At 55.6% G+C, this 969,304-nt stretch overlaps 294 protein-coding genes across 294 annotated transcripts; 139 read left to right on the top strand and 155 right to left on the bottom strand.

Annotated features, from left to right (window-relative positions):
- Positions 1-4,226: 4,226 nt before the first annotated feature.
- LTHEOB_5944 (Sugar transporter) lies at positions 4,227-5,975 on the bottom strand (the record flags this gene model as incomplete). The annotated part of the gene is made up of 3 exons (XM_035515145.1): positions 4,227-5,357; positions 5,408-5,712; positions 5,765-5,975. 3 exons carry the CDS (start codon positions 5,973-5,975, stop codon positions 4,227-4,229), a joined length of 1,647 nt encoding a protein of 548 aa, XP_035373636.1.
- A 784-nt stretch (positions 5,976-6,759) lies between these two features.
- Positions 6,760-8,875, top strand: LTHEOB_5943 (uncharacterized protein; the record flags this gene model as incomplete). The annotated part of the gene is made up of 4 exons (XM_035515144.1): positions 6,760-6,924; positions 6,989-8,085; positions 8,140-8,425; positions 8,480-8,875. The coding sequence occupies 4 exons, from the start codon at positions 6,760-6,762 to the stop codon at positions 8,873-8,875; spliced, it is 1,944 nt and encodes a 647-aa protein (XP_035373635.1).
- Positions 8,876-9,200: 325 nt separating this feature from the next.
- LTHEOB_5942 (Phytanoyl- dioxygenase) lies at positions 9,201-10,477 on the bottom strand (the record flags this gene model as incomplete). The annotated part of the gene is made up of 3 exons (XM_035515143.1): positions 9,201-9,442; positions 9,539-10,209; positions 10,290-10,477. The coding sequence occupies 3 exons, from the start codon at positions 10,475-10,477 to the stop codon at positions 9,201-9,203; spliced, it is 1,101 nt and encodes a 366-aa protein (XP_035373634.1).
- Positions 10,478-10,967: 490 nt separating this feature from the next.
- On the top strand, positions 10,968-12,514 carry LTHEOB_5941 (Monooxygenase FAD-binding protein; the record flags this gene model as incomplete). The annotated part of the gene is made up of 3 exons (XM_035515142.1): positions 10,968-11,045; positions 11,121-12,343; positions 12,412-12,514. 3 exons carry the CDS (start codon positions 10,968-10,970, stop codon positions 12,512-12,514), a joined length of 1,404 nt encoding a protein of 467 aa, XP_035373633.1.
- Positions 12,515-13,062: 548 nt separating this feature from the next.
- Positions 13,063-15,027, bottom strand: LTHEOB_5940 (MFS transporter; the record flags this gene model as incomplete). Its single annotated transcript, XM_035515141.1, has 5 exons — positions 13,063-13,192; positions 13,254-14,216; positions 14,291-14,539; positions 14,611-14,954; positions 15,004-15,027. The coding sequence occupies 5 exons, from the start codon at positions 15,025-15,027 to the stop codon at positions 13,063-13,065; spliced, it is 1,710 nt and encodes a 569-aa protein (XP_035373632.1).
- A 2,523-nt stretch (positions 15,028-17,550) lies between these two features.
- LTHEOB_5939 (uncharacterized protein) lies at positions 17,551-19,137 on the bottom strand (the record flags this gene model as incomplete). Its single annotated transcript, XM_035515139.1, has 1 exon — positions 17,551-19,137. One exon carries the CDS (start codon positions 19,135-19,137, stop codon positions 17,551-17,553), a length of 1,587 nt encoding a protein of 528 aa, XP_035373631.1.
- A 642-nt stretch (positions 19,138-19,779) lies between these two features.
- LTHEOB_5938 (Pyrrolo-quinoline quinone beta-propeller repeat protein) lies at positions 19,780-20,985 on the bottom strand (the record flags this gene model as incomplete). The annotated part of the gene is made up of 2 exons (XM_035515138.1): positions 19,780-20,486; positions 20,565-20,985. The coding sequence occupies 2 exons, from the start codon at positions 20,983-20,985 to the stop codon at positions 19,780-19,782; spliced, it is 1,128 nt and encodes a 375-aa protein (XP_035373630.1).
- A 1,030-nt stretch (positions 20,986-22,015) lies between these two features.
- LTHEOB_5937 (uncharacterized protein) lies at positions 22,016-23,461 on the bottom strand (the record flags this gene model as incomplete). The annotated part of the gene is made up of 2 exons (XM_035515137.1): positions 22,016-23,283; positions 23,338-23,461. 2 exons carry the CDS (start codon positions 23,459-23,461, stop codon positions 22,016-22,018), a joined length of 1,392 nt encoding a protein of 463 aa, XP_035373629.1.
- Positions 23,462-24,914: 1,453 nt separating this feature from the next.
- Positions 24,915-26,898, bottom strand: LTHEOB_5936 (uncharacterized protein; the record flags this gene model as incomplete). Its single annotated transcript, XM_035515136.1, has 2 exons — positions 24,915-26,636; positions 26,695-26,898. The coding sequence occupies 2 exons, from the start codon at positions 26,896-26,898 to the stop codon at positions 24,915-24,917; spliced, it is 1,926 nt and encodes a 641-aa protein (XP_035373628.1).
- A 939-nt stretch (positions 26,899-27,837) lies between these two features.
- LTHEOB_5935 (Microtubule-associated protein futsch) lies at positions 27,838-28,965 on the bottom strand (the record flags this gene model as incomplete). The annotated part of the gene is made up of 1 exon (XM_035515135.1): positions 27,838-28,965. The coding sequence occupies one exon, from the start codon at positions 28,963-28,965 to the stop codon at positions 27,838-27,840; it is 1,128 nt and encodes a 375-aa protein (XP_035373627.1).
- A 1,093-nt stretch (positions 28,966-30,058) lies between these two features.
- On the bottom strand, positions 30,059-32,044 carry LTHEOB_5934 (uncharacterized protein; the record flags this gene model as incomplete). The annotated part of the gene is made up of 3 exons (XM_035515134.1): positions 30,059-31,756; positions 31,810-31,931; positions 31,984-32,044. The coding sequence occupies 3 exons, from the start codon at positions 32,042-32,044 to the stop codon at positions 30,059-30,061; spliced, it is 1,881 nt and encodes a 626-aa protein (XP_035373626.1).
- Positions 32,045-33,067: 1,023 nt separating this feature from the next.
- LTHEOB_5933 (uncharacterized protein) lies at positions 33,068-35,024 on the bottom strand (the record flags this gene model as incomplete). Its single annotated transcript, XM_035515133.1, has 2 exons — positions 33,068-34,917; positions 34,970-35,024. The coding sequence occupies 2 exons, from the start codon at positions 35,022-35,024 to the stop codon at positions 33,068-33,070; spliced, it is 1,905 nt and encodes a 634-aa protein (XP_035373625.1).
- An 857-nt stretch (positions 35,025-35,881) lies between these two features.
- Positions 35,882-38,872, bottom strand: LTHEOB_5932 (uncharacterized protein; the record flags this gene model as incomplete). The annotated part of the gene is made up of 1 exon (XM_035515132.1): positions 35,882-38,872. One exon carries the CDS (start codon positions 38,870-38,872, stop codon positions 35,882-35,884), a length of 2,991 nt encoding a protein of 996 aa, XP_035373624.1.
- Positions 38,873-39,555: 683 nt separating this feature from the next.
- LTHEOB_5931 (uncharacterized protein) lies at positions 39,556-41,718 on the bottom strand (the record flags this gene model as incomplete). The annotated part of the gene is made up of 2 exons (XM_035515131.1): positions 39,556-41,609; positions 41,667-41,718. The coding sequence occupies 2 exons, from the start codon at positions 41,716-41,718 to the stop codon at positions 39,556-39,558; spliced, it is 2,106 nt and encodes a 701-aa protein (XP_035373623.1).
- Positions 41,719-43,124: 1,406 nt separating this feature from the next.
- On the bottom strand, positions 43,125-44,753 carry LTHEOB_5930 (uncharacterized protein; the record flags this gene model as incomplete). The annotated part of the gene is made up of 1 exon (XM_035515130.1): positions 43,125-44,753. One exon carries the CDS (start codon positions 44,751-44,753, stop codon positions 43,125-43,127), a length of 1,629 nt encoding a protein of 542 aa, XP_035373622.1.
- Positions 44,754-46,072: 1,319 nt separating this feature from the next.
- Positions 46,073-47,608, bottom strand: LTHEOB_5929 (uncharacterized protein; the record flags this gene model as incomplete). Its single annotated transcript, XM_035515128.1, has 2 exons — positions 46,073-46,980; positions 47,041-47,608. 2 exons carry the CDS (start codon positions 47,606-47,608, stop codon positions 46,073-46,075), a joined length of 1,476 nt encoding a protein of 491 aa, XP_035373621.1.
- A 1,285-nt stretch (positions 47,609-48,893) lies between these two features.
- On the bottom strand, positions 48,894-50,601 carry LTHEOB_5928 (Sodium potassium calcium exchanger 1; the record flags this gene model as incomplete). Its single annotated transcript, XM_035515127.1, has 2 exons — positions 48,894-50,002; positions 50,064-50,601. 2 exons carry the CDS (start codon positions 50,599-50,601, stop codon positions 48,894-48,896), a joined length of 1,647 nt encoding a protein of 548 aa, XP_035373620.1.
- Positions 50,602-52,518: 1,917 nt separating this feature from the next.
- On the bottom strand, positions 52,519-53,237 carry LTHEOB_5927 (uncharacterized protein; the record flags this gene model as incomplete). Its single annotated transcript, XM_035515126.1, has 2 exons — positions 52,519-52,620; positions 52,686-53,237. 2 exons carry the CDS (start codon positions 53,235-53,237, stop codon positions 52,519-52,521), a joined length of 654 nt encoding a protein of 217 aa, XP_035373619.1.
- A 1,685-nt stretch (positions 53,238-54,922) lies between these two features.
- On the bottom strand, positions 54,923-55,898 carry LTHEOB_5926 (uncharacterized protein; the record flags this gene model as incomplete). The annotated part of the gene is made up of 2 exons (XM_035515125.1): positions 54,923-55,522; positions 55,599-55,898. The coding sequence occupies 2 exons, from the start codon at positions 55,896-55,898 to the stop codon at positions 54,923-54,925; spliced, it is 900 nt and encodes a 299-aa protein (XP_035373618.1).
- A 3,147-nt stretch (positions 55,899-59,045) lies between these two features.
- Positions 59,046-59,720, top strand: LTHEOB_5925 (Nuclear protein; the record flags this gene model as incomplete). Its single annotated transcript, XM_035515124.1, has 1 exon — positions 59,046-59,720. The coding sequence occupies one exon, from the start codon at positions 59,046-59,048 to the stop codon at positions 59,718-59,720; it is 675 nt and encodes a 224-aa protein (XP_035373617.1).
- A 2,470-nt stretch (positions 59,721-62,190) lies between these two features.
- On the top strand, positions 62,191-65,371 carry LTHEOB_5924 (GTPAse activating protein; the record flags this gene model as incomplete). Its single annotated transcript, XM_035515123.1, has 3 exons — positions 62,191-62,622; positions 62,676-63,280; positions 63,334-65,371. 3 exons carry the CDS (start codon positions 62,191-62,193, stop codon positions 65,369-65,371), a joined length of 3,075 nt encoding a protein of 1,024 aa, XP_035373616.1.
- Positions 65,372-75,453: 10,082 nt separating this feature from the next.
- Positions 75,454-76,291, top strand: LTHEOB_5923 (Zn2 cys6 DNA-binding protein; the record flags this gene model as incomplete). Its single annotated transcript, XM_035515122.1, has 2 exons — positions 75,454-75,613; positions 75,675-76,291. The coding sequence occupies 2 exons, from the start codon at positions 75,454-75,456 to the stop codon at positions 76,289-76,291; spliced, it is 777 nt and encodes a 258-aa protein (XP_035373615.1).
- A 586-nt stretch (positions 76,292-76,877) lies between these two features.
- On the top strand, positions 76,878-78,071 carry LTHEOB_5922 (uncharacterized protein; the record flags this gene model as incomplete). The annotated part of the gene is made up of 1 exon (XM_035515121.1): positions 76,878-78,071. The coding sequence occupies one exon, from the start codon at positions 76,878-76,880 to the stop codon at positions 78,069-78,071; it is 1,194 nt and encodes a 397-aa protein (XP_035373614.1).
- Positions 78,072-78,478: 407 nt separating this feature from the next.
- LTHEOB_5921 (Alpha beta-hydrolase) lies at positions 78,479-78,967 on the bottom strand (the record flags this gene model as incomplete). Its single annotated transcript, XM_035515120.1, has 1 exon — positions 78,479-78,967. One exon carries the CDS (start codon positions 78,965-78,967, stop codon positions 78,479-78,481), a length of 489 nt encoding a protein of 162 aa, XP_035373613.1.
- A 1,279-nt stretch (positions 78,968-80,246) lies between these two features.
- Positions 80,247-81,472, bottom strand: LTHEOB_5920 (Phosphatidate cytidylyltransferase; the record flags this gene model as incomplete). The annotated part of the gene is made up of 2 exons (XM_035515119.1): positions 80,247-80,993; positions 81,050-81,472. The coding sequence occupies 2 exons, from the start codon at positions 81,470-81,472 to the stop codon at positions 80,247-80,249; spliced, it is 1,170 nt and encodes a 389-aa protein (XP_035373612.1).
- A 688-nt stretch (positions 81,473-82,160) lies between these two features.
- Positions 82,161-84,093, top strand: LTHEOB_5919 (ATP-dependent rRNA helicase spb4; the record flags this gene model as incomplete). The annotated part of the gene is made up of 2 exons (XM_035515117.1): positions 82,161-82,444; positions 82,497-84,093. 2 exons carry the CDS (start codon positions 82,161-82,163, stop codon positions 84,091-84,093), a joined length of 1,881 nt encoding a protein of 626 aa, XP_035373611.1.
- Positions 84,094-84,276: 183 nt separating this feature from the next.
- Positions 84,277-86,229, bottom strand: LTHEOB_5918 (uncharacterized protein; the record flags this gene model as incomplete). Its single annotated transcript, XM_035515116.1, has 1 exon — positions 84,277-86,229. One exon carries the CDS (start codon positions 86,227-86,229, stop codon positions 84,277-84,279), a length of 1,953 nt encoding a protein of 650 aa, XP_035373610.1.
- Positions 86,230-91,078: 4,849 nt separating this feature from the next.
- Positions 91,079-92,911, top strand: LTHEOB_5917 (Glucose receptor Git3; the record flags this gene model as incomplete). Its single annotated transcript, XM_035515115.1, has 5 exons — positions 91,079-91,229; positions 91,290-91,405; positions 91,478-91,613; positions 91,670-92,209; positions 92,343-92,911. The coding sequence occupies 5 exons, from the start codon at positions 91,079-91,081 to the stop codon at positions 92,909-92,911; spliced, it is 1,512 nt and encodes a 503-aa protein (XP_035373609.1).
- A 514-nt stretch (positions 92,912-93,425) lies between these two features.
- LTHEOB_5916 (P-loop containing nucleoside triphosphate hydrolase) lies at positions 93,426-103,213 on the bottom strand (the record flags this gene model as incomplete). The annotated part of the gene is made up of 2 exons (XM_035515114.1): positions 93,426-102,804; positions 102,864-103,213. 2 exons carry the CDS (start codon positions 103,211-103,213, stop codon positions 93,426-93,428), a joined length of 9,729 nt encoding a protein of 3,242 aa, XP_035373608.1.
- Positions 103,214-104,834: 1,621 nt separating this feature from the next.
- On the bottom strand, positions 104,835-105,769 carry LTHEOB_5915 (uncharacterized protein; the record flags this gene model as incomplete). Its single annotated transcript, XM_035515113.1, has 3 exons — positions 104,835-105,129; positions 105,186-105,363; positions 105,409-105,769. The coding sequence occupies 3 exons, from the start codon at positions 105,767-105,769 to the stop codon at positions 104,835-104,837; spliced, it is 834 nt and encodes a 277-aa protein (XP_035373607.1).
- Positions 105,770-108,077: 2,308 nt separating this feature from the next.
- On the bottom strand, positions 108,078-110,012 carry LTHEOB_5914 (Short-chain dehydrogenase protein; the record flags this gene model as incomplete). The annotated part of the gene is made up of 1 exon (XM_035515112.1): positions 108,078-110,012. One exon carries the CDS (start codon positions 110,010-110,012, stop codon positions 108,078-108,080), a length of 1,935 nt encoding a protein of 644 aa, XP_035373606.1.
- Positions 110,013-110,433: 421 nt separating this feature from the next.
- On the top strand, positions 110,434-111,798 carry LTHEOB_5913 (Appr-1-p processing protein; the record flags this gene model as incomplete). Its single annotated transcript, XM_035515111.1, has 1 exon — positions 110,434-111,798. The coding sequence occupies one exon, from the start codon at positions 110,434-110,436 to the stop codon at positions 111,796-111,798; it is 1,365 nt and encodes a 454-aa protein (XP_035373605.1).
- A 1,139-nt stretch (positions 111,799-112,937) lies between these two features.
- On the top strand, positions 112,938-114,242 carry LTHEOB_5912 (Isocitrate lyase/phosphorylmutase; the record flags this gene model as incomplete). The annotated part of the gene is made up of 3 exons (XM_035515110.1): positions 112,938-113,309; positions 113,369-113,516; positions 113,620-114,242. The coding sequence occupies 3 exons, from the start codon at positions 112,938-112,940 to the stop codon at positions 114,240-114,242; spliced, it is 1,143 nt and encodes a 380-aa protein (XP_035373604.1).
- A 1,602-nt stretch (positions 114,243-115,844) lies between these two features.
- On the top strand, positions 115,845-117,640 carry LTHEOB_5911 (Zn2 cys6 DNA-binding protein; the record flags this gene model as incomplete). Its single annotated transcript, XM_035515109.1, has 5 exons — positions 115,845-115,925; positions 116,019-116,845; positions 116,887-116,941; positions 117,079-117,193; positions 117,297-117,640. 5 exons carry the CDS (start codon positions 115,845-115,847, stop codon positions 117,638-117,640), a joined length of 1,422 nt encoding a protein of 473 aa, XP_035373603.1.
- Positions 117,641-120,071: 2,431 nt separating this feature from the next.
- LTHEOB_5910 (uncharacterized protein) lies at positions 120,072-121,553 on the top strand (the record flags this gene model as incomplete). Its single annotated transcript, XM_035515108.1, has 2 exons — positions 120,072-120,204; positions 120,355-121,553. 2 exons carry the CDS (start codon positions 120,072-120,074, stop codon positions 121,551-121,553), a joined length of 1,332 nt encoding a protein of 443 aa, XP_035373602.1.
- Positions 121,554-121,897: 344 nt separating this feature from the next.
- On the bottom strand, positions 121,898-122,962 carry LTHEOB_5909 (NmrA-like family protein; the record flags this gene model as incomplete). The annotated part of the gene is made up of 1 exon (XM_035515106.1): positions 121,898-122,962. One exon carries the CDS (start codon positions 122,960-122,962, stop codon positions 121,898-121,900), a length of 1,065 nt encoding a protein of 354 aa, XP_035373601.1.
- Positions 122,963-123,729: 767 nt separating this feature from the next.
- On the bottom strand, positions 123,730-126,169 carry LTHEOB_5908 (Dynamin GTPAse; the record flags this gene model as incomplete). The annotated part of the gene is made up of 3 exons (XM_035515105.1): positions 123,730-124,120; positions 124,174-125,165; positions 125,225-126,169. The coding sequence occupies 3 exons, from the start codon at positions 126,167-126,169 to the stop codon at positions 123,730-123,732; spliced, it is 2,328 nt and encodes a 775-aa protein (XP_035373600.1).
- A 3,593-nt stretch (positions 126,170-129,762) lies between these two features.
- Positions 129,763-130,677, bottom strand: LTHEOB_5907 (Esterase lipase; the record flags this gene model as incomplete). Its single annotated transcript, XM_035515104.1, has 1 exon — positions 129,763-130,677. The coding sequence occupies one exon, from the start codon at positions 130,675-130,677 to the stop codon at positions 129,763-129,765; it is 915 nt and encodes a 304-aa protein (XP_035373599.1).
- A 5,188-nt stretch (positions 130,678-135,865) lies between these two features.
- On the top strand, positions 135,866-136,456 carry LTHEOB_5906 (uncharacterized protein; the record flags this gene model as incomplete). Its single annotated transcript, XM_035515103.1, has 1 exon — positions 135,866-136,456. One exon carries the CDS (start codon positions 135,866-135,868, stop codon positions 136,454-136,456), a length of 591 nt encoding a protein of 196 aa, XP_035373598.1.
- Positions 136,457-145,336: 8,880 nt separating this feature from the next.
- Positions 145,337-147,265, bottom strand: LTHEOB_5905 (C6 transcription factor; the record flags this gene model as incomplete). Its single annotated transcript, XM_035515102.1, has 2 exons — positions 145,337-147,085; positions 147,197-147,265. 2 exons carry the CDS (start codon positions 147,263-147,265, stop codon positions 145,337-145,339), a joined length of 1,818 nt encoding a protein of 605 aa, XP_035373597.1.
- An 8,736-nt stretch (positions 147,266-156,001) lies between these two features.
- LTHEOB_5904 (Sugar transporter) lies at positions 156,002-157,917 on the top strand (the record flags this gene model as incomplete). Its single annotated transcript, XM_035515101.1, has 5 exons — positions 156,002-156,164; positions 156,220-156,342; positions 156,418-156,620; positions 156,674-157,438; positions 157,495-157,917. The coding sequence occupies 5 exons, from the start codon at positions 156,002-156,004 to the stop codon at positions 157,915-157,917; spliced, it is 1,677 nt and encodes a 558-aa protein (XP_035373596.1).
- Positions 157,918-158,514: 597 nt separating this feature from the next.
- LTHEOB_5903 (Glycosyl hydrolase family 43) lies at positions 158,515-160,482 on the top strand (the record flags this gene model as incomplete). Its single annotated transcript, XM_035515100.1, has 6 exons — positions 158,515-158,566; positions 158,618-158,759; positions 158,811-158,973; positions 159,035-159,867; positions 159,931-160,393; positions 160,450-160,482. 6 exons carry the CDS (start codon positions 158,515-158,517, stop codon positions 160,480-160,482), a joined length of 1,686 nt encoding a protein of 561 aa, XP_035373595.1.
- Positions 160,483-164,911: 4,429 nt separating this feature from the next.
- LTHEOB_5902 (Amino acid transporter) lies at positions 164,912-166,518 on the top strand (the record flags this gene model as incomplete). The annotated part of the gene is made up of 5 exons (XM_035515099.1): positions 164,912-165,107; positions 165,163-165,320; positions 165,373-165,619; positions 165,669-166,030; positions 166,090-166,518. The coding sequence occupies 5 exons, from the start codon at positions 164,912-164,914 to the stop codon at positions 166,516-166,518; spliced, it is 1,392 nt and encodes a 463-aa protein (XP_035373594.1).
- Positions 166,519-170,733: 4,215 nt separating this feature from the next.
- On the top strand, positions 170,734-172,256 carry LTHEOB_5901 (Flavin-containing amine oxidase; the record flags this gene model as incomplete). Its single annotated transcript, XM_035515098.1, has 2 exons — positions 170,734-170,967; positions 171,123-172,256. The coding sequence occupies 2 exons, from the start codon at positions 170,734-170,736 to the stop codon at positions 172,254-172,256; spliced, it is 1,368 nt and encodes a 455-aa protein (XP_035373593.1).
- An 818-nt stretch (positions 172,257-173,074) lies between these two features.
- LTHEOB_5900 (Secreted protein) lies at positions 173,075-174,955 on the top strand (the record flags this gene model as incomplete). Its single annotated transcript, XM_035515097.1, has 1 exon — positions 173,075-174,955. One exon carries the CDS (start codon positions 173,075-173,077, stop codon positions 174,953-174,955), a length of 1,881 nt encoding a protein of 626 aa, XP_035373592.1.
- Positions 174,956-176,249: 1,294 nt separating this feature from the next.
- LTHEOB_5899 (Cell wall protein) lies at positions 176,250-176,854 on the top strand (the record flags this gene model as incomplete). Its single annotated transcript, XM_035515094.1, has 2 exons — positions 176,250-176,505; positions 176,565-176,854. The coding sequence occupies 2 exons, from the start codon at positions 176,250-176,252 to the stop codon at positions 176,852-176,854; spliced, it is 546 nt and encodes a 181-aa protein (XP_035373591.1).
- Positions 176,855-177,438: 584 nt separating this feature from the next.
- On the bottom strand, positions 177,439-179,043 carry LTHEOB_5898 (Bacterial alpha-L-rhamnosidase; the record flags this gene model as incomplete). The annotated part of the gene is made up of 1 exon (XM_035515093.1): positions 177,439-179,043. One exon carries the CDS (start codon positions 179,041-179,043, stop codon positions 177,439-177,441), a length of 1,605 nt encoding a protein of 534 aa, XP_035373590.1.
- Positions 179,044-181,951: 2,908 nt separating this feature from the next.
- On the top strand, positions 181,952-183,140 carry LTHEOB_5897 (Retinol dehydrogenase; the record flags this gene model as incomplete). The annotated part of the gene is made up of 4 exons (XM_035515092.1): positions 181,952-182,036; positions 182,113-182,766; positions 182,818-182,958; positions 183,013-183,140. 4 exons carry the CDS (start codon positions 181,952-181,954, stop codon positions 183,138-183,140), a joined length of 1,008 nt encoding a protein of 335 aa, XP_035373589.1.
- Positions 183,141-183,658: 518 nt separating this feature from the next.
- On the top strand, positions 183,659-185,821 carry LTHEOB_5896 (MFS transporter; the record flags this gene model as incomplete). The annotated part of the gene is made up of 6 exons (XM_035515091.1): positions 183,659-183,719; positions 183,772-183,863; positions 183,966-184,053; positions 184,107-184,994; positions 185,060-185,412; positions 185,579-185,821. The coding sequence occupies 6 exons, from the start codon at positions 183,659-183,661 to the stop codon at positions 185,819-185,821; spliced, it is 1,725 nt and encodes a 574-aa protein (XP_035373588.1).
- Positions 185,822-186,126: 305 nt separating this feature from the next.
- Positions 186,127-187,064, bottom strand: LTHEOB_5895 (uncharacterized protein; the record flags this gene model as incomplete). The annotated part of the gene is made up of 3 exons (XM_035515090.1): positions 186,127-186,725; positions 186,788-186,817; positions 186,893-187,064. 3 exons carry the CDS (start codon positions 187,062-187,064, stop codon positions 186,127-186,129), a joined length of 801 nt encoding a protein of 266 aa, XP_035373587.1.
- Positions 187,065-188,822: 1,758 nt separating this feature from the next.
- On the top strand, positions 188,823-190,319 carry LTHEOB_5894 (Ring finger domain protein; the record flags this gene model as incomplete). Its single annotated transcript, XM_035515089.1, has 6 exons — positions 188,823-188,981; positions 189,044-189,143; positions 189,192-189,360; positions 189,412-189,505; positions 189,554-189,758; positions 189,817-190,319. The coding sequence occupies 6 exons, from the start codon at positions 188,823-188,825 to the stop codon at positions 190,317-190,319; spliced, it is 1,230 nt and encodes a 409-aa protein (XP_035373586.1).
- Positions 190,320-191,873: 1,554 nt separating this feature from the next.
- On the bottom strand, positions 191,874-193,195 carry LTHEOB_5893 (uncharacterized protein; the record flags this gene model as incomplete). Its single annotated transcript, XM_035515088.1, has 2 exons — positions 191,874-192,761; positions 192,869-193,195. The coding sequence occupies 2 exons, from the start codon at positions 193,193-193,195 to the stop codon at positions 191,874-191,876; spliced, it is 1,215 nt and encodes a 404-aa protein (XP_035373585.1).
- A 552-nt stretch (positions 193,196-193,747) lies between these two features.
- On the bottom strand, positions 193,748-194,643 carry LTHEOB_5892 (Translation initiation factor if-2; the record flags this gene model as incomplete). Its single annotated transcript, XM_035515087.1, has 4 exons — positions 193,748-193,752; positions 193,814-194,129; positions 194,181-194,498; positions 194,590-194,643. The coding sequence occupies 4 exons, from the start codon at positions 194,641-194,643 to the stop codon at positions 193,748-193,750; spliced, it is 693 nt and encodes a 230-aa protein (XP_035373584.1).
- Positions 194,644-195,396: 753 nt separating this feature from the next.
- Positions 195,397-197,868, top strand: LTHEOB_5891 (Oligopeptide transporter; the record flags this gene model as incomplete). Its single annotated transcript, XM_035515086.1, has 3 exons — positions 195,397-196,395; positions 196,445-197,630; positions 197,681-197,868. The coding sequence occupies 3 exons, from the start codon at positions 195,397-195,399 to the stop codon at positions 197,866-197,868; spliced, it is 2,373 nt and encodes a 790-aa protein (XP_035373583.1).
- Positions 197,869-199,402: 1,534 nt separating this feature from the next.
- Positions 199,403-200,623, bottom strand: LTHEOB_5890 (Cutinase precursor; the record flags this gene model as incomplete). The annotated part of the gene is made up of 1 exon (XM_035515085.1): positions 199,403-200,623. One exon carries the CDS (start codon positions 200,621-200,623, stop codon positions 199,403-199,405), a length of 1,221 nt encoding a protein of 406 aa, XP_035373582.1.
- Positions 200,624-203,706: 3,083 nt separating this feature from the next.
- LTHEOB_5889 (Dihydroorotate reductase) lies at positions 203,707-205,515 on the top strand (the record flags this gene model as incomplete). Its single annotated transcript, XM_035515083.1, has 2 exons — positions 203,707-204,543; positions 204,628-205,515. 2 exons carry the CDS (start codon positions 203,707-203,709, stop codon positions 205,513-205,515), a joined length of 1,725 nt encoding a protein of 574 aa, XP_035373581.1.
- Positions 205,516-205,871: 356 nt separating this feature from the next.
- LTHEOB_5888 (uncharacterized protein) lies at positions 205,872-206,536 on the top strand (the record flags this gene model as incomplete). Its single annotated transcript, XM_035515082.1, has 2 exons — positions 205,872-206,399; positions 206,468-206,536. 2 exons carry the CDS (start codon positions 205,872-205,874, stop codon positions 206,534-206,536), a joined length of 597 nt encoding a protein of 198 aa, XP_035373580.1.
- Positions 206,537-207,231: 695 nt separating this feature from the next.
- LTHEOB_5887 (Ww domain containing oxidoreductase protein) lies at positions 207,232-208,363 on the top strand (the record flags this gene model as incomplete). Its single annotated transcript, XM_035515081.1, has 3 exons — positions 207,232-207,967; positions 208,038-208,163; positions 208,227-208,363. 3 exons carry the CDS (start codon positions 207,232-207,234, stop codon positions 208,361-208,363), a joined length of 999 nt encoding a protein of 332 aa, XP_035373579.1.
- A 3,206-nt stretch (positions 208,364-211,569) lies between these two features.
- Positions 211,570-213,209, bottom strand: LTHEOB_5886 (Bar domain-containing protein; the record flags this gene model as incomplete). Its single annotated transcript, XM_035515080.1, has 6 exons — positions 211,570-211,595; positions 211,659-212,759; positions 212,816-212,835; positions 212,884-212,978; positions 213,077-213,109; positions 213,174-213,209. The coding sequence occupies 6 exons, from the start codon at positions 213,207-213,209 to the stop codon at positions 211,570-211,572; spliced, it is 1,311 nt and encodes a 436-aa protein (XP_035373578.1).
- Positions 213,210-213,803: 594 nt separating this feature from the next.
- Positions 213,804-215,541, top strand: LTHEOB_5885 (tRNA splicing protein; the record flags this gene model as incomplete). The annotated part of the gene is made up of 2 exons (XM_035515079.1): positions 213,804-214,907; positions 215,119-215,541. The coding sequence occupies 2 exons, from the start codon at positions 213,804-213,806 to the stop codon at positions 215,539-215,541; spliced, it is 1,527 nt and encodes a 508-aa protein (XP_035373577.1).
- A 355-nt stretch (positions 215,542-215,896) lies between these two features.
- On the top strand, positions 215,897-218,089 carry LTHEOB_5884 (Escrt-i component; the record flags this gene model as incomplete). Its single annotated transcript, XM_035515078.1, has 7 exons — positions 215,897-215,950; positions 216,008-216,095; positions 216,142-216,383; positions 216,619-216,868; positions 217,161-217,246; positions 217,300-217,905; positions 217,976-218,089. 7 exons carry the CDS (start codon positions 215,897-215,899, stop codon positions 218,087-218,089), a joined length of 1,440 nt encoding a protein of 479 aa, XP_035373576.1.
- Positions 218,090-218,706: 617 nt separating this feature from the next.
- Positions 218,707-220,365, bottom strand: LTHEOB_5883 (Tubulin gamma chain; the record flags this gene model as incomplete). The annotated part of the gene is made up of 5 exons (XM_035515077.1): positions 218,707-219,870; positions 219,929-219,982; positions 220,060-220,157; positions 220,260-220,300; positions 220,358-220,365. The coding sequence occupies 5 exons, from the start codon at positions 220,363-220,365 to the stop codon at positions 218,707-218,709; spliced, it is 1,365 nt and encodes a 454-aa protein (XP_035373575.1).
- Positions 220,366-220,940: 575 nt separating this feature from the next.
- LTHEOB_5882 (Heterokaryon incompatibility protein) lies at positions 220,941-222,371 on the top strand (the record flags this gene model as incomplete). Its single annotated transcript, XM_035515076.1, has 1 exon — positions 220,941-222,371. The coding sequence occupies one exon, from the start codon at positions 220,941-220,943 to the stop codon at positions 222,369-222,371; it is 1,431 nt and encodes a 476-aa protein (XP_035373574.1).
- A 2,221-nt stretch (positions 222,372-224,592) lies between these two features.
- LTHEOB_5881 (ATPAse P-type K/Mg/Cd/Cu/Zn/Na/Ca/Na/H-transporter) lies at positions 224,593-228,345 on the bottom strand (the record flags this gene model as incomplete). The annotated part of the gene is made up of 6 exons (XM_035515075.1): positions 224,593-225,383; positions 225,534-225,850; positions 225,982-227,655; positions 227,709-227,889; positions 227,947-228,031; positions 228,091-228,345. 6 exons carry the CDS (start codon positions 228,343-228,345, stop codon positions 224,593-224,595), a joined length of 3,303 nt encoding a protein of 1,100 aa, XP_035373573.1.
- A 1,998-nt stretch (positions 228,346-230,343) lies between these two features.
- On the bottom strand, positions 230,344-231,388 carry LTHEOB_5880 (Set domain-containing protein 5; the record flags this gene model as incomplete). Its single annotated transcript, XM_035515074.1, has 2 exons — positions 230,344-230,473; positions 230,529-231,388. The coding sequence occupies 2 exons, from the start codon at positions 231,386-231,388 to the stop codon at positions 230,344-230,346; spliced, it is 990 nt and encodes a 329-aa protein (XP_035373572.1).
- A 767-nt stretch (positions 231,389-232,155) lies between these two features.
- On the bottom strand, positions 232,156-233,706 carry LTHEOB_5879 (S-(hydroxymethyl)glutathione dehydrogenase; the record flags this gene model as incomplete). Its single annotated transcript, XM_035515072.1, has 6 exons — positions 232,156-232,373; positions 232,428-233,077; positions 233,244-233,379; positions 233,441-233,555; positions 233,607-233,621; positions 233,683-233,706. The coding sequence occupies 6 exons, from the start codon at positions 233,704-233,706 to the stop codon at positions 232,156-232,158; spliced, it is 1,158 nt and encodes a 385-aa protein (XP_035373571.1).
- An 813-nt stretch (positions 233,707-234,519) lies between these two features.
- Positions 234,520-235,622, bottom strand: LTHEOB_5878 (Fmhp protein; the record flags this gene model as incomplete). Its single annotated transcript, XM_035515071.1, has 2 exons — positions 234,520-235,212; positions 235,269-235,622. The coding sequence occupies 2 exons, from the start codon at positions 235,620-235,622 to the stop codon at positions 234,520-234,522; spliced, it is 1,047 nt and encodes a 348-aa protein (XP_035373570.1).
- A 3,300-nt stretch (positions 235,623-238,922) lies between these two features.
- Positions 238,923-240,647, bottom strand: LTHEOB_5877 (Amidase; the record flags this gene model as incomplete). Its single annotated transcript, XM_035515070.1, has 1 exon — positions 238,923-240,647. The coding sequence occupies one exon, from the start codon at positions 240,645-240,647 to the stop codon at positions 238,923-238,925; it is 1,725 nt and encodes a 574-aa protein (XP_035373569.1).
- A 3,804-nt stretch (positions 240,648-244,451) lies between these two features.
- LTHEOB_5876 (Sun domain protein) lies at positions 244,452-245,859 on the top strand (the record flags this gene model as incomplete). Its single annotated transcript, XM_035515069.1, has 3 exons — positions 244,452-245,313; positions 245,365-245,756; positions 245,812-245,859. 3 exons carry the CDS (start codon positions 244,452-244,454, stop codon positions 245,857-245,859), a joined length of 1,302 nt encoding a protein of 433 aa, XP_035373568.1.
- Positions 245,860-246,867: 1,008 nt separating this feature from the next.
- Positions 246,868-248,118, top strand: LTHEOB_5875 (Nicotinamide N-methyltransferase; the record flags this gene model as incomplete). Its single annotated transcript, XM_035515068.1, has 3 exons — positions 246,868-247,023; positions 247,360-247,935; positions 248,026-248,118. The coding sequence occupies 3 exons, from the start codon at positions 246,868-246,870 to the stop codon at positions 248,116-248,118; spliced, it is 825 nt and encodes a 274-aa protein (XP_035373567.1).
- A 456-nt stretch (positions 248,119-248,574) lies between these two features.
- LTHEOB_5874 (Phd finger and bah domain protein) lies at positions 248,575-249,012 on the bottom strand (the record flags this gene model as incomplete). The annotated part of the gene is made up of 1 exon (XM_035515067.1): positions 248,575-249,012. The coding sequence occupies one exon, from the start codon at positions 249,010-249,012 to the stop codon at positions 248,575-248,577; it is 438 nt and encodes a 145-aa protein (XP_035373566.1).
- Positions 249,013-250,163: 1,151 nt separating this feature from the next.
- Positions 250,164-251,489, top strand: LTHEOB_5873 (uncharacterized protein; the record flags this gene model as incomplete). Its single annotated transcript, XM_035515066.1, has 1 exon — positions 250,164-251,489. One exon carries the CDS (start codon positions 250,164-250,166, stop codon positions 251,487-251,489), a length of 1,326 nt encoding a protein of 441 aa, XP_035373565.1.
- Positions 251,490-254,436: 2,947 nt separating this feature from the next.
- On the bottom strand, positions 254,437-258,353 carry LTHEOB_5872 (Cell wall biogenesis protein mhp1; the record flags this gene model as incomplete). The annotated part of the gene is made up of 2 exons (XM_035515065.1): positions 254,437-258,191; positions 258,302-258,353. 2 exons carry the CDS (start codon positions 258,351-258,353, stop codon positions 254,437-254,439), a joined length of 3,807 nt encoding a protein of 1,268 aa, XP_035373564.1.
- An 893-nt stretch (positions 258,354-259,246) lies between these two features.
- On the bottom strand, positions 259,247-260,215 carry LTHEOB_5871 (60s ribosomal protein l5; the record flags this gene model as incomplete). The annotated part of the gene is made up of 2 exons (XM_035515064.1): positions 259,247-260,117; positions 260,175-260,215. The coding sequence occupies 2 exons, from the start codon at positions 260,213-260,215 to the stop codon at positions 259,247-259,249; spliced, it is 912 nt and encodes a 303-aa protein (XP_035373563.1).
- Positions 260,216-264,350: 4,135 nt separating this feature from the next.
- LTHEOB_5870 (Alpha- mannosyltransferase) lies at positions 264,351-265,516 on the bottom strand (the record flags this gene model as incomplete). The annotated part of the gene is made up of 2 exons (XM_035515063.1): positions 264,351-264,371; positions 264,425-265,516. The coding sequence occupies 2 exons, from the start codon at positions 265,514-265,516 to the stop codon at positions 264,351-264,353; spliced, it is 1,113 nt and encodes a 370-aa protein (XP_035373562.1).
- Positions 265,517-265,958: 442 nt separating this feature from the next.
- Positions 265,959-267,825, top strand: LTHEOB_5869 (V-type c subunit family protein; the record flags this gene model as incomplete). The annotated part of the gene is made up of 3 exons (XM_035515061.1): positions 265,959-266,204; positions 266,258-267,687; positions 267,783-267,825. The coding sequence occupies 3 exons, from the start codon at positions 265,959-265,961 to the stop codon at positions 267,823-267,825; spliced, it is 1,719 nt and encodes a 572-aa protein (XP_035373561.1).
- A 1,058-nt stretch (positions 267,826-268,883) lies between these two features.
- Positions 268,884-269,873, top strand: LTHEOB_5868 (Xylosidase; the record flags this gene model as incomplete). The annotated part of the gene is made up of 1 exon (XM_035515060.1): positions 268,884-269,873. The coding sequence occupies one exon, from the start codon at positions 268,884-268,886 to the stop codon at positions 269,871-269,873; it is 990 nt and encodes a 329-aa protein (XP_035373560.1).
- A 902-nt stretch (positions 269,874-270,775) lies between these two features.
- LTHEOB_5867 (ATP-dependent RNA helicase dbp5) lies at positions 270,776-274,383 on the bottom strand (the record flags this gene model as incomplete). The annotated part of the gene is made up of 8 exons (XM_035515059.1): positions 270,776-271,131; positions 271,292-271,926; positions 272,202-272,348; positions 272,765-273,027; positions 273,080-273,280; positions 273,336-273,573; positions 273,623-274,105; positions 274,172-274,383. The coding sequence occupies 8 exons, from the start codon at positions 274,381-274,383 to the stop codon at positions 270,776-270,778; spliced, it is 2,535 nt and encodes an 844-aa protein (XP_035373559.1).
- A 450-nt stretch (positions 274,384-274,833) lies between these two features.
- Positions 274,834-277,407, top strand: LTHEOB_5866 (Actin polymerization protein; the record flags this gene model as incomplete). The annotated part of the gene is made up of 7 exons (XM_035515058.1): positions 274,834-274,878; positions 274,933-274,959; positions 275,066-275,250; positions 275,315-275,657; positions 275,709-275,789; positions 275,850-276,981; positions 277,034-277,407. The coding sequence occupies 7 exons, from the start codon at positions 274,834-274,836 to the stop codon at positions 277,405-277,407; spliced, it is 2,187 nt and encodes a 728-aa protein (XP_035373558.1).
- Positions 277,408-277,808: 401 nt separating this feature from the next.
- On the top strand, positions 277,809-279,337 carry LTHEOB_5865 (Endocytosis and membrane growth protein; the record flags this gene model as incomplete). The annotated part of the gene is made up of 6 exons (XM_035515057.1): positions 277,809-277,827; positions 277,885-277,931; positions 278,003-278,149; positions 278,259-279,050; positions 279,111-279,188; positions 279,248-279,337. The coding sequence occupies 6 exons, from the start codon at positions 277,809-277,811 to the stop codon at positions 279,335-279,337; spliced, it is 1,173 nt and encodes a 390-aa protein (XP_035373557.1).
- Positions 279,338-288,457: 9,120 nt separating this feature from the next.
- Positions 288,458-289,027, bottom strand: LTHEOB_5864 (uncharacterized protein; the record flags this gene model as incomplete). Its single annotated transcript, XM_035515056.1, has 1 exon — positions 288,458-289,027. The coding sequence occupies one exon, from the start codon at positions 289,025-289,027 to the stop codon at positions 288,458-288,460; it is 570 nt and encodes a 189-aa protein (XP_035373556.1).
- Positions 289,028-291,768: 2,741 nt separating this feature from the next.
- On the bottom strand, positions 291,769-293,715 carry LTHEOB_5863 (Homeobox domain-containing protein; the record flags this gene model as incomplete). The annotated part of the gene is made up of 3 exons (XM_035515055.1): positions 291,769-293,250; positions 293,303-293,414; positions 293,549-293,715. 3 exons carry the CDS (start codon positions 293,713-293,715, stop codon positions 291,769-291,771), a joined length of 1,761 nt encoding a protein of 586 aa, XP_035373555.1.
- Positions 293,716-296,072: 2,357 nt separating this feature from the next.
- Positions 296,073-297,546, top strand: LTHEOB_5862 (NmrA-like family protein; the record flags this gene model as incomplete). Its single annotated transcript, XM_035515054.1, has 3 exons — positions 296,073-296,210; positions 296,658-297,252; positions 297,323-297,546. 3 exons carry the CDS (start codon positions 296,073-296,075, stop codon positions 297,544-297,546), a joined length of 957 nt encoding a protein of 318 aa, XP_035373554.1.
- Positions 297,547-298,767: 1,221 nt separating this feature from the next.
- Positions 298,768-299,160, top strand: LTHEOB_5861 (Tubulin gamma chain protein; the record flags this gene model as incomplete). Its single annotated transcript, XM_035515053.1, has 2 exons — positions 298,768-298,784; positions 298,848-299,160. The coding sequence occupies 2 exons, from the start codon at positions 298,768-298,770 to the stop codon at positions 299,158-299,160; spliced, it is 330 nt and encodes a 109-aa protein (XP_035373553.1).
- Positions 299,161-299,983: 823 nt separating this feature from the next.
- Positions 299,984-300,710, top strand: LTHEOB_5860 (Cell surface protein; the record flags this gene model as incomplete). Its single annotated transcript, XM_035515052.1, has 2 exons — positions 299,984-300,007; positions 300,132-300,710. 2 exons carry the CDS (start codon positions 299,984-299,986, stop codon positions 300,708-300,710), a joined length of 603 nt encoding a protein of 200 aa, XP_035373552.1.
- A 402-nt stretch (positions 300,711-301,112) lies between these two features.
- LTHEOB_5859 (Copii-coated vesicle protein) lies at positions 301,113-302,368 on the top strand (the record flags this gene model as incomplete). Its single annotated transcript, XM_035515050.1, has 3 exons — positions 301,113-301,194; positions 301,293-301,838; positions 301,890-302,368. 3 exons carry the CDS (start codon positions 301,113-301,115, stop codon positions 302,366-302,368), a joined length of 1,107 nt encoding a protein of 368 aa, XP_035373551.1.
- Positions 302,369-303,396: 1,028 nt separating this feature from the next.
- LTHEOB_5858 (Amine oxidase) lies at positions 303,397-305,855 on the top strand (the record flags this gene model as incomplete). Its single annotated transcript, XM_035515049.1, has 3 exons — positions 303,397-303,756; positions 304,026-304,079; positions 304,242-305,855. The coding sequence occupies 3 exons, from the start codon at positions 303,397-303,399 to the stop codon at positions 305,853-305,855; spliced, it is 2,028 nt and encodes a 675-aa protein (XP_035373550.1).
- Positions 305,856-307,121: 1,266 nt separating this feature from the next.
- Positions 307,122-309,346, bottom strand: LTHEOB_5857 (Apses-domain-containing protein; the record flags this gene model as incomplete). Its single annotated transcript, XM_035515048.1, has 4 exons — positions 307,122-308,734; positions 308,788-308,970; positions 309,023-309,209; positions 309,299-309,346. The coding sequence occupies 4 exons, from the start codon at positions 309,344-309,346 to the stop codon at positions 307,122-307,124; spliced, it is 2,031 nt and encodes a 676-aa protein (XP_035373549.1).
- Positions 309,347-309,869: 523 nt separating this feature from the next.
- Positions 309,870-311,987, top strand: LTHEOB_5856 (uncharacterized protein; the record flags this gene model as incomplete). Its single annotated transcript, XM_035515047.1, has 1 exon — positions 309,870-311,987. The coding sequence occupies one exon, from the start codon at positions 309,870-309,872 to the stop codon at positions 311,985-311,987; it is 2,118 nt and encodes a 705-aa protein (XP_035373548.1).
- Positions 311,988-312,877: 890 nt separating this feature from the next.
- LTHEOB_5855 (CTR copper transporter protein) lies at positions 312,878-313,879 on the top strand (the record flags this gene model as incomplete). Its single annotated transcript, XM_035515046.1, has 4 exons — positions 312,878-313,042; positions 313,121-313,151; positions 313,255-313,789; positions 313,843-313,879. The coding sequence occupies 4 exons, from the start codon at positions 312,878-312,880 to the stop codon at positions 313,877-313,879; spliced, it is 768 nt and encodes a 255-aa protein (XP_035373547.1).
- A 546-nt stretch (positions 313,880-314,425) lies between these two features.
- On the top strand, positions 314,426-316,796 carry LTHEOB_5854 (Anthranilate synthase component 2 protein; the record flags this gene model as incomplete). The annotated part of the gene is made up of 2 exons (XM_035515045.1): positions 314,426-314,742; positions 314,804-316,796. 2 exons carry the CDS (start codon positions 314,426-314,428, stop codon positions 316,794-316,796), a joined length of 2,310 nt encoding a protein of 769 aa, XP_035373546.1.
- A 921-nt stretch (positions 316,797-317,717) lies between these two features.
- LTHEOB_5853 (Vitamin k-dependent protein c) lies at positions 317,718-319,622 on the top strand (the record flags this gene model as incomplete). Its single annotated transcript, XM_035515044.1, has 1 exon — positions 317,718-319,622. One exon carries the CDS (start codon positions 317,718-317,720, stop codon positions 319,620-319,622), a length of 1,905 nt encoding a protein of 634 aa, XP_035373545.1.
- A 610-nt stretch (positions 319,623-320,232) lies between these two features.
- LTHEOB_5852 (uncharacterized protein) lies at positions 320,233-320,810 on the bottom strand (the record flags this gene model as incomplete). The annotated part of the gene is made up of 2 exons (XM_035515043.1): positions 320,233-320,614; positions 320,728-320,810. 2 exons carry the CDS (start codon positions 320,808-320,810, stop codon positions 320,233-320,235), a joined length of 465 nt encoding a protein of 154 aa, XP_035373544.1.
- Positions 320,811-323,916: 3,106 nt separating this feature from the next.
- On the bottom strand, positions 323,917-325,803 carry LTHEOB_5851 (Isoamyl alcohol oxidase; the record flags this gene model as incomplete). The annotated part of the gene is made up of 1 exon (XM_035515042.1): positions 323,917-325,803. The coding sequence occupies one exon, from the start codon at positions 325,801-325,803 to the stop codon at positions 323,917-323,919; it is 1,887 nt and encodes a 628-aa protein (XP_035373543.1).
- A 3,754-nt stretch (positions 325,804-329,557) lies between these two features.
- Positions 329,558-335,262, bottom strand: LTHEOB_5850 (Nucleoporin; the record flags this gene model as incomplete). The annotated part of the gene is made up of 2 exons (XM_035515041.1): positions 329,558-335,132; positions 335,189-335,262. The coding sequence occupies 2 exons, from the start codon at positions 335,260-335,262 to the stop codon at positions 329,558-329,560; spliced, it is 5,649 nt and encodes a 1,882-aa protein (XP_035373542.1).
- A 1,051-nt stretch (positions 335,263-336,313) lies between these two features.
- Positions 336,314-337,314, bottom strand: LTHEOB_5849 (Smr domain-containing protein; the record flags this gene model as incomplete). The annotated part of the gene is made up of 2 exons (XM_035515039.1): positions 336,314-337,218; positions 337,281-337,314. The coding sequence occupies 2 exons, from the start codon at positions 337,312-337,314 to the stop codon at positions 336,314-336,316; spliced, it is 939 nt and encodes a 312-aa protein (XP_035373541.1).
- Positions 337,315-337,615: 301 nt separating this feature from the next.
- LTHEOB_5848 (Chromatin modification-related protein eaf7 protein) lies at positions 337,616-339,487 on the top strand (the record flags this gene model as incomplete). Its single annotated transcript, XM_035515038.1, has 3 exons — positions 337,616-337,689; positions 337,830-337,844; positions 337,897-339,487. 3 exons carry the CDS (start codon positions 337,616-337,618, stop codon positions 339,485-339,487), a joined length of 1,680 nt encoding a protein of 559 aa, XP_035373540.1.
- A 706-nt stretch (positions 339,488-340,193) lies between these two features.
- Positions 340,194-340,727, bottom strand: LTHEOB_5847 (uncharacterized protein; the record flags this gene model as incomplete). The annotated part of the gene is made up of 2 exons (XM_035515037.1): positions 340,194-340,335; positions 340,492-340,727. 2 exons carry the CDS (start codon positions 340,725-340,727, stop codon positions 340,194-340,196), a joined length of 378 nt encoding a protein of 125 aa, XP_035373539.1.
- Positions 340,728-341,322: 595 nt separating this feature from the next.
- On the top strand, positions 341,323-341,760 carry LTHEOB_5846 (Transcription factor pcc1; the record flags this gene model as incomplete). The annotated part of the gene is made up of 2 exons (XM_035515036.1): positions 341,323-341,363; positions 341,448-341,760. The coding sequence occupies 2 exons, from the start codon at positions 341,323-341,325 to the stop codon at positions 341,758-341,760; spliced, it is 354 nt and encodes a 117-aa protein (XP_035373538.1).
- A 1,446-nt stretch (positions 341,761-343,206) lies between these two features.
- On the bottom strand, positions 343,207-345,125 carry LTHEOB_5845 (Drug/metabolite transporter; the record flags this gene model as incomplete). Its single annotated transcript, XM_035515035.1, has 3 exons — positions 343,207-343,487; positions 343,554-344,326; positions 344,422-345,125. The coding sequence occupies 3 exons, from the start codon at positions 345,123-345,125 to the stop codon at positions 343,207-343,209; spliced, it is 1,758 nt and encodes a 585-aa protein (XP_035373537.1).
- A 552-nt stretch (positions 345,126-345,677) lies between these two features.
- On the top strand, positions 345,678-346,870 carry LTHEOB_5844 (Aflatoxin b1-aldehyde protein; the record flags this gene model as incomplete). Its single annotated transcript, XM_035515034.1, has 3 exons — positions 345,678-345,739; positions 345,840-346,315; positions 346,365-346,870. 3 exons carry the CDS (start codon positions 345,678-345,680, stop codon positions 346,868-346,870), a joined length of 1,044 nt encoding a protein of 347 aa, XP_035373536.1.
- A 279-nt stretch (positions 346,871-347,149) lies between these two features.
- LTHEOB_5843 (2-5a-dependent ribonuclease) lies at positions 347,150-348,504 on the bottom strand (the record flags this gene model as incomplete). Its single annotated transcript, XM_035515033.1, has 2 exons — positions 347,150-348,195; positions 348,246-348,504. The coding sequence occupies 2 exons, from the start codon at positions 348,502-348,504 to the stop codon at positions 347,150-347,152; spliced, it is 1,305 nt and encodes a 434-aa protein (XP_035373535.1).
- Positions 348,505-352,413: 3,909 nt separating this feature from the next.
- On the top strand, positions 352,414-353,455 carry LTHEOB_5842 (Siderophore biosynthesis lipase esterase; the record flags this gene model as incomplete). Its single annotated transcript, XM_035515032.1, has 2 exons — positions 352,414-352,529; positions 352,615-353,455. The coding sequence occupies 2 exons, from the start codon at positions 352,414-352,416 to the stop codon at positions 353,453-353,455; spliced, it is 957 nt and encodes a 318-aa protein (XP_035373534.1).
- Positions 353,456-358,916: 5,461 nt separating this feature from the next.
- On the bottom strand, positions 358,917-360,368 carry LTHEOB_5841 (DNA base excision repair n-glycosylase 1 protein; the record flags this gene model as incomplete). The annotated part of the gene is made up of 1 exon (XM_035515031.1): positions 358,917-360,368. One exon carries the CDS (start codon positions 360,366-360,368, stop codon positions 358,917-358,919), a length of 1,452 nt encoding a protein of 483 aa, XP_035373533.1.
- Positions 360,369-360,723: 355 nt separating this feature from the next.
- Positions 360,724-362,978, top strand: LTHEOB_5840 (DNA helicase protein; the record flags this gene model as incomplete). The annotated part of the gene is made up of 5 exons (XM_035515030.1): positions 360,724-361,157; positions 361,208-361,240; positions 361,293-362,713; positions 362,785-362,845; positions 362,891-362,978. The coding sequence occupies 5 exons, from the start codon at positions 360,724-360,726 to the stop codon at positions 362,976-362,978; spliced, it is 2,037 nt and encodes a 678-aa protein (XP_035373532.1).
- A 677-nt stretch (positions 362,979-363,655) lies between these two features.
- On the top strand, positions 363,656-366,303 carry LTHEOB_5839 (uncharacterized protein; the record flags this gene model as incomplete). The annotated part of the gene is made up of 3 exons (XM_035515028.1): positions 363,656-364,165; positions 364,219-365,593; positions 365,642-366,303. 3 exons carry the CDS (start codon positions 363,656-363,658, stop codon positions 366,301-366,303), a joined length of 2,547 nt encoding a protein of 848 aa, XP_035373531.1.
- Positions 366,304-371,548: 5,245 nt separating this feature from the next.
- LTHEOB_5838 (MFS glucose transporter) lies at positions 371,549-375,087 on the bottom strand (the record flags this gene model as incomplete). Its single annotated transcript, XM_035515027.1, has 5 exons — positions 371,549-371,628; positions 371,787-373,041; positions 373,544-374,061; positions 374,114-374,284; positions 374,337-375,087. 5 exons carry the CDS (start codon positions 375,085-375,087, stop codon positions 371,549-371,551), a joined length of 2,775 nt encoding a protein of 924 aa, XP_035373530.1.
- Positions 375,088-375,621: 534 nt separating this feature from the next.
- Positions 375,622-377,135, top strand: LTHEOB_5837 (Cyclin-dependent protein; the record flags this gene model as incomplete). Its single annotated transcript, XM_035515026.1, has 3 exons — positions 375,622-375,709; positions 375,854-376,016; positions 376,064-377,135. 3 exons carry the CDS (start codon positions 375,622-375,624, stop codon positions 377,133-377,135), a joined length of 1,323 nt encoding a protein of 440 aa, XP_035373529.1.
- Positions 377,136-378,911: 1,776 nt separating this feature from the next.
- LTHEOB_5836 (Methionine vitamin-b12) lies at positions 378,912-380,481 on the top strand (the record flags this gene model as incomplete). The annotated part of the gene is made up of 4 exons (XM_035515025.1): positions 378,912-379,123; positions 379,230-379,657; positions 379,723-379,875; positions 380,063-380,481. The coding sequence occupies 4 exons, from the start codon at positions 378,912-378,914 to the stop codon at positions 380,479-380,481; spliced, it is 1,212 nt and encodes a 403-aa protein (XP_035373528.1).
- Positions 380,482-380,965: 484 nt separating this feature from the next.
- On the top strand, positions 380,966-381,958 carry LTHEOB_5835 (Dynactin subunit 5; the record flags this gene model as incomplete). Its single annotated transcript, XM_035515024.1, has 2 exons — positions 380,966-381,019; positions 381,335-381,958. The coding sequence occupies 2 exons, from the start codon at positions 380,966-380,968 to the stop codon at positions 381,956-381,958; spliced, it is 678 nt and encodes a 225-aa protein (XP_035373527.1).
- Positions 381,959-383,225: 1,267 nt separating this feature from the next.
- On the bottom strand, positions 383,226-385,213 carry LTHEOB_5834 (GTP-binding domain HSR1-related protein; the record flags this gene model as incomplete). The annotated part of the gene is made up of 11 exons (XM_035515023.1): positions 383,226-383,252; positions 383,306-383,426; positions 383,484-383,666; positions 383,720-383,925; positions 383,990-384,201; positions 384,263-384,294; positions 384,348-384,441; positions 384,561-384,829; positions 384,966-384,975; positions 385,038-385,063; positions 385,146-385,213. 11 exons carry the CDS (start codon positions 385,211-385,213, stop codon positions 383,226-383,228), a joined length of 1,248 nt encoding a protein of 415 aa, XP_035373526.1.
- A 649-nt stretch (positions 385,214-385,862) lies between these two features.
- On the bottom strand, positions 385,863-387,239 carry LTHEOB_5833 (Beta-glucanosyltransferase; the record flags this gene model as incomplete). The annotated part of the gene is made up of 1 exon (XM_035515022.1): positions 385,863-387,239. The coding sequence occupies one exon, from the start codon at positions 387,237-387,239 to the stop codon at positions 385,863-385,865; it is 1,377 nt and encodes a 458-aa protein (XP_035373525.1).
- Positions 387,240-391,017: 3,778 nt separating this feature from the next.
- LTHEOB_5832 (Integral peroxisomal membrane peroxin) lies at positions 391,018-392,016 on the bottom strand (the record flags this gene model as incomplete). Its single annotated transcript, XM_035515021.1, has 1 exon — positions 391,018-392,016. The coding sequence occupies one exon, from the start codon at positions 392,014-392,016 to the stop codon at positions 391,018-391,020; it is 999 nt and encodes a 332-aa protein (XP_035373524.1).
- Positions 392,017-392,918: 902 nt separating this feature from the next.
- Positions 392,919-393,197, bottom strand: LTHEOB_5831 (Integral peroxisomal membrane peroxin; the record flags this gene model as incomplete). Its single annotated transcript, XM_035515020.1, has 1 exon — positions 392,919-393,197. One exon carries the CDS (start codon positions 393,195-393,197, stop codon positions 392,919-392,921), a length of 279 nt encoding a protein of 92 aa, XP_035373523.1.
- A 1,056-nt stretch (positions 393,198-394,253) lies between these two features.
- On the top strand, positions 394,254-399,015 carry LTHEOB_5830 (Cmgc dyrk dyrk2 protein kinase; the record flags this gene model as incomplete). The annotated part of the gene is made up of 5 exons (XM_035515019.1): positions 394,254-394,344; positions 394,423-394,489; positions 394,660-397,759; positions 397,810-398,952; positions 399,004-399,015. The coding sequence occupies 5 exons, from the start codon at positions 394,254-394,256 to the stop codon at positions 399,013-399,015; spliced, it is 4,413 nt and encodes a 1,470-aa protein (XP_035373522.1).
- Positions 399,016-400,860: 1,845 nt separating this feature from the next.
- On the bottom strand, positions 400,861-402,431 carry LTHEOB_5829 (Indoleamine -dioxygenase subfamily protein; the record flags this gene model as incomplete). The annotated part of the gene is made up of 2 exons (XM_035515017.1): positions 400,861-402,069; positions 402,141-402,431. 2 exons carry the CDS (start codon positions 402,429-402,431, stop codon positions 400,861-400,863), a joined length of 1,500 nt encoding a protein of 499 aa, XP_035373521.1.
- Positions 402,432-404,811: 2,380 nt separating this feature from the next.
- On the bottom strand, positions 404,812-405,967 carry LTHEOB_5828 (uncharacterized protein; the record flags this gene model as incomplete). The annotated part of the gene is made up of 2 exons (XM_035515016.1): positions 404,812-405,602; positions 405,652-405,967. The coding sequence occupies 2 exons, from the start codon at positions 405,965-405,967 to the stop codon at positions 404,812-404,814; spliced, it is 1,107 nt and encodes a 368-aa protein (XP_035373520.1).
- A 566-nt stretch (positions 405,968-406,533) lies between these two features.
- LTHEOB_5827 (G-protein alpha subunit) lies at positions 406,534-407,841 on the bottom strand (the record flags this gene model as incomplete). The annotated part of the gene is made up of 5 exons (XM_035515015.1): positions 406,534-406,881; positions 406,943-407,201; positions 407,259-407,416; positions 407,475-407,659; positions 407,712-407,841. 5 exons carry the CDS (start codon positions 407,839-407,841, stop codon positions 406,534-406,536), a joined length of 1,080 nt encoding a protein of 359 aa, XP_035373519.1.
- Positions 407,842-410,525: 2,684 nt separating this feature from the next.
- On the top strand, positions 410,526-412,132 carry LTHEOB_5826 (Glycosyl transferase; the record flags this gene model as incomplete). The annotated part of the gene is made up of 4 exons (XM_035515014.1): positions 410,526-411,518; positions 411,582-411,851; positions 411,912-411,995; positions 412,055-412,132. 4 exons carry the CDS (start codon positions 410,526-410,528, stop codon positions 412,130-412,132), a joined length of 1,425 nt encoding a protein of 474 aa, XP_035373518.1.
- A 1,631-nt stretch (positions 412,133-413,763) lies between these two features.
- On the top strand, positions 413,764-415,222 carry LTHEOB_5825 (Glycerophosphoryl diester phosphodiesterase; the record flags this gene model as incomplete). Its single annotated transcript, XM_035515013.1, has 5 exons — positions 413,764-413,767; positions 413,820-414,019; positions 414,270-414,449; positions 414,527-414,637; positions 414,716-415,222. 5 exons carry the CDS (start codon positions 413,764-413,766, stop codon positions 415,220-415,222), a joined length of 1,002 nt encoding a protein of 333 aa, XP_035373517.1.
- A 1,332-nt stretch (positions 415,223-416,554) lies between these two features.
- Positions 416,555-418,756, bottom strand: LTHEOB_5824 (Het-domain-containing protein; the record flags this gene model as incomplete). Its single annotated transcript, XM_035515012.1, has 2 exons — positions 416,555-418,308; positions 418,360-418,756. 2 exons carry the CDS (start codon positions 418,754-418,756, stop codon positions 416,555-416,557), a joined length of 2,151 nt encoding a protein of 716 aa, XP_035373516.1.
- Positions 418,757-419,916: 1,160 nt separating this feature from the next.
- LTHEOB_5823 (uncharacterized protein) lies at positions 419,917-420,635 on the top strand (the record flags this gene model as incomplete). Its single annotated transcript, XM_035515011.1, has 2 exons — positions 419,917-420,115; positions 420,178-420,635. The coding sequence occupies 2 exons, from the start codon at positions 419,917-419,919 to the stop codon at positions 420,633-420,635; spliced, it is 657 nt and encodes a 218-aa protein (XP_035373515.1).
- A 2,851-nt stretch (positions 420,636-423,486) lies between these two features.
- LTHEOB_5822 (uncharacterized protein) lies at positions 423,487-424,722 on the bottom strand (the record flags this gene model as incomplete). The annotated part of the gene is made up of 2 exons (XM_035515010.1): positions 423,487-424,615; positions 424,670-424,722. 2 exons carry the CDS (start codon positions 424,720-424,722, stop codon positions 423,487-423,489), a joined length of 1,182 nt encoding a protein of 393 aa, XP_035373514.1.
- A 1,406-nt stretch (positions 424,723-426,128) lies between these two features.
- LTHEOB_5821 (uncharacterized protein) lies at positions 426,129-427,624 on the bottom strand (the record flags this gene model as incomplete). Its single annotated transcript, XM_035515009.1, has 2 exons — positions 426,129-427,460; positions 427,511-427,624. The coding sequence occupies 2 exons, from the start codon at positions 427,622-427,624 to the stop codon at positions 426,129-426,131; spliced, it is 1,446 nt and encodes a 481-aa protein (XP_035373513.1).
- Positions 427,625-427,744: 120 nt separating this feature from the next.
- LTHEOB_5820 (Aldehyde reductase) lies at positions 427,745-428,932 on the bottom strand (the record flags this gene model as incomplete). The annotated part of the gene is made up of 4 exons (XM_035515008.1): positions 427,745-428,043; positions 428,092-428,214; positions 428,266-428,631; positions 428,680-428,932. The coding sequence occupies 4 exons, from the start codon at positions 428,930-428,932 to the stop codon at positions 427,745-427,747; spliced, it is 1,041 nt and encodes a 346-aa protein (XP_035373512.1).
- An 864-nt stretch (positions 428,933-429,796) lies between these two features.
- On the top strand, positions 429,797-430,711 carry LTHEOB_5819 (Thioredoxin-like protein; the record flags this gene model as incomplete). Its single annotated transcript, XM_035515006.1, has 4 exons — positions 429,797-429,846; positions 429,899-430,141; positions 430,199-430,296; positions 430,419-430,711. 4 exons carry the CDS (start codon positions 429,797-429,799, stop codon positions 430,709-430,711), a joined length of 684 nt encoding a protein of 227 aa, XP_035373511.1.
- A 1,883-nt stretch (positions 430,712-432,594) lies between these two features.
- LTHEOB_5818 (Dihydrodipicolinate synthase) lies at positions 432,595-432,962 on the top strand (the record flags this gene model as incomplete). The annotated part of the gene is made up of 2 exons (XM_035515005.1): positions 432,595-432,716; positions 432,773-432,962. 2 exons carry the CDS (start codon positions 432,595-432,597, stop codon positions 432,960-432,962), a joined length of 312 nt encoding a protein of 103 aa, XP_035373510.1.
- Positions 432,963-434,523: 1,561 nt separating this feature from the next.
- On the bottom strand, positions 434,524-435,361 carry LTHEOB_5817 (uncharacterized protein; the record flags this gene model as incomplete). The annotated part of the gene is made up of 3 exons (XM_035515004.1): positions 434,524-434,839; positions 434,984-435,131; positions 435,259-435,361. The coding sequence occupies 3 exons, from the start codon at positions 435,359-435,361 to the stop codon at positions 434,524-434,526; spliced, it is 567 nt and encodes a 188-aa protein (XP_035373509.1).
- A 1,091-nt stretch (positions 435,362-436,452) lies between these two features.
- Positions 436,453-438,450, bottom strand: LTHEOB_5816 (Transglutaminase; the record flags this gene model as incomplete). Its single annotated transcript, XM_035515003.1, has 1 exon — positions 436,453-438,450. The coding sequence occupies one exon, from the start codon at positions 438,448-438,450 to the stop codon at positions 436,453-436,455; it is 1,998 nt and encodes a 665-aa protein (XP_035373508.1).
- A 1,625-nt stretch (positions 438,451-440,075) lies between these two features.
- On the bottom strand, positions 440,076-442,144 carry LTHEOB_5815 (C6 finger domain-containing protein; the record flags this gene model as incomplete). Its single annotated transcript, XM_035515002.1, has 2 exons — positions 440,076-441,224; positions 441,290-442,144. 2 exons carry the CDS (start codon positions 442,142-442,144, stop codon positions 440,076-440,078), a joined length of 2,004 nt encoding a protein of 667 aa, XP_035373507.1.
- A 3,227-nt stretch (positions 442,145-445,371) lies between these two features.
- Positions 445,372-447,512, top strand: LTHEOB_5814 (G2 mitotic-specific cyclin; the record flags this gene model as incomplete). Its single annotated transcript, XM_035515001.1, has 3 exons — positions 445,372-446,628; positions 446,681-447,220; positions 447,273-447,512. The coding sequence occupies 3 exons, from the start codon at positions 445,372-445,374 to the stop codon at positions 447,510-447,512; spliced, it is 2,037 nt and encodes a 678-aa protein (XP_035373506.1).
- Positions 447,513-449,262: 1,750 nt separating this feature from the next.
- Positions 449,263-449,787, bottom strand: LTHEOB_5813 (U6 small nuclear ribonucleoprotein; the record flags this gene model as incomplete). The annotated part of the gene is made up of 4 exons (XM_035515000.1): positions 449,263-449,303; positions 449,375-449,411; positions 449,471-449,563; positions 449,659-449,787. The coding sequence occupies 4 exons, from the start codon at positions 449,785-449,787 to the stop codon at positions 449,263-449,265; spliced, it is 300 nt and encodes a 99-aa protein (XP_035373505.1).
- Positions 449,788-450,411: 624 nt separating this feature from the next.
- On the top strand, positions 450,412-452,460 carry LTHEOB_5812 (Yap-binding protein; the record flags this gene model as incomplete). The annotated part of the gene is made up of 1 exon (XM_035514999.1): positions 450,412-452,460. The coding sequence occupies one exon, from the start codon at positions 450,412-450,414 to the stop codon at positions 452,458-452,460; it is 2,049 nt and encodes a 682-aa protein (XP_035373504.1).
- Positions 452,461-452,769: 309 nt separating this feature from the next.
- LTHEOB_5811 (Het domain-containing protein) lies at positions 452,770-455,049 on the top strand (the record flags this gene model as incomplete). Its single annotated transcript, XM_035514998.1, has 1 exon — positions 452,770-455,049. The coding sequence occupies one exon, from the start codon at positions 452,770-452,772 to the stop codon at positions 455,047-455,049; it is 2,280 nt and encodes a 759-aa protein (XP_035373503.1).
- A 731-nt stretch (positions 455,050-455,780) lies between these two features.
- LTHEOB_5810 (Zinc finger and btb domain-containing protein 48) lies at positions 455,781-456,734 on the top strand (the record flags this gene model as incomplete). The annotated part of the gene is made up of 1 exon (XM_035514997.1): positions 455,781-456,734. The coding sequence occupies one exon, from the start codon at positions 455,781-455,783 to the stop codon at positions 456,732-456,734; it is 954 nt and encodes a 317-aa protein (XP_035373502.1).
- A 258-nt stretch (positions 456,735-456,992) lies between these two features.
- LTHEOB_5809 (Integral membrane protein) lies at positions 456,993-458,525 on the bottom strand (the record flags this gene model as incomplete). Its single annotated transcript, XM_035514995.1, has 4 exons — positions 456,993-457,697; positions 457,840-458,194; positions 458,243-458,325; positions 458,379-458,525. 4 exons carry the CDS (start codon positions 458,523-458,525, stop codon positions 456,993-456,995), a joined length of 1,290 nt encoding a protein of 429 aa, XP_035373501.1.
- Positions 458,526-461,384: 2,859 nt separating this feature from the next.
- LTHEOB_5808 (uncharacterized protein) lies at positions 461,385-462,979 on the bottom strand (the record flags this gene model as incomplete). Its single annotated transcript, XM_035514994.1, has 2 exons — positions 461,385-462,345; positions 462,477-462,979. The coding sequence occupies 2 exons, from the start codon at positions 462,977-462,979 to the stop codon at positions 461,385-461,387; spliced, it is 1,464 nt and encodes a 487-aa protein (XP_035373500.1).
- Positions 462,980-464,233: 1,254 nt separating this feature from the next.
- Positions 464,234-466,264, bottom strand: LTHEOB_5807 (Chitinase 1 precursor protein; the record flags this gene model as incomplete). Its single annotated transcript, XM_035514993.1, has 2 exons — positions 464,234-465,749; positions 465,801-466,264. The coding sequence occupies 2 exons, from the start codon at positions 466,262-466,264 to the stop codon at positions 464,234-464,236; spliced, it is 1,980 nt and encodes a 659-aa protein (XP_035373499.1).
- Positions 466,265-468,182: 1,918 nt separating this feature from the next.
- Positions 468,183-469,049, bottom strand: LTHEOB_5806 (Short-chain dehydrogenase/reductase SDR; the record flags this gene model as incomplete). The annotated part of the gene is made up of 2 exons (XM_035514992.1): positions 468,183-468,220; positions 468,281-469,049. The coding sequence occupies 2 exons, from the start codon at positions 469,047-469,049 to the stop codon at positions 468,183-468,185; spliced, it is 807 nt and encodes a 268-aa protein (XP_035373498.1).
- A 1,109-nt stretch (positions 469,050-470,158) lies between these two features.
- LTHEOB_5805 (Survival protein SurE-like phosphatase/nucleotidase) lies at positions 470,159-471,291 on the top strand (the record flags this gene model as incomplete). Its single annotated transcript, XM_035514991.1, has 3 exons — positions 470,159-470,170; positions 470,237-471,174; positions 471,225-471,291. 3 exons carry the CDS (start codon positions 470,159-470,161, stop codon positions 471,289-471,291), a joined length of 1,017 nt encoding a protein of 338 aa, XP_035373497.1.
- A 2,123-nt stretch (positions 471,292-473,414) lies between these two features.
- On the bottom strand, positions 473,415-474,882 carry LTHEOB_5804 (Histidine acid phosphatase; the record flags this gene model as incomplete). The annotated part of the gene is made up of 2 exons (XM_035514990.1): positions 473,415-474,176; positions 474,241-474,882. The coding sequence occupies 2 exons, from the start codon at positions 474,880-474,882 to the stop codon at positions 473,415-473,417; spliced, it is 1,404 nt and encodes a 467-aa protein (XP_035373496.1).
- Positions 474,883-475,615: 733 nt separating this feature from the next.
- LTHEOB_5803 (Phytanoyl- dioxygenase) lies at positions 475,616-476,935 on the bottom strand (the record flags this gene model as incomplete). The annotated part of the gene is made up of 4 exons (XM_035514989.1): positions 475,616-475,801; positions 475,882-476,097; positions 476,306-476,668; positions 476,762-476,935. 4 exons carry the CDS (start codon positions 476,933-476,935, stop codon positions 475,616-475,618), a joined length of 939 nt encoding a protein of 312 aa, XP_035373495.1.
- Positions 476,936-477,718: 783 nt separating this feature from the next.
- On the bottom strand, positions 477,719-478,868 carry LTHEOB_5802 (2-dehydropantoate 2-reductase; the record flags this gene model as incomplete). Its single annotated transcript, XM_035514988.1, has 3 exons — positions 477,719-477,898; positions 477,957-478,615; positions 478,670-478,868. The coding sequence occupies 3 exons, from the start codon at positions 478,866-478,868 to the stop codon at positions 477,719-477,721; spliced, it is 1,038 nt and encodes a 345-aa protein (XP_035373494.1).
- Positions 478,869-484,047: 5,179 nt separating this feature from the next.
- Positions 484,048-485,798, top strand: LTHEOB_5801 (Sugar transporter; the record flags this gene model as incomplete). The annotated part of the gene is made up of 3 exons (XM_035514987.1): positions 484,048-484,285; positions 484,379-485,011; positions 485,065-485,798. The coding sequence occupies 3 exons, from the start codon at positions 484,048-484,050 to the stop codon at positions 485,796-485,798; spliced, it is 1,605 nt and encodes a 534-aa protein (XP_035373493.1).
- Positions 485,799-486,933: 1,135 nt separating this feature from the next.
- On the bottom strand, positions 486,934-489,011 carry LTHEOB_5800 (Ncs1 nucleoside transporter family protein; the record flags this gene model as incomplete). The annotated part of the gene is made up of 7 exons (XM_035514986.1): positions 486,934-487,462; positions 487,591-487,665; positions 487,740-488,403; positions 488,466-488,484; positions 488,534-488,556; positions 488,650-488,780; positions 488,833-489,011. The coding sequence occupies 7 exons, from the start codon at positions 489,009-489,011 to the stop codon at positions 486,934-486,936; spliced, it is 1,620 nt and encodes a 539-aa protein (XP_035373492.1).
- Positions 489,012-489,587: 576 nt separating this feature from the next.
- On the top strand, positions 489,588-490,815 carry LTHEOB_5799 (Isopenicillin N synthase; the record flags this gene model as incomplete). Its single annotated transcript, XM_035514983.1, has 4 exons — positions 489,588-489,828; positions 489,888-490,009; positions 490,060-490,498; positions 490,553-490,815. The coding sequence occupies 4 exons, from the start codon at positions 489,588-489,590 to the stop codon at positions 490,813-490,815; spliced, it is 1,065 nt and encodes a 354-aa protein (XP_035373491.1).
- A 3,918-nt stretch (positions 490,816-494,733) lies between these two features.
- On the bottom strand, positions 494,734-496,414 carry LTHEOB_5798 (Feruloyl esterase b; the record flags this gene model as incomplete). Its single annotated transcript, XM_035514982.1, has 2 exons — positions 494,734-496,020; positions 496,076-496,414. The coding sequence occupies 2 exons, from the start codon at positions 496,412-496,414 to the stop codon at positions 494,734-494,736; spliced, it is 1,626 nt and encodes a 541-aa protein (XP_035373490.1).
- Positions 496,415-498,654: 2,240 nt separating this feature from the next.
- Positions 498,655-500,488, top strand: LTHEOB_5797 (Rhomboid family membrane protein; the record flags this gene model as incomplete). The annotated part of the gene is made up of 4 exons (XM_035514981.1): positions 498,655-499,267; positions 499,321-499,777; positions 499,831-500,314; positions 500,369-500,488. 4 exons carry the CDS (start codon positions 498,655-498,657, stop codon positions 500,486-500,488), a joined length of 1,674 nt encoding a protein of 557 aa, XP_035373489.1.
- Positions 500,489-501,898: 1,410 nt separating this feature from the next.
- On the top strand, positions 501,899-502,580 carry LTHEOB_5796 (uncharacterized protein; the record flags this gene model as incomplete). The annotated part of the gene is made up of 2 exons (XM_035514980.1): positions 501,899-502,182; positions 502,304-502,580. The coding sequence occupies 2 exons, from the start codon at positions 501,899-501,901 to the stop codon at positions 502,578-502,580; spliced, it is 561 nt and encodes a 186-aa protein (XP_035373488.1).
- Positions 502,581-503,479: 899 nt separating this feature from the next.
- LTHEOB_5795 (YjeF-related protein) lies at positions 503,480-505,950 on the top strand (the record flags this gene model as incomplete). The annotated part of the gene is made up of 2 exons (XM_035514979.1): positions 503,480-503,600; positions 503,666-505,950. The coding sequence occupies 2 exons, from the start codon at positions 503,480-503,482 to the stop codon at positions 505,948-505,950; spliced, it is 2,406 nt and encodes an 801-aa protein (XP_035373487.1).
- Positions 505,951-506,661: 711 nt separating this feature from the next.
- Positions 506,662-507,119, top strand: LTHEOB_5794 (Antibiotic biosynthesis monooxygenase; the record flags this gene model as incomplete). The annotated part of the gene is made up of 2 exons (XM_035514978.1): positions 506,662-506,886; positions 506,979-507,119. The coding sequence occupies 2 exons, from the start codon at positions 506,662-506,664 to the stop codon at positions 507,117-507,119; spliced, it is 366 nt and encodes a 121-aa protein (XP_035373486.1).
- Positions 507,120-507,618: 499 nt separating this feature from the next.
- On the bottom strand, positions 507,619-508,315 carry LTHEOB_5793 (uncharacterized protein; the record flags this gene model as incomplete). The annotated part of the gene is made up of 4 exons (XM_035514977.1): positions 507,619-507,636; positions 507,687-507,920; positions 507,983-508,173; positions 508,240-508,315. The coding sequence occupies 4 exons, from the start codon at positions 508,313-508,315 to the stop codon at positions 507,619-507,621; spliced, it is 519 nt and encodes a 172-aa protein (XP_035373485.1).
- A 916-nt stretch (positions 508,316-509,231) lies between these two features.
- On the top strand, positions 509,232-511,255 carry LTHEOB_5792 (Class i alpha-mannosidase protein; the record flags this gene model as incomplete). The annotated part of the gene is made up of 4 exons (XM_035514976.1): positions 509,232-509,685; positions 509,757-510,301; positions 510,382-510,890; positions 510,955-511,255. 4 exons carry the CDS (start codon positions 509,232-509,234, stop codon positions 511,253-511,255), a joined length of 1,809 nt encoding a protein of 602 aa, XP_035373484.1.
- A 476-nt stretch (positions 511,256-511,731) lies between these two features.
- On the bottom strand, positions 511,732-514,191 carry LTHEOB_5791 (Ring finger ubiquitin ligase; the record flags this gene model as incomplete). Its single annotated transcript, XM_035514975.1, has 1 exon — positions 511,732-514,191. One exon carries the CDS (start codon positions 514,189-514,191, stop codon positions 511,732-511,734), a length of 2,460 nt encoding a protein of 819 aa, XP_035373483.1.
- Positions 514,192-515,101: 910 nt separating this feature from the next.
- Positions 515,102-516,403, top strand: LTHEOB_5790 (Mating-type alpha-pheromone receptor; the record flags this gene model as incomplete). Its single annotated transcript, XM_035514974.1, has 3 exons — positions 515,102-515,912; positions 515,964-516,302; positions 516,369-516,403. 3 exons carry the CDS (start codon positions 515,102-515,104, stop codon positions 516,401-516,403), a joined length of 1,185 nt encoding a protein of 394 aa, XP_035373482.1.
- A 9,797-nt stretch (positions 516,404-526,200) lies between these two features.
- On the bottom strand, positions 526,201-527,536 carry LTHEOB_5789 (Phosphatidyl synthase; the record flags this gene model as incomplete). Its single annotated transcript, XM_035514972.1, has 2 exons — positions 526,201-527,128; positions 527,181-527,536. The coding sequence occupies 2 exons, from the start codon at positions 527,534-527,536 to the stop codon at positions 526,201-526,203; spliced, it is 1,284 nt and encodes a 427-aa protein (XP_035373481.1).
- Positions 527,537-536,447: 8,911 nt separating this feature from the next.
- LTHEOB_5788 (1-phosphatidylinositol-bisphosphate phosphodiesterase) lies at positions 536,448-539,912 on the top strand (the record flags this gene model as incomplete). The annotated part of the gene is made up of 2 exons (XM_035514971.1): positions 536,448-537,726; positions 537,778-539,912. 2 exons carry the CDS (start codon positions 536,448-536,450, stop codon positions 539,910-539,912), a joined length of 3,414 nt encoding a protein of 1,137 aa, XP_035373480.1.
- Positions 539,913-545,455: 5,543 nt separating this feature from the next.
- Positions 545,456-546,408, bottom strand: LTHEOB_5787 (U3 small nucleolar ribonucleoprotein imp4; the record flags this gene model as incomplete). Its single annotated transcript, XM_035514970.1, has 2 exons — positions 545,456-546,346; positions 546,403-546,408. 2 exons carry the CDS (start codon positions 546,406-546,408, stop codon positions 545,456-545,458), a joined length of 897 nt encoding a protein of 298 aa, XP_035373479.1.
- Positions 546,409-546,940: 532 nt separating this feature from the next.
- LTHEOB_5786 (ATP-dependent helicase) lies at positions 546,941-550,256 on the top strand (the record flags this gene model as incomplete). Its single annotated transcript, XM_035514969.1, has 2 exons — positions 546,941-547,197; positions 547,256-550,256. 2 exons carry the CDS (start codon positions 546,941-546,943, stop codon positions 550,254-550,256), a joined length of 3,258 nt encoding a protein of 1,085 aa, XP_035373478.1.
- Positions 550,257-551,277: 1,021 nt separating this feature from the next.
- Positions 551,278-553,443, top strand: LTHEOB_5785 (BRCT domain-containing protein; the record flags this gene model as incomplete). Its single annotated transcript, XM_035514968.1, has 3 exons — positions 551,278-551,401; positions 551,458-551,493; positions 551,546-553,443. 3 exons carry the CDS (start codon positions 551,278-551,280, stop codon positions 553,441-553,443), a joined length of 2,058 nt encoding a protein of 685 aa, XP_035373477.1.
- Positions 553,444-554,120: 677 nt separating this feature from the next.
- LTHEOB_5784 (uncharacterized protein) lies at positions 554,121-555,230 on the top strand (the record flags this gene model as incomplete). The annotated part of the gene is made up of 1 exon (XM_035514967.1): positions 554,121-555,230. One exon carries the CDS (start codon positions 554,121-554,123, stop codon positions 555,228-555,230), a length of 1,110 nt encoding a protein of 369 aa, XP_035373476.1.
- Positions 555,231-556,973: 1,743 nt separating this feature from the next.
- LTHEOB_5783 (uncharacterized protein) lies at positions 556,974-557,501 on the top strand (the record flags this gene model as incomplete). Its single annotated transcript, XM_035514966.1, has 2 exons — positions 556,974-557,423; positions 557,469-557,501. 2 exons carry the CDS (start codon positions 556,974-556,976, stop codon positions 557,499-557,501), a joined length of 483 nt encoding a protein of 160 aa, XP_035373475.1.
- Positions 557,502-558,004: 503 nt separating this feature from the next.
- On the bottom strand, positions 558,005-560,038 carry LTHEOB_5782 (C6 zinc finger domain-containing protein; the record flags this gene model as incomplete). The annotated part of the gene is made up of 3 exons (XM_035514965.1): positions 558,005-558,224; positions 558,317-559,469; positions 559,654-560,038. The coding sequence occupies 3 exons, from the start codon at positions 560,036-560,038 to the stop codon at positions 558,005-558,007; spliced, it is 1,758 nt and encodes a 585-aa protein (XP_035373474.1).
- Positions 560,039-560,383: 345 nt separating this feature from the next.
- Positions 560,384-562,993, bottom strand: LTHEOB_5781 (Fumarylacetoacetate hydrolase; the record flags this gene model as incomplete). Its single annotated transcript, XM_035514964.1, has 3 exons — positions 560,384-561,538; positions 561,589-562,210; positions 562,449-562,993. 3 exons carry the CDS (start codon positions 562,991-562,993, stop codon positions 560,384-560,386), a joined length of 2,322 nt encoding a protein of 773 aa, XP_035373473.1.
- Positions 562,994-563,577: 584 nt separating this feature from the next.
- LTHEOB_5780 (Integral membrane protein) lies at positions 563,578-565,295 on the bottom strand (the record flags this gene model as incomplete). Its single annotated transcript, XM_035514963.1, has 4 exons — positions 563,578-564,089; positions 564,138-565,072; positions 565,127-565,198; positions 565,255-565,295. The coding sequence occupies 4 exons, from the start codon at positions 565,293-565,295 to the stop codon at positions 563,578-563,580; spliced, it is 1,560 nt and encodes a 519-aa protein (XP_035373472.1).
- Positions 565,296-570,749: 5,454 nt separating this feature from the next.
- Positions 570,750-572,804, bottom strand: LTHEOB_5779 (Signal recognition particle; the record flags this gene model as incomplete). Its single annotated transcript, XM_035514961.1, has 2 exons — positions 570,750-571,963; positions 572,018-572,804. 2 exons carry the CDS (start codon positions 572,802-572,804, stop codon positions 570,750-570,752), a joined length of 2,001 nt encoding a protein of 666 aa, XP_035373471.1.
- Positions 572,805-573,195: 391 nt separating this feature from the next.
- LTHEOB_5778 (Tfiie alpha subunit) lies at positions 573,196-574,543 on the bottom strand (the record flags this gene model as incomplete). Its single annotated transcript, XM_035514960.1, has 3 exons — positions 573,196-574,231; positions 574,290-574,391; positions 574,449-574,543. The coding sequence occupies 3 exons, from the start codon at positions 574,541-574,543 to the stop codon at positions 573,196-573,198; spliced, it is 1,233 nt and encodes a 410-aa protein (XP_035373470.1).
- A 275-nt stretch (positions 574,544-574,818) lies between these two features.
- On the top strand, positions 574,819-576,921 carry LTHEOB_5777 (tRNA pseudouridine synthase; the record flags this gene model as incomplete). The annotated part of the gene is made up of 3 exons (XM_035514959.1): positions 574,819-575,005; positions 575,103-575,283; positions 575,334-576,921. 3 exons carry the CDS (start codon positions 574,819-574,821, stop codon positions 576,919-576,921), a joined length of 1,956 nt encoding a protein of 651 aa, XP_035373469.1.
- Positions 576,922-586,832: 9,911 nt separating this feature from the next.
- LTHEOB_5776 (Sexual development regulator VELC) lies at positions 586,833-588,269 on the top strand (the record flags this gene model as incomplete). The annotated part of the gene is made up of 2 exons (XM_035514958.1): positions 586,833-587,563; positions 587,615-588,269. The coding sequence occupies 2 exons, from the start codon at positions 586,833-586,835 to the stop codon at positions 588,267-588,269; spliced, it is 1,386 nt and encodes a 461-aa protein (XP_035373468.1).
- A 1,586-nt stretch (positions 588,270-589,855) lies between these two features.
- Positions 589,856-591,573, top strand: LTHEOB_5775 (CTP synthase; the record flags this gene model as incomplete). Its single annotated transcript, XM_035514957.1, has 3 exons — positions 589,856-589,869; positions 589,923-590,394; positions 590,449-591,573. 3 exons carry the CDS (start codon positions 589,856-589,858, stop codon positions 591,571-591,573), a joined length of 1,611 nt encoding a protein of 536 aa, XP_035373467.1.
- A 472-nt stretch (positions 591,574-592,045) lies between these two features.
- On the bottom strand, positions 592,046-593,033 carry LTHEOB_5774 (Adp-ribose pyrophosphatase; the record flags this gene model as incomplete). Its single annotated transcript, XM_035514956.1, has 4 exons — positions 592,046-592,284; positions 592,421-592,734; positions 592,864-592,898; positions 592,992-593,033. The coding sequence occupies 4 exons, from the start codon at positions 593,031-593,033 to the stop codon at positions 592,046-592,048; spliced, it is 630 nt and encodes a 209-aa protein (XP_035373466.1).
- A 3,258-nt stretch (positions 593,034-596,291) lies between these two features.
- Positions 596,292-597,194, bottom strand: LTHEOB_5773 (uncharacterized protein; the record flags this gene model as incomplete). Its single annotated transcript, XM_035514955.1, has 1 exon — positions 596,292-597,194. One exon carries the CDS (start codon positions 597,192-597,194, stop codon positions 596,292-596,294), a length of 903 nt encoding a protein of 300 aa, XP_035373465.1.
- Positions 597,195-597,443: 249 nt separating this feature from the next.
- Positions 597,444-598,510, bottom strand: LTHEOB_5772 (Aldo/keto reductase; the record flags this gene model as incomplete). The annotated part of the gene is made up of 2 exons (XM_035514954.1): positions 597,444-598,396; positions 598,450-598,510. 2 exons carry the CDS (start codon positions 598,508-598,510, stop codon positions 597,444-597,446), a joined length of 1,014 nt encoding a protein of 337 aa, XP_035373464.1.
- Positions 598,511-599,641: 1,131 nt separating this feature from the next.
- Positions 599,642-600,390, top strand: LTHEOB_5771 (Plasma membrane proteolipid 3; the record flags this gene model as incomplete). Its single annotated transcript, XM_035514953.1, has 2 exons — positions 599,642-599,745; positions 599,880-600,390. 2 exons carry the CDS (start codon positions 599,642-599,644, stop codon positions 600,388-600,390), a joined length of 615 nt encoding a protein of 204 aa, XP_035373463.1.
- A 486-nt stretch (positions 600,391-600,876) lies between these two features.
- LTHEOB_5770 (MFS multidrug transporter) lies at positions 600,877-601,490 on the bottom strand (the record flags this gene model as incomplete). The annotated part of the gene is made up of 2 exons (XM_035514952.1): positions 600,877-601,106; positions 601,151-601,490. The coding sequence occupies 2 exons, from the start codon at positions 601,488-601,490 to the stop codon at positions 600,877-600,879; spliced, it is 570 nt and encodes a 189-aa protein (XP_035373462.1).
- Positions 601,491-606,294: 4,804 nt separating this feature from the next.
- Positions 606,295-611,844, bottom strand: LTHEOB_5769 (Armadillo-like helical protein; the record flags this gene model as incomplete). The annotated part of the gene is made up of 8 exons (XM_035514950.1): positions 606,295-607,973; positions 608,025-608,168; positions 608,220-608,719; positions 608,775-609,082; positions 609,138-609,369; positions 609,423-610,695; positions 610,750-611,642; positions 611,729-611,844. 8 exons carry the CDS (start codon positions 611,842-611,844, stop codon positions 606,295-606,297), a joined length of 5,145 nt encoding a protein of 1,714 aa, XP_035373461.1.
- Positions 611,845-612,330: 486 nt separating this feature from the next.
- On the top strand, positions 612,331-613,068 carry LTHEOB_5768 (Mitochondrial import protein; the record flags this gene model as incomplete). Its single annotated transcript, XM_035514949.1, has 2 exons — positions 612,331-612,978; positions 613,042-613,068. The coding sequence occupies 2 exons, from the start codon at positions 612,331-612,333 to the stop codon at positions 613,066-613,068; spliced, it is 675 nt and encodes a 224-aa protein (XP_035373460.1).
- A 3,196-nt stretch (positions 613,069-616,264) lies between these two features.
- LTHEOB_5767 (Protein phosphatase pp1 regulatory subunit) lies at positions 616,265-617,587 on the bottom strand (the record flags this gene model as incomplete). Its single annotated transcript, XM_035514948.1, has 3 exons — positions 616,265-616,732; positions 616,797-616,871; positions 616,928-617,587. 3 exons carry the CDS (start codon positions 617,585-617,587, stop codon positions 616,265-616,267), a joined length of 1,203 nt encoding a protein of 400 aa, XP_035373459.1.
- Positions 617,588-619,746: 2,159 nt separating this feature from the next.
- On the bottom strand, positions 619,747-621,838 carry LTHEOB_5766 (Serine threonine-protein phosphatase; the record flags this gene model as incomplete). Its single annotated transcript, XM_035514947.1, has 6 exons — positions 619,747-619,816; positions 619,866-620,061; positions 620,122-620,224; positions 620,277-620,426; positions 620,477-621,651; positions 621,733-621,838. 6 exons carry the CDS (start codon positions 621,836-621,838, stop codon positions 619,747-619,749), a joined length of 1,800 nt encoding a protein of 599 aa, XP_035373458.1.
- A 1,423-nt stretch (positions 621,839-623,261) lies between these two features.
- LTHEOB_5765 (Dihydroxy-acid dehydratase) lies at positions 623,262-625,137 on the bottom strand (the record flags this gene model as incomplete). Its single annotated transcript, XM_035514946.1, has 2 exons — positions 623,262-625,008; positions 625,067-625,137. The coding sequence occupies 2 exons, from the start codon at positions 625,135-625,137 to the stop codon at positions 623,262-623,264; spliced, it is 1,818 nt and encodes a 605-aa protein (XP_035373457.1).
- Positions 625,138-630,205: 5,068 nt separating this feature from the next.
- Positions 630,206-631,986, bottom strand: LTHEOB_5764 (Zinc/iron permease; the record flags this gene model as incomplete). Its single annotated transcript, XM_035514945.1, has 4 exons — positions 630,206-630,339; positions 630,398-631,625; positions 631,678-631,793; positions 631,932-631,986. 4 exons carry the CDS (start codon positions 631,984-631,986, stop codon positions 630,206-630,208), a joined length of 1,533 nt encoding a protein of 510 aa, XP_035373456.1.
- A 2,850-nt stretch (positions 631,987-634,836) lies between these two features.
- Positions 634,837-635,112, bottom strand: LTHEOB_5763 (uncharacterized protein; the record flags this gene model as incomplete). Its single annotated transcript, XM_035514944.1, has 1 exon — positions 634,837-635,112. The coding sequence occupies one exon, from the start codon at positions 635,110-635,112 to the stop codon at positions 634,837-634,839; it is 276 nt and encodes a 91-aa protein (XP_035373455.1).
- Positions 635,113-641,153: 6,041 nt separating this feature from the next.
- Positions 641,154-642,234, bottom strand: LTHEOB_5762 (uncharacterized protein; the record flags this gene model as incomplete). Its single annotated transcript, XM_035514943.1, has 2 exons — positions 641,154-641,734; positions 641,784-642,234. 2 exons carry the CDS (start codon positions 642,232-642,234, stop codon positions 641,154-641,156), a joined length of 1,032 nt encoding a protein of 343 aa, XP_035373454.1.
- Positions 642,235-652,799: 10,565 nt separating this feature from the next.
- On the bottom strand, positions 652,800-656,077 carry LTHEOB_5761 (Kinesin motor domain protein; the record flags this gene model as incomplete). The annotated part of the gene is made up of 5 exons (XM_035514942.1): positions 652,800-652,853; positions 652,921-653,040; positions 653,094-655,801; positions 655,856-655,997; positions 656,057-656,077. The coding sequence occupies 5 exons, from the start codon at positions 656,075-656,077 to the stop codon at positions 652,800-652,802; spliced, it is 3,045 nt and encodes a 1,014-aa protein (XP_035373453.1).
- Positions 656,078-656,549: 472 nt separating this feature from the next.
- Positions 656,550-657,682, top strand: LTHEOB_5760 (Vacuolar protein sorting protein vps66; the record flags this gene model as incomplete). The annotated part of the gene is made up of 3 exons (XM_035514941.1): positions 656,550-656,580; positions 656,632-656,869; positions 656,923-657,682. The coding sequence occupies 3 exons, from the start codon at positions 656,550-656,552 to the stop codon at positions 657,680-657,682; spliced, it is 1,029 nt and encodes a 342-aa protein (XP_035373452.1).
- A 425-nt stretch (positions 657,683-658,107) lies between these two features.
- On the bottom strand, positions 658,108-659,512 carry LTHEOB_5759 (uncharacterized protein; the record flags this gene model as incomplete). Its single annotated transcript, XM_035514939.1, has 3 exons — positions 658,108-658,593; positions 658,750-658,949; positions 659,068-659,512. The coding sequence occupies 3 exons, from the start codon at positions 659,510-659,512 to the stop codon at positions 658,108-658,110; spliced, it is 1,131 nt and encodes a 376-aa protein (XP_035373451.1).
- A 1,227-nt stretch (positions 659,513-660,739) lies between these two features.
- On the bottom strand, positions 660,740-661,492 carry LTHEOB_5758 (uncharacterized protein; the record flags this gene model as incomplete). The annotated part of the gene is made up of 1 exon (XM_035514938.1): positions 660,740-661,492. One exon carries the CDS (start codon positions 661,490-661,492, stop codon positions 660,740-660,742), a length of 753 nt encoding a protein of 250 aa, XP_035373450.1.
- A 2,786-nt stretch (positions 661,493-664,278) lies between these two features.
- Positions 664,279-664,776, top strand: LTHEOB_5757 (Carbohydrate binding protein; the record flags this gene model as incomplete). The annotated part of the gene is made up of 1 exon (XM_035514937.1): positions 664,279-664,776. One exon carries the CDS (start codon positions 664,279-664,281, stop codon positions 664,774-664,776), a length of 498 nt encoding a protein of 165 aa, XP_035373449.1.
- Positions 664,777-668,996: 4,220 nt separating this feature from the next.
- Positions 668,997-670,638, bottom strand: LTHEOB_5756 (Homoserine o-acetyltransferase; the record flags this gene model as incomplete). Its single annotated transcript, XM_035514936.1, has 2 exons — positions 668,997-669,739; positions 669,789-670,638. The coding sequence occupies 2 exons, from the start codon at positions 670,636-670,638 to the stop codon at positions 668,997-668,999; spliced, it is 1,593 nt and encodes a 530-aa protein (XP_035373448.1).
- A 4,216-nt stretch (positions 670,639-674,854) lies between these two features.
- On the top strand, positions 674,855-675,697 carry LTHEOB_5755 (uncharacterized protein; the record flags this gene model as incomplete). The annotated part of the gene is made up of 3 exons (XM_035514935.1): positions 674,855-675,235; positions 675,286-675,532; positions 675,648-675,697. The coding sequence occupies 3 exons, from the start codon at positions 674,855-674,857 to the stop codon at positions 675,695-675,697; spliced, it is 678 nt and encodes a 225-aa protein (XP_035373447.1).
- A 2,532-nt stretch (positions 675,698-678,229) lies between these two features.
- Positions 678,230-679,322, bottom strand: LTHEOB_5754 (Homeobox domain-containing protein; the record flags this gene model as incomplete). The annotated part of the gene is made up of 2 exons (XM_035514934.1): positions 678,230-678,881; positions 678,934-679,322. The coding sequence occupies 2 exons, from the start codon at positions 679,320-679,322 to the stop codon at positions 678,230-678,232; spliced, it is 1,041 nt and encodes a 346-aa protein (XP_035373446.1).
- Positions 679,323-680,112: 790 nt separating this feature from the next.
- LTHEOB_5753 (Mitochondrial 54s ribosomal protein) lies at positions 680,113-681,237 on the top strand (the record flags this gene model as incomplete). Its single annotated transcript, XM_035514933.1, has 3 exons — positions 680,113-680,158; positions 680,215-680,885; positions 680,935-681,237. 3 exons carry the CDS (start codon positions 680,113-680,115, stop codon positions 681,235-681,237), a joined length of 1,020 nt encoding a protein of 339 aa, XP_035373445.1.
- Positions 681,238-681,928: 691 nt separating this feature from the next.
- Positions 681,929-686,151, top strand: LTHEOB_5752 (Phospholipid-transporting ATPase; the record flags this gene model as incomplete). The annotated part of the gene is made up of 4 exons (XM_035514932.1): positions 681,929-684,849; positions 684,901-685,791; positions 685,844-685,924; positions 685,980-686,151. 4 exons carry the CDS (start codon positions 681,929-681,931, stop codon positions 686,149-686,151), a joined length of 4,065 nt encoding a protein of 1,354 aa, XP_035373444.1.
- Positions 686,152-687,198: 1,047 nt separating this feature from the next.
- LTHEOB_5751 (D-amino-acid oxidase protein) lies at positions 687,199-688,553 on the top strand (the record flags this gene model as incomplete). Its single annotated transcript, XM_035514931.1, has 5 exons — positions 687,199-687,239; positions 687,288-687,401; positions 687,456-687,597; positions 687,658-687,680; positions 687,743-688,553. 5 exons carry the CDS (start codon positions 687,199-687,201, stop codon positions 688,551-688,553), a joined length of 1,131 nt encoding a protein of 376 aa, XP_035373443.1.
- A 2,847-nt stretch (positions 688,554-691,400) lies between these two features.
- Positions 691,401-692,300, bottom strand: LTHEOB_5750 (Nudix family; the record flags this gene model as incomplete). The annotated part of the gene is made up of 2 exons (XM_035514930.1): positions 691,401-691,916; positions 691,980-692,300. 2 exons carry the CDS (start codon positions 692,298-692,300, stop codon positions 691,401-691,403), a joined length of 837 nt encoding a protein of 278 aa, XP_035373442.1.
- Positions 692,301-692,534: 234 nt separating this feature from the next.
- On the bottom strand, positions 692,535-693,786 carry LTHEOB_5749 (Terpene synthase metal binding domain protein; the record flags this gene model as incomplete). The annotated part of the gene is made up of 5 exons (XM_035514928.1): positions 692,535-692,607; positions 692,660-692,911; positions 692,963-693,052; positions 693,111-693,689; positions 693,743-693,786. 5 exons carry the CDS (start codon positions 693,784-693,786, stop codon positions 692,535-692,537), a joined length of 1,038 nt encoding a protein of 345 aa, XP_035373441.1.
- A 2,239-nt stretch (positions 693,787-696,025) lies between these two features.
- On the bottom strand, positions 696,026-696,917 carry LTHEOB_5748 (uncharacterized protein; the record flags this gene model as incomplete). The annotated part of the gene is made up of 3 exons (XM_035514927.1): positions 696,026-696,046; positions 696,106-696,398; positions 696,449-696,917. The coding sequence occupies 3 exons, from the start codon at positions 696,915-696,917 to the stop codon at positions 696,026-696,028; spliced, it is 783 nt and encodes a 260-aa protein (XP_035373440.1).
- A 1,469-nt stretch (positions 696,918-698,386) lies between these two features.
- LTHEOB_5747 (Eukaryotic translation initiation factor 5) lies at positions 698,387-699,707 on the top strand (the record flags this gene model as incomplete). Its single annotated transcript, XM_035514926.1, has 2 exons — positions 698,387-698,543; positions 698,599-699,707. 2 exons carry the CDS (start codon positions 698,387-698,389, stop codon positions 699,705-699,707), a joined length of 1,266 nt encoding a protein of 421 aa, XP_035373439.1.
- Positions 699,708-700,083: 376 nt separating this feature from the next.
- Positions 700,084-700,664, top strand: LTHEOB_5746 (Actin-binding cofilin tropomyosin type protein; the record flags this gene model as incomplete). The annotated part of the gene is made up of 3 exons (XM_035514925.1): positions 700,084-700,120; positions 700,171-700,235; positions 700,494-700,664. 3 exons carry the CDS (start codon positions 700,084-700,086, stop codon positions 700,662-700,664), a joined length of 273 nt encoding a protein of 90 aa, XP_035373438.1.
- Positions 700,665-701,011: 347 nt separating this feature from the next.
- On the top strand, positions 701,012-701,806 carry LTHEOB_5745 (Dihydrofolate reductase; the record flags this gene model as incomplete). Its single annotated transcript, XM_035514924.1, has 1 exon — positions 701,012-701,806. One exon carries the CDS (start codon positions 701,012-701,014, stop codon positions 701,804-701,806), a length of 795 nt encoding a protein of 264 aa, XP_035373437.1.
- Positions 701,807-702,907: 1,101 nt separating this feature from the next.
- On the bottom strand, positions 702,908-704,319 carry LTHEOB_5744 (Zinc/iron permease; the record flags this gene model as incomplete). The annotated part of the gene is made up of 3 exons (XM_035514923.1): positions 702,908-703,154; positions 703,220-704,212; positions 704,267-704,319. 3 exons carry the CDS (start codon positions 704,317-704,319, stop codon positions 702,908-702,910), a joined length of 1,293 nt encoding a protein of 430 aa, XP_035373436.1.
- A 418-nt stretch (positions 704,320-704,737) lies between these two features.
- LTHEOB_5743 (Histone acetyltransferase type b catalytic subunit) lies at positions 704,738-706,345 on the top strand (the record flags this gene model as incomplete). Its single annotated transcript, XM_035514922.1, has 3 exons — positions 704,738-704,771; positions 704,826-705,101; positions 705,156-706,345. The coding sequence occupies 3 exons, from the start codon at positions 704,738-704,740 to the stop codon at positions 706,343-706,345; spliced, it is 1,500 nt and encodes a 499-aa protein (XP_035373435.1).
- Positions 706,346-707,038: 693 nt separating this feature from the next.
- LTHEOB_5742 (Pyruvate dehydrogenase e1 component alpha subunit) lies at positions 707,039-708,591 on the top strand (the record flags this gene model as incomplete). The annotated part of the gene is made up of 5 exons (XM_035514921.1): positions 707,039-707,173; positions 707,225-707,358; positions 707,458-707,912; positions 707,968-708,203; positions 708,271-708,591. 5 exons carry the CDS (start codon positions 707,039-707,041, stop codon positions 708,589-708,591), a joined length of 1,281 nt encoding a protein of 426 aa, XP_035373434.1.
- A 2,448-nt stretch (positions 708,592-711,039) lies between these two features.
- Positions 711,040-712,272, top strand: LTHEOB_5741 (uncharacterized protein; the record flags this gene model as incomplete). The annotated part of the gene is made up of 2 exons (XM_035514920.1): positions 711,040-711,130; positions 711,236-712,272. 2 exons carry the CDS (start codon positions 711,040-711,042, stop codon positions 712,270-712,272), a joined length of 1,128 nt encoding a protein of 375 aa, XP_035373433.1.
- A 255-nt stretch (positions 712,273-712,527) lies between these two features.
- LTHEOB_5740 (Hydroxyethylthiazole kinase) lies at positions 712,528-714,358 on the bottom strand (the record flags this gene model as incomplete). The annotated part of the gene is made up of 5 exons (XM_035514919.1): positions 712,528-713,290; positions 713,361-713,780; positions 713,831-713,966; positions 714,020-714,196; positions 714,253-714,358. 5 exons carry the CDS (start codon positions 714,356-714,358, stop codon positions 712,528-712,530), a joined length of 1,602 nt encoding a protein of 533 aa, XP_035373432.1.
- Positions 714,359-715,610: 1,252 nt separating this feature from the next.
- LTHEOB_5739 (Sodium phosphate) lies at positions 715,611-717,528 on the top strand (the record flags this gene model as incomplete). The annotated part of the gene is made up of 3 exons (XM_035514917.1): positions 715,611-715,689; positions 715,743-717,227; positions 717,284-717,528. The coding sequence occupies 3 exons, from the start codon at positions 715,611-715,613 to the stop codon at positions 717,526-717,528; spliced, it is 1,809 nt and encodes a 602-aa protein (XP_035373431.1).
- Positions 717,529-717,829: 301 nt separating this feature from the next.
- Positions 717,830-718,805, bottom strand: LTHEOB_5738 (Short-chain dehydrogenase/reductase SDR; the record flags this gene model as incomplete). The annotated part of the gene is made up of 4 exons (XM_035514916.1): positions 717,830-717,845; positions 717,900-718,179; positions 718,231-718,686; positions 718,748-718,805. The coding sequence occupies 4 exons, from the start codon at positions 718,803-718,805 to the stop codon at positions 717,830-717,832; spliced, it is 810 nt and encodes a 269-aa protein (XP_035373430.1).
- Positions 718,806-720,833: 2,028 nt separating this feature from the next.
- On the top strand, positions 720,834-722,053 carry LTHEOB_5737 (Actin monomer binding protein; the record flags this gene model as incomplete). The annotated part of the gene is made up of 4 exons (XM_035514915.1): positions 720,834-720,852; positions 720,925-721,511; positions 721,598-721,861; positions 721,940-722,053. The coding sequence occupies 4 exons, from the start codon at positions 720,834-720,836 to the stop codon at positions 722,051-722,053; spliced, it is 984 nt and encodes a 327-aa protein (XP_035373429.1).
- A 684-nt stretch (positions 722,054-722,737) lies between these two features.
- Positions 722,738-724,234, bottom strand: LTHEOB_5736 (Succinate fumarate mitochondrial transporter; the record flags this gene model as incomplete). The annotated part of the gene is made up of 6 exons (XM_035514914.1): positions 722,738-722,903; positions 722,977-723,415; positions 723,479-723,674; positions 723,948-723,997; positions 724,059-724,106; positions 724,168-724,234. 6 exons carry the CDS (start codon positions 724,232-724,234, stop codon positions 722,738-722,740), a joined length of 966 nt encoding a protein of 321 aa, XP_035373428.1.
- A 3,066-nt stretch (positions 724,235-727,300) lies between these two features.
- Positions 727,301-731,709, bottom strand: LTHEOB_5735 (SEC7-like protein; the record flags this gene model as incomplete). The annotated part of the gene is made up of 4 exons (XM_035514913.1): positions 727,301-729,879; positions 729,960-730,310; positions 730,479-731,276; positions 731,346-731,709. The coding sequence occupies 4 exons, from the start codon at positions 731,707-731,709 to the stop codon at positions 727,301-727,303; spliced, it is 4,092 nt and encodes a 1,363-aa protein (XP_035373427.1).
- A 662-nt stretch (positions 731,710-732,371) lies between these two features.
- Positions 732,372-734,200, top strand: LTHEOB_5734 (Zinc carboxypeptidase; the record flags this gene model as incomplete). The annotated part of the gene is made up of 2 exons (XM_035514912.1): positions 732,372-732,776; positions 732,833-734,200. 2 exons carry the CDS (start codon positions 732,372-732,374, stop codon positions 734,198-734,200), a joined length of 1,773 nt encoding a protein of 590 aa, XP_035373426.1.
- An 860-nt stretch (positions 734,201-735,060) lies between these two features.
- Positions 735,061-737,011, bottom strand: LTHEOB_5733 (Mucin 68d; the record flags this gene model as incomplete). Its single annotated transcript, XM_035514911.1, has 2 exons — positions 735,061-736,193; positions 736,345-737,011. The coding sequence occupies 2 exons, from the start codon at positions 737,009-737,011 to the stop codon at positions 735,061-735,063; spliced, it is 1,800 nt and encodes a 599-aa protein (XP_035373425.1).
- Positions 737,012-737,590: 579 nt separating this feature from the next.
- Positions 737,591-738,120, bottom strand: LTHEOB_5732 (Integral membrane protein; the record flags this gene model as incomplete). Its single annotated transcript, XM_035514910.1, has 3 exons — positions 737,591-737,711; positions 737,763-738,062; positions 738,116-738,120. The coding sequence occupies 3 exons, from the start codon at positions 738,118-738,120 to the stop codon at positions 737,591-737,593; spliced, it is 426 nt and encodes a 141-aa protein (XP_035373424.1).
- A 200-nt stretch (positions 738,121-738,320) lies between these two features.
- LTHEOB_5731 (Peroxisomal membrane protein pex17) lies at positions 738,321-740,632 on the top strand (the record flags this gene model as incomplete). The annotated part of the gene is made up of 4 exons (XM_035514909.1): positions 738,321-738,394; positions 738,442-738,976; positions 739,031-739,514; positions 739,566-740,632. The coding sequence occupies 4 exons, from the start codon at positions 738,321-738,323 to the stop codon at positions 740,630-740,632; spliced, it is 2,160 nt and encodes a 719-aa protein (XP_035373423.1).
- A 958-nt stretch (positions 740,633-741,590) lies between these two features.
- On the bottom strand, positions 741,591-742,659 carry LTHEOB_5730 (uncharacterized protein; the record flags this gene model as incomplete). Its single annotated transcript, XM_035514908.1, has 2 exons — positions 741,591-742,405; positions 742,542-742,659. The coding sequence occupies 2 exons, from the start codon at positions 742,657-742,659 to the stop codon at positions 741,591-741,593; spliced, it is 933 nt and encodes a 310-aa protein (XP_035373422.1).
- Positions 742,660-743,062: 403 nt separating this feature from the next.
- Positions 743,063-745,090, bottom strand: LTHEOB_5729 (Electron transfer flavoprotein beta-subunit protein; the record flags this gene model as incomplete). The annotated part of the gene is made up of 3 exons (XM_035514906.1): positions 743,063-744,569; positions 744,629-744,727; positions 744,783-745,090. The coding sequence occupies 3 exons, from the start codon at positions 745,088-745,090 to the stop codon at positions 743,063-743,065; spliced, it is 1,914 nt and encodes a 637-aa protein (XP_035373421.1).
- A 1,870-nt stretch (positions 745,091-746,960) lies between these two features.
- LTHEOB_5728 (Rnp domain protein) lies at positions 746,961-748,290 on the top strand (the record flags this gene model as incomplete). The annotated part of the gene is made up of 4 exons (XM_035514905.1): positions 746,961-747,196; positions 747,247-747,538; positions 747,593-747,889; positions 747,943-748,290. 4 exons carry the CDS (start codon positions 746,961-746,963, stop codon positions 748,288-748,290), a joined length of 1,173 nt encoding a protein of 390 aa, XP_035373420.1.
- Positions 748,291-749,415: 1,125 nt separating this feature from the next.
- LTHEOB_5727 (Translation elongation factor) lies at positions 749,416-751,952 on the bottom strand (the record flags this gene model as incomplete). The annotated part of the gene is made up of 2 exons (XM_035514904.1): positions 749,416-751,884; positions 751,941-751,952. 2 exons carry the CDS (start codon positions 751,950-751,952, stop codon positions 749,416-749,418), a joined length of 2,481 nt encoding a protein of 826 aa, XP_035373419.1.
- Positions 751,953-752,577: 625 nt separating this feature from the next.
- On the top strand, positions 752,578-754,488 carry LTHEOB_5726 (Vacuolar protein sorting-associated protein vps17; the record flags this gene model as incomplete). Its single annotated transcript, XM_035514903.1, has 3 exons — positions 752,578-753,027; positions 753,084-753,537; positions 753,587-754,488. The coding sequence occupies 3 exons, from the start codon at positions 752,578-752,580 to the stop codon at positions 754,486-754,488; spliced, it is 1,806 nt and encodes a 601-aa protein (XP_035373418.1).
- A 671-nt stretch (positions 754,489-755,159) lies between these two features.
- On the bottom strand, positions 755,160-756,945 carry LTHEOB_5725 (Homoserine o-acetyltransferase; the record flags this gene model as incomplete). The annotated part of the gene is made up of 2 exons (XM_035514902.1): positions 755,160-756,670; positions 756,909-756,945. The coding sequence occupies 2 exons, from the start codon at positions 756,943-756,945 to the stop codon at positions 755,160-755,162; spliced, it is 1,548 nt and encodes a 515-aa protein (XP_035373417.1).
- A 3,070-nt stretch (positions 756,946-760,015) lies between these two features.
- On the bottom strand, positions 760,016-761,719 carry LTHEOB_5724 (Cytochrome p450; the record flags this gene model as incomplete). Its single annotated transcript, XM_035514901.1, has 3 exons — positions 760,016-760,966; positions 761,023-761,444; positions 761,497-761,719. 3 exons carry the CDS (start codon positions 761,717-761,719, stop codon positions 760,016-760,018), a joined length of 1,596 nt encoding a protein of 531 aa, XP_035373416.1.
- Positions 761,720-762,493: 774 nt separating this feature from the next.
- Positions 762,494-764,204, bottom strand: LTHEOB_5723 (Mannosyltransferase 1 CMT1; the record flags this gene model as incomplete). The annotated part of the gene is made up of 2 exons (XM_035514900.1): positions 762,494-763,539; positions 763,586-764,204. The coding sequence occupies 2 exons, from the start codon at positions 764,202-764,204 to the stop codon at positions 762,494-762,496; spliced, it is 1,665 nt and encodes a 554-aa protein (XP_035373415.1).
- A 2,021-nt stretch (positions 764,205-766,225) lies between these two features.
- On the top strand, positions 766,226-768,749 carry LTHEOB_5722 (uncharacterized protein; the record flags this gene model as incomplete). The annotated part of the gene is made up of 4 exons (XM_035514899.1): positions 766,226-766,481; positions 766,632-768,092; positions 768,143-768,543; positions 768,597-768,749. 4 exons carry the CDS (start codon positions 766,226-766,228, stop codon positions 768,747-768,749), a joined length of 2,271 nt encoding a protein of 756 aa, XP_035373414.1.
- A 310-nt stretch (positions 768,750-769,059) lies between these two features.
- Positions 769,060-770,301, bottom strand: LTHEOB_5721 (uncharacterized protein; the record flags this gene model as incomplete). The annotated part of the gene is made up of 1 exon (XM_035514898.1): positions 769,060-770,301. The coding sequence occupies one exon, from the start codon at positions 770,299-770,301 to the stop codon at positions 769,060-769,062; it is 1,242 nt and encodes a 413-aa protein (XP_035373413.1).
- A 2,793-nt stretch (positions 770,302-773,094) lies between these two features.
- On the bottom strand, positions 773,095-773,850 carry LTHEOB_5720 (Aggrecan core protein; the record flags this gene model as incomplete). The annotated part of the gene is made up of 2 exons (XM_035514897.1): positions 773,095-773,420; positions 773,478-773,850. The coding sequence occupies 2 exons, from the start codon at positions 773,848-773,850 to the stop codon at positions 773,095-773,097; spliced, it is 699 nt and encodes a 232-aa protein (XP_035373412.1).
- A 2,501-nt stretch (positions 773,851-776,351) lies between these two features.
- On the top strand, positions 776,352-779,223 carry LTHEOB_5719 (uncharacterized protein; the record flags this gene model as incomplete). The annotated part of the gene is made up of 6 exons (XM_035514895.1): positions 776,352-776,465; positions 776,531-776,627; positions 776,685-776,766; positions 776,822-776,871; positions 776,929-778,071; positions 778,124-779,223. The coding sequence occupies 6 exons, from the start codon at positions 776,352-776,354 to the stop codon at positions 779,221-779,223; spliced, it is 2,586 nt and encodes an 861-aa protein (XP_035373411.1).
- A 1,264-nt stretch (positions 779,224-780,487) lies between these two features.
- LTHEOB_5718 (Family taurine catabolism dioxygenase) lies at positions 780,488-781,643 on the bottom strand (the record flags this gene model as incomplete). Its single annotated transcript, XM_035514894.1, has 2 exons — positions 780,488-781,380; positions 781,430-781,643. 2 exons carry the CDS (start codon positions 781,641-781,643, stop codon positions 780,488-780,490), a joined length of 1,107 nt encoding a protein of 368 aa, XP_035373410.1.
- A 2,268-nt stretch (positions 781,644-783,911) lies between these two features.
- LTHEOB_5717 (uncharacterized protein) lies at positions 783,912-784,760 on the top strand (the record flags this gene model as incomplete). The annotated part of the gene is made up of 1 exon (XM_035514893.1): positions 783,912-784,760. The coding sequence occupies one exon, from the start codon at positions 783,912-783,914 to the stop codon at positions 784,758-784,760; it is 849 nt and encodes a 282-aa protein (XP_035373409.1).
- An 868-nt stretch (positions 784,761-785,628) lies between these two features.
- LTHEOB_5716 (Integral membrane protein) lies at positions 785,629-787,001 on the top strand (the record flags this gene model as incomplete). Its single annotated transcript, XM_035514892.1, has 5 exons — positions 785,629-785,775; positions 785,826-785,862; positions 785,915-785,991; positions 786,047-786,438; positions 786,503-787,001. The coding sequence occupies 5 exons, from the start codon at positions 785,629-785,631 to the stop codon at positions 786,999-787,001; spliced, it is 1,152 nt and encodes a 383-aa protein (XP_035373408.1).
- Positions 787,002-788,164: 1,163 nt separating this feature from the next.
- LTHEOB_5715 (Feruloyl esterase b) lies at positions 788,165-789,918 on the bottom strand (the record flags this gene model as incomplete). The annotated part of the gene is made up of 2 exons (XM_035514891.1): positions 788,165-789,093; positions 789,144-789,918. The coding sequence occupies 2 exons, from the start codon at positions 789,916-789,918 to the stop codon at positions 788,165-788,167; spliced, it is 1,704 nt and encodes a 567-aa protein (XP_035373407.1).
- Positions 789,919-790,870: 952 nt separating this feature from the next.
- Positions 790,871-791,913, bottom strand: LTHEOB_5714 (uncharacterized protein; the record flags this gene model as incomplete). The annotated part of the gene is made up of 2 exons (XM_035514890.1): positions 790,871-791,592; positions 791,643-791,913. 2 exons carry the CDS (start codon positions 791,911-791,913, stop codon positions 790,871-790,873), a joined length of 993 nt encoding a protein of 330 aa, XP_035373406.1.
- A 1,430-nt stretch (positions 791,914-793,343) lies between these two features.
- Positions 793,344-793,930, bottom strand: LTHEOB_5713 (uncharacterized protein; the record flags this gene model as incomplete). Its single annotated transcript, XM_035514889.1, has 2 exons — positions 793,344-793,811; positions 793,871-793,930. 2 exons carry the CDS (start codon positions 793,928-793,930, stop codon positions 793,344-793,346), a joined length of 528 nt encoding a protein of 175 aa, XP_035373405.1.
- Positions 793,931-794,351: 421 nt separating this feature from the next.
- On the top strand, positions 794,352-795,631 carry LTHEOB_5712 (Sporulation protein Sps19; the record flags this gene model as incomplete). Its single annotated transcript, XM_035514888.1, has 5 exons — positions 794,352-794,375; positions 794,441-794,718; positions 794,804-794,834; positions 794,894-795,026; positions 795,165-795,631. The coding sequence occupies 5 exons, from the start codon at positions 794,352-794,354 to the stop codon at positions 795,629-795,631; spliced, it is 933 nt and encodes a 310-aa protein (XP_035373404.1).
- Positions 795,632-798,776: 3,145 nt separating this feature from the next.
- Positions 798,777-800,386, top strand: LTHEOB_5711 (Er membrane protein; the record flags this gene model as incomplete). The annotated part of the gene is made up of 5 exons (XM_035514887.1): positions 798,777-798,909; positions 798,967-799,247; positions 799,451-799,564; positions 799,640-800,281; positions 800,339-800,386. The coding sequence occupies 5 exons, from the start codon at positions 798,777-798,779 to the stop codon at positions 800,384-800,386; spliced, it is 1,218 nt and encodes a 405-aa protein (XP_035373403.1).
- Positions 800,387-801,097: 711 nt separating this feature from the next.
- LTHEOB_5710 (Ubiquitin-protein ligase molybdopterin-converting factor) lies at positions 801,098-802,724 on the top strand (the record flags this gene model as incomplete). The annotated part of the gene is made up of 3 exons (XM_035514886.1): positions 801,098-801,280; positions 801,332-801,437; positions 801,496-802,724. The coding sequence occupies 3 exons, from the start codon at positions 801,098-801,100 to the stop codon at positions 802,722-802,724; spliced, it is 1,518 nt and encodes a 505-aa protein (XP_035373402.1).
- A 1,938-nt stretch (positions 802,725-804,662) lies between these two features.
- On the top strand, positions 804,663-806,296 carry LTHEOB_5709 (FAD linked oxidase; the record flags this gene model as incomplete). The annotated part of the gene is made up of 3 exons (XM_035514884.1): positions 804,663-804,828; positions 804,889-805,295; positions 805,346-806,296. 3 exons carry the CDS (start codon positions 804,663-804,665, stop codon positions 806,294-806,296), a joined length of 1,524 nt encoding a protein of 507 aa, XP_035373401.1.
- Positions 806,297-807,111: 815 nt separating this feature from the next.
- LTHEOB_5708 (Pre-mRNA splicing factor ini1) lies at positions 807,112-807,546 on the bottom strand (the record flags this gene model as incomplete). Its single annotated transcript, XM_035514883.1, has 3 exons — positions 807,112-807,246; positions 807,302-807,476; positions 807,530-807,546. The coding sequence occupies 3 exons, from the start codon at positions 807,544-807,546 to the stop codon at positions 807,112-807,114; spliced, it is 327 nt and encodes a 108-aa protein (XP_035373400.1).
- Positions 807,547-807,853: 307 nt separating this feature from the next.
- LTHEOB_5707 (Pinin/SDK/MemA protein) lies at positions 807,854-808,921 on the top strand (the record flags this gene model as incomplete). Its single annotated transcript, XM_035514882.1, has 4 exons — positions 807,854-807,870; positions 807,926-808,361; positions 808,416-808,484; positions 808,535-808,921. The coding sequence occupies 4 exons, from the start codon at positions 807,854-807,856 to the stop codon at positions 808,919-808,921; spliced, it is 909 nt and encodes a 302-aa protein (XP_035373399.1).
- An 877-nt stretch (positions 808,922-809,798) lies between these two features.
- LTHEOB_5706 (Epoxide hydrolase) lies at positions 809,799-811,052 on the top strand (the record flags this gene model as incomplete). The annotated part of the gene is made up of 5 exons (XM_035514881.1): positions 809,799-809,883; positions 809,944-809,996; positions 810,054-810,161; positions 810,221-810,342; positions 810,395-811,052. 5 exons carry the CDS (start codon positions 809,799-809,801, stop codon positions 811,050-811,052), a joined length of 1,026 nt encoding a protein of 341 aa, XP_035373398.1.
- Positions 811,053-813,242: 2,190 nt separating this feature from the next.
- LTHEOB_5705 (Sorbitol dehydrogenase) lies at positions 813,243-814,740 on the top strand (the record flags this gene model as incomplete). The annotated part of the gene is made up of 4 exons (XM_035514880.1): positions 813,243-813,347; positions 813,550-813,926; positions 813,977-814,391; positions 814,450-814,740. 4 exons carry the CDS (start codon positions 813,243-813,245, stop codon positions 814,738-814,740), a joined length of 1,188 nt encoding a protein of 395 aa, XP_035373397.1.
- A 520-nt stretch (positions 814,741-815,260) lies between these two features.
- Positions 815,261-816,693, top strand: LTHEOB_5704 (Cop9 signalosome subunit 6; the record flags this gene model as incomplete). The annotated part of the gene is made up of 3 exons (XM_035514879.1): positions 815,261-815,537; positions 815,597-816,118; positions 816,173-816,693. The coding sequence occupies 3 exons, from the start codon at positions 815,261-815,263 to the stop codon at positions 816,691-816,693; spliced, it is 1,320 nt and encodes a 439-aa protein (XP_035373396.1).
- Positions 816,694-818,450: 1,757 nt separating this feature from the next.
- Positions 818,451-819,503, bottom strand: LTHEOB_5703 (uncharacterized protein; the record flags this gene model as incomplete). The annotated part of the gene is made up of 1 exon (XM_035514878.1): positions 818,451-819,503. One exon carries the CDS (start codon positions 819,501-819,503, stop codon positions 818,451-818,453), a length of 1,053 nt encoding a protein of 350 aa, XP_035373395.1.
- An 897-nt stretch (positions 819,504-820,400) lies between these two features.
- On the bottom strand, positions 820,401-822,358 carry LTHEOB_5702 (putative serine threonine-protein kinase dyrk2; the record flags this gene model as incomplete). Its single annotated transcript, XM_035514877.1, has 2 exons — positions 820,401-822,266; positions 822,323-822,358. 2 exons carry the CDS (start codon positions 822,356-822,358, stop codon positions 820,401-820,403), a joined length of 1,902 nt encoding a protein of 633 aa, XP_035373394.1.
- Positions 822,359-825,385: 3,027 nt separating this feature from the next.
- On the top strand, positions 825,386-826,929 carry LTHEOB_5701 (alcohol dehydrogenase; the record flags this gene model as incomplete). Its single annotated transcript, XM_035514876.1, has 5 exons — positions 825,386-825,511; positions 825,692-825,719; positions 825,915-826,023; positions 826,111-826,673; positions 826,727-826,929. 5 exons carry the CDS (start codon positions 825,386-825,388, stop codon positions 826,927-826,929), a joined length of 1,029 nt encoding a protein of 342 aa, XP_035373393.1.
- A 732-nt stretch (positions 826,930-827,661) lies between these two features.
- Positions 827,662-829,257, top strand: LTHEOB_5700 (Alpha-mannosyltransferase; the record flags this gene model as incomplete). The annotated part of the gene is made up of 3 exons (XM_035514875.1): positions 827,662-828,187; positions 828,247-828,715; positions 828,777-829,257. The coding sequence occupies 3 exons, from the start codon at positions 827,662-827,664 to the stop codon at positions 829,255-829,257; spliced, it is 1,476 nt and encodes a 491-aa protein (XP_035373392.1).
- Positions 829,258-830,444: 1,187 nt separating this feature from the next.
- On the top strand, positions 830,445-834,458 carry LTHEOB_5699 (Flavin-binding monooxygenase; the record flags this gene model as incomplete). Its single annotated transcript, XM_035514872.1, has 6 exons — positions 830,445-830,616; positions 830,671-830,677; positions 830,841-830,913; positions 830,961-831,279; positions 831,324-832,355; positions 832,729-834,458. The coding sequence occupies 6 exons, from the start codon at positions 830,445-830,447 to the stop codon at positions 834,456-834,458; spliced, it is 3,333 nt and encodes a 1,110-aa protein (XP_035373391.1).
- Positions 834,459-835,348: 890 nt separating this feature from the next.
- On the top strand, positions 835,349-836,687 carry LTHEOB_5698 (Flavin-binding monooxygenase; the record flags this gene model as incomplete). Its single annotated transcript, XM_035514871.1, has 2 exons — positions 835,349-835,401; positions 835,628-836,687. The coding sequence occupies 2 exons, from the start codon at positions 835,349-835,351 to the stop codon at positions 836,685-836,687; spliced, it is 1,113 nt and encodes a 370-aa protein (XP_035373390.1).
- Positions 836,688-836,867: 180 nt separating this feature from the next.
- On the bottom strand, positions 836,868-839,108 carry LTHEOB_5697 (U3 small nucleolar ribonucleoprotein mpp10; the record flags this gene model as incomplete). Its single annotated transcript, XM_035514870.1, has 1 exon — positions 836,868-839,108. The coding sequence occupies one exon, from the start codon at positions 839,106-839,108 to the stop codon at positions 836,868-836,870; it is 2,241 nt and encodes a 746-aa protein (XP_035373389.1).
- Positions 839,109-841,758: 2,650 nt separating this feature from the next.
- Positions 841,759-844,710, top strand: LTHEOB_5696 (SPX domain-containing protein; the record flags this gene model as incomplete). Its single annotated transcript, XM_035514869.1, has 7 exons — positions 841,759-841,810; positions 841,865-842,065; positions 842,122-842,242; positions 842,296-843,490; positions 843,544-843,627; positions 843,690-844,637; positions 844,684-844,710. 7 exons carry the CDS (start codon positions 841,759-841,761, stop codon positions 844,708-844,710), a joined length of 2,628 nt encoding a protein of 875 aa, XP_035373388.1.
- Positions 844,711-846,194: 1,484 nt separating this feature from the next.
- Positions 846,195-849,014, top strand: LTHEOB_5695 (Diacylglycerol kinase kappa; the record flags this gene model as incomplete). The annotated part of the gene is made up of 1 exon (XM_035514868.1): positions 846,195-849,014. The coding sequence occupies one exon, from the start codon at positions 846,195-846,197 to the stop codon at positions 849,012-849,014; it is 2,820 nt and encodes a 939-aa protein (XP_035373387.1).
- A 915-nt stretch (positions 849,015-849,929) lies between these two features.
- LTHEOB_5694 (Ribonucleoside-diphosphate reductase large chain) lies at positions 849,930-852,942 on the top strand (the record flags this gene model as incomplete). Its single annotated transcript, XM_035514867.1, has 6 exons — positions 849,930-849,948; positions 850,014-850,127; positions 850,190-850,233; positions 850,290-850,305; positions 850,357-850,773; positions 850,826-852,942. 6 exons carry the CDS (start codon positions 849,930-849,932, stop codon positions 852,940-852,942), a joined length of 2,727 nt encoding a protein of 908 aa, XP_035373386.1.
- Positions 852,943-853,648: 706 nt separating this feature from the next.
- Positions 853,649-855,202, top strand: LTHEOB_5693 (Alpha beta hydrolase fold protein; the record flags this gene model as incomplete). The annotated part of the gene is made up of 7 exons (XM_035514866.1): positions 853,649-853,878; positions 853,936-854,084; positions 854,134-854,415; positions 854,485-854,668; positions 854,720-854,846; positions 854,907-855,056; positions 855,119-855,202. 7 exons carry the CDS (start codon positions 853,649-853,651, stop codon positions 855,200-855,202), a joined length of 1,206 nt encoding a protein of 401 aa, XP_035373385.1.
- Positions 855,203-855,307: 105 nt separating this feature from the next.
- Positions 855,308-856,549, bottom strand: LTHEOB_5692 (Glucose-methanol-choline oxidoreductase; the record flags this gene model as incomplete). The annotated part of the gene is made up of 5 exons (XM_035514865.1): positions 855,308-855,331; positions 855,387-855,662; positions 855,718-856,010; positions 856,105-856,204; positions 856,253-856,549. The coding sequence occupies 5 exons, from the start codon at positions 856,547-856,549 to the stop codon at positions 855,308-855,310; spliced, it is 990 nt and encodes a 329-aa protein (XP_035373384.1).
- Positions 856,550-857,258: 709 nt separating this feature from the next.
- LTHEOB_5691 (WD repeat containing protein) lies at positions 857,259-858,294 on the bottom strand (the record flags this gene model as incomplete). The annotated part of the gene is made up of 2 exons (XM_035514864.1): positions 857,259-858,195; positions 858,251-858,294. 2 exons carry the CDS (start codon positions 858,292-858,294, stop codon positions 857,259-857,261), a joined length of 981 nt encoding a protein of 326 aa, XP_035373383.1.
- Positions 858,295-858,972: 678 nt separating this feature from the next.
- Positions 858,973-860,955, top strand: LTHEOB_5690 (uncharacterized protein; the record flags this gene model as incomplete). Its single annotated transcript, XM_035514863.1, has 2 exons — positions 858,973-859,808; positions 859,914-860,955. The coding sequence occupies 2 exons, from the start codon at positions 858,973-858,975 to the stop codon at positions 860,953-860,955; spliced, it is 1,878 nt and encodes a 625-aa protein (XP_035373382.1).
- Positions 860,956-861,179: 224 nt separating this feature from the next.
- Positions 861,180-862,255, bottom strand: LTHEOB_5689 (Methionyl-trna formyltransferase; the record flags this gene model as incomplete). Its single annotated transcript, XM_035514861.1, has 4 exons — positions 861,180-861,242; positions 861,292-861,411; positions 861,466-861,992; positions 862,042-862,255. 4 exons carry the CDS (start codon positions 862,253-862,255, stop codon positions 861,180-861,182), a joined length of 924 nt encoding a protein of 307 aa, XP_035373381.1.
- A 299-nt stretch (positions 862,256-862,554) lies between these two features.
- Positions 862,555-864,296, top strand: LTHEOB_5688 (Vacuolar fusion protein; the record flags this gene model as incomplete). The annotated part of the gene is made up of 3 exons (XM_035514860.1): positions 862,555-862,754; positions 862,803-862,896; positions 862,950-864,296. The coding sequence occupies 3 exons, from the start codon at positions 862,555-862,557 to the stop codon at positions 864,294-864,296; spliced, it is 1,641 nt and encodes a 546-aa protein (XP_035373380.1).
- Positions 864,297-866,203: 1,907 nt separating this feature from the next.
- Positions 866,204-867,119, bottom strand: LTHEOB_5687 (Sap domain containing protein; the record flags this gene model as incomplete). The annotated part of the gene is made up of 3 exons (XM_035514859.1): positions 866,204-866,446; positions 866,505-866,792; positions 866,889-867,119. 3 exons carry the CDS (start codon positions 867,117-867,119, stop codon positions 866,204-866,206), a joined length of 762 nt encoding a protein of 253 aa, XP_035373379.1.
- A 1,305-nt stretch (positions 867,120-868,424) lies between these two features.
- LTHEOB_5686 (Aspartic-type endopeptidase) lies at positions 868,425-869,977 on the top strand (the record flags this gene model as incomplete). The annotated part of the gene is made up of 2 exons (XM_035514858.1): positions 868,425-868,844; positions 868,901-869,977. The coding sequence occupies 2 exons, from the start codon at positions 868,425-868,427 to the stop codon at positions 869,975-869,977; spliced, it is 1,497 nt and encodes a 498-aa protein (XP_035373378.1).
- Positions 869,978-870,985: 1,008 nt separating this feature from the next.
- LTHEOB_5685 (Biotin/lipoate A/B protein ligase) lies at positions 870,986-872,141 on the top strand (the record flags this gene model as incomplete). The annotated part of the gene is made up of 3 exons (XM_035514857.1): positions 870,986-871,879; positions 871,931-872,041; positions 872,121-872,141. 3 exons carry the CDS (start codon positions 870,986-870,988, stop codon positions 872,139-872,141), a joined length of 1,026 nt encoding a protein of 341 aa, XP_035373377.1.
- Positions 872,142-877,701: 5,560 nt separating this feature from the next.
- On the top strand, positions 877,702-878,151 carry LTHEOB_5684 (uncharacterized protein; the record flags this gene model as incomplete). The annotated part of the gene is made up of 1 exon (XM_035514856.1): positions 877,702-878,151. The coding sequence occupies one exon, from the start codon at positions 877,702-877,704 to the stop codon at positions 878,149-878,151; it is 450 nt and encodes a 149-aa protein (XP_035373376.1).
- A 5,914-nt stretch (positions 878,152-884,065) lies between these two features.
- Positions 884,066-885,325, bottom strand: LTHEOB_5683 (Meiotic recombination protein Ski8; the record flags this gene model as incomplete). The annotated part of the gene is made up of 7 exons (XM_035514855.1): positions 884,066-884,249; positions 884,308-884,494; positions 884,552-884,645; positions 884,698-884,861; positions 884,915-885,178; positions 885,228-885,264; positions 885,323-885,325. The coding sequence occupies 7 exons, from the start codon at positions 885,323-885,325 to the stop codon at positions 884,066-884,068; spliced, it is 933 nt and encodes a 310-aa protein (XP_035373375.1).
- A 345-nt stretch (positions 885,326-885,670) lies between these two features.
- LTHEOB_5682 (WD repeat containing protein) lies at positions 885,671-886,127 on the bottom strand (the record flags this gene model as incomplete). Its single annotated transcript, XM_035514854.1, has 2 exons — positions 885,671-885,720; positions 885,773-886,127. The coding sequence occupies 2 exons, from the start codon at positions 886,125-886,127 to the stop codon at positions 885,671-885,673; spliced, it is 405 nt and encodes a 134-aa protein (XP_035373374.1).
- Positions 886,128-886,457: 330 nt separating this feature from the next.
- LTHEOB_5681 (Cell division protein GTP binding protein) lies at positions 886,458-887,653 on the top strand (the record flags this gene model as incomplete). Its single annotated transcript, XM_035514853.1, has 4 exons — positions 886,458-886,590; positions 886,650-887,212; positions 887,264-887,360; positions 887,415-887,653. 4 exons carry the CDS (start codon positions 886,458-886,460, stop codon positions 887,651-887,653), a joined length of 1,032 nt encoding a protein of 343 aa, XP_035373373.1.
- Positions 887,654-888,210: 557 nt separating this feature from the next.
- On the bottom strand, positions 888,211-888,909 carry LTHEOB_5680 (Guanylate kinase; the record flags this gene model as incomplete). Its single annotated transcript, XM_035514852.1, has 2 exons — positions 888,211-888,695; positions 888,783-888,909. 2 exons carry the CDS (start codon positions 888,907-888,909, stop codon positions 888,211-888,213), a joined length of 612 nt encoding a protein of 203 aa, XP_035373372.1.
- An 852-nt stretch (positions 888,910-889,761) lies between these two features.
- Positions 889,762-891,064, bottom strand: LTHEOB_5679 (Poly + RNA export protein; the record flags this gene model as incomplete). The annotated part of the gene is made up of 3 exons (XM_035514850.1): positions 889,762-890,206; positions 890,269-890,729; positions 890,804-891,064. The coding sequence occupies 3 exons, from the start codon at positions 891,062-891,064 to the stop codon at positions 889,762-889,764; spliced, it is 1,167 nt and encodes a 388-aa protein (XP_035373371.1).
- Positions 891,065-892,948: 1,884 nt separating this feature from the next.
- On the bottom strand, positions 892,949-896,456 carry LTHEOB_5678 (Pheromone processing carboxypeptidase kex1 protein; the record flags this gene model as incomplete). The annotated part of the gene is made up of 7 exons (XM_035514849.1): positions 892,949-893,115; positions 893,166-893,586; positions 893,641-893,727; positions 893,793-894,051; positions 894,418-895,787; positions 895,841-896,201; positions 896,263-896,456. 7 exons carry the CDS (start codon positions 896,454-896,456, stop codon positions 892,949-892,951), a joined length of 2,859 nt encoding a protein of 952 aa, XP_035373370.1.
- An 837-nt stretch (positions 896,457-897,293) lies between these two features.
- LTHEOB_5677 (CAMP-regulated phosphoprotein family protein) lies at positions 897,294-897,867 on the bottom strand (the record flags this gene model as incomplete). Its single annotated transcript, XM_035514848.1, has 3 exons — positions 897,294-897,629; positions 897,682-897,765; positions 897,832-897,867. 3 exons carry the CDS (start codon positions 897,865-897,867, stop codon positions 897,294-897,296), a joined length of 456 nt encoding a protein of 151 aa, XP_035373369.1.
- Positions 897,868-898,865: 998 nt separating this feature from the next.
- On the top strand, positions 898,866-899,693 carry LTHEOB_5676 (Peptidase S10 serine carboxypeptidase; the record flags this gene model as incomplete). Its single annotated transcript, XM_035514847.1, has 5 exons — positions 898,866-899,181; positions 899,238-899,255; positions 899,304-899,414; positions 899,469-899,587; positions 899,637-899,693. The coding sequence occupies 5 exons, from the start codon at positions 898,866-898,868 to the stop codon at positions 899,691-899,693; spliced, it is 621 nt and encodes a 206-aa protein (XP_035373368.1).
- A 127-nt stretch (positions 899,694-899,820) lies between these two features.
- On the bottom strand, positions 899,821-900,179 carry LTHEOB_5675 (uncharacterized protein; the record flags this gene model as incomplete). The annotated part of the gene is made up of 2 exons (XM_035514846.1): positions 899,821-899,880; positions 899,934-900,179. The coding sequence occupies 2 exons, from the start codon at positions 900,177-900,179 to the stop codon at positions 899,821-899,823; spliced, it is 306 nt and encodes a 101-aa protein (XP_035373367.1).
- A 1,420-nt stretch (positions 900,180-901,599) lies between these two features.
- LTHEOB_5674 (Isoleucyl-tRNA synthetase) lies at positions 901,600-904,893 on the bottom strand (the record flags this gene model as incomplete). Its single annotated transcript, XM_035514845.1, has 2 exons — positions 901,600-904,413; positions 904,465-904,893. 2 exons carry the CDS (start codon positions 904,891-904,893, stop codon positions 901,600-901,602), a joined length of 3,243 nt encoding a protein of 1,080 aa, XP_035373366.1.
- A 276-nt stretch (positions 904,894-905,169) lies between these two features.
- LTHEOB_5673 (Intracellular protein transport protein) lies at positions 905,170-908,484 on the bottom strand (the record flags this gene model as incomplete). Its single annotated transcript, XM_035514844.1, has 5 exons — positions 905,170-905,262; positions 905,316-907,795; positions 907,854-908,049; positions 908,098-908,148; positions 908,209-908,484. 5 exons carry the CDS (start codon positions 908,482-908,484, stop codon positions 905,170-905,172), a joined length of 3,096 nt encoding a protein of 1,031 aa, XP_035373365.1.
- Positions 908,485-909,016: 532 nt separating this feature from the next.
- LTHEOB_5672 (3 exoribonuclease) lies at positions 909,017-912,472 on the top strand (the record flags this gene model as incomplete). Its single annotated transcript, XM_035514843.1, has 3 exons — positions 909,017-909,326; positions 909,486-911,706; positions 911,764-912,472. The coding sequence occupies 3 exons, from the start codon at positions 909,017-909,019 to the stop codon at positions 912,470-912,472; spliced, it is 3,240 nt and encodes a 1,079-aa protein (XP_035373364.1).
- A 1,299-nt stretch (positions 912,473-913,771) lies between these two features.
- On the bottom strand, positions 913,772-917,323 carry LTHEOB_5671 (Ubiquitin-conjugating enzyme E2; the record flags this gene model as incomplete). Its single annotated transcript, XM_035514842.1, has 1 exon — positions 913,772-917,323. The coding sequence occupies one exon, from the start codon at positions 917,321-917,323 to the stop codon at positions 913,772-913,774; it is 3,552 nt and encodes a 1,183-aa protein (XP_035373363.1).
- Positions 917,324-917,961: 638 nt separating this feature from the next.
- LTHEOB_5670 (uncharacterized protein) lies at positions 917,962-918,987 on the top strand (the record flags this gene model as incomplete). The annotated part of the gene is made up of 1 exon (XM_035514841.1): positions 917,962-918,987. One exon carries the CDS (start codon positions 917,962-917,964, stop codon positions 918,985-918,987), a length of 1,026 nt encoding a protein of 341 aa, XP_035373362.1.
- Positions 918,988-920,159: 1,172 nt separating this feature from the next.
- LTHEOB_5669 (uncharacterized protein) lies at positions 920,160-921,421 on the top strand (the record flags this gene model as incomplete). Its single annotated transcript, XM_035514839.1, has 2 exons — positions 920,160-920,642; positions 920,717-921,421. 2 exons carry the CDS (start codon positions 920,160-920,162, stop codon positions 921,419-921,421), a joined length of 1,188 nt encoding a protein of 395 aa, XP_035373361.1.
- A 1,255-nt stretch (positions 921,422-922,676) lies between these two features.
- On the bottom strand, positions 922,677-923,904 carry LTHEOB_5668 (Short-chain dehydrogenase/reductase SDR; the record flags this gene model as incomplete). The annotated part of the gene is made up of 3 exons (XM_035514838.1): positions 922,677-923,114; positions 923,184-923,831; positions 923,890-923,904. 3 exons carry the CDS (start codon positions 923,902-923,904, stop codon positions 922,677-922,679), a joined length of 1,101 nt encoding a protein of 366 aa, XP_035373360.1.
- A 1,806-nt stretch (positions 923,905-925,710) lies between these two features.
- LTHEOB_5667 (uncharacterized protein) lies at positions 925,711-927,407 on the bottom strand (the record flags this gene model as incomplete). Its single annotated transcript, XM_035514837.1, has 2 exons — positions 925,711-926,817; positions 926,874-927,407. 2 exons carry the CDS (start codon positions 927,405-927,407, stop codon positions 925,711-925,713), a joined length of 1,641 nt encoding a protein of 546 aa, XP_035373359.1.
- Positions 927,408-928,616: 1,209 nt separating this feature from the next.
- Positions 928,617-930,170, bottom strand: LTHEOB_5666 (Seryl-tRNA synthetase; the record flags this gene model as incomplete). The annotated part of the gene is made up of 1 exon (XM_035514836.1): positions 928,617-930,170. One exon carries the CDS (start codon positions 930,168-930,170, stop codon positions 928,617-928,619), a length of 1,554 nt encoding a protein of 517 aa, XP_035373358.1.
- A 224-nt stretch (positions 930,171-930,394) lies between these two features.
- On the top strand, positions 930,395-931,072 carry LTHEOB_5665 (uncharacterized protein; the record flags this gene model as incomplete). The annotated part of the gene is made up of 1 exon (XM_035514835.1): positions 930,395-931,072. The coding sequence occupies one exon, from the start codon at positions 930,395-930,397 to the stop codon at positions 931,070-931,072; it is 678 nt and encodes a 225-aa protein (XP_035373357.1).
- A 388-nt stretch (positions 931,073-931,460) lies between these two features.
- LTHEOB_5664 (Glutathione S-transferase) lies at positions 931,461-932,070 on the top strand (the record flags this gene model as incomplete). The annotated part of the gene is made up of 2 exons (XM_035514834.1): positions 931,461-931,584; positions 931,634-932,070. 2 exons carry the CDS (start codon positions 931,461-931,463, stop codon positions 932,068-932,070), a joined length of 561 nt encoding a protein of 186 aa, XP_035373356.1.
- Positions 932,071-933,294: 1,224 nt separating this feature from the next.
- On the bottom strand, positions 933,295-934,394 carry LTHEOB_5663 (Tat pathway signal sequence; the record flags this gene model as incomplete). The annotated part of the gene is made up of 5 exons (XM_035514833.1): positions 933,295-933,542; positions 933,601-933,700; positions 933,769-933,899; positions 933,964-934,095; positions 934,148-934,394. The coding sequence occupies 5 exons, from the start codon at positions 934,392-934,394 to the stop codon at positions 933,295-933,297; spliced, it is 858 nt and encodes a 285-aa protein (XP_035373355.1).
- Positions 934,395-935,820: 1,426 nt separating this feature from the next.
- LTHEOB_5662 (uncharacterized protein) lies at positions 935,821-936,089 on the top strand (the record flags this gene model as incomplete). The annotated part of the gene is made up of 2 exons (XM_035514832.1): positions 935,821-935,986; positions 936,043-936,089. The coding sequence occupies 2 exons, from the start codon at positions 935,821-935,823 to the stop codon at positions 936,087-936,089; spliced, it is 213 nt and encodes a 70-aa protein (XP_035373354.1).
- A 301-nt stretch (positions 936,090-936,390) lies between these two features.
- Positions 936,391-937,716, bottom strand: LTHEOB_5661 (N-acylsphingosine amidohydrolase; the record flags this gene model as incomplete). Its single annotated transcript, XM_035514831.1, has 1 exon — positions 936,391-937,716. One exon carries the CDS (start codon positions 937,714-937,716, stop codon positions 936,391-936,393), a length of 1,326 nt encoding a protein of 441 aa, XP_035373353.1.
- Positions 937,717-937,970: 254 nt separating this feature from the next.
- Positions 937,971-940,251, bottom strand: LTHEOB_5660 (Major facilitator superfamily; the record flags this gene model as incomplete). The annotated part of the gene is made up of 4 exons (XM_035514830.1): positions 937,971-939,388; positions 939,447-939,726; positions 939,784-939,903; positions 939,958-940,251. The coding sequence occupies 4 exons, from the start codon at positions 940,249-940,251 to the stop codon at positions 937,971-937,973; spliced, it is 2,112 nt and encodes a 703-aa protein (XP_035373352.1).
- A 1,142-nt stretch (positions 940,252-941,393) lies between these two features.
- Positions 941,394-945,497, bottom strand: LTHEOB_5659 (At DNA binding protein; the record flags this gene model as incomplete). Its single annotated transcript, XM_035514828.1, has 1 exon — positions 941,394-945,497. The coding sequence occupies one exon, from the start codon at positions 945,495-945,497 to the stop codon at positions 941,394-941,396; it is 4,104 nt and encodes a 1,367-aa protein (XP_035373351.1).
- Positions 945,498-945,950: 453 nt separating this feature from the next.
- Positions 945,951-948,077, top strand: LTHEOB_5658 (DNA repair protein; the record flags this gene model as incomplete). The annotated part of the gene is made up of 4 exons (XM_035514827.1): positions 945,951-945,964; positions 946,019-946,155; positions 946,206-947,845; positions 947,952-948,077. 4 exons carry the CDS (start codon positions 945,951-945,953, stop codon positions 948,075-948,077), a joined length of 1,917 nt encoding a protein of 638 aa, XP_035373350.1.
- Positions 948,078-949,738: 1,661 nt separating this feature from the next.
- Positions 949,739-951,145, top strand: LTHEOB_5657 (Aldose 1-epimerase; the record flags this gene model as incomplete). Its single annotated transcript, XM_035514826.1, has 5 exons — positions 949,739-949,991; positions 950,042-950,163; positions 950,212-950,400; positions 950,468-950,864; positions 950,919-951,145. 5 exons carry the CDS (start codon positions 949,739-949,741, stop codon positions 951,143-951,145), a joined length of 1,188 nt encoding a protein of 395 aa, XP_035373349.1.
- A 743-nt stretch (positions 951,146-951,888) lies between these two features.
- On the top strand, positions 951,889-955,539 carry LTHEOB_5656 (uncharacterized protein; the record flags this gene model as incomplete). The annotated part of the gene is made up of 1 exon (XM_035514825.1): positions 951,889-955,539. The coding sequence occupies one exon, from the start codon at positions 951,889-951,891 to the stop codon at positions 955,537-955,539; it is 3,651 nt and encodes a 1,216-aa protein (XP_035373348.1).
- A 617-nt stretch (positions 955,540-956,156) lies between these two features.
- LTHEOB_5655 (Short-chain dehydrogenase) lies at positions 956,157-956,660 on the bottom strand (the record flags this gene model as incomplete). The annotated part of the gene is made up of 1 exon (XM_035514824.1): positions 956,157-956,660. One exon carries the CDS (start codon positions 956,658-956,660, stop codon positions 956,157-956,159), a length of 504 nt encoding a protein of 167 aa, XP_035373347.1.
- Positions 956,661-959,251: 2,591 nt separating this feature from the next.
- Positions 959,252-960,909, bottom strand: LTHEOB_5654 (FAD dependent oxidoreductase; the record flags this gene model as incomplete). The annotated part of the gene is made up of 2 exons (XM_035514823.1): positions 959,252-960,208; positions 960,259-960,909. The coding sequence occupies 2 exons, from the start codon at positions 960,907-960,909 to the stop codon at positions 959,252-959,254; spliced, it is 1,608 nt and encodes a 535-aa protein (XP_035373346.1).
- Positions 960,910-961,450: 541 nt separating this feature from the next.
- Positions 961,451-962,860, bottom strand: LTHEOB_5653 (Sexual development protein; the record flags this gene model as incomplete). The annotated part of the gene is made up of 1 exon (XM_035514822.1): positions 961,451-962,860. The coding sequence occupies one exon, from the start codon at positions 962,858-962,860 to the stop codon at positions 961,451-961,453; it is 1,410 nt and encodes a 469-aa protein (XP_035373345.1).
- Positions 962,861-964,517: 1,657 nt separating this feature from the next.
- Positions 964,518-968,122, top strand: LTHEOB_5652 (Endonuclease/exonuclease/phosphatase; the record flags this gene model as incomplete). Its single annotated transcript, XM_035514821.1, has 4 exons — positions 964,518-965,640; positions 965,707-966,580; positions 966,634-967,331; positions 967,401-968,122. The coding sequence occupies 4 exons, from the start codon at positions 964,518-964,520 to the stop codon at positions 968,120-968,122; spliced, it is 3,417 nt and encodes a 1,138-aa protein (XP_035373344.1).
- A 912-nt stretch (positions 968,123-969,034) lies between these two features.
- On the top strand, positions 969,035-969,304 carry LTHEOB_5651 (Apoptosis inducing protein; the record flags this gene model as incomplete). Its single annotated transcript, XM_035514820.1, has 1 exon — positions 969,035-969,236. A coding segment is annotated over one exon (202 nt), but the record flags the coding sequence as incomplete, so codon positions are not given.

The following is a 969,304-nucleotide window of genomic DNA, read 5'->3' as shown; positions in this document are numbered from 1 at the left end:
CCCCCCCCCGATACAGTAAAAAAGTGGCATGACTCCCGGGCCTGAAGTACAAGCCGGCGACCGCTTCTTTGTTCACTCATATTCCAGGTTCCTACATCGGTCATCCCCGAGGATCCTTTGCCGGACTTCACGAACGTCTTTCAACTCCGGCATGCCAGCGACGGAAATGAATGTCAGCAATAATTGCTCAACAAAGGTCACTGCCTTAAAAAAGCAAAAGAGAAAGGAAAATTTGCGGTGCTTCTGACGACATGACTGTTTCATGTTCTGAACTGCGCTCGAGCGGCTTTTGCATGAATAACCAGACAAACCATCACCAACAAATCGCGGGGGAGATCGCAGGAGGGATTTAATGGATGCGCGCTCAGTGTCTGAAAATGCGGGCCGCGTCAGACTGCAATGGACTTCCTGAATTGCTCGACCGTCGATAGGCCAGAAAATTCGGAATCCGATCAATCCGCTTGATGGACGAACCCCACGCCGTTCCTGGCCCCGGACTTTTTGCTCCATTCGTACGACGTCAGACTACAGCTGAGCCAAGCCGGTAGGATATAGAAGAATTTTATGGTGCAGATTCACTTTGGCGCACCGATCAGGTAAGGATTTCGGTAATTTGTTGTACTAACGCCATTGTAACCGTTGAAACTACAATGATCATTTAGCTACTGCATCGATCAGCTTTTAAAGGGTAGGAACTGAGCAGCCACTAGACGTTGCAACAGATTCTGAACTCAAGACAAATGAACCCGATCAGACCGCCCATCGCTCACAATCCGAAACCTCCTCCTTGGTTCCTGGCCCTCCTTGATCCACTTCTTTACTTCTGCATCGGTTGCCGTTGTTGCACGGTGCAAAATTTCTTCCGTTTCTCTGGAGTTGAGCTGCGCCACCGCTTGCCATGCGTTGTTGAGGAGAGAGGTCTTTGTCGCATTGTAGAACCAGATGGTGATCAAGATGAATAGGCTGAGGTGCACAACAAGGTTGACCGCGACAATTGTGATGCCGGTATAGTGCTTCGGTACTTGGCATGGAATCATTGACGTGGTCGTGATGGGTGCATAGCTGTCAAATGTCGGAAGCCAATCGTAGTATGCCATACGCGCAACCGTGGTTGTCAATGCCTGCCAGGCCAACGCCGGATTGTCCGTTTCGATGATTGTGTCTCTAAATATGGCGTTGAGTATAGGATTGAGGGCCTTATAGGAGACAGAAGGTATCCCTGGCGTAATAGTGTCCATTGCGGAACAACTTTGGCATGGAGCGGAGATATCGAAATTTTTGACACGTTGTTCCCCCTCAAAAGGCGCCCACATCATTTTATGAATAAAATCATACGTCTCATTCATGGTATGATTGGCAAGCTGGCTTAAGTTACCTTCGTAATCGATCAAGCCACTCTCGAAGCTGAGGTTGTTGGTGATGTTTGGAAACCAAAGGACTGGGTAGGATCCACCTTGTGAATATTAGCAACCGCTTCTCGTGTCTCACTACTTTCATAGATAAGTTACCTCCAGAGAATGACAGATTACGATTCGGGGCCCATGATTTGGACCAATCTTGTTGGTTCTGCTTCAGTTTCCGTATGTCTAACTCCAAAATTGCACGGTCTTTGTTATTATCCACAGATGCTGCGAGCTGCGAGCGAATGGCACCCGTGTCGTAGGATCTCAGCTCGGTGTCCCAGCGTAATGATGGCTCGGAAATGTTGCCTGATCGTGAAGCAAAGATTGAAATTTCCTGCAAATGTTTGATCCGAACACCCCCAATTGTATTGTACCTAATCGCGTCAGCTTTTGATTCGTGCATCTTTGATGTGAACTAACCAGGCGTCGTAACACATGGTCACACTCACGCTAATCTCAGTGGCCATGGAATCTGGCCTCGTGAGGTCTACCCACACACCCCTGTCATACGAGGTGAAGTTTGAATAATTGGTGGGTAAAAATGGGGCAATTGACGTCGACTTGGTGTACGAACGGATGATTAGGAAAGTATGTCCTAGTTCGACGGGCCATACTTGGTCGTTATTATCAGTGAGCGCCGCCCAAGCCGGGGTTTTCTGTTTAGCCATCGGGAAATCACTGTAAAATCTGTGATCTAAAGAACCATTGAATAATGGATCTAGACTGTTTATGAAACCACCGCTTGGTTGGTTGAACGAGCATATTTTGAACATTGGGTCCGCGGAAAAAATCAAATTAGAAGACTTGCATCGAAAAGAGAGCCCGCGCTCTCTTTGATTGAATCGAAGCATCTCGCTGAGCTCGTCCGTAAGTTCTGACGGTTTGGCATAGCCCTGGAAGTAATCACCGCTGTCTTTTCCTAGGCCAAGATAAGGGGCGAATTCCCAGTCAGTAAGGATCGGTCGGACGCAGGAGACCCGCGCATCGAAAACAGCTGCTGTGCCTTCGAATGTGCTAACCATGGATCGGTCAAACTGAGAGCTGATTGGTAGGAGTGTGCGAATGGTCGGCCCGGTATCAGCAATCGAAGTAGTTTGCACTCGAGGCTTTGCGTTGTATTCCGCGAAAGTAGGGAAAGATTGTGGAGATGGCGTCCAGTAACCATCACCTGGTGTTATAGTCCTAGCATATTCCAAGGTATAACCTTTTATATCCATACCGACGGCCCCGAGGGTATGGTGAGAAAATCCATGTACTACACCACTTCGGACATCCCATAGAAGCAGAGTCGATGTGAATTGTGATATAAGCGTGCATAGTGCAAGGATTACCATGAGAGGAAGGATAATACCGCACTTAGTCCAGGACGCATCGTTCCAGAAAGTGAGGATCGAAGTCAAGGGCCCAGTATTCCCATGTCGAGCAACAGAAATAGCTGGCGCATCGGCTAAAAGGACCCCTCTGCCTTGTTTGGCTTCGAGCTGAATGGCGGCAAGCATAGCGACCGCGGTGCTGGCCTGAGTGGCAACCGCCAGTCGGACGGCAAGAGTGGAGAGAGTTACAGCTTGCCCGACCCAACCGTCGATCATGACTGTCGTCCAATGGCTGTTGCTATCATTGCCAAACCATAGGAAAGACAATACCGAAACGGAACCGAGTAGAAGGATGATCGCTCCGATGTTATAGAACACTAAATACTGCCCAAGGCGCCTGGAAAACGGAGTTCTCTTAGGATAGGCGTGAAAAAGAGCTTCAGAAGGTCCGTTCCGTGATACTGGATTCCACGAGAAGCTGTTTGATGACGTTAATGGAGGACCTGGCAATGGGTCCCGTTTCGTTCCATCGCGCCCGTATTGGGAAGGCAGATCAAGTAGCGCATGGCTTGGTTCGGAACTGAAATCTTCGAACTGGCTTCTTGTTCTCATTCTTTCGATGGCTCAAAGTCTTTGAGGAAAAAGGAGGAAATCTTCTTCGATTTGTAGAATTAAGATTTATGGCGGAGAGAGTAAGTGTGAGGTATATAACTTGGTAAGGCGCCTGTTGTTGTACTGGAGCTTAGTTCAGTGACAGTCATTAGCTTTCAATCGAACGCTACACTGAAACTTGAGACTTCAGCCTTCCCCAAACTCTTCGCGTTAAGATCGGTGTCCCAATGCCATCTCACCACGACGTCATCATATCGCAGAAATACGATATGAGGTTGGCTGATATAATGGGCGTAGTACAGTTTGTCTCAGTATCTTAGGCTGTGCAGGAGTTGGATGTAGCACATGTAACCGAAATATTCCAGTCCATCTTTTTGCGGCCATGGAACGACTCGTTCCTATTTATATCATGCGTACGCTGATGTAGAAAGATTCAATAAGTACCTCACGCAATAAAATCTGCTTAGCTCTCCATCTTTTGGCCTACCACAGTGACGCATGTAAATATTGGAAGCAGCAGGGACGGAGCTACGAACCGGAGGGCTCCTTTTTTTTTTATTCTTGGGCAACGCAGTCAATTAGTAGATGTACAATGGCTTGGTGAAAAGGAAATATAAGACATCTGAAAATAGTGTGTGTAAGCTGCCTGACGGCCTGTTCTTGAATTCCTTGTTTCCGTGCAGCCACGTAGTCACAACTTGTGATGCCGCCCCGAGACATACTAGCTCGCCCATGGGACCTTCCAATTTAGAGCTGCAACCAGCCAGATCCTCGTAAAGCCTGACTGTGTCGCTTCTCACGTTGATGCTGTGGTATGTTGGCATGGGTGAAGTAGGTTCCATGACTCAATACTTTTCTATCCATCGCATACATATCTACCACGACGTGTATAAAAAGATCATAAAGCCGCCTTTAGCGCATCCCTCCTGGCCCTCCAATTTCTCCACTTCGGATTCAAGTAATACACCGGAATGCCCGCCAAGAAGAACGCCATGTGGATGGCGCTCAGAATGCCATACGAAGTCCTGTACCCATACCTCTCCAGCATCGGCGTAAGCGCGTATGAAATCGCAAAGCTGATAATATTCTTCGTCCCCACCACAACCACCAATGCCGGGCCCGGCGCCTTCGGCCACACCTCCGCCGCAAACGTCGTCGACGAGATCAAGCTCAGCACAAACGCAAAAAGATACAGCCCCCACGCCACATACACAACCACCCACCCACCATCCCCACCACCGGGCTTCCCATCCGCATAAAATGCATACACCAGCAACCCGGCCGCGCCGACGACGCCGCCAAACGCGAACGGCAGCAGGCGATGCTCGGGCTGGTGCACGCCGCCGTTGTAGCGGCGCGCCATGGCGACGGCGAGGCGGTCACCGACGTAGCCGGCGACGAAGAGCGCGGCGAAAGACGCCGGGATGGAGGCGATGTTGATGAGGCCGACCGAGGCGGCGGACTGGCCGTAGTGCTCCGTCAGCACCGCGCTGTACGACAGCGACATGGCGATCATGCAGCCCGTCGTCACGCTCGGCACCAGCGTCGCGTAGATGATGCCGGGCGCGGTGCAGCACTTGGCCATCTCGACGAAGGACGTGGCGACGATGCGGGCGGCGTTGGGGGCGCGGCCCGGCCAGGGGTGGAGGAGTTGGGCGTAGGTTTTGGGTTGGGTGTCTGAGGGGGAGGAGGAGGAGGAGGTTCCGTAGGCGGCGCTGTACTCGCGGTACTCGTCGTCGGTCATGAGGCGGGTGTTGCCGAAGTCGTCGGTGATGATGACTTGGCCGTCGGCGAAGGTGGGAGGGCGGTGGAAGCGCGTTTCGAAGGCGAATAGGATGGCGAGGATGAGACCGACGCCGCCGGCGATGGTCATGATGCCGTAGTACCAGCGCCATGACAAGGCGGCAACCTCGTAGCTGCTGGCGAGAGTGAGGCTGTTGGATATGATGCTCTGGAGCGACCAGTACAGGCCAAACACTTTGCCTCGTTGATGCACGTAAGTCACCTCAGCCATCATAAGGGGGAGCAACTGGGAATTTGTGAGCGGATGCATTGAGCAGCAAGACGCATAGACTGTACCGATTCCGTAGCTCCACTGGTCAGACCCTGGAAGACTCTGGCAACCAGATGGCCGATGAAGTCACGACTGGCTGCTGCACCAATGCAGGACGCAACCAAGGCTATAGCAGCCAGGAGGAAAGCCGGACGGCGGCCATAAGCAAGAGCAAAAGGCAAAATCAAGTAATTGCCGATACCGGTAAAGAAAGACGGAAGTGTCGCAATCAACATGATTGTATTCGTTGAGTATCCTTCAGGAGCGTAGAGGTTGATGAAGACCAGTATGATGGGGCCAAGAGAGCCGACAACGGCAAGAGACATGAAGGCTGTAAACCATGAGCTTTGTCGGTCTTGGAGGGTAGTGACCAGGATACTCACCGAACCAACAACATGACACAATGACGCCAGCTTTCTTCCAGTAGGAAAAGTTCAGAGGGTCGTTGGGGCTTGAAGAGGGGACTGGTAGCTTGCGGACATGACCTTCCTTGTCAACCAGCACGGTATCTCCGGCTGCCAGCACCGCGGCTTCCTCGAACACCTCAATATGCTCGCCCCGAGTCTTGTCCTTCCACTCACTGTTCTCAGCCATGGTGCACTAAGGATTGAAACGAATTGGCGAAAGGGCCAAGATTCCTTCAACTTCCAAAGCGTGGTCTTCCATTTTATCCAGGTGCCAAGTCGGAAAGCTTCTCGGAAACGGATCGTGAGGATAAGGTAGTCGGCGAGCCGGCGGGCGAGGAATGTGGGCGGCTACGACGCGGGAGCCCGAGCGTCTCCCGAGGCCACGATTTACGCAACCGTCGGGATTTCCGCCAGAAGCGAAGTGGTGGCCGGTGCCAGGATACCTCCCGCGGATCGTCCCTTCGATGGCCGCCACCCGTCTTCCGGACGACATTCCGGCGGTGCCTGTCGAATAGAAGCAGCACTGCTGTGGCGTATTTCAGCTGGTGGCTTCTCTGGGCCGCTACCCCGCAGAATTCCAGCCACTGGGTGGTGAGGCAATGGGCGATCCCCTCCACATGCCGGATGGCATTGGATAAGAGAAGAGCGCGGCATGCGCGGTTGCCGACGGGCGGCGTCACTGCTGCCTTGTCTCACGAGAGCTCACGCGCCGGCATGGGAGACAAGGGGTCCGCGGGGCAGCCAATAGGAGGAGCGCCGATTCAGCCACCCAAACGTAAGCGCCTCTCTCGCGCCTGCAACTGGTGCCGCAAGCAGAAGGTCCGCTGTGATGAATCCCTCCCCTCTTGTCTGAACTGTCGCCTTCGCAACCTCGACTGCGTTACTACTGAACCAAAGAGCGGCAAAGAGCTCTCCTCCGCTGACCGCAAGCACTCCAAAAAGCACTCCAAAAACGAACAGCAACCGCCACCATGTCGCTCGGATCCGGATTCGCCGTATTCCTCAACCACTGCAAGTACCGCCACGAGTCTGCTGGTCCCAACAACTCCAGCCTCGCTCCAGCCGGAGACCTTCAGCACGCCCAGTTCAACTCTCGCCTCCGCAGCGAACGCTCCCCTTCCCGCGACGTGGACCAAGTTTGCGACGCCCGGGACGACGTTCGCGGCCCCTCAGGCATCCAGCCGCGAAGGCCCTCTTCAGTCTCCTCCGAAGCCTCCCACTGAATTTGCAGCTGCTGGCGCCGAAGAACTACGGCCGTCTGCCGTCCTCACCCCGCAAAGTTCTGACTACGCGCTCAACTACGGCGATGAACCCGTGAAGCGCAAGTTCCTTGGCGCCAGCAGCTCGCAAGTCCTTGTTCAGTGGCTCGACCTTTCTTTTTCGCGACGTGGACCCTGGCCCAAAATCTCTCAGTATTTTCGTTACGGCATAACAACAGCCGAAGAATTCTCCCTTAATTTATGGACTTTCCCCAAGCCCTTGCCCCCTTATTCAGAATGCGCCAAGTACCTCTCCGTCTACAAATCCCGAATCTACCCTCTGTTTCCTGTTCTGGACCTCCCGGACCTTGCTCAAATCTTCGCCAAATTTGCCGCCAAAGACGCAAAAAGCCTCAGCGTGTCGGATCTACCTTCCCTTGCTTGCTGCTATGCCGTCACAAGCATCGGAATGGACGCCATTTCTGGCCAGCCATCGGAACCAGCCACTGAATACCTTACCAGTGCCTACTCCATGTACGCCCACATTGTGGCTGTGCCGTATCAAAGATCTATTCAAGCATTGCTACTTCTGGCACTTGCTCTCAGGGCTCGCCACAAAGAAGGAGTCGCTTGGCACGTGATCGGCCATGCAGTTCGCATGGCTCAATCTCTTGGCCTGCATCGCCTCCACAAGGACGCTATACCAGATGCGCTCCGGAAAAATGCGATCCTTGACCGTAATATTTGGTGGTCGCTGTTTTGCCTCGAGAAAATGATGGCCCTTCAAACCGGACGTCCCTCCGCAATCCATGACGAGGACTGTGACCAGTCAACCCCTGCTGCAGATGCCGCTTCTCTGTTCTTGCATCACTTGGTCGGCCTTGCGCAAGTCCAAAGCGCCATTGCACGGAGTATGACCAGCCAAGCCAACCAGAGAAGAGGTATGCGTGAGTTTCTTCACGACACTGCACAACTGGATCATCGACTTGTCGAGTGGGCGCAGAAGCTTCCAAACAATCTCCGCCCCGGCTCCACTCTGTACTGCACTCCGGACGATCAGCCCTTTGCGACCTTTTTCTCGGCGTCATATCACGAAGCGTGAGTGTGACCTTAAAGCTACTTCTTGCATACATACTCAAGGCATGCATGCAGTCTCATCACCCTCCACCGGACGGCTCTGATTCTCGATACGAATGTCTTCCGCGACCAGGTCAAACGTCACGTGCTAGACAGCCAGCCGTCTTACCGGCTAAGCAAAGCGGAAGATATTTGTGTTGCCTCTGCTCGTACCATTGTCCAAGTGCTCAACGAACTCAAGAGCTCATGCGGAGACTTTGTGCATCCCCTTACTGCCTCTTCGCCATTATTGGCTACGTTCGTCCTTACTATCTCTATACTCAAACATCCTGCTCGTTGGAACGTACGGAGTGATCTGGCAGTAAGTATCTGCGACAATCCTTCTCCATGGGCCACCAGCTAAATATTCTGCCAGCTACTTCTGAATATTGCGACATTGACGGAAGGGATGTTTGAGTCGATCGGCCAAGATCCAGCCTTCAACAAAATGTTTGCGCTTATGCGAGATGCCGCCTCTAAGCACACGGAGCACGCAACACCCGCTCCGGAGTTATCTCCTGTCAGTGACCAATCGCAGACAAGCGGAACGGGTATTGTGCACTCCGCACACCGGCTGAATCTTTCCGAATCGACTGCCAATGACGAGTCGTTCCACATTTTCCAATCCACCGATGAACTCAATCTCATAAACGAAGAGCCCTGGTCGCAACTTCTTTCCGGCAATCTGAACTTCGAGACTGGCCCATGGGACTATGATCTCGAAGCGTTTTTGGGGCTACCGCATTTTGATGAGGGGGTCTCAGGGGCATGATGGGAATCCACACTTTCAACTCCGCTTTCCTCTTGACAATGATATCCACATTTTCTTACGGTTGTTGTAATATTACTTCAAAGGCTTTTAAGTTCCGATTCACCTGCATAGCGAAATCTGGGGTTTCCTTTCTTTCCTCGAGCGATTATTGCTAGTATTGCAAATTTGGGCCAGAAACACGAATCGATTGAGCTATAATTTCAAGACCAGTCTCAAACTTCTTTCAACGAGCGTATTTTGCACTTGTCATTTGCTTTCAATGAACCCCAGCGGTAAGGTGGCGCAATGCCCACAACACTCATATACTAGATCCACATCTCCCCTCTCACGCTCCTACTGCCACCTCGGGCTGGATGCTTTGCGTTTGCGGAGCTTCGACTACGGCGATAACCGGGACTTCAACCGATTCCTGAATGTACGGAATACCAGTGAGCCTGAAAGTGCGCTCATCCAAGACTGGCTCGTTGACAGGCTTGAACCTGTTGTGCGGGTCATCCTCGCCATCGCGCTTCGCAACGTTGCTGCCAACATGTTTGGCATTGGGCCAGTGAGTAGTCCCGACGCGCTCTGTATTCAATCGTCAGCGCCCGTTTCCCAAACCATGTGCCGCTGACCAAGAAAGGACATATCCTCAGCCGGAACAAAGACAGGGCGAAGACTCACTCTCAAACGCCTCCCTCTTCCTCCTCAAATCCTCCTGCGTCGCCTCCGCCACGGGCATATAACACGTATAAATCGCAAACCTCGGCCTAGCGCCCTCCTTCCCGGCCGTCGGGCTCAAATTGTAATGCGGCGTCCGGCTATCCCAGAGCAGCAAATCGCCAGGCTCCGCACACAACTTCACCCACTCGCACCCCTTCTCCTCAAGCCACCTCATCCCCCTATCCGTGAACCCATACCACTCATTCGTCCACGCCGGAATCCTCTCGTCGTTCGCCGCCCTCATCGCATCATGAAACTCATCGCTCAGCCTGTGCGCTCCACGACACACGATCAGCCCGCCGTCGTCGGCGCCGTTCGGCAGCAAGTTGACCAGCCCTTGCAGGCAGCGGAAGCCCGGCCGCTCCGGGTCCTGGTCCTGGTGCGGCCAGGGCGAGTTGGCCGGGATGTCGGTGCGGTTGGGGAAGGACGCGTTGAGCGCGTCGAACGAGACGAGCAGGTCGGGCGTGTCGTAGACGGCGGCGAAGGTGTTGATGACGCCCGGTTCGCCGCGGATCGCCCACGCGAAGGACTCGTGCGTTGCGGCGTAGTTGAGGATCATGCCTTTTTCGGTGATGTGCGGGAGGTGCCGCTTGTGGACGGTGCTGGGGTCGTGGCGGTTGAAGCCGAGGTTGCTGGGTGGGATGGCGTTAGAGAGAGAGAGAGGGTTGGTTGGTTGGTGGTGGGGGGAGAGGGGGAGGGAGAGATGGCGTACAAGCCTTCGAGCCATGAGTACATCTCGTCGGCGTACTTGTCGGCACGCTCGCGTGGGATGGCGCCTTTGATGATGGCGTAGCCATCGCGGGAGAGGTCGTCACGGAAGTCACCGTAGACCTTGTCCGACTCGGAGCAGAGCAGACGGTTGGGGCCGGAAGGCTGGGCCTGGAGGGGCTGAGCAGACATGCTTGTGGTGAGTCTTTGTTTCTCTTCAAGTGGTCTGAAGGAAGTTCGGCGTTGGGGTTAACGTCGAGAAAGGGCTTTGGACAGTAGGCGCAAGATTTGGAGCCATTTTAAGGACACTAGCGGTCAGCTTCCTGATCGCAGATCCAAAGAGGATTCCGCTTCCACACGCCTGGCTTCCAATCCATCTGAGCGTTGTCTCCGATCCGGTCTACGCAGAATGAGGTTCCCGGAAAGGTGGGCGGCTGATGGTAGATCCTCCGCAGATGTCCACCTTTCCGATTTAGCGCGGCGTTTCCGACCCGGGACTGCGGGGTTGTAGATGCACGCCCTTTCCGACCCCACAGTACCCCGTGGGGTCTTCCAAGGAACCGAATAAGATCTGTGAGTGATAAGTGGAGTGCTGGCGCAACGAAATGGGCGGTAAAGACTGTGTGGTGGTTCACTGATCCCGAAGTTTCCGAGCTGAAGCCACCATTCCAAGCAACACACCATGTCTTCTCCAAAACAGGATGCCAAGAGACCATTCCGTATCATCATAGTCGGCGGCGGAATCGCTGGGCTCAGCGCAGTAAGCCAATGGCCCTCCCTCTCAAACAAAAAACAACCACTGTCTCTCTAACACACCCATGTCCCCAAACCGCAGGCCATCGCCCTCCGCGGGCCCAACCGGCACATCACCATCCTCGAGCAATCCAGCTTCCTGCGCGAAGTCGGCGCGGCCATCTCGCTCCAACCCAACGCCTCCAAGATCCTCGAGCAGCGCTGGGGCGTCGGCGCGGGTACCGACACCACCGAACCAGCATGCCCGCGCATCGTCGACCGGGGCTTCCGCATCTACTCAACCGCCGGCGAGCTGGTCAAGGAAATCCCGCTGGCGAAAGGCCGGGATGCATACGGCGCGGACCGCGTCGTCTACCACCGCCGCGACCTGCACGCGCTGCTGCTGCACGCCGCCACCAGCGCTTCCCGTCCGCACCCGCCCGCGTCGATCCGGCTGCGCGCGCGCGTCGTGGCTTGCGATCCGGAGGCGGGCACGGTCACGCTCGCGAGCAATGGCGACGACGACGGCGAAGGCGACCGCGAGGACGCTGAAGCCACCACCACGACGACGACCACCACCACCCTGACCGCCGACCTCATCATCGCCGCCGACGGCATCCGCAGCGCCCTGCGCGCCAGCGCCCTCGGCCAGGACCCTCCCCCCTCCGCTATCCCGACAGGCCTCTCAGCGTACCGCTTCATGGTCCCGATATCGCGCTTGCGCGCCGCCGCCCCAGCCTTCACCGCGCGCATCGACCCTGCCGCGCCGTACACCAGCATGGTCATGGGCTGGGACAGGCGGCTCGTCATGGGGCCGTGCCGCACCTCTCCCTCTGACCCCAACGCCGGGGACTACGCCGTCGTGGCGCTCGTGCCGGACGAGCTGATGGCCGGGAATGACGCGGCACCGAGGCAGGGAGCGTCGTGGAATAGCGAAGGCGAGCTGGAGGCGCTGAGGGAGGCGTATCGAGACTTTCCGGAGTGGGTGACGGGGATGTTTGGGTTGGTGGAGGGGGTGATTGGGCTGTGGCAGTTGAGGGATTTGGAGCCGTTGGAGAGGTGGTGCAGGGGCAGGGTCGTACTGGTGGGCGATGCGGCGCATGCCATGTTGCCGACCCAGGGGCAGGGGGCGAGCCAGAGCTTGGAGGATGCGGAGGCGTTGGGGGCGGTGTTTGAGGATGTGGAGGGGTGGGTTGAGAAGGAGGAGGTGGGGAGGAGGTTGGAGGAGATGGTGGCGTGTAGGTATGAGAGGGCGACGCTGATTCAGGCGTATAGTCGGCAGGCGGCGAGGCCGGCCACGAATGGGAAGGACGCGAAGGTTACGCTGTGAGTGCTACCTGTCCCTGAGTAGGAAGGCTTGTTGCAGTAATTACTGACGAACTGATTTTTTGCAGGACGACCGCCGAGTTCATGGATTACAACTGCAATTACAACGGAGCACGAGACTTCCAGCAGAGGCAGCGTAATGGGACAACGATGGCGATGGTCAATGGATGAGTTTTAGCCCATCGAGCTTAACACTTCTTAAACTCTCAGCTACCATAGACCAAATTCAGCAGCCTGACATGTCCACCGGGATATACGAAATCACTTCTCGCAATGACAGCTTTGACACCATACCCTGATACTCTTGTACCGCTTTTCAATACATACAGCCATCATACTGCACCCACAGCTGCGTAGGATATTCTTAACTTGCTGTTTATACTCGAAGTGATGCTCTTGGATATTGGCGACTGGTTTTTGAGTTACCACAACCGAAATCCACCAATACGACGTCCAGTCAGTTCGACCTTAATGCATGTTGATAGCTGGAAGCGTGAATACTCACGAGAACTTGAATCCTTCTTATGAAACGCATCTCCTGCATTCATTGTTTCTTGAATGCAGCCGGACAGCAGCTTTTTGATTGAATCATATCCATTTGTGGCTACATGAGCAAAACAATGCCCCTCGTAGTATTCAATATCTTGAAAGTCGTGATATACGTAGCACCACATTTCTTACAACCATCACACATTAACTGATATCTCCACTGCCCCAGCCTACTCCATCTTGTGCACGTTGCTGTTCTTGCTCCACCTCCGCATCGTCTTTCCGTAAAAGTAGAAGATGATACCGCAACCCGAGAAGAACGTAATGAGTGCCATATTGGTCATGATCGGTGGGATGAATCTGTACAAGATCCTGTCAGCAAAATGCTCTCCATCATACCAAGAAAAGACGAAAGACTTACCCAACCTCCTCGCTCCACGGCGTGATAAACTTGCTGAACCCGTAACCCCACAGATTCTTATTCACCGTGATGCTGACGAACAAGCTTCCCGCGACAGGCTTGTAGCTGTCCACAGCATAGGTACTCGCAATGGCCGGCAGCGCCGCGACCTGTATACCCGCGCACGCATACCCAATAATAACGATAGGCGCCCAGTGCCACTTGTCATCGTACCCCACCGCGACGCACACATTGCCCAAAATCATAATCAGCACGTACGGAATCATCGCGGGCAGACGCATCTCGGGCTCCCTGATGCCGCCATTCCGCGCCGTCAGCTTCGCCGCGACCCAGTCGCTCAGGGGGCCGGCGGTGAAGAGGCCGATGAAAGCGCCGACGAGGATGGCGAAGTTCATGAAGCCGATGACCTCGGAGGAGAAGCCGTAAGGAGGCGCGGCGAAGTTCTGGACTTGGGTGAGGTTGATGGCCAGGAAGGACGAGCACGACCACGACACGACGAAGGACGCGAACTCGACGATCGGGAACGCGAACAGCTTCCATGGGATCCACAGGTCGAGGAAGATGCTGCGCCATGGGTGCGCGTTTGCTTGGTAGATGCCCCATTGCTTCTTTGAGGGTGTGCCGCGGCCAAGCCATGGGTCGCGTTGCGCGGTGGGTGTGGCTTCGAGGTCGACGGCGTTGGCGGCGGCGGTCGAGGTCGCGGTCGGGACTTGGGCGATGCCGTCGCCGCTGGGCGACGCGAATTCGATGGTCGTAGCGTTGTCCTTCTCCTCGGTGGTGGAGGCGGCGGGGGAGACGGCCTTGGCCGGCGGGTGGACGTGGTCGTGCGGCCGGGGGAACTTGGACTCTGGGTACAAGAAGGCGACCAGCAGGCAGCCCAGTCCGAGCAGCCCCGTGTTGAGCCACCAGAAGCTGCGCCAGCCGACGTGGAGCGCCATCGAGCCGGAAATGATCGGGCCAACCCTGAAGACGAGCGAAATTGTCAGCTTCTCCAAGCAGTCGTTGGGGAGAGGGGAGGGGAAAGGGAGTAAGCTCACATCAGCGACCCCATGTATGCGACCCAGTACAACGTGTTCCACTTTCCGCGGTCGTGCAGGAAGAAAATGTCGGCGATGATTGCGGGCTGCATTGTTTCGGCAGGACCGGCGCCAATGCCGTTGACAACGCATGCGCCCATGAAGCTGCCGTACGTCTTGGCTTCGGCGCGCCAGATGGACGAGGCGAAACAGATGAGCGTCGAGAAGAAGAGCACGGGGCGGCGGCCGAACGAAGAGCTAATGGGAACCCTGGACACGATATTATCGTCAGCGTCTTGTGGCACATCGAACAAAGCCAATGGGGAAGCTGAGGAGCTCACCAGATGAAGTTGCTGAAACCCAAGACCAGAATACAGACACCAGTGAACTGAATCGCGTCGGCCAAGCTGCAATTGAAGTCCTCCATGTAGTATTCGAACTGCGGTGCCAGTGCGAGGGGCCCAAAGCCCTGGACGAAGGTGATGTACGTGGTGACAGTGATGGCCGAGGCTTTCCACCATCCGGTCCAGTTGAGCGGGTCGTGCCTGTCGTCCGTGGGCTGTGGGACGAGCACACGGTGCGTCGTGTCGCCAGACTTCACGAAGTGGTGCGAACCGACATCCCGCATGATCTCCGTGCCCGGCAAAATCTCGATGTGGAGCTCATCCTCGATCTCGTGGAGATCCTGAAAAACGGTCAGCTAAAAGTCGGACGAGCGTGGCAAGCTGTTGTACCTTGTCCGTGTAATTCGTCTCCATGATGAGCAGCTTGTTTCCAAGGCCTGGATGCCTCGGGAAAAAAGAGTCGCAGTACTGGAGAATCTGATGATGGCAGCGCTCGCTTGAACTGACTTGGCGTTCTTATATTGTTCTGAGCCGTCTCCCAATTAGACTTCGTGACGCTGAGACATGCGCGTCGCGACTAGGGTATCGTCCAAGCTCTTTGACAATGCAGCTGACAATGTATCCGATTGGTATGAATTGGAGCTCTGGGCGTGTCTGTCGATGGGGAAGCGTGCGGCTGGCGAAAATAAAGTAAGGGAGGGGCGCTGCGCACGGCAATGGAAGGAAGCGTGCCAACACACCGTCTCAGAGTACACGAGACGTTGACAGAGGCGACGATGGTCGTTAATATATGCAAGCTGGGAGCGCCATGCCGTGGGGTAGTGCCACTAACGGGAAGATCCATGTACCCTGAGCCCGCCCGCTTTGGGGAGGATGAAGGAGAAATCCGGGGCCCCGGTCTGATTAGAGCGTGGCTCAAAGAGGCTGGTCGGTCAACCATCAGAATCTGGAAGGGCCCGATGACAGTTGTGCGCGGCACAACAGGCCTTATCGCCCGCGGCCTGTGTATTGGTTGAACCAGGGGGCGAGCGATGCGACCAGCCACGAGCGGCGCGGCGCTATGAACTCTGGACAAAAGTTACTTTCTGAAGCGTGGAGAGGTACACAACGGCGGGCCTGATCGGCGCCCTGAAAGCAAGAGGTACTCACGAGCGCTGGGGAAGCTTCGCAGTGGTAGTCGGCAGTTGGCACACGGCATGCACGCGCCAGCAGTTTTAGGCTGCGACGGCAGTGAGTGACAGGACTTGGAGCTTGGCTTCTGCTAAGTGTGCGCCGGTGGCGGAAGCTTTACCGCCACTGCAGTAGCGTGCGACTGGCGCTGCCATTTCGGCACCTGTGACCCCGGGAAGATCAGCTCCACACCCCGGCAGTTGTTCTGGTCATGATGCCGACTCCTGACACCGTCTATCGTGGCGGCGCATAGGCAGAAACGCATAGCCAGCTGGAACAATCCGATGGCGCTGTCGGCAAAGAGCCAGCGCGCGTCAGTATTTGCGTTTTATTGCGTGGGCTTATCGCGTGGGACCCGGCCTACCAACCAGCCATGGAGCTTCCGTTACGAGGTGCCACGCCGGCGATCTGGGGAAGGGTTCTGTGGGGTTGGTTGCTTGTGTGCGGGGAGCCAAGTGCGGAGAATGCCCGCTCTCGGAATCCGTGCGTTCTTGTGCGAACACGCCAATCAGACCAACTGCTTGTCCACCTTCCATTCCCACGGGCTTTATTATGCAAAAGAAGATCCTTTCATCAGAAGCCAGAGTGACGCAATCCTGAGAGCTTGAGGACCTTCACTTTTGGGAATCAGGATGGACTGTTGCAAGGATGTTGCAAGACTCTGCAGATGTACCGGTTTGCACAGCCGTGGTATCGAGCCGCAATGCCCATGCTTCTCAAACGGGCTAATGCCGTGCGATCAATTTGAATTCCAGCTAGACTCCATTGGCACTACTTCAAGCCATCTGTCTGCACGACAGAGTCAGGGGATCTGCAGTATTTAGGCCCTGCAGACCTCGGGTACTGCCGCTGCATACCCTCGGTAGTCTTCGGCATATGTGTTATCAACACCTCGAGGTACGCGCAATCTGCATCCATCTCGATAAGCGAACCGGCTTTCTGTCTCGGGCGACCAATCGGCTGTCATCCGAAGCAGAAGTGTGCCTTAATTTTAGACCTACCTCATAATCACGATGCCCAGCAAAATCAGGTACGCTAAAGTGTATCTCTTATTGCAATGATGTTAAAAGTAGCTATGGTATTACAACGTGGTGATGAACAGACCAGACTGACAACATTTGTTGACGTCGCGATAAATGGCCAAACCCTGGACACCCCGGCGCGCCAGAACACCTAAAATCCACCACGTGGGCCCCAGATTCTGCGAATTCCCATTGATATTGGCCGCACAGGCTTTCATTTCAAAGTTTCTTTGGATACAGCGGTCAACCTCGCGCCTTAATAAGGGAACAGCAGGGTTTCCCCGCAGACCGTTACCCACCAGCCAATGAAGAATGGACCGATTTGCTTGTCCGCTTGTCTCGGAATCGGAAACATCATGACGATAGCGATCTGGTGCTTCTTGGTGGCTTCATCAAGCTCACGATCTAAAATCGACGTCGGCTTACAGCGGCAGATTTTTCGGCACTTCAACATTTGCGGGGTCACCAAAGTCATCTTTTTTTTTGTGGCAAAGCCTGATATGATTCAGTAACCTCTATGAGAGAGGATACTGGCCATGACCGGAGTCTATGGTCTTTGTCAAAGAAATCCTATGTCTATCTACCCCTATGCAACCGTGGGGAGTAGTCGAATCGTTTTCGCTCATTTTTGAAACCTCTCCCTTTTGAAACCTTTTCCCTAGTCTGACCGTTCTCAAGCATTTCGTTTTCTTCCCCTTTTCTTTTTTTTTTCCAATAACTCGAGCAAAGGTCCAAATCCGCCAGCTTAGGCAATGGCCTCACCGGCCTTCACACTGTTCTTGATCGCCTCGACGTCCATCTCCGGCCTGATCGCGAGTCCAAAGTGCTTCTCATCGGAGTCCGTAACAGCACCATGCCAGAGCGAGTTGAACTGGACCGCCATCTCGTCCCAGGACAGCGCGCGGCACTCGGCCAGGGCGACGGCGTCCTCCAGCAGGCTCTTGTCGGTCATGCTGCCGGTGAACATGGCGGCGACCTCCTCGGGGTGCTTGCGGAGGGTGGCGACGAGCTTGCTCTCGAGGGGCGACAGGCCGAGCGCGGCGGGGACGGCGTTGTACGTGTCGACGGGGATGGGCATGGCCGACAGGCGCGCCAGCGACTTGCGTTCAGGCACCGTCATCTTCGCGTCGAACGCGACGCCGTGGCCGCTCAGGAAGTCGACGACCCAGCGGTTGTACTTGCGGACGGTGTCGCCGTCGGCGAAGTCGATGGCGTCGCGCTTCTGCGGGTCCAGGAGGTCCGGGTGGATCAGCTTCTTGACGCGGGGCCCGTCGAGCACGGCGGGGATGCCGCGACACTCTTGGAGGCGCTGGTTCAGCTCGTCCCAGGACTCGCGGGCGATGACCGAGGTCGCGTCCGGGTGCTGGATCTCCTCGACGAAGACGGAGATGGCGGCGCTGGACACGGCGTCGTGCCAGCTGGCGCCCGCCTTGCGAGCGGCGGGTGGCTTGAGGAGACTGCTGCTGTCGTTGTTGTGGCTCTCGATCTCCTCCCACTCGTCGCCATCCATGCCTTCAAGACCGATGTCGGAGTTGATGTCGGACAGAACGTCCTGCCTGGCAGAGAGATAGGCGTTCATGCCGCGGCGGCGCTCCTCATCGAGGTAGCTACGGTCCATGTCATCGACGTAGTAGAGGACGAGCTGGGCAAGCTGGTCGTGGACGGTGATTTCGTTGTTAGGGCCGGTGCGAACGTGCTGCCAGCGTTCACCGCGGACGAAGATGGGCATGGGGTGCAAGAGAGCGAAGCCGTTAGTGCCGCGCACCTCATGGGCATGAAGCCAGCTTGGACGAAGGACACTGAGAGCGCTGTGTTTCAGGAGCGCACGTTCGGGCATCTTAGGGTCGATGGCGAAGCCGATGTCTCTATCGTCGGAGTAGCGAGCGGCGCGCTCATCCTCAAGGAGGGCCCGGCCGATGGAGCGCAGGCGGTACTTCTCACCCGTGTGCCAAAGCGTGAGTACCTCGATGGTGCGGTCCGGAAAGTCCCAGTCGAAGACATCCGTCATGGCTCTGGTGGTCTGTGAGTTCATCGCGTTCGCGATGACGGCTTCAAGGTCGGTCTTCTTAACCATGCGCGGGACCCAAGGGCCCGCATTGGCGCGCGGTAAGATGGAGCTGTTTGGAAGAACCTGAGCGGCACGCAAGACATCTTCGATAAGAGGCTCGACCTCGATCCTCACATTCCTGTATGTGGCCAGAGCGGCGATACTGTCGTCGACGTTGTAGAGAAGTCGGAAGTCGGCTGAGCGGACCCCACGCTTGAACAGAGCCTTGACGGCGTCCTGCCTGACGTAGATAAGGTCGTTCGCGATGATGCGGTTGTCATCCATTGTCACGATGAGCTTATGGAAAGTCGTCTGCGGTAGTGTCAGCCGTGGCGTTGGCTAGGTCAAAGGTTGCGCGCAGTGCGACGATGTAGAGGTAGGGTGGAGGGTGAGAGAGGGCCAGCCGCAGAAGATCTTAAGTATGTCGAAGAAGACAGTGAATGTACCGATTTGGAAGGTAGGCTCCCAAATGCCACGAGCGCTCCTCTGCGCCGCATGGAAACCAACGGCACTGAAGCTTGTAACAAGGTGAGGCACACAAGCTTTGCAGCGGACAACAGCGCTTCACCTCCTGCCGTCTTCACTTCCTCACCCCGCCCACAACTCACATTTCCTATGCTCCAGATGGATGGCATCACTCATGTTGATTATTGTGTTAGTGCTGCTCCGTAATTTCACGACGGTGAACAATGTGGACATTCTACATTTTTCCTGAACATCTCTCGCGTACTTGCATGACTAGACTAGTTTGAGAACAATGATCCCGTCCGCTTCCTTCCTGGAGTCTACCACATGAGTAAAAGCAGGTCTGAAGCAGTTCTGGCACGATAACACTTTATGAGTAGACAGCAGTACGCAGCGAGGCGTCCGGACTGCCTGCTAGTCTCGCTATGGAGCGTTTACTCCACCAAATCAGACTCCAGGTGCTCAAATCTGGTAGCCGTGACCATTATCGCCGGCTGTACCGTTGTTTTCCAGGTACTCCTCGTCAATCTCGTGCTCGCCGTCCTCCTCATCGCCAACTTCCTCTTCGTGAGTTTTCTCTTCAGAGGCCTTCTCCTCGCCAGCCACCTTCTCGCCAACATCCTCCTGGCCATCCTCATCAATCTCCATACCGCCAACACTACCGCTCTGGGAACGAGACGGAACACTGCGCAGCTGAGGAACCTTCTTCTGCTTGAGGTCGCTCCTGTACACCTCATTCATCAGCGCGCCATTGGTCCTCGTCGGCCGCTTCCCAACGCCGGGCACCTCGCGGCCGCCCCAGTATGCATTGAAGCGCCTGCACAGCTCACCGAGGCGCATGTTCGGATGCTGCTCGAAGGTGCGGCGGATCCACTCGCGCTCCTCCTCGAGGTAGGAGTGCTGCTCGGCGCGGCGCAGGCGCGGGTTGGCGCCGTGCTTGATCAGGAAGCGCTTGACCCAGTACTCGAGCTTGCGGACGTGGTTGTCCTTGGTGAAGTCTACCTCCTCGCGCGTGTACGACTCGGTTTGGATGCGCAGCTCCGAGTTGTCGATGTAGTGCAGCGTCGTCATCGCGAGCTGGTCGAGCTCTTGGTGGTCTTTCGACACGAGGTAGCGGCTGAAGGTCTTGAAGCGCGGGCGGCGGTGGAGGAGCATGAAGCCGTGGTCGCCTGGCGGAATGCGGGATGTGTGTTAGCGGAGGGAGGCTTCATAGCTTGGAGGGAAGATGGGAAAGGCTTGCGGCGTACCAGTGATAGGGATCTCGTTGTCAGTGTAGTTGGCGTGGCCCGGGAAGTGTAGCTCGCCGTACTCAGGACCAGGCTTGACCTTGGCCCAGCTGTTCGGCGGCGGCGAACCGCGGGCAAGGACCAGGATGTCTTCTTCGTCTTTGTCTTCCTCGTCTTCGTCTGTAGCCTCCTCGATCTCGTACGTGATGCGGCGGTTCATGAAGTCGGCTGCGGCGGTGTCATCGGTCGTGACAGACTGGCTACCGTGGTTATCCGCGTTTCCGCCGCGGCGCTGTTGCTCTGAAGCATCGAGAAGCTTGTCAAAGAGCTCCTCGCGAAACACGTCGAACACGGGCTGATCGTCGGGGTGGATGTCCAGGGCATCGTAGAGGTCCTGCAAGTCAGGATTGCGCACGTTATCCTTGGGATCGAAGTCTGGCATGGTAGCGGTGGCGTTGCGGGTGGACTTGGTGTTGGTGTCGGAGGACAGCAGTTGGGAGCGGCGAAGCCAAGGACAAAAATATGACACCCGCTTGCAAGAAAGGTTGTCAGTGCGTGACCGGAGCACGAAATGTAACCCGCGGGTGAATGTTCCGACGCAGGTTTGGAGGAGAAGCATGAAAACATTCAGTCACTTGAACCTAACACTTGCGACACTTTTAAGAGAACTGGCAAACTGTTCGACCTCGCTCAGCAGAGCCGCTTGAATTCGCCCACTCATGTCATACATTCCACTCACAGCTCAATTGCACTCCACCTGCTGTGCTGCTCACTCCGGCTTTAGGGCTGCTCTGGCCGGATAACTCACTCCACCCCAATATCTTGAGCTTGGATAACAACGAAAGCCCATCTGGAGGCACGTAGACGAAATTTGATTTGCACACTTGAGACGCGAGAGGAAATGGCTGGACATTGCTCAATTGTTATTCGCTGTCTGAGGTCGTCATGGACCCATGTGCATGTACAAACTACCAAATAAATGCTGCTCTGGTTCAGGTTACAAGCTGTAGCTCAACGCATGAGCACTGAGGAAGCTTGCGTATGCTTGTGAAAGGGCCTTGTGAGAAGATTGACCCATAAAGTGCTTGCTCAAGGACTGATTCTCCTTGTGCCGCCAGATGATGCAGGAGAACAAAAAAAGAGAAGCCCTCCCAGAGAAATGCTGACAAAACAGAGGAAATGAAATAGTAGATCCGCCGGTGGACACCATCCCCGACGCCAATGCTTGCTTTGATACTGACCATCAGGCCTATTGCGCAGCTGTACTTTGCGAAGCTGCCATTAATTGCAAGCCACTACCGTATCCACGCGGATCCAGGTAGTCAAGTGACAAAACTCTTCCCCCAGTGTATCCTTCTTGCTCTTCTTGCTTTTCTTGCTCTCCTTGCTGTCCTTGCTGTGATCGCTGTGATCGCTGTGATCGCTGTGCTTGCTGTGCTTGCTGTAGCCACTCAAGTGGTTTCTCATCTCTCTTAATTCTTCGACTTCTTCAAGCCGGCGGGGTACAATCCGGAACGATGAATCTCGCTCTCGAGCGACGCCGCGCTCCTGACCGGCCTCTGCTTGCCCGCATGCCTGCCCGTCTGAAGAATCGTGCCGGCCCAGACATCATTGAAAAGGCGCACCTGCTCGTCCCTCGTGTACGCCGCATTCCTCTCTCCGCGCTCGATCTCGTCGGCCATCTGCCTGCCCAGCGCGCGCAGCCACTCGCGCTCCTCGGGCGTGTAGCTCACGACGTCCTGGCGCAGCGACGCCGCGCCGCTGCGCTTCAGGAACTGGCACATCCAGCGGTTGAGGCGCGCGATGTCCGCGGCCGAGTCCCAGTCGATGGGCTGGGGCGCGCGGCCGCCCTGCTTGCGGGACGTGTAGGTGTGCGTCTGCGTGACGCCCGGCTGCGTGTTGTCGACGAAGCGGATGGTGAGGTGCGCCGTCTGGTCGGGCCCGCGGACGAAGTGGTGTTGTTGGTGGAGGAGCCGGAAGCCGTTGCTGCCGGTGACGGGGTCGGAGCGGGAGCGGAGGGCTGTGGTGGCGGGCTGGGAGGAAGGGCCACCGGCGGCGGGGATGATCATGGGGTTGCTTGCGCTGTTGTGGTCGGGGATGACAATGGGGTTGCTGGCGCTGTTTTGGCTGGCGCCGGCGGCATTCGAGACGCTGTGAGAGGAAGAGGTTGCGGCGGTGGCGCGGTTCCTTTGGCCAGTGTTATTGGCCTTCGGACGCTTGGAAGATGGCTTGGACTTCTTCTTAGCAGGAGCCTCCTTCGGCTCGTCGGCGTCATTACGAGGGCGCTTCTCAGCGAGGCGTTCTGACTTGCGCGTGTTGTCCGAAACGGGCTCAGTGGGCTGCTCTTTGGAGTGGACGGCCTCAGTGTGCGGCTCAGTAGCCTTGCGCTTGCTGGGACGAGCAGGTTCGCTAGGCGCCTCGGTAGCCTTGCGCTTTTTGCTACGGACGGCCGGCTTCTTCGCCTTGTCTTTCTTCTGTGGACCGGATGCGGTGCTGCTGTTCATGGCGGCGTTGTTGTTGGTGTCGTTGTTGTTAGGCGTCGGAGGGGGCGGCGGCGGCACTGGCTGCATGGCGGCCCAGTCTTGCTCCCACTCCTGGTCGCTAATGGGTTGGAACGGGGCGAAGACACCTGGATTGCCCCTCTTCTCGAAGTCTCCTTGGTACAATGCGTTGTTGATCAATTTCTTAGTAGCGGCTTCCATGCGTTTCTCGTGGGCAGTCGGCTGAGGACGAGGTGCGACTGCGACGCAAGCGTCAGTTGATGGCTGCAAGCTTGCTGGATTGAACTTCTTACCTTTAGTCTTCTTCTTCGCCGCCGGCCTCTTCGCGGCGGTGCGAACAGAGCGAGCGTTTACAGTAGAGGGCTCAGTGGGAGTAGGGGCGCGACCAGCGCTGCGGAGGTGCATCTTGCCCGGCATCGTTGCGGATAGCTGGACACGGTGTATGCGGAGGGTTTGAGGATGTAGGAGGAAGGGTAGAAGCGCAGAAAGAGCTGCGAAGACTTGCGAAGAGTATGAGAGGCCTGTCTCAATGGGCGAGCGATGCTATTGTGTCGAATACCAATTACAATGGGCGGACAATGCTTAGCTTGTGAAAGGTCGGCGTGAATAGGCAGACAGTGTTTCAGGTTTAGGAGCTCGGGTCGGCCGCGGCGGCGGTGGGGCGAGTTTGTGATGGTGAAAGCTGCAGGGTGAGGCTGGGGGAGAATTTCACGTGTTTTCCGTGTCTATCGGGCGAGACTTAACACTGCGGGACGCGCAGCTCGCCGGTATATTGTCGCTCCAACAAGAAAGAGGCGACTGTTCATCTTTACAATTATATAGATAATGGAGTCCTCAAAAGCACCGCTCAAGGGACCTCTGAGTGAAGGGGGAGCAAAAATAGTACGTGGGATACGCTCAACACGCAAAACAATGACATCACTTCCATTTCCAACCAAGACGTTCAACAATCAATGATCGTTTCGTAACAATCAAACAAAGGAAGAGTCGCATCTTGACAAAGCATACAAACAAAGAACATGGAGTATAATTAACTCGGTGGTCCTTTGTTTCTTTGCTACAAGTGAGCATTGTCTGTAGGTTTACTTATCCAAAACAGAAGCCTGCCTGAGTGCTCTTTTGCTATCGGCGGCTGAAGTCGTCCATACGAAGACGCAAGGGCTGTTATTTTGATCGTGCAACATGAGACCATCTCACAACTTGACGAATAGGGAGAATGATCCATAAGCTGTCTGTGGAGTAACGGTGAATATATACGCGCCAGTAGCGAATAAACAGCGAAAAGCAAACGAAGAGAGACAAATATCATGGGGTCCATCAGATGATCTGTCACAATTTACTACTGAAATCTATATACCTCTGTCGAATGACGGCTGTCATGCCTCTGAACCAAACCCCAATGCCCAAACGACCAAGTCAAAAATTGTACAAGCAGCATGTGAACATCTCTGTTGTTCGCTTTGGGCCTCCCAGATCCCATTTGCTTTCGGCAGACGTGTCAGGCGTCTTAGAACTTTTCCACGCCCGTTCTCACGCGTATGCTCGACTTTCCAGACTACTACTACCTCTCAGGTGGGCGCTGAGCCTCCCAGATCTCAAGCGCCTGTTGTACATACATGTGTCGGGCCTTCTAAGTCCCGTTCACTTCTGACGAATGTGCCAGGCCTCCCAGATCCTGTACATCTTCAGTGTGGTATGCGCTGGGCTTCCCAGATCCCAGTCGCACCTTTCATGCGTGCAGAGCCTCCCAGATCTCATGCAGCGTCAAACGATTTTCAATCTGAAATCTTCCTCTGGAACTTCTTCTGCAATTTCAGAACATGCAGCTTCCCATTCAACACTGCGGTGTATCTGTGAAAGTGGGCAGCCTCTAGCATCCAAAGTGTTCTAAGACTCTGCTGGCCCACTCGTTCAGCCAGCCGATCTGTTCGGCGCTGTTCCAATCGAGATTCTCCACGGTGATCCCCCTGAACTCAGGCCAAGGAAGCTCGATAGGCTTAGCGCCACGGTTGCCATCTTCGTCATTTTGCCAGAAGCGGAGGGGAAGGAAGTGGGCGCCGTTGATGCCGCACTCAAATACCGGGCGTGGGCCGATGAGCTCGAAGCTGCTGACACCGTGGACGGGCTTGTGGGTGGCCGGAGTGGCGGGAGTGGATAAGGCCAGGCCAGCGGGCTTCTTGCTTTGATGGATAGTGGTCTCGGAGGGGTCCTCCGCGGCCTTACTGGCTTGGGGTCTTGCGACGTTGCAACGAGGCTTCGTCGGCTGCTTGGAGGAATGTCGGTCCTTGCTGTCAATCCTCTTCGACTCGTCTTCGTTGTGCAGGCGGAGACTCTCGGCCGACTGCTCGCTTTGCTCGGCACTCTCAAGACTGAGGACGTACGGCTTGGGCTTAGGGCGGACAGCGCGCCGAGAGGACGGTTGCGTTGTTGAAGGAGAGCTGCCCGACTTCTTCACGCCCTTTCTTGATTCCCAGGGTTTCACCGCCTTCAGAAGTCCCACGCTGAAGGGGGCACATATGTCCCATGCATCTTGCACGTTGCGCTGGACCTTTTGCATTGCGTCCTTGAGCGTCGTCGAAACCCAAGCCTTCTTGTACATCGGTGCCCTGGTGGGTGGCGTGTTGCTATTCTGAGGCTTTTGATCGGCACCACGATGGTGCTCGGAAGATTTCTTGGTCAGCTGTTCGCTGGTGCTGTTAATGGTGTTTGCTCTGTCGGCCTTGTCCATATGGTGGTTCCTCATCTGCTTCTTGCTCTTGCGGCTGTCTTCAAAGTTGCCCACAATGTCCATCTCCTCGGCCTTGCGCTTCAGGCAGGGCTCCACAGTGTTATAGATGGGAGCATTCTTTAAGATACGGGTCGGTGAACCACCTTCCTGAGGTTCCTTCCTGAACCGGAGCGCGCGGTGAGGGTCGGACTTAGGCTTGGCCTTTGCCGTGGCCTTCTCCATAGTCATGGGTACCTTCATATCCAGAACAGCACCGAAGGGCCGCAAGCCACCGATTGTGGGAACTACAGGTGTAGTTGTGCTGGAGAGAAGCTGGAGGGGGGCAAGTGGCGGAAGCTGCTCTGACGGCAGAGCATAGCGAGCCCTCTTAGGGGTGGAGCCGTTCATATCATCCGCCGAGGAGCCCTCAAGGCTATCGACCCTGCGCTTACGGCTGGAGTTGGAGCTGTACGGGATAGCGCTGGTCAAGCTTCCACTAGCTATCGAGGCGACAGTTGCCTCATCCGCCTCGTTGACAGGGGCCTCTTCTTGCTTCTTGACAGGCGGGTTCTTCTGATCCTCAGCAGGTGCTATGCTCTCCTTCTTTCGAACCAGGCGCTTGGTCTTGACGTCGAAGAGCCATCCCTCCGGGATGGTCCGGTGCCCGTGTAGCGACGGAGCAACCTTCTCAACCCATGAGTGGGTCGTGGCATTGACCTGGCGTTCAAACATCTCAAAAGTCGGGATGTGCGTAGTTGTAGCTCCTCTAGGGCCTGCGTTGATGGTGGAGTCTGACGGGTAGGTTCGCGGCGCGCCTTCGCCGAGAGGAGAGGACTTGACAGGCGACACGAATCGCTGGTGCGGGAAGCTATGGTGCTCGTAGACCTGCAGATGTCTCATGTTAGCTATATCCTGACGCGCGGCGACGTGTCAAGAAACATACTCGTCTGAAGAGAGCGCGCTGTGGTCTTTCCGCCCCCTTCCTACCCTTGCGCTCTGGGGGACCCTTTGCTTTCCAACCCAGCACTCTGTCAAGCACGAGTATCCTGCGCTGAAAGCTGTTTGGCTTCCTACTCCACTCCGTCTTGGGACGTGGGGAACCGGGCACAGCAAGGATCGCATTTAACTCGTCCATAAACAACGGCATTTTCGGAGTTGGGCGAGTAATGGATTAGTAGGTCAATGGCGGATGGTTCCAGGAGGAGCTAGCAGACTCGAGTTGCTTCGAGGTGGTATAGGGCGAATAATCCGCGGTGGAAAGGTTTGGAGGGGAAGTGGAGTGGAGGAGAAGGGAAGAGGCAAGGCGGGTGCGCCCATAACACTTCATAGCAACGAGCCACGCCCGCCCGATATCATCCCGAGCCGGACCGCCAAGCAGACCAATCAGGTGGTAGCCCTTCTCATTACTGTAACCAGAGTGGTGAGTAATGGACGCTCCCGTTAGAGGTGGAACTTGCCGGGCGTCTTCTCTGGCATCACTCGGAATGTATGACCAGATCGCTGTACCCTCAGAGGTACAGCTCTGCTTTACGTTCCTCATGAACTGTAATGGTAGCCACTACGGCTATTGTTAAGAAAATAGGATCTTCATGTCGAATGGAAAGGCCCGGATGGCTTTTAAACTAACCTGCAAGCGAAGAAAAGTAAAGTTTTATATAGGGTATAGAAATCCACCGCGAGGCATAGCTGGACCAAGTACTATGCACATAAGTCATATATAGATTCCCCATCATCTTTTCAAGATCAAAGGATTGAGTAGAACCATAATTTCTCCCTGGGAAGTTCTGCCCATGTGCACATGTCACGGTAGGGACAGCGTTTGGGCAAGATTGACCAGCCTGAATACGCAGGTCACGAAGAGAAATAGGTAATTGAGCTTCTTGAATTCGATACAGAACGGCACAATGGCCAATGACTGAAGCAAACAAGGATGGTGCAGCTGCACAAAGCACAGCAGATGAGAGCCAATACAAGCCTGACCCTCCCCTTCATCAGCGTACCGAGCCTCCCAGATCTCAGTAAAACACCAAAGGCCATCCAAAGTTACTTCTCTCCGCATGCCAATACCCCCAGGTCCACCTCGCCGCTACATTGTGTCCTTCTTTCCACCGCCAGCCTTATCCTTGGCCTTCTTGCCGCCCTCCACAACATCTCCAGCCGCGCTCTCCTCCGCGCCACCAGCCTCCTTCTCCGCACCCTCCACAGCACGCTTCTTCTGCTCCTTCTTCCTGTGACTCACGTTGCTAACCATAATATCATCCCACAACCTGTACCGCCTCGCCGCCGTCTCGACCGCGCGCTCAGACCTGGCCTCGCGCGGCAGCGACGCGAACTCGCGCGTCTCGCCGTCCTGCGTCGTGTACTTGATAGACACGGAGCGGCCGACCCAGTGGTCGTTGAACTCCTTGGCCAGCTGCTTGTTGGACGGCCGCGGGACCACGCCCTTGTAGCGGCGCGCCTGGTCGCGCAGCCACTGCTTCTCCTCGGGCAGCCACATGGGCGACGAGCCGGCGAAGGCTTGCACGCTGCGCTTCAGCGCTTTGTTCGGGTGCTCGGAGGAGGCGGAGAAGGACGTGAAGGTGCCGACGGCGGCGATGGGGCCGACGCTGCTGTTGGCGGCGGAGTCAGGGTGAGGGCGCTTCTTTGGGTTTGGCTTCTGCGGGAGGGTGGTGGTGGTGGAGGGGGCGCGGGCCATTGGTGCGGTGGGAGCGACTGGGCCGGACACGGTGGGGGCGTGAGGGCGCGGCGGGGCGGGAGCGAGGGGACGAGGCCCGGCTGAAGCAGTGCGGTGAGAGCCACCGGGAGCCGGAGCGGGAGCCAAGTTGGGAACGGGAGCTAAGTTGAGAGCCGGAGCGGGAGTACCACCAGCTGCCGCGCTGAGCTTGTTGAGGTAGTCCACGGTGTTGATCATGGACGCGTTGAGGCTAATGATGGCGTTGCCCAAGTTGTTCATCTTGACTGTTACGTCTCCAATCGCCCGAGAAGTTGCTGCGATGAGCTGTGGATCTACGGACGTGGCGTGGCTCTGCTTCTGAGAAGTGTTGGCAGAGCCTCTGCGGTTCGGACGGACAGCGCGCGGCATGTTGAAGGAAGCCCCGTTGACGGGAATCTGGGGCATGTAGTGGTTAAAGTTGAAGCCGGTGGGTGCCTTCAGGCTTGGAGTGCTTGCTAAGTTTGCGAGGCTTGACTGTCCAAAGTTCAGGAACTGTGGCATAGACGCTGTCGCGGCTGAGCTTGGATATCCCGTTTGGTCGAGAGGAGACATGCGGTACATGGGAGCGACACGGTTAAGCTTCTATCCAATTGTTTCTTAGTGAGCCAGAGCCAAATCATTGGCGGTGGCGTGTGACATTACCTGCGCGGTGCTGCGTTGTCCAGCTTGTTTATTGCCCGAAGATGGCATGCTGGTGTGGTCTTTGTGTTTTTTCGGAAGCGGAGTACCGTCTCCACCACCGAATTGAGCGCGGGTGTCCATATCTGATTTGCGAATGGCGGACATGCGCAACTGTCGTGTGTTGAGCTGAAGCGAAGGTGCAGCAGCTGGATTGCGCGCGGCGTTGGTGCGTAGCAGAAAATGGCCGTGCAGCGGGAGGCAACGCGCGCGCGGCACGCCATTACCATTTGTCCGAGTCGAGTAGGGACTGGTGCTTCCTGTCGCGAGATTCCAGCGTCTCTCGGGCAAAGAGCTGATAGCCTGATCACGTGCGAGGGCACCGCCTTTTGTCGACAAAGCTTTGGGGAATCAGCCACTCGCTCTTCTCTAGCGACGCGTGCGAATCGCCTCATGCAAGACGATAATGCTCGAATTCAAACACCCAAGGCCTTCTTGGCCCCCGGCTCATTCCCCCAGCATCCGCCCATGGCTGTTCTCCATGCAGCATCTTGGTAGCCTCTTTGAAAGAAGCGTAGCAATCAGAGTATCAGTGTCAGGAAAGAGCGCTTCCAATGAGAAGGTCAAACAATCCCCATGCCATGAACAAAGAGAATTACACCTTGGAACTGCTTTGTGCAACGCGCTCCGGATGCTGAACACCCAGAATCCTGATTTCGCTTTTGGGAAGCTCGCTTCTCAATCCACCGCTCGGGACAGGCGCACTTGTTTCGACTTCGGGGGGCACTTCAACGAGATTTGATGTAGAAGATGTGCAAATGACACTATCAGAGTCTGGCATACGCATTACGCTTGATATAAATACAAAGGAGGTTTGAACCACAATCAGGTCTTTGTCTTTTTCTTTTCCCATCCTCAAACCCACGTTTCGATGCCCTGCCTCTACTTCCTCCCGCTGTCTCGCCTGTTGCTCCCTCTAATTTTCCAAATGCCTCCAGCCAATTTTCTTACGGTCCATCGCCGTGAAGATGGCCTCCGTCTGCCTGTCCTCACGCGCCGGCATCGTGACCTGTTCGCCACCATTGTCGACGTACGTGAACACCCTGCCCCGGAAGTGATTGTTGAAGTCCACCGTGACCTGCTTCCTTGAAGGCCTCTCGGGGTGGTCAGCGACGTATTGGCGCAGCCAGTCGTACTCTTCCTCCGTCCACCTCAGCTTGTTCACGTTGGGCCTCATCGTGCCGCATCCGCAGGACCTGCGCATCCACTGTGCGAGCCACTGGTTTAGACGAGAGATGGTCTTCTTGTCGTTCCAGTCGATGTCCGTGGCAGTCTTCCCACGATTGCCCTCCCAGGTGTGTGTCCGCACTCCACTCCTGACACCGTTCTCCACGACGGTGTAACGCTGGGTCAGGAACTCCGTTTGGTCGTAGCCAACCGTGAAGAAGTGTTGCTTCCCGATCAGCTGGAAGCCGTTCGCGCCGACGACTGGATCGTCTCGGGTGCGGTATTGGTTGGCGGGAGCGGCGGCATTTGCTGCGGCTGCGGAGCTGGCGGGCGGGCCCCCAGTGTGGTTTGTTGCGGTGGACGTGCTCGCTGTGGTGGGCATGATGGGAGTTGTGGATGGGCTAGGCGTGCTGTGGGACGTGGCGCCGGTGGCGTTGGCAGTAGGCTCCCGGGTAGCTGCTCTAGGACGCTTCGCTGGTGGCGACACCGAGGAGTCATCCTCAGCATACGTGATGACAGCCTTGCGCTTCCTTAAAGACCTGGTGCTTCCAGAAGGAACAACACCACCAGCAGACTTGCTACCAGTAGGGTTGTTACCGCTCTTCTGCGGCTTGTGTCCCTCGTCATCAGAGCTGCTGCCCTCTGAAGACGTGCTTGATGCCGAACTTGTAGCCTTCTCGCTGCTCTCTTGCTCAGGCGTCTGGTCCGGGGTGTTGGTGGACACTGAGTGTCCAGGAGAGGCCGAAGTAACAGTACGACTCCGCTTAGTAGCGGGGGCATCACTGGCGGAATCCTCCTCAGGCGCCTTCCTCTTCAACACCTGGATTCTGGGATGGGTAGACTGGAGACCGGTGAGCCTAAGAATGATGCCTGAGGGCCGACTATTGCTCACCGACGAACTGCTGTCGCTGTCGGCCGCGGCCTCGCTGTCTGACGACTCAGCCTGCTGGCTGAGGGTGTGCGGAGTGCTCTCCGATGATGTGCCACTAGGGGATGAGGCGTTGATAGTGCTGTCAGCGCCGGCCGGAGGGTGATTGGCGATGGCGGCGGCGGCGGCGGTGGTGGTGGTGGTGGTGGTGGTGGTGGTGCCAGTAGTGGAGACGGGAGGGTGGTGCATAACAGCAGTAGTATTGGCCGTGGCTGTTGGACGGCTGTTGGTGGTGACGCCTCCGCCGGCAGACGTCTGGACAATTTGACCATCCCCGCGAATGCGAGGGTGCATCTGGGGGACGGGCTGACCAAACAGTGGCAGCGTGGAGTGGGAAGGGATGCCCGGAACAAAGAGCTCCCCATCGTCGGCCTGCGCGACGAAAGAACGCCTCGCCAGCGAGTCACGAAAGCGGATTTCGCGGCTGTTGTCATAGAGGAACCTGTCGAGTGGGTTCTCGCGGAAGTGGATTGCATGCTGGACCATGAACATGTCCAGTTCGTCATGCGTCTCGAAGTACTACAGCGGAACGGTTAGGTTTGACGGCGTCAGAGAACGCATGAGGTGCTTACGTAGAGGGAGTCACTAGCTACACACGCCTTGGCTTCGGCGTAGCGGGCCTCAATTTGTTTCAAGAGCGCCGCCTCTTTCATCTTGGCTTGCGACAAGACACGAGCGGCCCTCTTGCGTTGTGCTGCGAGGCGGGTTAGTACTACAGTACAATTGTGGTGCGTGAGCAAGCTTACCGTTGTTGCGAGCGGGAGCGCGGGCTTGGCCACGATTGCGGAGCTCGTAGTGGGTGGGCATCTTCAAGACGGGTGTGGAGAGGAGTTAGGGTGCTGTGTTTGTTTGGATGGTAGGCCGTGAAGCAGAAGTGTCGCAAGCCGTGGTATTGGTGCAGCGAGCGTGAGGGAGGAAGACGTGGAGATGGCTGAAGAGGGAGGAGGAGGGAAGGCATCCGAAGGAAAAGAGAGGGTACTTAACGAGGCAGGTGCACGTGTCTGCGGCCGCTGAGCGCGGGTGGGCCCGCCTGGTGTTTACCCACGCAGTCCGCAGCCGCCGACGCGCCACCCAAAACACGCCCACCCCGGAAGGGACGCGGCTCAACGTACAGTCACCCTACTCTGGAAACAGGCCTGCAACAGGGAGTCTGCCCCAACAAAATCTGGACGGCTCTCTGGGCTCAAGGGCAAGAGTTCCCTTCAGCCCGTCGTAGGACCAGAATAGTCATGTCAATGATGAGATATAAATGGCCTTGACGGTCTCGTAATAGCTGTGAGACGCTATGAGATATAACAGACCTCTAACTAGCCGCATGAAGTACAGACTCGTCACCCGCGAGAGGGCCTCGCGGAACCGGGCCCCGGCGACAACACACCGCCCTATCTTGGAAAGACAAAAGCGACACATCTTCCCAGCACCATGGGTTGATCATTCATCACGCATACATATATGGAAATTCTTGGAAGCTGGCGCTCCTGACTGCTCGGATCTAGCAAACACTGAAACACTACAAGGCTTTGTCTCTCGACATGTGCGCAGTTCTTGGGGCAAATCGTCCATCATATTGGTTCGTGGTTCTTTGGAATATGGCTACCGAAGCAAACAAAGAAGATTACAGAAGGTCTATAGCCAAGCCCTCGTGATCAGCGTCTACTGATGAACCACAGAGCTGCCAGTAGTCTCGTCTGGTGAAAAGTCTAGATAGGAAAGCAAGGGGGGAAAAAAAACAGGCCTTTGTCGTATGAAGGCTCGCCACACCGCTTCCAGAGCTGAGGAACCGCAGGCTCCAGATGGTCCGAAGCCCCTCCCCATGCCCTGGCGATTCGCCTACATCTCGCCATCAGTGTCTTCCTCCTTAAGGTCGTCGCCATCGTCAGCCGAGCCAGTGACATCTCCAGCGCCCTCAGCCGCACTGACATGACCAGAGTCCTCCGCCGAAGCAGACTCCTCCTTCACAGCGACAGCACCACGCCTACACCACTTGCCCTTCAGCGCCGCGAACGCGCCCGTCCTCTCCGCATGGGACGTCAGCGCCTCATTGGTGCGGCGGAACCTCTTCATAACCTTCTTGACGCCATCCCTGCCCGTGACCTCGACGTCCTTGTCGGCGAACTTCTCGTTGAACTGGTCAAACAAGTCCTTGCGGAAGACCTTGGCGTCGTCCTTGTGCTTGTCGGCCAGCTCGCGCAGGAAGGCCGTCTCCTCGGGCACCCACTCGCGCTCGCGTATGTTGGGGCGGGCGCGGGCCGCGCCCTTGCGCAGCACCTGCTGCATGGCCCAGCGGTTGAGCGTCACCATGTGCGCCTCGTCGGCCCAGTCGATGCCGTCCTTGAGCGCGCCGCGGGGATGGTAGCGCTGCGTGTGGAAGCGCGGCACGCCGTCTTTATCGTCCTGCCAGTAGTGCAGCACCAGCTTGTCCGACTGGTCCTCGCCGTTGGCCACGAAGCGCGGCAGCGGAGCGATGGTGCGGAAGCCGCGTGCGCCTGTGATCAGGCCGCGTGCGTCGCGGAGGACTTCGCTGGTGCTCGTTGGCATGTTGCTGCTGCTGCCGGGCGTGGCGGGGGAGGAAGACGAGGCTTGGGGTCGCGCGGATATGTACTTGCGGCGAGGCGTGTACGGCGATCGATAGGCGCGTGACTTGAGCGTGTAGCGGGAGCGCGAGCTTTGTTCGTCGGAGGAGGAGGCTTCACTGTCAGACGATGAGGAGCTGGAGACGGGAGTCGGAGTGCGGTGCTGAACACGTCCATCGGCGGCTTCGTCATTGAGAGAATCTGGGTCGGGAGTTACGACGCGAGCGCGCTTGAAGACCGGCTTGACGGGCTCAGTGGCATCCTCGGAGGCAGATTCTGAATCAGCAATAATATCCTCACTAGGCTCGGCCGCCGTGGATCTGGACATGCTGTCTGGCGTCTGGACTGGCATCCATTTGAGGCTGGCTCTCCATTTCAGGATGTTGAGGCCGGCCTTCATGCTGTTAATCGCGTGGTCCCTCATGGCAGTAGCATTGTTCATCTGTCTGCGGTTCGTGACGGGAGCTTGGCCTTGGACATCGCTGGACATGGTGATGAACTGACTCTGTTGGGCGGATGAGGGACTCCCATCGCGCATAGCTCGCTCCATGATCAGCTGGCCTGTGAAGAGCTCAGCCTCCGACTTGCGAAGATTCTTTAGAGCTTCCGTCTGCAGAGCTTCCACGTGCTCCAGAGAGGGATCTGCGGGTAGAAAGCCAAGGCGCTGACAGTATGACGCGACCACATTGAGGGCCGCGTGCTCCTCTGCATTGGGCGGTTCGTTCGGCATGGGCACTACATTACCCACAGCGCCGCGAATGTAAGTGTGTTTGTGAAGTCCGACAAACATGAAGCCACAGGAGTTGCTACAAGGGCGAATCTTGCCACTGCTGCCGGGAACAAAGAAGGAAGGCTCGCTATCGAGCGTCTGGACAGCGTGGTGGACCATGAGAGTGGTGATAGTGTCGACTTGCTCGCAGCCGTCGTAGACGACGGGAAGATTACGAATCGAATCCCAGCTGGTGATATCATAACGGCCGCGCTTGAGGTCATCATAGATACAAGCGTATTTCTTCTCAAGCTCCTCCATGATCCCTTGGATTTTGGTGCCTTGGGTGAGGACATCAGAGTCACCTGCTTGACCAGGGAGGAGCTCCTCAGAGAGGACTACAATCTTCGTAAATTACAATGCAAAAAGCGGGAGTTGGTAGTGTCTTACCGCTCTGGAAGGCCGGTGCGATGACTGAGGATGAGCTGGTCCACAAAGTCGACATGGTGACAACGTCAGGAAGGTGTATGGACTGCCAGGGCGCAACGATATCGTGGTCAAGCGGTGACGGCGTACAACGCTAATACCGAAGCCTGGATGCAAGTTTTAGGCTGGGTATGGGCGTTGAGGAAAGAAAAGAAAGCAGCCAGTGTTTGAGGAAGGCACGCAGAACGAAGCTTGGGCCAACAAACTTGCGCGCGCCTGCCAAAACTGCAGGTCAGCGGATGACCCTGCATGAGCGGGCGGTTGAGCTCCCACCATCGCGTATATTCCATTGCCAGCGGATGGTTTCCATTGTCGAATCAGGCTTGCTGTTGGGAACAACGCAATGACCAACAAGGACTCTCTCAAGTCTTTGTGTGGCCCTTTGAAGACGGGCAAGAAAGTGACTTTTAAATCACTCTTGAGTCCGTCCTGCTTTCTGTTGCTAACTCTGCCCTCAGCGCCCAAGGTCACGGCCCACATTATCTTTCACATTTTCGCCGCCTGGTCGGTGAGGTATAATCGTTATACTTTCCCCATTAATAGCTGTACAGCCCGCGCCGCAGCATCATGTCCCAATAGTTACATAGCAATAAGCCTCAGTCATCGTATATACATTTCGAATTAGAGTGAGAGGAATTGAAATGTCAACACTGATTTCGTTTTCATCATACATGTAAGCTCTTTGCACTTTTAATCTCAAAACATTTCTCCATTTCTCTCGTCCTCAGTACTCATGAGCATCAGATTTTTACAATGAACAAAGCCCAGAAACAAAACTTCGGGTATCGCTATCAACTGAAAGAGAAAATGAAAGCCGAACTATGCGGAATCGCCCAAAACCACCAGGTATCACTCAACACTCCATCTCCGCTCGCTCTAGTATTCGGCACTCGAAGAGCGCCCAGACGACCTCGCGTCCATGTCAACCTCCAGCTGCGTCATCATTTGACGGACCTCGTGGAGCTTCCTGGGCTTCAAAGTGACCCAGACCTGTCCATCGGCCGTCTCCAGCCCAATGCGCCTTCCAGGCCACTCTTGGTTGTACAGGTCCGTCAGCTCATCCTCGTCCTCGATACCGTGGTTCATGAGATCCGCGACACCCATCTCTTCGCAAAGGGTCCACACGTTGTGGATTTTACGAGTGTCGGCTGCTCCCATGCGGGCACGCTCTCTCTCGAAGTTGCCGAAGTTGCTGGGGTCGAGGTGAATCTCGTTGCCCTCGTCGTCTTCAACGACCAAGATGTCGTCCCTCATGCGTTCCTTGCCCTTGTTACGCTTCGGCTGTCTCGGCGTCCTCACTTCGACACTGCCTGTCTCAGAGGGTGTGCGACGGTCGCTGAGGATCTGGACAGGACCAGGAGTCAGCGCATCGTCATCAAAGCGAGCGTACGCATCCTCATAGCCGTAGTCCTCTTCGTTGTCGTCGCAATTCCCCTCATCCTCATCCTCGGTCGGGTCGTCCTCGTTGTAAATGCGGGAGTCGCCGTCGGAGTCCTCACCATCTTGGAACTGCTGCCTGTAGCCAAACCAATCCGAGCCTTGGCTGCTGCCAGCATCCGGGGCGATGATGGTGACGCCGGGGGTGGAGGAGGAGGCCGGGGACGCGTCCACGCCAGATCCGGTCTGCTGAGCATGTCCGCAAGGGTTGCTCGGCGTGGGCGTGGTGAAGCGCGACGGCGGCGAGGAGTAATCGGCGTTGTCGTCATAGCTGCTTGTCGCTGGCTGCGTGGTGGCTGAGGAAACGAGGACAGTGCTGCGCTGCGGACGCGCGTTGCTGGCGTTGGTGGTGACCCTGCCCAGGTTGCGACCCATGATCCTCTGGATCGTCTCACTCTGGGTGAGGATCTTTGGCAGCTTGAACCCGACCTCTTCACCTGGCGGCTTCGCAGGCGTCTTGATGGTGAGATCCGACATGTCGTCGGAGAGCTCGGACTCTTCATCGTCATCACTCAAGACGATGATCTCCTGGGAGGGAGCGACAGCTTCTTGCTGGCTGGCCAGCGGCGTAGGCGACTTCGCTTTCCTGACTCGCAGCTTGGTCCTCTTGCTAGCAGGTCCAGACGCAGTGTCTGAGGCTGACGAATCAGAAATTCTCCGAGCACGGCGACGGCTCGAAGCAGGGGCGGGTGTGAGAGGCGACACGGTGGGGCGCTGAGGCAACATGGCCTCCATTTCCTCCAGCGATGGTGTGTACGGAAGCTGTGCGCGGGGTGTTTTCGGGACAAGCGTCTCTTCATCGCTGGTGTTAGTGATAGAGGCCTCGCTCTTAGGCTTGGCAAGGGCCTCTTCGCGGGAAACCGCCGGCGCAACGTTCTCGATGCTCCTCTCGATTCCAACCTGGCCGCTCGCGCTGGGTCCGGAATTGCTGCTCAGCCGGAGTCTCTCCATGTACCGACCAATGAACCGGCTGAAGGGAGTCTTCACAATCCTCATCGAGCTCTCCGCCTCCTTCGGAGGAGTGCTGGGTTCCGGAGCAGGCAGCGAATCCCGGTAGCGGCTCCAGACCATAGACCGGAGCGGTTCCGAAAGCTCGTAGTAGCGAGGAGCTTCCTCCTGGGCTTCGGCTTGCTGGTCCGACTCTGTCTGAGGGCTCTGCTGCGCTGGCGTTGAATCCGTGAGGACCTCTTCGAGCATCCTCTTCTGCGTGCGAGTCATCCTGCCGCCGATCTCCAGCAGCTCTGCCTCCAGCGCTTCCTTCTCTCGCGCGTCTGCCTCGGCCTTCCTCCTGCTGCGCGTCTCCCGGTTCTTCTTGGCCCTCATGGCTTTCTCCTCCTTCGACCCCTTCGGCGGGTTTTCCTCAAGGAACTGCGCCATGACTTCCTCCATGCGCTGGAGGTACGCCTTCGTAAGGACAACGTCAATGTCATCATGTTCATCGTCAATTTCCGCGACGAAACCGCAGTTGCCCAGTGCGAAGTTTTGGCGCACCGTCGCCTCGAAGCTGTTGGTGCGCTGCACCGCGAGTCTCATGCGGGAGAAGAGCGTGTGGATGTCTTCGTACTCGACATCCTGCGCCTTGCGTGCCTTCTTGGCAACATCCCAAGGTGGGTGGCGGTCCAGCGCGGTCTCGATGATGCGCTGCTCGGCATCGGCCTGCTGCTCTTCGGTTGGAGGGTGGATGGCAGAGTTCTGCCGGAGACGATGGACGAGGGCGCCATGGATAGGCGTGTCCCTGATGTTGCTGGTAGGGTAGACAACCGATGGCACGATGATTCCGCGTGCCGGCGGGTAGAAGGCGTCGCTTGGCGTAGGGATGCTGTCGATGCCTACAGCGTCTTGCATCTCATCGTCCTCGGTGTTTGGGGAGTTAGGGCACTCAGCCGGCGAGCTGACCTCGAAGTCCTGGTCATCGTCGCCCTCATATATCGTGAAGCGGCCTGGTGCGGCAAGAGCCGTACCTGCCAGCCGGGCACTCTTCCTCGTGCCCTCGACCTGGGGAGCTGCTGCCGTGGTAGACTGGGCCTGGACAACTGCCGTCATGCTGGTGGATGCTTTGCTGCTCTTCTTTGCCTTCTTGTTGTCCCCCTTCTTTTGATTGCTCTTGGTGGAGGTCTTGCTCACCTTCTTCGTGTTGGTAATGCCCATGGCGACGAGATCGTCGTCCAGCTCGCGGTCCTTAGCCGATCCAGGCTTAGGTGTCTCAAGAGCGTCGAAGACACCGGGGTTACCCGCCTTGTCGAGATCGGCTTGCTTCTTCATGTTCGTGAGAAGCGTCTTGACTGACTTCTCGCTGCCATCGGGCATGGGAGAAGGCAACTCAGGCTCCGTCCTGCGGAGCAGTGAGTTCACAAGACGCTTGTTGTCGCCGTGGACGTCCTTGAGTAGCTCGGCAGCTATGTCCGTCTCTTTCTTGTCTTGGTTTGACATGGCTGAATATCTGTACGGTTGAGTAGCGAAGTTGGTTGTGGTTGGAAATGCGAAGATTCAAGGTTGTAGAGGTGGTGGTTAAAGAGGGGAGAAGCAGGTTTGTGGGGAAAGATAAGTTCGCGCCATGGAAGTGAGTGTTTTTGAGCCGAAGCCATGCGAGATGTGTTAGGATACAATGTGTAGCGTTAAGTGTACAATGGACTTGGTAGATGGAGTGATTGAACAGCTAAAGGACGCGCCATCTCGGTGCCCCACTTTATCCGTGCCATGCTCCAGCTACCACTCACGGAAGATCTTAGTTAGGCAAAATTATCACAATTTGAATAATCATTGACTACTCCATCGTTGGAGAACAAAGTCATAAACAAACTCGTGTAGACATCACATGAGAGTAGGAAATCAGAATTACCAAAATGACTAACTCAGCAGATGTGGGATTGTCAAACCAGTTCGCATTTTTCAGATATTTGATAGCATGTAGTGACAAGATGAAACATCACGAAAACCAAACGCACTGACGCGTTTCTTGAAAATTTATCTTTTCCTTGTTTTTAAATCCAGACTAAGACCTTTCAACGCCACTATCCTTGGATTATTTGAGCTCATCTAGTTCTATGAGAAAGTCAAGTCTCGCTTTTTAACCTATGAACCAAAACAGTGAATTGAAGCCAGTTACCAGAGGTTCACAGCTCCTCCTCGCCATCCGAACCGGCAACATCCTTTTCCTCCGCCTCCGTTTCCTTCTTGGAACGCTTACGACTAAGCGGGACTCCCAGCTCCTTCAAGATCCTCTTTCGATTCAGGACGCTGTCAACACCCGGAGCCTCACGGGGCGGACGAACAGCCTCCTCCTTGTCCTGCTTGCCGTTGTACGTGGCCCTGATCATCTTGCCAGCAAACCTCTCGTTCAACCTCTTGGCCATCTCCTTCGCGACTTCAGGGCGACTGAGCTCGCTGTCCTCCTTACCCGTCTCCTCCCTCCACTCCTTCTTCCACTTCCTCGCCTCCTCCCACAAGACCTCAATCTCCTCATCGCAGTACTTCCGCTTGTACATATCCACCCTAACCCTCGCGCACTCCCACCGACACAACTTCTGCGTAACCCACTTATTCAAATCCCGAATATCCTCACTACTATTAAAATCAATCGGCACGTCGCGCTTCTTCCCACGCCGCACGTACGCCTCGCGCAGCACGACGCCGCCGGGCGGCGCCGTCGTCTCGTTGACGAACCACAGCTCCGTGGGCGGCTGCTCCTGGCCCTCGGCCAGGTGCTTCTCGAGCTTGTAGTGCGGCACCGGGTGCAGCAGGACGGTGTGGGCTTTCGCGCCGACAACCCATTCCGGCGGGTTCTTCGGGTCGCGCATCTCGTCGGCCGTCGGCATCGGCGGGTACCGCCCGGAGCGGCGGAGCGCCATGAGCTCGGCGTGCTTGGCTTGGATGTGGGGCGGGATGGCGAGGTTGGGAGCTTTGGTTCGGGGGCGGGGGATGGGGACGGCCTTCTCGGCAGGGGAAGCAGCAGCGGTCGTGGCGGTGGTGGTGGTGGAAGTGAGGATGACCGGCTCGGTGTGCTGCTGCTGCGGTTCAGGCTCTGAAGGGGACGGAGACTGGGTCGGACCGCTTCTGGTCAGCTCGGTGGTGACGGCGGCTTCGGGAGAGGTGGTGGACTCGTCGGACCGCATCTTCTCAAGGAGCGCAGCCGTGCTCTCCTTGACACCCTTGTTCTTCCGACCGAGGACTAGAAGGGATGGCAGACTGCTTCCCGTGCTCTTCTGCTTGGGAACGCTCTTCGATTTGGGAACGTTCTTTGATCTTGGGGCATCCTTTGATTTGGGGGCGTCTTTTGTTTTAGGAGCGCCTTGTGGTTTGGGAGTATCGTTTGACTTGGGAGCGCTCTTCACTTGCTTGAGGACACTCTTCGCCTTGGGAGAAGCCGTATGCTGGGGGGCAAGCATTTGTTCGGGATTAGCGTGCGCTTGGGAGAAGCGTGCACGCTTGGGACTGGCGGGCGCGGTGGGAACCTCCGCCGCCTTGTCTGCCTTACGCTTGCGCAAAGACCTGGCTCGTCCCTGGGTAGAGACCTCTTCGGGTGTGCCCAAGTTGTTGACACTAACATGCTTGGATGAAGTGTCGTGCTGGAGAGCTGGAGCCGACGGGCTCGTAGGAGTGCTACGGCGCTTCTTCGTCTGGGGTTGCTCGCCAGTGTCACTGGTGTCAGCCGCCTGACGCTTCTTTAAGGATTGTCCAAAGAAGGTGGGGATGCTGTCAAGGTTCCTATTGGTTGTTGAAGCTCCATCTTCAGGAACGGTCCTGGAGGCAACGGCCTTGCGGATGTCTGCGAAGGAGGCATCTGTGTTAGCCAACGACAGAAGAGCGTGAGCAGCTTCTTCATCCGTCATGGGAGCCCCTTCACGCTGCCAGTCAGAGCTTCCGCTATCAGTATCGTTGACGTTGATGTTAGGTGTGGCGGCAGCATCGCCGGACTTGCTCATGGATACTAAGATATGCGCGGCTTCAATATCCTCCGGCGTCATGGTATCTAGAGAATGCTTTGTTGACGGGTTGCCATTGGAGGCTGTTGCAGATGACAGCTTGGGCGATTGGGTGCCAGGCCTTTGGGCCTTGGAGGTGCGCTTCCCATTTTGGTTGGACAGCGGGCCGGGCTCTGCGCGGACGTTGCTGGTTGGGAATGTCATCGCAAGTGGGTCTTTCATGCCGGTTGGTCGTGCCATGGCATCTATGGTCACGATCGTCAGAACTACAGTATGACCCCGGACTTTATTGATTGACTTACCGCCTGATACGTGGCGATCGCGGAGAGTGGGAGAGCTATCGGTGGAGGGCATGTTGGATATTCGGATGTGTCCTGAATGTAGCTGGAATGAATGCTGTTAGCTGGGTGGACTTCGTTCTGTCTGGTGGAATATGGTATCTTACAGTGCTTTACTGCTAAGCAGGAGTAAGGCGCGAAGCAGGCTTTGCAGCTAGCAGTTTGTAAAGCGTGAAATTACGTTCGGGAAGAACTTGTAGTTCTGCGCCCGCCGCAGGAGAGTGCGGCAAGAGTTGTCGTGTGTCGGCGGTGTACAGTAGTCGAAGCGGGGTGCGCAGGGAGTTGGTGGAAGATGCCAAGGACAGGAGCGGGTTACGACCATAAATGTGCGGCGGGTCGCCGTGTTGGCCGGGAGCGCGCACCCTCTACTTGCGGCCCGGTGAATGATCCGACTGTGAATGTGCAATGGCGAAGGCAGAGAAACCCAGCTGGGCAGGTCGGGCATGGCACTCCCAGAGGGTGCCTGACGCCAGCCAATGACGGCTAACCTGGAACTTTCAAGAACCCCCCACATATTCCACCGCAGGTAATATACATGCGTAAACAAGCTATAGATGTCACTCTAAGATTCTAGAGTTTGTAAGGAGCAGAGCTCTGTGCGAGAGTAAAAACTTCTTGACTCTTTCCACTTGCTAAAAGCATTGAAATACGCCGGGGTTAGTATATATACAATCAATGCCATGATTCAAAGATAATAAGGCAGAAATTTCTAATTCAGTGAAATTTATCATCTCTTTCGCAGTGCCCAGGTCATCTTGCAGTCATTTATATACTTGACTATTACTATTTTTTAGTACTAACGCTTGTAAAAGGCGCGTTCGCTGGGAAATATTCTCTATTAAATGATTGGTCCTGAAATATCCAGCAAGTCACTTGGCTTGTAATAGAATATAAAACTTTTCCATCAGCCGATAATGTTGAAGTACTGGCATGATACACGTGGGGAGTATACTGGTTTGTGGAGCCTTGGGCGAAGGGGTTTAGTGCATATGACGCACGCTTGTTTACTGGCGCAAAATTCATTTGACAATAAAGTAGCAAGAAGAAGTCTATGGCATATAAATCAGACTGTCTTGATTTACATGTGCCTTTTTCTGGATAGACATTTATTATGCAGCTATCGCAATGCCGAAGTGTTTATGCACGGAATTTCTTTAGAACTGAACTCTCATTGGTCTAAGCTTGCAACAATCCTGGAGAATTACTCTCCGCCTAATCCTGACCTTTTAATCGTCTCTAAGAAAAGCAGTCGTGGTGGTATATCTATATCTCGTTGAACAAGCCCTTTTTCGAATCGCCCAAGACGAAATCACAAAATGCCGAAAAGCCCAAGCCTCCCAATTAGACATTACCCAAGCCGAAAAAAAAAATCTCAAGCACGTATCATCCTTACCAAAAAACCACATCAATGCAGCACCAGGCCTACTTCTGCTGGCCATCGCCCTGGTCGCCTCCGTAATTCTTCTTCACCACCAGCGGCAGCGGCATGGTGACGATCCTGGACCTCCTCTTCGACTTCCTCGGCGTAGGCGGCTTGCCGAACTCGAGGCCCTGGGCGCCGTCCGAGACCCTGCGCTGGCCGCGGCCCTCGTACAGGATCTCCTGCTCCTTCATGACTTGCTTCTTGTGGTGGTGCATATTCATCTCCGGCTCGCCCATGAGCTTCGACGGCACCACGAAGCGGCCGGTCATCGGCTCGAACATGTGGTATATCGGAGACCTCCTGTTTTTGGCGCTTGCGAAAGGGCTGGATGATGACGAGGACAGAAGCTCCTGCAGCGAGGCGGGGTCCTGGACTTCGTGCACGAACTTGTAGGTGCGAAGGATGGGAGGCGTCGTGTTCGCGGCGATGGCGTCCAGCTCCTCGCGGAAAAGGTCGGACTGGTTGATGCGCTGCAGCGGTGGCGTCGGGGGCGGTCTGGGAGACGACGACGCGGTGGTGGTGGTGGTGGTGGTGGTGGTTTGCGGGATTTCTTCTTCGAAAGCTGAGAAGCGCCTCGTGGAGATGGTGCCCAAGATTGCGGGGCGAGGATCGCGATGCTTGGTCTTGTGGCCGTTCCGGTGAGCGATGGCTTGGTTGTCCTGTCCGACGTCCTCACCGCCAGTATCGTTGTTGTTGCTTCCGGGAGTATAGTAGTTCGTGTTGGACGGCGAAGTCGTCGAGTTCTCGAAACTGCTTTCCTGCCTCGTCGCGGCGTTGAGCAAAACCAAGCTACGGTGCCGATCAGCAGCCTTATGTGCCTGCCCATCCTCCTCCCCACCGTCATCTGACGCGTTCGAGACCGTCTCAGCATCTGACGTCGCATCAAAGGGGTTCGCCGCCGCGGATTGGCTCGTGGCGCCTTCTAGCGCATGATCCGGCGCTGTAGTCGCAAACGCGGTCTCAGCCTTAATATCAGCGCCGCGCTTAGCCCGCTTGGGCGCTGGTGTGCGGAGCGCTGCGTCAATACCAACGACATCCTGGTCCGCCGCCGGGCCAGGTCCTCCTCCAGTCTCGACGTCGGCGGTGCTGCGGGCGCGCTTGAACGCTGAACTACTACCAATAGCGCCGCTACCGTCAGCCTCATCCTTTTCCTCCACCTTCTCTTTCTCCTGCTTCTGCTGCGCTGCCAGCCTCGCTGCCATCTTCGCCGCGCGCAGCTCCTTCCTCCTCATCCGCCACGGCGACTCTTCAGGCGGGCTCGGCGCCTCGCTGCGCTCGGAGCGGCGGCGAAGAGCGCGTTCGTTGCGCTCGCGGTTGCCCTTCTCCTTCTTGCTGTCTTGGCTGTTGCGTCCCGCGAGACCCGCCTCGGCGCTGTTCGACGGATCGGGAGTGGAGTGAGACGGCGGGCGGCTGGGGTCGGCGACCACGCGCAGCGTCGAGAAGCGGTGGCCGCGGGCGGGCGTGGCGTCGTAGGGCAGGGGGAGGTTGACGCGGACGGTTGGCGAGTTGGCGTATGGGCTCTGAGACTGCTGATGCTGCTGCGGCGTCTCCTCCTGATGTTGCGGCGGAGCGGATGAGTCTGAGGAAGAGGACGGCGTGCGAGCGCGTCGCTTGGGTGCGCGGGCCATAGTTCAGGCAGAGCGGGCGCGCGCAGAGTCTCTGGTGTTGTTGCTGTTGTGCTGCGCCTGAAGGGGATGGGACGCGTTGTTGTTGGGCCTGTGGGCTGCGCTGATGGAACGGGTAGGAGAGAGATCTTCTCGCGGGCAGCCTGGGAGCGCAGTGCAATATGCGCGGGAAAATCTGCAGAGGCCTCAACGCGTAGACGCGTCTCCTTCTGCGTGACTACCAGTCGGCTTGCAGGGCTCTAGGCAGAGCCGCAGCTCAGAGCAAGCCAGCCTGCTTGGAAGCTGGCTGGAGCACTCCTCCATCGAAGACGTTGGAAAGCACTGAAAAGACGAGAAACCACGTAGAACAGCTCAGCGGCGATGATCACTGAAGGCCCCTCTCAAGCACGACCCCATCTGCTCATCACTTCCACAGAAGTCTGTCAATAATAGCATCACTGGTTTCACAATGAGCACTACGTATTCAGAGCAGTGATTTCAGCAATTGAGTCTACCTCGCTGTCCTTTTGGAAAGCAGGCGTAAGAAAGTCATAGAAGCCATGGCGTGTCTAACAGACCCATGGTCAGACTGTAGCTCACCTTGACCGACATCTCCGACTTTGATTCTATGGAAAGCAGAACCATCTATGGACATCCAGTCCGTCTACCCAATCCTTTCCCGACCCGATATACTGACGAATGAAATAAATTGGAAATAAGAAAGAAAGATCAGAGTCGTCCGCTACTGCAAGCTGTTGAATGGCGAAGCCTGCAAGAGCTGTGCTAACAGTGACTGAATCCTTCAAGACGGCAAGGTCTGCAAGAAAAAATCAGACACGACACTGCGAAGTGTCGAAAACCGATCTGTGGAAGCTGCCACTGACGATGAGGCCGCCAGTTCCGTACCCAAAAGCTATGGCCATCGACGACATGGCTGATCAAGTTGTGAATAAAGAAACGCTGAGCGACGTGGTGTGTATAGTAACCAGAAATATGCGTTGACCTGTCCGGTCGTCTCAGCGTTGAGAAGCGAAGTTGAGTGAATAGTCGAAGAAGAATGAAGTAGAAGGAAATTTTGAGTACAATCCAATTGAGAGCGGCTGGCCGTTCATAGAGTCAGCTGCAGTAGGTTGCCAGAGCAAACCAGTAAAGACGATCTGCTGGAGTGGCAGAGAAAAGCAAGCTGAAGGAAAACTGGTACCGATGAGACAAGAAGCGGCTACCGATTGTCCGGAGTTCGTTGGAATAAAACAAAGAAAAAATTTGCAAAGGCCTGGAAGGTTCGGGACACTTTGTCATCGGGATTGCTATCGGCGGCGCGGCGCTGGCTTGAAGCGAAGTCCTCAAAGGAGCCAGCTCGACATCTTGGCGTAGTTCTGGTCCTCCTCATCCTTGTAAGGCAGGCTGCGCTGATCCAGCTGCTGAGGAAGCGGCGTCTTCGGCTCATCATCAGCCTCGCTCTCATCCTCCTCCTTCACATCGTTGTCGAAGACCTCACTGGACTCGTCAATGTCCGAGTCGGGAACCTCTTCCATAAGAATATCCTCATCGGATTCACCAAGCAGGATGTCCGCATCGGTTTCACCAAACTTGGAGTAGAGGCCCTCCGCCTCCCACTGGGTGCGCAGCTCGTCAGCACGGCGGCGCAGTTTGTGGTTGTCGATGGCACAGGAGACAGCGTGCTCGCTGCGCTCGCTACCAAAGCGCTTGGTGACATCGCGGGCCAGCTCGGCGCGGTAGGTGGTAGGGTCGCGGGCGAGGCGCTCGACGAGGTAGTCGAGGGCGTCCTTGGTCCACTTCTTGCGGGCCTCGCGCGAGGTGACGCCCAGCTTGCGCTGGCGGAACTGGGCGCGCCAGCGGTTGAGGTGCGAGATAGCTATCGGGTCGTTCCAGTCGGCGGGCGGCGCGTGGATGTTCATGCGGCGGCGGATGGTTCCGTCGGCGCGGACCTCGTTCTCGATCAGGCAGAGGAAGCGCGCCTGGTCCTGGATGCGCGTCGTGAGGCACTGCGCGCTCGGGGCGCGGTGGCAGATGCGGCCCCGCACGAAGGGCACGTTGTAGCTGACGAGGCCGGTGACGGGGAAGTGGGCGCATTGGGGGACGCTGCGTTCGGCGGAGAGGTTGGCGCCGCGCTTGCCGTTCAGGTAGTCCTCCTTAGACACGGTGATGGGCTGGCAGATGGGCTTGCCGTTCACTTCGAAAGTGTGGAACGGGGTGGACAACATGGTGACGTTCTCCGCAACGTAAGCACCTGGAGGTGAGGTGTGTCAGTTGTCGGGAGACTTATTTGTTGAGTGGAGAGGAGAGTTACCGAGCTTCTCATCGAAGGTGAACTTGGGACCATTGTAGTGGTACTTCTTTGCACTACGCAGAGGCACGCGCTTGCCGCCGACGAGCTCGCCGCAGATACACTTGGTGCGCGGACCCATGGGACCTGGGTAGACCGTCTCCTCACAAGGCTTGGAGATGGGACGAGCGGGGCAGTCCAGCTTCTTGTCCCAGTAGACATTTCCCTTGATGGGCAGGTCATGCTTGCCGACATCCATCTCTTCACTCGCCTCGCTCTCGACATCATCGTCTTTGCCATCACTGGTGACGCTCTCAGGGACGGGGCTCTCACGGTTCGTGTTGCAGTACTCAGCATCAGGAGGTGAGCTGAGATTGGAAGACGAGGTGGTCGTGATGTAGTCAGTCTGGAATACAGCGTGACTCTGAGAGTAGCCAGGTCCGGTGAGCGAGCTGTTCAAAGAGGTCATGCGCTGCGGGAAGTAAGGCGATGAAGTAGGAGGAGTGAGCATATCGCGGCGCGCACGCCTGGCATGCTCTTGAGCCGCAGTAGAAGGCGTCTGAGCCGGCGAATGGCTTTTGTGACGGGTCATGTTTGCTGACGCCTCACGGGGAATGCGACGATGGGTGACTTTGCTTGGTTGACGCGGATACTTGCGCGTGCGGCGCCTATGTGCAAGGAAAGGAGCTGTTAGTCAAAGCCGGCCAGCGGGATGAAAGAAGCTCATACGCTGGATATCCGTTCTGGAAGAAGCCGGGGAGAAAACGCGCGGGTGGAGCGGTTGCAATCGTAGTCGGCGAACACAAAGTTTGTCAGGTGTAGAAGAGAGGAGAAAGGCCGGCATGAGGCTGCGAGAGTTTTGTTGGTGCGCCGTCCTGAGAAGCCGCTTAAGGAGGCCAAGCGTCTTATGATTGGTCCGTGTCAGCGAGCGTGTGAAAGCTGAGCGCGGGTGTGGCTCGCCGATGGGTGGTAGCTGGTGCTGCTTCGCCGCGGTGCTGAGAGCGACAAGAGCGCTCGCTCGCGGTCGCACCACGCATCATCGCCGTCAACTTTTAAAGCCTGCGCGCCAGACCAGCACACTCGTAGGCCATTGCCAACTCATGAGTCTGAAGGGGCGGAAAGCGTGGCCTACGCCGTGGAATTGGCGCGACAGTCTCGCGGCGGCGCGCTCAGCGATGACATCACTTTGCTGTGAGCGCCGCCACGCCAATCGCCCGCACGCACTGAGAGGGCCGTGCTGTTTGGGGCTCCCCTTGGTAGGCCACAAAGCCTGACCGAGCACCCAAGAGTCGGGTGTGAGGTTCTCTCAGCGACTCGCCTGGTGAGATCAGGCGCTGCTTTCCTCGTTTTCCTTCGTGCATGATCAGAGGTAGGGCGCGGAAGATCGCTTGTGGCCGCCTTTATGTATACTAAGAACAAAAGACATCTATGATCGACGTCAGAGATGAGCGGCGGAGTCTGGACGTTCACGACAGAAATCCTTCGATGCAGCGCTCGTAGCAAACAGCGACCGGACGCCTACGGCACTTTGGAAAACAAACTGAAAATTTAACAAAGATGTGTGGCGTCTATGCTTCACATAATGGACGCAAAGGCAAATACAAGAGAATGCTCACACAACTCACGCTGTTAATTCTCGCCGTCTTCTGCCAGTTCATTGAGATTTCTGCTCGAAGGTATATCAAATCTGCCAGAGTAGACGGGCACGGTCAAGACTTCTGCGCAGCCTACTCCCCCCAATGTCCGTTTCTCGTTCTTTTCTCAACCCTTTAGTCTAAAACTATGAAGTATGACCACGGAGGCCTTTCCCCTGTCATGAACCACAGCAGAGGGATGAGCAAGTAGTCTCCGCATAGTGCTTATTCGCAGCGCGACCCTTACTGTCCAGCATCAGTAGCGCTGTCCGCAACTTCAATCTCCTCATCATCGTCATTATCCTCCAGATCCGCCTCGCCATTGTCTGCCTCTTCGACAGCCTGCTCCTTCTCCCCTTCCTCGCCATACACAATCTCCCTCGCCCGCCTGGCCAGACCGTACCGCGCCAGCGTCATCGCCAGCGCGTGGCGCGTCCTCTTCTTCTCCGGCCAGCGCTCCTCGAGCACCTCCAACAGCTTCGCGATCTTGTACTTGCCCGTCTCGCGCAGCTGCAGCACCATGCTCTCCTTCACCGCCTCGAGCTCCTCGATCGACCACGGATACTTCTTGATGCCAGTGCCGGTGCTGTGGGCCTCGATAACTCTAGAAGGTTTCTCCTGTCCCTGCTGTTGGTGGTGGTGTTCTTGCTGCGGCTGCTTCGCCGCCATCTCGGCGGCGCGGCGGCGCTCGCGGAAATTGGTGATCCAGCGGTTGAGCTTGGCGATCGAGGCCGGGCAGTCCCACTGGCGCGGCGGCGCGTGGATGTTCATCTTGCGGCAGGCTGGGTTCTTGTAGTCTTCTTCAATTAGGCGCAGCATGTAGGCTTGGTCGACGTACTGGACGTAAGAGGAATCGGCTGCGGCGGCGGAGGCCGCGACAGTCTCGTCGGCTGCGCTGCGGTTTTGCTCGGGGCCTGTGTTGGAGGGCATGGTGTCAGCGTCGAGAGCGGTGTGCGGAGGTGACGAGGGGCTGAAAGGCTCGCCGTCGACATTGTCATCGTCGCTGCTGTCAGAGTCAGAGGGTGAGGAGGAGGCCGCCTCATCGACCGTGTTCTTGTAGTACAGGCGCTGCTTGATGTAGCGTGAGCCGGCGATGAAGTTCCAGTCTTCGTCGAGAATGCCGGTGACGGGGAAGTGTAGGTCGCACTGCGGGACCGTGACCTCGGAGCTCAGCATGGTAGGGCTGACGTCATTATTAGCGGTTGCAGTCGAGCCTCCAGCGTCACGGTGGCTGTCGTGGATGGCGGCGTGCTTGCGCTTCTTCGCCTTCTCGGCGTTCACGCGGGTGGTATCTTGGTCGAAAGGCTGGATTGTACGCCGTGAATTTTTGGCGGCTGGATCCATCCAGTAGCCTGCGTAGGGAGTCGAGCGTCAGTGAGATAGGTTTGGTCAACTGGATGTGGTGAGACTTACCATTCTCATGATTGAAGTAGGGGAGATCATCGTAGAGCCTTGCCAGTTGGATGGACGAGCAGTTGCACTTCTGGTGGTTGGGCGCACAGTCCTCGATCTCGGCCTTGGTCGAGGCCGCTGCGATAAGCCACTCATCGCTATCGACGGGAACGGGCTTGTCGAACTCATCACGCAATCCAGAATTGAGAGTGGTCCAGCCAGGAGCGTCAGGGTTGTCAGGAACCTTTTGTTGGTACCAGACTTCCTCGCGACCGTCCGGGTGGACGTAGCCGCGACCGCCTTCCAGAAGGCGCCCGTAGTTAGGCGGCTCGTCTTCATCGGCATTGTCCTCCCAGTCGCTGTTCTCGTCTTCAATGATCGGCACTCCTCCATCGGATTCCTCTTCAAGGGAGAGAGTCTCTTCTTCCGAGCTGTCCTCATCCTCATCCGAGCTGTCCGTGTCCGAATCCTCGCTGCCGAGAGCGATCGAGTCCTCCACGTCACTGCTGTTGTGCGCCGCCGGCAGGGCGGCTTCATCGGAGGGACCAGTGGCTGACATTATGGTGCGCCGTCGTCGCGTAAATGTCCGCCGCGTGCGGGAAAGCGAGCGGGCGCGGCGCGGGTGTGGGCGTTATCGTTGTTGTGTTGTGGTCGAGACTGCCGGGTTGGAAGATATTTGCAATTGAGTTTTGGGTATGAGCGCGCTTTTGCCCTGGCGCAAAATAATGGACGGCGAGTCCTCGGGCTTGCCCAATTTCTTTGCTACAGCTTTGTGCCATTTGCTGGCAATGCTCAGCGAATGGGATGAGTTCTGAGAGTGACCCACCTCATACTACCGCCTTGTGAGACATCAAAACTCTTCTTTGAGGCTTGACCCGTGACATTTCTCTACACTCCAGGAGCTGCAAAACATTCTGGACGAACAGACATAAGGAACGACTATGCCGTTTCTGTGGATGGAGTCTGGTGAGATGATGACTGGGCTGCAATCCGCAAGCTAGCACTCACAACAAGCACGTTCATTAAAGGTTATTCCCAAGTACGCTTTCTGATATGGGCGAGAGGCTCATAGTCACAAAAACTGGTGTCTATTCTTCTACGATTGCCAGCTAGCCAGCTACACGCTCGTCATGGGAAAGGAGAGCAACCAGCAGTAGCAAAATTTTGCACGTAACAAGCCCACCTCTTCTGTGCCAGCCGTGCGCTCTACGTCTGCTTTTCTTAGCAATCTACAACAACTTCATGTGTTGTTTCGATGACGACGAGCAGGTAGGGGCCGATTCGAAGCGCCACCAGCATCTTCACAAGTAGAGATCTGCAGGTAGCCGCACAGTACGGTCGCTGTGAAACACTGGAAATTCAGCACACACCTTGAATCATTTGGCAGCTGAACAAATATCTCGTACATCTTCGCCACACGTCAGGCCCTTAGACAACGCTGCACCACTCCTGCATCTCAATTACCTTACTCTTAGATAAGCAGTCGGCCATTGCTTGGACAGAACACATACATATGCTCATGGGCAGGTGCTCTTCTTCTGCCCAGACCTTAGCCACGCCAAGAACACTTCGATCCACCGCGCGATCCACAACCAATGAGTTGACGTTTCTCCAGGAATGCGGGGAGTGTCGATCGCGTGGCGAGAGTGGGCCCAGCCAGCCGGCTGACAGGGATTGGTGCTCGCTTCAGCGGACGCGATGCCAGAGAGAGCAGGAAAAGACGGCTGTTCTCCGGAAAATTCCCAGACGTCAGCCAGTGCCTGAACAGGGTCGCAGGTCTGTTGCACGACATTGCAGTTGTGATCCAGTGCCAAAACAAGGCAATTTCAGCTCTGGTCATTTCCCTGGTCGTTCAGTGCATATACCCTGCCCCTACTGTGTAAACGCGGCTCGATGCGATGCTTGCGCGAGGTCATTCGCTGGACAGCTGTTGCTCGAGAGCTTTCATGTCGCAGCTGACCGACCGCTGTCCAATGGTGGGGAGACTGCATTCATCATTGTCGTTGCAAAGCCAAGCCGTCAGCTATGGCTATTGTGCCTCTCCTCTGCTTACTAACAGCGGCTGCGTTTCGCGTACACTCTTCGAAGACCGTCTGCACCTCATATTCTGTTGAATCAAGACAAGTCGATGATCTCTACAGTTCAGTTTCTACTAAAGAACATTTTCCTACTGACGAAGTTTCTTGTCGGAGCGTAGTCTCGATAGACGCTGAAACAGACTAGAATTTATCTTCGTAGACCTGGCTAGACGAATATAAGCAATATGCACAGCGCTGATTAGTCATTACATGTCAGAATTAATACTTAGCTGTGTGCACGAAGTCAAATATGATATATTAAGGAAACAAAGGAACTGGAGGGACCATTCTGTGTAGTACACAGGGAATTGATTGCTATAACTACCCAGAAAATCAATACCAATTTCTCCACAGCCCGCTAACACCTTGTGGGGCTACGTGCCTTCTGGATGAGCCCATTACTCCTGGGTGGGGTAGCCGAGGCGGGCGATCCAGTAGCCCCAGACGCGGTTGAGAACGGCCATGGTGCCCGCGTCGGTCCAATTGTCCTCCTCCATGGTCTCGGCCCACGAATCGTACGGGAAGGGCCGCGCGCTGTTGGCCCAGCGGCACCAGAACTGCGTACGCGCCAGGCGCTGGTGCTGGTCGAAGCAGCTGAAGCTGCTGTCGCCGTCGCGGTCGTAGTTGTAGCTTGCGTTGGGGTCGCCCATGCGGAAGTAGCGGCTCCGGCGACGAAAGGGGTGGTGTAGAAGGGCGTGGGGACGCTGTAGCGGGCGTTGGGGGCCGCGAGGCTGGTGATGTGCTCGTATGTGGCCTGCATGCGCGCGTCGTCGAGCATGACGAGGAAGCATGCGACGGTGGGCATGGTGGGCGGGGTGGTGGCGTTGACTATCATGTAGGGGGGTTCGCCGGCCGGGGCTCGAAGGACGGCGCAGAGGAGCATGTCGATGGCCGTGGCCGTGGCTTGAAAGGTGTCCGAGCTGGTGCAGATGAGGCACGCCGTGATCTGCCTGTTGATCATAGGGCCGTAGCGATATGCGGAGGCCATGGCGCCGTAGAGCTCGCGGGCATATTGTTGGTCATGTCCGCTCAGATGGTAGTTGGCCAGCACGAAAGCCCTGGTCATCATTCTCATGACTTTGTTGTCGATCTCGCCTTGCGTAAGCCTGGAGGCCATGGTTGTGGCTACGCTCGGACTGCTTGTGGTGCCTGGTTTGATGGAGGGGTGTTTCTGATTGGTTTGGCGCAGCCTTATCCTGGGAAATGCTGGTTTGCGACGACAGTGTAGAAGAGGAGTTAGTTTAGAGAGGTACATGGATATATACGTCAGAGTGGCTGTGGCTGTGCTACGGGCCGTATTGTCATTCATCATTTCTATAATTTTTTCACCCGGCCGCCACAATCTTTAGATCTTATATACATCAGGTAGGCAACCTTGGTTGAAGACAAACTGTATATACTAGAGCATCACGCATTGATTCCACTCGTGGTAGACTAGCAAATACTAGTATTAGAGTCGTGATCACCAGGAAGGGACCCCACAGCAAATCAACTTAATATTTAATATTAAGCTGTTTGTGCATGGCCGAAAATCTTGAATGCCGCAACTAGATAGTCTTCCAAACAGCTGGAAGTAAACTGCATATTGTAATTGCTCATTCCTCATATGAGGGGCCAGACACAGAGTCTCGACAGGCATTGATTTCAACCCATCCTAAAATGATGCCGCTGATCGTTGGATCTTGAAAGTTGGCGCCAGGCCCTGCCGAAGTTTTCCAAAACCGAAAGCCACTGCTACTATCCCTTGGGGCGTCCGCGCCGCTTTCTATCTAGAGAAGCTGCCTAAAGTGGGGCAGTGACCGGTTTTTCGGGTCTTCCAGCCACACGCCTTTCAGCTGACCGACTTGCCAAGCCAGATGAGCCTGACCTAGCGCCTATATATACCTCTCCCTTCTACGGTTCGAACAGTCTTCTTCCTTCCTTAGCTCTCTTTGCCTTTTGGCTTAGATCAAACCAGCATCATGAGAAGTATCGAACTCATGGTGCAAGGTAAGTTCCCCCATCCAACGTTCAACGTTATGGTTTTAACTTTCAATCTAGAGCCCGAGTTGACTTCTTTTTTCAAACAACTGCGGACTAGTGGCACAGATATTGCACTGCCTTCTGTGTTGCGCCAAACTTTTTTTTTTTTTCGTTGACTGCCTCGCCTTGAGCGGGACTTCAAGGAAGAAATTTTTTAGTTTGAGTCTGAACGAGGTGGTAACATAGTCACGGTGAAGCAGCTTTTGCGCAAGTGAGGTGTATGTTCATGACAGTGACCAACCAGGCAGTACTCGGTGCTGCTTCCGTTGGAAGACAGGCACTTCTGGACAGCACCCCCGTAGCCGTGGAAAATATTTCTAACGAAGTTGGTGAATTCCATGCTATTCGACTCCCTTCGTTGTTTGCTACCTTGTTTGCTATTGCATAGTCATCTGGCACGTAGATATTCTACGCTGCCCAGCAGATAGCTTATGGATCATTCTGCGCACAACCGTCAATTTCTAACACATACTTTTATTCTGCTGTCAGTGAAGACTCTTGGGAACAATCTATGCTGCTGCTTTCTTTCATGCGGTTGAAGCGAAGGTTGCAAGGACTTCACGGATTATTGCACGATGCGCCAGGAAGAGTGTGTATTGCTATCCGAAAGTCTCTACCTGTAGCTTTTCTCACAATGCCTTCTGTTCATCATAACCCTTTTCATCATTTGCTCTTTTTGGACATGACACCTGAAAGTACCGATCGCCTCACCGCGTAGTACTGATCGTCGCGACCTTTATGATCCCACAGTGTGTTACGTCTGAATGCTCCACGAGTTGCTCACTCACTTTCCTCGCACTTCTCCTGCTTCACATACTCAGCAGTCTGCTTGGCCTTCAGGTCCTTGAGCTTGTGAGCGATGGCGTGCATCGTCCTCTTCTTGGCCTTGACGCCATCGATGGTCTTGCCACGGAAGTGATCGTTGAACATCTTCGCCGCGTCTCCGGGGCTGATGCCGTCGTGCTCGTGGTAGATCTTTTCAATGTACTTCAGCTCCTGGCGGGTCCAGAACTTGACATGGCGCGTCTTCGAGTGGGTGCTCTCGTGGCCGCTCTCGTGGCGCATGGCGTCGCGTCCAATCGTGATGTTGTTGTTGCTGTACGTCTTGTTGTCGAGGGTGTCGCCATCTTCAGTCTTGATGTTGATGCCCTCGGCACGTTCAGTCTTGACATTGACGATGTCGTCCAGTTTGTTCGCGATGTGGGAGATGTAGGCCACTCCGTTCTTGATGCGGTTGGCCCATTCGTTCCTGATGTCGCTGGGCAGTTCGTTATTGATGACAAGCCTGTGGGTGCGTTCGTTCTGGATGTCCTCGCGCTTCTCGCCCTGACCGTTGCGGAGACATGCGGTCCAGTTGTCCCAGAGGAAGTTCAGCGCGTGCTGCTCATGGTGGATGGTATCAGGTAGCATATCGACTCAATGTCGTGAATAACATATCAAGATGGCGGTAGCTTACCAGAGTTTCGGGGTTGGCGCAGAGCGCCAAGTGCTCGATGTTAGACGCGAGGGTGCGCTCGACGTGCCTGCGTGCGGCGACGTCAGGCTCACAGTCTTGAGGAACGTCCGGCATCATGGTCGGGATGAGCACGAAGTCGCACAGCCCAACAATGTCTTGGGTGAGCCGCCAGAGCATCACAGGCGAGGCCATGCCCTGCAGCTGGTTCTCATCGCTGTCGATGATGTCGTCCATAACACGGTTGGTGCTGTAGTAGAGCCAGTCCAGACAGAGCTGGACTTCAAGGCGGTAGCACAACATGGCTGCAGGCGATCCTTCAGATGCGGGTGACGCTGACATGCAGCCCGAAGGGGAGGTTGGAGGTGTCGAGGTGTCAGTCGGGACCGTGGACATCGCCAGGAGTTAAAACAGCTGATGTCCGTGCACCCGCCCCTCCGTCACTTGCGCCCACGGACATGACACGCACCCAGAAGGACGGCGAAACTTCTTCGGTCTGACTCACCTTCCGGTATTGTAAGTGGGCTTAGGCAATGGCTCTGCGAAAGTCTATCCCGGCGAAGGCTGTCTTGCAGTCACTGAGCAATTTGCGCGCGCACACATGGCACACATACACTATCTTACGGCGGAGGATAAAGCAGGCTCGGAAGCAGTCTTAAAACCAAGTATCCTTCGTTATCAGCCATAACTAAAGCTGCAATTTCACACCGTTCGGGCGCGGCAAGACGCTGTTACTGTGCGATATCTCCAGAGGGAGATTTCCTACAGGTTTCCGACGCCAACTTTGGCATTAGGACGCCACTCCTTGACTGAAGGAAGGAAGCGATGTCAGCTCACAATACTTGGCATTGTTTCAAAGCCGAGCTCATATCTTTGTTCACCGCAGAAGACGAAGTGACTTGCTCGTCCGCGCTCGCTCTCTGTGCGAATGAGAGAGATGGCAAACAATCCAGCAATCTGCGAGTGACAGCGCCAAACAGCATTTTTCACCAACAATGACTCCAAAATTGCAAGTGATGCTTTCCTTGATCGTCTATCTTGCTTGGTGACTGATGGCGACGCAAGTGATCTTCTGGTACGTTGTCCGAGAACAAAGCTTTGTTCATCCGGATCCACTGGCAAATTCTGAAGTCTCTGAGCGACCAGGTGATATGGGTACAGCCCTGCTGTCCCTCTCTTTCCCGCTCGCAGCGTGGGTGAGCTACTAGCTTTTAGTTGCACAGTGCATCACGCGCGGCATAGAGCCCGCGAGCGGGGCCATACGTCACCGCATGACCTACGTGAACGTTACCAGTGATTGTTACCCGGGCCCTTCGCCCACCCGCCGCCGGCAGGTGACGCCCGGGCCGATCTTCTCCACCTGGGGCCTACTTAAGCAGCCCATCCTGCGAACCAAGACCTTTTCCTTTTCTCTCCAGCTCTCTTTGCCATTTGGCTCGGGCCAAGTAGGGGCCCTTCTTGGCGTAATTGCCAGGACGGTGCTGCGGCACCATGATAATTACTCCACTTTTTGGAACTTGGGCCGGGAGGCGCTGGGGACTTCCCATCTTTCCGGCCCACAGTGTCGCTCGTATTGCACTAACTCGAGTTGACGCGACCTTTGAACCTTTTCGTTGAGATTGCTCGCCTTGAGCGGGCACTTGAGGAAGAGGGAGCTGACGGGGCGAATGGAGGCTCACTTGCGATTGGACTCTGAGAAGAGCGATTTGCTGTAGCGGGCATTTTACGCCAGCGGGTGCATCCAGAAGGTCTCTTTCACGCTGCTTTTGGAGATCCTGGTGTGCGCTCACGATACTTTGTCGCGTCTGCGCTGCTCGTTCGTTGCGCATCTGAGACTCGCCGTCCTCACGCTCTCCGCTACCGTGCGCCGCGGCAGCCTGTCCACGAATCCGAAAACGCGGGATGCGCCTCTTCTTGCTTCTTTATCGCTGATTGCGTCCGCGAAATGCTTCAGTGTAGCCGCTTCTTGCAGCGAAGTTCAATTGAGCTCGAAGGAGCTCCAGTACTGTCCGCACGTCACTCTGCAAGTGACCCACGAGCCCGCCATGGTCTTTTGCCGGGATTACCACCCGTGCATTGCTGCACCGCGCTCGCGAAAGGACACGGGAACGTGTGGGTACGACGCTGGCTTGCAGTCTCACCTGGAGATCTGCATGGGCGGCCGCCGATATTACCAACGTGCGACCTACCTCATGATCCAGACGTGACGGAGATTCAGAGAATCGTCGCAAGCTTGTGAGTGACACACGTCGTCCGTTTGTCAGCGCGCGCGATTGGAGCTGACTTCAGCTACGTGAAAGACGCAACGTCGCCGAGCAGCGTCGGGATCGTAAGCGAGTTGGTGGCGACGGCTTGGAGCTCCAGCGTCCAGTTTTGGCATCAAGCTCGCGCTTGAGCAGAGGTGGCTCTTCGCTCTGAGCACTTGGGAAGTCAGCGGCCACGAATTCCCTCAGCCCGGCGCCAATGCTAAACTGAGCAAAGAATCCGGTATACCTATTTGCGATACTATGTCTACGTAGCTACGGAAGCGCCCAAAAGTCTTCTTCATGCACCAGTAAGCCGTGAAAGGTGCAAGGTTCCTTCGTTCCTGCTCGTTCTCAAGTATCCCTCTGGCCATGGGTCACGAAGTCTTAGGTTATTGAGCTGGCAAACGGCGGCGAGTAGTAGCACGCATGACAGCGATCCTTGCAAGGAATCTCTTCATGGATATGTAGCTTTCCAGGTGGCGCGCGGGTGGCAGATGGGCTGCTGTGTGGTGCTCGACCGTTGCGACATGGTGGTGATTTTCGCGTCCAATGTTCCTGGAGCAAGACTAACAGGCGGTTCAAGGTTACAAGCTCACTGGGAGATGTCAGCCCGAAGTTCTCTAGCATGCGTGGCTCCTCAGTCGGCTTCGAGAGTGGCGTGTGGGGTTGTACAGAGAATTGCAGCACCTGATCAAAGCCAGCGTGCCGTGCCGCGTCGTGGGAGGGTTGGAGGGAGAGGATTTGCTGCAATGTATGCAGCTTTTGTAGCATGCGTAGCTGAGAGGTCATCAGTATCTGGTCCCGAAGTCGTGCCATTTGCAGTAAGATTCTGGTGAGGACATGCGGACTCTTCTCTCTAAGTGCGTCCCGACAGGGAAATGAAGGCGCACCTGTGAGTGAGGTAGGGCAGTGAGTGGCAGCCTGCACGCTAAGCTTTGGCGGCACTGCGGGTGGTGAGCTACGCCCCGAGGAAGAAGCTGGCTTCTACTTAAGCTCGCCCGCCTTCAGATCTTCTTACCCCAACCACCACAACCTCACGACACGACACGGCACGAAGAGGTACGCCACCTCTCCAACCGCATGGATAGCATGCACTGACAAGACAAACAGGCTCCTCGGAAGCTTCTACGGCCCATAACGCGCAGATAGCGTCACGCACTCGTCAGGAACCTCACGCCCTTCGCCCAGCGCCTCGTCTGTGAACATGGCTCCTCATGTCGCTGAGCTCCTCTTTGGCGTAGACGACATTGTCTTCTACATGGTCCTCGAAGCCTTCGCCTGGAGCACCCTCCTCGGCTTCGCCGTCTTCCTTGGCCACGTCTACCAGTCCCAGGGCCTCGCTGTCCACGCCATCTCCTTCTTCATCTTCTTCGAGTACTTCTGGGTCACTCGCTTCGGCTTCGGCTTAGAATGGTGCCACTATGACATGATCGAGTGCATGCAACAGATGGCCCGGCTTCTCCTCGATGTGCTCCTGTTCCTCAAGTATCGCCGCATCGCCATGGACATGCGCAAGGAGCAGCAGAACCTCCCGCCGCAGAACCACCCGCTGCCTCCCATGCTAAGCCGCCGCGAACGCCGCCAGCAGCAGCGCGAGCAGCAGCGCGAGCACCGTCGTGAGCACCGTCGTGAGCTGCAGCGCGAGCTGCGTCGCTGCCAGGGAAACCCTTCGCCTCGCATCCATGACGACGACAGGATCTCGATCAGCTCCACGGGCGACAACTCCAACGACTCTGCTACGAACGGAATGCGCCAGATTCGTGGTAATGACAAGACGTCCGCTGCGGTGCGCGGTAGGATCATTCGGAGCCGTCATGTACACAAGAAGCACTATGTGGCCACCGACACCGAGGCGGCGGGCCTTGGTATCAAGCCTTAAGGCCAGGACACAAGCTGTCAGATGTGGATGCTCTCAAGCGGCTTAAAGATTGATGGTCGCGTCTGGACAACAACCAACATGAATGGTAGGAGCGGGTAGCTCTCTCTATGTCTACACTTGGGTCGTCAGGGTTTGGCCCGACAAGATGAATTGCAATACAAGGAACGAGGACTTCTCAGTCTCTCAGTTCTACTTTCCTTATGCTTTGGCTCCCTTGGTGATACTGTCCCGCAATGCATTGCCTGTTTCTGCCGCCGTGCCTCTCTGCCTCGGCATTCTGCTGATCAGCCCAGTGAAGCATAAGGCGAAAGACTGCCTGTTGTAGAGTCCGACACTGGCTACCTCGATGCACTTGTGTCACCGCCGTGATGACCATCCCCTCCCTCTCGTCTTGTCGCCGTTGTTGAGCACTGGTAAGTCTCTTCGCCACTCCCCTACACCCTTGTGCTGCAGCGCGGCTGAAGAAGGACGTTGAAGTCGAGAATATGCACGCTAAAAGGATCTGGCCGCTACGCACGAGCGCAGAGCTGTGCCAGGATGCTACCGCTGCCGTCGCTGCCGCTGCTCCACTGCTAATGCGGGTGATGGACATTGTGGGGCCAGCAGTATAAGACGAAGAGGACGCCGGCAAAGCGTTTATGGACTAGCGCCTGCCGAATTCGGCAACAAGCCCAGAGTGGAGCCAATAAGGGGGAGGCGGCGCAGCAAAGCAGCAGCAGAGGCTGACAGACGACGACGATGATGTCGACAGTGGCTGATGATAGGGAGACTTGGACCATGCGCTCATCGGGGTGAGCTATTCTAAGCCACGGCGCTGATGGGCTAACGGCGCGGGCGTGTGGGGTACCGCGTCCATGCGTTTGAGGAGGAGGACCATGGGGAGTATAGGCTCGCTGGGGATTATTAGCTTGACGGCGAGGACTTCTTGCAGGCCTGTTCGTTCTATTAGCGCGTCTCAGGATAGAAGTTGAATTGTTTGTTCATGCGTATGAGGCAAGGCTCTACATCGGCAGTCGATGTCGAGATTGTGTGGTACGACTTGAGACGACAGAGGTGGTACCGACTCGGTTCCTGGCGAATTTTCGGCACCAAAGACAGAGATGGAGATCTGCCGCTCTAAGGATCACTTGACGCGATATACTTTGATGTGCGATGATGGTGAAAATCCGTGCTGGAGAGCAGAGAGGATCGCAGAAACGGCGCACCAGCCATCACGGTCGCGATCTCCTGACTCGACGCGACTCGACAGTTGGAAACAACCACCGGGTGTCTCCTGTCAGCCTTATCCATCGTCGTTGTTGCTGTACAGGCCGGTGCGTGCGGCAATGCCACGTCAGGCCCGCTCTCCACCCGTCGCGCGCACCCCACATCGAAGTGGCATCAGCGTTCAACGTTGAGCAGCTCAAGGAGGTCTAGCCCGGAGGAGGATTACGTAGCAGGCCCGCCAAGCAGCCGTGCTTCTAGAAGACAGGTCGACGCGGGCTGGGAGATCTGGCGCGTCGTGGCTTTGGGAAGTGGGATGATGAACGCTCGGGTGGAGACAGGCCGAGTGACAGCAAGGATCGGCGAACGGGAAGCACGATACGATCTGCGTTCTAACGCCCGCAATCGAACATTCGCTGCAGAGTTTGCTCACCGCAGGTTGCATGGCATGAGGCGTTTTGGGTTCACGCAGGCACCAGGTGCGATGACGATGGGGGCGGCAATCGATAAAGCGGACTGGCCAGCGGGCGGCGGCCCTGCATGGCACCGGAAATGAGCAGGCCAGGAGGTCGAAATAGAGGACCAGGGGTTCTAGCCTCGCGTGAGGCCTGCCAGCACGTGAGAAACGGCGCCCGGACGTGTCAAGCGCGCGACAGACGCGCTCACCGCTCCGTCACCGTCTGGCAGGCTAGGCAGCGCAGGGCAAAAGCACAACAGAGGCGCCCAAGTGTGCGTCGGCCGGCTCTTGAGCGAAAAGTCATCGCGCTCTGGACCAATCATCGCTGTGGGGGGGCCGCGCGCATGCCTAGCGGCGATCCCTGCTGCCGGCCTACCGCCAGAGCGACTCCTGAACGCCGGGCGTGATAAGCTACTGCGAGCTCCCTGCGAGTTCGTCCACCACTGAAGCAGAGGTCTCCCCGCCGCCCGGCCCTGCCCATTCCACACGCCGGACCTACGCCCCCATTGACTCTCCCGCGCGTGCGCCGCGACCTCCGGAATTCTCGCCTCTGCCCAAACCTGTGCCCCACTACTCAGTCTGAAACAGCGTCCGACGCACTGCTCGAGCTGCGTCGTCTTATGCCTGTCGCGCGCCAAACCGAGGCCGCCTCCCGCCCGCCCGCAAAAGCCCAGAGCGCCTAATTTCCATCCCGATCCCCGTCCTCGACATCATCTTGCCGCTGCAGAACGCCGCACCTCCACCCCGACACCCCTCCCGACTTCTCGCCGTGGTCGCCCGCCGTAGGCCGGCTCACTGAAAGACGTCACCATGGCTCTCGACGAAGCTACCTCGCCGACGGCGGACTCGCCCATCGACTTCCAGAACTCGCGCAAGCACGAAGGCGGGAAGCCCCTGCCCACCGACTCCATGGTCACCGTCCCTCTGTCGCCCACCGAGTCGAGCAACCCCGTCCAGAGCCTGGACGCTATTGCCGACAAGCCAGAGATCACCGTCAACAAGACGCGCGACAGCAGAATAGGGGCCGCTGCCCCGAGCTTGGACGAAGTCATCGTGGAGAAGACCGAAGAGAAGAAGAATGATACCCCGGAGGACAGCGCAGAGAGGCCCAGAAGCAGACCATCCACCATCGTCCGCTCCCGCAGCGGCAGCTCAGGCTCCGCCGATTCGGGCGGCAAGGTCGATTGGGAGGAGCTTGATAAGAAGGAAGAGCAGATTGAGCAGGATGAAGGCTCCGACGAGGTCAGCTCTTCTCTCAACTGCGTCGAGACGCTTCTTTGCTAACCACAGAACAGAGCACCGCACTCCTCCTAGCCAGACTTGAGCAGGAGAACCAGGCCATTGCTACAGACCCCAAGAACGCCGCTTCCAAAGCCCGCTCGCGGAGCCAGTCGCGGCCGCCGTCGATGAACCAGCTGAAGAAGATGGTCGAGGACCAGAACAACTCCGAGAGCGTCCGCTTTTCTCTACTCCCCTCGCCGCCGCCCATGACTGAGCTCGAGTTCTGGGCTGCGCTGGTTCGCGACTATACGGGCACCGCTCAGCGCCTGCCTACCTTGACCTCGAACAAGATCCGCGCCGGTATCCCGGCACCTCTGCGTGGCGTGACCTGGGTCAGCATGGCTGGCGCGCGCGACCGCGGCATCGAGGAGCAGTATGAGCGCCTGTGCACCGAAAGCAGCCCCTACGAAAACATGATCGGCAAGGACATTGGTAGGAGCTTCCCCGGCGTCGAGATGTTCAGGGACCCCGAAGGCGAAGGCCAGAAGATGCTTGGCCGCGTCCTCAAGTGCTTCAGCTTGTACGATGACAAGATTGGCTACTGCCAGGGCTTGGGCTTCCTCGTTGGACCCCTGCTCATGCAGATGGGCGACAAGGAGGCCTTCTGCGTGCTGGTCCGGTAAGCACACCATTTCTTGCGATGTGAAGGCGCAGTTTGCTGACTTCGCGCAGTCTCATGGAAGACTATGACCTCCGTTCCTGCTTCCTGCCCGATCTTTCTGGCCTGCACCTCCGCATTTACCAGTTCCGCCGCCTGATGCAGCAGCTCATCCCCGAGCTCTACGCGCACCTCGAGACGATGAACATTGAGGCGGCCTACCTCTCGCAATGGTTCCTGTCCTTCTTCGCAGTGACTTGCCCTCTTCCGATGCTCTTCCGCATTTACGACGTCATTTTCGCCGAGGGTGCCTCCGAGACTATCATGCGCGTTGCGCTCGCCATTATGCGCAAGAACGAGCAGCGCCTCCTGGCCTTCACCGAGTTTGAGGACGTCATCCAGCTGTTGCTGTCGCGCTCGCTTTGGGACCCCTACGGTTGCAACCAGCAGTCGGCCGATGACCTCGTCAACGACTTCTGCAGCTTCACTAGCGTTGTCACCCGCGAGCACCTCCAGGCTCTCGAGGCCAGCTTCAGGGACGCCTCCAGCGACGAGACGGCGTCCAAGGGCTTCTTCCCCGAAGTCCAGAACGCGGCACAGAGGTTCTTGGGCCGCATCTGGGGCCCCGACAAGAGGAACACTACCGCAACGCTCAGCCCGCCCGCAGACAAGCCGTCTAGGCCAGTCAGCTTCATGAAGCGCACGGCTTCCAAGCAGAGCATCGCGTCGACTCTCAACTCGGTCGATGGCTCTGACAGCACAGGTAGAAGCCACAACAGCACGGCGACGGCCATGACCGAGCTCACTAATCGCGAATCCTCAGCCGACGCCATGTCGGTCAAGTCGATGAAGATAGGAAACGTTAGGAACACGATGATGTCGCACCACGACCGGGATCTCCACAGCCAGATCGAGGACCTCCTGACGGCGCTGAGCGAGATGCAGCGCGAGCACGCTACTCTGGCGGCCGAGCTGCAGAAGGAGCGCGAGGACCGTCGTGAGGACCACCGTGTCGTGCGCAGCCTCGTCGAGCGTGTCAAGCAGGACAAGGGCATCACCACGACGACCAAAGCGCAGCGCCGTCGCACCTCTCCCCTGAACAGCATTGACGACCTCAAGAACAAGCGCATGTCGACGCCGCCTTCGTTGACGTCCAACGAAGACTTCCAGGGCCTTGTCGAGAAGATCGAAATGCGCTTCCCGGCCAAGGCGCAGCACAACCGCAGCGCGTCCGTCTTCGAGACCAAGCAGTACCTCCGCGAATCGCTGGCCCGTTCCAAGGAGCAGCTCCATCTCGAGACGACGCGCTCGCAGTCGCTGTCCCGGCAGCTTCTGGACGCCGAGACCGAGACGGCATCGCTGCGCACACAGTTGGACGAAACGCGGCACCGCCTGCAGGCCTCGATGGTCGACCGCCAGCGTCTCGAGCGGAGCATCCAGGACCTGAAGGCGGAGAACCAGAAAGCGCGCAAGGCATCGACGTGGTCGGGCTCGGAGTCCGACGTGCCCAGCCTCACGCGGTCCGACACGGCCGACTCGATATCGTCATCGACGTCGGGCAAGGGGCTGCGCGAGTTCAAGCTCGGCCGCAGCAACACCACCCGATCCATTTCGACGACCAAGACTCGCAACAGCTTCGGCCGCATTGCGCCCACGCCCAACACTTCGGCCGTGGCGCCCGTCCCGCAGCGCAGCTCGAGCCCCCACACATCGGCCTCGCCCATGTTCGCCAAGCGCAGCTCGTCCCTCTCCGCGCACGCCGCCTTTTCGTCGTCGTCGCCGCCCCCCGATCCCTCAAGCGACGATGCCATCCTGCTCGAGCTCGTCAACGCCAAGACGGCCGAAGCCGTCGCTCGCCAGGAACTCGAGGAGCTGCGCGCTCGCTTCGAGAGCATGCGCAAGATGCTGGGCGTCGCCACCCCGAGCCCCAACAGCTCCACCAGCGGCCTCACGCCCTCCAAGTCGGCGACCAGCGAGAACGGCTTCTTCACGTCGTCGAGTAAGCCGCCGGGCAGCTCGCACAGCACCGCCAGCACCAACAACAACACCGGTGGTGGCTTCTGGGGCTGGGGAAAGAGGAGCGTGAGCACCACGGCCGCCGAGGCCAAGTAAGGGGAGCACTTCGTCATGACACCTTATCATCATAGCGTCCCACGCCACGAAAAGAACTGTACACTACTTGCACACTCTGTACCACGACGATCGACATAATCGGGCTATGTGGCTTGTTTCTAGAAGGAGACCACTCACATATACATACCACGCATCAAGAGTGGTTGACGACGTTTCTGTTTTTCCTTCTTCCATGGCGGCTTCTATTTTTTCGAGCACCACCGTTTCTGTCATGAGCGTTGCAACATTGCACAAATGTTCCTCGAAGGGTTTTCGTCTACTTTTTTCAAATGCGGGGTGTTATGGTAACATTCTGGGAGGTGTTTGCTGAAACGTTTCCTTTTTCCTCCTATTTTTGCTCCTTTTATTTCTCGTTCATCGATTCTCAAGGGAGGAATTTTTTTCTTTATCTTGTCTTCAACGTACCGAACCAGCATCACCAAGCCTCTTCTCGCTGATGATTGCTGGCGGTGTGCTGCGCATGGCGGATCATGAAACAACGGAAAGAGGGGAAAGGGAACTTAGAAAAAGAGAGAGTGAGAGAGCGAGAGCTAAAGCGGATGTTAGCTTTGCGTAGTCGGCCATCAATCGGCGTCTGACTTTTGTGTTGTGCGAAACTGAAAGGGCTGGCTTGACTTAGCTTGGCTGGATATAGTAAAGGGGGGGAGAGGAGGTATATGGGCATGGCAGCAGTTAATTATCGGAGATACCAAAATTCGAGATGTGAATGGCTTTTTTTTCTTCTTCAAAACACTTTGGTTCACTTTTCTGCACGTCACTTGAGAGCTTGGTATCCCCCTTGGCACTGAAAGCTTGTCAGAAGACGTGCTTTTTGTCGCTGGTATCCACCCGCATTGTTGAAGGACAAATCTGTTTAGCATCTCTGGCAAATTCTCGCTGATCTCAATAAGTGTGGAAAATGTCTTCCGCGCAGCCCTTATCCACGACCCTATAGACCTCCACAGAAGCTTCAACCGAGCCGAGAGCAGCGGGATGTAAGACCATAATATCCAGCCGACCGAACTATTGGTCGTGAGCGACCGGGATTTTTTCTTTTTTCTTTTTCTTCGCTCCGAAGTCTTCATGACTAGTGCGACACTTTGAGGTGGGCGCCATGTCGCACCATTTATTGCGACAACCTTTTGTGACGTCAGCAGCGCGAGGGAGGGGGGTGACACAAAGGAGGGGCTGTGTGTTCCCCGCCGCCGCGGCCGCCGCCGCGTCCCGTCGCGGGGAAGACGCGCCGAGTCGCGTTTATTATCGTGCTTTGCTTTTTTGGGGTTGGGCTGGGAACACCACGCGGGGGCGGAGAGGGCTGAGGGGGCTGAGGGGCGGGTGAGGCTGAACATTGCTCCCGTCGGAGCTGTCGGCCTTGCTGCCTGACATAATAAAAAATTTGGGGCTTAAACTAAAGGATAGCTCGTCGCACTGGTCCTCCAAAATTTCTTGAATTCCGTACAATTGTGAATCAATCCTGTGCTGAACCGACAGTCTCTGTTTCTTATGATTTCTAAGCACTCATTCGTGCTTTGTGGATACCAAACGATGCTCGATTATAGACATGTCAGCATACATGGTCAACGGAAGTCGGTCCTTCGCCTGACAGTTACTTGACGCATCTGCGAGACGGGTAGGACGCTCCGAGCCGGGTGGAATTCTTTATGTCTCTAGACATGCAGAGGCGAGGAGGCAATGAGCGAACCGGGGTGGAGGGGAGACTGTAGCCCAGCAAACAGTATGGTCTGCAACTGAAACCTCCCAATACTTACTTAGATCTCACTTGTACTTCGCGATTCATCAGCCTGCATGGCACAGAATGTAATATTGTGAGCGTCCTGTCGAACAGCAGAACGAAAAAAAAAAAAAAAAAAACTCTGTTAGGCTGGGGCTGATTGCGTGTTAAGCCTCATCAATCCCCCACTTCCAATCCTTGCATGGATGACGTGAGAATGCGCGGATCCAAAGTTTTGACACCCAAGTGACTCGCACAGGCCTTGTAAGTAAGATGGCATGCCCCAAGACTCCCTAGTCACATATGCAGTGCGTTGTAATGCCACAAATGCATGCGGCGATGCTGATAAATGCGTGCTACCACGCTTCCGTGGTTTTCGCATCGGCGCATCTGACGGAGTAAGTATGCATTACTAACCCAGCAGCATTGAACATCAGCCTCGCCGCAGCATCCAGACACGCGCGTTCTGAGAGAAAGCCTCTTCTGTTACGCGATATCTTTCGATGAGTACTCATTATTCAACGCTAAGCTACAGTCTAGCACCTTGCAGTGATGCACGGTTAATGTCTTATTCTGTCTTTTCGAATGACTAGTGGCGGGAGTAACCAAGCCACGGTGTTTACTAATGAAGATCAAGCCCATTTGTGTTCCTACTAGTTTCTGAGCATTTGCGAATTGCACTAAGTGGGCACATCCCGCTAAGCACTCTCCACATAACCAATCATCATCTATGTACATCCGACTTATCCGAGCACCATTGAGATGGCATTCACATGTTTCCCATACCACATTTGCATTATATAAGGCTGTCCCCAACTTCAGTCTATTCACACTCTTTAGTTGCTTTGATACCCGTTCAAGTTTTCAATATTCCGCGCAAAATTGGGCCCAGAAATACAGCCTACCTTTATACAACTCCTCTTAAAACAACTCTCTTGTGAAAGAGCTGCGTGACATCGTGATGCTCATTCATCCTCTCTAATCCCACTTGGGACCCCAATTCAACAAGGAAAGGCCGCCTCTATTCCGATGCTCGGTCAGGCCCATTTTTTCCCTCCAACCTCCCTCCGACCTCCCTCGACCTACCCAGTCTTCTCCCAGTTCCCTAGACTTTCCCCCACTTTCCCAGGCTTTTACAGGCATCCTCCTCCCTGATCAGATTTCCCTCTCCCTTCTCAAAAATATCCCTACCTTGTCAGACCCCTCTATCCCACGCCCTACCTCCCGAGATCTTCGCCTACCCGTCCAGGCCTTATCATACTTGTCCAGGCTTTTCTCTGATGCCAAGATGCCCAACAAAGGCCATAGGGAGGGTTTGTTGAAGCCGATCAGGCGAAAAAACCACTCCACGCCTACATACCCATCCATAGCAGCCTCAGGGCTCCTTTCATCAACCAAGCCGGAAAGCCACCCAGCCACCCAAGCCCCTGTAAACGTCAATCACTTCACACCCAATCCTCAAAGAAAAAGGCTTGCATGTCCATACCGAAAAAAGTACCCACGGTACAAGCCGAAGGCCTCAGCCTGCCTTCATCCATTCGCAGACATCTCGCGTCTCAAGTGGGTGCTATCTGAGCTCCAGAGATAAGGTCTCGCTAATTGAAGGCTTCTTGAAGAGAACATCTCTACAGATGCCATATGGAGCAACAGCAGTGCTTGCGGTGTCGTGCCACTTTTGATAGCGAGACTGCTTTGGAAACTCACATGCAAGCAACGGATGTATGCCAACCTTTCCAACAGCTTGAGTTACAGGTGTTTGGACGGGATATTCAAGACAAATTGAAAAAACGGTCCAGTAAAAAGTCGGACGAAGAGAAGTGGGCTGGGGTGTACCGAACACTTTTCCCCAAAGACAGAGATATTCCACTGCCTCGTAAGTCAATCAATATTCTCAAACAAGAACTACATGTGGAATTCCTTTTTGACACGTCCCACATTATAGACCACGATGAACTTCCTTTGGCAGAGTACCGCGAAAGCGTCCAGCACAAGCTACCCGGGAGGCTGAAGGATGCACTCGAAAAACTTGTAGCGCCTGATACTGGCGTTGCATCGCTTTCCGAGCCCATGATGGTCGAGATCATTAAAGTTGTGTGCGCATGCAGTGATGAGTTGCTTCGGGAGTTTCAGCACGCACAGCAACATGAAGCAGCGCAGTACCAACCACTCGGCCTTGCGTCATCGGAAACTTCTCCACAGGTCGCCTTGGAGAACTCCTTTGTGGACACAGGTACTAAAGGGTCTGTCGACATGCTACAAGATATGGTGTCAAACTGGAACCCTCAACAGCCTGCTTTTCCAGAAGTGTCGATGCCGTTCACTATGGAACCCCGCAGCAGTTTCAATGGAAGCACGAGTATCAACTACGTCAGTCAACACAGTACCTCGAGTACGCACTGGGGAGGTGCAAATGCGGGCATGCATCAGTCTTGCCAATCTCAGGCTTGGTACCCACCTCAGTGGAGCTCTCCTTATCTCGCATCAACTGGAGGCGTACTTGCTTCTACACACGGGCAGTTTATGCCGATGCTGCCAACGCTCACTAGCGACTTTGCACCTGTTGGGGACGCGAATCAAGCTTCAGCTGTTACAGGAACAAATGCCAGCTTCACCGCAGATATGTCCATTGACACTTTTCACTCAAATTCTCCTTCGTTCGAATTCTGAAAGCCCCACAGAAAAGGTTTTTTTTAGAAGTGCTTGTTTTATCTCATAAAAGATTCTATTTTTATCTCTTTACTTTTCTAATTCTTCTCTATAACAACTCTCTTATTGTAACCTAAAATACCTTCGGTGTTTCTACTTCACGAATAGATAACTAAATCTTTCGCGAATTATAACTAAAAGAAGTAGTATCTTAGAACAATTTATTATTAAAGCCGAATTTAGAAAAGAGTTAGACTAAAAGTCGATATATCTTAAAAAGGTATAGGCGGTTTCTATACGTATAGAAGTTAAACCTATGTATAGATAGCTACTATTCGTATAGAGACGCAAACGCTTGGACTTTAATAATAGCTATAAAATAAATTATAGTACGAGAAACTATAGAGAATAAGATTTCTAATTAAGTCTTTTATTTCACTTTTCTTCTCTAAAGAGATAATACTAGGACTGCTTCGTCGTGGTAAGATCGGAGCATCGTTAATATTATATACGTATAGTTAAACAAACCCAAAAGGAACTCATATAGATTAATTCAGTTAAGAAGCCTTTGAATGAATGATTCAGAGCGTTTTCAACTTCTGTGACGTCAAAAAGCTGGGCTGACGCAACTGTTCGCTTCGCGATGTCTGAAAAAGAGGTGGATCCGCAGGCAACCGTAGTTTCTCGGAGTGGCGCCCCCACCTCCTCACTTCACGGCCTCGCCTCTCTAAACACCCGCCCTACCTCACGGACCTATGCGACGTTAGTACAGCCACCCTGAAAAATCGCTCGTTGGAAGCCTCACTTATGACCGGCCTTCGCCGAAGACCCCGAACGCTTAGTATCCAACCATTCCACGCGATCAACGGCAAGTCGAGGCCCGGGAGACGTATCATATCGGCAAGGCGGCGGACGGGGCGTGCGAGAGCGCGGTTGCGATCATACACCTGAAGCAACTTGGATGATGGTGGCACACGCTGCAGACTTTAAAGGATATGCCTGTCAACGGCGGTGTCGGCTGTCTACGTCGCAAGGGGGCCCAGACCCAGCAACGCTGTGAGGGTTTCTGGGGCCATGTGGCATCCTAGGAAGCCTCGGGGTCAGCCCAGTCGTGAGGTTGTACTGCTGCTGGGTCATCAATTCATGCAGACGCTGACATGCCATCAGGAAATCCTTTAGCCTGATGTTACTTTCGCTCTCCGGCTCATTCCGCCCCTATGTGCAATATGGCCGCCTCAAGCAACGATACTGGTCATAGATCCCGAAGAGTCGCATAAGCTCGTCCAAGCACATGCCACAAATATGTCACAGCTGTTGAAATTGATGGATGAGCAGGCATGATAGCAATATAAGGCTTCAAGGAACTTCGTTGTAAGCCCCATATTTGTGCGGTTGGTATACTTATTCCCTGACATGCAATGCGGTGCATACAGGCATCCATATGCGTATGCATTCACGCCCAAATGCTGTCACTTTTTGGTTGGGCACCAATGCCTGGATTTAACAGTCAGTGGCCTCCCTGCTCGGCGCTCGCGCGTCGTGAGCGGATCTTGGGTGTAGGCACGATGTGAGGCGGCAGTAGTTGGTTACTTTTTGGCTCAAATTTAAATGTAGGTATATCCTGTTCTCACAGCTTTCCAGTAAAGATGAAGTCTCACACAGAGCTCAGAGACAGGCGGCGCCATCCAGCGTCGAGACGGTCGATCTCAAAGCTCACGAACATTAGCTCCGACAGTTCGTCACCTTTCGCTGTGAATGCTAGCAAAATTAACTGACATCTGATACAAAGCCTCCAAAGCACTACCTACCAAAAGACTTGCATGTCCATACTCAAAGAAACTGCCACAGAGCGATACCATTGCTAGCGCCTGCACCCATTCCTGGCGGAGAGTCACACGCATAAAGTAAGGTCAGAAGCATATTTTTCTTAGGGGTCCTGCTAAAGTTCATACTAGAGAGCATCTATTCAGATGCCATGGCCACAGGTTCCAATGCGGAAGATGCTATGAGACATTTAAAGGCGCTGAGACATATGAGCGTCATCGAATGTCGCTGATGGCATGTGAGGTGCGGACTTCACCCGACCTCAGGACATTTTCTGGAAATACATGGGATAAGTTGAAGAAAAGAGCTGCAACCCGAAGATCCGAGGAGGAAAAGTGGCAAGACGTATACAAAATACTCTTTCCGGACGATTCGGACATCCCGTCGCCGTGTAAGTAGACTTACGAACCCGGACCTTCTCTGTAGACGGGTGTCCGAGAGAATTGCTTCCATTACGGCCAGGTGACTGACTCCTTCGATGATCCAGACAACGACACTTCCCATACTCATCCGAAGTATGATTCCCAACAATCTCTGAACAGGTTCATGGTCAGCCCTGGAGAACCGTCTGTCCACGCAGAGTTCCACGAGCAGATTCGGAAACTTGTCGCTGTGACTCGTGAAAGCCCGTCTCATCAGGCTCAGCAATATCAAACATTGGACTATACCGGCCAGAACGAGGATTCAACCACTCACATCACATCTCCTGTCGGGCATAGCAGTGATGAGCAATGTGCGAATACAATTGACTCGCTACAGCTGTTTCCATGTAGCACCAGTGGTTTGAACAACAATTGGCCTGGGGGCCGGGATCCTCCGCTCCCGCATGGCCTCTGGACGCAACCCGAAAAGTTTGGAAACAATGCTCTGGCTCCAGCCTTGCTAGAGACTGTTACTGAGGGCTCTCACTCAGACCTCAATATTTGTGATTGGACGCCTCAGCAAGGCGAACGATTTCCCACATATTCAGAGCCATCAATGGCTTTTGACCTCGACCAGCGCCATGATGCGCCACCAGCGTTCATGTACCGAGATTTGGCCAATCAGCGTAGCAAACCATCCCACCAGGACAGCCAACTTCACTCGCGTCGAATCCATGGCGCTCAAGAGCGAGGCTGGCGCGGCTACGAGAATTGATCCAGTAACAGTGACACTCACTTTGGATATCTTTCATTGGATTCTACGAAACGGCGGCTATTGGACGGACAACTATCCCCCTCTGTTCTTTCCAGCAAATCGACATTCGTTTACGGCTGTATTTCGGATTATTTGGATTGAGTATATCGTCAATGAATCTTCACGTTGGTGTAGCGGAACCCTGCAGACAATAAGTGAGGCCATTGGTATGCGGCTCGTTCTTTGACACAAGCCAGCAGGCAGCAGAGACAGCGCGCGTCCGACGGTGGCTGAGTCTTTGCGTCGAGTTCGTGGCTGTGGGGTTCATGCATGTCGGTTAATCCGGAAGAGCTGCGGAGGCCGCACGATTGCCTCTTTTTAGTGTCTGCCTCGTATGCTGCTGGCCCCCAACTCTGCCTCGCCGCAGCCGTGCAGCTCGATTAGGCGCCTGGTTCCCGATGTGGTATTCCCATCCCCACCTTTGAGATTGATTGGCTGTCGGAAGACCTCGCAACCTTCAGCTGAGGCAATGTATGACCACCCACCCTGCTAGCACAGCATTGAGGCGCCCGCGGCGTCCGCTCCTCTTGCGCGGCTGCGAGTTAACGCGCGGAGCATTGCGCAAGCCGGCGGTTGGGTGATTGCTCGTGAGAGCACCCAGCATAAAAACGCAATTGTCTGCACACCTTCTCATCAATTGACATCGACAGTGGAATCCACATCGACACAGCTTTTTACTCTCAACACCCAATTTCTGAACCTACATCTTTGCTGCAATATACACCGAAACTCTGACCGAAGGATGCCCGGAAAACCTGGGTATAGTATCGAGCGCATATACCATTTGTTCTGCTGACTCCTTCACTTTTTGATTTCTCCAGGAATAGAGGACGGCTCCGTTAATTTCTAAAAAAAAATTCTTCCTCGATGCAGCTTTAACAGCAGAATTTTGCCTCAGTAATTGGAAAAAGCTGCTATCTGAGTTCCTTTAGCCGCACGCCCTTGGACCTGTCATCGTCACTACTTCCCCGCCTCCCGACCACTGCCAGACATTGAAGCCGGCCAGACCGCGTTCCTCAAGTTCCTACGAAAGAGAAAGATATCGAATCTTTCAGTGACGGTGACCGGAAGCTGTTAAATTTCGGTGCTGCTGACAATCAAGAAACTCCGGCTGATACCAAGCTCAATGAGCGTGAAGAACACCGCCTCCAATCCCAGAAAACATTGCGAATACCGTTGTTGCGATTCTGCACATTGTCAATCTGCCTTGTCGGTAAAACTCCCACACATGAGCCTTGCAGGTGACTATGAGACAGACGTTCCATTTTAGTGCTCACATGTGTTACTTCTATTTTCGCTCAATCAATAATGAGGGGCTTAGCATATGCAGATAGCTTTTTACGGGAGTTATTCGCGCCGAGTAATCACAAGCACTTCGAGCTGTACTCAATGAACCAGTCTTGTTAGCTAGTATATATTCAGTTCAGGGGTTTTAGTTAAAGGCGAAGATTGGAATGATCCGGTGTGGTTGATTTAAGAAGGTTTTCTTGGGTCTCCGACGTCAGTCGTCATGTAGCGGGCAATCGAACACGTCGTTGTGGGTCTCCGAAGATCACTCAAAGAGCGCTAATGTGCTAAGCCACCCCCCACACAGGCGAAATTTTTCGAAGGGTATGATGTATTGCAGATTTTTGGAGGGGAACATGTTCGTCAGGCTGCAAACTGCCTTGTCCGGGGCGGAGCAGAGCACTTGCAGCATGGCTGTGTTCGAGCGGTAAACACGGAATTGAGGATGATTGGCGAACTATGTGGGATAGATGCACGTCGGCCGTCCCCGGGCTGCAAATTCTGCCTCGCAATGTGCTGCGGACGTAAAAGCAAGGAAAATGTGCAGACTGCCGTGCCAATGTAATCCTGCTTTTACTATCCACCAGTGAAGACGACACACCGGTCTGTCCTGCGTGTACGTGTCCGCAGCACGGGCGTGTGACCCCGTGCGATCAAACGCTCACCTGCGGAATACTGCTGCTGCGAGTTTCAGCCTCATCCCCACCTGGATTGATAAGTAACGGTCGCCACGCCGCGGCTGAGCCCTCCCTAATCTATCCATCTTCCTGTTTAGCCGGAGATCTTCGGTGGGCGTACATTTCCTTCTATTGGGGAATTTTGGAACCCTCGACGTTGTGGCACCCTCCATAACTCCTTGTCACTCCCTATCCCCGCCATTCTTTGCAATCTGTGGCCCACCATACCTCCGCTTCGGGTGCAAGATCTGCAAGGCTCCTACCGCGAGTCACCATATCCATTACAGCAGCCGGCTCTACGCCACAGATCATTCCAAACTTGCCGCATGAACGACCATGATTTTTTTCATTCCGGCGCGCCAGGTAGTTACACTTTAGATCAAGGCGCCCGACGTGGTAGTTCCGGCTGGCTCGCACCCCCGACTGCAACGCCCAATCAGAGCATTCGACCCACACTCAGTATCAGGACTGTAGAACCTCAGCTACACTTTGCCTGTCCATACTACAAACACTCGCCAAACCGGAAACCTAAGCAGAGGTCTTGTGTTTTTCCTGGCTTCAAGAGCATCGCACGTCTCAAGTAAGTAGCCAAAAGCATATTACGACTATTGCTCCTAACACGGCCAAGGGAGCATTTATATAGACATCACATGCAGCTTCGCTGCTTGAGGTGCAACGAAGTTTTTGGAAACGACGATGCCGCTCTTGACGAACACCGGATTGCGGGAGACCGTTGCATCATGCGCGAGTGCCAGCGAAATTACGATGACGGGCTTGATCAGGACCAAAGAAGCCGGCTGAAGAAGAGAGAGCGGAAAAGTGACACAAAGACAGACGAGGATAAGTGGAGAGCTATCTACAAGACGTTATTCCCGGGTGAGGTGGCAATATCAACGCCTTGTAGGTTCCCTCGGGTCCGCGTCTGGGCTTGTACCGCTGTATGGGTGCTTACTGTTCACAGATTGCAACGACTCAGAGCTGGATGACTACCATCGATACTGTAGGGAGAACTCCGACCGCATTCTGGGGGACAAACTCGGCGCCATTCCAGGCGGTGTCTGGTCAGGGTCGGCACAGCAGATGAAGGAGCTCGTGCGCGACGTGCAAGAGCAGCTCTTTGGGGAATTCCACACCCAGCAAAACGACGACGACCACAGCTCTTGCACTTCCCGTGGTAGCACCCCTATGAGCGCATCTCCGATGACTCCGTCCTACTTCGACGAAAATCCGCCGATGACCGCAGCCGACCCTGAGGTCCACACCTCGAAGAGGAGACGGGTGGGCGAAGAGGCCTACTTCCTTAATGATCATGTCACGTATCAGGGAACTTTGACGCCTCAGATCCGTGTGTCGCCAGCCTGCGAAGCCTTTATGGAGGGTAACTTGATCGCCGAACTTAGCCTCGATGGTAACCTTAGCCCATTGCCAGCCCAGAGTGCTCATGAAGCCGCACTCGGTCCAGGTCCGGACCAGATTCCTCCTAGCAGCACTGCTATGCTTGATTCTGGGATGTCAGATGCACAGATCTCTGGTTTTCCAGATCCTTGGGGGCTTGAATGGACCTTTCTCGCACCTTAGTTTATCTTCTTTTCCTTCCCTCCTCCCATTCCTCTTCTTTCTCTCTTTCTCCCTTTTCTCCTCTTGCTCCCGCTTTTGACTTTCCGGCGGCTCACTTTGTGAAGTCTCATTCAATTTCGGGGTTTTCGTTACGAAATTGCCATGATTTTCTTTTCTCACGGCCAAGTTTCTTCAATTTTTTCCCCCTTTGGATGCTGAACTCGTATTGGAATAATGAGACTTGGACATGTGCTCCGGTATTGAATGAAAAAAATTTCGATTCTCCTGATTCTGGAGCATGGCATGTTGGAGAGAACCTGAGGTGATAACCATTGACAAATTCTCGGCGCATGAGTGGGCGTGGATGTGGGCTTTAAAAACACCGAGACTCCGCAAGACCCTTGCTCGGGGCTCCGCGGGGGACCGAGCGTCGCCGAGAAAAATGACGCAGCCGACACGCTTCACCGCCTTGCATCTAGGTACCCAGACCCTAGCCAGTTCTCCACCGTAGCGCCTTCTCAAAAGTTCCCCGTCAGCACTTCCGCACCAATTCCCCTTTTCATCCGCCGTTCTCACCTCCGTCGCTCCTCCCAGCACGTTAGCTACCATGCGGACCTCGACAATCCTTCTCGCCGCGACCGGCGGCCTCGCGCCCTTGGCCTCAGCAGGCTGGCGGCCCATCAAAAAAGACATGCTCATCTCGCCCCGCGATCAGCGCCCCTTCAACGACCTCCCCATCCGCGTCGCCGATGGCGGCAGCAGCGGCTTCCTCCACGTCCAGTTCCCCATCGAGTGCAGCAAGTGCTTCCCCGCGGACCCCAGCCGGCCGAAGAAGAACCTGCAGGACGGCGTGTTGGAGATTGACTTCCGGATCACACGCACGCTCGGGCTGGACGGCGACGAGGGCGCGCAGGTGAACGGATACACAGTCTCGGACATCGCCTTTCCCATCAACAGCGGCGCCAGCGACGACAACATCGCCAGCGCCCTGCGTCTCTTCGTCGACGGGCCCGAGCCGGACGTCGCGCCCAGCGTGCCCATCGAGGGCACCATCAGCTTCGACACCGTCTTCGCCAATGGCACCCACGACGTCAAGGGCGTCGCGTACAACCTGACCAAGGTGGGCGAGGTGGCGCCGGGCGCACCCACGGGCTTCCGGCTGTCGTACATGCGCGCGCCGCAGAACAGCATCCTGCGCATCGAGCGGAACGCCGCCAACATCGACGGCGAGGCCTACCCCTTCGAGCACCCCGAGCTGTGGGTCGCGGTCGGCACGCACGACGGCAACACGGAGCACTTTGCCTGGCGCAACGAGCTCGACTGGCTCAACCCGCCCCACGCCCGCGTCTACCCCGGCTGGGACCAGGAGTTCGTCAACTGCAAGACGACGGCGTGCCGCGTCAACAAGATCCACACCAAGGTCAGCAAGGCGTACGACGAGTGCGTCCTGCGCGCTGAGCACCCGGACCAGTTCGAGGGCGGCGTCGTGCCGCCCGGCTGCTACATCCTGCTCGCCGGATACTACGGAAAGCGCAACATCATGTGGGTTGGCTGCGCCATCGTCTTCTCCATCACCCAGCTCCTGAAGAGGAACATGGAGAAGCAGAAGAAGAAAACCGAGGAGAAGAAGAAGCAGGTCGAGCTGGACGAGCAGATGCTCGATCAGAATGAGGACGATATCGTGTCGTACATGATGGAGGTCGAGGCGAAGGCCCAGGCCCAGGCTGCCGCCACCGGCGCTGCCACCGAAGGCCAGGAAAATGTGAAAGCGAGGAAAGCACACAAGACTTCGGACGAGTAAAGTCGTTGACGATGTTGATTTTGGAAAATAATGTAAAAAAGAAATGTACAGTACTTATCCATCTGTAACGGGGCATGTGTACGGGCATGAAGACATGTATCATCACCGAAACTAGACTAGAAAACGCTTAATAGACTAATACGTTCATGAAAACAGATACCTCTTTCACCGTTCTCAATTTTTTGCTCCTGCTTAGGACACCCTCTTGTAGAACCTGGCTTCCGAGATTATTCCTTCAGCAATCCCTTCTTGAGCTCCGACCTGGACCTCTCAGACTTGTACCTTCTTTTGAGTTCCGACATGAACCCCTCCAACCTAACCCTCCTGTATTTTCCAAACATAGACAACCCAAAACTTGATTTCACCAATCACCCCTCCCCCATTTAGCCCTGGCAACCCCCATCCCTCTACGCCTGGCTCAAAATCCTCCTCTTCTCCAACCACCACGCACCACCCAACATGACAAACATCGCCGCCTCCAACTTCGCCTGCAACAACGGATCATGCACCTCGTGCTCCCTGCCGGGCACGTGATCGAACGCCGCGACGCCCGGGTAGAAGTACGCGCTGGCCTGCGTGACCCAGTACAGGGCGCCGAGCAGGACGGCGGTGCGCAGGCGCTCGAGCTGCTTGCCCTGGCGCACCTCGACGATGGCCTTTTTCTCCTTGCTCTGCGCCAGCGACGCGGGCAGCGCGCCCGGCACGAACGTGTACCACAGCGTCGCGAAGCCGAGCAGCAGGCCCATAGACATGGTCTGCCCGTTGTGGAATTTGGCGTGCGGTAGCCACAGCGGGTGGTAGATGTGCGTGTCGTTCCAGTCGGCGAGGTAGCAGCCGAAGCTGGTCGTCAGCGAGACGAGGGTGAGGAGGGTTTGGCCGGCGGTGGGGAGGCCCATGGTCGTTGATGTTTTGGCGCTGCTGGTGTTTTCTTTTTGTCCGGAGAGGTTTCGGTTTTCAATTCTGGAGGACTTGCTTTCTTTTTTTTTTCGCGCTGTGTAACCAAGCAACTCCAGTGCTTCTGGCGATTCGAGCGGGGGAATATTTAAACTACAGCTTGATCGGTATCCCTCCTCGGTCTCGGCCTCGGGCTCGGTTGCTTATAATTCGCGATGATTGACGCAGTAGCTTTGGCTCAAGACTTCGGATGGGTTCCGAAAACGAGATGTCTTGTAAGCTGCTGTGTAAGACGGAGGTGGTACAAGAGCGGGGCACGAAGCCGCTAACCTTATTCTTCGCCCTTTCGGCGTCGAGAAACGCGCAAGAAGCGGAACGAAACGGTCAATCGCTATGCGTCTAGGAATTGCTGGAAACTCCTGCAATCCTTCTCATACTCTGATGGCAGTAGAAGCGTGCTGACATGTATATATATATCCCAATAATGCTCCGCTTACCTGTACGCATCAATTCTCCCCGCCCCGAACTCCGGCGCCACATCCGATGCAATTGACCAACGAATCAGCCCAAGACTACAGTGGAGAAAAAGCTGTTTGCTTCTCCAGACCGAGAAGTCGCATACCTACGATTCAGCTGCTCCAAGGAGACGTTCGGACCCGAGTATACATGCGAACTGCGGAGATAGGGACAGAGCTGGAGCGAAAAACCTCCGTACTTACATATCCTATTTGCTCGGTGCCGTCGGCATTCGGCCTCTACACCCGACCGATTTTAGTCTCGGGGCGAAGTCTATGGTACGCGGTCTTGTAAGTGCGAGTTGCCGAGAGCGATTCACAGGGGCTCTCGGCTCCCTTTAGCCTTAAAAAATTTATGCATAAAATTATGAACGGGGATCTGGAAGTAACAGACGAGCAAGATTGAAGCAAGAGAGAAGGCGGGTAATTGATAATTTGTTCAAACATTACTGCTATGTCGCTTTCATCATCTACACAGCCTGTGGTATCATACAAGCCCTCCCTTCGATATCCTCTACCTCTCAGGCACCGACAGGCCAAAGAAAATTCTAGAAGTGAGGCATGATCGTCAATCCTTCGGTATTCATTCTTCAAAGCGGCGCGAGATGATCCCGGCCATTCCGGTCCCTCCCGCCCCGAGCCATAGACCCTTCCCAATGACCCCTGCTAAACGCCAAACTAGTGCAAAAATATGTCAAGCTGTAATAGCGCTCTAGATGCTCTGTATTGGAAATCTCTTCGAAGCCCTTCTGGAGAGTGCGCCGCTTCATGCGCATCCAAAAACCTTGAGGAAGCCCCATAGTCCACCGGCGCAGAGAATGGGGATGGTAACGTTATCGTCCCAGCCGAACAGGTCGATGGCCTCGCTAACGCTAGCCACAACACCGGCCACGACACTCATGGTGCCGAGAGCCAGGTTGCCGGTAATGGTGCCCTGGTCCTTGGTCCATCCGAGGAAGTCCTTAACCGCGGTAGGCAGGCCTAGTTGGCCCTGGAACGCGAACGCAAAGTCCCCGGAATTGATGGTAGGGTTCTGGGATTCCACACCGGGCGCGATCCAGCCATAGAACGCGGCGGCGGTGATCACACCCATCACAACGGCTGCCAAACTGCCAGCCAAGCTCTTTCCCTGGCGTACCTTGGGAGTGTACCTGCCCCACCTCCTGCCGGCAGTGCTGGCAGCCGTGTCACACCAGCTCAGCAGCATCACGGCCATGACGCCAATGTCCTTGGGAAAGAAGCGGAGAGCCGCCCAAGCGCCCAAAAGATACCAGATAACGCCGTTCCAGCCGTCGACCTCAGACTCGCGCATCAAGGCACCCAAACATCGAATGTAGAAGCGGTTGAACGCAGGATAACGGTGCCGTATGATATCAGTTGTGAAGATCGGGATGAAGAGCGAGAGCAGAACGGGGTGGATCTGGGTTGGTTGCGCATACGAGGCGTAGAGCCCGAGAGTGAGGAAGCCGATGGAAGTGTGGAGGATCTTGCGAGGGATTTCGTGTCGGTGAATCTGGAGACCGTTAGCTTCCCGCCGTTCGCAAACGTCCTAGGCAGAGCAAGACGTACAAATGAGCGCCATTCCTGGTGGATGGGGATCAGGCCGAGCGGGCTTGGGCTCCGACTGAGACTGCGCCAGTACTCCTTGTTCGAACTGGCAGTGTGCGGCGAAAGGTGACCGTTTGCCGCGCCGTTTGGCAGCGAAAGGTCCTTCTTGTTCCTGCCTGCCGCTTGCGCAACCGCAGCGTCGTTTAACCTCTTCTTGACAGGGCTTCTGCTGCGCAGGCGCGGGCGCCTGCCAAGCTCATCGGAGCCCGAGCTGCTGTCGTTCTCGTCGATTGCTGGGGGCGAAACGACTTCGCGGTTGCTGTTCATGCGGCGGGCGGCTGAACGGGTGAAGTAACCGCTCGCGCTGCCATTTTCTGAAGGAGTGGGCGACGGGCTGATAACGCGCGGCGTGCGCGGGATTTGGGATTGCACAGACACGGCCATGGCGGGATACCAGCAGGCGGAGAAAGGTGGGAGGAGAGGAGGGCGGACGTAGCCGGAAAAGGTTGAGCGTGCGGAGGACCAGAGTTCGGAAAGTAGGTTGTAGAAGTTTGGACTGTGGTACGAGCTGGGTGTTGTCGCAGGGTGGTCTCGTGCCGAGAAGAAGCTGGGCACTAATGGAAGGGTCGTCGTCGCGTTGGTCGCGCGTGTTGCCGGCGCATGTTCTGCGGCGTCGGTGTCGGCGGCCAGCGTGGAGGCTTATGTAGAGAGCAGGCAGAAATAAAAGCGGCGGAAGGGGCGCAAGACACAGATACAGGTAAGATTGCGAGCTGGAAGTCGGCGGACCCGGGTAGCCTTGATTTTTTCCCATGCGCGATGCTGGTCCGGCCGACTCGGATCGCACATCATTGCGCTTCCGGCCGGCCAGTCATCCGCAAGCATGTGCTTGCACCACCGAACAGCGCCAGTCACCGCTCGCGCGACCGCTCTCTGCCTCCGTGGCCTGTCGATGAATTGCCTGTTCCGACCCTGATGCGCCGAGTCACGTGCACGTGCCGCGCACGACTCAATGCGCCCTCTTATCGATAACAGCTGACTCGCGCTCGAATTTTTGCGAAGCGCCCGCTGCGACTTGAGCGCATCGCCGCGCGCCGCTTTCACCTGGCGCTGCCCACACGACATACCCCTCGCCATGGCTCCCGAGAAGCCGAAGAACCCCAGAGCCTGGGACGCTCTCACTCCGCCGCTGTCCGAATGGATCCTGGACGCCGTCTCCAGCATGGGCTTCGAGCGCATGACGCCCGTCCAAGCCAGCGCAATCCCGCTTTTTATGGGCTATAAGGATGTGGTGGTGGAAGCTGTGACTGGCAGCGGAAAGACGCTATCGTTCCTCATCCCGGTTGTCGAGCGTCTTCTGCGTTTGGAGGAGCCACTCAAGAAGCATCATGTTGGCGCCATTGTCGTCTCTCCTACGAGGTACCTTCCATATTCTCCGCCATCACCGCGTTGGCTGATTGTGAGCTTGCAGAGAACTAGCAACCCAAATCCACGCCGTCCTCACTTCCCTCCTCGCCTTCCATGCTCCCTCCGCAGCCGCATTACAACCCCGCGACGAGACCTCCGACGAGAAACCCTCCTTCCCTTCCTCTACGCTCAAAGTGATACCCCAGCTGCTTCTCGGCGGAAACACCACTCCCGCCCAAGACCTTAGTACTTTCCTCAAAACTTCGCCGAACCTACTCATTGCGACTCCGGGACGCCTCCTCGAACTTCTTTCTTCTCCACATGTACACTGCCCGCAATCCTCGTTCGAGGTCCTGGTGATGGACGAGGCCGACAGATTGCTGGATCTTGGCTTTAAGGATGACTTGCAGAAGATTCTGCAGAGGTTGCCGAAGCAGAGGCGTACCGGTCTGTTCAGTGCCAGTGTTAGCGAAGCCGTGTCACAGCTCGTACGTGTTGGCTTGAGAAATCCGGTCCGCATCGCAGTCAAGGTCAAGTCGGCCTCTGGAGCTATTGACAAACGCACTCCGGCATCTCTGCAGATGAAATACCTCCTCACATCTCCCTCTCACAAACTCCCGGCCGTTGCGAAACTTCTCTCCACCCTCTCTCCTACGCCCCAGAGATCTATCATCTATGTCTCGACATGCGCTGGCGTGGACTACTTCCAGCACGTACTCCCCACAATACTAACAGCAGCCACTGTTGTCCCCCTACATGGAAAGCATCCCCAGAATGTACGCGATAGAAACTTCAAGCGATTCACCGAGAGCGTTTCCCCCACAGTGCTCCTGACCACCGATGTCGCCGCCCGCGGTCTCGACATTCCTCTCGTGGACCTCGTCATCCAAATCGACCCTCCCTCCGACCCGAAGACCTTTATTCACCGCTGTGGACGCGCTGGACGTGCCGGACGCCGCGGCTTGGCCGTCACCTTCCTGACCAAGGGAACCCACGAGGAAGACTACATCCCTTTCCTTGCCGTGCGGCAAACACCTGTCACGCCATTGACGAACCCGAGCATCGAGACTACAGATGAGGAGGCACAGAAAACAGCGCAAACTATCCGGAACCTGGTGCTGAAGGATCGGGCCATCCACGACAAGGCTCAGCGCGCGTTCGTGAGCTGGGTTCAGTCGTACAGCAAGCATGCTGCGAGCAGCATTTTCCGCGTCAAGGATTTTGACTGGAAGGAACACGCTGATGCGTGGGGATTGTTGAAGTTGCCGAGGATGCCGGAGATGAAGAAGTGGGATGGAGATTGGAAGTTGGGTCTGTCGATTGATTGGGAGAATTTCAAGTACGCCGACAAGACCAGAGAAAAGCTTCGGAAGGAGGAAGAGGCGAAGGCGAAGGAGGCTCGGGAGAACGGGACGGAAGAACAGAACTCGAAGAAGCGGAAGGGTGGAAAGGACAATGCTTGGAGCGAGCAGAGGGAGATGAAGAAGCTGAGGGAGGAGAGGAGAGAGAAGAGGCATAAGAAGAAGGAGGTTGAGAGGAAGAAGAAGATGACGGATGAGGAGAAGAAGAAGGAAGATGAACTGCAGGCTATGATTGAGAAGATCAGGGAGCAAAACAAAAATAAGGTAGATGAAGATGAGGAGTGGGAGGGGTTTGACTGAAGAGAGAACAATTCACCGGCAAAGTTGATTGTCGAACGCTTCCAGGAGATCATCATGGGTTTCACTAATGACACGAACATGAGGTCTCGGTGTTGGAATAAATTGAATAATTTTCCAATAACGCCTGAAGCCGAAGGAAAAGAACAGCATCATCTCAGTGCGATGAGGCGTCGACCTACTAAGCTATATCTCATCAGGCGTCCCTATATCAATCCCAAACCGCAAATTTGCCTTTCCGGCTTCCATCATAGCAGCTTCTTCTCCCCTGTCATCCTCTTCCGTCACATCCACATTCAAATTGCCAGCCTCATCCACAGACAGCTCATTTCCCATCCCCTCGCTGCTGTCCTGCTCTGTTCCAGCAGTCTCATCTCCAGCTCTATCACCGTCGAAATGATCAGATTCAGCGAGCTCCGACACGTTGGTCTCCTGACCATCCGTCTCACTATCAGCACGTTCAGATCCAGCTCGCTCAGATCCAGCTCGCTCAGATCCAGCTCGCTCCTCCGCTGTCTCGTCTTCAGCTCCCTCGTAGCTAATACCGTCCGCTTCAGCTTGATCTGCTCCAACAGATTCATCTCGCCAATATCCCATGCTGAACCCCTCGTCACGGCACTCCGGCCACCGCTCCAACAACTTCGATCCTGCAAGCAGGCTAGCCACTGCGGCAATGCTTCTTGGATTCTTTGGAAGCACCTCTTTTGTCTGCATGAGGAAGGTTGTGGCGATGCAGATGCTCATGACAGAGAGTAGGGCCGCTAGCACGTGCGTTGAGAGCGCGCTTTGATGCAGACGTAATCGGTTCGGTTCATAAAGTGTGGCGTTCCAGAGTCGACCAAGGTCCACCGATTGCGTCGTAGCATTTGATGGAGGTGTCGTATCCCTGTGAACGCTCACAACTTGCGTCACAATTCGGACGTATAAATCTTCGACGGCTCTCTGTAGCGCGGCGGAGTCGGAAACAAAATCGGAAAGAGAGGCACCATTGCGGATGAGGGTGCCAAAAAAGCCGTCGACATTACCGAGAGGAGCCATTTCATCTTCAGTGGCATACGGGGTCAAGATTTTGTCTCCGAGATGTAGGATTTCGACAGAAGCGAGTGTTTGCTTGACGGATTCGTTGAGGACGGGGATTACTGCTGTGGCAGTATCAAATGAGGTTATATTAATATCACCAGTCGTCCGGAGAGTACGCAGGTCTGGGTACGTTAAGCTGACCGTTGCATCTACACGCTCCAAATACGGCGTGCAATGCAAAACGTTCACCTGCGTGAGGTTGGTCATGTTCACTGCGTCATCAAGCTCTCCCACAATAGCCATGTATTCCGGACAATGGTAATCCAGCCCGCTGCGGTCAACCCATTGCCCGAAGAAACCGTCGTGGAGGGGTAGCCTTACTTCATTTCTATGAATGTCGTACCATTTTTGCTGATCACCGCACGTGGACATTGTTGAGACTTCCATTTCCAGCATATGAATTGCCCCACCTCCAGATACCTCCATCCAGATGGCTTCCGGCGTGACTATGGTGCAATTGGCGACAGGGCGAACGACAGGCATTGTCACTCTAACGAATGAGTCGGACCGGACAGGCAGCGGATCGACAATATGATGAAGCGTAGGGATTGCAAATGTTGCGTAGGTCCAGTCAGGCAGGTCCATGTGATCATTTAAGACCAGATTGGCCGTCATGACACCATCTGACTGAACACTAATCTCATGTAGTTCCGTGAACGAGGTGAGCTTGAAGTATTCAGATTGCCGTAATGATAGCGTTTGGGTATCGAATGCCGTATCCGTGTAGTAGAGACCGCTTGCGAAAATCGTCAAGAATGGCGACAGAACCATCCCAACTGAAGTGGCAGCCGTGCACCATCTGCGCTTCCGTAATGCTGTCCACAAAGCATGAAACCCCACACGGCCAAAGTAGTTCTCATTTATCGATAATGTAGCAGGGACGGGGCCTCTCCGGAGTGTGTGAAAGGGCTCAAATGTCTTGATCTCAAAGTCCAAGACTCCAATTGCCAACCCGAAAAGAAGCATGGTTGTTACTGGAATATAGCGTAAGCCGTAGTCTAGGTAGGGTTTGTCGGTGATCGTGAGAAGTCCATCCTCACGGTAGGAGACTCTGTACATAGCCTCCAACGATGCTATAAGTGCAATCGTCGAGGTAAGCAGGATCATTCGGACAGAAATCCACATGATGAAAGGGTAATACCACTTGATCAAATTCGGTTTCCGCGCGTGAACGGCCTGGTCTTCACTTTTTCTGGTAAAATGGCGACGGAGAGGTAGAATTGATAGTGTATGAAAGCTGTTATATCCCTCAAGAGCTTTCCATTTTGTTTCGAAGGAAAAGGGAGCCAGGATCGCTCGGATCTCTTTCAAATTAGAGTTTCCGTGTAAATTCAGGAGCTTTGTGAATATTCCGCTAGACGCCAAGATGGTGGCAATGCCGGTTATTGGTCCTGGATCGCAGACGACGTATTCCTTACGGAAAATTCTGACCAGGCCCAAGCAAATGAAAACGATTATGAGGATAATCGCTTCAGTAACCCAGAATGCTGGTCCTTGAAGCTGGATTCGATCGAGAAACTGAACTTCAGCTACCTCAAATTCTTTTCCGGAATCTTGCAGAAGATAAGAGTTCGAAAGTTGGACCATAGTAGCTCGGCAGAGCTTGCTGAAGGTATCCAGAAGAAGTCTTTGGTCAAGAAACCTTGTCGCATTGTCCTGTGGAGAGGTTGCATTGAGAGCTTCGAAAAAGTTCAAGAAAGTGAATGATTTCTTGAATCCTTCAAATATATCCCATCCCGTAATGTTACCAAGCTTACGGCTACCTGGGGAGTCGAGTAGATGGATGGTGAATGGATCTCCGCTCGAAGTCGCTGAGGGATTGAAACTGAGTTCAGCTTGCCGAATAGCATAGTCTGGTCTGCATACCAGGAATGCGGAAACGTCTCTAAGCCATGGATAGCTTTTCCCGGGCTCGGAGTCGTATGGCGATGTCGGGTAATTCGAGGAGTCACCCGCTCGGTCGTCATAGCTGTTGATGAAACCAACTACGAAACGGCGGTCATCGCCAGAGCAGTCAACTTGACTACCATCAGAGAAAATAGTCCACAGAGGTGCGTTTTTGTCTCCCTCCGCAGTGATCGTTGAGCAAGATGGAGAGGAAAGGCGAACCGAAATGTTGAATACCCTCTGTGAGTTAGCAACCCAGGGAAGTAAATGCAACAAACGACCGTCCCTATTCGCCATTATAAGACTTGAAAGATCTTGAGTTGCGACATAATTGACGGTTTCTAGAGTTCCAAATTCGCAATCGAGGTGTGGCTCAATGATATCAACAATCGCAATGTTCTCTATTGCTGAGTCGCTCCCTAGGCTCAAATATTAGAAACTGGATTGATAACCGAAGACAATTTCAAGTACAGATTCTACCATTTGGAAAAGGAGGTACTTCGCTTCCGATGGATGCATTGGTGTACAATGGGTAACCCAGATTCAAAGAGTGAGCACCGTATACTCGGGATATCGCTTGTCCGTTGACCTGTGATCCGTTGAAGTGATCCGCCGAGAACGATAGACCTCCATGCACAGACATTGACGAAGACTGTTCTTGAGTAGTACCTAGCGTAAACAAGCCTGCAGATAGGACTACTAACACTCTCATAAGTATAGTACCTGTAATTGAAAGAACGACCGGGAAGTCTTGCGCCTTCAAAGAATGTAGCCAAGCAGCCACGATATTTGGAGAGATATGATCAAGCAGGACGCTCCGTTCAGCTGGCTGAGGGCCCTTTGCCATAGTAATCCAGGGCATTAGCAGCCTTGTGCGGTAGTCCATCTGATTCCAAAATACTCCAAATAGAGTGAAAACTAGATGAATATGAGAGGTCACCTTGGAGATCTCAAAGTCTGGACTACTCGCCTGCAGTTGGTCCATAGGTCCAAGCGTAGTATTGCCTATCTCCTGCCGCACATATTCCTTGGTTCTGTCCGGAGTACCAAGCGAGGATTCCAAGAGAAAGTCCAATAGTCATGAGGCTTGCCGAAAAAGCCAACAGAGTAGTAGGCCGTAAGAAGAACGGTACCCACATAGACCCATCTTCACCTTGCTCGGTGTTTCTGTCTGGCCTGCTAGCCAAAGGTTCAATAATTTGGTTGAAACCGTACGAGCCATCTGAGTCTTCATCGGATCGGACTGAGGAGTAAGGCATCGCGCTGACAGCGAGGGCTCTTGATGGATTTCAGTCGAGGATATTGGCCACGAGCCCAACACTGGCCCTTGAGGTAGAGCTCGTAGTTTGTAGATGTCGCAAGCGTCTAGCTAAAAGGGATGAAGAGATTCTTTTCTGGTGATAAAAGGAAGCGCTCAGGTCTTTTGCGTGTGAACAGGACAAGCTCACACTGAGAAAAGGAGAAGGCATTCGATAAGTTATATTATCTTATACTCGGGACCAGTGATACTGAGGTAGTACACACCTCAGAAATGTTTCTAAATTCGTTCATGCTAGTCTCAAGTCGTTGTGGTACCTGAAGCTCAGCCTCGTTCAGTGCAATCGGCCCACCTCGTAGCTAAGCCTGTTGTGCTACAGACACAGTACAGATTAGGCCAGCTTCGAAAGCCAGCGACAGGAATAGCAGAGCCTTGTAACATGTTGAGGGGCCATAAGCCTCCAGATGAAACGATCTTTCCCAATTTCGCGAGGAGTTTATTCGGGCTATGTGGGAAACTGACATTATCGTCGAGATGTGAATGTATGAATATGTTAGCTCTATATTTACATCCAAGTAATTGTTTACACTACACGTAGGATGATAATTGATAGGCGTCTGAGAAAACAAGATTTATGCGAGATTTCGGTTGCAATTCCCCCTTGTGATGCGCCTCGAGGGGGGGTTAGAAATCAGCTGACCCAAAACCAAGTTTTAGAGTCCCTGAGTTTGAATCCATTGCGCGGAGTAGTTAAGACCGATTGGATTTCCCGCGCCTGCTTGTCATACGTGTTCGCGTTTTATTTGATGCTTTTGGATGGCATCAGAAGCACGCAGGGGAACGATTGAAATATTGAACCTTTTCTGCACAGCCTCATGGGACTGGGTACAAACAGAACTGAACTGTTGTAAGTGGCGTGCGCCTGCTGTACTACAAGGTTCGACTCAGCATCATTGCTGAGAAAACGATTTCCACACGAAATGGGGACCCGCGTCGGCAACCCACAAATCAAAGATGCATTCAATGACGTATTCATGACTTTCCCCAAACCTTTTTGGTCTCTTCAGCCTTGCGTGCCATCCAGGCTCGAAAGTCCTATTCTTAGGGATGGAGAGCTGTGGAGTTTCCGACGCGCTAGGCTGAGACCGAATGATCCAGACATAATACTTTTCTCAGTATGCTCTGAATTGATATACTAACATGGCAGGTTGCAGGTTGTTTCAACATTACCAACCTGTGCATATGAAATCGCCGTAAAATCTCTTGTCCATGTAGCCAAGATTAAACGATCGACTGGAGTTGCTTTGACGAGCACTGAGGTATAGGGTAGGCAAGCAGGGCGCACAGATGAGAGACAGAGACAGCGTCTCACACATGTCTACAAGCTCTCTAGGAATGCTGACCTACAAATATGTACAACTGTGGTCAAAACCTTGTGCGGGTCGGGTCTGCCGGATGATCGTCACGCACTGTTCGAAGCCAAAACCAACACTCGCCAACTCCTCCCGCTTTCTCTCAAGGCGCCCAGCAATCTGCGACAGCGGCTCCCTCGTTTCGTCTCGTTACCGCCCTCGGCTGCTGTCTTCTCGAGATGTCCCCACTGCACGATGCACGGGGAAATTGCTTTGGGTGATCGCTCGGGAAATGTGGACGATAGGCAGCACGTTCCAAGGCTTCGCCCTGTCGATAGGTCGTCACACTGGATCACTGACGGTGGGAGGCCTGGCGCGGAGTCAGCCGTTTCGCAGCGAGTCATGACCGTTACAGAAACTCCGAAACTCTTTTCGTACAAGGACCACTAAGCTCAGAACCAGATCGCTTCGATTAGCTTAATTCGCGCTGCTCGTAAATCTCCAGTAGATACTCTATTCTTGAAATTTCGCCATAGCATTCTCGTGAGGTTGTTTCCTTGTCTCTCATCTATTTACTGTGCTTGATAAATACTGACGGTGCCTGAATCCTGAGCACAGACACCTTCCGCAATCGCCTACTTCCGTCATGCTTTACCCTGAATACGACTCAGGACGCTAGCTCGGTTGACGACTCAGAGGAAATGATGAAATCCAGATGCTACGGCTGACCAAGAAGCTCTGTCAAAAAGCTGTCATCTGATCTGCTCTCAACCTGCGACTTACTAAGTGGTTGTTGCGTCACATATCGAATCACCTGCCAAGCGTGCAGCTTTGAATGGTGGTTTGCCCAGCCCCCACGGCTTGCTCCACAGAGAAGAAGTACATGACTAAGACACCTACGTTAACACTGACACGCCCATGGATATTTCGCATGGCCATAAATTCTTTGCAATCTTTGCAACAACCAATAGTAGGCAAGCATTAGCTCTCAGTAGTAGATTTACTATTTTTAGGTTACGTATCGGGCAACTTTAAGGCACAGGCCACACCGCACGGGGCTGCCCACGTTGCAGCATCTACCGATCAACAAAAGACGGGAAGAAAGCAAAGCATCTGGGGGTGCACAGCCTTCCGTGGCATCACGCCGATCTGTGGGGAAAAGTCGGTCTGATGATTCATCTTTTCAAAGAGCGTACCGCCTACGCTCCCGGGATGTTCCTTCATGTCCTTCAGCGTGCCAAGTCGGTTCGTTCCTGAAACTAGATAGAGACGGGCTAAGCGATGCATAACGGTGCCTCTCGTATATGAATAGCTGGGCTACCTGACGCCCCGCCGCCACCGCACCTTCATTTTGGTGACGGTCGCCCCGTTCTCCTGCTTCTGCTCTCTTCCTCTACATTGTGCGCCCAGAATGGCCTACGATGAGTTGATAGCAACCATAACCCTGGTTGGCAGCCTGCTCTCGTTTGCTGCTACCTGCTGCGTCCTCGCCTCATATGTCGTCTATCACAAGCAGCAGCGCTCGTTCCGCCATGCCTTGGTACTCAACCTCGCGCTTGCAGGTAAACTCTCCCACTGCATTACTCAGAATACTCTTGGATATCGCTAATATATTTCCGTAGAATTCATCAATTCGTTAAACAACTCCATATCAGGCATTGTACATGTAAAGAGCCACAAACTCTCGCCAAGCCCAGTATGCACACTCAATGGCTGGGTCGGACAACTGTCTGTGCAGGTATGCAGCGCCTTCACCGCCCCACTTTAGTACCGTGATCACGGCATAAACTAATTGACATTCACATTATAGGCCGCAGACTTCTCGATCCTCGCCATAGCGCTGGTGACAGTCCTCACCATCACCCGCAAAACATACATGCCCAATGCATCGCTTGGAAGGAAAGTCATGATCTGCATGTCCGTCTGGATTGTTCCTCTCATTACCAGTGAGTGCTCCGCATCTGACCGGATCAAGCCCCGGCTGACAGAGTATCTTTTTAAGGTACCATCGCTACTGGCTTGCAGACAATGGTCCCCGTAAGCGGCAACTGGTGCTGGATATCAGCAAAGCGTACTGACCTGAGATATGCCCTGGGACATGGTTGGCGCTTCGCAATCATATTCACAACGATCGGCGTCTACATTTACGTGTGGTGTTATATGCGCGGGCACTTTCAGATGATGGAGAGCACGCAGGTAAAGGGATCAATCGATACGGGCCGCAGTTTCCACAGCAGGAGTATTAGTGGCACAACTCTCAGAAGTGGCAGCTTCGCCAAAGAGAAGAAGCAAGGGAATGGGCATGGGTCAGTTTACGACGAAGAGCTGCAGTTGGAGTATATGCGAATGCGGAAGGAGAATCACCACGCGCAGGCCTTCAAATTCCCTGCATACAGCACGGACAACAAGTCCACTTTTGCCGTACACGAACACAGCGCCGATAACGTGGATTGCGAAGACCGAGACGAGGAGGTAGCGCCGCACGTTATGAAGGATAAGGAGTCTACTTCTGGTCACAATGGCCTGCACTTTCCGGTTCCCAGTGAGTTCTACGCATCCTCGATTCAGCTTCCCAGGACCGAAAAAGGAATACTTCTTGAAATCCAGTTCAACGAATGCCTTTCGTAAATATAGTCCATAGCAACCCGTACTGACAACACCTCTTCCGCACACAGGCTCGAAGCTACCCGAACCTACCTCTCTTCTACCAAAACAACCCAGCGCCATATACCCCGGCAACAACAAACCCTCCGGACCAACCTCGCTCTACTCCTCCACCACAACCATCACCAACAACCACCCCCGAAAATTCAGCACGGACACGCTCCCACCCGCCCCCACCGCCTCAACCACAACCATCCACCCGCTCCTCTCCCAGCCTCCTCCTCCTCCTCCTCCTCCTCCTTCGGTCCCCACAACCACAACCACAACCGTCACAACAACAACCAAACACCTCTCCCTCCCCTCCATCTCCTCCTACGCCCGCCGCCAATCGCACCAGGTCGAGCGCGAGATCAAGCGCATGCTCCTCCTCAACGCGTATCCGATCATGTACGTCATCCTCTGGCTGCCCGGCATCGTCAACCGGCTGCTGGAGGCGACGGGCCACGAGAGCAAGACGCTGGCCGTGCTGCAGAGCAGCAGCCAGTACGTCGGTTTCGCCAACGCGCTGACGTATGGGTTCAACGAGCATCTGCGGGAGAGGATAAAGGGGGATCTGGGGAGGTGGGTGCGTGGGCGGTGAGTGGGAAAGGGAAAAGGGAGGGAGGCTGTTATGGGGGATGGATGGGCATGGAGTTTTAGAGGGTGCTGAGGAAATGCTTTCTTTTTTTTTTTATTAGACTTTGAGATACCATAAATGCAACTTCGTCGTTTCTGCCAGTAACTTTGCGCATGAGCGCACCAATGTCAGCTGCACATTAACGTAAGTGTGGAAGTGAGAATGAGGTAGAAACCACATCACAGATGATCGTGCACACATTTGCGCATGTATCATGCATTTTCTATCTTATCTACTCCTGGGTCATATCTGCTTTTCGTAATAAACCCCATCTGTCATATCTTTTTTGTTCTTTTCTTTTTCCTCCTTCCGTTTCTCTTTAGTCTTGTCCATGTCTTCCATTATTATCCCTCCACCTTATCCATCAAGCAAAAGGTCCGTCAGCCAGCTAGCCAAAATAGCAAAAGAGCAAACCGAAATCATCCCCAGTATACCGTAAAGCTCTCTCAGCAACCATCTGGCTCTAAAGCTGCTCCCTTCAATAGCCCACATAGTCATCGTCGTCGTCACTACTCTCGCTACTCTCCTCATCCTCGGCTTCCTCATCACTCTCCTCGAAGCCATTCACCTGCTCCTCTCCTGTAACACCTTCCTCCTCGGCATCGAACCACATATCTTCCTCCGCATCATCGTACTCTTCCTCCTCATGCTCCAGAGCACCATTAGCCATGCCATTAACACCGTTGGCACCGCTCCTCGCATGACCCAACACCGCCGGCAACGTCGGCTCCTCAACAACCTTAGCGAAGAAAGGGTGATCGGCAGAGAGCGGGCGGCCTTGGCAGACGAAGCCCATGGGCGTGTGAGTGAAGTCCTGGCCCTTGCGGCGGGAGGCGAGCCACTCGCGGATGAAAGTGAGAGGCTTGGCGGTGAAAGGGACCGCCTTCTTGCTGACGCGCTGTTCTCCACTGCCGGAGCCTGAGCTTGAGGACCTGTCGTCCTCTTCGCTGCCTTCGGATTCGTTAGAGCCATCAGGCAGCTCCACGCCGTCGACGCCGTTGGCAAGATCGTCCACCTCGTCTTCGCGGAGGCCGAGATACTTCATCATTCCCGCATACTCGTCGAACTCGAAGTACAAGCGACCGGCGAAGAGGCCCAGCTCCATACTCAACCATTCGGGAGCTTTCCAATCGGGCGACATGGGTGGAATCGAATAGTAGTTCAGGCCGTTGAAGTGGACCATCTTGCGAGTGACAGGAGCGGCGTAAGTAAGAAGGTAGGTGACAGGGCTCTCGACCTCGCGGAGAAGAGGGATGAGCTCCTCCGCCTCTTCCGGGACAACGAGAATCGCCGTGTCGGTCTCCGTGCTCCAAAGTATCCAGTTGACTTGGCGCAAGAAATTATCGTTCGGGCGAGACAGCACGACGGTTCTCGGGAACTCCTTCGATACGAATAGCTTGGACTTGATGACCTCGCCGTTGATTCTGTGTTTCGCTCCCAAAGCAGTACCACGGAGGCAGACGAACATGTGCTCGTAGGCAAAAGAGCCGGCCACAAGCCTGCCGGTCTGAGCGAAACTTGCGATGTCCTTGTGAAGGCCGGAATACTTGACACCTGAGAAAAACACCGGCTTTTGGACCTCACGCACACTCTCCACTTCATGTGCGACTTCTCTTTCTTGCTCCACCTCTTGAAGAGCTGACGCATGAACAGCGTTTCCGTTGTCCTGGAACCCCTTGCGCCTCTTGTTGAGCTCCTTTACGAACACTGCGAGCTCCGCAGAGAACAATTTAGAGGCGTTCGAAACCTTGGTATTCGTCTTGGGCTTATACATCTGCTCCAGCGTTTGATGCTCCACCTGGCGGAGCGCCTTCAGACAATCTTCACGTTGGCGCGAATCCGTGAGGATATCAGGACTGTCGATCAAAGCTTGCGATCTGCGGCAGAAATCTATGCCCTGAGAATAGTACAGCGGCTGAAGTTGCTCGAGTCCGGCACAGGTCTGCTCCAGAAGCCAACAAACAACGTCGTAGGAATCGATTAGTCTTCCCATACGGCTCATTTGCCGTTGATCCAAAATACTCTGATGGACCTCCGGAGTGGCAAAGAACACCACTGATTGCGTCGTTGCCAGCTGTCGAAGCCTCATTGCAGCTTGTACGGTGTGATCCTTGGTCTGTCCAAGGCCCAAAGTCAGTGCGCCTGTAGCATCTATCGGCATTTTCAAATCGGTCCCACGGGTATGTGCCTCGTCAAGGTAAACGAGGCACTGGCTCAAGTCGTCAGCGAATGGGCTTGCGAGAAGAGGAACCTTGGTGCCATTGCGGTAAATGATGAAAGGTCTGTTGGCCTGGAAGTAAAGAGCCGCCTTCGCCTCATAGTCAATGCGTAGCCACGACTTAGCAAGGGTAAGGTTGTCCATCTCAAGGATTTGAGCTCCGGCATCTATCAGGATGCGGATTTTGAGATTTGCGAGACGTTTGAGAAAGTCCTCCTCTGAGATTCGCCTGCCACGGTGATCGGCAGCAAGGACATAACGTCGGTTACGTTGCTGCAACAGGTACGTAATGACTTCAGCGTTGGTGTGAGAAAGACCTGCGAGATCCTGCTGCTTGATAGTCAACGGTAACAACGTCCGGTTGTCGTTCGTTCCGCTGAATCCTGTCGTCAATGGCCGATGGCTGGAGGGTTTCCCGTTTTGAGATGGGGCCAACGCCACCAGCGGAATGTCCCATCCCGAGGACTGCAGTTTGATTTTAAATTGCTTTGCATGATTGGGGAACACGAAGTGGTTCAGGTAGTAGTTGACCACGACAATGCTGCACCGCAGATGCTGCCATAGCTCGTGCAATTGGGACTCGTCGTCCACGTTGATGACATTCCACTCCCTCAACGAGCCGGGTATGTTTGGACCACTGTGCATCCAACGGTCATATTCGCTTGACGGGTCGTCCGACTTCACCACGGCCTCCAAGCAGTACCGTAGCTGAGTTGTTGAGAGGCCCTGATAGTAGAAAGAAAGACACGTGAACAAGATGGCAACGTCAGGATGACCCCATTCCGCCTGGTCCGAAGGAACACCTTTGGCATGATATGGGACAGCAATTGGATCTCGAGAAGGATGGAGGCCATATTGGACGGACCAGCGCTTCTTGAACGTGAGTAGTAGAATCCTGTGTACCAGAAGGCCTCTCATGTGGTGGAGACTCTGGCGGGCCACAGGAGTGTCCGTGAACATTGTCTGGATGCGGTCCACAGTTGACTGAGGGACAAAGGAATCCGTGAGGTATCTTCGAATAGCTTGCCTGTCCGCAGCAGAACACTCTTGGCATGGCAAGATCGAAGTCTTGCCACGAGTGATGTCGTCCACGATACGCGAAACCAAAGCATCTTCCACGTCCTTTCTTAACAAGAAGAAAAGCGGGAATCCTCCGGCTGATCTACTGATGACTTCGATGCTCCGGGGGAAGTCGTGATGCAGATTCCAGAGATGTGTTTCAACCAGTTTCAAAAGAGCTTGGGCCGTTTCCCAACGGTGTGGATGACCATCCACAGAAGTCTGTTGCCCAGAGGGGTAGATGAGTTGAGTACGGACGGCAAGGGTAAAGTCTGACTCGTCAAGGACATCACGGCAGACTTTGCGCATCCATGCTTGGACTCTCACCATCGGTGTTGCCTCAGGGATTCGGTTATCTGACAGGCGCTGCAAGCCGCTGAGCATGAATGACATGATATGCTCTGGAAGAGCAATCATGATTCCAGCGTCTTTCATCATCTCCTTGTGGATGTCCCAGAAAGCCTTGGTGGTGCTCTGAGTAGTTTGAGTCTTGCGTGAGAAAGGAACATGGCGGATCTGACGACCCAACAAGCCTCCAAGCCTTCCATGCAGCAATTGAGCCGTCTGTAAAAGTAGTGCATTCGGAACGACGATGCGTACGAGTCGTTTTGTATCTGCGAGCGACGCTGCAACCATTGGTATGATGCAAGAAGTCTTTCCTTGACCCATGTTCATTTGAAGAACAGAATTGGCACCCGAGCTTGGCGAAATAGTTGCAAGCGCGACGTCAATCTGTCCCGGTCTAATGAGGATGTTTGAATCAACCTCGAGCAGTAGCCAGTCGGTATAGCAGGCCGGTTGCCAATTGGTGTGCCCTGCGTACGTTCGCTCTTCCTTGAGCTTCTGCTCGTTGTCTTTCAAAGATGCATCGTGCAGACGTAGCATTCTTTGAAGGTGCGTGATGGAGACTGCAAAGTCAACAAGACTCTCTTTCATCCCTGAGCCGAAGACGGCAGTAGAGGTAGAGCGGATTTGCTCCAGAAGTGCCACAGTTGTGGTACATGGCCACAGGCCACCTGCTTTCAACCATTTTGCTCGCGGATCGTTGCGGGCCAGGTTCTGTTCGATTGAATTAAGGTGATCTTGAACTTGTTCCCGGGCTTCAGAAACAGCAACGACCATTTGCGCTGGCAAGTTGGCGTCTGTTGGCAGCTTGGCGTCAGTGTCCAATGACCTAAGCGAGTCGATGCTTTGCTTTAGGTCTCGTGCGTAGTGCTGTTTGACTGTGGACTTTGAGTTCGACAGAGCGCTAACGATTTGCTCTAGCTCAGCTACCTCTCTGGTCCTCGTGGATGAGGTGTTCGCTTGACGGAGCTGCTTGGGGCCTGTGGGAATGTTCTCCTTGATGCTGCTGCCTACGCTGTCTCCCGCAATCCCAACCAAAGATCCGGAATCTTTGGAAGCTTTCTTCGGAGTAATGGTGCTTGATTTACAAAGCAGATCCTTTGACAGTGAGGGAATTTCATCGCCACGACCTCCAGGGAAGAGAATGTGTTTTTCTTCGGAAGGCAATTCCATCTGCAAGGGGATCGGCGGGGAATAGTAGTGATCAAGTCTCTGCTGAACCTGTGCGAGATATTGAGACAATTCAATATTCTGGAAAAGCCGGAGCCACTCCGGCTTGATGATCTCGAAGGCCTGCTTGACATCAAGTAAGGGAAAGGAATCCTGTGGCAGACCATCAAGCGTCGGTTCTGCACAGGGCCATTGCTTGAGAAGGAAGCCCACGAAGCCGTTACAGTCCCTTTCTTCCTTTTCTTCATGGGCAAGCTGCTGTGCTTCCAAGTTCTTCCGCATCTTGGCGGAAAGGCTGAGACCGAATTCCGACCGATAATCGCCTGAGTAAGGCTTCCGGCAATGCTTTACAAGCTTCGCGATGTAGCCAACAGTGGGGATATGGCCTTGACGGAATTGCGAGTAGGAGGGCCATTCTGGAGGCTGCAAGTTCTTCAATTGCTCAGATATCGTGAAAGCAATAAGGACCCGAATTATGTCCATATTTGCATTGTCATCGAAAGACAATGCACCGAACATGAAGCTGAGAGTGTAAACTAGATCCTGCGTTGCATCACGGCAGAAGTCGACCAGGGAGCCCCAATGAAGCCCGAATTGAAGATCAAGATAGTCACTCAGAAGGACCTTGCTGAAGATTTGGCCATGTCCTTGGATGATCGGCCATTGTTGCAGAATTCGGCCAAGCTCTGAAGTCGTAGGAAGGTTCGGGGACCATCTCGTGAGGAGCTTCACGCTTTCAAATACGTTTTGGCGCTCTCTCGTAAGCGTTGGCTTATCTCGGGCCATGTAAGTTGCGTCCTCCGGAGCGAATCGTTCCTGGGACTCGTCACTGGTACGCTCGTAGAGCTGCCTGTGGTTGATGCTACGCTGAAGCAGATGTAGGTCAAGCTCTCGAATCTGAGGTTTCTCCGAAGTTGAATCGACGAAATTGAGCAGTTCAGAGGACCGCCTGCAGATAGTTTTCACCAGCGGTAAGAACTCGTCTCGTTGGATCGCGATCGTCAAATTGGGATTCCAGTGAACTTTCTGCATCTGCTTCAGGCCTTCAGGATAGTACTCTCTTGTCGGAGTCAGGCCGGCAATCTGGACGAGACACGTTAATGGACCCGTTTGCAAAGGTGACCAAGGCTGACAGCTGCCGGACCGCAGTAGGTGCAAAGCCTCCTCAGTGCCTGTGCGTCCCGTGAGTGGATCCGGAAGGATTGCCGATGTAAATGCATGCAGCTGTGCTTTGAAATACAGTAGCCATGGCTCTGCAGGACAATCAAGCCGACCGAGGACTGTATTGATTGTGTACCTGGCATAGTTTCCGTTGGGTACCACGTTGACTGCTACGTGAAACTTGTTGCGGTGATACGAGAGGGAACCCAAAGGAACAATAATGCTACGGTTCTGTGCATTGACCGAATCACGAAGAACCAGCTTGCTGTTCAGTCCGTACCAAGTCCCAGCATCTTGGTCCGGGTCGATCTCTGCTCTCAACTCTCTGGAACAAAGGCAGTTCCTGAAGTTCACGTAAAAGTTGAGCTCCAGTCGCCTCAATTCAACCGTCAATGGGTGGGGTTGCGGCGGTTGGTACAGTGTTAGCCGCTGTGGGTGTTCGAAGTACTGGAAAACGTCTGCAAATTGGCGGAAGAGCGAGCTGTGTGGATCAACCAAGCGGCTGCCTCGACGGTAAGCAACATGCGTCCTCATATCAACCCACCAGTGGCTCAGCTTTCGAACCCACATGTCAGAGACTGGACGGATCTCAAGACGACCATTATTGAGATCCAACCAATGAGCACAGTCATCGACCAGGGATGCTGGAAGGTCGTATACTCCATTTTCAATAAAAACCTCTCGGGGGATCAGCTCGAGGATTCTGACTCCGTATTTGTCACAAGTCCGGACACGGACGATCAGCATCCGATTGCGGAAGCCGACGTGGATTTCATTGCCTTTCTCGGCGATGGCCAGCTGGTACGTCATTCCGTAGAGCCCGGATGGGTAGACAAGCAGGTTCTGTTGGCCAAAGAGCCCACACAGGATGTCTGAGTTACGATGCTCCGTGGGAAGCCTGCCCAAGGGTTTGTTGTCGATCAAAAGGTGACCTTCGAGAATGTCGTAATGAACCGATTGCTGTTTGCTTTGCTCCCCACCCTCAAAAGTGAGCTTGATTGTCCAGGCGTTAGGAGAGCCGAGGAACTCCAAGTCGGAGCAGGTCCTCGAGGTAGATCCTGGCACAGACGGCCATACGTTGTTGATTGCGGCAATCAACCCTTCAGAGTTCACAGTGATTGACTGACGAATGAAGAACTTCAAACGGTGAACCATCTTGAGGTCCCGCATAAGAGCGTGGCGCAACACTGCAGGCAAGCTGGCTGGGTCGCTGACCATATTGTCTTGCAGAGTAATGGAGGATTCAACGAAGCTCTGGAGATCCGCTGATGATATGGTCTGCTGTAGTCTTTGATAATCATACTCACAGTACATAGAGAAAGTTCTTCGGCAGAGAAGCGCGGCCCAAAGGGCATACCTCGAACACCGGCGGGAGGTCTCAGCGTCAGTTGCTTTGTGGATTTCAGAGCGCAGCTGGCAAATCCAGTTGTGAGTGATGCGTCGGACTCGATCAAGCAAGACCAGAGCGTCATCTGCAGGCTCCCGGCAACCCAAAGCAACCAGCCGCAAAAGTAGAGTGATGAGCATGTTCATACTGTTCGTCTCTCTCCAGTTTGCAACTACGACTTCCAACCGTATCCGAATTTGCTCGAGCAGTTTCTCACAGAAGGACGCGTCACGGAAGACTTGGTGTACGGTTCGAAGAGGGTCTTTTCCATGTTCCGGACCGGCCTGTGACGAGAGCTGAGAGACCAGTAAGGACGTTGCTTCTGCGCTGAAATTGAGATTTGATGATGCCAACTCCACAAGTAGGAGAGGCCATCTGCGGTGTTTTCCGGAGAACAAGCTCTGGAAGGCCATGTATTCATGTGAGGAGACACCTGGTGGGCAGCGAGCTTGGCTAGCGATGACGTCGTTTGACGGAGGGCCATTGGCATCCGGTGCAAACTGGGGTTGTGACAGCAGCGAGGAGAATGGGGACTTGGGAGGAATCATCACTTGGCAATGATGTGCAAATGTCGGTTTCCCCTTCTCCGAACCAGGCCAGGAACCCGTAAATTTGTCGAAGTAGTTGAGTCGCAGCGGATTTGGCAAGCAGACATTATCCAGACTGGCCGGGAACCAGACCTTGCGGTAATGAGTTCCAAGAAATGACTTGGTTGTCGAGCCTAATGTGATTCCACCTGTGCGAGGAGTTGAGTATGGCATGAGGGGGCCATATTCCTGAATCAGCAAACGAGGCTCATCGCGGCATGTCAGTTTGGGACGGCCCAAAACACCCAAGACCTTCCAGGTAGCGCTGCGATATACTGCAAAAGCAGGAGGGCAGGCCAGCTCAAAAACAACAGCTTTGGCATGAACAGGGTCGCTGGGTAGGAAGTGCTCGTGAGTTGCGATGAACATCCTTTTTGCCTTTCGTTCGTAGAAGCACCTTGTGCATCTTTTGGAGTCATGTTCTCTCAGGAACCCGTCATCAAAGTAGACGCATGACATTTCTGCGATTCTTTGAAGCAGGTTCTCGAACTCTTCACTGAGGCCTTCGAACTCTTCCTCTTTGCGTTGCCGAGCCTTTTCTGCAGCATGTTCAATGCGCTCATGAAGCTCTGGAAGGGTTCCAGTATCCAGTTCGTCGTAGTAACGTTCTGCGAAGCAGCCGGGGTGTAGATTGTCGAAGATGGTTTCCTTAGTGAACTTGCTCTTCTCCTGCCTCAAGCGAAGCCAGCTCTGAATCTTCTGCAAACGTTGCATGTCGGAAAAGCGGGGAAGCTGAAGGACGTCAAGGGCCTCGGGAGAGATGCCTGGCGAGAAGGCTAGAAGCAATCCGAACAGCCTTGTGGCAGCCCGATCCAAGGTCACCCACAGGTCCATGACTGTCAAGATCATGATGCTCTTTTGTTCCGGGTTGCCATCGTAGGCAGAAGAGACTAGGTCGAGGTAGCTATCGATCTTTCGATGCGCTTCCATACACACATCGCTCAGAGTCGACGCGCCAGCAATGGCATGACCCTGTTCCACGTCCATTTCGAACTGAGCCAGAGAGAAGCAGTGGGTTGCCAATGGTCTCATGTTCTGGTTGGCAGCACCCATATCGAGATTAACCGGATGCATCTGTACGTTGTCCATGACTATAGGATTGTTCAGAATGCTGTGCAGGATGCGGCTGGACTTTGGTAAAGTGAGCCTTAAGTGGTCCGGATGCGCGTAGCGAGTGAGCTTTCGAATGGGTCTCTTCATGCTCCCTTTGAGTGCACCCCACACATTCTCAACATGTTGATTTGCTTCCTGCAATATTGCCTGGAATTTCGGATTCAAGGTAGCGAAGGCAGAGTCGTAGTGGATGTGGACAGGTCGAGAGGCTCGGTCTTTGGCCATCTCCAGCTTCGCAAGGCGGCGTGCGAGCTTGGCCTTCAGGGTCGAGATGTTCTGCGGGTCGAGATGGCTCAAAGAGTCCTGGAGCAGCTGAGCGAGCGTGACGGACATGAGGAGTTTGTAGCGCAGCCTGCCGATCTCGCCGCCATGCTGTGTCGCTAGGTATCTTGCAAGCCCAACACGTAGCACTAGCCAGAAGGGAAGCCTCCGCCATGGGTTTTCTGCTCCATCGCCCCAGCAGACGTTGTCGCGCACGCGCTTGCGCAGCAAAGGCGTCGATAAGCGTCGGCCATGAGCTTCGAGGACGGTCATGAGCAGCGACGATATCATGGCAGGGTCCGTTGTATCGCGGGTCTCGATGGCAGAAGAGCCGCCCTTATCGGCACGTGCAGCAAAGCGTTTTATCGACTCTATGCTGCATTGCTGCAAAAAGCTGGCGACGCTGTCTTGGAAACCGTCGTTAGCGAAGGTTGTGTACGGCACGGCGACGGCACCGCCTGGAAACTCCCATTCCAAAGCCGTTTCGGTAGCGAGCACGTCTTTGGAGCGAGGTGAGGCTTCGAAAGCCTCAAAAGCGACCTCTTGGCCGTGGTCACTATTGGTCGGGGTCATTAGCAAGGTGAGATAAAATAGTGAGCAGGCGTATGTACACACCTGTTGAGTCGGCGAACAAGAAGGCCAGCATTCTGCTCTGCGATGTGTAGTATCAAAAAGCCGTCATGTTCGAGATGGCGAAACTCTTGGATCAGAGTAAGCTTTTCGATCCTGCCATCAAGGTTGACAGCCTTGGCGATGAGGAGGATGCGGCGTAGCTTATCCCACTCGAAGTAGCTGTCGCCCGCTGCTGATTCCCGAAGAAGGTGACAGGCTCGGAGCAGACGGTCTGTGATGGCAGCCTCAAGGCGAGGAAGGTTGAAGTCGCGTTTGTGTGGCAGGCTAGCCGGCAGAACCAGATGATTGAACTGCGCCTCAAATAGGCGCGCGGCGGCGGCTGCCTGGCTCATTGCGCCAGAGTCAGGCAGTGCGACACTAAAGAAGCGGCGAGCGGATCAAAAAGAAGTGGTTGGTCGCGCTAAAAGTGCGAAAGGAAAATGAGATGTTGGTGACAGGGTCAATGTCAAGGTCAAGAGAGTGGGCGGCCAGGCAGCCTCCCATTATGGTAACCACCCCGGCCAAACGTCGGGAAAACTCTGCGCCGCTGCGCCGCAATCGCGCGTTTTGCATCGTGGTTGCCTAGCAAGGTGCTGGAAGAAGAAAGATCAGCTTGAAAAATGCGGCGCAGCCCGCCGAGCGCATGGTGCAGCTTGCCGGCCGCTAGGCCTACGCGCCATGCGAGCGCCCGGCTCTCTACATCACCCGTTTGTCAGGGAGTGATAGAGGGAGGCTCTCAGTCCGCCTAGAGACTATCCGAATTGGATTCGTCAAGCACCTCGTGTATAGTCCCCTCTCGCAGCCGACGGCTAGCTTGGATTTGTTTTTTACCCATATATGTCGTTATTCGTGAAAAAAAAAAACCTGAGAAAAGGGCACATATCATGGGTAGTTGAAGCGATTGTCTGGACGTGTATGTAGAATTTTTAATTCCGCATTCTCGTCCGGACGATAGCTTCAGCTACCCACATATGTTATTTTCCTAAGGCAGACTAAAGCCCTGCTATTCTTCGTGCTATCCCATCGGCAGCGAGAGGGGGCTGTAGATCGTGGAGAGCGGTGATGATGAGGCCCTGCAGCTCACGCACCCTTGAGCACGTGCCTTGCTCTTGTGAAACTGTAAATTCTTAGCTCACATTTGTCGCAGCTATAAGACAGGACAATATGCTAATGCTTGAGAATAAGGGTCATTTTCTGGGGAGGACGCTTGTGATGACATATGAAAGCGGACTGCGAAATTCTACGCCGCTGCGCATCACTTGGACTAAGCCACTGCTTGCCTAAGACAGCTGATAGAAGAAGGAAAATAAAGAGAAGCAAACATCAGAGCAGGACGCGGGGTTGGGACGACCGCCAACTTTGCCTACACACTCGAGTATCCGACCCGTGAGAGGGGCGTTCGTGGTTTTACCTATCCAGGAGCAAATTCCGAACAATTTCGCTGGCAAACCAATAAGATACAGATCTTGGTAACCAATCACGAATCTAGGGACGTCATTGCCATGGCTCATTAGGAGAGAGGGTATGAAGTGGTGCGATGCGTAGCTATTGCAGACTAGATGGTCCAACTCCGAGGGTTGATGGAATAGATAAGAGATCGTGACTGCGAGAGGTGAGGTGGAGAGGACATACGGCGAAGTGAGGAGCGTCTCGGCTGAAGGATTGGCCGCCCCGCCCCCCTCCTCCCGTCGGCTTTCGGGGTGGCGCGCACGCGTCAAAGGTCGCGTCGCGTCATCACCTCCCATCGTCATGGCTCACGAGGAACCATCCTGTACGCCCGAAGAATCCGCATCGGATCAGCTACATTTCGCATGAAGAATCCATTGCTTCTCAACTCATTACGTCATTGCCGAGTGCCTTGGGTAATTTTTTTTTACTCAAAGGCACAGTCCACCAGTGTCCCACGGAAGTGACCTACACAAAACAACCGAATATCCGACGTCGCCGACGGCAGCTACTAGCAACTGCCTTCATTCAACGCCGCAGCTCGTCTTGCAATACTTGGATCATCGCAATGCGGTACTGCTCTGCGACTTCAAGCTCTCTCTGCATTTCTTTCGCCCAGCTCACTCGCGCTTCATCCGCCGCATTCTGCAGCTGAGCCAAAATTTTCGCCTTTGTATCTCCCGCACACGCTGCGCTCTTGACATCCTTGGCTAGAAGTTCAGCCCCACGTTGCTCCACACTGGCGATCACTCTCGCGAGCCGACACAGCGTCACCGTGTTATGCAAGAAATGCATCTGACGAGTTCGCTGTAGCCTCAGACCACTGATGCTAATTGTCAGCTCTACAGCTCAGAAATTGCTGATGATGTCAAGGCCTACCTCACTTCATCCAGGCCGCAGTCACTGGGCTTTTTTGAGCTCTCATCCTCCTCGTCGCCCTCCGAATCCGACTCATAGTCATCGTCGTCTTCATCGCTTAGCTCCTCGGCCGAGTCGTCGGACTCGTCAGTCATGGTTCGGTCTCCGTCGGAATCGCCTGATGTCGAACTGCCGGCGTCTGGGAGCTTCAGCAAAATTCAAATACGACCATCGTGACACATACAAGTCTTCTCCCATTGAACCTTGCCAAACGGAACATCTCCTGCTTTGATTTTCAAACTTCGAGACAAAACCCCTCCGCTCAGCCTCTTCATCGATGTCCGAAATCTTGTCCGCAATTGGGAGAACTGCGTCTGTGAGCTGTTCAATGCAGCCCAGCTTTCAGATTTCCCCAGCCCTTCCGTAATACTCTGAACATCGAGGCGGCATTGAAGGAGAGCCGCGAGGGGAGTCAAAATATCATCGTTTGGAGCCTGGCTCGTCCCGGAATACGGCGTCGCGATGGACTTCAGGTCCTCGGTGCTGTGATGACTGGCAAGTCGCAACCATGCGGCAGCGCGCAATTCAGGACTCATAGCGGCCATGTTTGTTGGTGCGGGATGTGCGGAGACAAGTTCGATAATGTGAAGGCAGTATTCTCCCAGAGGACGCTTCTATTTATCTCAACCCGCCCAGACCAGCACCGCTGTCTGACACCCAGCTTCTTCAGGCACCCCGACATGGACTCAATCCCCACGGCATGACAATTCCTGAGGTTACCAATCTCCATGATGGATGGTTGCATGATGCCGCCATGATTTTGCCTGCCGCGCCGAGGTGTTGCAAAGGTCCACGAGTGCACGATCCCGAGAAGAGCGTCGAACGTCTGTTTCATGGTCACTTGCTCAGGCCACAATGCTATAGCTACAGGGGTCTTCGCTAATCGAGTGTTTTGCAGCATGTATCTATCTCGGGATCGGCGACACTGCATTGCACTCTGACGAATAGAGGTGGGCAGCACATCCCAGCCACGTTATGCAGTACCACCACGATGATCACATTGGATGCGAACACCGCGCACGGACAACGCCGCACGATGTTCCCAGGAACAATGCGTCGAGCGCCCTATCGAACCCCTCGAGCATTAATATTGGAGGCGCCTCTCATGGCTTTTAAGACCTCAAGTGCGCACTATGCGCTCATTGCAACTTCTCGACGATGCTTGAGTTTGCCTCTTGGCTCAACCATCGGTGGCCCCTGGACCGGATGTGAAAAAAATCGCTATCTTCCAACTGGATCCTTGTTGCCGGAGCATTCGCAGTAGTTCCTGTCTCACTGAGTCTCCTGCAGCATGCAAGTTGAGTTGCGTCGGCTCATTTTCACCCCACGTCTGAGCAGCAGCATGTGGTATGCAAACCGCGGCAACCTTCTTCTCAGATCTGTGGCTCACTGATGGATCGGGCCGGTCCCTTTTCCAGTTCGAGACTACGGAGCATCGGTCACGTTCCCGTGCTTCTCCTTGCCGTCCGAGAGGCCGCGTATCACCTCCATAAGCGAAGTCTGGATATTTCCGCCTGGATCCCTGCTTGCGTCGGGACTTCTACCGTACGGATCCCGTGATCCGCCAGGGCTATCGATGTCTATTTCCATCGCACGAAAGTCCCTGCAACGGCTTTGCCGATCTGAGTTACACAACTTCCGGTGGCAATCAGCTATGCCCTGGTCTCATTATGGGTGCTGCAAGCGTGGCGACTTGAACGGAATCATGATAATTCCCAGCATATGATTCAGATTCACCTGATATGCTACTAAAAGCGGCTGATATTGATGGTCCTCTTCGCACTCTTCAAAGAACCGTGAAGGATTCTCGGGAGTGAGGTAACACGTCAGCTTATCATCATGCACTCAAGTGCCTGAGTCCCATTCGAGCTGCTTCTACATGAAGACCACGAAGGCAACGATGCAGAATTCCGAGTCGCGCTTCCAGCCTATCCCAGCCGCCTCTCGCTTCGTGGGTTTGACTGCGGGATATGCAAAGGGCAGCCGCCGCTAAGCGCCCTCAGCTGCACCCTCCCGTCGCACAGTCACGCAAACGCAGCTCGCCCGTCCTCAACCACGGTGTCACAAGCGGACGCTTTCCCGTTCTCCGCGAGCGACGCTTTGGCGCTCAAATTTCACCAGCTGCACTGAGCCCCGCGCGGGGCACTGCTTTTTGTGCCACCCTTGCGTTATCAGCATGCGGCGCGCCGTAGATCCCGGTCGTTGACCATCCTTGCACCTCGAGCATCTCCCTCGTCGGCCGCTTATTGCCGCTGCATGCCATTTGCCTGGCCGGCTGCCTGTACGACACGGTCGACACTGCTCCGCGTGAGCCTGGAAGAGGTAGGGACAGGGAAATTCCGCTCATCCTCTGCCGCTGCTTCCGCTGTGAATGACCGTCACACAAGGAAAACGCCCAGAATACCGCTTTCGGACTCCCCCGGTCTTTTGACCGTATCTGAACCCCACGTCATCGATACTGCACACGAGGGTAGCAGCTGAAGTGAAGCATACCCAATATCTTCCCGGTATCAAAAGCATGGTTCCATTGATTGGCAATTTTCCATTGCTTCCCTTGCATACCGGAGTACGTACGACTTGGAAATGGATAGCAGCAGATCTGGTAACAACGTAATCGCGTCAGCTGCTCCACGCCCGGGGTACACCTTCGAGAAGGCAAGAAAAAGGTGATCAGCAAATTTTATTCCCGTTATTCTTCCGAGGCAGATCCACTCACGCACTGAAAGTGAAGCAGGGATAATGTTAGCCCTAAAGGAAGGGACGTATTTTAATCAAGCGCCTCAACCACCAACTTATTATCCACGCACGGAGACAGCAAAAGCAAAAGCGTATCAATATTTCTTTGTCACGCTTTCATCCTCGGCCTACTCCGGGATCCACATGTACAGCACCATAATGTTTCAGGAACCGTCCCCAAATCGCCTCGCCTTCCCTTTCACCCATGGCAATAGGCCACAAAACCCGGCCTGCGCCATCTTCCCACCCAATTGGTCTGATGCCGTCGTACGCATCCTCGTATTCCGGCGCGGCACTCATGTACCCCGGGTCAACCGTGTTCATTGCAACACGACGCGTCTGCCATGCCGTCGCGGCCTCGGTCTCGGTGATCATGTTGAGGGCGGCCTTGGACATGTTCGTGTGGACATGTTTACCCTTCTTGGCAGCATCGACCTTGGCCTCGAAGATGCCTTCGCGGGAGGAGACGTTGACAATGTAGCCCAGCGGCTTTTTCGACCGTGCCGCCGCGTTCTTGGGCGAAGCGGCCTGATCCTCGTCTCTCGCGCGGCCCATGAGCGGAAGCAGCTCGCGGCACAAGATAAGCGGGACGAAGGTGTTGACGGCATGCGCCGAGATGACGTCCTCGTAGGGGATCTCGAACAGCGACTGCACCCACGAGGACTTGGTGTACACCTGCAACTCCTTGCTCGCGCCATCGCCTCCCACAGCAACCAGCCCCGTCTCTCCTCCCACCACCTCCTCCTTCTCGCCGCCTTCGAACCCAACCAACCGCTGCTGGTGCTCCTGTCCCTTTCCTCCAATCAACCTTCCCACACCACCTCTCACCCTCGCCTCATACCCCGCATCCACCAACATCCGCCTTCCTCCTCCTCCCACCACCGCATCCCCATCCTCAACCCTCAACACCTCCTCCCTCCGCACCGCCTGCTCCTCCCTCCCCACACTATCCGTCAACGTCTGCGCCGCATTATTAACCAACACATCCAACCTCTCCTCCCCTCCCCACTCCCTCAACACCCCCCTCACCCCCTCCACAACCCCAAACGCATCCGCCGCCGCCCTAAAATCCGCACCAACCACCCTCAACCTCTCCCTCCACACCTCCGCATCGCCCTCAGCCATGTACCGCCGCACAGCGTCGCGCGGATACCGCGTCGTCGCTATCACGCGCGCGCCGCAGCGCAGCAGCCGCAGCGCGACGTGGTAGCCGAGGTTGACGCGGGCGCCGGTGACGAGCGCGGTGAAGGTCGGGGGGAGGGCGAGGTGAGGTGGTGTGGACAGAGCGCTGTGGGCGAGGTTGTAGGCGCCGCAGGGGGCGCAGAGGCAGGGGTAGGCTGGGTGCGCGGCGGTGGTGGAGGGGAGGGCGAGGCGGCAGATGTAGCAGAGGCGTTTGCGGTGGGGTTGGTGTGGGGGGGCTGGAGGGGGTGGTGGAGGGGGAGAGTTTTGAGAGGGGAGGTTGGAGGTAGTTGCTGTGGGTGCGGACGTCTCGTTGTTGTGGTACTCCGGCGGCGATGTCGTGGTGTCGGGGGGATATTCGAGGAGTTCCTCGAGAAGCGTGGTGGCGGTGGAGATGGGGTCCGTAAGCTTGAGGGATGAGTTGAGTAGGAGGTGTTGGAGGACTTTGAGCGTCACGGAGAGGTCTGTGTCTGTGACTTCTTCGTCTCCATTCTCGTCCCCGCTTTTGGCTGTCTGGCTTGCTGGGTTCGTAGAAGCATCCCAGGTTGGTCCGTCCTTGAGAAAGTTGTCGCCGCCGTTGTAGAACGTAGGCCAATGCCCTCGCGGACCACCTTCCAAGTAGCGTCTGATCTTTTTGAGCAGATTTTCGTAAAGAAGGAACTTGGTATCTCTGGACAAATCAGGTGAGGGAGCCAGGTGAGCTGCAATGGCCAATGCAGCTGGAGTCTTCGTTTTCGGCAGGTGGTACACTGTCAGGCTCGGCGTTTTGCCGTCGCTAACGAGCTTGGAATCCTCGTGAATTCTTTTCGCGATGACTTCTGGCAGCTGAGTGGTGGCGAACACCTTCCAGCAGTCCTGGCCTGGAGGAGGCATTGTGTTGGAATTGAGTGTCTGTCCAGTCATTTCGGCAGTAGCGAAAATGCCTGGTTGGTCACCGATGATCAACGATGTGGCCGTGATTTTCCTGGCCACACGCCTCAGCAAGGAGGAATTGACTATTTAATCCGCCGGCAGTAGCTTGACTATTACGGCGGTGTAGCTAATGCAGATAAGCTAGGCAGCAGTTTGGCCCCCAAGCTATGACTGGTCCTTCTTAGGAGGTGGTTGCCGAATGCGCGTGCATGCGGAGGCGGAGATGGGGACACGACTTATCGCCCCGGCATCAGCTCCGCCACAATTAGCGCTCCTACGGCTCCTCCGCAAACTCACGCCATGACTCCAAGGTCTACTCTGAGATAAATAGCCTACGCCGCAGAAGATGTCACTTCATTCCTAAACCATTCGAATTTTCACCATGTCCAAAGGCGGCCGCTTCGCTCGCATTGCGCGCGACTTGGAGAAGCTCCCGCCGGAGCTCATCGAGCCCGTCCTCGCGGACCTGGAGTACGGCCAAATCGTCCGCGTCTCTCAATTCGGCGGACCACGCGTGACGTGGGCCATCGAGAACAGCCCGGCATGGTCACGCTTCTTCCGCGGCAAGCTGCCGGTGCTGCAGCAGCTCGACGACCTCACCAACGAGCTCATCACCCTCTGCTACTCCACCGGCGGCTTCAAAAATTCTCCCTGGTACGACCAGCTCAGCTTCCTCCGCTACCAAAAGGACAACTTCCGCTTCAAATACCCCACCGACTGGGCCAGCCACTGGGCGTCGATGGTGCGCGGCAGGCTGCACTCCGTCGCGCAGGACCTGTACCCCAACTTCACCGAGACGGCCTACTTCCTGTTCCCCGCAGGCACGCCCCTCAACGCGAACGAGACCGAAGAAGTCGAGTTCTTCATCGACACCGCCTTCACGCTCTACTCCCTGAAGACGAACAACTGGCCCGCAAACGTCCCACCGCTCCCCGTCCTGGCGCGCTGGATCGCCCTCTACAAGCGCGTCCGCCACGCCCGCCTCGCCGCGCAGGCCGCCGAGCTGGACCGCCTGGTCGCGCTGCACGAGCGGCACGCGGACCGCGTCAAGCAGCCGTGGGCCCCGCAGACGCGCCGGCCGAACCCGGACCACGTCGTCGCCGGCTTGCGCCGCGAGGCGGCCCGGCTGAAGCGGAGGAACGTCGACGGCCGCGTCTGGCACGGTAGGGAGTTGTCCGGGTATCGGTTCCGCCCGGCGTTCGCGGCGCTGGTGCCGTATGATTGGTGCTTGCGGCTGTTCTGCGAGGTGCTCAAGCGGCATCCGGTGCCCGAGGAGGAAGAAGAAGAAGGCCTTGCGGAGGGTCGTGGGGATGGGGAGAGCAGCGTCTACCCGCCGAAGGTAGTGGAGATGATGCGGGAGGCTCTGGAGGGTCTTCCCTCGTTTTACCATGTGTATGGGGAGAGGATGCTGGATCCGAGCAGGCCTGAAACACTGCGTACCGCCCGCACGCCGTGGTCTGTGTCGGAGCCGGCTGATGGCAGAGAAGGTAGGTTCTTGACCAAGAGGGCGCGGGGTAAAAACCCGTTTCCGCATAGTGACAACGAGCTTCGCTGGTTGGAGACCTTTGTTGAAGTCATTCTCTGGATGGAGGAGCACTTTCCTTCTTTGGTCAATGAAGTGAGAGGGGAAGAGTGGGAGGATTGTCACGGCATTGAAGCAACAAAGAGACGAAGAGAGGAACGGAAGCGGAGAAAAGAGGAGTTGGTAAAGGAAGCAAGAAGCAGAGAGAACGGTGCCAAGACATAGCATTGCTTGCCTTAGGAAGGCATCAATGTCTTGGTTGTAGATACTGTCTTGCAAATATAGACAAATAAGTGAAGATTTTGTGGTCGGCCATCCCACATGCATACAGAAGGGTGCTGCAGCCGATGGCTAGCGCTAAGAAGAGCTCTAGAACATAGCGTAACTATGCCCCAGCTCTGCCTTAGAAAAGTGACATATGTAGGTAGCTGAAACTATCGTCCAGACCTTTATGTAGAGTTTTTTAATTCTCATTCTCGTCCGGACGATAGCTTCAGCTAGCCATTACATGAGCAAAAGTCCATGCTAGCCATCGGCTGCGAGAGGGAACTGTATGACTCTGTAGTTTTTTGTTCGGGTGATATTGAATGCTCCATCTCGTCCACAGAGAATGGGCCACCACCTTTCCAGCAAGCAGTAACAAGGCAACGATGCATTGCTCCAATTCACCCTCGCTTAGAACCAATTGGTCCGGAATTGACCGTTCCTTTCCGCGGGGTTTTCGGATCCGCATTAAACTACGGGCAATCAGCGCGCTGCTGCACAAGATCGGAGGCGAGAGCGATCCAAGCGGAAAATATCGGTGGCCACCAAAGCGGGGAAATATGCAGTGGCCGTTGTTTTCTCGAGCAATGACTGGAATATATCTGACGTGGGATAGTTGAGGCAAGCTTAAGTCGGGTACTTTCGTAAGCCACACCAGGTGTTGCGGACTACGTTCTGTGTCACACTTGCGTCTCAACACAATTGCCCAATCAGGACGGACAAATTACTCTAGTAAACCTCCGAATTACTGCCTGGCCTGTCTTCAAGTGCGGAGAAAGCTTACCTATTTTCGTGCGGGTTCGGACGGGAACGGGAGCGTTTGACTGGCTCTCCGGCCCTCCCCGCACGTGAGCTGCGCAGGCACTCCCCACAATTTTGTCTTGCGTCGACGCGGTCTAGGCCAAGGACGGGCCAAAACACCATCGGAAGTAGATTCTAGTACGAATTTCAGTCATAATGAAGTTTCGACTTTTCCCGATATCGGTCTACTTAAGTGTGCTCGATGCTCTTCATTCCTTTTCATCTGCCTTCCTACGCCGCAACTCTCCAGCTCAGTTGGCATATCAGTTTCTCCAACAAATATCATTCCCGCATCAAACATGACGCCCCATTCTGCCAAGCCGCTGACAAGCGCATTCATTGTGTCTGAGAAATCCATCGGAGAACCAATTGTCACGGAACTGTCTGCTGACAGGACTGACTTCTTCAATCTCGAGCATGATAGTCATTCCCGGCACTCAAACAACGTCAAGAACGGAATCAATGGCTTAGCACCCCTCACAGAGGTGCAGGAGCATGTCAGTGCTACGCCATCACCCAGGCCAACGCTGTCCCCCACACGGCCGCCCGCTGCTTCCACAAAGCTACGCAAGATGCTCGAAGAGACGGACGATCTTATCGTTTGTCCAGGAGTCTACGATGGCATCTCTGCTCGTGCTGCACACGAGGTCGGCTTCAATGCCATGTACATGGTCAGAACCCTTCCCTGAGCCTCACCATCCAGCCATTCCAGCTGACAGCTCATCCATAGACCGGCGCTGGCACTACAGCATCCCGCCTCGGCCAGCCCGACCTCGGCATCGCCCATCTCCACGACATGCGAGCCAATGCCGAGATGATTGCCAACCTCGACCCGTACGGGCCGCCTCTCATCGCCGACATGGACACCGGTTACGGAGGTAAGTACGCTTCTACCCACCTCTCTGCACACACCCACTCTCCCAACGACATCAGCGAACCCCCCTCCCCTGAACCTCCGACACCCCGCTCACTCCCCCACAGGCCCCATCATCGTCGCCCGCACCATCTCCGAGTACATCCGGGCGGGCGTCGCCGGCGCCCACCTGGAAGACCAAGTCCTAACCAAGCGCTGCGGGCACCTGGGCGGCAAAAAGGTGGTGCCACGGTCCGAATACGTCTCGCGCCTGCGCGCCGCGCACGCCGCGCGCGCGGCGCTGCACTCGGACTTCGTGCTGATCGCGCGGACGGACGCGCTGCAAACGCTCGGCTACGACGAGTGCGTGGCGCGGCTGCGCGAGGCGCGGGACATCGGCTTCGACGTCGGGCTCCTCGAGGGCTTCACGAGCAAGGAGCAGGCGCGGCGCTGCGTCGCGGATCTCGCGCCCTGGCCGGTGCTGCTGAATATGGTCGAGAATGGCGTGACGCCGTTGATTACGGTGGACGAGGCGAGGGAGATGGGGTTTCGGATTATGATTTTTTCGTTTGCGACGGTTTGTCCGGCGTATTTGGCGATCAAGGAGACGTTGGAGAGGTTGAGGGATAAGGGGGTGGTGGGGACGCCGAAGGATATGAGTCCCACGGCTTTGTTTGAGGTTTGTGGGTTGAGAGAGTGCATGAAGATTGACTTGAGTGCTGGTAGTCAGGCGTTCGCGGAGGGTGTGTGAAAAATGAACGGCAGCTGGTGGGTGGAAGGGCTTTGATCTGCTGTGGGACGGCTGAGTTAGAATGAGCAATCCTCTTATATCATCTACTACTGTTAGGAAGGCTGTAATGATTCAAGTAGTTTGATTTGTTTAGTACCCGTCAATCTCTTCCAATTCCCAAATCACAAACGAATGAAGTTTCCAGTCGACAATTTGTCTCCACACCTACACTCCCCCCTCAAACCCTAAGTAGGCATGATAGGTTTGGATACGTATGTTTGCCTCACGAGCTCAAGAAGTGATGGCCCCTCGGAGATTGCGAAGAAGCGGGAAGGTCCCAAATGTCAAACTTAGATGCATCATCTTTCATTGTTTGAATCCAGACAATGCGAGATCCGTGAAGTACTCTAAGCCTTGGCTTTCGAAGCCGGCTTGCAGCTCTGTGTCTCAATCCAGCGCATTTTGCGAGCACTCGTCGTGGTTTGTTTCTCATACTAAGATTTCAAATAGTGTTACTTGACTGCCTTCGCGATAATGAGAGGGAAGCACTTGCCTTGATTGTGTATGATGTGAATGTCCATAACAATGTTTGTGTGCCGTGGAAAGGATGGGATCATAAGATTCCCAGCCGCAGTTCGCACATGGATAAGCGCCGCAGGATATGCATGCGCTGTAGAAAGCCTCGTCCATGGGTCCAAAACCGCATTGACAACACCAAAAAGCTTTCATATCCCCACTGCTATTTTAATCGAGTGAATGAGGTTGGTATGATTGAGGGAGACAAAGATTTAAATGCTCGATACGAGAAAGGTAGAATATCTTGATGAGTAATGTCTCTCCCGGAGAGGTTGGAGGCTGCCTGGAGTCGTGCACTGGCGCAAGGCGACGCTGCAGTTTTATAAGTGTCGATGCCTCAGGACTTAGGCACAAAGTGTAGAAAATAAGGCCATAACATAGGATCTGAGCCAATCGGATTGCAAGGTAGACCCGGTAGGTGTAATTTCGAATATGGTTGGTCGTATTATCGCTCGCAAAGATGTTGTTCGCAGTTGCGCACAACTCGTTTGCGCAGACAGGGTAGGTATTGGCGCGCGCAGAATTGCATGCTTATTCTGCCCCTCACCCACGATCATTAAGGGACCGAAATTCCCCCAACCCACGTAAGGGATGTTCTCTGAGCACAACCACTCCTAATTTCTCTCAGTTAGTCACCCTAGTTGTGAATATTTTGTGGGCTAGAACCATGTTCGCAACCACCCGAGTAACCCGACGATCCCCAAACCCAAAGGTCTTTCCACCTACGCCACCACTCGAGACCGAACCACTGTCGGTGAAGCAAACACCCACGCAGCAAATTGATGAATTGTCACTTGGCGTCCCCGCTGGACAAAATGCACGAGATTCGCGGAATGGTGCATCCAAACAGCAGTCAATACTTTGTCCATACTTTCTCAAGAATCCTCACCTGCTGCCAGAGTCGTCCATTTGCAGGCTACGCGATTTTGAAAATGTTGAGGTTTTGAAGTCAGTGAGATTCTATTCCCTTATGTCAACGTATGCTCACGTTATGCCGCAGGAATCACATCGAACAAGACCATAAGCTTCCACTTCGGCCTCGGCTAAATGGAGACACTGAACTCGAGAGATTTCATGACATCTGGACTCAAATGTTTCAATCTCATGACGGAGACATTCCACACCCTTGTAAGTAGACACCGTGTAATACATAGCAAAATAGCTAAGACCTGAAACCCTCCGGTAGATTTGTGCAACAGGGAATTTCTGAGAAAGCAACAGAATCTCAGAGTCATCGAGATGCTCGAGGCATACATCAATGGCCAATTGAGGGACCAGCCAGCCGTTGCAGCGGTCATTCAAAACCTATTTCTTCAATTTCGCGAAAGATTCAGCCCAAAGAACTTCGGCCACTTCTTCCTCCCAGAGCCAACCCCCTCCATGCCCGGCAGTGATAGCACAAGCCCGGAGAGCAGGAAAGTAGGTCTGGGAGATGAAAATGATCTTGGAACCCAATCACAAGCCCTACCAGTATCATCCAGGAACAAACCAAGCTCTGATGTTGAATCCAACGATTCATGCTCAGCAACATCAAGCTATGGTCCGCCAAATCGTGGACTTCCTGATTTTTTGAGTTCAATTCTACTCTCCATCAAAGAGAAGATGATGAATCAGGCCATGAAGGAGTTGCGCAGTATTGCCGACGAAGGTCTCTGGGAATTCGTCGAGCGCCACAGCGACGCCGATACAGAAGATTTAACCTCTCTATCTGTATCGGATGAAGAGATGGACAATGAACCAACAGATGCCGGCGGCCAAAGCGTTCGACAATTGTCAAGCTCAGGAAGCTCCAATATGTCCCAGTCGACTAATACTTCGGCTACCCAAGGCAGCAACAACGGGAAGCGACCAGCAAGCGGCTCGGGTCCGGATGGTGGCGATGGCGGCCGTGGAGGAAAGCGTCGCAGGCCAGCTCCGACGACAGACAATGGAATTGAACCTCCTTCGAGGAGGCTAAGCTGCCCGTATTTCAAGAAAGACCCTGGAAGGCTCAGGAGCAATCATTCTTGCTCCAAGCCTCCGGGATTCGAGAACGCGAACCGAGTCAAGTAAGCCAATCCCAATAAGATGCTAAGACTCAAAAATGCAGTTGGAACAAGATTCTGATCCAGAGATATTTAGAGAGCATATTTACCGGGCTCACCGTACGCGTCCGGAGTGCCCACGCTGCTTTGAGGAGTTGAATACCGTGGAACAACTCAGCGATCACCTGCGAGAGGGCCTATGCGATACTCTCGACAAAGAAGACAGACCTGAAAGGGAAGCAATCACCAACGAACAGGTAGAGAAGCTTAAGTCAAAGAAGGACTTGAAGGGTCTCAGCGAGGAGGACAAGTGGAGAAAGATGTATCGGATCATTTTCGGGCTGAATGAAGATGCGGAGACCCCAAGCCCTTGTGAGTGCATATGGCCCCTAATTCTCCTCTGCTTTCATCTCCTATACACTTCTTCGTATATTCCAATTGAATCACTCACTAACAACTACTGAAATCCCACCAGACTTCGAGCCATCAGGTTGGTACATGGAAAAGTTTCGGGCGTACTGTGGCAAGCGGCTTCCGAATCTTGTGAGGAGGAAACTCGAGGACCAACTCGAGGACGAACTCAAAGCTTCCTTGCTGAATATGTTGATGACCACCATGCAGCAATGCCAGGAGGAACTTTTTACTTCATTCATGGAAGCGGAGAAGTCTGGCTCGCTGGATAACGATGAAATCGAGGAGGACAGCGATGTGGCTCAAGCCTTGGATTGGAGTGATTTCCAGCTACCGAGCAATTCCCTTTGGTTCCCAGATTATGGACAGCCTTTCTCTAGTTTTAATTCCCCAGCCGATTTTCTTTAACATTCTTTTCCGTTTCCGCATCAATGTTTCTTGAGTTATTCCCATCAGCAAGCCACAAACACAGACGTCATTGGTCCAGCGTACTCGTTCTGCAATATATGCTAGTGCACTTTTCTCAAATGAACCTCAAAGGATGCAGAGGTCGAATTCCTGACGGAATATTTGAAAGACAGTGTCCCTATTAGACTCCAGAATTTCCTGGGTGCCTTGCTCTGTTTTTGAAGTCCGAGGGCTCTCTTATGCGTGTGTCTCGCTCTTGTTAGCTTTCTTGCCAAAGAGAGAGCCTACCAGTGCTCACCTACATTCAAACTAAAATTTAGTTAGACTAACATGCCGTCCAAGGTTGACTGCCGTCAAATATATCGGAAGCTCGCATTCTCCGGCCACACACAATTATCACAAGAAGACAAATACTTGCTGAATAGGACGGGTCTGCTATACTCGTAGCCAAACTTGATTACTCCGCCTCAACGGGTGCCAACCGCAATTTGATTACACCCAGCCATTCTCTCCTTTGGATTCCCCCATTTGCTTGTGCCACATCTACACTTCAAAGTGCTATTTTGATACCTCTGACAAACCGTTGCACATTTCCAAGCCCAAGTTCAACTCAGCTCGAGATATATCGGCGTAGTCGTCGCAAACAGTCAATCTTGATTTCGGAGCGTGCGTATGGTCAAGCCGGTGTACTGAACCCGTCCCAACTAGAACAGGCAGCAGGGCCATCGCATCTCCTTCCCAAATGCAGTCCCTGCAAGGGGGACAGCCACAGGATAGACAGGCCGGAGTGGTAGACTCTTGCATAGGGCCAAAGCCACACTGGCAGCAGTAGAAGAGTTTTCCCATTGCAAATGTTTGGGGACCTAAAAAGATGTAAGAAGCTGTTATTGATCTTCGTTAAGAGAAGAAAATCACTTGTGGTACAGGCTTGAATGACTGGCTAGAGAGCGACTGAGGAATTTCGCCTTGCACAGCTTTGATGCTTTGCTTTAATAACCGACCGCGCGAGGGATAGCTCAACCAGCGTCAATTGATGGTCATTAGGAGTGCGATCAGCCTCGCAATGATTGCGAACGCAGTGTCTTTTTAAGTCATTGCAGCCAATGTTCAGACGAATGAAATTCGACAACGTGTCTATTTGCGTGGTGCTGTGAAACATGCAAGTGTGCTGATGCGCTAAGCGGTTGGTAATCCAGCCCCTCATTAGCAAGCGACCCCCCTACCTAGCGGCACCCAGTATTCTTCGATTAAAATCCAGTAAGGCCCCGGGACCAAACCACCATGAAATCCCATGAAACCACACTGTTGGCCGTTGAACCAACTTAATCTTTACCTTAGCTCCATATCTCAACTTGAGCAGCAATGTGAGGGTTTTGACAACAAATGCGACTCCATCATTCTGTTTGACTATCACTTCACCATTTTTTGAAGTAGTTGGTATAACAGCGGAATGGTCATGTTGTTGCCTTATACTACCCGAATATAAGACTATGCGGTATATCTCGTATGCATCCTTTTTCTTTGATGTTGTTCAGAATCAACGTCATAGGGGAAACGTACTCGTGGCAATGTGAAGAGCTGCAGTTGTGTTGCAGGTCCCACCGCTCTCAAGTTTCTTTGTGTTCCTATGTACTTTCAATCCGCTACTGGAAATTGAGGCTTTCGTGGGGAGCTCATTAAAGCAGGAAGGTGAAAGATATGCCTTTGTCTGTTACCGTCTCTCGTTCCAAACCACACACCCGGGACAGTGAGCTGAACAAACGATAGTCGGATAAGTATACCCGATAATGATTGCCTCGCTCTCGACACCAGCAAACGGAACACTCTTCCCATCCTGTCGATTCACAAAATGAGGTTGCTCGTTTTCGTTACCCTGGCTTGTACTGCCCTTACTGCTCTGGCTGATGATCATCATTTTCACGCTTATCATCACAAGAGTTTCCACGGCCAGAACAAACACAAACACCCTTCCAGCCATATTTCAGAGACGACCACGTCGACGGCAGCGACCACAACGACCGCAACTGCTGTTAGATTCAACCCCAGACGCTGCTTCATCGATGGTATGGCCCACATGTTCATCTATCTTCAATGAAAGCATTATTGACGTATATCAGCCTGTCCACGTGGCTTTCTGGCCAGACGCGGCGATGCAGTTAGAGTCTGCTCCCGCTTGACGGCGAGACGGGCAACAAATATTGCAGTTTCCACTACTGTACCGTTCTGGGCACGCACGTACTGTAGCGATATTACTGCCCTCTCCAGCGCTTGCTCCTGCGTGGCCAGTGGTGAGGCTGCAATGGCCAGTGCACGTGCAAGCAGCTCCTCATCGTCTGCACCGACCAGCATCTCCGCTGGATCTATCGAAACGACCTGGAGCGGGCCCAGCTTGACACTTCCTCCAGAAGATCTTCAGTCTAGCACCGCCAGTATGCAAGCCAATACCAAACTTGCAAAGCGAGCCGATGCGCCATGTCTTCCGTCGCCTGGTCTCCAATACACAACTGGCGGCAAAATGTTCCGCATCATCTGTGGTGCAGACAACAACGTCAATAGCTTCCACAGTGCGCCAGCTGCAAACCCGAGAGAGTGTGCGGATCTCTGTGTACGGCAACAGGGTTGCGCTGCCGCGAGCTATACTTCTGCATGTTGGTTCAAAGACAAGATTGGGGTTGTACAAAGCAGTGGTGTAGGTACGATCTTTATCCTGCCAGATACCGCCTCGGTTTCAAGTGAGACGAAAGGTACCACCGCCACCACGAGTGTTGCTATTTCCAATCCCATCTCTTCCACTACCCCAGCGGGGTCGGCCACCAATACTCAGGAGCAGAATCCCTCTGAGATCAAGGAAAACGATCCAAGCCCGCCGGATTCTGACCGTCCAGAGTTTACCTTTGTTCAAGATGACCAACAACAAGACCAGCCGGATCATAATCAGCAACAAACAACCCAGCAGGGGCAAAATCAACAAACTTCAAGTCAGCAAGCCCAGAATCCACAGAGTACGGATGCACCGAAGCAGGAGAATAACCAACAGGGGCAAGGAGATGGTCCTTCCGAGATCACAGAGAATGGACCCAGCCCGGAATCAGATGACCGTCCAGAATTTACTTTTGTTCAGGACGATCAACAACAAAGCCAACCGGATCAGAACCAGCAACAGACAACCACAACCCAACAGGGGCAGAACCAACAGAGCACCGACGCGCCGAAGCAGGATAACAGCCAGCAGAGTCAAGTAGATGGCCCTTCTGAGATCACGGAGAACGGACCAAGCCCGGAATCAGATGATCGCCCAGAATTTACCTTTGTTCAAGAAGATATACAGCAAGACCAACAGCAGACTCAGCAGAACCAACAGGCCCAGCAGTCAACTCAACCGCAGAGTCAACCAACTCAGCAGCCAACCCAACAACAAGATCAAGGTCCTTCTGAGATCAAGGAGAATGATCCAAGCCCGGCCGACAGCGATCGCCCAGAATTCACATTCGTTCAGGAAGACAGTGCGCAGGACCAACAACAAAATCAGCAGCAGAGCCAACAAGACCAACAGCAAACCCAACAGGGCCAAACTCAGAATCAACAGAATCAGCAACAGCAGGAGCAGAATCCTTCCGAGATCAAAGAGACTGACCCGAACCGGGAATCAGATGACCGTCCAGAATTTACCTTCGTTGAAGATAATCAGTCAGGCCAGCAGGGACAGGAGCAGAGTCAACAGCAAGCAAGCCAAACTCAGCAACCACAGCAAAGTCCGAGTCAGCCTCAGCAAGAGCAAAACCCTACCGAAATTAAAGAGACTGATCCAAACCGATTGTCGGATGATTTCCCAGAGTTTACATTTCTTGAGGGGCAATTCATCAACAAGATGAAGCGTTGGTTCGATTATTACTCTAAGGTTTATCGTGTGTAAAACTTTAGATGATGCGTCAGGTAAGTCCATCACAAAATATGCAGTCTTCCAATGTTGAGCTGACCTTGCGGGAATGTAAAGCCGGTATGTTTCTCAGGAGCTTGAACGAGATACAACAAGTCCTGACAGTATTTGACCAAATTGAAGCGCCTGGAAGTGGTATCGATGTTAGGCACAGGCTTAAAAAAACCGTTGATGGATTATACGGCCGTTAGAAATTCAGATTGTAGCAGTATTGGTATCTTAAAACTCGGGTTATGTTGGAAAGCGTATAGTAGTGGAAATAGTGGCAAAGTCCAAATAAAACTCACCGAATCCTCTCGCTACGTCACCCCTCGTCCCCCTCACTGATAATTCGTCAGATACTCCCTCACGCTTAACGGCTTCGTATGCCAGCACAATTCATTCAATGTCGGTTTCATGATGGCCCACCCCTCCTTCTCTTCCAACATCACCAACGAAAGCTGCGCAATCATCTTCTTGAGCACCTCCTCCCTAGTTTTCCCCACCCCTTCCACCTCACTTACCCTTCTCTCCAACTCTTCTCTCGTCACACCCACCACTTTCAACTCAATCCCCAAACACTCCTTCACCAACCCCACCACCTCATCCACCCGCACCGTCTCCCCAACCATATCCATCTCCTCCAACCAACTCCCCTCCGTCAACGCGCACGCCGCCGCCACAAACCTCCCCACATCATCGATCTCCGTCAACGTAACCCGCGGAAACCTCCTCTTGCCACCACCCTCCTCCCCCTCCGCTTCCACCACCACCGGCAACTCCGCCACACCCCTCTCAAAATCCCACCAACCCGGCCCATCCCCCTGCAACCCCGCCAACGCCTTCTCCCGCGCATCCTCGCTCGAAAACGCCCGACCAACACCCAAATAATTCATGAAAGCCCCGCACCGGAACCGCGCGCACTCGAGCCCGCTAGCCTTGCACGCATCCCACACCTCGTCCTTCCCCCTCACCGCATCCACCCGCCCCGCCGCCCCAAACGCCCACTCGCTCGGCGCGAAGCGCCTGCACCCGGCCGCCTTCGCGGCTTGCAGCAGCGCGAGCTGCGCGTCGCGCATGGCGTCCGGATCGGGGATTTTGATGACAGACACGACGGTGTGCACGTCGTGCAGGGCGGCGGTGAGGGAGGTGTGCGAATCGTACGCGACGTGGCGGACTTCGACGCGGCCGGCGTGGAGGGTGCTGGTGGTGTTGATGGTGGTGGGGTCGGAGGCAGCGGAGATGGTGGACGGGTCCGCGGCGGTGGCGTGCGTGGGGGTGGAAGGGGGCGGGCGGGAGGAGAGGACGATGATGGGCGTGTTTTCTGGGTGCGTTTTGAGCATGGCGGAGATGATGGCTTGGCCGAGGGTGGGCGAGGTGCCGCCTGCGATGGCGACTTTGACCATTTTGGGGAGGGTTGGGGGGAGGGCTTTGTTGTTTGCTTTGATTTGGTGTGGGGAGGCGGTTGCTATCCGTACAGGGCCGTTTGGATTTCTTTGTCTCTTTATTTCGTCAGTTGTTGCTTTTCGCATCTGTTGGAAACTGTAGAAATGATCGAGATGAAAGAGGGGTTTTTGTGTAAGTTCGGAGCTCCCGGAGGATGCGGGGCAGTTACTCCACGTACGTCAGAGGCGGATCGGTGATGTGAGCTACCAATGACCATTCCAAATGATGTAGCAGCCGCTTTTCTCATTGCAACCCCGGAAGTTCACGGAAATAAAGCCGGAGAACAATCTTACAGTAATTTACGGTAGGACCTTTCATTGAACTTTTCCAGGTACTCTTCTCAAAGACGAAAGATTTCACCTCTGCGGAAAGCTCCTTGATATGGATTGAGATATCATTCCTTGGTGCCCAGTTGGCGCCAAGGGAATGACGGGAGCTAACATCGCTGAGCCACTAGTGCTTATGAACATGCAAGTACTCATTCGCTCACCCAATATTAGGCAGCGGGTTGCATACCCATTGAAAGACAAATCACATGAATGGGAAGTTGAAGTAGATATCCTGATTGATATTTGGGTTATGAAAAGTACAACCTTATCTTCAACTGCTCACCCAGGAAGACAAAGCTATTTCAAGACGGGCAAAGTTATTCAAAACCCACTAGATTTTCGCCATCTCTGATATGATCCAGACGCTGACTTCAAGCCTGCAGTCTTGTATGACTCCATTAAGAGAGGATCTTCCGGCCCTTCTCCAAGTCATCGTGCTCCCTGAGAAGCTGCGCACGCCTGCGCCTGGTCAAGGCATCTTCTCCGGCAACCTCCTGCAGCTGCTCCATCGACATCTGGCTGATGAAGGTGGGGTTGAAGAGCTTCAGTGGCGTGTCTGGGCCAATGATAAGCCAGTAACGGCCACCCTGGCTCACGATGTTGTCGACGATGCGCTTGCGAGCAACTTTGTAGTAGGCCTTGAGGATGTCATGGAGGTCCTGGACAGCATGGTCCTTGTTGCTCATGGCAGTCGAGGTCTGAACTAAGTCATCCACACGCACGAATGCGATACCGCTCTCATTTGAACGAGACTTGGACTCAGCAAGCTTGCGCAGGCGCTTCTGGCGACTGCTTTATCGTTAGTCATATTCCTTGGCTTCTTAATGCATTGTAATACTTACCATTTTTCGAGGTTGTCGTTGAAGTAGTGGTTCAGGGTACCGGGCGTACAGAAGCGTTCAACCTGCAAGATGAAACGCACTTGCTCGAACGCCTTCTTGTAACGAACCTGTAGCTCATCTACCAGCATCTCCTTCAGACGATCAAAGGTCCTGTTGTCCGGGCATACCAGACTGAGCAGCTTGATGATGAAGCAGTCGGTTATGTAGACGATGTCGGATATGAATCCGAAGGCCAAGTCATCCCACTTCGTCGATTGAGCCTTCATCGTCGTGCCGAGGAGTGCCGGAGAGAAGTTGCCCAGCTCAAACCCACGGCTTTCGACAAAAGTTTCCGACAGCCATTTCAAGATTTCGGACCCCTTTGGACAAGGCAGCTTCGTGTTGTCATGGAGTATATCCGATAAACCTGCCGCGGGGAACGGCCGCTTCCTCGAGCTACATTCGGGTTGAGCTTTCGAGCTTGAGATTGGTGCTTTGACCTGAGGCTGCGAGAATTGGAAGGTGGTTCCGAGAGGCTGCGTGCTTCCGAAGGCTGGTACCTGAGGCGGGACCTTTAGCGGCGCGCTTGCGAGGGCTTCTTTCATCTGAGCCGGCAGGGTTCGAGTGCTTACTTTTCCCTGGGGCTGGGGGGTTTGAGTAGGTGTGTTTGCATGAGCTGCTATGTTTTCATACGGGTTGACTGGCTTCTGGGGAGCACTTTCATCCTCATCATCGTCTTTGGATGAAAAGTGGTAGGTGTGTCCGAAGAGTGCAAAGTCCTTTGAGAATTCTTCTTCGCGATTGACAACCTGCGTCGCGAGCTTGAGAATCGGAAACTGCGAGAAGCAGTCGTTGACATACTTCCCATCGAGAGCCTCAGTGGCGATGACTTGGAAGCGCGTGGCGATGTCTATGAGGAACTGCGACTGTTCGGCGGGTGTATCACGCTTTTGACCCATGAATTCGAGCGCCTTCTTGACTTCCTTGAGCTTAGAGTTCACTTCGAGCTTGACCTGCATGCAAGAGGACAGTTAGCAATGAGACTTGGGATCTCCAGTGAAGGGCAACTGACCTTGGGGAATTCGCGACGGATATGGGCGGCGAGGATCAGCTGCAGACGCTCTCTCAGCGCCTCGACTCCGAGCCGATCCATAGGAAGACCCTTCCAAGGTTCAACAGTCTTGAAGAAGACGTCTTCCTCGGCGTAGCGATCAAAATCCAGATTTCCAATGTCCTGTTGACCTGGGTTCTTGACAATGCACCATCCCAGATTCAGTTGATGAGTGCGACCCTCCACCATGTCAGCAACAGCCTTCTCAGCACCTTTGTCAACGAGGTCTGGCTTGGTCAAGACACCCAGGGTCCTCTGGCCTTCTTTGTCAACCTCCTCTGCCATCTCGAGGATGAGTTGAGTTGCAACATCCACGTTGGCAGGGATGACAGTGAGCATAACGGAGCGCGGGTTTTTCATATAGTCGAACACCATAGACTTGACGAACTCTTTATCTTCTTTCGTGGTAACATCCTTGGTGACGCGCTGGAAGATGCCGGGCACGTCAATGACAGTGAGGTGCTCTTGGTCCGGACCGGTGACCTCGATGCTCAGCACGTCGGACGAGAAAGTCTTCTTCTTGTCAATTCCCATGACGCCTTGAACTTCCTGCATGATGCTTGTAAACGCTTCCAGGTCAAGTGCCGCAAGGTCAGCCTTCTTCCAGGCGCGCGCGGCGTCGGCATGGTCTTGGGTAGCATCCTTGCCTGGGATGATTGAAACCGAAACGCAAGCGGCTTGCGAGCGGCGGAAGGTGATCTGAGTAGCGAAGCGCGTGCAGAGGCCGCTGTCACGCGGGAAGGGGAGGCGGGTGAGGCCCTCGAGGACGGACGACTTGCCGGAGGATTGGTCACCGACGACAACAATCTGCGGGAGGTCAATATGGTGGCCAACGTTGCAAGCAAACAGCTTGTCGATCTTGGACAGCATGGCGGGGTCCGCCAGCGAATGAGCGGAGCGCGCCATGACTGATGCGACGAGAAAAGAGTGTGGGGTGTAGAGGAAAGAGTGAGGGTGACGAGGCTGGAGTAGAAACTCTTCAAGCCATCGCAGCGCATCCGACGCCGACGGGAGTGAGGAAGGCACGGAATATCTAGCGCCCGGGCCGTCAGAAGCTCGCGGAACCGCGCCGAGAGCCGCAGGTTACGTCACTGGTAAGATTTTAGGAATCGGCGGCAGGTGAGCTGGAGATGTCCGCGCTATTCTTGACTTGCAATGTGCTTGTGAATGATGCTACATCTACTTCTTAAATTCGCTCGGTAGACTTAAGTACAACCTTTCAATCTTCTTCGCGGCGGTTGTAATTTGCAGCGGCGCTTGCTCCCAGGTGCTGTCGTTGCGGCTCCACGCCAGTTGATGTTGTGCCTGCCGATCCCGCCTTCCGTTTAAAAACATATTTAAGCCAACGGAAGCTCGCAGAAAAAGAAGACATGAAAGAGACAGTTCTAGAAGAACTTGAACTATCTTATAGTTCTAAGCTTTATTTAAATGTTACTTACTTTCTGGTCTCTACAACGGCATCACCTACGTATTCCTCTTGCACAACGCGCCCAAACAAACAAGGCTTGACATAGCCACTACCAAAGCTGCTGCCCGGCAAACCGATTATACTCTAAGCTTGCGCTCTTTTACCTCAGCCTTCTTGAAGAGCCGTACCATCCTCACCGGAGCGGGGAAATTGGAATATCGTTCATTCCACATGACATGTCTTTCAAACTGATTCCGAATTGATTCACCTGCGAGTGATCAAGGACAAAAGCCGTCAGACTTTGATGATCTATCTCTCCGAATCTCTCTTATCAACACACTGTAGCTTTAGCGAGGGCCATGTTCGTGTTCGCATGCATGCAGATTTACGCGGCAGCATCCAGCACCGCCACAGTCAGATAGGCGCCTGCCGCGACATGTGCCGCAAATGCACACAGAAGCAGCTAGTAAGTCCTCAATCTCGATTCGACACCGGTAGTGCTGTATGCAAGTTCATGCCGCTAGCCGCCAGCTAGCCCCACGACTTCTGCCCAACCATCTCTGCCTGTGCCCAGCGCCGAGCCGCAATAAAAGCTTCATCTATCTGCAACAGCGACGGTTCCCCCCCACCCCTCTTAGTAACAAAAGAAGAGCCAGGGAAAAAGCAAAGAAAAAGAAGCAAACCGCCACACCCACACCCGTCCCTCCCGCCGACTTCCCCAACCCCGTTAGTGCCTCCCCTCTTACACCTTTAGCGCCGGATGGGGCCGGAAGCTATTCCACACCCCCTCCAACGCACGAGCCACCCGCACAAAAAAAAATCCTTATCATGCACGCCATGTCACAAAAAGTCAAAAAAGATAATGGCTTGCACACCAGTCTGAGACTGGTAAGAACGTAAGTCTTGCAGCTTCTGTGGATCGAACACAGTACCTCCAGATACCGCACATATGAATGCTGTTGGCTGAAGTGGACTTCAGTCTGTCGTGATGTTAGTGATGGGTGTTCGGCCGGTGGATGCGGTAGCAGAGATGAACTAACCTGGCGCTCTCCCAAGTGAGCTAAAGCTGCTGATTGGGCAATTGATGAAAAGGCAGGCGGCAAGTCGATTCATGTCCCGGAGAAATTGGGAGGAGGCAGAGTTCGTGATTCGCATCTCGAGGGGTAGAACTCTGATAACGAAAAGCATGTTGTGTGATGGCTGGATCAAAATAACAGCGCAGTTGAAAGGGAAAAGTTTATCCCGTGAAACCTGAAAGCTGGAATATCGATACACCCCGCGATGGGAATGGTGCTTACAGTAGATCGGGAAGTATCTTCAAGCCCCCAGGAAATCCCATCGGTACAAATTCCATCTGGATTGTTGTTGTCCTGGGAGTGTTCTTGCGCAGCTCTATCATGTAGCCAACATCATCAGTCTTCAAAAGGCCAATCCCACTCATCTGCGAAGCATGCGAGGGATCCAGTTCACAAGGCAATGATTACTCCACAACCAGCGGGTTGCAGCCCAGGGACAATGGGCCGACGCAGGGCATGTCGGCATGAGTCCTCTTTCTCAACCAGTACCAGAACACGGAGCAAGCAGCTTCGAGGTAGAGTTTTGCACAGGCGGTAGAAGATTTCAATTGCATCATAGACCACGGTCGTTGCCAGAAATACCCACCATCGGAGAACGCCGACGCTGATCCTCCTCTCTGAGTTCATGGGTCCTCAAAACGGCCATCCCCCTCGAAACGTCTTACCTTTGCGTTCTTAAAGACTGCCTGTCAATCCCCTCTCCATGAACAACACCACAGCTGCCTCAGAATCAAGGTTCCAAGGCGATGAGATGTTGTACAGGCCGCATGGCCCAATGGCAAGGCGCTTGACTACGAATCAAGAGATTCCAGGTTCGACCCCTGGTGTGGTCATCTTTTTGCCCCTGCATCATCAGGATTCGTATTCACGTTGGCGTGGTTGGTGGTGGAGAGTGCAGTGGGGAAAATTTTTTTTTCTGTCTTGACCAGGCTTTCGGCGGGTCGTCGGCTAGTTTCGATTGGGGAAAGGGCATTTTGACGGGTGGCTGGTCGTAGCCGGAGATGACTCGGCAAGGACTGGGGGGTGGGCGGCGGCGGCGGCGGCGGGATCGGCCAAGGGGAGAGCAGGAGGTGATGAGAGAAAGGGAAAGCGGAGCACGATTCGGTTTTATTGATTTTCGGGCAGCGAAATCGAAATAGAAAATCTGGGAACAGCAATAGAGAAGGGAATAGCAGCGGCGGTATAGGGGGATGGAGAAGCGCCGAGCAGGGCCTTGCTTTTTTATGTGTCGGGTAACGGTCCGAAGATAGCGCAAAGAGGGGACGAACGATGTGATGTGCCGGGAGGATGCCACATGTAGCATAGAAGATCGCGATCTTCGGGGACACGAATGCCAAGCGGGCGGAAACGAGACCGGTGATGAAGGAACGGTAGGATCTAGAGCAGTCCGGGATCAGAGAGAGAGAGCAGTCGAGAAGCAGCCACAGCAAGCCTCTGAGGCAGCGGCAGTTGTGTGCTGCGGCGCACGAATTGTGGGCATGCGTCCTGAAAAGCAATAGCCGATGGTGCCCAACACTGCTGCAAGGCCAACAACAAGCGCCGCAGCCGCGTCGAGTCTGTCAGCAAAAGAAAAAAGGAGGATCGCCAGCGTTTGGAAGTCCGTGTCTTTCGTCATTGGCATCGCAGAGGCGTTCTCAGCTGATCAACGACTTGACGAATGTGCGGCTTTTGATGGGCCCAGGATTCATAAGATGACAGGCTCGGATGGGTCCTAGAGGTACATTCCCATTGGTGCTGATCCGTTGCATAACGAGGCGGCGATTGCTTGAATCAACCCACCCTCCGCATCCTCAGATCTTGTCGAAATCCGTAAATCCGTAGTTTTGGCTATCCGCGGCAACGGCGCAGATCCCGACAGCCGCATCCAGCCGCTCCGGGGCGTGCCCTCCTCCCAGGACGAATCTGGAAGGATCGGGTCCTGTGGAGGTATACATAACGGGCAGTCGGCAGAGACGCTCTTCTCACAGACCTCAACTCAAGCGGTCAAGCTCCCAGCTGCGAATCGCGATGCGAGCCTACTGCCCCATCAGCAGATCCGCCGCAATCCCATATGCCTCATCTCTGGCCTTCTCATTCCCACTTCCCGGTTCCGCGTGCTTATCAAACCCGTGAATGCACCCCTCGAACCTTTTCCGGACAACCGTCGTCCCCTCAACCTCCTCGAGTCTCGCGGCAAACTTCTCCGATTCAGGCGCCAGATTGTCGCGCGCAGCCGACAGCAAGGCGAATGTCATGCCCGCGAAATTGGCCAGGTCGGCATAGCAGGGGCTGATGCGCGGATCGCTGGCGCTCACATCCGGCGGGATGTAGCACTCGTTGATCAGCCTTGCGAACCATGGCGGAATGGCTTTGCCGGTGGGATCGGGCGCCTTCTTCTCGCCGGGATCGATGGTCATATCCGTGCCCGGATAGAAGGCGATGCATGTGCCGATGGAGGTACCGGGGGGAAAGCTGGCGGGCAGGGCGCCGGCGACGACTATTGCGAGGTTGGCGCCGGCGCTGAAGCCAGAGACGGCGAGGCGGCGGGCGTCGTAAAGAGTCGGGTTGGCGAGCACGTACTTGAGTGCGTCCTCGGCGTCGTTGACGGCGGCGGGGAAAGGGTGCTCGGGCGCGAGGCGGTATTGGATGTCGAGCACCGTGTACGGCGTTTTGGCAGCGATCAGCGTGCAGAAGTAGTCATCGCTGCCGTGCAGCGGCAGCATGAAGCCGGAGCCATGGAAGTTGAAGAGAACGGGCGTCGGGGTGGAGGAGTCGGTCGCATGGGCCGAGGAGCGATAGACGTGTGCTTTGATGGTGCGTTGCGGGTCGCGCGACGGGATGTGCAGCACGCTGGCGCTGGGTGAGATTGCGGGCGCGCCGCGTAGCCGTACAAACAAGCGGAGCAACGTGACGATCGCCTTTAGGCGAAGGTAGGTGAAGAAACGCCACATCTTCGATTGTCGAGCCACCGCGCGTCAAAGGCTCCTGATGCGCTGCGCTCAAGTGTTGTGAAGTGTGGTGATGGCGATGGCGTAACGTGAGGGGCGATAAATAGTCGGGTCGCTGTCTCGCGGTGTCTGTTACCGGAGCCATAAGCAGAGACCGCGCAAAACAGCTCCGCCGCCGCACTTCGTTGGGCATGTTGGATGCGTGACTCCGGACACCATCGCTCGGAAACCATTACTAGAATACCGGTAGAGTGACTTCTCCCTACGCCAACGAGCGTGTTTCCTGATCCAATGGCTGATGTATTCACCGCAGCCATGTTTTTGACACCGGCCTGTGCGATGTCGCATTCGCCACGGGGAAGTCGCCACGGCAGAGTGCTTCGAAAGCAGGAGAATGCCAGGGTAAGTACGCAGTTTTTCTCACTCGATCATGTGAAGAAATAGCTCGAGGATGCAAGAGCAGCGGTCAGCAGGCGTTCAGACTGCACAGCAGGCCTGAGTAGAGCATGAGTGCATCCACGCCTTTGTTTTAGCCGCCCACAAGTGAGCTGACTGAACCATGTCATCGCGGATCAAGCACGGCTGTAGGTGCAGAAATCAGGCAGCTGACTGCTATCAAGGCTGAGGATCCCAAAGCTCGCCGAAAGGGGGATGTGATGAAGACGCAGCCGAGCCAGTAGAGCTCCTTTCCGTTTCCCCACCGCCTCTTGTCAGGTTTGCATGCCTTCAGGCTCCCCGCATCACCAGGCCCTTTGTTGCGGAATCGTGTCCGCGCAGGGGATAGGCGCTACAACACGGTTTAGCTCCCGCCACCTGATCACCGATGCCTTGCTACCGACCCGGTCGATCATGGTCTTTGGCCCTTTGCATGTTGCATGAGGCTCGTGATCTCATCAAACGGGGGAGGGCTGAAGCCCAGCTCCACGACAGTGTGGCTTCTCAGGCCCTCCATTCGCTAATCTCTAGTAAGACGAGCTGAGAAGATAGTGCGTGGCGAGGGCCGTTCCTTCCCGTGTAGTAGTCATCGTCGATGTCAATGCCTGGCCGTATCAGTCATCAATCTTGGAAACATTTAAGGGAAGCGGCGCCACGCGTATGGTGGATATTAACATTGCCGATTGGCCGCCAAGTCGCTGATTGTGCTGACTTTTGCGTAATCTGGGGTGTGAAAAGCACCAGGGTCAGGAGCATCGGATTCTGCATGGCGACCATTTTGGTAGCAGTGGCTTGGGAATAGTGGCCCGATGCACCCAGTCTGCTGGATCTGTGGCGGCTTGGGCAGGAAAGCATTGCTGCTTCATTTCCTCCACGTCTGGTGAGACAGCAGAAAGCGAGTTGAGCGCAGTTCGACTGCCCCAACTCTAAGTGACAGATGTCTCGGGAGTCTGCATCTCGTATTCTCCAGCCGTGACGGCGGTTGAAGCGGGGGTGGCACTTGCCGGAGGACAAGGGGGAGCGCGACTCTTACCCGCTTAAGGCTTGCAAGGCAACTGGTCTCCAAGGGGCAGACCCTTTCTCGTACGTAGGCCCGACCATCCGTGCCCAAAAGGTGGTTGAAGCTATGCAGGCGTCCGGATCTATCGGTATCACCGAGGCATCTAAACAGACTATCAGTCCCAACGCATCGGTTCGACGTCCCTGAAATAAGAACGAAAAGCTGCACGAGGGACTTCGCCGGCATATGTGAAGCAGAGGATATAGTCGGGGCTCACACAAAGGAAGCATGTCTCCTGTTGACTTAGATTAAGTGGTAATCTGGGTGCGGCCGCTATGGCTGCATGTTCCACGTCTTGATCCATCCAGTAAAGACGTCGGCTCATGTGGGCACGGAACCGGAAAAGCCTACAAGCGAAGGATGAGCAGCCAGAGTCTCAAACGAGAAAGGAAATGCCTGTGTCCGGTTTTCTGCCGCGCGCACGACGAGGGGTGCACCCGGGATGTAGGACGGACCGGGAAAGTCGGACTCCAGACGACAAGGCCGGCAAAGAGAGTGCATTCATGCAGTCTTTTCGTATCGGATGCAAGGAACAGTAGAGAGACTGTGTAGCATACGAAAAGGGGGGTGATGAGCTCAACCCAATGAACAGAGGAAGGCTCCGTCGTGCAGGGTCAGCCCAGGAGTGGTTCCGGCCGTGTAATGGACGGCGCCAATGGGATTCTGCGCAACGCAGCATGATACTCTGCTGTGGCGGGGCCAGCTGCGGTGCGGCACTAGGGCTTGCAGTAGATATAGCGCGCGGGAGCCACGGCGGAGCCAATGAGGACAACACACATGGAGCGTGGGTTGGAAAGGCTGTCGGCTTCGTACCATGGGCATCACATCAAAGAGGCAAGGCGCTGGAGGGAGTCGAGATTGGACGTGAGTCAGGAAAACGGCCCCCTGGAGCCCGCGCACTTGGTGCTAGAGTGGCTTGGCGCTCCTGCTCTCGTCGAAACCGAAGGGACGGATAGGGTGCAGAGAACGGCGGTAGGTAGGGAGAATTTCGGCAGCAAGCATCATGACGGGGGATCGAAGTGTGGCCGTATGTGGCGGGCAATCCGGCGCTTAGATTGGCCCCGAGGATTTGGGTGAGGCGGAGGAGCAGCTAGAGGGCGCTAGGGCGGTTGTTTGCCATGGCGGCGAGGCTTTTGATTCCGTTTAGACGGGGAGGAGTAGTGTGTCTCAGGGCTGATTAAACTCGCCGGAGCATGTTGGACGAACCGGTCTAGGCAAATGGTGGTCTAGAGGGCTCGGAGCTTGCGTAGACGACGGCAGATGAGGAGCGGCTCCTGTGGAAAGCATGGAGCGCAATGACCTGAAACCCGAGCGTGGGATGCTGAGTCGCCGCCGCTCGCGCCGGGTCGTGTGCGCGAGGTCGAACGGCCGTTAGCCGCGGCGGAGCGGAGATGCAGGGCTCGAACGGCGGACATTTGGCAGACCTGCCCCTTCTGGCGCGGACGGGGGGCGGAGGGCGCTGGGAGAAGTGTGACGGTCGGGGGCCAGAGTCAGGCGAATCTGACAGTGCTAGCGCGGACGGGAGGCGGCGGGGGGGCTTGCCAGGCCAAGGAGAGGCAGATCTGAGCGGGAAGTTGCGTTTTCGAGCGTATCTCAGCGGGAACGGATGGTGGTGCTGAGTCGCCGGGCAGGCGGTGCGCGGAAGCGGGGATGGCCGACGTTCACCCAGCTTGGATGGTGTGATGTCCATGCCCAAACCACCCACCGCGTTTCATCACCCTCCTAACCCTAAAGCACAGGTGGCATCCTACTCGCGCTGCAGCGGCGCTGGCTCCACGATGGGCAGTCAGCAAGCGACACAGCACGCAGCCGCCACGCCGCGCTCCTGTCCCTGCATCCGCGCACTGATGAGCCGCTCCCGCATCCCCGGTGGCCTGTCCGCCGAGCTCCACCAACACTCGCTCCATCTTCGTGCAGCTGGCCACGTCGCCCCGAATCACCGCCAAAAATCTTGACGTCACCGAGGAGGGCAGCGTGCGGTCCACGCCGCCGGGACGGGTTCACACTGCATAGTGTGTGTGCGTTGTTGAACGTGCATCCGAGGGAAGACAAAAGCGATGATTGACGGAGTCGAGGCGGGACGAGGGCGAGTTTTACCTCGTCTCTCCTGATAGACACGTGAATTGCCACCCCGGATGGAGGGTTAAGGTCAAGGGACCCTCTCCCGCCCCGAGCTTCCACCCCGCCGGGCTCCATGACAGCGCGGCCGCGACAGCGACGAAGCAACCCCTGAACGAAAAGGCCAAGATGATGTGCAGACCCGTCCGGTCCGCCCGCCCCGTCAAGGAAGCCGGCGTATCCGCGACGCGCGCGCCCGCGCGTCCGCGCGGTAAATATCGCTGCCCAAGCCTCATCCGCCCGCCAGGCGACACGGCCCGACGACCTGCCTCCAGCGCGAACGCCTGTTCTGCATGCGTCTTTTTCTCGTTGCTTTTTGCAGCATGCTTTGCGTCTGCAGCGAGGATCCTGCCGCGCTGACGTGCGCCCGCCCAGCGAAAGGGCAGCGGCGGCTGCCAGGGGCGTTTTTGCCCAGGCGACCAGCCTCGCACGGCGGACATACCTCCGGCCCGCTGGCCTCCCGCGGCGATCGTCGAGCAAAGCCGCAGCAGCCAGCGCAACGGTTATCCTAGCGACGGCATCTGCCATGGCTTGGGCACAATCATCACAGCCTGACGTGAAGAGCGCCGGCAGGCTGGCTCGCTCGCTCCGCCACCAATTTCCATGCAGGCGCTGGAACCGCTGGATCGCAGATCGCAGGCGCGCGTGGCCCTGCGCCGCATTCCTCCGGCTCCGCTCCGTCGCACGGCGGGCCCTAGGCGGCGGGGGAGGGCGCTCCCGCTCCGCTCGAGGCTCTGGAAGGGGTTGGCCAGCATGGCGTTTCGCGTCCGTCTCAGCCCAGGCGTTAAGCGAAGTTGTGCACGCTGTGCGCTCTGGCAGGCGGATCTCGGCAGTGGGGCTTCCCCGCTGACACGCTGCAGGGAGACAAGGGCCCCGGCGGGTGGGCATGGGGAGGCTGCCGGGCTTTGTCGCCATCCCGGCCCCCTGCGCGGCGGCAGCGGGCTGTCACCCGAGCATCACACCCACTGGCTGCATGTCAGCCATCGCTGCCGTCGATCGTCGACCGTCTGTCTGCCCTCGAGGCCGATTCTGCACACTAGGCGGGCACGATCCGGCGTGGAGCCCCGCTGGCAGGCTGGTGGGCGCCGAAAAAGCAACGGCCGGTGGGCTCCCTGATGTAAGCGTGCAGCGTGCTGCGGCCCGGGCGTGATGGCGGAATCTGCGCCAGCGCTTTTCCCCGAGCGCGCGAATGCAGGCGCACGCCCAAGTGCCGAGGCCAGGCGGTCAACTGGGGAAAAGAAGGTTCACGCCCCCCGGCCGCACGCAAGGGCGCTGCCCGCTTCAAAAAGCGAGGCAGTGCCCTGGCCCCGGCCGCGAGTCAGGCCCCATAAGTTTGCTGTAGAATAAATCTGCATCCAGCGGCCTACCGCTCAGTGCGCGCAACGGAGCTGGTCGCACGGCGTGGTGTGCTCTGCCTGCTGCTGCGCGAGCTGCGGCTGCTGCGCCAGATGCAAGGACAAAGTATATCTAGCCATTCTGTCCTACCGCTCCCCTCCCCAGCTTCCTACATCTTGCACCGAGCCCCAGCCCCGACTCCAAAGCCCCCCGACGACCTCCCTCGAGTCGCGTGCCAGCGTCATGTCTGCCAATAACCACCACCACCACCACCTCTATCCCTCGGACCACTCGTCACCACCAACAACAACCGGCCTGCCCACTCCCGCCGCCTCGCCCCAGGCCGACCCGTCCGTCTGCTCGCCCTCGCCGTCCGTCTCGTCACAGGTGCCCCTGCGCCGCATGCACAACATGTCCATCTCCAGCATCCTCTCGCCCGACGACGGCTCCGGCGCCCACCAGCAACACCAACACCACCACCACTATCTTCCTCAACAGCAGCAGCACTCGACGTCAGCCGCAAGCCCTCCCTCATCATCGAGCGCCTGCTCGCCCGGAAGCCGCGGGAGCGTGGCCGAGAAGCCCGCCAGCACGAGCAGTAGTAATGCCAGCAGCTCGTCCGCCACCAACGCATCCTCCGGCGCCGTCTTCACCTGGAACGAGGATCCCGAGAAGATCGACGCCATGCTCCGCAGCCTCAACCCGGACAGCCCCGAGTGGGTCGTCTGGAAGGACTGGGCCGATTTCCTGGCCGAGGAGCGCGAGAACCAGGCCCGGGAGAGGGAAAAGGCCGCCTCTTCCGCGCAAACCGCGCCCGCCCACAGCTCGGGGTAACACCTCGAAAAAAGAGAGAGCTTGATGAGGATGAGAACGTCACTTGCATTGGGTTTTGGGACACGATTTACTACTACTCTACTACTGGGAAACGGCGCCGGGTTCTTCTCCTTCTTGGGTCTCTTATGTTTTTACTACTACTACTTTTCGTCCTTTCCACATCCTCATCTTCCCTCTGCCCGTTTTTGGTCCTGCGTCTTGCCATCGCTTAGGGGTTTTAATTGGGATTTGCGCAACAAGGCATTGTGGAAACGCTTTTCTGGATACTGGGCGGGGTTTGCGGGAATCAAAAGAGGCTTGGGGATACACTGCTGGGTTCTGGCTTCTGCACAAAAATGTTCATAGGCATGGGGCACCTGCTTTCTGTTTCGCTTGGGAGAGGGGAAAAGGGCAAGCATGTCATTTGTCATCGTCATTGTTATCGGCACGGCCTCCTTTCCGCTATGTCCACCTCCCGCATCTGATGACATCACTTCTGTCAGGAAGGGTTATGGGTCGGCTTTCGGCATGTTTCTACATACTCGCACGAATCCGCATCGCTAGAGGGAGAAGGAAAACGGAATCCGGGACTCAGAAAAGAAAGTTACTTGTGGGGACTTTGCCCCGTGCCTTTTGCTGGCCATGGACTCACCAACGCTCGCTGTTGTTTTGTTATGCTGAATGTCTGTCTTGGCTTTATTTTTACCTTTCTCCAGCTTGCGTTTCGCGGGATCGGACCGGTCCAGCCTTACTGATAAAATAAATATCTGTGCGTGGGGAACCGTTGCGGCGGCGCCAAACGATAATTGTTCTGTGCTTCCCTCGTGTCCACTTGAGAGGGTCCCGCCCTTTCTTCCCGCATCCCCGGCCCGCCAATCTCGGGCAACAAATCAGCTCACTCTTGGCCAAAGTTTCGTGTCCTTCGTGGGCTTCCAGACTCCCCCCATCATCCGTCCAGAAGTGGGGTCTCACTGCGCCCCAGCCTCTTTGACTTCGAACCACTGCATTTCACTGTTCACGGGGGACTCCCACCGCGCCGGGAGCAGGAAGGATTTGGGGTGGGTATGTTGTGGGATGGAGCGGATGTAGCAGCTGAACGGACGGCCGGAGTTTGACTATTTTTCGCGAATTTTTACTCCTATCGTACATACGTACGGCTACAGCGATCGGGTGCAGGGCGCCGCCCGCTTCCGACACACAGCTGGGCCCCCAGCAAACCAACAACAATAGAGACACACAAACACGGCGAGCAGCCCGACCCGCTTCTTGACGCCTGATCGACAAGTCATCAATCCTGCTGTGTGAACGCCTCACTCCTCCCAAAAGCTGGGTCACGGAAACTCCGACGTAACCGTAATATGCGGCATATGTACGTAGTATGCTTCCCACAAGCGTGTCCCACCCGCACTTACGCCAGCCGGTCAGTGGGATGTGGGTCAGGACGGAAAACTCATGTCCTGCGGGCCGGTCCTTCGCTCTGTTTTCCCGACGGTCTGAGCCCGGCCGTCTGGTATCCCGCTCTTCCACCCGCACCGCCTAGTCATGCAGTCCACTGACTCGGCTCCCGCTCGGAACGATCAAAGGGAAAAAGATGGGGAAAGGAAGAAATGCGTGTATATGGGGGGTGGTCTAGACAGGATTTCCCGTGTGTTCGAGCCTTCGAACCTTCTGTGCGTAGCTTTTCGCTGTTCGTTGTCCACTCTCTGTGCTTACCCTTTCGCTTCTGATCCACTTTTTTTTTCTCTCTTTAATTCCCTCTGACAATGGTGGTTTCCCTCGTCGTCGGCTAGCAAGTGTGACCGGGAAGCGTACCGCTTCCGCGCTCCTCTGCCTGACCACCCTGCTCTCTGCTGTCCCAGGTTGCCGGGTCCTTTTGTGGCTGGACTTGCATGGTTCACCAGACCCACCCAGAGGACGTGGAGAACGGAGAAGCGCTGCCGAATCGCATTTCTCTTCCTCTTCCTTCGCTTCTTCTGCATTTTCCCTCTTTTCCCTTCGAGGCCCCAACACAACCCGCTTCGGTGCGCCGCGCTCTGACGCTCTGGCGGTCTAACTGTTTGGCGGTAAGACCGCTGTAGCGGAAGGAGGGGGGTGGGAAGAAAAGAGGAGAGCGTAAGCAAGAATCATGCGACTTCTTTGGTTCCCCCTCTCCCGGGCTCGAAACACCCCCTTCTGCTCGTCTCAAGAGTATGGGTCTGGCCTTGCGACAGACCGGTCATTGTGGGGTAGGGGGGGCGGTCGAGGGCGGATCGTTGTGCCGGCGGGTTTCGGGGCGGTGACGACGGATGGGCAGCAACGCGATTGTCTACGTGGACGAGACGGTTGGGCAGGGGAAGCTTCGGCTGAGACAGAAAGTCTGGAAGAAGCGGGTTCGTAATCTGTTGTTCAGTCTGTTTAGCAGGGGGCAAGGCAGGCTGGTCCAATGGGTTCGTCCGGCGGTACGGTAATTGAAGACAATGGCCCTTACATTGTCTTTTTGTCTCGGCTTCTTTCATTGGTCGTCCATTCTGACTTCTCACTCTGAGCCTGCCAGAGGTATTGTCTCAATTCTGGATGTCTCAGTGTCAGTTTCGCAGTAAGGCTGGGTGACAGTCATCAGGCTGCTGGCCTTGGCGTTCCCCGGCTGTTTCGGGGCTGTCGGTCGAAACTCCGGATCAGCGCTTACCCGCACAACACACATCGAGAAAGGATTGACCAAGAGTGATGAGAATAGAACACAGCGATGACATGTTCAGGATGATTTGGAAAAGAGCTGTTGACTCGGGAGGTGCCTCCGGCACCAAGCTTCCACGGCGCCCTTGCTTGCAGCATGAATAGAATCAGCGAGACACCTCACGGGGCAACAGCCCCCCGTGAGAGCGACAGCGCCGTATGCAGTTGCACATGCATGTGGCATAGGGCTCAGAAAGACAGCGTGTCTGGGACGGAGTGTACATTGAGACGGAAGTGGACCATCATCCGGCGGCTCCTAGCCAATGTCCATGTGTACCCAACCCTCAATCAATAGCCCAACCTGCGAGGCTTACCTGCGGGTGTTTCTCCCGTCGTACAGGTCACAGTATATCCAATAGCTACGACTGCGAGGTAAAGGAGACGGACTACGGGTTACACAAGAGAGGACCAGTCTCATCAATGCATGTACGGCATGGCCTTATGAGGTAGATCCAATCTAGCAGGTGCCTGACCACCAAGGTGGGGCGACAAAACCCGGGAAATGCAGTTGTAAGGGTCATAAGCCAGGCCTTGGCAGGGCTGTTCAGCCTCGTTGGTTGCAATGCAGTGAAGTGATGATGAGCTAGAGTTGTTTGCCTCTTTGTCTGAGCTTTCCTGCAGCGAGTGCCAGTGCATACCGCTACTGCATCATGCCGCCAAGGGCGGTCTAGGCCAAGTAGCTCCTTCCCAGGCGGTCAAGTTAAATCTGTTCATTTCAGAAGCCAACTACCTTGCGTATCGCGTATCCCACTGCCGCCTGGAGCACCCATTTTGCCACTGTAACCGTTCATGTAGGAGACAGCTCTCATTCCCGCCAGCCAGCTGGCCTGAAAAAACTCGTTCCCCAATCTCCCGAAGATCTGACGACGTCGAAGATCGGGCCTTGACTCGCCGCAGGAGCCTCCCCCCCTTCACCGATCGTCCGCTTTGCCGCCGCCCCCCCGGGGGAGGGGCATGTGCGTAGGGTGCCCTGCTTTGATCCTTCTTGCCTTGCCCCACATTGCATAAAGCCCGCTTTGCCTGGTCTCCGGTTGATGACGATGATGATGAGGGCATTAGCGGTGGAGGAGGGAGGGAGGGGGGGCATGATCGATCTCCGGCCCCATTTTCTCGTGCATGCATGCAGGTGCCGCCGCCGCCCCCCCGACAGCACAGCGGAGGACACGGACACTCCACCGATCATATCACTGCCCTGCCCATCACGCCGGGAATGATTAAGCGGGAAGGAGCCGGGCGGGCGATGATGAGCGGGCGGGCGGGCGGTGTCGACACGTGCCCAGCGCGCCGCACAAGCACCGCCCGGCGACGAAAGCACGGTTTTTTCCTCTGCTATGCGAGCCTTTCCGAAGTCAGCTCCGACCACTCTTTTACGACTGCAACCTCACCTCATGTTGTACAGCCCTCTCCTCCGGGGGACTGAAGGTCCGGTGCGCAGCAGCAGCTTGGCACTGATGAGATTGTGTCTCCTACGTCCCGCTCCGATCGGTGGTTGAAACGAATCGATTCAGTGAGAAGGGGGAACAGCAAAGCCCGCCCATTCCGTGGAGCTCCGCTCCGCGGAGTCCGCCCACGAAGACCATCGCGCACGATTTGCCTAGAGCAGCGCTCACAGCCGCTCCTGAATACGAACTGATGGCAACATCAAGCCACTGACATATTGTGCAGGAAAAGCAGGAAGACACGACGACGACGACACGCTGTAGCATGGGTCTGCCGCAGGCAAACTATCGTCCGCTGCTGCCTTCACTCACACCCACACGGAAGTGCCGATATATCGATGTATCTCGCCACCACCATTCGACCAAAGCTACCGCGGAGATAGGGGAGGAGCATGGGCGCAGGACATACCTAGCACACGACTACCGCGCAAAAGCCTACCGAGAGCCCAGCAACCCGTATGCCTAGCGCACCTCCTTCCCCCCGTCCCGCGTCCCTCTAACACGCTCCCTGCCGCACACCGCACCGCACCGGTCGCCGTATCTGCTTCCTTTTCACACACTCTTCCCGCTTTCACCTGCCGGGAGACTTTGGCCCCCCCTTCCCACCCCTGCCGCGGCTGCTTGCATATGTGCCGAGCAGGCATAGATGCTGGTCCATTTTTTTCACAACCCCCGATCCTTGTTCTCGGTAATCTCCGCGGCACGCGAGATCCTAGAGGAGGGTGGGAGTCACTGGATCTGAAGTGCATGCTTGTGCTTCGCTCGGTTGGTTGGTCTCGTTCCCTTCCTTCGCCCCATCCTCGCCGTTTGACTGCCGTTACCAGCCTAGTTATGATTATATCCGGTATCGTGCCGAACCAGGAGACTGGGAGCGGAGAATTCGTCGGGCAGAGTCGGTGACTGGGTGGGACGCGGCGCAAGTGTTCCGAGCAGGGAGGGGGGGTGAAGGGAGGTAGGGGGGCCTGGCAGCAGCAGCGGGAAAAGCGGAGGAGAAGGTCTGCGTTGCGTCCGGCCATGAGTCAGGTTTCTGCGCGGCGCGAAGAGACGACGGGACGCGGGAGAGAGAGGGGGGGCAATCGAATCTTGGGTACAGGGTTTCCGACTCGATGGGACTGCCAGATCTGGGACGATCGCGGTGCCCACTGTGGAGCGAGGGCTGGTAACTAGGACGAGTGTGAGCTGCGGGTCCGACGGGAGCGCTACGGCTCGGAGCCGATCGAGATGGGTAAATGGCGGGCATGTGTGGGTTAGCAGAGTGGTGTGGCCAAGTCTGTAAGCCTGGGAAGAAGCGCTGGCTGTGATGGTAGGGGGGTGGGACTCGCTACTAGGACGTTGGTTGGAAGGTCAACTACGTGAGCGGCGGTGGGTACGATCGAAAAGACCTGGACACTTAGGCACTAGGATGTGCTGGATCGCGCAGGATCTTGCTTCCAGTCGTCACAGGCCGAACAGTGCTGGGTCGTGGTATAGCATGGTGGGTTAAGATTAAGTGAGAAGAAGTCTACAGTACTGTACATTCGGCAGATTTCTGTCATTCACGAGCATCTTGCGTACAGCCTTGCCACACTTCGACTACGTGATCTCGTATAGCTGCATGGTGCGGCCAAAAGCTTGGCGAAGTGAGATTAAACAGGGCGCCAAGAGATGCGTCACAGATTCTGATGTATTGCAGGGATTGCGGCGAACCAAATCGCTAAGATGGTGAATCGGAGATACGAGCAGCAAGATATCTCCACGCATTAAGTGGACCCTTTGTGAACAGCTAGCAATTAGCCAGCGGCCGTTAGCTCAGCCACTTCCGTATCGGCAAGTGGACCTCCGCCAGCCACCCAGCCCCGATGCAACACCTACCCGTGCCGGCCCTCGATCGCAACCAAGATCGCCTCGTGGGACTCGGTTTGAAGATCTGCATGAAGACCCTTCGTCAACAGGCTCGATGACTCGCGCGCACGCCGAGTCTGCCATCGACGAGCACCTGGGCTGGGCGGATCTGCCGCAGTCTGCCGGCAGCCGGGAAATGAGGGGGTTTCGTATGCGGGCGAATGACGCGCGTGCGATGTGAGTGATGGAGGGGTTTCCGCCCAAGGCCAGACCACCGGGGACCTCTCTTTTCTGGCCCCCCGAAAGGACGAACCCTAGCCTCTCAACTACGCCCCCAAAAAAAACCCACCCACCAGGGATTGTTTTCCCTCTATTTCTCCCCTCTGTGCCTGGCAAATCACGAGGTGACACACGCCACGGGGGGCGCTGTCAGAAGATGGTCGAACGAGTATATGGCGCTCTGATCTGTCGCTCTGTCCGTCGACGAGCATGCGATGTCCGTGCGACCGCTGCTACGTGGGGTGCGTGATGCAAGAGCTGGAGACCCTGAAGGCGATGGACCTGCGAACCTGCGATCGATCTGCATTTCGCCTCCACAGCTCCTCCTCGGATGCAACTGTACGGCCGTATTTCCGTGGCTACCGTGCCTGTCCGGGACTCTCTAGTGCCATGTGAAAGGTCACGTACTCTTTTCGATTTCCCAGTCTCTTCCCTTGCTGCCGCTCGCCACTGCTCGTTCTGTCGTAGACGGGAGCGCTGATCTTTGGACATAACCAGCATATTTTGCAAACACCTTGCAGGAGGCAACTGAGCAAGCCGGTTTTTACTAGGTGTAGTCCAAGCTGTGCTATGTTTAGTGATGTGCTGTTCTGTGTGAAGATCCGCGGTGGACAGATCCCTGATGCAGTGTTCGCTGGCGTCCGTTTCAGCTTGCACCGGCCAAATGGAAGGAGCCAGCACCGGACACGACCGTACAACTCGTCGGCCATACACACGCTCAGCGACGTGTCTGGGGGGGAAAGCGGGTGAGAGTCGAGAACGAGGTGACGGCCCACAAGCGGGTCCTCAGGTCCCTTTCATGCACCACTGAAATAGCTCTTCCTCGAGCACGGAATCAACTCCACGGAGAAGCGACAGGCAAGCGGCGGACGGCTAAACGGGCCGCGGCGAAGTGGCACAACAGAAGGCTCCAGGAGGCGTCACCCAGGAAAATTGCAAACGCAGGAAGCGGAGTGCGTCTCGCCCTCGTCGCAGGCTGTGTGGCACAGCAGGTGCTAAACTTTGTCTGGCCCCGCTCCGCTCTCAGACGGCAAGAGAATAAGCGTGTGATGGTGACGCAAGATGCGGGCGCACTGCAGATTCGGCTGAGCGAGTGGTTCGTGGATCCTTTGGGCCTGGCGTTCATGCGCCGTTGGTTTTGTTTTCTTTTCCCTATTTTGTTTTTTGGGCGTGTTTGCTTTTTCACTCTTGTTCCAAGAAGCGATGACAAGTTAAGCAGGCAACGGCGATTTGCGTGGCCTCGTCTCGGGGATCTCCACTGCGAAAAAGAATGTCGAATGTTCCTCCAGACGGGACTACGCGCTCGGCCTGTCGTCGTTGCGGAAGCTGCAGGGGGATTGGGCGATCTGAGCGAAGAAGTCAGAGAGCAGCTGATGATCCTCGCCAACCCTGCTCGCGGCGATTATCCTCCACCCCTGCTCCTGCCCTGCGGCAAGCACCTCAACGGAGGCACGGGCCCCATTAGGCTCACGGACGGTGATAAGTCCGGCATTCGACATGGGAACGGCTGCTCCATGCTCCGGTTGTGTACATCCAGAATTGAAATCACTCCATGCTTCCTATTTCTCTCCACCGGGTGCAGGTTCGTCTAAGTCCGCCCAGCAATTCCAGACCGCAAAGGCAACGACGAGACCCACCTGGCCAGCATGAATGTTGGGTCCACGTCAGTAAATCCATCACGTACCGGGGTCTCTGCAGGAGAAGAGCTGAAGAAGAGGCGCAAGTGATGGGTTAGCCCGGCTGGGAAAGGCGCCGACTGAATAGAGGGCCTCCCTATTTTTACTCTCCCTTTCGTATACCGCCAGTTCTAGGGCAGAGAAATAGAAGCTGAATAGCCAATTCAGGAAAAAGGCAGCGAAGTTAGCACTCCGTGCCGCCTTCTGCACGTGACACGGACCACTTTCGGTTCGCGTCGTATCAGTGAGGCGAGCCCAGTGCGGCAACGCGCGGGGAAGAAGACCAAGAGGGGGAATGAAAGGCCGAGCAGGGCCAAGGGGGGGCATCGAGCTCATCACCCGCAGGCCAACCGATCTGCCTCCATCACGCACTGCTCTCATCAACCTCTCTTGTCCCCTATACCCACGCAATATGGAGCGCGCCCAAACAGACGTGGCCGCGTCACTTAGACGCCGGGGGCGACCAACGACATCCGCACGATCCGGCAAAGAGGAGACACGCATATCCACCTTAGCTGCGGCGCGGGCGGTTTGGCTCCAGTTGACATGTCACATATTGTATATTTTGGGGCGCTGCGCGAGGGAGGGGCGAAGGGGGGAGGGGGGGTGGTGGAGGGATGTGGGCGCAACTCTTCATGCACGGCCATAAGCGCGTTCATCGCATATCAGCTCATCAGCAAATCCTTTTTGTTTCGCCAATCCGCCCGCCGCTCGCCCCCCAACCTGCCTGCCCGGGCCCTGGCCGCCGGATGGGCGTTGCGCGGGTTTTTGCGATGCCCTTCCCTTTCTCTCTCTCCCCCATCTTTGACTGCCCCCCCATCTTCCCATCCGTGCTTCTCCCTCCCAGCCTGATCATCGAAACGGCCGCCCGGGGGGAAGGCGGGCGGCTGGCGGTAGCGCCGCCGCGGCCGCCGCCGCCTCCGACGCCCTTGTCCTTTTTTTTTTTTGCCCTCTTTCCCTTTTGTGTGCCGTGATCACCGATACCAGCAGGCGGCTTCTGCATCGCCAAGTCCTCGCACCGGCCACTCCAAGCAAGCACGCCAGGCGTTCGCTTCCGCAGCCGCCGCCGCCGCCACCGCTCCACCGCCCGTCTCACCCGCCGCCTCCGCCGCCTCCGCCACCACCCTCATCCCACCGGACCCTCCCGCTCCGCCGCCGCTCCTCTCTCGTCCCACGGACCCACTTCCGGCGGCCAGCGTCGTCTCCGCCCAGCCCTCCTCCTCCCCTCCTTCAACCACTCCGGAAGAAGAAGCCTCACCGCCCAACCCTCCGCCGCCGCCAACATCATCACCTCTCCCAAGCACCTCCGCCGCCACCGCCCGCACGACCTTGGCCCCCCACTGGCTGATCCACCACAGGTGCGTGAAGCCGGCGAGGCAGCGCGCCCAGTGCGCCAGGACGACGAGCGCGAGCGGGTCCCTGCTCCTACCCCTACCATCACGCTCGAGCGCGGCGAGGAAGCTGCGCGGCAGGTGCGCGGGCCAGCGTAGGGCGATGGTGTGCAGGGCGGGGCGGGCTTGGAGGCGGCGGAAGAGGAGGCGGAGGGCTTGGATGGGGGGTAGGAAGGTGGGGAGGGGGGAGGAAGGGTCTAGCGGTGGTGGTGGTGGGGAGGAAGGGGAGGAGGAGGATGAGGGGGACAAGGGAGATTGGTAGAGGAGGGTGGGGTTGAGCATGGCGAGGAAGGTGGAGCAGGAGTAGGAGTTGGAGGAGGAGGAGGAGGATTGTGCAGAGGTGTTGGTGTTGGAGGAGGTGGCGGCGCGGAGCAGGACGGCGTCGACGACGCGCTCCAGCGACGCTTCTGCTTCGGGCGCGGGCAGGCCGTCGCCTAGCTCTTCGCCGGCGCGCACGCGGTCGCGGACGTAGGCCCCGATGTCGCTGGTGCCGCCGGCGGCGAAGGATGAGGTGGTAGGCGAGGGCGAGGGCGAGGGCCCTCGGTTTTCGCCGTCGTCATCCTCTTCCCACGCGCGCTCGTACAGCGCGAACGTCCCTAAGAAGAGATGGATTACTTGGCGTGCCCGGTCGATCATGTCCTGACCCGGTGCGGGCGGGAAGGCGAATGCCGCGGCGAGGATGAGGGACGAGCAGGTCAGCACTGCGTCCGTCGCACTGGCATTCTGGCTGCCAACTTCATCCTTACGGACTGCCAGTCCCTTGTTCCGCTTCTGAGCGCGTTGCATCTCGGTGACTGCGGGCGTGAAGCTGGCTATGGCACGGCTCTGGTACGCGGACGCGAGAGCGACGAGATGGTCACGCTGCTGGCGTGCTGACGCCGCCGCGGCAGCATTGCTGTTGCTTTTGTTGTTGATGCAGCGCTGGTACAACTCGGAGCGGTGAAGTGAGGCGAAGGTGAGCACGGCGTAATAGAGGAAGTCGTGAGACGGCGCAAAGGCCTGGACGGCTTTGTCCCAGCGCCAGAAGCCTTCTGATACGCGGTGCGTCGGGTCCGTGATGGTCACGACGTGCACGTAATGGTGGAAAATCTCGCCGCCCTCGTCCAGCAGGGACATGTCCCAGAACGAGACAGTATTGCTATTGCCACCGCCGGGCGCCGAGATCCTGTTCGCGCGGCATATCAGGGGCTGCTGCTGCGGCGAAGTGAGGCTCGGAGTTGTTGCCTGGTTCTGATGAGGATCGAACGGGTTGTACTGCGACAGCAAGTGTGTGTAGGTGCATTTGCGGCCTTTGGACTTGCAGCGCAGACAGCGTGGCTGCGTCTCGTCGCACTGACGAGGGAATCAGCATAGAGGAAACGGAGCACGACAGCAGTCCAATTGTCTCAGCGCTCAGATCAGGCGTTCTCGGGGAAGCGGACAAAAGAGGGGCCCCAATCTTACCTTGACTCTCCTCTCCTTGCACTCGCGGCACCCGTGATGCGAGTTCCGGTGCGAACGCCGGCTGTACATTTTGGGCTTCGCGGCGGCTATCGGTCGGTGGTGGTCTGTCCCATGACGCAACTGGCTGGCTGTCGGCTCGATCCCGTGCTTCCACGCGCTGTGCTGGACACGCCCGTGCCGCAGCTGCCGCACGCGAATCGGGATGCTCCGAGGTGCCCGACTGGCCGCTGAGCCGCTTCGTTGAGGTGTGCTTAGCCGCACTCCTATTGCAGGGCGAAATGTATTGACTTGGTGCTCGAGATCGACGACGGCCGTGACCCGACGCCGTCCTGCAGATGCAGTGGGATATGACTCTTTCCCGAGGTGACGTCCTTTTTCGATTTTCGGGGAAGCACGGGGGGGTTCGGGTGCGGGTGTCGAGCCGGGAGGGGCAACTCCCTCCGATCCTACGCTTGTCGAAATCGAGCCTGGTTGCACAGCCGGCCCGTAAGGCTTGGGGGCCGAATTCCCGACCACACTTGTTGCTATTGTTAACCCCACCACTTGCTCCAATTGGCAGTCCGTCAGGCCTTCCAATACTTTGTGTACTTCCAAGTGGCGTCTCAGCTATTCAAGTCTTTACAGACCTAGATTGTCGGCAGAATACCACGGAAAATAGCCGACAATGTCTCAGATTTGTTACGCTAAGTCGTGGCCGGCAAGAAAACCCTTCAGGATGGTCTTCTTGGTCTACAGACGTGAGTAGCTCCGCATTGTTGCTGCTAAATACAACTAAGATCTTCATATCTCAGTTTTACTAACTCAACATCATCCGGAAAGATAGATGCCCTTATGCAATAGAATATGGCGAAGGCAAAATGTCAGTTTCGGACTTGACTCTCAGTGGCAAGCAAATTGGCAATTACATCTGGAATTGATTTGAAATGACGGTCTCTGTACAATCCGGGCATGCTCATCATCAATACAACGAAACAGAGCTTTGTCCGCTGGTGTTCGAAGGAAAGAGGTCTTCAAAGAAGCCTGCAGAGATATCATCTTGAGCCAGGACCTTCCGAATTGCCATCCGAGGCCCTCATTTTCCTGGGTGTTGCGGCAGCGTCACCTAAGAGCAAGCCCTCATCAGAGCTCCTGCAAGACTTAGCAGTACCTATACTGATCAATATGCGCCTTGAGTTGTTGTAACAGGGTCATTTTTACTTACCTTTAATGTTGCTATTTTGTTGTACCAACTGAGCGGAGGTATCGCCTGCTCTTTTTTCGAGTTCTTTAATTGTATTTGCATCGAGCAAGTCATTAGAAACGTGGCCTCCTACCGCAAGCGCTGCTATGGCGTTGGATGTCCAAACTGGAGCATCCGCTTCTTTACTCTTATGCATTGTGAGTAAAAGAAAGGCCGCCCCTGAAAGAACGAAGGCGCAGTGCAGTATAATCCATTGCCATTGAACGATGTAGTGTGTTTTCGAGACCACCGTGCGGCCATGCTCAATAGAAACACCTTCAGTACTGCTGCGGATTACGTTTGACATGCTTCTTGCCACAGCCTGGAATGGAACCGTAAGATCTGGTATGTCCATGAATGCCTGCATAGCGGATGGTCTGTAATGGTCCCGCAGTTGCGCGAAGCCGTTGTATTTGATTTCTTCTCCATAATAAACGTCAGACCTTGCATCGCGGGTGCTAAAGGTATTTTGGAAGAATGAGCTTATACTGTGAACAGCGCCCTGAGAAATGTTAAAGCTTTCACCAAGCTCCAGATCAGTGCGACCATAGATTGCGGGGCCGTTGATGTATGCCAGACTCTCCAGTAGGCCAGCCTTGCTCAGATCCAAATAGCCATATCGTGTTCTAGGTTTCCAGGAGTCCTTTGCTCGTGTATCGTTCGAGGCGGGCTCCTCTTTTTCGCGCAAGGTTCCGGCTCGAACGCTAGGCGTGTACTGAAGTCCGCAGTAATGCAAACCGCATTCAATTGCCTCCACTGTTGCATTTGGCCACTGGAAGCCATCTTTCCACCTCAAAATCGTCATGCTCCAAATCAACCTGTCTTCATCTTGAAGACTAACGGTTTCGGACGCATTGGTGGTACCCCAGCTGTTCATCCATACTCTGGACCCGTTTGTCTTCGTCCAATCCGCATCAAGAGAGAGGCCGTTTGGAAGTTCGAAAATGATTTGGTCGTAGATCCCAGGTTCATCACGTTCCGCCGTTCGCCTCTGCACCATATTCGATAGGTTGTTGCATCTGCTACACACTGCCAGAGACTCAAAAGGGTCCCAGGTGCAATTTCCCGTGGGACACTGGAAAGGAGCATCGCGCAAAGAATCTTCAACTGAATGCGTGAGACCATAAAACACAGCAGCCTGTATGGCAAAATCTGCATCTGCGGATGTGGGTCGAAACCAAACTCCATTGACTGGCTTCTATTAGCAACACTTCATTTCCGGAAGTTATAAAAAGCATACCTTGTGTATTGTTGTCGGAAGAACCGGTATAGACCGAGCCTTTAGCGTATCTAGTTGCTCGAGGAATCGTTACGTCAAAGCTTTCGACCTCGGTAGATTTTTCCTCAAACTGAACAAGCTGCTGCGTAAATGGGTCGATGGCGATGGCAAATATCGTGGTCAAGGCACCAAGCAGCAATAGAAATCTTTTTTTTGTAAGTAAACGTACTGAACTTGGTCGAGCAAACAACTTACTCCTTTTTGCATTTCCAAAATAGTTTAAAGCTGCCAAATGGGCCTCTACTTGCAGAATCTATGTTCTGAAAATCGAGCAAGTGTCGTTCCTTCGTAAAGAGAATCCATTTCCATTGGCTTATTGACTCGGCGACGATGAAGAGTATTGGACCTTTTGCAGCTGTTGAAATGATAGAAACATACGTGTTAAGGGTTAGTCCGTGCCAATTGAACAGAGATTTTCCATCGAAAGCTGCGAGGAGAGCTATGAGTGTAGTAAGAGAGGCAAGGTTGAACAAGAGAGCCAGAAGCTCTAGCTTCCAGTGACTGAAGTACCCCATTTTTGGTTGAATGAATAGGTCGCCTGAAAGTTGTGGTCTCGTGGGAGTAAATAAGAGTATGCTAACTCCTCGCGCTTGATTCAGTCCTGAAATATGCTAGAGACCTGCCAACAACTTCCATGCCGCATGAAAATCGTAGCCAAATGTGTGCAAAGGATGCAATCCGTCTCACTGAAAAACAGCACATCGACTCCGCCGACTACTCTTTTGATCATTCTCTCACCACTCCTGGGGCTGAAAAAAGGTGGGGCGGGTAATACGAACAACGTCATTCCGCATGCACCTGTGCCGATTTTCCACACAGCCCATTCTGCTCACCAATGACGAATCTGTCTACGTCTTTCCATGAGTGGTCGCCTAGAAATACCAAGAAGTAGTCCGCCAATCATAGAGGCTTGTTGTGCTGAGGGCCGCAGTTTCAGCTAGCCGCCTTCCCTGTTGTGGCGTAGGGTTTGGCTGCTGCCTGCACCTCGATTCAGCTATGCACTCATCACACTCTTAAGTGCAGACACCAGCAAGCCCCTTCGCATAGTTTTTGGCAACTTCGATGCTGTTCTTCAACGCACAAACCAAGCATCCACCAGGCACCGGAGCCCGCACTCAAGCGCTCGTTGTTTGACTGATGCATGCGTCAATTTGAAGATTTTAGGGTTGCTGTCGGCGTCATGGTCAAGAACATGAGTCAAGTTACAGTGGCTGAGATAGAGGATGGACGCCATCGGCCAAGATTTCCCTTCGGCATCCTTCCGCTTCTCGGATCGGCACAGGCATCCACATCGCTGTGTGCAGACTGCAGAGACAACGCTTTCTTAAGAAGCCTGCAAACGCTTGAGACCCAAGTCACACTCACCTTTCAAGCAAGGCGGGATCCCGACTGCGCCTGCTGTGGATTCACCCAACAATTGAAGCTAGCGGAAAGAGAGAATTGGTGGTTCATTCAGCGCAAGGACAAAGCTGAGCGGGAAAGTCTTACTCGTGTTTATTCTGCCATCATTTCAGCGTCTGATAAGGCAGAAGAAAACGGCGCTATCAGTATTTGTATCAGGTCTCAATATTGCGGAGAAGCCTACTGCGAATGGTCTGTCAAGACGTTGTCGCTCACCGGCTCGCCCGATATCAACTTCAACAATATCAGAAAAATGATGATGTACTGTTCGGAAGCTCACTGGGCAATCCTGCTGCGCACCAAGTACATCTGTTGTTAAAGGACTGAAACTGATAAATTGCAAGACTCGGAAGATTGTGTCAAGTGTAAAAGGGAAGAGATATGCAACATTGAGCTACGTCTGGGGCCGTGAGGAAGAGAAGAGTGATAAGTCTCTCGATGTATCAGGAAAGGCTCAGCAGACCTTTGAACAACTCATCGAAGACGCACTTCTGGTCACAATGGAGATGGGACTGGAATATCTTTGGGTCGACAGGTACTGTATCGACCAAGAAGACCCGGAAAAGCACGCCCAGCTCAGGCAGATGAACTTGATCTATCAGCACTCAGACCTCGCCATTGCAGCAGCCACTGGCGAAGGTCCCCGTTACGGGCTTCCCGGAATTAGTCGACGACGAGAACTGACACCTTGCCACCTTATCGGTGATGTCATGCTGCTTAAAGATGGATTTTCCACTGGTAATGCACACATAACGCGAATGACTCGAAGCTCGAAATGGGTCTCCAGGGCCTGGACACTCCAAGAAGCATTGTTCCCACGGAGAGGCTTGGTGTTCACTGATCGTGGAGTATCGTGGTGCTGTGGAAAAATTGAACTTGGTCGTGGATTCGAGACACGGGCCTTCCGATGTTCTCGAATGGACATTCTAGATCATCCTGCGACTGATCAGGCCTTCCATTCGAATCCAACTGCAGGCTCAATAGGCCGCAATCCTTAGGATATTGCGGCGCGTATCTCCGAATACTCTCGTCGCAACCTGACGTATGATCCCGACGCCCTAAACGCTTTCACTGGAATCCTGAGGGCATACGAAAACATGAACCCGCCGTTGTATCACTTCTTGGGAGTTCCTATCTTCCCCTCATTCTACCAAGACAAGGGGAAGCTTGTGAAAACGGACAGATCGACATCGGATGGCTTCATGCGTGGACTGAGTTGGTCCCTGTACAAACCAAGTCCCCGCCGTCCAGGCTTTCCGAGTTGGTCGTGGGCGGGCTGGAGGGGAAGTGTAACGTGCCCCTGGGATTGGCCAGATAACGATTGCTGGAGTGATGCAGCACCGGTTCAGGTGGCGGTTGGAATGGGCAATAGCCGAAAGCTTCAGTGGGCTGAGCTTGAGCAACATTCGTATTTCAAAGACCAGAGTTACGAACTGTCGCCATCAGTGCTCTATCTGGAAGCGTGGACGATGGATGTGAAACTTTGCGACATAGTCCTGGAAGAAGAGTCATGGCTAGGGCCCAAAGGAACAATAAGGCTGTGCGCAGAGTATTTTGACAAAAGCGGCTGCAAGTATCTTTCATGTTTGCAGGTTGAAGACACGCGCTTGGAGGATCCGGAAGTCATAGAGGTGGTGAAGAGCAAGAGCTTCATCAGCATCATTCTAGGATCGCTCAGCTGGAAAAGAACAAACATGATAGCTATCGTGGTGGAAAAAAGGGACAAGGTGGAGGAGCGATTCGCAAGTTTCCACGTTGGGGAAGGCAGGAACGGCCAGCCCACAGCATTGCGGGATAGGCGGAGCAGTTTGGAAGAGCTGGAGCTTGTGCGGCGGTCTGTTAGTTTGGGATAGTCGGGAGCTGTTCATATTTCACCTAATTATTTTGACGATGATCCTCAAATTCAGAGTTAGAGGTAAAGGTGTCAAAGTGAATGCAAGGGTTGGTTGTGGATGTGAACTGTGCGTCAAATGAGTCAGCAGAGTCGCCTCCGCATCGCGTCAACCCCGCGATCGCACTCCCCCACAACACCTTTCACCACCGAAGTCCAGTTCCTTCGCACCACCATCCAACTCTCCTGCACGTATTCTATCTCAGCCGTGACTGCTCTTGATACCTGCGCACCGCTGCTCTATCTACATTCGCTGGCTTCAGCGTCGCTAGTACATCCGGTCGCTGGTTTCATTTCTTCAACACGTCTACCGCCGTATCATCTCGTCCAGTTCACACGCGGAGAGAAATGGCAGTGCGACTGTAGACTTTCTAAAGCTTTGTGGACTCAGGATCGGTTTGCCATCGTCGAAGGCCTGGCTTGGAGGGGGCTGCGCGCTTCCCTTCACGCAAATCTGGCTTTACTTGCTGATACTCGACATCAACCAATAGATGAAAATTCCATTCCCTTTACCACCGCATACTACTACCTACGAGTGATTTTGACCATGTCCTTATCACCGAAAACCCACTAGCCTTGGCCCGGCCGCCGAATTCCCCCCACCACCGTGGCACCGAAATTCACACAACTACCATTCCTCTCACTCGTCTGACGGCACATATCCGTCTTTAGCCTCTACTGCCGCAAAAAGACTGGCGATGAAAAAAAAAAAATCAATGGAGAGGAACCGACGTTGGTCCGCCTCTGCCTTGCCTCATCATCAGCCCTGCTTTCGCACCCACCCCACCCATCTGTACAAAGTGCTCGACAAGCGATAGCAATTCACACCACATAAAGGTGTGCTATTCTGGGCATGAAGAGAGGACGAGGAATTTATCATGACGGTGGAGGAATGGACACAAACCAAGCAATCGAGGCGGCGGATATTCGCTGGGAAGAGGGGATTTTCCATATGAGGGATGGTGAGTTGGGTCTTTTGCAAGAGGAAGTAAGCACGGTCGATGGGAGCATTAAAGATAATCTATGCGCTGGTGGAGCAAAGGCTATGAAAGACTTCATGTGAGTGAATATCCTTGCGTCCCGGATGAAGTAATTCGAAGATCGTTTATATCACTGGGGGGAAACCCGTTTACCGTACCTGTCGATCGCGCCCGCTATTCCTGAAATGCAGATCCCCGCTTTCCTGAGTTTTCAGTGGTCGACGTTAGTTTCGGGCGGGCCGGTGCAGCTAAAATAGAGCATCGATCAAATCCGACGATGCCCCAGGATGCCACTTTTGATCCGCGGCTCACGTCTCCACGTCTGCACGCTAAAGGGCCTTCCCGAGCATAGCTGCAGCAACAACCTTGTCAAACGATGCATGAGTTCGAGGGAAGGGTCTAATAGATGCGGCCGGGGGCTTGAACATTCGTTCATCTTCAAGATTGGTGAGTAATGTAACAGGACCAAATCAAAGTCCTCCAATCTGACGAAGGGTAAGATGGAAATCACGTATTACCTGGAGAAACTACCAGAGCTAGCTATTCCTCGGCGAATCTAATACAGGCAGTCACGTGTTGTGCTGTTGGGACGATGTCTTTTTTCCACGTTTTGTTTTCGCAGTACAGCTAAAACAGCACAGGCTGCAATTCAAGGACTAATAGTGACCATTTTAGCTATTCGAAGGAGGGGTGAGAAGCACAGAGGCCATGCCATCGAGTGCATCCTCCGTAAACGCTAACTGATGTTTTATTGCCACAAGCTCCTTTGGTGTTGGCGCCCGCATCAGATCCCAAACTCAACGAAAAAAATTTTACGCGAATCATAATGAATGCAAGCTATATGCGCTGATGTTAACATCAGGTAATCCGAATGTTGCCCGAATGCACGAGAGATTGCACCAACCGAGACATCGGGGAAGCGTTTAGTCAGAAGGCGGGACTCCAGACGAGTGGAGGTGGGGGTGGGTCCTGTCGCCCTGAAGCTGACTCGTGCAGTTGACGCTTGCGTATTGAGACGCAACTTCAAGGAGGCAACACCACGCCACGGCCCAACTGGGATGGGGACTCCACCAGCTCAGCTGTGTTTCTCCTGGCAGCCTTGGCGTCAGAATCCAACAGCGACCCGGAGTTGGTGAGTTGAGCCGATGTACCACGCAAGCTACCCAACGAAACACTCAACCACCGCAGGGAGAAATCTCGGGAGCATCCGACGGCAGTGGTGGACAACTTCCCGTTTCTCTCAGACAAAGGAAACTAGGACGCGCGGTGCCGGAAAAGATCGCTGGGCCCAACCGAAAGCCGGCACATGAGCCGGGAGAATACGGGGTCCTGGTACGCGGCGTGCCGGGGTAGCATGTGCGTCGGCATGGCACTCGATCAGGTAGGGTGACACAACGTCATGCGGCTACTTTTTGCACGCCGCTGACGACGCCTGGGAAAGTTTGACGGGGCAAATTTGCAATCTTTCAAAAAGTTGGCCTTGCTGAGGGAAATTGGGAGGCAAGTTTGGCGAGGACGAGTCGGAGAAGGCGTCTTGGGATGTCTTGGAGGAGCGCGGCGGAGCGCTTGGCGGCGCCTCCCGCCGCCTGGGCACTTGGCTCGTCCCCCACAATCCACCAGTACCGTCGCGTTGCCCAGACCCCAGGCCCACGCCCCAGCCCGCCCAGGACATCCTCCGCAGGGAAGCAACGAGGCGGTCTCCGCCATTGCTTATCCAGCCCGTTGCGGCCTGTTGTCCGACTCTCGGCCCTCTCCACACCCCCCACAAACACCATGCACATCTACCCAGGTTGCATCATTCGGTAATCTCGTCTCTGAAAAATTCGCGCTCACACTGCTGGCCTTGTTGCCGCACATGTGACGTTGCCGGCATATAAGTATGTCCACTGCCGCGGCTCACCCGTTTTGAGTCCCTGGCTTCTGTTCCACCACTCCTCCCTCTCTTCTCCCTTCTCCCCGAATCTCTGCCTGTCAGACTGCAATTCTCGCTGTCTGACCGCGCCGTCCTCCTTTCCTCAGCCTGAGGCCCGCCAACATGGCAGACCAGAAGAACGAAACCCAGCAGCAGAATGCTGCCCCCGCCGAGGCCCAGTACCCCACGGGCTACGACATCAATGTCAAGGAGCCGCGGTTCCTGGGCATGCGGGGAAAGATGCTCAGCATCGTCGTCTCCATTGTAGCTACGACGGGCTTCCTGCGTAAGTCGGCCACTATCCCAATCGGCGTGGTCCCCGATACTGACCTCGGGCAAAGTCTTCGGCTACGACCAGGGCGTCATGTCCGGCATCATCGGTGCCGCACCATTCAACGACTACTTCGAGGAAACCAAGGGCAACAAGACATACCAAGGATTCGTCACTGCCATTTATGAAGTCGGTACGTCATAGCGTCTGCCTGAAGATCCTCTGGGCACTTGCTTGGCGGACTCGTGCTGACTCGGCGCCAATGTAGGATGCTTTTTTGGCGCCGTCCTGATGCTTATCATCGGAGACAGGCTTGGCCGGAAACGGGGTATTATCGCCGGCGCCATCATCATGATTGTCGGCGTTGTTATCCAGGTTTCGGCTGTCAAGCCATACCATCACATGGCCCAGTTCATCATCGGCCGTACCATCACTGGCGTTGGTAACGGCATCAACACTTCGACCATTCCGGTAAGCCTGACCGCCCGCTTCCCTATCCTGCGACGGTGCTAATATCCCCGCAGACATACCAAGCCGAATGCTCCAAGTCCACCAACCGTGGTCTGCTGATCTGTATCGAAGGCGGTGTCATTGCCTTCGGTACCATGATTGCGTACTGGACCGACTATGGCTGTTCGTATGGCAGCCAGGACCTGTCGTGGCGTTTCCCCATCACCTTCCAGTGTCTGTTTGGTCTCGTTGTGGCCATTGCCATGATCGGCCTCCCTGAATCCCCCCGTTGGCTCTTGACCAAGGACAGGCATGAGGACGCCATTAAGGTCATCGCTGCTCTCCGCGGCCACACTGTTGATGCGGAGGAGACCCGCATGGAGGTCGCTGTCATTATCGATTCGATCCGTGCCTCTGGCCACGTCGGCAGCACTAGCTACCGCGACCTCCTGACCGGCGGCAAGACCCAGCACTTCCGTCGCTGCCTGCTTGGTGCATCTGCGCAGCTGTTCCAGCAGATTGGAGGCTGCAACGCCGTCATCTACTATTTCCCCATTCTCTTTGAGGAGTCCATTGGCGAGACGCCCAACATGTCTCTCCTCCTTGGCGGTGTTAACATGATCATCTACTCCATCTTCGCCACCGTCTCCTGGTTCATCATTGAGCGGACCGGCCGTCGTAAGCTCTTCCTCATTGGCACCATCGGCCAGTGTCTCTCCATGGTCATCGTCTTCGCCTGTCTCATCCCCGGCACGACAGGGGCGGCCAAGGGCGCTGCCGTTGGCCTCTTCCTGTACATTGCCTTCTTCGGCGCCACCTGGCTGCCGCTTCCTTGGCTGGTAAGTGTTTTTGGCCTTCTTAGCATCACAAAAGAATTGAAACTAACTGCGATTAGTACCCCGCGGAGCTGAACCCGCTCAAGACGCGCGCCAAGGCCAACGCCATCTCGACCTTCACCAACTGGATCTTCAACTTCCTCATCGTCATGGTCACGCCCATCATGCTCGAGAACATCGGCTGGGGCACCTACCTGTTCTTCGGCGCCGTCAACGCCGCCTTCTTCCCCGTCATCTACTTCTTCTACCCGGAGACGAAGCAGCGCACGCTCGAGGAGATCGACATCATCTTCGCCAAGGGCTTCGTCGAGAACATGAGCTACGTCCGCGCCGCCAAGGAGCTGCCCTACCTGACCGAGGCCGAGATCGAGGAGAAGGCCCGCTCGTACGGCATGGTGTCCGACACGGAGAACGACTCGGACGTCAACCAGCGGAGAGGCTACTCCAGCAGCGAGGAGAAGGATGCTGCCCAGATTGCCTAAACTGGCTGGTGAAACCATTTCAAAGCGGAGACTGGGTCTCCGTTTTTGTACAGGCCGCACGGGGTGCGAGATCTGATGTCTAGAGTTTCTAGATTGCAAAGAGTCAGAAGCTAGAGATAGAGTGACTTGGTGATACCCAGACGAGCGCGAGGTGCAGCGCTCATGCAGCTGCACGGAGGAGTTTCCGGACCCCTCTTTGGCGCTTTCCGATGTTGCGCCGCAATGCAACTGCAGCGGCAGTTGTCATGATTTGATTTTGAGTTTGATACCATTCCTTATGTGCATAGAGACAATGCAGTAATACCTCGAATAAACTTCCGGGCTACATCATCTGTGTGCAATATTGAAATGCAGTCTCGTGACTCCGGGATATTGCTTGACTCTGTAAGTAAGCATGCCCACCGGGACGGGTAAAGGTCGACTTTTGCCTAATCTCATGCGAAACTACTGCACCTGCGGCTCTTACCACCGCTCCGATATTTTTTTTTGGGCCCTCAAGCAAATGCAATGCGGGGTTCCAGCATGATGCCATTTTTAAAGAAGACCTGCATTTTCCCGCAGGGGAACTGCATTCGTGTTTCTGCAATTTGAGACGGCATGATGAGACTCCTGCAACGGGTCTGGCTCCCCATCACAGCGCTTATTTCAGGTAGGTATGCCCAATAGACGAGTCATGCATCTTGTTTCTAAGGGTTAGTAGGTGCCGTGGATGCATTCAAGAATCCAATTATCCCGGGGTTCAACCCAGATCCCAGCATCGTCAGGGTTGGCGAAGACTATTTCCTGGCAACAAGCACGTTCGAGTTCTTCCCCGGTGTGCCCATCTACCATTCCAGGGATTTGTAAGCGCGCGACAAATAAAAGGTTTACTGAAGACGCTAATGCAGGGCAAGGATACAATGGGAAACCATCGGACATGCCCTCAATCGACCATCCCAGCTGAACCTGAGAGGCACTGCTCCCAGCGGAGGAATATTCGCCCCAACCCTGCGACACGTCAACGGGACCTTCTACCTGATCACTACTCTGTTTGACATCATCAATCCCCCAGACAACGTACATCCCTTTCCCTCCCCCCAACCAAAACAAACAAAACACTAACCCCGACCCCCCGCAGGCCACCCGCACCCCACGCTCCTTCTACGTCACAACAGACAACATCTGGGACGAAACCACCTGGTCGGACCCCACCTACGTCGACCAGCCGGGCTTCGACCCCGACCTCTTCTTCGACCCTGCATCCACCCCTGACGACGACGACGACGTCGCCCACCTCACCACCACCTTCTCCGAATCCGTCGAAACCGGCAACTTCGCCAACTGGCTCACCACCATCTCGCCACGCACAGGCAACTCGCTCACCCCATCCCGCCTCCTCCACACGACCACCGTGCCCCGCGACCAGGGCTACCCGCTGACCGAAGGCTCGCACCTGTACCGCATCAACGGGTCCGTCTACATGCTGACGGCCGACTCGGGCACCGAGGCGAACCACAAGTCCAACGTCTACCGCCTGGCTGCGTCCTCCTCTTCCTCCTCCTCCACCAATGCCAGCACGCTTACTGCTGGTCCGTGGGAAGCCAACCCGCACAACCCCGTCCTCTGGAACGGCCGCGACATGTCGCTGCCCGTGCTCTCAACCGGCCACGCGGACCTCGTCGAGGGCGCCGACGGCAGGTGGTGGGCCGTGTTCCTGGCGACGCGGCCGCAGCACCCGCGGAACGCGTCGGGCGTCAGCCAGCTGGGGCGGGAGACGTTCCTGTGCCCCGTGGAATGGGATACGGACGGCTGGCCGACGTTTTGCGGGGGCGACGGGGTGGTGCGGGAGGAGGTGCCGGAGGTGTTGTACGAGCTGGAGCGGCCGCGGGTGTGGCGGGATGAGTTTGATGCAGGGGGGGTCGGGGGGTTCGTGGATAAGGGGTATTACTTCCTGCGGACGCCGTATAAGAGGTTTGTGGATTTTGAGAGTAGACCGGGGTGGTTGCGGTTGCATGGGAATTTGTATACGCTCAGTCAGCGCGAGACGCCGGCCGCGGTGCTAAGGAAGCAGGTCGATTTCAACACGACGTTTAGTGCGGAGTTGACGAGTTTCGAGCCCGAGGGGTGGAGGCAGGAGGCTGGGGTGAGTGTGTATCTGAGCATTCATTATCATGATGAGATTGCGGTGACGGTGAGTAATGTTACGGGGCGGAGGGCGGTGGTTACGCATGTGAGGAGTGGGCCGGAGGCGACGTTGAATACGACGTATCATGAGGATGAAGAGGTGGCATTGGGACAGACTCCTGTTCGGCTGTTTATTGAGGCTAAGGAGGCTGGCTATCGGTTCGGGTATGCGGTCGGTGAAGGAGAGCCGAAGTATGTGGCAAGTGTGGAGAACAAGTGGCTGCAGGCGTATGTCGAGGGATGGCAGAACTTTGTGGGCTCTCACTTTGCCATATACAATACTGGTACCAACCTTCCGACCCTGAGCCCTGCGGTAAGTCAGAACCAACATCAATTTGATAGACGTCGCAAACTAATGTGCTGCTCTAGGACTTCAATTACATTCAGACTGAGCTGAATTAGAGGAGGGGGGAAAATAGCAGATGGAAAGAGTGGCGAAACTTTGAAACTATAGAGAGCTGACAGGGTTATGAATACTCTTCCATCTCACTGTTACAGTTCAGAATTAAGAAAAGTGAACATGCAGGCGGATTGATTGTGTGAAAATGAGTGTCACATGGTAGTTTTAACTTCTGCCTCTCATTCGTCAAGGCCATTGAGCCGCACAGATGAGTTCCTCATTAATCTAGGCTGAGCGAAGCAAGTATAGAGAAGTCAAGAGGTACCAGTATGTGAAGCCAGCGGCATGGAGAAGACTTTCTGCATTGGAAAGCCGTGTGAGAGGGGAAGGTCGTTTTCACGTTCACCAGCGGCCCTGTTATGTGCTACCAGAATAGCACTTTCCAGGTAAAACAAAGTGTCAGATTTTGTGAGCAGCAGTTCGTGTAAAGGCTTTGCCTTTAGCCACTACGCCAGGCCGGTTAGCACAGGCCTCCTTGAGGGCAATAGATTAGTGGATGAACCGAGTTGTTACGGTTCATTGTGGCGTGGTCAGATAATATACTGTCCGTAGCAGTTCGCCATTCTTCTCTACACACCAGCAGGTCATGATAATCTCGGGTCCATTGTAGGAATTTCATTCCCTTATTCGTAAACCTCTGTCCCGTGATGCTGCGAGTATAATCTCCAACAAGTGAATTGTTTTGTGATCTTCTCTCTATTATCACGCTGCCAGTATTGCAAGTACACCGAGATTTCTGAAGTATTTCCGGGATCGCCCAAGGTAATTCAGGGTCAGTGGCGCTATCTATCTCAGATTTACTGGGAGAACAGGAAAATAGGGAAGTAAATAGAAAGCGAAAAGGCAAACCAGTTATTAAGCATGCTCTTGATTGCATTATCGTGCTACAAATAGCCATGAAAGAGTAGTTAAAGATGCTGGCGGATTCAGTAATAATGTGTTTTTCACGGGAGAAAAAAAGAGATATAGACCACGACTTTGATGTTGATTTGTTCCTGAAAATAACAACGGAAAATAATTGAGTATTAGTACATATCGACAGCCTGCCACTGCTTTTAAATGCGCTCTACTACAAAATATCCGGTCGAAATCTGGATCATGCCGTTGTCTCAGGCAAGCTTCTTCAAATCAAGGTACCTGTATCGGCTGCCTGCCTCGGCCTCGGTGGTACCCTTTAGAGCATGTGTATTTCGCTCATTCTCCGAAACCCACCCGCACCGTGTCTGCTTCCGTGATTAGCGCCGGAGCGGAGCCATTACGCACGAGCCGCAGTACAGCCACAGTACAACCACAATAGTTTCTCCGTCTTTCCGTCTTTCCGAAAGCACGAGCAAAAAAAAAAAAACGAAAAAAAAAGAAAGGCTTCCAACCGGTCTGAGACCGGTAAGACTTGTTCAAGAGTCTTGCAGCTTCTGTGGATCGAACACAGTACCTCCAGATACCGCACAGAGTTTGTGGTGTTGAGCTGAAGTGGACTTCAGTCTGGTGTGATGTTAGTGTGATGTTGCGAGGATAGAAGATCGAGTTGGATAAACTAACCTGGCGCTCTCCCAAGTGAGCTAAAGCTGCTGCTTAGGTAATCAATGAGAAATGCGTCAACAGTTTTGGCCTAAGTATAAAGCAAATTCAAGGGAATGGTTAGAGGGCGCAATTCATTTAAGTAGAAGATGATTGACAAGGATGAAGCAGTGGCTTTAACATGCGAAGATCTTCACAAGGGTTGTGACGGCGGACTTGGCACCGCTGCATCAGGGTGGAAGGCGAGACATGCAGGATGGGAAGTGGATGATTGGACGCGGGATGCCAACAGCGGGGGCAGGGTTCAACTTCAGGAGACAAAGAGTGGAGAGGTGCAAGGAACAGGCAAGAGGCGAGGACAGTGTTGTGGGGTTTTGGGTTTCGTCAGTGCGGAGGGATGGGGACGAGGTTCGAGCGGGCCGCACAGTGGAGTGGTGGAGGGTCAGTGATCATTACTGTTTACGATGGCGGTGACGGGAATAATGGAAGGAGCAAGGTCATGGTAGAGTTCTCAGGGACGAGGTTGTACTTGGACGGTTTGGCGGGTTTTGCTCGGGGCCCCGGCCTGAAGTGTTTTCCCCAGGCATGCAGTTGAGAGAATCACGGAAATTTACTGCATTTAACAGCTTCAAACTAGCACTACTTAGTGAAAGCGCACATAGAGATTTGGGAGCGCAATGAGCAAGTTGTTGATATTTGATGGAGAAGAGTAACAGCCGCTCTGGTTTCCAGCTTCAAAACTACTATAACTGGTTTCAGCGGCAACAAGGTGTCATGGACTTGTGGAAATCACTAGAAATATAGGATTGAGGAAGGAGCACCATTAGCTAATAGTAGAAGACAATGGATCGAAGCAGTGGCAATAGAAAGAGAAGTGTCACTCGTTCGCAGGCTGGACAATGACATCAGAGGAAGGGTCCAAAGATGGTCATACCACGGATCGCTGGTCATTCCGAATGACACGGGGTTGAGGCGCGCCAATATTGCATACGTACGCATTTACAGCAGCCGACGTGAAGGTATGATGTGGCATATGACAAATGTTACGACCAAGTTGGTAAGTTTCGTTGTTGGTAGAAGGACGGATCAGCAAAGAGGCCCATTGTTGGCCCCGGAGAGGATCACGATAGGCGATGCAAGGCACGAGCAGTCGACAAGCGCACAGCAGCCGACATGCAACCGAGAGTAATAACACGTGGAGATGTCACGGCTCCGCATTTGACGGCGGCTGCGGTGGAGCATGGCTGGGTGGCAAGAGCACTGATCACCGTGGCGTCGGCAGCCCGTCGGATTTCCGACACCGCCTTGCTGTTTCTGCACTGCAACCTGACCAACGCACACCGACGCTGACAGAATCCCCTGGCAGATTCTGTGGAGTTGCGTAAAAGGGCAATAGTGTGTCAGTTGGGCTTCAAGAGCTTCTGACCGCCAAGTACGAAAAGGGGGTCATCAATAATGCAGCAGTAAGCGTGTTCTCAGCAGAGTGAGATTCAGTCTTGACCGTGCTTTAGCGGTGGTAGTCCGAGAGCCGATGTCATGCAGACCCCCGCGTCCCACCCGGAAACTAACGAGACCCTTCTGCAATATGGAAGGGCGGATATAAGGCCGAAGACAAGCAAAAAGCGGACGTAGTTTATTTTATCTATTTGAAATGTATGATTGGCCCGGGTTGGAGCTTGCAAGGAAGCGATCAGCAACGGTACCGTTAGTTCCGGGAGGCATGGGGGTAAGACTGGACACTACTGCACCCTTCACAGAGGGTGGGGCTCAATGGGACGACCACCAAAGGGCCCTTCCCCGCACAGCCTGCTGCGGTCGTTGGCTGCAACCAAAAGGGGCGTGGGGGAGTCAATTGATGTTTGGTAGTTGAATTGTGAAAAGACCTTGAAATAACACGTGCCGGAGGAAGTGTAGACGAGCGATTTGCGGCTCTGAAATGCCTCCGACCGCTCTGGAGACATGCTCTCAAGGTCGCGTGAGCATCAAGTGTTTTGGGGCGTGATTGGTTGGATGGTCAGGAACGTGGATGCGGGCGGCGATCAAATTACTGGAATCAAATACATCAGCTATCAGCGCGCGGCGCCTCCCACAGCACGTTTCGAGCCTTATCTCGCGTTTAGGTCGCACCATGCCCCTCGCGAGAGAGATTCTGACCCGGCATCGGCCGAGCTCAGGCACCGTCGGGCGCTGAGGGCGGCACAGGGCCGTTAGTTACCAAGATCAGTTAGGCCTCCCGTAACTCGCCGCCTTCGTTCTGCCGAGCGCCGCGTCTTCCCAGAAGCGCGCTAGACAATTTTTCACCGACCACCGTCACCATCACTGCTGCGCATTACTCCGGCCGGCGATCGCAAGCGCCGCCTTCCTGAGGCTTCCGCCTCGCAACTCAGAATCCGGCCAAGCACGCCGCAACCGACGGGATTTTCGTTGGTCACGGCCCCACATCAGTCGTCATCCGCGCAGGGCTGCTAGCTCGTGCTGGGGCTAAAAGCGCCTCCAAGCCCAGCCGCAGAGCGCCCGTTTGCAACTCCACGATTCTGTTTCGACGTGCCCGGCGGCGCGTCCCAGCGGCTTGGGCAATGCGTCCAGGCATGCGGCGTCCCGTGAGGATTTCGTAAGAGCTCGGCTGTTCTGGCCTCAGGTGATGGGCCAGCGTTCCGACGGTCGTATATCCGGCCCTACTACTGCCCACACTAAGCTAGTCTGAGGATGTTTTATGGTAATGGAAAACCCTCCAGCACCCACAAATGCTAGATCTGCTCCACGTATAAAAGCCTCTCGGTGGCTCCTGGGACGCAATGCCCGCAAGATCTCGGCTCGACGTTCTCTTGGTGCTCTAGCCCGGCGTATTGCATTTCCCTTACAAAGATCTTCGACGCACATTGGTTCCTGGGTTCAACCAATCTCCCAACCACCATGACGGGCCAGGACTTCACCACCGCGCCGCCGGTGCACCACGACGACAACCTCGAGACCAAGAAGCGTCTCTCGAGCCAGAACGATGAGGAGGGATACGCCAAGGAGCTGCAGCAGCAGCCGCTCGACCCGTATGGCGATGAGGTCGGCGCTGCTGTGCAGTACAAGACGATGAAGTGGTGGCAGGGTGCAATTGGTATGCAATTAGACGACCCCACAGCCTGAGCTGCAGGACTGACAGACTGCTGCAGTCATGATTGCCGAGAACATCTCGCTGGGTATTCTTTCGTTGCCTGCAGTCATCGCCAAGGTCGGCCTGATTGGTGGTCTCATCGCCATCGTCGGTCTTGGCATCTTCACCACCTACTCCGGCTACCTGCTGTGGCAGTTCCGCATGCGCTACCCCCAGGTACGCTCCAATCCTCTGCGTTTGGCGAAACAGCTGCTAATTCCATAATCAGTGCACCAACATGGGTGATGTCGGCGAGGTTCTGTTTGGCCGCTTCGGTCGCGAGTTCTTCGGTGCTTTCTACGTCCTCTACTGCATTTTCTCCGCCGCCAGCCATCTCTTGACCTTCGTGATTGCCATGAACGTCCTGACTGGCCACGCGACGTGCAGCATTGTCTGGGGCATTGTTGGACTCGTCATTTTCAGCATCCTCACCATTCCTCGCACCCTGAAGAACGTCTCGTTCCTGTCCATCATCTGTACGTTTCACTTTCCGTGCTAACCCGAAATTCGCTGACCATTCTCCAGCCTTCCTGAGCATTCTTTCCGCTGTTCTGCTCACCATCATTGCCCTCGGCGTTGCTCCCAAGGCCTCCTACTCCGAGATGGACGGCGTCTACCACCCCAGCTTCCCCTCGGCCTTCAACAGCATTTCCAACGCCGTCTTCGCCTATGGTGGCCACGTCGCATGGCTCAGCTTCATCAGCGAGTTCCGCAACCCCGAGGAGTTCCCCAAGGCCCTGTATACTCTGCAATCCATCGATACCACGCTTTACGTCATTGCCGCCCTGACCATCTACCGCTACGCCGGCGAGGACGTCCCCAGCCCTGCTCTCAGCGCCAACAGCGCCGTCGTCAGCAAGGTTGCCTGGGGAATTGCCATGCCCACCGTACGTCAACCCCCCCATACTCCAACGACACAAGCACACTTTGCTAACGCCCATCACAGATCGTCATCGCCGGTGTCATCTTCGCCCACGTCACGGCCAAGTACGTCTACCTGCGCATGTTCGCCGGCACCAAGTACCTGCACAGCCGCGGCGTCGTGGCGACGGGCTCGTGGATCGGCCTGGGCGTCGGCACGTGGACCATCTCGTGGATTATCGCCTCGTCGATCCCCAACTTCAGCGACCTGCTCGGCTTCGTCAGCGCCCTGTGCGCGTCGTGGTTCTCGTACGGCATCCCCGGTTTCCTGTGGTTCCACCTCAACAAGGGCCGCTGGTTCAACGGCCCCAAGCAGATCCTCTGCGCCTTCTCCAGCTTCTGCCTCATCGTCATCGCCATCATCATCTTCGGTGTTGGCCTGTACGCCTCCGGCTACCAGATGTCCATCGACTCGTCCGGTGCGAGCTGGAGCTGTGCTGACAACTCGAAATGATTGTCATGTTCTTTTTACCTGTATTATGAAGCAATTGGGGGCGCTCATGTGAATGTATATATACGATTTTTTTGACACGTTAGGCGAGAGGATTGCTACAGCGAAGCATCCATCTTGAGATGAGAGTATGAGAAAGAAACTACATAACTAATGAAACAAACATCATACTACTTTGGCCGTTGTCTTTGTGAACAGATTGGAATCCAGACACTACAAATTCTTGATTTATTGCAACGAAGGAGTTCTACATGCCACCTTCTAGCCGGCCTTCACTTTAGCACTCAACTCCAGCTTAACGGGAGTGTAGGGGAAACGTGGAAAGCCCCCTTCTCTTGAACACGCACGTGCACATCACGCGATCCAGTCCACACCACCACGAGCTCGGAGAAAAACGTAAGTCTCCCTCTCTTTCGCAAGCCACAATACTAATGATAGAAGTCAAAGACTCACCGACTTGTTTTTCCCCCCGGTTGCTGCCCAAAATCGGTCCCTTACCGCCCCGCAATCCGGTCTCCATCTCCATTCTTTACCCCATTTTCCCCAGACCCGTCATGCCGTTTACCCCTTGAAAGGAATGGAAGCCAAGCCTGGTCCGTTCGTGAGCCATCGGGCGCGACCGCGTGACTTAGAAGCACGATCCTTTTTCCCCAGGTCGCCTTTCCCCCCAAACCCCAGGGTTGTGGAGTTTCTGTTACCCCAGAGAAATTGGGGCACGCCCCGATTTTCCCCGCATGATGTGGTAATGAAATAGAAAGCTGTTCTATTGCTTTTCACCACGTCCCAACACCAACACCGCTTTTGACGCCCGGTAAAAAGCGTAAATGGTTGTTGGTGATGATGGGGGCTGACGTGACGTCTTGGGGGGAGGGGAGGGCATCCGTGGTTTTACGTACAAGCTATTTCCTTTTTGGGTTTCTAGTGCACGGTGGGCATTTTCGTGGTCCTCTCTCCTCCACACTTCTCCTTGCATCGCCTGACAGTCACGCTTATCGCATCGTTGTTGATGATACAATGACGATGGCTTGCAGAGCGGGAGGGTGACTGTTTTCCCCGGTCGAACGGTTGGGGCAAGGCTTTCTTTCGTTTCGTTGCGAGTCAACTGGTTGCGGACGGGTCGGATCGGGACCGACGGCTTCCAGGATTTCTTTTTTCCTTTTTTTTTCTGGTTCCAAGGGACGCCCCCCAGTGCTGCGGTTCGGCGCCGAACGAAGCTTAGGAAAGGCTTGGCTTCGACGGCGTACTTTTTGACTTTTTCTCCCTTTCTTTCGTCCTCTCTCTTTCGCCTGTCTGACAACGAGCGAGCGACTGGTTGGCAGGAAGCGGGCGGCTGTCGCGCACGTTTCGAGCAGGATATGCGCAGAATGACGACGCGAAGAACGTCAGCCGCTGACGCAAAACTGGCCGCTATTTCCGTCCTTCAGCAACCAGCATACTAGCCTCCGTCACTCGGTTTCAGGTCCCGGAAATTGGCGCGCCCTTTCTTACGTCGGAGCAGAGGAGACTTGTGGGGGCTGCGAGCGACCGGCGACGACGATCGAGGCGGCGTTTACGTACCGCTTTTTGGCGGCGGAGGCAAGCTTACCCGCGCTGGTGAGGCGGAATGGCTGTTAAGAATGCACGTACCAACACGGGGGTTGCGACATTTTGGCAAGCACTGACAGATCGCGAGCGAATGACGATGCAGTTGGCAGGGGGCTTGACGCGCAGCTGTATTGGGAGGACCAGGCTGTCGAGGTATGAGGCCCGACTTGCGTTGCAGTGAAGACAAGCATGTCTCATGCTAGCTCGAAAATGGGCGGAAAAGGTTCCGCCCATGACGCATCGCAGAAGGACGTGACTCTGAAGCAGCGAAACGGCGCGGAAACTTCCACTGGGTGAGTGTCAGCAAGAGAAAAAATTTCTCAACCTTGAACGACAGTTCTGAGGGGATTGCATGACACCCGCGGACAAGACGTAGCGTATCGTCCCTTCTACCAACCCAAACCCTTTGTTTATTCTTCCAAGTAACGTTAGACGCGAGAAGCATCCGTAACAGTAACGAAAATTCAGAAATTCAGTAGCTTATCTGTTCCGAAGCCATTTAAGTAAATTCTTAGCGCCCTGCACTTCTGTATGGACACTGTTTTGTCTTTCCTTTTCTCAGCAAGATTTCGTGGAATTTTCCATAGCAGTACACATTTTCACTTCAAACCTTGGCCTTGGACGAAACACAGAAGCTTTTGCCTTTCTCACAGCCTTCTTGCTCCTACCTTCTCTGTAGCAGATGAATGAAATTAGAACGTGATACCGATGGCATACTTTGTGTTGTACAGAATTCAGAGTGGCAAGGCTGAGAGACAAGACATTGCTGGAGCCTGGAGACTGATACTCAACTATCGGAAAAGGAGCAACACTGGAATAGGGGCCAAGACAGGGGGTGCCTGCTGATTGAACATGTATACGGCTAATAACACTTTCGTAGCGTAGGAAAATGTGGCGATGGGCGTAGTTTAAAAAAGCTATGTCGAAGAACTTGCTACTCGCCACGTATTTTGACAGCTCAACTGAGTATTTTTCTGATACTATTTCGATGTCGTGAGGTTGATGTTCGTAGCACAAATGGCCCCTTTGAGAAACACAACCGGACAGAGCGAGAGGTATCACAAGCTCAGCCGCTCTAGTGTGCGACGTGAGAACGAGGCTGAGAGTTCCTCAAGCGCAGCGGTAGCCATAGTATACAAGTACAATTTGCTATTTATGGCGCGATGTATGCAGAGACCTAGCCCCGTGGGGCAGTGCGCGGTCTTAACGCTGTATCAAGAAGAAAAACATGCCATGAGTTTGAATATTTAAAGTGACCGAAGCCCAGCAGGACCATCACCAGACAAGCCAGACTTTTCAAGAACACAATAAAACGATACCTCGCAGAACCAATCCACACGACCGATCAACATGAACGGCAAACTTATCACAGCCCTTCTTATCACAGCTTCGGCTTTTCTTACTAATGCAGCTCCGCTTCCACAAATTTGTAGGTATTTTTCTGAAATGCACCGTTCTTAACTAATAACAGCCTCGTAGCGGTTACCAACGAAGGGGATGTGACTGGCGAAAAGGATGCAAACGACTCAGGTTTCATGTGGAAAAGAACAGCAGCTCCAATAACCCCTCCGCCGCAAAAGGCAGACGATCAGCCTGTCGATCAGCCAGTGCATGCAGCAGAGGAAGACGATGCTGGGCGGTATGTCGACACAGCTTTGCCCGTTTGAGTTGGAGGATTTTGGCGACGACGGGGTCGGCCAACGTGTTACGCAACGCAATAGGGGGCGAGACGCAAAGGCTACATGTCTGGAGCTGAGCTGGGCGGATGTTCTGTACTTGGATCTAGATTTCAACATTTCCATTTTGACTGCCCTGCAAGGCTTGATCTTCCAAGGTCGATCCATGCTGCATAGTGTTCAGATTAGCGCTTACCGGTTTCAGTTAGACTGGCACTGCTGTCGATCAACTCATCTTCACACCTACTTGATGATGGATAGAAGGCGAAAAAGGAGACGTCAGGAGCGACGTACAAAATCTGAGATAAAGAATGATTTCGCAAGCATGTCTCTGTCCACAGCTATGCGACTGATTATACAGGCGACCAAAATGGCGGCTTCCGAATTACTCCACAACAGCAACACTATCTCTTCAGCTGTCGAAGTCCTTCGCCAGGCCCTCCGATATATAGCTAATCTTTATCGTAGCTTATCTATTGGTCAGAACATATACGAAAGTCTATATAGGCAGGCGCTAGACCTAAAAAAGAGATTGGATGACGTAGCGGAGGATGTGGCGGAGGACGTCAACAGCCGAGGAGATAGGCTCGAATAAAGTAATCAACAAATGCTCCTTGCACATTAGGCTTCGGAAACGTCGCCAAGATGTCGTGGTTGGCCACTTTGATGCACCCACAAGACATTGTGCATGCTCGCGTCAGCACAGGCGTCATAGATTTCTGACAGACGGAGGTAGAATGTCTCATTTTGTGGGGAGATAAGGCATTCTTGCAGGGCAGCGGTTTAGATATACAACGTTGTGCATGCCCCGCTCCACCTTCTCCACCTTGGCTCGGCCCCCGCAGCATCCGTTTCCGAGACCGGATCTCGGCGGCTACATTCAACGTCAGACTACAAAAGTCCACCATGGCCCTAAACTCATCGTCCTCTATCAGCATACACTGCTCTGTGATTCACCATGGCAGCCGAGACAGCGGACGTAATCGTCATTGGTGCAGGCCTCAGCGGGCTCACGGCAGCACGCGAAATCCAGCGGGCAGGATACTCATGCATTGTACTCGAGGCGGAGGACCGCGTGGGTGGCATGCTGCTCTCGGTTGACCAGTACCCAGGTTCTACCGACAGCAAAGTTGCCATTGATGTCGGCGCAGCATGGTTGAACAACACAACCCAATCGGCCATCTGGGGCCTGGTGCAGCGCTTCGGCCTGACGACCGAAGAGCAAAACTCCGAAGGCGAGCTGTTGAGGGAAATGGAAGACGGTGGGATCCTGACAGGGACAGAAGGCAACAAAAAGGCAAGCAAGCCAACGGCCTCTTGACACCACGCTAACAGCTCCCCCCACAGCTCACGCCCGACGAGCTCAAAGCCATGGCCTCCTTCTACGCACACCTCGGCGCCACCGTCTCCTCCATCGACCCCGCCAAACCATGGACCCACCCCTCGGCCGCGGAACTCGACAGCATCACGCTTGCGCAGTTCTGCGCGCAGCACGCGTCCTCGTCGGCCCCTCTGATCCCACTCCTCCTCAACGCATCGGTGCGCTACCTCCTCGGCGCCGAAGCCGACGAGGTCAGCGCGCTCTGGTTCCTCGCCTTCTGCGCCGCCGGCACGGGGCTGCAGAACATGATGGCCGCGCGCGCTGGCGGCGGCCAGCACTTACGCATCCGCGAGGGCACCCAGCGCATCGCGACCAGCCTGGCCGCCGAACTAACCCCCGGAACCGTCCGCCTCTCGTCGCCCGTGGCGTCCATCGACCAGTCGACCACATCGTCAACCTCCGTCACCGTGACCACGACCTCCGGCCACTCGTTCCGCGGCGCCCGCGCCGTCCTCGCCGTGCCGACGCCGCAGCACCGCTCGCTGTCCTTCACGCCCGCCCTGCCGCCCGCGAAGCAGCGCCTCGCTGACTCCGCGCACATGGGCTGCTTCGGCAAGGCGACGCTGGTCTACGACCGCCCCTGGTGGCGCGACGACGCCAGCGCCGCCGTCGGGCCGCTCAACGCCATCTTCGAGTCCATCCTCGGCCCCGTCATCTACTCGCGCAGCACTTCGGTGCCATCCACCAACCACTGGAGCATCACGGGTTCCATCGTCGGCGCGCCGGGCCGGCGGTGGGCGGCGCTGCCGACGGCCGAAGAACGCAAAAAGGCCGTCGTCGAGCAGCTGCGCCACGGCTTCGGCGCCGTGATGGCGGGCGGGGAGAAGGCAGTGCCGGAGCCGGTGGCGTACGTTGAGGGGGAGTGGGTGGGGAGGAAGTACTTTGGGGGTGGCCCCGTGCCGGTGATGGGACCGGGAGTGCTGACGGAGGTGCGGGGGGCGCTGACGGAGACGTTTGGGAGGGTGCATTTCGTGGGCGCGGAGACGGCGGAGGTGTGGAGGGGGTACATGGAGGGTGCGGTTAGGTCGGGGCTCCGGGGGGCGGAGGAGGTCGTGGGTGAGTTGAGGAAGGAGGGCCATCAGCAGGCTGGGAAGCTGTAGATTTTTTTCTGGTTTGGATGTGGATGTGGATGTCCTCCGGAGGGATGTGGTGGTGGAATCGGCTGTTTGCAGGTCGCCTATGCTGCTGGTCGGTAAGGGCTGATTGGAACAGATGTCTGATCTCTCGATCTATCCATCGTGAAGGTGGGAAGCCGTGTTCGTGCAGACACGAAGCAAAAGGTGCTAGGTGTGATGTCGTTACTCCTGGCTAATTCAAATCATTTTTTTTTTAGCAGCCGGGTGCGATCTCGATATGGATAGCTCTCGGACTTCGGTGTGATTTCTTCTCAAATCTTTATTCCTCTCATCCATTCTACTCCTGGATATCGCACGCTAAATTGTGTGTATGTGCCAGGAGGCTGATGCCAAGCCGACTGGTACCAACCTATTACTTTGCACAGATCTGGGCCTCTCACTATTTTGGATGACAAGATTGTTACATCAGCTAAAGCTATAGATGCGAGGTAGAGGCGGTAAAAGGCAAGCCGCCAAGAATTTCCCCGCACCGTATATTGGCTCTTTCGCTGGCGCTAACCAGGCCAGGAAGGTGAAGCGTGTTTCCGGAGAACGAATGACATGGGGAAGCGGGCGCTCCGGGGAAACCCACCACCGGGCCTTGGCCCTACGAGATCTTAGAGGGTGGAGCAACGATTCAGCCCACCGGAATGTCTCGGTGTCACGCGTTGATCGTCCCGACATCGTCGCCCACCGGCCCAAACAACGGCCGATGCAAACCATGTATACGAAGCATCGTATATATTCAAAGTCTCTTGTTTCCCAGCTACCCATGCATCACGTTCCCGATCAATTGCAGCACGATGCCGACTCCACTTTCAATTGCAGCGGCTCTGGCGTTGCTCGCCTCTGGCGCAGCTGCTCAGGCCGCACCGCCAGTCAAAGCTGAACAGGGTGTTTCGGCCTATGCGTTCGACATCAGCCAAGTATCACTGAACACTGGCCGATGGCAGGAAAACCAGGAGCGCACTCGGACTTACCTCAAGTTCGTCGATCTCGACCGCCTTCTCTACAACTACCGCATAACGCATGGATTGTCCACCAACGGAGCTGCCACCAATGGCGGTTGGGATGCGCCTGACTTCCCCTTTCGCAGCCACGCTCAGGGTCACTTCTTGACTGCGTGGGCTCAATGCTGGTCTACCACCGGTGACACTGAATGCCGCGATCGTGCCGTTCAGTTTGCAGAGGAGCTCCTCAAGTGCCAGAACAACAACGATGCCGCCGGATTCACCGCAGGCTATCTATCTGGCTTCCCGGAGTCCGACTTCGACGATCTCGAGGCCGGAACCATGACCAACGGAAACGTCCCTTATTACGTCGTCCACAAGCTCATGGCCGGCCTGCTGGACGTCTGGCGCAGCATCGGCGACGAGACGGCGAAGGAGGTAGTGCTGGCGCTGGCCGGCTGGGTCGACACCCGCACGGAGAACCTGACCTACTCGCACATGCAAACGATCCTGAACACGGAATTCGGCGGCATGAGTGAGGTCCTGGCCGACCTGTACTACCAGTCGGGTGACGAGCACTGGCTCACCGTGGCCAAGCGGTTCGAGCACGACAAAGTGCTGACGCCGCTGGCGAACAACCAGGACCAACTGGACGGGCTGCACGCCAACACGCAGGTGCCCAAGTGGATCGGGGCGGAGCGCGAGTACAAGGCGACGGGCAACACCACCTACCACGACATCGCGCGCAACGCGTGGGACATCACCGTCAAGGCGCACACGTACGCCATCGGCGGCAACAGCAAGGCCGAGCACTTCCACGAGCCCAACGCCATCGCCGCCTACCTCGACACCGACACGGCCGAGTCGTGCAACTCGTACAACATGCTCAAGCTGACGCGCGAACTCTGGGCGACGGACCCCAGCGCATCCTCCTACTTCGACTTCTACGAGCTGACGCTGACGAACCAGATGGTCGGCCAGCAGGACCCGGAGAGCGCGCACGGCCACGTGACGTACTTCAACTCGCTCGACGCCGGCGGCGTGCGTGGAATCGGTCCGGCCTGGGGCGGCGGCACGTGGAGCACCGACTACGACAGCTTCTGGTGCTGCCAGGGCACCGGCGTCGAGACAAACACCAAGCTCATGGACTCCATCTACTTCCGCAACGCCGACGACTCGGCCCTCTACGTCAACCTGTTCGCGCCGTCGACCCTGAACTGGAAGAACCGCGGCATCTCCGTCGAGCAGACGACGACGTACCCGGTTGCTGAGAACTCGACGCTGAAGGTGAGCGGCAGCAGCGAGGGCAGCTGGGACCTGAACGTCCGCATTCCCGCGTGGACCGAGGGCGCTGAGATTTACGTCAACGGCGCGAAGGCCGATGTCGCTACCGCGTCGGGAGCGTATGCCGTTGTGTCGCGCGAGTGGCAGGACGGCGATGAGGTGACGGTGGTGATTCCGATGGACTTTAGGATCGTGCCTGCGAATGACGACGAGTCGGTCGTGGCGCTGGCGTACGGCCCCGTTGTTTTGGCAGGAAACTACGGCACGACGAAGCCTGACGGCAACCCTACCCTTGACTTGTCGACGGTGAAGCGGACGAGCGATGATGCATTGGCTTTTGAGGCTACCGCTGGTGGTGATACCATCACCCTGGGCCCTTACTACGATGCTCAGGGCTTCAATTATGTCACTTATTGGCAGAAAGGCGGGAAGCTTCCTGGACTTCGGTGAGGAAGCTGGTATTGGGGTCCGATATATGTACATACATGAGTAAACACGTAGTTTAGCATTGGAAGTAAAGTGACAATGCATGTCTTTCCTTTACGCTTTGTATTCTTGACTGGTGAACTCCTTCGTTGCAAGCTAAATACTCTAAGAGAAAAATTGCCCTATTTTTATAGTCTACGTGGAGGAAAGCTAGGTCTCACGGAAGGTGTAAACAAATCTTCATGTCTTGTTGAATGTCTTGAAAGCCGTGCCATTGTAGCCAGTCAAAGAATGAAAACTGTTGTCAAACACCCGTCAGACGAGTCGCGGCACCTACTTCTCCATTCTCGTGATACTTTTCTGATTGTGACCTGGGATAATCATCTAGATCTTTTTGGTATTGATGTACTAGCCTATGGATTATCTGGAGATCGTGCTGTTCGTCTCGCTCGCTAAGCTTTCTCCAGATCGGGTCTGAAAATCCAGTCGGGAAGCATCGATCAAGATGTGTTCTCTCAAAGCTTGGCGTAGTCTCCTTGATGACATAGGGAGTAGGAATTTCCGCTGCTCAAAGTGATAGTCGGGGTCAAGGGCTGTCAGGAGAACAAGTCTCTGGTCGCCTTGTAGATTGCCTTTCGCCGGGTGGCCACCATGTGCCCAGGAGACCATCCAGCAATCAACAACTTGGATCTAGAACCTCAACCCCACTCACTCAAGCAAATTTGAGCGGTTGTAAGCAGCAATTTTCACAGCAATCCCGACCACACCAGACCTCATTATCACCGAGCAATGCTATTGCCTCCCTGTCAGTAGTCCAAGTGCGCCTGTGGGAAGAGTCCCAACACGTTTCAGCCCTGCTCACGGATAGCAATCTGCCAGCGGAAGGCCAAGGCACCCGTTGCGATCGGAACCCTCGGTGGCCAGCCGCAGCGCACTGTCTCCCAACGGTTCACCGGCCACGCTCACCGCACATCGGCTTCTTCCTTCGCTCATCTCCCCGACATTACCACTGCCCCAAACATCCAATCCTCCGACTCCTTTGCCTCCGGATGTTCAAAGAAACTTCTTTATCGATAAGTCATTTGATTAAAACGCCTGTATGAAGGGGCGCGCACTGGCCACAATGACACAACGTGCCGGTAAATTATTGCGCATCCGTCGATCAACTTCCCTTTTCGCACGGCACCTCTACAATGCCGACGCCTCACCCGCGCCGGTATAAGAGGCTTCGCGCCACACCCTCAGCCTTATCCTCACCACCACAGTCGTTCTCTACAGAATAACCGACCTTTACATTCTTTTCACCAAACGAATCATCATGAAGACCTCCGCTGTCGTCGCTTCCGTTCTCGCCGTGGCTGGCTCCGCTGCTGCCGCCGCCACTCCCTTCCGCTTGCTGGCTCTTTCGAAGGGTGCCTCTTTCGACGGCGAATTCGTCCGCGGCACCAAGGGCAGGTTCCTGCTTGGTGCCAAGCAGACCAACACCACCTGCGGCACCAACACCGCTCCCACCTTTGTCAACACCAACGGCACCATCACGACTTACGGAAACGGCATGGTCGCCGACCAGATGGGTAAGCATCCACCAATCCCTGTTCATGCTGGACATTCATACTAACCCGACATCTCTCAGTCTACATCGACAACGCCGGCGCTGCGGGCGGCATCCTCTCGTACAAGAACTACCCGTACAACCTCACGGCCGACGACTCGATCATCGGCTTCTCCCAGAGCACCACCGACGACGTCCAGCACCTGCTCTACAAGACGTCGACTTGGCTGGCGTGCCCCAGCGAGGAGGACAAGGTCTACAGCGTCTACTCCGAGGCCGCCTACGCCAAGGAGACGGGCAAGCAGGAGTGCATCCCCTTCGAGATTGCCACCCAGGAGACCGAGAAGCCCCAGATCTGCCAGATGACCTAAATGTGTGGAGAGGATTGATTTCCGACTCCCTTACCTGCGGAGCAGGGGGTTTGAATGGGCTTATCGACGGCGATGGAATTGAGGATTATGATACGAAGACCCGATTACATTTGTCCTGTCAGGCGGGACCCTGTACAAACGTTATAGAACACAATGTATAATACTAGTACGAAACTGCATTATATGAGCTATCTTGGCCTTCTTGCCGGCAATTGTGGCTGGAGAGGCAACCTTCAGAAATAAGAGTTTCGATTCTCCAAGGCATGCTCTCTACTCATCGACAGAAGCTTGTGCCACGTTGACGCGTATTCTACTCCACAAAATCGGCCTGCAGCTTAGGCCTTGGTTTGATCAAGACTGATGTCGTTCTAGAAGAGTGAAGGGGAAAAAAGGAACAGTGCTTCAGCGCTCAAGCCAACAACAAAAGCCCCTGATCCGAAGACCAAATTCACAGCGTAGGCAAACACTGCTTGAGAGTGATTCCCATTACTCCAGTAGACTGGAAGTTTTTATTGCTCTAAACAGCCCCAATTCCAAGGTCCAAGCATCTACCTCGCCCGACCGAGTCACTCCAGATCAGCTTGCTACAAGCCAACACACCCCACCGCCCTCACCCTCTTCGTCCCTCCCCCTCCCACCACCACTCCCCCCTCATACCCCACCCCGTCCACCTCCACACCCTCACACTTCTCCACCAGCCCCTCCATCCCCCCCTCCGTCCCCTCCGGCGTCGTCACATTCGCCTCCAACACACCCCCCTCCAGCACCTCCCACCCGACCCGAAACTCCCCCAGCGGGCCCTTAAACCCCGCCTCGACCCTCGTCAACCCTCCAGGCGCTGGATCAAACCTCCACCGCCGCCACCCGACCACTTCCAACCCAGCCACCCTCGTCGACAGCGCAATCGTCGGGCCCGACGCCCACCCGTGCGCCATACTCGTGTACGCCGGATCGAAGTTATACCCGGACGCGCCGCGGTAATGGAGACTGCCGTTGGCGGCGAGGCCCTCGGCCAGCGTGCAGCCGGTCATGGTGGGCGCGTCGAGGAGGAAGGACCAGAGGCGGCGGATCAAGGTCAGACCTCGAGCAGCCATTTCCGAGGACGAGGAGGACTGGGACGACGACAGGTGCGCCATGACCTCGACGCTGGAGATGAAGGACGATATCACGTCCGGGAGTTCGGGCGTGACGGGGCCGATGGCGTTCCAGTTGCGTGTCAGGGCGGCGCTGATGGCGGCAGAGCGAGCGGGGTGGGCGGTGCCGGGGAGGTTGTAGAGGAGGGCGAGGGCGTTGCCGTCTTGTGGGTGGAGGGTCGTTGTTGTGTTGTCGCGGTAGAGCCCGGCGGCGTCGTCCCAGAGGTGCGTGTTGTAGGCCTCTTGCAGGCGGGAGGCGGCGGCGGACCAGGCGGCGGCGAGGTCGGTGCTGCGGTTGAGGGAAGTGGCGAGGGAGGAGAGCGAGGTCAGGGCGTGGTAGTCGAGGGCGTTGAGGGCGCTGTTGTAGCCGCCTGCGCCCTGCCGGCCCCAGTCGTACCGCGTGCTTTGGTTGTGCAGGCCGATGTCGTTGTCGAGGCCGGCGAGGATGTAGTCGACGCCGCGCGTGATGTTGGTCCAGTGCTCGTCGAGCCAGGCTTCGTCGCCGGTGAAGATGGCGTAGTTGAAGATGGAGATGAGGTTCCAGGCGTGGTACGTGTCGCTCGCGTTGCCGCCGTTGAAGGACCGGGTCGAGGGCCCGGCGTAGGGGAATCGCCCGGTGGTGCTGTTCTGGTGGTAGAACATGGTCTCGAGTGCGTTTCTGAAGGCTTCCAGTCCTGCGTCGCCCAGCGCGAGGAAGGCTGTGTTTCCGGTTAAGCCGTGGTCTCCTGGCCACACTGCGCGGTCTCGTTTGGCTCCATCCATCAGGATTGGGCCGGCTACTCCAGTGCTGGAGTTGTATGCCCAGCCGGGTCTGACCTGCGGCAGGAAGCGGCCGGTGTCCAGTGGACCTATGTTTGTTTGCACTGTATATGCTCCAGCGTACCAGATCCTCGTGAGCAAGTCGTCTTCTGGTGCCCAGAAAAATCCAGAGTAGTCCCGTAAGTCCGGTTGCGACGGTGAGAAACCAATGGCGCAGCTGATGTTTGACACTTCCACTCGAGATTTCGCCACGACCGTCATGAAGCGGAACCCTCCTCGGAACTTTTCCTGCGGCATTGTGTACCGAGTCTGCCCTGCCGATACGCTGACATTCAGCTCCCTATCCCAGTCCTGTGTCGATACAGACCCGGTGGCATCGTCCGATATCGCTCTGACGTTGAGTGGAGATTCCGCGAAAGCAAGAGACAATTGAGCCCCTGCTTCATTCTCGGTCGCTGTGTTGAAACTCACAAGTCCGCCCACCTCAATTCCGTAATCAAGACTGACTTGAGCTCCAGGGTTCAGAGATAGCACATATCCGTTGGCATCCGATGTGATTACTGCGTCTCCTGAAAGGGCGTGAATTGAAACCGGACTGACTGTTCGGCTGCTCGGGCTGTAAATGTACCGTTTCCATGGCTCCTCTGTAGATTGGCTCTGTGAAGAAGCCGCAAAACAGAGAGATAAATGTGCAAACAGCGTGCCAATCCTCATCCTGGTCTCTTGAAAAGCTGGAAAGCTGCAGTAAGAGCAACACTAAAGTACTTGGAAAAATTGACATAAATACTTGTACCCAGGCATCCCGTCCAACTCGCTTGTGTCGGGACAATTAATCGCGAGGATGGTCCAAGATGAGAAGATGCGGGGAAATACGAAAGAAAATGCGGGGAACTCTTCGCGCTCAGAACCCGAAGAGAAGACGCCCAGGCGCTAGTACCATTTTTTCTTGTTTAATTCTTCTGCTCTTATTGTTCTTCTCTCAAAACTCGGTCTTGGTCCGCTCTGATCCCCCACACTGGAAGCAAAGCTCTAAAGCCAAGGCTTACAGCACGGACCTGCTATAACGATGACATATGCCACAGAGGCGACTCACAGCTTCCTCATTGCCTTTTGGCTCAGTTGATTCAGCAAGACATATTGTATACTAAGTTGTATTAAGCTCTATAAGCGAAGCCAGGATGTACCAAGTATAAGAGAGCCTCCCTCATCTCCTCCCCAACGAATAAAAAATCACGTTGGTTTACCAACTGCAAGATCTCTGAATTAGCCCAAGTCACGGATATTCCTGCTGCTAAATGAACTCGTGAAGCTCTATAAACGAATCTATTGCGACAGCCGCATGAACAGCTCCGATCTCCCGCCTGTGCGGTCCTGATGACTGCTCGTACCAACCGGCAAATTTCGGCGGCATACTTAAGGAGGCTAGCAGGGGTAACTTGATCTGGCCTTTTACCTTGGGTCGTAACTTCCCAAAGAGCGTTCCATCTCTCCGTCGCGCGAAGGAGGATACTTAAGCTGTTAAGGTCGAAGTGATTAGTCCGCGCACTAAAGGCGGTTGATTGCAATCCTGCATTTCTCCCAATGAGCATCTGACGGTTGAAGCATCTGAAGAATTCCCCCGAGAACACGGCGAGGTTGTCTATCGTAGAGATTGGCTTCGCTAACACCATGTCAAAGTCTGGAACTGACCTACATGTCGACAGCATGTACATGTGTGTTGCGGAAAGTTGGATAACGATCTCATCGAGGCGGACGGCAAGTTGATGTGATGAGCTGTGTGACATGGCGGAGGATCCCAGACGGAGTCGAAGTGCGAGTTCAGTAGCGAGGGGCTCAGGCACCAGTCGGACATCAAAGCTCTGGTATCCAAGAATATTTCCTGGGTCTGATGACTGGCACTGCTATTGCCATCGTCGAAGTGCCTTTCTACTGCGGCACCAACGTCATAATAGCCCGCTACATCCTACAGGAACGAGTGGTGTTGATATATAAACCACTCAGGCAGCCATCCCGGTATGCTAGCTACGCTCGAAGAGGTGGTGCTTGGTTAAATGAGAGCCTGAAGGTTTACGTAGGGCAGCCCAAGTTTCCACCCGTCCTCTGTGGGTAATAAAGAGGTCGAAGGTTCGAACATGGGCTAGGGAAGGCAAAAAAGACGGTCCCAAGGAGTCTTTCTGAGCTTAACCCGCATGTAGCGGGGTACAGTTTTGCCTTTTTTTTTGTCTCTTACTTTTTGAATTACTGACACTCCTCCCCCTCCTCTTCCCCACTTTGTTCTGTCAGAGGATAACCGTTTGCAACTCCGCCTACTGCTGCAAATGCCTTGGTAGAACAGGAATATGCAGGGTCCGTCAAAGCAGACAGGAAGGGCGCAAGAACATCAGTTTTCTCTCGCGTACCGGCTGTTCGGGGGGTTTTTTTTTTGAGGGCCTTGGGGTTATAGGTAGCGGTTGCTCAGGTTTTTGCCGGTTATGCCTGCTTGGTGCTGTTAGCCACGTAGGTTTTCAGACGTGGTTGTTAAGGTTTTTACGGTTGCCGATAACGAGCGAAAGAACGAGTAAAAGAATGAGCGAACGGACGAACGAGGGAACGGAGAAACAAGCGAACGGACAAACGAGCGAACGGACGAACGGACGAATGAGCAAACGGACGAACGAAAGGACAAGCGAACGGATGAACGAAAGGACAAGCGAAAGAACGAGCGAAAGAACGAGCGAGCGAACGAGCAAACAAGTAAAGCGACGAGCCCCACCAGTGTATATAGTGGGTAAGTTGAGTACCAAAATGGAGGGTAGCGGCGGGTTTGACCAGTTGGCTCGTCGCTCGTTACTTATTAGCAACCGTAAACCGTAGTTTTTCCCGGTCCTGCCAAGCTTTCGATTCATAACAACCTTTTGAGCGCAGGCGTATGCAGCGCGGGGCCGGAAGTATCTTCTTTTCTGTAGCTACTACTATTGACTCGAGTTGAAACTTAAGCCCCAGGCACCGAGGCTCAGGTATCGAAAGGGGCCTGATTTCTAAGCTACCAAAGTCATGGTAGCTTTCGGAAGCAGAACGTTCCTTAGGCCGACATGTTAGTTGTTTGTGCTTCTTTCGTATATAAAAGCTCATGGTTGCTTGTAATTAGCAAAGTCGAAGTCTACAAAAACAACAGCTTGGTTTACGAACTCGTCTGATAGCTTCAAATTAGAAGCAACCGTTGACTATGACTTCTCACACCCACTTCAACGAAAGGACTCCGGCCACGGAGGTCGCGGAAACCTTTAGCAGCGAGATCAAGAATCGTTACTGTAAGTGATTGATATCTCACGAATGTTCCAAATTACTCTCACTTGGTTTTTCTACAGACACTGACAAGCCTCGTAGTTGTTGTGACTGGCATTTCCAAAGATTCCATCGGCGAAACCACTGCGAAGGCCCTTGCTTCGAAATCCCCGGCTCTACTTATCCTGGCCTCACGTACGCTTTCTAACATCGAAGCCGTTGCGTCGGAGATTCGTGCCACGTACCCAAACGTCAAAATCGAAGTCATCCCGCTCGATCTCCTCTCACAAGAGTCAGTCCGGCAGGCCGCGGACCAGATCAAGGCTGTGGCACCGCAAGTCGACGTGATCATCAACAATGCGGCTATGACCCCATCCAAGCGCATCACTTCGCCTGAGGGTATCGAGGGTCAATTCGCAGCGAACCACCTAGGTGGCTTTCTGCTGACCAACCTCCTGGCCGAAAAGTTTCCAGCCGGCGCAAAAGCGAGGATTGTGAACGTGACCAGCGAAGGGCACCGCGCCAGCCCGATCCGCTGGAGTGATTTGAACCTCGAGAAGGCCGACTCAGAGCTACCCGAGTCGGAGCGCGGCCCGGATCTCACGGACCACTTCCCTGCCGAGCTGCTGCAAGTTGTGGATGGATACAGCGGATTCCGTGCATATGGGCAAACCAAGACGGCAAATATCCTGACCGCGGTTGCCCTGAACAAGAAGTTTGCAGGCAAGGCGGCTGCGTACAGTGCTGAGCCGGGAGGTAAGTTAGCGTCACCGGAATCTATCTCTTTACATGGCTGACAGATTTCAGTCATCTTGACCAACGGCAGCAGAGACTTCGGTGGGAAGGATACCACTCGTAAGGCTGCTGAGATGCACGCGGTCTATCTGAAGGACCTTGACCAAGGTGCATCTACAACGTTGGTGGCGGCGCTTGATCCTGCCTTGCAGAGTGAGTACAGCGTCTTAACCTTGAAGACGGGTTTTCAATTGCTGATGATGATAGAATACGGAGGAAACCCATACTTTTCGAACTGCCAATTCGGACATGCTGCTGAGTGGGCTACCAACGAGGAGTATGCCGAGAAGCTATGGGAGCTGAGCGAGGACCTGGTCGGGCAGAAGTTCTTTTAAATTAGACCACGATACAGGAATGAGGTGAAAACCCATGCCTACAATAAGAAATTGTTGACCATCATGGTTTACACAGGACTTTTGCATGATACTTTTTCCGACGCATATTGACGTTCTGTGACAATTACTCGACGAATTCCCCATCTCGGTGTGTGTGAAGTTGTTTGGAATACATGCGGAGTTGATCGCCAATGATAAGGAAGCGGGGTAGGTTGGACGCGCTCCGCCCAATCACATGTCCTCCGCCACACGCCTGGACCTTCCATCTAGGACTCACGGTCAAAGGTGGTTCCAAAAGGCGCAGGCGAATAGTCCACTCAGTTCATACGTGACATATCTTCCAGGCTTGTCAACCTGCAATCAGCATCATCTCTCCCACTTTTGGGATAAGCGGACTTGACCTGCCACTCCTTCCCTTTCTCCGCGTTATGAGAAACAAGATATAAAGACATGGCTTGGCCATTCCTCAACTGCCGACTACTGAAAGCGTTCGCTAAAGCGAATTGAGAGTTTCAGCCATGGCGTCAACTGTGAGTACTGGACAGGAGGACGTTCCTGGCACTGAGTATCTGGTTGATGGTACGCACTGCCAACACTATCGCAATTCACAGCGAAAACTGATTGATCAAAGTCGGCCATCACCTGGACGTCTCTCATGCGGGAAAGGGTAGATCGGACGTTGTGCTTATCCCACAGCCGACGGTTTGTGGCGGAGATACATTGGTAGGTCAATCGTACCTTCGATGGCTTGCTCGGATCATCTGTACCATTTAGCGGAGAAGTGAAGTTTTGGATAAGCATGCGGCTGCTGACTGATCCCCAAAGACGTGGCCGCAATGGAAGAAATACTACCAACTTTTTCTACTTGCACTCTATGCCTGCGCCTTCTCATACGGAGAAAACACTCTCGGCGGTGCGTAACCCCTCCAATCCCCATCACGCATGATCCCAACTAACCCCTCCCAGCCGCCTGGACGACCGTCAGCGAAGACACAGGGGTATCCCTCACAAACATGAACGGCGGCAGCGCGCTCAACTACCTCCTCCTCGGCTTCGTCAACATCCTCTGGATCCCGACAGCGATGAAGGTCGGGCGCCGGCCGGTGCTGCTGCTGACGACGCTCATCTGCACGAGCGCAGGCATTTGGACGGCCAACTTCACGGGGACGGCGCAGTGGATGCTGTCGAACGTGCTCAACGGGGTCGGCACCAGCGCGTACCAGGCCGTAATCCAGCTCTGCGTCTTCGACATGTTCTTCGTGCACGAGCGCGGCCGCGGCCTGTCGTACTACCTCTTCGGCCAGCAGCTGGGCTCCATCCTCGGCCTCATCACCGGCGGTAGCATCGCTGACGGGCCGGGCTGGCGCTGGAGTCAGTGGATTGTTGCCATTATTGATGCTGCGGTGCTGGTGCTGCTTGTCATCTCGTTTGAGGAGACCATGTTCCCGCGCTTCTTGTTTGCGCGGCACAGTGCTGCTGCTGCGGGTGGGAGCTCCGATAGGCCTGTGGAGAGTGATGGTGGCCAGCACAAGGCCGACCCAGACCGCAAGGACGCAAGTGTCGTCGCCGAGCAGCAGCCTGCGAGCGGTGTCGATGCTGAAGTTGGTGATACACTTCCCGACTTTCCGAAAAGGACCGCGGTGCAGAAGCTTAAGCTCTGGACATACTATCCGCAGGACACGACCACGTGGTGGCAGTACTTCCGGCGGCCGTTCTTCCTGTTCGGCTTCCCAAACGTCGTCATTGTGAGTTGCTTTCCCCTCACCAACGGCATGAACCACATCATTGACACTTCCAAGTCCGGCTTCATCTTCGCCTTCGGCTGCACCGCAGGCATCGTCTCCTTCAACACCAGTACGTCCCCCTCACTCCCCTCAGCCTCTCCTCCACACTAACACTTCCCCCCTCCCCTCCCCCAGTCTCCGAAATCCTCACCTCACCCCCCTACAACTGGAGCACGACCTCAACCGGCCTGGTCTTCCTCGCCGCGCTCGTCGGCAACGGCGTGGGGTGGGCGACGGGCGGGCCATTCGGCGACGCACTAGTCCTACACCTAGCGCGGCGCAACAATGGCGTGAAAGAACCGGAGATGCGGCTGTGGGCGCTGTGCGCGAGCGCCGTGTACGCCGCGGCGGGCTACTTCCTGTACGGGTGGGGCGCGCGGGCGGGGGCGCACTGGTTGACCATTGCCTTTGGTGTGGGCGCCATGATTGCGCACCAGGTCAGCGCGTGCGCGGTCGCGACGGCGTATGCGATGGATTGCTTTCCGGCGGTATGTTGGTGTTTTTTTGATCCACCCCTTTTTTGGAGGCCCTCCTTTTTCTCCCCTCTCTCCTGCCCTGCCTTATTCTCAATGGCATGATCTCTCTCTTTGGCATTTGGATATGGCACCAAGGTATGTTGAAGTGAACTGGCTAACGTTTGCGAATGTGGTGTAGATCTCCGGTGAACTGGTCGTCGTGCTGGCGATTTGCTCGTCGTGCATCAACTTCGCTATCTCGTATAGTGTGCAGCCGTTCATCAATGCGGCTGGGTATGGATGGGCGTTTACCTTCTTCGGACTTTGCGTTCTGGCTAGCATGCTTGCTGCTGTGCCAATGAGCATCTTCGGGAAGAGTTGGAGGAGGAAGTGCGCAAGCAAGTACCGTGAGTTTCTTAGGGAGAGGGGTGAGGTTGAGTAAGTCGGAACAATTTTGCGCGAGTTGCCTGTAATGCAGTAAGATTGTGATGGTTTCCGATCGAAGTATCTTTATGAACGAAGATAGATATGCCGCACACTTATGTCTGAGATAATTAGGGATGTTTTATCTAAACATCAGTGACCAATCAGCACTCAGTCAAGCAACTTGAATGGGCTCTGATGCTTTCACGTGCTAATTAATCTATCATCTAGTCTAGTCTTCACGTGTTTGGAGTACAGGGAACAATCAATGTACCTTTTGAAAACCCCAGCAACGCCATGCAGAAACTTTTTCCCCCCGGTAAATCAAACCTTCTCTTTCCACAACACCCAGCCAAGAGTAATGCCAAGCTTGACGCCAGCGACAACCCACAACGCATACTGCACCCCTCTCGTAGCCTTTGAAATCCATCCACCAGCGATAGCGCCCACCAGGATCAAGATAAAAGCGGAAGCCCTGCGATTTCTCTTGACATTCCCCGTCAGCGACGCCAAGATCTGCGTGTCGCTCATCAAGTCGCACAGCAAGCTGGTGACGACGACGGTGGGGACCTCGCTGAGGCCGAGGGTGCGGCTGCAGACGATCTGGGCGGCCGACTGGAAGCTGAGGAGGGCGATGGGCGCCAGCTCGTTCCAGTGCACCTCGGTGGCGGCCGACTTGGACTGCGGGACGGTGCCGTCGATGGCGCCGCCCTGCACGATGGCGGCGGCGACGATGACGAGGCAGGATTGCAGCAAGAACGAGGCTATCAGCGTGCCGCGCCGCTTCGGTCCTAGTAGCGCCCCCAGCCGGCTAAAGAAGAACGACCCCAGCACGAAGAAGCCGATGGAACACAGCGAACGGGCCCAGCCGTACGGTTTGGTGTTTTGGTGCGACGCGCCGAGGGCAACGAAGATGGTGTTTCCTGCGTGGGGTTCAGCATGGAGGAATTGCTGGTATGTGGGGTACCTTTTTGTGGTTTCTTACCGGTTTGCATGGATACGAAGGTGCTGTACGCTGTGGAAAGTTGTTAGCATTTGAATCATGCAGTTTTTCGGTTCTAACACGGGCTAATTGCTGCAGAGCACTCACCGTTGTAAAGTGTGCTGTCAGTCAAGCCGGAGCAGAGACAACAGGCCAAGATAGGAATGTCCATGTGATTGGTGCTGAGTTCGGCCTTTAGTCGTCGGGTAAGGGGGCCGCTTGAGGGCTTCTTGCCGCCCAGGTCGGGCGCATCGCGATCGAGCTTGTTCTCGATGTCCATTGCGGGAATTTTGTTCGATTGGCAGCGGGAGCAAAATAAGAGTTCGGGGAATGAGGATTAAAGAGCCGCCGGGAGTCATTGAGAGGTGAGATTTTGACACACGGCCTGTGCGTCATGGCGCGGCAACTCGGCATCCAGATCAATGGCGCAATCAAGCCGCAATCTCAACGACAACCTTCTTCGTGACTTTTCGCCCTGACATCTGTCAGACATCTATACGCAGCCCAGCTAGTGCCAGCAACCATCACCTCCTTCTGGCTGCGGCCAGTCCTAGCCTCGGCGCTCAAAGTTGGCCTCCGGGAGTCCCGTTACTCATTCTTTTGTCCGCCCTTGTCATCCAGCCCGTCAGCACTTCGCGCTCTTTGCTCAACTCCGGTATCGCCATAGCCTAGCTTCTTTCAGCTGGTGTTCCTGAGCCTCCACACCGCCGAAGTTTCTGTGTACCACAGTTGTCAACCTCCCGTTTATAGACCAATGGCACTCTATGCCGATTTCCAATCCCTGGGCGACAATAACGCTGCGACAACTCAATTATAGCCGTGCCTTGCTGACCGGTGGCGCTCATTCGTTCTAGCGTGCCTCGTGGCTGCCCGCAGCCCCGTAATCAGAAGCTCTGAAGGAATCCGCCTGACCCGTGGTTGTCGTTCTTCGAGAAGATGACGTCGCTGCTGCCAATCAGATCCTCGCTTGGGAGTCTATATTCCCCTAGCCCAAGTATATCTGTCCATCTAACGGCACTGGGCTAGCATTCTCCGAAACTTTGGTTTTTCTTTTTCTTCTCTTGCTTGCATCGTCGCCCTGCTTTGCCGCCACATGAAGGGTCTCTTACTGCATTAACCTTCAAATAGCCAATTCTGCTTCGCAGATTCCGCCCCGTATTCAATCTGGTTAAGCGCTAGTCTCTTCACCGGAGCAATGCGACGTCTACACCAATTCGATCGGCCAGCATTCGATTGATCGACATTCTCGTGACGAGGTCACGGGAAATCAATTGCTTCCCCGCCGGCTGCTCCTACTCATCGCCGCGAATTCCAATCTTCTATAGGCATACATTTGGACCGCCCGCATGCAACGCTGCTCTTTCCCCGCCATTTTACTCAGAGTGGGGGGCGGGGAACGCGAGAGCAGTGTAGTCTCGACACGGGGACGCTTCTGTGGTTCCGAGCGGGGCATAGATAAGCATGTATACCATGTCTCGGGACGGGTATCTATCGAACACCTACCAGCGGTAACCATCGTGATCGAATCGTCCACGGGGGATGGCTCCGATCCTGGTGGGAGATCCGTCATTTACGCAGACGGCGCTTTCGAGAAGTCTTCGTCGCTTCGAGTACAAATAGGACTTCAATGCGGGCCGGCTGAGTAGTTTGCCACCCGCAGATCTCCCTCGACCGGCCAGGATCCGCGTCGATCAGATTTTGCGCCCCGCAGAGCCCGGTTCGCTCGAGCAGCCAAAGAGCGAGTCCACTAGCCGTTTTCTCTCCACATACAGGGTTCGTAGTGCACTGCCATGCCGCGCTTTCCTGCACCGTTTCCCATGTTTCCCAGAGCGGCTGTGGGTTTCACCGTCTTCCTGTGATGCAACATCTAAACCCTTTTCGATCTTGGCTGCTCACCACCAACGTGGCACTTGCATGGTCGGTCTCTTTTATGAACCACTTCCAATCCTCTCCCGCTTTGTTAGGCCACATGCTATACAACGACCCCTCACCTTCCTAAGGCACCGTCCTTATCGGCAAGGCCAAAGTCATCTTCGAAATGAGGAACGATCCGATGGGAGAAGGGAATGTCCCCATGGCTGGAAAGCTCGGGTGCATGTTCGTGTCTCTTGTTGGCCTGGCTCTCATCTCCATCTGTACCCTCAGGCGAGTCCAAGGCATCAAGATCACCACCAACTTGCCTCCGTGTTTCTACATGGTAGTTGCCGTACGATCAGACTTTCTAATTCAGTCATGTCTTTGAAGTTGACACACGAGCAGATTTACAGCAGCTCCTTTGTATTCATTTTCACAGCAACAATCTACAGAGATGCTGGAATTCATGGCTCGGAGGGCCGGTGCGCCGGCTCCATGTTGATATGTAAGACTCACTGCAAACTTTTGAAACTAATGGCTGACGTCTATTCAGGCCTTACTTTCTACACGCTCTCGAAGGTCTGCATCTATATCTTCCTCGTGGAGCGGGTCTATATTGTCCGGGGTACGACTACGCCTCGGAACAAAGACCCCTTGTACCTGTTCAACACGATTGGCATGTTGCTACCGTGCGCTGCCATCTACGGCTTCAACGTTGCCAAGTATGACCGCTCGCGTTCCTAATTGAAATAACTCACTCACATTTTGGACAGGAAATTCTCTTACATCAATGATGAAGGGACCTGCATTGTCGGCATCAAAAAGGAGGCACTCATCCCTATGATGTCATTCGACGTCGCGTTGAACGTAAGGTCACTAAAATTCAATATTTAGACAATCACTCACGCTTCTTAGGCCTATTTGACCGTCATGTTCCTCATCCGACTCCGCCGACTCTACTACTCCAGCGAAGACGAATCCAAAACGCTCCGAAACCTCGGCCTCCGCACAGTCATTGGTTCCATCCTGACCCTGATAGTAACGGTCATCAATATATCTTTCCTCCTGGCTTTGGATGGCGAGCCGAATTGGATCTGCTTCTTGTCTTGCAATTTAGACGGTTCGTGATTCCAAAGCAGCAATTCTATTCGACTTGCCCAGCTAACGCTCCGACGCAGTCCTCTTCGCCGTCTGCGTGATCCACTGGGTCACGAAACTGGACGGCAAAATGACCAAGCTGAGCCCATATCAGAGGCGCATGAGCATCGACCCGTTGACGCTGAAGAAGCGGCGGCCGTGGTTCAAAGTGCCGTACGACAACCCACACCGCACGTGGCCGAGCAACAACAACAGCCTCAACGACGACAAGAGCAGCAAAAACAGCAGCAAGAGCACCGAAGTCGTCGTCACCACCGCAAAGCAAGACCAACTCTTCCCCGAGCCTCCCCGATTCAGCCCCGCGAAGATAATCTGGAAGAATGCGGATGGTGGCGAGCAGCAGCAGACGAGGCGGAACTCGATCGAACTGGATCCGATAACACCGTCGCCGCCGATGGCCCCGCCGGCGCCGGTCGCGGACGTGGATCTGGAGGCGCAGAAGTGCTGCCGAGGGGACGGAGGAGGAGGAGTAGACGTGGTTAGCCTGAAGGGCATGTTGGAAGATTCGAAGATTTCTCCTTGAGAGGTGCATTGTGTGCCATAGACGCTGTCTTCTGCTTTGGTTACGAGAAGTACGCGCAGGGTTCGACAAAACAAGGTACCAAGAAGCTTGCGAGGCGCTTTGGGCGATTTTTGAGCGTAATCACTTTCACATACATTTCTAGACGAAGAACACCGTTCTGCCATTACCTGTCATCCGGCTTCGCGCGGCCTTTTATGCTTTTCCAGTGCTCTCTCTCTACCCACGACGACGCCCAGCAATTGACCAAGACCCCTCCCTCCCTCACGAGAGAGACTGCATTCCGCTCCCCCCTCTCCTCCCTTCCCTCCCTTCCCACATGCTTTAGCCACCACTACTCTTTCCCCGCACCGCCTCGTCACGGCCACCACACAGTAGCCTCGCGATCCGTCCACCCCGGACGCACCTCCGCCAGCGCCAATCCTTCCCGTCTCTCCCAGCCCTACAGACGCGGTCCTCGCTCCCACAATTCTCATAGGGCAGGCCCGCCGCTCCCGCTTTGTGGGAATAAGCGTCATTCGCAGCCGCCGCGTCTCGGATAATAATGCCCGTGGCCCCGTGCCCCTTCCCTTCGCCCTTGCTTTGTTTTTGGCTTCCCGCGGAGAACGTGGTTGACCCTGTTTCTCCTGGAGAAACCATCACCTCACACGCGGCACGGGAAACATGAAGTGGCGGTGGTGCTGGTGCTGGTGGCTTGGCTCATAACAGCAGAGAAATCACGCCATAAGGAAAAACAATGAACGATCAGGTGCGCGCGAATGTGGAGGCAGCGAGTCCCCCCCTCATCGCGCTCGCCATATTACCGTGTTATTTTCACACCTTGAGATGAAAAGGGAAACACGAAAAAGAGGAGCAAAGATTACAAACGCCTGAAGGAAGGGATTGATTCAAACCGGGAGTTTCTGCACAGGCAGAAACTAGTTGAAGCATGATCAGCGAAGACTGCACGTGGTGAGCTATCGGAACGGAGGACACAGGGGGCACCGTGGTTGCGGCGCACGTTGTAGAATGGTTGTAGAATGTGCAGTGTAGATCTTCACGTGCGGCGGTTAGTTGGAATGATACTTGATGGAACCTACGTGCACCCGTCTCGAACTATCATGGACTAAGGCTCGTGTGACAGTCATTCCTTTGACTCACCCTTTTAGCCTTTCCATCAGATAAACAAGTTTGATCAGTAAACACAACGCGCCATAGAATTTACACGTACTCGGAAAGCAACGTCTATGAAGAGCTTCTAGAGGCCGTCCATGCGAGCGCTTCGCTAGGATAACAGAAATGCTATCAAAGTGCCAAACCAACCATAACTCCAACGCCAGATGTCGTGATGCATGAACCTCGCTTCCAAATGCTCTGAAAACGCAATATGCCACCAAGATGCTGTTACAAAAAGGGAAAAAAGCAAAAACCAGGGATCAACCCCTCCACATACGCCCACAAAAGCTCCCAGAAAATGCCATGAGAAAGCCGAACCAGATTCTCCGCATGCCGGGGGTATCTGCAGTGCGCCCATCGCAATGCAACTCAATGCAGTAGTCCAATGCCATGAAAGAAATCTCAGGTGGAGCAATCAGCCTCCAATCCCCCGCCCTCGCCCATCCTGAACCTCCCCGCCATCGACCTCGTCAGCCCACCTCTCCTCCTCTTCGGCGCCACCGCCGGGGCCATGTTCTCGGCGAAGCAGGGAGAGGGAGGGGCAGCGGGCATCATCTCATCCTCATCACTACCCAGCGACAACGCGCTCAGCTCCTCCGTCGGCGAGCGCAGCGGCTCGTCGCCTGCGCCGGATGGAGATCCGCGGCGGCCACGGCGACGCTCGGGGGAGAGGAAGCTAATAGAAGTGCTGCTGAAGTCATTTTCCCCATCGTCGTGCTTGAAGTCAAAAGCATCGAAGGGGCTCTTCGGCGGCGTGAGGCGACGGCGTTGCGGGGGGAGGATCCACGAGGAGGCTATGGCAGCCGTGGTGGTCTCGTCGGCACCGGTGTGGGTCTGCTGGAGGAAAGGGGTGACAACAGCGTCGCCGGTTGCGGCGTCGTATTCGTCCTCGCTCGCGACGCTGCTGCACCGGCGGAGACCACCACGCCGGCGACGGCCCGCTCCAGGAGTGGAGACGGATGGAGTCGAAGGCACGGGGTCAACGTCGTCAGAGGGGCGGCTAATGCCGTCGGTCGAGGTGGAGAAGGAGACGACAGGCGTCCTGCGTTGTCGCTTTCTGAGCGGGCTTCTGTTGGCACCGGAACCAACATCGCCGTCGGTTGCATCTCCGAAGGCGGCAGCGACGGCACGCGCATCGCCCGTCAGCGTCACCCAGGTGCGCACGGGCTGGGTGCGCACCAACCTGGGCGGGGTGAAGTTGGGGTCCGGGGAACGGCGGCGCTGGCGGCGGCGTTGCAGCCTGGCGGCCAACGAGTCGTTGTCGGCGGGTGCCTGCAGCTGTGGGGAAACCTGCGTGAGCGAGTCGAACAAAACGTATGGGAAAATCGGGTTTCTCGATCTCTTCGATCATGGGGAAATCTCGCAGCAATCTGTAGGAAATTCGCGCTAAAACGTACCTCATCGAAAAGTGCATCTATGGGTCGTGAGCTCGTGCTCCTCAGCGTTGAGGTCTGACGCTGCTGACGCTCGCCACCGGACCTAACCGCGCGACTTGGAGCCGCCGCGGCGGTCGTGGGGCCGCGCAAACGTGACACCTGGTCGGCATGGGTCTCGGGACGATGTCTGACGAGCCTCCCCTCAATGGGTACCAGAGAGGTAGGGAGCGGCGGCAGACGGGGAGGTTGGCCGTCTCTTCTTGGCGGCGTTGAGGGTGGAAGCGGGGCCGTGGTCGGCGCCATGTCGGCGTTAGTGGGTATGTCGTTGGTTGCCGTGGAGATGTGCATAGGGTCGTATTTTTTGCTGCTGTTGTGCGAGGGAGAAAAATCGAAGAAGAGATGAAGGTCGTGGATGGCAGACCCCCAGGGTCTTGATGAGCGGCGGCCAAAGGGGGTAGTTTGTCGAGGGAGCGGATAGGGCTTGTGCACGGAAGCCAGTGGTGCCTATATTTATGGGTCAGGATGGCGGTTAGAGCGACCATGGCGGTCGGGTGCCTGGTGCCAGCGGACCTGAAATAAGGTGGCGGCCATGGTGAATGTAGGCACGCAAGGCCGTCACGGTGGCAAGTGTTAAGTGTTGTTTGTTTTGGTATAGGGGAGCGAGGAAAAGTTGGCAACAGTCAGTCAACAAAGAAACACCGGCCACCGCTTGGTCAGGGCGATTTTGCGGGGAAGGGGCAGCAACCAAAATGCCGTGATTGGCAGATGTAGCAATTCAATCAATGTGCGCGCGCTGTTTTACAGCCTAGCTAAAGGCATATGCAAACCCAGATTTTTGATCCCCTGCTAACGCCGTCCCTGTGAATCCTTGTTTTACAGATGGACGCATGCCATCATACGCTAAACTGCTTGCTGTTAGCCGACCTGCCGGCGCCGATGTCGCAATCTGCCCGGAAAACTACTCACTTCCGCCAAAGTAGTTGAACTCGTCAAAACAGATGTTGCCGTTGGCATTGCGGTAAGACCCGCCAGTGCCCGCAATCTTGTCATCCCGCGCCTGCGCACGACGATTCGACTGCATAGGGGCCGTCTGGCTGCGCGACAGGCGCTTAGCGCTGCGCGTCGGACTTCTGCTCTGCGCCTTGACCGGCGGCACGTCAGTCACGTTGCGCTGCGGTTTTGATGGACGCTCATCGAGAGTCATCTTCTGCTGCTGCGACACGAGCTGCTCGAAGTCGGAGTCGGACGTCGAAGGACGGCTGTCGTCGCGCTTGGGCTCTTGCTACAGAGCTGTGAGCTGCGGCCACCACGGAACCGGGCGGTTACGACTAACCTTCGGGCTCGATGCTGGCGACGTCGAAGCCGAACCGTAGCCCTCGTCAACGAAGTGGACGTGCTTCTCGACCTTGGCCGCCATCGAGGTCGAGGCAGGCGTGGTGAGGCTCTGCGTGCGCTTCAAGGTCGGTTTCGACACGGGAGGGTTGCGCAGGCGGTCGACTTTGTCGGCGTAGGTAGCCGGACGGAAGACGTACTGCTCAACCTCGCTGAGGTTGGGCATTGAAGCGTGTGTCTGGTGCTTCAGGTACGCCGGCCGCTGAGGCTTGGCCGACGTCTTGGATTTGGACTTGGGGACGGAGATGTACAACGAGTCCTTAAAAGCACATTGTTGGCGGGTGAGTGTTGCCGACAATCGCCTTGAAGGAGAGGTCAAGACGAAGAGAGTCTGGACAGAGGAGTCATACCGACCACTCGCCTGTCGAGGGCGTCGACCAATCGCTGTCACCCATGAATGGCATGATGAAAGGCAGAATGAAGAGGCTGGCGGGCTGGTGGCGCACGTGGGGAAGAGGGTGTGCGTGGGGAGACTTGGGACCGCCGGCCGGGCGACTATATAAATTTTGGCAAGCAGCCGCGTGCGCGCCGAAGCGTCAGGGAGAGTCTCCGCAAAATTTCTCCAGGATCATCGCAGCCCTACCTGGCCACTAGCATCCGTCAGGTAGGCAAAAAGACCGCAACTTGTTGCCGCCGCCATGACCCAGCGATGGATACCGGTGACGCCACCCACGCATTGCGCGCGCTGTCCGCGCCCGTGTTTGCGCCTCATTGACGACAGGCTGCTTCAGGCAGAGGCTGTTGGCTGTGAGGCGAGCATCCGGGCCGGGCAGAGCGCGCGGTGTGCCTCATGCGGCGGCAAAGCCTAGTTAGGAGAGCGGTGAGATAAAAATGCGGCATAAAGACGGGTGCGACCGACAAGGGGCCGGGCAGCTGAGGCATTGTTATGACGCGGTAACATTTGCTGCGCGGGCGGCGGGAAGGCCGGGGCGTGCACATGGCCGAGGCGAGGCTCAGGGTTCGACCAGCACGCGACGCGTTCCTCCGCATCCGGCCCCCGTTGAAGTTATTTGCATGCAACAGCCTAGCTATTGGGCCTGGGCCGCGGAGTGACTGATGTTGGCAACCCGAGAGAGGGCAGCCAGTCGCATGCAGGTCGATTGCGCCATAGCGGGTGACCAGTGCGTGCAGGAGATAGCAGCAATTACATCAGCGACATGGCTTCGTCGCGTGCGCTTCCGCCATTGCGCTCACCACCCTCGCAATCGCGCTTCGTTTCTGCGTCGCCCGTCGTGTCTCCTTTTCCAGCAGACGACGTCCAGGCCATCCCGCTGGCGACTCTCGATCCTCCATCCGCCATGGCTCCCGACAGAGGCGCCAGCGTCTCGCCGCCGCACCGCAGCGAAGGCGCGCAACCCCCCACTTCTGCCTATCGCGACGACGACGACCACGATGCAAACCTGCCGCAGGATCATGCGCGTGCCCGATCCCTACTTGCTCAGCGCGCCGCCGAGCCCCAGAACTTCACCCTCCGCGGCATCCTTGTCGGCCTGGGCATCGGCATCGTGATATGCTTCTCCAACACATACTTTGGCTTGCAGACAGGATGGGTCAGCAGCATGGCCATGCCCTCGGCTCTCTTGGGCTTCGCTTGGTTCCGTCTGATGTCTCGCTACCTGCGCCTGCCTTTCTCCCCCGTCGAGAATGTGCTTATCCAGAGCGTCGCTGGTAGCGTCGGCACTATGCCGCTGGGCTGCGGTTTCGTCGGCGTCATTCCCGCCCTACAATATCTGCTGAAGCCTGAGGAAAACGGGCCGCTGGACGTAGGTCTGTGGAAGCTCATCGTCTGGGCTGTCGGAATTTGCTTCTTTGGTGTCGTCTTCGCCGTTCCCTTGCGTCGCCAGGTTATAATTCGGGAGAAGCTCAAGTTCCCGAGCGGCACTGCAGCTGCCCTCATGATCGGCGTGCTACATGGCCAATACGGAAAGGGCGCCGTCATTCGCCAGGACGAACCACAGAGGGACAGCAACGATGACGAGCGTGCACATCTTCTCGTCGGCGGGGCGCCAGGAGGAGCTGTTGCGGACTCCCCTCCACCCCAAGCCTTGCCCGAAACGGATGAGGAAAATGAAGCGGGAACCGGCCTGGATGCACAGAGCGACTGGAAGGCCAAGGTCCGCCTTCTGACCATAGCTTTTGTGGTATCTGCTGTCTATGTACGTGCATTGCATCGCATTGATGGGAGTCCTGACTGATTGTGATCAGACCGTCTTCACCTACTTCGTCCCCCAGTTGCGTGACGTGCCAATCTTCGGCCTCCACTTGGCCAGCAAGTGGCTGTGGACCCTTAACCCTTCTCCAGCATACATCGGCCAGGGCATAATCATGGGACCCGAGACGACTCTCCACATGCTTCTTGGTGCCATTCTCGGCTGGGGTGTCCTTTCACCTCTTGCGAAAAGCAAAGGCTGGGCCCCTGGCCCCGTCAATGACTGGGAGACCGGTAGCAAAGGCTGGATTGTATGGATCAGTCTTGCCATTATGCTGGCCGACTCTCTGGTTAGCCTTGGCTGGCTGATTCTGCGGCCTCTCATCCGTTACGCCCGCGTATGGGTGCCAAGACTTATCGACCATTTTAAGCAACGGTCTTGGAGCGACATCTTCTCATTTGATGCAAACTCACTAAAGTCACTAGACGGATACACAGCTATCGACGGTCAATCCGGTGCTCACATCCTAAAGCGTGATCCATCCGATGAGGAAGAAGACGCCCCGCCAGAGCATCTGATCTCCACCCGTACCACTTTGATCGGTCTTGTCCTGTCACTTGGCCTCAGCATCGGAGCTGTGCACTATGTTTTTGGAAACCTCGTTCCTTTGACTCTGAACATTCTCGGTCTCTTTCTCGCCCTAATCTTGAGCATTATGGGCGTCCGTGCATTGGGCGAGACTGATCTAAACCCCGTCTCTGGCATCTCCAAACTCACGCAGCTACTCATAGCCCTTGCCATTCCAAACGCCTCAACGAACAAGAACGCTGTCGTCATTAATCTTGTCGCTGGTGCTCTTTCTGAGTCAGGTGCACTACAAGCTGGTGATCTCATGCAGGACATCAAGACCGGCCACCTTCTGGGCGCCGCTCCAAATGCGCAGTTCTGGGCCCAAATCATTGGTTCCGGTGTCGGTGCGGTACTGTCGGCTCTCATCTACCGCTTGTATACCAATGTCTATCAAGTTCCTGGCAAGCTTTTCGAAGTACCGACTGGTTTCGTCTGGATCTTCACGGCAAGACTGGTCACAGGAAAGGGTCTACCTCCCATGGTCATGCAATGGGCGCTTGGCGCGGGCTTAATTTTTGCGGTTGGCACCGCATTCAGAGTGGGAGAACAATCGAAGGCCGGTACGCGTCGGTGGACTCGTTTCATTCCTGGCGGTATTGCTGTCGCCGTTGGTAAGTCTCCATTTATTCCACATTGCACGTCCATCTCTAACAATTAACAGGAATGTACAACACGCCGTCCTTCACACTTGCTAGGACAATCGGCGGCCTCATGAACCTGTACTGGCTCCGCTACCGCGGCAAGCAGGAGACACCCATAATCGTGCTCGCCAGTGGTCTAATTCTTGGGGAAGGTCTCTTGAGCATTGTGAATCTGCTCCTGGCTAGCCTGAGTGTGCCGCATTTGTGAATTTAATGTTTACCATTTTACCAGTTGGATTATTCAGACAGGACTAATGCGAGAATCATCAGCGGTAGAATAAGACGAAGTTATGAATGTAGAATCCTGCTCCCTTCTCGACGGGCTCGAGATCTATTCCTTCTAACTTAGTCGAGCACACTGTCTTATGATCACCTCTCAGCGCGCATATGCTTTTTTCGCTCACTTCGATCAACTGACACGCTAGTTCATTACAGGGTACTATCATGTTTCACCGCAACAACACAGATCTTCATGACCAAGGACGTGCAACGAGCTTATTTGTGCTTTTGTGCCCCTTCGACACCGCCGCTCGTACCAACGCGCGCTCTTTCTTACACGCTTGCCTGATTCGGTATGCCGAATGCAACATTAGCGGATCGACAACAATCAAGGGTTCCGACCGATTTTAGGGTCATCTTTTCACTCAACGCTTGCGAGATCGGCATTGCTCACTACTCGAGGTTCTCAGACGGCGCAAGTGCTGTCAAATAGAGAGAGCGAACACTGAATTGAAGGCAACCTGGACTACCAAACGATATCAAATAAGCAGCAAAGGCGTGCTATTTCTGGAATGGCCCCCACCGCAAATCTCAATAGCATAATTGCTATACGCATCCATGTCAGCAGTGCACTTGCATTTCTCTCCCTGGATCTATAGCTGCAGCCAACAGCGAGGGCTACGGAAAGGCACCGCCGCTCGCCCGGAACGCGGCATTCAGGGCGGCGAACGCACGCACGCACGACTACATCATCCACCTGCTTTCCAAATACGACTCAAGCACGGCCACGCCCCTGGTCCTCTCCTTTCACGGAAACGGCAAGGAGGGGACATTTGCCACGAGTCCCTGAGTTGGTTGAAGAACGAGGAGTCAAATCCCTGGTAGCATTATCGCGTATCCTTATGGCGTACATGCAAGTCCTCCGCCTTGGATCGACCCCACTCTAATCCCCTCGCCATCCGTCTCGGTCCGCTTCGCGCTCATGGCTGGCGCATTCAACACCACCAACAGGGACGCAGGCGACAGCGGATCGGATCATCATCCGCAATACGAGTTTACCGCGATGCAAGAGTTCCATGGGTAAGAGAATAGAGCTATTTAATAAAGGGGTGGTGAGCGTAGGGGTTAGTGCTGCTGGAGTGCTGGGGTGGGTGGAGAGGAGCGTGGTGGTTGCTGTTGAATCTTAATGTAGACAATATCAGGGCAAGCGCCTCAAAGATTCAGTGAGTTTCACAATCACAAGATGATCTTGTATTCACAAGCTAATAGAACTGACACCATCAGAAGCAGCCATGAACTGACACAACAATACAGATGCGATCAGATCTTCCGCTCGCCGTAGTCACCCGCAGCTTGTGATCAATCTTACAAATAAAAGAAATATGCATGATCGAAGACCAGCTCCTCGCGCTCAGACTAATGAATACATACAAAGATTAAGTACAAGCAAGCGCGATTTCCGCGAGTCAACCAAAAAAAAAAAAAAAAGGGAACCCCCCATCGGAAGACCCAAGATTAATCACTCAGTTCTTCTTCGAGCCCCCAAGGCCGCTCAGGCCACTCAGACCGCTCAAACCGCTCATGAGGCCCGATCCGCCGCTCGACGATCCTCCCAGCCCGCTAAGCCCACTGAGACCGCTGAGCCCGCCAAGCATGCTCGAACCGCTGTCGCTGGAACCGCTGCTCCCGCTCAATCCGCTCAATCCACTCAGGAGGCTCGAACCGCCACTGCTGCTGGAATCACTTCCACTCAGACCGCTCAAGCCGCTGAGCAGACTCGAACCACCGCTGGAACCGCCACCGGTCAAGCCACTCAAGCCGCCACCGAGAAGCCCGGAGCCTAGGCCAGACGAGGCAACGCTGCTGTCGGACGAGCCGGTACTGGTGGCGCTGCTGTCAGCGGAAGTTGACGCCGTCGTCGTCGACGACGAGCTGTTGGACGAGGAAGAAGAGGAGTCGAGAGTGCCCAGCTGCTGCTGGATGAACTCGGCGGCCGGGCCGGTGGACTCGGAGGCATAGGAGAGGTGGGCGGCCGTGATGATGAACTGGTTGGTGCAGACGAGGTCGCCGGTGGCGCAGAAGATCTTGGTGCGCGACTGGTCGATGTTCTTGAACTGCTGCGCCCGCAGGGGGTCGCCGAAGGTGACGGCGGCCTGGTGGTTGGGAACGGTGTTCACGTCAGTCAGGGGGTTCTTGGTTTGTCGGGTACAGGGAGGTATATGGAGCTGGTCGGGAGAAGTGATTGGAAGTGTACTACTCACCGCGACCTTCTGCGCCTCATCGGCGCTCAAATCGATGAGGCAGCCGTGGACCTGCTGCGCGCCCTGCGAGTAGCCGGCCAGCACGATCTTGGTCTGCGGGCAGTTGGACAAAGCCTGTTTGACCAGCTGCGCGCAGTTCTTGCTGCCCTCGGCCTGGCCGGGTGACATGCTGCCGACGACGGTGCCCGCCACGTCGGCCGGGTAGTTGACGCCCTGCGTCGCGAGCTTGTCGGCGCCGATGGCCGCCTCCAGCTTCGTCTTCAGCGCCGGCCCGACCGTGCTGCCCATGTTGCCCTGCTCCGTCGTGCCCCGCGCGAAGATGTACGTCACGTCCTTGCAGGTACCGGACTGCACGTCGTTGGCGGTCTGTCCGCCGATGCCGGGGATGGAGAAGCTTTGGCGCGCTTCCAGGCGGGAGTCCATGGGGATGGCGCTTGCTGAGGCCGCCAGGGCCAGGGTTGCGAGGTAGTTGATAGCGACCATTTTCAAGTGAGTGAGTGTAGTTGTGGGATCAAGTGATGCGTCGTCAACGAGGCTGGTGTAGAGAACGAATGGAATGAATGGGAATTGGGATGTTTCCAGAACGAATGATGAAGCTGATGGTAGAGACCTTCTTCTGCATGGCCTTCTTGAGCTTTATATGTTTCCTTACATTTCCATGGTCTCGTATTGTGCTGAATTGCCAATAGTCCAGATGTGGTGGGTGAGACGCCGAATGGATGGACAGAAACACTGCCCATACCAAAAGCGCAAAGGCACTGCGAGATGTTCATCAGGATAAACCAAACATGTTTATCAAAAGAGCTAGCTTCGCTACTGTGACACGCGCCGTTGCGGCAAACGGTATTCCGAGGCAGTTGGAATGACCGCATGGCTTGATACAGACTTTGGTCTAAGAATCTAGCCTCGGTAGTTTATGCTTTGAGCATTTCTTGCTTACGGAGAAAGCAGATCACTCCTCTCCTGATCGGTCATGAGGCTCTTGGGGGATCTACGCCTCGGGATCGGCCCGTTGTTGGATTGTTGGAAAGCATACTTAATTTCAGGAACTTGCTGTTATTTTCCACACACCGCAGGAAAAGCCCAGCAGATCGTAAAGACATTGTGTGCCATGAGAGATCATGACAGCAAACTCTCATATTATCCAAGAGATCGGCGCCAATAGTTTGCGCATGGTGGAGTTCGTGGAAGTGTGCGGAGTAGTGCAGCGGGGGCGAAATGATGCTCGGACCAGAAGATGGCTGTGCGAGTCGGACGTTTGTCACCTCTCGCTCTCTGTAACGCATCGTTCGAAAAGGCGTTGCGCCAACGCTAAAGACACGGACGTGAAGCAGCTAAGCATCCCGATCTTCCGAGGAAACTACAGGCACGTGGTCCAACACTAGCTTGGCTAATGCTGATTTGAATAAGCAATTATAGCCGAAATATCAAGGAGGAAGACAGGACCACATCTCTCTGAACACTTCAAAAAGTGAAGTCGAAAGTGGCGGAAGTTGTACAGCTTGCAACCTGTATGGAATCATGTACCATTCGTAGAGTTCTTGGGAGCTCGTACAGATGCTAGATGCAAGGCTCAGTCTTACACCGCTCCACGCCGGTAACGTAGGCCTTCTCGAGGGAAAAATAGCACTGGAATGAACCCAGTTGTCGAAGGTTCATTGACGTGGTCAGATAATATACCGGTCCGTGACACTGCAATAGACTTCGCCGTAGCAGCGAGAAGCCCACTGCAGTCTTATAAAAGAAACAATAACCAGAATTCCCTCACTCTAGTCACAAATGCTTAGACCACACAATAATTCGCAGTCTTCACGTATGAAACCCGCAAATTTAGTGGTGAATTCTGACATGAGCTATTAAAATTCCGCAGATTTACCCGTGTTGTTGCATGTTCGGGTATGTTGCAAATCAGGGTCCAAGAAGGTAACCCATTTTGCTATACGAATCATACAATGATATCGACTGTTGTAACAGATAACCTAGTACTGGTATCAAGTTGTGAAGCAACGGATTTGGCCCCAAAGAACACATCCGTCTCTATGGAGGGGGAGTCATTTGGCGTATCGGAGGTTTCTGCGCACTCCCGCAAATCGAGGTGAACCCGTAGTTTATTGATACAAGGCATGTTAGCAGATTCGCTCTGGGTTTCAACAGCATAGTTTACATGCTTTAAAATACTGGAGACATGCCGGTTGCATCAAAGTCTTGAAAACTGGGCGTGTAGGTGGTGGTGCTCGGTGTGCTCACCACCCTCACTTGCCGACTATACACGTAAACCACGGCCTATAATAGACAAATAACTGCCCAAATGTAAAATATTGTTGCCTGATTCACCTGGGCAGCAAAAGGTAAGCGCTGAACATCGGTAACGAGTCCAAAAAAAGGAAATCTTGAGCAGGGTGCGGTTCGAACGCACGCGGTTTCCCACTACGGTTTGGAATAGCTCCTAAACGTAGCGCCTTAACCACTCGGCCACCTGCCCGGTATAGAGCTTGAAAATGCAACAAAAATAATATATACTTTATCCCAGAAGTCCTGGAAGAAGGACGAGGGCAGGGGAAGTTTTGCAGTGAAAACAGTGTTTCTGTGAGCCAAAAACCAATAAACTCTAGTATGTAGGGTATTAAGGCACCAGGAAACAGTGTGCAAAGTCGTTTGCCAGCAGCAGTGCTGGTTGTGGTGCTGCGCTATTGCCCATCTCGCTGATGCTGAGGTTAGCCTCGGGGGGCCGTGCGTCGTCTCCTGAAAGCCAAAGGACACAAAACTTCGGCGTGCAACTTATTAAAGCACCAAGAAGCAGGAAGTAAGACTGTTTCCAAGTAGCAACGCTGGTCGTGATGCTATACTGTTCTCCATTTGGCTGGTGCTGAGATTTCTCTCAGGGTCTGTGTGGTGCCTCGGCTCTGGGGCCCCATGCCCGGCCCATGCTCGGAGCTCGGCTTTTGTACCAATATGAGCCTAATGTTTGTTCATCTAGTATCACAATGAGGGTTGGAGAGTTGACGCCCTTCTACGTATGCGGCTTGTGTAGGGTTTTATCAAGCATTTATATCCAGATACACGCTTCAACTACACGTCTCTATTGTTGAACGTATCGACTTCGTACTATCACCACTACTGCTGGCCGAGAGTATTCTCTAGACTTCACATGTGTATACCGCAGTTCAGACTGAAGAGCTTTCTCCGGAGAGCATATGCACATCGAATCTCTTCATCTCCCTGTTTTTTTGGTTGAAGCGATCTTTTCACCAGAGTATAACCACTCACTAGCCTCGAGTATGCGCATTGAGACTACACTTTAGTGCCGTTCATCCGACCAGAAGTCCCTCATGCTCCGCTGGTACACAAACTGGGACAGACATTTAACTTTTTGAAAAGGCGAGTCAAGCTTTATCATTGCAAACCAATCAACTCGATTCTCAGTGTTAAGTTGTCTTCACATCTTTTCCATGATTTGGTCAGGAAGCGGGCTGTCGGGTAGCTCTCCCGCGATTACATAAGCGGCGACTCACGTCACGGCTCGCTCTCGCGACCTCGAAGTTTCCGACTCCTTGACAGCAGCACAAATGGCAGCCCGCGCAAACGTGCTGTCACGGCACGCGCCCGGTCGGGCACCTCTGCGCCTGTTCAACCAGGCTCCTCTCACCCGCCAATGGCAGCCCTCGAGCCTTCTTCGCTCCCCTACCGTCCGCCTCTCGTCCACGACCCCCGAAGCCGCCTCCGAAACCGCGTCGAAAGCCGCCGCTGAGACCGCGAAGGAAGTGAAGAAGGGAACCCGGTCTGCCGGGTCACGCTTCAAGCGCTATGCCTACGGTACCACCTTCGCACTCCTCTCTGGCGTCGGCTACCTCTACTTCACCGACACTCGCGCCAGCGCTCACCAGTACCTGGTGCCGCCGCTCATCCGCACCATCTGGTCTGATGCCGAGGAAGCCCACCACGTCGGTACCAAGGCAATGAAGACGCTCTACCAGCTAGGCCTGCACCCCCGTGAGCGCGGCGATCCAGACGGTGCGGGCGACCTGCGCATTACCGTCTTCGGGCACTCGCTGGACAACCCCATCGGCATCTCGGCTGGGCTGGACAAGAACGCGGATATCCCAGATCCGCTCTTCGCGCTGGGCCCGGCCGTCGTCGAGGTCGGCGGCATCACGCCCAAGCCACAGCCTGGCAACCCGCAGCCGCGCTGCTTCCGCGTCGTCTCGCAGGAGGGCCTGATCAACCGCTACGGCCTCAACTCCGAGGGCGCAGACAACATCGCCGCTCGCCTGCGCCAGCGCGTTCGCGAGTTCGCATACCAGATGGGCTACGGCCTTGGGCCGGATGCTGAGCAGGCCGTGCTGGACGGTGCTGCGGGCGTGCCGCCGGGCAGCTTGGTTCCTGGCAAGCTGATGTGTGTGCAGGTGCGCTGCCCTGCCTGACCTCACACCACTACTGGAAGATGAGTGAAGAAAAAATCAAGGCTGACATGGCGCCACCTCATATAGGTCGCGAAGAACAAGACGACGCCTGAGGCCGACATCGAGGCCATTAAGAACGACTACGTCTACTGCGTCGACCGCCTCGCCAAGTACGCCGACGTCATCGTTGTCAATGTATCCAGCCCCAACACGCCTGGCCTGCGCTCGCTGCAGCGTGTCGAGCCGCTTACTCGCATCCTGACGGGTGTCGTCAACGCTGCGAAGGCGGCTGATCGCAAGACTAAGCCCGCCGTCATGGTCAAGGTTTCTCCGGACGAAGATACGGAGGAGCAGATGTCCGGTATCTGCGATGCTGTCTGGGAGAGCGGCGTCGACGGCGTCATCGTTGGAAACACTACGAAGAGCAGGCCTGCGCCTCTGCCCCGAGGCTACATCATGCCGGCACACGAGCAGGAGACGCTGCTTGAGACGGGTGGCTACTCTGGACCGCAGCTGTTTGACAAGACGCTCGGAATGGTGGCGAAGTACAGGAAGATGCTGGACCAGGGTCCCAGGCTTGAGCCCAAGGGAGATAAGCCAGAGACTTCCATCGTCGAGAAGATCGAGGCTGCTGCGGCAGACGTCGCATCCGAGGCTTCTGCGTCTGCGGAGGTCAAGGTCGCTGACCCTACCGAGAACGTCACCACCAGCCCTGACGACTTGACTGAGATTGCGCCAGTAGTGAAGGCCGCGGCTCCCTCGGCGGCAGAGAAGGTGGCCGGTGACAGGACGCCCTATTCGCACAAGCCGAAGGAGATCTGGGCTACGGGTGGCGTGACGAATGGCAAGCAAGCGCTGCAGCTGCTGAACGCGGGTGCCAGCGTGGCCATGATCTACACTACCATGGTGTACAATGGCAGCGGCACGGTGACTAAGATCAAGAACCAGATGAGGAAGGAGATCAAGAAGGAATAGACTTTGGAAAAGCCATTTGTGAGAACCGCTTGGCCTGTTTTCTGGCACTTAAAAGCAGATTTCATTTCATTCGAACGCACAGCGACCCATTGAACAAGGCCAAACCTGTAGAAATATCACAAAAGTCTCGGGGAATGTATCACCATATTTGTCCAGCATTGATACTTGCCGCGGTTAAAAAAAGCAACGCTCGGTTAGCGCGCAACACGGAAATCCTTCGACAATCTCCGGGTCTAGCGCATGATAGCTCAGATGGTGGGTACCTCCTGATGCCTGCTTTCTTAACATCTCGCCTTCCATGACGAAGACCAGAGACTCTGTGCACTGGCCGCAGTCGCTCCGTTCGCTCACCAGCAATGACCATCCACAGCGCACCTAGCATGCTTTTCCTCGTGGCGGCATGGGCTCTGCTGGCAAGCGCCCAAAGCACGACGACGTACTCGACCAGTACCAGCTGGGCCCTGCTCGACAACACCGACCTCTTCCCCAAACACACGTCTACCGCATCACCATCCGCAGCCGTGACCACCACAGCCAACGACGCAGACGAAGACATCTCCACCACCACCACGCCCACCACAACCACCACAGGCGACAGCTTCCAAATCACACCACCGATTCCATGCCCAGGCCTCTACTACACATACGGCGGCGTGTGCTGCGCGGGCAACCAGATGCTCGACTGCGACTACGACGAGCTGTATGAAGGGCAGCAGGAACCGTCGTCGTGCTGCCCGGCAGGTCAGTTCGTCTGGGCCCTGCCGCTGTCAGAAGAGCAGATCGCGGACGCGCAGAGCAGCGGCGACTACAGCGGCTGCCCGGGTAATATGCGCAACGGCGTGTGCTGCTCCGGTGGCGTCATCTACCGCGATGACGATGCGGAGGTGTGCAGCTTGGGCAGCGTGGTGTGGGTGGCCGTCACGGAGGAGAGCGGGGAAGTCGTGACGAGTAGTGTGCCGCCGTCATCCTCGGTGGCAGCGACAACAACGACAACGGGCGGGGTGCGTACTACTACGAGTAGTCAGACGGGTGTGGCGGCAACAGGTGGCGCGTCGCTGGGTGGCAGTTGGGCGGTGGACGGGCGGGCGTGGTGGGGTGTGGTGTTGATGATGGGAGGGGCTTTATGATCATGACGATGGTGGGACGCCATGTCGAGATGAGTAAGGTGACTAAGCCATGTTTATTCAGGCGCCGAGTGTCAGATTGTGGATGGGGAAGGTCTTGGTGTGGCGTACGGCGTCTGAGCCGGGCGTGCACAAGGTCTTCGTAATTCGCGGGCCGGATTTAAAGCTTGCCATTTGCCCTTGGTTTGTGGCTCGTCCGTGTTAACTCCGTCTCAGACATGACGCCCCAGATGTTGCCCCACCACGATCTCCTATGTCCGTTAGCAATCCCACTAACTTTGATGGCATTGGTCCAATCAGACTACTGCTGCCTAATTATGGAGTGTGTTTTAAGCCCGCCAAGCTTGCCATTCTCTTGTTCCTGGTCAGCACGTCCGTCCTAACTCCTGCTATCGAACGGTGCAACAGCGGAGGGGTTGAATTTAAATCCCTTGCACATGGCATTGGTTCACTTTCAATCATTGACTCTATATAAATCACTGCTGGTCTTGCGATCAGTCTGAGCATTCAAACACTTCAAACTTCAATCGACCCACATCCTTCTCCAAACCAACCACACCTCAACACAAAGACCCTTCCACTCCGCACAACCATGGCCCCGCCGTACGGCTTCCATACCACTGCCACCGAGGTCGCCTCGGACCTCGCCTCCAGCATCCGGGGCAAGACGGTCCTCACGACGGGCGTGACGCCCAACAGCCTGGGCTCGCACTTCGTCGAGACCATCGCGGCGCACGCGCCAGCTCTCCTCATCCTGGCCTCGCGCACGCAGGACACCATCGACGCGACCACCGCCGCCATCCACGCCAAGCACCCAGACGTCCCAATTCGAGGCGTCGTCGTCGACCTCAGCGCGCTGGCGTCGGTGCGGCGCGCGGCGGACGAGGTGGTCAAGATGCAGCAGGACGAAGGTATCGTCATCGACGTGCTCATGCTGAATGCCGGGATAATGGCCTGCCCCTACGGCACCACGGCCGACGGCTTCGAGCGCCAGTTCGGCACGAACCACCTCGGCCACTTCGTCTTCGCCAATCGCATCATTCCCGGGATGCTGGCTAAGAGCAAGCAGCCGCGTGTGGTTGCGGTGAGCAGCGAGGGCCACCAGCTCGGCCCCATCCGCTGGGCTGACCCGGGCTTCCGCGGCGGGGAGTCGTACGACAAGTGGCGCAGCTACGGGCAGGCGAAGACGGCGAATTGTTTGTACGCGTGGGCGTTGGCGGATAAGCTGGGGGCTAAGGGGGTGCTGGCGTTCAGCTTGCATCCCGGTGCCATCATGACGAATTTGGGGAGGCATATTGATATCGAGGGGGATGATTGGTCGGAGTTGAGTAAGTTGGAGTTTATCTACCCGAATTGTGTCTTGCGCTGGGGCGATCTTTGCTGATGTCTGAGGTGCAGTAAGCGTGTTTGACAGTAACGGAAACCCGCAAGGCTCTAAGGAGTACTGGGAGAAGACCCCGTTCAAGACGCTGGATGAGGGAACGTCGACGCACGTTGTTGCTGCGTTTGGGAATGGCCTTGAGAGTAAGTTCTCCTGCTGCTCAGAATTTCCGTTTTCTCAGATAAGCTGACCAGGTACTGTTGCAGAGGACAATGGCAAGTTCTTGAGAGATGCACAGATTTGTAGCTTCGATATGGTCGGTCCTTGGGCGAGGAACTCGTATGATGCTGAGAGACTGTGGAAGATGAGCGAGGAGATGGTTAGTGAGAAGTTCAACTTCTGAGTTGCTTGATCTGCTTTGGGCCTGGGTCATGAAGCGGGGAAAATAAAAGAAACTGAGAACGTTTTCATTGAGGCGAATTCATGATTAATCAAAGGGGCCTTGAAATGAATATTGGCTTTCTTCGGGAACCCTCTATTAATATTCATCCACTCACCATTACTACTAAGGTAAAGGTTCCTAGCGGGACTAGTGGCGCCGGAGCTAGAGCTACCAGTAGAAAATCGAATTGCTGGAGCTGCTGTTAGTGCTGGTTGTCCCTTCCTGCAAATCACCCTTGCTTCCATTGTCTCCAGCTTTGTCAGCTCTGCTAGCTCGACTAGCCCGCGGGAAGATTGCTGATGATACGGGCCTCAGAGGTGCTGCCTTACTGTCACGCACTGACAACTTTTGTTTCCTGGACAAGAATAGATGTTGCTAAGAAATGCGAAAGAATGATCTATTTGGATGAAAATACGCAATATGAAACTCCCGAATTATGTTACGTACCAGGTGAAGTAAACTGAACAGATATGTTCGAATGAGAGCTTCAACTTTCCCATTTTGTTACAATTGTACGTGAATCAAGCCTCATATGAGCGAGATCAAGGGCCATTGGTATAGTATAGTGTCAAATTCATGGCTACCCATCTTCATTGCCCCATGTCACTGTATTGCACGGAATAAAAAGGACGAACGCCCACCTTCGAGTGTGTGTTGCTGGAGAGGTTTATATACCCCCCAACCCTGGACCTCCGGGCGGTGGCCAGTGTCGGCTGGAAGCAGATATTGCAACATATCGTTGTGTTCATTACTTTTTTTTTAAAAAAAAAACACCAAGTATCTTACCTGGTACAATCATCCATTCTGGAAAGCCAGCTGTAAAATTCCTTTTCTTTTCCTCCAATTATGCCAGTTCTTCATGACGAAATTTGCTTAATCTGAGCATTCGGCCGCTCAATTGAAAGACGCAGAATCGTGTGGCTTCATCAATTGGTCGTGTTCAATATAATTATTACGGCATCTCATTGTGCATGTGGGTCATGACAACGAAATTTAATCACTTACGCTTCGAGCGTGAGCGTGCAGGCTTCGCCCCTTCTTGTTCTTTATATGGTAAGTGAGAGTACCCCTACAGGCTCGAAAGCCTTCACTACATCACGGCCGTTTAAACAAGATATCTTGTCAATATAGCAGGAAAACAAAAAAAACTGTTATATTCAAGATGTCGAGAGCTGGGCTGCTTGTATTACCTCGTCTCGTCCAGTGTGAGCTCTGGTTTAACGGCTTGGATCAACCACTGTGAAGATAGTGTGTGGATAAAATCTCCGCTTTTCTTATTTATTCATATTCTCTATTACTATGTGGATTCATTTGACAAATAGTCTGCCGGACATGCTTTGACACGAAGCCTGCGGCTTGCCGAGTGTTCGCTTGCGCTTGCGCTTGCTCCGAATACTCGGTCTGCTTCTTTTGATGTCATCAAGACACTGCTTCTTCCCGATCAGGCTTGGATTGACTTGTTTGGTAGTACTGTATCACCGCTGACTGTTATATACTGTTCGGAATCCTATTTCTTTTTTCATCGCTGTCAATACTTTTCTCCTATGCTGGAACTCTAGTTTCGATTAACATATTCGTGAATATGCTCTGCTCAAAAGTGAGGGCGATCCGTTGGTGGTATCATATCATTGAAATGATGGTGCAAAGCAGAGATGTTACTGAGGGAACTCATTTTTGTTTACGAGGTTAACTAGTACTGGTCACAACGTATTGCTTTCATGGATTCCGTTTTTGGTGAGCTTTGAAACACAACACTCGAAGACCCAAGAGCTACAACAGGGAAGTGGAGTTATTTGGAAGCGCTCGTCCTTAGTATCGGCTCATTTTCATTATCCACGCTGTCATTTCACTTCAATATCCGTCATTATATAAAGGCTCTGTTGCAAGCAGCTGTAAGAAGGAAACCATGACACGTAAAATCTTCAACTCTTCTTCATCGTGTGGATTTTGAAAGAAACAACACTGGTGTGTTTTTTATCTGCTCAATCCCTTGCACACACTGGGCAGAATGAGTACAACGCTGAGGACACTACTGACAGGTAGTGCGATATCAGATTTCACTAAGGGACCGCCACCCCAAGTTTCAAGCTTGGGTCATGTGAACGTCGACCGGATTACAATAGCATCATACAATCACCAATCATACTAGCTAGATAGCACGTGCGTTGAGCTGCTACAGTAGAAATATTTATGTGCTGAACTTTCGCTCTCTCCTTCCACAATTCATTTCACGCCCAGGGCGGCGAATGCTAGGGATATATATGAAACTGGTGGCACTTGCGTCTTCGCTGGGCCCATGGCACACCTTGGCTTCCGATTTCTTGTGCCTCGCTGATCCGGCAATTGCTTCATAAGGTGATTTTTACGGACCTGGATTTCAAAGTAATCGTGTTCTTCATAATTAATCATCCATATCTGCACCATCGTGATATGCTGATGAAGCTCATCAACATGAATCAACGTGGACAAACTCTTGCTTCTTGGGGGTCAACGATTTAACGTAGCTGACTTGAGAATCTCATGCACACAGCACACAGCACACAGGACGAGTCCAATCCTTCGCGTCCTTTCATCTTTGGATATGAAGCGTGGCCGAAGGACCACATTGCGATAAAGCAAGAAGTCTGGCGCTGACCGAAAAGGCTTTTAAAGAGCCGCTGTAGCTCATTATGCGAGGTCAGGTGTCGGAGCGCTGGCGTCATAGAAGCACTGACACCTGCTCCAGGGGTGGCCTGTCGATCACCTGTACATCGCATCTGGGCCTTTATTGGGAGTTTGCGCACTTGCACCGCAGCCCCTCCCCCTCAGCTGGCTCTGCGCCGAATTTCCGCCGCCGGAATGAAGACACGCTGGACATGCACTTTTTCAGAAGAATGTACCATATACTGCTTCCACGTGATATATGCAGCCACTGCCTTTTGAACTACCCAAGTGCGTTACCTAAGAATCCTTGGTATAGTGGAATGGGGGATTACTCTCTTGGCAACAGAAATGACGGGGGTTAACGAAGAAAGGGATAACAAGAAAAAGCAGTCAGCCGTCGGCTCACATGACAAGCCTCCTGTTCGCTGAACACAGTGGAACGCTGAGGGTAAAGCGCAAAGGGGGAAGAACAATGAACCAGAAAACGCCCCGAGTCACCGCCAAAAGTCTCCGATCTAGCTAGTCTAAGAGTTCAAGCGTACATAGTTGCCTAGAAGGGTCGTCAGTGAATCGTGTCCTCGACGCGAATGATTCAGTTCCTTGCATAACTCACCTGGGAACTGCCCCTGCCGTCCGTTCACCTTTCCTGTCCACCACTCGTTCTCGCTCTGCGTTCTGCTCACGATTTCGATGACCTCGCCGGTCGTGAAGCTGAGATCTCCCTCTGCCTGTGCCTCGTAATCGTACAGTGCGGTACATGTTTCTACTGCAGGGGCGCCGCTGAAACGAGCGGGCTTGGGCTTCGGGGGCGGAGGGGCGGCGCCCTTGGACTTGGCCAGAGCACCCCAGTTGCTGCCGGTGCTGGCAGAACGCTTGATGTCGGTGCCACCGGCGCTGAGGCTGTTCGCGACGGTGGGTGAGGCCAGCGCGCTGCTGTACGGGGGCGGTGCCTGAGTGTCTGCGGAGTCCATCGTGAGACGGCGGCTTGGCGACGAGGTGTTGCCCTCGATGGCAAGCTGCTTCTGCTGGCCGTACTTGAGTGCCGGCGGCCGCCTGACTCCGCCGGTTGTCTTGAACTTTGTGATTGCGAGAGCCTCCGCCTGCTCCTTGATGTCGCCCCGCTTCTCCTCAAAGCCAGCCTCGATGTCCAGCTGGAGGTTGAAATATCCAATGTCCATATTCTGCATCTTTTCGTGCAAGGTGTAGAAAACGTTAAGCTGCATGTAGTAGAATGACTGAAAGAGCGGCTTGATGAACTCCCGCTCTAGGGCAAAGAGCTTGGGCAGCTCGTCCTTGAGCAGGTCGTTGAAGTAGTTGTATTCCTGCGTTGCCAGCTCCACGTCGTTCTCTGCCCTGTAGAGTGCCTTCTCATCCTTGAGGGATCTGTCCTTCTTTTCCTGCAGCTTCTTGAGGGTGGCCCGGTGGCGATCATAGTCGAGCTGCTTGTGATCTCTCTTGACAGCAAGCTTCCGGATAACCTTGATTATCTCCATAAGCTCGTCGGCCGGCCTGATCACACGCGTCTCAATCATCTCCAGCTCGGGGGCGAGCTGCTCCTGCAGGTCCTTCACGATAGCCTCATATTCCTCACATGCGCGGATGCCTTCGGGGTTGCCTTCTGATATGAACGAGTCGGGGTCCGACATGCGACCGGAAATGGGCTTGTAGATTTCTTGGATGGCTTTGGAGAACTCGATCTGGTGGCTCAGCATGCCTGTAGGGCAGGGTCAGTAATGCGCTCAGCTGAAGCCGCGGTGGAAGCGACAGTACCATTGATGGCGTCAAAGTACCTGCACACGTCAGTATAGCGCCGGCACAGACTGTAGGGCCATGTTTACTTCTTGGACTCATCGTGCAGCTTCTTCGTTTCCTTTTCTAGCTCCTCGAAGCGCCGTTCGGCATCGATGTATACGGCATCTTTTGAGACTTCGCCCTGCGCAATGGAGCCCCTCGTCAGCTATGCGCGGACCTTGTATGCGCGCGGCAGCTCGCGGTAGCGCTGAGGGCGGCCGGCGCGGTGGCAGGACTCACGAGATTGAATTTTGCTTTGACCTGTTGAGGGGCCTAGAGAAGAGAGACATGTCAGGCACCGATAATCATTCGCCGGGCTCTGCCTGAGCTTGCTTACGCGTGTGATGCCCTTGGTAAAGCCTTTCCAACTCATGGCTGCGACGGAGATAGAAGCGAGACGTAGGCGAGGGGAGAGACCGGCGCAAGCGGAATTCTGAAAGGCAGAAGCGACTCAGGGCGCGGGCGTGGGTGGTGTTGGTGGATACTGAGGACGGCGCCGGCAGGGTATTAGAGCGAGCCAAAGGCGGCGATGACGACGGTGTGGCTCGGGCGCCAAGTCCGGGCTGTGCCCTTGGGAATCGCTTGCGGCTTATGATGTAGTGCTCCCCAGTGCAAATCTGGCCGGGGGGGAGTGACAGGCGGACCACTCACAGGCAGCAAGATCGGGCAGCGGGCGCACACAGGAGGCGGCCTGAGGATACCGCAGCACAGCGAGCATGGAAGGCACAAGAAGCCCGCGGCCGCCGGACTGCTCGGAATCGCTAGATGCCGCAGTCCGCGAAGCGACCCAACGCGACCCATCGCCAGTTGGGCTTGGCGCAACTGCATTCGGATGGCCGGCAACTGAGCGCCACGCACATGACACACCGCGTTCCGTGTGCGCCACGACTTATCAGATTCTCGCTTCCTCAAGCTCTTATTTGCCTGCCCTCTTCAACCCCATCGACTTTTCTCCCACTTTTTCAAAATGTCGACCTTCGCACCCCGCGCTGCGAGGCAGGCCCTCTCGCTCAGCGCCCGCCGCGCGTCGCACAGCGCTCTGCCGCGCTCGTCGCTGCGTGCCGCCTCCCTCGCGCCCCGCCGCAGCTACGTCCATGAGACCAAGCCGCAGAATGCCACCGTCAACGTCGATGCTGCCATCAAGGCCGAGCAGAAGAACTTCGTGCGTGAGAGCGGCCTGCAGCCGAAGGATGCCACGATGCCGACGACGGGTATGGGCGCCGACGCGATGATGAGCCCCAATGCCGGCATCCTCAAGCAGGCAACTGTCATGGACGCCGGTTCTCGCCCCATCTACCTCGACATGCAGGCCACCACTCCGATGGACCCGCGCGTCCTTGATGCCATGCTCCCTTTCTACACCGGTCTGTATGGCAACCCGCACTCGCGGACACACGCCTACGGATGGGAGACGGAGAAGGCAGTCGAGCAGGCGAGGGCCCACCTCGCCAGTCTCATCGGCGCCGATCCCAAGGAGATCATCTTCACCAGCGGAGCCACCGAGAGCAACAACATGAGCATCAAAGGTGTCGCGCGGTTCTTCAAGAAGTCGGGAAAGAAGAAGCACATCATCACCTGCCAGACGGAGCACAAGTGCGTTTTGGACAGCTGTCGCCACTTGCAGGAGGAGGGCCTTGACGTCACCTACCTCCCTGTTCAGCCCAATGGTTTGATTGACATGGAGCAGCTGGAGAAGGCCATCAGGCCGGACACCATGCTGGTCAGCATCATGACTGTGAACAACGAGATTGGTGTCGTCCAGCCGATTGACGAGATTGGAAAGCTGTGCCGGTCGAAGAAGATTTTCTTCCACACCGATGCCGCTCAGGCGGTTGGCAAGATTCCTCTCGATGTCAACAAGTCGAACATTGACCTCATGTCCATCTCTGGTCACAAGATCTATGGCCCCAAGGGTATTGGAGCTTGCTATGTTCGGAGACGGCCTAGGGTTAGGCTCGAGCCCATCATTTCTGGCGGTGGTCAGGAGCGCGGTTTGAGGAGTGGTACTCTCGCTCCTCCTCTCGCCATTGGTCTTGGTGAGGCCGCGCGTCTCTGCAAGCAGGAAATGGAGGTAAGCTTCAATCCCTCTCTTAATTCTCTTTTCCTCATATGATTATTTGCTTTTATACATGCATGGCTTTCTGAAGCTTTTCGGGGGTGTCTACGGTGCTTGCATCGTACCTCGTCTGCGGTGTTGATACACAGCAGGGGTTATGACTGGAAGAAACAATATTTTATTCGTTTCATCTAAAGTCTAGTTCAATTGCTGACTTTGGCAATAGTATGACAGCAAGCGCATCGCTGCGCTCTCCCAGAAGCTCAGAGATGGCCTCCTTGGCATGGAGCACACTACTTTGAACGGTGATCCTACGCGCCACTACCCTGGCTGTGTCAACATCTCGTTTGCGTACGTCGAAGGCGAGTCTCTCCTGATGGCTCTCAAGGATATCGCCCTTTCTTCTGGTAGTGCCTGCACCTCCGCATCCCTCGAGCCTAGCTACGTCCTCAGAGCGCTCGGCAGCAGTGATGAGAGCGCTCACAGCAGTATCCGTTTCGGCATTGGCCGCTTCACCACCGACAGTGAAATTGACTACGTCCTGAATGCGGTTAGAGAGCGCGTCAACTTCCTGAGGGAATTGAGCCCTCTGTGGGAGCTCGTTCAGGAGGGTATTGACCTCAACACGATTGAGTGGAGCCAGCACTAATTTTCTTAATATGCGATTGAGGAGTAATGAAGCAATTATGAATGCGGCGTTCTGGGCGGACATATGGGCGGCTAAACTGTCCTAAACGTATGGGCAGTGTTGTATTATAGCTAGTTATAGTGAGATGCTTGATATCCTCCGGAATACACATATCTGACGTTCCGATGTGTAAAGAACTCTCAAATGACGTGTGACTTGTATAAATATGCATGACGACATGGGGCGAGCCTGGGTGGTGTTGATAGCAGGGGTCGTGGTTGCCGCCGCGGCAGTGCCGCGTCGGTGTGGGGTTTGGGTGCCGGGCACCTATCCATGCGCGATCTGACGTGCTCTTCCCGCATCACCACCTACCAATATGCCGCCGGTCAACGACCGCGTCCTGAACTGGCTCTACAGCGTTCTGACTAATGTACTGCCCCCATCTTAGTCTTTCAGCTCCTCTCTAATCCTCAGCGCGCCTGTACAGGAATACTCGGACGTGAACCGCACATACAACGACGCCGCCGAAGCTCTCGCGCAGTACCCGTCGCTGTCCCCACGAACAGACGTTTACAGTATGCGCCTTCCTGCATCCGCTCGCGCCCCCCGCTTTCCATACAGAATATCCTCGTAGAGCTTTCATCTCTTTGAATGCGCCCGCCGTCCACCCGCTAATCAATGTCGTTTTCGCCGTCGTCGCAGCCTACGAAAATGGCGTCCCCGCCCTTCTGCTCCTTCTCAGTGGCACCCTGCCCGTCCAGTTTCGTGGCGCAATATACCGGTTTCCGATAGCGCTTTGGGTCCCTCATGACTACCCGCGCGAGCCTCCGATGGTTTATGTCACACCGACACAGGATATGCTGGTTAGGCCGGGGCAACATGTTAGCGGTGAAGGAAGAGTATATCATCCATACTTGAGTGGATGGGCGAGTTACTGGGATGTGAGTACGCCGAACGGAAACGATTCACGGGGGCATAAAGCCACGGCGTGGCTGAGGTGCTGGAAGCATTCTGCTAGAGCTCTCCTAAGCTCCATACCAGGGCTGCCTGAGCTTGGCACGAATCTTGTACTTGAGAGTATGCTGACATTGATGGTAGAAATCATCCATATCAGACTTCCTTACCGTCCTCCGTGGTGTCTTTGCAAAAGAGCCACCGGTCGTCGCGAAGCAAGACCAATTTGGCTCTCCCCAACCGACAGCAAGTCCAGCACCGCCTCCAGTTCCTCCTCCGCCGGAAGAGTGGAGAAGGCAGATGCAGCCGCCACCTACAGCATCACCAGCCCCTACCTCTGATCAGGCGCCGCCTCCTCCTCCTAAGCCACCAAAGGATACGGGTGCAGTGAATGGTAGCCCTCATCCTAACGGATATGGGCAACAACATCAGCAGCAAGGCCCTCCTCGGCCCCCCATACCACCTGCAGTGGGCCAGGCCGGTGGTCATCCTGACTATGGCAGACCTCCCCCGCACAGTATACCACCACAAAGGCAGGCGAGTTTAACCGATCGACCTCTCCCTCCAACGCCGCAGGACCCAGCAGCTCTGCCGCTACGACCTCCTTTTCAAGCTCAGCCATATGGACGTGATAGTCCAGTCAGTCCCATAACTCCCGGTGGAATGCCTGGACCACCTCCATCCAGGTACTCACAGCCGCCTCCTTTGCCACCACAACAGCAGCAGCAAGCACCCGGCTACCAAGCACCTCCTGGCCTCCCGCAGTATTCCAGTCCTCCACCCAACCAATATCCCCAATCGACATACCCGCCACCTGCTCCTCAGTATCAGCAATACCCGCAACAGCAACCGCCATACATGCCCACACCCCCATCCGGCCCTCAATTCGCACAACCACCCCCACAACAACCACCCCAACCCAAACCCCCCGTCCCCGACCTGCTCACCTCCGAGCTCGACGTCCAACTCCCGTCCCAAACCTCGTCCGACATCCCGCTCCCCGTGCCCCCCGTGCCGCCCAACCCGCAAAAGGACGCGCTCCTCTCGGCCCTCTCCAGCGCCCTCGTCGCGCAGACGACGCAGACTGTCCAAGGCAACATCGCCGCCGTCCCGGCCCTGCGCGCGCAGGGCGCCGCGCTGCGGGCCGCCCACGCGCGCCTGCAGCAGGAGCTCGACCAGCTGCAGCGGCTCGACGCGGCGCTAGCGTCCAACGAGCGCGTGCTAGCCGACGCCATGCGCGAGGCCGACCGCGCCATGGACGACGCTCGCACCCGCACCGTGCCTGACGTCGACGACACGCTCGTCGCGCCTACCGTCGTCGGTGGTCAGCTTTGGGGCTTGGTGGCGGAGGAGAGGGGGCTTGAGGAGGCGATTTTCTTGCTTGGCCGTGGATTGGATCGCGGGAGGGTGGGGGCCGAGGTGTTTGTTAAGGTATGTTTATTTTCTTATCCCTTGCTCTCCCTTCTTTTGGATGTGTGCTGACACCGTGGTTTTAATGTAGCAAACGAGGAGTCTGGCTCGTGAGCAGTTCCTGAAGAAGGCGCTGATCAAGAAGATCGCGAAGGGTATGGGATTGGATGAGAATGTCGAATACGGACTGCGGTCCGGGTACTAGATGTGGTTGTCACTTTCACTTTCTTTTTCCCCCTTCTCTTGTCGTCGGTACCCCAGGCAGTAAAGGGAATGTAGCAGAACAGAACGAAGATAAGATGGCATCCATTTCTTTGGGAGGGAAGTAAGCGCTCAGATGCATAGGCAAGTGGCTCGGCAGGAGTATGGAAATAGAGCATGGTCGACTCCAACAGTCATCACCACATCACGGAAACCAAATCTTTCAAAACGTTTTAGGACATGGATATCTTTCTCGTACTACTACGTATTGTTGTCTCATTTCTCGGCTTTTCGTTTGATCATATCCTGAAATCAAGCCGGCCCAAAGCGGAGAAGAGAGAAAAAAAAAGCTTATGGCAATAGAAGAATTGTAGAAAAGAAATTGAAAAGTGAGACAAAGCCGGTATCATAGCTTCCCCGCCGCCCCCTTTCTCCCAAATGTTTCTTACTTCCTTTGGTTATCGAATAAGAGAATCCTAACCCTCCACCCATGTATTTCCAGGTGGTTTATAAAACGCCAAGCACCATGCAAGTTTCAGTGTCACGTACAAGCACGTTAAAGCCTCCTTTCCCCAAAATAGGTACTCCTTCGGTGAGGGGAATCCATCATCATCGTCATCATTACGCACCCACACCACCGGCCTCGCCGCCCTCCTTACCTTCCTTGCTGAGGTAGTCGGGCTGCTCCGCGTCCTCGTACTCGGCGATCAGGTCCTGGACAACGGCCTTTGCCTCGTCGAACTCGGACAGGCCGTCGGCGAAGGGAGCCTCACGCTTGTACTGCTCGAGGAAGGCATTGCGCTTGCGCAGGCGGTCGTACTGGAAGAGGATGCGCTTGAACAGGGTGGCGACGCCGGTATGGTTGGCGAGCATGAGACCGGAGACGCGGTGGGAGCTCTGGACGTAAGGGGACTTGCGGGTGAGGGCGACCTGGATGGAGGCCGGGCCCCAGGGAATGAAGGTGGCCAGTTTGCGCTCGCGGATACGCAGCAGTGACTTGTGCACGTCGGTGGGGTCGGCCTCGCCCTGGATGATGTTGAGGATGGAGATGTAGCACGACGTCTTGGACGGGTTGGTCGACACCATGCGGTTCTTGGGCTGCAGCAGACGGCGCATGACCTCGAGCACGGTCGTCTTGCGCACCGTCTTGGCCGACTCGACCTGGTCACCGGTGAAGGGCGTGTACGAGGTCATGAGGAAGTGGCAGCGCGGCGTGGGGATCAGAGAGGCGACGATTCCGACCAAGTCGTTGTGCATGTAGCCAGGGTAGCGGAGCGTCGTCGTCGAAGCGGACATGACAGTCGAGACGAGCTGGTTCGTCTGCTGGAAGGAAGGCTCCTGAACGTGAAGCGTGTTGGCGGCGATGCGCGAGAGAGCGCCGTTGTCCAGCACGACGACGGAGTCGGCATTCTGCGTCAGGCGGCGCATAGACAGCAAGCTGTTGTACGGCTGAACCACAACGTCACCCGCGTTCTGCGTGTCCGGGAAGACCGAATACGTCTGGATCAGCTTCTTGGGGAAGCGGTCGTTCAGGCGCTCGAGCAGGAAGGATCCCAGACCGGAGCCAGTACCACCTGCGATCGAGTGTAGCAGCATAAAGCCCTCCAGCGAGTCGCTACCGTCAGCCTCGCGGTCAATCATGTCCATGACTTCCTCGTTCACCGACTCGCCCATGGCGTAGCCTGCCGCCCAGTTGTTGCCAGCGCCAGTACCATCCTTGTGCACGTAGAAGTTCTCGGGGTTGTAGATGTTCTTGTAGGGTCCGCTCAGAATGCTGTTGATGACCTGTAGCGCGCGCGTAAGTTGGTGTTGTTCAAGGATGCGGAGCTTCTATTCCACGTACACGAGGCTCGAGATCGAGGAGAATGGCGCGCGGGATGTAGCGAGTGTCGTCGGACTGGGAGGCCTGTTAGAATCGTAGCTAGTTGCCATGTCAGTGAGGTTGGTGTAGGAACTTGCCTGGTAGAAGAAGACATCCTTCCTGTCACCGCCCTCAGTCGCGAAGTCTTCGAGGTTGCCGTCTTGGTTGATGCCGTGCTCCTGGCACAGCTGCTGCCAGAATTGGCTGCCAACTGTACAGGAGTTAGTGTTTGAGCTCTATGTTCATCGTATGCGCGACTCGGAATAGTGCGGTGGAGAGCTGCGGGGAGATGGGCGGAGGTGAGCAAACGCACCGCTGTTGCCGCACTGGCCAGCCTGGAGGGTTATGATCTCTCTGCGATAGGATCAGCGCATGCTTTGGGGGCGTTGTGGGGTCCTGGAGCTAACGTACCTAGGCATTGTGGTGTGTGGGGAGGTTGTGTGAAGCTTCGGTCGCGAGAGACGCGTTGCGGGCGCAAACTCGCGTTGCTGTCACCGCCCGAGCTCGAGTGCCCAACGCTTGCCGCCCACGTCACTTCCGCCCTGTCACGCTACTCTCGCCCGCACCACCGCCCTTATCATCAACCTTTCACTTGAAACAGACCTAACTTACAACATAGACGCTATGCCTTGCGCGGTCTCAGCAACTGGGCATAAGATGCTTTCACGCGAGCACCGAATTCCCTGCCGTGCTTCTCTGGCGATATTTCCACTTGCGCAGTGTTGAGGATCTAGGTACCCTCGCTTATCTCGCAATATATATGCAAGATCGTTACATCGTTGACATCGTGGTGCCAAACCTTTCTATACGGGTCTAAGAATAGCTCGTGGCGTTGAAGGAATACATTTTGCCGGCGGAGTCACCGATGCCATCGCCGAGGCGTGACAGGTAAACTTCGCCCCAGTCTAGACTTATAAAGTGTCAGGTCCTTGCTCCTCTCGAGGTCCAGTCCACCGACGCCCTCTCTTTCCTGTCATTCGTTAATTCCACCATCATGAAGCGAGGTGCCTTGGCCAGCGGATTGGTCACTGATGATTCTTTCATCCCAGTCAACGGCTGCGCCAGACATGCCTGGATGAGGACATATGACGATGTGCTTATGCAACTTGCTACTCTCTATTTTACCGGCACTCTTTCTTATTTCCACCTTCTCTGGATCCGCGGAGAATCCGTCCTGGACTGGAGGCCTTTCTTCTTTCCTTTCTCCCCTCTTACGGTGGTCTTTCAGCATGTCTTCGCCATGCTCACGATATTTTTCCACTACATCAAATCAAAGTTGAAGTCGGAGGAGCACCCCTTCAACATTTATCTCCCTCTACGCGTCCTTTTCGGTCGCGTACCATCTACCCCAACCACTGAATCCACGGATAACTCTCTTTCGTCCCAAGAAAAGAAGACATCCTCTCCACCAACAAGCACTCAACCAAACGAGTTCTCAACCATCCTTGGTACTGCAAAGACACTTGGTCTCATTCTCCAATTCGCCAGTCTTATCCTTCAGCTTTCCTACTGCGTTTTCGGCATCAGGCTTTTCATCCGGCGCCTCTCACGCAACCCCGACTCCCTCATCAACGCCGACTACATCGCCCTCCAACTCTCCATATCCGGCATCCTCCTCGTCCTGCTCTCCCTCCCCCACACCCCCCTCACACCCCTCCGCCTCTTCACCGACCCGGTCCCACCCCTGCCCCCCACCTACCGCAAAACCACCCTCCACCACACCATCCTCTTCTGCCGCGACAGCGCCTCGCCCACCCTCTACGCGCCCCGCTACGCCCCCTCACTCTTCACCTACCTCCAGCAATTCCGCCAAATCTTCTACTCGGAAGCCCTCTCGGCGCTCCTCATCTTCACCGACTTCGGCACCGTGCCGCCCATCCCGCTCCGTGCCGTCGTCGCCAACTACGACTCGTTCGGCGCCATCCCGCTGCCAGCGCTGCGCGGCGGCTACTACTTCAGCGAGGTGGGCGGCCGCCTCGTCTTCGCCGTGTTCATGCTGCACGCCGTCCGCTCGGCGCTGCGCGGGCGCCGGCTGTGGGAGAAGGAGGCGCTGGCGGCGCAGCAGGCGTTGCTGGAGCCGCCGACGGCCACGGGGTCCGGGTCGTCGCCGTCGTCGTCGTCGTCGGCTTCGGTTTCGGCTGCTGAGAGACAGGATCAGGGCGTTGTGGCGGTGGTGTGGGGCTGGGTCAAGAGCTTCTTGGCTGACCCTCTGGCTTACACGCCGTCCGTCACGACGCTGTTTCCGTACTTGATGGTGGCGGCGGGCGCGATGACGGTGTGGAATCGCGTGTGGCCGGATATGGAGGAGTGGGAGATGTGGCCCGCCGATGTGCCGTGTCCGCAGCAGTGGCGGGATCCGTTGGTTGGGAAGTGGGAAGGGTGGTGGGAGTGGTGGTGGTTGGGGCAGAATTTGATGAGGGATTGAGGGTGAGGTGTATGTGCGGGTGATGAGGTCGTTGGGTGATGGTGCTGGGTGTGAGTTGGTAGTGGTTGTGTGGCCTTGCAGTGGTTTGCTGGGATGAAGTCATGGTGGTATTGCGCGGAGTCGAGGATCATGTGGAACAGGCCAAAGGAGGACGACTGTATGTGAAATAATGCGAGAAAAAACTTCGGTCATTTGATATATTGAAGCTTTGTGAGCCGTAGGAGGGCTATGGCCGAATCTTCCAGTGCTGAAGGCAGCCACAGACGAGACGTTGGAGTGAACGTGAATGTTCGACAGGATTTCAAAAGCATATGTCTGTTCACACGATGCAACTCTGTTGTCATGCGGTCAATCAAGCCTACAGAAATCGATGATTCGACGATTTTGAGCCTTCACACGTGGTAAAGTAGGTCAGTTGCTGCTAACAGTCTAGCTATATAAAAGAACTTTCCTTATAACACTCCGACTTTCAATACCAACACCAGTCATTTCAACTTCGAGATTGTGTTGACAAGCCGGATGTTCATGGCATACTGCCTTGACGTCCTACTCCCTTGCCGTGAGCAATAGCGGGGGGTGTGGAGCTGAGTTGAAGAATTGACTCCTTCCTGCACTCGCATTCCAGCCAGTCACTGAATATGTGCATTTTCCATTAGTGTACAGTATCTAAATTTCTGTCGAATACTTTGCCGAATCATTTGTCTTTGATGCAGCGATGCATCAAACGCACGTAATGATGAAGTAGTGAGGCTCAGTACATTCATTAACAGAATCGTCAGACTTACAGACACGAGAAGACCAACAGTAGATATCTCCATCAATAGTTTAGGACTCCGCATTCGCAGATCTACGGAGAGTCTTTCTGAGGTTTAAGCCTCGAAGCTGTGAGATGTCGTCTTTTTATACGCACTTGCAGCAGAAGTGCGAAATAATAACATGTGAAGCGCAGGAACATCACCTGCCCTCAGCGATACGGACGGGCTTGACTGGCCCAAAGAGTTCCATAGCGACGTTCTGCGAGAGCTCGATGTCTCGAGACCCAGCCTTCTTCTGTCATTTTCAACAGCATTAGTGAGAAGTGAATAGACCTTTGATCCACGATCAGCGTCACTCAGTTAGTCACTGCTGCCACCCTACGCGCAGAATGGGCAGAGAAGTCTGTTCTGAACAGCCACCATGGCTTCGTACCGGATAGTAAAGAGGCAACCTAAGCAAACGTGAATGGTACCATTCCTCTTCTCCTCTGTGGAGTGTTGGCACTGGAAATGTATGTACCAGGTCGATGTTTGAGTCGGACGCACTGAAGATATCAGCATTTTCGCAGCTGATCACCCTGATTTGCAGAAGCTTCTTCGTAGAGAGCCACCTTAAGCAATTTGCCTTACGGAAAAAAAAAACAGATGTGGGTAGTTGAAGCTGCCGTCCGGACGTAAATGTCGAATTAGAAATTATACATCCACGTCCGGACGATAGCTTCAACTACCCATGACATGATCAAAAAAGCACTTCACGCTAGTATTCAACTAGCATTCCCCTGTCGAACGCTATGGCATAGTCATTATACGTACAGGGCGGGTCTTTCACGCAATTTCCATGGCTCCAGACCATGAGTAAGCACAGCAAATCCAACCGCAATCCAGTCAACAGCAGCAATAATTGGAGAAATATTTGCAATTTGTAATATCAACTATCTATGTCCTTGGTGTTACTCGTCTGAGCAAGCAGCTCAATCTTGATACTTAAGCAGCAACCCCCTGACGAGAGACGCACTGTGTCGAATAGCATAGTAGAACAAGAGTCGTGTAAGAACGTAAAGGGAAAAAGGAGCGGACGGCCACACCAGTTGATGGAAGGCCACGTTGGGGTAAATACTATACCTCAGGAGGAGCGAGTTGAGCGCCTTCATCAATTTCCACGTCTTGAGAGACAAGTCTCTCCCACCCAAATTTTGTTGTTCTTTTTTCGGGCTCCTCATCGAACCCAGTTTCCCTCAAAAGGAAGACAGAAGGGATACAGAGATAAGAAAGTATTCCACTTTTGAGCACTCTTCAGAAGAGTACTTTGATGGTGAGCTCAGAAGGCAAGATGTTCTGCCCGTGCTGGGCTGCACCATCACCACCACACTCGCTTCGACGTCTGCTCACCAAACGTCAGAAGCCCCCCATAGTCTCGGCCCGGGAAGAGCACGAGGCCGCCGCTTCTCAGCAGCGGCTAGCTCTCGTTATTGGCTCTTCACACCCTCGGTATCTGACGAAACCGCTTTGCTAAGCCTTCTTTCACTGCTCAGCGCAGTGTCGCCTGTGAGTGCATTGGTGAGCGGAAGACCGTACTGAGCGAAGATCTTCATCTCCGGGTCGCAAGCCTGGGTTGTCTGCTGCGACAGTGGTAGCCCAGACTTCATTGCCTTTGCCTCTTTGCGGCGGAAGTAGACGCGCTTGGCCCATTTCCACGCTTCGACGCCCGCGAAGAAGAGGATCGCGGCGATGAAGACAATACCCCATTCCCACGAGATGCCTTCGTGCCTGAAGACGTCGTGATTGATGACCGGGATGTATAGCGTAGGGAATATGGTAACGAAGCCCGCAATAATTGCCCAGAAAAGGAATTTGTTGCGCCAGACGTCGTGGGCCCACTGGGTGAAATAGCGCTTGCTGTTTGGTTGCATGCGGAAGAAGCTGCGGCGCATGTCTACCATCTCCCAGGCAAGGAAGAGTGCGAACCAGGTCAAGCAGGCGAAGGTGGTGGCGCGTGCGCGGAAGACGGTGTCGCAAATGGGCTCCCCCATGCTGTTGCTGTAGCTGTTGTTGCAATTTTCGCCGAGGCTACCATCTCCGAAGCCCCATAGCACAAGAGAGAAGCTCCCGAGGCACAGGACGGAAATCCAGAGCCCGTAGACAATCATGTCCACAAGTAATTCAGGGGTGAAGACTCCGGTCTTGAGATCCTGGGGCGGTCTTTCCATGATGCCTGCACATGCTTTTTCGAAGCCCAGGCCCATATCCGGCATTCCACCTGATAATTTGGTTTAATACGTTAGTCATCGCTCTACCTAGTAACGGTTCTAGGGTATTTGGGGTATTTTAAAGACGGTGAGTGTGTTTGGGGTATTTTTGAAGACGGTGATTGTGTTTAGGGTATTATTAAAGACGGGGATGGACATACTAGTGATCATGATGACCCACATGATCTGCACAGGGGCCAGAGGATAGACGGAGAGGCTGCGGCTGTCCTTGAAAGCGAGTCCGACCAAAAGGACAACGGCCTGCGCCACGTTTTCAGCCAGGAGATGCAAAATGAACTTTTGAATGTTATCAAACATCCGACGGCCTTCTTCGATGGCATTGAGAATAGAAGCGAAGTTATCGTCTGTCAAAACGATATCTGAAGCGTCCTTTGCGACATCGCTTCCAGCTTGGCCCATGGCGATACCAACGTCCGCTCTCTTCAAACTCGGGGAGTCGTTTACGCCATCGCCAGTCCTTCGCACGTTAGTATATACTAATTTAGAGCTTACTGTTATGGGCGGATGGGTGGTGTAATGCAGTGGTGTGGTGGTGGTGGTGGTGGGGGTAGGGGTGGTGGTCATCGTTTGGGGGTGGTCCGTGCTTACATCGCAGCGAATTTCTTACGACGGTGAAGAGCCTCAATCATGCGGACTTTCGTAGTTGGGGAGCAGCGGGCGATAACCAATGGAAGAACCGGAAGTTGATCGATTTCGTCGTCGGAGAGCTTGTCGAATTGGGCAGCCGTCATTACCATCGCGTCTGTCATTTCCTTGCTGAAAGTATCCATGCGAGAGGGTAAAATCCCAACTTCTGCCGCAATCGCAGAGGCTGTACCGGGATGGTCGCCCGTGAGCATGTGCACAACGATACCGGCTTCCTGGCACTGTCTGACTGAAGGTGCGGATTCGGGTCTAGGCGGGTCGTAGATCCCAACTAATCCGCGGAAGGTTAAGCCGTTCTCAGCCTCGGAGCGGGCCTGCTCATCGCCTTCCTGGATCTCGCCGGTGAACTCCCGGGATGCCAGTGCCAGGACACGAAGTCCAAGAGAAGCGAGAGCCTCCATATTCGCAATGATGTTGTCCTTGATCTCGGAAGTGACGGGGACAGCTTCAATGTCGTCCAGGTAGATGTCCGTGCAACTGTCAATGATTCGTTCCACGGCGCCTTTGGTGAAAACGTATCTCTTTCCAGTCTGGTGCTCCTCGAAGATGACCGACATCTTCTTGATGGAGGAATCAAACGGATATTCGGCGATCTGCTTCCAGGCTGGGACATCGCCGGACGTGAAACGGGTCCTGTTCAGTTGAAAGCGAGATGCGAATACCTGCAGCGCAATCTCCGTTGGATCACCTCTTGCGTGCCACGACCCATCGTCGCCTTGGTGGACGTGTGCGAGATTTGCCAAGGTGGATACCTTGAGAAACTCCATCAAGTTCGGGTTCTGATGCAAAAGCTTCTCGTAGGTAGATGCGTCCTCGATGCTCTCGTCTTCGTCCGGCTTGATATCGCGTGGCTGTTTGGTTTTGCAGAAAAGCATGCCGTCGGTTGGGTCGTACGGATGGCTGGACTCTCCGCAAGATATGGTACCCCTCGATGGAATCCACGCCTTCTTGGCCACCATTTTGCCTTGGGTGAGTGTGCCTGTCTTATCCGAGCAGATATCGGTCACGGCTCCAAGCGCTTCAAGCGATTTGAGGTTCCGGACGATGACGTTTCTCTCCACCATTCTCTTCGTTCCCGCTGCCATGGTAATCGTTAAGACGACTATCAAGGAAGCCGGGATCATCGAGAGACCAGTGCCCACGGCATAGATGATGATTTCTTGCTCATTGCGGAAGCGATTAGCAGCAACGACGATGATGGCGCAGACAATGGCGATGCCAAGCAAGAATATGGCCAGCCAGGACAGCTTCTGCTGTAAAGGAGTGCCGACATTGACACCAAGGAACCTCCCAAGAGCATCAAAGCCCGTCAGGGCATACGCTTGGGCATAGCGGTGAGGCCCAGCCTTGCCACTCGAGTTACGCTTGACAGGGCGGCGCTTGCTGTCTTTGGTCCGGAGAGCTGCGGCAATCGTGCCTATCTCCGTGTACATGCCTGTGGCGAAGACAATTCCCCTGGCTCTGCCTTTGGTCACAGTCGAGGAGCTGAAAGCAACGTTCAAGCGGTCGCCTGGGCCCGTATCATCGGGGAAGCAAGCCTCGGCATCCTTCCTGACAGGCAAAGACTCCCCAGTAAGTAGCGCCTCGTCTGTCTCGAAGTTGACGGCTTCGATCAAGCTACACACTGATTAATTGCTGCATGTTGAATGAGAATGATGGAAGGTGCTTACCGAATGTCGGCGGGAACTGTGTCTCCTGTCTTGACTTCAACCATGTCGCCTGGAACGATTTCGGCAGTGGGGATGGTGATATTCTTGCCATCCCTCACTGCGTTCGCCGTGGGAGAGCTGAGAGACCTGAGCGAGTCCATGTTCTTTTCGGCTTGGAATTCTTGAAGGAATCCGATGACGACTAAATCGTAGCTGTTAGCTAGTAACAAAGAGGGTGGAATGGTTGGGGAGGTGATACCATTCAGGCACACGATTGCTGCGACGACGCCACCTTCAATCCAAGACTTGATTGCAAAACTGACCGCCATGGCCAGGACAAGCACCTGGGAGTTGGATCAGCCGTTTCTTCTTCTTTAACACAATGGACTATGGTGCGCATAACTAGAGTCATTGCGTTGACGACCTGGCGAGCCAGGATCTTCGCCGGGTTGATTCCGCCACCGTCTCCGATCTCGTTTCGGCCATACTCTTGAATACGCTTCTGAGCTTCGGCGGTGGTGAGTCCATCAATTGAGTTGGCGCCAACCTCGGCGGTGACGGTCGCATAGGTCAAAGCATGGGCGGGACGAGACAAAGGCTTGTTGGCCTGTCCCGAGACGTGCCCGGCGAGGGCGTTTTCGAGGTTGTTCTTCGTCATCAATTGAGAGCCGCACACGCGTGATAGGAGAGGGATGAAGAGATGTGTAGGGGAGGTGAGAGAACTAATGGGAGTTGGAGGTGGGAGAAGGCAGACTAAAAGCACAGAGGAGCTGCAAGAGGCTCAGGAATGACCAGCGCCAAGTCCCGTAAGGTGACTTGGCAGGCGCAGCTCCGGATGCGGCTACCCGTTGAGAGCCCGCCCTTGAAGTTACACCGCATCGCGGGGTCAAGCACTTCGGCCTGTGAGCTGCTCCATCCCTCCCCGACTGCATCACGTCAGCGCCTCGAATGACGACTGGGCGGCACGCGTTGTGTATGAGAGGGTAATGTGTTCCACGGCAAAGCGGAAAGCTGCCAAGAAGGATGCCGAGAAATCTGGGCAGCGGAAGGATAACGAATCCAAGTCGGTGACGAATAATAGTGGGTTAGGTGCTCCACGGTCTTTCTAGGCCCCAGGTCGTGCAAGTGCCTAGCGGGCGGCAATTGGACGTTGGGAGGTGCAGAGGGCTGATACATGTCTGTTCCCGGTTGCCCATGACCCCACCATTCCTTGGCTCCGGGACGCTCGCCACCACGATTCTGCTTATCACCGCTCCACGCAATGCACGTCTCACAGAATAGTCCAACTCGATCTTTTTTTTGCCCGACTTTTCCATTGACCGTTACAAGCAATACCAAGCTGCCTTACTACGCCTATCGTCCCGCCTCGCATGATTTAGTTATCGCATGAGGTAGCACAAAGTGCACTTACCCTGCTTGAGGACCCCAAACGATCGTCGATGCATGTAGCATTTCGGCCATCACATGTATGCAGCGTGCATTGACATACCAATAGCTCGCACGATAAACCATGACTCACCGCTCAGTCACAAAGCTCTCGTGCTTCTGAGTCCGAAGCACGCACTTAATTGGGTTTAGCCTGCCCAGGGGCTTGCAGAACGGCCTGCACAACAATGTCTTCGGACTATCTGTGGTGATTACCGCCAGAAACGACAGCCCAGCCAATGGTATGCTCTTCATATGGCCTTACGATCCTAACGAAATGCCCGAAATCCAGGTGAAGCTTCTAGCTGGTCATCGTAGGCCTAGAGGCGTTCCTAGGCAATGTCAACACGAAAGCCATATACTATTTGGCCAGTAGTGAGAGGGGCTGATCATGAGAGAAATAGAAGACGCGAATCCGATTTTTAGACGTGGTCAAAAGGCAGCGAACCCGTGACTCTGGCTACGCAACAGCCACATTCCTACCTCCGACCCAAAGTGCATCATCGCCAATCCCTCCGCCCCAGCCTGCAGCAGCCGTTCCTTCATTGCCGACTCTTTCTAATATCCATCCCGAGGACGCCACCAACATCTTCCGCATTAACTCCTCTATCTCGTCGGCCTAAGCCCTGATTCAAGGAACACGTGACGGCCGCTCTCCACAATAAGATGCGAATAAGCTTGGATGATTCACCAAGCTCTCTGCGTTTGACGCAGTGGGATCGAAGGCGGGATTATTGAAGCCATCTGGAGACTAAGAAGAAGCACGCCGAGTTAGGTGAGGGTACCGAGGTGCCAGAGCGGTGATTTAGATGTGTGTGACGCCATGGGAGGAGTGGTAGATCTGAGTCGACGGCGGCAAGTTGAGGGTATCTGGTGCATCGAAAAAGCCGAGTTTAGGATTGCGGGTGTGAGTGCGATGAGCATTTGTTGTGAAGGTGGAAGTGATCTGCTCCTTCTTGGGGTTTGAAGAGATGTGGATGAAAATAGATGTCCTCGAAATGGGCTCTGCCGATGGTCAAGAGCAAGCCTATGGATCCGCAATTGGGGTGTTGAGAGTTTGGTGATGAAAGAGCTCCTCGTGCTGCGAGGTGTGGAAAATGTTGGTAATGTGGATGAGGAATTGGAGAAGGCAATGGCGTAAGAAGGATTCATTCGTTGGAAAAGAGCCGGATTGCCATTCGAAGAAACCTTGCCGATAGAAAACGAACAGTAGCGCATGGATTTGAGAGGCTCAAACGCCCGTCAACTTCTCCGTGAGCGCTTTGACAAGCGGATGGTCATCTCCAAGGCAGTACGTGCGGACACGCAGCTCCTCTTCCAGATACAGGCGGTCTCCGGTAGCGGCAAAGGCGGCTTTGTAGCTGAGATTTGGCTTAAGGGTTGTTTCGAGACAGTAAGAAGGAGGGGAATACTCACAAGTCTGCCAGATGTACGCCCACCAGCCCGGTCTTCTCGTGCAGCGTCACACCCTCCTCCACCGCCATCTTAGCTATCTCCCCATCCCTTCCATCCTCTCCCCTTTTCGCCTCCCTCCCCAGTATCTCTCTCAGCTCCTCGGTCCTCTTCCTCATCTCATTGAGTTCTTCCTCCTTGCCGTCCGCGCAGGCCGGGCAGTCGCAGACGAAGCCGTACTGCCGGCTCAACGCCTCCCTTCTCTTCTTCCCCCTCTTCATTGAATCCACGTACGCAATCGTCAGCTCCTCCCCCTCATCAACCTCCTTGATCGTCTGCACCGTGATCGCACCCACGGCATCGTTCCACGCGAACGTGGCGTTCGGGACGCAAGCGTGGTTGAAGCGGGCAGCCGTGGGCGCGATAACAGCCGCCCATTTGGCCGCACTCTCGTTATTATAGAGTCCGAAACAGTTCGTGTTCCAGGAGGCCATGATATGGGCCCTTTGGGCGACACTTAAGGAGGAGGAAGTAGCGGCGGCAGGATCAGGATCAGTGGCCCACGACGCCTCCGCCTCGGCAACGGCGTCCTCAGTCCCAAAGAACTTGGCCCACCTGGCCACCGCCTCCGGATTGGCCGCGAGGTTGTCGATGCGGGTTCGTTGGTCGGCGGGGAGGCCGGCGTAGAGGGGGATGAGCTGCTGAGCGAGCAGCTCCTCGTTCTTCCACAGGGTGTTGGTGGCGGCGAAGACGGGGGCGTCGGAGACGAGGCGGGTGCCTCGCGGGATGCGGGCAGTGGCGATGGAGCCCATACCGCGGCCGGGGAGAGGAACGACATGGAGGGAGGGGTGGACGGTAGTGGTGGGGTTTGGCGGGGCCGCCATGGTTCGCGTTGTTGCTGGTGCTGGTGCGGTGTCTTGAAGATCTTAAGGTGTGTGTGCAAAAAGTCTCGTTTTGAGGCGGACGGTGATGGTGATGAAGAGAAGAGGTTCGAAACTGAATGAACATGGCTGCTTTGCGCGATGCGTTTGCGTGCTTGCCCAATTTGGATTGGGCAAAAGCGAGATCTTTTGTCCTCTCGTTTCCCTTCCACCAAGCGCGGGATCAGACGCCAAAGAACCGACAACTGGAGCTTGCCAAATAAGGGAGTATGTTTGTATCTGCACACATTTGTTAGTCTTTCCACCTGGTCCTACTCGGGCTGACTGACCAGATTGAAGAAGCCGGTAGGCGACATCGACATATAACGATGTCGTGATGCCGGAGGCCATATGAAATTGTTCGACGCCTCCTTCATCGTTAAAGCTTCATTCATGGGGAGCTGAAGCGTTCGTCCGGATGAAGATGTTATTATTTTGGCTTGACATCTTCATCCGGACGAACGCTTCAACTCCCCAAGAATGTCACAATTCCCAGTCACAGAGATGGGTATGAAATTCCTTTAGGTTCATTGTCATATTTACGGACTGTTGGCAACACACCTACAAACCATTTTTGGAACACCTCGCCGCCAGACCATTATCGCCAAAGACCTGACCAATACGTAACCCTGGATCATGAGCACATCACAGCTCGAACGAACTCCTTCTAACCGCATATCAACCTTTGGGTAACCCGCCCGACAAGAAACGCTTTAGCTTTTTTGTTTTGTTTACTCGCGCATGTTGACGACGCAGCGGATGCAGTCGCCTGCCTTCATGTCGGAGAAAGCCTGGTTGATGCCGGTCAAGGGCTGGCGGTGAGTGATGAACTCGTCGACCTTGAGCTTGCCATCGAGGTAGTCCTGGACAAGGTCGGGAAGCTGGGTGCGGCCCTTGACACCACCAAAGGCGCAGCCCTTCCACACACGACCGGTGACGAGCTGGAATGCTGTTGACACGATATGTGAGTATTCGAACGAACTTCAAGAGTCGGGACACTTACGCCTCGTCGAGATCTCCTGGCCAGCGGCGGCAACACCAATGATGATGCTCTCGCCCCAACCCTTGTGGCAAGCCTCAAGAGCACTCCTCATGACGTGGACGTTACCAGTGCAGTCAAAGGTGTAGTCGCAGCCGCCATCAGTCATCTCGATCAGCTTCTCCTGGATGCTGGTGCCCTCAGGAAGCTTCAGAGGGTTGACGAAGTCGGTAGCACCGAACTTCTTGGACCACGCCTCCTTGCTGTCGTTGACATCGACGACGATGATCTTGCCAGCACCGTTCTTCACCGCACCCTGGATGACGGAGAGACCAACGCAGCCGGCACCGAAGACGGCGACGTTGGAGCCCTTCTCGACACCGCCCTTACCGGCAGTGATGACGGCGGCACCGTAACCGGTGGTGATACCGCAGCCGAGCAGGCAGGTGCGGTCCATGGGGGCATTCTGCTTGATCGGGACGACGGAGATGTCGGCAACAACGGTGTATTGCGAGAAGGTCGAGGTACCCATGAAGTGGAGCAGGTCCTTACCCTTGCACTTGAAGCGCGAAGTGCCGTCGGGCATGACACCCTTGCCCTGGGTGGCGCGGATCTTGCCGCACAGGTTGGTCTTGCCACTGACGCAGAACTTGCATTCACGGCATTCCGGAGTGCTGTGGTGCGGTAGTGGTTAGCATTATTTGTCCAAATGCGGACACCGCAGCCTTGGCTTGGATTAGGCCGAATAGTCCGAGATATCGGCCAGCTAAAGTGGAGAGCTTCGGGAGCCCAAGCTCCCAAGCTGCCCACTCTCACGAGGAAAATTTCCGCCCAACTTACTAAAGAGCAACGACGTGGTCGCCGGGCTTTACGGAGGTAACGCCCTCACCGATCGACTCGACGATACCGGCGCCCTCGTGTCCCAGGACGATGGGGAAGGCACCCTCGGGGTCCTTGCCCGAGAGGGTGTAGGCATCTGGAGGGGTAATTTCTCAGCAATGGCCTGCTGCAGCTTCCCGGAGCTTCCTGGAGCTTACCCGTGTGGCAGACACCGGTGTAGTAGATCTGGATGCGGACCTCGTGGGCCTTCGGCGGCGCGACTTCGACGTCCTCGACGCTGAGCTCCTTGCCGGCCTCCCAGGCAACGGCGGCCTGCAGAATGTGTCAATGGGTCGATTGCGTCATTGGCATCGAGATGCGCACCTTGCAAGTGATGGTCTACGCGACGAGGGTTAGCTAGCAAGTCACGGACAGCAGGGCTCAATTAGCAGCAGCGCACCTTTCCAACAGTGTCGGCAGACATGGTGGCTGGCGGTGGTGGTGGTGTCGGCTGTTGGTGTCGGGGGTCGCGAACTGCGGGGTATCTTTGGGACGATGGAAGAAGTTGGGAGGGAAGGGAGGAGGGAAGAGATGAATCCAAGACGGCGGGAGGTCGCGGATCTATTTTATGTGCCCTCGTCCGAAAGCAAGAGCCATGTGGGGGACTGGGAGAGGGCGCGTGGTGCCGACAGCAGCACCGTATGCGCGCGCATCCATTGGCCGGCGGGCGTCTTGTCCCAACCGACTCCGATAACTTCCAAAGCTTCCCCTCATCAGCCTGGGCGGATCCTTGCGCGGCGGGGCGTGGTTCTGGGCGCGCTTTCTGACGAATTTGCCAGCGATGACGAGCCTGCGCGCGGCGGCGGGGTAGGTAGGCGGGGTCCAGTGCGCCTGTAGCAGGTTAGTCCATCCGCCGCCTGCCCATCGGGACTTTTTTCCGCTTTGGGTCTCGCGACTGCCAGTGGGTCGGCCTGCCTTGATGGACTCAATTACTGCAACTGGGCTTTTGAGGCTGCTATCTGCCCGCCGGCTGCGCCGTCTGCTTTAGCTGAGGCTCTGCTTGCCTGGCGCGCGCCTCGTGGTAACGCGCACCCCCGAGTCATGGCGGTGCAACCATCTCCGATTAAGGTTTGAAGGAAGGCTTTCACGTCTCTACCCCGCGTCTATATGCCAGCATTTCACTGAAACTAGCAAGTCTTCGATTCCGAGAAATCATCGCTAAATACCTGGACGGACTTTGTTCCCTTGGCCCCGCAAACGCCGCTGCAATGCTATATCGCTGACACCCGACAATTCCCTAAATCTTCTCAACCTCGGCCTTCAAGTGGCTGTTGGTGTCTGCTCTCTGGAAAAACGACCTCCTCTTGCTCTTCCTCTGCTCCTTCTCCTTCACCTCGCTCGCTCCCTCATCCATCTCCACCACCTTGGGCTCGCGCGACCTGCTTCGCTCCTTGCCGCGCTCTTTGCTGCGCTCCTGCCTGCGGCTCCAGCTCATGCTTCTCGCGATGGCTTTGAACCCGTCGCGGCGCTCTCTCCTCCCCTCGTCCTTTCCAGTCAGCCCGAGGATGCTCCTCAGGTCCTCGACCTCGGCGTGATCGCGCGTGTTCTTCATGCGGTGCACCCACGTCACCCTGCCGTCCTCGAACAGCATCTCGCCGCCGACCTGCCTGATGTCGCCGCCCTGCACGATTCCCTTGCCGCTCTTGATGCACTGGTACATGCTCTGCATCGTCGTCGACACCATGCTGGCCTTCATATAGTCCGGGCGCTTGGGGCCGAGCGACAGCGTGCGCATCATGCCCAGGTAGTCGTAGAGCTTGGTCGTCGGGTCGGCGAAGATGGGGAACGGGCAATTGGTCGTCTGCGCGTACATTGGGATCAGCTCTGGGCGACCGCAGCCGACGACGGTGATAAAGGTCGGCGTGTCCAGCGCGAGGAGTGCGTCAGGGGTGATGCTGGCCGAGAGCGTGCGCAGGTACTCCTGGCAGTTCTGCAGGCAAATCGTCAGCAAAGTGAGTAAAGCGCAAGGGAAATATTGGGCCGTACTCCGCAGAAGAAATGTCGCACAAAGATGATCAGCTGCCTTGTGGCAACGCCCTCGCCCGAGTACAGGCTCTTGAAGGGCCGCGACTCGCCGTCGGCGCCCAGGACGAGCATGTCCTCGCATCTCCTGATGTCGGCCTCTGTAGGAAGTTCTTGTGAGACCTGCACATCACCCTTGAAGTCGGCCGAGGGGTCGTAGTCGCATGCTGCTGCCGTAGCTCCCGTCTCCTTTGCTAACGACGCGTCTTTCTCGTCTATGGTTTCCGGTGCGGAGGCGGCTGCGGAGGCTTGTGCTTGAGTGTCGGGCTTAGTGTCCGTAGAGGCGGGCGGCTGGTGTGGTTCTGTTGTGGCGGCCATGGCTGGTGGTGGAAATTTGGTGTTTGGTGGGCGCGTCAACGACCGGCGTTTGGATTTATTTAGCTGTGTAGAAGCAGGGTCCCGCTGGGTTGCAACTCGTGTCGGGCGAGGCTTAGAAGCTTATCGGGTGGACTAGCTCGGGCAAAAAGCAGTAGAGATGGGCAAGATGGCGCGGAAGAGAAGATTCCGAGAGAGGTGACTCGCGAGGAGCGGGGACTACTACATGACCTCCGGCCGTAGGTTGGTTAGAAATCAGGGCATTGTGCCGGGACGATTTGGCAGCAGGCGCTTGTTTTGCGTGCAGCGTCAGCCGGCGCTCAGTCCAAGCTTTCCATGTCGTGGACGCAGCGTCACTGGGGTCAGGGCAGTTTCAGCGCTCTGGGCCGCGGCGTAGTGGCTGGACCAGAGGCCAAGAGGGGCTGTGCCAGGGGTTTTGCCGGGCCGCGCCCAATGGCATCCGCTGGAAGCCGCGGAACCCCTCCAGCTTGGCCACACCACACGCCACACAAACACCCAGCGCCAGCTCAACACCGCCCTCCTGCAGCCAAGCGTCTTCCACGCGCATCCGTTGCCGCTGCCCCCGCGCTTCCGAGTTTGCCATGCCGGCCCGTACCCGCCCGCAGAACAGCAGGCTCCACTTCAGCCTGGGCCGCGCGAGGCTGTAGCCGCAGCACAGCATCGAGCCGCTAAATTTCCGAGCATCGTCAGTCTGGCCGCCAGGCGCACATCGCCTTGTCATTTTTAGAAATAAAAGGGATTCAGAGCGTCTGAGACATCCGTCCGCTTCTGCTCAAGCGCGTGCAAGTTCCGACAATAGCACGCAAATGGCGTCAATCGATAGGCTTTTGCACGCACACTTCTGCAACACCCGCAAACTGAACTCTGGAGCTGGTAGGTTGGAACGATGATTAACATGGCGCCCCAGCCCGTTGGGTCTACTGGAAACCCCGGCAGCCCCGGCGACGACACGCAAATCGTTTTGAAGTCCGATTTGCTGGCCTTGGCGCAATGCTTCTTTGGTTTGCTACCCCTTTGGGAATATCTGAATTGAGACCCTCTCAGGGGTTAATATTGAGTAATCGATGGATGAGTGCGTTGGTCATCGTTGGTCTGCAGTCAAATCACCGCCGCAATGTCTAGGACACAGCTTTTCAGCGCGTGCCTCCGGACATGCTGAGCCGCAGCGCCATGACCCGGCCACGAGGTTGCACAACACACGGATACCAAACTAGCCGTCGCCGACGCTTGCCCTACCTCCTTGGCGGTTGATCGTGCACCATGCGATCGTCCAGGGATTTCAGATCAACATGTCGCGGAGGCCACTCTGTGCGCTTCTGGCAGATCCGCCCCCCTCCTCGGGTACACCCGAGTGCTTTTGCGCTTGTGGAGAAATCCCTAGCCTCAGCGAATCATTGCCGGATAGGTCCTGTGGATGGTCTTTCAATAGCATCAGCCTGCGACTGTGCAACAGTCTCAGGTGCCGAAAACTACCGCCCACTTGTAACTGAATCAACTAGGTTTGTCGGACTGATGCGGAACCTCTCCGCTATCCCTAGAAAGAATTAGTAAAATATGTTTGCACGAAAAATTCGGGAAAGACGGCCCTTTTCAGAGCGGAGCGGTGAGTACCTGTATTTTGAGTGCATTGTTCAAGCTACTGTTGTGTTGCATCAGTTTCGGCAACCGACAAACTCAAACTTCAGGCCCGATTACGGTGATGGATGAACCTTGGTGACACCGTTGAGAGTCACGAAAATTCTTACTCTTCACAAGCTCATTTCGCAACCATTTTACAGTCGATTTCCGCAGGTAGTCAAAAGTTACGCCTCCAGAGGGGTATCGCAACCCTAGCGCTAAAAATAGAAGTACCTTAAGACAGTGAGTAACTACGGCCCCCCAGAACAAACCTTTTTTACAGTATTTGTGAGAAACAATTTGATTTATGTGGACATTTAAAGGCATGGGAATTTAAAGCTATTGTCCGGACGTAAATGTGGAGTTAACAATTATACATTCATGTCCTGACGCTAGCTTCAACTTCTTACAGAAGCAGTCTATCATTTTGATGACTGAACGAGAAGCGTAGTGTCAACAATCTTTCATATCATCTTTAGTAATCACTCTGTATCCCTTCCACACTTCTAAATACCCTTTGCGTTGGTTTTTTCTTGTGTACACCTTTCATGGGTACGCTATTAATGTCATTACTTTAGTATTTGGCCTTAAACGGACGTGTAGTCCGAACGGCTTCAGGCCCTTACCATCGTCTCAGCTAAATGGGTTCAAATGCTCCATTTAACTTTTTCTTATTGTGGATTCTGCTCTTCCTTATTCTCCTCGCTCAATCAGGGCGTTCCGCTACCGACAAAATCCGAAATAAAACCTAACGGCCTTTCTGACTTACAACACCCCAGTCACCCCTACTTTATGGAGGTCACACCATTGCTAAGCCCGTCACTCTTGGCTCCATCCTTACACCTGCTTTTCGGGATCAACCGTCACCGCTACATCATCAGAATAGTGTCCACGTTTGTCTCATCATGCTGGTCATTGTGCCTGCATCTGCTGCGACAGACCTTGTTTTAAGCCCCTAGGTCCACTACCATCCCAGTCTCTCTCCTATTCAGGAATCCTGCACATGGTGTACAAGCCGCACACACGTCAGAGGCTTCGTGTGCGTCTTGCTACTATGGCAAGCCAACTCCGACTCGTGTTTTTAGTACGCGCTCTCTCCACCTTTCTCATACACTGTCTGATCCACAGTTTGCGACTGACTTATTCGCAGCTGTGATCAGCACACCAGGTAAGTCATGCTGCTCCAGAACAATCTCCAGTAGGACTCACGTACAGATCCTGGCGTTTACAACGTGGCCACTAACTAGTCAAGTCATTCTACGGAGTGTAGTAAGCATGTCTGGAGGTAATGCTTTAGCAGACAAAGGTCGAGGTATCAGTAACGCAGAACTTGACCTCCGAGCATTCCTTTCTCCGCTTCTTTTCTGACATGTTTGAAATACGAATCTGAAAGGTAAGTCTTTCTCGTTCCAATGCCCCGTTAACCCCTTTAAGTCACATATGCACATTGATACTACAGAACAACAGACAAGGGATCTTATAGCCAACAAACAACACCAACACAGCATCGAAAGTAGAGATGCAGAGCAAAAACGATTCCATTATCATCTCATCATTAATCCGTGCCACATCCACACCGCCTTACTCTCACTGATCTCCGGCAAGCCGCGCACCTCCTCCTCCCCTATCCCCCACCTTTCCACTCACCATTCCTCCTCCCCACCATCACAAAACCCCCACCGGATACGCCGCCGGAATACTTCCCCTATCCGGCTGCACAACCGGCACACTCTCATACGCCTTCGCCTCGACAAATTCCCTCGCCCACTCGGGCGACTTCCTGCGCGCCCTCGGCCCCAACGCCGTCGCGACGCCCTTCCCCAGCGCCAACAACGCCCTCTCATCCCACGGCCTACCCAGCACCTCCATCCCGATCGGCACGCCGACCGGCGCTTCGTCCGTCTCCCCGCTGAAGCCGACGGGCACGGTGACGACGGGGCTGCCGGTGAGGGCGGCGAGGATGCCGTTGCGGCCGGCCTGCGAGGCGGAGCCGAGCTTGACGACGAGGTTGCGCTGCTCCGGGTAGAGCAGGGCGGAGACGCGGTGCGCCGAGAAGGTCGCGGCCAGGGCGAGGGTGAGGTTGCGCACGCCCGACTGGACGGTGGCGTAGGTCGCGTTGCCTGTGCTGGATGCGAGTGCGGTTGTCACGTATTCGTATTGCGCGGGGATGACGAGGAAGGAGCCGTTGCCGGTGCCACTTCCGGTGGTGGAGCTGTCGTTCGTGGCGTAGATGCCGGCGAGGGTGTGGGGGAAGGTGGCGTTGTCGGAGGAGGTGGTGTGGCTAGGGTTTTGTAGGTAGGCCTCCATGAACTCGCGGTACTCGAAGCGCTGGGTGTCGAGCTTCATGATTTCCGTCACGTTGAAGAGAGCCGTATCGTTTATCCGGACGATGGTCGCACCCGCGGCCTCCAGCTCCTCGACCACCGCGTCCATGGCTTCGTTGACGGGGTCGTTCTCCGGGCTCGCCGTCCGGTTGAAGAAGGGCTCCAGCAACCCAAACCGCACACCCTCCAGAGTCGTCGACGCAGCAGCAAGCTCAGCAGCATAATCTACACCCACGCTCGCCTCAGGAATCAACGCCGTCGCGTTATCCCCCTCGACGTCGTAGCCCACGCCCGCCATGGCCGTCAGCCCGGCCGCCACGTCCTCGACGCTGCGCGCGATGACGCCGACGGCATCCTGCGTGTACGATATAGGCATGACGCCCGCACGGCTCAACAACCCGCGCGTCGGGCGGATGCTGAACAGGTTGTTGGCGCTGGCCGGGCTGCGCAGCGAGTTGACCGTGTCGGTGCCCGTGGCGAGCACGGCGAACGACGCCGCCACGGCCGCGCCGCTGCCGCCCGACGACCCGCCGGGGGTGCGCGTCGTGTCGTACGGGTTGACCGTCTGCCCGCCCAGCGAGCTGACCGACAGCCCCTCGAGCGCCAGCTCGTGCAGGTTGGCCTTGCCCAGGACGATGGCGCCCGCGCGCTGCAGCGCGGCTACCGTGGGCGCGTCCGAAGCGGGCTGGAGGGACGCGAGCGCGAGGTTGCCGCCCGTCGTTGGTAGGCCGGCGAAGTCGAAGTTGTCCTTGAGGAGGATGGGGATGCAGAAGAGTGGGCCGGTGCTGTTGCCCTGGGCTAGAGCTTCGTCCAGTGCATCTGCGGTCTCCAGAGCGGATGGGTTCAGGGCGATGATGGCGTTGATTTTGGAATTGTACGTCTCGATTCGCGTCAAGAAGGACGAGACGACATCGCGGCAGGATGATAGTCCGGTAAATAGAGCATGGTGGACGTTCGCTATAGTCGCTTCACGGCTGTCGAACCCGAGGGACTGGGCTGAAACATGACCTGAGATGGAAAGTAGGGAGACAATGGCTAATAGATGGCTGAATGGTTTCGAGATCATCTTGACAGCATTGGAGTCCCTCGTGGTTTCTGCTTTTGAGTCGGTAGTGGGGGAAATTTTATAAACGCTCAGAAATTATAGTAAGCAAAGCAGTTCGGAGACAAAACAAACAGATAGAAGTGGTAAGCTGATGCGATCTGCATGCACCTCGAAAGGAATTGATGTAGAGCGTGAGAGCTAATGAGGTACCAAAAGCCAGCTGCTCACAGTGTGCGGTTATAGAATCGCGTGGCTCTTCAAAAAGTCAGCAATGACGGCATCCGTGGGACGACCGGGATGCAAAACTAAACCCCGCATTCGCGGTGAAAAAGTAGGGCAGTAATCGTCGCGTCCAAATCTGATCGGATCTCCGACCTGTTTACCGAGAATCTGACTCATTGACTATCACGACATCCTTTCTTCGCAGAGCCTCTCCACTGCAGAAACACAGATCCGATACCGTCTTCCTCCGGGCCGTCATTGCTAATGCTCTTTACGCTTTTCGCCGGGCTGCCACATTGCGTTTGCCAAGAAGCGAATCCCCACCGGTTCGTGGGGCGAAGCGCGAGCTAATCTACAAGCAGCCGCAGAGCCCCTGACAGACTTCTCTTCTTTCCACCAAACACCACCGGTCCACATGGCATCTCGATGCGGAGGCGAAGCACATCTGCACACGCGGAACTGATCCGTCGGTTATTGCCATCGACAAGCAGTCAATAAATTCGGCGGAGGATGTCCGGCACTGACTGCTCGAGCGCACCCCATCAGGCAAAAATAGAGGCTTGTCGGACCGGATCGCGGCACCCATAGACCCTATGGGGAGAGCTTCGGTAATGAGCAGTGTTCAAGTCCGGCGGCTAGACAAGGTCTACGACGACCGAAGTTGACCGCCAAGAATGATCAAGAGCTTGGAACGGCAAATAGGGGCGCTACCTGGTTATAGTACTTACCGAGTCAGGAGATCTCTGTGTCCATCTCTCTATGCGCTGCTCCTGGCTCGGGGGATATCAGCGCTTTCCTTATCGTCGCCTGAGCATCGAGCGATCCGCTATTTGCCATGGCAAATGATCCTACCGAAGGCCCCAGGACGGCGCGTGCGGTCGACCAGTTTACCACGCGCTCATGCTGAATGGAGAGTTCCGGGTATGCCAACATCAACTGATGAACCGTTGGATGACCGGATGCTCGACGGCGCGCCGGCATGAGATGAGGGTGCAAGTGTACCAGACTCTCAGGTGGCCTGACGTACCTCAATCTGCCTCGTGAGCAGGTGCAGCAACGCGCACGTCAGTGGCAGAAGCCAGCATGTCGTCTCCAGTCGGGTCATCTGGTGTAGGATTCTTGCAGTTGCACCAAATCTCGCTTCGCCCTGTCATCCCAATGCTCTTGCTTGCTCACCGCCTAACAGTAACTTGCAGTAACCGGATTCGCCATGGAAAGTTTGTGCGATGATCGAGAGATGAAACACCAGAGCATCTACTCAATTGCGACCACGTAGACGAAAATGCTGCTGTATCAGTCGGAAGCCGTGGACTGTGGAGAGTTGATGGCCACGTCGTCGTCCATCTCAGGATTCGCTCCCTTGCGTCGCATGTCGGGCAGTGCAAATCAACCGGCGGCTTTCGCCAGATCCGAGCATGGAAGAATCATTGGATGGCTCCTATGTCGTGGTTCGGATGAGTGGAGATGGAGAGAAGCGGAGAGACGGTCTTGTGCGCGCCGTATGGTCGGTACTTGGGCGGTTCGCATACGTGGTTCGCACCGTTCCTCGTGCTTATGAGCCGGCAAATATGTCGTCTGGGAGCTCGAGGACGTGCGAAGGGTGGAGGCCGATCCAGAAGCGTGCCAGAAGCTAGCACGGACCGAAGCCTGACGGGCTGACGCGATGGAACGGTAGCATGGTCACGGGGGCAAACGAGTGGTAAAGGGCGGAGGACGGTGGTTGTCTTTGCCATGTTGCTCAGCGTTGGTGCAAGGTGAGCAAAGAGGCGGCAGGAGAAGGTTTGCGATCTGCAGGAGGACGAAAAGGCTCGTATCTTGCACGTTGCGCGACGTGTACCTGCAGCACGCCGGCCCGCCCTACCAGCTGCTGGGACTGGCGTCGGAAGCGGCGTGGAGCAGTACGAGGCGCTTATATGCGTCGCACGGCGGCGCATGACGGGAGATTTGCGTGAATACGGGACAGCGCATCACCCGCGTGTGGTGCCATGGCAACACGGAGCTTTCGAGAAGTCGCGATGATGGCTGGTGGCACCTGTCAATGGCGGGGCGCGCATTCGAAATGCACGCGGGACAGGAACGCTGCGGGAGGAGCCCGATTCGTACCTGCGGCAGCCGTGTAACGACAGGCGGCGCAAAGGCCAGAAGTCGAGGCCTGGCCTGCGGCCACGCGAGCAGTGACTTCATCCAACGCGGCATTCCGGAGGCGAGCCCGGCGCTGGGTGATTGCAAAAATGAGTTGACTCTGATTACTGTGGCGATGCAGACAAAAGGATTGTGCGGTTACGCAATCGGGCAGGGTGTCTCTGGTGGTGGAATGCCTTGCATGACACGCAGCTATCGATTGTGCTAGCGCCAGGTACCCGAGCAGCCACCCGAATTAAGATGCTGACTGCGGACTGCCGACAGAGTCAGCGCGTCAGGGACAGGCCGTCAAGGGGCCACCTCGGGTCCCCAGACTGGGGCGTGCGCGCTGCGGATCGCCACAGGGAACGAGGCGCCGTCTGCAGGTCAACGTCCCAATTCCTCCACCGCCCCTCTCTGCCAAAGTAGCGCACCAATCCTCACCTGCCCGAACGAGATGGCCGTCGCACAAGAGCCCGCCCGGAGCGCCGGGTGGCATCGAGGCGCTCATAAGGCCGGCCAGCCCGAGGTGGAGCGCCGGGGCGAACAGCGGCTTCTTGACGATTTTCCTGGTGCATCGACACGAGCGGATCCCCTATCGCCAAGCGCAGCAATTTCCACAGCACGCGCAACCGGCGGAGTCTTGGCCCGAAGGCTATGAGCCTGGGCGATCTTGGAGTCGCCTCCTGAGCGCGCGGCGAGCTGCGGATGCGCGCGCTGAGCTGCTGCGATCGCCTCTGGAAAGGCCTGCTGGTGAGCAATTCTCGGAGCGGCGGCGGAGGGCTGGCCTGGCTGGAGAAGGGCGTCTGCGGGCGTGGATGCGGCGCAGATGCGGAGAGGGCGCGAGATTAGTATTGGTCGGCGACGAGCCAATTAAAGTCTGGGCGCACTCCTGCCAGGCACGAAGGCGTTCTGTTTTGGGGAATGCTACAGCTAACATCCCGGCCGCCCGCTCAGACGCCCCCCGGGTCCTGTCCCCAAAAACTCCACGCTGCCGCTCCCTTCACGCTTTTTGCTGGCCCTCTCCCTCTCCGGATGCTGTAAAGAGCTCGCGCAACTTCGCACTCTTTCCCCGTCACTCTCTCTTCCAGCCGCCTTCCGACCTGGGCCACGCGCTCAACCCACGTTCGTTTTCACCACCACAATAGTAATAAACTCCCGTACGTTTATCCCGCCTGCCTCCGAATCACCAAAAACCCGCGCCTGACCTGACCTGATCTCACCGTCGCCCAGTCCCCAACTCCTTTTCTTCGTTCCACAGCCAAAGATTCACCTGAATCATCGCTGCGCCACTCCCTGCTCGCCAAAGACAAGCACCTACCAACACCGTCGCGCAAGCATTCTCCCCGTGAGCCAATTCCTCGCCATATTTTTAAAGCTAATCTGACTTTGCGACTGCCAGGCACTGTGACTTCTGTCTCTTGCGCAGTGCTATAAACCGCCATTGCTGCCTTAGCATCTCTGCATCCACCAAATCTCACCATGCGCAACGTCGCTCTTGCTGCTCTGCCCCTGTTGGCCTCCTCCGCCTCGGCTCTGGCCGTCGGATCCGGCAACCACCGCGGCCATTCTCACTTCCACCAGAAGAGGCAGGAAGCCGATGTCGACATCCAGATGGAAGTCGTCACCGTCTGCGAGCTGAACGGTTCCATCATTCCCCAGGAGGAGTGCGACGCGGGTATCGCTGCCGGCCGCCTGATCTGGGCCGACGGTGAGCTTTCCATTGCTGCCGCCTCCTACGCGCCCCCGACCAGCTCCTCGGCGCCCCCGTCTTCGTCGTCCACCTCGGCTGCCTACACGCCGCCCCCCTCCTCTTCTACTACTACCCCCACTCCCACCCCTACTCCTACGCCGTCCAGCACCTCCACTTCTGAGGAGAGCAAGCCCACCAAGAGCTCTTCTTCCTCCTCTTACGGCAAGGGCATCGACGTCCCGTTCCCTGACGACATCCCCTGCTCGGAGTTCCCCAGCGACTATGGTGCCGTTCCGGTTTCTTGGATGGGTCTTGGTGGTTGGATTGGTATCCAGACGGCCAACATTGTCACCGCTAGCAGCCTTGACGACATCATGACCACTGTTGCCGACATGTGCTTCGGCGAGGACTGCTGTACTGAGGGCGCCTACTGCTCTTACGCCTGCCCTGCCGGTTACCAGAAGGCCCAGTGGCCCGTTGCTCAAGGTGCTACCGGCCAGTCCGTCGGTGGTCTTCTCTGCTCCGACGGAAAGCTTACCCTCACCAACCCCAACTTCGACACGCTCTGCATCAAGGGTTCCGAGAAGGTTACCGTCCAGGTCAAGAGCGAGCTCAGCGAGCAGGCTGCCATTTGCCGTACCGACTACCCTGGTAAGTTTGATTTGTAATTATGCATGCATTTAAGGTCTGACAATTCTACAGGTACCGAGGCCATGGTCATCCCCATCGACGTTCAGCCCGGTAATGAGCACCCGCTCACCTGCCCTGAGCAGGACAGCTACTACCAGTGGCAGGGCAAGGCCACTTCCGCCCAGTACTACCTCAACCCTCTTGGTGTCGGTGTCGAGGAAGGCTGCACCTGGTCCAACGGTGACAAGCCCATCGGCAACTGGGCTCCCATCAACCTTGGTGTCGGCTACTCGGCCGGCGCTGCTTGGCTCTCGATCTTCCAGAACAAGCCCACGACTCTCGAGAAGCTTGACTTCAACGTTGAGATCCAGGGAGACAACATGTCGGGCACTTGCAAGTACATCGTCGGCAAGGGCTTCTGCTCTGGCAAGACGTACGATAGCTGCAACAACGACGGTTGCACTGTAAGTTCCCACCAGCCCCTCACGGCGTGGAGGCGGAAATTAACGAAAGCAACAGGTCTCCGTCTCTTCCGGAACTGCCACCTACATCCTCAGCGACGCATAAAAATGTTAGCCATCCGACGGCGCCCGGCATTTATGCTTTATACCCCGGCGCCCGGCTTGCTTTCCAACATTCTTGTGGCTTACTTTTTATCTTGGTCCAGCTTTGTACAGTATATACGGAAGCGTTGCGCAGCGAATCATTTAGTGTGTTTTTCCCCTCCTCCCACATGAGCGAGTCTGAAATGTTCCCCTCTGGAGAATCTTCTTTCGGTGTTGTTGTGAAAAAAGCCCGCTGTCGATGTGGCGATTTCGGATTATTTTCATTGCACGTTTTGATCCGAAGACATATTCTCTGGTTGTTACGTCAAGACCCTTTACACTTTTCTTCTATTCAGTTGCAAGCATGAGAAGGAATGGTCAAGTTGGGGGAACGTCATGCTTGTACGGCCGAGCAAGGCAGAAGGGTCGTATCTTCTGTCTCGTTATTTCTTGTAGCTACTTAATTTAACTACCCGCTGCTGCTAGCAGGAGAATCAAACACAATGACCAACATCTCCTCCATTTCTGAATCGCGTGCAGACTGCAGCCGGAGGTTTCGAGTAAAGTGCTAATTATTTCCCTCAATGCTTTCAGATTGTGATTGTCACAATGGCATGGTTCCACGTCGACTATAGCTAACTATTTCAGGCAATTTGATGGTGTATGCTACCGACAATGTCATTGATTGCCACGCTTCCCAGTTAGCGTAGCGTCTAGATTTCAACAACCAGATTCCAGCTTCCGCGCTCTTCCGCACGGATATTTCCACAAATCTTCATTATTCTAAAACCTTTTGTTCGTTTCCTGATACGTCTGCATACTCGTATTCTCGAGCCAAATCCTAACCTTAAATTTTTCCTTTCTCGCTCCACGTCGGTCTCACTCACGTGCCGTGAGCCCCAGAAGAAAAATTCACCGGCGTTTTGCCGCCACTAGGTACGAAGGCCGAACAAATCCAACACAATTTTGACGACAGCCTAAACCCGAGCTGCTCGGGATACCCACTGGACTCGGGAACAGAACTTCGGAAATGTCGTCGGATAACGAGGAAGAAGGCGCAGGCCTGGATCTTTTCCAAGAACCCGAGGGCTATTTCCAGCCGGAGAAGCCACCAACTTACGCCACCCACAAGTTGGAGTCGGGCGAGGAACTGAAGGTCCGGTTGGTGGGCTTCAATCCGCTGTGGGTGAGTGTGGTCTTTCTTTTGGCTTCAAGCCATTCATTTCTGTCCTACATGGGTCTTGTCATCCCAGCCATTAACCAGCCGTTTTTTTTTTTTTTTTTCCTTTGTCAGTATCTTCAGGGCGCTGCATTCCATGGCCAGCTCCATGCCATGATTTCTTTCTTTCCATTTCGAGAACCCTTCCGTTTCTTTGCCCGAATCAGCTCCCTTTTTTCCCTTCCATCTCCTCTATTCGCAGTACATGCACTACAGAGACACTCGCACCAAATTCCCCTCCACCAAGAAAAAAAAAAGAAAGAGACCAAGCCACACCCATACCAACACACCACAAAAATCTAGGGCCACCACATCTGGAACGCCGCCCGCATCATCTCCAACTTCCTCGTGACGCTCCCTCCCGCGCACGCCATCCGCTCGCGCACCGTCCTCGAGCTGGGCGCCGGAGCCGGCCTGCCCAGCCTCGTCTGCGCGCTGCCGCGCTGCGGCGCCGCGCGCGCCGTCTGCACCGACTACCCGGACGCCGACCTCGTCGACAACCTGCGCTACAACGCCGCGCACGCCAACCCCGCCATTTCTGCCTCAGATGTGCTGCGCGTCGAGGGCTACCTGTGGGGCGCGGACCCGGCGCCGCTGCTGGCGCACCTGCCCGAGGGGGAGAGGGAGAAAGGGTTCGACGTGTTGATCTTGGCGGACTTGCTGTTTAATCATAGTGAGCATGGGAAGCTGGTGCAGAGCGTGAAGAGGACGATGAAGAGGGACAAGAGCGCGGTGGCGTATGTGTTTTTCACGCCGTATAGGCCGTGGTTGCTGGAGAAGGATTTGGCGTTTTTCGACCTCGCGGCGAGCGAGGGGTTGAGGGTGCGGAAGCTGGGCGAGGATGTGATGGAGAAGGTCATGTTTGAGGAGGATCCTGGGGTAAGTGGACTCTTCTTCTCTGGGACTGAAAACGCTCTGGTCTTTGGGGATGTTTTGGTGGGGATGGACACGTGCTGACCATGCGGACAGGATGAGCTGCTCAGGCGGACGGTGTTCAGCTACGAGCTCCGCTGGGCTGACCTCGTGAGCGAAGAGGACGGGCTGGGAGAGCGGCAACAGTGAAACCACAAGTTCCGCCACAGCGCGAGATTCCCGCCGGATGTCGGCGCGTTGGGGGGGCTTCTGGAAGAGGATTGAGAGACATACCCAGCCACACGATATGAACACAATTCCTCGGTGCACGTGGCGGTCGCGGCATGGTGGCTTGCGGCGTGGCCGGGAAGTAAGACAATGCATTGAGACATGGGCTGGCTCGAGCTGAGGCTGGGTGGAAATACCGGGAACGCCGTAGCACCTGAGACATTGATGCGCGTCTCCAATAATTCAGCCGCATTATGTGGCAATTGGTGGTGAGAGGGGTTACGTAGAGCATCGGCTGGGCGAGACATTGCTTGGCTGGAAATGTGCAGATAGAATTTCTTCCCTAAGACCCGTGTTGCCTAACGAGCGTTGTATTTTCCTCCTTGTTCTCATTCTGCGATGGTCTCCAGGCTGTTGCTTTGCCCGCGGTGTCTCGGATCAGGGCCCTTCAGGTTCGTCTTCCTCCTCCTCCGCCTCCAAACGGTAATTGGCGATCTCCGGTTCGAGCTCATGAAGGTAAAATATAACCTGGCCCCATTTTTCATTGAGGCGTGCCGGCTCTACGAGCTCGCACATGCGCCTGTACGCGACTTCGGCGTTGTGGAAGTGGCGGTCAACGTCCTGCCAGTGAGGCTCGGTCCAGGCGAGATCGATGCTCGCGCGAGCTCGAATGAGAAGCGGCAGATCGTCATAGTCTAGTAGCACGCGGCATATTTCCATGCCGTTTTCCAGCTCGCCGGCCCAAATCGACGCACAGGCCAAGTTGTAGAAGGAGATGTAGGTGTCCATGACGGCGTCTAACTCGGACCCGATTGATTCGTCGTCCAAGTCAAGGCGGTCGAGGAAAAGCGTACTCATGTCGTACGGTTGAGTCATGTTTGCTAAGATGAAGATGAATTGACGGGTCCGTTGTCGTCTAAGATTCAAATGTATTGATGGGTTGGATTGTCGTCTAAGATTCAGATGTAATGATGGGTTGGGTTGTTGTCTAAGATTCAGATGGCTTGGTGGGTTGGGTTGTCTTCTCGGAGGTGGCGTTGGCGAGCAGTGGGTGGTAACCAAGGGCTCTTTCTGTTTGTATATTCACCAAGTCCACCTCCCTTTCATAGACCCGGCCAAGAATACCAGTAACGCGTGGGGAATTGACATAGACGCCTTCCCTGCGTAAGCTGTGACTTGGCCGCCGCACGCGAGGGTGGGGTACGGTCGGGTTGGGTGTAACGGGAAAAAACAGGCGGTCCTCGAAGAGCCTGTTTCTGTGCCGACAGGCATAGTTTTTTGCCTCCATCAAGGTGATTCTTTCTCAGCATATACTACTACTACTCGCCAGCCTCTGCCTTATTTTTTTTCTTCTTTGTTTTGGCGGTGCAGAGCGAGCAGCGCTTAGGTGAGTTTCAAAGGAGCGTCACGATACGCGTCGGTGCCAAATGCGGTAATGACAAAGGTGAAAGTGCGAAAGATGAGTGGCGAGAGATGCTCGAGGAGGTAAGGTCTCTGATGGAGGAGCCTAAATACCAGTAATCAGCAGGAAGGATCATCGCCTTGGTGCAGGAAGGCAGATGAGCCCGGGCAGGACTGCGGGAAAGAATTATGTAGGTCCAGCCGATTAGGCAAGCGCTGCGTTCGGGGCCTTCACACCACCCAACAAATTCTATCACTCGCAAATTCCAGACTTTTATGACATTGCTTGTTGGTCTATAGAAGTTTCCAAATGTGAAATAAGATGATACGAGGTAAAGTGCCGGACTTGAGGTGAAGTGAGGCGAAGGTCCGCCGGCGACGACAACGTATCTCTTCACCCAGGCCGACGCGTAACTAGCAGCAGCCGATTGCCCTCAGTTCATCCAAAATTTGCGCCAAGCCTCGCACCTGCCGCACCTGCTACTTCGAGTGATCTGACGTCACGCGTCGCGTGTCTATATATTTTCGCCCGCTCCTCGACCTTCTCTCCTCCTCAACACCGCGCGCGCCTGCTATCTGACACACTCTCACAACCGCACGCCCTCGCTCTTCCCATCTCCGTCATCATGTCGCGCTGCCGCAGCGGCTCCCCGTCCCTTCCCTCTCTCTCCACCTACACCACCCCCTCCGACTCCCACCATGGAGCCAGGGAAGAAAGCGCCGAGTTGGAAGAGGGTGGACTCCTTCCTTCTCATGCTCAACAAGGCTCTACTCATGAGTCACCACAAGCCGTGGTGCCTACGGGCACCCAGGATACGGCAAGCTCTCCGTCTACGGGCACCCATATCTCCATTGAGAACGGTGACTCCCAAGAGGAGTGGTGGTCCGGTTTGGACAATGCCGCCATCAAAAAGCGATGGTTAGAGCTGGGTATGCCAAAGTGCAGAGTCTGCGGGAAGCAGCACCAGCCGCCTCACTCTGAGGAACTCCTCGAGAAGGCACGCGTGGGTCATGAGGCCAGGACGGCCAAGAACCTCGCGGCCAGGCAGCAGAAAGAGCAGCGAAAGCAGAACCAGCCCGTCTGTGACAGGTGTGGTAAGCAACATGCGCCACCCTGCCATGCTGTGCACTGCACGCAGTGCGGACAGATGCACTTGGCCTTTAGGCCTTGCCCAAGTTCGGCTGCGCCTGCGCCTGTACCTTCACCTGCGCCCTCTTCAATGTTATCTGATGATAGTATCGAGACATTGCTCAAGGCCGTGTCCGGTGTCTCTCGTGAGGCCGCTCGCGCCATCACGCGCCGTTGGTTGGACCTGAACTTGGCCAACACGAGCGACGTGCCTGCGCCAGCGCCACCGCCAGTTCCGCTGTCCCCCGGAGAGCTTAGCATCGATGGGTTCGCTAGGGCAATGATATTTGCCCCAAACAATGACATCGCTCGCGCGGTTGCGCGCCGTTGGTCAGAGCTGAACTCGGCCAACGCGAACGACGGAGCGCTTGTGCCTGCTCCTGCGCCTGCGCCTACATCTGCGTCTGCGCGTGCTCTCCCCAGCCCGGATAGCATCAGAGCGATGCTCGCGGCGGTACAAGCTGCCAGCGGTGATCAGGCTTTAGCTACGGCTATCGCCCGGCAATGGGCAAGGGACCTCCCGTCACAGCCCGTGGCCAGCAACAACCCTCCGACCCGCGGACATGGTGGAAACCGTGGTGGTCGTTCTGAGAGGAGCAGCCGCGGCGGTAGTGGCAGCAGAGGCCGTGGTGGTCGCAGCGACATGTCTATGAGGGACCGCTCAAGGTCTCCTCAAGCCGACAACGCGGACCGCTCGCGCAGAGAGCGCTCGCCCGCCTCCCGCCGCAACAGAGGTGGCAGGGTACATGGCAGAGGACACGGTCACGGTCGTGGTAATGGTAGGGGTGGCTCTGGCTCTGGCGCCGCCAACACTGGAAATTGAATCCGGGTTGGCAGGATGATCGCTGGCCTTTAAAGAGCAGAAGAAACTGGTAAAGTGCAGAGAAGAACCAGAAAACTGGAAAAGCACAAAAAAACCAGAAAACCCACAATCTCAAAAAAAAACTAAAAAACCACAAACCACATTACCGAACAAAAAAAAAACAGAAAACTTAAAACCCAAAAAAAAACTTTTTTTTCGTTGATAACTCCGCTTCAAGCGGGCTATCGAGGAAGAAATAATCAGAATCACGAACCATCCTGATGGTTTGTCTTCTTAGCCAAACGTCTTGATCGGACAGTGGTGATGCTTGGCATGAAGTTGAGTTGAATTCCATCTTCTTAGGCTTAGCGCATACCTGCAGGAATATCTTCAGCTCTGCGGCGTTTGCTCGTCACTATGACCACCGTGCCACCTCACACGAAGGGATATTCACCGATCTTGATCAGTGGTGTGAAATAATGAGGGAACGAACTACAAAGTAGGTGCTTGGACTAAAACTACAGTGAGAACTCCGACCCCTCTCGCAGCCGATGGCTAGCGCGAAGAATGGCAGGGCTTTAGAATATAGCGTAACTATGCCCCAGCTCTGCCATAGAAAATAAACATATGTGGGTAGCTGAAGCTATCGTCCGGACGAGAATGTCGAATTTTTAATTCTACATACACGTCCAGACGATAGCTTCAGCTACCCATGAAATGAGCAAAAAACAAATTCACGCTAGCCATCGGCTGCAAGAGGGGACTCTAAGTCGCTAGAAAAAAAACATCCTCTGGATATAAATGTCAAATTTAAAATACCACAAATACGTCCGGACATCAGCTTCATCTACCCACGTAAGTAGCTTAAAATATCTGCACTGTTAGCGTTAATGCCTGTTCTGAAGTTCGGCCTTTCCCGGCGCACCTATTGAACCAATTCATTCCGATGACGACCAACCAGACCGCTCAAGATCGTCAGTGACCCCCTAACGAGCAAATTGATATTGTGACAATACGCTGCATTAACACAGCTTGAATTGACTAAGGTCGAGCTTGATAAGTTCTCAAAAAGCAGTGATAAAGCCAACATGCAATAGGAGCTTTGTTTTTGGCGTTTATTCCAAGCTCGTAAGGATCAAGGATCGATCTACCAACCAAAATCGACATCCTAGATAGGGGACAGCATCGGAACCATTGTCAGAGCCAGAGCCACATTGATAGTTGCCGCGGCAATTTCCAGGTCGTGATCTCAACCACGGCTACGATCATAGGGCCCTCAATCTGAAGGAAAAGACTACGTCGAAATGACTAGCTTCGTATTGTCAGCTGATGTGATCCCTGGCTCGTATTTCCTCGGCGGATGCTTCTCAGTCTTACTGGCTTCGTATTATCAGCTGATATGACCTCGGGCCAAGATCCTACATTCTGATGAGGAAAACTAGTCATTGGTGACAATTCCTCTGTCCAAGCCGAGCGGACTGATAGAACACGAGGTGGTGTGCTGTCATCCTGTGGGTTAGGCTGCCTGAACTGCGTGTATGCTGGGCTTACCTCATCCTCGTCCTTTTCTTCGGTTCTACAAGGGGAATCAGGTGGTAGTAGGGAGAGAGAGAAAGAGAGAGAAGGGAAGTCGCTGCGTGGTATACGACATGATGGCGAGAATTGCAGGGTTGCGGGCGCACGGAGTGCTGTTGAAAACCTGAGGTAGATGGAGCCGGAGGAAAATTTATAGTAATCGTGAGACGCGGCGTCGCATGTGTGACACCAGACGTCGTGAGCTGGATTTCTGAGCGAAGCAGACATGCGGCTTTTCAATGGTCGTGAATGTAAGGGAAAGACCTCTGCATATTACCACCGCATCTGCCGCCTCACGGTCTCATCACTTCATATTTGCATCCCAACAAATGTTAGAATTCACGAACAGCCAAACATATATTATCAGATACTTCAATATCTTTGCTCTATGATTTGTATATACTTGAAATTCGAGGCAAACGCATTCAATTTGACCTTCCGCTAGCTTTATCTTACCCACTGTGCCACAGCGTCACACACCAACGTTTCGACACACAGTTCCCTAGCGTGGTTACTATGCACGCTAGTACACGGAAATGGAGGTGCAATTTCACGGTTCATTACAGCAGCAGAATGTTGTCATGAATGCCGGAAGCCCAGCAGACGGCAATGCCATCAAATTACGAATGCCACCGAAACATTTTTCCACGACTGACCAAAACAAATCCCCCAGACAGAAAACGCACAAGAAATTACACTCATAAGCTGCTCCTCCGAGCAAGCGTTTACTACTATCGATTTGATATCATGGCAACAGACGCTGTTGTAACGACCGACTTCAACAACAAAAACACCACACCACACCACCTCCCAATGACCCAATTTGCAAAAGCAAACGCACAACTCTCAAACTCCATCTTCCATCTCTACCTCGCTCCGACTCTTAGGGTAGTGAAAAGAGGACGGGGTTCCCTAAATCCCACAAATTCGAGGGGGGGTAACTTGTGGCACAGAATACAGAAGCTAACAAATGAGAACAAAAGACAGCAAATAGCGCATGCGCGCGCAGAAAAGCAACAAAAAAGGGGGACGCTCGCTAGCTTTTCCTTCGCTTCCCATAGAAAGGAAAAAAAAAAATTTCGATGAAAAAAACGACATGATAGCTGAAGGAGAAAAGACTGTCTTCATCATGATCCTCTTCCTCAATCTTTCACCATCCCATTCCCTCCCTCCCTCCCAACACAGGCCGTCCATACGTAAAGACACATCTCATAAGACCCACAACCCCCAGATCCCGACCAGCAATCCAGTCATCAAGGCCCCAGGCATGCGCAAGAAATCGCTCAGACCCTCGAGACCTCGGGACAATGGAAAAAATGCCTCACCGTACGACAAACCGAACCAAATCCCCCCCACCAACCATTCCACTCGCCCGGTTTCTACCCTGAACTATTTATTCCTCGATCGCGCACTCGTCTCCCGTCTTGTCAGTCCCGCTCTTCTTCCTCAGCCGCTCCGGCACGTCCATCCCGGCATTGACCTGCGCCGCAATCTGCGTCTCCTTCCATTGCTCAAACTCGTCGGGCCGCTCACGCGCCAGCTCGCGCAGCTCCTGCGCGTTCGCCCCGATCTTGCGCACCGTCTCCTCCCAGCCGTCGTGCACAACCATGTCGCGGAGTTCGCCGCCGCTGAGCTGCGACAGCTGGTCGCGCAACATCCGCAGGTGCTCCGGCTCGCGCTCCTCCTCCGTCGCACCGTCGTCGTCGTCGTCGTCGTCGCGCGTAGTGCCGTGCAGCCGGTCCCCGGCCGGCCGCAGGATCTCCCGCCGCACCGACTGGCCGAGCCTGTGGATGCGGCCCTCTTCGAGGGTCTGGGCACGGCTGGCCAGCGACACGTCCGAGTTGTGGCGCGAGCGCAGGCCCAGCGGCGGCAGGTCCTGCTCGTCTTCGGAGCCGCTGTCGGCCAAGGCGGTGAAGCCGGTGTGGTGCGCGGTGTAGTCGTTCTTGGACGGCGTTGATGACGTGGCGGTGTTGTTGTCGTTGTTGTTGGACGTCGAGCGGTCGGAGGAAAGGGAGCCGATCGAGTTGGCCAGCGCGGCCGAGATCTCGGACGCGGTGGGTGGGCGGTGGTGGTGGACACGGCACTCCGGGTACTCGTCCTCGAAGCGCTGGATGATGCCCTGCAGCGTGTTGTCCAGGAACATCAGCCGCTTGTAGGCCATCTCGTCGCCGGCGCGCGCCTCTCTGGCCAGCGCGGGCTGAAGGCGTGCTCTGATCTTGCGTGCGCTGGCCAGCAGATCCTTTGACATACTCTTGGCCTTCGCCGAGCGCTGTTCGCGGTTACCAAGCCTGCTCGAGCTGCGTGGAGTCGCGGCTCCGCTGCCGGGACGACTGCCGGGCATGCTCTTCCGCCTGAGGTTGTCGGACGCCTTCTCAAGCAGACAGTAGTTAAGCGCCTTGACCAACCCGGTGCCTCCTACAATGTAGTCCTCATCGGGCGCGGCAGAGTCCTCGTCACTATCGTCAGAGTCTTCTCCGTGTCCAACCAGGTGAAGGAGCACTTCGGGAATTTCAACATTCTCGGCACCGCTAGCCGTGGCACCGGGAGCACCAGGAGCGCTCTCGGCCAGAGCAGCAGTCTCGTGCGCTGTAGCACGCTCCATGTTCCGAAGACAGTAAGCGACCACTTGCTTGGCAAGAGCCTTGACGACTTCGCTTGACTCCGGACTAGGCACATCAACGTCGACGCATATTATCGACTCCGAGACCCTGACGGCGACCATCAGAGATGCGTAGAGTGCGCAGGCTTCTTCCTGGGATGCTTCGTCCGATGCAGATGCCAGCGAGGTAATCTCTGGGTTTTCCAACATGGTAAGATGGGCCAGCTGAGGACACTCCGGAAGCACTTCCGCCAATCCAATAGCTTGAGCAGCGGTGATCGATACATCCTCCAAGTGAATTCTCTTCAGGTAGTGAAGCTGAGGAAGGTACTTTCGCAGGATGGCCAATGCGCTGGGGTCCATCGCGAACAGATCGCGGTTGTGCGACAGGTCAATGAACCGGAAGTTGTGCAGCTGCACCAGTTTCGGCAATAGTAACCTTACCGAATCTGGACACAGGTTGCAGTCTGCGAGACTCAGTGCCCACAGGGGACATCTGTCGTGCAGACCTTCGCAAAGCTGCTGCATTCGGTCGCGCAAGTCATTTCCGCCCAAATCTAAGCCGTGGCATACGCCAGAGCGGAGATATCGTACGACGTGCTCTATACCCTCTGCATCGATGGAGTTGTTGGAAAGCCCTAGCCTTTGGATGCCGCTGACGATGACACCATCAATGATTTTGCGGATGTTCTGAGCATTCAATCCGCATTCCGTCATCAGTAACTCCTCCAGATGAGCGCCACCGAGCCGTTCCGACACAGATTTATTCAAGATTTCCGCAATGTCGTCGACCGGCACTTTGATCTGCTTCTTCTGTTCCGATGGATGGATCTTCGGGGGTACGCGCGGTTGCGGGAACGGGATGTGAGAGACGTCCAATGCTTTGAGTGACCGGCACATGTAGATGAACAGACTGATGTGTTTCCATCCTTCTCGTGTGATCCTTGGGTTATTCTTGAGGCTGAGTTTCTCCACGACGCCCGTCCTTTCCTGGAAGCTCTTGGTTGAGTCTGTTTTCGTAGAGACGGATGAGCGTTTGTTATAGTCCGGAGGTTTGGCGGCTAGCAGCCCCGCAAGAATGACGCGCAATCCTTCATCCGTGAGTTCCGAGTCTTCCAAGAGCAGCTTCTTGACCGGAACCACAGCAAGCCAGTCACCAAGTGTATTCATATCCGCCAGTGTCAACCTTGAGCCCGTAAGATTCAGGCAAGAGACAACACCGGGAGTCTCGATGGGACCTCTTGCTGCCTCCTGAAGTTGCTCGCTGATCCGCTTCAGAATCGGCGTTTCTCTCAATTGGCAGCATCTGCGGTATATTCTCAGCGGGTCCGTCGTCGGGCGATCTTGAGGCTTTGACGGCTTGGTATCCGCTGATTGTGGCGTCGAGCTTCCCCCGTCGTCATCTCGCGTCAGCTCCATTGGAACGGACCCATTCTCTTCCGCCTTTCGTCTTTTCTTCTCCTTCCGCTCCTTCCGCTCCGCTTCCGACCTCTTCTTCTTTTCCTTCTTTTTATTGCTGGACTCCCCCTTCTTGTCCTCGCCTTCAATTACCGTACCTTCCGGGTTTGGCGCTTCGTCATTTCCCACCTCTTCGTTGCTGACCTGAACCACGCCATCCTTCTCTTTCTGGCATGCAACAGCGTCTGGATGTTTCAACGCCTCGCCTTCGCCCCGCTCCTTCAGCTTCTTATCTTTCGTCATGGTCCGCTTCTTCCGTTCTGGAGAGTCGCCGTCTTCTTTGTACCGCGGTGCGCCAGCGATTTCCACATCGACGCAAAAGGCAACCCTCCGCAGCTTCGAGCTGTCCAATTCCGGCACGAGACATCTTTCGCGATTGTGATCGATATTCATGACCCGTCGAGGACACATGCCTCCGTTGCCAGTAACCTTGCTCGGCGGCGGCGCCTGCGATCCCGAAGAGAGGCGTCTCAAGGCATTCGACAGGAATGACACCCGTGACGTCTCGGGCGGCTGTGGTACGTAGGGTTCCATATCCTCGCCGTGCTGATGCTGTTGCTGGCCATTGGTGGGTGGGGTGGGGGTGCCGAGACCGGGCGAGTACGGGTTGATAAGCGGTAGGCCGCTACCACCGCCACCACCACCGCCGTTGACCTGCGGCTTGCCATTCGGCGCATTGCTGCCGTTCGTGGCATTGGCGTGGTTCACGGCCTGCTGCGATGAGGAAAACTTGGAAGCTATGCTCGTAACCCACGAGCCCCTCCTCGATTGAGACCGCGAGTCGGGCGGGGTCGTGCCGGACTTATCGGAGGCGCTGCGGCCCAGCAGAGACGGACGCTTCTGTATCGGCTTCGGTTGGCTCGTGGCATTGTTCGCCTCTGGCTGCGCGGCGGCCGCTGGCTTCTCCTCTACTTGCTCCTTCACGTCGTGGACGCCATTGGAGGGCTCTTCCGGCTTCGGGGATTCGGTGGTGTGCGAAGGCGCGGGCGGGGCGGCGGCGGTGGCAGCGGCTTGCGAGCCGTTGGTAGCTGGAGGCGCAGAATCTCGCGCTGCGGCCGGAGCGGTGGGCGGATGCGCGCGTTGTTGGTTATCTTGAGGGTGTCAGCTCCAGCCGATTTCTGACGTGCTCGCTCAACATTTTGCGGCGGCGCTGCTCCGGTCGCGAGGCGCACGCATCGCGAGGCCGAGGAATTCCACTCACCTTTGTTCGAGTGATGTAGCCAGCTGACGTCTACTCCGTGTATCCCCTCCATGTCTTTTCTGGTCCGGCAGTGGTGAATGGAATGTCAGAGTCGGTGTGCTTCACAGGTTCAGCGCCAGGCGCGCCGCTGTGGCGGCTATATCTGGTTCGGGGACGGCGATCGCGGACCTCGAGGCGCACGGCGAAAGGACGAACAGGGCGCGAGGGCGGAGGACAATATCAGAGCGCCGGCGTAAGCAGGCCCACGGCGCGATCGAGTATGTTCCGTGCTATAAGGTGTAGCGCGCCATCGCGTTTCGCGCCAATATCGATCGACTACAGCGGGGGCGGTGATATCGGTTGAGGGAGGGAGGCAGTTGGGCGATTCTATGGGTATTCTGGTTTCTAAGGCGGAGGCAAGACCCAAGGCAATTAAGTGGATGTGCGACGGGATTGGTCGCGGCCCCGAAGGGATACTACGGGTTCGCCGTGCGTCATCGCTCTGCGACCTACTAAGGGTCTTCGCTCACACGGCCCTCAGCTGACAATCTCGGCCGCCCTATTATTGCTGGGATAACTAAACAGGTGCAACGCGCTTCCAGCGGCTTCGCCCACGTCGCAAATCTGCACTCGACAAGATAAAATGCACAGTCCCGCGGTGTGAGGACCGAGGTCCCTTCTGCAGCGCCCGCGTGACATGCAGGCTGCTCTTGGCATCCATTCGTGGGGAGTCTGGCCAGCGCGGCTCGCTCGCCCCTCACTAACGCCACCGAGCACCATGGATCGAGTCAAAATGCATTTCAAAGACGGGTATCTGATCTGTGTGCGGATGCATGATGTCTTGAATTCATGAAACTGCCATCCACACTCCCCTTAGGGACTGCATGCTGCACCGAGCGTAGTACCGACAAATCCCTATCCAGCTATACGCCGAACCCATGAACCCATAGCTTTTGGTGGCCCCGTTTACAAATCCTCCTTGAGCTGAGCAATCTTGGCCTTGACGCGCTCCTCCTTCTCCGCCTTGGTGAGCTTGTTCTGCTTGTACTTGAGCGACTCCTGCTTGTACTCGTCCTTGGACTTCTTGGCCTTGGCCTCAGGGTCGGCCTTGAAGGGATCGGCGCGGATCTGCTTGAAGGCCTCCTCGTAGAGCTCCTCAAGACCGTCGGCCTCGAGGTCCTCGTCGATGTAGCCAGAGAACTGCGACTTGTAGCGCTCCTCATCGTCGTCGGCGAGAGTCTCCATGTACTCAGCGACGTGGCCGCCGTAGATGTACTTGCGGAGGACCTCAGCATCGAGCTCCTTGGACTCGATGTCGAAACCGGGGAAGCGGTTCTCGGAGTGGGGGACGTAGAGACCGCCGTCGGAGGCGCCCTTCATGGCACCGAAGACACGGTTACCGGTCGAGGTGCGGACGAGACCGACATCAAGGAAAACCTTGAAGGGGCGGCGCTCCTCGCCATCATCGCCCTCGGCAGCCTCGGTGAGGGCGTACTCTCCATCGGGCTCCTCGACACCCTTGAAGGTCTCGTCGAGGTTGAGCTTCTTCAGGGCGCGGCGAGCGACGAGAAGGCCGGTGGCGTAGGCGGCAGACCAGTTGGTCAGACCGTGGGTGATGCCATAGCGCTTGAGCTCGTGGGCGTAGGCGGCGACGAGGATCTTGTCGCCGTTGAGCTCAGAGGAAACGATCTGGCAGATGATGTCGCGGTTCGTGAAGCGAACGACCAGGCGGTACTTGGGAGCGTTGTACTTGTTCTTGGCCTGGGCGATGAGCTTCTTGCGAGCGTAGTAGTCGGTCTTGCCGGACCTCCTACGCTTGTACTTCACCTGGTAGCGGCTGCAATGTTCGTCAGCGGGATGCGTTCGCGGGCGGTTTTCGAGACGGGTGACCTACGAGAAGTACGCGTTGTTCTTGACGAGCTTGGTGAAAGGCATCTTGACAGTCGCTCCACTGCAAAAACCCCGAGTCAGCAATTGACGCTTCAGAATCCCTCCGAAGCAACTTGCGAGACTCTGTTCCGTCTTGATCGAGCGCGGGCTGTGGTGTAGCGCAGCGGCGGCCGCGCAGACGCCTCAGCCGTTGCTGAGGCTCGCTCGTTGCATCGCGAGGAGGATGAACGGTTGGACTTACGAGGATGGGCCTGTGGGGTTGTCGAGGTCGTCGGTGGTCGCTCGTGGAGAAGAGAAAGCGGTGCTCAATTTCTGTGCGAAATTTAAGCGAGCTTGCAGAAGCTACCCTCAACACCAAAAATCATGGTGGGCGACAGCGGCAATAGCACCATCCTTGCGACTTGCGACCGAGAATTTGCCGCGCACCCTACCCAATCCATGTGGCACATCAATGTGACTACTTCTTCACTTCACGATGACTTTACTTGATCACAGCAAACTTGAGGCGCCGCGTTGCGGCTTACTGTCAAATACGCTATACTGCTAAACAAGCCTTGGATTTTCTGAACGGTATCGTCTTCGCTATACAGCATCTACAAATTCTAAACGCAATCGGCGTTTGCGACTACAGCGTTTGCAAGCTATCCTTCATGCTTATAACGCCTGATTCTTCCTCCCTAAGGCGTGCCAAGAAGCCGCCGTTGCTTTCCCACGCCTCCTTTCGTAGCAGCATGCATGTGTAACAGGATTAATGAGAAACGTCCTGCACATCGCATATCAGCTTGCTCGACATAGCGGACCAGCGTAACCTAGGCCCGAAGTTCGGTCATTTCGTCCGGGAATCCCCTGAACGATGCTACCTTCGTGTTGGCTCAATTTGGTTTGATTTGGACTTCAATGCAACACCCATGACCATCTGCTCATCCAGCGGGCTTCGCATCAAGTGTACCATCTATCGACTTCATCTGACTTTGCTCCGCCTGGGACTGGAACCCAGACCTACTTGGATAGTCACCACTTGATTGTGTCAGAGGCACGCCGTCATGACCACCGTGAGTCAGACAGCCAACACACTGGCAACCGTCGCCACAGCGGCACGCTCCGCTCGCGTCATCACACCCGGGAAGTTCGACTTGTTGCCAGAAAAAGGATGAGGGAGATAGCGTTGGTGTGTCAGCTGCAGCTGTTGATGGAGCCGGCTCTGGTGTGGCGAAACTGTTCGGAATGGAAGAGTCGAAAGAAGTCGTGCGCTGAAAGGCAAGTTGGCCGGGCTGAATGTTTTGGCTTTCGTGCTGCACAACACCTTGGCCACTTCGAGATTCTTGGAAGGTAAATTGCGACATTTCGGTTGTAGGCGTAGCCTGAACGGACCGGACTGTTGAGCCATTGCTAGTCGGCCAGAATGAGCCTCCATTTGTATCTTGCGGATAGGGCAATCCGGGGTGTTGGAACGAAGATTGCTGTTGGTAAGGGTGTCCTAGCTTTCCAGCCCGCCATGAACTATCTACACCGGCAGTGTTTGTAGGCTCAGAAATTTGATATGGGGGCTGGTATTGGATATTATCGTCGTTGTACAGAGGTGAGGAGGGGTTAGCATAGAACGGATCCTGGATCATAAAATTCGCCACTTCCTGTAAATGACGCAGGGTAGTCTCGTTACGCGGGTGGACAGCACATCCGAGACAGGCACAGGCGTCGCCGCACGTGCAGTTGTGCATGACGTCGGTAATGTTAGTCTCAAAGCCGCTCGAGAGTTGCGGGCCCATCCCGAAGGGGTAGTATGATGCGAGCTGAGTCGGCGAGGCGCCGTTTGTGGAGTAATGCATGCCGTTCGACGGAGCACGGGAGAAGGCATTGCTTTGCAAAGGATTGCTGAATGGTTGCTGGCCAGCGTAGAATGGATACTGCTGGCCTTGCCCGAATGATTGATGTGCTGGCGGCATGCGTGAGTAGTTACCGCTGGTAGCTTGACTTGGAGCCTGTTGATGGATGTCGCCTTGCGTTGACATGTTTAGTCCCTGACTTGGCGGGTTGGTGGGGTGCTCTTTTTGAGCGGTGTTGCCACCCCCACAACAGCTGCCCTTGATGCTCGGAGGCTCTTCAACGATTGTCTTAGAAGCAGAATTGCCATCCATTGTAATGTGCTCCCAGCCTTGGACCTGGGCGGTGGAAGCGTAACCGGTACTCTGCTTGCGCGTCTCGAGCTGTATGTTGAGTGGCTTGGTATCCAGCTCAGAGGTTGCTTTCGACGAGCAGCAAGCCGACTCCGAGTATGTGGGACCATCATCATGGCTGCTCGGGGAACTGCCCTCAGTGGTCGGCGCTGGCGAAGTGTTGCTACTCCCTGTAGCGGCGGGTGGCTGTTTAGAGCTACAGCAGGATTTGGGCGGTTCAATCTTCAGTTTCTTCTCGGCATCCTGCGCAGCCTTGATGGCCTTCTCAAGAGAAGCAGGATTTCGACTATTGCTGACGGACTTTCGTTTGGATTTCTGAACGCGGTTCGAAGGGCCGGTAAGGGGTCCGATGGTGGATGAGACAACCTCTGCCACAGGAGCTGGTTCCTCACCGTTGCTTGGACAGGCACATTCAGATGCTAGGCGTAGACGGTCATTTGATGGGTCAGCGAGAGGAGAGACATGAACATACATCTGGGAATTGTGTAGTTGATGACGAGCCTCTCACAGCTGCAGTTTCCTCCCACATGTGGGCAGCTGCTCAAGGGCCTGCCTGGCTTGCGGACTTCAAGCAGCAAGCGGTCCTTGTGATTACATGATGTCGAGCGATGACCGCGGATGCAGGGCCCGCTGTAGCAGATGACGGGGATCAGCCAGTTGAGTTAGGAATGAAGCTAGGCGTGGGACGGTGGGACGGGCAGACGCAGGGACTAAGGACTTACCAGGCGACCTTCTTTTGCTCTCCGTTGATCGTTACCCACGGCATGGCTTCTGGATCGCTGATGTGCGGGGCGGGAAAGGTTCATCGACACGCACCCTATCGTGGAGTGAGCTGGCGGACCCCTGCATCATGTCGTCCGGACTCAGACGGGACGGGAGCACAAGGCTTCATGAGAGAGGGGCTTGGTGAGTTGGATGGTGGGTGCCAAGGGAACAAACTAGGAAGCTTGTGCATACCGTAGCTCGCACGGGCATCAAAAGGAGGAGGCCGACAGTGCGCCGATTGTCACTCTGCGACGGAGCAGTTGAGACCTTACCAGGCTCGCGGAGAGACGGGGAAGCACAAAGGGTGGACAATCTGGCGGCGAGCGGGCGTGAGCAGGCCGGGCAGATTTTCCCGGGAACGCGAGCCAGTGGGCTGGGACGAGAAAGTCAGCGGGCGCCGCTTCATGTGGTAACCAGCGCGCAGCCGACGCGTGCGTGCTGTTGCGTACCTTGATAGGCGGTGCGCAGAGCCGCGGGGAGTCAGGCTGCGGGTTGCGAGCTGCGGCACCCGGCGTCGCGAGCAGAACAGCGGCCTGAGGCCTGGCGATAGCACGAGAACGGCTGGCGTTTGCAAGGTGCTTGCGTGGGGTTGCGAAGAGTCGGCGCGCCCAAGGGAGCCGTCGCATGCAGTTGAGCAGGTTTCGTGCCCGAAAAGGGTAAAGAGCGGCGAGGTTGCGCCTTCTGAGGGCCGGGCCTGGCTTATTTTTGGGGCCGTAGCCGAGCGTACTGAGGGCCTCAAGTCAGCGCACTGGCGGGCGCCCGCAGAACCGCAGCGACAGAGCGCCGGTCGGCGAGGAGTGGTGTTGTTTGTCCTGGGGCCAGAGGCCAAGGTCCCTGCAGGTGCACGTAGCCGAAGCAGATCTCGCCCTGCTGCCGCCTCTACCGGCGCGATCCATGCAGCTGCTGCCGGATGCGTCGCGCCTCGGTGCCCGCCGCAACACCACCCCGCGCGGAGAATTGCCATGGCACCATCTCGCTGTGCGGGGGCTGCCCATTCGCCCGGGCGCCCATCGCAGCCCGAGACGCGCGGGATGACGCTCGGGTGGCTGATGCACATGCAAAACGTTCAGCCTTGTCCCAGATCACGTTTATGCTCCTCTGGCTTGGCGATGCCTAGTCTTGCTGCATTCGGGGATCGACACCCGCATCCTTCACGAAAATAAACGGCTTTATTGTCCTGCTGCACTATTCTCAGAAAACCCATCGTAGCCCCTAACGCCGTCCAGTGAACAAGAAGTCTATTATTCGTTATAGTGGTATACCTGCAGAGAGGTTAACGCAGGCCAAAGCCTTGGGGGGCCGGGTGGAGACTTACAAGATAGTTGGGTAACCCGTAGCTTTTCCACCCCAATCTCGACGCCATCTTAGCAAACCCTTCGGTTTCAATCAGATGGTAGAACGCGAAGGGCGGGAACATGGCCCCATCTCTGTGGACGTCCGCCTTAACCAGCAAAGCCGTGCCGCCAACGCCATCGAGCTCTATTTCCTTGTCCTGGTTGCCATCGCCACCATCCTTCATGTACGCCATCAGCGAGCGATACGTCGCCATCTCGGCATAGCCCTCCAGCAAAATGTCGTCCTTGCCCATGCCTTTGGCCAGATCCTGCGCCGTGGGGCTATCAATCCAGGAGTTGAAGTCGTACGGCCGGATTTCCATCTTCTTGGAGTCCTCGTTGTAGTAGCGCTGGTAGCAGTTGGGAACAATGATCGGCTTGTTGTGCGACGCAAGGTCCTGGATAAGAGATGGAGGTGTTTCCACGACGTCCGAATCCAGCCAGAGCACCCAAGACGTCGTCGGCCCCAAGGTCGTGAACAGCAACGAGTTGCGCGCCTTGGACATTGCTGCGCGCCTTGACTTCTGGTTCTCCAGCTTGTGGCGCTCAGACTCCTCCTGCGACTGCAGCGGGATCTCGGTGTCCTGGCGCAGGATGGTGATACTTTTGAAGCGCTTCTTCTGGGGCCCCTTCTGCGTCTTTGCAATCTGCTCTTGGAGGGCGGCAGTGGCGGCGTTTCCTTCCCGTGTCTTTGGTAATATGAAACCAAGCGAGATGAGCTCGTGGGGGTAGCTCAGCTTCAGGAGGTTGTCCCAGTATTCCTGATAGAAGCGCGCCATCGGGGTCAGGATGAGGACGGACTCGTGGTTGCCGACAGGATCGCTCGTGGTGGTGAGGTTGTTCATGTGGTAATGCACGACCGGAGGAGGAGCCAGCTCGGCGTCGCCCTTGGGCTTCCGGAACGGCATCGACGGCGGCGACAGCGCATTGGCAGCGGAGGTGCGCAGCTGGTGCGGGCTTATCGAGCTGTCGGCATCGGAAGAGAATATGAAGAACAGGAAGCCAAAACAGAGAAGCGCAGCGAGCACGATGGTGATGGGGTTGGTCCTTCGTAGGGAGCGCGCGGAACGCATCTTGGTCAAGGGCCTCGGCGGAGGCGGGTCAATAGAGTCTACATGGTGTCAACGAGCGATTGGGACGGAGTTCAAGGAGAGGTACGCACGCAAGCTGCAACGGTGTTCGTCCAGACCAGCCGCAGAGCGGAGGTGTAAGCGGGGTACGGGAAGTTGGCAAGGCGCCGGAAAAGAGCGAGTGGATTAAGATCGGAACATTCCAGTCGAAAGCCCGCAAAAGGCTCGCGCTGGGAAGCTGTGTTGGCGGTGCGCGCTGGATATAGTCTACGTATTCGTGCCCTCGTAAGTGAGATTGGGGCTGGCGGCGCCTCTTCGGCACTTTGCGCAACCAGACATAGCTCCCGTCCGTTCTCTACGTCTTTTCTCCATTGCCATGCGCCCCACCGCGTAGCCGTCCATGCTCAGTTCCGCGCGAAGATGCCACGCGCTTTTGCGTGGCGCAATGCCGCCTCGCGTTCGTCTGCTCACCCATCCACGAGTGTGTGCTCTTTCGCGTCCGCCGATCCGGAGCCAGAGCTCGCTGCGGAGCTTCATCGAGAGCCTCCATCAATCTCCCGAGGACAAGTCCGCTGCAACTGAGGATGCTCATGATAAGTCCGCTGGATCCAAGGATGCTCATGATAGCCTCCAGGTTCAAAAAGAACTCTACCATATTGGCACAGTCACTACCAAAAACCCCAGTAACACGGTTCGTAATGCACAGCCGTTGCTTGTCTTGCGTCGAATACTGACCTCAACTAGGACATCAGTAGTCTCATTGACCAAATTGAGCCGGTGCCTTTCTTGATACCGGATCACAAGCTCCCAACTGCCATGTTGCTGGTCACTCCATCCTTTGCCTCCGCCCTAAAGCCTTTAAAGGTTGGCGCTCCGGAAGCAATCACCCAGGCCGCGTCCCGCATGCTCCAGCAGTCGCTCGAACATGCAACTCTTCTCAAAGGCATTCGCGTTGTCGCCGCTGTAGTCGACCGGCTCCCGAGTCCCGAGGATAGCTCGCAGGCGAGCAAAGGCAGGGAGGGTCTGGCTTATGCACTGTGGTTCAACGACAATGTCACGCGTCATAGCTGGACAGCGGAACGAGATGCGAAGAGGATAAGTGAACGCAACGATGCTTCTGCTTCTATCTCCTTTGACATCTTCGATCGCTTCAAACTGGTCGATCTGGAAGGACAGCCACGAAAGGACTACTCCACTACCATCATCCGACTGCGCCTTCCTCTTGCAAATACCCTCTTCCAGACTGGACACACGTCTATAATGTACAATATCTTGTACAGAGCCAGCAAAATAGACGAACCTGTGCATTCTGAACATGCTGCCCTCCAACATCGTCGTACTCTGCATGCGGAGAAGGTCATCAAAACCGACTCTCAACGTGTAACGTGGCCGGTATCTGGCCGATATCTAGCACATAAGATTAGCCATTTCCCCGTGGAGCACGAGACGTTGCACCAGCTTCGTGCACCTCTCGTGCCATTGACCCCCCCGAGGGAGGTCAAAGCCGGCATGGGGAACATTATTCGACAAATCATGGGCCCTGATGGAAAAGAAGCTCCCGCATCTCAAGAACTGGAGAAGGCTGTCTCGTCATACTTTGAGGCTACGGGCCAGGCCCCGCATGCTATGCCCGTATGGGCGCTGGTCACTTCTGAGAAAACCACCAAGTATTTCTCATCGTCCGTTCTCTCGGCGCTCGAGAAGTGGCAACCGCAGAGGTTCAGTCAAATGTATGACTATGCTGGCATATCTTCTCTATTTTTGGCCGACGCTTGGAATGCCGACCACAAGCTATTCCACACCGCGGTTTGGAAAGTCTTGTTGCGCGGTAATGGGAAACTCCACCGTGTTCTCAGTGGTGGCGGCGGATGGGGCAAGAAAGCAGGCCTTATTTCCTTGGACCCGGCGAAATCCATTAGCGAGGCTGCTGAAAATGCTGCTGATGTCGACGAGATGGATTTACGACCGGTAGCGGTGCCTGGCTCATACATCACATTTTTGACATCTCCAGTTTCATCCCTCGAATTACCGAAATACGAACAAGACACATGCGCGTTCGGCACTATACCAAGCACCATTGATGACATTCCCGACACAACGACAGAAGGACCTTCCAGTATCGATGCCTGGCCCGGCTATTTCGGTGCCTTGTCAGAGCAGGGGATGAGTATAAAGTCCGTTCGTCAACACTCGGAGAGGAGGGAACACTATTCCCAAACGATGGTTGACGTCCCGTTTTCACTTTTGGTCACAAGCAACCGGCTCCCAGCTCGGCGAAATATGAGATACGCAACGCCAAAGGTCAGTTCTAAGTAGGTGGCAGTGCAGTAGCATATAATTTTCGGTTTGTACCTGCCCGCTTATGGAATTGCATATAGCCATTGCCCTTGTAAGTAGTTTTGCTGACTGTATGAAGTCTGCTTCCAGCCCAAATAATATCATGAGCCTTCCTCGACACGCATCTTTGCCCGCCAATGCCAGTGGCTTGATGAATACTCGTGCCAAACACACTCTTGGCACCTGCTCCGTCAGAAACTTCTCATCCACTCCGTCTCCGCAGATTAAAACCAAACAACTTCACGCTTGGGACCGTCCGTTCCTACGACCGATGAGAGCCATCAGCCGCCGACTAAGGGAAGTCGATCTCACCAAGCTCGAAGTACCCGAAACTACGGCTCAGGATTTTCGCATGACGTTGGAAAAGTACCCCCGCTTTTGGAGGGTCTCGCGTTGGATTGTCAAGCACAGCGAGCAACAGCTCGCCGTCAGACCTGTACCTCGCGTGAAACGTTCACGGACTGCCCCGCTCCAAAGATTGATTGATACCTGGCAGGGCCGCCGCGACGCTGCCAATGCGCATATGGCGAAGCTTCGCGACGGTCATATGCGGATGCTGACGCTGCAGATAGAGGCCTCGGCGCAGTACATTCACGTACTAACGCGGCAGATTCAGCATGATTCACCCTTTGGCGCACCTCAGCTTTCTAAGACAAAGTGGCGTACAAGTACGAGCGAAGAATTGAATAAACTTCAACGTATGCTTAAAAATATCAAAAAAGAAGAGCTGGCGGTGACGGCGCTGCCCTTTCCTGCGTCAGAGGTCACCGAAATTGTCGAAAAAGCAGGCCATAAATCACAGCTCAAATGCAAGAAAAGGGAAGACGATATTTTCCCGCATGTGGTGCGCTTTAGGAGGAAACTCAGAAAACGGGGCCTACTTAACAATTATCTGGACCAACAAAAGGCACGTCTTATAAAGAGGGGTCCGCCGAATCCACCAAAGCAGGAATCCAATTATAGGACAATTCACTTTAAGCCGGAGAAAGATACCGAGGCGACAAATGCACCAATTCGATCGGGTTGGTCCAGCATGAGGCCGATCTCTCAGCCTTTCGGGCGCAATCAGCAGCGTCGCCACCTCTCCTACTCGCACCGACACGCCGCGCCCGACTCCTCGTCGTCCCCCACGGCGGCGGGCGTAGAGCCCAAGCCTGACGCCGATCCCATGGCCCGCACCGAGCTCCCTTTGGCGGTGCTCCACCCCAACCACTTCCGCCACACGCGCGAGCTCTTCGTCAAAAAGCGCCGGCTCGACGAGCAGCGGCTGCGCGACGCGATGCAGGCCGTCAAGACCGGCCGCGAGCACGAGCTCGCCTACCTCGATGACGCCGTCACCCTGTCCCAGTACGTGTCCATCAACCTCATGCTCCAGTGCGCCGCCGTTAACCCGATCCGCTGGCATATGCAGCTAAAGGAAACCGCCCGCCTTGCCAACCAGGAAGGCGCGCGGAGGGCGACTCGGTGGCCCGCCATGTGGTACGCCAACAGAATCGATGAGGGGACGGTGAAGACGGGCATCCTGAACATGCGGCAGCGTGTTCTGCGGGCGAGCGCGGAGACGAGGTTCAGAGAGGCGGAGCTCGGCCGGCGGGTGACGAGGATCGTGCAGCTGCTGCTGCAGAAGGAGGAAAATTCCGAGTCTTTTAGGTTGTTGCGGGGTTTGTTGGTGGCGAGAGTTCGGGAGAGACTGAGAGTCGAGCCGAGTAGGCGGTGGGCGAGGAGGTTCGTGTGGGCGGTGCATATGATGCGCTACGAAGAGATTGCATATCTCACGGAAGCGCTGGAAACTTCGGAGAAAGATTTGGAAGCGATGGAGACGATGCTCTTGTTGATCAAGTACGGGGCTGACGAACAGTTGAAGGCGCTGGAGGCTGGCGACTCGTTCCGCAGACCGGTTTTCAGAAAGTACCAATCGGGGATGGATGTCAACATGGAGATGAGGGCAAACGACGCATGGACGCTGGCAGGTGAACTGGAGCACTTGCTGGGTGTTGAGCGCCGCATGGGCGAAATCGTGTAATTAGAGAAAGGGTTTGTATTGTACAAATAGAGTATCCGGCGACAAGCCAATCGCAGAGTACTTTTGATTTACGTTTGTTTGTAGTTTCTACTCAACGATTTGAACAACTTTAAATACATGTTTTGTGAGTCAGGAGATATATTTCGATGAACATTAGACAAAGCTAATAGCAGTCTTGGACGTCCTTGACTGAAGAACGTGCTCACAACCTTTTATTCCTTCCTGGCTCATAACTACTGCAAGATGCTCGATCTACATTATCTATCAAAATAAGCAAACGTCTGATCGACGCTGAAAGTCTGGGAAGTTACAGATAAAGCGTAATGCAGAAAATATAGCTTACATACAGCATCCCGCTAACGGACTTCCATACGTTAGAAGATCATGGTATTTTTCCACAGAAGCTTTCTAGCTAAATGGTGTCTAGGATGATGCCCATTATAGAACCATAGGGAGCCTGTCTAATTCCAGATGCTCGAAGAAACTACCCAACGAGTCTAAGAATGGCCGTATACCCAGTAGAGGACGTTCACAAGTGGATACACTAAAAGAAGATAACAGACATGGTAAGCCTACAGACATTTATACACAGCCCTCATGGGATAAACTTGGACTCAGGCAGCGTCATCGTTGGCCCCAGACTTTCGAATCTTGTCTCATTTCGTGGACAGAACACCCAATAAACCCCTAAGAATCGTGGCAATAATGACATCTCTTCTGGCCGTCCCTGGACATCCAGTCCACTTGCATCATTTTCCTTGTCAGTCTCCGAAAGAATACCTTTTCTACGCCCGCATTTTCAAGGTATCGGCAGAGGTCGATCAAACAATGCGTACTTGTCCTAAGCATCCCCTTCCCCATCAGAAGACCTACACCGTGTCTACCGCTTTCCTGAGCATCTTTTACCGCCGCTCGAAAGCCTTCGGCGCTATCACCAACACCACAACAAGGCTGCTCACAATCAACGCACCCGCTATAGCGCTGACCACAATGATGGAGCCCCTGCTGGCTGGGAACTTCCCGCGGATGACGTAGTGCTGGGACTCGAAGTAGCGGTGAAAGCCGATGAAGAGGATGACGATCGAGATGGCTATGAAAGTTGCGCCCAGAGGCTTTCCAACGTGTCGAAGGCGCTCGTGCTGGTCGCCGTCGTGGTCGCCGTCTGCGATCGAGGTGTTGAGACGGAATAGTTGCGTCACGGCGATGCCGATGCTTGCGAAGGAGAGTGAAGTACGGAGCCAGGCGAGGAAGGTGCGTTCTTTGGAATGATCAGCACGTATCCGGGTATATGTGTTCTCTTGTAGAGGCGTAGTTTTCGATTCGAAGGAAACTGAAGTGTTTCTCCAGGGAACCCGCGGAATGAAGGATAAAAATGGCGAAATTCCCTAGAAAAGACAGAAATCGAAAATGAAACCTACCCAGAGCCAAATGATCCCTAGCAACGCTCCCCTTGTTGTCCAATTCGACGCTTCCGTACTTCTCTGAAAATTTGTGCCACCAGGAGTCTTCGTTCTGTGCCTCATGCGCATCCGTGGTGCCGTTTTCAGCACCGCCGTCTTGCCCACTGGCTCTCCTTCTGATACTGGAGGTACGGCCAATCAAGCCCGTTCCGCCATTCGTGTTGTAGGTGCGCTGTCCCACACCGTTCCTATCCGCTCCCAGTATACCCGTCGTCTCATCGGCGCTGCTGCTAGCAGCAACATCGGCAGTGTTGGCGTCTCTGCTGGCCATTGATGCCTGTCTCTGTGCAGACCACCTACGCTCCATCTCGGCAACGCCGGGTACGTTGCTGATGCTGCCCTCTAGAATTCCACCGCTGCGGCTGGACGAGTATGAAACTATCTCTCTGAAGCTGACGCTCAGGTTGCTGGAGCGGCTGGATGATGCGAAATGAGTAACAGTGTGCGATCCGGAAGCTTGAGCAGGGTCCGCAGCTTGCTGTTGTGGTTGTTGAATTGGCTTGGCTTGTTGCTTCTTCGTGGATGAGGAAGCGGAGGACGAGGACGAGGATGAAGACGAAGACGAGGACGACGAGCGACGGTGCACGTCGGAACTGCGACCGGGCGTGGATGAGATAGTGCTCTTATCCTTAGACGCATGCTTCCAAAATGGCGCCATTGTAGACGCAAGGCTTGGCTCCTGCAGTAGCTTGCCGCGGCTTGTGTGCCCTACGCTCTTGGTAGTGTGCTCGTGTCGTGCTGTGCAGAATCGATTTTTGGTCTAAATGTCTTAGACCATTGAATGCGATGAGCTAGCGAAGGTTGGCGGTCAAGGGTCTGACTTGTTCACCAGACTCAGCTCCGTCACAAGGAAGCAGCCAAAGCTTACCCCAGTGCGGGACTCGTGACTGTGGAAAGCTCGGACCCTGCTCGAACACGGCGCGGGGGTAGATCAGCGGAGTCCTCCTGCTGCATCATGGCCTCGATTTGGTCGATGAGGATGGTAAGGCTGACAAACGGGGATGGAAGCGCGTACCTGGAGTCTCGTTGGTCGCCGGGTGCCTTTACTGGTGACGAGATTCAAGGATTTGGTGACGTACTGCCGCTGTCCCGCTTGCCGACCGCGAGCAATGTGGGCCGATCGCCACAGTATTTTTGCCTAATTGTGCCTGATTGCCCGGCCACCCAATAAGACTTCAGCATTTATTTCCTCGGATATCTTCATTATTTCTGTCCACTATCTCGCCATTCATGAATGTCTCCATGCTCGAGCCAATCTTTTGTTTTGCTCATTCGTCCCAAATCATGTGTTTGCTCCCAGAATCATCTTTTGCACGCTACCTTTTCATGCCTTCCGTTTCCGAGAAATAATCCGCCATTTACGCTTTCAACTGAGGAAATTTGTTGGTATCTTCAAGCTCGTATACCGAGCCTTTCGTCTCTCCGCTTTACGCAGTCATCTCCGCTGTCGTCTTGCCAGCCCTCGAGCTCTTGATGACCTTCTTGATGATATCCTCCACCGAATCCCAGTCCTTGGTGTCGAGCGGGAGGAGCTCCGTGTTGTAGTATCTGGCGATTTCCGACAGGTTCGTCCAACTCTTCTTGTCGTGGATGAAGCTGATGGCCACACCCACACGACCGAAACGTCCAGTACGACCGATACGGTGAAGGTAAGTCTCCGGATCAGGAGCACCGTTGGCCATCTCGGGAATGTCCTGTAGAACTGTCAGTTAGTTTGTCGGCGCGCCAAGAAAGTTGGGTACATACGTAGTTGATCACCATCGTCACCGACTGAACGTCGATACCACGAGCCAGCACGTTCGTAGTGATGAGCACCTTGGCCTCTCCCTTCCTGAACCTGTCGATGATTATATCACGCTCAGGACCCTCCAAAGCACCAGAGAGCTGTGCAACTTTGTGGCCCTCGGCAGTCATACGCTGCTCAAGTGCAGCGGCAGTGTCACGGCGCTTGACGAAATGTCAGCTCGGGAATGGCAGCTTCCAACACTTCAGAGATGCTTACCTTGACGAAGATGATGGAAGACGCGATGGTCATGAGGCCGTAGAACTGCAAAAGAACACGGAACTTGTCCTCTTCGCCTTCGGCGTCCAGGTAGAACTGCTTGATGCCCTCAACAGTAAGCTCCTCATGCTTGAGAGTGAGCTGGTTGGCGTTGGGCGCAAACGACTTTGCGTAGCGGACGACCTCATCGGGGAAAGTAGCGGAGAAAAGGACGACCTGGGTGTCCTTAGGAAGGAGCCTGCGAGACATTAGGCTGGCGAAATGTTTCCGGTTTGGGCAATGCGTACTGCTTGACTCTCTTGCACTGATCTCCAAGACCCTGCTGATCCAGCATGTTGTCGGCCTCGTCCAGAACAAGAACCTTAATACCACGGCTGTCCAACAGCCTCCTCCTGATCATATCCATGACGGTACCGGGCGTACCAACAATGACTTGGCCCTCAAACTTCTGATTGCGCCTGCTGGGATCGGGAATGGCAGCGGTGACCACAAGGCCTTCCATGTGCTTGCCCATCTCTTGAACCACACCCATAATCTGACGTGCCAATTCGCGACTAGGCGCAAGGACGAGGGCCTGGGGGGAGATGGTCGACAGGTCCACGCGGCTCAGCATGTTGAGGGTAAAGGCCGCAGTCTTGCCAGTGCCCGACTGGGACTGGCCGATAAGGTTTGTGGGAGGGTTCATCAGGAGAAGCGGGAGAGCCTTCTCCTGGATCTTGGACGGCTTCTGGAAGCGCATGCCATAGAGGCCCTTGAGGATCTCCGGCTTCCTAACCGCAGCATGAACCAATTAGTCTCACTAAACTCGTATGGCCTCGGAAACGCGTGGGACGTACAGTTGCAGGTCCTCGAAAGTCTTTGCGGAGAAGAGCGGGTTGTTAGGGTCGGCCTGAAGATCGGCAAGCTTGACCTCGACATCGTACTCGGGCTCGTGGAGGCCGCTGCCGCCGGTTGCGGGGGTTGCGCCATCAGTCTGAGCTTCGGCGACCTCGGCGGCGGGCTCGTCGCTGGTGATGCGGCTCTCGAGGGAGGGAGCGGCGTCAGACATGGTGGGCGGTGATGCGTTTGGCGGGGTGAAGCTAGTCGAGGCGCGTCGAGGACAAAGAACTTGTCTCGAAGGGCAGTGTGAGGATGCAGCGAATGGAGGATGCAAGCTGCGGGCGCGAGCGGCAGTGTTTCGCGCGGCTTGAGGTGGCGAGCAAGGTGTGGGTGTGTCGTGGAGCTAGACGCGGGGCATGTATCTGGAAAGTGCCCTTGACGAATGTTCCTGGCGCGGCGGGCTGAGCGCGGACAAACGTTTCGGCCTGGAAACTGCCGCCTGCGCGCGAGGCTCAGCCCTGAATCCCGGGAACCCGACTGCCAGAACGTCGTCACACCCCGCCATACGGACGCAGGGGCCCTCTATCTCATTGCGGCCCAGCTCCAGCCGCAGCACCCTTCACGCCCGCCCTCTCATGCGCCTTTGCGCCTGCTCTTCCACAGGCTTACCCGAGAAACCATGGCCGACATAGACATTAACCCGCAATTCGGCGCAGAGCTCAAGGTAACGCTCGTCTCTGCGTATGCGCGCACGCATGGCTGACGCACGTTCGGACAGGATGGCTTCAAGCCGGTTAACGCTTGGGTACGAGTGACGCCAACGACCACCCCACAACCCGGAATCGCTGGATCCTAGACGAGCTCTAGTATTCTCCTCACGACACAAGGATGTGCTGACACCTGCGCGTTAGGTCGCGAATGGTATCGGCTGGCTGGACGAGATACAGCAGTTCTACCGGGAACGCGCCGCAGTAGAGAAGGAGTACGCCGGAAAGCTGAGCGCGCTGGCTAAGAAGTACTTTGAGAAGAAAGCCCGCAAGTCAAGCACTCTCAGCGTGGGCGACACCCCCACCGTCACTCCGGGGTCGCTGGAATGGTGCGTCTCGCCTTCGGGCGCCCAGTGCACGAGGACACGGATGAGAACTGACTCCTCGGGATAGCGCCTCCATGACCACATGGCAAGTCCAGCTCACCACCCTCGAAAACCGCGCGAGCGAACACGAGCAATTCTCCCAGCAACTCGTCACCAACCTGGCCGAGCCCCTTAAGCAGCTCGCCGCCCGCTACGAAGAGCTACGCAAGTACCATGGCGACTACGCAGCCAAGCTGGAGAAGGAGCGAGACTCAACATATAACGACCTCAAGAAAGTAAAGGGCAAATATGACAATGCCTGCCAGGAGGTCGAGAATCGCCGCAAGAAGTCTGATGGCGCGTTCGACCATGGAAAAGCAAAGGCGCGTGCCGCTTTCGAGCAGCAACAGGCTGAAATGCGGAACTTAAAGGTCTGAGCCAAGACTCTCCGTGTGCTGCGAACGATGCTGACAGTGTTGCAGAGTACTTATATTATCAGCATCAATGTAACCAATAAGCAAAAGGAACGATACTACCACGAATATGTCCCTGAGCTTCTGGATGTATGATTTCTGGCTCCTCCACCTTACCACCTTACCATGAGCATTCCTAATGAACGACAGAGCTTGCAAGATCTTTCCGAGACGCGGGTTGCGAAATTGAATGAAATCTGGTCATTGGCTGCCCAAATCGAAACCGGCACGCTTGCACGGAGCACGGAGTTCTTGAACCACCTGGCTTCAGAAATCCCACGCAACAACCCCAAGCTGGACTCCATGATGTTTGTCCGACACAACACCCAGGACTGGCATGACCCAGCAGACTTTGTCTTTGAGCCGAGCCCCGTCTGGCATGATGACGACACGATCCCCGCAGACGAGACGACGAAGGTTTTCCTGACGAACATTTTGACGAAGAGCAAGGGATCGCTAGGGGAGCTGAAACGCCAAATTGATGCGAAGCAGAGAGAGGTTCAAAACGCTAGGAAGGCGCGAGACCTCATTCGAGAGGGCAAAGACAAGCGTGATGAAGTGGAGTGTGTACGCGCCATCTTCTCGTTGCAGGAACAAATGCATGAAGTTCAGCGGCAGAAGACGACTGCAGAGGTGGAGGTCGCGACAATCACAACAGCAGTGGGAGATGTCAGCATTGGAGCACGGAATCACAACTTCAAGGCCCAGACGTTCAAGATTCCCACGAACTGCGATCTCTGTGGTGATCGCATCTGGGGTTTGTCCGCCAAGGGGTTCGACTGTCAAGACTGTGGTTACACGTGCCACAGCAAGTGCGAGATGAAAGTTCCTGCAGACTGCCCTGGCGAGATGAACAAAGAGGAAAAGAAGAGGCTCAAGGCAAGAAGGCAGGAAGATGCGAAGGCCTCGACGGCAAGTTTGGGGGCTACAGACTCACAATCAGACCTACCCCAGCTCAGCCGCAGCGATACCGTGAACTCGATGAACACGTTGAGCTCTGGTTACTCTGCAACAGCACACCGGTCTATATCTGGCACGGCAGAAGCCCCGGAGGAGAAGTCGCCGGAAAGGAAGAAATCCCTTCCTGCTATACGGAAGAACCGGATCATGGCGCCACCTCCTGCGCAATACATTAAGAGCGCGGACTCTGCAGCGCCTTCGAATGGTGATAGTCACAAGGCCAACGAACCAAAGGGCAAGATGATGTACCCTTACACAGCCGCTGGCGAGGGCGAGATATCCATCGACGAGGGCAAGGACGTTGCCATTTTGGAACCAGACGGTAAGCTGACCTGCCACCGGGCCAATCCCATAGTTTACTTACATTATTCCAGACGGATCAGGATGGATGAAGGTCCGCGCCGGCCACGAGGAAGGGCTGGTGCCTGCTAGCTATGTCGAAGCTGTCCCTGCATCTCCCGTGCGTCCCAGCTCGACGTACTCCAATTCCAATGCTTCGATTGCAGACAGTATTGCTGCTGTGGCTGCGAAGAAGAAGGGCCCTGCAGTGGCACCGAAGAGAGGTGCAAAGAAGCTCAAGTACGCCGAGGCCTTGTACGACTACGAGGCGCGCAGTGATGCTGAGCACACGATCGTGGAGGGTGAGCGGTTCGTGCTCATCAACAAGGATGCGGGCGATGGATGGGCGGACGTTGAGAAGGGAGGCATCGTCAAGAGCGTGCCCGCGAATTATATCCAGGAGGTTTGAGGGTGCATGCTGAGGGAGCGGGGCAGCTAGTGCTGGTGGTGGGAGCTGTCTTGGAAAGTTTACACTCACGGCGTCCGGTGCATACAAATTGCGGAGCATGATGCTCACTCGATATTCTGCTTCTTCCTATCGATATCTCCTTCTTCTTCTTATCAATAGAGTTTGTGTGTCGCGAGTCAAGTGAACAGGAAGTGACGATGATGCACCGCCCCACTACACGCGCCTCTTACCCCGGATGAAGGAAAGGCCGAAGTCAGCCCAGCCACGGACGACTCCCGACAACGTCAACCCCCCGGGCCCCGCCAGGCACTCATCCCGCCATCTGCCACCCCCGAGTCCACCTCCATTCGCAATCTCCAAGCTCTCACCTCCGCTAGCTTCGAGTCGCTCTACAGCCCAATATGGCGGAGGTTCCGATTGGTATGCAAGCTCCCCCGAGCTCCTGACGTACCCCCGCTGACGCGAGCCCAACTCTAGTCCTGGACGGCGGAACTGGTTTCCTGAAGGCTGGCTTTGCCGGACAGGTCCGTTTGCTCCATCCGCCAGCTCCGCCGCGCGCCCTCGAAGCCGACTGACCATTGTGCCCACGCCGCAGAACTTCCCCGACCACCAATACCCCTCGATAGTCGGCCGCCCGATCCTCCGCTCCGAAGAACGCGATGGCCTGGATATACAGCTGAAGGACATCATGTGCGGAGACGAGGCTGCTGCCGCCCGGTCAATGCTACAGATCACCTACCCCGTACGCCTGCCCGTTCCCGCGAGCTTCGAATGAGCTCCCCTGAGCGCGGCTGCCCCGCCGGCAACGCCCGACCGACCTGAGCGCTGACCTGGCATTCGCCTGTAAACAGATGGAGAACGGTATCGTGAAGCGATGGGACGACATGCAGCACCTGTGGGACTACACCTTCTTCGAGAAGATGAAAATCGACCCGACCGGCCGCAAGATCCTCCTCACTGAGCCGCCCATGAACCCCCTTAAGAACCGCGAGCAGATGGCCGAGGTCATGTTCGAGCGCTACAACTTCGGCGGCGTCTACGTCGCCATCCAGGCCGTCCTCGCGCTGTACGCCCAGGGTCTGTCGTCGGGCGTCGTCGTGGACTCCGGCGACGGTGTGACGCACATTGTACCCGTCTACGAGAGCACCGTGCTAAACCACCTCACCCGGCGCCTGGACGTTGCCGGCAGAGACGTCACGAGGAATCTGATCGCCCTGCTGCTGCGGAGAGGTTACGCGCTCAACCGTACCGCCGATTTCGAGACGGTGCGCCAGATCAAGGAGAAGCTGTGCTACGTCTCTTACGACCTGGAGCTGGACCAGCGCCTCAGCGAGGACACGACTGTGCTCGTCGAGTCGTACACCCTTCCGGACGGCAGAGTCATCAGGGTTGGTAGCGAGCGGTTCGAGGCTCCCGAGTGCTTGTTCCAGCCCCACCTGGTCGATGTCGAACAGCCCGGCATGGCCGAGTTCCTCTTCAACACTATCCAAGCCGCCGACGTCGATGTCAGGGCGGACCTCTACAAGGCTATTGTGCTTAGTGGTGGAAGCAGCATGTACCCTGGTCTGCCTAGCCGGTTGGAGAAGGAGCTGAAGCAGCTCTGGTTAACGAAGGTCCTGCAAGGCAACCCGGAGAGGTTGAACGTAAGTCACCCAGCACAAAGACTTGGCTGGTTGGCAAAGGCACTAACATGCTGTTAATAGAAATTCAAGGTCCGCATCGAGGACCCTCCTAGGAGAAGGCACATGGTCTTCATCGGTGGTGCTGTTCTGGCCAACATCGTAAGGCGTTCTTCTTGTCTGATGTTGAAGCTCCTCATCGTGCTGACTCACTCTCGTAGATGTCGGACAAGGAGAGCATGTGGGTTACCAAGGCGGAATGGGAGGAGCAGGGTGCGCGCGCTTTGGAGAAGCTCGGTGGTAGAGCATAAGTTCTACTCAGCAGCTATCCGCAATACTCGAGGTGGTTCCACTCACGAGGAGGACTTACTACTCGAAGTGGCAGGTATCAAGACCGAAAGTCATTCGGGGAGGCCAGTACTTTCCACACCATTAGTTACTGAAATGAGATATCAAGCATCCGAAGAACATGCAGATAAGGGAGAAGACTCGCGCTTGCTGATTAGATCCAACGCCGACCTGGAACGATGTGCCCCCAAACGACATGGGGGGTAAATGGCCGCATAGGGGCATTCTGGATACTCCCGTTCTCTCCATGCCCGCCCGTCCATGGTCAGGGATCTCACTACTAGCGCCCACCTTTGGCAATCACAAGACCATGTTTCGGTCAGAAAGGAACCGACATGGCAACGGTGACGATTCCACCCTCATTGCCCGCAGATCCCGCATTAAGGCCGCGTCAATTTCGTCCCAAACTCCCCTGCTCCGTTCGCCGTCGCCGCTCGTCATCATCAGCAGCGCACGGAAGCCGCATCCTTCGAAGATGACCCTTCCCCACATTGTGGTCCTGCTCTCTCCCACCCACCCATCCCTTCCATGATTTTCACACCCCCATGCACCCTCCCCCGCATTCGGTCGGCGCTTTTTAACAATGGGGCCTCCCGTCGCGTGGCCCATGATTCTCGTTTACTGTCCTGTCCACGCGCCCAACGCCCGTAAGAAGTGGAGAAGGGTCGCAATGCGTGGTGACGCAAAGTGTTGCAATGCAAGCCCCATAGAGGGGTGGTTTCAGATGTCGTTTGGACAGGGAAAAGGAACGAAAGAGAAAAAAAAAATACCTCCCCATGTAACCCGTACAACAGTAGACAGGACAAGACTACTACTCGTGCAAGTGTTCCGAGCTAGCTATGCGTACGCCACCGCCTCAGCAACGCGAGTCGACTTGTGGCGTGGCGACGCGCATAGCTAGTCAGTGACTTCATGCGGAGATGATGAGGATCGTCTCGTCTCGGTCTACAACGAGGACCCTTTATTTTCCCCTACCTTCCTCGAGACGGGTAGATGTGCGGTACACAACATACCATGCTAATAAGTGGTCGAATCCTCCCATCACACACGCTAGGCACTTCCCTTCCCCCCCGCGCTAGGCAGTTGGGAAATTTGAGAGGACCCTTTTTTTTCGACGGCGGGAGGGATTATCGATGGATGAGGATTCTCGATATCAGACCATTTTTTCTCGATTTGCTGTAGATAGTGGCGCATTTTAGCCCGCGGCCAGCGGTTTAACTAGAGGACGGCGCCACTCGGCAGTCTACGAAACGGCCGGACGGAGGGACCGGTCCCAGAGGAGGGCGCGTTTCTGCTTTGTTTCATCGCGGGGGGGTTTTCCTCGGCAGTTGCTCCACTGTGGTTGTTTTTGTGGCAGCTTTTGTTGCTCTGGTCGTTTCGATTCTTGAGATGCTGGATAAGCTAGTGTGTGTGTGTGTATGCGTAAGTTGCACTGGATGCTCCTTGCTCACAAGGTTAAGAGCGTGATTGCTGATTCAGACCTATGTCCTATGCGGGCTCTAACACTGACTGAGCCTCTGGCTATCCTACGGCCGGTGATCTTGCTGATCTCACCTCTTCTGACTTCCAACTATATTCCGCCTGGCGTTGATTTTCTGTGTCCATAGCGTTCAACCACAAAGTGCGGTCGAGCGGATGGCGATCACCAAAGGTGCATTGGTTACACAATGCCCTCAAAGTCGCTCACGCCTCTAAGATAAGATTAAGAGAAAAAAAAAACGATAACGAAAAAGTATGTGGTTGGGCTGGTGTCTGAATCCGCTCAACTGTTTCCCTCACAGGTCCTGAAACGGACAATAAGCTGCGGCGGCGCCTCATCAGCCCACTGATTGGGCTTCACCGGGACCGAACGTTTGGGGCAACGGGGACGTCATCCAATTACCGCAAAGAGAGCATCATTTTGCTCTGAAGTTTCGTAGCCCACGACGACGACGACGCAGCACTAGTCGCCACAAAGTCGGTCTGTTTTCTGTCAACAAAACGTAGCGGTGGGCGCGCGCATGCAGAGGATCCGCCCCGCAGCAAAGGACCAAGTCTAACAGTAAGCAGTATTTCTCCGTTGCTGGCTTCTCCACACACACGCCTCTCGCTCCTTTATTTAAGCGCCCCGAACCAAACCTTTGGCTTCTCTGCCAGCTTGGCGCCTAGTAGGCACGTGTCCGCGGGCGGGACGTTCTCCACACTAAAACGGGCTCCGGCTGCTACCCTGCCTTGCACCAGCCACCTCGCTAAGGAAATAGTGAACCGATGTTTTGCAAAGGGCCCTTCGCGAGGTAGGATTGCACACACCGCTCCATTCCCCCTCCCTTCGGCAATGGGACTCTGCTATGTTTCGGAGGGGGAGGAAAGGGGGCGCCGACGGGCCTTGTATTCGGGGGTACATGGGTATCTGTTTGGAAAAGGCGGAGAGAAGGAAAGGAGGCATGTGCTGGGGTTTCATTTGAAAGGTAGAAATGAAAAATCAAATAAGACCCGAAAATAATAGACAAATGATGAGGGCGAATGACATGTTGAGTCGTCATTATGCATATTACCTGCCGTTTTAACTTTCTTTTTTAAGGGTCTCTCAACGTTAATCGAGGGTCTTTGAATGGTGTCATTGTTTATCTTTTGCCTCTTCGCCCTGCGTCGTTGTCTCAGTTGTACATATGGCGCACCAGGGTGTCGGAACGGAATCCGCGGGTAGTGTCCGGTAAGACATACAGACAGACCTCACTATCAGAAGGTTAGAATCCTGCCGCAAGGTTGCGCAATACTTTAGTTTTAGGTGTGGAAGGGGGCGCGCGCGCGGCGTATGGGAAGAAAGCTTTGACGAAAGGCCGCCCAATGCGCAACCCTTGTTCCTGGTCGGTACCCGCCCCCCGAGCGAGCAAGGTCCATCCTGACCGCAACCGCCGTTAAAGCGGCGAGGCGAAGGGGAAGAAAGTGGTCCTGCCCATCGTGCGCTTTCGCTGAGAATGAAAAAAAAAAAAAAAGACAACGGGCCAAAGCTCGGTGATGAATTGAGGAGAACGAGGAATTTCTCGTTCCCCACTCTCTCCCTTCAGCTTCTTGCTCTCTTCTCGCAGCATCGAGATCTCCCGAGCTTACGTTTGTTTGGTGGCTCGGGTCGAGTAAACCAGACGCTCCCGCTGCCCGTCTTCAGGCAGGCTATACTTTCTCCCCTTCCCCACAATCTTCGATTTAGTGTCGACGTGAAGCTGCTGCAAGGCGGGATGCCGTTCTGGACGACCTGGTTCTAGACTTGGGTTGGGCGGGGACGGAAAACGTTGCGACGGCGGGGGCGGGATCGAGAGTCGTCTGTATAGCTGCCGCACGTTGGCCGCCTCGAAATGGGCAGGTCGGACCCCCCCGCGATGCCGGCCTTTGGGTGTTCTGGACTCATGATCGAGAGTCTTCCGTGATCCCGTCGGCGGGGCGCCTGTTCGTGGCGTGGCGGCAGAAACAATGGTTCCTGTAAGGCCTTCTGCACATGGCTGTGACTGTGTTGCGCCTCGCCGGTCCAGAGCAGCACGCGTGCGCACGCGCGTTGGCCAGCTGCATGGTGTTCCGCGATAGTAGGAAGCTGAGTCCGCCGGCAATGAGTTCCGAGTATCCATCTTTCGGACGGCGCGCAAAGCCGCCCGGCCGCGACAAGTCGTCGCAAAGGCGGCACGCAAAACTGCAAAAAATGGGTTGCCAACAACGCAACGTCTGAGCGGCGAGGACTCAAAAAATTTTTGGAGCCCAAGAGTAGGGAAAAGACCCATGACTGCGGCCAGCAAAGCAGCCCACGACAGCGGCCAACACACACACCGTCACCATTCATCTCCGTCGAAGCCATTGCGCTAGCCAGCATACAAGCGCTGGACGGGCAAACAACTCACAAAGAGGCACAGAGAACAGACAAGAATCCTTGGGCGCGCGCACAGAGCTTCCGCGCCTCGGCGCAACTGCATACCGCTAGCTCTGGCGTTCGGCAAGTGGGCTCTGGCACGCGGCGTGGGTTCATCCGTTAAACGCCAAAGGGCAAAGAAAGACAGGTCCCGGGTGCCCACAAAAGATGTACGGCCACGAAGAGTGGGGGCCGGAAACTGTAGCGCCAGGAGTGCGATGGAGCGGCAGGCCAGCGCAGTCATTGGACGACAGCCGCCCATGTAGGTTAGAGAGCCCAGCAGCGGAAATATCACAGGCAAGGCAGGCTCCAAAAAGTGCCTGGCACGGGCTCCCTCCGCCCGGCCGCCCGGCTGCCGCAAACTTACCGGGGGGGCAGATCCGCCCCGGCTGCATTTACGGCGTGGTATTCGCTGCTTGCTGCTGTTTTTGCCTGCTGCATGTTGGTGCCCAGCAGTCAGTGCGCTGCAGCGAGTGCCGGCCCTTTGCCTTGGGCCAAGCCGCTGACGTAGCGGTGCTTTGGCTGCGCTCACTCTATCGCTACGTATGACGATGGTGTTGGCAACGACGGTGCCCGGTGGAGCAAGGGCCTTTTTTTTTTTTTTTTGTAGCACGGTACTTTGGTGTTTTTGGCCACTATCTGGTGGCTGTGATGATCGAGGCGCAACGGGCTGAAGTTGGCTGCCGCGTGGCTCCCTGATCGAGGCAGATGGAGGGTCGGCAAGGCGAACCGAGTTGAAAGAGGCAGTGACGGACGCGGAGCCGCGAGGGAGGTAATGGAGGGTAGAGAGCAGCGCTGGTTGGTGAGATTGGCGATTCGGGCGTGGCTGCGCGGCCGCCCGCGAGATCTGCTGCAGCTTTTGGGTGCTGGCTGAAGAAAGGATAGTCCTTGTGGCTCTCATCTCTCGCTGCTGCGCCGCTGGCTATCTCTGACTCGGTGTCTCTCGGACCTTCTCTTTTCTTCGAATCCGACGATCTCTTGAATGATGAATGATAATGCGAAGCTGATACATGTGAAAGCGCCGCAACGCCGCCGAAATTCCTGTAGGACGGGGAGACGGACGGGACTTCCCCAGCCGATCGCTCCGTTTTCCAGAAATTCCCTTCTGATGATGGAGGGCTGCGCCATGTGCTTTCGCGTCGCATCGTCCCGCGCAGCCAACGAGACGTGCCGAAACTAACCCTTGCCCTGCATCGCAAGGCGAACGGACTCCGACTCTCTCGCCGAGCAAAATGATGACAGACGGCCGTCTCAGGTCGAAGATCGTGACCTCATTCAACGTCCCTCTCGTGCACTGTGACAAGTCACAGGCCCAACCAGCAGCGCTGAAGCAGCCAGGCTTACATCCTTCACAGCCAGCCCACAGCAGCGTCTGTCTCCCATCATTGCCCGTCACGGCACTGCTCGCATTGGCGCCGGCAGGATCGATCGGTCGTCGACACCGCCTGCTGAAAGCAACCCGCCAGCACACTGCCCGACGACGCCGATCTCTCGTCCTACCACCCGCCACAAGCGGCAGTAAATGAGAAGACTGAGGATCTCCCCCGCTAGGAGGCGGTGGGCTCTTGACCGGCTGGCTGGTTGGTCCGCTGCAGCGTCGAACGCACGAAGAAACCTGCCAGCCACGCCGTCGACGGAGCGACTCCGTGCGTGCCATTCCTTCGTTCGATTCGCTCCACCAGACTAGTTGTTGCCTCAGGGATGCCGATCTCCCTTGCCTGATGAGCGCCCTGCGTTGATTGCGGCCGCAACCATCTCCGATGAGAACCAGCGGTTGTGTGGGTGCTCTGACGCAAAACGGTGGTGGAGTAACCTCCGAGAGAGGGTGCCCAACCACACATGTGCCGTCGTGCGGTGATTCGTCGCTCCGCCATTTTCCTTGTTTTTGCAACCCACGACAACATAGACTTTGGTTACCCGGGCCCCAGTTCGTCCTTCCTTTTCGTCTCCTTACCGCCGGGCAAAAACCCAACAAACCATCACCGCGCCCCGCCCACTGCGCTAATTGCGCTTAATCGTGGATGACGATGGTGGACGACCATGCCGTCATAGCTCGGGTGTCACCACCGCATTATGCCGGGGGCCGCTCTCTCGTCAGCAAAAGCGGCACGGGCGAAGCAGGGAAAGGAGTGGGAAATTGGGGAGAAGCGCAGGAGAGAATACGACGGACGCCGTCTCTAGCATACGCGAACAAGCCGACGCCTGGCGCCATTAACGTCGTCGGCCTGATAAGTCCGCGGAGATTCGGTACCATAACGGAAAGCGCAAAAAGAAAAGAGCAAAGACGGGAAATTCTCCCAGGCTGTGAGGCTCGGCGGCGGAAGGCTGCAACAACTCGCTAGGTATCCCTTCTCTTTGCTCGGGGTGGAGTCATTGATGGGCGTGACGATGTGCAAAACGATCACTCCTCCGCCGTGCCGGACCTCGCTCTCTCGTGCTCTTTCTTCCCCCACCCCACATCTTCCGAGGCTCTTGTTCTCCGCTCATCTGCCGGTCGTCCCGCGCCGTGCTGCATGCGGCGGCTTTTTACCCCCAATGGGAGAAAAAGAGGTGGTCAAATGTGGGGAATATCTGGTTGGCCCCCAGAGTCACAATCTCCTTCCTGCAAAACCTCCGCCAAGTCTCGCGACTAAGAAAAAAACTAGCGCAGCCAAAGGAGCAAACGAGGTGGTTGGCGCGGCGTGCGCGCCCGCGTTGTCGTGATGAGCGGATGATGCCGTCAACAGCATGACGGGATTCTGGCGATCGACAGACGCATGTTCGTGTTTTCCTGTGTTCACTTGATCTGCTGGCCACCCGGAGAGGGAAAGTGAAGAGAAGGAACAAGAAAAAAGAGCGGGCGTATCACCCGTTCATGTCGCGATGCTGGATTTTCCTTTCCCCACACCGCCCGCTCCGCGTGAACGCCCCGGGAGAGTGGATGGAAGGAGGAGCAGCAGGTGTGTACTGTAGCGCGCTAGTAGTGCCTGTATGGTCGCGTACGCGACGCGACAAAGAAAAAATAATAATTACGTCTCTGGCATCGTACCACCCACACGGCTATAGGCCGGGAATGCATAGTACTACGCTGTCTGTGCTACGCGCATTATCACCGTGACCTCAGTGGTGGCGGCGCACATTATCTTCGTAAGCGTCACACTTTCGTCGTCGAGGCTCTTGTGGCTTGCGAGCAATCTATTTTTTCCAAAACACACTACGAGAACCACCATGGTCGTCGCTTGCGTGCGGGCAAGGCGATGACTCGCTGGGCGGCGGGTGACTCGCGGCGACCCGCAGCACCGCGTGGCGCCATGGCGGCGGCGGCGGCGCGCCTAGCGGGTACCTAGTTGGTGGTTGGTGATGATAGTCGTGTGTGTGTGTGTGAGTGCGCGTGTGAGTGTTGGCGGCCTCATTGCGGAGGAAGGTGGGGTGTGGTGCGTCCCGCAGGGCAGGTCGCCCGCGCGGCATCAGAAAGGGATCATGGGGTTGGCTAGTTTTGGGCTGGTGATGAGCCGGTTGCCGGAGCGAAGCAAGCGAAACAGCCGCGCGAGGACGGGTGGGTGGGCAGGCCGGCGCGCTGGGTGGGTGGGTGTGAGCAGCATGGGTGCGGTACCCCTCGGCGGAAGGAATTTGAGGGGATGTGGCGGCTGATGCCGCGCAGTCGTCGGACGCAGGGACTCGCAAGTGGTTGGGATGTGGTGGTGGTGATGGAGGGTGGGCGCAACAGGTACGTGGAAGGGTTCGCCCGAAGATCCCACGTCAGGTTGCTTATTTGGAGCTGGAATTTTTCGTGTTTTCTGACCCTCGCCTCGTCAGTGCATGCGGATGTGCCTGCTGATGGGCGAGACAGCTCCACTCTGTGTCTGGTGTTGCTTGCGTATCCACCGCATAGCCAACTCCATGGGCTTGGCTTTGTCGAGCATTGCGAAGTTGTCGTGGGCTGTGCTTTGATGACGATGACGAAGGCACAGTACCCACGCATTACAGGGTATTCACCATCGCGCCGCCCAGGGGTGAGTAACACGGTGAAGACATAATTTTCGCGCGGCAAAATCGACAACAGCGCCTCCATGTGTTGTCGTCACGCCGTCGTTGGCGGCACACCGCAGTCCGATGCGCTGCGTGCCCAAACGGTCCAAGAGACCGACGATTGTCGCGGCGCCAGAGTAGCATCTGCCGCTCATCGTATTATTCCCGCGCGCATCCATGTCGCGATGGGCGTTGAAGAAATCAAACGGCACCCACTGAGACGTCTTCGGGCACCAAGCCGGATTGGTATCGAGATCGAGCGATCAAGCTGCCTGCCTGGTCTGCGTGCCTTGGTTTCTCGCGCATTAGCTTGCCTTGTCACCATGGGCTCGTGCTTTGAACGGCTTCACTTCCTTCCAGGTTTGATTGTCTAACATGTGTAGTGCCATTCGCCCACGTGGGCGGTCCTACTCTGACATCCCTGTACTCGTGAAGAAACCAGCAAAGAAATGGTGCCCAGATGCTTTCCCGATGCTATAGTAAATGCACAACAAACGCCACGAATCCCTCCGCAAACGCCTCAAGCGTGGGGAACCAGTAGATAATGAAATTGGGGCAGGCCCAAGCGAGTGTGGTGTGTTTGAAAAAAGGGCCCACTTTCCAGCACTTGGTATGTGGGGACGAAATGTAACAGCGCAACCGTAAAGCGAACGGCAGAAAATCCCAACCCCAATCTCACCAAACACCCCATCTCCACCCCGTGCCTCATTGTTCCCGAACCCTTGGTACCGAAATGCGCGTGTTTTGTCTCGCGAATGACGAAGTGGCGAAGATCATGACGACGGCCATGGCGGATCACACGACGGCGACCCGACACCGCGATCGACTGCTTGCCACCGTGACAGCGTGGAGGTGGATCCTTCCACGCCTCACCATGATAACGAACGGACGGTGTGATGCTGTCCTTCCGTGGGGCTTCCAGGACTGACCGCCGGGGACCAGTCTGTCAGCCTGCCCGAAAACCTGGAAATGAAGACGCCTGATGCGGATGATGCAGATTTTTGGCGTGTCGGTGGATGAGAATGCCCAATCTCTCGCCCCTTGCTCCTGTGGTATTGATTGCTTTGACGCCGAAAAATGCTGATTGAGATGACGCCCGCCAAATTGCCGAGATCGAAAGAAGAAACCGTCATTACATAGGAAAAGCGTCGAAATAGGCCGTGTCGGAAATGATGCCAGACGACCATGGAAGTGCCCATGCTCAGCAGCTGCCCACTGACGTCGGCCGGCCGGGAGACATCTGGCCTACCCGCCTAGCCTCCTCCTGAAGGAGCTTCTCGACGAGGTCGTTCCGGGAGTCGTTGAGGCCGCTCGAAGCCTTAGCCCCTGCCGTGAGGTAGTCGCCCCCTTGGCCCTCAAGCTCGAGAGGAGTGACGGGCCCCGGGCTGCCCAGAGGGTTCAGACGAGGGCTGGCCGGCTTAGTGCCGGTAGCCATGTTGCGGGTGGCATTGGCAAGGAGCTCTCTCTGGTAGATGTAGAGCTGGCGCTGGGCCTCCGAGTACTGCTTGTGCTGGGAGCGGGGCGAGGGCGGCGGCTGCGGGCTGTTGGGGTTGGTGCCTGGCGTGTTTGCGGCGCTGGAGTTGGACGAGGGGAAGTTGGCAGGATGGAAGCGCGGCAGCGAGGGCAGCCTGAGGTTGGAGGAGCTGGCACTAGGCTGTCGGTTGGCGCGGAATCGAGGGGCCTGGGACGGGATGGCCAGAGTGTCCGAGCCGGTCCTGGCAGAGATGGTGCTGGGAGGAGCCATGACAGCGGTGCGTGGACGGGCAGACATGGTCGTGGTTGGTGTTGGAGGAGTGTATTTGATTGATTTGCCGTTTCCGGACGGTAGTGGTAGTGGCCTTGGAAGGACGTCGGGGAGGATGCTTATAAGTGTTTGGAGGCGGGTCTGGCGTCGAGAGATATTTGAAGGGCGAGGGAGAGGTTGATGCTGGTGGGACAGGGAGGTGTCAGAAGGCCAGGAGCGGGGGGTGGGTGATATAGAGGCCTTGGTGCCGGGATGGTTGCGGGCGCCGATAAAGCAGCACGGCGTGCAAGGATTGTGGTGGAGCTGCAATTCGAAAGGGCAGGGCAGGCGCTGATCAGATCAACGGCGGCCGGCTGGGAAGCGGCGCCAGGACAGGGTTTCGTAGTGCTGGTCCCTGGCGCCGGGCGCAGCGGCTCAGCAGAGCGTCGCACCGAGAGCAGCGACTGCCGGTGGGGCAGCACAAAGCGAAGGGTCCTGTGCAGTGGTGTGTGAGTGGTGTGTGTGCCTTCCCGCGGCCCCTCTGCTGCGGAATGCGTGCAGTTTCGAGCGGGCAGCGCTCAGGGAGAGGGCCCTCGAGCCCACCGCACCGCAGCCCTGTCTCGTTCCCTCGCTGCCTCGCGCCTAACCGTGAGCCCATGACCCAATTTTTGGTGATGACGACTGTGCGACAAAGGGCACCGCGCTGCTTGGCGCCCTAACCACCGCCGACGAACGCCCTCGGGCCATGTCATCATCTGCCTGCCCGCGCCGTCGCCCGCTTGCCTGCCCGCCTCCTGCACGTGAGTGCTGAGTCCTCCGGCTGTTCCGTGATGCTTCTGGCGCTTCTGGCGCCCTTCCTGGCGCCTCGCGCGCGGCACACTCGCGGCATCGCGCGATCGATATTGCTACTGCAGTCGCCAAAGCCGCGCTCTCCGAGCTCGACGCAAGCTCCCGCCGCGCGGGCACGCCAGCGGCGACCAGGAGCGCGCCGCACATGTCTCCGCCCGCCCTTCCATCACCGCCGCATCGTTGGACGTCCTCCCCAGGACAATTGTCCGCACGACCTGCAGCGCGCTGGAATGCTGGAGGCGCGGATTCCGGGCGTGACCTGACCGTCGTCCGTCGCACCCTGCGGCGAGTCTCCATGCCACAGACATCGCATTCCTCCGAACCGAGAAATGCTCTCGCTTGCTGGCGGTGGAGAAGGCAAAGGCAGACGGCGCGCCGCCCTTGCAGCGGCGCTGAGCCGGCGAGGCATACGAGATAAGCCAAAAATAACAGGTCCCGTCAGCGTCACGCATGCGGAAAGGCATAGTTGTTTGCTTCCTTCCAATAGAGCGAGGGCTGTGCGACTTGGCAGTGCTGATGGATCTTCAATTGCCGCTGCGGTTGAGCCATGGTGCTGCTCCAACTGCACGCGTCACACCGAAATCCTCAGCTCTTGCTCACCGATCAATCCGCTGTCTGAACTGTTGAGCCAGCCAGCCTCGTCCCGGACTCATCAAAACTGGCAAAAGCATGTGCAAGGGCGGCGCGGCCCTTCGTCCTTCCGCCATGCATGTTTCATTGGCGCGGCGTGGCCAATCGAACTAACCATCTCAACTACCGCCGCTGCGTGCCCGTGAGAAAGCAGCATCCTGTGCGGCACAGCCCCGGACTGGCCCGGCTGGGCGGCCTTCGCAACTGCGTGCAATAGGTGCTGCATCTCCGGCCCCAGCAGCAACCACGCCCGCGGCTGATCGACTGAAAAGAAAAAACGATTGCGTGCATCACGTTCGACAGCAGAGCGCACTATCGGACGGCGCTCTCCAGAAGACCACATGCGTCCACCTCTCACGCACCCCCTTCTCCAGGCCTCCAATCAATCGGTGATAGCACTGAACGTGCGGTTGGCTCGCGCGCACGCGAGCACGGTCACCCCCCTCATTGTTCGAATGCGATAGAATTCGAATCGCGAATTGGCGTCGGCCATGAATCGCTATCGCATATTGCCCATCCATGCTCTCCTTTCCCTCCTGCCGTTCCCACCGCGCTAGGGTCCCGCGCGGCACGAGGAATCGCATAGAAACCCCGCATTTTGCGCATGCAGACCAGCGAGAGCGTTCGAACACGCGTTCGGGCAATCATGCCATTCCGGCCGGCAGAGAACCAATGTCGGGTCAGGGATCAGCCAAACGATCTACGATCTGTGATGTACCGCAAGAAGAGGCGTGCATGTCGATAGAAGCGCCAAACCACGAAGCCAAGCACCATGCGTGTCTCACGGCCACTGTACCGGATCGACACGGCAGAGCGCGAGAAATGGATATTGCGACAATCGCGCATAGCCGCGGCCAAATGGCCTACGCGGGCATAAAGACAGGAGAGATCGGAACACCCCAGCTGCTAATAGATTGAGCTCCGAATGCAGGAATTATCCATTACGGTATAATGCGGGATGCATTACATCCGGACCTTGCCGGCTACTGCACCTATCCGAATAGACAAAGAGGGTAGACGAGCATTCGGGTGCCCGCTGCCCACAGGGTGCGCGCCGATGCCTCTTTCAGAGCCGTGTAACAATGCCAAATACTCAGCCTCCGTTTGCTGAGATGTCTAACCGATAGTCGTTGGTTGCACACGTTACTGCACTTTCAAGCCAGATTTACCCTGGGCTCCAACACGCGAACATCCACTCGTTCAACGCCAGAATGACAAGACCCGCCCAATTACCTGAACACCGCCAGCTCCTTTTTTTGTCGTTACCCGCTGCGCCATAAAGTTGAACCGTAATGGAAGACATGTCCACATCATCTCCAATTGCCTTGGCTGAGTTTGAGCAGGCCTTCCACACATCCCAGCTCTTCGCCGCTTGAGACACTTGTTCTCTGGCTGTGGCCACCTGCGCCGCCCATGAAGGCGCGAAGTTCGTCGTCATCCTCGGGGTTACTAGTCCGAGGTCCCAGTAGCCTTTTGTGCGGCGTCGCCTTCAGCCCTTTCTCGCGGTCCATCATAGTTCCGAGACTGCCATTCGTGCTCATGATATTGGTGTTCTCGCCCAAGACCCTGCGCCGTGGCTGACCAGGCTGCTGACCGGCAGTGGGCGGCTTGGTACGACGCAGGCTAGTGCCAGGAACACCTGGTTCCCAATTCTCCTTGTCCGACTCTGTCTGTGGGACCTCGAAGCCATCGTCATCGGCCTTCTTTGTGACGGCCGATTGACTCTTCTTCAGTGGCGTTCTGCTCACAGGTGCCGCCTTGCCTTGAAGGCGTCCTTGTGAAGATGAAGAGCGAGACAGAGGCGGTCGGTGTGTGCTCTTTCCATCGAGCTTGACACGCTTTGCAGAACTTTGAGTGAGGAGCTGGGCATTGCGCTTGTTGGGGTTCAGTTTCAATGCACCTCTGCTAGCAGACCGTATGAGACCAATGGCGTCCGCTGCGGAGCCACTTCCCTCTTGGTTCGCCTTTTCGGTCAGAGAATTTCTTGCGTCACTATCACACCAGAACTCCCAAGCTCTTGAGTCACGAGACCGCCCGGAGAAAGAGCGCTGGATGCCCTGGGGCGATTGAGCTTGCTTCAGACGATCATTTAAAGCGGCAGCACTGTAGCTGCGGCGAAGACCTTCGGACTTCTCGATCACCGGAGTTGGGTTCGGCTGAGACCGAGGCGGAGATGGAGAATCGTCGCCGGTGATGACCCTAGCCTTTCCGTCTTCAGTCATTGACAGGCGCACAAATGAACTGGACTTTTTCAAAGTCCGAGGGGGCGCTTGTTCTTGTGACGAGGGCACCGAACCGGACTTCTCCGCCATGGCCTCCTCGTAAGTACGGATAAACGACTGGCTACGGCGGTTTGCGAGATAGCCGATGCCTTGGTGTTGGCTTTCTTGCGATGACGGCAAAGGCTGCGAGCTGCCAAACTCTGTAGGTCCAATGCCGCTGACTTGGGCTGGACTCTTTGGAAGCTCAGTCGCCGCATTGGTTGCCTGGTGTTCGACATTCGTCAAGTCCGGCGCTGATGGGGAAGCGGTTTCCTTTGGCACGTGCTCGGTGCTAATTGTTGGAGACCTAGCCGGTGTCTCCTGAAGGCTGTGTGAGTTGTTCAGCGGCGCAACCGCAACATCTCCGACGTGCTGTTCCTGCTCTCCTCCTTCGGCATCGTCGGAATTCGGGGCGGACGAGGATGGTTCTGTGATGGGTTCCTGAGAACTGGAGAGATGCGATTGTATTTCGTGCGGTTCGAGTGGCCTGGATTTACGACGTGTGTTTTGGCGGCGATTCTGGAACCAGATCTGGTGGTGATAATGTTAGTAGCGGCTGAGTGGTCCATGCGGGGATCCTTACCTGCACCTCCTTCTCGCCAAGAGCGACGCGCTTCACGATCTCAAGACGCGCAGCCTTGTCAGGTTTGCTGTTTCTCTGGTATTCTGCTTCCAGTATTTTCTGATCTTCGGGGCTGTTGCGCGCAAAAGGAGGTTAGCATGATTTCGGCGGCACATGAAGCTGTCAGGTTTCACGCCCTGACGCGGCCTATACAGACGCGTCTCGCGCCTCAACAACAGGGGGAAGCACAGCGGAGCAAAAGCTGACCTTGTTCTTCTCCGCTTCTGGCGTGCAAGCGGTTTGTTGTCGACATCAGGCGGGAGGTTGCTTCTGACCGTGTCGGGGGAGTGAACGAGGAATGCCAGGCTGCCCGAGGGAGGACTGGACAACTTTGTCGCGTCTGCTGGCGGGGTGGTGGAGCCGGGATCGCTCATGGCGACTGGCAGCAGCAGGCAAGGTAAAATGGAAAAGCAGCGAGAGCAGCGAGGGATAGAAGATAGGGTATGGGTATGGCGAGGCACGCGTGGTGGAGAATGCGCGTGTGTCGAGATCGGCGGCACAGCGGCTGCGCTCTCGACGCCGGGATGATGACGCGAAGCGCGACCCCAGTCCGCACGCGCGCCCTTTGCAGCAGAACCACCACACTTCAACACCCCGCGAGCCCAGCACAAGCTCGTTCGCATCCGGCGCCCAGCTCGCATCCCTCCTGTCACGACCCATACCCTCGCCATTGGCGTGTCGTCGCGCCAGGTACGCGTTTTCACGTGAGTCGCCACGCGTGGGGAACTCCGCCTCAGCCCCCGCTCTCCGTGGTCGTACGTCCGGCTGTTGTGGTTCTTTGAGGCGCGACTCGTGCGCGTCCTGTGCGCCAGCCCTACGCGTTGAGGCCGCCCGGGCTGCGGACCGCTCTTAACCCTTGTCGGAACATATGACTATGTAGGACATGGACTGCATCGGACGGCATGCGGCAATGGGCCAGGCAGCAAGCACTCCAGGCCAGTCCGCGCGACACGGAGCGTAAGACCGGAGGAACCTCCTTCCCGTACCCGCTCCAGATGAGCCTCACCGCGCCTTGCTCGTGGCCACACGCCACCGCGGCCTCTAAAAATCTCGAGTCTTTTCAATTGTGCCATTGGCCATGCTCCTCATCTTCTGTTGATACGCAGTCTACTTGAGTCAGGATTTTGCCCCTCATCTCACAGCAGCTTAGGCAGACGCCTGGGATATGCCACAATCTCTCCGTAGCCCCGTCTCGCACGCTTACCTCACATTCCGATTCGGCCCTTTCCCATGGAGATTCTGAGTTTCAACGTGCTGTACAGCCTCCTGCCCCCGACGATCTTCTCCAGGTTCCACCCGTTCAGATTGTAGTAACACACCATTTGCTGTATTGACACCTGGAGCTCTCTTGCTGATGGCAGCTCGTTCCGCCCTTGGATAAAGGTCTTACTTTTCTCCGATTGCCTCCATGCAGGTGTTCAGGAGTCCAGGCTGTCGCAGGCTACAGTGGAGAGACGGTTGTCGTAAAGTGTCGGTATTTTGCGGCCGACCCCGAGGCCAGAACTACCACGATTACCGGCAGTGGGGCCACGGGAGGCCACCATGACCTGGCTCTCCCAGCCCTGTCCCTCGGGTCATCCGATCATGTCAGTCACGGACAGTCATTCTAAAGAGTGTCATTGGTCGCCCGTGTCACAGCCTCCAAGGGATGGTATAAGTGCGCAGTCAAGATTCGTTTCAGTTCGCTCAGCCCCTGTCGCCAATTCCGCTACTTGACAGCCAATCAGGCCCTATAAGCGACTGGTTCCAAGCAGCTAGAATCTAGTTTACCCTCCATTATCTTTGGCTTTGCGGACCCCACGCGGCCGGGACGCACTTTGGGTGCAACTGTCGGATATTCTTACCGCCCGCAGGTGCTAAAGCTGGAGGTCTACGTACAACCTCTGCGCGGCCAGCTTCGGGACCATTTTCCAAACCAAGTTGGTGGTACTGCTCCGTTGGTAGCGGGCGTTCTGGCTGCGGCCACGGTTACTGACTCAGGCGGAAGTCCTGGAGTCTTGTGAGGAACTCTTAGGGTTCTCCAGCGGGCAAGCCACACCGGCTATTCCTAGCGGGCCCTCCACGGAGGTGGGATTACCGGTTCCCAGATTGTCGGATTTCGCCTCCTGTACCCTTGTGAACGCTATCTTGGGATTATGGCACAACCGCAGCACGAGATGTCTCGGTGACTTTGCAGCCAACCATCAGACACAACCGGCTTGACTCGCTGTAATCGGACTCGGCCCTACAGCCGTTGAAATTCGGACTTGGGATCACCGCCGCAGGCAACAACTGCTCCATATTTTTCATGAACCCCGCCAACACCTGTCAGTGGAGCAAGAAGAGTTGCCATAGACCACTCACCTCTCACCCCGCCCTCCCGGATCTGCCGCCTTGCATCCCCGGGTTTCTTTTTTGCTGAGTGTAATGCCACTGGCACCACCTTGTCGTCACCGTCTGGATAACTGGCTGGCATTTCTAGGCTCCTATTCCCAAATCTGTGGCCATCGACCGATCCCGACTCGGGGAATTTGCTAAGGACAAGCGGTCACTGAAAGTCATACGCAAATTCTAATCGAATAGGGGGCCACTGGTGAGTCAAGCTTTTGTGAATAGCATCACGAGTTTTTATTCTAGATTGGATTGACGCCTTGGCTGCTACTCAGCACTTGCTTGCGGCTCTATTTCCCTATTAGTTGAAGAAGGGGAGGCTCAACTATTTAATCCGAAACCACCTCGTTGGAACAGCCGCATGAACCCCAAACACCCCACTCCAATTCATTCCAACATCATGCGTGTCGCAGTGGCGGGTACCAGCGGCTTGGCGCAGCTTATCGCACACTATGTTAGGGAGGAAACAAGCCACCAGCTTGTAATGCTTTCGAGAAAGGTAAGTGCCGCCGGAATTTCCTTGTTGTTAAAACTTGCTTTCCCATCGAAACCCGACTCGACTACCATCACCAAAGGCATAAAGGTTACTTTAAGACGCCAGAGGCATTCGCATAATGGTGTGGGAACTGCTTGATATCCAAACTCTTGACACGGGCTAAGTATCGGTTGGCGTTGAGCGTCCCCATGCCTAGCGATCGCGGTCCGTCTACCCGCCTCGCTACTGCGAAGGGGTATGAGGCTGGCTCTTGCTCTCCCACGAGTAACTACAATAGCGGGGCTTCTTCAAGGAACGCCTTAGTTGTACGCACTCTGCCTGATTGTGACTGTGCTCTCCTGCAGGGCGTCAGCATCAGCTACTGTTTTAGCATTCAAGCCTTGCCGTTCTCCTCACCAAACCCTCCCAGGGATTTATCCATCAACACCGGAACCGCTAACCATCTCCCAGGCACAACCAAATCTCGAGGCCAGAGGCTACCAGATTCAAGTGGTAAACTATGACGACTTGAACTCTCTTGAGCATGCCCTAGCAGGCATAGACATCATGATCTCCACGGTCAGCGGTCCTCCGCAGCTGGCGCTCATCAAAGCATCGGTCAACGCAGGAGTGCGTCGCTTTGCCCCCGCCGAATTCGAGGGCCCTCCATCACTGCGCCAAAACAACGATCCGTTAGACCGTGGCAGGGCGTCCGCGTTGGCATACCTTCAGCACTACCGCTCATACTTTGAAGCAACGACCGTCTTCGTCTGCGGCGTTCTCTACGAGCGCTTTCAGCCGGGCGGGCTGGCTGCTGGCCGCCTGGGTTCCTCGACTGGCGTTGGTCAGGAAGGACACTACATTCTGGATCTCCGCTACATGACTGCCCAGGTGCCGGCGTACGATTCGGCCAATAACCCGTCTTACGTTTGCATGACGGCGGCCCAAGATGCTGCACGACTAGTCGTCGCAGCTCTGGACATGCCTACATGGCCAGCTGAATTCCGCATGTGCGGCGAAAGGCTCAAAGTCTATGATTTGGTCTCTATTGCCCGGAGTGTTCGAGGTACGATGAGGCTGGGTCCTCTTCTCGGCCGATCACTTTCATTTGTTGAATGCTGACCCAAGCAAAACAGGAAGGGAGTTCTACACGGAGCCAGCTGTCGAAAGTGCACAGACGCTGAAGTACAAAGCATCGCTCGCGTCGACGCAAGCGGAACAGTTGAGGCTGCATAATCTTGCTGCTACGGCTGACGGGCAGCACGACTTCGCCGATGCGAATCTCAACAGCTTCTTCCCTCACATCCGCATGACCCGGTTCAGAGATTGGCTGACAGCGGCCTGGGCTGGCGTCCCTTGAACTTCCAAGTCTACTTGGAGCCGGCGGACACACTTGGACACAAGATGGAAAGCTATTCAAGGGCACTCAGCAACGCAGTCGGTGAAATCAGGGCTTTTCCGCACGCTGGCAGGGGCGAAGCAAGGATTCTTTTGTGACATCGGGGCAGGAGACGCAGATTGATATGGAAGGCGGGCAGATAGAACACAACATTGAACTTGTCTGTGGCAATCCTCACATCTCTTGTCTTCTTTTTTTAATTTTATTATTAATTCGGTGGTTCCATTACTAGTGCCGTTGGTGAAAGTACGTGCTCATCAATATACCTATGGCGTGCTACTGAAGTCGATTTCGGTCAGAAGGTAACGGATATCATCTGGCGCTTCAAAAATATCTCACACTGCCGCTGTTGCCTTGACACAAGGCAGGAATTATGTACGTTCGCTCGTTTTCGGAAGAAAATAATCTAATTGCCACCTCCTCACTCGCTTAAGGCATCAAAATGCAAACGGTGCTCAGGGATGCAGGGAAGCCCGGCTGTTGGGCAGGAATTGGTTACACAGACGAGCTGAGGCTGATGGCTCTCGGAGCAATGTCAGCACTGCCAAGGACCAGGACAGAAAGGACCTCGTCTCGGGGACGGAGGGCTTTGTAAGAACGGGCCCTGTTCGTGCAGCCATCGGCTGTGCCTGAAGCCGGCTCGGCGCGCTTTGGCCTTGGGGCCTGGACCCGGAACTAGTAGGTCAGTGACGCGGTAGGGGTTTCTGGATGTCGTGATATTCAAGAGCCCCATCTTGGAAGGCCGTGAACCACTCAACGCAGTGGATATGGGTTGCGTCATAAAGGGGTACACAAGGCAGGACGCCAAACCGAGAGAGGAATTGCACAACGGGCGTTCGGGCCCGGGGAGGAGACCGCGATCGCAAAAGCAGGTGGCATCTGCAAATCTTCGATCTCCGGTTGCCATGGACCTTGCACATCACCGTGGAGGTGGGGCCTTTTCCTTCGGTGCAATTGCGCTACTGTGATGTCATCAGCCGCCCCACTATGCTTCTGGCAACTGCCCCTCTGCATATGCTCCCCAAATCGCAAGCTACAAAAGGATAGCTTTCCTGCGCTCAATCTTCTTCCTGAACACTCATCTTCCTCACAACCAGCTTCTGTGATATCCCAAACTCTACCTTTCCAAGCACTCCACGAACAACTCTCTACAACACTTCCAACTCAAACACCATTTTCAAAATGCCTATCACCAACGCGTAAGTGGCATTTTCCACCTTGCTCGCCAGCTTCCAAGGGACGTCGAAGCTAACTCCTCACAGCCCCATCTCTGGTGTCGACAGCGCCAACCCCAAGACCGTCGAGGAGCGCAAGGCTGAGCTTCCTCTGCCCGACCAGCCTCCCACTTCGTCCGACTGGCAGTCTGCTGACGCCCGCAACGTCAACGTCGGCTCCGGCAAGGTCCAGGGTGACATCTCGTACGGCAGCGGCGCCAGCACTCTTCATGAGCCTGCCACCAGCGGTGAGAGCATCGATGTCGGCAGGACCGCCAAGGATGGTCTCAGCGGCATCCCCAACGACGCCGTCACCAAGGACAAGAGGGGCCACACTGCCACCCAGGAGACCAGGCAGTAGACGAGTGATGTTGAGGGAACATGGGGTGAAGGGTAGCATCTTCTTTGGCGGCCATTGATTGGCGCGCCTGCACCTTTGGCAGTTTCTTGAACATCATATCAAAAGGCGAACTCGGGTCTATTTCGTGTACTATAGATTTCCAGCCACGGATAATGAAATGAATAACGATCACACAAGAAATGGTGTCTTCGATAAGTGATTTAAAAGCTCTCAACCTGTAATCTCGACAAGTGACCACAATTCCTAAGCTGCAAACCGGGGCATCGCCACGTTTGAATAGCATGCCCGACTGGCCGCATACGTTGCGTTTCATACATTTCACCCACAGAAACGCATACCTCTGAGGGAGACTGGGCCACGAGTTGCACACTGCGACGAAGAATTTGCCCCGCTGCAGTGACGTGCCACGGCAAGCGCCCAGCTCCTGTAAAACGGCCACTGTGGCGCGCACGCATGCTCGCCAACCCGGCCTGCATATGGGAAATCAGGGCTTGGTAATGCGGAATTCAGTATGGCGACCCACACAAAAATGCATGAATTGGTGATTGTGGTGAGGGAAACCGATCCGAAGCACATGCGGGGCAGATTCGCTCGACAGATAGCCTACCGTCGCCGCGCGGGAGCCCACAGTTTATGCGCAAATGATGTCACTATGGTGGAAGACAATGACATCTATTGCGAGCACATGCTGCTTATATATTGGGCGCTGTAGACCCTGCACTCCATCAAGATACCCCTCACTGAAGCTCCAGCCCACACCCAACTCCTTGCCTTACATCCCACGACCACGACTATCCATTCTCACCCACTTTAAACAAACATCATGCCGTCCTCCGCTGGTCAGAAGGTATGTCAAAATCAGCACAAGACATCTGTTCAATTTTCGGTAGCACAGAAGAGTCCCCCGTCACACAACATCCGCTACACAATGACTTCGACGGCAGAGCAACGTCTGACGCGATATACCTTAGGTCACCGACCCCACCGCTAACCCGATCGCCGAGGGCACCGGCATCGTCACCAGTGACTCTCTGGCCGCCGAATCCCTGAAGGGTGACGGCTCTTTCGCCGCTGGGAATCTTAAGGCTGGCGTGAGCGCACAGCCAAGCCGTGGCACCACAATTAACACGACCGACACGTCGGCGGCGCGTACGCTGCACTCGGCGGCGGACGCGGAGTCGCGCGACGCGCAGCAGGAGTGGAGCGAGCAGGCGCAGCTGAACGCAGGCAGCGGGCTGAGCGGCAAGGGACCGACCTACAACACTACTACTAGCTCGAGCAACGCCGGAATTGCCCCTACGGCTTACAGCGCGAGCCAGCTGCACGAGCAGAAGCCGAAGGGGGCGAATCTCACCGAGGGCGACTTCTCGTCCTACGCGCCCAACGCCAGCTTCAACAGTGAGATCGGCTCCAAAAACGACCCAGGCCGCATTGCTGAGCAGAAGTTCCAGCACAGCGCTCAGCAGAGCGGCCTCGATGCGGCGCAACCGAAGGACAAGGGCGACACTGGTGACCAGCCCTACTCGGTTCTAAAGGAGGCGTCGGCCTGAGAGATAGGCAGATGGTAGTTACGGTTGATGGGTTACGATATGGGCTGTATAATTATTAAATCAGCGGCTTTTTAATGGAGCAGGCTTCAGAGCCTAAAATTAGACTTTCGCATGACTAGTGAGCGATGACGCGGGCAGCAATTTTGTGCACGTTTCAACTTTCGTCGGAAGCGTAAAAGGTTGTCGTGTTGCGGCGCGGCGGAGACGGAGGTGGAAGCAGCGCGGCGCAGGCGAAACGGTGGCCTGTGCATGAACCCCCCGGAGCCTCGCTCTCTGGTGCAGGTAGCTGATGTGGCCTCTTCCGGCGAACGCATTGCGCGCGCGTTCACCCACAATTTTCGCAACTCCCCTCTTCCTTCGCTTGCCGCTCCATGTAGCAGTCGCTGAACGGAAGCTGCCACAATGAACGGGTTCGCGGACCAAGGCCTCTCCGAGGACAGCTTCGGGCCCTCCAGCGGCGGGCTCAAGGCATTCGATGCTTTCCGTAAGTCCACCATGCGATTGCCCCGCCGCCTTGCTGCACGCCTTGCATTGCTGCTGCTCCCTGCAAATCGACCATTGATTGACGCCGCCGTTGTCCAGCCAAAACGAAGAAGACGTACCTCCAGCACACGACGCAGGGCGCCAACTGGACGCTGCTTCTGATAGTAACATGCGTGTGGCTCTCAATCACCGAGACGATGCGGTGGTGGGTGGGCGAGACGTCGCACACGTTCAGCGTTGAGAAGGGCATCGGGCACGAGATGCAGATCAACCTGGACGTCGTCGTGGCCATGCGCTGCGACGACCTGCACGTCAACATCCAGGACGCCTCGGGCGACCGCATCCTGGCCGGCTCCGCGCTGACCAAGGACCACACGCGCTGGATGACCTGGGTCGAGAAGAGCAAGAACATTCACAAGCTGGAGCGCAGCAGCCAGGACCAGAAGCGCTACGACGAGGAGGACGTGCACGACTACGTCGGCGCCAAGGTCAAGAGGAAGTTCCCCAAGACGCCGCGGTTCAGAGGCAACGCCGACGCGTGCAGGATCTACGGCAGCCTGGATGCGAACAGGGTGCAGGGCGACTTCCACATCACGGCGAGGGGCCACGGCTACATGGCGTTTGGCGAGCACTTGGACCACACCCGTAAGACTCCTGGGAGAAGTGTGGTTGCGGTTTGCTGACAAACGGTGGTAGAGTTCAACTTCTCGCATCAGATCAACGAGCTCTCCTTTGGCCCTTACTACCCCTCGCTTACCAACCCGCTCGATGACACGCGCGCCGTGACGCCGACGGAGAACGACCATTTCTACAAGTTCCAGTACTATCTGTCGGTTGTGCCGACCGTGTACACGGACAACAGCCACACGATCGTTACCAACCAGTACGCCGTGACGGAGCAGTCGCACAGCGTGCCCGAGGTGTCGGTACCGGGTGTCTTTGTGAAGTTCGATATCGAGCCTATCATGCTCACCATCTCGGAGTACAACGGCGGATTCCTTGCGCTGCTGATCCGGCTGGTCAACGTGGTTAGCGGCGTCATGGTCGCGGGCGGTTGGTGCTTCCGGGTGGGCGAGGCGCTGTTGGAGTTCTACGGCAAGAGGAAGAACCGCGGCGACGGGCTGGGCGTTCTTCACGGGAGAACGCCCAGCTACGACGAGAAGCGGAGCATTTGAAGCGTTTGCTGGTTTTCGGGGTTTGGGATACAGGCGGGCGTTCCGGACGGGCTTGTGTACAGAATCGCTTGTAGGTATATCGGTGCAGGGTAGATATGGCGCTGCAGATGAGCTTGGAGCGCGGAAAATTGCCTGAGATTTCATTGTTACTTCTGGTGCAGCTGGGAGTGAGGCGGCGTGCAAGGCTGAGGAACGGGCCAATGGGCGGCGGCGACTTATCGAGGCGGATGAAGACGGCAAAAGCACGCTGCCAGACATCTCTCTCCTTCATTCTACTGCGACATCCCTGCCGACACACCACAGTAAGTTGTGCATTCCCTTTTCAGCCTTTTGCCGCCATGTCTTTTCTGTCACGCCAACGGCTGCCATCGGCATTGCACCCCTTCCTATCCCGCCCCGCGCGCCCCGCCGCCTGCTCTCATTATATCGCCCAATTGTTTTTCCGCGTTGTGACTCAACTTGGCGCCGCGATACGAAAGCGGCAGAGCACAGCACCACACAGTGTCAGGCGGACCAAGTGCCCCGACCATCAGCAGCTTACGTGCCCCTCCTTTAACCAAGCGAGACCGAGGCGGAACCAGCATGTCCAGGAACGTGCTGGTCCCGACGCCCGTGTCTCGCTCACGCATCCTGCGGTCATGGACCCTGGTTTTGTGAGGACAGCAGATCTAAGACTGGTCCACTCCAAGCCATGTGCCAAAATACACGCTTCTTTAGCGCGTGCCTGTGCTCTGCATGCTGGACTATCCCACTAGTACGCTGCTTATCACAAGGTGCCGCAGCCTCACGCCGTAGCGCTGCACCTCTCAGGAGAGCAACTACACCCTCTTGCCCCACAACCACCCTGACTGGCTATCCGTCCCTTGCTTCCTCGATTGGTGCGCTCTTGAACGACAGAACCTACAAGCCCCTTCTTGGCACGCCTGCTTCTTTCATCGCCTTCCCTTTATATGCTTACACCTAACCCCCTCCAACCCCTGCTCTATCTACACAATCGAAGAAAGGAGCGTTTTTTGAAGTAAGAAATCATGGAACTCAAAGCCTACAAAACCAGGTCTATACAAGGCTTCAACACCGACGGCACCCTTGACCGCGCGAGGCTTGATCTCCTCTGCAGCCCGCATCGCCCCGAGTATTTCCTCTCCAGCTCCCCCCCTCGCGTCGATAGCGGCTACAACTCTCCGACGTTGTCGCCAACCGCGGCAGAACTACCGACGACTACTACCATGTCGCTGCCGCTCATCCGCCGTGCCCTGCCCAAGGGCGGCAGGAAACCCCACGTCTGCATCGTCGGTGCTGGAGTCAGTGGCCTGCGATGTGCCGACATCTTGCTGCAGGCTGGGCTGAGGGTGACGGTGTTGGAGGCGAGGAATCGAGTGGGTGGACGGGTGAGTAGTCTGGTGGCCTTTGTATGTGTGCACTTGAGTATGAGTTCTGATTCTGTGTGGTTTGTAGCTTTGCCAGGCGAAGACGCAGGGAGGACAAATGGTCGATCTGTAGGTGTTCTCCCCTGCACTCTTGTTTTCTTTTCTTGCCCATTTTCGAGCAGTGTGTCAAAAGACAGAGGTAAGGGGGCAGGGTCTCGGTACCAGTACTCTCTTGATCTCATGCAAAATGGTGCCCACTTTCGCATCGGCACGAATACCATGAGATTTAGTTGAGCGGTGTCGACCTCACCGCCACTTTAGAGGCTCTCCTATCTGTGGGAGATGTGCGTCCTCCTTTCAGTGAAGAAAACTCATGAAGAAGTGACTTCTACACATTCAGCATCTCATCCCTGGCATGAGGCTGGGCAGTATAGGTGCACTTTTTGATACACCGCCCGCGGCCTTATTATGCTTTTTAGAATGGACTGTCGAGGATTTCTGATCAGAGGCTAATGATATTTGTGGAAATCGTCAGCGGCCCAAACTGGATCCATGGGACTGAAGACAATCCGATTCTGGATCTTGCAAAAGAGACGGGAACCATCTCTCACAACTGGGATGGGCGCCAGTGCATCTTCGACCCGCAAGGCTCACCGCTCCCGGAGAAAGAGGCCGTTGAGGCCTCCGAGACGATTTGGAGCATAATAGGTGACGGCATGGAGTTCAGCAAGCAGAACAGCGCGTCAATACCTGCGAGTAAAAGCTTGCTTGACTACATCCATGAGAAAACGAAAGAACTGTACACCGACGAGGATTCGAATCACCTCCAGGAGGCCGAAAAGGAGAAAAAACGCCATCTACTACACAAGATCGCGGAAATGTGGGGTGCCTTCGTCGGCAGCCCCATCCAGCAACAGAGCATGAGGTTCTTCTGGCTCGAGGAGTGCATCGACGGAGAGAACCTGTTCGTGGCCGAAACCTACCACAAGATCCTGGACAGAATAGCGAAACCCGCCCGCGAAGGCGCAGACATCCAGTTCGGCCAATACGTGAAGACGGTCGAAACCATCGCCGACGCGGAGGGCAACGAGAACGGCGCCGTGCAGGTGCGTCTGGCAGACGGCAACAGCATGGTCTTCGACGAGGTTGTTATGACCACGCCCCTGGGCTGGCTCAAGCGCAACAAGGATACCGCCTTCGTGCCGCCGCTGCCAGAGCGCCTGTCCAGTGCTATCGACAGCATAGGATACGGCTGCCTTGACAAGGTCTACATCACCTTCCCGACGGCGTTTTGGGAGACTTCCTCGCCTTCATCCTCCTCCTCCTCCCCGGATTCCATCCCCACGTCCGCCCGCCAATCCATGCCCAACACCACCGCCACCACCGCACCCGTCCACCAGCCAGACCAGACCGTGACCGCAGACGGCAGCAGCAGCGACCCGAGCCACCACCCAGGCTTCACGCAATGGACGGCACCGCTGTACGCACACGACACCAACCCCGCCGGCTGGAGCCAAGAATGCGTCAACATGGCCGCCCTACCCGGCTCAACCGCCTACCCAACCCTCCTCTTCTACACCTTCGGCCCAACATCCCAACACATCGCCTCCATCCTCAAAGAAGGCGAGAAGGAGCAACCCACCACCGCCACCTCCCCCTTCTCCACCACCACTCCCCCCTCCATCTCCCCACCCGCCCACTCCCCCACCCACCACAAACTCCTCTCCTTCTTCGCCCCCTACTACACGCGCCTGCCCGGCTTCGACGCCGCCAACCCGCATCACCAACCCTCCGCCGTCCTCGCCACGGGCTGGACCAACGACGAGCTGGCCGGCTACGGCAGCTACTGCAACTTCCCCGTCGGCCTTGAGCGCGGCGCTGATGATGTTGAGGCCATGCGCCGCGGCGTGCCTGACCGCCGCGTCTGGCTCGCTGGCGAGCACACGGCTAGCTTCCTTGCGCTCGGGACGGTTACGGGTGCGTACTGGAGCGGGGAGGGGGTGGGGAGGGCGGTGGCGTGGGCGTATGGGTGTGGTGGTGAAGGTGAAGGTGAAGGTGAAGGTGCTGATGGGGTGAATAAGGGTGGGGAGGAGGATGGGGAGGCCGGGGTGAAGGTTTAAGCTGGTGGTGGACTGTGGTGGTGGCGTTGATGGGATGTAGGAGGGAGTGAGTGGGGTTCGGTTGTTCTTTTTCCTCTATCTCGTTTGGTCTCCTTTCTGGATGCGTTTGGGCGTAGCTATGCAGACTCTATGAGAAACAATGACACGTACTCGCAACTCGATTTTATATCACTGCTTTATGCCTCTCTTTACCATATCTCAACCTTCTTTCGTTGCTGTAGCAAAATAAATGATTGTGAGTCTTATAAATCAGGAGGTGATTTTCCAAAGACTCGATGATCTTACCCCTTTAGGTGAAAAAAAAGTCACCGAGTTCAACTGCCAATGATCCTTTGAATCATTATTTCTGCTAGTTATTGCTTCTCAGCCATTACATAGTCAAGAACAGAAAGAGAAGACAAGTGAAGGAGATCATTGTCAGACTGGTATATCTTCTCGCCGAAAAACCACTTTCACGCACGCTCGTATGATAAAGATAATCGGAAAAAGTCAAACTGCACACACACACGTACACAGCAACGGAGAGGTAAAAAAAAGTGCATCTTCATCCACACCAGCTTCCTTATCCTTGATGGGTAACAATCGCTCAAATGTCTGTCCACATAACACGGCAACTCCCTCTCCGCGTTTCTGCCATCCCTAATTGATACAAGTTTGCCTCCTCCTAGCTTTCCCATGCGTCTGCCGTGCCTTCGCTATTGAAGACCATTACCGACGGTATCTTTCTCGTATCAGATGTTCACCGTCCGTAGTCTATCCTGCTCAACACCACTCAAAAAGGAAAAAGAAAAAAAAGGCGTAAAGGCCAGAGAAAAGGCCAGAGAGGGCTTGAGTAGAAGCCCTGGGTAATAGCTCCAGAACAAGAAACGTAAAGGGACAGCAAAACAACCTGCTACCAAACGCCTTGTATATGCCGTTTCTCACTGGTGAATTTGGTTTTTCTTTGGGTATTTTTTTTGTCAAACCCATCGACGCCTCAAACCAGAAAAGACGTGTTCGGAAGGAGGAGCAAGAAAGGGTACAGATAAATCGTTGCAATAACCCTCCTCAACCTTGGGTTTGACATCGTAGACGTCGTTAAAAAAAAGGAAATAAAAGCTACCACAGTGACCATGCTATCACGATGGCTTCGATACGTCGTAACGTAAGCAGGGGCCATTAGAGATACGCTGACCATGCTTGCGCTTGTGTTGCTGCTGATATGCCTCTCTCCGCAGCATTTGCAGCAACTGTTGAAATATTAAAGATGGCCAACCTTCGGACTTACTACTCCGGGCTTGCCTCCAGCACTTCGCGCTCCCGCGCTTCCTCTAACTCGCTTAATATCTCTGGGAGCATGCCCTCGACATCCTCTTCTCTGATGCCCAATGCTCCCGTAATGAGTCGTTTATACTCGGTCGACCGCTCACCCATGCCCGCAACGCTCAGGTTTTGCACAACCTCATTCACCAGGCCACGGCGTATCTTTTGAGCATTATCAAGACTGAGCGCCAGTCGTAGCCTTTCACGGATCGAGGCCTCGCTTCCGTCGTCGCCATCTTGTTGTGCGTCGCCGTTAGCTTCTGCGTCCGCTATGCGTTGTTGTAGCTCGGCCTTTTGTTCCAGCTCCATGAGCGCCTCGGCTTCCCGTGTAAGAGCCTCCAGCTCCTCGTCTTGTTGCCGCGCATCCTCTTCCCATAATGGATCCTCCAGAGTGTCACCGATCACGCTATCAACCTCGGCGATGCCCATATCCCTCAGCTGCCTCTTTAGTGCATCAACTTCGGCCTGGCGTTTCCGCATTACCCGTTCGGCATCCGTCGCTTCCGCATCTTTTTCTACAAGCTCCTCTTCATACGCACTTGCCAGTTGCTCAAACTTTTCGTTTAGCGTCGGAGCGATCTTAGTCATCAAAGTCTGAGCAGTTTGACTGCGGAACTGGTGCGGAGATGCAACTTGTTGAAGGTTGCTCCCGTTGCGCAACCCAGGGAAGGTGGTGTTGCCATTGAGGCCGAGCCTTCCGTCCGGCGCAAATGGCGATGAGGACATTCCTCGATGGCGTCCGTCACGACGGCGAGCGTTCAATTCGCGGATCAGATCGTCGGCGGTCTCGCCCTGGTGGTTTGGAATGTCAACGGCAACATTACGACCAAGCAGAGCACGGACACATTTCCTTGCGCCATGTCGTGCAGCTATCATGATGGCGGTGTCACCGTTCTTGTCCTGGGCGTTAAGCAGGCGAGTGACTTCCTCGGGGATCCAAGTCTCGCTGAGCTTGTTGATGATGCAGTCCAAATAGTAACGGGCGCAGGCGTACTTGTTTTTGCTGCTTGTGGTGGCGGCAATGTGATGGAAGACGGTGCTGCCGAACCAGTCAGTGCGCACAACGGTTGGCTGCAGAATCTTGATCATCTGGGGCATCGTGTTCTTGTCGTAGTTGTTGGTGAACATGACTGCACGCATGAGGGGCGTCTCGAGGTTGTTAGACAGGGAGTCGATGCGTGCTTGACGGCGGATGAGGTCTTTCACTACGTCCACGTCGCCCATGGCAGCCGCCCAGTGCATGGCTGAGTGGCCTTTTTCGTCTATCATGCGGTCCAGGTTGACACCTGGCGGCGGCTCTGGTGGTGCAGGGAAGCGATCCTCTGATTCCAGAAGCATGAAGTAGTCTAACAAAGCATCCGCCCAGATCTGGTGCGCGCGATCTTGCGCAGACGGCTGGTCCACATCACGCTTCCGCTTGCGTCCTCCTTGTGAGTAGTGAACGCCATGCAACAGATCGTGCTCCTCCAACTCGGACTCGGCGATTGTAACGTTGTCGGGCGTTTCCTCGTCGGCGTACTGGATGCTTTCTCGTTCGTAAATATCTTCGCTCACTTGGCTGGGGGCAGGATAAGCGACTGAGACACGGTTAGCTGCCGTCAATGCGAGGCGGGAGCGAGGTAGCACCCACCGGGCGCCCGTCGAGCCATGCTCTGGCGCGCAGCCTTGGGTCTTGACGACGCAGCGGTAGCATGTTTGGGGGCAGGCGGCGGACTCCTGTCGCCGGGAACGTAGTCGAGGATGGGCAGAAGCTTGTCGAGAATGCCGTTGCGCTCGGCGAGCATGCGACCATCGTGAAGAGGAATCCAGGTGCCTGCAGCGGCTCGTTCAGTGGGTTGTTCTGCTCGGAGCTGGGCGACTCGTACCCTGATATTTGCCGTATCCGCCCTGCACCTTCTCGTGCACGCCCTTCTGGACCTCGCGCTCGAGAATGCGGGTGCGGGCAGGCTTGTCGAAGTCGGCGACCTTTAGGATGTGGGTTGCATTGATCCAGTCGTCGGCGCGGCGGCGCATGACATGGTTGCTGTCGACATTGAACTCGTAGACGGGGACCTGGGGAGCAGCGATGATGTCAGCAGGGGCGTTCGGCACAGCTCAGCTGGTGTGGGGGTGAGTTGAGCGCTTGGGCGGGGGCAGCTCACATTGCTGTAGGTGGCCGAGTAGATCCTGCCGGTGTTGTCGGGCGGCATGATGAGCTCTGCGGCCGGCAGCGCAGCGGTGCGGGAGAGTCGATGCAGCGGGCAATGGTCGCGGTAGGTCTGCTGGCGTGTAGCGGAGACGCGTGAGACACGCTGGGTCGCGGGCGAAGAATTCGGAGTCAGGTGACCCGGCTGGAAGCAGCCTAATTGTCGCTCGCGTCGCACCCCTGGCCCTCTCACTCGCGGCTGGCGACGCCCCATCAGCTGCGCCTGTGCCCGCCTCCGACGCCGCATCTCCGAGCTCCTCTGTCGGCGAGCGAGCCCACGTTGCCCTTTACGAACCGCGGGATGACGCGTCACAGCAGCGCCTGCGTGCGCGGCAGATGGATGCCGGTGACACAGACCAATCAAAACGGGCTGCGCCATGCGAAAACGACCTGATGCTCAGACTAGCTGCAATGTTGATAAGATTATCAAGTATATCCTTAATGCCCTGCATCTCCTGCACTCTTGCCATCTCGTCGCTTTTCTGAATTCCCTTTGGCCGCTGGCGCAGGCAAGCCTCTGTCTCGCCATGCGTCTCGCAAATCTTTCCATATTCACCGGCCTAGCCGCCAGCGCTTCCTTCGAGACCACTCTCGCCGCAGCCGACTTCAGCGACGAAGCTCAAGTCCCGCTGAAAAACTCTAACCATGTTTTCAACGCCATCCATTCGTCCATGCGACAGTGGGGCTCCTCCTTAAGCCACAATGGCATGTCCTTCTTCCTGGCCTCAGTCCCCGAGGGCACTCAGTTCTACCATGGCAGATCTAGCAACGAGTCTGTCAAGGGCATGGAATGGCTTGCGTTTGAGCCTGAGCATGCCCTGGTCTTTGCTAGGCCTCATGGCCCGCCACCAGGAAAAGGCAAAGGTCCCGGCCGTGGCGGCCCGGGCCGAGGCCCTCCTCCTGGACAAGGACCTCCACCACCAGTTCCCGCAGCAGAGATGAGCTCGGACCCCAAGGGACATCATGGATGGGACAAGCCACCGCACCACGGCGAAGATTACCGCCCGGACTGGGTGCGTCCCGGCTGGGAGAGGCATCACGGAGCTGACCGCCAAGCACCCATGGAGAAGAGGGATCTCAAGGCCAAAGATGACAGTGCTGGCGGTTATCTGCATACCTACCGCACCAAGCACAACTTATCCCTTCTTTACATCGATGGTATGTCTGCCGGAAAGACGCAGAAAGGAACCCTCGACTCCACCGATGCCATCTTGCTCCAGGTGGACATCGAAGAGCACAATCAGCACATGTGGGACTTCGAGCGTGGCCAAGCTCTCTGCAACCTGACCCGTGACGAATGGGGCAACCGCGTTGATGGCTTCCTGCGTATGGAGATGGGCTTCGAGATCATCCTGTGCGACTTCGAGAAGCACCTCGATGTGGAGCGCGTCACTCAGACAGCTGGCCGGAGATCCGATGATCATGGACCGCCCAGAGGCGGTTTCGGCGACATGACCTATTACCGCGCCGTGGCATCTCGATTCGACGGTATTGGTGGCAACCGCGTGTCTGTCAACTACGACGACTTCGTCACCGCCTTCACTTACGATGTTGACCTCTTCGACGGCGAGCCTCTGCCGCGCCTCGTCAATGTCTCCAATGAGACGCTAACTCGGATGCACAATGATGTGACGCAGCTTGTCATGTCCCGTCCATCTCCGGCGTATGGCAAGATCCCACCGACTACGAACTGGCAGGCTGTGGCAGACTTGATCGTTGAGCGTTACTCTGACCGGATTGAGTATCTCGCCTCGATATCCGATTTGGAGACCCTCCAGTGGGAAGCCGAGCAAGCCCTCAAGCCGTACATTGACTACGGAGCTCGTGACAGTGCTGCAGAGATTGAGCGCTGTGCTGCTCAACACCTGCCGGTCTCCTCCTTGACGTCCCTCTCCACTGCTCCAATTGCTGCTCAGGCTATCCACGCTGTGGCTACCTCCATCTGTAGCACGCTCGTCTCCATCGCCAACGCCACCGATGTAAACAGCGCCACGTCTGCCATACAGGATTTGGTGTCGTATCTCCAGTGGACCACATGGAAGCGCTGCCGTGGTTGCAGCGCTGCCGAAGTTTGCTTCATTCCCATCTGGCCTGCTGGCCGCAAGCAAGACTACGAGAATCCTCAGTGCCAGAGCAGCCTCCCGAGCTCGCGCGACCGCGATGACTCCTACTGGGGTGGTTGGGGGCCAGGACCTAAGCCTCCGAAGGATGGAAAGGGCAGAATTCAACAAGAAAAGTATCCGGCGCCACCTCCATATGGACCGTACCCGCCGCCTCCCCACGGTCACTACCCACCGCCGCCGCCTCACGATGATAACTTTCCGCCGCCTCTGCCCCCTCACGGCGACTTCCCCCCGCCCCCTCACGGCGACTTCCCCCCGCCCCCTCATGGCGACTTTCCTCCGCCCCCTCATGGCGATCATCCTCCCCCGCCGCCTCACAACGACAACTTTCCGCCGCCTCCTCCGCCGCCACATGGCGACCATATTCCCCCGCCTCCGCCTCATGGCAACCACGCTCCCCCACCTCATGGCGAGCATCTTCCCCCGCCTCCCCCACCGCCTCATGGTGATCACTTTCCACCGCCTCCCGGGGACCATCCTCCACCTCCTGACCGGGACCATCACGGTCCAAGGTGGTGGTGATTTACAGGAGAATGGCGGTGATTGCGCTGGCGTGGTGTCAGAGACACGGCAACACAGGAGTGCGCAATAGATTGTTTTGTTCAGGACGCAGTACTGTATACCCACATTAGATTACCAGATAGCTAGTACGAATATAGACCAGTAGTGGTGTCGCAACTATATACAGGGGGTCATTGCAGCCGACGGCTAGCGTGAATTTATTTCGTTCATATCATGAGTAGTTGAAGTTATCTTCCGGATGTAAATGTGGAATTATTACCCATGGTATGTTCTTTTCCCATTAAAAAAAACCGAGACACAGTTACACTAGTTCCAGGGCCCTGCTATTGTTCGCGCTAGCCATCGGCTGTCATACCCCTCTGTATACCCGAAGGATCCCTGATCATTTCGCTACCTTGCACGAGGCAAGGCCCCGCCGAACAGCTGCCGAGTTGCGGAGCAGAGGGCGGTGGCGGGACCAGGGCTGCCAAGCGTGGAAGCGAGTCAGGCGATCTCCGCCATGAGCAGATTACTACTGCCTCAGCACACTATTCTCGTTGCAGGCCGGCGAGGAGCAGCAGCGAGCGGGCAGATCATCCGAAGGCGGAAGGAAGCGAGACGGGTACGCCGGAGAGGCGAGCAAATTTATATGTCAGTTCCGGGAGGCGTAAGCGGTGCTGTGCGCGGTTGCGAAACGTGCTCAAACCCACGCGTCCACATCCGGGATGTGCGCCAAGGGTGCGGTGGCCCGCAGGCCAACCACCAGGCTAAGGGCCCGGTTTAAACCACTACATATCTACTAGTGCTCGCCGCTGCCATCTCACTCCTCGTCCTTCTCCCATTCCTCTCCATCACGACCTCCGGCGGCGCCTCCCATTGATACCCTAATTCCGCACCGCCGATCGCTCAAGATGGATATGAGTTCCATGTCCGGGATGGCCATGTCGACAATGGCCTCGTCGATGACCATGGCCATGTCGTCAACCGGTACGGCGGCGGCTGCCTCGTCCACCAGCACTATGGATATGTCGTCGATGGATTCTTCGATGGACATGGGCGGCGATTGCAAAGTTTCGGTAAGGACCCCTTGCACGAGCTCCCTTGAGGGGAATGCACATCCAATTGCCAAAAGCATAACCCTGACGATATCGCAGATGCTGTGGAACTGGTATACGATCGATGCCTGTATGTGAAATACTCCGCGCCTCCCCTGATTCGTTGGGGTCACCCCGGACCTACCCAAAGCATCCAAGCCAAGAAGCACGGCATTTCTAACCCAAGCATGCAGGCTTCCTCGCAAAATCATGGCACATCACCTCGCGCGGCATGTTTGCCGGCTCGTGCATCGGCGTGATCCTGATGGTCATGTTGCTCGAGTTTCTCCGCCGCACCGCAAAGGAGTACGACCGCCTGCTGCTGCGCCAGCACCAGCGCGCCATGTTCGCCGAGGCCTCGTCATTCGGTAGCTCGACGCCCCAACGGACCCCAGTGCCCGAACCCGAACCCGCTCCCACCAGCTGCTGTGACGGCGCCGACTCGATCGAGAGCGAGAAAAATGATAAGCCTGCCGCTGCCGTCGTCACCGCTCCCCGAGCCGCCGCATTTCCAAGCAGGAGGACGACGAGGTTCAGGCCGAATGTCATGCAGCAAGCCATCAGGGCGCTGTTGCACTTGCTTCAATTCGCCCTGGCCTATTTTGTCATGCTGCTCGCCATGTACTACAACGGCTACTTGATTATTTGCATTTTCATTGGCGCATTCTTAGGTGCATTCATCTTCTCATGGGAGAGCGTCGAGGTGACTATTGGAGGAGCCAGCGGAATGTGAGTGACGTGCAGATTTCCCTGGGATTGACATCGCTGACTTTTGGTGATAGGGAAGTGGAAGAGGATCCTACCGTTTGCTGCGGTTGAGAGAAGGTTGTTCTAGAAGGTTGGGCGTTTGCATTAAGATACCATTGGAGAACGTAATGAAAGACCACATAATGATCCCTGCCCGTCTGCATACAGCGGAATTTGACGTGATTATGAAACGATATGCACGGGACATTTCCACAGACGTGACGAGTAGAGTGTTCTATCTGCGCAGGCGAGTCTGCGGCAAATAGCAGCAGCTTAATAGAAGCGGGCTTTGAGCACATGGTCCACTCTGGAAGCATTCCATAGCCAATGGTAAGCAAGGCGTCAGACTGAGTCAGACGGGCATTAGCTCGCAGAATGTGATGGTGAGTTCCGTTGGTGGTTGAGCATTCGAACGAAGGTCGGCAGCCGGAGATTGGCCGGATCATGTTGTGAACAAAAGTCGCCGGTGCCGTAACTTTGAAAGCTGGCGCTGTGACTCAAGCTGCTCCCGCGCCCTCCGCCTGACAGCTTCGCTCCCAAAGCTCCCTCCCTGCCGGCGACACCTCCGCGACCGCTCTCCACGGAATTTTGCCAGGAATTGGGCCTCCGGACGCAACAATGGCCGCAGCCCTCATTGACCACTCCCCGCACCACCCCGCCCCGGCACCGCCGGTCGAAACCGCCCAGAACCTCATCCTCATAGACAACTACGACTCGTTCACCTGGAATGTCTACCAGTACCTTGTGCTCGAGGGCGCCAAGGTCACCGTCTTCCGCAATGACGAGATTACTCTCGACGAGCTCATCGCGAAGAACCCGACCCAGCTGGTCGTTAGCCCTGGACCCGGCCACCCCGAGACCGACTCTGGCATAAGCAGGGACGCTATCAAGCATTTCGCGGGCAAGATTCCCATCCTGGGAGTGTGCATGGGAGAGTGCGTTGTCTCCGGGTCGTAGCCACGACGAACCCTTCCACTAATTCCATCGTGCGCTCAGGCAATGCATCTACTCTGTCTTCGGCGGCCGCGTCGACGTGACCGGTGAGATCCTGCACGGAAAGACATCGCCGCTGCGCCACGACGGCAAGGGCGTATACGCGAACGTCCCCCAAGACGTGGCGGTGACGAGATACCATTCCCTGGCCGGCACCCACCCCACGCTCCCGGAATGCCTCGAGGTCTCTTCCTGGATTGCGACCGGCCCGGATGGCGGCAAGGGTATAATCATGGGCGTGAGACACAAGGAGTATGTCATTGAGGGTGTGCAATACCACCCAGAGAGTATCTTGACCGAGGAGGGCCGGGTGCAGATCAAGAACTTCCTGAAGATGCAGGGAGGCACCTGGGCTGAGAACGAGAAGCTTGCCAAGGCCCAGCCAGCTGCTGCGACCGCTCCCAATGGCGCCATTGTCGTTGACAAGAAGACCTCCATTCTGGAGAAGATCTTCGACCACCGCCGTGCCGCTGTTGCGGCGCAAAAGGAGATTCCTTCTCAACGGCCTGTGGACTTGCAGGCTGCCTATGATATGGATATAGCCCCGCCTCTCATTTCCTTCGCCGATCGTCTCAGGCAGTCGCCCTACCGGCTGTCGCTGATGGCCGAGATCAAGCGTGCATCCCCTTCGAAGGGCATCATTTCCCTGTCCACCTGCGCCCCTCAGCAAGCCCGGACGTACGCGCTTGCAGGCGCCAGTGTTATTTCTGTCCTTACCGAGCCTGAATGGTTCAAGGGAAGCATTGATGACCTGAAGCTTGTGCGCCAGGCTTTGGAAGGCATGCCCAACCGCCCGGCCATTCTGCGCAAGGAGTTCGTCTTTGACGAGTACCAGATCCTCGAGGCTAGGCTGGCAGGTGCTGATACCGTTTTACTCATTGTCAAGATGCTGGACGAAGCCACCCTGAAGAGGCTGTATCACTACTCTCAATCGCTCGGCATGGAGCCCTTGGTCGAGGTCAACACTGCGGAGGAGATGCACATTGCAGTGAATCTTGGAGCGAAGGTCATTGGTGTGAACAACCGCAACCTTACCAACTTCGAGGTGGACCTGGAGACCACTAGCAGGCTGATGGATATTGTCCCCAAGGAAACCATTGTCTGCGCTCTCAGCGGTATCTCTGGTCCTAAGGACGTCGAGCCGTACGAGAAGAACGGCGTTGGCGCTGTCCTCGTCGGCGAGGCTTTGATGAGGGCCTCCAACACTGCTCAATTCATTGCGCAGCTTCTCGGTGGCTCGAGCGAGATGGTGAAGACCGCTCCCCGGGCAGCACCGCTGGTCAAGATCTGCGGCACCAGGTCAGCGGAAGCCGCGAAGACAGCCATCGAGGCGGGCGCTGATCTCATCGGCATTATCCTCGTTCAAGGTCGCACTCGGTGCGTCTCGAACGAAACCGCACTCGAGATTTCACAAGTCATCCACAGCACGCCGAAGCCGCGCAAGAGCGGCGCTTCCTCGTCACCGACATCCTCCAGCATCCCCAACGCCGCATCCGAATTCTTCTCGCACGCCGCGGCGCACCACGTATCGCACCCGGACCGCGCACTGCTGGTCGGCGTCTTCCGTAACCAGCCGCTCGACTACGTGCTGGCGCAGCAGAAGCTGCTCAACCTCGACATCGTGCAGCTGCACGGCGACGAGCCGGTCGAGTGGGCGCGCAGCATCCCCGTGCCCGTCATCCACGCCTTCAAGCCTGGCCAAGCCGGTCTCGCGCGCCGCGCCTACCACGCCCTGTCGCTGCTCGACTCGGGCGCCGGCGGCTCCGGCCAGAAGCTCGACCTGAAGGAGGTGCGCGAGACGCTGGAGAAGGACACGAGCTTGCGCGTCCTGCTGGCCGGCGGCCTCGGCCCGGAGAACGTGCGCGAGGCCATCGCCGAGCTGGGCGAGCTGGGCGAGAGGGTGGTCGGCGTGGATGTGAGCAGCGGCGTCGAGGTGAATGGGCAGCAGGATTTGGCGAAGATTAAGGCTTTTGTCGAGGCGGCGAAGGCGGTCTAGGGAGTTCTTCATATGATTGAGAGTTTTGCCTGCGTGAATTGAAAATCAAGCTTTTTCCGCCGGTTTACGCGGAGCTTCTTGCCAGGGAGGAAACTGTGCTCTGCTTGTGACTTCGGTGTGCTTTCTGCCAATAGTAATTTGTCGCTTTACATTCTCTCAATAATTGTCAGGCGCTCAGCTTGCTGGAAGGACGACTGATTCCCGTGGCGATCAAGAGCGTGGAGCTTCTTTATCTTCAATTGCACACTGGCTACGTGATTTACATGGACGATCGAACGTGGAAAGTACGAATTCATGAGGCAATAATCTCTGCGCCTTTCCTCGTTGTCCATGCGGCGGGGAAGGTGAGGACGGGGGCGGGCGCACTGGGTGAAACTGCTGGTGACCTCATCGCCCACGTCAAAAATTTTTTTTTTGGGCAAATGGCTGATGAAAGTAGCTAACTGATCAGGGTTTGCGGTACTATGCCGTTCGAAACTTAATAGCTGTTTAATGACAGTTGCTGGCGTTCTTCTCTAGACATATATTACAAAACCGTCACTGCGCAGCTGGGTCTGAGAAAGATTCGTTGCTGAGAACAAAAATAGCAGAGCTAGAAACTTTCGTAGAAACAATCTGTTTGATTATGTCCGCTGTGTTGCCTCTTGCGTGTTTACCTTGGCGTGGACGAGGAGGTGTTGCGTAGTTGCTTGTTTGGTTCGCGAGCGGCGGGCACTGCCTGCCTCCCTCACCTCACTTCACTTCTGACCAGCACCTCACCTTCGAAGAACCGCCCATAATGGCCACAAATTTCAGATCTGCCCGGCCAAGAGCCGCTTGGCCCGTCTCTTTAGACCTTCACCCTCCTCTCCTCCTTCCCTCCATCATCCTTTCTTCTTCCTTACTCCCCTCCAACCCACAGTCCCGTCAAGCAAAGACACCATGTCGCAATACCCGCAGCAACCCCCTCACACGCCTCACACGCCCTACACGCCTCAGGCGCCTCAGGTGTCTCGCGGCTCTGATAACATGCTGGGCATGCTCATGAGCGACAGTCGCTACTTCGGCGACATCAACTCACAGGCATCGCCTTTTGCCTTGGTCTGCCCCCCGCATGAATCGGGTATTCCGCCCGCCGCACTTTTGACTGGCAACATGCGCAATGCCATGCCTGTCCACCAGAATCCTCCTTTCTACGGACAAATCTATCCGAACGGTGCTGCTCCGGTCAGGTCCAATGCCCAGCAGCTCACTCCCAACACGCCAATCACTCCATATACTTCACCCTCCGTTGCCAACTTCTGGTTCAACCTTATGCAGCCAACCCCAAACGCGCGCCAGCGTCGAGCTTCTGCGGTCAGGACCAGGCCCGTGGCCCAGCAGTTCAGGTTCAACCCTTATGCACGCGGTAACCCGCCGGTTGCTGCCATCCCTAGACCCGCCATCCCGCAGCACACTTTCTACACAACTCAAGCTCACCCATCTACTATCCCTCAGAGGTCCAACAGCCAGCAGCACTTTTCTCACGCTCCAAACACTTCGTATGCTGCTACTGGGACGGGAACTCTAACTCCGCAGCTTCGCACTTGGAACAGCCCTTCTGGCTCAGATGCGCATGCAGTGACTGCTGGCTCCCAACAGCCTGCTACTCACACATATCACGAACCTCAGCCGGTGTTTCCTGTACCTCACACGCCTGCCCGCATCGATAGAGCCAGCACTGGTTTGCTCAGTCCCGAGAAGACGCCAGTTACAAACAACCAGGCAAACGGCAACCTGCAAGACTTCTCCGGAGGCTTTTACTTGATCGTTCCTCAAGACACTTCTGGAAACTGCACCTTGAGCATTCCTTCGGAAGACAACACTCGTCAGTCTGCTGCAGCTGAGGCCCCACAACCCCAACAAATGCCAGCCCTAACCACTGCTCCGGACACCACTACGGAGCATATCTCGTCGGAGGCTTCGAAGGAGCGTTCTATCGAGAGCATCTTCCGCGATAAGGATGCACAGATGAACAAGGACAATGAGAAAGAGTGGACCAGTATGATGGACTTTGCAGGTGTCATTCGCGAGCGAAGCTGCAGCGACGTCGTCGAACAAACAGCCCAGAAGCACGAGATCGGCAAGAAAGATGCCATCATCGACATGGGCTCGGACAACTACCATGTGTACGGCGACCACTCTAACTTCCTCTTCCACAACATCACCCTCACCCGCGTCAATCTTATCAAGAACAATCCTGAGTGCATTATCCTCCTCACCATCTACGAGTGGGACCTCTGGCCGCCCCACTACACGACGATCATGAAAACCTACGGCCCCGGCTCCGGCCCCGGCTGGGGCCCTGGCAAGCGCCAGAACTACAAGTTAGAGTTCCTTGCCGACAAGACCGACTTCCGGACGGCGTTCCTCGAATTCCGCAAGGCATTCAAGAAGTACACGCGCATCAGCTGGGAGGCGCGGTCTGTGCCGCAGGAGTACATCACTGCGAGCGCGAGGGCGTGGGAGAAGCAGAAGCGCGAGCAGCTCATGTTCGAAAAGGTCGGCGAGCAGCGCGAGGACGGCAGGAGCAGGAGCGCCAGCCCCGTCTCGCGCGAGCCCGGAGAGACGAAGAATGCCAGCAACAGCAAGTCGAAGAAGAGCCGCACGCCGTACCAGCGCCCTGAAGATGTTCTGACCAAGGAGGAGCTGGCGAGCTGCAGGCTCTCGCTCTTCAGGTACACTCCGCCGTCCGAGCGCTACGGTGGGCCTCGCGGCGTGATGCCCGAACTGCCTGGACGTTACCCGGTCATTTCTGGAGATGACCCCAATGATGGCGGTTGGACACTGGTTGCTCCTACTGACTGAGGTTCTTGGTATAACGATTTGGTTTTCTTTCTTGCTGGGTTGAAGTTACGAGCCCGAAGTTTTCCTCACCGACTACGACATTGATTTACGAATTGGTGCCGGTTAGCTGCGCAATATCTCCTCCGTTTCTGCTTGGTCGCCGAGAGGATTGGACAGCAGATGGCCATTTGATTGGTGACTGGCGGAGGTCCTGCATTGCGCATTTGAGTTAAAACACTCATGGAAGGTCGAAGCATCACACTTCTTGCAAGTGTTCAGAAGGTTAGATAACAGTCTCATTGGAGCCAGCTCTTTTCCAATCCTGCTCTTGATTAGCTTTGGGTATCCAATTAAATGAACGTCTTCTCATATTATGTGCGCGAGCTCGGTGTGTCCATCATCGCATCTGCTGCACATGAGCGTGAATGAAATGTCTAATGAGATGGGGAGAGACGTGATCTAGAGAAACAGGGACAAGAGAGTATATATCATTCGAGCCTCGATTCCAGCCACATCCGTCTTCCTTTCTCTCTCCGCTCTGGCATAATCCATTGAACATCGTAACATCGTTTTGACGTGAAGGCGCGTGCCCACTTTTCTCCCAACCTTTCCTTTCCAATCTCCTCCCTTCTTAGAAAGGCATCACGACGACCAACCCCGCTATCGCAGCCACCAGCGCTATCGCGCTCACGCTCATGCCCGGCGCCCGGCTGCTGCCCTGGCCTTCGTCTCGTCCTCTGCTGCTGCTTCCTTCGCCTCGCTTGCTGCCGTTGCTTGCGTTGGTGGTTGGGGTTGAACTCGAGATCCAAGGACCGGAACAGGAAGAGGAGGGAGAGATGTAGACGGATGAAGGAGAAGCGTCGTCGTTGAGGAGCTGCTGGTGCGGTTGTTGGTGTTGCCACTGTTGGCGCAGCGCGGTGCTCGTCTTGAGCGGCGGGTAGGCGGCTGCTGCTGCTGCTGATGATCTCGAGGTCGAGGTCAGGGCGGAAGAAATTGTTGCTGTACTTGCGACTCTGGCGGGCCGAGTCAGCATTTTTGCGCATTGACGGGGACGTCGTGAGTCGGAGTACGGGGGACCTTCGTAAAAGGATAAATGAAGGAGGGAGAGAGGAGGAGAAAGACTTACTCATGGAAAGCCAGTACCGTCGAGGCGAGCAAGGCGTATGCGATCAAGTATGCCTGCCATAGGCGGGAGATCGACGGGACCATAGCTTTCGCGCTGGGATGCGGAGAGAGCGGCGGCGGCGCAGAGTGTCAATGGACGGAGGGTGCAGCGCCGGCGGGGGGCCTGCCGAAAAAAGGCGGAAGTGGAGGAGGATGGCCGTCGTCTCCAGCAAAAAGGCAGGGCTGGGGGGGATTGCGTTGGGAATTTTGGTGCCAGGTACGCGCGCGGAGAAGATTAAAGATTAAGGTTGTGAAAAGGGCACCAGATCCACGGACCGGTCCCGCAGCGACGCGACCAAATTATATGTGGCTGAAGAAGGGAAGAAAGGTCATTTAAAACACGACCTGACTACCACGCACTGACCAGAATATGGAAAAGGAATTGTTCTGGCCAAAAGGAGATATATGAAGGAAGCAATAAAATAATAAGACAATATCGATCAGGCTGCAGATATGCGAGTAAGCAAGAGGAGGAGGCGCCAAGGTAGACGGCCGTGAGGTGGAGAGATCAGCCAGGAACAGTGGTAGCGAGGAGATCGAAGAGGTAGAAATTGACAGCTCAGCGGTTGTTAAAAAAAAACAGGGCGATGTAGATCTGGATTAAAAAAATAGAGTCCAGCTGCTCGGAGGGGCAAGGTTTTACGTCTAACAAGCAAGGCTGTGTCCGTTGGCGAAAACGCTGTCGTCAGTTGGCGGTGCAACTCCGCCACGGCCCCGGGCGACTCGCGGCGATATATGCGTGAAGAAGAAACACCCGTCCACCCCAGAGTGCGCGTGCTGCCTTACGCAGGTCCTTTTAACATAAAAACAGGCTGTCGGCTGCTGGTCTGGTCATGCTCTTCCTTCGACCCATTCCTGCATACTCCAGCTCTTTTTTCCCCGGTGTGCGGCCAGTCGCAATTCAGGCGCCCTCCGGCCGTTGGAGTTCGGCCCCCCGAGAGCGAATGAGGGCGGAAGGCAATGATGCAAGCCGAGCCTTACGATGAAGCAGCACGCCCGCCGCCTTCGCGATCCCTGCTTTTTTTTTTTTTCCTTGCGGCGAACTTGAGCCTGATATGCAGAGCGGGAGAGGCGGAAAAATGGCCGCCCTGGTCTGCGGGGATCGTAGCGACGGACGGCAATCGCTGTTTGGCCACGCCCAGGCCACAGCACCGATGCCGTTTGCCGAACAAGGTGTGATGATACGCTTCATCAAGAGGTTCGACACCCATGCTGAAACGGAGTGAAGTGCCGAGCCTACTACGGCGCGGGGTTTGCTCCCATCGGCCGTCATAAGGCTCGTCGCATCATCATCGCACCCTCGTCGCAAAGGGGTGGTGCACCTATAACGTCGCGTCGCTCAAATCGCTCAGCATTAGATTTGCACGTCGCGGGCCGCGCGTCGTCGCTGTGAACTGACTCTCGCTGCTTGTCATGGTTTGTCAGCGATATCGCAGCGCGAGTATATCGTGAACACCATTCCGGCTGAAGATAAGGCACGCGTCCGCGTTTGATGTGCTTCTTGGCCTTCCTGCCCAAGGCTGACGCGCTGTCTGTGGTACGTAGACATATCATATTTTGCCTTCTCGCTTGTCAGCAATAAAGTTCTCGCCAGCCTGCTTGCGGCCTGAGGCATCGGACCATGGGACTGCATCGCACGTGGACCCCGCACTGCTGCTCCCGTCCCGCTCGCGCGCCTCTCCCGCCACAGGTGCTGTGTAGGATGGACATCGCGGTGCTATTTTCGGGAAAGACGCGCATGTGACGGATTGGATGAACGGTACAGAATATCTCGACTCGACTTTACAGCCACTGCTCAGCGTTGGTGGAGGCAGAGCATATATTTTTGCACGGCGCGATAAAATAGCAAGACGCGGTGCGGGGTGCGGTACAAAAGGGCGGCAGTGGCTGCATCATTGGCGATAAGGCAGACACCCAAAAATAGCAGCAACCAAGGCAAGTAGGAAGGTTCTACCACTTAGCGAATCATCGATCACTGCTGCATCGTGCAGATCACACACACACCCAGAAATAAGTTGCAGCTACTGCGGCCCGCTAAGCATGCTTAGCTCTTGCCTAAATTCTTTTTGAGCCGCGACATGCATCGTGCATTATCGAGTGGAGAGAGAGAGAGAGCGTGACTTCACCGTGCTGCTGCGAGCGGGCGTCGCGCACCACAAGAACGCCTCCCGGACGGCAGGAATGCGACCTAGTCAGCCCGTCTGCCTGTGGCGCGCGCGCATAGCAGGACCGTTGTTCCGGTGGCTTGCAGACTGCTGGTCGCCAGATGTAGCTGCTTGGCTGTTGCTAGTGCCTGGTGTCACTTTTCAGCGCTCAATGCTGTTTCTGTTTTGTCATGATCATCTTTTCACTAATCATGATGATGCAATTCGGAATTAAGAAGAATGCGACTCGGAGGCTCCGTCGGTGAGGTTGACAATGACGACACGGCGCCGGCGGGTGAGTACATGCGGCTAAGGTGTCGAAGCGTTGTGTAACTGGAACGTTGTCAGACACGAGGAAGTGAGGGGACTCGGGCTGACCGCTACGGTCGTAACATCATTCCTGCGGCTAAGAGATGCGACTGCATTATGTGCGTATCATCATGCTTGGCTGTGAGATGGTGGTGCTAAGTGAACGGAGGCATCTCCTCGGACGGCGCGCTTCACTGGCAACAGAATGATATCGATTAGGAAATTAGTAGGGTATTTTTCTTACTCACATCTGAACCAATCAACGATGGAGTATAATCATGGGTCGGTAGACGAGCCAGTAAGAGAGCCGGCAGAGGAGGAGCTTCTCTCGAAAGTAGACACCAAATAGTGAACAAGTATGCAGGAGAATTTGTACATTTTTCATACTTCCAGATGACTGTACGAGCGTAGATGCGAGCAGATGATTGCTGCCGCTAGATATTGCAAAAAGAGAAAAAAAAGGACCATCCAACCCGATATCAGCCAGCGAAGTAACGAGCGGAGAAACAGAGTGCCACCCAAATCCAACACCCAGCTCCAGCTTTTTGTGACAATAGTGACCAAAAAGGAAATGTCTGTAAACAACTGTATGCAAACCCAAAAGCCTAAACGCGAGTATATCCATCTCTTATCCAAAAAGGGGGGAATCTTATCAACACCAACCTCGAATCATTCCAAAACTCCACGTAGCGGCGTCTTCACAATTCCTCAGTGTACACCAAGCCCAGCTGCTCGCTCCACGGCAGTCCGTCGGGATGCTGGTGCTTCAGGCGGTCCTTTGCGCCGGCGGCCAAGCCGCACAATGGCAGGCGCTCTGACGGGCTCGGCGTGTTGCCATAGCACGAGTACCTGCGGTCGTCCTCGCCCGTCCAGCCGACGCACTTCCAGCAGTTGAACAGGCTGCGGGGGTCCCACTTGTTCTTGATCTTGAGCAGGCGGGCGTAGTTCTCGCCGAAGAAGGTGTTTTGCCAGTCCGGCTCGCCGTAGTCGCCCTCGTTGACGTAGCAGCCGCCGCCGGGCGTGAGCTTCTTGAGGAACGCCATGGCGTCGCGGCTGCCCTTCCAGAGCGCGTCGATCTTGCACTGCGGCGTGCCCTCCATGTAGCCGGAGACGTAGTCCAGCGTCCACAGGGCCTCGCGCCATGCCCGGTGAGCCGATGTGTCGCGGGCCTCGTCGGGAGTGTTGGCTGGGGTGGTGGCGTAGACCTGGACCTGGAAGTGGTCGTTGTCGGCGGAGCCCGCGGCCAAGCCGTTGACGAGCGCGTTAACGAGCGCAGTGCGGTTTTCCTGAGAGGCGAAGAGCGAGCGGGGGACGAGGCGGCCGGTTTCGACGACGGCCATGCCACCCGGCGCGTTGCGCTTGATGATGCCGCGGTAATCCGAGTCAGTAGCCCAGTCATTGTAGGTTGGGAACCGCTCGTAGGCATGCTTGTTGATCTTCATGCCAGGGAGAGAGGTCAGGAAGTTGGCCCACTCGGACGTCAGGTCGATCATGGCAGAGAGGGGCTGATTGGCGGGCCAGACGAGATGCGTCTCGATCTTGTTGCGAGAGAAGAAGTTGTAGCCAGACATGTTGGCATTGGACCAGGCCTGCTGGCTCTCAACGAAGCGAGTAAAGATGGCATGATAGACCCAGCTCTGAGTGACGTCCTTGGGAAGATCGGTGATGTCTGCCAGGAAGCTGTAGGTGTTGAAAGGAACTGAAGGATAAACCTTGAACTTGTAGTTGATCAAGACAGCATAGGTACCACCACCTCCACCGCGAAGGGCCCAGAAGAGGTCGGGCTCTTGGCAAGCATTGACGGTGCGCAGGATACCATCGGCAGTGACAACGTCGAATTCAACGGCCTGGTCAACCATCAAACCGTGCTTGGGTCCCAAGGGGCCATGGCCAGCACCCTGGCCGAAGCCACCAGCGGCTCCAACGCTTGCCATGGCACCCAGTGTGATATCCATGCCCTTTTCCTTGAAGTAGGCAGCTGCTTCGCCCGCGCTCACACCGGCGCCAATGACACCGATGTTTTCGTACGTCTTGGAGCAGCCCTCAGGGGTGAACTTCTCGTGGAACTCGTACTTCTGGATGTTCCGGGTCCACAAGGCAAGTGAATTGGGGCCAACGCTGCGGCCGAAGTAATCATGACCAGAGTTCTTGATTGACATGCGGACACCGGTCTTGTTGACGAAGTTGAGGGTCTGGATAACGTCGTTGGCAGTTGTGGCATTGACATAGTAGGCAGACAAGGCACCGAGGGAGCACTGTAGGCCGTCGGCAGCCTTTAGCACACACTTCTGGGGGCCGCACTCCTGCCATTGGAGGTTCTGAGTTGAACCGTATATGGCAGCTCGTGCCACGTCGTCCCGGAAATTTGTCGTAGCCATGGCACATAGAGAGGCGTCGTAATTGCCGGAGTCATCATAGCATGGGCTGGCCCACGGCTCGGTGATTCTCAGCTGTCCGTCCAGGGTCGAGTTGAAAGAAGCCCATTGTGACAGGGAGGGCCAGCACGGCTCTCCGGGGATACAGTCGAAATTTGAGGCGGACGCCGCAACGGCGAGACAGGACAGGAGGGTCAGTGGGGAGTACATGGCTTGTTGCATGTCGGAGAAGTGACTGGCGAAGAATGGCGCGGCATGGTGTATATATCATGAGGAAGGGGGCCAGATACTGAAAGGGCAATCGGACGATAGGCGGCTTGGGCGAGCCGCAGTGCATGGTCCCCACCAGACGATCATTGGATAGACGCCTGAGGCGTTCGCTGCAGGCAGAAAAGCCGCTAATTTTTCTTAGAGCCATCAGCCCGTTTGGGGCCATTTTTGGCACCTGACGTGAGACCTGCCAACCGCAGCACGCGGAGGTGAGCTCATGGTGTGAACCGGCGCTGACCGTGGTGCGGCATGTGCAGCGGGCCCTCCCCTTGCCGCTGCATTCAGCCTCGCTGCAGGACGCCGGTCGATGCGGAGCTAGGCTGGTGATGGTGATTTGGAGTGTGGAGCGCTGCAGGTCCCGGGCCCAGCGAGTTGCTCAGCTGCCGAGGCGCCCGTGCGCCCGCGTGCGCCGGCCCAAGTGCTCGGCCAGCGCGACGCCAGAGCTCCACTCCAGTGCAAACTCGGAAAGAGGTGCCATCTTGCGAGCCTACGAGCTGAGAACACTACGCTGCTCGGCGCCCGGCTCGCCTCCGTTTGGACAATGTCTGGCGGCCTCCGTCGCCGCCGAGCTCGTCCGCTGCGCGCCACCAACTGCTTTCTCCGCCGCGACCGATGACTCCCCGCCTGCTCTCTTGCGACGAGGCTGCGTCAAGCCCGGCAACAACCGCCCTTCGACGACGACGATAACCCTGTGGCGCTCGCCCGATAGCGCCTTTTGCGCCCCTTCGAAGCCTTTCCGCGCGGCCGCATTTGGGGCCCCCAGGGCCAGAGCGTGCGGATTTTTCTCTCTGCTCCACCACCTCATGCATCACCGCGGCGAGGGAGCACGCGCAAAGCCTGACCCCGACGTCCTGCGCCTCATTGGAAACGGCCTCCCGACGTCATTTGGGATCGTGTACCGCCTCATTAACGACCCACCCTTTGGTCCCTTGAGATCGCCAGGATTGCGGCGTGGTCCTGGCCTTACGCCCTGTGCTTCCGACCTCTCCGCCAGGGATGCGAGCGCAATGCAGCTCCACCTCCAGCCAGCCTTCTTGCCCCTGCTCCAGCGCTCGCGATGCTTCCAGCCTGGCCTCTTTGACGCTCACGCAATATCTTTCCTCAATCCGTCACTAATATTATCAAAGCGAGTCACGCCGCGTCTCATTTTGGAGAGCATGCATTTATCCCCAAAAGGAACCATCGCCGGAGGACATCCCTAGACCAAAGGGATTGGCTCAAGGCTCCCGCCAATGGCGCAACGAATCGGCCATGATCCGCTTCACGCAAAACCTTCCGTTTTCGTGTGTTCAGCCTTCTCATCCGCCACCAAGCGTCCTTCGACACTCCCCAATGTTGAAGGCACCGTCAGGGCGACACTGCCGCAACCTAGCATGCTGCCTTGAGATCCATTCTAAATGCAAGGAAGATAAGGCCCCTTCTCAAGACGTTAGGTAGCCTACCATGTGGGCGGTAAGCCTTGATTATCACCACGCCTGAATTGTGGCACCATATGCGAACTGCAAACGGTTTGTTTGCCTGCATCTTAGCCGATTCCTTATACTTGCCTATCGCCATTTTCCGCTTTGGGTAGTACAACGGATCGGTCCGTGTGCTAATCGTTCGTCGCTTGTTTGACAGCTTTGACCATTTGTCTAGCGTCCTCCATAGTCTCTGCTCGGAGGAGACGACACTAGCGCCTATCTCTGGCTTACTGTCGAACTGCGACCGTTTCACTAACAGGCACGATCTAGTAGATCATCGTGGCTGGATAAGATATCCAAGACCAATCCACCAGTGTCAAAATATTCAGACGTACTCAGATGCGTCCATACCTGCCGTTCTTTCACGTTACGACTAGCTTTCTCTCCGATACGAGAAGCCATCGGTACGTAGAAACCTTCTCAATCAGATCCGCAGAAGCTATGTTGGTCCATCCGAGCGTCAATGGCACCTGTACGTCATCATACGCAATTCACGCCGATTCATGCACTCTGCAAGTGATTTGCAATCCTTCCGCCGCACGTCCGCACGGAAACTTCAACCGATCATCGCGAAGGATTGCGGCGCAGCGACCACCTGGTCTAAGAGTCGGTGGCCGCAATGGATCATGAGGGCTACCAAACAAATCCTTCAGCCAAAATCTCATGGCCGGCGTAGTAATAACTAAGCAAAGGACCAAACATCCTTGTCTCCTTATCACAACGATAGGTGCGGCGGAAGCTGCACATAATCTTCCGAGCGTTAAGGATTCCGGCCCCCCTCCCCTTCAGAACGCAACATGCAAGAAGGCGGAAAGGAAAAAAAGGCTCAGCGTGATACACACATGACCCAGCCGCGGATCCGCAGCCAACGCCGCCTCTTCCTTCATCAGCCCTGACTGCACTTTCCGTTTCTATATTCTCCGCGGGTGTGGCTTTTGATTTTCCCTTATCGTTATGCAGAAAAAACTCCGCCTCTTCGTCCCACCTCGCACAAGACACGCTTGAGGCAGGGGGGCCGGGGCCTGAGATTTCTGCCTCGTAATGCGGGGGAGACATCCATTTTCGTGGGGGAGAAACGAAAGCGTACATCAGGCAGGCTGACGAATGGGGCCGCTCGCACTGCGGCGTACAGGGCGGGGCAAGATGGGGACGGCAGGACGACTGCGTGCCAATTGGGGGCCGGATTATCTGGCCCCCACGTGTCGACCATAGGTCGCGGACGTCCACCATTCGTGGCTTGGCGACTGTGATTGGACGAGCGAGGGAGATTAGTGGCAAAGCAATCGCGGATAATTGTGGATAAATTTATCCCATCTTGGGTTGGTGGGCGAAGGGTGAAGGGGTGGTCAGCTGCATGTGCTGCGCTGCTCTTCACGTCACACACACACACATTTGCCGAACAGAGTAGTGGGAAAAAAAAGTAAAAATGGGATGAACAGTAGCGTCGTCAGCTCCCGGCGGAGCCGTTGTGATAGCTAAGCTACATGCTACTGCAACTTACCGACGCCGCCGCTCTCGGTGAGCTAGTTGAGTCAACGCCTCGGTGATTGTAATCGTCGTCCCTTCGGCCGGATCGCGGTGGAGCAGTCATCAGCTGGTGACGAGCTGTTGTTGCCTTGGCCTTAGTCAAACAATCTCGAGTAGATGCCTGCGTAAGCTAGCTGCCTTCTTTTCTCGTCAACCGCGTTATACGCCGCACAACCTACCTTCCTGCGCCTTCTATCCCAGGCTTCCTTGCCACCGCGGCCTTTATTCTATTATTAAGTTGGACGCTGATAAATTATTCTGGACAGTTCTCTGTGTCAGGCTGAAACGGAGAACGGAAAATGAGGAAAGGAATAGGATATGGGCGGGATGAAGAGGAGCCGAGAGGTAGTTGATTACCCTCAAGCCACAAGACGACGTACCATCAGCACACCACACACACAGCTCCATCTCTACAATATCCTGTATTCCCTAACGCTCTTTTTATATGGTTCTCTCCCCCAAGACCACAGCCAAGATCATGCACACGCTTCACTGCAGAGACACACAAACGGAAAAGAGAAGAAGCATGACACATCCCAACCAATTGAAACTCCCTACATGACATTTGTGAAAAAGCAGACGAGGGATAGAAATTAGTCCAAAACCCTCACCTCATCTGCAAGGAAAAAAATCGTTTCCATATTTCCTTCTCTCTCTCTCCCTGACCCCCCTCCCCCTCTCTCCTTTTATCTCTTCCCCCCCAATCAAGCAACCGAACCACCACCGCCACCACCAGTACCTCCCGCAGCAGCCGCCGCCGCCGCGGTCCCCGCCGTTATAGCAGCCGCCCCCTCACCCAGACACTCCAACGCGCCCAGCAACTCGACGACGATCCTCTCCTCCAACTTGTTATCCGCCGAGGCCGCGGCGCCGGCCGCGGTGCCGCTGGCCTTCTGCTTGACGAGCTCGAGCTCGCGCTCGTTGGTGGGGACGACGCGGTCGCGCAGGCCCCTGCGGCCCTGCAGCCAGCCCTCGACGTCTTCCTTGACGCCGGCGCGGTCCCAGTCGAGCGGCATGATCTCGGCCGGGTTGATGATGGCGTTTGCGGCGGCGCCGCCCGGGTCGGCGAAGCGGAAGCGGTCGAGCACGACGCTCAGCAGCGCGAGGCTGTGCGCCTCGGCCGCCGCGCCCAGCGTCACGGCGCCGGCCACGTCCTTCATGCTTTGTGGGTTGGGCGCGCCGCCGCGCGGGTTGAGCGCGGCGGACGCGCGCGCAAGCTGCTCTGGGAACTGGTTGAGAAAGGCGGCCACCTCGGCCGCTACGGGCGCGCCCACGGCGTCGAGCAGGTTCAGGCACAGCGGCAGGATGCCCCGCGTCCAGATGGAGAAGAGGCGCGGCGGGTTGTCAAAGGGCCCCATGCCGCGCGGCTTGCGGTAGTAGTTGACCAGGTTGGCCGTGCTGAGGCGCGCCAGCACGCCCTCGACGGCGAGCACCTCGGCCATGGGCAGGATGCTTGACAGCTCGAGCAGGAAGAGGATGCTGAGCTCGCCGTAGACGGGGTCGCCGCCGTCGACCGTCAGTTGGTCCGCCCAGGTGAACAGCGCCGTCGCGTGCCGCACCGTGTTGGCCGCCGAGAACAGCAGCGTGATCTCGCCCGCCATGACCTGCATTCCAGGCACGCGCAGGATAGCCGATAGCAGGGCGCTGATGAGTACGAAGTCCGCAGGCGAGCAGCTCTCCTGATCCTCGTGCACCTGGTTCGCCAGAGATCGGAGTCCGGTAGCGACGACCTTTTCTAGTATCTCCATGAGCTCTGATGCGATCTTCGGAATGTTCTTCTGAATGCCAGGCTCCTCCTTCTGCTGAGAATTCATGTGAGGCTGCAGAGTCAGGAACAGTATCCTGAGAAGTGTCCTGTAGTAGTCGGCATTGTCTCCCATGAAAGCGATCTCGAAGTCGACGCCGGACATGCGGATGGTGTCCCAGCAGAGTCTGAACAGAGCTTTGATGTGATCGCTCGTACACCCAGCTGCGATGAGCTTTTGCATCAAAACGAATGCAAAGTCTGCTCGCACATGCACCAACCGCTCAAACAGCGCTTGCGATCCATTTGACGTCTGATTTGCCTTTAGGCATTGCCGGACGACTTGGGAAAGAATCTCCTCAAGGCGGTGGTCCTTATTGGCAATTGAGCTGAGTTCAATTGCAAGCAGCTTCCAGCTCTTAAGAAGCATTATCTGTGCCTCCACCAAAGACAAGTTGACATTGGCCCTCTGGAACTCATCCACAAAGCCATGGTCCTTTCTCAAGCCAACCCACGTCTGGTCGAAGCCAAGAACCTCAGACGCGTACTGGAGGTCGTAGAAGTAGTCGCGGCCAAACTCGGACCGCGTGAGAATCGTCCTCTTGAAATTCGAGAGCTTAACAGCGGGGAATTTGCTTTCGACATTCTTCTTTAGGTTGCTGTGTAATGATTGGTTGTATGCCGGCGGATCGACACCGTGCTTTTGGAGGAAGTCGAGCTTAGCAATGACGTGTTGTGCGGGACGCATGTCGCCCAGCTGTCGTGCGTAGTGAAGGCACATAGCGCCAATATCCGCGACTAATGATGCCATCTGGATCTTGATAGACTGGGTCTCAACCGTGTTTAGAGGTGCACTGGCTGCCACCGGTTGCAGTGTCCGGATGAAATCCATGATGCTCTCCAGGAAGTTCTTGTGGGAGTGCATTTTGGTAACAGCCCACGGCCAGTGATTTTGCGCCAGAGAGATGAACTCCAACATAGCAACAGCTCTCCGGGGGTCCAATGACTTGATCTCGCATAGCTGATCCAGCGCCGATGTTAGAACAGGCTTGCCACGAGGCTTGCCAGTCACCTTGTCCTCTTTCTTCTTGAGCGAATCTCGGGGTGTGTTGCCAGTGAGGAGATAGATCGAAAGCCATTGTTGTTTGCTGCTCACCACCGAAGACAAGAATCTCCAGATGCTGACCTCGACTGTGGTATCCTTCAAGGCTCCGCTAATGGTTGAAAGCATGCTAAGGAAAGCTTTGGCAGTCTCAGGACCCAGGTGTCCGAGTAACGAAGGGGGCTCCTTCTCCCCTCGTGCGGCGCTCTTGACCAAAACTTCAAGAAGTGTCATAGTGGAGGGCTTGAAGCTTTCGTGTGCGATTGACAGTCGGGCAAGTAGTGGGGCAGCCTTGAAAAGTTGATGTTCCAAATAAGATGTCGGACGCTCGAGCAGAACGCCACTCTGAAGAATAATTGTGGCAAAGGTAATAGCCGCGTCGGTCTGCAATCGCCATAGATTGTCAACACGGATAGGCGTAGTAATGGGAAGGGGCTTTGTCCCTGTGAAGAAGATGTTGAGGATTGCGTGAGTCGAAATGTCATTTGTCGAATCCGAGCAGAATGCATCCAGGAGGTAGTCGGCTGAAGGTGAAATGACGGAGCTTAGTTTTTCACTTGGGCTCGTCGCTTCGTCATCATATCCATGAACGGTACGCAAAATGTCGGAGAAAACCTCCATCGTTAAACGGTTGAGTTCAAGCTTCTGGTCGATAGCTCCGAAACGCCAGCTGGGACTGCTCTCAAAAACGCCAGTGAAAGTCTTGGTGAAGCTGAGCAAGACCTTGCTTGTGATCTTATCGGGAGATCCAGCCCCAGAGGCGGGAAGAGACGAGAATCTCACAAGCGCCTTTTGGCTCTGCTTTCTGGATACGACATTCTTGATCGAGTCGTTGAGCAGGGCTTTGAACAGGTGAGCGCAGGCCAGAAGGAAGTCGTAGCGACCAATCACCATTTCAGTCCCGGAGACAATCTCCACGAGGCTGCCGCCAATGCCCTCTAGATCCAGCAGCTTACTCCTTGTGAAGAATGGCCAGACCCTATTGGGGAACACCTCGACGAGCGCATGAATGAAGTGCAGACAGTTGACCAGAAGTTCAAGCGATCCTTCGTTGTTGGGTCTCTCTCGCAGCCTCTCTAGCTCTTGCTCGAAGATGTCGAACACCAAACTGATGATATCTTGGTTGCGTCCAAGTCCATCGCTGGCATCTTCCAGGATCCACTGTGCGTCTTTCCGTGCATCTGCATCCCTCGCGGAGGCGGCCTTCCCGGCGGCAGCAACAAGCATTGCAAGCAGACCGATATACTCAGTAGCTGTTTCAATGCTGATCGGCTGTAGAGTTGAGGTGTTGATCGTTTCGCTGCCTACCACAAACGTCGACAAGTATGCGGCCAAATAGCGTAGGGCCGAATGCTTATGCATCCACGCTATCACAAGAGGTTTGGAATCTGGGTTGAGCGCTATGCCTTCAGTCCCAAGAGGAATGAAGTGAACCTCATCTGCTTGCATCTCGTCAAGAGGAATAATTTCGTTTCCATTGGCTTCTTCTTCCGCAATAGGGCGCTTCGTGTCTTTTCGATTCCAAAAGAGGCTCAAGTCCTCCTTTAATTGGACAGACGGAACCTCATCCTCGCGGGTGGGCACGTAGTCTTCGAAGCCTGGCGGGATGACTTGCGTAAATTGAGCCTTTTCTTGCAACCACTTGGCGGTAACAAGCTCTCCCTCATCGTCCGTCTCCACTCTCAAGCACAATGTCTTGGCAAACTGCAAGAGGGGGACCGATTCGTAGGGATAACGGAACTTGGCCTGGTCCAGAATGCCCATTCCACCCTCGGCGACAAATGTCTCCAAAACCGGGTCGGGGATCTTCTTCGGAGATTGTTCTGCAAGCGTCCAGTACGTCTGACTGCCACTGAGCACTGTGAGGAAGCTCATGATGAGCTCAGGGCTGTATTCCACCGTGAAAGAACCTTCGCGGATGAGCCAGAGTAGTTGGAGGCGCATACGGGCATCCAATTCATGGCCGGAGCTAGCCGCAAGGTTATCCTGGAAGTTGATGTCGCTAAAAGTGCTGGCCAGGTTGACAGCAACCTCCGGTAGAAGCTCGTAAATCTTTGCACCGATAACAGAGGCCTTGATCAGTAACGTGGAAGTATCGTCTTCTTCCTCTTCGTTGATAGTGACTCCCCTGATCGTCTCGTTGAGTTTCTCTACGATAGTCAAATCAACGTCGGGGGAGCCTTGCGTGATTTGAGTTTCCCTTTCATGACTGAGAGTATCGCTATTGCCCTTGACGGTAAGACTGAAGACTGCCCAAGCAAACAATGCAGGACTCGCAGGTGTGGGACCGTATGCGCAAAGTTCCAGGAAAATTGTAGTAAGCCTTTCGACACAGAACTTGTTTTTGACGTAAGCTCCGCCATCAGCCCCATCGGTGGGAGTAACATTTACGCCCTCCGTTTCGATGAATTTCAGCAGACCCCGCACATTGATCACCGCCAAGGAGACCATGGCGATGAGAAGCTGCACGGTCGAACCCAGAACTTGCTGGCTCTGAGAAGGCGGCTGAATATTCCTGCAGAATTGGCAACTAGCCATGGCCTCAAACCAATCCACAACAACGTCGGAGGAGAAAAGGTCCGGGGCGCTGTCCACATATGTGAAGATGAGCTGGAGGATGACGATAGCTTCGGCAAGCTGTGACTGTCCCCACATCTCTTCAGCCTCCTCGTTGCCTTCGGGAACGTCCTTGTACCAGCCGCTGCCATTGTCAATGTTTTGGAAGCGCGATTGGAGGGCTTGAGTGCCCTCCTTGAGAAACCCAGTCGTTTGTGAAGAGAAAATTCTCTTTCCTAGCTCCTCAATCCAGGCCGGGGCGTTCGCGTTAGGTCTCGTATTGCCGGTTGAGCTGCTCGCATGTGCAGCTGCTGCGCCAACCCGTGCCAGCAAGTCGCTAATCTTCAAGATGTGTACCCGCTCAGTTAGATAGTTTTCCATTATCCGCAATTGCCTCCTCTCCTTCGAGTGAAAAGCGGCGAAGTTCTGGCCCATTCCGCTGCCCGTTGCGGCGAGAATGGTTGATTTGGGCAGGAAAGTAGAAGACCCTAGGTTCGCACCGCCCGCAGCATCCTGAACGCTGAGCGTCTCCTCCTCGGTGAAGCCAGCTAGCAGCTGGGTGCAAGGCCGGGCTTGCCATTCCAACAGCACTATCCTCAACGCCGAAATCTCATCAATGTTCGCCTTGGCTGACAGCCACTTTGTGTCCTCTTTGATCTCATCGATATTGTACTGGTCATTATCGGAGGGCGTGACATGGATGGCGGCGGTCTTGGTCTCAAAAGCGGATTTGGATTGGGCGTTCGGCGGCTGGAAAGGCTGGAACGGTTTGCTGAGGACGGCGACATTGGTGGTCTCGGAGAGGAAAGTGCTCAGGGTTTCACCCTCCCGATCGGCTTTGGAGCTACGTAGGGCAACGAAGGCGTCTTGCCATGAGCTGCGGGGGAGATCAGCAGGTGCGATGGCATGGCGTGCAGGGTCGGCAGAACGTACAGCAGCTGTTGCTCTCCGCTCAGGCATTTGTCCAAAGGCGGGAAAAGGACGGAGTCGCCAGTTGTTGCAGCCATTTCCGCCGGAGTGCGCGCCAGGAATGCGCGCGTCTAAATGTCCATGGAGGGGGTGGTGGGTAGTAGTGGAGTTGCGACAGCTCCGGAGCTCGACCTGGAAAACAATGCGCCTTGACGCGCTGCGCGGAGCGCCGCGGCAACCACTTTTCGCTCAACCGGCCCGTGCCTTAGCGTCTTGGCATTGGGCTCTCTGAGTGCTTTCCTCTCCTCGGAAGGCAGTTAGATAGCAGATACACTCTTCTCCTCTCTGTTGCGAGCTTTGGCGTTCGGTGTCGAGACACCCCATCCTTGCTAACGGAATCTATCCAGTTTCTTCATCTCACACTTCAACTACCGCCACTCAATCTTTGAGCACTCCGCCGCCAATATAGACACTAAGGTTCTCACACATGTCTCAACATTTAACTGAATTTCAGAATCACACCATCACCGCATCAGCAGCGATAAGCACTCACAACAAGCATCATGGCTTAGGAATCTTGCGATTCTCGATTGTTTCTGTCAATGCAATTCCTTTCCCAGTCCTTCCTTCTATTCCCCCCGACTCCAATAACCTGAATTCCTTCAACATTTACTGTTACACAGATGTCTTGTGTCCGGAGACACCACACTCTGACTCGAGTGACAAACAGATAAGCGTCTTCACATACACGAATTTTATCCGTATATCGTGAGGTTGCGTTTACCATTTCCAATACACATATACCTCATTTCGTCAAATCCAAATCTCGCCCATCTCCAAAACAAGACCAAAAGATCAGCAGGAGTAGGACTGGAATCATGAAGCCAAAAACTTACCCAAAACACAAACAACGGGTATCACAGGATACAGTATTTACAAGGACAAACGGACGACAACAACGGCGATGGGACGAGAACGAGCGGAAACGAGACGACGAACGGCGGTGAACGGTAAACGCAACGCAACGCGAAACGCAACGAGCGGAGAGACGATTACGCCGCGCCGGCAGCATCGGCGTAGGACTTCTTTTGCTTCTTGTGGAATGGGAGTTTCTTGGGCAGCGCCTTGCGGAGCGGCTTCCAAGACCTCTTACATAACCACGCAACAGCTTTTGAAAACCCGGAGAACTTTTTTCCCTTTCCTGAAGATTTCATCAACATCGTCATTCTGGTTTTGCTGCGGCTCCTGGTAGTGGCTGCTGTATTGCGGCTTGTGATTACCTGCTTGCTGGGGCTCTTGCTGTTGGGCGCCGTGCTGGGCGCCGTGCTCGGCGTGCGGCTCGCCGGAAACGGCATCGGCGTACGAGTGGCCTTCGGTGGCATGGTGGGGCTTCTCGGCGTGGCCGTTCTGGTGGTGCGGCTGCTCGTGCTGGACGGGCTGTTCGTGCTTGACGGGCTGGGGTTGCTGCCAGGCCGGGCGGTTGTGGGTAGCGATGGGGAACTTGCTGGCCGGACGCTGGCCGCCGCCGCCCAGATGCGAGGGCAGGTGGGCTTCACCACCGGTCAAGTCGACGTAGATGCGGCCGGCATTTTCCTCGGTACGGAACTGGAGACCTAGATCGCGGCAGACTTGCTCACAGCGGGGCTTGAGCTTCTGGACGTGGCCGGTGGAGTGGTTACCCTTGCCGACAATAACGTGCAGGTGCGTCTGGCCGTGCTTCTGCGCGTAACGGATGCGCTCCTCCAAAATGTCCTCGGCCTCCTCGACGAACTGTCCGTGCAGGTCGATCTCGTCGCCGGCGACGCGATCCTCGGCGTTGTTCTCGCGGAAGATGAACTCGGAAGCCTGCCTGTTGTACTCATCCATCTTAGCGGCATGGCGCTTGCCCGCCTCGGACAGCTCGTGCGCCTTCGCGCCGTCGCCGGACTCGTAGGCTTCGTGGGCACGGTCGAAGCAGTCCTGGCGCTTCGAGCGCTCGTTGCGCGCCAACTCGCGCAGACGGTCGTACTCCTCCTCGATGTCTTTGGTGCGCTCGTGCGACTCATGGTGGAAGGCTGCGAATTGTGCGATCAGCGGGGCTGGTGGTGGGCGCGCAAGGGAAGAATGCGGGACGTACGGCGACTGCCCATGTAGGAACATCCGGACGCCATGGTGCTGGTGCAGATAGTGGTTATGGCACGTGGAAAAGGAATGGACGGGGAACAATGGCTCTACAGAGAGGGGACAGGGCAAGGAGGATCGTCAGGTACTTAAGGTGGCCCTGAGTGCCTTGGAAGAGCTCGGGGAGCTGATTGCGGAGTCGATCGGCGAGCCGGCCCAGCTTGACATGGGTCTGCACGCGCGATCTCACCGCCGATCTAGACTGCCAATGGCCAGCCACGCGCACCGCCTCAGGGCATCCTCAGCCGCCGCAGTGGGGAATATTCTGCCACCTCAACTGGACCCGCGCGCATGCAGGGCCAACGGAACACCCGCTCCCGCTTGCCGCCCGCTGCGGATGAGACGGAGACGTTTGATCGCAGGCGGTGCCGCCCAGCCCTGACATGACTTGCGAGGTGGAGCCTGCGTGAAACAGGCTGTGCTGGTTCCTGTCCCTGAGCGCCAGCGAATTTCCACGCGGCTCGTGTCCGCACGTGATTTCATTTCGGATGACGTAACGCTCCAGGCGAGCCCCGAAACGGTAACCGCCTGCTCGCTGTCCCACACAAGCCTCAACCTGACCCCTCCGCCAGCCAATTGTGCGTCCCGAACGCCGAGCTCCTTGTTCCCTACAACGGTTTTCCCGGAATGGACGGACTTCCCGAGGAGCTTCTCGACCTGATTGTCGCCGAGTGCGACTTGGTCTCGTTGAAGAGGCTGCGTAGGACCTGCAAAGTGCTTGCCCGTCTGACTACCCCTCGCGTCTTCGAACACGTGCACATTGGCATGTTCATGGAGAGCCTGCAGAAAATCTGCAGCATCGCTGCGCACTCCGACTTCCGCAAGATGGTTAGGAAGCTGACCTACCACGGAGAGCTGCTGCCGTACTTTGAGAACAGAGAGGAGTACGCCGAACGCATAGACATGCGACCGCCGTTCAGTCTGTTCTACCAGATGTATTGCTTTGAAAAGGGGCTGCCGGTGCTGCCCTCGGGCGACATGAGGTATCGTGAGGCCAAGAGCGCGGCGCTCGCAATCTGGACAAAGCTGCCGAAAGTAGACCCGGAACTAGATCTGGATGCCTACTTCAAAGAATACCAGCACATCTGGGAGGAGCAGCAGGAGTGGGACGAGGAGCGGACTCTGATACTCCGACGAGCAATCTGCAACTTGCCGAATCTGGAAATGGCGGAGGTCTCGACGCAGGAGATGGGAACGCCGAAGAATAACGGCCCAGTCTGGGGAAGACTGCTGCCGCGGATTCTGCAGGGGCCCGATGATTGGAAGTTTATTGACTCGAACGAGGAGGCTTCTCTTGGCGTGAGCCTGGACGGAGCGCAGCAGATAACTCACCTGCTCAAAGCGCTGTGTGAGAGAAGCTGCAAGCCAGTCAAGTCACTAAAGTTCTCCACCAGCAATAATGTATTCTGGTGCCAGGCAACACGACTACCGATTGTCCACCAAAGTCTATGGCCAGACGAGCTCGGAGGCCTTGAAATCGACGGTCGCATCTACGAAATGAGATGTGCTTTTCACAATCTGACGCATCTCGAGCTTCTTATTTCGTTCGATCATTTTTGGGACCGGAGAGATTGGATAGGAAGTGGCATGCGAGCCTTCTTACAGGAAGCCAAGATGCTGGAAAAACTTCATTTCGGATACAGTGAAGAAACCAAAGACCGGGAAGACGACCGCTGGGATGATCCACTCCAAATTCTGGGGGACATACATTGGCCGGTTTTGCATACTCTTCGTGCAAGCTTCACGACGAGGGAAAACCTTTTGGTTAATCTTCTCAAGCGCCACTCTGCGACACTCAAGCGCCTCTCCCTGGTAGACATGGCCTTATCAAGAGCGCACGGATCGTGGGCATCTATCATCGAGCAAATCCCTCACATACTCAAATTGGAGCATATCTACGTAGAATCTCTTTGGGACTCCACGTGCGAGGAGAACGGCGGCGCTGGCCTGTTCGAGTTTTGGGAAGGTGGTGCTTACGAGAGGTCAATTATGGACTACTGTATCAACGGTGGTCAGCCTCCGCTCATTTATCCACGAGACTGGAACCAGGCGCATCCGGATGAGCCAACACAGGACTATTTTGCTCCGCTGCGCGGCAGCGACTGGGAAGAAAGTGACGAGGAATCCAGTGAAATCGATGAAGAGGAGATTTTGGTGGAGTGAGGACCAGCGACGATATACCCAAACCCATCTCTGGTTCGAGCGAGTTTACCTCGGCATAGTCGGTTCTCAACATTGAGAGTCCTGCTGGATATTGGTGCCTGTTTGCCTTACCGTAACAAGCTCGTGACCATCAGCCTTGTACATGTGACACCTGATCGTGGCGAATTTTGAAATGCAGAATTTTCAGTATGACACAGGGCTCTGGTCGAGAGATCAGAGGGATGAACTGTCTGTTCACATTGAGAGAGGCCTTGAAATAAGAATTAGTACCAGCTGTCGTCCTTCACCCAAGGCTCATCACCCAACATTGAGAGTTTCTCCGCAGTACCTCTATCTTGAAATAACCGTTAGTCCGCTGCACGTAGTCTTGCGGGGCGTCATGATAACCCTCACGTCCCCAGCTACACGCGATGTTATCAGTGGAAAATGCAATAAGGTTAAGCTTTCGTATGATATTGAGTTAGATGCCTGCAATCGCAGGTGGATGCCGTACAGATACCTCAACGCCCCATCATGCAATAGTGACAGAATGACCACCAAGGTCATTTCCTTCCTCGTCCCCTAGAACCTTATACTCGGACACTCGCCGAAGCGAACGCACTGCCTTTTCAAAAGGCACACCCTACCACTTTCGGTGGCAGTTGTGTGCAAGCGACAGAACCCAAATCCATATGATTACAAGTGATACAAAGGTCGATCTGTTGAATCAGTGACCTTTCGCACCGCGTTCATCCTGCATGCCGATGATGACGTCGGGTGCTTCAGGAAACTCCTTCTTCGCGCGAGCAGTATTCGCACGGTCGTCTCTACGACTAGAGGCGATGCCGCCAGTGCCAGAGGCGTGGGCTCTGTTGGGTCAGGTCAGCCTTGCTGCAAGTTCGGCTGAAGTGTTGGGAGCTCAACAGCCAGAGCGACAGAGGGCACTGCGGGATGATGCAGGAATGGGAAGCGGCAAAAAATGAAAATCAACTAACGCTGGCTTACTGGCGCAAGGATCCACTTACTCCTTCCCTGCGTGCGAGCTGTCATTCTGAACGTCGGCCCTGTCAGTCTTTTGGGTCGTGTGCTGCTCGTCCGGGAAGGCCTTGTTCTCGGGCTTGCCGTAGCCGTAGCGCGGAATCGAGGTGCTGAGCGGCCGGCTTGTTTGGTTGACGCTAGCAACGACGCCGCGGCGCAACGCTGGGTGCGTCGTAAGGCGGCGGTAGAAAGTCAGGAACTCTGAAGGAGACGGGGACGCCATGTTTGTTGGTGTATGTAGGAGCAGTGAAGCGGAGGTGGAAAGGTGAAAGCGCGAAACAGGAGACTGCACGCGATGAAAGAGGTCGATGAGAGGGAGAGAGTGTGAATTGGAAACGGCAGGCAGAAGTATGGACGAGACTCGGGCTGAAGTACTAAGTGGAGCCGTGGGACACATGTGTACGTATATGACGGCTGGCCTCCCTTCCCAGCAATTCTTGCATTAGACCATCATCTGCCATTGCGCCTGGCCCGGCACATGCTCTGTTGCGCTACTGCTGCCGTCTGATCACTGGTCGTTGATGCTTTAATGACATCACCCCGCGGCAAGCCCAGACGCGGGGAAGCAAGCGGCCCCGACTAGCCCGCATCGGGAAATGACGCGGGGCTTGACAACCTTTCTTCTCATCACAGGCCAGCCTCTCCTGCAGCACACAGACAGGCCCCTTTGCACGATAGAGCCGCAACACGCGCCGCCCGCCGAGACTCGTGGCCCCGCCGCATCCCCGTCCGCCCTGCAGACCTCGGGTCTATCACCACAACGCGCACGCTTGAACGGAACCTCGCGAAGCAAAACCCACCCGACCGCAAACTACACCATGGCTAGTTCCGCGGAATCCGCCGCCTTTCCCTGCACTCTGTATGTGCTCACTTTAAGCATTCTCTCTCTGCACGCTACCATTCTTGCGGCTGGATCAGCAGCAGCTAATGCATTGCGATTCAGTACCCTCAACATTCCTTTCCCGTCGCCCACTCACGCCACCAACGCCCTGCGCGCCCTCGCCGTTGATGAGGAATTGTCTTCGCTAGTCAAGCGCTCGCTTTCGGTCTCGCCCGATACCCCGAACGTTCTCGACGTGCACTACTCTGCTACGACAAACCGGATGCTGCGCGTGGCTGTGAACGGCTTCTTCGATAGTCTGGGTGTCGTACTGGGCGTGATGGAAGAGCTGGACGTGGATACGGTGTTAAAAGAGGGCAAAGAGAGTGTAGAGGGCGCGCAAGGACTGATGCCAGTGAAGGGTAGTGTGGGTTGAATGGAACTGGCACCGGCATGTCGAAATTGCAAAGATCCGAGGATTAGAGGACAAAGTGAGAACGTTCGCATCGGGCATGGAAGAGACGGACCGCTGTGTGAATTGCGGCGGCATTGATACCCTGTTTGCGGATTGCAAGAGGAAGAGAGCGCACAATGCCAAATGGTAAGGCACGACTCGTTAGGGTAAATTGCTCTCTATGAGTTGTTGCTTAGCGGCATTACGATTGTCGGCTTCTGAACTCACGAGCTGCTACGGAACCCATGGGTGATTAAGAAGATGATGAGATAGTCTTAATGAAGAGTGGCAGGAGTGGCCGTGGCATACATTGCCTATTCTGGCTGGATGACATGCTCCTGGAGGTATGGAAGCGGTGTTCCAACGCATTGATTTTCTGATATTCTTCTTATTTGGAATGTCACTACCACCATTATGGAAACAGGCTCTTGATCAACATTCGCCATAGCCAATCTCCCCTAGGTGAGCCCGATATTTGCCTTTCTGGTTGCTGATTTCTTATGCCACTTTCGCTTTACTTGATTCCCATGACGAGCAACAGTCATGATCTCCATCTCCATCCACACCATTTAGCTTTTCACACTGATATCTTCCAGGCCCCTGCTCCTTCGCTAAGTTCACCGTAGACCACACACTCGTTCATACCCATGGGCACTAACGATTCCCATACTATTGAACATGATGGAATCCTAATCTGTGTCATGCCGATATATCAAAAAGTCTAAATTAGCTCACCTAGCGCGGTAAATCAAACATCCACTAACCTAAGAAGCTTCGCAACAGCTTCAAGTTCGAGCAGCAAGAGAAAAACAAATCCGATACTAATATCCATCCTACCCTACACTACCCTAACCAATCCAAGCTAGCGCATCAAAAAATCACACGAAACGCCGGCCACCTCAAGCCCCTCAAGCTGACCAGGTGGAAATGCAGAAAAAATTCGAGGAGTGTGCTCGCTCCTCATTTCCCGTCTTCTTATGTGACCCAAAAAAAGGAAAAGTAAAAAATGAAAACATACTTGCGTGAATATCAGAGTACTGCCGGCGCTCTCGCGTTCCATTTCCCTTCTTGACGCCGCATAGTTGATTATCCTTGGCCAGTTCGTCCCATATTCGTTCCATCGTGACCTGCCGTCGTCGATATATACGACGGTATCTTGAAAATATTGCAATTGAAGATTTGATTCAAACCGAAAGGAAGAATGCAGAATTGAGGGAGGATTTCAAGGAAGAGAGGGAAAAGATATGCGTATGCACAAGGACCGGAAGAGCGAACAACGCCGGATAAAAAAGCAAGCAGTTGCAATGCGGAAAAGGACGTCGAAAGAAATCAAAAGGCCGCCTCATGGCCATCTAATAAACCCAAAAAAGAAATCTTCAAAAGAGAATCAATTGTCCGCTCAGCATATTAGTGACGGACCGGGCACGTTTAGTCGCCCATCCTGCTGTCGACATCCGAATCGCTGACGTCCTCTTCGAGCTTCTTCCTCCTCTCCTCATCCATCTCCTTGTAGGTGTCGTAAGAGAGCATGAGAAAAGCGCCAATGATCAGGCAGCCACCGATGACAGCGGCGAAGCTGAGAGGCGAGTTGAGCGGCGGCGGGAGGAGCTGGTCGATCAGGGCGACGATGAAAATAGTCAAGAGCGCGGCGACGGACGACAAAACGGGAGATGTCAGACTGATCAAGACAAGGAAAGAGCCGGAGAAAGCTGTTCGAACTCTAGGTCAGCGCTGGACCAAAAAAGAAAAACATGCTTAGTATGGTGAGGACTTACTTGCGTTGGCCAGCACACTGATAGCTAGCATCCATGCAGCTTCACCAGTAGGCAAAGCGAACTTCTCAATGCCGGAGAAATGCAAAATTGGAATGGGAATCCACAGAATGAACAGAGTGAAGCAGCCGATCAAGCTACCAAAAGTGTTTGCAAAGATCATGCCTCGGCCAGGGCTGCAGCCATCAGGGGGGCAGGCGAGCTTCTTGTAGAGCACCTCGTACAAGCCGTACAGGACACTGCCAATACCGATGATGATGTTGCCCAGAGCACGGTTGCTAGCTTCAGAAGGCTGAGGAGCCTTCCCACCGCCGGCACCACCGCCCGACTTGTTACCGTGCTTTGCCGGAGTGACGTCGCCGTAGGCGACGACAAGCACACCTACGATGGCAATGGCAACAGCAACAATTTTCGAGGCGCGCACTTTCTCGTGCAGCAGCGGGATACTGAAAGCGTAGGCAAAGAAGGCGGAGCAATTGTAGATGGCCGTCAAGTCGCTTGCGGTCGTCAAGTCCACAGCCACGTACCAGCTGCCGCCGGCAACCGTCAACGCACACGTTACGATGGCGGTCATCTTAAGCATGTACGGAACAGGGGACTTTGATGTCTGACGGCCGGTGGGGCGCAGAGTGCCGTGCTCGACCATCTGCGCGGTGCTGCGGAGAATCTGCACATGTCGGCGCCAGAAGGCCGGCCAGGGCTGGTTCCACTTCTGAATGCGGAGAATGAGGAGTTGCGTGGGCCAGAGCAGGGACCAAGAACCGTGCGTCAACCATCTGCAAGGGAAGGATTCCAAAGTTAGCGCCATTGGCTCTCCCCGGAGAGTCGTTGCGGAGAAGGGGGTGGATTTTGCGGGGTACACTGTACATACAGCATTGAATATGCTTTGTTCCAGCCCAAGTGGTGTTGGATGTAGACCGCCGTCTCCGTCTGCACGGCGAAGCTGATTAAGCTCAAGACCAGGAAGCCTGCAGCATACGTATACCGCTTTCGGGTCGCAGTCTTAGCCTCGAGATCAGGGTCGCGTTCGTGGAAGGTGCGGCGACGGGCGCCCATCTGCGGACGGAGAGGAGGCGAATCATAACTGCGGCGGTCGTCCCGCTTGTTGCCAAGCAAGGGTTGGTGAGAACGGCCGTCGGTAGGGCGGTGGAAGGGGGGACGCAGGTCTGAAGGCATGTCTTCGTCGTCGTCGTCGTCGGCGATCGAGTCCCTGCTGCTGCGGCGATGATGCTCGTCGTCGCCGTTTCCCAATTCCCAATCCTCAAAGCCGAGGTCACTGTCTGGCGCAGCCGCTGACGGAGGGTCCCTCCCTTCGTTCAGCTGCTTATTGTCGTCGGAGCCGTGATGGGCGTGAGGAGGGTGGCGATGGACTGCCCCGGAGGTAATAGACACGAACGGCGACGGGGATCGCGAAGGCTGCCGTGGTGAGAGGACGACGGGCGACGAGCCCAAGGATGGAGACGAGTCTGGGGGAAGCTGATGGGGTTGAGAGCGCAGCGGGCGGTTGGGATGGAGAGAGGAGGAGGGCGCGGGTCTGGCTTTGTGCGGCGAGGAATGGGCTGACGAGTTATTCATCCATGCGGTGTTTGGTGGGGATGATCAGGGTTTGGGACAAAAGTAGGCGCATCGAGTGACGGAGTCGTGACCTGCGCTTGGCCACGATGCACGAATGGCGGCGCGGCTTGGCAGCGCGCCCGAGGCTGGCCCTGTTGTCTCGCACGCGCCGATCACGGGTCGGGCAGCGGGCAGCGCGACTGACCCAAACCGCCTCGAAATCATGGCAGATGGCGGCGGGCAAGCGTCTTTTAGCAGCGGCAGACGCCGGGGCGTGTATCGCGCAGGTGCATGGCGTGCGTGGTGCCTGGCGCCGGGCTCGTGGCTTCGAGTCAAGGACGATCTCCACGGACTTAGCATAACTCCAGCAAATGTTCCCCGCTGCCGATGACGAGCGCGATAGCAGCTCCGCTTTGCCCACCCTTCGCAGCAGTAGGGAGCCATGTATATAAATCGTCGTCCGCCTGCGCCCTGGGGCTCCGTCCCTGAAGTCGCACAGCCGTCCGTCTCGGCAATCTCTCACCCGCGCCGATCGAGCCCTACCAGCCCCCCAGCCCTCAAGCATCCGCACCAATGCCTCTCGTCGCCAGCACCCGCCCCACGCCGCGCGTGATCCTAGGGCTGATGACCTTTGGGTGAGCACGACATCGCACACTAAGACACCGTTTCCCCCACGTGTCACTCGCGCCGATGATGTCACAGAAATAAATAGAAAAAACTCCACTGACTCGTCAGGCCTGATGAATCCTCAGGTGCCCGCATCACCTCGCTGGACGAGTACACCAAGGTCCTTGATTATTTCCAGTCACAGGGCTACAATGAAGTCGACACCGCACGCTCTTACGTTGGTGGCAAGCAAGAAGGCTTCACCGCTTCGGCCAACTGGAAAGATCGCGGCCTGACGCTGGCCACCAAATGCTACCCGCACGAGGCTGGTATTCACCAGGCCGCACGCATCACCGAGAGCGTGGAGAAGAGTCTGGCCGAGCTGCAGGCTGACTGCGTCGACATCTTCTACCTGCACGCAGCTGACAGGAGCGTGCCATTCGCCGAGACGCTCGAGGCTGTCGACAAGCTGCACAAGCAGGGCAAGTTTGTCCAGCTGGGCTTGAGTAACTTCACGGCCTTTGAGGTCGCCGAGGTCGTCATGACCTGCAAGTACAACGGGTGGGTGCGCCCGACCATATACCAGGCCATGTACAATGCCATCAGTAAGTCCTCTCTTCGCTACATGGAAAGCCTGGTATTGACGCCTGCTAGCACGCTCCATTGAAGCGGAGCTCATCCCTGCCTGTCGTAGATATGGTCTGGATATCGTTATTTATAATCCCCTCGCCGGCGGTCTTTTCTCGGGCAAGTACAAGTCGTCGGACGTGCCCACGACTGGTCGCTTCTCCGACTCTGTTGGTCGCATGGGTAATATGTACCGTGCCCGGTATTTCAAGGACGCGACCTGGGAAGCTTTGCGTATCATCGAGCCTGTGGTCAAGAAACACAACTTGACCATGCTTGAAACAGCTTTCCGCTGGCTGACCCATCACTCAGCTCTGAACATCAAAGACGGTGGTAACGATGGTGTCATCATTGGTGTGAGTAGCTTTGAACAGCTGCAGGGAAATCTCAAAGAGTTTGGGAAGGGCCCTTTGCCGGACGAAGTGTTGAAGGCGCTCGATGAGGCGTGGCTTGCTGCCAAACCGACTACGCCCAATTACTGGCACCTGGACCTCGTCTATACCTATGACACGAGGAAGGCACTTTTTGGCTGAAACAAGAAAAGAGAAGCGAGTGGGACATGGGGTTGGGAAACTCTGCGAAAACCAACGACGCGAGACAGCCTTTCCTGCGGCTTGATCAGGCTTAGGAAGGTGAGTGTCGTCAGGTGTGCACAACCTCACAAAAGGAATATGAATGAACGCATCTCCATTTTCTGATCATCTAAGCCTGATAAACACCTCCCAATGTTGCTAAACAAAAAGTCCTAGAGAAGAATGGGGTATCGTCGAGCAAAGAACCGTGCGTAGTGAACGCAGCGAGTGAACAAGAAATCAAAGGTCTTCGCCCGTCTGAAACCAATGCTTCAAATCCCGGACTTCTTTGATTGGCGCGTAACGAACGCAGATTTCCTGAATGTCGTATTGGAGCGAGTCAGCCGGCACCAGTCCGCGTCGTATAAGGTTTCTGATGAATAAAACTAGCAATTTCACTTTTCGTTTCCTTTCTTCGGGGTCAAGAGAGGGCGAGTAAGGCTCCTCGGAGTCGTTTGTTCCGGTGCTGCCGTCGCTGGATGAGTCTTCGAGTTTACGGAGGCCATGTTGAATGTAATTGCAGGCGATGACGGGGTTTTCCAAGTTCGCTTGGCCTGAAACAAGAACACCGTTGATGATCTCCATGGAAGCCAGATCGATGGGCAGGTTCACAAGCATCTGCTGGGCTTGATCAGGCTCCTTGCGTGACATCTCGATGATTTCTTCCGCAGTTAGGCGTTCGTTTCTTTGTCGTGGCCCAGCGTGGATTTCAGCCTTAGAGATATTAGCAGGCGCCGTCTCACGAGATGGTACTGCCTCTGGCCCCATAGTTGGGGCATACCACTCTTGGATATCTTCTTCACGCTGTGTCCAAATCGTCTTCTGTTCATTTTCGGGCGACGGCTTGTATAATTTGATTCCATGAGCTCGTGCCTGTTTGCCATCATCCACGGCGTCGTTCCTGTACCAGTTGCGCCAGGGAATGCCCCCATTATCCAGTACCTCAATATAGTTTCCGATGTTGAACTTGGGCTCTGGGGAATTCTGTTTGAAGTCTTTGAGGAACGAAGACGGACTGGGAATCTTGTTGAGAGCATCCTGGGGCGATTGGGATATCTCAAGGATGATGTGCTTGATGTACCGCACAACGACCCGGAGAAGCTGGGCTTCATAATTCTGCTCTGGGAACCTATCGAGCGTCTCTGGCTGGTCCCATAGAAGGAGAGTCTTGACCCAATGGGCCAGCGCGGGGTGGTACTGTAACTCGGTATTGGGGTGAAGTCGAACAAGCTGGTTGTTGCATTCGAGGCAGTGTATGACCATTTTCCTGATCGGTACTTCGGCGACTATGCAGTCAGCATTGGTGTTCATCATTGGGGAAGAGAACAAAGTGTACCAGCATCGGTGGGCTGCTCCAGCTGGTGCACGGTGGCGATCAGATTTACTGTTCTGATGAAGGCCGTGCTCCCGAACCAGTGCTGCGCAGATAGGTGGTCAGGGTCGCTGGAGGTAATAACGTTGTACACCTCGTCGTACCACGCCAGGTCATTGGCGTCGGTCTCGAAGACATAGGCGAACAGACGCAGTGGCTCGGGCAGCCTGGAGCGGTTCGCAGCAGCCCTGAACTTGACGGCGATGCCGGGCAGAGAGGCCATGGTGCTAGCGTGTGTGGGAAACAAATGGCTGCTGTGAATGCTAGCTGCGGTGGTGGGGAGGCCGAGGTGTGGCAGATGATGCGGGTGGGCCATCTCTCCGGAGATGGGCAGGGCGCGTTGCGGAAGGCATGGACGGGAGAGAAGAAGGCGCAGGTCGCGCTCTACTCGCGGAAGGTTTGTACGAGCTGCGGAAGTGACGTGGGTAGCGGTAGCGAAGCTCCACGCCGAAACACGCGGGCTGCTGGGCGGGCCCTGCCGTTGACTAGCGCTGATCGCCGCCACTGTCTTTCCGCCGGTCACGTGTAACATGCTATTAATACTTGTTTCTGTCGCTGCTCCCGCCGAGACACATTCCGTTCCCTCGAGAATGCTGCTGGTTTGAGCTGGAACATGTATGTTCCCGTGTCGCGAGTTTCACATCGACCCTCGACCGCAACGCCGACTTCTGATCGACACAAGCCACCGTTGGGAATGCCCGTATACCGCGGGGTATTGGCGAACCAGAGCAATTGCAGCTTCGTGTGATTGTAATAGATAACGTGTCAGCAGAGCAGTGGGATGCATGCAATGCAGCAGCCTCACGTCTCTACGCAAATCAGCGAGCTCTCTGCGACCCCGCTTCAAGGTCAAACATCGCTCGGACCATAAGACCCTTTCTTGGCAATGGGATGGCTGTCTGGTGCTGCTCCCTCCGCCGATCATGCTAGCCAAGGCCGACGCCTTCCGTTGTGGCCAAGACCAGCTCCTTCGTCTGGTGACTTGAATCTGGCAGGGTGTGGACTAGGCAGAATGTCTTGTCCAGCGTGGAGAATTGGTCGAAGCTCTCGAACATTCGTAGAGCACTGGTTGTTACAGCAGCGTGACCAGCGGCTCTTTGGTATCCTCTGTATCTGCAGCTTTGAGAGCGGCCATGATATTGATAAACGAGTATGGATGGTGAAAGTCTGTCGAATGCATTGCCCCAGCAACCGTTACTACCCATCGACGGAATTGATGCCGAAACGAGTCTCATGCAAGACCAAGCTTGATTGTCACAAGCATTCGTCAATCTGCCGCATTTCCATATTTTATCATCACACAGTCAGCCGCATCTCTGACAAAGTCTAAAAGGCCGTAAGCCCAATAGTGCACACAAACTCCAACATCGCAATGAACGTTTGCGACCTACGTCACCGCCCCCAAACCCGTGCACAGGTCTTTTCCCATCTAGGCCCAACATTACCAGGATCTCTAAGGAAAGCACGCTTCTCAGAAAAATCAGCAGCTCGGGGCGCTGGAGAGTTAGGACACAACGTGGGTATTCCGTAGACCGCCCCTACGCGCCTTCTAGCCGATATTGACGCTGTTCATGCCACTTTCTTCGGCCCCGCATTCCGGGATCCAGGGCGCAAATAAGAGGGCGCTTAGAGCAGCGCATTCGGTGAGTGAGCGAAAGGTGAGACCACTGGCCTGTCGTTAAGCGCTGGCGACCAGGGCTTTGGAGTATCTGTGCACCGACCATTACTCCTGTCCTGTTGGAATCGAAGGAAAAGCGGCCGCCGAACAGTTTCTAAATCTGACGTGTTAATGTGGCCGGGCAACCAGAGTGTTGCTGTAGCTTTCTCAAAGAAGAAGAAATAAGGGTGACAAAAAAAAGAATAATGCATTGGGTGTCGACTCCCAAACAACAAAGAACGCGCGCTCTGCAAATGGACGATTATGTGACCGTCGCACTGCATTAGCGCGGCTCCTGGACGCTGCATTTCTGCTAGCTGAAGATGTTCTCTGGTCGGCCAGCGGTCCATGTAAGGGCACGGTGCCCGCGGGTAGGTCAAGAGGACGGGGTCCGCGGGCAAGTAGGTAAAGAGCACGGAAGTTCGGCAGACGGAAAGCACGGAATACCTGGGCAGTCCTGAGTCAAGCAAAGCGCGCGGCGCGGCCGACCGGTCTAGTGGATGCGCAACTAGCAGCGACAGTGCATCGCTCGGTCACGCCAAAGCGGAGGTATCGCGGAATGTCAACGAGGGTTTTGAATCAGGTTTTCACGAGCGACGATCGAGGCGGAGAGGATTACGGTGTGGGAGAAGTGTCATTAATGGATCATCACTATGTAAGGAGGATTGCGCTGCAAACTGCAGCTGCCGTACCGACTACCATGCAAGATTATCCGCCACGCCAGGAGGGATCTGACAACGCCGAATGATTATGCCGTTAGGCGCTGGCCGCGCAGCGTGCCGAAACATCCAGAGAAAGGAAAATTGGGTATCGAGTAGGTGGTGAGGCTCCGTTGCATCGACGCGACTAAAACTTGAAGATAATGTACCTGAGGGCGCGATTAGCGGCCGTGTTGTTTCAAAACAATTGGCGGTGACGTACAGCGCGTGGATGATACCGGGGATGTAACCCAGGATGGTCAACAGGATGTTGATGAGGAAGTCGGCATTGCAACCGCGCTCAAGGAAGACACCGAGCGGGGGCAGGATGATGGCGAAGATGATCTTGATGATGTCGCTGCAGTCATGTCAGTAAGCAGCGCTTTGCGACGCGGCGAGGGAGCGCGTACCTTCCGGTGAAAGGCATGATGGCGGTTTGGAGTTGGAGAGTCGGGAATGTGGTGTCTGAGGTGCAGTTGTGCCGAGCGAAGTAACGCAAGTGCTGTGATGGGAGTGGACGGGTGGTAGTGGCTGGAGGCAGTATTTATGGGCAGTGACGGGCACCTGCGCGCATGACGTAGCGGGCATGTCAAAGGGCCGCAATCCCTGAACTGCGCAGGCGCTTGGATGCGGCTGGACCTCGCCGCGCTCATCATTCATCATCTTAGCACCAAACGCCCTCTGGAGCCAAGTCCTGTTTGCGCGTCGTGCGACTGGGTGCTGCCTTGCGGTCACCTCGACGTGCCCTGCTGTTGCCGCCGCCTGCGATCTCTTCCCGCCTCCCAGCCAGCGCGTGCGACCAGATCGAGTACCAGCCGACCCGCAGCAGCGTGGCCCGTCCAATCGCTCGCCCTGGTCGAGGCGAAACCTGCGGCAACGCGCCATTCCGTCCCATCCGAACGCGCCTGGGCTCTGTTCCGTGTTCCGTTGCCTGCCACTCCTTGGCCTGCTTCCCCGGATGACTTCAGCCCTGTTGTGGCGCTGGCTGTGGCGCAGCCTGCATGTCCTCGTCATGCCTTCCGAGCCTCTTGTCTGACGTGGTCGGCCTCCTTGGCCTGCTCTCTCACGCGACCGATATGCGCCACACTTTCCTTGCAGTGCGTTCACCTGATGCTGCCCGTGCTTGGTTGTTGATCACTCAAACACGGCCTCCTCTCCAGCTCCATCGGTGCAAAAAATGCGGCCTGAGGAAAGAGCTAAGCCTCAAAGCGAGCGCTATTTAATTAAGCTTTCACCGCCCAAAAAGTGGGCCCTGGATTATTGAAAATGGGCTGAGCGGACGATTGACAATCACAAGCCAACAGCTTCAGAACTCCAATGCGAGTACGATAACGACAATGCCCAAGCCGTCGCCCTTTCGCCGGCTGCCCTTTCCCGAGCTTGGGCCTTGCCGGAAACAACGTCCACGCGCCTCGGCCCGATAAAACGTTACCAGACCCTGACCGCCCAGGACTTCGAAATGTTCTCTGCGGTCTTCTAGCCTTGGTAGATGCGTCTGGCATGTCTCCAATTCGAGGCAACAGCTTGTCCAGAATAGCAGCGTCAACATGAACGCAACTTTTGAGTTCTGCAGGGTCTTAGGTAAGGGAGCAGTCCTTCGGCCACGACTTTCGCATTCCATAAACTTCGTACCCCGCCGACGTCACACTTGAAACAAGCATCACCCAATTCCGCGCAGACATTTCAATCAAGCACCTCACTCCGGCATTGAATCCGCCAGGTATACACAGGCCATCTGCAGCAGTCAAGCCGAAAAGTAAGAAAAGCGCCGGAAACAATGCCGTTCCAGCCATCTGCCCACGATGGCGTTGCCCACCGCTTCTCGCCGGGTCTGCTGGCTTTTGAGCACAAACCCGCCAATGCCTCCGCCACTACCACTAACGTGCTAATCTGGTATATGCTATTCCATCGTCCCTCCGCCCCCATATCTGTTCTATCTTTATCACGAACCACGCTAAGCACGACTAAAATCTTACAGGGTCGGCGGTCTCGGTGATGGTCTGCTCACCGTTCCATACCCCACTACTATCGCCTCCAAGCTCCCGCCTACCTGGTCTCTAGCCCAACCGCTCCTAAGCTCCTCCTACACCGGCTGGGGTACCTCAAGCCTCGTCCGCGATGCCGACGAGCTCGCACTGTGCGTCAAGTACTTTCGGTCGCTCCGCGGGCCTGGCGCCAAAATCGTGATCATGGGCCACAGCACGGGATGCCAGGACGCGATCGAGTACGTGGCGTCGCCCTCCAAGCCCTCCGCCGCTTCCTACAGAGCCCCCATCGACGCCATCATTCTGCAGGCCCCTGCCAGCGACCGCCAGGCCATGCTGCACTCGTTGGGGAAAGATAAATTCGATGCGGCGAATGCTGTGGCGCAGGCGTATGTGGACGAAGGCCATGGTGAGGACATCTTGCCGTTCAGGGTCACGGAGAAGGACTTCAAGAAGACCCCGGTCTCGGCGCGGCGGTGGTTGGCGCTCGCGTCCCCGGATAAGAAGGGCGCGGATGACTTCTTCAGTGACGACCTGCCGGATGAGGACTTGAAGAGGACGTTTGGAGCTGTGCCGAAAGGCTTGGGCGTGTGTGTGCTGTACTCCGGCAGCGACGAGTTCGTTCCCCCGAGCGTAGACAAAGAAGGTCTGGTGAAGCGGTGGAGTGGATTTGTGAAAGAGGCAGGAGGCGTTTGGGAAGAGGAATTTGGAGGCATCGTGCCGCGTGCCAGTCACAACCTAAGGGGAGACGCGGAAGAGGTTGTAGGTGACCTGTGCAGAAGGGTTGTTGGGTTTTTAGGAAAGGTGGAGAAGGGTGAAGCGGCGCATCTGTAAAATGGTGTGCTGTTTGCTAGTAGCCTGGATAGCACGGTTGGATTCCTCAGGATTGACTGCCCAAGACTACTGCAAAGACCTAAACATGATTGACGAATCGCATGAAAATAAAATGTGTAGTGAGCTGGATCATGTTCTATCAAAGGTCAGTCCCTGTTCTTCACCTATTCTCTTTGTCCCTATATGATGCCTACTTGTAGTGGTATTGCCGAACTTAAAGTGTCGATACCAATTTCACCAAATGTCTGAAACTTGATTCCCTCTTCTGCCCTTCATCCGGACCACCCAGACAGGGAAATCTACTAATTCTCTTCTACTTATATATGTTTATTTCAATTCCTATTCAGAAGCAACCCTTTGTGTACACTTGAGCCGGTACAGCCTCCCATAACAGGATTGAAAGTAACTACATAGCTACGACTGATTCGGACGTGAGCCCTGTGTCGCCCGCTTGAAGTGCCAATAAGAGCTAAAAATCAGTAGAACTCAATGAACTTGGCAGCCCCACTTAGAGAATATGCCAGCGTTCAGTCGCTTATTAAGAACATTGTCCTGTCCCAAATCAAGATCTCCTCCTATAGCCTCATCCACTCGTATCTTCGCAGCAAATTGGTCGGTCATACCGTCTTCGGCTCCGCCTCCAAAATGAGTTCCCTGAGAACTTATTTGATTGCCCCAAAGCTGCAAGACCTTCCAGATGGTCCCATATCTCTCGGAAATGCCATAGTAGACCCGCCCAGTGCACACCGTCCGATCATGAAACTTTCAGAAAACAAACGGCCGCAAGTTGCGGAATCCACCGAGCCCGCTTTTTCCAAATTGGGAGACATGAGGAGCCAGGGCATGGCCTGACGGCACTGACCTTGGCATTGACGACAAGTCCAGACGCCAGAGAAGGTGTCTGTTCACAGCTGTGCTGACGTCAACCCAATACAACCCAGGCTCGCCTGATTAAAGCAAACATCTGACGTCGTCACAGGTTCTTGTACGCACAGAAGCACGCGATGAAGCATTCCAGAGAGCGAACGGCTACAACTCAGCACCTCCGACACGAATAAAACTTGCACATATCTGCACGTAAACCTAAACAATACACCAGCCATTTTGAAACCGGTTCCGAGTTCGGGCCCTTTATGATGCAGGAAATTTTGTGGTTGACATCATATTTATTCACGGATTCATTAGAAATTCTATTAACGTATGGCGACACAGCAATGGCGCATATTGGCCAACCGATTTTCTTCTGAGGGCAAATGCTTCACCTGCCCGGGTCATAACCTTTGGTTACAGTTTTCACGGCTCCTGCATGACTCTAAAAGACATTGAAAATCCTGAAAGAGCTCTAAACCGAGGTATTTGTGTGATGAGGGCTGGTGATAATAGTCTAAGTGTGCTCTGGTATGGATTTGCAATTTGCAGTGCTTTGTTCACCTAATACACAGAAAACCAGGAAGGTCGTAGGTTCGTGCATAGCCTGGGAGGTCTGATGCTTGGAAGAGCAATCGCAATCTCGGATACCGCCACTGGCCGGTATGAGAAGCAGCTGAATGACTTCATATCTGCGATAGCTTTCCTGGGAACGCCACAATTCAACCTCGGCATCACGAGTTCCGTAAAGGCGATTGTCGGTATATTAAGTCTAGCTGGCAAGGGAAGAGATCCGCTTCCTGAGGAGCTCGAAGGTCTCCGAGAAATCAATGAATTGTTTTCGTTTTGGCTGAGCTGTGACAATGGGATACGGATAGCCTGTTTCTACGAAATATCTCCCCTTCAATGGGCCGCAGGCAGGGTGAGCTTAATCCTACCCAATGCCCTATTGCCTGCAGGTATTGAAACGTTGTAGGCCGTCTCACCACAGTACGCCTTTATTCCAGGGTTTCATAATCATTCTCTCACGGCAAAATATACGGTAGGTGGGTTACCAATCAGACTCGCAACAATAGTAGTGTTGGAATTCTGAGAACAATCTCCAGGACATAACAAAGTTCGGCGGAAGACTTGAAAGAGGATACCAACGAATTGAGTGGTTGGTGAACGCACAGAAGACGACAGGTTCGGCCCATATTTCTTCCCTGAAATAATCAATGATGGAATTGATTGATTTGATCTTGTTAGGTCTTTTCTTAGGAAGATAAGAGTGGACTCTAGAGTAAATTGGTTTGTGGCATTTCTAAAATATCACGTATGTAATATTGACTTAATAAAAGCATTAGAAATCCTTAATTTGCTTTGGTTTTTCGGCATGAATACTAGAGGTAACTACACTGACAGTGCCTTCCCCAACACCTGCTCATGGATACTGGAAAACGATCATTACAGGACTTGGTCTTCCAAAGGTGGTATCTTTTGGATCACAAGAAGACCTGGATCTGGAAAATCGATCATGATGAAATATCTTGTCAATGCTCTTGAACAGAGTTCATCCGAAAATGATATCTCACACGCTCTGTTTTTCTTCCGCCTTGGTGGGAGATCAACTACATACAGGCCTTTCGAATTCTTCCGTGCCCTGTTGTTCCAGCTGTTACTTTAAAACCGACGCCCCCTGGAGAGAGATTGACTGAGATATATTCCGAAAAGCTGAAGGTCCAATCTAAAACCGGTGTGAGCTGCGCCTGGACAAGTGCAGAACTTCAGGAATCTATCTTTGCGTGTCAGCAACTCAGAGCACGAATTCCTATAAACCGAGTGTCGTCTCAACACGAAGGAAAAGTGGTAGGGTTGGACTCACTTCTCGGAACAACCCCACGACTTATCATCTCGATGTAGCGTATACGCCTGCGTGCTCACTGTCGTGACCTCGGGGATGACGCCGCCAGGCGGCACAACGCGCGGAAGGCTTCTGGGTACGGCGCAGGAGAGGCTCAGGGTCTCGTTGACAATGGCGTTGAGTAAGGGGAGCTGCTCAAGGTCTGCGTCGGAGAAGCCTTCCTGCAGCGCCGCCACCTCCTCTTCTAGGCCCTCTGCAGCGCTGGACTTGTCAGGAGGGAGTAGTTGAGTCTCGAAGCGCCCTGAACGGTAGCTGGGCGCCCACAACCCTCACCCACGGTAGATCTGCGCCGCCTCTAGCACACGAATATACTCCGCCCCTCCCTCCCAAGCTCCAGCAGGCCAAAGCTCTCCCCAAACTCCAGCGAGCCAATAAATTCCGTCGCCATGCACGTCCACCACTTCACTAAATTCACCGTCCGCCCGGCCGCCTCCGCCGCCGCTTCCTCCCTCACCCTCCCCATCGCAACCGCGCACCTCCCCCTTACCACACCCTTCCCAAACGCGCGCGCGAATAGCTGGCGGCCGGCGGGATCGTGCGCGGTAAACACGTTTGGGCGGGGGGAAGTTGGCCAGCTTTCTCGTACCGCGCGGCCTTTGCGAGCCTGCTCTACACGCTGTGGATCCCCCTGAAAGACGGCAACAGTCAGCGCCGATGGCGACCTCGGTGGGCACGGTGCGGATGATGGGACTGTAGTGTGGCGGAGCGCGTCGATGTGGAAGATGCGGCGGCTGGAGACGACAGCATGCTTGAGTGGGAGGTGGTTTAGGGTGTGGAGGATGCCCTGAGACGCTTTATTTGATTTTTAGAATTGCTGTGGGAGGGGCGGAGGGTGTACGCTTGAGTAGAGATAATGGTGGCTAAGTGTGGACGGAGGAAAGAATGAGGGATTCAAGAGAAAGCTCGTGTGAAATGGACTCTTTGGGCGGCGGACTTCCCTAGAACTATCTAGGATTTAGACGTATTATAATAAGAGCTGCTGCACTTTAAGTGCACCCGACAGCCGATGGATCCAACCGTTAAGATTGAACTCAAACCCAGCATGGCGTCATGAGCAAAAGAAAAGTTCATGATGCACATGGTCAAAAGCAAAGCACGGATTCGTTTCCGTCAAATGGGTAACATTATGGTTGTGCAGGTATAGCGTGCTACGATAAAGAGCGTCGGGGAAACGGCTATGGAAGATAGAAGCGCGGCGTGAAGTAGCGGTAAGCTCAATTAGAGTTGGGCCTAAGATGATGCACTAAACAGCATTGGCAACTTCTCCTCACCGACAATCTGCAAGAGAAACAAGCATAAGTAAACCAAGACGAGGCTCATGAACCAAGAAAGTGCCCGAGTGAGCAGTGGACGGTCAGCCAAGAAGCAAATGGGCCATCTTTGACAGTGTTGGATAGGTGTCGTGAACACACGGATTGCCCTATTCAGTAAGCTCGCCAGGCACGCATGAGCGTTGTGTTCTCCAGCACGGGGTTGGTGCACGGGATCAATTCCCACTGCTGTCGATGACGCAGCCATTCAAGATGACCCGAGCCTGACCTCGCACAGCATCATCGCTGCAGGTTGTACATTCCCCTGGATCTGTACCTTCAGCTCCCCCTTTCGTTCTCCCAGCTCTTGTGAAATTCTTTTCGTGCGTATGAAGGAGCAACAAGCGGTCTCCGAAAGGTTAGTATGACGCTTCAGAAAGCGAGAGCTAAGGACGAAAAAATAATGGCAAAGTATTCATAGAAGATGCTGACCAAACCTCGTGACAACCCGCCTTTCCTACTTCCACGTCCATTCCTGCCACATCACCGTTGCTGAATAATTTATCTGATTGCAAGACATGCAGGCCAGCAAGACACCGCCATGTTAGCGTCAGAAAGCATGGCATACCAATAAGACATCAAGGTATAACCGGATCAACAGTGAACCATGGCTATATTCGGAAATATTCGGAAAGCAAGAAGACAATAGTGGAGAGCTAGAGGAAATCTTACGAAGTAGATGGTAGTAATAGCGGGCGCAACCTTAATCGCTCACCGCGCCCCGGGCGTAGGCTCGACAGGTGAAACACGGCGCCACTCCCGCGCAATCGATTCGCGAACGGCAGCTGTGTGCACTGGCCCCCGCGAAGCAAAATGCTCCTCTAGGCTGGCAACACGTAGCGATCCATCTTGTCGTGGAATTTTATGCGCCGAGCCGGCATCTGTCGCGTAAGGAGAGTCGTGGACGAATTGAGCGTCCGGCGGCAAATTTTGAAGCAGACGGCGACGCGAGGTACTTACAGCGGCAGCATGATACCGAACCTATGCATTCCCGAGTGGCTTTCAAAGCATTACAATGCAGAGCTGCCGAGTTGTAACGTGGAACTTGCCTGGCCTGCCACATCTTTGACGCCCTGACATGCTCAAACGGATGCGTCATGCTCACTTACCCTTACGTTCAACTTGTTTCCCACTTGGAGCATCAATCAGTAGCATCGTGTTCAAGCGGTGTGAGACGGACCCCCTGCAATTCAATGTAATCATGTTCCCTGTTACTGCTGCAGCTTGGTACGGCTTTAGTGGATTCGCCGACGCCCAAAGTGGAAGCGGAAGGGAAACATCAGACGTGGGGAGTCGGAGAAACCAATCCGGATATGTGAGTATTTATAGCTTGCACAGACTACCCGGGTAAGGCTCCCCAACTCCCCATGTACTTCCATCATCACCTTCTAGACGATCTAGTTCTTCTCGGCGCGCCAATGTCTTCAATATCCATGACATTGGTCACGGGCACGTCTTCAGCTTTGACGTTCTGTTCTACCTTGATGTCTGTCGCCACTTCTTGCTTTACTGTCTCGCCGTCTATTTCAACTTTGACAACGGCTCTGTTTTTCTTCACCGTTGTCTGCTTCTTCGCAACAACGGCGCCGGGGCAGAGTCCCTTTTCGGCAAGCGTGCACTCCCCGCACTTCCTGCCTACAGGCAGACAAATAGTTTGACCAAAGCCGACCAGGAGATGATTGATCGCATGCCACTTGTCTCTCGGCAGCCAGGCCTCGAGAGCCGCCCTCGTCTCCTCAGGGTTACGCGTCTTGTGCCACCCCCACAGATTGGTGATCCGATGGACGTGAACATCGACGCCGATGCCCTCGTCGCGGCCCCAAGCCGCGCTCATGCACAGATAAGCCATCTTGGGGCCAACGCCGGGCAAAGATACAAGCCCCTCGATCGTGTCGGGGATGTCTCCGTTGAACTTGTCGCGCAAGATCTCGGCCGTCTGCTTGATGTACTTGGTCTTGTTGTTGTGGAAGCCAACCTTTTCTATCAAGGAATTCAGCCGCGCCGGCTCGACCTCCAGTAGCGCGCGCAGATTGAACCCGCCAGGCAGGTTGTCCTGCAAATTCTTCATGGCGACAGAGGTGACGGTGTCTTTGGTCTGCGATGACAGCATCAACGCAACCAGGGTCTGCAACCGCTGATCGAGAGGCGAATCCTTCTTGTCGGCCAGACTCTCGCAACCCATCGTATCGACGGGCGCTACCACACGGGAGCGCATGTCGGCCGTCAGGCGGTACATCTCTTCCCAATTGGGCGGCGGCTCGACCTTGACGGAGCCATCCGCGGCGACTGCCTTCTTCGCCGGAGCGCGGCGCGCCTTTTTGGCCTTTGCGCTGGTGGTGACGGTTGCATCCGGCGCATCATGACGATTGATTAAGTGCGACGAGGTTGACTCGGCGGCAGTTACGGTGAGTAGCGTCGGCGTCTTGGTTTCAGAAGCGGCTGTGCCGCTCCGTTTGCGCTTGCGCGTCATTGATGCTAAGGACGGCGTCTCCGTGGGTTTTGCCGACGATTTTTGGCTCCGAGATGGGTCTGTAGAATCGCCGTCGGAGGGCACGGAGGAGAGGTCGGATGAGGAAGAGCCGCGTTCGTCGGCGGCGCCAGGGACGTGGTTCTCCGCTGGTGCTGGTGTGATCGGCGGTGGGGAGCTGCTGCTCTTCCGGTACTGCTGCTCCTGTTCCTGTTCCTGTTCTTCGGGCGCGGAGGTCAGGGCGGCGGAGCCTGAAACCGTCCGCGTTTGAGCGACGTCGGGTCGAGCTGGAAATTTCCGTGATGAAGACGAAGACAATGCGCGCATGACGGCGGCAGTCTCGCGGGCGATACGGGAGGTGCGCATTTTTCTCTAGCGGCCGTCAATTGGGGGGGAAGGTGGCGGACTTCGTCGTGGTGGGATGTGCGGAGCTCGCGTGGATGGGGTTTGTAATTGCGTCGCTGTTGACAGGTCGGTTCCCGCCCGCTCGGCCACTAGTAAGGTCCAGGGGCACGGCAGGGCCCTTGTCGGTATACGCAATGAGCGCGCCGCTGCCATCGCGTAAGCAGGTGACCGCGCGCAGCGCATCCCTCCCGCCCGGCTGCGTCCATCCATCCCACCGAACCCCGCGTCCACCCTGCACCACCGGTCAACGTTGGCTTCGAGAAGCTTTCCGCAGAGTCAGCGCACACGCCTCCCGCTGCCAGGAAAGCACGAAAATATGCCGCCGCAAACCGATATTCCCACTTTCGCAGCCGCCCAGCTGTCCCTGCTCGACGCCGAGCTGCAGGCCGAGCTGCAAGAGACGGCCCTGCTGCTGTCCGCGCACCCGCCCCAGACGCTCCAGCGGGCGGGCCTTGCGATCCTCAACCTGCATATCTCCTCACAGCGCACGGGGCTGGGCGGCAAGACGGTGGTCGAGCTCGAGCTGGACCCTGCGGTAAAGGGCGCCGGCGCCGAGCTGCCGGAACACGGGATCCGCACTGGAGACATCGTGGGTGTGCAGGAGCAGCCCGCCGGCAGCGCGAAGAAGAAGGAGAAGAGCGACCTGAAGAAGAGCGGCGTCGATGGCGTTGTGCTGAAGGCGACGGCCACGACGGTCGCCGTGGCCCTGGATAAGGAGGACGCCGACGTGCCGCAGGGGAAGCTATGGCTGTGCGTCGTACGAAAGCTATGGGCAGAGAATTGTGCTGATTGTACATTAGAGTCAAGCTTGCCAATGATGTCACGTACAAGAGGTGTGTCTTGTGCGGCTGTGATAAGAGCGGCTTCTATTCTGACAGTGCGAAGGATGACACAGACCATGACCCGGTTGCAGAAGTTCACGGACTCGGAATATACGCCCTTCATCCGCGCCCTCTTCGGCCTATCGTCGCTTTCGCCTTTGCCGAAGGACTTCTCGGAAGTTGGCCTCGACAAGCTCCAATGGATCGACCCGACCCTCAATGAGTCGCAGAAGGACGCCATCCGATTTGCCATGGCTTCTAGGGAGGTCGCACTGATCCACGGCCCGCCAGGCACCGGTAAGACTCATACATTGATCGAACTGATCCTTCAGCTCCTTAAACAGGACCTGCGCCTCCTTGTATGCGGCCCGTCTAACATTTCCGTCGACAACATTGTGGAGAGACTGGCTCCGCACAAGGTCCCCATCATTCGGCTGGGACATCCCGCGCGCCTGCTGCCGTCGGTGATTAACCACTCCTTGGACGTCCTCACGAGGACGTCGGATGCTGCGGCCATCGTGCAGGACATCAGAAAGGAGATGGATGCGAAGCAGGCGAGTATAAGAAAGACGCGAAATGGACGCGAGCGCAAAGCCATCTATGGCGAGATGAGAGAGCTGCGCAAAGAGTTCCGCGAGCGCGAGCGCAGGTGCGTGGACCAGCTGGTAAGGGGCAGCAAGGTGGTCCTCGCGACATTGCATGGTGCGGGGGGCTTCCACCTCAAAGACCAGCAGTTCGACGTGGTGATCATCGACGAGGCTAGTCAGGCACTCGAGGCGCAGTGCTGGGTGCCTCTGCTGTCGGCCAAGAAGGTAGTTTTGGCTGGCGATCACCTGCAGTTACCCCCGACGATCAAGTCGTTGAATAGCAAAGCGCAAAAGGAGGCCAAGACAAGCGAGAAAGGTCTTACGTTGGAGCAGACGCTCTTTGACCGGCTGCTCGCGCTGCACGGGCCATCGATAAAACGCATGCTCACGACGCAGTACCGGATGCACGAGAAGATCATGGCCTTTCCGTCACAAGAGCTCTACGAGTCCAAGCTCATTGCTGCGGACTCAGTCAAAGCGCGCCTCCTGGCCGATCTGGAATATGAGGTTCAGGAGACCGAGGACACCAAGGAGCCCGTGGTGTTCTGGGACACGCAGGGTGGCGACTTTCCAGAACGCAGCGAGGACGAGGGCTCGGGCAAGAAGGCGTCGCTATTGGGCGACAGCAAGAGCAACGAGATGGAGGCTGCGCTGGTCCGGTTGCACGTCGGGCGGCTGGTCGAGGCAGGCGTGAGACCAGAGGACATTGCGATCGTGACACCGTACAATGCACAGCTGGCAGTGCTGTCTCAACTGCTCAAGGAGCAGTACCCGGGGCTCGAGCTGGGCAGCGTGGACGGGTTCCAGGGCCGCGAGAAGGAGGCGGTGGTGGTCAGCCTGGTGCGCAGCAACGCGGAGCACGAGGTGGGCTTCCTGGGCGAGAAGAGGCGGCTCAATGGTAAGGCTCGCGTCGCGTTCCAGAAGATGACGATCGTGGCAAGCTGAAACAGTTGCACTGACACCTCGCAGTGGCCATGACTCGCCCGAAGCGGCACCTCTGCGTGATCGGAGACTCGGAGACGGTCGGACGGTAAGCGGGCTCCTTGCATGCACAGGCCGAGACTGACGGGCGCAGGGGCAGCAAGTTCCTCAAGCGCTGGATGGACTTTCTGCAGGAGCAGGCGGACTTGCGATACCCGGATGCCGCGGAGCTGTACGGATGAGCGAGGCCCGGGCGGGAGGTGGGCCACGGCCGTGTTGGGGCGCGCCAGTGTGCGATGGCTGCAGCGCCCCCGCTGCTAATTTCAGGGCAGCGGGATGGGATTGGTGCTTGCGCAAAACTGATAGCGGTTCTGGAGCGGCAGGCCGCATTTTGACGTGGCGCGCTGGCAGCCAGCAGCGTTTGATGGGCGGCAGCGGGGGGTGCCTGGCAGGTCGGCCGTTGGCGATCAGCGCGGCGTCCACAAACAGAAGGCCCCTGCCCGCCCGCGCCGCCGGCGTGGATGTTCTGCATACAGCTATGCACAATCCGGTCTCTCTCCCGCCCTGAAACGGTACTGCCCCTCTTGCCTGAATCGACGGCACTTCGCACACGGCCCCCGACCGCTCGAGCCCATGCCACTGGCTCGGTGCCTCCCATCTCCACGCGTGGAGCGGCCCGGCAGGCGTACGCACCGTGTCAGGCCCTGCCCCTGCCACAATGATACATAAGACTCTTGCGCCATTCAGGCACTGTCCCGCGCCCTCACTTTGCCCTCTTGTCAGTGTGCTGGCGCCGCTCGTTTGCCTTCGATTCTTCCTCTCAGTGTTACCGCGAGATGCGTTTTGACCTGCACGCAATTACTGCATGACGAGATTGCGCCCTGCCGCCACCCGCCATTGAGCGCTGTCCCCGCCCGCCATGCTTCCAGCACAGGACCAGCCGTCCTCTGCCTCCGACCGCCCCAGCTGGAAAGCTGAAGCGATCCGCCGCGGGAACCTGAGAATCACCGGCCCTTCGCCCGCCGACCTGCCGCCCGTGGACGCCGTCGACGAAGACGAAGACAAGCCCCTGTCGCCTAAGCGCTTCACCGACTCGCATACGCTGGACCTGCGCGACGCCAACTCGTCGACCCGCCGCCGTCTGCTGCGCAAGGCCAGCCTGGACGTTGGCCACCGGGTCGGCCTCTCCAGCGTCTTTCCGAGCCACAAACGCACTTCGACCGACGTCCAGGAGACTATTATGCAGTCCAGCATCTCCATCAGCGGTGCCTCTGCTGCCACGCCCACCACCACTCTCAGCCGTCCCAGCAAGCGTCAGAAGCGTGGCTCGTTGAGCGCTGCTTTCAAAAAGATCTTCGGCAGCAAGAGGCGCGTTGAGCGCGAGAGAAGCCGCACCGCCTCTCCGCCGAGGCATGCCTATCACCACAGCGTAAATCTACGATTCGTGCCGTTGCCTCCCCGTGTAATGCTGACCGCCTTCAGGAACCGCAGGTCAGGCGCGTTTCGCCGACGCCGCGCACTTTCGTCGCAGAGCCGCGCGTTGGAACCTCGAATTCTGACGAATTACCTTCATTTACTGAGAATCTCGGCCGCGGGACGCCGAACCAACTTCCTTTCCCTATGAACGTCAACGCGCCGCAGGAAGAAAGCGGTGCGCTGGGTTACATCGCATTCAACCGCACGCCCCCGGTGCACCGACGGAGAGCCACGCTACCTAGCGTCGTCTTTAATTCCACCGACGCCTCCACCCTCTCCGCAATCTGGAGCGAGTCCGCGAGCAAGCATGAGGATCAGCGCAGTATTAAGGATGAGATCGGCATTGCTGTTTCCGGTCCCGAACATCGCCAAAGCTTCAGCTCGCAAGGGCCAGGAAAAAGGTCCAACCGCAGGTCACGCAGCGCTGGCGCCTTGGAAGATTTGAGAAGAATGCATGAGCGAGACCCGTCGATTCGCAACAGTATTGTCAGCAGCTTCCGCCAAAGCAAGACCCCAGGGAGCCGACCACAGACTTCCCACGTGCCCACTACCGAAGAGGAAGAGGATGTGATCATGCAAGATGAGGTGTATGAGACTCCGTTTGAGACTCCAGGCGAGGGCGCATCGCGGGCTAGCAGTCGCGATACTGTGATGCGTACCAGCCCACCCCCTCTGGATGAGCATGAAGTGCACGCCTTTGATTTTGGCCCTCTGCGCACTGGCCATGATTCCCCTGCACTCAAGGATTCCCCAGCACTCAAACAACAGTTTGATTCCACAGCTGAATCGCAGTTCGTCCTGCTCGATGAGCGTATGGAACGCCTGGAAAGCAACATGCGGTACTTCGACGAATCGTTGCGCCGCATGCAGGGTCGCCAGAATCGACAGACTATCATCCTGGAGAATGCGCCTCCCGGGCGAGGTCACTCCAGGCATTTGAGCACATCTTCAGAAGACTCCCCAAGATACCCCAAACGCCCGTCCATTCCTTTCACCGACCAGCAGCAAGTGCCTTCTCCAGTCTCTTTGACTTCTTCCCCTCATGATTCGCACTTTACTCAGTCGCAAGCTGGAGCATCAGCCCAGTCCGGCCAAGCATTCTACACACCTACCCAATCCTCTCAGAGCTTCCCTCACCAACGCTACCCATCCCCCAAGACGTCTCTTCCCAACCTCATGAGCTCTCCGAGTATAACCACCATGAGCAGTGCGCCGACAGTTGTAGCGACTGCCGGTATTCCTCCACCATCCTCACACTCCTACACCGAGCAACACTCGTACGCTCCTGACCAAATGTCAGCTCTTTACTCCCTTCTCTATCACGAACGCGCTGCGCGCAAGGACCTCGAATCGCAGATTGATGAGCTGCGTCGTGAGATGGGTGAGTTGCGTTTACGTGTTGAGCGGCAGTATCCACGAAGCCACCCAGAAGGGTACAACAGCAGCGGCGTGCTCCAAAACAGCGGACCTAATTCCTACGCCAACAATTGTTGCCCTACTTTGGAGAAATCACATGTGACCTCCAATATTTACAACTATGCTGCCTATCCCGGCACCCAAAATGCCTATCCAACACCCTCGCCCGACGTCAGTATCCTTCTCGGAACAACCACCACCTCATCTACCGAGCATCTTTCCGCCGTACACCCTCGCGTTTCCCAGCTGAACTACGAAGAAGAGGCTTCCAAGCAGCGCAAGAGTCATTTCAGCTTCGATTCCGAAGAGCTCGACCTGCCGGACAGCGGTCGTGCCAGCAAGCGCAACAGTGGCTCCGCCAACACGGCTGCCGCTCCTCAGGGCAGCGGCAGGGGTAGCCCGGCCTCCTCCCAGCGCCAGAACTTCTTGCGCTACGGAGGGCCCGTCGTGGACCGCAGCAGCAGCGTCTACGAGTACGGGTATCCGCCGGAAGACGACGACACGGAGGTTATGGCTTCGCCGGACGCGAAGGCCGGTATCGACGAGTACCAGACGCCGCTCGAGGAGCCCGAGAGCCCACCGCCGCGGGATGGCGAGGAGGTCTTCAGGGGCGTCGGCGTCGCCATGGGAGGCCCGCTTCCTGTGCGCAAGATCAGCATTGGGAAGATGATTTGAGAGGGGGGCTGCTGGAAAGACCAGCCCCCCCAACAAACCAAAAATAGAACAACTTACATACCACTCATGGGATATGGGATATATGTCCACTAACAACAAAAGGGGCGTTCAAGGCGTTGAATCCACAGCTACGGCTGGGAAAAACGAGTTTCCTTCTTTACCTTTTCTTTCTCTTTCTCTTTCCTTTTTCTTCCGGATACTACTGATTAATGACTTTTTTTTACGGACTGAGGAACACCTCCAGTCTCTTTTCTCCTTTTCCTTTGTTCCCATTTCTTGATTGAATGTTTGCTCCGCCTTTCGTCGCGTGAGTTGCGCACACGCGAGCCAGCAAGTCTTGGCTTCTCGAATTTTTTTCGAGCCCGTGTGAAAGTAAGATACCCTAGCGTTTCTGTGCTATCAATCTTGCGTTTTCAGCGAACTTCCGATCTTCTTGTCTCTATTGTCTATCTATTAAATCTTATTATAGAAGTGGGTCGGAGGGAGGGTTTCTCTGGTACATAGAGGGAAATGGACACGGATTTCGAAGATGAACTTTTTCGGTACTCCTAAAGTGACGTCGGCATGTGTGTGATGTCCAGTTACATGGGGCCCGCTACTGATTCAGCCTTGAGGGTCGGGCTTTGCATGTGACCTTATTTAGGCCGTTGCGTGATCGTATCAGCGATTCAGCTGCACGGTCAATGCAACCGCCGGCCAAAAATAAGAATACGACGTTGCCACCATCCCGACGTTGTGGCGATCTGCATCTCTGAGGAGTTGGTGAAGCATATCGGCTTACACGTATGTGCTTGCGGGGTTCCGCGGGGGAGGCGCATTCTTGTTTGATCGTTGTGGATACAATAAGGTTGTATGCATAGGACCAGATGGAGTAATATGGCTTGGGATGAGCCCAGTCAAAGCGCAGTATTGGTTAGATCAGTCGAGATTATCCAATTTTTTTGAACCTTTCTCATCTCATCAAAGCTCGGTATTCTTCAGCGTCGCTTCGTAAGCGCAAATGGGATGGAATATCAGTCCCATTGGTTTGCGAAGTGATGTAGCACAAGTCCTACTCATGCACATAGTTGCATAGTGCATGTGTCAGTTTTGTATCCAAGTAGTATTTTCAAATGACATTCAGATAGTAAAAGGCGAGCTGGCAGCGCTTGGTCCAAAAAACAATAGTTCCCACTGGGCTCCGCAGCCGGCGTGACATCACCACCTTTTCAAATGTATTTCTTCTTGTTAGACGACTGATCCTTGACCTGTATTCCCTCCATGGTACTACTGTGTACACTTACTGCGGTTACTTAGCAATGCTAGGCTACCTAAAGAACCCTTCGACTCTACCATTTCTAGGATCGGAGCAGGTGATATCATATATATCAGATATTCGAGCTTGTTCTATCTGATTCCCCAAATTTATCTGACCACATAGTAGTCTACAAACTATTGTGTATCTCCCAATTTGGAAAGTAAATTGCGCTCTGCTTGTATGCACGGTTAAGATTTCCACCCAGACAGTTTTGTATAACTCCAGAACATACACACGCTCAACGTCACTCGAACAAACTGATCTGGAAGGTATCTCGTAACTCCCCTTACTTCAGTGTTACGAATCGTCCGTCATATGTTACACATGTGTCAGACCTTATCATTACTCATGTTCATTGCCGTGTGTATTTGCCGTGTTTTATGCTTTTCTCAACACCAAGGATTATATCTTTTTTTATCTCACCACAATAACGTCATTCATTCATGATACTTTGTGGCATCATTTAAATCAATTGGTGTATATAAACCGGTAGTTTTACTGCTGTATCATGAGAATCAGCAGTGTTCAATTCAATTCATTTACACTGTTCAACAATATGTTTCAGCTCGAAACCGAAGCTGAAAAATATATCCGCTTACGGCTCTGCGCGGGACGAGTCGCGACTGTGTTAATTTTAGATTGTGTCAGTTGGGCTGGATACACAAGTCCTGAAAGTGACGCGTGGCTGAATCTATCTCCAATAAGAACGCAGCGGAGCTTGCGCTCTTTCATCTGGCGTAGTGGCGTCGGCTTAGTGATCACGATCTAAACGCGATAGAGATCTGAACTGGAAACATATGCAGCACGGCTTCTGCATTTGCACATACATGCATAGAGCTTTGTGTTCGAACGCCGGTTCTAGATTGCAGGGCGATAATATAGAACGAGTGAGTAGAGCGCAAGGCCGATAATCTTTCCTGGCATTGCTACTCTCCACCCAGCTCAACACTAAGCTTTGTGCCACCAACACCTCCTGTCGGTCTCTTTTCAGTCTAATAACCGATAACCATGATGGAATCCCTTGATGACAACACTACCTACACTTACTGCGGGATCACTCAACAGTGCAGAAAGTTCGACGGTCCATTAGATCCCGACATATCCGGCATTGGAGTAAGAAAACACCTTCACCCTGTGATCATTACCATGGCTAATTTGTCAATCTGGGAAGGTGTTCGCATCCTTCCTAGCAACCAGCTTATTGACAATCGCGTCTGTCATCATCGCATACTTCAGCAGATGCCTTCCAATCCCAGATGACCGGATGAACTACGCTGATGAATTACTCATCTCAGGTGCTCAAAGCTTGTTTGTAACAATATTGAGGTACCTTATCTTCGCTTTAAAGAGGTCTCAACGGATTCTTAGAAGTTCAATAAGTTCTGCGGTGTTAAATCAGGCCAACGGAGTCCAGAAGAACGTCGAAAATTCCAAGAGATATGGTCTGCAAGTATCGAGCAGTTCATACTAGCTTTAAGTGATCAGCAACTGATCACGGGTATCGCCCTTCTTACTGTGACTTTCGTCAATCGATGTTCCATTTCGGTCTACGATTTCTACATGGCGTCCGATCAGGCCTGGTTTTCCTCAACTACACATCTCGCCACAATAACCGTTTTGCCAAGATATTTCGATGAAAACAAGACCATGCGCAACATCCGCGCCATACTAATGGTAGGATTTGCATTGCTTTTGGTATGTTCTCAGGTTCTAGTATATTCCGCGAACTTGATCGACGCTCCATATGAGTTCTATTTTGGATGTCCCATGGCGAGGAAATTTCACCTATATTCAGTAGACCTCTTGTACCCTATCACTATTATCACCTGGCTTGTCTTTGTTTATACAAATCGCTTGGTATTTCTATACACGAAACCACAGAATAGAAGCTCCACTCGTAGCTGGATATATACTGCGGTTGCAAGAAAAAGAGGGCTTACTTTACCAATGTCTGTGTCTCAAGGTTTCGATGAGAGGATCAGGCATACACATTCAGCCTTTCCAGAGACACAGGAGAGGAATCCGGTTGCCGGAGAGAAATTGCTTTTTTTGGCAACACGCAGTTTCGTCAACTCATTTTTCTGGGAAATTTTATGGCTCTGCTTCAGCGCGTCTTACGGCATCAGTATGGTCACGTTTAGATGGGAAGACTCCAGATACTCCATCGATGACACATCGGATCTGGATCATTGGGGATTTGGGCAGCTAATTCCCCTTTGCTTCTTGGTTCTGCCTATCCTGACTGGAATCGAGGCTTACACTGGTATGTACTGTTTGATTATAAGCTGAAATACACCAAAGGTCAAGGACTAAGAAACCAAATTTAGGGGCCAAAACTCGGCCTAAAAACTCGGCCTAAAAACTCGGCCTAAAAACTCGGCCTCGCAAGAGAGTGAACCCAATGAAACTGGAAATGACAACGGCAGAACCTCTATATCATCTCAGGAGGTAGGACTCGATGACGCTCCACTTCTGCTCAGAAGGCCTTTCATTATAGTGCTTTCACTATCCATTTTGATGGCTATGTCCATAACCCAGTGGTTCGCTATCATGCAAGGGGTAATCAGCGATATTAGTGACGCAGTCCCTTTTGGGGTTTTCCTCGCATGGGTAGTATTTATATACTTTTTTTGCATCGTTTGCCCCGATCTTCACGCGCTTTATCAGGCGGATAAAAATCGTGGTTTCGCAAGTGGCGAGGGACAGATCTTAATGGAGCAACGTCATACAACTTCGCCGTGAAAGACAGAATGACGGCATTAATTGTCCGGTGCGAATCTCTTGAAAGGCTCCGGATCTTCACACAGCTTTCTCATTTCCAACCGTAAGAATTCACATCATATCGGTCATTACTCAACATGAATTTCCGTCTTTACAGTAAGAAGCATTGACAAGGGTTGTGGCCCCTTAGAAGGGGTATTTTAAAGAAGTGGCATCTATGAATAACCAATCCTCGGGACGAGTGTAGTCAAAGTGCAGTATAGGCTGGAAGTGATATCATTCGTGTGAGATATTCAAGCTTAGCCTATCTGATACCGAGTTTTATATAACCAGTACTATACAATGATTGGGCATTCCCTCAAATATACAGGGAAAAAGATATTTATCTAATGAAGCTTGATTATTTGGAGCGTCTGCGGTTCTTGTTCGATGGTTCGAATGATTTCCCCATCCATAAAGCCATGAACGTAACATTCGCCCACAACTTTGTAGCCGCTGTCCTGCGATCGTAATACAAGTGGACAATTGCACCCCATGATAACGAATATTTTATCCTCCGGTTTCGTAGCCGCTGGGACAAGCCCCAGAAACCCTCTGCAGGTTGTGACAAGTCGGCGCCAGGCTAGAATATTCATGGCCAAAGATGCAGCATCTCTCTGTTCCCTTGAGGGATTGTATAGTCGAGACCTACTGGAGGACCATTTTCCCTTTCCAGACACAGTATGTGGTGAAGCGGGCGCCGAAGGTTGTGGGTGACGAACAAGATCTTGCAGTGTCTGATCAAACACCACCAAATCTTGGTTTCGCTGCATGAAGTCTGCCAAACCGAGGGTCCGCGACTTCACGCCTGCAATCTCATCTCGCCAAAGCCGGGGATCCAAAAGCAAGGAGTAAGTGTCGGGAGCGATCTCCCCATCAGTCGTGGAATTCGCAACAAGGGTCCTCCAGAAGGCTTCCCTCGTCGAACTGGCATCTCCATACGCGCTGACGATATTTGCACGGCTCAGAGGATATGATTGGTCCGCCTCATGGCAATGAAAAGCGCTCATGCTGGCAACTTCATCCAAGAAAACACCTTGCACAGTCATGCGAGTGCCGCTCGGGTCGAATGTCACTTCGCTGGTCATGTCTCCGGAAGCGCGGTAATGTGTTGGAAGCCTCATGACCGGAGTTCTTGGGCACGCCCAGCAAGGAACCCAAGACGGCATCCCGTGAGAGCAGCCTTGATCAACGTGCCCCGCGCTTGGCCCCAGCAATCCGGATTTCCATTTGGCTGGCATCATCTTCGAGAGCGTCTCGTGCGAACCCTGCACTTGTCCGATCGGACTGTGAAGGAGACGAAGACCGCTCAGATGGCCACTCGAGAACATGGCCTGCGCGAATTGACGAAAAATATCTGTGGTGGCCATATTGTAATCCGGGGTGATCTGGGAAGCGCCGAGGATGCTTCTCAATCCAAGAATACCATACACTTTGTCCTTCTCGTTCGTGGCCTGAGCATCCCGGCTCAAGCTGAGGGTCCGCAGGACATTTGGGGTCTCGATCGGGGAGCTGCTATGCTGAATCCCCTGCAGAATTTCGATCTCCAACAACAGTTTCCATAGCTTCTCAGAGGACAAAGTGTCAGTATGGCCTGATGGCAATCGATCCGCGGTGAAGTCCCAGTCGAATCCTCCAAACTTCGAGCCCGCAGCCTCCAAAACATCCCAACCCAATCTACACTCATCCGCCTGGATAAGCGCCGCCGCGCGAAAAACATGCCGCCACGTAACGCCCCTAGAGCCGCAAATGACGGGCGACGAGGGAGATGCCAGCGCGATCTCCTGAAGAATCCACAGCCGCCGCCAGTACGGTCTCGCAAACAGATCGTACAGCGCCCTGTAAGCCTGCTTGCGCATCGGACTGATTTGCCTGGACCATTTTATGAATAGCGGACGCATGTCCACCGTCCGCGTCTCGCGGTAGAAGCCTTCCAGGCCCCGCCCGGATTCCACGCAGCTGCTGAGCCACTCGACGGCCACCATGGCGAGGTCGCTGTCCGCAGACGCCTGGCCCAGCCATGTGACGACCTCCCAGGCCGAGGCGTAGATGTCGCGCATCCGCGCGACCTCCCTCGAGCGCTCCGCGAGGTCGTTCTGGTTGATGCAGAGCGCGTCTACCCATATGCCGATGCTCTCCTTTTCTCCCCCCTCGTCGTCGTCGTCGTCCTTCTCCTGCTTTCGGACCCACGGCAAACGTCCGCGGAGCTGGCGCAGCGCCGCCTCGAGGTTTTCCGTAACCTGCACGATGTTGCCGTCGACGGAGATGTCTTTGGTCTTGGACGGGTCGCCCCACACGTACGACAGCGCGGCGAAGTCTCCGTCTTCGACCAGGACGTGTTCGGGACCCCGCTGCCAGATCTCATCCGCGTTCAAGTCGATTTTTGAGCTCGCAGTGGCTGGTTCATCTGGAACTTTGCTCGGGTCCCAGAGACTGTCTGTCGCAGCAGCCCCGGTGCGTTTGGGATCGAGCTCGATGACCCCTGGTTGCTCGGATGGAATCCACTGACCATGGCGTGCTCTGGGCTCTCCTGCTTTGGAAGTTGATTTCTTGAACTGAATGTGCTTGAGTCGGCAGTGTACCATGCCATGAGCGGGTTTGGTATCTGGGATGATCTGCAGCACCCGAATGTCGCTGCCATCCGAACAGAGCGGTTTGTAGTCCATCAAAGGCGAGGGAACCTGAAAGTAAGAGTAGTGAAACGCGTCCGAGCCTTTGAAATAAGCTGTAGAGTTATTTACATACCTTTGCATATTTCGGGCCGCTCATACGCCACGTGAGATTCGGGAATTATTACCCATGTTTGCTGACGTGGCTGTGGCGTCGGTAACAGATCCTACGAGACTGATTTAGAATTTTTATACACTAGATATGTCGATCAAATACCTTCATGCCTGCAGTAACTGTTGGAATAACTTGATTGCTTGTTGTTCCCGTGGGAGACTGGTAACAAGGTGTTTCGTTGCATCGTCGGATACTTTTAGCAGATAGAACAACGACTTGGCGTCTGAACTGGAGTATGGAAGGTCCGATGCCGTTCATAACGACCTAAAAAGATTTATACCAGTAGCTAGAAGTGACAAGAACGGTGACATCTCTGAAGAGATACCTCAAGATGAGAATACATTGCCTGCGACCGTCTGTCGCTTAATCTTCCCGCCTAGCAGGATGCCTCCCCCAAACCTCATCCGCATCCTTCTTTCCCTTCGTCTCGGGCACCACAAGAGCGACGAACGCACCAAAGCCAACCGCCAGCGCCGTGAAAATGAAGAACACATAACCACCCATCTTAGCCTTCAGCATGGGGAAGAACTGTGCCACGATGAACGTCGCGATCCAATTTGCAGCAAGCGCCCAGCTCTGAGTGGCACCAACAGCCTCGGGGCCCACAAGTTCGGACGCGAGGATGAAAGGGACAGGGCCGAGTCCCAGGGCGAAAGAGGCAACGAAGGTGACGACGGCAATGGCGGAAAGGATTGGGATAACGCGAATGATGGAGATTCCGATAAGGAGTGCCGAGGTTCCCATACCAGCGATGGAGCTGATGAGGCAGGTTTTGCGGCCGAGGCGCTCGATGAGCGGGGCGCAACCGGTGGTGACAACGATGTTGACAGCCGAGACAAAAAGGTTGAGGAGGGCACTATTGGCGGAGAGGAGGGTGGAAAGGAGAGAAACACCATACATTATGATGGTGTTGATGCCTGGGGGATCGTCAATATTCTCACTCCAAATGCAGTCACCTGCGTTGCCTACCTGAGAATTGCTGTGCGACCATGACGACCATGACTGCAAAGGTAGCTTTCTTCGTGTCTGGGTGTCTGAGAACTTGGAACATGCTAAGGCTCTCTCTGGAATTCTTGTCCTTGGACGCGCCGCTATGAAGAGACGCACGATCATCACTGTGAAGCAGAGTTTCCTCCTCGTCTTCGAACGGGTCAGCAATGGCTTAGCGGTGCGGAGTATAGGACTATCATACCACTCATCTGGTCAACGTTGTCGACGCCCCATCCGCTGATCTCCTCGGTGATGTTGGCGTCAGATCCCCTAATCTTGCGAAGATTCTTCTTGGCTGCAGATGGATGGCCTTGGTCTGCCAGCCATTTCGGGCTTTCAACACCAAGAACTAGACCGACAGCCTGAACGATACCAACAACACCGCCAACTGCAAGAATGAGTCTCCACATGGAATCATGACTAAAGAAGTATCCAAGAAGTTGGGTCAAAAGGATGCCACAGTTGCACGTGATCTGCGTAAAAGCACCAAAGAAACCCCGCTCAGCGGGCGGCGCGATCTCCGAGATATAGATGGGTACTACCACGACGGAAGCGCCTGCACCTATGCCTGAAATAAAGCGGCCAAGCGCGAGGACGCTAGAACTGGGGGAAAGGGCTTCAAACACAGGACCAATCACGAAGAAGATGGTAGTGAGATGCATGCATCTTAGGCGTCCGTACTTGGACGCCACGGGGCCGGCGGATAGAGCACCGATAAGGCCGCCAAGAGTGAAGATGGAGCTGACGAGCCCCCATTGTGCGGGGTCCATGGGCATACATTGGGGCAGCTTGGGGGCGGCGGAGGCATCGACGGGCTTCTTGCACCTGATGACGTCCTCGGGGGCGTTGAGCTCGGCCAGATGGAAGCCAAAGAGCAGCGGGCCCAGCGTGGCGGTGAAGAGAACGAAGAGAAAGTAGCCGGTCAGGTCTTTAGCCCAGGCTCTGGGATCCATGGCGATGGCAGAATCGGAGTGCTTCCGTCAACACGAGCCGAAGGATGCGGGATGGAGACGCGGCCTGATGGAGTCAGATGGGATTCTGGAGTCAGGAAGCCGCAACCATGCGGGTCGCAGCACACGGCGATGTCGTTCACTTGAAACACAGAGATGCTGCTGTCGTGCAGCGCAGGACGGAGGCGCTCGGGGTGGAGTCGCCCGTGGCCAGAGCGGAAGTCAGGGCGGAAAAGCAAAAGGAGGCGACGTACCGGCGGCACAGGCAGCGAGGGGCAGTGCAGCAGCGCGCGGTCGGCTGGCGGGCGGTTGGTGCAGCTAGGCGTTAGGGACTGGTTCTGGCAGGCGTGGTTGAGGGCGGTTGCTGGTGGAAGGCGCGGGTGCGCTGGCCGGCGCGGACAAGTGCGCGGCGAGTGACGCGCAGGCTCCACGCATCGCCAGCTGCAGCTGCAAACGAACTCGCTCGCACACCCGCCGCCACCGCCCCGACTCCCGAAGGCCCGCCGCCGCCGCTGGGGCCTCTTGCAAGCAGCCAGCATGGCGCCGCCTTCCCCAGACCCGCGTTCCCAGGCCTCGTCCGCTGCAGCCCTGCCCGCCAGCACCGGCCCGCAGGCAGCGTATAATGGTCGGTGCGATCAGCTTACCGCGCGCTCCCTCCAGCAGATCTTTCCTTCCTGTTGAAGCCTGATTCCCGCCCGCACGCCCCGACTCGCCGCCCGTCGCACCGCAGTCGCCGGCCCTTTACATATCTGTCCTAACTTGCCCCCAGGCTCGTCCCAGGACCCCGCCACCATGCTCCACGGCGGCTACACGAGCAAGAAACGCGTCCAGGAGCGCTACAAGATCCTCGGCTTCATCAGCAGCGGCACCTATGGCCGTGTCTTCAAAGCCCAGAGCCGCACCGGCCAGCCCGGTCTGTTCGCCATCAAGAAGTGCGCCTGCCCGTGCCCTGCCGCAGACTGCCCGCTGACCCCCGCAGGTTCAAGCCCGACAAGGAGGGCGAGGTCCAGTACACGGGCATTTCCCAGTCGGCCATCCGCGAGATGGCCCTGTGCACCGAGCTGTCCCACCCCAACGTCGTGCACACCGTCGAGATCATCCTCGAGGACAAGTGCATCTTCATCGTCTTCGAGTATGCCGAGCATGACCTGCTGCAGATAGTCCACCACCACACCCAGAATCCCCGCCAGCCCATCCCTGCCAAGACCATCCAATCCATCCTGTGGCAACTACTCCAGGGCCTCCATTACCTCCACCAGAATTGGGTCATGCACCGCGATCTGAAGCCCGCCAACATCATGGTCACTGGCAAGGGCGCCGTCAAGATCGGTGACCTCGGCCTGGCCAGGCTTTTCTATAAGCCCCTAGGATCTCTCTACAGCGGCGACAAGGTCGTCGTCACCATCTGGTACCGTGCACCCGAGCTCCTCTTGGGCAGTCGCCACTACACGCCCGCCGTGGACCTTTGGGCTGTAGGCTGCATTTTTGCCGAGCTTCTTGCACTCAGACCAATCTTCAAAGGTGAAGAAGCCAAGCTTGACAACAAGAAGCAGCCACCCTTCCAGCGCAACCAGATGCAGAAGATTGTCGAGATATTGGGTCTGCCGCGAACTGAGGACTGGCCATTGCTTCGCGCGATGCCGGAATACAGTCAGCTTCCTACTTTGCATGCCGGGAACCCGCGCGTTAACCGACCCGTGGGCCTGAAAACGTGGTACGACACGTGTATGAGGAACAACAACTACCCAGACGGAGTCGGTAACTCTCCCGGCCCAGAAGGATACTCCCTGCTTCAAGGCCTTTTGGAATACGACCCGCAAAAGCGTCTCACAGCTGAGAAGGCGCTCAAGCATCCTTACTTCAAGGTCGGACTGCCCGACGGCCAGACACCAAGCGACAATTGCTTCGCCGGTTCGAGCATCGACTACCCGCGTCGTGCTGTCAAGGCGGACGACAACGATATTCGAACCGGAAGCTTACCAGGCACGAAGAGAAGCGGATTACCTGACGACTCACTGCTGCGACCAGCAAAGAGGCTTAAGGAGGTCTGATTTGCAAAAACAGACAGACTCTATTCAGCCGCTTTGCTGGTTTCGATCTTCGTGTGTTGACTGCCATGCTTGAGTTTAGGCCGTACAAGAACGCGAAGATTCCGCGCCCGAAGATTCACACGAAAGCGAGTTTGATTTCATGGCTCCGTATAGATGGAGAGGCCCAACACCCTATGATCCTCAGATGGCCGGGTTTGCGGGTTCAGGTGCATCTCCTGAGGATGCTTCACTCGTAGCTCCAACCCAGCAAGATCTCGGAGTAGAAGACTTCATGTCTATGCTTCCATCTGAATGTGCTGATCTATCATCCTACGGGTCTCAAAGATTCTTTGAGGCGAGTTCGCCACCTGATTCTCCTGAGAAAAAAGACTTGTTCGAAGGGAAGGCCAGCCAAGGTGGCATATGAGCTGTTGTGGACGCAACGAACCAAAAGCATCTTCAGATGGGAAGTGTTGTCTGATGCGCTTCGTTGGGTTAGCTTGGTGCTGTTTCGGTTTGGTCTCGCCCAGAGAGTTGGTTCCGGTGGGATAAGAGCATCCGCATATGGCATTCGTACTCCATTTGCGCCAAGAGAGCAGGGCTATTAGATAGCGTAGCTGTACAATAGAGGTTAGAGGATCGCTTGCTAATAGCTCCCCCGACAAATAATGGTTTTTGCGCGCCTATTTAGCCAGAGATCGGCTATATTGTTTGGATCTCAGATTTGGACTTTTGAATGGTCGAGGTTTCTCGTGTTGTTGAATTCAACCTGAGGGTTGATAAATGAAGAGGCACTCGCAATGTCCGGGGTATCCTACAATGATCCGTCAGTTGGCCGACTGGCTAGTCATCAAGAAAAAAATTACGGCCGGGTCATGTCGTATCTGTACAGCCTTTCAGGCCATGACAGTTTGTTTGCGCTAAAGTTGAAGGAGCCGGGCGCGCCCGGCGCTTTTGCCTCCGCCTTAACGCTTATCTGCTATTGCCGAGCGGAAGCGTAAGGCGTGAATTAGAGTTTATTCCGAACCTCGGACGGAGGCTAAGAGGAAGTCCGATGCGCACGCAAGCAACGAGCAAGCCTAGCTCCACAACGGCGCACTGTCGGACCATTGAGAAATGGCGGCTTGTCATCAAGACAGCGGCGGAGAAAAAATGGTCGTGGGGAGCGGAAATAGCACGACCCAATCCGTCGGATTTAGGTAAGTCACGGCTAAGACTTGCAGATGTGGGGTTCGGCCAGGAGCATGCGCGCATGCAGATGATTGCCCGCCATTCACCATCCCTGCCCAAGCCGTCGTGATCCAGACATCATTCCTTCACCAGCGGGGGACCTAGCTAATAACGTGCGAAAAGACGATGGCTGCCACGTGCAGGCTGACACGCACTGTCCTTTTCCGGCAAGGACTGAATCTTTAGTTTTCAATCATCCGAGCGGCTGACGTACCCTGCCGTACCCGCACTGCTACGCCCCGTTCCCAAATGCAACACTCGACTTTTGCCGAGGACATCCCGCTTTTATGGTCCACTGCCGTTCGGAAGAGGATCCAGTTATGACGAGAATCTGGCTTTTACTCCGCAGGAGCTAAGGGAAGCCCAGGGTCCATAGGGCGGCCCCTCCTCTGCTGAGCTTCTTAACTGCGGTCACCAGCCTTTACTTACCCCTCATCTTATTCTGTCTCCTCCGTTACTTCTGTCTTGAGGAAGAAACCAAAGGTTGTTGCTCATTGTCGCGGGTTGCGTGGCATACTCCTGCAGTAACTTACCATTTCTACTAGATCCCATCCACAGCTCTCAATCATGTCCACCACGCTGCACCGCAACCCGCCGTTCCGTGCTGAGCACCTCGGCTCGCTCCTGCGTCCCAAGGATCTCCTCGACAAGAAGGCTGAGGTCCAGGAAGGTAAGGCTCAGGTTGCGGATCTGAAGCCTCTAGAGGATGCCGCCATCAAGGACATCGTGGCCAAGCAGCAGGAATGGGGCTACCGCGCTCTGAGCGATGGCGAATACCGGTACGCATGCCGCCCAAAGCAACTTGTTGGCCCCCAAGTTCTTGCCTTTTTGAGAGAGGAAAAATGTGGAAGCTCAGATATGACGGATCGCTGATTATGGTCGTAGTCGGCACATGTTCTGGGGCACCTTTTTCCCTGGTCTGGACGGCATGAAGGAGGTGCAGCAGCCGTCACTCGACATGTTCCGCACGTATGTGCCCGACATGGCGGCGTTCCTCGAGACGAACCACATTCCCGGTGAGACGGTCATCTGCACAGGCAAGATCAGGCACACCGGCCAGAGCACCTACGTCGACCAGGTTGAGTACCTCAAGACCCTCCTCCCTAAGGAGCGGTGGGGTGAAATCAAGCTCACACTCGCGGCCCCGAACTGGTACCACCTGCGCTACAGGGAGGGCCAGGCTTACCCGGCCGATGTCTACAGCAGCGACGAGGAGTACTTCGGCGACATTGCGAAGGCGTACCAGACTGAGCTAGACATTCTGTACAAGGCGGGCTTGCGCAACGTGCAGTACGATGACCCGAACCTGGCTTGTGAGTGGCTGCTTTTAGAAACTTTGAGGAGGTTCGACTTGCTGACGGCTTTGCGATTCCACCAGACTTCTGCTCGGAGAAGATGCTTAAGGGGTGGGAGGAGGATAAGCGGAACAAGTACACGGCGGACGAGCTGCTCGATGTGTACATCAAGCTGTACAACGACTGCATTGCCAAAGTGCCGGCCGACATGCACGTTGGCATCCACCTGTGCAGAGGTAAAATTAGCCCCAGTTGCGCATCATTTTCCCCTTATGCCCTTGCTTGCTCCCGGTCTCAGACACCGGACCCGCGTAGCCCCGCATATGCGCCTCAATTAACCCCACGCATATACCCCCAAACCCCGCTTCCAAAACATCATAGTTACGTAGCCTTAACTCGCACTGACCCTTGCTCTTGACGCAGGCAACTTCATCGGCTCGCGCCACTTCGCCGAGGGCGCGTACGACCGGATCGCGAGCAAGCTCTTCCGCGACCTGAACATGCAGACGTACTACCTCGAGTACGACACGCCGCGGGCGGGCGGCTTCGCGCCGCTGGCGGAGCTGCCGGTCGACAAGAACGTCATCCTCGGCATCGTGACGTCCAAGTTCCCGGAGCTGGAGGACAAGGAGGAGATGAAGCGCCGCATCTACGAGGCCGCCGACATCATGGCCAAGGGCGCCGGCCAGACGCGCGACGAGGCGCTGAACCGCATCGGCGTCAGCCCCCAGTGCGGCTTCGCCAGCCACGCGTGCGGCAACCTGATCGACCACGACGGCATGGCGAAGAAGCTGCTGCTGGTCAGGCAGATTGCGGACGACGTGTGGCCCGGCCAGCCGTGAGGAAGTGAGCGAGAAGAAGGTGGAGTCGTGGATGATGAACTATTTAGAGAAAGAGATAGAAGGAAGATACAGCCTGCGAGAGAAGGCGGCTTGTTGGATAAGATGGGACGGGAAGATGCATGTCAGCTTCAACACTGGCAACCTCGGGGTTGCATGGAATTCAGACGAAAAAAAGGTGTTAGGGATAGGGAGCCGCTTCAACCGCGAATAAGGTGAAGAAAGGCGCGCTGTGTTTGTACTCGATATACCAATTTATTTTGCTGCGTCTAGTTGGATCATGTGACGTCACGTGATTGGTGATGGCTTGCGATTTGCTTGCCAAGAACGGCCGGGGTGCCGCCCTCTCACCGGCCACGACAACGCAGCACCTGCATCCCCAATGTTGATACCCTGACTCCACACAAATTATTGTTCTTTGCAACAAGAAAGCTTCTCACCGTGCCATGCACAGATAGCACCGTCTTGACCAACACAACTCAACATCATGTCGCGTCCCACCGCGGCGCGCAAGGCGCCTAAGGGCGAGTACATCGAGACGGTGAGTAAAAACATCAACCGCACTGCGACCCTAGTCATGAACGTGAAGCCGTTGTTATTCCTTTTCTTCATTCTTACCCGCATATTCACTTCCATCTACCTTCCTGATCAGCTAATTTCGTCTGTCTTCATTTCTATTTTCTCTACTACAGAAAATGCATTTGCGCTGCTGCGGCGCGAGATCGCCAAATCGGCCAGCCCTGCTTCTTGAACTCCCCTGTCTCAATCTACCCTGTGGAATACCTATCCCAAATTTTACCCCTCAGCTGCCACCCATAGCCAGTATCCGCTTGCACTCGTACTAACCGCCCACCAGGACTCCGGCAACAAAGTCTCGCGCAAAGCCCACATCTCCGGCACCGCCAACATCACCCTCGGCGGCAAGACCGTCATCATGGCCGACGTGCACCTCCGCGGCGACCTGCACCGGCTCAAGACGTCGCACACCAGCAGCGACGCCACGGGCGAAGGCGGCAAGTCGTCCTCATCGTCCTCGTCGTCCGCCAACGCCATCAGCATCGGCCGCTGCACCGTCATCGGCGCGGGCTGCGTCATCAAGCCGCCGTCGCGCATCAGCCGCGGCCAGCTGAGCTACTACCCGATGAAGATCGGCGACAACGTCTTCGTCGGCGCCGGCTCGCACATCTCGGCCGCCAGCATCTCCAGCCACGTCCACGTCGGCGAGGGCTGCATCCTCGAGCCCTTTTGCATCGTCCGCGACAACGTCAAGATCCTGCCCCGCTCCGTCGTACCCGCAAACATGGTCATCCCCTCCAATTCCATCGCTGGGGGCAGGCCTGCCCGCGTCGTCGGCGAGCTGGGCGAGGGGTGGGGCGTCGCGGCTGGCGGTGGTGGCGGCGGCGAGGGCGGGCCGATGGGCCAGGGTGAGGTGTGGGTTGAGGGCGGTGATCTGAGGGAGCTGGTGAGGAGTGTGAAATGAGCGGCGTGTGCCTTGTCGTCGGCGGAGCTAGCAGGGAGGTATGGGCAACGGGGTTGCGGCTGTGGTTTCTTTTTTTCACTTCCGGTTGGGATCGACTCATCAATGTACAGGTGTTGGTCGAAGCGAAGGCGTGGTTTTTGATAGCTTTGGAATTTCATAGAGCCCTCTTTATTCGGCAATTTCCTCAAACGCGTTCACATGCAAGCATTTAGTAGGGAAGAGAAACCAGACATGGCATCAACCCAGCTTCCCAGCAACCGGCAAGTCAGCATTAAGGAGGCCTGCTATATATAAACAGCGGAAGCAACAGGTCCTGTTACAGATGGTTAGTGTGTTGGGCATGCTACGGCACTATACTTCACCACCAGGACCTTAGAAGCGTAAAAACCCGAGGCGTTTGTGATCTGTTGGGTTTCCTCATCAGGAAGGTGAACACCTTAACGCTGTTCTGAGTTCGATTCCCGCTTATGCGTTCATACTCCGGTTCCTGGCGCTTTGTTGGATGAGGCTTATGGGCTGCGGATGGGGTGTATCACCGACCGAGTTGCTTTTTTGTCTGTTTTTAAGACCACACTGTCGGTGCTCTCCCGATCATTCATGGCATAAAATCCGCCCTATTTGTCCTTCTCACTTCTTTTTCTCGACAAAGATCTTGATTTAGCGGCCGGTGTATTGCAGCACATAGATGTACTACGTTGGCCACGTTACTCTTGATGCCGTTTGACCTGTTCTGCAGTGCTTTGCGAGCTTGTGACGTCGGCGTCGAGTTCCTCAATCTTCTTGATTTTCACCAGTAGTGTCAGTCACTAAGAGTCCGCCTAAAAGTTCCTCCAGACTTTCGATGCCAATGGCTTGCGTCTTCATAGCTGTGACCGTGTCTTTATGGAGGTGGCCTTACTCTCAATCTCACGAGCACCACCGCCACTTTTATACGAACTGAACCCTTCTGGGCCTTCGAACCTTTTGTCTCCTGTTTCACTTAACTACATCCACCGAATAATTTAATCCGGTATATTGGCTGTTATGATGGGTGACGCGCTGGTCCGCTCTGATACGATGTCAAGCATTATTGTCTCTTACACCGTCCCAGTCACTAAAAAGCAGATGGAACAAATTCGATAAAAAGTTGTGGTATATTTCTCGCATGTTCTGTAAATATCTCTATTCGCGCTCTCGCCCATACAGGGCGTATAGTTCTAGATGTACGGGTAACGGAAAGTGATCATTAGGCACGCAGAAGATGGCCAACGGAACGGGTTGCAGCAACTCATCTTCCCACCTTGAATGACAACACCTATGCAGGAAGTTAGATCTGCACCACGCACTATCCAAACACATATTACTTACGTCGTTCTTTCCGACAGCAACCGGATCGTCTTCGGAGACCTTCACGCCACCCACTGTCTCGGCATACGCTAGAGGTGCGTCACCCATGACCTTGCGATACACGTCGCCGACCGTAGATCCCCTGTACTCTGTCAATAAGGCAGTCCATAATAAGGCAAATATAGGGGGGAAATCGTACTTCTTGACCAAGACGCAGTCTCTAAACACCGCTTTGTCCTGAGAACCCGACGCAAAGCTGTGGATGTTCCGAACGGGGAAGACAGGCACCAGGCCGAGCAGCTCCGCCGCACGACTCAACACCTGAACAACGCCCGTGCTGCCGAAGCGGTAGAGCACCATATCCTTCAGGTTCTCGATGCGTCTAGATCATTGTGAGTTGACAAGATACATATCTGAGGACTGTGTCAATCTTACTGCTTCAGCTTCTCGTCCATTTCTTTCAAACCGCCACCATCGGGGTCACCATCTTCGATGAGGTCTTCTCTCGTGTCGACAAACTCGCTGCCTTCGGTGTACCTGACGTAACCTTGCTTCGCTAGACGACGGAGGAAGACTTCACTAATGGCGGAGGTCAGGACGAGCGTCTTCGGATCTTGCTGTTTCGCTATTTTCGCGATGTTCTTTGGGAGAACAGAAGTTAATACCCATTGATTCCTACCAGCGGTGGAACGAAGTCGTCGTTACCTTATCTGCATCGGGATGATCGATTTTGTTCAGCGCTATCACCGTCGGAAATTTCTCGTCCGTGAAGACATTGACAACCTGCTCGATCGTCTCGTTTGACCAATCCTGTAGGGGCTCTTTGATTTGTAGCTTGTCCAAGACTCTTTGGACCACAGCGGCGGTACTACCGTAACCAGAAAATTGGTTCTGCAATGTCTCAACCGGCGTCGCCTCTATAGTCATGGATTAGAAATCGGCAGCGTCTCTCCGTGGAGACTGAACGTGGAAACTCACTTACGGCAACGTGCCGTCGTTTTATCGAACCCCTGCACCCACGATTAGCTATCAGCCGCCTCCAGCATTCCCAGACTGTGTATACCATTTCTCCATGAGGTTGCCCTGAATCCACCGCACGATTTCGAACCGCAGCCATTCGATATCTTTCGAAGGGTCATAGCCTCTCGTGGCCTTACCTACCCAACACATCAGCGGCCCGTTGTTTCACACCCACATTCTCCCCAATCCCCCGATCCAACGTGGCTCCCCGAAACAATCTCCACCACACCGAAACCGCCCCCGGTTCGCGACTTACCCTCCGCATCCGTCGTTCCGCTCACGTCCACCACGTGCACTAGCGCGTCCGCGTGTCTCAGGTCGTCCAGGAACCTGTTCCCCAGCCCCTTGCCCATGTGTGCGCCGGGCACCAGGCCGGCCACGTCCAGCAGCTCGATGGGCACGCTGCGGCGGCCCTCGTGGCAGCCGCCATAGTTGGGCTTGCACCGGTCCGATACGCCGAGGCGCGCGCACGCGCACTCAATCTGCAGGTAGCCGATTGCGCGCTGCGGGTCGATGGTCGTGAAACTGTTTTGTTCGAAGAATCGCGCTCAGTAATGCGGTCGGGGGAAAGAGTGGCGTGTAATGTTGGCGCCGAATTCGTAGTTGCGATTGGAGGATTGCGGTCGAGCGGATGGTGGGGCGGCGTGGTGGGGTGACTTACGGGAAATTTCCTGGAAAGATTGTGTGTTAATGAGCAGCGTCGCGCAAGAAGGGGAGTGCAAAGGGTACTGACCGACTTTGGATGTGGCATCCGTCAAGCTGCCACAGCGAAAGGAAGCTTCAGCGACCGGGTCTTCTTCGTGCTGGCACGATTTTGGGGGGCGGTGGGAGCGGGGCGCACCTGTTCAACGTCGTGGACTTGCCCGACGACGGCTTGCCGACGAGGCCGATGAGAGGGTCGCGAGGCATTGTTGCTCAATTGTGCAAGTCTGCTTGGGGGGAGACAGCGACGGGCAAGGGCAGCGGTGCTCCAGGTGCGAGGTGTGAGGCGTGGGTTGCTGCAGCGCGATGATGCCGTCACCCACCGCGACTTAACGAAAGATTCGTTCTATCGATAAGGCTGCTAGCGCGCCTAAGGCACCGACGACCCCGGTCTCGGGCGGTGTCTACAATTGGCTGGCCGCCGTTTGACCCCTAATGAAGATCGCCGCTGCCGGCTTGAAGGCGCAAGCACGACAAGCACCGGCCCCCAAACTCCTCGGCGCTTGGAAGCAAGCATAAATCATCGACACGTCAACCACCAAAACACAGGCAGCAGTGCAATGAGACTCAACCATGCAGAATGAGACATGATATTGTATTCGTAAAAAGTACCTGTATCCCTGATGCAGTCCCCCTCCAATTCTTTTGCGCAAGGCGCACTCAGAGACGCAAAAAGCAAAGTTGGACACCGGACCTCTAACCAGACCGCCGATGCTCAAGAAGACATTAGTTTCCCAACCCATAGCAAGCCTATGCCGACTTGAAAGAAGAAAACAGAACCCGCTGCATGCCAAAACTATTTATAAAGGCACTATGTTGAAAAAAGAAGCATGACTGAAACGAACGAGAAGCTCGTTTACAGAAGAGCGGCACCGAGGAAGGTCGAGGCCAGGACGACTAGGCTGCAGACGATGGGGGCAGTCTCGAAAGCGGGAGCCCTCAAGCCGGCGGCACCACCGGTGGAGCCAGAGCTGGAGCTGCCGCTGGAGCCGGTCGCGGTCGCGGTGACCTCGCCGGAGCCAGCGGTAGCAGTGCCGCTGGAGCCAGTGCCAGCGTTCTGAGAGCCAGGACCGCTGAGACCCTTGGCCTCACCAGCACCGTCGGTCATGTACTTCTTAGCAGGCTCGGGAATGGCAGGGAGCGAGTCGCTATCAACCTCCCAGGAAGACGACTTCTTGGGGCACTCGGAAGCCTTGCCATCCGTCTTGTAGCCACCATCACCAGTAGGAGCGGGGGTGTCAGCAAGGGCGGACTTCAGAGCATCGAAGTCATCCTTGTCGGTGACGGAGTCGCCCGAGATCTTGACGAGACCGTAGTTGGAGCCCTCCTCAGCGTACTCGTAGACGAGACCACCAGAGTAGACGCTGGTCATCTTGTCCGAGTAGAGGGCAGCGACCTCCTCGAACTTGCGCGTGTTGGTGTTGCAGCCGTACTCGGAAAGGAAGAGGGGAAGGCTGTAATCGCTGAACTTCTTGACCTTGCCGTCCCAGCCAGACTGGGTGAAGGAAGACGGGTCGCACCAAGAGTAGTCGTTGAAGGCGAAGAAGTCCGAGCGCTCGTCATCGGTACCGCAGTTCATGTACTGGGCCATCTCGAGACGGTTGGAGTCGACATCGGCGGCAGAGTAACCGACGGGGATCTTGCGGTAGTTCTGGCTGCCAATGTACTGTCTCATGTCGCGAGTGACGGCCTTGACGTAAGGGGCAGCACCGGTGGTCTTGTCATCGTTGATGACCTCGTTGCCCGAGAAGAAGAGTAGGGTGTTGTCGTAGTTGGCGAAAGCGTCAATGGTGGCAAAGACGTTCTGGAGGTAGACGTCGTTGTACGACGTCTCGGGCTCGTTGCGGTTGAGCGAGTACTTGGGCGTGTTGACATCAAGAGCGAGGTAGATGCCAGCATCGGCAAGTAGCTTCATGCACTCATCGTGGTTCTTGGAGTTGTCGACAGTGTAGACACGGACGGTGTTGATGCCGAGGTCCTTGAACTTCTCGATGTCACGCTTGCACTGGTCCGAGTCGGCGATGGGGTCGGCGACCTTGGAGGAACCGCCGGGCTGGTAGTCGACACCGCGGATGTAGAAGCGCTTGTCGCCAGCCCAGAAGGCGTTGCCCTTGACCGAAACCTGGGGGGTCGAGCCGGAGCTGGTAGAGGAAGCACGGGCCTCGAGGTTCGCCGGCGAACCCAGGGCGGGAGCGGCGAGAGCAACAGCGACGAATGCAGAGGAGCCCTTCATTGTGACAGGTGATAGATAGATGTGGAGATTGAGGAGTCGGCGGGGTATAAGTTGGTTGTTGTGTTGAGCGAGCGGACGGTAAACAAGGTGTTAAAGCGGAATGTGGAAGCCCGAAAGAGTGAGAGCGTTCCAAAGAAAAGGCGCAATTAGCTGGTACCGGAAGTGGCCTCGGCGTGTTGGGAAACAGGAAATGGTGTGGATGGAAAAGAGAGGGAGGCTGGCAGGTGGAGGCTGCGGGTTTTGTAAATGGGCGGCCGCAGGAAAAGGAGAGCGCGCAAACAGGGATGTGCGGCGGCAGGCGGGTGGGAAGGCGCTGCCAGGCATGCACCGGTGTGGTGTTTTCGAGTGGCCGATCGCAGCACCCCGGACACCAAGGCCCGCCTCCAGCGCCGCCCGTGGAAAAGCCAGGGCCAGGATCTTCACCCAGCGTGGCCGATCCCCGTCTCCTTATTTCTGGCGCGCCAGCACTGAAACAGGCCCGCTCCAGTTTTCTCGCGAATCATGATCTCGCCCAGCCAATGGCCCGCCGCCGCTGCTCCGCAACGATGTCATTGAGAGCACCCAATTCAATCTGCAACGCCCACCGTCATGCCCACCATCGCCAGCTCAGGGCGCTCCGCACCGGCCCCGCCGTGAGCCTGCGACAGACATTGGCTGCGCTGTCCGCGGCCGCCTGCCGCCCTCGCCTTGCGTGCCACCCGCCAGCGCTCCCTCGCGCCCGCCGAGGCTGTGCAGCGAAGGGAACGCATAACAATACGAAGCATGGATTCTGCTGCAGGTCGGCTGTTTAAGCCAGGCTGCCTGACAGGCCCGTTGTCGGACAGCGGTGTCACGGAGAGATGGCTTCCAGCCCGCTCCGCCCTCCCATCCAAATCTCCTCTGTTATAACAGGAGCCTCCGCCGCCTGCACTGGCTCGCCTGCGACTCTCCCGCAGCGGGAGGGGCTCCTAACCGGCGGCTTCTCCCAGGTGGTGTGCACGCCTGAATGACGAGCGAGCAAGCCACCGTCCCCACCTCCCCCGTTCCCGCGCCAGCGTACTATTTTTGCCCGGCCTCGCCACACCTTCCCCTTCCATGCGTCGTTTAACGCATCTCATGATTTTGCCGCGGGCCAAGGTCTGAATTTTCAGGAGGCACCAGCTGCTGTTCCGCGCTGCCCACGCTTCTCGAACGCATTGTGCCTCGCTGGAGAGGTCAAAATGCGGCCACCCACGTTGCTCAGGGCGTGCAGTCCAGCCCTCTCTCGGGCCACCCGCATCCCACCACTGCTGACAGTCAGGCGGAGAATCGCTCCCGCTGCACCGGAGATCCACCGTGTCTCAGCCGGGCTCAATCTCGCGTGGTCCGCCAGTCGGACGATTGGCCTCTTCAATCCACCTTAAGGTTCTTGCCAAGGTTCTCCCTCTGCCCCGTTTTCCCTGGCTCCGCTTCCCTGTTTTGCCCAGCAATTCTATGCACATGCCAATTTGAAGCAGACTCATTCACTCTGTCTAGCGGCCCAAGATAATATCGAAACTGCGTCGGATCATAGACTGCCGTAGCCATGTCCATTACGCGTTCTTCCAACTCAATGACGGAATGTAAGCAATCTCACATCATCTCTAGGCTTGAGAACCTCTTGTATGGGAGATCGAACCTGCAACTTGAAATGCCAACATTAGTCACGTTCTCACTGCCGCTCCTCCCGACAGCCGTCTACGAGTCGTATACTTTCTATCTCCCTTGTCACTCGCCATAAGCTTTCAATTCTCATTTTGAACTCGAGCAAGCCACAATGTGGACAAACTGGCACAAATCCACCCCGGAGGTATGCACGCTTCTCGAAGTCTTCGGGCGTTGTTCTAGACCATTTGCCGTGCCGTCTTCATTGCGGGTCGCCTTCTCATGCGCCCGGGCCTCTTGGCGGCGGGAGCTAAGACCAAGTCAAGCACGCCCAGCTTGCCCAGCGAAAATAAGCGCGTCAAAGCCCAGCACCGTGCAGAAACGGGACCGCTTGGGGGCCAAAGTCAGCTTTCTCAACAAGATGACGTCTTCGTAGTCCTTCTTGATCGGACCCGCGAGAAGCGAAGGCGAGCGGAAATACGGTCATCTCTTGGAGATCTGATTCTTGCTCACTCGCAGAATACGACAACTCGTGTCCTATTTAGGCAGTAGTGGCGTGTTTCATGTCGTAGCCCGTTGTCCGAATGCTACAATACCATCCGCTATTTTCGCGAAGAGCGGAACGAGTCGGTAAGCAGCGAGTAAAGCTCTCAGAACTTCAACGACTGTTACAATGTTTGCTCTTCCCTTAAAATTAGCAGTGCTCGTTCACCGAGCTGACTACTCTAGCTTATCTCTTGTCTAATATTCCTTATAGCATATGCCTCAAGCTTGGGGCAATTGGACTATTCACCCGAGTGCTTTTGAACACTTCAAATGAAAGGAGAACGAAAGAAAAGCAAATTTGGAAAGCGTCTAAACACTTTGAAGTTGTATTAGCAGACCCAGCTGTTGAACCATCCATACCATGGTTGTGTACATTTACACCTTTCGAGACGGATTACTCAGGTCATAGCGAGCCCTCTCGTCCGCTTCCCCCTTTCCGAAGCGAGGATTGCATCAGGTTTTTCCCCACCCACAACAAAGCCGTCCGAACGGAACCCGTCTCATCGCCGTAGCTGCATCCACATTGCCACCATGGAGCATGACAGCATGGCCAGTTTTCATGCCGAAAGAGCTTCTGTTGCTTAGAGAAGCGAGGCGTGCCAGCGTTGAGCTCGTCTCAGTTCGATTATGACACAGATCTTCTGTGATGGCTGTGGAGCACAATTTGAGGATTGTATCGCGGACTATTACGCATCACGTCACTGGCATGCTGCGAGATTCCTTTCAGGAACTGGTAGGAAGGAGGACCATTTCATGCCTGAACCCGGTCGAACGCCTCAAAATGCCATTAGCTTAGCGGCAAGATCTGAAACACGCGTTCAGCCTCAGCACCACACCGCATTAGTTCGGGTCCCGCCCTCAAGGGTAATCAAGTGTCGCAGCAGCAGCAAATCCTCATTACTAGCTTCTTTCGAGATTCTTGGCGCGGATTGTGCGATGGGCGCTTCAGCTCTTGAGGGAATGGCTGCGACGGCTGGCAGGATGTCTCAAGTCCGTGAACTTCACAGCTATACACAGCTTTTACACAACAAGCTTAGCATGCTGAAGGTATCCTAGCCTTTGGCACCGTTGAAACGTTGTAAACCATGGTTCTCCCTCCGGTATGGCCGTAGGGCAGGCAATGACAGCAGCCCACGTGCAAATTGTACCACGTTTTTAGCGGCTCTTAAGGCATCCCAAAAGGCGGTCTTCCTAACACCACCAAAGAAGGAAAAGAAGGTGGGGAACGTGCTTTTTAGAAGGACGGGGAACGGGCCATGGAACATAGCCCCATTTCAGGCGTTCGACGCCACCGACACTCAAAATCCTTCGCGCACGCCATGACGATGCGTTGGCACTTGTGCACGCGCGACACGAGACCTGAACAGCACCCCCATGACCCTTCGAAGATCACAATCACGGGCATCCCACACCTCCTCACTTTACCTCTTCACCCCGCATAAGGTAGTGAACCCTTTTCGTTTTGGGAAAAGGACTAGAAAGCAGATAAGTGATAGGCGAGAAGCTGACGCGTTCAAATTTCTTCCCCGAAAAGGGTAACGATATTCATGTTTCCTCTTTGGGAAGGAAGTTTGAGGTTGATGAAGCCCTGCTTCTCTTCGTCTGACCTCCTGTGACATCTCTTTCGACTCTACTCGTTCTGCGCGCTCAAGTACACATCCTCTGGTGGTGGCAGCGGCCGCCTCTCTACGAGCCGCACCCACCTCCTCCGCCTCCACATGCCCTTCTTCCTGCTCCCATCGCCCTCCTCCCAACTCTTGACCGCTGGCCTCGGTCTCAATGTTGCAGTCTGCCCCAAGTTTGGCGTGGACTGCGCCGCGAGGCCGTTGCCGCCACCGACGAGCGCGAGCCCGGCGGCCGCGACACCCGTCCTGGTGATGTCCTCGTTGGAGGCAAGGGCAAGGGAGGCGAAGTCGATGCCTTCGTCGTACTGAATGTCGCTGACCCAGCGCTCGCCCTCGATCTCGACCTCGACGCCAGTGATGCAGCGGTCCTCAACCCAGTCCCGTGACAAGAGATCCAGCGTCCACTTCTTGTCTGCCCAGCGCCAGCCATTAGGGGCCTCGACATCCTCGAAGAAGCGTGACCCGCGAGGCCGGTCGCCAGCGATGCGCGCGGGAGATAGTGGCGTGTACGGGTGTGTCGTGAACAGGAAGGGCTCGTATTCGGCGTCCGGGGCATCCGATGCACGCCGTTGGAGCTCAAATATTTCGACCTCGCGCTGCTCCGGCGCATGTGATAGGTCGATGTCCGATTCAGCGAAAGCATGCAGCCAGTGCGCGGCGTGCTGACCTTGCTCTTCGATGAACTCCTCCACGTGTGTCTCTTCGAGGAAGGTCTGCGCACGCGGATGGCAAGCGCCGACGAGCACCCAACCTGTAACAAGGAAGACTGCTCGCCAAGGAAGGACTTGAGCAGCTATGAATAGGACGATAGTGGTCATGAAGAGGATCAGGTACAGAGCCGACGAGAGACCTTCATCTGAGAAGTTGGTGGGCGGGGTAATGAAGTTGATTGCAGCATCGTGAACACGGCTGAAATCTTCCATGCTGTTCTGCAAGTCTCTCATGTTACGCAAGAAATCTTTACTGAACTCCGGAGCAGGCTTGATGTTCTGTGGCGCTGCCATGGGCGGCCCGTGGAGCGGGTGTACGTCAGTTGGTAGATGAGACGGCGGCGGAGGATGCCGGGCAAGGAACGCCGGGACCATGACGAAGAAGAGACATCCGGCTAGAGGTACTACTGCGAGCAGATTTGGGTCGAGACAGACGAAAGAGTAGATGACCAGAAACGCCAGAGTGTGCGTCGGGTCTTTCCAAGAGAATAATCGGATGAGACGATTCTCGAAAACAAAGACAACGCCAATTCTAACAAAGTTCTTAGATGATTACACATGTGCAAAGAATTAACTTTGGGGGCAAACCTGGAATTAAAGCGGCGGAAATTGTACGACATTGTCGGTATACTGAAGCCTGGACGCTCGACGTATTTTCTCGACCGCCGGTCTTTCGGACGACTGCCATCGTCGACATTTTCACCCGGGATCATTTGCTGGAGCAGCCTGCAGCAAGTTAGAACGACTGCTACGCAGAAAATTCCTCAGCCTTCTCATGGCGCGGAGGGGAAAGTCGACATGCAAAGCGTGAAAGAAAAGTTGGGGTGCAGAAAAAAAAAAGAGGCAGGAGAGGAAAGAGATAAGCACTAAAGCCTGCAGCGAGATGCAGTCAGAGTGGAAAGATAGGAAGGAAGCCATGATAACTTTGTCGAACCCAGATTTTCCAAAACCGCGTGCAGCTGCTGAGTCGAAACATTTTGCGATCCAAGCTCGACCAGTGGTCTCGAATCTTGTGGCGGCCGGGGTGGTGGTGGATCCTTGCGCACATCTTTGCAGGAATGGTAATGGTAATTTTGGAAGTACGGCAACCGCCAGGCGTGGAAAGGGGATGTCAAAGCTTCTTTATTGCATGGCATAAAGTCCCATCTTATGGGCCACGGTAACTGCCTTTGTGTGGGAAAGAAGAGCGAGATGGCTTACATGTTCATCAAACGGTCCTGGATCTTGCTGGGCGATTCGCTTGCGCTGGAGCTTACGCTGCGCTGGTGGCCGCGGCTGCTGCTCTGCTCTTTGAAAGAATCAAACTTCTCCCTCAGCTTCCCCGACGACAACGACTGGCGGATGGCAGCACGCTTGCTGCCCTTGGGGCGGTCATACTCGGTAGGCGAGGGATCGTCCCGTGGTGCAGAAATGGCGACGACGGGGATGGGGTCGTCGCGGTTCACCAGCGGGTCGGAGTGGATGTTCATGTCCATGGCTCAGGGAGGCTCCAGCGGCCACGGGGAGCTGGCGCAGGAATGCGCGGCGGTGAAGAGGGGCGGCGGCAAGGCAGCGTGCGAAAAGCTCGATCCGGTCTGTTGCTGCAGAAGTGCGACGTGAAGTGCTGTCCTAGTCGCACCGGTGGCCGTGGGTGTAGGAACCGCGGGCCGGCCGCATGTGACAGGGCTGCGACTCAGGCCGGCTGGGGCGCAGGTGCCTCGCGCAACGCAGGCGGCTCTGCGCAGAGGCTGGAGCCCACACAGGCGGACGCAGACGCCTGTCAGCTAGCGGGTGCAGTGTCACGTCGCGAGCCAACGCGCTCGCTCGGAACGCAGTTGTGCGCGCAGGTACGTGGCGGCGTGGGGGAGAGGCTGCGGCGATGCTGCGTCGTCGTCATAGTCGCACATGGGGAAGTGGAGCAATCAGCATCTGGCTTTGTTTGGCACGCATCTGGCAGCGCGCGTCGCCCTGCCGCCCGAGCATCCAACAGGTGCTGGCGGCGCAGTGCCTGCCACGCATCCGGCCTGGGCCGTGGGCCGTTCTGCAGGTGTCGTGTGTCGTGCGTGGGCGCGTTCGCGGGGAGACAGCCACACTGTTTTCCAAGGTTCCTGTTGGAGCCCTACGCCGCTGCCTGTCGGCCAAGCTTGGCGACGGGCAAGGGTGCGGGTCAGTAAAGCCCCAAACAGACCTGCAAGCCCAAAGTCCAGCCCAGATTTACCCACCACCATCTTGGGCACCGTGAAGAGCCCCCACTGCTCTGCACTGCTCGTTGCACCGTACGCTGCCGTCCGAGACCAGCCCTACGCCCGCGCGCAATCCTCGACTCCTAGCCTTCCGCGCTGCCGCCGCGCCCGCACCGCCTCTCTGCGCTGAGCATGGAAGAGCCGACGACGCGCCCATAGCGATCACTCCACGCCTCGGAGCTTGGAGAAGGCCCGGCCCACACATCTATACAACACACCAACGCGGATCCACGGCGGCGTGCTGGCATTGGGTCCGCACACCGTCCTCGAACCGCCCCGGACGCAAAGCCGGCCTGCTGCCCCTTTACCATGGCAACCCGCAGCTCCCAGGACGGTCTCGTTCCAGACGACTCGACGTCTGCGCCCGCCACCGCAGCCGACGACTCGCACAGCGCTGGAGGTAAGGCATCACCCGCTTCCGGGTACCTGCAGGGCGCCCATTCGGCTTCGGCAGACGCTGACACAACAAACGCGGCAGCGGACCAAAACGTCGTCAGCGCTTTCCACCCAGCACCCGCCGAACCCGACACCCCGCCGCAGGACATGTCGACGGCGAAGGCGAGCGCGGATCCCACGCCGAGCTTTGCTGGCCGCCAGCGCTCGGTGAGGGAACATAAGGCGCCTCTAGGGCCTCGCGCCATGGATACGGGGAGGAGGCACGTATCATGAATTACCCGGCATGCTCACCTGTGGGCTCGAGCTTACAATTCAGCAGGATCGTCAGCGGTTCCACTTCTGCGAACAATGCCTCCCGACTGCCGACATCCAACAGCGAACCCTTTATCGCTCCTGCCACCGGGTCCAACCCGCGCTTCAGCTTCGGGAAGCTGCCAAGCCGGGGCACCGACACCTCCTCCTACGACTTTCTACCCAGCGTCAATTTCGACGACTTCCACGAGAGCCTCACCGGCCCCGAGCTGAGCGACTTCCCCGTCCCTGGAGGCGGCCGCGCCATATTCGCTCCCGAGGAGAGTGACAACGACACCATGAACAGCGTGGCCACCGCCCCGCCTGAGCGCAAGCCCGCCAGTCGGGCTCCCAGCGGCCAGGCCTACTCTCGCCGCCCGAGTCTGTCTCAGCGCCGCCAGCCCAGCCAGAGCGACCTCAACGATGCAACCGCAGGCCAGCCCGGTGCCCAGCTTCCCGTCCGCACGCGCCGGCAGAGTCAGTTTTCGGGCCCCGCCCCAGTCTCTGATAATTCGACCTTCTCATCTGGCAACACTACAGTGCGCGGCCCCCGCAAGTCGGTCGGACCTGGTCTCCTTTCTTCTGCCGGTATGGACAACCAGTTCACCCAGCGTAGGGAGGTGTCGCATGGAAATTTGGGACACAGTCGTTCGTTGAGCAAGAATAACCGAACTGGCAACCCGGGACCGAGCTACAATTCTGACGTACCACGGCTCTCCACAGCAACGCGAAGCAGCAAAACGAAGTCTCTCCTGCAGCCATCGAGCCAGAGCTACACGTCACTTTCACCCGATCTAGGTCGTGCCGCCGGCAATGGACGCTCTCCGACGAAGGGCCTCGGCCCAAAGACTGCTGCCACTCCCTCCGTCGCCGCCAACAAGAGGCAATCCCTGCACCACCCCGGTGGGCTGGGTGCACGAACGATCAGCCCGACGGATGCCCGACGACTGAAGCGCATGTCAATGGGACCGAACGCTGGTTCGCCGCTCCGGAACCCGCCGACGCCTCAACCTGACGTCCAGCAAGAGCCTCTGCCAGCCTCATACAGCCCTGCTCTCGCTCTCCCGAAGAGCGTCACCCCTTCTTCATCTGCTCGTGCCACACCCGACAATGGTGTGGGCAAGTCCATCCCAGCACCGGCACTGTCTAACAGCTCCAGCTTCAGCTCCCTCCGCGGTGCTAGCCAGATCCCCACTCGCTCGAGTCAAGTCCTTTCCACATCGCGCCTTCCAACCCCCAAACCGCGGAACGTGCACAGCTCAGCTGGACCTGAGAATACCGAAGAAGTTCCTCCTGTGCCCGCCATACCGAAGGCGTTCGAATCTCCCCGCACAGAGATTGACCAGCCCCTTTATCCCGTCCGACAAACCCCAGCAACACCAGCGGCTGATGAAGGCAACTGGAGCGCATCCGTAGTTGAGACCACTGATAGCGATAATAACAAGAAAAAGAAGAAGGACGCCGAGGCAAAGAAACCAGCCGAGGCATCGGGTAATGACCACAAGACGGCTAAAGGTCCTGGTAGACAACGGAGAGGACTCACCGTCGGTGCAGACGATGCGGACAAGAATGGGCACCAGACGAACAGTGGCCGCACTAACAAGGGCCTAGCACCGCTCAGGTTGCCTCCTCTGAACCTCTTGCCCCTCAGCACTCCAACTGCAGCGAAGATTGCCTCGTACCCGCAGCCATCAGCCGAAGTCGATGGACGTGAACCATCGACACCTCCGCCTAAGAGGAATTACACCAAGACACCGAGCACACCATTGACAGCGTCAAAGGCTACTTTTCCTTTCCACGATGAAGAGACGGATAAGCTCCCGCCCATGCGAAGCAACACATCACACTACCACCTCAGGGCGCTTGAGACTCCTTCCTTTCCTCCGCTGCCTAATGAACCGCTTCCAAATGAACCGCTCCCGACTGCGGAAGCAAGGAACAGCCCCCGGAATAGCAACACCACTACTCCTTACTCTACTAGCTCCTTGCCCAAGACTGAGGAGGAAGATGTCGGTCCTTTGAACTCCAAGGCCCAGGACGAATACGAATTCGGAAGCATTGATCAAGAGCCGCAGAGCACCAGGTTGAACGGACCAAGGGCACAGGCAACGCACAACGCCCCGAAGAATGATGCATCGTCAGTAACTTCGACTGAGCCGGAGACTCCTTCATCTGGTTCCTCCATAAGGCGGAAGCTAAGCCTGAGTTGGAAGAGAAGCTCATCTAAGGGTCAACACAGGAGCCAAGCTTCCCAAGGAAACATCTCCTACCAACCCAACAATGATCAGCCCCCTCAACCTCCGAAACACCACGATATGCCGCCTCCGAAGCTCCCCGCTTCGGCTACCTGGAGTGGCCCTACCAATGCAACGTCGACTCCGAGCCCCTCTACCAAAACAGCAGCCACGCCACGCACGGCACGCAGGAAGCCTTCCGGTTCCTTGTTCACTAGCGATTCTGAGACGCAGAATTCTACAAACGGAGAACGCAAGGCTTCACTTTCTCACAAGGCCACTGGTCAGCCGCCCCCGTATACGGGACCCACAACCAGATCGGCCTCGAGCTCAATGATGCACAAAATGCTTGGAAACAAGAGCTCCATCAGTGCTCTCAAGGCTCGTTCTCTGGACACCAACCTAGACAAGGACGATCTTGCAGCGGACGAGGAGATGCGGAGGCTTAATGCGAGGCGGAAGGATTTCGAGCAAGCTGCAAGAGATGTCGACGAGTTGCGCAAGAGGGCTAAACCGCAGGAGAGGGTGTCACCAGCACACGCGCTCACGATGGTCCCGCTCAACATCTTCGAGCGCGGTGAGATTATCGACTACAAGGACGTCTACTTCTGCGGCACGAAGAGCGCTAAGAAGCGGATTGGTGATCTTCATGCATCAACGGCAAACTTTGGATATGATGACGACCGCGGAGACTATCAAATTGTCCTTGGCGACCATTTGGCTTATCGCTACGAGGTCGTCGATGTGCTTGGAAAGGGTTCTTTTGGTCAAGTTGTGCGTTGTGTTGATCATAAGAGCGGTAAGCTGGTGGCCATTAAGATTATCAGGAACAAGAAGAGGTTCCACCAGCAGGCTCTGGTTGAGGTCAACATCCTGCAGAAGCTGCGCGAATGGGTAAGTATAAGAATCAGACGTGCTATTTACCTGACGGCTAATCTTAGCAGGATCCTGAAAACAAACACAGCATGATCAACTTCACGCAGCACTTCTATTTCCGAGGCCACCTGTGTATCTCGACTGAGCTCCTCGGCATGAACCTTTATGAATTCATCAAGGCGCATGAGTTCAAGGGCTTTTCCCTCAGGTTGATTCGTCGCTTCGCAAGGCAGATCTTGAGCTCGCTCGTCCTTCTCAAGGGCAAACGGGTCATCCACTGCGATTTGAAGCCCGAGAACATCCTCCTTGCACACCCGCTGCATTCTGAGATCAAGGTGATCGACTTCGGTTCCAGCTGTTTCGAGCACGAGAAGGTCTACACCTACATCCAGTCTCGTTTCTACCGGTCGCCCGAGGTCATCCTGGGTATGAATTACGGCCTGCCTATTGACATGTGGAGTTTTGGGTGTATTCTTGCAGAGTTGCTCACTGGATCGCCCATTTTCCCCGGAGAAAACGAGCAAGAACAGCTTGCTTGCATCATGGAGATTTTCGGCCCGCCAGAGAAGCACCTTATTGAGAAGAGCAGCCGCAAGAAACTCTTTTTCGACTCTCTTGGCAAGCCGCGCGTCACGGTGTCATCCAAGGGACGCAGACGACGCCCGAGCTCCAAGACGCTCGAGCAGTCTTTGAAGTGCAATGATGATGCCTTCCTTGACTTCATCGCGCGTTGCCTTCGATGGGATCCTGACCGCCGTCTCAAGCCTGAAGATGCCATGCAGCACGAATTCATCACTGGTATCAAGCGGCCTCGTGGAGGACCTCGTCCTGCTGATGCCGCTGCGCGGGCCGCGGCCTCCCCGATCAAGCGCTACAACACTGTCGGACACCAGACACCCCAGCGGACGAGGCCACTGCCGGAGCCGCCGGCCACTAGCTTCAAGAACGGTGCCGCCCAGTCTGCCAGGGCTCCCGGTAACAATTCACCGGCGAAGACTGGACCTGCCCCTCGTCGTCATTCAACGGTAAATGGGCTTGCTAGCAACCTCGGCATGAAGACAAGATCTAGTGCACAGAACCAAGCGAATGGCCCAAACAGCAATAATAACGCCTCAGCGCAGCAAGGACAGAACAGCGCCTTGCCTCGTGTGGCTCAGAGGAGTGTGAGCGGAAAGCCAGATCTAGCGTCGGCAGCAGCGGTGGCGAGCCTGGTAAGTCTGACGAACAGCCAAGCGATGTTGAAAATGCTAACTTTGACGCAGCGTTCGCGTTAATATAGTCCATGCCCGACTTGACAGCAAGCCCAAATCGCGCGCACCATCATCACCGCTGTCCAACTCCTGCTCACATACGATTTGCGAGGGGAGAAATGCAATTCTTCGAGCGCAAGCGCAAAGGGTTGTACAGGCGCTTGGATTAAGTTTATGGATAGAGGGATGCCCAGGACGGTCAAGGGGAGTCCTTTATGGTTGGGGTGTGTGCTTGTTCCCCGCGTCCGGCTGATCGGACGCTTTGGCCCCCTTTACATTATATTACGAGCGTGTGATGTTTTTGATTTTTCCTCAATGGCGAGTACCCTTAACGTTTCTGCACTTTCTTTTTCTATCTTCACATGGACGACGGAGGAAGATGATGGGATGGTTGCGGGAAAGGGTAAGAAAATTCACACACACAAGGACGAGAAATTAAGGGAAGATCAGATGAGCGTCATTCAAAATCATACCCTTGACTGGCACTTATTACTCTTTTCCTTTCCCTTTTTTCTCTCGATTCCTTGATGGGACATGCATGCGTGCTTGCTTGCTTCACCCGCTTGCTGCTGGCAACACAGCAAGGGAGGTGGAGGGGGGGTTAATGATTTCTGGCAGAGCAAGTTGAGAAGAAGCTCACTTTCATGTTTTTGTCTTTTTTTTGTTTTCGCATGCGATAAGAGCTGCATGTTGCTGCTTCTTTTCACGTCTTCTTTTTTTCAGCACCTCATGACCCTTTTAATACCCGGAGTTCGTTCTTGTACTTCCTCCTTTTTCTGTTTTACTTTTCTGCTCTTTTTTTCGGTGGAGATTAGTGTGTATGTGTGTGTGTCTCCTTTGTTGAATATCCTTGGGCGGTGGCGGCGGCCGGCGGTGGAGCTTCGTGACGTTTGTTTATTCTGCTCACTCCTCCTCCTCCTCCCCATACCGAAGCTCCCCGCCTTCTCTTTCATAAACCGATTGTAAAGTATGGAGCAAGAGAGAAGAAAGGAACAAAGAAGGCGAAGGGATTAAAAAAAAATGTGAGAGTGTATTCTCTGTGTGCGTTTGCGCGTGTGCGTACATGTGTATGCTACTGTTTAGACCCTTCTCTTCTTCACCCGCTCGATACCTCTTCGAAGTGCGTTCGCACAGGTTTCTGGAGCGCTTTGTTTCATTCTGTACTTTTGTATGTAGGGATTCCCATTTTATCTAAGCAAGCACACGCGCTCAAAGCGTGTGGGAGTTTGATAGCAATTCACCGCGTGGTGCAAGGCAACTACTGCCGGAGTCGGCAATATCGCTGCGTGGAAAAGAACTGTAGAGCCGGGCAGAACTGCAGGCGGTCCTACGGGGAAAGAACGAAGTTTGAGTATCGCTAACGTGCTGGTGGGTTGCTGTATCACGCAACGTTTATAATAGATCCTCTACCTTAGCACTGCTTCGCTCTCTCACTTACTCTTTACACCCGTATTAAAGGCCACCTCACTTCATACTCAACGACACCTACAATTGACGCGGTCCGCCATGGCTCAGGGAGAAATGAATGAGGTAATGATCAAGTATGGATATATTGTTCATCGTCCTCCCACCCGTTCATAGGGTGGGGCATGTAAAAGGAGCTCGAGGGGCCCTCCCATGTCTATATCTCGTAAAGGGAAAGAGCCAACAGAACGCCTGAGCAGAGTCTTTGCCACCCATTTTATGCCAGGTAGTGCGGGGGGAATAATCATCCAAAGGAAAGGAGCAAAAGGGACTAAGAAAAGGAAAAAGTCATGAAAACCCACAATTGACCGCCCAAAGTCTCCATGCCGAAAAGCCCGCCATATCCACAGGAAAGAAAAGGGTTAAAAAGAAAATTTGAGGAAAAATGAAAAGCTGAGAGGAATTCTACCAGTGGCAAATGCCGCCCTCGCTATCATCCACGCTCCACACGCCCGCCAGGCCGACAATCTCCATCTCCCCGCTCGCGTGCTCGCCCATCTTCGTCAGCCGCGCGCCTTTCCCGCTGCTGCCGGCGTCCGCAGGCCCGTTGTTGAGCAGCCGGCGCGCCCAGGCGTCGATGGCCGGCTCGCCCGTTTCGTCCCTCGCCTGCTTCAAGAAGGGGATGAGGGCGGTACCGCCCGTGCCGCGAAGGTCCTTCTTCTTGCTGCTGCCCTCCATGCCGACGGATCCAACGGTGGCCTGCTGGCGGCGGTTCGCCGAGGCCAGGTTGACGCGCTGGGAGTGGTGTGAGGAGGGGCTGAGCGAGCGTGATTGCGAACGAGACTCGCGGCTCTTGACGATGATATACCGGCTGACCATCTGGATGTGCTTGTCGCGGAAGGCGCGCAGCATAGCCAAGCAGGCGTCGAAGGCGGTGCAGAGGGCGCGGTCGCCACGGCGCTGCTCAACGTAGGGCCGGATATTGGCGACGCCCGTGACGGCCTCAAGGAAGCGCTTGTGCGGGCCCGGCATGTAGGTGCGCATCTCCTGGATGAAGTTGTGCGACGGAGGCGGCGGGGCCGAGGGCGACTCTTGAGGCTTGGTGCCGGTCGGGCGGTGCTCAATGCCGAGGACAATGTCGAAGAACTGGATGATGGAGGACTGGGCGTTGCTACCACCGGAAAACTGGACGTAGTGCTGCGACGCTGACGTGCCGTCGTCGAATATGACACCATTGGGCAGGCCTGCGTCGGCCATGTTCTTAGAGCCGGCAAGGTAAGGTCGAATGCGGTGATAGAACACGTGAGGGTCACAGTTCTCGTACATGCGCTGCAGCAGCGTGCCCAGCTCATCCAGTCTCTCGGCAAACGAGCGAAGGCACTCGGTCACGGTGTGGCTGTCACCGTACCGCGCGGCCTCGATGGCGGTTAGCATGAGGGGAATGGTTGGCGCAGCGCGGGCCTCGATGGCCACAGAGACAAGGTAGAACCATGATTCGTCGAGGGAGCCGGTAGCGGTGTTCAGCGTGAAGATGTTCTCCAGGTTGTCGATTGGGGCTGAGGGATCCAGTGGGCGCCAGTTCCACAGCACTAGACCAGCATAGGTAGCTACGGGGGGAAGCTCTAGGTGCTGACACGTTGAGAGGAACGGCACGGAAATGGAAGGAGGAACTCTCTGTCATGCAGCATCAGCATCAGCATCAACATGGATGACGCCAAGACAATTCCCAACAACAGGCTACTCACATCCACAGGGGTATCGCCACCCCAGATGTAGGCGTGGGCGATGAAAGCTAGGATCGAGTAGGCGCGGCGCCACTCAGGCTCGGTGTCCAGGTAGTCGGTTGACAGGACGGGCAGGGCATCGACGACGCCGCGCAGGCGGCGGGTCAGGATCAGCGCCTGCAGGGCGCCGACTGTGCTCTCCCACGGGCGGTAGTAGGGGTCGTCCAGGCACTGCAGCGGCAGCTCGGCCGGAAGGAAGCCGTGCTCCGGCGACACGTCGAAGTCACCGGGGCGCGGGATTTGCGGTAGCATGGTTGCTAGCTGCGGTGGACCGGGAGGGGCTTGATGCGGGGCAGCGAGCGTGGAGAAAACTGGCCTGCGCGTCTGCTGCTCGTGTGCTGCGGTGCCTTGGACCGTGGGAGAACCGACTCAGAAAGGAATCCGGCCGCTGGCAATTTTTTGTTGGCCGGCGCCTGCGGCTCTGCGCTAACCGGAAGACTACGGGCTGTGACGCCGACTACCGTAGGTGGGCTGATGTCGCGTGCGCAGAACTGTGTAATCAACGGGCGGCTGATTAGGTGATCGTGGCGAATAGGCAGGTAGAGCAGAAGGCGGGCGGGTCTCTGGCGGAATATGTACTGGGCGAAGGGAAGCCGAGGCGGGGAGGGGGTTGCAATTGGACGCGGACAGGCGGGAGGCTCTTTAATAATAATAGCAGGAGCGACAGATGGAGTTAGGAAATAGCGGGCACCGGTGGGCGCTCTGTCGTTGGGGTCAAAGGTGTGGTTCAGGCAGCTTAGTGGGGCAAAAAAGAGTCGACAAAGAGCCCCTCCATGCGCGTCACCCCTCTGCGCCCGGAGCTTCCCGGCAGTGAGATCACAGAAAAACGCCTGACGGAGAAACGGCAGACTGAGAGAGCGGGAAAGAAAGCAGATTACTCAGGACGGGAGCGAAGGCCAGGCGGAGGAAAGAAAAATTCATGGCCAAGGAAATTCTAGGCCCTCGCCGAGATCGGTAGCGGACAGCACAGTGATAATAATCGCTCTTGCTCATCATTCCAACCACCGCCGTGTATCTGGCGTGATATTTCGCTATTCCGCTCATGCCGGCCAGCCGGTTAAACTGAATCATTGCGTGTCGCCAGCATCGTCGTCGTCTCGCCGTTTGCTGATTGATCCGCCGTCTCATGCCCCGCGGCAAGGCCCTGTTACGTCGACTTGCAGCCTCCCGGCACCGGCCATCTCTCGCAGCGCGCATCCTCCCACTTGCACGTGAACCATTCTGCCTCGCAAACACCTCGGGCTGAGCATCCCGAGAGCCGAGCTTTCTGCTTCTTCTTCTTCTTCTTCTTCTTCTTCCTCCTCCTTCTACATGGAACCTAGGCGGCGGCGCGTCCTTGGCTATGCAGCCGCATCGGGAAAGCGCAGGCGCCACATGTGCGAAGTTTGAGGACGAAACGCGCGAAGACAGGCGAAAGGACCCTGACGATCCGAGGGAACCGTTGCGAGCGAAGAAGGGGCTGCCGTGCTCGGTACCGCTGCTGGCCCATCATCGCTTCGCAGTCGTGACGAGGGGCCGGGCAATCAGGCGCGGGGCGAATGGCGCGGACGGTGGCGGCTGGCAGTTCGTGCCGCCTTCACACGTGGTATCGAAGCGAGAAGGATCATAACTTTACGCTGTACCCATACCCTGGAGCGAATCGTAAGTATGAAAATTGACTACCGGGTACCTGGTTTTGGTCCATGAAGGCTTCAAAACTTTGGGAAAAATAGTGAGGCGGAGTCGCTGCTTTATAGACGTTGCTCCGCAAAGGTGGGAGACATGCAAGAATGGGGCAAGAATGGGGGCTCGTATGCTCGTTGGTCCCCTGCGCTGCCCAAATGCAAGTCAACTGTCGCCATGTTGTGCGTCGCCACCCTCGCCCTGCAGTAGCGCCAGGTACCGCGCCAGTTGGACGGCTGCATCTCCACACTACTGTCTCAAATTGCAAGAGCCAGCGAATAAAATTCTCCGAATGCTCTCATTTATTAGACTTTCTTTGCCTCCATGTATTCCCAGCTGATGTATGTTGTTGCTCGCGCATTTCCTATCATCTGATCCTGCTCCACCACGCACTTGTCTCCAGCACACTATTCCGGATTAGAACACTACCCGGGGCATCTAATTGTCTCCCCTGCCAGCGATCTCCCTTCACTGCACACCGATGGCGGTCGGGAAAAGGGGGACAGGCAAGCAGGATGAGTTGGCACCGAGATGACGTTTCGGGAATGAAAAAGCGGGACTGCGAGATGGCGAGCAGCGGTGGGCTTAACGCGAGGCTGTAGGACCGGTCCACGCAGTCACTTTTTGGCAGCATGAATCACCCTTTGGTCTTGAAGTATTGGTTATTTCGTATCTTCTTGTTCTTCAAGAGAGCTGGACATGTTGCCAGCAATGCAAACGAACAGGAGAAAAGCAACATGCAACACAAATGCTCATCCGTCTATGCAGGCGCCACTCCACTCACAAAGAACCTACACCCATGGGGAGAAGGGGAGAGACCAGAGACAGCTAACGGTCCATGGAATATAATTTGCTGTCGAGACACCTTAGTCTCGCATATGCCGTGAATGGAGATGAAGTACTGGAAAAGAGAAACCCGGTCGACAGTGAACAGAGCGGAAGAAAATATATATAATCCTAACCCTTGTCCTTATGTCTGGCCCAGCTTCCTACGCAAGTTTCTGGTCCTCTTCATAAGCTTCTTGTACTTGTGCTTCTTCATCTTGAGCTTGCGCTGGCGCTTGACACTAATGGCGTGCATGGTGCCGTTCTCATTCCGTGCGCGGTCCCTGATGAACTTGAGCCATTCCTGTTCGCGGATCTCCATGCGCTCGAGGAAAGGCTGGCGGATGGTGATGCCCTCGTCGTATGCCGGATCCTCCATGGCGCCCTCGGAACGCGTGGGCATCCTGATGACCGGCGACGTGGTGGCGGAGAAGGTTTTCCGGCCCGTGGCATCGGTCGTCTCGGTAACGGTCAGGGTGGCCTTCCAGACCTTCTTCTGCGGCTTCTGTAGCTGCGTCTGCTGAGCATCGGCCTCTCCGGCCTCCGCGGCCGCGGTTTCCGACGCGGCGTTCTCCTGGGCCTGGTCGAACGGAACTGGCGGTGGCGGTGCGTTGAAGGGGCGCATCTGAGAAAGAAGGTCGTTCAGCGAGACCTGGCGCGCCGGGGCCGGGCCGTCAAGGTGAACCGCGCCGTCGTTCGCAGCTGATTGCCGCATAATCTCCTCCCTCAGTTCCGTCTCCTCCGACGACTGGGCGCCACCCTCCAGGCTTTTCACTGCGTTCCCCAAGGTGTAAATGACGTCCCCATATTTTGACGCATTGCTCTGCTTACGGGGCTCGAAAATGGCGCCGAAAGAGGATTCTGACGAGGCGACGGGTATCGTGGTGGTGATGGAGATAGGGCGATGGACGGAAAAGAACGAGGAAAGGGCGACATCTACGGTGCCATTAGCCACTGGCAAGCCTAGCAAGAGTCGCGAACGCACCTGTCTCTTGTAGATAACTCGTCGGCGGGACAGAGGGCACGTTCATCTGCTGCTGAGCAAGCTTTTTGCTCCTGCCGCGCGGCGTAGTCTTCTTCTCAGCCTGCTTCGAGGAGCTCGAGGAGCTGGCCTGAGAGGTGCCGGGACCTCGCGAGTTATCGGGCGGGCATGAGGTGCTGGAGTTGCGGCGCGGCTGGGTGCGGCGCGCGAGGAGATGATTTGCGCTTTGAAGAGCCCCCAGCGGGCGGGAGCTGATGGCGGATGAGGAGGGCAGGGCGCAAGTGGAGCGCGCCACACGCGCCAGAGAGGGTGAGAACATGGCTGCTCTGCTGGAAGTCGTTCAAGTCGACAGCCAACAAGCACTGGTGGGATGGTCCTTCGGCGGCGTGATCAAAGGCGCATGGCCTTAAGCCTGTTCGACCGGCTTCGGGCCAGGCCGCACGGAGATCGGAGAAACCACCACCGCTCCCTGCCATCCCATCGTGACTGAGACGCGTGCAGCCATCACGCGCACGCCATACTTCGGGCCGCTGGAAACTGCAGCAAGCTCCTACGCCCAACAGCCCGGTTGTTTGCTCAGCTGTTTCATGCGTTAGAGTGTTTCATTTACGAAGATGCTACTGTCTACACTCGCATCTGGCCGTCGTCCGCTCGTAGCTATCAGGGGTGGTTGAGGAAAACCGCAGCTATGCAACTATTGCGCCCGCTTGCCACGCTTCAAGAGATTACTCCCCGAAAACACCAAACCAAGGTATCCTTTAAAATGCAGCCATTCCCGAAAAATAGGGGGAAAGAAAAAAGTACTACGCTGAGTAAAATAGTCCCGGAGAAGGAGAAAAGAAGAAAGCGAAACCGCCCGGGAAGCAGATATCAACTTTGTCATAGTCACAGTATTAGTGCATTGAGGTTGCGCTGGACAATCATGTCCTGCACCGACGCCATCGTCTTCTTTAGGAGATCCGTGTCGGTTGCTGTCGTGTAGTGGACGTAGACCTCCTTCTTCGGTGCCCGGACGAGGTTGCGGAACTTGTTCGCGAAGAACTCCTGGCCCGCCTCGATGTCGTTTGCCTTGCCGTAGTAGTCGGGGAAGTGCTTGTTGATCGGACTGTTGCCAGCCAGGATCTTCTCGCGGAACAAGTCAACCTTGTTGAGGAAGAGAATCAGGGCCGACTTCTCAAAGTACTTTGAATTAGAGATGGACTCGAACAGCATAAGAGCCTCGTGCATTTGGTTCTGTTGGCGGTCGCGTGATCAGCATGAGGTTGCGGAAACGAGGGGGGCAGGGCCAACATACGCCATTCCTGTCCTCTACCAGCACGTGGTCGTATCCGCTAATGGCAACGAGAAATAGCACGACCTGGACGTTGTCGAACACGTGAATCCACTTCTTACGCTCCGAACGCTGGCCACCGACGTCGAACATACGATACGTCAGGTTACCTAGATCGAATATCGTCTCAGAGATACCGGTCGTCCTTAATCTTGTGCGCAGAATGTCCTGGTCGGTCGGCAGGTAATCCTTGGCGAAGAGGCGGTCGATGTCTTGGAAGTAGCTGTGCGGGTCTTGGTCAGCGTCGGGGGGCGCAAAGCAGGTCGCAGGTCCGACGTACTAGCTGAGATTGTCGTGCAGAGCGTACTCGTTGCCCTTGAGAATGGCCATCTGCACGTTCTTGTCGTCCCAGAGCGCGGTGAAGGCATCCAGGAATTCCCTGGGCATCGAGTCCTCGGGGCCAATCTCAGGCTCATGGTTGACGAGCTCGGCGAAGTTCTGGTTGGACAAGGTCAGCTTTCGCTAAGCGCGCAGCGCGAAACCATTGGGTGCATACAGAGCATTCCGGGTTATCGAAGGGCAACGCCTGCTCGGTCATGGCGCTGAAGATGATCTCGAAGGCATTAATCAGGTTGTTGAAGATCACGACGCGCCATTGCTTCCGCTCGGACTTGGAGAAGCCTCCGGCGTGGATAACGCGCATCTGCTTGAGGACGGTCGACTTGCCGCTCTCGCCGGCTCCTGTAGGCGCCATCAGCACAGCGACACGGCGCAGACGGGCAGGGCGGCGCACCTAGCAGCAGAAGCTTTACCTCCCTTTCCTGGCGCTTCTTGTCCAGGCGCAGCTGGCGCTCGATCTCCTCATTTTTCCGGTAGGTCGGATCCTCGGACTTCTTTCCAAAACACATTATTCCAGGTGCCATGAACAGCGAGCAGCTGGAAGAGCGGGTTGGTGGCGCAATGGTGGGCGACGGGGGGGTGGTGATGGCGAGAGAGTGGCAGTCGGCGAGCGTTACGACTCGTGAAGGTGCTGGTGCGGATTAAGTTGTTAGGCGCAATTGACGAAAGATGACAAAGGACGTCGCTGGCGCCGTAGAGCGCTGGGCAGCAAGCGGGCTAGTGCCTGGAGCGACGAGCTGGAGCATGAGACCCCTAACATAGACACTGCCGTTCGGAGGACATGAGTAAGGCACTTTAACGAGCGCGAGTATCCCTGCGCAGGCTTGGCGCGCTGCTGATCGACTCAGCAGCAGCGTGTCGCGGGGTTCCCGGCACAGCTCTTGCCCGCTGCAGCTACACGGCTGGTCCGCCAGATCGCGAGGGCGCTTTCCGCAAGAGGCGGCGAGCCAGCGCCATTGCTGCTGCTCCCCGCAGCCGCGCTTGCCAGGCTGCCTTAGACTACCAGCCGGCGAGCCACAGTGTACCGCCCAACAGCTGCGAATAGCGCTAGAGTCGGCGCTGTTTCAGAATCTGGACGGATTGGTGAGCACGTCCGCGTCCCTGGCCACGCAGCAGCCGGCGAACGCCATGTCCTGCCCATTTGCTGGGCGATCTGCCTCTGATGATTCCGCGCTGCTGAAATGATATGCCGGCGCCTATAGGCTCAGCTGCCGAGCTCCCCTGGGTGTCGTCGCCCGCCCAAAGGGGCTTGAGACGTCCCGCACGCCATGCCGCAAGGCACTGAAGAATTATGCCTAGCGTGGCTGGCTGTCAATTTAACGAGAACACCGACTCATCCGCGCGCGCATGGGCTGCCCGCTGCGCATGGCGACGCCGCTGTCTCCATCGTTTGCCGCCCGTCTCTGCGGCTCATTATCCGAGATGTCGTCCGCCCTGATGAACCAAGGCCACCCCTGCCACACGACGCCGTTGCGGGCGGGAGAGCCGCTGGGGCAGCTGCTTTCGCCTGTCGCTCATAGTCATCAGTGCGTGCTGCTTCCCCAACGGGCCTCACCACGAGTCTGCGGCCCATCTCGGCCGGGCTTGCTGCGCCGCCGTGCTTGGACCTGGGTAACAGCGAGCCAACACCCGTGGTCCCACTTGTGCTCTGGGAGACCGGCTCCTTGTTCGGGTCTTCTCTCCGCCGCCTTGGGTCGTCCATCTTTTAGGTGCAGCGCCCTCGTGGGCTTGTAAGACAAACATCGGATGATAGTGGCCCGCTACTAGCATCGGCACTACCTCGTGGCTGCGCCGCCTTCCGCCTGCTTACCCCGTCCGTCCTGTGAGCCAAGGGTTAGCACAAAGAACCGTCCCACGGGGCGGCACGGATAGCCCAGCGCTATACCGCAGGAGCTGAGCCCACAAGTCCACCACCGTATCGCGAACGCCACGGTTGATGACGTCGGAACCATGGACGGACAAGCGCCTACCTACTAGAGCTGAGGTGTTTGCGCACGGTGAGTCTCTTGCGTGCGCTCGGCAGCCATTGGCAATAAATCTAGCCTCGTGGGAAAGCTTGATGAGCACTGTTGCCATTCACGGCGCCTTACACAAGTGTCCGCTCACCAGGCCCTAAGATCTACCCGCTTTATCGCGATTAGTCTAGTACGTCTGACGCAAGACCCCGCGTCACCCGCTCCTTGTCTGACCATCGGACTTGAGATCAAGCGATGAACCTTAAACACTGTCTATCCCAGAGCTATTGACCCCCCTGATTTATGCGATCAGTTGTGTCCTCACTCGGCATGTATAAAACGCTTCTTATAACACAGCCAGGGTGCCTTTAAGCCAGGATACGCTATATGCTTGCTTTGTCAGCTGATCAGAATCGTTATGAGTGGCTACTTCTTTATTTAAGTGTTCAAAGTCAGAGCAATCAATAAGCTTACTTATAAACGAGCATTAAACATTTCTGAAAGGTATAAAAGCATGTCTCTCTCTTACTTTACGTTTAAGGTGGCCACTATGTCCCTACTTGGCCGTTTTAAAATGATGTCCTGGATTATGTGTTTCTCCAAATGACCGGTTAGTGTTTAAATATTTTCCGAGGGCGCCTGTATGCTTAAATACTGAACTATCAAATAAGCATACGTCCAGTTTCAAGACACTCAGATCCCGTATGAATGCCGCATTGTCACTCATGTTACAATTATCGCACCTTGTAGAAATAGCAAGATTGCGTCGTAGCCCTTGGGTCTAGTGTGAGACATCGCATACCAGGCTCAATGCACTTTTATCCACGTACAATCAGGACCATTGTACTCCGAAGTAGACAGGCTTCATTGTTCAGGCAGGCTAGGAAGTGCAGCACATGCCAAATTTTCCGACATCAATCATCTTCATGCAAACCATCAAGCCCAGGAGAGGGAAGCATGTAGGGCAGATTATCGGTGTGATTGGGGAGATCATGATCAAGCAGTGCTTGAATAAGGCGGGAAGTTATCATCGGTAGGCTTGTTGACGGTTGTGTGCGGTGCGGCTGCCAAAAAGGGAAAGACCCTGAAGTGACGGGTGCCTGCTGTTTTTGACAACACCCAGCACGCGTCCTCGCCGTCGCATTCCTTACGCGCCCCAACTTCCTCACAGCACATGCGCTCCAAGCTACTTGTCCACATTGACACGGGCGCTTGTCTGCGCGTCTGACTCACCTTTCACTCTCGGCCTCAACATGGCGACCATGTCAAATGAAAACGACCCTCCCGCCTTGGTGGCTGAGCAGCCGCAGAAGGAAGATGCTGACCTGACCAGCACCGAAGTTGTTGTCTATGAAGAGCCCTCTCTCGAGCTCACTGAATTCGATACCACGCCGGATGTCGCGAAGGCCTACACTGACATCGACGGAAATCTTGCCACGGTGACCGATCTTCTTGCAGAAGCTATCCTCGGTGGTGGATCCTTCACTGGCGATGAGATCAAGGAAATGCTCGACCTCATTCGCAGTCAGTCTGTCGAGTTCTTCGAATTGGCAATGGATGCCAAAGAGCACACCGACAACGTTATCCACGATATCCAGCAGCGCGCTCGTCAGTACATGCAGCAACAAGCCATGTACATCGCGAGTCGAGAGCAGCAGCTCGGTCAGACGATTACCGTTCAGCATAGCACTATCCGTAATCTGCAACAGCAATTCTCCCAGGTCGTTCTGCAGAACGGTCTTCTGCGCGGCGAGAATTGCGGCTTGAACAACCACAACTACGTACTTCGTGAGAAGCTCACAAACGTCGAGAGCTTCGCTACAAACCTACAGAACCAGATGCAATTGATGCAAAAGAACCATTGTGAGGAGTATGAGAAGACCAAGAGCTCCAATGCAGCCCTGAAGAACGAAATGAAGGTGCTGCAAGAGCAGCTTCGTAAGGCATCATCGACGGACTCCAATGCAAACCTGCAGGGCCAGAAGCACTTGTTACAAGAGCAGCACAAGCGCGAGCTTGATGATCTTCATGAGAAGCTCAACAAGGAGAAAAAGGCGTTTGAGCTTGCGAAGAAAGACTTTGCGGGTCACAAGAAGAATTTCGAGGGTGCGAGGAAGGAATACAGGCAGCGTCTGGCTACTGCCGCAAAGACTATCAGCGACATCAAGCAGCGCAACGAGAACCTCAAGAATGATGCCGAGCAGGCGGTGGAAGCTGCCACTAAGAACTTTGATAAGACATGCTTGGTGAGTCATTCCTGCTTTACGAGGTCGGTTCATTGAGTATTTCGGCTAACCAAGTGTGTACAGGCGCTTGAGGATGCAAAGAAGCTTCGCATCGAGAACAAGGCTCTGAAAGATAAGATGAAGGAAAATGAGAGCAACGGTACAGAGCTTGTTATGTCCAAGCTTCGGGAGAAGGATGCGTTGAGGAAGCATAATGCCTTGAACGACAGGAGCCAGGAGCTCAAGAAGACGCTAGAAGCTAAGTGTGATGAGGCTAAGAAGCGCGAGATGGAGGCAATGGCAAAGCGTGATGCTACCTTGGCCAGACTTGAGAAGCTCCAGATGCAGATGCAGGTAGGAAACATGTCACCCACCAAAGACTGTTCGCTACTGACACGGGTCCCAAACAAACAGATGCAGCAGAAGGCGTACGAGGAGCTTAATGTCAAGTACAACGACGTCCAGAAAGACTCAGAGTACTTCGCTCTTCTGGCTCAGGTGCGACACAAGGCAGGGTTCATGATTGCTCAGAGTCGTTACCGCTTACCTTGGTACAGGAGTCGAGCGTGCGCGAACTCGAGGCCCTTGCTGAGCTGAGGCGCCTTTCGCCCAACACGGACGGTGAGGACAAGTAACGGGGTTCCATAATGGGGCACAGACTTCTAGGTGATGGGGTTGGAAAGTGTGCTGGAATAGTGGTCCCTGCTCAGTTGGATGAGGCTCAAAGCGATCATCAGCGGAGCGTTTGCATGTTCATTTCGGCATCCAAGACATGGAAAATGATGCGTGGGCTGACGTAGGTATCGTCATGGGTACAAATTTCGGGAAATTCCTGGGGAAATTTATGAGCATGGATCAGCCCGATGCACGGCGTCAATCTGGAACGGTCCGCATTCAACGTGGTGATGAAGCTCGAAATAGCAAGCGCTAAATGCGGCAGGGATGGCACGCCATAGGGTGACGGTTTGCGCCATTTCTGCAGATTGGGTTGCAGGGACACGCAACACAGTGGCCCGATGGGCGCAGGGTTGCATGGAATGCAGCTGCGCGGTGTGGAGAGCAGGGGTGGAGAAAGCGAGAGGCGGTGGAATTGCGTCGAAGGCCGAGCAGCGGAGTTAACGGGGATGGCGATCTTCAGATCTCCCACTTTCGGGCCACGGCCGGGGCAGGGCTGAGGGCTGGAGAAAGATGACGCAGCGGCAGAACACGAGACGGGCTGATGAACGTGATTTCAGCAAGCGAGGTTCGAGCGAGGCGACGCGGGTGAAGGCTTGGCTCCGCTGGATTGACGCCTGAGGCGCAAAGCCAGCGCTGGTCTGACACACGTGGTGCAGCAGGGCGGAGACAGCCGGAAGAGGCATTTCTTAATAAGCTTAACAAGAAGGTAGGGCGCCACCAAGGCTTCGCCGGAGTGCTGAGTGGTTGGACAAGGCGACCGGTCTGCTCGCCAACCCCCACCGTCGCCGGAGCCGGATGGCGTCGACGACGCGCGTGGCATGCGGGGAGGATTCATCCTTCACCGCATGAGCCGCTGCGCATATTTACGCGCCCCGCGGCCTCCAGACTGCTCATCAGCTCGAGACGCGCGCACTCGCCCTCTCCCTTACGCCTTCCCGAAAGATAACGGAGAGCTTGCAGGCTGCTACTGCTTGCGCCTCAGGATAACCGCCGCCGCCGCGCATTGCAACCATCCGCTCGTATATCGATAGTCTCAACGCTCGGCCCTCTGCCAATCTGTCTCGTGGGGCAGAAGGGGGACGTCTTTCTCTGTTTACGTCTAGCCCTGCCGCCTAGAATCCGCTGATCGCCGCGAGCTAGGCCAGAAGGTATCGCCGAGGAAGGGCACCAGGGAATTCCGAGAAAAGTAGCCATGGCTCCAGGTCGTGACGCTGCCGTTGCAACTGAGGTTCCTCCCGCCGCCGAGACCCAACCTCGTCAATCTTTCCTGCGCGTGCGCACCCAGCTCTGCGAGGACTTGACGCTGCCTGGCCTGCACAAAATGCTCACCGAGGAACAGCGGCCGCTGCTACAAACGCCTGTCAAGGCCCACGACAACTTTCCTGCCTGTATGGTTTTTCTTAATCAGAACACGTACCTTTTTTCTCTCTTCCCACAGCCCTTGGCTCTCTTAAGAGCGCCTTGTGAGAATTAATCCCCCGCAAATATCACCCTCCGCCCCCGCTTCCCCCACCAAAATCAAAGTGTTCTCCCCCGTCAGCTGTATTGTCGTCAAGATTCGGTTCCTCTTTTGAACAAGAAAAAAAAAATGGGTTCGTGCCACTGATTCTCGTGCCTCTTTTGTTTGCTTTCGTGCAAATTTAGCCGCCAATTTCGCGCTCGCTCTCCGCAAAGAAGACAATGCCAGGCAGCACCAGATTCCGCAGACCATCGCGCACCGTGGCTACAAGGCCAAGTTCCCGGAGAACACGATGGGCGCGTTCAAGGGCGCGGTTGAGGTCGGAGCGCACGCTATTGAGACGGATGTGCATCTGACGAAAGATGGCGTTGTGGTTTTGAACCATGTGAGTTTCTTTTAATTTCTTTGGTATTGCCTATCTTCTTTAGTTTGCCTGTTTCTTTTTTTGAATTTCCTTGCATTGTCATAACGGCAGGCGGAGCTGTCTTCATGGCTGAATTTTCGCGCGCACTTTCATTTCGAGGGTTCTGGGGTCATCTTTCAGTCTATTCCTCCTGCTGCTCGAGGCCGGGCTTGAATTTGAGCATGGAATGTGGGTGGTGTGCTGATCTTTCCCTTCTTTCGCGGGATAACAGGATGCATCGTTAGAACGCTGCTTCGGAAAGAAGAAAAAAGTCATCGATTGCGACTGGGAGTACCTGTCGACGCTGCGGACGCTGGCCGAACCGCACGAACCCCTGCCCCGGCTCAGCGATTTGCTCGAGTACATGGCCGAGCCAGGAAATGAGCACGTATGGGTGTTGCTAGACATCAAGGTACGTTCCTGGCCTCCCAATGAGTTCAGGTAACATCAGCAACACGGAGCATGGACTGACATCCGTGGGCTCTACAGAAAGACAATGACCTGGACGACGTCATGCGCCTCATCGCCGAAACCATCGCCTCCGTCCCGCCCTCGCCTTCGAGGCCATGGAATCAGCGCGTGGTGTTGGGCATCTGGGCGGTAAGTTTTCTTCTTTCTCTCTTTTGTTTCAGTATATATATATATATATATATATATTAACCCATCGATCAAACAAAGGCCAACTACCTCCCCTTCGTCTCGACCTACCTCCCAGACTTCCCGCTCACGTACATCTCCTTCTCGCTGCCCTGCGCGTGGTACTTCCTCGCGCACGTGCCGCGCATCTCGTTCAACCTGTACGCGCCCATCCTCGTGGGCCCGCTCGGCGCGGCGTTCCGGCGCAAGGCGCAGGGCGATTCCAGGCCCGTGTTCGCGTGGACGGTCAACAAGGAGCGCATGATGCGGTGGAGCATCGAGAAGGCGCTCGACGGCGTCGTGACGGACGACCCGAAGAAGTTTTTGGAGGAGTGCGAGAGGTGGAAGGGGAGGACGGACCAAGTCGGTGCTGCCAGGAAGAGGATGGATGAGGTGGAGGGGTGGGCGTGGAAAGGGTGGGGCCCGGCGGAGGTGCTGGATCTGTTGAGGGTGCAGCTGTTCGCTCTGGTGTTGACGCCGGTGGTGGTTTGGTGGCTGAGGCCGTGGGGCGCGGTTAGGGAGGTTGGTAAGATGCAGAGGGATGTTTGAGAGGGGGGTTTTGGGATAGATAGATGATGAGATGAGGTAAGAATCGGTGGTTTCTTTGAGCGGTCACTCTGAGTGAGGAAGCAAAGAAAGAGCAGTCCGGATTACATGATCTGAGACTAGGGGTTTGGAGACAGAGGGGGAGAAACCGCTTTGAGCTGGGTATAGGTAGAGCGGAGAGCCGGCTAAGTGAATGAATTTCTCATGTCCACTCGTATGCACAGTACTTCTTCAGCCAAAGGCCGTGACTTATGGTGCGCCCTTTCCCACTGAGTCCCCAGCCAGGGGGGCCCGGAGCGTTACGGTAGTCCAAGTCTGGTTCTTGAGGAAGAGTACAGTGACGCTCCTGCCTCCGAAGGATGCGTTTATCGCTGAGATCTCCTGCCTCGCGGTGCAAAACAATGCTTCACGCTGTCATTGCAACGCTTCCACGTTCCAATGTCAAGTTTCGTATCAAGTGGATGACAATGGACCACTACCCAAGCAACAGATAGGCAAAAAGATGCGGCTGTTACTCTACGCGGGACTCGAACCCGCAGCCTTTAGATTAGAAGTCTAACGCGCTACCATTGCCTATGACGATGTTAGATGATGGTGTTGAGTGAAAAAGGGGGTAATACATACGCCAGTAGAGCCGGTATTGGCGTAATTGGTAATGAGTCAACAGGGTCTAGCTATATATACCGTTAAAAACTACTGCCGACGTTATGTCAACCAGCGGCGTGCAATGGAACGTGGAGGACTATACCAATGTGGTACCCCCCTAAGGGGTCAGCAACGCCGAGGTTCAAATTGTAAAATCACCTAAGATGCCTTCAATCGGTAATTTGAAGATATTTATGGAGACCGAGGAGGCAGCATTTGAACGAGATTGCGTTAGAGGTATTGCAATTTGATACGGAATTTGTTTGAAGTCTGGCCAATAAGGGCCAATAAGTTATCAGCTTGTCTTCCCTTCGGACGTGACTGGCCTCAAAAAAACGCGAGAACCAATCAACTTTTCGCAGTCCCATGATCCTGACACAGAGGAATGTAAAAGGAAATGCAAGGTAGAAATGCAGCCGTAATAGGCAATTGAAAAAGCCGACGCATTGTACGGTATCCCTGTCTGGGCGCATAAACGGATTATTTATTATCCAAACCTCACACCACGCAGACACTACATGTTTTCTCCACAATCTAATCCCGGGATGGTTGCATACCTGGCAACGACTTTGGCCATCAGCTCTGCTGTGTAATGTTTAATGCTTGTATATTTAACAGTGTTGAACGTAAGACCAGGACCTGCCTACTAAAATAAGTTATATAAATACAAAGTAAGAACAAAAAAACCCTCTAAATAATCCTAATCTGCTTCTCATTCCCCGGAAACTGCTGGGCAGCGCGCCATCCACCAGTGAAATGGCCGACCCTCTCAAACGTATCACCCCCTCCGTCCGGGGTCGCCTGCAACACGAGCCCCCAGATACTCCCGCTGGGCAGCAGATTGCCGTGGCGCTTCTGGCTGGTGAAGGTCTGGCAGGTAGCGGCGAGGAGGAGCCACAGCTCGGGACGCTTGGGTGCGGCCGGGCTCAGCGGGGCGCCCATGGCGCCGCTCATGCCGCCGCCGCAGTCGAAGAAGATGCGGCAGTCCTCGGTGGCGTCGTAGGGCAGCATGAGGGCGGCGAGGTCGACGAAGGCGCCCGGACGCAGGCGCGAAAAGGGGGCGCCGGGAACGAGCGGCTCGACGACGCAGCGGAAGTGCGAGATGTGCGACTCGAAGGTGGTGTGGCGGTTGGCCTCGAAGGCGATGGGGCCATCAATGGACATCCACGACCACGAGGGCGCGCGCCAGGTCGGCGGCAGGCTAACACCGCCCGTCGCTTGGGCGCGCTTGGCGTCGACGGTCCAGCACAGCTCGTGCACGAAGTGGCCCTTCCACAGGCCGGCTAGGTAGGCGTCGTTCAGCGCGCGCTGGAAGTAGGCGGCCAGGCCGGCCAGCGCGGGCAGCTTGTCGTCCGGGTACGTGAGGCGGCGGATCGAGTAGTCCTGCACCAGGAATTCCCAGATGCGGTAGAGCTGGTGGGCGCGCGTCTGGGCCCGGCTGAGCTTGCCGCCTTCGCCGGGTGACGAGGGGTCGATGAGGAGGAAGGAAGGCATGGTGGCCGTCACGCCGGGCTGGATGATGCGGCCCGATGGGCATAGGCGCATGGTTATCAGGCCTGCCGAGGCACAGTAGGCGTTCCAGTCGCGGCCCCACGCCTCGCCTGTGAGCGAGTTGTAGACGAGCCCTTTGTCGTGGCAGAAACACTTCCACACGACCGAGTCGTGCGTGTAGATGAGGACGCGCGGCGAGAGCACAACCTCCTGCAGCGTCCAGGCGCGCTCGTACGGCGGTTCTCGCAGCGTGTGGTATTCGTTTCGGGGAAAGTTGTCCTTCTTCGGCGTCAGGAGCATGCTCCCTTTCTCGCCGCTCTCGCAGCGCAACGTCAGCGTCGCCAGCGGGTTCCAGAGGTTGTCTGCCTTCAGAAAACCTTCTCGACAACTCCGCGCCCGCGCCGCCACGATGGTGACGTACGAGTTCTGGAACGTGTTGTGCATGCGCGCCATCTCGTGCTCGCGGTCGTCCTCGTCATCCTGGATGATACACAACGCATCTATCCAGATGTACTTCAGGTCCAGCCACCGCGCCGTTTTGACGGCGTCCAGAAACATCCAGGGAAGCTTGGTGATGGCTATGTCGTCCATGTGCTGCGCCACGTTGCTCTTCGTCGTCTGCAGTGGCTCTGCGTCGCCGCAGCAATAACTTAGTGCAGCATACGCGGCATGGGCCTTGCCTCCGGTGTTGATCAGGCGCAATTTTTGAGGCGCTCCGGAAACGTCGATTAGCCGGGTCGGCACCGTCGGATTCAGAGCGCAGCAATGAGCCGCATCTTTCTCAGGGAGCCGCTCATCGCACGACTTGACCCAGCCTTGGATCATCTGAAAGATAGTCCGTGTGCCCCTGTCCGACTTTTGCTTCCGGACAGGCAACGCCACGTTCAGTTTCGCATCTTCAATAGAAAGTGCATGTGGTACACTAATGGTTTGTACTTCGCCCAGAGGATCGCCTGGCCCAGTTCGTCAGCCAAGTAGCAGGTGTAGAATGAAGGTTGGCGCACCATCGAGAGTTCCTACGTCGAACTCTAGTGTCCGAGAGAAGACGGTGTCGAGCCGGGACACCTGCAGGACAGGCTTGATGATCTTGGTGTCGTTTTGCAATCTCTTCTCAAAAGAGAACTGGAAATGGATCTCCTCGTTGTCCTGCTCGTCTTCCTCTCTGCGCTTCTCGTCATCCTCAACTTGGGCCTTTTTCTGGTCCGCTTCCAATACCGTGATAAACAGTAGCCGACATAGTTTGCACCCGGCCCGCGCCGATCTCTCCAGAATAACACGCGCTACAGAGTGTCTGACCCCGCTAAAGCTGGAGCAGAGCAGCGCCCACGGCGAGTACCGGCCCTGGTTATGCGTGAAGATCCTGGAACAGAGTATGCAGGATTGCCTTGATGTTGGACTCATAATCCGAACGAGTGGTGGCTAGGATATAGAAGGGAAAGTGTGAGATCAGGCTTCAATAGGAGAAACTATGGTTAGTATCGAAGGGGGAGGCCGCGCGCCTTAGCCGAGAGCTCGGGCCAATCAGAGGCTCCATCCCTTCCCAAAATGAACACGCTATTACGCACGGAAGACGTTAACAGGCAGGAAATAATATAAGACATCGGCGACGGCGCAGAATGGCCGGCTACGCAACTATCTCATACAGTCAATAGCAGCAAAGCATTTGGGATCCTTATTGTCCGCCGCCAGATGTTCTACATATTTAAAATCGCAATGCCGAAATATACCCGCTCTCTACTACCACAAATGCTCTTTCCCTTCTGCGACCAGGGTCTTGTTCAAACAAACCTTAATACTTGAGAATAAACAGCTCACTACAGTCGTCGCTGGCTAGCGTGAATCAGCTTTCCTTTGTATAGAAAGCTTATCAACTCCCCAAGGAAGCAGATCCCAGCGGGGTTGACCTATCACATTGGCACAGTCATCCTTTCTTCTGGATCCTTGCTATTCTCCAGGTTTGTGTTCGAATGAAGCGTGAATTCCAAGTGTGATTTGTGGAGAAATTGCAATGCTGTGTATCAAGGGACCACAACCCTGGGATCTTCGCTCTCGTCTGACATATATGCGATGATCATGCACACCACGGCCATGGTAGTCTAGGCCTGTCTGGGTAAACAAGTGGCTCCAGGAAGCTGAGAATTACTTTATTAGGCAATACCAAGACTTGAAACGCCGTCAAGAATTGAATGCTGGCAACCGGATGTGAACCAGAGAGCCGCTGGTCGGGAATTTGGTTGCAAGGGCAGCATGGGGCGCGCTTAAGTCCGAGCCGAGCCCCATTTATCTGCTGAACGCGTGGACGTCACAAGGTTGGAGAACCTATCATGCCCAGACATGGAATTCTAGCCCCCAAATCATTGCGGACCATCCGCTCGAAATAGAAATCCATAGAGTGCCACATGCAGGCATCTTACGAAGGATCGTTGATCGGATGTTGGTCTCAGGTACACCGCCAACGAGTGTTTTAACACTGCTCTACCTCCTCTCGACTCCACTCGAGCCCCCAACAAAACTCCTCGAGCCCGGCTACAGACACAATCCTTGTCTGAACTCCAATCGCCATGACTTGCTACTACCCGGACGGAAACACTATCTCAGATGACGTGCCATGCGATTCCAGTGCCGAGCAGTCAGCATGCTGCGGCTCGGGGGCAACCTGCATGATGAACGGCCTCTGTTTGAATTACGGACTTTTCTCTCGCGGCTCCTGCACCGACTCGTCATGGAAAAGTGATGCCTGCCCACAACAGTGTACAGACTGTAAGAACAGCATCATTTCCTGCACACGCCTTTCTTTTTGCTGACCGTGCGGCTCCCCCCAGACAATCCCTCCGAGGGCGCCGGAATCAAACTCTGCACCCGCGCCTCAAACGGCGCCTCGACATGGACCTGCGGTAGCCAAGACTGCGACACGGCCGAAACTTTCAAGATCACCGCCAACTTCACCCCCATGGTCGAAACTGCCACCTGCGACAACACGACTTCTTCCAATGCGACGTCGTCAGGCTCGGGCGGAGGCTTCTCGAGCGGACAGATGGCCGGTGTGGGTGCGGGCATAGGAGTGCCGCTGCTGCTCGCCTTCCTGGTCACGCTCTTCCTGCTGCTGGGCGAGAAACGGAAGAGGAGGAGCCCGATGATGGATGGCCAGGTCCAGCAGCATGCTGCCATGTTCGAACCCATGAGACACCACCAACAACCGCCGCCGGCTTGGAACAACGTGGAACTCGACACTGCAGGCGAAAGGCAAGAGCTACCCGTCGATAATCCGAAGCGTGTATGAGCCTTGAGTTGTGTTGTAATTACGTTTTTCTTTTTTCAATCGAGATACCACACGTTTATGTGCACTGACAGACTCTTCCACTTCGGTGTCTTCTCAGAGACAATTGAGAAGCATACATGCTGCGAGATGAGAGAAGGACCGAGTGGTGTTCTTGCTGAGCACTTGGGAGAAACCACACCCTGGCCGGAACTGTTACACGTCTTAAGCGGACTTGGACACAACATCTTCCACGTACGACCATAGGTCGCAGAACGCAGGGCTTCCCGTCCGCTCAGCCGTACTTAAGCTGCGAACCGGCCGATTAGTACTCAAGTGGGTGACCATTGGGGAATCCCGGCTGTTGTACGTTTTGCTTTTTGCAGTTCGTGCGTAGTTGTCGGTCCGAGCGGCCTTTTTTTTTTTCTTATGGACCCTGATGCTGGCGGCTTGCCCATTTCAAGGTACTGGGAGTAATGGCGAATCTCTCAGCATTTGCTGAGAATTGCTGACGGGAATTTGTTATGCACGTCGAATGGGCGCGAAGTGTGTGTGTGGAGCCAAAACAGAAAGATGGAATGTTGTAAGCGAAGCGCTTGACCTGGAAAGGTTACAACCATACTTGACCATCTTTTTTTGTCGAAGGGATCAAGAGGCAAGAGGCAAAGAGAGAGGCAAGAGGGTATAGCTGAAAGCTGTGTGGAATATTGGAGACAGGCTGGTGTTTACAAGATACCGTGTGATTGCAAAGAACGCTCTGTCACATTAAATATCCATATTCCATCGCAGACAACTTCGATCAGGTGCCTGACAAGCACAAGGCACTTCTGAACTTCCGCTTTCTCAGATGTGTTCTCCAGTCCATCACCTCCAGCCACCACCCAAGTATTGGTCCAGTATACTGAGTCTCCGTTTCCTTGTGATCGTTGTGACTCCAGCCGACATGATCAATTTCGATCGCGGATGGCAGCTACCGAATTGCTATTATGGTGTAGACAAGGGTCATGAACGCTTGGTGTAGTATTCTGCGACGAAAAGGGAGATGGCGACAGAATTGAGCAGTAGAGCGGGAGCACGACCTTTGCGCCAAATCAGCATTCAATTCAAGCCAGAGAGCCTTCCGTCCGTACTTTCTGGATTGAGATCCAAAGCTGCACCGCACGCACGCCAACGGACAGGAATCTGGCGAAAAGATCGGGGGGTCGCTCTCGGTTTCGCGATGTCGGCCTTGGTCCTTCCTCGGGGTTGCGCGCTGCACGGGTGCCTCCGTCACTTCCCAGCTCTGTCCCGGTTAATCCTCACTTCCCTCCGAACTCTGGCAGAGCAAGCACAGCAGCGGACCTCGATGTGGAACGCTGGCAGCGGCGAAAGGTGTGGGTTTGTGAATGCCTACACCGCCGCAACAAATCGCGCTTCATGTCAGCACTTGATGCAAAATCGCAGGGCACTTGCTCCAACACAGTACCATCCATCTTCCATCTTGCAAAGGCCGGTTGCGAACACTCGGCGCTGCATAGCCTGGCGAGGCCGTTGTCCGTGATCCAGGTGTTGCGAACTCTCTCTCCCCCGCCCCTGCCGAGCAACCCTTCCCTCCTTCCCGCATTCGACCGCGCTGCCCCCCACCGCCCCGACACTCCTGCAGTCCGCAACAGCGGCTTCCTGTTATGCTGGCCGAACGCCACTTTCTCCATCCAGCGTGCAGACGCACTGACCATTCGTCCAGGTGGTATTTTAGGTCGCCTTCCGCTCGTCCTGAATCTCTTCTTCTTCTTTTCTCCTCATACCACCGCCCTGGTGCAATTTTTTGGGACTTCCTTCCTGCCCCCCCTGTTGTGGAGGAGCAATGCTAACAGAACAATTTGCTTTGTGCGCACTAGGGTTGTGTCCGGGGTCCTGGTGATCAAGAAAGCCAGAGACCTGCATTGGCTACCGCTGCATTGCACATCGCAGTCGGGAAACCTTTGTACGAGCCCGACGTCGTCGGAGCAATTTTTGATCTTCGTACAGAGACGGGTCTTTGACCTCGATCGACGTACACAAATTTCTTTTTTTTCGTTGACGCTTTCGCCTTGAGCGGGTCGTTGAGGAAGAATTAGAAAGTGAATCTGTGATGTGGTGTTGTTGTCAGGTGTGAACGTACCTATTCGTTGCCTCTTTCCTCGTGATTGTGCCCGATGGCGGTAGCATCGTCCGGTGATCCAGCTCCGTAGTGCTTTCGGATTCGACAGGTATCTATTGTGAAGAAGCTTTGCTGACAAAACAGGATGACTGTTGCCGGCCACCAGGGTTCTGACTGGGCTTTTCGTAGCCAGGACGGAGGAGTCACCGAGGACTCCTGAAGATTGCAAGACCATGCAGACATCGGGCACTTATATACCCATTAATGACACTGTATGATGGTTCAGTAGGGAAATTTTTTCGCGGTTTCGCCTGCGCTGAGCCACGGTCGAGCAGGTTGCGGGATCCCGGGGTGTGCAGAGGGTCCAGGAAAGCCGGCTACCGCCCGCTTTAGATTAACCATCCTACTTCGCCTGGCCCGCTAGCCCTCAAGGCCCACATCTACCTGACAGTTAGTATCTCGGGCGAGCCATAGCCGGTTTTCTTGAGCTCAAAGATTAATCGTAAAAGTCTGTCATTTTTCTTCTTTGTTATTCTTTCCAACCTCATAACCATCGTCATTGGCGTGAATCAGAAACACCAAAAACCGCCGAGAAAAACAAAAGTAGAAGAGACGGACGCAGAAGAAGAAAATTCCACCAACAACCAGCAGCCCCGTCCTCCACTAAAGTGGCTCAAACCATGTAGTATCCATCACGGCTTCACCCCCACAATCCCATAAGTATTGTGCGGGAGCAGGGTAATAAGTGGCACCCCTTTACGCCCTCACCTTAGTCCAATCCATAACCTCCCTGCGCACACCACCCCTAACACCCCTCCTCATACTCCTCACCATCATCTTCCTGGCCGACGCCGCGCCAGCGAAGCCGAGAGCCTCGTTCCACGCGTCGGCGGTGCTCTGGTCGCGCGTGCCGAGCGCCTCGATCTGGGCCTTCGCGTCCAGGCACGCGGCTTTGGCGTCGTCGGCGGCGTCGCACACGTTGGTCAGCTGGTCGCAGATGCGGTTGGTGATGATGTTGGGGTTGAGCGCCTCCTGCTGGCCCTTGGCGACGAGCGGGTCAATCGCCTGGAACGTGAACTCGTCGGCCGGCCGCCCGTTGAGGCCGCCGACGAACTTCATCGTCGGCGTGCACTTGCCGAAGTCGAGGTTCTTGGAGCTGGCGGTTTGACCGTTGCCGGCCGAAGAAGAAGCAGCAGCAGCAGCAGCAGTAGACGAATTAGAGTTGGCGTTAGAAGCAGAAGAAGAGTTGCTGTTACTGTTGCTGCTCTGCTGCTGCTGCTGCTGCTGGTCGGCGTTGGTGTTGCAGGAGGTGGACGATGAGGAGACGTCGGCGGCGGCGGTGGCAGCAGCAGCGGTACCGGAAGCAGAAGCGGAACCGGCATTGGCATTGGCGTTGGAATTGGCGGCATTTGCATCACCGGCAGCACCAGCATTGCCATTAGAATCCTTCGTCGCGAAATTGGTGAAGCCATTCTGCTGCAACAGGTCCGCAACACTCAGTCCCGTCGCATCGAGCGGGTTGGCTCGGGTCTGATTAGACAAGGCATTGGCGACGTCGGCACCATCGACGTCCGGGTCGACCAGAGGCGTGATACCGCGCAGGGCAGCCGACGTCGGCAGCGTCGGGTCGGAGCAGATGGTCGGTTTGTCGGTGTTGAAGGGATTGAAGTTTTGCTCGGCAGCGACCATTCCGATGGCCGCAGCCATGGCATCGGCACCGGTGCCCAGCTCGGCCAAGATCTGGTCGCCGCGCTGCAACTTGTCGCATGGGTTGGCGGCGGCGAGGAGATCGCTGATAGCAGCTCCGGCGATGGTCTGAGCTTGGCCGGGCTGGCCGCCTTGGACTTCGGAGATGGCCTGGATGGGAACCTGCTCTTGGCCGAAGCTGCGAGGGCCTTGTCAGTTTGGAGCTTGTGATATGCTGGAGCTGTATACTAACCGAGCCTCGACCAGGATGGCAAGGTAGGCAGTGAGTAGAGTCTTGGAGAGCATTTTTGCGGAGATGATAAGGTATAATAGGTAATAGGTAGGTTGTTTATAGAGTAATTTTGAGAAGTAACGACCGGCCGGCGGATTCGATGATGCAGAATGAAAGACAGAAAAAAGAGCGATGTGGCTGAGATCGGAGCCTGTTGATGGTGGAGTTGGTCATGGATTCTGGATTATCCAGCCATGATATATAGTATGCCAGCTGGCTAGGACTCTGCAATCTAACTGATCCAGTGCTGAGATGTTGCACGTCTACGGCGAGAACCGACGGCGGCCCCTGTCAGGACATTGTCCAGACTCGACGGCATAATAGTCTCATGTGTGGTTTCCCAGAGGACATTGGGAAATTGTCGCCGTGTCTACTGCTCTCAAGCGGGGCGCACGCGTTCAAAACGGAAAAGGGTTGGTTTTGGTGGTTGGGGTCGGGTTTTGCATGGAACCGGTGATGTCTGATTCGGGTTTCAGCGCCTTCACCATTCCCGCAAGAGGCAGTTTCGCAACCGCAGCCGAGCGCCTGATGAGGCACCGAGACATGACATTATGCCAAGCAGAAACCGATTTGCGACTTAGAGTTTTCAAGTTTTGCGATATCGTGACATGATTGATGGAAAAGGGCGGTGGTGGTGATGTTTTGTGGTGGCCGAGCGGCCGATCGTTGTTCCTACATCATGCCGGCAACCGAACAACCCACGCTAGCCCCCATCTTTACTACGACACCCGAACTGCTGCGACCGCTCTAATTTCCTCACGGGCCGTAGGAAAAAGCACCGCGGAAGAATCCTTTCGATGGTACTGCTAAGGCTCTGACGGGGCCTTCCGACAGCGTGGTTTGCGTGATCGTCAACCTCTCTTTATTTAGCCATCATTGCCCTCCCTTATGCGGTAACATCAGAGTTTGATGTGCCGACTTTGGCCCTTGACTTCTCCGCGCCGATTCGGCGATGGCTAAGCGCCTTCGTATGGCATTTTTTTTAAGCGAGCTTTTGATCCGCTGACTGCTGCGCATTCCTCTTTTTTGCCGACGTACAGGTCAAGCTTGGCTGCAAGCTTGGCCGTGAGCTTGGCAACGAACGCATTTCCTAGCCCCGGCAAGCGTGGCCCAATATTGAGAGAACGCTCGGAGTGCTTGAAGATCTGGAGCAAAGAGATCCTTTGATTGGTGCGTTGTTGCCTTAGCCTTGACTCCTACCATTAAAGTCGCCAAGACGTATTCTCAATGCGATTTGCCTTGGCATCGTCCTGATTATGGCAAACTAGACGGCACTATGAGGTCGCCGTCCGTGGCCTTTCGACAGAGGTCCACTGCGCGGTACGGTGTTGGAATAAAGTCCATGATAGACGGCCAGGAACACTCGGTTCCGTCTCAGCTGTCACAAGAAACTCCGATCCTCCGGTCTCTCCACCGTCCTTCAACCCTCTCTCCGCCTCCTCGGCCCAAACCCCGGGATCCCTGTCCTGCAAGAATTCTCAAACTTCCGGGACCCACCCCTGATAGACAGCTGTACACCCTGGCCCAAGCGCTCCTGGATGCTCTTCTTTTCTTCCTCATTCAGCGCCACGTGCGTCTCCCTCACCGCCCACGTATCATTCGTCATGCCACGCCCCGGATCCAGCACCTCAAACGACAGATGCGGGTTCTCCCACTGCGAGAAATCGGGCGGATTGAGACAGGCAAAACACCTGGTGAGCTCATGAAAACCGGCAAGCTCGACGCGCTCGAGTCGCGGCCACTCGGCTTGCTTGTCGGTGAGCACAGGCAGGATGTGCTCGTTGAACAGCGTCCACAAGGCGGGGCGGCCACGCTGGCCGAAGGGGTGCGAGCGGTTGGTGCGCCAGAGCCGCGACCTCTCGGCGCGGTGTTGTTCGAAGACGAGCGAGCGCAGCGTCGGCCGCACGGACCGGATAAAGGTGGCCCATTCCTCGTAGCGCGTGTCGTCGAGGGAGAGTCGTTCCCAGTGCTCCCATGGGGCGTAGGTGCGGATCTCGAGGTGCGACAGCTTGTGGCAACGGTTGGTGAGAGAGCGGAGGTGGTTGTGCATCGGACCGGCGAAGGTGGTGCTTCGGATATGATCCTGGGGTCCTTGGTCCGTGTGATGGATGATGTCGTATAGGCTCATATGGCTGGGGAAGGATGGGACGGGGTCGGCGAATTCTTGAAGGTTTATGGTGGACAGAGAGACAAGGTTTTCCGGGATGATATTCTCCAGGATGGCGGCAACGAAGCGGGTTGATGCTTGGCCGACAAGACGAACAGATGTGGCACTAGTAAACAAGGGCGGCGGAGGGCAGGTCTCGCGCAAAGACCTCAGCCATGCAATGTCGACCGAAGTGACTTTGTTAAAGGCCAGAAAAGTGTCCCAGAGGACTCGATCAAAACCGATCGAGTCGAGGCGCTGCAGACCCCTCTGTTCCCATATTTTCATGGCGACAGGCAGCTCAGCGGTAGTGCCTACCATCGGTCTGTGATCCTCGGATTGGCCGACGGGGGCATTGAGTACGGACCAGTGAAGTTGGCGGACATGGCTGCCATATTCAGGATGGTTCTTTATGGTATGGATCAGTTGCTGTTGGCGAAGCCAGATTTCGTCGTCGAGCGAGACCCGGGGACGTTCAGCAAAGTCGAGGGGGAGTTCGAGGACGATGGGCGAGTCGGGGCCGAGATCGCCATCAAAAGGACCGTTGCTTGCAAGCTGCGAGGAGTTGTGGACGCTCAGGTCGACTGTGCGGTAGATTTCTTCAATCTGCAACGGTGAGCACGGAAATGGTGCGCCGGGAAGATTGGAAGACTCACGCAGACACTGTGGAGCTGGCGTGTTGTTGCGCTCAGCGTGCAGCGTGAATGCTGGCCGCAGTGTTGGGCGATGAGGTGCAGCACCTCAACGGGAAGCTCGGTGAAGACGGCCATGGCGGGAGTGGCAGCGAGAGTAATAAGCAATGGCGGGGTTGGCATGACTGAGGACAGCGGTTTCGGCCGCAACTGCGCTAAGATAACCTTAGATAAGATCCGAACCTCGGCATGACGTAGTTACACAAGCTCTTCCACATTCGCCCTCAGCGTCTCCTCCAGTCCCGTGAACCCCGATCTCCCCAAATCCTTCAGCAACGCTTCCGATCTATCTCTCCCCTCAATACGGCTGAAGCTGCGATCCAAGCCAGGCATGTCGTCCGGGAATGTCTTGTCCGGAGCGAACTTTCTGAACAACCCTAGCCAGTCGTTGAAAGTGTATGTGCCAGCATACGCGAACATGCGCTCACCGTCGACGTCAGGATGGACCAGGCCTGCAACGTGGAGCAGACCGACGTCTTGAACGTTGACAAAGTAGACTAAAATACCCTTAGAAGCAAGCCTGCTACGATCCGAGACTGACTTACATTGAGACATGAACTCCAACCCGGCGAGCTTACCCAAGAAGACACTGACTGGAAGCCCTGAAGAACCCGGATGACCTTGCTTCTCTACGCTCAAGGAGCGACCCAGTATCATAGGAGGGATCACTGTAAGCTGCGTCAGTCTCTTTCCTTTTTGCGCCTATGATTGCCCATTACCCGTGTTCAAACCAAAGTGCGGCTTGTGCTCCTTCATCCATTCCCAAGCCTTCTTCTCACTGAGCACTTTCGAGGCCGTGTAGACAACATGGCCTTTCTGTCGATCCGTCCATGAAACCGGCATGTCTCGCACAAGCTCAAGAGCTCCATCGTTGTACTCGTTCACTGCCACCGGTCTTTCGGGGACGTACGAGCCCATGTCCCTGACAACCACAGAAGAAGACGTCAAGACAACCCGCTTTACGCTCGGCTCTTTTGCCGCAGATTTCAGCGCATTGAGCGTGCCAGTGACTGTGGTATTCATCACCGTCTCCACGTCGGCATCCATGGTCATAACAGCTGCCACATGAGCCACGCCAGAGACGCCTGTCATCATGTCAATATGCTTCTCGTCACAGCAGTCCAGTTGCTCACCTTTGACGGCCTCATCGAAAGCACCCTCCAGAACCATGTCCTTTACAGGAAATAGCTCAAATCTGCCCGAGCCGTATTTTTGTTCGAACAACTCTGCAAGCCAAGCTGCCTTCTGGACGTCTCTGACCGATCCGCGGACTCGGTAGCCGTAATCCAGAAGCTGGTCGGCGACATGGGAGCCGACGAAGCCGTTCACGCCAGTCACCAGGACGGTGGCGCCGGGAGAGATGATAGACTTGTCAAAGACTGGCATTTTCGATTCGAGGCGAGGGAAAGATTGTTTGAACCCCTTCATCCCGGGTAGCGGGTATTTATTTCCATTACTCACTCTAAGAAACGCACGTCCCTCGCGGATAGGGCTACTGAGCAGCCAATGAAGCTACTGCCTTCATCAAGCTCACAGACTCATGGATGCGCATCTTTAGAGTTTCGAGGATCCGAAATATTCGCAAACACTCAACTCAACCTACTCTCCATACACTTCATGGATGAAAGCCTGCATGGTGTTTCTTACTCACGGCAACCGGATTTCGTGCTTCCGAACAATCGAAAACGTAGAGGAAAGTGAACAGCCCCAAGGCCCGTGCCTCGGATAAGGTTACTTTTTTACCCGATGTCTATAAAGCTCACCTACAAGGGGCAGCCTGTACGAGCCAAATACGAGTCACGTGTCACGACAGGCTGCAGAATATTGAGCCTCCCAATCCCCAATGCTCTCCTTATGTGGGCAGTTGAAGCAAATTTCCTGACGTACAGGTGGGTTCTGACATCTAGACATCGGAATCGGCTGACCTTGGCTTTTACAGAACACGGGACAAAAGAGTAGACTCCTCGATCTCCTGCGATATCGCTTTGCTTATACAAAACCCTTTGATCTTAGAAATCCTCATATAATGGGCTCTCTTATTTCCTGTTTGAACTCCTCGTTTTTTGCTGCAACCCCCACCTTATTTTGCTACTTCCCCGCATGACGTAATAGGCCCAGCGGTAAGCGAAGGAGAGGAAGGTAGTTTGCCCCGCTCGGCATGATATGATTACCTCTGCTTGCGGCTGGGAATCCTCTTCATCACCCGACTTCTGCAGGCGCCCCTGCATCAAGATCTACTTCCATCTCGCCATGGTGTACGACTCGACCATTAGCTTTACGCTCGACACGATATGTCCATGGTAAGTTCTCCCTGGTGCCCGAGGCGCAGCCACGGTTTGAACGGGCCCACAGGACGTATCTCGCGCGCCGCCGGCTTCAGCGCGCTCTCGAGCAAGTGCGCGCCTCTCAATCAGATAGCGGCACCGCGTTTACTATCAAGTACTTGCCATACCAACTGTATCCCGAAGCCACCAAGGAAGGCGAGGATAAGTACGAGTGGTACAGGAAGTCGCGATATGGCGACAGCGAGGAGAAGATGAAGATGTACACGACGCTCATGAGCGCATATGGCGCCGATGCGGGCATCAACTTCAAGTATGTGCTCTTTCTGGTCGGACCCGGACATAGCTGACGCGAACACGATGGGTGCAGATTCGGCGGCACGGTGGCGAATACGCTGAACGCGCATCGCGTAATCCAACATTTCCAGGAGAAGAAGGGTCCAGAAGTGGCCGACAAAATTGTGGAATGTAAGCAGCAGCTCGGCTCGGCCCTCAACCCGAGTTTCTTCGCATTAATAACCCCATCCCGGCATTCCACGGCAACCCACGGCTTGGAGCTAACGGCGGGCCGGCCTGCTAACTTTTCTTAGCATTGTATAGCCAGTACTTCGAGAACGAGAAGCATCCGAGCGCAGCCGACACGCTGCTCCGAGCGACTGCCGATGCAGGCATTCCCGAATCCGAGGCGAAGCCCGTAATCGATGACGAATCCGAAGGCTTGATGGACGTCAAAATGCTGATCCGGGAGCAAAAAGGAAACGGCATTGATGCTGTTCCGCACGTCGTCATCGAGGGGCGCAGACGCGACGTGACGCTCGAGGGCGCACGCGAGGTGGACGAATATGTCAAGGCGCTGCAGCGCGTTATCAAGGAGAACGCATGATGCGTCGATCAATCAATGTCCATTTTCGCGCGGAATCGGTAAGGCGGCTGGTGGCGCGAAGGAGCAGCCAACAGCCAGCAGCCGCGTTCGTGCTCGCGTTGAGCGAAGAATGCGAGTTTAGAGTTCAACCATCGGCAGACACTAAGCGGTTCCCCACGTCTGGCTGAGGAACGCCTCTTTTTCGCGCCGCATCCCGAGCCCCACCGACTGCCAGGAATATATGTGCCAAGCGTGCGCCATCTTCTCTTGTTTGCTGATCCGCCCTCTCCCGCCGCCGAATATTTGAGTTCAGCCATGTATGATATTTACTGCACATAATCTTTGCTTGTCACCATCGTCAGCTTCACCTCTTCCTTCGCTTCTCCACTTCCTCACCTTCACTTCTATCCTGCGCTCCAACTGAGCCGTGACTCTTCATCGTCGTCAACTCAAGACCACGACAGATTCACATCACCATATCTTTTGCATTGGAAAAGCTACAATCAATCCTGACCAATCAGGTCTCCCCCCTCACTTGGTACACCCCAACCATGGAGTACGTACTGTCATGTTCCCCGCTCCATACTCCCAACCAAACCAGATGTGCGACCGCTCCTTCATTATACCTCATCCCGAAACCCTAACCCGGCTCCCCAAGGCCTGATCCCCGTCTGACCATCACGTGCCTGCTAACCAACCACTGCAGCGCATTACCACCAGCTCTCTCCTCATCATGCCCGACATCATACCTTTATACCGAAGAAACCGTAGCGACAATAACATCAACATTACAATCAATACCCTCGACATTTCAAGTCTCCTTGGCCCTTAATAACAACACCTACCTCGCCGCCACCAACTTCTCCTCTAACAGCACCACGCCATTATTATCACAACCGACAACAATACCGACAACAAACCCATGGCAACAATGGTCCTCGTCCTTACCTACGTCTCTCCTCTTCAACACCAACATCCTCACCCTCCTCCTTCTACCCCTGGTCATCCGCGAGATTCCGACCATCATGACGACAACGCTGGATCCACTACTCGACTACGTCTTCGATCCGTGGAGTTGGGGTTACTTTCCTGTCTGGTGCGCCGAGGTGTGGCGGTTGCTGAGGGATGAGAGGCAGGCGTTCGTGTCAGGGTTACACGCTGGTGTTGGGGAGGTAGAAAGAGTTTGGAGGGAGAAGGGCGTGGTGGAGGTGGTGGAGTTGAGGATGGGGGGAATGTGACTTGTCCAGCTGCGAGGATGCGATCGAGGACGAAAAGCCCTGCATTTTTTCTGGCGTCAAACTAAAAGTCATTTGGGAGGGATTGAGATTTTTCCAAAGCCGGCGTTCAAAAGCGGAAGGATGGTTTGGTTTGCAATACTCAGGAACCCGTCGTTCTATCTACCGGTAAATACCGGTCATATCCGAATTACTACTGAAATGCGCGCATTTCGATTCAGACCTGTACGTTTTCCGTCGGATACGCGGGACCTCGGATATATCCTCCCAGAACCCGATAGGCAAACATTGGAATGCTCGTACCACGAACCTGATTTGAGGTACATAATGTTAACCGTCATTACCGGACTCACGTGCTTCTACCCACTACTGGCGTAGTACTATCTGCTTGACAGACGCGGCGGAGCGTGGAACACCAAACTTGCGATACCCGAGCACGGTGCAAATCATACGTTACTAAGTAAGCTCCCGTCCGTCGTACATTGTGCTTCCGGGATTGAGCTACTTTTCTTAAAAAAGCAAACGGGGCCTGTACTACCCACATGTGAGAACAGAAAGCAAGTATCTAGTATATGAGGGCCAGAAAACTCCAGTGAACATAATCTTCAAGCTTGCAACTCCTTTGAAACTCTCTCTTGGATTTGCATACACTTTCTGAAGCGCCCAGCCATGCATTTGATCCCCCTCCTCCTCACCGCTCTCATTCATTCCACCTTGGGCGGGATAATCCCCGTGCAGACCGCACTGTGCCTGCGCCGCCAAGGTCCTTGCAGCAACGAATATCCCGACAAGTAAGCAAGCTAGGGCGCTCTGCAAGTAGACTTCAGACTAACCAGCTTAATCATAGCCCCAAACTTTTTCTCGACCGCTACGAATTAAACGCCATGGCCCACAACCGCAAGGTCGAATCCTTCTGTATGAGGCTTGAAAAGTGGGGAAAGCTCCAGAGAAGACCAAAAACTGAAAGGGTTGAGTTCTGGCGCTGCTACGATTACCTTTCTATCCCGGAGATCTATCCCGAAGACGAGGAGCCATAATATGGTAAGTTTCTGGTCTTTTCCTGGTTTATGCACTTTTCATCTTGTCTCATTCTATCGAAAGAATGAAGTGCTGCTTCGAATAGGGTGTACTAAGTAATGTAGGCTTGACAGTATTGGTGAGAAGATGGCGACATTTCAGATGCCGTTGATTGGTGGGATTCCTATGAAGAATGGGAAACGTGCCGCTGAAGAAAGCCCCGGGCAAAAAGCGGGGCTCTGGGTTGCAGAGTAAAGCAGCGGATTACTGGGGACAACAGGCGGATCGGACAGAGTTATTCGGAGCCCGTGAGCAGCTAGGAATCAAGGGAAAGAGTTTCAAGTGTATGAGCTGGAGTGTTCGCCCACGCATCTTAAAGAATTTTCAGAAATTTTCTCCTAGAGAGATTACAAAGACTTCATTTAAGAGAGAAATTGGGGAATTGTGAGTCTCGGTGCCAACATTACAAGCTTGCAGCTGCACCCAGACTGGTGGAAGGCAATAGGCTAGTTATCTTGAAGAGGCGGTGACACTTTTAAGCCTTTGGCGTGAATTAAGGTTAAGTTTAACTATGTTCGTATCAGTTGCTTGTCGAGAAATGTTCCCTGCTGTCTACTGTCTGGAACTTTGCTGCACTGGCTCTAATGCCTAAACTTTTTCTCTGTAGAGGGCTGGTTCCCAGCTCATAAAGCCTTATAAGACATCGTATACACATTTTCTCTTGTAGTAAATGCCAATTCTGGCAAGTAGTATAAAGTAAACGCTTGAGAATTAAACCATTTCATTATATTTCTATAAAAAGGATGTGTGTAAGATTTAATAGTTCTTGTTATAGTTCTCTACATAGTATTATAATTCTCTTAAACGACTGCTATATAAGCTCTATAAATTTGACCGCCGATATTCTTCTTCGAATAGTTCTGGTCTAGAATTACAACATAGATGCTTTTTATTTAGCCCAAATCTATTAATGAGCTTAGAGGCGGGTGGCCGCTCTGCTGGATATTCGTCTATTCTTTGTGCCGTAGCGGAGCCCTAGTGCATCTTAAGCGAATATCTGACTTCTTTCCTCTTTCTTTTTTGAGGAAGTATCGTACAGATGGAATGTTGGCGCAGAATGAATTTGTTTTAGTGAGCTCCTAGAGGTTTAAAAGATCCCCCATCTCTTACAGAAAAGTGGCTATAATTTCTGCAAATACATAACCAAGAGAGAATAAGCCAGCCTTGAAGCCGCGCATCTCCTGTAATGACACCTTCAGGGCACAGTATGTTGGTGAAAGGGCCTTAATGGAGTCTGATTTACTGTTCGCTTCGTATAACTTTCGTTTAGCAGTTGTAAAGTTCACATTCCGCATAGAGGATGCGAAGTGCCGAAAACAGCAACTGGAACCTCCATAAAAGCTCTCGAGCAGGGTAAGTGAGACTGACATCTTTGATTAAAGCAGAATATAATGTTCATCAGATATTTCAGGCTTCGAGTAACATTTTAAGTGGAGAGTAAGCAAGTGAACACAACTACAGAGAACCAACAAGGATGAAACGACAGCCAGTTCCATCCACTCGGCACCATCGAAACCCCGCTCACCTTCCTTTATGATACCAATACGGATACTCCTCCAGCCCATCAAATTGCCAATAGTTGTCCCCCTTATTCCTACAATACTCAATACCCACGACGCAATACGGGCGAACGTCCTCGTTCTTGTTCGGACTTTTGATGCGATAGCGTTCGGTGTCGGTCCCAAAAACGCTGCACGTATCGTATTCGATGTTGTGCACTTCATACTCGACATACGGTGTGCGGGCCCACAGGCAGACGGTGTCACCTGGTCCGCCCGAGCACTCGTGTGAAACGCCGGTGGACCAGCTCTTGGCGACGCTGAAGCCGGCATCGATCCTGGATTTGGCAATCGGGGGGTTTGTTAGCATGCCGCCCTTTTGTTCTGGTTCCGCTTTCGGAAAGGGTCGGGCTCGGTCAAATGGAAGTGGAGATAGGGAAGGAACAAGAAAAAGGAGCGCTGATAGGCGGCGGGGTACGTACCTCTGCGCGGGTATGATCGACGCGCTAAAGCTGACTTGGATCGTCTGCTCTTCTTCATTGGCTATGGAGCATTCGTTGAATGGGTCGCATTGAAGGGTATCCGTCACCTGCTCGTGGTAAACGACGTCGCGAGGGCTGCCGTTGCCGACTTTCGTTTTGGTTGTTGTCAGCAAAAGTAAACATTTCTGCAGCGTGATGAGATATTTTATTGTATTCTCAGGAAGGGGCGGAATAGTTGTCTACAAACTCTGTCTGCTTGTATGGCCAGCACTGACGCTTCGAGAGTGTATCATTGCCCATAGCTCCATCTTGTCTACCGATAGCCATGGCAGTGGCGGAGCCAATACGGAGTATCATGAGGATCAGTGTCCAATGCATGCTAGGTGGTAGCTTGAATGCACTCGATTTGTTGACTGATGAATAACACGTTGCCGAAGCGAGCAGCGTGAAAGCAAAGAAAAGAATATACTTGTTCTCCTTTTATAGGGGCATCTGCATGGTTTTTTCCAAGCACAGCAAGTGATTCTTTCCCGCTCGTGAGGTGATTTTGAGGAGACCAAGCAGCCGTAAACTTCCCGCGACGTAAACTCCGAGAGTGTGTTGCCTTTCACGAGTTTTGGTTGCGCATTGAAACTGGTTTGACGGAGATATCTTTTTTTGGCATGTTTTCTGTGGAGTTGAGGTGGCCTACGAGCGTATACTTCGGAGACAAACGCGGACGGGTTCCAATATTAGTAGGCTACTGGTCCATGATACCTTCAGTATCACTGACTAGCTGGCATTCTTGCCTTCTTTGCTGTTTCCTCTCTCCGAAAGGGTACGGGCATGTTCGTGTATCCGATATTTCAGCCTTAGTAGTAGCCGCATGTACGTGTTGCACAGTCAGATGCTTGACATCTCCCTACTAGTCTGTAAAGGGAAGTAGCTCCATCTCGTCATACTGGTGGGCATCAGAGCCGAAGGTTAGCTCGAAGAAACAACCGAGTCTTGGAACAGAGGGCAACTGTGGCCCTCTAGAAGAAATACCCATCTGATACACAGAAAGACAAACTTACGCTAGCTTTCGGCCTTTGTAAGTGGTCGCGTGGGATACTCCGTGGTGATCTCTGTTCAACATTGCTAACCTCCCACTTACCAAAGCTTTCTCATTCGAGATTCGTCCTTTCATGCTCCCGAAAGTTTGTTGGGAAGCCGACTTCAATCGACCTAGCTGGAGTTTTGTTAATCGCACGCACTAAGCGGCGCAATGACTTCTGCTCTCGGCCTCCCACATGGTTCAGGGAGACTGCCGACACCGACACCGACATCGAGACACTTGCGCTGATATTGTATTCGAACCGTTAACACTTAAAAGTACCAAGTCGTAAAAGCTCATTTAGAGCAAATCAGGGTATACATCACCGCTTCTCTTTCTCATATCTCCAACCAAAATTCCCAATCCTGATATCCAATCCTCATCCACCCCTTATTTACACCAAATCCCAAACCGCAATCCCCTGATAATTCCTAAACCCATACCGATCCGCCTCCCACATCTGCCTCGTCACGCCCCTGCCACTCCCCTCCGGACCACCGTGCCACTTATCACCCGCGCACGCCATTATCGTCTGGCCAGGAGCACCCAACTCGACCCTCTCGACATCCAGCCACCAGAACCGGCCGTCCGTGTTCATGGGCAAAAACTGCTTGTTCCTGCCATCCCTGCCCTCGATGGCCAGGAAGAACATGTACGGCCCACCCTCTCCCAGCGCCTCGCCATCGTAGTGCGGGCAGCGCTTCTCCCACTGGAACCGGATGACGGCAGGCGCGGCGGGGTCCGGGTCGTGGATGCGGATCTGGCGCACCGCGGGCGCGAAGCCCGTCTTGCTGAGGCCGGCCGACACGGCGAAGCCGTACACGTTGGCTTCGGGGGCCGCGGCGATGTACTCCTCCCAGGGGATGCTCGGGCGGCCGTCGTTGCGGAAAAAGTACGCCGGGTTCTCCGGGAAGTGGCGCAGGCCGAACTCGACGTTGTCGGCGTAGAAGCACTCGGGCGAGAACTTGCGCGTGTAGGCCTGCGTGCCGCCGTCGATGTGGCCCGCGCCCCAGCAGCAGTCGATCAGCTTCCACTCGCCGCCGTCGATGCGCACCGCGTTCCACGCGTGCCCACACGAGAAGGGCGGCACGGGGGCGCCTGGCGCCAGCGGCGAGTAGCCGAATCCCTTGCCGTGCCCGCCGACGACGACGGCCTCGAGCCCCACGGCCGCGGCGAGCGCGGCGAAGAGGCCGGCGTAGCCCTCGCAGACGGCAAGACCGGTAGCAATGGTCGAGGAGGGGGTGCTGGGCTGGACGTTGTGGTTGAAGAAGGCGGCGGCGTTGTAGTTGATGTTGTGGTGAAGCCATGTGAAGAGAGCGCGAGCTTTGTCAGTGGGAGATGGGAAAGGGTCAGTGAGCTGGTGGGCCAGCCAGGAAATGTCGTGGGAGGGAATGGCTTCGCGGGGGAAGCGCGCAGCATGCGCATCTACAGCACGGAAATCACGGCACTTGAGGCAGGAGTTCGTGGCGCCAGGTCTCGGCTTGCTGGCTTGGAGCGCAGCAAGGTCAGGACGAGAGCCAACCGGGACTGGAGGCGGCGGCGAGGCAGCAGACTGTTGGCCTGGGCGACTTGTAGGTAATGGCGGTGCCTGCTCCGTACTCTTGTTCATACCCCACTCGAGGGCTGATCGTCGGGGCTTGCGCTCCACTGCTGAACCATTTTGCGTTGTGCTAGGACGCGGCGGAAGACTTGGCCTGGACGGGAGCGCAGGCGGTTGCGCCTTGGCATTATTCGAGTGAGAGCTCGAAGTCCTGTTCAGGTACTTGGCGCGCACTGGATCGTGTCTAGCAAGCTCCGCATCCTTCTCCTCCTGTGTCTTCTTGGGCGGCAGCGGAGGCAGCTTGGAAGGATCGAACAGCGGCGCCTTGACGCGGTTCGACGACACAGCAGCTTCGCCGTGTATTGTGCCTGACGTCACGCTTGTGCGACCCGAGAGTGCCGACCCCGCAGAGCGCCATGAGGCGACGGTAGATATAGACTCTTGCGATTCTTTTCGTTGTACGCTCTGCTCAGACGGGCGGCGGGGAGGCAAAGACGGCGCGTTCTGCGAGGACCTCGATGGACGCGGTGGCAGCGACGGTCTGGCCTCGCTCGCGGTTCCTAGGGACGGAGGAGGCAAGACGTGCTTCTGCTGAGTGCTGGGCTCGGCAGGCAGGTTGCCAATGGGTCTGGCATTCGTCGGCGCATAGCTCTCGGTAGGCAGGGCCACGGACTGGCTGCGATCGTCTGCGGACAGGCGGGGCGGAGGGTTCGCGGGCGGTGGGGGTGGAGGGCGCTTCTTTGCAGGCACGGGCTGGCCATAAACGGGCGGGGGTCTTCCAGTTGTCTCGTTGAGATTCAGGGCGGCAATGCGGGCCTTGAGCGAGGGGATCGGAGCTGGATCGTCGGCCATGGTGGTGGTGGCGGGGCGCTACGAAGGCGCGGGCCGTTTCCGCTGCAGCGCTGCGTTTGCGAATGAACGAGGGACGCGCGCCTGGAGGAGGAACACAGCGGGCGCAGGAGACGGTGCTAGTATAGGTCGGTGGCAAAGGTTAGTGGTACGATTTGCTGCTCCGCGGACTCCAGGCGGCAAGGCTGCGCCGCAGGTGCCAGCGCGAAGGATTACGACCGCCTGTGGTAGCGCGCGAGGCTGAGGCCAGCCAGACCACGGTTCGCCAACACAGGCGCAACTGTAGTGCAACCGCGCGCAGGATGAGCTGCCAGGCAATCGAGCGGTGCTGTGTGCCTGCATCTGTCGCATTCGACGCCTGCTTGAGCCGCCCGCCGACGCGCTTCAGCAATCCATTTCAAGTGCGCAGGTGCCCAATGGCCCCCGGGCGTCGCAGGCGTCGCAGGCGCGCATCTCATTCGCGATGACGATGCGAGCGCGGGAACGTGCAGCTCGAGCCGCGCGAGTCAGCAGCCTGTCCGAGCGCTCGAGGCAAGACAGCGCAGCTTGAGAAAAAATTCGGGTACGGCGGCAGATCGTGAAACAGTCAACTCGGCCCCATTACTTCTCCTCATGACCGAAGGTCGAGGAATGTGTTGTCCGAGGAGGCAATATTCTAGACTCCGATCTCCAAACTTCTTCGGGAACGGGCCGTGGCTCCTGGCTTTTCCCACCCTGTCGCGGACGGAACGCCGCTGAAGGCTTGTGGAGCCGAATCGAGCCCTGCCCAACAACCATTCACGTGCCCGGTTGGCGCCTGCGTCCTGAATACACCCTCCTGAGAGTACTTCCCCAGGCGGCTAATCACAGGCCTGGGCTTGTTTGGGAGTGAGGTCCTGCAGCAATCTCACGGGGCCTGGATGCCGGCCCCGTTTCCCCGTCAAAGGTACGCGGCCTTTGTAACACCTCTGTTCTGCCGTCTCCAAGCCAACCATCGTTGCCGTTCTGAGCGTGCTTGTTGTGTCACAGCAGGCGAACCTTAATCTGCTTACTCACGCAATCCAAAAGAGGCATTTTGACCATATCGGATTTTTCTTGCTGATGAGAGTTACAACATTTGCCCCTCATCTCCAATGCCCAACACCTTTGAAAACCCATAGCCAGATATGAACCAACACACGGCGAGAAAAGAAACAAGAATAAGAAAACCGCCATCCGCCCGCCGACCACCCACCACCATCACGCCGTCATATGTAGCCCTCCAATCGTCATTGCCCGTCATCCTTTCAGCATCCCACCGTGCAATTTGTCCAAACCTCGTGCAAAAGTCTGGCTCGTCCGTCCTGCGACGGTGACCTGGCCCTTGGAATACCGAAGCCCGATTAAACTTTTTTCTTAAGTAAGGAATGTTGACGCGTGAAAAAATAACTCCGCCCCTAACACCGCCCAACCCATAACCACGCTCGAACGACCGTAACCACGGCTATAAATCACATGACAGAAGAAAGGTAGGGAACGGATCGTCGCTGAGAAAGGAGGTTTGGGGAGGCGACGCATCCATCCGGACGAGTAAGTGCGCTGAAAATCAAACCGCTAGCCGCCAACGCCGGTACTGTAGACATGTCGCTGAGGAAATATACAAGATGGATTTATCTCTTGCGCTTCTTGTTCTTGTCGGCGGCTGCGGTGAGAGCGCTGTAGCCGCCCGTGCTACCCATAGCGCTGGCTGTCTCGTGGAACGTAGGTGCATCAGGGATGATCTTCTTGACGGGGACACCCATGTGGCGACCGTAACGGCCCTTCCGGCCGTTGCCCTCATCTTCGCTGACACAGCCGTCAATGCCGATGCCCGCGTCTTTGCAGCGCTGGCAAGGCCGCTGGCGGTCGCATCCCTTCTTGCTCTTCCTGCAGCGCTGGCAGCGAGGCTTGGTAGACAAGTCTTCCTCATCAGGCGCGAACGTCGGCATCGAGAGCGACGCACTCGACGTCTTGCGCGATGCTGGGGGAAGAGAAGTAGGCGAGATGGGCGCCTTTGCGACCGTCGGCGTCTTCACCTTGCTCTTGAAGCCATGGGCACGAGACTTCACTGCCTTGGTGGACAGCTTGGTCACCAGGGATCCCGCGCGCTTCTTCATCGCCTTCGGCCTGCCCATGCCGTTGTCGTCGGGGACAATGTCGTCGCTGTCGCCTCTGAACGAGTCCCTGTCGTCGTACTCGTCACTCTCGTCCGCACTGTCGTAACGGTGCAGTCCATGGTCGTGCGTATGGATCGCAGAACCAAGCGATTCCGTGTAAGCAGGGAACTCGTCGACATCGCTTCCGTCGTCACTGCATTCGTCAGACGAAGCAAGCTCAGCTTTGCCGCTCAGCGCATCGTCAATGGTCGAGGTGGAGTGGCGACCGTGGGACGAGAAGTTCGAGGCGTCGCCAAGACGCATGAGTTGAAGAGCGACGTCCTCATCAGAGATAACACTTCCGCCGATCGTAGGGTCGGGCGTGGGAAGAACACCACCGTAGGAGTTTCGCGGGATGCCTTGACCGGTGCCACGTGTACGCGGTCGGTGTCCGTGCGGCTGGCCACTGGAGGTAGCGTATGGAGTTCCCATTGGGAACCCCTGCACGTATGAAACATCCCCGTGGCTTTGCGGTGAGGGCAGTGGGTGCGTGTAGGAAAACGTCTGCTGGTTGGAATACGAGTAAGGCGATACATCATTGTTGCTGCTAATGCGTCTCTGCGGGGAAACAGAAGAGATGGACGCAGTCACGGGCACCTGAGGCGGTGCGAAAAGCGGCAATTCCTGAATGAAACACTCTTTGTTAGAGCACAGAGAACGTGCAAAGTATGATGCGTCGGGAGGCTTACCGAGCTGTCGAATTTGGCGCGCTTTCGTCGACCGCCCTCGACAATATTATCCAAGCTGATCTCTGCACTCGCAACATTGTCCCTGCGCGAGCTTGTGACGGATCCTTCACCTGCCTCGCTGTCACTGTAGTCGCCATTGAGGTCGGCGAGGCTGCCGTGCGAGCTCGTTGCTCTGCTCTTGAAGCCTGGGCGAGAGCGGGACTTGCGGTTGGTGCTCCTGGACACGCTGCGGCGACCGCGCTGGTTATCCGGCGACATGCTGCGATTCCTGGCCGATCGGGAAGAGGGTCGAGAGAGGAGTTGAGGAGGGAGCATCTGGAAGGGCTCATCGAGGCGGGTCTTGCGAGGGGAGAGAGATTGGCGAGGGGTGGGGTTGAAGTCATCGATGTCTTGCGGTATCCGGCGAACGAAGACGGTCATGTTGTGCTCGAAGTTTTCGTATCTCGCGATAAGGGTGTTGCCGTGGCGGTCCTCGAAGCTCACACCGTAGCCCTGACCGTCGTAGATGCCGTGGAAGTTCTTAACGGTCGCAACGATCGATTCCGTGGTGTCGTGCGGCCAGATGTTCACCCTCATCGGCAGGCGCGCGCGAGAGTGTGGCCCCTCCAGCAGCAGCTCGAAGCTGACATGCTTCGGCTTCGCATTGATGGTCTGCGACGGCTGTGGCCACCCGCCGCCCATGGGAATGTCGATGGGAGAGTGAGTCTGATACACTGAGCCCATTTTGTTTCTCGTGTCGGTCGCAAACTGTATTCCGTCGGATTGATGGGGGATTGTGTGTTGGATTTCGATGGGTGTTTTGGCTTGGCGGGTCTGCTTGTGGGTGAAGTCGGTGAGCAGGCTCGACACTTCCATACCAAGTATATCAGAGTGATATATGCGGTATGGAGGCTTCCGTAGAGGTCTCCGGTATTCGAATCCGGATCGTGCCCGCCGAAGATATTCGGGCAGACACCGATCCTGCCGGTGTCGCGAGGTGAAGAGGGGGTCGGTGGAGAAGCGGTCAAAGGAGGAGGGCAGTGGCCTGGGCGAAGGATTTCGTTAGCAATCTATAGTCGAAGCCATCGCTCGGTATCAGGGAGCTGGCTGATGGTGCAGATGAGTTGCTGATCAGGGCTGCCGTCCCTGGGCTGATGGGAGGTGCCCCAGGGCGGAGCAGCAGCAGCGCCGGGCGAGGAAGCCCCTCAGCAGCGATGTGCAGAATACAGAGCGCTGAATGGCCGTGAACACGGTCGCATTCGGCGCATGAAAGTATGGACATACCCTAGAGGAGAGGATGAGGCGTGGGCGTGGGAGTTGAGGGCGTTCCGTGAAGCGCCGGGTCGTCGTCTGTGGCACACCGATACGTCAGTTCGGACGGCACGATGTGGGCGGGGCGGGCAGGGCGGGCGACGAGAGGATGAGGGCTGCACCGGACGGGCTCTGGCGAAAGCGGCTGGGCACTTACGGGAGGAGTTGAGGCTTGGGGTGGGTGGTGTTGGTACAGGCTGGGAGGTCAGTCGGAGAGGAGGATGTGTGACGGCCAGCGACGCTCGACTAGCGAGTGTCAGGCGGGCCGGATGCTCAACTTATGCGCTCAACACCGCACCCCGAACCCAAGAATGCGGGTTCAAATGGTAAAGTGGGCTGAATAGGGCAGAGGCGACTCAGACGGCCATCAATTGCGCTTCACATGCAAGCTTATTCGGGAGTTTCCCATATAACGTGATGCGCGCCGCATACGGGGCGCTGGCGACGCAGCGGACGGCGACCCGGGGGCAGGCGCAAGTGCCAAACACCAAGCCGCCAGCCGGCCGCGGTCGCAGGGTTCAGAGGCGCAATGCTGCTCAGTGCTGTGCTGCGCGGTGCCCATGACACGGCGGCGCAGGCGGATGCGCTTCCTGAGGCCTTCGCGCTGGCAGCCCTCACGGTGTCCAAAGTTGCGGCTAGCCCCTCAGCACAAGCACCGCAAGCTGGCTGGGTGACATGGACAGCACGGGCAGCGGTAGGGCAGCGCAGCCAGCACGCTCACAGCGGGCGCGGCGCATACCCGTGGTGCGCAGTCTTCGAAGCCAGACTTCCCGAGCTCAGCGCAGCGGGCCAATCCGCACCAGAGCTGCTAATGCATGCCAGACAAGCTCCGTCGCTACGAGAAACGCAGCTTGTGCTAGCGTGAGCTGCTCTTCTGCCCGCGTTGAAAATCACCTATTTGTGCGGGGAGCGGGCCTTCGTCTGGACCTGCGAATGCGCCCTGCCTCCCAGCAGCGCGAATGCGATGCGAACAGCATTCACGCCAGCGGTACCTGAGTTTGCCTGGATCTCGCGGCCTGGCGCGGCCGGGCGACGGCCAATGACAGCTGCTGCCGCAGATATGTTGCGGGCGCCGGGGCGGATCGCACAATCTGAGGCCGCGCTGCCATCGACCATGCGCGCGCTCAACGGCTCCGCGGCCACGCTGCAGGACATCGTTCTGGCCGTCGCATGCGAGCGCCGAAGGGGCGGAACTAGCCAGGGACAGGCCGGGTGCCGCGCTGCGCCTCTGAGGCGGTCTTGATGGGTCTCCAGGTGGCTGCTCCACACAAGGGACTGCACGGCATGGCCCTCCCCCCAACGGCCCCGGCGATTCGAGCAAACACAGCGCGCAACGACGGCCAGCGAGCGCGCCCGGGCGAGACCGCCGCCGAGCTCGCATTCTTGCAGCTGCACTTGGCAGATCGCAGCGGACGGCGCAAGACCGTCTCTCCGCGATTACGCCGGAAGGCCTGAGGGAACAGGCGATAGTGATGCGACACGGCCCTTCTCCACACCGTGCTGCGCAGAGCGCGGAAGCAGGCCACGCGCTCCGGGAGCTGCAGCGTCTGGACGCCTGTCTGCCGCTGCGCGCGGCCGGCGCAAGTGGAGTTGGCGGGTGCTCTTCAGCGACGGCGGCATCGCGGCAGATCTGCGCACCCTACCCGCACAGCAGAGCGCCAGAGGAACACCGGGCGCCCCCTCGTGGCCGCCTGCTGCCGCCGCCGACACGGCTGAGGTCGCAGGGCCTCACTAGACGTCGGCGCGAGCGGGAGCGCATCGCGCGAGGTTCGAATCGCTTGCAGGATGGTGAGTTTTGGGAAAGCGGGTGCCGATTGACTTGATAGGCTGGAGTGGGGCGCCCTGCTGGCACTCGACACAAGCCATCGAACGGCCCAACAGCCTGCCAGCACCCTGCGCGGCTGCGGAACAGACACAGAACAGGCGTAGGGCGCGCGCAAGACAGTCGCAGGACGGCGCGCTGGCGGAGCGGCGTGGTTGCGAATGTCGAGGGGGTGCGTGCTAGGTCACGTTCCCGCGCGCCGTTGACGCATCACCCGGCGCGCGCCCTGCGCCAGGCCGCCGCCAGCGCGGGGCTTGCACCGGCGGACGACGGCGGGCGGGGGCGGGCCAAAAATCCGGCGGGCGGCAGCGGGGAGGCATGCGACACATATAGAAGCGGCAGACTGTGCGCGCGACGAGCGTGGCGGCGAGCCCGGTTCGCCAAAAGAAAAGATCGCATCGTCTGGAGACGCGCGGTGGACAGTTGCGGGGTGACGACATGCTTGGCGACGCATGTGGGGACGTGCCGATGCCGCTAGCGACCCTTGGGTTCGTTGCGCGCTGACCGTCTTTCGGCGCTGCCGGGGCCGTTTCTCCGGGCCTGGGACGAGTGGCCCGTGCGAGCGCCGACGCTCATTGGGCAGGCAGCTGCAGGGATCTCAGGGCCGTTGCTGTGTTTACAAGTGCAGCGACGCAAAACAGTAGGCGCGCCTTTTACAGCGGTGCAAGCTCCAACGCACTCTCTCGTCAACCCTCCCCACCGCCTCACCGTCCCATTGTTCCGCAGCAGCGCCTTATCCGCAAGCACTGTTAGTAGTGCTCTAGCGGCCTGACTGTGCGCCCGGCCCAGCATCCTGCGAGATCCACCTGTGCGCGCGCGCCGCGGCACGCTGCTGGTCACCGGTTGTTTGTTGTGTCCGCGAGCTCACCGTTCCTTCGAGTGCTGAGGATCGCCGACCCGATTCCACTCCACCAGCACGCTCCACTCCATCCTCGCCACTGCTAACAACGCATCGCTGCACCCTGCCACCATGGATGCGAAGGTACGTATTCTCAATGCTTGCTCGCTGCCACCTGCGCACCCTCCCCCAAGCATCGGCCTCGAGCTCGAGAGCAACCTCACTCCGAGCTTCATGCACGCTGACTCGTCGGAACCTCTCCCCACTCCCGCGCCACTCCGCCCAATGGACTTTTGTCTCAGCGAAAAGCTAATCCGGTGTCGCGAGCAGCCTCAGCGCCCCTTGCGCTCTCTGCGCGTCCACAACGAGAACAGTGTGCCTGCTGCTCCCGCTGGCAAGACTATCCACCAGCGCAATAAGTCAACGCCCGCGCTCTCGTCGCTTGCCCAGAATGCTGGCATCAAGGCTGCTGCGAAGCGTACTGCCTTTGCCGACGTTAGCAACACCACGCGCAACACGCATTTAGCCAAGGACGAGCCCGTGGCTGCTAAGAAAGACGTGCTCGCTCCCATCCAGGAAGCGACCAAGCCTGCTGCGATTCTGCGTCCCGCTCAGCGACCGCTCTCATCGATTGCGCAGAAGCCCGCCGTCGCCGAGCCGGTCGCGCCCAAGACCAGTGTCGCCGAGATCGCACCTCAACCCCTCCACACCAAGAAGACTATCCCCAAGCGTAGCACGACCGTCTTCAAAGAGAACGCTGCTCCTGTTGATGCCGAACCGGTCCGTCGCCGTGAGAGGAGCAACACTGCGCCTCAGCTTTCGCCGCCCTCCGAAAAGCTTCACAAGGTTGAAAGCATCGTCGAGAAGACCGTTGAGGAGAGCGTTACGCTTTCGAGTGAGGAATCGACCACTAGTCTCGAAACAGCTATTGCTGCTGAGGAATGCCACCAAATCGCCGGCCTTGATGCCGACCTGCCCGAGGAAGACGACGCCCTTCCTGTCACCGAGGACGAACTTGCCGAGATTTCGGAAAAGGAAAACGATGACGCCGAACAGGAGGAGCAGGATGCGAAGGCAGAGGCCATTGCGCTTGCTGAGGCAGAGAGGTTTGAAGAGTATTGGGATGAGGAAGACGAGGAGTACTACGACGCCGATGGCTACACCGGATACACCACACGTTCCCTCAGGAACAGGACCGACAACACTACCGGTGGCGTTACTGTGGTCCTCGCCCCAAGAGTCACCGCGCGCACTCGCCGTGAGCTCGAGGAAGCCGCGATGTACGTGGACGCCACCAAGACCACCGAGGACATTGAGGATGAAGCCTGGGACACGTCTATGGTTGCCGAGTATGGCGACGAGATCTTCGACTACATGAGGAAACTTGAGGTAAGATGTAAAATGATCGTCTATTTCCGCCTGATGACTCACATACCTGCAGGATCGCATGAGGCCCAACCCGTTCTACATGGACAACCAATCTGAGATCCAATGGTCCATGCGTTCGGTCCTCATGGACTGGCTGGTCCAGGTACATCACCGGTTTACTCTTCTCCCAGAGACACTCTTCCTTGCCGTCAACTACGTCGACCGCTTCCTCTCCTGCAAGGTCGTGTCCCTTGGCAAGCTCCAGCTGGTCGGCGCCACTGCGATATTCGTCGCGGCGAAGTACGAGGAGATCAATTGTCCTTCTGTGTCTGAGATCGTGTACATGGTCGATGGCGGATACACCGTCGACGAGATCCTCAAGGCTGAGCGTTTCATGCTTAGCATGCTCCAATTCGAACTTGGCTGGCCTGGTCCGATGAGCTTCCTCCGCCGCATCAGCAAGGCCGATGACTACGACCTTGAGACTCGCACATTAGCCAAGTACTTCCTCGAGATCACCATTATGGATGAGCGCTTCGTCGGATGTGTCCCCAGCTTCCTGGCTGCCGGTGCTCATTGCCTTGCCCGCTTCATGCTCAAGAAGGGTGACTGGGTAAGCATTTCTGATTCAGCTTTCCCCTCGTTCATTCGCTAACTTCGCATAGAGCAAGGCCCACGTTCACTACTCGGGCTACACCTGGTCCCAACTTCGCTCGCTTGTATCGGTCATGCTCGAATGCAGCGAACACCCTCAAAAGCACCACGCCGCTGTCTTCGAGAAGTACGCCGATAAGCGCTACAAGCGTGCATCTCTGTTCGTGGAAGCCGAGATTCAGAAGGGCTTCCAGCTGCCTCAGCAGAATCATCGCGACAGCTTCGGCACCGGATCTTGGCTCCGTAAGTGATCGCAATGATCTCCAGCTGTTGCCCTGCCCAACAGCCGTTCGCTGCATCGCAACCTTCTGTGCTTCCGCTCCCAATATTTGGGTAGCTTTTCTTTGGCATTTTGTATTTGAAGTGGAGCCGAAGCGCTATCGATTTTGGGATTTGCTTCATTTGCTTTCTTGGAGACCAGCTGATTACACCATTCTTTTCCCCCAGGCTCCTCTGTCTCCGCGCTGGCGCCTTGGTATTATACCCCCAGTGGATGGGTCGCTCCCTCGATGCTTTGAGCTAAGATTGAGTTTGCTTCCTGAAACTGGACACCTTGGGCATTGTCTTATTGGACTCGTCAAGTCGGAGTTCGCCCCACCACACGCCTGTACTCAATTGCTGAGACTTTTGCGGAACGGTTGGATACTGTCCAATCGCCCTTTGACTCATCAGTTGAAGACTGGCTTCACCACCACATTTCCTTTGAGGTTTTGCTGTTTTCTGTTTGTTGCCCTCCACGGTTCTCGCGCGTCGAACGACAGGCACAGAAGTACAATCAACACCACACAACACACAGAAAGAGTACTTACGAAGTCACGACGAGACGAACTCTTAATTCCCCCTTTAGCTTACTCTTCCCCGAATTCCCCCTTTTCACGTCTTGCGTGTCCCCTGCGTCTTTTCACTTTTCTGTTTCTTGCATTTTCCTATGTATAAAGGGTTGCGTCGGACTGGCACTGGCGATGGATAGAAAAGGTTCATTTGATGCTGGTCAGGCGCTAATGGTGGGAGGAACTCTGCCGAGGACGATTCGATACGGATTCGAGAGGAATAGTTGCTGGTCTTTTGTTCTTTTTGATTCTCTATACTCAATATGGTACGGACGGACGATTGACAACGGAACGGTGGTTAGGTGGATGGGTGGATGGGTGGTTTTGGTGGGCTTAAAAAAACGACGGGCTACTATTCATGTTGCGGACATGGCTGACGGTATGCTGCACAATGTGCAGTCGTTGGCTGGGGCTCTTTTCAGTTGAGTTACACTGGAATAACTTTTACTCAAACTATACCCTCTTATGTTCTACAATTATCCAAGTTTAAATGCTGGTGAATAAAAGGGAGAACCATCAAGTCTGATGACTTTCCGTCGTTACTTTAACTGTATTCAATTCATTTATTCCTTTGAAAAGGATCAAATTGCCATATTCGATGCATCGGCTTTTTCTCAGGCAATAATCACTTATACCATAAACCACACAGACTTCAATTGAAAGCAAGACCCAGATATTGACATTGACCATGGTATTGTCCTGATGACTAGATGCCAGGAGGCATGTAAATCCGAACGAAACGATTCAATCAATCGTAAATCCAGCTTTTCATTTCCCTCTTTCCAATATTCGAGTATGCTAGCCGCTCGTAAAATGCTGCACACGTGCCCAGAGAAGGGTCAAGCACCCAAGATTCTCAATAGTCAAAGCGTTTTATTTTTCGGCAACGGCTGCACCTAGCCCGCTTTCCCTAGTAGAGGTATCTATCTGGTCCAATTCCAGTCAAGGCCTTACTCCTTGCGCTTCTCTTGGTGCTCCATTGAGGAATGTGTGGATTATTCGTGCGCTGACACCTCTTGCAGCTTCTCCGCATGGTCATCGCACGACGCGAGGTGTTTGTGGACCCATTTCGATTGGCGTATGCTCCTTGCTTGGTGCTTTGATCTTTCTCCAGCGTGACCAGCCTGGACTGCCAGGGGATGCGTTCAACGCCGAGTAAGGTCGTGTATGTTTATGCGGCTGCCTGCGGCGAGATGAGGACTACCGAGTCACCTGTTCATGGCGTAGAGTCAGCGCATGATCGTTCCATCAGTCAGTCCACATCCATGGCTCTGGCCTCATACCTCTTACGAACAGCATTTCTGACTGCTTCTTGACCGTCTATACCATCGTCAGCCATGCGCTGGCCCAACTCGTACGAGTCTGAGCTGGGGCCATACCCTCACGACCTCCTCCTCATTTGCATCTTCCTCAACCACATATATGATCTCCTCAACGTCACCAAGGACAAGGTTGCAATGGCTGTCATATGCCTGGGTGGAAGACATTAGCTCCAAGGTTGCAGGCTGGTGGGTGGCTTTTAGGAGTGAACGAGCCCCAGAAGCTAGAGCAAAGCTTGGCGACTCACATGCAGGCGACCCTTGAGCTCGCGATCGCCTCGTAGCTTCACAAACACAATCTCATCCAGGGAAAGGCGCACGAGATCGAGAGGTTCGTTCACGGGCGCACCGGCGCCGGATTCGTCGACGTCAGCCATGGTTTAGACGTGAATGGCGGAGGAATAGTTCGTCGGGCGAGGACGGGAGGGACCGGGGTGGTCGAGCGGAAAGGAGCGTCGAGCTGCGCGGAGTGTGGGACAGCAAGCTGTGATGACGGCGGCGGTTGGTGTCCGTCGGCGGCGGCAACAAGGTCGCGGTGATTCGCACCGGCGGCGGTGCCGAGGTTCTGCCGCACCGAGCTTGCTGGTCACGGTCACCTGCTTTCGCGCCACGGGTGGGCGGGAGCGGGCGGGCGCGTTGGAACGGGCTTCGACTGGCCGCGCGCGGATGAAACAACGCACTCTGCTCTGTTTCACTTGCCGCTACGACAGCACTTGGCTTGCCCGCGCGAGAGATGGTGGGCGGCGGGTGATTCGCGCGGCGCATGCGGCGCCACGTGATTCTGCAGCAAACTTACGCCGCGATGATGATGACGCTGCCGCGGTTTCACGGAACAACCAGGACGGCCGCTGCCTTCCTCGAACCCTGCCACAGATCATTGACATCGACATCTCCCTGCCCGCCTTGTCTCTCCACCCACACTTTCTCTGCACCCCACGCATTCATTCTTCCAGCATCCCCATCCCTTACTGTCTGCGCCGACGCCATCCCACTACCCCGCCATGAGCAGCGAAGACGAGCATCCCCTCATCGCGGGGCGCCCGCCCGTGATGGACCACTTGACGTACCTCACTCTCATCGAGCACAACCTCAGCCCTGAGCTATTGCCAATGTTACACCGAGTTCTGCAGGACCCGGAGCTCACGTCCAACATCGGCTGGGACCTGGTCCAGCTTCTGCTCCCACTGCTGCCCGCCTCAGAGGATTGCTTGCAGGACATCGCACGCCTTGGCAACCCACGTGAGGTTGTTCTCAAGGTCACCGAGGCGCTGCGGCTGATCGATTTCAGCACCATCGAGCAGGAGGAGGATGATGATGAGGCTCTTGCGCGCGCCGCTGACAACGCCATCATCTCTGACGACGAGAGCGTTGCAGGCGAGTCCAGCGCGGATCATGCGGCTCCATCCAAGGTTCCTCTCCAGGTAATGCAATTCGACGCACTGCTCTCCATGCTGTCTGTGCTGCATCCGCGCATCAAGACGAAATACCCCAGCCGCTTTCTGTCTACCTCACTGCAGGCGGTGTTGAGTGCGTACGGAGATTCGGGCCCTTACGCCGGCGAGCTCACTCCTGCTGTCACCAAATTTCTGAAGACTCTGTCCGGAACCAAGCGCCCACATCTTCCGCCCAGAACGAGCAGCTTCTCCCTTGCTGGTTCAAATCAAATCGCACCAGCGCCTGATCCGGAGGCCTCCAAGGAATCGCCAGCACCCGCGGAGGATGATATGCAGAAGGCATTGCTGCAGTCGTTCGTTACGCACATTCTGGAAGATTATATGAACTCTTTTCCGTCCCTTGGTGATGCTCCTGCACTTGCCTGGTCAAGCCGGGTCCATGAGAAGTTTCATCCTGAGCGTAATATCCCGAATAAGAAGACGTTCGCAGAACGCTTTAACTCTGAGGAACCGCTCGTGGCGAGAACCGGAATAGTCGGCCAACTGGCTGCACTGTCTATGGATCTTGATATCAAATCTGAGGATCTCCTGGCTGCCATTAAGGATACCAAGCCTGAGCCTACCGGGCTGCCCACGGAAGAAGAACCGCCTGCAGCAGCAGCAGATATTCCGTTGGCAAAGACTGGTGCACTATACCTTTTCACAGCACGAAAGATCGGAGATGTCATTTACGGGCTCCAAACACACACCAAGGATCTTCCCTTGTTCCCAGACCACGCAACGATTTTACACAACTTTGTCGGTCTTGACACGGCCATGGACACTGGCCTTCATGCGGATTCGCTGGTGGACAGTCTGCTAACACTAGGAATTCTGGCGGTCGAGAAGAATCTAATTGGTGAACCGGCAGAAGACGAGGACTTCATCAAGTATCTTCAAGTCACTTCTCTTCTGGCAGCGAACAACCCGTCACCAATTCTCCGCTACCACGCACACTACCTCACCACGTCTGTCTTACGCTCCCACCCATCTGACCTTGTTCGCCTCACCTTCATCCGCGATACGCTAGAACACTGCCCCTACGAAAATCTCAAAGCCACGGCCGTGGGCTGGATGAAGGGAGAGACGATCGAGGCAAATTTGGCAACTCTTCAAGCGGAACAACAAGCAGCATCGGCTTCCTCTTCAAAGAAGACTCCCGGGCATTCGCGCACGACTTCTTCCGCCACCGATACCGATCCCGAGTCTCCATCTATCTTCACGACGCCTGTAGCTCTAGCCACGATTGCTCCTTTCCTTTTCCCTGAAATCACCCACGACCTCTCCGGCCCGTCGATTTCCGAGGCGTGGCAAAAGTTCAAGCTCAACTTGTCGTTCTACCTGGCCACACTCAACTTCTACTACCTCCTTCTTTCAGCGAAGCCGCTGCACAAGGTCCTGGATATCCCGGGTCTGCACGAGGGCAACGACGTAGGTGGGAGCTACCTCTTTCCTCTGAGGCAAGCGGCTGGTTCATTCAGGAAATCCCTGGAGGAGGGTGAATTGAAGAACGAGGAGGGGGAGCAGGGTGTTGCAATGGGCTTAGGAGATTTGAATGTTTTGGAGGATGTGCTGGATCGGGTGGAAAGTGGGGTTAAGATGCTTAATGCTGCGTAAGGGGTAGCTCTTGAGTCACCTCGATATTCAAGAACGAAGATGTTGTATACAAGGGCGGGTCCCGGGCTGTTCCTATGCGATGACTTTGCAAATTACTTCAGAACTGATTCAGATTTCTTACGCTGATGCTGTTGTATAGTTTTTTTTTTTATATCCAGTCCAGCTATTGTGCATTGAAGATCTTCAATCCACAGCGCCCCCACGTTTGGGACCAATCATACGTCAGATTGAGGGGCGGGGCTTACGGGAGATGACGGCTACGAATCTCACTCAAACCTTACTCTATTACCCGTCGCCTATCTTCACGAAATGGACCACTTACCCAAAATAGAAGGGCCTACGCGTAGCCCATTACTTCGGGTGCCGCACTTGGCGCTGCAGGAGTACGACAGAGGCGATTTCTACCGCTATCCTTCCCGGAGGTACTTCGATCCCGACATAACGGAGACAGATACAGCTGGTTGGACAGACGAAAAGGGGTACGATTTACACCAACGCACCGGGATCTTCCAGGAGTGGCTTTTCTTTGGTGTCATAAACGAAGCTTTCGCGGCTGTCGGCGTGCCGGTGCTCCAGGCAGACTTTGTTGACGGCCCCCACGTCACGACGAAAAATCTGGTAGACTACTTCAGGAACTTTGCAGAAGGGCTCCTGAAACTTCCAAAAGAAGCGCAGAAGTCGGCGGTCCAGCGTATCGAGCGGTGTCTCACGATCGCAATCCGATATGCATGCTTTCGGCCGCCCGGCGCCATGGCCGTTTCACTAGCTGCCTGTCCTGACCGTTGGCCCATCGCCTTGTCCATCACGAGTCTTGTGGAAAGCATGATGATTCTGCCGTTCGTGCCCTGGAGCGAGGGATTTCTGAAGGCCATCAGTGACCAGCGGTTGTCGCATGCTTCTGGGCTCGTGACGCGGCGGCCGCCTGGAAGAATGGAGGAGATTCTGGTAAACGAAATGATCAACGTGGGCTGGTGTCGGAACCAGATCGCCGCTTTCCCATCCATGGATGCCAGTACGGCGTACTACTTTACCAGACTGCCGCCTGTCAGGAAGCGAGATCATTCCCGTTGCACTGCCCGCCTCTGCCTGTGCGACCAGCTCCAGGGTGACTACAAGCCCCAGCATACCCCACAGTGTACCGGAGATTCCTGCACGTTTCTCGGAGTCACGCTAGACGAACTCGACCATATCATCCAGAACAACCGTCTTCCGATAATCAAGTTGGAGGAACAGCCCGGAGGAGAGGTCAGTCTCAAGTTGGTTCCCCGAGAGCCGTCGGAACGCTACTTGGCACTATCGCACGTATGGAGCCACGGCCTGGGAAACCCGAAATCGAACGCTCTCCCGAAGTGCCAGGTCTTCCGCTTACTGAGCTTGCTCAGGCAATTCGACACGGAGTGGCAGATGGCCGGACTCTGGATGGACACCATCTGCGTCCCCGTGTCCGGCCCCTCGCGGACGCTCTCCATCCGGCGCATGGGCACCACCTACCGCGACGCCAGCGCCGTCCTCGTGCTGGACGAAGACCTGCAACGCGTCGGCAGCAGCGGTGGCGGCGTACCCGTCGTCGTCGACCCGGTAGAGCGGGCGGTCCGCCTCGGCAGCTCGACGTGGCAGCGGCGGCTGTGGACGCTGCAGGAAGCCAGCCTCAACGAACCCGAGCTCGTCATCTTCCAGTTCGGCGACGGGCCGCTCGCGCTCGACCGGCTCGTCCAGGACTGCCTCACGTGCGAGCCGGCCTGCCTCGTCAGCACGCTGCCCACCAAGGCGCACGACCCGCTCCTCCACCTCGGCATCCCGGCCCACTTCCGCGCTTATGCTCGCGACGGTCCGGCTGGGTTTGCCGATTTCGAGGGCGAGTCGCCCCTCTCAGCCATCTTTCTGATCCTCCTCGAGACGCTGGCGCGCCGCACGACCAGCCGCGCGGCTGACGAGCCCGTCTGCGTGGCGACGATCGTGGATGCGGATCCGGGGTTTTTGCTTGATGAATCGGATGCCGAGCGGCGGATGGAGGTGTTTCTCAAGCACCTTCCGCGCGTGCCGCAGGACTTGCTGTTCCTCGGCGGGCCCAAGTTCGCGGACACGCCTGGCATGGGCTGGGCGCCCACGTCCTTCTTGGGGAAGGCGGGCTTCGCGTTCGTGAGGTACAAGTGGTCGACGCTGACGCCGGAGGGTCTCCCGGTCGAGGCTGATGGCGTTGTTCTTGTGGTGAAGGGAGGGAGCACTACAGCAGCAGATGTGGGAGTGTCTTTGCGGGACACGGCGGTGGCTCTGAAGGTGGAGGGCCACCGCCCCTGGAGGAGCTATCGTCTGCGGAACTGCACCGTCGTTGACGAGCAGGATGAAGAGCCTATTGATTTGCTGGCCGTCCAATGCCCGGCTTTGATTTTCCGGGAAGATGTGGCGGCTGAGAAGGCTGATTTTATGGCTTGCTTGGTTGATATTGTTGATGGCGGGGTCAATGCTGAAGATCCGATCGTTGCCCGTTTCTGCGCGCTTGTCTCGCTGAACAGAGATGAAGAAATTGGTACAGAAAATCTTCACCACGGGATCTGCTTTGGGAGGGAACGCGCCTGGATTGTCGGATAGGTGGTGCCCCTTGATCCGAAGCTTTGACCTTTTTGCACTCCAGCAATCGAGAACCATCCATATGATTGCATTTCCCCAATCCTGTTTACGCTGGTATCCACTTTCCGTCTCAGGAATGAGACATTAAAGAACATACAGCAAGCCAATATCCACTTTTCGACTGCTATCCAGGTCGATTTGCCACGTCAAGGCAACTGCATCAAATACCAGCTCAGCCACATCGCTTTTCCAGGTTTATCATCCACAGAATTTACGCGCGCGCTTTCGCGCCAAGGCACAATTACATGTCCCTGGCGTCCATCTTTAAGCGAATGAGGAGAGCCTTGCCAGTATTGCGGCACAGACAGGATTGACCAATGAGATACCCCGGTCGTGTGGCGCATGCTGTGGCGCATGACTATCGTCGTCCCCACACTCCACTTCAGCTCCACGAACGCATGATGGAGCCGTGAGGCACGGTAAGGCAGCAGTGGTGCTGTGCGGCGGTAGATGCGGATCTAGGAAGAATTTAAAAGAAGGTGTTATGTTGGTCGATGGACTCCTGCTTCACCAACCACCCACTACAAGTCTACCTTGAGAATAGACCCCAACAAGATTGTAATCACTACCTCTAACTCCAAAGCATCCGACTTAATCTGTATGTCCCCATTATATGTCCATTTCACCACACGAATGCGAACTGATCCATCACCGCAGAATCGACCCGCAAACACACACCTCCTTCAAGAACGATGTCCCCATACTGCATCCTCTGCCAGAAAGTCTTCCGCACCGACGCAGCCCTGAACCAACACAAAGAGAACGCCCCAGCGCACAAGCAAACCCACTGCGTCCCCTGCGACAAGACCTTCTCCAGCGCCGAAGCCCTGGCGCAGCACGTCCGCGACTCGCCCGCGCACCAGCACAACAAGGCCGCGTCCTCGTACCCCAGCTGCACCCTGTGCAACCGCTCCTTCATCAACGATGACGCCTTCAACGCGCACGTCCGCGACTCCCCCAAGCACAAGAACGGCCTCGGCATCATCAGCCCGGCTGGCATCTACAACCAACAGCCGCAAACCACCACCTTGCTTCCCCCTGCTGCCACTACTACTGCTGCTGTTGTGCCACCACCAGCATCATCAACGACGACGACGACGACGGCGACGGGGATGGGCGGCCGGACCATCCCTTGCACCCGCTGCCCCCGCAAGTTCGCCACCCCAGACGCCCTCGCTCAGCACATGCGCGACACGCCCTTCCACGCTTACTACATGCACCTGCCACCCGGCCTCGCGTCCGGCGACGACAGCGGGTATTTTTCTGCCACTGCTGCCGTCGCCGCCGCCGGCACCGCTGCTGCTGCTGCTGTTGTTGCGACGCCGGCTGAGGATGCGGGGACGCGGTGTGACAGCGTGATGGGCGATGATGATGTTGACGATGATGATCTCGATCATGATGACGAGACGGATGGGGTTGTGGTTGAGATGCCGGCGGCGGGAGGAGCGGATCGGGAGGAAGAGAAGAGTGGGGTGGAGGAGGGGGGCGACGAGAAGCAGAAGCAGCAGCAGCAGAAGAGAGGGGGCAGTGTGGAGAAGGGGGTTGCGCGGTTGCTGCTTGAGGAGCTGGATGCGTTGGAGAAGGAGGATGAGGAGGATGTGAAGATGCTCGTTAGGCTGCTGTTGAGGAGGCTGCGCTTGGTTTAAGTACCAGTAAGATTTTGGTCTTGATTGGTGGGGTTTAATGAGTTACGATGGGTAGAGGTAGCGTCTTGATTTCTTTGTATATATTTTCTCATTACAGTATATAGACTTCTAGACTTTCTTGTTTCTTTTATATCTCCACTCTCTATTACTCTCACGGCTGAGTGGCTTGGGGACACGCCAAATCGTTATCACTGATCCCGTAGCAGAAATCTCAAACACTATTCAAAGCAAAAGTGGGAAGTACCACATTAAATTTAACTAAACAATGGAAGTGCGAACATCGTACTCAACGCTGGCCTTCGTGGTCCTCACGATTCCCCCTCCTTCACCTGCCGGACCAGATATACTCCTTCCACGACCTCCGATCTCCCTGTTCAGCCTTGCGATGCTACCATCATCGCTCACCCTTCCTAGCGCCGTCAACAACTCACCGCCGCCACCGCCACCACCACCCTCCACGACCGCAACCGTATCGGCCTCCACACCATTCCCTCCAAACCGCACCAAACCCGCCTCCCCACTACTTCCCCTCTTCTGCACCACCGGCGACTTCGCCAACGCCGGAAACACCAACGCCAACTCACTCCGCCTCCTCCCCGACCAACTGCTGCCCCTGCGATCCTCCTCCTCTGACGACCCGCAGTAATACTTTGTGAAGAAACCGCCACCACTCCGACCAGCACCACCACTCGTATTACTACTCGAACCCTTCCAGCACCGCGCCGCCACGAGCAGCGGCTTGGCGCACGGCAGGTTGCCGGCGACGACGCCGACCTGCGTCTCGACGACGTACCAGATGGTAATAGCGCTGCTGTCCCACAGGAAGTCGCCGCGCGTGCCGTACGCGCCCATGTGCACGGCGCGCATGATGCCCGCGGTGCTGGCCGCCACGCCCATGCCGAGGATGAGCAGGAGGGAGAGCTTCTTGCGGATGGACATTTGGAGGGGGATGATGAGGGGGATCTTTTGATTTATTTTTTTTTTAGTTGAGTGACTATTGTGTTGGAGGTGGGTGTTTCGGAGAGAAGGAAAGAAAAAGAGAGAGAGAAGGAAAGAAAAAGAGGGAGAGAAGGAAAAGAAAGATAGAGAAGGAGAAAGTACATACCGGGATGAGGACGGCAAAGGCAAAGTCGGTGACGATATTAACGACGCTGTTGGTGTAGCCCAGGCCGTGCATGACGTGGATGCTCCAACAAGTCGTCTCGACGGTCGGGTTCCAGATGATGCGCAGGTCTCTGCATTGCAGGACGATGGTAAAGAAGCAGGCGACGGTGTAGACGGCCAGGACGACCATGATGGATATGATCAGGATCCTGTACTTCACGCCTCCGGTGATGCGCAGCAGGAAGAAGCCGACCGACTCTTTGACGAACAAGGCGATGAACAGGTAGATTGGCTGCGTGAGGAAGTTGAGGTACATCCCTGTGCTGAAGACATTTGGTTCGACGTACTGCCGGTGTCTACGGGCTTGTCAGCATGCAGAAAAGTCATAGATGATTGCCGCTCACCTTCCCCCTCCGTTCTGCACTTCAAAGATCACGATGATCATCCCGATGATGCTCAGCAACGCAGCTATACACATCATGTAGTCCTGTTCCAAAGTCAGGCCATGGTGATTAATAAGAATGCCCTCTGCGAACTCACATCCCATCCGATCTTCCGAATCATGCGAATACGGACGTAGAGACGAAGCGCAAAAGAGATCACGCTGGCAAGCACAGTCATGCCAACGGTGACTCCCAAAATGGTGGGCCCGGCATTTTCGTTTGGCGGAGGGGGGCCTTCCTGCATGCTCGAGGAACCGTCGCCCTGCGTGCAGGCGAGTCGACATCGGGTGGAAGCGGCGATCAAGCCTCTGGAAAAGGCGCAGGGTACTTCTATCATAGGATGCGCACTAGGATGCACGCGGAATGCCGTCTTCCACTCGAGTCCGACAAGGGGTCGGTTCGGCTGTCAGTAAGCGCTCGGTTGAGGCATTACTACGCGATCCAGCTCGCTTGACGTCGAGGGTGTAAGAAGAAGAGGCTAACCAGGGTCCGGAGATGAAGCTAGCATCCAAAGAAGGGCGGGTCATCACGCTTTGCTTAGGAATCACCTATCCCTTGCTAAACATTTGCTGGCACAGCGACGCGTAATCGATTCAGACTGTTGGTCATCACTGTAATCCTTCTGTCTCTCCCCATTACCCGGGTTGTCAAGAACCCAATGGGCACGGTGGTGATAGATCAGACGCAGTGAGCACCCTAAAACCGCTAAGCCCTGATTTGGCACTTGGTCTCGCCCTTGCCCTTTTCTGGTCCTCTTTCTTCCAGAGTAAGGTTCGGCTTCTCCACAAACCGAGTCCCAACGACAAGCGCTGTCGATCTCTTTGACGAAGCGGCGGGAAGGATCGCGGCTGGCGGCTCGTCGGCAAGGTCCTCCAACCGGCCCGGTCATCGCCAACGAAGCTGAGGAGTGTTCCGCATTCAGCTTTTGCGCTGTGTGCTTCAGGAATGGTGTCTTCCACCACCCGCCGCAAAGGTTTTTGCGCCATAGCACATTCGGAATGGTAAGCGTGACACATTTTGCTAACCCTCGCCGGCCCCGCTCTGCCTTCAACATTCGAAACGGGTGTCCTGGTCGAAGAACGCGTTGACTGTGTATGGAGGCGAGAAGAAGGAGCGCAAACCTGAATAACGCGACTAGCTTTCCGAGATGAGGCTGCTGAAGTTGGCTGGCCGGATACCGCAGAGAACAGGACACGCTCAGATGTGGATGTCTCGTAAAGCGGATATTGATAGACCATGGTGTGCGGGAACGGTTGCGACGATTGACGTTCAAATTTTAGGAATTACACAGCACTGAATCGGCTGAGGATGGTCGAGGAGGACATTTGGAGCAAAAGAAAGGATGCTGCCAGAATTCCTGATCGAGTATTTTGAAATGCAGCATTACTTGGGTAAAGTTGCTATGATAGAACTGCTTGGAAGTTGGGTCATGATTGATGTGTCCAAATCTGTTCAGGTGGAGATGGAAATTCTTCTTCAAAAACAAATCCATTGGGACTGTGTCATCATAGTAGCATCCGAGGCAATGTGAGCCCCAATCGACCTCCTTGGAAACCGGGTCGAATGCGGGTATGCGAATAACCGCGAGGTTCATAGTCTTGAATTTTGGGAAGCCCTTCGGAGCCGTACATTCAGGGCAAATCAGTCCATCCGCCGCATCGGTTCCGTGGCGCCTGATAGCTGCATCTCGAATCGATGTGAAATCCAACAGGCTGGAGCGAGAGAACTCCCTCAAATATGGGACTGAGTAAAGGCCCGGTATAGTTCGCATCCTCGGAATACCAGCAACATCTTCCTGAGTGAGGCGAAGCTTGTCGTAAAGCGCTTGAGCTGAGCTTTCCCAAACCGGGTTGTAGTGGTGTGCTCTGCTTCGGCATTCAACACAAAGGCGTTTGCAAGTCAAGACGTACAAATCCCCGCCGAACTCTCCACAATTATCGCATTGTGGACTGCAAAGTTTGCCGTATAGTTCTTTGCAAGTTGTATACGAAGCCGCCTCCGTAGCGATGAGCGCTCTTAGCACGTTGGGTACGTGAATGATGATGGATCCGTACTCATGAATAGAGTCGACGACGTCCCGGGCACGTTGGTTGACCCGTCGAAACCCCGTAAGAGTTTCCAGGTCCACATGCGCAAGGGTGAATTGCAGAAGCTCTAAAGGTAAGGTGTCGAGCATGCCAAGGTCGTATTGAGCCGTCTTCGGGAAGTGACCATTGTCCAGAGGACAGCAGGCAGCAAGTCCGTTCTCATCAAGTGTGTATTCTGGGCGCATGGTACCAGGATACGTATGTTCGTGGAATTGAGCTTCGCTGACAGGTGAGTTCGACATATTGGTGGAGAATGCTTTTGTTGAAGTGGTGTCGGATTGAAGGAAGAGGATGTTGGGGACCGCTATTTATGGACGAACCCTGGAATCGCAGCCACACAAGCAATCTGGCCATAAATAATGCCGGTCCACCAGTGAAGGTAAAGATCGGACCTCTTGCCCTTAAATGTGTAAAGTCTGTGTTCAATTGTGAGAATACCAGAATCATCACAAAGAGGTGTCGTCTGCCTACCCTTCTACCTTCAAGCACTCCCGAATATATTTGGCTTCGTTCTTGTCAGAATTCTTTCCTTCGTTTAGCAGAATTCAATGCGAATTTTCCACTGTCGCAGTTGGATCATGGAACAACCTCGTGGTGAAAGTTCATATGTCCATGAGGACACTGTTGGCGATAAGAGTAGCGATAGACGAAAGGCAAGCTGCGTGAAACCTAAGTATGCTCGAATCTTTCACTTGCCATCCCTTGTTGAGGAACTTACTATTGGCATGACGCTTTTTGTGCCCCCTTTCATACTAGCATCAAGTCATTTCACTTCTACGCCTTTAGAACAAATATCTCTACCCAAGACATGGCCCGGGCACTCACGCCCACGCCACTCTGCGTATTTGTCTGTCAGCTACTCGCCAGGGCTTGATACTGCAGATCGACCAAGCTTTTACGAGCCGCAGTATTCCAAGGACGATCTTATGGCTCGTGTCTCGCTCGCTCGCGACTGGCAGAATGCCAACGCCCCCACTCGGTTTAGTTTCTCTCCATAAACCTACTCCGCATGCCACTCACATACTCTTCCGTGATCTCTTCGCCGGGCGCGGACTCTCATCCACCCGTTCTCCCCTCTCCCTAACCGCCTTCCTCCTATCCTTCCTCCCCCTCGCCCTCGATGTCGGACCCCCGTTCATCTGTTGCTGTTGCTGTTGCTGCTGCTTCGCCGCACCATCCTCAGCCTCCACCGCCATCCCCTCCCTCATCCTCTTCCGCGGTCTCCTATCCACCAGCACCATCCCCGCTATCCCCGCGATCGCCGCCTCGTCTTCCTCTTCCATTCCCACCTGCCTTGACGCATCCTCCACCGACCTCCTCCGCCTCTTCCCCGTCGTCGAGGCGGCGCCCATCTTCTGCCGCACCGCCGCGCGCCTGGCGGCCTGTTCCGCCAGCCTCGCCTCGACCTCGGCGCTGATATCCTCGAACTCCGGTTCCTGCTCGACCGCCGGCGGTGGCGGTGGCGGTGGTGGCGGCGCCTGCGTGAGAATAGCCGTGAAGGTGAATGGGAACGAGGGCGTGGCGGGGGCGTTGGCCGACGCGTTGTTGGCAGCGGCGGCAGCAGCAGCAGCAGCAGCTCCACTGCGCTCATCGCCGGCGTTGTCCATGCGCTGCCTCTTGCTGTCCCGTTGCTGCTGCTGCTGTGCCAGATGCTCTCCAGACGAGACGCGCCGCAAGCGCTTCTTGTTCTTCGTTCGGGCCCCTGCTACGTCGTCGTCGGTACCCGTCGTCGGTGCGGTGGCGCGGTAGCGGCGGATGATGAGGCCATGGTCGTTATTACTACTAAGATTGCGTTGGTTGTTGATGTGGTGTGCTCTTAAGCACGTTCCGTCGAGGTCGCGGACGGCGCGCGCGGCGGCGGCAGCGGAGCGGAGGGCGATCTTTGCGAAGCCGTTGGTGTGGGCGGGGCCGGCTGGGAGGGCGTAGACGTGGATTTCGGAGCGCTTGGGCGGGCGGATGGGGTTCTTGAATTTGATACTGAAAGGGTGGGCTTTTCGTCAGTTCTGCTTTTCGTTTTCCCCAGTTCTTCCTACACGATTCCGGCACAGAGATCCATCTTTCCGATGCCAAAATGGAGAGGGCGAGAGAGGAGGAAGTGAGAGACGTACGGATTGTACCCGCTCAGGTGCTGCCAGACGTCGCTCGCCGCCGCACCAGGCGGAATATTTGCCACGACGATGCGCTTGCTGCTGTCCACCCTGTTGTCCATATCCACGTCCGCCGCACCATCTTCCTCCAATTCCACCACCTCCTCGTCTTCCTCTTCCCCGTCAGCCACACCGCCATCCTCGTCTGCTTCCCTGCCGGCAGTTGGGCTTCCCGGCGCCGATATCTCCAACCCACTCGATATCCTCCTTGTCCGATCTTTCGACGAAGCCGGTGTCGGCATCTCAGCATCGCTTGTGACGCCCATTATGATCTCCCCGGCCCGCACAGCATCCTCCCATATGCGCTCGGCGCGCGCCCGCATCGCGTCGAGCTCCGGGTTGGCGTGAGCGCCACCATGAAGGCTGGCCAGGTGGTCGAGCAGCGCGCGGTGGCTGCGAAGGTTGGCTAGGTGCGTCTCGTGCAGCGAGCGCCAAGCGGAATCGGGCATTGTGCTTGCTGCCATGGGCGGGCTAACGTATATGTATATGTGTGCTGACGTGTGTAAGCTCTGTAGTGGAAGTTATGGTATCCAAAATGCATGCGAGTGAGTATCCAATTGGTCCGATGCGGGCGAATTGTCGTAGAAGGGATGTGTCGCGGTTTGCGGCCAGCGCGGAGGACGAGACGGTATGTCGGTTAAGCTTTTGTTCGGCAGGAAAGCAAGACTAGCGTGCTGCGCAGTCAATGCGAATGAAATGGATTGCAATGCCGTGTTAATTGTTTAGAATCGAACCGAACGGCAGAAGTTATGCAAGGTTGAGGCGGCTGGAAGAGGGAGGGGGATGGTTGAGACGCGGGGGGGAGACGCGCCGAGTTCTCGCGAGCCGGAAGCTTTCTCGCGTGCGTGGCGGATCGACAGCAGGGGGTGCGTGCGTTCATGCGGGGGAGACTATAGCAGCGCCACATATTCATACCTTACACATTACTTTGTTAGAAAAAAAGTTTTGGTTGGTCAATCATCTTCATAACTGCGGTTTCCTAACTTTATTTATGTACTCGCAAACTAGGTTTCAGGAACGTCGAGCCCTCGGACCTGGTTGACGTAACCATTCAAGCATATTTGTATGGTATCACGAACAAAGATGGATTTTGGGTATGTAAAAATGATTTGAACGTCAAAGGCGATAAGTGAAGATTCATCAGTCATTAAATCCACCGTGCTCGGTGTAAAATGGGCTCTTCTTTTTGCCCTTCCTCACTTCATCTCTCCCGTTTCTCTTCCGCTGCCTGGGGAACAAAGCGTGCAAAAAAATTACGAAGCGAATAATGGTGTACGGCCGTTCCCTCGCATCCCAAGATCATGATGGGACTCGGACTAAAAGAGCAATGCTCTGAGTGAATCGTCGCCGCTCCCGTTTCTTTGTCAAGACAAGTAAACTTATCATAAGATTATTGCTAGTGGCCATGACACTAGTTATAATGGCAGATTATAACTTTCTCACGTCCACTCCAGACCGTACGTAGTGCAGGTCTCAGCTCCTACGCCCTCGTACAAATCAACACCACATATAACTGCTTCTCCTGTTCCACTTTTTTCTCCTTCCCCTAAATTCCGCATAACGCCAACTCCCCGTCCATACCAATGCGCAATGGAATACTCCCATAACACCATCGCTTATTTGTGCTCATGATCCTCCGCAACCGCATTGCACGACAAGGTCGCTCCTCAGGGAAATAAGAACACGAAACAGAAAGGCCATGCCATGCCCGTGGCCCCTCAGAACCTGACCCCGCCGGTCCCCAAAAATGTCGCCAAATCTCCCAATCCCTTGAGATGCTCATCGAAAGCCTTCGAATCTCTCTCGCTTGCCGCTTCCTCACTCTCCTTGACTGGTGCAAGCTTGCTATCTTCTGCCTCCTGCTGCTGCTGCTGTTGCAGTTGCTGCAGCGGTGGTAGCGTCGGACCTACATTCTTCATGCCGTCGCCATTGATGACAGGCGGAAGCTGCTGCCTCTGCTGCTGCGGACTGCCGCCATTGACGGCCGCATTAGAGAGAGGCGGGTGATGGCTGTCGTGGCGCTCATGCGTCGCACTGGCGTCGCTGCCGCGCGTGTCCAGCCTCCCCGACAGCCGGCTTAGCTCCGAGTGCCAGCGCTCAGCAAGCGGCCAGACGGAAGCCGACTTCCGGATAATATCGAGGACGGGAGCAACGACGTTACGGGCGGCTGCGTTCGCCTCTTCCGCGCCGCCAGCGCCATTGAGAAGAGGAGCGGGTATGCCACCGTGATGCTGCGAATCGCCGGTAGGCATGGGTACGCCGTTGAGCGTCATGTTGGCGACGGTCGAGGCGGCGGTATAGGCAGCGAAGAGGACGACGATGGGATATGCCGGGGGCGGCACACCGGCGTCAGCACCGCCGTTGATGAAGCTCGCATCGGCGTCCAGTGTCGTGATCAGCGCCGTCACGCGCCGAGCAGCATGTGCAATTATATCGATGACAGCGGTGACATCGGCGTCGGTGTCGCGTCCTCCGGTGCGGCGGCCCATGCGGTGCAGCTGCTTGCGGGCAAGGAAGATGAGGGCGCAGTAGTGCACGCTATGCGTGAAAGCGAAGGAGTAGCCGTTTCCGACTTGGATGTGGAGGTCAATTTTGCCCGGCGTATCCTGTTGGCGTGATGGCAATGATTTCGCCCATTGGTGGAGAGCTGCCATAATTGCATGGTATTCGTTGTCATCTTGCTCGTCGGCGGGTGGATCCATCACCCAAGAGACGGCGCGATGCCAGAGAATTGACACGCGGATCATGTGGCCGAACTCTCCAACATCGGCTTTGGGGCAATTCAGCAAAGCGTAGCTTGGTATTTCACCACTGAGAGTAGGCGTTGTCACCGCACTCCCGAAGTGAAAGTCGTCCTCGCTGCATGGCAACTGGATTTGCAGCTCTTCAGCACGGATGGAGGCAGGACGTCCATTTCCACACGACAAAAATTGATCCATGATGAAGCAGGTCCAAATGGTACGGCGAGCAGTCTCAGCTGCGACGAAGTCTTCGTCGTGGGAGGTGGCTTGCGGCAGAAACATTTGGGCCATTCGGGCAGCCATGCCGAGATAAACGTAGGCTCGAATACCACGGCCGGAGCCCCAGTGGTGCATAGCAAGCAGGCAGAGTGATTGCACGTCGGGAACAGAAGGGCAATCCATGCTGGAGATGATGTTTGCCTGAGCCTTCTCGGCGAAGAATTCGGAGGCACCTCCAGGAGAGCCGAAATGGCGGATCAGGCCAGGCGACGCCCTGACGAGATGTGAGCTTCTTCCTGCACCAGAAGGGGATACGGGGCGTTACCTAGCACCTGAAGACAGCACGGCATAATTCAAAGTCTGCGGGAGATGGCCCTCCCGCAGCTGGCGCATGAAGCCGGGGCGGTGAAAGCAGGGAAAGGGCCACAGGGTGAGGGCGCGCTCGCAATCCTGGACGTGGCTCGGGTGCAGCTCAAGCTGATCCGAGCGGTCCGGGAGCGAGGCATCTTTGTGGGGTTGCTGGACCTGGGGATGCTGGGCGGTGGCAGCGGTTGGGGTGTTGGCGAGAGGCGGTAGGCCGGCTATGACGGGGGCCCTCGGGGCGCGCGGGACCTTGCCGGGGAAGACGCACTGCTGCTGGGCCTTGACGCAGCCTCGGCACGGCTGGCCGTTGTCATCGTGGAGGCATTTTGTCTTCTGACGGCGACAGCGAATGCAGGCGGTGGCCGAGCGCGTGGCGAGTGGCTGGGGCTGGGGAGGGGCCGCCTGCATTGGGTCGAGTTGGGGCATTTGGTGGTTTGAAGGGTGCTCGGAGTTGGGGTGGTCGGATGATGGAGGCGTAATACGGCCCGGCGCGTATGTCTTCTCCGGCGCTAGTTCTGCCGAGCTCGAGGGAGGTAAGGCAGCGACGTGGATCGAGTTCCGAGGGGCGCCGGCTCGAGCCTGCCCGCGCAACTTGAGTCTGCGTCATCCATCGCCTGCTCCCTCGCACCTGCTCCTCGCCCCAGCACCGATGCCTGCAATAGCCGGTCGCGGAAACCCCCAGCGGCCCGGCAACCGGCCAGCCTATAGGAAGCAGAAGCGCCCCCATCGCCGCCTGGGCGATCCCGGATTGTCGTCGTGCAGCCAATCCCGCTTGGCGCAAAATAATCAAAGAAATACATCCACTGCCCCGGCCTCCATGGTCCTCACCATCGAGGCATGAGAGCCTCTTCAGCCTGTATCCGCCTATACTCTGTGCTCGGACTCCGGCCGGCTGCGCACAGTAATCTCGCCCCCATTTGCAGCGCTCAGAGGTGCGCTACCCTTGCACACCGCCTGAGACTTCGAGGGTCCGATCGGCGGCCGAGGCGGGCCGGACACGGAATCGTCTTAGGCGCGATTTTGTACTCCAGGACATCCTCATAGGAAGCCAGCCGTCTTACAGTCGCTGGTTTGCGCACTTTCGGCGCCCAGGACATCCGTAGCGGACCGGATATGATGAGTCGGGTAGCTGTTTCATGGACGAGACTACGGAAGCGCTAGTTTTAGACCCGGTCGCTCCGATGGACATCGCCCTTGAACCAATCAGATTGCCGCTTGTACGGCATGCCGAAGACAGGGAGCTTGAACACTTGGTATTCGGTTACCACTATTCCTTGACCAGCTGCTCTGTAAAATGTCCATGAAACATTGGGACCGATATATCATCCTCCATCTGTCTCATGTTCGCCATCTCCCGCGTAACCTTCGCAGTCATCATCGAGTCTCACGCCCGTACCGCCTTTGTACACCACCGGCTCCAATATCAACGTCCAGGTGGGGTCCGACGCGTCAGAGTCCTACGTCCGCGCGTTTTGCGGCAATATACATCGCGTCAGCATTTTGTCGCCGTCTTATGCTGGCAGCACACCCTGCACCGTATCCCACAGGAACTCAGTTTACGAGGCATGTTCAGCTCCTGCCTGGAGAGCTGATGCCCGGCTCCCCCTCACTGATCACCTTAAATACATTGTGTCCAAGTTGGCCACAGCGCGTGTAGCTGTTTCTTTCTGGGTTGCCCATGTGTAAATGTAGTTGTAATGTTGGTGGCCGGCGTTCGATGACGATACGAGCGGGAAAGGTTGCCGGAAGCGTCGAGGGGAGACCGAAAACTCATAGCGGCGGGACAGACAGGCTACTATTCCACAGGACGACATCGTATGTACACTAATTTTTCCCTCGCACAATCCGGAAATAGATCCCGGACCGAGACAGTTTACTTGGCCCGCCGGAGTCTTCCTAGCCGTCGTCACTAGTGTTCCAAACTCGAAGCTCACTATTGAGGTCTGTAATTTGGCTGTAAGTAGAACTTCTGGGTGGTCGATGGTAGACGACATGCGTGAGGGTTGGAAGGTGACTGGTGGCTATCGAGCCCGTTCAACTCGTCAGTAAATACTCTGCATATTCTTTCGAAGTTTAGAGGGCATGCAGGGGTCTGAGTGCACTCATATGTCGCCAGGAAAATGCCATGATGTTTGATAAACAATCAATTGATGCTCTTCGACCGTGAACAGATGACCGCCATTATGTTGGGGTATCTTCCGCAAAACTCAATATTCTTTCTCTCTCTTTCCAACGCGAACATGCCAACATGCCAACATGCTTTCGAAAGTAAATCATTATAAAGTCGTCGTAGCGAAGCGAAGTAAAAGCGAATCACATCTCGTCCTCCAATTGTTGAATACGCTTATTGCGAGGAACCGCCGGAGACGGTAATGACTTGGCCTAAGTGATGACATCAGTTAGTTTATGCAGAAACCAACAACAACTTTCTCGGTGACTAACCATTGACCCATCCGCCGTCCTCACTAGCCAGGAAGCCGACCACCCTGGCGACGTCTTGTGGCACCGCACACCGACCAAGCGGGCAGTGGTCGGCCATAAGTCCCTCAATCCTCTCAGCAGACCAGTCGGGAGTGCCGCCGGGGATGTAGTGCCATGCGTTCTGGGTGAACATGTCGCTCTTGATTCCGCCAGGAGCCACACCGTTGACAGTGATGCCTCTCACACCGAAGTCGGTCGCGAACGACTTGATCATGCCGATCACAGCCATCTTGCTGGCGTTGTAAAGGACGTGGTCCTTGACACCGAGCAGACCAGCGGCAATGCTGGACATGAGAATGAGACGGCCGTTGTCCTCGAGGTGCCTGAAGGCAGCCTGACCGACAAAGAACTGCGCGCGGGTGTTGAGGTTGAAGACCTGGTCGTACTTCTCCTCGGTTATCTCCAATGTCTTGTCCCAGCTCTCGGTGCCAGAGTTGCTCATGACGATGTCGAGCTTGCCGAATGCCTGCTTGGCCTCTTCGAACAGGCGGTTGATCTCAGCAACCTTGGAGACGTCGGCCTGGATGGAAACGGCCTTGGCGCCATTGCCGTAGGACTCAATCTCCTTGACAACTTCTTCGGCAGGGCCCTTGGAGGAGACGTAGTTGACGATGACGGAGGCACCGCGCTTGCCGAGCTCAAGAGCAACGCCGCGGCCAATGCCACGGCCGGCACCAGTGACAAGAGCAACCTTGCCCTCAAGGCTGGCAGTAGGAACGGCGACGACCATATTTGCGAGATTCTGCAGTAGTGGGGTTAAAATAGCCAGAAAACTGGGCGCTGTTGGGACAACATACGGATATAAAGTGGTGAAATTGGTTGCAGAGCGAAGCAGGGAGGACGAGAGGGTTGCGAGACGGATCAAAGGATTAATAGACTCCGAGATGGAAAGCAGAATATTTTGCAAAGGCCATTGAAGGACTATATAAATTGCGACGATAAAAAAAAGTTCCCTGCGGACTCGGGAAGACGCGACGCGCGCGCAGTCGGATCCCCGCCATCGAGTCCGGAGCAGCATTCGCTAAGCCCCAGAGCCGGCCCCAAGACAATTCTGGAATCGTTCCAGTCGGCGTTTGCAGGCACCGAGAGTGCGATTGGCCGACTTGGTCAACAACGTCAGCGCTGGATGCTGAGACGTGGGGCGGAAGTGGGCTTGTGAGCATTTGCGACAGGCCAAGGCCTGTGCCATGGTGTTTTTAGCAATTCCGACGCTGATGTGAGTGCATGCGCCATCGGCAAAGAGCGGGGCAATGCAACAACGACTCCGAAGGGGGGTGAGGCTGGATCTAGTTTCCGACTGCAGGAACGATTGCGATGTGAAGACTGGTACCTACGGGAAGTGACACACAGCTGCCACGCGCTCGGGCCCGGGGGTTACTTTATCTTATCGCCTAGCGTTGCGCCCCTCGCCAGGCCAGCGCACCCAGCAGCAGCTCTGCGCAAGCTCGCCATCGCCAGCCAATGGCCACGGGAGCCTCAATTCCTCGTGCATCGCGGCCGGCCGTGTCGCCAGCACCTCCGCACATGCCCACCTAGGCCACGCAGCGCCTAGCACGCCGTTGGCACGCGCAGCTGAACGCGGCGGGACATCAAACGCCGAGATGGCGACGCCACGCCTTGACGTGATCCATTGCTCCCACCAACGCCATCCTCCAGGCCCAGCCCTCCGCCCATCTTTCATTCTGTGCCGCCTGCCTCCTGGTCTCCGCTTCTCACCGCCGTGTGGAGGCTGTGAACTTGCAACAAGGGGTGCTCCTTAGCTCTCCCCTCAGGCACCCGACGCCGTCCGCAATCGGCGACGTTCGCCCGCGCAAAAGCAACACCACCGCAGCCACCAATATGCACATTCTCGTAAGCCTTCCCGTCACCCCGCACAAGACACGCCGCAGACCTCATTGACAAGGGCATCCTCCCCAGGTCACCAACGACGACGGGCCGCCGTCAAATGACTCCTCGCCCTACGTGCACCCCTTCATCGCCGCCCTCCAAGCCCACGGCCACGTCGTCTCCGTCGTGCTGCCGCACGTCCAACGCTCATGGATCGGAAAGGCGCACATCGTCGGCCACAGCATCCGTCCGACCTACTTCCGCCCGGACCCCATCCCCGCCACTCTCCCTGTCTCTGAAGATGGCACCCCTCGCTACCCCAACACCGGAACGACGAGCTCGCGCCCGCTGCCTTCCTCATCGTCCGCCGAGGAGTGGGTGCTCGTCGACAGCACGCCTGCGTCATGCGTTCAGATCGGCCTGCACCACTACTTCCGCGACCGTGGTCCCATCGATCTGATCGTCTCGGGCCCGAACTATGGCAGAAATACCACGGCCGTGTTTGCGCTCAGCAGCGGAACCATTGGCGGCGCCATGGAGGGTGCTGTGTGCGGAAAGCGTTCGATTGCGCTGAGCTTTGCCTTCTTCGACCGCAACCACGACGCCACCATCATCACGGAAGCGTGCGAGCAGGCGGTCAAGGTGATTGAGCATCTGGCCGCGAACTGGAGCTCGGACGCCCATCTGTACACCGTCAACGTGCCGCTCCAGGCGGGCGTGACCAAGAAGAAGACCGTGTGGACGGATATGCTTCAGAATGCTTGGTCAAGTGGAAGCTGCTTCCAGGAGGTGCTTGTGCCAGAGAGCGAAGACGACGGCCCGGCCGAGGCTGAGAGAGAACTGCGGAAAGAGGAAGAGCGGGCAGAAAACGGCGGAAGCAGCTCTGCTGAGAGCGGAACGGTAACTCCGCATGCGAGATACAACCACATGCATTTCAAGTGGGCACCTAAATTTAAGGACGTCTACGACAGCGTGGAGAGGAGTGAGCCGGGCAATGACGGCTGGGCTGTGAAGAATGGATTCACCAGGTACGTTGCTCTTTCTCTAGATGTCGCTGTGTGAGTACTGACTCGAATAGTGTAACGCCACTGCGGGCCAACTTTATGCATGCTTCGGCGGACTACAAGGGTGAATTGCAGATATAGAAAACCGTGGCTAAGTAAGAAAAGCGTGATGCCATCATTTCACAGTTGCATCACTGCTTGTGGTTCAAATATACCCGCTGTAAAAAGTCACAAATCCCTGATTTTCTGCATTTCGTTATCTTGTTGGCTCGTACAAATTTAACTCCCCCAAATCTAGAATTTAAAAACCCCTCCCCTCCTCTCGGATCTTCACTTACCTATCCTTTCACGCCTGAATTATGGAGATCTTAAGTCCTATCTTAGAGCACCACTAACAAAATCACTAACCACTAATTGACAACGAATTTACCACCACTAATCACCACTACCACCCGCATTTATCACCATCAACGCATTTACCACTATCCACATATTTACCACCACCAACGCATTTACCACTACCAATAGTATTACCACTACTATTACTGCGCGCGCAGTTACCACCTATGACTAGTAGAATTACTTCTAGTAGCGTAAGCGTGAGCAAGCTAATAAACACGTTTACTATAAGTCATATTCCTAGGAGGGTCAAAATCTGGACTTAGGGGAGTCAAATCTGTGGAAGCCACGTTGTTATCCACTTCACGGGCCCTTAGCCTACCTTATGGTGGTGAAGTCCTCAGAGATATCAAGCATGAGGAGCGGTGATTGATGCGTCTGTGTGAGTCTCAGTCGTGTGGTCCCCATATACTTATCCTCATACCCACACGCATTCTCTCAAAGTACAACGGTTATACGACCATTCATGACATCTTCAGTGCTTTGAACTTCACCCTACTTGAGGATAGGGCGCGCCTCCCATAAAGGTGGCCGTTTCCATGGAGAAGTCACGTCATGGGTCATCGCCCTCCGCATTCATAGTGGCGCCTTTCGCTGTGATGCGGCACACTCATACCTTCCGCACAAGCGCTCGCTCACCGCGCCTTCGGTCGCGAACATGGGGTGCTGCCAGCTCCATGCCGACAGTTATTCTTCCTCTTCTCTGGAACACAATTTCCATCATCAACAACATTTTCATCCACCAGCCATCTCATAATCGTCTCCCATTGAATTTTCATGGCTTGTGCTTACCACGAAGCACCGCCACTAGCTCGTTTCTGATCACTACACAGCAACATTACTCCTTTCATCATGACACCTTGGCTCAAATGCTGTTGTCTACCACTCTTTCCCTGGCTTGCATCAAAGTCACAGGTCGATTCAGAGTTCAATGCAGAGATCGAGGCAGAGATCGAGGCACAGTTCGACACTCAGTCCGAGTCACAGTCCGAGTCACAGCCCGAGTCACAGCCCGAGTCACAGTCTGAGCAGCTGAAGTCCAGTCCTACACAGCCAATTACAACCACATCCCACTCGAACAACGCTGAGATTTCGATGCCGACCCCAAGTGCAGTCAAAAACTTGAAAAAGAATCTTCTTCAAGATCAGCTCCGACGCTATTCTATAGAGACTCAAGATTGGGCTGGGGAGGTACAAAGTGGCGTGTCGCAACACCAAAGCGCCCCGGTTTCACCCTGCAGCCCGGCTGAACGGCGGCGAACGCAGAGCAGACCATGAGTAACAGTGCTGCCGAGAGGTTGATTGGAGTCTATGACGATCCTCTCGGGGTGCACGCGGGCGAGCCAATCCAACTGACGACGAGGCACGAACGAGTTCGACGCGAGGTCTTGGGATGACCGGCCGAATGAGAAATGTGACGACTTGTGGAATTGGCTTGGGGATATCTGATCGGTCCCATTACTCGGGTTGGAGAGACGTTCTTTTGGATTCTTGTGTGAATTGTTTTATTGGTAACTGCATGGCTTTCTCGTACTTTGGAGGGGGCTCGTGCTGTTTCAATCGGTTTGTACTTCTGGTGGGTATCTCCCAATGTCGCATCGCTTTCTCGATAAATGCTCGCTCTGAGCTTACCCCGGATACATGAACAGTGCTTTGAGGGTCTATAGTACCGTGAGGGCAAGTGGCTGCCAAGTCAACCGTGAGCATCCTCTGATCGATCCACTGAGCGTCAACACCCGATGTCATAAGGTAGACAGATGCTGTCCGATCACGTTGCAAACTTTCTCCATGTCGAGGGTATATGTACAAGGCTTCTTATTACCAGGACTTCGTCATTAATTCATAAATTACAGCATCATCTCCTTTCACTCAGCATCATCATAGATGCTCAACACGTCCCCTCCGCTCGACTCCTCGCCGCTATCTCCACAAGCCTCCGTGAAGCCGCCGACCATCTGGCCGCGCTCCTGCACCCACTGGGCGAAGCTGCTCGCGGCGCAGCTCTCGCCGGGGCCGTCGACGCAGCCGGGCAGCGGCTGGGGGCTGCTGTTGACGAGAGCGCGGTAGTACTCGGCATCGCTCGAGTCCTCGTAGCCGTAGCTGTCGCACGACATCTTCTCGATGGCGATGTTGGTGAGGAAGGGCAGGATGTGCGAGCTCTTCCAGGCGCGGCGGTGGTTGACCGTGTCGGTGGGCATAGTAGCGTTGGGGTTGTTGGTGCCGGTGAAGGCGGAGCCGTTGAAGAGGCCCATGGCGACGAGGACCGTGGGCGGCAGCTCACGGTGCGTGAAGGAGACGTACAGGTCTTGGGCAGCGCCCGAGCTGTTGGTGGACGACGAGGCGAGAGCGGCGGCCGTCGCATTCAGCCACGGGTAGCCGATGGCCCCTGACACGGGGTTGCCGTAGCCCGTGTTGTGGTGGTACATCAGGTCGTTGGTGTACTCGAAGGCCAGCCACTCGTCCGGGCTAAAGAGCGACAGCGAGCAGAAGGGCGAGGTGCCGCGAATGACGGACTCGTAGCCGCAGAGCTGCTGCATGCCGTAGATGTCCGAGGCGGTCCAGTTGAAGCCAGGGACTTCGGCCTTGAAGCGGGCGATGATGGGAGCGGTGTACTTCTTCTGGAAGGCCTAGTTTGACATTTGTCAGCAAGCTGGGTGATGACTTGGGGGTGAGGTTGAGAGGAGAACTTACAGATGACTGCTCGCTACCGCGCGACGAGCTGTAGGCCGAGCAGGCCTTGTAGGGCGTCAGGCTGTTGGCACCGGTCGTCTTCTCCTCAGCAATCTGCGTAAGGGCGCTCATGTTGCTGGTCCGGTCCAAGCCGCTGATCAAGGCGCGCGCGCTCTTGACGGTACGCTCGGCCGTCGACGTCCACACCTTCTTGGGCGTGGCGAAGGTCGGATAGCGGCGCGCCAGCTCGACACCCAGCGACATGGCCTCCAGCGTACCAATCTTAGTCACCTGCTCCATGTCACGGTCCTCGTCGATGGGGTCGTGCCATGTCGAGAGGAAGGACAGGGTCTGGGAGGACGAGAAGTCGGCCGAGGTGTTGGCGAGCTTCTCGGTGAAGGGCTCGATGTACGACTCGTAGTCGAAGTCGTTGGCGTAGATGGCGGCGTGGCGCACCAGGTATGCGGCGCGTGTCACGTTGCAGCCTTGCGGAGGCGCGGGCGAGAGCGGCGGGTCCTGCGGCGAGAAGTAGGGCGCGATGCCGGCAAGGTGCTCGAGCGGGTCGAATTCGTAGTCGTCGGGCGAGTAAAGAATGTTCTGACCGCCACCACCGGCCTGGACGGCGCCCAAGAGGACGGAGAGGGCAAGGAGAGAGGTGTGCATTTCGAAGTCTTTCTCTTTCCCGTTCTAGAGATATTACGATCGATTTGTTGCAAACGGATGCGGATGGGTGAGCAATCGAAATGGCCCTTCTCCTTGCCGGCAGAAAGTCCTTCTTTCTCGACTTGCAGGAGGCAGTCGTGCTCTAGGACGCACCTGCGTTTTCATAAACATGGTGGACGCTGGGGCCGTAAGCTCGGAGCAGGGTGATGACGTACCAAGCTAAGCTTTTTTAGCATCCGCCTTGGCAGCTATCACCGAGTCGGCCGGAGCGTGGAGGAACAGGCAGCGATCGACATTGGATGACAGGTTTCTTAGTGTTGCCCGCACCCGCTACTCGGCTGTCTCGGATCGAATGATGGCATTCCCGCTGCCCCAGACCGGTTTTCTCGAAGCCAGATTGCGTCGGGTGAGGAGCACGGGCGATGCGTTGGCAATGTCTTGAATTAGAAACGGGACCACAACAAAGCGCAGGAACAAGATGACGATGACCATCTTCGAGATTTCCGATCTGACCTATCTGAAGCCTGATATGAGGAGGCCTCCGCTCACCGCGCGCAGCTGCGAGTCCAGAGAGGAATGATGCAACCGACCTGAAACATCCGCAAATCCTGCCATGTTGCTCTTCGACATTTCCCCCAAGATTAAAAGGGCTGACAACCAGCAAATCGGCATTTACAACGCCTAAAACACCTCGTGCACGGCCAAATCAACGCGTCTCCACTCTTCCAGGACCCTAGGTCTTAATTGGGTCCAAATCGTCAATCTCGTCCGGATTGTAATCTCCTGTCAGCCACTTGTACGGCGTGATGAAATCAACAAAACCCAGATTGGGGCTCGAAATGTCGTAACCCATCACTCGTTGCACTTCGCGCGACCACGAAGCCACTTCCTCCTTGGTGTGGATCAAGTACTGGTTTTCCTGTGATTCACGCGAAACAATCAGCATGAAGAAAAGTGCCAACGAAGACGTTGCCAAGGCCCAAGATGTGAAACACTTACCTCGGTGCGCAGATGACTCTGACAGAAAAACATAGAGTGCATTGGTCGCCGCCAGTCTGCCGTCTTGTTCGCGCCGCCTGCGTGGTAGAGCCCGCCTAGATGGCACCACGCATCGCCGGGCATCATGGTCGCTGGTACCGCTTCCTCCATCTTCGGGTGGCGCTCCATGCCCCAGAGGTGAGAGCCAGGAATAGCCTTGCATGAATTCACAGTCAGCTATATTTCATTCGTTCAACATTGACACCGCAGCTACGCAAGGAGAAAGTTTCCCATTTCGCAGTGTCACACTCTCCTCTCGATCGAGAAAAAAAGACTACAAGAGAGCTGAGGGGGGCAATGAAGCAGGAAAAAAGAATGCACAGTTCGGGTGGCACAAGACGAAAGAGGAAAATGGTAGTTGAGGAAGATAAATGTAAAAACTCACCACCGTCGCCCCGTTCTCCGGCGTCGTCTGCGTCCCAGGAATCAGGAAAGCCATCATCACGTCACTGCCCATGCGATAACCAGTGGCCGTTTGGTCGTCGCGCCACCCATGATGCACCTTCTCGTCGCGGTGCAACCGCTGACCTGCGCCACCCGGGTTGCACTCAAGCGTCATGCTGCTCGACAGAATGGGATAAAGCGTGTACTCGTGCCGGTCATCATTGTACCAGCAGTGCGTCGCCTTGGACAGGAAGTGCGACGTCAATCGCGAGACCAGCGGGTGCACCAGCCAGTGGTTGCGGACCGTCGGTGAGCGCGAGACCAGGCGTGTGCAGCGGCGGGTCTCTGGCGGGAAGAGCGCGCCCTATTCTGGCTGGTGAGTATGGTCTGAAAATTTGGATGTTTAGGGCATTCAAAATGTGCAGTGGTGGAATGAAAGAGGGATCAATTAACTGACCTTCCACGGCTTATCCTTGCGCAGGTACGGTTGCGTCTCAGCATTGACTTGGTCAACTAATTCTGGAGTAGTGAAGTTCTTGATGATGACGCCACCATCCTTCTTCAACGCCTCAATGATAGCCTCTGGTTCCGAGGCGTCAATGCGTTGGACGACAGGAACAGCTGACGGCATCCTTGCTGTATGGAGCTTGAAAAATTTCCAAGAAGAGTGCAAGGAAAGTGCTGGCAACGGTTGCTTTGAATCCAGCCATGCTATTCTCTCAGTGTTTATATGCACTGCTACAGCGCACCTATCTGTCCGACCGTTATCTGCGTATCGAGGTGAGTCAAGTCTGACTGGATTTCTAGGAAGCTATGGCCTTATCGGGATAAGGCCAAGAACCAGGAAGTCCCCACACTCTTGCTGCATGATCTGCATGCGCCCAGGATCCCCGCGATTATCCAGCAGATCCGAAAAGGAAGGCTCAAGCGACGGGGCTGATATGAACGCGATGGCGGGGGGAAGGCAATAGAGATGGCCAATTAACCATATACACGAAGTCCAACTTCAATAATCGAACAGCTGCGTGGCTCTGAAGACGGTATAGAAATGCGCAACAATAGCTAGCAAGGAGGTGGGAGGTGGGAGAATATTCCAGTCATAGCCGATTGACCGCTCTGCCGGACTACCCCACTCCTCACCATTGGATGCCTCGATATCTTATCTGAGAATCTGCAGAACTTCATAAATTGCTTCGGTTTGCGGACTCCGATGCCGTTTCCAGGTATGATCGCTTTGTTGAGCAGTGAAGATTCTATGAGTCACTCTGGCTGTTCGTTACAATGACAGAGATGCTCGATGCACCAGCGTCGCAGATACGAGATTTTTCGTATTCATCAAAGCCAACATTGAATTCTTTCACTCTAGATTTATGCGTCGTTATTCTATTTGTCTTATTGCTGAAAAACAGGACTATCATTTTGCGACGAAGTCTCCCTTCGGCGGAATCTTCACCAAACCTCGCGATTCCTTTGTCCGCCATTGAATGGCCTTGCACATCCCATACAGCACGTTCAATGTAGGCATCGGCACGCCCATAGCCTTGCCTTCTCGCAGAGGTTCACCAAGAATATTCTCGACCTCGATGAAATTGCCCTAATCATGTGTCAGCAAGAATGCCTTCCAGGAGTATCTCTCACTAGCAAATGCTTACCTTCCGCAAGTCGTTCAGCATGCTCGGCGGCAGATACATGGTCAACGGATCGACATTGATCATTGTATCTGCGACATCAGCAGGGAGCTCATGTCCTGCCGCCTTCGCCGCCGCCCGGATCTCCTCCATCGCCGGGCGGACCAGGTAATCGATGCCGCAGTCAGCCAGACGGATGCGGCCAGTGTCGAGGCCGGTGATAGCGCAGATGGAGTTCAGGCACGCGTTGTACACCAATTTGCGCCAGCGGCTGTAGCCGACGTTGGGAGTGTATTCGCACTCGGTCTTGCCGCCAGCGCTGTAGATGCGCACGAAGTCCTGGGCCGCCTTGTCTTCCAGCGCCGGATCGAGATTGGGGTTGCGGAAGGCGCCCAGGATGACCTGGTCGTTGTCGTCGTGCTCGATGATGCCGTGGCCGACCTCGTGCGAGCCGATCATGCTGACGCCCGACAGCACGGCGTTCTGCGGGAATGCTGCGAAGAGGGGCTTCTCGATGTTGAGTCCGTTTTGGATAAGCACGATGGTTGTGTGGCCCAGTGTGACGGCAGGGGTGATGAGATCGACGAGCGTCGGCGGCACGTCTGGGATGTTCTTCGTGGTGCAAACGATGTAGTCAAAAGGTTTGAGGCCTTCTTTCTGGACGTCGGGGACACTCTTGACGACTGCGGAACGGGTGAGTGAGTTATCAGGTCTACGGGGAAATGGAGCAATCGTACCCTTGGATGGCCGCCAGCCGGTGATTGTGCCGTGGTCGCAGGACTTGATGTGGAAGCCATTCTTCACGACGGCATCGTAATTTGACCGCAGGACGGCAGTGACACTTGCCAATCCACCGACTTCGAGGTTCAGGGCACCAATGGTGCCAACGCCGCCGCTACCGACCAGAAGAACGTTTGCCTTTGCTTCGGAACCCATTGCTGTTGTTGTGAGATGTGTGTTGAGGGACTGAAAGGGCGGCGCGTTGAGAGATAGAAATGCGAAGGGAGCTCTCAGGCGCCAGCGATTGTCGAGAAATTAATTGAGTAGGTCATGTCGGTGGAGCAAGTCATCGCGACCGGCTAGCGTCGGGAGAGCTCTGCCGGTGCCCTGCGTCGTGTGTGGATCTTTAGCCGCTTGAGACGGGATGGCGCACACACAGCCGTCGAGCTACAGGCCGATACCGATGCGGGCGAGACGTGTTCTGTCGTGTTGGGGAGGAAGGGGAGCTCCTTATCGTGCCTTATCGACTAGTGCGGGACAGCCCAAGTACCCCGCTCCCACTCTTGCTCCCCGTCCCTCTCATAACTCGGGGATTACATACCCGGCCAGCTATACCGACATTGACGCCGTCTTCATATCTAAGAGGAATTTGTATTTTCGACCCGGCCAGTCCTGGCAAATGCAGTGTCGGCTCCATACGTTGTCATCTGGCCAATCGCATTGCCCCGCTTCCTGGGATAATTCAGCGCCGATGTCGCCCCTTGCTTCGGCTTATTGCTCATCACCCGAACGGCCTTTCCGGGTTAGGATTTGGTGGTGCTCCTCGCAACACCTAGTTTATTTGACGACCATGGTTATGGGTTTCCCCGCAAGAGAGGCTTAAAGAATATACACTAGCTGTCTTGGCCAAGTCCTTTACCGCGCGAGAGAAACCGGTCACGAGGTACATTTCCGTATTGCCGCGATTGCGCGTTGCTTGGGACCATGCAGTCTTGGAGACGGTCAGATTATAGACAGTACCCCAGGTGCTTGCGAAGCCATAATTAGAAGAGCCTGCACCGTCTATGTAGTCTGGAGAAAAGGGAAAAGTAGAGTGACGTCATTCTCCTGCCGCAATCGGCCAGCTCGAGAGCTCACGCCAGGTCTCCACCCACATCGACAAACTCTGAGCTCCCTCTTCATCTCCTCACCATTCTCAATCACATTTCGCAACGCCGACTTTCAGCGGCCCTGATCGATGCATGCATGTTGCGACAGTGCAATCCACGTCTTCGAGGTGCAACAGTTGACAGATCACCACCAAGCGATCCACCTTCGCTAAAAGACGGCTGTGGCGCGCGCCACGTCAGGAGATCGCATGTTTCTGTCTTCATACCGTGTGCAAGCCACGAAATCCTTCTGGAGTACGGCAGAGCAGCCTGAGTCTAGGCTCTAATGGAGTACCGGATGCGAAGATGAGATACCGTCGCTACACTAGCGGACGGGAAGCTCGCCGTGGAAAACTGGGGGACAGGAATGAGGATCGAAACGAGGGCAAAAGCAAGAAGAACTTCGAAAAGAAATGCCTGAGAACGCAAGACGAATTGTGCCCGAGCCGACGTTCCGAGAAAGTATTCACGACAAGAGACGAAATGATTGGCCTTAGCAAGGCATCGATGGTTTTTGCAAAGCTTATTTTCTTTCTCCAAAATTTCCCAAAGTTACAAACGATGATAATACTGATGGATTCGATCCTTGTTACATCCATTGGACTTTGTCTCAAGGTTTGCTCTTCCCCGTTTCTCCATTTTTTCGTCAACTTCAGCCCTATGGCCGCCAAGCATTTTGAAAAAGCATTCTGCCAGAAGCTGTACGCCTTCAACCTAGTACCCGGTTCCCGGTGGATCTCCCACGTGCGTCAGCCGATCAGACGAACGGGCAGCGGCAGCGGCTGGCGACCGCGTCCATGGCAGCGGGACGGTTAAGCACCTCTTGCCTCAACCCCGCCATCTCCACATCTCCACAAACGCGGGCGCCTACAGCGGAGCTGGGGTAAACATACGGTTAAATCATTCACTTGGCGGACGCCACCAACTGCACTTCGCGCTTTGCTACCCCGAACTCCATGGTCGCCGAGACCAGCTCTCGAAGAACGGAAGACGAAACGCCTGCACGAATAACGGGTCTAAGAAGAAAGCAGGGATGATGTTGAGAACAAAGGATAATGTTGATCTGACATGGTTGACATAAGTCCCGTCCGTGGTGAGCCGGCTAGGCCTTGACCTTTTCGGCAGAAGGATTCCCGAAGCCAAGCTTTGGCTTTTCAGCACGGCAAGACTGCGTTGACTCGCAAGAACGCACAGGCACAAGCCTCTGAATGTGTGGAGGCAACAACGAAGATGATCTCTTCAGCCATTCCCGCACCAAGCTTTTCCTGCATTCTTGGAGGGCCGAGACTCGGCGCGCGGGCGGGAAATCGGTACGCGGGATCGTTCCAAGTGAGGTGCCCCCCGGTATACCGCAAGCCCTGCCCCGCTTTGCCGCGCGTTGTTTACCCTGCACTACCCCGGATTAGAGAAAGACGCTGCCCGTGATCGACTGATTGGAGCCGCAGCCGCGTCCATCGATTATCCTGTCTCGAACGCTCTGGATTCCGTGAACATTGCCGTTTCTGGGAGCGCGGGACAGGGATTCTGACATTTTCTTCGAGATATCGTTTTCGAGGAGCTACTTGATGAGAACAGTACGCTATTTTGGTCTACCCCGCACGCACTCGACACGGACCGGGAACGATCGCGACCGAGAAAAAGCTTCAAGCATCGGTGCAGCTGCTCTCCGGTCACCGACAGCCCGTTCTCAGCCAAGTGCAAGCTGTGCGCAAGCAGGCCAAAAGCAGGTGGCGAAGGCTGTCTCGGCCCAGTGCTTACCAGGATGATAGCGCACCGTGAAGCAAAGGAGCGGCTGACGGGCACACAGCATTCCTTCCCCGCAAACTCGTTGGGCGGGCGCCGCGGCTAGCCAAGGACCCTTGGACACGGCCCTGGGAGAGGCGCCAAACGCTAGCGATCCCTCGGGCACGATGTGGTCAGGGAAAGCGGGCGCGGATCGACGTCAGCCACGAAAGAAAGCTGGTTGGTGCGCGCGATGCTGTGACAGATGGCTGAAACCGTGTGCAAGGGCGAGGTGCCATTATGACTTACAACAATAGCTCGTGCTGACAGCTGGACAGGGCCTGATGGTGGGCAGCTGAGGTGTCGATGCAACGCTGGTTCTAGTCGGCTTCTCGAAGAACAGCGATGCCCGGTTCCTGGGGTCAGCATGCGTTGTTTTGCGCTGGCGCTGACTTTTGTTGGAGGTGTGCGGTCGCCCGTGTTTGGCGGGGCGCATTGACGGCTCTCCGGGGACCCCACGGAGACGCGGTGAGACCTGGGGAATCACGCGAGAAAACACCGACGGGCCTGTCGCGACCGGCGGCAAAAGCTGCAGTGTAACCCGACAGACAGCAGTATCCACCCGCCCACCCGCCTTCCACCAGGAATGCGGCCTCGACGCACCGCACCCGGACGCATGGTCGTGCTTGTGCCACGCCACGCCATCGCATGCGCCAAGGCAATGGCCAGGCAACTGCTAGAACGTACCGCAACCGGACGCCATCGAAGGAGTGAACTCGAGTCCTGCTGACACTCGCTCATCACCAGTTTCTCACGCACTTCAGCGTATCGAAGAGGTCGCTGCCGGGCGCGGCGCGGTGAAGGGATTTCTGTGGGCTGGGCTGGGCTGGACACGTCTCCGCTGGTCGCCTGGAGGTTCCGCTTCGCTTGCGGGCACCGATACGGGCATCCAAGATTCAGGAGAGATTGGAATGGGGAGATTGATGACGGAGGCAAAGGCAAGTGCCGCGACCACGACCCGGGATATCGGCTTTCGAGGACAGCCGTCCTCCGGGGACTCCACCGCCGGGAATCAACAGGGGCTCGTGTAATTGCCGCGGTGGGATTATCCACATGGCAGCAAAAAAAATTCGTCGGGCTTCTGTGAAGAAATTACGGGTTTGTTCCTGCGTTGGGAAGTCCGATGGTAGATTCGGGAAAATGCAGGCCGAGCTAGGCCGGAGCAATACGTCCAGCACTGACGTCTGACAGCGAAGAGCGTGGGAAAAAAGGCACACGGGGCAGGCAAAGGCAGACAATGGCCGCTAACGGCAATGTCGCGTGTCAGCAACCCGAAGGCGGATGGCACGACAGACAGGAGAGCGGTAGAGAGGCGTTCAGCCACTAAGCAGACGTGTCTGGAGACCGGGCTGAGAGGCACAGCGGTGATTCGTGTGCAGGTGACCGGTCGGCCGGCCGAGCAGACGACGCTGACGGTTATTCCTGTGCCCGCTCGCTTTGCGCACGGCAGCCTAGGCACGCGTGGGTGGCGTCCTCATGCGGCGATGCGGCGCGCGGGCTGGCGTTGCGCCATGAACACAAGCCGTTTCTTGCGCTCCGCTTGGCTGACCGCCCATGCGTCTTCTTTTTTATTTTTTCCTCGCTGACCCCGGCTCCGGAAGCGACGTTACATGCCGTGCTGCGGCGCCTCTTCGCCTTCCCGCGCTTGGCGGTGGAAGCTTGTCCGAGGGCGTGCGTGCAAGAGTCAGTCGGAGGCGCTAAATTCCGCCGAGTGTTGCGGATCATGCTCGTCTCGCAGACGAAGGGACGTGGCGCGGGCGGTGAGCGAGGGAGGAGAGGATCCGGTTGGGAACGACCAGACGGCGGGCTCGTCGACGCGATGCCTGGCCGGGTTTGGGGTCCGCCCCGCGGGGCAGAGTAGCGAGAGCGAGGGGCGCGGAGAAGGTTTGATGCGGCGAAACGAAGTCGAAGCAGCTGACATGCTTAGGTCTTTGTTCGAAGGATCGCAAGCCGCCGACGTGATTGGCCTTGGCCGCAAGCCACCGGCGAGCTTGCCAAAACTGCAGCACCGCGCTCCACCCGTCAGGCCAGCATCGCTCGCGGCTCGGCGGTGATTGGGCGCGTGCGGGGTGCGACGGTATGCGAGCTTTTTTGCGCCCGGGATTGCGCCGCTCCACTCTTTCTCCAGTGGAGGAAGCCTGCCGGCCGGGGGCACTGGGCCGATCGCCTGGGGCCTGGGGCACCGGGGTCCGCCTTGCCCGTCCCATTCCTTCGCATTTCCCAGGCCTTGTCATGTGCCGGCGAGCGTTACAGGTGCGCCGCTGCCGGGTTGCATGCTGATCGCGTCCAACGCGCTTTCACCCATGGCCACCTGCTCTTTATAAACCCGCGCCGCCCTCCCGCCGTCGTTTCCTTTCATCCCATCGTTGCACTGACCAGCGTGGAATCGCCAGAAAGAGGACCCAAACCTCGCGGGCGATTGTTTCCTCCCCCCAGACAGACCTCAACACCACATCTGGCCCACCATGGGATACCAGATCGGAAACATCTACTTCATCACGGCCATCGCCGTCATTGGCGGTGGCCTGTTCGGTTTCGATATCTCGTCCATGTCGGCCATCATCTCGACCCAGCAGTATCTCTGCTACTTCAACCAGGGCGGCATGAACTCCAACAACAAGTGTGCTGGCCCCAACTCTGATGTCCAGGGTGGCATCACCGCCGCCATGCCTGGTGGTTCGTACGTCGGCGCCATCGCTTCCGGTACGTTGGTCCACGCTCCGGTGGGCTGTCTCGCCGCCTTTCCGCATGCGGCCCGCCCACCAACCCGACAGTCGTGCTAACGCTCTTTTGCAGGTTTCCTCTCCGACATGCTGGGTCGCAAGCCCGCCATCATGATTGGATGCTGCATCTGGATCATTGGTTGCATCATCATGGCCGCATCGCAGAACATTGGCATGCTCGTTGCTAGCCGCTTCATCAACGGTCTCTGCGTCGGCATCTGCTCTGCTCAGGTGCCCGTCTACGTCTCGGAGCTGGCGCCTCCCACCAAGCGTGGTGCCGTCGTCGGCGCCCAGCAGTGGGCCATCACCTGGGGCATTCTGATCATGTTCTACATTTCCTACGGCACCTCCTTCATCAACGGCACCGCCGCCTTCCGCATTCCCTGGGGTCTGCAGGCCATCCCGGCCGTTCTGCTCCTGTTCGGAATGTTGTTCCTGCCCGAGTCGCCGCGTTGGCTCGCGCGCAAGGACCGCTGGGAGGAGTGCGAGAACGTGCTGACTCTCGTGCACGGCCACGGCGACCGCAACAGCCGCTTCGTGCAGACTGAGTTCCAGGAGATCAAGGCCATCGTCGAGTTCGAGCGCCAGAACGCCGATGTTAGCTACTTGGAGCTCATCAAGCCCAACATGATCAACCGCACCCACATTGCCATCATGACCCAGGTCTGGTCGCAGCTGACCGGAATGAACGTCATGATGTACTACAGTAAGTTGTCTTCAATAGGAATTGCGAACAAATGTCTGACTTTGCAACCATAGTCTCGTACGTCTTCACCATGGCCGGTCTCGAAGACACTCTGCTCGTCTCTTCGTCGATTCAATACGTCATCAACGTCGTCATGACCATTCCTGCTCTGCTGTACGTTGACCGCTGGGGTCGTCGCCCGACGCTCCTGATCGGCGCTTGCCTTATGATGACCTGGCTCTTCGCCAACGCCGGTATTCTCGCCTCGTACGGCCATTACGCCGGACCGGATGGTGTCAACGGCATCAAGGAGGCCTCTTGGGAGGTCCGCGGTCCCGCTTCCAAGGCTATCATCGCCTGCTCGTACCTCTTCGTCGCCTCGTACGCGCCGACGTGGGGTCCCGTCTCGTGGATCTACCCTCCCGAGATCCTGCCCCTCCGCGTCCGTGGCAAGGGTGTCGCGCTGGCGACGTCTGCCAACTGGATCTTCAACTTCGCGCTGGCCTACTTCGTGCCTCCGGCGTTCGTCAACATCAAGTGGAAGGTGTACATCGTCTTCGCCGTCTTCTGCGTTGCCATGTTTGTCCACGTCTTCTTCATGTTCCCCGAGACTGCGGGCAAGACGCTCGAGCAGGTCGAGGACATCTTCACCGACTACGACCGCGGCATCAAGTACATCGGCATCCCCGCGTGGAAGACGCACCAGGAGCTTGGCGGCGCCAAGGCGCTGGAGCGCGGCGATGTGGAGAAGGGCCCGCGGGGAGACGAGCACAGCCCCGAGCGGGTCGAGGAGGCGGCGAAGGTGTAAGAAAGAAACTTTCTTTAAAAAATGAATACGGGAGGGGGTGGAAAGGTTGTGATTGGACGGTATATTAAGCATGATCCAAAGTTCGAAAGAGATTGGATTTGGGGCTTGTGGATGACAGGATGATAAGATGAAGCTTTATTAGTTGTAATGATATGCCACATACAGCACGTGGCGCAATTCAAATCAATATCCTACTCCTACGAGATCCAATACCGCGTCTCTCAGTGACTTCCACGGCAGCCACTACAGTCGGCTCTGAGAAAGGTGGGAGGAGAAAGGGCGTTTGAATTTGCGTACGCGAGTGGTACTGACGCGTTTCTCACCGCACATTACCTTTGGCTTCAAATCACATGCGTTAAACTTGCCGGTCCAAGCCTCGGCGCCTAGTAGGCTACAGAAATTTAAGCCCTCTGAAGCCGTAGAAGACGCTATCCATGCCGTTCATCCGTGGGCAGTGGAAGCGAATGCCTAGACGCCCAGCCAGAGATTAAGTTTTCAAACTCGTGCACAGACATAACCGGGCATTGGACTCAGCTATCCCCTCAAGCAGGATAACAGATTTCTAACGACGAACTTTTTTTTTTCCTTGGGAAGGCTCAGATTCTTTGTCTCACCAGTCGCTCTGGCGCGCCGCCTCCGTTGGAACCTCGGCGTTACTCGCTGCTTGAAATTTCCCTTTTTGGATTAGCGTACCGTGCGAATCATCGACCTTGCTTCCCCGCACGTCAGGGTTCTCTTAGCGCCCGAAACTTTTTCTCGCGCGGCTCTCCACACTAGATGGCACCACCACAAATCTAGATCTTTGGATTGACACCACGCTACCATCTCGCACATCCACCGGCGAGATCTCCGTCGATCTTATGAGGTCGGTCCACTTTTTTGCGGATTGGTCCTTTTGGTTTACTTTTGAGGTGACCTTCGTTCACGCCACCACCGACGGGAAAGAGAGGGAGTGAAGTGGAGTGACGTTCTTGATGAGTGCGCGGACAGCTATGGGTGGTGGAGCGGAAGGGGACATACAGAAAGCAAGAGGAAGGGACACTGTGGGTTACAGAATATCGAGCCCGTTTGCCGTCTCTATCCGTCCTTCTACTCCACCCATTCTTTCATCACAAACATGCTCAACACGCAACACTCATCCCGCAAACGTCTTCGCCACCGCTTTCCCATCCACACCCGCAACAGCCCCCTTCTCCACATCTTCCCCCCTCCCACTCACACTCGCGCTCGCACTCTCAGTCTGCTCAACCCCTTCCACCACGACCATCTCCGCCACACCCTCCAACACAAACGGACTCGACCCCCTCTGCTTCGGCATCGGCCACACGGCGAACAGCGCCCAGTACGCAACAAACGTCGCGCCAAACCCATAAAAGTAGCTGATCTGGTAAATGCGGTCCCAGCCATTCCCATCGCTCGTGCCCTTGATGGCGCGCGCGAAGCCGGGGAGCAGGGGCGCCATGCCGGCGATCCAGGCGGCGAAGGCACGCGGGTTGAAGCCGGCGACGTACCAGTAGGCGGAGGTGCTGTTGCCGCGGTACAGGTCGCCGACGTGGTACTGGGCGCCGCGCCGCACGGCGAAGTAGTCGCACACGACGATGGCTGTCATGGGCGAGAGGAAGACGGACCAGCCCGAGAGGACGGTGATGAAGGTGCCGGGGTTGCTGAGAGATGGTGAGTTCATGTTTGTTGTTATTCCTTTCTCTCTGTCTCTCTCTCTCTCTCTTTTATTTTTTTTTGGTGGTGTTGATGTAGGGAAGTAAGAAGAAGAGAAGGGAGAAGGTGGACTTACGTGACGTAGTTCCATGGACAAATGGCTATGGCGATGACGGTGAGAATGTAGCAGCCGCGGCGGATGTTGATCCATCTGATCGGTTGTCAGTGAAACCCTACTTTCACCACCACTACGTTTGGGTGAAAAAGTGGCAGAAATCCACTCACTTAGGACACAACGCCGCCATATCCATACCAGTCGAAATCCCGTTCAACATCTGACACAGCGCCAGCTGGCTCACCAAGAACCCCAACCCGGCGAAAAACGTGCCCGCCCTCGCCGCCGGCGAGAGCGAGTGGTCCTGAATGGCGAGCAGCAGCTCGAACGGGTTCCAGATGTACTCGCCGTAGACGTCGGCGGCGGCGCTGGTGATGAGGATGCCGCACACGGCGGTGACGGTGATGAAGATGGGCGCGGTGACGAGCTGGCCGAACAGCGCGGCGTTGGGCGAGCGCGCGTAACGCGTCCAGTCACTCTGGCCCAAACACCCGGACGCCTGCGACCCGATGATCGACTGCAGCCCGTACACGGCGCCCCAGCTCAGCGCCGACCCGCGCTGCGTCGCGGGAGTGTGGATCAGCGCGCCCGCACCGTGCGCCGCGTGCACCGCCCAGCCCAGCATGCCGAACATGGTCGCTGTGATCATGACGAAGGTGATCTTGAAGGGCAGCTGCAGCTTCTCCGGCGGGATTAGGGGTAGTGGCAGGAAGATGGCGATGAAGACGAAGAAGCTGATGATGCTGGCCGTGTCCGTGTTGGCGGAGGCCGGGAGCGTGTTTTCGAGGTCGACGAAGCTGCGGCCGATGATGGCGCGGAGGATGATCTTGACGGCTGTGAGGGTGTGTGTGTGAGTTGATGTTTTCATCAGGCGCGATGTGGGTGTGGTGACATACCTTGTCCGCCCCAGTATGCCTGCGAGTTGTGAGCGAACATATCGTCATATCAGTTTGAAGACACTGACCTGAATACCCATCCAAACGCAGGCTGTCATGATTCTGTTCAGTACAGGCCAGAAGCCGCCTCTCATTCCCCAAGAGGCACGCGAAAGAACAGTGAATCCGAGATACAGATGGCTACCAGGCCAACCGGCAACAACCGCAATCAGTGCTGAGATTAGAGCAACGCCAACGACAACACCCATTGACTGAGGGACGCTCAAGCCGAGAGACAATAGTGATGATCCAGCTGTCCAGGCAGTGGTGTTGATACTGGATGCCAATTGATCAGACGTCTGCGCAACAATGGGGTTCAATCACTTACCCGCAGATGACCCAGTATCCAGCAAAACCTTGCCACGTCCATGTTCTCCTGTCTGGCGGAATGGGAATCAAATCTCTATTGCACCAGAAGGTGTTCTTGTAGTTGGCGTTCTCGTCGACCGGGCATTCGAGCCTCTTCGCCCAGTAGGCCAAACGGCCATTCGTCTTCTCCGAAGCCATTGCGCTCTGTACGCTTCCGACCAAAACTTTGGAACAGACAAAAGACGAACAAACAAAGCGAAACCTGGGGGATCTGTCACAGCATATACTTTTGCGCGCGCGGCAATCGCCCCTTGTCGTTCGAGTAAGGTCGCCGGACGTCCCGATAAGCGGGCAGCACCCCAGGTTGCACGGCAGGATAATGAGGGCGAGTCAGCTGTGATAAGCGCTTGTGTAGGGGAGCGTCATTGCAGATCACTCCCCCCGGCGAACTCAGATTGGTGTCTTGGGAGGCGGCAGCCCCGCCTCTAGACCAAGAGTGGGGTACAGCGGTGATGGTGCGAACTGCCGATCGGGAGTCCTCCGCGGCCTGGCAGATTATCTGCCGAATGTAACCTCGAACCGCATTAATAGCTATCGGCTGGCAGCTTCGTGAGAGTCCTCCGAGATATCGTGGCTCACCTGAATCTCGACGCGAAACCTTGGCGCGCGGCTTCACTCGGGGATCGTGTGTAACCTTCTTCGTCGTTGTGGCACGTCGGCGGCTGACTTCGTCCAGACTTGTTAATTCCGTGCAACCTTGGCTTAGACATAAGCATGAAAGTAGTCGCCGAGATGGGTGCTATTCCGATCGTGGACTTCGGCGCCTGGTCCGCGGGTTCGCCCGCGGAGAAGCAGAGAATTGCCAATGAGTTGACAGACGCTGCTCGCGGTGTGGGATTTGTCTACATCGTAAACCATGGCGTTCCGGATGACGTTCTTGAGCAAGCATTCGCATGGTCCAAGAAACTCTTTGATCTTCCGCATGAGAAGAAAATGCTGGCACCGCATCCTCCTGGTATTCATGCTAGCCCTTCTGTGCTGGAAGCAAGCGAGCTGATTTCCGGTTTCTTACAGGGCCAAACGTGCACAGGGGATACTCCTGGCCTGGTCTGGAGAAGGTTTCTCAGTACATCCATAAGGATGGTGAGGATTCGGACGCAGAAGATCAAGAGCTCCGCAAAGTGGAGGATTGCAAGGTAAATTGTGCTCATGACGTAAATAGTTATGGGAGCTCACACTAGCGTAGGAAAGCTATGAGGTCGGCAGTGAAAACTGTGAGAACATGCCGAACGTTTGGCTGCCAGACGAGGTTCTTCCGGGGTTCAGGGGCTTCATGACCGACTTTTACTGGAAGTGTTTTGGGACAGCGCAGGACATTCTCAGAGCGTTGGCCATAGGAATCGGCCTCGGTGATGAGGACTTCCTGTTGAGGTTTCACAACGGCCACAACAACCAGCTCCGGCTGCTGCACTACCCGCCTATTGAGAAAGATAAGCTCGAAACCAACGCCATGGCTAGAATGCCCGCACATACCGACTGGGGATCCATCACCATGCTTTTTCAAGATGACTGCGGCGGTCTGCAAGTGGAAGATCCTCACACCCCCGGGAAATTTGTAGAAGCGGTCCCCATCAAGAACGCCATCATCATGAACGTTGGTGATCTCCTGATGCGATGGAGTAACGGTATGTCGAAGCGAGGTGCATTTGGCTGCATGTTAAGTACTGACTGCACTCCAGACTACCTCAAGTCAACACTTCATCGGGTCACGCTCCCGCCACTCCAGTCAGAGCCTGTAAATGGAAAGGTCATGACACGTGCTCGTTATTCGATTCCATACTTTGTCAGCCCCGATCCCAGCGCGGTTATTGAGTGCCTGCCCGCATGCGCCGACGAGAAGAACCCGGTCAAGTATGAGCCTGTAGTGCAGGAGGACTACAGAAGGATGAGAGCTAAGCTTCAGTATCCGGAGAAGCCATCCACTCCTCTCGCGGTGGCATGATAAAAGATACCGCTGTAATTTCGGAGCATGAGACCTTTCCCAATTAGGCTATCTTGACGATACAGTAAACTCATGATGAAGTAACCGAGGTGTGAGGATGTGGAATGAGTCTGATGTACTTGGCTTGGGACTTTGAAGTTAAAGAGGTTTCATGGTCTTGTCATACCGTAAATTGAGGAAGTGATCCCCCATAGGAATAAACTCCGGCCTTCCAAACTCATAACACTCCCATGTCGCCTGGATGATCTTGTCTTGATGATTCATGATATTCTGACTTGAAGAGAGGCTTAAGAGAAACTGGAGCTACGCTTGAACAACTCGACGAACGCTTAAACCCTCGCTTCGAGGACATCTCAATTTCAACAAAGATTAAGTTGCTCTCAACTGTCACTGGCTTGACCAGATCAAGATGAATTTGGCTGGGGCTATTATCGCCTATGTTGTAGGGGTATCTCGAAGCTGATAAATTTAGGATCCTTTCCAAAAAAAAAAAAAAAAAAAAAAACTCCTCTTAAATGGATGACTGCACAGCATTCAGTTTGTGGATATATACAACTCCATATTTCAAGCTATTGCCCACCCATTCAGATGAGCGTGATGTGCTGATACCAATGCCTATTTCGCTTGAACAGTTCAGAAACAGCAGAACTATCATCAACGGTATTGGTTTCGTAAGAAAACATTCCAATCCGTTCGAAAGTGTCTCGATTGTTGCTTCTTTTGAGAAGAAGTCCTGTAGTCCACAGTCCTTTCACTTCGATTGGAACTAAAAACGAACAACATTCCTCAGCACCCTCGTAGTCCACTACTAATGAGACAGCACCCGCCAATGTTTTCTTACCATCGAAATCCCCATCGAGCTGGCCGTGCAATGGGAAAGCATGGGACCCGACCCATTCGATCTTCCTCCCTTCGGAAAGCTCTTCTAGAGTGCAGGGTATAAGAACACCGGAGAGTATCAAGCGTGCGGATTTGAGCGGCCCATACTTGTTGTTTTCATCGACGGGTTCAACTTCAGCGCCTACTACTTCTGCAAGATCGGTGATGTTACTGGATGGGTACCCTGTTCGGACCTGCCCATTAGTGATAGCCCAACTCCAACTCGGCGCGCGGTACGACATGTCATGTCTTTTCGTGCGCCTCTCAGGGGTTTTTGACACCAAGCTCCAGGTCAATGCCGCAGGTAGCTGTTGAAGGAAGAAACCGGCAACGTATTCGTCATCTAGCAGGACACCGAACCGTTGCGCAACTCCGGAGAAGGCGGCGAGCTTGTCCTGTGCTGGATAGGTGAGATCTCGACTGGTGTAGTCTGCGATAATATGCGGCCATACTTGGAGCGCATATTGCCTTTCAGCCTTCAGCTTCGATCTCGTAAGATGCTTTGCTGAAGGGGCCGGGACGGAGAATGGGAAGGGACGGTGCAATAAAGGCGCGTCCTTGTACGGATTTCGTTCGGTAAGAATATGGGCTTCTTTACACTCCCACATTATTTGCTCGGAGCAAAAGTGAAGGACCCTTGGGGAAAAGATTCGCTCCTGAAAAACCCAAGCTCGTTTTTGTAACGGGTTTGATTGAAGTTCCCGGGTTCGTTCGTCGAAGAACTTCCATACTTCTTCTCCTTCCCCAAATCTATTCCAGAGGAAATAGTAGGGCTGAACGCGGTCCGGCTGCCTTTGGGTAAATGCGCCTTGATCGGGGCTTTCTGCTCTGTCGAGAGAGATATTCAGAACAGAGTTGGCGTATATGGACTGCATCTCGGAAACTTGTTCATGCCAGTCGCCTTTACTGCCTGACCCAGACTGATATATGCACAGGCTGTCGATCCAAAGGTAACGGATGCGTAGCCTTGCACTTATTTCGATAGCATCTTGAAAGGATCGTGGAAGCACCCGCTTTGAGAATCCTCTCGCCAGATATCTCTCTGTGTTTCCTTCAAGTTTCAAGAAATGAGGATCCCGGCCCCAGCAATGGCTCAACGTAGCATACGGTCTTGTTACAGCGTCCTCGTTGGATCTGTTCATCAGAATACGCACTTTAGGGAGATTGATGAGATCCAAGAGCCGTTTAGGACGCCAACCAGCTTGTCGTGTGTCGTGCAGAGACACACACTTCTTGTGGTCTGACAAACATGTCTTGTACCAACTTGAAGCCTGCCCAAGCACTTTTGGATGCGCTGTACTGACTGGGATGTCTCTGTCAAAGCTGTTTTGCCTTACGTGCCAAGGAATATGAGTAAGATCATGTGCCGCAAGCCGGAAGGATTTGTCGTGTGGATTGACGGATGGTGGATGTTCGACGCGGAATATCAAGACGAGAGACCGGCATGGGGGAAATTCCTTGCTCTCTGATGCCAGCTCCTGATACCCAAATGAAAGTTGAGCTATATGACCAGGAGACCTTTCTTCGATGTGATAAAAAAGCTTCCCGATTACTGATGGTGTCCCAGAATAGTGTTGTGCCGTTATCAAGGCGCAAATTCTGCACCCGTTTTTGGCAGCCCTGACGGCGTGAGTCCAACAGGCATGGTGGCAACCACGACTGTCTGACCTCCGGAACATTGAGAGACACATAGCACAGAGCATCGTGGATGATGCAAAGGTGAGCGTATTTGTTGTAAGCCGTTTTGGTGAGCGCAGTGAAAGACTATCGGAGACGTGGACATTGATCGATCAACCTCGCCGAGTAGGAAGACCACGTCTGCTGGGAGCGAAGAAGGTCTTGTGTTCGAGGCTAAAAGGTTCGAACCTGTTAGCCTCGAACCTCGGGAGCCCGTTCTTCAATTTAGGTCGGTGAGATCGTTTGAAAGAGGTTAATGATTGTAGAATAAGTACGTATTTTTCAATCTCTTTCAGGTATTTTTTTTCCGTGTTGTTTGGTGGTGCATACGAGGTAATGATGATGATTGTGGAGGCGGGTGATCGGTGCTGTTGCAAGCCACGCGATGCGCTCGGCGGTCATCCGTCCAGCTCTTCTTAAAACTTCTCGGAGCAGCAAGGTATAAGGCGTAAGGTGGCCTCATATCTTGGCTTCTTGGCGTCAGCAGAGCTGCCTCATGCACAGCCTTGTTTTCAAGTAACTTTTTGTGCGTAAGACCATGCCGCTGGCTCCATTCTGCCGTCATCATCACCACGCGTCTAATGCAGCCAATCACCCAATGCCTGCCCGATCCTGCACTCACCTGTGACCCCACATAATCCTACCAGTCAATATTCGTCCCATGCAGAAAATCAGAAACGACAAATCTCCTTTAGCCTCGTTCAGCTCCATATTAGGCTGCAAAGTATTTGAGCTGCTATGGTCGACAAAGAGGATAGCTGGGGAGCTGCGATTAACCAAAATATCATGGTCAAAGAAGTTTAAATTTAGAGTGTCATACATACAGTAGCAACTCTCTGGAGGCTTCCTTTCGCGAGGTCAGCACAGTTATTGGGCGGATCGACACTCTAGCCTACGCTGCTGTGCAGCAGTCGAATGTTGCATCGAACGTACATATCTCTTGAATACATTCTCTCCGAGATGATTTCAGGGGCAATTACTAAACCCAACTATCACCGGCCAAACCCAACAATCGTCGGCCAAACCCAACTTCTTCACCAAAATCTACCATCTTTCAACCGCAGCAGAACTTCACGAAATGAAAATCTAAGTACTTTTCTTACTACTATAGTAATGGCTAAGCCCACAGACATCTATTATAAGTTTTTTTTTTTTTTAAAAAAAAGATAAGGTTAACCTACCCGATCTAAGATTTGGGTTTGGCCGGTGATGGTTGGGTCTGGGATTTTCGCGAAAAAAAGAGTTCGGTTTGGGAATCACCCCATGATTTTATTAATTCCGACATTAATTATCACCCATGTCATTTCTCCATCCATATCATGACCACTATACAGCATCGTGAACTCACCACATCTTCCCCCATCAGTAGAGCGACTTGCACTCCCAGCTTTCTGCCGCGTCCACATCGCCCTCACCCTTGTACACAGCCTGCTTCGGATACATGCACAACGGGCGCTGCCTCTCAACACCCTTGGTCACATCCTCATCTACAAACTTGGTCGCTATGATCTCATCGACAACCGTCCCATTCTCGACCCAATCCATCAGCGCCAGCAGCGCATCGTGCTTCCCATCCTCGAATCCCGGCACACCATGCACGCCGGTGCCAAAATCGCCAGCCTGGTTGCCACCGGCAAAATACCACGGCGCATCGACGCCAGACGGCGTGGCCGAGCAGTGCTGCATGCCGGGCACGAGGAAGAAGCGGTACCAGTCGTCGAGCGGGATGCCCATGGGCAGCAGGGCGCGGGCGACCTGCTGGTAGAAGTGCAGACTGCTGCCGGTGGCGATGAGGCCGTCGGACCAGCCGTGGTAGTGCAGCAGCTTGCCGCCGCGGGCGCGGTAGTCGGCCATGGCGGCGAAGGCGTCGGCGGTGGCGTTGCCCGGGTCGAGCTCGTCGGCACGCTCGACGACGGCGTAGGTGAAGTCCTCCCAGCGGAAGTCGGGCTGCGACAGGAAGTAGCGCACGTAGTCGATGCCGTACGACAGCGGCTCGCCGGTGGGGGTGCCCAGCAGCACCTGCCACTGCGACTCGGAGCTCAGCGCGAGGCCCGGGAAGACGAAGGTGTCATTGGTGTCGATGTAGGCGCCGTAGATCTTGGAGAGCGTGTCGAGCTGTGCGGGCGTCAGGCAGGCGCTGCTGTTGGACGTCGGTGTGCAGAGCAGCGCGTCGGCGTTGAAGTTGCAGGCGAGCGGGTCCGACACGATGTTGTCGGCCAGGCCGTCCTGCGGGTCGCACTGCTTGACGACCTCGGCCTCGATGACGGGGAAGAGGGCGGGATCGATGCGGTGGCTGCCGTTGAGCGGCAGGTTGAAGGTGCCCATCTTGGCCGTCCACGTCTGCATGTGCGTCGTCCACCAAGCCGGCGCACCGGCGAGCACACCATCGAAGTCTTCTGGGTAGAGCTGGATGTCGCGGATGCCTTGGCGGCCGCCGGTCGAGCAGCCGGTGTAGTACGAGTACTTGATTTCGGAGCTGTAGTAAGCTGTGGCCAGCTTCTTGCCAAGCTCAACTGAGCCGTGCATGGCGCGGTAGCCCCAGTCGTCGAGCACTTCAGGGGCGTCAAGCGCCCATTCAAGCTCTCCGGACGTGGAATTGTGGCCGGTGTCCGTGGAGACAACGGCGAAACCGTAGCCGACACCAGCGCCCTTATAACTTATCAGCGATGTTCTTTTGGGAGAGGAGAAGGAAGGAGTTCCATACCATATCCAACCAGTTGACACCACCAGCGAAGCCTCCATTGCCCACTGCTAGGAAGCGCTCATTCCATTCGGTGGGAAGGAACAGTCCGAACCTGAATGACGAACTGCTCGACGACGTCACGTTCACGTAGACGGCGCAGAGAGCCGGCAAGTTCGTGGGGTTTGTCGGGTAAGCAGGATCTGCAGCTCCCTGACCGTAAGTGCCATTGCCAGCGACAGGGACCGCGGAGAGGACAGTCGCATTGGAGGGAAGGGCACTCTGCAGTGCAGCGCTGGAGCAATTAAAAGCTTGCACTCCAAGGGCGGAGGCGGCAGCCAAGACAACAGAAGCAGCCCTCATGGTGGCGAAAATTGGCGGTCGAGGAGTAGCGAGCACTAACTGGTGGCAGGACAGCTTTTGTAGACGTTACATCGCGGCTACGGAAGCGGGAGGTAGCCGTGCGGAAGTCGGATTTATCTGGATTGTGGAGTGCATGAACGCGGGGAGAGTCATGTAAATTGGGATTGGAGCCTCAATGTAGCCCTGGCAGCCGAAGATGCTTGCCGTAAAGAGAGGCTAAATGCCGCGGGTGCTGATCTTGTGGCCAATTGGGAGCTTGCTGAGGTGGGGAACATCCCCATTGCCAGGTACTGCTAAGGGCAGGCCATTACATCTACTCCCGAGTGTTTCGAATGTTTCGATTGTGCCGCGTTCCTGCATGCATAACATCACATTGCCAGGATCTTCCCGTCAACTCTTTCTCAAATATGCAGCTCCAAACGGCAGCCATTGCGGCAGAGATCGAAAGGCTCAAGTCGGTGAGACGGTGGCTCGTTCGGGATTCCCGACGGCGCGACCCTGACTGCCGGCCCGACATTCGGCACGTCATCACAACTTCCCGCTTGCAGTATCGCGTTAGCGTTTGGCGGCGAGAGTCAGGCATGCCACAGGATCTTCCGAAGGTCGGCGTAGAGTCGTTTCATGTCGCACCAGGTAACGCTCACTATCGTGATGAGAGAACATGTTAGTCTCGACGTCGAAATACAAACATTCAGGGGTGAGCCCCATGTGGAGAACAGCGGATAAGCTTAAGTTGAGTGGATTTCATCCATGCAACAACCATTAATCTTTGCCCAGAGGAGTAAAACACGCTGTTCCACACGATGGATTGTCGAAGTCGAGGCCCTATGTAACCCGTTAAGGATACTGCAATTTTTCTCGGTGCACAGTTGAAGCCATCATCCAGACGGGTTTGTGAGGCTAGAGTTCAGACATTGGATTTGAGTACCGACGTAAGCAACGCGCTATCTCTAGTGAGAAAGGTTCGGCAAAGTCAAATTCTGTCGCCGTCTGTGGCTATGTCATATGTCAGGGGGATCTTCGTTGGAGAGAGCGCAGCGCAGGCCATGGGAAGGCACACCTTTCACATCGATCGAGTGCATGCGCCTTGCTCGACACAACGTCAACCGATCTGCAAGGACGTTGCGAAAGGGAGTGCCGTTAGATCGACCGTTAGCCGGGTCTGTGAGACGGAGATCTACCCGTATATCATGCAGAATCAGATAGCAGGTTACACAAGCTTTCGCGCTGCAAATCATGTCGGTTTGATGCGGTGGAGAGCGGGTCGTCCCGCAGTCCCACGCACCTCACATCGCACACTTCCGGTTCAGGAAGGACCGCGGGAGGTCAGTTGGTCCCGGCGAATGGTGTGGTTCGCGACGGGCTTGGAGGTGGCTTTGCCTTTTGTGCGCGGGCGCATGCGCCGCAGTGGTGGAACATGGGCCTCGGGCGGGGATGGTGATCGACGTCGCTGCGGCTTGACATTACGCATTCCAAGGCGTGCTGCGTCATCGCGTGCCGATTGTCCGGTCAGACAGGTGGGAAACATGTGTTGAGATGGTGTCAAGCGCGCGCTCGTTGGCTAGCGCGTTTAGCCAGGGAGCGAAACGCTGAGCGTTCGGCCAGCGGCTTCCGGTTGCAGCGAACGAGCGGTAGAATTTCGCGCCGTGGACGGGTAACGCGCAGTAGTGAGACGCGCCCAATAAGTCTCCGCGCGGCGCTACGGTGGCTGGCGACGACCGGCCTTGTGCGCGCCTCCGTCTCGCGATCAAAGAATCAGAAGATGCAAGTGACCTTTGTCGGGCGCAGCCTGCCTGGTGAGGCAGCCAGGCGCTGGCAGGCGGAGATTTGGCGCGTGTGTCAAGGCGATGGCGAGGCGTGGCTGCACACGTGTCGCAGCACAGCCCGGCGCCGTTGGCCCGCCTTTCAACCCGTAAATTCCTAAGGCGCCAAGCAGGCGGTGGACTCTCTGTGGGTGGGCGTCGTAAGTGCGCTGCTCGTTGATCTACTGCTATTAATACGCCCCAAAGACTGTGCACGCCCAAGCCCTACGGGGATACGTACTCTGTCGCCCGCCTCAGCCACACCCCAAGCACTTACTTCTGGCCGCCTCCGCGCCCTTACGCTGAAACACCCCGTCTCCTCCCACGCTCGCTCCAGCCTGCTTTAACAACCTCGACATCTCTCGCTGCTGCAACTGACTGCCTGCTCGCTACCCTCCGGCCCGCGCCCGGCACCCAACCTCCACCCAGCAGCTCGCCATGGCTGCCAACGACTACTACAGCTCTTTCAACCCAGGCAGGAGAGAAGACGCCCCTCTGCCTCCTGTGCCCCCTTCGTCGTCGCCCTCTCCGCTGCCATCGCCGCACCCGACCCGACCGCACATCGACACCCAAAACCTAGAGAGCTACGGCCACTCTCACCCGTCTGCTCACTCGCACCCTTCCGCCCACACCTACCACACCGGCCACTCGCCTGTCGGCTCTCCCTTCACCGACAATGCCTATCCTTCATACCCGCAAGACACACATCCGCCGCCTAACCCGTACGGGCCCGTGCACGGCGACGACGATACTGCCTACCATGGAGCCGGCGCATATGGACAACATGGCCGTGCGGACAACGACCCCTTCGGCGACAACCAGGCCATTCCGCTCCACGCCCAACAACCGAAGCTGGATGCAAGTCCCTCGCGATACAACGGCGATCCCGAGGGCCAGGCGCCTCTCGTTGGCGGTCCTGGCGGAATGAGGAGAGAACGTAGCATGCGCCAGAAGAAGAAGGGCGGCTGGTTTTCTGGCAAGATTACCTGGGTCGTTTTCACCTTGACAGTGGTTCAAATTGCTGTTTTCATCGGTGAAATCATTCGCAACGGTAGGTGAAACCGCCCTTGTGAGAGAAAAGGCATAGTGCTAATGCTATTATAGCTACCCTTACCGGTTCGCCCATCATGATCAAGCCCACGTTCAACCCGATGATCGGTCCCTCCGGCTACGTCTACATCAACATGGGTGCCCGTTTCATTCCGTGCATGCGCCACATGGGAGGAGGAGGTGAGGTCGAGATTACGCCTGACATTGCCTTTCCGTGCCCCAACTCCACAACCGGCGCTGCTGAATGCTCGCTGAACACGCTCTGCGGAATGAGCGGCATCCCTGAATCCGATGGCGAGCTGAAACCCAACCAATGGTATCGCTTTATCACGCCCATATTCCTTCACGGAGGCCTCATCCATATTATTTTCAACATGCTTGTGCAAATGACCATCGGACGCGATGTGGAACGGCTGATTGGCTCCATTCGCTTTTTCCTGGTCTATTTTGCATCTGGTATTTTTGGTAATGTCCTCGGTGCCAATTATGCGCCAAACGGCATGCCTTCGGTGTAAGTCTTCCCCGTCTATTCGTGGTTTTTCCTCGCTAAAAGATTCGGAACAGCGGTGCATCGGGCGCCCTTTTCGGTATCATCGCCATAACACTTCTAGATCTGCTCTACCACTGGAAGGAACGCGAACACCCCAAGAAAGAACTTCTCTTCATCATGCTCGACGTTGTTATCGCCTTCGTTCTGGGTCTCCTGCCTGGTCTGGACAACTTCGCGCATATTGGTGGATTTATTATGGGACTCGGCCTCGGTATTTCCATTCTCCACTCGCCTCAAGTCCTCCGCGAGCGCACCGGCATGGATGAACCTCCTTACTCGGCCGTTCCCAACTCCAAGCATGGCGGCGAATTCGAGACGATGAAGAACTTCACCAAACAGCCCGTGGGCTTTTTCAAGGGCAGGAAGCCGCTTTGGTGGGCGTGGTGGTTGATTCGTGCCGGATGCATTGTTGTCGTGTTTGTTGCGTTCATTGTGCTCCTGAACAACTTCTACTCGACTCACAGCACTTGCAGCTGGTGCAAGTATCTCAACTGCCTTGTAAGTTTCCGTCCTATTTGGTCCACTCGATTTAGATTCTAACCCCGTGTGCAGCCTGTCAGCGACTGGTGTGACTCAAACACGCTCACTATCACGCAAACGAACTCAACGAGCAAGCGTGACCTATTCGGGCTTGAGAAGTACATGCTACCGGATTTTGACTCGCCAATGTGATCGAGGCATCATCTCATTCCATAACTTTGGGCCTGGCGCGTTTTCTGCTTTTGTTTTTACTTTTGCACACAACCTATGGAAGCTCCTGAAAGCGGGTCTTTTACGACTGCATGACGAATCCCCATAATCTCGAGCATGGCGGGCGGCGTTCTCATTTCTTACTGCGTAATACCTCTGGCTGCGCGGCAATCGGTCGTAAGTCGACCTTCAATTTTCATGGTGGGAAGTTGCATCTTCTGTTCTTTTCTTGTTTAGCGGCATAGTGGCAAAGAGAGCACGGCCCTGTATCATCGAAAATTGGATTACTGGGGTTCCTGGTGGAAATGTTTCCTCCAACGCAACAAAAATTCCGTAACTGATGGTCTGAAAGGAGGCTAGATGGTATGCATTCTCATCTCCTCTAAGGTGATTTAAATCCTAGGGATCGTGAGCGAGCAGCTCTGCTAACCTTAAACTGTCTGTTTATTGTCTTGATATTGTTTGTTCGTCTTCAGAATCACACTACTGACTGTTCTATTTCTATCTTGTTCTTGCTCTTCTGATTTCGCACACTGCCGCATCGCCTATTCTATCGGCCGACTGCAAGTTCAATTCACACTGGCATGATACTCTCAGACCAACATCTTCAGACCCGCCAACTACATAGCGTGCCGAACATGCACAAGACTAAAGAATGAGATCAATAGAAGCCCCACCCCAGCCTTCGCCGCGCCTGTCCCGCCGCCGACCTCGGCCACGGCGTTTCCACTAGCGCAGGAGGCGGTGCCACAACGGCTCTCTCGACTTGGACGGCCACAAAGCCGGCTCGGCAAAGCATCGCACGAGTCCTGCAGTCAATAAGCTCGTCGAAGCTTTGAGCCCCTTGACGCCATGGTGCGTTTTCCCCGCCGTGCTGCCTGCTATCCACGCCATGTTTCCCTAAAGAGCGGCCGGTGCCTGGCGATCCTCGGCGCTAGCAGGGGGCAAGATCCCTCCAAAGGTCCTTTTCAATTCCCTGCACATTAACAGCCCGAGGCCTAGGCTCCTGACCCTTGCTTCCTGTTGGTTCCGCGGGGCAAAATGGCAATATCGTCCCGCTCAGTGGTGGAGCAGTACTACCGGTCACTGACTTCCAACGGCCGCCACCGCTAGGCAGAGCGGCCCTAAGGATACACCCATCCGAAATTGGAAGAATCCTACGGCTCGAAATGGACGACTCAGACGTCGCCGTCTGCAGTCTGCGATAGTTAGATGCACTATGACAAGCTTTCTATACCGCCTACGCAGGCTGCAGCGGCACTGGCCTCCAATTTGACTCAGTATAAAGAGAGACGGTACCGCTGTTCAGAGCTCATCGCCCAGCACTCGTTTCTACTCGCGGACCTGACGTTTACGACAACTACCACTCGTTCCCTAATATATTAATCCAAAATGACCAAGTTCACCACCCTCATTCTGGCCGCCGCCGCCACTGCCGCCGCCCTCCCCAACCCCTTCCCTGCCTACTCTCTCGAGGCCCGCCAGGACGGCAACAACTGCACGCAGTACTGCTCCGTCGCCGCCGGCTGCGCGTGTACCGTCCGCCCCTCCGACTGCACCGGCTTTTACACCGTCCAGCCCGACGATACGTGCACTAGCATTGCCGAGGCCTTCAACAACTTCACCGTCACCCAGTTCTACAAGTGGAACCCGAGCATTGGACGTTCGTGCTTCGGGTACGTTTCCCCATAACCCCTGTCCTGGCCCCCAAAAGGAAAGAAAAAGGAGTGGACGCCCGGATACGGAAAGATGAAGAGAGGAACAGCTCGCTAACGCCACCGTCTCTCTTATAAACAGCCTCCAAGCCTACGTCCCCGTCTGCGTCAGCGTGCCGTGGTACACGTACACGCCGCCCATCCAGCCGCCCGCGGGCACGAAGGAGGGCCCTGAGGACGTTCCCGTCCCGCTCATGCCCAGCACCGCCGCGGCATGCAAGACGTACGAACTCACCGGCTCCGGCACCCGCGTCGACCAGATCGCGGCCGACAACGGCATCACCGTCGAGCAGTGGAGCGCGTGGAACGGAAACGCCACGGGCGCGTGGGCCGGCTACTGGAGCTGCGTTGAGGCGTAAGAGGAAAGACTTTTGGTTGGATGAGAGTGTGATGTTGGTTAGAGGCAGGGGTTGGAGTCGACTGTTTTCTCTCCCTCATGCATCTCTTTCTGTCTTGCACCCCCCGAATAAAGAAGTAGTGGACATATGAGAAGCCTACATTAGGCAGTTGTACAAGTAACGCCTTTGCCTCACGCTTCAAAGTAGACCTCTCAATAGTGCGAATATGAGGAAGTGTTAGCGTTCAAGATGGTTTCTTCCGTGATTTGTGAAGTTAAAAGAGATTGGCATGTAAAAAGTTCTCCCAAAGTTGCAATACTCCATGTGATCCGGCTACTGCCGCGCATGACGTCCCGGAGGAAACTAGGGCGGTGCTTCTAGAAGGCTTCGACATTGTTGAGAGGAATGCAACACCTGGAATGGTGGACACAACCTGGGAGATGGATGGCTCATTCATTCTTGGCCTCAGCTAGTTTTTGATGGTAACACATTCGGGAGAAGGATTAGTAAAGACGGTCACGCGCAACCTGGCACAACGGATGCGCCGATGATGCTGGGCATCAAGTGTGATGTGCGAGCAGCGCGTCATGAATGATTGGCTCATGCAAGTGAAAGGGGCTGCTTAGTGAGTCGCTGTGGAAAGATTTAAGCGCGCTGCAGGTTCTCTGTGGATTTGCTGCTGCGTCGGCCCGAGACGAGCTGCGGCAGGGACATGCTTGGCGGATGATAGGGCAGAGGTGAAAAAGGCAGGAAACAGAGCGGTGGTGACGGAATGCGAAGGGGGAGAAAACTGGGAGCCCCGCTACCGCGTCGCGCTCAACACTGGGCCCCAAGCTTGACCTCACCCACGACCGCCCGACTCGACTCGACTCAAACCCCTCAGGCGCGACGCGCCCACCGAAAACACACACCTGCCCGCCATGGCTGCCCAGCTCATCGGCATCGCCGTCTTCGTCACCCTCAAGGACGCCCAGCACACGGTCGTCCAAGGACGCGTCGCCAATGTCGTCGAGCAGACTGCCACCCTCGTGCTGCAGGATGGTGCGTCCCGCCTCCGCCGCGCCCGCCGCCAAAAATAACAAAAAAATGCTGACGCTACAACACAGTCTTCTTCCCGGCCACCGGCCACCGCCTGCCCGGCTACACCATCGACGGCGCTCACATCGCCGACATCTCAGTCCAGCCGCTGCAATCCGCCGTCTCCACGCCCACCTACCCTCCGAGCCACCCGCCCGCCTTCCCGCCTCACCCGCAGCACATAGTCCCCACCCCTGTCCAATATGGAGCTCCCCCTCCTCCCGCCGCCCCACCTGTCGAAGCCCCCGCCGTGGCTCAAGCCCACCCCGCGCCCGCTGCGGAGCCCCCAAAGCCGAAGCCGAAGCAAACCTTCGTGGACCCCGCCATCCTGAGCTTTGGGAAGCGGCCTACCGCCGCCAGCCAGGCTGCTGAGGCGCCCACCACACCCATGAAACCCGCGCCCGCGGCGGCTGTGAAGAAGGCGTCTGTCGCCGGCAAGAACGCGCGGCCCAAGGAGGATCCGGCCACATTAACGAGGCCGTTCAACGCGCTGGGTCTGGAGGCCGGCGAGGATGGGGAGGAGTCAGACGATCCGACCGTCAACGAGGAGCGCATCCGGAGGGCGAGCATCAGCAAGACGCGCACGGGCAAGCCGCTGGAGACACCGGCCAAGGCTGCCGCCGCCGCCGAGGCTGCTGGAAAGAGGGCGAAGAAGGGCGGCACTAGGAGCAAGAAGCAGCAGAAGAAGGAGCAATTTCTTCCGGCCGCTGGAGAGGAGAACGCGCTGGATTCGTCACCCGAGGGCGCGCGCAAGACGCCGGCGAACTACAAGGGCAAGGGATGGAGGCAGACGCCTATCTTGCAAGACCCGCCGGCCACGCGGACGCCCGGCTTGATTGGCGGCAAGGTCGGCATGGAGGCAGTCAGGGTATCCAACCGCAAAACAAGGAGGCAGAAGGCTATGGAGGCTACGAATGGGTGGGCAACTGAGGATGCAACCGATGTCCAGGAGCTTCCCGATTTCGACTTCGCTGAGAACCTGTCAAAGTTCGACAAGCGTACCGTTTTCGAGCAGATCCGCAACGAGGACACGACAGCCGACGAGGACCGCCTGGTCAGCTTCAACCGCCTACCTCCCCGCGCTGGCACAGCCGGCGGCAAGAATCTTCATCCGACTGAGAACGTCCTTGAGCAGAGGAGATCACATCTACGGAGCAACTCGAATTCCTCGAGCGAAGATGACTTCTCCGACTTCGACAGCGGACGGAACTCCCGGCGAAACATGTCTCGGGCGTCTAACAGACGTGCCCCCTTCCGGTCAAACAGCGTTCTGCAGGATGACATCCACAATACGTCAGCGGCCAGTCTGAACAAGTCGGTGCGCAATCAGCAGCATCGTGGCTCAACCGTTGTGTATTCCTCGACAAACTCTCCCGTTCCAGGACGTCCTACCCCGCCCTCGTCTCCCTCAGTGAATCCCCTCCAACAGCCACATGCCAGCTTCCGCGTAGCCCACACCGGTACGACGTGCCACACCATCACGCCCGGGACAATGACGGCAGTGGAGGAGCTCGCAGAAGTGGAGTTTGGCTTGACGGAAGAGATCATGGCCGAGAACGCCGCCCGCGGCATCGCCCAAGTCGCCCTGCAAGCCGTCAACCCGGGCGGCCGTCGTCTCGCGCGCGAAAACCTCGCCGTGAACGCTCGCCCAGTGGTCGTGGTCCTCGCGGGCAACCACCGCACAGGCGCGCGCGCCATCGCGGCGGCCCGGCACCTGCACGCGCGCGGCCCGCGGGTCGTGGTGGCACTGCTGGGCTACGAGCGGCCGGCCGACTACGACAAGGACGTGCGGCGGCAGCTGGAGCTGTTGGTGCGGCTGGGCGGGTACGCGCGCAGCTGGACGGACGTGCAGCGCGGGCTGAAGCGGCTGGAAGCGCCGCCGGAGCTGATCGTCGACGCGCTGCTGGGCCGCAACCGCGAGTTCGACGCGCTGGGGGCCGGGGACCGCGCCACGGCCATGGCCGTCGTCGGCTGGGCCAACAAAAGCCGCGCGCAGGTACTGGCGGTCGAGGGGCCGTCGGGCGTGGGCGCGTCGACGGGCGAGGTCAGCATCATCGAGGGCGAGCCGCTCGAGGTGCGCGCCAAGTACGTCGTCTGCCTCGGCGCGCCGCGGTCCGGCCTGCTCAGGGCGCTGCAGTTGGGCCACGTGCACGATCCGGACTGGTTGATCTGGGTTGTGGATTTGGGGTTGAATAAGGCATGGAAGAGGGTTGGGGGTCTGGGCCGGAAGGGCGTGAGGTTCGGGAGTGAGTGGGCGGTGCAGGTTCGGTTCGATGCTGGGGAGGGAGAGACGGAGGGGTTGGAGGGGAGATGAGAGACGATGGATTTTTTTTTTCAACTGATGATGCGGGAAGGGGAGGGAAGGAATGGAAAGGAAAGAGGAAAAGTTGGTTGTATAAACATGGTGCGGCTTTCATGGCGTTTTCATCTCCTTTCGCCTTCTGGTCGATATTTCATGGTATGCGGTGCTGGCGCATGGAGTGGGTACGGGTACGACGAATGCGTAAGACGGGCAGGCGAGGAGAAGAATGAAGGAATGGAGGCGGAGAGCATCTGATGGTATAGAATATAAGATGCTTACTGCTTGCTCTCGGATAAATTGGTTTCGAGGTGCAGACCATATCGTTTGATGTTGTCGTTACGGTAGTAGCGCTTATCATCGTGACTTGGAACCTTATGGATTCGCGCCATTTCTCGACCGTCTTAGGTTAAGATTCTGAGAGGATCAGCCCCCAACCAGCAGACGAGCTTACGCAGGATCATAATTCCCCACTGCTGACGACGTTAAACTCCGTTACATAACTCCGTCAAGGGCCTAGAGCGTAGCGCGGGGTTTAAAAGGAAGGTTAAATGCTCCTCACCCCACCTCCATCGTTCCTTTTTACCTCCCTCCCTCCCAATCTTCCCCTACGTCGTTGGTGGCTGAGAATTTCTCGCTGCCATATATCCTTACCTCCTTCCTCTACGGAGACTCCTCGTCACTGAAAAAAAAAGGGACTATCGAAAGATAAAAAAAACAATTAACATGTCGTACCCTCAGCCGGAGAAGCACGGAGGCTTCACGCTCATCGTCACGGCGACCATCCAGCCCGACAAGGTCGACGAGTGGCTGAGCCATTTCTGGCCCGCGTTCGAAAGGGTCTCGAACGAGCCCGAGTGCCTGAGCTTCGAGCTGTTCCGCTACCCGGACGAGCCGAACAAGGTCAAGTGGGTGGAAAGCTGGAGTAAGAGTAAGGAGTGGTTTTTGGAGGTTAGTTCGTGCTGTTTTCTTTTTTTTTTTTTTGGTCGTCATTCGTCGAGAAAAGGAACTCTGCTAATCCTGAATGCGCTTGATCACAACAGAACCAATTTACGAAGCCGTACATGAAGCCGTACCTCGACGCCACGGACAAGCTGATGATCGGGGAGAAGCAATGGGAGGTGGTGGAGAGGTTTGGAGGGAAGTGGTCTGCCGCTCGCGAGGGAGCTTACGAAAAGCTCTGAAGCTCTGGATAAGATTCTGCAAATTCCAATGAATGATGCTAGGATGAACAATGCCTATCTCCTTATCAAGTTTCTTTGCACTGGACTGAGTGTTTGGAATAAAGCTTGAATTGGACATCTACAGTCTCTATCTAACATGCCATCCAGGAGAGGAAAACAAACACATCATCGGGGGCGGGGGGAAAGAAGAAAGAACAGCGGAGACGGTCATCTCGTCCTTACCCGCATCGAAAATTCTTCTCTGCCGCTATTCACCACCTCCTAGGTCCACCGTCGCCCGGCAGCTCTGGCAGCGCTGTTAACTCTTTGCCTCTCCCTCCTCCTGATCCTCCGCCATTCACATGATACATCTCCATTGCATGATGCCTCGTCCAATCCCCTTCTGTTGTTGCCCATTGTGGTCTCTGATACTTTCCATCGTCATTGCTGTCGTGTGTGTGCTGCTTCCGACGAGACCGGCGGCGGCGGCAGCAGCAGCAGAGCCAATAGAACAGACTCGCTAGCGCAACGACGATGGCTGCAATGCCCACACCGATGCCGATTTTGGCGCCCAGTGAGAGAGAGGACAAGGCGGTGGTGCTGGTGGGGAATGAAGACGTTGCTGTTGACGCTGATGCAGGAGTTGTTGATAGTGACGGGGATGGTGATGAGGATGGTGATGGGGATGGGGACGATGAAGGTGAAGGTGAAGGTGAAGGTGACGGGGATGTGGATGGGGATGATGATGGGGATGATGATGGGGATGATGATGGGGAAGGTGATGTTGATGAGACAGATGAGGTTGCTGCTGCTGCTGCTGTGCTACTTGCTGATTGCACTGAGGAGGACGACGTGCCTGCGGTCCGCGTGGGCGAAGAAGTTACGGCGGAAGACGGTGCGGCGGCCTCCCCGGCGAGGATGAGGAAGGCTGGAGAGGAGAGCTCGACGGTGGCGGCCTTGTAGACGGTGCCTGGCTTCTTAAAGCGTAGGACGTACTTGGCTGACTTGGAGAGCTGGGAAGATGGAATGCCGATGGTCCAGGCGTAGGAGCCGTCAACGGAGATGTCGATGTTTCCTGAACATGGAAAGATGAGCGACTATTTGCTGTGAATGCCTTTGACTTTTGAGGGGGGCTGCCTACGTGCTATCAAACTTGAGTATTGGACCTCGTTGTAGTTCCATGTCGTCACCCAGAGGTCGTTGGTAGACTCATTCATCGACTGCCATGAGACTGGAAGGGTCTGTCCGGATGTGAATGTTTGGGAGAGGTCGCTTTTGTATCCATCAGGGACTTTCCAGCGATTTTGAATGGTCTCTGCGAGGGCTGAAGTGGGTAATGAGAAGAATAAGAGTAACGATCGAACCATCTCTGCCTGCTGAGCTAGTATGCATAGTCCAAAAGAAAGTTGTCTGAGTTCAAAGTAATCAAGGTGGCACTCAACTACATAGATACCTTGCTTAGCGCTCATTGTACCACTGAGGCGAGGTACGGCCACGCCACAGTGTGCCGCAACTTATCTAATGTTACCCCCGCCGCCAACAGCGTATCGTTGGCGAGCGGCGTAAGGAGGTGTAGCTTGAGGCACATGATAGTCTTTATGATAGATTGGTATCTGGCTTGGGCTATAGCGGTTATGTTGAGATAGAAGGTTATTTATAGTCTTTCCTTTCAAAGCTAGGAGGAAAACTTTAGCTTTATTCTTATTTGAAAGCGGGTCTCTAGTGGACTCGTGAGCTGAAGTTCCAGCCAAAGCGGGATAGGAGTGGCGAATTGTAAGCGCTCGGAAGGGAGCCAAAGCGCTGGGGAGACCGTTCGCTTGCACAGCCCAATTCATTCCTCGGCAGTCCCCAAGCCGACCAATCAAAATGCTCGACGGGTCGATCGGACCCATCGCGCATGGGGCGAGGACTTACTGTGCCGCACTTCCGCGCGCTTAGCTATTGTTGTCAATTCCAAGACCTATTGTGAAATCAGCACTGATACACATATCCCGGTCTACGGTGATTGTGCACCCCCTGAAAACCGCATAGCTTGCCACTTAACACCGCGCCGTTCCCCAACTTTATGCGGCTCATCAGCGCTTCGACTACAAGACGAACCGCTGGTACGGTTTTCGCGCCATGTTGCCCTCGATGATGCTGTCGCCGCGAAAGATGCTGCTGGGGTGCACGGCATTCATTGCTGTATTCCTCATTTTCATCCACAGCCATACGGCATCGTACAAACTGCCAGTCAGCTCCTCGACGGGCGGTGAAGGCGGAAAGGAAAAGTCGACTCCTGTATTCCTCGAATCGGATGACGGAAGGTTCCATTGGAGCCAAGCTACAGTGCGATACCCGGTGGAGTCCCTGATCCCCATTCCCACGGACGTTACGGAGATCCCCCGGATACAGCACGACTTCCCGCCGGAGCCGGAAGAAGCCCGCAAAGTGCGCCAGGAGCGCCTCGAGCAGATCAAGGGAGAGTTCGTCCATGCGTGGACGGGATACAAAGAGCACGCATGGCTCAAGGACGAAGTGGCCCCCATCTCTGGCGAAACCCGCGACACCTTCGGTGGCTGGGCAGCAACCCTTGTCGACTCTCTCGGTGCGTTATTATTACCCGCCAAATCTTCTCTCTCTCATTAGCTATTAAGAGCTGATGCCCAAAACCACCAGACACTCTGTGGATTATGGACCTCAAGCCCGACTTCGAGGACGCCGTGGCGGGCGTCAACGCCATCGACTTCTCAACGTGCACACTAACCGAACTCAACGTCTTCGAGACGACGATCCGCTACCTGGGCGGCTTCCTCGCGGCGTACGACGTCAGTGGCGGCCAGTACCCGACGCTGCTGCAGAAGGCGTGGGAGCTGGGCCACATGCTGTACGCCGCCTTCGACACGCCCAACCGCATGCCCGTGACGCGCTGGAACTTCAAGGACGCGGCGGCCGGAGCGCCGCAGGAGGCGGCTGATATGGCGCTGTCGGCCGAGCTGGGCTCGCTGACGCTCGAGTTCACCCGCCTGTCGCAGCTGACGGGCGACGGCCGCTTCTTTGATGCTGCTCAGCGTATTATGAATGTGTTTGACGAGCAGCAGGGCCGCACGCGCCTGCCTGGCATGTGGCCCGTCGCCGTCAATGCCAAGGATCTCGATTTTGCCGGCTGGAACTCGTTCACCATCGGCGGCATGGCGGATTCGCTGTACGAATATCTGCCAAAGGTGAGTCAGATCATCCCTTCCCGTTCACGACGGTGCGTCAGGAAGGTGCGTAAACTGAAACTGACACAACGGCGGCATAGCAACACGCGCTCCTCGGCGGCGCGACCCCGCAGTACCGCAAGCTCTTCGAAGACGCGGCCCGGCCGATGAAAGAGCACATGTTCTACCGGCCCACCGTGCCCGCGGGCGGCGACCAGATGCTGATGCCCGGCGACGTGTCGACGGACGAGAACGGCGGCGTGCGCCTGGACCCGAAGAACCAGCACCTGAGCTGCTTCGCCGGCGGCATGTTCGGCATCGCGGGCAAGATGTTCGGTAGCGATGAGGACGTCGACGTCGGTCGCAAGCTTACTGAGGGCTGTCTGTGGGGCTACGAGAACAGCCCCAACGGCGTCATGCCCGAGATCTTGTACACGCTGCCTTGCGAAGACGAATCGTGCGCTTGGGACGAGGAGAAGTGGCTGCGTGCCGTCGAGCAGGCGCACGCTGATGGCGACGGTGGCGAAGCGGTTGACGCGCATGCGGTTGTTCAGGAGAAGCATCTGAGGGAGGGCGTCACGAAGATCGGGGACGCCCGGTACATTCTGCGGTGAGCCTGGCTGCCTCCTCCCAATCGAGCATGTTGAAAATAGTGACTGACGATTTCGAAACAGGCCGGAGGCTATAGAGTCCGTTTTCATCCTTTACCGCATCACTGGCGACGAGACCCTCCGCGAGCGCGCCTGGAAGATGTTCAACGACATCATACGCTTGACGAAGACGGATATCGCGCACGCGGGGCTGGACGACTGTCTCGCCGAAGATCCGCCCAAGTCCGACAGGATGGAGTCCTTTTGGACGGCCGAGACGCTCAAGTACTTCTACCTCCTTTTCTCCGATCCGAACGTCGTGAGCTTGGATGACTATGTTTTCAACACCGAAGCCCATCCGTTGAAGAGGCCGGCATCGCGTTGAAGACACAACTGGAAGAAGAAAAAAAAAAAGAACGGGATAGAGAGATGGAATGGGAAGGGAGAAAATGAACGTTCCCGAGAACGAGAACTCTTAACGAAAAGCCATGAACACATTTAATGCAGAAGAACGAATCAGCGCAAGCAAGCTATGAATCAGAATTCTGAGCTCATTCAAACGAGACTGAGTTGCCGAGTATTTCAACAGGTAGAGCAGCCACTGACGGACATTTGACATATTTGCAACAGTGAACCCCGATGTCATAAACAGGAGGTATCTTGCAAGAATCCCCCTACATCATCTGGACTTACATCTCAAGAAAGGCAAAGGCTGTCAAGACAACTGCTAAAACATACCACAGCACCAAAAATACAAGGCAGAACGACACACGATACGCAACATGATGCACGAGTATGGGCCGGGTTGAACCAAGAACGGACGCTTGGACAAGAAAAAAAAGAATATCTACATATACACATCTACAGCGGCGGCAGCGTCTCTCTACAAATCGGGCACTGCAACCTATACCGCATCCACCCTTCCAAGCACACGCTATGAAAGATGTGCCTGCACGGCGTGACCATGTACGCCCTCCTCGCCAACAACCCGCCCGAAAGCGCCGACGCACTGCTATTACCGTCCGCATCGCCGCCTGAACTGTTGCCCGGAACGACGGGAACCTCGAGGTCCTGCATGCAGATAGCGCAGTCGAAGACCTTCTTCCCCTTGTCCCTCGACTCTCCAGCTTTAGTAGCCGAGGAAGCCAGACCCGAGTCCTCGCCCGCGAGCACCTTGCCGCCCGAGGGCAGGCTGGCGCCCTCCTCGTCGGCGCGGAGCACGGGGTGGTAGTCGTACGCGGGCGGGACCCAACTCTCGCGGACGAAGAAGCGCGGGCCGAGGTGTTCCTGGCTGAAGAGCGCGCAGACCTGCAGCCACACCCATCCCGTGAGGACGAGGAGGAAAGTATAGTCGGGCTTTAGCAGGAGGATGTTGCCGCGGTAGGCGAACAGGTAGTAGAAGGGCAGCAGGCGGAGCACGCTCTGGCCCACGACGTAGTCCCAGCGGAGCGCGCGCCGGCAGTTGCGCATGATGTTGCGGTAGATCTGCGGCGTCCAGAAGGAGAAGTAGGTGAAGATGAGGACGGTGCTGTATATCGCTTGCAGGGACGATGGCCAGGTCGTTGCGTGGAGAGACAGGAAGACGAGGCCGAAGAGCAGGAGGTAGAAGCGGAAGTAGACTGTTCCGAAGCCGTAGCGCGCAGAGCGCTCGTTGTCGGTGGCGTTTGCATTATTTTCATTCTCGGCAATCTCTGCGTCGACGTCTTGGTCTGACGGGACGATGATTGGTGTGGCTCCACTGTTGATGGCTTGACGAGAGGTAACCGGAAGGGGAAGTGTATCAGCTCCAGCTGCAGAAATGACTGGAGCCGATGCTGGTGTCTCGCTTCTGCTGCCTGGTTGAGTGGCAGTTGGGGTTGGACGGGTAGAAGCTGCGTTGCTCCGCCTTTCTTCTCTGCCACGCTCGGCCGACTGGACGGTCCAGATTTCCTTGAGGAAGCCCATGCCGAAGAAGACGGCAGATAGAAAGGCAACGTAGGCTGTAGCAAGGAGGATAAGGGTGATTGCTTCGTACGACATACCAACAAAGGCAAATCCTAAAAGTGTGAAGCCATCGCCCAAGGCGAGAAGCGCAATGGTGTAGAAACTGATGCGACTCCTCGTAGAAGGAGTCGAGGCCTCCTTCATCTGTCTCACCAGAAGCACCAGTTGGGATCCAATCACTAAAGCAAAGAGGATAATGTGGCGACGTGCGACCATGGCGTATGCTTCGGTCTTTGGACCCACCAGGTGCTTTCCTTCTTGCGGCGGCACGTCTGGCGGGCCGCTGGACTCTATGATGAAGCCACAGTCGGGCGAGAATGCAACCATAGACATGACCATCTCTGGGGGCAGATTGGGAGAGATGCGGTATGGGTTACGCAGCTCGTCCTCGAAGAATTTCATGGCGAGTCCATTCCCATAGGCAGATGACTCTGGGAGATGAATGGGCAGCGGGTGCTGCTGTAGATACATGACATATTCACAGTGTGGCAAAGAGAACAGCTCTTGCTCGCCCTCGACAATCGACGACCACGGGCTGAAGTCTTCAAGCTCGCCAGACTTCTGCTTTTCGATGGTGGCATTCAGAGTGCGGTTGAGAAGCTCCTGGCCGAGGGTGAAGGCGTATTTGGAGAGGGTAAAGTGCGGAAGAGCGAAGATGCCGTCAAACTTCTCGCTCGTGGTAGTCAGCACGATGGTGCCGGTGTCCTCGAGGTGGAAGCCATGGAGGCGCATGTCCCACCAGTTGCCATAGGACGTGTCTTCGCCGATGGTGACCCTGGCAGCGACCCTTCTCGCCGTTGTATTCCAGGGCTCGCCGTGATCCCTCTCGCCAAAATGTATCCTGATGTCGCCGCCAGCAGCCGTCACGTTGCGAGTCCACTCTTCGGAGGAGTACGTGCCATGCGGGGTGACGGCCGACAGATTCAGGTGCGGGCCGGTGTAGGTCTTGATGGAGCGCCAAGTGCCCTGGACAAAGCCGGTGATGTTGTGGTATACGGGTGGAAAGCGGTCGCTACTCCCGTCTATCAGGCCAACGGTGTCCTCTCCCAGAACGTAGTGGGCCTGGTCGCGGACACGGTCGCGGACAGAATCCAGAAGTTCCCAGTGGAAGCCATGCTCCTTCTTGAGCCCCGTAAGGTTCAACCAGCGCTCTTCATCATCAACGCCAACTTGTAGGTCTCCAAAGGTCGAGTTGTTCAGGGTGGTGAGAGCAGCGCGCTCATGTTCGACGATGCGCTCGAGCTTGCGGGAGGCGACGGGAGCCTGGGGATCGGGACTCAGGTAGAGGAACAGGAAGATGACCAGGAGGAAAAGGAACGGCGGCGGGTTGTTAGCCATTTAAGGATGGGTGGAGCGCAGAGTGCTCCATGAGTAGACGTGGAGCGGAGGCGGAGGCGGAGGTGGATGTCGCGGTCGTCGGAGGTGGAGCGGCGGAAACAACGCTGACGCACCAAGCCCGAGCGCCTACTTAGCTCAACACCACGATGCGACTTCCAATCCCTTGCATCCGCACGCGACATGCACGTGGCTAAGCAAGGCACTCCTCCGCACAGCCAGCCATCACGTCGGCCACTTTGTCGTCTCTGAGTTTCAAAGGCATCCTTTCTTCTGCACGCAGTTCACCCAGAGCGGCAGGATCTAATCGTGGCTACGTAAACGTACGACGATAGCTGACCACGATAGCGTTCGACGCAAACTCGACTTGTCCGACCGGCAGTGGCTTCCTCGAAGCCTCTGTTTCTATTTCGGTTCGGATTGAGGCTATGAGGCTGCTCTCCTTGCGCCCGGAACGTGCATCGAGGACAATATGAAGAAAACCTTACTCGTGTTTCACTTGAGCCTCAGACAACCACCCGGAAAAATGTAGCTGTGGAAATGCCTCGCCCCGGCTGTGAAGCCTCCTATCTTGGTGCTGAGAGGAAGACCAAAGCGCCCGGTCCAGGCTACGCATTCCGCTTCCGCTACAACAGTTCAGAATCCTTTGGAAAGCTTTCTTCGTCATCGCTGCCTCAAGCTGTGTGTCCGTGCAAGAGTGCGCTAACCGGACGTGGGCCTTGATATTGTTGCTTGTCTCAAACAATCATTGCATTGTACCCTTAGTATTGTCCACTCCCCCATTTCTCTCTACGAGCAATGCCGCCCCTTTCAAAGATGCTCGCGACCTTTCCGGACTCCCTCTTGTTACGACTTCAAAGCCGACCGAGCCTTCAACTCCGAAACCGCCTCCGCCACGGCCAGGTCGACGACCATGAGTCCTATTCCATCGGCTGGTCCTGCCAGCAACGAGACTATTTACTACAAGCATGCCGCTAACGCGCCTCCCTTCGATCCATGGAACCAGACCATCGTCCTTTACGACGCTCAAGGCTACCGTGTGCCTCACGACCTCCGCTTGAATTACTTCAATGACTGGGCAAAATATGCAATCCACGCCTCCATCAACTGGGGCAGTCAGATCGGCGCTTCTATCATCATGGTCATCTTGCTCCTCGTTCTGACCAAGCACGACAAGCGTCGCTCCCCCATTTTCATTCTCAACATTCTTGCCCTGGTCTTGAGCGTCGTCCGTGCCATCACCAACGTCGCCTTCTACACGAGCGAGTTCTACAACTTCTACACCTTCATCACTGAGGACGTCTCCCGCGTCCCTACCTCCGACTATGCCACCTCCATTACCGCGGTCATCATGACTCTCCTCTTGCTTACCTGCATCGAGTTATCCCTCATCCTGCAGGCCTCCGTCGTCTGTGCGACTCTTGCTCGCCCTCGCCGCATCACTATCACGGTTCTGTCCATTGTTGTTGCCTTGATGGCTATCGGCGCTCGCATTGCCCTCACCGTCTGGAACATCCAATTCATCTTCGGCCTGACAGACGATCTGCGAGCTAATCTACCGGCAATCTCGAACATCACATCCAGCTTTAGCGTCTGCTTTTTCAGTTTGATCTTCTGTGGCAAGCTCGGTCTTGCCATCAGAAACCGCCGTAAACTGGGACTTAAGCAGTTCGGACCCATGCAGATTGTCTTCATCATGGCAGCGCAGACATTGATCATTCCGGGTAAGTCTGCACCCTCCAAGCACTGCATACTCAAGTCGCTGACCATTACAGGTATATGCTCGATGGTGCAGTTCTTCACCAACGACGAGATTGGAGCCCTGTCCCTGACCGTGGTCGCTATTTTCCTACCGCTCTCGTCTGTCTGGGCCGCCGCCAACACCGACAGTCTCAACCAAGCTTCACGCAGTCACGATGCGCATCACAAATTCCTCGGCGGTCTCAAGTGGAAGAAGGCTCCGGGTGAACGGAAGTCGATAGCTACCACGCTGGACTCCTCCATCCTTTCTTCGCGGGATCCCCTCTCTCCGTCTTCGAGGAAGACCACCTCGACGGACGATACGGAGAAGACACATGGAGATGTCGAGGATGATCGTGACGACCAAGTCTTCGGTATGAAAGCCCTTTGAGATGATTGCTGAAAAAAAATAAAATAACTGACAGCTCTCCGAATACCAGAAGCGGGCAAGGCCATCAATAGGATGTTCCCCTAGAAGGTCCTGAGTCATATCAACGGATTGTGGATCTTTTCCACCTCGTACATGTCAGTCTGTCCAGGGCTCCTGTCAGCCTCTGAATATGCTTCTTCAATTCTTTCATTTCATGCATAGCGGACGGGCCTCTTTCACAGGCAACCACTTCTCTCATCTCTAGTCTTAGCAATCAATTCTTTCCGGCATAACTTCTCGGAGAGAAGCAGCACTAGTTCACAAGCATTCCTTTACTTCTCATGACTAGATAGGCGGTCTCGGATTTCCCTCCGCGGGAATATCCGACCAAGGTGTGGGACGAGCGACGAGGCATGAAGTTGCATCATGACGTAGTTTGAATGTTCCTCCATTGCCCCATCTGGTATCCCGCGCACACCCCCGAGAGCTTGGGAAAGAGGAGCAAAAAACCACCAACACCGACGTTTTCCCTGGCTGGCTGGGAACTGCCCCGAAAAACCCACATGGGGTCGCTTACCCAGGCACGATGCTTTGTCCAATATTAGAATAGCGAACCGACCGAGGTCCGACCAACTCGACCCACATTGCTGCCTCTCTCTCTGCAATCCTTCTCGTTTCACCAGTCTCATGGAATGTCCACAACACGAAGCTTCAGATGACTCGGCGATCAGCATCGCACTGCCCACTTTCTCGCTTGCAAGGGCGTTTCTTGGCAGGGTGTGCGCAGCCGGTTGCTACCGCTGCATGTCGGGCTCCACGTGGTATTGCCTCTTCCTCCCATGCCTGTGTTCCGGTCGTTCCTGTGAAAATGCAACGCTATGTGTGTCTTGTGAGCAGCACGGATAGAAACAGGCGGAGGAGGGTATGACCACGTCAATTGCACCTCTGTCCCCCCCCTCCTTCTTCTCCACCTGCACCTTGTCTTCGCTCCTTGCAACCACACACGCCCCCAGTTCTGTGTGTGCTGACGAGACACCCTTTTTCGCCCTCTCTTCCCGCTCCCAGCAATGTGTGACGCTTGTTCCTTCTGTCCGTCCCTGCTTCGTCCCGTCATCCCTCCCTCCCTCCCCAGCAGCAGGGAAAACAAAACAAAAAAAAAGGCGCGGAGATGACGCACAGCGGAGGGAGCCGGCGATAGAACCACAAACGTGGGTTGTCGCCCGCGGCTTCTCCCTCCCGGACGAACGCCAAAAAAAAAAAAAGCCACCCCATGCATGAATTGCAATGCGTACATGCATATCATCAAAGCGACAGAACATGCGAAGCCCCTGCCCTGAGGGTTCCGGCCTGGGATCCAGCCTGGCCTGGCCCCCTGGGATGAGGGGGGGAAAAGGACGCGCATCGGACCAAACATCCGGTGCTGAACTGGCACTTTCCAGCCTTACGACGTCAACCCACCTCCTGTCTCCTTTTTCTTTTCGTTTTGCTCCTTCCGTTTCCAACTGCATGCGTCTGATGAGGAGAGCGAGGGAAAAAAGGAGCGGGGAGGAGGAGAAGAAGGGGCGTGCCGACGGATGGACGGCAGGGCGTGTGCAGGCAGCCAACCAACGTGGTGGATGGTAAGCAAGCCCGGAAGCATGACCGGAGAATTAATATATCGCTTGTTAATATCATCAGCATCATCATTCCTCCGTTAATGCCTCTTTTTCCTGTCCCACAACGGCCCCTCTAATCGAACCAACGGTCTTTGCGTTCTCCGTTGCCCTCGCGCCCTGCATTCTTTGCTTTTTTGCTTTTCTTCGATCCGTGCTGGTGTAAGCTAAAGCCGCGTTTGACCGTGTAGGCGGGTGAGGTGAGCGTTGCGGTGCACGTACGCCTTGCATGCATGATGGGGGCGGGGAATTGGAGCAGGAGACAGGTCATAAAAAGCGCGGACTGTAATAGAGTGTGGTGCTATAGGAAGGTTGCGTGACGGAGGGCGAGGCTGCCGCTTCTTTCGTTTTCGCGTTTGTTCGCGGTCTGGCCTTGTGGTTCAACCGATGCCAGCGCAGAGGGAGGGGAGGACAAAGGGAGGGAAAGAGAATGTGACCATCGGACGGACGGGTGGACGATTCGAAGATGATGCAGGAGTGGAACAGGAAAGGCAAGAGAAAAAGCAAAGAAAGTAGGTACGATGGTGTATCCATCTCTGTGCAATTCGTCCGCCATGGTGGTCGAGGAACAAGCAGCACTTTATTGGTTATGCTACACCCTGCCGTCTCCTTCTCTTCCTGTGTTCCCTCGTTCTCGTATGCTTCCCAGCCGGCATGTGTATGCTTCACGTGCGTCGACTTCGGGAGAGGCCATTGGATATCACCTGCATGCGGCGGCAATTGCGACGGGATGTGGGCGAATTGGTCCCCCACACGGGCCTGCGGGGAACGCCCGGGTTACTCGTAGCCATCTCCACAAAAGCGTGTGGGGGAATTCCGTGGGCTGTGGGTTCCTTCTCTCGCGATAAGACGGGGAAGGTCCAAAGAAAATGCGGAGTAACCCCCGGCGAACCCACACCAACAGCAAACACAGCCAACCGTACGGCGTGCATGCAGCTACGCCGCACGCCTGCGTTACCGAGCAAGCGAGACGATGCGGCCTTGCTTCCTACCTACCTTCCTATCCCTACCCCTGCAGCCTGGCCCCACCACCACTCTTCCTCCTCCTTCCTCTCCAATCCCCTTTTTGCGCGCCCTTGTTGAACACGTCGACGGGGCGAGGCAGCAATCGGGAAAGAGATTGGCACAGTGGGGCCATTTTAGCTGCCAGGAGGCGGACGCACCTCGGCGGCGCCCCGTACGTAGGTAGATGGAGGGAGGAAGCAAGCTTTGACTGGCGCCAGGACAGCCTTACGGAGACTGACCGACATCAGCGGCGTCGCGGCGCTGATCCTCGCCCAAGCCCGCCCGCTGCTCGGCCTTGACTGACGAAAAGGAAGATGAAGACCCGCGGGCCCGCTTCAGCCTGGTTGGTGGAAAGGAAGAGGACGGTGTATCTCGAAAGACTGGGAGCAAGGGAAAATGGCTGGACGATGGATGGCAATTGACGAGAGAGATGATCGCCGCTCGGCTCGCTCGGTGGGAGGCGGGGTAAAAAGTCGGACGTTGCACAAAGGGTTCAAGACCCTGATTTCTCGGATCGTCGCCATGTGAATGGCTTTCTTTTCTGCTGCTGTGTGATCAAACTGACGAAGTGCAGTCACACGGCCGAAGTGAAGAAAGCAGTAGCTCGTCTGCAGATTTCTGGGTAGGATGCAGTGACGTGTAACGAGAAAAGCAAGCCGACGGCACAAGGCGCCAGGACCAAGTCCGGCAAGACGGTGCGACCCTCTTCCTGCCACTGGGAAGCGCTGCTCGTAATACCCACGAATCGCTCGCCAATCGAAGCCGTTGCCTGTCTATGACGAAAAGCGCAGCTCATCATCTCCGCTTCGGGCTCGTCAGTGAATACCAACTGCCGGATCAGGAAAATACAGAGCAACATACCGGTCAGGACGGTGCGCTGGCAGAGCTCAATGAATCCTGCGTTCTTTTCTTCCCGTGCTTCGAGAAGTAGAGAGCGCGGACGTGACAATCCCCCATCCTTTGCCTGCCCAACCACAGTTCTCCCCGCATGCCGATCAACCCAAGCGAAAAAAGCACTCCCCCTTTCGACAACTGATGATGATTAGCAGCCCGACAACACCGACGGAGCCGGACCGGCCGGCGTCGACTCGATGCTCCGGCACCACTATCCCTTTTCTTCCCAGCTTCCTCACTCAAAACCACGATCAGCAGCAGCATCTGCCTAGCCTACCGCTCGTGCATACTGGTCCGCCTTTTTCGCCGAAAAGGTAAGGGGAAGGGCAAAGAGAACAAGCCGGGGGTTCGCTGAGAAACGGTTCGGCGGGCCTGACTTTAGGCAAGCTGCACCCCGCATTATCGCGCCGTCGGATCGCAGAAGGGAAAACTTTCGGTGCCCTTTTCCCAGCCATGACGATCGTCTGGTGCAGAACACCACGATTATCCTTCTTTTACATCTTCTCTCGCCTTCTCCATGACTAGATTCCTGTTCCAACCTACCTGCTTCGGTCCGTATGAAAATATTTTCAGGATAAACTCTCCGAGTAAACAGATCGTCCTTTTTCTTTGCCGTTTTGAAACGTCGGGACGCGGACCGTAGCTAAAAAATCCTTCGGACAACCTTGAACAGTAGTGAGGGGCACGGGAAGTGCTCACAGGGGAGAGACGAACACATTGGAGCTGCGGGAAAGAAGGTTTGTTTAAGTCGAGACGGCGTCGAGTATAAGAAACAGAGGGGAAACTCTAAACGGGACTAGGAGATCCAAGTACATTGCTTATCACGCCTTCTTTGATATCGTCACTCTGCCGGACTATACAGAATAGGGCTATCCTGCAATGGGCCGCCCTAGAACATTGGGTATCCCTTGAGAAGAACCTATTTTCCATCGTCTCCACTTGGTTGCTACGTTCTACGTTTGACCAAAAAGGCTCCACAATGTCGTGCATGCCCGAGCTTACCGTGAAACAAAACAAGCAAAACAAAATTCAGTGGAGAGGGGACTGCAAGAAAGAATTAGCGACTTCCGGAGAGGCCGTTCTGGAACCGCTGTTCGGCGCCCGGGTAGGCTAGCTGTTTGGCTTGCTTCAGGGAGAGCGGGAGGGAGGCCCCGAGCCACGCAACCCAGCACTTCTCATTGTATCTCTAGCTCAAGCCACAACAATCTTCTTTTTCCCCTCTCATCAGTGATTCTTTGCGAGTTGCCCGATCGCTGTAGAACTATCACCCGTCCGCCTGATGTACATGCGTTAGGTCTCTATACGCCCGGATGTATCTCCGTCCCCGCGGCCGGGAGGCACAATGGCGGTCGCGAACGCAAGCCGTGGTTCGTCGTCATCCTTCCCTTGCTGTAGTCCCGTTCAATCTCGGCCCGTCTGGGGGCGTAAAGGCGCTAAATGGTGAAGCAGAAGGCGTCCGCGTTGGAGACACTTACTTCTTCATCTACATCACGCCATGGCGAGGATACGCCCAATAGCATGTCCTGCTTCAGCCACGTTGGAAATCGTCCCCCGGACGACAACGTATATCCCTAAAGATAAGTGGCGAACGTGGATGTTGGTGGAAATGAAGTCTTCACTGCCCCCCGATAAAAGTCCCGCTGAGAGATAGCAAGGATCGATGACGACAGCACGCTACTGCAATTAGCTCGGCCGGGGGGAGTTTGTCGCAGACTTGAGGATGTTTTGCGCGCATGCAGGATGCACGATGCACACTCTGCATCATGCATGCTTGAAGGCGGCAGGAACCGCAGTGGATGAAGCGAGAAATCGAACGAGAGGAAAGAAAAAATCAAAAATCAAAAGTACAGAAACATGCCATGTTCAAGATCTCGATGCTTTAGAGTTGCTGCAGTATGGGATGTAGTTGAAAGCCGGTGCTGCAGCTTGTATGCTCGTATACCGCACCTTATCCCGGATAAGCAGTAGCCAAGCGCATGATGCATGCATGATGCCGCCACCGCCGCCGCCGCCGTTGCCCAGCTGTCATGTCCACTGCTGACTACACTTCGAACTCTGGTAGCTCATAGCCGTGCAGATACAGCCACACGAAAAAGCAATGAGAAACCATGGCTGAATTACGGATCCGCAGAAAGATTGACGACCATCATCCGATGCCCGTTTCAGAGACGAGGCCTATCAGTGCCATGGGGTGACAGCCAAACCCCTCAGTAGTCTTCTCATTTGCACTGACATGAACCACTGATTGAAACAGCCTCGGGATAAGGCTACCACAACAAGACAGTAATCCCATAGAATAAGCCGAAGCTTAGGAGAGACAAGGCTGGGCAACTAAATCATTAGACGTCTGCTACACACCGATATTCCGGCCTTACGTAGGACGCGCTCCGTTTCGGTGCCTTACTGGAGTGGCCCCTCCCTCTCACGCTCCTTTTACTGCAAAACGCAACTCGCTACAGTCTGAACCTTCCTCCCGTTGGCCCCTTCATCGTAGTTGTATCAAACTCACCCGGTACACTTCCCGCGACATGTTGGACTGCACGCCTTTGAGTTGTAGAATTGCCTGGCCCCCCCGCCGGGGCCACATGTTCGCAGGCCTTCCATCTCGATTGAAGTTAAGCCCAGCCTTCCGAGGGGCCTCGTCACCAAACGAAAGCCAACAAGTCCCTGGTGTTTTGCAATCTACATGAAGAAGAGAAGGTCCGTGTGCGGGTTTTTTCTTCGCTCCCTCGTGATCTTCGACTCGACGCACGTACGTGTTCGGCGCACGCGTGCGCGGCGGGCGTCTTAAGCCTGCGCCATGTAAATTGGAACCGCTGGTAAGTGCGAGTTAGCCCGAATGCGCCCCGGGAAGACCGAGCAGGGAGCGGGACGCAGCCAGACGAGATGCAAGCCCAGTACGCGGTTAGTGCGACGAAATACGGCCGTGGAAATGGGCCCGGTCCGGTCCGGGCGTAGCGATAGTGTGGGTTCTCGTGTACTTATTTTCGTCCGTGTGAGAGTAGTGGTGAGATGTCTGTGTCTTCGTGGGAAAAAACAGGAATCCCATCACCGACGCTGGTCGGGCGGTCATGGGAAACGCCCATGCCAATGACCAAGGGTTCCACAATCTTAAAATTATAAATAAATTGAAATTACGGTAAGGCTGGCCTGATGAGATAAGATGGGGCAAGGAGGAAGATAAGGATCAGGGCAAGGCGACGGGCAATGAAGGTGAGAAACGCCTTCAGGTGGCAGTGGCGTGGCTGTGGCACGGTATGTAAGCATAATAAGCCCGGTCGTGTTGTCGTTGTTGTTGCGGTTTCGCAGGCGTGTTTCGTTTCATGAAGTGAGATTCTTGTGCTGCGCCGCGCAGGAGCCCCGCGGTGTTCTATGGGCCAAAGGCCGGTCGTTTTAGATTCCTTCTCCTCCCCCTGCTGCCTGATGTGTCTCCTTCTTTGCCCGTTCTAAGGTTTTGATGCCTTTTTCATGAGAGACGGCGTGAAAGTGGTAGGACCGGCTGGTGGATTGTGTGCGTGCGTGCCCTTGTGTTCCCTCAGCCTTGCGCTATGGCTTCTTCTCATATCGCCATTGCCCTTCAGCTTCCAAGGCGACCAACTGCCGTAAGGCTCCGCGCGCAGACGGCACGCACCGGAAGTTCCCTCCTCTGCGAGTCGGTCGGGGGCTGAGAGAAGCAGGGCTGACCATCAATCATCGATCCTACATCATTATCATACGTTATCGGCAGCAATAATTGCAAGGCGACACAAAAGCAATCTGACGCCGCACGCTCTCGGGATGTCGGGACAGCCTGCCGTAAGCAAAAGGCAAAGAGGAGATGCGAACGATGCCGCACGTTCCCGAAGAGGAAAGGGGAGCGACTGCAGCAAGCATGCCAAGGCCGAGGCGAGGCTCATCGGCTGGCTGAGGTGTAGCCGACGATGATGCGAGAGTAGGCCGGATGAAGAACGGATGGAGGCGGCGGGCTACCTGTTCCTGTTCCTTTCGCACGTGCCCGAGTACGAGGTGTTGCCGCCAGGAACGACCGGCCATCAACCGCAAGTGGCAGAATAATACGGCGAAATGTTCGTTGCCGCTGTGGGCCGGCGAAAGTGAGATCGATTTGGCAAATCGATTCAGCACCCTTTTCGCCGACGGTGAAATAATGGTGATTGATGCCCATTCTCGTCCGCCAGTTGATCTTCAGATCGATCCCGCCATCCTAGCTCCGTGGCAAAACCACTTAGTAGAGATCTAGGAGACGGGTCCGTAGGAAAACCGGTGTTGCTCATCGACCGGGACGCGGGATCCGGCGCGATCGATGAGTGCAATGACTAAAAGCACATCAGAGTCGCCGTAAAGTACGAGAAGCAGGTGTCTTGGCTGGTGGCCATGACTTTTTCTAGCATATCACTTTCAGGTCAGACATGCGGCTGTGGCCCCATGGGGGTGCCGCATATTTTGGTAGTGGCGCGGATAAGAAAAAAAGGCGAAAAAACGCGCAAGGCAATATATCGCTGTGGTGGATGCGGGCTCGCATGCAAAGTGTCGTCTGTGGCGCCGCATGCTGCATAGTACGGCCATGTGGCGGTGATGAGGTACCCTTGCCATCACATTAATAATTGACCATCAGCAATAAGGGTCCGAGAGTAGACGAATCACGACGCAAAGCACCCACCCTCCAGTAGTATCAAGGCTTTGTGAAACAGCTGCAGTGGCAAGGGCGAAACAAGAAAGAAAGCTTGGGGGAGGGGAGAGGCTCTTCGGCATTTGCCCCCGTTCGCTCCTGCCGTAGCGGCGAAAATCACTGCGTAGTCAGCGGCGAACTCGCTTGGCAGATGCAATTCATGCCCAGCGGCGAAACTGAGCAACGGCAAGAGTGAAAATCGTACGACAAAGGGCGTACGCTCGGCGATGCCGGCGGCGGCCCTTGTCGTCCAATGGGCAATTGCAACTTTAAGATTGCGAGATTAGGAAAAGATGAACCTCAGCTCGCCGCGCTGAGTCGCATGTGCGCGCAACAGATCGAAAGACGCAAACGACAAGCTCCCTGACGCGATGCTCTGGTTGGCGGGTGACGCCTTCCTCGGTTCATTATTCTTGGGAGGGGGCGGTCGCCCATTGTTTCACACCGTTTCGCTGAGGTGGTGGGCAGTCCAGGGTGCATCCTGGGGAGCGCACGTCGCAGATGGTGGCGTGTCAATCATCTTCGATCTATCGATAAGGTAGAGCCCTGGAGAGGGCTCAATCGGATGATGGACCTCCATCCTGAGGGCTGTCGGTTGAAACACCGGCTGCACTGATGACTCGAGCAGGGCGTGTATACGTGGGGGAAGAGGGTCGGTAAGGCATCCGATCTAGGATTCTGCATGCGGCAGTCGACCGTCGGGGTCTAGCGTTGCGTGGACTGGGTACGCGTTTGCTGATTCTCGCGTGTGAATAGAGAACTGAATGGTTGTGATGTAGCGCATATTGGATGTGCGGCGTTTTCTCTGCTCGATGTAAGCGCGCAAAGGCGGTGGCCGAGCGGCCCGGCTACCTGCATGGATGCTCGCAATAGGTATGTGATGGATGGGTTTGCCGCGCGCAATGTGAGATATGCCAAGCTGAGTCGCTTCGGAAAGGACCGGTTCGCGTGTGCCGTCCCCGGGCGAGTCATGCAGCAAGGCCGGGGGTTCATCAGCCAAGCCCGCGCCGCTGCTGACTGCTGACACCCTATGCCTGCGTGAACGAGTGGAGACAACACCTCCTCCACCGCCAGGAACGGCATGTCCGCACCGGCGAGTGGTACCGCGGCGTCGCAATCACCACTGCGGTATCCACTATCGGGGCGCAGCACCATTGCTGCTTGCGAAGAGCCGTCTTGGAAGGCGGCGGGCTCCGCGTGCGAATCTAGTTAGCTACAGCTTCTGCTCGGGGGCCTTGCATCATTCTCTAAAACCCCGCATTCACAGCAATAGTACCGCAGTCATTGTCCGAAAAGCAAATTCCCAATTCATTCCGATCTACGTGGTTTTTTTATCTGCTGTTTTACCTGGATGATTCTGCCGAAACCATTCTATCTATGGTTTTTTGGTTGTGTTGTCTCAATGACTGTAGCCGGTCTGACTGGGTAAAGGGGGACTGTGAATGAAAAAAACTGATGCTCCTTGTCTACGCGGACTCGAGGGTAGCTGCTCGTTGGTGCAAGCTATGGTGGGCTTTGCCGCGTACTGCGTCCTATGGCCGGGGACGCTGTGGTCGGGATATCTTTCGTAAATCCATAACACCGTAAAAGAAAAAAGAGAAATTAGAACCAACGCCGAACCCATCAAACGCCTCATGGGTCGATGGATATGCACTTCATCCGATAACCATGTTGTCGTGAGGGAATTACTCGTTGGCAGGGCCAGCCTGCTCCATGGCAGCCTTCAGCATGCGCTTGTACTCGCGCTCCATGCCGTGCTTGACGGCCTCGAGAACGTCGTCGGTGATGGCCTTGGGCGTGTAACGAGGGGTGGTGCCGTCCTGGTACACACCAGTGCGGACAAGGATCGAGTACCAAGTGTTCTCGGCGTGCTTGTTGAACTCGTTGGTGCCGCGCACGTCAGACTCAGGAGTGTCTCCAACAAAGTAGACAGTGTCCGGAGGCGAGTCGATGCCGTGCGTGTCCTTGCGCCACTGTTGGAGGAGGCGAGTGGCGAACTGGAAGGTGCCGACCTGCGGCTTGCCGAAGGCGTGCGTGTTGATCTCCTTGCCGGTAACGGCCTTGAACATGGCCTCGAGAGACACGCGGAGAGCACCCATCCCGATGCGGGTGAGATCGTGCGAGGTGCTCCAGACAACGTCGTTGTGCGAGAAGTAGACGGGCGGGCCCTCCTCGAAAGTCTCCGAGCGGGTGCCAAGACGTCCGTTCTTGGACATGAGCAGATCGAGGATGATCTGCTGGTCCGAAGCCCAGTCACGGCTGTCAGCGAAGACGAAGATGGCCTCGATGTTCATGTTGTCGAAATCACGGACGCGCGAGTTGTTCCACTCGTCCTCGGTCAACTTCCTGAATGGGGTAGTGTCTTCCTTAGTCTTGATGATGTCGCCGGGGGTGACGACATCCTTGAAACCGTAGCCCTCGGCCACAATGCGGCACTTCTCACCCTCACCACCGACGACGAGAACGGTTCCGTACTTGGACGCCATTTCCCTCATCGGAGTGTGGCCGCAAATGAACTGGCCAGGCGAAACCTCAATCTCGAGCTGCTGGCTGAGCTGGATGCAGCGCTCTTCCTCGGTCTTGCCACCACCGTTGGTGACGAAAATGTACGGCCTGAACCGAGTCAGTCACTGAAACGAGTCATGTGCGGGAGCTAACCACTTACACTTTGATGCCGTACTCGTTCTCGCCATTCAGCATCTTCATGGCCTCAACGGCCTCCGGAATGACCTGGCCGCCGCGGATGAGGACACCATCGATATCGAAAGCATAGGCGAACTTGTCGGTGACGACGGTCTCGGGAGGAGTCTCGGGAGTCGAGGTAGAAGAGCGGTCAATCCCTTGCCTAGCATGGTCCATGGCAGCGGCAACCTCGTGAGACGAAGACGAGGCCATGAGATGGGCGGGAGGCACAACCACGGTAGGCCCTTGCCTATCGTGGAGATCCTGCCTTGTGGCATCCTCATGACTGATGCGGCGCGTGATACGCGGTCTCGGAGGTTGGAGAGTTTGTGCGGACATGATGATGGAGTGGTGAAAAAAGGGAGACCAAGTGGAAAAGCTCAGCAAGCGGCTGGTACTCGAAATTTGTGCTTTCCCGTCGAGGGAGTTAAGTTGGAAGGGAACGAGCTATTCAACAACGGGAACAGCCGTTTATATAGACGACGTGGTGGAAGGAGTCCGGGCACGTGTCTGGAGTGCGGAGAGAAAAGTGGATCGAGTGGAGTAAGGATGGGATAGCCAAAGACTGGAATAGATGATGCCGACCTGGAGGAAGTGGGATTTTATGGTGCCAATGCACCGCCCGCTAGGGCCATTAAAGGAGCAACCCTGACGCATGGCTTGACGCCTCCAGCTGCGTGATTAATCCAAACCTGAATCTGGCGCTAGCAACGCAGGGCTTATCGGCAGCAGGCCTCGATTCATCACGGCGGCGCGCACCGCTCATGATCTCATGGACCCTGAGCCCTTGGACCGTGGCGGCCGTGACGCAGCAAGCGGTCTCACTCCTGTCTCGCCGCGGCTTTGAGCGGCGCCGGGCTTTGGAGCTTCGCGGGACCGGGGCCCCTGCGATGAGGTGTTTCTGGGACGGGGAAGCTGCAGTCGGCACAGCGCTGACACAGACGAAAGGCAGGCCGTCCGTCCAGCGTTGCATGCGCGGCGTCAACACGCAGCTCAAGCGGCCGATGACGAGAACAACGCGGGCTCCAGACCGGTGGGAACGCGGTATCAGAGCCCTGGCTTTGCCGCCGTCGCCTCTTCTGGTGTTGTGGGCCCCACTATGACGTCGGGCAAGCTCGCCTAACTCACCGCATGCGGTGCGCTGATTGACCCGGGGTATTCTCCGCCGCACCCTCGCTGAGCCCTTTGAACCGAAAGATCAAGGGCTATGCAGGGACTCGAGAGGCATCCGCCTGCTGTCTGCTGCCACGCGGAGGGGCGGCCGCTGTGTCTTCCGCGCGATGCGGCGACGGCGTGGTCGATCTGATGCTCCTCGAGAATCCGTCGCCCAGCCGTGTCCGGGACGTTCTCGTCCGCCGTTTTAATTTTTTATGGGGGCCGAGGGGCTCCGCCACGCCCTCCAGAAGTGCGCGCGTTAGCCTCCGCCGCGCTGCCCCTCTGCCGATCCGGTCGGCTCCTGGAGACGACGGCTGGGTGGCTGTGAGCCTCCAACACCACGCACAATGTTCCTGTCTGCCTGCACGGCCCTCCCAAAGTTGACGCCGTCGCCTGGGGTGCATTTATCCTTGCGCGCCGCTGATTCGCCGTCTTGGCAGCCTCCCGCGTCGTTAGGTGGCCAGGAACTCAGGTTTGCTGCCTCGATTTCACATGTCATTCAGCAGCGCTGGGCTGGATGGGGGCGGCCTGTGCCATCTGTAGTCAGCCTTCACACCACGTTGTGCGTGTTGTCGCAGTTGTTTCGAGCATTCCAGCCGCCCCGCCAGACCCCTCGCCAGCCGCGTTGACATCATCGTGCAGTGCGCTCGCGGGCAAGCGCCGGTTTTCAACCCCAGGTTGCCTTAGCCCAGCACTTATCGGCAAGCGCGACTATATGCACCGGACACCAGGCGGCGTTGCGCTCAAAAGTGAAGTTGCGTTAGGCCTCATGTCGGGTGTGCGTCTGTCGATGCGAACCAGACCACAGGATCGAAATGTTCCTTGCTCATCAGCCTGTCGACGCGGTGTCGGCCCCATAAGAGACCCCGGCCCGAGTCACAGTGGAGCTCCGTCCCCACCACCGTGAACACGCGTTGGGTGCTGGTGCAGTTATAATGGGCCGTGACGCTCCGCTAGATTGGTCCGCAAGACGTGAGTGTGACGCTACGGGATCGAGATGGGATCGATCGAAATGGTAGGCCGCTGGTGTTGAACCTTGCTGACTGTCGCCGGCGGTGGGAGGCCTCGTAATTGCGTGCAGTTGACGCTGTAGGCTTGCTCATCTCTTCACAGACTACTTCCTCAACGTCATGCTTTCAACACCTTTGCACCCGTCTTATTTCTGATACCTGTGGTGGGTGGTGATTCAACATCCCGTCTGAGGGTGTTGGTCAGAGTGATGTAGCTGACTGCAGGTCATGGTTCTGCGGAGAAAAGCGGAGTAGCTGCAGATGTGAGCCTGCCACTCAGGAGACCACTTCGCTCCAGCTGTCGAGCTTGGGTTGTCGCACGCCGGCTACTCTTGGTCCCCGTACAAGCGGCAGTGTTCCCTCCGATCGCCTTCAGCCGTTGTGCCAAAAACTATATCTCTCATGTGCGTACAGGTGTGCTTTCCGTTGGACCGAACCCGTCACCGATATGTCTCATGCGCGGTGGAAGAGATTGAAGGTTGAAGGAGGCAGAACCGTGGAACGAATCGCAGCGATCAGCGAACGCACGCGCAGCTGACCTCATAGTTTCGGAATCAGGCAAGCAGTGGCTTGGATTGGCGGTCGGATGGGATGTGACAGATGCGGTGCAGGCGCTGCTCGCGTCGCCCAGGCTTGGCCGAGGAAAGTCGTAGGAAAATGGAAGAAAGAGTGTAGAAGCAAGTTGCAAAACCGTCAGCGACAACTGAAAGAAAAAAGGAGGGCAATAGCGGGGAGGCGGGGAAGCGTTGGCAGGCAGCCAAATCAGGAAAGAGCATGAGGTCACGGGGACGGGCGGCGGCCCAACATCTCAAGACGCGTCTGCCTCCACGCTCCACTCGCGTGCGTCTTCTGATCTCCGCCGATCAAGCTTCCGGATCCGGTAGCCCTCGCTCGCCTTCAACCCCCGCAATGAACTGGACCGGCGGCCGGCTGCAACGACACTCGAACAGCAATACTCTAACGCATCGCCAGAAACAACATTTCGCTCAAGTCCGCACCCATTCTCGCAACGCCCATGGAAATGGTTCGCCCCCATTTAGACCCCAATATCTTCCACCAGGTGAAACAGAGGGCGGAGCGTTTGAGAGACGTTCGTCGATCAAGCGCAAGGCAGCTTTCGATCAACATGAGACACCGGCTCAGCTAGTGCAACGGCTCCCCTCGACGAAGCCGCAACAAGCCGCGCGACCATCGCCAATACACAGCCACATTTCGCCATGGACCGTCCATGATCCCCCGACAACTCCCGAGCGCCCGTCGTTGGCGTTGCATGAAGGAGGTTCAAATTCGACACCACGAGTCTTAGCGCCGCCCACAAAGGCTCGAAAGGACAGTGAACTGCTAACTCGGAGGGCATATGATGGACAAAAAGGTCAAAGGAAGAAGAAGCGCGTGCTGCATGGTGCTCTGAAGGACGATTTGGTTGAGCGCGAGCGTAATAGGCTTTTGGCCCGTCACGATTGGGCTGGTCTTTTGCCCTCTCGGCCATTAAAAATGCATTTTCCGTCCACAAAAGAAAGAGATGGCATCGGGAAGAGACAAAGAACGTGCAGCAGCGGGGTTCGCAGGGTTGACAAAGACGGAGCGAGACAAGCGCCTATTCAGAACGGAATGCGGGAAAATTTTGGTGGTCCATGGATGAGTGGAGCTCTGGTGAACCACGGTGAGGATAATATTGTCGTCAAAATAGGCCCAGCCGCGCTTGCGACTCAGCCGCCTGCACGGTGTAATGACCCGCATGAGGTCGAAGCTCATCTCACCCCATCGGATCCAATGCTATTCGATCTGGAAGACGCAGTAGAAGAGCTGCAGCCAATCCCTGCGCAGCATCTTCCAATTGCAGGGTCTCATGCCCTTAAGGAAAATTTGTCTGACACGGAAAGGGGATCAGAGGAAGTTCGAACCTACGCCCAGGCCGAGCCTGTTGTAGATGTCGAAAGGCTGTTGCAGGAACTTGATGAATGTTCATGTCCAGCCCCTGCAGCCCCTGCGTCAAAGGAGGCTTCCCTCCTTGCATCCGGTTATGACTATGATGCATACTCTGGCAACGATCAACAAGGGAGAATTCGAGCCTCGGATACGCACGAAGAAGAGATGATGCAGCGCCCAACATTGCTAGAAAAATTGGAATCGGGTGGAAAAAGCGACAGTCTGGATCGGCCTGAGACGCGTGTCCAGACCGTGGGGCAGCCAGAGCTGCAGAGCTCCCCGCCGAAGCCGTCCCGGCTTCTTCTCAAGTCTTCCCGGAATGAGCCAAGCGCTCAAGAGTTTCATTACCATTTTGCACGGGCACCGAATCGATCGCAGTCGCGGGGCTCGTTGGAACTAAGAAGTCGTCCAAGCTTGCTGGAAGAAGGGTTCCATGATATTCGACGGCTGGAAGTCAGAGATCGCGCATTGGATAGCACCGACCAATGCCCTGGCGCGCGACGGACCGGTTCCGAGCGGCAGACGCCCTGTCGTGTCATTGGAGAGGGCGGCGCACCATCGACAGCTTCCGCAGATCGTGCTGTGAGCCCGTGCCTCTCGGCAGAGCTACCGATCAGCATCGCCACAGGAAGATGTGCGAATGCACGGAGTCGATGGGTGAAGAGGAGTCAGCCCACCAACAGATCATCCAACTCCGCATTCTCGTCTGAGCGCAAGGCTGCAAACACCTTCAGGCCTTCATGCAGCGACGCCCTGCATTCGCAAGCATCGGACAGCGTTCCCGATATCCGCCGCCTAGGATCTCCGTTTGGGTCTCGCCGTCAAATCACCGCTCAGGCTGAGAAGCTTCCAGCTGCGCCCACGCAAGGCTGGATCGGCGATGCTGTAGAAACACAAGACGAGGAGGTAGTGTGGAAGAGGTTTGTTTTCGGTGAAGGCGACAGGACAGCTATCGACAGCGCTGAGGAGGAGCGCGAGTCGCCTGAACCAGTCGTGAGATCGGCAATGATGCCCGGAAGGAGCATCACTTCCTCTCTTTTTGTCGAGGCGTCCAGCAATTCCGCTGCAGCAGGAACGAGGGCTATTTCGCCTGCATGCGCGCACCTGCATTCTGTGGGTTTCCGCACCGGGGACAATGACACGGCAGCTGCAAGTGCGGGAGGAGTAGTGCCCAGCGGTGAAGAGCAGGCATCCAACCCGATGGAATTTGTTGAGGCCGGGAACACAACCACCGTATCCTCATCGACGGAGAGTAGGTGTTTGCCTGCCCCCATTCATGACGCTGATGCTCAGGCGAACCAAGCGTCAGACGACGCAAACACGGTGGCGGCCACGGCAGGTGAGTCACCTGGTGAGCTGGCTGGTCTAGACCGACGAGAGCAATAATTTTCACGAAACCGGGGGGCCTTCGTGGAATCAATGGCAGCCGCTGGCTTCGCGGCTGGCGGAGCTGCGGTGGAGGGCAGCAATGCGCTCAAGGGCACGTTGCACACTTGGCCGACGGGCACTGCCAGCAAGATATCGAATTCGAGGCAACGTTGACGGGGGCAGTGGACAACAAGGTTTTCGCCGTTAATCTACGGGATTCCGAGCCGTGGGAGCACGGGATGCGCTCCAGACCTGGTTGAGCGTACGGAGGAAGAGCGACAGGGCCATGGCGAAACAGGACCGCGATTTTGGAACCTTTGACGGCTCACACGGCTGAGGGGGGGAATTGGAGCTGAAAAAGTCTTTCTCTGCGGTTCCAACCGTGCACGCCGGGACGACTCATCATTGCTGTACGTATGTCTTGAGATGCGACGGCATGCAACGCCGGACGCGGGCGGACCTTGTTGCACTTTCTGGATGAGGTTCGGCATGCATTCCTGCGTGGTATGTTTTCTGCCTGACGGACAGGCGATCTTTTTTCTGCGTGTCTCCTTGCGCACACATTGTTTCCAATCCATGTACAAGGCCCGTTCGCTTAATATTACCTACAGCAGGGAGGGCTGTCGTCGAAGCGCCCATTCGGACGTGGATGCACGATAGATCTATGAACAATACTAGCATGCGGCAAAGCGCCCCAGCTCCCGCAAACCTTGTTGCAGGTGCAAGTGGGCCGACCTTGTATCAGGATGCTCCCATTACGTTTGCCCTACGGCATTCATTCGCGTGACAGGCCTGCGAGCTGAAGTGACGGCACTAGCAGTCCCAGGTAACAAGGCCGACAGCTCTCGTGCCGCCCGACGACTGGGAGAACAGGCATCTACGATACTATTTTGCTTCGTTCGCGTGCCATCGGTGCGACGCTGCCGTGTGTTGCTCAGCCGCTAGCTGCCGGCCTGCCGGCCTGCCGTCCTAATCCAATAGGCTCCTGGACCAGGCGCATGCTGATTGCGCACCGCAAGTTGCAAGTATTGCGTGCGCCGTTACTAGCGCTTGTCAGCTCCGGAGGGGCTGTCATGTTGTCATTGTTCAAGCTTATCTCCAAGGCAGAGAAGGTGGTCATGCGGAGCATTTCTCGATAGCCTCTTTTCTGCGGGCGGTGTCGGCCAGCCTCTTGCCAATCACTGCGGACGTGAGTCGAACGTGTGCAGCAGTGTGCGTCTAACCATTATGCGCAAGGGGACGTTCGCGGCCTAGTGCTGAGGAGAGAGAGGAGGTGGAGTAGGAGAGAACCTTAACGCGGGCGTGCCCTCGTGCTGCCGGTGCTGGCTGCGCGCGCCGCAGCGGCCGGACGTTCCTGCAGGCCGCTGTCCACTTTTCTGCCATCAATCGCGGGCGTGAGGCTCTTGAGAAGGCCTGTTCGTGCGACGCAGACGCAGGCAATCGCCTGACATCCGTGCGGTGCGACGATGCTGTTGCCGGCCCCCGACTGAGGGGAAATTGGAGCAGGGCTGGCGCCTCGCAGGATGCCCGTGCCGTTTCTGATGCCCGTCCTCCCGCCCGCCAGCCAGCCGCAGCAAGATTTGAACCGGCCCGCTGGAAAATCGCGAGATGATGATAATGATGATGATGAGATGTTGGCGATGAGCGGTGCAGGGCGCCCGAGGCTGCAATTGCTTTTTTGTGCAAGGCGCCGCGAAGATCAAACTGCACATCAGCCCCTGCAAGTCAATGACGAAGATTTTTCATGACTGTGTGTGAAGAATCGTGCGCGTGCTGTGCCCGCGCGGCCGACAGGCTAGGAAACTTTCCATTTTCCTTTCTTTTTTTCCTTGCCTTGCCGCACCCCGTCGCCGTTGGCGGAGCTGCGTGCCACACACCCCCCAGTCCGGCATGAGACAGGCCCTCTGCTGCAAGTCATTAAGATGCGCCGTGCCCTTGTCCGGAGCTCGTGCGACTGCCCTCCCAGGTTTCCTTGCGAGCCCCTCCCCAGGGATGACGAGGCGTGCCGCGCGCAAACGCGGCCAAGACACACGCAAGCTAGCAGTTGGTGAGCTAGCTGGAATGCGCGGTGGTCCGATGCGCTGCTTCGAATTGATCGAATTGACGGAACCCCTTTCGGGGCGGGTGGTGCTGGTGTCGGGCGGCCGCTTGGCCTAGCGCGCGCGGCCCGCGGCGGCGGATCAAGGAGCTCTCGCGCGCGCGTGGTGGTGATGGCCCCGGTTGACTCTGGTGACGGCGTCGCATTCAAGGGCGATTGGACGGCCGGGGGGCATGGCATCACGAGACGGTAACAGCGCAGCGCGCACACCGCTCGCAGGCCTCTGTTCAATCGCTTGATGGAGATTATTGAGAGTCAGCTGATGGGGAGGCTGCGAAACGAGCGACGAATCTCCAGCGGGCCAGTGCGCGCAGGGCGGCTTTTGGGATTGTGGGGAACGCGCCCTGCTTGGCCTCGCGGCTCAGGGGTCGCGGTCTTCTCGAAGCAGTCGAAGGCGAGCTCGAGCTGCTGGCGGCGATCCTCCGGTGCGGACGCTTCGCTGCGAGTCGCATGCAGATTGCGAGGCGTTGCGCAAAGCCAAGGCGCACGGCTGCGCCGGATACGACACACGAGCGCGACGGAGGCCGGCAGTCGGCATGGCCGCACCCGTACGGGCGCGCAGCGGCTCATGTCGAAGGAGCACTGGCTGTTGGGTTGGAGCGGGCAGGGCAGCGCACCCCGGCTCGGATCAGCGACGAGTTTAACCACAGCTTGGATAGCTTAACCACAGAGCTGGTCCGCACAGTTGCGAAGGCTGCTTAGGGCGCGCCACGTTGCCGCTGTGCCTGACGAGGAGGGCAGGCTCGATAAGCGCTAGCTCGCTCGCTATTCTTGTCGCAGCTCCGCAGCAGGGCTGAAGCGGATTCCTGGCCCCGGATGCGTCGGCGCGCGGGACAGCAGCGTAATGACCTGTCTGCCGTGCCAGCGCACGATGATTTGCGTCGGCGGCGAGGCGCCCCAGGGCAGCGCAGCGCGGCCGGGGCCCAGGGGGCGCGCCGCGGGCGGGCGGGCGTGAAATGAAGTGGAACGGGCGCGCAGACCATGACGTCTGGCGCAAATAATCTGGCGTTTGAAACGAATCCTGCCCTGGGCGTGGGCCGTTTTTTTCGCACCCATGCCGCGCGCGCGCGCTGGCCACCCGGGCCTGCGACGCACCGTCGGCTGCGGAGAGGCATGCCTTGCGAGCCTGCGCCCAACGCCAGGGCAGGGATGGCCATCGTGGCCCGTCGCCGTTGCGCCTCGGGCCCGTCCTCTTTAATAACGAACTAGTTGCCATCGTCAGATTTGCGAGCATCCGCCGCACCACAAGCCCGCACAGCGCCCTCCTTTTCCAAGCCTCCTCGCAACTCCCACGACCGCATTCCGCAGCCTGCGTCAGCACGCAGCCTCGCCCTCAGTACGTACCACCGCCCCGGCCCCCGCCGCACTTTCGGTGCCCGCGAGCGCGCGTGGAGAAGCATGCTTACCTGTTAGGATAAGCTGCAGGCCCAGCCTCACTGCGCTGCAAGCCCTCTTCTGGAGCAAGACCGCACTCCGCGCCATTCGACCCCATCGCTCTTCAGCTGACCTGCCGCATCATTGCCTGTCCTGCGCTTGATGCGCGATGCTCAATATGCGGTAAACACGACAGCCCCAAGCGCCCACAACGACTCCGGCTGGCTCGGTCGCACGACCATCTCTCATTCTTGCCCACTCCTAATATGCCGTCCCGTCCTCGACGATAGTAGGGCCACCGCTTCCCGCTCGAACCATGACCTCCTCCGCGGCATACTCGGCGCACGACTCTCCAGACCACAATGGAGCGCCTCGCCCCCGTATGCCCACCCCCAAAAGCTCCGTCTACCGCTTCAATTCCCACCATGCCACCATGCCGCTCGCCATCCAGCCCACCTCCGGCGCCGCCAACTACTCGCGCAACAGCCCGACCTCCGCGCCCTCGCTGCTGGACTCGGCCGTCTCTCTCCAGACCACTCCCGAAAGCATGCACCCTACCCGCATAACGACCTCCTTCCCCGCGTCCTTCTCCCTGCCCGAGTCCTTCATGTCCACCTCCGCCCCGGGGCCGACCTCCTCCCCGGGCTCCAACGCCATGACCGACGCCATGGCCCTCACCAAATCTCCCAACCTGATCCGACGTATATCCCGCGGCGCCCACAGCCGCCTCACTCGCCAGCGCGGCTCCGGCGCAAGCGCGCGCCGCGACCACAGCGCCGGTCCCGTTATCATGCGTAGGAGGAGCGACAGCCGGACCGCCTCGGATCCGCGAGACGCTGCGTGGGATGTGTCGGACTACGATCTGGAGGGCCCGGACGAGGAGGCGATTGAGGATTCGGGCGAGGCAATGGCTTCCCAGGAGAACATGGTCAACGGCCTTGGTATCACCGCCGGTCGGTCAGCTGGGGGCACAATGACGGAAGGCGCGCCTACCCGCTCTCCCGTCCTCGAGCAGGGCACCTGGCTCACCAAGGTCACCAAGAAGAAAATCCAGAGCATGAGATTTCGTCTGGACCTTGGCTCCGCGAAGGTTACGTGGGACCCATCCCGACCCTCCAAGTCGTTTTACATCGATGACGTCCGCGAAATCCGAATTGGCAAGGAGGCCAGGAACTACCGTGAGGAATTTCAGGTTTCCGCCGATCACGAAGAGCGGTGGTTCACCATCATCTACTCGGACCCTTCAATGTCCAAGGGGAGGTCCATCAAGACCATGCACCTCATCGCACCTAATAACTTCCTTTTCCAGCTCTGGACTGGTACCCTCGAAGAAGTCTCTCGTAGCCGCATAGAGATGATGGCCGGTCTGGCGGGTACCGGCGAGAAGACAGCAAAAGCGTTGTGGAAGCGGACCTTTGATCACGCCAGAGGGCACGAAATTCCCGAGGAAGACCAGAAACTCGACTTTCCTAGTACGGTCAAGCTCTGCCGAAGCCTCCAGATCAACAGCACGGAAGATGCGCTGCGTGCCCAGTTCAACAAGGCTGGCGAACAGTCGGGCTACTTGCGTTACGGCCAGTTCTTGACTTTCGTCCGTAAGCTGAAAGAGAGGCGTGACCTGAAACCGATTTACGACTCAGTCAAAGGCGACCATGCTGAGTTGTACTGGGCCGAGTTCGAACGATTCCTGCAGGAGAAGCAGGGTGTTGACGTGGCTGCCGATCAGGACTATTGGCAGAACGTTTTCAAGAAGTTCTCCGGAAAGCCGAGGAACAGCTCCGCATCCTCGCTCAGCGGCGATGCATGCATAGGAAGCATGAATTTTCAGGCATTCCAGGCATTCATGACGTCCTCAGCAAACCACGTCCTTGCCGCGCCGAGATCGGAGCCAAGGCTCGATCAGCCACTCAACGAGTACTTTATCTCGAGTTCGCACAACACCTACCTCCTTGGACGCCAGGTTGCAGGCCATTCCAGCACTGAAGCCTACATTGTCGCGCTGCAGAAAGGATGCCGGTGCATAGAGATCGATTGCTGGGATGGCAGCGATGGTCGCCCGATCGTTGTCCATGGTCGGACCCTGACCACCCATGTTCTGTTCTCCGATTGCATCTCGGTTATCCAAAAGTACGCCTTCGTATCTTCACCGTACCCGCTCATCATCTCTTTGGAAGTTCACTGCAACCCCGATCAGCAAGCCGCTATGACCGAGATCATGAAGAAAACATTTGGCGACCAGCTTCTTCTGGAGCCTCTTGACGATTCGCAAATTCTTCCGTCGCCGGAGGAGCTCAAGCACAAGATCTTGATCAAAGTCAAAGCCTCGGAAGACGCTGACGATAAGGCCGGCACGAGCGATGCGCCGAGCTCACGCAGCAGAACGCGCAGCTTCAGCTCTCCATTCTCTAAGCCCATCAGCATCGACAACAGTCCTATTCCCGACTCTCCTCTGCTCTCTAGTCCTCCCTCCATTAGCCCCCCGGAACGCGCTACCCCCTTTTGGCAAACGCCGCGTACTTCTGTAACGTCAGCGGGAGCTAGCCTGCATAGCTCGGCAGAGGACAGTGACAGTCCGCCTGCGACCTTTGCGGACAAGAAGAGGAAGAAGAAGACCAGCAAGATTGTCAAGGTTCTCGGCGACCTCGGCGTGTACACACGGGGTATCAAGTATTCCGACTTCAGATCCGCGGAAGCTAGGACGTACAACCACATCTACTCGTTTGCCGAGCGCACCTTCGACAACCTTTGCAACAAGGAATCTGCGTCTAAGTTGCTGCTCGAGGAACACAACCTGCACCACCTTATGCGCGTCTACCCGTCAGGCTATCGGATCAATTCGTCCAACTTTGACCCGATCAAGTTTTGGCGTCGAGGAGTGCAGATGGCGGCATTGAACTGGCAGACGTACGACCTGGGTCAGCAAATCAACGATGCCATGTTTGCCGCCGGCCACGACAGAACTGGATATGTCCTCAAGCCACAAGAGCTCCGTGAGCCAAGGAAACGTGAGCTTGTCAACGGCGACTACAAACGCGCCAAGCAGCAGAAGAAGCTCGTCAAGTTCTCGGTCCATATCATCTCTGCGCAACAGCTGCCACGTCCCAGCGGCATGAAGTCGGACGCCTCGATCAACCCGTATGTTGAGTTCGAGATGTACAGCGCCAACGACAAGTCTCGGGGGGCCGCAATAGGCGAAGGTGGAATGGACGCGTCAGCGCGGAATGGCGTCTCCGGTATTGGCGTCCCACTTCGCAAGCGCACACCTATCATCGAGGGCAACGGCTACGACCCGAATTTTAATGCCCTGCTGTCCATGAGTCTTGAAACACGCTTCCCGGACCTTGTATTCGTGCGTTGGACCGTTTGGAACTCGGCCGATAACAAGACTGTCAGCTCGAGCAACGTGCCTCTCGCTACTTTCACCGCCAAGCTCAGCAGCTTGCAGCAGGGCTACCGGCATCTTCCTTTGTACAACGCCAACGGCGACCAGTTCATGTTTTCAACTCTTTTCTGCAACATCGAGAAGGCTGAAAACGTGGACATCGAGCAGAACATGCAGATGCAGCACCATTTCGCCACTGCCGCTGCAAACGCGTGCCAATCGGAACCGTCGAGCCCTCCACTGGAGGCCACACGGACCAGCAAAAGGGATTTGTTCCAACGCGTTTTCTCTCGCACGCCGTCCAATAAACGCAAAGACAAAGAATTCCGCGAGCGCGACAACGAGCGCGACACGATCAGCACGATCAGCCGCAGCTCAACCATGGATTCGCTGAAGTAATCTCAGCGTCATAACACCATCACCCTGTACTACCACCTATCAACGACCCACGACCACGAAACAGTAAAAAAGTCAACAACAATGATGTCCCATTCGCACTTTTTGCATCATCGAATATTCATGGCGTTCAACGGCTGCATAAGCGATCATTGTCTTCCTCAACAAACTCTCCCGTAATGACACCGGGAGGGCCTGCAAAGCATGGGAAAGGGGTTACTACGGGGTACCATCTTTATCCTTTCCATCATCATCGACGACAGCACGGTTCGACCTCAACCTACTCGGTTATTGGATCCCTGTCGCTGTTGCAAATTTCGGCTTCGTTATCGCGAGAGCAAGAGGAGAAGATCCCCGCTCGCTTGTACTACCTTTTTTTTAACTTTCGATTATACCCTCTTCACCCCACAATTGTCCTGTCTTCCACTGTTTTATGGGTTCTCTCATCGGCGTACTTTGGAGAAGGAGATCGGCGCTCGACTCAATCCGCCTTGAGTTCTGCGTCATCGTGTTTGCGCTATAGACTGGGCTGATGTGTGTTTTCATTTGAACTTTGGGGGCCTGGACAATGGCCACCCTGCATCATCATTCGCTTTTCCAACTGCGCGGCCATGCCCGAAAAAAGAACTCTCGCTATATTTCGATTCTTCTGACGAACTTTCTCCATTTTCAAGTTAGGGCTCACGAGCTCAACATTTCCTTTGTCACTGCATCTTCTCGGTTGTCTTATCTCTTATCCGGTTGTCGCGACTTTTCTTCATGTCTTGATTTACCATCCCAGGAGAAGGCCAGGCGCCTGCATAGCCTTGGGAGCATCTCGGTATTGTCGTCATACGCGTGTACTTGTTTTGCATTGGGTGGAGCAAAGTCTTGTTTTTTTCCGACGTTTTTTGTCTCGCAGGTTAGCCAGTATACCCCTTAGTGCTTCTGTATTCTTTGCAGCGTACGCTTGATTACGCATGGAGGAGTAGCGGCTTTCGCTATAGCACATGGACAGATTGGTCGGGTGGAAAAGTACGGAAAGGAAAGGAAAGCTAGAGGCAAGTTTGCAATGACGGGTTGGCTGCGCAACGCAAAAAGAGTGCAAGGGGGTTGTGGATTTCCCACAACCAAGGGGTACTACTTCAGGGGTTCTGTTTGGTTGGAGAAAGGATAGGCAGCTGAGTTGAAATGATAAACACGACGGGTTGTAGCGGTGGCCGGCCTGATGAGACAAACACAACGACCTCTTCATCATCTTCATCATCTTCACGTGCGCTTTGTCACTCGTGCTTGTGAGTACCTAACACAGTATGACTCTCAACTTGCGTGCTCGGTACCCGTGCGTTTCGGTCACTGATTTTTTCTGTTCTCTTTGTTGAACCGTGCTGTGAGGAGGGTCCCACGTCCCTTTGGTCCGCAACCGGCCGTCGGTAGTTTGCGGATTTGCAACGCTCTCTTTCATCCGCCCACCGCCTACTGCCGAAGCGTCATCGCCTCTTGTCAGCAGAAACGGGGCCCGCCGACGGAGGGGCTGTGCAAGCCCTCTTTTTTTTTTTTTGTCTCAACTTCGCTAAAGATGAGCGGTGGAAATTCCTGCAGAAAATCAGAAAGGCAAAACGCTGCTGCCTGGATGCCATGCAGAAAAACGGGATGTTGAACGAGAAGGAATCCCTTGGTGGGAAAACTGGGCACGGTGTGGCGTGTGGGCGCAAGCAAGATGACGGAAGGGAAGGTGTTCGTTGAACGCAGTGCGCCAAAAAAAAAAAAAAAAACCTTGGCTGCCTTCCATTCTGCTGTGCATGCTCGTTTTCACCTTACCGATTGTTCCGTCTTGGTTTTCGCTGTTGCCGGTATCCACCAACGAACCCCACACACGAGACGCACACACGAATGCAGAAGTTAACAGGCGTCGCCCTATCGTATCTTGCTCGTATCGTTTTTCCTCTCTTTCTCGCTTGGCCCTTGCTCTGAATCATGAGTCCTTGCCCTTTACCCTTTTCTCTTCCTCGCCTCCTTGCTGCTCCCGCTCGTTGCCCTCAGCCCATCTCTTCATTGCCCTTTCGTCTGTTATCTTGGCGGACGGGTAAGGCAGTCACATCTGCCGTGAAGAGAGCAGACCCACTGCGCTCGCCTATTTCCATCCCACTTTGTACTAACTGTCTGCGCGAACGCACCTACCTTCAGAGGAGGGGCTCTGTCTTCTCTTCGCAGCACGAAGCCTCAGCAGGCACGCAAGCTTCAGCCATGGTCCACCGCTCTTCCCCTTCTCCCTCAAGCCGCCCACAGGTGATGACTACTGCCACACCATTCCTCAAAGGGCCTCTACTCTTCGCAGCGGGACTCCAAGCATTCAAAAGCCCGTTCTACAGGCATATGGAGCATAAATGCAGACAATAGGCGTAGGCTTAAAGACTATACATAAATGTCCGGGGGTCGACTCCAACTACTTACGTAAGTCAAATCCGATATGTATCGCGACCACATGACTGCGGAAAGAGTGAGGAGTACAGACTACTGCAACCCACTTAGCCTACAGCACATCAATCTTGCTCACCGCCATGATGCATCTTTTTCTGTTGGAGACGAACAAGGAAAGCCGGCTGCTGCACACCCGGCCGCCTGACCGTTGCTGCTACCTCTTGTGTTCATTCCGAGTGTCAGGCTACATACTTTGCTTGGCTTGTCTTCTGTGTGTGGGGCCAAGAGCTCTGATTCTCTGGTCGTAGCAGCACAGCAGTATCCGTCCCACTTCCTATCTCACTCTCATGGCCCGAGAAGGGGCCGTGGGGCATTCGGGTTGGATCCGCCCGATAAGTGTATCGAATTCAATATTGATCCTCCGTGACTGCTAGCTACACTAGCAACCGTACCATCGGCTGATTCCTCTTCGTTCTTACAATAGCAAAACCTTGCGAGAAGGCAACAAAGTAACCTCAGGAGGCAGACCGCTTCGCCGTGGCTATTTTTGCATACTTTTTTTTCGCTCCTGTTCCTGATTCCACTCCTTGCGCTTCGCCACGCATGCGTGCCGTCTCTCGCTTTCGTGTATGCAAGCCACACCCTCCGAGGTAGAAAATGCTGATCCTGATTTCGCCTTTTCTGATCTGAGTTCTCTGTACATAGGCCTCAGCCAGCCTCTCTCCCCACCCTCTACGTCATGTGTGCGTGGTAGCCAGAGGGTGGTCAGGCGTGGTGATGGGGAGGGGGAGGGGAAGGGGAGAGAAAGGGAGCGGTGTGTAGCGGGAAATGGGAACGCAAGTATCAGGCCCGCAGTTTTGCGGGGGAGACAGAGGAAGAGGGTCTGGTGTGGTGATGATGGTCAAAACCAACCATCGGCCCTCTCTCCCCGAGCGCGATGGCCCCGCCGGCCCCTCCGTCCCTCCCTCTCTCTCTGTCCTTCTCTTGGGCCCTTCTGTTTCCCTTTTCGCGCTGTCTTCTCGCTATTTTCTCCTAGCTCAGCCGGAGGAGAGGGGCGAGGATGGACTAGCAGGGGAAGGGAAGGGCAGTGGAACAGAACGAGCGCTTTTTGCTGTGGGGAGGGAGCATTGATGGCGGACGGATGTCTGTGTGCGTGTGTGAGGGGCATACAAGCGTTCGGAGGGCATGCGAGCGATCGTAAGGGCAGACGCGGCACTGAGCTGAAATGGATATGAGGGCAGTCGGGAAAAGGGAAATCTACAGTGCGCAATGCATATTGCATGCATGCCCGTTGGATGTACATACGTACATGTGCATGAACGGTAGGACAAAGGCAAAAGCGGCGGACCGGGGGCGGACGCTGTGGCACCGAACGGCTGATTCCGCTGTGAGATCTGTGCGAGAAAAGGGCATTTCCCGAGTGGATCGAGGGCATTTTGAAAAGAGCGGGAAAAGTAGGGGGATAAGGGTGTGCGCCGCGGTGCGTGCTATGAGGTTTGTGCGTCATGCAGGTAGACAGGCACGGACGAGGGGTTTGGGGACTTGGGGGCGTGATGCATGTCTCTCGTTGCTTTTTCCTTCTTTCCCTTAGTCGTCGCTTCTGGAATCAGGAGTATGAGGCGAGAAGGCCAGAGCACAACGGGGGGGGGGGTGGAGGTTTGGTGGGCCATGGCAAGAATCATCGGCTGAGTGGTGTGCTCTTGCGTAGATTGACAGTGCGACGAGATAGAAGGGTGAGATAGGCACTCCTGACTCTCTGCGTCTTTTACTGCTATTGGGGGCTGCGACTGCTCATCATTATCATCATGACAAGTCGGACAGCATCTTCTTTGCTCACTCTGTCTCGTGTTGCGTCACAACTGATGACAAACGGCGTGAGTGACCTGATGAGAAGGTGCAAATCGTGGTGTGGGATGAAGCACGAGGGCACACGGCTCAACCGTCATGCATGCATGCGCATGCAGGCAGCGTGTTTGGTGTCTGTAGCAGTCGCTCTCCAGAATCGACGATGAGCATAAAGCTGATGTTAGACGTGGCTTGCGCTTCGGAATTTTCCTTCGGGATTAGCTGCGCCTTTTTCCCTAGCTGAACGTCTGTCTGCCTGCCCGGGCTGTCTATCTCCATCTCGTCCTCGATAATCCGATAGGGTGTGGAGGTCCATGCACATGACCAGGAAAAGACAAGGCTGACCTGAGCTATCTCGGCCTTTCTTTAGAATGAAACATGGTCTGAGGAACATGATGGAATGGCAACGACATCTGTCGGTGTGATGATGAATGTACGTGCATTGTGTTCGATTTATCATGCCAGGTCCAATGGCGGTGCTCGATTCAGTGAGGCTGGAGGTGTCTCCGAGATCTGCCCACAATTGATCTACCCTAAGTGCCGACACGCAGGCGCAACACCCGCCGATATAATACGGAATAGCCGCTTAGACGAGCGGATAAGAAGGAGTAAAGTCCGGCAAAGCAGACGGCGCGGTTCTCGCGGTTAAGGAATCGGATTTTACTGGTGATTGCGGGGTCAGAAAGTCCATGTGGTGGTCTGGCGCGCCACGCGGGTGGTCGGGAGCAACCGCTGGTGGCATCACGAGGAAAAGAGACGTGCTGGCCGTTGATCGGGTAGCGCACGACTTGGCAGAGAGCGGGGAGCATGTGAATGCATTCGTCACGGAGGGGAGAATAAAATGCGTTCAGCAATGATGGTTAGCCGCGTCTCTGCCGCGCGCAGCCTCATTACTGCTTCCCAACTGCTCGATCTCGCCTAGGGGATGCGTAGAGGCGCCCTAATGCATGTGCGTGCCATGTGTGCAAGTCGCTGACGGGGGTGGTACAACGTGGCATAGCAGCAAGGCGGAAGCTTGTTGTATGTGGGTAATGCATTGTTCGCTGTTGGCCTGCTTTGCTGTATCTTGCAGATAGCCTCGACTCGTCGCGGTGCTCCATCATGCGCATCATCCCGCGCGCTGTCTTTCTCCATTCGTGCCCAAATAACGCCATAGATGCCGCTCCATCCCTGGAAATCCCCGAAGTATAGCCCAAGTGCCGTGATATGCGCCGCCCAGATGCCCATTCCCCTCTTTTTGGTGTCTGCCCCTGCACGTCTCCGAGAAACACTCCACTGCCCGTCCATGCTGCTTGCGGGCATTACAAGTAGTCCTTCTTCTTGGCGGTACGTGTGTACTGGTTCATGTGCCACTCGACATCGCCATCCTTGTTCTCCAGAGTGCCCCCGCGGATCTCGAACAAGCGCATCGTCATCCGCGGGCCGACCTCCGCCAGCTCGACGCTCTGATAGCCCGTGCGCACGAAGACATGGTGACGGACCTCGATGCTATCCTCGCGGTTGACGAAAGTAACAACACGGTTGCCGACGTCCTTGGGGGTCGCGGCGGCGGGGCGCGGAGGGAAAAGATGCTTCAGAATCTTGACAACACGCTTGCCGAGGTTGGTGGTGAAACCCTCGAAGATCAGGTGCGGGTAGGACTCAGAGACGGTGCCGCGGGCGGAGTTGGGGATATCATGGCGCAAGACGACGTTGTGAAGCGAGAAAGAGGCGGTGGGACCGTGGGGGAAGTGCGAGATGGTCATGGCCGTGGGCGTACCACGGTGCTCATGGAGCAAAACCACGTCGCTCAGCCCGGCGGACTTCGCGCTCGACACAATGTTGGGCAAGATAAGGTTTCCTCTGTTGACGCGGATACTCGTGGGCAGCAACAGGCGGATTTCTTTGGCAAAAACACCCAGACGAGTGCTGGGATCGCGCGACGTTGTCACGAGCACGCGCGGGTCCACGACACCCGAGAGTTGTGCATACTCGTCGTCCAGATCCAGCGCCTCCTGGGTGGTGCGTTCCTGTTGCGATTCGTCATACTTGTAGTTTGCGCGCAGGTCCTTGTCGTTTGCGATGGACGGGTCCAGCGGCTTGCCGGTGGCGAGAGAGGCTCGCAGAGCTGCGCGTTTCGAGGCGATCTCGGCGTCGCGGAGGGTCAGGGCACGGCGATAGAGGTAGTCGCGCCTCTCGCGGGCTTGCCGGCGCTGCAAACGAGTCAGTATGCGGTGCGGAGGAGCAGATGCGGGTGCGGCAGACGAACAATCATGGCGGGCTGCGTGGGTGATGTGGCGTCCGAACAGCCGTGAAAATCTTCTCAATGCTCAGGAAGCGGTGCTCGCACAGCTGCAGGTGGATTGCGGGCGTCGGTCGGGGTCGTGGTAGCGGCTTGGAGCGGCAGAGCTAGTGGTGTTGAACTTTTTGGTCCCAGGATTTCTCAATTTCTCTCTGGGCGGATCGACACATGCGCCTCGAGCCCGCCCGCCGCACAGCCAGAGCCTAACCACCTCTCCCATCCAAGCCGCGTCCGCCGCGCCCAAGGCAATCGCTCGCACCGGTACAGGCTTCTTTGCGCGAGCAACACCAACCCGCAGCCGCGCTCGCCTGCTACGCGCATCCAGAAGCCGCAGCGCGCGCATCATCCAGGAAAGCGTCCTCGCGGGCCTGCGCGTCCGTGCCCGACTGCTCTGCCCACCACCGCCCGCACCGCAGCTTTGATTTTGCCTCCTCCGCAACCGCCAGAAGCTACCCAGCACCGAAACCCAGCATCCCCCCACAGCCCGCCCGGGCCCACGACCATCATGGAGGGCGCCTTTACTCATCTGGGCAACCACCTGGTCTCCGACTCGGCCTCGACCATCAACGCCGGCGACGATGAGAGCATTCTAGACGGAGATCTTGGCCGCTCCAACCTCAACGGCCGCCGCCGCCGCCTGGACGATGACGAGGACGGCGACACCTACGACGAGGATGACATGGAGAGCATGGCCAGCATGCAGATTGACGGCAAGCAGCAGAAGCCCGACGAGGATGTCGAGCTGCCGCCTCATGCTTGCGCGTGAGCATCCCCTCAACCAACTTGAAGCTTTGCGCCACCGCGCTAACCTTGCCTTTAGCTACTGCGGCATCCACAATCCCAGCAGCGTCGTCAAGTGCCTTAGCTGCAGCAAGTGGTTCTGCAGCGCCCGTGGCAACACGTCTTCTTCCCACATCATCAACCACCTTGTCCGCGCCCGCCACAAGGAGGTCCAGCTCCACCCCTCGTCCTCGCTTGGCGATACTGTACTGGAGTGTTATAACTGTGGAACTAAGAATGTCTTCCTGCTTGGTTTCATTCCCGCCAAGTCCGACACGGTCGTCGTCCTTCTGTGCCGTCAACCGTGCGCCGCCATGCCTTCTTCCAAGGATATGAACTGGGATACTTCGCGTTGGCAGCCTCTGATCGAGGATCGTTCGTTCCTACCCTGGCTTGTTTCCCAGCCCTCGGACCAGGAGCAGCTCCGCGCCCGCCACCTGAGCCCTCAGATGATTGCCAAACTGGAGGAAATGTGGAAGGACAACAGCAATGCCACCATCGCCGATTTGGAAAAGGGAGCTGGAGTCGACGATGAACCCGCGCCGGTTTTGCTCCGCTACGACGATGCCTACCAGTACCAGAATGTCTTCGGTCCGCTGGTTAAGATCGAAGCCGATTACGACCGCAAGCTGAAGGAGTCGCAGTCTCAGGATGGTCTTATTGTGCGCTGGGACTTTGGTTTGAACAACAAGCACTTGGCTAGTTTCGTGCTGCCCAAACTGGAATTGGGAGACGTAAAGCTTGCCGTGGGAGACGAGATGCGGCTGCGCTACACTGGCGAACTTAGACCTCATTGGGAGGGCGTGGGATACGTCATCAAGATCCCCAACAACCAGTCCGATGAGGTTACGATTGAGTTGCGCACCAAGGGAGACCACAAATCGGTCCCTACGGAGTGCACGCATAACTTCACCGCCGACTACGTTTGGAAGGCCACTTCTTTCGACCGCATGCAGCATGCTATGAAGACCTTTGCGATCGACGAGATGAGCGTTTCTGGTTACATCTTCCACCGTCTTCTAGGTCACGAGGTCGCCGCTGCTCCTATGAAGACTCAGCTTCCACGCAAATTCAGTGTTCCCGGACTTCCAGAGCTCAACGGTTCGCAGATCAACGCCGTGAAGAGCGTTCTGCAGAAACCTTTGAGCTTGATCCAGGGCCCCCCTGGTACGGGTAAAACAGTCACTTCAGCCACCATCATCTACCACTTGGCCAAGATCAACGGTGGCCAGGTCCTGGTTTGTGCCCCGTCCAACGTCGCTGTGGATCAACTTTGCGAACGTATCCATCGTACTGGGCTCAAGACTGTCCGAGTTACGGCAAAGTCCAGGGAAGATGTCGAGTCTCCTGTTGGCTTCCTTTCCCTTCACGAGCAGGTCCGCATGAACGACACCAATGTCGAACTCAACAAGTTGAACCAGCTTAAGAGCGAACTTGGCGAACTGTCTAGCCAGGACGAAAAGAAGTTCAAGCAGCTGACCCGCGCCGCCGAGCGCGAAATTCTGACCAACGCAGATGTCATTTGCTGCACCTGTGTCGGCGCTGGCGATCCCCGTCTGGCAAAATTCAAGTTCCGCACTGTCCTCATTGACGAGTCAACCCAGTCTGCTGAACCTGAGTGTATGATCCCGCTCGTCTTGGGCTGCAAGCAGGTTGTCTTGGTTGGTGATCACCAGCAGCTTGGACCCGTCATTATGAACAAGAAGGCCGCCAAGGCTGGTCTGAACCAGTCCCTGTTTGAGCGTCTTGTCATTCTGGGCTGCGCTCCTATTCGCCTGCAGGTCCAGTACCGTATGCATCCCTGCTTGTCTGAATTCCCCTCGAACATGTTCTATGAGGGCTCCCTGCAGAATGGTGTGACGCGGGAGTCTCGGATGCGCAAGGAGGTCGACTTCCCCTGGCCGGTGGTCGATAGCCCTATGATGTTCTGGTCCAACTTGGGCAACGAAGAAATCTCCGCCTCTGGTACCTCTTACCTTAACCGCACGGAAGCAGCAAATGTCGAGAAGATTGTCACCCGCTTTTTCAAGGCTGGTGTCAAGCCCCAGGACATCGGTATCATTACTCCTTACGAGGGTCAGCGCAGCTATGTCGTGCAGTCCATGCAGGCGAATGGCACCTTCAAGAAGGAGAACTACAAGGAGATTGAGGTTGCTTCCGTCGATGCGTTCCAGGGCCGTGAGAAGGACTTCATCGTTCTCTCCTGCGTGCGCTCGAACGATCACCAAGGAATCGGTTTCTTGAGCGACCCGCGCCGTCTTAACGTGGCTCTCACTCGTGCCAAGTATGGTCTTGTCATTCTGGGCAACCCGAAGGTGCTGTCGAAGCACCCACTGTGGCACTACCTCCTTTTGCACTTCAAGGAGCGCAACTGCTTGGTCGAGGGCCCTCTCAACAACCTCCAGACTTCTCTCTTGCAGTTCACCCGCCCTAAGACTACCTACCGTGGCCCTCAGCGTTACCAGATGGCGTTCCAGCATGCATCGAACATGACCTCTGGCCGTAACATAAATGGCAACAAGGCTCGCCAGGAGTACACCGACAATGGCTCAATTGTTGGCTACATTCCCGACGACGTCTCTTCTGTTCACTCCTCTGCGCTTGGCGGTGTGGGGGTCAGCTCAAACTACCCTCCTATGTTCTCTGGATTCTCGGAAGCCTGGCCGTCGCTGCCGGGCGCACGCAACACTCCTGGTCCAGGTGGAAGGCCTAACGGCAAGAGCCCGGGCGTTGCCAGCAGCGTTGCTGGTGAATCGATTGCGGCATCAGAACTGACCGACACTAACGGCAGCGTCGTCGACGGCAAGGGCGGGGTTGGCCAGGGTGGCGTCAGCCTTGCGGGTCTCAGCCTCAATGACATCGGAAAACCGACTTCGCTCTCTCAGTCGGATCGTCTCAAGCGCTACGTTGAATCGAGCGGACAGCCTGGCCCGGTTGGCTACGGCCGTGGAGCTGGTGGTCGCGGCTTCCCTGAGGATGATGACGCTCGCAGCGTGTCGACCGCTTTCGCCAGTCAGATCGGCTTGGGGAGCTACGACTGATCTGCACGATGCCACAGACTAAAGTCCTCGACATTTTCCAGGCTAGTGTTGATCTGCAACTTGCAGATGCGCGACCAAGCAGTTTACAACCAAGAATTCGAACTCTCAGCGCGAAATCAGCAGCGGCAGGTTTAGGAAAGAAGAATGACGGTGGACAGCTGGGTTCACGTCACTCGGACGCTCAGTACTACTTTGCTGCCTGCGGCTCAAATCAGCGGCTGTATGTAGAGCGCTGGAGCAAACGCAAGCGAAGGAAACAGCAGCAGCTCCGGTAGTCGGATGATGGAGCGAACTCTTCGACTATTCGTCAATCGTTCCATGCCGAGGGTACAGAAGTAAAGATTGAAGGGTGTTGGATGGGTTGGACGGTCAGTTTCCACAACGGACTCATCTACTCCATCTGGCAGCCTTTCTTTCGTTACGCCTCATCTCTTGACGTGCGCACGGCCTGTCTGCACGTCTCGTGTCCTTGTTTAGCTTTAGCCCGTTCCTAGCAAACGACGCGGTCTTCTCCACATGCAAGAAGCTGGGAACTTATCGGAGCATAGCGCCTCCCTGATGCTCTTAGCGGAAAAGCAATTCTTCTTTCTTTCATGCGGGCTTGAACAGCGTTATTGGGCTTTCCATGCATGACTATGTGGGTTGAAATGAGGAGGATCCATGAGGGTTTTGGTGATCGGAGGTTAGAGTAAGCTGGCAAGGAAAAAGATACGGACGCTTTGACGAGCGAGAAGTTGTTCTGGTTCTCCTTCGTAGATAGCGCAACAGCTTGCTGCTGGTAGTAGTTTACAAATTTGATTTAGATTTGATTTTGCTTCATGATTTGCGCTTGCAGTACAATGAGAATTGGCTTGTGGTGGGAACTTCCATAAAGAGCGTATTATGTAATAATCACGTGGACTCGCGATGTGGCGCAACGCGCCCGCGCCCGCGCACCTACCTTCTTCTTCGGCCTTGCTATCTTTGTCTTGACTCTCTCCACTAATCCTCCACCTTGTGATGCGCTCAATCCCGCTCCACCATGTCGGGTGCCTCAGTCTTCCTGGAATCACACGGGGGCATCTCTCGAGACATAACACGCAGCACCACACGCATCATACGCGACGGGCGCGGCGATATCACGGTTGAGCCTCACCCGCCTTTGCGTGCGTACACAACGCCCGACCCTTGCATACGGAACACGTGCTGACATAATAGACAGAGAGCCTGCAGAACCTCACTTGTCTGGCGCTTATTAGTATGTGGCGACCTGGCTTGCCTGTATCTATATTATACTTATATGGTCACAGCTGTCGACGACTGGCGCGTTTCATTTGAAGCTCAAGTCGACGGTTTCACCATTGTGCCCCCCGGTGCTGAGTCTTTGCCTGGCTACTACACGATCAAACTGCCTGCATCGACCAGCGAGCACCGCCAGAGCACAATCCTGCGACCCGGCGATTGCATCCGCCTCCATGATGAATTCGAGTCCACCTTGAGAGTTGAGGACGTGAAGGTGGATTCGTCCATCCCACCCACTAACAATGAAACGCACGAGGTTGCCGAGACGCAGCAGCAGCCATCGGATGGCACCATCCGGAGGACTCGAAAGCCAATCACGAAGCGGACAGCTGTTCAAGTTGAACAGTCTATGCAAGGATCCAACACTTTGCGTTCGTCTACGCCGGCTCAGACCACCCAACAGTCTATGATGGTAGCAGAGACGCCGGCTACATATCGCAAAGCGCCGTTCACAGCCATAAATGCTAAGGACAACGAGCTGCAGAAGCCAACAGATCCACAAGACATTGTGAGCACTAATGTGAGCACGCCGACGGCTGTTAAGGACTCCTTTGCGGAAAGACCCAAGAACAGGACGCCGCGTGAGCAAAGCGTGCCTTCTTTGGAGCTTGGCTCTTTCACGCCTGGTGACCACACTTCTATCCAAGTCAATGATGTTGAGGGGGAAGATGAGACAACAGCATCAGAACGAGAATCCGATGCTGTCGAAGAACAGGAGAGGGAGAATGCCAAGTTCTCTCCCGCTCCCAAAAGTGTGAGCACAAATCAGAGTCTTCGCGCCACAACACCACCTGACGGGTCGAATGCCCTTGAGGAATCCTCCTCGGATCCTCTGCAAGCAGCGGATGTAACGATGGCCGAACCCTCCTCCAACGCTGAAGAGGAAGTACCAAACGTCAGACCGACAAGGACACGGCGAGTAAAACCTGAGCCGCAGGTGCGGATCCCCGTGTCACGCAACAGTAAGAAGAGGGCTTCTCCACAACATTCCGAACAGGATCGGCCAACAAAAAAGAAGAAAAAGGCCCAGGAGATCGATGAGTCTGAAGAGTCGCTCGCGTCAAGCATTAGGATTCGCATTGATGGCACTCCCAGTCAGCCTATTGAGCCTTTCAGGGAAGAGAGTACCGCAGCTCGATCACAGAGCTTGCAAAGGTCCATGAGCTCTTCGATCAATGTCATGTCGCCATATATTGCCAAGGCCGCACGCGTCGCATTCAGCAACACGAAGGTAACGGAGCGTGAAGGATCGTTGACCTTCTTGAGGAAGTCGGGGGTCAAAATCGTTGAGAAGGTCACGGAAAAAGGCTGCGATATTGTTTGCATCGGGTCGATCAACGGCACGTATGTGAAAAGCGCTAAACTACTACTTGGCTTGGCGTTGGGGAAGACGATTGCGTCAGACAGCTGGGTTCTCAACAGTCGAAAGGCAGGCAAACTTCTGGATCCCTCTCAGTACCCTCCGCTGAATGCCCCCAGTGAGTGGGGCTGGGGTGATGACGAAACCCAAGCCAGCAACATCCTCAACGTGGACAGATCCGAGCTGTTCAAAGGAAAATGCTTCTTCTTCACGTCTGCCACGAGAAAGGAGTATGGCAGCGGATTTAGCGACATTGAGAAGATCGTCCAAGCATGTGGTGCGAAGGTCATGGCTAAGTCGGCACGGGAATACAAACATGGCGATAACAACATCATTGTCGCTACTGATCACGACCTAGAGGCAATGTCGTTGACTGGTGCAGATAAGGACGGAGAGTACCGTCAGTGCTACAGCAAGGAACTAATCTCAATGTCGGTGCTCCGCGGCTCACTTGACCTTGAGAATGAAGATTTCTTGATCCAACCCAGCAGCAGCCAATCGAAGAAGAGTAAGAAGCCGGCTGCGAGGAAGGGGAGGAGTGGATAAGGGGTTCTACGGCACAGCATCTTGTGAGGTCTGCTTTCAATGTTTCTTGTTTTGAAACTCACCGGAGGGGTTGCATCTGTAAAACGCTAGCATTGCTCGGCAACGACAACGGAGATACCACATGGGCGGCCGGTCTGGTTGTTTTGTTCTCTGACATACACTAATTGCGCGAAACATGAGATCTGGGAACATGATGCACACAGGGCTTTTCTGTGAGCTTACAGTATAATGAAATTGCTAATTCAAGTTCAAAATGTGAGTAGGCTTTGGCATTCATGTGTTGACAGTGCCATTGTCTCGGACCCTGTCACTCCGCTCCGATTTCAATGCGCTGCGGTAGGAAGGAGCTGTTTCTGGATTGCCCGATATTCTGCCTTCACAACCGTCTGGCTCTTTGAATTGTATTGACTTTGCTGAATGGCCAAACTACGCTAAAGATGAGTAAATGATACGGGTGCATGCGGCACACCCATCAATGGTTATCCCATGGCCAGGATACAATCGAGATTTCCAATAGCCACAAACACTTCGGTTTCCCTTGTGCGCTTCACCTCCTTACAAATTCTTCGCATACGCGTCTCCAGAAACATTTTCTCTTCAAGCTCAGAGTACCCTACCATTTACCATCAAAGACAACCATGACGCATCGTCCCCGACAAGACAGCGTGTGCGACACCATGGCTGAGAACGACGACCCTCAAGACTGGCCACCACTGACGGCCTTCTACCACTACGCCGGGCCTTCTTCTTCTTCTTCTTCTCAATCCAACGCACCATCATCCACCGCCGCCGTCGCCGAGGCTACCACCACAAACGCGTCACCTCCCCCCATAGCCGTCACCACCACCTACAACAACAGCGCCACCTCCACCACCAATCACACCGCCCCCGTAACAATCCTCATCTTCCAAAACCCCATCCATCCGAGCTTCGTCGACAACGATGACGACGACAAAAACGGCAACAAAAACGAGAGCGATCCGCCGCTCGATCTATCCCGGTCCCCGCCCCAGCCGCGTCGCTGCGCCGGCTGCCACAAAGACTTCGCCAGCACCACCACCACCACCGCCGACGCCGACGATGCCGACGCCGACGCCGACGACGACGACATCGCCACCTTCCCCGTCCTCGCTGGGCCGCACTGCGACTGCACTTTCCACGCCGGCTGCCTCGCGCAGCCGTACTTCGACCGCGCGACGCTCTTGCCGGTGCGCAGGCGGAACGTGGCTTGTCCGGCGTGCGGGGGCGAGGGGTTCGCGGGGCGGGAGGCGGAGATGGGGTGTTGGGAGGATGAGGATGATGGGTGGGAGGGGGAGGGGATTGTGAGTGAGAGGGATGGTGGGGGCTGTGATGGTGATGATGATGATGATATTGTTCAGTTTGAGATGGTGCTGAGGGAGGAGGCGGCGGCGGCGGTGGTGGTGACGGAGGGGATGGTGGTGGTTCGCTTGGAGTCTGAATGGGAGGAGGAGGAGGAGCAGGAGCAGGAGCAGGAGCAGGAGCAGGAGCAGGAGCAGGAGGTGGTGGAGGTGGCGGAGGTGGCGGAGGGTAAGGTGGTTAGGCGGGCTGTGGCGTTTGCGGTCATAGTGAAGTGGGCGAGTGGAGATGATGGGGAAGGAGGGAAGGAAGGGGAAGAGGGGAAGCAAGCGCAGCAGGACGCGAAGATGCCAGGTGATTCGGTTTTACCGGGTTGTGAGCGGCAATTGGCTTCGCTGGATCTTGATCAGCCCCAGAAGCAGCAGCAGATTCAGGAGAAGACGGTGACGTCTGCGGAGAAGAGGACGTAGGGTTGGCATGATCTGACTACGGTGTTTGAATACCCGCTGAGTTTCTCCGGCAGTTCTTTGAATGGTGGTGGGCTCTTTGAATGGTGGTGGGCCATTGTGAGACATTGTTCAACTCTTAGACTGCCTCAATCCTGTCTGTTTCATATATCACAATTCATTGTTCAGTGGCAAACATGTTCGGTAATTCTTATAAAAAAACATGCTCTGGGTGATGCATTGTACGCATACAATTCGAAAGCTTCAGCTTCACTTCGATCTCGAATTACCCTACGATATCGGCAAATCGAAGTATCGAAACTCATCAAGCTCACAAGCAACAAGCCTACGATGGACGGCGAGAACGATACGACATGCAAAAATAAAGGCAAGGGGAAGGCTACCGCACAAGAGGTGGGAGAGGACCCTGTAATCCTGGAAGAGGACAGGTTGTTCGAGATGGAGCTGCAACGGATGCGCGAGGAAGACTCCATGCAGTTAGCCATGGCAGAGTCTCGCTTGCAGACGTACTACCATCACAAACAAGGCGAGCCCTCTGGGGCTTTGTTGACCTACGTTCCCTTATCCACCAACACAAAAAATGTTCCCGAAACATTTTCCGAGACTTTCGAAGACCAGCTCGCAATCGATCTTCCCGTTGAACAGGTGCGAGTACTGCCGGCTCCACGAACAAAGAAACGCAAGGAGAATAGGGAGCAGCTTGAGGACCAGGCACTGCAGAGTTCACGTGGAAGGAAACGCGCACGGGTGGAGGAAAAGCGAGTGAAGAAGCTCCGCTGTGTTTTCCATTAACAGTGCGAGACAAATGGAGATAAGAGAAGGAAAAGAGACAACTCTACTTGTTGAGAATGCAGCAACAAATGAAATGGGGATATGGAAACTGTAGGAGGAGGGATGACGCATGAACTTCACTGGAAATGTCAAAATCAACGCATCCTATCTAGAACGGTATTAGAGCTCGAGACATTGCTTGAATGGAGTTTGGGATCTCTGAAAGATGTTGAAAGATGAAAAAAGATCATGTGGAACGTGGCGATCGGGATGATAGCTTGCTGAGACACAAGAAAACGGCGTTGCGTTACACACGGGAAGATACATACGGGTGCTCATGCTCCGTGCGGTGAGACCAGTTGGCTTGGCCCGATGGAAACTCGTGGATAAACCGCACAATTGGACATCGGCGTTAAATTCGAGCTGCTGCCCGCCCGAGTGAAACGAAAAATGGAAGGCACGGGGCTGGTCTGCATAAACCGACAGCTCAACGACAGATTCCCTTCTTTACTGATCGCTGCACATACATTTAAAGACTCTTCCTATATATATATCAATTTTGAACGATTCAACTGCCAAGTCGTTTGTCATTTGAATCTTCTCCCATTGCTTGCTCAGTCCATTCACCAAACCCAGACCGCGACAATCATTGCATCTACAACTCCGTCCTACAATTGCCTAGTGAAAGCTCTCATGACAATTCAACTATGCCACTGGTTCAGAATTAATTGTGGCGGCCACCCTCTCTTACCTCCATGCGACCTTGAAACATTGTTCAAGTACGGAGAAGTGTCCAAGGACTACAATGCATAGTTCGAGTACAACTCATACACTCTATAACCATAATAGTACTCCGTATATCGCTTTAAGAGCTTCTCCGCACACCTCTCCACCATTCCACCTTCACTTCGACGAACAACGGCCGACAGCAAACACAAACCGTTGACCCCACATCCCACCACTTCCATCACAACAATGTCTACGCCCAACGACGTAACCTCTGGAACCCGTGCCACTCGGGCTCGGCTTTTTGCGGAGCGGCAGACTGTATACCGCCAAATGCGCTTCTTGAGGTACATCGATGAGGTCAATCGCAGTGCGATGGTCTTCGAAGAAGAGATGTATGACCTTCTCGGAGACGAAACGTATTACTCTCAACCGGAACAGCAGCAGCAGCAGCAGCAGCAGCAGGAGCAGGAGCAGGAGGATGAGGGCGACCGGGATGGGGATGATGAGGAGGGCGACGATGATGATGATGATGACGAGCCAACCGAGTACCTGGGCGATCGCCGCGAGATTCTTCGGCAGCAGATCAACCGGCACAGGGACGAACTTCGGAACCGAAGGGATCGATGGCATGCGGAATCAGAAGCGTTCATTGAAGCAAGGGGAAGAGAGCTCGCAGCCAGGCTACTCCCGCTCGTGGTACGTGAGTCAGCGGTAAGAGACGAACCGCTCGAGGATCGGTAGCAGGATGAGCAGCAGCAGGAGGAACAACAGTAAGCCGATAGCTTACACACCTCTTTCTGATGTAACGGTTCAGTTCAGCTTTACCAGTGTCTTCTTTCCTTTTTCCTTTTCCTTCTCAGTTGAGCCCGGAGCAGCGGCGTTAAGATCCATGAAGAGGTACGAGAGTTTCTTTTCTACGGACGTCCTTTATCTCATTCTTGCTATTTGTTTTAGTTTCTGAAACTTTCAGAGTGCCGGTTCACTTTGAATCCAAAATAAAAATAAAAATAAAAATGAAAAAGCCCTTTTGATGGGGCCGTACAAACCTTCTTCCTATCCATATCAAAGATGAGTGAAACATAATGATTTCCTAGTGACTTTTCAAAAATCCACAACTAAGAGATTCAATGATATTTCGGAACATCCCTTTTTTCATAACCCCGCTGTTGTCCTTATCTACTTATAGAATATAGAACTACGCTATCTACTATGGTAGATTCGTCGAACCGTCGTTGGAATCCTTTCAGTGACACAAAGATTCCCGGGGACCCCGAAACTTACACCAGATTGAACCCGCTCTCTGCGTTCGGATTTCCTATGACATCGTCCCAGATCCCCCAGGGAACCGAAGACGGGGTGAGCCAATACTGCGGCTGTAGATTGTCCATAAGAGCGTTCACCAGCGGGGGCGCCACACCAGACCAATTCCTGTTGTCGTGGCCACCACAACTACCGCCCACCAGCTCGACGGAAACGTGCTGGGCTTGTACTGAGCTGCTATTTCCGTCCGTATGTTAGTATCAACTATGAGAGTGCCTGGAGAGGAAAGTAAAAGAGAAGAGGGTTGGAGAAAGGAAAGAAAGACTTACACAAGGTTACTCAACGCCGGCGCCGCTTTGGCACAGAAACGGCTCTGCGGTGCCATTTCCTCGAATCTTTGAACAGCCGATGTTATAAGCTGCAGCAGCTCTTGGTATTGTTGCTGCGAGCCAGCCCTGATTCCAGGCGTACCGTTACTGATAGTAGAAGAAGCGGAAGAGGCCATGATCGTAACGAGGACAACAGCAGCATGGAAAGCATGAAAGCTGGCTATGCCCCTGCTGTACCATTTATACGGCGCGAAGGTCGGGGACTGATGCAGCGTCCTGTGCAGCTCCAGCTCCGCGCGAGCGGCTTCGATGCACTTCTTCCGCGATGCATCCACTTGCTCCCCCGAGAGGCAAGCAGTGGCGGCGGCATTTGCGGCGACGAAGAACGGACGGTGTAGTAGGAGCATGAGCTGGTGGCTGTAGCCGTCGAGTATGTGCAGTTGCAACTGCTGGAGCACCGGAAGGTCTTCCGGTCGATGGCGATCACGGGCGTAGCGTCTACTCCATATCTCGCGCTCGTGCTGGATGTCTGTCTCCAGGCTGGCGATGACGTCCGGTGATAGGCCGGTGGTAGCATCCATGACGGCCTCGCAGATGCGCGAGCAGACCTCGTACAGGCGGTACTTGAAGAGCATGTACGTCATCTCAGTCGCTCTGGGGGACTCGAGGGGCGGTGCGATCATGTCGGCAGTGAGTTCTTCATCGTTGACGTTGGCGGGCAAGCGCACGGTTGAAGTGATCTGGCGCCGGTGGATGTTTCCACAAGATATGCCTTGGATGGTGTATAGCATCATGAGGCCCACCCAGCACCGGCGTCGGTTTTCGCATTCCAGGGCGTCGAGACCGAAGTGGTCAGGGTCAACATGGCACCCGAGCCCGAGAGCCATGTGGTAGGCCGTTCCCAGGAGAGACCAGACGTCGCCGTGGGTGTGGCTGATGCCGTAACTCATGAGTATCAGTGCTTGGAGCGTGTAGAGCGTCTGCCGGAAGAGATACTGGTCTGTCTGCAGACATCTGAAGGCTGCAGCTCTGTATCGGGTTGAGAGGGTGGTGATATTCTTCGAAACGTCGTTACGGCGGCCCAAATCTTTCAGAAGCGGACTGTCTTCATTCAGGCTTGTGACGGAAACGCTTAGCACGGCATAGAGTAGGGCTAGCCAAGAAAGCGGTACCGAGTCGGGGTCCAATTGGAATGCTTTATACATGGTCCTGAAGGATGGAAGATGCAAGATGTGAAATAGCTGCGTAATTTGATAAGTGCACAAGTTTCTGAAATACGCATTCGAGGAGACGAACAGGAGAGAATATTGTAAAGAAGTTCTCAACAAGCGTATTACATTGAGAGACAGGTGGTAGCGGCGAAATGAGGTCTTCCATGGGCTGGTTGAAAGCTTGACCAAGGGGGTCATCGATACCGTCCTCGTTGGAGGTCATGGCACCACCACCAGATCCAACGATAGCCGAATCCCAGGTAGAGTGAAAGGGTTGATATCGCGTGTGTCCAGAGCCAGTCGTGAGAAGACGACCGACGGGAGGATAATCTGCTTGAACACCATCACTAGGTGGGGTGTGAAGGGCAGAAGAAGGGTCGGCGGACATAGGTAGTGGTGGGGCGTCGTCTGGAGGCGGTAATTCCCAGTGGGCGATGTGGTCCCTGAGCAGATTTTCCAACACTCCAATCCGCTCCACAAGCTCCTCGGTGGGCGTTGTGGTTACAGCCATGTCACTGTTGCGACGATAGCGCGGATCGGGGCGAGGCGAACGCAGGGCAGCATAGATACACTCAGACGACGGAATATTTCTGCGGACGCAGGTCGAACACGGTCCAGGCTTGGTGCGCGGGCAGCGGATCTTCCGTTGTCGGCATGGCTCACAGCTGATGGGCATTCGCTTCCGGGAGGACATGGCGGACATGGCGGACTTTGAGGAGATGGCGGCGCATGTTGTTACAGCAGATGGGAAGTGCATGTTTATACGAGAGGACTAAGTGCGGGGTTTCGGCCATCGGATCACCGATGCTTCCATGTGGAGTGCATATTACTCATCTGATTCTTCTAACGGAAGGTACTATGCAAGGAACTGGCTAACCGCAGCGGCCACTCCTTCCACGTCTTCGAATACGTGCCAATGCCCGGCCTTCTCCAACACAATGACCTGACTTTCCGGGATCCTTTCTCCGTAGCTCTTGCATAGTGACGGCGGCGACACTTTGTCCTCCGCCCCGGTAATTATCAGTGTCGGCTGCGTCAACTTCTCGACGCTAATGGCATCGGTGGCACCTGCAAGCGCAGTGCACGCCTTCGCGTATCCCTCCGGCTCCTGGCCCAAGAGAGACAATCTCACAGCAGCAACCGCCAACGGATTCTGCTTCTTCGTCCACTCCGACGTGCCAGCCTCGACAACGGCATCAACCACAGCCCGCATCCCTCCGGCCCTCACCGCAGCAGCGCGCGCGTACGAGCCCTTCGATGCCGCTTCCGGCAACGGCGACGGCGGAGGCCCGATCAACACGAGCTTCCCGACGAGCTCGGGATGGGCGTTCGCAAACTCCAGCGCGACGAGGCAGCCCATCGAGTGCGCGACCAAGGTAGCACCTGAAATGGCGGCGTGCTTGAAGACGTGTAGGAGGTCCGCCGCGAACGAGGCGATGGAAAGAGCGCTGAGCGGGGACGTGGGCGAGAGGCCGTGGCCCTCGAGATCGAAGAGGTGCAGAGCGTGCTTGTCGCCCAGGGAAGCCGCTGTGATCAGTGGCTGCCAGTATTCGAGCGTGCCGCCGAGGCCATGCACGAAGACAATTGGCGCGCCGTCGGCCGCTCCGAGGCGCTTGTAGTGCAGTGGCTTCCCGCCGAAGTTGGTCAATCCGGCGCCGTGGATGGCTTTGGTAGCGTTGCTCTGGGCGAGAGGAGAGGGTTGCGTGATGGGGGCAGGTGGAACGTCGGTAACTTTGTTGCGGAGAGAACCTAGGCCCGTGATTGACACAACGACCTCATCCCCTGGACTCAAGAAAACAGGTGGGTTCTTGCCTATTCCCACGCCAGCGGGAGTACCGGTCGCCAGCACATCGCCAGGCTGAAGCGTCTGGCCCTCAGACAGGGTCTCGATGAGCTGAGGGATGGAGAAGATCAGCTCTTCGGTGGTGGACTTCTGCCTGAGTTCCCCATTGACGTGTGTTGACACCTGAAGGACTTGAGGAAGATTCTCTTTTGCAACAGCCACCGGTCCCTTCACAGGTGTTAGCTGTCATCCAAGAAGTCGACGGTTGAAAGACGTACCATAGGACAAAAGGTGTCACCAGACTTGCCGATGTAGAACTGCTTATGGTCTCTTTGCCTTTCGCGCGCAGTCACATCGTTGATGATGGTGTATCCCCACACATGGTCCATGGCAGCATCCTTTGCAATCCGGAAACCCGGTTTTCCCACAATGACGCCGAGCTCGCCTTCGTAGTCGAGCGTTTGGGTAAAGTGGGGGTGAACGTAGATGTCGTCTCCATGGGCAACGATGGAGGTGTGGCGCTTGGTGAAAATGACGGGATGCGAGGGCTGGTCGACCTTGTCGGAGCTGTCGAAGCCGGACTGGTTGAACTCTTTGGCGTGCTCGCTGTAGTTCTTGCCGACTGCCAGCACGTCTCGGCCGCTGATAGGAGCCAAGAGTTTGACTGATGACACCGGAATCGCCTCTTCGCTGCGTATCACAGAATCTTGGCCTGCGGAAATAACCTGGTACAGATCCGTGACGGGCGTTCCGGAGACGAATGAGATTGGCTGAATGGTATCGTGCTCGAAATCATAATGGCCCAGTCGGGGCTGAGACGAGCACGGCTCAACGAATGCGGCGAAATTGAATGCGGCCATGGTGTATTTCCGCTGCGACAAGACGATTTGTCGGTCGATACTGGAGCTTTCCTTATGAATGTCGCCTTTCTGACATTTAGTTGTAGTGTTTGGGCATGTCGCAACCCCCACGTTTTTTTCCGCCGTCCCCGCCCCGCTCCGCGGTCACGCAATCGGCCGCCTGCCTGCGCTCTATTCTCCGCCATGTCCGCCTTCTCCGCGCGTCCCACACCCGTATTTCTACAACCCACCGATCTCACCAATCCTGCGCCGAATCCAAGCCCCTCAACCCAACATACCTCGGCCGCTTCTCCCCAAACTTGTTGCGCACGCCCGCCGTCCTGGCCACGCGCAACCCCCAGCCGTAGTCGCGCAGATGCTCGGCCGCATGGAAGCGCCAGAACTGCCAGGAGCAGTCGCCGCCCGCGAGCTGCTCGATGGGGGCAGCGCCACCTGGGTGGTGCTGTGAGCGGGCGAAGTCGGTGCAATCGTAGACGATGGCGTCGATGACGATCCAGAGACGTCTTCTGTTGTTGTTTTCTCCTCTTTCGTCGGGTTGGCTGTTGGTGTTGGTCCTGCTGCTCTCAGCGGCGACCCGTGATGCCGAGATGAAAGGGAGTTGGTCGTTCGGGGTTGCTGCGTCTGCGAATGGAAGAGGAGGCTGGCTGGGACGAAGCGTCTCGTCTTTGGGTGTGGGCGGAGGGATAGGTGATTCAGTGCCTGGCTCGTCTATGGCCTCGATGTGAACTGCGTCGGATTTGGAACCTGACGTCTTTGCTGGCGTAGCATCGGTGTCTTGTGTAGGCCCGGAAAGCTGGTTGTGCTGCAGCTTTAGCCAACCCATGGTGGTGACAATGGCTGAATCTTGAACAATAGGATCCTTGAGCAAAGGGAGGTGGTATTGTGAAAAGGTTGTTTTGATTTATTTTATGATGGCATGGAGAGCAGAGGTCTTGCCCTATATACCTAAACCTGGTGAGGCTTACTATACCGCGCCGATGCATCTGCATCTCGGCGACCGCGGCATCGGGATGCGCTGTCTCTCTCTCGAGAAGAAGAACCGCGCGTCGCCCGGAGAAAGGGAGTTATTACTATTATACACTTGAATATATACAGGTGCCTTGTATCTTCCGTAGGCCATCTTACTTATCTTCTTCTGTGCTCGTCATTGGCGGTAGGTGCCATCGATAAGGAGGTGGTGGGTAGTAAGAGAGATGCCGTCGCAAACCTTTGTTGCGCGGTCTTGAGAGAGTATGAGGGCGAAAAAGGAAAAGGAACTCAGTGGGAATCAAAAAATCATCAAGGAAAAAGGAGAAGACATCGAGACGCCCGAGGAAATGCTCGCAATGGTGCCGCTCAGAAAAGAAAAAAAAACGCCAGGAGAATCACCGGTGCTATGCATCAACGACTTGGCTTGCTCACTCCACGTTAAAATGCCACCCCGGTCTCAGTGGTCTGTACGTTCAGATGCTTCCTGTCAGGCATCGGTGATGCCAGCGGCGTCGGCACCTCAACGATGGTCGAGTGCCTCGGGACTGCCAGTGTTTCCACTCGCGCCATCTCGAAACTCGGCTCCGATTCGACCATCGACTGAGAGTTCCGGTAATAGGCATCGAAAAACTCGCTGAACCGGTCTTTACTGCTCGGGTTTGGCGAGGGTGGTGGCATCAGTGAGTTGTTGCCGATGCTATTTCTCCGGCTGTCCATGCTGTCAGTGCGCGCAAGGTCGATCTTGGTGGCCGGCAACGTCTCTTCCGTGACCGTCTCAACGCTGGACACCGACGAGCGACGATGCAGAGAGTGCGTGCTGTAAGCACTTTCCGATGCACTGACGTCACGCTTATGTTGCGGTGTGTAAACGGTGGGTTGGAGGATGTAGAACTCGGACTCGATTGATAGAGAAGGAACGGCGGGAATTTCTTCCTCCTCATCCTCAGCTTCTACAGCAATGTTAGTATTAAGTGATTGTGTTGAAGAGGAATGCTTACTGGTGCGGCGGCTCCTGACTGACGAGAAGGAGCTCTTCCTGGACCGTGGCTCGCGAGGCTCAGCTGGGAAAATCGAGCGGCACTCATCTCTTGAACGACGGGGAATGTAAGCCTGCGGGTACACCCTGACAGGTGATGGCAGTGGAGATTGGTTGCGCGCCGGCGACGAAGCGTTGCTCGCTGTCGAAGGGGCGCCCATCGTGTAATCCAACGAGGCTGCCATCGAGTACGCATTTGCAGCCGCATCGTCTGCACCCGAAGGCCTCCAAGAGATGCGTGATACAGCCTCGACCACGGGAAGCTGTGGTGCGTCTGGATTGTAAACGGTAGGGCGAAGGAGTTCCGGCGACATCGGCGTCTCTTCGTGATCATCAGAGACAGCGGATACGCTGATGGCAGGAGACCTGAGGCCGTCATCGTGGCGAGATGTTGATTTGGGGGAGAGGGGCGACGTGGGCGTCGTGGGAGACACCGGCGACATGGGCTCCTCGGGAGAAGTAGGCCTGTGGACGAAGACTTCGACAACACCGTGATTCTTCCTGCCGGTAAGCTCTGCTTGTGAGGGCTCCAGCCTCAAGGTGGGGGGCGGGTTCCTGCGCGGCGGTGATGAAGGTGTCCTCGGAGTAGCGACCTCGGAAATGTTCCTGCTGTGGGGCAGAGTCGTGACGCTGGTGGAGGGGGAAATAAGTTTTGGTGTCTGAGAAGCGGCGCTGCCGATCAAAGTGTTGGTACTGCTGGAAGGATGCCTGGAAGAGGAGCCCATGGAAGATGGGGAGGGAGAGGACGGGCGAGATTGGGCGACGCCGCCATAGTATCCAGCCTCCAATGCCCTGACTCCAAAAAGATCGCCTTCATCCTTCGCTCTGTCATTCAAGGCTAGATTGTCCGTTTCTGCTACATTCTGCTCTTCCTTGAGCGCAAGGTGCTTCTTCAGTCTGGAGCGGTTGTAAGCAATGCGGCCGAGGCTGAAGTGGACGAGCGGGGCCTACTGTTTCCTGGAGTATAGCAGCTTGCAGAGCCCGGCAAGAATTGTAACGACCAATAGGCAGCCAAAAACGATACTGCAAGCCACGTCAGCTGGGGTATGTACGAGAGGGGCAGCAGCAGCTTCACTCACGAGTACTTCCAGGCCAAGCCCAGGCTTCCAAACCAACCCATGATTAGAATTAAGTATAAAGCGTAGAGTTGCAAAAAGATCGTCGTGCTGCTTGGCAGCTAGATGTTGGGACAAAAGTCCGGTGAAAAGAGTGATTCTTGGGGGAGAAAGAACGACAACGAGCAGAGACAGTCAAGCTCTGCTCGACAAGGGAGAAAAGATAGCGGCAGGTGGGAACGAACGGGAGGGGCGAACCAGGGCCTTGACAGGCGGGTAATGCCTTCTATAGTAGGGTGACCAGGGCGACCCTCGCGAAGGGTTCCGCAAAGGGTTATCGGGAGATCAACTAAGACGTTTCGGAGGCTTGGCTATAGCTGAAACGTTTTAAGAGTCCTGACAGGTGTGCAGGTGTACGCGCAGACCCCGGCATGCGGCGGCATACGAAAGGAGGAATGCCTCCGCATTATTGGATCGAGAAGACAAAAAACATGCGAGCTCCGAGTCGTAGACACAATCGTCGCGTCTCCAAAAGAAACGGCACATCGCAAGTCTACCGAGACAGAGGGCGACGATCCGGAAGAGGCCAGAACGGATGAGCGGCATCCATCGCTCGCGCCATGATTAACGTGGTAGGTGTGGAAGAAGCGACTATTGTACAGCACTTGGGTCGCAGGTAGGTAGGAGGCTCGCAGGCCGGGAGAGGGCGGCACAGGGCACAGTTCGATCGAACCGATGCCAAGCGGCGTAGCTGCATGACAGCGGGCCATTTCGAGGACTCACGAAGCGACGATTTCCCGAAGAAGCATGGGGTTGGCGTAATGGGGCAGTCGGACAAGGACCGGGGCGGCTCATTCCAGCGACCAGGCGGCGCAGCATCCGCGGGCAGGCCTGGCACGTCGGTCACAAGAGCTGCAGGTCCACATGGCGAGGTGCTAAGGCAAAGGCTGACAGATCCCGAAACGATAGAAGCTGGCTAGCTTTTGGACGGCGGGCGATCAGACGTTCGAGTTGGCGGCAGGGATGCGCAAGCGAGGGCCAGAAGTGGGTGTGGTGGAGTGGGCGACAGTTGAGATGGCAGGGGAGCCCCTCGCCAGGAACAGGCTTAGCGCCACCTGGAAATAGCAACACCTCTCCATAGCGCTCCCGCAAGATTCGCGAGATCACCCAGCGCTCGTTCTTGCAGCGCGATATCATGTTTCAAGTCGCGCCAGCGCAGATTCTGAGACGCTCGCTGCAGCGCCCGGCGAGGCTGTGCAGTCGCGCTCTCTCGCTCGATGCAGCAGGCGCTTGCGCATGCTACACCGGCAGCGACGCAAGCTCGCCCGGACTTAAGTGCCGCGTATGGTCGGCAACCGAGACGCTCGACCGGCAATCGCGTCACCTCGTCCCGCTCGCGAGAGGCACTGCGCTCCCGTCAGGAGATCCGCGATTCTGCCATGGTGATCTTGCAGTACGAGGCCAAGACGACCGCCTTAAGCGACTAAGCTTGCATCGCGCACTTAGCGGCGCAGAGCGGTGCTGAGTGTTGAGGCTATTCTTCCTCCGCAATTGATGACGCCGGTGGCATTGTTCCTTCGTTCGATGCCAGCTCACACTGCGGCTCCGCGTCATGTGCTGCTTTGCATGCATGCGCCGCGAGCGCTCTCCCTTTCCCCGGCCATATAACACCCGTCTCGATACTTCCCGTATGTTCAATTTGCCTGTCGTCACTCCTTTTCGCAAGGTCATGCGCACGCCGTAGTCGCATTCGGCTACCACCGGCCATTCGGTCGTTTCCGTGCTAGCGCTGCCGAGACCCTGCCGGGCCCGGCCCTCGCTTCTCCCGACCCCCGCAAAAATTTTCTGGCCGCTCTACGCAGCAGCCAGCCGCACAAAATCAACGCGTCCCATGCTTTTTTAGACTCGCCCATTTGTCCTTTTAAACTCTTGCTCCTGCTGCACCCAGGCACGCAAAAAATGGCCCCAAAAAATGCTTGGCACGCCCCCTGTTGCGAACTGAACCCCCTGATTCCTCAACACCATCTCCGCGTCCCCCCATCCAGCAAAAAAGAAGGTATAACCCTGGAGTCTAACCAGGACTACTGGATCCGCCGGGAATCGAACCCGGGACCACTCCCAGATTACGTAATGCTAAGGGAGTATTATACCACTAAACCACAGACCCCGCCTGTTGACCCTGATCGGATCAACTTGCTGATGGAAAACCGTTTTGCTGCTGTGTACTATGTATCTACAGTTTAACTTACGTCTTACGTGGAGGGGGGAGCAGGAGCAAACTTTGCCTGCGTTGTGGGTCCGGTGCTGGCTTCGTACTTCGGACCGAGATACCTCTGACACCTCTTACCCATCACTGACCCATCACTGGCTGCTCTGGCCTTTTCAATGAGCCCAAGACAGTTCACAGCGGTGCTGGAGAGGAAGAGGGGCCTTGATAATAGGCCGTGAAGGCAAGTCCGAGCATCAGTATAGGTGTTGGATCCTCACAGCTGCGCTTTATGCTTGGGATAATTACTAGATAGGGCTTATTGTATGGAACACGGATGATGAAAAACAGACACTTTTAAGATAGAAGGACTGTTGTTCTTCTCATTTCATCTACGCAGTAAAATTTTAACCATATTATATCTTTACTTAGAGTATTCATTTGCTCCTACTATCAAAGTGCGCTATCTCTCCACCTTTCTTAGTACTCGGCAAGAAATGTTTATGCATCTCTCCTCTATAGAGTACGATAGATTGGCCGTGTTCATTAAGAAGCACATTTAATCCTGCTACCGTGTCTTCTTTCTAAAACTGTGTTTGAAAATGAAGGCTTCACCTGAAGAAAAAATAGAGTGAAGAAAACAGGATCACATATCAGTAAACAGCAAAGGTTTTAGAAAACACACGCAGGTTTTCAAGAAGTTTTTCCATTAATATCAAGTTTGCCGATCAAAATACCGCCACTAATTTTCACTCAATCCGAGACCAAACGTACTCTTGCAAATTCTTCAATAAAGGGGAGCTTTGCGGGTGTACAGAATAGGCCGCATGTGACCCCGCCATGAGGTTCATCCATTTCCCTCTCATCACGCCGCTGAATATTCTTCGCCGTAGCTGTCCTAGTGTTCTGCAGGAATTCTTTGAGGCTTACCGCCAGGGAGGCCAAGGGAGGATATCGGATGCGTTGCTCCCGGCTTACTAATGTGGTCTTTGAGCGCTTCAAAGCGGCGGTTGTAGTAGTAATGACCATGTTGACAATGTCGAAGTTGTGTTGGCTAGTTAAATCAAGCCGTGTAATAGGGAAATTCTTTTTTCTTTTGCTGATTTTTTGCCTGTTTTATTGAATGTCGTCGATGTTAAAGCAATTCCAAAGCTGTTGCTGCACAATTTTTTTTTAAGCGGTAGATCTGCACGCAGCTTTTTCTGTGCAGAGAATTGTGGTTGATCAAGTGCCCAGTACCGTGGTTACCAGTTTTGGCGCATTCCCTGTAGTCTGTGGCTTCGATTTGATCAAGTGCCCACATTTGACCGCATTGGCTGAACCAGAGGCTGCGTATGTAAGAGGCATAATTGTGATTGCAGCCATTCATAGTTCATTCACGGTTGGATGGTTTCTATTGTTGGCGCTTTGTTTGAACAAAAATGTCCTGGGAAAATGTGGAATAGCCTATCTCGGCAATAGAGGCACCAGAACCAGTCGCAGCTGAGACGTAGCCATAGAACTGTGTGTCTTCGGTTTCATGGATAGGTTAGAGCCATGTATCCAGTCTTGCATGGTTGGCCTTGGAAAGTGATTGGCCGTGTGATGTAGGTTTGCCTGATGGGAGGTACCGACTGCCTCACCTGGTCAGAACTGCAACTGCCGCTTTTCATATAACATCGACCTTGCCCAGTTCCTCTCAGCTAGACGCCAACCTTGATCTCGAACTTCTCACAAGTACACCCACGACTTTCCTCAACACAGCAACCCATCACGATGGTCTTCGATATGGAATGCTTCGAATGCTTCGGATGCACTTCAGCAGCCGGCGAGAGCGACTCAAGCTCGATCGCCTCAAGCTGGAACAGTTTAATCTGGACCGCTTCAAATGAAAAGCTCTCAGACGTCGACTCAAACCCGCCACCCACTTCCGCATCAGCTTCTGCTGATACCCTTGGCTCTGCGGTCAAAGAAGAACATTGTTCCACCACCGCCTACGCCAAACCCCGCAGCCTCCGTCGCCTCGCAAATTTCGTGAGGCTGTGTTGTGTCTGGAGTAACTCCAAGATGCGTCAAAAGGAAAAGACATCTTGAGCGTGCGATCACGCCCCATGTTTCCACCAAGGCGTAAAATCTATGGTGTAAGACGGTGGAACTTCTCACGCAGGGGAACGAAAGAAAAGGATGACGTGGAGAATTGGTTCCTGGATGCGGAGCAAGGTCATCTCGGCGAAGCAGATAACTCTCAGCCCATTTGCCCGGAGAGGCGCTCAAGGAAGGCCGAGTGGTATCTGATACCGGGGGGATTGATGCGGGCCCGCTGTTGCCGCCACGCCCGTCTGGTTTTGGCTCTGGCGTCGGCCCCCTGTGGAGTGGAGGATGGGGCTTGGGGGAGGGATTTGGCCGGCGATGAGTTGGTGGGGTGTTCCTGTTTTTTTTTTTTTTTTCGGTTGTGTGTTTATTGCAGTCTGATGACTGCTGACTCACTACTTGTTATTTGTGTGTTGTAGATGCTTGTATTTCTTAGGCATTGGGACTGCTTTTGCGTCTGTGGTTTTATGTTTTTGCTGTCTTTTTTTTGGCGCCCACAAATTTGACTCCCCTAAATCTAGATTTTGACTCCTCCACTCGTAATGTTACCTATAAACAGCATTTTCGCGCTGCTATGAGTGTGCTTACGCTCACTTACGCCACCAGTAGTAACTACGCTTATCGCGGGTAGTTGTTACGCAAGCAGTAATGGCGTAGGAAGTAATGACGCGGGTAGTAGTAGCGTTGGTGGTAATGGCGTAGGTAGTAATAGTAGTGGTGATGAATACGTTGGTAGTGATGGTGGCGGTAAATACGTTGTTGGTTAGTAATTTCGGTAGTAGTAGTGATTTTATAGTGGTGGCAAGATAGATAAGTGGGTTTTTAACGGGGAGTCAAATTTGTAGCGGCCTTTTTTTGGCCTCGCCATAATATACATTATTCCTGTTGAATGGTGAGTTAACTTGTCTACTCCTCTCATGTTCTCTTCTTGCTTTACTTGTTCTTCACTCTTAATTCTCTATGCCTTAGTCGAGGTAAAGTTTGCAAAGTAAATATAGAGCTCATAGTACCTAGGTGAAAAGCGTGAGAACATTCAACGGAGTTGCTGAAATAGGGTCTTATTTTCTTTCTATATCGAAAGCATGTTTTCATGTGATCATCATCTCCGGACCACTTCCATAGAATTCTTGCATCATCATCACCAATGTCGTCTCCCAATTCGCTTTCGGAATATCATTTCTCCATCACTCATTGCTAGGTAAACATCCTACCATCCAACCCCCCTCTGAACACTTGAACACTTTCACCTCTTGCCCTTCTTCTTTTTCTTATTAGCACCGCCACCGCCACCTCCTCCACCAGTCTGCTGGGCGCCACTGTTACCGCCCTGCTGCTGCTTCTCGTCCACAATGCCACCCTGTGTCAAGCCCGCCTGCCGCAACTTGCCCTTGCGGCCCTTGGGCTTGTAGTAGCTGCGGTCACGCATGGGAAACCATCTCTCAGCATCGACCTTCTTGTTGGGATCAAAGTCCTTAGGCAGCCTGCTCTTCCGGATCTTCTTGCTCTTGCGCTCGTCCTCAGGCTTCTTGTCCTTCGGCGCAGCCCTCTTTGCGCTGGTCTGCGGCTGCTGTGACGGGGCGGTGGTGGCCACGCCAGCGCTCTCAAGCGCGTCGATGTCGACGTCGGCGACGAGGCGGGCTACGGGCGTCAGGGCTTCAAGCTGCGCGGCCTCAATCTTCTCCGGGTGCGTTGACGCGTACGAGGCGACCAGGCCTGCGGCGGCGCCGCGGTCGGATTGGTCGGCCGCGAGGAGTGCGGAGAAGATTTTGCCAGCCTGCTCGAGGTCGGCCGGCCTGGAGGACTCAAGTAGGGAAGCTCCTGCGGCGCGGAGGAGCGAGGCGGGAGGCGGTTTGGTGGCGCTGTTGTCCATCCAGTAGTTCGCAGCCTTGGTCAGTTCGTTGCGGACAGAGCCGCGGCGACCGGCGTGCGCGTAGAGGGCCACCAGGGTGCCGACGATGCCCGGGGCGAAGCGGGTGGGCAGAACATCCGGGTTGCCGCTGTTCTCGAGCCGGACCAGGAAGTTTTCGAGAAGGGGCGTGGCTGCGCCGTAGTTACCCTCGTTGACGTAGATTTGTACGATAGTGAGAGCGAGGCCGACATCGTAAGGGCGCTTGTTGATGAGCGGGAGAAGCTCCTTGATACCGGCTTTACCACGTGCACCCTTTGCGTGTGCTGCAGCGTTCACGACCGAGAGGTTGGTGATAAGCGGAGAGGTTGAGGCGACCGGGTCGGCAGAGATCTTGTTCAGAGTAGTGCTGGCAACTCCCCTGTGCTTGTTGGATGAAAGGCCCATAACATGGCAGTTGTGGTCCAGAATGTTGGACTGGAAAGAGAACGGCTTGTCGTTGACCGGAAGCTTCGCCGACTGCTGCATGTTGCGCCAGCTCAGGTAAGGATTAGGGTCCTCGGTGACGTTGGCCATACCGTTGATTCGGGCGATGTGTCTCGTCGAGAGGTCTGGAATACTTTAAATCAATCAGCCGAAACAGTCCTGCACCAGTCTTCACTGACCATACTCTTGTAATGAGACCTCTTCTCCAAGCTTGGCCGCCTCGTCAAACTTGCGCAGCTTGTGTAGTACGTAGATCTGTTGGATGATGATGGGCATGATCTCGGCCTTCTTGTCCTCCTCGGACAGGTCCTCGGACGCCAGACACAGGGCCTTTGCGCGCTTCAGCAGCACGTCGGCCTGCCCGAACTCGCCGCACGCGATGCTGCTGCACGCCGCATTGTACGCCGTCTCGAACGCCTCCAGGTCTTCCCGGTTGACTTTGCCTCTGCTCCACTTCTCCGCCAGCTGCTGGCCATGGCCTGACTGCCATTGCAACTGCGCGTCGACGGCCAGGCTGTTGATGCGCAGGTCGTTGTAGTGCTCGAAGCCCTCGCCGTCCTGCGGCCGCGCCGCCAGCTCCTTGTACACGTCGGCGGCGCGCACGAAGTTCTCACCGCGGTACGTCGCCTGCGCGAGGACATGCCGGGCGCCGCGTCCGTCATTGCTGCTGGCCACGGCATCGGCGGCGACCTTCTCGGCCTCGGCGAGCTTGCCCGTCTTGTACAACGCGTAGGCATGTTCCAATGGCACCCGCTTCTTCAGCGCATCGCCGCCCTGTTCGATCTGGCGCAGCGCATCGTCGAAGCGGTCGAGCTTGACTAGGGCAACGGTGCGGACGTGCTGCGCGTCGAGGTCGCTTTTTGACTTGGCGAGCTGGGCATTCGCTGCTTTGAGGATTTCGTCGTGGTCGTCGAGGTGCGTCTGGGATAGCAGCGCGGCAAGCGAGTTGCCGGTGCTGGCGGCCATTGTCGGGGTTGGGGAGAGCGAAGGGTTGAACGAGGTTCAGCGGTCGGCCATGTGCGGCGTTGAAGTTGGTGATGCAGCAGCTGTCGATGGTCGGGAGATCACCGGCGACTTGGGCGGTGGTGGGGTCCACTTGGCTGTGTGGGGGGCGAGGGAAGCTTCGCTAAATTTCATGGAGCAGACGTCACTGGTACAATTACTTTGAATTCTTCTATGGCATTGTGGCACCAATTCAGTTCAAATCTGAGGGCAAGAGACGCTCCAGCTAAAGTCCCCATTTTCTGGATGCAAATCAGTGCACCGTAAATCCAAATTCGTCCAACGCCTGCAAATGCTGTGATTCCCGTCTTAGCCTACGCAAGCCTCATAACTCCACTTCTATGAATAAAATCAATCAAAGAGCGTCTTCAAACTCGTCTGCATCCGACTCCTCACCCCCGGATGGCTGAGCAGACGACGCCGCGGGGACAGACGATATGGGAGGCGTAGGAGCTGCTGAGTCGTCCAGCTTCACCCTCTTCGCCTCCGGAGCACTATCACCGGCAGTAGTGGCCGCAGGTGTACCCATGACGTCCTCAAACTCATCGTCGTCCTCGTCATCTTCGTCATCTTCCTCCTCCTCCTTCGCCTTCCTCTCCTGTTCCTCCCTTAGTGCAGCAAAGTAGGCATCAAGCTCTGCTGTGTTGGTCTTCTTCTCCTCCGCCGTCTCAAGCCCATTGCCCAAATCTATCGAGGCCCCAGCATCTCCATTCGCTTTAGGCCCGGCTGCCTCGCTACCAACAGTCGAGTGCGTGGCCCACACGGGCAGCTCATTCGATGCCGCAATCTTGGCCTTGTGAGCCGCGACCCTTGCCTGCTCTGCCGCCGTGTTCTCCTCCTCGGTAGAAATGGTGATTTCAACCTTCTCCGGTCCAGTTGTGAGGCCCTTAACAGCGGTTGGACGGAGCTTCTCGTCGACTACTACCTCGGTCTTCTGCGCCGGGTTGATGTGTTCATCGCGTGGCACGGGCTTCGCGTTGGCGACGGCTTCCTCGCCGGTGACGGCAGGTACAGTAGTCGAATCGATCTGCTGCAGGATGTCCAGCAGAGGCTTGAATTGCTTGTTGAACTTTGCGGGCGTATCGTCGGCCTCTGGCTCAGCGTCCTCAGCGGTGTTGCGCGACTTCAGGGGGGCGTCGCAGCGCTTGCACAGGAAGCCACCGCGGCGCATGTCGACATGGTCCAGGGCCTCCATTGTGGTCCATTGTGAGTTGCACCGCGGGCAGAGGTAGTCCTTCTTCTCCTGAGTAGGCTTCGAGATGGCCTTGATCTTCTCATCTAGCATATGAATGCGGTATTTGGTGCAGTCGACAGCGCGACGGTAGTCAATGTAGTAATATTCCTTGTTCGTCGGCTTCTGGGCGCCTTCGCGCGTCTCGGAGCGAACGTAACTAGTGTGTTATAAGCCCGAGGCCGAGGCGCAATGGGTAACAAAGCGCAAAGACGTACACTGAGACAAGGCCGCCCTCCCTCAACTTGGCGCAGTACTTCTGGACCTTCTTGTGGTTCTTGCCCTCGTCCATGACGAGCGACAGGTCGGCGGCGGAGATGCTGCGCGCTTGTCAGCGGGACCGCGACATGGCAGGCAAGGGAGGGCGAGGCACGTACGCGCCATGGTTGACAAGAGCATCGATGACGATGATCTGCTCGGTGTCGTAGAAGACGCGGGTGACAGTGCGGACGAGGACTTTGGCGATCTCCATGGCCACTGGTTCAGCGCGACGTTGAGGGAGTGAGCATCGGGCGGAGGAGATGCGCGACGCAGGCGGTAGGCAGAAGAGCAGAAGGGGTTGCTATTGTGCAAGTGAGTGAGCGGCGCAGACAATAGGCAGCATGGAAGCTGGCAATAGCTTGCCCGGCCGCGCCGTGGTTTTGCCGGCGCGCGATCTGCGCGAAATTCACGGCCGGCGTTGTTTGCCCGCTGCGACCCTTCACTTTTTATGTCAACACCCCGCCTCATGCTCCACCGGCCCTCAACATGGATCCGGAATCCGCAAAGCCTGAGGCTCAGTCCTCCGAGTCCGCAATGGACCCCAAACCCACCGACAGCGAGACCACCGATGCTCCGTCGGGCAATGGAGACAAGAAGCAATGGCGCGACAAAGGCGTCCGCGGCAACAAGCGTAAATGGCAGCAGGGCGGCAATATCCAGCATGGTTCGCGCGGTAAGAGAAAGGATATTGGCAGAGGAGAGTATATGTATGGTCCTGCTTCCCATCGCTCTACGGCGCAGCTAATTAATTCAAAGCCGCCATCAACCAGACAAGCGCGCCCGCAATGAGGACGAAAAGGCCAAGCGCCGCCGCCTAGAAGCCGAGGGCATCGAGTCTGTCCTCCCCAAGGCCTTCTCCAAGGAAGAGGTTGAAGCAGAGGAGCGTCGTCCTAAACGCAAGGTCGTCGTCATGATCGGATACTCGGGCAGTGGCTACAAGGGCATGCAGATGTGAGTACGCGTGCTGTGCTCAGAAAGTGCACATTCTAAGACTGCAACAGTATGCCGAACCACCGGACCATCGAGGGTGATCTTTTCACTGCATTCGTCAAGGCTGGTGCCATCTCGAAGGCCAACGCCGACGACCCCAAGAAATCTGCCCTCGTCCGCTGCGCAAGGACCGACAAGGGCGTGCATGCTGCTGGAAACGTCATCTCACTCAAGCTCATCATTGAAGACCCGGACATTGTCGAGAAAATCAACAGCCACCTCTCCCCTCAGATCAGAGTGTGGGGAATTGAACGGACTACCGGTAGTTTCAGCGCCTACCAGGCTGTCGACTCGCGTTGGTACGAGTACTTGATTCCGACCTACTCCTTCCTCCCACCCCACCCCAACAGCTATCTCGGAAAGAAGCTCGTCGAGCTGGCGGATGAGGCGGGTGATCGCGAGGGGTACGAGTCAAGGCAAGAGGAAGTTGCCGATTTCTGGAGGGACGTGGATGAGAAGCATATCAAACCTGCTTTGGAACAGTTGAAGCCATGGGTTAGAGAGCTTGTCGAGAAGGCCCTCTGGGAATCGGAGACCGACCCTGAAGCTCCTAACGAAAAGACCAATGAGGCTGCTGCCGAGGAAGCTGCTGACATGGCCCAGCCAGTTCGTGTTGGTGGTGAAAATGCTTCCGACCCCATGAATGTTGATGTTAGCGAGAAGACCGAGGAAGCTGCCATCATCATAAACGAGCCAGGGATTACCAAGGCATCGGAGCCGATGGATACTGATACGACAAAGCCTGAGTCGGCACCAGCCGCGGACGACTCAGTTCAGACCACCGACGACGACCCGAACGCATCTGCCGAAGACGACATGCCCCCCACCGATCCTGAAAAGCTTACTTTGGGCCAGAAGCGCGCGATAGAATCTGCGATTAAGAAAATCAAGGCCATCTACATGGACGCCAAGAAGGCTTACCGTGTGCCCGCGAAGCGCATCGATCGCCTCCGTGACGCTCTCAATGCCTACGTTGGTACGAAGAACTACCACAACTACACGGTGAACAAGAAGTTCAAGGACCCTTCGGCCAAGCGTCTGATCAAGAGCTTCAAGGCTGCCGAAGAGCCCATCATTATCAACGGCACCGAGTGGATCAGTCTCAAGGTCCATGGGCAAAGTTTCATGATGCATCAGATCCGGAAAATGGTTGGTATGGCAGCGCTGGTTGTCCGCTGCGGCTGTCCTGTGGATCGTATTGCCGAGACGTTTGGCGACGTGGATGTCGCGATCCCGAAGGTGCCTGGCCTTGGCCTGCTGCTTGAGCGGCCGGTTTTCGACTCGTATAACGCAAAGGCTGCCGATAAGTTCAACCGCGAAAAGGTTGAATTCACCAAATACGAGAAGGTTATGGAGGAGTTCAAACAGAGGGAGATTTACGAAAGGATCTTCCGCGAGGAAGAGGAGAGCAATCAGTTCAACCAATTTTTCGCGCACATTGACGGTTACAAAGAACCGTTCTTCCTTTACCTCAGCTCCAAGGGCATCAAGGCGTCCACAGGGCCGGAAGCTGAAAAGGCAAAGGACAAGAGCAGGACCACTAAACCCAAGGAGTTCAATGGCGACTCCGAGAGCGATGCCGAAGCTGGTGATGGTTGAACGGGATGGGTCTCATAGTAAGCTTTAGTCTCGATCCCAGCTGTGACACCTGCATTAAGCCGCGGTTCGTATCCGGGCTATATTTATTTTCAATGGTATAGGCTTTTCGGTCAACCGGCTCGTGCCGAGTGAAAAAGTTTCGCGAAGCTCTCGCTGTTTGCATTAAGGGCATATCGAGGCGTGAGCAACTCCAGTAAATGCGATCTGTGCATACCTGTTTTCTCGATTCCAGTCAGGCTTCGGGAGTGCAACTCAATCTCAAGTGTAGACCGCTGCATACAACGCATCGTGGTAGAAGTGTGACCGTACCTACATACTAGACTCCAGGACAGAATCTCGCGACTTTTGTGGAATTACCTCCAGCCATTATTGATCAGCCGATTGCGAACGCGAAGATGTGCAAGACAGCAGCGGAGGCCAGCCATACAATAAAGCCAAGGAATTGCGGCCGGATCACCTGCACCATCGTCTTCCGATCACAGTGGTGACCACTACACGTCACCTATCCGATAGTCCTTGTTCCGATAACTGTTGCCGACGAGCACATATTTCCGTTGTCATGCCATCCGTACCCGATGCAACGGTAAGTAAAGAACGTGCGCTGTACGTACGAAGTACGAGTCAGTATTCAGTGACTAGGGAAAAGGGAGGACCGGCACGTACACCCGATACCATGGAGCATCTGCTGGGACAACTTTACCGGTCTGTCGGAAGTGACAGCAAAGCGGTGATGAGACAAAATCCTGCAGTACCCCGTATGTCGGGTAGGCCTCATCTGAGATGGCTGACAGAAGCTACCGGCGGCAACTCCGACCCCGGTGGGTTTCATTCGCGCATTAGGTAATGGGACGCTGACGGCGGTGACTTTTGCTTTGCGCCGGCTCCATGCACGCTCGTGGATAAGCTTCTTGAACGCACAATGCGCTCTCCGTACGCTAGGTACCATCTGGGTTTGCTGGTACGTGTGTTGGGTCAACTTCTAGGTTCTACCCTGCGGGATCTCTTTTGACACATGTCGCAACGGAGACGGCCTTTGAATGATTGGGAAATGTGCGCTTGTAATGGATAATCGCTGGCACGGGTTAAATGCTTGTTAACGGGTAATGCCTGAGCCTTTCTGAATCCCCGTCGTCTCGTACTCTCTTTTTGTTTTTCTCCATTTCTGTCCTTGGACCTTGGTGCTGTCATTCGTTATCTACACAAGCAGTTGATGGACGTGAGAGAGCAAAGCTTAGAGCCAAGTGATTAGTGCACAGCCATTCACAAATGCTGGAGATACTCTTACGTGAAACTTGATGTCAATGAGGATTGAGGTATCTCCTTTGTGCACGAGATACGTGCACAGTTGCGTAAGATGAGAGGAGTCCTATGGGTAATATTTGGGCTAGATAATGGACAAAGGCACAAGCCGTTCCAGAGATAGGAATAAGCTTCCGAAAAGGTTTAAGCAAAAAGCAAAAAGTGAGGAGCAGGGAGGAAACCGTTCCGCTTAATTCAGCCGCGTCAGCCCCTCACCCGAGAGGAAAAAAAAAGAGAAAAAAGAAAAACAGAGGGTCTTGTACCGAGAACGATCCTGACGGAGCATCCTCCCGAAGTTTCCGACCAACAGGTTGCCTCTGTATCCTTGCGCTCTCCGTCTTGAATCAGACCCCCCTGCCTCGGCGCACGCAACAACCATCTCCACCATCCCCACCCGATCCCACGTCCGGTGCTCCTTTCTGTCTCAAACAGATGGCAGGGAAGTGAACCGACATCCCCTTCCAGCCGCGTTTGCTGCAATTCCAAATGACAAAACACCAACAATGTGCATACAATTACATCATCAGCTCCACAAGTCCACGCAAGAAAAAAAAAGCCGCCCTGTCCGCCGCCTTTGCCCGCCCACGCGTCACCTGCCCGACTGACTCTTATCCCCGCCCCCCACACACGCACTGCACCGCGAACCGCACCACCAACGGCCGGGCGGCGCGTGCCCGGCCAACGGTAGAAGGATCGATAAGCTTCCCGCACCCGCCTGGCCTAAACGCGCCCCACCTGTTTCCCAGGTCTGGCTTTCCCTCCCGCTCGGGTTCCAGAACCCACAACTCGCCCCCTTTTCTGTCACCTATCGCATTGTATAGCTATATTATGACTGCCCGCTCCCGCACGGTCGAAAGCCCAGCAGAGCGGACATACGCGACTGGATTATTCTCGTGGGCGTTCGGCCCCAATCGTACGGTTACATTTGTCAATGGAGTAGCATCCTTATGTGAACGTTTATGCGTGTAGCCACCGACGCCTCTCATTTGCGGCTTCTTTATTTTTTTTTCTCTTCCTTCTCTCGTCGGACTTTCACATGGCAACCAGAGGGGCGGCACGATCCACGCGTGCCCCTCACTTCAGTCCTCAAATTTCCATTTGCAGCTGTCCTTTTTTCGCCCCCATCATGCAAACCAGACCGTCTGACCCTCTCCCCCTGTACACTCTCTGCAAAAGCTGCCAAGGGGGCTGGTGACATTCATCACCGGACTTGCCACCCTCTTCTCTCTCTCTCAAGCGTGACGTGCCGTGACCCGACGTTTGAAGCGAGCGAGGAGGGGGGGCTCGGGAGGAGAGGGGTGAGGGCTTTTGCCTCAAGGTGGGTGTGTCCCGTGTGCCCCCTCGGCATGAAATTTTCTACATGGGTGTGGATACGGGGACAAGGGTACAGGTAACCGGTGATCGGGGAGAAGTGGTAGCAGCCATGCATGCTTTTTCGGCAGGCGTGTGGATGGCTGGGAGGAAATGAGCGAGCAGGGGGTAGCATACCCTGGCGTCACTGGGCGCCGGGGTATGTACATACGCGGAGAAGGGGAGAGGGAGGGATGGCGGGCAAAATTGAAGGGTCGCTGGGCACGGTTTCTGATGGGAATAATTTTACGGTTTAGTGTACACAGACGGTAACAGGGGGAATACTCCGCGGTGTTATTTGTGGCTGGCGGTAAAGTGGTGGGTGGTCGTGATGGAGGCCGATTTCGCCGCCGACGGGGAAACCGAGGCTGAGGGTAGGGGTGAGGTAGTAGATGAGACATGCAGTCGACGACCGAAGCACGGAATGAAGCATACAATTTGGGAGGGGAAGCGGACCGTGCAAGAATCTGGCCAGAGGGACGAACTCGGCAAATGCTGGTCCGGTGCGTACCGTTTCTGAAACGGGTGGCAGAACTGACTGCAGAGGAGTCACGAATGGGGAGACTTTGATGACCTTTTGCAGAAGTGATGGCCAAAATAAGACTCGAGCTCTGAGCCAGTGATGAGCGGGTGCGAGCTGGTTGGTTCGGAGGCGGTCTTGGTAAGCAAGGTGAGGAGGGGGAGCTATGCAGGCGCTCGCCGTGACCCACCGTTCGTCTGGAGAAGCCCGTCGGCCAATCGATCAATCGGATATATCCCTTCGACAATGTGAGTGATATGGTGCTGCAGCAGCCGCCGAGCCTTTCATGTGGGCCCACAGCATGGCGCGTCTGTCCCAGCCAAGCAACTATAGAGGCCATCTTTTTCTCATTCTGGGTGGGATCTCGCCACGATCACTGACCAAGTGCGGGAAGAAGTTTCCGGAAAAGGTGCTCAACATGCAGGGTGTACCCGTAGTGGGATACGGAGCAGGCATGGTGCAGCGGGAGAATCGATCCGAACGAGATAAATATGCGAGTTTACTCGGGTATCTGATTTGGCTCCGACTACCGTGGGATCATAAAGCTGTTGCGTCAGCATTATTCGAGAGGAGCGAGCGTCGTAGTGGAAATCCAGCAAATATTCGAACACAGACGGGTCCAAATTTTTGTTTGGCCCGTCCCCATTCCTGGGCCTTCCTTGCTTAATGTTAAGCCTGCTGTAAGCGGATGAAGCTGTACAATCACCGCCGTATTCCGTACGGCCTGCATAACCACGCATTTGAGCTAAGTCATGCATGGGACTGCTCACAATAAGCTAGGTGGCCTACGTGTATGACGGAAGTCGTTGCGGTTATCATGCCAGCGTTACAGAACCAGAGCTAAAGGTCCTGTCACTGAGCGAATGAGCTGCAGGATTCTGTTGCCGTACCCAATGTCATGAGTCGAAAAGCTGGCGGCAATATCCGCTGCAGGCTGTGGCAAGTCGTTGGCTTGAATTCGAAGAGGCAGGATATAGCGAAACCCACAAACGACCATCAATGTGGCCCACGGGTACTGGAAAGAGATGTGGCTGCCGACTGACGTGAAGGTGCAGGGCAAGCATGAATGTCGCCGCAAGGAGCCCAATATTCTGTGCATATGATCGCTTGGCACCGATCGTCAAGCGCATGAACACTTGAGCTTGCTATAGCCTGAATTGTTCGCAGCAAGAGTTACAGCGACCCGCTTGGCCATCCATTCCCGTGGGAAAAACATGTAAGTTACCTTCCACATCAGGACGTGGCCCGCCACAGCCGTGGTCCAAGTCAGGCAAGCTTTACGGCTACGAGAGCGAATGATCCAAGAATGGTGCTGCTTCTCGGTTCGCTGACGATTCATTCTGGACGCTAACGCCCACGTCCCCTGTTCTCCTTTGAGCCCTGTCGCCGGGTATTCGGGTGTGCGAGGCGTGCGCATGTCCGTGTGGAGTGCTACTGGTGTGCTCGGGTCTCCACCATGCTTGTTGATCCGTCAAATGAGAAGTGCTCGGGTAACGAGACCCGCTCTGGCGGGTAGGCTGATCCTCCGTCTGCGCAGCGCTGCCGCTCCGCAAGTGGCTTAATCCCCTCTGTGCCGAACCATCACTGACAAGGATGGCGTGGATGATGCTATTGGTCTCCATGCCTCTCCCAAATGTTCTGGCCCAATTAACGTCTCCACTTGGTTCGTCCGGTAAAGGAGGCTTGAGTCGAGACGTGGCCAGAGCGACTGCGACAACTTTGCGTCAGGGACAAGGACAGCGTGGATGAGGAGTACCGGGTCATAGGTAAAACGCTAGCGATGGCACTTCTGCAATGCCGGGAAAAAGCGGTCACAAATGGGCGCGACGGTGCAAAGTTTCCATGCCATGTCTGACGTGAGGTTGGTACTGGGTACTGCCGAAAGTTTTTCGCACAGACGCAGTGCAACAGTGCTCGAGGCCTTGACGGTGACGAGCGACTAATTTACATGCAGCCTCTAGCGCTTTTCGTGAACGGGACGTAGCAGGATCAACCGTAAGAGGAAAGATTAAGCTTCTGGAGAGTTGAGTAAATAGCGCACGGCGAGCAAGGCGAAGCGGGCTACAGAGGAGGCATGTCGTGAATGTGCATGGTTGAACTGGTTTGTGGTAGATGAGATAATTGACGAGGCAGTTGGCTTGAAAATTCGAGCGGAGTAGCCTCCGACAACTCAGCGTTTGGCCCTCCAGCGGTAGAGAAGAGATTGGAAATCATCCTGCACTTTGACTACTTACGGTCTGTCGATTCTGTGATGCATAGGTTCGATTGGAAAAGGCTCTCTTGGACGGGAGTTTGCGGACAGGCGGCATTGATCCGAATGCTAGACGAGCGTGCAGTTCGTCAAATAGCGTTAGTTAAGCCGCGGAAATATTCGCTTGCATGTCCGTCTAGAAGAGCCGGGGCGACCACGCCCCACGGATGATCCGCTGGCGAAGCGTCAGGGTGTGTTTGGAAAGACCGGTCGTCTTCGAAACCACCTGTGCAGATTTGCATCCGCCCCATCCAAGTAGCCTGGAACATGGGGTTTTGATAAAAAAAGAAAAAAGGGCGTTTCTTGGGTTCCATTCGCTTGCTCATCCATCGATCGTCTCGTAAAGTAGCTGTCGGAGCCGCAGAAGGCCCGCGGGAAAGGTTGCGTTGTAGGCGCATATGATCTCATTGCACCGATCCATTGTCGCACTCGGAGTTCGTGTTAATACCGGGGATAATAGGGGACAAGTTGCGTATGAGGATTATACATGCTACACGACAGTAGCGATCAGGTCAGAAATGCGTCCGGTCTCCATGGACGTGATCGGCCGGAAGGTGCTAACGAGGAACCAGGTTGTGGAGATCGAATAATCTTGAAAGGATCGCCAGTTCCGACCAGAACCTTTTTTCGACCATCCGTTGCCACATGGGACAATGGTGAGGCATCTCCCCGGAAACTTGCACGCGTGGTGGTTGGTAGCCGAAAATGACTGCTCGCGTAAAGCGGGAGGCGAAAAAAGAAAAAGACGCCCACACTGAGAGCCGCGGCAAGAGAACGACTACAATATGGGCTTAGCCTGTACAATCAACTCATCCTTCGCTGACCACATCAGTTCATGTTGGGGGCCTGATTACTTTTCTACTATGGTAGCCTCAGTCTCAGAATGTCCGGCCCGAGTCCATGCGGACATGCGAACCCTGATCTGCTTGGCGAGGTGGCGGCGCTCAGGATTTCGCCGTTAGGTTCTCACTGTAAAAGTAGTATCGGTACCGGCACAAGCCGGCCCACAAGTCACAACCATCTGGTCGTCTGAAGCGAGCAGACGGTTTAACTCGTCGGTTAGGTCTTCACGTTGTGCGGACGATCTCCGTTGGTAGTATTTGAACATTTCCCTTTGCGGTAAGCACTCCGAGACAATGTTCAATCAGGCTCGGGTGGGTATCGCGCGGGGCGCCTTGAACCGGCGCCGAAGTGGAGGCCGTTGAACGGGGGGTGTTGCCAATAGTGCCGTGGGTCCATGGCAGAGTGCATTCAAGAACGTGGGAAACTGGGAATATCCTCACGGGGGCATGGTTAGTACCGGCACAATTGCCGCAGTGGGTGCGTGAGTACAACGGCAGAGCGGCTGACGTGCGTTTTGACACAGCGCCACAAAGACTGCCATTCTCCGACACGCTGAGTTAAGAAAAGCCAAGCATGGAGATGTGGCCGCAGATCCTGAAGCGGCAACGAGGGCGCGCTGAGGGCGGGTAGTGCGTGCCAAGTCGTCTCCAGTGCTTTGATGTCAGCTTGCGTGCATTAGCAGAAGTCTAAAGCATGTTCGGCCTCATTATTACGTCCACGATCGCCATTTTCGCGGGCGGACGAAGGGTACAGACGCCTTCTCAGTCGGGCGATCGGGTCAACGGCGAGCAGCGCCGGCTTCACATGGACCCGTTCGATGCTGGAGATCTGCGCGCGTTCAGGAAGTCGGCCCGCGTTGGTGTGAGTGCGCAGCGTGGGCGCCGTGTTGCCCGAGAAGGCAGGGTGATATTCCTGGGATGCGGCATAGGTGGTGATTGGCTGGGGGGGAGCGACGAAGCTGCCAACTGCTGACTAGCCGGCCAGGACCAGGCGTGCGAGATTGCGATGGTGTGGCTCGAAAACCAGGTCAACCCGTGCTCGAAGCAGTGGCCTGATGGTTGCATTGGCTGCAGCCATCTGTAGCAACCTTCTCGAGCGCTGCAGGGACTCGGCGATGGCAGTCGACGGCTCGCTTGCTGCAAGCAGCCAGCAGTCATCGGCGGTCAGTCAGCAGCCGTCAACCAGCAGCCAGGGGCACGGGGACAGGAGGCGGTTTTCGCCATCCGATGGGCGGCCGAGGTGCCGAGACAGCTGCACGACCAGATTGGTGCACGAGTGATCGTTGCCCTTATCTGATCGGAGCCCTGGAGGCATCGGGTGTCGATGAAGCCTGGTTCCTGGTCCTCGTGCTGCCTGATGAGCGACTCATGGCAATAAGCTCGCGCCAGTGCTGAAATGGCCCGAACGCCTCGCCACGTCCCGCGCGAGCGTCCCCGCATCGTCACGCTGCTGTGGCTTGTGCCTGGCCGTCGATCGCATGGCGGTTGTGATTCGCTCGGCCCATCTAATCAGCGTCATACAAGCTTCGTCGCTGCCTCGGCGGCTGTTCGGCGGGAGGATGGGCTCTAGAACGTGGGGAGCGGGCCTGCTGATCCACCAAGCAGATTCAGGCTGCAAATGAGCTGATGCTACGGTTACGCGCCTTCTCCTGGCGGCGAGCACGCCAATGGGCGGGCGTCAGGGCAGCATTTAGCCGGCGACGGGCGGGTAGCAGCAGCGGGCAGGCGAGAGAAAAGGGGAGGCCAAAACGCCAGAGCAAAAGAAATGGAACCAGCGACCCGGTACAGCTATGAACGGACCTGTCTGATATAAACATGGTCAGCGGCCGGTTACGAGGAGCTACGCAAGCGGAGAGAATTCGACTCATTCCCGGGTCGCGTCCTGGTCGCCGGCAACAGCTGCACGGCCTAGGCCCAGAGCGGCAGCGCAGCCAGAGGGCAAGACATGGGAGCCTGGCGCGCGCGGGCCACGGATCCAGGCTGGCGAGATGTGCGTCGCCTTGCAGGCGGCGGGGCCAGGGCGCCGATCAGGGAGCAAGCGCAGGGAGCGGCCGCCGTTCACGGGCTCATGCGACCGCGGCGGAGCGAGCGTGGTGTGGAGGGGTGAGGTTGGCGAGATGGCGCGCCGCGGGCCTTAGCGGCGACGGGCGGTAGCGAGCAAGCGCACCGAAATGCGACTGCTGCTGGCGGCCATCTCGTCTCGCGGCAGAGGCGTTGATCGCCGCCGGGCTAAAGCGTCGCGCGGCCGCGGTATCCCTGCACGGGCCCAGCGGCGGCATCACGACGACGCCGCGGGTGGGTGCGGCGGGCGGAGCGGGTGTGTCTTGAGCACGTCTCAGCGCCAAGCCGGTGGCCCTGGCGGATGAGACTACATCACCGCCACAGGCGACCCGTCGCACAGCGCTATCGAAAAGCGCTCGCTGGCGCGGTGGAGCGCTGGAAGCGAGGTGACCAGCCCTGCGCCGGCCATCCCTTTTCAATCAGCGACGCGCCCCAAAGCGGCAGGGCGGGCCACGCGAAAGCAGCAGGCCGTCGCCCAGAACGGACGGGGGCCGCGGCTCCAGTTGCAGCGGCCGCGATTAAGCATTCTGCCGGCCGGGCGGCGTGTTATATACGCGCAGGCCGAGGCGTCGCACGGCGCGACGCAGCGCTGTCCGAATGGGAGGCGGCCGGCATTGGGGCTGCAAGCGGCGGCGAAAGCAGCTACGGCGTGGGGCAGATCTGCCCGTCAGTCAACGGCAGCTAACTAGGAGCGCCGCCGTTGACAGATCGATTCCTGGTTGCCAGACCCCCGGCCTGCAGCGCCCGGCAAGCGGCGTCGCACGAGGGCGCACGGCGGCACCGTGTTGACCATTCCGCATTCCAGTTTCTGGCCGCCCGCCATGCCTCCTTGCGGGCTGGGGGCCCTCGCAGGCCGGCTGGCATGTAACTGCGCGCTCACAAATTGCTGGGGCGTGACACCTGCAGCGCCCACCGATGCGAAACAGTCGCGCCGCAAAACCTGGGGCCGCCTGTTTGTGTTTGACCCGGGAAAGGGCCTTATTTGACGATGCGCGACGAAAATGCGCATCTGCGCCTGCATCACCACCATCAGCTGCACCTCTCCTTGCGCATCAGGCTAGCCCGTGTGCCGCGCAGATAAAACCCGGCATATCCTGACCTGCCGCCGGAACGCCCGCCTGCCGCCCACCGTCCCATCCCAAGCCTTTCCCCACGGCCTGCAGGAAGGGCCCATTGGCCGCGCCGCGCCCCCGCCAATCCTGAGTCAAGCCCACGCTGCCATCCCAGGTTGTCGCAAATGTCTGGCGTGAGGCTTTGGCATCCCTGGAACAAATCCCAGCAGCCCTCGACTCCAGCATAGCCGAAGCTTCCTGCCTGCCCATGTCGATCCAGATACAACCTTGACACCGCGGCCCGCTCGTGCCTTTTAACCTCCGTATCCGCCACATTGGACCGTTTGGGTCGCCTGCTGTTTCGACTGTCTCGCTGCTCACCGACTCTGGTCTGCGGGTCACGGCCAACGACGAGCGGAGCTCCCAATGCGGCTTCGTGCATCCAGTCCTGCTGCGGACAACTAATAACACGCATGTCCCGACCTCCAGCGCCGTCGCCGATACATCCTCCAAACCTCTCCCAGACCACCACCCAAATGGCCATGACCGAGACGCAGAACCTCCCGCACTTTCCTCCGCCGCCCTACCTCCTTGACCCCTACCGCCGCCTGCCCCAGCCCGTCCAGCTTCCTCCCCTCTCCGTGCCTCGGGATCCCGTGCGACCTGACTTCCCGCCCTTCTTCTCGCCCTCTCAGCGCTCACTGCCTTCCATCTCCTCTCTCTCCACCGCCTCTGCTCCCGCCCAGTCCCGGCCTGAGCACCACCGGCCCCACGTCCGCGCTGCTCCCGTCGACAAGCTCCTCTCCTCGAATCCCTACACGCCGCCTCGCTCGGATCCTCCCTACTCTCCTCCCCTGCAGTATGGTCGCACAGTTTCTCCGAGGTCACAGGTAGATGCCAGGCCCCCTCCTCCACGCCCCGTGGCGCGCTATCCCGAGGAACCGCGTCCCATCCACCACCCGGAGCCCGTGTACCCGCCTCAAGCAAATCCCCCACCGCCCCCTCCGCAGAGACAGCCCTCGTACCAGCCGCTACCGTCCCCCAGCTACACCTCCAGCTACCCGCCCAGCAACGCCTCGTACCGCGGCTCAATTGACTCGCACCGAGGATCCGCCTCGACCTATGGATCGGCCTACGCTGAACCCGTAGCTCCTCCGCCCGCGGCACAAAGACCTCCGCCTCCGCCTCCGCCCCAAGTAACCGCCGCCAGCGCTGGGCCCAGCATCGTCCCGAATGCACCCTACCGCGGGCCACAGCCGGACAAGACGTACGCCCCGCCATCCAGCCCAGTACTGCACAACTGCTAATCGCTCTAAAGGCAATATGAGTATAAGCTCGTGGTGCGGCAGCAACCGGTTGCTGCTCGTGCGTGCGGATTTGGAGAGCGTGACCGGAGGGTGATCGACCCTCCACCCATCATTCAGCTCCTGGTGACGGACCCCAAGACTGGGCAGTCGGACCCGGACGAGCTGCGATATTCGTTGAACGTTGTGCACTGCACACTATGGAATGCCGACGGGACCAACGAGGAAACCGCACTGATCCAGCCTGACCGAAGAACGACCCGGCGTCTCATGGGCCAACTGGTTGCGTCCCCCTCGGTTGCCAAGGACGAGCACGATGTCGAAGGCTGTTTCTTTTGCTTCCCCGACCTGTCGTGCCGCACGCACGGCAGATACCGGCTTCGGTTCGTCCTGATGCGGATCGACCCGATGAATCTGCACGTCGGCGGGCTGATGCCGATCCTAACAGAAGTCTTGAGCGATGTCTTCACAGTCTACACTGCCAAGGACTTCCCGGGAATGCGGCCCAGCAGTGCCCTGACGCGAGCGCTAAAGTTACAAGGATGCAACATCCAGGTCAAGAAGGGGAATGAGAAGGCTTTGGCCCGGCGGCGAGCCAGCCACATCAGCGACGAGGATGACCATGGGGACAACGATTCGCATTCGGGGCGCAAACGGCGCAGGGAGTAAATCGGGTCGTTCTTGGTATCTAAAATCGGGAGTACTGTTACAGGGGAATACTTGGTGATAAACGGGCATACTGTGGGTCATATTAAAGCTGGCATGGAATACCCTTCTATTATCTCCCATTTGGCGTGCAGCGCGGGTTCGAAGATTTCCAGCTGTTTTCCTGACGAGTGCGCGTCTTTCGGCAAAGGCATCGGTACGTAGCATTCTGGCAGCTACATATGCGGCACCTACTTTTGTTTTTTCCGCATCCTGTTCAGGTATTGTGACGATATGCCACTGGCGGAGACGAAGAGACGATTGGATGACGGACATGAATGGCATGAATCATGAAGACTGTCGCAGGCGGCCAGAGCTTGTATATGACGATATAGCAAATGGGGCGGTTTGCGTGCGGGTGTTTACTACATGGAGGGTTGCGCTCTTAATTGTTTTCACTATCGCCTTTCCAGTTTGCTCGGACTGACTATCCGGACCGTGGTCAGCCATGTGAAGCACATTGCAATCAAGCTTGGGCAACGTAAATACGCTTGGATGCTCCCGAGAGTCCCCGCCGCTCCTTCTCTGGCGCAAGGTGGGAGCTCTCCGAAGAGCTCGGCAAGCAGTGCAGACGCATCGTACAGAGATGAAGCACACCGGTTCTTCAACGTGGACGTGAAGGACGCCAAAGCTGCGTTGGGGACCGTGCAGACAAATTAGACTCAACGACCGCGCGTGCATGTATAATCCTACCGTTCCTTCGCGTCGTTTATTACAGCGGAACCGCACCTGACGGCTTTGCAGCGCATCGCATCCGACGGCTTATAGTGGCTGCTGCTATATAATCGCCAATCTACTTGTCGCATTTGAAGTGCGAAAGAGCGGAAGAGGAGAGCGAGGTGTGAGCTGGACGCGCATATGCTGCTGTGCAGCTATCACATCGAGGATCGCCTGCATCGGGAGCTGTCACCGTCCTAGCCGACCAGACTGATGGGAGCCGGGCAGGCAGGCGCGTCATCACCGCAGGTTGGGCTCTCGTGCCGCTGCGAGAAATAGCTCGCATGCCTGCAGGCTGGACGGAGCGGGCGAACGAAAAAGCAGCGCGGCGAAAGGTCCGGTTGGTGCCTTAAGGTTTTTCTGACTGGTGGCGTAGGTCCAAGCTCCACCGGCGCGGCAGGCCCCACCAATATTTTTTCGCGACGGTTGCCGTCACCTCGACCTTTCTTTCTTTCCCCCTGGCAACAGCCAGGAAAGGCACCACTTGGTTTCACAGCAACTCACAATGAAGTACGTTCTGGTGTCTGGAGGTATGCGACCTGTACCCTGCCGTTTTTTTCGGGCGCGCGCGCTGACAGCTGCGCGCAGGTGTGATTAGCGGCGTCGGCAAGGGCATCATCGGTATGACAGCTCTCATGGAACCGTTTCGCGCCCGACTGACGCGTCTGCAGCCTCGTCGACCGGCCTGCTGCTGAAGACGATTGGATTGAAGATACGTTGCCTGCCATAACGCGTCGTTTGCACGCGCTTGCTTGGTCTTGTGGAAATGCTGACGGGCTGTGCACGTCTCGTCGATCAAGATCGACCCGTACCTCAATGTCGACGCCGGGACTATGAACCCAAAGGAGTATGTCGCATCTTGCATCCCCGACATGCGGCTGTCCAGTAACCCAGTCCTAGGCATGGCGAGGTGTTTGTGCTCTCCGACGGCGGCGAGGTCGACCTCGACCTGGGCAACTACGAGCGTTACCTGAACATCACCCTGACACGCGAGAACAACATCACCACCGGCAAGATCTACCAGCATGTCATCGAGAAGGAGCGTCGTGGCGACTACCTGGGCAAGACGGTGCAGGTGGTGCCGCACATCACCGACGCCATCCAGGCGTGGATCGAGCGCGTCTCCAGGATCCCCGTCGATGACACAAACGAGGAGCCGGATGTCTGCATTGTGGAGCTGGGTGGCACCGTCGGTGACATTGAAAGCATGCCCTTCGTCGAGGCCCTGACCCAGCTGCGGCATCGCGCTGGCAAGAACAACTTCCTCAACATCCATGTCTCGTACGTTCCGACGATCAATGGCGAGCAGAAGACCAAGCCCACCCAGCACGCCGTGAAGAGCGTGCGCAGTGCTGGTTTGATCCCTGATTTGGTACGCGGTCACCCGCCCACCTGTAGGCGCCGTTTTATTGACGTTTCAATTTAGATTGCGTGCCGCTGCGAACGGCCGCTGGAGCGTTCCACGATTGAGAAGATCGCGCACCACTGCCAAGTCGATATTGAGCAGGTCGTCGCGGTTCGCGACATGCCCACAATCTACCAGGTACCCGTGCTTCTGGAAGACCAAGGCCTGGTCCACCTTCTGCACAAGGCTCTTGACCTCGGTGCTCTCAGCATCCCTGCGCCCATGGTGAAGAAGGGCAGGAAGATTTGGAACACCTGGAAGGACTTGACCGTTACCCAGGACCACTACTTCGAAACTGTTAACATCGCCCTTGTCGGAAAGTACATCGAGCTTCACGACTCGTATCTCTCCGTCATCAAGTCCTTGGAGCACTCTGCCATGCGTTGCAGGCGGAAGCTCAACCTGATTTGGGTTGATGCAGAGCACCTTGAGCAATCCTGGAGGGAGAAGGATCCGGCCAAGTTCCACAAGGCTTGGCACGAGGTGTGCACTGCAGCTGGAGTCCTCGTGCCCGGCGGCTTCGGGCAGCGCGGAACTGAGGGCATGATGGCCGCTGCAAAGTGGGCTCGCGAGCACAACACCCCCTACCTTGGTGTCTGCCTGGGCATGCAGATAGCCGTGATTGAGTACGCGCGCGAGATTTGCGGAATTGCGGGCGCGACCTCCGAGGAGTTTGACGCGAAAGCGGACAACCGTGTCATCATCTTCATGCCTGAAATCGACAAGGAGACGATGGGCGGCACCATGAGGCTTGGTCTGCGCCCGACCATCTTCCAGCCCGGCTCCGAGTGGAGCAGGCTGCGCGCTCTCTACGGAGAGGCCCCGCAGATCATGGAGCGCCACCGCCACCGCTACGAGGTTAACCCGGAATACATCGAGCGCCTCGAGAAGGGCGGCCTCAACTTCGTCGGCAAGGACGAGAAGGGCGAGCGCATGGAGATCATCGAGCTCAAGGACCACCGCTTCTTCGTCGGCGTCCAGTACCATCCCGAGTACCTCAGCAGGGTGCTCGAACCCAGCCGGCCGTACCTGGGTTTCGTCGCGGCCAGTGCCGACTGCCTCAAGGAGGTCACAGAGGAGATCTTGGGCGAGCAGGCAGTCCTCGCAAACGGGGTCAACGGCGCCGCCGAGGCCAAGGAGTTCTGATTTGTTTCATTTTTGAGGACCATCATCGCTTTTGGGCAAGTTATGGTAAACTTCGGATGAGGTTTCGTATTTGGGTTGGAAAGATCACAGAAACTGGAACTGCGAAAACAAAAACTATCATTTGGCTCAAATGGTTGGCGTTGGTGGAGACTAGGTTTTTTGGCTCTACATATATTTTGTCTAGAGGCTCGAGGTACTTTCTCATAAACTGGTCTTGGGTATCCTCTTGTTTAAGGATAGCAAAATGCCCGCTCAAGCAGGGCCACGCTGCCACGCAGCATAAAAGTAGAAAAATGTAAAGATATAGAGAGGTCATCTCAAAATACCACAAGGTCTTGTCCCATGCATGCATTATGTTGCCCGCCTGAGCATCGTGCCTGCTGCCCGAGGGCCGTATCTGTCTAATCACGACAGTCTTTGGCTTTGTTTGTTTCTTTGTTCTTTTTTTCTCGACGACTTAGGTCTTACCATTTTACAGCTTCCACCTCTTTGCGATCTCGATGCCCTCTGCGAGAGTGCCGACGCGGGCGTCGATGGCGTAGCCCTGCTGTTCAAGAGCGCGGCACTGGGCATAGAGATCGGCGAGCGGGACGGTGAAGCACTCGATGAACTCGTTGTCCTCAAGCTCAGGCTTGGGATTCTTGTTCTCGGGCTTGGTCAAGTCGACGGTGACGTGGACCATGTTGAGGTTTGTGTTGCAGAAACCGGGGTCTGGTTGGTACAAGTGGTCGTTAGTGAGCTCTTCTTTCTGTTCTCCACTCCCCCCTCCCCCTTGGCAATCTCCTCTCTTCCTCTCTTACCCGCCTCTGACAGATGGGGGCAGAGAAGGCCAATCGATCAAACTCACCATTCCACATTACCGGACTCACGCCGAAGCCTTCCTTGATAACCTCGCCCACGTAGCCCGTCTCCTCCTTGAGCTCGCGCACGGCACACACCTCAGGCGTCTCACCAGCGTCGATCAGGCCGGCGGGAACCTCAATGCAGATGGCGTTGACGGGCGGGCGGAACTGCTTCTGCAGCAGCAGCGACGGCGGCGCGTCGGGGGCCTGCAGGATGGCGACGATGCCGACGCCGTCGATAAGCGAGCCGGCAGGGCGCGTTTGCCGCTCAGCGGACTCCCAATCGCGCGTAGTGGAGAGCGGGTCGGTGTAGGTTGTTCTAGGTGGATGTGAGAAAAAGAAAAGGGAAGCAAGGGCTGTAGTTTGTGGGGATCAATCGGTGGTGGAAGAGCTAGTGGGGCCGGAGGGCGATGGGGGGGAGCAGTGGGCGGGATGGGGGGAGCGGTACTTCACCAGGCGCACCCAGCGGGCATCCTTGGGGTCCTGTGTACGAGAGCAATCGGTGGTTAGCGCGCGTGTCAGATAGGCGCCCAAGGGAAGTGGTTTGGCTGCTTGGTGTTTTTGGTGATGACGTACCAGCGGTTCGGTCTTGACCACCTTGGCGTCGGCGGCGGACATTTTGGGCGATTGTGCGACGGTGTTTGAGGAAGGAAAGGTTCTGGGCAGGACGGTGGAGGGTTGCGGCAGGCTGAGGCGTGAGGGATCGAGAGAATTGGTGTTGTGCCCCGCGGGCGAGTCAAGAGGGATCAACCGATGACGCACTCTCGTTTCAGGGTCCAACCGCGGGACTGCCGCCGCCAAGAGCCGACTACTAATCTGATCCCACACCGTTTTCGTCCTGCGAGGACCACATTCTCAACGTCGTGCGGTTTCGTCTGACCGCGTCTGTCTTGCAAGGTCGCGGTGAGGGCCGAGCGAGCGGTGAGTGAGCCAGAACTTAACCGTAGCATCCTTCTCGCCGCCATTATGCTGTGTCGAGCGAGCCAAAGCAACCCAACTCTCTTTCTCCACCATTCACAGCGCCTCGTTCACCAGACCGCCGTTCCGCCTTTTCACTCAATCAAATCGGGTCGCGTCCTTGCTTAACCGCTGTCCGCCGGCCACGTCGTACCGACTCATCTTGCAGTGTGCAGAACCGTCCTTTGCTGCGCCTGTCCGATCGATCTGACCTGCGCGGCCAAAACGCAGAATCTATTGATTCCGTGGTTGCAGACGCCTAGCACCTACGCTCGCCTGCCGCCGACTGGATCGCGGGCTTCGGAGAGTGTGCATGGCCTGCGCATACGCACATGCAAAACATACAGACTGCTTCACATCAAAAGAAAAAAGGACAAGACAACATGTATGTACAGTCCATGCGTGACTTCTGCCCGCTACCGACGCCCCCTGTTCCTCTCCGATGTGTATTGAATCGCAGCAGCAGCTACCCGAGCCTGTCTGCTCTTAAGCCGTGGGATTCGGGGCAAGTGAAAATGGAAAAGGAAGGAGGAATGGGCCCACCACCCGCCGGCGTCCAATGATTGCATGCCACGGTCCTTTGCGGCTCAACCTGTGCAACGTTTCTCCAGCATCACCAGCCACCAGGCAGGGTGGACTCGCGGACGCGGCACGTATTCCTTCCCTTTTCAGGCCGCCTTTGCCGCTTTCCCGCCCACTCGCGGCCGGGATGAGCGCTGGAAATGAGAGTGGTTGATGTCTGATGTGGCTGCAAGAAACCTAGGAGACATTGATCGGAATCCATGCTGGATCGGAGACGCACAGCAGTAGTGATGCCTCCACTCGAGTGATCGAGGATGCGGAGGAATAAGGAAAGGGGGTAACTTCAAGTGGTGACCTACCAGAGGCGATTCTTTTTTTTCCTCTTTTCCCCTAAAAGTCTTGCACATTAACTGGCGCACGAAGATTTCTTTCGCTGTGTTCGTGGCACCGGTGTGCCTGTGTGAGAGCGCGTGTGCGAGAGGGCGCGAGTGTGTGTGTGAGTGAGACAAGCAGCATCTTTTCTTAATTTTCTTTTTATTTCTCCCACCTACCACACACTGTGTTGCTCGCCCTCCCACAGAACGCTTTTTTCTTTTTCGTTGAAACCAATCCTTGGGCGTTCCTCCCATCGGCTCGACGGCCCACCCTAGGCGCATCCTGGCTTCCGGATATGCATGTTGCACGATGAGGTCGCACAGATCGATAAGCGTGTTTGACCCTCGGCGCCAGGGATGTGGTGGAAGGGGGAAGGGAGGAGAGGTGTGAGAGTGAGACTTCTGATGACTTTCCGGGTGTGGCTGACAGGGTGTGCATGTGTAGGTGTGGATGGACTGTGGTCAGTATGCAGGTGTGGGTGCGTGTATGTGTCTGCCGTGTGCCATGTATGCGCGTGATGAGCAACACGTCTGGCGTGGTGTGTGTCTGCCATCCCGGGTTTTGCCCTTTTTTTTTGCGGAGGGGGGGCCGGCGGAGAGGGAGGGGGGGAGCGGAGGGGTGGAGGCGTGTGGCATGCGGACCGGGAATTCCGTGTCGCCCCGATCGAGCCTGTGTAGCCGTGGCGGTGGCGGCGGGTCGGTGGCTTTCGCGGAGCACGCCGAGCATGCGGCACTCAGCAACGTGATCTCTCTCTCTCGGGTTGGCGGGAAAAAGCAATTATGGACTGCGGCCTGGATGGGGCTACGTACCTGGCGGCTGGAAGGCATTCAAGGGGGCGCTTAAGGCTGAAATGACGTGTATACCTCAAGTGAGAATTTTTCGAGATTGGTCACATCAAGCAATAAACACTTCGTCAGCAGCAGTTAATGCTGCTCAAAGCAACAGCAAAACCTTTTTGGAGAAAGGAAACTATTCCGAAACGTTTTTGATGATAGTATCTAAAAATAACAAAAGCATGCAAGCCGAGCACCGTAGAGAGCCTAACGCGCCCACTAGGAGTGGTGGTGGTGGCAACGGCAACGGCGACGGTAGAGTGGACTCGAAGGGTGGGTGGTATGGTGGTTGTTTGTTCTCTGCTAAATTCTTCACATATATTTAGCCCGAATTCTCTAGTATGATAGACCTTGATAGGGTAGTATGGCGGTAGAAAAAGTCAATGTAATGTCGGGGAATGAGATGAAAGTTCAATCAAGCTTACATACGTACTGTCGTCGTGGTTGTGGTGATGGCAGCGGCGACGGCTGTGGTGTTGCGGCAAAAAAGAAAGTTAAATAAATCGCTGGAAGAGATCTGGGAACGGCATTCGTTGTATAGAGAGCCTTTACTGCTATTATACAACAATAAGAGACTGGTATGCCCCCAAAGACGGGAAATAGTGTAATGTCAATGTTGACCGTGGCGTCTTCCCAAATTGGCAAGTGCTCGTTACGGAGGATTGATACCGGAAACGGTGCAGCCACATCACATGGCGCCTATGCTTTAACTGTCCACCGAACCAGAGAACATACAAGCCTTGAGTTTACTTCTTGGTGTGCCGTCCCTTCGAAGGAGTGCGCTCAGCATTGTGATGACTGGAGCGGGAGCGCGCGATACGACGTTTTGAGCGTTTCCAAGCTCTTTAAGAATGACCTTTGCCCACAGTTTACCCAACATCGGGAGCCTCTTAGTGATATCAACTTGTTCTGGCCATCTAGCCGGCGATGCTCATGCGGCACTTCCCCGAGGCGCAGCAGCAGCAGTAGTATTCGGTAGCATTCTCCATATACGCAATACCAGGGTCCAGTACGACTTCGAAGCTTACTCGGTCAATTTGAGCTCTAATTACATCGTTTGAACTAATTACTCGACTTGACACCATGTCCACAATCTTAGAGCTGCTGCAATCTACTCTATCCTAAACAATCGTGGTCTCGACCCGTAGCCTTCAATCCACCATTCCGGATCGACAAGACTTCAAAGGCACTAGCACCTCCGTGCGTAGTCCAAAAGATAGGCATATGACATCCTCGTTGCCTGCTGCGAATATCTTCCGTACTTGTACATCCGGGCTCTCTCCTTAGGGTCGCTAATACTGACGAAGGCCATAACCCTGAGCCTCTTTTGAGCCTTCCAAAGCAGATTACTCATGCGCAAACGGGCCAGAGCATTCCAGAGATGATCCCAGGTCGGTTTGTAGTAGTCCGGGGTGGCAAAGGTCACCCTTTTCAAGTTCACCAAAGGCTTTGACGGGTCCTGGTTGGCAGCAGCAAGCGAGAGGAAGAAGTTGGCCAGGAGACGCGGCTCGGGCGCGGAGCCCGGGTTGAAGCCGTCCAACCAGACACTCAGAACTTGGAGCTTGGGCAAGTGCCTCAGGAGGCTGATCAAGATGGCCTCGCCGTCGTTGTCCTCGAGGCCGGCGTGCAGCTCGCTCTCGATGTCTCCCACTTCAGCCGCAAGGGCCGTCGCACGCGCAATGTCCACACGCGGCGGCGAAGGGTGGTACCAATAGGTCATGCCGCAGATGATGTCCCCTTCATCGCAGTCAAAGCAGCCGGGATTCGGGTCTTGTCTCTTGAACAGCCAGAAGTGGAGCTCCTTGACATGGGCACCGAGGGAGGGCCGCATGGTGATGGTCTTGAGGAAAGAGGTGTAGTAGGCCTGACGCTGGATGTGGATAGGAAAACGCTTGAACAGCTCCGGCTGGGCGGCACTGGAGAGGCGGCGAGAGGTGCGGCAGAGGCTCATGATGCCTTTCTTGTCGGTGACCGCCTCTGCGATTTGGAGAAGCAGTTCGGTCGGCATACCCATCAAGCTGGCCCGAGGAGCGTGGCCGAGACCCATGGCAGCAGTGGGCCCGACAGTGAGTCCGTCGGAGTCGGAAGCCATTCGAAGTGAGGTGAGTTCACTGTGTCGAGCAAAGACTGGATCGCCGAGTGAAGTTGGGTTTAAGTGTCCCGGGAAGAGAAGCAAAGATATGCTTCGAAAGAGAGGTGCAGTTGGCAGGCAGCGGCAAGGCCATCGACTTTGTCCAAGTACAAATGGGCAGCAGAGGTGAGTGAATGAAGAAGCAGATCAAAACACCAAATGGCACATAACACAATGCTGCATATATTGTATCAAAACAATGTTATATCACTAGTGCCAGAACCTCAGGGGCAGGGTCCGGGTCTTCTCCCAACCAGCATCCAGCGCCTGAACAATTTCTTCCGGCAATGGGCCCTGTTCTAGCGCCGCCAGATTGTCCTCCAAGTGGTGCGGGCCGCTCGCACCCACGATAACAGCATCGCCAAGCTCCTTCTTCAACGCCGAATGGTGCGCCAGCCACCTCAAGGCGCACTGCACCTCTGTAATGCCATACTTCTTCGCCACCGGCCTCAGTCCCTCCAACGCCTCCCACATCGGATCGTTCCAGTAACGGCCACGCGTCAGCTTCCCTTGCCACTTCTTCGGATCGAAGCGTTCACCATCCTCAAACTCGGTCTGGTCCTTCTGGTACCTGCTGGTCAGGAAGCCGCCGGCGAGCGGGTTGAAGACGTAGAGGGCGACGCCGTAGTAGCGCAGGCACGGCACGAGCTCCTCCTCGATCTTGCGGTGGAAAGCGTTGTACAGCGCCTGGTACACGCTCGGCATGATCCAGCCGTTTTGCTTGCACGTCTCGCAGATGCGCGCCACCTCCCACGCCTGGTAGTTGGAGATGCCGAAGCGGGCGAAGTAGCCCTCCTTGTGCAGCTCGTTGACCTCGCGCAGCGTGTCCTCGAACGGCACGCTGCGGTCCGGCCCGTGCAGGTACCACATGTCGATCTTGTCGGCCTTGAGCGCCTTCAGGCTGTCCAGCAGCCCCCGCCGCAGGTCGCCCGGCGCGTGCGTGTACTCCGCCTTCGACATGCCTCTGCCCTTGTTCGGGTAGAGCTTGGTCTCCATCACGATGCCGCGCTCTTGCCACGACGGCGTTACCGAACCCAGGTACGATTCGGATGTGCCCTCTCCGTAGACGCGAGCGCTGTCGACTTCGTTGTGGCCGTGGGCTTGGAGGATGTCAAGGAGTTTCGAGGTGCCCTCGAGGGTGTGGACGCGCGTCATCTCAATGCCTGGAGACTGAAGTGTAAGATATTGTACTATTCTCCTTCAGTGATTCTCGTACCTGGAATGCCAATGGTCATGGCACCGAAGACGGCCTTCATGGCGGGCTTTCCTGCGCTCATTTTGGTGGCACTGGAGGATTGCTAACTTTCTGGTAGAGAAACGTAAAGGAATTGAAAGAGAATTGGTCAGGTCGGGCTGTCCTGCTCCCCCAAAGGAGGGGAGGCGCCTTAAATACCCCGAAGAGCAGCATTGCACGCAGACACTTAGCTGTTAAGTCCTTTATCACCGCAATGGAGGCCTCAGATTGGCTTCGCCCCACATTATTGCCGCAGTTCGGCTTTAAGAAGGATGTAAGGATGCTCCGAACACACTCGGTTACTCTTTTGGGCAAGAACAGTTTCCCCGAAGATAACCCTCGGCCGACGAAGGCCACTCAACACCGCTGGGCCTCGTATTTCGTGTTGTGCAGAGTCTAAATGTTCAGCTCTAATGTATCTCGTAGTTCGGCACTCAGTAAAATGTCCTCGACGCACTATTCAATGATTGGAATGGAACAGTTGAAGAGGCTGCCGCGGACACTTCGCTGTGGTGACTTAGAAAAAAGGCAGATTTTTCAGCTAGTTAAATATATCATTAGGCTATTGGCTAACAAAGCTTATCTGGGTATAATTAGGTTCGCCATCGTAGCATTGGGTTGGTAAGTGATGAAGACTTTCAGTTTCAGCAGTCGAGGTAACAGTTAAAGGCCGATGACGTTGTGTTAAGGAACATCCGTGCTGCAGCCTAAATACAGTCAAGCACTGGATGCTTCTTGGCTACAGCTTCTAGTCAGGAGAAGTTCAAACAAGAGATCCAAAATGTTCCACATAGACACCCCACCTTCCTTATCGATACGATAGGGCTGAAGCGGAGATACGCCCGGCTGGCCAATATCTTTCAGCCGCTTGTGACGTCACCTTCCAGGGCCAAACCAAGCTCTAGCTCCCAATCCTGGCAGCCGTGCAGAAAAAGTTTCCAGGGTCAAGGACAAGCTGGAAGCTGGCCTGAACGCCCAGGCACCATCTCTCTCCTCAACCCACTTTCAATGTCCGTATGGACCTGCTAGGTCTCGACCTCTCTCTCGCTCCACCGACAGCAGCACACCGATACGAACCCCCGTTACCCCGCTAAAAGATCCGTGATCATCAATCGCGAACGGTCGCTCGTATCGCAGATCCATCTCAATCCACGGGCCCCCATCAACGATCACCATGGCGATCTGCTACCGCCTCTTCATCACCATCACAAACATCTTCTTCCCGCCGTTAGCCGTCATCTTCCTGACAGGTTTCGGCATGGACACGTTAATAAACGCGTAAGTGTCAAATCTGTCCCCTCTCCAACCAAGGGACTCGCAACCCCGCCGCCCCTTCGCTCATCCCCACTCAACGCAACCAATCCCCACACCCACACCCACAAAAGCAATTGCGAGCTAACATCAAAAACAAGCCTCCTCTTCCTCGCCGCCATCCTCCCCTCGCACATCCACGCCTTCTACCTCAGCTGCACCTACTTCGCCCGCCGCCACCGCGTGCGCCGCGGCCGCGCCCCCGGCGGGCCCAAGCCCTTCATCTACTCGGAAAACATCCTCTACGGCGGCGCCCGCTGGGATGAGGTCCAGGAGCTGCAGCGCCAGCAATCCCCCTCCACTTCCTCTTCTTCCAACAAAAAGAAGAGCCGACACCAACAATCACCGTACGTGACGCCTTCCGGATTCGTCGTCGATGATAGGAGTGTGAGTAGTCGGAGGGATCGGGGTGGTAGTGGTGGTGGTGGTGTCGGTGGTGCGCAAGGTGCTGCGGCAGGGGGCTACGCGGGGTTGAGGTACGGGTTGGGCGATGCTGACGCGGCGGGGTGGAACGCGAGTAATGGCGTTGTCGTGGGGTCCGGGTACGGCCAAGGGTATGGGCCGACCGAGGCGTATAGGGGAGGGGCGAGGAGGGCGAGGTCGGCGTATTGAAGAGGGGGAGGAGTGGCTGGTGAGAGATGACGGCAGGGGTTGGTTGGTTGGTTGGTTGCGGTGGTCGTGTTAACTGTGCTGGTGGTAATGGTGATAGTGTCGGATAAAATATTCATGATGGGAAATACATTGCGGCGAGCGCGTCTTTGGTCGTTAGAGAGACAGTTTAGCAAGGCGTTTTCGGGAGTTTTGCTTTCAACTTGGAACGGGATTCATACAGGGTTGGATGGCCATTGGTCGTCGCAAGAGACATTCACAATACTCCTGACTGAAAATTTTCGGATTGTTCGATCTCTACTCTCAACATTCAAGAGGGTTATAGAAACACAAACGTCATAAGTCTACACAGAATCAAAATTTTACATTTTGGTACTCAAGCATTGAATACTTCGATCCACATCATGTTCCTTTTTCGTGTTGTCCTTCTATCAACACCACCACCTCTCGCACCCATTATCACCATCCACTAATTTTTTCCACACCTCGTCACGCTCCAAGCAATGACTTGCCCCACTCTTCTTCTTGCGTGACAAACGTCGCCTTGCACATAAGCAGACTCCTCCTCCTAATCTCCTCGCCCTTCCACAAAATGACCAACGGCGCCGCACTCAACGCCAGCCTGACGAATCCGAGCAATCTGTCAGCCCACTGGAACCCCAAATCGCGAAACAAGCTCTGGATGGCCAGGGGCAGGAAGGCGCCGAACGTGTTGCGGCCTAGGCTGGTGGCGCTGAGGGCCGAGGCGGCGTGCTTTTCGTACGCGTCTTGGCCAGGTAGTTGACGACGACGAGGTAGATGCTGTAAATTCCCAGGCCCGACGATGGCGACACCCACCATATCAGAACAACCCCCGCCGTGAAGAACAGCGAGCCCGGCACCGACGAGGACAGGCGCGCTTCCAGGATAGACAGGCCTGGATCATGCCTGCTGCGCTTGGAGGAGCGGAGGTAGAGCGTGTCTTGCACCGGGTTGACGGTGGTGCCGATGAGGGTGCCGACGGAGAGCGCGAGTTGGATGAGGCCGGTTGCTATGACGCCAAAGCTGTAGTTGGTCTGGAACGACTGGACGATGAACGACTGGAAGAGGAAGAGGAAGACCATCCAAATCGAAAATACGATATGGGAGCTCTGAGGTCTGTATGTGAAATGCTGGAGTTAGGGTGGATGTTGAGTTACGCACGAAGTTGGGGAAAGGGTTCAGTTTCCCTAAGGATGTCCATATCTCCAGAGAAAATAAACATGAAAAATCTGTGGAGTCGTCATATGGTTATGCTTGCGAATGATGTTTGTTGTTTTGGAAAGTCTCGTAAAAGTTGCATCATTCCGTGTGCTGCCGGGGCCAAGTCTAAGATAGGCAGCGTAGCATGTTGAACAGCACTTCAAAGTACAAGCAGTTGCTCGCGGTTGGTAAGGAGATACGGTAAGTATATCCGGGTGTTTCATCTGCCATGCACTGGTTTCCACCCTTTGTTTTGGTCGTAATTGGTAAGGTGTGGTGTTCGTTTTGAGATTGACATTAGCGTCGTGGGGCCGGAGCGAAGATTAGCACCACTACCGGGGCGGTTATCTCGGGCCGGTATTCAGTAGATGTTGATTCGTAGCCTTGTGGGCATTGAAGCGGAGATAAAACGGACTTTTGTCTCATCCAAAATGGCATCTTGGAGGAATCAAGCTTCGAAGCCATGCACGTGGAGTCAACTGTCGCCTTTCTTTCTTTACATTTCTGGAGAGAATGTGTTCATTGCATTGTTCTTGGTGAGAGTCACGTTGTCTTCCTTCCAAGTCTCTCTGTTTAGTATTAGCTAAGCCACAGAATTGACGTCGCCTTCAATCTGAGATATGGGAATGGACTTCATACCTGAAAGGGATAGAGCGGTCATGCAAGGCCATTCCGTCTGATTGGCCGTTGAGTCCACAACAGAGTCCTGGTCTGATCCCTTAACAGCAGCTCAATATACCCCACATGTCGTGTCTGAGCCATCGCCCCGAATCATCCCACCTTCGCTTGTATTCTTTGCGGGGATCTTCTTCGGCAAATCGAGACGTTATTGGTAACTGAAGTCCGAGCAACTAGAGAACCTTGCTGGAGATCTGGCGGTGACAAGTTGCGGGTGGGGCATCTGCGGCTACTAGCTCCATACTCTGCATTGAATCGATGAGATGGCGGCAATAACGATTCCCTTTGCTTTGTCTCTTCTGAAGACGTGTCCATCCCAGCTATCCCGACCAAACGCATGAAGAGCAGCCTCAAAGGGTGGCGCGGCGGCGGCCTTAGCGCTCGGGATTATTTGCACTGTGTATAGAGAAGTGTTAGGCTTTTAACCCGGTCTTGCATACTTGAGCAAGCAATTGACGAGGAGAAAAGTGTCCTCTTCGAGTGGTCGTGCCACTACTTCCATGTGAACTCCTTCAGTTCGCGGTTTTAACACCCATAATTGACGTTGATCGGCACATGCTGATGGGTGTTCTTGTGACATTTAGAAGCGTCCATCCATCTAGTGTTGTTGCATTCCTTCAAAGCTTCCGAGCATCTTTCTGCCCCAGTTTGTTGCGGCTAAGGCTCGAAAGGAGTCTTTCGTGGAAGGCGAGATGGTGTGGTGCGGACATGGTGCAGAACGAGGTCGGGAGACGCTTCCATCTTCTCGGGGGCGGAAGGAAACGGCTCTCTCAAGGCGATATTCGGAGAATGGCGTTGCGAAGTGCGGCGAAGAGCGGAATCAAAACGGTGCTCGAACATCTGAAGCGGTGCCGCAAATTCCAGGCCGCGCTTGACGTCATCAGGCCCAATCCTCAGTCCTCGCTCTCCCCTTCCCTTCCACTGCTGGAAGTTAGCTCTCGGAAGTTAGTCTGCGTTCTGATACTCAGAGGAGAAAGCTTTTCCCCCGCTGGTACCCGCAGCGCGAAAACACAATTCCGCGTCTTGTGTGCAACTGCGTAAAGATCACGTCGTGGTCTCGCCATCAGGGTTGTCTAATTGCCGGTATCGCTCGGTATCGCTCGGGAGTTCCGCCGGCTCATTGTCCACGGTTCCGCACCGCGCTCCGTAGCCGCGTGCTCTCCGGTTCCGCTGTCTGCGAGCTTCGGGTTCCGCTTCGCGGTTCTTGTCTCGGCACCGCCCTGTCAGGCCATGGCACCACCAGGCTGCAGGCCGGCAGTTCGCCAGCCAACCACGCGACCAACTTCTCCGCACTTCACGACGAGCGTTTCCGATCTCTCACACCACATCTCGCGACCTCACGCGAGTACGGGCCGGGCCGGCAGAGCACATCGTCGCAGAGCCGCATCTTGCCTTCTGCCTTCGCCACCTCATTGGCCCGCTCTTGCTCGGCCAGAGGCGGAAGAACAATCTGACGGTCGCGTTTCCGCGTCCGCTTCCCCAATGCCGTCTCCAGTGCCGTCGATAATGCCCCGGGTTTCTTTGCCCACGAGGGGGGAGCCGCCCGTCCGATTGTCGTCGCACGGAGGCGGCCGCGAGCTTGCCGGAACCGGCGCGCCTCACTTCTCGGTACTGTGTATGGAATATTTTTCCGCAACTTCGAACGAAGGAAACAAAACATTTCCCGTTCTTGAGGGGCTCCGGGAAGAGGCTACGGCTGCGGCTCTCCCACCTTGGCGCGCCACTGAAGCCACTGTGGCATGAGATGGTCGGGAACGCCCTCCACGGCAAATTCTCTTGAGATGGCGGTTCTCGGGCAGAGGGGAACTGCCTTCCCGGCCTGCCGCGGTTGAATCCCGACTACGTTCGATGTTGTAGGAGCCGGCCGAGGATTCGCTGCTGGCCAGTCGCTTGTTTGGGTGACACGCAGCCATCTGGGCTTGCCATGCTGCCTTACGTCGAACATAGTTCGGCCGCAGCCACTGCCCGCCGCACCGAGGTGGTGAGAGATGGAGCCGCTGTTCGTCTCGCCGCTTGCCGTCGCTCTCTCCACCTCGTGTGTACTCTCGGATAAGCGCGGGTGTGCGATGCGGGGCCGAGGAATGCCTTTCCCTTTGAGACTTGAGTTGTGTCTGCAGGATGTGGGTGGTGAGGGATGAGGCTGCGATGGGGAAGGAACGACCGCTTTCACCACCAAACCAGTCATGCAACCACTCTCCGACCTCTGCAATGACTTGCCTCACTATCTACACTAGACAACGAGCAAAGCTCGCTCCGCTTCATCGCCACTCGCATTTGACGATGCGGCTTGCTCCTCATACCCACGCTGACTGAAACAGCTTGCGACCTGCGGAGCACTTGCACGAGACTCAATGCAACTACTCGATGCATACTTTTGGCGGCCACGCGACAGCCTCGCCGAATTTACCTTTTCCAACCTAAGTAAGGCATCTCTTCACGAGCCTCCCATGGAACGTTTAGAATTTCCGTCGTACATGTGCAAGCAAGGGGTAGAAGCAATCAAGTGGGGCCGAGGCCTTCGAGAAAATCTCCACTCGCTTCGGGACGGACGCCTCGTCGATCCCGTCCCATGAGTCGGGCCCAGATGCCAAAGTGCATGGCGTTCTGGCTCATATCTCCGAGATTATCAGAATGCGACGCCAACTCAACGTCTAAACGTCTAGCCGGCTCGACCTGCATCGCCGGCTCGTCAGCACTTGCTCAAAGTTCAGCCTCGAATTTCTACGTTCGGGCTCTAGTGCCATATTCATCTACCATCTACTGCTGCCTATGGTGAGCAATTTTGCCTAGCCGATAATCATATATACCAATCATTCCTGACGACCCGGGACTTGTCGTTTTCTAGCAAACGAAAACGCCCCCTATCATAACTCAACAACTACAGTCGAACTTTTAACACTGTTAATCTGGCCAATATGTGCAATGCTCTACTTTGCCTAGAGTGCCCAGCTCACGACATTGTACTAATTCCTTTCATGCAGCATACTGAGGCCGGATGTATGTTTTGCAGGTATCACCTCGTGACCCTCCTCCTACGTAGCAGTAGCAAAAGAAGCGGACACGCGCACTTGCCTCTAGCGGACAGCAGCAGATGCACATGACACCGCTTGCGCGACGATGACAATGACGACACTGGGAAATGGCGTATAAAAGGTTCGTAGAATCTCGCTTTCTGATTCCAACCAGCTGCAGTCGTTGGCTACATCGGGGACCTTCCTTTGCCCAGCTGTACGCGGACACTGGTTGTTTTGGCTTATGGTCATATATGTGTTCTTCCCCTTTAGCGGGTAGGCGACCACTGGCAATCGCAATCCGGCAATAAGAAATAACGATGAGGCAATTATTGAGGATGCTGATAATGGTCGCCCAGCGTCAGCAATGGTATTCATTAAGAAGCCGTGATGATGAGATGCATCATGCCTGGTTCGTCGATCTTTTGGCCTTTTACTCCGAGACTATCCCTCCGTGCGTACCAAGATGCGTCTCCCTACGGCAAGTTTCGCGCTGAACAGCCTGCACAAAGCTAGCTAAGACGAAATGCCGGGATATACGCTGGTGAGTCGCCGGTTAACGGCGGTTAAAGTACCATGATCAGGTGGGGAGGACTGAGACTATTGACAATACAAAGTTCATGCTAAAGCTCACCGCCATGACCAGAACTTTCAAGAGCACAGCCAAGATCCCTTAGCCGAAGTCTTAAACGTCAACACCAGAGTCATTCTTATCTCAGAAGGTTAAGAGGAAGAGGTACCAGAAAGTCTGTGAAGGATACCGTGAAGAGAAGTTGAAGTCTAATCACAATCATCCGAACTTACGTCAGAGGCAGGTGTGAGTATCAACTGCATCTATTCAAACAACTCAGACGTTTGTATTCAAGTACTACACTGATTGAGCAAAGACGCAAGTCACTCAGTAGTGTACCGAACAGCATCGACGTTTTATGAAAAAGAAGACCAATCGCCCTTGAGGGTTGACTGATCTCACCTCTCAATCCAACACAGCTTTTCATCAAACAATACACTCTTTCCCAACGACCGCTTCCAAGACACCATTCACATCCACCAACTTCGCCACAACACTCTCACTCAGCACGTCCTCCACCTCACCCAACCACAACCCGTGCAGTTCCGCCTCAACCCACGCATCTGCCGTCTCCCTCAACGCCCTCCTAATCTCCGAGGCCCTGTACCTGCCCACCCTCTTCTTCCTCTCCAACGCACCCCGCCGCTCCACCACAACCCCCCTCCTCTTCCACCCCAACACGACCCTCACCGCGCCCACGACCCTCCACCCCAGCAAAAACACCTCTCCCCTGCCCGACCAACCCATCGCACCATCCCTCTCCCTCTCCGCCAACAGCCGCAACTCCCTCAAACCAGCCACACACCACTCCTCCAACGCCCTCACCACCCGCACACTCACCGCACCAGCACCATCACCGCCACACAAACTCAACCCCCCAAGCACCTCCCCCCAAACCCCCACCTCCCTCACCGGATCCAAAAACAAATTCTGCTTCTCCCTCGCGAAAAGCACCGCATTCTCCGTCCGCGCCTCCCGTAACTGCGCCGCAAAACCGCCTTCTGCTTCGCCCACCCACTCCAACGCGCCCCGCGCCCTGGCGGCATCCCTCCCGCTCTCGTGATCGAGCAGCCGGTGCAGCGCCGCCGCACACAACAGGGGCGAGTCAGCGTACGTGTGCCGCAGGTACGCGGCCAGCTTGCGGGCGGCGGTGAGAGGAAGGACGGTCGGCATGTTGGCGTGAGCGTTGTTGTCATAAGCGGGACCGACGATGATGCGCGTAGCGATGCGGGCAGCGGCGTCGCGGATCTCGTCGTCGTCGTCGTTGAGGGCGTCGTAGGCGATGAGGGCGAGGGCTAGATGGTGTTCGTCATCGTTATCTCCTTGTTGGCGCTGCTGCCAGAAGCCGCGTAGAGTGTCGAGTGCGGCGATGGCGGCCCAGCGCGTGGGGAAGGGCTGGGTTTCCTCGAGGTCGGCGCGGAGGGTGCGGGTGAAGAGGGTGAGTAGCTGCTCCTTCTCTTCCGCCGATACTGCTGCTACGCCGTTCTCCGTAGCCGTGCCGTTGGGGGTGCAGGACGCGGAGACGCGCGCGTCGATGTACCGGCCCAGCAGCGGCAGCGCGCCTTCGTGCAGCGAGGGCGAGCCCAGGCCGGCGATCATCTGCTGCTGCTTCTCGCTGCCCAGCATGATCGGGGCGAGGCGCGCGGCGGGCAGGTCGAGGCCGCGGTCGAGCAGCGAGGCGAAGGCGTGCCGGACCGTGGCGGCGACTTCGAGGTCCGTGGACGTCGCAGCGGTCGACAGGATTTCGGCGATGCAGGTTTGCACGGCGGCTCCGGCGTGGAGGACGGATGCGGAGATGGTCGACATGAGGGACTCGAGCGTGGTCCGGCAGGTGTCGCTGTCTTGGTCGGTGATGTGTTTGAAAAGGTCGGTGACGAGAGCTTGGAGTGATGGCTGCTCGCCGGCAGCGCAGGTAAGGAGTAGCAAGTGCTGGACGGTGGCGAGAGAAAGTGCTCTGCGTAGAAGAGCATCGCCGGCGGACTTTCCGCTATTGCCAAGCTTCTGATCTCTTTGGAAGCGGTTGAACACATGGAGTGCCCCCTTGGCGAGGTGGTAGAAGAGATCTTCACCATCACCGAAAGCCTCACAGATAAGAGGCGATGAGGCTGGAACTGTCAGAACGACTTGAAAAGACAAGATATGGCGTGGAGACTTACACTTCCAGTGACCCTTGACAATGTGATGTCTCTGGATCATAGTGACGATATCGAGGTAAGCGGATTTGGTCAGTGGGCAGATGTTTTTCTCGTAAAGGCGTTCAAATTGCTCAAAGAGCGCAAATGCCAGCAGATCAAGATCATCTACATCATCATCAGCACGTAGCTCCGACCAGGAGAGAAGCAGACACTTACCATGGAGTCCCTTGTCGTCTGCTTCACACATCTCCTTGACAAGATATTTCACAGACGATAGCACACCATGCAACGCGTTCTGCTTCTGGAATGGCATCTCAAGCAACGCGAGCACCCACTCGACTCTCTCCTCCGGCCCCAGCAGTGCAGCCAGAGTCCTGGCAGCCATGTCTCGCACATGCCAATGGGAGCTTGCAGTCAGTGCAAACACCAGCTGTTGAATCTCGGCCCTTCTCTCCGCCGGCGGCCTTGCTCTTTGCAGGATCTGGAAAGCAGGGAAGACGCCTTCAAGTGCGGTATTCGTCAGCTCTGTCGCACCACCTTGGCGTTTAGGCGTGAGCAGCTGGACGATAATGTCGAGGAGGTTCGGATATTTCTTGTACGAGAGGCGCGTAATCTTGAGGCGGTCGGTCTCCTTCCAGTTCTGCGTGGTACCGCTGCCGAGGAGGCGGTCGATGAGGGCACGGAAAAGCATCAGACCGCAATTGCGGATGGCCCAACTGTACCAACATGTATCAGCTCCGTTGCATTAAACCGAACGTCGTAAGTACTTACACCTTAGACTCAAGCCTACCTCCAGCGAGGGATAGACCTTCAGCTACGTATGGTTCAGAGGCCAATGCGAGCTTAGTGTTCGTAAAGACATCCTTCAAGCAGTTCAAAGCATGGACTTGAGGAAGGTGGCTGCCTTCAATGTTCTTGTCTTGTCCTTCCTGGACTGCTTCTGCTTGAAGATCGCTGATGACGCGCGCAAAGAGCGTGCTTTCGGGAGCTGCAGACAAGATGCCAGTGATGAGAGATGGCAACCCAGCTGATCGACGGGTGATCATGGAGCCCTTATCACGAATGCAACGAAGCGTTTCCTGCAACATTTTCAGCATCGAAAATATAGGGAGTATATGAGAGGATGCCCCTTACCTCGTACCACACATCGAGTAGCCTCTTGATCTCAGGATCTGAAGACCGGCTACAGCGAAGGCAGAAAGTAGCAAATGTCTGGGCGACGGTCGAGAAGGCACCGCGGTGTCGCAATTCAGCCAGCTGCAGAAAACAGAGCTTGCCCAGGCCTTCAAACTCCGTAGTCTTTAAGATAGAGGTCCCGTTGGGCATTTGGAAGGGCGCCTTGGCGACGATTACACGCAATAGAGTGCTGTTTAGGGTCAGTGTGAGGTTTTGCCACTTTTATTATGCAAACATGCTTACCTTGCTTCCTTCAGGCCTCTCCATGAATAGCTCAGAATGTCCTTCGTCGTCAGGTCGGGCTCTTCCTCCATATCATCGGGGACGTGGCCTTCGGGAGCGTCAACACAAAGAACACCCCTAACGCAGTCCCAAATTGAGCGCAGGCTATCCAGGATATGGTTGTGTAACTGCTTCCAATGCTCCAGCTCTTTGTCTTCCATAGTTGCCATGGAAGCGTAGAATGCAGGCTGATCAAAGATATACCTAAGAGCAGAGAGCGTACCATGCATGGGATACGCGTTCACAGCTACAGAAAGATTGCTGCTCGCAGCGGCGATCGTCTCATCCAACAAGGAAATGAGATGCTCCACTATACCCTGACGACTCTTCATCCAGCCCGCCAGGACATTGTTGGCGGGAGACTCAGGACTTAAAGTCTCGGCTCGTCTCTCAAAGAGCAAGTCGTAGGCGCGAGCAACACCGTCGGCGTGATCGGCTCTGCCGCTGCGGAGCATGGTTTTCTCCGCTCGGTCGAGGAACGAAGCAAAGCCATGCTCGACGAGAGCAGTGGAGTCAACCGGCTTGCCGATGAGAACAGGTACAATCTTCGGACCCTTCGGTAGTTTCTTAGGAGGTTCGGAGGTCGTGTTTGTTCCCAGTTTGAGCAAAAATGTAGCCGCATGCCGGACATCATCAAAGGGGTCCATGATGAGGTCAAAAAGCTCTCGTACCAGCAAAGGCGTGAGGACGTTCATTTGGAAAGGAAATCTAATCTCGCCCTGTGCGGTCCTTGACAGTGCTTGGCGGGGTACCGATGGATCCAATCCGGACTTCATGACGATGATCAAGGCCTTAAGCGCGGAAATGTGTCTCTGATATGCCGCTGTGGGGTGAAGCTCGGATGATATGAACCGCAGGTACCAGTGGATAAATTCGACGTGGGCGTGGTATAGCTGGAAGGTGCTGCTCTGGTCTTGAGTCTTCGGTTCCTTGGCCAAGTTTCTACTCATCACGCCGGTCGAGCCTCGAAGACGTTCGAATAGCGACAGAGTCAGGCTCATCACCTCTCCACGGAAGTTTGCATCGGTGTCGGCATGCAGATATGACAAGTTACGCTTCAGCGCGGCAAAAGTGCCAAGAGTCAAAGGCCTGGTTACGGCAGCCGAAGTTGTGAGCAAAGCGAATGCGGCGAGTCTGGTCTCTGCCCGCTCGTGTGCAAGAAGCCTTCCAAGAAGCCTGTCAGGAATCAGAACAATTCCGTCGCGAATCTCGATTTTCTTGGAAATGCGATGATCTGTTTGCATTAGTAAAGTTCCAAGATTAAGCTGCAAGAGGAGGAACGACGCACCAACTTCCTGGACAAAGCCCATATCCTTCCCAACCTGCAGAGAGGTGAAAAGTAACGACGCCTCAAAGTCATCTGACGGCTTTGAGCCGCCATCGGTGCTGGGCCTCAACCGAATGTGGTCATCAAGATGCAGGTGCTCCAAAAATCGGAGGTAATCAGTCAGTATAGGCTTGAACAAGTCAGGGAAGACGTGACTTTTAAAGTTCTGCATTGCATCTGGATTCCTCCGGATGGTGCTCTCCAGAGGTTCCACCCAGATTGGGCGTGAGTTTGCATTGTCCTTGGCCAGGTGCACCGCCTGCTGACGACGGCCATGGTCCAGGATGATGCAAATTGCGTTGCCAGCTGCAGGTGTGGTATCTTGGTGATTCGCCCAGTTCATAATACCGTGAAGGAAAGTTTTGGAGACGCTTCCGGGCGCGGGAAACAGTTGCAGCGATTTGCCTTTGGAAGTAGCCCACTGCTCGAATGTGGTGATGGTGTAGTCAACTGTGACCACATCTTTCTGGACAAAATGCGAGAGGGCAATGAGGGCAGGCTTGACCTTGGACGTGTCATCCTCTTGGAATAGGACGTCGAATAGGCGGACAACAGACTCATCCCTAACAGCTTGTGCAGTGGTGCTCTTATCCTTGTGGAGAATGGTGCACAGGAGCAGCAAGACCTGCCTCATGGATTTGGGCTTTGCATTGTCGTATCTCTCGAGGAAGATGTCGAAGAGATCGGTCCAAATGTGTTTAGTCCAAACCAGCGAGCGGATCCTTTCGTCCGGCGAAGCTTGACACTTTTCGAGAAGAGAACATAGTGGATTGCAAGCACCTGCCCTTTGGGAAGCGGGGATGTAGGGTATGGATGCAGTTCCAACAAGAGCATCCAGTAGGTTAGACAATTTGCTTTTAGCAAGTCAGCATTTCTGTAAGCTATCATGAGGCTGGCAAGCAGTGGACGCGGACCGTGCGCCAGGTGTTCAATTTCTTACTTTATGCTGTCTTCGGAGATAGCACCATCGACAGGAATGTAACTGTGCAGGTTTTTGCTCAGTTTGCGCAGGAAATCCACGGAGACGGGAGCCTGCAGAGGCGCATCTTGCGCCATATCGGGCAATCCCGGGGGCAGGATTTTTTTTTTCTTGTCCTCCTCAAGTACAGCTGAGCCTCAACCCCACGTCCTGTCGCGAGGAATTGGTCGTTTTCCGAGACTGGTGGTGCTCGCGCGTGAAGCCAGCGGCAGGACCTCCCGAAAGCGAAATGCAACGGCGAGGTTGTGGAGTCGTGCGCAAGGACGGAAATTTTGGAAGTCACGGGATTGGAGCGGCGGCGGGAAGCGGATCCCTGTCGTCAGGGCTACTAATCCGGCCTTGGCGCCGTGATGAAGTAAATTTTGGGGCCCCGACGGCCGACCGCGACATTCTGCAGCTTGCGACAGCAGCCCACGACCATCTCTCTATCCAGAGGTTCTCCTCTCTCCTCAACCCCGCCTCCCTCCATCTCGCCGCGCCATTGCCTCGCCTCGCGCTCTCTCTACCCTCCGTAGCCTCGTCACCCGTGCGCGTCATACATCACCACCACCTTCGCCGCCGCAATGACCATCTGGGACTCTCTGACCGGCCGCAAGTCGGCATCCACCACCACATCCGGATCTACCGCTCCGCCCACAGACACCCAGACCGACTCCTTCCAGCCCGCGCCATTCGACCCTTCGACCGCCACCGATGTGTCGTCCTTCCTTAACCCGTCGACCGCTTTCGACGCCTCGCAGCTGCACCCGCTGGCCGGCCTGGACAAGGACACGCTGGACTACCTGACGCTCGAGGAGGGCGCTCTGTCAGACCTTCCTGGCGCCCGCTCCGCCCTGCCGTCGCGCGGCTGGTCCGACGACCTGTGCTACGGCACTGGCACCACCTACCTGACTGCCCTGACACTCGGTGGCGCCTGGGGTCTGGCTGAAGGTCTGAACAAGACCACCCCGCAGATGGCTCCGCGCCTGCGTCTCAATGCTGTCCTTAATTCCGTCACCCGTCGCGGTCCCTTCTTGGGCAACTCCGCCGGCATCGTCGCCATGGTCTACAACATCTTCAACTCCACCATCGGCTACTACCGCGGCAAGCACGACGCGACCAACAGCATCGTCGCTGGCGCTCTGAGCGGCGCGCTCTTCAAGAGCACGCGCGGTTTGAAGCCCATGGCCATCTCCAGCGGGCTGGTCGCCGGTGCCGCCGGCACCTGGGCGGTATGTTTACTTCCCCATCTCCGAAATCGCAATAGCGTCACTTGCTAACCAAATGCGCCACAGCTCGTCCGTAAGGTCGTGTTCGAGTAAAAAAAGAGCGATTTATCTCCCCCGAAACGCGCCGATGGCCACCAACAAGATCTCCAGTAATACCTCCCTCCCTCCGAATCCCCCCATCCGAGGACGACAAGACACGCCCGGTGGCCAGGCCGTGAATAAAATGTGTGTATGTTATGGCATCAGGAGACGAACGCGACGACAGGCGCGTGAAGCAGGGGTATATTTTACAGTTTTGATGGTCACCAAGCGGTTTTTTCCCTCATCGTCTTTAGGGTCTCTGGATGCATTCCGATGGAGTCAACGAACCGGCGACAAAAAACTCCCCTCTCGAAAGCGGTTGAGCGTGTCATGATTTACGTGGTTGGATTGACACGCGTTGCTTATTTGTGTACAAATATTGTTCCTTTTCTTTCTCCGTTATCTGGGATGGGTTGTCTTCTTTTTCTCATGATAGGCAAAGCGGCGCTCTTCGAGGTAGATATAGAGGTCTCGCTTCGAAAAAAGATTTTACCATTACCCAATTTAAGGTCGCTTGTTTACACCGTGTGAATGCATGATGTACTCAAAACTAGTCCACAGCAGGAATGGCATTCAGGAAGTATTTGGAATATGTAACGGTCCGATATCGCTGACATTCACTGTTCTGGATGTAGCCACAGAGTTCAGCTCGCCAGAAATGGACAGACACCGACTTCAGCAGATGCATAGCCACACACTATATACCCATGTTGAACTTCAGTCAATTGTTCAATACTGATACGAACCGCGTGATTGGATTCTGGTAAAGGAGCTGGCCAGTCCACCATAGAGAAGACGCAAACAGAGAGGCTGTTATAGCAAAACATCTTTTTCATACTCATCTGGGACTGGAGTAATCGTCAGGTTATGGCTGTCACACTTTGGTGTTGGCGCATTCATATCTGGAGTATGCTGCAACATTTCACGGAGGAGCTTTTCACGGTCTCTGTGCAGTACTTCATAGCTACCTATGGCGTTTGGCACGGCCACTGGTATTGTGAATAATAGCCCTTAAGAAGAACTCCACTCTCCTCCTCTCAGGATCCGACTAGAAGAACTTAAACACGATGAATCGACTGTGGTTACCTCTGCAGGTTACCGCTGACTTCTGGATGTTTTGGTCTTCAGCATTTACTCACGATGGTGCATTTGAGTCTGTCGAATTAACAAAATGTTTGCTGGTGAACTTATGCAAGAAACAGACGACACAAAGCCAGGAAGTGAATATCTAAGTCCGTTCTTTTGCTTGGGTGGTAGATATTGTAGTGGTTGGAAGCCAACCAAGCACCCTTGTGGATTCCTCGCCTCAAGGCGTACAGGTGATATATAATGGTTCAGGGAGAGATTCTGCGCAGGACGAAGCAGCTGGCAAGGCTGCGGATTCAAGCCTAGTGATCATCCACCAGTAACTTGTGATACAGTCAGTGTGACCATCATTTGATGCATAGCACCCACCACCATGTTAGAACAGCACTAGAGCAGCCCGAGACTCATGACCTTCCCTACACATCTGAGCAGAGCGTTAGTCATATTGTGTATCATCATTGAAGGCTTCACGATTGATGAGAAGGCGACTCTGAGCGCGCACCTTACAAACGATTAATGTACTCTCTTCTGGGCGGCTTTGTTTCTTGAAGTGGATGTCTCCGGATTCGCTTCGCCCTTCCCAAGACTTTGGCAAGGTGCAAGAAGCCAGCATCTCTTAAAAATAATGATGCTCACATCATTTAGAAGAGCACTCTGCATTATGAATAGTGAATTAAGAGGGAGATTGACTGAGAACAATAGCCTCGAGGATTAAAAACATACTTAATAATTGAAGATCCAGCCTCAGGGCGAATCCACCCCAGGCAAGAGTAGCAACTGGTTGTGATTGCAGAATCTCCCAGTGCTCCTAAGTCACTTCCTTGTTGCAATCGACCGAAAGTAAGACCTGTCCGCGGCTAATTTAAATAAGAGAAGACGAGCGAACAGCGCGAGTCTTTTAGCTGCTGCTGCTACACTCTCGGCAGCAATCACAAGCTTGTTAGCTGCATGGCGTCGGCTTCCTCTGCACAGTGTAACATGTGGATATGCGTAAAGACTCACGCGCCCCCTGCAACAGCTGACTCCTGTCCAATGTAAATAGAGTTCCCTCGTGATCAGTCTCGCCATTCCGATGCCCAATATAAATTCTGTTTTCGATTTCTGTGCAATCGGACTTCCCTGTATGCACTGCTTTAATGACGCTTATTGACAACTCTAAGTCGACAAAGTCACTGCTCGCCGTGGTCCTGATGTAGACTAATCGATCCTGGAGCCAGCTCATTGACACACTCATCGTATGAAGATGATGGTGACGTTAACTTGAAAAGCTTCGTGATTCTCAGCATCCTCGTTATCCAACGTTGGTGGTCTGCACTAAGAAATTGCAGAGTACGCCGTGATTTCCATTGTCTTGGAGATAGGAGATGATAGTATAAGAGATAGCGACGAAAATAAGCATCTCCTTGAGAGGACGCAGGCAGTCCGGAGAGTATCTTTTGTTCTTACTCTCAACCCGCCAACAGTAACCTGGTTTTTTATACCGGTCGAAAAGGTCGACGGGCACATACAGATCTTTAATCCGAAAGCGATGAGACAGGGGGATCTTTATATGCATCCACACCATGCATTCTGTCATTGGCCCCGTGAGCCGCCCGTATCATGAGAATCTAAAGGAGAAGCCCCGAGACGCCGTCTTCCTGCCCTCTTCTCACTCTTTCACCCATGAGACTCACGATTCTCGCTCGTTTCTCGTCAAAGTCCAGCTTCGCTGAACACTCAGCATGAAAGCTGTGTCCCTCATTCTCATATAGCCATCATTCCGAATTCGTTGAGGAAAAAGAAAAGAAAAGAAAAACGCCCGTCGATGCATTGCAAAAGAAAGGGAAACAGAAGATATCCCACCTTATAAAAACCTATCCGACTACCTAGCAAAGAAACCCGCAATCCCTAGCTTCCTTCCCGACAAATGCCCACAGTGGTATCCGCGTCCGTTTCGTGGCTCGCTCGTTTGGATATCGTCGTCGATCGTATACGCGTGTGTGCTTGAGCTGATGAGACAGTTCATCACACCCTCACGAAAGCTGCCCATCGCAAAGAAATAGCCGCCGTTGTAAGCCTCTTTCCAGTAAAACAAAACAGAAGAATGAGAATGACAGCAACAGCAGCAGACAGAGCATTGGCATCACAAGAATGCCAGACTCCTCACGCCAGCCTGCTCCCTCATCCAAGTCGTGGCGGAAGACTTACTCGCATCGATCTGCTTGACCTGCGGCAACGCAAGCCGCACCTTGTTCCTGTACAGCGCCGGCTGCCTCGTCTGCAGCGGTGAGCCCTCAAAGTACACCGTCTCCAGATTCTCCTTGTCGCGCAGTTCGCGCTCGACCTCTGCAAAGTCCGACACTTGGCAGTAGCTGGCCCAGAATTCCTCAAGTTTGGTCAGCGACGCCAGGTTCGTCAAGTGTTCGATCGGGTTGCCTGTGATGTCGATGACGCGCAAGTTCGTGTTGTTCTGAAGCCCATCCGTCGACGTGAGGGCGTTGTGCGAGATGTGGAGCTCCTCGAGGTTGGTGAGCTGCTCAAGGCCGGTGATGGAAGTAAGGCGGTTGGATTGGATGGAGAGAATCTTGAGGTTCGACAGCGTATCAAGGCCCTGGAAGGGGCGAAAGCACATTAGGCATATTCAAATAGAGAGGAACAGCTCGATCGGAGCAAACCTTAATCTCGGTGATCTTGTTCTTCCCCAGCCACAGCTCCTCGAGACTGGTGAGCGTCTCCAGATTCTCAATGCTCTGCGCGCGCGCCTTATTAGCTGAACTTCTAGGCACGACTAGAAGTCCTCTCTTACCCTTATCCTGTTTGCACCGAGCTCCAGGTTCTTCAACTCCGTCAAACCCTCCAAATTCTCAATAGCCGAAATCTTATTCTGCACAAAGTACAGATCCTTCAACTTCTTCATATGGTTCACCCTCTTGATATGCTTGATCTTGTTGAAGCTCAGATCCAAATTCTCCATGCCCACAAACTGGTCGAGGCCCTTAATATGCGCGATCAAGTTGTCGTAGAGATCCAGCTCCGTCAGCTTCTCGCCCAGCTCCTCGGGGAACTCGATGGTCGAGATCTGGTTCTGGCGCAGCGACAGGCGCTCCAGCTGCTTGAAGCGCTCCAGCCGCAGCGCGGGTATGGACGAGATGCGGCAGTGGATCAGGTCGATCTGGTCCACGTCCTCCTCGTAGTCCTCCAGCAGGTCCTCGTCCGCCTCGATCTCCTCCGGCGGCGGGCCGGCGGCGTCGTCGTCCGACAGCTCCGGGTCGCTCAGCACGTGCGGGTTGACGATGACGGGCGTGGGCTTCGCCGCCTTGTTCACGCGCAGCTTGCCGTCCCAGCCGCTCCTGCTGCTGCGCGCCGGGCTGCCGGGCTCGTGCGCGCCTTCGCGCTCCGAGTTGTTGTCGATGATCATGGCGTGTGGCGCGTCGTTTGCCGGGTTGGGCGGCGTGTCGTCGGTCATGGTCGTGGCTGGCGGGCTGGGTCTCGTCTCGTGCAGGTATTTGGGCTGCAGCTGCAGGCTCGGGGGAAGGGGGGCAGCGACGTGGGTGTGGAGTTGTGGGCAAGATCTATGCTGTGCGAGGGTACGCGACGGCGGCGGGGTGCAGGTGCGGTGACCGGTGACGTGTGGAGGAGATCGTCGGGTACGCGACGTGTGATCGCCGGCGGTGGCAACGACAGCGTAAACCGGCTTGCTTTCGCGCACAAGCAAGAAACGACACGAGAAAAAAGGGAAAGCGGCGGAGATGCGTCGTGTCAGTAAGGCAGCTCAAGAGCCGCGAACCAGGCAGAGACGGGAGGCAAGGCACGCGTAGGGCTGGCTCAAGAGGAAAGTGACCAGTAACTTTTGCTGTCAACCACCAACACTCACCCCGGCAGCGGGAGATGACGTTGGCCGCATCCCCTCCCCCAGAACAAGCTAGAACAACGTCTCTGCCAATCCATTGCCAGCAAAGCGTCAGGAGGCTGTTTCCAAATCCCCACACCCCACACATGCGTCTAGGTTGCGGGCCGCCCCCTGCACACCATGCTATTCCGCATCATACGAATGCATGCATAGTTTTGAGCCTGTTTCAGAAGCGCGTTCCTACCCATTGATCGCTGTCAGCTCTACCGTCCCTCAATTTCGAGAAGCATGTGCCTGCATATGCGCTTAAACCTTGTAGGAGGCCAAGAAAAGCGCGTCTAATACTCCAATCGGGTCATCAGGCACGTGTTTGCAGCCAGGAATAATATTGTTTCTATGATTGCCGCACTGAGCGAACCTGAAAACAAATGCGATGATGGCCCAGCCACTTAGGTATTGCCGCTGTTGTTGCCCACTCCCACAATCAGCGAAATGCGTGGACATCTTTGTATACAGTCCCCTCTCGCAGTACATTAAAATTCGACATTCTCGTCCAGACGATAGCTTCAGCTACCCATGAAATGAGCAAAAAACAAATCCACGCTAGCCATCAGCTGCGAGAGGGGACTGTACGTCTGCCTACGTCATACTATCACTGAAGAACGCAAAAACGCCAGACATGATGGACCGGCCCCGCTAGATGCGCGTGATTGTTCTCAGCTTCTGTATTTGGGTATGTGCGTGCGTATACGCGTGCTGGCGCCCAGTGACATGCATGTGCATTACTACAACTTCATTTTCCTCTTGTTGTCTGCTTGCTCTTACTCCGCTTGCACACGATAAGGGAAAAAACGTCTCTTCTGCTAGGGTTGAAACGACAACGGAAAAACCAGGGAATGAAGCTTTTTTATAATTTGGGATGGATGTGGTGGTTTCGCAGCACTCAAATAAGCCAACACAGCCTGTGGTATCAAAAGTTCAAGGAAACAACAGCAGCAGGGAATAAAAAATGAAAAAGCAAAGAACGAAGGCAGGGCCGAGAAAAGCAGGAAAGGAAAGCGATCTGGTGTCGAGAAAGTATTGCAAGGGTGCAGGAAAGAGAGTGAGCAACAAAGGAAAGTGGTGTTGGTCGGATGGTGATAGCTATCTCTTTCTCTCGCTTGGAGGAATCAAGAAAAGGTGGATTGAAGCAAAGACAAACTGCGCGTCCTTCCGTAGAAGGCGCCGTGAGGGAAGAAGAGTGGGGAAGAAATGGGATATGAGAACTGTGAGTCTGCCAAGGTCAATGCTCCGCAATGCTAGCCAAAAAGAAAAAGAAAATCGGTGTATGCAAGGTCCGTTTCCAGGACAGCGAAACGCGCGAAAAGGCAACGCGGAAAGAAAGAAACAGTAACGCCCGTTTTGCTCAGTGCCGCCCTCCAAAACTTTTGTGTCCGGTCTCAAATGGCCATTCTGTATCGACAGGTGTCCGCGGAGCTGGTTGCTGGGCAGGCCGTCAATCATGTCGGACCGCAGTTTTGAAGGCGTAGAAATCGTTCTCCAGGAACCAATACCCTTCTCCTGTCATGCCGATTACAAGGGATTAAACAGTACAGGTCTAAGCGCCGATGCGTCCGCATAAGGTGCACCAGAGGGTGTATCAAGGGGGGTCGTGGGAAGGATGGACACCAGAGCGACGCTGAGTTCACTGCCGAGAACGCACGGAGCGACACTGGCCATGGGGCCAAGGGACGCTCTTCTAGAGTGGGCTGGTCCTCGAGAGGTGTGTCTTGAACCTAGCGCGCCGCATTTCTTGCGCGCTGGGCCATCACCCAGGCCTTGTGAAACTCGCCTGCTTGGGAAAACCTATGCCACTCTCAGTAGCATCTGATGCTAACAATTTTGTACAACTCACAAGGCCACATCCAGCACTAAGCTGACATCGCTAACTTGTTGACCAGCGAGGTCCTCCAGTACAGGAATGAGATCCAAGAGTTCATTGTCATGTGCATCAGAGAACCAACTGCTAATCGGCACGGCGTGTTGGGGGTGGAAGATGTACGAAGTCGGCGAGTTGTCGATGATGATCGTCTCCTTGAGGTCACGTCCCACTTGAGAAAGGTCCTGCCGAACGGGTTAGTCCGAAGCCGTATCCACATGGCGCGTGGTACTTGCCTTGACATAGTTGCCTTGGTGGTTATAGCAACTCTCTCTGAACAGGCGGTGGTGGACTACGCCGTGGATATCAAGTTGATCAAGGAGCGGATCGCCATACTAGACTGCGTCAGGACGGTGGGACTCGAGGGGGATTTGCGCACAGACTTACCTTTGATACTGAAGCTGTGAAAACGACGACCTCGTATAGCTCACCGACACGTTTCATAAAGGCATCAACACCGGGGCGCTTAATGACGTAAACGTTGTGGTACTGTCCCTCAATCTCCACGGGAATCGTGAAGTCGGCCTGGTGTAAGATCTGTACCGAGTCAGCGTTTGCGGCGCAGCGAAAAGGAGAAGCCAGCTTACCTTAAAGCTGCTGTGGACGAGAGTCTCGTCCAAGTCGAGGACCAGACACTTCTTTCCCTTGAATTCGGGCCTGATAGGCGGCAGGAGCCACTTCTGCTGCGGCTCCGCAGGAGTAACGGCAAGAGAGCTATCTTGACTCTGAGGGGCGGATCCAGTAGGAGGAGCAGTCTGAGCCTGGCGATCAACAAGCGGCGGAGGCGGCGGCAGGTCGATCTTAGCCGTAGCCGCATCTTGCTGAACGGCCTCACCGCTCTCTTCCTCGGCCATAGGAACCTCGTTCGCGGCGATTGGTATCGATGGGCCGGCGTCCGTCATCTCGATATCCGCATCCCGCGCTTCTTGTTCGGGAGTCCTGTCGGCAATCGCCTGTTCTTCCGAAGGCACAACCGGCGTAGGGGCCTGGACATTGACCTGGAGGCCGTCCTCAGCAGCTGCCGAGGTATCCAAACGGTCGGCCTTGGGGACGGGAGGAAGCGGCTGGTCCAGCGGTTTCTTCTCTTGAGAGGGAGCGGGCTTATCCGCCGAGGCGTCCCCTGACAACGGTTGCTTCTCCACGTCCTTCACAGGCCCTCCCGCTTCCGCAGATTTGGCAGCCTTCTCTTCAATGGGATCCTTCGAGTCGGCGACGCTGGACTCCGCGGCGCTCACGTCCTTCTTTGCGGGGGTAGACGGCGCGGATTGCTTGCGAACCGAGCGAAGCTTGGTAGCCTTCTTGGGTGCCTCGGGCGACTCCTCCTGTCCAACCACATTGCCCTTTTCCGGCACGCCACAGCAGTTGAGTATGAGCAAAATCCTCGAAACACCGCTCTTTTTCTTGGGCTGGACCTGAGGGGCAGAACCAGCCGCGCCAACTGCTTGCGCATTCTCAGGAGCCTTCTCGCTTGTCGCGGCACGCGCCTTCTGGGAGCGCTTGCTGCTCGCAGTGCTCCCAGCACGCCGCTTGCCCAGAAAACTGCGCTTCGAGCCCCGTCCCACGCTCTCAGCCCCATCGCTTGCGGTGGCACCGCTCAGTCCTGATCCGCTCGCCGCAGCCTCCTCGTTGGTTTGCGAACTCGAGTGTGGCACGTCGAGGAAGGAGGGCTTTCTCTTGGGCTCGTTTCCGGCACCAGCGGCTTGTTCCGACGTTGATCCAGCAGCGTTGTCTGACGAAGCGGTAGGGGCGGTGCCTGCGGTCGCTGCGATGGCGGTTAGCGTGCTGCGATGGGCGGAGCGTGCCGGGCCTCGGGCCTCGGGCGGCGGGGTGGTGGATGGCATACTGTTACCGTTGGAGTGCGGTGCTATCGCCTCGCCATTGTCGCTCGCTGCCGGCTTCTGCACAGCAGTCGACGGATTTGCGGACGACCGCACAGCTTCTTGGCTCATGTGGGGCAACGGAGGCCTCGAGGTGAGGCTCGCGGTGTTGTCAGGCGCGTGGACGGACGAGGAAGAGCGACAGCGCTCTCCTTGGGCTGGCGCGGCGAGGCGTGCAGGGCGAGGTGTGAGCTTCCAAAAGCAGCAAGCCGGGCGGAGCGGTGGGCGGTTCGGTCAAGGACGGTGGGAGCTGAGGGTTGTCGTCGCGCGCGCTGCGGGTGCAGTCCTGCGCTGCAGCTTCGGCCGGGCGTTTGAATATGGTCTCGCTGGAGAGCGTCGAGGGGAGCCGGAGAGGAAGAGTGATGGCAGTCGCTGCGCAGGCTAGATGGGTTGGGAGGCTGGGATACTCCGTGAATCGCTCGCTAACCGAAATGAGAGTCGCGGCCAGTCACGGGCGTCTGGGTCTTCGCGCGGGCCTGGGCGGGCAGCGAGCGATGACGAAAGGGCGAGCTTGAGTGTCTCGTGGGATGGACGAGGACGGTGGCAGCTAGAGGCGGCAAGGTAGGGGAGGGTGCAGCGCGAGTGCAGGGCAGGGCGAGAGGCTGACTTGACGGGCGTGGGCCACGGGCGGCTTCGGGGCAACTGCCGCTGGAGAGTCTAGGCTGGGAGCGGCCTCTCTGCGGAAGTGAGGTGCGCAGCAATCAGGGCGGGCACACGCAGGATGGCATCTGGTAAGTTGCGGGCCCGGGGAGCTTGTGGATTGAGCGACGAGGAACTGCCATGCGCGACGCTATTGGATCGCCCCAGCGAATGAGCGCCCCGGCCGGTTTGGCGGCCGCCGGCTTGACACGCGCGAAGTTGGCCGGCTGCACGCTGGCCATGCTGCTACCTCCCCAGCGCCGCCCGCCAGCGCGCACAAAGCCGCCGCTCTCCGCCTGCCCGTCCAGCGCGCTCGCCGTTGCGCCGTTGCGGCTGCGCAGGCAGAGTCAGGACGCGGCGTGATCGTCGCGGCGCACTGCAGCTGGGCCAGAGGCTGATCAGCGTTGGCGGCTGTATTTTAAGGCCTGGGCGGCACGAAGCCAATAACGAGCCGGCCGCGAGTACCACCCAGTGTCGGCGCCACGCGCCTGCATCTGGGCAATCTGCCGTATTCCAGCAGGGGTCCCGCAGCCCGTCATCAAAACTCCTGAATGCGCGCGCCAGTCGGCCAGCTGCCAGCCGTGACGAGCTCGCGTCGATGGAGCTTGGGGGCTTTGGGGCCACACTGCGCGCGCCGCATCCCGCAGATAGGCTCGCGACACGCCTCTCGGCTATTTGCTTGCCGCGAGATCCAGCGTTGGTCCAATCATTCATTTCCAGGTCCCCGGCGCCGCCAGGTACGCGCTACGGACTCAAGCAATCCCAAAGCTGCAAAAAAGACCCGCGGCGGCTTATGACCGCCCGAACGCCATCGTTGTACAGAATCCCCAGACCCCCAGCTTTTGCTACTTTTACCCTAAACAGAGACGGGAATGTCTTCCGCGTCCGTGATGCACCCCTGGCTGGCGTCCTTCACCAGCTTGGCGTACTTGGACAGCGTGCCCTTCGAGTACTTGAGCGGCGGCGCAACCCACGCCGCCCTGCGCTTCGCCAGCTCCTCCTCGCCAACGTGCAGATTCATCTCATTCGTCTCGGCGTCGATGGAAATCTCGTCACCGTCCTTCACGAGAGCGATGGGTCCACCGACCTGCGCCTCGGGCACAATGTGGCCGATCAGGAAGCCGTGACTGCCACCGCTGAAGCGCCCGTCTGTGATGAGCGCGACGTCGTGGCCCAGTCCCGCCCCCATAATGGCAGAGCTAGGCTTCAACATCTCCGGCATGCCCGGACCGCCCTTGGGACCCTCGTACCGGATGACCACGACAGTCTTCTCACCCTTCTTGATCTCGCCCTTCTCCAACGCCTCAATGAAGAGATCCTCATCATCGTAGCACTTGGCGTTTCCGACGAACCGCAGACCCTCCTTACCGGTGATCTTGCCAACGCAGCCACCAGGCGCCAGGCTGCCGCGCAGAATCTGCAAGTGACCCGTCTCCTTGATGGGGTTGCTCAGGGGACGGAAGATCTGCTGCTCCTTGGGGAAGTCGGGTGCCTTCTCCACGTTCTCCTTCAGAGTCTTGCCCGTGACGGTCATCTGGTTACCGTCCAGGAGGCCTTCCTTGAGCAAGAACTTGACGAGAGCGGGCGTACCGCCGATATCGAACAGGTCGGCGAAGACGTACTTTCCAGACGGCTTCAGGTCCGCGAGGAAAGGAGTGCGATCACTGACGGCCTGGAAGTCGTCGATGGTGAGCTTAATACCAACCGAGTCGGCGATGGCAATCAAGTGGAGAACGGCATTGGTCGAGCCACCGGTGATGGTGACAAGAACCATGGCGTTCTCGAACGCTTGCCGAGTAAGAATGTCACGGGGGCGGATGTCTTCCTTCAACAGGTTCTTAATGGCACCGCCGGCGGCCAAACATTCGAGGACCTTGGCGTTGGACTCGGCCGGGTTGGACGAAGAGCCGGGCAGAGTCATACCCATGACCTCGATGGCGCTGGCCATGGTGTTGGCGGTGTACATGCCACCGCAAGCGCCGCTGCCGGGGCAAGCGTGGCGGATGATATCAAAGCGCTCGTCCTCGTTGATTTCACCGGTGATGAACTGACCATAGGCCTGGAATGCGGAGACAAGGTCGAGCTTAGGGTGCGCGGGAAGCTTTCCGCAGCCGGCGGCAATAGTGCCGCCGTAGACCATGAGCGAGGGCCTGTTGACACGACCCATGGCCATCAAGACACCAGGCATGTTCTTATCGCAACCAGGAACCGAGATGTTGGCATCGTACCATTGAGCGTTCATGACGGTCTCAATGGAGTCGGCAATCAGGTCGCGCGACTGGAGCGAGAACCTCATGCCCTTGGTACCCATGGAAATACCGTCACTGACACCAATGGTGTTGAACTGCATGCCCCAGAGGCCAGCACGCTGCACACCCTCCTTGATCTTGTTGTTGAGGTCCATCAGGTGCATGTTGCACGGGTTGCCGGTGTACCAGACGGACGAAATGCCGACCTGGGCCTTGTTCATGTCCTCCTCCTTCAGGCCGGTGGCGTAGAGCATGGCTTGCGAGGCACCCTGCGACTTGGGCTGGGTGATGCCACGGCTGACCTTGTTGAGGCCTTCATCGGCGCGGCGGGCGGCGGTCGAGGAGAGAGCCCTCCTGTCATACGAGTCAATGGGGAGCACATTGGAGCTGTTGGCGAAGATGCAGGACTCACAACGACCGCCACTGCGAGCTGGCGCGCATTGCCGGCCGCAGCGGCATGGTGTGTAACCTGGGGAGAAGCATTGCGATGTTGCTGGACAGTCCTCCGCCAGTGAAGCCCGCAGGTGAGTCGAATTGGACTTCTTAGAAAAGTTCGCGAGGCCGGCTGTGACTCAGCGAATGAAGCTGTCGATAATTATTCTGCGCGCCCTGGCTGGCTTAGCGTTGGAGCTTGCGAGCCGCGTCCTCCGACCTCGGAGCATGTGGCGCATTCCATTGGCCGCCGCCCAAGCAACTCACGCCCGCATCCCACTGTCAACACCACGCCTTTGCCCTACGAGGCGTGCGGCTGAACGTTTGTTTCCTCGCTGCATGGCCGAGACAGGCAACCTCTGTGTGAGACCCTAGCGCAAGCTTCCTCGCGGTCCGCGTCCCGTAGCGCGCCAGGCGCACCCACGGCCGTTTGCGGCGCCCTGCCATACTTGCGCAACCGCCGGCCGCCTCATTTGGCCATGGGTCTTTCCCTTCTTAGCGCATAGTCGTTAAAGTTTCAGGTGTTGCACAATCCTGTGCTCAGTCCGTCTGTTTCACCGTGTGCCCGAACCCTCCCCAGCGCTCCTACGACGACGCCTGGCGCGTGAGCAAGCTGCTTCATCATCGTCAGCACGCCCCTCTGTCCCTGCGCAGGCTGTCCGAGCGTGAAACTCTGCAACAACCGCGGCGTTGGGAGCCCACCTGCCCCGTTCTGCGCAGGGCGGATGAGAGAGCTTGGACGCCTCAATTTACTGGAAATTTGCACACAATAATCAACCACTCCACCGGATCACTCTCATACACACCAATCAGTCAGCAGCATGATCATCTGCCCAATGACGCTGGCCACCGCAACGGCCCAGAACCCTAACCCACCTAATCGAAGCATTTGTTCTACTCCAGTTCTCCGCAGCCGCGGCTCACCCTACGCACGAATCATGACTCGATCTTCTATCAAATGATGCTCGTTGACCGGAATCTCAAATGACAAATTGCCGCCTTGTCACCCACCCCCCTTTCCCACCGCCTTCAGCTGCTTTTTTTAGAAACTCACGATCTTGTAACCAACTGGCCACTGCTTACATCATCAACCAATCAGTCCTATGGTCTAGTGGTATGACGTTCGCTTCACAGCAATTTCTCTGGTCCCCAGAGCGAGTTCTTGGAGCGCGAAAGGTCCCGGGTTCGATCGTAAGTTTGCCAGCTGCCGAGCCATCGTGAAGAGAGCATCATCTAACAAGAGACTTAGCCCGGTGGGACTACACACACAACGTGATTTCTTTTTGCCCATTGACCATCCATACCCCTATAATTCCATTCCCCCAAATTGCCCTCCCATTCTAGCACATTCTGAACGCTTTCCTTTAGTCAATTGATTCTTGCTTCTTGGCCAAAACTTTCGCAGTCCGTATTTTTTTTGTCGGCCGCAGGTACCGGGCTTTTGTGGGTACAACGCATGTCCTCGCTCGCTTCCCTTCATCTGCCCCATCCCCTTCGGCGCCGGCGCCGCAGCGCAGAAATGCACCGCCAGCTCAACCCACACCCGGCCACGCATGCTGCTGCACCACCACACACACCACACCCAGCATGCCGGCTTCAACCCCTATTGGCTCCCCAAAACCCGCCCTCCCACACAATCCCGATGCGCACCGGCACTGTACCGTCGATCTTCCGACGCAGCAACCAGCTGTCCGGCCAGGCGATCCGTTGCTGTAAGAGGAAGGTGAGCCGCCGCCCCTTGCCCGCTCCATCCCGGCGAGTCGGTCGTCGTGTGTGGGGGTGCTTTTGGTTTTCGAGACTGCAGGTGGGTTGTTCGGTGCGTGGTGTGATGGAGAAGTGGGGTTGGGGTGGCGCTGAAGAACTGGTGACTGGTTCTCGGTGGCTGCTGGCATATGCACCAAAGGCGGTCGCCCTGCAGGGCGACGTGGAAGGCGGTGGCAGGGGGTCCGGCATGGTTTGCTGGCAATGCTGCTTTTTGTTTCCCTTGCCTGCGATAGACGCGGGATGGAAGGTGAGTTGTTCGATGGCTTCCATGTCTGCGGTGTGTCGTTGCAGATGGGTGCATTGGCATTTCCAAATTGGCGATGTGTGAAGTCTCGAGGTGTATTCCTGATGACGTTTGAGCGCAGTGTGGATATTTACGTTAGCATGCTCTTCACGAGGTGCTTTTGAACTGCTGGAACAAGTGATACAGAGCCCGACGGTTGTTGAAGTTAGTTGAGCAACATTGTTTCTTCAAAATTATGAAGAGGCTGAAAGTGAACGCCTTGCTTTCTAAAGACGAGCTAGAAGGAGAGGCTCAGTATCCAGGCAACATGACGCAGTACTGCGTTTGGCTGCAAAAGATCGATGCAAATACCTAATTGGACAGTCACTTCCACGGAAACCCATGACTAGTTTCTGAAATAGGCATGTGCATTACTGTGGATGTCACCCATTATCACGATCGATTTTGAAATGAAAGAGAAAATGCATTGAAAGACGATGAATGAGACCACCAGATAACATATCTGATTCAACTGAACTCGTCGCCAAACCTATCGAGACAGAGGGACAAAGCGGACCTCAGGAGCAGCTTCAGGGAATGCCATCTTTCCAGATCCCCGGCTACTATGCTCTCTCAATCAGTGTAATGTTTCTTTTCCTTCTATCGCCGGGTAACACCTCTCTCCGTTCTGTCTAGATTTATTTCCTCGCTTTCCATCTTAAGACGTCTCTTAAAGCGATAGTTTCCGTTGAATTGATTAACCGGAAAATTTGTGGCCCATTCCAAGTTAAGTGACGCTTGTAATTTATGTTTCAATTCCAATACTCCACCACATTTACCACATCTTGACCTCAGTCAACTACTGGTATCGCAGCGTCAGCCTTCTGCCATCTTACATTTCCCTGATATCTGTGATGTGATGCACAACAGAGGCAACTCACGGCAGCAAGTCTACGAATTCCTCATGATCACCAGCACGGAACGATCATGATGGATGACGCAGTGCCATAGGAAGGTGAAGGGAATCCCAGTTGAAGCCAAGCGAGAGTCAGGCTAATTTAAGGCTGATATCGTACCATGGAAAATCCGGCAAAACCGAAGTAGGTCTTCATCATTGTACTCCTCAGTTCAGCAAAGAGGAAGTTGTGCACCAGGAGAATTTCAGTACATTGATAGCTATTTATGATGGGAAATCTTCTCTCTCTCTCACGTGCAGTTGAATTGCGCATGTCGCTCGATCATAAGCTTACAAACATTCACACGAGTCTCGTCTTCAGGATGCCCGTGACCCGTTTTGTTCAAGCACCTCCGTTCTATCTATCAAAAGCGCTTACAGACGTGTTCATCGAGAGTCCCAAGTAACAACAGATCGTACAAGATGTTGATGGGCAGACCCCTCAACGTGTTCACTCTACTGCTCTGAATTTCGGGCAATACTTGGGGCCTGGCTCGCTCGCCCATCGGTAACTCGTTAGTAAATTCAAGATCCAACGCAAGATCATGAGCTTTTTCATCCATGCAGCAAATGGCGTTGGTGATGGTGCCCTGCAATGTGACACTACTTCGAACACGGCAAAAGCGAAAAGCGAAAAGCGAAGAACAGCACTTGGGCTGTCGCTTTGGTATATCGAAATCCCCGCTACATCTTTCTTCTGCACTTCTTTGCTTTAAATATATTTGGCTCTCACAGTAGTTCCAGATTTAAAATTCCTTTCTCGCATCATTGGGTTAGAACAATGAGTCTTCGTATGTCTCAGTGATGAGGAAAGATACTCTTGAAGTGTCTTGGTGTGTTTTGATACCATATCTGACATGCCGCCAAGTGAGAGATCTACTTTTCTGAATGAGAGACGTGAATTTAGTAAATTGTTGTTGTATTTCCCGCCCACAGAAGGAAAAACAAACGTGAGCATTTTCAAAATGATGTGATACTGATGAGCTGCATTACTTAGAGGTGATGAAGGGCCAAATTGAAAGTGTGTGGAAGGAGATTGCGGGCAAGGTAGGTGAGCTGCCGAGATGAAAGAACATGAACGTATAGAGGGTAGCCCTATCACAGAGCCAGTGATTTCTCTCGATCGAATTTTTATCATAGTAGCTGCAGCTTTTGGTGAAGAGAAAAAAATCGGCTGGTGGGAGGTGGGCGCGTTTATAAGCGCTTCGGATAGCGAGAGGTAGGTGTGGAACATCTGATGAGACTGGTATGTTTGGAAAGTCACGTTGGCGGATTACTACATTTGATTGACAGTGCCGACACGTGTTTCATTCCAATTGACGCCGAGACATGTGGTTCGTCAATGCTCGCAGTCTGATGCTTCGTGAATACGACACTCATGACGGCAATTATAAATTCACCAGTCGACCTTCAGAACTGCCACAAATGGCAGCTCCCGCTCATATCTAGACGCTACGTTGAAACTCCAAGAAACTGCCTCGCTGTGTCTGTTGGCGTAGATACCTGAGCGGTGATCTGTGTGTTTGTCTGGGCCTATGTCAGTAGCATGCTGACACCATCGTTTGACTAAAATAATGCTGAAGCCCAAAAGCCAGAAATACATGATAAATTATGAAAACAGCTAGTCTGCACCTTTGCACTCTTGCGTTTCATCATCATTATCATCTATTATTATTATTAAATCAGCACAGAGCGTAAGAGAAGCGTAAGAAACAGTGTTGAGCTTTCCAACAGTGCAAAATAGCGACATTCATGCTCATTTTCAATTTTCACTAACAAGCGGAGCTGACTGTCTTGTACTTGCGGTAAAGAGTCAGAGAAATGGCACAACTTCATATAGGGGGTGCAAAATATGCATTCTTTGCCATCGCGAAGGACTCGTGCCATGAGCAAAGACGCTGGGGTGATCGGCCAACAACCTTGTGTACTTTAGAGGACAGATGCAACGGCGCTTGAAAATCACGGAGATAGCATCCCGATCTGGATGATAAATGGATTGGTCAGCTCGAGATATCAGAGTGAAGGCCCATTAATCAACCCGACCCTCCACCTTCTCCAACTTAGCTATTCCACGCAACAAGATCAACCGAGTCTATCTTCAACAAATTCTGCCGACCGAAAGCAAGCCTAAATCGCCATTCCGTGTATACGCCAATTGAGCAAACACATATCCAAACCTATGCTGTCAAAGCCGAACTGACGCCCAAGATGCCCATACCGACGAATGCAAATATCATACAGAGGCTGCGGCTGTGGGTCAAGGCCATGCTCTCCTGGAACAGTTGCAGTGCCACGGAAGTCATGACACCAGCTGCACGAGAAGTCAGCTAAAAATGTAAAATTGCTCATCACAAAGAGATCGGACTTACCAGTCACAGCGAACATGCCTCCATACACGGACTCACCGGGCTCACCAATACCCGTCCGCCCGGCAATCCTGAACCACAAAGCAGCCACACCTGCACCCAGAGGTTGGCTTGCGCCACCAAGAATACTGCTAATAACCATGGCCTTCCATCTACTGTTGATGGCCAGATAGAGAGGTAGAGCCATGGCGAAACCTTCGGTGATGTTATGAATGAAGAGAGCTAGGAAGACGGCGAAACCAAGCTGTGGGTTGGCGTGATTGGTAGCATAGGTGATAAAACCTTCCGGCAGCTTGTGGAGAGCGATGGCAAGCGAGGTCTGCAGGCCAATGGACATGAATGCATTGGTGGGGACGTGGTGGTGGTGATGGCCCTGCTCGTGAGGGTCATGATCGTGATCATGATGGTCATGGTCATGGTCATGGTGGTCTTCATGGTCATCATGACTGTGGTGATCGTGGATCGAGCGAGCGGAATGGGTGCTCCGTGGTTTCGAAAACCCGTTGGTCCGGCCATGAGCAGCGGTCGACGAAAGGGTACTATAGTTTACCTCGTCGTACTCGGGAGTCTGCAGTAGCAGAGGCTGGCGTTCAGGGTGCAATGTGCTGCTTGCGTGTGGCGTGGTGGCGCTTCTTGAAATGCCAGGCTGACGAGGCCAGGTATGGACGGGAGCTCTAGTGCCACCTCTGGCTTGGACAATCTTGAAACATTCAGAGCCACAAGGGTCAGTGAATCCATGGCAGGGGCCAATCTCATCGCAATGAGATTTTGCCCGCATCACAATTTGCGAAGCCTTGTGTGCTAACTGGGCTGGAAAAGACGGCCTCCGGGCCGAAGAGAAGTTTTGGTGAGGTTGAAAGGAGTCGGTGCTGTTAAACATGTCGCTGTTCGTAGAGGCATCAACGCTGACGGTGGCACTGTTAGGGAGTCCGGGGCGTTGCTGGCCGTGGTAGCCAGGCAGACTGCTCTCGTGTTCGTCGTCATCGTGGGAGCGAGAGGTCTTGTCAAAGTCGTGGTCGTGTTTAGTCGACTCCTCGTCGCCATGGGTATGGTCACAGTCGACGATGTGGGAGGGCATGAACTGGTGGATGACTCGCGAGACAACTTGGATGCCAATCACACCGCCGAGAAAGCAGGCGATGAGGATCCATGCAGCAGCCTTAGGCGAGTGGCCGCCCTTTTGGAGGGAATTCCTGGCCGAGGGCAGCATGCTGTACAGCGACGAGAACAGCTCGAGAATTGTTCAGCATGACATGATGTAAGGTGACGAGAGGACATCCTACCATGACGCCGAAGCTCAAGCTCAGGGAGGCAGAGAGGAATGCATTACTGTCCTGGACTCTGAAATTGCGCTTTCCGGGAAATAGCCTGACGATGATGTCGACGCAGATGACGGAGGCTGCGGACTGAATCAGTTCTGGGCGGCGCGGGAGGCTGCATCGAGTCGGCACTTACCTCCGAGTACACATGCTTTTACCCACAAAAAGGCCCAGTCAGTGAGTCTTCTCCGATGCGGGCACGGACAGCAGGCACCTACCTATGCCGCTCATGGCCGTCATGATCCAGCCGCGGGTGTCGTTGTCGAGCGCCATGTTTGCCCCCGAGGCTTGGCGCAAAGCGGCTCTTTTTCTGCAAGGGCGGCTGGAGATTGGAATATGCGAGGTGCAGAGAGTGTGTGGGGATAGCAAGTCGAGGTGGAGAGGCGGATGACGGCGGCCAGCGGGCAAAGCGAACGCTAGCGGCAGACGGGAAGGTGCAGGCTGGAGGTTTTGAGCACCTTGTTGGCCGCCGGCCTTTGTGGCAGTCTCGTGAATTCTCGATGAGGTCAAAGCCGTCGTGACTAAGCCTAACGCACGGTCACTGATTGGCCGCTCCGTCTTTGCTGATTCCGTGTTATCTGAGCGGCTCGCCCCTCCAACTCTCATCCCCGACACCTGTTGTCGCGACCTGACACACCACCATGCTAACCCATTGATGTGGCCACCTCACCGGCTTCATAGCGTGTTCTGCCCCGAATCGACGCATGCGACCGCTTCTCAACGCCCAACTTTTGTCGCTTTCGAGCCAACTCATTGTTGCGAGATGGTGGCTCGAAAGCGCACAGCAGCATACGCCTTTCGTGTAGATTGAACCCCCTCGAAGCGAAAATCCCCGTTCCGAGCCCTCGGTGATGCTCGAGGAGACCACCGGGAGGCTCAACGCCTGCCGAGCCCTGCCCGACTCAGCCGTCGTAGACTTTTCCGGGTCGAAAACACAACATGGGATTGGTGGTGTTGCGCAGGTCGTGAAAAAGAAACTAGTGAAGAGCAAGCGCCTAGAATGCGCTCTCGGGTGAGGGTAGAGGATAATGCTGGTGGTCATGAAGGAAGCAACGGCTTGCTTCTTAGCCTTGCGTGCTTCTTCGATCAAATAACACTCACTTGAAGCCCACGGAAATTCAAAAGTCCGTGAGGATACAACCACTTGCTTGATGCTGCACACAGAACAGCAGGCGTTGGACAATGGCACACGCCCTCAATGCCTCGCGCCTTTGGCGAAGATCGTTGCATACGTGCACCATCGCTTGGCGTACATTACGGCATTGCTTACAAGATCAGCGATGCAAATTTATTTCTTTTTTTGGTCCAAGCGTACAAATATGGAATCCTTCCTCCTTTCCGTTTCGCTTTGTTTAAATTTTGCCAACATACAGGTGTTGACCGCGGACAAATTTGTAGATAGCGTGAAGAACGTCTGGGCATATTAAGGGAATCAATGTGCTCGTACCTGTAATAGTTAGCCGGACTCTAAAAACTGCCATATTCAGCGTCTCCAGCTTTCTTTTCAGGTAAGCAGCCATGTAGTCACTAAGTAGATGTAATCTCAAACTCAGTCGATCCAGAGATTTCCCAGAAGATCGAGTTGTACAGTCGGCTGCCTGCACACGCGCCCGAATAAAAATATGTTTCATTATGGAGAGCGTGCTCTTAAAAACGCCTATTATTTTTTCGAAAGAAATAAAAATCCAGAGGCCAGGCTAAGCCATGGCAGGACAGCTTGATTAAAAAGCCCATGATAACATTGAACTTGCAAATCTTACTGTGGAATGAACAATGGATGCACTGGATACTTTGTGCCGAGGATGCCGGGTGAGAGTTGATATTGCCGCCTGCAGGGTGTCATCTTTGAGGCCTAGAACGATAGCCATCAGTCGTACAAACCATACTTTGCCAACTCAAATGAGGCAAGGATCGATGTGGAACGCTATAATGTCGGGTTCGGTTATTACCGAGACAGTAACATGTCTAACAGCTGGTGCGTCGAAATTGTCGTTTGGAAAAGGAGACCATCCGACATCGCGCGGCTGACGCCTGGAAAGTTTAGACAAGGGTTCATCCAGCTCTGATGCTCAGACCCGTCGCCAAGTGGTTGCTGTTCTTTAGTATTTCACTGTTCTAAGCCATTTTACCTTTCTTTTCCACAGCACACTTCCTTAATAACCTTGCATCGCCACGAAAACAATTCCTAGTCGATGGAGAATACGGTGTGTTTCACTAAAATGAAGAAATCCGTCACATAACATGTTAGCTTAAACTTCGATTGTTGGGGCTCATACTACCCTCAGATCGCCTCTCGAGTTCAGCCCCTGACGCAGATCGATCGAACCAGCCACAATATATGCTTCGTTCCGGTGGTCATGATATCTTAGGCAGACGGCTTCATAATGATCATTGTAGCCACGTGTCGCATGACATTGCGCTTATGATTGCCTAGAAGTGCTCTATGACCTCTGGTAGTGCCATCAAGTAATATTTGACCGCCACCTATTGGGGCCTCGCCCAGTGTTGTCAGCCCCTTTTCACATACTATGTTCAGCTGATCCGGTAGAAGGGATGATCTTGTTTGGCTTGACTAGGTAGATAATTATCTACTCAGAGATGGTATATGCATCCGACGCTTTTTAAAGGCAGTCGGAACGCTCCAGAGCATCAGAGATAAATTAGTTGGGGATGGCGCCTGAAAAACTAAAGGTATTCCTCTGGGAACATTACAGCCGGCCATGCCAGTCTGAGACAAGTGACCCTCGATCAGATACATGTGGCAGAATATCACGGATCCCATATACCATAAGTTGCATTTATATTGCGTACTTAGCCTCACTACAGCCGCCCATTGAATGAAAGGGGAGATTTCTCCGAGTCTGGTAAGTCACAGCTATCATTCATGCCAGCAAACAAACACAGGTTGTTGGTATTTACTCAACGCAGTGGCGCGAATAGACCCCTTGTCAGCAAATGCGATTGATACAAATCAGCAATGAATTACGGATACCTGGGTGCGAAAGAAAGATTTGAAGTGATAGTATATTGAAGAAGGTATGTATTCCAAAGCAGGCAGTTGACATTAGTATTAGGATTACTTCGGATGCTGTGAGATTATCTAAAAGTTTCCGTCCACTCTTCTTAGATTAAGCCGTAACTTGCGGCGTCTCCACAGCCAAGAACAACATCAAACGGGGGGTCCGACTGCTTGACGACCATGAATCGTGTCCAATTGAAGTTTGTCATTCCCTCTGGCCTCCAGTACAAATCGACGCAACCCTGGATTTCCTGGGAGCCAGTGCCGAGCTGGGGAGTGCTGATGGTCGCTTCCCACGGTTGAAACTCAACCTTGAGGACTTCCGAGACAAATTTAGGGGAAACGAGGTTGACGTTGCTTTGGTTGCCGTAGATGGTCATGACAGCAAGCTTGAGGATCTGAATTCCTTCTGAGGTGGTCGTTTGGACCTGGACAGAGAATACTCTGTTGGTCGCATGAGGAATGTCCTGGCAGGCCGTGCAAATATTTCCGTTAGCTTCTGCAGTTATGTAGACTAGATAAAACTGGGTTCATTGGGCCACACCTGATGGCTGAGCCGCGAGGAAAAGCACGACATCGTGTTGACAGTGTTTACCCGGCGTGGGTCTCGAAGGTTTAAGGTTTGGATAGTTCTCCTTTTCCAGACTGGTGACTTCATAGGGGTCCATCGGACTGTTTAAAGCACGTCGAAATCGGACACTTTATTGGTGTCAGCCTCTTAATTCCACAGGATTTAGTATCCAGGATCATGGCGTTATTGGAATGCAGGCAGTAGGTATAATAGCCGCTCTGAAAATTGTATTGTCAACATGTCATCCGCCACAAATACAGTATGGGCAAAAAAGGCGCCGAGCTAGCTGAGGATGAAATTATTTTATGCCTCACCAGAATCCTTGACCTTTTATTAGGTTTTCCATAGTCTGGTACGGAATTCTTTAGGTTATCGAGAGGGCGCCTGAACACAGACGAGTAAGATTCCAGACGCAGTCGGGTTTGCTTGTCTTCAGGGAATAGCGTCCGATGGGTGCTACTCCACATTAAAACGAAGATTTCCGGGAAAAATTTACTTTTATGAGTCAAAGTGAGAGGAATACCGATAGGTACCTATGGGGAGTAGTATTAAATACCGACCGCTAGGATACTCGTTACTTCCCATCCGCGTATGTAAAGGCTTAGCCTTACCCACTATGCCACGCCAGTTTACGTAGGCCTCCTTAAGGGTAAAAGAGTAGTGGAATGAACCAAATTTGTTAAGGTCAATTGTAGCGTGGTCAGGTAATATACTGTCCGTGACAGCGTAAGCGTTACCATGGAATCACATCCAACAGATACTAATTTCTCCCTGGGTCGGTGTTTGAGTTTTGTCCGCTCTTCCTGTGCATGCCTTTAGGGACACACGCCGTCAAACTTGGAAACTAGTCTTCATAGATGCGTTTGTGAGAATAGAAGCAACAGAATGTCTGTCTTCGTGCTGTCTCGAGTCTAGAACGGTATGAAAAATCATCCGTCGGATTGAGCCTTTTCCTGGCCATGTTCCTAGGGTCCCATCCTGCTGATGTGTTTGTAGCTATGCATCTGCAGCATAGTAATCTTACGGGGCGTGCTGAAGATCTGACATATCAATTCACATCGCGCAACTGCATGCATATCAAAACGAGCGTTTGCAGTGGTGTTTAACGGTGAAGGAAGGATGGCAAACGAACTTTCTTGTTCGCCATAGCTCTCTCCTTAGTGCAGAAACTGTGTATAATACAAAGTAAATCATCACTGGCAGATCTTCAAGTGATTTTAGGTCTGTTTACCTCAATCTCCACGTAGCGTGAGGTCCATCGTCCAGCTAGAAGCGTCTTTACAGTAGATTAATAAGATTTAAACAAGCATGCGAAACTAAGGTGATCGGTTTGTCCTTTCTAAGGTCTTCTAAGTGGAAGAGAAAGCAGATAAAATGTGCGATGCATCAATGACTCTTCATAGACGGTCAGGCTGGCAGCTGAGTTTTGCGACTCGTGAACGGAAATGCTGGACTCCCTGTTAAATCGCGGCTCAGATTTTAGTGGGTTACACTCTACGGTCACGCTCGAGCAGCAGTACGTTAGCCCGGAAGCAGGTCTTGCCAGGCTGTGGCCACAAGACTTGATCGATGCTGTGGGACGACTGCGGTGATCCCACTGACTTGGTGCGGTGTACGGGGAATTTGGTATTAAGTAAACCCTGCCTTTCACACTTCTTTTTTTTTAAAAAAAAAAAAAAACTTAAGTCTCCTTTAAGAAGGTTGAGGAATACTTATGGCGGAATTTGGTTCTTCATTTGTTCATGCAAACGTGCTTGTAGCATGATAAAGTCTGGCACATGTAATTTGCGCCTAATGAGCTAATTTACAAACGCCTGCTGCATATAATCATGCAAGGTAACGATAGTGTCTTTTGATTTTCTTCCTTTGAACCTCACCGACTTTTCGAGTATTCATGCATGCCGTCAAATACCCACAAAAGTAGTAGATATCACGCAGCCCACAGCCTTCTTAAACCCCGATATCTTAAATTAAAAAGAATCCAAAGCTTCCGTATTCTTAAAGAAATATATATTATTGAATGTTTATACTGATTGGTCCATGGAAAGGAAAGTGGGCGATGGAGATGGGTTGCACCAGCTGCGGGGTAAAATCAGGGCCTCTCCTGTAAGAATTTATGTAATTTCAAGCAGATCCCGATCTACTTTAACCGTTTCGAGTCTGGTATACGGATATCACCGTATCACTGATAAAGGGCTTACTTAACCGAAAAGAAATGTAATGTTTTTATATGGTGGCTATCGTATAGCACATGTCATGCGGATGGGAAGCAAAATACTGGAATTGGAATCGGTAAAATGAACACTGGATAGTACTTTTAATCTAAGAAGTTACGTATGTCCGACGATAGCTGTTAATGACGCGTGATTAACGTTGCCAAAGCCGTTCTTCTGAGTGACGGCGCTCTATCAAGACTTACCTAGATTCGTGTTCGTTGGTTTCATTATATTTTGGACAATGTCTGGATATTCTTTGTTTTTTATTTTAGTACCAATCGTTGATATCGATGAAAAACCATTGATATACCCCTATTACAAATGTGTTAATGGAAAGAAGCTACAATTTGATGTTGTTTTTGTGCAACAATATTCGACTTCAACTACGTGCTGGTACTTACAGTGCGCAACAATACCATCAGAAACTTCTAGGTCACACTACATATACTTTCTCAAGGCCCCATTACCTTTTTAATATTCGAGTAACCTGCTTAAAAGTTTCGAATAAAATCATTAAGATATATTTGTGTACACTCAGCCGCTGTAGCGTACTCAAAGATACATGGATCTAAAGAATATATTCCAAGATATAATTGGATTTTCCATCAAAACAGAGATTTGAATATGTATTTTATCTATCCTTCTTGACCTCAGACTTGCCGGGCAGCGACGGCTACAGAAACCAAGTCCAATCGCAAGACAGTCTTGAAGGCATCTACTGTAATACTGCTGGGGATACTTCCAGTTCCCGCTTTTATGCATAACGCTGGAGTAGCATGAAATTTCCGGTTTCCATTGGATGGTCCGCACTTCTACCATATTCTAAAGCAAAATAATTCTTCACATTGATTTTTCCCTAATTGAATACATGGTGAAAAGATGGTGGAGCTACCGGGTAATTGGCACTGACCTTTTTTAAGAGATGGAAGACAGTTCTGGCCCCGCTGAAACAGATATTGGCGGCAGATTTACAGGGTTTCTTTTGACTTGTGTGCAATATCGACCTTAGATTCTTTGAAAATAAATTTGTCTGTGGCTCTTGGATGTAATGAGAAGGGAACCCAATGATATTGTCCTCTTTTTTTTTTTTTTTGTGCAGCAAGCTAGATACGAGACACGCTTAGAAATACACATACCCGGGGAGTTCTCCCTTTTTATGTGGTAAATAAGCATAGATGTGATACCCCCACATGAAGTAGCGACGATTACGAGTGTACATACACTTTGATGTTATGTAATCACTCTAAAATCAGATCATGCGCAGCCGAGCTGTTCAAGTGTTACAACCCAGGAACTTCTCAGAATGTAAGAGTCTCGACTAGCCCTTCACAAACGTGAACCGCTTAAAAATCATGTGTGAGTGTGAGACAGTGAGAGTCCCATTGTGCTCTAGCGCTTTCACTAGCTAAACTTAGCAGACAGGTGTATAATAGACTACGGTGCCTTTCGCGAGTTAATGAGAGATGATGGTAACAGGTTCTGCGCACGCATGAGTTTCATTGGCTTGCTTCGTGGTGGAAAGGCTGACTGTGCCGAGGCCTCCCACGAATGAAATCTGGCGAGAGGGCATGTGACCATGGTAGATCGTTGCACGACTTATGAGTCTCCGAAGAATTTGTCTGGAACCTTGGTGCTCCCACCCTTTAGTCGAAAGACGGTCAGGGCTGCTGGTTGCCTGCTTGAGGTTTGAGCGGCTCATACTGGAGTAATTCATACAATCCTCTCTGATTCCGAGGAAAATAAGGTAGAGCCATATATTGCTATTTCAGAGAAATTAATATCCCGGTAACACATTCCAACATCTGCATATTATCAGTCTCCGCTTCGCCCTACCTGGAATTGATCCAACGTCAGCCCAAATTCGTACTACCACTCCCCCGAATTTGGATTGCCATCTTCAAGTCCCGGGTAGCAGCCACTCCTGCAACCTGCAAATGTAAATCCTTGGATGTTTTCTCCGATCCAGTTCTCCCGATGATGTTCCTGTAGCCTCGGTGTGGAGTTTGCTGCAGGTGGTACCATTTCTGTACTGGCATTTCCCTTACCTTCCCCTTCCTTTGAGCCTCTCAACAGCCGATCTCTCCTCTTTGAACTCGTATTGACCGGGTCTACAGGGATTTGGCCTGCCTGATCCCAGCATACCGCGCGCTCACCCCGATCGATCTTGTCAGAGCTGCAGGACTTCCGAGCCCACACACGAGCTCTTGCACGACTCTGACAAGGTCGCTCAATGCATTACCTCTCATTCCATCTACCACAAAGATGCCAGTTAGTACTCGATGTGGTTGATACTTCATGTTCAGGTCATTATCTGATATACACTGCTGCTTCAGGATAATTACAAGCGAGACGTAATATTCGCGTACATAGACGAACTTGGAGGAGAAGAATCTTGTTCCGAGGTTGCTGTCGCAAAGTTTGACACTGGATGTGAAGGATGTAACTTAATGTCCAAGTCCTTCTTCGATTCCGCTTGTATACGCAAGTTGGGCGACTTTGAGCCATTGCGTGATGTCGTCAAGGACAACGAGACAGCCGACGAACAGCAGCCTGAACCGGAACAGTTTCTGAAACACAAAAGACTGATCCATTCACTTTGGACATCATGTAAACGCCGGCTCTCTCAATCACTCCGAAAGCTCACCAGGAGGAGTCCGCCGCCAACCCTAGTGACGCTGGACGGCCAACCCATCAAAGTGGTTGGTATTCTTAGAGATACGCGCTGGCGAGGCATCAATGATCCGATTGGGCCCATTCATGGAAGAATGATACGATTTCCCGACAAATACATGAGATCCTCGCCCCATAACGAATTTCGCGTGGTGAAGAACTTAGCTTATGACGTCGTCTTTGGTCTCCCAACTATCAACCATATCCAAGATATGATGCACTCTGAGTATACTGTGGCTGGTGCTTTGCCTAAGGAACCTAATGGTGCGTTTTTCAATCAAGTTCAAAGGTCAAACTACTGATATCAAAGTTTTCAGATTCTGCGGACTATGAGAAGCATCAGGAAGATAGGAAGACACACAGGAAACTCATGAGAGACGGAGAAAAGGAGAAGATAAAAGCGGCGGAGAAAAGTTCGACTTCGAAAACACATACGACCAAGAAGTCCAAATGAGGAATCCCGGCGAACACTTCTCTCGTTATTATCTTACCTTCTTCATCAGCTTAAAGTTGAAATCGCATTCAAAATTCTGTTTTGTTCTAATGGAACGGTACCGTGGAAAGACATTTAACTCCATTCTTGATTTGATGGTTTCATTGTGCTACGACTGGATTATCCGTACTTGTTGTCCCACTTGACCGGATATTTCCTTTTCTCCTACATTATATTTTAGACCAAAAGAACGAATCTACGAGACTAGCATTATTAAATTTCGGGCCTTCACAACATATGTTGTTACATCGCACATGAGGGGTTTGGGGTGCAATTTTGGTGGACGTTTGCATTTCTTTTTCCTGTTCTCTTTTAGTGGCAGCACGGTCCCAGTGAGTGGAATTAAAAGCAGTTTGATTGAAATCATGATGCGTCTTTAGTTACTTAGTTGGCTATGGATTCTGGTATTGCTTTCTTGTCAATAACTCATTCGATCGAGTATGGTCGCCTTCTATACACAGTCCCACTCATTCAACTTGTACATCTAGCATCACTCATTCCACCCTGTACAAAGACAACTTGCACGGCCGAGAAAGCTGCGACAACAGCAAACACCTCTGTCCTCTTAGCTGTAGTCAGAACTGTCAGACACAGTGACAAGACAATGTTGAATACAGCAATGATTCCGAGCTTTGCCTTCATCGATTGTACGTAAACCAAGACAGCAATAGCAGCTATTGGAAGAGCTGACGCAAGGACGGTTGTGATGTTGTAGGTAATGCGAAGTAGGTCCGACTCCTCGTAACTGACGAAGCCGTGAACGGGTGACTTTTTGCGAAATCGCGCCCCGCCGAGCCCAAAGAACTTGCTGATGCCTTTTCCGGTCACCCACTTCGAAAAGCCATCCTCGTCGTGACGTGGCCGAAGCGTCACCAGATCTTTGGCGCAGCTTTCCGGAGACTTCACGGAACCCCAAACTTCTGAATCAAGCCCTGCAAGTGCGAATGCGAGTCCTTCATCTTTGGATGCGATGTATTTACGGATGAAGCTCATATCGAAGTCTTTGGGGCTCTTCATCGACAGTATCTTCTTTTGTTGAATCAAGGCGGTGTCTAGAGAATGTAAGTTGATGTTACTTTTCCCATACTGGGAGTTGCTTACTGTACTCGATCAACTTTTCACGGGCCTCTTCAACGAGCTGAAGCTGTGACTCATCGCCATCTTGTTCAGACTCGTTCAAAAAGTACCAGTCCTTTGCATAGAGCGACTTGTACCCCTCTGGGTTCTGGTGGTCTGATTCCTGAGCTTTCTTCAATTTCCGCTCTATGTGTACCAATCGAGCTTGGAGGTACAGTAGATTGAGTGCATTAAGCGCCCCAAAACGGCGGAAGATAGCCATCTCTGGAATGTCATTCATGAGCTCGGCGAACTTGGGATAGCCTGTTGGAGGGTCACCGAAAATTGAGGAAGCAACGCTTGACGCCGTCTCATTTCCCTGTATAGACGGCTCGGTAGCCATCTCCGTCATAATAATACCGGGCGAAGGGGTCCTTGCTCTTAAGCTGTGTTCATGGTAGAGCGGAATGATGGAAACAGTACTGCTGTTGACCATTGATGCTGTTTAGCCTTAAAAGTTTTGCTTTCTGTGAAAAAGAACACGCCAATGGCCATGTACAATGTTTACTTGCATATAAGGTATTAAATATCTGATGGGGCTCTTGCAGCCTCGAAGTTGTGGGCGAATAGTTCGTGTTCGCGTAATGATGGAACACAAGGCTGTGCTAATTACACAGCGTAATGCCGTGGCCGTTCTTTACTGTGTGATTTCTTTTCAAAAAGAAAGGATAGCCCGGGATATATTTGAATCCGGCTGAAAGGGAAGAAATTGGGCTGCAGCCATTGGTTGCCTGAAGATAGCCTTATGTAGCAGAAAGCACGGTAAGTCGTGGATGTAAAGATTGCTTATGTGTTGAAACTGCCCACGGCTGACTCCTGATACTTCATTTTTCAGTGTAAAAAGGCACGTAGTGTAATATATTCACCTTAGCCAAAATAATTAACCTCTAAAATAAGACATTCTTCCAAGTAGGCAACAACACTATCATACTGTTGGCAAATCCCGAAAGCGAACTCCTGCGAGGTGAAGGTCAGGTGAGGGCCATACTGGTTATATAACACCATCATATCGGTAGCGATACCTCAGTAAAACCGATCAAGGATGGGGATATATGTTCTCACGGACAGGAATCATTACTCTGCTAGAACAGGGGCTGAGTACATGGTGACCAGGGGCTATACCTACTTGAATGCCAAAGTGTGAAACGCCTTAAAGTCTGCAGCTTTGTTGAGGAATGCCGCAATTACCTCGGGGAAGAGAGAAACAATGAAATAGCATTGGGCCAATACAAAGCTATCAGGAAGTCTCACTAAATGGATTATTGGAGTCTAGTAGCATTGACCTGGGCGAGCTGTCGTTTCACCAGATTTGCCGGCCTGATAGATTCAGTAACTGTTAGGTGCCATTACCAATATTGCAAACAGGCAGACTGAGTTGAGCTCTGAATTCCGTGAAACGTAATAACAATTGTGGATGGAATACTGGATGACGGTTATACTTCGATGCGCGAGAACCAAGCCCTTTTCCATATCAACATTGCTGTCGCCAGCTAACTGAACCCCGATAATTATCCTTGCATTTATAATCCGCAATCCCGAGCAATCCTTTCCCCAACTAGAATGTCGAAAGGTGGATCTTCCTGTGCCGTGACTCTAAAGCGTGTTGTGTATGTCGGCTTGTTGCGCCGCCTCTTTCCGTGCGCATATACACTCCATTCCAAGTCAACAAACCCTCGGACCTCCAAGGAATCTCCATCAAGCTGTATTGTTGATCTGTTCTCGATATCCTGTACATCGATTCGAAGCACTTCGGTTACTAGTTTCAGGGATATGAGGCTGAGTTCTTCGTTGTTGCTGTTTGGACACCACATCACTGCAAGCTTCTGGAGTTTATCGCCGGAGGGCTGACGGATATGGATTGCAACATTCGCGGTCTTGTCTTTCCCGGGATCGCCTTCCTGTACCACCTGACCTCAGTGTACTGTCATGAGGAGCTCTGGGTGTCGGTCGTCTTACATTTTCTGCTTTCCGAGGCAGGAGTCCGAAGCACATCTTCTCCGGTATCAGAAATCGGTGGCTCGAGGTTGTAGAAACGGGTCGGCTTTTAGGATTCGAAATCGGGCAACAAGGCCGAATACTGAGTACAGGAAGCGAGACAGGATGCGGCTTACCACACGCTTAATATTGCTATCAGCAATGAGGCGGAAGAACCGACCTAAGTAATCCGAAAATTGGGGCGATACCATCTTATCGTAGCTGTTGCTGATAGCAATGAATGACTACTCGGGTCTTTGAAGTGAAAAGTTGAACTGATTCAAGGACTCACAGTTGGTGAAGAACAAACTTTCACGTGAAGTGAAATTCCAGGGTAGCTTCAACTTATGGAGGCCTGCTACCGTTGTAGAAAACAAAGGAAACCTGTCTCATGGTATGTCAAGGGAGGCAAAAGAAGCAAAATGGTTGAGTAGAAGTGTCACTTCGAATCCGTAACATGAGTGCTTAGAACATACATCTCAAATATATCGAAACAAAACTGACGTTGGGGCATCAATGATCTTATCCAGGTCTGGACCCAACATGCAGACCAAAAGGCCTGACTGCGTGACATTTTTGGGCGCGGCAGAAATCAGCGGAACATTACCGGCTCGCTATTGTGCAATGATCCAGAATGTAGAGCGTCGGAAAATCGCCTTGCGGAGCAGCCTCAGCGGTTCGAAACCGGAAAAAGAAGCCGCATTCCGCGAAACATTTTCAGGTATCCACATTAGAGAGAGAGAACAAGGCAAGATGAAATCGAAACAAGCTGATTAACTTTTATTGGCTTTGTGTTCTTCCAGTCAAAAGCAATGGTGAGGCATCTGTGTAACAGTGGGCTTGAGAGTTCACCAGCTGTGTTACCGTGCTTTCTCCAGATGAGCATGTGGATGCTGCTGCTTCTCTAGATATTACACGTCCACGTATGCGTCTTTAAAGATGGTCCTCCCGGAAGTTCAAGGCGGGTGAGGCTATGTGGCGTCGTAGGATTCGCCTAATGCGGGGCGGCCAATCACTTCACCCCCACTTTGCGTTTTGTTTCGCCTGCACTAAGGCCCAACCCATCATTTTTGCAGGATCAGCTCAAAAGGCCTGACCAAGAGAGAGGTCTGGAAGCAATAGCAGTAGAGTCTTCCGCGGTGCAGGGAACAGGTGACACGGCGGAAAAGCGGGCATCTCCGATGACCAACACACCTCTCTTCGGTCGTCAAAATCCCGATGGAAAAAGGATCCCTGTGGTATTCCAGGTCCGTGAAGTCTTTGAAGGTGAATAAACGATTAGATCGGATCCTTCAAAAAGGCTCGTAGAAGAGCTTTGAGCAACTTGTTGCCAATCCCATATTACCTATAGGCAATGATTTTTCCAGTCTGTTCAGGCGTAAAAAGAATATAAACGTATACAACGCAATTCCTGTACCTCGTATCTTCCTTCCCAGGATTATCTCCTCTCCTTCTTGTTTTTCCACTCTCCCATACCGTTGAATTCCCGCTCGAACACGCTATTAGCCTTGAGATATCCATCTCTGCCGGGCTTTTGTACTGATACGATATTACGGACCACTTGATGTTTGTTCGGGCGCCAGAATGCGGCCATTAAGAACTGTGGTGCGCTGTGAGAAGCCGCATGTGAATGACAGGTTGTTGAATGCGAAAGACAGTAATCAAATAAGCCGAAAGAGTTGACAGTATAGTATACCCGAAATTTGTTGCCGTATGTATGATACGGGGTGAAAGGAGCTGTGGGCCAATATAACATGGCAGGAGATTCCAGGACTTGTATGAGAACGCCCAATTTGTCGGTCGTAATGCCATCCTTTGGCAGTCGTGCCTACATGATAATTCATGCAAGCCCGCACTCGATGGCTGCTTTCCGGCCGAGCAGAACGTCAAAAGGTGGGTCATTTGTTGAGACGACAACAAACCGAGTTTGCCGCGTGGATCTGGATTTTTTGAAGGACCATTCCAGATCAACATAGCCCCTTGTCTCCAGCTGCTTTCCTTGGTAGATGAGCGGTCGATCCTGCTCATTTTCGCTGGTCTGGATCTCGAGGTGCAGAATCTCCGAGACGAGTTTTGGAGAGATAAGGTTTGCGTCATTGTCGTCACCAGGGTACCAAAGGATGGCCAATTTTGATATTCTTTTGCCCATTTGATTGCGAACGTAAATGGATATTGTTATGATAACTTCCTCAGCCGACTCTAACTACCAGCCCCAAGGTCAGCGTTTGCAGGTAGCGTTGAAAGTTGCGGTGACATTGATGTATTTTATCAATTATTCTTAGAGCGACCGTTTTGTACTCACCGATCTCCGGCGTTTGCGTGAGCGGAGCGGGCCCCAACACATCTCGATAGTTTGATAGAGCGTGCAATGAAGTGAAGACGGACTTTTCTCTTTTCCCCTGTAGTGGGCCAGAGTCTGACAGAAAGAGGGCAATATCGTCTTTCAAGATCGTTTTGTGGATTGTTGGGGTGTGTCTGCCTTTAAACGATTGGGTGAGCAGCGAATGTTACACGTCGCTTTGCGTGAATAATCCTTTTCCATCTGATGCCCCCTGACATTCATTCCCGGAATCATGAATGTTCCATTCTTGCTTCAATAATGGGATCCTTAATAAAATATCTATTTTCTTTGCTTTGGTCTCACTTGAAATGCAAATTTAACGGTATGCTCGCGAAAGCCGTCCATTTTCCCTTGTGACAGGAATTATGGCTCTCAAGAATGTACAGCTAACGAAGATTATGTGAGTGTAGCATACAGGGATTGAGCTGAGCGACGCAAGCGCCATCAAACGGAAATTGATACGTGCAGATTCCCCGCTCTGTTTGATAGAGTAATCTCGATTTCGCTTCCAATGGTTTTTCGAGTCGCATCACCCTCCAAATTGATTCGCTACAGTTGCGAATCATATATTTCAGCAGGGCAGTCCTACTAAAGATAAAAGAATCAGCCCTGTCGCCTACTCATAGCTGAAGCACAAGTGCCACAGCTGTCATCCAAAGACTGAATTCTTCCTGGTCCTTTGTTTGGTTTCCCATACTTTCGCAACTGTACGCTTGTCCAAGTCTTTGACAGAAAGGGCCAACATTGCACGTTGGATGCAAAGGTCTGTTCGAAAGGAATCCAATTCTTGAAACTGGTCTGTGATGCTTGGCAAGCCAGCTGCACAATCGAGCTCAAGTCCGATGAACCCCAAGTTAAGTCTGCCTGAAAACCCCAGAAGGCATTCCATTCGTAGAGATTGCGGGATTACGAAGACTCTCCTTCCCAGATCCATTTCACTTCAGACCTCTGGCATTGCAATATGACAGAGCCTCAAGAATCAAACAGTCGTGGGAGCTGAGGCCTGGAGAAGTATGAGGTCAGTATTCTCAGATATGTCATTCAACTATGTCTTGGTGGACACTTTCTTTCGACGACCCATCTTCAGTGTTGCAATGTTAAGCGAATCGACCTTGCGGCCTTAGATCGAGAATCTCTTTGTCCGCAGGTAAGCGAGAGCTGACATCACTGCTTATGCATAAAGCCTGCCCCTCATCGCCTGCTCTCCATCGAGCCTCTCGGTGCGCGTGTCTGAGAAGGCGAAATCGGGCAAACACTCAGCTGTTGCTGCCTGCTTTTCTCCCCTCTATCGACCCGCTGACTTGCAGACGACACGCAGCAGATGCCCTGCCACGTTTGCTATCCGCAAGGCTACAATGCAAGTGAGAGCAGGGTTGGTGGGTAGGGATGCAACAGCACAGCTCGGCCCAAGCCCTCTGTGCTTTCCAGCCGCAACCCTCAGCATTTCCCCCAATCGTGGCGGCGTGCACTGCTGGACTCTCTTCGATTCGATGTTTCTCTCCTTCTTTCTTTGTTATTAAACTATGTCTTCGGGCGTAGGTGCGCCATGCGACGTGGCTTTATTCCGCACCTACTCTTCTCGGCTTGCATATTCAGGGCTGATTCGGTCAGATAGTGCGATATGCCCACCAGCTGTCAAGTTTGGGTCCCAATGCAGCCCCCCAGGGGTTACACAGCATCGAACGCTCGGGTCGTTGTATCACAATTCTCTCACATGCAAGACAGCAACAAAACCAGCCATCGGTCAGGCTGAGAAACATACGACTGCATCGGTCTTTGTTTACTGGTTGTTTCTTCAGTTCTATGGAGCTGCGAGCCTGAGTATGCACATTTAGAACAGTATAGTCAACATTTGAGCAAAAATTCTTCTTGACGGAGTATACCAACATCAGATTCCCAACCACGCCCTCTGGCTATATTTCTCCATTCAAAGGTACATAAAAAACAAGCTCCCTGTTAAGTGCAAAGGCCTGCTGACCAGTACAGACCAATGTTATTGCATTATACCTGCACTCAATTGTTGTGATGCCACGTTACATGCATGGTGTGGTCCCTCACGTCCACCGTTGTCAATGAGCCTCACCTGTCATTCCGTCCAAACCCTTGAGTTCTTCACGAGCTGCTATAATTTCTCCAGGCTTCTCCAGAGTTTTAATCTGTCTTGCCTGCATATCTGGCCCGCCACGGGCAAGCGGGCCGGGCTGACACAAGCCATTCACGCGACTATCCCTCTTTCGCAGCCAGGATGCATTTTCGTGCCGCACACAACCGTTCTTCCAGCAATCATGCGCAGAGCCCCACCTCAAGAATGCAGTCACACGAAAACGCAGGGAACGTTGCAGACCGGCCACTTCGGAGGAGATCCAAGGTGGACTCCTCGATTCGGGGCCTTATATCGCCTGCCCTGGCAAACCTGAAGAGTTCGTGTGTCTGCCTCTCCAGAAGGCCTCAAAAACGTCCGCCTCGAGTGAGAAATTCCTATATCCACTTTTTATGACAATAAAGACTAAACAATCACAGTTTCAGGATGATTTCCAAAGAGACATCAACATCGTTATCCCCCAGAAAGATGGGAACGAGAATCGTACGAGGGTGCATGTAGCAACTTTCGATACCCGAGCCGACTGGAATTTCATCGACGAGCACCTTGTCCGGGATTGTGACAGAGCCCCGTCCTGTAGCGGCGACACCCAGCGTGATCCACCCCTCCCCCTGATCTCCAGCATCGGTGGGAGAGAAATCCAGGTCTGCGGCCGGATCACCCTACGGTTTCAAGTTTTAGACAAACCTTGTCTCCACAAAAAAATCTTCGCTCAGCCCAGGTTCATCAAGGCGGACTTTCTCATCGTGAGACCTCAAGCGGCGCGCTGTGACTTTGAAGCACTCATCAGTCTCAAGACATTCCAGGAGGAAGGCTTGGATAGACAGACTGCTCGTCGCTTTCTACGCCAGGGCGGTCGTCGTGAACTTCATCCGGAAATGGCCGAAGGTATGAATTTTATTCTTCGTTGCGGTATAACCAGAACTGTGCTGACCTCTTTGAAGAATCGGATAGACACATGGCTCGCCAGAGACAGATGGAGTCAAAAATAGCAGAGGAGATCGAGCAAGGCTATGCGGAGGCTTCGAGCGACAGAAGAGGAACAGCAGTACCAAAGGCAAAGAAGAGGAAGAAGCGCTTCGGGAGAAGAAGCTGAGATCTTCTGGTGCGTTGTTGAAACAGGCCGCATCGGCCCAGAGGCTTTATCGACGTTCTCGCCTTTCAAGTGCCGGAGCAAGACTCGACCCACCACGGACCGTTCAGCCTATTATTCTCGCAATCCTCAATCCTACCCTTTTCCGGCACTCGGTGGAACCGAAAACATTGTCTCTCCCTCCTAGTCTCTTTTAGTCTTGCCCAGATAATCCCACGGATTCTCTAGCCTGACTTTGTTTGACTTTTGGAAACTAAGGGAAGACTGCTTGAAGCAAATCACGCTGGGGACGGCCCAGCGAGCCTGGGAATTACCTTTCTCCTCCTCAAGTATTTACTTGGCCCAGTAAAGCTATTGTCTCAGCTATGAAAGCATTTTCAGTTTCTTTTATTTCCCATATACCCTTTTGTTCCACAAAAGAAGAGGATCCCAGTGGTTTGAAACTCTTCACTAAAGTCTCAATTTTCTTGGACCGACCCCCAGGAGTCTTGAACCCAAGAGTATAAATTTACATCCATTCTTGCATAGTTTTCTTCCTTGTTCATATATTACCTGGGGTCCCAACCTGTACAAAAACCACCTGCACAGCAGAGAAGCCTGCGACAACCGCAAAGATTTCAGTCCTTTTGGCAGTTGTAAATACGGTAAGACATAGAGATAGGACAATATTGAACGTGGCGATGATTCCGAGCCGAACCTCCAACGAATGCACATAGTACAGGATGATGATTGATAAGATCGGCAGCACCGAAGCCAAGATACTAGTCCCGTGGCGGGTCCATCGGAGCATAGTATCATCTTCGAAACTCTCCGGTCCACGTCCCTTTCCTGATCCCTGGTACTTTAGAAAAGAGCGGACCTTCAACATCTTGGAACTTGCTTTCTCAGTCACGAACCTCGAAAAGAAATCTTCTTCGTGCCTGGGGAGTAAAGCGATGAGGTCATCTGCATGGCTTTCCGGATTCTCTGTGGAGCCCCAGATATCTGAGTCTCGGCCAGTGAGAGCAAGGGGCCCCATCTCGTATGTTTCGAGATATTTCTGGATGTATTTCATGTCATAAGCCCCCGGTGGACGCATACGCAGGATCTTCGCTTGCTGCAACACCGCAGAATCTAAACCTTTCATCAGCGTAATCCACACATTTATCGGTTAAAGAAGTCATCAGGGTCCCCTCACTGTACTCTTTCAACGTCTTTCGGATTTGCCTTACGAGCTTCCACTGTTTCTCATTTCCATCCTTCCTTGACTGGCTGAGGAAGTACCAGTTTCTTGCGTATTTTTTCCTGTTGCCAATGCCGCTTCTCGAGTCTTGTCCTTGAAGCTTCCGTAGCCGCTTCTCCATGCTGACTAGTTCTGCCTGCAGATAGAGCAAATTCTGCGCGTTGAGGCTGCCGAAGCGTCTAAAAATCGCAATTTCTGGGATTCGGCTCATTCTTTCTGCCAGTCTTGGATAACCCGCTGGAGGAGACTCATCTTCCCAAACGTGTTCTTCCATTGCTTGAGCAGTCATGGCAGTAGCTGCTTGAGGCAATTGCTCTCCGGACTTTGTTGAGTTGAACAGCGGGAGAACCGAGGGACTAGCATTCGACATCGTGGATGGAAGAATGAAATGTTCAGCAATGTAACATTCCTTAGGTCCCCGTAGGTAGGCTCGAACGAAGAGTAGTCTTGAGGTATCAATGTCAATTTCAATCACCCTATGAGCTTATATGTTCATGAGACCCGAAAATTTTATCACATTTGACTGCACTGCCTGCGAGGCTTTCACAAGGCGGATTGATTCCACATGCATGCATCCAGTTGCTATGCACAGAAAATCTTGCGTATGCACCTTTAGTTGATGCGCTGGTCGTCACAGTCAAGTGTTTGACCAGTCGCAAGGTGCCAGCTCAGAGTCCGTCAGAAAATGTGTGTCCAATAATTAATCACATCAGGTGCCTAAGACTGTTCTAGATTTCTGTGCTTCAGAAGAAGCCTTTGTAGAATTTGGCTTTGAAATGCAATCTTGCCTCGCATATGGCTTCTTACCCTTGCTCGAGCTCGATGGAGCATGCGCATCTACGTATTACACGAGTTCTCCGGGACCGGTTCCGGTCATCAAGTATGAGTCGCCTGGCCCTTCATACACTAAGGCATATCTATTACTCAACCGAGCCACATAGTAATATTGTATTTTCCCAGTAGCTGGAAACCTGTGGCGGTGCATGAATATACTTGGAAGGTGAATATCACATCATATTGATGCAAGTCGGGGCCACAGATCGCCCCAGCCGCCAACACGTGGTTGATACATATGCACATGGGTATATGCAGTCAACAGTGGTATGGTTCTTGACGCAATAAGTCACGTCAAGCCGTTCAAATGAACTCCACAAAATTCTCACCGCGGAGGCTTTACTTCGCTCACATCGCTACATGGCTCCAGTTGAAATACCGTGCTTGATAGATTAGACTCGCCCTCAAGTTCGCCAAATCTTCATTATTTGGTGGTCTTGACGACCTCTCCAGCGGAATAGTAAACGCGAGAAAAACCTCCCACTTGCTCCCCCGCCCCCTCTCCGCCCTTTTTTTCTCCGTCCCCAGCATCGACACCTCATAATTCACAGCAGCATAATGAGCCAATAATAGTACGCAACAAGAATGGTCATTCATTGTCGTCTCATACAATGGCATACAATGATTCCGGGCATATCAGACTCGTGTTCTGCAGGAGGGATAACCGAAGTGTAATGAAACTTGATCATTAGAGAGCCCTTCGGGCTTTGAAGCTCCCTCTCCTACCTTCATCTTCATGATCCACGCAGTTCAGAGGCTCTTAAGCGTATAGGCAAGCCGTTCTCCCCTTCTCGCACCCAAGCTCTCCGCTGAGGCGTCCACGTATCACGTATCACACGCATCGCACAGTGTGACTTGCATAATCGAAATGGCTTTCTGTTGAACACGAGGCATTCGGGCTTCCAGGTCCAGATCAAGAGATGTACGTAGACAAAAGCTAAAGAACAACATTACTCTTGTCCATCCAAAAGAAAATATCCAGCAGCAGCTCATCACTGCCAACCAACCATCATAACCTAGGAACACCCCTTCGGAGCCAAAAGGAAACACCCGTAGCCTCAAGGCAAACCCCCGGTCAAAGAACGTTCTCTTCTATGAACCAGAAGCGAAGCAAAATCTTTGACATACTAAATCGGGGGGACAAAGCTCGTCCTACGATGAGGAAAGCATGGCCACCAAAGTCAAAAACCCAAAAACGCCCAAGAGCCCCCCTGTCGTCTCTGAAGAAAAAGCCCCGGCACCGTTTCAGCCAAGGGTGAAACCGGGCTTGGCTCAACTCATGTGATATAAAGCAAGAAAACAGAGAATAAAACAAATCCTTCTCCTGACCCTTTCTATACAGTGACCCTAAGCTCGAAGTCATCACGAGCATCAGGCACGAAGGTCGGTTCATAAACCACAAGAGAGGCCCGGATAGGAGTGAAGGAGGTGGTTGCTTAGTCCTTGACCTTGGCCTGCCTCTTAGCGGTGCCGATGTGCGTGTTGTGTACCTGCGAAACCTGAGTTAGTATATGGCTCGCTGGATCCTTCCAAAATTGGTTGACTTGAGATACATACCTTGGTTGCAAACTTCAAACTCGTGAGAGTCTCGTGCAAGTGAGGCTGCAGCGGGCTGATCATGACGAACATGAGTGTCTTAGAGTTTCCGCCGAGGGAGTATTGCAGCAGGTAAGTCAACTATAAGGGTGGTTAGCATTGTCGCTGAGGTTCCCATGTATAAGGGAACTCACCTTGCTGTTTCTGTACGGCACATGAGCTCCCTCCTTGCCAGAGCCGAGTGCGCCAATGACATCACCAAGGCAACTCAAGCTGCGGTTGATGTTCTGCGTCTCCTTGAGACGGTCGCCTGTAGCGCCAGAGTGGCTCAGACGCTCACTACCAGCAAGATCGACGAGGTTCAGCGTGCCTTCGCTGCGTTCGCCAGTGATTGAGTTCTCGCCCTTAAGCTTGAGAATGAAGACGGAGTGAGAACGAGACGAACGGCTGTTGGCCATAGTAGCGGCGACACTGCGGTTGCGCGAGGCGCTCGCGAGCATCTCTTGCACTCTCTCGGGACTGTCAAGAGCGACGGTGGTGACGTCGGTGATCATTGTCTGCTTCTTGACCGGATCATGCCTGATTTCCAGCTTCTTCTTGTCGAGCTCCTCCGCCCTACCAAGCAGATCGTTCAAGTTTTCATTGTAGACTTCGACGAATTGGCCTTCCATCTTGTATCTCCAGCCCTTCTCCTCTAGACCCTGTGCGGTCTCATAGATCTGCCTGACAGCGCGAGGAATCATGCCATCGACTGAAGACATGGTGTAGGTCTTACCCGAGCCAGTTTGTCCGTAACAGAAGATACAGACATTGTACCCGTCGAGCGCAGACTGCACCAGCTGCGAAATCTCGTCAAAGACTTCGGCGTTCTGAGAACCAGGGCCGAAAACGCGGTCGAAAGTAAAGGGACTGGTGGACTGGGTGACGGTACCCATCGCACTCTTTTGCTGCGGACCCTGAATGACGACTTCCTTGCTGTCTTTTCCTGCATCCGGGTAGGCGATCTCCGCAGCTTGGGGGACTTCAGTCTCCGACGGCGGACGCACACGGCAGAAGACACGAATGTTGCCCTTGAGCTCCTGCACCTGGTTGTGGAGCTTGCGGCGAAGCGTCTCCTCGGCACGAAGCTTAGCCTTTGCCTCTTCAGCTGCATCGATCGCTTCTTGCATCTGCTTCTGGAGTTCGCCGAAAGCCGAAGACTGGGCTTGACTGTCGGATTCGAGGAAGTTGATTTTGGCTTTCATAGCGCTGTTGGAGCTCTCCAGGGACATGATGTTGGCAGAAGCCTCGGAAAGCTTGTCGCGCAGGTTCTTCTCGAGAGTGGTCTTCCGTTCGAGATCAGCCTGCAATTGCTCGTTCTCGCGCTTGAGCTCTTTCATTTCGCGTTCCTTCCGCTCCAGGTCGACTCCCGCATTCTGGCGATGAAGCTCGGTCTCCGTCTTCATGTCCGAGATCTCTCTGATGCGGAGCTGCCGCTCCTTCTCGAGCTCTGTCTCCAGCTCCTTTTTCATCTCTGCGTGCTTCTGCTCGTACTCCCTCTTCAGGTCGCTGGTTTGAGCGTCCAGCTTCCTCTGTAACTCGTCCGATTTCCGTTCGGCATCCTGCTTGAGCCTCATTGTTTCCCTCTCGTGTTGAAATTGCAAATCTTTCAACTCATGCTCACTCTGTCTCTGCAGGTCCTTCAATTCGAACGCATGGGTCTTCTTCGCTGCGTCCAGGGCGACTTCAGATTGGGTTAGTTTCAGCCTTGTGTCCTCTAGTTCCGATCGGTAGGAGTCGACTTTCGTCGACAGTTGCACTCGCATCGCGTCGAGTTCGTGGACTGCAGTAGCAAGAGTAATAGTTAACTTCAAGGACTTCTGTTGCGTAATGTAGCGTGTGATGACAAGCTCGTGTAGGGAGTAGCTGATACTGGCGAGCATAGCTGACATACTCTTTGCCTTGTAGCTCTCAACATTTTCCTTCATGTTCTCGCGCTCGGTCGACGTGCTCTCCATTTGCTGCTTGAGCTCTGTGTAAAGGGCCTCCATATCTTCAAGGCGACCCTTCGTATCCCATGCTGTAAAAGGCGCGCGCATGTTAGAATCTTTACTCAAAAAAGGTGTAACTGGCTCTTTAGAAGGAGATGTGGCACGATAGCGGTGGCTTGTAGGGGTGAAAGGGGGTGGCGGCGGTGGTGCCGGCATCAGCTGCGCCAGTACAGGACGGGGTATCAGAGAAGGGGTAGCAGGCGGCTCCTTGTCTTCCGGGATGCATCCTTTGATTCCGTCTGAGATGGTCAAGGACTGGAATCGTGTTGAAAGCGACACATCCCGGGCAGACCTGCGGCGTCTGGTTTGCTTGTGGGGCTGAACATAAGACTGAAATTGAAATTGCTGCTCAGGCTGAGAGGGAGAATCCACGGCAGAGTGCCGAGTAGCTTGAGTGGCGCGAGAGCGCCTGCGGTACGAGACATCCTCGCACTGCTTGCTTGGGCTCCCGCGCAACTTTCCAAGCTTAAGCTCCTCTGCCGGGACGCAGGTTGTAATAGAAATGGGAATCGTACCCTTGCGCTTGCTGAGCGATGGCGGATCACTGTCGTCGTTGTCCATGGCAGTGCGCGGCCGAGTGGCGGGGGTCTGATGGGACTGGCTCCGCGAATGCGCCATGGATGTCTGCGGTCGAGTCGTGCGAGGGCCGTGGCTGTAGCTGTTGGCGAAAGAGGAGTTGGAGTTGGCGCGAGTCTGGCGCGTAGAAGCTGCTGAGACAGAAGATGAGTAAGTACCATTGCGGACACCTGCCGCTGTCGTCGCTTTGGGGGCGCCAATGGTCCTTGAGCCCGGCGCAGCAGGAACCTTGGATTTGGGGTCTGCGGTCCTCTCCAGCGTCGCCTTCCGAGGCAGCTTTTGCGCTGGCTCTGGAACTGAGGCTCAGGTCAGTACCTGAAAGGACATGGTCCATTGTAGCAATAACATACGGCCAGAGACTTTGTGTTTAGTGGGAACGACCGACGATGGCATGGCGCGTGAGTTGTTGTCGGCGGCGGACAGTTCTGACAAGCCGCGCCCGATGGTGGACAGCGCGGGCAGCTTGCTCGGCGGCTTGATGCCGGTGGGCTTCTGCGAATGCATGTGTTAGTTTCAATTGAGCTGGAATGCGAGCGCATCATGCGGCATACCAGATTCTCGTGCGAGTCCATGGCGACGAGACGGGTGTGGCGGAGAGAAGGAATAACAGAAGCGCGGACAAACAGCGAGAGCTATAAGCTCCTCATCGCAGGGGGTAGCGGGGCAACGAGGTGTTGGCAGTGGGTTTGCGCGGGCGGGTGGAGTGGAGCTTCGCCGGCGTTGAGGTGCTGCTTCTTGCGTTGCTTGGCGGCTGCAGAAGGTAAACTGTAAACAATCAGCACGGGCCATCGCTCTTGCCCGCCAACGCGATGCCAAGCCCTACCGGAGCAAAAGGCCGCTTACTCAGCTCGAGCTGTTTGAGCTGGTCCGGGGCTTGCTTTCACATGAACGTCACTGCCGCCGGCCACGTCCTCTCACCTCGCGTGCTGTCAACGCCGCTCAGCGTGCTTCGGGCACCGAACGGAGCTGCGTGAAGCTCTCTCGCAGTCTTATCTCTGTATACCACGTCGCACTCCCGGCCTCTCCTCCAAGCCCAAGCCCGCCATGGAGAAATATTCGCAGTACCGCGACAGAGGTGTGCTCTCCTTCAGCTCACGCCATGGATTTTATCTGACATTTGCTGCAGGCACCGGAGTTGCCCCATTCTTTCCCGTCTCCACCGAGTCCTCCAAGCTCGCGCTACCACTCTACCTGTTCCTGTTCGCATGCCGTGTACCACTGCTCTTCACCGCCGCCGCCGTGTACTTCTTGCTACTTAGCTGGCTCCCTGTTGGCTCGTTGGTGCGGAAAGCTGCGCTATGGCTTATGCTGGGCATTCCCGGCGTTTGGTGGATAGACCTACAGATTGACGGTGTCAAGAGAGGGTATGTGGACCAATCAGCCGTGTTGCCGCGCTGCTAATTGTGTGCCACCGCAGCTCTTTGGCGAAGCAAGATAAGAAGCGCCTACCCCACGGAGGCACGATAATCGCCTCCTCGTTTACCTCACCTCTGGACGCTCTCTACCTTGCCGCCATTTTCGATCCCATCTTCACAATCTCTTACCCTTCCACGCGACTCGTCCAGCGTGTTACTTGCTTTAGGGCCATTCTACATGCCCTTTCGCCGCCCGCTGACGCTCCGCCACAAAACGCGACGCTTGTACCCATCGCAAAGCTCATTGCACAGAACCCAGACGCCTCAATCGTCGTCTTCCCCGAGTGCACAACCACCAATGGCCGTGGTATTCTGCCCTTCAGCCCCAGTCTTCTGACTGTCCCGGCAAAGACCAAGATTTTCCCCGTCAGTCTGCGCTACACTCCGGCTGATGTGGCTACTCCCGTTCCTGGAACATACTTCAAGTTCTTGTGGAATCTATGCTCTAAGCCTACTCATTGCATTCGAGTCCGGATCGCCGAGGCCGTGTTCAATTCTGCCGGCTTCAAGCTCGAGATTCCGGCCTCCACCACCGGCCGCGATCATTCGCCCCAACCAAACAGCCGCATCTCGGCGAATGCCTTCGAAGGCACTCCACTTGGTGAGGGTATCTCAGAGTACGCTGAGCTCAGTCTAGAGGAGAAGAAGGTGCTTGACCATGTGGGCGAGGATTTGGCTCGTTTGGGCAGAGTGAAGCGGGTGGGCTTGGGAGTGAGAGAAAAGTCGGACTTCGTGAAGGCCTGGACCAAGAAAAGGAGGTAAATAGTCGGGGGTTGTTCCGAGACTCGATTCGGGTAGGTTCAGTGTTGCATTTGCTTCAGTCGACCAAGGATACGAGGTATCTTTGAGCTGTAAGATTATGGTCCTTCTCAATCGCTAGCAAGGACAGGGAAATTGTTTGTTTCGAAGAGCATCGCTGTCGAATGGTTAGATGGTACATAACAGTTACACAATCACAATTAACGGCCTCGTTTATGGAAGCATTTCATTTTACAGAAGAGCCCAGGCTTCGCAGCCCACGTTAAAGGACTTGTTTGTAGCTCTTTCTATTGGTAGCCAAAAATTAACCGAACGTTAATGTAAACTCATGAGTGACACAAGAACGTCCCGTCGTCAGTAGTAGGATTGAGCATCGGAAAATAATAAACTTCAATGCCATTCAACCCCTCGTCCACTTAGAACACCGCTCAGCCCAAGAATGCAACCCCTGAAATGACTCCTACCGCAAGAGCAAAACCCCAAAATTTACTCAGTCCCGCTCGGTCCACCGCCGCCCCCGCGCCCGAAGACTTAATTGCTGATCCGGTCCCCGTCGCCGGTCCCACTATCAGCACCGTCCGTCCTCCCTGCACGAACTTCCCCGTCGTAACACTTCCACCACCACCATCGTAACCCTGACCCACCGTCGTCACCGCCATAGGCAAGGTAGTGGTCGTAGCAAATTTCCCAGATGTAGAAGCAGCCGCAGTAGCAGAAGCCGGGAGCAGAGAGCCAACCTCGCTAGCCGGTCCAACGACGTACATGCTCGTGTCCTCGTAAGTGTAGGACAGGATGGTAAGCACGCCGCTGCCCAGAGCGCCTCCTAGCCCTTGCCCACCACCTTCACCGCCTCCATCGTTATCACCGCCAGAAGACGTGGTCGAGCTGGAGCCAATCGTCAATGTTGAGCTAGACTTTGATATTGAGTCAGACTTCGATGTTGAGTCAGACTTCGATGCTGAGCTAGACTTCGATATTGAGCCGGACTTCGATGTTGTGCTAGGCGTTGATGTTGAACTAGACGTTGATGCTGAGCTAGACGTAGATGTTCGCAGCGGTAGCGAGCTAACTGTGGCAGTAGTTAGGATGATGATGTCGCTAGGCAGCATGTTGGCGCTTGGGTCGGGCTTGTAGCGAGATTTGACCGCATCGGCGGTAATAGCCGTGATGGGGCCAGTCAGGAGGGGCGATGGAGCGGACGACCAGGCGTCAGGCGCGGTGATGAGGCTGAAGTTGAGGAAGGCGGATAGCCACAGATAGAGGTTCGGATCTGCCCAACTCCCTTGTCAGTTCAGTTCATTACAATATGCACATACCTCATTTGTCCCACCTTGAAGGTGACGGTATGTGCGGAAATAAGTGTGAGGGAAGAAATGGAGCCAACTCACCAGGCGTGCTGCAGAACAGCACAATATCCGTGTTCTCCCTATTGGCATAGTACCTCCTCATCCCGGCGTTGATCACGCAGAACGCGCACCGCGTCCACGCCTCATCCTCGGTCGTTCGCTGGTCTCCACAGAAGCAGGTGCGGAAAGCTTCACTGATGTCGCGGTCGTTCGGGTCGAAACCGCTGACAGCCTGCTCTCCAGCAAGCCCTGGTATTGGCGCTTGCCCTCCCGGCACGCCCGTGTCCCAGCAGCGCTGGATGAGGTAGTAGATTTCCTGGCAGCCTGGGTTTTGGCGCAAGCAGGGTGACCATGGTCCCGCGATTGCGCTCGTCGTCGCGGCGGGAGATGTGTCGTCTTGACGAAGAGGCTGCGGGTGGTTGAAGTGCTCGGCGCCGAGTGGGGTGATGGACGTGGTCAAGATACTGAGAAGTATTTGTCTGAACATGGCTGTCTGTACTGGTGAGCCGGCGAAAGTTTGGAGAGGGCTGGAGCCTTTTTGTTGGACTCTTGTAGTGAAAATTGCCAGTGAGCAAGTGTCCAACTCGCAGGACGCACGAGTGGCGTTTGACGAGAGGCTATATTGAAGAGCTTATAAGAAACAGCGTGGTGAAGAGTACCAGAAGACCATCGTTTGCTACTTGGTGCTATCACGAGGCAGGAGGTCAAGGGTAGTGCACCTGAGAGGTAACTGTATGCGTAGAGCGCCTCAACAGATATCGCGATTTGAGGAACTACCACAAGATCTTGGATTTTGGAAACAGCTCTTGCTGAATCCAGTGTCCATTAAGAGGTTGTGAGTCTCTTAGGATCACATGCACCCTCAAGCTATCTGGAGATTCTCTAACCTCTTACCCTCATACCGTCTTCAAGCAATTTTTCATCCCCTCTCTGTCAGACTTTTGACATGCGCCACCAGAATGGCCTTTATATGATCAGCCTACAACGGTACACCAAGTGAAGTAGCACAAAATGCATAAAAAGTTGTTTGAATAGCGAAAAGTAAGTAGCTGCCGCTAGCGCAACCAGCTCATGATAAATATACATTGAACAAAGTTCCGAATGGCCCGGTATTCACCAAATTATAAGTCGCCGCCTGATATCATACGCCCTAACAGGTATATGGCGGCGCTGATGATGATCCCAAAAGGAGAAAGACAACCCGAAATTACATTTTGCGTCATATTAACAACCCGAGACCTGCAATCTTTATGCCGCGGATTTCCAAAAACCGCAACTTGGAGAATTTTACTGCCAAACGAAATGAACCCCAAAAAAAAAATTCAAGAAGTCCAATAAGCGGCCTATGCGCCATGTTGTGCCTGATGATGCAGTGCCTTCAGAATGCATCGAGCACAACCCCAGGGGAATACAACTTTCCTTTTTGCGAAGCGAAATATTTGAAAAACAGAGATGACTCCAGATTGAAAAAGACGGATGTCAATCGCTCTTCGGGATATCTGCTAATGCAATAAACCAGGAAAAATCGGAAGGAGTAGAAAGTGAATAAAGGCAAAGAAATTTTTACGGGAAATTTTTGCGGCACTGCCGATGGTTCCGGACCCTTTGTACAGACGGGCAAGCAGGGCGGATTGGTGTTACAGGTGACCAGAGCCGCGGGAGAAAGGAATTATTCGTATAGAGGCGGTGGAGACGGTGTTGGCGGCGACGATCGTTAGAAAATCTCCAGACCTTCAAACTCCACGAGCAAATTCCGCTGCGTCACACGCGGACCACCGTGTCGGCGCTCGTAATGCGTTGCACCAAGGTTGGCGGGTCGGGACGCATACACACCCACGCGCACAGCCTTGTCCTCGACGCCCCAGAAAAACCACGTCACTTCGCGTAGTTTCTTCCACCCGCTGACGTCGTCCTCGTACCACACCCACAAGGCGTATCCGATGCGCTCCATCTTCACGCGCAGGTCCGACCGGCGGCCGCGGTGCGAGGGCAGGGAGGTGAGGGCCCAGTCGGCGCCGTCGGAAGTGGCGCACACCGAGGTGGCATGGCACTCATTGTTGCTGAATTCCAGGCCGACCTTGACCCATTTCGAGGCTGGCGCGGGCGGCGTGTAGGCGGGCGGAGGGGCGTCTTGCTGCTGGGGCTGAGCGGGCGGCTGTGGCTGGGCGGCGGGCGCGGTTGTTGCTGCTGGTGAACCGCCAATACGGCCCGGGGGCGCGCCTGCGAATATCACTAAGCCGGCCTGATCCCACTCGAGCTCCCAGTCGGCGGACACGGTGACCTCGGCGGCCACGAAGGGGTTGCGCAGAGCGGTGTAGAGAATGGGGGCGGTCGAGGTATCACTGCTGGGCGGCTTGCGCCAGAGGTCGGTGTTTGGGGGCGCCGACAGCGAGAAGGAGCCCATCCATTCCGGCACGGCAGAGCTCGAGACGTTCAGCGCGGTAAACGAGGAGCTGTCGGGCGGCATTGCCTCTGGTGAGCCCGGGGAATTCAGAGGTGTACCGCAGATCCTCGCCGGCTCGTCTCGCCGGGCTTTCGCAGGTGTTTATTTGCTTTCCGACCCCGCCTTGCCGTTCGCAGAAGCGCGCCTTGGAAGAGGAAGCTTGTGGGACGTCAGATAAGCCCTCATTCGCCGTGGGCGGGATAAGCTGACGCGCGATTCGATCCGGAGCGGCGGCGGGAAGGGCGAGGCGCGCGGGCGTATAGCGTGGGCGTAGGGCGCGGGTCAGATGGGCAATTGCGAGTGGATCAGGATCGCAGTCGGCCTATATGGGGTGTTTCGTAGGGAATGCCCTGGCAGAACGTGTCAATGCGCGCGCGCGCTTCCCTAGTGCTGACAGGCCGTCTGGGCTGGGGAAAGGGTGTGTATAAGCTTACCGGGTGCCGCTGCTAGCTGGGGGACAGGGCGCGCTGGCTGAGACAGGCGAGCTTGGGGAGGCCTGGGCGGAAATGATATAAATACTCGGCGTCGCATGCGCCTCTCAGGCGGGACGGACGCTTTCGAGCTGAGCACTAAGCGCGGCGGCGGCGCTATGGCCTGGAGCGGCAGAGCTGCGCATCGGGACGCGGGCCAGGTCGATGCGGATGCGGCGCGCGCGGGCGATCCAGGGCGTCCGGAGGCTGCTCGCGGGCGTGCGTGCGTGCGTGCTGCTGCTGCTCTCTGCTGCAAGAGTTTGTCTGACGAGAGGAGGAGTGCGCAGCTACGTGGCAGCGGGCGTGACAAGCAAGCTCGTGGCCAGCGAGCCGGCCGGATCAGCGCCGTCGTGCTTGTGCGCCGGGGCTCGTCGTGAAGCTGGGCTGCGACGCGTTGGCTGCTGGGTGTGTTGTAATCGTCGTACCGCGCAGGGATGCGCAAGCGGGCGCCCTGCGATGTTCTGCAGCGCTTGCAAGGGGCCGCGATGAGATTGCCCGCGCCTGCAGCCATTGGACGTCCACCGCGCACCGCGCCACGTGATGGCCCACCAGTCCAGACGTCCTCCAGTCCCGATGCCAGCGCTCGCGGCCTCGCCGCCGTCGGCATCAGCGCCGCCCGCCGCTTCTGCTGAATGCTCGCGGCGGCCTCACCGATCGCTCAGCTCTAGGCAGCCTCCCGCCAGCAGAGTCGCACCGCTCACCGCCGCCCTCAGTCTTCACGCGGCCTCGGGTTGTGTGGCCCTCGTGCGCCGCCCCGTCTCGTCAGGCGCGTACCGGTCACGGGCGGCGTTTGTTGGCACCTCCACACGTTGGCCCTCGTCAGCCGTACCCTCAGACGGGAATGTGCTGGAGGGGCCGTCAGACCTCAAACTCTCCTCCAACAAATCTCATCTCACAGCTGCAGCCGAGCAATCTCGATCGGCGGAGGTACGCGGCCCAGCAGCACTGACATCCGCAGCCGGCCAGACCCCCAAAGACAGCAGTTGCGGCACCCAGCAAACGGGTGCGTGCTTGGAAACGTGCCCGCGCGAAGGTACCCAAGTATCTCGAACTACCCCGCAGCAATCACCGTGATGACGCATTTTCGACAAATTTAGCTTTCGTTTGTGAGCACCGGTGCTGTCCAGATACGACACGTGCTGCGAGAACGGGCCGACGAGGTCACGATGCTGCTCGGCCTCGCAGGCTGTGTCGAGAGCAATGCAAAGAGAGCCGCAGAGCGCTCGAAAGGGCACGCCACCGGTCAAGAGGGAAAAAAATTATTAAAGTGTAGCTGAAGGCTGGGGGCGGCAATGCAGCGCTAGGCCCGGACAGGCATGTTAGAGATCGGAGGCTAGGCGCGCCGCAACCTTTTCAGCCTTAAAGAGCCTCACAGCCTTGCCTGCTCCCCTATTGCAGCTGCAGACCAGGCTGTGAGAAGACGCCGCAGCCGAGAGCCGCCCCCATGGCGCGAGCACACGCATAGCCGCACCTGCAGTGTGCGACGGCCGCAGGCCGCGGAGCGCAGGACGCGAAATATGCCACACAGCACAGCCACCGGTCGGGTCGGGGAGCCAGCAACGGTGGGGTCCTAAATATAGCGACGCGACTGGCCGATCAGCCCCCCTCCGCGCCCGCCGACCCACTCTTCCGAACGACTCCCGCTGCGCACACCTCGCACCGAGCTGGTGGACGCGTCAACGATGCGCCTGCTCGCCACGTGAAGAGGCGTCGCCCGGTGGCCATCGACGTCATCGCTGCCTGCCCTCCACATGTCAGGCACGCTCGTCCTGCGTTCCCTGCATTTGCATGCAGACAAGGCCGCCCGCCCAGCACCCACAGCCTCAGCGGCGAACAAGGAAGCTGCGCGATCCTGATTGGGCGTAGCGGACTATCGGTAAGGCGATCCGGACAGCTGTTAGCCACGCCAGAACCACGAAAACTGGGGATCGCAGGGACCTAGCGAGGGCTGTCAAGAAACTTTGGGAAAGCGCCCTGGCTACCTCTGTTCGCCTTGCAGGAATAGGAAACTCTGCACGGCTGGTCGACCAATAAGCCTACATGACAGGTTCTGGACCCAGCAGCCTTCGGCCGACGGCGCACCTGCTGTGTGGTTGATGACGACGAATTTGGGGGCAATGCTCTTGGGTCCCGCACAATGCTGCTTTTCTGACCTCAGGCTACGAAGGGGCTGGTATATAGGCAGCTGAAGACTGGCCTCTCAACCGGCCAGCATTCACTCAGCTTCGCCTTCATCTTCATCACCATAATCACTATCAGAACCCAAACCAGTCGTTTCTGATATCAAACCCTCATCTAAACCTCATCTCAAACCAACCGAAAAGGACCAATAAAACCAACATGATGCAATTCCTCACTGTCGCCGCCCTCTTCACCACCGCCGCCTTCGCCTCTCCCATCGCACAGGCTCCCAACACCCCACCTGCCGGCACTCCCGTCTACACTCCGGCCAGCACCCCGATCTACTACCCCCTCAACACTCCGGTCAACACGCCAGTCGCCACTCCCGGCAGCGGCAGCGGCCCCGGCTTCATCGGCGGCGGCTACAACAGCCTCCCCGTCTGCGGCCCGCACGCCTACGACCCGCGCGCCTTCCACTGCTACGACAGCAGCGTCGGCTACGGCGGCCAGACGTACACCAACATCCTGTGCCCGCTGCAGAACGGCGAGCCGCTGGCCGCCTGCGGCCCGAGCTGCTACGACCCGGAGATCTTCACCTGCGGCGCCGACGGCATCCTGTCTGTCGCCGGCCAGTACGCCACCCCCGCCGCCGCTACCCCGATGACTCCGGCCGGCGTCTTCCCTCCGGCCGGCGCGACGCCGACGGGGGGCCTCTAAGCGGGATCGTCCGGAATGACGATCAGCTCAAGCATGTGTGAGCGAGAGAGACAGAGCATAGCTACTGCGTATTAAAAGCTGTGAAGAGGTGACACGGCAATGCACGTTCGTCTTGGGCATTTCTTTTGGGGTTTCATGGCGTAGGATGCTGGGCGCTTCTTGGGTGGTCTTATGAGCATTTAACGTTCCTTCTACGCTTAGAGTGGCTGCAACGTTGATGAATGAGGGGGGTGATGGTCGATCAGTTGACCGTTCCGTGTGAACCGTGTCAAACACGTCACACGTCGCCATGAGTCGACCACGTCGTTGATGTGCAAAAGAACATCGAGGATGCAACAAGGAAATGATTAATGGACATCATGTTTTAAGTACATAAAGGGAGATCATGGGTAGACTAAACGAAAAGCCCCCTCTAATGTTAATATTTCTCATCTTAAAAAAAAAAGATTCATTTGTCTCAAAAAAATAAATGTGTGATTCGAGATGAAACAGAAAAACAAAGGCTTTGGTAGGTATTGGAATACAAAGCAGTATGAAGGTGACATCTTGGTCACATCTTTGGTGGAAGAAGAAAAACTGCATAAGGACATCCAGCGTCTCCATTGGTTGGGGCAGTAAGACATTGAGCAGCGATGATCTTGGAAACTAGTAAGAAGGAACGGTTGGATGACAAATTGAATCCGATCAGACGGATCGCTTCGTGCATGAAGGGACAGTGTTGGTTGGTGCTGCATGTTGAAAAGTTTTTCTCTAAAATTAGAAGGTCTGAGGAGCACCAGAAGGATGTATTTGTTGGTAGATACTGCTAGACCAAAGAAGAAATGTCAGGGTCTGTTTCGGAGAATGGCTGCGAAGTGAGGGCTGATGGCGTCTGGCGGTGGCGGGAGACATTGGCAGTAACCAGTTGCCAGTGAAAAGCAAGGCCAGGCCAGGCCATGCCTCATGAATCAAATTGGAGTGTAACGCCTCATTCATACGTGAAAATTTTGATCGGGGATGTGGTGTCCATGGAACGCGAAAAGAAACGGGAGCGCAAATGGACGAGCTGAAACCGAGAAACGCTGGGACAAAATTCCCGGTCGACCCACGGCGCATAAGCATTATTGGAGGTTGGGCTGACCCCGTCGACATCCCTTGCATGACAAGGACCATCTAGCGTCTTGCAAGTGTGGTTCATGCTGATGGTGGCTGGTGTAAGATCCGGGACCAAAAGGCTCCCGCCGGAGAAAAACCTAGGATCGGCAATTTGATGTGCAGGTGATAAAATCGGATTGCACTTCCAACGGACATAGCTCTGTAAGTAACCAGAATAGGGAAGAAAAAGAAAAAGGGTCCGTTTCATAGAAGAACGTTGGCGGAAGCTTCCCATGCAAAGCTGCTTAGGTGTAATTGGCGATGTTCGAATAGCGCCGTATGTCGGTCAATCGGCGTGAGGCGCACCGAATGCACCCCAATAGCCTGCTGAATGGTGATATGCTGGCGGCAGAGGTGGCCAGGGAAAATGCGGACGGTAGTATCTCTTGAGTGGCGGAGACGGGCTGTGCGAAACCATCGGAGTGGTGGCTTCACGGAAAGTGGTGCAGACTGAGGTGTCTTCCATCGCGGCTATCGAGGTGGGCTGCTTCTTTGAGTTATCAGCGCCGCCGTTTAGTCACCTATGATGCCGATAAGGGGTATCTGGTATTTGAGGTGGCTCAGAGGAGTAGTATGTAGTGTTGAAGCAGCCAGAGGTATCGCGTACCGACGATGACATTGCGGCCTCGTGTGGCGCAATGCTTTCGTTGTAGAACGTGTTGTTGTAGCACGAATCAATGCACTGATGTTGCGAAGGTGATGGTTCGTGGAAAAGCGAGTTGGGCCCATCGTTGACGTTGGCAAAAAGGCTTCCAGACTCCGAGAGGCGTGGAGAGTAGCCCGAATCTCGCCTCCCAAGCGGATCCACGGTAGGATATCCGTTGCCGGCTAATTCCTTTTGCTGTGATGCTGAATGAGCAACGCCGTATCGCAACAAAGCGCAGCAGACGACGTTGTATAGCTGGTGCAGGTGTGGATTTACTTCACTGTAGGCCCCACCCTCTTCGATCCGCCGCATTCGGGATTCGAGTGCTTTGATCCGTGAATCTGGTTTGCCGAGCCAGACATGTATCCAGTGGAAGATGATGCCACTGCCCACAATGCAGTAGAACGCCATACTCATGTACTCCTGCAAGTTGAAGTCCTGCACGATCAACCCCATGACGCTCGGGCCACTGCTGCGCTTGGAATGATGCGGAGCTTCTGGGATTGGTGCCACAGTGACTGGACTTTTGTGTACTGTCTGGTAGAAATAAGAGTGAGGATATGCGCTCCTGGGGTCTTGAAATTAGAGACTTCGTGTTCAGGAGGGCAGCAGCTTTTAGGTTTCGACACACCTCCGCATTAAATCGGCTGATGCCTACCCGTGATGATTCCACCATGGGTCACGGCAATCGTAATCCGAGCTACGGTTGCCCTTTGAAACCGGTCCTGGTAATATCTCTTAACGAATTCCAGTCTCGCGTCAGATAGCTTTGATCCATTCTTCCGTCGATCGCTTGAGGTACAGCAAGGTAAATTTTGAAAAATCTATTGGTTCGTAGCCGCGATTGAGGGACCCGATTGAAGCGTAGGGTTACGTTCGTAGGTCGTCATGGCTCTCCAGGGGGCATTCCCAGCTCGTCGCCAACGACTAGAGGTAGCATCTGTCTCGGCCAAGCGAGGTCTGTGTGAAGCTCAATGCGATGGTGTGCTTGGCCAGACAAAAATCTTCATCCCTTTCTTGGATAGCATCGGGGTATTGGAGAAGCGAGGTTAAACACTAAACCGGTAGAGGCAACTCTCTGCTCATAAGTATGACTAAGAGAAGACTTGTGAACAGGCAAATGGTGGGCCGGAAGGTAGTAACTACCACGATCTGAAACACACGTTGACGCAGGAGGGTGATATATCCGTGGGTATTAACGGAGAAACTGAGTTGCATATTGGCGGATCGAAACGTACCGTCGCTGCTGGATCTAAAAAGCAAAGGAAGTTAGTCCTGAGCCTCGTATGATCTTAGACTTACCTGTGATTCGTCATCACGACACCATTTTTGTCTGCGGAGCATTCCCGTATCTTGGCGATGCGAGTCCCGAGGTCTATGAGAATGAGCGCTAGCTCATACGGTTGGAAACGGAAGTGTGGTTTGAGCTTCAGAGTCACAGCTTGAATCTCTAGGCGGCAGCTGAGATCGACCGATGGTGACGAGGCCATGGAGAAAGGCCGGGTGTGACCAAAAGTTTCTGGTTCAGGGTTACGAAAGATACGTCGTGCTTGACCTCGATACTCGGGGAGCCAGCCCTTTGTAGCATGAGCATATCTAGAAAGGTGATAAGCCATCTTCCTGTCGCTGTTTTTGAGTCATATCTTTGCTCGGATCATGATGAGAGGTGCAAAGGAGTAAAAATAGCGGGGTCCGCGGATGGATGCCGAGATATCCTTTGCTCGTCGAGTTGGGGTGCGGGTCGGGACGCTTGATGACTGTCAATCTAGTGAGAACAGTAGTCCGCGACCCACCAAGCAGACTAGGCGTGGCGTAGGCAGCAGAGGAATGCGAAAGGGTCCAGCGCCGCGGGTCATGGCCCGAATTCTAGGGGCCTGATGCACATTCCGCCATGATTCTTGTGCAACACGCTGGAGGAATTTTCTATGACGCGTTAGCATATCGACGGGAACGAATTCTGCTGTTGAAAAGTCTTGGTCAACGAAGATTTCTCTTGGTTCTGAAGGAGATAGCGGTCGGTCGGAGGGCCGGCTTTGCGAACGGCATCATACGAAATTAGCGCCGTTCCCCCTCTTCCAGTATCTTTAGAGCCATAACGGTGGCTTTGCGTCACCGGGTTGGCTTGACTGCGTGGCCGAGGTTGCATATGCTTGACGGCTACTGAAGGCGAGGGGTTCAGCCAGCAACGAGAAAGATCGTGGTCCATGTGGAAGCAACGAGCAGGATGTGGAAGAAGCAGGTTAGATTGAAGAAGAGAGAACCGAGATCCTTTTTTATACTGAAGTGACAACTGGCAAGCATGCGCAGGCCAGCCATCCCTCTGACCATTCCAAACCCTGAGAACCCCAGCCAAAAACTCCACCCATGCACGCTCATTCAAAACGTAAGGCAACCACCGTTCCTCCGTCCGTCAAGGCAATAGCACCAAAGCATTTGCCGCTCAACCCAAGAAATCTTTCACCGCCCCTCCAACGTGTTCCAGATCCAGAAGGAATGTGTCGTGACCGAACATACTCTTTTCTTCTCCCAGTTCGACATGCGTGACATTTCTATTGCCGGTGCGGCGCAGAGTCTCGGCGATTTCTCTTTGTTGCCAGGCGGGGAAGAGAATATCGCTTGCCACACCAAGAACCAAGGTGGGTATGTTCGCCAAGGGCTTCAGGCCAGCTACCAGATCTGCGGGGGGTTCCTGCGGGCCAGTTGCCTGGGAAGCATTGGAGGCCTGAGATGCCGGGGCACCATTGGACTGCTCCTGTTCCTCATAGGGCTTCTCTGGGAGGGTTAAGTTGCAAGAATCGGCAGTTGCCGCGGCTTGAACCTTGTTTCCGGCGGCGAATGCTGCGAGCTTGCCTTCATTCTGAGCCCTCAACGCGTTGATGCGAACACGGTGTTCTAATCCCAGATCGAACAGATCCATTGCCTTGGACACGTAGAGCATACTGTTGGCGTCGTACTGCAGGCACCACTTTTCTCCGGCGTGATCCAGATAGGTTTCGATTAGGAAATCAGCACAGAGCGCAGGCGGCTTGGAGGCGTCAGCCCTTCTCCTTCCAAAGCGTTGCTCCCACTCAGGTCCACTGCGGTATGTGACTGTAGCAATCTCGCGGGCGAGCTTCATGCCGGAGTGAGGCGGGATAGCGTCGTAATAGAAACCGCGGTTCCAGTTCGGGTCCATCATGAGCACTGAAGTTGGTCAGCACGAGCTGGGCAGAAAATACCTTGGACGACGTACCTTGTCTCTGAGTGTGTCGCATGGCAATGCTGTAAGGGTGGCTACGAGCACAGCCGCTGATAGAAACAATTCGGCCCACGCGTTCGGGGAAGAGCACGCCGGCAGCCAGACTCAACATACCACCCATACTGGAACCGACGCTGGCGTATAGCTTGTCGATTCCGAGGTGGTCAAGCAGCCTGAACTGAGCGCGCTCCATGTCTTCCATTGTCAGGATGGGGAACCTCGTTGCGTAGCGCTGGCCGTTTGCCGGGTCGATCGAAGAGGGGCCAGTCGAACCGTAGCAGCCGCCAATGACGTTGGTACATATGACAAAGTACTTGTCAGTATCCAGAGGCTTCCCGGGGCCTATGAACTTCTCCCACCAGCCTGGCTGAGGGTTGGCCTCGGTGCTGTGAGCATGACTGGATGCTGACAGGCCGGTGTGCAACAGAACAGCATTGCTCTTGTCGGCATTGAGATTTCCCCAGGTCTCGTAAGCTATGTTGAACTCGGGCAAGATTCCGCCCCAGTCGAGCAGCATGGGCTCCTTGCAGACGAAGTTCTCATGGTTGCCGGTGGTGTACGAGGGCTCGGGACCCAGCAGGGAGCGTTTCTGCAGGGTTGCGGAGCGATTTTCGAGGGCGTCAAGGCATGGAAAGGCGAGCGCAGGATTCGTGGAGTCAGCGATCTCGACATCAGGTTTCACGGCGTGGGCGGCTTGGACGTTGCGGCGCGGCTGGTTGTGAAGGTTTCGTGAAGCTTGCCATGCGTGACGCGATGCGCCGGATTGCGCGGGCCGTGATTGGGCGAAGCGGAGCAGCTGCTGGCTGACTCCCGTGCGTCCGACGACTTTTCTCGCGATCGACATTGCAAAAAATACGCAAAGAAGAAGAAGACGGCAGCCTCGCAGATATCGTCAGATGCGCGCACAAAATGTCCGCCCGCCCCAGCACTGACGCCATGCTCCGGTGTTCGGCCGCCTTTGTAATCGCCTCCGCGCTGCGACTGGCCTACCCGAATGGCATCATTTCACGTGACTCAATAAGTCCTGGCCGCTGATTACCAAACACTTGTTGCTGTACACATCATTTGATCTCTAACCGTTTCACTTCTCTAATGCTCATTACCACCCGGTGTGTGCGCTCGCAAGGCCTCACTGAAGCATTATCCGACTTGGAAAATGAAATACACACGCGGTCCCGTGTCATGCTGGAGTATTCCTCATGAGACTTGAGTTGCGAGACGTTCTTTAAGCTATGTCAAACAAAAAGTATCTGCCACATACTCTTTCTAGGAGATCAATCTGAAACCCACTTCTTTTCCTGATCATTATCCGGCTCCTGCGGACGACGCGTAGGAGGTGGCGATTTACTGGATTTCTGCTCCTCCCAACGGTAAGCTGGGTATTGGTGGTAGGAAACGGAAGACCTTCTTCTGGGTCTCCGATCACCACCACCTCGCGCTTCGCGAATAACTCTCTGTTCCCCCTCCATAGGTGGCAAGCGTCTATTTTCAAGTCTTAGGCTCCCTATGCCGAGATGGGGGTTGTAGAAGTCATTGGGCTGCGGAGCGTATGAGTTAACGCCGTCGTACGCAAAGGCACCGTAATTGCCTTCAAGCATACGCTCACGCTGCTCTCGATCGCGGCGCGCGGCTATACGAGCCTCAGCACGCAGAATGTCGGCCTCCGCGTCAGCAATCTGAGAAGTAAGTATAGCATCAGCTCCTTGGTACTGTCGGGACATCTGTTCTCGCTCAAAAGACAGTAAGCGATTACGTTCAACCGCCTCGTAACTATTATCAGTCGTAATACTAGCGCTTGTTGTCGAGCTAGACGTTCTGTAGGAAGATGTCGAGCCAGACGTCCTATAGGAAGACGTCGAGCCAGACGTTCTATAGGAAGATGAGGAGTCTAAACGAACGCGAGGAGTACGGTAACGAAGAAAAGAACAATCAGCTAGGGTAGCAGCATCGACTGAAGGGTCGTGGCGCGTTTCTTGCTGGCGGTTGCGGTATTCCTGCTCGAGGCGGCGACGTCCTTCCTCAAGGCGGGCCTCCCAGTCGTCGGCTGGGCGACTTTGCTCGTTCATTTTACGGCCCTCCTCGCGGCGTTCCTGTCGGTCTCGGTGGTACTGCGCCCAGAACTCGTCTGCTTGTCGCTCGCGGCGTAACTGCTCACGTCCCGTAGCCCGCTCACGTTCGATGCGAGCTTGGAGTTCGTCTACTGTCTCTTGTTGGGAGTTCCCAGCATTAACACGAAGATTATTTAGAGACGCAGATAGTTTTTCAGCAAACTCGCGGTCGCTTGCGCTTTGAGCAGCTCTCTGGTTAGGATTTTGAGGTCTATTATTTGGTGGACGCGAGGCAGCAGCAGTAGGCCGATAGCTGGAACTGGTGGAAGGCTGCCTGACGATTGGTGGAGGCCTTCGAGACCGCCGACGAAAAGGTTCGTCAGAGGAAAGTGCATCCGGAAAGTCTGGAGGCGCTGGAGCACGTGGCCGCTCTGGTGGTTCTATCAGAGGGTCATGGTTTGTTGGGGGAGCGGGCGAACTTGAGCTTCTAGCGCGGGGCGGCGGTTTTGTATCGGAGCTGCCGTAATTTCCTTTTGCATTGGTTCTTGACCTCTGTTTGTTCCCGTCATTCCCCGTCGTCGAGCCAATGTCGAAGGGACCGAGTTCGCCGGTGGTTGGTGTAAAGATGGTACTCTCCATGTTTGTGGAAGCCTGAGGGTTTGTTGAAGTCATGGAACCCGCCCCTAGAGTTGAAGAAACAGGCTGTACGTCAGACCCGGATTCCTCTCCTTCATATTCCTCATCTTCATACCCTCCATCTCGAAGGTTCTGATAGTCATCATTGGCACTGAAACCCTTGCTCTTCCTAGCGAAATTGGCCTTTGCATCGTCAGCCTTGTTGGGAGAAGCTCGCGCAGGTGACTTGGCTGCGGATGCAGCTGGCTTGATAGCTTGAAGTAGCTTGAACGGATTGTTGCCGGACATATCATGTTTCGATTTCTCGTCCATGTTGCTGAAGCCGCCGAAGCTGTTCTCGCCGGTCACTATGCCATTGTCATCGAACAGGAGGCCACACTGTGCACACTCTCTATCCTCGAGCTCCCACGAACAGCGCGGACAGCGGTCAACACCGTCTTCTTCATCACGGATGACGCGCAATCCTGCCTCCTTGGCTTGGAATTTTACGATTGTTTCCGGTCTGTCGTCTTCGAGAGACAGCACAGACGAAGAGACCGAATCTTCGCCCTTGATACTCTCATTTACCTCAAAAGAGCATGTCTCTCCTGTTGCATTTTCCTCAGGCTCATAACCTGCGAATGGAATGGCGAAAAGTGCCAGGTCTTCCTGATGATGTCCGAGGTGGCGTTTGAGTTTCTGAAGAGATATATCATTTTCGCCACACATACTGCAACTGACTAAGCTCCGCTGGCTCACTGGCCTTGAACTTGCACTACTAAGCTTCGCCAAATCCTCAGGCGAGGCAGATTCCGGATGTGTTGCTCTTACATGGTCTTCGAATTGGGATGCAGTCTTGAAGTCACCCCAACAGCCATGCGCGCACTGCCAACGACACCGGTGCATCTCAAGTTCGTGGAGGAACCATTCGCGACGCCTTGAGAAGAGACGTTGTGGCGTGGTGCAATCCGGAAAGGTGCAGACGTACGGATGGATGTCTCGAAAGACATGTCGTCTAAACATTCATAAATATGGTGCAAAATTGCTACGTGATGGACGGATCTCTGATACTTACTTCCAAGACTCTCGATCGTGAATAGATATCATCATGAAGCATATGGGACACTCAAATGGGGTACCACCGGTGCCTTCCCGAGGAAAAGGCGGTATCTTTCGCATTTGTCCATCATCGACATTCGACCCCGCAAAGGACGTGTGAGATTCTTCTGAATCTGAGTATGGCTCTTTCTCAAAATCTTCTTGGCTCATCGACTTGATTGCCTCTGGCAACGATGTAGCGGTCATGCTCTCAGACGGCGCTTTGGGTTTTCCATCCAATCCCTGTGCCAGCTCCTCATGTCGCTCTTTCCGGGATCTGAGATATTGCCGTCTTCTAGATATTGCTTTCCCAAGGTTATTCGCAAGATCTGATGGCGCACGTGGGAACTTTTCGGAAACATGCTTTACGTCATACGTCGAAACGATGGCAACAATTTGAGACGAGTTGATATGTCGATCGTGCATAGCAGGGTTACGAACGGCCATAGAGAGACGCGAAAGGAGCGTTATGGTCTCATGGATACTGTTCTTGAGCTGTTCTTTCTCAGTTCCGCCAAACTCTTCATCGCCGAGTTCGCTTTCGGAAGATTCAGTATTGGAGTCAGAATCAAGCTCGAGCTTGTCCCACGGGAGGGATGCCCCGGAGATAATGTCGCTAGCTAAAATCGTAGTCAGTTTCGGACTTACCGCGGTTCAATCTGTACTTACTACGTCGTATATTTTCTTCGAGGTCATTTAACAACCCTTGGATCCTGGTTCGGATATGCGGCGCGTCTCTCAAACGGAAGTCCAGAGATATTCTTCCAGTACGATGGGCACCAATGTTTGCCGCCCATACCCTGAGTCGTCCTAGTTCATCCAGAAATCCATCCTCATCCATTTGTTTCGAGGAAGACTGAGACCCACTGGAGATGTGAGCATCTAGCTCGGCGAAAGACCGGAAACACCTTGCGACAAGAGTCGAGATTGGATCATCCCGAGACATGGAGGTCTCCTGGGTCATTTCTCATCCGTATAAGCGACCTTTTAGGACGCAGAAAGTATCCAAGTGAATGGAAAATTGAAATCTCTTGAAAAATTTCCAGGCTACAAGGGCGCAGCTTTTGAAATCTGACATCGTAAGCTGGAGCGTGAGGCTGAAGCTGTGAGGTTTCAAACCCCGCTCTCGTGTTACACGGGCGGAGAACTATAATTGGTCAGCCTATATTTGGAATATCATCCAGATTAACCGAGAAATCAAAGCTGAAAAGATGGTTCAGCCTCGTGAGTCTCCTTCTTAGAATCTTCATACTTCAACCGAATTACATTCCTCCATCCCGTTGGCTTCCTCCTGGCACGATGGCCGAAGCCGCAGGACTAGTTCTGGGCGGCATTCCAATCATGGTTACCGGGATCAAGATGCTTTTAGAAGGTGTTTCCGCAGGTAATCGCTACTTCAAGTACAAGCTACCCTTGCAAACACTGCACAACCAGCTCTCGAGCGAGCAGACAATTTACTTGAATATGTGCGAAGAACTGCTCAATGGTGTCGTGGATGATGTTCAGAAAGAAATTCTCCTCGAGAACCCCTACGGTGACGCTTGGAAAACGCCAGAGCTTGAGGGAAGTCTCAAAGCCAGGCTCTCAAGATCATATCCTGAATTCGAAGCCCGTGTGAGGAGTATGCAGGAGAGTATTGTAAAGCTCAAAGAGCTACTCAAGGTCGATGATCAAGGCAAGGTGAGATTTTTGTGCATCAAAACGGTGCGGAGAATACTGATTTCATGTAGATTAACATCAACGCGGGAAGCAAACTCGAGAAGGTCTACAAGAGACTGAAGCTCAGCATCAAACATTCAGAATACGAGAACTACGTCACCAAGATCAGACAGGACAATCTCGTTCTGATGACAATGCTCGGCCAAAATTTACGACTTGAGGCTTCACGAGCATCAAAGGTGAAGAAAACCCCGGACTTTTCCACCATTCAGCGATGCGCCAGCAGCGTATTTGTCATGCTCTGCTCTGGATTCTGTTGTAACTGCCGTGCATTACACGGCGTCAACCTACTTCTGGAGGCCAATTCTATTTCAAGACACGGCTATTGCGAGCAGGCAGACATGCCAACGTTTCATCTTGCCTTCTCCTACAGCTGCAAAAGCGGACCAAATGAGCAACGGCATCCATGGGATCTGGAAGTGACACAAGTGCGGATGAGCGAAGCAGCTAAACCCATTCCTCTGGGCCCGGGAAACAAAGGCGTTCGATTCCCACGCCAGCACAACATCGGCTGCTCAATACCACAATCGCTACATCAGGCAAGTCTCATCGCCAATCTATGCGATGAGCTTCGGAGAGGCCAAAAATGGGGCTTGGGGGCTTGCGTCGGATTCCTCAAGAGCCAGGAGACCTCCGAGAGACTTGAAGTTTTCGCACCAGCATCGCCTACTTTCCGCTCCAACGCGCAGGCCCTCAGCTCGCTTCATCAAATCCTTCGTGAGCCAACAAGCGGAAGCAGGCCGAGGTTCTCACGCCTGAAGCGGTTGCGCGTTGCAGTGGCTTTAGCATTCAACTTGCTTCAGCTTTACAGCACTCCGTGGCTCAGTGACGCTTGGGGAGGTGAGGATATCAGATTCCTCGATATTACGGATGCGGACCCGTACGAAAAGCCATTCATTGCCCGAAGAGTAACTTCCGAAGGCGAAGTGCAGCCACAGGGCACGAGCTTTGATGGGTTCATCCGCAACGGACCTTTGTTCCACTTGGGCATACTTCTCATTGAGCTGTGCTTTAATGAGCCTTTTGAGCGATTGCGAGAGAAGGTGCAAGGCCTGATTGGTGGGCACCAGACCAGGGTTTCTGACTACTTTGTTGCAGACCGATTGCTGAGCGATGTTAGCGACGAAGGCGGCATAACTTACGGGATTGCAGTGACTAGATGCATCCGGTGCAATTTTGACACCCCTTCACTCAGTCTGGAGAACGAATGTTTTCGAGAAGCAGTCTACAAAGGCGTAGTTTCCCTTCTGGAGGAGGATCTCTCGCACTCTCTTAAACTCCCTGGGTGACTTTCCATAAAAAGCAAGCTGCATGTAATGTAAGGAGCATGTTTCAGAAGACAGTGGCCCGTGCAATGAATGACAGTGTAGTTACTAAGGTTGTTAAGAAGCTTCCATTTCTGGCGCTCTCTACGATGAACTACTGTGGAATTTGTGAGTAGCAGACAGCGCAGTTTCACATTACACATAGCCCGTGGGTATAGGTATCGTGTAGGCGTAATCTGTGGCGGCCACAGGCTCAAACATAACCTTTGAGTTGTAGGATGGCGCAGAGCGGTAATCCGGTGGGGTTCGAGTGCTATTACACATGAGAGTATGAGCTTCACGGAATCTTGGGCTGATGACGGAGGTCTCTGGTAGTTGTCCCGCCACTTGTTCATGTGCAGAAGTGACGGGTAAAAAAGTGCCCACGCGGGTGGAGTTGGACGAAGTGGAGGTCGGGACGGGGCGGATGTGGCGTAATGAGCAGTGCAACACCTAGTAGACAACTTTGGCTGGTTCATGTGGTGCAGCAATTTTTAGTTCGCAGTAAATGAGCAACATTTTTGATGGGGTACGTTTGGAAGGAGCGGGAATTTTGGTAATCCGCTGTGAGGGCTTTGGTGGTTGAGAAGCATGTGTTCATACCGAAGTGGGTGGCATATTGCTCTCTGGGAAACTCTCTGACGAGAACCCGAAATGATCAATAGAATTCCTACACAGTACCTTGGCAGACTCAGCAAGTGATCTGTTTCCACCAAGCGCGCAGCTTTCTGGACCATGCCACAATCGCCAATCACAATGTCATACCCATTCTTCGAGTACCAAAGAAAACCCTCGACAGCGGAGAGAGTCCTCTACTCATATCCTTACTAATTACGAATGTTGATGATATAGATCGCAGTTTCTTTCCAATGTATGCCGAAGTGCACATCGCGGGAGCCGTACATCTGGAGATGACCGAGGGAGGAAAAGATCCTCAGAGTCGTTACTAATACTGTGCTGATTCTCGCCTTTTGAAGGCAATGTAGTTGCTTCGTGTGGATTTTCCGGGGCCGGTATTTGGATATTCAGACCAGATTATAACCTTTGCAGGTAAAATACCGAGCCGGTTGCACTCAAATCAGAGAGAAGCCAGTCCTGTCATCCATCATCTGATGGTTCTGACCCAAAATGATCATGCCGCGGATATTCCACTTCTGCAAGTAGGTCTCTACGACGGGGAATAAAGCATTCCGGCCCCTGAAGATGAACCCAAAGCCTGCCCTTGACGCGCAGAAGTAGGTACCGTTTGCTTCATAACTTGGAACGAAGTCCTTGGCTTGAACATCGGTGCGTTTCTGCCGGCCATGGCGGAATTAATGGCTACGTTGAGACCCAGCGGGCCGAATCCATATAAGGCTTTTGGCATCCAAATCGTTGAGCGGTGGCTTGAATGAAGACCCCAAGCTCGACCGTATGGGGCCGCATATTTGAGGAAGGATGGTGCTGGGAACATGACTTCTGTCTGCTGCGGATAAGCTATGCTGTCGACGATTGGACGAAGAATCGCCCGTAAGAGCCTTGATCAGTTGAGTCGATTGGCAAAAGTCCGGTAGGTTCGTGATGAGTCGTCTAATTCGGTGCGTTCGCATACGAGAGGTCAGGTGGTTTGCCAGCACCGCACTTGATTTAATTGCTCAGGACAAAACACTCCTCAGGTTGAAGCATTGCTCTCCTGGCAGATGCCCCGTTTGGTGATGAACCAGGTCTTGACTTTCCTCAATGGCAATGCCGTCTTCAGAGCAAGGGTTTCTAGCTCGGCGTCAGACGGATGCGGAGTCAAGGTGTAATGATATTCGAGGATAGCTTTTGCTGGGCGAGGGATCCTTTTCCTGTCGGAACGATGGTTGGACACGGCTTGCTCTACAACAGCAGCAGGCAGGGTGGTGGATCGATGCCTGTTTGTGAGGAGCACACCAGGCTCGGGCAGGACTCTGCCACTGTCTTGGCCTGTTGATACAGAAGCGCTTCTCTTGAAGGCGGAAGGATTCGGGAGCAGGAGAAGACCCCGCTTGATGCACTGTGATCGAAGGATCTCGTTTCGACGCTGGAGGCTGCCCAGTTGATCATCGAGTGATTGGCGGTGGTGGTCCCACAGTTGAAGATCAATGGACAGCGGTTGCTGGCCCAGCAAAGCTCGGGTTTTCTGCATAACTTGCATGCCCCTCATGTCGACGTCGAGATTGTTTATGCTCTCTTCCTTGTCATGCAGGTTGGCAAGGTTCTCGTAGTAGTCGGAGAGGAGCTCCTTGTCATCCTGGCAATCAGAATGACGTTTGCGCTCCGATCGACTGCCAAGACTCTTGCTGCAATCTGTCAGCGAATTCGCAACATGGGTTGACGCAACAAGCCCCTTACTCTGGCGAGGACGGAGTGCTGTCGGTGGAGAGGGCACAGTGGGTAGTGCTCTTCCAGGTGCCTATATTCGGCAGAGCATGCTGCTTGACAAAGCCGGGCTTGGAGGTGGACGAGGCTGGGCGCGACGCCATCGACTCAGGCGTCGGCGGGAGGGAAAGGGTGGTGGCCAGGGGCGTGATAAGTGGGGAAGAAGGCGCCTCCACCATTCTTGCGAATTTCGGCTCTGGCACAAAGCCGGCAGCGCTGTTCACACACTCGGCCGCTTCGGCCAGGAATTCCTCCAGGCTGCTGCGTGGAGCATCCGACGGCCGCGGCTCAAAGATGTTGGCGCCCAGAGCGCGGCTGTAGCTCTCTTGGTGTGGGTTCAAGAAGCGTGAGATCAGGTTCATGGTGCCGCACTCAGGTCGAGGAGCAGGATGAGGAGAAGAGCGGAAGGAGCATTGATCTTATGGAAGGTATGCCACGGCACCACTCGTGACGGGGCGGGCATAATTTTCAAGGCGCAGTTGATGTGCATCTGGCATGCGCTCAGACACGCCAAAAATAGCTTGGCGGCTCGTTGTCCCTGCAGGCAGCCACGGCTTGGAGTGGCCGGCTGCTGGTCTGCAAGCGAAGCGGTGCTTGTGACTCGTGTGCTGCACATGAGGCGAACTCGTGCCGCTCGCTGTTGTTGGCTGACGCGTGCCCTCGGCTTGCGCAATCCGGCTATCGACTGCCTTCGTGCTGCACGCCGCCCAGGGTCTACAGATCAGATCGTCGTCGACGGCGCAGAGAAAGCCGGGCTGCCGGAACTGTCTCCTCAGCGCCGTGCTGCTTTTCTCTGCTGCGCGCTTCGCGCCCCAAGCCGTCAGACCGAAACGCGCGCGCGCAGGCTTGTGAGCAGTTACTATCTAACAGTACGCCTTGGTGAGATTACGAAGGTACCGCTAGCGAAAAGACCGCTCAGCTCCGTCTGGGCACCGTGATAATGACCAATGTTTCATGGAGAGGAGACGTCACTGGTGATAAGGAATGATGCCGTGGAGAGAGAAGGACAGCGCATCGAACGAGTTTTGTTGCGCCCGCCAAGCCAACGTCACGTGCAGGGCCGCTCGGACGCGCTGCCTCTCCGCCGAACTTTTTGGACATGGCACCAGCTCCCGCCCATCGCAACGTCAGTCGTCGCGGCCGCTCGGTGATATGAACGCTGGCCAAAGGAGTGTGAGGCAATTGGCCTCCAAGTCCGGTATGTCCACCACCCGCGCAATTGGCTTCGCCTTGCTGATCCCGCCATCCCCCCAGCCAAGGACTCCATCTGCATCTCGTGCCGCGAGACCATCTCCCGGAGGCACTTCGCCAGCGCTGCCGCCGCCGTGCAGGAATCGCCCGCCAACCCATCCCCGGTCCCGCCCGTGTCTCAAGCTGCAGGTCCGCAGCAGGCATACCAGGTCCGCGCCGGAGTCGTTCTCTCGAGACCGCCCGTCATCACCCGCGACCTTCACCCATTCGAGAAAGCATTCTTCCTTTATCAACGCCGCCTCAATGAGCGCCAAGCCCACTCATTCACCAGATACTTCTACTACAAGAAGGGCAGCCCTGCCGAAGCCGAATGGAAGCGCAAGCAGAAGCAACGTCTGACGGCTGCCCGCGACATTGGCGTCTACCGCGGCCACGGGAAAGACGCTTGGAACGATGAACTGCTCGTGGGGGCTCAGGAGAGCGAGCCTGACCACCAAAGAGAGGCTCTTCTAAGAGATTCCGAGTCTACCGGCAAAGAGGATGCAGATGTAGGCGGTAAGAAGGCGGAGCCCGCCGAGCGGCCACTGTCGAGAGTGACCGAGGCGGACCAGAAGGGCGATCAGAAGAGTTTGAACAGAATGCTGCAGAGGACGCTGTACCTGCTCGTCAAGGACGGCAGCGGGCGATGGCAATTCCCGCAAGACCGTCTGATCGGTCGCGAGAGCCTCCACAGGGTAAGCTTGCTGGAGCCCGGACCAATCGTGCGTACTAACATGGTTGCAGGCCGCGGAGCGCGTCTTGGTTCAGAGCGGTGGCATCAATATGAACACCTGGGTGGTCGGCAACCACCCTGTGGGACACTACCAGTTCGACTTTCCAAAGACCATCACGAACGCGGACAAGGGCGTGGTGGAGCTGGGCGAGAAGGTGTTCTTCATGAAGGCTCGTATTATGGCGGGTCAGGCGAACCTGGCGGAGAACCAATACGGGCTGGCCGATTTCAAGTGGCTGGCAAAGGAGGAGATCGAGCCGGTCGTGACGCCGCGCTACTGGAGCGCGGTGCAGGACATGCTGACGGCGCGGTGAGGGTTCCATACTGGTGCTGTAGCTTCTGTAATATACGAGTCTTGCTGTGGAGTTTGGCATTGCGACGTTGCACTAGCCGCGCGCACAGCCGCGACCGCGGTCGCGATTGCCGTCCGAGCGCCGTCGCGGCTCTGTCTGGGACATAGCCATCAGAAGGCGAGCACTGGTGGGATGGTGGCCGCAGCGGACGCGCGGATACATATTTTTGTAGGACTCCTGTCGCGGCGCCCAGCGCTCAATCTCCCGATCGAGTTGGCGCGGCGCGTCACGGCGGATGCACTCAGGGTCTCAAGCACGCACGACTCCAGGGTACGACGACCGCCCTGCCGCCTTCTGCTCAACCGCCCGGAGAGCCGCCGGTCCACATATCGCTCGACTCGCCCAAGTTCCGCGCCGCAGCTTCTCCATAACCGCCCTCTGCAGCCCTGCGCCGCCAACACGACACACGAGAGACCGCTAGCCCGCGTCCGCGCAACGTTTGCCAAGTCGGAGGCTGTGCACGCTGTGGAAAGAACACTCGCCCTGCGATCCAGCCCCCTCAGCAACCCGCCCTGCGTGAGGAAATAGACTTTGCGCTTCACAGCAACGGCACTGTTGGGATGCGCCGTCTTTAGCTCCCCGCAAGCTTCGATCCCGCCGCGCGACACCTCTCCCAGCTCCAGGCTTACCCACAGCTTCCTTCACGCCCGGAATGGCAGGCAGGCCTCCTGGAGGTCCGGCCAACGCCCCCCATGGTGAAGAGAACCTTCTCCTCGACCTGAACGATGGCGCGCCCACCTACTCCTCCGGCCAGCGCCCGCCGACCACCGACGACCACCTGCTGCATAGGTACGACATCAACGACTCCGATCAGCCACAGTCGCGCCCCTCCGTGTCCTACGATGACTTCGTCGGCGGCGCCGGCGACGGCGGCAACCGCCCACCCCACATAGCCACCAGCCAGCCCGGCATGCGCGAATCGCTGCAGTCGCCCTACATGTCGACAGGCTCCAAGCGCATTTACTCCCAGTCCTCCGACCTGCAGAACTACCAACGCTATACCGACATCGACGACGAGGGCAGTTCCATGCAAGGCTCCTACGCAGCCGGAGGCCTGTACGACGATCGTGTCGATGAGCCGCCGGGCGCCACACGCGAACATGCGCGCAACCGCAATAGCATAATGAGTCTGGGCGGCGGGCTGGTGGGTCGCGCGAAGAACATGCTGGGAATGGAGCCGGAGTACTCTGAAATGGACGTCCCGCTCACTGAGGCTGGCGCACGCAATGCTCAGGCCAGCGCCGCTAGCAAGTCGCAACCGGCCGCTCACAAGAGGAAGCAATCCGGTTTCAAGTTCGGCTTCGGGAGCTCAAAACCGGACCCCTCAACTCTGGGCCCGCGTATCATCCACCTCAACAACCCCCCTGCCAATGCCGCAAACAAATACGTCGACAATCACGTGTCGACCGCCAAGTACAACGTAGCCACCTTCCTCCCGAAGTTCCTTTACGAACAATTCTCGAAATACGCCAACCTTTTCTTCTTGTTCACCGCTGTCCTGCAGCAAATCCCCAATATCTCGCCTACGAATCGATGGACCACCATTGTTCCGCTCGTCATTGTCTTGCTTGTCTCTGCGGTCAAGGAACAGATCGAAGACTTCCGCCGTAAAACCCAGGATAGCTCGTTGAATAACTCCAAGACGCGGATTCTGAAAGGATCGAGTTTCCAGGAGACAAAATGGATCAATGTTGCCATTGGAGACATCGTGCGTGTGGAATCAGAGGAACCTTTCCCCGCAGATTTGGTACTTCTGGCCAGTTCTGAACCCGAAGGTCTATGCTACATTGAGACCGCCAACCTTGACGGAGAGACAAACTTGAAGATCAAGCAGGCCATTCCAGAGACCGCTGATCTTGTCAGCCCAAGCGAATTGGGCAAATTAGGCGGCAGAGTGCGATCCGAACAGCCGAACAGCAGTTTGTATACCTACGAGGCCACCCTGACTATGCAGGCAGGCGGAGGCGAAAAGGAACTTCCTCTTGGTCCAGACCAGCTTCTCCTTCGTGGCGCCACCCTCCGGAACACCCCTTGGATTCATGGCATCGTCGTATTCACCGGTCACGAGACTAAGCTTATGCGGAACGCCACTGCCACGCCTATCAAGAAGACGAACGTCGAACGACTGGTCAACTACCAAATTCTGATGCTTGGCGCCATCCTCATCACACTCAGCATTGTCAGCTCCATCGGAGATGTCATCATTCGGGCAAAGGACAAGGAACATCTTGCTTACCTAGGTCTTGAGGAGACTGCGCTTGTTGGACAATTCTTCCTGGATCTGCTGACGTACTGGGTTCTGTACTCCAACTTGGTCCCTATCTCGCTTTTCGTTACGATTGAAATCGTCAAGTACTACCAAGCGTTCCTCATCGATTCAGATCTGGACATCTACCACGACATCACCGGGACTCCAGCGAACTGCAGAACATCGTCGCTTGTTGAAGAATTGGGACAGATCGAGTACATTTTCTCGGACAAGACGGGAACGCTCACTTGCAACATGATGGAGTTCCGTCAGTGCTCTATTGCAGGCATCCAATATGCAGATGAAGTCCCAGAAGACAGGAGAGCAACGACTCAGGATGGCGTAGAGGTTGGCATTCATGACTTCAAGAGGTTGAAGGAGAATCGGGCACACCACCAATCGCGCGAGATCATCGACAATTTCCTTACACTACTCTCCACGTGTCATACTGTCATCCCTGAGGTGAACGAGACGACGGGAAAGATCAAATATCAGGCTGCTTCGCCTGACGAGGGTGCTCTCGTTGAGGGCGCTGTTATGCTGGATTACAGATTCGTTGCCAGAAAGCCCAGATCCGTCATCATCACAGTTGACGGCGTGGAGAAGGAATATGAGCTTCTGTGTGTCTGCGAGTTCAACTCGACGCGTAAGAGAATGTCGACGCTCTTCAGGACTCCGGAGGGAAAGATCGTTTGCTATACCAAGGGTGCCGATACCGTCATTCTTGAGAGGCTTGCCAAGGAACACAACCCAATCGTTGAACCCACTCTTCAGCATCTTGAGGAATATGCTGCTGAAGGTCTCCGTACCCTTTGCCTGGCTATGCGCGAAGTCCCCGAGCAAGAGTACCAGGAGTGGAGGGTGATTTACGACACTGCTGCGACAACGGTTGGTGGTAACCGTGCGGATGAGCTGGACAAAGCCGCGGAGCTCATCGAGCACGACTTTATCCTCCTTGGAGCGACGGCTATCGAGGACAAGCTACAAGATGGAGTGCCAGACACGATCCACACTCTGCAAACCGCGGGCATCAAGATCTGGGTCCTTACTGGTGATCGGCAGGAAACAGCCATCAACATCGGCATGAGTTGTAAACTCATCAGTGAGGATATGACACTGCTGATCGTCAATGAGGAGAATGCGGAAGGCACGAGGGACAATCTCTCGAAGAAACTCAACGCTATCAAAGCGCAAGCAGACAGCCAAGCGGAATTGGAGACGCTTGCTCTGGTCATCGACGGCAAGTCTCTGACGTATGCCCTGGAAAGAGACATGGAGAAGCTGTTCCTGGATTTGGCCGTCATGTGCAAGGCCGTCATTTGCTGGTAGGTCGAAGTTTATCCCCACAGATGAACTCTAGCTAACGTAGTGTGCAGCCGTGTGTCGCCTCTTCAGAAAGCGCTTGTTGTGAAGCTCGTCAAGCGCCACCTGAAGGCCATCCTGCTGGCCATTGGAGATGGCGCAAACGACGTTTCTATGATCCAGGCTGCTCACGTCGGCGTCGGTATCAGCGGTATGGAAGGTCTCCAAGCCGCGCGAAGTGCCGATGTTGCCATTGGTCAATTCCGTTTCCTGCGCAAACTACTACTCGTTCATGGTGCCTGGAGCTACCAGCGAGTGAGCAAGGTTATTCTCTACTCCTTTTACAAGAATATCGCCCTCTTCATGACACAGTTCTGGTATTCTTTTCAAAATGCTTTCTCTGGCCAGGTCATTTACGAATCATGGACGCTCTCCTTCTATAACGTCTTCTTTACTGTAATGCCCCCCTTCGTCCTCGGTATCTTCGACCAGTTCGTCAGCGCACGACTGCTCGACCGCTACCCACAACTCTACCAGCTCAGCCAGAAGGGCGTCTTCTTCAAGATGCACTCATTCTGGGGCTGGGTCGCCAACGGTTTCTATCATTCTCTGATCTTATACTTTGTCTCACAAGCCATCTTCCTGTGGGACCTCCCGCAGGGTGACGGCAAGATTGCTGGTCATTGGGTATGGGGTCCTGCTCTGTACACGGCTGCGCTGGCGACAGTTCTTGGCAAGGCGGCGTTGATCACGAACATTTGGACGAAGTACACGGTAGTTGCCATTCCGGGCTCGATGATCCTCTGGATGATCTTCCTGCCGTTGTACGCGTACGTGGCGCCAATGACGGGTATTTCGGAGGAGTTTGAAGGCACGATACCCCGATTATTCCCCAGTCCGATATTCTGGCTCATGGGCTTGGTCCTGCCGGCGCTCTGTCTGCTGAGAGACTTTGCTTGGAAATAGTAAGTTTCAATACCCTGGTTAGATAAGGAGTGTCGCTAACACCCGATTTAGTGCAAAGCGCATGTACTATCCGCAAGCGTACCATCACATCCAGGAAATTCAAAAGTACAACATTCAGGATTACCGACCCAGGTTAGTAGCAACGCCACAATCCAGGTTGCGGCTGTGTGCTGACATTTACGCGTAGGATGGAGCAGTTCCAAAAGGCTATCCGCAAGGTGCGGCAAGTGCAGCGTATGCGCAAGCAACGCGGGTACGCCTTCTCTCAAACAGACGAGTCGCAGGCCAGAGTGCTGCAGGCATACGATACGACGCGCGAACGTGGCCGGTACGGCGAAATGGCAAGTTCGAGGCGTTAGTCGTGACTGTCATGATGACTCAAACCCACAAATGCTTTTGTTCACACACGGATTACATGTTGCTCTCTTCGTCGCTCCCCCGTCTTTAAATGTACCACCATGGTGTGGCTTTTGATTTTCTTTTTTTGCATACTTTCTCTTCGTACTTAACGTTTGATTCAAGCAATTCAACCGGCATTGCGGTGATTAAAGACTCTTATGCTTCTCCTATGATTCCTTTCAAAAACTTTCAATCCAGGGTTGGGTCAATCTGGTTGTGCGTAAAGGCGTTCATTATGTGTGACTGTACTGTTTTTCCGTGCCGCAGAGCACCGGGAAAGTGGGTATGAGTTGGTTACATTACATGAGGCTGTGGTTGATATTGGTACGACGGGCGTAGGGATGTTGCATCATCAAGAGTTTATTGCACAATATACCTCGACTTCAGTCGGACACTGCTTTTTAATATGATGGAACACTCTTTGTTTTCACTTAGATGCGATATGAATATGTAAGTTTGCCCCAAGACTAGCTTGATCAAGAAGAATGAAGCACAAGCTGATGAAACATTTCTGCTACGAAGATGACTGCATGCCTCACAGCCTCCTTCGTTTAACCCACACTTCAAACTTCGCGTAGGTGTCAGATTATTGGTTTCACCGAAGGGTTTAATGCCTCACCGATGCACAGCCTTTCGCTGATGGCTGCCTAGAGCTAATCGTGGATAGCAACCCTCCCAAAATAATCCCTGCGGGCTGGGATGGTCCTGATTGGGCCGACGGCGCGATCGGCTGCAAGCCGAGGCCGACATCGCCGGGTCGGGGCGCGGCGCTCCGCAAATCGGAATCCCGTCATCAGCAGCCGACAATTGCTCGACGACGACTGGTCAGTTCTGTTTACTCCGCTTTTACACAGTACAACTCCGCAACACACTATCGGGTAGGAGGTATAGCATCAGTCGAGGTTCGGGTGAGCGAAGTGCTGAATGACTCATGTAATGGGATGTTGATGGTATATAGGAGACGGACATCCGCCGGAATTTGGAGCGCGAATCGTCGATCGTCAATCATGTCTTCACAGCTCAAGGGAAAGCATATCGTCGTCATCGGGTAGGAACTTGTCTCTATGGTTCTTAATATAAAAGCTGACAAGAATAGGGCTGGCGTCATAGGTCTGCAGACGGCAATTACACTGCTTGAAGCTGGCGCTGCTGTCACCATCATTGCAAAGCATGTTCCCGGCGATAAGGCAAAAGATTATACTTCACCGTGGTATTTACCTTTATCATTCTGGATTCGTCACTTGAACTATACTGACATAGCCAGGGCTGGGGCGCAATGGAGAACTCACGCAACAGCGGAAGACAAGGAGATTCAACAATGGGACATAGAAAGCTACAACATCTGGCTCGACATGGTCGAGAAGGAAAAGAGCCAAGCATCCTTCGCAACTAAATCCGGTCTGGAGGTAAACTTCCCGCATTCCTACGGTCTATACGGGCTTCGCTGACACCACGCCCACCATCAGAAATTCCACAGCATCTTCTACTGGTAAGCCGAGCACCACTCCACTCCTCGCAAGACGTCACATCTAACCACCTCGTGACCTGCAGGACCGCGCCAGACGTCGAAATCGCCTCAGGCCCCCGCAGCGCGTGGTGGGCGCCCTACATGCGCAACTTCCGCGAACTGCCCGCCTCGGAGCTGCCGCCCGGCGTGCACGCCGGCGCCACCTACGACGCCGTCACCATCGACACGGGCGTCTACCTCCCCTTCCTACTCACTCGTGCGCGCGCCCTCGGCGCCACCCTCATCGAGGCCGCCCTGCCCACCACCAACGGCCTATCCGGCGCGCTCAGCACCGCCCGCAACCTGCTCCCGGCGTACGGCGTCGGCACTCCCGTCGACGCCTTCGTCAACGCCAGCGGCATCCTCGCCAAGGACCTCGTGCCGGACGCCGATGTCCACCCCATCCGCGGACAGACGGTGCTGGTGCGCGGATTGCCTGCGGCATTGACGACGTGCTGGCGGCCCGACGGCCTCAGCTACGTTATTCCTCGCGCTACGAGCGGTACGACCGTGCTCGGCGGCACCAAGCAGGTTGGCGACTGGCGCGAGCTGCCCGACGTCGAGACGACGCGGGATATCTTGGAGCGGTGCAAGGGGTTCGCGCCGGAGTTGTTGGATGCGGAGGGCAGGTTCGAGGTGTTGAGCGTCAATGTGGGGTTCAGGCCGGGCAGGGTGGGTGGGCCGAGGGTGGAGGTTGAGGAGGTGAGGGTCGATGGTGGTGCGGCGGTGCCGTGTTGTCATGAGTATGGGCATGCGGGTGCGGGTTATCAGAATTCGTTTGGGAGTGCGAAGAAGGTGGTTGGATTGTTGGAGGGGTATTTTGAGAAGAAGAAGAGTGGGAAGGCGAAGTTGTGAGGTGAGGTTGCGCTTTGGCGTGGGTGGATAGTTGGTTCATGGGGTGAAGGTGTGTCTGGACGCGGATGCAGGCTTTTAATTTTGAACATTTCTTCGGCCTGGCTTCTCACAAGTCATTTCCTTCCTGTAAGATGTTTACAGCCTTGATAGTCTTTTAAGTCAGCTGACTAGTCTCCCAGACGAATGCTGCATCCCTCTATCATGAGCAGTCCAAGCACATATCCAGGCGTAAATGTAAGTTTGGAAGCTACACAAACGCATTGCGATTATTTTATTCAAATATCCATGTAAGCAGGATCTTATTCCCAGTGATGAAGTTTCGGAGAAAACACGTAGCCACAAGCGGCCGCAAACAGCGACTGCACAGATTAGTCACTGTAACCGAAGTCAAAGCGTGCTGGCTTATAACGAGGTATCATTGTTCAATCAAACAAGCTTCTTATCCAAAGCCCTTGTCTTTTAGCTCTTACTAGTCCTTAGTCCGCATTGGCTGCACAGATACTTCGAACTTTGTCATTCAGGCCGAACAATATTTCGAGAGACCCTTGAAGCAAGGAGGAGGAAGACTGGCTCTGCACAATCCACATTGCTTTTTCTGAATAAATTCATACGAAGTTAGTTGAGAACGGTTAACAGAACTTTAACAGACAAGACTTACGCGGAAACCTTCCGTATAAAGAAAAAAGAGATCCAGCCAAACATACTCGTCATCATATAGACATTGATGACATATCAAAGGGTTGGTGCTGTGATCCTTACGAGCGGACGTGCACTCCACACAGCAGAAGACTCCAACATCTTCAGGATACACACGGCATATCTGAGGCTCATCAGTCTAAGGAGCAAGATAGAATAAAAGAAGCCTTTTGCTCACCATGCAAGTATAATAGCCGCACATCTCGCATGGCTTGTCTTCATCCAGCCAGTTGAGCTTGTCCTGCCACGTTGGCCCAAACAACGTGTCCCTTTCTTCACACAACAGTTTTTCATCACCCCCGCAGCGCATGATCGGTTTTAAGACTTCCCAGGAGCCGAGGATGTAAGCCTGGTTAGTTTTGGATACACAAGCAATAGCGATGAGCTCTTTGGGCTTGAGGCTGGAAGCCAGGCTTCGAAGAATGGGGTATTGACCCAAAAGGTCATGGAATTCTGGCATTTTGCGAAGACACCGTACGGAAAAATATTATCGAGGTAGAAATTCACCAGCTGACATGGGGTTTATATAGCTTTCAGTCGCTGAGATCACTGTAGAGCAGATTTTTCACGTGTGGATGCGGAACAGGGTCTTTTCTGAACCAGAGAACTTTGAGGTTATCATTAGATGCCAGATCACCACGAAAACGGTTCCTATAGAGCTAGCTTAGTAGTTCTAACTAAATTTAGCAGCGAAATCCTCTACTATTCTTTTAATTTCTTTGTATTCCAATAGTCCTATAAGTGGAAACGCTCATGGGGCGTAAGGATAGTATTCCTGCAGATTCCAGTACTCGGCCACATTCTCAAGGATACCGTCACAGAAGGGACAAACGTAGTGCATGCAGGCCATGGCAAACTCACGGCTGCAGCAACCACAGTCTGCAAACTGTACTACAGTCAGCATCTGCACAATTCAACGCTTGGAGAAACGGGGGAAGCACTCACAGTGGCTCCTGGATTCCATGGACTTCCCACATTTGCAGAAACTGACCGTATGAGGAACAAGTAGAAGGGATCCTCGAGAGCAAGCCCTATGCGGCTATCTCGCTCCATGTGTTCGCGCTGCCTCGTCTTCGCCGTCTTTCTGAGATCTTTGTCGAAACAACGGCGGCACGTGTAAGGCGTCACCCAGCGACGTGCTGGTGTACACCTGCAAGTGTTCGCTCTATCTATCGGCGGGTAGCAATCATTGCACTTCCACACGCCAAAGGGCCTCATATCCCTCATATCTCGAGGGTATCCTTGGTGCTCTCTTAGGATGTCGCCGAGCGACACTCGGCAGTTCTGTGTCCGGTTAGCCCGACTCTGCTTGAATGCAGTATCTTCAGCAGACTCACCTCGCATGTCTTGCAGCCACAATGAGCGCAAAAACCAAATGAGTCAGTACAGCCCAGCAGCGGGAATGGTTGTCCATTAGCCGGTTCTTGGGCACTCGCCTCGCCAGTCAATACGTCAAAGCCCCAAGTACCGTGTCGTTTGCGACAGCCTATACCCTCGCAGCGGGTATGGCTTTTGATATTGCGTAAAAAATCATCATCTCGATCTGTGATGAGAAATCTACGGCTGTGTGGATCTGTGGAAGCCATATGGAAGAAATCCCGGGTTGTGAGATTCCTCACAATTGACACCAAGATGTCATAGTGTACAAATAAGTCCCACAGCTCCCGCATATTAGTATTGTTGTAGTAGGTTAATATGATTGGTGATTCCATGAATCCAAAGAAGGAATACGCTTATATATGCACAATAAAGGCTGCATCAGGATACAAATGTATGAGACGCTCATGTGGCATGTATTGCTTATTCGTGCATTGATATTTTCGGAAAACTGACCCTTGGCCTCCCTGCTGAGCGTTTTAATCAGCATGATGGCTTTCGATTGGATCAAGAGATGTGAAGCTACCAAGGCAACTGATAATCTATTCTCTCATTGCACGCCTATTGCGCATGTGACGGCTGCGGCATCACAGGTCGAATCCAAACCAGTGCCAATTTATGCCACCAACCCGTGGAGCTGCCTTGGAACAGAATCATGGGACATTATTTCTCCTCCTTTTGATTTTCATGGCCCTCCTCTTTTTCATCACCACTGACCGCAGCCATCTCAACCATCGCATTGTGCCTCTTGATGAGAGATCTGCTGTTAATCCCTCAAACGTTAATCTTCCCCTCCTTCCTCAGGCCTTCATAGAAAGCCCAAGCAGCCAAAGCCTTGGAATCCCGGCCACCCTCTTTCCAGAGATCTTCCAGCTTTACTAGTTTCAAGGTAATCTTCTCGCCATGTTCCCTGAGGCCCGTCAATTTTCCTTGCCACTCGTTCAATGTGTCCCTCTTGACTCTCCGTTGATGCAGGAACAACGGGATGAACTCGTCGCATCCGCCGGCGCTGGGGTACATGGCCTGCCTCAGCGTCTCGCCTGTCGTATCCTCCGTCTTCGGCAAGGCAAGGGCAGTAAGGTCGATAAGATCGCTCTCGGGAACCTTCATGCCCGTCTCCTCCTCGATTTCCTTAGCGGCGCCGCCGGCGAAGGTGCCGCTGTCGTCGAGCATGCCGGCCGGGAGCTCGACCAGCGAGAGCGAGGCGGCAGGTATGCGGGGTTGCACGGTCAATATCACGTACTTTTCTTGCTCGGTGTGCTCGGGGACGTCGTCAGGTTGGAGGATGAGCTAGCGAGCGGGTTAGCGGCGCGGGGGGAAGCCATTGGTGGTGGCTTGTCGTCGCAGACTTACCAGCATGCCCACGCTGCCGCCGCGGAGGAAAATTGAACCGGGCAGGTATTCGCCATTGTCGTTGGTGACTTCGGCCTTGAGCTTCACGAAGCCCAGCTTCGTCTTGCTGAACCAGTCGCATGCCTGGACGTCGATCTTGCGGAGCTTGTAGGGCGCGTCATAGAAGACGTGGTCCTTGTTCTGCTGCTGGGCCAGCGAGTGCTGTAGCGTCGATATCCAATTCTTGAATGCGGTGAATGAGAGTAGTTGGTCTTTGGTGATGTCGTTGGTGAGGTTGACGGTGCACTCGGGTGACGAGTTCGGGAGAACAAACGACGTCATGGTTCGGGCGGTAGGGGCGCGGAACGAGATAAGGTGTCGGCCTGTCAATCTGAGTCGTGAAAGCATGCGCGACGAATTGTGGAGGGTATCACAGTGTCATGGTGCAATGCCCCGCCGAGGGCTTGAAGCTATCTGATGACGTCGGCAAGCAAGGCTGAACCCTGAAGGCTCGTGCGCGCCAATCTCCACCTCCACCTTCATCACAAACTCAATTCCCATCAAAACTTCCTCCGCTCACGGGAGCGCCATCATGCGAGTCTTTCGTACAGTCTCCCCTTCACTTCCAAGATAACGGCCCGTCATGAAACTGGAACCGTTCGTCAGCAAACTCATCTACGCGTGTCTGCAGTGATACTTACCTCCAATAGATGTTGCCGATGGCAAGGTGACGACAGCCGTCGATGTACTTGAGCATCTCCCGATCTATCTGCTCGCCCCAAGAAGGCAGCTCGGAAAGTGCGAGGTACCAGCCCTTGTACAAGCCACTGAACATTTCTTCGACAGCATCGACAGCCTGCTGCTCTGAGAGACCTTGCTTCCGGTACACATGGATGATGTTGTGTTCGACTCCCAGTGCCAAATCCTTCCGGTACGAGAGAACGTCGTTTTGCCTAGTTGACTGTGAGCCCATCTTCACACTTGTATCATGCGAGTCTTCATACAAGCATGAAATGTCCGACGAGATGCGCCGCAGATCAGTCACAGCTCTGTTCTTGAATACGTGCAGTGGTAGCTCGATGCCCTGTGCATACCTAAAATGAATTCAATCAGCTAGCTGAAACCGAAAAGTGGGATGACAGCTGTACTTACTCCATCAATTCAAGAGAAGGGTACACGGCAATGGAGCTTCTTCGAAAGTCCATGAACTCCTCAACGCCTATCGTCATCGACTCGGATATGACGTCGACTTGTCTCAACAACCCGTCGCAGTAGTCTTTCATCGACTCCTTGTATCGCTTCTGGAGGCCTGGCGATGCCCTCTTTTGAAAACAGAACCAAGAGTACTGGAACACGTATCTCAGCGCGTTCTCGCTCGCCGAGACCACTGGATGACCCTCGTCCATCGTTGCAAGGGTAGCCAACACCTCTGCCTTGGCTGCTTCGGGATCGTCCTTCAGGTCGCCTTCGTCGAACTGGTCGTCAAAGTAGAAGACCCAATGCAACCAGTCCGTGACCACACGCAGCCCCTCTTCGTCGCCATCTGGAACCCACATGGCAGCCAGGTACGTAAAGTCCGCTTTCGACACCCGGATTGCCTCTTCTTCATCCAAACCGAGGACGCTGACCGCCCACTTCTCAGCTTCGGGTTTGACCTTGTGGTAATGTGGGTTGATCCGCGGCGCAAACGACATGATTGACGCGAACATGTCTGGAATACGTACGTATCTCCTATTCCTCATCAGCACTGCCTTACCAAGAAAGCTTCACCAACCGCCACAAACCTTGGCAGCTCGCCACCATTGGCAATCTCCTCGTTGATAGCCATTGCGTGCAATTTGGGACCTTTGTTGGCTCAGCGGACCTTGTTCTTTGGTGATGGAACAGAAAAGTGTCCTCATCGTGGCTACTTATATCTTCGCGGACCTCTCTCGGTACTGCTTCGACACTACCGTACTCGGTCCCAGTCTCTAGGCAGAACTCTGCTTGAGTCGTGAAGCTCAGTGCAACACATGCTGATATCACTCATCCTACACAGTCCGAGAGGGGTGGTTCAGAAAGGACCCTCCGGGCTGGGTACGATTCGAGCCCCCATAAGCAGCTGACCTTCATCCATAAACTCATACATTAGGCCTCGAAGGATGCTGAATGTCTCGGTCCGGCCCTTCCACAATCCTACGTGTGGGAATCCCCGTACCGCGCCAAAGCCACTTGCTTGAATTCCAACCCACCAACGTTGTTTCCATTTCCGAGCATCCACGAACCACGTCATTATTCCCACACGAAAGTTATTGCAATACTATGTTCGTCCGCTGTGCCGCACTTATTGTTAAGCGATACCGCCCCCAGCGCTCAAGGCAACCCGTGCAATTCCGGAATTTGGCCCCATTGCTCCTGAAGCAAGTCACATGTACCAACGTGAGAATGTTTAGTGAACTGAAGACAAAGATTTTCAATCAGGGTATTGGTAACAGAAGAAATTAATGCCTTGGCTCAATTACACAAGCTCCGGGAATTCTTAGGATTTTGAAGCCACATTATTCAAAGCCCGATATACTCCTTCTGGTAGAGTAAAAATCCACCGTAACGTATCTTTATATGAGTTGATGCATTATTTTTCGATGTACAGATAAAGCACATCTCAGCGATATTTCCTATTTTACATTCTCTTTGCCCTAAGGCCTACATGAAATGCGAGCAATCGCATATTCGATGGGGGCCAACAGGAGCAGAACAGCTGTTGCGGCACAGTCGCATCCTTTGCCCACTGGCTCGGACGCAACGCACCATTTTTGCCCACAGCGCGGGCCGACCCCAACCACTTGAGTCGTGCTATCGCATAGCCACTCATACATGCCTACGAGTTCAGCTCTTCCACGACATCCGGCCAAAAGCCCCCATCACTTCGCATCCTTCCCGCATGAGCCCTCTCCTTCCCTCACACTCTACTCCACCCTGTCCCCCACACGCCTCGGAACGCGGTCTCCTGGCCTTCGCCTCCACCACACAGGCAGCAGCGGATCACGCTCCGGCGGAGCAACGTCCGTCCGCGCAGGCGCCGCTGCCCAGTCATTCTGCACGCCTGCCCTGCCCTCTCGGACCCCGATGCCCGGCGTTGAATGCGAGCAGTAACTTATTATTGTACATCGGCCGCTCTCAAGGTCGGGCTGCTTGGTAGTAGGAAGCCCGAAGAGAGAACGGAGGCGAATGGTGAACGTGGATAGGCATGAGCTGGTCGTAGGGGAGGATGAGGAGTCAGAGCTGCAGTCCATACTTTGGGTTTGAGTGCGTGAACACGTCTTCTGTGAGCTTGCGTTTGAGGTTTATGTGTGACGCTACTAATAACGTGAGTGGGCTTTCTTTGTTTAGAGCGATTGGTGGTGTTCGAATTTGGAACGGCGTTTGTGTGGAAATGCTAATTTTTCCTGTTTGAGTATCTAGAAGTGTCGAGTCCCGACGTGACGTGTGCTTTGTGCTGGCATAAGTAAACAATCTGTCTTTCTACCGGGAGCTGCGTAACAGGTCATTGTGTGTCGTGCATAGAGCTGTTTCATTGACAAGGTGTGTTTCAGCTGGATGGTGCTTTGAAGGGTATTGGTAAATCATTTGGAGACTGTTTGACAATGTACGCAAATCCCAAGGAACAACATCCTCGCAGAAGAACATAGGCATCAACTGCAGATACCGAAGGACAGTGTGTGCATACTTCGAAAACTGTTGTCATGTGCTGGGAGATTCTCCGTCCTTCGGCACTAAAGGTATGATACTTGCTCGTAGGCTGCTCCAAGTTCTAATACTCTGATAGTATGTCCCCAGGATCTTTAATTTGCAAGTGATCATTCAGTGTGGTGTTACTCAATGTGTCATTTCCGGAGGACGGAGGATTGTTCCCGTGAATGCGTCTCGCTTTTGAGGTTATCCCGAAGAAGGAGCAGGCAATTTACGCCCCGCGAAGATTTCCTTACACCCGTATAGCTGCGACCACTTACGCCATTTCATTTGCCGCATCCCTAGCGATCCGCCGCGTCTCCTCATCCAACGTCCCGTCCTGTGCAAAGCTTTCAAACCTAGTCCTCCATAGCGCCCATCTTTCCGGTGAGAAACCGTATCCATGTTTTTCTGCATCATAAAGAGAACCTCCGCCTACTGTCTTCTTCTGGTGGCCAGAAAACTTTCTTTCCTCAGTCCCCAAGTCTTCACCAAGGAGACGTATCCACTGAGCTGCCCCTGGGATATGGATTCGCGGCTCGAGCGGTTGACCGCGGTCCTCAAGAGCTCGCTTGAGCGTCCATATAGCATACAGACGATAGTCGAGAGCATCATCACGGTGTTGCGAGAGCTTAGTCAGATGGGCGGCGAATGCGTTGCAGTTGGACCATTGCTGGCGGACCGCGTCCTCGGAGAGTCTTTCTTCTTCGCGCTGCGCCTTAGATGCCGGGCCTGTGGCTGCTTGTGAGCTTTCGTTTTCATTGCGGGTTTACTCATCTCACCGTTCCAAAGTTGACGCATCTCATCGCTGAAGGTAGGCAGGTCAGACCACAGACGCTGACGGTCGTGGACTATCGCCCTGCCTGGCGCTGCTTTGCCCTCGATGCCCAGCTCTTCATCTGCCCAGGTGAGCGTCTTGTTCGTGGTGTTCTTTGCATTGGGCAAGTCTGCAAGGGCGGCGGTCAATGCCGCAAGGCGCTGCAAAACAACGTCGTCGTCAAAGGCTGCGCCTGCGTGAACGATCCGATAGATTGCGCTTGCGTACTTGTTGAAGAACTCTTCCGGGGGACTCATTACCAGGGACTCTATCCGATTGGCGCCTTCAACAGTGCTTGTGATGCCAGCCAAGACGTTCTTGAGGACTTTGATCAATTCTCTAAACGTCAGGTCAGGCTGCGAGCATGCTTCTTCATATGCCGCAAGCTGTTCTGCTGCCCACTGGTTGACAATATCTGCCGTGGTCGATGGCATGTTTTCATAAGCCGGTAGGCGATTGTGTAGCCACGTGAAGATACTGCGCGAGCTGGATATCGAAGGTACACAGCGATACCTTGGCAAGCAAAATCCTGGGCAAGCCATCACCTTTATTCCGCCAGCCGTGGGGCGTGTTCTTTGATCAGAACGCGTTTGGACAACAGCAAACCTGCGTAAGATATGTTTAAGCTATGTAACGGCACTAGTCTTGCAAAAATGCTTGTTCAGGTACAAACTGCTTCGTTTCAACCAATCGATGGCTGCTACCGGTAAAAGATGGCGTTGACTTGCGGGGAGTTTCTCTTTGTCGTTCCGCATCCAGATACTCCTTCCACGCAGCGAAAACGCCTGGTGACCTAGAAAGAAAAAAGAAAGCACTCGGGCAAGCATGGCAAGAAATGCAATTGGTGCTGTCTCCAATGAGCGGGGAGAGCTAATGCTCGAAATTCTTGATATCGATATCGTGTCCCGGCATGCGGATTGACTCCTATGTGGCCAGGTGAGCATTACGAGCTGGTTGCATTAGCCAGCTCGTCGTGATGCACGGGGTCTGGCATTTGGCCCAAATCATGAGCGATCGTCGCTGGGGAAGGGGCAGATCGGGGTCGGTCAATGGCGCGGGCTCGGTGCAGGCGGACGAAGCTAGGGAGCGGCAGTGCCAGGCAGCAGAGTTGCGGTCAAGCAAGTGTGAGCATGCCGAGCCCCAACGCGCAGCAGTCAGACACGCCCGGCTGAAGCGGACGGTGATGAGCCGGAGCTGGGTGGCCGCTGCGTGCGGCGGCGGGTGTTGGAGACAAGCGGGCGCGGCAGCCGCAACGCTGGCAAAGACAAGCGCCAGGGAGAGCGCAATTGGCTAGGCGGCAGGGCGGGACAGCGGGCGGCAGGCGCCAGAAGTGGTGACGTGCATGCGATGCAGAGGGCGAGGCGGCGGCGCGGCGTGGCTGCCGTCTGCTCGGCCTCAGTCGGCTGCTTAATAAGAGGGCTCAAATTCTCTCGCCCTACTTAACCACCGCGCCCTTCCTCTCGCCACGACTCACCACCCATCACCTTTCACAGCCTACGGCTTGCAACCGCGCACCGCAACCCGCAAACACCGCCGCCGGCCCACCACCGCGCACACGGAGTCAAGCCGCCCGCTGCTCCGCCCAACCCGCCCCAGACCCAGGACCCGCACAAAGCACACTGCAGTCAAAAACCCGATCACCGCGGCTGTATATGTATTCGCCCCGTGACAACGCTTTCAGACAGGAACCGCCGCCGAAGCTGCAAAAATTCCGTGACATACGAAAGCCTAGTAGCAACTACCATTGCACCAACGGCTAGCCCGCTACTCAGACCATCACCCGCCTGAGACCTGCACCTGCTGCATGTCGCTATTCAACTCCACGAGCTTCTCGCATCCTCGCACCACTCTTCTCCATAACCGCCTCTCGCGCTAAGCCGCCACCCCACCACCAACCGCAAAAATGGCCAACATCAACGTCCGCCGGGATGTCACCGATCCCTTCTACCGCTACAAGATGGAGCGCCTGCAGTCCAAGATCGAGGGCAAGGGCAACGGCATCAAGACCGTCATCGTCAACCTGAGCAATGTCGCCCAGCAGCTCGCCCGTCCCCCTTCGTGTAAGTCCTGCATGCTCCTACCTCCTGCATGACCACCCGCTGATCCCTTCCGCAGATGTCATCAAGTACTTTGGCTTCGAGCTCGGCGCTCAGACCAACAACAACCCTGCCGACGACCGCTGGATCATCAACGGCGCCCACGAAGCTGCCAAGCTCCAGGACTACCTCGACGGCTTCATTTCCAAGTTCGTTCTCTGCAAGAAGTGCAAGAACCCCGAGACCGATGTCAACATCAAGGACGGTCGCATCCTCCTCGACTGCAAGGCTTGCGGTCAGCGCACCGACGTTGACCTCCGCCTCAAGCTCAGCTCCTTCATCCTGAAGAACCAGCCCAAGAAGGGCAAGAAGGACAAGGCCACCAAGAAGGCCGAGCGCCGTGCTAAGAAGGCCAACGGCGAAGAGGAGCAGAACGGCGGCAGCGGCAGCAACGGCGACAGCGGTTCCGATCACGGCGACGAGAATGGAGACCTGGAGCTTGAGGCCGGCAGCGACGATGAGCTCACTCGCCGCATCAACGCCGAGGCCAAGGACATTGAGGTGGTCGAGCCCAAGGAGGTCGAGTGGTCCGTCGACACCTCCGAGGAGGCTGTCAAGGCCCGTGCCAAGGACCTCCCGGACGACCTCAAGCGTGCTCTTGTCGTTGAAGATGGCGATGAGGGTGCTGATGGTCCCAACGCGTATGACCAGCTTGGCACCTGGATTCAGGAGACGGTCAAGACCAAGGGCGGCGTCAGCAAGGTGGAGGACGTTGAGATCTACCTCAAGGCTAAGGAGTTCGGTATCGAGACCAAGCACAGGACGCTCACCGTCCTCGCCCAGACCATCTTCGACGACAACATGGTCAAGCAGATCGACAACCGTGCTCCCATGCTGAAGAAGATGATTACTTCGGAGAAGCACGAGAAGGCTTTCCTGGGCGGTATCGAGCGCTTCGTTGGCAACGACAAGCCCAACCTCATCCCCCAGGTGTCTGCCATTCTCATGAATGTCTACCAGAACGACCTTGTCTCCGAGGAGGTCCTCAAGGGTTGGGGCAGCAAGGCTAGCAAGAAGTACGTTGACCTGGCTACCAGCAAGAAGGTCCGCAAGTCGGCTACCCAGTTCCTCGAGTGGCTCGAGAACGCTGAGAGCGATGAGAGCGAGGAGGAGTCTGACGACGAGTAATTTTCTCTAATCACGGCTTTTTGATGGAGGCAGGCATAGCAATGGCTTCGGACAACGCTTGAGTAAAGCGTTTTCCTGGTTACCTGTCAGATGCTTGTTCGGCTTGTTTGCTTTTATGATTTTGCTCTGCTACAACTCCGCTCCTTCACCTGCTCAAAGTATTGGATTTGCTCTCCTAGTTTTAGGCAATGCAACTTCATCTCAAATGAATATGCTCGTGCTCGTGTCCAACGGTTGATGTATGACGTCTGGAGATCAGAGGTCTATTTTAAGATGTGCTATCGATAGCAGCTTGCGGCGATAAGCTTCCAGCCGCATTGACGACTCTCTGAGCTTTCCACCAGTACTTCTGCAACACCACCATACATCCAACACAATGGAGGTCTCTCAACGCAATTCGGCGGCCTTGCAAGGTACGATTAACTCTCTTTAGTTGACTGCACAGCCTGCTTACAAAGCGCAGAGCGCTCCCAGAAGCTTGCTGCAGCGCTCGTCAAACGGTTCGAGAACATTGTCGCCTTGGCTTCGGTATGAGCATGCCTCTCTTCCATCCACGCAGCGACCAGCGCTTACGTTAAGCTCTGCCATGAGTAGCCTGACAGCAAAGACTACAACACTACCGCGAACAAGAAGTGGCAGATGGGGGTGGAAACAGCGGCGTTGGTAAAACGACCCCCTCGCCCACATCTCCCCAAGTTCTCGCGACTCCAATTCGAAGCACCGAGCCCAGTACCTCGTCTTCACTACGCATAGAATCGGAAGACTGATTTTTCCTGGTGTTGCTAGATCCGCGCCACCGAAGATATCCTCACCCTCACGCGGCAGATGCAGGAGCTCTGGCTCTTCGGCAATCTCCACACGCTCGACGCGAACGACAAGCAGAATGTCGAGCGCATGGAGCAGGATGTCAAGGCAATAATCGCAGCGATCGAAGGACTGGCGAAGGAGACACTGTAACAGGGTGCGAATAAAATGCAGTGGGGGAGCTGGTAGACAACTGGGGACTCTGGGCAGGGGATAATCCAGCAGGGCAGCGATTCCTTTTGGCGTTCAGGGATAGGATATACCCAATGCTCGCGCGCGACAGCATCACAATGGGAGGCTTTTTGAGCAGCCGTGAACTTGGTCTTCAAACACGCAAGCGTGCTACCGCGATCCGGCCACCATTTACTGCAGCACCCCGCGCGCGAGAAAACGCGTTCGCCAGCCGCGGCGCGTCTTCCCTTCCACACGCCCCGCACATTTTTCTACCTCCCCCCCTGCACCAACCAAACGACCGCAATTGGAGCAACTGACAGTCAGCAATGACCAGCGAAGCAACAACCATGGCGGCGCACAGCAGCAGCAAGATCCCGCTCACCCTCATCGTCGCCGCCACGCCCTCGCTCGGCATCGGCAAGAACGGCACCCTGCCCTGGCCGCAGCTCAAGAAGGAAATGGGCTACTTTGCGCGCGTCACGAAGCGCGTGGTCTCGGGCACTGCCGCCACTTCCGCCAGCCCGCTCGCTGCTACTACTACTCGGAACGCCGTCATCATGGGCCGCAAGACCTGGGAGTCGATCCCGCCCCGCTTCCGCCCGCTGAAGGACCGCGTCAACGTCGTCGTGTCGCGGACCCCGGCGAAGATTCCGGGCATACCTCCTCCTGCTCCGACCGCTTCTTCCACGACAGCAGCAGCAGGAGAAGAACAAGCAGACGACGACGACCCGGCCACCACACCCATCGCCGCGTCCTCGCTGCCGGAGGCGCTGGAGAAGCTGGGCTTGCTGCAGAAGAGGGGCGTGCTGGGGAGGGTGTTCGTCATCGGCGGCGCGCAGCTGTACGAGGCGGCGCTGCGGCTGGAAGAGGCGCGGTATGTGTTGCTGACGCGCGTGTGGCGGGAGTACGACTGCGATACCGTGTTCCCGGTTGACGTGGTGGGGCCGGAGGGGAAGGGTGGGAGCGGGTGGGTGAGGAGGGCGAATGGCGGCGAGGGCGGGTTGAGTGAGTTTGTGGGCGAGGATGTGCCTGAGGGAAGGGTGAAGGAGGTGGTGAAGGGGAAGGAGGGGGAGGCGGATGACGAGGTGGAGTTTGAGTTCTGTTTGTTTGAGAAGGCTTAGGCGCTGCTATCAAGAAAGCAGAGGGAAGAAATGCCACTAAGAGGCAGGAGTTGAAGGAACAGGGAGAAAAGAATGCATTCGGTAGATACCCATGGGTAGGTTGATAGTGGCATTCGACCTAAGTCGAGTTGATACTATCGTATCCCCTTTATACAAAGCAACCAAAATGTGATGAGTATTAGGCTTCGGTGAAGGCTGCCCCCTGCCCCCTTCCGTCGTAATCAGTCACTTCGACGGGTTGGTCAACAACTGGTCATCCTCCGTATAGGAGGCTCTAGGTCCCACAAAGGGGATAGCAGATGGCAAGGCACAGTACATTTGTAGAGGATTTCTAAAGCTCCCTCACCTAATCACTGTTCAAGGTAGGACTCCTCTTCCACCCAGGATTGTTCCAACTACAGGAGAGGAAATCTACGTTGTAATCCAATCAATTGATAACGGGGAATGCACCGTCGTTACTTTCTCTCTTCCACGGGGTATTGCTGCTGCACGAACATTAGAAAAAGCCGAGATGGTGTCCTTCTTGCAAGAGAAAAATACCAGCCCAGTCCTTATTGTATTTCGGGTGGTCCAATACAGAGGAACGACGGTCTAGGTCGAGTAGCCCTGGCGACGAAGAATGGGAGTGCAGCAAGGCAGGCAGGGGAGAGCACGTGCACAGAAAGCAACGTGCTTCGTATTCCCAAGTATATAGCAACAGCAATATTTAGAGCTAAAAAAACAACACATGGGCACTTGAAGCTATCGTCCGGGTGTAAATGTAAAATTAACAATCGTACACTCACATCCGGACGATAGCTTCAACCGCCCATGACATGAGAAAACAAATTTACACTAGCCTTCGGCAGCTATACCCCTCTATAAGTCAATCCAGTTCCCCTATTAAAATTAAACCTGTGATTGGAACTATCCTAATGTCTATCACCAGCCGCGCCCTCCTGCGGCTGGGCCCAAATGAAAACGATAAGTTCATAATACAACCCCAACACTATATCCTCAAACCCCCCAAGTCCAAGAACGCCACGTGGCATGACAGCTACACATGCCATTTTCTTGCTTTTCTCCTCCTTCCAGATTCATCGATTTTAAATCCTAACCCCATCAATGCCCATGAGCTCCATGTCCCACCTGCGTCAGCAGCGGAACCAGCATACCAGCCACCATAATCGCGATCTCCGTCCCACTCTGACCCTTCTTCGCATGGCCACCAGCGTATCCATCCAGCAGACCGCTGTCGCCATAGCCATTAAGGATAGAGCTGTTCGTCGATCCAGCGCGAGAATGGAGTGAGCCGCTGCTGTGAGGATGGGAGGACGATGTTTCTTGCATAGAGTGCATGGCGACGTAGCTGTAGATGCCATATCAGTAATCGATATTCAAATGAGGGAGCAAAGGTACATTGATTTCACTCACAGGAAAGTTCCGCCAGAGAAGAGCAGCACGCATCCTGTTGCAAACTGCATGCCCTCTTCTCCGCCTAGGGTTTCTCGCCCGAGGAGATTGACGATAACCCAGGTTACCATCGCACCAGCGGGCGCGGCGAGGCTGAAAACGATGAGATGTGCGCGGGCTGTGCGTTTGCTGAGGCCCTGCTTGAGCAGCACGGACGTCAGACCAAAAGCGGCAGGTGCTTTATGAAGCATGATTGCGAGAAAGATGATAAGGCCAAGTTTCGTGCTGGAGGTGCTGGACGAGGCGCCCAGTGCTATGCCGTCGGCGGCAGCATGGATTACAAGACCGATGGTTGTGGCTGGGGGGCTGGATTGAACGCCAGGAGCAGCGGCGTCGGCTGGGTAGAGGTTCGGCGAGTGGGAAGGCGAGTGGTGAAGGCCGCTGGAGAGGTTCGACAGAGATATATGAAGAGGCTTTGTGGGTGCGGCGGCCATGATGTTGGGTAGGGCATCAATCAAGTACATGAGGATGAAGCCGAAGATCAGGGATAAGCCGACCCAGGCGTGCGGCTCCCTGTGTTCATGCTTCTCCCTGTGGTGCTCCGACCCCTCAGGTCGACCGACCTGCACAGGGTCGTCGCCGTCGTCTTCGATTGGGTCGGGGACCTGTGCAGCTCGAGAGAAACCTGCCGGGTCATCGTTCAGGCCTGCAATTGCTTCGGCATTGCCCTTCGCACGCTCGAGGTCCGCCTTCCAGCGGTCAATGACTTCGAGATTGCGCGACGGAGAGCGAGCGTGCAATGACGTTGGTATACCAAGGTCGTCCAAGTATACTCGACGCTCGTTTTGTGTGTGTTCGGCTGCTTCGCTGGCAGTGTACAAAGTCTCGATGCCCTCGGGGATGATGACGATCAGCGAAGTGCCAACTAACACGCCAGTGCCCATAGCAGACATCAAGCGTAAGTGGCGTTGAGACATGGAAAAAGATAGAGGTAGTGAACCGGCGAGAAAGGAGCTGTGAATGCGTAAGCCTCATTGGGCCGCCAAAAAACAGAGGGAGGATACACACGAAATGGCCATAATCATGCTCAGGCCGAGCAGCATGAAGAGTCCGTTCCACATGCCGGCGGCGGGAGCGCGTGAAGCACGCGCGAAATGTGGGAGCGAGGGGTAGGGGATCGCGACGGATGGCGAACAAGTAGCGAGAGGGTAGGCGATCTACACCATGGCGTGCTGCAGCTGACGAAGAGCGGGAGTCGGCAGGGCGAAACTGGCGATGACGGCGTGCGACGAGCTGGCGTGGCCTGCGCGCCGAACCGTAGGGCTGGCACATGGACCCTGGCTTGCCGCGGGAGCTCGGGCCTCCGTTGAGTCGCGCTGAGCCGAAGACGCGTGAAATGACGCCCGGCGTGCAGGCGCAGCAGCGCGCGACTCCAAAGCCTGCCCTTCCATCCACAGCTTCCGCCCGCGCCGCGACCTTCCCCCTCGCGCGTCGCATTTTCTCCAACTTGTCCACCCCTTGCACGCCGCCGCAGGCAACATGGCCGAACAAATCGCAGAGGAAATGCTGGAATGTAAGTTTGCGCGCGACTCAGCTGCGCGCGCATCACTGCTAATTGTCGCGACAGGGCTCGTTGACTCCAGCGAAGCTTTCAACCTGAATCTTGTTCGCGCCGGCTCTGGCCAAGACGTCTTTGAAGAGCCCTTCAATCCGGCATTCACATACCCCATCTTCGGAGAGGACGAGAAGATCTTTGGCTACAAGGACGTCGAACTCAACCTCCGCTTCCGCGCGCACGACCTCAAGCCGTCGTTTGACATTCAGTATGGAGAGAAGTTCAAGGGCATTGGAAAGATCCAGGCTATGGATCTAAAGGATATACTGAAGGATTTCATTCTTCCAGGTGCGCAAGCTTCTTGCCTTCTCACCCAAATATACCGCTGATCAGATTTCGCAGAGGTCCTCAATGGCGACAACTCGGCCGAGAACGGCTCCGCGGATAGCTCGGACAGCAAGTGGACACCCCCGGGCAAGCTCATCAAGAAGTACACGCAGTATGGCAGGAACTTCGAAATCTGGTCGGGCAGCTTGACCGATCCCGCTCTCAAGCAGATCTTACGAAATGTGCAGGTTCTGGTCCCGTTGTTTATTGAGGGTGGGACTCTGCAGGACCTGAACGACGAGGACTGGACAATGGAGCGCTGGAAGGTCTTCTTACTCTATGAGGTCACGCCTCTCGAGGAGGACGAGACTTCCTCGCCCTATACATTCGTCGGTTTCGCAACCTCTTACCGCCTCTGGGTCTTTCCCACGAAAGAGATACTCGCTCTCACTCACGACACGCCTGCTGCGCATGCGGCCGAGAAGGATCCTGTGACGGGTGTCTTCCTTGGCAACTACAGCCCGCTTGATGCACCCTCGCGCGAGCGCATTTCGCAGTTCATCATCATTCCGCCTTTCCAGGGCCAGGGCCACGGCAGCCATCTCTACAACACGATGATGTCCATGTTCCTCAACGACAGGAACGTCTTCGAGGTTACGGTGGAGGAACCGAACGAGGCGTTCGATGACATGCGTGATTGGTGCGACCTTGCACGCCTCCGCCAGAACCCGACGTTCGCGAACATGACCATCGCGGACAGTATTCCTGCCGAGGCTTTGGCTCCAGACGCAGAGTCGCCGTCTGCCCTCCTGCTGCCGCAAGACGAGCTTACGAAGATCCGCCACGCAGCCAAGATTGTGCCCAGGCAGTTCCACCGTCTTGTCGAGATGCACACGCTCAGTCAGATTCCCGCGACCAACCGCAAGCTTGCGCGCATCACGCGGAAGCATAAAGCAGCCGATGCCAACGATCGTCGGTACTATTTCTGGAGGCACCTGACCAAGGAGAGACTATACAACCACAACAGGGACCAGCTCATGCAGATCGACGAAAGCGAGCGGGTAGAGAAGATCGAGGCGGCTCTTCCAGGGCTGGAGGCATCCTATGAAAGAATCATTGAGAGGGCTGAGAAGAGGCCAATTACGACAGGAGAGGGATCTGGGAAGAAAATCCCGGCCAAGAGAAAGATGGTTATTGAAGATGACGAGGATGACGAAGAAGAAGAAGCAGAGACGGGAGCCAAGAAGGCAAAGGTTGACGCGTAAATCCATATACCAAGTAGAAAGCCTACTACACAGGAGCATAAAGGTGGTGGAAGAATCTTTAATGGTACATCAAGGCGGGCGTCAGGGTATAAAATTTGGCTTGCAAAGGGTGGGGCGTCAAGAGGGCGGATGTCTGAAGGTTCAATTTGGTTGATTCCTTGGAAAACACCCAAGGCATTCTACCGGAGATATCAGTGAACTATACAGGGTGAGAGCGGGTGTGCATGATTTCTAGCAATTAAGCTTCCGAAGACGGCGTTGATGTGTGGCTGTTGAAATTCTTGTCAGCACGAATCGCTGAGCGTCGGAGTGTAAGCGGGTCGATCGGAGCTGAACACAGCAGACCTCAGCTCCGGCGATAGAGTATGCGGCCCGCATTGCACAAGCTTCGAAAGAAAGTTACCCTCAGCAGTCCTGGAGGACGATAGAGATCGAGCGTGAATGTTGCGACAATGGCTTATTGATTGAAATGTGGAGCGGGTCGTGGAGGTGAGGCGCGGGCGGCGCGCGTCGGAGTCGCATTGGCGCAAGCCGATGTTGGCCGTCGGATTCCCAACCCGCCGGGCGGCCCCAACACGACTGTGCGGAAGATTTGTCTATCTCGGCCGGCCAAACCGCCTCTCTTCCATCTCGCCCACCCCATCCACCGCCCCCTTCCCTTCTTCCTCCGCTCCTTTCTCCGCAGTCGAAGCCATGTTCTCGCGAGCTCTGAGGACAAAGGCCGCCGCCGCCCCGCTGCGCCGCTTCTACGCAGCTCCGCTCGCCGCGCGCCGCACCGTCACCACCGACGCAGCTTCGTCGCACGCTGACCGCGAGGCCGTCCCCTCTGTTAGTGCAATTGCCTCGCATGCTGCCAATTGGTGCTGACGCAAATAACAGGAGGATGACAAGCCCTTCGAGGTCCGCCTCTCCGACGAGGCCTTCGAGACCTACGAGCTCGACCCGCCCTCCTACACCCTGCAGACGACCAAGAAGGAGCTGAAGCAGATGTACTACGACATGGTCGCTGTCCGGTATGCTCCCCTCGCAATTGCCTGCGCGCAAGGCTCTACCGGAAATGTTGGGCTGCGTGAATGAGGACCCCCACCGCTGACTTTCCGTCTTTTCCGCAGCCGCATGGAGATGGCCGCCGACCGTCTGTACAAGGAGAAGAAGATCCGTGGTTTCTGCCATCTTTCCACCGGTCAGGAGGCCGTCGCCGTCGGTATTGAGCATGCCATTGACCGCAACGACTCGATCATTACCGCCTACCGTTGCCACGGTTTCGCCATGATGCGCGGTGGCTCCGTCAAGTCCATCATCGGCGAGCTGCTGGGCCGGAGAGAGGGTATCGCCTACGGAAAGGGTGGCTCCATGCACATGTTCGCCCCCAACTTCTATGGTGGTAACGGTATCGTCGGCGCCCAGGTTCCTGTCGGTGCTGGTATTGCCTTCGCCGACCACTACCTTGGCAACAAGGCCGTCACCCTCTCGCTGTACGGTGATGGTGCTTCCAACCAGGGCCAGGTCTTCGAGGCGTTCAACATGGCTAAGCTGTGGAACCTCCCTGTCATCTTCGCCTGCGAGAGTAAGATTCCAACAGCTGCACGTTAGCATTGGCCACTGTCTAACAGGAACGACAGACAACAAGTACGGCATGGGTACTGCCGCTTCCCGTTCGTCCGCCTTGACCGACTACTACAAGCGTGGCCAGTACATCCCCGGTCTCAAGATCAACGGTATGGACGTCCTCGCCGTCAAGGCCGCCACTGCCTTCGGTAAGGAGTGGGCCGCTGCCGGCAAGGGTCCTCTTGTCTTCGAGTTCGTTACCTACAGATACGGTGGTCACTCCATGTCCGACCCTGGCACCACCTACCGCGTATGTTCTCCAGCCAGACTAGCTATAGGCCAGCTGGGAATCACTGTTGAGCTAACTTCCTTGACAGACCCGTGAGGAGATCCAGCGCATGCGCAGCACCAACGACCCCATTGCCGGCATCAAGCAGAAGCTGCTCGACTGGGGCGTCACCAGCGAGGAGGAGCTCAAGGCCATCGACAAGGAGGCCCGCAGCAACGTCGACGCTGAGGTTGCCGAGGCCGAGAAGATGGCTCCTCCGGACGCTACCGCCCAGATCCTCTACGAGGACATCTACGTCCGCGGTTCTGAGCCTGCCTTTGTCCGCGGCCGTGTCCCCGAGGAGAACTTCTACTACGCCGAGAGCACCATCTCTTCCGAGCCCGCCAAGAGGGTTACCGGCGTCAACTAAATCGATTACCCTAGTGGAGAATTGAAAGAGCGGTCAAGTGGGGAAGCGGATTCGAGTAAGCCATTGAAGTTGTGATGGGGGAAAAGAACTGAGCGAAATGAATTCATATGAATTGGATTGATTCAGCGCGAGTTCAAATGGGGGGGTTGTATGCATTAGACTTTGGGTTTTTCCACCATCAAACCTTTTTACCCCCTCTGCCAGGAGTCTCCAGTACTAAATTCCCAAATTTTTTATTTACTGTTTGTACGCACTTCGTGTACTACATACACGTTACTCAACGAAGCTGATTATTGCATTGTTTCTTGAATGGATGCGTGTGAGATGTTATTTTGTTTTGCTACTTGTATTATGCCTAGCGTTATGGCTAAGTGATCGTGTCTTGCGCCAGCAAATTCTACAAAACCGGGCTTTGCTGAATGACAAGGACACTTTTCTACCTGGGACAGATAATTTACTTTTACACATGATTGCTACGGCCCTGTCACCCAGGTACAGGCGGACGGGCATGTGAATCGCATTACGTCATCACTCAGATAGGGTTAAAAGCAAGTACTCTGCGCTTCTTCTCAGCATTTTGAGTATCAAAGCTGTCTTTTTGTTTGTTCCGGATGAAAGTGAAACTACGAGCCACTTTCTTTCTCCCCCCAAGATACTTTAAGGCTGTGTTTAACCTCGTTTATTGGTATTAGCTTGCGCTGTTTGACTTGATGATGTGGAAACTACATAGATTTGGCTGTGAAGTGCTGATTTTCAGTGTTGTAAAGAGATGATGGAGACCAACATCGATGGGCAGAGAGTTCGTCTTCATCCTACGTGAATGCTTCTGAGCTACTATTTCCGAGTCTGGAGTATGAAAGGGATGGGACAATGCCATAAAATGCAAAGAACTGGAAACAATTAGTTGCGCGATGTTGAACTCCAGAGAGTAGGTTATCCTTTCTGGTAAAGCGTTTGAAGTATTAAATTCAAACTCGATGGTTCGTAAGAGGTGCTAGCTGCGGAGGTGTTCTTTAAAGTGCAGCTTGCCATTCACACAGTTGCCAACCACATGGAAACTTTTGGCGGCACATTCCTCGTGATATATTATTACTCTGGATAGTGTTTCCGGACGTGTCAGAAGCCACACGCACCGAAATGATGCTATAGAGCTGTGCGCAACACGTGCTTAGGAGCACCAGTTTACGTCACTTGTTACTCAAAGCAGAGTGATCTAGAAGCCTTTTTAATTTGACTCCCATCGATCCTCAGCAAAGTAGCTCAACGGTGTTGTCACCCAATTTTCCGGACAATGACCGGTACTGCCTTTTGGGAAGCGGCACTCGGACTGTTTTGGTTTCTGTTTTGAGTTACAAACCGCATTGATAAGGAAAGCTTTCCTGGGGCCGACGCGGCGACGCTCATCGACTTGGAAAAGATGCTGCTTCGTAGCCTGTAAATGAAAGGCTGATGATCATAACCAGTGGATGATGATGGTAATGATCCTGATTAGGCAGGAGAGGTACGAGAAAGAAATAGAAGTCTTCACGTGCAGTGTCACCGCTGCGAAGGCCGCGCGCTTTCCCAGATGCTACCCTACGCAACCGTGGCTTCTAGGTACGGAAGGTGGTGTCTTCCTAAGACGAACAGCCGCCTGGCTGCGCAGGTGACGGCCATGTTCAGGGTCCAGGTCCGTGCGGGCTTGGGTACTTAAGACGGCTTCTTCTTCCTTTGCCCTCTTCCTTTTCTTCCTCTTCAGCCTAAACTAAGGTTCTCTTTGCCTTTCCGCTTAGAGGCCCGCCCTATGATGACAGCTAAGCCAAAATTGCAGACAACCGGCGCCCGGGATCGTCAGAGCCCGGTAGCGTTTCTGGTTCGTCCATGTGAACAAAAGAGAGCACCTGAGGGCATTAGATAGTTTGAATTTGATCAATATTTTGCTTATGGATACCCACATGCAGAGTTTCAAGTGACACGACTGTACTTGCAAGTGAAATTAGCACTTGGACTCAGTCTCGACCCGGTGCGCTGAACAGCTATCTTCGTTGAAGTAGCCGTGCCTACACTCAGCTCTATGCCTATATGCTGCAGTTAAGCTGCGAATAAGCAGGCAAACTTGCAGCAGCTAACAAGCAAACAACAGCCAGGTCTTTAAAAGCTTAGGAGATGATCTGAATACAATCACTATTCCATGAGAGCCTTTCAATCACAAGCCATGATCAAAAGTGTTACTCCCACCGCGCCGCATAACACAGGACATTCACTTCGCGCTATGCCGCGACCGAACACAGTCCAGTACGTATATATATCCCGTCTGCTTCTTCCTTTCACTGTCCGTCTCCATCCCATCGCAAACTGAGTCACCCGTGAGGTATTCTTTGACAAGCATCCGCTTCGAATTTTGTCTACTGAAGCAAAATCCCGGCGCCGGCCACTGCGATTATCTCAAAACCTCCACCAAATCCCAAAATGAGCCCAAAAACTGGCCACACCGTTATTGGCAAGGCAAGTGTCGGCCACCGCGAGGACTTAAGACTGGATGCTGCTTCTAAGGATAACGGTAAGCTTTCTCTTGCATCTCCAATTACTTCGAAGCATTATCAAACGTAGTAGATCCAACGCCGACACCCATTTAGTGACTCTACTGATCAAACCTCTCTCATAGACAACCGCAAACACTCCCAGAACCGCAGCGCCCCAACTCCTACCAACTCGAAGAACAAGACCGTCATCGCCACCACAACAAGCCGCCTACTCTCCCTTCCCCCAGAGCTCCGACAGAACATCTTCATGGTCCTCTGCACCAGCCTCTGTCCCCTTCGCCTCTGCCACACCCGCGCCCTGTCTGCGCTGCCTGAGACGCCCACCCACCACCGCGCTAACTACGCTTCCACCCACCTCAGCACGGCTGAGCAACGCGCCTACGCCCAGATCCGCGGCCTGAGCATCGTCTGCAGCACGTTCCAGCAGGATCTCCTGCGCGTCGAGTCGATCTGGTTCACGAGGCGCTTCGCGCTGAACCTGGGCGATTTCGCGGCCTGGGTGGACGAGGCTGCTGCATCGTTTTCTGCCCAGCAAAAGAAGGAGGAAGCGGAGAAGAAGGAGCAGCAGCAGCAGGAGGAGGAGGAGGAGGAGGAGGAGGAGGAGGAGGAGAAGGACTCCGAGGGAACGACCAAAGTCGAGAAAACCAACGCCAACTCCGACGTCTTGCCTTTAGCGCCCCGCCGCAACATCCACATCACCCTGCTCCTCTTCGACGAGCCTTTCATCCGCGACCCGCCGCCCGCCTACCGCTGGCTCGTCACGCACATCCTCCCCATCCTCTTCGACGAGGACGACACGGCCACCAAACCCAGCTGGAACGGCACCGCTCCCAGGACCGGCGCCACCGCCTACACCCGCGCCTGGGTCACCGTCCTGCGCAATTTCTCGCCTGCGCTGGCCCAACGGCTCGGCATCCGCGGCGTCGACGTCGCCAACATGCTGCGGATGGCGAGAGAAGACCAGGTGGATCATATCCCTGGCACAACCGACCCTGTTGTCGGCAACCCTCCGCTGATTCGTGTGGCTGAGGGCAGGCCGGCTCCGGAGCGGATGGTGGCTTACTTAAAGGCGATGCTGGTGGGGCGGTTGGGGCTGTCGTCTGACAGGGTGTGGATGAAGAGGGAGGATTACCGTGGTCAGAAGGGAGGGTGGATTTGAAAGAGTCTATCGCGCGCTATTGGGCGGTGTGAGGCTCGGGTGCGTTAGTGGTGTCTTGAAATCAGAAGAATTGGGGCAGTGTACACTGGGCTTCTAGAGCCACATTCCATGTCGATATGATGTGCAAAGAGTGTTTCAGTAAGTAGATACTTAGAAGTAGATGGTACTGGGTTTGCGAGATACAGCTGCTTGCAAACTTTCTTCCAATTCTTTGCCCCTTGTTGGTTTCCTGGCAAAACTTTAGTATGTTGCCACTCAGTCAATATCCTCCACGTTGATTGTTTCAACCTTCGCCGCCTCCAACCACTGATAATCACCCTCACTCGTCTCCTTCTTAATGCGGTACAACTCGTCCAAAAACGCCGGCACGAACGTGCCAGGGCCCTTCACGTCCTCCCTCGCCGCGGCGCGCTCGGCCGCGATCTCGTACATCAGCACGGCCCCCAGCACAGCGACGAGCTTCTCGCCCTTGGCGGCGGCGAGGAAAGCGGCGATGGTGGTGCCGAGCGTGCAGCCGGAGCCGGTGATTGCGCCAAGGTACTCGTGGCCGTTGCGGATGGCGAAGGTGGTGCCGCCGTCCGACAGCACGTCCACGGCACCTGTCATGACGACGATATTCTTCTCGCGGCGCGCCAGCTCGTCGACCAGCTTGGCCTTCTCCTCGACGCTGCTCGTGCTCGGCGCGCTGTCCACGCCGCGCTGCTGCGGCAGGATGTCTTTCCCGCGCGGGTTGTTAGCGGCGAAGACGGTGGTGATTTCGTTCTCATTGCCCTTGATGACGTCGAAATAGCCGCCGGCGAGGAGCGACTTGACGGCATTGCGGCGCTGCTCGGTGGCGCCCGCGCCGACAGGGTCGAAGACGACGGGCCCTCCTACGTCATTGTAGGCGCGCAGTGCATGGTTGTAGTTTTGCAGGCCCTCAGGTGTGACCGTGCCCATATTAATGACGAGAGCACCACCCAGGCTTGCGAGGTCTTTTGCTTCAAGGCCGTTGTTGGACATGATAGGGGAGGCACCGCTGTTTTGTCTCTGTCAGCTCTTACTCCTGACTAGAACAAACGGCTGGAAGGCTGGATTGGAGCACTCACATGCACAACGCAACATTGGCAGCGAAGTTCTGCACCACGAGGTTCGTCATGTTGTGGCACAGAGGGTTCATCTTCGCAAGCGCTTCCACGACCGGTGGCACGCGCTCCTGAATCTCTTCATGAGAGCCGTGGTACAGCGGACGCTGCTGAATATCGAAAGGCGGCGGTGTCCTCACCAGCTCGCGGAGATTCTCGGCCGTGTCCTTGGGGTCTTCAGCACCGATAATGGCGCTAACAACGGCGATACCGTCGATAGCCTTGAACTTTGCGATGGACTGGTAGATGACACGCTGGCAATTGGCAGCATTGATGCCGCCGATGCAGACGGTCTTGATGTCGGCGATGTCCTCCTGCTCGCAAAGGGCGAGGAGAATGTCGCGCAGGCCAGCAGTGCCGATGATGGATTTGGTGTTTTCCTTCCTGTTTGCTTATCAGCCGCAGGCAATTGCATAGCTTGGAGGGCTAGTCACGTTGGAGTAGCGAAGATGGTTCCCAGACCCAGGTAGTCAGCACCTCCCTTCGCGGCTCTGATGGCCTCCTCGACTGAGGATGCCGTCACTCCGATGATTGCATTTTCACCCAGCAGCTGGCGAGCGGTGGCGAGGTCTGGCAGCTCGAGGCATCAGCAAAAGTGTCGGTCGAAGAGAAGGAAGACTGACCCATATCATCTTGGCCGATGTGGACGCCTTCGACGCCGGCGGCAAGGGCGACATCAACACGATCGTTGATCAGAAGGGGGACGTTGTATTCTTTGGTGACCTGGTGCAGCTTCTTCGCAGTCTCGACCAGGCTGGCCGTGTCGCTGGTTTTGTCCCGCAGTTGAACGATGGTCACACCTGCACACGAGTCTCATCAGGCGTGCGCCTCGCTCAAAGCAGGGTGATAGACGTACCGCCCTCAACGGCAGCCCTGACGACGGACACGAGGTCGCGGCCGCGTAGGATGGCCGGGGTGTTATCGGTGACGAGGTAAAGCGAGTAATCGACCTGGTCCTTCATCTCTACCACGGTAGTCCTTGCTCTTTCTGGGGATTCTGAGACTCGTGCTCGGCTTGGAACGGAAAGGGGACGCCCGTTGTTCGCCCGCCTTTTCCTCGGCGGGGCGCATTGAGACGATTGACTCAGGCCATGGCACAATGGCGTTGGCTAGTTGTCGTGGCCGGTGAGAGACCTATCCGAGCGGTCGAAGGCGGCCACATCAAAATACCTCGGCGGAAAAACGATCGTGCCCAGCGATTCTGCGACCAAAGTCGGCTGCCATGATAGAGCTAGCGGAAAGAAGAGACGTTTGGGCTCGGTCGGCCCCGGATCGATGCTGGGCTGACACAGCGGACGATACAAAACACCCCCAAACGGAAGCGACAACCTGCCACACGCCCAAAACAACTACCGAGCCGGCTCAGCTTCGGCATCCCCGACCACGGCACTTTGCTCTGCAGGTCGACCCAACGGGAAGATTCTCGACACCTTGTGCGACGGTCAAGCTGGTCAAGCCGGCGAAGCAACACTCCCAGAGATGCCATGGCCATCGACAAGAGTGCTGAAGACTGCATCCTTCCTGCAGCCCTGCAGGACTCACGCGACAGCATACTCGATTCCTCAACCTGGGACATGTAACCCACTAGTCGTCAGGCATACACGCAAGCGTTCGCCACCAGGATTGGCGACTCGGAACGCAATGCTCATGGATTCCCGGAATACGACTCCCTCCGCACGAGTAAGCTCCTCTACTTTCGCCCACGTGGGGAAGATGCCTTGATGCCTTACTGCTGTGCGGCACCCACGTGTAGACTATGAGAACGCTCATTGGGAGGCTCAAGCGTGCAGCCAACCTCCGCCAAGCGCTCCCTCCGCCGCAAGCCTCAGCCGCCAAGCGCCTTGTCCGCCAAGACTAGCCTCCGCCGAGAGCCACTTCCGCCAACGGCACTCCAAGATGTACTCCAGTGAGCGGATCTCGAGCCCGGTTTAGGTTCTCCAAGAAAGCCACAAGCGCACCCTCCAAGCCGGGAATCTCCTCGCCTGCTCTGCTCGGTGCGACTTGCTTTTTTTCTCACTAGTGGCACGCCTACGCGCGAAATATCAGACTTGAAGCTCGTCGAATCGAGTCGGAAAGATGGAAACGTGCTACAAACCTGTATGCACGTGGCGGTCGAAGCATTATCGTACATAAGACCTGTATCCTGCAGTCTTTCCCGAGTTCCTCAGCAGCCCGCTCCCTACCCCCTCCGAACCCACCTAGGTCTTAGTCAAGATGGTGCTCGAGCAATACACCTACGTCTTCGTCATCGGCACTTTGTTTGCCATGCTCGATGCCTACAACAACGGTGCCAGTAAGTATCTCGCTCTGATCTCCTCCCACTCATCATTCTGATTGAAGTGATAGACGATGTTGCCAATGCCTGGGCTACCAGTGTCTCGTCGAGATCCATCTCGTACAGACAAGCAATGATATTCGGTACCGTCTTCGAGATGCTAGGCGCCATCACCGTGGGCGCCCGCACTGCCGACACCATCAAGAACGGCATCATTCCCAACGACGCCTTCCGGGGTGACGCCGGCGTGCAGATGCTCGCCTTCACCTGCGCCCTCGCCGCCGCATCCTCATGGGTCATGTGGTGCACAAAACATTCGGCTCACGTCTCGTCGACCTACTCGCTCATTTCCGCCGTCGCTGGTGTTGGTGTCGCCACCGTCGGCGCTTCTGGAGTGCAATGGGGATGGAACAATGGCAAGGGTCTTGGTGCCATCTTCGCTGGTCTGGGCATGGCACCCGCTATTGCCGCTGGCTTCGGCGCGAGCATCTTCATGCTGATCAAGGTCGTCGTCCACATGCGCAAGAACCCCATGAAGTGGGCCGTTTACTCGTCGCCCTTCTGGTTCCTCGTCGCCGGCACCGTCTGCACGCTGTCCATCGTCTACAAGGGCTCGCCCAACCTCAAGCTGAACAAGAAGCCTGGCTGGTACGTGGCCGCCGTAACCATGGGCACAGGCTGCGGCGTCGCCCTAATGGCGGCCATCTTCTTCGTTCCCTTCCTGCACGCCAAGATCATCAAGAAGGACTACACTGTTAAGTGGTACATGTTCGTCCTGGGTCCTCTGCTGTTCAAGCGCCCTGCCCCCGCCGACGCCGACCAGGCCAAGGTCCCCAACTACGCTGTTGTCCAGCACGACGAGGATGATGAGCCCTCGACCCACGCCTCAAGCTCCAAGGCAGGCTCCGACAGTGGCGATGAGGCCATCATGACTGCTCCGGCCGGCGAGGTGAACGAGAAGCGGCTCGTCGCGACCGAGACTCGGCAGCCGACGTACAAGGAGTTGCAAGCGCAGGGCGATGAGCGACTGCACGCAAAGCTGCGCAAGAAGGGGGGCCCCATCGGTTGGGCAATGCGCACGCTGCACGAGAACCCCATGGGCCCTGGCCAGATTTACGAGTGGCACAACATGAAGATCATGGCGAAGCGCATTCCTGCCATGATTGTGTGTGGTGCCCTCTATGGTCTGCACTACGACATTCACGCGTCGCAGACGGGTGTTGAGGGCACGCCCGAGGGCAACCGCATGCAGCGCGTCTACGCCCACGCTGAAAAGTACCCCAACGAGGTTGAGCACACGTACTCGTTCGTGCAGGTTCTCACCGCATGCACCGCCTCGTTCGCCCACGGCGCCAACGATATCGGTAACTCTGTTGGCCCTTGGGCCGTCATCTACTCGGCCTGGAAGACTGGTGATGCTGCTGCGGCGAAGGCCCCTGTGCCGGTCTGGCAGCTTGCAGTTCTCTCGGCCACCATTTCCCTCGGCCTCATCACCTACGGTTACAACATCATGAAGGTCATGGGTAACAAGATCACTTACCACTCCCCCAGCAGAGGTATGTTTCCTCCACTCATGCTGTCATCTGTCAGTCAAACTAACAATCATCATCAGGTTGCTCCATGGAAATGGGCGCCGCCATCACCGTCCTCGTCTTCTCGCAGTACTCGCTGCCCGTGTCGACGTCCATGTGCATCACCGGTGCCACTGTCGGCGTCGGTCTCTGCAACGGCACCCTCAAGGCTGTCAACTTCCAGCGTGTTGGCCTGCTCGTCTTCTCCTGGATCATGACCATCCCCGTCGCCGGCACCATCGGCGGTGTGCTCATGGGTCTGTTCCTCAACGCGCCGCACTTTTAAAGAGGGATGTGGTGTTTTATTGTTTTTGCCGCATACTCTGGGATGGATTTTGGGTCGTTTGAATGGCGCAGTACTGAAAGATTCCCGCTTTGCATCGTCTTGGAGCCTTGATGTTGGTGTCCACGATTTAGAGCTTTATTTATTGTTGGGGTCATAACCTAGAATGGACAGGGTTATCGGAGTGGTTGGCTGTACAAAAAAGTTTCCTACGGTTAAGAAAACCGCAAATCATGAACCTACTTTACGACTATATCAACAATTCGTCTACTTCTACCGGCTTGTGATATCCCTCATGCTTTCATTAGTTGATGACATATCTGCGGGTGCATTAGCTAGGGCGGCGTTCATGATCAGTAAAGAATGATTCGTACCCTCCGTCAACAACCATGGCATGCCCTTGAACAAAGCTTGCCTTTGTAGAGCAAAGGAAAAGCGCAGCATCAGCGACTTCGGAGGGCTTTCCCATTCGCTTCATCGGGGCGATATCGATGGCCGGCTTCAGCCTTTCGGTAACCTCGGGAGTACTTGTAGTCATGGGCGTCTCTATGACTCCCGGGCAGATGCAGTTCACGCGGATGCCGTGTTCGGAGTAATCGATGGCATCGGAGCGGGTCATGGCAATGACGGCAGCCTTTGACGCACAGTATGCCGCTGACGGATGTCAGCATCGCACTTTACCACCTCTACTAATAAGAGTCTTACGAGCTTTGGGCCGTGCAACTACGCCGAGTTGGCTGGCAATGTTCACAATGCTGCCCCTTTGCGGCGCTCGCGATCCATCGTGGCTAGGTAGTGGCTCTTGGTTCAGCATGACTTTCAGCTGGGCCCTGGACGTAAGCCAGCATCCGCGATAGTTGACGTTGTTGATCTTGTCGAAATCTTCAATCGACATCTCAGTCGAGTTTTCGTTTTTGCCCAAGATGCCAGCAGAGTTGACGCAGTAATCGATGCGGTCAAAATGCTCGGCCACGTTGGCGATGAAAGAGTCGACGAACTTTTCGTCGGAGATGTCGCCTGCTTCTTCAAACAGATTCACAAAGGGGTTCTTCTCGACAACCTGAATGGCGGTCTCGCGAAGCGAGTCAGGGTTAAGGTCGGTGATGGCGAGGCTTGTGCAACCGGCCTCGACAAAGGCGAGAGCAGTCGCATTTCCGATACCTACCGGGGACTTTGCGTTAGCAGTCCATGTCTGGCTCTACGTTGAAAGGCAGGTATTCACCTGTCCCGCCTGCTCCAGTGACAACAGCAACGCCAGGGAAAAGGGTGCGTTGTGCCATGGTTCAGTTGAGGCGCTTCAGCCAAGGTACAGGAACGGCGAAGAAGAATCAGGCGTCAAAAAGTGGCGTGATAAGTAACAGAAGGCCATAACAAGCACTATGGCCTTGTTGGAGAGTAGGCTCAGAAGTGGAGGGGGGAATAGAGAGGGCTGTCATTTGTCAGGCTCCCGGCTCCGCTTTGCCCAATGATGACTCGTGCACGAACCCCCCCACAGTGCTCCTCGCCAACCTCAACCCACGACATGCTCTCTCCATCGCCCGAGCTCACCCCCGCTCGGGCACCACAGACGCTTACCAGCACACAAAGGACAATGGTCACGCGCGGAATGCCGATGCCACAATCCGATTGTCTTGCTGACCACGAAATATGGTGACAGCTGCATTGTCCGAGTCCTGTGTTTGCATTTCTTCTAGAGCCCCGGAGTGTGACAAGCGCAGCTCTTCTCTAGCAGCGTCTGCTGTGGCTCACCCACGGTATTTTCATTCTTCTTGTCCACTGTTGCAACGCCAAAAATAGCCCCTCTTTGCTGACGTCATCTATTCCTTCCGTTGAAGTGTTCCTGGCCTTGTGCTACCTGGTCCACCATCGACTTCGCTCACGCCATGAACCAGAAGCCATGGAAATCTGGGCAGGATATCGTCCCAACAGACGCAGCCGGACAAGATCCGCATTCAGCGACGTCGTGTGGCAAGCTTTCTGTGATCCGACAAGACATATCAATTCACATGCAACGTGGCTGCCTAGCCGATGCTTTCGCAACCCCGCCGCGTGTACTGTGCACCTGGGTGTTTGGAGTGGGTGGCACAGCGCGTACATTCCGCCGGCTCCCCTTGGGCCACTCTCGAGCCGTTTCAGCCTTGGCCCCGAAGCAACGAGACTCGGGACCACCGCTGCCAGGGACTTAGCGATCGAGGAATAATGTTTGCCATCTCACAAACCGCCCAGTCTAGAACCTCGACAGGAATGTAGCAGGAAGGACGCGCCTAACCTGCAATCTCCCTGCGAAAAACTTATCTTTGCCGACAGCCCTACCTACCCCACGCTCCTCTCCTCGCTCTTCCTCCTCTGCAGGGATCCCGAGTCAAGACCGAGTGTTGTGCATCAAGTAACCGCTTCCGGCAATCGCCCTCCTCTTTGAGCCCCAGCCCCATCTTCTTTGATAGCAGTGAGTGTTGACGACGCCATACCACAGCTCAATCTAACAGCCCACGACGAGCAGCAATGTGCTTCAACGACATCAAACACGCCTGCGGCGCACGGGTGCGCAGGCAGTCGCTTTCCTGTGCCTGCGCCACCAATAGCGGAGACCGGGAGTGCAGCCTGTCGTGCGGCACATGCTCAACTTGCTCTCCTCCGTCCATCAAGGAAGACCCGTCCTCTCCCTCGCCAACCGGCACCCCCAAAGAGGAGGATGAGGACATGGCGCTGGCGCACGCGGCACGGCTCATCCCCCTGCCAAATCACGAAGCAAAGGACGCGCGGAAGATGGCCAGGTACAGCTTCCCATGACAGGGATCGACTCTGCCGGGCATCCGCCGTGAAATCTTGGGGAGTCGACGGGACGGAAAATTGCATTTTGACGGGCTGGGGAATTTGACTGCGCAAGGGAATACCTATGGTTTTACGACAGCTCGCTGGGCGGGCATGAAGTTATGCATGGAGATTTAGAAAGTAGTTGCCGTTTATCTCGGTACCTTTACAGGTCGGCGACGGCCTTATCGAATAAATCTTACATTTACACTCTCGGATTCTCATTCAAGCTGGCAGGAGTGTAGTAAGCTTAGACTGCACAAACGAAGAGAAACAGGCGGTGCGCGTCGTTCAAGCCGAAGACATGGGTTGCTGTGGCTGCGGCGGAGGAGCAGCTCGCTCGCGTCAGTGCTGCCCCTCACCGACGACATCACCGCCCCCCGCTCATCAGGAGCTACCTTCCACATAAACAACGCCCAATTCCCCCAAGCAACCGCCCACATCGCCCGACCCCCCGGACCGCCAACAATTCCGACTGCGCATCCATCCCGCCCACCATGCAGTCCGGCATCACAGGTGCCCCTCACCACCACCGCTGTCCCTGCTGACCCCTCCGCTGACCACGTCCGCCGTTACGACAAAAAACAGCCTCCGCCGAGCTGCACACCGCCTTCGAGAAGCTCACGACCGACCCCTCCTCCCGCTTCCTCATCGCCAGCGTCTCGGGCGAAACCATCATCCCGCGCGAGTCCGTCGCCGCGCAATCCGACTTCTACTCGGACCTCTCGCAGCTCGCGCCGCACCTGACGCCCAACGAAGCCCTCTACATCCTCGTCCGGCAGTCTTCGGGCGATGAGTCGGCGCGCTTCGTGGCCGTGACGTACGTGCCGGACGCGGCGCCGGTGCGGCAGAAGACGCTGACGGCGTCGACGCGGCTGGCGCTGGTGCGGCAGTTGGGCGGCGAGAAGTTCGCCGAGACCTTCTTCGCGACGACGGCCGAGGAGCTGTCGGCCGAGGGCTGGAAGCGGCACGAGGCGCACGTCGCCGGCGCCGTGCCGCTGACCGAGGAGGAGCAGAACCTCGTCGACATCAAGGAGGCCGAGGCCCTCGAGAGCGGCGGCACCGGCGCCCGCCGCGTGCAGACCAGCGGCCACCTGAGCATGCAGGTGCAGGACGGCATCGTCGAGGCGCTGAAGAGCTTGCCCGAGAACGACGGGGCCAATTTGGTGCAGCTGGTATGTTGTTTTTGGCTCTACATCTGCACTAGCGGTGCTAGTAGGAGGGGTTGAGTGCTGATGTGCCGGCGAAATCACGCAAACAGGACATCGATGTGCCTAACGAGACTTTCCGCCTTGTCTCGACCACGACCGTTTCCGCTGCGGAGCTAGGCAGCTCCATCGCTCCTGACGCCCCTCGCTATTCTTTCTACCGCCACGACACCGCCCCCGACGGCTCGCGCCCCATCCTCTTCATCTACACTTGCCCGCCCACCTCCAAGGTCAAGGAACGCATGGTGTACGCCGCGTCGCGCGGTTTTGCCATTCATCTGGCCGAGAAGGAAGCCAGCCTCGAGATCCACAAGAGGGTAAGTTCCATGTTTTGTTTACCTGCTTGGTGGTACTCGGGAAAGGCCAGTCAGCTGACGGGGTTTCCCAATGTGTAGCTCGAATTCAGCAACCCGGACGAGATCGGTGCTACTACCATCGACGAGGAGTTTGCGCCTAAGGAGGAGAAGAAGACCGGTTTCTCCAAGCCCAAGAGGCCCGGCAGGCGCTAGAGAGAAGTAAGTCTGCCACAAAGGTGGTAAATGGAGAGGTGCGGATACGGCGGATTTCATAGGCACGATATAATTGGCATTTTGCACGGGATACCTGACAGCAGGGCTGTCACTTGTAGATATTAGATGACTCGAATATCTTCGCGGTACGGATGTATCAATGTTTGACAAAACAGCATGCTGAATTGGATGCGTTAGGGAATATGCTTGTATTTACTCATGATGATGATGGATAACAAGGCAGCGTCCTCCTTGACAGATGCCGTATACAGGCGAAACGAAAACGCGAAAAGAAAAGAGACCGTTCTCTAACGGATGCCCGCGAGGGCTGACTCAGACATGCGTGACCATACAAATAAGGAAGAACCCTTGAGAACGCCGTGACTGCAACAGGAAGAATATCCAAGTCGAAACAGTCCAAGCACACGACAACTACGCCCCAGCATCTCCATCATCCTCGCACCGTCCCAGGACCGGGAGCGGATTGCTCGTTCCCAAAACATCATCATATCTTCTGCGGAGTAGCCCTATAAGAAAAGAGAAAAAGAAAAGTTACGTCAACAATTCCGCCCGACAAAGTTTGTTTTTCTCAGAGGAGAGAGAGCCCCCAAAAAGGGGCATCTCCTCTTTTCCTCTTCCCAAACAAGAGCATAGAGAAATTTTGGGTTCTGTTGGCAATATATCTTACTCTTCATAGCGCCCGCCGGGCATCATCTCGCGACCCCTCTCCAGGACGCCCTTGAGGTATTCGTAAACGGTGAAAGTGACGGCTTGGCCGGGAGCAACACGCATGATACGCGGGGTGATACCCTTGTAGAAACTGCGCGTGCCTTCCTGCTTCCACATGTCCCTGTTTTGAAGGAAAAAAGGATCAGCAATCGCCCACTGAGGAGAAAAAGAGGGAGGGGGGAGGGGGAACTCACTTGGCAATCTTCATTATCCTGCCCATAGCCGTGTCGCCGGGCTCGGCGGGCGTCTTCTGCAGGCGAGTCTTGATGGTGTCGATGGGGGCGTTGCTGAGGGGCCCCATGGCACCGGAGATGAGGCCGATCGAGGCCGTCTGCCAGCCGGGCAGGTCCGTCTGGCCCTGCCACTTTTGCAGGCCGGCGCGCAGCTCCGTGTAGGCGGTGAAGTTGACGGCCTGGTTGGAGCCCTGGCGCAGCGCCGTCAGCGACACGCCGCGGTACAGCGCCGCCGCGCCTTCTTCCTTGACGACCGTGTAGAGGGCGTGCGCGGCGTTGCGGTACTTGGGCACGTCGAGCGGGTCCGCCATGCTGTGGTGCTGCGCCTGCAGCCGGATCTTGACAACTTCCATCGGCGTCACCACCGCCACTGCTTCCGTCACGCCTGCCGCGAGACCGGCTGTGTGGAAAAGAGAGAGTCAGTTCTGGAAGTTGCTTTGCGCAGAGAGGCGGGATTACTGACCCAAGAATGTTGCCTGGCCCGACACGGTACCGTCGCTCTTTGCGAGGAGTTGCTTGTACCATTCGTAACTCGTGAAGCGGATAGCCATCTTGGGCACGATACCCGTCAAGACAGCACCCAAGCCCTTGTACAGACCGAGAGGTGTTTCGCGCTTCACGATCTCAGCGCCGGTCGTGAGGAAACCGCGCGGTTTTGCCTAGAGTACGGCATCCGGGTTAGCATCCAGTTCACTGAAGTCTTATAGCTCAAGAGAGCAATGCTCGCGAGAGCAGGCACCGACACCCTCCGACCACATCCCCTACTCAGAAGTATCCTTTGTTTACGAGGATATACGCTCTTGGTGCGAAGGTGTGGTCGGTGGTTTGTCGGAGACCAGTTCTCGGAGCAGCCTCCTCTCACATGTGAAAGAAAGGCATTGAGGGCTGATTTGCGCAGCGAAACCCGAAAGAACACAAGAATCTTGACATACCCCGGGTGCTCTTGCTCTTCTCGAGAGTTGCATGCGGACTTTGATTGTGTCTGCCGGTCCCGTCAATCCCCAAGTTCGACCATCGGAGCATCTTTTCCAATGTAGACATACCGAGAGGATGGCAGGCAAGCGCCTCCATCATACCAGCTCCTCCACCGGCTGAAGATGGCAGTCAGCACTTTCTGGTCATGAACAAAAGCTTCGCGACGCTCCGGCATACCAATAAGATTCGTCGCGGCGGACGCGGGCTTCTTGTTGCCCGGTCCTCCCACAGTTTTTGCGGACATTGTTGCGGTTTGTCTGTTTCCTCTCGTAGATAGAGGTGGATTCGCGCGGAGCTGTTTGAGCTCGAAAAGGGTCGCAAAGGCGCAATTAAAGAAGCACTCAGGGACTCGCGAGGATAAAGTATGAGTCTTTTCTCCTTCCTCCTAATTCCGCTCGGGCGCCAGGCGTTCGTTCTTCCTCGGGTATAGCGGGGTGGTTCGCGCGTTCAAGCAAAAGGTGAATCACAAGCAACAACGCAAGAGGGTATATACACCAATGATAAAAGGTTGGAGGCAGAAAGTGAAGAGGAGTCACAAGCCGGGAGAGAGAAGCAGACGACAGCAAGCTCAAGTAAAAAAAAAGAAAGGGCCCGTCAAGCGCATTCTAAAGTTCAGCAGCGGCAGCAACCCTCATGACCCCTGCCCTAACCTTTAGACCGAGCTCCAATCCCATGGGCAGCAGCGCAGCGCCGCCACAGCGTGCTCCCTTGCCCCTCCACAGAGCCTCGGCCCATGACGCAGTAGCGGGCTGGACCGAACGAAACCGAGCCCAAGGATTAGCCTGCCGCACGCACGCAACGAACCTTACCGCATGCCCCCCCTGCTACCCCGGGAATCATCTGGCTTCTCGTGCCTTTCGGCGCGTCAGCTGTCAGGTAGCCGTGGCCAATGCAGCCGCAGCGCCAGCAGCAAGCAGCAGCGCGCAAGTCGTCACCTCGGCAGCTGCCAACCCTTGGCCTCCGTCAGCGCCTGTGCCTGAGGCATTGATTGACAGACTGCGGGGCACGGCCGACTGGCCCTTGTGTGGCGGGCGGTGGGAAGAGCAATGCTGGACGAGCGGAAGTAGGGAAAGAGAGATGGCGGGTTGGCAGAAAACCAAACGTTCGGCAGCGCAAGAGCTGGCCCAACCGCCCGCCTTGCCGAGTCGACAGTCTTCCGTCGCTCCGATCCATCATCCGTCACACAACGGTCCTCGCACCCACGAATGATTCTTTGTTCTCCCCCAGTTCGCCTCTGACATGAAGCCTACCGTTGTTTGGCTTTCTCTGCTACGGAATTTTGTCCGCGCGTTAGCCTTCCGCAAGCCTGCAGCAGGACAAAAAGCCATGCGTCGCACCTGCATCAGCCCGCGCTTTCCTCCTGTTCTGACACTGACATGTGAAGATGACGTTTGGGGGGCATCTTGAGATCAGATGGACGCGCGCGCCGCGTGTGTGACCAACAACGTCAAAAAACGCTCTCTCTCTCCCTAATGCAGTAGCTAGCCGCTAACCAAAGCCGCGAACGCACGTGCATTTCCTTCGGCCCCGGATCCTCCCCGCATGAACAAAAATCGCGGACAGGAAAGAATGACAGAAGAAGCAAGAGAAAGTCCGGGGAAACAAAACCCGCACCCGCGTTCCCCCATCCCGACTTGCTCCGGGATGTGTACATAGCGGGAACAGCCTCGACGATAATATACCGGAGATTGGAAACTCGTAAGCTCCAGCTCACGGAGAAAAAGGCGGAGATTCTGCGTGCGCCAAAAAAAGATTAGATAGCCGACCCGAAGATGACTCGAAAAATGGCCGCCCCGTGGTGGTGGCTGAGCTAAAGTGGTTCGTAGCTGGTCGTGTGCTTTGCATGCGTGCCCTCCCACCTGCCAGCTCATCCGCCCATACGTCCGTACCTTCTCTCCTCGCTCGCACATGGAGAACCCAGTTACCGAGAAGTGCCGAAGAGCATGCCGGTCGGGGGTCAAGTAAGGCGTTTTTTGAGCGCGTATATAAGATTGCAAGCCTCGTCAGTGCTTCTCTTCCACTCCCGATTCGTCTCAGCCTCTCTGTCTGCACTACTGCGAGGATCAATGCGGGAAAGACGCCCCAGCGTGACAAGCGTCCGGTTGATATTCTATCCCTTCACCTAATTTGGGTGAGGATGGGTGTCTGCCTACTCCACAAATGTCCATGGCCGCTTACCACCACCACAACCTATGTCTGTAGGACCCCATCGCCATGCCACCATGCCACCGCCCCTTGCCAAAAACAACGATCAACACCAAGGCCCCGGAAAAAGGTGCAAAGGTATATATCTTTCGTCTTCCCTGACTGCGTCTTCGGAACGAGGAAAAGAAAAGAAACGTAAACAAGCAAAGACACAAGGAAATAAAAAGAACTAGGAAAAAGCAAAGGTACCAACATGCCCATCATTGCCAATCAACATAGGAAATAATCAACCGATACCGTAACCAACGAGGAAGCTCGAAAAAGATGACGGTGTAGAAGAGAGGTCCAGAGATATGGATTCGGTGCATGCTCGCTTGCCGTTTCAAGCCTTGCCGCTGCTAGTTTCTCGTCCTTCATCCGTAGGAGTAGAACGAGAGCAGGGAAACGAGCCATGTAATCGTTGGGCCAGAGCGGACTGGCCCACGTTACAGAGAAGGTAGGTGAGTGTCAGGAAACAAAAAAGTCAAGGAAAAAGATCAAAAAGGTAACACCCCAGCCCCAAACGCTCTGCCGCTGTGATTAAAATGCGAATGATGAAGATGAGGAAGGAAGATGAGGACAAAGTGGGAATCACCTTCCCTGTTGATTAAACCGATTCCGATGCCAACACCTTCGAAGCTTGCGCAAGTACCGGGGAGTATGGTAACGTTCATGAAAGAAGAGAAGAGGAAACTTTTGGATGAGGTATAAATCGCCATTACAAAGATGATTTGTGCTGAGCGCCACCGTATCCCCCGCACGCCAACCATGTTTGATGCAGTTGAGGCACCTCAGACAAACTGAAGAAGCTCTGAAAAAGACCAAGGAAAAAAAAAGGGAAAAACCGGGCGAAGACGATCCGATTGGAAGATGGGGTACTCGTTTGAAACACAACAAGGCCCGCTGAACAACAGGAAGAGTAGATGGTAAACAAGGAGATGTTGAGTGAATGTCGAGAATTTTGTCTTAGTTGAGACAGCGGGCCGATTTGAAGGGTAAAAATAATACGGCCCCTGAATTACCGTAGCAGTACAGGTTGCTTTGTTTCTGGGTATCTATGTAGAAGAAGAACCGAACACGTCATTGCGGCAGACTCCTCATTGAGAAAAAAAGGGAAAAGAGAAGATCAAGCCTCCACGGCCTGCGGCTGAACATTCTTGTGCAGACCGCCTGCGTGGGCTTCCTCATCATCACCAGCTGATTCTTTGTCAGCCTTGGTCGCACTGTCCCGTGTCGTCGTGGGCGAGAGGTCCTCGGGTTCAGAAGCAAGACCCGAGTCGGCCATTTCCTCGCTCAGGCGACCGTTGTTCCATTGCACGTCTTTCGGCAGAGGCTTCAATCCCAGACCCTCCTCTATCTCCCCCTCCTCCAGAGTAGGACCAGGACCCGAGGTCAGGTTCCTGATGGTACGAGAACTTTCCGAGGTCGTCGAAGCAGCACGACCTCTGCCTCGGATTGTGGCATCGTCGTCACCAGCCGCCGAAGCGCTCAGCTTGCTGCCCTCGTCATTTGTCGACTTACGCAGCCTCAAGCGCTCCTCTGCCGACAGGTTCTGCCACTCTGCACCGAACGTGACAACAGAAGCCTTCTTTCCATGAACAGTGAAGCTTTGGTGAGTACGCGGAAGAACCTCTGGGCTCGAGGGTCCACTGAGGTCGTCGGACTTGATGCTAGAGCCAGATTCCTTGCCCTTGCCGCTCCGTCGGTGTCCGCTACCACTATGCGTGTCGCGAAGGGTGCGGTGAAGACTGCGGCGAACCTTGCTGCGTGACTCGGGGCTGCCAGGAGCAGGTCGCTCAGCATTCTCGCCTGAAGGAGTCGAAGGGCGGCCGTCCAGATTCATCTCAGTCGGATTGTGCTCCGCGTCAGAAATGCTTGGGCGGCGGTGCCGCGAGCCAGCATCTGATTCATCAACGGACTCTGTCATGTCGCCGACAGTAGACACTGACGGCCGATGATCAAGTCCTGGACGGCTGGAAGTCGTAGACTCGGCCCAAGAGTCTCTGTTAGAAGGTCCAAACTCCATGGGAGGAATCTCCCAGCCTGCAGGTGGCGAGCCAGGGCTTGGTTGAGTTGTCTCTGGAGGAGTTGCAAAGACTTCATTTTCATTAGCATCAGAGCCAGCGGTGTCAGGCCTGCCACTCATAGAGGGTGATCTTGGTGAACGAGGTCGAGTCGTTGAGCCGCTAGCTTTAGATCCCAGACGGACGAGTCCACTAAGTCGTGAAGACTTAGGGCCCTGCACTGTAGAAGGAGACGAGGCGGCAGAGGGAAGGGCCGGAACGGGCGGGATCGGATCAATCTCCTTTACCCTTGACTTCGCTTCCTCGGCATTCTTCTTCTCCTCGTCCATGTCCATGATGAGAATGTCTCGATGGGCCTTCATGCGGACGATTTCGATGCGGATCCACTTCAACTTCGCTGCCATGCGGCCTGCTGCGTGCATGACATGTTCTCTGGTCCTCGGTTGAATAGGGGCCATAACCTGCAAGTGACGGGCATCCCTCAGGCGGCTATCCAGTTGCTTCACCGCAGCACCCAGCCGATCGTCAGCTTCCTCAACCTTCCGCTGGACGTTTTCCCTTCGAGCTTTTGCGATTTGCTGAGCAAGCTGATTGTCGATCTTTCCGCTCGAGACCGTGACCTGCCCTGTAGGACCCTGGATAGACTTGGTGGACTGCGAAGACTCCAGACGTCTTATGGCCCGATTTCGCTGGCCGTCGTAGCTTCCACCGATCAGGCCGCGTGGCCTTATTCCAGCTGTCTCGAATGCCGCAGTATAGTTCAACTTCGCCAGCCAGTCATTCATATCCACCTCGTCATCAGCCAAAAACACTTCCTCCGCTCCGCCTTTGGCGAAGATGACGAAGGCGTACTTGTGCTTCCTGTAGCTCGAGTCCAAGGCTGCGACACATTGGTCCATGGGGATTGCGTAGTCAGGCTTGAACTCTTCAACGGGTGGCCTAAACACCACGGGATTTCCAGCACCACCAGCCTTTTCGTGCGAGTCGTGTTGATGAATCAAGCCTTTAGCCCAACTAGCGTTCTTGAAGAAAGACAAGCTGGAGCGTGTGAGAACCGCTCCCCATTCCTGCCACGGTGATCTTGCTGCCTTCTTCTTCGTGTCTTTTCGCCACAAGATGCCAACTTTGGTCACAGGCATCTCAACTACACCAGCCTGGGCACCATCCGGGTTTTCTATTGTCGAAGGAGACATGAAAGCTTCCGGACGAGAACGAGCGGAGACGATCTGAATAACGCCGTATTTTGCAAAAGTTCTGTGCAGAGCCTTCAGGTCTATGCATTGTGCCGTTCCCTTGTAGCTGTAAGGATCCTCGAATTGCATTACGTCCTTGATCGGCGGTCGGAGAATGTCCAGCTTATTTTCGAAAATGATCGTATACGGATCAACCGGTTCCTTCTGTGCTTTCTTCACCGGATCTTGAACAGCGTTCTTGATGATCTTGGTCTTTTTGCTCCGTCTATTTGCCAGACTCCGCAGATCGACCTCATCGTCGATGTGAATGAATTGTGTGTAAACGATGTTGTCGTAAATTGTAGCCAGGACATCTTCGTTTACTTCGGAAGCGTTGCCGCCGTTGCAGTTCTTGATGTAGTCAGGCTTCTGCATTTTCCGCTTGTTGTTGGGGTTGAAGAAGTCCGAGTTCAAGAGCACAATGGAGAAGGAGATGAAATAGGCTTCCTCTGCAGGGCATTAGTGGCTTCGTTGCATCTTTCGAGGCGTACAAAATGAAAGAGTAAAAAGATAATGAAAGCAACCTTACCAGGCGAGACAAATATGCCAGGGTTGCACTCATGGTAGCGATCGGCGAATCCCTGAAGGACTCGATCAATCTGTTGAGTTTCCTTTGGCAGTTCCACTTCCATCAGCAGTTTCCTCAAAGCCATATCGATAGGATCCCCGAAAAACATGAATCTTCGCATGTAACTTCGCAGAACCGCCAACGAGAACTCATCCCCATGCTTGGCAACGATGCTTGCTATCAGGCTTCGATCGATGTTCTCTTCTAGGCGTTCGAGGTATCTTCCAGGGGTTTCGCCTTCCTCTCTTGTAGGTACCACCAAAGTTTCTCGGCTAATGTTCAACGACGTCGAATGCGATCCTCGTCCTGACGCTATAACACCTGGTGAGCCACGGCGTGGTGAATTGGATTCCGTATTCTGTCTAAAGCGGTTTCCAAGATGGAACAGATTGCTGAAGCTTGCTCTCCCAGTTGTCGACGTCGAAAGCCGTCCATCTTGCCCCTGGGGCGGAGTGGGAGGTGGGTCATCGTCGGACTTACCCCCAACTGAGCCCATGGTAGAAGAGCGATTTCGGAGTCCAACTTTCGCTGGAGGCGCTAAAGAATGCGAGGATCGCGCCGAACGCGCTGAGTTTGTCGAGTCATTTCTCAAAAGGTTGGGTTCTGCGTGGGATGCACCGTTGACAGCGGACGAAAGCGCGGAGTGTGATGAAGGTTGTGAGGGGTGACTGCTTCCATCGGTGTTTGATCGATGTACGGCGGTCAAAGGAGGACTATAGGTTCCGTCGGGGGAATGATGGGGGGAATTGACGCTGACGCCGCTGGTAGACGCGCGCGGGGTAGCGGGAGCTGTGTCTGGGAACTCTGGAGGGGCGGGTATCCTAACGGGCAAAGGAAATAGGGATTTGCGGTTCGACTCCTTGTTTCTCCTGGGCAATCTGAAGATGGTGGAATGCGACGTTAGCAAAGGCCGCTTGTTTGTCGCAAGCTGGACGTGGTCGTTCGAGCTCGCGTCGGACCGTGACGAGTCTGACAGTCTCCCTCCCAGCGCAGTCTGCGATCCGGCATTCGAATGCCCGTTCTCGGGAGTCGCTTCACGGGCTCGCGATACGGAGAGGCGCGCGGGATCCTCCTGGCTTGGCCGTGCCTCCATCAATCCTCCCAAACTTGGACGCGCGTGCTCGGCGCTGCGCTTATGTTCCGACGACTTCCGCGGAGACGAATCGATGTTGGGCTCGAAGGATAGGCGGCGCCTGAAGGTGGGGAATTTCGTCTTCTTCTTGGGCGGCGGGTTTGGAGGAGGCTCCATGGTCGGTGCGGTCGTAATGATTGCGGGAGCTGCGAAGGGGCGCGAGTTAGCTTGGTGAGCCTCACGTGTGCGCGGATGCCCTGGCGCTCCAAAATTACCTGCGGGCATGGCGGGCACCGGAGGAGCGTCGCGGGCGGCGGCCATCAGGGCGTGTTCTTTCGCCTTCTGGGACAGCTGCGGGTCTGAGGCGTGACGAAACCTCAACATACTGAAGCGGCGCGTCTGCGCGTTGTGTTCTTGGATGGGCGGCGAGGGCGGCGGCTCGCCAGCCCAGGAAACCCGCGGATCGAAGTGGGACGGGCGCGTGCCATCGCTTGACTGGATGCCGCGGTTGGGGGCGAGGTCGACGGCGGACTGGGCGCGCGACGCCTGCTCACGCTTGAATATGCTGGAAGGGTCGAGGGTGCTGCGGCGCTTGAGGTCCTTTTCGCTCCTCCCCGGGCGTAAGCCTCGCAGCGGCATGGCTCTGGGTTGGGCGGGCGTGGGCGCGGGCGGTCAAGTCGGCATTGGCGACGGTTCGTTTGGCATTGGGGACGGTGGGTGGTGGTGCTGGGACGAGTAGGGGCCGTGGGGATCGCAGGCAGGAAACCAGGGGACCGCGTGGGATTGCGATGCTTTGGCCGGTGGGCCCCGTAGGGCTGGCAGAGCGCTGAACCGGTGATGCAACGGATGCTACGCGGCCTGCGCTCCAGGGGCCAGAAGATGGGACCGGGCCGGCACCGCCACGGCAATAACGGACGACGAGCTCGGGGCGGGCGCGTTGGTGTTGGGCGTTTTGGCGGTCCCTAAGGAGCTGGTTACGGAGTCGGAGTCGCTGAGCGCAGCGAGGGCGACGGCGCAAGTGTTGGGCGCTCCAGCAAACTCGCGGCTGGTTTGCGACGCCTGTACGGGCGCGGCCAAGGTTGCTGTGGCTGGCCCCCAGCGACGCATGCCGCGCTTCCAATGACCCGGCACGCCAAGCCTGAGTCTGAAGCAGGCTCCACTTGGGCGACTGCCTGACTGCCGCAGCTCGCAGCTAGCCGGCCCGCCTACGCCCGCGGTGGATCAACGACATTCTTACGTACAGTCGAGCTGCAGCTCAAGCACGCGCTCGCACCCGCAGTCCGCACCATCCGGAGCCCGCCATGCGCGTCCACGTCTTCGAGCAAGCCGCCCTGCTATTTCTGTGCGCACCTGCGCTTACCGCTGCCGGGCCCTCCCGTTTCGATCAGTGTTGCACCTCGCCGCTCAACCAGCCCGACTCCCGACCTTCATGGCGTAAGCTCTCCGATCGCGTTTTGACGGCGCTTTGGGGCCCGCCCAACACCCCGTCCGCCCACGGCGCTGCCGCGCTCGACGCCAATGCCAGAGGCGGCCGGGTGGCGCCGCCGGGCAAGCTGCTGGCTCGCTATGGCGACGACATGGTGCTGCGCTTCAACGTGAGCACCGAGTACGAGGCCCGCAAGCTCGCCGACGCCGCGAACACGCTGTTCCTCGACGTGTGGGAGTTCAATGAGAACTGGGTCGACATCCGGGTAGCAAAGGACGTGGTGAGCGCTGCAATGCCGTCTTCTGGAGCCCCGACGTCTGATTTATCTTTTCGTAGGTGCCTTCGCTGCTTGGGCTGTTGCCTGCCTCGCTCCAAGATGCCCATGCGCCGCTGATGCGCGACCACGACCTCGCCCAGGCCATCTTCGACTCGTATCCCGCGACGAACCCTGATTCCATACCGTCCCGTGAGCCGTTTTCGCACTCGTTACGCTCTTCGCAGAATGCGCAGACCAATCTCTTTTTCCGCGACTACCAGCCGCTCTCCGTCATTATGCCGTGGCTGCGCCTCATGGAATCTCTCTTCACAACACACGCGAGGCTTATCAACATTGGCATCTCCTACGAAGGCCGCGACATTCCTGCGCTCAAGGTAGGCGTCCATCCCACCAACAGGGACCAGGACAGCGGGCCGCGCAAGACGATTCTCGTCACCGGCGGCTCCCATGCTCGCGAATGGATCAGCGTGAGCACCGTAAACTACCTTGCATACTCGATGATCACATCTTACGGCAAGTCGGCTACAACCACTGCCCTGTTGGAAGCTTTCGACTGGGTTTTCGTTCCGACCTTGAACCCGGATGGTTATGTCTACACGTGGGAGACGGACCGACTGTGGCGCAAGAACAGGCAGATGACCTCCCTCCGTTTCTGCCAAGGCATCGACCTTGACCGCTCCTATGACTTCCATTGGGATGGCGAGTTTACCAGGAACAATCCCTGCTCAGAGAGCTATGCTGGAGACGAGCCATTTGAGGGAGTTGAGGCCAAACGTTTCGCGGATTGGGCCAAGAATGAAACGGATCAGAACAATGTCCAGTTCGTGGCATTTCTCGATCTCCACTCCTATTCAGAACAGATTCTGTACCCATACTCGTACTCGTGCGCCGACCAGCCGCCTACTCTTGAAGATCTGGAGGAAGTTGCCCTTGGTCTTGCTAAAGCCATCCGTGTCTCTAAGGGCGGCCACTCGTATAAGGCGACATCTGCATGCGAGGGCAATGTTGCATACACGGGCAAGAACAAAGATCACAAGACATACCTTCCGCGCATGGAGACAGGTGGTGGCAGTGCCCTCGACTATTTCTACCACCAGCTCGGTATCAAGTACTCGTATCAGATTAAGCTACGTGACACAGGTAGCTACGGTTTCCTCCTTCCCAAGCAGAACATCGTACCAACGGGCAAGGAAGTTTTGGGTTCTATCTACTACCTCGGACACTACTTGCTGGGCGATATCGGCCTCATGGAGGAAGATGAAGAGACGAGCTTGGCGCCTGAGGATACAGTCACTACTCAACCCTCTGTCCAGATGGTTACGCTTGACGAGGAAAGCGAAGAAGAAGAACTGGAGGTGGAATTCCTTGATGACTTCGCCGACGATGACGCAACCGAGTGGGAGTTGAGGCGTCGTAGGAGACGTTAAAACCCCTTCATTGTATATGTTTGTCTATTCTTTCTCCCTTCACTAATACACCCCCCATGAACGTTGCTCATGAAGTTGGCACGAACCTGGGTCCTTAATGAATGTCACTTGGCGTCTATCACTTGTACGAAACCGGTTGCATCGTCCCTTGTTTTCAAACGCTAGGAGCTTCCATGTATGTAAACTACGACACAACAAGGACAATTCCAAAAACTCGACCAAAGAAACCCCCTCTCCTCTCCTCAGTGCACTGCGAGATCGCTGACGAGAAGTTGACTTGGCAAAATAAGCATAAAATATAAGAAGCGAGAGGCTATGCAACCTTGACGCGCCTCTAAAGAAGCAATGAATTCTTTTGCCAATCTCTCGCAAACGGACACCAAGAATGGTTGCATAGGTAATGGAACAAGGCTAAATCACAAGAGGATAATAGCACCGGCTGGATCAATTATCCCTTTCATTCCACGGCTAACTACTTTCATACGGCATTCCATCCTCTAGCCAGACCAGCAGATTTTGTTTTAATTTGATCACCACCGATACTGGCACGCAACAAGAGACTGGAACAGAGCACTTTCTATGGACCTTATCTCCAGTGTGAAAATCGCCTAAATGAAAAGGCGTAGTCAAGATACTGGAGTTCGCCCTGCCTGCAATGTTCCCCAGAATCCAACACAACTTCCTTACCCGCAGCCATATCCTGATTCTGAACACATGCCCATATCAGTCATCAACCCTTTTGCCCGTATTATCATGCATGTCTAGTCATCCGTCATCGTAAAGCTCGTAAAGTCGTACCCCCTCGCTAACCGAAACCCTTTCTATCCATCCCTTAAATCACACGCCGCGCGCATAGCAGCTCAAACCTCAAAGGCCTCGCAGTGGCTCTCGCAGCGGGCGTGCAAGCAGTCGAGCTTGCTGCAGACGTGGTTCTCGTAGTGGGTATAGCACTGGCAGCGGCAGCACTTCCAGCGGTGGATGCCCCGCTGCGCCACGCCGGCGGCCAGGAGGATCGGGCGTTCGTACGTCACCTTGGCCGGGTGCCTGACGCGCTCGCTGCCGACCGGCGCTTGCTGCTGCTTGTACCTCTGGTTCTTCTTCTGCAGCAGCAGCTCGTCGTCGTCGTCGGTTTCCTCCCCGTCGGCGGCGTCCTCCAAGAGGCTCTGCACCGTGCCGCCGCCGCCGCTACCGCCGCCGCTGCTGGCGCTGCGACCGCCGCCATGGCCATGGTTGTCATCGTTGCCCTGACTACGCGGAATGGGCGGCATCGAGATCGGCGTGGTGATGTCGCCGGCGCCGGGGTGGAGGAGCTCCGGGGCTTCCGGCGCAGGCGGCAGCGGAAGCGAATTTTGAGCCAGAACGGGCGATCGCGGGCCCAGGTCGAGCACGGAGGCAGCGGTGCGCAGGACCTCCTCGGTGGCGGCACGGATTTCGGTGTCGGTCTGTGGCTGCTTACGAGACGTGATGCGGCGCAGTGTCTCGAGGAGTGCGTTCTCGGCCGCGACGGCGTTGTGGTGGAAATCGGCGTCGTCGCCATCCTCATCACCCCGGACGATCTTGTTCTTACCGCCGCCGCCGTTGCCGGTGGCGTCTGTGAGGTTCGTGGTGTTCAGCTTCAGGGTGGGGATCTTGCTCTTCGTCGAGGGCTTCTTCTTGAGCTTGGAGACGCGCGGTACGTCAGAGTGGGGGGTGGAGCCGGTAGAGCCGGACTTCTCGTTGGCTATGGCCAAGCGGCTTTCGCTAGTAGAGGTAGCTGTCTCGTTCGGCGGCTCCATGCGCTCATGTGGAAGGAGAGGGGCCTCCTGGTTCTTGAAAGAGGCTTTGGGGGAGTCCTCGAGCGGGGACACCGGGCTGTCCCTAATCCTGTTCCCGTTGTCGCGGTGGGGCGAGACCGGAGAAGGTGTACGGAGCTTTGCCTGAGCCCTAGCGATGCTACGGTAGGTGAGATCACCAATGCGAGGGTTAGGATCATTGTACTCGGGAAGGTGGATTGCTACGTCTTCCGTGAGAGATATATCCACAATGGAGTTTGGAAGCCGGACGGTGAAGCAAGGTAAATGGGGGAAGACAGATGCTGGAACGGTGGTTATCTTTATCCCACCGTGTTTGGAATGCATTCCTGACGAAAAGAGCGTTGTACTTACTATCTTCCTCATTGTCAAGAGCCGAGCCAATCGACTTGCGACGCTCGCTGCTGTTCTCCTTCCTAGTGTCAGACAAAGTGAATTCACTGTTACTGGACAATGGCGAGACCTCCATAAGGGAAAGGTCATCGCTGCGCTCCTCGTAGGCATCCTTGGTGAGCGGTGACATGGAGAGATCCTTCCTCTGGTGTCCATTCGCAGCTACGACCGTGTTATTCTCGCTGGACAACGCGTCATGTGGCAAAGCAGGGTAGGTTGTGGCCGACTCTTTCTCGTTGCGCGACTTAGTCGTGGTGGTAGGTCCAAGGCCAATAGGTTCCAGCTGGCGGCGCTCCTGACGACGAGCATTAGCACGGGATTGAGCAGACTCAACGACTTCGCCCTTGTTGTCATTGCTACTTTCACCAGAAGGCGATGGTGTGGTTGAAGAGGTGTAGCTGTCGATGCTCGATCTTTTCTTCTGCAGCTTCCTGGGCATACGGGCACTTGGAGAACGAGAGGCAGGACGGGCAACGGGCTGCGGGGGAGAACGGCTGTCAGTGCTGTTGCTTTGATCTTTCTTGTTGCGAGAACCGTCGGAGGCGGAGTCTGAGGTGTCGGCCGTGTCAGACGATTTGCGGCGTCCACGGAGGAGCCTGTGACGAAGACCAGGTGGTTTGTCCGCCATGGCTTGGGAAGGACGGCGGGCAGTAGTGCGACGTTGAGGTTGGGTGGCGCGTGGAACCAGATGTAGTTTTTGCCGGTAGCGACTAGTTTAGAGGAACATGACGAGGTGAAGAGGAGTAGAGGGAGAGCGAACGAGAGGGACCGCAGGTTATGCATGTTTGGCTAGCGCGAAGCGAGGATTTGCCGAACAGTGAAGGTGAGGTTGCGGGGACGGGCAGGCGGGTGTTATACTAGCAATGACGGAGAACCAGCGCAGAGCTCCAAGGCGAGCGCCTGGCAACACATGAACCCGCAAAAGCGAAGGACGGAACTCAAAGAACCTTTCTGAATGCAGCCTGTATTCCCAAGTCCTCTGTGTAAGTGCAGTGACTCGCTACTTAGAATGTTTAGCCCGGAGGCTTTCTCGCGGCGGAGAACCCAAAATGAACCCCATTCTATCACATTCTATAGACACGGTCAGCCACGGGATACTTTGAATGAGACGGTGTGGCTGCACGCACAAGACTCTAAGCATTTCCCGAGAAACACCTGCTGGGCACTCCACTGGTAGCAACCTTAAGTAAGATGAAGATTCGGCCTATCAAAGGGCGCCTTGAATGGCAAACGAGGAGAGGATGAGGACCAAGGTATTAATCAGACCCCAGACGAAAGGAATCCACGTCGACATGTTGTAGTAGCCGGCGCTGTACACGCCACCTAGTCTATAGAGAAAGTCAGTTCCGCGATTTTCATGGCAGACGAAGCATACTAACAGCCCTCCAACAATACTGCCAGCTATGACGGCTTCAATACCGCCTATCACACAGAAAATAACGGGAATGATCCAGATGACTTTCCAATTGCGCCACTGGACAGCAATGGCATAGCCTGAGGTGGCAACATGGACAGCACCGTAGAAGATCAGAGTCCACAGCAAGGTGAAGCGCCACACATCGCCAGGATCATAGAGGTAGTAAGCCTGGTGGCCGCGAACGGGGAATGGCCAATAGAGCGATGGGAAGGGGGGCGTCTCATAATCGCTCGGGGCGGCGTTGGTCATGCGATAGACGAAGCTGGCGGCCAGGTGTTAGTGCTGGGCTTGGGGAAGCAGCAACATCGGACTCACCTCATGTTGAGCCCGCTGTGCGCCTCACATGGCGCAGTTGAATGTCTGGAGCCAAGGACTGACGTCGGGAGCGTTGTCGGCTCGGCCCTATTGCCGCTGGCCCCTGCGCCCTACCCGGCGAGTGCTGATGCCTCGGCTCGTGCGCGCCGTCACATCCTCCGCAAGCTCGCCGCAGCTGCTCCACGAACCATCGTCGCTCTCCACTATGCCGGCTGACCGATTGCTCGAGACCCTTTTGCGGTCTCTCCAGACATGGACCGACCAGCAAGATACGCCCAGGTAATACCCGAACCCACCACTTCCTAGATGAAGCTAACACAGCTCAGATTGCTCGGAACTGCCGCGTCGCTCCTCACCACCCTCACGAACCCGCTGAACATCCAGCTTCTCGTCTCGCAGCTTCTATCCGCTCCAGCAATATGGGAACGCCCCGACGGCCTGCGCACCTGCCAGCGCGTAATGGGCCTCTTCCACTCCGCTTGTCTCGCCGTCCTCCAGCATGAACGCGACGTGAGAGAAGGCACGGCCAAGCCGCCACTGCCGGGACAGATGCCAATCGGCGGTGGCATGCCAATAGAAGAATGGGCTACAGCGGTCGTCAGAGGCGCCGATGAGCGGTCTCCGCGGTGGAAGCATCTGTTGGTTTTAGGAGGACTGCTGCTAGGATCCGGCGCCGAAGAGGACTGTCGGTTGCCGTCTGGCTTGGAAGCAAAGCTCCAGGGTGCACTGGTGCAAGCAACCAATCTGGCTCTCATAGACGTCAGGGACGGCGATGAGCTTGGGGCCCACTGTATTGCGCTGGTACTCAATCGCATCTTTCCTGTCTTGTCAGAGGCCGAGAGGGCCCAAGTTGACTACGACGTAAGTTGTTGAGCCCTTGTATTCCGCTGCTGACCCAAGCTAACGGGCTGTTAGCACTTGCTACCAGTCCTTATTGGAGCTGCTTTCTTCAGCAATGAAGGCTTCCAGTCCGCTTACTTCCTCGGCACCGTGGACCCTGACGTCGTGGAAGAAGCAGGCCAAAAGCTGAACTGGTCGGCCCAGTCGTCTTCATTCCATCAGATACAGCGCATCACAACCCGTCCGTTGATGGCATCCATGGGGCCCTACTCTAGACTCGTCTCGCATACAGTCGAAAATGTTCGGGATCCTTGGCTAATCCAAACAATGATGGACGACCTCGCCGGATTCGCTCGAGCGCTCACTCTTCAGTGGCGCCAGAACAAGCTCTCTACTATTGATCTCTCTGAAGAATCACAGCACCTACATCTGGAGACCATCCGGACTACAGCACCCCTACTTTGGAGGATCCTCAAAAACGCCCTCTTTGCTACCGTAATAATATTGAGGGGCACTTTGGGACGGATGCTTGGAGATAGTGCGCTGGCTGCGGACAGCGGTGAGTAAACCATTCTTCAGAAGCCCTGCACTCCATACTGACTTCTCTCAGTTGCTCCGGTCATTGTGACACATGCGCTTCATATTTTGCGCAACCTTTATTTCATAACCTCTCGCATTGGTGCCCATGCCTTCTCCCAGCACACATTTGTGTATCTGTCTGCCATGGACATTCTTGCGCAATACCCTCTCCAAGCAGATGCGTTCCTCAAAGCCATTCGACCGGCTACTCTTGGAAGCATTCCAAACAACCCTCTAGACCGTTGTCACGATCTTTTCTTTCTCAATACTGCAGAGCACTTCTCTCTAGTCCTCTCTCCTCAAACAAACGAGGACCTGCTCGTCTCTGCAGCAACGCCATATCTCAGCACCGGAGGATCACGCCATCTTCTTCCACTCTTCGAAGCCGCCCACAGCGTGATGCTCTCCGTCCTCTCCGCACCTTCGTCCGCGAGCCAAGTCGCTGCCAAACACCTACCATTCTACGTATCATCCCTCTTCGCCGCATTTCCCACAAACCTCTCCCCTCGTCAATTCCGCCTCGCATTCAAAACCCTTCTGCGTGTCACGGCACCGCCCTCTCCGCTGTCCTCCTCCCAGCCCGACCTCCCCGCCATCCTCTGCGAGCTTGTCCACCACCGCGCCCTTTCCGCGCCATCGACACCGCTCCCCACGGCCTCTATCACACCACCAGCCCCGAACAATGCCGAGGAAGTGCCCGAGGGCGAGTCGCCGTTGAGCGAGCAGGCCGTCCTCGTACTTACGCTGCTCGACGCGTTGCCCATCCTGCCTGTGTCGCTGCTTGAGGAGTGGCTTCCACTGTGCGCGGAATTGGCGAACAAGGTGGAGGGTGAGGAGTTGAAGAGCGTAGTGAGGAAACGTTTCTGGGAAGTCTTGGTGAGTGGGGAGATGGACCCCGAGAGGAGTCTGGTCGCTGTGGCGTGGTGGAGTACGCGAGGTGGGAGGGAGAGAGTTTTGTTTGGTGGTGAGGGTGAGGGTGGAACGGACGCGGCAGGCAACGAGGGAGGCAGGGAGAAGTATCTAATGAGCGGTGCGCTACCTGCGAGAGGGGTCGTTGAGGACTTGGAGGAGGGAAGGCCAAGGGAGAGTAAGCTCTGATTTGATCAAAAGAGGGTGAGTAACGGCAGGGTGTGCTGTGTCTGGGATATTGTTGGTTCCTCCTGTTGTTTTGTTTTAGTGATACCAGATCAATTTGCAGTCAGCTTTGAGTTCTTTGTTGGGACACATTGACCCTTGACTACAGATCCTTTTAGTGATTCTAATGGAGTCTTTCTTCGTAAGGGGTTCTAATTGGGCTACACTCCTCGAGATTTCTTGCTACTCCTTCTTAATTTCTCTTTCTTTTTCTCAGTACTTTCACGGCATGTCTGACTTCAAGAGCTCAACCTGGACAATTCCAATCCAATCGCTCCAGTCGACAGAACATGATTTAGCTTCTCGAGATTTAAAGCACCCCATCACCGCCATTTCAGCTAAAAATATGTTTTTCGCCACCCAAAGATTCGCCCACAATCGCGCATTCAATACTTTGAGCGAACCTGAATTCATGCTCCTCAGACACCCCAAAGTGCCGCCTAATCGACCGACGACCTCCTTATTAAGCTACATAAAACGCCTTCACGAAACCCAGGGGCAGGGGGTGGAGCAAAGCGCATCCTCCCAAGCAGTGCCCTACGAGTATCTGGAATTCGCGCAGGACTTACAGAATCATCAACGCGGAATGGATATCTTCCTTACAGCGAAAGACAATAACCGGATGATGAACACAGACCTTAAACGAACATCATTTCTCAGACCATTGATTTATTGTTAAGGTGATCCACATACGCAGAAAAGGAGGAGCCAGCTAGATTGGCAGTGCGTCGTTTAAGCAGCCAACACGGCTACGGCTGGAACCACTTCTTCGTTCCACTTCCGTTACCCAGATAAAAACCCCGCCGAATATCATCATACCCTCCCACGGAGCTCCGCTGTGTATCATCCAACCCCCTTCATCCACTTTCCTCTCTGACTGCTGGGGGATAGCGGCGCGTCGTCCCGTTGTCCGAATAGTGCATCAAGTCATCACCCTCACCCTCCCCTGCTTCAAGCCCCACCGCATCATCAGCATGATCTCCAGCCAGGCAATTTCCGTATTGTGCACCAGACCCATTCCCTCCATGAGGTAGTTCCTCGGCGTCAGCACGCAGCGCATCACGCCGACCACCTCAACCGCCTCGATGCCGTACCTCCGCGCCACCGTCGCCTCCCTGTCGCCGCCCTCCAGCTGCGGAAGCATCTTGATGACCTCGCGCCACGCGCGCAAGTACTCGTTGCTGCGCCAGTGGGTGCCGACGTCGCCATACGCCCAGCGGTCCGCGGCGATGCTGCGCACGACGGGCTCCCACTCGGGCGGCGGGTGCGCGATGAAGTTCCTGTCGAAGAGCGAGAGGGTGAGGATGCCGTTGACTGGCGTCGGCGCGGCCGCCCACGCCGCGAAGGCGCCCAACGACAGCGGCGCCGCGCCCCGCGGCTTGTACTGCTCCAGCCAGGCCTGCTCGACGAAGCGCATCTCGAAGCGCACGGTGCGGTTGATCAGGTAGAGGTTCTGCATGTGCAGGTACGACGCCACCTCGTTCCGGGTGAAGAATCGGCGGCGTGGTCTGGCCTGCAGGAGACGTTCGATGCTGGAATCTTCGCGTGCGGTCGGGGTGAAGTGGCGGATCTGCCTGATGCGAGTGCTGCGGGAGGATTCAAGTTGGGCGACGTAGGAGCCATTGTCTGGGCTCATGGGCGCAAGCGTGCTGAGGACTAGGTAGAGGATGCGCTGGCGCAGTTCCGTAGGGAGGCCCATGAAGGTGGGAGTAGCGGCCTTTGACTTGGTGAGGATATCTACGTTGATTTCATGAAGTTTAGCAACGTAATATGGGCGCTGATGGTGGAGTTACGCATGATGTTGTCGGACGCGCTCGCGTGAGCGGTCTGTCCGTATCTTCTAGCTGCAGGTTTGCGACAGCACTCTCAATACCTTGACTATCCTTGCTGCTTTCATTGCTGTCCGACATCGACGACGAGGTACGGAGGAGGATGTTGTCAGACTCTTTGGCGGTCATGGCGCTCTCTGGCGACGTGCTCGTGAGCTCCATGTTTGGTCAAATACGCTCGGTGCCGGCGCGCCGCAGCTAAAGAATCAAGTAGATGTAGGGTGACGGGTCATGGATGTTGTTAGATGAACGGCGTTGTTCTGCTTGGGGTGATGGGTGTACTACAGCACCCGACCGGCGGCGCTAACTACCGGTGCTCACAACACTTCTACTAAAATTTGCAACCACGAAAGCAATTGCCTTCACCCGCTCTTCCCTCGTGCACCTGATGTACGCGCATCTCTTAAGTCAATTCTCAACCTATCTCACTTCGATTTCCACAGCATACTACGTTAAATTCCCATCCGTCCCTGCAAGTTAGAATTCCATTTGATATCCAGTCTCCAGCTCACTTCCCATGATATTTCGCACACTTTTCACTTGCACAATCGCGATGCTAAAGCCTCTACCAGGTCTCCTGTCTAAATCTTCCCGCTTTGACCATTCCTCTCAACGTCTCCTCTGCCTCAGTCTCACTCATCCCTCCTTCGTGCTTGATGACATCCTCCAGCGCTCTCCTCACCGCCTCCGGCATCTTGCCTGAGCTCCCGCACAAGTAGATCCTCGCACTCTTCTGGAGCAAGTTCCAGATTTCCTTGCCATGCTCGCGAACGCGGTCCTGGATGTATATCTTCTCTCGCTGATCTCGCGAGAAAGCTGTGGCGAGCTGCATCTTCTGCTTCTCCGTGCGTTCGCGCATTTCGTCTGCGAAGAAGAAGTCCGCCGCGGCGTTACGGTTGCCGAAGAAGAGGATGGTGTCGCCCAAGTTGGGCGCAGCACTGCCAGTGTCACCCTGGCGGAGGAGCTCCTTGCCTTGAATGATGGAGCGGAGAGGCGCAACACCAGTTCCCGGCCCGATGAGGATGGAAGGTGCCTGCAGATCCTCGTCGGAGAGACGCATTGCGCCTTCGATGAGTTGGACGCGAAGTCTCTGCGCTGGCTTGAGCTCGCTGAGGTAATGCGAGCAGACGCCCCACCTGGTGCGCTTGATGACAGTGCGGTACTTGACAATTGCGACAAGGAGAGTGACAGTGCAATCGGTAGATTCTGGATCTAGTTTTGTCAAGTCGGCACTGGCGATGCTGAATTGGCGGGGTTTCAAGGGAGGGAGTATGCCGAGGAGATACTGGTAAGGGATCTTGACACTGGTGAACTCCTGCAATACCTCGAGGATGCTGCGGCGTGGGCGAGTGGCGTAGTCAAAATAGTCGTCGATAAGCTCGGGGTCGTTTGGCCTTGCAAATTCCAATAGACGCTCTTTTTGGTCCGGATCAGATGCAAAATGGGCAATCAGAGCGAAGAATGAACGGCGGGGTACAGCCATTATGTCCAGGTGGTTGGTGAGAATGCCGAAGAGGGTGTTGTGAAAGGGAGCACGGCCCAAAGGATGTTCGCGCGGGGGGTTACTGTCGAACTGTTCCCAGTCATATTGAACATCCAGAGGTGCATGTGCTATCGATCCGTAACCCTGCAAGTCAATGAAATGTTGGACATCCGAGGGGAAATTCTTTGGGTAGAGCTCAAGTATGTCGCCAGGACTGTAAAACGCCCGGGGTTTTTCTATGACGTTGCCCTTTGCATCTGCCCGCGGTATTTGGCGCGGAAACCTTATGTCAATTCGTCGGACATCCTGCCAGTGGTCCTCAGGTGTTACGCGCGTGTTTGATACGACTTCAGCGGGCTCGTGGTCTGGTTCCGTGCTAACGTGCGTGCAATCGAGATTCGAGAAATTCTCAAGAGTCTGGATTGGCTTTTGGGGTTGCTTTTCTTCATCATTCTCATGGATTTTCAGAAACCACCTCGGTTTAAGGAACGTATCGTCGGCAAGCGGCTTTACATCCGATGAAAGTGGGCAGGTTTCCAGCAGTTTTTCTCGGAGCTTATCTACCCATGGTAGAAATGTAGCATCAACACTTCGGGCAGCTGCGATTAGCGAAATAAAAGCTGAACAGTTCAGGAGCAGATGACTTACCCTTCCGGGTGCTGCTCGTCTGCTTCGCCGGCTTCAATGAGACGTTGAGCGCCGAGCTGTTCTATGCGGTTGCCCAGTTTCCGGTGAGCCCAATTAAATCTGATAGAGGAGATGAGCACTACGATTGCAGTCTTTCAATTGCAAGGGGACGTACTGGGGATACGAGCTGTCGCCCAGTCCGAAGGACGTGAAGATACAGTTTTCCAGGCAGTTTGCTGCTAGCTTCTTGCTTCGTAGTTTTCGAAAGAAAAGTTGAGCATTTCTAGGCAAATCCCCTTGGCCGGTTGTTGATATGACTATTAGAACGACTGAGGCGTTTTTTAGGTGTTGTGGGGCGAGAGCGTTCAGTGGCTTGATCGTGGTCCAAATGTGCAGCCGGCGAGTGAGCTGGCTCAGCTGGACAGCAAGCTCCTCTGCATTTCCGGTCTCAGAGCCATATGTCACAAGGGCGGAGTGGGCCATGGCGGCGAGATGGAGCTGGTAGAGATGTCACTGTTCTTTTTTGGTGTTGCGGGCGACATCAGGCGCAAAGATCGGCCTGGAGCCTGCGCTTTTGGGTTGGCGGCGGGGCAAATCAGTGCGAGGTCGGACTCCGGCGGGGCACAATTTTGCTCTCGCCAACCACTGCGCCTCCACACTATGTAAAGCCATCCTGAGCGTAATTCCTGGTCGGTTGCACTCGTTCTTACCTTTAATTCATCCTGGGAAGGCTGTTACATGTTCATTTTTAGCCGTAGAATTAGCGGAGGGCACAAATACGCAAAGGCTATTTTTTTTTTTAGAAGCTGTGAAGATCATTGTGGGACACTGTGCGACTGCCAAACGGCGGACAACGCGATAGCAGCCAGCGGATGTGATTGATCAGATACAGACGCTCAGACCTCAGCCAGAGAGCAGCGAACGGCGCAATGGAAAGTACCCGATTTGGCTGCCAACGGTCTCTAGATCACGGGCGGCTCGGAAACCATGTCGGATGTGGAAGTTTTTGCCACTTAGGCTGATCTGCAGGCACAGGCATTTCAGCCTTAGAAATGGGGAGGGATCCTCTCTGACATCAATGATCGCTGCAGCATTCAAACCTTGGTGCACTGCACCGAATCCTCCGCGGAAGCTTTCCCGAGCGTCAATGGCAAAAAGCAAGCTGACTTTTGGCGATCGTCTACGCGGCATTGCTAGCCGCGGCGGCAAAGGAAAACGGCGCGAGGCCCGTGGCACGCATATAGGCTAGACTCCCCAAGAGTTCCAGAATTCAAAATTGCGTCGCCAACGGTGGCGTGGGCGTCGGCGAAGATTGCGACGGAGCAGATCTCCGGCAGCTTTTGTGGAGCAGGCGGAGTGGAACACAGGGCCCGTGCCTGAGGCGCCGGCAACGCCTGCTGCTCCGCCGTCGCCGCCAGCAGCCGTCGACGAGCTGCGCGAAGGGCCGGCGGTGGTGAGCAGGCGCCTGCTGGGCCTGCCAATGTTCTGCCGCGGCATTCGCTCCATTTCCGCCCGCGATCGGAATGTGCCAGCAAGCGTGCCAGCACTGTCGGCGGCCGCCCGAGGCGGTAAGCAAGCAGCCAGTAGCAACGGGAGGCCAGCGGCAAAGGGGCGCGGCTGGCAGACTGCCGCCCCTGATGGCGCGCACAAGGGATGCGGTTGGGCGAGACCTCAAGCCAGTGCTGCTGTGCATTGGTGGGTCAATGGCGCTGTGTAGGCGCGTGGTGAGAGCGCGCACAGCAGCGCCTGCTGCCTTTGGCGCCGTCCTGCTGCCTGCAGGGCGGTTGGTACCTGCTTCCGCCCAGCCCGCTCCGCCAGTCGTTGGCAGCGGCGGGTGGGCGCATCTGGAGGGGCAGTCGCGCGCGCATGGACGGCGGGCAGCGGACGGCTTCCGCTGGCGGCCGCAGGCCCCAGCACGCACGCGCAGCCGGGCGCACTGTTGGCGCTCGCTCTTGCACTCACCGCACTTCGCTGGGGCGATGACGCTGGCAACTGGGGTGTGGTGGGCGGCAGGGATGCCGGTCACGGTCGCCCGATGCGGCTAGCGCCTTGTCCGGGCGCACCTGCGGCGGAGGGCCTACAAATTTCGACATAGCAACGCCAGCACCACCTCCCTTTCGCACCCCGTCAAACACCAAACAAGCCAGATCTCCCTCTTGACAAAGCTCAATCTCCAGCTTTCGGGCACTTAGCTTCCCACTCCAACCTCCCTCGTCAATTTTCCCACCACTCCAGGCGGTCATCGACAACCTCTCCTCCCGCTCCAGAGCCTCGACCAGGACACCCCCAGCTTTCGCAACCCACACGGTCTTCACACCCGCGCTCGTGTCATCCTCCATACCGTCCAGCCAACATGTCCGCTCCTGAAGTCGATAGCGCCACCGCCCAGATGGCCAACACCACCCTCAACGAGCCCACCGGCACTGCCGAGGGCGCCAGCGTCGGTGCTGGCGGCGACAAGCCCATCAACGCCTCCGAGAACGAGGCTGTCATCGCCAGCGCCGCTGAGGGTCGGCGACTCTACATTGGGAACCTCGCATACGCGACCACCGAGGGAGAGTTGAAGGAGTTCTTCAAGGACTACTTGGTGTAGGTGGCCTTTTCGACGACGCCGCCCCGCAAGCTAACGCCACGTGCAGCGAGTCCACCTCCATCCCGACCAACCCCCGCACCACCCGCCCCGTCGGCTACGCCTTCGTCGATCTCTCCACGCCCTCTGAGGCCGAGCGCGCCATTACCGAGCTCAACGGCAAGGCCATCCTCGACCGCAAGGTCTCCATCCAGCTCGCTCGCAAGCCCGAGGCTCACGGTGAGGGCGCCGCCAGCGGTGGTGAGGGCGCCAATGGCAACGGCAACAACCGTCGCCGCACTTCCACTCGTGGCCGCGGCCGCGGCCGTGGCCGTGGCGGTCGTGCTGCCCGTGGTGGACGCGTAAGTGCAACCTTTGCCCGTGGGAGCCATCAGCTAATCTAAATCTTCCCACAGTCTGACGAAGCGGCGCCTTCCAAGGAGGATGGAGCTACTGAGACTCCGGCCGCTGCTGACCCGGCCGCGAGCGCCCCTACGAATGTACCTGGCCAAGTTATTCCCCTGACCGAAACGACAAACGAAGCGCTCACCGCTGAGAAGGGTGCTGAGGGCACAATCACCGTCAACCCGTCGAAGACCGGAAAGACCCACGTCCAGAGGGAGCGCAAGCAGCGCGGTCCGCCCGAGGATGGCGTTCCCTCCAAGACCAAGGTCATGGTCGCCAACCTGCCGTACGACCTGCGGGAGGAGAAGGTCAGAAACCCGATCGATGTTGTATCTTGAGGTCGAGTACTAACTGTTTGCAGCTTCTCGAGATCTTCAAGGACTACCAGCCCCAGTCCGCCAAGATCGCTCTCCGTCCCATCCCCCGCTTCATGGTCAAGAAGCTCCAGGCCCGCAACGAGCCCCGCAAGGGCCGTGGTTTCGGTTTCGTCACTCTCGCTTCGGAGGAGCTGCAGCAGAAGGCTTGCACCGAGATGAACGGCAAGGAAATTGAGGGCCGCGAGATCGCCGTCAAGGTCGCCATCGACAGCCCTGGCAAGGAGGACGAGGCTCCCGATGCTCCCATCGAGGGCGCCCCCGCCACCGAGGAGGCCACTCCTTCGACCGCCGAGGGTTCTGCCGAAGCCACCCCCGCTGCCGCCTCCACCTAGGCAACCCGCTGGGAGGCAAAAGACTGCCGCGACTAGTGGCGTCTTTTACACTTTTCCCTCTTATGTATCGATCACGTCTCTTTTGCACGAGGTCTTTTAAGGAATGGGAAAAGTTCTTTACGATTCTGTTTTCTTGATTCCGAGGGAGTTCGAGCGAGGCACGACAGGCATGAAAGTCGTCTTTCTTTGAACCTTCTTCCTTACGATTGATGGGTAAAGGATTTCGACTTTTGCATGCCCGCAGGCCGGGATATGGCGAAAAGCAACAACACGATGACAGAAATATTGAATAATATAATCTTGCAAAGTCCCTTTTCGCCCTTTTGTCTTTCTCTCCTATTCAAGAAGAACTTGATTCGGGTCTCTTCTCACTACTTGATTCTCTTCTATGTCTGTAAAACTAGCACTTTTTTTCCTTCTGCTTTTCCTCTCGATGACGGCCTTGGTATTTGTTCCCCCAGTGGAGACACAGCCTTTTGATGAAAGTACGCGATTATGACAAAATGAAAAAAGTTCTTGCCTTCCACCACAAATCACACAGCAGCCTGTGCCATCATTCTTGTCTGCCGGGAGCTGAGCGCGGAATGCTCGTGACAGTGACATCAGCCAAGACATTGTAGAAACACGTTTAGCGCGGGAACATTGACCTCATGTCGGACTAATTCCGTCCGAGATCGATTTCAAACCCGCCCAATCAAAGCGTTGGTCTGTCAGCTCAAGTTAGATGAGACCGTATACCATGATCGCCGCGGCAATTCGGCTACGATTCATGTGTAACCTTGGCTATATTGAGCGTCTCTGTTTACATTTTATGGGAAAAGATGGACTAGATTAGTGGATTAAGTTGATTCAACATTTCAGAAGGATTGACTGACTACATGAGGAGTGGAACAGAGCCGTACATCTACCGTACGTACAAGCATGGTTGTCAAACAAGAAGATATCTCTAGAAATACAATATCGAATAAAAGAAAAATTTTTGAATTTTCTCACCTCCGTCTCTTTCACAATATAATACTTCTCCCTCTTCACCCATTTCTCCCAATCACCATGATATTTCTTTAATTTTACACAAACTCCTCAGCATACGGAGTTTCTTTCCAACTTCAAAGTGTTGGACAGAATCTAATACCCGCCTCCCCTCAGCTCGGTCAGCACCGCCCTCAACCTCGGCCCGGACACACGTTCGAATCGATCAACGCTCATGACGAAGGTGCCGCGGCCTTTCGTCAGGCTGCGCAGGTGCCGCAGGTAGCCCACCATTTCCTTCAGCGGCACGCGCGCCGTGATCTGCCGCTGGCGTTCGTGGCTGCCGCCCAGCACCTCCCCGCTCGAACCACCACCGCTGCTACTGCCGAAGGGGTCTGGCGGCGCGTAGATCTGTCGCGGGTCGATGAACGGCAAGTCTTCCTCATCGGCACGAGACGACGTGCTGCTGTCCGGGGCCGTGAAGGCCGACGACGACGACGTCTCGAACGAGGTAGGTGAGTCTTCCTCGTCGAGGGACACGACCTGCCCGCCGCGCGCGCTGCTGATGTCGTGCACGACGGCGCCGAGGTCGCGGTCCGGGACGGCGATGGCGACGCGCATGACGGGCTCCATCAGCGCGTTGCCGTCGGCGCCGCTGCTGGTCGCGGCGGAGCGCAGGGCCGCCGCCACGGCCTGCCGCGCGGCGCCGGACAGCGCGGCGGGCGTCGTCTCGGGCGTGATGTGCGTGGCCGGGTCGAGCGTGATGGTCACGGCCGTGCTGTGCAGCGGGAAGCGGTGCGTCGGGCCCCGGGCCAGCGCGGCCGAGGCGCCCGTCGTCAGCGCGGTGATGAGGGTGGTGAACGGGAGCGTGTCGGGGAGGCCGGGCGTGTCCGGCTCGACTGATCGGCCGGCGGTGTCGATGGTGGGGTGGTGGATGACGAGGCGGTTGTGAGAGTCGAGCGGGAGGATGGTGGTGTGCGGGTCATCCTCCGTGTCTTCGACGGCGGCTTCGGAGGAGGCGAGAGGAGAGACGCTGGCGGTGCAGCCGGCCCGCGCGAGCTTGCCGCCGACCTCGCGTGAGAAGAACTCAGTGCTGGGGCTGGGGCTGGTGACGACGGCTTCGCGGTAGCCGATCTCGATTGAGCCGGTCGAGGCTTTGGCCTTGAAGTCGTTGAGGAGCCTGTCGCACGCAATCTCCAAGTGCAACTCACCCATGCCAGCCAGGTGCGTCTGCCCGCTCTCCGGGTCGAGTGTGACGGACAGGCTGGGGTCTTCACGGAGAAGGACGGAGAGCGTGTCCGAGAGATGCTTTTCTTCGGAGAGGCTATCCGGCTCGACGCTCGTGAAGAAGACGGGCGGAGGAACGGCGATGGGCCTGAGCTGGAGAGAGTTGATGGGTGCGGGAGGGCCGTGTTTGGGATTCGCACCAGTGTATACGATGAGCGTGTCGCCAGTGCGGGCGTGCTTGAGGCCTGGTATCACACCGATCTGGCCGGCGGGGATTTCGTCGACCTCGACGGCATCGTTGGCGTACATCTTCAGCAATCTTGGTACCTTTTCAGTGAGGCTAAGATTTGTGTTGAAGAGAAGCGTGTTCCGCGTGAGTGTGCCCGAGTAGACGCGGACATAGACCAGGACGCCCCGTTTACTGTCGTTGACGACCTTGAAGGCTAGTGCACACGCCTGCAGCTTGGACAGCTGTAATGTGTCTTGCGTCTTCGCCTTTGCAGCGTTCTTTTTGTTACTTTGCTGTGTACCCTTCTGGGCAGCAACAGCAAGCTTTCCACTGAGAAGGTCGTTTAAGCCTCCACTGGTAGATCCAACCTTGACTCCAGCATCAGGACGCTCCTCAGGCGACGGAAGGAGGTCAACGACAGCATCGAGAAGTGGCTGGACTCCAATGTTGCGGAAGCTCGCACCGGCGAATATGGGGATCACCCGTTGCGGGCTCTGAAGAGTACATCTTCTGAGAGATTCAGTGATGTCCAAGCTCGGTATGGCAAGATGATCCTCGTCATATTCAAGGAACTTTTCGACCATCTCATCGTCATGCTCGCTCAGAAGCTCTACCAGCGCAATTCGTGCCTTCTTTAACTCGGCCGCCAGCGAGGGGTTGACATTCTCCATTTCCTTCAATGAGTGCAACTTGACGGTCTTGCCGTCGCCGCCTTCCTCCCAGAGCATGCCTCTCAGATGCACCGCATCACCGACACCGACCAGCTTCCCAGTCCCATCTTTCCACCAAGGGATCTGGCATACGGCGGGCCATCCGTGCAGCCTGACGCCAATCTCTTTGATAGTCCGTTCAAAAGCCGCTCCATCGCGGTCGAGCTTGTTGACAAAGATGATGCGGGGGATCTGATATTGGTTGGCCTGCTTCCAAACCTGCTCTGTTTGGGCTTCGACACCAGCAACTCCGTCGAGGATGCAGACTGCACCGTCAAGGATACGAAGGGATCGGAGGACCTCGAAGGTGAAGTCCGCGTGACCGGGAGTGTCGATGAGGTTGATGTTGTGCGACGAGGTTGATCTTGGCAGCGTTACTTTGCCACCGGCGGGGGATGAAGGCGCAGCTTGATTCGGATTGGCGCTCAGCGGTGGCCAGTGGAATGATATGGCAGCAGACTGGATCGTGATTCCGCGTGCTCTTTCAGCTGGTAGGAAATCGGTGACAGTCGAACCCTCGTCGACATCTTGATGCAGAGTAAGCAGGTTGGCGCCAAATGGACACAAAAGGATGAAGAATATTGGAAAGAAGCATAAACAAACGAAAGGGAATGTCGGATGATTATAGGGAAAAAGGAAATACCCTACCTCCCAATCGCCGGGTAAAACCACTGTAGTAGAGCATGCGCTCAGTAGTGGTTGTTTTACCCTATTCACAATCAATAAAAAGGCAAAGACAAGAGCCATTGACAGGCGTACCGCATCAATGTGGGCTATGATGCCAATATTCCTCGTCCGCTGGAGAGCATTCTCCAAGGCGGCGGTGCCCGGCTGGGCGGCATGGCGCGACACCGAGACGTGAAAGGCTCGCGCGCAAGCTACATTACGGACGCGAAGGCTGGCTCGCCATGCGTGATTCAAGATCATCCCAGCGACAATGGCCGACACTGCAGCGGGTGGATGTTGTTGGAATGCAGCGAGATGTGGATGAAGACGTTTGACGAGGTTAAGCCGGTTTAGGCAGGGATGGGCGAGGGCCGATGTTGCGGCCTGTCAGCCAAGACACAGCTCCAGCACCTCCAGCATTGCGACTCCTCCGCACATCCATCCCACCCTCCGCACCCGCACCCGCCCCAATCTCCCAGCGGCCCCATGGACTATTCGGTCGCCGAGTCAGACTCGCCCTGGGCTTCGTCGCCCCAGGCCCACCGCACCGGCTTCGGCGAGAATGATGTGCCCTCAGAGCCCCTCCCGCCGCAGTCGCCCTACCACGATGCCCATGCCGCCGCAACCGAGCAGCCTTTTGCCGACGAGCCCAGCCAGGGCGGCCCGACCACCCTCGCCCACGAGGGCTTCCAACCCCCGGAGGGCCATGACTACCCGCAGTCTCCTCAGCGCCAACACCAGCCCGACCACCAGTCGCAGCAGTATGCCCAATCGCCCGACCAGCCTCATGGCCAGCAGCAGCCCCGCCACGAGCCCCAACGCTACCACGGAAGCCAGCGCCAGCGCCAGAATGTCCCGCAGTACAAACTGCACGCGAAGGTGACGGGCCTGGAGCGGACCGGCCGGAAGGACCCAATCCTGCGATTCGACGTCTACGTAAGACTTCTTCCTGCTGCCGCCGGCGACAAATCTAGTGACATGATTCCGTACAGACAAACTTGCCCAAGTTCCGCACCACTCAATTCCGCGATGTCAGGCGCCTCCACTCCGAATTCGTCAAGTTGCAGGAGCACTTGATCTCGGCCAACCCAGAAACCTTCGTGCCCGCTGTTCCCCCGGCAATTACTTCTGCTGGCGTCGGCACCGATGAGGACGAGGCGCGCGTCAAGGCCTCGATACAAAGGTGGCTCAACGTCGTGTGCAGCAACGAAGTTCTCATGCGCGATGAAGAGATGGTCTTCTTCGTCGAAAGTGATTTCGGTTACAGCCCGGTCGTTAGGCGCAAGCAGCCGGCCACCGGTGTGCGACGCAAATACATCAAGCAGTTCGCACCACCGCCCGATGACACGCCGGAATTGGCCGAGGCCAGACCTATCGTCAAGCTGTTCTACCTCCACACCATGGAGTCGGGTCAGAAGGTTGACAAAGTGGTCAAGCATCGGAGAGGTACGTACCAGCCAAGTGGTTTGGAGTAGTCGACGCTAACTTTAAGAAGCTCTTGGTCTGGCCGAGGGCGAGCTGGGAGTCAAGCTTGCACAAATGCACGTCCAGGAAACTCACCCTGGCCTCTCGCACGCATATCGCCGGATGGGGAAAGTGATTCAAGCCGTCGGAGACTACCACGCCGCCCAAGGAACTGCCGAAGCTACCACGATTGGAGACCCGCTCAAGTTCCACTCGGACGACGCCTTCATTGTGAAGGAGACCCTTACAAACAGGCACATCCTTCTGCGCGAGCTCCTGCAAGCTCAACAAACCACTCGCTCGAAGCTCTCGGCCGCCGACCGCCTGAAGGCCAGCTCGTCCGTGCGCCGCGACAAGGTCGACGAGGCCATCTCGGCACTTGATGAGGCGCGCAGTCACGAGCAGTACCTGGGCACCAAGTGCGCACGGGTGACGGCCAACCTAGTGCAGGAGCGGCGCAAGTGGTTCGCGCGCACCTCGGCCGACATGCGGACTGCCATCCGCGACTACGTGTTGCGCCAGATCGAGGCGGAGCGGCGTACGCTCGCCACGCTCGAGCAGGTCCGCCCGGACATCCGCGCCATCGACGCCTCTGGCGGCCTCTCCCGCCTCGGCCGCGAGACCCACCACCCCCATATCCGCCGCTCGAGCCTCGCGTCCTCCCAGGGCCCCAAGGGTGATGCTTGGAGCGGCGTCCCCCGCCGCCCTGACGGCCTTGGCCGCAGCATCAGCGGGGCTGGCTCCTTCAACAACCCGCCCTTGCCCGAAGAGGACGACGAGGAGGAGGACGACGGTGAAATCTTGCACCGCAAGCGGGCGACCAGCGTTGCTAAGCCCGGTACCGCCATGAAGGGTGTGTTGACCGCGGATGAGGACGATGACAGGGTGGACGCGAGAAATGCGGCGAGCAGGCTGGCGACGACGACATTCTAATTGGAAGAGAGGGTTGAGTAAAGTGGTAGCAGTGGGTTGAAGGAGGGTGATCTGTTGCCTGCAGACGGAAGGGATGGATGACATTGGAAGAATATTCCTCTCGTCTGTGGGCAATCAGATGGCGTAGGTGGGGGAATCAGCGGGATGTGTGTTACTGTGTGCATACTGGACGGTCGGTCGATTGATGGATTGATGGATGATGAGATGGGACGGGATGGAACCTTTTCTGCGTTTTGATATATTAAAACACCCCCATTTTTAGTATTAAACGTTTTGTTTCCCAGGTTTGTTTTCTCCGAGAGCATAGCATATCTGCATGAAAGAATGAATGGGTATGGTAAACTCTTTTTCCTAATCACAGCACCAGCATTTTCGAGCGATCACAGTTGAGAAGGATTTGAACAACTAGAATGAGATATTGTTCAGATAGTTGAATATCTTTGCTACTTCTTTCCTTTCTATGCCGTGTTGGAACAACTAAGCCCTTCTGACAAGAATATAAGACAAAAAAACCTTCCATCTATTCTAGACAACGTCTTATCACAACCCCAGACCTTACAGCCTACTCCTGACACTAACGACAATATCGTTACCATGCCTTCCCCACCCAGTTCCGTCAATAAAAACAGGTCCGAGGAAGTCACATGAGTCGGATAGAAGAATTCGTCTGCTCACCAGGCCGTGATGTCCTCCACCTCTGCCTCTCCGAAGGTGCTGCTCTTAGTGACGCCCAAACCGTCGCCGTCTTGGATGCCGACGTCCTTGGAGGGGCTGCGCTCCATGATATCGCGCAGATGCTCGTTCAGGAAGGCCAGCAGGTGACCGTTGACCTGCTCGAACTCGAGCAGGAAGGCGTCGTGGCCCTCGGGCGAGTCGATGGTCTTGAGTATGGCGTTGGGGATGGCGGCGGCGAGCTCCTCCTGCTCGGCGAAGGTGAAGAGGCCGTCGGACTGGATGCCGAGGATGAGCGTGGGCTGAGCAATCTGCGAGAGCGCGGAGCGGAGCGAGGTCGCGGAGATGGAGCCGGTGCTGGACTCGAGGTTTTCGGTGACGTTTTCCTCGATGCGGTTGCGCGAGACATCGTGAGTGTCGAGCTTGCGCGTGATGGCGATGTAGCAGTTTGCGTCGAAACGCTTGATGAACTTTTCGCCCTGGTACCGCAGATAGGATTGCGCGCTGAAGTAGGTAGGCGTGCGCTTGGCCTTGTTGCGAATTGGACCAGTGAGGTTGGTCGGAGGGGCGGGCGAGGTGATCCTGCTGATCTCGACGTCGGTTTTCGCAGCGGCCGGGAGGGTGGCATTGGCGGCGGCGGCCGTCAGGTCGACGGCACTGCCAGGGCGCGAGCTGCGCGGGGAGCGGGCGTTCTTGTGGCCCTCATTGTGGATGGCCCAGTGCTCGTTCATGAAGGCTGAGGGGTGCGGCTTGCGGTTGATGTTCTGCGGGCGCGAGGGGTCGGGCGTGTTGCGGCCAAATCGGGATTCAAACGAGTCGCGGCTGCGGTAGGTGAGGAGGGCAGACATGCGCGCGGCGGCCAGGCCGGTCGATGGCGGGTCCTCGAAGGCGTAGTAGCCGTCGTCGTACTTGGGATCGCTATAGATACTCTGCCGCTGGGCCTCGCCCCAGCTGATGCCCCACGCGCTGTAGCGCGCAGAGGTTGCAATTGGAATGATGCAGCGCACGTAGTCCTTACCAAAGTAGGCAAATTCCAGCACCAGCATGCCGCCCATGGAGCCGCCAATGACGGCGGCGATCTGGCGCACTCCCAGGTCATCCAGTATCAGCTTGAAGAGGTTCACATCGTCGCGGACCGTGGTCAGCGGGAACTCAGGCCCGTAGAGACCCTGCTCCGGATCGCCGTCCTTGTTCGTGACAGGGCTGGCGCTGCCGTAGGGACTGCCCAGGCTGTTCAGGCACACGACGAAGAAGCGCGAGATATCGAAAGCCTTGCCCGGGCCGCCTAGCAGCGGCCCCCACCAGTCACCAACATCGGCGCTGCCGGTAAGGGCATGGCAGATGACCATGGCATTGTCGGCGGCGGGCGAGAGCGAGCCGTAGGTTTTGTAGGCGACGGGAACATTGCGGAGCTCGACGCCGGACTCGAGCGTGAAGGACGGGACAATGGCAATTTGTTGATCGGGGATGAATTTAGCGAAAGGGTTTTCCGGCTGCTCAGTCACTCGTTCTGTGAGGCCAATGGGTTAGTAACGGCGTCTGGGAGGGACGGTCGATTGAGTCATCGCGACAAGAGGAACAACCGGAGGCTCTTTACGCGGAAGCTGAGGACCATTCGCATGCAAGCGTGCGCCGGTGATGGCATAGCGGGAGTCCGCAATGTTTCCCGAAGCTCAGAGCAGCCGTGGTGCCCTCCTGTCGCAATGCTCTCTCGACCGACATGGAATGACTGTTCCGGAGAAGCGTACGGTACTTGGAGGATCCGTTGGTGTGTTGGATAGTCATGGCGACTGGTAGCAGAGGATGGGGGTCTCGGAGGAGTATGGCGAGTAAGTCTGTGTGCAGAAATCTTCCATGCCGCGGGCGACAGGGAGAAGAATGCGGAGCGTGGGGATGCGAAGGTTTTGGTGGGTTTTCCGCCGAAAGAAAAGAACTGGGGCCAATGCAATGCACGTCCCCCCGCCGCCGCGCCATGACGTGCGAGGGGTCGCAGGCAATCAGACGGCGCCGCTCACGCCTCCGCTCCCCTCCATCCACCTTGGCCTCCGACTCTATTTCGTCCGCTCCCGTATGCTCCCTGACCAACCCCCGCCTCCTGCGCTGCGTCCGGGCCCATAGATAATCGCCAGCGCTGCTCCGTGCAGCAGATGAGAGATGAGGACGCCCCCACTGATGACCCGCCTAGGGCACAGACCAGAGTGGGCCTCCCTCAGTGCCCCACGAAGATGTGAGTTTGGGTCAACCACGCGATATATTTTTCAGCGCGAAAGTTTCAGAGGAGTCCAATTCTTTTGTTACCAGCCGTGACTTGAATAAGAGCTGGATTAAGAGACAAGAAGCAACTCAGAAACTAGTCACAATAATCTTGGTGGCTACCCTTTCGGAATCACTTCGATTCTTATCGGGTAGGTTGACGCTGTAAACGCCAGTTGGCTGCATGCTGCAGCTTCTCAGAAGATTTTTATAGCTAGTACTAGCAAACACGCTTTTCAAAGACGCCGGCTCGGCTGACTGAGCCCCCTGACCCTCAAGTGATCGTGGAGAGATGGAAGCCGTTTTTATTAGACCTTGACTCGAAATCCAAGGGCAGCGACGCAACAAAACCAACAAAGGATTCTATTCCCACATACAGACATGAGCCATTTCTGAGCTAGAAAAGAAACGCTTGGCTATAATCCATGCCTTGGCCATTGGGAACTGAAAAGTAGACAGGGCGAGAGCGGAGCGGCGGACTGATTGGCAGAGTAGCTTTTCTTTTAGTGTTGCTACTGCAGTAATACCCAATACATACTACTAGACACTTAGACGATTAGGTTTGAGCGAAGGAGAGGACGTTGTGGGTCTCATGGGGTTTCAGGTAGTGGTGGGGAATAATCCACCAGCTAACTCGGCCGGAGATGTCTCAAGGTCTGAACCTTGTTGAAAATCGGTAAATTCTCAAGCATGCATGTCTCCGCAGTCTCAATCTTTTAGTATAGCCACCTTCACACGCCGTAGTGCACACCTATGAAGTGTCATTCACAAGGACCGATCCATAAACAGGCAGGAAAAGCGACCACAAAAACTAGTCCAGATTATGCGAAGAACGAAGAAGGCAAACCTCACTTGTTTGAGGCTCAACTCATATTGCTCTAAAATATATATCCCTGTTACGCTACGAACACCTAGTGTAGTCCGGTCCCAGCCACCCTGCCATGTGTGGGCACGTTGCATACTCCCGCCCATGGTACCATTCACCCGCCCTACAAAAAAAACCATACAAAGCAAATAGTAGGAGCTCATAGTACTCAACTTAGCACCAAGGAAACTCTACGTGAATGAAGATCATCATTTATCACCCTCCCTTCAAGCACCAACTACGACTCTCCAACACCATAAGAACCTTTCGCTTGCCCTGTCTTGCTTATTTCGATGGTGCTTCAACTCTCAGATCTGGTCAACCATTACCCTATACGATATAGTATCGCTAAATACCTCACTACGCGAGAGCTCCGTGCTATTGCTTGCACGTCCAAGGAGAACTACGATCACGTTGTGGGTTCACGGCCGGAGATTTTCGCCAGCCTCAAGAAGTACACCATATGCGAGGGTGATTTTGTAGGGGCACATCGCGTTCCCCTCAAAGAAGAAGTTGGAGAGCTCAAGATTCACCTTCGCAACCCGTGTCTTGGCCGCACTAGGACGTTCTGCGAGCAGTGTGGTGCTACAGTATGCACGAACTGCTGCTGCGATACATTCAGATATGCGATCCTGCGATGCGGTAAATTCGGCTGGGTGTTGTCATGCAAAGATCCTAATACTATGCAATGCTGCGAATACTTCTTTCATGTGTCTGCGGAAGGCAGAATACAAACCCCCAGCCTACACAGAAACACGAATCACTTCACCGAGGATCAAGCCAAAGGCCATATTTGCCCCAGATGTTTCGTCAAAAATGTCAGGCTTAAATTCCGATCTAAGAGTCTTAGTAAAGAATGGCCTTGGCTTTAGATTTACCTAGTATGCAGCTAACTTCGTGAGTTTCACCGATATGTGATTGGAAAGTCCTCGGACTTACTGATGGTTGCACTAGATTCATGAATGTCATTTTGAATATGTTACAATCATTCTCCCACTGTAGCAGGTGTGGTAATTGAACACCTGGCTGGCTGCATGTCAAAGGATGTGGATTGGCCAAAAGCCTGAGCCGACGCATCTTAATGAACAGAAGTTGTATTCGCAGAGCGTTGCAGATGATAAATAAATTCGACATCTCCGAAGCTTTTTCACTCGGAAATCTAGCCCATCATCAGATAGATAATGGTGCAAGGTCTTCAGGGCTCATGCACATACTTCAACGTGGAAGCAGATGTGCAACCTTGAACGTCCAGATGTGAATCATCTCGAAAATACTATCAAACGGGGTGGTTCTGGGTGGTGCAATTGCGTCAAGACTAAGGTTAGTTTAAGTGTGTATGATGTGTGTCGGCTGCCAGTCTGACCTCGTATGCACTCTTTGATAATATGGCCGGTTTACTTTTCGACAAGAACCTCACGTTTGAATCCTCGATTATTTAGGTAATTAAATCTCACGTCTAGATATATTTGCGCTAATTAGGTCTCACAGCTACATCAGGATATTCGCTTCAGCTGCCTACGGAGGAAGAGTGCATCACCTTCCATGGAGCACAAAGGGCTCAAGTCTTCCAGGGCCTATGTTAAGGGGAAGCGTATCTTAATCTACAATTGAAATCAATAGACGTTTATTCAATCTACAACTTTTCTTATGCCATGATACATACCTGATCTATATCACATCCGACACTTTCCGCCATCAACACAACAATAAACCCCATAAACACTCATCTCTTCTCTCTCACTTGCCTCTCCTCACCAGAACCCTCACGCCCTTACTCCCCACTCTCGGCGCCGGATTGAACCAATCATGCGCCACCCGCACATCCTCCACAGATGTCTTCCACAGCTCCATCTCCAACCCGGGCCTCAACAGCGCCGCCAAAGCCAAATACATCTCAGCGTACGCCAAGTTCATGCCAACGCACTGCCTCGTCCCCTTACTGAACGGAACCAAGAAGCGCCGCATGCGCGCCAGCTGCTCCGCCCTGGCCCCCTCGTTCCCGGTCTCTCCCTCCACCTCCTCCAAGAGCCACCGCTCAGGCTTGAAAGCCGCCGGCTCGGGGAAGATGCGCGCGTCGTCGTGCAGGAACATCTGGGTCATGCTGACGGGCGTGGCGGGCGGGATGATGGCCACCGGCTCGGGCGCGTCGGGCACGCGCAGGGCGGCGTCGGGCGAGATGCGCGGCAGGCGGTGGCTGACGCCGTAGCTGAGGCGGAGGCCCTCGGTCAGGACGGCCGAGAGGTAGGGGAGGTGCTCGAGGTCAGTCCATGTTGGGGAGTTGGAGTTGGAGTGGTAGAAGAGGGGAGCGAGTTCGGCTCGCGCGCGGGTGAGTTTGGAGGGGTTGGCGAGGAGGTGGTAGAGGGTGGTGGCGAGGGTGTGGGCGGTCGTGACGGTGCCGGCGCCGAGCAGGGTGAAGGCTTCTTCGGTGAGGCGCGGGGTGGTGAGCTCGGAAGGGGGCAGGTGGTTGTTTGGATTGACGACAAGGTCGTAGAGGATGGTTGGACGGGTGTCCAGGGGCTTGTTGTTGCTGGCTTTGATCTCTTCGATTTGGGCGGTGATGCTGTTTTGCACGTTGAAGAGTTCTCTGGTGAGGGGGTGAATGATGGAGACGAGCTTTTGCGGGATGCAGGTCAGGACGGTGTAGAGCCATCCGAACTGCTTCATCAAATGTGTGCCTCGACTGAGATCCTGATAAGTGGCAGAGTGTAAGCATGCAATTCCTCCCAATTGTCGGCAGAACTTACGAGCATCAGCTTATGCCATCCTGGATTGAAGTCCTCCGCATCCAAGAAGCCGTAGCGCTTTCCAAACGCAAAATCACCAATGACATCAGCGCTCAATGCCGTGAAGGCGTCAGTCAAATTCACCGGCTCCCCGGAGTCAGCGGAACGCTCGAGCCGGGCTCTTAGCTTGTCGATGTGCAGCTGGATGACGGGCTCAAGACGGACGACGCTTCGCCGGGAAAAGAACGGGTTCAAGGCAGCACGGCGTACGCGATGCAGCTCGTGCGAGGCCGTGCCCACAGCGGCTTGCGTGGTGCCAAACATCTTGGCCGACCACGTCCATTTCTCGGTGCGCCGGCCGCTGGCCGCCGACGCGTACAGCGTGTCGTAGAAGCCCGGGACGTTCACGTGGAGTTCGTACGGGTTGATGCGCACCACGGGTCCTGGCGTAGCTGTTTCAGCCAAAGCAGTGCCAGATCTAGAATTGCTGTTTACCATATTGCGCATGCATCTCGGCGATTCGCCATGTGTACCGCCCAGAGCGCACTACATCGTAGTAGAACTCGTACCAAAACGTCAACGCTGCGAGCCGCGGGCCGGGGAAGTGAGCAATTGGGCTCAGATAGAGACGATAGACAGCGCCGTAAGCCAGGTACGCCACCAGCAGCCCGGCTGCGAGGATGAGGGAAGGGTGCGCGGAAAAATTAGGCGAATCCATCGTTATCTCTCCATAACAGCGGCAAAGACAGACCAGCGCGGCGGATCAGACTACCCCAAGGCCAGAGAGGGAAGGGAGAAGAAAAGGAACGGAGCTGGAGGGGAATTGGCACGTGAAAGTCGTTGGTATCATGATGTGAGCACGACGCGATGATACGAGCGCCGCGTTTCCGGAAAGCTAAGCCCGTCCCAACAGGTGTCCCGGCGCGGCTGGGAAACGGAAGCTGCAGGGTCCTGCCAGTGTAAGCCTCTTTCCACCGCTTGAACCCTGTGGAGTTGCCGGGACACATTGAGTTTCGCCATCGCCTCGTGCAGCTGCTTCGCGCTGACGTCTTGCGTTGCACCGCCGCCTCCGACGCGCGTTGGGACGATCCACGTGACTGCTGGCAAGCTGAATTCCATGACGGTGGCGGTGCACATGTGTGGCACTGTCGAAGCTAAAAGCGTTTCACAATTCTTGCGGTTCCTGCATGGCATGAAGAAAGAATGGAATTCTGGGTAGTCTTGACGTATTACAAGCTGTTAATAATCCAACCAAAGCATTGTTCTTGTTGGTCGTGGGCCGCCTCATCAAGCCATGCGAGCCCTGGTATCTTTGATACGCATTCCTTCTAGTTTCCCAATAGTCTATAGCAGCCGCATCCGGTGCTTCGTTGTTGTTCCAAGTTTTCCCGTGAAGAACGCCTCCGCTATGCAACCCGAGCCATTCCGTCTGGCCGGTCAAACGCCAAGCGAGAGTGAAATCGATAAAAAAGAATCAAAGTGTAGAAATGAATCAAACAATCATGTCCAAGGGCGTAGGAAGGTTCATCCACTTCGGCTCGTCCTCCTTCTCTCCGAGAACGAGCAGCTTCCGGCTTCCGCAGAAGAATCCCGGAGGAGCAATCGTTTCCACCTCTTTCCACTGGCCCGTCATGTCCTTGCCCTCTTCGTACGGCGAGTTGTACTCCCACACCTTCTCCGTAATTTGCTGGCCGGGCTCCATCAAGCGGCGCGGGTTGACGCCAGGCAAGCCAACGAACCAGTTTAGGATGTTGTGGATCGGCGAGTAGAGACGCTCCGGGCGGCGAGTCAGCCACAGCCACGAAAGGGTGCGCTCGTCGTAAGCTGTGCGGATGTACGGGTTCATGTAAATGCCGCTGGGAGAGTACGTGTCTCCAGGCTGCCGCGGCTTCTGGATGTCCGCATTCACAAGGCAGCATTCCGAAGCATCCCAGTATGTGCGATCCTCAAAGCGGAAGCGGATGGCGGAGCTGTTTGCGGGGATCTGTGGGTCCTCGTGTCCGGCGGCTGTGGCTACACCCCAGGCCGTGCCCTCGGAAGGATCGGTCGAAGCGAGCGCCTTGGTAGACTGGAACCACTTGGCTTCGTAGCTAATCATACCGCCCCAGCAGCTGCGAACACGCACCGCGTCTTTCTGGCCGATGACATCGTTCCTGGTAGCATCGTGTCCGGCGCTGGGGAACCACGGGAAGAACGGGATCCCCATGCTGTTGCCCTCCAAGTCTCGGGACGCGAACGTGTCGTAGAATTTAAAGGGGTTGATGAAATCGACGGCGCAGGCAGCGCGATAATCGGTGCGGCCATTTTCGCCCATGTTGGTGGAGAAGAGCAGCTGCGCGGCATCCACGGGGTCGAAAAACACGTCGTTGAGGAAGAGCACCTTGTCAAAGGTGACCTCGGCGGTCTCCAGCGGGCGCAGGGCCCTGTTTCGAACTTCGGCAAGGTATGCAATCCGCTTGATCCTCTTCTCGCCATTCGGCACGGTTACTCGGCGCACCTCGTCCAAGGAAAGGTGCTCTGAAACAATCGAGGAGTTGCCTGACAAAATTAGCTTCGCCTTCGCCAATTCATGCCCGTTACTTACAGGTCACCCTCTCCCTGAACTGCTCGAGGGCGGCGTTGGCTGCCGGCGCGGGATCATTCTCGTAGATACTCAAATAGACGTTGTCCGGGCCGAGCAGGTCCACCAAATCCAACACAGCCTTGCCCCACGCCCCACCGACCAAAAGTCCCTCGTCATCATAGATGCTAGACGCTATGAACACCTTCTCATTGTTGATGTTGCCGCGGCCGGGGGCCAAGGATTGGGTGGCTCGTTCTCGGAGATCATCGTAGTGCGCCGGTGCACGCGTATACGAGGGCGTGAAGACCATCGTGGTGACAACAAGGAGACACACAAGATACGGAAACAGAACAAATGACCAGAGGATGCACCGCATAATCGTCCGGCGCGGCCTGCGGAGCGACGCCATGTTCCTGTAGCGGTAGACATCGTCGAAGTGGCTGCCCCCGATGGCGGGCATGTATTGGAGAGGCACCCATCGTGATGTCCTTTCCGCAATGTCGGCGATGTCCTCGGATTTGGGCGAGTCGCAGTAGGCTTCGGGGAAGGAGCGCTCCGAGTCTTCAGAGTGCGAGGAAGACGGGCGAAGGGGCGCGTAGCGCGGCGCGCGGGCGCGAGACAGAGAGAGGTTGAAGGGCATGGTATGCTTGGCGCTGAAGCATCCGCGCGGCAGCGGTTATATGCAGGAGGATTTGCCGCGGCAGTAAAAAGCGAAAGACAAAAGAAGGCGGAGGACGACAGCAATAAGAAGGAGAGACCGGCGGGCTGGGGGCCTAGGTAAACTTGGCGAGAGAGCGACACGGCCGCGCAAGGCGGCGGAGGGCGGAGGGTGATGCGCAGATGATGGTGGCAGTGCGCAGCGTTGCGCGTCCGGTAAGCGTCCCAACCAGGCGTGCGGAGATTGGAGCAGCGCCCAGCGCGCAGCCCCTTGTGAGCGCAGCCATGCACCGCATTGGCTGGAATGTCGAGCTGTGCGCGAAATTGTGCAGCCCGCGAGTCGCCGTGACCAGTAATGGCAGGGGGTCGTCTCAAACGGATCTAGGGCGTTAAGATTGCGACGGCCGCTTGCCGTGACCGATCGAGCCTTGGGACGGGTTTCAAGGGCCTCAGCTGGCCCAGCCGAGGACCGAGCGCTGCAGCTGATTCCTCCGTAGGGGAGCGCGGTGGAATGGAGATGCTGCACCACGGGGAGCCGAGCACGAAAATGGCCGTGCCTCCAAACCGCCCCCGCAGCCAACTTCACCTACGCCGCCGTGTCACCGACTCCGTCCTTGCCAACCGCCGTGCCGCGACGAGCTACGCCGCAACGAGCTGGGCTGTGGTCATCTGCAACCGGCGCCGCTCTGAGGGTGGCCGTGTCGGGGCGGAGCTCAGATGCCTCGCGCCACCTCTCAGACCGCGCTTGGGCGCACCGTGGGTAGGGCCGCTCACCGCAAGCATGTCCGACTTCAGCAGTACAGGAAAAGTCCGTATTAGCGCGTGGGTCTGTGAAAGGGGAACAGCATGACCTCTCACCTGCTCTGAGTCGTATTCGTTTTTCCAGGAGGCTGCTCTTTTGCATCAACCGCAGCTTATTTTGACTTCCGACCAGGGCGTCTTTCGCTTTACGAATACGCATACTTCGACGTGCTGCTGCATGGAGTAGCGGCTATCGATAAAGACAACAAGCCGGCCAGGAGAATGCTTAGTGACCCTGGAGCCACTCATGATCACTTGCGGTGCGGATCCTGTCGATGCGTCCAGGCAGGGGCCTTTCCGTGTTCCCTGATTTTCTGACACAAGCGATAGGGTGAGAAGCACAACACACGGTCCTCATTGGGGACCAAACATGCCGTCAACTGCGCAGCATGTGAATACGCTTGCTACACGGCGGGATTGAAAAATCTCACCAATCATGTTTAGCAAGGTGCATTGCGCTCTTACCACGCGCTTAACTAAAGGAAATGCCTAGACGTAATTACAGATATTCGAACCGGACAGACACATTCTAACGCGTACTTCGACCACGAACGAAAGTCGGTCCTGTGACTTCTTCGAGAGAGAGGTAGCTTATCTTGTCGTCAGCTGTGGGTGTCCGCGTAGCATTGGTCTGCATCAACGAATAAGCTGAGTCACACGACGCCTGCAGAATTGGTCAAGATGGAGAGAACCCGATTGGCTTCCCACTGTGTAAAGAACGCCCATTTTCCGCAGGGAAAGTCATTGGAGACTCAACCGCGAAGTGTTAGAAATGGCGAGAATTGCATGATTGCCTTCTGCGCTTGGTTGTCGGTTGCTTTTTGTGGTGGCTCTCTTGATTACAGTGATCGCTTTGCCAGAGTGTTTACAGTCGCCAGCAGATTCAGCACATGGAAGTACGGCGATGGCAGTGCCTGCTGTTTCTGTTCGCTGCTTTCTCGCAGTCCTTTTGCGGGAGAAATACGTCCTGGTCGCGCCTGCTGTTTCTGCCTCGCCGTCCCCATGCCTTCCCAATGCAGCAGGCAAACCGAGTAGATAACCCGCCTTCTTCGCCGTCGCCGCCATCGCCCTTTCCTCCTCTACCAACACGTTTCAGTGAAGACCGTCACCGCGCTTTATCGTAAGTCTCGTCCTGTCCATCCACACGCGTCATCTACAACTCTTGTCCTGCTTGTGAGCGGCGCTTCGACACCACCGTCCATCATGAGCATGCCAAAGCACCAAAGCACAACTGTGGCTGACCCGCATCAAGGTGAAAATCTCCCAGCGTTCCTGCACCGCATCAACTTCAGCCTCGACGCCGGGGGCGCACCCCGCAAGCCTTTGTCGGCTTCGCTGAACAGTGCTGCGCCAGGCCACACAGCCTTCGGGTCTCTCAGCTTCCCGCCACTGCAGACGAAGACCAACTTCTCGACGCCCAAAGTTTTTCATCCCTCCCAGTCGGTGTGCTCCACTGAGGGTGCGCGGGAAAGCTCACTCAAAGCATCTACCTCTCTCGACGGCCCTGTGCGCCAAAACCCACCCCTTCCACGCTTGAGTAAGACACCATAGATTCTCTCAGACTTTGAGCTGCTCTTTATGTAAAGGTAACAGCTAAGCGTAAATGCAGATCCTCAACCCGATCTGCAAAAGACTTCTGCCAAAGAACGTCCTTCAACCTCTACCTCGGCATCCATCAACGGCTCTGAGACACAGGCCCTCCATCACGAAGCTCCTCCATCGAAAAGTTCCCGAAACAAAGATCACCACGAGCTTCCCGTGTACGCCTTAGCACAAACTCTTCGAGCAAGCTCCATTGGTGCCACAATGGCTCCAGGAATCCCAAATGAGGCCAGTGGCCTTGGATGGAGCAAGTACGCTCCTAGCGTTCAGAACGACGGATTATCCAAGGGCGGTCTCAACAAGCGCACTGCCGAAAGCATCGCTCGCCAGGCTGAAATTGATGCCCGTTTATCCAAGCTTCGTTCGCGTCGCGATCCCATGACCGAGCAGCGCGATGAGGCTCGTCGCCTCGAGCTAATTGCTTCCCAAAAGGCGGCCGAGGATGAACATGCCCGCAAGAAGGCTGAGCGTGTCAAGCTTGAGAAAGAAGAGCAGGAGCGGATCAAGCGCCAGAAGGAAGAAGAGGAGCGCCTCCAGCGCGAAAAGGAAGAAGCCGAACGCCTCCGGCGTGAGAAAGAAGAAGCCGAGCGTCTCCAACGTGAGAAGGAGGAGGCTGAGCGCCGTCAACGGGAGAAAGAAGAGGCCGAGCGCCTTCAACGTGAGAAAGAAGAGGCTGAACGCCTCCAGCGTGAAAGAGAGGAGGCCGAGCGGATCAAGCGCGAAAAGGAAGAGGCCGAAGAGGCTGCCCGTCGTGCCGCTCTCTACGAGCGCATCGATCAGGTCGAGGAAGACGGCTTGAGCAAGATCCAAGCCATGCAACTGGAACTCCAGAAGAGCATTGAGGAGTCTACTATGCGCCAACAGCAAATATCGAACGACATGAATGCCAAAAAGAGCGAGATAGACGAGGTTCAAGAGACCTTGAAGCGTGTCCAGCTCGAATTCCAGGATTTGCAGGATGCTGAAGTCTCAATCACCGCCAAGCTCGAGGCAGATACGAGGGAATGCGATGAGCTTCAGACAGCCAGTGAGCAGATCATTGAGCGCGCCTCCACTTTGCGGAAGGAAGTCGAGGAGAAGACGCTGAAGTCGCTCGATGAGATCGAGGCCTTTAAGCTGCCGGGCAATATCGAACAACAGACTGCTCCTGCTTTCAAAGACGACAAGCCAACGCCGCCCGATGACCAGTCCAGCACGGATTCCTCAAGTGAGCCCGACGGTTCGTCTCAGGAACAAGCTTCACCTCAACACAATGGTGACAAGACCAAGCATGACAAGACTGGCAATGGCGGTGTTTCCCAGGGTGATGTAGTGCAGTCGAAGCCCAACATCGTGGAGAATGGCAAGGTCAAGAACATCATGTCCACTGAGCCAGTTTCAACGCATCGGAAGGCGAACAGCAACCAGAGCCTGGAGAACAAGTTCAAGTTCGAAGAATGGCCTTCTCAAGAGGCGAGGCCTTTTGGTGGTAAGTGATACCCAATAAAATGCCTTTGATTATTGTTAACCCTATCACAGGAGCTCAGAAGCGTTTGGTCAAGTTGTACAACCTCCCCATTTCGTCCACTGTTGCGAGTATCCAGGCCTTTGTCTGGGGTGGACGTATCGAGAAGATTGAGTACACGCCTGGCAATACCTACGCGTGGATTCTCTTCATGCGCGGTCAGGACTGCGAGAAGTACTACAGTGATACCGCGAACGGCATCGAGCATCCTGATGGCAACCGCACCATCTGGGTTGAGTTGGGTGAGGCGGTTTCGGTCAATGAGACGCTTCGTGGCTTCTACGACGCCGGTCACACTCGTTGTGTTCGCGCTGTCGGTGCTGATGAGGATTGGGGCGAAACTGCTCTTGTCAAGCTTGCTTCGGCGAAGAAGCGCAAGCTGGAACGCATTGTCAACGGCGCCAACCCCAAGGGTGTAAGTGTCTGCTGTTCAAATGATGTCTGAGTAATTACTAATGCGGTGTCCAGCTTCGCGTGATCGAGTTCCGTTTCACCAACATCGTCGATGCTGGCCGTTTCAAGGTAGAGCTCCAGAACGACATTGACTGGGAGCACTGCAACATCTACTTCGGCACTGACCCCTGTGAGACCAACACCGGTGTCCACTTGGGCGTTCAGTGAATTGACTTCTTGACCATCGACGCCTGGACGACATGTCTTCACTACCCAAACGCGAAATTTCAACATGCACAAGTTCGCACGGACAAGAGTAATCACACAGGCTTCTTTGATCATGGCTTCAATGGGCGGGATGGTTTCCCACAATTACGAGAAGATTACTTGTTTCCTGCTGTTGCTTTCTCAACATCATTCTCCGTCTTTCCAGATAGGACAATAGCGATGTATCTCAAATGGCAGGAGAGGTAGAAGGTCGAAAATAGAAATGAAATTTCCCTTTGCTTCATCCTGTTCCCATATTACGTAGGTATGATCAGACAATGGCGTCTGGGTTTTCTTGCATCCTCTTAGCCGTGCCGACGCCAGCAACACCTTCTTCTTGACTCTCGCCCAGCCAGGGCTTCTTAGCTTCTCCAAGGACGCTCTCAGAAAGGAAGTAGACGAACAGACCCAAGATGATCAGCACAAAAGCAATTGGATACATCCAGTGAACGGTGTAGTGGAAGACCTGGATGCCGATGATGACACCCCAGAAGTTACCGGTCAGCAGGGAGATGTTGAAGAAGGCGGCGCTGGCGAGGCGGAACAGCAGCGGGGCGAGGCTGTAGAAGAGGAAGAGGATGAGGGTGTAGCCGGTCATGTAACCGCCGACGGCCGAGTCCCAGGTGGCGGAGCGGAAGCTGGGGCGGTCGAAGATGGCGGCCTGGACGCCGTTGACGAACATGGCCCAGAAGCCGAGCTGGCCGAGGACCTCGTAGACGGGCCGCTTGGAGACGAGGAACTCCTCGAAGGTGTTGCAGACGCCGTAGAGGGCGGCGCCGAGGAGGGCGAAGAGGTCGCCCTTGAGCTGATCGGCTGCGGGCCCCGTGTTGTTGGAGCCGGTGATGGTGTCGGAGGCCAGGAGGATGCCCATGCCGCCGACGCAGATGAGGATGCCGAGGTACTGGGTGATGTGGTAGCGCACGCCCAGGAAGATGAGCGAGAGGGCGACGACGACGACGATGGCGAAGAAGTTGATGAGCTGCAGAGACAGGATGGTGGCGTAGCGGTAGCCCAGCACGACGAAGTAGTTGCCTTCGACGTCGAGGAAGGCGAGGATGAAGTAGCGCCAGCCGTCTTTCAGGACCATGGAGAAGTAGCCGCGCCAGCCGTACTTGTACACGGTGTAGGGCGTGTAGACGATGTTGAGCAGGACGTAGTTGAAGAAGGTCTGGAAGGCCGGGATCGAGGTGCCCTTCATCGAGAGCAGCGTCGAGAAGGTGTTGGTCGAGGTGATGCAGAGGGCCAGGATCTGGCCCAGCACCAGCGCGTACCAGAAGTACCGCGTCTTGAAGTAGGTCGTCTGGATGTTCAGCCAGCGTCGCCGGCGCGGCTTCTCGCCTTCGTGCTCCTCGGCACCATTGCTACCTGCGACCGGTGTCGTCGTCTCGACCAGCGCCGGCTTGATGTCGTCGGCCGTGGTGGTGGTGGTCGCGCCGTTGTCATAGTGCTGGTCTTTGCTCGAGCTGGGACGGGCGGCATCCGTGGTGCTCGCGGTGATTTCGGTGGACGCCATGATCTAAACACGTCGTACAGTATCGTATCTCTTCTCCGCCGAGGCTGAGGGCTACCAGAGCTCACGCGCGTCGATCGGCAGCAGCGTGGGGTGTCTGTGGGCGAGGAAAACCCGACAGCAAAACGGGTGGGATGCAAAAGCAGAGGGGTGGGAGCTTTAGAACGGGCAGCGAGCGCAAAACTCCAGAAGTCGCTCGCTCGTTATTTGGCGGTGCTCCGCGAGGGGAAGAGGGCGAGATGTCGCGTGAAAGAGTTGGGCGTGCGGCGCGGCGACAGCTACTTTTTCACCAGGTACCGCACACCCGGCTCCGCACCGCATGCACACTTCTCGCCTCTTGGGCCCCGCTTCGGCACGTTCTAGCTCTCGGAGCAGGAGAAAAAGCATGGCGACTTTTCCGCCCGCCAAGAAGGCGGTGGGGAGGGCTGCCGCCGCTGGTTGGCCGACATGGCGGGCGGAACTGGCAGATCGGTGGGACGCGGCCGTCGGCACGTTGCCCTTCTCGGCTTGGCTCATCGGCGCTGCCCGTCAAGCGGCTGATGGCTTCTGGAAGGTTAGCTGCATGGCAGGGATAATGACGCAGGGTGGTGGATTGCTGTCGAAGGCCTCAGGCATCAAGAGTTGATTGAAAGGACGAAACGTGAATAAAATAACGTATCTTGACATCAATAACATCGGACGCGCCAATAAACAGATTGGGACGGTCACATTAAGCTACATGCATACTCCCCAGAATGTTGTCACAAGTCCACATACGGTCTTAAAACTCATGTGTAGATCAAGGCATCTGTTGTATTCTTCAAGACAGGTTGCGAAGGGGCAGAATCTGTTAATCGGCTGTGCTGTTAGCCATGGGACAGACGCCAGGAACCCAGAGCTCCATGGAAATGGCGGGGCACGCGGTTCTTGTTTATAGTGATCGGCCCCCACCCTTTGCTTATCTCGCCCTTGGTGGCACCAAGCCGCGCAGATCTGCCGAAAAGCAAATCTTCCCATGCCCTGAAGAAGCCAAGCAGATCACAGATACGCTTTGAATCGTCATCCGCAGCAATAGCTGCTCGTATTAAGCCTCAGTTACTCTTCACTCCGGCTTGCCCGCCAAATACAGCAAGCGCTCGGAGGCAGGCTCTTTACGCCCCCGTATCTCATCCTTTGTTGAAATGCACCCTTTTCTTCCGTTGCCAAAAATATCCTGCTAGGCATTTTTCCGCAATCCTTCTGGACCCTTGATCTTTCCCTTTCTTGCCTGAAGGCCGCAGGTGCGCTGCGTTGGCCGCCATTTTCTGTGTCATGCGTTTGCTCGCACAAGGGACGCCTTTGAGGGTGTCGTAAAAGTGTAGAGATGCAGGGATGGGTGTTTGGAGCTAACTTGGTGCTCATCCGTGCGTTTCTCACTACCCGGCGCTTGGTCATGAAACAGTGCGACGGGTACGATCGAGCCAGAAGCGCGGAAAGGATGATCCCAAGTCAGAATCCGGCCCACGTCGCTGCAGGGGGGGTTGAAACATCACTGTCAATCTTTGCCTGAGTGAGGGAAAGGGTTCATGTTCTTAAACCCGCGGCCCGGGTAAGCTATACATGAGGTCCTGACGATCTCGCCGCGATACTTTCTCGAGGCCTAACGATAAAGCAGCCAAGACAACGGTGCCATATGGGATCTTTTTTTATCCCCTTGGCGTCCTCTCGGGAAATAGCAATTTTGCCGGGAGGTCGGCCGGATACTCACGTGGGGTCCAGGCATAGAAAGGAATGCAGGTCGGTGCGCTGGCAACTATTGGTGCCTGGCGTGAAATAAACGGGAGAGGCACCTACTGCCCTTCCCAGGTGCAATAGGGTTGCGTGGAGACGGTTGCTTAGCGTTCCGCGCCACTTGCGGCGCAAGCGTTGAGTGAAAACAACAGACCACTTTCTCGGAGCTCAACAGTGAATGATATCTGATGACATGATAGCACGAAATCTGAAGTTCGGAAGTCGCCTCAGCTCTCACGAAAATGCCTCTGCAGCATCACGCGTGGAGGTGCGCTAAAAAGCCGTGCTTTCTGAACGAATGGCACGCACCCCATTCCAATTCCGGTCGCCCTTAGGAATCGGCCACCGCTATTGGAAAAGCCTCGCTTAATTTTTTCGTTTCTCCTTTCCCACCCAGCCCGGTCCAGCCTCTCGCGTATATGTCCGGAAGCCAAAACCACCCCACAGCTGCATGTCTGCGCTGCGACGGTGCCCACTGCGCCGCCTACTCCGCATCGCAGCGGTCTGAAGAAGAGCTGAAAGACGCGCGTATGGGCCGGACGCAATGATGTTGAACAAGTCCGGCCTGAGAAAGGAGGAGCATCTCGATCAGTCCAGATCGACAGCACCCACGTCGCATTAGCTTCCGGAAGGAGAAGCATTCGCTTCAGCCCTACTGGAACAGGTATGGTCGGAAATGTAGTTCGTGGTATGTACCGTACAATCAAGGCCAAAACTGACGCCGCATTCCCGCAAATGGTTGGTAGGTTGCCCGGAAGATAGTTGGAAGAAAGAGGAAGGGAAAGCCACCCGCCGCCAGGCCCGCTAATAGAAAAGAAAAAGCAAAGCGTAGGCTGTTTTAAAGAGAATCCAGACAAATCGTGTACACGAATCAGACCTGTTAACGTATATTTTGAAAGTGTCCAGCAAATATTCGTAGGAAAAACACTCCTTATCGAATCATGTGTTGCAGCGGCATTGGCCCCGTCCTTGCATACACTGTTTTCCACCTCGCTCAGAGAACGATATTGCAATAATGACCATGAGGCAAACGAGTCCTCAAACAGTTCAATGCGCCTCAACAGGAGCAGACTGTCGCTTCTTGCTGCTGAACCAAGTCCGCCTCTTGGACTTGGGGCCGGGCGATTCCGGCCTGTCCGCTGTGGCAAGAGTCCCCGGGGCTTTCGGCTCGCTGGAGATGCTGGGGTGCGTAGCGATGGCCGAATCCGTCTTGGGCTCGGTGTTGCTCGCCACGGACGTTCGTCGAGAGGAGATGCTGTTCCTTGCGGGATTGCGGGCCGGGATCTCCGGTGCGGGGGTACCCACTTCACCCAGCACTTCATCCTGTTGCTGTTGCATGCGGTTGCTAGTCGTTCTTGCCATCTCGAGGTATTCTGGGCGGAATGGTCAGTTGAGCTTCGTGTGCACGACTGCGAGCCATTTGAACTTACGGGACTGCGTGGAAGACTCGCTTTCGTGTGACTTGGTGGATGAAGACGAGCTACCAGCTTGTTCTTCCACTTCTTCTTGCTCCTCGACCATGGTGACGATGTGCGGGCTCATGACGAACGAGGATGCTCTTGTAGGCGGCTTAGAATTATGTGAACGATACTGTCTCTTGCGGCCGGACAAGCTTGGAGCTTTGCTGGGATCATAGGTGTACATGGTGGGTTTGAAGTCTGGCTGCCTTGTGTGAAGCATCATACGGCCATTGGGACTTGGATCCTGGCTGCGAGACATCATGACCGAATCGATTGAGAGGTCTTTGCGGCCACGTGAAGACAGGTTGGGCTCGCTAGCGGCGCTCCTGGTCATAAGAGGCATTGCTGGCAATGATCTTACCGAGGAGCTGCTTGATGTCCTTAAGTTGCTGGGCCGCTGCGGAGCGTACGTGTGACTTGCGCGAGATGGATTGGGGCGAGCTGTAGTTGATGCCGAGATGGATGTCGGAGGTGCAGTTGATGCTTTTGGTTCCCTTTGCTTCTCATCGGAACCTTTGGTAGACTTTTTCGTCCTTGCAAAGATGGGCATCTTGAAGGATGGTGGAGAAGGAGTTATGTCGAGACCCCAGTGGAAGACGGTGATTTATTAATGGAAGGGATGTGTTAAACCCCGCAACCGCGAGCGAGCGTGATTTGTACTAGTGCGCACTCTCTGGCAGTCGACTTGCCGGATGCGGCTCGACCAAGCTGTGGAATGGCCAAAGTCTGGGTGTCGAATCGGATAAGCTGGAAAGGGTAGGGCAGGTGCAATAGACCAATTAAGCGAAAGCAGCAATGTTCCGGTGCTCAATGGGGGTCGAAGATGCAAGGGGCGTTTCAGTGAGTGAGAGACAAGTCAATCTGAGTTTGCTTCGTCGTCAAGGTGCTGTGAAGATGAGAGGGGCGGAGAAGGCTCATCTTACGAGGGGAACCGCGTCGTTTACATACGTGGGATTCACCCAGGATTATTGAAGCGGGTCAGCGACAGGCTTACCGGCACATTGGCGCCTCGCAGGTGCAGGGGCCGTATCTTTAGCGGCCAGTGGCTCCTAAGCTTTTCTTAGTCGCTTGACGAGCTCGTACTTCATCCCTCCAAGCCCGCGGCTCGGCCGGCTAAGCTGATCGGACGGCGGCGAATCATTTGGCCTCGCTCGACAACGATTCGGGGCCTTTCTCCGTCGCTGCTGCATTCGGAGCCGTCGCAGGTTGAGAGGCGGCTGGGACGTTTGTAGTCACGGATGTAAATGTGGCTTGGGAGTGACTAGCTCCAAGGAACGTCCATTGCCTCTCGACCGCCTTCGTGACTGCGGTGGTTCGAGTGCCGTCCTAATCTCGCCCATACCCGCATCCAATATTGCTTCTAAGCGGGCGCGAGGTTGCTCGTCAGACTCGAGATGCACAGTCTGACTGAGCAAACCGATAGATACTGCAGCCTGTCGGGAGATGCTCCACCAGGCTGCAGCAGCTGAACACCGCATGGCGATAACATGCCGACAGATGGAGACCGGACTGCGCCTATCGTGCAACAATGGCCAGATTCGGACGCTTGGATGGTCGTTCTGGGCTTCTGGCGTCCTGGAAAGGCCGTGCTGGGCAGGGTCCTTCCCTCGCGGTCGAGACAATGCAAGCCTCAGCCGCGGTGGTGCTCGTGGCTTCGCATCGTGGGGCTGGCCGGCGAGTCGAGCAGAGTCCAAGCGTAGGTAGATGGGTTCCTCCGCGCTCCACAGCGCGCGCTGGCAAGCGTGGGGGCGGCATTGGCAGGGCCCCGAGCGTGCAGTCGCCGGGTCGGCCACGTGCGGACGGCAGGCTGGAGTCAATGGCCTCTGCAGCGGCGGAATGTGCCAGCAGCGTCCCCAGCCTGCCAGGAAGCTCCCAGGACCGGGGCACGACAGGGACGTCCAACGGTGCGTTTCGCCGCCCGAAAAGGCAGCTACCGCTTGTCAGCCGGGCCAGGGTGCAGCCCTAAGGGCTCGCGTGCGGTCGTGCGGCGAGGCGTTCGGCTTTGGCCGCCGTTGGGCTGGGTCTCGTCCCCGGCAGCGCAAGATCGGTGCAGATAAGATTTGGATTTGACTGCAAACGCCGGCGTCGACCCTTGGGCGGGAGCTGCAGCAGATCGGCGGCCTGAGGCAGCGCGTGCGGACGGGCCGGGCTATTTCGGGCGCCGGGGGTGGCGGCCAGCGCTAGGCCGAGCTTCGTCACCACTCGCACGCTGGCGACGGGCCAAGGCCAAGGCCACAAGCAGCAGCCTGCCAGCGGACCAACACCTGCGCGCCGTCACCCTTCCGCCGCGCTGCCCCTCCGCCCTGCACCCCGAACGCCTCCATCTGTCCGTCGCCGCGACGTCATTGCTCTCACCACCGGCTTTCTCCCCACCTGGTCGCCCTCGCCCGCCGACGCGTTGGCCTGGACTGGGCTCCCGCTTCCGCCGCCCGCTTATCGCTGGTTATCGAGCCTCGCAATTAGCCGCAGCCGCAGCCCCTAAGCACGCAAAAGCCTCCCCGACCGGAGCGCGGCCCTCTGCAAGACACGACGCGCCCACCGTCGCCCTTCCGTCGATCTCGTCTCAAGCGCCCGTCATCATTTGACCCGCCGCAAGCTTCCCTGTCACGCCGAAGCGCCCAGGTCCCTGTCCGGATCCGTTTGTGCGCGCGCGCGCGTTGTCGACCCCAGCCGCACCTCGTCGTGTTGTGCGCCAGCTCGCCCGACCGCGACGTACCACGCCCTTCGCGACACCCCGACCGCCGCCATCAACCACCCACCGCACAGCAGGCGCATCAGCCTCGCGCAGCCGACCGCCTCGGCTCGTAGCCCGAGCGACGGGACGACGCCAGCCTCGCGCCCACGATGGCTCTGGCTGCGCAGCCGGCGAACGATCGCAAGCGCGTCAAGGTCTACGAGCTCAAGAATGGCGACTGGTTCGATCGAGGCACCGGTTTCTGCACCGGGACCATGGTGAATGTATGTCTGCCTGCGCGCGCGTCCCTCGCCAGTGCGCAACGTGCTGACGCCATCGCCACTTGTAGGATGAAGCGCGCATCTACGTCCAATCTGAAGACGAGCCCATACGTACTCTGCTTGAGACCCGCGTGACCAAGGACGATGGATACCAGAAGCAACAAGGTGAAACTGAACGTCGTAGCACCGGCTGGCGGAGGGGGCATGCTGATGATAACGCAGACACGCTCATCGTATGGACGGAGCCGAATGGCACCGACATGGCGCTCAGCTTCCAGGAAGCTGAAGGCTGTGGAGCAATATGGTACGCTGGGGCGCTGTATGCCATTTTTGAAGGAGATGGCTGACCACTCTGCCAGGGACTTCGTCAGTGAGGTGCAATCACACCTTACTTCGCTATCAGGAGCTGGTGAGTCGAATTGCGCAACTGGAGCACCGCCAAGCCATACTGACCTGTATTTGCCAGACGATGGACTCTCAGACGACGTTATGGACATGAACCCAATCATGCTCCCCGATCCCGAACTCGGCAACCTACCCGAAATCGAGCAAGTCATGCGCGTGGCGAACAATACTCCCCAAGGCCGCGACGCGTTGGCCAAGTTCATCGTCCAAGCAGGGTACATAACGAAGCTCGTCCCGCTCGTGGGAGTGGCTGAGGACTTGGAAAGCTTGGAAGATTTGCATCGCCTGTGCAACATCATGAAGACGCTCATCCTGCTCAACGACACAGCCATCATCGAGTATGCCGTGACCGACGAGGTCATAATCGGCGTGGTTGGGGCGCTCGAATACGACCCCGACTTCCCAAGTCACAAGGCAAACCACAGACAGTATCTGGCTGACGAGTCAAGGTTCAAGGAGGTTGTGAAGATTGAGGACCCGCTCATCAAGAAGAAGATTCACTATACATATCGGCTGCAATACCTCAAAGACGTCGTGCTAGCGCGCATTCTCGACGACCCAACTTTTTCGGTTCTGAATTCTCTGATCTTCTTCCATCAGGTTGACATCGTCCAGCATCTGCAGCAAAACCAAGCATTTCTCAAGGAGTTGTTCAGCATTTTCACGCCACAGGAAAGCAGCGGCCAGAGAAAAAAGGACGCTGTCCTTTTCATCCAGCAATGTTGCACCATTGCGAAGAGCCTGCAGGCACAGGCACGCGCGCAGCTATACTCGAACTTCCTCAGCGGAGGGCTCTTCAACGTCATCACATTCGCGCTCAGGCATACCGACGCGGCCGTACGTGTTGCCGGAACTGACATATTGGTCGCCCTCATCGACCACGACGCTATCATGATGCGCAGTCAGATCTTCAAGGCCATCAATGACAAGACTAAACCACTAACGGACACGCTCATCGAGCTTCTTCTCGTTGAGACGGATCTGGGCGTCAAGGCACAGATGGCCGATGCTATCAAGGTTCTTCTGGACCCTAACGCAAACTCGGCCACAATGGAGACACTTGGTCGTGCCAACAGCGAATTTCTTGCCAAGGTCAGCCGGAACGCCCCATCGCCGCAGACCGAGTCCTTCATACAGAATTTCTATGACGAGTCTGCGAAGAAGCTATTCCAGCCACTCAAGGATTTGGATGGACGTGAATCCAGTAAGTGACTCAGCTAATTTTTTTTTTTTTTTCAAATGCTAAGCTTGCGCAGTGGAGGACCTCACCATCCAAGAGGTGTCATTATATTCACATCTCGTCGAAGTTCTCTGCTTCTTCATCCGACAGCACAACTTCAGGAGCAAGTACTTCATTCTCTCTGAAGGTCTTGCATCCCGCGTGGCTCAGCTTATGGCTTGTCCCGAAAAGCATCTCAAACTCACCGCTTTGAAATACTTCCGGACCTGTATCGGACTGCACGACGAGTTCCACAACCGTCAGATCATCAACAACCGCCTCTTCGACCCTATACTGAACATAGTTTACGAAACGATGCCGCGGGACAACCTTCTCAACTCTGCCTGCCTCGAGCTTTTCGAGTTTATCAAGCGCGAGAACATCAAGGTCATCATCAACCATCTCGTCGAGAACTACAGAGAGAAGCTGGAAGGGATCACTTACGTTCCTACATTCCAGAATCTCATATTGCGCTATGAGCAAATGCACGAAAAATCAGATGTCACTGCGCAGAACTCATTCGCTAGCGACGACACGGAGCCTGGCCGTATACCCATGAACGGAGGTCGTATGCAAGGTCTCCGCGACATGGATGCTGAGGAGGAAGCATACTTCAATGGCTCGGACGATGAAGAGGAAACGACTTTGCCCTCGCACGAAGGAAAGCCTATGTCCAATGGTGCTCGACCTCTCGTTGACTATCCCGAGGATGACGAAGACTCGATGGATGTGCTTCAAGAAGGTGTTGTCAACGCAACGCCTTCAGTTGAGCAAGCACCGCAAGACGCAGCGTCAACAAATCCGCCGACGCCGCCAACGTCGACATCGCCTCAAGGATCGCCGCCAAGTGAGCAGGTGCAAGTACCGTCGACGCCGCCTCCGGAACGGCTTTCGGAGAAACGTCGTAGAGAGGAAGATGATGAAGATGAACTCGGAAAGCTCTCGGCGAGCAGTAAGCGGCGCAGCGCTTCGATCAGCAGTGTGGGCAGCAACAACAGCACTACGGGTGCAAACACAGGGCTAAGGAGGAAAAAGAGCGCCAATAATGGGAAGGACGGACCGCAAAAGATGGCCATCAAACTTGCGCATGCCGTCAAGAGCAGTGCGGGCGATGGCAAGGGCAATTCGGGCGAATGATATGTTCCAGAACGACGGCTCTACTTCTACCGGGCTCCTTGACCGTTGGCCCGTTGCTATTACATTGCGGATTGACGGCCAGGCCCTATGTCCGATACCAAACTTCAGCACATTGTCAAAAGCTCGCGCCAAAAGATTATTGTTGATGCATTTCCACGGCGCAAGCGGGGAAACCCGCTGTTATATTCTCGGGACTGGTGGGAGGGATCAAGGAGTTCTTCGAGAATCTGTTTTTGAATGGATGCCTTTTCGAATTCATACACAGTTCTTTTCGGGCGCACGGCGCAGGCTCGATGGCCATTTTCGCCTCCTGACATCTGCTTTTCTTTTCCCGGACTGGATGGGGAGGCGAATTGGCTGCTAATTGCTACAAATATTTTGGCACTTGCATATTGAAGCATTTGCACGGCTTTACCCTCTCGGAAGGATGAAATGGGGGAAATGAACATGTCCGTTATTGAGGAAAAGGGATGTACGGGTGGGACTGGGGGCGTGGGCGTGGACCCGTGTTATCGGATTTTGCGGAGCCGGATTGCTCGGTCACACGGGCTGGATACCAGGCGTTTCTTTTTTTACTCTCCAATCCATGTTCTTCCCGTTGGTCGGTCATCCTTCTATCATTGCTTAGCATCATATTATCCCGTCGCTTTCGATTTATTCCTTTGGCGGAATTCGGGCTCGTCCCGCTGATAGGGCTGAGCGGGGGAAAGAGAGGCAGGGGTTTTATTTACATGTTATGGTGGAAAACTGGAGGTCTACTGATGGGCAGGATACTTTATGAAGCACTCTCGCTACTCCTTCGGGATTGAACTCGGAGAAGTGTGGGATAATGCATCCGATGGCTTTTCATCGCTCGACTTTGGTTTTCCTTGAAGTCGTGAGATTTCGGTGTGCTCATTCTTTTTGACACTCTGAAGAAGACAACGGTGTGCAATTAATACAAGCCCTTGACAAGTCACTGTCGTAATAAGCCTTTTAATAAGCTCGGATATTCCTGTAGACTTCAACTTCTCACGCAACACAGTAGGTTACGAAAGATAGCCACCTTTCCCAGACCTCTTTCATCAGGAACACTACATGCTACTTCAGTGGAAAGTCAAAGTTCGGAATACGTGTGCTCGTCCAGTAAATGGTTACATATAACGTAGTCAGGACGTGTGCTTGAGCATGAAAAGATACATTATATGGTATCGAACTTTTTAATTTCATCTTCAACTCTAAAATAAGAATACTGTCCGTTCAGGGTATTTCCTCCTTCAAGAACTCAAGCCTTAGCATTTGCCTCCTCGGCCTCCCTCGCCAGAGCCTCGCGCCTGGAGGAGCTCTTGGGGTCGAAGTAAGGCCTCTCGCCGATGCCAACGGCCCTGTTGCCGAAGCGGGGGCCGATGTGGTCGTAGTCGAAGGTGGCCGTGTGGAAGACGCTGCGGTTGTCCCAGATGGCGATGTCGTTCTTGTTCTGCCAGCGGAAGCGGACCTGCAGCTCGTGGTTCTTGTAGAGCAGGTCGAGGAACCAGTGCAGCAGGTGGTCTCCTTCCTGCTTGGTGAGGCCGTTGATGCTCTTGGGGAAGACGCCGACGGGGAAGATGGACTTCCAGCCGCTGACGGGGTTGGTGCGCACGACGGGGTGGGTGGCGCGCAGCACGGCGCCGACGTTCTCGGGCGAGCCGCGCGGCTTCTCGTAGACGCCGAAGCCGCCGTTGGCCGCGACGTCGTTGAAGAAGGGCGCCTCGAAGTTGGCCGTCAGCGTCTCGACGAACTTCTGGTACGGCGCCGAGAGGCGGTCGTAGAGGTCGTAGCCGCTGGCCCAGAGCGTGTCGCCGCCCGTGCGTGGCAGCTCGACCAGACGCAGCGAGGTGTAGTCGGCCGGGACGGGCTCGAATTGGATATCGGAGTGCCATTGCGCCGATTCTTGCGTCTTGCCCGAGAGCGCTGCCGACTTGACCGGGTCGTAGTACTTGCGGCGCTGCTCCGAGGAAATGGTGCTGATCTCGGGATCGTTGCCGCCCAGCTCGCGGTCATCGTTGAGCACGGGGTGGATGTGCAGAGTCGAGGTTGAGGGCTTGCCCGTCAGTTCGCCCAGGCGGTGGATCAGCTTCTTCTGCAGGTCGTTGGTGAGATCATCCTGGGCACGGAAGAAGACAACACCGCGGCGGGAGACTGCGTGTATTGGTTAGCAGTGCCAGTTTGCAAAGTGTGGGTCACTTACTGGTGATGGCTAGTTCCCTCAACAGCTCGTCGGCGTTGGGGGCGTTGATCCAGTCCACCAGGTTCACGTCCTTGAATTCAGTTCCAATAATGGGAGTAACCTCGAATGACTCGTACTTGTCGAGGGCACCCGAAGGCTTCAGAGGCGCCTTGTGGGAGACGTCGGCCTTGGACGGAGGCACGACGACCTCGTGTTCAACAGCAGCAGGAGCCATATTCAGACAGGTGGGGACTGTTCGAGGGTTGGAGGAAGAAGAGGCTTGGGGAGTAAGTCTGCTAAAAAGGTAGGTGGCAGCTGCAGCAGACCAAGAATATATACTTGACGTTCAAACAAACGCCATGGGATTTCTTTAGCAGCTTGCAATCCCATCAGCATGGAAAAGACGGCATCTCACGTGCCATGACGACAAATGGGGCTGGTTGACACAAGGCACGAATTGGCAAGTCAGGAAGCCTATCCGCGTCTGGGGCCGCGCACATTGCGGCAATTGGGAAAGCGGGGAAAGAGGTATCGTGAAGGAGAACTGATAAACATTAGATCAGCCTATGACACGCATCTACCGAGGGGCTTGGGGGGCTGTGCTAAGCTCGCTCGAATGGCGATTTGCGACGCAAGAGCGGGGGATTAAATTGGGTATTGCCTTGACGTTATTCGTTGGAGGGTGGTGGTGTTGTTGCTCTTGGCGTGGTCGGCTGATTGTGTGATCGAGCCATGCGATTGCGTCTTGCAGACACCTCGGACCCAGACGTCTTGCGTCTTTCCGATTGAAAATCATTTCAGGCCTCCAGAACAACGTGGCAGTGTTGCCAAACTTGTTGACAGAGACGTGCGGTTTTGTACCGGCTAATTGAGGCTTGTTATCAGCGTAGCTTCTAATTGCGCCCGACGTGAGAACTGCTCTTATGATTATTACCATAATCTTTGTTCCTTTTAGAACAATCAGCTTAAGGCATTACTTCTGGCAGAGCCCTATATTTTTGATTCCATCAGCGTTCAACTGCCACTCTGAATACGCTCACGTCGTACTTATCGTTTTTTTTTTTTGAGTGATTTTCCATCGTCTCTTACCATGATGGATGTGCGAAACAGCAAGTTGTGATGACTTCTACGGGGGATTTGTCCGATTTCGTAGGATCAGAGCTATTGCAGCCAATGGTGCAGAATTATGAAATGCGGAAGATTTGGCACAATCATCCAGTGGAAATTCATGTAGGTTTATTTCTCTTGAAAAGGCGATATTCCAATCCAAGTGGCCAGAATCGCGGAGAATTCGAAGTACTTGTGAAAAATACACATTAGCTCGTGAAAATTAGTCACTTACGCTTTTGGCATGCTAATTGCCAGTTTGTCCAGCCAAGCGCGCAGTCCCGCCATTCCTGCCTTGCTCTCATATATTTACCGGGTGCTGTTGGCCATTGCCCGGTTCAGTCGGTCTCTCACGTAGGAATCGAGTACTGTTGTGTTGATCATTCCGTTGAGAATGGGAGTCCCTAGCTCTTTATAGAGGTATAATCTCCCTTTGAATGTCATGGGATTGTAAGTTGATAAAGTTGCAGGGATGTTGATATTGGAGTAGTACCTTAGGTTGGATGGTCTGCTCGGGTAAACGTATAAGCTCTTTTCGACCTACGGTAGCATACGGCAAAAAGAATCAGGGCGACGGCAAAACATCAGATAAGAAAGTCAAAGCTTCAGTTGCCAATATTCCTGGGTGGAGGAACCAGAGGATTCATGCCGAGCGAGGAGAATACCTTGATCCTGGTGGCAAGCAGCCATTGACGATGTTAAACAGTGCGGTGTGTGTAACAAAAGAGGGTTGTAGCTCACGACGCATAGCGGTCGGTAGTGGTAGTGGTCGTATGTCGAAGGTCTGGAGCGTATAAAACAGACAGTAAGGCGGGATCAACGTCGAATAACATGGGGGGCCAAGACGCAGGGCCTCCCTCTCCGGAATATGCGGATTTCCTGTATATGTGCATAATCATAGACATGAACAAAAAAAAAGCATAAAGTGAAATTGCAAAACGTACAACAGCCGGGATTCCCCAATGGTCACCCACTTGAGTACTAATCGGCCGGTTCGCAGCTTGAGTAACGGCTGAGCGGACGGGAAGCCCTATATTCTGCGACCTATGGTCGTACGTGAAAGGCCGGGAGGTTTGTTGCAATTATATCCTATTGTCCCAGGTTGGAAACGTGCTGTTAGTAACGATCAATGGTACCAGTTGGCTGGCCATCAGCTCGCGAGAGGGCTGGTGCATAGACGTTGGATCTAGAGCGGTGTAGAGGTTAGCGTGGCACTTGGTCTGGCCGGGTTCAAAATGGAAATATCGGGCAGATAATGCAATGGCGAGGTGCGGGTTTGATGGTGAGCGGTTAAGATGGGAGCTGTGAAAGGAAGAGACCACGCTTTGCCCGATCGGTGCTAGTGTCGATCTCCAAGAGTCGCACGGATGAGATCACCACTCAGCTGCCATACAACATGTTAAGAATGTCTCCAGCCTCGGTCGACCTGTTGATCCTCGGTGCAGGGTGGACCTCGACGTTTCTGCTCCCGCAGCTCGACGGCGCTGCCATCTCCTGGGCGGCAACCACCACGACCGGCCGCGATGGCACCATCCCGTTCAAATTCGACCCGCTCTCGTCGGATCAGGCCCAGTACGACAAATTACCGTCCGCGAAGACCGTCCTCATCACCTTCCCGCTCAAGGGCACCGGCCAGTCCCGCCACCTGACGTCCATGTACCGCAAGGCCCACGGCGATGAGAACAACTGGATCCAGCTCGGCTCTTCCGCCATCTTCGCTGACTTGCATTGGAACGACAGCGACTCGTCCTACGACACCGAGAATCCCCGCGCCATTGCCGAGGACGAGCTCCGCCAATGTGCCCAAGGCTGCGTCCTCAACTTGTCTGGACTCTATGGTGGGACCCGTCACCCCAGCAATTGGATCGCTCGTGTCGCAAAGACCAAAGAACAGCTCAAGGCCAAATCTGCTCTTCACATTGTCCATGGCGAAGATGTTGCCAGGGCCATCGTTGCTGTCCATCTCCACTTTACCCCGGCTAGGCGCTGGCTTGTCACTGACCTGCATGTCTACGACTGGTGGGACGTGACGTATACCTGGGCTCCTGTTGCTGAAGAGAAGGCAAACGAAATGCTTGGTGCTGATGAGGCCGCGAAGCTCGAGTACAGGAAATGGGTCGTTGAGTTGATGGAGGAATCTAATGTTAGGGCTCTTCCGCGAAACCCTGACACGCTTGGTAGAGTCCTAGACTCAAGAAGTTTTTGGGCCGCTCTTCGGACTCGGCCCGAACACGGAAGGGTCTAAAAAAAGAGGAAGTACTAGGTCACCAATTGCTCAAGCCTCTTTCATCGCCCATGACTCCGTTAGGTGAAGCTCTGCCCACGCCTTGTAAGGCTGTCCAGCTATTGCGGAGAAACCCGCTTATGTAGTGCGAACCACCGTATACGCTCGGGAAATTGTTGCTAACAGTTCACGAAACGCAACGGCCAGGATGAAGCTTGTCTACCGGCCGTACCCGCACGCCGCTCCGCCACATATTTAGGCCGTTTAGCCGGCATGCTCCCGGCAAATCTCGCACTTACATGAGATAAACTAGGTACTTGTATAAAACAACGGGTCGGCTGAATTGTCATTTCTTATACTCGATGCTGACTGATGCAAATCAATGCTATAGTTGGACATACGATTTACCAGAGGCTCTTTCTACCGTGAAATAATACACGGAGTCTTGAATTTCCCCCCAAACTAGTTTGTGCGGCATGTTCTTCCGTGTCCCCGTAAATTTCCAACCGCGTGTTCCATGTCGGCGATCACGCAGCATCAAAGCCTTGCACGTCCGTCTTGGCTTGGTCTGCGCGAGTCGACCCCCTGCTCAGCAACGCACACCAGCTGTTTCCCCAGGAGGAAGGCGAGGCATTCAGCAGGACTCATGTGTCGGCAAAAAGCAAATTCAGTCAGCCCACCGAAAAGTCCCTGCGAACTCCTGCATACGCATGCGCTCGCCGCCCAAGCGAGCCCCGACCTTCATCTTCTCCGACTGCGCCCCGCACATAGGAAATCATAGTAAATTTTAAAAACATTTCAAGAGCACTGCTGCCGCCATGTTTGAGAACCGCCTTTCCGCCGCCAATCTTTCTTCTCTGGGTTCTGATCACCAACACAAGAGATCGCCATGGCCGGGGAGGACCAGGGCCCCATCTTGATCTGGAACACTTGCGTATTTGGATCGCTGGCCATCCTACTCGTGGCCCTGCGTCTTGGCTTTCGAGGCTATCGCAGGCGATTGGACCTCTCGGATTACTGTATCTTCATTGCCCTCGTAAGTATCCTCAGCCCTGGGTGCTCCTATCTTGCTAACAATTGTCTCAGCTATGCTCTATTGCACAAGAATGCTTCAACCTGATAGGTGACTTCCCTCAGCGCTCAACTGTTCGGCATCAGTAGCTAATCCGTGCCAGCCGTCGTCTCGTATGGCTATGGCAGACATGCAGCAGATCTGCCGCCGTCAATGAAGAACTCAGTGGTTCCAAAGCAGGTGCGCATACCATTCCAATTACCCATAAACATACACGCTGACCCACCATCTGCAGCTCTTCTTCGCGAACATGATCGTCTTCAAGCCGACCTACCTCTTCACTAAACTCTCCCTCTGCCTCGTCTACGCGCAGCTCTTCAAGCGCGCCGACTCCAAGACTGTGCGCATCACGCGCATGCTCGTCTACTTCACCACCTTCGTCGTCGTGGGCTACTACGGGTCCGCGACCATCATCAGCATCTTCCAGTGCAACCCGATCCGCAAATCCTACCTCTCCAAAACGTCGGGCACCTGCATCGACCTGACGCAGTTCCGCTTCAGCGGCCACGCCGTCAACATCATCACCAGCATCATGGTCATCTGCATCCCGCTGCCCGCCCTCTTCAAGATGAAGGACAAGCGGCCGGAAATCAAACAGCTGCTCTTCCTCATCCTGCTCGGATTCGTGTACGTGTGCCTTAATTCTCCACACCCAAGCTCTATCTCTGTTGCTGACGATGATCCCTATCAGCCACACCTCCTGCGCCATCACCCGCCTCGTCCTCCAATTCTTCCCCAACCCAGCATCCAAGACGGACCCGCAGTGGGCCAACACGATACCCAACACCATCTCGATGGTCGAGATGGACGTCGGCATCATCGCGGCGTCGCTCGTCGTCATGCGGCCGTGCTTCCAGTTCCTGTACAACGTCGCCACCGGCCGCTCCAACGCCGACTTGCTCCAGTCGACGACGCGCACCGGCGGCGGGTACAGCGGGTCCAAGTTGAGTAGTTTTGGGGGAGGTGGTACTATGTCCAGCGCGCTGAGGCGGGAGAGGAAGATGAGTAAGGCTGTGGATATTGAGATGGAGAGCAGGTTGGTTGAGGAGGAGAGTAGGGGGGGTAGTGTGGCGGATGGCGGGAGTGGAAATGGGTATGTGAGGGATGTTGGGGATGTGAGGGATAGCTTTGTGGGAGTGGCGGTGGAGTATGAGGCTTGGGAAGCTGGACAGAAGGGGAGGATGCGGTGAGCGCTTCTATTGGAAGAAGTGAGAGGGAAAAAGAGAAAAGAAAAAACGTACGCATTCACTGCATTTACTTTGTTTCTTTACGATAATGATATACAAACACAATTGTGTGCCAGACTCAGAGATAGAGGCAGAAAATAACTAACATGCTATTAGCTCTTTCTTGCTCCTCGTGCAAACTCTGGAAGCATGGCTGTAAGCAAAGCAACCCCCTTGTCTTCCACGCATGCAAGATACACACAGACGCCCGTACATCAGCCCTCGCGTGCACAAGATACTCGAGCTCGAGCAACAGGGCTGCAGGACAATCATCAGCCCCGCCACCGATGTGCCGGAAGATTGCCGGGCTCCTTCAGGGGGGGTGGTTTGTCGCTTACTATCTGAGAGAGAGAGTCATTCTTTGCGCGCGCCGCATCTAGGCTCCGGGGCTCCGGTCCACGATCGGAAGATAGTCTTGATACGAAGAGGCAGCAGCTACTACGGCGCCTGCCGAGACATTCCACTTTCCGGTATGGATCCGGGTAGCCCGCTGCGCCGCATCGGTAGTGGATCCGGTATAGGCGAGATCTGGGATTGATTGGGGGGGCGACCGCTCTAGCCGGCTTGGCTCTCTGATAGAAACAGGTAGGCTGTTCTTTCAGCCGCGCGTGGGTTATTATACTAAACCTCCCATCTCGCTTATAAGCTGGTAAGTCTCCTCACGTCACGGACCGAGGAAAGCAGCTCACAGACGTTTCATGGCCGTTGTAGCTAAAAGCTACGACAGTAAAGGAGATCGATTAGGGCACGTGCGTGGTTTGCTGCTCGTCTCGTGTGTCTCATCGGCTGGCCGGGGATGTGCTGCACATCGATCGAGTCAGGGCCTTGCAGAGGCCCCACCAGCTCCGACCGTTGCGAATCGCCCAGGGGGCGGCCCGGGACGACTCGTGTGCGGTCTGCCCGTCGTTTCACCAACGGGTGTTGCCGTGGGCTGTCCATATTGCTTTTTTATCCCTTGGTGGCTGCGTGGAGATATTGGCCGGGTCTCGTCGGCTAATTGGTATTCAGAAATGCTTTCCTCCCTACGTTTTTTGATAAACAGCAAGAGAAAGATCTATGTAGAAACTAAAATACATCTACTGCGTGGAGTGAAAATATTTACATTAGAACAAGAGAAGTTGCAAAGCTCATGCGTGGCCGGGCCACTGTCCATGACCCGGGGGCCCGTTCACCCACGGATTGTCGAAGCCTGACGAAGCGCCGCCATCCAGGCCGTCCCACCAGTTGGACCACTTGCACTCCCAGCTGTCGGGATCGGTCGGGTCGGTGCCGACGAGCGTGTTGCGGCGCGGGAACAAGCAGTGTCTGCGCTCGAAGGCGACGCCGCTCTCGACGTCGTCGTCGACGAACTTGGTGCCGGTGATGGTCTCGGGCGCGTCGTCCTTCTCGACCCAGTCGACGATGGCGGCCAGGACGCTGTGCTCGGCGTCGAAGGGGATGCCGGTGGCGGGGGCGCCGCCGCCCTGGCCGAGCACCCAGGCGCCGGGCCCGCTGTTGCAATGGTTCATGCCGCTGACGCGGAAGAAGCGGAAGAAGTCGTCCATCTGGTCGTAGCCGTAGCCCATGCCGCGCATCAAGTGGTGGTAGAAGCGCGGCGTGTTGAACGAGGTGATCTGGTTGTCCTGCTGGCCGTGGTACGACAGCAGCTTGCCGCCGCGGCGCTGGAAGCGCGCCAGCGAGTCGGGCCAGGTGCGGATGTTGGCCGGGTTGCGCAGCTCGGCGTAGGCCGCGTCCAGCACAGTGAAGGTTGACGCGTCCCACGACGGGTCGTAGATGACGTACTTGAACCAGTCCTCCGAGTACGAGAAGGGCGCGCCCGCGTACAGCTTGGACACGGCCAGCTCCTCGGAGCCGGGCTGCATGCCGGGGAAGATGAGCCCGCCGTCCAGCCCGAAGAAGGGCGAGAAGATCTGGCGCACGATGCCGACTTGGATGGCGTTCAGGCAAGTGGTGCTGTTGGTCGTGTCTGCGGCGCAGAGGAGCGTCTCGGGGTTGAAATGGCACAGAGTTGGGTCTTCGATGATGCCGTCTTCGGCGCCGTCGATGCCGTCGCATTCTGGAGCACGCGTGAGTCGGGGATCAGGCGCCGGGGGGCGGCGAACTTACGGTTCAGGACCTCATTGTGGATCGTCGTCTTCCACATATCGGCAGAGATGAAGTTCTCGGAGCCCTTGGCGCCGGTGATGGGGAAGAAGCTGGCCCTCCACGAGATCAGGTTGTTGAAGTCGACGGCTGGGGCGCCGGCAACAATGCCATCGTAGTCGTCGGGGAACTTCTCGGCCGCCTTGATGCCCATGCGGCCGCCCAGCGAGCAGCCCAGGTAGTACGACTTGCTGATGTCACCGTCGTAGAAGAGCTTGGTGAGCTTCTTGCCGACATCGGTGATGGTGTGGAGCGATCTGTATGCGAAGTCTCTCTTCACTTCGTCGTTCTGGTAGAAGGCATTGCCATACGTGCCGTTGTGGCCATTGTTGGAGCCAACAGCCGCGAAGCCGTTCAGCGACGTGTAAGCAAGATCCTCATACTTGACGCATCCGTCGATACCGCCGTTGCCGGTGGCCAGGAACCTGCCGGTCCATTCGCGGGGGAGCCACATCTCATAGGTGAGGCTGGATTTATCCGACGTCGGGATGGACAGAGCAATGCGGCAGATGTCCGACGACACCAGCTGGCTGGCCCGGTTGCATGTTGCGTCGTTGTCCGGGAACGTGAGGGTGGTACCGGCCGGCACGAACTCTCTCGCGGTTAGGGTAGCGTTGTAGACGTGCTTCTGCGGCTGGAACGAGAGACACGACTGCTGAAAGGGATCCGTGACGTTGGTCGCTGCAGCCACGAGGGAGGCGAGCAGGCCCAGCGAGCTGGCAACGAAACGCACTGCCATTTTGCCTTTTCCTTGTCTGAGAAGTGAAACAGTGGGAAAGATGGAGCAGCAGCAACAAAAGGCGGCAAGGCGTGCGAGAAGTAAGTCAATGGCAATTTAGCCCGAGCTTAACCTGCAATCAATGGGCGCCGATGCAGGGGCAACTACATGGTCGAAATTTCGGAGGTTGCCCAAAAGCTGGAGAGCTGTGCCACACGACATCTTGGCTCGGCAGGGCTGACAGCTCTCTCGGACGGCCCGGGCGGCGGTCCTTTTTAAACGATAAGCAGGGCCCCCGGCTGCCATGACACGGCCCGCGCCCCGCTGCGGGGCACTGAACGGAGCCGACAATCTATTCCACCAATGAATACGAACCCGTCCTGATTCACGCTGCCGGAATTGCCGTAAGTGGTATCACTTCACAGGTACTTCATTATCGCTTTTCTTCCTAAACGCACAGTAGCCCACCGAAGATGAGGGTCTGGAATCCAAGCAGAAATGCATCGAAATCAACTAAACTACCCACCCAAATAAAGAAGTCGCTTGCCGAAGTTTCATGGATGGGAAAGTTATTGTATCGTCAAATCCTGCTCTCCAGCCATCCACTCCTTTAATAATGGCCCCAGTTGTCAAAAATCGAGCCTTGTAACTTTGAATCTAAATCATGCTTAACTTTTTGTCGGAAAATCGCAAGAGACCCATTTCTGTGGGCAGAAACCTCCCACACCAAAGCTCGCTAAGAACTAAAGCTTAAGATGCCTTATCTCATCTTTTGTTCGAGGAGCAAGAATAATAATAGGTAGTAATAAGGAGGAAAATCCCGGAAAGTGTGCTAGCAATGGAGAAGCTGACGTGTGGCGCTAAATTGCTGAAGCTCATAGCTATGTAGAGGATGCATTGCTGAATGGAATAGTAAGCCCTTGGTGCCGTGATATGGTGCTGGAATGCTGGATATTGTAGAGAGAAGCTGCTCTTATTCGGTCTTTAGTCGCTTTGTGCCAGCGGGCTCTTCACTGGCCTGCCTCTTTCTGCTCTCTTCCTGCTTCTTCTCCGTAACTCTTTCATACAGGCTCCTCGAACTGACATAAGCCGTGACGGGTAGTTGATGGTAGTCCAGTACGCTGGGCTTGCTCTGCATGTTTTTCATATTCCTCCATAGATCGAACGCCACCATGTCCGCCGTTCTTTCCGAGGTGCCTTGGGCGGGACGTCTACGGGCCCGGATACGGTGGCAGAGAGCTTGGTCCATGGCTGTGCAAAAGCATTCCTTGAAATACTCCCACCATGCTTGCATCTTACTCTTGATCGCCGTCGGGGCATTGTCTGGGCAGTCGAAGATAGCGTCCAGATCGACGTACTCAACCACATGCTTCCACATGTCTGACACCAAGGCCTTGGGGTCACTCTCCCATTCCTTTTGCCAAATGTCTCGTCGCTCTTTGGCTCCAAGGTCGAGCAAATCGACCGGAGGGTCTTCGGCAAGCTTGGCTTCGTAGATCTTGCTAGCTTTGGGTAGAATGAACTTTGTGAGAATGGAGCCGTTCAATGAAGACGCTGCTCTACTTTCGACATCGCTGAGCCGCTTTTTCACGCTGGCATTTCCGGGAGCAAGCGATGTAATGACGTCGATATCCTTTGCTGCCAAGTGATGACTGACCAGATATAGCAGGTGCCGACGAAGTTTGATGTGAATTTCTGTATGGCGTAAGCGAATACAAAGCGTGCTGTCCTTGATGCCCACTCACTCAGTTGATCTGAACCCGACTTGTACAATACCTTGCCGTTATCGAAAATCCCGGCATCTGCAACCAGCATGACTGTCGGTAGCTCTTGGGCTTTGCTCAGACCCACCGGTGTGACGATGAACATCGACTTAGGGACTTCATCCAGTGAAGAGTCTTTGGCGTGCGATCCTCCGCGCTTAGGATCAGCTGTCGACTCATCACTGCCTGAGGTGCGCTGAAGTGGTTGAGGTGAAGCAGGATCCATCTGCCTAGCAGATAGTCCTGGTGGCATGGTGTGAGGGATGGGATGACGCTGTATGCAGTCGTCGCAATCTCTCTAGAAATATGTAGCTGTCTATATCGTGTGTGGTGAGGCAGGCTGGATGGTGGGTGACGGGAGTCCTCGGACGAAGAGGTGTTGATCTAAAATAGCGACCAGACTGCAGGTGTAGACCCTTTTCGAAGGCGCACATGACAATTCTAGAGGATTTCACCTTTTAAGAAAGCACGTCAGATCGACGCTGCCCGGAGTAATGCCAAGAAGGGAAACTTGTAGCAAAGAAGTACTGAGCTTGTCTCAGTTTAAGGCTTCTGTCATCATATAAGCTCATATTCCTGTAGCTTCCTTAAAAAAGTCTAAATGTTAGGTATGAGGCTACATACTCATAATCCGTCCCCGCATGCCTTATGACTGACGTGTTATTGAAACATGATCTACGAAGCAACGAGATAAATCATCGTTTATCAACAAACGAAGGAAAGTGGTTTCGAATAAAGTTGCCACCAAATAGTCTTAACACACCAGGTTAGATGTGAGGGTCTGCGGAATGATAAATCTCGAGCAGAGCATAAGAGGGCCCCGGACAAATTCCAAGCTCCATTGTACAGATTATCATTGGGCCAATGCTGGCTAGGAGATAATGATTGAAAGGCGGCCAACTGGACCGGCCGTGGGAGTTTGGCCGCCTACAATTCTTCGCGGATAAACCAGCGAAGAAACCCTTTGTTTTTCCTTTCTAAGAAGCCACTGGCCAAATCATTGCCTAGGTCACGAGAGACTGAATTTGTAATGCCGCAGAGCTCAATTGGAGAAATTCGTAAAATGGGAGTAGTGCAGCAATTGGAGCACCACTGACGATTTTTAACAGAGTTTCTCAGTTGCGGCGAAGGCTGTTTGGAATTGAAGCGGCACATCTGCAAGACTAGCAATGACATCTAAAAGCTCCTGCTTTGTCGCAAGTCTGCTGCTTAGTACAGCAGAATATACGTTGTCGGAATCTTAGGCAGAGCATTAATCGCTATAGCAACGCAGAGCTGTGGGGACGTTGGTCTAAACATTGACCATCATCTGATTGCCGTAAGGCAGAATTGTTCAGTCACTAGTAAGCAGTGGAGAGTATTAGGAAAAGGGCGGGCCAACGACGTGGGATTTCTCGAGAGATGATAACAAGCTGAGCCCAAGCAGACATATTAGGGGGGACGTGGCCTGTACGTGGAGTTCTTTATTGCTACTGTATACATGCAGCTAATGAGCAGAGAGCATCTGCCAGGAAGTATCTCCAGAAGAGATTTGAAACCGTAACCAAGAGAAAAAAACGCCCTCGCGCCTACATCCAGATGCAGCCTCATACACTGTGACATGCCGTAATTCTTGCCATGCCGTGTCCATCATCATTGATCCCATTATTCAAGTTCCATTCCGAATCGCCTGGTCGCCACCGTTCAAGCACCATCGCCCCAGATGCCGATGACGCCCAAGGTGAAGGCAAGACCGTTGATAGCAGCCCGGGCACCCTCAGCGATGCGGAACTTCTCGACGCCATTCCGCACCATCTCGCCATTGACGTCCTCGCCCTTCTCCAGGTCGACCCAGCTACGCTCCGCATTGGCACTGCCGTTGTCGTCGTGCGCACCGTTCTCGCTGTCGCCGTTCTGCCGACGCATGGCGTAGTCGACGCCAGCGCCGCCGGCAGCCGCGACGAGCGAGGTCCAGAGCAGATAGGGGTGGCGGGCGCGCGGGGGTGACAGGATGAAAGCGAGCGACAGGGTCGAGACGGCGGTGGCGGTGAGCAGGCGGACGTGGCGCTTCGCAGCGTACTGCATGGACAGAAAGGTGGTGTAGCCGTGGACGGCGGTGGGAAGCTCGAGCAGAGCGGGTAAGGCCGAGGTGCTGAGCGTGTACGAGACGCCCTGGATTCTTCTATCAGCATTGACGACGGACGAGCGGCGGGCGTCGAAAGATTACTCACCGTCAGCAGGCCGAGGCTGATGGTGCCGACGAACTTGCAGAGTGCAATGGTGCGCGCCATGATGGCTAGGAGGAGCAGGTCCTCTACAGTTGGGAGACAGACAGCTAGAGTGTGGGGATGGGGTGAGGTTGCTGTTGTTGGCGGCGGCTTGTTCGACGACTTTACCGCTAGCCCCGCCAAGAAACAGCTTCCCTTCAGTAACGCGGGGTGCTCCGCAGCACAGCAGCAGAAACGAATTGCTTCAGAACATAAACATCCTCTGGTCAGAATGCACAGAGCCAGCTTTCGTACTGCATATCGGAAGAGTCTCACTGGGCTGCAGTCCAGCCAATACGCCAGACTGTATAGTAATAGGCGCCGCGGCAGCTGCGTGCCTCGGCCGTCGGTTCATGCGCCGCGCTGCAGCACGACACCTCTAGCTTCAAGCTTCCTTTCTTCTTTCCCACCCAGGCTCCTGTTCTCCACGCAGCAACCTACCAAAATGCCTATCCCCAAACACGAGTACGTGAGCGACGTCTGGAGAGACGGCATCTTCGGTAGCACTTCCCCGCATTCCTCCGCACGCCGCAGTGGGACTTATTCGGTGTAGCAAACAAGGTCGTCTTCTGTACCGGAGGTGCCGGCACCATTTGCAGCGCTCAAGTCCGCGCTCTGGTGCATCTCGGGGCCAACGCCGCCATCGTCGGCCGCAACGTCGAGAAGACGCAGAATGCCGCCGCCGATATCGCTACCTGCCGCCCCGGCGCGAAGGTGCTGGCCCTGGGAGGCGTTGACGTGAGGAAGCCTGAGGATCTGCAGGCCGCCGCCGACAAGACCGCGAAGCAGCTCGGCAGCATCGACTTCGTCATGTAAGTTCAGCGCTGTTTCAGGGGCACGGCAGCTCCAGACTGTTCTCCAGATTTGCACGAGTCGCCGCTAATGCACCACCTGCAGTGCCGGAGCCGCAGGAAACTTTCTGGCACCCGTGAGATCTTCCCCATCATCTGTGGTCGAAGTGGACCCCCCTAACAGCCACCGTTCTAGATCTCGCAGCTGAGTCCGAACGCCATGAAGTCGGTCATCGACATTGACGTTCTGGGCTCCTACAACACCGTCAAAGCCACGCTTCCCTATCTACTTGAGTCAGCGGCGAAACATAGGACAGACGGCAAGACTCGTAAGTACCGCCGCGTGCGAAATTGGCCCAGGACGACGCTGGCCTGTTGCAAGGCATGCATCTTTCGGCCCGTCCAACGCCCGCGGCCCATTGTGAAAACCCGAGACTAACTCGCATCCTTTTTCTCAACTTGCACAGCTCCGGCAAACGGCACTGGCGGTCGCATCATTTTTGTCTCGGCCACCCTTCATTACTCCGGCACGCCGCTGCAGGCCCACGCCTCAGTCGCAAAGGCCGGCGTCGACGCCCTCTCGGCCGCCATGTGCATCGAACAGGGCCCGCTCGGCGTGACTTCGAATGTCATCGCCCCGGGCCCCATCGCTGGCACTGAAGGCATGCAACGCCTGTCGAAGCTCGATTCGGCCACAAATCCAGGAAAGGGCATTCCCAGCGGCCGATGGGGCACCGTCAAGGAGATCGCGGATGCTACCGTCTTCTTATTCAGTGACGCGGCCAACTATGTTAATGGCGACGTGATCGTGGTCGATGGCGGTGCGTGGCGCATGCCTGGCACTAATCCCGGCCAGGAGTTTCAGTACCCCGACTTCCTCATTAACGGAGAGGAGGTAACCGGAGTCAAAGGTATGAAGAAATCGAAGTTGTGAAGCAGCCGGCGGAATCTGCCATGACCACGAGATGGAAGCGATGCGATTGCGCAAGATGTGTCATGTTCCTTGGCCCTTGACCAAATATAGTCGAAGTGGTTAGACAATTTCATTGGTCGATTCGTCTTGCCATTGAAGGCCTCACCGAGGTTTATGCTGATCAATCCCCGAAATTGCGCTTCGAAAAATAGAAACAACCAGCACAACCTGGAATCTCGATGCTATAGCTGCGCATATAAGTTGATTGTTTTCCAAAAGGAAAGCGCAGATAAGGCCCTCGACAACGTCAACGGAAGATGCCTTCGGCCGAAGTAATATGTAAAGATGGGTACACAGAGGGCTGTACCTGCCCCCCTGCATTTCGGTTGTTGATGCAGCGCGTCACCAGACAGCGGCCGCGTGGCCACACCGACTGGCGAGTGCATTGCTCTGCTGCGAGGGGAATGCGTCGAACCGTGGGAAGACACCTGCCTACTTATCTTCGAGCTGCAGTGGCCAGCGTTGAGAAGATCCTGCCGGCGTCCCACGATGCTGGATGGGACAGCTTGGTTGCCGCCGGGGTGGGACAGAAAGCGGGGAACGTCGCATGGCCGCTTTGCAGCTCACCCGCGTGCAACCGTGATCAACACCGGACGATGCAAGGACCTGCGCATGCAGATCCCTCTCGTTGCCGTCACCAGAGCCAACCAGTGGTGTTGAGCCTGCGCGCAGCGACGCATTGGCAAGAACGGATCGTCGCCGGGCGGCGGACAGGGCGAGTGGATGAAACTCCTCGATAGCGCTGGCTGGCGAACAAGCAAAGGCGGAGGAACGGAGCACAAAGCAAGCAAGAATGAAGAAACAAACCAAGAAATCTGGAACACAGAACCAGCCACACCCTCCACTTGCAACATCCTAGCACAGCTGGCAGAAGGAAGGTGGATCTTAGATGACGACCCGACGGCGCGTGTGGCACGCACCGCTGGGCTACGAAATTTGGAAGGCTGATGAGAGCCAGCATCCTGCCTCCGCAGCGCACTGATCCCCAGAGGATCTCGAAGCACGAAAAACCACGTCGCTGGCGCTGCTAGCGGGCGCTACAGCTGGAGACGGCGCCCTCACTGGTTGCCAGGTCGCACGTTGTGGGTTTTGGTGTCTTTGGATGAGGCGCCGGGCCCTGCAATCCCCTGAAAATCAGTCAATCGTCATTTCGCGGCCGTGCTGTGAGAGGCTGAGCCCTCGAGGGCCTGAGGTCATCGCGAGCCACGCATAAGCCACGGAGAGAACGCCATTGCAGGTATCCGTGCACCTGGCCAGCAATAATTGCAGCGCGACCTCCGAGACATTGGCAGGAGATACACGTCGCCCGCAGCATTTTCACGGCGGGGGCCAGTGCGCGCGTGCGCGGTCGGTCGTACGATACTGCCGAAGCGGAGGCGGGATGCGCAGCGACGGCAGCGGTCTGCTGGGCCTCTTGCACGGTGTCGGTCGAGGGCTGTGATGTCGTAACGCAGCTGAGTCGGCTTGGCAAAGCGGACACCAGAGCCGCACCGAGCGCTCGCGGCGCCACCGCCGCCGTTTGGCTAGGGCAAGACAGGCCGTGGCTGCGGAAAGCAGAGCCCGACCGCCTTCGACGATAGGCTGGCCGTTGCGAGGGGTGTCCCGGGCGAGCTGGGAGCGGCTCGGTCGCTGCATATGCGTGGCTTGCTGGGAGCCCAATACGGGTGCATCAGGAGAAGTGACTGCTGCATCGGGGACAGCGGGTCGGTTTGCCACCGCGGGCGGTAGGGGAGGCCTGACCACGGCACCCATGCCGAGGGCCGTTGTCGAGCAGCTCGTGATGGGGTTGCGGTGCGGCGGAGCTGCGTGCTGTTTGGGTGGGCGAGGGCCGGCACTGCTGCACGCCTTCCATATGAGTCGCAGGGCGATTGTGGTTAGAGCGCCTACGCGTGCGGTGGGCGGGCCATCCTTCGCGCAAGTGGCAGATCGCGCAGCATGATCGGCAGCCCGCTGCTGCCAGCATCTTGACGAGTGCTGCCCGGCGAGTCGATTATTGCTACGTGAGTGCTGACTACTCTCCCGCGGCCCCCTTCCTGCTGCGAGAAGTCCCAATCTTCACACAAACCACACCAGCTACCGCCGTTCTCGAAGCGCACTTGCGCCTTCTCCACCCTCGTTGATCGTTTTGTTTGTTTTTGACGACGCTCGTTTCAACCCAGTTCCACTCGGTGAGCGTATCGCCGCCGCTATCGCTGCAGCCGCCGCCCTCGCTCACGACCGCGCGCTGCCCTCGCCCCGCTGCAGAAGCCTCCCTTCCTCGTGTCATGATATCAGCATTGCGCCGCGGCACCCTCGATTCGCTTTGACACACGCCCCTCCTCAAGCCTCGCAGTCAGCACTGCGGCACGCCAGCGCCGCCCTCACCGCGCCCTCACAAACCTCGTCGGTGTGCACTGGGACCCTCTGCTGCGGAATCGTCGGATCCCAAGAGAGCAACTTAGCGTTTCGCCGGTGCGTAATTCGTATTTTTTCTTCTTCCGCTCGCCGCGGGCTGGTGCGCTTCCGTTACAGGCCTGGTGCATCTGTGCCTGCTAGCCTCGCTTCCGGCCAAGTACTGCATGCGGGTGGCCCGAGCTGCGGCCCATGGAAACGCCCTCCCGCCGGCCCTCGTCCCAAACACCACTCCTCCACTTCCACCTCAACGCCGGATCCTCAAATTCGTGCCCTGCCCGCGCACCCTCCCCCGCGCCTCTCCATCACTCCCCCGCCCGCCGCGACGCGCCGGTCGACAATGCTAACGGCCCGAGCAGCTCTATCTCTTCATTGAGTCGGAGCTCCTTCGCGTACGTGTCGATCGCCTCGCCCACTTTACCCTCGCTTTCCGCGCGGCACCCCCGTTGGCGACCGCATCACCGGACAGGAGCACCCATCGCCAATCGCTTCTTTGAGCATCGTCGCAAGCAAGCGCCGGCCCAGCTGCCGATTCCCAGCCACCGCGCCGATCCGCCCGAAGTATCACCACCGCGGCACGGACGCACGAACGTTCTAGTCACCTGCCCTGATTATCTGTCAGTGGCAGCGCAAGCGGGTCCATCCGGACGTCTGAGGCTGTCGCTGTCAAAACACGCTCGCTTCCGCCTGTAGTCGCTGTCAGCCACCACTCAAAATGATTGCTCATCGACTCTTCAGCACACAGCAGCTGCTGTTGCTCCTCACCACTCTAACTCTTATCAATCGCGTGAACGCCCTCACGCAAACCTACTGCTCGAGCCAAAACACAGGCTCGGGCAATTTACAAGGTATGCCCTGGAGGTACCTGTTGCTGCTTGGGGACTTCGTTCTGACTTGATCCAAAGATACATACATCTACCAATCAAATGGTCATTGCCATGACGAGTGCGTAGACGACTATGCATTTGCTATTGTCCAAGGGAAGCAGTGCTGGTGCTCCAACTATGCACCCTCCGATCAGCAGGACGTCAGCAACTGTGACACTACTTGTCCTGGTTATGGCTATGAAGACTGCGGTAACACGGACGACGACCTGTATGGTTACATAAAGCTGGACTTGGCCGCGTCCGGAACTCAAGGCGCGTCGTCTGCCGCGAGCACATCCACAAAGGCTTCGACTTCGACGGTAAGTCTTGCAGCGTGCGCGCGTTGATCGGCACTTCCACTGCTGTTATAGGCCACGATAAGACGTGGCCTACGCTTTTTTTTTAATCCTGCCTCCCTCTTCTGCACTCTTCGCAGAACTTGCATTTTATCTTCTACTTCTTCGCTTCTTTTGAAGTTTGACGCTTCCTTAAGAACGTCATTTTTAACTTTCTTTTGGTGCAGAGTTCCGCTCCTGCGCCGAGCTCTGTGGAAACGACCATTCGAGTGCCCGATACGGAAACTGTCGTCCAGACGGTAACCCAGTCGGCATCGGTGGTTGTTTCGACAGTTTTGCCCGTATGAGGAATCTTGTGCCCCCTTACCGTAGCACTCCTCTCCGGCTGCCGACATGAGCTAACGATTCTTCGCCAGAAGACCTCATCCACATCGAAGTCCGAGTCGTCCACCAGCTCTTCCGCCGCTACTACGTCGTCAAGCTCGTCGAGCTCCTCAGAGGAGTCAAGCTCCTCGTCTACTCGAACTTCCAGCCAAGTCACCCAAGTCACTGTTGTCACCGTTGGTGGATCTGTTGTGACCCAGACCGTGACCTCCGCACCATCTTCCGAGGATTCATCTTCATCCGCATCCGGTGGTTCACGCGTATCTGGAGGCCAAATCGCTGGCGCAGTTGTTGGAGGCCTCGCAGGACTCGCTCTAATTGCGGGGGGCATTGTCTTCTTCCTCATGCGCATGAGACGCAAGCAAGATCAAGCATCTCATGATGCCGAGAATGGATCCCCTAGTACTCCGCAAAGGAATGTTAGCACGCTCAGCAGAACCGGGCTCCTCAGATCTGGAGAAAAGGATTACACTGCTACGCTGCCGCCAATCAATACCACCCGCCAGAGCTCTGACCCGTCGGACACGATTACGCCTAGCTCGGAGCGGCGCAACAGTCGGCCTTTGTTCCACGATCAGCGGTTGAACCCTCAGCCGTTCATGAACTTGGACAATGGCAGCCACGCCAGTATCGTTTCAATCGAGGACAACCGTGACTACACAAGGACGTTGAACGTGAGTTGTCCACCCAAACCGTACTTTGCGTCGGATACTAACACAGATGTCATGCAGGTCCGTAATCCAGATCCTCCGGAGCGCAACTCACGCGATTCGTGGTAGACGAGGCCTACTCCCACGGCTCTTCCAGTTGGCGGCCCGTTTTCTCTTGCGCCTCGATACCCTCCCTCCGATTGTTTTGACGACTCATTAGCATTGGCGTTTCGGTGTATTAGTTTTCCTTTTAGTCAGCAACGCAACGACACGAATCCCGACTTCTCGGATGTCAAAAAACACCGACCAGGCCAAGTTCCCGGCTTCCTACACCGGGACGACTTGGTAAACTATCATTCTGTACCATAGACTTCTCTTCTTCTTCTCTCTCTTGCTGGATCCAGCAACGTACATAATTTGGGGAGGGCACGGACAAATCGGGCAAGACCGGCAAGGACCTCGGCGGGAATAATAGTTTTTAAGGGTCGCTCAAATTGGCAACAAGGCCTGATGGTAGGCAAGTGCTTGCAGCGGCAACGGTTAGGATCGGTACAGAACGTAGGTTGGATGGCGTAAGGCTTGTCCTTGCACGGCTCGGAGGCGGTTAAAGAAAAGTAATTGAATTGCGAAATGAATGGATCCAATTCAACTCACATGTTGATAAGCACGTGCCAAAGTTTGTTCATTCGTGATTTACATACATGCGGCGATCTCGCGGAGATGGATCGTGCGGCGAGATGACGGCATTTTTTTGGTGCTCGGCACCACTACCGTCAACACCCTCCCGCTCCCCGGATTCTGCTCCATTGTCTCCTGCGGCCCCCCCGCTGCGCGCGCAGGATGTCTTCCTGGATATCGAGAAGCTCATACTCGCACAATTCGCAGCTCGCTGTCACCGCCGTCGCGTCGGGCGCACTCGCCGCAAGTCTTGTACTCGGATACCAGGCCGCGCGGAGGAAAAACAAGGTCGAGAGCGTGAAGGCACACATCCCAGAGCCGGGGCAGGACCACCCAACAACGAGGGTATGGACGTTGCCCGTGCCTTTCGCGAACAGGTTGACTGACCAAGCAAAGCTGACAGAGTACGGCGCCGCATCAGACCATGTCTTCGCTCCGAGCAAAGAGGACGAACGTAGCCTCGCCCTAGCCATTCGCGCACGATCCGGCGACTACGACGACGGTACGCTCATTTAGCTCTTGTGCGGGCCGTGGTCAGCCTTCAACTGACGCGCCCTCAGACCTCATACTCGAACAACTGGCGCGCAATCGCGTCTTTCTCACCGACGACGGGCTGGCGAAGCTGCGCAACGCCTTCGTGATCGTGGTCGGCTGCGGCGGCGTGGGCTCGCATGCCGTGGCGACGCTGACGCGCTCGGGCGTGTCAAAGTTGCGGCTGATCGACTTCGACCAGGTGACGCTGTCGTCGCTGAACCGGCACGCCGTGGCGACGCTGGCCGACGTAGGCACGCCCAAGGTGCACGCGATCCGCAAGCGCCTGGAGCAGGTGTGCCCATGGACGCACTTCGACTGCCGCAACGAGCTGTTCAACGAGGCCTCCGCCGACCGCCAGCTGGCGCCCGACGCGAACGGCCAGAAGCCCGACTTCGTCATCGACGCCATCGACAACATCGACAGCAAGGTCGCGCTGCTGGCGTATTGCCACCGCAACGGCATCCCCGTCGTGTCGTCTATGGGTGCCGGCTGCAAGAGCGACCCCACCCGCGTCTTCGTGGGCGACATCTCGGCCTCCGCCGAGGACCCGCTCTCGCGCTCGACGCGCCGCCGGCTGCGCGCGCTGGGCATCAAGCAGGGCATTCCGGTCGTCTTCTCGTCGGAGAAGACGGCGCCCGGGAAGGCGCAGCTGCTGCCGCTGCCCGAGGAAGAGTACCAGAAGGGCAGCGTGGGCGAGCTGGGCGTGCTGCCCGACTTCCGCGTCAGGATCCTCCCCGTGCTGGGCACCATGCCGGCCATCTTCGGGCTGAGCGTCGCCAACCACGTCATCCTCGAAATCACGGGCTACCCGCACGAGTACCTGCCGAGCAAGAGCCGCGACAAGCTCTACGACGGCGTGCTGGGCGCGCTGCAGGGCGCCGAGGAGCGCCTGGCGCGCCATCGCGGCTTCGACGCCGTGGGCCTGCGCATCCCCGTCACTCAGGATGATGTCGGCTACTTGATCGAGGAGGTGTGGCGCGGAAAGAGCGCGGTGACGGGCTTGTCGACACGCCTGGCGCTGGTCAGGTGGAGGGCGCCTGCGGACGAGAGCTTCTTGGACAGGAGGTTCGAGGGCCAGAAGAGCTCGTTGCTGAAGCTGACAGATCTGGTCCTCATGACCAAGGAGGAGGCTCAGAGGCATGAGAAGGAAGTGCTGAAGGGCGACAAGCGGCCCGAGGATCTGTATGATCCTGAGGTTCTGCGCTTGGTGGAGCAGAGGTTGAGTGAGGAAGAGGTGTTTCAGAAATACAGGTAAAATGAGATGTTTGTAGAAGGCTATCAGAAGGAATATACCACTTTGAACACTACACTCTAAATAGATACATTAACCAAGGCGGGTCGAAATAGAGACATCTATGGATGTGAAAAACGTGGGCGCAAAGCTAGTTTCCAGACTGAGCAGATAAGGGTGTCAGGGATCCTCCAAAGGGAATGGATCACTTTCATGGCGGTGGCGGTCAAGCCACAGAGTCGGCAGCCGGTGTTCTGCAGAAAAGCTTACTCTCGCGACACGAACTACCCTCCCTACATGGCCAATTGAAGCTATCTTTCGGGCGTGAATATATGATGAATCATTCTACATTTATGTCTCGAATTTATTCAGCTGCTTATCGGTTGCATAGGCATTTGATGCGCAGTTACTAATTTTCTATGTATCGGATGCCTGCTAAAGTTCTTGTCATGGGTGAACGTAAAAGTAGAATTAATCACACACTCACATTCGAAGATAGCTTCCACTACCCGTAGAAGATGGGCATGAATTCCCCCAAATAAAATTGCGAAGGATTATTAGTTCTAGCCTACTGTGGTGCGGAGGCATAAGTACCCCCCTGTTCCAAGGCCGTGCTCTCCTTTCCTCGGTCTTCGGCTTTAACACCCATCCGAAGCGTGACTGATTACCGGAAGGGCGGGTTGAAAGTTGCATGTTATATTTGAGAGTGTGAAGTCTTCAGGGGCGTGCTACATTGAAAATGACTTAGTGCTGAATTTATTGGAGACAACACTTCCTGAGAGTCGGTGTTTGACAAGGGTTGGACTAGGCATGGGAAGCTTTTAGCGTAGGGCGTAGATATCGACTACTTAAGTGCTTAGTTTTAAGCTCAGGCAGCAGATTGGCCAACCCAGACATTCCCGTGAGCCGTTGCCCTGCCGAATCTTCGGGAATTTCTGAACCACCAAGTCTGGAGCTGAGGGTGGAGAAGTGTTTGAACAAGGAGAAGTCATAGTAGGTTGCCACAGGATGTGGTGACTTTTGTTTGAGCCTGGTTTACAGGAGATATTTATCTTCTGCCCCCATGGGTAATGCAGGTTTATATTTAGATGTCTTGCACGAATCCAAAGCCTACACTATATTTTGTGCGGCCTGGAAGGGGTTTTCTGCAATCCACTGTGAGGTCTTCCCGTTGTCTTCCGGTGGCGGAAGCGAGAGATCCGGAAAAGAAAAAGTGGCATACTTTCAAAGGGAAAGATGCGTGTCGGAATTCCGGGAGGTGAGGGGCTGAGTTCGTGGCGGTGAACGGTGGCCGAGTGAGTCGTCATCCCAGGAGGCTGGTGTTGCTGTTGCCTCACGGCTCCTCGGGGAGCCAAAGCGGCAGTGCTGGCAGAAAAGCTGCATGGTTCACTGTGCTTTGACCTGTGTTCTCGTGATTCGGGATGATGCAGCTTAGCAAGGTCCCAACAACTGGCGACCGCCGAATGAGGAGAAGAAGGACAGAGCGAGGCCGAGAACGGACACTGAACTGTGATTGGTGAATACTCTATTAATAGCTTTCAATACATTTCGGGCTTCGCAGGAACGTTCACTGAAGGGATTCCTTGTTTGTTTCGACTGATTTGGGTCTGGAAAGCGACTGATGCATAGTACGCAGGACAAATTCTTGTTGCCTGTAGAAACGTTGGCCCCTGCGTCGAGGCCTACAACGGAATCCGAAACACGAGTCAAGCACAGATCATTAAACACTTTAGGTCTGTAACCTGGGGGTATGACGACGTTTCCCTGCAATTGACCAATCAAGTGCTGCCCTCGGGCTCGTACTCGGATTTTCTGAATGGGAAGGTGTAGTAGGTCCACACCATCTTGAGCAGTACTCCTGTAGATTGTTTGAAGAACCACTTAGCAGCGAGAATCTTTAGTATTTAAGGCATCTCTCGCCGTGTATCTGGATGCTCCATCACCCAACACTCATTCATCATCATGGCTGCGTTGAAAAACTCCCTCCTCTTCCTCCTGGCAGCCAACGCCGGTGCTGCTGTTGCTCAGAACTTCTCCTCTCCAGCAGCGGCATGCCAGTTCTTCAGCCAGAACTACCCCAATATAACTTCGTTCCCGAACCAGACGACATACAACGATATCAATGAGGGTGAGCACGCTACAGCATGACCCCCAGTGAACGCTGGGTACTAATGATTCGGAACGCTAGCCTACTGGTCCGCTGCAGCCGCACTTGGTCCAGCTTGTATCTTCTCTCCCACCTCGTCCGATCTCATGAGCGCTGCGGTCAAGGCGCTGGTTAAGTTCAACGCTCCGTTCGCGATCAAGGGCGGTGGGCACATGGCGATCGCTGGCGCAGCCAACATCGATTCGTCCGGCGTACTCCTATCCAGCTCAAACTTGAACCAGCTCGAGCTCTCCGAAGACAAGTCCAGTGTTGCCGTGGGTCCTGGAAACAGATGGGGGGACGTTTTCGAATACTTGGAGCCGCACGGTTTGGCTGTAGTTGGAGGGCGGATGAGCATCGTCGGCGTGCCTGGCCTCCTGATGGGCGGTGGCATTTCCAACTTCGGCAACGAGTTCGGCTGGGCGTCGTCCAACATTGATGCCTACACCGTACGAATTCCCTGTCCTCTCGGGAGACCCCAAAGACTGACAGCAATCAGTGTGTCCTCAGCGACGGTGACGTCGTCGTGGCCAATGCGACCAACGAATACGCCGACCTCTTCTGGGCGTTGCGCGGCGGCGGCAACTCGTTCTGCCTGATCACCAGCTTTCAGATGCGCACCATCGAAGTCCCTGTCATGACAGCGGGCCAGCGCGCCTACGGCTCCGGAGATACCGTTGGGCGCGCCTTTCTCGACAGCGTCTACGAGATGACCATCAACCCGACGCCCGACGTCAAAGGCGCCTTGACGCCCATCGCCCGCGCCGGCGACTCGATCAACGGAACGACATACAACGCCATGTTCTACTACAACGGCAACAACACCACGCCTGATTTCTTCGCCAACTTCTCCGAGCCCGTCCTGACCCCCGAGCAGGATACGTACGCCGTGATGTCCGGCATGGGCGCCGCGAGCAAGGCCATGAGCGAGGGAACGGACCAGGTTGAAGGCTTGCGCGAGGGCTGGTGGGTTGTGTCCATCGTCGCCAACCGCGAGGCCATGCAGATCATCCATGACACCTATTTCGCCGTGGCTGCCGAGTACTTTGCCGACGTCGAGGGCTGGATCACCGGTTTGGCGTACAACATTATTTCCAAGGAGTTCGTCGTCGCTGGCATCACCAACGGTGGCGACCCCATGGGCCTCGACCCGAACGCTGCGCCCTACTTTTGGGTCGAGGAGAGCATGACCTGGACCCACGCCGAGGACGACGCTACGGTTCAGGCTTTCTACGAGGCTGTGAACAAGAACATCACTGCCCAACTCGAACCGCTCGGCGTGCTCCACAACTACTTGTATCTGAATGATGTCAACCAAGCGCAGGACGTGTTTGCTGGCTACCCCAAGAGCAGCGTTCAGCTATTGAAGATGATCAGAGACAAGTACGATCCGGACATGGTCTTTACCAAGCAGATGCCGGGTGGTTTCAAGGTGGCGAACGCCCAGTGAGAGGGGCGTCTAGAACTGTAGTTCTTCGACTTTTGTACAAATAGTGACGGCACTTGATGATTTATGTATCCGGATCTTCCATAGCCCATAGACGAATCGAATCAGAAATGGATTGCTCCGACCATCTATCATAAGGCTTGATTTCCGGTGGTTGCTTGATCTGGGTATGACATTGACGGTTGCTTCTGAGAAGTATTCCTCGCTTGACTCGGACCCCAGTGGTGCTTTAAAAGGCCGTGCATCCTTCTTCTCCGCGCGCTTGGTAGTTTGATTGAGGCATGTGGCCACGTTCAGACTGTGTTCGGCGGAGGAAGTATGGGCGCGCCGTTTTAATATCCAAAAAGAGATGTCACCGGACTGGAACGAGTGATGGAGAACCAAGCCACCGGAAAGTTGGCCATCAGTCCTCGGGCCGTATTTACTTGGCATGGATGTTTATGGAGGGTTCGCCGCTACTACGCATTGATTGGGAATGGCTCGGTCAACAGAAGATGCGATGCCTGCACTCCCAATTAGTCGGCGACATCGTTTTAGCGTTTACGCAGAGCTCGTTGAGTTTTCACCGTACAAGACCGATTTTCTAGGGGATCCTGCATGGCAAAAGATGGCTTCAAATTGACGATATCTTCACGTAGTAAAGTGTCACGGTGGACAAGAGGAAGGCTCCTGAGAGGCGTTAATTAAGGCTACAAATTCATCTGCTTTCAAAGGCCTACCACTTGCTTCATCGTCTCAAACACATTGAACCCCACTTAGCCGCCCAGTCCTAAGCCCGAACTCCGATAGCGCCGGTAATGCTGTGGAATACGGCATCCTTAATGATTCCGGAAATTCTTCTTCTGGTAGAACAGGTCGGTCCTTGAACTTCCTAGGTTGATGATCTTGGGACAACCGTCGCGGTCTTTCTCCAGGCGCGTGCATTCAAAGCAGTAGAAGGCGTCAGAGATGCCCTGCCAAAATCCGTCAGCGTGCGCTTCTTGTAGCTCCGTGGCAATGGATCCTCACCTCGCCGCCGCACACGACACACTTGTTCTGGTAGTTTCCGAAGGAGCATTCATCGCAGATGCGGACGAGAGTGGTCGGGCGGACGTAGCTGTCGCAGACGGGGCACTTGCCGTCGCACTTGTCGCAAAGACGACCGATGGCGATTCCGGGCTGCTTCCGGCACATAACCAAATCGCTGCGGCGGGTTAGCAATGCTGCTGTTATTGGCGCGGGGCATACGGGACTTACGGGTGATGACGCGACATGGTGCTTGTGGTGGAGGATGTCTGTGAGCACGAGGATCCTGGGGTGTATCGCACGTGTGGAGAGAGGTTGCGATAGAGTTATATAGCTGCGATGTGGCGGTGGTTGTTATGCTTACCAGCAGAGCTTCGACGGATTTCGAGGCGCGCAGACGATTAGATAAGATTAGATGATCGGCCATTCCGGGCCGCACCGCGAATCGCAAGCAACAGCTTCGCAATCGCCGACGCGCCGCTAATCGCTGCTCCATCACACGCCATCCCACTCCTCCACCACCCGCACCCGAGTCCTCGCCGCGAGCCAACAGTCATGGCGGACGATGAACCGTGAGCCAGCTAGCTCCCCATCGTGCGCCCGCGCCCACTGACCCCGCCGCCGCAGAGTCATCGCCTCGGCCGTCGTCGTGCCAGAGAGCTCCGCGCCAGCCTCGCCGCGCGACAACCCGCAGAAGCGCAGGCAATCCTCCGTCTCCGAAGCCGGTAGCAAGCGCCCTCGCCTGAGCATAGACGACACCAACAATGACTCTCAGGACGGTCCCCGCCACCAGAATGACTCGCCCACGGACCGCCGCGCCGACCGCCGCCGGAGCGGTGCTGTTGAGGAGCGCAAGCGCGGCCAGCGTCTATTCGGCGCGCTACTCGGCACCCTCTCCCAGAGCTCGTCGACTGCGGCCCAGCGCCGTCGGGCGGACATCGACAAGAAGCAGCAGGAGAAGCTGAAGCTGCAAGCACAAGAATTCGACCAGCGGAAGAAGCAGCGTCTGGAGGAGCTCATGGTTGTCAGGCGGCGCGAGCAAAAGAAGTTCGATGAGCAAACGGTTCGCGTCCACTGCCCTGCCCTGCCTCGGTCGTTGTGTTAATTGCTTGGCCAGATGCGGATCCGCCACTCCAACATACTCGCCCAGGCGCATTTCCTCCAGACCAAGACAGAACCCAAGCTGGTACCTAGACTCTCCCTTCTTTGGCCAGGTTGGGCTGCTGACCAGCACAGTTCTACAAGCCATGGGAGCTGCGCCCGGAAGAAGAGGATATCATCAAGGCCCAGGTTGAAGAGGCAGAAGCCAGCATTGAGAGGGAGCTCGCAGAGTTCGAGAGACGAAAGCAAGCCGAGGAGGAAGCGACACCCGAGAAGGAAGCTGATGCAGAGGCTCACAAGACTGAGGACATGGTGGGTTCAGAGCAAGCCAATGAACCTCCCAAATCTCCTCAAGAGCAAGATAACGCTGCTACTAGTGATGACCAGGTCGACCCCGTCTCGCACCCGGACAGCCAGGAAAACGGACATGCCGCCAAGGACCACGACAACAAGGCCAAGGAGCACCACGACGACCACGGAGAGGAGGTGCTCGAAGCAGAGGAGGATACTGTAATATACTAACCCTAACGACCTCTGGCAGGACGGTGCGCTATATCATTCCCTCAGCACAGTCTTAACCCAGCGTCTTTGGAGAAATTGCTTCGTGTTGATGATACCATTCCTACAGTAATGATTCAAAAAAGGCGGAATTTGGGCTGGGGTTTTGCAACATAGCTCTTGCATGCTTCTGGATCATGATAGGACCAAGCTGGACATTGGATGCAGCCAGCAGTGCTTCGGCTATGAATCAGACGGATTGTCCAGTGAACATCTGACGTGTGCAATTTACCCTAACCGCCAATGGTGGAGCAACCGCCTGTCTTACCGCAATGCTGGGATTTCGCGTGCCCGACTGGAGTATTCGGAGTGACATCCGCGTCATCCGAAAGTATGGAAGACTTTGGTGATTACAAAATCCGCGGCTTTAAGACTTCGGACGTTGTTGATTATAATCCGCAACCGGTGATAGCTCCGAGTGGTAGAGCACGTTCCAGTTCCGAAGCGTGCGTACAATACGGGCGTATGTACTCACTGCTGGGTAGTTTGAGCGCGCAGTCGTGGAGCGATAAAGCCACGATAAGGGTCCCACTCTGCTGTATGCCGATGTTTACTGTGTCGTTTGCTCTTTCTCAAATAGGGCGTATAGCCTTTAAAGGGACAAGAAGTCGCGACGCATAACTAGAGTAGGCAGAGATACCTCGGCCCAAGAAAGTGGAGCAATCGTCTCAGCAAGCGGCCATAACCTTCGTACGTACGTCCGTAAAGCGCTTTGAGATCACGCAGTCGCTCCGGACCACGACACAGGGGTGACAGTGAGAGAGACGACATCGCTGGTATATAACAGTTGGCAAATATCCCTTCCGCAACGATGCCGACGAAGTTCTTCTCCGCATCAAAGATGGCCGACACCGTCACGAAGCTCAGCCCCGGCTCCGACCCGCGCGTCTCCTACGAGACAGCGGTGCTCAACGGCCGCACATACCGTAGGGACACTCTCCATGCTGCTATTTAATAACCGTGATGGCTGATTCAGCGCCGTGCAGGCTACATTCTTGGTGTTCCCAAGGATGGTCAATTCAAGGCCACCATCGTCCTCGTTCGTCATCCTTACCCCTCATCCTCTTTGATGCTCTTCTGACAGTCCGATCCGTAGGTCCACGGATGGCCTGATCTGGCATTTGGATGGCGCTACCAGATTCCCGCCCTCATTGAGATGGGCTTCCGTGTCGTGGCGCCTGATATGATGGGCTACGGCGGCACCGTGAGTATCCTACCAGAAAATAGACTATCGGTGCGTGTGACTTACAATTCACCTTGCAGGATGCGCCGAGAGTGCCGCCGGAGTCGATCTCGCTGTACGGCTTCAAACGCGCCGCCGACGACATCGAGGAGCTCGCTCGCCAGCTCGGCGCACCGAAGATCGTGCTGGGCGGCCACGACTGGTATGCAAGCTTGACCGGAGTAGAAAGTATAAAAAGCTAACCCGCCAAACAGGGGTGGAGCTGTCGTCTACCGTGTCGCCCTCTGGAAGCCCGACCTCATCTCGCACGTCTTCGCCATCAGCACGCCTTACGCGCCCCCCTCGAAGGAGTACTTCTCCGTCGAGCAGCTGGTTGCTGGCCCGCTTCCGCAGTTCAAGTACCAGCTAAACTTGGCCAGCGGTAAGCCCGAGGAGGGCGTCAAGACGAAGGAGGACTTCAAGAAGCTGCTCGTTTTCATCACGGGCGGCAAGGGCCCCAACGACGAGCTCCTGTTTAACCCCTATGATGGCATCATTCTGGAGAATCTGGGCAAGGTCCCGAGAGGCCCGTGGATGACTGAGGAAGAGCTCGACTACTACGCCGAGCAGTACGCCCGCAACGGCTTGCACGGCCCTTGCAACTGGTACCGCACCCGCAAGGTCAACTATGAGGAGGAACTCAACCTCCCCGGCGACGGCACCATCAAGCAGCCTATTCTCTACATCGCCACCAATAAGGACACCGTCCTGAAGCCCGAGATGTCGGCTGGCATGGAGAAACTCATCCCCAACCTTAGCAGAGCCGCCATCGACACGCACCACTTCGGCCAATGGGAGAAGCCCGCCGAGCTGAACGACATCATCAAACAGTGGGTTGATGCCGTTGTATTCGGTGGAAAGAGCGTTCTCTAAACACTTACGCATGCCCAATATGATAGCGAATTAAATGAACTAATTAAAGACTCTTGATCCCGGGCCCATACCCCTTTCTGTGAACTACCATCATGCCTGTCTCTTTGACCTGAGCAGTAGAAGCGTCTGCAGATTTACTACTTTGTCTACTTATTATAATAGGCGAGCTAGCGTTATAAAAGACGCACGCCGACATCTTAGTCAATTGTCCGGCCTCCGATTTACTTAGCCAGAATACCTACGCCAAGCCGACAGCAACAGGATGGACACGGCGTAGGTCTTCCGCAAGACTGAAAAGTCTAGTTACTCAGGCCATGATGCATAGCGAGAACGGACAGGATAAACACCAGTACTTATTATTGCAATTTAGCCCTCTAGAGCTTGGAAGGGAATTCCAGGGCGGTGGTATGGAAGGCATTTGGTTTCCGAACAGCGTCATGCAGGCCAGCATGCTTTGGCACTGACTCGCATTGCAGGTGTCGACTTCTATAGTCATGAACGTGAAAGCAGGAGCAAGCTCACTGTGTTCGCAGCTATGGCACCTTGAGAATACAGTACATCGATACTACCACAGCTTACGTTCTACGATAAAAAAAAAAAAAAAGCTCGTGTCATTGCTGATTGAGCTTGACGTGGAAGGCAAACTGTCACTCTCGCTCGTCTGGCAATGGTCTAGCCTTCAGCAGATCACCAGCTCGAAGCAGAGTGCTTTACATCCGGCGCGGCACTGTGCTGCAGCGACGGCGCAATTCAGTCCGCAATCATGCCATTCCGTAGTTAGCTCTCGCCTTTAGCTCATTATCCACCTCTCCTCCTCTTATTCGCCTTTCAATGCCATGTGCAGTTTGCTGCAAATGCAATGCGATGCACGATGCACCGTCGATCTCACAGGAGCGGCATGCATGGGCAAACACGCAAGAGGCTGCCCCGGCATTTTTGAGTGGCTGGCAGAAGCCGCCGATAGTCCTTTTTCTTATCAGTACGCCATGTACCCAGGTACCAAGCGGCCAGATTGTTGGCTTTAATGCTGTCATATCTTTTTGCTCATTAGCCCGCCCATGGAACCTGATATCTCGACTATTGGTCAATCGGTTCAGAATTCTATTATTGTTGCTGCATTTCGATGAATCAACGAGGCGGAGCCGAGTCATGGTACATACTTACTCTTCTGTTAGCTGCTACCCCGCCATATCAACCGGCTTGTTAGAACAGTACCATCAAGTCATGCTCTGCAGCTAACCCGCCAAGGACGAACTTAGTTTACTCCGAAGCACACTAGGAGTAGTACAATGCTCCGTGCGTCGGGAATGGTGAAGATAGGCGTGCGCTGATGAGGCATCTTATCCGACATGCAGCTCGCCTTCAAAACCTGCGGGCCGTCCCAGGCTTCTCCTAGGCTGCATGCAGATTGCGCATGCGGAATTGACTGGTCAGACAACCATGACCAAGAAGGAGATACGTAAGCGTATATATACATCGTTACGTTGCCACAGATAATGCAGGCGCGTATGGGGCATGCTTAGCGAAGAGCGGTGGAGAGCGGACAAGCTGCCGCGCTACCGGGATGGATGCCTTCGTTTTTTTTTTTTTTTTGGCATGACAAGTGTGCCATCATCCTACTTTCATAGATATACACTTGTTTTATGGGCGGCCATATTGCTGTAAAATGCTTTCTTGAATGTCTCAAAGTGGCTCCTGGAGGCGCTGCCGTTGAGAGAACGAAGTCGCCAGTGTAGTGAACATAAATTGGAATGATATGGCGGTTAGTAGCTACCGTGTTGCAGCAGTTCCCCAGGCGCTGACTCGGCGCCAGTACGCTAGTGGTGACCAGGGGGAGCCACCCGGTGATTCTGCAGCACAAACATGCATGTTAACAGGAACTGACGTGGTTATTTATGTCGCCGATTGAAAGCGGTGCCGTTGGCATGCGGGAAACCTGCCGATGCGGACCTGCCCGTCCGCTATCTCTGACCCCAGCTGCACAAGATCGCCATCTTCTCAGGCGGTGCGAGCCCCGTGCACTCCATTTGTGCAATCCCATTCAGACCAGTAAAGCAAGCCTCGTCCGAGCTGTGTGCTGCCAGAAAGTATTTATACCTCAGCCAGCGGTGGCCCTGAGCGGCGCGAGTCGGACAACCCAAAAGCCATCCATCTTCACTCTGCTCTTTTCTCTTCAATATTTTCCCACCCATGGCTCCTTCAGCAATCGTGGACGAGTTTCCATTGGAGGCCAACAATAGTGGCAACTGTACCATTCAGGCTTCCGTCCTGCATGGGCCACGCGATCTTCGCGTCGTATGTGATCTTCCCTCTCATTCCATGTAGTTCCCCCACAGAAGCACCAGCTGCCCCCACAGAAGCACCAGCTGCCCCCACACCTGCCTCATTTGGCAGCAGCGTGGGGGTTAGTCAGGCACAAACTGCTAGACATCTGCACGACATCGTGATCTGCGATCCACCCCACGCCCGAGTGCTTATTTTTGCCCTTCTTCTGCAGGAAATAAGGCTTCTGGCCGATCCGCTCCCGCACGAGCTGCAAATTGCCGTCCGCGCCACCGGGATCTGCGGGAGTGACGTTTCGTACTATAGCAAGTTCCGCAATGGCGACCTGTGCGCCGTGGCGCCGCTGTCTCTAGGCCATGAGTCTGCTGGTGTGGTTGTGGCCGTGGGCGACCAGGTGCCCGCCGACGCGTTCCGGGTCGGCGATAGGGTCGCGCTCGAGGTCGGCGTGCCGTGTGACGCCTGCAGGTCATGCCAGCGTGGCAGATATAATCTGTGTCCCAAGATGAGGTTCAGGAGCAGCGCAAAGAGTGTCCCGCACTTCCAGGGGACACTGCAGGAGCGCATCAACCACCCCGCGAAGTGGTGCCACAAGTGAGTGAGCACAGCTAATTGGGTTTGGGAGTGTGCTGACTTTCACCCAGGATCCCGGATCACGTGTCCCTGGAGTCTGCTGCCCTGCTGGAGCCGTTGTCCGTAGCAATTCATGCGTCGAGAAGGGCAACGGTGGAGCAAGGTGACACTGCCGTGGTCTTTGGTGCTGGCACTGTGGGACTGCTGACCGCCGCAATGGCCAAGATGTCTGGAGCCACGACTGTACTTATCGCTGACGTCGACATCGGTCGGGTTGAGTACGCTCTCCGGAATGGCTTTGCTACCCGGGGGTATGTCGTGTCGACCGGTCCTCAGCCGCAGGAAACGAGCAAAAAACTCGCAGCCGCCAAGTCTCTCGCAAATGAGATCGTCGAGATTGCTTGTGCTGGCGACCCAGACGCTGAAGGGGCAGATGTTTCTTTCGACTGCACAGGCAAAGAAGTGTGTATGCAAGCTGGTCTCTTTGTAAGTCACTTCCTCGTGCAACATGAGTCGCAAGGACATACATACTGATTTCACAAAGGCCACGAGACCGGGCGGAAAACTGATCATGGTCGGCATGGGGACGCCCATTCAGACACTTCCCATGTCCGCCTCGCATCTGAAAGAAGTCGACATCATTGGCATCTTTCGCTATGCCAACACTTATCCGACGGGCATGAAGATCATCTCGTCCGGCGTTCTGCCCAACTTAGATATGATGATTACACACCGCTTCAGAGGACTGGACTCTGCTAAGCAGGCCTTTGAGCTCGCAGGGAGGACGGTGGACGACGACGGTAAGCTTGTCCTGAAAGTGCTGATTGAGTGTTGAGGGGGATTTGAGATACCCACTTTCGGTTCGTATCGTTCGGTTTATGATAGACACGATAGAAAGCCACCAATGAAATCTGTGTTTGGCTATGCCGTTCTGCGCTCCACGTACCTTCTAGCATTACTTGCCTGCTCAGTCAGGTCGAGGAGTGCAGAACCTGCTTGAGGCTACGCTCCAGCAATCATGCCTCAGGTCGCCAAAGCGGATTGCAGAGAAGACGGCAAATGCGGACAAGATGAAGTAAAATACAGGTGTGATAGTTTCAGTGCAAAATCGGCCGTTGGATTGAGTCTACGGATGGAAGGTACGAGGGAGTGTCGCTTCGGCGATGACGCTCCATGGCCCGTGCGCACTGCGGCCTGGAGCTCTGTCCTCCGGCACAACCACTGCTCCACCACCGCCTCAACACCAGCATCTGCCCCGCTCTTCCAAGCTCGACGGTCGTGTTCAGACGCCACAGCTTGCCTTCGCATCGACCCTCTCTTCAGCCCGTCAAGCACCGCCGCGCAAGCTCGTAATCATGGCGGACGCGGAGGAAAACCCGCTCATCTCCAGCACCAGAGCTTCCGACACGAGCCCGCAGGTCCAGCTTCACCCGCTCGTGCTGCTCACCGTGTCCGACTACATCACGCGCCACACCCTCCGCCAGCAGTCCGGCCCGGTTGTCGGCGCCATAATAGGCCGCCAGAATGGCCGCGAGATCACCATGGAAGTAGCGTTTGAGGCTAAGCTGATCGCCGGTGACGATGGCGAGGTCAGGATTGATGACGCATGGTTTGGCGAGCGCCTGGAGCAATGTGAGTCGAGACATGCCTCATGCTGCGTCGGCGGCATACAAGGCTAACGTCCGGCGCAGACAAAACCGTATTCAAGTCCCCGCCGTTGGATCTTGTCGGCTGGTTCACGCTGGGCGCTCCTGCCGGCCCCGCACCTCACCATCTTGCCATCCACGAGTACATTCAGAACGTGCATAATGAGGCTGCATTGCTCCTCTTATTCCACCCAGAATCTGTCCTTGAGGGCAACGCAACTGGCGGCAAACTTCCGCTTACTATTTACGAGAGTCTGTGGGAGGGCGGTGTCGGCAATGACAAGGCTACAAGCATGGAGATTGACAGCGGTGCCGCCGGCCAGGGCAAGCAGCAAAAGTTCCGGGAGCTGACGTACTCGGTTGAGACTGGAGAGGCCGAGATGATTGCCGTAGATTTCGTGGCAAAGGGCGGTGGTAATGCAACAGATGTCGACCAGGCTAGGAAGGGCAGCATTGCCGCAGGGAATGGCACCAACAAGGCCAAGAGCAAGGGAAAGGCGAAGGCCGATGTGGAGAGCGCAGAGCTTAGCGACGACTCTGTTCCCTTGACTGCTGAGGACGAAGAGTGTAAGTTCACCCTATTCTCACCTGCTTCACAAGCGTCTCATTAACCGTTTGCAGTACTCGCTTCCCTCACCGCAAAGTCGAATGCAATCAAGATGCTCCGCGCCCGCATCAATCTACTTCAAGCCTACCTATCTGAACTTCCGCCCTCCTATCTCACCGATGCTCAGATTCCGCAGACGAAGAACCCCACTGAGCAGCCAAACCACGAGATCCTCCGCGCCATCCAGGCTCTTCTCTCTCGCCTTCCGCTCCTTGCTCCTCCGGATCGCGCGACCTTCGCGCGCGAGGCAATTGAGCAGCGCGCCGATGTGGAACTGACAAACCTGCTCGCTAGCATCACAGGATCGCTCGGAGCTGCTAGCGAGCTCGGCAAAAAGTTTGCTATTGTCGACTCGGCGCGCAACAGCCGTCGGAGTGCTGGCGGTATGGGCGGACCATTTGGCATGGGTGGCCGTCCGCCTTTCGACATTGACGGCAACCCCGGAGGCGGATTCTTCGATAACCCGATGGGCGGTGTCAGTGGAGCGTATGTGAGTCCTGGCGAGGGAAGAGTGTTTCCGGGCAGGCATCGCTGAGAGACGCGCATGGAGAAACATGGGCCTATCAATTATTTTGAGGTCAACGATGCTACTAATTTCTCTTCTGTCTGTAGTCGTCGAGCCCGTGGGTGGAAGAAAGGTGCCTCTCTTTCGAGTTATAAGAGAGGGGCGAGCAAGACGAAGGCTGAGCTGAAGCACGCCTTGGAAAAGATTCAGCAGGCGGATTGCTCCAGCATGTAGAGGCGGAGCTATGTCGACCTTCTCCCTTGCTTCCAGTACCCATTTCTCCTTTTGATTTTTCTTCAGTTGAGATATCTAAAGCGAGCTATGACCAATGCGAAAGTGGAAAGGGCAGTCGATGATGGGCGATGAGGCGCAGTGGTTGCTTGGAATACGGGCATGGATATGGCGTTTACAAGAGAGGTAGCAAGTGCATGCTTTTTTTCGGCAACAGGGACTCGCGCAACCAGAGTTGCTGAAGTTTCCCTAAGGGGATGGTCTTATCAAAAATTCATTTGAAGCAGTGATGAGTACTTGGAGATTCGCCTGGAAGTGTGAAGTTGAGTAAGCCGAGGGTTGATGGTGCCCAATCTGGAGCTCGAAAGCTTGGCAGAGGAAGATTTGCACGAACACCGTTGATCTCTTGCATGCTTGAGAGACGAGACTAGCGTATCTTCTGATAACCGCCTCATGGAAGAAGCTAAAAGGGTGGGTGAGATGATGGCGCGGACCTGTTCGTGGCCCAAATTTCTTTCCGTATCCACAACGGCGTGCCGTGCACCTGATTTATTATTACCGCCGAGCATATGGGCGCCCAACTGAGTGTAGCACCTGAGAGCAATTCTCACTTTGACTGACTATCTGGTGCACAGTGATACATACGTCTATTTGGTTGATTTAAACACGCAAGCGTGGCTTTTCGCCGAATATTCTATTCCTCACGGGTTCGAATGTCTATGTTGTTCTAAATTTGCCTGCCATTGACCAATAAATTGGTAGACAGATGTACGCGAAATGGGAATGGCGAAAAGAAAAGGGGGAGAATAGGCTAACGGGAATAGGACCAATTTCAGGACACTGCGCTAGAGATTCGCTTAGGCAAATGGGACAACGGTCATTTGATATTTCAGTGGTGCGAGATCGGAATAAGGTTCACGAGAATGAAAAGGAAGAACGAAAGGGGGGAATTGCAGCCGACGGCTAGCGTGAATTTATTTTTTTGCTCTTGCCGTGGGTGGTTAGGGTTATCGTCCGGACGCGAATGTATGATTATCAACTCTACATTTACATCCGGATGATAGCTTCAACTATCCATGGCATGTTCTTTTTTCATTTAAAAAAAGGCGGGGCAATTGTTAATTATAGCATAATGTAGTCATAGTATTTTTTTTTTTAAAACCCCTTTGCATTGGCGTTGGCTGAAGTGAGATCGACGGCGTGAAGGATGCTTCGCCATTGATGCTCGTAAGGTCTGGGGTGAAGCGAAGTGGGCTTTCCTGTTGGCTTGTGTTGAAGCGTGCAATGCTGCTGGAATGGTCCTGTCGTTGCGTTGGTCATATTGGATTCTTGAGTGGGCATGTCTAGTTAGGTTGTAGAAGTTAGTTGAGATTAAGCGAAACGAGCTGACGCGTTTACCTGATGAGAAGCCACCAGACCAAGTGCAGTCGATGTACGTGGTGAGTTCGAAAGGGTCATAGGTGTCATAACCGTGTTTCGATCCAAGTCGGCTTCAAGCCTTTATGTGTAATTCGAAGATATGTCGTTAATTCCATTATTATGCAGTACGCCTGCCTTCAGGGCGGCGCGGCATCCGGTCCTGGGGCAAAACCCTCATTCTGGCGCATTAGAGGTGGAAAACGTGTCTCCGGACCATATGCCATCACTGGAACCTCTTCGTCCTCCTCCTCTGTGCCGTCTTCTTCAATGGGAGATGTGTCGAAACGATTGTATTCCGTGTAGTAGCTTTCGTCGCCTGTGGGTTCTTGTGTGTCGTCGGCCAATGAGTTCGAGAAATTAATGTTTGCTACAAGGGCGGCATCCCACGCGCCTGTCTGTGTTAAGTCTGCGGTGTCACCTTCCCATGCGTCCCCAGAGCCACCACCGTATGTGTCCACAAAGAAAGCCTGAAAGGTTGGATAGTGGCACCATCCTTCATCGCCCTCGACCCTGCCATTGCGTTCCTCTTTGACAACAACATCTTCGGGGAATACCTCGTGCCGCAGAGGAGAAGGGACGTTGGAGAGGCGCGGTTGAATTCTAGGGAGGGAGTATGGTCTACGGTCGATGATCGGAAGGCGGTTGCGGACGGACCAGGATTCGGCACTGAACTCGGCACGCAGGGTCTCAAGGGTGCGCCGGCGGCGTTCGATCTCGTCCTTCAGGCATATCTTCTGGCTTTTCTTCTTGTTCGCGGTTGGCCCGACGCCGTCATCTGTCGGGCCACCGGTGCCGCCGTCCGCGCTGCCGTCGTCGCCGTCGTCGTCGCAGCCGTCGTCGAAGCTGTCGTCATCTATGCCGTTGCCGCCCCAGCCGACTGCGCCCCAGCCCCAGAGACCTAAGCCGGTCTTCATGCCTTGATCGAGCGCGTCGCGGTAAGCGCCTTCAGCCTCGGAGATGCGCACTTTCCAATGGGCGGTAAATTGCTCGTACAAGCACGAGCCACATAGCGAGTGGGATGCGATGATGATGTAGCATTCGGCGACGCAGGCAGGAAGCTTGGGAGCGTCATCGATGTTGGTGCCCTTCAGCCGCCGCCTGCGGGCTTTCGTAAAGGTGCCGCGGCAGCGGGAGAGCCGATAGCGGACAAAATGACCACAGGCATAGTGGTAGCCGTGGATTTTGCACATCTCGGCAGGTGGGAGAGCGATGTTGGTGGGGTATGGATGGATGCGTTGTCAGATCCGAACCGGTGAGCAGAGTGAATGTAGGGTTGCGGATCGGCGAGTGAGGGTGTGAGGCGAGCAGACGTTGGCAGAAGATGGCGAAGGAAAGCTGTCAGGCTGAGTGCAGTGTGGCGAGGTGAGAAGGGCCATGGACGAAAGGATCTAGATGCGTCTTTGCCAAAAGCATAGCAACGGAGGCAAAGCAGCTCGGTCATCTCGCAATGTGCTGGTGCGGAACAAGGACGAGCGTTCCTCATGGAGCATGATGCGCGCTCCTCTGACCTCAGATGTGTCCTTCTCTTGAATGCGCAAGCGGTGATGAAAGCCAAGAGCGACGCGGCCGCGGGTGCGATCCACCACAGCCGTGCGGAGCATTGCTGGTATGGGTGAGTGGTGGCTACGACGCCGCAGCTGCGCCCTACGGCGGTGATTCTTGAAGTCGTCGACGACTGCAGTCGTCAGCCACTGCGCTGCCGTGCCACCATGCCGCATCTGCTCACTGGCTCGATTTGCGATCCGGCGGAAGCCAGTCCGGCGATCGTGACTGGCACCCGGTCCCGCACCCTGACCCGTCCACGACAACCTCAGTACTGACCGAGCCATGGCCGCAAGGGCCTCCGTCCACGTTCAATCTTCGAGATAAGGGGTACACTAGCTTTCTTCAACGCTTTCATAATGAACTGATATTTGTCTGGATTCCCCAGGCTCCCAACAATTGATAAGGGTATCTACACAACTCCAACGGCCTGTCCTAGGCGGCCCCGACCCGACCCAAAAAATGCAGCAGAAAGAAGAAAATATTGACGCAGTGTCATGCAATGCTCCGTGCAAAACATTGTGTAGAAACGAACAAAACGCTTTTCAGTACCGGACGACTGGCGCGCCCGCCGCTTCATCATGAATCAGAATCCCGCCCTTAACGCCGTCCTTCTCGAATTTATCCATCCACGTCTCTTTCTTCTCCCGTTTGCCGCCTAGCCCGAAGTGGCTGAACATCTTCTTCAATCCCTTGACGTTGCCCGAGGACCCGCTCGCCAGCGTGTTGTTTGCCTTGATTTCCGCCTTGTACTTGTACCGTTGTTCTTGCCCACCTTGCTGTCCAGGCCTATCCGAGCCCATCATCTTCTTGCTGAAGTTGGGTGGCTCCCCGTGAAAGTGGTCTATGCTGATCTTCATGCTTGGCTTGTGGCCCGCGCAGCCTTCGTCCGGGCTGTGTCCGCTATCGACCAGTGACGGGCTGCTCCTGTTGATAGCCTCGTTGCTAGACCCGTGGCTTATCGACATGAGCTCATGCGATTGAGCAAGGTCTCGCGCAAGCGAATCATCTGTCCGCGGCCGAAAGTGCACAGGAACGTCGGGATCAGAGCTGACAGTTCGAACGCCCGGACGCGTTTGAGTCTGCACTTGAGGTTTACGGGATGCAGCTTCAGGCCGTCTCTGCCTCCTCTCCACCGAGTGCTGATGAGCGATGTGTTCTCGCCGCGGGCGAACCTTCGGAGGCGTTTGCATCAGATTCGCAATGTGCGTCGGGCTGGTCGGCTTGTGTACGGGTACGAAATGAGCGGGCGCATCCTCCTCTTCCTCCGGCTCTTTCCACTGGTCCAGGCTTGGCAAAGGGGGTAGCTCTCGGTTGAGGTTGATTTCCTTCTTGCCCTCCTTGTTCCTGACGTCACCGCTGCCCCTGACGCTGGACGATCGGCTGTTGAGGCTCCGGTCACTTGGCCGTCGTTGCAAGCTCCAGCTGCGCCATCCGTGTGCTGCTGGCGCCTGTGCCGCTGTTGCGTCTGAGCTCCGGCTGCGAAGGGATTCCCTTGATGTCGTCCTGCTTATCCCTGACGACCCAGGACGGAAGTACTCTTTGATCTCCGATTTGATGCTCCTAGTCACACTCCCGGCTCTACTCGTTCTCGTCGAGGGGCGACGATCCACGTCGCTCTCCCTGCGGCGCTCGTACTCCTGCCTCATCCAAGACGAGGCAGCGGCATCAGCACGCGAGGCCGCCTCTTCATCGCTAAACATATGGTGTGAATTGCGCTTGGATGCCCGCGACGGCTCAGCCGACGTCATGGCGGTAGAAGCGTAATTACGGTGGTTTTCCATCGTGGAAGCACTCATCGGCGTTGAATAGTTAGTATCGGGAGAGTCCAGCCCTCGGCCAATGGGAGCAGTGCTTGGCCTGTCGTATCCTGCCGGCCGGCCCGTGGTGTGATCGTGCTGCTGCTCGCGATACCTGCCAGACACACTGCGCCCGGACTTGTCGTAGGCAGTCCCGTGGGCTTCCCTCCTACGGCTCGTGTTCGCTTGCACAGGGTACGGGCCTTGGTCGGGAAACAGGTCTCGCAAGGCGGCATCGGGTTTATAGGCGAAAGCATTGGCGGGTAATCGAGCAGTCGTCTCGTGGGAGTGGTGGTCGCGGCGCGGCAAGGGATTCGAAGGCGGGTGGCTTCCGGTGCGCCGGTGACCGGACTGCTGCTGAGCCTGCTCCATGGCCTTCATTGATCGCTGGAGGGCCTGGAAATCCAGCTTCGACTCCTGGGCCTGCAGGGCGGCGGCAGCGCCGTACGAGTTGCCATCTTCGTTGAGCACGGCCTCGCAGGCAGCGCGCAGTTCGGACTCGAGGCTGGGCGAAAGAATGCGGCGGTTGACGTAGGGCGACGAGGGCGTGGCAATGTCGCGCGTGGCCAGCGACTCCTTGAGTGCCCTGGTTTCCTGCCTGGTGGGCACCTTCTGCGCGGACATGGTCAGCCAGCTCGGGGGCCGCGCGGGGCGATGGGCATGCTCACAATGGGCGCGAGGTTGAGCGAAAACTTGCGCTTCATTGCGCCGGGCAGTGCGGTGATGCGTGGAGTGTGGTGATGCAGTGCAGTGCGATAGTGCTCGGCCGCGGCCAGGAGCACGCGCGGGAAACGAAACGCTGCGGTATAGGAATGGAGGGGGCGCAAGGTCGGCGGTGGTGCTCGCACATGAAACCGAGAGCATGATGAAACGGCTGGGGCTGGGGAGCAGCGCGTTTATGGGACTGCCGCTTCGGCTGCAAGTCAGTCATTAGCGACTGCCAAAGCCGGCCCGCGTGCCTCTCGCATTCCTGGTCCAGTGCGCAGGCTATCTTTAGGAGCCCGCCCCTGCGCCCCAGAGGCGCGGGGGCATTGGAATTCCACCGATACTTTCATTCCTCCACGCCCACCGGCCTTGCTCCCGCCGCTGCTTCGCCCACGGCGTTGCTCGCTTGGCCCGCTGCATCGCGAACTGGAACACCCCCCTGGCCGCCCCGGGTCGTCGCTGCCGCGGATCAGCGCCTGGCCGTACCGTTCCCGGTGGCGCGCCGCACGGCTCCACCAGCTCTTGCCGGAGAATAACACCGCGCAACACAGGCCCAGTCACCGCCCGCAACTGCTCACAGAGATCGTCAGTGTCGCTCGGGGCCAAAGGCGCCCTGGGGGCGAAGCTTGTCTGCTTGTTGTTCTCCAGCTGGCGGCCGTGTCCTGCCCGAGCGCCCTGTCGCGGAAACGACCTGCCATGTCGAGGCCTGGCCTATTGCAGCGCCAGCTGCATGGCTGACTGCAGCGACTGTGTCACGGCTCCTGTTTCGCGCTGCCGTCAACGACAGGGACCAACACTCCCACAAAGCGGGCCCGGGCTCTTTCTCACAACCAGGCGCCTAGTCTCACCCGTGCCACGACGCTGTTTGTCATCCATACCTGCTCTCCAGGCTATTGAATTCCAGCCCGACCCGCGATGTGCTCTGCTCATTCCAGCAGTCATGTACCGCTCCGGGCACGTACGTGTGTTTGCTTGGTTCGTCACTTTAGCCGGCGCAGAATCTTTCGAACTTTAACTCTCGACGGAGATTGCCGCCTGTGGCTCCCATCTACTCCTCCACGCCGACTGTATTTCGTGCCGGGCTCAGTTCCGCATCATACCTCAGCTGTGGCTTCGACATCTCAGACAGGATTCTTTGTCGTTGCTGCGCTGCCTGTGAGTCCAACGTCCGTGTCTCTGCTTCCTGAATAAATTTCCAAGCCACGTCTGAGATCTCTCGATATCCTTTCGGATGCGGCAGGCTCTAGCGGCCGTTGAGCGGGGTTCACCCTTCTTTGAAGCTCTTCAAGCTCATAAAGTGCGGCTTTTCCGGCTGTCGAATGACTTCATCAAATCTTATTCTCTAAAATGAGCTTCACCGTCGATCCCCGCCCAAGAAATCGGGCTGTGCAAAGTGGGCCAGAGTCCATGTATCACAAATTCTCACGCACCTGCCGCTCTCTCGATACATTGGTTCCAAACAAGCCCAAAGGTCCTCAGGACCGGGACGAGAAGAGCGTGAACCTCGAGTCTGACGAGCAGCCTGCTGATCATGTTGACTACGCAAGCCTACCACCTAAGCCAAAGGCTGCTCGTCTGCGGCGCCAGTCGGCTGTCTACTCGCTGATGAGGCGAGCACATTCCAGCGACTTTCTAAACCGCGTTTCAGCACATCTTACTACATCCCGCCCACCACTCATCTCTACGCCATTCAACTTCGCGCATATGCAACCCTCCGGAATGCTTTCGTCATCACCAACATTAGGACAATCGGACTACCTAGAAGAGCACCCAAGCATTGGTCCAGCTTTGCAGCCATACAAGGCTGAGCAAGACGATTCAGCAGCTTCCTCGCCCGTCTGGGTTGCTGTAGACTGCGCACGGTGCAACGAAGTCCACCCGCCAAAGTCATTGGCATGTCAAAAAACCATCATCCCCGCTTGGCCTTATGATCACCCTCATCCCTTACGCTCCAACCCATTGGAACATAGTCGCTCGTCCAGCTTACCATCAGCGTTTGACGATGGCCAACCGTGGCAGAACCGGCATGTCTCGTTCCGCATGAAAGACTTCAAGTCATGATTGACAAAGCGTTGTGCAAGGGAATATGTTCAGACTTTACGTGAAATTCCCTGCCGCCAGTCTTTATTCGGAATTTGTCTCTTTCTATTGTGCTCTTGTTGTATCATGACATCATTTATGCTCAAGAGTAACGGGTACGAGGACATCCGTGGTGATGCCTGGATTTGCTAACGATTCATAGTCTTCAACCTTGGTTGAGCAAGCCGAACCGCTACGAACACGGAGCCTAGCAACGCCTTCAATATTCCCGCCTGTACAGTACTTTCCGTCTTACGGGGCTTGCTACTAAGGCGGATGCTATAAAAAGACAGCATTTTTGACACACCAACAGTGCAGTACAAGATCAACAAAGTTACACGAAGGCCTGTGGCACAGGCCCTGGAAATGCTTCAAGCAGCGCAATAACTCCCCAAAAGAAAGAGAGAGAAAAAGAAAAATCAGCGGAAAGGCGGAGAAGACACCTTATATTCGGCATTTCATCCATATGGCACATCAACTCACACGCCCACATCCTTCAGACCTAATGCAATAATCAACCTCGTATATGTAAGCGCCTTGCAGCTGCAATGGTGGACGGGTGGAGGGGATAAGCACGGAGATAATGCGCCATTACTAAGGGTAGCGGGGCCGAATCTGCGCCTCTTCCGAGCCTGAAGGCATACCCACCACATTTCGTCATCACATCACAACTTCGCGTTTAACAAAGACCGAGACAAGCAGTCATGCCATCACAAGGCAGGCCACTCATATGGTGATGGATGTATAAGCGGGAGAAGAAGAAAGAAAATGTTAAATCGCACCATTATGCACCTCGATAGCGCCAGCCCTTGATGTTCGTCATTTTAAAGGTGCCCCGCCCTCGAGCTTGGGTGATGCCCCACTTCACAAGCTATCCCTCCAAACATCGCACGTCGCACAACTAGCGAAACAATTCAACAACCCATAACACCTGATCGGAGGACTCAATGGCGAAGAATCAAGCGGCATGGATCACGGAGGCCAAGGGCAAACCCTTCAAGGTGCAAGAGGCTCCTAACCCCAAAGCCGGTCCGGGCGAAGTCGTCATCAAGAACGCCGCCATTGCCATCAATGTAAGTCACTCCTACATCGCCATGTGTTCTCGGTGACTTTCTTATTGCATGGCAACTTCCAGTATCGGTCTCAATGTAAAGGCATGTGCATTACGGATGCCGATGGAAGCCTCAGCGCCGCATTCTAAGACCTGCGGGGAGGAGGTTGACTTTGTTCGCGTTTACTGACTTTCCGAGTAGCCTGTAGATTGGAAAATCCAAGAGTATGGTACGTCCTGCTGCGATATCAGATACGCCGCCGAGCAAGTGCAGATTGCGGTCTGAGTGGCTGTGATCGTTCCTGCGTCACACGTCAGCAGACAACAGCGCTCCCATGTGTTTAAAGCACTTCGTCTCGCTTGCATTACCAATGGCGAGCCTGCAGATGGGCGATGGATGTGTTGGATTACTGACATTTGTGCAGGCGGCTTTGTGAAGCAGTATCCCAACATCCTGGGCACTGATGTTGCGGGCGTCATAGAGGAAGTTGGCGAGGGGGTCACCCGTTTCACCAAGGGCCAACGAGTCATTGGGTGCGTAAGACCCCTCTTTGATATGATCACCAACCGCGCCCAATCATAAGCAAGCTGATTTGCTGACCGCACTTGATTACACCACAGCCACCTGGTCGGACTGTTGACTGGCGATCCGACAAGTGCGGCCTTCCAGCTCTATAGCAAGACGGTCGAGATCATGGTCTCCCCGATCCCAGACTCGCTCAGCTTCGAAGAAGCCACGGTGCTCCCACTCGCCATCTCAACCGCTGCAGCGGGCCTGTACCAGAAGTCACTTCTGGCACTGCCGTTTCCGTCGACGAACCCACAGCCCACGGGCAAGACACTGCTCGTCTGGGGCGGTTCGTCGAGCGTGGGCGCCACGGCGATCCAGCTGGCCGTTGCATCGGGCGTAAAGGTTGTAGCGACGGCGTCGCGCAAGAACCATGAATTCGTGAAGTCGCTAGGTGCCGTGGCGGTAGTAGATTACAAGTCACCGAACGTTGTCGAAGAGCTTTTAGCAGCGATCGACCAGCAGGGCGGCAGCCTTGTTGGTGCCTACGACGCCATTTCTGAGCCCAGCTCACTGCAGCACATTGGCGCTCTCACGGACAAAGTTGGAGTCCTGCCAGTGGCGACTGTACTGCCGCCGCCGGAGGGCCTGACGAAGACGGCAGAGGCGAAGCAGGGTAAGTGATCCAACAGCATGCAGCAGTCAGCTTATTGACGTGTCCTGGTTCAGTCGTCGCACCGACAATCGCAACGCAATACAAGGAGATCGCCGATGGCGTCTGGCGCAAGTTTGTCCCAGAGGCATTGGCGAGCGGGCAGTTCAAAGCCAAGCCGGATCCATTGGTGGTTGGCAAGGGGCTGGAAAAGATCCAAGAAGCGGTGGACAAGCAGCACGCTGGCGTTTCAGCAAAGAAGGTTGTGGTGAGCCTGTAAAGACGTAGATGAGTCCAGCAGCTATCGATCTGATTGATGCATGATTGGCCAGTGCGTCATGATACCTGGGACGTCTTATCAGCAAGAAGACAGCCAGGCTTGAGAAGAGGTGTTGGGGTCGATGTAACTGGCGTCGCCTGACATTTCGACATAGTTTGGCGGAGTAGGCTATATTTACACGGTCCAGAATGCTTATCTCTTGCCAAGGCGGACGAAGGATTGGGGTTGAACGGCGGGAAATTTGGCCGATTGCGGCGATAGCGAGTCGAGGGGCATGTACAGGACGCGATAAAGAACAAGATCAGCGGGAGCTTGTGGTTGTGGAGTAAGGCGGCTGCGAGGGAAATGTATACCGAAGGCGGTATAGCGCCCTGGCAGACGCGCTAGGCGCAATCGAGCCGCTGGGCAACAGCTGGGGAGCGGCCCGTCACTGGTCGCACGCGGTCCCTCTTGCGGATAGCAAGTCCACTCCCATGCCTGACACCGAAGCTGGTCTTGCCTCTTTGCTCGCTGGTCCCGGCCCCGCCAGAATGTCTGCTCTTTAGCCACCCCGCTCGCCCAGCATGATAAGCCTCTTATCAATGTCTCTCTAGAAGTCTGGCGCTATATAATCCTCCGGGCCGCTACTTCGTGCCACTGCAGCCCTTTGAACGACGAGATCCGCATCCCCGTCCCCGCCGGACATCAGCTCTTTGTGGTCCCTGATACTGTTTGGTCCGGCCCGCAGACCTCATGGCCGCCCTTCTACCGCTGGCGCTTGCGCTGGCATTCCTGCTGAGCACTGTCACCTATCTGGCGTCGAACAAGAGCCAAAGAAATGTCCTTCTCTCCCGCCTGGGATTCCAGGGAAGAAGCAGGGATTCCGGCGCGAGCACACCCCCGCGCTCACTCTCTCCAGACAAGAAGGGCAGCAACACCGGCCAGCCTGACTACTCCGATACATTCCCGCCGTCGCGCCGCTTCACCCTCGCCCAAATCAAGGATGCCACGAAAAAGTTCAAGAAGCCTCTGAGTCAGCTGGCCCAGTCGCCGGAGAAGAAGCGCTCCCAAGCACTTGACGAGAACATCCTCACCACCACGCGCACCGTCTACACTGCTACCGAGTTTTCGAGTGACGAGATCAAGGCGCTTGGTGACTTTCCAGACTATGCTACTCTCAGCGGCGTTCCTCTCCCCAAGGCGTATCCCGAGTTTGATATCAACAAGGCCAAGGCCAAACCATACCGTCCTTTCCGTTGGGCTTACCATCAGACCATGTGTAAGTGAGCCTGGTACGACATCTCTTGGCACTCATAATTAACGTTTTGAATTGTGTAGCATTCAGCAAGTTGGACTCAGACTGGTGGCTGGAGCTCGAGAGCACCTACGCCTCACGCATCAAGCAGCGCCAGGAGATCTACAAGCGTGTCGGCAAGAGGGTGCTGGACTGCCTGCCAGGTTGTGAGCTCGCATGCAAGGAATTGATGGAGATGTGCCTCCAATTTCTGGTTGCACGGTACCCGCACTACTTCCGATTGGACGAGAAGGAGATGGTCTTTCACAACGGCATCCTCAAGACGACGTCCGACCTGAAGAGCGAGCCCCCGCTCGAGGTCATCATGAACAACATCCCAGAGGACTTCGCCATCACGCTGCGGGATGACAAGACTGGCTACTATTACCTCCGCGGCGGTGTCGTGTGCAGCTCGCTCGGTTGGGATCTGGGTACCAAGATGGGCATGCGCCTAGACGAGATTCACCAGCCTATCCCAGACTACAAGGAGAAGATGCGCTTCTCAATGGACCGGTAAGCACGGCCAATGACCCCTAGGAGAGTCCCCAGACTGACCCAAGTGTCTTTTCCACAGCTACTTCGCCAAGAAACCCACAGACAAGGCCATCCAACGCGGTTCCTGGGGCCTCGAGGTCGACCAGCCGCTGTACATGCCGGCCGGCGACCCGCACGAGAAGTACCGCGACGTCCAGGACCCTAGCCTTGACTTGTCACGCATGAATCTGCGCGTCGACTGGCAGACGCTGCGGCGGCTGCCGTTGTCTGGCGCCATCGTCTTCAACTTCAAGGCCCTCTTCACCCCTGTCGCAACCTTCCGTGATGAGCCGTACATCCCAAGCCTCGTGCTCAAGATCTGCAGAGACGGCAAGAAGAACCTGATGGAGTACAAGAACACCTGGCACACCGAGCACGTCGTCCTGCCCGCCATGGAGGCGTTCCGCAAAGAGCAGGAAGAGAAGGGGTTGATCCCGAAGGATTGGGAGGAGCACACGATTGATGAATACCCGCTGTTCCCTGGTTGGGAGGAGAAGTGGCATCGCGAGCAAGGTTTCTGATTCTTTCTAGCGTGACATTGTTTCCACTTTTTTCTTCGTTTTAGCATTTGTTGCGCCTGACGATGGCATATATGTGGCATATGATTGCTAGCCACTGCACTGTTCTTCTCTTATTAAGTTACTCCTGAAAGCACGCGCAGCAACATACCCAAAAGATGCTCAGAAATGTTAAGCGAATTTCTCCTCATTTATCGTGTGCCTTGAGCTCACCGAATATGACGTCGCCCCACCTTCTTCCATCGAGCTCACGTCATTGTGCGACTCCGCCCTTTGCTCCCGCGGCAAACCGTCGGTTATGCTCGACCCCGCCAGCTCTGCCACCATCGTCCCCACACGCGCGTCATCAGCGGAGCCCCTCCCGTTCCGCTCTGATTGTGGGGTTGACCTACGATCCTTACCACATTAGGAAGCTGTGCAACAACCAGACCAATATTATTTCACCTCGACCGAGCATGTAGACATCGGAGTGTTTTACTTCTTCTTCTTCCTAATTTTCCTGGCAAAGAAGAAGACTTTCTGTACACTCCAATTACTTGCTATTGTTATCACCGCTGAGGTCAAGAAAATGTTGTTGAGCGAGGTATCCACTTTGATGCATGCATGCATTCCACACATCAATTGGAATCATAGTCGCTTGGTCTGGACGCTTGATCCTTCACCCCATTGGGTTGCGCCTCCGCGATGCGGAAGCGCAGGACGTAAGATGGCCACCTTCTACAAGACCATAGTATCCAAAAACAGGTAGCACCGTACATCCGTCTCCGCATTTTACGCTTGCTGGAACAACCGAGGGAAAGGTGATCCGCATTTCGCGGTTATCTGATTACTCAATACAGAGATAGCGGATGGTCGGCTTGCCGGGGGAGGAAATGCTGGGATACGAGCTGGTCACTCTGCAGCAGAGACAGGGACCCGGCGCTTCCGTTTCCTGGAATTTCTCTTCTCGGCACATTTTTTCTTATCTTCCGTCGCAATACGCGAGTGGCTTCGGACGAGAGGCGGTTTTGCTGACGTGATCTGCACCGTTATAAGATCACACAGGAGTTCGCGTCCACTTGCAACAGCCTACCCCTCTCCGCTTCACCGGCCGCTGGAAATCCAAGACGAGATTCTTTCCATGTACTTCTGTCTGCTTCTTCAGTCGGATATGTCTGACAATAGAGCACAGAGTGAAAGCTTCAGACACGATGCCCGATTCGAAACCTTGGCCGCAAGTTCCGGTGGGCAATGCAGACCACACGCAAGCTGCGGTCGTCATCATTGGCGCCGGCTTCTCAGGGATGTGCATGGCTATTGACCTGCTCAAGCGGAACAAATGCCAAAATTTTGTCATCTTAGAAAAGTCCAGTGGAGTTGGAGGTATGCAGTCTTCTTTTATACATCAATAATACTGGTACTAAGATGATTCTACAGGGACCTGGTAAGCGGTGCATCGTCTGTGAGCGTTCGAACGGCCCGGAAGCTGACTTGTTGGTTGTTGAAGGCTAGACAATAAGTATCCTGGGTGTTGCTGCGACAGTGAGTGATTGCAATGATGTACCAACTTCGATCATGTTGGTTAATGGTGACCGGTTAGTCTTCAGCTTGCTGTACTCGTATTCATTCGAGCAAAATCCCGACTGGACACGCCTGTACCCAGGACAGGAAGAGATTCTCGTAAGACTCAACGTTGGCATTCTTGTATTTTGCTTATCGTCTGGCAGGAGTATCTTCAAGGCGTGGCGCGGAAGTACAATCTCTACAAGCATATTCGCTTCAACAGTACCGTGGAAAAGGCCCGCTGGGATGAAGAAGAGAAGAAATGGAAGACTTCAGTGCGCGTCTCCGGCGACAAAGACGCAGAGTTTGCGGAAGGCTACACGATCACTTCCGACTTCTTGGTCTCTGCGGTCGGTCAGTTGAATATGCCGCAATACCCGAAGATTCCAGGACTCGAAGACTTCAAGGGAAAGAAGATGCACTCGGCACGGTGGGACTGGAGCTATGGACTGGAGGGGAAGCGCATTGCGGTCATCGGAAACGGTAAGCTTGCAACAGCACTTGCGGTCACTGCTAACGCCGGACAGGCGCATCGGCGGTGCAGATCATCCCGGAAATAGCAAAGGTAGCTTCGAAGGTTACGGTCTATCAGCGACAGGCCAATTGGGTAGTACCACGTCTTGACAGGCCAGTGTCGATAGCGACGCGAATGGCGTATCGCTACGTGCCGCCGCTGCGGTGGCGCAGACGGGCGTCGATGATGGACTACCGCGAGTCGTTCCACTCGGCCGTCTTTGATCCCGAGTCGTCCTTCGCCGAGCAGGTCCGGCAATGGTGCCTTGGGTCGATGCGGCAGCACTTTCCGGACCAGCCGCACATGTGGGAGAAGCTTACGCCCAACTACAGCCCAGGCTGCAAGCGCGTCATCATCTCGGACGACTTCTACCCGGCTCTAGCGCGCGACAACGTCTCGCTCGAAACGAGGCCGATCAAACGCATCACCGACACTGGGATTGTGGTGGATGAAGAGGCTGGCGCGGACGAGTTCGACCTCATCGTGCTGGCAACGGGCTTCCGCACCGTCGAGTTCATGCACCCGATCGAGATGAGCGGGGCGGGCGGACGGCAGCTGGCGGATGTGTGGAAGCAGGGCGCAAGCGCGTACCTGGGCGTCGTGGTCGAAAGCCTGCCTAACTTCGGCATCTTCTATGGGCCCAACACCAATCTCGGGCACAATTCCATCGTGCTGATGATCGAGTCGCAGTCGCGGTACCTCAACGCCATGGTTGCCAAGGTGCTGGAGGCGCGCAAGCAGGGCAAGCAGCTGACGCTGCTGCCGAAGCCCGAGGTAGTGCGCAAGTTCAACGACGAGCTGCAGCAAGAACTGGGGAGCAGCTCGTTCGCGGATCCGAAGTGCCAGAGCTGGTACAAGAATGCAGACGGCAGGATCACGAACAACTGGAGCCAGACGGTGGTCGACTACCAACACAGACTGGAAAAGGTGCACTGGGATGACTTCATCGTCGAGGGGTCTGGAGCGGACGTTGTAGGCCAGAAGGACACGCGCGTTGGCCGCGTAGTCGAGGAGACTCGGGTGAGCAACACAACAATTGCTTTGAGTGCGTTGAGCATGCTTGCTGTTGCCGGCGGGTTTTTGGCACGGAACAGCGTGCGCCTGAGAGTGTGGTAGATAGCAAAATTAAGTCGTGGCCTCCGTCAAATTCACGTCAGCCGAGGCGCCGCCACTCACCACTTCATCCCATCTTGTCGTCCATCATGCCCTTGTCTCTCATGCAGCCCACGTGTATTTCCTTGTTTATAAGCCTTGCTCTTCCCGTCGTGCCCCGCCGCCGTCTTCGTCTCGTCCGCCCGGCCTTCTTTCCCCCAGCATGACATCCGCCCCTCCATCTGCCCTCACACATAGCTCTCCTCCTCCACAATTAGCTTCTGCGCTGGACTTAAGCGCCCTTCCGCCGATTTTTGTCTTACCAGCTCACCTCGCGGTCGATGACCTGCATGAGCTGGAGGACAAAATCACCGAGCATGGCGGGCAGATAACCTACAACGTCTCCGAGGCCAGCTTGGTCATCGGCAAGGTTGGCACTAAGCGACGGGCTATCATGGAGCTGCGTTCCCGCAGCTTTCACACCGATGACGTAACACCCGAGTCGGAACCACCAGCCAAAAGGCGCAAGATGGAGAACGAAAGTTTCTCTGTAGCCGGTCTTCAGCGCGATACCATCAAGGTCATTAAAATGGAGTGGCTCGACGAGTCCTCGAATGCTGGCAGGCTGCTACCTCTGTGGAATCACCTTGTCTATGAAGGGAAACCGGTCCCAGATGATCCTTCCTCTGGTCCCAAGTCACGCCAGACTTCGGGTCAGAGTATCCTCGAGCGCGCCAAAGCCGATGCCTATCCTGGCACAGCGAGCACTTCAGAAAAAACGCGCTGGGCACACAGCAAAACCGCACTGCTCCAGCAAAACACCAGCGAATACGAAGGAGAGCCCGCGAGCGACGTTCCTCCGCCCCCGGAATGGGCTGTCAGGGGCATCAAGTACGCTTGCCAACGCTCTACTCCTGCCAATTCGCCCAATGCTGCCTTCATCCAGCAGCTCAAGTCCATCCGTCTGACGCGGACTTTGAACGGCGATGAGGTTGGCGTACGCGCATACAGCACCTCTATCGCCGCTATAGCCGCATATCCCCATCGCATCATCCACCCCAAAGAGATCCTCGGTCTCCCCGGTTGCGACGCGAAGATTGCCAACCTCTGGATCGAATGGAAGAACTCCGATGAAGGGGTCATATCCGCCGTCGCAGATGCTGAAAAGGACGAGACGCTGAAGATCCTCCGCACCTTCTACGACATTTGGGGCGTCGGTGCCCATACCGCGCGCGAGTTCCTGTTTGAGCGTGGCTGGCGCGATCTCGACGATGTAGTCGAGTACGGATGGAGCACGCTGTCACGCGTCCAACAGATCGGCGTCAAGTACTACGACGAGTTCCAACAGGGGATCCCGCGGCCCGAGGTCGAGCGCATTGCCGCCGTCGTGCGGGACCATGCCATCCGCGTGCGCGACGAGCGTGTCGAAGTCATCGTCGTCGGCGGGTACCGCCGTGGCAAGGACGCCCCCGGCGACGTCGACCTCATAGTGTCGCATCGCGACTTCGGCGCCACCGAAAACCTTGTGACGGATCTTGTGGCCAGCCTCGAGCGGGAGAGCTGGATCACACACACGCTTCTCCTGTCCCTCCACAACACGCAGCGCGGCCAGTCCGTCTTGCCCTACCGTGCGTCGAGCACCATGGTAGGCCCAAAAGGCTCGGGATTCGATACTCTTGACAAGGCTCTTGTCGTGTGGCAGGATCCGGAATGGCCATCAAAGGAGGCAGACCTAGCCAGAGATCCCAAGGCAAAGAACCCCAACATCCATCGCCGCGTCGATATCATCATCTCTCCTTGGCGAACGATCGGCTGCGCCGTCGCCGGGTGGAGCAGCGGTACCACTTTCCAGCGCGATTTGAGGCGGTATGCCAAGAATGTGAAAGGGTGGAAGTTTGATAGCAGTGGGGTCAGAGATAGGCAAACTGGGGAGGTTGTCGTGCTGGAAGGCCCCGATGGTGTGGAGGAAGGCCTGGGCTGGGAAGACGCGGAAAAGAGGGTGTTTGAAGGATTAGGACTGAAATGGATTAGGCCAGAGGAGAGATGCACGGGATGAGGCATCCTAGGAATGGATTGCTGAATTGGAAGTCTTGGAATACCCCGGAGTGATGGTTTTGGAGAATTAAGTTTTTTTTTGTTTTTTTTTTACTTTTTTCACCTAAGGCGTTCGAAATGAGATGCCATCCATGGTCGATACAGTCCACTCTCGCGGCCGATGGCTAGCGTGAATTTGCTTTTTACTCATGTCATGGGTAGCTGAAGCTATCGTCCGGACGGAAATGTCGAATTAAAAAGTCTACATACACGTCCGGACGATAGCTTTAACTACTTACATATGTTAATTTTTCCAAGGCAGAGCTGGGGCATAGTTACGCTATGTTCTAGAGCCCTGCTATTCTTCGCGCTAGCCATCGGCTGCAGCACCCCTCTGTATAAGTTTCATAGCATTACTAGGTCTATTGATGAGCAGAGGATTTACTTTTATCCAGATGGAACAGAGAACTCCAGAAGTGAGACTGAAGTCCACATATTCATTGTATATTTTAATCTAGATCTCTATGAGACTACTGAATCTATAGAGAGCAGAAAGGTTACAAAACATGCGAATGTTCCGGACACTGTTATGACTCTAATGGTCAACGCGGCTATTATCAAAGTCCATCTTGTCAACCAAAAGTTACTTTTTGCGTACCGCCAACTAATGGAGGACGTGCAATCTTCTCGGCTGATGTCGATGCCCCACTTGCCAGGGCGCGGGACGTGCCGCACCACATTCAAACAGCCACTACCAAATCTTTCTCGAGTCCGTTTCCGTTCATCTGACAAGCTAGTAAAGACCACGAGGACTTTTCCTTGCCCACGGCTACCAATCTCGTCCTCGTTGATACTCTATACAGTCTGACGTCATTCGGATTCCGATCGTGCGCTCGGAGCCATCTCTACCAAATGTCTTTCGCATTCTCGCCAACAGACCCAAGGGAGATCGTCATCATCGGCGAGTATCTAGTCTCAATGGCAATATGACTCCTGTGTGCTAACATCTCCCACAGGTGGTGGTGCAATTGGCTGTTCCGTGGGCTATTTCCTAACTCGCCACCCTCATTTCAACCCTCAAATCCATTCCGTCGTCATCCTCGAAGCATCCTCGATCGCGGGCGGTGCATCAGGAAAAGCAGGCGGCTTGGTTGCCGACTGGGCCACCCCGCAATGCCTCGCCCCGTTAAGTTTCAAGCTGCACGGCGAACTCGCTGAGAAGCACGGTGGCCACCAGCGCTGGGGATACCGACGTGTGTACTGCGCTGAAGTTGACCTGCAAGCCCAAGAGCACACCGCCAACAAGCCCCCGCCCTCTGAGGACTCTCCCGATTACCCTCCCGAACTGGACTGGCTGCAGCCGGCAAGCGTCAAGTCCTACACCGAGATTGGCACGCCACGCAACTCGGCCCAAGTGCATCCGTACCTCTATACCACCTCACTCGCCAGGCTCGCCGAAGAAGCAGGCGCCATCATCCGCCTCGGCCGCGCTACCGCGATCAACTACACAGCCGACCAGAAAGCCGTTTCTTCCGTGACCTTTATCCCCAAGGACTCGACGACGTCGGAAACCACCACCACCACCATCACCGCGACCGACGCCATCCTCGCCGCCGGCCCCTGGACGCCAACCCTCCTCCCACGCGCCGCGCTCCTCACGCCCCGCGGGCACAGCATCGTCATCAAGCCCACGGGCCCCATCTCGCCCTACGTCCTCTTCCCCACTATCACGCCGCCGCCGCCACCAAACGCCTCTCCCGACAACGACTCCTACCCATCCATCTCACCGGAAATCTACCCCCGCCCCGCCGACGCCCTCTTCTCCACCGACACCATCTACTCTGCCAGCGGCGACGACTACGACGTACCGCTGCCCGCCTCCACCGCCTCCGTCGCCGTCGACGAGCGGCGCTGCGCCGACCTGTGGACCGCGCTGCGCGGCTTCGTGGCCGGCGACCGTATCGGCCAGGATGGCAGCGTCGTCGTGCGGCAGCAGGCGTGCTACAAGCCGCAGATACGCCGGCACGACGACGGCGAGGAGGTGGGCCCCATGGTGGGCGCGGTGCCCGGCGTGCGCGGGTACTGGTTGGCCACCGGCCACGATGAGTGGGGCGTGTCGAACGCGGCTGGGACGGGGTTGGTGGTGAGCGAGATGGTGTTTGAGGAGGGAGGCAAGGCGAAGAGCGCGGATTGCGAGGCGTTGGATCCGAGGCATTTTCTTGTTGAAGGGGTGAATGAAGACGAAGCGTAAAATTGACTGTGGTGGCTGCTGGCGAGGACTTATTATTGCAAGAAGGAAGACCGGCGGTAGCGTTTGAACGCTTTAGCTTGAAGACGAAACGAACTTTTCCAGCTTTTTCCCGTAAAAAAAGGAGTATCCGAATCTATGTGCAAATTCCCCCCCAAACACCTACGCCTAGAACGTAATGCTTTACAACTTGAAATTGCCGGCGCCACCTTGCGCCCTCCCACTCTTGATAGCCTTGCCCTCGACGTCTGTGACCTCGCCCTTCTTGTTGATTACCTTGACACCGCCCTTCTTGAGATCGCTGACAACCTCCTTCCTCTCCTTCGTCTGCTTGCTCTCCTGCTTCTCTGGACCACCTGTCTTCTGCAGACGCTCCTTGGCCCTTCTACGTCGGCTCTTCTTCTCCTCGCGGCTCATCTCCTCCTTCGCGATCGGCATGCCGCCCTTCGTGACCACCTCGCCCTTGGTCCGCTCTTCGCCCGGCGCGTACAGTTCCTGCGGAGCGAGCATACTGGCGCTGCCGATATCGCCGCCGGCCGTTGGCCTGGCGTCTTCCATGGTGATGGCCGCCGCATCGGTGCGGATCTCGAGGTTGGCGCTCGCGGGCTTGGGCTTGTAGTGCCAGCTGCTGAGGGCGTCGAGCTTACCGGCGACGTCGCGCCACAGCGCCTCGATCTCGCGATGCTCCTTCTTAAGCTTCTCGTCCTTGACGTCTACATAGTTCGGATCCGTCTTGCGCAAGTGCTCCTCCTCGTACTCCTCTGCGAGACCCTTTTGCGCCTTGGTATCATCGAGCTCGAACCTTCCGCGGCGGACGGGACCGGTGGCCAGGTCTTCAGGACGTCTTTTGATGACCTCATCGAATTCGCGGCTGATGATGCGGCGCTTAATCAAGGATTCAATGTCTTCGCTGACTTCTGCAGTAATGACAGGGACGGGCTTGCCTGCGCGCTCGAAGTCGAGGTCCTCCTCCAAGAGAGAATTCTGCGGCCTATCCGCCGCTCTAGCCTCACCAGAAAGAGTCCATTCTCTCTTTGCGACGTTCTGGGCTTCCAAGCGGCGGATCTCCTCTGCAAGCTTGGCTTGGCGGCGCTCGTGGGTCGACTTGCGCGCCTTAGGGTCGTCAGGATCGACGTCGCTGAGATCCGAGGCATCCTGGTCATCGTCCGACTCGTTGAACAGGTCCCGGTGGACCGCAGCCATTGTTCTTTCAACGTCCTCCTCGTTCGGCGCCGAAGCAGCCTTCTGGCCTGCGGAAGGGAAGTTGTGGGGATGAGGACGACCCTTCTTCTTTTTGCTGCCCTTCTTTGCCGGTGGTGCAAAAAAGTCGGCGTACATGATGTTGTTCGCGTTGTCCATATCGCCCATACCGTCCATCTCTCCTTCAGTGACGGACATATCGTCGTCGCTAGCCCCTTCCGGTGCATTGAGGTCCATGTTGCCAAACGTGGGACCGTCTTCGTCGTCCTCGTCTTCATCCTCATCTGCGCCCTCATTCTGCAAGCCTTTGGCCACAAGCGAGTTTGAATTGAGAGGATCTTCGGCCCAGTTAATCTCCTCTTCATCGCTTGCAGCATCGTCCTCGTCGCCCCTTGCATCCTGCTGCTCTAAGAATTCGGACTGGCGATTGAAGTCATCGATGGAGAAGAAGCCGTCGTTAAGACCATTGGGGTCTGGGACATATTCTTCGGCAGCCGCATCGTCCTGTGACGCGTCGTCCTCGTCGTAATCGTCGCGATCCATGTCTATGTCATCCATGTCTGATCCCTCGTCTTCCTCCTCAGTGTGAAATCCTTCTTCAAGCTCCTCAGCGTCGCTATCTGCCTCTTCAGAGACATCGTCGCCGTCATATTCCCAGTCCACACCCTCCTCGCCCAGTTCGCTTCCCTCCTCGTCTTCCTCATCCGACTCACTGAGTTCGAAGCCATCCTCGCCGAAGCGAACCATCTTCACGCCGTTCTGGCTAGGAAAGCCGCCGTCCAGAGCGCCATCGGTCTCGGCGAATACATCAGGCAGGTCACGTTCAACCTCGGCGCGCGCCGCATCCAGAACCCTCTTGGACTGCTCCCAGACTTGTTCAACACCAAAGCCCTCAAGATGGACCTTCTTCAATTGCAACACCGGGCCGGCCTCAGCGTCGCCCTCGCCGCGCTTCCTCTTCTTGCGTGCTTCCTGCTGGCGCTTGACTTGGGCCTCGCTCACGCCGGAAGCCAGCGGATCGAGAAGGTGCTTCGCCAGTGCAAGTGTTGCATTGTGTAGGCTTGACGGGGGCTGTAGAAAGTCGTGCGGGGAGGCGGAGAGGGCGGCGAGGAGAGCTTGCGCCGCGGCGGAGTTGGCGGAGGACGAGGGCGGCGGCTGGACAGACTGGGCAGAGAGCGTGTGGGACGATATTGAGCCCGTCGGCGAGAACGAAAGATTGGCCATGGTGCGTGGCTTGCGGATGTGTGCTGTCGGCGTAGGTGTCGCAGTGCTCTCCAGAAAAATTTAGGGTCGGGCCCTCGGTGGTTCTTAGCGGCGAGCCAAGGATTTCCGCCCCGACGCTCTTATCACCACGATAAGCAGAGCCTGACCCCCAACCATACGACCGACATGTGGGTTGCTGGACGGAGTGGAATCAAGTCCACTGGCCGGCAGCATGGCTCTGGGACAGCTTCTTGTGAGCCGTCGTGCAAGCGCGCCGTTATTGCCACCTCATGTGGGTACTGAGCAGGTTAGGCGGAATATCAGTCACCATCCCCGGCGGAAGCGGAGTTCCGCCCTGCGCCCCGCCGGTTCCTCCCCTGGCCCTCTCGCGCTCGCTTCATTGTACTACTTCGATGCGGCTGTCGACAACCGGCCCCACATTTGCGCGTTGTCTGATTGCTCACGTCCAGGCATGCGGCGTAGCAGTCTGCGAGCCAATCCTCCCACACGTGCGCCCAGAATACGCCCTGAGTCGTCAAGTGCGACACGGATGTAGACCGGGGTCTTTTCATGCCAGACTTCCGATGTACGCAACCTTACGTACAGCACAGCCAGCCACGTCGTTGCTCGGGTCAGTAGCCGGCACGCAGACTGCGGGCTTGTTGGCAAGCAGAATTAAGTGGAGACCCATCAAAAAAAAATCCTTCGAGGCCGGGCAAAGGCGCATGTCTGCTCCCGCAGCGGCATCATCTTGGTGAACTGTGTGTGTCACAAAGGTTGGTGCAGTGTCGTCCTGTATTGCCCTCAGCAGCAGTCCTCTTCGTTGGTCTCACGTAATCTCCGACGGTCTGGGGATCCAGGCAGTTGCTGCGAGTGCATGAACGCTTGGTCGAAACGCTGGGCCGGGGGAGACATCACTTCTCCTTAGCTGCATGCCCGTCGGCTGGAAAAAGCCCACATTTTGCGTATGCAGAGCAGCATGTTCTTGTGAGCTCTGGCGAGGATCTTGATATATGAAGCGGTGCGGTCCGACTTGAAACGGTCATGAAGACGCCCAGCCGCCAGATCTCCGCACTCCGCATGGCTTGTCTCGTGCAGTTCCCCCTCAACGAGGCAAGCCATCACACGACTCAAGAATAAGGCCAGCGCGATCGACCACGATGGTTACATTGTGTGTTCTGTCACATGCAAAGTACCGTCATGCGGCAGACGGGTGGGAGAGTTCGACAGGTGGGCCTGTTGCCATCGACCTCTGCTCGATTGCGCGGCACGCTGGGTCCTGGTTTCTCTGCAGCTTGCTGCAGCTTTACCGGATCTTCCTGGAGCATCCCTATTTCGAGTGCATCCGCCACCCGGCGGCTCCATGAACTCGAGTTATCCACACGAGCCGCGCCGGGTCTCCGGCCAGAGCGCCGCTGGGCCCACTTGCACTGTCACCTCTTTCCTGCTGGCAGGAGGTGTGCAAAGTGGCGCAGCAGGAGATGCTTGGAGAATAGCGATGAGGGGAAAAAGAAACGTTCACGTACCCACCTGCGGCATGTCACTTGTCGGACCATAGAAGTCTGCGGGATACGCGATTCTCGGGGAATACGAGGCGGGGCGCGTAATCAGGAAAATGCAGCAGAGGGCTGGAAGCGGCATCTTGGACAGGGGCGGGCGTCGTGGAGCGTGGGCCAAATGGAGTGATTATTGTTTGGGGGAATGGCCGGCCAACGGCAGCGGGTGGGATCGGGCACAAACTACTTGGTGATGTATCCAGCATCTTCAGCGCTCGGGCCAGCGCCGGGGCTGCAGAGAAAAGGGCTTCCGTGGACGCTGATTGGCGGGGCTGCTAGGCTCTGCGCTATGGCTGTTGAGGCCCTGGTTGAGTGGTTGCGAGGGGTGCAGCAGAAGCAGTAACGAGACACGCGACCCGGGCAATCAGCAGCGGCTCGGGGGCCTGATGAACGCAGCAAGCACGCACATGCGGGGCGAGGAATGGGGAGCATATCGCAATACCAGCTACTACTACGCAAGCGGACCATGCATGCCTGCGCGAGAGGAAGGCGCGCAAAGCAAGCGATCCTCGCAGGCTTTTCGATAACGCACGCCGCTGCCCCGCCCTCGAGCCGTCTCCGGCCGTCGCCAGCAACATGGATGCCCGCTGGAGGGCTGCTGCAGGGTCTAGGCGCGCGGCGGCCCACGATCCGCAGAGGCAGGGCTCGTGCATCCAAGGTCCCTGTCAATGCCCGCGGCTCGTCGTATTATGTTTGGAGTCGCAGTCACAGGCGTCGGGAACGGCTGGGCGCCGACGTTGGAGCTAAGGCGCGGCCGTTGGTTGCCAATTCCTCGCCATCTCCGATAGCCACGGCGCGCTCACGGGCGCCGCGATCTGCGCAGCGTCACCGCTGCCCTGCGCGCGCCTTGGCAGGACTTTATCAACCGCGTTGCAGCCAAGCCCAGCATCGCGACTCAGCCAGCGCCCTCCCGTTGCTACAGACACTCGCACGGACTGCCCTGCTGCCATCTGCCCGCCGCCTTCTGTCCGCCAGGCGCCCTTCACTTATTATCCGCCCTCTCCCGCCGCCAGCCACATGCCCTCCGCTGCTTCCCAACCGCTGCGCCATCTCTCTTCCCACGCCCTCCTTCCCGTCCCGACTCTGCTTCTTCTTCCCGCCGGTGCTGTTGGAGTATGAAGTACGGCGAGACGCTGCGCCAGCGATCCATCCCGCAATGGGGCCCGTGTAGGTCGCTTCCACTTCCCTGCTATGACGTCGTTGCCCTAATGCCCGGCGCAGATAACGTCGACTACGACGAGATTAAGCACCTCATCAAGGAGCACACCACCCCCGGCAATGGCAAAGCCGTGTCCATTCCCGGCCAGCCAGACGTGAACCGCAACCAATTCGAGGACCAGCTGTTCGACATCCTCTCCGGCGAGCATCAGCGCATCGACCTTTTTGTGCGCAGCAAGTCGGGCGAAATCGAGCGCCGTCTGCGTATGCCACGACACACCAATCCCTCTTGTGCGCCCCTCCTGCTAACTCCTGTGCAGACCATGTAACGAAGCAGATCAACCAATTCACCCTTCGTGAGCGTGCCACCTCTCCGGGTGACCGAAACATATCCGAGAGGCGCCGGCAAAAGTATGGCAGGATAGAGGGTGATGTCTTGAGGTATGCGCTGGCGGTTGTGCGTCACCATGATGGCCCGGGCTAATCGTATGTAGGGCGGGTGAGGAAATCCGGTCGCTGGCCCGATTCGTCGGCGCACAGCGCCTTGCATTCGCGAAGCTGCTCAAGAAGTACAAGAAATGGACGCATTCCGACTTGCTGGAGCAGCGCTTCAAGCAGGAGGTGCTGAGCCAGCCCGGAACCTTCTCCCAGACTGACCTTGCCCCGTTGCTGAACTATTGGAGCGACACGCTGCATGCTGTGCGAGAAGCCTACCAAGCCGGCCAGGCCCCTAAAACCCCCAAAATTGCCCTCAGCGACGAGGATCCAATCGATTCCGCTGTATCGGCCGATCTGAAGACTGTGCCACCCAGAATCCATGCTGCAGCCGAATCCGCGAATGAGGTGGATCTTGACACTGCTCTATCTACGCTTCCGCTGGGGCCGTCGGGAGCTCGGGCGACTTATTGGGTGCATTCGGAGCAGATTGTCGAGATTCAAATTCTACTTCTCCAGACGTTGCGGCTCTTCGAAGGCAAGCTCACCAAATCTCAGCCTACCTCTCCCTTTGAGACCCCAAAGCGGCGGGATTCTTCTGAGAGACTGGATAGTCTCAATGACAGGGCAGATGACGTTGGTGCTATCTTCATCGATGACTCGGAGAGATATGCCCAGCAGCGAAGTGCTACTACCGTCGAAGATACGGAAGAAACGCCCGGGAAGCCTGCAGCTCGCGTCTTGGGAAGTGCTCGTTGGAATGCTGGTGGTGAAGCCGCTGTCTGTGTGCCGTGTGAACTCAATCCGGAGAACAGCGGAACAACCGTGTGCGCTAAGCTTAAACGCAAGCATCTCAGTGATTTCCTCACTCTGGACAAACCGTTCCATTCTCGGAGGCCGTCTGGCTTGTCGCCCATTCAAGAAAATGTCTCCCAGTCCGATATTTCCGAGCGTGACCCGGCCGATGATCTTCGCTCGTGGCTTTCATCTCACAGGAACTTTCGTCCAATCGCCGGAGTCTGCGCAAAGCGCAGCCGCTTCGTTGGCATGGATAACGACCCAGATCACGGTGTTTGGGCAACGTTGGATCGAGAGATTTATTTAAAGTCGCCTGATTTATCTGATTTGGCCGAGAATGACTGGCCCAAGAAAGGGAGGCAGGGTGCAACTGCCTTTCCTTTCGCCGTCTTAGAGATTCGTTGTGAAGGAGCGCAGACGAACGACCTCATCCATACACTCGACCACAGCCATCTTGTGAGTATACCGTTCAGCCTTTCGCGCACTATGTTATTAACTCGTTTCTTTAGACCGAGCGCATCCGAGGCTTCTCACTGGAGGCACATGCCATCTGGACTTGTTGCAAGCCATCTGCTATGCAGCCTCCGTACTGGGTAGGCGCCTCCTTCCTCAACTCTCCCTGTGGACAGTTACAGTGCTGACTGACATCGCGCAGCTTCCGACGCTAGAGCGTGACATCAGAAAAGTTCCGGCAGCCGTACCAAAGCACCATTCCCGTTGCCAAAGTGCGACTGCGCATCTCGAAACCGGCAGCTCCCGGCAGACATCGGTATCGAATTCCTCCGTAACAGACGGCCAGACTAGTCGCTACACGACATTGCACGGCGAATCATCTGCGACGTCCATGAATGAAATCGAACCCTCTCCGCCGGGCGCCTCTAAGAAACAAAGGCGCTCGAACTTGCGAGACTTCACCATGGGCGACCAACAGGAGTCCCGCCCCAGCGTTCAGGGTTACTGGAACGAGTACGACAATCCAGAAGACGGCGAGGAGGAAGACGCCTACGTGATTTACGTAGACCCGTTCGAATCCCCCAAGCTTCCGGGACAAGAAACTCTCAGCAAGCTCTTCGTCAAGCTCAAAAACGCTATCGGGTCACGCCGCAGACCGTCAGAGCACGACTCGCTCCTTGCTTCACCCACAGCACACAGCGTTGAAGATAGCGACGATGGAGAGCCGAGCTCCCCCGCACGCGCTCGGACCCGCGACTACGGCACCATGTCTGATAACCCCAACAACCGAAATGCCACGGGCAAGTCCAATCGGTCTGATCGCCGCAGCCGCCTCCTTGACCTCTTCCGTCCAAGTGACACCCTCACCGAAGCGCGCTGGAGCTACCGTCCCAGTCCGGTACAGACATTGGGGGCCAATCCGTCTGACCTGAATGAACTCCTTGCAGACCTCGAGCAGCGTCGCGCCGAGCGGGAAGCGACCAAATTCCGACTCTGCATGACTTCGCTGGCTGCATCGGTCATAGTCCTGCTCATTACCTGGACACTCGCAGCAACGAGCCGGAAGAAGCTTCGCAGGGAAGTCAATGTCATGGTTGTAGTTGGTGTGGTTGCCAACCTGGTCTTCGCCATCACTGGCGTGCTTTGCGCAGTCAGCAAAAGGCAGGGCTTGGGTCTAATTACTGGGCTGTGTGTAGCGGCAGTTGTGGCTGCGGTATGTGTAGCCGACGGTGGGCTACTCGTTTGGCTCTTGAGCTGAGATGATGGTGGGGGGTTCAGGATTGTTTCACGCTTCTTGTGCATTCTTGTTTGTTATTGTCGACATGGTGTTCAAAGGCCCATCCAAAAGGTGTATGGGGGTGTTCAGGGACTTGCAACTTGTCGATACCCAGCCTATCACTAGATAGTATGTCGCCGGACGCTGTTTTCTTACTGTACAACAATGCTAGACATCGGGCTGAAAGGTTATAAACATACATCAACGAAGGCGCTCACCGCTTGTTATCAAGGAAAAGGACAGGTGCTCGGGAATCCAATCATTCATGAGGCAGGCTGAAGTTTCCACCACGTCGGATCTTGCTCGCCGTTCTCTATCTGCTTCTATTCCTCAGGAGAGATCCAGCTGCAGGTGGCATGGGATCCGCGGCATGGTTCTACAAGCCACCTCCGCACTCGGCAGGCTATCCGGGTGGGCCTGCTGCACAAAGTCCAAGCGCACATGCAGACAAGTCTTCGATCATCGGTCGATCGCAGCATTTGACAGAAAGCGCTATGGGTGGCCAATCATATGATGCATATCGCTAATCTGCCGAGGGCCGTTAATTAACCCTTTGGAAACCTAGTATAAGCGCCAGCCCGAATCACAAGATTGGACATACTTACGGTACAGTGATGTCCAGCTGATAAGGATCCTCACTCATCCCGAGTTTGTCTGCAATAATAGGCTTGGAGGATGAAGAGACTTCGAGACTAATAAACCCTGACCGGGGGTTAGGACCAGTAGATCTGGCGGTACCACCCACGTGGTTGTGCATGCATATCTCTCTCAAGAATGCGGCATGCTGCAGCTCTAATGCCAACATTAAGTGCGGGGAAAGTGGAGCGGGGTAGCAGACCACAAATGCCACTTTACAGCAGTTGCTCATCATCGACGCGTGCTCCAAACCCAAATGACGCGTCCGGGCTGAGAAGCTTCACGCGAAACCCGCGCGCTGCTCAGAGCTTCCATTTGCGCCGCGCCACTGTCCGTGTGATCGGCGCTTTACCTGATCAGGTAACAACAAAATAAAAACAGTCCACCTCTCGCCGGGCCGCGCAAAGCCGCAACATCGCTCTCGAGATCGATTCCGAGTGTCGCCAGTGCTGCCATTGATTGTCCTTAGGCTGGCCAGGCTCTCTCCGCGACACCAACGCCGTGCCGACCACATCCGCCGATCACGGAGATCTAGGCGAAATACGACGCGCTGCCTGATTGATTGGCGCATCGGCCGCCTGTAATCTCGCTGGCCCCCTAAAGCGCACCCTACGGCGGGAACACACTGCATACCCAGCATCCCCAGCGCCTGCGAGACTTTGTTAACCTTGCTTTCCACCTTCTTGCTGTAGCTCTTCCCAGCCGTCTACTTTGGCCCAGGTCGCACCGCGCTACCCGCAATCCACATACCCGAGCCTCGTGCGCCCCGTAAACAAATAGAACAGGGCAGGCACCATGGCGCGCAACACCCGCGCCGCTGCGCGCGCTCAGCAAGCCGCCGAAGAGCTCGCACACCAAGACGAGAATAACGCCGCAATTGAGGAGTCATCCGAACGCCCCGAAACTCCGGTCGCAATGGAGGATACGCCCCGCGAGCCGCTGAGTCCGATCGCTGTGAACAAAAGCGCACCTGCGGCTGCGCTTGAGGAAGACCAGGAGGAGGTCGAGGACAAGCCAAAGCCGAGAGCTACTAGGGGTGGCCGCAAGAAGAAAGCGCAAGAGGAACCTGAGCCTGAGCCTGAGGCAGAGATTCCAACCGAGGCGCCAGCCGAGGAGGAGGTCGCTCCCACACCGGCACCAAAGAGGACACGGTCCACCAGGAGCCGCAAGACGAAGGCGCAAGAGCCCGACCCTGAGACTGAAGTCACGGACGAACCTGCGCAGAACGAAGAAGAGAGCGCGCCCGCTGCTGCGCCAACTCCCGCGCCGAAGAGGACCAGATCAACCAGGGCAAGAAAGACGAAGGCCCCAGAGCCGGAACCGCATGCTGAGGAGCAAGCCGAGGCGCAAGACAAGCAGGCCGCCGAGCCCGATTCGGCTCAGGTAGAGGAAGCAAAGCCGACTCCTGCTCCGAAAAGGACGAGGTCGACGAGATCAAGAAAGGCGAAAGATCCAGAGCCCGAGCCAGAACCGGAGTCAGACACCGTCGCCGAGGTGCATGTCGCAGAGGAGCCTGTGCGGCAATCTGACGTCATCGATGAAACTCTCCAGGAAGCAGCTGTCGCAGGAGAGGAGGATGCCCAAGAAAATGGGGAGGGCAGGGCGGCAGCGGACGGGCAGGCTACAACTGAGGTGATTATGAACGAGAAAGCGACCGATGAGCCTGCGAAGGAGCCTGAGGATGAGGTCCCTGAGCCTAAGGTTGCGCAGAATGAACAAACCATGGCAGAGGAGGCTACCAAGCTCGAAATTTCCACACCTGTGCTGGATCCTCAAGTGGATGAGATCGAAACTCCCGAGGAAGAGGTATCAGAGCCTCAAGCCGAGGAGACCGAAGCCTCCGAGCCAGGAGTCCCAAAGACTCATGTCGAGGAGCTCATGGCTTCCACAAAAGAAGCTGACCAGCAAGCCCAGGAGCTTGAAGGAAGCGCCGCTGAACCAGAGCCGGAGCCACTCGTCATCGCCGATGGGCCGGTTGAGTTACAGTCCACTGAAGTAGTCGAACTTGTGGCTCCTGGCAGTCAGACTATTGAGGCTACAGAAATTGTGGGCACCCAGGCTACTGAATCTGCTCCGGCAACAGAAACTCCATCGGAAACTGAAACACCGTTGTCTTCCCCTGAGCTTGATCCTGTGGAGCAACAGATCCTGGAAGAAATCCGTATGAGTCCAGTCAAGGAAAAGGCCGTCGAAGAAACATCAGAAGCAAAGTCAACAAGATCAGTAACCCCCGAAGCTGCCGCGGATATGCCGCCATTGAAACTCGAGGACTCTTTTGAGGAAATGGATGCACTTGAGGACGCTCTTGAGGCGGTTGGAAAGTCACTGAGCGCCGCCGAGGCTCCGGTCTCCGCTCCAAGTGCCACTAAAGAAAAGAAGCCTACGCCCAAAGCAGGGGTTGCTTCCACTTCCACCGCAAAGCCTAGGACTGCACCTCGGCCATCCTCAACTATAAATCCCGTAGCAAAGAGAGCATCTACGGCACCATCTACAAAGCCTGCCGTCAAGCCTGCGCCCAAGCCTGCTCCGAAACCCGCTGCATCCAATTCTAAAGGTCCCTCCAGATCGGCCACGGCACCAGTTCCTACTGCTAAGCCTTCGCACGCACGCTCGGCAAGTACCCGGGCTGCCCCTGCCAAAGATGAGGACTCTGCGGGTAGCAAGCAGCGGCCTGCAAGCCAAGTTGTTGATTATCTTGCGATGAAACGCCGCCCAGTATCCATGTCTTTCCCTACTCCGCCACCTCCTCCCAAGTCGACGAAAGCTCCTACCACGTCAACGTTCCAGCTGCCTGGAGAAGCGATTGCTGCTAAGCTCAAAGCTCAGAAAGAAGAGCGGCTTAAGCGTGAAGCGGAGAAAGCTGCTAATGGCGAGCAGAGCAAGGAGAGGGACGAGAAGGAGGCTGCGGAGAAGAAGAAGCGAGAGTTCAAGGCTCGTCCTGTTCCGAGCTTCATCAGAAAGCCTGGGTCGTCTGCACAGGTTCGCCAGACAGCCGCAAGCCGTGCGCGTGAAGGCTTGATGCACGGTAGCGCAGAGCAAGACAGCACACACAAACGCAGCGGCTCCATCCGCGTGGAGCCCGGCGCTGGTGGCAAACGACAAAGCACGGTTGACGCAAAGCGTAACCTTGCCCTTCCGGCTCGTCCTGCTCCTATCCAACGTTCATCCAGTGCTTCGAGCTCGGTGAACGGTGCTCCGCAACGTACCACGTCCTCACAATCATCTCTTGCCTCATCCATATCCTCAACAACAGCTGCTGCGCTTAACACCGCCGCCAACGCCACGGCCAAACCTCGTGTTCCGTCCGCGGCATCCTCACAAGGCCCGCGCCCGCCGTCCTCGAGCTTTTCCTTCCGGCCTGGCCCCGTCACCAAGTCCGAGGTCACGGCCGCGGATAAGCAGGCGCTGAAACAGAAGGCCAAGGCCATCTTCAATAGGGAAAGGCTGGAAAAGGAACGCCAGGAGCAAGAAAGGCGCGAGAAGGAGGAAGCGGCCAAGAAGGCGCGTGCCGCTGCAGCGGAGAGGGGAAGGCTGGCAAGCCGGGAGTGGGCGGAGAAAATGATGAAAAAGAAGATGGAAGCGAAGGCGGCATCCGCTAAGCCGGCGGCTGCTTGAGTAATGTTGAGTTGGCTTGGATATTTTCATCAGATTCGGAGGTTCGAGCCTGATTGCCTTTTTTGTTCTTGGAAATTTTTCTTCTTGCTTGCTTCCAATGGGATTTTCGGAGCACAGTTTGAGTAGGGTCTTGGTCTGGCTGGTTTGGTTTGCTATAACCACCATGGCGTTCGATGGAGTGCTGTCGTCAGGTGGGCTTTGACAGTTGTTGTATTGGTATACAGAATGCAGAGGGCTATGGATAGTAGGTAGTTACAATCAATGCTCACGGTTCTGACTGTCCAAGCGCCACTCTTCAAGGAACGGATGGGTGCGACTGAAGCTTTTCCGAAAAAGGAAATATAAGGGCCCTTTTAGGCAATTCGAAGGATCCGTGCTGGATAGTTACAGTTCATTCCTGGTTGCAACTGGACGACTTTTTAGCCATCGCTGAACTTTGACAGAGGGCGTAGCAGCGACTGTTTCGAAAGAAGTCGCGGTGGAGGAGCGCGTATCGGAGCTACGCGTGACGTAATGCCCGATGCCGGATACCTTGAGGTCTGTAGCTCTCTGCAGGATCGGACACGGCCATGTGGAGACGCACGAGCGAGAACAGCATGATTCCCCAGCTTTTCTGCGGCAAGGGGCAGGCGCGGCAGCGATGTCGGGGTCGTTGCCTGGGGCGCGCTGAAATGGATTTTGTGGACGAACGTCGGTTAAACCCGCGTCGACAAACAGAGCACGGTCCTCGACGCCAGACGCGTCGCGCGCGCCGGCTACAAAACTCGCTCTGCTCGCCGCGTCTTCCTCCCAACCACACTCTCCTCCCACCCCAGTACTTTTCTGTGATACCCCCCACCCGCTTTCAGGCTTCCTTTCTTTGTTCCTGGAACAGCGGGCCTACTGGGAAAACAACAGAAACAGCTTGTCGCCACCATGTTCGTCTTCAAGCGCGGTATGTCGACTTTCCCGTGGCTTGATATTTGCAGTACATGTGGATCTAACACCTCTGCTTTGTAGACGGACGCAAGGAGCGTGTCCAATTCGACAAGATCACCGCCCGTGTGTCGCGGCTGTGCTACGGCCTCGACCCGGAGCATGTCGACCCCGCTTCCATCACCCAGAAGGTCATCTGTAAGAGACCCGCTTTGCAGCTCCTCATGAGTTGATCGAAGGCCAATACTGACGACTCTCAGCTGGTGTATACCAGGGTGTCTCGACCATCGAGCTGGATAATCTGGTGAGCAACAACCACTACCATCTGTTGAGGATCGCAAGCGCTAACTGCTTAACCAGGCCGCTGAGACAGCTGGTGCGCTTTTACCTATAGCTTTCCCGATGCACAGCCATTGACAGACCTTAGCCTACATGACCGTCACCCACCCCGACTATGCTATCCTCGCCGCCCGCATCGCCGTGTCGAACCTACACAAGCAGACCAAGAAGCAGTTCTCTGCCGTCATCGCCGATCTCTACAATTATGTCAACCCCAAGAACAAGAAGCATTCCCCTATGATCTCCAAGGAGACATATGAGATTGTGCAAAAGCACGCAGAGGAACTGAACTCGGCCATCGTTTACGATCGCGACTTCCAATACCAATACTTCGGCTTTAAGACGCTTGAGAGGTCATACCTGCTCCGCATCGATGGGAAGGTGGCTGAGAGGCCACAACAAATGATCATGCGTGTCGCTGTTGGCATTCACGGCGAGGACATTGAGAAGGCCGTCGAGACTTACAACCTCATGTCCCTCAAGTACTTCACTCACGCCTCGCCCAGTATGGCACTCGATCACTGTAGGAATTGCACATCAGGCTAATATCGGCACAGCTCTGTTCAACGCCGGAACTCCCAAGCCGCAGCTGGCATCTTGCTTCCTCATCGACATGAAGGAGGACAGCATCGAGGGCATCTACGACACGCTCAAGACCTGCGCCATGATCTCTAAGACCGCTGGAGGCATCGGTCTCAACGTCCACCGCATCCGTGCCACCGGCAGCTACATTGCCGGTACCAACGGCACCAGCAATGGTCTGATTCCCATGCTCCGCGTCTACAACAACACTGCACGCTACGTTGACCAGGGCGGTAACAAGCGCCCGGGCGCCTTTGCCATCTACCTTGAGCCGTGGCACGCCGATGTGTTCAGTTTCCTCGACCTTCGCAAGAACCACGGAAAGGAGGAAGTCCGCGCGCGTGACCTGTTCTACGCTCTCTGGATTCCCGACCTGTTCATGAAGCGTGTCGAGCAGAACGGCACTTGGACCCTCATGTGCCCCAACGAATGCCCGGGTCTGGCAGACGTGTATGGCGAGGAGTTCGAGGCTCTCTACGAGCAGTACGAGAAGGAGGGCCGTGGCCGCGAGACTGTCCGGGCGCAGAAGCTGTGGTACGCTATTCTCGAGGCTCAAGTCGAGACTGGCAACCCCTTCATGTTGTACAAGGACCACTGCAACCGCAAGAGCAACCAGAAGAATCTTGGCACCATTCGCAGCTCTAACCTTTGCTGCGAGATCGTCGAGTACACTGCCCCCGATGAAGTCGCCGTCTGCAACTTGGCTTCCCTGGCTCTTCCGACCTTCGTGGACGTCGAGAACGGTGTTTACGACTTCAACAAGCTCCACGAGGTCACTCAGGTGCTTGTGAAGAACTTGAACAAGATCATCGACATCAACCACTACCCGGTGCCTGAGGCTAGAAAGAGCAACATGCGTCACCGCCCCATTGCGGTGGGTGTCAATGGTCTTGCTGATGCCTTCCTGGCTCTCCGCATGCCTTTCGACTCCCCCGAGGCCAAGCAGCTCAACATCCAGATCTTCGAGACCATTTACCATGCTGCCCTCACTGCCTCGATCGAGCTTGCCAAGCTCCACGGTCCTTATGAGACGTTCCAGGGTAGCCCTGCCTCTCAGGGTATCCTCCAGTACGACATGTGGAACAAGACTCCCACCGATCTCTGGGACTGGGATAGCCTGAAGGCCGAGATTGCTCAGCACGGTATCCGCAACTCTCTGCTCGTCGCACCCATGCCTACTGCCTCGACGAGTCAGATTCTTGGTTTCAACGAGTGCTTCGAGCCTTACACATCGAACATCTACTCTCGCCGCGTCCTGGCCGGTGAATTCCAGGTTGTCAACCCCTGGCTCCTGAAGGACTTGGTCGACCTCGGGCTATGGTCTGACCAGATGAAGAACCGCATCATCGCTTCTAGCGGTTCCATTCAGCACATTCCCAACATTCCCGACGACATCAAGGCGCTCTACAAGACTGTCTGGGAACTTTCTCAGCGCACCATCGTCCAGATGGCTGCCGACCGTGGTGCCTTCATTGACCAGTCGCAGTCCCTCAACATCCACATGAAGGACCCTACGATGGGCAAGATTACCTCTATGCACTTCGCTGGATGGAAGCTCGGCCTCAAGACCGGCATGTACTACCTCCGTACCCAGGCTGCCGCTGCGCCCATTCAGTTTACTGTCGACCAAGAGGCTCTCAAGGTTGCTGATACCAGCGTCGCTCGCACTCAGAAGCGTCGCACCCTCGGCACTGCCGGCTACCAGAGCGCTTCAGTCCCGCGCCCCATGTATGCGCAGAAGTCTGACTCTCCAGGCCCGGACAGTATGTCGCCGCCGGTTTCCACGCCTCCTGCGCCCACAACGCCATCCAAGGAGAGGAAGATCAACCCCATGACGCCACGGAAGGATGCAATCACGGCCCCCGAGTTCAAGGCGGATGTGGAAGACGGCGACAGCCCCAAATTACTGTCGACCAAGCCGGATGGCTCAGTCCCCACGGAGGAGGAGCTACCTTCGGCCCAGCATCCCAAGGATCCTCAGGATGAGGACCAGGAGAAGGACTCGGATGAGCGCGATGGAGATATCTACGCGGATGCAGTGCTGCAGTGCAGCATCGAGAACAAGGAGGCGTGCATCATGTGCAGTGGTTGATTTCTTTGTCCAAATGATGGTAAAATGGGTGTTTGATTGAGTAATGCACGGGTTGAAATGGTTGTTTTGGGTACAGGTATTCACACTGGGTTCATGGGCGTTGTGGGCGGATTAGTGCTGTGCTTGTACGATCGATAGCAGATAAATTTTCTGTTCCAAGTAGCCATTGCGCATAGAGCGAACTGATGGCTATCTCATCTTTTAAGTTAGTCGCATTGGATTGCGTGTAGGTGTCAGTGAAGGATCTAAAGAATTGGTTAAGTGGCGATAGGGATGCGGGTCAGATGGTACTCGTAGGTTCGCAAGTTGTTTTTCTCTCAATCACATTGTTCTTTAGTTCATCTCTTGTGGCCATAATATGCCAAGTTAAGTTATTGGAGGCCCCGCAGTCCGCATGGTCGTCCGAAAGGATGCAATTGCATATGACATAAGATGTGGATGACGGGATTCTGCAAATCAGCCGGCAGTGTACCGGTCAGCAATCCAACTTCTGAAATAGGTGAGATGCTCGCCAGTCCTTTCGGATAGGGCACGAAAGTCTCCGGGTCCGGCGTGGACCAGGCCCCCGGTAGGCATGCAGGCAAACGCCCACTCAAAACACCTGGGATGCGGGGAGCCCGACAAGTTGCATCATGTGAGGGTGGCTATATAATACACAGCCTCCTCGCCCATGGGCCCAGTGCCTCAGCCGGATGTTTCATTGAAAATGTCACCACCGCTCTTCGCTCGACCTCCCTTCCCCGTCTCTCCCAATGGGGCGCTGTCGCAGTTCAAGATCGATGTCTCCGAGGACGAGGTCCAGAAACTGAAGACGCTCCTGAAACTCCTCCCCATTCCGCGCCCGAATTGGGAGAACGGGCATAACGATCAGACATTCGGTACTCCAAGAGACTGGCTGGTTGAGTCGGTCAACTATTGGCAGAACAAATACGACTGGTGAGGCCAATCTCCCGTTGCACTTAAACTTGGCTGACTTGGGACTGCACGAGCAAGGCGAAAGCAAGAAGAAATCTTGAACAGCATCCCGCAATTCAAGGTTGAAGTGCAGGATGACGATGGCCAACAGTACAGCGTCCACTTCGCTGCCCTCTTCTCAGAGAACAAAGATGCCATCCCCATTCACCTTTCACATGGCTGGCCTGGTGCGCCCTATCCCCCGAGCTGCATGGATCTCTGCTCATGCTTTCCTAGGGTCTTTCATTGAGTTTTTGCCAATCCTCTTAAAGCTCAAGGAGAAGTACGCTTCTGCTCCCGAGAAGCTACCATACCATGTGATCGTGCCCTCCATCATCGGCTTTGGCTTCTCTTCGCCGCCACCGCTCAACAAGGGCTTCACAATCAGAGACAACTGTCGCATCTTCCACAAGGCTATGGTTGCACTCGGCTTCGGCGATCGCGGCTACATCACCCAGGGCGGTGACCTGGGGGGCCCGATTGCGGAGACTCTGGCTGCAGTGTACGAACCGGTGAAAGGTCAGTAGTTACCTTTGCGCGACGCTTTGTGATTCGCAATCGGTTGCTAAAAAGCTGGGGAAAAAACAGCTGCGCACGTCAACATCTACTACGTCCGCTCGGAAGGAGGGGCGCCAGGCTCGTTGGAGCAAGAAGCTTTCGAGCGGCAGCAGGCCTTCATGCGAACCGGCATGGCGTACGGCCTGCTCCATGCGACGCGGCCGAGCACGGCTGGGCTCACAATCGGGAACAGCCCGATTTCATTGCTGGCTTGGTAGGTGCCTCGCGAAGTCCGGCCTTATCATGTACTGATACACGCGCACAGGATCGGAGAGAAGATGCTTGAATGGTCTGACCCGGCGCACGTTCCTTCGCTGGACACCATCCTAACGAATGTGGCCATTTACTGGTTCACCGGCACTTTCCCTACATCCATCTGGTGCTACCGGCCGGTTAGTATATATCCTCACATCTGCGTCAAAAGGCCAGCAGTTGACATTACTTGCCCGCAGCTGCTTTCTGGCACGGCCGAAGCTACAGGCGAGGCCATCACCAACGGCAAACCCAAGGGTTTCTCCTGGTTCCCCCACGAGATCGCGGCACTTTCAAAGGATTTCATCAGAACTGACAAGCACCTGACGCACATTTACGAAAATGATGAAGTATGTAGAATTCAGTTGATTTTTCCAAAGTTGCGGCAAGCACAGGTACTGACGATTGTTAGGGAGGTCATTTCGCCGCCCTCGAGGTACCGGATTTGCTCTGGGCAGATATCGAAGACTTCGTGTCTAAGGTTTGGAAGCAGTGACGTACAGAGGGCAGGATTCAGGAAAGGTTTTTACAGGAAAGGGACCTCCAACGACCACATGTCATTCGCTTCAAATGAAAAACGCCGATGACGGCTCCCATATTCTCAAATCCTAGGCTTGCCGACGGGCTAGGTGCGTTTAGCCAAGAGCCACAGAAGGTAGACAGGAAGTCTTTAAACATACCTTGACCGGTTCTGGTTCTTCCAAGTATGAAGCACATTTCAGGAGAACGACATCCTTGGAGGTCATGCGAGAGTTGTATTTTTGAGCCCCGTGAAATTCAAACATAAGCTCCATGGGGAAACCGTGCTCAAAAGGTGTTGCAGCGTCAATCTCATCGAGTTCAGCGTCGGAGAGAACAATGTCCAGCGCATCGATATTGGCCTTGAGGTGCTCGATTTTGCGGCCGCCGACAATGGGGAAGACATATGGGGCTTTGCTCATTACGTACGCCAGCGCCTTGGAATGGTCAGATGTGCGCAGCTCAGAAGGGAAGCGGCGATGTTAGACTCACAACGCTCGTTGGCAGGGTGCCTTTCCCGGCTGCAAGCTTATCGAGCACCTTGAAGACTTGCTTGTATTTGTCCACCTCAACGAACAGCTTGCGCGCGTCACCTTCAGCCGCGGCCGGGGCCTGGCCTCCTCCCGCCTCCTTCTTGAACTTGCCCTGGCCGAGAGCACCGAACGGTGCGAGCGCCATGCCCTCATGCCGAGCCATGGGGAGTATCTCACGCTCAAAATCGCGGTCTGCGGCGCTCCACTTGCCCTGGTAGACGCAAAAGGGAGTGAGTCCATGGTCGCGGGCATCTGTTCGTTCACAGTCAACGCATGGCTCACAAGCCGGGGGTGATTGGAAGCTTGCATCTGTTGGCCGAGCTGACGACCCAAGCGGGCAGGTCACTGGCGCCGAGGTAAAAGATCTTGCCGGCTTGGACCAAGTGGTGGAGAGACTGCATGACCTCTTCGATACTGGTCGAGAAATCCCACCAGTGGACGTAGAACTGCGCAGCGTTAGCACATTTGTCTGCCCGGGGAATGATCTGACTGACAATGTCGATGTAGCTCGTCTGGAGGTTTTTGAGGCTGTTCTCCAGCGAGTGGTACATGCTCTTCCTGTGGTTGCCCTGGTAGTTGTACCGGATCTTAGCGTCGGGCTTGTAGAACTGCGTGTATTTGGTCGCGAGAACTAGGTCGTCTCTGTTTTTCCGCAGCGCCATCCACTCGCCCAGCCACTTCTCGCTTTCCTCCTCTTGGTAGCTGTTGGCAGTGTCGATGAAGTTGCCGCCGTTGTCCACGAAGAAGTCCAGCATCTCAAAGGCCGTTTCTTTGCTACATTCGCCGAGCATCGCCTGCGTTGACAAGACTTAGCGCAACCCCCTTGTCTGCTGAGCCCGTGTTTACCTTCCTGCTTTGCGTAAGTATCTGCTGCGCGCGGCGGCACATGGAGCACAGCTCACCAGCTCTCTCCAAAATTCATAGCTCCCAGGCAGAGCGGAGAAACCCTGACGCCTGCACTCGGGCAAAGGATTCGAGGATGCCCAAGCCTATTCTTGGGCTTCGGGGCAGGCATCGCGGACGCCATGGTGGATGATATGTGAGGTCTGGATGCTCGTCCTGAGAAAACGAGCCCTCGGCCCTGCTTATATGCATGGTAGACATTTGAGTCGACCAGTCGGATCGATAGAGCCGATGTTGCTTTATAGATTGCCGGCCAGCTTCTTTGCTACCCCGCATAGTGCGGGATAGCCGGCAATTGAAGTATCCACACCAATCAAAACAACACGGAGACATCTGCAGGTGCTTGTGTCGGTACAAGTACCCAAAGTGCTTTTGCGATCTACAGTTCTTCATGGAAATTGAGAGCCAGAGATAAGCGTCGTACAACTCGCCCTTACGCCATTGATGCTGCCCCTCGATGCCCTTTTCCCACCAGTGATTACAAAACGCGCGGCAGTCATGAGACAAAAAAGAAAAAAAGGAAAGTTCTGTGCGTGTCATGAAGCAACGATCAGCCCGGGGTATAGTAGTCATAGAAAGCAACGAGAATTCACAAGGTCAGTTGATTGCGGTGTCGTTCAGAGCCACGCAGACAGCGCCGCGGTGGTGGCCGTTGTACTGACGAATGATGGACTGCGAGCTCAGCTCCCACAGGCGGGCGTAATGGTCGGAGCAGGCGGTGACGAGATAGGCCGAGTCGGCGCTGAAGGCGCAGTCCCATACCCAGCGCTGGTGGCCGTGCAGCGTCGTCTCCAGCGGAAAGGCGCCGGGCTCGCGCTCAAGCGGCAGCTGCTCGGCGCCCGTGACATTGTGCGGCTGCGAAGTGTCGACGGACCAGATGCGGGCCGTGTGGTCGGCAGAGCAGGTGGCCAGGTGGCGCACGTCGGGCGACAGCAGGACGCGGGTGATGTAGGTGTTGTGGGCAACAAAGCGGCACACGGGCACCAGCGAGGTGATGTCGCGGTCTTGGATCATGCGCCAGACGTAGACGTTGCCCGAGTTGTTGCCCGCGCAGAGCATCGAGCCATCGCTGGCCACGGTGACGGAGGCGACAGCAACGTCGTCCTCGGGAATTAGCTGGTGCGAGCACTTGTTCTCGCCGAGGTCCCAGATGCGCACGTTGCCGCCGCGGTCGCAGCTGATCAGCTCGCCCTGGTTGGGGTGGATAACGACGTCGTTGACGGCGATGCCGCCGTGGCTGTAGTTGCGCTGCACGTTGCCGCTGCGCGTGTCCCAGATCTTGACGGTGCCGTCCTCGGAGCTAGTGACCATCCACTTGCCCTCGCAGTGGAAAGCCACGCCGGTGATGTTGGCCGTGTGGCCCTCGAACGTCAGCACGGCATTCGGGTTGCTGGACTTGATGTCGTACAGCTTGACCGTGTGGTGACCGGCGGCTGCGAGGAAGCGCTTGTCGGGCGAGATGCAGAGGCGGTTGACCTGCGAGTCGGGGTGAGGGATGGTGCGCGAGCAGATGCCGGACAGGGCCTCCCAGAAGCTACACGGCGGACGGTCAATTCTGGTCGGCGGCGGCGGGCAGCAGGAAGGCTCACCGGATCGTGTGGTCGTAGCCAGCGGTGCAGAGGATGACGCTCATGGCTTGGGCGCGGGAGCCCGGCGGAAACGGGCGAGCGACGAGGCTGCGGCGATGATGGGTGGTGGTTGTGGTGGTGGGGCGCGGCGGGAGTGAGCCTGAAGCGTAGGTCCGTGGTACTGCGCCTGTCCCGTGCGCAGAGCCTCACTCCAATCATTGGCAGCTATCACTGTGAGCTACACCACGACACGAAAATTTGATGCTTTCCAAACGTACCTGTACCGCTTCTTCCACTGCCCCTCCAGCACCTGCAGCCAGTAGAAAACTCAGCTAGTGTACCGAATTCCCTCTCCATGTAGAACCATCACGTAACTAATCCACTATTGACTTTACATCTAATGGCATTGTGCCTGCTTGCTTCAGGTGAAATTCTATTTGAATCTGTCGTAATAGCGCCGTGGTGCTTGGGGCGCTACCCATGGTTCGCTGCCCTCGAGTTTCACCTGCCCAGTCATGCATGCTTAGTCCACGTCTCTTCACTTTCAACTAGAAAATGCCTATCACTTCTTGCCCCGTCTTCTGCAAGCCCGAAAGCGTCTGCTGTCTTCTGGACACTCAATCCTGTCCAACGTTTTTACAACGCCACCCAATCTCTAACACTTCGCACACTCGAACCAACACTCGATCGCATTGACAACCTCACCCGCGACAGCTTTGACAGACAGAGACTTCGCTTTCATAATGGACGCCGGCCAAGCACATGCACAGTCCGACTTCCTGTACGGCTTCAACGGCCAAAACTTCGGCCATCTACCAGCCAGTCTTCAGAATACCGACTGGCCGCTCGATTCGCTTGACGCAACAGCGCAATCTCAAGTCCAGCAGCATTTCACGCCATATCAAGCTGTCATGCCAACTTCCATGGACCCGCGTTTCACGTACCAGACCTCCATGGATCAACCCTCCTTGGACCAGAACCTCATGTGCCAGACCTACCCGAACCAACTCTTCACAGACCAGACCAACATGAATCAACCCTCCGCCGAGAACCCCATGGACCAGACGAACCAACTCTTCACGAGTCAGACCTACCCAAACCAGCCCTCCGCCGGGGACCTCATGAACCAGACCTATCCAAATCAACCCTTCACGAGCCAGACCTATTCGAATCAACCCTCTGCCGAGAACTTCATGGACCAGACCTTCCCGAATCTACCCTTCGCCGAGAACTTCATGGAGCAGACCAATATGAATCAACCCTTTGCGGATCAGAATTCAGTACACCAGACCTTTCCGACTCAGACGCCTATGCCCCTAGCCATGGAGCCGCCTATCGGACCTTCTGAACGCCTGGTCTCTGACACAGCCATGGTGTACTACAATAACCTCACTCAGGTTCAGAAAACAAGAATCTTGGACCAAGCATCGAAGCTTTCACATTTCATGAAACTTTTCGGGGTAGGCCCAAACTATGACCCTCTCATGGTATATTGCCGCTACAGAGCCCGCAAGGACTTGGCCAATGGCCTTTCTCAGCCAGCGATTACACAACAACCGCTCCAGTCACGGCCAGAGCCGTATGTGCCGACTTCTCTCCCTCAGCCAGCGGTAACGCAACAGTCGCTTCAGTCATGGCCAGCGCCGGAGGTATCAACTTCTCTCCCTCAGCCAACAGGCTGCAGTCCAGGATCGCCTATCGTCATCGAAGAGTGTGCTGTCCCTGCTGCAACAACTCCAAAGCCCAAGTTGGTCGACATAACAGACAGGATGTACAGCGAATGCCCGGATGAGAACGACTTCATCCACCCCGCTTACTCTATGATGATGTGGATGGACAAATTCAAGGAGGCCTTCCAGCTCAACAGGATGGCGCGGTCGCACAGGTGGCACGTCCGCGAGGACGACCGCACAAAGTTCTCCTGCACCAGAAGCCTCGACGGCGTCACTACAGTTGCATGGCAGCTTGAGGCCAAACTCAATGAGCTTGAGCACGGCCATGCTGAGTCGAACAGGCAAAAGGAGCAGAGAGAGGAGCAGCAGACGGCCGAGGAAGCTGCTCGCAAAGAAGAATCAGAGAGGAAAGCGGCGGCGGAGGCGCAGCAAAAGGCTGCGGAGAAAGCTGCTCGCAAGGAAGAATCGAGGAAGAGAGCGCAGGCCAACCGTAGACAGAAGGCTGAAGCTCTCAAAGAGAAAACAAGGAAAGAGACGGCGGAGGCGCAGCAAAAGGCTGCGGAGGAAGCAGCTCGCAAAGAGGAGGCCGAGAGGAAAGCGGCGGCCGACCGTGAACAGCAGGACAGAGAGCGGAGGGAAGAGAGGGACACGGCACCGCAACGCGCGAAACGCAAAGCCACCGGATCCGAAGAGAACTTTTCTCCAAAGAAGGCCCGTTTGGACATCGATCCCTTATCAGAAGAAGAGATCGATTCCCTATTCGAAGAAAGGGACGGTGGCGATTATAATGATAATGATGATGATGAGGGGGAGGAGGAGGAGGAGGAGGATGACCAGGAGCTGGTGGACTCATGCACCAACCTCCTGGAGATGGACGACGATGATGAGGAGGATCAGGAACTGGTGGACTCATGCACCAACCTCTTGGAGATGGACGACGACGATGATGATGGGAATAAGCAGAAGTCGGTGGATACCAACCAAGATGAGAGTGGAGAAGAGGTTAGGGATTTCCAATATGACTCAGAGTCTGAGGAATCTGAAGAGGAATGAGGAGGTATCGAGAAGGAAAAGCGGAGGGACGATACTGTGTGACTCCGGTTACCAGCACTCTTTCCTTTTTTCCCAACAGGGTTTTAAAGGTTTTAACGAGGCTGGCTGTATATAGATGAAGGTGGACATTGTGCATGTTGAACACAAGATACCCCAGCGTTGAAGGCATACGACGATGAATTGAGAACATTGATGTTGTTATCTGTTTGAATCAGACGTGTGGGCTAATGCTCGGGATAACAGTCGAGTGCCTTCGCCCTTGCGGTGGCCCTCAACAGTACAAGAATCTATGTACAGTACTTTACCATCACAGGTGACAGTGCCAATTGCAGGTACCGGTTGACGCTCATCATTGGCCCACCATGTGCCCGGAGCATACGATTCTGGTGGTGAGCCGGGGCCAACTCTCGCTGCATGGATGACGATCCTCTTCGAAGAACCTTGTCCGGACAAGATCTGTGAGTGAATTTCAGTGTCCCACAATTGGCCGAGTACCCGCAACGTGCGCACAATGCGATCGGCGGGCCAGGTACGAAAATCTACATGGCTGTGCTCTTTCGTAATCTTCGAAGCATGGCGAGGCTCAGACTCAGATCTTGCAATTGCACTCGTCAAGGGAGGAATGAAAGCGCCGTCTCTGAGGACTTGCACCAGCATGGCGCCTCCAATGGGGCCCAAGTGATCGATGAGGCGCTGGGGGGTGCAGTTGTCGGGATCGGGAATGGTCTGTGGAGTCTGAGACAGCACGACGCCCTGATCAAAATGCTTGGGGTGCAAAGTTTGGACGCTGACGCCGGTGCTCGTGTCTCCCCGCAGCAAAGCATGGTGGATGGGCGCAGGGCCGTACAGATCGGGCAGCATCGAGGGATGGACGTTCAGGCCGCCGTATGTGGCTGAGTTCAAGATGCGCGGCGGCACAAGGAGCCCGAAGGACACGGCCACCACCAAATCGAACGGCACGGGTGGAGTCCAGCCTGTGAAGGTGTCGATCTCATGGGCGGGGAGGGCAAGCTCTTCGGCTGCGGCCTTGATGGGGACTGCGGATGTGAGCTCTGCAACTGCGGTCCAGCACATCCGGATGCACACCTTGGCGGATTTGCCTCAAGCCCCGGCCGGTGGGCTTGCCAGGCCGGTGGACGACATGGAGGGCGTCGATGAGGCGCGGGTTGCTCGCATGCTCGCCGTGCAGGGCGCGCAGCGCGTGGATACTGAAGTCATCGGAGCCGCAGAAGAGCAGGCGCAGCGGCCGGGGCGGCTGGGCGGCCGAGGCGAAGGTGCGGCGCCACGAGCAGCGGAGCATGGTGGTGGTGTTGAGGGAGCGGGCTCGGCTACCTACGCGTGCGGCGATCTGCGGCAATCGCGTGCAGGTGCAGTGCAGCTCCGCTCGCCGCCAAAGAGCTGCTCCAGCTCTGCCTCTGTGCGGCTGGTCTGCCCGATGGCTCAGCTCGCCGCCCCGCCCTCGCCCTCTTCTTTGTCCTCCTCCACCCTATCGTGGGCCCGCTTCCGCCTGCAGCGCACCCCGGACTCCGTGCGCTCGGCTGCGTGACGCAATCACCAAGCTTGACCGCCGTCTTTCCTCCACCTCCCAGCTTGCCCTTCATGGCCGCCAGGGTGGTTCCCGCCCAGCTGGCCTTCCTTGCTATCTTCAGCCCCGCGCTGGCCGCCAACGACGACGCTTTTCGCGACCAGCTGGTCTTCTACCACTCCAACAAAACCACCCGCCGCCATGATGACGAGGGCGACGAGAACGAGCGCCTGCGCCAAATTGGCCTGGCTCAGGGCATGGTTGATTTCGCCAGGTACGCGTGCCCCCCCAATTCCTGGCGCCTCTGGCTGACTTGTCCCAGGAGCTTCTCCGATGGCGAACCCGTAGACCACGTCGACACCGAGAAGTCGCGCATCGTCATGCATGAGCTCGAAAAGGACTGGTGGATCCTGGCTGTAATGTCGCGCCCTTCCCTGGCCACACGCGCTCCGCTCTAACACCTAGCTAGTCAATCGACCTGACGCGGCTCCCTGCCGCCCCGAGCTCCTCCACCGACCAGCCGGCAATCGAGTATTCGGCTCGCGAAGTCGCTCCTCCTGAGCTCCTTTTGCGCCAGCTGCTGCGAGCTCACTCCATATTTCGCCTGCATCATGGTCCATCTCTTGCCGATCTATACGTCCGATTGCCCCGCCAGAAATTCTGCGGCACGCTCGAGCGATTCTGGTCGCGTTTTTCGAAGGACTGGGATGTCTTGCTGCACGGAAATCCAGCTTCTGACATCTATCCTGCCATGAAACTTGCTGCTGGTGGAGAACTGGGCATGGGCGTGGGCGAGGAAGAATGGGGAAGTGGCGAGAGAGAGGTGTTTGAGGACTTCACTAACAGGACCGAGGGCATGGTAGACATGGTCGTCTGTCGCTTCGGCGAACCGCACCCTGCCAATCGTCACAATCAATCACTCGTGCCTGCCGATGACGAGGAACCCTGGATGGGTGCTGGTCGAAACCCAGAGCCAGCTGACGGTGTCATTTTCTCCGGCGTGGGCGTAGTATCTCGCTCCTCGCTATGCGCCATCTCCAATTGGATGCAATGGCTGTATACATATGGTGACCATGCCTATGGTGTCAAGGAAAATCCGCACTCAGATCGCCGAAAACGAAGGCGTCGCGACCGCATGAGCAAGCCAACCAATCGATTGGAGCCACACAGGCGAAATGCTTCCCAGAAAAGCATTAAAGGGGCCCCTTCGAGAACTTCCACCTCCCTGCCCCCTGGAATCCCGCGCCCCATCGTCACAGCCGTAGAGCAATCCCTTGATCAAGCTTCCAACGCCGCAGACGCCAACCAAGAACAGGAGCGGGCTGCAGATGAGCAAGAGAGGTCCGATGGTGATACTTGGATGAAGTACTTGACGTGGGGTTACAGCACTGCCTGGGGCGGGACGCGCCCTAAGCCCGAGCAGCGCCTATCAGGGCAGAGCATCAAAGGTCACGCCGAAGAGAATCAGGAGAAGAAAGATCAGACAGCAATGCGTCACATAGATCCTCAGCCTGACGTTGGCCATGCTGAAGAAGCGGCAAAGGCTCAGATCAGACGAGAAAACCTCGGGCACTTCCTGATCGGCCTTCAGGGGGATCTTGAAGAGGTCATCATGAACGATGATAACGAAGCAGTCGCTGAAGATGACGGCGATCCCGATACCGGTTGGGAGAGCCGCACGCTACTACGGACTTTGCACGTCAAGCTTCATAAGCAGCAAGAGCAGCAAGATGATGAGCGGTCATCAGAGGATACAATATTGCAGCCACAACCTCAACACGAAAGGCTACGTATTGTGATCTACGTTGTGAGTTAATACGGACGACAGACATTTGCAATGGCTAACTCTTTCGATAGCATCGCCCCTTCATTACAATGATGCTATTCGAAGCCCGCACAGCAACGCTTTCCTATCCTGCATTCTACCGCCACCTCCATAGTTATTTGGCACCTTTACACAAGCCGCTTACCATTAGTACCTCGCCTAATCGCGTCGCTGCGCGCATCGCTGCATCTTCAAATCCCTACACCACTACTGCAGGTGGAGCAGGGCCAAACGTGCAACCCATCTACGATCTCATCTACGATCCGCTTCACCTGACCGTCCATAGCAGCATTCCAAATATTCCCGAGCCAGCAACGGCAGGTGCTGAAGGGCTCAGTACGGGTAACAGCTCGACGAATGGGCCCCAGTGGACCCGCGTTGAGGCATTGAATGTTCATTCACAAATTCTTGCCACGCTTGGGAGCGCTCGTCGAGCACCCAACGACATTGAACGCACAGCCAAAACCAGTCGTGGTTGGTGGCTCGTTTGGATGCGCCTTCCGCCGTCCCAAACTTTGCCAGATAGTATGGCAATGGCAACATCACCAGCTCTTCCTGCCTCAGAGGGAGGAGATCTATCAAAGAAAGCATCAGTGTCATCTTTAAAGCAGCAATCCTCGTCGAGTTCCAGACACGACCATGACGAGGAGGTCATGTCCACGAAACTCCTGGATCATCCTGTAGTGACAGAATCGCAAAATCTGCCTACGGCCACACTCCGCGAGGCGCTCCTTATAAGACGATCACGCGAAGCAGGCCCGCCCAATATCCGTAACAGTAGGCATGGCGGCGGAGTTAGCGCTAGTGGAAGCAGCCTTTGGCGTCTCGGGTTGGGGGGCGCGAGCAACACGGCAGCCACAGGGGGCGCAGCTGCTGGGTGGGGTCCGCGTGGTCTGGCTGAGGGCGTGGGCATTGATGCGAGGAGGTATGTCGAAGGGCTTCTGAGCCTGAGTCGGTAGGTAAACTACAGTTTTGCCTTCGGATAATGGCAGGGGTTGAGTTGAAACTAGTCGCATGATGATTTTGTTCTTGCTGTCTACCAGTCTTTTAGACCTGGCTGTTGTCTGCTTGGTGTCTTCCAGAAGTTTGCCTGCTTGTGTGCGGCTTGATTTCTAACAGGTTGAGGGACTCCTTCCAAATTGGGGATGTGTGGGTCGAACGCAATCGATTGGGGGACGAGTTTTTAAGTAAACTGGCTCTACGCCTGTGCAAAATTCTTGGCATAGTCCTTATTGTCGCATTGTGGGAGATCAACGTAGAGAATCAGCCTGGAAGAACGCCTGGACTTTGGATTTGCAATTACATGGTTTCGCACTTTGACACTCGCAGGCATTCCTATCGTTTCGTGTCTGTTGCAGCCGCCTTGTAAATCGAACGCGAGGCGGTCTGCTTCCTACGGGTATCGCATTTTGTTGAGTCGTATGAGGTTCAATTAGTCTCAGTTCTGAAGCAGATCTGTGGATCTGAGATCGGAGATAAGCTGACAGGACGGGTGTTGCGGCCGAGATGCGCCTAACAGACGAATTTACCTTCACAGCTACGCGAGAAAAAGTGAGCAGTCAATCTCGCCGGACGATGTCAGCCTAGATGAATATATGATTGGAAAACGTGACGATGAATTGCGCTGCCCAATTCGGGGTTTATCTGAAGCTTGTAACGTGCCAATCTGAACTTTGTCAAAGAAATTCCCGTTAATTCAGTGCCACATGCCCACCATTGAAAGCGAATGGATCAATCGTTCACAGCAGGGTCCACGTCACAAGAACGAGCATCACTCAAGAAAAGAAGCCGCTGGGATAGGCGCAGTACAGTCTCTATGGTTGCGCTTGGCTAAGGAAATGAACGACACTGCATATCAGGGCGTACTATGCCAACATTTTCCGACCATTTTGCTCCTCCTAACGACTCGCAGCGAAGCCGGCCGCTTTGGGGGCAAGAAGATCGTCTAGGAAACCGTTCCAGACCCTCTTGATGGTACTTTCGGTTTGGGCAACGCTTCTGGACGCAGCCGAAGTAGCCGCACTAGCAAGACCCTGGAAATCGATAGCAGAATTGTCGGTCACATCGCTGAGGGCAGAAGGTGCATGGAAATATGTCGTGTCAGCAGAGACCGTGCTGATCTCCGGGCGCATGGGTTGGGGCTGCAAGGCAATCACGTCAGCATCAGTCAAATCCCGGACGGAAGGCGCAGGGGCTTACGGATTCGAGCTCCTCGATAGTCTGGGCGCGAGGGGAGTTGAAGTTGACGTCCGGAAGCAGCGGGACGCGAACATTGAACGACTCAGCCTCGGCGGTGCTCTCGGGGAGATAGGCAAAGTCGATTGTGGAGCTGTCGTTGACGGACTTGAGGGTGCGGCTGGTGTTGAAGTGGCGGGCGGGCTGGGCGGAAGCGGAAGCGGAGGCGTCGGCAGTAGGGCGCTTGCTCGTTTCGACAGCAGAGCTGAAGCCACGGGCCTGCAGCGAATCGGCGGTCAGGCGCTCAGTAAGCTATACGAAGGCGTTAGCGGATTGTGTGCATTCGCCGAATGGAAGGGGGGGCTCCGGTTCGGTGTGGTAGCACCGGAGGGAGGAGGGGATGCTTACCTCAGACTTGGATCCGACGGTGGGAAGCTGCCTCCGGGCACACTCTGCGCGAAGGCCGGCGATATCTTTTGGAAGCCTGACCGCCGGGCGCTCGGCGGTGAGCAGAGGGGACGGGAAGGTGGCAGGGCCGGTCATGTGCAGGCCGCGCACCTGGCGGCTGCGGACGACCTGGCGGCTGTGGGCGGATAGGAATTTGAGGGCACGCAAGGACGAGGCTCTGCTGGCAGACATTTTGGCGGGGACAGACAATTGGCAGTGGACGGGCTCAGGTGGTAGGAATAAGAGGAGTGACTCGCGAGTGATGATGCGGGCTGTTGAGAGACAGACGGTGACGGCACGGGCGTTGTTGGGGAGTCGGGGCGAGGGGCACCGGGGCGTGAGGGGGCAAGCACACTTTATATTCACGAAGCACTTCCGGACAAGCTTATCTAGGCAAAGGAATGCAGGACAAGACGTGAAGTGCCAGGCACAGCTGTCTTGTTGAGAGCCACGAGCTCACGGACCGGCGGGAGCAGGAGCTCTGGACAGTCCCTGGCCCGTGTGCCCCGCTTTCTGGACGCACACCACACCGCCCGCCAACGCCCTCCAATCGCCGTATCGCCGGTCAACCCTCCCCGCGTGCATCGCGCCATGCCTCCACCTTTCGCTCACCCGACATCTCACCACGAGCCCCAGCCCTGCGATTGCCGCTCCGCCTTTGCTCGCCGGCGTCGGTCGTCGCTGGCGCCGCCGTAGCGGCAGCCCGCCGGATCCCCTCGCGCCTCACTGGCCGCCGAGAACGCCTCGTCTGGGGTGCTGCGTCGCAGCTGCGTCGACGTAGGTACGACCGCGCCCTGGCTGTGCGCTCAATATTCGATTCGATAGCGCGCGCGCTGAAGGCCTCCGCGATAGGGGGCCCCCCGGACGCGGGCGCGGCATTTCCTCTTCGCGGTGCGATCGTCGCCAGCCGTTGCGCATGGGCTGCGCTACTCTGGAGCTGCGGGCCAGACGCATGTCGTGCGAACAGCTCTGGGCCGGCCAGCCGTCGTGTATGTACGTCGCTGACGACGTCAGGGCCGAATGGAACGCGTTCTTGGGCCTGGGGCGTTTCACTGCTGCACAACAGGCCACACCTAGAAATTCCGGCAGCCACTGGGGGTGCACGCCGCGCCTTAGTCAGCCGCCAAGGCGCGCACCTGTCGCCCGCGTGCCTGTAGATCGCTGTGTCGCGCAGCGCCAGACAACCCGCGCCGGCTCCCTCTTCGACGGGAGGCGGCCCTCGACGCCCAAGTGACGTCCAATCCTCCACTTCTCCTGCCTCTAAACCCCAGTGGCTGCAGACTTTTCGCCCGCCGCGTGTTCTCAGCATTCAAAAAGCGGAAAGCTGCGCTTTGAGCCCGGACGCACAGCCCGCAGCCGCTCATTCTGCCCCGGAAACAGTCACTTCCTACCTCGCCTTTGTGTCTTTCGCGACGACTCTTCTACCGGGTCTGCTTAACTGCGTTGCACTCGGTTTCGATGCTCCCTCGTTCTCTCCCGATCTGCTAGCGATCCGCCATGCTCTCGTCCCGCTTCCTCGCAAGCTGGGCTGCTGTCCTTTCAGCCTTGCCGCTGGCCACCGCCTTCTACCCGTATGCCTTCGATGCGAGCCCCTTGCGTGCCCGCGGCGAGCCCTCCGCCGGCGCTGATGCTGCCCTCCCCTTCGCTTTGCCCCTCCGTCGCACCCGCACCAAGCGGGACAGCCAATTCAAGGTCGTCTCCGCCACCGAGCCCACCCAGACGGACAGCGTTGCCGTAGACACGGACGGCAACGACTTCTCCTATTTCTCCACCCTGCGTTTCGGCACCAGCGACAACGAGTACAATCTCCTGCTGGACTCGGGCGCTGCTAACACGTGGGTTATGGGGTCCGAGTGTGCTACCGATTCATGCGCCAAGCACAACACGCTCGGCTCCAGCGACTCCAGCTCGCTCAAGGTGGGCAGCTTCTTATCTATCAGTGCCGATCGACGTTACTGACCAACCATTTCCAGGTCACTGATGACACCTTCTCCATTTCCTACGGCACTGGCAGCGTCAATGGCACCATTGCAAGCGACACGGCCCACATCTCCAATTTTTCCGTCGACCTTACTTTCGGTCTTGCTGGATACGCGTCCTCTGAGTTCTCCTCGTATCCCATGGATGGTATCCTTGGACTGGGTCGGGCCGACAAAACCGACAATGACGTGACCGACGGCACTATCATGGACGCCCTCGCTAAAGCTTCTCTCATCCCAGCCAAGCTGTACGGCATCCATCTCTCGCGCAGCTCGGATGACCTCGATGATGGGGAGCTCAACTTTGGTGCCCCTAACCCCAACCGCTACAGTGGCGATCTCGCATGGACCAGCACCATTGACAACAATCGTGGCTTTTGGGAGATTCCGATCGCCGACGCCGCTTTCGACGGCACCTCAGCTGGCTTGACCGACAGAACCGCCATCATCGATACCGGCACTTCTTACATACTCGTTCCTGGCGACGACGCTGCGGCTTTGCACAAGCTCATCCCGCAGTCGTCGCAGAATGGCGAGCTTTTCACCCTCCCTTGCAGCACCACCCAGCCTTTGCAACTCAGTTTTGGCAAAAATTCCTACAACATTTCAGCCAAGGACTATGTGGGCAGCAATGTTGGTGGAAGCACCTGTCAAAGTAACATTGTCGGTCGCCAGACTTTCGGTGAGAAGCAATGGCTGGTCGGTGCCGTGTTTCTGAAGAATGTATATACAGTTTTCGACTACGACAAGTCCCGAATCGGATTCGGCACGAAAACCGCCGGCTCGTCTCTGGCCGAAACTTCAGCTAGCCCGACATCCACTGCTTCTACCAGCTCGGGTGCAAATAGCTCATCCAGCTCGACTGCGACCGCGTCCATTGCTCCCTTGGAAGGCTCGGGGTCAGAATCGCAGTCGACCTCCAGCTCCGGCTCTGCAACGGCTGCAGCTTCGACTGCGACACAGTCGTCCGCTGCCTCAGCTCCTGCTGTTAAAGAAGGGCTTGGGTTGAACGCGAGAACAGGTGCACTGCCTCTGCTTATTGCTGTGCTCTATCTCGTGGTTGTGTTCTGAATATAGAGTGCAAAAAGCTGGTACTACTTCAGCGGTTCTATACTACTCACAAAAGCGGGGGCTCGAACATCCTACATTTCATTGTAGAAACTAGTTTAATAGAATACAAGATTTATTACGGGTATCGTTTCACGCCAATCACCATGAACTGTTGAAGCTTTGAAGAACTTCCACTCCAGGCAATGATGTGGTTACTGCCGCCTGCTCACTCAGGACGTCGTGGCCCCGCAAGGATCGTCGTCTGATCCTAGGTTCTTTGCCGAGGCCTATTGGGCACTCCCGAAGCAGTATCGAGTATATTGCCTACTCGTCGATCAATCGCATGTCTGCCCGCCCGCCTATCTTGCCAGATCCCTGGGCACATCACATTCTAATTTAAGCTAGTAAACATAGTAGACGTCATGTATTCATGCCACCCTACGCGAATGCCGATGGTGTCAATTGGCTGCTCAACACTTCCGAAGTAGCATGGTGTTGAAGAAGGTATGCTCGGTTCATACCAACGCCGGGGTGACGGCGTCCACGAGCGCATTCCGCAGTACTCTAATCCAATTATCTTCCAATTCAGCAGAAGCGCAATGCAGGATACCTCTTGGGCCGGGTTGGCTGGTCAGGGAACGAGAGGGGACAAGGACGAGTAATCGGCGGTTCAACTACAGAATTGACAGAAGCTGAAGCGAGATCTCGACCCCGACCACATTTGCTTCGAGAGACGGATGAAAGACTATTTCTGTCACAGAAGAAATGCAGTGGCAGTGGGATGACCAGCAGGAGATTGTGGTGAATGGTTGACGCGAGGTGCGAATAAGGTTGTTTGCCATTTAGTGGCGCACGCGATCCAAAGGCTCGGCAGGGTTACCAAAAGCGTCCCCAGAAGCGGGACATGAGGATTGGGGGTTCTCTCGCGGGCGCGGGCGCGGGAGGCGGGCAGCAGCGAGGCGAAGGACGGTGGTGTGGCTCGACTTTTCGCGCGCGCAGCCAGTAACCTCAGGCCCATTTCTCACCTCCATGCTCGTTGCGCGCCTGCCCATCCTGCGCCGCAGCGCAGCACGGCTCCCGACGAAGCCCACGCGATGCTTTGGCTCGCTGGCTGAGCAGCTGCAGCGCCCGGGCGCTCAAGTGCATGCTTTCGTCTCTCGGTCGCGCGACCCGTACGTCAACCTGTCCATCGAACACTACCTGCTGCAGAAGTCGGCCCACGACTCGGTCGTGCTCTTTCTGTACACCAACCGCCCGTGCATCGTCATCGGCCGCAACCAGAACCCTTGGCTGGAGGTGAACCTGGGCCTGCTGCGCGGTGGCGCCGTCGACCTGGTGCGCCGACGCTCTGGCGGCGGCACCGTCTTCCACGATGAGGGCAACGTCAACTGGTCCGTCATCTCGCCGCCCGCCCACTTCACCCGCGACAAGCATGCCGAAATGGTGGTGCGCGCCCTGAGGCAGCTGGGAGTCGAACGAGCCAGAGTCAATGAGCGTCACGACCTCGTGCTGGACCAAGGTCCGCGCTCTGCGAACCCCGTCGCCGCCGACAACACGCACCGCACGCCCTTCACCACGGATGACCCGGCCGGCCCACGCCCGCTGAAGGTCTCAGGCTCAGCGTACAAGCTTGTCCGCGGCAGAGCGCTGCACCACGGCACGTGCCTGCTCGCCTCGCCCAATCTTGCCATCATCCCCCAGTACCTACGTTCGCCCGCAAAGCCCTACATCAAGGCCCTCGGCGTGGAAAGCGTCAGCTCACCCGTCTCCAACATTGGTATTGCGAACCAAGACTTTGTCCGTGTTGTCCAGCACGAGTTCAGCCGCATGTACGGCATTCCTTCCGCCGGCCCGAGAGCCATTGAACTTGGGGAGCAGCAGCTCGAGCTTCCGGAGCTGCGGAAAGGTTGCGAGGAAATGAAGGTGCGTTTCAGCGACTCCACTTATGCCTGTCCTGTGCTGACACCGGCCCAGACTCTTGACTGGACCTATCTTCAAACGCCGAAATTCACTTTCTCTGTCCCTGCCCAAATTCAAGTCCCGGATGCAGCCCCGAGCGCACTCCCTGCTGGTCTTCCCCTGTCGGTACGCTTTCCCATTCGCAATGCCAAAGCCCTGCCATCTTGTGCCCGCTTTTCCACTGTCACAGTTTTCACCCCGGCAGATGAAGTGTCATGAGCGCTAATTCATGTTCTAGACCAACGTAATCCTGAGCGTCCACGGTGGGGCCATCCACGAAGCATCCATTACCCTTGGGCCGACGTCACGTGCATCCACTGCTGCACAAGGCGTCCTTCATGGACTCAAGCTCCACGAAATTTGTGACTGGAGCCCGTTGCTTCAGGAAATTAGCGGCAGGAACGATCCACATGTCGAACTTGTTGCGGACTGGTTGTGCAAAACATTACCAAGTCCGCGAAGCCAATGAAAGACGCTTTCGTGGACCCGACCAAATCTCCCTGTCATTTTCGCGCTGTAGTGGCTAATAGTAGAAACCCATGTCCGTGCTGAATCCTTATTCGTGCTGGTGCCGCTACGTGGATTCATCAACGCCAAGGTCTCTGTGGGCCTTGTCGTAACATCAACGCCGGCAACTACATCTCTGTCTTCTTACAAGTCCTTCTGTTCAACGCTGGAGTGGTAACGTAACACAAACTTCGGAGCCCGAGCACTCGCCCCGGTGTGATGGGCACCTGCCTGTTGCACTCTGGCAACTGGACGCACGTCTCGGTCTTTCATGTACAGGGTACCCTACCGCGACCCACGTACCTTCCACCACTCGCCTGCTGATAATTCTTCTCAGAAGTGGGTTATGTCGATCGATGGAAATGGGCATACCCACAGTATGCTCCATCCCCAAGCTGTCCTCACGCAACACTTGGAGAAACGCGTGATTTGCCATTGTCAGAAAACCTCGTGATTGCGGCACGCCATCAACGACGATTGAGTCACAATTGGAACTCGAGATGCCGTGATGCAATCGGGCCGTTGAGATCGACGTTCACGCAATAGTGGGAGGTTTCCGCTTCTCTATCAAACCCTCAGTACCTGCTCTTTGGCACAGTCAGACGGATGTGTGAGCCAGGGGCTTTTTCCTCTGCCCCGCCGGAGCACGCAAGCTTCAGATCCCTTGCCCCCCGCCACCGTGTGGTAGCTGGGTGTGGACGCATCTGTCCTACAAAGACTGCACAGTGATGTGAGTCGGACGTGATGATAGACATACATTGAACATCATGGTGTCCATCTTCCCCGGAACTGAAGCTCGACGTCGCACGAGCAGGAGCCGATCTCCAGCCCACTAGCTGCACGTTGACGTCCGCCCTGTCAGCCGTTCGTGCGAGCATGGAAACCTTACCCAGCCAACGGGAGACGAGACAGCAAGGAAGAGTTTTTCCGCAGAGTCCTACCATTGGTGCTCCAGGGCTTTCCTCGGCACCGAAGGACGAGAATTCGCCTTCTCTGTTTCCCGTAGCCCATCCCCTATAGCTCGGGCAATGCGATAGATCGCCATTCAGACGTTATTCGTCCACGTGGTTGGGAATCGGAGACGGCCACACTACCGATTGTCCCAGCCTGACACAAGAGCATGCAGTTGCCCAGTTTCAGAGAAGTGGAGTTGGACACAGGCCGAGCTAAAGGGCAGAATGGCTCGGCCTCGCATCGTCATAGGAGACAAGCCGGTAATGTGGCAACCTAGGTGCCTCAGGAATCATCATGAGCAAGTTATGCCGCCATGCCACTTTCCCAGAGCCACGCCAACAAAGGCCGCAAGATACGTCAGCTCGAGGGGCACCAAGAAGAAAAACTGAGGTATTAAAAAAAGGCAAAATGGAAAATCAGCCCGAGCCACAACCATCAGGCAGACCGCGTTACAGGACCGCGGGCAGGATCCGCATTGTGGGGACGGGCGGTAGTGGAAGGCAAACCAGAGCCTGACGTTCATCAGGCGTGGGCTCCACGAGTCCAGAACATAGCAGCCACAGAGGCCGCAACGGCTCTCCTCTTTGGGCGCTCCATCACATCACTGCCCTCCCGTGCCTGCCCAGACGAACAGCGCAAGAAAAAAAAATTTCGTGTTGTCATTCTTCAGCCTGCCCATAGGCTTTGATTTTCATGTGTGTACAGCAGCACCGGCGGCTGGACCTGACAACGCAAGCGGCAAAAGTCAATGCACCGTCGTCCTGCAAGCCAGGCTGGCGTCGCTTGTCGTGTTCGAGATGCACTGCCGGCCTATTCCCGCGACCCAGAGCCACACCCGGCAACTGCCACTCCGGCTGCCGACGAATGAGCTGTGCAGTGGCTGGCGCTTTTGTTGGTATGGGCAAGCCTCTCGACTGGCTCTCGGCCGTTCCTCTCTTCCTCGACCTTGCCCTCGGTTTGGCGCGCACAAGCTCAGCCCCGTAAGCTGCCCCCGCGGGCTGTGCCGGGGAAGGACTTGTTGAGGCGGTGGCTTGCGGGAACGGTTGCGGAAAGGAACAAGTAGGACGGAGAAAGAAAAAAAAAAAGTCTGCGGAAGCGCGGAGGATGGTTGGCTAGACAATCGCGACGAGTCGGCGGCGCGGGGCGAAGCGACGGCGGGCGCAGCAGCTGTGGTTGCCCTACCGTGGCTGTCCCCTCGATGCGATCGACGACAAGGACCCGGGCGATGCTCGCTCCACATTTTGCCCCTCTTCCAGCGCGCGCGCAGTTCCCCCAACATTCGCCCCATTGATCGGCCTGGGGATTGGCGCAGCGCTCCGTGGGTGGAGCGCTCGAGCAAGCGTGGTCTGACTCCTGCAACTGCACGCGGTGCTGCTGGCGCCGACGACCGACGGACGCTCGCCCGCCCCGTTTCGTTGAGCCTGGCGTCCGACGGGCCCCGGCAGCTGGGACCAGCTCTGTTGCGTGGCGAGCATATGCCTCTCTGCCCCTGCCTTCGTCACGCCCGGCAGGCGACGGACGGACGGCGGAGCCAAGCAGCCGGACGCTGCTGTCTTCCGACCGGTGGAATGACCGGAGTGGAGAGCTCGGCGGCGGCTCGCCAGAGGCTGGTTCGACATGCACCCCATATTTTCGTGCCGTCAGCACGATCCTCGGCACCCCCTGCCAGCACGGAGGGCGCAGACGGACCGGGCGAGGCTTGTCGCACAGGGGGCCATGCTGCAGACCCCAAGCGAGGCTGCATGCGCGCCATCGGTGATGATATGACGATGACGATGACGGGGCTCCAGCGTCAGCGGCCTCGACGGCGGCCACGATGCGCATCTCCGGATGGAAAAGGGGGAGGGTGCGTTCCTGCTGCAGGGACGCCCGCACTCGAGTCAATGGCAGCGTCGATGAACCTGCTCAGGGCTTCTCCGCATCTCGGATACGCGCGGCTACGAGCGAAAGTGTGGAGAAGCAGCCGTGCGTCGTTGTGCCACCACTTACGCACGCGCTCGCTGCGTTCGAACAGCATGCTTTGGCGGCGTCGCACTGCATGGGGGGCGCTTCGCATGCGGTTTGCATTTCATGGAAAGGCCAAGAAGTCGCACTGCGCTGCATGCCCCGGCCACGGAGATTATGTGTCGCCCTCTCGCCGTGCTGCTGTTCATCCGCGCGGAGCCTATCCAGCCAACCAGCCGTTTGCCGGCGCGCGCCTGAAACGCCTTGACAGCGACAGACAGATCTAGCAGAAGCTTTTCCCTCTTGTCGTTCTCGACCGCCAGCGGACCCCGCGCGTTCCCGGCCCTCTGCGTCACGGCGGCGTGACCGCGACAGTGCTTCGGGTCACACAGAAAGTATGTCGTCCGGCCGGCGAGAGAAGCGAGATAAAGCACATCGCGACCGTCGTCTTGTTCTATGCATTCTTGCTGCGCCAGAGCACGCGCACCTGGCGCCTCGGGTACGCCCGTCTTTAGCTCTCCGCAGTCTCTCGACCTGCTGTCGTGTGGCGCTAAGAGATCTGAGAAAAAGTAAATTAAATTATGGAGATCTGCCGAGCTCCTCTTATAGCAAGCGCTCTGCTATCGAAACATCCGCTATACCCTACCTGTGCTGCAGTGCGTCTGGCCACCATCTTCTGGTGTCCGGCAACCATGCGCCCCTTGGAAGCCATCTCCGCTGCTGGCACGCATGATAATGACGATGGGCGTGGGTGCTGAGACATCGAGTCTTGCCGCAATAACGGTGCGCCGCAACGAAGCCACAATGGCTCTGTATCGAGGAGCGATCGCTGCAAATTCTTCAAGCTCCAGCGCGGCTGGTCGTCGTCTCGCCTCCCGCCAGCTGCGTGGGGCAGGACTCAGCCACTGCGTGTCCAGGGTGCTGATTTGCCTGTCATCACCTGGCCCCCCCTCCGAGCATGCAAGGACGCCGGGCAACGACGACACCGGGCTGAAGAAGTCGGCCTCAAGAATGCTGAAGGCGATAAGTGCACGGCTCACGAAAGGCTCACTTTGGTGGAGCGCGTGGAAGACTGCAGCGATCCACCATTCCGGTGCCTCATGAGGGTCTAGCGTGGGGGGGTTCGACAGGCGGATAGAGCCTGTGCCATCCCAGCGCGGCGCCAGCACCTTGTTGGCTGATGATCCAATACACCAGCTGCGCGTCAACCTGAGAGGCTGGCGCCAGGACGTGCCTGGGCCTGTTCTGCACTGCATGTTCCGAAATTGCTGCACATGCTCACCACCTCTGCCACTGGACGCTGCCGATCCAGCGTAGGTTTGGCCGACAAAAAGACCTATCGCACCGTGGGCTTGCGGCGTTCAGATGTGGCTGGGCGGCCATGGGGAGTCGATTGCCCGTCTGCGTGCGAGACAAAAAAAAAAACACCTCTCTGTCGTCCAGTTCGGGTGCGCATTATTCGAAGCCGGCTAGCGTGACGGACGGGCCTCGCAGCGCAGCAGAGGGCAAACGCGGGCGCTTGGGCATGGCTCCCGGCGCCCGCTCGCCGTCCAGAGAGGCTCGAGATAAGCTCGCGCGGCTGGAGATGGGGTGCGGCGCGTTTTGCGGCAGCATTCCAGGCGTCTCACGGGCGCCTGACCAGGCGGCATTCCCTCTGGCGGGCTGAAGCAGGGCTGAGCAGCGCCCCTGCGTTCACGGTGGTGAGGGCGTGTGACGGGCGCTGGGTACAGTCAGCAGCGCGCACGCAACAACGCTGGGCCGTGAGGTGAGCAGGAGGAGTGGGGCACAAAGTCGTGGCCGGCGAGCGAGGGTGCTGTGGGCGCGGGCGTGCGCAGCGCGTCGCAGCTCTGTCAGAGCCAAGTCGGCGGGCTCAGCAGCGCAGTGACACGGCGGGCGCTGACTGGCTCCAGCGTCAGGCACGACCTGGCCGGGCGGAGCAGGGTGCGCTGCGGCAAAAGCGCTTTTTTCGCTCAATCCTTCCGTAGTGCGGGCCCCCCTGTCAGCAGACACAACCACTATCCCGCTATGCAGGCCTAATGCGCCTAGCTGCTTGCGAGTCCCTGCTTCTGCACAGCGCCGAATGGGTGTGCACACCTGCAGCGAGCGAAAGAGGCACGCCCGCCGTGCCCGCGTCCTTGATTCGTCGACCAAGCCTCGAAGCCGCACAGCCAGCTGCCTGCCATCCTCATACAAGAGCGCCGCTCCCCCTCCGCTCAACCCGCGCTTCTTATGAGGCAATCCTGCGCTGCCATCGCGAGTCTTTATTTTCGGCCTCTAGCTGAGCACACCATCTCCACCCCGGTTGACTCATCCACACGTCACATCATTTAACCTCCCTCTCGCCCACGCCTTCTACTCCCCATCAACCATCATCTTTCACAATGGCTGCCGAGTGGTCCCACGACTTCTGCCTCACCTGCGACAAGCAGATCGAGCACGGCGCCTACTGCTCGCAGGCCTGCCGCCTCGCCGACCTGGACAAGGCTACCGACTACACCTCCGCTGCCTCGTCGTATGCCTCTTCGACTGGCAGCTCCGGCTCCGGCTTCTACTTCTCCGCCTACAAGACCGCCACGTCGGCACCCTCCAGCCCCAACCTCTACTCGCCTAGGCAACAGTACTTCTCGCACTCGTCGTCGCCCTCGACATCGTCCACCGCCAGCGACTCGTCGAAGCGTAGCCTCACGCCGTCGTCATCCCAGACATCACTGACATCGATGGCTGCCTCTGCCACCCAGGGCCTCTCGGCCCAGGCCGCTAACGAGCTGAGGGGTTACGCCCATGCCTTTGACCAAGTCCGCGATATCCGGAGACGGAAGCAGTCGGCCTAAATGCTGGCTCGCACCCATACCACCCGCGACTACTAGCGTGGTGTCTTTTGAGGAACTGAGATGAGAGGATATACCCGCCAACATTACCACGTCTACCCAGACGTGCAAAACGAAACAAAAAAAAGACCAAGAGATATTTTCCTTTACGAACACATTTCGCACTCGGCATGCGTCGAACCGGAGTAACGCATTGCATCCTTACGCATTTTAACGGCATAATCTCGACTTCTGGCATTCAAACCCCGGTTCGGCGACGGAATGGCACGGCGCAAAAATCGAAACAGTGAAGGCGCTTCGACCTCCCTTTTCTTCTTGGAGTTTTCCCTTTCTTGCGCGCCCAGCGGTTGCGGGTGCGCTCTGTGTGACCAAAAAGCATTTTCCCTATTTTTTTTGTCTACGCTTCTGGACTCTGTCGATGCAGTTTGGGCTGGAGTCACATGTTTGCTTGGGTATGGCCGTGGCGGTTTGCTTTGGGATTAGCAAGGTGCAGGTGTCATGCTGAACATTGGGACTGGTGCTTGGGATGCATGGGACGGGCTAGGTCTGGGGAATCATTTGCAGCGCTTGTCCATGTCGTACGTAAACTTCTCTTCTCCACCTCTTCTCCGGCACAGATGAGCCGGAGCGCGCTATACAGCGCATAGCTGTATGTAGGCGCACAGCGGACCGAGGGCCGCTGAATGGAAACGATGGAACCACACACGACTGCTCTCCAAACTCTGCACTTCGGGTGACTCTGCTCTTGCTCTGGCCACGGCAGCGTGAGGGTGGCGTGAAGCAGGCAGTGTGACCCTTGGTGGGTACCTGGCAGCCGTCGCAGCCACTCATCTGACCTCGGCACAGTGCCTGAGGCCGCACAATCTACGTATGATGAAAGCGGAGTCCCCAGCGGGGGAAGACTCAGGCTAAGGGCAGTCCCGCTCGGAGTAGCGGCCGACGCCAAGGTGAGGGTCAAGCCCCGTCCCCCACGCCGGCACATCACGGTGGTGGTGGTGGGATTCGCCCGCGCGAGGGGTTTGCGCGCCAAGCGAGCCGAAGCGATTGGCCTGAGATAAGCTGGTCGTCGAGGTGGTGGTGGGCAGCTGGATGGCAGTCCGGTGACTTCGCAGCCCGGATGACTTGCCCGCGGCAGTCGACGTCAGGCCGGCGCCCGCCGCGTCCCCACCGCGCGCGCACATCGAGGATCGCGGCAGACCCCACAAAAGGGGCGGCCCAGAGCTGAAGGTGGTGGATGCGGGCCGGCGCGACCAAGCAGCAGCAACAAGGCCAACTTCCACTGCGGCGGGCCTGGCAGCACCCGAGCTCACACCACCCACCACCCACCATCCACCACGGCGCGCGTTTCATCTCGCTGTCGCCCCTCCCCGCCGCCGGGACGCGTGCTGCTGCCCAGTCGACTCCGAGCCCGCCGCCCGGCGTCCCGCTTCCCGTGGCCGGCGCTTCCAGCCCGCCGCCGTCCCGAGCGCCCGCGTCGCAGCTGCAGCGACTTCGCGCCCGGCCCGCTGGGTGCGGCCCACGTCATGCTGCGCAGCTCGTGATGTTTGGTGCGTGGTGCCTCCAGCAGCCGAAGGGAGCGAGGCTCAAAACCCCAGCAGATCTGGGATCGGCACGCCAGCGAGCTCCCCGATGTCGCTCAGCACTCAACACCAGCCCAGCATCGCAGAGTGGAGCGTTCCTCGCAAGCGCCCGCTGTTCTGGAACCAGGCCTGCCGCCCGCCGCGTTCCTCACCGCTTCCCCGACATTAGCCCTACAATGCCTGCGGGGATTACATAAGTTGGCGGGCACGGGAGCACGCGCTGTCCTTGCTGAACAAAGGCCCAACACGCCCCACCGCACATTTCACAAAACCCTTGTGCAACGCCGGGACCTGCTGCCTCTCGGCCTCTGCGTCGAGGCACACACCGCCCAAGGGCCCCGGGAACGCTCAGAAACACAGCAGCTCCAGAACAGCACCGCGCAATGGAGCCTGCCTGCTCCGACCCGCGACGTCTGCCCTGCTCCGCCCGCCCCTGGCCGCATGTATGTTCGTATGTATCGATCTTTCTGCGCTGACGAGACTGCAGGCCGAGTTGCACACAGCCGTGCCCTCCGCTACAATAGCCAGCGCCTTCACCGGTCCCTGGGAGATCCCCCTGAGCTGAATGCGTCCTCTCTCCACAATCTCACTACTCCACGGTGCCTGATTCATATTTCGCGGGACATGTGTGCTCTGCCCGCCCGCCCGCTTCCCCGGAGCACAGGCAATGGGTACACGTATAGCCTCCAAGACGGTGCTGGCGTGACCGGTCAGGGCGCCTTGGCCACCTGTGAAAAAAAAATTGTACAACTCTTCCCCGACCACACCTGTGCGTATGCGGCATCCAGAGGGCCTTCCCCGGGCCGTGCGGCTGGTACACTGTCGTTGTGGCGCTGGTGATCCTGCCTTCCAGAAGTCTCGGCTCACCTCGGAGTACTTTCTTTCTCATTTCACAGCGACGACGCATTGCCCGGGTCTAGCCCTCTCTCTGCTCCATCTTTTTGTGTTTTTCAGTGCTCGGCGCCCCTCTCTGTGCGCTGGTCCAGAATTTCCAACGCCATGCGTCCTCTGAATATCGTCATCTCTCCACAAACACGTCAGTGGGAGCTTCGCGTGCCTTCTAGCCAGGCTTTCTCAGGGCACCCATCACGTAATTGGCGCACGACTGCCTACAATTGTAGGCCCGTGTCTATGTACAACCGACTCGATGTCGGACAGATCGATCGACGAGTCTGGGCCATCGTCGGCCACGACATCTTGCGGGGGATTCGATGGCCCTGCGTTCAGCCCTGCCTGCGCATCCGCATGTACCTTGGTGGATCGCTTCCTGCGCTGTAGCGTTCCTCGACATGGCGTACCCGTGCCTCGCTGCACCGTAGTGTCCCTTTCTCATACACACCGCAATCTTCTTTTGCTCTCCCTCGCAAACGCCCTCAGACCGGATTCGACTTGATCCACGCCTCTGCTGCGCTGCCGGCTGACCCGAACCATCGCCACTGTTGATTCATCTCATTCACGAAGGATTGAGGAGTGTGGAGCAATAGCGCGACCCTGAAAATATCAGGGACTGCGGCCACGACATGTCCGCCCAATCGCGAACACCATGCCTACCACGCGCGCCTGTCACGAGTCAGCCGCACACCCACGTGCGGCAAACCTTGGAGCAAAGGTGTTCCGATGCGCGTGACATTGCATTGGTGTTTCCAGAGTCTAGCGCTCTCATCCGTATGGTCCACGGGGATCTCCCATGCCACATGCAATGATATGCATCGCGTGGTGTTCGTACTGGCCCACCAAGTGGAAGAGCAGTGGGACCAGGACAGGAACAAAAAAAAATCCTTTCATTTGAGTCACCATGTGCAGGAGGCTGTGATAATAGGACGCTGAGACTGATGCTGGCCCCGTGCGCCTAGGCGGCGCAGCAGTCCGCAGCGTCCCCTGTTGTGACAATTTACGCGCGTCGTGCCAGTTCCTACCTTAGTCGTGATATCCATATCAAGCTCCTATATCCTTTGGACCCTGGAAGCCAATGTGGGCACGCTAACACGGATACTGCCGATCGAACGGCGGATGTTACTGTGAAAGTTATAGCCAAGTGCTCCTCCCGAACTCAATAAAACTCCTTATCTTGCACTGATAACGAGGTATGCATCCCTGTAATCTTGCAGGGGCACATGGGCAGAGTCGGCGGACGCGGACGGAGCGCAGGCAACCTTAATGGCAATTTCGCATAGTGACTGAGCATTCCGGCCCTGAGAGTGTTCGCACAAATGAAGCTATTTCTTTGCTGTATGTACAGTTCGTCGGAGTGACTTGCAGTGCGACGTGCCAGCCTCATGCTAGCGATGCAAATCATACGGCAATGTGGGCCCAGTTCGCTTGATATCATCGCGACGGCGAGAAAGCTGAAACTGCTACACATCTTCGTTTCTCTATCTGAAAGTTTTGTACTGTATGATACGTGCGCGTTCACATGAATGCCGTAACTCTCTTATCTTCTTCGACCCACTTTTGCAACTTGAAGCGAGCCGATTCCGGGTCAGGGATGCTAAGAGAGCGGGTTCGGAATCCTCTTCCATGTTCCCAGTGACGCAGGGGTGTAACCCGTTCATCCACTCACCCCTAGGCTTGGGCCAAGGTTTGCATCGGATGTTGGGAGCGTTTTCACGGGTAACAGTAACAGTGACTATGGGCGTACTTACTAGCATGCCGAAGTCGACAACTACAGGCCGCTTTGATTCAGCCTATCCAAGACCAAAACTCTGCCTGGATATTTTTTGACAATATCCAGAGTGCCATAGAAGCCGGCGCGTTGATAAGGATAACTGGGACCTTCGACCTTATCGCAGAGCGGATGAAGGCACGCCTATGAAAAGTCATTGCCCAGCGCTCGTCTAGCCTTTCGTTTCATCATAGCTGTGGGTCAGTCTCGGAGCCGGCATCGGCTTCGGATCTCTACCGAAAGTCTTGGATAATGGTATCGATGGGTGCTTGGCCCCGCAAACGGAGAAGTGCTGCTATTCTCCACTCTCTCTGTGTATTTCTTGTTGGTTTTCCCAAAGCGCTGGACGCGGTTGCTCCTCTTCTGTTCGGCTTTCTACTAAGAGCCGTGCCTCGTTTCTCAAGCCTTGCCTCGGAAATTCTATCAAGGCCAAGAGGTTTCTTTCGAGATACATCACCCCGTCCTTCAATCTACCTTGATTGAATGGGCATTTATGAAACACTCTGACAAGCGTCAGATAGGCCTGAAGCATAATTTATACGCGGTGTACCACGGCTCTGAAAGGCCAGCACTTGGTTCGGCCAAGGGTCTACTACTAATACTTTTCTACTAACTACTTTTGGAAATTTTGCTATTGCCATCCGAGCGAACAGGGTGTTAGAACAATAATGAATTACCCCTCTGAAGGGCTCACAACTAATAGAGTCTGTGCGCATTAGAGGTTGGGTTAAGCCCTGGTAGGCTTTCTATTCTAGGTAGACACTATATCCGGCTTTTCGTACTTTAATACAAGGCACTGAAATGCATCTACGCGAATATAAGTATTATATTTGGTAGGCATCAGTGTACCGGAGGACGTCGGCCCTTTCGTTTCTAATAGTCCACCATTCGTAGTCGTCAATGTTCTTCTATGTATTAGTAAAGAGGCTTCTCACAGAAATTACATTCACAGCCAGGCGTGAAATATCCGAGCTGGTATGAACAGACCGCACCCATCGATTACGAACCAGTAACTACAACCACGTGCCTTACTCGTGGCTAGAAAATGGTCCCACTACAGGGAGATTCCAATTGGAACTCGAACGGCTTCGAGACGTGTTTCTATGAGACATGCGTTTCTGCATATTTAGGTTAGACGGATTATTTTGTCAGGACAGTAGCCAAACCGGGGAATGAGACAGGATCTGTATTTCGTATGCTTGTTAACGCCTTGAAGCGTTATTCGTTGCGGAATGGTATCTAATACAAAGAACCTAGATCATCTTATTATATGGGCTTTGGAGCAAGGACACGTCAAGTTGAGGTATTGATGCCGATGCGTGTATTCTGTTGGCTGGCTTGTGGAAAATCTCACTCAAGAGTAGCTCATAGTCACTTGTTGTAGTAAATAGGGTCTGTCGCGAAAGGGCTATGTTCAACAGGCAAAAAATGGGACCAGAGTGAGCTCAATATCTTGCTGGAAGAGCAACGCATTTTGGCAGATCCTCTTCCATCTTCATCCAGCCAAAACCACTTTGATCCTCAGTTCCATTTTATACCTTGTCTAGCCGAGCACGATTATGTTGACATGCCCTTTGTGTTTGATGCTGTTGCTTTACGCCTTGCTGAACGCTTCAGTATGATGCTTTGCTTGTATCTGGATCTTCCTAGATGCGAGAGTTGCAGTGAAGGATGTTCAGCTGCCGCTGGCCTCCCTGTAGAAGGAGATGCTCTTTCCCGCTCCAGCAACGGCAAACATCTCCGCGCGGTGAGTTTTGGGCAGCCACTTGACCGACCACAATGTCTTGTCTGATTCGGAATGAGTAGCCACGCAAGCTTTGGTCTCTATCGACCAAATTTTGGCTTTGCCATCGAAAGATCTGTACAGAACCGTGAGTTTAGGATTTGAACCAGTGCCGAAGCTGGAGGGAAAATTACCCTGTGAGTAAATACTCGCCAGTGTCATTCCAGTCAAGGCTCATGATCCAAGCAGCATGGCCTGAAAGGTTGGCCACCTGCTCTCCTGAACCGACATCGTACAGAGCGATTGTCCGAGCATCACCAGCAGCAGCCAACAGCTTGCATCCCGGGGAGAAGGCCAGAGCCCTGATTGGCTTGATTAGACCTGCCACATGGTCAGTAACATGCTATTGGCAAGTCGCACACGACAGGTCGCGCGTACCGGGTAGCGAATGCAGCAGGCGGCCAGTCTCATTGTTGAAGACGTATATGCTTCCGTTCTCGTGGCCGGATGCAGTGAAACGTCCATCAACGCTCTGCAGGTATTCAGTTAGCGAAATACAGCGCAATGGGCAACGCGAGACGTACAAGATGAATGCACATGCCGAAGCTGCCCTTGGTCTCGAATTCTCGAATTTTTTCCTTTGAGGACGTCTCCCACACATTGATACGTCCGTCGTGTGTTGTGCCTGCAAGGTACTTGCCGTCTTCGCTTAGGGAAATCGCCCAGACCTCACCAGCTTTGCTTCCGTCTGCGTCCAAGCCGTGTCAGCGCATGCGCAGAGAGGGGCAAGGAGGAGCAAACCCGCAATAGAGCCCTCCGCCTTCCAGCTACCATCTTCAGCCAAGGCCCAAAGCTTGACATCACCACCGAACCCAGCGCTTGCAGCCTTCTGGCCGTTCGCAGATGTGGCTATATGGTGGCAGCCCAGCTTATGAGCGTCGTGTAGGGTTTGAGTGAGCGGGAAGTCAGGCTCGGTGGTGGAATAGACGTGGATACTCGACGAGCCTGAGGCGGACAGTAGTGTGGTTTTGGTGGGAGCGACAGCGAAGATGTCGGTAGGATGGGCTGTGGAAGTCAGCGCGGGGCAGGCTAAGGCGGGCAAGAAAAGCCGTACCGTTGTTGACGGTATGGAGAGTGAGGTATTGTTTCGACTGCGGGAGTGACAGTCAGCTCATACGGTCCGATGATGGGGAAGAGGGCGGGGCGCACCATGGCTGCGATCTGCTGGTGGTCAGCGTGGGCGCAGAGTGTGTCGCGTTAGGCGGAGGACGCGTTTTGAGCGTGACGATGTCATAGCGGGGAGCACGAAACGTGACGCAGCTGGTCGCGCACCCCCGGGTCGCTGCGCCGGCGCATTCAATTCGTCCAATTGGTCACGATGACTCTCAATACATATAACTGTACATACATCTCGGTGCAGAATCCGCCAGAGACGATTTTCTTGCCCACACAAGCGCGCGGGATATCCCAAAACACCAGCCCAATGCCGTCAGCGCCGTCAATGCCATCCCAACCCTCGCACCGAAGGCTGCTATACACCGTTCGACCAAACCATCTTCATTCCTTGGAGACATGGTTTTCGTTGCCCTTCAACCAGTGCTGGATGGCTGCGGTGCAGGTTAGCTTCCGGGCTCGCCATTCGAGGAGCATGGGACGTACATTGCACACAGTAGGGACACAGGATGTGGGCGCGCTTCGGCCTGCCGCAGCCGGGGCATTTCACAACCTCGGTGACGTCCTTCAATGCCTTGCCGGCCATCTGCCTGTGCCGCTTCTTCATGTGCGACGTCTTCTTCTTCGGCACAGCACGCAGTATCGACTCCCAGATGCCAGACAGGAGCCCCGAGACGCCAGCAATGGCAGCAATGGCGGGGGCAGGAAGACGGAGCGCGACCGGCAGGAGCGGGCGCTGTTGCAGGCGGCGGAGCAGCGGCGGTAGCATGCGCGACGGGGCGCTGGCGGCGGGGGCGAGGGCGGCCAGCGGGCCGGCGGTAATGGAGCGGAGGGCGGCCATGGCTGCGCGCGAAGGTGGAGGGCGCGGGCGCGAAGCGGGTTGCGGGCAGCTCAGATGACGGCGATAGACTGGCTGGCCGTGATGGGACTTTTGGCGGCGAGCGCGAGCGATTGACAAGGGTGGCCCGTGCGCGGTATCCCTGCGCGGCCGTCGCCCGACACGTCTGCCCCCTTTCCCTCTCGCGCTTGCCCACGCAGCGACCCTTTAGGCGTCTCCATACTCCACGGTCCCTCAGCCTTCAATTCTCACCCGCCGCCCACCCCAAAGTCGCTCGTTACCTTCTTCCGCCGTCCGCCGCCCGCCGCAGCCCTCGCCGAGGCCCCCGCAAAAATGGCCGCCTCTCCCCAGACCCAGCAGCCTCCCTCCGTTTTCCCCAAGAGCCATGTCGGTTTCGACAGCATCACCAACCAGATTGAGAAGAAGCTGTTGAAGCGCGGCTTCCAGTTCAACATCATCTGCGTCGGTACGTCGCGCCGCCCCTGCCATCTCCGTGTGCGCATCGCTGACTGTGTTGCTCCGCAGGCCAGACGGGTCTGGGCAAATCCACCCTGATCAACACCATCTTCGCGTCGCACCTTATCGACAGCAAGGGTCGCCTGACGCCCGATGAGCCCGTTCGCAGCACCACTGAGATCCAGGCCGTTTCCCACGTCATCGAGGAGAACGGCGTGCGCCTGCGCCTGAACATTGTCGACACCCCCGGCTACGGTGACCTGATTAACAACGACCGCTGCTGGGACCCGATTGTCAAGTACATCAAGGATCAGCACTCGGCCTACCTCCGCAAGGAGTTGACCGCCGAGCGCGAGCGCTACCTCAAGGACACGCGCATCCACTGCTGCTTGTTCTTCATCCAGCCCTCTGGCCACGCGCTCAAGCCCATTGACATTGTCGTGCTCAAGAAGCTGAGCGAATTTGTCAATGTCGTCCCCGTCATTGCCAAGAGCGACTCCCTCACCCTCGAGGAGCGTGCCGAGTTCAAGGCCAGAATCAAGGAGGAGTTTGCTTTCCACAACCTTAAGATGTACCCCTACGACAACGACGAGGACGACCCGGAGGAGGTTGCCCTGAAGAACACTATCAAGGTCAGCTGAGGAACTGCTAATTGAGGCTGCGGTAGCTGACGTGCAGTCCAGGAGCAAATCCCCTTCGCCGTCGTTGGTTCTGAGAAGACCATTGTTGTTGGTGGCCAGCAGGTTCGCGGTCGCCAGAACCGCTGGGGCGTTATTAACGGTGGGTGGTAGCCATTGATGCCGAGGAGAGCTTTGTGCTAACTCAATCGAACAGTCGAGGACGAGAGCCACTGCGAATTCGTCGCCCTGCGCAACTTCCTCACCCGCACCCACTTGCAGGACCTGATCGAGACGACGTCCCAGATCCACTACGAGTCTTTCCGTGCGAAGCAACTGCTTGCGCTCAAGGAGTCTAGTGCTGTTGGTCACGGCGGTGGCTCGAGGCCCATCTCCCCCGCTGCCGACCGGGAGCTGAGCAGGAATTCGCAGAGGATGACCATGAACGGCTACTAAGCGGATCTGCCATGAGTTGTGCGCTTTGGCAAGGTCCGGGAGAGGCAATTTCCCGGCCTAGGGACGAGCCTTGGAGTCCTGGGAAAGAGCAAGTCGACTCTTTGGAGGCGATTAAGGGGACTTAGACGAGCATGATTGATACCAACGCGTGCCAGTGGGGCCGCTTCCTTTGACACAGTTCTCATTTCACATTGAAGTTGGTGGACGGGGGCAGCGGTTGCTGACTCTCAGACCTTCTTCCATATTAAGACACTGCCGTGTCTTGACCTTCTCTTCGATTTTTCTACCTCTGCATGCCTTATTTTGCCCCTCTAGCCTTTTAGTAGCAACCCCGTTTCCGGGGACAAATTTTCTTGTAGTCAAAAGCAGCTAAGCGTTTCCTTTTTTCAGCTGCGGGTATGTAATAATCGTCTTTCGTCGCCCAAGAGGACATCTGCTGCGCGCTGCATTCACCGTGTGACGGCCCGAGCTCTAAACTTTCCACATCCGAATGCTTATCAAAACCGCATTGTCTATACGCATAACCCATCCTCACGGTTCCTTCCGTGGAATACGCCTCACGATTCGTCCGGTCCGACAATGAAGTCCCTCACCTCCTTGTATGCCTTGTCGAGGTCGTCATTCACGACTACCTTTTCGTGGATTGCTCCCGTCTTCGCAAAATCCATCTCGACCTTGGCCTGGTTGAGCCTCTTCTGAATCGCCTCCTCCGTATCGGTGCCCCTCCCTCTGAGCCGCTGCTCCAGCACTTCGACACTCGGCGGCGCCAGGAACAAGAACTTCGGCCGCGCGAATGGCAGCTTGTCCTCGTTGGAAAGACGATCCACCTGCTTCACGCCCTCGAGCTCGATGTCGAGGATGCACACGCGGCCCTTGGCAGCGACGTCGGCGACGGCGGCGAAAGAGGTTCCGTAGCGGTTGCCGCCGAAGATGGCGTTCTCGACGAATTGGTTGTCGGCGATCATGGACTCGAAGTTCTCGCGCGTTGTGAAGTGGTATTCACGGCCATCCTGCTCGCCGGGGCGCGGTGCACGGGTGGTGTCTATACGGATTTTGATCGAGCTTGTTAGAAAGTGGCCATTCCTCGTACATATTGGTCTTTGTTCGAAGGAGGAGGAGGCTGACATACGTGATACGGAAAACCCGAAGCGGTCGGGAAACTCGGCGAAAAGACGCTTGAGGATGGTGCTCTTGCCCGCGCCGCTGGGGCCGGAGATGATGACGGGGCGTGTATCGAACGCTGGCTTGGAGGACATTTTGCTGCTGGAGGAACGTGCGTATGAAGAGCTTGAGATCGGCGTCGTCGCGAAGGATTGGCGCTGTGCAGAAGTATGCTTAAGCACTAGTGGTTGTTGTCGACCAAGGAGGACGGTGGCTGGTCGGGGTGAGACTGCTGATGGAGCAAAGAAGGTTTCGCAGACACGAGTCGGGGCGAGAGAGCAGCGCATCACACTGTTGAAGGGGTATCGAGAGGGAGTAGGATGCGCTAGCTAGAGGGGTGTGCGACGGAGCGCGTAGGCGGTGAGCGAGTGTCCCTGAGCAAAGGATGCCGGTGCCTGGTGGGGTTCCCCGGGCACTAAAACATTAAAAAAGTGGAAAGGCACCCGAACCCTGCAGATGTTAGAACGAGCCGTCACCATACGTCTCCGCAAGCGAGATCATTCGTCTGAGCCTAGACGTCCTGTAAGCCACGAAGGTGTATATTCCCGCTTGAGAACGGTCTTTTCGTCTTTTATTGTGTCTATCTTCCATGATTGAAGCCTGGCCTGACTAGGCCAAAAAAGACCGCACATCTTGCCCGGTCAACTATCATTGAGTGTGCTTCGTTTCAGACTACCTCCAACTCGCTGCATGTTGCCATCATGGATTATCTTTCTTTCCTTGCCTTTTCCCTTGTTTGAATGAAGCACGAAACTCCTCAAACACCGTGCAATGAGCATGCTCCGAACCAAAGGCCGATCCACCCCTTCGTTTGGCCCATCATCTTTTAGAAGAAAAAGAAGCAGAAATACATCCTGCCTGCGTGCAATCATTGCTTAGCAGACCCCAAATCGCTTCCATACTGTCGCCCTGCATCGTGGTACCTAGGTACTGCACCGACCGCTCATTTACCGCTTCTTGCTGCCAGGACGCGGCTTGCATTCTTCAGTTTGGACGGGGTGCAACATGATCTTGGTCGGGACGCTCTGGTTGTTGTGCGCGTAGCCCTTGCTCCAGTCGTACGAAACGGCATAGGCAAAGATGGTGCCGGTCGAGTTGAAAGCAGTCGAGGTAATGGGGCCGCCGACCTCCGGGTAGCCTTTGAGGCGGTGCTTGGCATCCTTATCCCAGAAGTGGAAAGTGCCGTCACTACCAGCAGTGCTGAAGGTGCCGTGCTGCGGGTGAAAGGAGATGGCATTGACCGAGTAGACCTTAGCAACATCGCGTTGCGTAGTATCGGTTTGGCGGTGGCACTTGAACGAGAAGTTGGAGCTGCGTTTGGTGTCAGAGGCCTTCTCGCTCCACTTAGACTTTTCAAGGTATTTCATGACCTTGTCATGCTTTGAAGAGAGGCTAAACTCCACAGTTATATGTGTTCCCCCAATCGAATGCGGAACAAAACGAAATGTACTTACGAAGCGTCCTTCTCCTCCACGTACTGAATGGCACATCTGCCCTCGATACTGCCAACAGCAAAACCCGTCGCGTCAGTGAAGCAGCTGACGACCCTTGTCTGCCACTTGAGCGGGCTCTGCATGGTCTTGTAGAATTGGTTCGGGTTGTCGAGGTTGATGATGTCGATGTAGCGATCAGCAGTGCCGACGACCAGCAGCTTATCCTTGACGTCCATGGTGTAGACGCGCTCTTGGGCATTGACCGTGATGACAGGCGCCACATTGCTGGCGCGGATATCCCAGTACTTGATCGTCTTGTCCCAAGAACCAGTGACAAGCACGTTGGTGTTGGAGATGTTCGTCGTCCTAATGCTACGAATCGGCTGGTCATGCTGCGCGATCACAGTGGCCGTAGAGCCGCCCTGGAGGTCGAGCCTCTTGGCAGTCTTATCAGCGCCAGCACCAATGATGCAGGATCCGTCCTGTGAAGCGCATGGTTAGCAAAACCGTGAATTGCGGCGGCGGAAGCCAAAAGGTCTGCGAAGTGCGCGCGTACCGTAGCCCAGGTGCAGCATAGCGCGGGCGCGTCGAACTTGAACGAAGTCGCGGGATTGCTCTGGCCAGTGTTGTCGATCTGCCAGACGTAGACGCCTCCGTCCCAGGACGAGGCGGCAAGAATATCGTGGTTAGGCGAGAAGGCGATTTCACTGATCGAGTCGATGTTGCCCGGAAGGGTGACGGGTACGTCCTTGGACGTGTCGCCCTGGGTGGGGTTCGAGGCAGAGCTCGTGGAGCCTGCACCGAAGAGGCCAGCCATGTTTAGGGTAGGAAAGGTACGGTCGGCGACGTGGTTGCGACGCGGTCGAGCTTTTGCAGGGCAACGGCGACGTGAAAGGCGCGCGTTCCGACCGAAGCAACTGGGAGCGGCGACGAGGAGCGGGCGGTCGGCGTGAAAGGAAGGATGGTTGACAGCTGCGCGAAGGCCGGAGGCGGCCCTTTTTCTTTGCGGGCAAGAGGCAGCTTTGTTCAAGGCACCGGCGCGAGCAGGCAGCTTCACGTCAAGATGCCTAGAGCTAGGTGCCTCGCGCATGCCGCATCCAGGCGTTGCCCCGGCCCGATAATTCTTCCGCTCGCCGCCCGCCCAAAATTTCGCGCCGCTGCCATCCCGATCTTTCCCACTCCAACTCCTCGCCCAAAGAATCGCAGTCGAAGCTCACGCACGGAGACGCCCTTGAGGGTGTTCTCGCTCCACACAAAGCTTTGGGAGAAAGTCCCCGGACAGCCCCGAATCGGGGAATCCGTGTCAACGCGCCGCCATAGAAGCCGCGCCGTCTCTTCGCTGTTCCCGGATCCCCTGCGCGCCCTGTGCCGCACTCACCCAACTGCTCCCTCTCTGTTGCACCCGGGCCCCAGGCCGCTCACCATGGATGAAGATACGAGTCCGAGTGGCGCAAGGTTCGGGCTGTTGCGGGCTGGGTTGAAGCTGGGGAGGTGCTGGGAGACCGCTCAGGCATCCGTGGTCGCTGGCTTGCCAGCAGCAGCGTTGGGGTTCGTTCGTCGAGAAGATAGTTATGCGATTGCCTTCCCCGTTCGTCACGGAGTGGAGGTAACTCGATGGGGCTTATTCTTGGTGCGAGGGGTTCACATCTTTTCAAGGGTCTGCAGATTGCTGACATCAGGCTTTTATGCCTGCTTGGGCTCGGTCAAACGGGCCAGACCCAACACAAGCGTGTTCATATGATGATCCCTACAATAGAGTCAAGCACTGATGCGCTCCCGCAGACCCTACGTGGTGACGGGTTGCGCCTGATGCGAACACTGTAGCAAACTGATGAACATAAACGCTTTTGCTAGATAGCATACTCCAAGAGAGAAAAAAAATCAATAACTCCTGAGCAAGTCTGCTACCCGTGTCCCAATACCGGAAACCTATGAAATGAAACCTCCAAAGCTCGTACATAATGCTCCGAACAAAAGAAGCGCCAGGTATGCATGTAGACGCCACTTGCACCATCAACACCGAGGTCGGCAATCAAAGTGCGTAGATAAGACACGATCACACCTCTATCCTTCGTTTATCTTGGGTCTCTTCACGTCTGCACCATCCATCTGTTCGTCCCCAGGCACATTTGTCATGTCTGCTAATGCGGGCCTACCCTGCGCCTCTGCTGGCCGCTTCATGGCAGGTGGTTTGTATGATTGGCGGTTGGCATGAGGACTAGGCGCAGCGTTGGGCATGCCTACCCGCCTGTTTACGTCCATTTGGGGATTGACGAAATTTGCTCTTGCTGCGGGCGCTGAGGGAGTCGTGCTGCGGACGGCGCCATTTGGGTTGCCGTTTGTTCCATTTTGGTTGGCAGCTTGCGCAATAACCATCCTCTTGACCGGGGCAGAAGTGTTGTGGTCGATTCCGCTCGTGCGTCGTAGCGATGGAGACTCGGTATGCGGGTTGAAAGCTGGCGGTGGCTGAGCCGGTGCCCTATTTGCAGCCTCTGCCTTTAGAAGAAGCTCTGCAGCACGACCTGTAACGAAGCGAACAGGAGTATCGTGTGGAGGCTGTTGCTGTGCCTGGGCATGGTTGGATAGGTCTGGTCCCGCTTCTGAAGTGGACAAACCGTCCTTGCGATTTAACTGTGCCGTGTGAGCTAGTGAAGGCGCTGTGACTGTTTGATTCGCTCTTCCCGGCTGTGACGGATCAGCGCTAGGTGTTTGAACACGCTGTGGCATGCTTTCTGCGCGAGAAGCCGCATTCGTGTTCGTTGGGTTCATGGTCCTCCCGGCAACGGAAGACCTCTGCTGTGGTCCAGATGGTACGCCATTCGCGGGTCGTAATGAGGGCACAGACTGCGTGCGGGAAAGAGGTTGATGCTGTGCAGAATTATGTTGATCGGGCTTTGGTTCCATGTCCAACAGCATACTGTCATACGCCGAGTCGTCGTTGCCATCCTCCCGGTCAAAATCTACGCCTTCAAACAAGTTACCACCAAACTCATCTTCAAGCTCACCACCATTCGACATAGTCTTCTGCATGCTAGGCTGTCTTTGTAGCTTTTGATCTGCTGCTGGCTTCTTGTCCATATCCCCAAGCGGCAACATTTCTGTCTTGGTGGTCGGCGCATAGTCGACGTGACGGTGTAGGTTGTCTGGGTTCCACTTTGTCGGGGCTACTTTCATCTTCGAAATCCTACTCTCGTAATTCTTGTCATAGAGGCAATTTCCGAGAACATTGCCAAAAGTCCGCAACGCGCGCTTCAGCGCATCGGTGGCGGCTTCTTTCTTTGCTTTTTCGAAAGCGGCCGCTTTACCTGTGCAGTTTTCGATATGACCGTAGCCGATATCCTGGAGTCTATTTAGCACTTGATGACACGGAGCCAAGTCTAGTGAGCTGCAAACCTCATGATACGTGCCATCCTTCAAGGTAACCCGGATTATGACGCTCAGACCCAAGCTCACTTTGCCGGAGCTCTGACTCTGGTCAACCTACGAAAGCGGCTTCCGTTAGTACATAACATTGGCACCTTCGACATACCGGACCTTGGACTTACAAAATCGATTGTTGTGTCTCTGATAGAGCTGCTCCAGCCATTGAATCCGAATACCTCGTTGGCCAAATTAATGGCCTTCTCCGCGGGGAGATAATGGAGGGTGCGGCCATTAGGCCCCTTGCGCGAGGCGACGAATTCGGGTCCAAGCTGTTTGTCGAGTCGGCTCTGCAGTGTGGCGATCTCCTGCGCTGTCCATTCAGAAATGCGTGGTTTCTCTTCGTCGAACGGGTTCGTGATGCCGCGATACTGGTCGCCCGGTCTGAAAGCAGCAGGATGATATTAGCGGGGACGTGAGCGAGGTGGACCGACAGGTGCGCACCGAGGCATTTTCGTCGTTGAGAGCGTGATGGCTGTTACGGCATCGCGTGTTGATGTGGCGGATGTTGTCAGCGGGTGAGGTTGACGCGTTCGGGCGTCGACTAGGCGGCAGACGCGTTGGCGCGACTTTCGGCGACACTACGCAGCATGCGCGGTCACGTGCGCTACCACCATGCACAAGGGGGAAGCCCAGACAGGCCACCAACCTTCTCACGAAGCGATAAAAGCATGTATGATTCAAATTTCGACGCCGTATCAACGCCAGCCCATGCTCTATGATACAAGGGAGAATAATTGGCCTCTTTACCTCCGCGGTTTCTCCGTGTCACTCTCCTCGTCGCTGTCCACTAACCCAAAGGCTTCGTTTTCAGCGTTGCTGTTGCCGTGGCCGCGCTTGCCTCTGCCCGACTCGCTTCCCTCAGAGCTTACAGAGCCAACAAGCTCATGTTCCTCGTACGCTGCTTCCATATCCCTGTCGGTGTTGCTCCTGCTCCTGAAGCCCTCAAGACCCATGCCTCTACTCATGATGGAGCTACCATTATCTTTTGCCCAAGGGAAAATGCTCTGGTATCCAGCCTTGCGCCGACGGTCGCGCCAGACAAGGTAGCCACCAACGCATGCTAAGCTGGCGACAACCACGAGGGCGACCTCGCCAGACTTGTAGTATGCCTTCCAGGTCGCATCCTCCAAGGCCTGTTCCTGCTCTTCCTCAGCAGCAGTCGAGTTAGGGTGGCTCCCAACGCTCGTGAGGGGCCCCTTCTCGCCGTCGATCTTGGAATCCACCGGCTTTCCCCCAATGCTGGAGAGATCGACGTTCATAAACCGGTCCAGCATGTCGCGCGTACGACGGGGATAATCAAAAGGCACCATGTGGCTGCTGTTGAAGAACTTCACATAGGTAAGGTTGCGGGCTTCCTGGTAGACGCCGGCAGGTTCACCCTCGAAGGTCCAGTCGCGCCGGGGGGCAATCTCGCCAGGACTGATCTCGAAGCCCTTTCCGCCGTTGAAGAACATGTTGTTGATGAGATCCTCCGTACCCAAGTGGTTACAGATGAGATCCCTATCTCCGGAAAAGAGCAGGATTGGCAATTCCTTCAGGAGGTCGGGAAGAATCTCGATCGAAGGCTTCGAATTGCGAGCCTTGAAGTTCAGCGAAACGGAGCCCGAGCACTCTTGCCATCCGGTGCGCTTGGCAGGGTCGATGTGGATCGCTTGCTTGACATCCTCGCGACGAAGGTATGGGGTGAGCTGCTCCAAGTCCGGAGGCCAGTTCATGCCACACGCTTCGTTGGTGTCTCTCAGGCGGATGTCATACATGTTAAGGCATTGGTGCTCCTTGTCGTTCGACCGATCCTGAGTGACGCTCAGAAGTGTCGAAAGGATCTCTTCGCAATCGCCAACGTCGACGTGTCCTGCACCGCCAGCATCCAACGTTTTAACGCACACTGACTGGGCTGCCTCCACTTTCTTGGCTGCATCGGAGCCAGATCGTAACAGGTTGTTCTTGTAGGCGTAAGGGAGATATGAAAGATACTGATCCACAGGAGAAATCCAGCCGTTGCCGATGAGAAGGCCCTTAAGCTGCCACTTCTCCTTGGCGTCTTTGTTGCGTTCCATCATGGCTTTGGCGATGTAAGGTATGTGCTGACCAGCGTACGACTCCCCAGCTATGTAGATCTGCGGCATCAATTAGCCTCCGTACTCGTGCGAAAGATGAATGGCATCCCTACATCGTCGTACATGAACTGGGGAAACATTGCAAACCATTTCTCCAGAAAGATGACGAACTGGTCTGCCATTTCGTCCAGCTCATGCAGGTAACTGTCTGTGTCCACGTAGCTGAAGCCGGTTCCGACAGGGTTGTCGACAAACAAAAGGTTTGCGAACTCGTCCCATGAGCCGTTGTTGTATACCAATTTCTGGTCCGGTGTGACCCTGTAAGGCCCGATCTCCATCATGGCACCATCCATGGAGCTACATCCCGGGCCACCGTTCAGCCAGATGACGGTGCGCTGCCTGTTCGCAATGTGTCTGTTTTGGTAGTGCCAGAAGAACAAGTTGCCGTGGTGCTCGGAGTTCACTTCGACGTGTCTGTCTCAACTTTAGCCTTTGCGAGAAGAGCGCGGAACACGACAGAGAGGAGCGCGGTTACCCTGCATGCATCTTCAACAGCGGGCCGGGAGGCGCGCCCGGAAGCGAATGTACAAAATAGTCGGCGGCTGTCTTCTCCTGGTCGGCAGCCCAGGCAGCAGGCGGCCAGGCGGCGGCGGCCAGGAGGCCGTAGGTGAGCGCGCGCATCGAGGCACCAGCGCGCGGCTCGGGAAGTAAACTCAGCGGATTGAGCATGTGGAAAGCGGCGGAACGAGTGCGAGAGGGAGGCGGGTGTCGCGAGTCGGAGCGGACAGGCCGCGCGTGCTATTTCACGAATGTGTTGGAACGGGCCAGGCGGCGGAGGGAGACGGCGGCGCGAACGGGGTACCAATGCTTCGAAGCCAGGCGAGGTCCAGAAGCAGCGCGGCACAGAGCTGCACGCCAGGCGCAGATCCAGGAGTTGGGGTCGGAGCTGGCTATTGAGACACTGTTCCGGAGCGGCTGTTCTTTGAGAGAGGACTCGTGGCCTGCAGGCGGCGATGACAAGGGGATCGCCGGCCAAGGGTCCAAAGGGCCACGGCTAAGAATCCGCGAGGCTGCTGGGATCCCCGTGCGGCCGCCATGCGACGACGACTGCAGCCTTTCCCGGGCCCCGTTCAAGAGAGCAGCTGCCGGCTGCCATGTCCCTTGCGTGCACGAGGCTCGGGTTCCGTCGCCACGTCCGCGTTTGCGCCCGCAGTGCTCATCTTGGCATTGCTACATGGATCTCCCGGGCGTTTCTGCCCCGACGCATGCGAGCTGCTTCACGCTGTGCAGTGTCAAGAGTGTATTGCTCATTGCAGGAGCCTAAGTAAGCTACACGAAACAAACGTAGCAGCAAAGCAGTAGAGGCCGGCCATCCGGCCCTCGATCCCATAAAACGCCAAACCCATTGTCCGCGCGCCGGCTTTTCATCAGCGGCAGCATCATACACAGGGCAGCTGAGCCCGTCGGAATGAAGCTCATGCGGACATCACGTCATAAAGCTGCGCAGAAGCCCAATGTGAGAAATTTCCCTGGAAACCTTGTACAAGCATTCGAACACAGCGCTCCTCACGACTGGCGGATGGGGACGGCCTTTCCCTCCTCCTCGGCCTTGGCCTCGAGGCCATCTTTGGCGCCCTCCATCTCCTCGTCATCTACGCTGGTCTCGCGGTTGAGGCTCGTCTCGCGGTGGATGAAGCTGTTATCCTTGACCGGACTGGTGCCTTGGCCGTTGGCGTGGTGAGGAGCTGGCAGGTTGATGCCACCGTTGCCAGCATGCGGCGACGAGCTGTGCGGGATGTTCTCAGGAACGGGGTGCTCGCGGCCGATCTGCGTGACGCCGACGTCGTCTGCCTTGCCGGCCTTGGAGAGGGCGTAGTCTCCACTATCGAAGTACTTGCGCTCCTGCGGCAGCGGTGTCAGCAGGCGGAGCGGATGCAGGGCAGCCTGAACCTACCTTGAGTTTGTTCTGCAGCAGGTCCTTTCGGTTCGGCAGCTTGCCATAGAGCCTGAAAAGGCGCTGCTCCTCGGCCGACAGTGACTGCAGCGCTCGTTAGCCATGTCCTCGCGTGCGCCACTGCAGGCACGGCGGGGTTGGACGACGCACGCTGATATCGACCTTGTTCTTCTGGTGGGGATTCATGGTGGTGTGGTGTGGTGGTGCAGAGATGGGTGGGCAGGCCGAGATAATTTCTGGTCGGAGCTCGAGGCGACGGTCGCAGGGCGCGGGGGTTGCTCGGGGAGTGTGCAGGATGGGTCGCGACGTGCTTTGTCCGCGCGTGTGATAAGTTCGGACGGCGGCGCTCAATGACGGGAGGTCGTCGCGGCGCGCGCAGGTACACGTCAATACGGGAGGGCGGCGTCCGTGTTTCTGGCCTCAGGCAGGGTTGGGTAGGTATGGATCGCGGCTCCAATCACGGCACGGGCTGGGCGATGACTGCACTATTGTACGCTCAACGAGCCGATCCCTGCGCTTTCGAGAATGATGCGAGCGAGCCCAGGTGCAGGGCTTCACTTGTGCTGGCTGCTGCTGGCGCGGGCCGTTTGGTGGTGGAGCGAAGGCAGCTAATAGTGGGGTGGCTTGAAAGAGGTAGAGTAGTGCAAGCAAGCTGTGAGGCGTCTGGGTCAGGACTGGCTGCCGGCGTGAGCTTCCTCTGTCCAGTCCAAGTCTGCTGTGCGCCGTGTGTTTGAAGCTGCCCCGCCCGCCCAATTGGGCACGTCACGCGCATCGCTGCGCCAATCGCCGCCCGGCCTGGCGATGTCACTTGTGTAATGTCGTTCAGGCCGCGCCAGGGAGGGGGAAAAAAAAGAGAGAGTTTCCATTGCCAGGATCCGCGCGGGCGGACGCGGTGTGCTCCCCATTGAACCCGCTATTGCTGCCATTGCCCCCATCGGCCGGCTGCTGCGTCCTCAGGGCCCCTGGCCTTGCCACGGCTGAGGAGGAATAGCGGCTAGGTGATGTGTGGGAACGACAGACGGGCCGCTAGAGCGCCTCCCAGCCGCACGATAGCCGGATCCAACAGCGGCGGAAGCCGCCCACAATTTTCACCAGCTTCGATCGCGGTCACGTGCCCACATCCATTCGCACCTGCTGCTCGGCTGCGCAAGCCCTGACAGCCCTCTCGCAGTGTACTACCAAACATGGCTGCGCCGGTCCCGAAGACGTTTGTCGTCGAGCACCTCGACCCCGAGCTGGAGGCGTGGTCGTCCCTCGAGTATGCCGCCATTGCCCGAGAGTCGAGCGCCGCCCAGTGCCGCTTCCTTCTCTCCAGCGTGCCCAAGACGTTGAAGCTGCCGGAGAACTTGGCCCATGTCGACGGCCTCGAAGTCGAGCATGACAGTGTGGAAACGCTGTTCGAAAAGGCAAAGGTCTGCCTGCTGGATCCCGCTGCCAAGCAGGAATTGAGCCCGGCTGATGGCGACATCTTCGACGTGTTCCTGTTCGGAGGCATTCTGGGTATGAGAGCGGGCTGAGCAGACAGCTGTATGGGTTTGCAAGCTGATTGTGCACAGGTGACGACCCACCACGAGGTACGATGATGCAGAGCGCCCTCGACAACTGCTAACGAAATCACCTAGACCGCACTTCGGAGCTGCGGAAGAAGGGCTTTGAAGGACGTCGGTTGGGCCCAGTCCAAATGACGACGGATACCGCCGTCCGGGTGACGCGGATGGTCGTGCAAGACAAGAGTAAGCCATCTGTCCTGTGCAGGGCGCCACCGTCCTGACCTTGTTTTTCTGCAGTTCCTCTGGAGGCAATTCCATTCGTCGACAACCCCGAGATTAGAGTCGACGAGCACGAGAGCACGGAAATGCCCTTCCGCTACGTCACCAACAAAGACAGACAGCCAATCATGCCCGAGGTGAGCATTCTGGCACGTGGCAAGCCGAGCACGACTAACAAGTACGAAGGGCATGATCGAGCTGATTAAGAAAGATTCGGAGAGGGGCTTCGGCGATCTGCTTTGAAGCAAGCAATCTCACATCTGACAATGTTTACTGAAAATGCATGTCCTCATTTTCAACCATGATGTTGGTGGTTAAGAATGAATCGCTAAGGGTATCACTATATCGTACACTCATATCCTTCCCCCGCTCAATATCTGCGGTGGCTACCTCTGCCATCAGTTCCGCGCATGCGTCTCGTGCCGGCCGCCTGGGCAGTGTCTGTCAGTACGCTATGCTGTAATTGACTGTTCAGGGACTGACCTTCTCGCCAGGTCTGCGGGTTACGGTTCCCTTGAGCTTGAGCATGGCGCCCGAGACCTTGTCCTTGAGGGTAGGCTTGCGCTTGTGGTGATGAGTGGTCAGACCAGCTTTGCGGCCCGAAGTGGTCTTGGTGGTCTTGGTAGTGGTGGTAGTGGTGGTGGTTGTCGTCCCAGCACGACGACCACGAAGCCTGCTCATGATGCCGGGCTTGCGAGTGCTCGTCCTGGTCTTGCGGGTGGTAGGCATTGTTATTTGCTGGTACGGTGGTGGAATGGAAGCTTATTGCGAGTTGCTTGCACGTTGCAACCACAAGGCTTAAATAGACACGCATCCAGTGGAGTAAAACAGGGTTCTGTGGAGGAACGTGGGTTGGACGTCATGCAGGGCCAGAAGCAGGGCAGGCGGATTGCCTATCTGACACGCCGTGCGCGCCTCTTGTTGCGAGAAGGGAAGCTCGTGCGGGTGCTTCTGCCAATCGCAGGCGCGCGCTGCGGCGGCTGGCGGTCTTGCTGTGACAGCAGCAGTCCCACCGTGTCCACGTCGCGCGCGCCTATACTACGAACACTGCCCGTGCGCCTGCGACGAAGCGGACCTAGAAGCCTAATCTCTTCTGCAGCTGTGCTTCGATGATTCCTTTCGTTCAGACTCCCCGGCAGGATGCGTGGGAGGAATAGGCAGACGAACAACACGGTCCGTGCGGCTACGTCATCGCACAGCAAGTTGGTCTGTTCCGTAGCGGCCGTTTTGAGTAGCATCACGGCACTTGCCTGCGCTCCTATTGGCGCTTCAAGACGGAAAGCTGTGTCTTGTGCCAAGGCGCAATAATGATGGACAGTGTCTGTTCCGTCCGAGACTGCGCATTCTCGCAGCGGTAAGAATTGGGTCGCCTCCTCTGTAGAACAGGGCGCTCGGGTTGACTACTTCCTAGACGTCGCCATTTCGTCACTCGCATCGTAGTTCCGGTATGCACACCGATGATGTAATGTTTCCCTGTACAAAAATATACCGCTGCTTCCATCTTCAGCCACAGGCATGGACACGAGAACGTGATCAAATTGACAACCGAAAGGTGATTGGCTCTTTTGCCGGACGACGCTGGCCAGTAACCTGACAGCAATAAAGGAAACCAGGTGCCCATTCGGGATCAGCACCCGCCAGATCTTCAATCTGATCTCAGGGGACCCCAACAACAGGACGAAAATGTCTACCTGGCCCTGTATGAACGTTGTTGATTCCAGCCACCATGAACCACGGGGCCCAGGATTAATTACATTTCCAGCACAGATTTAGCTCCATTTCTGGCCAGACAATCTATGCTAATGGCGGCGTCGTTGTGAACAGTTAAATGCAGTACGAGTTTTCCAAAGGCGTGCTCGCCGCGTTCCGATGTCCTCCAGAACCTCGAAGACTGCGGTTACAACTACCCACACAGCATGTGATAAGAGAAGTCCGGCCGAAATCTCCTAGGAATAATGTATATGAATACATGATCTGAAGCTCACCTTGAGGCGAGAAGACGCGAGAGAGACCAAGCCCGTTGTGGAAGTGTGAGGCGTAAGACATAAACTCAATTCTCATTCCAGAAAGATCTATCTACATCTTCCTTCATCTTTTCTTTTCGTTCTCGCGTTGATTTTTCGTCCATCTTTCATCTAACGAAGTCGCTCTACAACTTCACCAATCTAAGCATGAACGTTGCCTTTTGCACTTCCTGCTCCTCCTCCATGATGAGCTCGCTGCTCTTCACCGTCTCCGGGCCCTGGCCCTCCACTTCCGTGATGACGTGCTTGTCCAGTGGTCTCCTCAACGCCTTCTCCATAAGGCTGGCGTGGCTCTCGAACACGCCCTCGAGGCCGACCTTATCCGGGTCACCGAGAATGCGGTACTGCATGCCAACATCGTCGGTAGGGACGAGGCCGGCCTTCTTGCGCAGACGCTGGACGCGGTTGATGATCTCACGCGCGATACCCTCCTGCTGGAGCTCGGGGTAGGTCTCGCAGTCGAGGATGATGAGGACATCATTGTCAGTGTTGACCTCCTGTGCCTTGGAGGCGCCGTCCTCCTTAAGACCACGCTTGACGAGGAGATCCTCAGAGCCGAGCTGAATGCCATCGACAGTGATACTGCCGGTCTTAAGGTAGCCCTTGACATCATCGCTGCTCAACGACGGAAGAGCCTTCTTGACCTTGACGGCGTCCTTCTTGAGCTTCTTGCCAAGAACTGCCCAGTCGGCAGAGACCGAGTACTGGACGTTGTACTTGTCCTCATCGGCCGAGAGAATGAGGTCACGGACGTTCATCTCCTCGCAGATGTAGCCCTCGAGACTCTTGACGTCATCGAGGTACTGCTGGTCTGGGTGGATGATGACGATCGTCTTCAGAGGGGTCTTGAGACCAATGTTGCGGCGCTCGCGCGAAACACGGCCCAGGTCAATGACGGCCTGCATGCGGCCAACGCGACGCTCGACAACCTCATCGAAGAGCTCCTCACGAACCTCGGGGAAAGCAAGGAAGTGGACACTGCGTGAGTCCTCGGCATGCAGGTGATCGGGAATAAGGGGAAGAAGGCGTTGATAAATGTTGTCGGTGAGGAAAGGAGTGAAAGGGGCGAGGCCACGGACCAAGGTGAAGATAACATCGAACAAGGTGTTCAGGGCGTGAATGGTGTCGTCCATACCATACTCGCCCTTTAGGCGGCGACGGTTGAGCTTGATGTACCAGTTGGTCGTGTTCTCAATGAGTCCCAGTAACCTCGGGACGACAGTGTACAGCCTGTAGCCATTCATCTCCTGGTTGACGAACTTAAGCAGACTCTGGCAGCTGGCCAGGATCCAACGGTCCATGACATTGGTGTTCGTCTCTTGGATCTTGGGGTCGAACTTGAAGTCAACATTTGCCACCTTCTTCAGCAGAGCGACCTGCTGCTCGAAGAAGTTATAGCTGTTCCACAACGGCAACAGAACCTTGGAGACGATTTCCCTGACACCGGCCTCCTTGAACCTCAGAGGCTCGGCACGCACGACAGGAGAGTTGATGAGGTAGAGACGAAGGGCGTCAGAGCCATACTCGTCCATGATCTTGGAGGGATCAGGGTAGTTCTTCAACCTCTTCGACATCTTCTTGCCATCCTCTGCAAGCACAATGCCGTTAACAACGCAGTTCTTGAAAGGAAGCTTGCCAAAGAGGTGGACACCGAGAACGGTCATGGTGTAGAACCAGCCGCGAGTCTGATCCAGACCCTCAGCGATGAAGTCACCAGGGAAAGAAGCATTGAAGTGGTCCTGGTTCTCGAAGGGGTAGTGCTGAGAAGCGTAAGGCATGCTGCCCGACTCAAACCAGCAGTCGAAGACCTCGGGTATTCTCCTCAGAACGCCCTTGCCCTGCTTGCTCGGGATGGTGATGTGGTCGATGTGGTGGCGGTGGAGGTCGGTGATCTCGCCCTCGTAGCCGCTCAGCTCCTTCAGCTCCTGGATGCTGCCCACGCAGACAATCTCCTTGAAATCCTCACTGCACCAGAGCGGGATGGGAGTACCCCAGTAACGGTTGCGGGAAACAGCCCAGTCACGAGCATTGGCAATCCAGCTAGCAAAACGCTTTTCCTTAACAAAGGAGGGAACCCAGTGAGACTCCTCGATGCCCTTAAGCATGTCCGGAATGATCTCCGGGATCTTGACGAACCACGACGGAACGGCGCGGTAAATAAGCGGGGTATCGGAACGCCAGCAGAAAGGATAACTGTGAGTAACCTGGCTGTCAACGACGACACGTCCAGCAGCCTTGAGGTGCTTGATAATAGCTCTGTCTGCCTCCTTCACGTGCTGGCCAACGAAGTCACGGACCTCGGCGGTGAAGCGGCCGGTGTCATCGACCGGGTTCGGCGGCGGGCGAGTCTCGTTGATAATACCCTCCTTGAGCGAAACGGCGTAATCGTCCTCACCGAAGGCAGGTGCGTTGTGGACAATACCGGTACCGCTGTCGGCCGTAACGTAATCCGCGAGGCAGAGCTTGAAACCAAAGTCCTTGAACTCGGACTTGAAGTAGTCAAACGGTGGCTCGTACTTCCAACCCTCCATCGCCTTGCCCTGAATCTTCTCGACGATCTTGAACTTGGCCTTCTTCGGGTCCTTGTAGAGCGTCCTCAATAGCGACTCGAGAAGAATGTAGTGCTTGCCTGAAGCCTCGTCGAGGATCTTGATATACTCGAAGTTGGGGTTGGCAGCGAGACCAGTGTGCGAAGGCAGGGTCCATGGGGTGGTGGTCCAGGCAAGGAAGGCAGTGTTGGGGTCGTCGAGAAGAGGGAATGAGATGACGACAGCGGGGTCCTGGACATCCTTGTAGTTTTGCTGAGCCTCGAAGTTGCTAAGCGGGGTGTTGAGGGCGGTCGAGTACGGCATGACCTTAAAGCCGCGGTAGACGGAGTTCTTGTCGAACAGCTGTTTGAAAACCCACCACTCGGACTCCATGAACTGAGGGTTCATGGTCTACACAGAACATCAGCAATTGATACTCGAGGATCACGTATTGCCACACACCTTGTAATCGTTGTCAAAGTCGATCCAGCGACCCAGACGATCGATGGTCTGACGCCACTCGGCGGCGAAGCGCATGACAATAGCGCGACACTCCTCGTTGTATTGAGCCAGACCCAGCTTCTCAACGGCATCCTTGCCGCTCATGCCCAGCTTCTTGTCGATCTCGTGCTCAATGGGCACGCCGTGGGTGTCCCAGCCGAAGCGGCGCTCGACATAGCGACCCTTCATGGACCAGTAGCGCGGAATAATGTCCTTGATGGTCGATGCGAGCAAGTGGCCGTAGTGCGGCAGGCCGGTCGCAAAGGGCGGGCCATCGTAGAAGGTGTAGGGCTGCTTGCCCTTAGAAAGCTCAACCTGGCGGCGGAAGGCGTCGATCTCTTTCCAGAGGGCGAGGATGCGCTCCTCTTCCTTGGGGAAGGAGATGGACATAGCTATAGGGCGGCCTTCTGCGTGCCGAGCGGAGCGGGGTACTTCAAGGGCGCAAGAGGGGTTGCGGGGCGGGCGTTGGTGTTGATGGCGGGGTTGCGCTTGACTTTCAAATTTCCCCGACAGCGATGACACTTCCGGGCGGTGAGGGTGAGTCAGACCAACGGCTGCCGATCCGCGGAGTCAGGCATCATCAGGCACAAACATATCACAGTAGAAGATCATCGAATGGCATGCATGACTTTTTGCATTCGCGCGGGCTTAACCACCGCCCTTGCCCTATTCTTCTTCATCCTCTTCATCTTCATCGTCCTCATCGTCATCCTCGTCTTCTCCGTCCGAAACCTCCTCGCCCAGTTCCTTGAGGCGTTTCTATGCAGGTTAGCGCCACCCATCCACATACACAAATCGGAAGAGTCTCTTACCTTGTCCTTAGCGCGCTTTTCCTCCAAATCCGACAGGACCATGAGCATATCATCAAGCTCGCCTTGTGCTGATGCCCTAGCCTCCTCCTTCTCCGCCAACTCATCTTGCGCCTTCTTGAGTTTCTCCTGTGCCTCACCAAGTTGGTCCTGAGCCTCCCTCAATGCGAAGTCGGTCGACTTGGCCGCATTCTCATGCTTCTGTGACTGAGCCTTCACCTCTCTGAGTTCGGTCTTCGTTACCTCCGCAGCCTTCTCGAGCTGTTCCACCTTGCGTGTAAGCTCCTCGACCTGCGCCGTCTTCCGGCGTACTGTCTCCTCCAAGCTTGCGACAGTACCTTGCGCAGCCGAAAGGTCTGTGCGAGTTTGGCTGAAGTTCAACTCGACTTCCTTCAGTTGCTTAGTAGTAGATTCCAGACTAGATTCGGCCTTCTTGCTCCTCTCTTCGAGGCTTGAGCTTGCATTTTGCGCAGCAGTGAGCTCAGCCTGCACCTTGCTGAAGTTAGCCTGCAATTCAGCCCATTGCTTCTTTGCTTCCTCAAGCGCGGCTTCAGCCTGGGCACATCTCGCCTGCAGACTGGATTCGGTCTTCTTGCTCCTGTCTTCGAGCTCGGCTTTCTCACGTCTGAGCTGTGCAATTTCCCGGTCATATTGTTGCTTGACGCTGGCTGCCTGCCCAGCCGCTTCTCTTTGCTTCTGTTGCATCTGGGCATTGAGACTTGCTAGCTGCTGGCGCTGCTGCTCTTCTAGCCTTTGTAGCGTTGCTGCGTGCGCAGCTTCACGTTGTGCTACGTCAGCTTCGTGGTTGCGCTGCAGCGCTTCGTTGACGTTCTTTATCCGGTTGATTTCAGTGCTTGTCGTGTCCAAATCTTTCTTATGATTTGCCTGCTCTTCATTGAGTTGCCTTTCCAGGAGCAGCATTTTCGACTCTGCACTCTCCAATGTCTTGCTCTTCTCCTCGAGCTGCCCGCGGAGAGTATCGACCAGATCCCTGTCCACGCCCTGGGGGTTTTGATGGATCTCGATTCCTGGATCCCTGTCGACTGCGCGTGAAAGCCTGCTGAAGTTGTCCTTGAGGAAGTCTACAAATGTGCTGTCGAAGAACACATCGGGCAAGTTTCCACCAAACGCAGCAGCACCACCCTGGGGCATGACCTCGAACTCTCGTACGAAGGGATGTGTCCGGAGTTGTGTTATAGCATCCAGATACTTTTCGCGTCCGAGGCTGTTGAGCAGCACAGGCTGCAACTCGCGGCGAGGGATGGGCGAGTCCTTGGTGGAGAACTCGTAGATTATGCCAAGAAGAACGGCACAAAGACCTCTAATCACCGGCTTGTCCGTAGTTGTTCTGGCAGCAGTCGTGACAAGGGTCTGAATGCTAGCTCCTTCTCCAAGAAAATCGTTGACTGCATCGGAATCTTCGAACAGCCATCCACAAAGGACCATGAGATAGCCGAGGATCACTCGTTCATCTTCGCCATTTTGGAGACCGCTGATGAGGTTGCTACTCATTTCCTGAATGCACGTGACGACTTCTTCTCCGCTCTCGGCATCGCCTTCTACAACGCCCATCAACAGGCTTTTTGCGTCGGGTGTCTCAAATAGAAGGTGGAAAGTAATGACGGCTGCGAACCAGAGGCGGTAGGGGTCTACAGTTTGGAAGCTCTGCGGACCGCGGACCAGCGTGGTGACAACATTAGCAGCGTCTTCCTCCCCGGCAAGGTGTACGTTCACGGCGTGATTAAGGAAATGCCTGCCAGTCTGGTCATGGTTGTAGAAGTACGCCTTGAGACATTCGCATGCAGCGAAGCGGGCATCGAACATCTGTACAGACGAAGCGCCAAGAATAAGATGTAACAAAGCCTCGATGACGTGCACTTGTGAGATACCGTTCTGTGTCTTCTCTCCGTTGGGTTGATTGCTGTGCTCGTAATCTGAAATTGCCACTTGAGTCTGAGCAAAGATCTCTTGTAGCCTCGAGTTTCCTCTGATAGCATCGGCGCAAACATACAGAGCCTGCGATCTGATGGGAACGGAGACTGTGTGGTCAAAGGAAAGCTCGAGGGCCTGCTGTAAGATTCCGTGCTTGTGAAAGGCGTCTTGGTTTGCGGCCGTACCCATGCTACCCTTCACCAGGAACATGCGGAGAACTGCAAGCAGGCCGAACAAATTCTTTTCCTTGTGTGGACTTTCCCATACCTCCTCCTCGGGGTTTACGGGCCGGGGAACCTCAAGGCCGTTGTTCAGAAGTGCAGCCAGCTTAGGCACGCAACCTGATTCTCTGAAGGCCAGTTGGTTGGAGGGGTTGTACTGAACGAGATTCGCGGTCAGTGTCAGGCAGTCTTGGACGACAATGCTTCCTTGTCTTATGGATCCGTCGCCGTCAATCAAATTGAAAATCTTTTCGAAGGCATTCTGGAAAGCGACAATCTTCTGCAGCTCGGTCGAGGACTGGGTAAGGTCGATGAGAAGGTCCAGGGCAACTGTGGGTCAGGTCAGCCGTTTAGCTCGGGGCGGCTTATTACGTCCTACAAATCGTACCATCGCGTACAGCATCACGGGGATCGTCCAATGCGGCAACCAATCTGGGTATCCCAAGGGGAGCGGACAAGATGCATTCCTGGGTCCTTTCTGGGCGGAGCTCCGAGATAGCTTTGAGGATTTTCAGGGCGTAGCGACGGGAATAGAAGTCGGTGGACTCGAGAAGGTCGAGGAGAAGGGTGATGTTATCTTGCCGCTAGCATAAGCTCAGTACAAGTTAATCGGCGTTAAGCAACGAGCTTACTTGAGTAAATTCGTCGGCCAGCCACAGCGAGATGTCTTCAGAGGCTTCGGGCTGTTGCATACGGTCATCAATATGGGCACACAGCTTCGCGGATGCATGATTGCTACGTACGCTATTCTCGTCCGGGTTAAAGAGCATCAACAGCGTCTCCAGCACGACCTTTATGGTATCTAGATCCTCCGCATCCTTCGTGAGAGCTGCGATCAGGCCTCGCAGCGAGCCTGAGGCTACTGAGGCGGGGTATTCCTTCGCAAAGCTGCGCAAGCCAAGGATGGCAGCGCGCCGATCTTCCAGGAGAGTGGCGCTGGCGAGGCGGTTGCAAAGAGTATTGATGGTGTCGGTGGCCGTCTGTTTGGCTGGCGCCTGCGCCTCGAGCATGCGCAACATGTTGGGCGGCGGGGTAGGCGCAAAGGCGTCGGGTTGGGAACGGATTGCTAGTCGGGTTACCGCAGGGCCATGACACGATTGGGGGAACGCGAAGTCGAGGGGGCGCGCGGGTTGAGCGGTGACAGGCGAAGCTGGTGATGCCGCAAGCTGTCCAGAGTCCCGGGGAAGCGACAGCCCCCGGTGTGCTGCAGAGCACAGCCCTGTCGGCAACTGCCGCTTGCACTTTTGGCCGCGCCGCGCCGCTCTTAAAGACAATCCATCCTCCGACGCGACCTCCGCACCGCCGACAACCTCTCTTTGTGCAGTCGCCGTCGCCCGCCCACAACCCTTCGTACGGAATGCACTGGCAGCGCGCCACTTCCGCCTGATCTCACTCTACGGGCGTCGCCCACGACGCGTCCCTTCTCTCGATATCGACAAACCGGCCGCCTAGTTTCGCCTCCGCGCAGAAGCTCACGGCTTCAGCTTACTTCGCAACTCGCACCCGTCGCCACATCCGGTTCGCGCTCGTCGCTCGAGCACCGCCGTCGCCATGGGTGTCCCCGCGCTCTTCCGATGGCTTTCGCAAAAGTACCCCAAGATCATCTCGCCCGTCGTCGAGGCCGAGCCTGTCGAGTACCCCGATGGTACCGTTGAGCCCGTCGATACCACCAAGCCCAACCCCAATGGCGAGGAAATGGACAACCTGTACCTCGATATGAACGGTATCGTTCATCCCTGCTCGCATCCAGAGGACAAGGACCCGCCGGAGAACGAGGAGCAGATGATGATCGAGATCTTCAAGTACACCGACAGGGTTGTCAACATGGTGCGCCCGCGTAAGCTGCTCATGATTGCTGTTGGTATGTCAAGAATGCCTAGATGGTCCAACCACTTCCGGTGCCTCCCTAAGGACAGCTTCATTATCCACGGATGACGCAAAGCTGAGGGAGGTACGGTTGCTTTTCTTCTAACTCTCACTTTCCATTCTTTGCGATACTTCCATGCTAACAAGCTCACAGACGGTGTCGCTCCACGCGCAAAGATGAACCAACAGCGCTCTCGTCGTTTCCGTGCCGCCCAGGATGCCAAGCAGAAGGACGCAGATGCTGCTGAGTTTGCGAAGCTCCTCGCCTCGCAGAACAAGAAGAAGGGTGAAGATGGCGAAAATGGTGATAGCGCCGAAGCTCAGATTGTGAAGAAGACCTGGGACAGCAACTCTATCACTCCAGGAACTCCCTTTATGGATATTCTGGCCCAGAGTCTCCGCTATTGGTGCGCCTACAAGCTCAATACCGATCCTGCTTGGGAAAAGCTCAAGGTCATCATCTCCGATGCCACTGTGCCTGGAGAGGGTGAGCATAAGATCATGGAGTTCGTGCGCTCTCAGCGCCGTTCTCCTCACCATGACCCGAACACTCGCCACGTTATCTACGGCCTTGATGCCGATTTGATCATGTTGGGCCTTGTGACACACGAGCCCCACTTCCGCGTTCTGCGTGAGGATGTCTTTGCGAACGATGCCAAGCCCAGGACATGCAGGCGCTGCGGTCAGACGGGTCATTACGCAGACCAATGTCGAGGCGAGATCAAGAAGAAAGAGGATGAGCATGATGTCAAGCAGAACAAGGTTACCAAGAAACCGTTCATTTGGCTCCATGTTGCCATTCTCCGTGAGTACCTTGCAGCCGAACTCAAGGTTGACAGGCAGGGTTTTGCCTTTGACCTGGAGCGTGCCCTAGACGATTGGGTTTTCATGTGTTTCTTCGTCGGAAACGATTTCTTGCCCCATCTCCCAAGTCTTGAGATTAGAGAGGGAGGTATCGACACATTGATCAACATCTGGCGTGAAAATCTGCCTGAAATGGGCGGTTACGTTACCAAAGACGGTCACGTCGACATGAGCCGCGCTCAAGTCATCCTGCAGGGACTTGCGAAGTTGGAAGATGGCATCTTCAAACGTCGCAAAGAGACCGAAGACAGAAGAGAAGCCGCGCAGAAACGCAGGAAACTCCAAGAAGAGAGGAGGAATGGCGGTGGAAGATTCGCACAGGGAGGAGATGGAAATCAGCAGAACAACTCGCCCAGCGCTCGAAAGGGCAGCAAAAAGGGCGAGACTGCTGAAGACTTTGCCAATCTCCCCATGTTCAGCCCTGGGGAGCTCCAGTCAAAGGAAGCGAGGGCTTTGACCCACGAGAATTTCGTCAACAGAAAGGCCATTTTCCAGGGCCAGGCGAACGTTGCAAACAAGAGCGCAGCTGCTGCCCTGAAAGAGGGGCTGCTTGGCAAGAAGCCTGAGACTGTCTCTGTTGCTGCAGGTCAGAATGGCAATACGGAGGAAGCTCCTGCTCCGGGCCCTGCCGCTGAAGATGCTACTGCGACTCCGCCCTCTGCCTTGGGCAAGAGAAAGGCGGAGCTTCTGGAAGATGATTCCAGCACTCCTGGCCGTAACACGCCGGATGCGGGCACACCTGCGGCCAAGTCTGACGAGCCGCCAGAGGATACCGTGAAAATGTGGGAGGAAGGCTACATGGACCGGTACTACGAGCAGAAATTCCACGTCGACCCCAAGGATATTGAATTTCGCCATCAGGTTGCGCGTGATTATGCTGAGGGTCTCGCATGGGTGCTGCTGTACTATCTCCAGGGTTGCGCTTCCTGGACCTGGTACTATCCCCACCACTACGCTCCTTTTGCTCAAGATTTCGTTGATCTTGACAAGATGGAACTCAAGTTCGAGAAGGGCAAACCGTTCCGCCCTTACGAACAGCTCATGGGCGTTTTGCCTGCTGCGTCCAACCACGCTATTCCGCCAGTATTTAGGCCGCTCATGGAAGAAGCGGACAGCGAGATTATCGACTTCTACCCTGAAGATTTCCGTGTTGATCTCAACGGCAAGAAGATGGCTTGGCAAGGTGTTGCCATTCTACCTTTCATTGATGAGAAGAGGCTACTGGATGCCATGGCCAAGAAGTACCCTCAACTGACCCCGGATGAGGCTGCTCGCAACGAATTCGGCAAAGAAGTTCTTCTGTTCTCTACTCGCCACCCTCTCTATGAAGAGGTGGCTCAGCAGTGGTATTCGAAGAAGCAGGGAGAACCCCAACATAAGCTTAACCCCGAGATCAGCGAAGGTCTGTCAGGTACGGTCACGAAGAATGACGATTACCTACCGCAAAGCTCCCTCGTTTTCCCTCTAGAGAGCAAGGGTATGCCGGACCTGGAGGAAGACCAGTCCATCAGGTAAGTTACAGTCCCTTTCAGCCCAGCCAATAATGTCCTAACTAACCGTTCCACTAGCGTCCACTACGAAATGCCCAAGTCCAAGAATGTCCACAAGTCCCAGCTCCTCCGCGGCGTCCAATTCCCTCCTCCGGCCCTCACCGAAGACGAGATCCACGGCGTCCGCAACCGCGCTCGCCACGGCGGCGGCGGCGGAGGCCGCGACCGCGGCTTCCACTCGCACAACGAGAACCGGTGGCAGGGCGGACCACCTCGCCACAACAACCGCAATGGCGGCGGCGGCGGCGGTGGCTACAACAACGGCGGCGGCCCTAACCAGGGCGGCCCTAACCCCAACAACCCCATCGCCGGCTTCCTCAACCCCAACTTCGACCCCCAGGCCTTCATGCAGCGCGGCCCTGCCGGTGGGCCCCCGGCCATTCCGCCCCCGCCCCACCTCGCCGCCCAGATGAACGGCTGGCAGCCCCCGCCGCCCCCGCAGTTCGGTGGCGCGTTCCCGCCCATGCCGGCTGGCTACGGTGGATACGGAGGTCCGCCGCAGAATGGCGGATATGGCGGTGGTGGTGGCAGGGGAGGATACGGCGGTGGAGGAGGCGGAGGCAGAAGAGATGATAACTACAGGCCTGGTGGCGGTGGTGGTGGTGGAAGACATGATGACAGCTACAGGCCCGGTGGTGGATATGGTGGAGGAGGCGGCGGTGGTGGCGGTAGGAGGGGAGGCAGAGGCGGTGGAGGTGGTGGAAGGGGGGCGTATGACAGGCGCTAGATTTCGCTCCGGCCGCGCTCAGATTGTGTAGCGCGACGTCAGGATATTACGGGCCACGGACGCGTGCCCGCGTGGTGGAGGGAAAAATTTGGGATTGCAAACTTCGCTGCTGAGGCAAACAAAGCTAGCATAATATGTATGGCTAGCATACATGGTTTTTGGGAAGGAAAATGATGGGGACATAGGGGAGAAAAGCCGTTCAGCAGATATGATGAAAAGAAAGACCTCCACCACGAAGACTACCTATCATACGCGCAAGTGACGGACGTGATTTATCTTCATTGGGGCTGCCATCACTCTTAAAGAGAATGGGCTCTCATTACTACAGGAGTACCAGAAGCCCCTTGCAACGAAGCCCCGGACATCAGAAAAGAGACTAGGGAATTTCCTAACGTTTTGGTCGCCAGGCAAGAATTCGAGAACCACGGCGTAGGACCTCTTTAGTGGTAGTTCCGAGTGAAGTAGCTATCGCGATCACTTCGACAAGCTCAAATGGCGCACGTAGGTGCCAAAAGCAATGAACGTCCGCACTTATCTTCGAAAGCATGGGTAGTTGAAGCTACCGTCCGGACGTAGATGTGTAATTATTAAATATTCATCTGCGTCCGGATGATAGCTTCAAGAACCCATGTAAGTTGAGTGCCGTTACAGTGGGGAGGATCATTACTTTTAGCACCTACGAGTGATTTTAATATACCACTGCCAAACGAGCGAGCTAGTTATAATGTGTTTGGTTTGAGCTTTTGGATGCGGCATCTAGAGCATTTCTTATGTTTATAAATTAGCCATTGTATTCGCGTTCTGCATGTGTAGACTACCATCTTGATCTATTTACTGCCCTATTCATGCAGAAAAACCATCTAGACGGCACTTTTGCGGATAGCGAAAGTGTGAAATAAGCAAAGTAAGCCCGTGAAACCGCTCCATGTATAACCATCGTTCACCGATTCGCCATTTGGACCCATTTCCCGGTTATGCGCCATCCGTTTTTTCTCCGATTCGAAGGCCGCTCAGGTGCATAATGCAGATATCTCGCGTCTCTTGTTTCCCGTGGCTCGCTCGGCGGAAGGGGGAAGAAGAACAAGGAAGCCGGAAAAGATAGCAAAGAACAGCAAAGTAGATGTGACTTCCATCTTGGTTGAATCTCGTAATGTGGAAGTCGTATCCGGCCTATAGGTGCTCCGAAAGTTGTTGGGCTGTGATGCCTGGTTGAAAAGAGCAAGAAGCAAATAAAAGAGTATGAGAGGAAGGTCCTTAGTAGAAGTCGTTCCGCATGCAAGATGTACGTGGAGACGAGCATCACCCAAACCTTAGGAGTAGGCCCGAGTCCGCCCTGCCAGCCCTACCAGCCCGGACCATCTGCATGAAGCCCGGAGGCACCTTCCAGCCGTGGGTGTCGCATGCACGAATGTATGCTTCTACAGCTTCGCCGATGCGGTAGTCCGAGTTGTAAGCGCGCGGATCAAGCCTCGCGTCACGAGGCTCTCTTGAAGACATCGCGAGGCGGACCTGCATGAGAACGGACTCGATAGAATTGACAGCATTCCATCCGTCGTTAGTAAGTAGTTCCATACAAAGCGCGCCACCAGCCGTGACGTGGCCGCCGCCGCCCTGTTGGAAAGGCAGGAAGCGCGGGCGAATGACGCGAACGAAGGGAGGGGCGAAGGGGTAGTCTTTTCCGAACGTAAGCTCCAGAACGACGCTTTTTACACCCTTTTCCTTCATGTCTTGAGCAAGAGGGAGACTTGGCTCGAAGGAGTGGAGCTCAACTATCCACTGGTAGAGATTGTCCGTATGTTCCGGATCGATGTACCAGCCAAGCTCATGAAGGGGTTGGGAGTCCTGGACTTTCCTGATAGCATTGAAATCCGCCTGAAGGCGCCTTGAAGCCGAAATAGAAGCAGCATCACCCTCCGGAGAAGGAAAAATCTCCAACGTCTTGAAGTCAAGCTTGCCAGGCACGAAGTCCGTCAAAGCGGAATTGTTTGAAGCAGTGGCGGATTCAGTTTGCTCCGATTCCATCTGGAGTAGCTCACAGTCATCTTGGTCCGTCATTTCGCTGCGGACATCGTCGTCATCGTCATGGATTGGATCTTGAATACTTCCTGTCTTCAACTTCTTGTATCCCTTGGTGACTGATTGACGTCTTGGCGAAGATTTTGCTGCCTTCGCGCGCGATCTTGTAGCAGATGCTGGAATCTCAATCCTCTCGTGCGCGATGTTGACGGGGAAATGCGTAGAGTCTTGAACAATAGGATTCAACAGTCTCGGTTGTTCATCCGGCGTCCTTGGCGCCGCTCTGGGTTGGTATACCGCCGGCCTGGAAGCTGAGGTGTGGACGAAGAGGTACCTTGTCTGGATCCAGTCTATCTGATCGACGACGAAGTGGGGGGTTGAGGAAACGAATTTGCTGGGAGCATTTACAACCTCGTTGAGTGAAATAGCGTCGTGGATCGCTAACTCGCTAGAACGCCAATTGTTGCTTGTGTTCGTGTTCGTGTTCGAGTAGATACCGAACCGCGAGTAGCCTAAGCTAGTTGTGAGGTCCTTGGATAAATACACTCCATGACCAAAGGCTCTACCATTCATGGTCTCCTCGAAATTTAGACCCTCGCGTATGATAGAGTGCCAATTGAACAAGGAGCTTCCGTGCCAGGCGAAGATGGTTGGAATGTCAGGGTTGATCGCACATCCCACCTTGCTGACAGAGTTAATGAAACGGCGCTCCTTGTCCGGTGCACCCATGGCAATCCTGAACTGTTTCCATCCCGGCATTCCCCAGACGTGATCTTGTTCATTTTCTTCATTCGGATCGCCGATTTGCATGATGCAGGCACGGTTAGAGGCAACAATCCATCGAAGTAGCCCTAAGGAAGAAGAAGTTATCCTCGGCCACTTCGCCAGATCCGCATGCGCTCCTCCCTGGAGCAAGAATTCTCTCATCTCCTTGACGGTTGGCAGAAGGTCCAGTAGCACAACCATTGCTTCCTGCATGGAGGATGGATCCAAGGAGTCGAGATCTTTGTCGTATGCAACAAAGTTGGCATCTTGGAACACAGAGATCGGAATGTCCTGCCCAGAGGCCCTCGAGCGTTCCGTGGCGGAGTATAGAATGGGCTTAGAGAGCTTGATAATCGGAAGCATTATCTGCTCCACCTTGCAATGGAGAGATTCCTCGACGTCCAGTACCCTCAATTGAATCCAGTCTCCTGGCTTGAGATTGAGGCTTGCGCGAGTCACCGTCATCTCAAAAAGGAGCTCACGAGTCTCCAAGTTCAGGCGTGCGGCGTGCGCCGTCTCGCTAGGTAGAAGCCATTGCTTATTATTGTTGTCCATGCTTGGTGCAGGTAAGCTGACTGGTGCTGTGCCCACAACTGGGTAAGGTTCAGTCACAGCTCCACCCAGTTTCAGAATATCAACCCGGGGGACTCTCAGTCCGAGACCCAACGGAAGATGCCTTGGTTTGAGTCGACCAGATTTTACGGTTGCCCAGCAGAGGCTGACCAGTAGATCGACAACTGCTGGTTGGGAGATGATCTCGTGCTCAATACTGGGGCCGAAACCCAGATGCGAGTATTGATAGAGGCATAGCTGGCTCTCGCAGACATACGGCTTGATTGCCTCAATGTCTGCGGGCATCTTCCGATGGCATATGAGACAGAATTCCGTACAGCGAACGAGTTGACGAACGTAAAACTGCATTGCCACCAAGGGAAGCGATAGTCGATCTCCGGGTGCGTGATTGGAGTTGAAGCTGGATATGTGGTCTTCCGTCACTAGTGCAGGGAGGTTCGTGGCTGACGTCTCTTCCTTCTGATATTTCGGGTCGCGTGCCAGCTTTCCCTTCTGTTCGGTGGCATGGTGATCATGCCAAAACGCCATGGCGCCATCCCAGGACATTCCCTCCTTGACTCTACATTTGAGAAGAGGTAAGAACTTCTCACAGAAGAGGTCTTTCAAAGGTCCGGATATGAAGAGCTTTTGCAGCTTTGATTTGTCATCTTCACTGGGAGAGTCTGCAGTCAGTGTAGAAAATGCCTTGATGACTTCACTTCGGGAAGGCTTGTAGGATGAGCATACTCCAAAGCGGAAGTCCATCATACCCTTCCACCCAGTCGATTCTTGGATGTCGCCGATGTGCTTATATCCATTTGGATAGTGGATGAGAAGGACAAGATAGTCTGCAGGGCACAGTTGCCAAGCCTGCATGGCTTCATCAGAGATACCCAGCTTGGCGATGCGACAGGTGGAGATCAAGTATCCCGGGTGGCCTTGGACAAGCGGGCCGCACACACTAACTCGGAAGCCAGCCTCCTTCACACGTACCAGATCGCGTCGGACAAGGTTACGTTTCGCGAGTGGGATGATGTCGTCGTAGGTTTCAGTTTCCGTACTTTCAGCCGACGGGGGCCGATTCTCGATGCCGAAGAAGTCGTCATCGTCAGAAGCGTCACTTAATTCAGCACCGTCCTCAAAATCGTCATCCTCGTCGAGGTCGTCGGGCTGTGAGTCAGGCATGTCGGTATCACCGTCAGTGTCGGTGGACAAGCACTGAGAGATTTCCCTGAGCAAGGTGAAGATTGTCTTGGGTCCAATCTGTTGCTCAGCAAGCGTGGCTATGGCGTGAGAGATGTCGTTGGGTGCGGAGTCTTGAACGTAAAGGGATATGAAGCTGTGGGACTGAGGGTAGTCACAGGTCTCGTCTATGACGGCAGTGACGGTGAGGGGTCCATGCTGGCATTGGACAAGGACTTCGATCTCGGAATCCTTGTTGCAGACTTGCAGAACTCCATAGGTTTCGGGACTTGCGGCAGCTTGCTCTAGGTGAGCGCGATACTCTTTTCTACCCATGGCGGAAGATTGCTCGGTTATGCTCTGCTAGCTCAATGAGTTCATGGCGTTTGGGTGAGACCAAATGGCAGCAGCACGCGTAGGCGCGTACTTACCGGCAAAATAAGCGAATCAGCTTGGTGCTACCAAGGAGCGGGGCGAGGAAGGCGCGGCACGTCAACAGCGCATCAGGCTGGGGTGCAGGCGGTGGGCTGAGGGCGAGGCAAAGACGGATCGGCGTCAGATGCGGTGCAGCTGAGCGGCGGGAGGACAAGTGAGCGGCGAGAAGCCGTGGGGTTTTTTGTTGGCCAGGTCGGTTCAAAGTGTTTGGGCGGCAGGTTTGCGTTGGCTGTAGGCAGACAGCTTTGCGATGCTGGGTGCGGATGGTTGGGTGTGATAAAAATCGGAGTGAGTGCAAAAGAATGAAGTACAGCTCCAGTGAGAAATGCGCTGTCTCGGCCACGGGCAATTGTGAAGGATCGGGTCCACAAAGGCGAGGAAGCAATGGCAGGCAGCTGTAGGCAGTGATGTATAACCCTGGGAGCATGGCGTGGAGCTTGGGCCACCCTGTGTCGATCGCCCGCCCGCCGAAACATGGGTCTGCCGCTGCAGTAGCCAGGCACCGCTCCAATCTTACCACCTCTCACCTGCGCGCAATCATGGCCGTCTCCACCGCCGATGCCTCTGCTCCCAAGTCCTCACATCTCTCCGACCCCGCGCTGCTGCCCTTCATCCAGCCAGACTTCGATCCCGTCGACCACCTCAACTCCGTGCTGCCTGCCTTGGCAATTAGTTCCACGCAAACAAAACCCTCCAATGCCGCCGCCCTTCCGCTCCCAGACGTCTCCGCTCAAACGCAGACTCTGCTCTCCCAGCTCAATGCTCAAACCACCCGACTATCCACCGTGCTCACCCAGATGACGGACGATATCCTGCGCAGCGGGGGACGGTTGGCCTATGAGGTCGAGGTATTGCGCGGAGAGACAGTCGGCCTGTCTACAGCCTTGACAGAGGGCCTTCGCAACGACGTTGAGAGGTTCGTTCCGGGAGGCGTCAAGGTTGCCACCAGCCAGCCCGACGCTGCTGAGCGGAGAGCCAGCGCCGCCACAACCGGAGAGGATGCGAAACCCGTCGACGACGCCGAGACACAGGATGCCCCAGAGCTGCCCGACTACATCACACGTCTCCGCACCCTTACCCATGTGCGCTCTCGCCTCGAGAGCGTCATCAAGGTCTTCGGCGAAGCCATGCAATGGACCCTGCCACCTTCTGAGGTCTCTCTCGCCTCGTCTCTCATCTCAGTCTCCGCCCCCGAGCCTGGCTCTGATAGCCACAGCCGTGAGGAGAAGGGTCGCGAGTTTGCAGAGAAGCTGCGTAACGAGATTGCAGAGCTGGTCACGGGCACTGACGAGGGTTACGACGCTGCCCAAGCGAGGATACAGGCTCTACGCGACTTGTCGCAGGTGTGGAAAGACACAGCTGAAGAGAAAGCCCGCACACGCTTTATTGATGGATTGGTCAAGCTTGCCGAAGACAGGCACAGACAGTTGAACGCTCAATATCAACGCCAGCCGAGACCTGCCCCGCCGCCAAAGCGGGAAGAAAGCCGTTCCAGGATGCCTGAGAGGGGAATTGGTTTTCTGGACAACCTCAACAGGATGCGTGAAAACATTTACCTGAGCTGAGCGACCTCTATGGCCAGCTTTACCAGCAGAGTTGAGTCTGAGCTTCGGCTAGAAACGCATAACTTCATCGTCCATAGGCTACGCAGCATCTGAAGCTTATACGATCTGCCAAAGTGTTGGATCCTACCGAACTGGTCCAGAAGTGCCTTCAGTTGCATACACTCACATTTCTCCGAAAAAGGCCACTTGGCGTTATAGTCACCAGTATAAGCATAGGCCAGACCCATCGATAATTCTGGTCACTGTCGGTACCTACCAGGTTGCTCTGCCCAAACACGTGGTGCAGATCTGCTGCACAGGATGCTGGCCAAGGCTCAGGAGCAGACGGCGACTGGTAAAGTTGAGCGGGCGACTGAAACAGATGTGATTCTTGTCTGGTTCGGGGCGTTTGTTTCTCGCATCTGGGTTCCTGAACCGGTCTTGAGGCGTGGTGAAAATGCAAGTGGGGTGATGAGTATGGAGGTCGCAAAAGACTCGGATTCGACAGAGGAAATGTAAGAGACGGTCTACGTGGATGATTCACATGTACCCACCGTCCCGCACGACTGGGATCAGCCCCATTCCAGAATTTAAATAGAGGTTTCCAGCCTGAGGTACCAAGTCGGTATCGGGCATCGACGTGATCCCAGGAGCATGTGCCCTGAATTTAGAGACAGCGGGCCGAGACTAGCGCGGACGGTGAAGGGAGCGCGTGCCGGGTGAGACAGCACGACCCATCGTGCGTGTCTGAGAGACGGGCTCACCGCGGCGGCGCGTGGTGGTGCTTGGTCACAGGGGTCGAGTAGTGGTGAACTTGAGCCTCCTGGTGTTCAGGCTGCACGACGACGGGTGGCACCACGCGGCCGCGCCTACTTTATTGGAGGTAGCCGAGGCTTGGGTGTGGGTTATGTCACCAGGCCGATTCCCGACTGCGGCCTCCCAACAATCTGTGCTGAGCAGGGATGTGGGGCCAGGGTCTCTGTTGCCTCGCCTCCAGCCGCCCATCACCTAGCACGGCCGAGAGCTGTGCTCCGTATAAGCGCACTTCTCTGTCCGGCTGTGTCACCCAAGTCACCAGAGCCACCCGGATCATGCCCACTCTCTAGCCGTGTCACTTTTTAATTCCCCTCCCATCCCGCCGCCTTCCACCTCTCCCACGGGCCCGCGAACCTACGCCAACATCGTCTCGCAACATGCTCGACCCGTTCCCGTTCGCGGCCCCCGCCGCCCTGCAGCAGGCCATCAAGCCCTTCGCCGACTACATGTCCTTCAAGACCCTGCCGCTGCACATCCACGAGCTGATCTTCGCCGTGCTGCTCTACCACGTCACCAACACCGTCATCTCGCCTTGGCTGTCGGCGCGCCTGTTCCCGAACATCTACCCGCAATTCAATAAGCGCACCCGCATCAACTGGGATGTCCACGTTGTGTCTCTCCTCCAGTCGACCCTGATAAACGCCCTGGCCCTCTGGGTCAGCTTTGTCGACGATGAGCGCGCCGAGATGGACTGGGAGGGTCGCATCTGGGGATACACGGGCGCGAGCGGCCTGATCGTGGCATTCGCCTGCGGCTACTTTGTGTGGGATCTATGGATCAGTCTGCGCTATGTGAAGGTCTTCGGTCTCGGTCTCCTGGCCCACGCCGTCAGCGCCCTGTCCGTCTACAGCTTCGGCTTCGTACGTCAATCCCGCAGCCCTCGGCGTACCCTCTACGTATCTCGCAGCGATGACTGACATTCACATTGCAACAGCGCCCCTTCGTCAACTACTACGCCCCGACCTTTATCCTCTACGAGCTCTCTTCGCCCTTCCTAAATATCCACTGGTTCTGTGACAAGCTGAACATGACGGGCTCCAAGATCCAGCTCTACAACGGCTTCATCCTGCTCGGCACCTTCTTCACCGCCCGCCTCTGCTGGGGCACCTACCAGTCGTTCCGCGTCTTCGCCGACATCTACCAGGCCATCCAGGCCGGCGGTCTGGTCTCCGGTTCCGGCCCGGCCGGCCTGGGCGAGGGCGCAGATAGCGCGACGCTGACGGTGGAGCAGCAGCTGGCCGGCCTGCCGCCGGCGGCCGCCAAGGCCGAGACGATGCGCTTCGCCGAGGGCACCGAGGTCCCCATCTGGCTGGCGGTCACGTACCTCGCGTCCAACGTCACGCTCAACTCGCTCAACTTCTTCTGGTTCAACAAGATGATCGCCACGGTGCGCAAGCGCTTCGAGCCGCCCCTCGGCACCAAGCGGCCGGAGAAGGAGAAGAAGGTCAAGAAGGAGGAGGACAAGGTCCTCGTCGAGGGCATCGACGTCGAGACGGACGAGGAGGTCGAGGTCAAGGCCACCGCTGTCTCTACCGCCAACGGCGAGGCGGAGACGGTCATTGCGAGGGGCTTGTACGACGACGGCAGGAAGACGGTCGAGGTCGCGAAGACGGAGGTGAGAAATAGGCGGAGAGGTTGATTATTCGGAGAGAATGCCGCACGAAATTAGGAAGGTATGATGTCAGTAGCTATGTTTGGGGGCTCATCTAGGTTGATTCACTTTTCGGGTTCTATTGAGGTCTGAATAGAGGTCGCGGGGATGGGCGCACAAATTGAGGCGCAGAAGTGTGGATTCTTGCAGATGTCGATCGTTGCGTTTAGAAGGCTTGGGAGCTTACGGGCTGAATGGCGTTGTGTGTGGCGTACCGAGCGGAGGCTGTCTTTGGTGGGTTTGTTTGTGCATAGATACGTAGGTCGAGCGAATCGAAGACGCGCGATGCGCGTCATATTAACAACACATCTCCGTCTTTCTGACTTTTGGGTTTAAGTTCACTGCGTGGGCAGAGAAACTCTAGTTGTGACAGTCACGAATAGGGTGATAGTATACTTCGGTTGTAACCCATAACTCAACACACCCGAGCCAAATATGTGTTGTGATTTGAGAGGTGGCATTAAACTTTGATCAGCAGAAGAGTGTACAGAGCGGTATCGCAGCCGAAGGCTAGCGCGAATTATTCTTCGCTTATGCTATGGGTAGTTGAAGCTATCATCCAGATGTAAATGTGGAATTAAGAATTATACATTCACGTCCGGACGATAGCTTCAATTACCCATATATGTTCTTTTTCATTGGAGAAAGACGAAGAAATAGAACCGAGACATACTTATGCTATGTTCTAGGGCCCTGCTATTCTTCGCGCTAGCCATCGGCCGCAGTACCCCTCTGTAGATTGGTGTTGAGGTCTCTCAATCTAACCCGAGATCGCACTCCTACTGACGCTTATTTTTACCTTTTGCAGGTCTCCAGTTCGAATTTTACTTTCATCCGTTCGGATCTTTTCTTTCTTCACTTTTGGTCTTCAGCATTCTACGTCGCTCCTTGTGGAACCATATGTTGAACAACTCGCAGCTACAGCCCTAGGGTCTGACAAAAACGATTGTCTATTGAAAGACCATCAATCCTGTTCATGATCTTCTAGAAGTAAAGAAAAAAAACATACAGAGCCTTCCAAAAAGTTAACCTATCCACTGCCACGTTTTCCATTCACTCAAAAAGACAGCCAAGGACCCGAACTCCATGCTCGTCACCCTTACGCCGGCGGCATTACAGCCATACCCCCCATCTATCCATCTTTTCCAGTTTCCCGCATGTCCGATACATAAGTGCCGTTTCCCACGTAGCCACCGCGCTCCACCATTTTCAACTCCACCCCAGCTCCCTCACAGTGCAGTCCCTACGGCCCTTTCCCCCAACACCCCGCCTCCAACTCCCTCTCATCCGCCGGCCGAAACTCCTCAGTCCCCCCATCCACCACCCCCTTCCCACTCGCCTCACAACTCGCCCATGTCCCCAACGCGACCGAGCTCCCCGTCGTCCCCGTCGCCCCGCCGCTCCACCCCTCCATCATAACCACGGACGCGGGCGCACTCCTCCTACTGCTACTCCTCGGCTCGCCAGTCCTCCTCCTCCTGTTGATCCTCCGCGACAACGTCGACCGCCAGGGGAAGAAGCCGGAGTCGGAGCCGTGGTGGTGGCTGAAGATGGACGAGGTGACGCGGGCGACGGTGACGCGGAAGGCCGGGTAGATGACGGGCGCGTTGGCGGTTAGGACGGCGAGGAAGGACTCGCGGCAGGACCAGGTGCCGGCTTTGAGGGCGCCGGTGGTGGGGTTCTGGTTTGGTGTGGGGTGTTAGGGAAAAAGGAAAGAACACCGAGGAAATCGAGCATTTCAATAACCTACCTTCAGCACTATATAGCACCGCATAACCCCACACGCCATGACGATGACGCCGGCGCAGAAGACGAGCAGCAGGCACAGCCGCCGCCACGGCGCCACGCGGTGCGCCTGCCACAGCATCGGCACGGGGATGGACATCAGGTACGCGTCCGACGCCACGTTCAGCGACACGGTCGCGTACAGGTTGAGCTTGGAGATGGCCGGCTGGCACAGGTTGGGCGGCTCCGGGTGGATCTGCCAGTTGCTGCGGAACCCCGGCTGGCAGCCAAACAGGATGCAGAGCTGCGTCGCCAGCCAGGTGAGCAGGATCAGGAAGTAGCCGATCTTGACGCGGAGTTCGAATTCGGGGAGGCCGGCGCTGGAGGAGAGGGCGTCAGTGTTGGCTGCTGATGTGGTAGTGGCGAGGAAAAGGGAGGTAACGCACGTCAAGCGGGCGTAGAAGAGGCATATGGACATCTTCAACATCCAGAGGAAGAGAACGTATAAGCTCCAGCTGACGAGCTGCGTTTTAGAACCGCCAACGCGGAGGTAGTATTCGTGCGAGTTTGGGTCGAGGCTCCCCCGCTGCTCGGGAGTCATGCCGTTATTTGCGAGATCGTCCCACCAGTCCATGGTAATGTATGCGGAGCCGGTTTCTAGGCCATAAATAACCTATATGCGCAAGTCAGTATTCGTGGGATGGTAAGTTTGGGGGACATAAAGATCTTACCGCAGCAACAAGCATTAGATGGTCGTCAAGTTGAAGGCCTTTGAATCCAACCGACTTTATCCTCGTTGCAATCCGTATCATTATTACAAAAACACCCAGTCCTAACATCGTGAAAACCTCCAGAGGTAACAGGCTACCAGCCATTATGAAAGCTGCAGAAAAAAAGAGCGAAGATTTGCAGGACAAAATATCAAAAGCGAACGAGCTCAAAACGAGAGACAAGAACTATCCTCCACTCGCATATGGAGCGGAATAGCGCAGAGCAGGAGACCCTGAAGGGGGAAGAAAAATTGTGGGCGCGAAGCAAACACGTCCGAAAGCCTCCTGGGCAAAGGCTCACTTTCATATGCGCTGATTCAGGTGGCGCCCTGTTCTGGAGCGGCTACTAGCAGCTTATTCTGGAACCTGAATGCTTGCGCAGCCTACATGTGGCGCAAGGATGGCCTTGCTGTTTGAGATCCCCGTTGAGAACCCGCATGGAGCCTGCACGCTGTGCACGCGAGCCACAAGGTGTGACGTACATAGGTCACGACACGGCCAACGCCGAAGTATTTTAAGAACCTGTCTTTACCTGGTAAAAGTAGATCTATTAGCATATCTTAGCACCTCTTCCTTCCATGATCTCCGTTACTCTCCCGCCGTCAATGGTGATCACGACCTGATTTTCGTTTTCCGCTGACTCGCCAAGTGTAGTCGCTGTCTGAGATTGATGATAGATGATGGCACGCCGCGCATCTGCAAAGCCGGTTACGTGCCTTATTTGAGTGGATGGTATCCTTGGCCGTTTGTGGCCCACAGCAATATAGTAAGCGTACGCGGCAACGGCGGCCCTTTGCCCTTTTTGGTGCTGACCCGGCCGTCGTCTCCGGCGGGAGTCCTAAATGGACCTTGCGTTCAGCATCAATCCGCGACATCTCATCAATTTGCAGTACTGCGCAGCAAAGAGATTTTAGTAAAAATACAAATCGCAGCAGAACCCACGTGGCAAAGGCTATCGTGAAACATGACAGCTGAGCCCTTATAAATTCTGCTTCGATCCAATTAGCAGGGCCGGGCTTAATTTCGCTGTGGGATACCATGCGCGAAGGAGGAACGCACTAATAGAGACATGCTTTGGCATGTACGATACTTTGCTAATCGTATGCTACGATCCAGCCCCCAACCTATTTTCTATCCTCAGTGTCCCTTCATAACGACGATCAAGCCTCCCGCTGCGCAAAAAAAGCAATCATATCCACCGAAATAAACACAAAAGTCCTCCCAATCATCATTTCGGTCGTAAAGAAGACATGGAGAGAAGGAAGGTTGCAAGCTAAGAAATAAAGAGCCTCCTCCAACCAGACTCGTGAAATATTCGTGAAGAGTTCACCTATTCCTCCAATGTGCGAGAGATAGGTGGTAGAGCAAACTATAGGGGGTATAAGACCTGAAACGCGTGAAAAGTGCGAGTAAAAAAAAGCAACCAAGGGCAAGAACTTAACCGTACCCATCGAACACCCAAAATCCCGTGATCCCGCCCAGCGATAGAATGCAGCCGCCATGGAAATAAGTAGCCCTAGCCCGCGAGATTAAAAGTCGTCCGAAATACCGCCTTTGACCAGACCGAAAAAGAAGCCGCATCAAAAGAGTCGTAGAACGTGATCAATGGCCTTCGACAAAAACGCCAGACTGCAAGAAAGAGCACGGAGCAGACACCCCAGAAATCAGCAAACTCCACTCGTCGATCTCAGATCAGAAGAAGAAAACGAAGGCCTGTCGTGTCCGCTGATGGTTGGGTAATCCGGCCCGTGGTTGGGGTAAAAGAAGAATGTTGGTGTTTGCTCACTCGTCCCACACAAAATCCTGTTCGTCCACCTTGGTGCAAGTCAGGTACGGCAGTCCATGTCCCAAATCTCGCATGTCCAGTTCCAGATAATTGCGCATTAGCGGTTTGACTACATCCGCAGCCAAATTCTTGATTTCTTCTATGCGGCGCTCGAATTTCCGCATATTTTCCCGGGTGTAGAATTCTGCGTTCAGCTTCAAGAAGCGCTTGAGTTCGTCCCGATTGAGATATGCATCTCCGCCGGTACCAATGAGCCGGAAGACACGGCCCGTGTTGAATGGAGGCGGTTCAGCGGGGGTTTGTCCCACCGTGGACGCGGTGGTGGCGAGAGCGGTGGTGCTTGCGTTCACGGCAGGGCCATTACGCGAGCCGGTTCGGCTGTTGGGAAGAGCGCGATTGGCTGATTTCAGAATCGGAGCAGGGGGTCGTGAGGTGTTTTCCGCAAGCCATTGGCGGAACAACGAGAGGGCCATCCAATCAATGAAACCGTTGCTTGGGTTGACTCTCTCGCCCCTGGTGGTTGTGAGGGTGAGCTTGAACAGTTTCGTCTCGATCTTAGTCTTAAGCTCCTCCATCTCATCCGCCTTGTCTTCAATAACCTCGAGCACGGCTTGCGGGATTTGACCGCGGAGTTGATTTGCGCCGACGGGCCACTGGCCGACCACGTGAACAAGAGCTTCTGAGTAAATGACCCGGCTGCGGGCAAGAAAACCTAGTTTCAGGTATGATGGCGGGTATTTCGCAATCTGCTTGAAGAGTCGGCCTTGGAATCGGAGCAAATGATGGTCGACGCGCGGGCCGATGACCTCAAGCGCGTCGTATAAGTCAGCGAGTTGGAGAAGGGTCTTGCACTCGACATAAGCCTGGGCAATGTTGACCGAGTCTAGCGCGGGAGGGTAGTTATAGAATATGCGAAACAGATTTGCGTAGTCGCGGAAGATGTCATCTTCCGGATCGTAGGTGTGCGCCGGAGGAGGAGCGACGTTCAGCGAGGAAAATTGCGCCATGCTTCGGAAGAAGCCGGTGCTGGGAGCTTGAGGTTTGTTGTGGACGGGGGGCGGTAAGGGTGCATGTTCGCCGGGGAACGAGACAGGCGGTGCTTCCTGGGGAATCGGTTAGTTGCTAAAGATTGAAGTTGTGGTATGATGCGCAGACGCACCTTTTGCACCAGCACTGGCATCTCGTCACCGTTCTCACCCCAGTCCAACTCAAAGCGCCATCGTTTTCTCCGGCCAGTCTCGTCAAGTGCAGGAGCACCAGGCGGCAGTCGTGCCAGCGCACTGCCGCTCGGTATTGTCCTGTCCAGCTGCTGGCCACCGCCGCCGTCTGGGGTGGTTTCCTCGTCGAAGAAACCGCTGCACTGCGCGAGGATTAGGCGGTGCAGCAGAAAGCGTTCTTCTCTCCTCGGCGCGGTGGCCCCGCCATATGGAGTGACGGCATTGACGGAGCCTCTTCGCGAATGCGGATTTGAGGTGATGATGATCTCGACATCTCCGGTGTGGGTGAAGACGGGGAACTCGTTCTGCGGCTGGTAGGACGCGCCGCCGGCGTGGGAACGGATCTGGCGCGAATGGCGACGGTGCGAAGAGATGAGTGGCGCGCGGGAAGTCGAGGCGACGGACGGAGCGCGCGAGACCGGGCGGATTGCTAGGGTCTGGCGGTCGGCGGGACCGGTATCGGGGTACGAGACCATGGTGGTGAATTTTGCGGCGCGCACCTACACCATGGGTGGGCGCTTGCGGCACAATATGGGGAGGCGCTCGACGTCGATCTGGGAGGCTGGGAAGCGTGGTGTTGATGGAATACAAGCGGCTGCGCGCGCCAGGAACCCCGCGTGACCCGGGCGTCTCAAACGCCGCGCGCGGCTTTATCGATAGGAATGACGGGACGCAAGCGACGCAAGGAAAATGCCAGCCTGAGCTCGTCGGAGCGGGCGCGTAGCAGCCGTGTCCCCTTTTCAATGCGGCGTGTTTCGGCCAGCAGCTGCGCGCGGGCTGCGGCCGGCTCGAAACAACAATCCACTGCCAGCCGGCTTCAGCGCCAAGCTTTGAGACGTGGCACACCAAGCTCGCGCTCTGGCCGGCTGCGGCAGCGCCTCCGTGGCCAACACCAATCGGCCAATCGCCCGCCCGGTCCAAGCAAACCTCGCACCCTCGACTCTTCTTCATCCACAGCGGTGTGTATGGCAATTTTTCCCTTCCCCGTCTGCAGCACACATGCACTTCTCGTCCACTCGCGCCCGCCCGCCACCTGCATGCCAACACAGCGCCTGTCGGACCACCGCCGTGCTGCAAGATCGCCGTGCTGGAAATCCCATTGCCGCTCTGGGAACTTCGCGATGTGCATCCCCTCCTCGCTAAACTTTCCACTCCACGCAATCCCCACTGCCCCCACCCGTCAACACCAACCGCCGCGGCCGCGCAAAATGGTTCGAGTGGCGAGAGCACTTGCAGTACACTTACAATTACTAATTTTGCCAGATACAGAACTGTGTGCACTCCTCATTCGTAAGCACTTTTCATAAGACCCGCAAACGGCGAGCTAGAGGTGAACATGAAGTCCTCACCGCATTCGGTGGTCTTGTGAGTCATCTCGCGCTCTTTCCGTCCAGCCTTGTAAGGCTGTGAGGCCTCCAACCATTGCATCACCAGGCATACCGACCCTAGATGACGATGATACCGCTGTGCTGAGACAGCCCACCACGTGGAATTCCGAGTCGTGGTGTCGTTGCACATTCGAAACCGAGACAGCAATCCACTCGCTTGCGTTTCCCCACTGCTGAGCGGGTACAGCCGCGCGAGGCCGCTTTCTGGAAAACGCCGTGGCCCGATTCCTCTCGCTGATCGTCAACCTGCCCCAGTTATCCGTCTTCCGTGGCAGGCTCTGACCGTTCACGCGTGTTTCAAGACATCCGCTTCTTCTCAATCACCTCCATACCGCCCATAAATGGCCGAAGCACCTCCGGGACCGTGACCGTCATCGTCTTCTCGTCCCAGTTGTTCTCGAGGATGGCGGCTAGCACTCTCGGCACTGCCATTGCCGTACCGTTGAGCGTGTGAGGAAGGTCCAGCTTGCGGCCGGCCTTCTCGAGACGCACCTTAGTCTGGAGCCGGCGGGTCTGGTAGTCGGTGCAGATGGATGTCGACGTGACCTCACCCCATCCTTCGTCACGGTCGCGGCGAGAGGGGAAGAATGCCTCGATGTCACGCTTTCTCGCCGCGCTGGCTCCCAGATCGGTTGTAGGCATCTCAAGAATACGGCAGTGCAATCCCAACGACTTCAGGATTTCAGTCTGAATCGACAGCATCTCGTCGAACACGGCTTCCGAGTGCGCGACGCCACGCTCTGTAAAGAAGCCTTCGCCCTCGTGCGTGTCGGGCAGAGTCCAGGCGAACATCTCGACCTTGGTGAATTCGTGTACCCGGTATAGACCTTTGGTGTCCACTCCCCTGCCTCCAGCTTCGGCACGGTAGCTCCGGTTGACACCAACCATCTTCAACGGTAGGTCTGCATCCTCAATGGTTTGGCCAGCCATGAGGCCAGCCAAAGGGATCTCGGCGGTACCGGCAAGCACGAGTGAAGGCTTGGCCTTGTCCTTCTCGGCTTGCTCTAGTGCGTAGATCTGCTGCTCGCCGTTTTGGTCTCGCGGCTGAAAGCCGCAAGCTGCAGCGATGTGCGAATAGACGATCGAGGGCGGAGACACGGGCCTCCATCCCCTCTTCCTGGCGACAGTCAGGGCATACTGAATGAGAGCCTGCTCCAGCAACGCTCCCTCATTGATGAGGTAGTACCAGCCCCAACCGGACGTCTGTGCAGCGGCGGCAAAATCCAGCAGTCCCAGTTCGGTGCCAATGACAACATGTGACTTCCATAACCTGTCGGTGGCGTCTTCGCCTTGACGGTCGGGGTGCTTATTAATGTAACCGACAACCTCGGGCTGGTCGCCGACAGGGGTGTTGGTGCTACTCAGGTTCGGCAGCTCAAGAGCCAAGCTCTCCATGCGCTCGACAAGCTCCTTCTCCTTGTCCTCGATGCTGGTGAGCTTGTCCTTGATCTCCTTACCCTCGGCCTTCAAGGCGGCGATGTCCATATCGGGCTCGGGGATGGTGTCGCCACTGAGGGAGGCGGCATTGGAGAGCTTGCGGCGCAGGACGTTGCCGCGCTCGCGCAGCTGGCGGGCGTTGAGCTGGCATTCCTTCCACTGGTCGAATAATTTGATGATTTCCCACGAATGCTTGCTCTGGGCCCTGTAATTGCGGTCGATGCAGTTCTGCTCGTATAGACCGGGGTTCTGGCGGATGTGCTTCAGGTCCAGCAGCGGCTTCGGAGCTGTCGATGGCCTGACATAGTGGCGGCGCGGGGCGAGTTGGTGAAGGCGCGCAGCGGAGACGCGGGAGCGCAGCAGGGCGGAGCGACACGAAGCGCAGGTAACCAGGGAGGCGCTGAGGGGCTTCATAGTGCGGATGCAGACAGATAATGCAGGAGAGTCGTGGTCTGAGCGAGTGGAGGGATGGGTGATGCGGGAACTTTTTCGAGAGCCGGGGAGGAGCTGGTGCCAGCAGGCGGCCGCAGCTGCAGCGCGTCGCTCCCCGCGTGCCAACGGGCCCACGTAGCACGACTCCAGTCCTGCACCTCGCGCATCGCGCATCCAGACCCTCCTCAACGTTATCTATTGCGCATATGCCTCGCAGGAGGCGCGATGCTGACCCGACAATTGACGCGCCCCTGGATCATGCTGCGTCAGTCGCCAATGCCTCGTCGTCGCCCCCACAGCCGCGGAAAAGGGCGCGTCGCGCCCTGGATGCATGTGTGCGCAAATCCTACACACCCCGCGTGAGCCATCGCAACCACCCGGACTCAGGCGTGGGCGAGAACTTCCACAGCGTGCCGTATCCCCTCAGCCTGATGCCGTACAGCTCATGGCATCTCCTCCACCACCGCAGAGACTCGGCTTCCGCCGAGCATCGCTTCGCCTGCCCCGCTTGCCGGAAGCACCGATTGTTCCCTTCTCCTCATAGGCAGAAGCTTTTTCTTGTTGCAGAACGTCTCTCCTGGGAAGATGGCACGGTGCCGACTGCCGAGCGCGAGTTGAATCAAGAGCTGACCTGGGAGGTGAACTTCCAGCTGGGAATTGAGGCGCCTACGTTGCTGGATTCCGAGCAGGTGGCGGCGGGTGGTGGGAGCAGTGGGTTGAACCGGTGGTTTCCGTTCGAGAATGAAGTTGACTGTACAGCTGCCCTGCAACTCATTGCAAGGGCTGACTGTTTGGCCGAACGATCGTACGCGTTGTGGGTGAAGATGCTGGAAACTCTGTACAATGGGGAAGAGCATTCGGTGTCTCAGAGCGCGCCTTCCTAGTCGGCTTCCAAGGTGGATATGGACCCTTCGGCGGACAAACATTCACTGCTCCCGAGTCCACCGTCATCTTCGCAACCGGTTCCAAGTCAAAGTCCAGCCGCAACCGAATATTCCTCCTCATCACATCTTTACCGCGACCCACCGTCATTCGGCAATAGCGAGCCAAACGGGAAACCCACCCTTCGTTCTCTCCCGGAATTTTACGCACTTCTGGACACCATTGAACGAGCATCGTACGTCGGCGCACAATATCTAGAAGCATACGCCGAACAGTTGAACCACGACTGTTGCGAAGATTGCTGGTGGAGCCGCAATATTGCTACCGATGATCCGCTTCCAAGCTGAGTAGGCATCTCGACGTATCCATCTTACCACCATCTCCCACACAATGCCTAGGCGCTTCTCTCGCGAGGAGCCGCTCCGCTTGAAGGTCCTTCGTCAGACGGTCCAGCGCGCACCTCAAGATAGAGACAGCAATATCTCCAAGGATGCCAGCTCCCCGATCTCCGCAGGTACCTGACCACCCCGGTAACACATCCAGGCCCCCTAACAGCATCACAGAGGAGCATAAGGAAAATATCCACCAACCAGTTCAACCCGCATTCCCGGTCCAACCGCCTATCGGTCCCAAGAACGACCCTCCGTGGCAGTACGGGGCGAGTCCATGGCGCAACCACCCCACAGTGCGGAGGTACTCGGACGAGGCTTTCATCTTCATACCAGCTGTTTCGTACCCTACTGTTTCCGATGCGGCCATCGCGCTGATCGCCTGGTTGCGTCAGCCCGGCAACCTTTGTCGACCGTTGAAGGCGCCGCTTCACTCGGGCGTCGTGAGGATCGATGGTGTGGGTTGGGTTGTAACACTTGGCAATCGTCCTGGTGCGTTGGACCGCATGACGTTGCTACTGGAGTGGAAGGCGGGTCAAACCCTGATGTTCGGGGGTGTTAAGCGCATTATCAGCATGCATACCCACATTCCTTTGGAGTGGCTTCTCTAAATGTTGGAAGCTCGTGTTGGGAGCCCCACTGAAAATTTGGGGAAATGGAAGCGCAGAGTAGGGTTATTTTAGCTTTAGCTCTAGGTGGTAGCTTGGACCATCAATCACCATGGTGTACCATAATTTTGTAAGCTGGACCTTCTTCGTCACTGACACCTGGTGCACTGCCACCTTGAGCAGTCACAGCCACACAGGCGCAGGAAGCGAACCAAGCATGATTCTGATTCGCTTGGTATTCGCGGCACGCTCGGGTGCTTGGAATTACCGTAAGCACTACCATAGCCCACTCGCGACTCAATGACCGTTTCAAATATCTCGTTTTTGATCATGTTGCAATCTTCAGGGAGCCAACATCGAGCTCAACGCGCTAATTGCCTAGGAGCTGCAAAGAGCTTTTAGCTGCATGTTGCGGGCACTAAAGCTAGTGCGCCGCATTCCATAGCCCTAGCTCTAAATCTACCCCGCACCACCCTCTGCTTCCTCCTGTTATTATTCCCGCTCATGTTGTACGAATTGCAGTTACGTCATTTACGTGGAACCTTTGCGAGTATGGTCTTCTGCCACGTCCACTTCCTTACAGAGGGGTATTTCAGCTGAAGGTCAGCGTGAATATACTTTTCGCCCATGTCACGGGCAGTTGAAGCTATCGTCCGGAGGTAAATGTGGAATTAACAATTATACATTCACGTGGCGACAATAGCTTCATCAAGGCCCTGCTGTTCTTGGCGCTAGCCTTCGGCTGCAGTGCCCACTCTCTGGAATCTCAATCAAAAACAAAAGGTATTCTGTCTCATCAGTGTATCGCAACGGTTGAATAGCCCATCCCTTTCAGGCTCGTTCTCGAAATCCTGTGGGACAGCATGGCGCAAACAGCCCCTCTGTGGCCAGATCCTGTTTGTCCCACACTGAGACAATGCAACCTCCGCCGAGGCAAGAGCCAGCAAAGTGAACGAAGAAAAGGAACGTCAATGCGGACGCAATCTTCGAATCTTAGATCACACTCATTCACCTGAGTGAATCTTCCTTACGGGACCACGGCGGACTGTGCTAACTTTTCACTGCAGATATAATGCATATTCTCATGTGGGAGAGTTGAATTCTACGCCTGAGTGCCTCCATATATTCTGGAAAACCTACATCTACGTCCAGATCTCTGCTTCAACCGACCACGCTGCGATAAATGTATGACCCATCGCTGCATTGAAGCATAGCCCACCGTTGACGTTACGGAATAGAAGTGTAGATGGTATCACCGGGTGCGGGAGGCTGGAGGAAGTCGTTGGGAACGGTGGCAGGCATCTGATGTTCTTCGGCCCAGGCGCGGACGGCATCGAAGTTGCGACATTTGTGGTGCGTGTTGAAGTCGACATAAGCTTCCAGTGGCGCATCATGCGGCTTGTACCAAACCTGGCCAAGGACGCCGGTGTCGACGGTGCACATGAGCTGCTGGCGAATTATGTCGAGGCAGTGCGCTGAAGAGACGAGTTAGGAGGGGCGGAGAAGCTAGGGTGCGAGCTGATTTTGGCTTACAGACGTGCTTGCGGACTATGTGGTCTGCATTCAAGAAAGCTCCTTTGCCCTCGTTCCGGTAATAATCATAGTTGTAGTACAAGGTTTGGCGGAGCAAATTCTACGGTGAGTGCTCACGTGTTAACCTCTAATCCAAGCAGCACTTTGATTGCGAAAATATGCACATACCAGGCAATGTAGGTGATGAAGTCCTTCCACATTCGCTGGGTATCCTCCGCCGTATTTCTCGGAGACCTTGACCTGATCCTTGGCGATCCCGGCTTTCCCAGCCTTGTCCGCGGGAATGGCAACACCTCGATCTTCGAAGGGGATCATCAAGTTAGTCCAGATACACGATAATGTGGAGATTCGGCAGCCACGAACAATTGACACCAAGTGATTCCCAAGCAGCATCCACCTCCGGGCTAGCGTCTTGCCGGAAGATGTTTTCTTTCAATAAGGATCCATTGAATTGGATGACCTCGTAAGAGATGTCTACCTCGCCCCACAGTGGAGCTTCAAAGCCTGATTAGTGATTTGTATGAAAATTATTGAGAGCGTGGCCTACAGAACTGATTCAATTGCTTCGTGCAGGATATTTCGGTCGGATTGTGTCTCCAGTTGCTGCTCCCGATCCAAGCTCCTGTAAACCCAGCAATGCATGCGGTCGCAGTGACCAGCACCGTCGTTGCGATCCAAGATCTTGTCTTCCTGGGAGTTTTTCGCTCGTAAATAGCATTGTCGTCGTCTGAAAGCAGCCTCTCGCTGTCTTCCGGCTCAGAGCTGGAGCTCGTCCTGCTTTTGTCCTCAAACATGGTGTCTGTTCTGGGCAAAGGAAAGGGCGAGTGTAGAAGTTGGAGTTTGCACAGTCATGGATATTGAAGGGGGGCTACCATTTCCCAAGAAAATTGTTTCGCACGGAGCAAAGAATATCAGCCGACCCTCAGTGGTGTTAGGGGTCGGGTACCACGCCGGAGGTCCCTGTCACCTACCCCGCTTTGGTTCCCGAGATGGCAGTCTGTATTACTCCATCAGGCAACAAATTGTGTGCACACGCCTCACTCATATGCAGCCTTGTCAGCCGCGTAATACCTATAATGGTGATGCAGAACCATAAAGTATCGGTAGAACCCTGCGAATAGAGAGACGTCACATTGTACTGGGAATTGATCGACGTTTTGCAAAGGTCAATCCCGGGGAAAGATGATGTGCTTCGATGCACATTTGATACCGTCTTCCTCGTGATTTCTCTTTGACATATTCTGGATTCACAGTCCTTGAACGTGGCCCGAGGAATCAATCATGAAATCCCACCCGCTACCAAGATTTTTGCGTGATAGAGAGGAGAAATATTCCTATATTGTCTTACTAGTAACATAAGAGGTCAATTGCGATCGTCATTAACGACACCCAATGATCGGAAATCTGGCTATGGCCCCCATGAGCAATGGCCGAAAATGGAAAACGCGCGTTTGTGAGGTACAGTACCGCCATGTAGCCACGTTCCACAGGGCGGCCTTGCTTCTCCGAAGAAGCAAAGCGTGGTTTGCCTAAAAACTCTTCTATAGTCCTACGGAAGTAATTTTCGAAGCAACCAGAAATGCTACGGAGCATTGAGCAATATCAGTGCAACTTATGTAGATTCTGCATGTAAGGCCTTCCACGTTCTGTCGGACTGGCAAAAGTACAACGCTGCACTGTTTGACCAATGCTGCTAGGAGGACTCGGATGCCAATGCATTGTTGGTACACGTTGCGGTGGTCAGCCTGCATTGAGCCACTTTGCTCATTGGTTGTCCAAGGATTATCACTCGTGATCCCACACCAGATCTTCATCTGAGAAAAAGCACATCATGTACCCCACCGGAGAGTAAAACTTCATTGCGTTTGCCCCTCACAGGAAGTCAGTTAATGAACCAATTAATGGGACAATTGGAGGGTATATGGACAGACGTGGTCAGCAGCAGATCAGCCGACAAAGCCTTGTGTGTGCTGAGCGTGGATGCGGTGTGCCGACGACGAAAATGTCTTCATCCGATTGCATAGCACATCGTCACAATGTCTAATAGCAAACCAACTTAGCCTCGAGATGCTCACTGAGCTGAGTGTCGACATAGTCATCCACATGATTCTTCATTATTTAAATGCTTGACCCTCCGCTCCGACGTTTACTGCAATCAGACCAGCCCATCACTCGGAACAAGAAAAAAGCCTAACTTCATTACCTTTGAATCATTCCAACATGAGCATGAGGAACGTCATCGTCTTTCTTTTGGCTTTTGCCGCTACCGGTGTTATGGCACTCCCCGCCGCTGACCCCGTGGCCGTAGCCCAAGGGTCCACTCCCGTCCCTGCGCCGGCCAATGATGCTGCCCAATATTCCAACTATGGAGACTACGGCGACTATGGTGAGATCCACTCAAGCCTGCGTATGAGGACGCTGTCAACTGATTGCATCTTGAAGGCACCTATGAAAACTACCGAGCGTCGGCTGAGGATGCTGCTGAGTAGTTCTGCGACAAAGCGGGCCGTGAGAAACTCAGCTCATGGGAAGGGACTCGTCGATTTTGAAGTATGAAGTTAGGAGTTATCTGGACTTCACGCGTGTCCTTTGGTTCCGCAGCTAGCATACTATAAGAATTTGATCGCTATGCTAGGTTACAAGCCTGGAACAGAAGTGTGAATCGAAGTGCCGGGTGACAATAGCAATTAATACATGAGAGAAATTTGCAAGACGATCGTGCCAGAAAACAGATCCGCTTGGCGCAAAAATTACACATTATTAGGATTTACCATGGCCAGCGTCTCTGGCTCACACCCCCCAACCCCGATCCCAAGCCTGGACCCTGTCCCCTGTCAACTCACCTTCTAGCCATCTTTTCACCCACACGACTTCGCCCGCCTTCGGATCCATGACGACGGCGTAATGCGTTGTTTCGTTCGTTGTCGGGTACTTCTGAACCCACTTCACGACATCCGCCGGAGAGACAGACAATTCTCCGGCACCCTTCTTTTTTGACCGTTCTCTGGCTCTGTTCCACCGCGCCTCGATGCGCTCTCTTCTGTCTTCGGCCTCATGGATCAAGTCTTGGATATGACAAAGCTTCGCCTTCGGCTTCTTAGTCGTATTGTCTGAGCTATCTACGGTGTTGACGTCGCAGTTTGTGATTGTGATGAATGAATTAGACGAACGCACGGTAGCAGTGACACGGTCTTTCTCGAGCACGGTGGTCTCTTCGCCGTCGCTGAAGATCAGATACGCAGCAGTCGAGGGTAACGACGGAAATTTCTTCTTGATGGTTTCCAGATCCCAGAGCTCAGCTTTATGCTTTCCCCCCTTCGGACCCACGTGAGGAATCACGAGGTCTCGCAGGCGGGAAGATATCGAGGGCCGAAAGCCCAACAGCATCAAGAGCAGATTCGAGTAGAACTTGAAGTTTTCGGAATTGGACACGTCATTGTTGTGGTAAGGGCGGAAATTCAGGGACAGGCTGAGCCCTTGCCTCAGGCCCGTCAGGACGCCGACGTAGCCGACGTAGGTGACGGAGCGCGCGACGACGGGGCCGTGGGGCTTCTCGACGAACTCGAGCTGCACGACGACGCGGCGCAGCACGTCCATGGCCCAGTCCAGGGTGCGGAAGTGGTACATGCGGGTGGTGCCGTCGGCGGTGCGCACGCGGGCGCCGCCGCTGGTGCAGCCCATGAAGAGGTCGAGCAGGCTGTTGAACGAGACCAGCAGGTACATGGGTACGCCGCTGGCTTTGCTGATGCCCTTCAGCTCTTCCGTCTCTTCTTTGCTGCGCAGGCGTCGCAGGAACAGGCGGGCGAAGCGGGTGGTGGATTTGACTGGCAGGCCGGACATGATGAGGACCTCGTCGAAGAGGCCGGTCAGCTTGGTCAGCTGCGGCTTGAAGTCGGCCACGACTTCATTGTAGCGCTCTCGAGGCGGGCGCGAAAGATCGATGGTGTATTTGGGCGGAACTGGGTCGAACGGATCTGGATTCTGTACTTGGAGCTGTGGTGATTCGTGGTCGGGAGGCAGAGGCCTCTCCTTTCGCGGGGCATTTGTGGATTGAGTGGGGTCCGGGAAGCTGCCTATTTGGGCTTTCTTGCTCCTCGACCGAGTCGTGGGAGCCATTGCGCGCGGTGCGGTGTAGACCCTGAAGAGAGTGTCTGAAGTGTCAAATGTGTGGGGAAATATGTTGGTTGAGGATACTGGATGAGGCTTGGGCAGGCAACAATGGAGCTGCTCCACAGTGCTGAATGCCGGGGTGCTGACCACACGTCATCCTGCGCTCTGGCTTTAGCCCGTCTAGGCAGCAAGCTCATCCCCCTGCGCCAAATATACGTCGATCATGCATCCGCATGGGTGGTGTTGATTTCCGTGCCTACCTAGCTAATGTGCGGGACGTACTGCGACCACTGCACCACATCGTACGCCGACGACGGCAGGCTCCCAATGTTAATCAGACACTCGATGAAAATGAAAACCCGCAGCCCGATGTAGACGGCCGCGACGACCACCAAAACAACCAACCTGCACACCCTCAACACCTCAATCGCCCACCCCAGCCCCGCCTTCAACACCAGATCGCGGAAATGCCTCCACCCGTCGTACGACGACACCACCGACCTCGCATCCTGGCTCACCTCCGCCTTCTCACCACCACCACCACCACGACTGCGGCCGCGCTCCACCCCCAACTCCGCCTCCACCGTCTCCAAAATCCCCGGCCTCACCGCATCCTGATGCGGCTTCTCATAGCTCTTCACGAACCCCCTCACCCCCAACGCCGCCAGCCTCTCCGCCTCCTCAACATCGCTCTCATGATCATCCAGCAAAAACGGCCTAACCGCATCGCTCACCACGCCCTCGACCCGCGCGACGGGCACGAGCAACCCGCTCGCCGCGACGCTCAGCGCCGCGACCCGCCACAGCACGCGCTCGGCCTCGGTGCGGAACGGCGCGTACCACGCCAGCAGGTGCAGCGCGCCGTACGCGAAGCCCGTCAGCGTGACGGCGACGTGCGTGCGCAGCGTCACTCCCCTCAAATGGCTGCGCCGCGGGAAGTTCGGCACGCGGTCGACCAGCGCGTCGCGCAGGTCGCGCTTCAGCCGCCGCTGCAGCGCCGGCCCGTCTTGCGGGTTGAGCGCGTCGGTGTTGAGTGAGGCCGGCGCGAGGATGTAGTGGTTCCATCCTTTTTGCGCGAGGCGCATGCGCATGGCGTAGCGGCGGTCGGCGGCGGTTTCGTCGTGGGGGTCGTGATGCAGGTGATGGGGAACGGCTTTGGCGGCGGTGCCGGTGGGTGCGGTGGGAGAGAGTTTCTGGGCGCGGACGCCGTGGGGGACGGCGCGGGCGGGGTTCAGTTTGTGGGATTGGCGCCGCTTGTTGGAAGAAGGAGGTGGTTGGCTATTGCTTCTGCTGCTTGGCTCGGAAGGCTCCTCGGTGGTGGGCGGGAGGGATAGGTCGAGCTGGCTGGCCGTCTTGTGCAGCTCGCCGTCTTCTTCCGTGTACACGTTCGTGCGCTCTGGCCTGCGGAACGGTTTGGCTGTTCTGCGGTACCGGTCGTCGTCTGAGAGTCTGTGGTCGAAGCTGCTGAGGGTGTAGAGCATGGCCATAAGCCAGTGCGGTTGCCGTATCGACCGGGGCATCTCCAACGGGCTCGGCTCTTGGACGCTGAGTGGCTTCTGCAGCCAGAAGGCTCCTACCAGCAGACCGCAAATACAGTGCGCAAAGGTGGTGAGTTCGAGGAGAGATATCGACAAGCCCTGCTCCATTCTCACGACGCACTGAAGACTGAACCAGATCGCTTTGAGCATCCAACCCGTTAGTCCGACATGTCATGCCAGGGTTTCAAAATCTCTTACCTTGGAAGAGAGTAATGATCTTGACAAAGGCACTCGCCTTGCTCTTGTCTCTGATGGCATTGACGGTTAGCTTTGGGATGAGGGAAGGCTCGTATTTCGCAACGAAACGAAGGGCTTCATGTCTGAGAGTGAGCTGCTCGCGGTTACGATCATCAGGTAGGTACACCCTTGAGCCATCCCGGAGCGTGTAAGTAAAGCCCCCCATGACGGCGTAGAAACTGTGCGTCATGGTCCAGACGGGTTTGTCGTCATCGTTTGACTCAACATCGACTGGAGTGGTCTATGACTGACGTGTTAGCCGCGTGGGTAAACAAAAACATTCTCGGGGAAGGTATACCCTTGGTCTCAGGATAGCCGGCCACCAGCTCGGGCCTTTATTCTGCTCCAGATAGACCTCCTCCATATATCTTTGCAGGTTCCGTGCATCCCAGTATTGCTTGAATGCCGCAAACGCAATCTAATCGAAGCATTAGTCCAGTCCAACAGCAGTTCAGGAAGACATGTAAAATACCAATTCCGGCGCGAACAGGCCAATCACCAACCAGCCGATCTGGCGCACGAGCTGATGGCCTCCGCAAATATGCACAAGCTTGTGCCGCACCGTCCTGTCCACCGTCCACCAGTCCGACCAGTCGAGATCGTCGTCCGGGCAGATGCCAGGCAGGTTCAGATGCACGATCTTCCACGTGCACAGGGCCAACGTGACGAAGCATGTCGAGAGGATGCCAAACGTGCCACGGTGCTGCGGCTGAGCTTCCCACGAGAAGGTCGTGGTATTCTCGCCGGCTCCGATGATATCCAGCATCGTTGCAGAATCCCTCCCGGGAAATCTCGAGGAGATGGGAAAACGCGGGGGATCAGCAGTCCCAGATCAGTCGTGGAGAAAAAAAAAAGGTGGAGGGCGAACAACGAGTCACTCGGGGAGGTAGGTGTGTCGCCTGCTACCGTGACTGTTCAGCCGCAATATGGGTGCTGCCGTCTTGTCCCCCGGATGACAAGAGGTCACCTTTGACATGCGACGACGAGAAAAGAGAGAGACAGCAGGTAGTACGAGATGGTGCAAGACAAAGTGATGGCAAAAGTGGCGTGCATTCATGCTCCGTTCACCGCTACCCCCCGCCGCGCCACGCGGCGATGGATTCGCCGAAACGTAGTCTCATCGTCCAACAAGTGCGCGGGCTTGGGGCCGCTTTCGGGGGACTGTCGTGACCCCTGATTTGCCGGCTGCTCGGCTCATGCTTGGCCTCTTTCTGACAGTGATGCTCTCCGCACCGCGAAAAACGGGCCGAACAAGCCCAATGGGTGTTGCCATGGAAGCTGAGAGGGCGGGTGAAATACGAGAAGGTCGGGGCATAGCTTCGCCTCTGTGGACTTGGCGGGGCTGAAGCGATAGAGAAAAATTGGCCAATAAGACGGTTAGGACCGTGCGGATTTGAGGCTCGGTTACGAGAAAGAGTTTAGCTCTTGGAAGATCGGGCCTTAGGGTATTTTTCTTGAAGTTCCGAGGCTATCTCTCGTAGCATACAACGATGCGTTATAGCTCAGATCAATCCATTCGAGGATGGTAGCAACGCATATGGAACTCAATGGGATGCCTCCTTAAATGTCTTCACGAGGTGTTGCAGAGTACAGCGGGGTACCTGACGATCACTTCAAATGCCCATGACATGAGCGAAACACAAATTAACGCTAGCCTTTGGACGCAGTACCCCACACACACGAGGCATCATATGCATAAGAGAGAGGCAGATATGAAAGAAGTCTTGGATTGTGGAAAAAGAAAAGGGACATATGACTCATTGAATCCCTGATAAACTAACGCCAACATGTACACATTGGTATCTCGAATGTACGCCGCCATCTTGATCAACTCAAGCGGAAAAATAAACAAATGATGGAAATGAACCGTCGTGAACATCGTAACTACTTCCCTTTACATCCATCTGCTCAGTAATGCAGAAAATTCCCCATATCATCCCACCAGCCAGGTGCCCACGGATACTTCAGCTTGAACTGATCCAAATCTCTCCTCACGCAGATGCCCCTCTTCTCGTCCGCGCGGATCATCTCGCCGCCCACGACGCCAAACATGCGTGCAATGACATCGCGAAGCGTGATCGGATCGCCCGTCTTGTCCTTCTGCATGAAGTTGCCACGCACGATGTCTTTGCCGGTGGCGCGACGGTACTCGGCAGCATCCTTGAGCGTCAGGAGCTGCATGAAGATGGTGCAGCAGACGAGCAGCTCGGGCGTAACCTTGACTGTGTAGTTCCAGTTCTGCATCTCTACGCCGGCGTAGTCAGAAGCTGGTTTCCTCTTGGAGCTATCGGGCTGCCACTGGAGCTTCTGGGAAAGCAGGGCCCTGTGGAGAGGGTCATTGGGGGAGAACTCGTCGGGGTGCCGCTTGTAGCGTTGGTAGATGCGGTCAAGCGTGTCCCAGTGGGTCTTGGTCCACGGTGCGATTCGTGGAAGATGCTTGTAGCGCTGGGCGAGAGGATGAAGAGGCAACTGCGGGGATTCGGGCTCAGCGCTCGTAGCGACGGCTCCCCATAGGCGTCCGAATAATCCTGCTGATTGTTGCTCTTCCGACCGAGTCGTTTCCTGGGGTGCAGGCTTAGGAGCAGGAGTAGGAACAGTGCCGGAAGCCTGGAACAGAGGCTTTTGCTCAAAGAGAGGCGCACGCTTCTTTTGCTCCACGACTGCATGTTGCTCAAAGAGAGGTGCAGGCTTCTTCTGCTCCACAACTGCACTTTGCTCAAATAGCGGTCTGCGTTCCTTGTTGAGATTCAGAGCCGTCATATGAGAGCGGGTTTCGTGGGTCGAAGGTTCGGTCGGCTGTTCCTCTTCCGTGCGTGTTTGTCCGACCTTGCTAGTCGAAAGCTGAGAAGTAGGCTTGTTGAGCCGTGAAGGCTTCTTGACCGACTGCTCAGATTGCTTCTGGACGAGGTATGAGGACTGGTCTACTTGTATCGAAGACTCTGATTGTTCGGCCGGCTCGTTTATAGTGAATAAACGTTTGCGCTCGCCCGAAAGATTCAGGTTCTTGATGCGCGCACTGCGCGGTGTGAGCTCATTTTCAATCTGGCGCTGTACCATCTGATCCTCTTCAGCGAAGACAGCAGGGCTAGGAGGAATAACGCGCGATCGCCCATTGATGGTGCGAGTGTTATCTTCCTGTGCCAGTTGTCTCGTGTTGTCTTCATCGATCATCATGACGTCGCCATCCTCCAGCACTGAGCTTGCAATAGTGTGCTCAATTCTTTGGTAGGGGCTGCTGTTGACGGCAGAAGGCGACGAGAATACTACCTGCTGTTTCAACGGGCTGCCCTTGACGGGAGAGTTGAGGCCGGTGCCGATGTTGTAGGGTATTCTGATTGGTTGAAGTTTCGGTGGTGTAGCCAGCACCGGCTCCTTGATTTCTTTGGCTGGGCTGTCGCCTATAGCCATCAGCACTGATAGATCTAGCTTGTTGCTTTCATGCTGTATGGGTCTTGGTTCTGGGGTCTCAGATGAGCGCTGCCAGAACAAACCAGTATTCTCGGTACTCTCCACTTCAGAGGCCGGGTCTGAAGTGCTTGCCGGTTCAAGGGACTCCTGCCTACTTGGTCTCTGCGGCCGCGAAGACAAGCGGCCCGCACCATTTCGAGATCTCGTAGCAGCATTTGAAGCGCCAGGTGCGCGTGTGCTGTCGGAAGGCGGCGATGAAGACTGTCGTTGAGAAAGTCTGCTCGCAGTGCCACGGCGGGAGTTGGATGGAGCGGCGCTTGCGCTCGCCTTCTCGCCAGAGCGTTTTGCGGCAACGCGTTTCGCGCGCCGAGCGAACCGTGACTCGGGCTCGCGACTTCCCTCCTCTTCCCAGATGTCACCATCAAGGACATTTTCAGATGATTCACTAGTGGCTTCGCTGCTTTCACTGTGATCAGAACTGAGAACGATCACTTGGCTGGGATTGGCTTCATCAGCCATCTGGCTGATAGTCTCATGACTTTCGTAGTTTTCTTCGGATCTCCGCTGGAGGCCGCTGTTCTCATGGCTTCGAGCTTTCTCTACACTGTCTTCCTCGGGACTGTCATCTTGCATTTCCACAGCATCAGGGCTTGTGTCGCTCCTCGCTGGGCTAATGAGTTGAGCTTTAGCAGGTGCGACAGCAAGATCGGGTTGCTGAGACAGTTGTTGAGACGGGGGCGGCGGCGGGGATGGGAGAGAATAATCGTTTTCTTCGGGCGTGGGGAGGCGGTGGTTGCTCGAATCCTGGGTCGGAGTTCTGCCGGCGCTCGGACCATCGAAGACGTCGCCGTCTGAAGCAGCACTGCTGCCAGGCGTTGCTGGCCGCTCATCCGGCTCAGGCTCGTCGTGGCTGCTCTCGCGGGAGGTAGTCCGGGATCTAGCGCGCTCTGCGAGTTGTTCACCAAGACGCAGGCCGGCTTGCAACTCTCTCCTCGTTCCCGATTGGAATTGCTTGAACATTTCATCGAGTCTGGCACGCTGTGCCTCTTCCCTGATATCGTCCGACGGTCTCCTATCCTGTGAACCCCGATTATTACCATTAACAATGCCCTGAAGTGCAATTCCGGCCTTGACAACATTTACCAGCTTAGGAGTCTCCGCTTTCGATGGAGATATCTCCACCTGTTGAATAGCCGGTGGCGCTGACGGTGGCTTCGGGCTCTGGCGTCTGGGAGGAGTGCTTGCAGTGAATTGAGCTGGCGGCGAAGAGGGCATATACGAAACGGAGGCGACGGAGTCGTTGATTTCGGGTAGCGAAAACGATATGGCCTGCTTGCTGAGTTGTTGCCTGCGTGTTTGCGGGATCGGATCTGTACGAAAAGAAGAGATTTTAGGGGCAGCTGGCTGGGCAAAGCTAGACGAAATGCCTTTGAGCGCGGCCTGCATGCTGGGCAAAGAGTACGGGGAGACCATGCTGAACTCTTCGCTGTGGAGCATGGTTGTATCGCCGATTGTCTGGTCAGGCATGACAATGTCGAGATCATCGTCGGACGAGTTATACTCCTCATTTGTCTGCTCACTATCTTCTTGCTCATGGTTGGTAACCATTGATTGCCACATATCGCCGTCGATAGTAGCCTTTTTTGAAGATGCCGCCTTTGGTGTCTGTTCATGTTCTTCGGCATCCTCCTCCTCGATGGTACCGGAAGCAACTTCACCAAGCTGAGAAGCGGCTCTCATGGACCGCCGTCTTTGCCCGATAGAAGAACGGGTGGCTCCTGAGGTACCAGATTGAGTTCCGGCCATCTCTTGTTCGAACTGATCCGGCGACCTCGGGCCGTACATGGCAGCAGCGCGAATGGGTTCCGGGACGTGGATGTCCTGGGACATACTCCTCCTTCCCCTAGTGGTACTGCGTTTAGTAGGGTGATATGAAGCATCACTCAGGGAAGAATCAACATCGCTGGCCTCGGGGCTCCTAGTGACGGATTTCCTGGGCTTTCGGATGGGTGTACCGTTCCTCGTCCTGCCAGAGATGTGAGCAGCCTCGGCCTTCTTCGGCCTGCCACTCTTCCTGACTGGAGACGAGTCACGAGCATCATTGAGCAGGATGCTGGTGGATTGGCTAGCAGCGGCTGCATCTGATTTCCTTGGTCTTCCTCTTTTCTTAGTTGGAGACATCACGCCCTCTAGTGTGGCTGGTAGTGTATCGGATTTCCTCGGTCTGCCCCGTCTTCGCACTGGCGACGAGCCGTTGGCATCGTTCAGTGGAATGGTAGTGGTCGTCGTGGTAACACGGGCGGAGCGGGCGCCAGTGGGCGAGTCCAGATTGTTCTCGTCCTGCGAGAAGCCGTTGTCTGGCTCGACGGTAACCTTGATGCGCCAGGGCGACGAGCCGGCAGCCTTAGGGGTCGTCATGGTGATGGATTTGGAGGGCGAGCCATTTGCGAGGTCTGGGATATCGAGGAAAGGATCGGACCGTTGGACATTAGGCGAGAGTTGTGTCAAAGGCTGGGCTGCTGCTCGCTTGGCTGAGCGGCGGGTGGCTGCGCTCTTAGAGGGCGAGCTTGTTACGAATGTCAATGGATCCGGGGAAGAAGACATATTGGGCGATATTTGTCGTCTCTAGGGATAGTTGACAGAGGCTGGCGGACAGCGGTCAGCTTGGGCACCAGAAGTAGAGAAGCAGAGGGCAATGCGGCGCATATGCGAAGGGAGAGCTGGTGGGAAGCTCACGCTGAATTGGTGCAGGACCCAATGGATTCTGCAAGGCACCGGGTGCCTTTGGCGCCTGGTAGTTAGCAATGTGGATGAGTGTCGGGCAGAGTTGCGTGCGAAGAGTGGTGGTGTTGTGGTGGTCGCTAGGGAAAAGCAGCGCGGGGAGCGGAGCTTGTGTGGGTTGTTTGGGTTCGGTCGCAGCAGTAAACACAGAGCTCGGACCACTCTCCGCCGCAACTCCGCCCGCAAGCCCGCGCGCATCTCGCTGCCTCGCCATCCGCCGCTTTGCTCACCTGGCTCTTTTGGATTCTGCTGCTTTAATTTTACAATGCGACAGCGATGGGTATTCACGGGTCAGCCGCTTCAATGTTACCCCAGTCCACGCGACGCCGCTAACCGCCTCGTAGCATCTACAAAGAGATCGGCCCCGGAGACCGCATAGCCCTGTTGAAGCTTGCTGTGGACAAGTTCGAAGAGACCGGACGTCCACTGCGCATCGCCATTGACACATCTATCTGGCTGTTCCAGATCCAATCCGGCAAAGGTACGTCGCCGCCGTCGACCTACAGCATCCCTTCCCTGACATTGGTTTAGGCGGCACCAACCCTGCGCTTCGCACCTTCTACTACCGCCTATTGCGCCTTCTCTCGCACTCAATCCACCCGCTTTTCGTCTTCGATGGCCCGAACAAGCCTCCGTTTAAGCGCAACAAGCGCACCGGCCCCAACGTCGCCTCGATCCCCGAGTTTCTCGCCAAACAGCTACTGAAACAATTCGGCTTTCCCTTTCATATCGCTCCCGGCGAGGCAGAAGCCGAGTGTGCTCTATTACAACGGGAGGGGATTGTGGATGCCGTCTTGAGCGAGGATGTCGACACCCTCATGTTTGGAAGCCGCGTTACCCTGCGGAATTGGTCGCCCGAGCAGAAATCGAGCAAGGTGCCCACACATGTCAATTTGTATGATGCGGAAAAGACGAAGTCTGGCCCTGCGGGCCTCGATCGGGAGGGCATGATCCTTGTGGCACTCATGAGCGGAGGAGACTACCTGCCCGAAGGAATTCCCAACTGCGGCCCGAAGCTCGCGTGCGAGGCCGCTCGAGCTGGTTTCGGTAGCCGGCTGTGTGCAATTGGAAAGAAGGACACTGCTGCTTTGCAGACTTGGCGCGAATCCCTTATCCATGAGTTACGCACCAACGAAAGCAAGTTCTTCAGATGCAAGCACAAAGCCCTCGCCATTCCGGACGAGTTTCCTCGTACGGATATACTTGCATACTATACAAAACCAGCCATCTCTTCGCGGGATGGCTTGGAAAGGCTGAAGAGGAGCCTTCGTTGGGATCAGGAATTGAACTTTCCGGAACTGCGAACCTTCACCGCGGATGCCTTCGAATGGGTGAAGGTCACCGGAGCGAAGAAATTCATCCGTAACCTTGCCCCAGCACTGCTTGTTCGGAATCTATGCCTACGTGGCCAAGCCGCCGCTGAAGACGCACTGTCTGAGGACCCTGAGATCATAGCAGCCGACGAAGCAGCACTAGTGACGAGCATCCATGGCAAGCGCCAACACCCTTCGACTGACCACACCACCGAACTCCGCATCGCATTTTCGCCCATTGGCATTGTAAATATTGATTTGGATGCTGAAGAGCCGGACGATGAACCGGACCAAGACGAAGACGAGGACGAGGAGGGACTCGTGGACGAAGACGGCGAAGCGCCGAAGAAGCGCGGACCCTATCTCTACGATCCTACCAAATTGGAAAAGATTTGGATTCCCGAAAGCTTTGTTAAAGTTGGTACACCACTGAAAGTACAGGATTGGGAGGAGGCTCAGCGGAAGAAAGCTGCACCGAAACCGGCAAAAGTCACCAAGCCTCGTGCCTCCAAGCCAGCGGCTGCTGGTGGGATGCAAAGAGGAGCTTTGGATCGATTTGCTAAAATCACCAAAGCTGGTGCTGCCCGCCCACCTGCAAAGCGTCGATCTCCTACAATTGAAAGACTGGACATGTCAGGCAGTTCTGAGAAGCCGGATGACCAACCCAGCAGCTTTCCTGTGGCGCCATTGGCTCAAACGCGGAAGTCATCCAGAGCGCCAAGTTCACCGCCGCGGACAAGCAAAGAACCCGTCTACATCGACATTCTGTCGTCTTCACCTGCTGCGCCATCTAAGGAAGCGGAACCCCAGCCTCAACCTGCGGATGAGCATTACGGGTCTTCAAATGCGACAAAGCGGGTGCGTACTCTGAAAAGTATCGACGCATGGACTGGCAGTCGCGCAGATATGCAGCCAAGCCAGTCCGCAGCTACTTCCGAGACTTCACATACACAACCAGTCGCAGAAAATCGCTCCGAATCAACTGTCTATCAACGAATCCAGGAAGGAGGGCCTACTCAAGAAAGAGTTTCCAGAACTCAAAAACCTGCACGAGCTAGAAGAACGGGTAGTTCACAAGCCCAAGGCCTAACTACACCGTCAAAACGGCGACAGCAGCGAGGCGAGGCACACGATGTGACGCCCTCAAAGCGTCAAACAACGCTTGAAGAATCATTCAAGCTGTCGAAAGACGTCTCTACTTCAATGCACCACCGAGATCCTTTTTTACCGGTAATTGACGGGGGCGTTGCGGCAGTCACGTCCTCGTTTGATGGAGTGGAAGCGCTGGACCTCAGCCGTTCATCTCCCGCGGTTCATCAGGAATCGACCCAACCAGACCTTGACACTTCAGCTCAACCGCCCGCGCAGCTTACTCGATCCAGTAATCAAGTGTCAAACAAGGCAGGTGGTAGCAGGAGATTAAGTCCAAGCGCGACGGCACTTCAGCCCACGACCGGGAACACAAACAGGCGGCTGAAGACGATAGGAATGGTGCACAACACAAACAAAATGGCTACCAAAACAAATTCAGAATCTGAATCGCTGGATATGTCTCTGGGACTGCGGCGTTCGCCACGTCAACGTCGCACCCCAGCAAACATTTCATCCAAAGAAACGACAGAGACTGAGCAGGTCTCGCAGCAAGAAACAAGCGGATCTCGGAGTTCGTCTCGGCAACCTGCCGGACTAGCCAGGCAGGACTCTGGTGTGGATGGGGTTTTCAGTAGGGCGACAGAGAGGCCGGGCAAAAAGAAAGTGATCAAGTTGCGCGAGAGCCTGCAAGGTAGCTGGAAGATGGTCGATGCGTCGAGCGTAGACGTGCTGGACATGACTGGCGACGGGCCTAGGCAAAATGCCAGTGGCGGGAAAAACACGGCCGGCAGGGGTGGCAAGCGGCGGGCGTGGCGGCAGAGCGAGGTCGAAGTGCTCGACTTGACGAACGGTTAATCAGCGCCAAAGGATGCGCGGCGTGACGTTACACGCAGGGAAACCAGTAGAGCCCGAAGCGTCGTTTGGCATGGCGTCAGCAGGATGCCGGCCGGACTTGCATGACAAGGCCCGGGATGCGGGGAAGCTGCGCCGCGGTGAGAGCAGCGTGGACGCGGTCCCGGCTGGTGGGCGGCGGCTCCGGGTAGCACTAAACAATGACATTAATCTCTTTCAGACCCGCGTCGGCATTTTCTACACGCGAAATTAACAAAAAGTCGCGCGATGCAGGGAGCCGTTGACTGGCGGCGCATCTGGATTGCGGCGGAAATTGGCGACTGGGGGGCGCATCCCCCGCTGCCTCCCCCGCAAAGTGCGTCGGTCAAGCTTCCTGCCTAGCAAACGAATGACATCGACGGCTTCGACTGTGCCGCGTCTCCTCATCTCGCTCCGCAGAAAGACGGTGCGGCCACAGCCTCCGCCCGCCGGATCCTTCGCGCCGCATACGCCCACCGGCCTGGCCTCACCGACACGCCTGTCCGACAGGGTTGCACCAAAGCTTGATCCCAGCGCGTTGGCCGCTTTGTCGCCGCGTGCCTGATGATCCTTCCTACCTTCATTCTGTCCCCCCCCGCAGCAAAGCCCGTCTTGTCCCCGGAATCGCGCTCTAGTCTTACCAGTTCGCCGGTCATGCGCGTGCTTCCTGCCCAGGGTAGCTTCTGCCTATAAGGCCCGCTCCCCCGGAACGTACTCCCCTCTGCCTCCTCCTTAACCTCACCCGCAAACCTTGGTCGCCCGTGCCATTGGAGCCACTTCCCCAACAACATGGTCGCCTCCAGCACTTTGGTCGCCACGGCGGCATCACTGCTGCTTTCCAGCGTGCGCGCACAGGGCCCCGACGGCAAGTACGAGATCTCCGCCGAGGGGATTCGCGCAAAGTTCATTCCCTACGGCGCCTCCATTTCGAACCTCTTCATCAACGACACCAATGGCGTCGAGCGCGACATCGTGCTGGGTTTCGACAATGCGAGCTACTACTCCATTGACAAGATGCACCCGCATCTTGGCGGCGTTCCTGGTAAGTTTCAAGCCCCTCGGGAGGCTGCGCCAGTGGCTGACGTGCGTCAGGGCGCTACGCGAACCGCATCAAGAACAGCACTTTCACCATCGACGGTGTGGAGTACAAGGTTGATGCCAACGAAAACGGCGGCTTGGATACTCTGCACGGCGGATCCAATGGCTGGGACTGGGTAAGTTTGCTTCCCCTTTTCGAATGCAGTCGTGCTAACCGCCCTCAGCGCAACTTTACCGTTGAGTCTCACACCGAGAACTCCATCACCTTCTCCCTTCTCGATCCCGATGGAGAGCAAGGCTTCCCTGGAGCCGTCCAGAGCTACATCACCTACACCCTGACCCCCTACGCTTGGCACCTGAAGATGTACGCCACAGCGCTGACCAAGAAGACGCCGATCATGCTGAGTTCTCACGTGAGTTCCCCATGACCTGGCCGCAGGAACTTTGTTGTCAGCAAAATATGATCTGACTTGGTTCTAGACGTACTGGAATTTGGATGGTTTCCAAAACAACGACACTGCAACCGCCCTCAACCATACCCTGTCGTTGCCTTATTCTGGCCAGCGCGTTGGGGTTGATGGTATGCTGATCCCCAACGGCACCATCCTCCCTAACCAGAAGGGTTCTGTCAACGACTTCTGGAGTGCCCCCAAGCAGGTTGGCGCAAGTTTCGACGACCCTGAGATCGAGGGCAACTGCGGCACTGGCTGTGCCGGCTATGACAACTGCTTCCTTGTCAACCGCGCACAGGAGGGTCCCTACGATTGGCGCACCAAGGGCCCTGTGGCCAGTGTGTCGAGTGATTTCTCGGGTATCAAGGTGGATGTTTTCACCGACCAGGATGCGTTCCAGGTGTATTCGTGCGGTGGTCAGAACGGTAAGCAGTCCATCCCAACGCCAGACACCCATATATGATGCTCATTTCACGCAGGAACTCTGGCCCTTAAGGAAACTCAAGGTTTCTTTAACGACGCTGACCGCCCGCGCGTTGTTGAAAAGTATGGCTGCGTCGTCCTGGAAGTGCAGGACTGGATCGACGGCATCAACCAGCCGGAGTGGCAGCGCGACAGCAAGCAGATCTTCGGTCCTGAGGATCCTCCCTACGTCTTGGAGGCTATCTACAAGTTCTCTGTCAATGACGAAAAGACTGAGTTGTAGAGATGGCTGTTAATGATGTGTACGAAGATATTCTCGGAAAGTACCGTCGTCAGAGTCGCTAGTCAATACTCTGCATGAATAGTAATGCTGACGTTTAACGTCATGACCTACTCAATTTCTCGGTGCCATGTGACCTCAACATTACCAGAGTTGGGCGAAGCGGCCACGTGCCTCTTCTCTAAGAGGTAAGGACTGTGGTGAATGACAGACCTGGTTGTAGAAGACTGCGGTGGAAACAGCGGCTCGTTCTAACACAATAGCGTCTTGGGGCGCCAAAATAAACACGGGAACAGCAAAGATTAATAACCACGGCGAGGCCCGCTATAGTGATGGCCCACTCTAAAGATTACTGTGTCCGGTAGACAGGGTCGCGCCATCAGAAGAGACTTGCCGAAATAGACAGAGCCCCAGGACCGCATAGACATAAGGGTCTCGTTCACGACGAGCAGTGTCGCCACAAGCTCGCGCCAACTTGTCGCGGCATTCTTCTACAATTTTTTAACTGATGCATCCGCAGCTGCCTCGTGCCTGCCTTTGCTGCAGGTGGAAGACCCTGCATGCGAGGTAGACCCGGCGGCATCACTCTTTCGCATGCGTACTCCAGACTCTCCTTCTGCTTCCTTCTTCGTCTTGTCTTTCGCCGCTCTTCTTCCTCTTCAACCTACAAACCTTACATCGCTCAACTCCGCCAGCGTTTTCGTTCCTTTGGACCACCGCGACACTCACACTCCTTCCACGGCGCAATGCATGACGAGCTTCATCGGTCGCGGAAGCTCGCCTTCGATGAGAAAGTCATCGACGAGCGCAGAGCGACTGTGGCGGACCGGTCCGCTGTCTTACAGCGTATCCTTGGCTATGCCAAAGTCAACGGGCCATTCACCGCGCCGCCACCGCTGCCGGCCGCCGACACTGTCTCAGCATCAACTGTTTTAATGCCCACCGTTTCCTCTGGACATGCCGTTTCAAAAGATTTGCAGCCACTGTCATCGGTCGCCGCTCGGATGAAGTGGTCACCGACTATCGATGTTGTTGCTCAGCGCAACGTGAAGTCTCAGCCTTCGCTAGGACGCCAGGAAGCAACCATGCAAATAGCCCAACCCATTAGCAACAGCTCGTTGCCTCACCAGTCTACTGACTCGCAGAAGAAGCCGAAGCTTCAGTCATCGCCGAAAAAGCACCTAGACCGTAAGGCGCCTGTCGAGCCTGCGATACGCAAGTATCATCCGGACCTTTTGGGATTCACCTTTCCCGCCGCACCTGCCCCGGAAGATAAAAGAGATCAGAAAATGAACGACGCTATGTCTTATGGTGGGTTTACTGGACAAGATTCTCCCGCAGCAGGCAGGAAGGTTCTGGGCAACGCTTTCACGCCCGAGCCGTTCGCCCCTCCAAGCGCTCAGAGCAGTGAATTCGACATCTACAGAGATGCAGAGAGTACTAGCACCGAAGATGCGCCTCAATTCAACAATAACACGAATGTACACAACAAAGTTTTACACGACATGTCTTCAAAGCGCACCATCACCGGTAACACATTGCAAAACTCGTCGCAGTTTCAGTCTACGCCTCAACCGCCCAGGCAGCCCCCCACGCAGTGCAATGTTGTTCCGAACCTTGGATACTTGTTTGATCAGTGGTTCCGCTTCGGTCGCAAGCACTGGGAGGGTCTGTGCCTGTTGCAGCCCCGAGAGATTCCCATTCACTCCGTCACTGCGCGGACGATTCCGTGCCCACCCCGGACCTCGCCTCACGAGATCGTGGAAAAGCCAGCTAAGCTGTTCACCATCGCTGACCAACACGATGCCGCCGAAGTCAAGATGATCGAAGTCGAAGTCCTTCCAGAGTCGGACAACATGCGAAAGGCCCTGTTGAACAGTCACCACCCCTACCACGAGACTTCTACCGCGAACCCCAATATCTGGACCATCCTGTACATTCAAGAGAAGCCGTCGCGTTTTCCTGAAAATAGCGCCAAGGGTCCAGAAAAACTAGGGAAGGGTGATACCGGGGTCGTCGGGACCCCTGTGGCAAAGAGAAGGCGCGGAACGCAGGTTCAGGGCGTTGAGGAACCCGTGTTGGGCGAAGAGACTGTTCAAACCTCGTGGCAACTTGTTGCCTGGCCCTCGGCTCACGTGTCGAGGTTCATGGAGGTGCTGGGACCTGTTCGCGAGAAAGACTTGTCAGATGAACAGACGGAGAACAGGGCTCAGGGCAGTTCGGCCGGCCGCACGCCGTTGGCTCCCAAGATTGTTCAGGTACGTCAGCAGCCATCCCTCGGGAAGCCACAGAGTGGGCGGGTGCACCTGAAGGATGCTCGGGCGTACGCAGAGTACATGGCGACCGCCCAGGCGCGTGCAGAGAAGCAACAAAATGCCAGTGACGGTGCCCCGCAGGTTGTCGCCGATCGAGAGAGGATTCCTTTCCCGCTGCAGCCTCCTTTCTACTTCAAGGTCGATGCCGTCGCAGGCCGGGTGCAGCAACTGCAACAGCTGTCGGGTAACATGTCCAGCCTCAGCATCGGCAACAAGAGTGATGAGAATGTTGTGCTTGTCCACGAAATGCAGCGTCTTACCTGCCTTCGCTTTCAACGTGGCGGTGCACACCCGCTTCTGGCTGGAAATGACGTCGATCTGAACTACTGGAACACATTCTGTGAGTACTTTGCCAAAGGAGAAGTTCAACTCGAGGTATTGAGTCCTGTGGACGGCGAACCGGTCATCCTTTCGGAAAGGGAGCAGCAACTTCGTAGAGGCACTGGAGCAAGAAACGTCTCAACTTGGGGTGAGGAGCTTGATGCCCGCCATTCGACTGGAACTAGTAAGGGTCGTCTGGACGCACTGCGTTCCGGTGGTCGTACATGGGGTACGCCCATCCCGGAGTCGATGAAGAGCGCCATCAAGGACGAGCGTGAAGACGAACCAGATTCGACACCTCTGCTGCAAAGACAACATACGCCATATGGCGCGCAGAATGGTTTCCAGCAGCGCGGAACTCGTAACGCATACCAGTTCATCTCCAAGGCTCGCAACACGACGCGCCACCAGTCCTTGTATCAGCTGCCTTCGCTGAGCAAGCCGATGGACCATCTCCAGCACACTCGCGTCTCCTCTTTTCCTAAAGCCAGTTCCACCACCTGCACCAAGCAACACAGCGATCGTCAAGATGGAAGTTCGGTGGAGACTATAAAGGCGAAGCCTATTATCGATGTTACCAACAAGACTCCTGTTGCCCAACCGAAGTTTGTCGGTGCAGCGGCCGAACGTACCGGCCCGCTCATGAAGGGATGGCAGATGGAGATGCTAGACGCTCTGGGCAAGGGACAGAACCCGGTGTGGCAAGGCTGGACTGAGCGTTCAGCGACTTACCAGGAACGCGAGAAGGAAATCGAGCACGGCGAGAAGCGCATCGCCCAGGAAGCCTTCTCTCACTGGTCCAAGGAAGTTCAAGTCCAGGATGAGGACCGCTCCTGCCGTGATGATAACACCATGTTCCAGAGCTATGCTGCAGAGACTAAGCGACGCCATGAGGATATGGTGCGCTTGCAGGCGGCGAAGCCGCTGAGGGAGAAGCTTGATGACAATGAGGACATGCTGAGAGGAAGAGAAGCGATGTACCAGTCACGTAAGCACATGGATGAGGTCAGGTTGGAGGCGATTCGGAGGGAGTGCAATAGGGGCAGGATGAGCCCGAAGACGGGAATGCGCATTCTGGAGAAGTCGCTGCGCGTCGGTCAACAACAGAAGCAGGAAGAAAATCAGCAGCGTCAACACCAGCAGCAGCAAGAGTATCAGCAGCGGCAGTACCAGCAGCAGCCGGTTCATCCAGTCAACCAAGGAGCCCTTGGACGTCTAGACCAGGCATACCGTTTCCAGCACCTGCACCAACCCCCGTACGTCCCAGGTGTTCTTGCTCGGCCTATCCCACAGACGGTCCCGTACGGCATGCATCAACAGCAGTACCACAACCACCCGCAGCATCAGCAGCAGGTTCCCTTCGGCTACGGCTTCGCCAATCCGTACGCTGACGCCCAAAGGAGGGCTCAGCACTTGCTTGGCATGAACCAGGCTGCGTATCCGTACGGCCAGCACGTCCCGCAGGCGTACGGTCAGGTTCAGCAGCCGTATGCACAGGCGCAGCAGCAGCCATTCCACAGCCACTTGCAGCAGATCGGTCGGCATTTCAACCAGCAGATGGCCGCTCCCCCTCCCGCCCTGCAGCAGCCTGCTCCCGGAGCTCCTGGTGTACCTTCCTACTTTGTCTGGCAGCAGATATCAGGTGCCCTGGCGGCGGAGCAACAGAGGGCTAGCTACTCCAACGCGATGGAGTATGAAGAAGCAGACGAAGACGACGACGAGGACGATGATGACGATGAGCATGAGGGTGGTTACTACTAAGCGCATTGTTGGCGCATGCTAGAGAGAAGCAACAAAAAAAATATTGGTGGAAGATTTGGTGGGCTTGGTGATGGCGCGTGATGGGTAGCGTCATCGGTTGATTGTTGTTGGCAACGTGGGGATGGTTTGTTGCCTCTTTCTTGATTGATTGGTTGATTTCCCAGCCCCCCATTTTTTCCTTCACCCCATTCACACCGTAATATAGACTAGCAGCTTGCCCTAAGATTCCCCCGATACCCCCGGCTTCGTGCCCCTTTTTTGATCTGCTTTGGTAGCAGGCAGACTTCGGTAGTGGCCAGGTTGGCCGAAAACTCCCAACTCTTTCGAGAAATACATGGGTTCTTTCCTTACTTGGTGGTTCTTTTGAGATAGCAGCTTGTGCATATGTGCTCAGGTGCTGCCTCGCTCTACTCCCTTGCAACGTAGCTTTTCAAGAACTTGCGGATTTTCCGTGTTCCAGTGGCGTTATTGGGCTCTCAGCCCGCGAGTTGAAAAGACTGCGTAGTGATTGTATTCTTGCTATCTACCGGTCTTTTATAGACCTGGTTGACTGATTGCTGACACGTTTGTCAGGAATCTACTAAAAGTTTGCTTGTGTCCGACTTGATTTCCCGCTCTCACTTTGCGTTGTCATGCGGGTCGAGCGGTGTATCAATCTGGATGTCTGTTCCTACAGCCAGAAGCTGGAGAAACTGAGCGATCCGCGCGTCTCTTTCATCTTTCCATTCCTTCCACTCCAGATACTTTGGCTCGAATTCGTTCCAGGTAGAGTCGAATGGAGGCTCAAGATAGGCGGTATCGTTGAGATCTTGTAGCGGCTCCTCAGTGTCCGGGGCAATGCTGGATGCTTGGTCTTCCTGGGAATCATTCTCAAGACTCATGGCGTCAATGTCCGAGGCTGCTTCTTCCGTCTGAGACGTAGCTCTACGTAAGCTGTCGGTCTCGGAAACTCCAGGTCTCTCCTTCTTCAGTCCTTGCTCAGAGTCGAGCTTCTCAAGCGCCGTAGCTGTCAAGGGAGTTGTTGCTTGTTGGTAAGGTAACGTAGGATTTGAAGTTGGTCGTGGAGTATCCACGGGTGACACCGGCTTTAAAGTGTGTCGTGGGGTATCCACGGGCTCCATGCTCGAGTTACCTGAGCCGCATGGGCCGCGATTATAGCTCTTCTTTAACAGCTGGATCTGCTTGATGAATCGTTCTCTGTAGAAAGTAGTCAGTCATAAGTCCTTTCGGCGGGGACGGGAGCTGGAGCTGGAGCTGGGGCCGGGGCTGGGGTAGGGCGCTCATCGAAAGCGTCCACAGACAGGCCTTCACCTTAACGGTTCCTCCATGCCGGCCAGGTGTCGGCGTCGTCATGGTCTTCTTTATGGTCGGAGATAGCTGCTTGCTTGCACGGGCGCGTCATGGGGGGCGTTTTTCTGAGTGCGCTGGCAAGTATTGCCGGATGTTGGGTTGTGGTGGTGTCTGTGACCATTCCGTTCAGCTTGCTATCGTCATTAACTTGCATTCGACTTCTGTTTGCTTCTTTTAGATTCCGACTGCATGGGACAGATGGGGGGTATTGCAGCTGAAGCTAGTAATAGGATGAGGGGAAAGTATTCTCATTTCTGTTTTTAGGAAAAAAAAACATGTTTGGGTAGTTGAAGCTATCGTCCGGACGTGACTGTATAATTATTAATTGTACATTTACGTCCGGTTGATAGCTTCAACTACTCATGGTATGAGCGAAAATATGTTCACGCTGGCCTTCGGCTGTAAAAGTCCTCTGCAGATGCTGCACGGATAATATTTGGCCCAGAGGAATGCTGAGTGCTGTAGCAAATTGGATTTATGGGGCCTTCCCCGTGTCCTACAAAGGACACTGCACGCGTCCTTAACAGGTAGGCGAGAAGCAAATAGCCGGACCCACATGCAAAGCTTAAATATCTAAACATGACCACGTACAAGATCCAATTTAATCGTGAGTACGTGGGGTCACAATATCTCCGGCTGGTGAAACCGAATTGGGAAGGTCAGCTTCTTGTGTGACCCGCCGGGGCGGTACAGTATTATTACCCGCATTCTATAAGAACTCGGCTCCTCCGCCGTCGGGTACCGATGCCAGGGTGTCTATGATGTCACAAATGTGTAACTGCTTTCTTTATTCCTATTCTCCCCAGTCTTCTTTATCCCAAACACTTTCTTTCAATTTTCAAAGGCAGCATCTGCTAAAAGGAAAACCTTTGAAGGCCGAGCTGGAATCCCACGATACGTTTGTGCGAACTGCCGGACTTCCGCCAAGGAGATCAACATTGCAGACGGACCCTCTGTGGAAGCGAGCGTTTGTGGGGTGGGTGGCTGCCGGCAGTGGGGACCCTCGATCGGATATGCGGCAAAAATCGCAAAGCACGAATGATGAACAGAAAAAAAAAGCGCCACACATATCGTCCCGGCTTACGTTGCTCTTCTCCGCTTCTTCAGCCAACCAAGCAACGGCAGCCAAGCATTAGGCGACAGTAATAATAATTCTCGCGACTTCTTTCTCTGCTGCACACGCTAGCTGAGGTGAGACAAGACCGAGTTTTAATCCTCCCGGGGTGCTTTGCACTTTTTCAATCTCACATCATCCCCTCAACCAACGTACTTGTCGCGGCAACTTTTCGACACTTAAGGTTATTTGGTAAATGAGCGGCAAACGCTTGGTCAGATCTTCAAGCATCTTCGACCTTTGACTTTATCCTTCTCTCTCTCGCTTGGTACAGCGATAAGATTCTTGTTCTAAGCCCATCCTAAGGAAACCCCGGATCCCTGTCGAAAAACCACCCTAATCGTACGCGGGTGACTTCATCGCGCCTATAGAACCCCACGCACGCGCCTTCTTCCCGTTCGGCTAGTGGATGAATGATACTGGATATGGTCCGCTCGACGCGTCCCAGTACGCGCACCAATATCTCACAGCGGAGCCACGGTCCGTCGTCATCACGCCTGCTCGAGCCGCAAGGCGGAGGAGGAGGAGGAGGAGGAGGAGGAGGAAGCCTGCTGGAAACGATAAACGAAGACGTCGAAATGTGAGTCATCATCATCATCATCATCATCATTCTAAGAAAACATGAAACAAAAGCTAGCTCTGACGCTAATGCTAATGCCGCGCAGGACATCCGCATACGCCAACCTCTCGCCCCATTCGCCTTTGCTTCCACTACCAAGGCAGCGGACACGATCACGTGCTTCAATACTAGCTACGCACCTGTTCGCGGCGGCGGTCATGATGGTGGCCGCGTCGACAGTCAGCACGTACTGGCACCGCAACCCGCTGCCCCTCTGCGCGCGCTTCTGGGTCATCATCGGCGACGAGGACAAGTGTTTCTGGCGGCCGCAGCCCGCTGTCATACTGGCGGCGTGCTCGGCGTACGCGGGTGCAGCGATATGGTGGTATCGGCAGCATAGGCGGTGGAGATACAGGAATCAGACGGTCGCGGTGGCGGTGCTGCTGGGGGTGTGTGCGTCGTTGATCGTCGGGGTGGCGTACGAGGAGATTCTGCGCAACGCGCTGCCGTGGAGCGCGTTCGCCGGGCTGGTGGCGGTTGCAATCTTGGATAACATCTTTGGGGATCGAAAGCGAATAAGGCCGTTCATGCGGGGAAGTCTTGCTCGAGAGGCGTTAGGAAGTCGTTGAGATTATCGCCACCTCCCCTCATCAGAAGGGTGCAGATAAGTCCTTTCTCCGCGGCGAGGGCTACTCCAACTCGTCGGCTAGGTCGGCGAGGGTCAACTTCCTGACGCGATCGTAGCTGATCCGCAACTCTTCCGGCAGCCACCCGTCGACCCTGCCTCCCGGCAAACCCGGTCTCTCGGGCACGTTCTCGTCCTCGTCGGAGCCGGCGAGCATCAGGCCGACGGCGGAGCCGCAGAGCCAGGCGTAGATCATGCCGTCGCCGTGGTAGCCGGCGGCTATCCACTCTCCAGGCTGCGGTTGCTGCCGCTCCGACTGCACCGCCGATTTCACCTTGCGGCCAGTCAGACGCGGGTCGACCATGCCGACGAACGGCACGCTATCGGCGGTGAAGCAGATGGTGCCGGACCACATCTGCTTGAGGCGACCGGCGGGCGCGTCGGCGCCCCAGTGCGGCGAAAAGACGGTGGGCAGGATGCCGTTGAGGTGGGTGGCCGTGAGGGCGTCGAGCTTGCTGTCGTCCCACACGCCCATCTGGTCGAGGCCCTGCTTCGTGGAGCGGAAGAAGCCCCCGCCGATCATGAGGTGGCCCCCAGTCTTAGAGTCCGGGTCGGCGGGACGCTGCGTCATGTAGTCGAAGCCCGAGCCGTACATGATGGACCATGAGCGTCCGCCTTTGGAGTCCGACTTGAAAGATTGGCCGGGCCGTTGGGCGGACATGTGGGCGCGCAAGCCTGTCATCTTGTTGCGCAGGCCCGGGATCAGGTGACTGGCGAAGGCATTGGTGGCGTGGACGACGTGTCGTGCTCGTACGATGCCTCGTGGGGTTTGCAGCAGGAATGGGTGCGCATCGGACTCGGCCGAGGAGATGGACTCGACGGGGGTCCCGGTCTCGATGGAGAGTACAGTTGGGAACTGCGTGAGGAGGGACTTCCAGACGGACGAGACGAATCTGTAGGGCCAAAGAGCTCCGCAAGTGTAGGATATGGCACCGACAACTTGCTCGCCGACATCGAATTTCTGCTAGAGTTAGCTTTCCAGCAGGGTTGGATTTCTGGCGCGGAGCTTACCTCTTGGGCCTCTTTACTGTTGCTGATGGTGTGAACTGCCTCGGGCACAGCAGACTTCAGCTCATCAACCTGCTTCGTCCACTTTTCAAAAGAGGGAGTGTCCAGAAAGAGGTCGACCGACTCAACTTCGCGGCACTCAGCAACATCAAAGCGCTCGGCGCGACAGAGGTCAGGAATGCGCGTCAAGTGCTGACGCTGGAATCGAACGATGGCAGCAGCGCGGGCGGCGCCGAACTTTTTCTTCAACAGCGCATAGTCAAGGTAGGATGAGGGCTTGATGTGGCCGCCGTTCCTGCCGGTGGCGCCGCTGGTTAGCTGCCGCGCTTCTAGAACCACGACGCGGCCCAAGGCGTCGTTCTTGCGCTGAGCCTCCACCAGCAGCGTGCGCGCAACGGCGGCGGCGGTTATGCCACTGCCAATAATAGCCACATCACAAAACTCCGGCAATTTCTCCGATCTGGTGTCTACCAGCTCCGGATACGGTGGGTCAGCCAGCCAGTACGATTGCGTGGGTGCAGCGACCGGGAGCCCGGGCGGCTTGGAGGCCCGGGCGAGCACTTCCAGGAAGTCGGCATTCAGCGCGATGAAGGCCTTGATGGCGGCGGAAATGGTCTTGTAGGCTTCGCGGATGATAGCGATAATGTTCCCCATGATGTGGCTGGTTCGTTGGAGAGAAGGTGGGGTCGAGTTGGTCGCGGGGACCCGACCCAGCGACGTAAGACGTGGCCGCTCCCCCATGGCGCCCTAACCTCTCCCCGGCCCTTGGGACTTCTCACCCACCAAGCAACAGCGATCCAGACCCTCGCCGGCACAAAGTCTCCTACGAATCCCTCCTAGCGCCACAGACCGCCACTCCGATTTCGCCTCGCCTACCGTGGTTAGTACACAGTGTCACTCGTGCCATCATCGACACTGCGTCTTTGGTCACCCGAGCCTGGTCAAGGAGGTATTTCGTGCCTTGGGATGGATAATTCATTCATGTATGCTAATAATGCTGCTTCAACCAGAAATGCAAACAAATTCTAAGCCAGACAAAAAGACAGAGTACCAAAGGAGAGTATCATGCAAGCATTCCTGAAAAACGCCAGGGCGCGCGGGTGCCGTGGGGGCTTTCTCAAATTAGCACGAAGGATTGTAGTAGGGCGGCGCCGTCCCTCGCATCGAGCCCGAACTGCCGTGTGGTGGCGGAGAATTAATTGACTTCAATCAGAGCCGGGCCAAAGACGGTTGCGTCAGCAACCTTGTCGACATCGGTAAGGCCCTTGTCCGTGTTCGTGACGACGGCGATGGTCAGGCCGAACAGGAGGTTGGTATCGAAGGGGAAGTCGGCGTCGAACTGGATGACGCCGTGGTCCATCTTCTTGACGTTCTTCAGCTTCTCGATGATGGGCAGGTTCTGGCCATTGATCAGGACAAGGGAGAGGTCTTCCTCGTGGATGGTGCTGTTGGCCTGGATCTGGAACGTGACGATGCTGTCCTTGGGCTGCGCCGACCCAATCAGCTTGAGCGGCTCGAAGATGGGGAGGTCGATGGTGTCGATGTTGGGGCAGGTGCCCGGAACCACGAACATCTGGTTCAGCGCCGAGAAGGCGAACTGGCGGGTGCTTGCCGTCAGGAAGGGCTCGGCCGACGGACGCTTGCCCTGGAACAGCCGGTAGAAGCCGTTCTGCTCGCCCTCCTGCCCGATGACCGAAGCAACACCACGGATCAGCCCGATGTCGCCGCTCAGTCCAAAGTCGTTCTCGACATCCTGCAGGGTGCCGAGAACAACGTCGGTGAAGGTCGCTGCCGTGGCGATGGCATCCTTCAGGTTGTCCACTCCGAAAACGTACTCGCACGGCTGGATGGGACCGGCGTTATTCTTGGCCAGCGCTCCGTTGGCATTGAGCTCATGAAGCTCCTCCTGCGCCTGAACAGTGGCGAGAATGATGATCAGGTCGTCAAGGTCGATGTTGAGCTTGGTGGCATCCTTGACTTGGTAGCCAGGCACGTTGTGCGTGATGTTCTTCAGCAGGTCGGTGAAGAAGGCCACCTCGAAGAGCTCGTTGAAGGCAATGAACCTCAGCGAGGTGAGGGCATCGGCACTTGGAGGCGCACCACCGCCTCCGTTGGGAAGCGTGCCGCCCGCGATCTCCTGGATGTCGTCGAGCTCCTTCTGGTTGGGGTTGGGGAAGTCGTTGGAGAGCGGGAAGCGGAACTTGTTGCCATCGGGATGCACCTCGGTGGGGATGGGAGAGACATCGTAGCTGACAGTGATGACATTGCCAGTCGTGGGGTTGGAGTCGTAGCCATTGCCGTTGCCGTCTCCATTGCCGTTGTTGTTGCTGTTGTAGTTGTTGTTGTTGTTGCTGTCAGGTGTCTGTGTGGTGTAGTACTGGTATTGGGTCTGGGTAGAATAGTATTCCGAGTCAGCGGTGCCAACAACAGTCACAATCGCAGTCTTGTGGACAGTCTCGATCACAGTCTCATCATCTGGAGTACCGACTGGAGTGCCAACTGGAGTCCCGACTGGAGTTCCAACGGGAGTGTTCGCCGGAGCGGCGGCGACAAAAGAGGATGCTGCAAGTGCCAGAAGGGCGGCAGCCGAGGATTTGGAATGCATCGTGGGGGATAATTGAAGGATTGGAATTAGAGGACTGAAAGATTGCCTGTTGATGTGTCTGCTATTCGGAGGGCGCTGGGCAAAGTTAAATAGCAGCTCGAGTTACATTGTATTCACGTCGCAGAACACCACCCACGGTATACCTGAGCTATTTTTGGGGTCTCGAACATCTCGAATCCAGACTGGGACTAAGTTGGACGTCAGCCCCATGACGCGGGGGACGGAGCCTCAATGGCGACGGCCGCGCAAGCTTTGGCGGGCGGCTTAGCTCAGATGCTTGGAGGTGTCTGGCCAAGAAAAGCATTTTCCGAAGCTCCGAAACATGGTCAGATTGGCCGGAACTTTGCGCAAGCGGGGTACTTATAAGCTGCTTCGCCCGGTAAGACCGTCAGCAGCTACCCTCTAGTCAGACCAACACCAGCTACACCACGTCCTCGTCGTCATCAACGAAGACCTTATACATCTGCGACATCTTTCACTGCATGTATCTGTCGTGCTCACGAAAATCGTCAGTCCTGATGTGGGGGTCCACGGCGGTTTGCCTCTGCTAGCCTGCAGCCACGTCTACGGCCGATGCATCAGCCGCGCATTGTCTGCCATCACCGACATGCCAATGCTGGTTACACAGAGTGTAAGTACATGGACTCAATCACATGAAGTGGCTGTTTCCCAGTCGCTGTGTCAACGGACCGCAGCCACTTCACTGACATGCATGTAGATCCAGACACAAGCCGCGATGCACAGCCCTCCCGTCTACTACTGCACGTGGGATTGCGTTAGCGTTTCCGTCAGATCTCAAGACGCATCTTGCACATCACCCGAACAGCAGCCCCCAATCGCGGGAGTGCTGGTGAAACAATAGCTTCTTTGTTGGGGATCCGAGATCTACTGGAGCCACTGATCTTGCACTTGGACGTAGTTGGATCAGCCCTCTGTCGTCGATCTGAATCGCCGTGAGAATTCGGGTCCCGTGGGGTCATCTCTTGTGCGGGGACACGCAATACTCTGAAAGTCAATATCGACGCTCGGGAGGCCTGAAGCAGGGAGTTCAGCTTTTGACTATGTTTCGGTTCAGCTAGTAATGCCATTGATGCCTACTTTTCAGCTAATTCTTTTCGCCTCCAAGATGAACATACATGGTATGTTTGTCCGAGCGCTGACACAGCCTGAGGCCATTCTTTGCGTGAGCCAATAGCAACTGCAGAAGCCTATTCTACTCTGTTTGACCGGGCCGATTATCCAAAAAGGGCGGTGGCTCAGCAAGTGGCTGGGGAATCTGCATGAGTTGATATGCTTCATAGGCATACTAGCAGGTTTCTTATTGAGCCTTCGGTGCAAATGAGCCAATAGTCATCGAGGCTTGTACATCTGGGGCCTGGGATTCCGTTTGCGGTAATACGGTGTCGCGGTGTCTGGGTCGACCATTCCTCTTTCGGAAGTGCGTGATGACTCATCTCCTGACTCCAGCACCCCGCTCGTGTTCTCTTGTCTTGACTCACGACTCCACAACTGAGGATGGTCCTTCTTGTGACCAAAGCCATTGCACTGCCTTGTGCCCCAGTTATCCTGCCTGCCAGCTATATGTCCGCCGACTGTCGCCTCAGAATGATCCGTCTATCCATCCAACAACCCATTTGTCTGCCTTTCATCCGTTATCATGGCTAACACTACTACTCCCGACCTTACTTCCCATCAAACCGCCTTGGCAATTCTTCCGCCTGCACATCTCGTCGACCATGTCAACACCTTGCGCGAAGCCTACGATAAGGCTTATCACAAATGGCCTGCTCACATAAATCTTCTTTATCCTTTCGTTCATCCAGATTCTCTGCATAACGCCACCTCCATTCTGCGCGCAGCCTTGGACAGCTCCAACCTGAGCAGCGCAACACTGAAGTTGGATGAAACTGGCTACTTTACCCACAAGCACAACAGCACCATTTACATCTGTCCCGCGGAGCATGACCGCCTCCGCACTCTCCACCACGCCTTGTTCACCGAGTTTTCTCAAAATTCCATCCCCCAGTACAACCCGCATCTAACTGTCGGACAAGCTGGTAATGATGAGTTGCGCGATTCTCTAAGAGCTAAGGCGCGCTTATTACCGACCATTGAATGGCCTTTGGAGGAACTGGCCATCCTCGTTCGGGGCGACGACAATGTGATGAGGGTATGGGCAACCATTCCCATCTCTACGGACCAACAAACCTCTTCGCCGCGCCCTTCAGCCTCGCCGAATCAGACTTCCAACGTTTCAAAAGAGCCGACGTACCAATTCAGTCCGTCCGCTGCTTCTTGGATCCCATGCACAACTGTGGAAGCTCCTCAGATGATGCCCCCTTCCTTCAGAATATCCAGTTACAACGTTCTGGTCGACTCCATCTATCCGCCTGCCTATGAACGCTTTGGAATCTTGGTTCGCACTATTCTTTCCGAATCCGCACGCTCCGATGTGCTCGTTCTTCAAGAAGTTTCCGATGACTTTCTGTGCCACCTCCTCCGAGATGATGAGATCCGCAGCTTGTGGCCGTACGTATCGCATGCTCCACCCGATCAAGGAGACGTCGGGCCATTACTAAGTCTGCGCAACATCGTTGTGCTTTCACGCTGGAGCTTCGACTGGGAGATGGTGACGTTTGAAAGGCGCCACAAAGGCGCAGTCGTCGTCAAAATGAAGAGCGTCGGCAAGGTGTCTGAGTCTGGAGAATTTTCTCCTCTGGTCATTGCCGGTGTTCATCTGACGTGTGGCCTTACGGATGGTTCTGTGGCCGCTAAGAAGAGTCAGTTACGCTCTCTTTTGAATCACCTCTCCGGAAACTACGCCGATTGCCCATGGATGATCGCAGGAGACTTCAACGTTACGACCTCGACGCGTACCATTGAGGATGCCATCAAGACCCAATCTGTCTCTGCTCAGACAGTCCGCACGCTGAGCGGATTCGAGCAGCTTCTCTCAGAAACTGGCTTTGCAGACGCCTGGGCCGTTTCTCGGTCTCATCATGGTCCTGATAGCGCAGACGTCGATGATGATGACCTCGCTGAGGGAGAGCAAGGCGCAACCTTCGATCCGAGGAAAAATCCACTAGCTGCTGAGATCGTTGGTCATGGCCTGACCCATAGACCTCAGCGTTACGACAGAATTCTGCTCAAAGGAGAGGACGCTTTGGAGGTTGCCAACTTCAACACGTTTGGGCACCCAGACTCTGAGGAGCAGCGTTGCGGAAGTGACCATTGGGGCGTGCGAGCAACCATCAAAGTCACCAAATCGCCTGCTTTGGCAAACGCCGAGATTGAGAACATTCCCCTTGTCGCTCCTCCTGCAAAGCTTAACTCTGCGTCGCTCCAGAGCTTTGTCACTCATCACTCGACAGCTCCAACAGCAGCAGATACGCAGAAACGACGGGAAGTCTTTTCCTTATTAGAGGCCACGCTTCAGCAGATCTCTGCAGCCGGCAGTAAAATCCCCTTGGTTGTCGTACCTGTTGGTTCATACGGCCTTGGTGCCTGGAATGCCGGCTCAGATATTGACTGTCTGTGCATCAGCTCTGTTAGCTCGAAAACGTTCTTCACCCTGGCCGTCAAGAACCTGCGAAAAGCCGCGCCGCAAGGTGTTCGCATCCTCCGCAAAGTCGAAGCCCACTCAGGGACGATGCTTGAACTTGATATTCAAGGCATCAAACTCGATCTTCAGTACTGTGCTGCCGCGAGAATTGCAGATTGGTGAGTCTCCCCGAACAACCGAAGAGTGCTGTAACTGACGAGATCGAATCCAGTTGGCCTACTCCGCTTTCGCTCCCTCCGACAAACGCCCTTTTCTCGCTCCCACTTCAGACGCTGTCCAAGCTCAAGGCGATCCGCGATCTCGCTCATCTCCTACAGACCACGCCCGACCTACCCGCTTTCAGAGTAGCCTACCGCTTCCTGGTCATCTGGTCCATGAGCCGAGGCGTATATGCCGCTCGGTTCGGATTCCTCAGCGGCTCCCACATTTCCTTGATGCTCGACCGTGTCGCCAAGCTCCTCTACCACAACGGGCACGATGTGACGGCCGCGCACTTGGTCTGTACATTTTTCGAGTACTACGCCGACTTCGACTGGGCTAAGAACCTTGTCGAGGACCCGCTCACGCGTTCGGTTCCGGGAATGGGTAGGCCGTATCAGCGCCATGCCGGCGAGCCCATGGTCGTGCTTGGATACCACGTTCCTCGAGCGAACATTGCGCGGGCTGCAACAGTGCCTGCCGTTACGGTTCTTGCTGAGGAGTTCAAACGCGCGAACCAGGCCGTAAAGGAGTGTGCGGAAGAAGACAGTGTTCTCGCTTGGACAGACATTGCAGGCGATAGTGCTTCTGAGTTCTTGGCCGCTTACAAGAGCTATATCCGCATCGACGTTCAGTACTGGGGGAAGAGTTCAGTCAAGGGAAGACAGTTAGTCGGATGGGTTGAAAGCCGCTGTCCTCAGATGCTTGTCGGTAAGTTGTTTTTTCTTTTTTTTTTCTCGATCTTCTGCTCCGACAGGATGCTGATGGGGCCTTCTACAGACCTCAACAGGAAAGTCCCCGAAATCCACGGCCGGATGTGGCCGATGCGGTTCACGCGGGAATCGGACAACGAAAGCGGCGATCAGTACGGATGCTACCTTATCGGACTCGCGAAGCGGCAAGATGCGGCGGAGTCGTCGGGCGGCAAGGACGACGCCGAGCGGAAGCTGGCGCAGAACAAGCTCGACGGAGTCCTAGAGCGCTTTTCCGAGCAGATCCGTGGGAACGAGAACTTCTTCGACCCGGCCTCGGCGTGGGTCGAAGTCAAGCAGGTCGGGCGTGCCAAGCTGGAGCAGTTGGTCGTGGATCGCAGTGACTGGGGCAGTGATCTGGAAGAGAGCTGGGAATTCGAGGACGAGGAGGACGAGGACGAGGATGAGATGGACGAAGCCCCTGAGCTAGACGAGCTGACTGAGGCGCCCGCGGAGGCCGAGACCCAAGCCGAGGTGGTGCCCAGAGTTGGCAAGAAGCTCCGGCCGGCAACTGACATTCTTAACCGACTTCGCTGGGATCCGAACCTTAACAGCGCCGACTACGTGGTAGGCTACGTGGACCGTTTCCTGGGGACGCGGGAAATTGCGTTGGATCGCTGGAAAGTGGAGCAGACGGACGAGGAGTTTATCCCACAGCACCGGATCCTCTATTTCAAGCGGAGATCGGACGGGGTCAGGGTTTGGGATAGGGAGGCGAGGCTGGATGTACTTTCTGGGAATAGCTCGTAGATGGCGCAGATACTTGGCAATAAAAGATAGTTTTGTGCCTGAGCTTCGATGCGTGGCATGATAGACGACGATGCAGTCCCACTTTTATGCACAAATGCATCCAGATCGAGGGGACGAGCAAGGGGACGGAGGCTTTTGCAGCTGACCCTGGATGCTGATCTCCCGTCGAGAAATGCTGTAGCTTATTTCAACTTCATTGTCACTGGATTCCATAGAAGCAGGCGTCGCTGCAAAGCAAAAGCCCTAAGGCTGGTACTTGTTTGGTCAGAGGATCTCTGTAGATGCTCGGAGATGACTCGGACGGACAGCCGGATGAAGAAGCCGGCATAGGAAGGGAAAGCTTCCCGGACTCTGCTGTCGATTACATAAAACGACAGCGATCTCCGGAGGGAGGGAGGACTCCGACAGCGGCGTGCAACATGGGACGTGTCTGCCCATAAAGGTAGCCGGGTGCGGGACAGTCAGGACTTCGCTCGATCGCACTCTCTTCAGTCAACGCAGCATCCTTGGCTCGCACTTCGGAACGAGATGCCCCCACATGGCTGCTTCAGTTTGGGAAGGGTGGGCAGGTTTTCCGCACGGCGGCTGGTTGCGAAGCCGGTGCACGGTGAGCGGCCCCACAGGATCCAATTTCGCAACCCTCTTTCCATCTCTGGGTTCCATCAGATTATTACCCGCCATAGCGCCATCTGATAACTTTATTGGCACTCCAGCCGAGCATCCGTGGCGCAGAGCGGCCCCCGTGCAACTCTCCCGCTCCAACCCGATATCGGTACACGCGCGATGCGTGCACTCCGAAGCGCTGCGCAGCCCGAGTGGATCCTTGTTGAGGCCGTCGAGGATATCTAGCGGCCGTCGGTACGTTTGGATTTCTCTCTGGAATCCCGCGCTCCTTTTCGCTGACCAGAAAAAATGGCATCCAGCACCATCACGAACGGCACTCGCAAGCCTTACAAGGTTCTGGTCGTTGGCGGCTCGTACGCCGGCCTGTCTGCCTCGCTCAACCTTCTCGACTTGTGCCATGGCAAAGCCCCCCGTTTCCTCCCCGACACCCCAGCCCCGAGCCAGAAGATTCCCGTCGAGATCACCGTGGTAGACGAGCGCGATGGCTTCCGTGCGTCTCTTTCTCTCTTTCTCTCTTTCTCTCTTTCTCTCTTTCTCTCTTTCTCTCTTTCTCTCTTT

Source organism: Lasiodiplodia theobromae (assembly GCF_012971845.1).
Source record: "Lasiodiplodia theobromae strain AM2As chromosome Unknown scaffold_16, whole genome shotgun sequence".
Taxonomy (NCBI): Eukaryota; Fungi; Ascomycota; class Dothideomycetes; order Botryosphaeriales; family Botryosphaeriaceae; genus Lasiodiplodia; species Lasiodiplodia theobromae.
Note: the sequence above shows the minus strand (reverse complement) of the source record. Positions and strands in the feature narration are given on the sequence as shown.